The sequence below is a fragment of the Poecile atricapillus genome, chromosome 1 (assembly GCF_030490865.1).
Source record: "Poecile atricapillus isolate bPoeAtr1 chromosome 1, bPoeAtr1.hap1, whole genome shotgun sequence".
In the NCBI taxonomy this organism is placed as follows: domain Eukaryota; kingdom Metazoa; phylum Chordata; class Aves; order Passeriformes; family Paridae; genus Poecile; species Poecile atricapillus.
In genome coordinates this window covers 159916849-161070281 of record NC_081249.1, presented here as the reverse complement: position 1 = coordinate 161070281, position 1153433 = coordinate 159916849, and the positions used below count along the sequence as shown (strand labels likewise).

At 39.6% G+C, this 1153433-nt stretch overlaps 2 protein-coding genes and 1 long non-coding RNA gene across 10 annotated transcripts; 2 read left to right on the top strand and 1 right to left on the bottom strand.

Annotated features, from left to right (window-relative positions):
* Positions 1-88450: 88450 nt before the first annotated feature.
* DIO2 (iodothyronine deiodinase 2) lies at positions 88451-104260 on the top strand. Of its 2 annotated transcripts, none has more exons than XM_058856080.1 (2): positions 88451-89285; positions 100252-104260. In XM_058856080.1, the coding sequence occupies exons 1-2, from the start codon at positions 89064-89066 to the stop codon at positions 100867-100869; spliced, it is 840 nt and encodes a 279-aa protein (XP_058712063.1). In that variant the 5' UTR covers positions 88451-89063; the 3' UTR covers positions 100870-104260. The 2 variants fall into 2 exon arrangements, with proteins under 2 accessions (XP_058712063.1, XP_058712068.1); XM_058856085.1 differs by having other exon boundaries at positions 100252-100824.
* Positions 104261-112220: 7960 nt separating this feature from the next.
* LOC131573775 (uncharacterized) lies at positions 112221-132593 on the top strand. Its single transcript, XR_009276240.1, has 3 exons — positions 112221-112453; positions 114118-114193; positions 131924-132593. It is a non-coding gene; the product is annotated as an uncharacterized LOC131573775 (long non-coding RNA).
* A 50008-nt stretch (positions 132594-182601) lies between these two features.
* On the bottom strand, positions 182602-1144429 carry NRXN3 (neurexin 3). 7 transcript variants are annotated; one of them, XM_058828761.1, is made up of 23 exons: positions 1144235-1144429; positions 1089677-1090939; positions 1057897-1057914; positions 1047846-1047875; positions 1045513-1045524; positions 885685-885986; positions 880907-880951; positions 878940-879101; positions 846140-846578; positions 839336-839719; positions 806824-807027; positions 799222-799248; positions 723261-723380; positions 716667-717048; positions 715119-715309; positions 714441-714614; positions 699151-699270; positions 426965-427146; positions 315976-316147; positions 295387-295476; positions 288807-289114; positions 220276-220360; positions 182602-186194 (listed from the first exon to the last, which is right to left on the bottom strand). In XM_058828761.1, the coding sequence occupies exons 2-23, from the start codon at positions 1090383-1090385 to the stop codon at positions 185269-185271; spliced, it is 5082 nt and encodes a 1693-aa protein (XP_058684744.1). In that variant the 5' UTR covers positions 1090386-1090939; positions 1144235-1144429; the 3' UTR covers positions 182602-185268. The 7 variants fall into 7 exon arrangements, with proteins under 7 accessions (XP_058684744.1, XP_058684760.1, XP_058684750.1 ...); XM_058828777.1 differs by lacking the exons at positions 880907-880951; positions 1144235-1144429 and adding an exon at positions 279624-279626 and having other exon boundaries at positions 182602-185570; positions 220285-220360; positions 1089677-1090385; XM_058828767.1 differs by lacking the exons at positions 880907-880951; positions 1045513-1045524; positions 1144235-1144429 and adding an exon at positions 279624-279626 and having other exon boundaries at positions 182602-185891; positions 220285-220360; positions 1089677-1090385.
* Between the last annotated feature and the right edge of the window lie 9004 nt (positions 1144430-1153433).

Genomic DNA, 1153433 nt, shown 5'->3' with positions numbered 1-1153433 from the left:
TGAGAAAGACCAGAAGCAGGAACTGGGCCTTGAGACAACTTCAAACTGTATTCATGGCCACTTTCATTCTAAGTGACCAAAATGAACTTAGTCTGCCATGAAATTCCATAAAAAGCAGACAGCTGAGGTGTGGGAGCTTCAGAACACACTGCTTTGATCTACAGATCCACTTGTATTGTTTGCTAATGTAGACAGCCTTTGTGACTTTGAGGAGTTTCAGCCTTCTGTGAGCACTTCATTTAAAGTAGCTGGCAGTACTTACTGTTTTCTTGAATATCACTTTCACCTCCACAGGTATATGGTACTGTCCATTTACAAACTATCTGAAGGAAAATGGCTGGATAAACACATCATATGAGGTGTGACCAACTGGTTCATGGGTCAGGCACAAAGGGTTACTGGGGTAATATCAGACTGGTGACCTGCCACCAGTGGGGTTTCACAGGGCTCCATCCTTGATCCCTGTGCTCTTCAGCATCTTCATAAATGATTTGGATGCATGACTGGAAGGGGATACTAAGCAAGTTCATAGATGATCCAAAACTGGGCAGAGTTGTTGACTCCCTCGAAGGCAAGGAGGCTCTGCAGAGAGACCTCAACAAATTAGAGGGCTGGGCAGCCATCAAAATTAAGTGGAGTTCAGCAAGGGAAAGTGATGGATTCTGCATCTGGGATGGGGCAGCCCTGGGACAAACTGGGGAATGAGAGGCTGGAGCGCAGTACCAGAGAAAGGGAATTGGAGGTCCTGGTCAGTGGAAAAATTGAACATGAACCAGCAGTGCCCTGGCAGCCAGGAGGGCCAACCCTGTCCTGGGGTACATCAGACACAGCATGGCCAGCTGGGCAAGGGAGAGATTGTCCCGCTCTGCTCTGCACTGGGGCAGCCTCACCTTGAGTGCTGGGGGCAGTTTTGTGTGTCACAATATAAGAAAGACATTGAAGTATTAGGGAGCATCCAAAAGACAGTGTGATGATGTTGAAGGGTCTGGAGGGGAAGCCATGTGAGGAGTGGCTGAGGTCACTTGGTCTGTTCAGGCTGGAGGAGAGGAGACTGAGGGGAAACCTCATTGCAGTTACAGCTTCCTTGTGAGGGGCAGGCACTGATCTCTCTGGTGACCAGTGACAGAACAGGAGGGAATGGCCTGAAGCTGTGCTGAGGAAGATTTAGGCTGGATATCAGGAAAAGGTTCTTCACCCAGTGGGTGGTTGAACACTGGAAGAGGCTCCCCAGGAAAGTGGTCACAACACCAAGCCTCAAAGAGCTCAAGAGATATTTGGACAATGCTCTTGGGCGTGCAGTGTGATTCTTGGGAATGGTGCTGTGCTGGACCAGGAGTTTTACTCAATGATCCTTGTGCATCCTTTCCAACTCAGAATATTCAGTGATTCTGTGAAAATAATGAGCTTCAGAAGTTTGACACTGGGTGTAGAGACCATAATACAAGTCAGTTACTATATTCCTTATCTGCTTGTTGCAATTCTGTGGACATTTTATTGCACTGAAGATTCATACTGTATTTCCATTATAAAAACTAGCATTATGTATAATATTTTGCATTACATTTCACATTATTCTGCAGTGTAAGACAGTACAATTTGAATCTCAGATTATGCAACATACAGAAGAAAAAAGGTCAGTACCATGTAGTTCTGTGATTTCTACCTTGTAGTTTAGTTGAGCCAAAAAAGAAACTGGTAAAGAACCAGCTGGTTATGCAGAGCACTCACTGATTTGGGCTGGAATGGGTTCTTATCCTGCTTTATTCAATAAAGTCTGTCTAATCTGTTTGGTTCTTTCTGCATGAAGAGAGTAAAGGGATGCAGTCAAAACCATGGGAATCTACCATCCTGAAGCATTTTCTAGTAAAGCATGAGCAAAAATTGACTGAGGGATGGATGGATGGATGGATGGATGGATGGATGGATGGATGGATGGATGGATGGATGGATGGACAGTTCTCCAGCAAACATAATAAAGCTATCAAATACTGAGGAATGCATATAGGAACCTGCATGAAACAGAAAGGAAAGAATTAGGAGGGTCAGAGATTTGTGAACAGCAGAACTGTTGGCAAGATGGACGCAAAAAGGATAGTTGAGGAGACAGTAAAATAAGAATTCATCAAATGCAAAATGAGAAAATGATGCTAAATGAGAGAAGACAGGAGATGTGTGAGGACAGAAATTCAGCTTGATCACCTAAGAATGTCTGCTCTGCATACATCCATGGTCTTGTGTTTGTGCAGTAGTTCTAGAAGCTGTGCTTGCTAAGAAAACTGTAGCCAGTTGAGAGTTCTAGGTGAGAAATAGAGATGAAAACAATGATCCCAAAGTGAGAAGTCCTTGCTAATGCCAAAAAATGTATGTAAGACAACAGGTAGAAGAAACTTCACATTATTGGTGATAAAAAAGAGAGTAAGAGTAACAGAGGTAAAAAAAAAAGAGTGAAAATTGAAGTTGAATAAGATGCAGAGAAAAGAGAAGGAAGAGGTTTAAGATCTAATATAATACATGACCCAATACAGTATCTCAGTCAAAACCAAACAAAGCATGCTGAAGTCAATCAGATGACTTAAGGAAGAAATACTGATTTTATTAGGAAGAGGAAAAAGAACAATGAGATTCTTATTTATCTTCCTAAAAGAGTGAAATTTCAAGTACAATGAGATATTCAAATTACCACTGCAAGCATGATTTTGTTTATTGGCAAACAGGTAAGTGATAATGCAAGATTATGACTAATAGATCAAAACAGTTTACAGGCTGTTTATGGAAAGCTTTGTGAGAAACAACAACCAGCGTTGTCATGGAAATGAAAACTTAACTGTTTTGCACACTAAAATACCTTCTTCAGGCCCCTGAATGAGCCAACCTTCTTCAGAAGCACTCTAAATAAAGAACAATGCTTTGCTAGCCTGCATGACAGGATTTTCAACTTATCCAGGATAGGTATAATCTGTACTTCTGCAGCAGGACTTCCTCCTAAGCAAGGTAACTCAGGCCTTGTCTTAGTTTCCTTTCTGAGTAGAAGAGCCTTGCCCACAGCTGTTGAGTTGCTGTTAAAAGAGGGGCAGCATTTATTAACCAAATTGTTCATCTTTGATGGCATACTTTAAAGAAAAAAAATAGGACCAGGTCAAAACTTTACTGACAATAGAAGCATAACAGTTTTCACAGCAGAGAATGTGGAAGAGAACAGCATCCTTCCAAGCATTAAAGATTTTTTTTTTGTTTTAACATTTTGTTTGGTAATTCCAAATACCTTTAAAATTTTGTCAGTTTAATCTAACCAAGCAGTGTATGCTTGCACAGGTACTGAATAAACACTATGCTGGAGATAACTGCACATTTTTAGCACCAGTAAGCACAAAGAATTAGAGTTTCCAAGCTGAGCAAATGTTAGTTTTCCAGTTGAGTGAATAAAACCTGATGTGCTTAATCCAAACTGATTAGGCAGTGCTTGAGCTCGTACTTTATGTAACTTCTTTATTAAGGTGTTGGCAAATGTTTTAAATACCCACTAGTTTGTTTCTGAGATGCTGAATAATAACTGACATTTGAAAATAAGGGAGAGAAGTCTAGGAAATCTAGGTAGGAAGCAGAACTTCCACTCTTCAACAAAATTAGTTAAAAATTAAATTAGTTAGAAACTTAAACCTTCTGCAATCAAAAGGAAAGCAAGATAGGCATCAAAGTTCAGTTTCTGGATGTCACATTAGGGTGAAATCACAGTAAAGTACATTCCAAAATTAGCATGAATTTCAGGAAGGACAAGGAACTAGGATTCTCTATCTTGACTATACCAACTTGAGCCATTGAGGAGCCTTTCAATCTCAGTCTTTTGGTTTGTGTAAGTCAGTAAGAATGGAACCCTGACAGTTCTCATGTGCAAGATCTAGTGCACCAGGTTCCATCTTTGACCATAAAGGCAGGATTTTGGGAAGTCTGACAAGAATAACATGAAATTCTGTTTTTCGTGTTGCAACCTAGAAGCTATTGTCAAATTATGAGATTTTCTTCTGTTCAAATTTTGGCTATCTTAAAAACTTCACTATTATTGACCCTGAAACCTTCTAAAATTCAGATATTTCACAGCTCCATTCTTGCAGATCACTCTATAATATTAATATACATCTTGGTTTTATGTTTTTTTAAAAGCCTTGTAAAAAAATCATAGCTCTAAGTAAGTAATATCTATAGTGGAACAGTCAGTCCTTTAAGATGAGTGACTCAGTTTGCAGAATTGGTATAGTTGACTTCAGATGCCTTCACATAATATTAGCAAAACTTTAATTCATTACTCATGGCTTGAGGAATTCTGAATATTGTTATCAGTTCTGCTTTACATTTGTACTGCAGTATAAATGGCAGGGTTTTTTTGCGTTATGGAGTAGTTAGTTTTGAGAAGGACCCTGAAGGCGGTTGAAAAAATGGCTGCATATGGTTTGAATCAGAAACAGCCATCTGAAGGGAGAAGTAATAAGCAAATCAGCCAGCCAGCTAAACAACAGAATATAATTCCTGCTAAATCTTTGGCACAGAAGTGCCCTCTCAGTGCCCCAAAGCATCTGGGAAATGAGTATGACATTCAAAGGCTGACAGATGGTGAGAGCATCCTGCATGTACTCAGACCATGCCAACTGAGGATACCTGATCTTTCATGGTCCGAATTGCACTTGAATCAAAAAAAAATCTCAATCTTCTTAAAATTGATCTTAAAATTCATCTAGATGAAAACAATGTCTGGTAAATCTAGTTTTGCTGGTTTTGATTAGAAACAGAAAAGGTTAGATATTGGAGCAGAACACTAGAGGCTTCAGAGTGAAAATTGAAAGCTTCTCTCTGTGAAACTGGAATGTTTTCTGAGCCATACTCTTCCTTAAATGATCTCAGGTTAGCAACGGTGTGTATTTCTTCTGGAGAGCAAACCAAGGTCCCTTGGGGCAAGAAACAAACTTAGGTGGTGTTCCAAGAAGTTTGGCTCCCTAGAACATAGTTGAATAGGGTAAGCAATACATGTTTGTACTGAGCAGCCAAGCAACCTTTCAGATGGCCAGCAGTTCCACAAGGTAGACAGTTTCCACTGCAATATTAGTTTAAAATTGGTGTAAAACATGTCACCTTCCTGTTATTAGGGACAAACCTTGTCTTAAACAAGAGGCTACACTACATATATAACTATTTTGCTCCAAGTTTTTTTTAATTTTTTGAAAATTGTTTCCAACCCTGATGTCTTCAGCATAGTGGTTTTCGTGGCATTTTTGAACTTATATGAGTTAATGATTTTGCTTGCTTGGTTGGGGTTTTTGGATAACATTTTATTTTTCTGAATTTACTAATTATGTGTATCAGCTTTCTACTTGGCCATGTTGGTATAATTTTGTTCTGTCTTAAGACTTCCTAAGGGTCAATGTGCTTTCACCATGTGCCTCTTTAGGCACCTTTGGATAGACACTACTGCTTGAAAGGTTTTAACTCTCTTGGGTGTTCCATCCAGCTGCTTTTAAAAGAAACATTCTGGGTCTAATGGTTTTTTTTTACTTTTGAAAGAGAATGCAATTGTGTGAATTTTTAAAATTTGTTTTCTTGTCTTTTCTTTGGTGGGTATTTTTTTCCAGTTGTTTGGGTTTTGTTTTTTTTTCCTATTTCATGGATACTGAATTTAAGCATGTTAAGGCTGATGCTACAATTCTTCAATTATAAAGATTTTAAACATGTCTGAGCACTATACAGCAACAATTCAAGGGCATCTTCTGTTGTGGGATCCTTAATCACTTCCCCATTAACCATTTGTTGATTGTATGTCAGAACATAGAACTGGAGTCAGAAGTGTGATATCCTTTCTGTAGACATGGAGTGTGTTCAAGTCTAGAGTTGGCCCTTGCAAACGTGATCAGTTGTTACTGTTGAGGCAGCAAATGACAATTCTTTGGAAGAGCTGAACTTGCAGTTGATAAGTGACTTTGTATTTATAGAAAACAAAGAGCTTTGCTTCAAGCTATAGATACAGAAAAGAAAGACTTCAAATATTTCTTTAGCCTTGAAAAAATCATAGGTGAGCACTTCTGATTTCTATTTCCAACCCACCTTTGAAAGCTTTATTAGCTCTGCCATCAAAATCATTGTTATGGATTGCTGTTGAAATCAGGCCACCTTCCGAACATGAAAAGGTTGTAAGTTAAGAAGCAAATATTTCTTTCCCATTATTATAATTTCTTATTGATTATAATCTGAAAATACGGTACATTTCCCTTCTAGTGTGTGTGCCTTTTTTTCTAAATTGCATCTCTTTCTTAACCAGAAAGTTTATGGAACTGTTACAGCTTCTAACTAGCTCTGATTAAGGGCATGCTCCCTCTGAGCATATGTACTTTCCAGCACAAATTTGGGAGCTAGAAATGTCATCACAGCCAATGGCCTTGCCTGAGCAAGTTATACCAAACATCCCCAGGTTTACATCAATATAGCTACTAAAAAATTTGAGATTTGGTTGATTCTGCCACAGTCAAGATTGTAGGCTGAATAGGACAATTAAATAGAATGAAAAATCATAGCTTCTAACTCTCAACTAAGATGAAGTGGTATTGGTAGGGTGTGCAGATATTTGTTGTTTTATATTCCATGCAGAACATGTCCTGAGTACTTTAGGTAGTACTTTTCTACTTTCTTTTAGTACAATCTACGTTTAAGATTGGGAAAAAATTACTTCAGTAACTTTATAACAGAAAAAGTGAAAACTCAGAGTCAAGGAAACTAATATTAGCATGGCAGAATCTGGATAGTTTTGTTTGCATTCTACTGAAGAACTTGGTAATACAGCTTTTGCAATCCAGATGTATTTCTAATGAACAAGAGTGTGGAGACCAGTCTCTCCTCTTCATTTTCTTTGTGTGGAGAAGCTTTAAATGAAATGGTAGCCTGCTTTCTGTAACTTGTAGGCCAACCTCCATTACCTTCTATACTACCTAAGCTCAAGACTGAAACAATTGTTGAAACTCTGAAGCTGAAAATAACTTTTACTGTGTAGCTGGTAGAACACATCCTGGTTATGAGCATTGTGTTTAATTTGCATTGTTTCATACCCTGTAATGGAAAGGAGTCCATAAGATCCTGGAATCTAGACCACAGTGTCTGCTTCCATTGTGGTAGAGTTCAGTCCTGTGGAGACAAATACAGTTGTCATCTTTGCTTCAGTATTAAACAGTACTCTATAATGACATTTTAGAGCTGCAGGCACAGTTTTGAGCTGTGACTGCAAATTGTTACTTGGCTGGTAAAAATCAGTAGGGAGGTGTTAGAGCCATTGTCTGAAGTTTATTTTTGAATGCCTTCCATCTAAAAGGCAAGATGCCAATTTCCTTTGGGTTCTTTTATTCTGGGTTTCCCTTGGCTTCCCTAATGGATAACTGTTTTCTGATGCTAACAAAAGTCATGTCTCTGTTTTGAAGTTTTCACTCTCATTTAAGACATGGTGTAGGCCCTCCAGTGACACACGGTTCACACATACAATTATATATTCCGTAGGAAGGGATCTGATTGTATTCACTAATGAATTTGTGTTGAGGGAAGAAGAACTTATGTTAAATATCTCAGATTTAGCACATGCCTTTAACATCACATACCTGCAGCTGCTATTGATATTTATCCAGACCTTGACATGACTGATCACAGTTCACTTTAAGATATCACTGTTCATTTCTTTCTGAGTATTTACAGGGAACAATAGTGCATGGCTGCCACAGTAGGAGTAATTGACTTTAAATATGAAGTTCACAAAAATATTTTGTCTGGCTGCTTCTGTGTGTTCTCATCTTCTGTGCAGTACGTGCCTTCTTAGGCTAAAACTTTTGTAGTGCAGTACTGCCCTAGCAAAGATCTGTGTCATGTTGGGAATACAGTCAATCCTGGTACTGGCAAAGACCTCAGAAGGATGTTACAGTCCATATGCTAAATACTAATAATATAACAATATGTTGATAGGTAGAAATTATTTCCCCTACTGTTTAGCCTAAATTTGTTCATAAAAGAGCAAAAAGTTTAGTTTGCTTTTTCAACTTTAGGTGGTGAAGTACAGATATGTCCCTATTTGGAACCTTTAGTTCTTTTAAGTAAGAAGCACCTTTTCTTACTAATGCAGTCAGATTGTTTGATAAAGTAATCTTAGCTTCCTTGTTCTCACTTTCACCCTGCAGATATTACTAGGTTCAGTATCAATCTATCAGTTTAACTGTTGTGTGCTAGTAATGCTCAGTCTTATAAAACATTAATGACTGACATTTATAATGGCATCCTAGGATTTCAAACTGTCTTCTGCCAGAGGTTACTTTATCAGTCAATCCATCCTTCCTCTCCTTTAACGCCTGAGAAGGAATTAAAGACACCAATCAATTACAGAAATTATAGTGTGAACAGCCATTCCTTGTCTGACCAGTGATCTATGTAATTTATCAGCCTGTCCGTGGCACTGCCCATCAGAAAAGGCCTAGAGAGGAATGTATTGAGCGAACTCTGTATTCAGTTTCCCTTAGCAGTGGTTTAGAAACTGCATCCAGAGCACTTTCAGCAATGATAATACTTTCCATTATTCTGATTCCTGAACCCTTTTTATTTATTTATTTAGTGCTCAATTCATATTGTAATGGATTCCCCATTGTAATGATTTGTCGAGTGAAAAGTGGTTCTTTGGTTTTTTTTTGTGTAAAAACCTTCTGCCAGATCACCCATTTTTTTTCCCAGCCTGGAAATCTGGGAAAAGCAGCAGAACAGGATCTGAAGGACCCTATCCAGATCCCATTAGTAGAGGAACAGAAGGTCAAGATACCGAGAATGGCCATGACTTCATGTATTGAAACATCACTTGAAAGTATCAAGGCCCCTTTGTACTAGCAGTGGTACAGACTTCTGAGAGGGAGTACGATGCAAAGAATTGATAGTCTAAACAGAAGAAGCTGTCAAAGTGGAATAATGAAACCAGCCAGGATTCTCATTCTTTCTGTCTGTTTGGAAAGAGCTAGAAAGTCACAATTATTGCTGCTGCTGCCTAGACAGTAGACCGGGAAATATCCTTATTCACTATCCTCCCACTTTTACTCAGCTTTCTTCAGCTACTTTAGGCCTTTTCTGCTTGGACTCATATCAGGAAAAGAAGCAGAAGTTATGCAAAAGAGTCAAAATGTGAATGGTCAGGAGAGACATGGTTCCCTCATATGTCCTGAACCTTATTGCATTAGGGTCCCTGAGACTGGGATGTTCAGAAACCACCTGCTGCTCCCTGCACAGGACCACAATTAGTGCAGAACATAGACTCCAAGATGACAAGTACTGATTGCTACTCAGGGAAGCAAACAGCTGCAATGGGCAGGAGAAGGTAGAGAAAGTTCCAAATTAAGTATTCTATTAAGATTTATAACTACAACAACCTCATGTCCACACCTATTTTGTTGATGCTCCCTTGTATAATTGTAAATAAAGGTGCATTCAGACATTGAATACTAATTTGTGATGCTAAATATGAGGCTGAGGTATAATTTGAGAAAATGTTAAGAACGAGCGGTTACCCCAGAATCTGCAGTTCTAAATTTGTAGCATGACTGCATCAATGAATGTCTTCGAACCAAACCAGGAATTGTACATGTAGGCAGTGACAAGAGAAGCTAAGTACAGGCAATTCCATACTGGTACTTCCCCAGAATATTCTCCCAGCAATCAGGAGTCTACACATCCCTCTAAGACTTTGATGAATTTTTTTTCTGTGGGTTGTCCATTCCCTTTTTGAATCTGACTGACCTTTGTCCTCTATAGCCATAGGTGAAACAGCACAGTACTTCCTTCTGATACTTTTGAATCTAGCCCTTATCATCTTGCTGTTCTCTAATTATTATATGGAAAAGTATACTAAAAATTCTTCCACAATTTACTCTTACACCACTACTATATTTCAGATCAAATGGTCTCCATTCAGATTGTGGAACTTTAATTAGTGTTTTTCTGGTTTGGGCTCCCTACAGTACTACTACATGTCCTTTTTGATATCTCTTCCAATTCTCCCTCTTTTGGGGAAGAGAGGTCAGACCTACTCACAATTTTCACAATACCAGTGAGTCAGGGAGTTACACAGTGGAATAATCCTGTTCTTAGGACTGCTGGTGTTCTACTGGTTTTTTTTCTCACTGTTACAAACTATTCAGATTATGTTTTCATCAAACTATTTAGTAAATCCTCAAGATTTTCATCCTGCCTTGAATTAGTCAGCCCAGAGCAACAGTTTATATGTGAAGTTCAGGTTGTTTTTCCCCATATGCATTTATCTAAGCTGAATTTCAACTGTCATTTCTTTGCCAACCCATTCATTATCATGAGGCTTTTCTGAAACTGTCTCTCTTCTTTATTGCCTTGAATAGTTTAGTGTCAGCACCATTCTTTGTCACCTCAGTATTCTTCCCCCTTTAATTCATTTATGAATACACTGAGGACCTCAGGTCCCAGCACAATACCCTGTGGGACCCCTCTGTTTTTTTTGTTCTTTGGCTCTGTTTCTGATCTCCTAAACAGTTCTTTATGCATCCAAGGACATTCCCATGTTGTTTAGATTATTTGAGAGTCTTTGGGTGAGGAACATTACTGAATGCCTTTTAAAAATACAAGTAGACCATATCAAAGGGATACTCCTTGTCCACATTCTTAATTGCTCCTTCAGAGAAATTAAATAAATTAACAAGGCACAAATTTTATGTAAAAAACCCAGCAAGAAACAAATGGTGTTGACTCTTTTCTATTCATATTCATCCACATCCATTAATTTTAATACGTAGGATAAATTCCATTAACATTGCAGAGGCCTGAGAGGCTCATTGGTGAGGTCTTCCTTGGGCCTCTCTGAAATTTCTAAAAGAGAATTGGCGTCATGTTGGCCGTTTTCTAGTGCCAAAGCAGTTTTGGGTACAAGATGCAGTACACCACAATTAATGCCTCACTACATTCGAGGTAATCTGAGTCACCTTACAGCTTTAGGGTGAACAGAAGTTGATGATAACTTATAATTAATTTCTTATGTCTTTTGCAAGTTTCTTCCCATGATTTTTTTCTTCTTCTTTTTGACTTGCCTTACTGTGCTATTTTTTCATTTAGCATACCAGCAGAAATTTTCTGACGAGTTGCTTTCACACTTTAAAAGATTATTTTATTATGTTTTCTTCTGGTGCTTTTTGAGACTTTCTTTATGAGCAGTACTACTTTGTCCTGAGAATCCAATAAATGGTGGCTATTCCAAGCTGTGGTTGGAAGCTGCTGATAGGAGTGGCTGTAGAACAAAGCAGGCTAAAAAGAATGAAGCAGTGAAAAGGAAGGGAGTATATTTCTAGTGACCAAGCTTCTTGATGTGGCTCTATAGGAGAGCAGGAAAATGTTACCTATGTTCCACCAATGGAGTTTGGATAGACTCATGATATTTTGCTAAAAGGCATACAGAATGTTTACTATAGAGTAGAAAATTGAACTCAGATCTTTAGGTCCAGGACTGTCACACAGACAAAGCACCAGATGGATCTCTCTTGCTCTTATAATAAATTCCATTGCTAAGATGATCTTAGTCCTATTAGCAAGTCAGCATTTTCACTAGAACAGTGGCTTGAATAATATTACAAATGAACTATAAAGAAAGGAAAATAAGAACAGAGAGGTCAGGGCCAGTGGCTTATAAAGAGCACACTTTTTTCCTTAAACATTTGGTTGGTTGCTTTGGCAATTGTAGGAAAAGAGGATTAAAAAGAGGAAATACAAGAGATGCAACTGGGATGTATACAGCTTCTCTTGAGAAAGAAAACAGAAAAAATGTACGGAAGTGTGTGGGGAAGAAAAAGTGCTTTATTCTGCTAGCTTACAGTGTCAAAGGAAAAAGGCCCATGTCAATATTTTTGTTTATTCTGAGGATTTAATTTTGTTAGATGAAAATAACAGAAAAACAGACATGGAACAAAAGGAACAAAATGTCAACATGCTCACCCAAAGAATTAATTTTATTTTAATTGGCTTTAAGAACACTACTTCTATATGTGAAATTATAGAGCATTATAAAAAGCTAATGAAAAATGTTTACTGGGAGATGTATTTGTTCTTTCCTATGGTTCTGTGTATGGTTCTTACCTATGGTTATGCTATCTGCTGATTAAAAAGCAGGGTGCAGAATGAAATACTTTTCTTCTGCTCCTGGTTCAGGCACTGATTAGATTGTAACCTCTGGCATGTTGCAGTCCGAAACCTCAGGATTTCATCCAGAGAAGCTGCAGGGTTCTGGGGACCAGCATGGGACACCAACAAGACAGGCTCTTGGTTCATGAAACCATTTATTCAGCATGGGAACAAACTCAGATCCAGAACAGAGAGCTCCGAACAGAGGCACAGCAGGGGTTTTTCAGGGACAGGACTCTTAAGGGTTTCCACCTTCGAGGGTGGAGTTCAGGGTCAGGGACCACTAGAAACACAACAAGGGAGAAACCCCCAGGGACTCAAACAGAACACCTGGGCCGCCCTTCACAAGGGGCTTGAGGTGGGACAATGTAACTCTTTGTCTCCCCTGAGGCACGCCGCAGCACTGGCATGTTACTTCACATATCGCAGCTGTAGAACTAACTGGAAATTATAATACAACATGAAATATTTTTACTGTATGTGCTTGTAACCATCTTACCTTTAGATGATCGGTCGTAAGTCCTCAGCATGTATATGTGTGAATTTTTACGTTCCTCTTCTTCTGTAGTAATTCTTTATATGAGGATAAGCTATCTGGACGCACTTTAATTTTCATGGTCTATTTTCCCAGGAACTGGAAACTACCAATTACTATTTTGTATTCAAAGCAGTTTCTTGTATACATTTTTGTTCATTCTGGCTTAAATACTATGGGTTTTATGCTTAGTTTTAAAAACATTTAATTAAAAGTAAATAAAGGACTTTAGAATTGTATGCTATTATAAGTGTTCTAAAGTTATACACATTAAACATTTAGTTTTAATATAAAATATTTTAAAATGCCTCATATCCATTGTTCAATTTTGGATCAACTGTGCCTTGGGCCCCTCTGAAATACAATGTAGGAATGGATAAGAAGTTTAGATACAGCTCTCTGATATACAGAATTGCTTTAAACCCTTGCTGCTTGTGCTGTCTGTACCTTTGCCCAAGACTCTTTAGAGGAGAAAGGAAGATAAAGAGGAAAAAAAAGAAGGTACTTCAGGTAATTAAATATATGCACTTTTGCACTACAAATATGAATATAATTTTTAGTTGTTACAGTAACTTGAAAATGATTAGTCAGTTGTGAAATAGCATTTATTTTGTATTGAAGACAGCTGAGCTAGATATTTTTCTTTACAACTCACATCTCAGAAGCATCTTTTTTTTAATGAGTTTATTCCTGGTTTTGTAGATTTATTGTTACATTTTATGTGCTACCAACTTTAGAGTCGTGAATTTGTAGTTACAATCGTCTTTAAAAGTTGCCCATCCTCAAGCCATCAGAAGCAAAGAAAATAATTTCACAGTAGCTGGCAACACAATATATTCAGTTGAGCTTCTATAAATTTCTTACTGTGAAACTTTTAAACATGGAACACTTGTTAAATATGCCCCTGGCCTGATCAAAGTGATAGGGTAATACTGTGAAATGTTGGAACCTTCCAGGTTTTCCCAGATAAAATATAGGACCTTCACCTCTTTCAGTGTTCAGAATAGGACTCTCTTGAATCTATTCCAGAAATGTAAAAATAAATAAAAAATCAATACTTCCTGGAATATAGTACAAAGTTTGGAAGAGCAGCAGAGATAAGATAAGTTTCCCATGTGTGAAATCCTTTCACTTTTGTAAAGGCTTTCCTGAGTCATGAATTTCCAGTGAAAATAGTATCAGGAATTCATATAACGTCCTGAATGAAATGGAGTATATCTCTTTTCCTCTCCTCATTTCACAAGCCCTTCTATTGGACTGTGCTATTCTGCACATTGAAACCTCTGACAATACGGGAGTTGAAAGCAGGAGAAGCACAGCTATACAGCCTTGATACTCTCTGAGGGTGCCTACTGCTTCTGATGGACAGAGCACACAAGGATATTATTTTTTCTTCAAAGCTCTGGACACCAGTCTCTTGGATTAGACAGACAATGGACCTACTAAAAAATGGAAACTTTTAAATGGAGTAGAAGTGGTGCTGTTGAGACAAATTAAGACACAGAATAAAACATCTAACACAAAGGCCATGAGTTTAAATGTATTTTGCTGCTTGCTTTTTGGATGAGCTCGCAACAGAAAAAAAAAAAAAAAAAAAAAAAAAAAAAGCCAAAACAACCCCAACCTAATATTTAGTCTTTTCTTTAGCTGTGTAACAAGAGAATGTGTTGCATCATTTGTCTGCTGCTTCCAGGTGCTTAAAAAAGCTCAGTGGTTGCTCTCACTGAAACTTGAGTGCTGTCCAAATGTTAAAATCAGTTTCTAAAAAGCTTAGTTCATTCTAGAAGGCCATGCCCTATAGGACAAAAACCCAAGGACCCACTGCCCTACTTTGTCACTATCATTGGCACTTCCCTCTCAGTTTTGTTGGCACAAATCTTTCTGAGACCGTGTAATAAACTGATTCAAGGGTTGAAAAAAACCTTTTCTGATGGGTTATTTTGGAGCAGGATTATTTCCCTTTTTCAGTTTAAAATGAGATACTACAAACAGTTGTGCCATCAGTGGTGAAGGGATACTGCAGCTCTTTCTAGCAGTGAGTGGTGGAGATGGAATATGTCAAACTTCCTTAATTCTGGATGGAAAATGTATTCTGATCTAGGCCACCTGAACACTGGTTAGATAAAGCTGTTGTACTACCAAAAGACCACAGAGGGCGTATAGGTACCAATATCCTTCATGCATTGAGTTCAAGGCCTAGGAAATCTCCACAGGGAAAGGACATGTTACGATGTCTTCCGAAAAGCTGTGCATGTTTGTTCATGATTTAAAAAAACACTGGAAAGACATGTAAATAGTGGTCTCTCCTCTAGAGACTTCACAGTACAATTTGGAAGAAGGCAAAATGAATGCAATAATTAGAAAGAGGAAATAGAAAAGTACAGTTTTGATATCAGATCCTGGTAAATTGTATGAGGTTTTTGTGCCCATAACCCATCAAAGAAGTCTGTTGTGGTTTAGGAATGGTACTTCCCCATTTAGTGCTTCCACAGAGACTCTCCAAACCAAGCTGCCCCTCCCTTGCTCGCTCCCTGCTTTCTGCTCTTCCTCTCCCCTTTGGGAGTCTGGAGAGGAGGACTGGAGGCTCAAAATGTAAAGATCACAGGTTGGATAAGGACAATTTACTGGAAACAGCAGTGGGATAAGAAAATGAACAGTAACAGCAAAATTACTAATAGCAAAGTGTACAAGACAGACAAGCGATTCACATGTGATTGCTTGGAACAGGTGTCACCCAACCCCTCCCTCAGCCCGCTCCCCTTCCCCTGCCCCTGGCAATGATGTGAGAGAGTGAGCAATACCCGTGCTCTGAAAAGGTGTAGACACCAGTCCAGGCTGTATGTTGATAACTCTTGCTCCGTTTTGAGAGGTGTGATGAATAGATACACTGAAAATCTATGTATGCCTCATGTTTCTAATTGTATTCGTTCTTATTTCTGAAAATATCCAACATTCTTCCTGGGTAGGGAGCAGGATCATTGGCAAGAAGCTGTGGAGTAAGCTTTCAGTTCAGCTTCCTGCGCTGTACATGTTCTATGAATAAATAAGGCTTCACTGGTTTAGGCTGACAATTTTCATTGTGAAAATGAAATTTATTTGAGTGAGTTTATTTGAGACTGGTGCTAGTGCATGGATTTTGGTTTTTTTAAGACCGGTAGAACAGATGATGCTGAAGGGAAGTGTTGTGAAACAGAACCTGGACTTATCTTTTGAGGCTTGGTCTTTCCTTCCTGATCTTCACTTCAATTAGCACAGCTGGGGTGTGGCACTAATCAGATAATCCCCCCCTTCAGCAACACAGCTGAATGCTGTTAATCTTTCAAATTGTCTTTAATTTAACACTCTTGTTGGTTAGCTTTGCATGTGCTTCATTAGTAACCAAGTACATCACTAGGGGAAGAAGAGAATAGTTTTCTTTCCTTAGCTGAGAGAATTAATCCTTGAGAAAAATGTGAAGTTGTGATGATGCTGATTCACATACCACCTAAGGTATGAAATGCAATTAACTAGCTGGATTTTTTTTTTTCTTTCATCTTTACTAAGCCTTGAAAAAAACGTTAGTATCTAACTCAAATGAGTTGTGGCTTAAGAATACTGAATGGGGTAAATTTTTAATCTGTCTAGGTCTCATTCATGGTTTGGCTGTTGCTGCATGTGTAGCAGCAGAAGGAGCTGGTCTGGTGTACTCGTGTGTACCAGAAAAGTTCCTCTTGCTTGCAGGCACACGTGCATCTGGAAAATGGCTCTGAACAATAAGCATAGAGTAGCTGTAGTTAAGTACAAACTGCTCTGTAGTATTTGTTCCTTCTCATTCACCTTTGTCCTTTTCTTCTTTTCCCTCTTCATATGTAGTACAGTATTTGAGCCAAATTTCAAGTACAGTAAGTGCTCTGATGTATATCTGTGCTGATAATATGCTAAAAATTATGAAGTATGTCTGTAAAAGCATCCTGCTTGTATGTGTAAGCCAGTGTTTGGTGTTCAGTTCTGACAGGTTTCTGGATGTACTCTGAGGACTAGTTATTCTTAAAGAATAGTTCATTACAGTCTGATTTTCCTCTGGGTTTTTTGTTTGTTTTCTTTATTGTAGTGAAGCTCATCTCTGCTGAGGCAGGCTCAAAGAGGCAGACTTGTCCAATGTTATAAATGGACTTTTAAGATGAAAGGTTCTTAGTCAGAAATTTCCCAGATCTGAGGTTTTGCCACAGCTGTTCTGCAAACTTGGGTCTGATTTCCTTGTACTATAAAGCATTCTTTTATTCCTTCAGCTTTTTAAAAATATTCTCAATATGAACAAACAAAATTCCTCTCCATGGTCTTTTACTTGCTTGAGTGGCATCATTAACCTTAGACTCCATGACATCTTAAACCTGTTTTTTATTTTATAGTTTAGACTAAGGGAATAGGATTATATTAAAATTTTCCCCAAAAATGGAAGCAAGAACAGAAAATAATACCAATGCAAATGTAGCTAACCTTTCCGTTGGAATTTCCTGATTTTGAAAGTGGTTTACCAGACTTGGATCAGATTTTGAAACATTTATGCCTCTGTATAACTTTGTATATACACGGATAACATTAGTCATTAGATAAATGTCTGCAAGAACGTAACAGTGTGTTCACTTTATTTTTTCTTTAAATTTAATCTTCTAGATTTTCCTTAAGTAAAAAGAAATGCTTGAAAATTCTCATAAAAGTACTCCAAGTAGGATTGCCTAGGCTGAGGGAGGTCAGGAGATGGGAATCTCAGTTCCCTAAGACTCACTAATCACTAGGAGACAAATTAATACCATGGACACTTGGCACATGCCTGTCCTGCTGTTCTCTTGCCCCTCACTCATTTCTTGCCAAGCTCTGAGTGGGATATGGGGGACTAAAAGCCCACAGGGAAAATGCTATGGAGGGAGAGGAGGATTTGGGGCATTAAGAGTGTTAAATGGAAATATGTTGCTCCATAGGTTGGTGGTTGTATAGCATGGGAAGATGGAAAGTCCATTTTAGTGCAATTTCAGAGACCTGGATTGCTATGGGAAAGGTTACTCTTTGCTCTTATGAGGACAACAAAATTCAACAATCTTATCTCAAATAGGTTGATCAAGTTTAATCTTTTCTGCTTAGAAATTTTGGGAAATATTAGCCCTTGTCGTGTCTCCAAAAAGGAATGTCTCTTGCAAAGACTGGGTCACTTGAAGAAGCTGACGAAAACAGAAAGGTTTTAAAATTATTTTTAATAAGTGCAGCAAAACATATATCACAGGCCTGACTTTTCCAGTACTGCAAAATGTATTTTGTGACTTTCCCTTGTCGCATGACTTCCTTTAACCCAGCTCTTCCAAACACTTGGAGGATCTCTCCCCTTTCACAGCAAGAATTGTGTAGTAAGGTCCCCTTTTCTTTACAGCTGCTGAAGCTGATTTTTGCTCTGAGATCCTCAGATGTCAAAGTGACCCTTTGGGACCAATAGTAGCAGGTGTTAATTGGAACAATCTTTTGGCTGCTGTGATGCACTCTGGGGACAAGCTGGGGTTTAAAAGCCATGTGTATGCATGCCAGATCTGAATAAGCTAAAGCAGAAAGTTTGATGTTTTGCATTTCAGGCTTTGTTGTGTTTCCCCCTTGCACTGATTTTTAAGTGTACAAATGGAATTTGTTTTAACAGGAATCCTGGGCAGGAGCCATGGTGTTCATTCACTTCAGGGTATTGCAGATAACAATAGGAATAAGAAATAGTTTGTTTTTCTCTTTTATTAAAGCTACCAAAAAAAAATGTATTTAGCATTAATCTGCATTTGTGTCTTTTCAGCATAGTTTGGATAAAATGGGATTCGCATTTTATGTGAATGGCACACAAAATGGCACTTTTTCAAAAATATGACTTATTCTTCACTTATGGTTGCATTGGTAACTAGTACACAGCCATTTAGAAAAAAAAAATTTGGTATATTTCATCATACTCCCAGTATCTCCCTATTTACTTGATTGTACTTTCTGTTCTTGAATAATGAGAACTTGGTACTTAAGTTTGGCCATCAATCCAGAAAGCATTTTTGCTTTCTCAGAGATATAAAGGGATGTGGCTTGTATTCCATCCAATAAAGGTTGAGTTTTGACATATTTTTGGACACTGGTGGGAGATCTTCTGATGGAATGAACAGTGTTTATGAAAGTCTGGGCTTGCCTCTTCTGCCTCTAAGCAAAACCTTGGAGCCTGAATGTCACTGTGGAGCCTAACCTTTGAGGTAGGCCATGAGATGACCAGTGCAGGAGACTCATACACCCACAGGATTTCTATCAGCCTAGGAATCTGATAAGAATCTGTTTCTACTCTAAGGAACAACTGTATACACAGAGTAGTAGTGAATGTATTAATTTTCTATGGAAAGGGTTTTAAACAACTCAACTAAATAAATCAGAAAAGTAAAGCTTGAATTTTAAAAGCATTTTGTCAAACTTTGAAAGGTTTGATAATCAACAATTTTTCACCAGGGAGTTTTATGAAACTTTTATGTTTGTGTATTTTGAGAGTCTTGGGGTTTTTTTGAGCAAAACCCTAAAGATGTTGCTGCAAAAGGCTGCTTTTTGTGGAAATTTAATTTCAGTGGCAATGTTTTTTTAATGTCATTTCTCTTTTAATCTGCATTTACCGTAAGCATAAATTTACCACTTTGGATGGGTTGTTTTGTTTTGCTCCCCCACAGATATAAACGACCAAATAAGAGCAAGAACTGTTTTCATCTACCATATAACATTTGTGATTTTCCTGCTTTTTGAAAAAAAACCATTTCCCTATTGCATAGTTCAGGATAGGAGTATTAGGCTTTATTGGAGACCAGCAGCACATTCAACAGAGCAGCAGAAAGCAAAAAGTAAAAGGAAAAAAGGAAGTAAATCTGCACAGTTTTAACATTAGCTCAGTCTTAACCCTCCTCACCTTTTAAATTTTTTTTTCTGTTTACCATGAGTGCTAACTTTTCTGGTGGAGTTTATATGGTTGAGTACCCTAAAGAAGATCTCACAATGAACCATAAGCCTTTTTCTAAGCCTTTGTAATGTCCACAACTTTTGATAGCATCTTAGAAGAAGCAATTGTGACTATTTGATGATAAATCATTTTCTGGCATGCAGGGGTCCACTGGGCTTTGCTCCCACTCTTTCATCTTCAGAAACTTTCTGCATGGAAATATTTTTTTCTCACTGGAAGTTCAGTGCCTTTGGTGACATTTTAATTTTATTCTTGGTTTCCCCCCCTTGTAACAAATACGTTGTTGCTGAGTTGATGTTGTAGATTGCAGGGACAGAGAGATAAAAATGCTTAATGCTGTGTGGATTTGCAGACTCTGATCTGTTAAGCAGATGACTTTACAGCAATGACTTTACTGTCACTGGGGTTATAAAATCTTGGCATCAGGCTGGCAGAGAGACTTTGTCCATCCTACTCTGTCCTCTATTTCCAAGGTGAACTTTGGTTTGCAGAATTGGATTACCTCATAATTGCAGAACAAAACCAGCCTTTCAATTATTGCACCATTTACATTTAATAAATTGTGCTAAGTTAGCACACTTTTTTTCTTTTTTTAGATTTTGCTTTTAATGCATACTATGAACTCATGTTTCTCATAAATCCTGAGATACTCAGAAAGTGAGATGCCCAGGGGACAGTGGTGGCCCATGATTTCATTTTCATGGGTCATGTTCTTGTTAGTCTGGAGGAGGTAATTTCTGTGACTTGTGTTGAAGACCATTGTGAGCTGGGACCATGGGTGAGAATAAACAGATCTGGTAGGCATAGAGGCAGGAGATTGGTCTCCCTTTCATTCCCTTTTCACTGCTGCTGTGTTAAGAGGAGTCAGAGAAGCAGTCAGGTTTCTAGGGCATAGTGATGCTTTCTGTGCACACCTCCCATGCTGGATATTTTCTTGCCTCATGCTTTATACCAGCTTTATAACTGGAGATTGCAGCAGGGGAGAGGGAGAAGGGAACCTCACCTTGGTATGTTGCAGCAAGTCCCGACCAACATGGGGCTTTGGTGAAGCAGCTGGTATAGATTAGAAGAGCCCTTGGATTGCTTTCATCTATGGAAGGGCAGGGCTGGTGAAAAACTGCCCCCAGGATAGGAGAAATGCATTGGTTTTTCATGGATCTCATCCTCAGCCTCCTCCTTAATTACATCTAATGAACAATGGTACAGCTGGGAATGTGACCACACACAGTTTGGAGAGTTTCTTTTTGTAACTAGATCTTGGGAAAGATTTCCCTTCAATGCAGAATTTCATGGATTTCCTTTGTGCGAGTTGTGAAAATAAACAAACAAACCACGTCCTGCAGTTGGAATGTTTCAGACACCATGAAATGAATTTGATTTCCCTGTCTGATGGTATACCAGAGGCACTACTTGTAACAGATACCCTAATGGAATCTGAGTACATTTAGGTGTGGTTCTTTCAGTCAAGTATCTGGAATGAAAGTATATACTAAATACGTGATGTTAGTTCTATATTTTTTTAATATTTTTTAAAATTTTTTTTGCTTACATATATATAATTTAAAATATTTCTTAAATTAATAGGAATTTAGCCACTAAAGCAAATTTAGTGTTTCACGGCACCTGTTTTTAGGAGATTACCAGCTGTTTACCATTTATTGTCCACAGTAACTGCAACTTCTCAGACCTCAGTGTGTTTACCACAGATTTCCTGAACTGGCTGAGCCAGTTCTGCAATACTGAAGTGGTGCTGACAGATGTTGTTACTTGATTATTACACCTTGTTCAGGCATAGCAGGTTTGCATATTTGTGTTTCTTTTACTGGATTAGCAAGAATTTATTTATGGTAATTTAATTTGGTGTCCATCCCTTAAGTTTCTTTCTTTAGAATGACTTTGTCAGCTGGTTTGGTAATACAAATGTAGTGTTTTCTTTAGCATGTATAGTACAGAATTGCATGCTCCCACTCCTGGGTGTGACAAAATACTTATGTCCACAGAAGACGCACAAAAGAACAAATACAGTGTTTTGAATATTTACTAAATATGAGTAGTGAGAAATATTATTCCATCATTTGCAGTCATGAAGGTTATTGTGGTCTAATGCCCTTAGTAAAAAAGAGAGGAAAAAGAAGACAACAGGGATTTGGGTATGTGTAGGGAAGTTAAGTGTAACAATCCATGGGGTTAACTCAGTTTTGCCTCAAGGCCCTTCAGCTTTTTGTGTTACATTTTTCCCCATGTCAAACTGGTACACAGGGGTTTTATGTAACCTGTCAATAACCAGCAGTATAGGGCTATGGAGCAGAAAACCTTAAAGGAATTCACATGATAGATGTATTTGAAAAGTGGAAGGACACAAAGAAGGTGAGGTTTCACGAGAAGGACTGCAAGCCAAAAGAGGATACAGTGAACACATGCATAGCTTTGAAGTTCACAGAACATTTCTGAAAAGCATCAGAAACACTCCAAAGACAAGAGACTGGGTGGCACCATGCAGGTGATAGTAGGGAGTAAAATGTGATTTTACTTCTTTCAGCATCCATATCCCATTGGACCAGTTTAAATATCTAGTGTAATTTCAAGTAAGGGCATACAAGCATATCACAGATGGCTGAACACCAGTGCAGAGCTGTTATTACCTTTTCCTATTCAGGTGTACCCAGGTCTGGTCACATCTCTTCCCAGAGTGAAAAAACCAGCCAGAAACAGCAACATTGTCATGTTCAGCCTTTGTAGGATGTTTGAAAGAATTTCCAGATATGATTTGACCTTCATCTGTTTTCCATGGCTTGGTATAAAGCATGGTTTTCCAATGCTTTCTCGTTTTAATTTCTGGTCAGGCCAGTGAAAAGATTACACCTTCAACTCCCTGCTTTAAAAATATTATTTTTTAATGTTTGGAAGGTGAGGTAATGTAGAGAACTGAAGTTCAGAACTTTCCTCAGAAACTTGCAAATCATACTGGCTACTAAGATTGAAATGTGTGAATGAAATGCTGCCTTCAGGGGTGACTGAGGAGTACCAGACAACATAAAAGGATTAGTCTGTTCATTTGCAGACACGTGCATATACACTAGCACCAAGCATGAACTTCAGTGACACAAGTCATTTTAGACCCTAATTTACCTCTGCTGCAGTTTGCTGCTCTGGAGTCTTAAAGGTGTTGCTGGGAAAATTCAGTCACCACTGTGGTTTAAAATTCTCATACACACAGTAAAAACTAACCCTGTATCTATAGATGGCCACAAATAAATTATATGTGCCGTAATGCATTCTTTTGCTGACATTCTGGTTTTCTGATTGGTTTTGAATAGCTGAGGAGTTCCTTTCTAATGTTTTTAGATTACATGATAGAGAGGATAGCCTCTCCCTGACAATTCCACTGTTGTCTATGACCATGTTAAAGCTGAAAAGTAGCTGGTCTCCAGAAAGATGTACTGATACCCAAACTGAGGCCTTTAATAAAGGCCAAGTGTGACTGCACTGATGTTTTAGAAGTTAATTTCACACCTGAAAGAACAGCTGAAAAGGGAAGACCCTCAGGAAGGGGGTCTGCTTTTGCTGTTCTTCATACTTTGAGCAGCACAAACCCACTGAAGTACCCCGTGTCTCCTCCACGGATCTTATGGAGACTGAAACACCAAGCACTGCTTCCTAAACGATGTCCAAGTTGCAGCCACTCTCCTGTTTTCTGCTCCTGTGATTTTTAACCTGGTGCACTGCATCTACTTCTCCAGTGTGAGAGTTGTTGAAGATTTGAGGCAAAACCCTTTAAAATCAGTATGAGTTGTTGTTCTGGCTCTTATCAGGCTTTCTGTTCTTTGGTGTTATGGTAACGTATGACCCTCAGTTGACTTGTAATTATACACTTGAGGAGCAGAGAGAGTGATAGAATGAAGCTGATGTTTCATTCCAGTAATAAGCTGACTGAATTGGGGAGGATTTACTGCAGCTGGCCAGAGCTAATGGCTGTGAGTATTGTGGTGGCTGAGAGTTCCCTCTCATGTGTGCAGAAATGCTGAGGAAAAACTGACTCCACCAAGAGTCAAAACATATTTACTAGTGGGAATTAAAGGGACCATGTGATCCAAGGATATCTGTCTGTGCTGGAAATGCTTACGGACAAGAGATGAGGAGACAACATATTGGAAGTTTGGGTCAGGACACACAAGCTGCTGCTGAAAGGGCCTGTCCACAGTTGGCTTCTGCACATCCAAACGGGATCTCCTCTAAGAGAGAGGGATTTTTTTCTCCCATTACTTTTCCTATTGCTGGTCTTCCAGTTCTTTGATTAAGTGAGCAAAAAGGGGACCTATTTACATGCAATGATCGGTTTAACCCTTTCTGAAATGGATTAGGTGCTGGGAATTCCCACTGAAAACTCCCTACAACGTGAGTGCTGTGCCCTTCCTCTTCCAGCATGCTGTGATCCCTTTATTTGTATAGAAGGCTGGAGTAACCTAAAAGCTGCCTTGAAGCTTAATAAAATGCCATTAAGCATGTAAGCCTCTGATCTTCACCTTCATCCACTGTATGCTCTCTATAATCAACAGTGATTATATAGCAGTGCCTGTTTTTTCCCTACAGGTGAAAATGTTAACTATGTTGAGGCTGTAGACTTTCCTTATATATTTTCAGGTAAATTAATGTGTTTGGCATGGATGGCCGTGTATATTTATGTTGCAGTATCACCTAGTAGTCACAGGTCTTGTTGTCTGAGATACACGAAAGAGAAAGCACTCAGGCTTACACATTTGCAAGTCCTGTAATTATTTTTGTGTTTATTGTAGCTTTGCTTTTGTTCTGTCTCAGATCAAAAAGTAGTGTATTAAAATCGAAGCATCACCCTATGTGTTTCTTTTGTGAGACAGAAAGGCACATGAATAAGCATATAGGGATGAATATCCATGTACCTTGACAGACAAATACATTGGACATGTGAGAAGTTAAGAACACCAAATATTCTATAAAGGATATCTGTTGTCTTTGCAGGAGGCACATGAATACTTAAGTATAGAAATCTCCTTTAGGTGATTTGTTGCTCCTTTGGTACTTTTACATAAGCAAGTAGCCCTGATAGTTGTGGACGTGCTTCATTGATGAATAGACATGACTTTTTACACTGCCTGAATCTGAGACAAATGAACTTTTGGGTGAGGACAGCTTGCATGATTCAGATAACATTCTGAAATTCCATTCTGATTTTTGAATGTTAGCTTTCATTGAGATGGTACTATGTTGTAGTTCTTTGCAATTATCAGAATTTCCCATAAATGAGAATCCTGCTTAAAGCCAAATTCGACTCTCATAAATCCAGAGATTAATTTGTCTTATTATATTATAGGTAATTACTGTTATATGGATTTTAAATCCATAGGGAGGTTTCTTCCTCTACTTTTTTTTTGGATTGGGCTTTGTTCTTGTACACACTCTCTTTGGTATTTTATTGTTATAATTCAGCTGTAGGTACCCTCTACTGCTTTTATTTCTAATTTTTGTAGATTTAATTCAGAAAAAAAAATACTTGGTATACTATGATGAATTTTGTCACTAGACTTACTTGATATTAACTCATGTATGCTAGTAATGCTATGAAATAATTTTATAAAATTGCTACATGCAATATAAAAATTAACTTCAGAGCTAAGTGAAAAACCAATCTCTATACTTACATAACCCTGAATACATTTTCTTTTAGAAAGCTCAGTAAAAAAATCTGACTTGTGCCTCTGTTTTGAGCTCATTAGCAGTTCATATTTAGTTCTACCCATCTGTTTCTTCCTTGGTTTCATATTTAACATTAATACTTTAATTGCCAATAGCTGAACAATAAAGAGCTACTACAGTCCAAGTATTCTCATTAGAATTTCTCTTCTGTGCAGTAATTATGAATTTTAAACTTGAAAGAAGTAAAAAAATTAGTGTAGGGAAGTAGCACACTTCCTCAATTGCAGTAAGGTAATTCCTTTTTTTTCACAGAAAATCTTCTGACTGATAGACCTACTAAAGAAACAAATGCCTCTATCAGAGTCACCCTTAGGATTCCCTGCTTTCCTCAGTTGTTGCCATAGTTGTGAGGAAAAGTAATTTAGACATAGAGCTGACACTCGTTCTATCAGGGCAGAATTTGGATTTTAATTTTGGACAAGGACCCTCTGTTGGAGCGATAATAAGAGTAAACATTTTGTCATCTCAGTGGTCTGTCTTTCACATTGTCTTGTAGAATGGTGTTACTTCAGTTTTTTATAGAGTATATTGGAAATTCTAAGTATATTTTGTTTCCCATTTTGCTGCTAATGGCTGCAGAATTGATATGCAATGTACTTTTTCATAGTACTATTTACTTTTCTCTTGTCATTGACCTAACCTTTAAAAAAAATTATTTTTACATTGAGAGTGAATGGAAAGCATAGCAGTTTAGAAAAAGCCAGCATTTTGTTTTCTGTTTGATACTTCTTGCTTAGTCCATTCTGTGTAATTTACTTTCTCCACATCCTCAGCAAATATGCAGCACATCTTCTACACAAGAGTTTTTCCTTGAGACCCATCTTGCATGTATTTTTATTTCCTTTTTTTTTTTTTTTTTTTTTTATATTGTTCGGTGCCCACTGAGTGTTGCCGCTGAAGATGAACAGATCACACGGACACAGGTCAAGGTGTGGTGAGACAAAAAGGAAGTTTATTTTTCCCCCCAGGATTTATAGGCTTCTGACCACGGCCAGGGATTGGGTGGTCAGGATAACACTTTCTCACTGCACTGGCCATGAGAGATGTCCATCACAAGACGTGTAACAGAAAGAATGTACACATATCTATGTTTACAGTTACTGTCCTGGGTAAGTCTTTAGAAAGCCATGTCAGCAAGCTCAGAAGCTGAGTTTTCAGGGCGACAACTGAGCAGGGACATTTATGGCACAGAGGTAGCTACTACAGGAGGACAAAGTCTGCTTCCTGAGATATCAATGACCTGGGAATAGCATGGTCTAAGTATATTTTTATGGCTTCAACCGTTCTCTAAAGATAGAACACTTTATCAGTTGGAGGGACTGAATAGCTGCATCAGCTCCTAATCGTGCAGGTGGCAGTGACCCAGCCATTGCATAGCATTTTCTCCTTTCCATTGCTTTCATTTTCCACTTCTGCTTGCCGCTGCTTGAAACAAAAGGTGTTTAATGATGTGATGTAACTTGAGGTAGGCAAGGGACACTTGTCTCTACTTTGATCTCCCTGAAGTAATTCATAATGGAAAAGAGGCAGTTCTTTACAAAATCTAAATTAATGCTTTATCTGTAAATATGCTGGAAGGGTATATGAAGCTGAGCAAGAAAATTAGAATCTTTAGGAAATACCATCTAAAGACTTCTGTCCTCTTTGGATTCTCTTAATGCTATGTAAGACCACCAGTTGCAGACCAAGTGGATTGCACTCAGTGTGTGGGTAAAGCTCACAGGAGCAGGTAGGTCAGTCTGCTGATGTTCCTGAGCATGCAGATGTTGTGTCACTGTGTTGCTGAACTCCAGCTCCTCTCAGGGCTTTGTTAGGTCTGGAACTGCTAGGTCAGCAATGTGTGCCTATTTAGAGGATGTATATTGTGCAAGATATACTGAGGGGAATAAAAAGAAAAGCATATCTCAATTTACATCTGCCTAGAGTTGACTGGAAATACGTTTGGAATTGAACTGTGGCACTAAATATGAGAAGAAAAATTCAGATTTTCAGCACAGACTCCATGTAACCACACTGAAAGCAATTGCACTGGATTTGCAAGACAGGACTCAAGTAAAAAACTGGGTTGTTAAAAATGTTCAGAGTGGGTCTGTAACATCACTTATCTACCATGCTCAAACAGTAGCACTAAAGAGGAAATTACTTTAATGGTGAAATATGATAGTTCTTTCATAATTTGTTCTCTGAACCTGGCTCATTGTGTTTGTGTCTAGTGTATTTTTCAGTGTAATAGAGAAAGTTAAACTTGGCTTAAAGTGCTTACAGAAGACCAAAAAGTGAAAATAAACAACAGAGATGGTAGTTTTATAACTCTTTATACATTTTTTCAAGCTAACTTAAGTGTTGGAGTTCAGACTCAGTGGCTGTTTAACACAGTCTGAAACTTTTAAATTCAGTATTTGTCACACTGCAGAATTGTTGCATAATTTCACTTTTTCATAATGAAAATAAATTGATTCTGAAACCTTTTAACATCAAATATAGTTCTGTTGTCTATCCTCATCTTCAAAAGATGAGCAAGATACCCTTCCTCCTTCACGTACGTGCTAGGGAAGATGTGAACATCAGTGCTGAAAGGCATCCTATAGCAAACAGAGTTGCTGTTATCTTTTCAGGGTCCATGTAAGAAGGTGAATAAGTTTGCAGCAGTGAGAGTTATGTGTCAAGAAGGTTTGGCTAAAACAATCAGTGAAAATCTCCTAAATTAAAGCTGGGGAAATTCTCACTTGTTAGGGCACTTAGTCTATGCTGGTTTTCTGTATACCTTCAGGGACCAAACACTGGAAAGGTTTAGCATGACAACAAAACATCCCAAAGAGCTATTTGCTTTTCTTTAGTCTCCACAAGAAAAGAAGACAAAAGTTTGAGGAGGTCCCACCCTTAAACAAGACTGAGAGCCAGACCTCATTTTAAAGATTATTTGGCAAAAGAAACACAGCCAAGAAAGTTTCCCGCAGCTAGCTCGTTTGAATGGTGACCTTTATCTTTCTCCAAATGAAAATGAAAACTCTTCCTACGCTGCATGACCTCCAGTGAGGTTAGTCAGTTGCATCATGATGAGATGATGTTATATCAACATCTGTTTCTACTGTGTCCTTTCCCATATGTGTGTTCCACGTTAAGAAATTTTCTTCTTTATCTCTCCCTCCCATTTTTGCTCCTTCTTAATACCTTTTTTTTTAAAATATGCCTCATCCATCCTCTCACTGCCCAGAAGTGTGAAGAAAGTTATAGGCACAAGGAAGGAATGAAAACTTTTGGTTTTGGACCAGTTTCATAATCTCTTGCAGTTTAATGAGTTACCTCTGCTGCAAGCGACCTCTGGGATTACTTTGCCAAACTGCAGCCATTATAAAATTAAACGCGCAAATGCAAAATGCAACCGTCCAAATTCAATGAATTTCAAAATTGGCACAGAAAGCATAGCTTTACATGTGTTCCTCCTAGGAATGGGTCAGAGAAGGCTTTTTTAGTTGCAGTTGGTTAGAATGTTGGCTAGGAAAACATTAACTCTCCATTAAGAATGAATAAACTTTTAGTATGAAGTAGCCTGCCAAATTCAAGTCCGAAATGTGATCTTTTTCCTGCATTTTCTTCCTTAATCTAGATTTTTAGTTAATTCTTATTTCCAGTAGCTGTTTCCCTTGGAAGACATTGTGCTTACAAAAGCTCTATTTGTGTAAAGAGCTCTGATTTCAGCTATTATTTCTGATAGTTGACTAGGATATAAAATTCTCAAAGTTGAGCATACCATGTAGAACACAAGCACAGCATATATAATTTGAAAACAAATCTTAAAAGACACAACTTGTGGGAAATATTGAAACTGATACTTAATGGTAATATTTTTGCAATTAACCCTCTGTGATGTCCTTTCTGATCCCTCTTAAAGGGACACAAAACTGCTTTTTGTGCAAGTGATCTTTTTTCTTAATTGTCATTTTGATGCTTTTTCTTGCAGATCAGGTCCTTTTTTGCTCATCATATGAAGGCCTACATCCTGTGCCTTTGCAACAACAACTGTTATAGAATCAGCCCTCTAGTCAGGACAAATTTCTGAATCTAGTTCTGGGAAGGCGGGAGAGAGATTTCTGACCTGGATCAACAATGCTTTTCACTAGCATTGACACAAGAAAGACCAGGACAGTAGTTGAGCACGCTTCCTTTGTTACCCTTCCTGGACAAGCACTGTCCATCTGCTTGCATAGTGCACAGTCCACTAAAGCCCTCATTCCAAGAGAGACTTTTAGGCACTGAGTGGTCAATAGTGAACCTGCAATAGTGCATGATGCACCCTTGGTAGTGAGACAACCAAATGGAAAAAGTCTCTTCAGCCTCAGGTTTATATATGCTGCAGATTTAAGCTGAATTCAACCCTGAACCATGATGTCCAAGCAGGAATATTTCACCAGATCAAAAGATTGGTGAGTCACAAGTCATGTGGAACTGAAGTTAGTGTATAGAAAAATGATTTTCTAAGGATTGGAAAGAATCCTGTGAAAGTTTGAGGTATATATAGAGATTTAAATTATAGATAAGGTAACAGCAAAAATCTGCTTTCATGATTTCTTGGGTTAAGAAGTTTGTGTCTGCTAGGGTCCTTCAAAATGTTTGATGATGGCCAAGAACACAGGGAGTACTATGCATCATGATGAGATTTACAGGAAAATGGGATCTGTGTGCAGGCGCCAGCTGGAAAAACCTAAAGAGCTCTGAAGAACTGCCATCAAAAGTACCCTTAAACTGAAAGGTGAACTCATTGACTAGAGGCTTCTGGTAGCCTTTAGATTGGCTCTTCCTGGTCCTGTAAGAATTTGTTATAATAATTTTAGAAAGGATGGTGTGTAAAAGCTGTTTCTCCTGTGAAAATATTTTGTAACTTCCAGGGCTATGCAGTAGACAGCACAAATGGGTGGAAGGGCTGGGGCCCCTTTTTCTGCAATACTTTGTGGACAGAAGAGGAGAAATATCTCACAGACTGATTTAATCCTTTTTGTATCTTTCTTTTCCCTCGGAGAAGTGCTGAGCACAGAGCTCTAATAGGACACGTTAGTTTCAAGATATGCAGTCATCAAAAACCTGTATGGGGGAATGTATTTTGACCTTTTTCATACCCATTTCCAAGATTGAGTCTCTCCTGATGAGCGGTGTTGTTAATGTTTCTTATGCTGTTTTGTTGTGTTTTCAGGAGATGCTTTTACCCCTAGTGCGTGTACCTATAGTTGAGCAGCAAAGAGGCAGCAGCCTCAGTGTAACACAGCTTTACTCTCACAAAGGCAGAAATCCTGGCCCTTGCTATTCAAAAGGCTGTAAAATGAAAATTGCTTAATGTAGGAGTAGCAGCGCTAGCAACCTTAGCTGTGCTTTTATTAATATATGTGCACCTCCTTTTGGCAGAGATGACACTGCATTTAAAAACTGCTGCAGATGCTTTTTGGGGGATCTAAGCCTGTCCATGTGGGTGTTTTGTGTTTTTTTAAACAGCAGCAGGAGATTTCAATCATGCTGCAGATTTCACACTTGAAAGAATTCACAGAAGGTCCCATTCTTAGTCTGCTGAAAAGCTATAAAAAGTTAGGCTTAACTGATCTAGTGTTGGGAATATATAAAAGGATTTCTATCTAGCAAGCAAACAAAGGTACATCAGAATGAAGAGAAAATTCATATCTAAGGAAGAACCAAAAAAAAATTGTAGTTTTCATCTCTTTAAATTAGGCTTTGGATGAGAGCCTGAAAATTGAGTCTCTAGTAGGATTAGGAAGTAAACATCTTCACTTTTCAGTCTATTACAAGATTATATCAGAGCTCTTGATGAGTTGTTAAGGTGATGAAATACCTAAAGTTCAAGGCGCCAAACTTCTGCTGATGACTGTATTTGGTAGCTGTTAATCTAACTTCTTAGTGCAGATTTAGAAAAATGAAGTGTTCTGACTTAATCCTCTCTCCTTGGAATCACCAGTGGTTCAGAGAGTTAGATGGTTTACCTCTCTCAATAGCTCAGTATCATCTTTCCATCTTCATGTGTCCGCTTGTTTGTGACAAATACTTGAATAAAGAATTAATGCTCTCTCTCTTCACCCCACTCAGTACAGTTTTGCATCTTACTCAATAACAACAATTGTGAAATTTCAAACAATGATCCATCAAGTTCATTCTGAATGCCTGGGGCTTCACAGAAAGGCGGTAGCCATGTCACATCTCTGTGCCTTTAGTCCACAGTTCAGTATTGTGGCTTTGGAACGTAGAACTGGATTTCATCCCTGGTCTTTGGTGATCTGCTGAAATAATAATGCATAAATGTTGTTAACCCTCTAGTAATGGGTAGAATTATAGAAGCTGAATGCATGAGTGTTTTCTTCCTAGGCTTCACAGCAATCCATCTCGGATATTTTCCAATATGTGCTTGAAAAAACATATGGAAGAAGTGGATGTGTTATCTATTGGGAAAAATTTCTTCTTTGCACTCCCTCAGTATTTCATAAACATTTTTCAGTAAGGACATTTATAAATTAACAGTTTCACAGAGAGAAAGGAGTGAGAGATTCAGCAAGGTGAGAGAAATTTTCATTTAGATTTCTTAATAGACACCGCAGGGAACTCACATTCCTCATACAATACTGCTGCTTCTGTCCAATTCATGCCCATGTGCTTCAGATTTTGGGCAGGAAGAGGCAAAGATGGGCCATAACAAGGTCTTGTACATGCTGATAGTTGCAGTGACTGGACAGAAGAGTGGGTAGCAGACAGGACATGACAAAATGACCCTCAATTCTCTTATCTGAACACTTGCTTCAAGATATTCCATCAGGCACCCAATCTGAACACCAACCTTGTGACCTGTTCAGACTGCCTATGGAGGTCTTGTAGACCCTCTTGACCCTCTTTCATATGAAGGCTGTTCCAGTTTTATACCCCTTCTTTAATATTTTGTTTCTAATTTATTTAAATCAGAATGCCTTTATTATTCATAGGTACACTTCATCTGGTTCTAAATCCTAAAAATCTCATGATATGTTATAGCCCTAAACCCTGTAGATACTATTTGAGACAATTCATCACTAAATTTTTTCCAGCTCTTGGTGAGACATGGAATTGCTGGCTTCTGAACAAGCTGACAAATCAGAACCACAGAATATCCTGATGTGGAAAGGACCCACAAGGATCACTGAGTCCAACATTTGGCCCTGCATAGGGCAACCCAAGAATCACAGCATGTGCCTGAGAGCATTGTCCTGATGCTTCTTGAGCTCTGTGAGGTTGGTGCTGGTGTGACCACTTCCCTGGGGAGCCTGTTCCAGTGCCCAGGCACCCTCTGGATGAAGAACCTTTCTCTAATATCCAGCGTAAACCTCTCCTGACTTCAGGCCATTCCCTCCTGTCCTGTCACTGGTCACCAGAGAGAAGGGTTCAGTGCCTGCCCCTCCTCTTCCCTTCATGAGGAAGCTGTAACTGCAATGAGGTTTCCCCTCAGTCTTGTCATCTCCATGCTGAACAAGAGGATAGAAGACAAGTATCTTTTCACTGTGTTAAATTTCTTGAATTCTGTTGCCTTAATGCAAACTTCTTAAAATTTGAAGCAGTGCAAGACTGAGAATCAATACACTTTATCCTTAGTGATCTTAATGGAACTAAAGTTACATGTTTCCTGGAAATTTCTGTCCCTCAGACATTTTCTCTCTCTGCCAGTTTGCCAAATCCAGCCACAACATAAAAAGAGTGACTTGAGATGATACTGTATTCCTTTTGGCTTTTTATGTGGCCATATGACTCAGCAAGAGTTGAACTACAGATAAATGGTGCTAATACACATTTGGAAATGTACAAGGGTAACTCAAAGCGAATGAGCATTTTTAGCACGTTCTGTGACTCTCCTGATTTTCTATTGCTTACAGGAAAGCACAGTGGGAGAAAAGAAAGCTGGTGAGAATCATATTCAAAGAGCTGTGACACCTGTTTCATATAGAGGCAGTGTCAATAGCATGTTTTATGCAACTCCATCATCTTAATCTTTTCCTTTGACACCTTTGTTCCTTTCTTCACATGGTCCTAGCCCATGAAATAAAACCACACTTTTTCTTTTATAGGAAAGTTTGTTTTGTTTCTCTTTGTCAATTCTTTTATTAATTACATTTAGGGAAATTGTGCAAATCACACATTCTCTGTAGGCTTCTCCTTAATGTGTCCAGCCAGATGTGAGATGAAATTAGCCTTCATGGGTTACAAAGCACTTCTAGAGCTAAATTTGGAGCTGGGAAGGAGTGTGGTATTTATGCAATGTAAACAAGCAATAGAAGTCAGCAAGGCTGAAAGGATGTTGGGAAGTTGGACATGTCTAAGCTGGGAGACCATTTAGGGTAAGAGTGAAGTATGTAACAGCTGCTGGTTGTGGCAAAGGAAGCTTGGATGTATACAGCTTATAGCATCTTGAGGGGTGCACTCAAAAAACACCTTAGATCTAGTCAGAGACAAAAATCTAGTATAAAAGAAGTTTAGTTATATCGTTGTTATAGTTTTAGTATGAGGTCTGTTGTCAGATGTGAGATTGATTTATTTTTTTTTAAGATCACGCTACTTGCTCTACCTCTTCCCCAGGCTATTTTTCCATTAAGGAGGTGGTAGCTTATGTCCTTCTCACTTATGTCCTTCTCCTTTTTTGCCTCACAAACTAGCGATTGTGAGGCAAAAAATGCTAGTGATAATTTCAGTAGAGATTTGTTGAACTGTGGTAAAGCAGAAAATATTTTCAAAGTATCTGAAGAAATGGACCACCCTGTTCTCACATGGTGTGAGCTGGAAAGGCTCCAGCTTGTGTCAGTGGATCTGTCCTAATCTGTGCATCAGCTGACAGTCCAGCTCACTCTTTATGAAGGCCATTTCATAAATGGGTGGAAAAGTAACACACAAGATCTCTGCCTCACCATGAGCTCTCCCTGCTAGAAGCACACAGTGCTTCAGGCAACAAATGGGATACTGAAATTGGAAAAAATAGCACAATCAGAACTCTGGCATCTGAGAAGCTGTACTTTTGCAGAATTTTCAGCTGCTTTGAAATAGTGTTTCAGGACTGGCACACTAACAGGTTTAAATGTGTTTTAATCCGCTTATGTAATTTAAGCACCTCTGGGAGTGGTGAGCATTCATTAAATTATTTGTTATGGTGGGAGTTCTATCTTATTGAGCCAGATGCTGCTTTCCATGAGATATGCTATTGTGTCTGGCCCAAACTAAGCTGAATAACTCCATCAAATTCGATTAGGCTATAAAATAGGTCTCTGCTATGTATTAAAATGCATCAGAGCACATCCTTGGCTCTTCTAAGCACCTGAAAAGTAACTTTATCAGCCATGCTACAGCTGACAGTTTTTTCCCTTCCTTTGATATTACTTTTGACTCTTTTTATATCATTACCCATCCTACGACAAATGTTCATAACAACTGATTTAGCTGAGGAGAAATACAATGGTGTGAAATGACTCAGAGGTCTCCTTTATTGCTATACATTGAAGAATGTTATCCAAATTAGAACAAATGTGATTTTGTAGGGAACAAAGAAAAATTGTTCAAGTCTGTATTCTGTATCATTTATCCTCCCTCCATTTTGTGGATTAACACACTTGTGAGCATCATAGTCCCACACAGCTGGCAAGCAAAGGTCCAGTCCTGTGTTTCTCCCATGCCCAGGTTGCCCTTGATCTGAAGAGGCTACAATTTGCTAGGAATATGAAAGCAAACCATCCTCTAAGGCATATGCTTTCTTGGCATGGGTTACCACTGAGGTAAGCCCAGACCAGAAATCTCAGACATGTAAATAATGTACACAAGTGCAGTAAAATTTCTTTTCACTTCCTTTCTGAAAATTTTCTCTAACAGTTCTACTTCATTTATTTATAGTTGAAAGTACCAGCAACTACTGGATACGCCTGAACTATATTTTCTGTCTTAAATTCTCTGTTAGCTCCCAAAGAAGGATAGTTGTGTCTGTTTGCAGAGCACCAAGCACTGCTCTTTTGTGACTTTGTGCTCTGTAATCTGTGCTTAAAGCAGTTCAATTTGACTCTTTTGAACTGATTGTTTAGAGTGAGGCCAGTATCCAAGGTCTCTATTATAACCCATTCTCCAGTGTAGCCTTTTTTTTACCTTTTACTTCTCCATCTTCCAGGACCAGCCTTGCATTCTACTTCCTGCCATTCTGCCCAAGTTCTCCATCACCTCTTAGAGTCTCTGGGCAGATGGAACCTCATCTGTCACACTCTGCCCACCCAGTCTGAGACACTGATATATTTGTCTCCTAGTTATTGAAGGTTCTGGATCCTATTCACATCCCTACTGCTGCTTCCCTCAGTCCCTACACTTTCATTTATTTAGACAGTAAAGTATACAAAAGACAGTGTGCCAAGTCTGAAATCATAAAACACAATAACTGCTAAATAATGTACCCTACAAGAACTATGTGTAGGTTTCTGTAGGTGTCAGCAGCTGCAAAATGTGTTTGGTTTGAGTCCTATAAATCCTTCCTTGAGAGAAACATTTATGGTTTGAGCAAAATCCAGGGATATATTTTTTTTATGAGTTAAATAAATAGAAGCATAAGTTCTTATGTCATATTTTGAAGATTACTCTTCTCAACTTGCAAATATTCAGGCATCTTTTGGAGTAAATATAAAATATTTTTATAGAGTGTGGAGGAAAACAAAAACCCACAAGAAACATGATAACCATGTATATCATCTGTGTGATAAACTGAAAACTAACAAATAGTTTCACTGGAAATTCAGCCAGCTTCAGGGTTTTCAGCTGCAACTATTTGAAATGAACCTGAAACCTCTCACAGAGCAGCCCTGAGCCTCTTAAAACCCACTTGTAAACCCAAATAGGTTTAAAAGTGAAGGCCACTGGGATGTGTTTGTCTGCATCACTCTTCCTCAGCCATGCAGCCAGGCCTTGTTTGCTGAGGAGCTCCATGGTCCAGCCCTGGCACTGGGGGCTCCCACTGACCAAGAAGTTTGGCTCTGTGCTGTCACCCTCTGTGTGGCCATGGTGAAATCAACTCTAGACACTGTGGTTTTGTTAGGTTCAATTTTTAATTAATTTGGTACTGTCTGCTCAGCAGTGCTCTGCTCATCTAATCTGGACCACTTCTGAGTAAGCTCCAAGTGGAGAACATGGCGAGGAACCCACCCTTGGAAGGAACCCAAGCTGCCTGGCACAGTGTCAGACCCACAGAGAGAGAGAAAGGGAAAGAAAGCATGAGCTCTGCCTTCTTTTTTGGACCTGTTTTCCAGCCTCAGACTGCTGAATGTAAAAACAGGAGGACATGCTTAATTCAGTGTCTGTTTTATGCAGCTCCCGTGTCTTTTCATTGACTTTAGCAACACCAACACTCCTTACATTTATACTCCTGGAATACAGACAAATGTAAAAAGAGCAGAAAATACAGTTCATAGAACACATGGCTGACCTGACAAGATTTCACTGGGTCCCTAGATGTAGTGGCTACGTCCCTTAGACCATTCTTCTCCTAAAACACTTAAAAATGAAAAAATCCATCCTGCTGCTGAAGGGATAGCGTCCAATGTCACCCATAGCCTATGAATGACAATTTAAGCAGTGCCCATCTAAGGTAACTACTTGCATTGAATACATTCTCCTGCAGTCAACCTTTTAAAAGTTACAGAATTTAAATTAAAATGTTTATATATGTGCATGGATTTTTATCACATGCATCTGGAGGCAAACATTTCCCTAATGAAATGCATCAGGGTAAGGACAAGCTTTAATAATACACAGAAATTTTAAGAAATGTCTTTGATGGAAAGCCAATTTTTCAACTAGGGCAAGCAATAAGCATTAGCTTTGAGGAAAGGTGGCACATGTTTTAGTAAGCATTTTAAAGGGGGTTTATCAGCTCTGAAATAAGTATTTTCAACAGTGTTACCAGACAAAGGTGAAAAGAAATGATGTTTCTGAAATGCCCAACTCATTTAGGACTAAGAACATTTAATGAGCTCCTGAAATGAGAGGACTTGTACCAATTAATTTCTCAGAATAGCTGGAGTATATTATCCCTGTTATTTTCCCACTGGAGTAGACGAAATGCCATCATTACCCTGTTTGGGAGCAAGACCAACCCATTATTTACTACCTTATGGTAGTCAAGATGACATAGTATCTTGAGTTCCTTGTGTTTGCTTTGAGATTGCAGATGGAAAGTTGTAAGGTTCATTTTTGTGTTGCTGATGTTTCTTATGTTTGTACTAAAATACAAACATAGTCAAAATGTAACAGTCAAGATTTTTTTTAAGTTGGAAGGCAGATAATTCATCACAGATGCTTTTGGCTCACCTAAAAGGAGAAGAAATGTTGTTTTGGCTCTCCTTTACTGCTTTGATGCTAAAAGCCATCCTGATTTATAAACAAAGTTTTACTACTAATAGTTTCATCAAATGCAAACTATTCCCTTGCAATGTCTGAAAGAGTAGTTACATATTACTGGCTGAAGTATTTTTTGCCCCATATATTGGGCTCCTTAGGTAACTTTGAGGATTTTTTTTTAAAACTGATATAAGGGGAAGCAACAACAGGACTATGAAGAGAATTTAATAGGCCTCAGGGTAAATCTTGTTTTCTTGAGAAGTGTTTTCCTCTGTTAGCCTTTCTCACAGTGAATTTCATGGTAGTCACCATCCCAGTTTGACTTCTCCTGAACAGAAATTCTCTGCAGCTAAAAAGCTATAGCGTGGTAGAAGTAGAGGTATATTCATCTTTCTTTGCCAGAACTTCCTTGTTCTCTTCCATGTGTTCAGACATCAAATGAAGCACCAGCTTCCACAGTGATATTGCTATTTATTATATCTGTGGAGTTCCTATCTTGAGATATCTTGAAAGAACGCTTTATTTGGGAAAAGTTGAATTGCTATCCCCTTATAACTTAAACCAATGTAAATATGTCTTTTGAAAAACACCTGAATACTGACACTCACATCCATAGATCAGTTCATCCCCAGAGGTTAGGTAACTCACACTGATAGGAAAAATCAGAAGAAACCAATTATAAATATCCCCCTGCTACTCAGTAGGAAGCAATTTTCCCAAACATGGTTTTGTGAGTTTAATTTATATTTTTTACAAAAACTGTGTCAACAAAAAATAAATTACATGATTACATAAAATGATACAGAATAGAATTATAGCGTAAGAGCCCTAATGCAAATTCTGGTGCATGGCTGAGTAGCAGAACAGGCAAGAAGTCGCTGTACAAATGATATATGCCATTACAGAGCCCAAAGGGAAAAACAGTAATACTTTCAAAAGCATGTACATGGTAAGAAAATGTTTTTATGAAGAAAATATCAAAACTATTCACAGAGTTTATAATTCAAGAAAGGCACAGTTTCAGTGACTGAAAAGGAGAGTACAAATTACTTGAGACCGACACAGTTCTAGTGTAGAACATAAAGGGGGTCATTTAGGAGTGCTCCTAACCTCAAAACTACTCCCAGCATAGAAGGAACAGCTCAAATGGAACAAAACAGTCATGGATGACGAGGTCTGAATGACAGACACACTTGCTGACATTTTTCTACCTGCCAATTTTTTATAAACTTATAAACAATTGGCAGGTGGGTCACACACCACAATTTTTACTTTTACCATCCACAGCAAAGGAATTGCTCTGTAGGAAGTTCTGAGATTTCTGTGAGCTTGGACTGTAAAACAAAACTAGAGCCTCCATTCCTTCTGGTTACCAGCTTTTTCATGGCACTTGTGTGAGCAGGAGTGCTGGCACAGTGGGGGTCAGCACACCCTGCTGACCTGAAAAGACTCAGTGCTCTTTCAGCTCTGTGCAATATGCTCATGGATCAGAAGTCCTTAGCTTATGCTTGGTGCAACTACACAGCTGTGAAGTTTATGCTTCATTGTTAGTTAAAGTGAGGGCTGATGAGATTTGAATTTGTTTGCGGCAGGGAAATACAGTTCATTGAGACATGTAGAAAAAAAGCAATGTGGATGTGAACAGCCTCAGAACTAGATCATGTCCTCAGCTCACAGAGTCTGCATAGCTCTCTGGATCCCTTTCAATATGAAAAGGTCCAGTAGACCTCTAGGAGGATATTCTGATGTGGATGCTTATTTTAAGAGGATGGAAGAGGAAAATTGCAATGGAAAGTTGGATTTGCATCACAGCCCAAATCAGGCTAATGGCAAGGAGCTCTATGATTTAAATAATTTAGGATATTGCCTTTAATTGGTTCTGGTTACATAATCTTCTGTTAATCTCTTTCTTCCCACTGTTTCTCTGAAGGAATGTGCTCTAATGAGTAAATGTTCTGTCCATTTTATTAAGGATGGAGTGCTAGCCATAAAGAGAGTTCCCATAAAAATCACCAGAGAGAAGTGGCTTAAATGACAAACAGCAGGGCCAAGGGCCCCAATCGTTGGAGTAATGTCATTATCAGAGTTTAAGCTTCTGACTTTTGTTGAGGTGGAAAAAAAAAGTTTAAAAACACAACTACTGTGTAGTTGAGGAAAGTAGTTATTGAAAACACAAATATGTCTGAGAGCTATGTACTGTATCTTAATAGAAAACCAATTCCAGAATCATTGTCTAAGTCAATGTAACAATGCTCTTAATTTCAAAAATTCCTTACACTGCTTTGCAAGCACATATACCCCTTTCTCCTACCCCCACCCCAAATACACCCTCACACACATCCAGAAAGAAAAGAAATCTTGTAACTTCACTGAGGTGCTTCAGCTCAGGCCACCTATGGGTATTGGTCCAAAGTCCAAAGTCCTCAAATTCTGTTCTGTTCTGTGGACACAAGAACTAGCCGAAATTTTATTCCTGACCAAATGTTCCTCCCGATCATGTTTTGTACACTGGAAGTCAGGTAGGCACGTGCAGTTGTCCCTGCTTAGCCCAGGCAATTAGGCTGCCTGCAGAAATCATTTCAGTGAGCTGTCCTTCCATACTCTAGTTTTAGAGCATTGGCTTTGCATGGGCTATGAGTGAAAAATGTTTCAGCCAGCAGTTTAGCAGCAACTGAATCCAAAGTGCTTACTTTTTTTTTCGTTAGGGACTTGCTGCTTTTAGGATATTTTGTCTTTATTTAGTCTCCTTTTGCAAAAGCAGTCTTGTCATCAATTCACTGTAAAGAGAGATGGAAGAGTCAACTAAATGACTACACTGGATTGTCACTGATGGCCCTTATGGGCTTAAGACAACAAAGTAGAAGGATTTACCAAAAGTATCTGAAGCTTCATGTCATAACCTTTTTACATCACTTAAGGGCTCATGTGTGGGAAGAGACTGATTAGTAGGAAGGGGGAAATTACAGTAAATAATTTTGGGGTGAGGGAAATGATAGGAATATCTCATTTGTCATTCTGGGGAGGGTTGAGGGTTGGGAAACTGACTTTTGTCATTACAACTCATTAGAACAGAAGACCATGATGGCCTGTGGGTCACAGTGACCCTTTGCCAGTGTGCTCAGTTAGAAGAGAACTGAGCCTCCTTTGGCTGTCTCGGACACAAGCTGCCCCTTCCAGCTGTGCTGGGCACTCATGATGAACAGTTCTCTTTTCTTCCTATCATGGTTTAGGAATGGCATTCTCCAATGTAGCATTTCCCCTGAAATCACTCCAAGCCACACACTTCTCTCCTTCCACCCTTCCCCTCACCCTCCTCTGTGGCAGAATGGAGAGAATTGGAGGCACAAAAGATAAAGATCATGGCTTGAGATAAGAACAATTCGCTGGAAACCGCAGTGAGATAAGAAAATCAACAGCCACAGAAACAAAATAGAGGGTACAAGAAAAGAAACACAATTGGTTATCCCAGAAACTCCCAACAACAGACAAGACCGGTCTGCTTCTGCTTCCTCCAGCTCAGAAACGTCGTGGCCCAATCTCCCTCTCTGGTTTGGAGCCAGCGCCACCCCACCGCTCCCTCTGCCACGCTGACTGCCCTGCGAGGAGCTCCTCCTCTCAAGAGCCTCCTTTTCCCCACCCCAGCAATGATGTGAGGTGGTAGAGGGTAACCTCCATGTCCTGGCCATACCCATTCTGGCTACTGCAAAACATTAACTCTGTCCTGGCTGGAGCCAGGACACCTTCCCCCGGGAAAAGATTAAAGCACGAGTGAGCTCATTTCCCCAGTAGGAGGGTGAATCAGCTCTACCTGGTTCTTGGCATTGGAAGTTTGTTTGTGTGCTTACATCTATGTATGCATGCATTTTTGTGATTATATAGCATAGTTGACATTTTTCTGAGGAGATTAAAGAGTTACACACCTGTAGAGAATTTTAGGGTACCTATTTTTATCCAGGCATCTCTGCCTTCTCTGCAAACACTGCACATAGTAGATTATTGTTAGGTGAACTTCCAGCATGAATAATAATTTCAGCAGCTTTCATCAGCAAGCTGTAGACACTGAATCTGCCTAATGGCTGATTTATTATAAGGGTCCTTGAGCTCTTTCTGCAGTCTATCCCTGGTGTATTTTGGGATACATCCTTCATGATCCTTAATGTCACCCTGCTGGTAAAAATATACCGTTTGTATGTTATATATGGAAACAAATACGCTTTTAAGTCACTCATCTGCATTTCCTCATGTACATATAGCCTTGACAAGGGCTATGAAGCCACAGGTGGCTTTGTGTTGTTTCACCTTCAGAAAAGCAGGTTTATTCTTTTGAACATTTCATCACATGAACATTGTTCTCTAATATTGTTTTTTCAAAATTGGAACAAACATCTGAATATGAAACTTGGAAATCTAAGCTGGCATCCAGGCTCCTGTAAACATGCCTCACAATTTTGCTTTGCATGGCTTAAAAATTTGAATCCACATATTTGCCAGGGAAGTGTGATTTTGATTTAAGTTTTCTATCTTTCTGATGTATAGGTCAGAAGGGCTCTTACTTTAGAACACACGAGAAGACAAAATGAATGTTGTTCCCTGGCATCACCTGTGGTTAGAGATCAGTGTGTCTGGTCCTGCAGCAATGCTGAGATTTTCATTCAGAAAGGATTTGTTTGAGGTGACCACATAAAATGAGTGGTGCTGGTCCAAAGCAGTGCCATGTAGGATCTTTTGCCAGGGTTAAGCAAATTCTTTCCTCTTGCTCAGGGTTTCTGTGGTAAAATTTTGTGCAACTATAGTGAAAGAATGAATGTTCAGTGGCACAGAACACAGCTTTGATATTGATTTATGTTACTGTTGCATAACACTTGGGGACTCTGTAAGAAGCAGGGTCAAATCAATCTACATGTGTTTAAATACTCAGAAATAAAGCAATAGAAAAATTTTGGGAAAAACCAATCAAATCTTACCAGAAAATAATGTTTATTAAGCACTGAGCAAGACTAGACTCTCCTGGTCTTTAACGGAGTCATGATTTTAAGAGCTTTTTCAGCTCTGGAGTAATAACAACAGACAATGAATATTGAAATTAGCACTGTACATATCAAAATATGCCTTGCAGAATTTGATTTCCACTTAGCAAAATTAATAATGGGGATCAGTAAAAACCTACTTGCTCGTGGCTTTTCAGTGAAAGAAATATATGTAGTCCCAGCATACATATAAATGTGGAGATTTTCAGGTTTTTAGAAATAAATACATATATATATATATCACATTGAATTTACACATGATAATATGAGGCACAGAGAATATAAATGCCTATATCACCTAGAAGATTAATGAGCAAAGTAAGCTACCATCAGCCAGTCTTTATTCCCTGTCCAAGGGAATGTGGAACAGGCACTGTGGTTGGTAGGCAGATGGCACCATATGAGCCCTTCCTACTTTGCTGCTCTAGAAGACTTTTATTGCTCCATGACTGTCTCTTTCACTGTGGAAGCTGTGTCCCCTTTATTCCAGCTGAAGGTGTTCTCTGTCACCCAAAAGACAACCTCCTCATACATACTTGGGTATTAAAGCTGGGTTTGCATGTGAAAGTAGATTCTGGTGTGACAGCATTTTAAGTTTATGTACATGATGTGATGACAATATATATGTTATACATGGCTAGATTAATACATTAACTGGGGGGATATGGACAGCTGTAAAGATTGTTTGGTTGAGATTCACCTTGGAAATAAGGCCTCAACATAGGTTCTATTTCTGCATCTAAATGTCCTCAGTATTGAATTAGACTCAGATATAACACTGTCACCTCAGAGCTGTCTCCATAATTTTTTTTACTTGATTCTTGTATTTTTTTTCATGGCTTTTCTAAATAGATGGTTTTTAATCATACCTGCTGGCACATGAAAAAGTAAGTTTTCTGACAGAAAGAAGATATTTCTTAAATAGTTGAAGTTATGCTCTTTTAAAATCAGATTTGACTCTGGAAAAGGCTGTTTTGTGAGGTTTCCAGAGGTTCCTGCCAAAATACCATGAGACCATTACTTCACATTTACTTCCAGATTTATCTGGAACCCAGAAGTGCAGACACAACACAGAGGAGCTGGAAGAAGCAAGAGTTCATCAACTATTTCTGAACTTTCAAAATGAATTATTTCTGGTTCTGTCTGAGAAAAACAGAAAAGTTTGGGTGGGGAGGAAGTTGACTTTATTTCCCAACACTTTTCTCTTCTAAAGTAAATCCTCTTCAGATTCAAGATCACTTTGATTAATTAGAGGATAATTATCCATTGGCTGACTAAACAATAGTTTCTCCTGTTGAAACTAAGCAGTAATATCTTCTTGCTCATCATCTTTCATATATTGGCAGCAGATCTTATGTACATACTGAGAAAAAGGTTCGGCTCCTCTGGGAATGCGTGGATGTGGAGACAAAAAACGCACTCATTTGAGAAGGGTGATTATAATGCTGCACACATTACTTCAGGTATGTGCAAGTCAAATACCCACTGACCTGAAGCAGTTATGGTTCAGACAGCCCAGCATGGTTTCCTGCCTGCTGTGACCTGGCATAGCCTAGGACAGTGTGAGGTTTCTCAATGCATGGCTGGCCGCCACTGCTTCCCTAGGAGTCGAAACTTGAAGGCTGGTGATAAAAGGAAAAAAATATTGCCATGCAGAGTTAGCTTTTTGAAGTCATGAAACAAAGGAGGTACATGGTTTCAAATTAGTGCTTGCAGGTAGTGGTCATCCTTCCCTCCCTTCCGCAGCTGAGTGGGGAGCACTTTCGTAAGCTGAGGTCCAGATCTCAATGCTTTCCTATGTGCTGGGCAGAGACCAGCCCTACTGTGGTGCCAGTGCAGTGGAGATATCAGGATGCCACAGAAGTGATGTCTGGTTTTGCCTGCCTCTTTTCACAACTTCTCACCTTCTCACAATTTTATTCAGGGAGATCTGCTATGAGAGACATGATCTGTGTAAGATGAAATACTAATTTCTGGAAAGGGAGCCAGTTTAGACAGACCTTCATTTTTCTCTCCATGTAAATTAACTTTTTGTCAGCAGCACAGAAGTAGACAAATCTCAAGGAAACTCAAACTATTTTTTGGTGAAGAGAATACAATAGCTTGCTGGCTTTATAAACAGCCTAATGCTCCTAAAATTAAGTTTTTGGTGTATGCTCAAATACACTACAAAAGAAACTAGTGATTTCCTGTAGTGTTTTGGTGCTCCTGTTTGGCTCCAGATGAGGCTGAGAAATGTAGAGGCCATTTCAGACACGAATAATTGTAATAATTTGCATTTGTAAAGTGATCCAGATACTAACAATAATGGACTGCAGTTGGAGTGTGAGCACGGTAAAATGGCTCTGTAACAAGCACAGTTCTTTGAATGAAGTGGTGAAAGGAAGACATTAATTATATTAGGTCTGGTATACTTTGACTAGAGGTGTAGCAGCCTATGAAACTGGCTGCTTGAAAAGGCTGTTAATTCAATCACTGAAATGATTTAGCACCAAAAAAATGAATGTGTGGTAATTTTAAAACAAGGCCAAGAGATTTTAATTGCCTAGAACTTAGACTTGCTTGGAACTGCAGAAGAAAGAGATGGGTGGGTACATCACGTCTTATCAATTTTCACTGTATTTTACACACAAAAATAGAGACAAAGACAAATAATTTAGACAGGCTCCTTTAAGTCATATAGTGACTTCCTCTTGACACTTTAAGTAATCCTACTGTTCTTAGACATATTTCATCTTCAAGTACAGAATGATCTACGTTTTCCTAAGTAAGAAAACATGAGCACTTTTGTCACTTACGAAGAGAAAGGGAGCAGGGGAAGCTTAGAAATGGTTGGAATGATTTACTGTGTTTAGAAAATAAATACAGGCCTAAATGTTCATGAAGAGGAACAGATTCTTTCCTTTCACTGAGGATCCTTAGCAGGATTTTTAGTATCCTGGTCCATATATATTCTTGGGTTATACATTCAGGTACAATATCTGTCAGTTTGCTGTGTGAAACTCACTAACTCAGTGGTTGCTGCCTATTCAAAACACATGGTAGTCAGGCAGTTACTGGGGTTACCTGATTGACAGTATCAAAAAACCTCACATATTTCTATAAAAGCAAGTAGGAATTCTATTTCCAATAAATTCTATTTCATAAACACATATCTAAGACAACGAGGGTTGAATACTACTCTATTCCATGCTAAAGAATATACACAGATATACCGTTTGTGCTTTAACAATTCTAGCAGGATCATAAAGGAAAGTATAAGTTAGTGTTGACTTTTTGAATGGTAGTATTAGCCTTGCATCCCAGGAAAACCAAACAACAAATCGCATTTATTCGTCGCAGTATTCATAAATCAGTAAAATACAAAACTGAGCTGGACAACTTTTACATGACATCAATCACAAACTGTGAAATACCCAATAAAATTTCACAACATACCTGTGGAACAAGTTTTGCAATGTGCAAATAACACAGATTCCCTACTACCAGGAAGAAAAAAAAAGTCTTTCAACACATACAATACAAATTCTACAGTGTACATGAAAAACAAGTTCCACTGTATGGGGGTTTGAAAAATAAATATAGTATCTTAATAGTCACTAAACCTGAAGTGATCCATTGTCTCATGTTGGATTATTATTTGGTTTTGTGGTCTTTCATTGCCTCAGGGCTTTATTATGAAGGTGAATTGATGTGAGAACTGGTCTTTTAAATGAATTGTTGTGTTTCTGACCTGAAATGCCATAATCAGTCTAGAACCTGCCCCTAACAGATTCATTAAGCAGAAATGCAAACAGAATGGAATATAACCATCTGAAACATTGAAATGCTTGTGCTTGGTGGTTAGCTGTATAAAGTAAACAGATTAAAGAAGCTACAGGGGAAGGGAGAGGAGGGCAGACAGGCAAGCAGTAGTGTAGTATTAGAAGGTGTTCCTTCTAGGAGACCAGTAAAACAGCACTAGAGCGATGGATGAGAGATAAAGTTATGGGTAAACATCCCTAAAATATATTGACCTAGACAAAAAAAAACCCCAACAAACCAAAACAAAACCCCCCAAAAAGGCCATAGCTATTACTAATATCCACAATTTTATAATACTATCTGAAGAACAAAAGGTACATAAAGGAGTTGACTACTAGTATCAGTCTATATGCTAATTACCACTGCTCTTGAGTTGGAAAGATGCATCTCTTCTTCATCTGTGTCCTGGTTTTAGCCAGGACAAGGTTAATTTTTGCAGTAGCCAGGAGGGACATGGTTGGGACTCTGGGGTTATTCTATACAACCTCACACATGTGCAGGGGGTGGTTGGGAAGGGGTCTCTTCCACTCAGGAAGCGTGGCAAAGCGGTTGGGTATTGCCAGTTTCCATCTAGCGAGTACTTGTGCAGTAATTTTTTGCCTCTCTTGTACAATCTGTTATTAATATTGTTGCTGTGACCAGTTTTGCATCTCATTGATGTCTCCAATCAATTACTCTTAATCTGTGATCTTTACCTTTTGTTCCTCCAATTCTCCTCTCCAGCCCACCACAGGAGAAGGAGGAAGGGGAGGTGGTGAGTGAATGAGCAGTACATGGTTTGGAGTGTTTCACTGGGAACGCTAAACTAGAGAATACTATTCCTAAACCACAATAATTAGTCATTCCTTTTCAAATTCTTTCCAAGTATTTGGCCTTGCAGCTATGGAGGCACATGAATGTTGCTTTAGCCATCGAGTCTGTGGTCACAAAATGTGCAAAATCTCAGCTTGAAGAAATTAAAGGTGTATATTTTTCTGCTTTTTAACTGAAGCTAAAAGGAGTGATGAAAAGGAAGACCAGAAAGACAAAGAAAGGCAGGTCACAGAGAGAGAAAAGGTAATTACAGGAATGCAGATGTGGAGAAAGCAGATAAGACTTATCACTTCCAGATAGTCACTTGGGGGAGCATGAAGAGCTTGATTTTTGCTTAGGAACAGGTGTAGAGTGGAGTAATATCCAGTTCTCTGCAGCTGTGAGAAGAGGCATTTATTTTTTTCCATCTCAAGCAGTTTCCATTTGATGAAATACTTGGCCACATATTGTGTAATGGTGGAATGCACAAGCCCATCCAGGTGAGCAGCACTGTACTTTAGGCTATAGCAGCTCACTCCCTCCGTAATATTACCAGTGAACTGATGTGCTGCTGTCACTGTTGATCACAATGATGACAATATTCCTGTGCCTACTAGAAATCCCCAAAATCAGGCCAGAGAAAATAAATCCCTGTTATTTATACAAACTGTGGCTTCTCTTAGGAGAAAGGTCAGAATTCATCAGAGAATGACCAGCTTTATTCTTTTCAGATTTCTGTGTGATCTAGTTCAACTAAATCCAAGAGCCTATAGAAAGTTACTGTGTATATATCTATTTTCTTTTAAGTGCTGCTTATTAACAAAGTAATTTGAGAAACTTGTAGTGAATGAATACTCTCCATGTACAAGTAGGAATCAGAATCTTGTACCTTATTCCTGCTTCGTCTTTCGGGTTTCCCTTCTGGCCTTCAAGTATACTCTCCTATGTATTTTTTTGTTCCACTTAACAAAGGAGACTCATGTTGAAAGTAGGGCACCTACTTAAGTGTTTAGTTGGATTAGGGTTCTTCAGAGGATTTCCTAATCTCTGGAAAAAAATGATTAATTGTTGAAGCATTAGGCCTTCAAGGCCTAGACTTCCAAGAAATTCAGCTCTGAATCCTAGGCTGGGATGATGGAATAATTTTTTGATGGTCAGACCTAGGACTGTGCAGGATATTGGCTTCTGAGTGCAGACAAAAATAGAAGGAATGGGTGCTGAGTAAAATGAGATTTAGCAACTAAAAAAACCAAAAAAAACCATCCCAAAACAACAACCAACCAACCAACTAAAAAAAAACAGCCAAAAAAACCCCAACAAACCAACATCTTTCCCCCGCAGAAAAAAACACCAAACCAACCAAACAAAAACAAAACAAAAAAAACCAAACAAAAAACCCCCCAACAAACCCAAAAAATGCAAAACAAAAAACCAAAAAAACAAAAAACCAAAAACAAAATAAAAAAATCCACCCCAAAACTCAGTGGAAGAGAATGCGTACTCCAGTTACAATTTAAAACTTTCTTGGAACGCAGTCATGGAAGAGAAGATGTTGTCTGCTTCTGTCTTCATATTTAACTTTGTCAGACCAGCTTTCAAGATAAGGAAAATCAAAATTGTGTGATGACACTAGATTTTGAGACACTGCAGTTGACCGTGAAGCCTTGACCATGTTTGTGATGGTAATAGTTTCCCAAAAGTGCTGTGCTTTGTAAGGTAAATCACAAAGTTAACTTCAGCTAAGTAAAATTTGGAGGAAGTGTCCCTGACATTGTTAATTAGCCAATGCCCATTTTTTCACCCATCTGAAAAGCATCCATGTTCAATATTTTCTGATATTTTCTTTAATTTCATTATAAAACTTGAATACTGTCAAATATTCCCATATGCCCTATGTGCTCGAGGACCTTTATGCATTTCTTATCATTGCATAAAAACTAAAATTGCTTTCCTGCTGGCTTGCACATACTTGGGTTAATTTTAACCAGTAGTTGCATTTCTCATAACCTAGTCCCTCAAAGTGTGTTCTTTTCAGAGTTTGCCAAAGGGCTCACTTAGAAATGCTAATTCTTACAACTCTCACCTCACTTGGTTGTGACTAAGCCCTCCAGAAATGCTATCTGTTCCACAGAGCATTCCTTCTGCAGCTGTCACATGCTGCTGTGCTTGCTCTGTACTTGCTGAGCTGCCTTATAATCACATAGGACTCTCTGCTGTTCTTTTCAAGGGAGAGTTTCTATTCTGTCCTGTGTAATTTTTCCTTGGTTGCTAATACCTTATGGTATTCTACAATGACAGAAAGCTGATAACAATCTTGAGTAGAAGAGATCAGTCTGTCTGAAAGCTGATATAAACTGAAATGATGGTATGAAATATGTCAATAAATCATCTTGCAGTGCATTTCAAACACGTTTTTTGCCGGTGTGAGTAAGCACATTTGCTGAGATGGGTAAGACCTGGGATAACATGAGTTTTTCTAAGAACTGATGGTTTTCCTGGTATGTGCAAGTGCTTTGTAAGTTTAACCTGCTATATCCTACTTCACCCCAACACCCTTTTTCCTGAACTCACCACCTTTTAATTGCCTCCTACCACTGTGTTCGTGAAAATACAGAGCTCTGAAATTTCAGCCAAGGGGAAAGTCTGCCAGTATTTTTTACCTGGAAAAAAATGCTTTTCAAAAAGAAAAGATAAGGAATAGTCTTAGTTGTAATCTAGAATTGCACAAATTAATTGGCTGCTCTGAGGCATAGTTATTTGGCATAACATGTTGCTTTGGAAGCTGTTTCCAGGTACAGTGTGGAGCAAATCAATCTCTTTCTTGTTTCTGGGAGTTCCCTGTCCTTGCCATGGAATTGCAATAAGCAGTCAGAATGCTGTGGTCAGTGGCATAATTGGGTTTGGTCCCGGAAATAATGGGAATTCAGCCAAAGCCTCTGAGGGAAAGAGAAAGGACTCTGTAAACAGTTGTAATTGGGTCTGACTGAAAAAAGATCATTAATGGTGCTGTGTCTTTTAAACTGCTAAAGCTGCTCTTATACTCTAATTCTCCCCCTAAATGTCTGCATTTTGTGCCAGTTGTTACCTCTATGACTATATGAAAGACATAGTTCCCTTGAATTCTATATTCAAGAGACGGGTTGGATCCTTATTTTCTTCCTGTACTTTTTAATCTTTTGCCTCTAGTATGAGAGGCACAAATGCTGCCAGAAGTTTCTGCTCCCCCTGTATAAGAGGAGTACCACTGCAACCCCGACTTTTACCACTAGCCATCACCATTGTGGTTGGATGTAACTCTGCTGGTAAGCAGGGTCCCCATACGCTGCCTGAACATTCTGAAAACACCTGAATTGTTCTCTGCAGAACAGAAATGACAGGGAGAACTGCAGAGGAAGGCAAGATATCCCCCAAAAATCAATCATGATAACTCCATTGTGATAGAAATAATTGAGAGACAGGAAGAACTGCTGGATGGGTGGGAAAACAGCTAACTGCTGGGAATAAAACTACAGCTTTGGTGTCTTTTTTGGTAAGAGAGGAAATAAATGTTTTGTATATATCCATATGGTGTAAAGAAATTCTCAATGTACAACGGAACAGCATCAACAAGGCTCATAGACTTTCATGTGAGAAATGTCTTGTGGAAGAAAGTGCACCCTTAGAGCAAGGGTGGTGCTCCCCATTACACAGCTGAGCCCATGTGCACTGCTGGCCCACTTGTGCCTCAGCATTTCTATGGTTCTTTCCTCGAGAAGTGATGTTTGCTGTGTTTTCATCTTATTGTCCCAGTGGATGGCAGATGCAGCAAATGGAATGACTTTCCTGAGAAGTCTTTTTATGCCTGTAAGAAATGTCAGGTGAAGCCTACAATGGCAAAGAATGAAAAAAGAGGCATGAAGAGAGACCTGTGTGCCTGAAAACTTGGCTACTAGTTAATCTGATAAAATATATTGACTTTGTCTACAGACTTTGTTCTGGATAGAAATAAACAAGAGTCATGGTCTAAAATCTTATATCAAGACAGAGTTTTGTTCACATGAAAAACTGAGAAAACTGAAGTGCAAGAGCCAGAGTGCAGCCCTGCCCTGTCTGTGTTGGCTCAAGCTCAGTAGTGAAGGCACTCCAGAAAGGGGTTTTACTGATATCATGTAACTAAAAAAAACTTGTGTTAGACTTGGTGTGTAATATGTCTAATGACCTAGAAAATATATGTTGGGTATTCTCCCCATGGTAATGGACCTAGACTCAGAAAGACAGACATATTTCTCAAAAGTCAAAATTTCTACTCAGCTTTCACACAATCTGTACACATTAAAACGGGCACTGTTTTCCAACTACTGAAGAAATGCAAAATTCACTGGAGCTGAGGAATTACTGAAAGGATGTAATACTTTCGAAGCCACTCCTGTTTAGGTGGAAAAATGCAGTGGAAGCAATGTAACCCAAGAATTATTTTCTGTACAACTTCAACTTGAGTTCTCATCCCAAATTCAGTGATGGACTTGTCTAAATTTCTATATATCTCCCTGGCTTCATCACACAGCATCTGAATGTTTAAGAGTGTTTGGAAATCTTTATGATGCCTGTGAGGCAGGAGAAGTATTCTTGTTTTCCTTTTGTTTTAAGGAGAAAAAGAAAGATGTGAATTGCCAAAGGGCATGCAAATATCTGTGCCAGAGCTAGGAAACAGGTACATGTTTTCAGTGTAGTTACCCAATGCATGAAATGGCAGATTTTTTTTTCCCAGTCATGTCTATTTATGCACTACATAAATAGGTAGATGTGTAGTGTAATTATTTCCTACCACGTGTTTGCTCCACAGATGTTTTATGTAAGTGCTGTGACATTGGAGGAGGCCTTGGTGAAATGCACCAAACTCACATCCTGGAAGACCCTTTCAGTGATGTAATATGTACAGAAAAGTGGCTCTAATATCTTCTATCTTCTTGGCCCTGATTCAGGGTCAAGAGGATATTTACAACAGTTGCTTTTTTCAACAAAGAGTGCTCTGAAAACCCAGGCTCTGTGAACTGAGCAAGTGCTCAGAGCACACACTTCTATAAGAAGCTTGCTTGCCTACTAAGCAATTCTCAGCAATGTCTTTGGCTGCAAGCTATTGTTATTTGTTTGTACTGTGGCAATGCCCAGAGGCTGCAGTCATGGATCAGGGCCCCATTGTGCTAGGTATTCTAAAGACACAACAAAAAGGTCTTTGTCATACTCTTAAGGCAAATCTGAGGTGAGTCTGGGAAAAGAACTTTCCCAAATCCAAAGTTCTAGGGCCAGCTCGTAAGCAGTTTACTGCTCTCCACACTTTGGGTTTATCCTTGGTTTTCTCATCTGCATTGTTTATTCAACACAGATAATAAATGAACTCTGAAAACACAATGGGAAATGCAGAAATTTGATGTAGTTACTTATATTTCCTACTGAACTTCTAAATAAATAGCTATCCAGTGACTGACAGAGGTGCCTTGTGGACTTAGTTGCCATCTTTGGCTCCCTCGAAGTATTTTGTTGTTGTGACTAATGTGACTAAAGACTGAAATTTGAGGCAGAAATAACACTTGCCAAAACCCATCCTTTTCCAGCATTTTTTCAGTATTTCAGATGTGTGTATTTAATTTCCTTCATGCATATGGCATTGCTGGGGATATCCACATGACAACAGGATTTTTGCACCTCAGGCATTCACCAGCTGCTGGCACTTGAAGTCACATTCCTTTCTGTATCACATCACATTTAGTTGCTGTGGATACTCTTGTGATGCCAAAAACAAAGGATTAGGATTTAATGTAGCCCTTCCTCTCCTAGAACAAAAGGTTCTACTTCTAAATGTCCTATCTGCATTACAGGCAAGTGGAGCACCGAGGGTCACTGAGGAGGGATGGGGCTGGAGCTCCATAACACTCCCACCCTACATGTGGCAGTGATGTCCTCGTCTCCCCAAAAGGCTTTAAGTGAATAGAATTGGGAATTAAACTTGTACTGAAGTTACTAAAGTGCAAATACCTACAAAGCCATGTCAGATACACCTCAGCACTTTGGCTTTTTGTCTTTCCTGGATGTCCTTTATATACCTCTAGTCTGAAACTAAAAATGAGAATAAACTTTTCTAGGTTTTGGAGATACTGCTAGTGGTGTGTGGGATAATTGAACCCACAATCACAGGAAAAGGGTCTGGAAAGTCCCTTGAAGTGGCTCTTCACTTGTCGGGGAATCACTGTGTAATGCAAGAAGAGGGTCTGAGGCCATAGTTTATATTTTTTTGACCGTCAAAAGCAGCTCTGTAGGAATTGAGTCTATTTCAAAATCCACATTCAGCTAGCGGAAGAAAAAAACCATACTGTTTCTGGCAAAAAAAAAAAGTATTAATTCTCAGAATAATTCAGCATTTGACACACATAATTCTCACCTATTTTCTTTTATATGCTGATTAATTAAACACCTTAAAAACCCAGTTTTGGATTACTTTTTAAAAATATTCTTATGTTCAAAATTAAAGTTAAATGAATACATTTAGCCACTGCTGGTGGGCTTGTTTCGTCAGCCTTCTCTGCCATGGATTTAAGATTTGAGAGAACAAACATTTATCAGCTGGAATAAAGACTTTTTTTTGGTTTCCGTTTCTGTCTTCTGAGATGCATTCCAGGTTTTCAAAGAAGCCACAATAAAGCTCTAATTTTCTATTTATATGCTCAAACATTATTTTCCTTCATATATCTATAACCAGATAAACATTCTGAAAATTCACATTGCAGTATAATCACTTTGTTCTTCTTTTGGGATACTGACTCATAATTAAATAGATGCAGCTGAAAGACAAAAATGTGGCATTAAGACTGTACTGCTGCAGTAAGGGGGAAAAAAAGATGAAAACAGAAGGTCTAAGGTCAGCAAAGCAGATTGGAGTAGGAACTCAAAAATCAGGTTAATGCTTTGGTGCATCCACAAACACCATTTACCAACCATGTACATTATAGCCAGTGTTTTATACTTTGGCTTCAGAATGGGGATGATTATTTTCCTGTGTTAGAGGCTTTTGTGAAAATATCTCTTAGTGACTGTAAAAAAATAAAACTTGGACAATATGGAAACACTCACAGAGGTGTGAGGAGAAATAAGAAGCTTAATTAGCATCTCACTAGAGGCTGATATTCTCCTTAGAAAGAGCAATAGACTGAGTTACGGAAGGTAGCCAAAATTCAATCCCTTGCTGTTTATGTAATGAGCTAACTCACAGTTGGTATTTGTTGTGAATTGCACAGTAAAAGAATTTACTTTAAAAATGCCTTTTTGTTGAGTCTTGAATGTGCTGTCCAAAATGTCTCATTTTTAACAAACTTTCAGAGAATTTGAGCCTGACCTGGATTCTGAACCTGGCCAGATTTAGCACTGCCAGGCAGCATCTGCAGCTCTGGGTTAGGGAGCTGCAGGAGCATTTCCAGAGCAGGGCTGCAGCCTGACTGGGCTTCGCCACCCTGCTGGAAGGGTTCTCAGGCTCCTACTGTGAAGCCAAGACTTACAGCGTTACAAGTCTGGAAAAGGCTTTTTGGATCGACCGGGCAGGCCTATGCCACCACTAAAGCCCAAGCTGTGTGTAGGGTCTCCCCTGCTCCAGACACAGTCCTTTCATGGCCTGCTGTGGAGTTAGGGGAGCAGACAGGGAAAAAAAGTGTTAGATTTCTTGTTTTATAAGTCCCTGCCTTAAAGCAAACAATTTTCTTCTGGGGGGCAAAATGTTCCTTAAATAAAAACATTGTGTTTCTTATAAAATCTGTTAATGCTGCTGACAAAATGATTGTAACAAAAATCACAAAAATAATGATTGTAATCTTGTCTTTTAAGGTGTCAGAAATGTACACAGGCATATCAAAACAAAGTATAGTCTACTTAAAGGTGATCACATGTAACAAGTAACAAAAGTGTCTAAAATACTGTAACTATCTAAAGTTCTTTTAAAATGTCTTTGTTTAAAAATAGGATTTACCCATGGATTTTTAAACAATTTAAAACAATTACAAATTGGGTCATAAGAAAATACAATTGCATTATTTTATTTTTAGTCCCTTTTCTTCAGGAATAGGATAGCCAAATTCCCTGAGTTCTTTGACATGTTTCTATTAAGCTTCAAGCTCTCATTTGTTCATGGGATAATTTTCCATGTCTAACCTCAATTTTATTAGAGAGGAAAATTTCTATAACTTGACTCAGTCCCTGCTTCATGCTGCACTGCAAAGGAAAACCAGCTGTTTTTTCAGACATCTCTCAAGTAAGGTGATGTGTGTTTCCATGTAACTCTTGCACATACAGTGCTGCCACTTTTACAAAAGAAGGTATTGTGAAATAGTTACATCCTTCAGATATATTGTAGGGTGTTAGGAAATTAGTCTTAGCCAGACTGAAGGTGGATTCTTAAAATAACTTGTAGTGTTTTTGGCTTCTGTAGCATTTTTGATGTGGAAGAACTGCTAAGGGTATAGAATTATAGAATGGTTGGGATTGGAAGGGACTTTTAAAGGTTGCCTAGTCCAAAAGGTGCCTCTAAAATGAATCCAATCCAACCTGACCTTGATTCCATGAATCAAGGGGCATCCACAGATTCTCTGGGCAGCCTGCTCCAGGATTTCACCACTCTCATAAAAATTCTTCCTTATTTCTAGTCTGAATTTACCATCTTTTGGTTTTAAACCCTGCTGCAACAGGCCTTACCAGAAAGCTGTCCTCATCTTTCTTATAAACCCCCTTAAGCTGCTGAAAGACTGCAATAAGGGCTTCCCAAACCCCAACTCTTCCAGCCCATCCTCACAGGAGATGTGCTTTGTGGCCCTCCTCTGGACTTGCTCCAACAGGTCCACACCTTTCCTGTGCTGAAGATCCAGAGCATTCCCGTGGGGTCTCATGAGAGTGGAACAGAGAGATGGAATCACTTCCCTCGCCCTGCTGGTCAGGATTCTTTTGCTGCAGCCCAGGATATGGTTGGCTGCAAGTGCACACTGCTTGTGTGCAGTTCTCATTCACGAGTACCACCAAGTCCTTTGCAACATAATAAATGACCTATCAAGGACAAAATGTATTTGTTCTGAAATTTAAATTCACTTTTTTTTTTTTCAGGAATTTCCAATTTCTTAATTTTAAAATTGCCTGTTCTACAGGGAATTTTCCTTAAAATTAGCTATAATATGTCTGAAAGTCCTTGAGTTCATATAGCCAGAGGACCTTAAGACTACTGTCTCTAGCAGGTTTCTCATGACTTCCAGATTCCTTCTCATGGGGCAGGTTTTCTGGACTATGAGATTTCAGAGCATCTATCTGGGCCTGTCTAGGCAAGCTGATGGTACTGCACGTATCAATTTCATTCAGAATCTGCAGGCTCAGGGAAGATGTTTTAGAGGCAGCACAGAAAATGTGTATTCCAAAAACATTTGTTTGTACCCTTGAGCTTGTGAGAAACTGAAGATATCACTTTCAGTGTGACTCAGGTAAATATTATATATGAAAAATATGAGATTTTAACTAAGCCAAAGTCCTTCAATCTTTTTGAGTTTGCACACATCATTACACAAATCATTGTTCTGTTGTAGTGTGTTATGTCTAGATAGATATGCTAAAAGATAAAAAATAGCTAAAATGCTTTACATGCTAAAAGATGTATAATGTAATGCTAAAAAAGGTATTAAGTAGATTGCTACTTAGTTGCTAGGATAGATATCCTAATCTAGTACATCCATCGAAGATTGATCTCCAGCCATTTTTGTGCTGTACTTTCAGATGGTAAAATGTCATTTTTCTGTCAATTTGGCTACTTCTCTGTGCATCTTCAATGTGTGAGGAAAAGACCCACACCTTCTGCCCTTGGTTCACTTTGCAGGTGGTCTGTGGAAGAAAGCTGGTGCATGAGGTGTTGCAGGCAGCTGCTGAGTTCCCAGGCACTGAGGAGACCATGTGCTCCCACAGTAAGAAGAATGTGGTCTGTGCTGGAGAAGACCAGGCCTGCAACAAACAAATAAGAACAAAATTTTTATCTTCCTATTTAATGAACTTCTACAAAATTAAGAGCTTGGCTTTGAGAAAATTATGCTGGCAAACTCTTCTCTGTTGTGAGCAGGATCTTGCTCATTCAATGAATCGCTCTTCCATTCAAGGAGGACTTTTATATTCTGGCCCTAGCTTGCATTGTTAAAGAAATCTGGACGTTTCCTAGAAGCCTGAAGGTTTTTGGCTATTAGAAATGCTAGAGATTTCCTCATGCTAAGAAAAACCACAGACTTCTCCAATTACAAATATAATTGTAATGCACAATTAGAAGTTACAATAAAATAACATTTCCTGCAGAATGAAAGACCAGTTTAAACTTGAAGTCATTATTTGCAGGGCAGGAAGGATGGAACTAGATTGTAACTAGGACTATTTATGTGGCTTATACATTGCCCTTAGTAAAAGAAACATTATGCCAAATTTGGACACGCTCTTGAAAGGCAAAGTGAAGCATTTGAAATAAGAAAGGCATTTCTCAAATGTCTTTTTCATCTTCTCCATCATTCAGTCCCAAAGTGTTCAAGACGCATTGTTGTCTGTCAGACTAAACAGAGAAAAGAAAGCATTATTCAATTCTTGAAATATTTCAGTGCCCACACATCTTCAGTTCTCATGACTCTTTTTTTGTCCAGCCGTTTGTGTCAACGATACTATCTATTCAGAGAAGTATGAGGCAATAGGATAGAATGTTAACTTCTATAAAGTCTTTCATTCCATGTACTTCCCCAAACAAATGCTATACCAAGTTAAATAACATAGCTATAGAATTAAAATATTCCAGAGGGAGAGGCAAGGAAAAAGCCAATGTTTTCAGTTGAAAGTGGAAGAGTGATGGCAGCTTCTAAGGCCTGCTCTGGGATGCAAATGAGGACGTTCTTATAACCTCAGTTCTGTATTTCAGGGACTTTGTTAAGGACAGGGTGCTCAAGCAGAATTTGGAAGAGGGCATTTCCAAGGCAGGAAAACAGGGCAGAATGGCATTTCAATTCTATTTAACCACTTCAGGTCTATCCTGCTTTTATTATTTTCTGATTCAGTAAAAAACTTAAAAGGATGCAGTTTTCCAGAGTAGCATACCTTGATGTGATTCTTAATTCTGTAGTGTGATGCTGGTTTATACGAATTAGAGGTATGATAGATCAAGAAAGTGGAAATATAAGGATTTATGAGGTTTTGTAATTATGAGCTGAAACATTCCTAAAACAGCCTGTGATATTTTTGATACACTTAGGTAAGATATTCTCTTTCTGTTCAGAGCTTAACTTCCAGCACACATTTGAACTTCAGTTCTGGTCTGAAGTTTAGTACTAATCAGGTCTGAATTCTGCATCTTTAGTGCATTGTTCTCTCTTTTATCCTGTACCTACTGCGTGATATAATTTACAAATATCTTCTCATTACTTAATCTGATAATGATGAATCACTGTCTTGATAGAAATGTATACAAAAGTAAATGTTAAACTAGAGTAGAGCATAATTACATCACAGTGAACTATTTGGCAGCTGACTCAAAAGAGTCATGGAGATAATTTTTAAATCTGTATAAATATGAATAGTAAATGCTCTGTCTCTGCTTTCCAAGGAAAGCTGTATATAATCAAAGTGATAGCCTCATAACAAATATTGGATTAGTCACATTTAGTGATTTATGGAAGTAGACTGGTCATCCTCATGAGAGTCAACAGGTATGCCTTTTCTCTTTGACACTTGCTAGTCATTAAAAAGGTACCTCAAAATATATATGCTTGACTCTGAGACTGGCATAAAATTACACTGGGAAATTTCTTGAAATCTAAATGCCTACAGAAAGAAAAAAAAGCATTTTTATAGTCACCTGGACATTGTGAAGAAGCAGTGATGAGAGAAAGAGTGTGTAATTTCTCCCCTCCTTGTACAGTGGAGAGTTTTCCGTTTTATACTACTAGTGTAATTCCATAAATGAAAATAAAATGAAAAGTTCTATGTAAAATAGAAAAATTATACTTGCAAGGGGCAGGTTATATTTAAGTGAATATTTAAAAATGAAGAGGCAGTATAGATGAATATATTTGTTTACATTTATTCATTCAATAAATCTTCATATCCCTGTACATAACCCTGTAACGGGTATTAGACACCTTAACAGTCTTCCAGTAATTTAGCAAGGATGGAACAGCAGTGTCAGTAATGGTATTTAAAAGCTCTTAGTTATTGCTTGGTGTTTGAGGTTCTGCAATCCTAACTCTGTAATTATTAATATATTTGTCAAACACTTCTATACTTTAATCAAAATTAAGGATTTTTGAATTAACAATCTGGCTTTGGAAGGAGAACTCTTATAAAAAAGTTGTGACAGCAGCAGCTGGCATTGGTCTACATGATACCTTTTAAAGGAAACTTGATATGGGAATGTCAGCTGGTCAGCAGATTGCATCTGCACCTCTCTTGAGCTTCAGCTAGAGGAATATGCAACAGGAGGGTGAAACGAGTATTTCCTGCCACCTCATCCCTGTACTATTTGCCACAAGTTCCATTATCACAAGCCTTTTTTGTGTTATTTGTTTATCTCTGCAAATATTTTTCAAACAAAGGTCAGGGAGCTATAGAGCTAAGCTCAATACTGTTTTTGAAATATACTTTATAGTATATAAATATACTATACTATAATATACTGCTGCACACCAGAATCCAACATGTGAGATGGTCTGATCATTCCCACTTATACAAACAGAAATGACCACATTAACTACTGACTCAAATTAGGTCCAGCTGGAATCCTTAGGAGAATTAATAACTTTGAAAGGTACTAAGCAGAAAGCTATTTCTCTGCCCTCTGAATCAAACTGTGAATGCCCTGAGGAACTGGAAATAACTGTTATTCCTCTTCATGTAAAACCTCATTTATTTTCCTTTTAACATCTCAGAAAAACAAAATCTAACACACTGTAACCATTCTCAAAATCTGGGCTAAATACTCTGTACGATATTGCCCAATGGAGAATTAAAGGGGAAATAATTCTGTCTTACATATTACAATGTATAGCTATTCAGTGACAGCATTCTTCACTTAAAAAAAAAATTTGAATTAAGTTAGATCCAAGTCCTTCCGGTATTTTTTTTTTTTCTACTGGTATTTTCATGTACAAGCAGTGATACCATTGCTCTGATCATCCCAAGAGCATCTACTGTTAGGGCTGGATGTGTTTCAGTGCTCACCATATGACATAATTTTTGCAATGAAATAATGAAAATATTTTTTAAAATCAAAGGTCCAACTAGCTTAGTGTCATGCCTCTAAGAGTGGCCAATTATGGCTGTAAAAAGAGTAGTAATAGGGCAAATGTACAGATATTTCTACATCATACTTTCTTGACATTCTGGCATTTCCTAATGCAACAATAATATTTCTTCATTAGAAATATAAATTACGTGCCCATTACCTAGTTGTGAGCACCTGTCTTATGGAAATTAAGTATGTCCAGATAAGCATGTATGCACACACACATAGTTGGTTGTTGTCAGTGTCTTGATACATATGTAGATAATTTCCATTCTAATGCCAAAGTTCAACCCTGGCTAACGTGGGCCAGGGCAGTAGCGAGGCCTACTGTACAGCAGTGTGTGTTTAAAATTTTCACTGATTGTCTGGTAAGTATACCCTTGCTCGCTCAGAACACCCAGCCTTGGTGCACCAGTCCTCAAACACTGTGGACACTTGAAAAAACACAGAGTCACAGAGAATCACAGAAACTTTAAAGCTGGAAGAGACCCCCATGATCATCTAGTCCAACCATCAATTTAGAACTGTAATCACCCTTAAACCACACCCCCAAGTGTCACATCCAGACACCTCTTGAACACTTCAAGAGATGGTGACTCTATCACTTCCCTGGGCAATTTATTTTATCTAATATTTAATCTGAATCTCACCTAGCATGACTTAAGGCCATGTTATTTCATTATACAAAATAGTAATAAAAAAACAGCAAGGGAGATTTTCATTGTCTTTTGAGTCTTAGCTTTGGGGAATGTTTTTAGACTCTTTTTTTCCCCAAAAGATTTAAAATACAAATTTGTTTCCAGTTCTTGCGGTGTCATATAGCCACATCTTCAAATACTCTGAGCTGTAAGAAAAGCAGCAAATATAGCTAGCATTGACACAGCAAGTAATTTTTAGGTAAAAAGCTTCAGTCAGGCTTTCACAGCCACTGCTACATTCCTTCTTTATGATGTTTTAGAAGTTCCAGACAGAAGAGGAAGTGCTGAAATACTCAGAGAAAGGCACTTCTCTGCTCCAGAATGGAGTCCTGTCTGGAACTCAGTGTGAACCACTGGACCTTGTAAGAGAGACTGTCCTTGGGTGAGGCTGATTCTGGCTTCTACAAACCTATGGCAGCTGAAGACTTGAGCTAAGATGCAGGGCAATAGACTGTGACCTTTTGTGTGCATTCTTCCCATAATTATACAATAAAAATGCAGACTGTTATTTCTATCTTGCTAAATATCAGCTGTGAGGTTGAAACTGTCCAAGATCCCAAACAACACACTTTAACTTAAAAGCTAAATGCAGGCAAAAACCACAAGCTGGAGATCAGCGGTAGCAGCACGTTCTACAAAAAAAGGCATAATTTGACAATGCTGATAGGAACTTTTGTTTGCCTGTTGGGTAGAAAATGGAAATTTTCAAAGACCTTCTAGGAAAAGGCAGTATGGAGTCGTTTTGGGATGCCAGAAAATACTGATAACCCTCAGGTGGCATAGCCTTTAGGAAGGTTAGAGAATGGGTTGAGGGAGGGAGTTGAAGAAAATGAAATCGTCATTGTGGACTTCCCACAAACAGTGAAGTAAAAGGTTGAGAAGTAATAGCAGAGGGACAAGAATTTTTTTATTTACTGAAATTATATATATATATAATATATATTCATAATATATGTATTAGTTGAAGCATTTGTTATTAAATGAGAACAGGTGATAACAATTCCTGAGAAAATATCATGGGTCTCTTGAGCATTTAATCCTTGCTGACTTTCATACCTACAAAATCAGAGCGGGAGGAGAGCTCTGGGATCAATTCAGTAATTGTCTTTTTGGCATGAACCTGTACTTGTCTCCCAGATGATCAGACAAACTTATTGAGCAGTGTCTTGTATTGACTGATACTTTAGAAGGTATCATAGATCCTTCTGATGTTTAGTTGTTTTTGTGCCTCCACCAAACCACGGCTGCTGAGGTAGGTATGCGAAGCTCCACATCATGCTGGCTGAGCTTTTCCTATGTAATAGGGAATACTTGCATAAAGTTAACCCAGAGTAGATTATCTACCTTGCAGCTATGTGGAGTTTCAGAAGGGCCTGGAGAACTTCAGTAGTTAATTGGTTTGTGTTCAGCTTGGGTTTTTTAAACCAGAAGGGAATTCTCTTCCCCTTCTGAGTGCTTTCTGAAATACTTGTGTACCATGTTCCTTTCCTGCCACCGCAGTAATTTCCTCTGGTTCTCAAAGTATCTTGTACTTTTATAAAACAGGCTGAATGGTGAACTTTGCCTCATGATGAAATAAGAATTAACAGCCACAGCAGGTTTAAATGAGTTGGATTCAAGTCAAGTCTGTCAGCACAGCCCACAGGCATAGCAAAAAGATGAAGATGTGAGTTATGATGTATCTCCTGTGCATTGTAATTTTTTGTATGTGGAATAGTTAAGGAGAAATATTTATGGTAATTTCAATGTATTTCACCCTGATGTATTATTTAGAATTCACATCTATTTTTGAGCAGCTAACAAATGGAGAGGTTTTGCTCCCCAATGAAGAAATTATTTTTAAAAATAATTTGTTGTAATCAAAACCTTTTCCATAGTCACACTACTTTCTGCAATAATTTTGTGAATAATTTCTAGTGAAGATGAAATGCAGTTGAAGAGCAGGTATAGCCCAGTGTGCAGGGCCATCTGCCTCATTGCAATGAAAAACCTAAATCTCCAACATCCTATAAACTGTTAGTGCTCTCTTTTCACCCCAATTCCCTCATGACCAAGCATCAGAGGTTCCTTTGAGGATTTGTGTTTTCCATAGAATCTGGTGATACTTAAATGTATTATGGATTAAAATAAATGTAACGAAAAAAAGTTATGAATTTTCAAGTATTTTAAAAGAAAATAGAACTTAAACCCATGGATTTGGGGAGTCACAGTTGTGCCTTTTGCCAAGAACAGCAAAATTATTCAAGAGGTTTTAATTTTTTTTCCTCGGTCATCCATTTTAAATGCAAATGCTCCTATTTCTGCTTATGTCAACACTGAAAATAGAATAATCAGGTTTTTAATAGAATTTTACTGTGGTGAGAATCAAATCCAGTATTATCCAATGACTTTGTGAAGGAAATTATTAACTCTGGAGAAGTGACTACAAACTTGGAGAGAGCCAACAGAGCTATAAGCAAAATTTATGTCTATCCATAATGTTGGTTTTGGCACAAAGGAAAATGAATGAGCAAGTGCAATAATAGGAAATAATTGACTTTGTCAGATGTTCTGAAGAGGGCTGTGAATAAATCAGCAAGAGAGAGAAAACTCTCAGGTATGTCCACGAAATTACCTTCCCTTAGATGAAGGATGGTGAGCTGTGGCTCTTCAGGTGAGTGAAGGTTACAGCCAAAGCAGGTCATGCTTCAGGCAGAACTGGAGTGCACTTGGGAAGTCAGTCTGAGTGTGAAAAACAGGGAGATGAGAGGAAGTGGGCTTAGTAACAGTAAAATAGGGAACAGCAATATTGACACATTGAATACATTTTTCCTGTGTGATAAATGCACACGCAAGGCATGGAGCACATGCTCTGAGATTAGGACTTGCTTGCTTTGCAGGCTAGAAATAGACCTGAGTTTGAGTTGTCCTAGGATCTGGTAATGTTATTCTTTCCAAGAAAGGGTTATCTTCTCATTGCTTCTACCACCTTTTCTGCATCCACCTGTGGTGACAAGCTGGAAGGGCTGATACTGTAAAGCAGAAATATTTCCTTTTGCTCTTGTTTCAGTTTTGAGCTTTAAGGTTGCTCCTCCTTCACAGTCTAAGGAAAGCAGAGCAATGCAAAAGTATGCAAATAGCTTCTGGGCTGCCAGATAATATAATTCCCTCACAGGTTAATGAGAGGATGAGCACTCAGGTGAGATTAGCTGTGGCTGTGTAATTGTTGGTTTTTTTTCCAAGTATGTGCAAGTCTGGGGTTTTTTAATACCTGAAAATGCAGGGAATTTTACTTTGTTTCTTACATTCACTATTCAAACATTCTTCTTTTTTTATAAGCAAGAATCAATTATCCTTTGGTAATTTTGATTTTAAAGCAAATATTTAAACAATTATTTATTGTCTGCTAAACACAGGCCTGATAAAGCATGTGTTTAAAAAGTAATTTTGGAGTGATGTTGAGAGTTGTGGAGACAAGAAAATATAGACTTTTTTTTTTTGAGAGAAGAGACAGTAGTGTCTTTTGTGAAAATCACATCTTTGAGGAAAAAAACCCTTGAATGTTTTCACTTTCCTGTTTCCTGCAGGCATAAGATGAAGGAATAGCTTCCTTCCACAAAACAGCTATGCTTCCTCTCATAATAGAGTGGATAGAAGAACTTTGATTTTGGCCAAATTAAACAGATGATACTGTCACTTGTTGTGAAGTGTGTATCCTATCCTCCTGCTGCAGAAGTAGGAGAGCTGCAAACAGAGCCTTTTTCTCCACACTGTGATACTCAGCTGGACTCAGCACTTGGAAACGCGATTCTGCATGCGTTTAACTTTCGATGCACGAATAATTCAGCTGAAGTCAAGCTCACATGAGATTCCACACACCCTTCTTGGGAAAATAGTCATTACTGCTGGGAATATTCCATGGAGCTACGTGTATAAGGGCCACCTATATCGAGAACAAACATAGACAGTGTTGCCAGGGAACCCCAGGAGATTTGAGAGCACACGACAGCAAGAACAGACTGAAAGGGTCTGTCCTGTACTGCTTATCCTGCAGAACTACACACTCTGGGTTATAATCAGCCCCTTGAGGGCTGCCAGTTTATCCTTGCTGTATTTCACTACAAATCATTTTTCTCTGCTGGGTGTATAGCTGCTGTGACTCTGGTGAGGACATTTTACCTGAGCCAAGGTGGCAGTCATTACAATGAACAACTTCTTTGGCAAAACATTGACAGCTTTATGGTGAAAGTAATTTCTGAGTACCTGAAGTCCAGCATGTCCTTATTTATTTTTGTGTCAGAGGTTTTTAAGGTTTTGGCTACACCATTAAAACTAGCCATTCAGGTAGATCATTTTAACTAGACATCTTTCTTCTCTCTGTCACTGTACTCACAAGCCCATCCTTGCACAAGGGTCAGAATGTTGCTATTTATATATTTCTGGTTGGTTTTGGACACTGTCATCATTTGGTTTTTCTTTTTTCACAGCTTCTTAGATATCAAGATTCTTGTCTTCTCCCTCAGGGAATTTCTTGGTTTAACTCACCTACAGAGGAGGACAGCTGTAGTTGTTATTCAGGAAGAGAGTCACTGAGTTTAAAGACCAGCTATGCAAATTGTCTACTCCTTGTGCCTTATTTTATTGTCATGGTGTTACCTCTACCTGTCTTGTCTGAGCATTTCTTTCACCATTTTGTCACATGCTTCTATGCTAAAATGTAGGATATCCTTTCTGAATGAGCCAAAATACCACAATACTGAGTCTTAGAATCATAAATTCATAGTGTCCTGAGTTGGAAGGGACTCACAAGGATCAGAGTCCATCTCCTGGCTCTTCACAGAACAGCCCCAAGGATGACACCATGTGCCTAAGAGCACTGTCCTGATGCTTCTTGAGCTGTGTCAGTCTTGGCACTGTGACCACTTCCCTGGGGAGCCTGTTCCAGTGCCCAACCACCCTCTGGGTGTAAAACCTCTTCCTAATATTCAACCTAAACCTCCCCTGACTCGGTTTCATGCCATTCTCTTGAGTTCTCTCACTGGTCACCAGAGAGAAGAGATTGGTGTCTGCCCCTCCTCTGCCCCTCTTCTGCCCCTCATGAGGAAGTTGTAACTGCAGTGACGTCTCCCTTCAGGTTCCTCTTCTCACAGGGCTTCCTCTCAAGGCCCTTCTCCATCCTCATTGCCCTCCTTTGGATGCTCTCAAATGCCTTAATGTCTTTTTTACATCATGTTGCCCAAAACTCCTCCAGCACTGGAGCAGCAGAGGACAATCCCTCCCTTACCCAGCTGGCCATGCTTTGCCTGATGCACCCCAGGACAGCGTAGGCTCTCCTGGCTGCCAGGGCACTGCTGGCTCATGTTCAGCTTTCCATCAACCTGGGGCCCCAGGTCCCTTTCCATGCTGCTGCTTTCCAAAATCTCGTGTCCCAGTCTATCTGTACCTCCAGGGCTGCGCCATCCCAGGTGCAGAATCTCACATTTGTCCTTGTTAAACTTCATACATTTGGTGATTGCCCAGCCCTCTAATTTATCCAGGTCTCTCTGCAGAGCCTCTCTGCCTTCTAGGGAGTCAACAGCTCCTCCAAATTTAGTATTGACAAACTTACTGGGGTTTTTTTGTGTTTTTTGTTGTTGTTTAAAGACTCATGTATTTTGCTTTTGCTGCATACAAAGCTTTAGTCAATATATACAGTAAAAGGTATCTGTATACATTTGTGAACATAAGTGTACACCGGCAACTGTATTGCTTAGCCTTTGACTATTGTGTGATTAGTTCTTTGGGCTCTGTATGTGGATTCTTTAGACACTAAATGCCAATTTTAAAAAAAAGGAGGCAGGACCATGAATTCACATAGCTTTGTCTCTTTCCTCTGAAAATTATGGATAGAGTCCTCTTAAACCAAATTGATTTGGTTGATGAAAACAGAGCATCCCTTGTTTCAGACACTATTTCAAGGTCAGGAGGTAGAAGTGAGGGACAACTAGGAATGTCTTAATAGTTTCCTGCCCTTACACCAAGGCTTTGAATTTGCATTCCTCTGTTTCAATCTTCACTGCTTCAGAGCAGTATTATAGAAAGCAATTAATTGGCCATTGTTTGTGGAATTCGTTTCTAACTGCAAATGAAGAACAATACAATTTTCTCAACTTTGGCTAAGACATGACATTTTGATTCCATTTATATGGGTGCAATAATTTTCTATTTTGGTCTGGCTGTTTACTGAAAGGGAGAGAGGTGTGCAAAGGAATTTTTGGAAAATGCTGTGTAAGGAATTAATGGAAGAGACTGGCATGAAAGCTAGACAGATGTTACAAATTCTAGAATAAAACCAAGTTCTGGTCAGTGGCAGTAGAGACCATAATCACCTTTAATAGACATGATCTGCATTTAAGCAGCAGATAAACTTTGTTCTGTTTGACCTGTGATGTTTAGAAGGAAGAAGTAAAGATAATGACATATGTGTTCATTAGCTTCTTCCATCAAGTTTGCTATTTAAACCTTTTATCAGAAAGTAACAGCAGTTTTATCTTATTTAAATTGATATCTTAATTAAATGAAAAGCAGCACTGCGTTTCAAACCTTTTTATTTTTTTTTTTTGTTCCCCTGAGATAAGATACCAGAGTATAGTTATAGATACACAAAGAGCATGTATGTTCAGAAAATGTGTTGTATCTCATCTTTATTTCAGAAACTTCAGCAGTGGGCTCCCTCAATATGCAGTAATCTGCAATACCAGATATTCCTAATAACCTGACAAATTCAGGTAAGTGTAATAATATATTTAAATGATTTTGGATATACAGGATCACATCTTATTTAAGGAGGAACTTAAGAGGTTCCTTCTTTCACATACTAGTACAGAAATGAGTTTTGAATGAGTTCTTATAAGCTTTGAAATTTTACTCAACCACACAGTATTCTTCTAACTTTAAATATTGCAGGATACTTTCTCTGTGGCAATGGCTTACAACTGAAGGGCTTGTTTGCATAGTATGTCACAGAGACTTTGGGAAGTGTGAGGAGGATGAGGAAGGTACGTGCATGTGATGCATGTGTTGGCTGTTTTTCATTATATTCCCAAGTTTACTTATTTTTTTTGTGCTATGGTGTCTGAACTACTCTTTTATATTAAGTGTACAGAACTTCAAAATTGTAAAAATACTGTCACTGGAGAGCTTGTCCCAGTTATATTAGCAACTTTGTGTCTCAAAAATATATACATTTCCAATACCTTATTGACAGAGATAAATACTATCATTCCCATTTTAATTACAGAAAGTGTGCAACTTTCCAGCATGACATAGTCTCTCTTTCCCAAGATGAAAATCAAATACACAAGTGCTGCATTCAAACTCAGTTCTGGCATTATCTTCCCCTCCCTCCATTGGAAAGGGAGAAATTGTACTTTTTCTATTCCAGAATTAGAATTCTTCTTTGGCCTGCAAGTGCTGGTTAGCTTTTAATGTATGAGCAACAAATACGTGACTGACCAGGTCCTAGGAAAAAAAAATTAATTCTAAAGGCTGAATCCTTGGACTCTTAAATTTCTTCAAGTATTGAGCTCTGTGACCTTCACTTAAGCTCTCTGGGTTCACACAGCATCATAATTAACCCTTCTTTCCAATCTGACTTTATTCTTTCTCTTAAATAGTGTTATCTTCAAAGCATTTGGATGAGCCTCCAGAAATCTAGGCTTAGTTTCTGGTCTTGCCACAAGCCTCCTTTAGCCAACACTTTCTGCTCCCTGCTTTCAGTAGGTTATGGATTTAGGACTTTTGGCCTAGTGAATATGGGTGAAGGGACTTAGATTTTTCTGTAACTCCACGCTTCTATGATGCAACTACGAATAATCATATAAATACTGTTTTTGTGAAGGGAGACATACACTGAGTCTCTCCCTCACACCTGTGTTGTGATTTGGGCACATGGAAAGAAAAACAAATAATGCAAAAATGTAATAATTTAGGACTTGGCAGGCTGCGGGATGCTATCTCGCTGCACAATCTCAAAGAATCATGATGAAGTGCCTAGGCAGGGAAGAGACAGTGCCCTGGAGCTTGTTTCCCATGTGTGTTGGGGTGTTTTCTTCTCCACCCCCTCTCCTGTTCTACCATTCTTCTTTCTATCACTGCAAAAATTCTCAAAAAAATGGTGCCATTGACCAATGCAAGTGACTTAATTGAAATAACTTCAATTATGCTGAACACAAGAAATTAATGATATCCATTTAAACAATCATTGTTGTCCACATCAAAAAGATTTTAGCATTAAGACAGGATACATAGATAAGAACCACATAGGCAGCAGAACATGGTATATATATATTCTGATAATTAAAAAAAACAAACAGAATTCCCTTTAATCACAGTTTAATTATCCTGTCAATCAAAGAGTTGCTTAAGCATTTGATTTCTATTGACTCTGAAGGAAGAAATTCAGTGAAAATTAAGAAAATATTTGACAAGTGATCAGTAAGTTACATGGTGATTTACGTGGTTCTTGTTAATGGGCTGTGATGGTAGTGATGGCTGTAGATGAAGCTCCTTTTGTATTAGGTATTGCACAAACACTGTGTGAGGAGAAATCACAGCAGAGAGGAGAAATAGGGCTGTGCGATTTCTAAAACAAAGGCAGAAGAATCTGCATGTAAGTGGTGAAATAACTTCTGTACCTCCAGAGGCAACCAAAGAATAAGGGGCAGAGTTAAAGCAAAAGACTTAACGGTGATTTGAACCAATTAAAAAAAATCTGTAGTTAATGAAAATTAATCTTCCATTTTTACACTAGGAAAACTTAAATAAATGGATAGAAAGGCCACAAAAAGGAACTAGTAAGACACATAAACTAAAGCCTGCCAAGGCTAGGATTGGACCTTATAACTTGACTTACAGTTCCTTGCGGTAAGTAAATCATACTGCATGAAATTACTCGTGTTTTAGTCATCCATTCAATGATTGATTAATTTGGGGGAAAAAAACCATCATCATAAATAATTTTAAGTCAGTACAAACAATTTACTTAGTCTACAGGGTTTTTGTCCCCCTAAGTCTGCTTTTCCTAATTCCCAGATAAAATGAAACACCTCCAGTAAATGGGATCATTTATGATATGCTTTTCCACATCTCAGAGATAGCAGGAAATCCCTTAGGCTGTATGAACAATGTCTGGCTTGCCTACCTTTTGCAAAAGTCTGAGAACTCAAAGAAAAAAAGTCAGTGTTTCTGCACAATACAGTAAAACAGAGATTGCCTTTGAATGACAATTGCCTCAAATATTTTTTATGGAGTTCAATGACCCTGCTCTTTTAGAGCAGATGGTATCAGCTGCAGGTAGTTTCACCATGGCTTGTCTTTTTCACTTTTTTCTCTAAAAACTATTTATTTTATCCTTAATGATTCAGCCCCTTTTGCCAAAAAGGCTTTTTAGTTTTTTATTCCTCACAATGGGACAGAGAATGGTGTTGAAAGGTATTGTAGCTGGCATAGCCTGAAGGCACTGTGAAGCCATGTAGTATACTTTGTCTCCTTCTCACTGTTTAATCTTGGCTTGCATTCATACTGACTTATTAAAACAAAATGGAAAAAAGCCCCGACCCACCCAAATATTCCAGCTTGATTTTTATCATGAAAGGGCTTTTGTGCCAAGAAGACACCTGGTTGGTTTGAGGGTTGTTTTCCAACACAGCCAGATTATGAATTATATTTCTTTGTAGGGGTCAGGTCAGAGTTTTGAACTCTGAACATCCTTTACCTCTCCACAAAGAAAGTGACTAGGATGGCTTTTACTAATTAACACATCCTGAGATTGCAAGGTGCTGACAAGAGGCACAGTTCTATTATAAATTTGGTTTTCCAGATGAAATGTGGAATCTTCCTGACCTGTTATGGGTTTATCTTTTCATCAACATACCCCAGGATCTTTACTTTCTTCATTTTTCCAGTATAATTCAGTCTTCTGCCAAGTCTTTGTCAGATATATCCTTGTTTCTGACCCTGAATAATTGGAGATGAACTCCTGAACTTGCCAGTTCCAAACCCTATGATCATAGCAATAATGCAAGAAGTCAGGAGCCAGCTGGAAATTCAGTTGCAAAAGTGAAATTCAGGACTACAAGCATAAAATAAACCCAAAGAGACATATCCAGAAAAAAACCCAAAACAACTTGGAAGCTGCTATTCTAGAAATGAGGTGATGGCTGTCAGTTGCAGTTATTGTTGGATAAATCATGACTGCGGGCTGAACACTGGAGAGCAACACACATGAGGACATTATGTGATCTTGCAACAGGATATTTTATCTGCAACCCACTGGAATAAAAGGGGTACCAAAACTGTCCTGGGAGTTATCTGTGGCAGAATGAGATTGAAATAATTGCCCTTCACTCTTATGTTCCTGCAAGAAAGACACTGAGGATGACAGTAGGCTCCCCACCCACTGGTATTCCCAGTGAACTCTGAATGCACATTGTATTTAAATCAGTCCTAGGGATGTATCTGCTTGCCCAGGCAGTCTCTTGCTTTCCAGTCACCTCTTTTGATAGCTTTGGTCTGAAAGCAAAGCCTGATAGTTTCTCCTATCGTGATTCTGATGTTGCTTACCATAGATGAATATGGAATTTATAATCTAACTTGAAACTGAGGCTTTTGTGTATCTGTCTGGGTCATATGATTATGCTGGAACACCGAGGGGTTCCAGAAATGCTCTGTCATATAACGTGGTCATAAGCTCTAAAAGCAAAGAGTATATTTGCATAATACTCATTGTAAACAAGGATGTCAGAGTGTAAGGTCCTTTATGACCTTTTGCTACTTGTTCTTCCTGTACCACTGGAACCATTTTCTTTATTCACCATGAAATTCATCCTGTCAAGGATCTGCTATATACTGTCTGAGCCATCTCATTCTATCATTACGATATATTTTTTTATTATGACATCCCAGTTAGCATGTTATTCAGTATTAAAAATTAAGCAAAGATGAGTTTGGGTGTTAAGTGGATGAATGACTTCCAAGAAAACATCAGTGTTACACAGGAAATAGTGTTAGTGATTCATAACAAAATTATGGTTCTTCAATTTGAAGTACTTGAGAAATAATAAATCTTCTGTATTTTGAAGAGGTAAAAAAGCTGAATCATTCTCATCAGTATGAAGCCTGAGGGTTTTGACTTTATAGTTAGTTTGATTTTTTTTTTTTTTTTTTTGTGTGGGAAGCCCCTCTTATATGAATTGTAGTGTGATGCTTTACTGTTGCCCTTTAGTAGCCCCAAGATTAGTCTGTAGTGGCCCTACCTGAGTGTCTCTTGGATATTTGTCATGTAAAATGTATTTGGTGATAAATCCCTTGGCCCATATTACTACACTTGCTGCCAATGTGCAAACACGTTGCTCTCCCTTCAGGGCACAGTGGGTGCAAAAGACTATTATGTGCATAATCAACTTAAGGATCAAGTGAGCTGAGTATTAAAGGCAGGTGGCTTCTTTAATATAAATCAAATATGTTGAAGAAAATGTTGCTGCTAAAAAAAAACAAAACAAAAGGCATTCACTATTGGGAAAATTACTTGACCACTTGTAGAAGTGGAAGATATGGGTAGGATGCTCAGGAAATGAGATTTTAAATGTAAAATTTCCAGTAATATTACTGGTTTTGATCAGATTTCATATTTGTATCAAATGGGAGAGGTGAAATTGAAAGGCTTACAGACACAAAGTGAGCCAATGATTAGCATACATTATTCTACTAGCTTCCTGAACTTTTGAAAAACAATTCACTTTTTCCCCCTTCTGTGCAATTTTAGGAGAGGTTTGTCATTCTGAACTAAAAAATTACCAAAATTGTAAGTGTAAGATGCATCAACATCAACAGGGACCTTTTCCTCATCACAGGCTTTTTCAAGCTCTAGAATAATTCAGCAAAACAATGCAATGATCTTTCTCTGCCAGTAGAGCAACAAAAATTGGGGCAAGGTAAGTATGATCTCAGATAAAATTCAACTGAATTTGTATTATAGACTTGGATGGTCCAATGCATATTTCTTGCCTAAAGAAAGATTCAGTGGGGATATCACATCAGTTGGTTATGCTGTTCAGAGGGACATTGTCAGTCTCAAGAATTGGGACTGCATGAGGAGGACATAGACATGCTGGAGCAAGTCCAGCAAGGACTGTGAAGCTCATTAAGGGAATAGAGGATTTCTTACCCTAGGAGAATCTGAGGGAGCTGGATTCAGCCTAGACACGATGACTCAGGGGCGCATATGTGGGTTGTATGGTCACCTACATTCATGTGTTCAGCTCCTGACATGGGCAGGGGGGTAGGTAAAGAGTATGAAGGTAGACTCTTCTCAGACTCGCTCAGTGAAAAGAGGGAATAGACACAAAGTGAAACACAGGAAAGTTAACAGAGAAAAAAACCTTTTTGGTGCAAAGGTGGTCAAATAGTGGAACAGATTGCCAAAAGAAGTTGTGGAGTCTGTCATGGAGATTCAACACCTGACTGGAGAAGGCTTGGAGCAACCTGCTTTAGCTGACCTTGCTTTGAGCAAGGAGATTGGCCTTTATGATCTTTGAGGGTTCCTTTTAATCTCCACCGTTCTGTGATTCTGTGTAGCTATCTATAAGTAACTGAACTGTAAACAGTGGGAAAAACTTGCCAGCATATTTTGCATTCCTCAGCAAAACTAAGGTGTCCTAGAGTGATCTTCTGTGAAGAAAATGTAGAGGTCAAAAGCCTTTTGAACTCTATAAGTTGTAGGCTTGTCAGATCTTCTGCAAGAGAAGGGGCAGAAGTTACATGCCTTGAAATTTCTACCAATTGAGACAGTCCTTTCAGAATAATTGTAGAGAACAAGTCTACTTTGGCATGGGGTGGACTGCACAGGTCTCTGCCTGGCAAATTTCTGTGATTCAGGTATTTCAACACAAAGGGACACCTCTTACTAAAGCAGTATTTTATTTGTGTCATATAGATGTACATGACAATGGCTAAAAACAAGTTTCAAAGTACTACCAAAAAAAAAAAAAAAGAGAAGGTAATCATCAAGGGGAGGTGACTTGCTTTGTACTGTTGTTACCCAAAACAGTTTGAGCTAACTCTCTTATATTCTAGATTGTGTGAAGGATTTATCTGGGTAAGCAAGTGGTACGTAAAAAGCAAAATATTTTTTTTAAAACTAGGTTTGCTAGTCTAGCTGTGTCCTTCCTGGTTCCTGGAATGCTTATTCATTCCTTACATCTTTTGCCCATCTGCAGGACCTGAAATTGGAGGTTTTGTTGATTTTGATGGGAGTTCACTCAGATATTCCTTACCTGCTTACCTCTTTTACTGCTTACCTGATAGAGCATAAAGGATTACCTTTTACTGCATAGTCCCTAATTAATTTTTATTAGTTGCTGGTCAACTCCTTAACTCAATCCACTCTAATAAATTAATGTGATAAAGCACAATACCTTAATATACTTATTAATACTAATGAATTGAATAGACTTTGCTGTACACCTGTTCTCAGTAATCTGTGCAAATACTAGTGAATTATCATTGCCTCTCAGAAATAGCATCTACAGTGACATCTTGTTATTCTTTTTTGCTGGCTGATGAAACTCATGTTATTGCATTGCACAGGAAAGTACAGTCACTGTGACTGTGAACTGTGGCTGAACTTTATACATCTTGAAAAGACAGCTCAGATTTGCTTGTTACTCCACCAGAACTGTCTGCCTTTATGGCTGGAAATACTATAATACAAAAGTGTCTCAGAAATATTAATGTATTAAGTATTACTAGAGCCCAAAGGGCAAAACCAGAAGAGACAAAGTAGGAGTCTAATTGAGTCTGATGGCTGTAAGTTGATCCTCTATACAAGGAATTATTTCCTTGAGGTCTGCTCTGGCTCACTCAAGGCCTTACAGACCATCCATGACAGAGGGGATCTATAGCCATCTATAGAGGTTTTAACCATAAGGTGCTTGGAGGAAAGGTGCTAAACTTGGAACATGCCTGGCCTTCATTAGAGATTGTGAAAGAGGAAGAATATGCAGATAATTTTACATAGTGAAAAACATTTAAGATATTTTTTCTTGTCTCAAAACTGTTATACAAATTTGATTCCTTTTTCTCCCCTTCATGATAAAAAATAGTAATTGCAATGCTTGTATTTTTTTTAGCTCTGACTTGAATCAGTCATTGATGGTGTTGTAAGGTGGGCACAGAGAGAAACATACAGGCACCTGAGAATCTGTCAGAAAGCTCATTTCAGATCATGGACTGGGCAAAAGGGGTTCATGTTTCCAATGTGAGAGCAGAAGGTACTAGAATACCTCCCATTTCCCCTCCTTCTCCAAATAGCTGTTTAAAAATCTTTGTCTTGTTCAAAGGTTGTGTTTTAGTGCTTAAGTTTTGGTCCTCTAAAATGACTGAGTTAAGCTTAAGCCCAGAGCCTTGGCATTTTGCATGTTCTAGAAGAAGAACTGAAAACTTGAATAGTTTCTTCAGTCTTCAGTCATATGAAAATTACACCTAACTGTATGTAGACAAGCCATTCCACCAAACATTTTCTCCCAGTTTTCTCCAAAATTACAAGCAGTTCATCTTGGTTTACAAAAGCAATCCAGAATTACTGTTTTTTAGTATCTATTCTTCTAGTTTACATGTGCTTCCACCTCTAATTTATACTCTGCTGTCTTCTTGATATGATACTTGAAAAGTCATGTCAGTCAGGTAAAGCCCCAGATGACTGGAAAATGGAAATTATTTTATCAATCTTTAAAAATAGTAGAAAGAAAGACCCTGCGAACCACTGACCTGTCAACATCACCTCTGTGCTAGGGAAGATCATGGAACAAATCCTCCCAGAAGCTACACTAAGGCACATGGAAAGCAGGGAGGTGATTTGGGACAGCCAGCACAGCTTCACCAAGGGCAAGCCTTGTCTGAACTGTCACTGACCTTCTCTGCAGGAGTGCTTACATCAGGGGACAAGGGAAGGGCTACACATGTCATTTATCTGGCCTTCTGTAAAGCTTTGGACATGGTGCCCCACAACATCCTTCTCTCTAAATTGGAAAGCGGTGGATTTGATTGGGTGGACTTTTTGGTGGATAAAAAATTGGTTGGATGGTCACATTCAAGGATTGTGGTCAACAGCTCAGAGTCCTGATGTACATCAGTGACAAATGATGTCCCTCAGGGATCTCTTTTGGGACCAATGTTGTTTAATATAGGCAAAGGGATCGAGTGTACCCTCACAAATATGCAGATGACAAGCTGAGGCATGTTGTTGACACACCTGAATAATGGGAAGTCATCCAGAGAGACCTGTAAAAGCTCAGAATGTGGGCCTGGGAACCTCATGGGTTTTAACAAGACTGAGCACCTGAGTTGGGGCACCCCCCAGTACCAATTGCTGCAGATGCAAAAGGCTGGGGATGAACAGATCGAAGCAGCCCTGCTGAGAAGGACTTGGGAGCGCTGGTGGGTGAGAGGCTGGGCATGACTGGACAATGTGTAATCAGAGCCCAGAAATCCAATTATATCCTGGGATTAAAAGCAGCTTGGCCAGCAGGGCAAGGGATGGGGTTCTTCCCCTCTCTCCCCTCTGGTGAGATCCCACCTGGAGTGCTGAATCCAGCTCTGGGGTTCCCAGTGCAGGAAGGATGTGAACCTGTTGAAGTGAGTCCAGAGGAGGGCCTCCAAGATGATCAGAGGGCTGGAGCATCCCTCCTACAAAGATAGTCTGAGAGAATTTGGATGGTTCAGCCTGAAAAAGAGAAGGCTTTGGGGTGACCTATTTACAGCCCTCATTACCTGAAGGGAGCCTCCAAGAAAGAGGGGCAGGGAAATTTTACAAGGGCATGTAGTGACAGGACAAGGGAGAATGGTTTCAAACTGATAGAGGGTAGGTTTAAACTAGGTATTAGAAAGCAGTTTTAACTGCGAGGCACTGGAACCATTGTGAGGCTGCCCAGAGAGTTTGTGGGTGTCCCACCTCTGGAAGTGTTCCAGGCCGGCTTGGATGGGGCTGTGAGTAACCTGGTCTGCTGGAAGGTGTCCCTGCCCATGGTAGGGAGGTTGGAACTAGATGATTTGAAGGACCCTTTCAACCTAAACTGTTCTATGATTCTTCTGTACCAAAGAGAACATAGCATGTCTAAGTGGTACTTTCCTACCTTTTCCATAGACAAGTTTATATTTAGATGCAAGCAGTAATTCCATGTTCATTCTCATGAAATCTGCTGGCCAGAAGTCAAGATTTTGATGCTTTTGAACACTTACAGAGTGTCTGCTAAAAACATTCAGATGTCTATGTATTACCAGTGCCCTCTGAGAGCACCGTAAGAAGAAACTGTTACATCTCTGAGAAACAGAAAGGATGTTTTATATAAATTTACTTAAAATACCTTTGGAAGAGATTGCTTAAAACGGGTTAGGAAAATCCATAGAGTTCACTAGCCAGAGGGATCTTTTCTTGCTTCTCAGTAGAGGCAGCAATGACTGACTGGGATTATTGTAACAGTGCATGGATCAGTTAAATACAAAAATTATATTGCACTAGCAAAATTACCTTTGAAAGTTTAATGGATTTAACTATAGTATTTATGGATTAAAATTTAGTATGCTTGAAAATGAAAAGCAAAGTTGAGAGAGATGCATCCCAAGTCCACACATATTTGGTTTTAAAGCAGAATGTGTGTTAGAAGAGGGAAGGGTGAATAGTTGTATGGGGAAAGGGATGGAAAATTTTTACACAAGATGGTATGGCCTTTAGCTGTGAGAAACTGAAGTTTATTCTTACATGCTTGCTGCATGCAGCCCAGACAATTTGGCCAGCATGAAGGGGAGAATGGCAACACATACAAAACTATCACCCTAGAGGAGCAGCTCCTAGCAAAGTGTAAAAAACCAAGTAAAATGAGGCTGTGAAATTCAGCTGGTGAAGCATACTGCCCTTTCACTGGCCACTTCCTTCTTGCAAGGAACAAAATGAAGGTTTCTGATGGGAAGTGCAGCATTTTTCTTGAGGGCAGGAGTGCTGAGAACAGCCCTGTTCTTAGAAATGTCAGGTGTGGTTTTTCGCAAAAAAAAAAAGTTCTTTGTTTAATAGCAATGAGCACCACTGCTGACATGAAACTGAAAAATTCAGGAAAGGCAAACAACTTAGAAAGCACATAAAAATTGCTAAGGGACTTCTCCTGGTAAAGTCAGTGGGACTTTTTGCCTGGTATGTCGGAAGGTTGAAATCTCTGTAATAAAGAAGAAGAGAAAAAAAAAGAAAAAGCTGTGATGTATAATTTAGGGCTTGACCTTACAACTTTATTTGTGTAAGTAGTTTCACTCTTTTCTGAAGGCTTATTCCATGTGGTGAAGTATTATTTTTTCCTAAGTTATGTTGCCATGTTAGTTTCTTAATAGTTTTCTAACATAAAGGTATTTGGGGACATATCTTTCCTGTGTTGGAGCAATGACCAACACTTCTCACTTATTTCAAGGGTACTTTAATCTTTTCAAGGCATTTTTAATTAAAATGAATTATTCAGTATGTGTACAGCACTTTGAAAGTACACATAGCTACGTAAGTGCTAAGTGTTATTACTACTCAACTCATTATCTTTTACATTTATCATAAAACTAGCTGCTGTTAAGCTTCTTAGTTCTCAAGGAAAATTAACATTAGGAAATGCTTTGACTTTTTTTTTTTTTAAACCATGGAAAATTACTACTCCCACTGATTACAGCAGTGATGAGAGTGTATGAGCATGAACTGGACTAAGGCAGATATCAGCTGTGGCTTCACTGCTTTAAGAAACTGTATACTTGTGAGTGGCTATGGTGCACTTGATCATAATGGTCCTGTGTGGAAGCATGGACACATGAACATGATTTGTTACTGCTCCATTATTTTTTCAGACACAACACATGCAAACAATATACCCTTGGAAAGTGGTAACCATACGCCTAGCTTGCTTCAGTGGCAGCAGGAGGTATGGGGCAGCGGAAAGTCGGAAGTGGAAGACACCTACAAGGCACTTGCATTATGCCTGTGCGTGTGTGCTTCAAGAATGGGACATTTCAGCTAACGCTGTCATAAAAAATTTGTTCCTGTGCAAGTGCACTTGAAAATCCAGGCTTTTGGGGTTTCCATGCTGGAATAAATATGTCTTGCTTAAAGTTAGGTGTGTGTGTTAGTTGAGGGTTTTAAGAAAATTATCTGGTTTTGTTGGGAAGAGGTAGAACTTTAACTTTTTTCATGTGAAATTAAAAACTTGCTAGCCCCCTGAAACAGGCACTCTGTCAAGTTTGCCATTGAATAATTATGGTAATAAATATGAAAGTCTAGCCCTAAATATGTCAATAAATCTGTTTTTCTCAGTGTATATATACCTTATCCACATATATTCAGAATATTTTGATGTAAAAACCTGACTTTTGCTGTAGGAAAACATTGTGAATTAATCAGAGTTATAGAGGGATAGAATAATATTGTGGGTACCTCTAGGGTAGATGCTACGTGGCATTATTTACGCTACAAAAAAAAGTACTTCTCATACTTAGTTGTCTTGTGGCTTGGTTGCAATTGAAGGACCAGAAGAATACTTTAGTTCTTGGAGTTTTTAAAAGAAATAGACTATATACTATCCATTGCCATATAGTTTTTTTTATTTATTAAATTAATAGTGTTAATCCTACCTGTACACAGTGAAGATGGGGCCCTTTTTTCACCTGGAATGACAAAATCACATAAAAAATTGATAGGATTCGTGGTACTTTGAGGGAAGAATAGATTACTGCCTAGGTAACTAAAGGTATAATGAAACCTTACAAGTGAATGGCATTATTTTGTGTTGCTGCTGCATTATTCTGATTACTGCTTTTAGGAATATCTGATACACATCTTTTCTCTGAAGATGCAAAAAGCTTTAAAGCTTTGAAAAGCACACTTAAGTTTCATAAAAATCTGTGTTTGATATAACTAAGTAAAAATGGGGATATAGGGAAAGCATGGCACAGGTTTTCAGTGGCTTATTTAAATGCATGCAGTGAGTTGTTTGCTGACTGGGGACAGGATTTTTGACTCTTGATCTACCGTTCCATCCAAAATGCTTATTTCCACCAGCACGATCCTTGTGATGTAAAGGGAATTACATTTAACTTTCTGAATCACTACATTTCCTTTCAAGTGCCTGTTCAAATACTGTTAGGAGGAAATGAAAACTAATGTTCCTGGGTACATGCTCACAGCATTTATTGAAATGGTTTGTAGTGCTGAACCTCAGAACAAGCAGCTTTCATCATCTATAAAACTTAATCTTTCCCAAGAGAAGGCTTGCTGCTGGGAAGTTTTTTCTTTCTTCAGGTTAGGAAGGCAGCATAACAGACCTCACAACAGATATTTAGGCAACTATAAACAGCAAAATGTACTTGGAACAAAGAACATGGTGAAGGTATAAAAAGCAAAACCCTAAATCCTGTACTTGTGTTAAATTTATTTCTAAGATGAAGTGTTGAGCTTTTATTTTTTTTTTTTCATTTTTTTTTGTTCGGTTTGGTTTTGTCTAATTGAATTGCCCCATTTTATAAACTTGCTTTCTGAGAGTACTCTAACATTAAGTCATCAAAATCTTCTTTACTTGACCCTCTGTTTTTATACATTAGTTGTGGCAGCATCAAGTAAATAAGAGCCTGAGAATAAAACCTGCTGTTTTCTTTCTATTTCTAGCTGAAATTATTCTTTGCCTTGATAAAAGGGGTAGAGAGATATACTGAAATAAAAGAATTACAGAACCCTGAAATTCAAGTTCTGGCTTGTGACTGGAAATTACTGAAATTCTCTGAGGCTCTTCCCCTTTCTCCACTTTATCCTTTCAAACTATTCCACTTAAATTGAAGCTCTTCAAGGCAGGGATTTTCTATAATATATATTAATTCAAAGCTTAGCATAGTTGATGATTTAGCTGTAACATCATATTTACTAGTGAAATTAACAAACCATAAAGAAATGAGCACAAATCATGACCCTAATGTGGGGAACTGTGGTTGGAGATGGATGGGGGCAGCCATGGGATTACACAAGTGTCACAAACTTCTAACCACAGAAACCGAAGACTCAAAGAACATGCTTTTACAAGGTTTCCTAAGCCTAAATGATTTCTAAAGAAAAAATGGTAATGGGATTAAAGAGAATTAAAAACAAACAAACAAAACCAAACAACAGAAGAGCCCAAAGTGGGAATGGAGAAGATAAATTTCACTAGAATCAAAGCAGAAATTTCAATAAAGCTGCCCTCTCAGTAAGTCTGAAGTCAGTGTCAGCTGAAGACAGAAAATATTCTTATTCTTACAATACACAGCTCTTGAATACTTTTTACTGCTTGCATTGTTATGTATCCTGTCTAGCATCCCTATTATCTGTGGAAATACAGCTCAGAAATTTGCTGGTTTTAATGTAAAAAACCCCAAAACTTTATTGAAATAGTAAGTTTATTTTTTTTGAGAAGTGACTGACTTGAAATATTTTCCTCTGTTCTGGAAAATATGGTCATGGGGGGGAAAAAAAGGATATAATTTTTCACATAAAATTATACATATTTAACATCCCCCTATAAGAAGCACAGTGGACACTTTTTTGCATTATCACTTAGATTGTTTTAGGATAATAGAACAAGCTTTTTCTAATGCAGTGAAGAAAATATTCAGTATGGACAGTTTTTGAAACTGAAGAAAATATAGTAGAAAATCCAGCATGAGCAGGTGATCTGAGTAGTTTAGGAAAAGCTAGAGCCCTGGGCTAAGGCAGACTTTGAGCAATATTGTTCATGTGTCCCACATATATTTAACAGTTTTTTTATAAACCCATTAAAGTGAAAGAGTTTATTAAAGTAATGCCAGTCTTCAAATGGCCTGAAAGCCATTATTTATATACTTGAATGTATGAAACCAAATTGTTGCAAGGAGATTTGGACACCTACATCATGATTTCATTCAAAGATTCGTAGTTTCTGACATGAACATTGAAAATATTGTAATGAAAGAAGAAGCCTTGGCTTTCCATGTTTGATATAAGAATTTCCATGTCCTCACTTGGGGAAATTAATTGCCCATGAGCTCCTTACTGCCTCATCCAAGAAGACCTAGGTATTTGCCTTATTTCCAAGGATGAAGAGCTACAAACTCAAGGATTTCCCAGAAGATGCAAACTTCTAGGATATTTTGGCTGCAAATTCATGCTCTCTAAAAGGTATACAAATGATGGTAAGAGAGTATTGACAGAAATGAGAGAAGCAAGTTAGGAAATTAGAATCCAACTGAAAAAAAAATTCAAAGTTGTCTGAGCTGAGACTGAGCATTGATGGTATTTGGATATATACAGTTACTAATCTCATGCATCTAAGAGGTTATTCTTGTGAAGAAGGTCTGGTTTGCTGGGAAAAAGGAAATAGACCCTTCTCAACTGGAAAAGGTGGGGCTGGGGAGCTTTTCTAGAGCTCTGACCCAAGTTACTTAGAAAGAGCTACAGAGACGATAATAAAATTTTATACATACTCTCTCTCCCCTCATCTCTCTGGTGTTTAGATGGGTAGGAATACATCAACATCATAACTCATTGACAGCTGTGCACTTAGCTGCCAGAATACTCCTGCATACATGTATTTCATGTGGGTAGGCATGGGAGAAGTAGACTTTAAATTCTAGTCCCAGCTTTTCTGGGGAATTTGGGAGGTAATATACAGAACCTACAAATAGATGAATTTGTTCTCATATTCAGGACATAAAAGTCTCTTTTGTTTTTCTTGTGCATTATTCAGAATATTTGGGCTGACTAATTTTTCTGCTGAAAAAGTCTTCTGATTATCCTTGTTAATAAATCAGCTTTCCTGCTTCTCTTTAAAGAAACTACCTTATCTTTTAGAGTGGAATAGGGTGTTTTGTTGTGTTCCAAAATTAAATCTGACTCAGCCAGGTGTGTTTTAGCATCAGCTTTGTTGAAACAGGGAGACAATTTTTGTTTTGCATAGAAATTTGGGGCTCATTAGTGACACGATGTGAGGAATTCTTCCATTCTCAAATTTGTCACTATTATACAACCACACCCGTGAGTCAATTTTTTCCTTTTGCCATCATACAATGAATGCTGGCTCTTAGGAGGTGCTGGACTGACAGCTTTGAAGTTTACAGAACAGGTTTTGCAGAGGCATTAGCAGTTCCAGTTCTCCTTGTGCACTTCGATATTTCTGAACAGCTGCAGCTTGATTATAAGACAACCTCAGTTACTTCCTGGCGTATCGTGGTACAACTTGCCATCTTTTGGGATATTCTGTTCTTTCCTTATCCAGAAGTGACCCAATTGTATGATCTTTTTCTTCTTTAGTTCATTTGAATACTGGAACAGCTGAATACTGTTCCAGTTTGGCCCCTACTGAATGGAATGACCTCTAATTATAGTGCTGCTTTGTGGACTGAGTGGGCAGGGAGGGCCCTTTATCTGCTTTAGGGACTTGATCCTTTATCTGCTTCAAGGATTTCACTCCAAATTGCCATGGAGGGCTGTTCCTGTGGGCAGTTTGCATTCTTCTTACCTGTACTCAGCTGCACTGCAGATAAACTTAAGGAATCAGGTCTCTGGGGTATTAAATCAATACCTCTCCCAGGTGCCAGTTTCACAAAACAACCAGCTCTCAATTATGCAGCATAATGGCAATGGTAGAATAACCCGAATAACAAAACTAAGACTTATACAAAAGGTAAATAAATTAAGCCGTAAGGATAGATTTAGTGTGCTCACCTTGGAAATGCTGGTAAGCAAATTCCTGTAGAGAGCAGAGGCAGCTTTAAGCAGGCAGAATGGGGCTGGGCATGAACGGTGCTCCATTCAGATGAGGTGATGTGGCCAGGAGTGATGGATGAAGGTAAGGCCTGGAAATCCACACCAAGGATAATCCATTCAGAGAACACTGCAACTTGTGTGGAAAAAAGAAATATTTTTTCATTAAACATATTATTTCTTTTAAAAAATGATGCTGCTGATCCTAATCAAAAAGTGTAAATAGACAAATAGACAGTGAATGCTCAATGGCATTTTAAGTGAGGGAATTATTGCTGAGAGATGAAGGTGATTTTTCTCTTTTGGCAGAGAAAAAATGCAGGTTTATGAGAGGCACAAATTCTTGTTTGGCTTTAATAAACAAATTTTGCCCAGGGTGGCAAGGCTAAACTAAACTTTTCTCTTCCCCATCTCTAACCATATCACTCTGCAGCTGCACAATTCTCCGGGGATAAGCTCATGGACACACTAACTAGCTCTGAAACAAAAAGCTTCATTCTTTGGTTTTGGCAGTGAAAGCAGTGAGAAGCAGCAAGGCAGGCACACAGGTTGTGGTGAATACTTTGGGATGATCTCTCCCATGAACCTCCTGGGGGTAGGACCAGAGCAGCAGCCTTGCTTGCCTGTCACTCTGAGGTACTCTTTCACAGCTGTGCTGCAATGAGTAACTGCATTCAAAATAGTCTTGCTTAGTTGGAGAAAATAAGGCTAAGTAACTTATCAATCAGTCTACTTGGTTTGTACTCTAGTGTCTTGAAATAGTGTGATTGAGTGCCACAGTAGCTTGCACAGGTAATTAAGCAACAAGCAAGTAAAAACCTACACAAAAAAGTGAAGATTATAAAATACACTCTCTGACATGCAGAAAGCTAGTGTGGATGCACTATAAAATGAGATTAGAGGAAGTGGCCTGAGCTGTAGTAACTCCACCTCAAATTTTCTGTGTTGAGATACAATAATCTAGAGAGCTGCACTAAACAAATTTACTAGGGACTCATGTCCTAATCTTCATGCTACTGTGGTTGAAACTGGAAAGAAACATGATGTTATGCATGGTTTCGGTTTTGATGGCACTGATTTTTATAAACATTACAGAATATGAACCTCTATACCGATACTGTTGACTTTAGCCACATACAAGGTTTAGTAACAGTAAATGCTTTAAAGTTGTTGGCTTTGCTCATTCCACCTTGACAAATTATGGATGATATGTTTAATTTCCCATTACTGAACCTGACTGCTCCTTAGATTACGAGAGGACTTTTATTTTCTTTTGCTGATGAAGAACTGAGGTACATTGTAGGGCTGTGCCCAAATTATATAGGAAGGTATGGCAGAGCAGGTAAGTGAAATGAGCTTTAGCTGAACCCTATCTCAGTTCTTTAATGTGTAAATTCAACCCTGCCTAATTCTTCCTCATATATCAAATTCATCCAGTTTTTCTTCAAGAAGGAAGGTTTCAAGGCTTCAAGGCTTTCTTAATGTCTCAAGGTCTGAAACATCAAGCCTTTCTTCCTTGTTTCATGACCATCTGCAGGGAAATAGCAACAGACTGTTAACTTCAATAGTGAGATTATGCTCTACATATCTGACTTTCACAAAAGATGCAAATAGTGATTTCCCTTGTATTTTTGATATCTGAGAGAAATAAACACGGGGATTGATTGCTTCAGTCAAGAAGGAGAAAAACTATTAACTACTCTCAAGAAGTAGGGTTAAGCCTTCCATCTCTGTTGAAGGCTGCTGGACTCTACTGTCAAGCTGACTAGAAGCATTTTATGCCCTGCAGAGACAGGCTATTTCTGAAGAGAGTAATGAGAAAAACTATTTCTACATTTATTTACTCAAAAGATTTATGACTTTTTGGTTGTATTAGGGAGTTATTGTCCATTTTTTGACTGAAGCTCCCAAACACACAATCTGTTGTAGTTCTGTTTAACTCTCCCCACACAGTCTGCTTTATAGGCAAGAAAGGTGACACAGTAAATACGAATTACACCAGTGCTCCATGGGCTTCCTGCTCGGCTCCCAATGCACTTCAAAGCTCTGTAGCTGTCTGGTCTCCAGCTGTCATACAAACAACCTCTTCACCCATGAAGCATGCTGTGGGTAGGGGCAGTTGTTTCACAGGAACCCAGAATACACTGTGTTCCCAGGGTAAGTTCTTGCCTGACTTTACCTCCAGGGAACAGGAAGAGCCTGAGCTGGACTGTCCTCAGAGCTGTTTGCAAACTGTTCTCAGAAACAATGGCTGATGATTCATCTGGCACTGTCATCAACAATCTCCAGGCCTGCCGTTTAACAGACCTTCCCAAAATAAAGAAAGGGGACTTCCCAGACAGAATCATGTATTTTTTAAGAGGTGGATCTACAGAAGAGTAACTTAGGCTTAAGAGTGCTAGTAATCAAGTGATTACATATGCTTGCCTGAGGTCAGACAGTAAGCCAGTTTAGCAGCTCTGGGGACCCTTGTTCCTGTCTTGTGCTCACATGACATGAGCACACTGACTCACCCATGTGTGGGGATATATAAATGCTTTCTTATAACGTGTTTTTGCAAGTTTTAGTAATAAAGCCAGATCTGTGAGGCTGCAATCCTTCTATGGCAACAGAACACTGTCATCACTGACATTTGACTCAAAAATAGTTTGAAAAAGAAGCTCAGTCTATTTTTTTTTTTTTTTGTTTGTTTGTTTTGTTTATGCTAGTAATGCAGAAGGTCACTGGTCTAATGTGTGCAACCTTTAAAAGTTATTTCTATGAGTAAACATTTGCTGGAAGATATCCTGTCTGGGTGATACCTTTTGCGAATGCCTGAAATTAAGCTACCTAAACAAACTTTTCACTGGTGAGAACAAGACATGGGGTGGCTTTTCCTAGAGGTGTAGATCCTAGTATGACAGGCCAAGTGATATTACAAAGTCTGAAAGTTAAAGACCCCAGAGTAGGGAAGATTGATGGTGTTTACCTTCAGCATTTGCTAGCAGTGAAAGGATAGAGATGACTGATGAAGACTAAGATATATTAATGAAGTGAGCTTGTACTCCTCATCAAGGATGTGAGTGGACAGAGGCTAGATATCATGCTGGCATCTCTGGGAATGAAATGTATCTGGTGAGGAGAGGCTATGTAAGCACATAGTGAAGACATCCACTAAAACCCAAAATTATGGATGTCTGCAATAGGAAATACATTAAATATTTACCTAAGGGATTTAGAACCATGCTAAAAAAACCCTAAACAAACTTGTCTACTGTAAGCCCCCAAAAAATCATGTGAGAAGAGGACTAAGTATTGGACTAAAAAGGTGAAACAACGAGATGTGCAAATGAACAAGAAACCTTCAGCATGGGGTTGAAGGGGATACTTGTAGTTGTTAAAGTACTAGTGGCTCTGCCAGAGGATTCTTTCTGTTTTTTCTTTACAAGCTTTTAACCAAACGTTAGTTAACCTTAGTAGACTAGTGAAATAAAAAATAATTAAACTAGTGGAATAAATAGCTATTGTAGGGGAATATTAAAGTCCTTGAAGCTCAGTTGATTTAACAGCATTTAAGGCTGAAGCACATATTTTTTTAAGCAGGGAACGTTAGCTTCAAAAACCCAAATCCATAAAAAACTTACTTTCTCTCTTATCTCCTTCTCTTACACATCAGTAGGTGAAGTCAGTTATAGATGTTCACTTATGTTCTCAAGAAAACAACAAAAGGTATTTAAACACTATACCTGTACTTCAGGCAGGTGGAAGAAAAAGGTTACAGAAATGTACCCTGTCTTGGGATGCATCAACTCACACACCTTCCTGTAAAAAAAATAAAAAAGACAAAGAAAAAAAACAACCGTGAGAAAAAAAAACTATCAATAACAGAAGTCTATATTGCTGTGTCACCTTTCATGTCACATGAAAATACTTCTTCCAAAATTTGGAAGTATGTTGTAAGAACATTCAGAAACATATTGGGTTTTTTCTTTCTCCTTTTCAAAGCAAAGCAAAGTTCCACCCTTGCTCTCTGTCTCTCTTTTTTTCTCCTCTCTCTTAAGGGGAAAAAAAAAAAAAGTTTTGAGAATTTCATTTTTTCTATTCACTGCAGTCCTGGCCAAAGTAAAGCCCTCTTTTACATTGACGTCAAGATCTTTACTAAGATTAGGGTTTCATTTCTCTATTGCAGCAATTAGCTAGGGAATGTATAAAAGGCTTCAGGGAAGCAAGCTAGGACTCCAGAGGGGAGAGCACTTTGCACCATAGGCAGATAGCAAAGAGAGAGTGCGAGAGGAGGAAGGCAGGAATACAGAGACGCAGAGTAGGAGGGGGGGACGGGGGAGGCAGAGAGGGAAAGAGAGGGAGGGAAGCAGGGAGGAAGGAACAGAAAGTTTATGTACATAAACCTTTTTTTTTTTTTTTTTTTTTAAGTATTGTTGCACCTAGTAGCTAGCTTTACTGACACAGAAATGAGAGGACTGTTCAGTGCTTAAATATCCGAGAAACAATGGGATAGTGCAGGAAAGTTAACAATTAACAGTCTCAGCTTAAATTTTGTAACTGCAGGGAACTGGAAACACAGCTGCCTCTCTCTTCAGCAAAATCGGGTCTCCTGGTTAAGAGAAGAATTTTTGTTAACATCTAAATTTCTGAAAAATAAGCAGCTTGCAGTTGAATGAGTATCGTGCAGTTATGGTTTTAACCAGCCTGCTCATACTTAACTATCTCTGTTTATTTTAAATAGAGCAGCCGTGAAAGGGGTAATGAGGCTTTTGAAATGCCTTTTGCTTTACTCTTTTAAATGAGGGTACAGAGCAATAAAGAGAGTTGAAGGTATCCGGCTGAAGAGAAGCAGCAAGGAAGATGGGTCTGCTAAGTGTGGATTTGTTGATCACGCTTCAGATCTTGCCGGTCTTTTTCTCCAATTGCCTCTTTCTCGCGCTCTATGACTCTGTGATTCTCCTGAAGCACATGGTTCTGTTTCTGAGCCGCTCTAAGTCTGGGCGCGGTGAGTGGCGGAGGATGCTGACCTCGGAGGGGCTGCGCTGCGTTTGGAACAGCTTCCTCCTGGACGCCTACAAGCAGGTGGGTCCGGGGGATGGGGACCGCCGGGCTGGGCTGCCGGAGCCGGGATGAGCATCCCGCTTGCCAGCGGAGAAGGGAAGGGAATGACGGTGCGGTGCAAGCCATCACCCCTCTCATGTTAAGTTTGATGGGAGAGGTATAAGCTGAAAGTCGGGGTTAAGGATTCATGGAATGCTGGAGCTGCTGACTCCCTGCGCCAGCTCTCAGCGCAGCCTTGGCAGTGGCACTTAGTTTAGGTGTGCCTCAGTTTCCCCAACAGCATGAATAATAATCTTCATATTTTTAAAGCATTTCAAGATCTTCGTTTAAGAGTAATTGTAAAATTCTCTAGATGTTTGCACAGCTGTAGTTCATTATTTCCATGTGAGCTCCTCAATTATTATAAAAAGGCTGCATCTTCAGATAGAGCTTTACATAGATAGATATTAGCTATGTAATGAGAGTAGTTTTACCTTGAGTAAAATATAGAAATGAACCATTGTCATTACACTGGCATTTTTTATTACTCATAGGTTAACTTTAATATTGGAGGAAGTATCCAAGTAATAGTAAAACTGTACTCAAATTGAAAAAGTGACATTTTTCCTTCATGAAAGCAGTGACAGAGGGACATTCAGAGATTAAAAATGAACTTGACTACCTGTTGGACAGCTGCCTGGTGATTTAAGTTATTAAAGCCAGTAACAGTTATGCAACATGTACTTTTCTTTTCCTTTTGAGATTTCTTACAAACATTACTCGGTGGTACTGCCCAGGTCTCATAAGGTAGCTAGAATTCCCTTTTATAAATCGAAAAGGTGGACCCAAACCCATGAAATTTCTTGAACAGACCACCCAGTTAGTAAGTAGAACTGGATTCAGAGCTCTGTGGCTTTCAAAACAGTGCTTAGTCTGTTAATTTGTTGTCTTATTTAGACCATCTAACTTAACATACTCCATGTGATGTCATAGGGGTCCTGTCCAAATGGTACTCTTCTGAAAATACATTTATTTTCAAATGAGAATACATTTATTTTTGTATTGCCTTTCCCTCAATTCATTTTCACACCTCTGCAATACCCTTTGTATTTGCTCTTATCTAAAAATGCGGAGAGCTTGTGATGTTGGTGTTTGCTGGCTTTGTGATATGGAATACCATCTGCTTAGCCTGAAACTCGAGCCATGGGGACATTAATTTTCAGTGTAAGACAAATATAAATAACTTTAGCTTTTGCCAAATGGGTCAACCTCTTACTGCCACTCCAGGAATCATCCAGCTGGCTACCCAAACAAAATAATGCTGAATGAAGCCCACTAGTCTTTGTTTTTATTCTCTTCATAGACATTGAATAAGTACATTTTACAGTGGCCTTGTTAAATGGGTCACTGAACACAATTGTTCCCATTTTACAGACAAGGCAAGGCAGGACAGTTAACACTTGGTCAAGGCTCCAGTGGAAGTTGGTAGCACAACTCTGCAACAGTCAAGTTTTGAGTTCCCATATTTGCAACTTATATGTGGCCTGGGGTCTGGAGAAGTTGGGAAGCTGTAAGAAACCTTATATCCATGAGCTATTTTCAATTTCTTTTTGCTTAAATTATGCACAATTATTTAAAATTAAGGTATTGTATGTCTTTCTATAGTCTCCAAAGTCATGCTTTGCCTTTCTTTCAGTATCCTTGATGTGAAAGTGACAGGAATGGTGACTGTGCTATTTTTGGTGTTGGCAATGAAACTCATACCTTGAACTTTGGTAATTTTATTCTCTCCCTTATCATGATCAAATCACCTGGGTTGTTCAGGTCAATCAGGCCATAAGGTTCCTAGAATGAACTCTGTGCCTCAATGAACTCAGCAGAAAAATGCATATCAACACAACCAAATTTTATCACCTTGCTCCGAAAAGAGGAAAAAGTCCCTTCATGGTGGCTATCCTTAAGACAGAATGAATTGATCAACAATTCATGGAAAGACTGTTTTACTTAATAGAATTATGGACCATAAGGACAGAAGATTATTGGAAACTCTTGATTGTCATGGAAAGATAGTTAAGTAAAGAAATCAAGTTATATTATAAAGGGGACAAAAGGAACTGAGGAGCAGTATTGGAAGAAGACTCATCATCTCCACAATAGATGAGAATCTTTTGCTGCTTCTGTAAGGAAAAAAATTGGAAAAAAGTTTCATCTCAAAAGTTGCACTAGTAGATTTGAAAAAGATTGAAACATACTCTGCTTTTTAACATATTTAAGAAGCACAAGAAATAGTGAAATATATCAAAGAATGTCCTACAAAGCAAATTTTTCCTTAAATCACCCTCTTCTAGATCCTGAATAGAACTACCCTGTTGTGATAGCCTACTCAGATACAATAGATGAGAAATTAAAATGTTATGGAATCAGGACATTATGCACCATGGCAAAATGTAGCTGATAACATAACCATGATTGCTTATTGCTCCAATTTACCAGCTGAATCCAGGTATTAGAAAATTACTTTAAAAGGTACTTAAACTCATTCCACTGAGTGGTATTTATAAAAAGAATAATCATTTTTCATGTAGAATAACAGAATTGCAGATGTCTGAGATAACCAGAGCCAGACTGCTAATTAGCAGAAGACTGGATCAAAGAAGTAACTGTGCTTGGTTTTGCTGTGTTTTGTGTCATTCACACAGAATTCTTCCTGAATACATTTCATAGTACTTTTCACGAAATTGCTTTTATTTTATGTGAAATTTCTATTCAAATAAAAAATTACTGGAAAACACTGTGGGAAGATACTACATTCTGAATTAAGATAAATTTATTACAAGAAGGACCTTTGCCTCAAAAGCATGTATTGTCCCAGAACTGAATTTTTTTTTTTCAAGGCTAGTGTATACAAGGTAAGGTCTTGTGATGGTTAGAGTACATTTCAAACAAGCTATTCTGATATACTTTCTCATTGTCTAGAAAACCTTATTAATAGCTCATCCAAATTTCAACTATTTTTCTGCTTTTTGTTGTTGTTAAGTATTACTCCACATGATTTTTTGGTGAGGGCAATTATTTCATAGGCAAGATTACTTAGCAACAGTTGAAGATATTAACACCATCAGTGAGGAAACAATACAAAGTCTGTTGCATTGTATGTAGAGTATATTCAATATTCTTTTTTATTGGAACATTCTATATGACTGGTTTTCTCCACATTTTAAAATCCTTCTAGAATCAAAATAATTGCTTTTTTGTTTATTTTTAATGTAAATTTTACTAATTAATAATATATTTCTTTTTACTTCCTTAGCTCTGAGTTCAATATCTATCAGACTCAGTGTTGATATTGTCTACACTGCACCAGCTTGGTGATTTATAGACCATCCTCCTATTATTTTCCAAGAGGCAAGTGTGTCTTACACTACAAGGGAGTCTATAGGATCAAGCTAATCATCATAACAGAGATAAATAGAGCTAGTAGTCAAGTTAGATTAACTTTCTGTAGTTGAAAGAGTGCAAATGTTTTAAATATTATTTTTATATATGTATGTGTGTGTAGGTATTTACAGTTTCATATGTGTAAAGATCTATATATACCTATTTGTCTCTACATATGTACATACATATATGCAGAAAAAGGCAAAAGTGCACGTATATAAGCATACATTTCCAAGAGTCAGTCCCTCTCATTTCTCCACATACGTATACACATATATATGTGTGTATGTACACATACATACAGATATGAGTGCAGTCACAGCTATTGATGAGAGAGAAAAAACACAACTTTTTGGGAGGGTGTTGGTATAATCATGATTTACATAGGCCATCTCTACAAATGCCAGTGAGGTGGCTTTTTTAGCTTAAAGGATGTATACCGAATGTATAGCACATCTGCAAAAATCCAGAGAAAAAAAGCTGGAGAAGTTTTGGGGGAAAAAAAATGAAAAGCTCTTTTTTACCAGTTAAGTTCTATGCTTTATTTAGTAGTGGGATGAATATGTATTCTAAGATACCAAAAGTGAGAAATTGTTATCTCAAAATGCTTTTAAACCAGGTTAAATAATGGTTGTACCCCTTAGAGATGCCCAGTGGTGAGGCCTCGTGGTGGGAGCTTTTCCAGTGCCAGATATGAGTTCTGCATTTCAGCAAGGCAGAGCTATCATCCATAGTCTCCAGCAGAAAGCTTTAATGTTATCCTTGAGGAAATCGTCCCTCTTCTCCACCTCAGAGTAGGGTAGTTACAGGGAAGACCTTAATGGCCTCTTCCTGCAGCAGCCCAGTATTTAGGAGCGCTGTGATGTTCCTATGGGGGCGACGTGCACATGTGCACATACCCAGAGACGTGTGTAACTGTGCGTCACGGGCCTCAGAGGGGTGCTGGGATCTCAAGTGATGGATGGTGGTGGGTGTGTGTGTACTTGTACAGCTTTTTACTGTCTTTAGAATGGGCCAGCAGCAAGCTCTGGCATGACGGTCCCAACACAGGGGAATGGCTGGCACAGGATCCCAGGTTCATGGCGTAGGCCCAGCTCTGGATGTAGCAGCAAGTAGAGTGGTTCAGTAAACACCCAGTGAGATCTGCCTGGGTTTTCAGGCAGGCAGTTAAATTACCTTTGGCTGCTTTTTCCTGCCTGGTAGGTACATCATCTAAAATAAATCAGCATGCAAAGCAAAACAGTCCCAAACCTCACATATTAAAGGCATGCTGCACAACATTATCACTAAGATATATGTGAAAGTAATATAAAAGCATGTTCCTCTACCTGCTCTTTGGCTGTCCAGTAACTCTTTGCTTTCTGGGGAAATGTTTTAAAGGTTGAAACAAGGACACAACATTCATACTTACTGTTTGTATTTATTTTGTCTGGCAAGGTAAGGAAGTGTCTCTGCATTTGACAGTGATAAAGGGAATTTGTGAAAGAAAATCTGTTGTATAATTTCAGGTTTTATAACTACACATTGTGTGGTATTAAAAATACTTTATTGGTTTTACAAAGTTCAACTTTAGCAGAATAGTTTTCATTGACATTTGCAAATGAGAACAAGCTTGAAAGAAGTGAGAAAAACAAAACTGAACCAAACCAGAATTAAAACTTCTCCTGCAAAGCTGGGAATGTAAATTCAACAAGATTTGGTCTTGTCATTGTGATTAATATTAAAACTTTCTCATTATTATTAATATATAATCATGTTTGTTGTAGTTGTGTCTGAGTATCAGCCTAGGCCAGGGACCCCTTGTACGAGGCACTGTCCCAACAAGAGAAGCAGACAGTTGGTCCCGTGGAACTTGAGAGTCCAAACATGCAAAACAGACATAGATTTGGAGTTTTCCTCCCTAATTTGCCCTAAACTAGGACAGTAGGAAAAGGAATATAAGGACTTTCATCCCACATGGGCTCTCATAAAAAATTTCATTTTATAGATCTAAACTCACTTCTTCCACACCTTTTTGCACTGTTCCATTTTTACCCTTATGGGTTAAAAGACTGCAAGGGGTGCTTGCTTTGCTGTCAAAGCCTTGTGAAAACTCCCATTTGCTGTGATAGACAAAATTAGCTAATGGGCAGTATTCAGGAAGAAGATGGTACATGGTTCTTGAGTGCTGGTTGTCCCTCTCTGTCAAAACCACCACTGTGATTTCATACTCATAAATCTGAGTTAAAAAAAAAAAAAAGTAAAAAACCATCATCCAAATTAATATCAAATTCTCTTCACGTGCTGAGTAACAAAATCTGGTGAAGGCCTCTGTTATGCGTAGGTAGATTCCAGTGGCCACTGTGTAGTAGGCCATGCTCCCATTTTGAGTGCAACATAAAGCCCTTAAGAAGCTTGCTCTTGGCTCCCCACTCACAGGAACTAAAATTAACTGAGAAAGTGCAAAGCAAAAGGCTCCTTTATGCTTTCCTTGTTCCATGTATACTCATTTGTGGGACTGGTGGCTTTTAAACGGAGAGAGCAGCATTTGACTAGTTATTTTTATCTGGACTGTGCCCGGTTTGTTTGTCTCTCATTTGCCTTCGTCAGCTCCACATACCTGATCCTAAATAAAAGACTCTGGGAAAGCATGAGCCAATTCTAGTCTCTACTCTCCAATTCAAGTAATTTAAGTTGCCACCTTCCCAAGACAAACGAAGTAGTCCTGCACCTTTCGTCTACTCCAAACGACGGTCTGCTGTGATTTTTGTCAACTGCACAACTCTGGGTCATGAAAAAAAGAAAACAAAAATAATAGTTTGTAGAATTTGACAACCAGAGTAAAGTTATGATTTGGATGAAGCTGAATGGGTTCAAATCAAAGCAGAAAATTAAAAAAAACTGCTAAAGGCTGTTGGGATTCATTTCATTATCAATCACTGCCCTCCGGTCTTAAACACAACATATCCATATTCAAATGACTAATATCATAAACTGTTAATTGTCTGGCAGCACCTGTTTTTTTTAGGGGATTGACACAACCTGATGAGTCTGCCAAACTGTATGGAAATCCCTGATGCAGGGAATTAAAGCTTCATTCCAGTGCACAGGATCCCAGGAAGGCTATGCTGAATTTGATAAAAGCAAAATGGGAAAAAAGAGGAGGTAAATGAAGAGACAATGTTTTGTCCATGAGGCATTACCTAGTCCTTATGGAAAATGTACTACAAACTTAGCAGTATGTGCTATTTCTAGCCTGCAGTTTATGAATAGGGCTTTCTCTCCTGCTCCCAAGTCTCCTTCATTTTGCAGGCTGTGTGCTAAGGCATCAGCAGTCTTGTTCCCTTTTCACTCTGCATGCAGACTGAGAACAGGATGTCAGGCAAACACGAAATTCTCACAAATGATGCGAGTCACTGCTTTGGTGTTGCTGCTTGCCCCTGCTGATGGCTGGGCTGGCTGGGAGATTTGGTTGGCCTACCTTGCGTGTCCCATGCAGGCAGTGTGGGAGGGGATGCCTGCAGGCTGCTCAGTTTCTACCTCGTTCAGAAGGCTGGCACTGAATGGCCAAATATTCACGCACAAAAGTACGTGATTATGGAAATGCTGGATTGCGTGTGAGGGGAATTCTGCTGGTTTGTTTCTCAGAATTTATATTTTGCCTGCCTTTGTGTAAGATTTCAAAAGCAGTTTGGCTGAATACATGAGTGTTTTTGTTTGTTTTCTCATTGTGTTGATTTTCTTTTCCAAGAGCTATTTTTTCTTTCAATAAATAACAACAAAGACGATGGCCAAGGCCTACAATGCCTTGATGATCAGCAAGGATGATACTGTCATCCTGTGTCAGTCGGTTCAGAGTCTGGTGAAATAAACAGTCCCTTGGGAACGTCAGTGCTTCATCAAGACCAATTAGTGGATCTGCCGCTGCTGCTTATGTTTAAGCATTAACGACTGGGCAGGGCTGCTTTTTGGAGTGCCTGACACTGGCATGGAACAAGGCACCGACCTAATTACTTCTCTACAAGAGCAGAAAATGCCTCGTGAATGCCTGCTTGGCAAGGATGTCTCATTAAGGGGAAAAAACCCAACACAAGCACTCCTAGAAACAAAAATTAAAATGATAGGTAACCTGCGGCCATGAGACTTTCTTCATGGCTGTGGGAAATGAAGAGAAGCTGCTGTAAGGTGATGTATAGCTGTACAGATGGATAAAGGCTTTGTTGTACTTTGTTTCCTAACTCCATCTATTTTTATAGTCCATAAGGAGTATGAGAGACAGAATAACTTTCATTGTTGAAGAACAGAAAATATGTTGTCATCTTTGGTATCAATGTTAAATAGGACTTGAAGGGCATTCCCATGTTGGTGTCTGTTGGAAGTTGTTTTGTTAGTCTGTTTCTTCAGGGTTTGCAAACTGGCCTAGGAAATTAAAGGTTTGGTAGACCTGAGTGAGGAATTGGTAATGAGGAGCTTATGATATATAGCCTCTTTTTCTGCTTAAAATGATCAAGAAGAAAACTGTGGTTTCTCAGTTCAAGAGTGGTGGCCAGATATTTTCAGTCACGATAGTTTTATTAAAAAAAAACCTGAGGAGTAAGTAGAAAGAGCTGCTCAGATATTATTTTTGGTCCTAAGCAGCTCTGTTCATTCCTGATTTATAGGTACTTCTTTTTACCTTTATTTTTCTTCTCCTCTGAAGAGTGAGAGCAAATATAAGAAATTCAAAGTATATTGTTTAATTTTGATTTGTGAGATAAATTACATGTCATTACTTATTTTCTTTGACTGCATGAGTACACACTCTTAAATAGTGAGGTCCATTATTCATCTAGGGGGTTGGGTGAAGCACAAATACATGCCAGGCTTTGCCCAAAAGGCACATTTAGAGCAAGCTAGCTCTGAAAAAGCATGTATGGTCTTCAGGAACAGTTAAGATTTCTAGGTAAAAAGGGATCTAGTGTTTGTGTAGATATGCATGTGTTGTGTTTCTTGAGATGACCCTTTTTTTGGTAGTCACCAATTATCACAAATTGCAGAATTGTTTAGTTGGCTTCTGGATTGAGTGCAACTCTCAGGGTGATTGTATGGATGCCACATGATCTTCACCTGTGCATTTCTTTGTTCAGGTGCAGCCCTTTACCTTACTCCTGCTTTACCTATCTTACCTCACAGAATGGCAGAGAGAAATGATCAACAGCTGAACAGAAGACTACCTGCTAGGATGTAGGTGGCCTTAAATGCTGTAAGATGCTCCACTCTACTTCTTAAATGCAAGGGCCTGAGACTGTGAGCCAGCCTCTCCAGACAGATAATTTCTTCTCAAATACTGGGATGTAGTTATTTTCTTTCTTTCAGTTCGGTGGACAGCACACTCACACATCAGGTCCTAAACTCAGCTGTTTCAAGCCTCTTGCTTTCAAAGACAAAGCTGAGGCATTTCTTGAACTGTTACCAGTGCTCTAGCAGATAACAACGCTGCAGATGCAGGTTTACAGGGATGGGGGTAAAATGGGCTTTGCTTTCTCAGAGCATCATTGTTTCTCTTGACTGTGCTGCAGCTGCGTATCCTGTGCTTCCAGTGGCATGATCACCACATACTTGGCCTGGTGAGATTTGCATGTCTCAGGCCACCTTTCTTTCTGTGGTTCTTCTCCTTGCTGATCTCCGAGTGAGAATAGTGGCACGGTTGTGTTTCAATTTTCCCTATTGAAAAGGGTCAAAATAATGCTCATAATCATATGCCAACATGCTGTGAGACGTTCTCATATAGCTGCGAAGTCTGGAAGCATTAATGGCTGTGTCTTACAAACTTTTCTTTGATTAGACTCTTGCTTCTATTGTTATTCTGATGAAATAATGCAGTCATGAATAACTGCAGTTTTGTTCAAGATATCAGGTTTCCGAGGGAGAAATGGAGGATCCAGTATCAGCAATCTACTTGCCTATGTTCAGCAGCAACTGCATGAGTTCAGTATTCAGCTGCTCACTCAGCTTCTTACTGCATCTCACTCTTACATTGCATATGATACCCTATAATGCAGTGTAAAATTGGAGTGCACTAAAAATCAGTTATTTAGTTAGTTTAAATCAGTCTCATGTAGTGTAAACTTCTATAGACTTTAATTGCAGTGCAGCTTCAGAAAGAAATACATGAAATGTAAAAGACTTCAGAATTTGGCCCTGTGTGTTTCCTTCAAAGCAGCAAGTCTGAACATAATCAAATAGTCAGGGTACAGAGATAGAAAGAGTCAGGAAAATACCAAAGGATAATTGCATTGCTGTACTAGAGGTTGATGTTAAATGTGGAGACATAGGAATTGCTGTGTCAGAGCTCATTAAAAATTAATTGAATTACGCAATAATGTTTTGTGGTTTTATAGCAGTTATCAGCTAAGGATCTTGGAGCCCTCTGCAGGCTCCACCTTATTCTGGCATTCCCTCCTGTGAGTTGCTTTTATCCTGTTTTTTTTTTTTTCTATAGACATGCAAGCAGAAATGGTCAGGCAAAATGACCTTTCCACCACTGCCTTTTGGGTCTGAGTTAGATCTGAAGCTGGAGCTGAGAACACTTAATTTTCACCTCATCCTACTTATGCCATGATATAAAATTTCCTCTTTTCCTGCTGTTTTTTTCCCCCAATCATCTTGTACAGAAACATTGCAGTAGAAGGAAATGTGTCACTCAGTCAGTGATGAAATTACTGCAAAGGGGTTAGAAGAAATTTTAGAGAGCACAATCTTAGATGATTCGCTGTCAAAGCAGTGTATATATTAAGTGGGCATCTACAGAGATCTCTTGTGTTTGGTACTCTTGAATGTTTTCATTCTTGGACTGCAGGATGGAAGAGAATATACAAATCTGCAAATCTCTCAAAATTGAGAGGCACTGTGTGTGTCATGAAGATCAGTAATATAATGCAGAATGATTTTTGAGAACTGGAAAAATGGCTTGAACTGCAGTTTGCTGGCTGAAAAGGGACCTAGGCTTTATAACACCTTACTAGCTAATCCTTAATCAACTGGCTACTGTTTTTCTAAAACAGTCATGTTGTCTCATAAAAAGCAAATAACTGGAATATATAAATAGGTGTAGTCTGCAAGCTACTTCATTACACAAAGTAATTGTCTGATTATACTGAAAATTAGTGAAAAAGCTGTTGCAGTTTTGAATAGTGAGATTCAAGGATGATATGAAACAAGTAGACAGAACTCATGGAAAATGTCAGTGGAAAAAGCCCTATGTGTCACAGAGGAAAGTTAGAAGAAATTTGAGGTAGTCTGTCTGAAAGCAAATACAAGTCTCCAAATACATAAGGGTGGACAGGACCAGCTGTGTAGTGGAAAGGACAGATCTCTTATCAAATTTTCTAACATGAATGAAGCAGCATATTTGTCAGAAATACCACATTTTCCAGAACTGAGTGCAGGTGGACAAGGTGACCATTTTGAAGCTGCTGCTTTGGATGATTTGCTCTGTCGCCGTGTGACTCGTTAGGTGTACTCTGAACAGGTGACTGAAGAGAGTAGTCATAAGGATCCCGTACAAGCAAGTCACACTAACTTGCAATGTTTTAATTTGTTCTGCCATCAGGTCAAACTGGGAGGAGAAGCCCCAAACTCCAGTGTAATCCACATAGCCAAAGACAGTGATGGCAGCAGTGGCAACTGGAAGAATGTTGGTGGCAAGTGTGGAACCAAATGCCACCTTCTGGACTTTGCCAACTCGGAGCGGCCGCTGGTCGTCAACTTTGGCTCGGCTACCTGACCACCGTTCACAAGCCAGCTGTCAGCCTTCAGCAAGCTGGTGGAGGAGTTCTCTGGTGTGGCTGACTTTCTGTTGGTCTACATCGATGAAGCTCACCCATCAGATGGCTGGGCTGCACCTGGAATCTCTCCCTCTTCTTTTGAAGTTAAGAAACACAGAAGCCAGGAAGAGAGATGTGCAGCTGCTCACCAGCTCCTAGAGCACTTTTCTTTGCCACCTCAGTGCCAAGTGGTGGCTGACTGCATGGACAACAATGCCAATGTGGCCTATGGGGTTTCATTTGAGCGAGTATGCATTGTGCAGAGACAAAAAATTGCCTACCTGGGGGGTAAAGGCCCCTTCTTCTACAACCTTCAAGAGGTCCGGCTTTGGCTGGAACAAAACTTCAGCAAAAGATGAAATCCATTCTCCACAGGAGTTATATCAACAGATGTGTCCCTTTAAGGTGATGCAAAAGGGAAAAAAAAAGAAAAAACATATGCTAGTTTGAATAAAATCTTTCAGATGATTGCAGGAGAACACATTTGATAACAATGTTGAGTGAATGTTAACTAGGAAAAGAAAATTTAAAAAATCTAGCTCCACAGAAACATTGTCAAGTAAAAAAAAAAATTTCCACTCCTGCTCTTGCTATGGGACAAAAGAGATGAACAGGCTTCTCCAAAAAGATGCTGCTGGCAAGCAGGTAGGGTGGTTAGATAAGACCTGTTTCCCAGAAGCCCCAGTCCTAGGGTGAGGCAGAGAAAGCATTTCTGCTAGGAAGGCATTCCATGGAAAGGCAGTGCTTTACATTTAATCAGAAATGCTTCTTTACATTGGCCCCTGTGACCAATGCAAGGAACCTGGGAGGAGCAGGGGTTTGCGATTACTTTGCATACAAATGCAGTGCAGTGTGGCGAGTTTCCTCTCTTGGTAGAAAATTTATTGTTCAGAGACTTCAGGACCCACATGCAATGCATGGCACAGGCAGACTGGCTGCTCAGAGCAAGATGAACCTTTGTCTGCTGGTATTTGTACTCTCTGTGGACACCTCTGCACAGCATATTAACTACGTAATGCTACCTTACATGTTTGTATTCAGTGTGCAGGCCTGTGCCTGCTGAGAAAGGGGTTAAAATCTATGGAGTTGGACCAAAAAGTGATCAAATAAGCCCATTACTCTTTGAAATACCTGGACTAATTGTGACACAGCATTGAGAACCATCTAGAGCATGCATCATGAGACAAAACTCAGCTGATGCCAACCAAACCCTTTGTTCTGAGAGCTGACAGCACATATTTATCAATGTTCTCTGGTTCTTGTCTGTTTCTTTACCCACCTCCATCTCTTTTTGTCTAGCAATAGCCTTATGGTAATTTCACTTTTAGCTTTTTTTTAAAAAAAAATAACTTATTTCTCTCTCTCTTTTTTTTTTTTTTAATGTGAGATAATGACCTTCCAGGTGTATTTTGGGGGACAGGGGAGCTTATGCACAATTTTACCTCATTGAAATGGAAACCTATCCTGTCATTTACCTTGTTAAATGTAGTCATGCTGACTTTTACTGTCCTAGATACCTGAACCTAGTTTATAGCTATGTTAATCTGAAAGTTAAGTTATTTGCAGCCTCAGAATTGACTAGCTGCAGTTCTGCTACTGGATGAGCTGATAGTCTGTTTCGCTCATGTTCTTGAAAACCTTCCCAGAAGAGAAGCAAGGGGGACAAACAATTTGAATTAATGTAAGTGTAAAAGATGGCAGAATTTTCATATGAATGAAGTATGAGGAATTAATTGTAATGTTGAAAGAGACACTGTGAACTTAGAGTATGCATTAAGTTTAGGTATTTCTAAAACTGAAATTATTTAATCAAGCCTGATGAAGAGGCAGATTTACAATGAGCTAACCTATTAGAGCTGACAAATGAAAACCCATATGGAGATGGACTATGCAAGTTTTCTCTCATCTTTGGCAGAAACATGAAACAGATAAAATAAGTGTCAAAAATCAAATTAGTTCTTTTAATTTCTAATCCTGACCATCGTCAGGAATATGATGTGTTGATACTGACATAGGAAAGGATAGAAAATATGTAAGTGTTTTAATTTTCACAATGTCCATTCATATTGTGTATTTCCTCTAGCTTGGCTGTCAGTCTACTTAGCCAATGTAGGAGGAATTCAGAAATGTGTTTTCAAGCACAGATCTGAAATAATGACAGTAACATGGGTAATTTCTCCCGTACTCAGGTTCATGCTTCCCATTCTTCTCACATTTTCCTCCACACAGTGTTAAACATAGACAGACTGCACTTACACAGCTGGTGATATGCATTGGAGAAGGGTGTAAAGAGTGCTCCTCAGGTCTCCTGGTGAGCCTCGCTTCTCAGAAGGCCTGTGTCTCTGTATGTGTGCATTTATATATGCATCCATATGTATATAATACATTTTTATGTACATGTATACATATGCACGCACATATAAATGGCCTCTAAGACCACAAATAATAATTACCCTGTCCTACCATTCATTAATGTTACTGTAAAGCATTGGTCTGTGTGGAAGATTGTTACAGATCCTCATGACTAACTGGGATATATAACTGAATTTTTAAAAGTTATTATCATAGAAACAGTAACATAGCCAAACTACATGGTTTATTTAATCCAGTGTCCTACCTCTGACTGTATCAGATGCTTCAGGGGAAGGTGCAATAATTTTTAACTTACAGAATTTTTATTAGCTTCAGCCCATATTATTTTTGCCTCATCTAAACTGATTGTTGATGTCTCATTATCCCTGATTCTGGGTTTTGAGATTTAAATATTTTGTGAGGTGGGGATTACTAAAATAAAAAAAAAATCCCATTTAAGTTCAAAGAAAACCAAATGAAAACATTTTTTTCTTTAATATTTAAATAGGCTGCTTGTCAATGTCATTCTCATCTTGCTGTTATATGCTAAACCACTGAACATAAGTGATCCCAATTTTTCTTCTCTATGTTGGTCATTATATAATCTATATAGAAATTTGCATATCTTTTGTTTAAGACAAACAATAACTCATATTCTTCTACAGATTCATACTCTTTCCTTGTCTCTGAATCTCTTCTGTTTTTGCAACGCTGTTCTTTTACGCAGGTGAGTAAACACGTAGACATTAATCCAAGTGAAAATCTGTATTGATATACCCAGCACAACATCTTTTCCTTATTATATCGTATTCTTCACTCATCTGAAACTTTTTTAATCCATAGCAACTCCACAGCCTTTGTAAAACTTAAACTAGTAAGTCTTTTCTTCTTTTCCTCATTATACCATTGAAGTTTATATGGGAAATGCTAGCCAAATGTTTAACACAGCTGTTGAAACATACCTTTAGTTCAGAGGAAGGAGTAGGAATTAGTAATTCAGTTTGTTAATACCCATTTACATATCTAAAGTTACAATTATTTTTCAAGTCCATTCTCTCCTTTTGAATTTTCATTATTTTGTTTTGTAATTCATGGAAGCTTCTTCATCACATAGTACACAGGAATTATAAAAGTGGCTCCTGTAAATGGGGAAAAACACATTGATATTCCACAAATAAAAATACCCAATAACGTCATTTCTTTCTTGGCAACATGGATGACTGTCCTACCTAAAATTTAAAGATATTCCAGCCTCACTGATTATCAAGACAGAAATACATTTTGCAAAACCTTGGGTTTCCCCAGAAAACTTCTGGTCAGAAATCAGGGCTTTCTTCAAAGTAAAATGGGCATAAAGGGAAAAAAAAAAAAGGAAAAGAATTTCCTAGGAGGCTGACAGAAACATAATGTGTTTTATTTTCTTTTTAATTTTTTAAATTTTTTTTACAAAATTAAAACATTTTATTGAAAAGGTTTTAAATTAAATGCCATGCATTGTCCTCAATTGATAATAAAAATGGCCATATGTCAGATACCCAAAATTTTTGTAACAGTTGTTTTGGGTCCAGGTAGAGATTTTACTACCTTGCTAGCCTTGTCTAGTCTGCTGTGAGACTGGATTTGCTTCTGTCTCATTCTCACTGTGTCAGGGCACTATACCATATTACTTGAGGTGCTCCAGTGTGACATACATGTTGAGCAACAGCTCACAAAATCGGTGCCTGAAAGCATTCTGGAAGGCTGCTGTGTATAATAGAGACCCCAATACTGTGTCTCAACATTAGTATGGGAAAATTCCAGTATTTTTCATTTTGAGCAACGTAAAAAGCTGTTCTGGGCTATCATTCTACATTGTTCTGTGCTTAGCATCTGTATTTAGCACTGTATAAAAGGAATGTAAAACATTTTGTGCAGATGAGAAACTATAGCATTTTGCTCTTTCCTTGTGTAGACAATGACATAAATTTAAGGCAGCAGGAAAACATGCCGCATCTATTAAAAAGAAGAAAATGTATTACAAAATATGTTGTTAAACAACTGTCTGAACACTTTGAAAAACAAAATGCAGTGATTTTTTAGGAAGGTGATCTTGGTGGGGAAACCTACAGCACTTCTCAAAATGGTATTTGTGCTATGCAGCCAGGTGTGTGCAGAGGGAATTTATGTTTCTGCATGTGTGAAAGTGGCTTTTCTGTGATGTGGAGTATAGATTTAAGAGTTTTTAAGACTTTCATTCAGTACTATAACCAAAGCAATAAGAGGTGTCAGGTAGGGAATATTGGCCAGTTTTGTACAACTCAACACCACGTCTGTGACAAATCCATAATCAGTTGGGCCCAGCTTGGAGTCCTCAGTGAAGAGGAATTGGGGTGAGACAGGGGAGGCTTGTGTGCTTATGAAGATCACTAACAAAAGAGTGATTAACTCAGTTAGCGTTCAGATGCCCTCACACCAGCACTCCTCTGTGCACCTTAGTGTTTCTGTTTTTGAGGGAGGCATCTCTTTGGGTCTGTTCACAAGATTGCTGTGGTGTAGGTGCCTGTGTGTACTATGTGTGTGTCATTGTTTAAATGTCAAAAATACACTGCAGGAGAGCCAGCAAAATTTTGTTACAATATGGTGCTCCATGAAATGTGCTTTCTAGATTTGTTTTTCTTGCATTATAATAAATAAAGGAAAAAATACCTCTTTCTGTGTTTTTATTCTGATTGCTAATACACAGTGGAAGCTTGACATTTGACCAAGGAAACTTAGAACTATATTTAATACAAAAGCTTATGCTGCCCTGACTAGATCTTAAGCAATACAAGCAGAGTCCCTTAAAAGTGGTGGAGCTAATTTACTGACTACTCTCAACTCTTAAGAAAGGTAAAGGGGAGGGAAAAAGAGAGCTACAAGGACAGTAGTTGAGTCTGCACAGAATCGTACAGTTCAAAGAAAAGAAAAGTGCTTGAAGAAAGCATGCCAAGCTGTATACAGCACATGAAACCTGGGCAAATCTGCTATGAATGCGTTAGCTATTAATGCCACTCCCATTTCAATGTACAGGCAAAAGATCAAAAATAAAATTAAAACCATAGCTGAATAGCTGCTACAAGAAAAAAAATCAAATTAAAAATGTGCAGCACCTTTTAAACAAACTCACTTTGTGATTTGTGTTTTAGAAATTTCCTCTTTGTCATCTTTTGTTACAATAAATTTTAAAGGACCCTGCATCTAAGAACTGCTTGTGAATATAGGTGAGAAAGAACAAAACAAATCACCAAAAGGAAAACCATGAAAAAGGTTATATCCTAGTTCCCCAAACAGAAATGTTCATTACAGTATACTTTATAGCCCTTGAAACAATCAAATAAGTAACTCTCTCTAGATTATCTAGTTCACATCACAAAAATAACCCCTAAAAGTACTGAAAGGAGAATTTTGAGTTGTGAGAATTTTCCTGTACCCTGACGGTTAGTGATTATGACCATTATATCAATTGTTGTTATGAGGAACTACTCAGTACTCTGGAAGAAATAAAAAATACCCCTCAGGTCTTGCTTCTTATTTCACAGCTGTGTAAATCAGGTGAAGGCAGGTGTGATGAAATAACAGTTATATTAGAAAATAGGAACATTAATAAATAACTTGTTAACAAAAAATAGACTCTGGATGTTCCTAAATATTAGTGAGAGTGTTTTGTTTCATTTCTGGAATAGATTATACGAAAGAGAGGAAGGAAGGAAGGAAGGAAGGAAGGAAGGAAGGAAGGAAGGAAGGAAGGAAGGAAGGAAGGAAGGAAGGAAGGAAGGAAGGAAGGAAGGAAGGAAGGAAGGAAGGAAGGAAGGAAGGAAGGAAGGAAGGAAGGAAGGAAGGAAGGAAGGAAGGAAGGAAGGAAGGAAGGAAGGAAGGAAGGAAGGAAGGAAGGAAGGAAGGAAGGAAGGAAGGAAGGAAGGAAGGAAGGAAGGAAGGAAGGAAGGAAGGAAGGAAGGAAGGAGAGTATCTATGGAGCTGTATCTCAAGATGATTGCTTTCTGCTGAAGATCTTACTTTCTAACACAGAATTTCTCAGGCATAATAAAACTTTTCAGAATATAGTCTACAAATGAAGGACCTAAATCTTGATTTAAAACTTTGATTACAGACAAATCTGTAATCTCAAGTCAACTCACTATATATGCCTGGGCGCTTCTAATGTTCATGTTAATGAATCAACCACCTTAAATATGTCTCAGATGGCTAATGTGAAATGGAAACACCTTGAATGGGCTTCATGCTCAAATTCTTAGGGCCTAAGGATTTGTAAGCCTTGTTGTGTGACTTGACTAGAGAAGGAGAATCCAATTTAGGTCATATATATGAAACATATGAATATATCAAAAGTTTTAGCTGTCTCTAAGTGCCTATTATATAAAATTAAAGAAGTAGCAGGCAGGAAAAATGTTCTTTTTGAGTCAGTATTCCCTATATTTTCAATATGTATATTTTTGTTTACCGCAGAAAAGCTACCGTGACTTAGGTATTCATTAGGTGTGCTGGTAATAGGAGGGGAAGTTTTCTTAAAAGCCTTACCAGTAGGAATTGATCAGGTTTTGATGTCCTTGAATCCTGTTCTTTTTTCCTTATATCTTTCCTGCATCCGATTTCTCATGTTTCTCGAACTTGTCATATCACTGGTTATGATGATTATGGTTAGATTTCAGTCTTTGGTTTTGTGGAGTTAAAGCTACAGAATAGCTGAAGTCTTCATTCATCAGGATGTCAGTTGTCAGAAGGTCAAGTGGGATATGGAAGAATACAGTATTTTGTTCTGTTTATCTGTGTATTCTCAGCGCACATCATCTGCATGTGGGCTTGTTCTCAAACATAATTTTTTGCATGCCAGCCTGCAGAGCTAAAACTGGCATTCCAGACAGATTGTAACAACACAAAAAAGCTTTCTGCAGACTGGGAGTGAACATAAAGGTTTTCAGCTCAGCCCTAGCTACCAAAGTTTGTATTTCCCTGTCTTTGCCAGCCTTTTAGAAGAACTCATAACAATACTCCAGCCTCATGCAGAGTGAAGGTCTGAGCACCCTCAGTCAGTGTCAGTGTCTCCCATACGTTAGACCTGAGCAGATGTCTTATGAGACAAATCTTTCTGAGGTTTTCTCAGAGATTCACAGGAAATTAGACCAATCCTTCCAAATCAGAAGTTGATAAGTTTTACTTGGAAATGAAAATCACTGGCTTCATGAAAAAGGAAATCTTGTAGCTGATGGAAGGAATGGCAGATTTTTGCTAGCTGCAGAAATTGTCTCTGAAGTGGTCCTTGCAGATCTTCACAGATGGGCTGAACAGCAGTGCTAAAGCTGTCCGCAGTGGTTCACGTAAAGACTGAACACACCTAACGGAAAATAACACAACTCTGTCACCTGTGCTTCTCAAAGCACCCGAAAAACAGAAGTACATCTCTACTACAGACTAATTTGGAAACAGCTAGGCTGGATGCCTGACTGAAAGTGCAGGTAAACATCAGAGCTCTTTTCTCAGGATATTTCCCTTGCCTGTCACCAACATCTGTATACCTCAATATAATGCTGCTTCTCTGTTATCCAGTACCATGGCAAACAGTCCAACTCCTCCTGAGTAGACTGTAGTGACCTCTTAATTAACTTTGTGTGACATTGGTGCTGAGCTGAAGTTCAGGTCATCCTGTTTTTATACTGGGATGGATAGTGAACAGATCAACAAGTTTCCCAGCATGATTTTCAGAAGTGGAAGTATACAGTAGGTGAGGGTGGAGAGAAGAAAATTCAACAGATCTTTTTTATCCAATGGGACTTACTATTTAGTGTTGATTGCAAGAGTTTTCTTATTATATGTTTAGTTATGTATGAAAATCTTCATGAGGCTTCCACTTGTATTTACTTAGTGGAAACTTCAGTGGAACTTTCAGTATCTGAAAAGGAATTTCGCAAGTATTATTTTCAGGTTTCTGAAACTCTTAACTGTGACAAAACCAGGAGCTACTTATTAAAGTTCATGATGGCTGCTTAGAGTTTTTTCTGTGAGTTGTTAAGGGAAGCAGAAAAATAATCCTTGTCTTATATCACGATCCACGTCAGTGTGAGGCAAAAGGAAGATTTTCAGGCCACATGGCAGTTCTTTGTGGCTTCTAAAGCATTCCTTAATGTTATTGCCTCTGTTTTGGAATGGATCACCACTCCTTGAGAAAAAGCCTGCTGGGGTGGCCCAGTGGTGCGATGAGATGTTTTTCTTTAAAGGACAGAATTTCCCCTCAACTGACCACTTCAGAGCAACAACAGGAAAAAAAAGTCCATGAGAACTAGGTAAGTTTCCATTCCCAAACTAACTGCGGAGGAGGAAGATCTTCCTGTTGCATTTATACTGTTTTAATCAATTTCATGTTTTCTCCCACTACAGAAGTGAATGTGCTGCTTCAGTGATTTGAACATTTACAATGCCAAAGCAGCCCAGGCTGCTTTAATCTTTTTGTGGCCCCTCCTTCCTCCTCCTTTCTTTGTTTGGGGCCAGGTAAATAGATAAGTCATTACTGAGATTACTGCAGCCTGGATCATTACCCAGAATACCATCTGCCAGTATTTTGTCAAGCTTCCTTCTATTAAAAAGCCATTAGATTACATCTGACATTCATTTATGATCAGCAGATAAACCAGTTCACTTGACAGTTAAATAGGAACCGAAGTAACTGGTTTTTTAATTGTGACTACCACCATATGTTGTAACTCATGATATACTTAATTACTGATCATGCTCTAATTAAACATATCTTAAACCTCTTTGTATTGTCAATAGAATAAAAAAAACAGATGACAATACTTTGATGTGACTTCAAGTTTACTGTAGACTTATATTTTCATTTACATGCAATAAGAATTCAATTTGAAAATATATATAGATGGATAGATAGATAGATAGATAGATAGATAGATAGATAGATAGATAGATGAAGATGTAGCATCTTTTTTTCTGATATTTGGAGAACAAGAACTGTTGTGTAAAGTTGGTGATACTTGAATTTTGAAGAAAAATTCAGAAGTAATACTCGTATTTTTATTAAGGAGAAGGGCTTTCACATACTGTTGTAAAGGTTTTTGCATACATTGGTTGGAATACCTATTTTGAATACAGTGGGCAACAAAAAGGATACTCCTGTTAACTGTGCAATTGTGCTTAGACTATATAATTTTTACTTGTAACAGAATGAAAGAAAACAGTGCTAAGTTTCAAACTTAAAGACTGTTTTATATCACTCTCTCTTTATTTTTCCTATCTTAGTGTGTTAAAAGAAATGCAGTGGAGTGTCCTGAGGATAACTCTATTGGAAATTTAATTACTACATACTACTTAGTTTGTTTTCTGACTCCTGGCAGCCTGAACCAGAGATGCACATGTGCCACACCAGAATGCAACAATCAGTGTGTCCTTCGGGGCAGTATGTAAATTTACAAATAAGTCTAAAATATGATCAAAATTTCTTAAGCATTTATGGGCTTAAAAAAATTAAATGTAGTTAATGTAAATACAACTGATATAATAAGACTTCACAGTTCATATTTTCCATTATTCATTACTCTCTTTTGAAACATAATCTTCTGTGAATTTTTTTTCCCAGAAACCTTCCAGCCATGAACTCTTTCCAAAGTTGTTGGGTGTTTTCATTGCTTTTTTTTTTCTTTTGTGGAAAATGTCAAGACATTTTACATTGCTATTTCAGAATGTGGTAAAGAATAGAGATATATCCACACAGAGACATGCAGATGTGAATTTTTCCCATGGTAAAAAAAGAAGACATGATCACACTTAAACAAAAGGAGATGGCCATACCAAGCATGACTGACATTTTTCATCTGATATTTTGTGCATAACAATTCTGAAGTAGAAATCTTCAGGAAAAAATAACACTCATGTAAACTGCTGAATACCTGCAAATGAGCATTTTTTCCTGAGAAACCAACCACATAATGCAAACTTTAATAGGACTTTCCACAGGCAAGGACTTTATCAGTTTTCTAATTGTAAGGATGAAGGCATTGATGAACATGGAGGATGACTTCTTTAAAGGAAGTATTCCATAAGAAGCCAGAGCTTGTTAAAGGAAAAAAATAGTACATCTCTATTTTCAGATTTTTCTTGCCATGGGTAAAATCAACCCCATGGCCAGCCAAACTTTCATTATGACTATCTGTCTAGTTATTTCTGTAGAATCTTGCTGAAACTAACTTTTTTTTTCTTTCTTCTGTGTTCTCCCTGCATCCCTAAATAGGCAAATTTGCCAGAATATGAAGGAATGAGTGAAAGAGTAAAATCCTACAAGTGAATGTCTCCTTCATGAGAATCCATGAACTCTGGCTCCAGTAATCCCACAGCCTCACATGATTGTTACCCTAAAAAAACATAGTTTGGAAAATGTGTTTTTACACTCTACACACTCAAAGTGTAATATTTTATATAGGACATTATTTTATATAGTGTATTATTTTATATAGGACATTGTACACTGACATTTTAGACAACAAAAAACTTAGATAATTGTGACAAAGTAAAGACAAATAAGCTGTAAACCACAAAATTTTCAGAAAACTCATCTGACATTATAATATTATATTTATTATATTTATATATTATCTGACATTATCTTTAGCTATACAACAATAGAAAGTCTGAAGTTTTAGCAACAATATTTTAGTGATTAATCAACAATACTAACATGATTAGTATTGCTAGTAAGCTAGCATTAAATAATTATTATATTTCAGTGAGAAGTAAACATATTTTTTGGTAAAAGTTTGTCTGGACCTTTAAACAATTAAAATTTAATTTAAAGTTAGATAATATTCAGAAAAAAAGGTAAGAAAAAAGTGGAAAACAAATTAACTTTATTGGCAGCAGTCATCAAAATGTTGTAGCTTTACTTGCCTTGCTCTTTCCTTCAACTGCTTGGAGAGTGTTGGTCTGAAGTTTAGGAGGAGGGTAAACATGAGAGAGGACCAAAGAAGTGAAACAGCCTTGGGATCAGCAGTGTAGCAGTAGAACGTTTAAAAATTTAGCCCTTTCTTTATATTAAATAATTTGGTGTCATATTTCTGCAGACTTATTCCTGAATCTTTGGAGTGTCTCCTTTAAAAAAAAAACCAACATTGCCTTTATAATGGGCAGCTCTCCAAGCATTTGTCAAAAGATCAGACCTTTGTGCACACACACACACACAAAACAATATCTGAACGTGCCCTAAGTAGGTTAACCATTACAAAACATGTTAGACCTCATCTACCTATCTCACACAGAAGAGCAGGTCTGGGAAAACAGTAAAAGAACTGTTTCCATAATACATTAAAAGGATTTTGTACAGCTTTTTTTTTTTTGCATCATTGGTTGGTATCAGTGAGAGGACAAGAACACTCAGCTCCAGTCTTTCTAGGGCATCCTGTTGCAAACTGACACAGGAATACTGGGTGGATGAAGAACTGGCTGGATAGCCTCACACAAAGGCTTGTGGTCAGTGGTTCCTTGTACATGTAGAGGCCAGTGACAAGTGGTGTCCCTCAGGGGTTGGTACTGGGGACAATACTGTTCAATGTCTCTGGTGGGGTTGAGTGCACCCTCAGGAAGTTTGCTGACAGCACCAAGGTGAGTGTTGCAGTTGACACATCAGAGGGAAGGGGTGCCATCCAGAGGGACCTTGATGTGCTTGAGAGGTGGGCAGGTGCAAACTGCATTAAGTTCAACAATGCAAAGTGCAAGGTCCTGCAACTGGGTCACAGCAATCCCAGACAAACCTACAGGCTGGGCAGAGAAGTGATTGAGAGCAGGCCTGTGGAAAAAGGCTTTGGGGTGATGGTTGATGAAAAACTCAACATGGGCCATCAGTGTGTGCTCACAGCCCAGAAAGTGAATCCAGTCCTGGGCTGCATCAAAAGAGGTGTGACCAGCAGGATGACAGAGGTGATGATGCTCCTACTCTGCTCTTGGGAGACCCCACCTAGAGTGCTGCATAGAGTCCTGGTGCCTCCAAAAGGAGGGACATGGACCTGTTGGAGCAAGCCCAGGTGTCACCAAGGTGGTAATAAGGTTGCATAGAGACCTCATAGCAGCATTCTAGTACCTGGAGGGGGCCTACAGGGAAGTTGGTGAGGGACTCTGTCAGGAACTGTAGTGGTAGGGCGAGGAGTAATGGGTGGAAACTGAAAGACAGGAGATTTAGGCTAGTGTTAGGAAGAAAATCCTTACTTTGAGGCACTTAAACAGGATGTCCAGGGAGGCTGTGGATGCCCCAACCCTGGCAATGTTCAAGGTCATGTTAGATCTAGTGGGAGGTGTCCCTGCCCACGGCAGGGGCATTTAGGACTAGATGACCTCTGCAGTTGCTTACAACACTTAACGCTCTATGATTCTCTGATTCTAGAGAGAATTCCCTGGAGAACTTTTTCTAGGGTTTTCTCATTTCAAGGTTTTCTCCTTTCTCCTTTCAAGTTTTAAGTGATGAGACACATAACTACTTTCCATTTGTGTTTACAAGTTCAGTTTACCTTCATATGAAGGTTTCTGGTTTTGTTGGTTTTTTTTTGATGGATAAAGGTTTCTTTCCCTTTTTTGAATTTTCTGAGACACCCAATCTCTGTTATTATTAACTAAAAATCATGCAAACAAACCACAGGCCTTTATCCAGGCTTTCATCCAACCCGATTCTCCCACGTTTCCTGTTTCTCAGCCTTTTCCTTTAAACCTTAGACCACACTGGCTAGTCCAAAATCTATTTTAAAAATCACTTACATATAAATAAGGTTTAGAGTAGTTGTAGGATTTTGAAGATCCCAGGTAGGAAAATCAATAGCCAACATTCTGTCTTTTATAAATAGATATTTCCAAATATAATTGAGTTGTTGTTTTTTTTTTTTTTTTTTTTTTTGGCTTGAGATGCATATCAGCTGACATTTTGTGGCAGTCTATCCTCTGTTTAAAGAAAATATATGAGTTAAAGTTGCCTCTGTAGGTCTTTGAAGAAACTGGCAATTCAGACAACATTGTATTCTAAATACTCACTGAATATATTGTTATGCTGTGGAAGTTGCTTGTAGAGTGTTAGTTGATACTGGTAAGACTTGCAATAAGAATTCAGATTTTTGGACTTATTTCCATAAAAGATGAGAATCTTTCCTCTCCACCACCTCTTAAATATTACTCAGGGAAGCAAGGGAAATGTAGCTATTCCTTTGGATGACTTTTTTATTTAAAAATAAATTTTTATTTCTTCCAATACCACATACTTTCTATTTCAATTCTAATCCTTCCAGGTCTGATGTTATTCCTGGGCAGCTCTTTGTGGATTTATGTAATTACAGATCTCTACCTTTCATACAGAAGGCACAGGTAGGCCTTGTTGCTTAAGCAGCATTCTGATCCATGGACATTTTTCTAAGAGTTTGGGTTTGTTGTTTTTCTGAATAACTGGGGAGCTGCAGGATGTAGGTTGATCAATGGCCCAGCAGTTGGAACCGTGCTCTCTGAATTGGTATTGCACTAGAGATCCTCTAACACATGTCTGGAGACTGCTGCCAGGTGGGCCTCGGTGACCCTGGACACTGCTGAATTTCTGCTAAGCTTGCACAAGAGGAATGGTATTTCCCCACTCTCTTTCAAAGTATTAGTTTGCGCAAATCTCTTTTTCTTCCTTGCATTTGCCCGGCTCTTGCCAGGCAGGGACTCAGTCCTGCATATTACAGCTGCAGTCCTGGCACTCTGGGCTTTCATGTGAAGCTTGGACACGGGCTAGCTCTTGCTGCCCTTCCGTAGCAGGTGGACAGAGGACAACTGCTGACAAGCAGTGTTGAGTGCTGCCTGGGTGGCATGTGTGTGGCTGAGATGTGTGTGGAAAAAGGGTCAGATCAAGTGGAATTGGCATAGCCCTAACCCAAACTTGGAGAAATAGTGCGTCAATTTGCCAGTGAAGACTTACCAAGCCTATGGCTTAAAAACAAATGGTACTATCATTGGAACCTGTGTTCACATATAAGGAACAAAGCACTGCTGTTTGTTTTGTTGGCCCTCAGTTTAAAAGGCCTACAGATTTAATTGGTTTTTAACTGACTCTTGTAAAACTGCCTTACAATGCTTCTTTTTTTAATATTCTGGACACAATATGTTCAAACATTGCTATCCTTTACTTCTTACCCTAAAACACATGTGCACATCTATACACTACAAGGCATCCCATGGTCTTTGTATGTTAAGGGGCTGAATTTCTAACTAATTCAGCTCCCATACAGCTAATTTCATAATGATCAGATTCCCAGAAGAGGCTGACCTGACAGTTTTGTGAACTGGAATAAATGGGACTGAGATTCTGCCATTAGTATTTTGGGAAGTCTCTCATTGCTACCTCAAACAGACACTAAGCCAAAATCAAAAATATTTGGAAATTATGTTAGAAGAACCTTGGTCAGGCATTAAGGCATTAAGGAAATGTCAGGCATTAGGGGAAAGCCCCCTGACTTATTCTTGTCTTCCTTAATACAGGTTAATACCTCTTGCTTGTCTTTGAATGGCAGCAGGCTCCGGACAGGTCCCTTTTCTTGATTATGCAATAGCAGGCCTGCTTTGAATTTCTTCTAATCTGCAGCCCAGAACAAATGGAAATCTCATCAGACCCGTTAAATTCTGGCCTTCCCCTGGGGTTTGTCATTCAGTGAATGTCCTCCCTTTGAGCTCACCCCATAAAATTAATGCCTTGTTCAGTACAGCAATGTTACGGGCTGTTGTTTTGGTTTTTTTTTTAATGAAGAGATAAGGTGGAACTTATACCTAGCCAACAAAAAGCACCTGCTTGGATTAGCCTAGACCTGATCTGTCTTCTGCTGCTTTTGGCAAACAAAAAGATACATGTATGCATTAGCTGGAACAAGCAAGACATCCTCAGATACTAATGATATTGGGTTGTTTGTGTTAGATCAAGTAGGGCTGTGCAGTTCCCCCCAGGGGAACACATACTTTGTGATGCTGGTCAGCTTTGGAAAAAGACTTGATCTTTGACTATTGCTTGTGGCTGGGCCAATCATGATTTTCAAGAGAGAAGAAAAGTTTAGAAAGAAAGTGGATTTTCACAGCAAAATGTCAACCACAGTATTAACAAAGTTGAGAATGGAGGACACTGGGACATATTTGCAAATGAAACCCATAGAATTCTACAAACCTACCCTAGTCCGTTAAGCACTCTATGAGGGCAGAAATAATATGCCCAGTTCTTTTAGCACTCATTTTTTTCTTATTTAATACTAACAAACTTATTTAAGAGGAAACTCTCCCATGTTCCTTAATTTACCAAATAATTACTAATTGCTAAACTAAACCTGAGGCAGTTGTAAATTTACTCTGTCCGAACACAGCAGGCACAAAAGGACTCTGATTCCTATACTAGAGCTTCCAGCTGAGACCTTGGCTGAGGAGCTGCCTCTGCATAGACATACAAGAACAGGCTTTAGGTTTTAGTATTTTTTTACATAAAGGTCTGGACACAGTGCAAGGTATGTGCTCTTGAAAAAAATTTGAGCTATGCTTTAGGGAGAGGGGGTGGCAGTGAATATCTTTTGGGCCTATAATTTCTTTCAAATCTGAAAGGCTATATTGCTTGATTACCAAATCAGTTCCAGAAAATATGGTGGCCAGGACAAGGAAATTTAAAGAGGGTAGGAGCTTTTACTTCTTTCCATATTCATTGCCCCCTAGCCCATTTCTACTGCATTCTGTCGAGAACATTTTTTTTTTTAGCTCAAATATGTTGGTACTTTCAGTACCAACTGATGATCTGTTCTGCCCTGTGAGGGAGCTAAAATTACAGTCTTTAAAACAGCATTTGGCATTCAAGCAAATATCCCACAACAAAGATGATAGTCACTTATCATCCCTTGTTTCAGACTGATTGTCTTCAAAAGTATTCAGCTTAAATCTGTGATGGTCATGGCCTGGGGTGTATCACAGATTTCCTGGCTTTGTCCTCAGGGTTATTGCAACAGTTGTGCTGTGAAGAAACAATGGGGTAGTGGGAAAGGGCTCTTTTATCTGGGGTATGACTTTGCAACTGGTATTTAAGCTTGGATATTGTGTATGAGGAGACTTGGTAATGTGGCTACAGTTAAATGGGTGCTTTACCTCCTAAAAAGTGGAGTACTTTCAAAGATAGTTGTTCGGGGGGTTCCTAAACGACGTTAAAAATCTGGGTGACTTGCTTTGCATTGATTAACATTTTGAATATGTGCACAGGAAAACCTGAGCGCAGAATCAATCACTAGGTATTTTGTTAAGGTTAGACAATTAATTAGTTGTAGTGATTAATTACATCTCACCTCTTAATTCCGGAGCAATTAGAGAATCATACTGTTTTACAAAGTAATTCCCATGCCTTTCCTTTATTCCTCCACACTATTTTCCCATAGACCTCCTTGAAAGCTCAAGGGTGGACATGCTGTTCTCCAGCCTTTAGTCAAGATTTGCAAAGAGTCAGCTGTGCATTTAATTTCTGTCCTTGTTCTGAGACAGTTAGTAGTTTAGCCTGGAGAGCCAAATAGCTCTGGGGCAAAGTAATTGGTCTCCATGCATGGTTTACAACTAATGCTACTGTAATACAGAAGAAACATGAAGCACTGAATGTTTATTTCCGATACTATGGCACTGTGGAAGTTTGATGAGCTTGCACTCAAGCAAGTAGGATATGTTTGAGATATGTCAGCTTCTTAATCTGAAGAGTCTACATGATAAATATGAAATAGTAGGCTAGAACCTGCAAAGACATCTCCTGTCTTCCCCTTATGATACAGCGCTTTCACACTTGCAGAGAAGCGAATTTCTATAATATCATATATCTGTCATAGAGAGAGGAATTTTTTTTTCTCCCTCTGTTGTCAACACAAAAAAAGGGATAACAGATCTAAGGGTAAAAACACTTTCAGATTTGTGTGTTCAAATTGAAGCTCTGCTTTTTCTTCAGCTGGCTAAACTCTGTGATTTGCACTTTGGAGTTCCTCAGCATCAGTTTATTAATGTATGTTTTCATGCAGGGAAAAAGGGCAGGAAATGCACAGCTGAAATTACAGTTGTTTGACCTAGTTTGTGAAGTCCTAGGCAGTGAGTTTGTCAGCCTCTCAAATCCATCTCTGTGAGAGGAGTCACCTTTAAGGGATGTGTTAGTTGTTCATGTTGTGTTTGATTTATGAGAGAAGATTCTAAATCTGGTTTAATTTTGGGATGCTGAAATAGAAAGATGTTAACAGTCTGAAAAAACTGTGTCAAGTGAATACAAAGAAGAGAGGGGTCAGGGGAGAGGAAATATTTAGGAAGGTAGGCAGGATAAATGTAAGCAAAGGAAAACTGAGATGGAACATCGTAAGAAAAATCCTGAAATTAAAATGTGTTCAGCTGAGTTGCAAGTACATTTTCATAATCCTAGCTCTTTAGGACAGCCAATATTAGAAGAGAAATACACAGAAACCTACCTAAATATCTATAGGGTCTATCTGTAGATCAAATAATCTGCCTACATACATTTTAAAGCACTTCTCACTGCACTACTAGAAAGGGACCAGAGGACAACCTGCTGAGCCACGGAGGTGGTCTACATGGCCTGTGTATTCATTCTGAACAAAAACTCTGGAACCCAGGTCTCTTGCTTTATCAGATAACTGTGAGCACTTTGCCATCCAAATAGGTGGGATTTCCTGGCAACACAGCCTTATAAAACTTTTCTAAACTGTCCTAAAACTTTTTCTACTCAATGTTTCCACATAGTCTTACAGCTATCTGGACTTAAACTAGATTTTTAGATCCCCAAAGCTAGTTGAACCTGAAGGAAAGTGGCATCACCACTTCTTCCTCTGCCATGTGGAAAGCACTCATAGGTCATCATATTGCAAAGTTGAACTTACCACTTGGTTTTCCTGTGTAAACCTGATGTATGCATTAAACCCGATTTTTTTGGTATTTTTTTACAGTGTATTTTTTACAATGAGGGTTTGACTTTTCTGCATTGTATCTAGTGTGGGCAACAGAGTTAAAATTAGCTCCAGTACTGGTGGGCTAATTTTCTTTTAATTATTATCTCCTTTGTCTGTGAAATAGTGGCTTTAAGCACTGAGGAAAAAGTAAATACGGGTCCTTTCCAGCTTTGGAGGGTCAACAAATTTGCTAGGCTTGAATAATTTTATTTTATTAAAGTTATTAAAGCTAACAGGCAGAATTTCGGCATTACCAAGGTTTTGTATAATACTTCTATTCCCTTACACACTGCCAGTTGCTAACAGCACTGGACCTAATCTGAGGCGGCCCAGCTTCTGGACTCTGCAGGCTGAATTAGTTGAAAAGGACTTAAGACACATTGCCCAAATATGAGGCTTTTTTTAGATGGTAAGTCACCCTTGCAGTTTAAGGCTAGAAATGGATCCAGACAAACATCCCTGAACTGGAGAAGAAATATGGACACAAATTTTGAAACTAATATTTTTCTCTACTGGAAAAGAACCCCCTAATTTTCTATTTATCCTGTTCCTCCTTGCCCTAACAAAGCAGTATTTTTCTGATCATGTGAATTTTATTTACTGACTACCAAGTAATTGCATGGTGAGTAATTGGATGGCTCTGCAGGACTGGAAATGGAATTTAAATGGAGTGCTAAACCTGTAGGTGAGTATTCCAGCCCCGTGCTGTCCCAGCAGTGAGGGCAGGTTGCTCCCAGTGTGGTGGGATTCAGCCCAGTGGAGTCAAGTGCGCTTTGCAAGGAGCCATTTAGTTCTGTTGGCAGCCTTGGGGAAGGAGCAGGACAGAATGGTTCTGAGGAAGAACGTCTCCTACTAACTACCCATTGTCTGGATGGACGGTATCTATGGCTATCTCTGAGAACATAGAAGTACTTGTAGTAATTGAATGTCAGTTTGTTCATGCTGAGTACCTGCCGAGCTCTGTTATCTTTCACTGACACTAGATGAAAATTAAATATTTGATTTAGCTGCAGGACCTTAAGTAACTGCCTGAATCACTGCTGGAAAAGTAAATAAGATTTTAAAAGAAAAATTGGTAGCACAGAAAATGCCAGAAGGAAGCAGTACTCAGCACCACTTCAGCTGAAAGAGGGGAACAGTTCCTGCCATATCTTAGCAGTGGATCTTTTCTTTCTGACCCAGCAGCAGTTGATTAGTTACCCTGAGCTGTTGTAATCTACACCAGGTCTCTCTAAAACCCCTGGGTTTTTTGCTTAAGGAATGATGAAAAAATGCAGCCCAGCTGTCATGATATACAAATCTAAAAGAGCAAAGCTTGTAAAAAGAAGCCCAGCACAGAGAGAGCTTTTAATCATATAAATAGAACTTTTTCTCATTTTCTTTTATTTTTCTTTTTGTTTTTTAAACCCCATGGACCTTTTCCCTCCTATAGTTTTTTGCAAGTCTTCTTCCCGTTGTTGCTGGGAGATTTAAAACAAACAGTCAAACAACCAAGAGTGTTTAATGAACTCTGAATTGCCTTGCTATTAACTGAGAGAATTTCTAGGTTTCCACTTCCCCAACTGGCCTAAAATCACAAAAAATAACCTCATTTTGTTATAATCCTGTTTCACAACTGCTTAATTCTACTCTAGACTGGATTTTTCTTTCTTAGCTCTCATTTTTCCCCTATTACACATGCATCCACTCTTCCTCTGTCACAAACAAGCTTGCTCACACACCCCCACACATCCATGCTCACATACACCAGGAGTGGCTTACAGCTCAATTTGAAAGATATTTCTTGACAACAACAACAACAACAAAAAGCTTTCATTGTTTCTGATGTGGAGCACAACTAACAAAACAAAGGAAACCAGAGTGGGCAGTAAAACTCTTGGGGTGTGCAAGCTCAGTTGTGGGAAATGTGGTGTTAATTTTTCTTATTTTAAAATCCACTAATGCCTCTCACAGAACTCAAAAGAACATTTTGTTTACTTAAAAAGTAAAAAAAAATAATCTGATGACTTCGTTATATGGGATTTATTTGGATTCTTTCTTTTTCTTTACTAGGAAAGTTTGTAGGAAAACAGGATATTTGTCTCTGAAGAGGTTGTCTGCTACTTATTTCCTGCATAAACTTCCTGTTCTTGCTACTTCAGAAACTACTGTCTAATCCACTTGTGTCCCAGTTTAACTCTGTCATTGTGCACCTGGTCCCCAGACCATGGACTTCAAAAATTAATTAATTCATTCTGCCATTCACCCCTGCTCTTAATTTCTTTAGCATCCACTGGCTATCTCATGTGACAAGATTTTCCTCACTCTTTCACTCTTTCTTTCCTTGAATAACCATTTTGTTCACCTCTCCCTCAAATTTCCCTGTTTCCTCATATGCCATTCTTCACAGTGCTTAAATTTGAACCGTCTGTTGAAGCCTGTGGAAAGAAGGTCCTTGCTTTTGTGGATGTTTCAGCACTGTCTCACTGCACACAGAAAACCCACAGCCTTGAAAATATCCCTGGAAATTTGATTTCCTGGGGTTTTTGACTTTGTATCCATTCCTTTCATCCTCTAATTAGTACACTTGTTATGAGCTTACTTTAGTTTAGCTAGTCTCTGTGGAGTGTGGGGGTGTGGTAATACCATGCCAAAACTATTTTTTTATTTTATTATTTATTTCTTTTTAATGTGATAAAATGCCACTTTCTTCCATCAGGGCAGATTACACAGTCAGCTGTGTATTAAAAGGTCAATGTACAAAAACCTTATAAAAGTATCGACCAGTCTGGAAGCTAGTTGTTATTTTTGTAATGCCCTGGTGACACAATGATTAAACTGATTAAGCCATAAATGATGAGGACATCAACTTCTGTCAGTTCAGCTCCTGGAATAGCCCTCCAGCCCCCAGTCTCCCAGTGTTCTGGATAAATGTGCTTTGAGTTCGTTGTAAAACACCAGGTCAATGGACTGCCGAGTACTCAAACAAAGCAGAATGTCCTGGCCACGTGTAAGGCCAGCTCTCCTGCTTGTGCTGCCACAGGTGAAATCAAGGCGAGGAAATGTGAGCAGTTGGCAGACCTACAGCAGATGCCATCTCAGTTTGTCTGTGATGCTGAGCTGTTCCTCTCCACTGGTGACATGCTTTCCACTTCTGCCTGGCTATTTGCCCGGCCGCTCATCATTATTTATTGTGCAGATAGTCTTAGGTCTGATACAATTTGCTCTGGAAAAAGTTTCTAATTCTTTGTAGAACATAATCCCAGGGCAACAGCTTCAAAGTATGTGAATGTATGCAACACTAGCTACTCTGGCTACTCTGATGGCTCCAACAAATGAAGCTAAACATTGAGAGCATTTGAAGAGTGTGACAAGTGGATGGTAGTGGTGGCAGTGACTTGCTTATTACGCATGTCACACCAGGAACTCTGCACACCAGCTTTCTGCCATCTGAGTGGTATGCCAGGACTCGGGGCCAAAACTTAATCCTAGCTGTTTAAGGACCTGATTACCTGGGAAATGCTCCTTTTTTGTAGTGTCACATACCCAGAGCTGGTGACGAGGGAGCTGAAGTGGGAGTGCGTCAAGACGACGTTTGTGGCAGCACACTCTGTAGCACAGCCTGCGTTGGCTCACTTGCTAGGCAACCTCTGAATGCTGCCTTTCTCAAGTGTTTGGGAGGAGGTGAGCTGATCTCCTTTTGAGCATGGCTAGAACAGAGCAGCTCTGATTCTGAATCGTTATTCTGCTGCTGATTAATTAACAATGGGAACAGTTTATTCATTAACTGAACTTGTCTCTTTTCTCTGCTTTAATTTGGAAGAAGCAATTAAGTACTAGGGTTGATGAACCAGAGTGTAAATACACAAACAGCTAGTCCCAAAGCCCTGTGCCTTTCTTTATATAAGGAGGGTGTTAACACCTGTTTACCTGCAAGGTAAACTTCCTGCAGCTCTCCTATTAGGGCTTTTGGGGATGAGGCTATGGAGAGTGAGCAGTGTGGGTGCAGTGTTGGCACCCATACACAACAGAAGCTGGGCTTGGGCCAAGATCAGTTTGCAGATACAGCTGGTGCATCAGGCCCTGCATGGATTTAGCAGTTGCTGTGCGTCTGTAGAACTAGTAATGGTACACAACAACCTTGCATGGAAGGAATTTCATTCTCATTTTTTAAATATTTATAAAAGCCCTCTTTGTAAATGCAGCTACTTGTACTTGCTGCAGTAGCAGAGAGGATTTTTTGCTATGTATGTAAGGATCACTAGATGTGTCACTGACATATGTCTGCCTTCTGGATGGAAGGCAACAGCCTTTGTCACCATTTCCTGTGAACTTTATGGCCTTCTGGTCTCTTGCCCCTCTCCAATTCCTAACACTCAGAAGGGATGAGAAAAACACTACCAGATGAATGAGCAACTGGTGTAATCCTGCTGAGACAGGATACCACTTTCAAGTTGCATGTGATTGAAATTTGTGATGATTTCCACCCTTCTGGGGATCTGCTGGCCAGCTATAGGCAAAAAATGGTTCTGGGTTTGAGATATCTTGGCAGCTGGAGGGATAAACTCTTGAGCGGTCATTAACTGATGCAGACAGACAGAAGCAAAAGGAAAGCAACTCAAGGGGAGTGAGATATGTGCTTTTCTTTGAATTTATTCCTTAGCTGCTGTTTCTTATAATGGTCCACTGATTCTGCAGTTAATTTTGTATAGAGATTTTGTAGTTTCTTTGTAAGCTTGAGTCTCATTTTTTCAGGAGCGAGTTCAAACATTTAGTCTTGGTCTTGAACTCTCATCTGACAGATTAGGCACCTGCATTATAATTATGACCAGACATTTTCTATTCCCAAGGACTTCTCTTGTCTCTTTCTCATTGATGCCTGGAAGAGTTTATTAACAGCCAAGGGAGTTAACAACTGAGTTACTTCTTCAGTCCTTGGTGAGATGAGCTTGTGAAACTGCAGACTTGTTTCACTGTTACATATTAATGGTTAAGAGTGTGGTAGCACCAAGAAGACAATACAAGAATTCAAACTAAGCCTCCACCTGGCAAATGCCCTCCTTCTATGCTGGACAAATGTGTGATGAAAGAGAAGAAGTAAGGAAGAAAGAGATGGAGGTACAGAGGGAGACAGCAGCAAAGATGCTGAATAATCATGTCTTCCAGTCTCTTCCATAAGCCTTGATCTCTTCAGCCCTATTAGAGAGGATCTTGTTGGCAATAAAATTAGAAACGGAGGCTAAAGACTGGACATACAGTGGGAGAAAGTGGCAGCTTGAAACCTCAAGACACTTCTCTTGTGCCCTTTGAAGAGGGACTGTCACAGCACTGATGTCAGAAGAATGAATATGGATTTGTCTCAGAGAACCTGTGCAAAAGGGTAGCAGATGAAGGATCTGAATCTCAGTGACACTTCTGTGTCTGACACAGCTAAAAGAAAAATGGATTCTTTAATTAGAGGAGGCTTTCAATTACATAAATTGCTGGTGCAATGTGTGGTCAAAAGCCTGTATGGAATAGGTCCTTCAGATTGCTGAGCATGCTTTCAAGACAAGATATTAAGGATAGATGAAACATGATTCAAAACTGTCATGTAAAGATGCACTACAGTCATCTTGCCGTGAGACAGATGAAGTTTGTTAATGGGCAAGGAGTGCATTGACTCTGGTCTCTCTAAGGCCCTTACTACAAATTATTTTGACTTGTGACAGCCACAAGCTGAAGTAATAAAATAAACCTGACCCTGCATGCAGCCTATGAACATCTCTCTTCTGCCAGACTACCAGACAACATGCTTTCAGATGTCTCTCCTAGGGCAATTGATTTTTGATAAGCTTTTTCTTTTTTTTTTTTTTTAATCTGGTGACATACCACTTGCATAGGTAAGATGTTTCACTTGGATCTCCTCTTCCCATCCTCTATGTTGTTTATGCAGCAGACAGCAGCAGTAGTGCTGTATATTCCATCCTACCCTGGAAATCCACTATGTGGAATAAGCAGAGGGAATGAGCAAAGGGAAACTCAAAGTGTAACTGGGCAGTTGGACTTAAGGAAAATAAAGAATAAATGTTTGTAAAAGAGCATGCATGTTAATGATCAGCCAGAGTTGAGAAAATATCAAGCTCAACAGTGATTAGGTGTGACAAACTCCCCTTTAAGAAGGGAATTCAAGGCTTACTTTGTTAGGATCAATTCCAGACCAGGATTTAGGCATCATGACTTTCAGTAAAGGAATTCCTTCCCTCCTCCCCAGTTCAAAACCTTGGTTACAGCACATGAACGTACAGGGCTGACTTTGGATCATTACGTAATGAATTTAGGTGTCTAAGAATAGCAGTCACACTGAATGGAAGGGATGAGAGAAAGTCTGATCCAGCCAACTGGCAAGGGGATGAGACCTCTCACTATATTCCCTGGATTTAGAGAGTAATCTCAGAGGTGGCATTTTGAAATGGAGATTCAGCTTCTGAAAATGCTTCTGGCAGATAAATGCCTGGCCTGTATGCTTTAGGTAAAAACTGCTATTTTTTCATAAAACTTGTTTGAAGGAGGAGCCTTCAACAATCCTTGTTTCATACCTAGATTATTCATTCAGGAAGTGTTAAAGATGAGAATAGACCGTTTGCCTGCAATCATGCCATAAATAACTCTCATATGGGACAACTTTCTGCATTTCTTGAGCCTTGATCATTGTGCACAGATTCATTGGAAGGCAAGTAGAAATACAGTATAGTTGAATAGTACAATGCTTACACCTTGAAATTGTTCATAATTTTCAATTATTTACTTGTTCCTTTCATTTTGAAGGCAAGAGCTGTAAATTCATACAACTTCATGAAAAAATAAGAGAAGCTATCAGATGCTAGTTAACAAGTTCAGATCACTTTCTCAATGACAAGGTTGTACTTTGAGTGTTAGAGTGAAGGATAAAAGTGCTGGTTTTTCAACTAGTATAGCAGTAATGGGACCCCACTAATGTCTCTAGCGGCATAAAACGTGACAGGTTAAGGAACAGATAATGTAAGACATAAAATGGCATAACTATGTCAGTTCTTCTGAGCAAGCAATATGACAAAGGATAATTCAACAGGAGAGCAATAGACTGGCATGCAGCTTGGTTGCCACAATCAAATAGACTGAAAACCATCACACCCTCAAGAGGCGTAATTTTGCTCTATCTTTTTCTCTGCCCAGGAGCAGGGTCTGCAAAGGCATGTTAGATTTTTTTACCATGTCCTTTCCTCTCTTTACGTTTACCTTAGGGATGACACAGACACTTGATCATTATGATTTCCAATGACTCATGCTCAGCAACACAAAGCCAAATTGATTACCAATCCGTCCTCCAGGAAATACTGGTGGGTATCCTCAGGAATCTAGGTTAGGTTCAGGTAAACATCTCTCACACTGGTTCTTCTGATGGCTAGAGCATTTCAGTTCTTCCTGCTTTCTGTTTCTAACAACAGAAGTCTTGTTCTCAGTTAAATAAAAAAAGAATATACTTGGTAGGTAAAAAAATCCAAACAACAAACCCCCAACAAAACCTTCAAACAGAAAACATAATGATATACCAGAAGAACCATTTATGCATTAAAATTGGTTCTCACTTTTCCAGAAGGCATCCGAAGCTCATTAAAAGAGGCTTTATTTTAGTGTGGTTGTGGTTTTCATTTTCTCTCTTCTTAAAAGAGCTTCTGTCACAGACAAATCACTTTCTTTGGCATTTTCAAGCACATATTTCCTAGCAGTCATGCTAATACCATCACAGGAGGGAGGCATTTAACTATTGCTGTTTCACCTCTATCTCAGCAGTGGCAATTCTGACTTGGAATTGCCATTGAATACAATTTTTCTGCAGGGAAATGTAACCAAAATAAAGCCCTTGCCTTAATTAATGAAACCAATGAACTTATGCAATGACTGATTTCTGCACTATGCAAATCTGTTATTTTGCATGGTTGAATTGGTGGAATACAAAGATATCTCCAAGTCAAGTAATTGTGATATACCCAGGATGCAGCACACATGCTTGAGATTTTGTTGCAGGCTACGATAAGGATCAGATCAGGGGCAAAATTATTTAGTAATGGTATATTTGCACCAAAGTGGTTGATTTCACCTGAAATCTGCCTCTATTGTCTGAGTGCCAATCTGTGATGGCCTTATCTGCAGTATTCACTATGTACTACCCTTATTCAAAAAGTTTTAAAGTCAGTGCAAGGGTTCTCTTTGCTTTTAACAGTTTCGTGTAAGGCTCTGATTTGAACATGTATGGGAAGCCTCAATTATAGCCTTCATCTCCCTGCTTTGAAAAATGTGGTCTTGGCTATCCAGCATGAAGAAGGCTTCCTTGGTTCCAAAAGCTGGATTTTTATTGTTGTAACCCTTACAGGCAATGTCACTCAGCAGAGTCCTTCAATTTAGCAAGGTGCTTCAGATACCGTCTTAATTTTAAGTCACCTTACGAACCTGTGTAAATTGGGGATCATTGTTTGGGTGCTTAAAACCAGGTAGGTTCTCACTCAAGTCCTTAAAATGCAGAATAGCCATACCCACATCTAGTAGTCCTCATAGATACTCCATTATTAACTACTACTGTAGTACTGTGGAATGAGGATGGGACCCTTTGGCCCTGAGGCATTCTGTTGAAGGATCTGAAACAAAGCACTTACATGGCAGAGAAACACAAGAAAGAGATGGTCTTGGAGGGAATACCTGACAGGAATGGTGTTGAGTTAGCTCACAAGATAAACAAGCATTGGAATGGGCACACAGGAAAGTGCAGAAGTAGTCCACAGCTGTGGCAGAGGGGTGGACTCTCTCCCTCTAGAGAGAGAATTGGACAAATGCAAACACTTCATGCAAGGGCAACATTTTTCGTACTTCTTGCCCCAGTAGTACCACCTGTATTTTCAGATCTCAATGATCTACCCTGGTTCATGCCATGCTTCCCTTTAGGGAAGTGCTGCAGGACTAAGAACTGAGGGTTATTGTGCAGATGAGGGAAGATGATAACTGCAGCACTTGTGATGGAGCCTGAATAGATGCTGACTAACAAGAAATTCCCCATTTACTCTGTCTTATTGACCATCTTGTCAAGTCACCACTTTCATGAGACCCTCTTTTCATCTCTTTACAGGACAAGACTAGTCGTCTGCCTTCTAAAAGTATTGCAAGGCTAAATTATTTATTTTCCAGAAAAAATAGTTGGTTTCAGCTTCAGACCTATCAAACATTCTCATGGTTCTTGTTTGTACACTAATTTTTTCAAAATGTATGGGAGATGAGAAGACTGAAGGTTAGTGGTCCAACACAAATTTTAGTGGTTATTACTGTAGCAAATAGTTGGATTAGGTAAGCATATGAACAAGATCTTTTTCTTCTCAGCACTTTTTTTTTTTCCCACAGAAGAATGTGAGCCACTCTTTATTAGGTGTAAATTGTGTATTACTATATCAAGAGATTGATGTTGATTTACATGGGATCATGGCTTGGCTCACTCAAGCTCTGCTCCACTTTGCTGCACTGCTTTGTGACTGCAATGAGGCAGTCACAATTCTCTTGCAACCCTGTTCCTCGCATCTCCCAGGCCATGGTGTTTGTGTTTCCTGGTTTTAAAGCACAGTGTCTTAATTATGGTCAGAAAAAAAACACAAGGGAAGGGAATGTTCTGATCTGTCTTTTAACTGCAGTTCTTACTGGTATTTATTTCAAAGTAATTATAGGAATGGAAATTGCTATGAAAAAGTGGCCTTTTCCTACTAATAAGCTCAGACACTTGTGTGTATTTGGGACAAATCTGCAGACCTTTGTTGACACAAGTTTTATTGCAAGCCATATTTATTTTCCAGCCACTACTGTGAAATAGCCTTGCAGCAAGGGTTGTCTTCAAGGAGAGGAGAAGGGTAAAGAACCAGAGGGACTTGCAGTGCTAGTCACTTTTTTCTTACTCTCTTATCACAGGCAGCTTTTGCTGCTGAAACTGTGAGCCTCTCCTGCCCCCTCGTGCAGACATGCGAGCACTGCCAGTAAGTCTCTTGCAAAAGTTTGCTCAGAGAAATGGCAAAGTAAAATAACATGCCAAAGGGCTTCGAGATAAAGGAGTTGTGCTGAACAGTGTTTTAGAAAGGATAGCCATATGAAGACAGTTGTCTAGTCCTGCACTGGAGTATCCTCCAAGCCATTAACAAAGAGAAGTTGCTTCTTGAAAACTTGGTTTTCCAGTCTGTGGAACACATAACCTTATGAAGGTCTGGTGAAAGTCTGTTTATGTGTCACATTCAGATTTGACAATAACTGTGTCCAAAATTTTAATCTGGAGAACGGTATCTTCAGGAATTCAGCATGGATGCATTAGTTAAGCCTTTCTACTCTACTGCTTCTCTCTGCAGGACAGGTCTCCCATGTGTATTAAGCCTTTACTGGCATGTTGCTGGGCCCTGATGCCACCTGGTGCTTCTTACACCCTCATTTTGTACCCAGATGTCTCAGGCTAGACTTCTGTTCCTCTGGCCTGTGTCACTCACTGCACTGAGTTCTAAAATTTTTTTGGGTGCCCTTAACTGAAAAAAAATTATCAAGATAAATATCAGAAAGTTTGTCAGAAATGGCATGGTGATCACAGGGTGAGAAGCACAGCAATACCTAAGCTTTGCATTCATATTTCAATGCACAGTTGAATGTACCTGCACCAATACTGGACTTTATTAGAAAATTGGACTTTATTTAGAAGATGATTTGTTTTATTTTTCTCAGTGCTAACTTAGACAAAATTTTACTAAGGTTAATGGGAGTTCAGCTGGGCAGAATACAACTGGAATCAGGACTGTGGTATTTGGTTGTTTTGTGTTTTTTTCCTAATACAGTCAGGGTCAGAGTGGATTGATCTGTGTTCCAAAAATATCTTTGCAGAAGATATTGAATTACAGCAGCAGTTTCCTCACCTTATTTTTGAGGACCAAATTAGGTTATATAACTAAATTTGAGCAAACACATACTGACATTGTCTGTGGTATTAGACACCCTATTTTGGGTGCAGCTTAACTATTTTAGGGAAAAGAACAATCAATAATAGAGGACTGATTAAGAGCAGAGAAGATAAGTAGAATGGTCAGGAATACAAGTCCTTTAATTCTTTTTCTAGGTTCTCATCCTGTAGGGTTTGGATCTTTTTCATCATCTTTCTCTGCATAAATGAAATTCTAACATAAAGGGGGAGCCCTTTCAACTCACAACAAAAACCCCAAACCAAAACCAAAAGCCAAAACAAAAGAAAACAAAAACATAAAAAAAAAAAGAGAAAACCCACAACAAAAAACCCACCAAACAACACAGAGAGGAAATTCCTTCAGTGATTTCTGCAAACAGACTCTTAAGAGCAGATTTATAAGGTCTCCTAGTCTCTAAACTGGCTTTGCTTACTGGAAAACATTCTTGCAAGCAGCAGGGCACCATCATGTTGTACAAGAGAGGGGTGATGGTGGGGCACTTAAATAAACAAAGTCACGGAAGAAAAATCCACTCACAGTTATTAAATATGAGGATACAACCTCTGTGTGAAGAGTTCCCTGATTGCTGAAGCCCATGTCTTTCTCAAGGGAAGTATAACAATAATCCTGCTATGCTACTTCCCTTCCTAACAAGTGATAGCCACTGCCAAAAACCAGTTAATCAGGTAACTGATCTTCTGTCTGGTCCTACCATTCTATTCATAAGGAGTCTCTTAATCTGAAACCCAGTGAGAGTAAATAAGTTGTGATTTATAAAGAAAAAAAAATAAGTAGAGAGTAATTCACACATTCTTCCCACTACCCAATAGATCTGGTTACAAATGTAGAAGTAACTATGAAAACAGAGAATTGAAAGCCACAAAGAGCCATAAATGGATTCATCAGATCCAAATTTTAAATAATTCAGCTTAGAAAGATTAAGTGGTGGTGGTGTTGTTATTGCAACTTTTTTAAGGCCTCAATTAATTCTAGAGAAAGAGAGCCAATGCACCTTTAAAACTTTCTGCTTAATCAAGTATAGCGAATGCTCATTTAATGATTGTCTTTTTGTACCAACAAGAAGTAACAACGCTTTTAGCAAAAGAAATGGAATGAGAGAGAAATTGCCTAATCAGCCCTACTCATGCAGTGCTTTGTGAGAGAGATTATTGAATTTTCAGTCTCTGCAGAATTTTAATGAAGCTCTGTCTTGCTGGAAAATCCAGCCCTTTGTCAATAAAGTTCAATAACTCGACCACCCATGTAATAAGATGTACTGCCTGCAATCTTTCACTTGCCAAAGTCAGAGCCCTGCTGGAGTCTCCCTGAAAGTTGGAAGTACTCATTTGTGTTGTGTATTTTCCTACAGTCTTCATGCAGTGGAATTTGTATTCACTGTAGTGAAGGTGTTTATAGTGAGGTAGAGAAAAAATTTAAATTTGTCTCAATGTGCTGGTTGCTATCCTAATAGGAATATCGCCCTGTGGAAAGGTAATACAATGAACCTGTCTTTAGGACCATATCTGTCACAGCAAAACTCTTCATTAAGTTACAAAATAAGCAACAAAGTACTGAGGAAGACAGAACTATAAGTAAGGAAGTGAAAGATGTTTCAGTAATGTCTGAGCTGAGGTGAAAAATTAATGGGGAGAGAAAAAATCAGAAGGTCACTAAACAGGAGAATACCTTTGCAGCACTGCTGTTTGCTATCAGAAAAGTGAGACCACTAATCTGCTAAACTAGACAGAGGAAATTTCAAGGGATATTCACAAAACCCTCCAATAACCAAAAATCAAAACCAATCAAAACAAAGCCCAAATGAATAACAATAAAAACACCAAAAAACCCAAAGAAAGAAATGAAGTTAATTTGTCTAGATTTGTATGGAGTGACTATTATGTATACATTAAATTTTAAGTTTAAAAATCAGAAATCAGAAATTGCAGGGATGTGAGCAGGCTTTTTTCTATGGAATAACTGGCCACACTGAGGATCTCTGTGTTGCTAGTTTCAAACAGAAGTTCTATATTTCTGGATTTACAGAACCTTTTGTTGATGAAAATTTCATCGTGGCACTAACTTATTGCAGTGAGAAATTGTTTTTATATTAGCTACGTGTTTTTATATTAGCTAATTTTTTTTTTTTTCAGTGGAAAAACTTTTGCTGAAGCAACTTCTATACCAATTGCTCTCTAACTCTGGACTCTATTCCATGATGAGCAAGAAAGGAATTAAAATTTCTGAAGAGGAACTTGTTTAAAGGAAAATCCATAGATAGCAGTGGGGAGTTGGGATTTGATAAAACCAGGAGAAGACTCAGTCTCCTTTGATGAGAGGACACAAAGTTATTGAAGATAATGTTAATAAAACTAGTGGGGTAATATAGAGAATAGCACAGAAGCAGATCAGCCACAGGAGAAGAAAACTTAGAATCAACTCTGCCACCAAGGTTGTGATGGAAGTGAAGAAACCTGTCGAATATATGGAGAGCATCAGGAAGTGTGAATATTTTCTTGTCCCAGCTGCCCATAAATGTCTTTCAGACAAAGATTTACATTAAATGAATCTAATACCCCAAAGTTAGATGGATAGAATAGACAGAGAAGTAATTAGAGACACCCAAAGAATGAAGAATTGGCAGCCAAAGAATAATAATGCAATGGATGATGTTTGCTTTATAGAGAGAGCAGAAGATCAGAAAGGTTTAAAGCAAATTCTTATAAACTATGGAAATCTGTCAATTAAAATAGTGTGAGTAGCTGGAAATGTTGCAGACTGCTTTGGAGAAGAATGTTTGTTTGCTGCCTAATAAAATAACCTTGTGGAAAGATGCCAAAAATGCATTAAAAGTTTCTCAGTGACTGCTCTGGCTGAAAAAGGACTAAGGACTGGTGACCCTAGTTTTGGATAGCTTTTAAGCTGGGTAGGTGTCTGGAGTTCTTGCTACCCTGACCAAAATAGTCATCAAGTCATCCAGGTTAAAGGAGATGTGAGTAATAAAGGACTTCTTTTCCAAAACTGCTCACAGGTAGCATTATAATCCTCTGGGAATTTTATGACACTCACTGGTAGAAACGGGAAGAAATGAGATAGGAAACAGGTGAATATCTTAATATGAAATATTAAAAAACACTGCTGAAGCTGTGGGGATTTTAGTCAATGGAAGAATTAACATGGAAATAGAAGAAAGCAGACAGAGGGAGGCAAAGAGAATGGGTAGAAGTATGGGAAAGAGGAAATTATTCTGGAAGGAAATGGAGATGATGGCACTGCTGAAGAGCAATTTAATAGCATGGAGCTGTCCATCATATTGAAAACTAATATAAGTAGAAAGATTATTAAATACTTGCAGAAGAATTGTTTTCATGTCCAGTCAGGGCTAATCCCAGAGCAGGATAAGAATATGAATTGAATTTTTAAAAGAAAGAGACTTCTTTCCTGAGTACTTGCTGGTAAATAGGTTGGAATTGAGTAGTAGATACTGTATTGGAGAAAGGAAATTTATAAATAAGGTACTGAAGAGAGTAAGCTTTTGAGCCCTCAGGAACTGACTGTTAAAGTCAGTGTTAAAAGTTAAAGTGTGAACAAAGCATCTGTTTTGAAGGATGTGTGTACCAGGAAAGATATAGCTGTCTCAAAAGAGAAAAAGAGAGAAAACACCAGAGGAAGAAACACATGAAAGTTAATGCTTGAGGCATATGATGTGTCCTAATAGCAGTGAAGAGAGAAGAAAAGATTGCCAGCAAGACTAGGAATCAGAGAGGGTGTGGCAAACAATGAACTTGCATGTACCAGTGTTTGTTTGCTGGAGTCAGATAATTGCCAGAGCATTTGTGGTTTATGTCTTAGAACAAATGTCTGGGAATAGTCCAGACTTTGTCTTACTGACTGTACAAAACCAACTGAGATTAACTAATGAACACAAGGTAAGAACCTTTTCCTCTGTACTTGCCAAGTAAACTCTCCAAAGGTGGGTGTAGGTCAGCCAAGCCTTTTAGGAGTCATTTATTTTCCGCCTCATAAGTTATTTAGATAAGGTAAAATGTGCCATTGAATGATACATCCTAGGTCAATCATGAGACATGTTGCTTTATGCAGGGGTTACTGGGTACAATTCTGGCCATTATGTCAAAGGGAGTCTGAAAAGTCTATCTTAATGTCCATTTTAGTTTTACACTTCATTAACACAAAGTATTACATTTCATCTTCTTCATATGAAGACAGCATTCTCTATAGAATAGTGTGTTCTCTGTGTTCAGAGTGAGTAATATTTTATTACAGGAGAGGATTCTTACTGCATCCCTTTCTACCAGTGTGGGTCCGTAATTAAAAGGTATTAGATTGAGTGCATGATTAAACTCTAGGTGGGACAAAGCAATGGCACCTCAGCAGAATGATTTAGTGGAGGATGTGTGTTGGTTCCCAGACTTCCCTGAAGACACACCATATTCATTCCTGAGTGCACATCCTGTATGCAATTCTGAACCATAGGAGTAGCAGTAAAGGGACAGCAAGTGGAAGCCAGGAACATGTGAAATGCATGGGTTTCTGTGAAACAGCAACTCCTGCCAACACTTCCAAGACTACAGTTCACTTGCAGTCTTGCAGATGACACCTATGTAGGTCATTGTGGCTAATTATATATCTGAGAGCTATTTTCTTTCCTGAAAAGGTGTGAATAACTGTGAATCGCTAGTTACCTCTCCGAGTTGAAATGGCATGAGATGACAAGATTTAATTACACTAAATACAAGTAATTTTAACCTTGTTAAGAACCTACATGAAAGGTAAGAAATATGGGGTTTATCCCTATGTTTGGTACAGCATTTCCTTCATTATGAGCAATTTTAAAATTTATTCTTGCTGACTAGTGTTGTGTTTAAATGTTTTGCATGGAGTGGGTTAAATACATGTTCTTTCTTCTCCTGTATGTCATTTTATGTCTGTAAAATGTGGCTTAAGTCCTTAATATAAGATACTAGACAAGCACAAAGTTTAGTAATACAGTAAAAAATTATTCTAATGAATATGCAAAAGTCAATCCTGCTTTGAAAATAAGCATATGTGATAAAATATAGCTGACTAAAACTGCAAAAATATATGAAACTGAAACTGATCCAAAGCTGCATCTGTTTCAGATGTAATATACACTGGGACAGTGTAGCAAGTGTATTTCCATCAAAGAAGCATCAAGACCCAAGAATATCCTTGACCTTTATGAACAGGTATTTTTTCGCCTTGGGTACATTTTATTTCATTTCTAAAATAAAACCTTTTCAGTTCAGTGCAGCTTAAGTTTTATAACTAGAAAATACTGATAATCATGTTACTCTTCTTAGTTGTTGCCATTTTAAATTTCATTCGATACCATGATTCATTATATACCATGTACTTTACATTTTTGTGTTAATAATACTGAGTGATACTGCTCTTATGATATCTGCACAGTCTCCCTAAAAGGAGACATTTTGACATGCTAGCTGCTCTGCATGCAGGACAGAAGCTGAATTCAGGGTCAGGGTCAGGGAGGCTGAAAAGCAAGCTCCTTATTCTTGAAGTTGGTAGGAGTGGTTTCAAATACCAGCTAAGTGCTTGGATTATGTAATAACTGCTTGCATACATAATCACAGGTATTTCATGCCTTTCATTTCTTTTGTTTCTGTGAGTATCGGTGATTTCAGAGGATACTAAGTGATGTGGGCTCCAGTATGCTGATAAAAGTCCAAATTGCAAACCTTTTTCTTTCTTTCATTCTGAATGCCTGTCCCTACCTTCACTACTTTATGTAAGGATCTTCACTTTCAAGACACAAAATAAAAGAGTGCTTAAAAACTTGGATGCTGTAACAATGACAAAAATCCTACTTGTGAATCCACTCCTTTAAACTTTACTCTTGCTTCTCTTTTGTATTAAGCATATCCATATCTCCAGTGTTGTTTAATGTCTGCCTCTGTGTTTACCCTTCTTGAAGGAAGTGTAGGAGCGTAGGTTGCCTTGCGAAAGTGGATGGCAGGGAACTCGAGGTAAAATTCTGTTATCTTATTTTTCTCTATTATATCCCAACTTTTCTTGATTAATCCTGTGCTAAAGCTAGAGGAGGATCTTTTATTTGCTTGGCCTGACTTCCTCATCCTAAAAGGCACTTTGATTTGCATGGAAGGAATGGCATTGGAAAGATTACACAGAAAGGGGCTTATATGAAGGAAAGCTTATTGAGAAAGCTTATTTTTAAAAGTCTGGTCCTTTTAGTTTTGTATTATACATTAAATTAGTTCTTTACCCTTTATACTTCTGTGCTCATGGTATGAAATAAAAAGTTAAAAAGAAGCATTTTTAATCTACCATAAATTCTCAGACACATTTTCCCCAAGAATGTGCAGCCTTAAAGCTGAGGATAGATCCAAGGAAGAGTTAGATGTCCTGTTGAGAGCTGGGGAAAGGTTAGCAAACCTGGCCTCATTCCTGCTTCCCTCCTGGGTGTAAGAGCAAAGGACAGCAAGGGGTGGAGTCCATAGAGCAGTTGTTCTCAACTGGATTGTTGTGGTTTTAGAAGGGAGGTCTTGGTGGGTGGGTCCTGAACCATCCCTAAGGGAGCAACATATAATAGTAGAAGTAGGTAGACCCAATTTTTATAAAAAGCAATGATAGACACTAATGGTAAAATGAGATAAATCACCCTCAGCTGGAAGCACTAAAGGTCATTTGTGATTTAGTACTCAGAGCAGCTTTGGAAAGGCAATCCTATCCTCTTCATTAATCATTAAAAGTCCTGTATTGAATAGCTTCTTTGTCTGCAAAAATTGCAAGATGCAGAAATTTTTGTTTTCCCTCTTTGATATTTAATTTTGTATTTTTCATGTGTAACACCCAAAGGCATAGCTTGTCCTTTTGCTAATTCTTTCTCCAAAATCTCTTATTTCTGATGCTGTTGTAGAATGACACTTTTGCCCTCTCCAACTTCTCATTGTATAAATGGCAAAGAGTAAAGAAGAGAAAAAGTGAGAAAAGGAGTAGGAAGCATTTTGTGTCCCAGCTTTGCACAGCACTGAAGCTCAGATCTTGTCTTATGTCTAGCAGCAAGTCTTGTTTTGCTGCTAATGAAAAACCTTCTGCCACAGAAGACATATCTGCTGCCTCAGTGGGCCGGTGGCCTTCCTCTAAATCCATTGTTGAAGGATCCTCTTCCAGACTGCTCCTAGCTGGGTAAAGTATATTTTACTCTATGAGTAATGTAGGTAACATATATATTTACACATTGATATGCTTTCTGTCCCTCTGGGAAAATGTGAAACTCATAATTATCCCACTAATGTGAACTTCTGCTTAACACTTGAAACAATAATAAATCAGTTTATTCTAGTGAAATGTAAAGAAAAGAAATTAGCTACCAGATGTGAAAAATGAAGAGGGGATATGAATTTTACAATTACCCGAGACTTAAACAGAGCTTTAGGTTTTCTTTGTTAAGTTCATTTGGTAGAGAAAAATAGCTAATTTTTACAACTTGTGAGAATAGGGGTCAATTTCCTTCCAAAACTTAACTTTTGTCTAGAGCTCCACATTTCCTTGGATAACCCTTTTGTCAGTGATGATAAGTATACTTCCAAAGACTTCTGGAGACTTTTAACTTTGATGAGCAGTTCAATCAACATACTCAGTTATGACATGACTTCTAATAGATCAGAGCTTTTTTTTTCGCATACAATTGGGATGTGTCTCTTCCTATAAACAGGTTAGAGAGAATAAGCATATTTGAATTGCCACAACAATTTCATCTAAGTCTGTAAGCTGTTATAGCCTACAATTTGAGAACAATTTAATTATGTGAACATTGCAACGGTAATAAGGAAGACAGCTTATTGCTAGCTCACAGCAGAGATTATACATGATAGGTAATGAGACAAAGCTGGAAGACAGCAGTAAACTTGGTCCTGGCAATTCCCCAGTTTGAACCTGCTGGTTTTGGAGAAGCATGGGCATGTAACTGTTTTCATGGCTCTATGGGTGCTTGTAGATGGAAGCCATTTTGGGAGCTGCCAAATGGTGCCATGAAGTCCATGGATGTAGAGTATGTTTTGTGCCTCTTTGGGGCAAGGCCCAATGGACATAAGCCCTCAAACCAGTATTTTTGTAGAGGAATGTTTCACCTGGCCTTTATATTTGTACATAAAGTCTCAAAGAAGTGACTCACTTTTAAACAATGAATCAGAAGAAGCACAAACAGGAGGCAATTGAATTATATGGGATTTCACAGCAGAACCACATTTGGGTCATCGTATGTAGTTTTTGGCTTATTTCTCATGTTGCTTATGTAAGGCCTTTCACTATTGTGAGAAATAAATGGCTCAATAACCTTACCCTCCTCCAAGTGGGCAGGATTATTTTTTTTCCACAGCCCCTGCCCTCTCTCCACCAACAATATGTGAATAAGGGTGTTGGTGGGAAGATGAAGAAATATTGATCCCAGACAGCGTGTTGCCCTCTGGTTTGATCCATTATGCACATCTCTGCTATTCAGGATTATAAAGAGACCAACTTTATTTTATGTAAAAAGTGATTGATGCAGCAGATGTGTTGCAAGGCTCAATGGTGAGCCTTTTATTTGCACTCCTCTACCCAGCTGCTGGCTCTGTAACCCAGGGTGGACTGTCAGGACATAGATATTTAAATGTGTATTTCATAGCTGTATTTTCAGTGGTCATGTCTCAAAGTAGCCCTTTTGACTCAGGTGCAATGAAAGAAGATTTTCTATTTGCAATGTCATAGTCATGTTTAGAATTCATCTGAGGGCTGTGCCTGTCACAGCTTCCTTGCTAAATGAGAGAATTCACCTTTCTCATATTTTCACAGTGTCCATTGTCTATATTTTTCCTGATGGTTTGATGATTTGCAGATTAGGCATGTTTTAAGTCACCAGTGAAATTCACTGTGCCCTGGGGACCATCATCTAAGGGTAATTTTAGGCCCTGGCACCCTGACTTAGCAGACACAGGTGGATACAGCTGCTGTGCACACAAATGTTAAGCCTCTTGAGAAACAGCATGCAAAGCCAAGCAACAAGGCAACGCAACATACTATTCCTGCAAATGCCTGAACTCAACAGAACAGCGGTTGTGAAAGTGTGCAGTGTGCTGATTGAGTCTGCTTAAATGTGTGTAATTGCACCCATTGTTCATTCAGTCAAAATTATGAAAACGGGTCCATTTTTTTTCTTCTTCCCTCCCTTTCTCTCCTTTTATAATATGTGATTTTTTCTGTACCTTCCTCTTTGTGTCCTCTTTACAAATGGCCTTTGCCAAATGAAAATGCCGCCTGGCATTAATGGTTAATACTCTGAAATAACATTGCAGGCTGTAATAACATTCCATGAGAAGTAAGCTGTTATTTTTGAAAATGTGTGTTCTGTACAACAGTAGGTAATATGTCAAAGTTCTTTGCCTCCTTGAATGTGGAAGTCTGCTTCTGTGTTATCTCCATAATGCTGAAGCAACAACATGTTGCCACTGTTCATCAAATTTTCAATGTATTTTGAATATTTTGTTGGGTTTTTTTACATTTAAAAATGTTTCTTCCTCCTGTTTATGTGAAACAAAAGTGTCCAAAACTCTAAAAAGACTGAATAAATGTTGCTGTTGTTGAGGAGGAGTTTGTTTTTGTCTTCTACACTGTTTCTAGGTTTTAAATGCCTTTCAATGTTCTCTTACGAGTTACATTATCTCTCAGGTTTAAAGATTAATCATTAAGTCTTCTTTAGATAGCTTTCTGGTCAGACAGAACCCCCAACAGAAACCACTAGCTGTATTATTGAAATCTTCTTGCCTCAGAAAGTTCATCTTCATAACAACTGTATCAAGAAATTTATTAGCCTGAACTATGCCATATTTTATGAAATATGCCAGACAATGGAAATACTATCCAAACTGAGCTTTTGTAAGTACAGTTGGTATGAACTACGTCTCTGGGAATCTTTTCTCACTAAGTCAGTTTGTCAGCCATTCTTCCTAAGTTTTGTGTTGTTCACAGTGTTACTTGCTGGGATTGGAGTTTCTAAACACTCCCAAACCTTCCAGATGGGACTACAGTCCCTCTCTTTTCTGTTTCATATCTATCAGGGCTGATGTAAGACCCAAGTGAAGCAGGTAACAGGACTGGGGAACTAGTGTAGACCCATTGCCTCTTTTCTATGTCAGAGCTCTGTAAAGCAAGATTTATTGCTGCTGATATCACTAGAGAATGGCTGTCATCTGTGGCATAGCAGGTCTGAGCGCTTGTGAGGAGTTCAGTCCCTCCAGGGAGCCCAAATTACTCTTCCCGATAATTTCATTACTTGGCAGGAGCAGCAAGTGTGCTCTTTCAAGAGTGAAGCTGAGCCTCAGGGGCCTTTTTCTCTTGCTTGCCAAGCAGTGGTTGCCCAGGCCTGTCCCTTCACCGTGAGACCACTGAGCTCAGTGTCAGTCATGCTGCCTGACACCATGACACGATCACCACAATATTCTGCACTTCCAAAAATGACTCACTTTTTGACTGCAGGCAAGTCACATTCTCAGTGCCTCAGTTTCTCTGTGAAACTCCCCTTTTTGAGGAGGTGGTGAAGGCTGGATAATATTTGATTAATGCTTCCAGAAACAGGGTTAATTATAATCTCCATTCACCCCTTCTTTCCTGTGACAGTACCATGAAATGTAATCAGTAACAATCAATCACCTAGAACTAAATAAAAAAGCCTTAAAAGGTAAAATGGAACTATTGTGGATGCTAGAGGCTAAAAACTTTAAGAGGACAGAAGTGAGATAGTTTGAATAATTATTTTTTGATAATGCTAGTAGCACAATTATTCAGTACATGCAAATGGAAAATATAAACTAATATAAATATATATATAAATATATAAATTATAAACTTAATATAATTATAAACTTAAAAATGTAAACTCTAAATTTTACCTAGGGTTATTCCTAGGAAAAGCAAATACGGGAATAGGTCTGTAAATGTCAATCTTCAGTCCTAAGAAGATGACAGTATGAAAAGGATGATGCAAGAAGGACACTCTTACTCTCAGAATCAGGGCTGCTTCTGGTGGTGCACATGTGGACACTGTTAGTCAGGGTTGGATGCCCTGTATTTTTTAATTCAGGATGAATCTTTCTTCTGAATGATGATTTATTTTTCGTTTTGGTAAAAATCATCTAAACACATGCAATTAAGTCACAATTTAAGATCCCACAAAAGGAATCTCAATTGTTTTGAACCTCTCTTACTACGTATCCACATGGCCATATGTGAATGCAAACACTGTCCCTTGAAATTAATTTTGTGTCAATAGCATGTGAACGGGAATTCAGCAGATATTTGCTTATACAATGAGGTGGGTGACAAGAAAATACTTATGACTTGATGGAAAGAATATAAAAACCATTTGTCAGCTACTCAGTAAGGTGAGTGCTGGATATATTTAACAATTTGCTTTGATGGTGCTGTGCATTTTCTAATTTATTGGATGCCTGCTTCCTTCATAAAGTAAATTATGTATCATTAATCTTGCTTGGAAGCTGGTACCTTCAAGATAATTTAGTGATTATTTTCTTAGATAATCTACCAGTTAGGAAAGTATGATGTGATCAATATAGAGAACTAATCTAGCTATCAATGATTTATGTGTGTACATGTACAATATATGCCACACCACACTTGACCTCTCCTCTCAAAGGCATTCACATTTGTTTTGAGGAGTGAAATATTTTATTTCACATCTTTTGGCACTCAATGTTGTTAGAAGCTAAGATTTATAATGGCAAAGGGAATACATTGATTGATTCCTACACTCATCTACCTAAACATTTCTAAAATGCGGGAAATTAGCACTGATTCTTTAATAACCTCTATGAATCCAAAGCCATGAATCAGTGTGCACTGCAAGATCTGGGCCATAATCAGTGTTGGGAGGACAGACTGAGTCTTGATTCAAGAATGCAATTAAGCATGTGCTTAACTTTGGGCACATTTTATGCCTATGGTAATTGGCTTCCACAAAACCCATGTCCCTTTATAGCACAGCACTGGAGCCCTGAGAGGACAGTCCAGAGCCCATCCTACTCACCTGGAAATCAGAAGCTTGCTATGAGAATGGCTGAAGTGGGTGAGCTGAGCAGGGCCAGCTGGTGCCCGTTTGCCCGCTAGATAACTGTGTCCACGTGCGCTGCCGCAGCGCATGGATGCACTGGAGCTTTCCCTGAGCCTGCTGGGGGTGGTGGGATGCTCCAGTGTGACTGCCTAGTGAACTTGTTCTCAAACAGAGCCTGGAGGCCCCTGTTGCAAACACTACAGGGCCAGATATTATGGTCTAAGGATGCAGCAAAGATGAAACTGTTTTCCTGGAGGTATAGTCTATTGAGTCAGACCCTGTTCAGCAGATGCTCAACTATCTTCAAGGGCAAGAAATAGTCTTTCTTTCCAGCTTGGTTGCATTTCTAACCTGATATTCCTGTTACAGTAGTGAAAAAATGGAGAAAGGATCCATTTGCTTTTGGTGGAAAATGTAGCTTAATGAGAAAGTAAAATGGTTTGAAGAAAGTATGGTTCTGTGTGTCTTCTCCCAGCTGTGAGGTTTTGAAAAAAAATGGGTAAATAAATATATCTTTCATGAAGTCCATTTTCACTGCCTTCTGTGAATTTGCTGATTCAAATTGGAGCTGGAAATATAATTACTACTACTTTCCAGTGGCAGCTATTTCTATCATGGTTCTAAACCAAAGGGATGTTTTGGTTGAAGTCTGTCCTCAGGTGATGTTCTGGCTGATAAATCAATGAGACAGATAAATCAACGGTGCAATGCTACTGAAATTAAAAGGCAAATACCTGATCTGTGTTACTTTCATTTATACCATGTAAATTACAGTGGAGCATGCTCTGCTTTCTTATTCTATGGAAGAGCATAGTCCAAGAGGTAAGAGAAATATTTGAACTTTGGATTGTCCAACTGAAGTTGATTTTTGAACTTTTAAGGTTTACTTATCACTGAAGCTAATGTGTTGCAGAAAAAGCTGTCTCACTTTGTGACTTTCTAATGACTAACTATTCTGCTCTATTTCATTTTTTATTTCACACCTCTCACCTTTGTATTTGGATGCCAGTGAGACGAACACCTTGAAAAGTGATTGAATTCAAAGGACTCCAAGTTTTTCCCTAACTTTGGTTTTATAGAAACCTATTTTTTGCTCCAGTTAGCTGGCCTCTTGGAGATTGCTTTCTGACAGTAACCTGGGAACACTGCAGCCTATTATCCTACAGGATCAAAGGACAAGTTTTTTTTTGCAATGGAGGGTTTTCCAATCTTATATCAACCATAGCAGCAGAAAATCTGCACACAGACAGTTGAACCCATTTGGGCTTCAGGATGTAAAGGGTTATTTCATTATTTTTTCACCTTAGAAAAATGTAGCTTGAAAGAGGGCTTGAGTCATTTAACAAGACATAATGGGATAAAGATGTATTCATCACTTTGATATATATACACAACATAGAATTGTAGAATAATTCAAATTGGAAAGGACCTTTAAGATCATTCAGTCCAACAATTTACCCAGCACTGCAGATAATGTCACCAAATAATGTCCCTGAACACCACATCTACACATCTTTTAAAGACCTCTGGGGACAGTGACTCAACCACTTCCCTGGGAAGCCTGTTCCAGTACTTGGAAACCCTTTCTGTGATGAAATTTTTGCTAATAACTCATCTAAACCTCCCCTGGCACAACCTGAAGTAATTTCTTCTTGTTCTATTGCTTGTTACTTGGGAAAAGAGACCGACACCTGCCTTGCTACAACCTCCTTTCAGATAGTTGTGGGGAGAGATAAGATCTTCCCAGAGTCTCCTTTTGTCCAGGTAAACAACCCCAGCTCCTTCAGCCACTCCTTGTAAGGCCCATGCTCCAGACCCTTCATCATCTTTGTTGCCAGCAGGCAGATTTCCAGTCTCTCTGTCCCCAGCCTGGAGCACTACATAGGGTTGCTGTGACCAAAGTGCAAGACCCAGCACTTGGTCTTGTTGAACCTCATGGAGTTGGTGCTGAGTATATAATAGATGTTATCTGTTATATAAGAGACATTCTGTGGCCACCTGCTGCCTATTGTAAAGAACATGGGGCAAGGCCTTTCATTCAAAAAAATGGCAGATTTGCCTGGACACATACAGGATCATCTGGTCTTTGCTTATGTCCAGAACCACCCAGATCCTCCCAATTTCTGCTCACTTGCTTTACGTGCTTAAATTTTCCTTAATGAAGTTTTCTAGAAAACAATATCTCCTGTTAGTCATGCCTAGAAATGCACTGAGTGGAGGATCAGTGGTTCTGAGATCTGAAGTACAGCTGTTACTTTATCTATTTGCTTCTTAATGGCTATGGAAGACATTTTTGGAATACAGCAAGCACATGGATCCCTGCACCAAGATGAATGTTTTACCCTACATCCTTTTATTCAGTGACTTAGTCATAAGAGCTGTCACTTTAGAGATGGGAGATTGAGATTAATTTTCTCTCTGCCTGAGAAGGTTTGAATCTGCATCTCCCACACTAATGGTCTGAATATCAGTCAATTAAATATCATGGGGTGAATAATCTCTTTTTCCCTTGAAACTGTACCAGTTCATATGGAAAAAAATAAGTGACTGAAAATCTGGATGGGGAAAAGACAAGGACATTACTGCTTCAGAATTACAAAGCTACAGGGGAAATGGAAAAAATATTTGGCTTCAGTAAACCTTATGTGTATATTCACTGAAATTATACAGGCGCTGAAACTCAGGTCTCCCCTTTGCCAGATGGGTGGCGCAACCATCTGTGTTTCTGTGGATTTCATAGGACAAAAAAGGTCCTAAAATGTTGATGTTGTACAATGCTTAATTCTGGTTGCAAGGGCCAACTACCTTTGAGAATCTAGCACTGACTTTTTGCAATAGCTGGGGTGTTTTATAGTTAGTAATTATGGAAATTATCTATTATAATTTGCATTTTTATATACTTCATTCACTTAGCTGAATAATTATAGCTTAGGATTTAATTATCCCAAACACATATCCTTCTTGCCTCTAATTTTAGTCTGTTCTACTACACCTGTCTCTCATCTGCTGTGTTCATCTCAGTCACAATATGTCTGGAATTTCGTAGAATGGATTGGAATCATAGAATGGATTGGGGGGGAAGGGATCTTAAAGATCATTTGGTTCCGACCCCCTTCCACTAGACCAGGTTATTCAGAGCTCCATCCAACCTGGCCTTGAACACCTCCAGGATCACACCTTCTCTAGACAGCCTGTGCCAGTGCCACACCACACTCACAGCAAAGATTTTTTACCAAACATCTGATCTTAACCCACTCTTTTAGTTTGAAGCTATTCCCCTTGTCCTGTTATTACATGCCCTTGTAAAAGGCCCTCTCCATCCTACTTGTAGGCTCCCCTCAGGTACTGGAAGGTATTTGTCTTCTATATCTTTCTGTTACTAAGGTTTCTGATCTTTGTGTCAATGACTCTTTTGTTCTCTGAGCTGTTTCAGTTTGTATACCACTCTCTAAATCTTCTTAGAAGCCAATTTTTTTCCCTTTTGGATGCTGTTTCCTCCTTGTTTAATATGGTCTTAAAATATAAATAAAATATATTGTAGATCTACTAATTTTAAGCAGTATCTCTCCCACCATGAGATCATTATTTTTATAAATATTTTTAGAATATAAAGTGAAATATAAATATAAATATTTTTAGAATACAAAGTGAAAAAGTCACTCTAAAGGAGAAACTGCTAACAATGCAGAACAGAAATTTTGGACTTTTTCACTTGCAACTCAGCCAAATCTGTGGTAAGAAAAAGAGTGCTGAAAAATCTTCTGATGACAAGCTATGCCATTAAACTTCCTGATGGCTTCATTTCTTATCCATGTGGCAGTCCTACAAAGACAATGTTTTGATTCTCTCCTGTTTGATTTTCTTGTGCTTGGTTTATCAGTGCTGACTGATACACAACTTATGAAATTTTTATTTTAAGAAGAGGCATTACCCCCTCAAAATAGCTGAATATTTTGAGCTCTCCAAAAAATATTGAATTGTGTTATGTTGTCAATTCTTGCTGAATGCCAGTAGAATAATCTGCCTCTGGCACTGTTACAGTGGTGAAAGCAATGTTCTTGAGATCTGAAGGTAAACAAAATCTGGTTGCAACTGTTGAGCAACATCTGCAGCTCTTGGAAAGTAGAACAAAGAAGGCAGCAAGAAGAGTCATATTATTTACTTCCCTTTATTTTCCTTTGTGAAACCAGAATATACATAGAAAGCTTTTTTTAAAAAAAAAAATAAAAAAAAATATTTTATCTTATCTGTAGGTGGTGTCTATTGCAGCTGCCAAAGTATAAAATGATGGAGCTAAACCTCTTTGCTGAAATGATGTCCAAGGCTAATTTATCTGTCACATGGCACCCTACATTTGGACACACAAGAACTGTTTATGGGAGAGTCCCCCACTGGTAGGATCACTGCAAGTGATTGGCATATGAAGAAAATTCCGACAATCTAAAGTTAGGAAATACAACCTCCATGTAGAAGTTATTGCTGGGAGGCATATGTCTCATTCTAACCTGCTGGGCTGTGTACTGTTAAACCTGAGAAAGAACAGGAGTATGATTATGAAAATGAAGCTAGATACCTGCAAACAAGCAAGCAGCAATTTCCCTGGGATATGACACTGTAAGTGCAGAGTACTCAATGCCAGCCAGGTGGAAGGTTATAGTAGCTGTTTAAAATCAACTGTGTTTAATCGGTCAAACAGCACATTTTTGGGAAATGTGATTTTGTTTTCAAACTAGGTTGGACAGCAGGTTCCTCTGTAATGTATTCCATATCATTGCCAGCCTCCAGCCATTAACTGTGGATGGACTTACCCTGAATTACCATGGTGAGCCTGAGGTTCAGATTTCAGCCTTATGTATTTATTATGAATAAGATTTCAGAGTTTGGGAAAATTTGGAGCTGTGTGTAGTGACACTGGTAATTTGAGTCACTGTATGAGCCCAAGCTATAGTATGTCTGCATAGAGGACAAGGAGTGGAAGGAATGAAAAAGTTCTTGAGGCGATTTATCTCTGTTAGAGATAAATTATACATAGCAAGAGTGAAACTTGCATGTGTTGGAAGCAGAACTGTTGCTGCATCAGACTGTGATCATGATGGGCCTCAAAACTCTCAGTTATCACTAAAATTTATAAGGGGCTGCTGTTTAGCTACCTTTAGTAAAAGGCAGCTGAAATATAGAAAATGTTCAATAAGTAACTGAACAATTAACCAACATGAAAACCTCATCCTCTCTGAGTAGTAAAGCTAGAAGCAGAGAATCTGCTTTGAGAAGTATCAGTGATGTAGAAGTGCCAGTAAGGTGCTTCTAAAATGTAACAGAAGAGGGAATTGAACAATCTGACCAATATAATGTCTCATATTTCCCATATATTTCCCTTTCCTGTTTTTAGAATTGAATTCAAGGGATATTCTGGTTGAAAAGTTTTTAAGCAAGACCACTTACTCCCTTTCCTAAAATAAAGTGTTTTTTTCTAGGATAGGTCATTCTACTTTTATTCCATCTGTAGTAGCATCCAGACTGTTGGCTGTACTCACAGTTGGTAGCAGGTCTTTATAAGAAGTAATAGAATAAGCAGTTCATGACTCCCAGTTCAGAAAGTCCCATTTTCAAAAAAAAAAATTCTTCCAGAAAGTGTAATTCCAGATTCTGAGATTTCAAGATACTTGCATTCAAAGAATGCAGAAGACATCTCTTCATTCAGCCTCAGGCTTGGAAACAGAGTTAATGTGGTCCTACACATGACTATGACACAGTAAGAGCCTAAGCTGCTGTGCAACAAAGAGAATTGCATATGCAGGGACTAAGAAATCCTGAGAAAAGTGCTAACTCTCATAATTGTGTCCCAGGATATAAGAATGAACCCATGCTAGATTCTTTCCAGCTTGTAATAGAGATATATAATCAATTATTTTCAGAAGATCTCAAATCCTGTAAGATCAGGGCTAGGTTAGACAGGATCCAAGCACAAAAGACTGTCTCCAAGTGCTTGGGACATGGGAGAGAATTGGACTCAGGTTCTGGATCTATCCAATTTTAATGGATAGATTTTCATCCAAATTTTCATCCAAACAGAAGTCTGTCTAAGAGCCATGAACATTGGGCTGAGTTTCAAGATAAGCAAGCAGGGGGGAAAGTACAAAACCAAGCCTCAATATATCCTACGTCTAGTTACTCACACAGCTGTAGAAAAGAAATCCATGTCTCTGCATCCCCCTCAATCTGCCCCTCAGGCTGCATAAAATTCCTCTATTTTTTCTGTCTCCCTCAGTAGAGCTAGTATTGTTCATCTTAGACTGAGCTCACAGACAAGTTTCCAAGCTTTCAAAACAATACTTGCAGCAACTGCAAAAATGCATTAATAGCAGATGTTTCTGTAGTTACGTTAAATTTTTGGTGTCCTGTATTAACTTCAGAATAACAACACTGCTACTCATTCTGGGACATTTTCTTTGTGAATCATGTCCAGCCACAAACTAATATGTCCTTATATATATATATTTATATATAAATATATTTATATATATATATATATTTATATGTCACCGCTTCCCTGAAAAATCTTCGAGAGCTTTATCTACATTTAAAATGAGGCATTACATTCCAGTCATTAGACACATTGCTTTGTTTTTCTGAGTTCTAACATAGCTGATGTGTGACTCAGAAAACAGATATATTATTTGGTTTTGCTGTCATCAATTTCTCTAGCACAAGAACAATAGGATTACAGCCCACACCTACACTACTAAGAAAATTTCTGCCATTTAGGGCAGGTAGTATGATATGAATCAACTTTCCCCTGTATTTTTCAGAGCTGCAGGTACTTGTTTTACTTTGCCATTACCAAGTTCCACTTCAGAAACTGTAAGTATTGATTCAGTTTCTATTACCAACATATGAGCCCAGCTGCCACAAGAGGTGCTTAGATCCATTGTGTAGTAAGAGTTAAAATTCTTGGGCTGAAGTGACCTCAAAGAAGTAAGATAGATAGATCTGAACCTTTTGCACCACAGCAAAAGTGGTGCACAGTTCATTCCTCACACCACAAGCTGCATAGTCAGCATGATGCCACAGGGACTATTACCTTTCCATCAGAACCCCAGTATTTGTCTTGTGGTGTATCCTTTCAGACACAGCTGCTGCATTTCACTTACTTTCTCCCTGGCACTTTGTTCTTCCTAAAGAAAATTTAGATTCCTTCTGATCTTACTGACAGATGGGGTGTCCCATATTCTAGTATTATCAAGCTTATAATCTCAGTGGCAAAATTTCTCATTGAGTTAAATGCACTTCAATACGACTAATTCTTCTGTTGGAATGTGCTCTTGATTTTCAGAATTCCAGGTGTCCAGTTACAGATGGGAAATTCCCTGAAAAGGTTTTTTTAACTGCTCATGAAAATGATAAGCTAAAGTTTGAGATTCTAGAGTAAAGCCTATGGAAGTGGAAAAAAAAGCCCAAAGTACCATCAACATTCAGAAGGTTCTAGATCTGACCTATTAAAACAGACAAGCCAGATATGTCTTTTCATTGCAGTGATGAAATGAAATTAGCTATTTATATTTGAGCTCAGAAATCTCAGCTGGCGTAAAAAAAGGTTCATATTCTCATTTTTGAAGGACCTGTATGGATTTGCAACAGAACAACTAAGATTCTTATGCATGAAGACTGATTGAAAATGTATATGTATAAAAACACCAGAAGAAACAATACAATCAGAAGAATGACATGAATTGTTAACCAAGAAAACGGTTGTTTTTAACTAAAATCTGAAAAGTGTGTATTTGCATCTGCACAAGAAAGCTGTTGCTCTGAGAAGGCCACAGCAGAGGTGACCTCTCAGCAGAAATCTTGTGCTCTAATAGCAGGAGAAAGGTAACAAGCTACAACACTCTGTGTGCCATTTCTTTCCCTACCTTTTATCCCAAGACAAACTTGTTCTAAGATTTGTGGAGAATGAAGCAAAAATATATTTTGAGGTAAAAGTTCATGATACCTAGTGTTGCTCCAGCTGTGTCTGAAATAACTGTAGGTGATGATGCTTCTAGACTTATTCCTTGGGAAAAACAACCAGTATTTAATAAGCCTGTCTTTATGAGAGATTTTTCCTTCTTACTAGCTTATAGTCCCCTGAAATCAAATATGGTATCTACACCATTATATTTAAAAATCAGTAAGACTTTAATTGAGAGAAAAAGCCCCATAGAAGCCCTTTCTATGCATTCAGAATAGTAAAATCATGCCCAGATCAAAATTAATTCTCATAGGTAAACATCCTCTGATTTTATATGGATCTGAAAGTTGGACCAGAATTTTGTTTATCAAATAATTATTTTACTGAAGTTTCTTTAGACTTGTTTGCTCTCTTTATCTCTGTGAACATGACTGCCAGTATAGTCACCATAGGTCAGTGGGTGACCTGCAGGGAAGATGTTTCATGGGTATTTTGCAAAGAAAAACTGTTCAATTTTCTCTTCCAAAAATGAGGTGATGACTGTCTGCAAGACTGGATGCTTGCTCATTTTCAACAACCATTTCTTTAAGGGATAAATAGCCATTCAGTTGAGTGTATTTTAATGTTGTTAGTCCAGTTAAGTGCTTGTGCAAAGGAGCCTGACAATAATGGTTAACCCATCTGAAATCCACCCATAATTGTCAGGATCTGGCAAAAGGCTGCCTCAAACACACTGGCTCGTACCCTGCAGCTGACATGTCTTCTTCCCTCAAAGCTCCCTTTCTGTACATCTTTCTGACTTGGTTTATTTTGTCATGTCAAGTAATGTCATAGCTGTGACAGTCTTGTTTCCAAAGTCTTTAGTACTCATTCCTGACCAGTTTATCTCAGAAAAAATTCTTTTCTTCCCTTTTAATCATTTATTAACTATAGCTGGTGTCTTCAAAAGCTGTTTTTTCACAGTGTTTAATGTTTGAATGATCTTACTATGGCCATAAGCTACAAGACAAAGGACCATGTACTGGGAATGATTTTCTGACACGAAAATCAGTTTTTGCATAACTGAGATGTTCCGAAGAAAAAGATGAGTAAATAAAATTTGTTCTGGCTTTGCTCATCACCAAACATATTAATTACTGTAATGTAAAAGTAATTGAAGTAATTATTGTCATGTATAAATATATATTATATTGTGAAATGTTTAAACTTTATTCAGTGGGTCTAAACTGAATAATTTCAATAGAACTTTGAACTGCACTTCTTATTGCCTTTTGACTGTTGTGTCTTTCATTGGACCCATTACTGCTGGAAATTATGCACACTGTATAAATGTGTACATGGACCCTTTAAATAAACTTGTTTATTTAACACACCTGGTTGCAGCTGAGTAACTGGCAATAAACTCTGTAATTCACAGCCTGTTCCTCTGGCTTGGTGAAGCCAATGTAACTGTCAAAGAGATGGTGCTGGTCAAGGTAGGACTGTGTAACAAGCCCCTGGGGAAAGTTTTTCTGAATCATGTTTTTGGATTTAAGGATATAACATCTACCCAAGCTCCATTCTGCAGTACTGGTGACTTGGCAACCACTTCTATGTTGCAAATTTGCTTATAGCCTAGCTGCTTAAACTGTTGTATTATGTAAATGCTGTTGCTTGGCTATCAATATTTTTGGATGGGTATGTAAAATGTAGACAGCTGTATATTAAAAAGGCCCTGCTATGAGCTAGTTGGAATGGATTGCTGTTTTACAGAAGTGCATGTTTGCTATGCAAAACTGAAATAGAAACTGGACATTGAAAAAAGGAGACTTGCTAGACTTCCCAGCTCCTATGATTACTGGACAATGTACCCAAACCAAAATATCCCATGTCAGGAACAAGGGATTGTGTTCATAAATTCAGGTATTTACAGTGTGGGCTTACATACCTGAGCTACTTACATAAAGCTTTATAAATGTGTGATCTGACCTGAATGTGGAGCTTAGAATTTAGTGTTAAACTGAAGGCTGTTGGCAAACTATTTGATCTGATCAGTCACAGTGTAAACTCTCACGAGTGTATATGGACAACATTTCCAGTGATCATGAAGTGGTTCCAGACAACACACAGAGATGTCAACGTGGGGTCAACATGTACCTAAGTTTGTTTGCTTCTTGTAAATATATGTTGCATATGCCAGGTCATAAAATTCAATGCTGAATAAATCCTTCAAAATTATCTGTAAGGTTACTGCTTATAGTCATCAAAGGATTTCAAAGAAATTTGCAGGCACATACTATGGCTAAAAGTATTACCAATGCCATATGACAGAGTAGAGGTGGTAAAATCCTCAAGAGGTTAACATTATAACTATTTACACTGATGCAGTTATTGGAAGTGCACCCATAAGCAGAAAGCAAAAGACTTAAACCAGCCCAGATAACTGTGTGTAAGTCAGAGTCTGTGGCTGTCACTTAGCCTGTCCTTGGCAGCTGTAGTGAGACATTGTAGGGGGACCGCAAGGCTGAAAATTGCTAGGGTCAAATTCAATGCAGCCTCCTTGAGGCCTACAGTTCTTTTCAGTTTGGTGGTTTTTAGTGCAGATGTGCAGTTTGGTGGAGCCTTGTAGGTGCTCAAGGCAGTAGATACGTCTTGCAGTTGGTCTTTCTTGCACAGAAGTTTGTCATGTGCAAGCTGCACTGTATCAACTTTTATTTTCTTGGTATGCACAATGCAAAAAATCCTCAGCTCTAACAGATCACAGAAGGTAAACAATTTCCTCAAAGGCACAAGAGAAAGTGGTGACGAAGCTCAAAAAAGGACTGAATATCCCGACTCTCTAATCTCTTTGCAGTAACTTTTTGACAGCATTCTTTTCAGAAACTGCTCCAGTACCACAGTTTTTAGGAGAGGAGCTGTATGCCAGACTGAAAGAAGTTCAATTGAAAAATAAAGACAATCAGCTCTTTATGATTTCTTCCAGGAAAGCTTAATGACATATCTCAAATTTTCACATTTGTGAAGCTGAAACTGGTTAATTTTTCTCCATATAAAACAAGATATCAAGAGCTTGACAGTAATGAAACATTCATTTTCTTTATCTTTTTACAAGGCAGACAATTTGTAATTTTATGGTTGAAAAAGCTCGTTTTTAAACCTTGCATGAGGATGTTATTGCTAGAACTATTCTGATGTCAACTTTGTTGAAAAATAATGAGTATGACTTATTCTGAATCTGCTCGCTTCTGAAGGGGGAAAATCTTTCAAAACAAACGGAGAAACTGTTTTCAAAAGGTTTGGAAATCTTGTACACTTTCTCTTTTGATTTGTCAAGACAGCTACAATGTATATTTTCACACTAACTTTATGCTTCCTATAACTGGCCTTTCTCTGGCCATCTTGAATGTCTTTTCCTCACTGAGTGGAAACGCTTCTTTCTTAACCTTTCTCTCGTACCGGCTCTTCCAGGACCCTGCTGCACTGGAAGTTCATCAGTTCTGGTATGAGCAGACTTGTTTGCAATTGATAGCCAGGTATCACACAAAAATACAGAAATGACTGTTCAGCTGAAGACCATTTTTCCCTGAGAGTCTCTTCAAAGGCTTAAGCAATTTTATACTTGGGACTCTCTTGAAGTTCTTTTCCAAAAAACTGAGAAACTACATCCTCCAGGATTTCATAATAAGCCTTAATTTTTTTCCCTTGTCTGTTTCTATGCCAAGGAAATAAGTCCAAAGGGATGAAACATAAAATTTTATCAGAGGAAAATAAAAAGAGTAAGAGTAAATAAGCATGGTAGGAAAATCTGAATGATATGATCAAATTCCTGCCAGGGCATCCTAAACTACAGAGTCAATGAGGTATCTGGCTATTACTTTTCTGGCCTTGTAAGTGAGGTTTCAGGATTGATTGCTTCAGTTTTGAGAACATCAACCTCTGAGCAAATCTTAACCTGTAAACTATATCCAGAAACCAGTGCCTTCTGATATTTGAACAGTGAGCTGCTCAGGGGGAGTTCAGGCTGCTTCAAAGCTGCTTGTTTTGTCTCCCAGCAGATGGTTGTGTTCTCCTTCCTAAGCTAAACAAGCTCTCTAGGATCTTTGAAAAGACAAATATTTATTGAAATTATATTTGCAAACTGACTGTAATTTAGCAGCTTTGCAGATTTTGTTGACCTGTACTGTGGAATCCTGCTTGCTATGGAAAGAAAGGTTTACTAGTACGTGTATTCTCTGAATGGCTGTCAGTACTCACTGTGTTTGAAGTGGGGGCTCAGTCGCATCAAGAGATTTCCTATATAAGTTAAATCTTGCTTCTGAAGTTAAAAAAGAAAACTCTTTAATTTCAAAGCAGTAGCTGAATGCTTAAACTGAAGGAGATTGTCCCTTAACTCCTTGCAGACAGTAATTTGAAAGCTAAATTTTTATCTTAGTTATACCTGTATACCTATGGTCTTTTAGTAGAATTACTGTATGAAAAAAATCTTTTCCTTGTTCTTCATTTGACATGACACCTGGCCCTGAGCTCACTGACGTCTGAAGATGTTTGAGGACTGTGCTTTTATGTTTGTGTTCTCTGTGGTCTGCATGCTCACAGGCCCAGCCTGACAGATGCTGCAGCAGGCTGGAAAGCACAAGCAGCACTAAGATGGGTTGATGCCTTACTGTCATTAAGGTTCTGAACTCCTCACTATGGAGAATTTAGCTTTGAGGGTATGTACTTGAAACTTTGTGGGTTTCATGGGATATAATGCCAACCCCAACGCTGTGAACCCCAAAATGAGGGCAAAGGAGTTAAAGCCTTTTTTTGGCTAACAACCCCTCATGCAGTTGTGTAGCTCTATCATAAGCCACAGCACACCATGCTTAGTCAGACAGTTTCAAGTTCACAAAGATCATTTCTGTGATGACCTCTATTAAACTGATTTGTGGAATGTTTCATTTTTTCCCAGCTTGGACATATCTTATAAATTTCAGAAGTCAGGACCTGTTATATCATCATAATGGCTTTCCTGTAGAGGGAGGTTTGGAACAAATCTTTTCAGTGCAATGGGGATTCTTTTATGATCACGAGCATCAGCATGTAGTAGGATCCTTAAAATAACATTATGACTTTCATGATTTTTCCTTTGTTGTTGCCTTTTGGTATTTCCTTCGACTTGCTTGCCCAATTCCAAACTGCTGTGTTTTACAAGGGTCTCATGCTGCCCCCTTCAAGAGATGAAGTACAGTGCTCCTGCTGTATATGCTAGTAGCCTGTGTTGAGCTCTGGTTCTGAGTTTAGAAGAATGCCTGCTGTGTCTGTTAACAATTTAAAATAAAAGTCTGTCTCCCTCTTGCATTAGAAGGAAAAAAAAGAAGCTTCAGTTTTACATGCAATACTCTGTATAATTATTTGAGTTGGACCAAAATAGTTAAGAACTTTTTGCTATTTTGGACATATTTTTTTAAAAAATTTATTTATTTTTAAAATTTTTTAAAAATTTTATTTAGAAGTTGTATCATGAGGAAAAAAATACAACCATGGTAAGAACTACCAAGATCTGACAGCACTGGCATTTGCAAGCCATTGTCTCTGTACTGTCTGGATGAGGTTTTTAGTTATAAATTTAATGCAGTGTGTAAGCCCAAATAGAGTGTATAGAACTTTATAATGGTCTGAAATAAGATATCCACTTTAAACAAAGCTTGACATTATGTCCATTATATACAATAAGATATCCATTCCAAACAAAGTTTTTAGGACACAAAATGTCATCAAAAGTTTAAGAACTAGCAGTGTAACTGCTCATATGGGAAAAATGGATATTAAAACTGACTAAAAAATTGGGATGTTGACTGAGCAATATTCATTGCAACAGTAAGGAATTAAAAATGTGAAGGGATAAGAAATAGAAATTAATAAGAAAATCTCCTTATTACAGTTCATGTTCACTGTCATCCACCATGACTTTCAGGTGCTATATCAATAGTGTGAGAGAAATGAAAGATTGTCATTTCAGCTAAAAATAGTATTTTTAGATGTCTGAAACCATTTTTAGTTTGTCACTGATGTACATCTGGAATAGCCATACTGATTTTTCTGGATTTACTTCAGATTCATACCTGCATTTCCCTATGAACAGGTGTGAATGCCTCTTTTGAAGAGAGCAGCTGTGAAGTCCAGTCTCACCTTGTGCAAAGCGGCTCTCGTGAGAAAGCGCGTAAATGAAAGTGCTGAGTGTTTGTTGCACGGCCTGGTGCGTGCAGAGGCTCCCTGCTCTCAGAATAACAGGCTGTCACACTCTCGTTAAGTGGCTGCCAGTGCCAAGGATTGTGACGGGTCTGTGGAGTGCAAACTTATTATCACCAACAATTGTGTCTGCTTATTTCTCGCATGAATGGATAACATCTTCAGCGGAGCTGGTCACATATCATCACTCAGGTTTAAGGGCTGTTGATTGGACAGAGGATGGTTTGTAGCTATTCATAAAGAGGAAGAGTGAAAATATGGCCAGTTTCACATTTTATAACTGCATTTGCAGTTCCAGGGTAATTACCTACTCAATACACTCCACAACTCTTCTTCTAGATGCAGTAGGTGAAAAGTGCAAAATGTGGAGGATGCAGAATAAAGAAATGCCTTGATGCTTACAGATGTTTTAGACACATCTTCCCATAATTAAAACAGCTCTCTGTCAGCTACTGCAAAGGGCTACTCATACAAAATGCTCAGTAAGTCTTACAGTTAATTTTTTACCCCCAATTTCCAGACTGTTCATAGGGTCTGTTCTGCACAGTTTTGCAAGGTACTGCACTTTCTTGGGACAAGCTGACTCCACATAGAGTCAAAGGCACGTTTTGGAATTGAGCAATGAGAGTGGTGCAGAGCACCAGGTGTAGATAGGCACATGCTGGGTGTAGGGGCAAGGGTAGAAATTCCCATTCAAAAGGGAAGATTTTATCTAGGACTAGGTAGGAATTTACTTTGCAACTAAAAGCAAAAGTGCATCTGTGCATATCTGGTATCTGTGGCATACAGGGGGTTCCTAAAGACAAGAAAGAGGGATATTTAAGTGGTTTTCTGTGTAACAAGAAAGGTAACTCTGCAGTCTAGGAAACCTGGAAGCTAAGGGAACTTGCAAATATTTATTCACATACATTTGTCTGCTTACTGAGGCCCTGCCCTTGGAGTGATGGCTAAAGCTGAGATACAGAACGACTGCAGTAAGAAAGTACTGGTCTTAATGAACTATCACAGATAAAAATCAAAACAAAGCAGAAAGATGGCAGGTTTTCCTACCTGCTATTAGCTCCTGCTGAGAAAATATGGAAAAACTATTTGACTTTTGATTTTCTTTTTAAATTTTTACACCTAAGAGCTATTTCATAGCTTCCCCAGGATGTATTACCAAAGTCACTGTCCTTGAGATCAAGACTGAGCCCAGAAGGCTGGTGACAGTAATAATTAATGTGAGTACCAGGTTTCTTTGGAAAAAGCTGGAAAGGGAAAGAAAAGCTTCTGCTACTGCTGACTACATTTTATAAGAGTAAAGCACTTCAGTAAGCATTTCAACACTGTAAGAAAACTCCCTGTTTCAAACATTTCCCTCATCTTTCCCTCCCATCTGTGTTTTTGCATGATAGCTCCCAAGAGTATTGTGACTGGACTAAATCATGTGAATGACATTTCTCAAGGTGTCCTGCTTTCATTGTGCTGCTGCTCTTCTGAAATAAGTCAAGTTTTTTCAACTAAGAACTCATGACTGCACTGGAGCCCAGGATTCCCCATGAAGAGGCTCCTGATCTAGAGAAACATCTGGATGCTCGATTTGGCTGGTCCTGACTGCCAGCTGATCTGGAGACCACTGTTCTTTTTATGCATTTTTCTCTCTCCCTCTTTGCATGTCTGGAATAGGATTTAGATGCTTTCTGAGAAGCTGGTTATTTCCCTGCATAGGTCCCTGTTTTTGATTGAGTGGCATTGATGGACAGTGGTGCCTGCTCTCCTAGCTGGAGGACTCTTTGATGACATACCATGAGAGAAGGGGACACGGAAAGCCCTGAAGATTTTGACATCCATGAAAAAAAACCCAACAAAAACCATAGAGGAAAACCATCAAGAATTTTCTATCTGCTGCAGAACAAGCTGCTTATCTGAGTACCACAATTTTCCTGGACCCTTCCTGCTACCTCTGAAAATTCTCTCTCTCTGGTTCAGGTTCATAGCCAGTGAATCTGAATCTGCTTTTGAGGTCAGACTTTGGGACACCGAAGAAAGGCAATGCACAGATGCATTTCCCTGGAGGAACTCTTCAGAATTTCTGATTCTCTGATGCATTTTGGTATGTGGCCTTGTGCAGCGACTGGCCCTCTTTCTTCCTGTCTCTTCCACTCATGTCTTTAATGCTGCATCTCTGTGGAGCTGGTGGCTGATGGCAATGCAATAAATGGGCTCTGCAGCGCATGATCCCATCCACATATGGAGAAGGGGTTTGTCTACAAAAAGATTGTTACTCATATATTACAGTAACCTTGCCTCATGGGACAGCACTCAAAGCCAGCTCAAAAAACAGGCTACTAGAAGGAGCTCATCTGAAAATAATATGACTTTGAAATTCTCTCTGTGTGAGAACCTTCATAGAGCAAAGCTGTAGAATGCCTAAAATAATGTCAAATTATGAGCTGAACTGAAAGAAATATAGAGATGATGCTAAATGGTTAGTACAATTTATACATACACAATAGTTCAAATATATTGTAAATATGCAATAAATACACAATATAAATGCATGAATGTATAAGGGGGACAAAACTGCCTTTCAGAACATTACAGATGATAGTAGTGACAGCCAGTGTTGTTAGTGCTGAGAAGCTGTAGGAATTCTATATGCTAACATTTACACCCCTGTCAAAGGCTGTATTGTTTTAATGACCAGATGCTCCTTATTTGTGAAGAAATTTTCAGGTTTAACGATGCCAAAAAGGTATAGCCATTTTAGGAGCTTAAGATTTCTAATTTTTCATCAGGAAAGGAATTGTTGGACCATGTCAAAGAAATAACCTGAGTCGAGGCTGTCAGCTCAGATTCTTGGCATTTTGCTTAGTGATTGCCAGGAAAAGATACATTTTACTATAAAATATGACCTATAAAATATAAAATATGATGTGGAAATTTCAAAACTGGAATTTTATTTTTTTTCTCTCTCTCCTCCTAGTGCTCTCCTAGGTGACTTGGGAAAAATCAGTTGCTATGCTTCAATTACCCCACTTATATGGCAAGCAAAATAGTACAGAACTTGGATTTTGATATAGTCAAGAAATAATCTTGACTCTGATCTCTCATTTAGACTTCTAATTTCCTACTGCAATGAATCTGCAGCATCTCAATAAGTCTCATATTCAGAACAAGCTATTCTCCTGTCTTCTAACTTCTCAGAATTTCTTTTAAAGTTATATCAAGCTGGTTATTTAATTCCACTAATTCTGAAACTTGTGATCTCTATTTTCATTGTAAGAAATGACAAACTGAAGCAGTGGTTTGCTGGCTTATCTAAGGTCACACAAAGTAAGCATCAGTCAGAAGTCTGACTTTGAGTCCCTGTTTGAAAACACAAGATAAAAATACTTGGGATTATTTAAGAACAGCTTGGAAAAAGAGCTTTCCTAGGGGGAAAAACCAGAAGAATCCAGGTATGACCCACACACTTCAGGTCCCAGGTCCTCTAAATACCTTACTGAAGGAGGAGACAAAGGTGAAATGTGAAGGATATTTATGGAGCTTGCTAAGGGTACAGCAAAAGGGAAAAAGAAGAGGGTGAAAAAGATTGATCAGGTAAATCAGTGAGTTTGACACAAGGGCTAGGACTTGTGACATGGATTAAAGATTATCTTGGAGACTTGTAGGACACAGGGGGTGTCAGTGAAAGATAAGAGTTAGAAAAAGTCAAGAAGAAGACCACACTTATCTGTACCTTGGGTACAAGTGATCCAAAGAAACATGCTATTCCAAGCTGCTGAAGTTTGCAGATGTTGCCTAGAATGAGGACAAACTTGGGAAACACAAGAGAGAATGCAGGCCCAGATTTCTAATTCTTCTGATTTTGGATTTACTGTCACACAGACACAAATTTAGAGCCACCTGAGATATGTGACTGTGTTCAAAGGTGTTTTGAAATAAAGAACACATATAAAAATCAAGTGTTAGTAGTAGCTCTGTAATGTTGAAATCAGTCCTGTATTTTTATAACAGCTCTCATAGAAATAGATAAAAAATGTTTCCTAAATTTTTACTAATCTGTATTACTTCCCTCCAGGGTGAGCTATAGTAACTGTCTGCAACAGGGAGCAGGAAGCATTTAGGATGATTGTCTGTGTCTGAGCAGAAATGAGAATCTAGGTTTATAACTGCACCCACTGGAAGTGTGACACTAGAAATTACATATTTTATGGAAAACTGCTCAAGGCAACTAGTGATTAAGCCATCAAGCAATCTGAAATCAAGGGATGCTTCTTCTCAGTAACACTGTTAAAATCAGCTAATTGTTAAGGGCTGTATCCAGACCATACTGTCTAGGAAGGGGGGGTTTATGGTCTCTAGAATTAAACAAAGAAGCTGGGCTAGGGTGAGATGAAAGGGGAGACCACTGCTACCAAATTTTCTGTTGTTCTCTTCCACAGTGTACCCAGCCGGGGTTGCACTTCTGCCCTTTGCTGAAAGCACAGAATTGACAGTGCAGCTCTGTCCAAGTTTATGATGTAATTTTGTAAGTGCTTTCTTATGTGTGTGTTTGTTCTCAGTAATGTAGCTCTTTCATCCAGTGCCACCACTGTCTTGGTATTCTGAGCACATTCAGAAGCCAATCCAATTTAAATGTTCCCCTGTTGTGATACCTTTATTTCTCAAACTCATCTTGAGTGTGTGGGAAGGAATCATTGTGGCTTTTTGTTTTCAATGGATTCTGATCTCTGTCAAGATCTCTGCTTCGGGCTTTCCATTAACAGCTTTTAGTTTACTAATCACTTCTTTTGAGCTACAGGCATTAACCATTTATGCAGTCAACTATAATACCTGGATAGGATCTTTTACATGTTAGATTGCTGTTGTTTGTTAAGAGTGAAAAAATTGCCTGTTAAGTGGATGTCTGATGAGAGGATAAATTGCTGGCAAAGGAAGTAAAAACACCCATGCTGTAACATATCCACAGCCCATTTAGACTTTTGACAGCAGCTGGATCTGAATGCTTCATCAAAAGGTGTACCATTTCCCCAGCATAAACAATTGTAAATCTGTATTCCAGAAATTTTCTTCCTTATTCAAGCTGATGGTTATTTTATACCAGAAAGCTTGAATTACTAATAACCTTAATGTTCCTTGCAGTAATATTAATTAGGCTAACATTTTCCATCTATAAAATAAAAACAACACAGTACAGAACTTTACAATTTTAATAAGAAAATCAAACAGCCAGTGGGACACCAAGTCTCACCCCAATGCTAAACCCAACTGGCAGGATTTTTATGATTCATATACATGCCACACAACAGCCCAAAGAGCTGTTTTGATTTATTTAGGTAGTAGAGTAACAACTTCTGCAGAAATGTTGGAGGTGCTCCTTTGCCCAGCCTGCTTGTGGTTACCAGGGGTGTTTGAACTTTGCTGAACACATCATTTTCCTGTTGAACCAACATGCGTGCCCTGTATTAACTGTTGCCCTATGAATCTTGGCTGTAGACACACCAAAACGGCTGTTCATGGAAACAGCTTGCTTCCAGTAATAGTCTGTTCCAGCACTAGTTTTGCTGGGTCCAGTTACCTCAGTGTGATGTTTCTGAGACATTTCTGTGGGTTCTCCTCCTTCATATAGAGTCTGGGAACACTTAATCATCTCTGGAGTGGTTCATAGATACCTGGCAGATGTTACACCTGAGATTGTACACCCACCTTCATTTCAGATGCCACTGTGTGTAGGGCCAGTGCTGATGCAGTACTAACATGTCTGCCTGCACTCATGCTTTGTTGAAGTGAAATCTATCATTTCTGTATTGTATATATATATTGATAAATCCTCTAGAACTGGAGTTTTCCCATTTCCCAGAAAATGGAGAGCCACAGAACTACAAGGAGTACTTCACAGGTAAGGAAAAGAACAGAAGTTACCCGTAGGTCTTCAGGTCTTCTCTTTGACATGCTGCCTACCTCTGGAGGTCCCTCTGTGTAGTATTTCAGTTTCCTGCATTGTCTCCCAAGAGAGACAGTGAACTGTTCAGTACTCTTCAGCCATTGGTTTCCTAACGTCTTGCAGTGCCTCCATTTTGAGTACAATTTACTCTGAGTACTTTAAAAAATGTCAGAATACCACTCTTATATCAGTAATCAGGTTTATAAGAGACTGGTGAAAGTTTTCAGCAAGGGCAAAAAGACTTGTCTCCTGTGTAAGCTTAACTAGAGTTTGGAAAATGACAAACATCTAAACACAGATTTGATGCTTTCAGATATTTTCTGAGGTCTGAAACATCATACAAGATGAATATTTATTGAATATTCTATTTCATAGAAGAAGAGTATTTACTGTTAATTTAGCACAGACCATTCGGAACAAAATCTTTTGTAAATCAGAAACAGGATGACAAAATTACAATACACCACAACTTATAGAGCAATCTGATGTCTAGGATGACCCAGGGTAAAATGTCCCAAGATTGGAATTTTTGCATGTAGCAAATTTTTAATATGCAATTAATTATAATTAAGGAATAGAATGCAGTGCATGTTACACATAGGGGGTGATTTGCTGGCCTAGGGCCTAATACTTAGAGATTGTAGATATCTAACTGCTGAGTGCAAGATCAGTAAAAGCTGCAGAAACCTGGTATGTCTATGTAACTAAAATGAGATTAATTTAATCTACTCCCCTCTTTAAAATTAGTAATAAAACTTCTTTTATCATCAAGAACTGATAATCAAGAGATAATCCTGTTTTATTACTTGATAACTGAGACACTCAAAGATTAAAAGTAAGATTTCTAAGTGATGAGATGTGATGAGAACTCTCCCAACTCTTGTCCTTATGAGGTGTCTGAGAATTTTACTGCTGCATTTGTCCATGCCATAATATTTTTGAAACCTCTCTTCATTGCCTTAAACTCAGCAGGTGCAGGGCACCATGAAGTATTGTGTCCTCTGTTTGACCTGTGCACGATTTCTGTCTCTCAGAGCACACACTTCCTTGAGCTGTAGAATGTTGAATACATTCCAAAGGATACAAAACATTCTCTTCCACATGGACTAAACCTTTTTACTTCCCGCTTTCACCTCCGAATTTCAAACTGGGAAAGAGCAATCAGAAAGGAATCAGACATACTTTGAGATTTTTTTAGTGTGTACAAAATAGGATAAAATAGATACTGATGTGATTTTGAATAAAGGTCTTTGAAAAGTAGTGGCAGCAAATGGAGAAATTAGATTATTAATTGAACAAAAAAAAAGGAAGTGTTGTTTAATACAGCACGTATGTGTTGATGTTGTGCTTTATCTAGTAGAAATGAATGGATTATGTGGAAAAATAGCTACCCACTGCAGATGAATATATACTTCAACCATTAAAGAAATGATTTTTTATCTACAGCAGTAGTAAATAATAAAGGCTGTGGAACCAAACCTATGGCTATGGATGTCTGTGAGTGCATCAAAAGCAAACTCATGGACACATATTCTCTGAAAAATGAAGGACATTGTCTTCCTGTGATATACTGTTCTTGCTGGCCGTGGTAGTTTGGCATTTAGGGAAAGAAGTGGGAAACACCCACGGAAGTTATTCCTCTGAGAGAGGCTGCTGGGAGTTTCTTCTCTGCTTGAGATCAGGCCAATAGCTAGCCAGTTCTGGGAACTGACAGCATTTTGCACCACTGAAAAGTTAAGTTCACCTTTGTGACTACCACCTTTTAAAAGCCCAGGCCTGGGTATTTCTCTCTCTTTGTTTCTGGCCTTGAAAGGTATTGGAGCTCTGGTGTGGTCCCGCTGCCCTGCTGCCTGTGCGGCCTGGGGAGGCTGGGCTGGACTCCAGCAGCTCCCGGGCAGGGGATGGAGACCGAGGGGTCCCCCAGTCCAGGCCAGGCTCTGCTGTGGCCCCTCCCGGGAAACCCTCTGGGTCCCGTTCCAGGGGGTGGCTGAAGCCTTTCCTCGGGGGTCCTGGCCCCAGGCTGGGAGCGGGCCACGGCTGCTGACATCTCGCTGATACCCTTCCCTCCCTCCCTCCCTCCCCGCCATGGCCTGCAATGACAGCTCCAGACCGAGGACTGTCCAGGCTCTCCTCTCCGAGCAGCTGCTGGGCTGAAATCCAACGCCACAAATGCCTGCTGTGGCTTGGGCCAGATTTAACCCTTCCACTACCCAGATGAGACCTGCAGAATTTAATTCCCTTCCAGAGAGAGAAAAGCCAGAGCGATTGACACGTAGAGAAGCAACATTAAACATCGAGGTCAGTAAAAGGAGTCAGGCCTCAGATGGAAGGAGAATGAGGGGATGCTCTAATAAGCTGAAGTAGTCTTTTGGTACAGCCGAGATGGACAATGATGTTCTGAAAAACTCTTTTAATTCATGAAAGTATTGGGGGGATAAAGTATTCAAGCTGTAGATCTGAGCAAAGGTATCCATTGATGAAGCTGAGCAGATAGTGGAGCAGTTGTGATCCCATGAGATGCTGGAACAGAGAGAGAGAAAAAGATGAGAGCTGATGAAGACCCTTTGCTACAGGGAGAAAAGGAGAAAACCTCTGTTCCCAGAGATGATCACAGAAACAGATGGAGAGAACCTTTGCCTTTAAATAAATAATCCTTAAAATAATACTTCATGAGTTCATGGCCCATGAATATACCTCTGAGTGGTGTGAAAATGGGAGGAGGGCATGATGGCAGAGTTTGTGCCTGGCAGCTGCCAGTCATAGAAACAAAAAGCCACAAGAGAACTGTTTCTTGTGGAAAACTCTTCATGGAATGACAAGAGAAAACTCCCCTCCCTACAAAGACTGATGAAAGGACTATTGTATAGTTGATACTGCATTAACATCCCAGGTTTTGTCTTTACAGTGTCAGTTGGGAAAGGAAAAAGATTGGTTGAGGGGAGAAAAGGTTTCTGGAGGTTTTATTCTGGTTTCTTATTCTTGTAGTTTTGTTAATAAAGTTTCTTTATTCCTTTTGAATTTTAAGCCTGTTTTGCCCTTCTAATCCATATCTCACAACTAGAAATGAGCAGGTACTCTGGTAATTTTAGTTAGTGCTAAAACCCACCATGTTATTGGGTTCATTGGCCGGGAAACTCAAATTAGTGAATCTAAACTACTATACTGGCACTGCTTCAGATCTTCTGCATTGCTTCTCATGTTGCTGGCCAAACAGGGCAAGACTTCATACTTAGATGAACTGTGATGCACTAGAAAAGAGGGAGCAAACAGAGTGCATTACATCTCTACCCATCTGAAGACTGGTCAAACAGAGGAGCACCAGGGAGCAGAGGTATAGCAAGGTAGATCTCAAATCTTTAGTAGTCTTGGGTTCCTGCCTAGTGTTTGACTAAGATATAAAGGATTTGTACAGAAGAGCACCCAAGCAAAAATAGTAAACCCACCCCCTCCCTGTGACCACCTGAATCTCAAACTATGTAAGAAGTACTGCAGAGAGCACCTAGTGGACCGGCTGAGTCAGAAACAGTCCTTTCCTTGGCCACTTGGCCAAGTATTTTGAAATTCTTGTATTTATCAGCATGCCCAAACCCTGACAACAGGGAAGTCAGGCAGGAGGAAGACTGGGAGTCACTGCAGAGCTGGAAGTTGAGAGATTACTCCTGCTAGACAAATGGGAGGGTGACTGAAGGGTTTCATCTCACAGCACTTTATGAAAGCAAAACCTATTAATGCCTTCTGACTATTAAATCTGTGCAATGTCAGTGAACTGTTGAACACCTCACTGTCCTAGCAATAATGAAAGGGGAAACAAAGGAACATGATTTTATGTTTTTGTGGTCCTTACCCCAGATTATTGAGTTTGCAGCTTTAATATCTTACCCTAAGAAAACTTTAAACCAGACAAAGCATTTTCATTTTAATTTGTCACATTCTTTTTGCAGATTTTATTCAATTATTTTTACCATCAATTAAGAAGATTTATGAATATGTTTTCCATTATGTGATGTTTGTCAAGTAAATTATTCATTAGTTTTCCCTCAGCCAGCAAATTATTTGTGAACCATCATTTCCCCTTTTGTTTTTCAACCTGCTTAGATTTCTAAAATGGTGACAGAGTTTATGTGTTTGATGAATGTTGTTTGTTTTCTTCATAACTTTTACATAACCAGATACACTTTTTATGGGCATTCAGACTCACAATTAACTAGTTGAACAGTTACACTTAGTAATGAACAGATGTAAGATCTCAGCTTTAGTCCAAGTAATTAGCCCATACTATGCTATGCAAAGGGGGAGTGTGTTAGGTGACATGTTATTGCTCAGTTGTCTAACCTTAAAGATTAGAAATACCACTGAAGAAGCAGGGGACCTTAACTCTCAACTTGCGTAATGATCACCCTAACACCAGGCTACAGACCCAATTTTCATTTCATGACTCCCAGAGCTTTGAATAACAGAGGCTGAAAGGCACATTCACCTGCAATACTGTGGTAGTTAAGTCCATCTTGAATTTTCAGTGTCTTTTTTTATTGCTGCCTCAAACAGGTGGTGGAGGATCGTATACAAGTTACAGCTACAAGACTGATATCATTGGATTGCTGGTAACAATGAAACAAAATGTCCATCCCTAGGATGCCTTTAATACAATTGCTGATCTACTTTGTAGAACTTGGCAATGCAAGTTAAGAGGGACAGTAACTTTGTCAATAATACAACCGAGGTTTGAGTTTGGCATGCAGGAATGGAGATTAATGGGTGTTGTTATTTATCTGCATCATCCATGTGACATTAGGTATTGGCCTCCTGTCAGGTCCTAGGGGACAAGCACTTGACTAGAATGGGATAAAGTTATCAGCACTGAATTGCTGGCAGACTAAATGGAGGAGCCATACAGGGTTGTGGTGGTAAATCTAATTTGCCCTTTGCATTGATGAAAACCATTCTGAGTCCCCAGGGAGTGGTAAGGTGCTACCCTGCTGACAACAGGGGGAAAAAGTGGCGTGGTACAAGTGAGTCAGAAGGGAAGAAAAATAAAATGGCTGGAATCATTCGTGCCTATCTACATTTGATTGACTCTCAAAGTGTGTCCCATCCCAAACATTTTTTCAATAATTTATCTGTTTCTATTGTTCCTGCTACAGCTATTGTTTTTCTGTTCCTCCTTGCTGCAATAGAGCAAGTCTGTCTTTAACTTCCACTGCTGTGGAGTTTATCTCCACTGCTCATATGAGAATGTTAAAAGAGCATGACACGGACGTGCATGTGGAAATGATCAGTAATCTTCAGCCTGCAATAGCAGAACTCTCTTATCTCATGATGAGGGAGGAGGGAATGAAATTGGATTTCCTGTTCCTCATGACAGTTTCTGTAGCTGTACTGCGGTAGCCCCATCGGGTACGATACTGCACAGCTAACCTAAGCTGCTTTTCTTCTTGGGAGCAGCTGCCAGTTTCTGTGAAAACTGTGTATAGAATTGGCACTTTCCTTCTTGATTTATAATTTTCTGACTCACCTTATGTAAAGTTTTCTCAACGTTTGTACCTTGCAAGGACACACCAGAAGTAATTAAGAGAAAAGCCCCAGTTCTTTACAAGAACAATAAAAAACCACTTTATTGCAATTGTGACCTTAGCTTTTGTCTGAAGAGATAAAACAAGAGCAGATGTTATGTTTGAAATCACAGTGAATTAGCCATGTACAGTGTGTCTTGAAAGTGCTGTAATGCAAAACAGACACTGTTCACCCTAACTCTCAGCAATGCGCTCAGTGCGTTGGCATAATAGGAGCAACCAGATACTTGTAGTGGTGGAACATGAGACAGGGAAGCTGCAGCTTACAAAACTACTTGTTGGAGGCAACTCTGTCAGATGCAATCCATGGGATTATTCTCCTTTCTTTTTCTTGAGGCAGTGGTTTTTAGGGCTTGTAAATGTGAGGAATGAAGAAAGTTCAGCTCAGTCTAGGTTATGTCCTAAACTAATCTATTCCTTCACTACTTGACTTCTACTCAAATCATCCTCACCTTCACTTGTGTGAGGTGAGAGTGAATTCTTTGGCTTATCCCCTCTGTGTCATGTTATTTATTGAGAATGAGAGCCTTCCACCCTTTTTACTGCTTTTTGTGTTGCTATGGCAATGGTGAGGTGAGGCCCATGTTTCTTGTCTGGTTAAATGTAATTTTAATTGCTTCAATGAATGTACTTTAAAAATATACAATGAAGGCTAATGTTAATCTTATAGTTATGTTACATCACATATAATAGAGATAAAAATAAATGTTAATGTAAACTTATCTTTAACTGGTTTTGAAGCTGGTAATTTAGCTTTCAGCACTCTGCCTTTCAGGCTGTGTCAGGGCTGATTGCTTTGGGTAAACACTTGTCTTCAGCAGAAGCCATGGGTAAATAGGATTGGAAAGATGTGCCTGTGCCATTGAATTCAGTTCTTTAGGATTGCAGGTGACTGTAAAATAGGCATTTAGCCTAGAGTGATGCACAGAGCATCTGGATCACGTGATGTTCTAGAAAACCCCTTGGAGCATACTTCAAATTCCTGTAACAGAGTTAAAAACCTTTTCTGCAGAGTGCTGTTACAAAGAGGTAGAGATAGGGCTACTGCTGATGTTTTGTATTTCCATGATTATCCTACCCTACAGAGTACAGGGAAATCATATGTCATGGCAATGGAATGCATTTATAAAGGCCTTTGGGAGACCATTTTAGTGGCAATTGCTTTTGTTCTTGTCACATGTGAAGAGTGAAATATGAGTTGAAATAGTCATGGGTAGTGTCATCTTCTGACAAGATGCTGAAGACTGGCAGTGGACCCGTACACTCGGTCTCTACATCCAATATTTTTTTCCTGAATTGTGGAAAGGGATAGAAAAGAACTGCAAAATTGGTTTGAAAGTAAGAAAACATCCTGCAGCGAAAAAGCTTCAAAATTGGCATGTTTGAATTATTAAAAAGCTTTAGAGAAAGCTTGGACAGAGTGAATAAATATCTTCCTAAAGAGAAAATACTATATACCATTTGGGCCTTTTATTTAGCAGAGACAGGACTTAAGACCAGGCACATCCAAACTGGATATAAACCAGATTAAGCTTGACGACAGACACAAAGAGGGTCTCCAGCAAGTCTTCATATGAGGACTGGCATGTTTCTAGAAAAATTGTTCCAGTACACAATCTTGTGGGTAGAAAGGGGCAGGGGAGGGGGAAATTCTGTCACATTTTATATACAGATATACCTACAATGTTTATATGCTCACATAAGCACACACACATATAAGGCAGAAGTGATGACTTATTAAGCTTTTTTTGCTCTAGACTCCAAGGCAGTGATCTGTGTGGCAGTACTGAACTTGCTGTTTATAAACTTCTTACAGAAGACTTCTTAAAATAAGAAGGGTAGAAAGCAATTATAAGTTTTGTTGAAACCAATTATAATTTCTGTTGCTAAAGCTCTGTTAGATTCTGAAGCAATTATAAGAGAATTTGAATTACAATGTAAATGTACAGTGGTTAGCTTTGATATGTGAAGGAAACATGGTTTCTAGTAATGGAACAATGCTGGCAATTAAACCTTGCAGTGCACAAAATGTTTGTAAACGAGATAAAGAATGTGTGTTTGTTGCAAGGGTCTTTATTTGCCATTAGTGAAGTCTCCTTGAGTTTTGAAAAGTTTGACATAACCACTTTTTCATGGAGAATGTATAAAATACAGTTTTTAAGTTCTAGATTAAAATATATTATGTAGATGAAATAACTAACCAGTGGACACAGTGTACAAGTGTGTACATAAGTCTCACATTCTAGAGAAAAAAACACTTAGAAAAATGGTTTGTAAGCAGAAAAAATTTTACGAATACTTTTGCTAGTATCAACATTTAGAAACATAAGAATGATACAAAATTTGGCTTTGTGAAAAGTTTAATTTGATTTATTATTTACTATAAAAAATTAATATATTGATATATAATAAATTAATATCTTGATATAAATAATATGTTTATAAATATTTTAAAAAATATAAATTTAATATCTGCAAAGTTTTTTTCTTTGTCTTGGTCATGCCCAGGTTTATTTACTGAAAATGTTAAACTTACGTTATTCTGCACTGTTTCCAACAATAATTTGATCATTTTTGTGCTTTCCAAGACTTTAGAAGTGCTAATCTTGAATGGTTCTCAGAGTCTGGCAATAGTATAATGTAAATATAAAGTTAACCAGTTTAAAAAATTTTAATGTAAAAGCATACATCATCTGTTATAATTTAATATTTTTTTAAATTAGCAGTTAGAAGAAGAGACCTAATTAATGAGCTGTTTTAGGTGGCTTGCCAACTCACAGCCTGATTGTGCTTTCCCTTGGTGCTGGCTGCAGCCTTACCTGCAGTACAGGAGGTGGTGTTTGGCATCCTCTGCTCCTGTGGGAGGCATAAATACCCTGGCTGAGCAGGGTATTAGCAAAGCAAAGGGCTAGGACTTCCTGAAAGAGCCATTTTTGACCCCTTTCCTCAATCCACAGCATAAAAGAGATGTGTGGAGATGCAGAGTGTACCTGTCTGTTAAAATGAGCTAACATGATGATTTCAAGTAGTTAATGTTGCATTGAACAGCACTAATTTGATGAGTATGACATGAGCTATTTAATTTGCATTGAATCATTGCCTTGCAGCTGCATCCTAACCCCTAAAAACAATGGGTGTCTAATAAATCACAGGAGCCGAAGTGGCAGATTTAGAATTTGCAGTACCTCCTAATCCTTGTAAAACAGTTCTGAAGTAGGCTGAATAACTAATGGTGAATTTTGAGATCTATTTTATCTGTCTTTTAGTTCATAAATAGCCTACCAAAACCTTGGGAGACTTTTTAACTTGTCTCGTGTTACCAATTATTTCCTGATTCCTTTCTCCCAGTAATTTTTGATCCGTTTTATAGATGAGATTCCAGATCCTTTGATGATCAATTCAGAAGTAATAAAAGTATATATGTATTAAAGTAAAGCATACCTTTAATTATGAACAACTCTTTCTGGTTAAATCTCTGCCTTCCTCTGAATTATGTTAATTGACTTATTCATTTTGGAATAACTGCATCTGCTTATTACTAGTAAATAAAAATGAATATGACATATTTATCTAGGAGTAAAGCATATGGACAAAATCTGTGGATCACAGATTTGGGTCTAAACTGGCTTCTGATGTTATCTAACTGCAAGGATGCACAAACCCCCATTTTTTTAATGTCACTGCTTCCTCATATGTGAGATGAAACACTCATGATTCTGCCATCTTTTTTTCTCAAACTTTGAGATTTTAAAATGGATTACATCCATTGTTATTTCTCCTTGTAGATGATGATCCACACCACAACTTTTGGGACTCAACTTTATGAATTTGATAATTTTTTCTTTTTTTATGTCAGACCTTCATTGCTACTCATATAATTCCTTGTTATAATTTCCTGGTGTAGTCCATATTTGTAAACTGAAATTTGAAGCCTGATACCAAGATTGTCTGTTCAAAAAGATTTCTGTTTTGTGAGGTTTGTTTTCTGTCCCAAAAGCAGAAAACAAAATTTGAGCATCTGTATCCTGTTTCTGCTAAAGACAATAGAAAAGACTGCTCTTTCTCTGGGGTTGGTAAGTGTAATCAGATCAGACAATTTGATGTGCAGTTGCTTGGATACTTGCAGAATACTTCTACAGAGTTGTTATATTACTGAAAAATATTTATTCATCAAAATATTCTGTAAGTGAAGACAGAACTCAGAGGAGACAAAGTCAGAGCTAAACCAAGAGCACTGAGAAAGTCTTCATAAGCTTTTAACTACTTGGGAGGTGCTACTTAGTGGATCTCAGGTCAGTTGCAGTGGATAGTGCCCTGTGTCACAAACATAATACCTGCAAGACAGCACTCCGTACGGGTCTCACTTCATTCTCTGTGACGTTCAAGAGAAATGTGATTTAAATTAGGTGAACGCTAATAACCTGGTTATTATTATTCTAAGGCTGAGAAACCCTGAAACAGCACTTGATTACAAAAAATTTCTTCCAGGTGACTTGATGCCCCTCATCCTTTCACCAGTCTAGAGTAATCTCGTATTAGCATCATGTGTTAATTCTAGCTGCAGTATACACTAAAGAAAACAAAAGAAACTAACCCATCCCCCCAAACATCTCTCTATTACATCCCTAAAGTTCACTGTCTTTGGCTGAGCTATGAGACTTGAGACCCAGACGAAAACATCTATTAACATTCTGAAGGCACATTTGTTAACCGCAGAACTATTTCACTCAGTGCCTTGACTAAATTATCTTTGTACAAATTACATTTTTTCCCTAATCACCTCGGGTACTTCACTTGGAAGGCTTCCTACTTTTCTGCATCCAACTGTCAGGTATTAGAAAAGCTTCACACCAAACTTGTTTTGGATGATGTCTGGAGTAAAAGGCCACTAATTCAACTTGCTGCTGTGAGCCCACCTCTGGGCCTTTAGCTGTCAGGAACCTTGCTTGTTTCTTAGCTCATATTTGATATGATGGAAAACTTGTGAGACTAGCTTGTGCTTTTCTAGCATCTGAAGCATATCCAGACTGGATTTAGTCATTATCCTGAACACTTGCCTATATCTTATATGGAGATGCAACTAAACAGCTCATGCCAACATTCACAGGGCTGTTATGTTACACAGGTGCTGAGGTCCTGGGTAGGGTATACCAAGGCAGATCAGTTTATATGGCTTACGGTATGCATCATTACCCTTTTACTTGGACACCATGGCTTCAGGCAGGCACAAGGTTTTTCTTGGCTTCAGGCAGGAATGAGGTGTTCTCTTTCTGCCTGTGTTTATTGACTTATGCAACCTTAAGATTCTTGAGTTATTAAGTTAATTTCAACACGAGTGTCCTGGTTTCTGGATATAATACTAAAGCAACAAGGTAAACCCTGCAGAGACTAGCTTATGATTTAGCAGAACGCTAAAGCCTCTCTTGCTTGAGTGATACATGGAAACTCAGACTCCCAGAAATCCAGAGTTGAATCACTGTGCTGCCGACTGTGCAAGTGGAGATGTTTTCTATTCTTCATTTTGTAAAAAATCTACTGTGGAGCAGCAAAGACTGAAAAAAGAAAAATTAAATCTGAGGCTACTAAAATATCTGTGAGAGGACCTAATGTCCAACTCCTGACCTACAAAAATCTCTTTCATCATATAGTTTCTGGATAAAATGCAGAAAAATCCAGGGAATAAAGACCAGGTATCAGAGCAACAGGTCATCAATAAAACAATGTCAACAACTTCCTAAACATGGGAACCATTAGGCATCTGTGCAAGAATTGGGCACCAGCAGTGGCATTTGCATATTTAAGGTACCTAAAACACCAGCTTTGAAGCTATGGGCTTGATAAGCAGGCAGTGAGGTGGATTGAGTATTGGCTTGAGAGCTGTACCTAGAGGATGGTGATCAGTGCCATGAAGTCTAGTTAGAGGCCAGCAGCCAGCAGTAGGGGAATCTTAGGGGTCAGTGCTGGGTCTAGTCCTCATCAATGTACATAAAAACCGAAAGGGAGGGTGCAAAGAAGATGGAGCCAGGCTCTTTTCAGTGACGGGACAGGATAAAACAGTGTCAGTTCATCTGAATTCAGGCCACGCTTATCAGACTGGGCTCTCTGAGGTATCTAGTTGTGGGGGATGCTTGGCTGTGCATATCAGGCTGAGCAAGAACATAGAGATTGCTAAAGCCAGCAGAGATTGCAGAATCTCAGCTCTGCTTTAAAGGGAAATTTAACTGTTGACAGCAAGAGGTTGGCTTGTATTTTTTTTTCCCCTTCATTTTGTTAAAATACACCTATTTTATACACTAGACAAATTAAATGGCCTTCAAATTTCACACTTCTGAAAGCACATGACATTCCTGCAGAAAAGTATGTTCTGGACTGTTGTAGTTAATAGCTTGAAATGTATCTTTTCCCCTCTTCTAGTTGTGGTTTTCCTCCCTCCACTTCTTTTTCTCCTATTTCTTACCTGGAGTCAAGTTACCATGGTCAATGAAGTTTTTTCTCCTCAGCTCCGCGGCGAGAAACCCCATAGAGGTAAAGATAAAACCCTGCTAGCATTTCCAGCTGCTTGAAGTTTCAGTAGCCTGGGAAAGCGCAGGGGTGGTAGCAGAGAGACCCTTCTCTCTAGAGCATGAAAACTCTGTTTTTCCTGTCCCAGAATGCCTCTGAGCTATGGAAGCTGAGAGGGTATTCTTACCTTCCCTTTCTTTCCCCTATGTGTTGCCAGGAAACCAGCCTCCCCCCTCTCTTCCCCTCTGCCCCTCTGTGGAGGATACTCCTACACCTTTGTAGAAGTTGGTGTTTGTTATTTCTTATCTTAGCGTGTGTAACCTTGATTTGTAGAAAGTTTGTAAAAGGTACTAGCTGAGAAAAATCTCCTTCTCTCCCAACCCTCAGCTACTTTAACCATAAGATGATTCAGTCTCTAACCCATTCATTGCCTAAAGAACCTTATAGCAAAAGTTTTGTGTTAATCACTGTCAGCAAGTGCTGAGATGTGGGTGCTGACACTGTTTTTTAAGGCATAGCCTACCTACATAGGCCTATCAAGATGTCTTTGGAGATTTATCTTGGATATGGAAAATAGGATAGTCTAGGAATATGGGCTGACCCATTTAGGAAATGAAAATAATTTGTGATTGAGAGATGCACATACAGGGATATAAGTGTAGATCTGTATTTTAATGTGATCGAGTAAACAGTCAGCACTATAATAATCTGTAAAGCATTTGATCCCAGTAAACCATCTTAATCCTTAGGGCTATTCTGGCAGTAAGAGATAACTGCACAGAAACAGAAATATTCTTAGCATAAAGCTCAGATATCTATGTTTACTCTGTGTGTTAGACAGTTTCAGACCCTTTTCCCCTCCTTCCCAAAACTGATGATGAGCACTTCATCTGTACAATCTGCTAGTTCCCTATTTAACTAGCCCTTCAATTTCAATTTTTATTATTTTCAGACAGGGCCAAGACAAAAGAAAAATCAAGTCATAAAGAAATGCTTGGGACTAATGCTACCCCACTGGCATGCCCTCTGCTTCAATAAAGTTTCACTGCAGATTTTGGTTTTAATAGTCACACATGTGGTCCTGTGCTTTGTGGGAGGATGCATTTCCACATCTCTGCTTTTAACAAGCCTCTGAGCTCAATGTTTTTGTGGCTTTCTCCTGGCTGCTGCACTGTCTTCATTGTTGTCTGCATTGCAGACAAAAGGGCTACAGCTTAGAAATGAGGAGACAGTGAATGCCTAGGCAGTGGAGTGCTCAAACTTATTTATTGTAGTCATTACTAAAGACTTATGCTTATGAAGGGGTAGGTGCAAGAGCACATTGTACCTCCAAAAATGAGTAGTGCCACTGCAGGTTATGTGACCATAATATTTTTATAATCTTCAATCCAGCACTTGCTCCTCTACTTTTGGTGTCCTGGAATCTAAAGTCTCTTGAGGTCTGTCGGGTATTTCATGAACATACAGACCTTGTCAGCAGTGCAGATGTGTAGTTCCTGGTGCTATGGTCTAGTACTAGTGTACTGCTGGTCTAAACTGTGTGGCAGACATGAAAAGGGGACTATTACTCATAGCTCAGAAATCCCCTGAATAAAGGTGGAAATTGTTCTGTTAGTTTTCTTCATTGATCAATTAGTTTGCAAAATCTTCCTAGGTTAGGTGGGTGAATGGCTATTAGGTGCCAGGCTTTCACTCAGCTCAAGGTTGTTCACTAGGTAAGATGAAGTCAATTTTTCCTCCCCACACAAATAACAAGCTTGGGTAAAAACTCTTCAGCACAAGTGTTGCCATGTAATGACATTAAAATAATACACGTTTGTGTTCTGGAGTCTTCAAGGTTTGGAAATGGAATTAGAGTCCCCTCAGTTATGCAAATACCAGCAAAAGTAGTAACCTAGCTGGGAACTGCTTTAATTGGAGCAAAACAATCATTTTGCATCCATATTTCACATTTAGTGATAGCTTTAAATTGCTTTGATAAACAAGAATTATTAGTTCTACTTGATATTGTTTTACAAGGATGTGTAAAAATTTTAGCTTCAACAAAGCTGCACAAGTGCCACTGCAAGAAGTGATCCTTTGTGTATGGGATACATTAGGTTGTGCTATTGATTGAGAATTTGAGGAGGGAAGTATATATCTTTTAATTTATGTAAGGAAATCAGGAACTGGCTTCAGATTAGCACATACTCTCCCTTTAAATGTTTTGTTGATCAGTGACAAAGCATTTCTTACTTCAGTAGTAAGTGCTCAAGCTGCAATATGTCTTAGTGCTAAATAGTATTGTCTGATGTGTTCACCCTGGATGTGTATCTTAAGTGCAAGAGCCCATGCTTATACTAAATGCAAGTCCTATTGATGGACATGTCTTACATTTACCCAGATGCACTGTGTATGCAGCTTATTTTCTTCCATTTTGCTAAGCAAATTAGTCAACGAGAAAGCAATAGTATGAAATGCAATCAGATATGAAAAGAAATAATTATAAATATATTTGTAGGAAAAATAAGAATTGTAAACTGGTTTGTAGGTCCCTTTCTGTAGAAGAAACCTTGATATTATAGCCACTTAAAGTGAATTTTGTTTTTGAGGGCTGTGAAACATCAGGAGAACAGAGAAATCTTTGAGGAGCTTGAGAGTTTCTCTGCTCTCAATCCTTGTGTTAAAAAGACTTTGAGGGAGAAGAAACAGTCCTTCAGAAACTTACCCTATTACAAAGTATGCCTTTATAGTGCATACCATAAATTGTTATTCTTTGTGATCAGAATATGGATAATATTTAAAAAAAACAAATCAGTGAACACCATGAGGTAACGAAAAAAAGGAAAAATCCAAACAGTTTTTGCAGCAAAACTTGCAGAGATGCAGAGATTTACGGAAAGGGAGCACTCTCTGTTTACTGTCAGGAAGCTTTGCCATTAGCTTCAAAGGAAGTTTCAGTAGGTTCTGGATGTTTGTAAGAGTTATGACTTAATTTATCCAGATAACAGTATCTTTGTTACCTAAAATCTTGGCAACACTATGTATTTCAGTACAGACTGTGGAAGATAACAATCAGCTTCAACTCACTGACCCAGGAGGGCTGTTGTATGGCATTTAGTCTTACTTCCTATGATTACATGTAATAAAATTGTGTTGTCATTGGTGTTATTGTAATTGGTATAAAAAGTTGTTTCCAGCAAAATATTACAGATGCAGGCAGTGATTTTCTGCAGGAGTTCGCAGATGGCAAAGCTAGACTCTGGCAGATTAGTACAGCCAGAGCACAGTACTTGCACAGTACAAGTGAGCTCTAGTTCATAATGCACATGGGAGAAAAGGGCTTGATTAACAGATTAGAAGCTGCTTTGGATGTTCAAATGCATGCATATGCCTGTGTATTTTCCAGTATGTATAAATCCAGGACATCTAAAATAAACAGATAGAAACCTAATAGCTTCCATTTTTAAAGGGTTTGTTCTTAGGTACTGTTTTATTCTCTTTTTAGAAGCTCTTGCACTTACACCTTTTGTCCTACGTTTTCTTAGCTGAATCAAATCAAGCCAGCTGTTGATTTGGAGAAGCTAGTGTTAATGGGAGGACTGCATGTGTTATACCTCTGGCAGCACCACAGTGTACTTTAGTAGGGCATGAGTAAAGTGGGAGGGTCTGGAAGATTTGAGGGCTATTATTTTTACAACCATGGATTTTCTATATAACCACAGGCAAGTCTCTTTGTCTTAATGTCCATCCTTGCACAGAGGAGATACTAGTATTGGCTCATGAGGGAACCATGGATGTAAATTAATGTTTGTGACTCAGAGAACAGGCAGAAATGAATAATCATATGATGTAGAAGTGGTAGAGATCAAATACTTAGAGAATTCAAATAGACCTGCTGTAAGTGTCCTGCATAGTACAAGTAAACTCCAGTGCATGATGCATGTGGACAAAAGGCCTTTGACTCAAATTACACAAAGAGTTTTAGCCCTGGCACAGCTCAGCTCAGTATTCTTGATTTTGGAAATCAAAATCCTGTTCTTCACCTGCTGCTTTACTAGGTGCATGGCTGTGCACTGCATGCAGGCTTTGTTTTTCCATCTTCATCTATTCTTCCAAATAGCTCTTGGAAACTGTTCCTCAGAAGGGGGTCCTCATCACCTTGTGAGTAATCCTTCCATTTATCTCTTTCCCCACATAACTAAAGACTTGCTGTTACCATCATTTGATAGTAGTAACAACTTTAAATTACTGGGCCAGGCTATAAGACTGAAAACTGTGAGAAACGTGTGCACCAAGGAGGTCACGCAGATGCAATTACATATGATTTACAGAGCATTCTCTTTTCCCATTTCCACTTTTGTTTCTGTGGTGTGATTCAGTCATGTTTTGTTGTCCTGTGTTTTAACACTTTATGTAAGTATTCTTGAAATCCAAATGCTGAGTGAATTTTTTCATAGTGTTACAAAGGCTTTGGCAACATTATTAAATGTATATATATAATTCTTTTCCAGTGAGTTTAATTTTCCATGTGCACCAGCCAAAGCTGTTAGGCATAATGCCCAGCTTACAAGCCACTGAAGAAAAGCATGCATTAAGTTTTTCCAGCTGCTTGTTCAGGATTTTTCTGACCCACGTGGACATTGTCCTTTTGTTGTATTCTGTAAACAGGCTGACAAAAGAGATGCACGGAGTGGTAGATGAAAGCTCTTGCTGAAAGGCTTTAGATTGTGCTTGGTGGCAGCAGTACAGGTTTGGGCTTCTGTTGGGTTTTAACAAGGTACATAAATAAGCCAAAGCTTTTTGGTTTTTTTTTTCTTTTTTTTTGGTCTGCTTCAATTGAATTTAAGGAAACAGCATGCTCATGCAGCTTCATCCTAGCATGCTGAAATGGATCGGTCTCCAGGCAATTTACAACATATTTAAACCATCTCTCATTTTTACTCCCACTCTGAAGGCAGGTGAGTTATGTAAGCCTCGTGAGAAAAAGCCACCACTTGCCTACACCATTTGGTACTGCAAAAGCCCAAGCAATTAACACTAGCTAATTAACTTTATCTGACTACTACACTGAAATGGCCTCAATTTTTAAAGGTGTTTATGTAGTTGATTTCCCTTGTTTTCAATAAGAATTATCCAGCTTAATACCTTTAAAAATTAAGCCTTTCTTTAGCTATATGCAGTCCAACATAATCTCTTGAGTGTGCTCTTTTCCCTCTCTCATGCAATCCATGTGCCCAAATTATAAACATCAAATCCCTGCAGACCAACACGTACTGAAAATTTTCCTTGAATGGCACTGTATTTGCTGATGTGTGAAAGACAACATGAACAGGCCCTCCAGAAAAATGGGCTTATTTGGAACTGTTTGGAGATAGACAGGAGATGAAACGCTGTGCAATGTGTATTGTCTGAAGAGAAAACAGAGTGTGATAGCTTATTATACAGTGTTTTACCAAATTGAATAAGAGATTCTGATTATTTTTTTTCTTAAATAACCCAACAGATGTTGCTACTGTGGGAAAATTTTCACCAATAAAGAGTAAGTATCAGTTAAGACCTTGCACTCTAACTTCATTTATACTGACACCCCTGGTTGCAATACTTGTATACCACCTAGGCAAATGTGCTCTCAGAGCTCAGGCAGGGTCCCATCCAGAGAGTCGACTGAACAGCAGGCAATAGTCTTTTCATGCTAGTATCTCTACCAGCCCAAGACGATCCAGTGAGGTTGACAGCTGGAAGGCAAGTCTTGCTGCTGTTCCATTTCTTTGTTATCGCTTGCATGTGGGAAGGGAAGGCAGTGATTAATTCTACCATATAAGAAACATCTTCTAGGGAGCCAGTGCCAACCTTGGCAGCTAGGGAGGGTGTATGATAAAATGGAAATAGCTGCATGTGACTTCATGTTCTCACAGGGCCCTTGACAGAACTTTGTGATCTTGCAAATGCCTTACAGACTGATAGCATTAAAAACTGCATGTCCATAGAAGTAACATGCTTAACTTTGGCTCTAAGCGTCAAGTCACATTCATTAGTTATAATTCCTTTGTCTTTGCCTTCCTTGGGAGTCATCACCACCTTATCACTGAAGATACTTGCACTATGGAATTGACAGGAAGGATACTTGTGTTTTAATCACTATTACCAAAGTGTCTGATCAGTGTGTTCTCTCTTCTTGTGGAAGAAAAACAGCCTGTCATGGCAACTGCAGAGGAGACCAGCATGTCCTCCCAGACAAGGAGCACAGACAGAAGTGTCTGGCAAAGGAACCAGCATTGACATTGCTCCTCACTTGCTCTTTTCTGCAACACCAGGGCTGTGAAACCTAAAGCCCATTCGTGCACAGATCTTCGTGACTTGTCTCAGTGAAGAGCCTCTGCAACTGTGCAATAAACAGAGATATGCTGAACAGTTTTGAAAATATGGAACTAGGCATCTAAAAGAGGGATCTTCAAAAAGTGACACAGTAAGTGGGATGTTGTTTACCAGTAGAAAATGGTGGGAAGAGGAGCAGCTGCCCAGCCCTGGTCCTTGAAAAAAGCTAAATACCTAGCTCAGTGATGGTGATAAAACAACTGTGTCTGCTCCAGATATTGGGGTGAGTCTGATAAAGAAACATGAAGTACGTGATTGGAGCATATGTTGTACAAGGAGAGGCTGAGGGAGCTGGGACAGCTCAGCCTGAGGAAGCAAAGGCTCATGGGGAATCTTAGTAATATGTATGAACACCTGACAGGAGGTTGTAATGAAGGGAGAGCCAGGATCTTTTCACTGGTACCTAGAAAAAGGGTAAAAGGAAATGGGAACAAATTAATTAAATTTCATTGAACTGCACAAAAAATGTTTACAATGAGTGTGCTCATACAGAACAGGCTGCCTAGCGAGATTCTGGCATTTACATGTGGAGATATAAAAAAATAGACAGTCATGGGTGAGTCACTGCAGCTGACTCTGCTTTGGGGTGGTAGTGTTTGGACTACATGATCTCCAGGGGTCCCTTTCTAGAAATCTCAACAATTCTATGGTTCTGTGATAAGCCAGAAACATATAATAATTTCAAACCTTTTAGGCAGCAATGAAATCTCCTTTCTGACATTTTCATTTAGCCTAAGTAATAAAATGGTCATTAGGTGACAGAAAAAATGAGAAAAAGCATGACTATAGCCAGAGGGTTAGGGTAAGTCAGGTTGAAATTTCTTGCTTCACGTAATATTTCATAATGATATGAAGTATAACAGGTTTTGAGAGAAGTATTGAGGGACAAAAATATTTTTTCAGAACACCAACTGCTTGGTGATAAGGACATTTTCTATAATATTAGAAGAGATATTTAGGTTCAGATCTGTATCTCCCACATGCCAGATGATTGCTCCAGTAGTGGAAATATTAGGTACCAGTCATCACTCAGGAACTGAATGATTTTGGGAGGGAAATGAGTGAAGATCAGACCAGAACCTGTGGGTTTGATACATGTGGAATTTGTAAGTTGTCAGAACATGATTCACAAAAGAACTGAAAACAGTAAAAGAACCTCACATGTATATACACATGCATATTCTCGCCTATGCAAATGTGAGAAAAACAATGTAGAAAACCACAGGGAATACCCAAACAATCATTTTATCCTAAGCGGAATTTGGTTGTAAATGAACCTTGTGGAAAACACTGCTCAAAAGACCTATGGATTCCACCTAAGGGAAAAAAGGGTGAAGTCATTCCTGGCTGAAAATGAAAGGGCTGTGAAGCATTCCTCTGGCTGACCTCCTGATGCCTGTAAAAAGTAAAAAGCCTTGCAGATAACTTGGGAAGTCTGAATCTGTCAAAACCCCACCCTACTACTATGAATTGAACTTCTAGACAACTTGCTAAACAAGACAGGATATTGGCAGATTTGCATGATGGCCAGAATCCGACTATAATGCCTGGCAGGACAGGGAGCACAGAGTACTGTAGTTGGGGTTGCCTGGAAAGAAAACTCAGACCATCTATCACGTCTGATCCCTAGCACCCAAAATACATAAACTATGCTCCTTAGGTAATACATGAGAGGTGACAGATTAATTCAGAGGGCCTAAGCTAGATCCTCATATAAAATGGTGTGAACATTTTTCTGCATCAAATTAGCTATCCAAATCCCCAAAAGAATTCACCTGCAGCACATCAAACATAGACTCCTGGCCAAAGATGAATCCAGAATCCCATAAACATCATTGAAAGAGCTACACACTTCAAAGGGAGTATATAAGAAAGGGCATACTAAGTCAGTGTCCTAGGTATGCTTTTATCTGAGATAAAAACCCATATTAAAGAGAACTATGCAACTGAGGTGGTGGGAGTGGTACAAGATTGACTCCAGACTCAATTTTAATTTATGTCCCTGCAAAGGGAAGAAAAAAGATTCATTGGACTAACAGAAGAATGCAAACATGAACATGATTCTGTAATCTGGTGGCTAGACACTCATGTGGGATGGGGGACACTTACATCACACAATATTTTCCCTTTTAAAGGTCTGGAATTTCCCTGAAGTCTTTTGGAAATAAAAACACAGCAACATCCAGGGCTTTGGGAAGAACATTTTATTGCTAAGCATATCTTTAAACAAAATGCAACTAAGAAAAGAAAAAGAATCAAAAAGAAGAAGAAAAAGAAAGGAGAAAAAAAAAGCAATAACATCACGATAACTCAAATAAAAATTCTCCAGGTTGTCCATAAAGCAACAGGGATATGGTAGTAGCCCACATACAGAAATGCACATGTTCCCAAAAACTGTCCAATAGAAACTTACACAAAAAAGGAAAGTGTAAATATTTTCCCTTTAACTTAAAAAAGGAAAGCAAAAAGGAAAGGAAGAAAGAAAGCAGGAAATCATTTCACAAGACTCCAAGACTCCAAGAACAGCAATCTTTTACAGACATCAAGATATAATCAACTTTTATATAGTTTCGGCCAGTTAAGTCATCTAAAATCGTGCTTTCATACCTTTTTAAAACCTGTCTTTTTTTTTTCTTTTTAGTATAAAAAATAAAAAAGAAAAAAGCTCAACCTCACACACGCGCACACGCACCACACACACGCACACATACACGCACTGAAAATATTTGTTAACATGAAAGCGCCTTCTCTATGTGTTTGAGAAGACTGTTCTTTTGAATTTAAGTTCCCATGTGCGTGTGTGTATCTGATGAAACTTCTTCAAAGTCAAATATTCATGCGACTTATAAACACCAGCAAGAGTAGATTTCTAAACCTAAACAGCTGATTAGTTTTCATCCGCATACAGCAAAAGTTTTTCATTTCTGATATCCCAGGGTTCTCAACCCATCTTGGTTTTTTGTTGTTTCCCTCTCTGTCTCTCTCTCTCTCCCTCATCTACTTTTTCGCACATGATAGGCATGGCCGTCAAACCACCTCACTATTGTTCTGTACAGTAAGATAATCCTTTTCACAATAACTGGGAAAATGTAGAAACCAAACAATCAAATTAAATAAGTTAAATAAAACATAAGACATTCCAAATTTAACCATAAAACAGTATATACACCATCAGGGTATCCATATAGAAATTATACTAGCAAAAAAATAGTAGTAAAATATGTAAACAAAATTTCAGATTTTTTTTTTTTTTTTGACACAGGTAACTGTGACAAAGCTAAAACACACGCTCCTTTCACATTTTAAGGTTTGCTTTTGTTGTCTGTTTCTTTTTACTCTGTTCTTCAAGAACATTCTCATTCTGCATTAAGACCATAATAGAACTTCTGTTCCAGCCGTCCCATCAAACATACCATGATAAATATATCTGTGTGTATATATATATTATATTATTAAATTAATTTTTCTTTATTATTTTTTGTGTGTCACAGCAGCTTATTTTCTTTTATACAAAAGAGAAGGAAAAGGGAGAATAGGGCAAATGGAAAGATAGAGATGATCTGAAATGTCAAGCTACAAAATTAAAATATTACATATGAAAAACAGTTATATGTCAAAAAGAACTATGTAATTTGCATTCTTCTACAAGTATTTAGCTTTTCTGACATTTACTGGTCTTGTCACAAGTTGGACTCCAGTGGTGTCTTTCTGATCGCTTTATTAAACTGATTTATTATTTTTTGCATGCATTGCAATGTCACAGAACCAGAACCCAGATGAAGGCTCCTTTATTTTTGCACAGTATATTCAGCTCAGAATGGTTAATAACTTTTAAGCATTCTTTTTTGAATCTCTGAATCCCATTAACCATACTTTGGTTGTCTAATGCATACTGAGTGCTATACTCAAATAAAGCCAATAACCGATCAGAACAGACCCAAACCCATCTGCTCTTCAGTTCAATTGCAAATACTGGGGCCAGATCCAGCTTTCCATGGCAATTTTCCTTCAGCACCACTCATCAGACACTTTCACTGTGTTGTTAGCAAACAACTTACTACAAGATGATGGATTCTAGAGACAATACAACCAGATATGCAGATTAAACACCATGGGTAGCCTTTGAGTTCTTGTATGGTAATAGTCTCTCTTTATTTATTATGGAATTATTTTCCGAGATTTCTTCTCGAGTCATGTCTTGGGTCACCCCCCACACCATTCCACTCCACTCTTCCCTCCCTCACCCAAAAGTAACCAAAGAAACCAAACAAAAAGCAACCCAAGAAACAAAACAAAATCAAACCAAAAAACCAACAATCTCCAAAATCGTTTATTCCCCTCCTCCAATCTCGAAAAATTATGTGTATGCTGGACACGGCCAGATCAGTTTGTTCAATATTTCTTTGTTGTTTAATAATGTTTGCTTTTTTTTTCTTTTTTCCTTCTTTTTTTTTTTTTTTTTTTTAAATAAGTAAACTGAAAAATTATTGATACAGTCAAGGATCACGAACATTGTTAAAGACTCACTTGGAGATATGAAACAAGTAAGCCATGAAGTCTTCTACCTTTGCAGAAAGTTCAGCGGAGGAGGAGATTTGGAGATGTCCAAGTTCACTAACAGAGCAGAGCTGTGCGCGCCATCTCCAGAACGCTAAGTGTGCTTTATAATACATTAGGGCAAAGTTTGCTGACTCCAAGTGATGACTTAGACATTAACAGTCACTGCTGAAATTTTTTCCCAATACTCTTTCCCACAAACGATATCTCCCAATCATCTCGTTCGCTGCAATGGTTCTGATATCTCAGTTAAATCTCATTAAGTATTTATATATTTATATATAAATAATTATTCTTTTTTACACATAATACTCTTTGTCCTTGTTTTTCTGCTTCTTGTGGCCGCTCTTTGAGCTCTGCTGCTTCTCCTTCACGAGCGTGCCGTTGCTCTGGGCTGAGTTGCTGATGTAGTTCCGGGTCTCGTCCACCTGATAGGACCCCTCGTCCCTGTTCCTGTACTTGTACATGGCATACAGGAGGATGAGGATGCAGAGGGCGGCAGCAGCCACAATGCCGACGACCATCCCCGTTGTGCTGCTCGACTCACGGACCACCTCTGAGGCCCCCGGAACCCGTCTGATTCCCGGCTCCGTGGGGTTTGCTGTGGGCACATTACGGAACATGGGGGAAGTGATTAGCGGGCTCTTCAGCTTTGTGCTGTCTAGCTCATAGGCAGTGGGCAACGGAAGCAAGACTATGTCAGGCTGGGGTTTGAGCTCACGGTTATTCATTTTGCCGGCTGGCAATTTGGGAACCATCACAGTCGAGGACGAAGCTGTGGAGCGGATCAGCTCAGGGGACAAAGACGTGGTAGTAGTCCTACCAGTTTCGGAGACTTTGTTAGGTCTAAAGTCCTTGGATTCCCACTTGGGTGCGTGTGCTTTGTAGCCACCTTCGAAGATTGAAGTGGAAAGACTCTTATCTGTTACCAAGGAGAAGGTGGTGTAAAAATCTTCATCATCAGTAGGGGGTAGGTTAGAGTCAAAGGTTTCCCCTGAGCCATACCCAGATATCACCAAGCCATCATCATCACAACCATCGCTGCCTTGGTCCGACAAGCAAGGTAACCCCGCCTCAGAGGTCATGGACAGGGAATCTTTGGTGGTCTCAATAATGGTGAGGAGGGGGCGAAAGGTAGGGGGAAGTGTAATGAAAGGTGCACGAGTAGCAATAGGAGGGATATCTAAAGGGTCTTCTACAAGTAGAGGGATAACTAATTCACCTCCTGGGATGGAAAAGAGAAAAAAAAGAAGGTTAGTACATTTCAATGACACAGTGCACCATTTTCAGTTCACTTAAGGGTGAGAGAGGATCTGGGCATTATGTAAAGGTGTCAGGGATCAGCCTTTCATTGTTCCCTCCCACCCTGCTTGGACATTGGTAAAGTGCATGTTCTATTTCCTACCTATGCTAAGTATGTACAGTGAAATACCCTGAATTTTTGCAGACCCAAATATTTTGATTTTTGGAGATACTCTCAAGTGACTCTGTGGTCATCAATTTTTTGGTAGTGATCTTTTTCAAGCATTTGGTTAGAAGACTATTTAAATTAATTACTTTTGACTACCATAGACCAGTGTTCTCCTAAATATATTTTCCACCGCTCATTTTGCCAGTTTTTCCTCTTCTGATTATTTTCATTTAAAATAACAGTGGTATTTCTTCTCTGCCACTCTAATATGCTCACCCTCTGTGGCAGTATGTAAGTCCTCTCCCTAAGGCACTTTCCATTTGTGCATTTCTTCTTGATTATTGTCTGGCTTTTAAATTGTGGGAAGGTTCATGAAAGTGAGGGATGGAATAAGAACTAAGTACTTACTGGGTCCATGAAGGTACATCAATGTTCATCTCTTTTTAATCTTTAGCATTCTGATTGACACTAGAAATGTCCCTTTCCTTGCATCTTTTGGGGCTATAAGTGCCACGCAATCTTCATCTTCCATTCTTCTGGATATTAGTTTACTATAATTTGATTAAAAATTAAGATAGATTTTATTGTGATTGACAAAAAAACTGAATAAGGACTTTGATGAACCAAGTTAGCACTTGAGCCCAGGGCTGCACTGCAGAAGTTGTCTTCACACCTACTGTTACTTCCTGACAGGCAGACAGTTTCAATCAGTACTACTGATTTCTAACATGATGATTACCTGCCTACAGACGGCTGAAAACAAGGTGGACTTATGGTGTACTCTTCAAGCAGAACAATAAAGCTATAGATGTAAACATTTGTACCTTAAAACAATATAAGCTGCAAATGAAACAAGAAAATCAGTGCATCATTTCTATGGTTTGGATTCTGAGCAGCAATATTGCTACTTTTAGGGTAACAGCCCTGTGTTATCTCTGTATTGTAATATGACTGCACCTCTGCATTTGAGTCTATCGTAGTTAACACTTCACTGTTTTATATTGTGGAATCTTATTAATTTATCTCATTCCTTTAGTTCTGATTATGTAGTCTTCCGCTGACATACATACAAGTCATCAACAAATTTTTTTAGATTGAACTATATTGTTTTTGAAAGATTGTGTAAAATTTTTCCTTTGAGTAATTTTTCTTTGTCCAGACATTTAAGTAAGCAGCTTAAAATATAAAGTGAATTGTTCACCTGACATCAGGAGAATCTAGATCTGTTCAAAGGAGTGCAACTCAGTAAGAAGTATTCCTAATGCATAGGAAATTTTGATTTATACTCACCATTGTTTCAGGAGGATATACAAAAGGAATTACAGTTTCTAAATAAATAATTCTGGGTTTTAGTTATGTATTAATAACTGCTAATGAACAGTTTGGCATTTTTACAATGCTGAATACATCAGGGTCAAAAATACTACTCTCTCAAATCTAACCTATATATTACATGCACTTGTTTCCCATTGAATTCTGCCAGTAATGTCCATTGAACATCTATAAGGAATATGGTCTAAAATCAAAATACCTTCTAAATGTATTTGGAGAACAATATATTTGAACAAATTACACATTGAGGATAGAAATATACCCAAAAAGGTACTTAACAATTTGATTATATCTGGATAGCTGAAATAGCAATATGGCTTATTCTTTTCCTTAATGGGAAACTAAGTGGTGACACAGTTTAATCAATTGAAACAGTTGGAATTCTCTCAGAGGTTGTGGTACTTTGCACACTTTCATGCAAAGCTAATTTTAAGTTAAGATACAAAGGGCCAATTTGAACATGTTGTTTAGTTTTCTGAGCTTCCTCGGTATGTTCATATACCTCTTTTGTTACTGCAGAGAGAAGGAAGAAATAGGTATCAATGTCTCCACTACATGCTTTCAAAAAATTTATGGTAAAAAAGCCTCAAGTGTTGTCTGCCAAATGGCTACACTGAATTTTGTGCTCCTGCATCTGAGCTGTTTTCTGAGCAATGTGGAAACTAGAGCATGTAATATGATTTATATATGTCCAGAAGGCCTATCCATGGCTTGAGTAGAGCATCTATAATCTATGCAAACAGGTGGTCTCAGGATGAACTTGGAGTATGCCTTGGGGGGAAAGATCATCTGTGAGCCTGGTAAAAAAAAATGAATAAAAATAACAATATTTAAGTGCGGATTGCATCAAATTGCATGATTCTGGAATTTAAGTTCCTTTAAACAGTATTTTTAAGATCAGTGTTTTGCTGTTCAATTGCAATACTCATCTGTGATTTTCATTCATCATCTGTGACACTCAACTGGAGAAAAAAATTTATCAGCTTTTAATTGCTCATCTGGAGCCTTGAAGTGCCTTTGTTCCTAAATGCTATTATACTAGCCTACAGCATCAGTATGTAGTCGATCTGCCACCCATTGGAGTAATATTTTGGGTAGTTTTTATCCAAAGAGAAGTTATTTTAGTCCTGTTAATGATTAGTTTTTCTGGAAGGAATCAGACATACCTTGCATTTAATATGAAGACCTTCCTTTTGCCCCAGTAACCTTTGCATTTAAAACCAGGTCATAGTTGTATAGTTTTTGTTGCTATTGAGGACTTGAGACAATGATCAGGATTACTGGAACTATAAAAACGATCACAGCTGTCTTGAAATATTAAGGAAAGTTGATAGACTTGCTATGATAAGTGGGGTTTTACATAAGTGATGGAGAAAATAATGGATCTTTTCAATGCCAACAAGTCTGTTCGATGGAGGGCAATAAGACAGAGTCAGGACTAAGCTTTACAAAGCTGTCATCGCAGCAGGAAGCTGCCTGGAGCCAGTCTCCTCTGACGGAGTAGCGGTGCCTCTTGCCCAGGCCCCATGTCAGTTTAAAGCAAACACTGAAAGATTAAAAAAACTAAGCACCTGCTTGGTTGTCAAGAATATCTTACAGAGGATTCGGATCCTGAACAGTTTGCTGTGGAAGGCAAATGTTTTATAGATTTAGGCCTCTAGAAAAAGCTAAAGAGGAGCCCCTGAAAAACCCTACATGACAAATTTGAAGGGAAATATGTTTGAGAGCAGTTTTATATCATTTTTTGTCAAGCTTTCTCCTCAAAATGTCTACCCATTTTTCAATTACAAAATAATACTCTGCAGCCTTGAATAAATCTTACAGGTTCCATTTCCAAATTGCTCTGTACTATGGGGGTGGAAAAAAACCAACAAAAAACCAAGGCTGCAACCCAGTTTGGGCCATGGCTTTCAAACAAATATTCATGTAAGACTTAGATTCTGCTTGTGAGTGGTATAGGCTGTTTCCTGGTATTTATAATTTCTTTCCCCCTTTTTTTTCTTCTTGGCTGTTAAGCACTTGTTAAAAGTGTTCACTGTTATGGTGTGAGTTCAGGATTACTTTAGCAATCCAAAGATTTCACAAGGATTTTCCAGATTTATTTTTCACCTGCTTTGTGCTTTCTCCTCTAAGCAGGGAATAGATGTTTCTCAAATAGGAATGTATTTTTTAAAAAGCTCCTCTTGACAACACAATGCCAAAGAACTAAACAAAAGAGAAACAGATATTTTTTTTTTCCTCTGCAGTGACATATATGCAAAACTTATTTGTTCATCAACAGTGTAGATGAAAAAGAAAAACAACCCAAACCCCAAATAAATTAACACCAAACTGGAAGGAGCTCTGAGAGAACTGAAGTTTGTGGGGTGGGAAATCTTTTACCAAACAGCCCAGCTGTTTGCTTGGCCTTCTCATTCCAGAAAGTGTGCATATATTAATTAAAAATTAGCCTTTTAATCTAACACATATACTACTTTTATGGGGTTTTGCTTTTCTTTAAACTACCAAAAGCACTGGGGATATAAAAGGTCTACTTAAGCCTTGGAGCTGCCCTGCTTTTTGCTTTATGAGTGTATTTATAGATATATAATTCATATCTCTGGAGCTGAGCTCCAGACAGAGTCCTCTGCCACCGGAAAAGACAGAGTGTTTAAAATTTAATAGAAGCCTTATGAACTGTGAGTATGGTGTGGGCAAGCCAGGAATGCAGAGGGCACCAAAAAATACGATAAATAAAACAACATGAAAAACTGTAGCAGCTGCTGGTTTTCATCTTTAGAGCCAAAACTACTTCAGTGGAGTTTCAGGCATCAAACTGATACAGGACAAGAGGCACACAAAGCCTGAGAAATTCATCTTCTCATGATGATGATAAGGAGCACACCTTATAGACTCTCTCTTTTTCCAGCTGCAACTGAGGAGCTTTAAAATGTCATCCATAAAGGCTGCACAATTCATCCATTCCTGCAAGTACTTGAAATTCCGCATCCAAAGTTTGCAATTTTCATTCTATTCTTTTGATGTTCCTCTGAAGTCTGACTCCATTTTTAATATGAAATACTTTACAGAGAAATAATTCCTTACCTTTTCCCCCTCTGTATCAACACAGTAATTCCTTATTAAAAGACTGAGTTAATAAACTTCAGTCTAACGGTATTTAGTTAATTCTGCTTTGAGTTCTCTGAGGATAAAAAGAGGAAATTATTCAGAATATAGTCTCTGATTCAAAGGAAAGATGATGCTAACACAAAACCTAGTATATGAAGATTCTCAATATTTTCTACTCCTGCAGTCTGAAATAATTGCAATTGACCGATAGTAGTAGAGAGAAAAACATTATTTCCACAAAGAAATACTGCAACTCTTTATCTCAGATATCTCCTTTTCATTTCAGAGACTATATAGTCCTCAAAGTGATTCGATAAAACTGGATTTCTGGTGGAGTTTGTTCAAAAACATTTCCTAAGCCCCTCCTTCCAACTATAATAAAAGGCATCAGTAAATGCAGTGTTTCCCAACAGACGGCCCATGAGCAGCAGGAGGGCACAGAGTTTGAGAGGTCATGAATCCCAAGTTAATGCTGGGCTGTTAACAAAATAAATTATTGGTCATCTTTGTGGAGTTTCAGTGAAACAGAACCTTTCAGAGAGATCCTGACATCACGCCTAGAAGCAAAATTCTAGAGCAATACCAAGTATTTTGGTGCCCAGGCACTGAGCTTCTCTGAACCATGAGGCATGCCCTCTTCTATCTCTCACTGTTATTTTAAACTTTTATGAATACCTGATGGAAGCTTCCTATTTAGTCTAATAATAATTAGTTGTGTTTTCAGTATCAATTGTCCCAGGGACTTAATGGTTGAACCTAATATACCTGCTGAGCACAGCATTACTATGCAGAAATGGTGAAAACATATGTACTTAGGGGGAAGTACAGCTGTCTCTTACTTTTAGTCACTGCTTTTTGAAGAAACTAATGCAAACCTCTTTTGCATTAAGGAAATTTTAGAGGTTCAGGATCTGTCTGCATCAATTCTGGATGATGCTATCAAGTCTGACACTAATATTGTGAGTGCACTAACCTGGTAAGAGTACACTTGAGAGTATCATTTAGGCTGAACATCAGGCACATGATCAGCAATGAAAAAATTAGATATAAACAGAATTGTTTCATGGGAATAAAGTAAGAATGGTGTAGAGCTGCAGTAGGAAAACCCTACCAAAATGCTAAAGAAGTCCCAGAAATTTTGACTTGATATGAAGGCTACACCACCAGGTTAAATACAATTTAAGTAGCATGAAAAGAAGTAACACTACTGGTGATTTGTGTGGGGAAAGGGAAAGAAAGCTTCTAGAGGGGGACTGAGTAAGAACAGAACCAAACTGCCTCAGACTCCTTTACCCCGTCCTATGCACAATACAATATGGCAATCAACAATATACAAAGAGCACATAACATAAAGGCAAATACAAACCAATTAAAAAATAAATAAACTTAGATATGTTTTCCTAAAACAAAACTAGAAAACAAAAATGCCACAGCAACAAGGTAAAAGAAAGGAAAAACAGAACAAGTAATTCACTTTATCAGCAAAAGAAAGATCAAAACCTATGAGAACTGAAAAAAATTATGAAAATCAAAAACATTATTTCCTTAAAAAAAAGGTAACCAAAAATACATAAAAATATTTAGAAAGCATACCACATTGATTTCATAACAGTCAACTTACATCAACAAATTGCCCGCATGTTTTTTGGCATGAAAGGAAAAATTTACAAAAGAAAGTTGTGTAAGAATGCTCTTGGACAAGTAGCATTGCCACATTCTTGTAACTTGCTTTTTTTTGCTGTTGTTTCTTAAAAACTTTTTTAGCAAAATGTTTATTATTTCTTTTTAAATATATTTGTTTTACAACAAAGGGCGATACAGGGAGGCAACAACACATACATCCACACCACATAACATGAAAAGAAAAAAATCTTGCACCTTAACAAATTTGAACTTGTTATTTTTTTTTCTGCTGTTTTTGGTTGTATTTTTTTATCTTATGTAAAGTTGTTAGCATATTGCAGTTGAAAAATCCTGTACAATTTATTGAATTTACTTTTGCTTGTTTGCATATCTACACATATAATGTTTTTTGAAAAGCAAAGTTTGTTGCTTTTTTGCCTTTTTGGTCAATTTGATATATATTTTTTTAAACATTTTCTTTTTTTCTATAATTTTTGTGTGTGTGTGTTTTAAGGAATGGATGACTGCACATAAAATTTTAACAATGCTAAAGAAAGGGGTGGTGAAGGGGAACTTATGGGAAGAAAAAATGCTTAGGGTGGATGGAGTGGGAGTGTAAAAATCTATGAGTGTACTACACAGGAGATGAAGATGATGGGAGTGAATGTGTAAGTCAGTTGCCATGTCCATGTAAGGGCGGTACGGAGTGATCTAGCAGCATTAGAGCTTCTGGCTGTAAGGAAGGGATGGGCAATATACAAAAACAAATGAGCATATTCATGCCCATCAACAAAAAGAAAGAACAGAACTCTAACATTGACAATCTCACAAACCCTAAGCTGCAACTTCTTCAACATGCAAGTTACAAAAAATTAATAATTATAATATTAATATTTACATTTTCATTAAAGGTTCTCAAATTATAAAAACAGTTAAGACTTTTCCCTATTAAAAATAGCAGTAAAAATACATAAACTAATAATAATAGTAGTAATAATAATAATAATAATAATAATAATAATAATAATAACCAGAGAGTAAAACAAAAAAAACAAGGAAACTAGTTTTATGCATTGGAATTAGAACAACTTCATCTGTAGCTACCCACAGCCTTCTTGTTCTAAGAATCATCTTTTCTGAAGTCCATCAAATTGACATCAGTATCCTCAATAATTTGAGACAATCATTTCTTGAGTACATCAAATGTACTGTTTCAAATGTAGAGATTGTGTTTGCACACCCCATCCCCACTGTCAAATTAGACTGCTTTTATATTCAGATTCCCTGGAGAATCTCAAAAATACAGCTGTAGGATTCTGCCAGTGAAGTAGTTCCTTATTTAAAGACAGAAATAGAGGGAAAAAATTGCAGAAAACAATTCATAACTCTTTTGTTTTGTTTGTTTTTTTTTCATTATTAGATTGGAACAAACCAAATCTAAGATAGAAATTCAACCATTGAAAAGAAATACATCAAAATATAACAATGTAGAGATATACTAAAAAAAAAAGCAAAAAATGAAAAAGAGAACTTTGTTCCCAGGAAGAAGGGAGATAAGAACAATTGTTAGATTTTGAAATTTTATTTTTAAAGAAAAAATTATTCCACACACTTTCAAAGATGGACAAACCAAATGCACACATTGAAAGGAACAGACAAAGCAGTCTAGGGACACTTTCATAATTTGAATTTTTTTTTAAATAATTGTATTCTCTTTCCTTCCATCCCCCTCCCATTTAAATATGTTTTCAATTGTTGGCCAAAAACCCCACCACCCTTGAGTGTTGCTTTTTTTTTTAATACATCTTTTTTTTTTTTAATCACTTATTTTTAAAATAAACATGGAGAGGAGAAAAAAAAAAAAAGACGTGCAGTCTGGATGTACGTCATAAATAGACATAGAAAAAGATAGAAGAAATTGGCTGAGGTCGACAAATGGGTTATATAATAGCTTAATTTTACTGTAGGATGTTAATAATAATGCATGCTTAAAGTAAGTTGCATTTAGGGAAAGTAGAAAAACAGAAGAGCAAGCAAGGTTTTGGGGGGCGGGCAGGCAGAAGGGAAGGGGTGGACAAGGGGTGTACCATCCATGCCTCTCCAGAAAGGGCAAAGCACATTCCAGCAGGATCTCTGCATTTCTGGGGAAGGTCAGAAGGGGAAAAGGGTAAGGAGAAATTATAAGCTATTCTAGGATATACTTTTCACCCTGACTATGACTGATTTGAATCCACTCAAAACACCAGACTCTATCCTTTGTCCTGTCTCTGAATCTCCAAGGCACACCTGAAATCACTGGTATTTATTTTTCTGCCTAGTGGCAGAAAATGCTGCCACTGCTAGCATTAAGACAGAGACTACTTTCTCCTATGCAACAAAAGCATTAAAAGCTCAAGGAGATATTACTAATTGGTTCTTTCCTAAAACTGTATCCCAGATACTATATGTCCTAGAGGGGTCCTCAACTTCCTCTGAATTCCTTAATGACACATATGATGTCTGCATTTTTCTTGTATAAAGACCATCACCTAGATATCAGAGTCCTTCCAAGAAGGAACTCAGGACCCCAGACAAACAAACTGTTTAGTTTGGTGTTTTAAAAGACAACAAAATTACATATAAAGCATCATAGGACTCTGCCTAAGATGAATCTCTCCAGGAGGTGGGAAAATCAGGCTGTAAGCACTACATACAACTTAGCTTTCCATCAGGAATATCAGCAAGATCATTCCATAAGCCATCATAAGGTCATGCTACCACAAATCAGTTGCAGTGGGAGCTACCTTGAGATTGAATTTCTGGGAATAATGGGGATATCCTCCCTGTGGATGTGGCCAGGGGTACTTTTGTGTAACAAACAGGTAGGATGTTTTGGTACTTATTAACATGAGGAGCAATAGCACCTCTAAAGCCACTGATAGATCAGTGTTAGTTCAGGGGAATATTAAAAAAGTATAAACACCACAAAAATGAAATAGCCTGGGTTGGTTTTAGATGTATCACTGAAAAGTATCCAGCTCTGAGAGGAGTTACATAAGAGCTCTACTTCAGAAGTGATGAGGTTGCACTGACTAACAGCACAGTGCAGCTGCAGCTGGAATGTACCATGCCTATTCTGGGAGGCTACACTGGACCTGTCTCCTACATCCCTTTGGAAAACATGTTAGGAAGGGAGGAGGTCAAACCACAGAAGAGGAAACCTGGTAAGGGTTATTTATCTCAGAGAATAAACATGCAGGGTACAGAAAGCAAAATGTTGGTCTGCATAGGAAAATTTGGGGATTCATTTGTGGATCGGAAAAAAATGGTTAGGAATAGGAAAAAAATTTACAGAAATGAGGCCTTTTCAGACCTCAGTGGAGATTTTTGTTTGGCAAGGTTACAAGGCTAGTGTCCCTGGACATCACTCCCCACCAGGATTCTGAGCCTCTGGTTTAATTGTACTTAGGGAGTTTCACAAAGAGGCATTTAAGCTTTGAATTTTAATCAGTATTTGTCATGAGTTGCAGCTGGATTTTCAGAGCAGTGAAATATCCCCCTTCAGCACTTTAGAACTGAGTGCCTTCTCTTTGATGCAAAACAGACTGTAAGGCATGGGTCTGGCTGCCAACTGTGCAGTCTAAGTCAGGCCTCTCCAGAAAATACTTATGCCCTCATTGACGATAAACCCCTAACTCATTGCATGAGGGTCTGGAAAAGCCTTTTACTGCCTGAAAGATCAAAAGGAGAACCACAACTGGAGCCAGAGACACTGAAAGAGATGACAAGATTTTGAAAAGGAAATCTTGATGTTAGCCTTACAAGAGGATTTGAAGGGTGCTAAGCAATTTTTATTTAGTCAATACAGAGGTGCTTGAATGGAAGTAGAGTTCTTCAGAAAATCTGGGTCCAGCAATTTCTGTTGAGGCTGGGAAAACCTTCTTCAGTCTTTAAAAAAATTCTGGCTGTTAATAGTCAAAATCAGATGTCCTAATTTGAAAATTGGATCCTAAATGCTTCCACATGAAGCTACAAGATGCCATTTTATTACTGAACACTTAGCAAATTATTCCTCAGAAAAACAAAGACTAAAAAGCATAACTAGTGCAGCTTTTTTTTTTATTATTTTCATAAACTTAAAGTAGATCAAAGGACTGGGAGTATAAACATCTGTATTATCAAAGCTTACAAGTTTCTTGCTTGAAGGATTGAGCTGATAGCCAGTGTTTTCAAATGAAAAAAATCCATATATCAACAGGGAAACAATTTTACAAAAACCCCCTTTTTCACTGACTTCAATGATAAAGTTTTATTATACTACTTTTTGTGTTCAAGTTGCATTTTAAAGGGAAATTATAAAAGTGAAGGTAATGCACATTTCTCTCTCACTCTGTGTGTATGTGTGCTAAAGAGCAATATGAAAGATGGAAGCTAAATTAGGATCTAGGGCTGCACTACTATACCCAGGTTCATGCTAACCTCTGGAACTTCCATGTCTTTTACTGCTCTAGTCACAGAAACATAGAATTACAGAATATGCTGAGTTGAAAGGGACCCACAAAGATTATCAAAGTCCAACTCATGGCCCTGCACAGCACCATCCCCAAGGTGAGTCCCACCAGGCACCCGAGAGTATTGTATAAACACTTGAGCTCTGTCAGGTTGGTGCTGTGACCACTTCCCTGGGGAGCCTGTTCCAGAGCCCAACCACACTCTGGGTGAAGAACCTTCTTCTAATATCCAACCTAAACCTCCCGGACACAGTTTCATGTCCTTGTGCTCCATTAAAGCTGACAGTTTCCCACTTCACTAACCCACTGAATCCCACATTATTTGAGTTCTGTCCACTGCAACATAACTCTGGTTCTTCCTGCTTGTACTAGCTCCCAAAACAACCTGTTTATTCTTGCATGTTTTTAACCTTTCCGTGTTTTTCACACATCCAGCCAAACGAATGCTGCATACCACAAGTAACAAATAGCTTATAGATTAACAGGACTAATTACTAAGTTTCAAAGCAAACCCTCTTCCCTACACTTAACTAAGAATAAAAATCTGTTCCTGTGATTCCCATCAGCTATCAGCACTAATTTAAACTGCAAGAGAAGTGTATTGAATTAGCTGGTCCAATACAAAACACAGAGATAAGAAGAGCCTAAGAATATAAATTAGTTATATCACTTCCCTTGCACCAGCTGTTTCTACTGGTAGAAAGCTCTCTCAATTCTTAAGCCCACGGGCACATCTGAAGCTTAGAAATAAAAAAGCAATCCATAGTAAGAATATCTATATGAGAATGACTGGCGAAGTCCCACATGCTGTTCTGTTTGGGTTTGTGTCTAAGAGTTAATTAGTGGGGCTTCTTTATAGCAATGAGCTAAAAAACTATCATCAGAAATGAAAGCACATTTATAGCTCTGAGAGCTAAGGAAATCATAGGGCTAAACTGCTACAGCAGTAAAGAATTTTTCAGGTGTTTGCCATAAGCTTATTATCTTTTCACAGTCCTCCAAATCAAAGAGTATTTGATGCTTCCAGTGCTAGGAAGCCCAGCCAGTATCACTGGCCTGAAAGCATTCTTCCCATGCATCTCTAAATGGTCTCTTTCTCCAGGGAGAAAGATCTGATGTGGTTTTTTTTTGAAAGACCGAAGATTGATATTTGTAGTCAGCCCAGCTAAGGCTTCTTTTTTTATGTAAAGCCAAACTTATTTAATCCTAGAACTCAGTAAAACTGAAAGAAGTCTTTCTGAAAGGATTTTGCAACCAAAACCCAGATTCTCATACTGACAAACTCAGCAGCAGTGTCATCCAATAATTTGAGTGGAAGCAGGAATAGTTTACTGTCTTCGGTCTAAACACATGTACCAAAAGTTTTCTGCATATTTATGGAATACTAAAATGTACATAATTTTCTGCTAATCCACAAATACAGAGCAGTAAGGCTTTATTAGTATCTCATCCTTTCTTCAGTATACAGCTATGAAGCAGACAGATAAAAATACATGTCATCAGGTTGTCCAAATGCTAGTAAATACTTCATGACATCTGCATATCTTCTCAGTAGCAGTATCCTAAGAAGTCATACGCTGTTGGACACGTTAGATCAATGGGCGAAGATAAACAGCAGGAGGTTCAACAAGGCCAAGTGCTGGGTTCTGCACTTGGCTCACAACAACCTCAGGCAGTGCTACAGGATGGAAAGTGTCTGGAAAGCTGCCTGGCAGAAAAGGACCTGAGGGGTGCTGGCCAACGGCTGCTGAACATGAGCCAGTGTGAGCCCAGGTGGGCAAGAAGGCAAATGGCATCCTGGGCTGTGTCAGAAATAGTGTGACCAGCAGGGCCAGGGCAATAATTGTCTCCCTGTGCTGGTGAGGCCACACTATGAGTTCTGTGCTCAGTTTTGGGCCCCTCACTGCAAGAAAGACACTGAAGTGCTGGGACATGTCCCAAGAACAGAAACAAAGCTGGTGAAGGGTCTGGAAAGTCCAACAAAGAGTGGCTGAGGGAGCTGAGATCGTTAAGCATGGAGACAAGGAGGCTAAGGTGAGAGTTTACCACTCTCTACAACTGCCTGAAAGGAGGTTGTGTACTTCAGAAGCAGGCTGAACCCTTTTTTAGTGCAATATTTTTAATCACTCGTATACTAGGCTACATTTTCCATTACTGTTGAAAGTTCCTACAAAGTAATTGAATTAATCCCAGAACAGCATAAGTACATTACATTTTCAAAGTCTGCAGCTAATCCAACTGCAAGTAACTTAGTGGATGGAACTTCCTCCCTTACTTTGTGAGACGAGAACCCAAAGCATAGTAGAATCACTGGTAAAAGGTTTCTCTTGCAATGAACATAAACTTATTTTCTGAAGGAAAAGTAGTGATTCTAGTGCTGCCCTCAATAACACCCCGTTCTTTTAGTATTTCCTATTCCTGTTATAGACATAAATAAGTGCTGGGAAGAACCTGTGTTTGCAGCTTGTATCCAGAGATAGATAGTGTGCTTTTTATCTTGGGGTTGTAAATAAAATAAAGGAAAGAAAAGCCACACAAAGAAGTGTTGTCCATTTCTTGAATGGCTAAAAAAATCCAGGAACAACCCAGGCATTACTTATGTCTCTGGAAGACATTCAAGATCTAAAGAATTCCACTTTAGAAGTCTCCACTGATGAAGCTACACCTTATTCTCAAGGATACGTGGGAAGCAGTACAACCATAGACCTTTAACAGTGTACACACAGCACCAAGGGGAGTGTTGGACAAGCTTGAGAAAAGATCAGGGGTGTTACTGTGTAAGTTGGACTATACAAACATGGTGATGAATTCCAACTAACAACAATACACAATTTCCTTGGTAATTGTATCAAGCTAAATAGTGTAATTACTGTGCAGAAATAATTTTCAGCATTGCGAACATCAGGCCTTTATAAAATGTAGAGGGAAGAGAGTTTAGAGTGTGATGGTTGGGAAGAGGCTTATTCCAGTAGGCTTTGAACAAGATTAATTTACCTGTACCTTCACACTTAAACTTATTTATTTTATTAATCAGAGGGCATGATAAGGTTTCTTATAGGGCATGATTTATTCTACTAAGTTTGGGCAATTTTAAGTTCCCTCCTAGAGTAATTGGGATGTAAGAGTTAAGAATTGAAATGACCTATTCAAGCACATATTAACAAACTGCACTAAATCAGGGATTAATAAGCTCATCTTCCAAATGATGGAAGCAGTACAGCCCTGCTCACAATATTATTTTCCTCATGTTACAAGAAGCCTTCAGAAGTCCAGAACTGAGTCCTAGGACTATGGGACTTCAGTCTCCTCTTCAGACAAAAGCAAGGCAAAATAGTCCTCTGAATTAATAAAAGGACTGCCCCACAGCCATCCTAGAAGGCTAGGCCAAGTTGTCCATCAGTAAAATGAGCTGATGCTGCATACACTAAGCCTTTAATCCCCAGTAACCTGTAAAGGGAAAATGCTACGTAAGAAACTGTTACTGATGAGAAGTTCACTACCAAGTAGACTGATGACAGCTTCTACAAAATTACCACTGGGAAGTGCTAGAAAACTCTTGGTAGAAACCCTGATAATCTGTAGACATAAATAGAATCCCAACTGTTCCTCTGGAAAGGAAAAATGGAGTGCCAAGCTTTTGAACAGTATTTTAGGTGTTGTTCTCTCACACCACTTCAGACAATATGAGATGCTCTTTCCTTTTGATTGTAATGATGTTTAAAAGCACTAGAATCCCCTTGAGATCTCAGGCAGAGGTGTTTGGAGACAGAATGGCAAATGCCTATTAATCCATGCTTTGACGTCAGTTCTCCTACTAGGCAGCGCTTGTAACTGCATCAGACATACAATAGAGCTAACTAACATATGAGCTATCTAGCTCTGAAGCACTGCAGGGGGAATCCTTTGTATAGGAGCTTTCAACATATGAGCTAGTTCTGTCTATCATTTAGAAAAGACAAGAGGAGATGGTGCTGTGACTCAGGCATTTGGGAATGGATTTTTGGCAGGGCTTCTTGTTTGTTTGTTTTTACAGGCAAGTTTAATGCTAGCCATGAAGAGCAGGAGCATAAAGAGAGGGTGCTGTTTTTGCAAATTTTCTTTTGAAAGTTCAGGATTACAGAAATGGAAGGCTGCTGCAGGCAAGTTTGAATCCTCTTTTTCAACATCGTGAATGACTGGAATAAATTCTACTATGATTAAGAAGCCAACGCTTTAAGCTGTTTATCAGAGGTTGCATTACAGCAAGAAAGTGGCTGGGAAGGGTATTTGCTCTGTTTTCATAAAGGATTGGATTAGAAGAGAAACAGATTTCGTTCCAAAAGTTAACTTACTTTTGTATTGATGATATTAGTATCTGGGGCCCCAACATAAGAAGGACCTGGTGAAGCAAGTCCAGAGGATGGTCATGGAGGTGAAGGCTGGAGCTTATTTTCTGTGAAGACAGGCTGAAAGAGTTGGAGCTGTTCAGCTTGGAGAAGAAAAGGCTCCAGGGACACCTTACAGCACCTCTTTCACTGGAAAACCTAAACCCTAAAGGGGTTCTACAAGAAAGCTGGAGATGGACTTTTTATGTAGTGATAGGACAACAGCTTCAAAATAAAACAAAGCATGTTTAAATTAGGTATTAGGAGGAAGTTCTTTATGTGACAGTGGTGAAGTACTGGAACAGGTTTCTCAGAGAAACCTGTCCCATCCCTGGAAATGTTCAAGGCCAAGTTGGATGGAGCCCTGAGCAAGCTGGTTTAGTGGAAGGTGTGCCTGCCCCTGGTGAAGAGCTTGAGCTAGATATTTGAGGTCCCCCCCAACCCAAACAATTCTATGATTCTATACTATGATAATTGTACCTATGTCAGAACCGCAAGTAAAGCCAATATGTCCATGAATAAAGCTGAGGAAATGGACACCAAAATTCTTCAGGTCCATACAGACTTTTTAAACAAAAATTCAGGATGATTGCTTTTTCCTATTCATTAATTTGGCTTACCTCATTTGTAAGCTTGACATTCTTTCTCCCTCATCTTCACACTATGATAAGTTAATGTATATCCTACTATCCCAAAAGCTTGTTTTCTTTATTAAAGAAGTTGAAGCACTACCTTTCAAAATGGATGGAGAAGGGGGATGGGGATGGATGTGGGGTATTGTGTGTATTTTTTTTTTTTTAAAAACCAACAGTAAATATTTATAGACCAAGCCAGGTCAGATTGTTGTGGAATCATTGTTTAAAGTGATATATAGTCATACATTTGAGTATGTTTCCCATATTATTGCTTACTTTATTACCTGAAGTATTTCCATTTAAATCTCAGGGTCATTGTTAGAAAATCAACTGAAAAATGACTGCATTAACCATCGTGTCTGAGCTTCATGGTTTAGTAATTCTCAGGAGCATAAAAATCATGAATACCTGTGAAATGAAAGTTAACTGCAGATCAAGTCTAATAGGATGGAAAGTTAATTAAAAGAAGCTAAAAAAATCTTATCATATTAGGCTTTCCTCTGCTGTGAAGTAAGACATTGTATGGTTAGATTTTAATAGGAAAGACTATTACTTTCTCACAGACTCTAATTTCCTTTATCTGTATGAGCCACAAGATTTTCTCATGCAGAATTATTTTTCTGATGAATTCATTATTCCTATTCATATTCTTAGTCTAATTGATGGTCTTAAGCACAATAAAAAAGAGATGGAGCTAGAAACATGATGTTAATAGAACAAACACTATTTGAGCAATTCTGCTATTGGCAGACTTCAGCTTTGAACTTCGTGAATGAAACAAAAAGGTGTTCAAATTCTAACCTTATTGCCCTGTGATTTACTGCCTTATTAGGGTATTAATGAACTGGGCACTGTTTTGAAGTTAGAAGAAATGTTTCACCTTCAAAAGACTCATTATAGCCACTTTAGCCTGTTGCTTGGCTTCTGAAAAGGATATTAAATGAGGACACATGCACCAATATTATACTGAAGAAGAACTGGCAGATTTGACTGTTATTTCCAGTGCCTAAATAATTCTTGCTAGTCTTTCATGGTAAATTTAAGTGTTTAATGCATAGTGGCTTCTTTTCACAATCTTCCAAGGCATTGAATTATTCATCAAAATGGAAGCATGCCAGAAGCCAAATTATAAGTCGTTCTATTGCTTTCTTATAGCTCCATCACAATTCCTTATTATTGTCTTATTTCATTGTCTGGTAATTTAGTAGTGGTAACCTCAGCTGAAAAATACTGAGAAAGGCAAGCAAGTGGCAATTCAAACATACAACTACAAAAAGCAGAATTCAGCACAGGAGCACTAAGCTTTGAGATAAGATGACAGCTGTATGTGCTCTGTCTTCATAGGTAGGGAGGCAGAACATGGAGTTAACTGGAAAAAACACTTAATTTCTGCTCTTTCCTCAGCTTCACTCAAAAAAATACATTCCACTTCAGCACTCCACCATGGTATTTCCTGCTTATTACGTCTCAGTGGATGATTTTCCAACATGAAAAATATCTACTTCCAACTCTACAGATATTCTTCATACCAACTTTCTGCCTGCCCAAGCTGAGAGATGAGTTCGGGTCTCCTATTACCACTCAAAAGGAAAGACTGTAGGTCAAGGTATGTCGCTCTATTGGGAACAGCAAGAAGAACGACACAGACTCTCTTGTGGAGCCGAACTGGAGAATTTCTCTTGGTTTATTACCTCAGATCTTTTTTATAGACCGATATGTGAAAGTACAGAAAAGAAAACTCTTATTGGTTAGTAAACTAACACATCACCATCATTGGTCAGTGGGGTACACCACCCCTTGACCTTCTTTTGCAAGAAAACAAGGAACAGACAAACAGCACCTGCAAGGCTGTTTTCTATCTCTGAGGATTGTTTTAATTCCTCCTTATGATTTCCCAGGCAACTTTCTCAGGCAAGACTGAGAAAGTTATGTGGCCTGCTGTTCCACAGACACTGTGCTCCCTGCTTCATAGTTAGCATCCATAAAGGTATGTACTTCACAACTTTGTAGCTACCCTATTTCCTTCAGTGATCTTACAGAAGTATGACTGACTGAACGTTTCAATTGAGCACAGGTAAATGACTCCACAGGAAAAGTGAGGGACAGATTGGAACCCATCCCCTAACCCCAGCGCTGCATGGACTTTACAGGGACCATCACGATACAAAACCTTAAAAGTCAGTGGACTGTTCTCTAAAACCAAACAGATCAGTGAAAAGGAGGAAACACTTTCTGTTTTCTCATCTATGGCATTCAGGCACAGTTATGGGTGAAATTATTCCTTTTGTTTAAACAAATATGGCTTTTAATAACGAAAAAACCAATTTTATTCAGAAATATTTCCTCTCCTTTATTAATGCAATTCTTCTTTTAAACTCAGTAGTAGTTTATTTTTCTTCCACCTCTGCAACTGTTGCATGCCCTACAAATAATTTCCTCCCTGCACTGCTCCATGTTTCTCTTGACTACAGGTTGTTAGTGAGACACCTAAGGAAGCATCCTTTTAACATCTCTGATTATGATATTTATAAAAAGCAGACAATAGCATTCGTCACTCTTACTAAAGGTCTGAAAAGCTTCTTTTTAATGCCTGAAAAACACATGTCAAATCTGAGATAAACAATGCCACTGAATTAGGAACAGTGCATTTCTGGTCAAGCACCTTACCTGACATATAGGGCTGGGTGCTCTGTTAAGATCAAGAAGATCCATAACACTATTAAGTGCAGAAATGAAAATGCAAGTAGCAATGGATTACTTTAAAGACAGTAAAAAGCAAAAGGAGGGTTTATCCCTGCTCCCTTCAGGAATATTAATAAGCTGAATACAGATGCACCAGCTGGGCTCAAAAAAGCAAGTGAAAGTCAGAAGCTGCCTGATCTCAGAAAACCAACAGGCATTCCTTATGTATTCACACAGTGTAGAATAAAGGAGAGCATTGTAATGAAACACAGTAAAAAATGTAGATGATACGCACCTTATGAAAACAAGCTGTTGTATTTGACAGCTGAGCTTTGAAATACTCCAGCTAAAGTCTCTCCTCTCTGTTAAATCATGTGGACTTTATTTCCAGCCTGTGATTTAAGGTCCAGCTAACACTATATAGTGATTTTCCCCCACATATAACTATAGAAATTTAGGCCTAATACTATAAACTGCTAAATACTTTCTACTGTCATTAATCTCAAGTCACTCAACATCTCATCAGGCTGCCAGTTTTTCCAGCCATGTGGTTAATGTAATTAGCAAACATGTGTGCACATGCATATGTACAGGAATCTACACAATTTCTTTGCATTTTTTTACTATGAAAGTATTTAATTTTCATCCAAATTCCAAACTGCTATAGAGATCCAAGTGCTGACCTCTTCCTTTCCCAAAAGAAAAATTAATATCCCGTTCACAAATGCTGTGGACAAAAGCTTTGGAAGAGTTATAAAACAAGTGAGGAATGCAGCAGAAAATGTCTCCTTTTGGTAATTTAAGCCTATTACCAAATGCAGTCTCCCAGGAATTCCTTGTACATACATTTGGTTATTTTTCTATATATGCTATGAATTACCTAATCCATTCTTTCTGATCTAATGTTCGGTTCTGGCAAACAAACTTTTGAAACTTAAGAGCATGATTTGCTACCCACCTGCAGCAGTTTAACACTAATAATGCTTATATGCATTATTGCTAACTTACATTAACAGTAAAGGAGAGGTACAGCGTGTGCATCATTTCTTACAGTGGAATCAGAGAAACCTAAAATATGACATGCAGTCTATCTCCTGGGGACAGGATATTACCAGCACTCTGTTTTCACATCTAAGGTATTTGCTAGAAATATATGAAATCTGTAATTCCATTATGTAACTGAACAATACTTACAGGTTTTTCATATATATTTACTATATACTACATATGTATAAATATGTTTAAACACACATTTTCTTTTCTTTTCTTTTTCTTTGCTTTCTCTTTCCAGCACCTTTCCTAGTGCTCCAGTCAGAGACGTAAAGCTCAAATTTATTGGATTTTATAAAAGGAAACTGTATTTTCCATCCCTTAATCCTTGCAAAGAATCTCCTTCCTCCACACCAGTTCCCTATGCTTATTAAGCTTCCCAGCTACATTCAGAACTCAGCGCTGTATAAGCAGAGGCATCACTGTAATGGAGCAGAGAGATAACAGTGCCTCTCTACTCGGCTTTGTCAGTACTACCCCTGAAATTATATGTACAGTTCTATGCATTTCATTACCAGAATAAAACAGCTCAAGACAATGCAAAAGAGAAAACCGATAAAGAACTGCTGCTCAACAAGGAACAGCAGTCATTGCTCTAAGCTGATGCCTAAAATCTTTGCCTTCACTGTAGATAGCTTCATCATCTTGGTTTGCACTTGCTGAAATCTCCCTTGAATTAGAAAATTGATGTAATATGACACACACAGTAAAAGCTGTCCTTGCTCTAACATGGCTAGATCCCCAGAAAAATGACCTCCTCGTGTGTGTGTATCTGTTGAAAGACTTAAAAAATCTGTAGGATCAAAATACACCTTTTGTTTAAAAGTGGAGGCGAGATTAACTAAGGTGGGAAACTGAAAGAAGAATTAAGACTCCAAGGTCTTATTTCAAGTTCTGCCATTCAGATAAACCTTAAGGGCCCAGTCTACAAAAGGATTAACTCTCTCTTGACAGTGTATAAATCCAAAATTTAGATCTTAGAAGCAAATGTTCAACTGCTCTAATATCCACAAAGCTCCCCTTAGCTGCTAGAAAAATTATGGCAATATAGCTATAAAATTTTGTTGGGGCTATTGGACAATCGCATATAAAGACATCCCCAGGATATAACTACTAAAATTCATTTAAAATAAACATTTTGAATGTGCAGCTGGCATCAGAGATTAAATGCCAATAAAGTACAATAAACAATATTGCTTGAATAGGGATTTTAAGGCTAAAGCCATAGGTATCAATAGCAATTGATTTTCTGAAGGCCATCAAAAATCTGGGCCTTCACAAAATGTCTGCTATTACAGTAGCCCAAATGACTTTGACCTGACTTGCTGCTTAGACTCCTAATTAATTAGCTTAAATGAAATGCAAGCAAATTTGCTTTGGAAAAAGAAACAAAACTGTTCAATTTCCTCAGGACACTTTAAACATTTCATGTGAATAGAGTGTTCTTACATGAGGCACGCCGAGCCTGGCAGGTCTTAAGAGTTTCTTAAACTATCTGAATTGGCAGCTTATGTTTGGACACTTGCCACCTATGAGACAGGCCAGCGGAAAACTTGCAGCTTGTCATCAGGAAGGAAAGGTCATCTGAGAGGCAAAGGAAAAAAGTCACCAGGAGAATAAAAAACCTAGTGGTTCAATAGTAAATGAGGTATAGATGACTGGGATTCATTTTTCTATACTATCACATCTTGGTGTGTGCTGAAGACAGCACTACCAGAACACTCATTCTTCAGCAGAGAACTGTGTAAATCCTTTTTGCAGAGGAAGCGAGATAGGGAAAAAACTGCTGTACTAGGATTGCCTGCTCTTCTTGCATTGAGGAAGAATTACTAGCAGAGTGAATTAGACACACAAATAGCTGCTTTCATCTTTCAACAATCCCGTTATTAGAATAGAGGTGCTGCAGGCACAACATCTGCAGTTTGTTTTACCATCTGTTTCTAAAAATACCATCTCAGTGAAGGAGACTTCTTTCCTGTCTCTCAAAATCATTTTTGTTTGCTTTTTCTTTCCAAGGGAAAAGTGATGGATTTGGAAAACAGCATATGTGGGAAAGATCACTCAGCTTCAGGGGTGGACTTTGCCATTGCTATTCAAAATACAATGAAAAGCTGTGAACAAAAACAACTGAAAATTTTGAAATATACTGGCTCAACTCTTTTGATAAATGTAATCAAAGGGTTTAGTCTTCTAATGTAACTCGTACAGAGGTAGTGACAGATGTTTCCTATGGAGGAAAGTACGGTTTAATGTTCTGGGGAACCTAATGGGGGAGAAAAGAAATTGAAAAACTGAAAAACATTATAAGAAGCTCTGAATTTATTTACAGATGAAGTTTACTAGTCATATTTTCAGAAATCAGAAAAGGGGACAAATGAAGTGAGGGGACAAAAGAAGTTCCCATAAAATACTTCAAAACTTAAGCTTACTTTGTTTCATAATTTGAGATTTTGTTAGAATGGAATTTTCACTTTCTTTAAAGCACCAATTTCAAAATGCAAAACAAATAATCAAACCCAGCATTTTAGGGGTCAAGGAACCTTTTCCTGTTTTGGATATGACACAGACAGCTCAGAAGAGACTAGATGGAGTCCCTGCAGTACTTTGACAGCACCAAATCTTAATTTTTTACTAAAAAAAACCCTAATCATTAATATCTTCAACTACTTTTCAGTCTCTGAATTCCTTTGGGGCTTATTTGGCATGTTTAAGCATGTGAAGTAAAGGGTATGAGAGAGTGAAATGTTAGAGGTTAAAGACCCAAACAATTGGCCATTTGCAAAAGCAGCAGGTGCTTTGCTGAGGCCAGATTTGCACCCCCACACCGAAGGAGCAGAAGAGAGTTTTGGATTTATGGTAGCAAAAGTTCTGATCTGCATAAGAACAGCCCCAGTGCCAAGAGGGGCCCTTTCACCAGTGGACTGCATATGATCCCCAGTGTCCCAGGGAACACCACCCATCAGCCACGGGAATACGGGCAGATCAGGTAGTATGGCCAGTTTACTGAACAAAAGTGCACTTTATTCTGTTTCAGATACATACATACTCCCACTGCACTTTCTCTCCAGCTGCCAAACCTTTTTAATCCTCTCCGCAGGTCTCTGAGAGTCACCAGAACCCTGGCAGAGGTAAATGATTCAAACCTCACCAAAGACACCTCCCTGCTGTGAGTTCAGATGCGTGACAGGGATCCTCTGTTTCAGACTGTGCTCAGATCTCAAACCTGAGTCACACTTGCCCTCACTCACAAAACACCTCCCCCAAAATGATGGGATGTACTAGCAGCTTTCTGAGTTATACAAAAGCCAAAGAGTTGAACTAACAGAACATAGCAGGAGCGTGAGAAAGAGGATAAGGCAAGATTAAATCTGTTTGTTCCACATTTGCTTATAAAGATCCTAAACAAGTTTATTCTACTGTTTCAGTTCCCCAATATGCTTTTTTAAGCCAGAACATAAACATGGCATTAAGATGTATAAATACACATATATGTACAGAGAGAGAGTGAGTGTGTGTGCACGTTCTGCAATAGATTTAACATCCCTGTCTTAGCACAAAAAAAATTAGAATACAGGAGAACCATGGATTCAAGGGGAAATACTGGTCTCCAGGCACTCCACAGCAGACTTGTTACTGAATGGAGAGAGGTCAGAAGAAGAGAATAAAATTATATTTTGATACATTAGAAAATAACATGAACTATTTACAGGACTATTTCTGCTCTTTTCATTGGTCAAATACAAAATTTATGATCTCCCCAAGATTTCAGCAGTGAAATCAGTAGTTGCTAAAACTAGTATCTAAAATCTGTCATACTAGTTTCAGTAGTAGGGAAAAATCCTGAATTATGGACATATATTAAAAAAAAAGGCTCAAAGTTGCTTTGCATTTCTGCTGTTCCTTAAAGACAGAGCAACATTTCCCCCTTTTGTAATGCCTCTGACATTTATTGTTCTGACACAGGTGGAGTGAAACCAGTGGAGATAAAATTGGGGGCATTTTCTTGTTGCTCCAAAAGAAGCTAATTTTGAGATTTTGTACATTAGTTTGTAAAATAGTTGTAGTTTCTCTTGAATGACCAAAGAGGAGCTGATGATCCTTATAACACCACCCCACGGGGCCAAAGAACTTTAGCTTTTATGAGATTCAGAAGAAGTAGAAAAAGAAGGTCCTTGGTGATGGCTGTTTTGCAAGGTTTTAATAATGTATTTATTTGTGCAAAGATCAAATGGATTCTCAAATTAGTAGACATCTGAGATTTCAGATCAAGCCAGTCTAATTTGTTTTTATTCTGGTTTTTTGCTTCTATGCCTTATTTCCAAACTGGTATGGTCTTTGTCTTCTGCTCCTCACAGACCATATAAGATAAGTCGTATTAAAGAAATACTCCACATCCCCTAGGAATTGGGATCCCCCACTTCTTACACTTGGGAGAAAGCACTGATTTCTACAACTTGTAAATAAAAAGTTGGAACTGAAACAGAAAGGCAGAATGAAGACAAATTAACAACCCCTTTGATGTAATTATAAACATTGGTTTCTCATGATTCTACCTGGGTTGAAAATAGAACAGGTCTTCCTTCTCTACTGAGGTATTATTCTAGGTGTTATAGTTCATGTGAACATCAGTACCTTTGAGCTTCTAGTACATAAGGCTATGTGCTTAGGTCTGAGCATGATGACCAAAAGAAATTTATAAGAAAAACCTTTAGAAGCAAAAACCTATCTCTGTCCCTAGTATCTGTAAATGCTCAACATGATTTCTCTCTAACAGACATTACTTATCTTTCAGAAATCAGATACTTTCTTCTTGTTTAAAGGTAACTAATCAGTCGCTATAGACATTTAAGGTTCCAATAAACAAACATTTGCTTTTGATGCAAAATCTGTTTCTGAGTCATGTGCTAGCTCCTCTCTTTCACTGAATGTGTCATTGGCTATTTTTATTTTCTTTCCCATATATTTTATGAAGCTGAAAATCAAAGCTAACAGGGACAAAAAGCAAGTCGCAGCAGGTTGAAAATATCATATCTTAGTATTTTAGACATGTGTCAGCTTGATAACATAGGCACAGCACTAGAGGGATTGCCAGAATGTGACAGTGCACATGGCTTTGAGTTTAGAGAACACGCTTTAAAAAAAGACTGGAAGGCAGCAAGGGCAAGGTAGCCAGACTGTGGGGCTGATTCTGATCTTTCCTATCTTAAATGCAGAACTGGGGAAACTTACACCAGCTAAGTCAGGCTGGAGAAACTGTTAAGTTTTTAAAGGAAAATTCTACAAGGATGCAGGTCCAAGTGATGGAAGTGCTGATATTTAAGATCTGTATATTGCTGTCCACTCATGACATTAATTTATGTAGACTGAGCATGGTTCATTCAAATGTGTGTGTTAATTCTAGAGGGAAAAGTGATATTTAATGAAAATAATGTCACACTAATGACCCCTGACATTAAAATACTTGACTTTTGTATCCCTCACTTTATTCTCTCTGCATTAGCAGACTAGGAATTGTACCTACTATACAAAAATATGTGATAATGTTACTTCTCAGAGTAAGCGAAGATAGCATGTAGTACTAAAACCTTAACAATGACAGTTTATTTTCATATTTCTGGTAGGTAGCAGTACAGAATCATTTTGGGGTATTGAAGAGTAATTTGCACCTGAATATTAAAGTCCATTAAAATGGTAATTAAATCTCCTTTCCCTTCATCTTTGCCTCATTTAGCTATAAATAGTTCATTTACCCTGCCTTACAGGTAGGCAAATGAACAATATACATACAGTCACAGAAGGAATCAGCAGCAGAACTCCCAGTTCTACTCTAGAATAGTAGACTGGGAGTGCCACACCAGAGTTCAGGCTTTTTATTCTTGGCTTAAACAACTGAACTCTCAGCTCTTCCCCTTGCTCAGTGACAAATGTCACAAAAGCTGAAACCAGCAGCCTGCCCTGAGACAGCAAATAAAATAAGAACGAACTATTTCTAGTGCCAGATATCCATATATAACGTTACTGGGGTAAAACAGAGCACAATGGGATCTTTCACAGCATCTCCTGTACTTGAGTGAGCCCCTTGCCCCTGCAGGAGGCTGGTCACAGGCACACCAGAGGCTACGTAAGGCAAACAGAAGTCACCATTCAGTAGGACACAGCAGCTTTATCACAGCCTGGAGGTTTCTGTCCTGATGCTGGATGCTTGATTGTCACATTACTCCAGTCTGAAGGTTACCCTGAACTTCATGATGCAGGGGGCTAAAACTCCAATTTTTCTGCTCCAATAAGCTGTTCTAAAAAATTGGTTTCTTTTGCTGTTTGCCTCGTAACAGGACTGTTCTGGTCTCTCTGCCAGAGGGCAGTATTACACAAAACTACAAGCTTGTTGATTACAATATAATTTTATAAGCAGTTGCTTTACTTAAGCAATTGCCAAGAAAAAGCTTTAGATTTAGTAGGAATTACTAGTTATGAAAAACACATGAGATCTAAAATCTAAACCAAGTCAGCTTTAAATATTGATTAATTTTCTGTTGTTATAAGTACACTCAGTATTTTTTCTCAGATTACGTAAGAATTAAGAAAACTAAACTGAGCATAAATCATTGGTTCCCACCAGTGAAAGAAAAGTGATCTTTTTATCTCTCTGCAAGTACAGGAAACATATGTTGGGTAAGTTAAATGAAATAATTGAATAATTCCATGTTAGAAACCTGAACGTATCCCATCACTTCCCTCTTCTGGTGACTCTTAGCCTAAAAAGGTATTATATCACGGTCCTGTGAGAAAAGTTCACAGATTTCAACATCTTATCTTCAGAACAAATTAATTCCTACAAAAAACCTGGAATTTTAGCTAGGCTAAAGGTATGTGTAAGTATGCTTTTTGTGATGTTGTAAACAGTATCTGCATAAAAACTGTCTGCCTTTTCCTTCACTAACTTGAGCTGATCCACTGATGCCAGCTGATATATCCTAATGCACTGAAGCTTCCTGTGCCATTAATGTAGCTAGTACATTCACAAAGAACTTAATTAAAGTATCAGGAAATGAACCACTGGACAAACCAAACTACATTTTTTCTAGTGTTTCTAGTCTAAGCAGATGCTTGAAAACTCAGCTTGTTTTCCTCTGCTTTACGCATTATTGCACATTTATGATGCATATGGCAGAAGACACCCCAGATGCGATTCCAGAATTGTGTTCAAGTCCTACAAGTAAACATCAGCAAGCCAGTTTTCACCAGCACCAGGAAGAGGCAGACATCACACACTGACAGAAGAATGACCCCACAGAGTGAAGACACACTACTCTTAGAAATTGTAGGTACATGCTAGACTTTTGCCTGCTAACTACAAACAAGCTATGAACTGTGGATTTTAAGAATACATTCACACATCTTTCATCTGCACATGCACAGTGATATTCCTTTTCCAAGACTGCCTTTTATTGAAAGTCCTAGGTACATCCCATTTAACACACAACCTGAATCCTGTGTGGCGTTGTCTGGTGCCTAAAGCACAGATAGCAGGAATTCTTACTCTGAGACATCAGCATGTACACACAAATCCCTTAAGAAGCTGTATAAGAAGTCACTTTAGCATTATGCCAGTAAACCACTTCTAAGAGTGAAATGATAAGAGAGTTTGAAATCTGCTGAAAACAGAACAGCTGCAAACTTGGTCTTAGCAAGCTCTGCAGACATACTGCAACATCCATCCTGAAGCCTTGGGGACACACTCAGAACGTCATTCAAAGCTTGGTGCCTCTTTGTGGACCTCCCTCGGGTAGGTGAGGAAGGGAAGAGGGGAAGGGAAGGGGATGAGGGATGACGGAGCGCCGAGGAGCTAAACACCAGCTTACGAACAGAGAACAGAATCACATAACAACACGGGACCAATGGACCTCCAAGACACAGTGACAAGACAGATGGACACAAACAAGACGCAAAATCACTACTGAGAAATAAAAAAAAAGCAAAGAAACCCCATTAAAAAAATAGATCTATAACTCCGAGGCTGCAAGAAGCAGCCAAGGGTACTGGCATAACTCTTCCAAAAAGAATAAATTATAATATAAATAAAAATTAAAATTAAAACAATATCCCCCCAAATCGTACACTACAGACTTGCTCGGTTAGCCTGAATGCATAGCTCTGATGGAACATACGATGGTGTCATCACAGCCCATGCACCGGTTAATGAAGGCCATGGTTAGTTACATCAGCTAAACTACAGCATGCCAGAAAAATGATCTTGCACTGACCCAGAAATAAAAGATACGACAGACACTCTGCATTGCAATAAAATTCTTTTTATGCCATCTGCAGTTTCTAGGGCTCTTTACATTGGAAGAGTTTTTCCTGGGAATATGCAGGGTAAAGGGGAGGGCTTTTTTTCTTCTGGGTGTTTTTTTTTTCTCTGAACTCAATTGAAGAAAGAAAAGGAAAAGGGAAAAAAACAGGATAGAGACTTTGCAGAAGTTTAAAAAAGTAGGAAAATAAAAATAAAGGAGGGAAGGGTAATACTTCATTCTTTTGCACACAACTTTCTTGGGATGTCCGAAAATGTGGATTTCTTGAGGATGGCAAGAAAAGATTTTGTTGCCTTTATTGGTTTGCAGATCTATATCTCATTCTTGAGATGATTAAATCATTATTTTGTTGGAAGAACTCCAAAAATATAAATTGAGAATTACAGCGATGATTTTAAAAATTAAAAAATAGCAATATGGCACGATTACGAGCCAAAAAAAAAAAAAAAAGAAAAAAAAAGAAAGAAATATAAAAGAAACTAAAATATTAATCACCAAAAATTCATGCGGCACAAGATGAGGTGAAACGACAGAAAATGTTCTTCAAATATATACAATGTATATATCTATCTATATATACACGGAGTATGTGTGTATATATCGATCGATATACCTGTATAATTTTTTTGTTCTCCCTGCCCCACCCTACCCCAAGGCTAATTGGTAGATGAAATTATCAATTAAAAGTAAAGAAATAAATAAAAAAGAAAAACAAATCTAACAAAAAATAAATTAACGTGCTTTTTCACCAAGAAATAACAATATCATGCATCTGTCCACACCAGCGGATGCCAGGGTTAGATGAAGGCATGAATTTCTGTGTAAACATGTGATTGAATGATAGGGGCTACTGCTGATACTGGTCATTTATTACTTTGGCATATAGATATATATATGCACACTGTATATATAGTGCATATATAGACAAAATATTCTCATGGGTGGGGCCTTCGGAGCTTACATAGATAGAAAGACCAAAATGCTGAAAACTAATCTCAGTATTCCTAATGTAAAAATAAAAATAATAATAATACTAAAAAAATCAAAACCAAAAAGAAAACAAAACTTCCTCTAAGTCATCTGCATGATTGTAAAACTTGTTTATTTGATTGTGTTTTGGCTGTAAGATTGTAGCTAGGAAATTCCATCAAACAAGTGATGCTGTTACACCCTGGGAAGTGTTGTGGATGAACCCCTGTCCTTTGTGTCCACATGGTATTCAGCTGATGAGATGGGAAGTCTATTTCTCTGAGTACTCAGAGGCATGCACACAACTTTAAAAGGCACTTCTTATTTACACAACGAGAAATGGGCAAACATTCCTGCTTGTCAGAGTGAAAGACTGGGGGTAACTGAGCACTGGATTGTGGGGGGCTGTTCCTGTTAGGAGAACAACGAGAATTCCCAAAGTGCTTTGGGAAGGTTGATGCAGTTATGGAGGAGAACAGCCAAAACACTTCTTTCGGTTTCTTCAGTGAAGTCTTCACTTTCAGCATATTGGTTTTTGTACTGTGCTGGCTGTTTTGGAAGACAGATTATGCTTGTTTTCTGCAAATAAATCTCTGACCCAGGCAGCCTGCAGGTAGATGGCTACAGGCCAGTAAATTGTAGATACAGAGAGCATATCTGTTGGATATGTGCCTCCTGTGAGTAAGTGCACAAAACACTACGTAACTTCCAATGCAAAGAACTGTAGATTTTGGCATATCCACTGCTGTATCCAGTCCCCCATCACCAAGGCTTACAAGTCTGATTAGACAATGACAGCCTTAACATATATGAAGCCTTTTGGGAAACAAAGTACTTTTTGAAAAATGAGTATATTTCCCTGGGGGTGGAAAAAAAAAAGATCACATAGGAAATTGATGTGCTGATAGGAAAGGAAAACTTGCAACTGCATCAGGGAAGAAACAAAGGAAGTGTCAAGCCAGGGAATAAGGATTAAGCCCTACAGACCATTTCAGGAGGCTGCATTCTGGGCTTCAGGATAATTGGTGTGTGTTTGGGTCTCACTGTTTGGAGTAGCCCAAGGAGCAGCTTGGGCTATGATCCCAGCCAGCTGCCTGGCCACCAGCATCCAGCCTGCCAGAGCTCCACTAATGGACATCCTTAACAGGAATGAGGGCAATGGCCTGAGGAGACAGCAACAGCTGACAGGAAAGTGCAATTATCATCCTCAAGGCTTTGAAATCTCAGTAAGATCAGATTGTAAGGGTGCTCCTAATTTCACTGAAAAGAGAGAAATGCTATCTTTCTTCACAGTGCTTCCTAGTCGTTCCTTGTCAGAAAAGATGTGCTCCTTACAAATCCTACATTCTCTGAGAGCAGCTGAGTGACCAAAAAACCACCACAGAGCGTGCTCTAAAGCACAGACTCAGGACCTTGGCTTGAGTTTTAAGGAGCTTGAATATTTGAGCCTCGGATCTCTCTGGAGCAGGCCAGAAGACAGTCCTGTACTCCTACCAGAGAAAGGCATCATGTTTTGGCACAGAAAAATATAAGTTTTTTGGCCATGTACAGGGACAAGCAACATTTTCATAGAGATAAAAGAGGATCTTCTCTTGACTGTTAAGTAAATGCTTCTTAAGGGCAGATGAACAGGTTTTTTGCCCCCTGTATCATTTAGATTAAGCTTTTTGGGAGATATAAAGATCTAAGGGTATCTAGGGTTGTCTGCAAAAAGATGAATAGGGGGAAATTTCTGTCCCTGAACCTGTAATGGTTTCTTTTGCATTACATAAAATACAAGGGGGTTTTGGATCCACAGCTGTCATTGCCATCACTTAGAATAATTCCTTACATATCCATTGTGTCTACAGCAGGTGTATATAAGCTACCTCACTCAGAACAGGTCCAGTGACAGCTCCTGTTTTTTGAATGAAATTTTATATCAAAATTCCAAAAGAAATCACTTTTGGAAGGGGGGCACAAAGTGTTAGCCAGCCTGCTACAGTGAATGTTTCAAGCCAGCCTGGAAAATCCTGAAGGGAGCAGAGTTAGGGAATCACCTTCACACTATCTTTTTTTAAAGAGACACAAGTGTTCAGATGCAGATCATATGTGCATGAGATTCAGGTCTTAAATTCAACCATCAGTCAGAGTTAAGTGGCAATAAGACCTTGCCAAATGGTTCTCACATGATATTTAACCTCAAAGAGGACATGGTTTTCAGTCTCTGAGTACACCAAAAACAAAGGCTTCAAAAGGACACTATGTAGAGTACTGCCTCTGATTCAGGACCAAGACCAAAGTAGTATCTCTAGATATTGGATTTGATTCTGACCCATATGAAATCTAAAAACTTCTGATTTTCAGGGAAATATTCCGTGCTGCCCTTGTCTTGGCTATTGCACAGCAGGTTCACAGTGATGTGTATCATATCTCACAGCTGCAGCAGTGAGTCCAGTAACCTTTACATTACTAGACCATGGCACTGAGGGTGATGGAAGGCCAAATTTGGCAGAAACTCAAGAGCTTTAAAAGCTACACATTATCAGAGCAACAAAAAGAAGACTGTGCTGGGTTAGGTCATTTAATTTTCAGCCTGCTGTAAAAGGGATCAAGCAAGGCAGAAGGCAGCGACCTGTCAACAGAACAGGATGAAGCAATTTTAAATGAGCCTAATTTAAAAAGAAAACCCAACATTAAGCTTTAAAAAAATCTGAAGCCACACACTAGAAAACACAAGCAAGATAATCTGGATCTTTTCTCTCTACAATGTACATATTTAAATACCAGATCTTGGCGTGTGGCCAGAATTCTGACTTGGCTGGTGGAGTGTAAAGGCAAACATATCTGCTCAGCCAAGCCAGCACTACTGGATTTTGATAAGCCGGCTCAGATTGCTTTAGTGCTCCAGAGCAGAATGGGCTGAGTGAGTGCTTTGATACAGGCTGTATTGCAGACACTGGATGCACTGAGAATGCAGACAATAAGATAGATAAACAAAATGAGAAGCCTCATAAACCTGCTACTTTTCCTTCTTATTATGATGGAATGAGTTAAGTTTATGCAAAAAGGACCTGCATATTCCTCCTCCTTCTGGCAATTCTGTACACCAGCACCTCTGAGAGCAGGAAAACTCAAAATCTGGAAGTGCAGATTTCATCAGCAAGGACCATCTGGGAGACTTATTTTTACATATAATCAAGCTAACTTTTGTTTTCAATGTCACAGTAATTCCCTAGAAAAGAATCAGATTTCAGTGGCTTATGTGGGCCACCTTCCTATGCAAGAAGAGTAGGGTGCAATGAAAATACTGGGTGAAATTTGCAAGAATGTCTAGTAGTTTAGGAGAGAACCTTCAGCAGATTTTCAGTGAATCATATTATTTTACACAGCAGATATTCAAACGTCTGTAAGCACTTATGTCTGCCAACTGTAATGCTTAGCAGGATTTTCAAAAGCAAGTAATTTTTACAAATCCAGTTTTTACCTGTTTGTAGCATTAGATTTCTAACTGTGTCAGGAAGGAGGTATTTTTAGTCTGGAAATGTTTCTGTACAGCGCTATGAAATTTCATGCTAAACATGCTGCTTTACCAAATTTCTACTCAAACTTTGATTTTTCCACTGGCAGCACAAGCTGAAAATATTGTTGTTACAATTTCTAGGTGCTGAAATTATTGATTTTTGAAACAGAAATTTACAAGAGGAGGAGTCTGATAAAGACATCATTTTGTCCTTTAATTTAAATACACGGTAATCAGAATATAAATTAAAAAATAAAGTCTTCACGTGTTAGTGAAGCTTTAATGAAGTGACTTCATTTATTTGCATAGTTGCAGTACCTTTGTCCTTGTAACATGGTCCTATTAATCTCATGCCTCACTTTTATTACAATCACTGTGCTGGCATTTCATTACTACCTTTATTCAAACTCTCAGTACCCCCATTGTTTATACTTCAAAATCTAGTAATATTTGCTTTCCTTACACATGGGGAGTAGAAAAATCCATGGAAATCTGTGAAAAAAAGATCTGGGAAGTAGGCTGAGCTACTTGTTACCAACAGTCTGTGTCACTGCCTTCACTGCCATCACAGGGATGTCAAGAATTTGGGGTGGAAGTTCCCAGCTACAATACAATGCCAATCTCAGGTTACAACAGGACCAAGTTCTACTAAAAATGCAGGTACACCATGACGAATTGAAAAGAAATGTGAAAGCACTAGCCTTGGGTGAATTTTTATGTTATTACTGTATTACTCAAATGGCTTCAGGAAATAAGAAACAGAACATTTATAATACTTTCTTGGTACTTTTTGTAAGGAAAAAAAAACCAATCATCCTAAATAAAACAAAGCAAAAACAAACAAAACAAAGCCAAACAAAAGAACTCCCTCAAACTATTTATATGTTTCACTTTTAAAGACAAAATTCTAACCAAGCTTTCTCTTTTTCTTTTAAATGTACACAGAAATTCGATGATGTCTGTTCTCTATTATAGAAATGCTTAACTCATGGCAAGCCTCAAAAAAGAAGACTTGAAAAAGCCTGTAAGAAATAAAATAGACTGCAGTTGCCTGCTGGATACCACATTATATATCTCACCAGAAAGAAAAGCCATCAATTTATCAAAATGTATCTGAAAGGGAGAAGTTGAGTCAGTTCCACATGGCCAGTCCTTCTGACTCTTTAATGGATACATTTTGAAGCATCACTGCAGATAACAAGGCAAGAATTACTACTAATTTTGTTGTGTTAAAACTATGTTTTGGCGCTCCCCAATTTCTTTGGGGTCACAGGAAACAAAATTAGTATAAACACATTACCATGTTAACTGTGCTCAAAATCCCATGGACAAATGTATCCCTTAACATCCATCTTCAGAGTAATTAAGAAAGATTAAATATTGCTAATAACTGATTTTTATTTCACTTTTGTTTCTCTTCTGTTTTCAAATGTTCACCCTCTCCACTTCATAAATCTTCATTATTTGTCACATTCCATATTGATTTTTTCCTACTGTGTTAGTAAAGTAACATCTAGAAATATGTGAAGTATTAATTAGCTGGAATCACTTTCAGAAAGTTTGCCTTTCCATGCGAACAACTTTATATAAACCAAATAGTGAGTAGGTAACAGTGTTTTGCTGTTGCCAAGTCCATGGGATCTGATGCTTGGCTGTATAGCTTCTTATTTTATACACAGTGTATATATACATGAGTGTATATATATATACATATACACACACATATATACATATATAATTATATATGTATACATTCACACACATATAAAATATATGTATGCATTGTTTTTTGCAAATGAAATCAGAAAGCAAGCAAAACACAACTGACCTGACTTACCTGTACTGGGCTCACAGTCAATGAAATCTTCATCATCACTGGAACATTCAGCTGATGAAACGATGTCATCAGTTGTCTGGCATGCAAAAGCAAAAGAAAAGTAAGATATTTGAAAGTCAAGAAGCTATTACTCAGGCAGCTAAATATCCAAGGGGGAAAAAACAGATTTCACAATTGTAACTTTTAAAATATTTAAGTTGTACCAAGCACCCCATATATGCCTGTGTAAATGTGTCCTCCACTGAGCAGGAGTCTCCTGTTGGACAGATAGTGCTTATCCTGTGCTGTTGAATATTTCAAGTGTGCACAGGTGCTGTGCACCTGCCTGGCTGTTCAGGGTAGCAAGTGGATCACACTGATGCTGTTGAACGAAGTACAGTGGGCTACAAAGCCTGCTTGGCTGGCAAACTGCCCTCCAACAGCCACTGCAGATGGGTCTGCTGGGAGGAGGCTGGGCTCCTCTGTAAGAACAAGTATCATGCAGGGGCAGCCAGAAGGCACCTCCTGAGAGACTTACCATGTGAGGCATGGTCACACTGAACATGCTTTCTGCAAAGAAAAATATAAAAGATAGACCCAGATAACACACATCACTCAGACAGCCAGCAGTACTCATTGCTGTGTCTGATGCAGCACTCTGAGGCAGACATAATTCCTGCTCTGTTAATGCACCTCTTGGGCTGGGAATCTGGTGTTTACCCAGATGGTAAATATCACTTGTTGCATGATGAGGAAGTGCTGCATGTGTCAGGCATGCCCAACATGTAACCTCACCTCCTTGCTTAGCAAGTGACCAGCAATGTGGATGCACTAGGTTGACCAGCTGTAAAGACTGATTCTGAAAGGGTTAAATCAAACTGTGACCATTCACAACCATTACAGGTTTCATCACAGTCCTTTGCATTTCCAGCTGATGATGCTTTCATATTTTTTAATTTTCATTTTTAATATTTTTTCTTTCTGTGTGTGTACTGCTCTAATTAATGAGCAGCATGTACTGCAGCATGTTAGAGAGACGTGTACTGGTGTCTCTTCCCAGCAGCATCTCCTGCCTGTAATTGCTGCAATTAGTTGAATTAGTAATGCAGACCATTAGGGAGAGCCCGTGGCAGCCTCTGGACACAGGTTGTAATGTTCCTGTGCAGGATACAAAATTACCCCAGCTCAGCAGCATTGGCTCAACCACGGCTTCTGATGAAACTGTCTCCCTTAACAGCTCTTCCTTGCAGAGAGCTGCCTGTTCTGCTGAGCAGTAGGATTAGCAGGATGACTCCTGAAACAAAACAACTGAAATGCTCCTCACCAGGCAGGAAGCACTTCTGAACTCAGGAGCAGGACAGCTGCACTTCAGTAACTCTAGGTGAATATTTCTGGGAATTGCACATCTCAATAAGACTTTCAAATCCTTATTCCTGAAAAAGACCCTCCAGCTTTAAATAAGGTTTCCTTTACATTCTTATGTAAACATGTCTCCAACATGTTCCCTCTTCCCTTTTACAAAAGAGGTCTGAGGGCTCTGACTTGAGCCTCCTATGCTCCTAGCACTATGAATTACCTCTGACCTCTGCCAGAAGTTCCTTGCTCTCCCCCTCTCTGTTCGTATTTGAGCTAAGGGAAGAAAAAGGGAACAAAGTCAATCAGAAATATCAGATTGAACCTAATGTTCCTTCAGTCTTGATTTCAGTGGCTTAGATTGAGCCAAGAAAGGAAAACAGGGTAGGTCAGTTGCAAGTAAAAAAACCCAGTCATGAAGTATTTTATGTGTTACTCAGTCATACCCAGCATGGTCATTCAGCAATGTTTTGTAGAATGCTATCTTGCAGTAGTTTCATGCTCAAATACTTTCATTAAATACTTTTACAATCTTGCTTCCATGGGGAGTCAAGATTAAAAGGAACTGAAGGTAATATGTTCCTGCCTTACATGTCAAGGTCATTTTTTTAACATCTTCTTTCAGTCATCAAAAGTGGAAGAATTCTGTTGAAATCCTGGTGACTTATCTTAAGACAAGCTGGCTTTAAAATTTTGTCTGCTCAGTGAGGGGACAAGAAAGTAGGAATGCACAAAATAGAAATCTACTTTTTTCAATTCTTCTGGTCCTGGCACATACATTTTAGAATGTATTATTTATCCCCAGAAAATTTATAACTTATACAGTGATCACATCCTCTAACAGTGAAATGCAGCTGTCTCTGAGTAAAAAGATATTAGTTTTTAATTGCACCAATGTAAAGTAATTTAGCACAGTTTAGTAAACAAGGCTATACTGCTAGAAATTTTTAAGCAGGGGAAATGTAGTTAGTGAAACTTGAGATTTATAATGTAGTTGTCTAAGGGTAAGGATGGCACTACAAATAAAGAATAAATTAAGGACAGAACTGTGAATAAAGAATAAACTATCCATGACTACTACCTTGCTCAGACAGTGTTAAAACCCTGCCAATTGATTTCCAGGTTAAATTTAGATCATGTGGATTTTGCTCTGAGTTGAAGATCTGACAATTCACACTTCTCATAGAAAAAGAGTGATTATTTTCTCCAGTAGGAAATAAACATAAAAATTATAACAATGTGTAGTTGTCTCTTATCAGCTGCTATACCTATTTTATTACCCACTTGTTCAGATCTAAAGGCTTCATGCAACATTAATGTGGAATCAAATCCAATTGAATTGACAATGTGATTTAGTATTTGTAAAGAATTGTAAAGAATAAGGAGCTCCTTTATAACTATTTTTTCTTCTTGCATATTAGGGGCAACATATGAAACCAGGAAGGTAACAAGGCCTTTTTTTTTTTTTTTTTTAAACTGGAAACCTCCTTGCAACAGGATAATGGTAGATAATGAAAGTTTAGAACATTTTTGGATCAGACAAATTGAAGGTCAAAACATCCTTCCAGATCTATTAATTACCCTATATCTAGTTTGGTAAATCCCCGTACCACAACCTGAAAAGTCATGAAGCCTGGCCCTTGTTCCTCTTCTTGTTCAATTTCCCATCTCATAAGCAGCTTATGGCAGTACATGCAACATATTTATGCTGCACTCTGGTATGTGTACTAGATTTCCTGCTATAAAATCCTCTTGCAGCTTGTGTTGGTTCTGAACAAAGGGCACAGTAAGCCAGACTCAGACAAAATGCAAATATGTGATGTGCAATACTCACCAACCCTGTCAACTCCAACCTCTATTTGCACTTTTTCATGATTGGTTCCACATGTGATTTTATCAATTAATCTCCATCTTTTCTCCCCATCTCTACTACATGCTGTTTCACCAGATATTCTATTTTTTTTTCCTTTGTGATTGCTCCTTATCCTATCCTGTTGATTTTGTATGTATAAAAATGAGAGTTAGAAAAAGAAATAAAACCTCCAGAAGTGGTGTTAGATTTAAGTCAAGGTCATTAATGAGATCTCTAGAAACCACAGAAGAGATAAGTATACTAATCTGTCTTGCCATTTCCTATCTTATATTTTTAATCTCGGTACTTTCCATCACAATTCATCACTAACTGATTTTCTAGTCCCACCACATATTGGTTTTCCATACGCCTTCCGCTTAGATACCAACATCTGAATCATCCCGAAGGAATAAAGCTATTTCAGCGAGAAAGAACAGCAAATTCCTGACCACAGGAACAGGGTCAAGGAAACATCCAGACGACCATTACTTCTTGTAACAGGAATCGGTACCTTTCGAGACCCTCCCTGAGAATTTTCACTGGATGTTTATTAAACTTGCTGCTTCCACAAGACAGGAGAGGCTTGTGAGCAGAGATCCTGGAAATCTCTCCATGAACATGATTTCTTCATATCAGAAACGGCTCACTGTGAGGCAGTAAGCAAAAACACTATCCCATTTCTGGTCCCTTTTCCCCATTTTTGAAATGGTTCTCATTATACTCACCCACTGGCCCCAGGGGATGTAAGTGGATTAATGCTTTAATGTCTGCCCAGTGGTCTAGGGATAGTAAAAGCTAAACATTCTTAAGTGCAGGCAAAAGGATAGTAATGAAACTTCTCCATATGCTGTGATGGAAATGATGTTTGTGTTTCCACTGGAAAGAACATGAGAGAGAAAATATTTTTCCCTTCCCTCTATTAGCTCAATTCTATATTAAAAATAATAAGTCACACTATACTATTTTAAAATATGTATTTCATTTTTAAAGAATCCCAGCTTTGAAATTACTTGGCCTGTATTAAAGGCCATAAAACTAAAGATAGGTATTATAATAACTTTCAATAAAATTTCTCTCTGGCAGGAACCCTTTTTATTCCTTCCTCTGAAAGATTTTTTATGGCATTTATATTATTATTTTTTCTCTCCCTCTCTCTAGTGTTTAATGAAATTGCTTTGGAATAAAACTAGGGTAGGAGAAAGTGCTAAACTCTGAGTCCACCCCAGAGGATTTATGGGCATATTTACCTTCGAATTCTTTCAATTTCACTGAATTGGCTTCCCATTCCTTTCCATGAATTATTAGTCCTGTAATCACCTCCTCCTAATTATTCACTCTAAGGGCCTCTTCAATCTTGACACGGTGATGGTTCTACAATCTTTGTTCATTACACTGTATGCTCTGGTGTGGGATATATAGTGCAAGGAAATTTGGCATGGTGTGGCAAGACCTTCTCAAGATGACTCTGTTCCTGTCCAATCTTTAAATTGCCCAAAGCCCTAATTTATGTATCAGTTCCATAACCCTTGCTCCTTTGTTCTAGACAAAATGGCAGGTGCTGAATCTTCCTTTTCCCAATTGGAAGGTGTTTTTGACACCTTGCTCTTTGGGTACACAACTATTTGAGAAAGATTAAGCATGTTGGATAAAATAAGCTCTGTCACAAAACAGCTTTATGAAATTATAAAAAAACACACCTAGGAATGATGGAGTTCTCCCTTCTAGAGGGAGAGAAAAGACAAGGACCTATAAATTCAACCCCCAGACAAATTCCTGCAGAATTACACTCTTGGCAGTTGCTACATTCGGTAAAGGAGGATTCAATTTTCCTATTTGCCTTTTTCTTGAAATTCTTCTGCACACTATACATATTACTTCCAATTCAACACCATTATTTGAAAAGCAACACTTAATGCTTTGTTGTGAGAGAAGTGTAAATCTATTTGCCACCAAGGAACCACAATTTACAGTACTTCTTGAAATATGACCATCATGAAATGCTAGGCACAAATATCTTCCCAAGGGTGGAGAAATACAGTTGTATTAACCTGGGCACTGCATTTGCCTTTCACACCTAAAATGTAGAGCTGAAAGTCAACAAACTTTTCCTAAATACAAGTACTTGGCTCCCTCCATTCCTTCCATACTGCTGTATTTTCTATAGGTCTCAAATTTATTATGGAATATGGACTACATATTTTCTTCTATACAGGTAGTATAAATGCTCCCTTTAGAATAGCAAAAAGTTAGTGATACTGTGCAGTCTTCTAAAAACCAAGATGTTTCTTGGCAAAGAACAGGCTCAAGGCATTTGCTGTTTTGCCCAAAGAACATAGCAGATGAAGTGTCTGTCTCATTAGGTGCCATTTCTAGCTTGAATACCTCCACCTTTTGTACTTCGGTAACTGGGCTTTTTAAAGAACTTTTCATATTCTGTTCACACTATTCAATTAAATGAGAATCCTTCATCTGTCCTTTCTACACATTATATTTGTTTCTCACTTTTTAATTAATCTTTATTTGCAAAATACCCTTGAGGTCACTACAGTATAGCAGACCTGAGAGACTCAGTCTGGACAAACTCAAACTACTACATACAGATAGAACTAATCTGCATACAAATGAGAAAATGTTACAAATGTTGCAAAAATCACAATGAGGTATTACAAAAGAAGCTACAATTTGGGACTGTATAAAGTTTTAAGGAGAGTCTTGGGTCTCCTGTCTTTTGCTAAAGTGTATTAATCTTCTCCATCTCATTACCAAATGGAACAACATGCAATTTCTTATCATTGGACAGACACAGCCACAAATATATGCAAGCCCTTTGCACCCCCAGATACTAAGCTGAGGTTGTGTCTGCCTCTGCAGAGGCAATGCATCAAAGAACATGAAACTAATAATTTTTCTTCATATAGCTCATTTGAGGTAAATACAAAAACAAGAGAACCAAATCCTTTGTTTGTTTAAATTGGCATTGATTTCAACCAGACTGCAACAACTTTGCATCAAGAGAGAACGGCTCATTACATTAAGTTTTGGACAATTCAATGGCAAAAGATTAGAAGTAATTTTAGTCAATTCAGAGAAGAACCACTGAAAAGAGGAAAGAACTTGAGAGATGTATGAATCAGACAGGCTTAGTAAAACAAAATCAGAACTTGACTTAAGAAGGACTTAAGATAAATTTTTACATTTACAGGTGTCACAAAGGACATCAGGAAGAATGATGAACTATTTAGAGTGCTTCAAAAAAAGATAAAAGTAAGGGGAAAAAAAGTGTTATTTTCACCAAGAAAAATCCAAGTAGTGATCTTTACCAACTATGGAGAAGTCTCAAAGAAATACCAGAAACCATTAGCACTGAGGTCAAGCATTTGCCTAAACCATCCAGGTATGAATACCATTAGTGTATATGCTCTGATGGGGAAGAGCTTCCTCCATCTATCTTCAGTCCAATCTAATTCACTCCAAATCAAGTCCATATTTGCATCCTCTCCATCACTGTGTAATATAAACACATTACACATTTCTCTCTGTCATTGCAAAGCAGGCAGTGAAGCCATCCAGCACAGCCTTTCAGTTAGCTGTGCTCAGAGCCAGAACCACAGAACCACAGAATATTCTGAGCTGGAAAGGGACCCACAAGGATCATCGAAGTCCAACTCCTGGCCCTGCACAGCACAGCCCCAAGGATCACACCATGTGCCCGAGAGCATTGTCCAAATACTTCTTGAACTCTGTCAGGCTTGGTGCTGTGATCACTTCCCTGGGGAGCCTGTTCCAATGCCCAGCCACTCTCTGGGTGAAAAACATCTTCCTGACAGCCAATCTAAACCTCCCCTGACACAACTTCAGGTCATTCCCTTGGGTTTTGTCACTGGGGCTGTTGTGTTACCTAACAAGAGGCAGGTAGGTAACCAGTAGGCATGTGTCCATCAGCAGTAGCCCAGCAAAAGTTCATCTGGCTGCATGTTCCTGGCTGGATATAAAAGCTGATTTGCTGTCAAATTATAGCATTAAATAGGGATCATGAGAGAGCTACCCCTCAACAAAATCAGCCATTTGTCCACTACTATGGCAGACAACATATTAAGGAACTAGGCAGTTAAGCAAGAGAAAGCAAAAAATAATCTTCCCAATTGTATGTCAATCTAGATTCATGGGCAGTCATGATTAAAAAGAACTTTGAAAGCTTGAATTACTTCTTTGAAAGCCAAAAGCCTGTCTCACTAAAATCAATAGTTCATTAGGACTGTAAAGTCTGACTATTCTGGACCAGGTTTGATGCCAAATTTCAGAGACTTTGTTCTGTGCCAGAGCTGTGGAAAGTCAACAGGGAAAAATCATGCTTCTGCCTTTTGTCTCTGTCTGCTGGCAGTGGGAATGGTGATGATGTGAGGCGGTGTGAGAGAGAGAGAAAGCGAAGGGAGGGCAAAGATGGGAGAAAGGAAAGTGGAGAGGATTAATTCATCTGTTGTTCAAGGCACCCTGACAGGGGAAAGAGAAGTATTGAACCACAGCAGCTTAACCCAACTTCAATGTACCTTCCCAAAAGCATAAGGAATGTAATTCTACATGGTGTTCTGCTGATAAGCAAATCCTCCTAAATCCTTTCAATTTATTTCTTGGCCTGAAGAAATTACATATTATTTAGGAGCTAAATAAATAAATAAAATTTCATTTCCATGAATCTAGATTGGTTGTTTATTGATTACATATGCCCACAGAGCCACTTGCTTTTCTATTTCTTTCCTAACAGAACAGGCTCTTTTTGTCTTGACCTAGGAAAACATCAACTGGAAAGTCTTTTCCAGACTGTTCAATATAACTATCAAGATTTGCAAGAGCTTTGAACTGGGCTGTAAAATAGCATTTTTTGGTTTTAATACAAAAGATACAGCTTTGGTGTGAGAGGACACTTTCCCTCCTCTTATCAATTTCTCCTTTCCATGTGAATTTTCCTTCTTCCAGTAAGTGCCTTGAAGATGAAAGTTGTCTCTATACACTGAAGACAGAGCCTCTTGGAATAACCACACAGGAAGAATATTCACATTGAGTATACTTTTCGTCATTTGATGAAGGAGCTTGTGCTCCTTCCCTATTATATATTTCTTATTGAAGGAAACTGCTGCTTGAAACAGAAACCATCAGTCCTCTCTTATATAACCACAGTTATGCAGATGGTAGTGATACAGGTGAAAACTCCCTAAGAAAGGTACAGAAGGTATGCCCATCATGAACTAAAGTAACTAAAAAGCTTAATGCTAAAATTCAAGCCAGTACAGCTGACCCCACAACAACTACCCACTCTAAAGTCAGTGAGAGCTGCTGGAAGGACAATTTGCTGAAATTCAAATACTGCTCAGGAATGTGACTTTCTGAATATTACATCAATCGACACAATGATGCTTCCAATACTTGTCCAAAAGTTTTCAAATGGAAGACATTTCTTTTATGAAATGGCCTGAAAATAGAGTCAGAGTGTTTTCCCCTGTGCCATTATCCCACTCAGAAGAACCAACAACCAGTTGAACACATGGGGCAGCATAAACTTCAACTTCCTGCTCTTCTCAGCATCTGCTTAAAGTATGACACAGAGAGCAAAAAACTGAAGAAAGATTCTTATAGATATGTAGGAAAAAGATGACTTATTGACAGAATTTAGCATCCTGCTGGTGTGGGCTCTAGTCCCTTAGGTACACATTCTAATGTATTATCTTAAACTGCCACAGAAATAATTTTATTAATATGCTGGGCTATGAAATACCCCTGCTGAAAAATGAAATGTTACATACTTCACCAGCAGAAGGGCAGGGCAGACCACTGGGATGCAGTAACTTTTCAAATTGCCCCAGTCCAAATTGCCAAGGGCATTGAATCAGAGCCCACATGTTACTAGATTTTATTTTCCTGATACTGTCATAAATTTGCTATCTGACATCAGCAAAATTTAACCCTTTCCTCATGCTTCTATTTATATAGCCATACAATGGGGAGAAAACAGCTTCTCTGCTTGCTTGGCGTACAATCAGAATTTTAGTAAACATTTTACATTCTAAAAGCAAAGCCTAAGTACAGAAAACTCCTTTACATTTAGTAAAGGGGAGCCTATGTTTCAGAAAGTTAGAGACTCAAATGATCTGAGATGAATCAGCTGCCCTTTGAAGACTCAGCCTCTAGTAAGAGTAAATGGGTTTTTCTTTGCGCGCTAGCTGGCACTTAATAACTGTGTCAGAAGAATATTTTTCATTTACACTTTGCTCCTTTGCTGGAAATCAATATGTCGTTTGCTGGCATTTTCCCCTGGACATCTTTATTTAGCTTGTCTTTTTTCCTCAGAGGGGAGGGAGTTGTATTTGATTTTGTTCTGTTATTGATTGGATCACTCTTAGCAAGAAATAAATAACTAAGCACAGCACAGTAGCTTTAATGACAATCTCTTAAGCCTCAAAATCTGCACACCGTGTTGCACTCCCCCCTAACACGATTCAAAAGAAACAAACCTGTAAAGTACAGTTACTATGTAGAAAAGAGGTAGTCACACGTGCAATTTAACTGGCATTTCTGCTTACACGATCACTTAATAACACCATACAAGTACTGTTTCTATTAAAGCAGTTTGCTGTATTGCACCTGCTGTTGGGATCTCATAATCTCTTGCAAATGAGGCTTAATGAGAAATTAAAGGTACGGGAGATCTTCTCCCAGCAGACACCAATCCCCGGAGAAAACAGGAGCATGCTCACCTATCAAACACTGATGGCAGTACAGCCGGATACCTGATCTACAGCAGGCAGAGGGACACCAGCCACAGCAACCCTGCCAGCATCCCAGGGAAGTGATGGGAAAGCCAGCCCTAGGGGAATCCTGCCAGCATCCCAGAGAAGTGATGGGAAAGTCAGCCCTAGGGGAATCCTGCCGGCATCCCAGAGAAGTGATGGGAAAGCCAGCCCTAGGGGCTGCACAGCAATTGCCCATCATCTTTTTTTTCTTTTTTTTTTTTTTTTTTTTAACTGGGGAGTTCTTTACCTCCTCCCCTGCTTCTCTCTTAATTTCTCTTGCTCATTATTACATTGGCCACTAACAGTTGGCACACACAACTGTAAAATTCATAAAGGAGAAAACACCCTAGTAGGGTCCAAACTGTGGCACTTAAAATCTAATGCGACAGGGTGTGTTATTCATAAAGTAACAATAAACGTAATCACTCTGAATAAATGTGCCTTAAAACAACTTCTGCAATTATTATAAGTACCTCTGAGTGCAATAAGATAAACAACTATCTTTGAATAGTCGCATTAATGTGCTAGACTATTCTTGCCAGACAAATATTCCTCTTTCTCTCCAAACATTAACCCACACTTAGAAAATGGCATTTAAATACTGTTACTCACAGGATTCACACATTAGCTCACAAGGGAAAGGCAGTTCCCACACATTTAAGCGCAGAATAAACATAATGTAGAATAAATAAATGCAGAATAAATCCTGGCCCACTAGGTACCAATCAGCACCTAGAAATGCTCCCTGAATAATGTTAGAGAGTACAACATTTAACAAAGGAAAATAGCCACTAAATAACTATATGTAGGCACATACACAACATACCTTCTAAAAAAAGGCTATGAATGGTTTTAATTTATAAACAAGAAATTTATAAACACAACCATCACAAAAGTGGCTGTAGTAGAACTCATATTTCCCAGGAGCAGTGACAGCCTCTTAACCACAACTTCAAACTCCATCCATCCATCCTCTCTTAATATATGATGTAAATGATTGTCAGCACAAAGACATCTATTTACTCAACAAAACATATATATTACCATTAATCTATTAATATATTGACATTATCATGGTCAAATCTAATAAAAAATAATTTAAACAGTTCTAGACAATTTTTAACCCAGAAATACAACTGCCACATACCTAATGTTTGAAAATCATGCTTTTCTATCATTAACATTTTTTTCCTCATTTCAAATATGAGAAAACCTACACCTTTACTGATGGGACAGGGCACTGAGTTCACATCACATGTTAGAAAAAAACATGTAACAAAAGAGTAAACAGAGAAATAAAATCATTACCAACACCACCAGGAATCAGGGGGGAAACCTTAAGTTAGAGCCAGAAATTTGTTTAATCATAACTTTAACAAGGAAAGAGATCTATTCCCGTCAAACATATACGCATCACCCTTAAAAACGCACTTGGTCCATCAAGTACCGATGAAACCAGGTAAACTTCAATCCCATGAGTTGTGGAACATGACAAATGGCTCCTGAACATTAAATCTGAAGTGAATTTCACTTAAATGGCACATGAAGTGGGTTGTTATGCAAGAAAAAAAGGCTGACTCCCATGCACAACAAACCTGATAAACACTTATAGCCGCTGGGTTTCTCAGCAGCCCCCGCCTAATCAGAACATTTGGCCTGTGAAGGATAAGAAGGCCATTTTCCTTCCTTATTTATTTAGTTTTCTAGTGAGTTTGATTAACTGTCGTAAAGACAAATCAATCTTTTGTGTTTGTGTAAAATGAAAAAAAGGAACAAAGTTAGCTTTAATGGCCCCACAGACACTCAGCTGGAATGCACTTACTAAGCAGAGAGCTAGACAAAGGAATTCAGACTTTAAACACCATCAAGAACTGTCTGACATCATCTATACTTCCACCTGCTTTAAGGGAAAACAACAAACCTACTCCACACACAGTGAAGAGACTTTCTTTTTCTCTGCAATTCTGTCTATAAAGGTGTCAAGTGCTACAAGGTTCTTCCTTGTGTCCTTCAGATTTCCAGGGTGTAATTTGGGAGATACTAGGAAACAAGTATCCAAAGCAACATCATCAGAAGGAGAGAGGATTTGAAGCTCTAAATCCATAAGAATACGTTCACTGTCAGTAAACTTGCTTCACAACTCAGTTTTGTAGCAATGTTGTATATTTTACATCAATAACCTCTTGTAAGGACTGAAAGATGGCATGAAATTCATGCCCACTATGAAATGAAGAAGCTTCTGCATAAAGAATTTGAATGAGACCAGTTGAAAACTGAACTCTGAGAAATTTTTCCTCTCATATATTCCAATTATAGTGTTGACAACAGTGGAAATCACAAAAGAATGCCATTTTAGTGCAAATTTTAGGCATTAAAAGCCTTTAGTAATACAATAAAATACATACTCTTCCTGACTATGGACAGCCAAGTTTTAGCCCATGGAGGATTTAACCTTACTCTTAGCAAGGCATGGAAAAGGACAGCTTGACCAGGATGGAGCCAAAATGTAGCAAGAGTCCCCATATTCAAGATATTCGAGGCCCTGAATAGACAGACAAAAGTATATGCTTAGGTTTTTTTGCTACATCAGTTTCTGCCTTTTCATAAGAATTAAAAAAGCAGAAAGAATCAGAACTTTTGTTCTAAGAAATCCCATCTTCCATTGCTATAACTACAGCAACGGCATTGGGATGATGGTATGTTTCTGGTCACTCCTGGGAGGAAACAAGTTAAGTTTCCCTTAAAATTCCCTTTTCAATGGTGCCATTATTTAAGCTTTACTTGTACCAGCTAGAAACAAGACATAATAGCCACTGAATGTAAAAGGGGGTGCCCCTGCATTTTTAGATATATGCCCTACTCACACTAAAGAGATTACTGGCATTACAGACATGAGGGTATATCCAAGTTGGTAGAGCTGCTCCTTTTAGGTCCAGCAATGCTGACTGAAGAAGGCTTTCTGCCAGCAGAGTTACGCCACCTATGAGTGTTTCAAACTAAGCTGACAATAATAGACATAGTTAAGTCCATATTAGGATTTTGACTGGCAACAGCAGGTAAAATCAAAGCACATTTCTGCACTGTGGGACATGCAGTGAAGTTGTCAGAACTTCAGAGTTTGGCACTGTATTCCTCTGAAACGCTTCAGGATGGCAAAAGTGTTTCTAAAGAACTCTGTAATTGGCTCCAATTATTAGCAGCTGTTATTAATTGTCTCACAGTTATTAGTAGGCTTATAACTTAAATCAGGAATTTGCAAGTAAAACACTGCAAAGACTCACTGACTGCAGTCAGTGAGATTTCTTTTGATTCAGAAAACTCAGGCCAGAGGGTCCATTATTTTCACCAAGTCTAACTGCCCATTTTGCACAACTGTGGAATTGCACAGAAGATCTGAGTGCCAGGATGCCTCTGCCACTGATTTGCAATGACCCTTTACTGGGCTGTTAATGTGTCAGCACACCATGGCTTAATTTTTAAAATAATGAAGATACACGTGTATCTCTTGGAAGCAAATGTTTATAAGTTGCTCTGACAGTATCTTGAGTACATATAAAGCATCTGAAACAAGATTATAAAATTCCATAATTGTATGGGTTGGAAAAGATCTTTAAGATCACTGAGTCCAACCATTAGCCAATTCCATCACTAAACCACCTGATGTGCCTGAGTGCCACATCTATGCATCTTTTAAATACCTCCAGGGATGGTGAGTCAACCACTTCCCTGGGCAGCCTACTCTGATTGTATCCAGTTCTTAATATTTTGTGGGCAGAAAGACTCACACTGTCAAAATGGAACTCCCATATGGACTGTAACAAACTGTTATGCAGGGCTGAGGTAGGAGGGACATAAGAAACATTCTGCTCTCTTTAATGTTCCTGAAATGAAATAAAATATTGGAGGTGACTGTGCAGTTCCTACAAACTGAGGTTCCTGCAGACACGAATTTCTTGCAAATTCTTCTCATCAGTGGGAAATGCCTGCAGTGCACATCTATAGATATAAATGGCAGCAGAGCCTAACACCAAAGGCAAATGACACTCAGAAAAAGAGCCCTGCCATGGTGGACCATGGGTACTCATCCCATCAGAACACAAAACCTGCCTTCAGCACAGCTTCTCCAACAGGTGCAGAGGAAAGCTCTGTAACCTCTCTACCAGGCAGCTTTGAATCTCAGGACCACAAACGTGGTGGAACAAATTACCTGGCTGGTCCCAGGATATCCCTTTTGCCGAAGTCTCCCACTTACCCAGAATGTGCAATTGATCGAAACAAATGCTACAATCTGACACCATGGAGCTCTTGACAGCTGTCAACTCATTAAGTTCTATTCACTGGCTTCCCACCTCCTTGCCAAAGTATTACATAAATTGCATTTTAGCTGGCAGCCTTTTCCTTTGCCTGAAACCATTTTGTACTGAGCATATTTAAGTTCATTGTTTTTTTTAAAAATGAATTTATTCCCTTCCCTTTGGTAATTTGCCTTGCCTTGCAACAGTTTGAATGGGCTGCAGGATACTGTTTCATTATCAAGCTGCAACTGGAAATGAATATTTTATAGCAGCTGAACAGAGGTTTGGCTGTAAATGACTATATCCTAATTACACAAAACAAAAGGAAGACAGAAAGAAAAATGAATTTAATTAATGAAATATTGATGCAATTTACAGACAAAAGCCTTTCCATTTAGAAGGGAATTCCTGCATTGTGAATTTTATAAAGAGCTGGAGGTTCACTGCCTCCTTCTTGATTTATCTAGTTACATGTCTCATATTTAATTTTTGCTTCTTTCAGGCCGTTTAAAATGCCTGAAGGTATGTCTGGTATCTGTCCACACCAAGTCACAGATGTAAGGGCTTCAAATGCAAATATATACTTATAATGACTAAGTTAAAAGAACATGTAAAAGCAGAGCAGAAGTGCAGTCATGCTAGCTCAAACTCCACTGAAGCCTTGACTCCTGCCTCTGGCATTAGCCATTTTATGTTTGTTGACAGATAAATGATATACACAAGAGAAACCTGCAGAAGTACTTTTCTCTCACACATGCTAGTTGGAGCGGCAAGCCTCTGTTAGGAAGTGGTTATACCTGCAACTCTGTGCTGCACAGATTTTGTATTTCATGGTTCTTAATGGGCTTTTTGACCACATGCTGACATATTAGCTTTTAAAATCTATTTATATTTTTTTCCACAATATCATATGGCAGTGAGTTCCACATTTCCTGTAAAAGCACTTCCTCCTGTTTCATCTCAGCTTGCTTCTACCTTATTTCACTCCTCAATCTTTGTTTCATGAGAAACTGTGAGTAGTCATTGCCTAGTCACAATTTCTCTGTTCCATTTTGATTTTAGAGACCTCTGTTATCACCATTTGGTTACCAATTTTTCATCATGAAGAATGTCAGCCTATTTAACCTCTCTTCATGTGGAAACCATTGCATGTCCTGCAGCTTTTTTATTCTCCATAGATGAGTTTTTGAGAGCTGATGACCCAAAGTGAGTGCAATGCAGAAGGCAAGGCACAACACAGATTTACACAATGCTAGTAGCACAATACTAGTTTAGCTTTTATTTCCTCTAACAATTTCTAAATTTTGGTTTGCCTTCTTGAATGCAAATATATGTCCCAAAGTAACCAAATCTGGTCATTTGTTAGCATACAGACTAATTTTCAATGTTCAGTGTGGTTAAGAAGATCTATGAATCAGTGCCCAATAATGCATTTTTTTTCTGTTCTAGCCTCAGTTTCTGATACTTTTGAATTAAAGGCCCTCTATCAGAAGTGATTTATTGATTCCAGAGACACTTCGGAATGGCATCTGTTGAATTGTATATGGAGTGTGATCTACAAAGAAGCAATAAAGCTTTTAAGAGGATGCTGCATTTCTCAGTCATTCTCAGTCCAGCAAGCTGACACCTTTCTGAGGTCACAGAATGCACCTGATTCAGCTCCAGGGATGCCTGTCAGGTTCTCAGAGTCAGAAGGCAGAAGGAGAACACTGTAATGGATAACCATTTAAAATGGACTGGAGTAATCCACACAAGATCAGTAACAGACAGGAGACTCAGTATCATAAATAGAAATGTGGAATGTGTTACACATTCCAAAAGTGAGGACACACTATAGAATCCGCTCGAACTTGTTTCCTTATCTCTTTTTGATGGCAAATGGTCTTTATTATCATGCATGTTGTGAAGTGAATTAGGCTTAAATATAATGTTGAAATGCTGCCTGAATAAAATTAGAAGATGAGAATAGACCTGAGCTTTAAAGAAAATCACATGCAGCTGTTCTTTGTAGCCCAAAAGACAGTTTAAAATATAGCATACGTTTGCCCCAAATTACCTTTTTTCTTCAAACCATTTGTATCATTTTGGATGAGCATGACATTTCACCCTGGTGTGGACTCTATTGTCCACTGGAGTTCAGTAATAAAATACTCTTAAGGAAACTGCTCTGGTTTAAAGTTAGTAAGGTCAAAGAGAATGCAGACTAATAAATCCTATAACTACAGAACAAAGAAAACACAGAATTTGGTTCTATGTGAAATGAAGTCTTCAGAAACATGAGGGAGAAGCTATCGGCTCTTGCCAGGCTAATCAACTGGAAACCAGTAGGTAAATCTTTGCAAAAGGAAGAGAAACAATTGACCTAAAAGCACATAAACTAGAATTTTCTGCAGGCATAGGTTCTTTCTTCCTGTATAGGATGTGAACATAAAAGACATAAATGAAAACACAACTCCTGTACAATTCCATACCTTGCCATTGATTTAAAGTAAGTATAATTTCTCATCCACTTCAGCAAAAAGAGAAAAATACACCAGGAGTGAATGAATGAAATAAATGGATTATAGACAAGTTTGGACGGGAGACAGATACCTTTCACAGGCTTCAGCTACATCTCTCCCTGTGCTATGATTTGTTTTCTAGACTTTAGTCTCCATTTCCCACTCACTGTTTCCACCTTCAGCCAAAGCCGTCAAAGTCTTTCTGCTCCTACTGTGCCTCTCCCTCCCCTGCAGTATTACTGAAGCTCAGGAGCTTTGGTCCTCTACTTTCCTCTTTCTCTATGCCACCCCTTCTTCTTTCAGACTTTAGGAAAACGGAGTGGCTCTTTAATACCAACAGAGATACTGATCATAACTCAAACACAGGCTTTTAAACTTGCAGGGGAAAGATTTCTTTAAATTACACATTATCAGAAAGCATAAAACTTATATGTGAAGATACAACAGCTATTACCTGAATTTTAACAATAATGATATTACCCTCAGCCCCAAATCAGATCAAGGTTCTGTTATTTAGTATTACTGTATAAACAGAATAAAAGAGACCTTGTTACTAGTGCTGATGTTTAGGCAAAGAAGCAACATATTTAGTACAGCTGACAAGGAAATAACAGCTCAGTTTTATGGTGAGTTATGATGTTAAAAGATTAGCTTTTGTTCTATGCTTGAACAACATCAAATGCCCTTTAAATACAACCTCAAAACCAGAATGATATCAAAATATCAGTTTTTGAATAGTAATTTTTCTGTATTTGCACCTAAATTTCAGACATAGCATTCAGGGTGTGCATGACAGCAATGCACCCACTGGACACCTCGGAGGGTGCAGCCCCCACAAAAGGATCCAGGCTTGACATCTGTGCTTCTGAATAGCTAAAAGCAGGGAAATTTCTCACTGCATCAGGAGCGTAGGAACAAGAGCCTGCAACATCTCCTTGGCAAAGCAGTGCCCCGATGGCAGCCTGCTGAGGTGAGAGAGCCTCTCCCCTCCTCACATGACAGAACAGGGAGCACGACAGAAGACAGCCTTAGGAAATACCACTTACAGCCAAGATTAATGGAAGTGCAGAGGAAGTATGGGCAGAACAAGAATGTTTGGCTAAACATGGATTCCTTAATCTGGTTAGCCTGTGAGGTTTCCAAAGAGGATAAGACTTTATTTAGGAATGCAGTTAGTGCATGTGTAACATTAACTGAGATTATACCTTAATAGTCTACAAAATAACATTACCAAAGATTATACATATGCTTGTAGGGCCTTCTGACAAGAACAACTTCAGGAAAAAAAGGAAAGCAAAGAGAGAACAAAAATGTAATTGCCTGCCTATCAGCTCCACTATCATAATTACTTTCAAACTCTTGACATGGGTTGAATCAGATGAACACCAAATCAATTTTTGCAGCCAGCAATCATTGCATTCTTAGCTCATAAATTAAAATGTCACTGGGAGACTGAGTACAAAATAATGTCTGTTTCAGTATTTTACCCTGCAGAGAGAGCAATGTCTTTCTCGTTCCATGAGTGTAGCTTGTATATATATCCTTAATCACTACATTACATTACACTCATCTAATTCAAAACAAAGTTTGCACAGCTGGATCCCACACAGGAAAACACAAGAAATTATACACTACCTACAGAGCGGGGTAGTCTTATCCCCCTGGGCATCCAGAGCCCCATTCTGGATCTGGGGAGATGGAGACATGAGCTGTTGTCGTGCATGTGTACAACAGCAGCATTGCAGCACTGGCAATTTGCTCAGTGATTCAGGGGAAGAAACACCTTGAGCCTGCATTGCACTCTCCTCCCCTTCATCCTTTCTGACCTGCAGTGAACCTCATCAGACTAAAGTGAGTAGAGGGCTCCACAATACAAGGAAAATTCTCAAAAAAGCTCCAGATTTTAAGGCCAGAAACTATTCACTGTTGTAATTTTTTTTAAGGAATAAAGCAATCAGATTGAATTTATGACTCAGTAGTATATGTTGAAACCTGATCCATAATAAAAAAGCGCTTGATTTCATATTACCTCTTGTGTCTCATTTCTGAGTCTGAGTGGACATAATTTAATGGGCTGTTCTGTGCTCACCTTGCCTATCACCTCTCCCTGTCTTTTTAACCACAAACTCTGCAGCTGAGGGTCACAGAACCAGGCCTCTGAGTTTACTTTTCATGTAACTAGAGTTACCAAGATACCTCACTGTTTTCTCATTTCTAGGGGCTTTTGCACTTTACATAACATTTAAGTGCATTTTTAACTTACAGCACATTGCTTAATCTTTACCTAATGACTGAGATAATTTTTTCTCATGAAATGTGACTAGCCAAGCCCCAAATAATCTGTTTTTACTCTGAACTATCTCTAACATCATACTTTCTTTCCAAAAGATAAAACTTCAAGCACCTTACTCTCTCACCCACCCCAGCAGGAAAGGAGCCATGAAGACCAACACTGGTTGAATTCCCAGCTGCTCCAAAATTCTTCTCCAAAGCTTCACCTCCAAATAGCAATGAACAAGACATCCAGCTGTACTAGCAAATCCAGCTGATAATTTTAAATGCATTTCTGTAACAGCCAATGTCAATATTCAGAGTTTTGCCTCAAGGGATATCTTTGAAGAGTTGAGGATTTTTCTTCTGCTCTTTCTAGACTTCAGAAGCTGAGCTATAAACTCATTGAAACCTGAATATAAAGTACTTCCTTATTAGTAAAAATAGGATTGCCTGTCACTTCAACCCAACCAGCAGCCAGTACATAGTGGAGTGCTGCATTTGGGGAAGTCTCCTCTCTTCCTCACAGTTGATTACTTCTCTGGTTCAGAAAGAGAAATTTCACCTGAAGTGGAATGGTTGACTCTTTACCTGATCAGTGGGGTAATTTTACCTCATAGGATGTGAATAGCCAAATGATCAAAAGGTCTTGTATGCTTATCAGTAAGTTGCCTGCTACTGTCTGCCATGGGGAGCTCTGCATCTTTGTTCAAAAGCTTTCTGCTCAGCTGTGCTCCCTAAGAGCTGACAACTGATCACACTGGAGCTCAGCAGAGCTGAGACCGCAGTGGTCTCGTATCTCTAAGATATTGTCATTAGTACAGTACCAAAATGGCAGTAGATGCACACTCTCAGGTACACAAATCACAGAGAAACAAGAAAGGACCTCTAAATGTGCAGGAGCCAGTGCTTAGCTACTTCAGGTCTACATCAAATAAAGCCATGATTAAACTCACTCTTCTGGACCTCTTCCTCCAGATGATTCCCATTTTGGATAGAAACCCATTTCTAAATTCCAGCTGTAGCTTATTCAGAGTTGGGTAGCAGCCATTTTGGGCCTTGCAACCCTTTTGTTTAAATAAATAGTTTACCAGTCTCCTCTTTGTAAACACAAAACACTTTCAGAGAGCAAGCATCTTTCTTTTATTCTTTCAGTATGCAAGCTAGAGAAGCTAAATTGTGAAATATTTCTTCCGTTGAGACTGACTCCCAATTCGCAGTTTGTCTGTCAAAACCTTCTCTGTACCAGTGCCAAGTCCTGCAAGTCATTCTGGAACATGAGCAGATATGTTCTGAAACAGCACTAAGCAAACTTGATTTTTTTTTAATAAAATACTTTGAAGAACAATTCTGCTGTAGTAAAATAGTGGTATGTTTGTGTGAATATGTTTACAAGTTCTTTATTTTACAGGTAGAGGAATACAGATAATTATGTTCTACCAGATAGAAAACTAGGTTTGCTACCAGTTTTAACTCAGTTGCCATTCAGAGAGTACCAAAAAATCTGACAGCAGCTCCTTAAGGGAGGGATTTCTAGTGGCTTAAATGCAATGACATTTAAGGATCAGCCCAACATAGTATTGAAACAATTCAATTCAGACCATCTACAAAATGGCCGGAAAAAAAAAAAAAGTGTGCCTTGCTTGAGCACAGGAGGAAGTAAAGAGATCAAGCTGAGAAAAAAGGCAGTTACTTTTCAAATTGCCATCTTTTATCTCTGAAGAAACACAAAAACTGAAACTGATAACTGTCTTGATATGTTATCAGTTATAATAACTACATTATGGAGATGCAATACAGAGCAAGTCCTTAGAAATTCCAAACTAGAAATCAAACATAATGACTAAGTGAGAAAGCCCCATGTTCCATTTCAATTCTACTCTCCTTATCTGCCATGCTAATATTTAGAAAGTAATTATTGCTCTTCATGATTAAACTTTTTTTTTTTCTCCTCTTGAAATGACTGATATTTCTTTTGAAGTCTGCATCACCCTGAAGGGAAAATACATTTCTCAGCAGATTTTTTTCCTTTTTGCCTAACAAGGAAGGGGGATTAGAAAAATTAGAAAAAAAATGACAATGAAAAGAAAAAAGATGGAAGGGGAAAAATGAGCAAGGAAAGACAAGTTTTTTGTTTTTTGTTTTTTTTTTAATGAGGATTAAAATTGATTTGGGAATTCATGAAAAGAAAGAAGCGAAAAATTAGGAACTCATCATATAGGGTATGACACCTCATGCTGCAATCTGGAGTTCCTATAATGAGGTGAATGGGCGCTGCTGAGAGCTCATTGCTGGGGAGAGGTTAAAATGAGTTCTGCATCACCAGGCCAGGCGTTTCATTGTACCACATTACATAGAAATTTTTTTGCAGCATTATTGCAGCTGGGTTAGCTCTCTAAAGCGAGCACAAATGTCTCTTATCCCAGAGTCTGAGTGTCATGACCAAGTTAATCTGGGCTGGAGGGAAAAGAATTCACACTGTAATGATGAAGAGAGGTCTGTGAACTTAGATAGCTGTATACTTTATCAATATAAAGAGATTAAACTATGGAAGTTTAACTACAGACTCATGTATTCCTTATAATAAAAGGCAAAGTAAATAAAAAATTAATACACTGTAGCATATACCAAAAGCAAAACATAGACATACATCTATGTTTCTCGTTCTGTAAACTTCTCCCATTAAAGTGATATAATGAGACATCGGGATTTTTGGACATATGGTATACTGAAACCATCAGTGAAACTCCCTAAGAATCAAAGCCCACACATAGGAATGCACTCACCACCAACTCATCCCCTCCTGAGTTTCAACCCCTGAAATCAGTCTGTGCCATGCAAATTAACTTGGCCCACCTTATATAGAATCTTGCCACATTATCTGTGAGTATGGCTACACACTGCTGCAATATGAACACACTGGTGCAAAGTTAATTGTTGGACTTGATGATCTTAGAGGTCTTTTCCAACCTTAAAAATTCTCTGATTCTCTGATTACTGTACTCTGCTCTTGCAGAATGGCAGGTATCAGATGTGCACTATTATAGATGAAAGACACTTTTTCCATAGCCCTACATGAGGCTGAAAATGTTGAAATTAATACTTCAAAACACCCGTGGTAACAGTTCTCAAATACCACATGACAAAGAAATTTTCTTCTTTTTTTTTTTTTTTTGAACAAACCCTCAAACACCAAACTCATATGAGGTTGTTTCCAAGGGGGAAAAAAAAGAAAAAGAAAAGGCATCTTAGAAGATGACATACTGACCGTGATTCCCAGCTAAACTCTCGGATAGCTGCTGAAGCAGCTGCTCAAGCCAAATTATAATTCACAGAAACAAGCTGGAGGAGAGCCAAATCTGGATGAAGTGATTGGCTCATTTTGGAATATGAAGTGTTTCCTCTTGACAGCAAGCCATGCTGACTGTCCTTGGGGAGATGCTATGAAGAAACCTTGATCAGATGTGAGACAAATCATCAGTATTGGGTTGTGTAATGGATGGCCATTCAATGCCTTTATATCTGCAAAGTAGCTAGGTAATATCTGCAATAAAATAGATGTCTTCAGTTGCTAAAGAGGCTAAACATACATTTACTGGCATTGTTAGTGCTTGGTAAATCATCAGTAAGTTTTGTCAGTGTCATCTTCTTTATTTTAAATACACTGCTTTTGAAGTTAATAAAATGACTTGTTTCTCCCTTGTGCTGGACCATTTGCATAATTATAAAGAGGGTTCATGAAAGAGAGTCAATGAGATAATTCCCACATGCAAATTAAAGATCTTTCAATTAACATGGCAGGACGTGTGTGAAAACCATGCTAATGTAGCAGAAGATATCCCTAGTGGCAGTTCAGTAATCTGCCTGTATGCTAAGGCATCTCTTTGTCTCACTTTGCTTTGTCACTGGTGGCCTTGGCTTGGGCAATAAAGTGGTGAAACAGAGCAAAAAAATTTAATTTTATTAGAGATCTTTACTCCAATGTTACTAGTGGTGTGGGAGAGCAGTGCTTTATTCTTAATCTTTTTTCAGGCAAAAGTTAAGTAGATTGATTAAATAACCGTGTCTCTTCATATCAGGGAAAAAATTTAAGAGTCTGGTTTCCAGGAAGCTTTTTCATTCGCAGATCAGTTTGCTTCTAGTTCCCTTCATGAAAGGTGACTTGCCTCTCTTGTATTTGGTAATAATACTCACACTACTTTCATAAGGCTTCCCTTGTTTCTCTGCTTACAATTAATGGCCCCTCAGGACAAACAGTGAAAAGCAGATAGGAGTAGAAAAGGACACTGGATACTTGGTAACACCTTATCTTGTACCAGGCAACGAAATCACACCTTTAGAGTTCATATATATAAGCTGGTGATCAAATTCAGAATTTAATATTTCCATGACTATAAAGATGCTAGATGATCCTTTATGGAAGTATTACATCTTTCCCTCAAGTCTGGGAAACATTAAAGACCAGATACCAGAAGACAGATGCTTGCTTGCTACTGTGGCCCCCTGCTAGCTTTCTAATCACTGAATAAATTTTCAAAAGCAGCTCGTACCCAGGAGAAGCGATATATCTGTGTCTTCCAGCAAAACAAACAGAACTGTATTATTTTAGGTGCTAGTTGCTCCTTACTTGGGATTTGAATTGAGACCTGAATTAGGAGTCTTCAAGTCTGGAAATCAAGAGTCCCTATGTGAACATGTCAGAACTCCCCCATGAAAGTATCTGCTTTACTGCCATCATGCTGATACCCTCCCCAGGAATCTGCAATAGCCCTAAAAACTGCATCTCAGGGAAAAACTTACTGATTGCCTTAACAAAAACCCACCAGGCAAAACCCCCAAACCTACAGTTTGCTCTGGGTAGGAATAATTCAGCAGAATATGCATTTATGTGGATGATGAAGGCAAGTAACAGCAGTGACTGTCACAAACTCAAAGCTATGTTAAAGAAAACATGAAAATTATCTTTGCTGAATGCACTCAAATTGTGTTTTGTTTTGTTTTTTTTGTAAAAAACAGACATTCTCTAATTAAAGGAATATGACTTTCACAAACAGGAATAATCTGCTATCACCTAATCATGAGGATGAACTGGTAGTGGTCTTGGTATTAGTATCTCTCAGTTTTATTAATTTCATCACCAGCCCACACGTCATCCTTGTAGATATTTTGCTTCCTGATACTACAGTATCGTGGAGCACAACCTAATTCCATGGAATAAGTTCCAAACTGGGAATCATGAACTCTTATTGTCAGGCCAGCTGCTTTTCCCCTGGCTGCTGCACCACACTGGTGGAATAGACCTAATCCCTCTCATCTCCACTTTAGGGGCAAATCACTTTCCCATTCAGGTCTCAGTGTTCAAAACTCACAAGGGGAACAGTGTTGTGAATAAATCTGAGACACAAGCCTTGGAGAGCAGCAAAGTTTTCAAGGAAGCAACTGTAGCTCCCATATTGTGCACATAACCTCCAAATCATTGGAGTTTTCATCAACCTACCAACATTTAAGAATAAAAAATGATAATTACAAAAAGCTGCAGCATTTGCAGCCTCTGGATCTGACCAGTTTATAGAGTGGTTCAAACAGATCAACATTTTTAAATGCTATTTTTGTGGTAGCAAATAAAAATCAGGAGTTCATTCTCAGCAGGCTATTAGTTTTATAATTATTATTAATACTAGTTGTTTTATTATGTAACACTAACAAAGTAAACTCAAGCTTCCCCAGCACATTTTAGCTTTAACAAAGCAATTACTTGAGTCAAAATCATGTATCAAATTGAGCAACTTCTAGCAAGAATTGTATTTCTGTCTTCAAGTCTTTGTTTTTCAAATAGTAAGGCATAATAACTTCTTGAAGAATTAGTAATCAATGTGTCACTCCTCTAAGTAATTATTTTACTTGAAACAAGTAATAAGCCTGTGTTCCCATTTGAGGGCACATGTAATTGCAATGTATTGTTAATTCTGCAGTCTTTTGTACAGAATGAACACTCAACTTTAATAATCATAGGAAACTATCAAACTATCTCTAGTGTACTTTCTCTAGAAAAAAAAGGAACGAAAAAAGTTAGGACACTGAGTACCTTTTAAAGTTTCAAATTTCAGAGAAAAACACAATTTACTGAAGTGCACTCTGTGTGTGGCATTTGTGTGCATCCTCAGCATGTCCTAAGGGTTTGTTTGTTTGCTTTTTGGAAAAAAACTATAGGCCTGGTAGAACTTAGAATCAAATGGGCTTGTTTCTTTATGCTTCTCTGCAATTGCATTTTCTGTCATACAAGGAGTAGAGCACAAGGCTCTTCTCTGCCTCAGCTTCACTGCCTTTAAAGTGAAGAAAAAGAAAACCATCTGCAGTGAGCATTATTGTCATGAGTGATTGTTTTCTAGGCGCTTTAAGATCAGTAATACATGTTCTTAGCATTAGTTGTTTTTAAAGATAACAAATTAAAGCTAAATATGACGGAACTTTTCAGCTCAATATATGTCTTATACACATTAGAACTTGAAGTTGCATTTTTGAAATGAATTTTCACATGAAATGAAACAGATATTTTACACTCTACATAAGCACTATTCTTGAGTATGAGACATGACTTCCATCCACAGAAGATGTTCAAGAGCTGATAGATATGGCCCTAAGTAAACTGATATGACCAGACCTGCTTTGAAAAAGCTGTTGTTGGTGGAGCTCCTTGTTAGGAAGAGTCTTCCAGGACTGGCCTCACTATTCTGCACAAGTGTGAACCTCATTTGAGTGCACAAATGGACAGGACAACAGTGAAACCCTCAGTCTAAACAGCACCTGGCAGTACACAGGATGCAGCCAAGGCTGTGCTTTGAGCCAGTTCTGGTCCCAAAGGTGATTATAGATATTACCTCACCATTGTGCCACAGCAAAGTCTCTCCTCACAGCTGGACTTCATCTGTGGGCACTGTCCTGTGTTAAAGCATGCAGATGGCTTTTCTACTGCAGTGAGCTCAGGGAACATGGACAGCTGTCCACACCTGGCCGTGCAGTGCTGCCTGTAATATCACCTGCCACTACAGAAAAGCACTATTTAGCCCAGACTCCAAAAGCACAGGTGTCACTGCTGTGTCTCTGTCATCGCCTCTCACAGCCCTGAGCTTTCAGCACCGTGCTGGGGCTTGAGTTAATTGCTGACAGAGAGAACTGCAGCTTGTCAGCCATCAGGAAAGCCCGTGATCACTCATTATACTCCGCTGACACCAGACCAAGATGAAACCAGTTCTCCAAGCTGGACATTTATGTTATTGCTCTTATTTTGCCTGTCTGTTTGTGGTTTAATGCCTCTGCAGTTAATTTGAGGGCGATAAATAGCTTTTTGAGAAAACTAATTTGTACACAGCTGCAATTAATCAGAGTGCAGAGAAGAGTGCACCAGAGCTGAACGCCCTGCTGAAACAGATGGTTGTGCTGCTGCCACACACTCCTGCATTCCTGTGAAGGTTAAGCCAAATTGCAGAGCCCTGGGAATTTGAGCTTGCACACATGCTGGCTCTCCCCACATCTGGTCTGCTAGGGAAAAGCTTGAATGATTTTCACCTGGAAGCCTCCTGGGGCTTGCAGCCATTAGTTGAGAAGTTTAGTAATTGCTGGCAGGGGGAAAAAAAAACCCACCAGAAACAAGCAATTCACTGAACTTTTCCAACTGCACAGCTGAAATTTAGTATCTAGTCCTGTTCCTGACTGCTTTCCTTATATTGCCTGATCCTCAAAACCTTCATGGTACAAGAACAAAAAGATAGCAGCCAGATGGCAGCTTCTGTTTGCAACAGAGCAACCTGCTAAGAATCCAGTGGTTTTAGTTGTTTCTACTGGATTCCATCTGAATGCAATAAGAAGTTAATATTCCCAAGGATGGAGAAGCAGAAGTGCACAGAGCACGGTGTAATGTTTTAAAGCTTCTGGAGTGCAGAGTGGGTTCCTGCAAACCTTGGGGACTGATCTGCAGTTGTACTGAATGATGTGCTGACTCAAGTGAAAATTGTGAGTGCTGGTGCCAAACAGAAAAACTCTGCTTGGTGGCATCCATCTTGCTTGGGGCATGCAATGGCTAGTAAGATGGTTATTAATTAAGTTATTAATTAGGTTATTCACCATTTGCCTTAGGTGTATCCAAGAGTTACCAGGAAGAGGTTTAGCATTCACTATAAAACTCTTGTGATTTAAGACAAAAAATGAAATCCAGAAAGATTATGTTTGAAATCTGAATCTCTTTCTAATACATAGGTGCTCTACATAATCACTAGAAGATGACTAATATCCTTTAAGTATTACTGTTCAATGATTTTTAAATGCAGAAGAACAGTGCTTGTGCAAATACCACAGCTATTATGAGTGATTCTTCAAAGGTCAGAGTAAAAGGTCCTCCCACATGTGCCATTATATTATGGAAGACAGTCCCAAAAGAGACTAGTGTGAGATACACTAAAAACACAAGACCGTGTAATCTCTGCTTGATTGTTGTTGATTTCAAAAGCGCTAGAATCATTTTTCATGAATTGATTGAGAAACAAAAGGCAAGATAGAAGCCAAGTTCTGACTGTATGGCTTGCTGCAGCTAAGGGAAGAGAACTTCACTTTCCTACCCATTTTCCTTTCCTGCACAAACACACACAGCCTAGCAGCAACGCCTTGCATAAGGGAAGAACATCAGCTAGGGAGTAAAAGCAGGTGGCCAAGGAGTTAAAACCTATAAATGTCTCTCCAGTAAATTCATATCAGATAATTAGTGTCAGGTTTCTAGTTCTTTCTTCTTCGAAAACTCTTCAATGGCTTCAATAATTTGCCCTTATCTTGAAAAGGAGGGATGAGAAAAAGGGCACTCAAAACTGGTTGCTTAAAGACATAAGCACTGTGGTATGCACTTGGGGAATTCTAGTTGCAGGGCAGAAAAATATCTGCATAGATTTTTAAGGAGACTGAACTTGTGAACCCTGGAGTTTAAAAGGCTTTTTATAATTCTGCACAAGTTGTGTGTGCTTTTTCTTCTGGCCGGAACCTTGCTTTCTTAAGAAGCAAAAGTAATTACAGTGTTGATTCCAATAAACTCATAGATAGTGTTATTATTTCTCTCCTTTACACAAAGTACATGCAAATGTATTCAACTGGCTATTGTCTTTGTTGCAGGCAAGAAAAAGGAGTCACCATTTCAAGATTAATCATAACAGTGGGGATAAAAAAAAACAAACAGCCAGGCCCAGAGTTGGATGATTGACATTTCTGAAGGTAGGGAGATGTAATTTTGAGCTGAGAAGCTGAGAGGATTTCTGTGTGGGCAATAACAACTGCACATGCAACATCAGCTGAGAAACCAGAAACCCAAGCAGGACTTCCCATGACACTTCAGCAAGGATAAAAAGCTATGTTATTGCAGACCTTACAGAACAGTGGCATAGTGTCTCCTGTTAATAAAGTCTGCAAAATACAAAGTTATAGATCAAGTAAAATTTGTTATTTCAGTCAGAGACAAAAGTACAGACTTCTAGTTTCTGCTGCTGGTTCTTTTATTAGGCTTTACTTTATAGGACCACCACTATTATAGCACCTGACCAAATTTTATGTTTTAGCCTCATAACTGATATAAAAACTATTAACCTCATTTTCAGAAGGCACTAAAGGCACCAAAAGGCTATCTTTCCCAAGATCATATGGGAAATTCATAAAAGGAATGAACTGACCCAATTCTCCCAAGACTCATGTTTTGAATTTCCTTCTTTGCTGAAATCCACTCAAATGTCCATAACCTCAGTTAGCTCTGGATATAATTGTATTTTCACCAAGATGGGTAAGAAGACTGAATTTTAAAGCCTTCTGATTTGCTAGGATGAAAAGCACTACAAGAAATTCAGTGTACTATAATAATCATTAGCCTCATGCCTTGCAGTAGTAAAACAACATCACTACAGCTTATTATTCTTTAGATAAAATGCTTTCCTTATTTCCACTATACTTGTAGTTCTGCAGTGCTCAACTCCATAACACTCCAGCTCTTGTGTTTACTCCTCTAGCTCCAAGCCATAGTTAAGATTTGCTCTGTGGTGCCTCACAGTGAAAGCTCTGGGTGAGTACCTGTGGGCAGCCTGCAAACAGTGGCAATAAAACTGATCTCAAAATTTATTGCTACAATATACTGATTGTCTTCATTCCTACTGTGCTGAATGGGCTGAAGATAAAAAAAGTCAGGGATATCCTATTGGGAGTTATAGATCAGCATTACAAAGCAACCTGATCAATGCCTACACAAGCACATCAGCCAAAACCATCACAAAGACACAGCAACAGGTAAACACCAACAGCCTAACTGTGACCACACCATGTTCTTACTGCTCATGCAGACTTCAACACTGAGCCTGAGCCTGGAATACTCTGCTTTTATGTGATAGTGGTTCACCCAAGTGAACTAGAGGGAAAAGAAATCCTCCAGGCTGAGCTAGCAGGAGCAGCACTAACACCTATTTGAGATGTATTTCCACAGTAACAGAAGAGGACTGCTGCTACCAGCTTTTGAAACAGGTTTGGGGAGCTAGCACATGGCAGCTCAGCAGAACAAATACTCTCATTAAGAGGTATTTCTATTAAAGCTATCATGACCTTCTGCCTGCAATTTACATGTGCTTTTCCTATCTACATCAGAGCTGAAAGGAAATGGTGTGAAAAGGAAATGCACAGATTCAAAATAAAAGTTGCACAAAAATCTGAAATCATATTCAAGTGCTTTCTGCTAGATCAATTAGTGAATTCCTATTGCCTCTTGTAGAAAGGCTCCTTTACAAGGTTTATAATTTCCCTGCACTCTCCCTTAACAGACAAAGAAGTGGAGATTTTCTGGAGGTGATCCTTCTGCCTTCCCGTGCATTCACAGAAAGCTTTTTAAGGGCTATGCTAATGTGACCTGACTACACTTGTGTGAGTGCATGGGAAGCTGCATCTGCTGCACATGCCAAGTGTGAGCGTGGGCTCACGCATGTGTTTCTCGGTGCCTCCAGCCTGCTGAACAAGATCACTGCCTGTGGGAAGGAGTTTGCTGTACCTGAGAGCACTGACGTGTGTAGGTGAGGAACACGATGTGGGAGGCTGTAGTACACAGACACACGAGTAGGTGTGTGGGTCTGAGGAACAGTTACAGCCGACAGAACAACATGGTTGGGAACTTTTCTCTAACTTTTTGGAGTACATGAGTGTATACTCCCTGGGCAAATGGTGTCTATATGGTCATTTAAGGTGTATGGTAAGGCATCATATGTAGCTATGTGCACTTTGATGAATTTACTGAAGATCTCTAAGCATGGTTTAAACTTCCACATGCCACCTCACATGTTGGGAGGGACCAATGCATTCTAAAAAGAGTTTTTTTATGCAACTAACTAGAACAACCCCTTCTCTTCCCTTCTTGGTCTTGTCAACTCATCCAACAGCAGATTGTTGGATCACTACCTTTGCAATAGTCTTTTCCATGAAGCAGATGTTTTAGGTTTAATTCCCATAATGTGCCTGGAACAATCATAAAGCATTTAGTTCTTTGGGATATAAATCATGGGAAACCTTCCCAATACCAACAGGGGTGTCCTCCCTGCAAGTAGTAGGCATAAAGCTCAACTGAGCTAGACAAGATGCCTCTACCCCTTTCAAATCAGATCAAAATTAAAGTCTCCAAAGGCATTGGCATGAACCAATTTATGTTTTAAGTGGTTTTTCCTTCCTGGTGTTAAAATAAAAGATGACTGTCACTCGTATTATGCTTTCTCTTCCCTCTGGTCTAAAACTTCTGCTTGATCCTTGAAAACAGCAGCCTGTGTAATCTCTTTTTGGTGACTGGCAGTCTGTGGGGCAGGAAAGCAATCCTTGCAAATGAAATTCACCCAGCATTTACAAACCAGACAAGAGAAAAGAAGGCTGAAGTGAAAAGGAACCTTTTGTTTTCAGCAGGGAGCAGAGCACAACAAGGAAATAAAAAGATGAATAAACCTGTCATAGACTTTTTCTTTATGGAGCAGAAACACAGTTATTAGGTACCCACAAAGAAGGCATTCTGGATATACGACTCCTAATGCATCGTTCATAATACAGCACTGTGCAGAAGGCATACAACTTCTCAAACAGTTGTCAGAGACAGAAATAAATACAGTGTCTTAGTGGAAAAAAATGGCCAGAAGGATTAGAAGTGAGCATTAGGATGTTGCAGGCAGAAGTCAGAGAGCTCTCTCTGACAACATGTTTTCATACATGATACTTGTCAGAAAGAAAAAAAAAACCAAAAAACTATTATTATTATTTTTCTCTTACTAATCAGGGTGAGGTTTTTACTGCTCATAAAATGTGACCAGTTGATAGTGCTCACTAGAAAAGAAAGGCTGTAAACACAGGGCTCTGCCAAGCTTATCTCCATCCACAATTGTGGCACTCTTCATTAAACATGGGTCACACCACCCATTTGAAACCTGTGATCTGACTCATCTGAAGGCCCAAAAACCTCACTGCTAATTGGCAACTTCCTACCATTTCATCTCTTCCTACAGTTCTGACAAAGCACAATGATCTTTGTATCATATTTCTCTTCAGTTTTCTATGTCTGGTGTCAACTGCCCATGCCACCACGCTTTGTAGCATTCCTTCTTATCCTAACACTGATCTCCTAAAAAGGAGCAGAATGTCCTAATACTCAAGTTATGCAATTACTGTTATATCTCCTAATGCAATAAAGCTAATTTTTTTGTCATACACTGACTCCATTGCACAGTCTTACCCATCTACTTTTCTGTCTACTTCACCAGCGTCACAGATTTGGGGGGCAAACAAGTAGAAGAGTGTGTAGGTCTGGATGCAGATGGGTGTACTAGGAAAGAGCAGGTGAGAAATCAAAGGTGGTTTGTCTGCTGTTACAAATGCTGAGTGGAGGATGTTTCATTCTGTAAATTTGTGCATTAATACTTTGAACTAAGTAACAGCCAATTTTATTTTACATATTTATACTGCTAAAATGCATTTGCTGGTTTTTTGTGGTTGTTTTTTTAAACATTCAAATATTATCAGTAAAAGTTCCAGGTAACAGCAGTAAGAAACTTTTGCCAATTATTGTTTAGGCCTTCATGATAACACTATGTCATGCTGTCTCCATGCTAACTAATAAGAACAGATTCTGAAATGAGAAACTTTGAAGATCTTTTCTATCCTTTGTTCAGTGGTCTGCCATTTGATATACTACAATTCACACAGGAACCACTACAAGATTATTGCATATCCTAGCCCAAATTTCTTTATAGACAGCCTCATTTAAGACCTGGGTCTGAAAAAGAAGATAAAATTATTTTCAATGATGGATGATCTCAATAGTGAAATTTTGTCTGACCTGCTGCTAGAAGCATGGAGCACATTACTGACTTGAGATAAGTTGGTTAGGCTCAAATATCAGAAACTGTAAAGCTTTCAAACGAAACTGAACATGCACCTGAATAGAAACTTTTCTCTGAGATTTAGATAAAGGAGTTTTCCTCATGCATGAAGCAGTGTTTATAAGAGCTCTGGCTGAAACAAGTGCCCTACCACAGTCAGTAAAGCAGCTGACAATCCACCAAGGTTGGCAATGCTTTTTCAAGTTTCACTGACCTACCTTTCTTTCACTCTCCCTCCCTAGCCTAATGTCTTTCTCTGATCTTCTCCTCACCTCCCACATAACTCTCTCAAATTTTTTCCACTGTTTCAAGGAAATGATACAGCACAAAATGAAGCAGCACTGCACAAAACCCCACCCCTTTCTTATATTGTACTAAAATTTTATGAAAAACACAAGTAACTTTATTCTTTCTATCCCTAAAAGTAAGGAAGAAACTCATCTCTGACCCCAAACCTGGCAACTGGTGGTCCCTAGATATGATTTACAAAAAAACAAAAATGAAATTGCAGTAGTAACAGCTCAAATTACATCAAAACAAAAAGTTGTGTTGTTTCCTGGCTGGCTTGTAGCCAAAACAAAATAAGATGTAAAGTAAGTCCTGTTTTTACACCAGCCCTTCCCTTTGTCATGGTACTGCTACAGACATCATCAGCCTCTGGCTTTGAGCCTCTTTCTTCAGTACCCTACTGTGCACAGAAATGTATAAACATGCAATGCAGCTTTATGGACAAGGCCACAAGGCTTTATGGACAATAAGCAGTGATTTGTCCTCTCCATAAGGGTGAAAGACAACGTCATATAATTAAGTCCTTCATTCACTCTGCAGTTAAGCTTTATACACATAATTTTTTAATATAACATAAACAAGTTTTATGGGTCATTACTCAGACAGGTGTGCTGCACATTGCATCTTTTAGATTTCAGGCCAGGAAAATGGAAACAGGAATGGCAAAATTACTTGGCAGCAAGCATTCAGGGAATGCGGTGAAATGTTTAATGACAAACATTAAGTTTCACTTTCTATCTTCCAACAGCTCTTTTGAAGTTTGACATTACATTTCTTCATTCCTCCCCTCTTTTCTATCCTTTAAACTTCACTGAAAATGGCATCTTTCTCAAAACAAATTAATTAAAAAGTCAATTAATTGCTCTCCTAACCCCATACACAAGTGCTGCAAAAGCAATACATTCCCAAATAAGTCAAAAATCTAATGTTGCTAATTTGCACCCTTTATAATACAACAGAATCTGCTGTTTGTACCTGATGGGTAGGGCTTAGGGAAGATGCTCTTCTCAGCACAGTGATGGCTAGGCCACTTCCTTGCTAATGTGCAATTCCATTTGGAAATAATATTTGTTGGGCTAATTCTGACTTCTGACAGTGGAAATGAATTGTACTTCCGCAATTGCATAGCAATGGTCTGTGGCATTATTTTCCTTTAGTTTCTAGAGACTGCCAATAGGCTTCTCCTGATGCAGTACCCACAATTTCCAGAGAGTTTTTATTCAAAATAATAGCAGTTTCACTTAATTACTTCACTGATGGCTTTGATAGTGCATTTTGTACTGATTTGCAAACAATTTCTATATCTTAACCAGGGCTGCTAATTTCTTTCATCATGCAAACAAATCATAATTACATCTTCAGCATCCTATATGACCTGTCCTGTTTCTAGAGAGAAAGTGGACAAAACTCTGACAACCTATGTAGAGAGTTGTCTATTCAAAAAGTTACTACATGAAGGTAAAACCAAGCAGATACAATTCATCCCATAAGGTAACTGAAGAAGTATCACACCACAGGAGGCATTCAAACATTGCAGTAAATGTTTCACTTCCTTGGACAACAAAGAGTCTTTTACAATTTCCAGAGAAGGCCTAACTTCTTTATTGGATCAGTACCTACAGAAATCTGAACTGGATATGCCATTTCTTCTTTTGTTGCTTTCCAAATTCCCACCCCCCCCTCCTCAGCCCCGGTCTTCTTGAAAAAAGGGATTAAAAAATGCAGCTTTAGGAATTAAGTGGATTTGCACTTAAATCTGAATCACCAGCCTCTCCTGTTCTAAACTATTTCTGCACATTACTACACAGCTTTTGCACTCTAAAAAGATAGATGCAAATGAAAAATGAGGGAAATGAAGCATGAACAGACTAGAAAGACAAATATGTAGCCTGTTAGGGATCTAAGACATTTAGTGCTCTGCCTATTCTGAAGGACTGTAAAAAGTTATAAAAAAGCAACCTAGAAATGCAAAAATATTTTGGGGAATATTAGCTTCAAACTGTATCACAATGGAGGGGTAGATTAACATTCACATACCTACTGTCTTTTTGATAAATACTTCTCAGTAGCTTTTGCAGATTAAGAGACATAGCTACAGACACACATTATTTTTAATTAGTACACAGAATCTTGGAGCAGATGAGATGCTGTGTTTTAACTTACCTGAAGAACCTTTAATCACAGAACTGTAAAGAACAGAGACAACTTTGACTCCAAATTATTTCTGCCAAGTCCCATCACTGACTTAAAACCTATATGGGGTGAGAGAATCCCATCCACTTCTGAAAACTCTTCCCACTCTGGAATTTGAATGTGTTACTTCCCCACCAAAAAGAAAAGCCAAACTATTCTGACAAGAAAAGCTTTCACATTATACTTCACTACCCAGGAAGTAAACATTCCAGCCTAAAATCATGCTATTCTGAGTGCAACTTTTTATATATTACAGCTTAAACAGAGGGGGAAATACAAGATCATTTCACAGACACATTGGCCAATTAAATATATGAAGTTAATCATAATTACATCAAAGTATGCCAAGCATGATTAGAGGTAATCACAAGGCAAACACATCTTTGTTCAATTGACAACAGAAGAAAATTTGTTGTAAAATTCAGAACAATTTTTATTAATGCTATCCAGTAGCAAAAAGATTCTAGATAATTTGAATGTCCATATTTTACTGTATCAAAACTAGCATAATTCCATATCAGTTTTACAAATTTGTGTATAAAAGAACTCAAGTACTGTGAAAGTTGAAATAATAAGTGTACATGTAAAGTAAATTGTGCATTAGAACAGTATGTGCATTTAAATGACAAAGGTACCTATTCATACAGACTAACATCTTATATTTGGTAAAAGCAAATATAGAGAGAAATATTTCTTTTAAAAAAGCTACATGGAAGGCTTTAAACCAGTGTGGATTTGAAAGACAAAGCTGTTTTTTTCATTTCCCTCATTAATGAGAAACTGATCATAGATTTACTAGTTATTAGTAGGACCTATTTTAGCACTTGTTTGTGCAGTGCTCTATGTACAATGCTACCTACTATGTAATGAAATTGCACAATGCAGTCCCGTGGAAAAAATACTTGTAATCTAAATCAGTAAATTTGGATACTAGAAGCAATAAAGCCATGTGGTTCTGCATACCTCATTAGCTGATTTTCCCTCTTTCTCAACCAGGTAAAATTATCTGCATGGAGCTCTGGGCTGCTATGGTTAAACTGCCCCCACTATCTGTGCACATTTGTTCAAAGCTAACTTGCCTATCTCTGTACAGGACTCCAGCATTCTGTGCAGGTATTTAAAATGATTTTACCGAGGGAAGAGCCCAAAAAGCTAGAGCTAACAGATGTACTGCTTATTAGATGTGGTTTTAACAGCAGTCAGTAATAGCTCAGAGCTGGTGTTTCGTAATGTAACAGGCTGGGTTTGGAGGAGGATGTGAAGGAAGACCGTCTGCTTTGTGCTCTGCTGACGTGAGCATGCAGCACCTGGTTATGCTGCAGCTCAAATCACATGAGCCATTAACAGAAAACAAAGTCACAGAAGCAGAAACACAGGAACGCACAATACATCTTGGAGTCAGTCCTCTAGGACAGGTTCCTTGACAAAAGTTCAGGATGAAAGTGGTATAGTGCAGATACTAGCAAAAATGCCAAGAAGAAATTATTTGCAGAGAAGGAGAATTAAAGGTAATCTCTGCATCACATCTGCAACACGAAGCTTTAATTAACATTTCACAAGCCCTGGCACACTTGAAATGTCAGTTTCTGTTTGGTATGGAAAATCTGGGGGGGGGGGGGGTAGAACCACAGCTACAGACGAGACACAGAGGCGGGACTGTGATTAGGACACAGATGAAATAAAATCAAGCTGCCTTTCCTTGTGGCCACGTGAATCATGACAAAAATAGAAGCAGCTGTTACTGTTGGTTTGGTCGCACTGGGGACAGCTATTGCCACTGGCATGAGTAACTGGCTAGCTGCTAGCATTGCTGTAGTGGTTCGGCTGGCACAGATCACCACTTTCCTGTCTGCAACAGCTTTCTGAAAATATCACTGTTCAAAAATTTCCATTTGGTTCAATTTCTTAACTGATTGCTTTCTTCAGAAATAAATACTCTAAGTGTTTTTGGGACTAAACCCCCTCAAGACACTGTTATATATAAACTAGATCATAGGTAACAGAACTGAAAAGTATGTATTTCAACATGATTTAAATTTGCTAAGAGAGGATATTTTCATTTCTTTCTTGGGGAGACTAGTCCAGAGTTTACTAAATCTTGCTTTTATGAAATTCCTTTTGCTTTCAGTCTAAATTTATTTAATCTAAGCTTCAGCCCAATACACCTAGTTATATGCCCTCAATGCATCACTCTAAAGCATTTGTATTCTTTAAATATGTAATGTCTATCACAGTTCTCTTGCTTCAGTATCATTTAGCAAACAATGCACAAACAAAAATCAACAAAATTGATAATTTGTGCAATTTTGTATCAGCTTAGCTTGTATTTTAATTTTTACCCCCTTTTTTTTGCTAGCTAGGCATCTGAAGTGGCATGCAACAATATCACAGGAGAAGCAATTCTGTTCAAAGTTATTTTGAAACTTTCTTTGGGCTTGACAAGCTCTGCAGACAGACAACTTACAGGGTCATTTGCTATTTACATAGCAGTATGGTATCTTGGCACAAATGGGCGAAGAAGAGCTTTGTGTTCCTGTCATCATCTAGAGCATCATCAGCTGACTTGATGAAGCATCTCCATTTCCTGGGCAGACAGCACTAGCTAGAGGCTCTAATTCAACTATTGCTGCACTAAATTCAGGAGATATAACTATTACTATGGCTACCTAATTGCTTCATTGTTTTTGTTGATGTCACTCATACAGCTCATGTGTGCTCAGCACACATACTTCATGCATTCAAGCAGTTCTGTGTGGTCTCTCTAACAGATATTTCAGAAAGACAAAAGCCCCATTCCTCTGATAGTGTTAGAGAGGCACTGCTTCAATTTCTTCATATAAAATCGTTTCACAGTTTCCAATACATAAGATGTCCCAAATGACCTTTATCTAGTTTTCCCAGAACTGCCAAGACTACTGCCCTCAGAGGTACAGCTGAATGACACTTCAAATCAGGATAACATAACTTCTGACCTTGACAGTTACTCTATGATTATCCTCTGTCCCAGGAGAAGACAGCTTTTTGTTTCAAAAGGTGTAGCAGGAGGCAACATGGATACAAATTTCATTTCATAACATCAGAAGCAGCTGCCTCTTTGTACCATTGTATGTATGCACTATAAATTAAAATAAAAGCCCAGGAATGTTCAGAGGGATTATTAAAAAGCGGGAACGGATTTTAAAGCATTTTAGGCTGTAGATGTTTGATATTATGAAACCCTGTATTGTAATTGACTGCAAGTCAATGAAGAGGGGCCCTGGATAGAAACCTTGACAAATAAGAAGGGCTGGACAATCACCAACCATATAAAGTTTAACAACTGAAAATGATGGATTCTGCATTTTCCCTGGGACAGAGCAACCCTGGATGTACAGACACACTGGGGCATGAGAGGCTGGAGAGCAGCACTACAGAAAGGGACCTGAGAGTCCTGGTTGATGACAAGTTGAACATGAGCCAGCAGTACCCCGGCAGCCAGGAGGGCCAATGCTGCCCTGGGGTGTATCAGGCACAGCATGGCCAGCTGGGCAAGGGAGGGATTGTCCTGCTCTGCTCTGCACTGGGGCAGCCTCACAAGTTTAAAAAGACTTCAAACTATTACAGAACATTCAAAGAAGGGCTACAAAGGTGATGAAGGGTCTGGAGGGGAAGCTGTATGAGAAGCACCTGAGGTGCTTTGGTTTGTTCAGCCTGGAGGAGACTGAGGGGAGACCTCACTGCAGTTACAGCTGCCTTGTGAGGGGAAGAGGAGGGGCAGGCACTGATCTCTTCTTTATTCACCAGTGACAGGACCTTGAGGAAGTGGCCTGAAGCTGAGTCATGGGAAGTTTAGGTCAGATACAAGGAAAAGTTTTTTCACCCAGAGGGTGGCTGGGCACTGGAACAGGGCCCCTGGGGAAGTGGTCACAGCACCAAGCCTGACAGTGTCCTGAGGTCTCCCTTGACAGAGTTCAACAAGCACTTGGACAACACTCTCAGGCACATGGTGTAACTCTTTGGGAAGTTCTATGCAGGGACAGGAGCTGGACTCTGTGATCCTCACGGGACCCCTCCAACTCAGAATATTCCATGATTCTATGAATGTTAAATAACTTCTGCTTCAGAGAAGAACCTAATGAAGCTTTACCTTTTTTTATGACTTTTAAACTATATGTAATTAACCCTTCTCTGATGCTTAGTTATTCATTCTTTTTGTGAGTAGAATTTAAATTTATATACTATGTATCCAATAAATTTTTGTATGTCTGCATGAATGTATGTGAATAAGGAAGGAGGCAGGACATTGAGGTGCTGGAGTGGGTCCAGGGAAAGGCAGGAAAGCTGAAAAGTCTGGAGTACAAGTCTTATGAGGAATGGCTGAAGGAGCCTTGGGTTGTTTACCCCGAAGAAAAGGAGACTTAGGGAGAGACCCCCAGGGAAGAGGTTGGGGGAGACCTTATCACTGTCTATGACTACCTGAAAGGAGGTTGCAGCCAGGTAGAAATCAGCCTCTTCTCCCAGGCAGCCAGTGACAGGACAAGAGGACATAGTCTCAAGCTGTGTCAGGAGAGGTTAAGACTGGACATTAGGAAGAAGTTATTCACAGAAAGGGTGGTTAGATGTTGGAATGGGCTGCCCAGGGAGGGAGACAGTGGAGTCACCAATCCTGGAGATGTTTAAGGAAAAATGACGTGGTACTTAGTGCCATGTTTTAACTGACAAGACGGTGTTCAGTCTCAGGTTGGACTTGATGACCTCAGAGGTCTTTTGCCACCTAATTGATCATGTGATTCTGTGTAAAACTTTATATTTTGAATGTGTGTAAGGATAAACTCTTCTGGTGCCAGTGAATGAAGAATTTAGACATTTATGTGTGCAAGGGTAAATGTGAGCAGGAATGTGCAGTGTGTGTATGTAAGATGCAAAACTGAATGAAGGACAGTCATATGAGTTAAAGTATAAATATAAATAGTCAGCTCCCTGTTTGAATGAAAATCTTAGGTAGGCAGAAGCTTAGAAAGGCAGTGCAATTTGGTTTTCTTTTGTGAAAATTCTTTTGTAAGCCCATCTTAGGTTTTGAAGGTTTTTGGAGTACTTTTTATATTCTTGCTCTTCCACATGCAGCAGAATATGTTCTGAAAATGATAGTTATCAGTGAACTCAGCAACTCTGCCAACTAGAAAAACATCTTTCAGCCCCACAACCCATTTGGAGCGATAAAGAATTGCTGTGGTCTTGCACTGAAATGGACTGACTTCATTATCACACTCAATGATGGTTTTAACTTCATATTTCCTCAGTTCTGCCTGAAGGAAAAATGATAGCTTTGATAACCAAGGAATATTATTAAAGCTAGTTTCCCAGGGAGTTTAATGATAACTGCATTATTTCTCTTTAAGAAAATGAAATTGTGAAACTAGTTATGTTCAGTGTGCTTAACACTGGGAGACTTTGTACTACTAGTACTTTTAAAGGGCAAGCTGGCTTGATTTTTTTATACCTTTGTGTGTTGGATTATTCAATGGAAATGTTTTTGGGGCACACTTTGAAGGTAAAAATGAAGTGTTCCTAGTTAGTGATCTTTTAATCAGTTTGTGGTCTTTTCTTCAGCGCTTGTAAACAATGAAAATGAAGTCTGGATTTAGTTATTCATCCACTGTGTATTTCACTGTTTGATCACATTAGGGATTTCATGACAGAAAGAATGTTATTTTTACCAACCCCTCCTTATCTTTGGCATGACACTTGATCTTGTTGCTATGTATAAGATTAGTGGATTTTTTTTTTTTAAACTATGTGCACATGTTGATGAGTGTTCCCAGGCTCAAAACCTTCTTAAAATGATTTCTTCAAACCCAAGGTGATGAACTATACACAGAAATTTGTTATTCTATTATACAATAAATTCTTGTATTTGAAGGGATAAAGGGATGGATTATGTCCTTGATTGTATTTCACTAAAATGGTATACTACCACTACTGATACAATATGGGCTACATTAACATCCTTCCAGTGATAAGAACTGTCCCCTGATTTGATGAGTTCGCATTCTAAGCAGCAGATACTCCTATCTGAAAAGGGAAGCCAAAAGGAACTCTAACGTGAAATCAAAATACGCTTTATATGTTTTCTTTCACCAAATTTAATGTCATCCTTAGGGAGACAGTAATTACCAAGCAGATCAGATGAGTGATCTACCTAGACCAGTATCACAAATTCACCAGAGCAAATGCCAGCAGCTGTCTCCAGAAGACTATACCCATACCCACCATTTCACGAGGTACCATGAACCACAGTTACCGTTTCTCTACAATTTCACAGTGTGCTTCTGTTAGTGCCTTAAAACAAGTTGAAATCTCCTTTTGGAGTCCTACAAAATATTACTGAGGATTTTCTCATTAGTATACATTTGTTTAATCCTCTTTTGAGCACTGATAAATTCTTTGGTTTAGGCTCTTTTTTGTAATTAGTTTTGTAGGTTAATTATCTTTTGAATAAAGCACATTTTCTTCTACCATCTTCAAAAATATCACCTTTCAAATCCTCTGAAATCTTCCGGTTCTTGCCAGTTTGGAAAGGACACATAAGAATGTTCACTATTTCCTCTCCAAATTATTCAGGAATTGTCCCCATGCCTGCCTGCCTTTTTTGTGACAGCCACAGCCTCCTAAGTATTTCCTGCCATAATTTAATCTTATGTCTCTTGTCAACATTAGCAGCTGTTTTTTGAACTTCCTTTAGTTATACTATTTCATGATTCTATGAGCAGAAATAAATGCTACATCCTTGGTAAGGATGTACCACTGTTTTATATAATGCTGTGATCAGTGGAATTTTCTACCCCATTATTCCTGTATCACTGTGCAATACTTGCTTTTTGACTTCTGCTGTGCGATGAGCAGATGTTTTTACTGAGCTTCTGGCAATGTCCCCTGGGTTTTTGTTTTTTCTCCCTGAATGGTTACAGTTAATTTAGAACCTAGTAATGTGTATGAACAATTGAAGTTATTCTTTGCAGTGGGCATTACTTTCTAGCCGTCAACAAAGGATTGCATATGATGTTCTGCTGCCAACACAACCTTCTTTATCTGAAGATCCTCAGATTCTCTGAAATTCCTCACCGTCTTCTTAAACACAGACCTCCATAAATAATTTCTTATTATCTGCAGATCTTGCAACTACACTGCCAATTCCCTTTTCCACATCACTGATTAAAAACAGTGGTCCTCAAACAGAAGTTTGAGGCACTCTTCCATTAACCTTTTGCCATTTTTCTATTACCCTGAAAATCACGCATCTATTTCTCTTTTTAGTCTTCTCTCCTTTGCCAGTTTCAAATCATGACAGACATTTACCTTTTCCTATCTGACAGCTTTGCTTCCTTATCAGCTCTTACAAGGAATTTCTGAAAGACTAAATAATTCCCATTTATTTGTTTCACTATCCCCACTGTATGGATGACACAGAATTAATACTGGCAGATTGGAGAAGCACAGACAATCCCAGATTCTCATTTTCATATCATATTAACTTAGGTGCTGGTTCATACAGCAAATTAAATTAATTACCAATCCAACCAACTTTCCTAAAGTCACAACCACTGAGCTATATAAATATGTATTGAAATAATGTGTACTCTGCTTTTGTTCTACAGCAGTTATTTTCATGAATCTTTTTCATTTTGAGTTGTTAAAGATTTGCTCCTCCATTCTATCTGAACTAGCTTTTTGTTAATCTAACAACCCATCCCTTTATAATATTCTGATTTGTCTTCCTGAAAAGAGCAGGTTTGAGGCATGTTCCCTCTATCATAGAACAGCTCCCAAGAAATTATTCAGCAACTCTATAATTCTCCCTAGCAAGTGTAGTTTCTCCCTTTACTCGTTCATTGTCAAACCAACACAGGGATACTTTATTGAACATTCTGATATTCCACCTGTAAAAATCATTAGCCTGTAACTTCAGACAGTTAACTAAGAATTTCCAAAACAATTTATGTGTTAAAGCCAGTGACTTGAGAGGTACCAGAGAGAGAAGTCCAGAATCATGAACCTTCTTGTAACTTTTCTATGACATTATCAGCTTCAGTATTTAAGTGGTAGAAAAGAGGGGAAGAATATTCAAGGTGAAAGGGCCTGGAAAACAACAGGCAGGTGAGCAACAGAAGAACTGGGTTTTTCAAAACCAAACTCTGTCAAAGCAGTCAGTTTTCTCCATGGACTGTTGATAAGGGTAGAACCAGAATTTTGAAAATCCTTCAAGAGAGTTTCACATGCCACAGGGAAACATACTTCTAAACAGTGGCACAAAACCAACTGAAGAAACATTCTGAGAATGATTAGCAGTAGTTCTGAATGAAAATGGGAGGTTATATATTACGTCTGTTTGTCCTGCTTTTGGTATTAATATTTATTTAGGACCTGGAGGACAGAATAAAAAACAGGATGATAAAATCTTCATCTTAATAAAATTTGGAATTTGGCACAAAACTGGATTTACTTCAAACCGTTTTTCAAATTTAAAATATAGGAGGTGCAATGCAATAAAACTAAACACAGTTTCTACAGTAGTTTAGAATAAACCTGCCTGACTGTATAATGAGGAGTGATCAGCCTGGCAGCAGTTGTGAAGAGGAGGATCTAGCAGGATACACAGCAGTGAAAAAACTCATGCTGATATTAAAATAGGGAACAATAAACCAAGGTGTATAAATACAGCTATAGTTTATTGCAGAAATACAAACTGAAGATCTACTATTGGCTCATTTACAATGATTCAATGTTGGTAAATCTTTCCCTTAAACACTGTATTTGGGTGCCACAAAGCCTGCGAAGTTACAGGGCAAACAGCTGGAGACTATGCAGGACACAGCAACAAGAACAATCAGAGCTCTAGAAAACGGAGACCAGGAGAAAGGTGAAATAATCTGTTCTTTAGCCTAGAAGCCTGGGCCTGAACATGGCAGCAGTACTAAAATATGTTAAAGTGTGCTGCAAAGAAGGTGACTTGAAAGATGGACATGACAAGAATCATGACTTTAATTTGAAGAAATGGAGGTTTCAGATAAAACATCTGTCTAGATTGAGGCAGTTTTGTGAGCTTCTTTTCACCCTCATTAGCTACTATACTTTCTTAAAAGAAAAAAAAAAAAGAAAACAGCTGCAAGAATACTGAAGGTATCACAAATGGCCCTGGGCAACTGGGAATAGGCCGTGACACTGAGGAATCAAGTTAGCACTATGCTAGTTAAAATACCTCTTGGCTTCCTATTTTAAGCCATGAGCAGCAACTGAAATGATTGCATCCATCAGAGAGAGCACCATCCAGTCACAGTAAGTGAATTGAGTCATATACTCTGGATTCATCCTGTGGCATGGCACTGATTCACTGTGCAGCCTTAGGCAAAACACTTGAGCTTTCTGCACTTGCTTTCCTTCTCTGAGGGAAGAGTACATAACCTACCTCAAAAGCACATCACAAGTGAATCATGATAGAAGCCCTGGTTAAAATGGTTCATTTTCAAGGAAACTGAGAAAAAGCTTGCTTCCTAGAACACAGCTTCAGATGACTTAAGGGCACAGGATCATTGTTCTCTGCTACTGTTGCCGAAGCCTGCATAACACAGGTTGTTTTGATCCTTTCAGGCAGGCTGTCAGAACAGATGAAATAGTTCCCAACAAATACACAGAAAGATCTCAGCAGATGGTCACCACATATCCTTTCAGCCTATTTCCCTGCTTTTTGCCTGCCTTTTTGAGCAGAACCATCACTGCTCCTAGTGCACTCCTTCTGAAGGCATTTTACAGTGTACCACAGTGAAACAAACCATTTCAGTCTAAGGTTGTTCTACAAGACATTCTCCTCTCAAGTTCCTGGGCAGTCCCAGGTCCTATGACTCCCTACTTAATGTCACACTACCATGCTTTCCGCTGTGCACTTGATTTTCATTCAATCTCTAGGTATTTTATGACCATTAACTTAATGGACCCTTATCCTAGGACAGATGTATCTTCACATTTTACAACCAGAAATTTAGAGTTCAAGTCTCGAATTCAACATCACAAAGCAGGGCAACAGCTGAACTGAAAACAGGTTCAGGTTGATATGATTTCCAGTTCTGTGCTATGATAACCTACATATATGTATATATGAGTATGCATGGATATATATGGATCCGTATTATATATCTTTTATATTTCCATATGTGCATGTGTAAAACAGTTTGCTTAGCTGTGAAGACAAATAGAAGCATATGATTCCAGTTTCCTTTTACTGTGTAAAAGTATATTCCTAACAGGTTCAATTTCAAAATATGCATGAGACAGCTAAGTTTTTTAAACTATATCTTTTAGGGAATAATGAACACTTCTTAAGGAGTCTTTAGGGGAAAAAGAGTAGAAATTGTACATGTTGGCTAAAAATCTTTTGATTACTGTGTACCTTATTTAGAAAGCCAAGGCTGACCTTCTGTTTTCTGGAGAGCTTACATTCCTAATTTTGGTTGCTTTGTTCTTTGTTGACTACAGAACTGATACACTTTGATTTTCATACATGACTTATCTAGTTTCCATGTGCTTCAAAGCTGTCCAGCCTGAAGGCATCTATTCTGGCCTCAGTCCAAGGCAGACAGACTTTAATACTTAGTGGCAACTGGGGACATGCATGATAGAGGAACACTAGTCCTCTCCTCTTTGATTTCTGTATTTAAAGGAAAAGGCTAAGATGTCAAATACAAAAAATGGAAGCTGTGACAGGGCAAAATGTAGAAGTCACTATATAGAAAAGAACAAGACAATTGCTTGCCTTTTTGAAGGACTCCAGTTGATAACTGACACTCCTGTCACCTTCTTAAGTCACCTGATCCAATTTTCTACTAAGCAGTTCAGAAAAATCTATAGGCAGCACAGCCCTTGCCAAAGCAGATCAGAGCATCAGTCAGTCCTAGTTACAATATGCTGCCCCTTCACGTGCCTGGAGAGAACAGTAGTTTCTCTCATCTACTATTCAGTCCTGCACTGTAGCAGATCAGATAACCTCATTCAGAATGAGCACCCTGTCTTCATATCTAGCAGCAGCCACATGAACCTACATCATCACTCTGTTGATAGTCACTGTCTCATACACAAGAAGCAGCAGTGAATTTGTTCTATGTGAGAATGCTCTTGTACCACACTATTGCAAGACCTGAGCATCTCACAGCAGTATTTTAAGAGCAATGACTGTATAGCTGGAACAATGGCTTTCTCTCACTTCATCAGCCTAACCTATTCACCTGGAAAACACATTTTCCTTTGGCAGAGAGGAAGATCATAAGCTTTTTCCTGGGTTTTTCTCTCATAGGAACAGTGATCTTGGGTAAGAGGTAGGCTAGAGAGAAGCGGGAAGGGAAGAGAAATTTCAAGGTGACAAAGTGACCACTGGCTATTAGAAGAGGTGAGAGACAGGAAGTACTTTTTCCTCTTGCAGCTCTGCATCATTCACAAGAATGAGGGAGCAAAGAGGTCAGGAAGCTGGGATGAGCAGAACTGATCGTGAGTAGAGTCATGATTCACTGCAGATACACAAGCACACTGCAACTTTACAGAAGTCCAGTAAAATGGTGTTGATTTCATAGCTGGTTGTTTCTTAAAGAAAAGCAAAGCACAAAACAGCAATGCTTTAGGAATACATTACAGCTAAAATATGTGAATGCATATGCAAATTGAGCACGTCTTTCCACTCCTGCAACATTAGTGAGTATCCCCCTGTGTCAGAGAGTTTGGGAGTGCCTGCTGTACGGGCATCAACCTACACATCAAAGCTCTGCTATTTCTACAAGGAATAGGGGGGTAAGCAGCTCTTCCTGCCCAGCCAGTGATTAATCATTCTGCACTGCTGCAGAAGCCACACTCCATAAGCTTCTGACTGGCAATGTTACAAAAAACAGAAGGATGGCCATTTGATGGAAAATCGTTATCTTCCCTCTCCTGTGTATGACCACACTGATAGCTGCACAGGAGAAGTACATGAACAACCTGTATAAGTTGCAGAGTTGACAGCGCACTTTCTTCAACTCATCTTTCAAAAGCATCACCCTGAAACTCCAAATATTCTTTAAAAAAATCCCAACCCTTTTGAGACTTTAGAGAATCTTTCTTTAAAAAAACCTGGCAACAGTGAATTTCAACAGTGCTGACAGCCAAAGATTTCCCATTGCAAGTATCTTTCTATCAGAAGGTCATAATCCCATTCTGTAGAAATAATATCCTTCATTAAGGATATTATTTCCCCTAAAACCATACATCCCTGGCCTCAGCATAATGATGCCACTTAAGGGGAACAGTCCAATGCCCACTCTGATCACAATCTCAATGTGTACACATACAAGAAAGAGCAGTGAGGGCATTTCAGTGATACAGCCCTTGATTTTACCCCTGAACAAATCAGCTAGTGATTTCAGGTTTAAAGGCTTTAACTTTTCTCCTCATGTTAGGAAGCATCTCAGGTTATAGCTCTATCCCTTAGATATTGGGATCAATCACAAAAAATGAAAATCATGAAAATGAGAGAAATTACGCCCTCAGTTATAGAATATATTAATGTCCAGAAATGGGATTGCTAGTGGAATATACTTGGAAGCTACAGAAAGCATTTTTATAAAAAAATCAGTGTATTACAACCAATAAATTAATAGATCTGTGCCATTGTGATAGAACTTTTAAGGATTGGATCAGTCAAGATATTCTTCAATAAACTAAAACAAATAAACTAGGTCACCCTACTCCTGTCTATGATGTTCATACTATTGTCTAAAAATACAGGATCAGTATCCAAAGTGTAGTGCACTTCAGTAATACTCAATTCACTAGTCATTAAATAGAAGACCATATAAAATTCTCTCTTTACTTTATATATATGTATCTGTTTAAAAAAGAAAGATACAATTTTTATAGAAAGCTTTTTTATCATCAGTAATAAATGAAGAGAATTTGCATTAACATGCATAAACTAAAGGGAGAGAGAAAGAGGAAGATGAAAGTGTGCAAAAGAAAAGGATTGTAACTGATTGCAACACAATTTATTAGCTTCAAAGGTCAAGGCAGCCAGTGTTTTTATTGGATCTGTCTACCTAGGGGCATTTGCAGTGCCTTGACCTGAAACAAACAAGTTGCTGTGGCACTGCTTCCATATATTTATGTCATGCCTAGGCTAATGCAAGCATTTCTTCAACTCCTAGTGCAGCACAGCTAGCTCTGTGCAGTCATTATCCATTGGCTGAAAATGCCAGGCAACAAGCAGTGGCACAGAACCATCAAATAGGTTTTTTCAACCTTCATTTAATAGCTACTGGATCATCTTTGCCCTTGGGTTGGTCTGGTGGCAAACATCTTCCATCAGCAGGAGATGGCAGCAAGGAGTTGTGCAGAGCCACTTCACTGAGGATCATGCCTATCCAGGCAGGAGTGTTCTCTGGAGAGTTACTCCTGGCCACAGTATTTCAGATGTGCTCTGGGATACTCACAGCAGCAACAGTATGAAAAAAGGCCAATAACTAGGTAACCAGCAGCTTCCCAGATGATCTACTTTCAGCATTTCCACTTGAATTTCCAGGCTTGTAACTTTTCTTGAAAAGAATGGCTCATCTAGTTAAAAAGGAAAGTTCAGGATACTGGAGTTTTCCAATTCACTCCAGTTAAGACTATTAAATCTTCTGTAGCAGTGGCTCAGATGTCAAGTCTAGTGGAAAATGGCATCCTGGCTGACATAGCAGATGTTATGAAAGACCAGCTTTTATGTTCACTCCCTCTTTTATTAGCTGCATTGGCATTGGGCTGAGTCTTTCTGTCTTGAGAATATAACCCTGAAATTCCTAGTAATACTTGTGTCAGCCAGCCTTCAGCCTCTGCAGCTGGGTTGCTGAGTCTCTCCCTGAGGGAAGCACCCAATGAAGAGAAGATGGTACCTGAAGATGAGTCAAATATCCTGACTTCAGAAATGTTTTCTATAGAAAGGGTTAAAAGTTCAGTTTTCAGTTACTATGAAAAAGTGACTCTAAAACAGAGATGTGAGCTGAAGCCACTTACATGAACTGAAGAAGGAAATGGCAGCTATCGATCTTCTCTTCAGCTGGGGTTCTACAGTGCCACACTGGACAAATGAGGGATCAATTCTACCAAACTATAGGTCAGTACTACTACTTGATCCTGAAAATGTGCTCCACCATTGCTAAAACCTGAACTAGTGGTAGGTTTACCAAAGACTTCAGCAGCTGAAGTACAAAGCCAAGTGCATTAAAGCAGCTATAAATTATGGCCTAATATAATACCTGCCCACTCATTTCACATAAGCCACAGAAATCCTACAAATTATATTGACTCTGAACCACTAGTGATTTACACTGGATGTGTTCTGGAAAGCTAGAGGCAGTAAATATGGTCTCTTTCTTATTCACAGGACTTATTCACAAATGTTTTACAAAAACAGTTGAAGCCTTCAAGGGGTTAAATGGAAAAACTTACATACTAGCAAAGTTAACCATCTTTTTCTTTTAAAACATTCCTTCTATCTCAGTAAGCACAGTGTCACTGGTGTTTACACATGCCGGCAATGCAGAAATTTGTCATCTAATAATAGCCAAGGAAGTACTAGAAGTTGCTGTGATGCTCAAAGTCTAAATCACCTTTAAGGTCCATCTAGCTGGGATAGTCTGAGATACACATCTCGATAGAGAATGGAAAGACAACATTCCAGCCTTAGGGTTTCTTACATCTACAGCAAAAATTTGAAAACCAAGAGGTAAAACTCTCTTGAGAGCAGTGCTTTCATGGGATGACAAAACTAACCGGAAATTTTAGGTCTCCAGTGTTAAAGGAGAATTTTATTTCAGCCACTAACTAAAATGAAGACCCCATAGAGGGAAGTTTTTACAGAAGTTAAGATACAAACAATTATCCATGCATTAAAAACTACTGCAAGAATTAATTTAAGATGAGCAATAATCCTTTTCCTGTATGGAGCAGATAACAGACATAAGAGCAGGTAAAGGCTGATAAGAGGTAACTAAAACTCACTGTAAAGTGTCAGAAAGTCATATTGTCATACAAGAATGAAGTGCTGAAGAAATGACATTGACTGAAAATTCTCCCCATTCCCATTAAAAGTTCAAATGAGATATTTTAATTCAAGCTGATATCATTTAGTTATACACCTCACTTCATTTTTCAACACCCACTCGAACACCAGTCCAACATTTATATTCAGTTTTGACAGTTCAAAGAGTTACTAACAGCATTTGGGAGCTGTTGGTAACCATCAGATACCACATAATGTCATGCTGGCACAGTACTGGTATCTGCAATTATAGTTTTACATAGCTCTAAGAAACAACTTAATTGTACAAGTGTGTAATAAGAAGAAAAAGACAAAAGATCAGCTGGACACAGGCTTACTGTAGTACTACTGTTATAATTATGTGATATATTTGTTTGCAATACAGCTCTAGCAATGGATTAAAAAGAGAAAGTGTAAGGTTTGCAACATAGCCTGCCTGTGTGGAAAACTGGGCTTAAGGAGACTGCTATCACATTTTTTTTGACAGTTTTAAGAGCTCAGAATCATGACCTATCATTCTTATCTCTGATCTAAAGCTCTGGTCCGCCTTTCTTCTTTTTAATTAAAGGTGCACAAATGTGATCATCCAAAGAAGAGACTGTGACACAGCAGGATGGAGAAACACAAATGGTATTCCAGTGAAAACAAAAAAATCTTGAGTCTGAGAGTGGTCACTGGCATTTCTGATCAATGTTCTTTGGGCATCTCCAGCCACAGGGAGAGAAGAGCCATGAGTTCCCTGCACAAGAATAATTGTATCAGGCAATACCCATTTTTTTGAGATGCACCCAGTTGCTCTCAAAGACCTATGGTGTTCCCTGCCTCTCTGTAGGCAGAAGTGGAGGTTTGTCCCAGAAATGCTAGCAAGTTTGTGCTGGCTTGTGTAAGGCTCTGGAAGAACAGTGCTGGGCAGGACAAGAAGATAGCAATCAGAAAATGGAAGTTATTTTTGCACAACTCAGAATAGGAACACGGGGCGTACAGCTCGTCGTCTGCTGTGGTTACCCTCAATCCCAGCAGTGACAAGTGCTGGGCTGTATGTGCATTTTCATTTATCTCTGCAGCTCCAGGCTGAGGGCAGACAGCACCCATTTTACCACAAGACCATACTTGTGAGACAGGACAAGTGTATTTTCAATTTGCAAGTAAGCAGAGTCCTGTCAAGAGCAATATTAATTTCTACAGGGTCTGAAAAGTAGCTCATTATTTCTGACTCTGCCTGTGGGTTATTGGTGCACTAAATAAAAATAAAAAAAATAAAATCAACCCAAATAAAGGCATTTGTTGTTATTGCCAGCATTCTGTATTGTTCTCCAGGAAGATGTGTCAGCTTACTGCAGGTTTCTTTAGATATAATATGACAGTACTAATACAAGCAATTAATTAGTATTTTTCAGCTATACATCTGTAAACTCTTTACAAAAGAAGAAAAAGAAAAAAGGAAATACTAATGCCACATCAGATAAAGAAAGAATCTGGGCACACAGGGGCTTAAATGCCTGGGGCAATATTATGTTAAAATGTCAGGCAAAGTCTGGAAACAAAATGTTATTGACAAGAACAGAGAAAATGGTGTCTGTAACAGCTGGGGGACTTGACCCAGTGACTCATGTAAGGTTTTCCTACAATGGAATCCTGCAACTATATAATTTGTGCCTAAACAGTTGGTTCTGGTGTCCTATCTACTGGAATGTGCTAGAGATGGAGATTGCACAAGTTATTTATTTACTGGTAATAATTAAATCAGAACAATGTCAAACAAAAATTTCTTCACTGAAAAAATTGCTCAGTGAAATACAGAAAATACCACATGGTTCAGGACCACTGAGAAGACCAGTAATAACAAAAGGAAGTTTTGAGAGTTCAAGGCAATTTCTGTATCTCTTTATATCAGTTCAAAAACAATCCTCCAGAAAAGTCTCTATCCTCTTGAAAAGAAAAAACAAACCATACAAAAAGTCAAACTCTAAAAACCCAAGCACACCCACTGAGTATCATCAATCCAGAACAAATTTGGGGTTTCCCACCCAAGCTGCAAATGTTAGACCACAACCTGCCTGCATAAAGAGTCATTCCCCTGAACAGAAAGGCAGCCCTCACTAGCAAGTGTCAGGCAGTGACAATTCTCATGAACCCAAATTATCACAGTTAAACATTTCTGCAGTAATCAAATAAATTTATTTTAATTTCTTAATTTCAAAAGTGAAATGAAGTCCTGCATTACCAACAGAAAAGAGCTTTGGGCTGCACTGAGTAACCCATACCATGTAATTCTTAGATCATTGTGAGGTGGCAGAGGACATTTACAAACTGGATCTTAAGTTTGTTGTTGCTCCTCAAAGGAGAAAGCATAAAAAGTAGCAGGCTAGTATAAAGTTACAATTAGTTTAGAAGCTTCCTTCAACATTCATTCTCATTATTTCTCTTGTGTAGTTATTGGACAGTTTATGTTTTGTTTAATTCTGATTTGAAAGAAGAGAGTCAGGTTATTTCAATATATAGCTAGCTATACCTAGCTAGAGGTTTTCACCACTCTATAGTCACTGCTGTGATACACTGATATGAAGTTACATGTGACTCAGCCTTGAAGCTATCAGCACGTGAGAGCATTCCAGACAGAAGCACAGATATTAATGAAGACTGTCTTAACCTGCTTCTCCCATATACACTGAATTTTAGGCTGCCAGTTCTCATGGACTGGATTACAGAAAACATCAAACATGATTGACCACAGGGTTCCAACTGTATGGTTGTGTAACACAAAACCAAGGCTAGGCAAATAAAAAAGCAACTGATTCTAAACAAATAAATGTCAGTATTTTATATTTTGTGAAATGTACTGCTGTATTACCATGGCTAATTGAGTAATAAACATCCTGGGAGGATTAAGTATTTTCATAAACACTCCTTGCAGGAGTCTTAGCCACGACTGTAGTTTAAGGCAGTTACTCCTCATGCTCTGGGAATCAACATCTAGGGACAGAATCCAAAAGAAATCTAGCACGCACATACAAAATTCATGAGCAGGTGCACTGGGAAGGTAACAATGTCCTCAGAAACCTCCTGGCTCTTTCATGGGCTCAGCTACTGTCTGTTAAGCCCATTGATCAAATTAAGACTAAGCCCTGCAAGGCAGGTGCCTCCCACTGTCCCAGAAAAGACCTTCATCCTCTTTGAACTTGGCAGATTTGTCAGAAATGGCAGGGTGCACCCCATTCAAAGGGGGCAGAGATGTTACAGAGCCTCTCACATTTGTGAGACTCATGAAAGCAACTCCATCCAAGGGAGTTTCTATCAGTGTGTTAGGTTTGTATTCAGCTGACATTAAAATACACAAAAGGTGGAAGCACTGAAGAAGAAGCAAGGAACTGTAAAAAGCTAACTGCACAAGGAAGGAGAGAGACACTGTGGTGTGATGTAATGCTAGTGGAGAGAAAAAACAAATATCAAAACCAGAACATGCAAGCTGAGACAGAAAAGTTTAAGTCTGAGCCCTGGCAGCCTAACAAATTTACTGTGAATTCTTTGTGGGGGAGACAGCCGCCACTGAGTGCACATAAACACTCCACAGCAGAGCAGCTTCAGAAAGCACAGCAGAGGTCATTCAGAAATGCTCCACATCTCAGAAAGCCTTTTTTATTTTAGAAGAAAAAAATCCAGAGCTTGACATGAATGGTTTGATTTGTCTTCCAGGTCTGCAGAAACAGATGACACAGTAAAGCCGGAAAGCACATGTAAGCTCATCATTTTTACAGAAGCCTTAAGCAACACCACAAGCATCTCAGCCTTAGTGAGAGGAACATGCAGGTGTGCCTGCCACTCAAGGTGTATTTTAATAAAAAAAACTTGCATTCCTGGACAAGCAACTAGTTTCACTTGACTCTTCTATTTTAAAGAGAAATAAATTCCTCAGAAACCATAAGATGTTAGCTCGGTGCAGGAGTAATGAATAAACCTCTCTCATGGGATGACAACATAGGGTGTGAGATATCAGTATAAGAGGTCAAAGCCAAAGGTAAGTTTAATGAAAATCCTTGACAAGTAATGAAAATCTTTCACTGGTTCAAGAAGGGCTTCAAAGTGGCAGAACTGTCACAGAAGGGAGAAGTCCAAGAAGTAAGTTTTTAGGTGAATACACCTAGGGGGAAAAGCAAGTACTGTATTCCTTTAAAAGGTTTGTAGTGTCTTCATCAGGCGCTACAGAATGTAATGCCATGCAGAGAAACTTCAATTACACTTTGCAAGGGCATGAAGAGCTTTGCCATATTAAGAAACAGCCTTGTTTAGAGCAAAAGCTTCTGACTGACATTCTGTTTTACTGTTGCGGCAGTGGTTGAAGACATTAACATCCCCATCAGAGGTTACTGTCCCTGCAGCAAGGGCAATGAAGAAGACCCATGTGTCCATTCCTCCCCAGCTCCATTTCAGGAACCAGCATGCAGTCTAACCTGCTCATCTAAAGGGGCTGGCACTGCAGAGCAGGCTGTGACCTGCAGCAGCTCAAGCACAAGCGTATGTCCTGATCTGCCAGCTCTGCCAGGAGGCAGCTTAAAGGAATGATCAGAGACATGTGACTGATGACCTACTAAATGGCAAAAACACTGAATCTTTTCTGTCTCTTTGACTCTGCCACTGAAGTTGGCCACTTGCATTGTCTGTTCATTTGCTACTCATGAACCCCAGCTACCTCTGAAGACATTTGCAGTATAACTACACAACATCCTATCAAACAAGTCAGGTCCTATGTGAACCAATTATTCTATGACAATAGATAATATTCTTTGCTTTTCAATAAGCAATGTGACAAGTTAATATGGTGAAAGTTTAACACTGCCTAAACTGAATTATTTTAGACTTAGTTTGGACATTGCTTCTCTGTTGTCCAGACACACCTGCTGTTCCTTGACAGAAATACAATAAGAAAAAAATCAAAACCACCTACTGTCTCTGTGGATGAGAAGAGCTTGCATGTGTTAACATAATGTACAAAGTACAACCATGAAATGCAGATGGGGAAGGTTCTCATTAATCGGTGGATGTAATTTTGGATGTCAGAAGGGGCCATTGTTGAGGTAATGGTCATATAGAGATCATTTGACTATTCAAAAACCTTTTCCTAAATATCAGTTTTAGGGGTAATGACAGCTTGGTTATTTATATCCTGCTTTGGTTTGTTTTTGCTTCTTGCTTCATGGTCACGTTGAAAGCATTCTTCATTGCCATTCCAGACTACTGCTGGCTTAGCTATGCATTATTAAACAATAATTAGCTGCTAACCTACAATTAACTGTGTATCTGTGATGAAAACAAACAATCCTTAGATACAATTTGTAAGGTGCTTCATAGAGAAATCTTGTTAACAGCTGTTTTCATTACTATTAGCAAGCATACACAGTGGTCCAGCAGATGCCAAAAGGTCTATCCCAGAGACTGAAGCCTTTGGGCAAGCAGGTTGGAAATCCACCTGCTTCCCTTGCTACCAAAAACAAACAAAAAAAAAGAATCACAACCCTACCCAGTAAGATTTGGCTGAATGGATTGCTTAAGTCAACTCCCTCTACCTGGTACTATGTCAAAGGCATCAACTGAATTATGAGTTTTCCCAAATTACACACAAGTAGGAATATAAATTCTGTATCCAGAACCAGGAATGGCTGAACTTCTGCATATAGTCTGATGCCAAACAAGGTCAATCAAGTTAAAATTGGCTTTCTGATGCTGCCATGTGGGCTACGGCCCAAATGTCACTGCTCTGTACAAAGGAAAATCATGCCAGATACATTTAAATAGAGCAGAAATGGCACCTGGAGCAACATGATCTGGTTAAATGTACAATGACTGCAAGCAGTGATCAGAAAAAATGCAGTCCCACTTCAGACACCATACCGGACTTACAGGACAGTCCACACTTCTCCCTATCTCCTTCAGGACATACGTACAATTTCCAGCAACAAGTGCTTATGATCACACTCTTCAGTAATGTGAATTTTCTGTTAAAATATCACTTTGCATTTTCAGAAGGCAGATCATTGTTCACAAACACATCCTCCCTTCTATTATTCTATATGTTTTAGAACTGCCCACCAGATTTTATTACATGAAGATTTCCAATATTGTTTCTAGTAACAGAGTATGGCCACTCCTGTCCAGTGATGTCTTTGACAACTTCGAGGCCATAATTCATATTATGGTTTTTATCCGAGTTTCTATCTGCACAACTCAAACAAGTCAGAAAATGTTATTTTCCAGACTCCATGCAAGTAAAAGTGAAAAATTAATCAATGGATGATAAGAAAAAAAAAAGAAAACCCAGAGAAGTTATTTATTCCATTTTACTTCTGCAAAATAAAAACTAGCCTTCCTCTCTTTCAGAAAGTACCTTTTTTTTTTTTTCTTTTTTTTGAAGGGTCTGCCTGGACATCAAAAGAGAAGAGAAATGGCAGGGATCTGGAGTGATTTTTCTTTTTCTTAAGTCTTTGCCTTCTATGAATGAATTTGCACAAGACTGCTGAATAATGCCCTGACTTGAAACATGATGAAGTCATGATTTAGTCCTAGTCCAAACTCCATATAATTCTACAGTAAAATATATCAGTGACATTAATAAAATATACTAATAAAAGATGATATAAAAAGATAAAATAAAGAAATAAAATAAGAGATAAAATAAACAAGTGGACTTCTGAATTGTAGGTAAAGGACATTAGTGTTTTGAATTAGTAGTCATTATTTCTCCCCATCCTCAGTCAGAATTTATGGACCACTGCAGGTGGATGGCTCTAGAGCTGCAAAACTCTCAGATGCCAAGGCACTATAGATGACAGATACTGCAAATGTAACTTGCCAGATGGAACTTAGCTCTATCAATGGATAGTAGTAATCACTCCTTTTTTCTGTAATGTCCTGTTGGGAGAAGTGGGGTACAACACTGCCTAACCGCTGCCACCTTTCATTGCCACCAAGTTGCCTCTCAGCTTTAGAAGGACAAAAAAGCAAGGGAAGAATAGCCAAAAATAGGGAAAAAAGTTTCAAAAAATGTAATCCCCAAATCCTCCTGACCTTCAGCTACAGCTGCCATTAAATAAGGTTTTAACAGAAGAGAAATAGTAAGTTCCGAGTGACCAAAACTGACAGAAGCAGAGGGACAGCCTGTGCTATTCCCTCTCTCTGCTTCTAGAACAATCCTGGGCGATCTAAACTGTTATTTAGACCCTCTGCCTTGCTCAGTCTTCAGCTCTCTTGGGGAAAGGTGATGACACTGCCATCCATTTACCCTATTTCTCCCCTCACAGTAGAAGCCCTGATGCCATTTAACTGTGGCTGCCTTTGATGCCTCACGTCCACCTCTACAATAGTAATCAGGAGAGCACAAATGCCTGCCAAGAGCTGCAGCAGCACATGCTGCCATGCCAAAGGAAACCTGGCCCTGTGGAGAGAGAAATTCAGGCTCAAAATCTGAAACAGAGACCTATCTCGAAAAGAACAAGTCACAGACTGCAGGGCTAACAACTCACTCTTTTTGATAGAGCATTTCCTGAGGCCAAAGTGAACAGAGCAGATCTTGATCCTTAACAGTCCATTGCCAGGCTCTCACCTTCCTGTCCAGTTCATGCCAACTTCCCTCCTTCTTTTCCTCTGGGAATTACATGGAGCAGATGTGAACACCATTGCCCTGGCTTCAGTTAAGAAAGGACAAAATAAATAACTTGCAAGCATTGGGCATTAGCTGAGAGGCATCCAGAGAGACACTAAGCCTTTTCACAGCAGATTGTAAGTGGTCCTTGCTTCTTGCCAGGGCAACAAATGTTACAGCCAAGCAAGCAGAAATTTCTCTGCTGTGCTTGAGTCCATAAACAGGACAACGTGTAACCAGCCATCTGAGCACCAAAGAATTATTCATCTTCAGGCAAGCAATAATACCTCAGAATGAGTCAGATGTGTGGGTGGAAGAAGTCCTCTACGTGAGAGGCTCCCACTGCAGTGGCTCTTTCTGAGGTGTATACACAACATACAACCCTCCTTCTTCCTCCCATCCATCTTTCCTTTCCACCTTGGCATTCTTATTCATGTCTAGCAGCTGGAAATCCTGCTGATTCCCAGCAACAACACACAGCTCTGTTACAGAGTGGGACCAGCTGCTCTCCTGGCTCTGGAGGAAGCCCATAAGCTCTGCTGAACAGATCTACCCCTAGTGCTTTTAAAGCTGGATGCCTTCAGGGGCTTCAGAGATACAGGCTGTACATTCTGACCTGCCTACCATATCTACATTTCTAAATTTCATTTCCACTAATTGCTAAATCTCAAGACAAGACAAGCAGTAATCACCTGAAGAGCCATTGCTTGCAACTTTAAGAACAACAATTAATTTTGCAAGTCTGATGGGTCACAGAGTAAAAGGCAACGCATTAGGCAGTTGAGACAACTATATACAATTTATGTAGTATATGTAAACATATTTGGGACAAACATGAGTGGATGAGTGGCATGTATGAAGAGCAGAATGGGTTTTAGCTTGCTTTTCCACTAATATCTCTAACGAGGCTATGCTTATAACAATGAAACAAATCTACAAATCTGGGCACTAAAGACCTGAGTGCTCATAGAAGTTTTAATACAATAGGTGTTGCTCTAGCAGAGAGCAAGAGGATTAACTGCTGCCTAAATGTAATCAATTGGGAGCTAAGACAGTGATGCATAAGATTTGGGCCCTCAACATATTTGTAAGTCTTGAGCCTACTCTGAGGGCATTATGCTAATACATCCACAGCAAAGAGTAATCAAGTAGAGTCTCCAGGAATACTGACCCTACCAGAAAAATGCTTCTAAGCATAGATACCACAGATCACAGAATGACTGGAGTTGGAACTGACCTCTGAAGGTCATCTCATCCAAACCCTCTTCTAAGGCAGGTTAACATTGAGGAGGTGCACAGGATCACATTCATGCATTCTTTGAGTATCTCTAGAAAAAGAGACCTCTCAACCTCCCTGGGAAGCCTATTCCAGTCTCTGCTACCTGCTCAGTCGAGAAGTTCCTCCGATTCAGATGGAACTTCCTGTGTTTCAGCTTGTGCCTATTGCCCCTTCCCCTGTCACTGGCACCATGGAAAAGAGTCTGGCCCCATCCTCTTGATAGCCATCCTTAAGATGGCTTGTATGCATGGATAAGATCCCAAACAAGTCCATTCCTTTATTACAAGTATTCTTTTCTATATTCTTCTGCTCAAAGTGAAAACAAAATAAGGTCTGACCTCTTAATTACCATCTCTTTAAGTCTTTTTTCTTAAGATCCTGAGGAAACAAAACAATTGGAATACAATCCTACTCACTCATAAGACAGGCTTTCTACTTAAATCTAAGCCATATGCATTCAAAACATTCATTTCTGTTTTTACCACAGCACAGAGTAAATTTTTTGCTCTCTGCTGTACACATCTTTAGAATCAAAGTGGAACTTCAAGGTCTTAATACCACTATGAAAGACCTAGGCCAAGAACCAGGGAGAAGGGAATGGGAATATACCACCTGATGGAATTGACAAGGTATTACCCATACTATCAGAACAGTGCCTGTGAACTTGGTTGTGAGCTGGACCAAGGAAGTTATTTTACTACACAGGAAAGAAAACAGTTTAGAGAGTAGGTTTCTTGACAGATGCTGAATGGAGTAAGGATTAGAAAACAGTAGCTCCTGGCTCAGGACCTGTATCCAGCCTGCTAGAACCTTTTAGCTTTTTAGGTAAAGTACTGCAGCCCCAAAGCAGCTTGGCAGCTCACCTCCCTCTGCAAGATGATTGTGTTCTACTTGCTGTGGCCTGGCCCATTAATCTTCTCACCATCAAATTTGCTCTTACCTCTGCTTCCTGCATTAAGTTCTTCTAACAGAAGGATAATATATTAAAGGAATAATAATAACACTGATAACAATAGTCTAAGAAATACATATTTCTTTCTCCATATTTCCCCTCGTCTGATTAGCCTCCCAGCAAGAGCAGCATTAATCACTGGGACAAGAGATAAAAGATAAAGTCCAATTTGAATTTTGCTCTGTGTTACTGAGAATGTATGTGTGTGTTCAAGCAGGAGGGAGGGAGGCTGCAGGATAATCTGTCATTTTATATATTTATGCTGTTGGAGGCAGTCAAGACTGGTTCTCCATTGTTACCACAGATTAAAATCATTCATGTCCTTATACTTTCATTGGAGGTCATCTTTCAGGAAAAAAAAAGAGATATTATGACCAAGCTAAATTCAAGCTATTTCTGCAAATCTCTGTGTATGGCCTGGACACCAAGGCTATTGCTTGAGTGTTAGAAGAACACAACATATAGTGTTTTTTGTCCTTACCTGACCTGACTATTTTTACACTGAGTTTTCTTTTTTTGAAACAGTTATGAGAAAAGAACTGTTGCAAGTGAGAAGAAGAGGTGCATTTTAAATGATCTTAGTACAAGTGAGTGATCCCAGCTCTGCCTGACTTCGAACTGCCATGGAAGAGTCCATGGATCCTCAGATCTCACTTCCAGCATTTCTACTGAGGTGAGTCTCAGCCAGTTTGGCAAAAATAAAATATCCTCAGCATATTTCATACATTAGGATATTTAAATAAATTATCCTTAGGGAATATGGAGTGTGGAAAGATTAAAAGTAGAAGAGTGGTTACTAGGCCATATAGTACGAGTTCATCTTTTCCTAAAACATTTGCTTCTCCAAAATAGAGTTCCTAGAACAACCAGCCTACCAGTTCTGGCCAGGTCACTCTCCATCTTTAAATCATGCTGATTCTTTCCCGTATCTTTGTGAGAGAGATGTATCTCATCCTTTGGATCTTGGTTGCCATCTGCCCCTTAGCATTCATCCTTTCTGTACCCACTTTGATACATTTAGCTACAAGAGCATTTTTAACATTTCCTACTCTCTCATTCATGCCCTCTAAAAAACTAATGGCACTCCCTGGGAATTGTCCTTACACACAAATCAATTTCCTTAGAACACCTAATCTGAGATGCAGTAAAATAGGCAATACAGCACCAGTTGAAAACTCTAGAAGTAATTACTAGGGGAAAAGGATCCCTTTATAAGTCATTTTAAAGGTGAAAAACCAACATATTTTATATGCAAATACAAATACCAAACACCCAATAACAACTTTTCCCCCAAAAATTCACTATAAGAAAAAAGCATTCATATCCTGTGCAATACTAGAAGAACTGAAATCCAGTTTCTCACTCCTTTGGCTTTATTTTTCCTTGGAAATTTTGTGGAAACACATTCTTATCTTTCAGAATATAATAGAAGTAATTTTGCAATCAAAATGAACAACATCCCACCTACTCATATGCCATCTAAGGGAGGAGGTAAAGAATTGGTGGTTGTATAGCCTGTCTTGTTAATCACTACTTTTACGAGCTGTACCATGACAGACATATCTTACAAATCGGTGACAACTCATTCCACAGATGAAAAAGAAACTAGCAGAAATCCTTCTGTTTCTGTTAGCTAACAACACCATCATTCTGCAGAAAATCCAAGGCATTAATTAGATGGTTTCAGAAAGCAGGTCTGTCACAACAGCACGGATGTGTTTCCAGTTTCTGTGCATTCACTGAAATGAATGATCTAGGAAAGGTAAGAAGTACATTCCCACCTCTCTGCCAGTTCTGTAAGAAAGACCAAAACAACCACAAACCCAAACCAAATAAATAAAATGGAACTATATGTTCAGGAAGCATTCTGGCAATGTCTGCAGCTTCTAGGCATTTCCCTGAAGTATATAAATAGCAAGAGGAACAGATACGATATAACAAAACATGAGCCAATCCTCCAACTATATTTGAGCCATAACCATTGATTCTACTCCATTTATTTCCAAGTAGTTGCTTTTACAATATTGGATCTCTTCATCATATCTTGTCGCTGTACAACCATTCTAGAACAACACACTTGTCCTGTTCTTTCATTTGGCTTGGGATCAAATGTATGGTCAACTAGAACAGCTTTAGTTCCTGAGTACTGTATTAATCAGATTTTGAGAATAACCTTTCACGTGACTTTCAAGAATCCTTTTCGACAGGGTAAATGACATGTCTAAATGCGCAAAGGGATGCTGTGCTCTGTAAGAAAGTGCGTACTGATGTTATTAATGTTACTTTCTGAGAAATGTAAACCTGCCTGCCTAAAGAAGGCAGGTATCAGCTTACTACAGCTGTTATTTCAGCTTCCTATTCTTTTATTCAAGAAAAGGGTGTGCTGCTCGTTCACCTAAAGGCAAGTAAAAATTTAAATAGTTCTTGATCAAGAGAAAACAAAGTATCAGAGGAAAATCTAAAAATATTCTGAAATTCTAGAAAAGTGCTACCCCTGCCCCCTTTTGACCTCTCCTTGCTCTTTGATACTGGGCCAAATCTTCATTTCCAAAACTGACAGGAGAAAAGAACCGGGTACATGTGTCAAATACAACAGCTGAAATTTTGCTGCAATATCCAAATGATTGCTCAGACCTGTAAATAAATGACTCCCCTGGAGTCATGAGACAGACATCTCCATTTGGAGCAAACAATGGCTACTAAGTTAAATGTTCCAATATCACTGCTGGTAATGTCAACAAATGACAGCATACACCCAGCATATGCATGAACTGTTTTACGAGCACAATGTTCTTTATTACTGTAATTGTGCTTAGCAGATTATACATACAAGGTTGAGTTTACTTTCATCATCAGTACTTGTCAGCACTGGGAAACATTGTCTGGAAAAATAATATTACAGCAAAATCATATTCTTCTTTTGAATGGGCACTGTACTTGTGGCTCACTTAAAGCACTTCTGGAAAACTGGTTCCCTATGGCACTTTCAGAAGTGCAGCACAACTGTCTTCTGCAGAGAGTGAATGAAACCATGAAAATGTAAGATTCTATTTTAGATTATATGAACTTTACAGGTAATCTGAGTATCCTGAATACAACACCAATAAATATAATTTAAACACACCATACCATTTGCACATCTAATTCTCATTTGGAGAATATTTTTGTGCCTGCCCCATACAGAACATTATCATATCATATACATGTTTCTGTTTAGGTAGCTACTACACTACACACCAAAGATTCTGCATTTCAGTGTGCACTAAATCTATTTCTATATTACATATTTGTAAAGTATTTAGAGGTCATTTGGTATTATCAAATTACAAACTGTAACCTACATGAACAATATTCTGCATGAAAATTTTCAGCATTTGGATTCTTGCTTCCAAACCCTGCTTTCTTTCTCTGCTCAAAGCATGCTACCATTTAATCATTACAGAAGAGATGTGACTGTGAATAAGTAAATCCATTTTGTGAATGTCACTGAAGCAATGCAGGATTGTCGTATAGGAGAAGGGATTCTACTCTGAAGCACGTTAAAGTTTGGAGCTTTGGTCTCTTTAAGAAAAAATAATGGAGGAAGAGGCAGATACAAAGGGATGAGCCAGACTGCAGTTCTCAGCTGTGCCAATGAGCCACTGAAGTCAGTCTTTAAAGCAGACTCATCAAAAGCTCTTTTTTCATTAGAGCTTTGCAGTCTTGGGATGAAAATGTCACTAGTGACTTATAAGAAGCAAAAACCAAATTAAAGGCCAATTTCTTTTCCTACCAAATTATTATCTATGAGTGTAAAAGAAAGTACCTAGGCAAGACCAAGGGTGAGACAATTTTATTTGTCTTACTGACAGTGAAAGTCTAATTAGACTGACAAATCTTCTGTGCTATTTTCCTTTGTGATATACACTGTAAGGAAGGATTTAGCCTGGAGCTGCACGTTATGGAAAGACATTAATCAAGATTATTGGACCCTCAGCAGAAAACACAGTTAGAAGGCTGAAAAAGTCTAATGGTTAAAAAGAAAGGTTGAGAACCTTATTCTAAGCCATGCCAATGGGCTGGATTCTCTATATAGACAATGGGCAGATTCCCTCTTCTACTCTAGAGAGATCAGTCTGCACATAATAAATCATGAACTGTCATTCTATGGCTCTAAGATCACAGCTGAAAACATCTACAAGTAATTTATTCTTGTCACCTACAAGTCACAGTTTGAACAGTTTGGCAAGTGTCATTTTCCACATCTCAAGAAGTTGAGGCATGCCCTGGAGATGTAACAGAGCACACAGTTTGGTTCCTCAGGGAGAGCATGAGTCCGTCTGTCCTCCCAGAAGGGTTCTGATGTCTTTTTCACAGAAAACTGTTCTGATCTTGGGTCCTCAGCCATCCATGCCATAGGACAGACATATTAGGGAACTGTTCTAGGGCCTCCAGAAGATTACCTGGTTCTCCACTTGGACTTGATGAACTGAGTGTGTTTTGAATGGAAGATGTGCATCATGATGAATGATCTCTAGACTAGCTTTAGTAATAAACTTTGCACAAATTGTTTGAAAACTGAATGACCCAGCTGTAAATGAAGACAGAATGTCACTTTGAACAGCGACTCAAAAGAATTCTGACCACACAAGCAGCTGCCATGGAAGCAGAAGACAAAAGAATGAGTGTCCCTTTAACCTGTTTTCACAGAGGTCTCCCAAACAAAAAAACCCCTTAAGTACTTCATTAATATCTGAAGTTGTTCTTTAAATCAGCAAACAGGGACATGTGGGATTCCAGGACCTCTAGCTAATGAAGTAACCCTGTGAGAAGCATGACAGCCTTGCAAGAATGCAGTGTGGCTCAGCACAATGACTGTCATCCAGAAAGCAGTCTGCATGGCATCTTACTGTACCACACACAAAAGCTAGCAGCTTGTCTTCAAGGCCTTTGTGGCAAACGTGGCAAAGCAGAAGTCTCAGAGAGGATATTATTATCACAGAAAAGTCTGATGTGTCAGGGTCCTGAGAGGCAGCAAGAAATTAGTACAGCACACGCCACTCCTGAACAGACAGTACGTAAATTTAGGACAAAACCATGTGTGAGAAAGTCAAATCAGTGCTTCTTTTCGGGGCAGTGGAGCACAAGCACCATTTGCAACTCACTCAAACAAACAAAAGTTGAAACTTCTTTTTCTCCCTTATTTTCAGCTAGCAAAAAAAGGTCAGCTCTTGTTACTTCTCTGAATCACAGGAACATTCCCAGCGGAATAGCATACAGCCATATATCTCAACTGTTTCTGACTCAAATCCTAGCCGTCCTCCATTGATTTGAGTTTTACTGCCTTGCAGAAATTTAGTATAAATTTATGGACATTTTAAATTCTAATTTCGGTGCCACTGGGTATTTCCAGCAATATTTTTCTCTCAATTCCCTTTATTTTGGTTGTTTGTCCAAAATGATGTCTAGGATCTTCAAAAGCTGAAGCATATCATTGGTCTGAACATGTACTGTGTATTTCTAAACCTCTTAATTTTCCCAGCTGTTTTATTCTAATTGTGCCCTAAAATACTTCTGTCAGTACTCAGACTACCTAACTGCAGGAGGTGTCTTGGTGTGTGTTACAGAAGATATCTCTGCACTTATCATGCTCTTCAGTAGTTTCTTAAAAAGTGATGTGTGAATCTAAGTCCTTCTGAAGTTCCCCTGGACTTCGTAGCACTTTGTGATTACATACTTAATATTCAGCACAAGTTAATATGCATTTCCAAAAGGAGTAGTTTAAGTTACATATGAAAATGAGTAATACAAGTAGTACTGATACTCCTAACAGTAAGAATAGTAATTCTGTATCATAATTCATGCTATTTTACTTCACTTTTATTTGTTATCATACTTGGTATTTCTATAATTGGCCAGAACTGTTCTGTGCCAAGTAACGTGCATGTGCAGGATAAAATGTACATTTTGAACCCAAAGAGTCTGCAATCTTAGCATAAAACAAGGTATCACACATGAATACAGAAACATGGATAATAAAGTGAAAAAATGCGACAACATTGACTGACTTGATAAACAGTTAGCTTAGACCATCATCGGCTTAACTTTTTGACAACTTTTTGGAATGCACCATGATAACAAAAGAATCTCAGTGGGATTGGAAAAATAACCTGCTGTTGCCTTTTGTATGGTATCAGGAAGCTGAAAGATTCCTGTGATCAAATCTAAGAAGTGAGCAAAAAGTACTTGAATCATGCTGATTGGAATTGGAAGAGGCTAAACTTTAAACAGCTTTGAAAGTGAAGAAATACTGTTTATTTCTGAGCAGAAAAGAGAAGAGAAAGCTGGAACAAGGTAATAACTAACTGTATTTGTACCTCTCATAGCCTTAGGTATCTATATTTTATGTTTCTCAAAGAGTAAACTTGTTCTATTAGATTTTTCTACCACTTAGATCTAAAATTGTAAGCAGGCTCGATGATGGTAATGTTATACCATATACGAGCAAGAAAAAATAACCATTAGGCACATGAAAAACTGTGGCTGAAGATACTGCCCAAACAGGAAAAGACAATTTTTTCTCACTTTCACCACACAGATACTGTAACTTAAGCAGACAGAATCAAATTCCACCAAAAATAAGGAAGAAAGCCGAGCTATCTGTGCTGCGACAGCAATAAAATGGCCCAATATTGAAATGCAGAAAGTTGCAATGGCGTTACATATTGACCTTTATTTTTCTTTCAGTGGGTAGCATGAAGTGTCTAAGAGTTATTGCTTTAATATCAGCTGAGATGAGGCCATTTGTTGTGGTGCATGTGTATCCAGGAAATCGCTGCCCTAACCATGTTTTTAGAAGCACTTTGACACTTTATTAAATCTTCTTGATGCTCTTTCAGCACACAGTGGTCTCTGTAGGCTGAGTGAACTGCCACGCAGGCAAGGCAGGAAGCTTTCAGAAAGAGTCCTTTTCAGGCAAGCCAGCATCATTTCCAGCCTGACCCAGCCCATAAAGGTCCAGTGCTCCTTTCTGTCTGCTGGTATAGCTAAACACAGCTCTGCTGCCCTTAAAAATTATAGAGGGTAGGATAAGAACCACAGACTTTATAGTTCTGGAGACACAACTGTACAAATATTTCCTCTAAAATTAGAACTCGTCACTGAGGAGAAGGAACTGTAATTCTCGCAAAGTTTATGACAAAGAGTGGCCAAACCTGGGATAATTTCCCCTCATTTGAGGAAAGGCTGAGACTTTACAAAACCACCTACCGGGCATTTGAGGCTAATAACTCAATTAATCCCAGTCCTGCTGCCATCTGGATTTACAGAGTACCAAAGCAGGCACTGTTAAACCTCAGCTTGGAATCAATTACTCCAATAGTTGTAAATTCCACTGCAGCCAGATGTACCTCACAGGATCATAGAACAGCCGTGGTTGGAAGGGACCTACGGAGGTCATCTAGTCCAAACCTCTGTTTAAGTAGGTTCATGCAGAGTCAGCTGTCCAGGACTATGTGGAGACGGCTTTTGAATATTTAACAGCATGGACACGCCACATGCCCTTTGGGGCAACCTGTACCCATGCTCAGTTACCCTCATGTTACAAAAGTTTCCTGACGATTAGAGGGAAAGCCCTGTGTTTCAGCTGGGACCCCTTGTCTTTGGTCCTGCCAGTGGGCACCACCCTCATCTTTACACTCTTCCTGTAGGTATTTGTACACACAGGTAAGATCCTCCCTAAGCCTTCTCTTTTCCAGGATGAACAGTCCAGCTCTCAGCCTTTTCTCCAAAAGAAATGCTCCAGTCCCTTACTCATTTCAGAGGCCTTTTGCTAGGGTCTCTCCAGTAGCTCCATCTCTCCAATGGTTTCAAATCAAATGTTTCATTCTAGTTGATAAGACAATAACACGATAGCACACTCCTGAAATAAATCCACAGCTCAGATTGGTTATTCACATGATTCTTTTCTTTGCACAAAGGAGAGCCAATTGAAGGTGTTTATTTCTAATCAGTACCATATTCTGTCTGCCACAGAAGTGGTTCCAAAACCACTGTTTTTTAAGGGTTGAAATAACTAATTTGGCACAATTAAGTCAGATAATGTGAAATTATTATTTTTTATTTAGGAATGATTTTTAACCAATAGATTGGAACTGCTCTATGTTGGAACATATAAATATTGCAAGAAACTGATCTTTATAGTGTTTCTTCAAAATTCTCTGCAGGAAGACTATAAAAGGGAAATAAAAAATGACTCCAACTGGAAGTAATGCTCCATTGCTTGTCTCCTCATTATGAACTTCACTATTGCAGCAGTTCATTCTGTCATAATAATAAATAACCATACACCCACCCCCCATTAAGCCACGTATATCTCTTCGGAATACATTTCCCCACACATGGAACTTTTGAAACATAGTTAAAACCTTGCTCTTGTTCACATTGTGACAATCTCACACAAATCAGCCCTAGATCAGGAGCAAAATCCATTCCTATTCTTACACATATGTGCACAACAATTCAGCCAGCTGTTTGTCCTGTGTCCAACACAGGAGAACAACATTTTTAAAATAAAGAGTTACATGGAGCATTATTCAGAGTACATAGCTCCTGTGACCTTAGAAATGAGCAGCAAGATGAATTAATTGAAGGAAAAGGAGAAGATTAACTGACTCACCTGGATGCTGGGCGGTGAACGATTTTTTCTGGTGGTAGTGGTCGCCATCGTGGTTGTGGTTTCCATGACTGTAGTCGACATTTCCGGTGGCACCGATGTTGTGGGTGTTGTTCCCAAGATGGAAGGGACTTCCCCAACGAGCCGGACACTTCCATTGATTTTAATGTTGGGGTTATTCTCTGCCGCCATGTTCAGCACTTTCAGGCCATTGTAATAGAGACCGGAGAGCTGGCCTTGGAAGAGACGCCCTCTGTCCTTCCCTCCTATGGCTATTTGCGCCTGGGTGTTGAAGATCGTTAACTGTCGTCCTAGTGAAGGGGGTGAACAACATTATTGACAGACATTTCCTTCAGTTTGCATACTACATTGAGCCCTGGCCCGAAGTGATGGATAAAGGAGAAGTAGATTCATTCTTGGGAGTGTTTATGATGACGGCAGAGAAACAGTACGGAAATGTGGTGCCTAAAAGTCATTAATAAAGATGATTAGCCTGAAAGTGTGAATGCCTAAAACTGAACCTTATACCTCAGCATCCACTCACACATCAAAACGCTGGAGGAATTTCAGAAATTTGAACCTGTTCTTTTAGGACTGGATGAATTTTAAACTAGACCTAGGACTTCAGCATGTGTCTCTTTTTCTACTATCAGTTCAGACCACAGTATCGGTCAAGCATTAGCCGATAAATAAACCTCCTTTTGAACTGGTTAAAGCATTGGATTAACTCATAAAGCCACATTTAATAATGCAAAGGTTTCAAGGGTTGGCTCAAAACCAGTAAAACATCAGGTAAAAATGAAGTGATAGAAGAATTGAGGAGTGTTATGATAGGATCAGTCATGATCTTTCACCTGTAAACTTTGTGTTGTGAAGGCTTGCAAACCTAAACCCAAGAAAGAACAAACGCAAATGTTTCTGATGTCTCTGAAAGAGCAAAGCTTTTGAAATAGTGAGGATAACAGTGCTTCAGATGGTTAAGCCCAGAATGCCTTCCTCTGCTCTTACAGACAATGAAATTCAAATGTAGGCAGGTTATGTGGTTTAGTCAAGGTCACATCTTGAATGTTAGAAGAGGTCCAATGTCACATGTAATAAAAATATAATTATTAAAAATAAACCTAGTAACAATTGCCAATTCACCAAGATCTGCAGGACACATCACATTCAGTCTGGACTCCTCTATAAATACTGTTTATGTCCCAGGCTGCACTAGGTTGACCATGTTAAGAAATAAATTGCTTCATGAAGTGCAAAGGGAGTGCCTATAATTTCACTTTTCCTCAAAAGATTAGGGGCATGCCACCTGAAATCTGCTGAATTAGCAGACAACCAGACTGGACATTGCTCAGAAGGGTTATCAAGTCAATCATTATTTAAATATCTTGTGCTTTGCCATTTTTATGAAGTTTGAAATATGTTTTCCAATCCCATTCCCACTCCCCAGTTCTCACTCGCCACTTTCTGTCTAGTCCAGCCTGATGAGAGGTGAAGAATGCCACAAAGTAGGAAAGCACAGCCTATGATCCACTGCTCATTCCTTCATAGCCAGTGGTTAGAGTAGATCAAAATACATGGGCGAGCTCACCAATTTTGGTCGTCGTGGCAGGTCTCGAAGTCAAGTGGTGATGCGGTGTAGCATCATCTTATGGTGACAGGATGGACCATGGGGAAGAGAATGGGGACAAGAGAAGAAATGTATCTGAAAGTAGTTCCTGTCCCCAAAGAGGGCCCCAGCTATCTAAGCAACAGTATACGGAGAGGTGTAACACATAGACATGAGAAGGTGGGCTGCACATCCCTTGTGCTCCTCACTCTCAGATTTGTAAATGGAAAATTAGGACTTGATCAGGGTGGAGTAACTGCATTGATGAAGAAATGAGAAATGAAAATGGGGGCTATCCTTCCCCTGGAAAGTGTTGAAACACCTGATGCGATATTCTGCATCTCAGGAGGTTTTAAACTTGCCAGAGGCAACATACTTCTATTAGAACATCCATAAACATGCACTGAAGCCACACATCCTCAGAATGTAAATTGGGCATTTACTCTTGTCTATGACAAAAATAGGGCCCAGTAACAATATCTGTTAATATAGTCATCCTTCTCAGCCCTGTCTGAATTAGAGGAAATAGCATTGTAGAAAGTCCAACTCCTGTCCCATACCATGTCCTCAGAGCTTGCTTTTCTTTTCTGTCATGTTGTGCTTTGGATTTCCTAAGGGATATACTGTAAAAACTTTACTACATAGTTTTCCCTTCTCTGAATATGTTCCCTCCCTCTATCATTATAGCTCTGTCTGTATTGTCCCTGCCCCTACAAACCCAGGCATGTCACTTGCTACTGTTCCCTTCTTCCACTTCACTCATTATAAGAGTGCCGAAGAGTAGAGGTAAGATGAATAAAGAAGGGACTCATGAGTAAAGGGACTTATTTCACTAATCTTGAGATATTATCCCTGAAAGCAGATGGAAGATAACTGTCAGTTCAGTTTTTTCCAATTGCATTTCTGTTCATTTATTCCCTTGAACTAATTTAGGATCTTTTTTCATCTTTTGCCAAAGGGAAGAAGGTGGAAGGTGATGAGAAAGGAAAATTTTTTGCTGCTCCAGGTAGGAGAGCTCCCCAAACAAGGATAGGAGAGGGGTTCTCTCACTTCTACTGGAGGGTTATTACTGATTACTCAGCTCAGGATGTCAATTATTCTAACCCAAGCTCATTGCATAGCTTTAAACATCTGTCATATCTCTTGCATTTTTTGCAAGAATGAAGAGTTAGTATATTAAGCCTGAAAAAGAGAGACCATGTCTCCAATTCTGGGCCTTCATCTGCATCTTCTAATGCTGAAAGAAAGTGTACACCAAGGAGGTGACCCCATTCCAGCAAAAAACAACAACAGCAAAACAACAAAAAAACCCCAGAACTTTGATTGTGTATTTTGGAGTCTTCACTGTTAAATGGTTTTCCAGACCAGGATTCATGCAGTTCACTAAGTGGTTAATGCTGGAAACCACACTAAAAATTTGTTTGCTAAAAGAACAATCACTTGTTGCAATCACCTACTACCTGCAATTCCTCATTCTTTGCTCTAAGATGGTGTACACAGGATAGAGACTCCAGGGAAATGAATATGGAATGAGGAAAAATATTAGGAGAGAATATACACTTCATTCTGCCACCATATGTCTCTTCTGATCATTCTTTCAAAGGAATTCAGCTGAAGCCTTACTTCCCCTAAGTAAAATTTATTTGGCTACTGAATTTTATTGTGGATCTATTTACATTAGTAAATTCTACTAGGTGTGTAATTCAATTCTGCAGTCCTTTTTTTTCCACAGAGAATTCTTCCTACTGCTGTATTAGTGTCATACCAAAGAAAAATTATGAGGTGTTTGTAAGTATTCTGAATAGTTCGGGCTCTTGTTTCTTTGCTCTCTCATTGACTTCTTCATTTGGAAAACTAAATTCTAATTAAAAATACCACAGAGAAATCTGCAGTGTAACTTTTCTGTAGCACTAGAAGAGATTTTGGGCCTGATTCTGCAAATCCTAATTCATACTAATAGTTCTTGCTTCAAAGTACAGTCACTTACATCAAGGAGACTTTACAGGTAAGAGAGATTTGAATAATTAAGGACTTCTGGGATCAATCCTTTTGATGAGATGCTCCTGGGTCTTTATTAGCTCATCCAATTGCAGAACAGGTAACATCTGTGCCTTAGAAGACACCAAGTATTCTGCTAAGGCAATCTGCTGGATTTATGACTACTGAAATTGAACAATTTAATTCTAATACTTCTTTTTATATTAACATACATAATCTCAGTGAAGTTAATAGCATTTAATATTTTGCTTATTACTCATGCAATTCAAGACTGTAAACCTGGGCTCTTAAAATTATTTTAAACTAATTTATAGAATTTAAAAGCCTTTCAAAGCCAATAGTCAAGCCAGTGCAGAAAGATAATGTGTTATATTTGTTTTCCAAGAATGAACTATTTCATTATTATGAATAACATAGCAGTACCAAAGGAAGACCAAATCTATAGCAGTCAAAAATGTCAATCAAAAAGCATTTCATCTTACCTCACCCAAGCCAAGAACTCACATGGGCAAGACAGCTATTCTATATGCTGACTCTTTGATGAATCTGTTCCTCCATCCATCAGTTTGTCTTGTTTCATTTTGATAGGAAGCTACCCTTTCACTCACCATCTTTATAAAGTCTTCTGACAGAAGGTTTCCATGTTACATTAACTGTTAGATGGATGAGCAGGCTGGTGAACAGCCACACAAATTACTCATTCTTATGTATTTTTTTAAAAATTTGAGTGATATTTAAGTTGCTGAAAACGTCTGTCTACTTTGGAAAGAAGGAATCAAGTTATATTGTCTCAGGTGTTACACTGCACAATGTTACTCCCTGACAAATAGTAGAAGGACACTGAATTTCCTTTCACTTTAGTAGAAACATAGCTCTATCCTTCTAGCTAACCACATCCAGTGCCTTGAGAGTGCCTGAAGACTCAAATATTGTCTCTTTCAAACTCCAGTGCATGTGTGATTGTCTTTTAACAAAGCATCAATATCCACAAAAGGTAGACTTCAGTTCAAAACTTCAGGATGGATTACAAATGAAAGTGTCTTGGCATGCTTTTAAGCTCAAACTTTTAGAAGCTGTGACGTAAAGTAAAAGATTTTGTGGAAAACCAAAAGGGGAAAAAAAAAAACAAACAAAAAATCAACAAACCCACAACCAAACCAAAAGAAAAAAAAGATGGGTTTCTCAAGCACATGAATTGCATCAAGGAATTAGACATGCATCTGTTTTAACAAAATTGAGGCAATCATTGTCTTTAGTGTTAAAGGGACTTTAGCAATTCAGACTTACCAAAATTATTCTCTTTTTAGTGTTAAACTTTATTTATCTACTTTAGTTTGATCATGTAAATTAATAGGGCAAACCACTGAGACTCAATAAGCATTTTCTGTTTATTGTTATCTTAAAATTTATTTACAGTTTAGCTGAATTAACTGTTTATGATATACTGTTGGTAAAAAAAAAATAAATTCTATTTGCATGACACAAATATTTTTGCCTTACTTTCATTAATACTTTAGCTTTAGTTTTAAACATTACACCTTTGTACACCAAACCTGAAAAGTGAGCAACACTGCCAGCTCTCGTTGAAGTTAACAGGAACTGAGTGCGCACACTTTGCAGGATCAGGCCCTCCTCATGAAAATATTTTGACTGGATTTAGCCACATGTTTCCTGACCTTAATTCATACTGGATAAAGCAATTTGTTAATTCAGCTGAGGTTAGAAATTTGAAACAGAACATAAATTATATTTTTCCAGTCCTACAAGAGATTGGTTTTCCTTCCTGGAAAATGCATTAACAACCATAGTCTAAATCAGCACAGAAAATGCAAGATCTGAGTTCAAAGGTCACCCCTTTTATTAGCAATACTTTCATAAATGGAAACAAGAGAAGATTGTGTTCTGCTTTGTCTAGATTTCAAGGCAAAGAGTTAGTTACAGTGCCTTTTTTTTTTTTTTTTTTGTCAATACCACATTTAGTAATGGAGGGAGAAGATCTTCCTAAACTCCACTGTATTACCAAAAGCCTAGTTCCAGCCCTACTGAAATCAGCAACTTATTCTGTTACCTTCAACAGGCTTTAAAATGAGTTCTAGATCCAAGATTTTTTTTCCTCTCCAAATTCCTTAAAAAAAACCCAAATTACTGTTCTGACACAAGTCCCATTTCAAAAGGTCATGGACTGTATGCAGAACTTTCACTCAAGCTATCTGGACTTATTCATATTAACAAGTTGTTTTTTTTTTTTTGAACTGAGGCCAATTACTCCACGCAAGCCCACAAAATTAAGTGGCACTGCCTTAGACTAAGAACTTGATCCATATTTTAGACAAATATCATTTGAGTGTTCAAACTGTACTCCAGACATAGCATAAAAGCAACAGAACAATCATTTTCTCTGTCTCCCTCACTGTAATTTAAATGAAAATGTTAAAAAATGTTTTCTTTACAACATTTTTTGAAATCATTTAATTATCTTAATACAATTAGGAAATACATAGCCATAGTGGCTAATCAGACTCATGAGAAAAAAAACAAACAACTTAAAGGAAGTGGTTTAACAAGTAGATTTCAAAATCTTTGAAGACAACTTCAATAATAAAGATATAAATGTAGCTCAAGCCCAAATTAAAGTAGGAAAATCATGCAGTGGTTAAATTGCCATAATACATGTTGTTGCTCTTCACTCTTCTTCATTTGGCTTTTTTTTTTTTTAATAATCTCCTGAATTTTTGCTTGTTTGTCATTACTATTATAGCAAGCTTAGAATTTCGTCCCTTTAACTGCATTTTAATAGCAATGTATTATAGCATGATTTATCAACATATGGCAGGTGGAAGCTGACACAAATTATAATGAAAATTAAAACAGTCATTTATGCAGCAGGCGATTATCATTTAAGAAACATTTATTTGCAGGCTTTAAAAATGAGAGTTTAGAATCAAATGGGTTTAAAATGAAAGTTTTAATGACTGTTACCTTTTTCCTGCAGCCACTCCTCTACAGGCCGGTTATATTTGAAGGGGATTTTCTGTTTTACCATTTGGAACCGTTCACTATCAGTGTTGCCTTTAAAGTTTAAAAAACAGCTTAAAAACAATCTGCAAAGTCAATGAAATAGTTAAAACATCCCAGATTTTTTTGGGTTTTTTATGACCTTATTTAGCTATAGATAAATAAGTGCGCATGTGTGTACATGTATATATATATATTTGAAAAGAGAGAGATTTATCTTTAGTAGAGTGGAGAATAGTTATACATCCAATTGCCTGAGGTTCTGGAAGGTCAAAGAAATTAAATCCTACAAAAAAGATAACTCAGATTCTCCTCAGAGTATTTGTTTATCCAAATTGGTTGGAAGGCATGTGCAATTTGTCTGCGACGTGAGACCTTGTGTGAACTCAGTGCCATGAGCTAAAACATTTTGAGCAGACTCTGGATCTGATTGAATATGGACATGGCACAATATGCCAGTCACGTAAACACACAGTTAGCAGCAATTTGATAAACCTTCTTGCACTGGTAAAAGATACGTGTCAGGACTAGAAACCCAGTAAACAAAAAAAAAAAAAAAAAAAAAAGAAAGGAAGAAAATATAAGAAATTGGTGACAAAAGGATGTAATAGATTTAGTTTAAAAAAACCCAAACACCTAAGAATGGAAAGATAAACAGGAAAAAAGAGAAGCAAAAATTGAAAAGAGGAAGAACTGTTAATTAAGGATACATGAAGACTTCTGTTCAGTTACCAAAGACTTGGGCCTGTTGCCAGAATAAAACAAAAACTTAGAAATTAATTTAAATTCAAAGCAGAAATAATTAGCCAAAATGTAAATTCTGGCAATTACATTTCCATTGTTCCATGCTGATGGATAATAGAATTGTTCATTAAAGTGTGCTTTGGTGGAAAGCTCCTATTACTTGCACAGCACAGAGAGAAACAGGATTCACACAAAGCTTCTGTCCTAATTCCCTAGCTACTGGAAAATTGTACAGGTCAGATGGAACCTCTAGTAGAATGGAGCAGCTCAGTTTGATGGTGCTAGGAATGACAGTGAACAACTGCCATCATCCTGCTTTTTCATTTTCTTCAGCTAGAGTCACTTAATGGTGAATTCTAATTTTTGCTTCAAGTATTATTTTTACAAAAACTCTTCAGTCAGACAAGCATAAGTGCATTTTTTACATGAAACATTATAATATTGTAGAAAAAGGATTAAGCCCACAACTTACTGAAGTAATGCTACCATAAGCAGAAGTTGAGTAGATCAGCTGTGCTTCAGTATGTGTTTTGAATAAATGGTGGTCCAAATCAGCAACTGCTCTGCACAATTTACAGTATTGACTTTAAAGTCCCATAAATATCACCACATATAAATATTCTAATGGGGCTTCATATTTATTTGACTTTCTGAAACAGATGCTGTAATCTTTCTTCAATGAAAAAAACCCATAACTCAAAACTACATCACAAAAGTCCAGCCAGTCAAGAGCAGGATGTTGCATCTTGCAGACAATATGACTGGTGAATCTCATGAGTTTGATCAACTGCATAGCTGCTGCTCAGAAATGCTGCCAGTCTATCTGAGGCACCTGCTGACCACAGCTGCGCTCCCCAGCAGCATCCTGCAACCGCTGACTTCCTGCAGCAGGTGAGAGGCACTATAGCAACACACCAGATAGAGTCCCACAAGGATTCAGGTGACCTAATCTTAAGGAGCATTTGTAAAAATTGTCATCTAGATTGCTGTAAGCTCAGCTGTAAGGAAAACAGCAATTTGCATTTGGGTTAGTATCTCCAGCTATAATGATGAACATTTAGGAGCCCTGTTTCTTTTTTGGGGTGCCAGGTAAAAAAAGAAGCACAAGCATTTAAGAACAACTTTACTGGCTCAATTACTTACTAGCTTCCTGAAAACTCAGATGACTTTTTACCTTCCATATAACACATTAATTGTGGGAAACTGCTATTCTCTATTGTAGAAATATCTAACTAAGCACCAGCTGACACACATTATTGCTCCAGTTTCTCTGCTGCACCTCAGATGCCTGCCATGTACAATTGGTTACTCAGATAAACTAGAAGGAAAAGATAAAAATTGAAAACATTCTCTCAGTCATTTGTCAAGTCATATTTAACAATGTACTGTGGTGACCTGGAGTCACTCACAGACATGAAGTTACCTTTAAGTGCATTTCCAGCTCCCACAATTCTTACCAGCACCACCAAAAACTCAGTTCTGTACATCTATGAATACATTCCTAAACAGAGAATTTGAACTATGTTCCATGCAGGAACCAAGAAAAAAATTGATAAAGAGGAGCTAAGTTAATATAAACAACAAAAACAAAGAAAAAACTCTACCTAAAGCTAAAGAGACAGTTATATTAACAAAACAATGTCATTTTATCTTTTTATTAATAATAAACTGAAGACTAATGTAATCTGAGGTCACTTTTTCCAATTTCTTAACCCAAATGACAGCTTCCTTTCCTGCAAGTTCTGCCATTCTTTTAAGCCTAGGGGCGGCTTACACTCACAGGACAGGGAAGCAGACCCATTGGTTTGGGGAGAACAGAAACAAAATTAAATCAAGCTCACTACAAAAATAATTTCTTTTTAAGATCAATTAGTAAGACATCCGCTTAGACCTTTTCTCAACACACTAATCCGTGTCCACCAAAACAGCTAAATCTCATAAATGAAATTATAAAAATTCTGCATCTCCATTAGGATTTTTTTTTTTGTTTAGGTGCAGTGTGCCTAATTTTTTTTTTTTTTTTTGCATGTAAGGAAGGAGTACTAGGTCATGAAAAATCCTCAGGAGGCATTTCAATGGCAGCTAAAAACCTAAATTTCTCTCTCAGCTCAGACTTGAACACTTACAAAGATGCTGCTACTACATCCATGCCTCATGTGATAGGGATAGACACGGATGTGGTAGTGTGGAATAAGAAATGGGGGTTATTCCCCACTTTAGAGAGCACGTTCTGAGCTAGGACTACTGTTTAACTGAGTGCATTGATATTGTAATGTGGATGGGCTGGCACATTTTCTGGCCCCAAAGAAATTGTATAACACTATTTACAAGCACCAAGAAACTCCACTGCCTTCATCCAGTATCAGTGTGCAGGTAAGTAACCTTTTTACTGGTGGCAACGAGATCTTTTTCAGAATGAAGAGAGTTCAGAGGAACACTAGTCAGCCAGGGGCTGGCATGAAGTGCTTCTTCCTCTGTGTGAAAGGCTGACTGCAGAAAGGGAAAAAATGTGGTGAATTGAAATTCCTCAGAAACTGAGCATCTGACAAAATCAAGCCAATAAGACTAGGGTAAAAAAAAAAAAAAGAAACTGGGACAATCAAAAAAGATATGACAATGAAAAATGGGTTTCTTATAGCTCTAGACCTTCAAGAAAGCCAGAAATGACAACTATTCCCCACCACGTCTTTAAAAACTTTTTTTTTTTAAATGAGGTTTAATTTAATTTTATCATGTTATTATTATGCAGATATATTCAGCAAGATTAAAATCCATATAAAAATCATACCTTTAAAAGCAATGAAAACTTGAAGGGCATTAGAAAATTCAAATAGGTTTATATTGCAACATTAGTATCTGATCTATTCTTTTTTGGTTTGTTTTAAAATTTTTATTTCAGACATAACTAAGAATGATTTTTAAAAACATGTGCATGAGAATGTGTTCACTCATATCACCAATTACAACAGTGAGCTAAAGAACAACTTTTTCATTGTTAAGTGCTTAGAATCGTCATTAAATATAACCAATAGAACCACACAATTACTAAATTAATACTGACTTGGAGTTATGCTTTAAAAAATAAGTACAACATTTGATATGAGAGCTCAAAAAGGAAATATCATGGTTGGCAACACGAAGTAATGCAAGTTCAGCATGAAGAAAGCTTATTGAACCTCTGACAGCTGAGGCATGATGTGATTAAAGGTGTTTCTTGTCCATCTTCATACACAGAAATTTTCAGTAACAATCCTTCTGTGACCTCAATGCAATTTCTTTCTATAGCTGAATGATACACACAATCAAACAACTCTTTCATGTAACTAATCTTCTCTTTTTTCCTTTTGATCCAGGCTGTTCTTCAGAACAGAATACACAGGATGGAGTGATTTATATTTATTTCAGAAAATACTCCTCACATAATTCTTCTGCATTCAGAATCAATGTGGGTCTCAAAGACTGCAGGATATAAATTTTTATAGTAAAATTTTATTGATTAGTTTTGCTACTTGTGATTTACTAAATATTTTCCTCCCATACTTTCCAGCTGCTTAAGTGATTCAAGTACCAATAGGAAAGGCTCCTTTTAAATAAGTTTCCTCTTTTTTCTTTCATCCACATAATAAATTTCTGTATATCAATACAACTTAGATCTGCTCAACAACTTAACTTCCTCTAATGAACTGTGCCTCATAAACAAATTATTTTGCCTATTTTTTTTTTCCTTTTTCATGCAAAAATTCTAAAGCCAACTGTGAAGACTAGGATTAAAAGAAGTCTTTTTTTCCTATTTAGGGTTTATATGCACAATAGAAATTCCACTGCATGTCCTAAGTTTTTCAACAAACTCATAAGCAATCAGACTTTTGTGACCTCAAGGATTTTAATGGTAACATTGTGAACTCTTCTACATTCTTGAATCTTGGTTAACCTGAATGAATTTCAAAATATTTCAAATACCATGGATACTCCTGAGGACCAAATACTTTGGAGAGGAACATGGCAGAAATGCTCTATGTTTTTGGGTTTTGTTTGGATTGTCCCTCTTTTTCCAAAGGAAATGTGGAATCCAGTCATAAAAATAAGAGCCTACTGGTTAAGTATGATTGGTTGCCAGTATTCTGTCTTTTTTCTGAAGTCCTTGGAATCTCTTCTCCACAGACTATACTGATAAATAGATCAGATTAACTTTGAACTTTAGCTTTTGATAATTTCAATTTAGACCAAACTAAAATGGAGGGGGAAAAAAATCAAGATAATTTGCTTGTACTAATCACTACTGGCAGTTCCCACAAGAAATACTTTTAAAGCAGTGCAACAGTCCAGGGAACACAGTTTAAATTGCTCGTGGGCAAAGCAGAATTTTCTTCCAAAACCCTTCAGCGCTGGAAGATGTTTTTCTTTTCTGGTCATTGCTCCTTTAAGAAAACAAACAACCTTCATTGCACTAAGCTTATTTCTAAACCAAAAAGGAATCTTAAGCCAAAGAAAGTATAAGAACAATTGAAGCTCTGAAAAATCTTGCTTCTTGGCCCAGACCAATCATAATGATTTACTACCTCTTAGGTGTGAAAGAGAAAAACGGAAAGGTTCCAGCAAATTGCGCTGGGCAGGAAGAAAGTACTTGCTTTTAGGTGGAATATTAATCCATCCTGATGTGTTGTCAAATCTGTGAAGATGCTGAAAAGAATACCATAAGAAAACACTCATCTGATCTAAATTACTGACAAAGGCTGTTCTGTGAAGCAGAATTTTCTTCATTGCTTCTATGTCTCTAAAAAGAATGAGACATTTTATCTAATGAGCAGTTATTAAATGAAAGATGCTACAGTGATACTAATAATTTAAAGAAACATATTGAGATCACTGTTCAAGCTTTAAAAATGTTTCCATCATTTCACCCCTCAGTAGGAGAAGGGCTTGTAAACAGCCAGTGCTTGATAGCTCAGTTTACCCAGCAGCCCTTAATGCCAGCTCCCTTTCAGTTTTTATGGATGCCCATAATCTCATGAAGATTCACCATACTTAATTGACATCATCATGGGAGAGAAGTTATTTTCATTTACATCATGAAAAGTGTATATTTGACGGCTAAATTCTGTACTAACACAAACTGACTCAGTTCAATTCAATCTCCAAATTATCCTAGGGATGATGCTGTGTGCCCTAGAAAAGGAGACTTGCATGCATTATGGAGAAGCTACCAGTTCCCCCTCTGAGAAAGGGAAAAAAAGTTCCCAAAGTGTGCTTGTGATTGGCACAGACTGAGCCTCTTTAACCACTTCTGTAGGCAGTTGCACATAAAAGCTTACAGTATACTGAACTGCCCCATTTTCACATTTCCTTAAGTACATATTTTGTTTTAAATACTATGAAGTACAGCCACCATTTGTTCATAGCTTGTATTCAATTAGAACTAACACAAGTCTATTAGTAAAGGATTAGAATCTAATTTTAAGACTAGACCTTCCTCCATACCTCAGAAAGGAGTAACAACACGTACAATCAAGTTTTAGCATCCGGTCTGTTTATGTTTAGATATTTATTTTGTTGAGTTACAGTAAGACCATATTGTGGTTTATGTTATGTAACATAGGGGATGGTTATACTAAAATCCAAACATGTAAAAAATCTCTACTTACAGTGGCTTTAGAAAACACTTGAAAAAAGTCCAAACCTGAAACCACAGATGTGGCTTATACAAAAATGAAACAGGATGGCCATGCTAAACAACATAATTATAAGGCAGATGATCTGGAATCTTCCTAACTATCACAAGCTGTCCTTTTGTTTTGCCTTTTGTAACAGGAACCCTGTAGAAAATTAATTGAAATTTGTGATTTTATTTCATTTGAGGTAATTGGAAAATAGACAAGTCTTAACATTGTTCAGCTTTGCTTCAGTTCTTGTATATTACATTTTTTCCTCTGCCTTCACTGTTCAATAAAGTTGCGTCTTTTGCTATTGAATTCTCATTTTATTTCTTGTCCTTATTTTCCCCTTAGTCCTGGATGCCCTTGACTTTATCTTCAATTCCCTCTGATCACGTTGTTTGCTGAGAGCAACACCTTTTATTCTGTTCATCTCACTATGGACTGGAGTTAAAAGTTGACCTTCACACTGCAACCCTCCTCAGCTCACTGCCCTCATGACGAGAGACAGCAAGGTCTTGGTAATATAAGTACTAAAAATGTGAGAGAGAATTAGCAAGCAAGACTCCAACAGTAAAAGTTATTAAGGTAACTGGAGCTGTTCCTAAGCCTCTAGTGCCTCAACAAAAAACTTTAAAATGCCAACACTCCCTATTTTATCTGATCTCTTTTAGCCTAAAAAACTTGGGGTTCTGATTCAAACTAAAGCACCATTCAGTCCAAAATCATTGGGAAATTCAGAAGCAAACTAGGAGATAGGAGTTTAAACGTCTGTGCAGGAGGTACAGCTCACGTGGACCACAATGACATAATAAGACTAAGAATGACTTGAAGAAGTCATCTAATTCAGTGCTCTGCCCCAGGACAAGATCAGTAACATTTCAACCTCCCTTAGATTAGTCTTTCAATCTTGTTTTGGGCGACTGCGAAAACAAGTGCCTTACCCTCGATAATCTAACACAGAAGCACAGTAGGAGCAAACCTAAATAAAACCCAGACTAACAAAGGTGGAAGAAGGTTAATCAAACCTTTCCAAGAATGCAGAAGAAAAAAAAAATTGGGAAAAATGTGACTCAAGTCCTATTTTATATGTGCACATTATGCTGAATGACTTCAGACCTGTAGAAGCTGAGGCCATGGGCATGAAAGAAAAGCAGTCTGCTTTAGTTCCCATTTGTGCTATGCTGGAAAACTGAACTAGTGTACAGGACAGAGAAAGCAGTTACCAGTTCAACTTCTGTAAAAGTATGAAACAATTTGGGTGTCTACATTACTAGATGTTTGAAATGTTTTGTAAGGAATGTGTAAATTGCTGTGTTTTTTCACTGACTAGATCTAAATTGAGCCCCATGCCAGGCAGCCAAGACTGAAGTGTCTATTAAAGAAAAACTGAAACTACATATTGATCTTTCCATTTAAAGCAAGGAAAAAAATTCATTTTGCAGGAAGAAATCAGAGGTTGGAATAAAATCCACTGCAATTGTCCCCACATCCCACTTTGATTCCCTTGTGAAAGGTCAGGATGTGATTTATATTGCCCAGTGGGAACAAGCAGCAATAATCAAATACCAAAAGCATTTGATTTGTATTGACACTTTAAATTCTATTAACTCTCATTTATCTGGAGGTTGTTTATCTGTTTTTTGCATTAGGCAAAGTCAGGGCAGAGAAACACTGACTCTAATTTACAGATTTGGAGCTACATTACTGTAGTATTTTGCTCCCAGGAGCAATGTGAGACTGAGGAGAGCACAGTTGCCTTTGTAGGGTGCATGATCGAAGGTAAGAAAACTTGTGGCTTTATACCTGCCTCTTGAAGGGTCAGTGGCTCACTACCACAATCCTGCAAACAAGAGCAGCTCAGTTCCAGCAGACCTGCAGTCTCTGCCTCGGTGCTGATAGCTTTGGAGCTGTGTTGGCTCCACTAGAAACCTTCAGATGTTCTTGAATCTCATTCCCCTGTGCACAGATGATTAGGGAGATAATAGGGGGACTTAAATATACAAATAGAGAGAGCATGTGCAGTCCTTTCCCATTAATACAGTGCTACTGTAGAGGATCTGCTCAGTCAGTAACAATAATGAGAGTAATGCCTACAAGGCCCTTAATCAAATGTCACTGATGAGGACTGGAAAGCCAACCAGTTACAAATAACCAAATGGCAAAAACTCTACGGAAGGGGCCAGTTCTCTAGGGTGAGTGTCAGAAAATAATTAAAAGCACGTAAGAAAATGATGAAAGAAGAAATTTATTAAGAGGCACTTCCTATCAAGATTGCATATTAGACAGTGCTACAGTGTCCTCAGGGAAATTCTTGAATTATTTAAAATTTTACTTGAAAAAGCAGTGGGGGATATCAGTTTATTACAGAATGGAATAAATGAGAGCAAGCAGGCCTTTCCCATTTCTAATTGCTACAAATCATGAAATCAATCCTTCTGTTTGCATCAGTTTAGAAAAAGGAAAAGAGAATCCTAGGATTCTGTGGTAACCCAATATTTCTTCTCAAAGACAGATGCTATTCACAGAGTTGTGTCACGAACAAGGCACCAGGTACTCGATAAGTAGCAAAGATGTAAATTCATTGACCCAGAAAGACTTCCACGTTCAGTGAATTGTAGAATATTTTCTATTTAAGTCACCAGAGATAAGGTAAATTGGAGCTTTATCCTCAGTTTACAGATGGGAAAAACTGAGCTGCAGAGTGGTAAAAGCATTACCTAAGATCACAGAGAAAGGCATCTCTAAACACAAGGCTGGAATTCATGAACTTTTGACTCCCAGTTCCACGACTGGCCCCTTTAATTTCTCACCATCCTTTCATACAACTGCTCTATTTGAGATTTTAGCTTTGGATTTTAATGACTTCATGCTTTCCTGTGCCTTTAGCGAGAAGGGAGAAGGCTGATGTGGATGCATAAACCCTTCTGTCACTGCATGTCAGCATGTCAACCTGGGATTACAGCTGGCACTCTTCTTTCTGCAGGCAACGTGATCAGAAAAGCACAAAGTTGTTGTTCAAGCCTGTGATCCCTCAGGACAGATGTTTGTTTGCTCATTCTTACTGTGCACACATGTGTGTTTATGAGAGAGAGAGACAGGGACAGAAGGAGAGTTAGGGGGGGAGAGAGACAGAAGAAATAAAACATAAAAACTGTTTGGCCAGGAGAACTGAAATGGAACTAACCCAGGAGAGAAACGTAAATATATTAATGTCTGGGAATTCACTGCACTCTGCTGTGCAGCAGGGTTCTATTTAGCCTGAGTCTCCATCTAAGAAATATTTCTCCATCCTTCTCTGCACTACATTATACAGATAGATTTGATGGCTGAAACTACAGCAGTTGGTTGGATGAGGCTTTGAGCAATGTGGTCTAGTGGAAGGTGTCCCTGCCCATGGCAGAGGCTTTGGAACTAGATACTCTTAAAGTTTCCTTCCGACAGAAATCTTTCTGTGGTTCTAATTAATCTTATGCCAGAAAATGAGAAATTTACCAGGAATCATTATTAATAAGGTTTATGCTTGGTACCTGGACCTCATACAATTATGGAGCAATGGACACAAACAGATGAGAACAGCTCAAAATATCTGAGGATTCAGCCAGGACACACATGCCGGTGTGAACAGCTGCATACTTTGGCATTGTTGGGAAGGGCAAGCTATCAGGATATACCTGTATCTCTTAGTATGTAATTATTATTCATGGAAAATGGATGGATGTCAAAGAAATACAGGGAAAAACACATGGATTGTATCTGTTTTGCACCATAGTATCTCAGGGACTGGGGCTCAAAGACCTGTGGTATGTATATGAATGCAATGCCAACACTTGGGGATACTGCTCAGTCCAGGATTCTTAAATCAGATACCAGGTGAGAACAAGCAGGCAGAAAGATGCATCAGTGCCCTATGGATACTGTATCTTGTAATATTTTAAGTGATCATTCTGACATAAAGTAAATCTAGGACTGTGAAATCGTAAAGCTCATCTCCTCATGTTTCAGTTTATGCCGTACTACCTTTGTCTAAGGTTAATACAAGTTTTCCTAAGGATTCACCCTGTGTTGCAAGAATTTATCTTACAAAGAACCCTAGTCAACAGAACTAAGCTAAAAGGAAAGAACTAAGATTTGAGAATCAATACCATCAATGGAAAAAGAATCAGAGAAATAGAGAAAAATTACAGATGCCACTAAATTACCTAGGTTTTGGTTTGTTATGGTTTAAATTTGGCTGAGCAATGGGTCACAATGCAGCAGAGTAACCTCTCCAGCTGCAGAAGTGGGAGTATTTCCACACAATCATGTCATCCTGGATGAATTAATCAGGGGGAAAAAAAGGAACCACTTGCTTTCCAAGCTGAGAAGTAAAAATTTAATTACTGTATGTATGATACAAACACACACAGCTTATTTAACTTCATATTTTAGATCACAAACTAAATACAAAAGTAGGACAATTATTTTAGAAGGACTTTCTTGGGGAATATTTTTGTTGTTGCCACGGTGGGTTACTGTAATTCTCTGGAGCGTCAGACACTTGACAGGTCTCAGACTCAATAAGCTTGATTAGATGAACAATCAGGCTCTGGGAAGACAGAAGAGAATCCCAAATCCAGGACAATCATAAAGAAGTGTCATTTTGACCATTAAAGCAAATTTTCCTCCAAAGTATTTGGTATTCATCTGTAGATTTGACATACTGGACATCTAGTCTGATTCAGAAAGATGTAAGAGGGTTGCTACACTAATTCAGCTAACAGCTGAATATATAATACATAGAATACATACCACTGTCTTTCTGGACAGAACCAAAAGAAACTTTGCCTTAAACTGTCCGTAATTTCTGGTAATATTCTCTTTATCTAGGCTATAAACAAGATAAAGTATCTTGGCTAAATTAAAACTGGTATTGTCTCTATGGCATGTATTTGTATATTGGAACAACCTTTCATGTGATTGTTATGTAGCAGTAATAGACTGCTACAGAAGAATACTTCTTATTCCTCTCCCCTCTCACTGATAATCTCAAGGACTATCAGTGGGATCTTGGGTGGGAATTAGATGGTCATGGCTACTTGCACGAAGATACTTTTCTGTGTTTACTTCCTTCCTTAGGTAAACTCCCTCTTTCAACCCTATTGCTGTTAAATTATATTGTGTTGTTTGTTTTGCTTCATTACCTTACATGTCTTCATAAAGACCCATGCATTTCCTTTTTTCTTGATGCCAAGCTGACAAATCCAAGTGCTTGACAGACTGCCATTCACATGGGCTTGAGGTACTTCGAGAAGTTAAAGCTACAGCTTGCTCAGACTGAATACTGTGTATTGCAAGAGCTCAGATCAGTTTTAAGAAAAAAAAACCCAGGAGCAAAAGATACTGAAGACTGCAGTATAACCAGGTATTTTTGTTAGTTTTCTGTCTTTTCTCTCTTCTGTCCTCAAAAACAGAATTTGGAAGACAGAAAATCCCTACAGCACTTCTATAAACTCTTTGAGGATGGGGCAAATCAGAAATAAACCACAGCTTCATTTTCTTCTGTGGGAAAGCAAAACACAAAGTATGGCAGTTAAACTCTAAGCATAGTGGTAGTGTGTGTAAAGAACATTTATGTAACTTTTATACCATGTCAGATCCTCTCCCATCATCCAGTATGGAAGAACATACATTAACATGAGTGTGTTTGCACAAATTCCAAAGTACGTTTGTTGGTTGATGACTTCATGTATGGAGGTTCATATGTCAGTGGATACAGGGGAACAAAACTTGAGTGTTCATATCAGGTAGCCATATTTATCAGTTTTCCAATTCTATAAATATATTATAGATGCTATGGCCCTGCAGTGACAAGCTACAATCAACTCTTGATTTCATCAACTTGTCATGCTTTAATCATCCCTCTTGGCAGATCTTTCAACATATGTCACAGTACTGCCTTCAAAATGTGCTTCTCCAATTCTGTTTTATTAACCCTGTCTTTTTATATGTTTTAGGCTCATTATGAAATGCAGTAAATCTGTCAAAGGCAATTTTTATGCTGCCTCCAATTCATGCTGATAGGAAGCATCTGAGAGCTCATTTAAGTCCCACAAAATGAGTACAACATGAAAAGTCAAAAATCCACAAAAAAGTATGTGACAAGAACCCTGGTGATCACATTCAGCCTACAGGGCTAATAAAAAATCAGTTCTCTTGTTCCTTACTCACTGCCCACTCAGAAGGACATTTGGATAGGAGAATATTAAGACCATGGTGGAACCTGGTAGCACCAAGGAAAAAATCCCTTCAGCATGCAGATCAACCAACACATCTTATTAATGATTCCAAGTTGTCCAGCACAAGATCCATGTGTCTTTTCATGGAAACAACTGGATTCAGCCAAACTTCTTACTATTACCTTGGTTCAGAAGCAAGGTTTCAGAAGTGAAAAGGAGATCATAACAGCCTCAAGTCTGAAGGAAGGAAGGGATTGCTAAAGGGGCACAAGAAGGCAGAAGCCAAAGTTTTTGTGGGGAGTTGAAGGGTGGAAAAAAGAGGAAATTACATGTCCAAATCATTCTACAAGACACAGAGTGAATTTGGGGGAGGAGGACGGAGGCTCTGCAAAGCACAGAGAACTAGCAATTTTCTCTAAGAAGGTTCCACTACTGAATATTTGTAAATCACTGAAGTGGTACAACAGGAGCCATGTAGTACTAGGCACTAGGATAAGTACAAATTTAGAGAGAAGTAACTTTTTGCAATAACTCAGACATCTCAGTTAGGTCTTCTTTTGAGTTTTCCTTGTTAATTTCACAATCAGCATTAGACTTTGCATCACTGAGCTCAAAAGAACTAATAGCGATAACACTGCATATTATTTACAATATCAGTGCAAATGTCAGCTGAAGAAAGGATATGTAGTATTTTCCTAATTTCCCCAGTGATGCTACTATTAGACCATCTAAACTTACCTTCTTTTTCTTGTCTAATGCATTATGAATTAAATAAAGCAAAGATGGAAGAGGTAATATCCCATTGATAACATTTAAAAACAGAGCAGCTTTCAAAAACAGAAGGTGAAAAAAAAAATTACAGAAGGAGAAAACTATAATGTCACTGATTAAAAAAGAAAAACCTATCAAGAAGAGCTTATATATCCAGAAATAAATCTGTTTTTTTCAACTGTATTGGGCTGACTCACAAAAACAACTAACCTTCAGTAATTCTGCCTTTGTAAGTGAAGACTAATACAGATATCACACACTATTTCTCCACAATTAAAGCACTCTTTTTTCCTAGGTTGGTCAGCAGGTAGCAAAACAGAGCACAGAGAAGTCGGCTCAGTCTTGGGAAATCTACTGTCTCCCCATGTTCAGCAATAAAGCCAGTGAGATGAACTGTAGCATGCACAAAGAACTGGATACAATCTTGTGAGACCTTCTGTTTCAAGGACAAGATGGGGATAATATATAAAAATCAGCAGTCATGGGTGGGAGCTGCCTTGTGTGCTTTACATCAAACAAATCCTTGCTAAATTTTGTCTTTAACAACTACAACAACCACTGCATTATCTGAGGAAATTCCTCATCATAACAAGCTCTTGTGTGTTTTGTGTAATTCCTTTACAAATAACCTTGAGCCTTCTGAATGTCCTCTTAATATCTCAGGAGAGGATCTCACTTTCTCCTCTCTTCCTCTCCTGCCTGCCTCTCTAACCCCCCCTCCTCAATTATCTCTTGCTGTCTTCTGGGTGGTTATGTTTAATCTCAGGATTAGGCAGAAGCCTGCAGTTTGCTTTGAACAGCTTATCAGCTTCCAAGAGACATTTACAGGGAGAGAAAGACTCCAGTTTTGATAGCAGTAATTGTATTTAGCTTGTAAGATACAAGGCTATTTATCTCATGGCTGTGAAATCACAGAGGGAGAGAAATAAAAAATGTTGATAAAAACAGAGAAGAGAGAGAAGAGAAAGAAGAGAAAGAAGAGAAGAGAAGAGAAGAGAAGAGAAGAGAAGAGAAGAGAAGAGAAGAGAAGAGAAGAGAAGAGAAGAGAAGAGAAGAGAAGAGAAGAGAAGAGAAGAGAAGAGAAGAGAAGAGAAGAGAAGAGAAGAGAAGAGAAGAGAAGAGAAGAGAAGAGAAGAGAAGAGAAGAGAAGAGAAGAGAAGAGAAGAGAAGAGTCCCTTCAGTAGAGGGATGAGGTGGGAAATGGACTTCATTGAACAAGAAGATCATGTCAGCTGTGGAAGGAGACTGAAAATAACAAGAGAAAGGTAACAGATGGCTTGAGTAGGACAAGAAATGACCTGTTTCAAAGCAGACTATGAATTCTCATTCAATAGTCACGGTTGCATAAACTCATGGAATTTTATTTGTAGAGATGGGTAGAACCATTTTTAGAGATACTGAGAACCAACACTGCATTTAAATATAGCTGGATCTGTAGACATCCACATCTCTGGAAATGAAATCTGTTTTTTTGTTTTTCACAGAAACTCACAATACCACCCATCACAGATTGTGGGGTGCCATGCAACACTTACTACTTAAATTAGCTTCAGGTTCCTCATTTATAAAATGCCCTTTCCAATTTGCAATAGTCCTTTGCAATACTCAGTCAGTATTCAATCTGCTCTAGCCAAAACATCTTCATGCTTCGTTTTTGCATGTTTCCATGCAGGCAGGGAAGAGTTAGCATCATCTCACTAAGAAATATTCAGCACTTTTCAAAAGTATTCAATGGGTAACAGCAATACAAAAAATGCCAGATTCCAGTTATTCCAATACTTCTAATCATAGAATACTTTTCCTAAAGGAAGAATAAGATGGAACCAAGCTTTCAATCTTATCAAGACAAACACAAATACTTCAAGTTCTTTCCACCACCATAATTAATTCTCTACAGTTAAAACAGATGAGATGAAAAATACATCTACTTTTTCAATGTTATAGAGATGTAGTATATAATTTCTTCTGTCCCAAAAAAAGTCTCAAAATCTTGACATTTTCTCAAATATGAGAGATCATAAAGTAAAAAAAAAAAAAAAAAAAAAAATTAGAAAAACTGACTTTCATAAGATTTTCATAAGATTTTCCAGGATTTGAGTTTAGACTAAGAGGTCTGTAGCTCTCTGTATCTTTTCTCACACCCTTCTTATAAACTGTAATAGCAATGGTTAGGTTCCAGTCAGCAGGGACCTCCCCAGACACCAAGACCCTTGTTAGATAGTTTGGGGTAGGGGTCCTGCTGCTAGCATCCTTCAGTATTCCTTCAGTTAGCTAGAAAAATTACTGAAAGAAGCAAATAAGAACTCAGCCAGTTTTCTTCCCTATCTCACCTAAAGTGCGTGGCACAAATCAAGCTGCTTCAGATCTTTCCACCAAGCAAATGAAGAAATACATTTTAGCAAGGCAAGGTTTATGCCTTTCACATTTTAGATAGGTAGGAGAATCTAAACCACTATCACTTTGACCTGTCTCTAGAAAGCTTATTATTTTAGACAAAGACTTTGTCTCACATAGAGTAACAAAGATGTAGTTCAAATTGGATTGCTTTCAAATGAAATTGAAAAAAGAAGATATGCCCAACAGCTCAGGAACATTAAATGCTTGGAACTAGAACTACTCTGAGAGAAAATCCCAGCACAGATATCAGGGTCTCAGAATCAACTTTTTGTTTTATAGGTATGCACTTATCTGGCCACACTACCTGCCAGAGCAGTCAGTCCTGCTGCCAAGAGCTAACAGTCCAGCTTTTCCAGAAATAAAACTTCCTCTCAGAAATGTACTTCAGAGACCAAATTAAGTAGGGGCATAGAGAATGATTATTTTTTTTTTCTTTTATCCATAGCAAAAACCTGCAGAATAATGTAATTTGAAAGGGCAGACTACTACAAGAAGACTGAGAGAGAACTCAAGAATGATAAATGGGAAAAATATAAAATATGTACTGTGTGTATGAAATAATGAATCCTGATAATAATCCAGTTTAATATCATCTTATTTCTTGTTTATAAAATGCATTAAAAAATCCAGCCTACATTTGACTTTCTAGATTATACACTTCTTTAAATAACTGCTCCTTCCCACCAGTTGCCATTTTTCCTTTAACCTTCTCCTTTGAAACATTACTTCAATAGGATTTTATTTTTTTTTTTTTTTATCATGGATATGCTTGCTTTACAGCTTCTATTCACCTAGTTTTGGGGTTTTTTTCCTACTGCAGAAAATGTAGTTGGTGCCTGATTGAATGAACAGGAATATCAGGCTTGTTTTGACATACACTACAAATCTGGCATCACACAATGTCTTTGCAAGGAAAGACAATGGACAGAATAAAAAAAGAAAATGTCCTGCCTAAGCACTAATGAAAACTTAGGCAATGAGGTATACCAGTTCTGTGTAAAGATGGATTTCTAACTATTCTGAAAATTTCTGTAAACTGTCTCAAATTGGATGGATTTCATTTTAATACAAACAAAAATATGTCAGATACTTCCTCTTCCTGAAGTCTGGGCCCAAAACTACTCCATAATCAAAATATTTATTTAGATATAGAGAAGGGTCTCCCCAGGAACATAAAAGCAGGAAAAAAACAATGACCAAGCACAACTTGTTTTCTGGGATGTACACAAAAGGATGAATGTGAGGATGCATGTGAGGCAACAGAACAGAGGCAGCCGAAGACAACTGTACTTTAGAGCAAATGTTTTATACCCTGAGAAAATTTTTATCACATTGTGATAACCAACTTAACGAATCAAGCATGAAGAAATTTGCTATCAGTACAGCCTATGGAAAAAACCCATCTCCTTACCTGTGTTCTTGAGAGAGAGGAGAAAGGGCAAAACTAATGCAAATAAAGCACAAACAGCTCAGTGATTTTGGCTGAACCACAACAGCTCAGTTGCAGATAGCAGTCTCTGTACTAATGCTACTTTTTTGACATCTCCCAATTCTCAGGAGCTTTGTCTCAAATACCTATGCAGGCCCACTGTTCTGTCTTGATGTCCAGTAACAGAAACTGTCACTTTGAAATGGTACTAAAGATGAGAGATCATCCCTAGTAATCTGGATTATTTCAGACACAAAGACAACTTCGGCTCCAAGTTAACTCCCTCATTTACCATTTTTCTCTAACTCTTTTCTTTACAAGAAAGTGTAAAGCTCATGTTGCTGGTGACTAGAATGCAACTGGATGCTATAAAATCCAAAATGTTAGTGCCAGAGTTCTAAGTTTGTTGTCATTCTCTTTTCCTTGTCTTTCATTTGAAGTTGTGAAAATACAGCTTTGGAGCCTTTTGGTCCCATCGGACTAGTTTCAGTTAATTTCAATTTAACTAAAGATTGTATTTTAAGGAAAGCCAATATTCCCTCACTTTTCTCATTTAATGAATATCCAACTTTTATTTGTACTTTTCATTGAGCAAGTAATTATGAGTCTAATGTATAATCCTTCCACAAGTAATAAAACTCAGAGAGGAACATGGGAATGCCATTCAGAATGCAGCCCTGACTGAAGATTTTCATGCATCACACATGCACCATGTGTGATGACAAAGAGAATACACTGGACAGTTTACAAAATTTGTAAACATTAGGTTGTAGCACTGTGTGGAAAACCAAGTACACATGAAATTGTTCATTTTACAGACAGTGTGCCCAAGCAAGTATGGTCTACAAATGCATTTTTTAAACACTACAGATAACTGTGTTTCTACAATTGACATGATCCTACGCAAAACATAAGGAGTTATTAAGCTACTATCACTCAAGTTTGATAGGAATTTAATTTTCAGCAGATTCCAGTTGAAACACACTGGCTTAGCCTGGGGTCCATCCAACCACAAAGCCTTCACAGAGCTGAATCTCAGCTGAACACAGGTTTGGTCTTGCAGTCAGATCACAAAACAATAGTGCAAGTTTGGTTTGTGAAAGACAACAAGTAATTAATTTCAAAAGCTCCTGTTCAGTCTTTTTTTCTAAACCATTGACTGCCCAGAAAATGGGACTAATAAGTATTGGTTTCCTGTAATTATTGGTTCATTGAATCTTTTCGGAATCTTAGGCATTCATAATGCCACTCTGTTATATGGATATTCTGGTATTTAACATGAATTGACATCAAGCCACAGTCCTTTCCTTTGGGAAGGCTGGAACACTGCCCTTCTCCCTTGGTTTTTTTTTTGTTTGTTTGTTGGTTTGCTTGGGTTTTTCCCACAGCAATGTAATATCTTTAGGTTTTTTTGATTTTTTCCCTATTTTTTTTTTTTTAAATTTGGCTTAAATATTAGCACTGTGTTTGAAAGAAGTAGGAAAACAAATAAGGGAGAAACCTGCATACATGAAGTATGGTCTTACAAGCCTTATTTTCACAGGGACAGGCTGAAAAATTCATCACCTACAAACAGACAAAAATTGAAACACATGCACAGAAAAGAAAAGGTGTCTGGAAGATAAAGGTGCCCTTTTTTCTTAGGGTACAACTGCAAACACTCAATACTAACCCAGAACATAAGATTAATGCTGATTCCATAAACCTATACATCTTTTAATGAAAACACAGAAATATCTTTAACCAAGGCAGAAGCCCAGGGTACTGAGGTAGTCTCTGAGTGTTATTTATTTTCCTTTTAAAAAAACCCCAAAAACTCTAAAGCATTGAGCTGAATATTTTGTTTCTTTACACTAGAGACTTACTACAGCAAGCAATGTAAGGAGAAAATTTATTCATAGGGTTTGTAGTGACTTTAATTGGCTGCCAGCTGGATTGGAGGTATTTTACAATATAATTGATGAAAGGAGCAGAAGAAAGATCTTCAGTTGGACCTTTCTTAGCTCACTTTTCTCTCAAACCAATGGATAGCAGAGCTAGAATCTAACTCAGCATATCTGTCATGGAATTCTTCAAAAAGAATTTTTTCACAGAAACAAGGTTAATAATTGAAAGGTATCTGTTTGTATATACTTCACAAAACACTGACAAAGTGACATACGTGGTAGAGAGCAATACAGTATAGATGACACACATTTAAAAACCTTTCCTGCGTGTTTTCTGAGGGAACAGAAGAGATGAAGTCATCCCCTTGGAGTAATTTATTAGTATAATGTCACATAAATTAGTATATAACCCCAAGTTAGGATATTTCCTATAATTTAAGTTTCTTTTGAACAATTCCTAGACAACTAGCAAGAAATCTTCCTTCTGTCCTGAGTTACTACTGCATAACCTAGAAATAAAGAACTGAATGTTTCTTAGACTCAATATTGAAAACCAAGAAGAAGATCATGGCTTGAGCTGAGGAAACATATGAATAAGAGGAAAGTGGTTAACACTGGAGTCCTTTCCTTGTGTTCATTCTTCCTTTTATCACCATACACATCATCACACTTCAGCTATCTAATGCACTGTCAGCATCACTTTTTCACTTTGAGTAAATTTGATCCTTTAGCATGGTGACATAAAGTATCATGAGGTTGTGATTTGCCACTGGTAGGATAAAATACGTGAGAGTGCATCAAGAGCCACTTATTCGCTATTTCTGGTGGATTTAGGGTGGTAATTTCCAAAGATACTGAATTTTTCCACTGCATTTTGACAGAAAGTCAACTAGGAGTTGTCAGTTTTGGTTAGATGGTGCATTAGCCTTTGTATCTGCAAACCTAAGAGAGAAGAATTTCACCTAAGTGAAATTCCGATGATAAAAAATTACAAGGTAAGCATAAGGTCTGCTCAAATACTTGCTTAATCTTCCACATCCTTACATTTCTACTCCATACGTATATAGACAGTATCTGGGGTGTGGCTAGAGTCACCGCTCCTTTTCATAAAGTCTGTGCAAAACTTTTGTACCTTGAATATTTAGAAAATGTCACAAGTAGCAAAACCAAATTTGTCACTGAATGGCTTTGTAACTCTGTGTAGAACCAGGATTCACTTAGAGACCTCTGAAATAGCATGATCTATGTGTATCATGCCACACAGTTGGTGTGATTATTCTTCCAGTGTAAAGGACCATTAGTTTGTTTTCCAAGAGACAGAATACACATCACCAGGCTCATGAATTTCTTGTCGAAATGAAGCAACAAAGATTTACATAGAAACCAGCTGTTATTAAACATTAGTTTATAGGTACAGATACACTGAAAGAGGAAAAAAAGAAGAAAAACATATGTACCTGTGGGGTAGTGTTCATTTACTGGCCAGCTGTCAACCTGAAGCGTTGCATTGCCACCATTCCTGGTAAAGCGTACTACGTGGTATTTGCCATCATTTACAGGTGTGCTTTCCTCTTTAATAGAGATGTCTACTGTGCCAATATTGAAGACTACACCAATCTTGCCTTGCTCCTAAAAGAAGAAAAGAAACAAATGTTTTTAAATTGCTGCCACTTAGGAGAATGTTCTTGGCCTATAAATCTCTAGTGGGTAATTCTGCCGGTAGATGGCACTGAAGAATACACAGAAGTGTCATTTTTAGCTTCGTAAGGACACACTTCATTGGTTCTGCTTCAATGCAAACACTTTCTTTCACACTGTTCTTTACAGCATTCACCTGAAGACAGTGACTCATTTGTTCCCGTGAAACATCACAGAAGACAGGTGAGAAACCAGGCAACAAAAATCAGGAGATGTGGATAAAGAGTTATTTGAGCAACATCTCTCTTGATTATTACTAGTCACTTGTTATATAAAATGCAGCCAGAGACAGGCTGTTATCTCAACACCTGGTTTTTTTTCTGTTATTCTTGGGAAATAAACAGTCCTCACCCCCCCAAAAAAATAATTGTGGGATCCAGCAGGAAGAATGCAGTTGGAAAAAGAATGGAAGTCAAAGGGAGCAGAAATGTCATTAGCTGACTTTGAAAACCAGAGAGAAGCTACCTAAAAGACAGGAGCAGCCCATCTTATTTTTCTCCATCACACACTAAGCAGTGCCTTACCATTAAAGCAGTGCTTTCACAAAACTTTCCACTAGTCACTGACTGAAAGGGAAGAGCCAGAAAAGCCTGTTATAGTAGTCACAACACTTCCTTCTGCAGCTCCCCTCAGGTGGTTCCAAGCAATGACCATATTTAATGTCTTTAGATTGTAAAATACACACCCAGAGTATATTCAGATTAGATATATGCATTTAATACTACTGACTTAAACAACGACAGAAATTCTCATCACTGTACAATTAAGAGGAATGCATCTTCAAACTCTCAGTAAGGAGAGGCACAGTATGTTGGTGTCAACAATTATGAAGGCATATTATGTGCACTGCACAGCTTCAAAACTGGTACAGACAGGCAGAACTAAAATGTATCATACAGGAAGTCAATACATTTGCTAGCTATCCATACTATAAAATTGAAACAACAGAGAGCAGATGGCCATTTTCTATGCAAATATAACTTCCTTGAAAAAACCTGGGATACAATAAAGGGTCATGGGACAATTCTGTTCCATTTAATACCTTACATATCTGCTTAGTGGGCAGAGGGCTCCATCCCACAGGCCTGTTACCCTAACTTCACTACATTCACATTAGCAAATCTCAGCAATAAGAAACCTCTCCTCCTGTACTTGATGACCACCTTGGATTTCTCTCCTGGATTTAATCCTGCCTCCTGGTATCAAAAAATCTTTTTTCTAAAAATTCCACCATGTTTCAATTTCTCAGGGAGGTCTTTCTGATTCCTGCTTTACTTTACATTTCAAAGTTGACTCATACCAAAGTACTCATCACAAATTCCTTGTATCTTCAATACCCTTCTCTTTTTTTTACATTTTCTTCTTAAAACCAAGTTTCCTGGTATCTGACTACGACATTGTTTTAGGAAAGGATAGCAAACAGTCCTGCAGCTGAAGAGGTCATGAAGAGTCGTTCAACTACTTGAGGTTTAGTACTGAGACAGTAAGCATGTTGGTTTTTCTCTCAATACAACAGTAAATTTTAGACTGTGCTAAATGTATGCTGGATAGAAGGTTTCATGTACATTCATACTGTTATTCTTTGACGGCACTTTTCTTCAAGATATCAATATAATCTTTCTCTTTTCATGGGAACATGAGGTAAGTGGATTGGTGCTCCCAGCAGATGCATGAACTCAGATGCTATTTGAAAACAACCAATGTTTCTTCTCTTATGCTAGTCAAAAAAAAGTGAAGTTTCAGTTAACAAAGATTTATTTCGTATAAAAGCATTGCTGGCACAGTTTTACCACTTCTTTGACATATGAAGTGATCTCCCAACACTGTTTTAGTGAATCTTCTGGTGGTAACCATATAATTATCCCTACCTGCATAGCAATTACCAACGCACGTGAATAATTTTCCCTCAAAGACTCAAATAATATATAGCAACCAGGTAACCTGGCTGCTGATACTGTGGTTTTGCAAGACATTGCCATACAATCAACCTCCTGGAAGACCTCTCATATTGCTTTTTAACTGCCATCAATACATCAAGCTTCTTTGGCAAACTGTGGCTGCTCTAAAAGAGTCCCCCTTGGTGAAGGTACAGCATGAGCAGATAAGATGAAGAGCTGCACCTTTTCTAATGGAACAGATCACCACCACAGAAGAGGAAGGGATTAAAACGTATTTTTGCAGCAGAGTGAAAGCTGCACACCTTCAAGCCTACAGGCTTAATGAGGCAAAGGTAAAAAACGTGCAGGTGGGGAAAAGGGTGGCGGGAAGTTCAATTAATCTCTGCAGAATGAGAAAATGTTTCTGATTTCTCCTCAGAGGAAAAGGAGATAGCAACTTTCACCATTTCCTTTCCCAAGGCTTGAAGGAAAAGACCTATTTACAGGGTGAGTGATAAGAGTGCAAACTGGGAAAAAGATAAGATTCTGGAAGCAGAGGACTGCAAAATGCCAGTGGCCTTTAGTCTGATGGAGAGAAGAGGGAAATGAGCAAATTGGTGTCTTTCCCACGCAGAGAGACATCCCCTCCCAGAGCCAGAGAAGACAGCCCTTCTAAAAGCCTTGTAACACTGTTGCAATTAAGAGCAAAAATTTGTCTAAAAATAAATCATGATTCTTATGGACAGCCTATTCCAGCTATCTTCAGACCACTCTTGGGCAGAGCTCTCTGTGCCTCTTTAACTCGAGTTTTGCAGAAGCACAATTTCTGAGACTCTTATTTGGACTGAGTAGGAACTTTTAATGAAAATGGTTTTGTTCCAATTACCAGAATAAAACACAACACAATATGGCAAAGGTAGGGCTACTGAAGCTAAACTGTACACACAGACCTCAAGATACAATTTATTTATAATATTTTATATCTCCAGGGCACCAGACACTATGAAAAAATTAACAGTTAGTTTATGCATTCCTGGCAGAACAAAAAAAATAAAGCAAAGGGCAGAGAAAATCCTACAGCAAAGAACAGTGACCATGGACACAAGGGGCAAATTCACAATTTATTTTCAACATCTCTTCAATTCCAGTTTCTTGCACTACAACACTTCATTAAAAACAGCTTTTACCAAGACCTTTCTTCCTTCTAAATCTGAAAGACAAGCTTTGCCATTATGGTTTAACAGTTCATGATGGACGTAACCTTTCATTCCTTTCCCCACACATTCAGCTGGTGGATTTTCTTTCCACATAACCAAAGGTATTAACTAGACCAGTAAATATGAGACAAAGAAACATTTACCTTTGAGCCACTACTTAAAACATTTATAATATAGAATTTTTTATTTTCCTTTAGCTAACTATAGAGCAAGGAAAAAGGTGAATACAGAACCACACAGAGCAAATAAGTTACGTGGTCCAAAAGGGGTTAAGAGAATTATAACAGACAGTCCAATTCTTTTCCTCTCTATCCTGGTATTCACTGGGTGCCTCAAAAAATTTCTATTAAAAAGCAACCATTAATTAATGTTTTTGAAACCTCCAAGTCCAAGTGACATCAAGTGCTGGCACTATATTATGGAAAACTGAAAACCATTTTATTTATAAATAATGAAATGAACTCAGTATTCAATCTATCTCACTTTTCTTCTTCTTTAAGGCTACTGTGCCAAAAAGGATTTTTAAGTTTTTCAAGAATTTGTCTTGTGCTGATTTGTCCCACAAAATTGCTACCCTCAAAAGCCACATTACCATTTCATTCCTCACAGCACTTCTGGAGATGAACTTCTGCCATTATGTCTCTAAGACTTTAGAAATATAATTATGATCACATAAAGGAATGGCTGTAGAACAAAAAAAATTATAAGAACAAAAAAAGCACAAAGTAGTGAAAAAAAGCAAAAATTTTACAAGGCTTCTCCTTGACCTGTCTACTCCGCACAGACTGCTCATAACAGTTTGTTATATGCACAATCACCAAACATTTTCAACATTATTTAATTACACAAGAGCTAATCTACAGCCTGGATCAGGAGATCAGCAATTTATTGCTTGCCCTAAAGCATTGGTTCACTTTGGGAAACCTTTTATTTTACCTTTCTTTAAACCAGATTCTTTATCTGTGACAAAGGAGTTATAGGCAATCTTTCCAATCTTTACAAGCTCTGAAAATCCAGATATATTTTACTTAAACATTGATTATATACTGCCGACCCAAACATTTCAGCCCTCAGAGCAATTACAATCTCAGAGGATCACATCCTCAGCTTTCCTCACCTTCTACATTCAACTCCTCCAAAACCTGTTTCTCTCCTCTCAAGGGACCTCAGAACAGTGAGGTCTTACATTTTAGCAGGCATGTTTTAAATTTTGTTCCTCTTCATTCAAGGAGAAGTCCTGTGTGCAAATTGTCAGGCCTTTGCTTTCTTCATGCCATGCCTTAACATTTTGAAGGCATTTGTCTTTATGTAACAGACGAGGTAGAAAGCAAAATAGGATTGGCAGTGATTTCGTAAGATGAGCAGTTAGTGTGTGTTAGAGGGTACACACAGACGAACAGTCACATGCACTCTGTGCTCTGAAAAGAGTTTTACCCTTAGGTTTTCTTTTTCTTAATCTAAAATTTAAATTGTCCACACTAAAAGTATATATTTGTTCCCTGTGTTCAGAAAGTATTTCATTTCAAAAAGCCAGAGACAGAACTCCAGGCATTAGGACAGATCCTACTCTCAGCTGCATCAATGTGAATCAATAGCAATTCTGTTGAAGAAACTCAATTCCTACTGATCGAAGTGGAAGCAGAGTTTATCCCAGTATCTTTTTGTGTTGTTTTGCTTATTTTTCTGAAGTAGAATGTAAAATTAAAGGAAATATTTATAAAAATATACCTGAAATCTGAATACAACCCCAGGCTGTGTTTTCTCACATTTATTTTATTGCATAATTTTTTAAATAGCAACTTACTGCACGTACTGCCTCCTCCTCCCACCCTGGCTGGTTCCAACATGGCTAGACATCAGCCCAAAACTGGCAGACAATACTCCTGGTTTCTCCGTCCTGCAGATCACTGCTGATTTTTCTGCTCTCATTTGAAACTGATACAAGCTCTTTTAGCAACACAAGGAGCCATTTCACGCTGTAGGTAAGTTTTTTAGTAAACTTTCCCTCCCCCCCCAAAAAATATGCCAGATACATACACTTCAATTGCACTACCCTCGAAATTCAGGAAAATTGCTTTGGTTTTTTTTTATAACCCTGAGAACTGCTCTTCCTTGAATGGCTTGCTTCTGCTTGAGCTCCTCACACTTGCAGTCTATGTTTTTAAAAAGAGATCGAACTTTTATTTCTCCCTCTTTGCTTTCACTTTATTCTTTAAGACTTTCTTTGCTTGATTTCCTTCAGGGTTTTGTTTGCCTGGTTGTTTTTTATTTTTGCTTTGCCTCTAACTTGATTCTGAATGTTAGTCCCTCTGAAGGATCACTCACTGTGGTTTAGGGGGCTTTGTACAACCGTGCTAAATACTGTGAGTTATCCAGGAGAACTGAAGGTATAGATGCACATTCCTCAGAGGACACTCATTTATTACAACAACTACAGATCTTTTTTTGTGAACTTTCACAAACAGAACAGAACAGAAACTCAGAAAGATCTTTGCTGATTAGAAAGGTAGTAGAAACCAGCATTGTCCTTAGAGGGCCCTTCTGGGCTGCAGCTAGAACTGAATGCATGGCTGGACAGATCTTTCCGGTACACATGTATCAATGGATTTAAGAAGGGCAAGTATTAGAACCTCTATTCAGCACTGAGTATAAGGCAGTTAGTTCTACTCTTCTCTGGCCATATTTAGTACTGTTTTTAATATCACTGAGAGGTAACTCTGAAATCAGGATTCAGTATGTAAAGAACTGGGAAAATGGCTGGGAAAAGGGAGAGTTTACTGGGTGAAATCTGTCTTTATCCAAACAGTGATGGCTGGGGAAACATGCTCAAGAATCAGTTTCACCACCCTAGCAAACAGGATAATCAACACAAACAGCAAATGCTCTGAGAGGAATGACAGGTACTGAAGCTCACCTGACTTGGAAGGTTTTGATCAGGGTGCCAACACTTTACAGTTATCTTGAAACAAGGAAAAAAAATGTTGTTAAGGGGAAGGGAAGTACACAGGTCAGCTAATTTTAATTGATTTTTAAGGGCTGTTATAAGGAGCAGTAGGTAATTTTTTGTTATATACTGTTACTGCTTCTTTAAGGTTCTCCATCAGATCTACACAACGCCAGTTTAAACCTATTTATCAGAAATAATCACACACACAGAGGATAAAATAAATAGAAATTATTACCCTTTGGGGGCATGGTTTTTAAAAGAAGCAGTTCTCAGCGATACATAATTTATAAGGCTAAAAAGGACAATTGTTATAATCTACTCTCCTCTAAAATTTTATAGGAGGTCATATATCTTGTCTGAATTGATTCTTTTTTAAACTACAGGATATATTTTAGAGCAGCATTTGTGATTTGCAGCTGAGGAAAGAAGGCTTGGATTCATTACAGTTGCTATTTTGATGAGATTGGCCTAGTGCTGAACATGGTCAAAAAGGCAAGTGCAATTCAAGAATTGTAATAAAAAGGAACAGTGTACAAAAGAAAAACCTGTATTATAAGTTAAGGGTTGACCTTTGACTTCAATTCTTGAACACAGTACACAGATCTTTTTGAGGCCATCTCAAAAAGAAAAAGAGGAGATATAAAAGGTTCCAAAAAGTAGTACACTTGAAACTGTGTATATAATAAAGAAACGGTGATTCAGCAGCAATTCTTTATAACTCAAAGAAAAAATATACAAGAAAGGCATTTGACAATTATGTTTAAGCAAAAAAAAGTACCAAATTAATGGGAAGGATCAAGAATTGAAAACAGCAATATGAATATAACCTTGTGCTCAGCTCTTCCTGAAAAGCAGATTATTGCTTAACTGTTACTGCCTCTAATGAAACACCGTCTAGCATCATACCATCATAAATAACTTGTAAGTCTGTGATCAAGCCAAAATTTTCTTCAAGGTTGCTACTGACTCTTGCTCATTTTAAGTGGTAGAAAAATAAAACTGGGAAATATTAATGAAAATCTAATTTTTTCCATTGAAAGTTTAGGAAAGGTAGCTTACATAAACATCTCTCACTGGCCACACTGCTGCTGGTAGTCCATCCTCAGAGCAAAAAAATACTAAAGCAAAAGACTTAGGGTTCCAGCTTCATCTTGACTGCAAACTCTCTCCTCAGTTTTATAGAGCATGTCAGATCTCAGATTCTTGCTTAAAAGCAGGTTTTCCAATCTTTCATTTAAACTTCCCCGTGGCCCTGAAACTCCTTCAGTTTACTTATACTTCAAGTGGAGACACCAGCAATTTTTAACTTCAGCTTACAGAAATTACACAATCATACCATGTGGGTTTACACTTGAGGCTTATTCACCATGATCAACAGTCTAATTCAGGAGTTCTCTCTGGGAGTGTTCCTTATATTGAAAGGTGATCTCTTTGGTTGGAGACACCTTACATTATGGGGCTAAAGAAAAATTTATACCAGTTTCCTTGTTAAGAGTTTAACAAATTTTCCAAACTGCCCTTCATTTTTTGCCAGTTGAATGTTTATGTGGGACACAGATGGCAATATAATACTTTAATGGCCCTTACTACAAGAAATTGTAGCACAGGAATACACTGCTACTAAAGTACATCTTATTCCTGTTCGTCAACCTTTTTTGGCCAAACACCTTTGCAATATTACAGAAATAGAGTTACCAGTGGGACGTGAAATTGCCATTCTCTTGCTTTAATTTTGCCTAATCTCCTTCTCTCCCTGCATCTTTCCATCTTTCAGTCGTTGCCTTTTGTCTAATATAAGTTTATTTTATAAACAACACTACCCTGAAGACAAGTGGAAAAAAAATGGACAAGATGCATAATTCTGTGACAGTTCTACCAGGGTCAGGAGTGATTCATTATGTACAACAACACACACAAGGTATTTTTACCAGAAAAAGACAAGAAATATAGAATCTGCTTGTTTCCCTCAGCCTCAATACCCTGCACCAGATAAGAGCTTTACACATCATTGAAGTAGTTTAGGTAACATTAATACATAATATCAGTAGAATTACACTTAGGAATTAATTTTTCCCCAAAAGCTTACATATTCCTTGTAAGGTGATACCATTAGTACAAATAGAGACCTTTAAATTTTATCTCACTCACAGAGGTAATCAAAACTAGTACGATAGAACACAGGGTTGAAAGAAAATATTTTTGCTTTTACTGCTGCTCTGCTATACCTTGAAAAAGTCACTTTAATTTCTCTCTCTCCAGTTTGCCTTTTTATAATGTGAAGTCACATTACCAAAAGGCTTATCAAACAGTGGAGCCCTAGTATCCAGGGGGGCCTCCAGATGTTGTTGCAGTACAGTTAATTAATATCAAGCAGAGTATCCTGATTTACAGTATCATCAGTACCATGATGAGGCTTGTACTAAGCTCACCCTAAACTCACTTCCTCAAAATCTAGGGAATGCTGTGGCATACCTAGTTGCTCTTGTATCTGACACCTGCCAAGCCCAGTAACCAGTGATAGCCAGCAATATTAAAAAGCAGGCTTCCTTCCATGCCATTCAGTGCCTAGGATGGTGTGTGCCCAATTAAACCTTTTTTCCTGTTATCTAGGATAGCACCAATACACTGCCAGTCAATTAACAGGCAGTAGAATGTTTCAAGAAACACCTGCAGGTGTGTTTAGACCACACAATTTGCAAAAAACAATTGTTATTACAGAGCTGTTGATACTCCAGCCACAAGACTGCTAAACCCCACTCATTTAGGGATATCACACTGCAATTAAAGAAACTGAAATTAGGAGCATGCTGAAAAGGGGCATTTCCTAGGGAAACAGGATGCAAAACAAATTAAAAAGGTGGTATCTGTCTATTGGTTCACTAGCAAATACATTTTTCAGATGGCTAATTTGTTCTCACAGATTAAAATACGCATGATAAAAATATGCCCTATCTGATGGTGTGAACTCCAACTATAATTAGGATTAAATATTGTGACAGGGCCTTCTGAAAATATAAACAGTATATCTTGGGAAATTTTGTGAAATTATACCTTGTAGATATGATTCTGCACTAGATCAGAAACAGGAACCATTCTGAATGTTGACACCAGCTTCAATTTTCCCAGAGAAGGGAGCCAATGCATATTGCATGCTGCATTTTAAACTTGAAGTATGCTCAAGCTGCTGCACTCTTCCGGCATTACCAAAGTTGGCTGATTAAAAGTACGCCTTTACCTTTCTAAGAGCTGCTCTGCAACTCACTCCTCAGAAAAAAACATGACCAGCTGCTAAAATGTCACATCCACTCAATAAAGAAATGACTGCAGTAACAAGTCCGATTTTAGTAGGGCACAAGAACAAGGAGCTTGCTCCAAAGGAGAGACCTTCCAGGAGAAAATATGCCCATTGATCTCACAACATCTCCCCTGGGGTTTCAATCCACTGGGTAACATTGCCAACAATTTATGCTGGCAGAAGCTAAAGTGGCAATCACAATCCAGTGGTTTGAACCTTCCTGGATACCAGATACCAAAGCCTCTCCATCAATTCTCTAATTCAGCAGAAGGAGAAGAAATAAAATGAAAGCCTCATGAGTTGAGATAAGAGCAGGGAGAGATCGCTCATGAGTTGCTGTCACTGGTAAAACAGTCTCAGCTTAGGGAAAGTAGTTTAATTTATTACCAATCAAATCAGAGTAGGCTAATGAGAAATAAATCTTAAAAACACCTTCTCCTTGACTCTCCCTTCTTCCAGAATGTCACTCTCGACCTCTCTATCCTCTCCCTGCTGTCTGCCTCACCATGGGCTTCACCACAGGCTTTATCCCACTGCCACTGCTCCTGCTCAGCAACGTGTTCCCCCCTTTTTAATTATGTTTTCACAGAGGTTATACCACTGTCCTGGATGGCCTTGGCCAGCAGCAGGTCCTAGTCTTGGAGTTGGCTGGCCTTGGCTCTGTCAGACACAGGGGAAGCTTCAGACAGCTTCACACAGCAGATACCTATGTAGCCACCCCATACCAAAACGCTGCAAACCCAACACATACACAAAATATGGAATTAAAGATCTGATACTTACAGGCCATGTGATATAAACCATGTACCTTTACTACTGACTTCCTTACCAAAAGCATTGGCTGTGAGAGTTCAATGAGCTGAAGGCACAGCACATATTGCTCAGTAACAGCAATCAGAGCTGTCTGTCTCAACCCATAACCAACAGAAAAGTGAGCATTTGTCAAGAAGATGGCTTTAAAAAAGGACACTGCGTTCTGACAGGAAAGGTGATCACAAATACCAGCTTGGCACCATCCAACTAACCCAAGTACAGTAGCTATAGAAGGGCAAGGGGTGAAGAGGCTCTGGACAGAATTAATCCATTCAAACTTGGTTTTGCCTAGTATTTATTTTTTTGCAAACTCTCTTATCTTAATCATAAAGAATATCCTAGGGTTTCAGAGTGGTCCAAAAATACATATTTAAAGGTATTACATGACTAAGCACTAATTACTACTGAACTTTCCTTTCTTAGAGTTTTCTTTACAGAATTTAATAGAAGTCTAATAGAATTTAGTGCATCCAGGGCCTATGTTCTATGTTTCTTTTCAAGTCTATGAAACAGATTCCAGGAACTGTATCATATCAACAGCCTACTGTAGCCAAAGTAACTTTCTTTACCACACAAGGAAGTTTGAGCTAAGGTTCAATAGGTCTCTCCAATCCAACAATAAAAAGAGGAAAATGTGAGGATTTGCAAACACAAACAGTACCTGGATTCAATAACAGCTTATTTCTAGCTTTTCAAAGCTTGTTTTCTTAAAATGGAAGATTTTTTTTTTTAAAAAGTTAGTGTAGTGTGGCTTTTGAGATGTGGACTCCAGCTGAAGGCCTTCCTAATCCTGAATTAAAAATTTTTAATGGAAGCAGACCATTAAAAATACATGAACACTGCAGTATAGGAAACTTATATTTCTAATGAAAATACGCTAATTACTCAAAATAATTTAATACACTACAGATTGCATAAGAGAGCACTGATAGATGCTAGAATATTAGACAGAGATAGAAAAAGAGAAGAAGAGAACATAGTGAAGACACAGCTCACAAAGGAGGCCACCAGTACCATTTGCATGCTGGAAAGCAGAAACAAAGATAAATGACTTGACAAAATTTTGCAGGAACAAAAAGTTACAGGAACAGAGGAAATAAATGAAATAAAGAATGAAGGTCCTTTCATTCTTAAGCCACTACCTAGCACTTTACATTACCTTAACTTTGCTACCAAAGAACACTTCAAACACCCATGTTTTACAGACACATAGGATGCACTAACTACTAAATAGGTCAAAAGGCTGCATCTGAAACTTGTTGGAAAAGTACCTCACATCAAGACTGACTTTTCTTACAAAGATGAGAATTTTGTTAAATCAAGATAGGCCTCTGGGGAAAAAAAATCACAACTTGGATATTAATGTACTTAATTTGTGTTGCAAAATTTGCTTATTGTTTGGCAAAGTGGTATCAGCTGAGCCCCTTGCCAAGTTTGTTAGTTTTTATGATAGTTAAAAGACAACTGCTGATGTCAAATGGAAACTTGATTATTTGGAATGGATGTCACAAAAAAAGCTGAAGTACTTCCAGTACTGATTTTTTTGCATAGTAGGTATGGGAAGGAATAGTGAGTAAGGAGAAGGTTAATGTCACGATTTCAGCTCCCATATTTCTTCCCGATATCTTCTTCTCTGCACTTTCTAGGAAAAATGTTATGAGATGTAAAATGACAGCCAATATATCAAAGGAAACTCCTGTCTTAGGACTGTGCTGAGATCCTAATCCTACTGTAATACCAGAAGTACTTAGAAGATGAGTGTGCTCTAGGTTCTGGAACACTTTGAAATCAGTAGGGGAGAAACACAAAAGAACAAAGCATAAGGATGCATTCCATTACTCAGCCTCCCTTGTCCCTGTGGCCACTCACTTATCCACATTAGCTTCCATGGGAAGAAGCTATTTCATCAGGCCTGCATGAAGGGAGAAAGATCACCTTTAGAGACAATCCTTTATTCAGAAATCAACGTAGCTGCCATTAAGAACACTGAGGTAAAGGAAGCTCAGGGTATGGGAGGTAAGACCAGTACAAAACCACCCCTAACATGTCTTTTCCTTCATCAAAGATGAATTTTTGTGAATAAACTGGAGCAGCCAAAGGAATTCAGAGATAAAGGACTGTTGTGATTTAGACTATTCAGTTTATGCTTACATACTGGAAGGGAAAATTTTCTAGCTTTTGTCAAGCATTTTGTGATTTAGCAAGACTCAGTAAATATTACCCTAGTGCAAGAACAGAGTTCCTCTGTTCATTCATTATTTTGTCAGCAGGCTGCTGAAATTAGGTCAAACTCTGACATTTCTACTCAGGAGAAAGCCCTACAGAGGACCCAGATGTGAAAAAGGATTTAGCTTGATACTGTATGTTCAGCAGAAAATAACATAGCCTTTGCTATTATCAAATTTTTAAGAACTGCCATTTTGTTTAGGAAAAAAGATGTGCCTCATCTTTTTGCAATGATATGACCATAGCACCAGATCCCCATATTTTCTCCTTCCTACACAATTTAGCCATCTGATGAGCTGATTGGGAGAGACAATAAACTTGCAACAGGCTGATCTTGTAAAATACAAACTGAAGGAGCAATAAGGGTGATGGATGTCTGTGGCCAACTATTATGGCTGTTGTCTGTGTCTTCAGGCAGATGGAGGACAGTACTGGCAGCATATGGCATGGGAGTTTGGGCTTGGAAGGCAGATACAGCAGACTTCTGATGAATCAGTGTGGTGGCTAGCAAGCCAGTCTGACAGACCAAACCCTTGATCACTTTCCTCATTTCTGCACCTCTACCTTACCCAGTTCTATAGGCTCTCACCTCCATTCCTAGAGCTGGCCTCTTAGCTCTGCCTGCAGAGGGGCAGCTGAGAAGCCTCAGCTTGAAAGGGGCTCGTGTCAGCAGTCATTTTGGCAGATGCAGCCAGGCAGCAGCGGTCAGTGGGTGAAGCTGGCCAGGGTGAAACTCTCATCAAAGTCTATGAATGCTACTTGTTCCTTGAAAACCTTAATGATTAACTGAGTGCTTCAGAAAACAGTCATTTGGTTTCTGGAATACACAGAAGCAAAAGGTGATGGAGATCAGCAGCTGCCTCTAGAGTCTCTTACTACAGCTTTGGTGGCAAGGCCCACAGGAGAGCAGCACCTCTGCCTGGGGTGTAACAGGATACCCTGTACATCACACTCCCACCTGGCCACTGCTACACTGAAGTGACTTCATCTTTTGCACTAGCTGTGCCCCAGTTTCCTATGGGCTTAAAAGTTTATAGTATTTTTTTCTTTTTTTTTTTTTTTTTTGTCCTGACTAGTCTGAACACTAAACCTGGATAGCCTTCCATCTCACATGGTTCACCTTCTTGTCATACCAAAGCTTGGACTTGTTTCTTCTCCCAGTATACTCCCTGTTTCAATCCTCCTTTCATCCGTTTCATTTAAGGGTATGCAACTACACTGCAAATGGAAGAGGTTTCTCTGCAGTCTGGTAAAATCTCAGAATGATTTCATCAGATACTTATTTTCTGAACATTTACATTAAAAGAGGAGAAGCTGTTTTTAGCCAACCTTCTCGATAAGCAACTGTTGACTAGATAATTTAATATTTTCTCAACTTTCTCCACCCTATTGATGGCCCTGCTTATTTCCATGCATGATAGTGTAGAGAGGAGTCACATCCTTTCAATGTCTCTGCTGTATCTATGCTGTGGATAGACTATGGCCTTCAAGAACTTCTTAGAGGGTAACTACCAACCAGCTCAGTAGCAACTTTAGTGCTGCCAGTTTTAAAATAGTACATGGCATGATAGAATTATTTGGATTGGAAGAGATCTTAGAGATTGTCTATTTCCATCCGCCCCTGCCATGGGCAGGGGCCCCTTCCAGAAAACCAAGTTGATCCAAGCTCTGTCCTACCTGACCTCGAACACTCCCAGGGATGGGGCAGCCACCTTTTCATTAAACAATCTGTTCCAGTCCCTCACTACCCTCACAGTATATAATTCTATACTAATCAGAAATTATACAGTATTTAAACCAGAGACATTTATTATAAGAACATGGGCTTTCACAAGAAGAAAAAAAAAATTAAAAAAAAAATGCTCCAGAGGATGATACACGTTGTCGAGATTCAAAAGATTATTTTGCACATTGGTGGACAATACTAGTGACACAGCCTTGTCAGCCTATAAAGAAAATACCAACAAAACAAAGCAGACAGTATGTGTATGCATGTGTGAGCACTTCAAGAACAACAAAAGAAGGAATGCTGGCATGGATTCCCTGTGTTTGTAGCTACCATGTGTTCTTTATTTAGTCATATTACAATAAGAAGAAGATGAGAAAATACAACAAAATAGCATGTATCTGCTTTTTGCAATGGTCCTATTCATCTCTGTGGAATCCTATGCTCCTCTGAATAAATATCACTATCCTCAAATTACTTTGTACTTCATTACAATATTAATAATCAAAGGCTCTCCTTCAGAAAATGGATATAGTTGTTTTGGAATTAGTAATATGAAATTTGTGCTGATCCACCAAACACCATTCATGCTCTTGTACCAAAGGAGAATTAAGTACACGACATAAGTGAAAGAAGCTCCAGGGAATTCATGTCACACCAGTCTTCAGGCAAGGATAACCTATACTAAGACTTGAAGGATGGATAAAACAAACAGATTGCAGTTCTGTATCATAAAATCATGATGGTCTTTTTTCACACCAGAACACAAGTTAACCTAATTACAGTCTCCCTAAATAGATGGGTACAAATGTCAGCCTGAATGCACAGCAGATTCCTGTGTCAGGATTCTGAAAGTTTCAGAAGGGTTTGCACAGCTTCTCATTAATTATCCTCAAACACTAGTAGAACTGTCCCAGTGACGGAAAAGAGACCATCAGTGAACAGCCAAAATACATCAGGGAGCACAACAACTGGTTCAAAATCACAGGTTTATTAAAAAGAAAGTATCAAAGATTTTAAAAATTCCACCCTATGATGGCTTTTAAATTTCTGAGATTTTCCATAATAAAATGAAAAAGTATCAAAATAATTACAATGGTTTTATTTAATTATTCCAAATTTTGTCAGAATTTCAATTTCTAGATTTTGTACTTATTTTTGGTCTGTATTTTCATCCTCCCTTTTCCTTTGAAGAAAAAAAATAAGCAGAAAAGATGACAAAAAGAGATAAACCGGAAATCTTCTTACCATTTATAAGCCTAAACTTCAGATATTTATTTTATCTGAAGACACAATTTTCTAGTACAAACAGCAACATTATCTTCAGTGGAAGGCATTCAAACTCTAAAAATGTGTCCAGTTAAAATCTTGCTTTATAAAGTTTGTAATTTATTTTTATCTATCTGAGACAAAGAAATATATGGGTTTCTCAAACTGATAGTACACGCAGAGCACAACCACTTCAAACTGGTAGCTCGTGCAGCCCACTGTTACCTTCAAAATGACACATCATAATTTCCTGATTTTGTACACTGTATTTATTCAGTGTGGTTGTTGCTCTTGCTAAAGAGGCTGGCCTTCCTTAAGCTCCCTGCCAAACTTTGGGAGGCATTATCTCAAGGGAACAATAAGAGGAATTTCTATCAAGGGAGATAACACGGTGGTCCTTTTAACAAAGACTCTTCTTGACATTGAAGCATGTGCTACGTGGTGGCAAGGGAAGGTGTCTTTAATAATATCCTCATGCAAAGTTATCTGAAACTTATATTGGTTTAGTGCTTTTTAAAATGCAATTATCAATTTTATCATGATTCACTTTCTTCTTTCAGGTGACTACATCTCAGCTTGTTTAGGGATGATTTTGTTTTTTAATGTTGCATATTAAACAAAGATGCAACCCTAAAGTAGCGGGTTCAGTATCACAATCAATGGTTAAGAACTCTGCAGCCTTCAAAGTAGCATTGGAGACATGCCCTTCCCCCAGCCTTCAGGGCTGTATTTCCTTCTTTCTTTGTGAAACTACGTAGGTGGTTTCAAGAAGAAAAAAAGAACATGAAAGCCTTGCCATCTTTTCTAGCAAACACTTCTCCAAAAGAATGATCTGAAATGGGAAGGAAGCATGAAAGAGGCTTTATTGTTTTTGTGAGAAAGGTTAATAGCAAGAACTGCATTTAGGAACAAAAAAAAAAAAAAAAAAAAGGCAAGGGAAATGAAAAAAACCCAGCAGCTATGTCTCAGTTTTGATCAAAGCAATACAGAAGTATCTCTGCCAAGTGTCTCCTCATTTTTCTGGATAATTTTATAGACATGCAAGATACAATACTTAATTAGCGCCTTTTTTTTTTTAACATGCAACTACATGCAACAAACAGCAATGAAAACTCCTTATGTGCCATCCTCACTAACCAATGCACCTTCTGAGAGGACTCCAAGAAAGCGAGTAAGATTCAAAGCCCACAACACTTTTTCTTTTCAGGTTTTCAGGACAGATGGACAGTAAGGAGCTCTAAATTATTCTGGGTGCATATTAAAACCTGACTTTTTTTGGTCTTTGCAATTTTTCCAACCACTATCAGCTGGACTGAGACTCTAACTCATTTGCTGGAGACTACCAAGCAGCTACAGAAGATATGGCATCTCTTTTATTACCTGTGTGGATTGAGATCAACTGCTAACTAGAAATCAAGGGCACTGTTTAATCCTGGCAGCATTCCTTAGACTTCAGTGTTGTTTATCTAGAAATACATTTGGCTTGAAAACTGTTACTTTAAATTGATCCTCTGAGTCTTCTTATCCCTGTTAGCAGTGGAGGATTGGGTATAGTGCACTGTTTTCTGAGATTTGCCTGTGGTTTATTTGCAAAAGCCACTTTTCTATCATTGCATTGACACACAAATGGAACCTGCACTTAACCCCACCACATTTGGTAGCTGAACACAAATCAAAGATTTCCACTCTTCATTGTCAAAAGGATGAACTATTTTCTGTTCAGCTTAAACAGCCCTACTATATCCAGATCAGTCGCTTTCCAGAAACTATGTAAGCCACAATACCAGGTCTTGACCACTAACGTCTCAGAACATTTCCCTCTTTTGACTATGGGTTTATGTGTACTTTTCTTGCTGTGACAAGCAATTTTGAAAACAGTCCGCAGTTCCATTTGTGTATGTCACCTACAAGTTATAGTGCTTTTCGTCTTGTATACCAGGGTTGGAACAATGATCTGAATTGCTCCTTCCTGAAGAGCCTCTCATAAAACTATGAAAAGGAAAAAATGGGGTAAATTAAGGAGGAAGCAGACCCACAAAAGCATCAACACTATGTACCAAAATACTACTGCTAGCACAGATCAGTGTCTCTACTGGATGTCTGAGATAACTGAAAAAGAGAACAGATGCAATGACTCATGTTACTAAAGGTACAGTGCTTGTGATCAGAGCTGAGTTTCCTGGACTGTTAAATCAGCAACTTTCTTAAGTGCTGAATTAAAGATGTTTTAAATAGTATTTCAAAGTTACAGTTGGCTACATTTGAGCATGCTGACCTTAACAATGTCACATTAAATATTTTCTTTTTAATTAAGGTAATAGCTAAGCTCTGAATATGGGTATTGGTTTTCACTTTGTTAATTTTATTGTTAAATGGAAAGTAAGACACAGAAACAGATTAGCAGAGCAGCATGCCTCAAAGGCTGTTTCAGCTAGCCTGAACCGTCACAATGCTCACAGGTCCAGAGGAGCAGTCTCTGGGCTGGGCAGGATGTGTGTGCAGCCACCCCACAGGAGCCAGCCTGAGCTCTGACAGCCACGCTGCCCACACAACACGCTTAACCTTCTGCACAGACACACAGGTGAACCTTCTTCCCAGCAGCAGAAGGGCTGTTCTGCAAGCTCCTTTTCTGTTTGCTGCTTGAGTATTATCACTGGGTATCCTTCCAGCTTGATAAAGGGAAAACTTATATATGCCAGCAGTAACTTGTGCAGCAAATGACCTACTTTGGTTACTGAATTTTAACCAGATTGCAACATGATACTACACTGTTATCATATAACATAATCCTACAGTTTCAAGAGGATTACTAAAATGTGAATTAGAAATTAAAATTAGTTGTGCTATACAGAGACTTTTATAATAGGAAAGTCTCAAAAAACTCGAAGTACTACAAACCAGGAAAGCTAAAAATGCGAAAGTATGAGATATAGAAAATAATGTATGAAACTGAGAAGTTAAATCAAGCACTTTGATTAATCTTTTCTGATTAACAGATAACTAATGAAACTATGTTATCTATTTCTTTTTTTAAGACAACACTAGTTCATAATCTAAGAACATACTTGCTATAAAATATTTTTGAGACCATTGGTTTAGGAGTTAATATTCATAGAGATAACAAAAATTTCTAAGGATGCAATTTTCTTTTCAAGAAACCAAAAACAAAGATTCCTGTACTCCAGAATATAAAATTAACTGATAGTGCTTAGAGAAGAACTTTTGCAAGAGCCCAAACCAGGAGCTTCTTCCTCTCCTTGTGTTGGTTTTGCTTGGAAAAAGTCACTGGCCAAGAAATTCCGATATGGAACACATTGATAATTGTTCTATGTTCAAAATTATCATGCTGAATATAGGAGCTCTTAAAAGATTTTGTCATGGATTTAGGTCCTGTTTCCATGAGCAGTAAATGTTTAATCTGATTTTTCAAAATTATGCCAAGTCATCTAAAATATGATGAAAAGAAGCTCCTTTATTCTTCATAGTTACAAGAGAAAAGTGTTAACAGTTAAGACAAGTAAGCAGCTTTCCTCATGCTCTCTTTTTGAAATTATCACATTATTCTTGCTCACGGGATTTATTACAGAGTAAGGGAAGGTTGTCATTGGATCCATTCTGCAAACACCAGTAGCATATCACTGCTCACCAGGTAAAGAAGGACAGCTGGCAGAGCATTTAGTCCAGTGACTGGAAAACAGCAAGTCATTTGTTTTTGTGAGCAAAGTTATGGCTTAATAAATCAATTGCAGAGCTGCATGTCAGGAGATCTTAATCCTACCCCTTATGTTGGAAGGGACTTGCTGTGTAACTTGCAGGAAGCATAATACCAATTTTCCCCCTCTTTCTTTTTTAAATGAGACAAACATTTTTATTAAGTAGGTACAGACTGCTCAGAGATCCTAGAATGCAAGAAGTCTAGACAAAAATACAGACAAGTATTGTCTGACCTCTTACTGAGATATATACATATTATTTTGCAGGTTGAAGAGTTCCTGATAGGAGGACAGCTTGTTTCACTGCACAGTCCACCCCTCCTGTCTGCAGCTGTTCTCAGGGGACACATGTAATCATCACATTTGTCATGATGGCAATGGTGATAATGATACCGTGTGCACTAATGAAAGGCAAGTACATATTTCACATTCCATGAGGGTTGGTACTTGGGCAACACTGCCTGCCAGCTGTCTCTGTCCATGGCACAACCTGTAATTTAGTTAACAAAATGAGCCATTTCAGAGATCAGTCATTATCCTGCCTGTCTTTATCCATTTACTGTTGCTACCAGTGATAAACATAGTAGGTCTTACAAACAAGGCCTCTATGGCTGGAAAAGATGGAAAAATAATAATAGAAAAAAATAGGACTCTTGCCCAATCTGATCTGCCTAGTCAGATCTTTTTATCAGAGTTCTGGAACTTCTGCTTCTTCTCATCTCTAAAGTTAAGCAAAAGTATCTTGGACATACAATTTATTCTCAGTTTTGCATCTTCACTTCCAGCTTCCTGAATACTTTACAGGTTTTTTGCTGTAGCTGTGGACAGACAAGAAATTCTCTCTAAAATCGCTTCCTGCTTTATGTCCACCATGTGTTTTAAAATCCAGATGGATGCTATGGTTCAGTTAATCTCCTAGCCAAACGACCATTTAGAGGTCAAACAACTTCAGTGGCCATAAAGAAACTATGTTTGTCAGTACTGATGTTTTACCTCCCATTTACATGAATATTTTGTTGATTTACTTTTCCCCTCTGTTGATGGAACAGGTATATCCAGACCCCTCTCCTAATCAGTAGTGGGACCACTGCTTACAATTCAATATTAGTGAAGTGCTGAGTGAAATTCTGAGCATAAATCATTCCACACATAATGGTCTACAACTTCAAGGTCTCAGTCATCTTTCCCTCAGTATTTAGTTAACATTTGGTACTGCATCATCTCTTAATTCAGTTGCCATTTACCCTGCTCCTGCATCTCCACAAAAAAAAAAAAAAAAGAAAAAAAAGAAAAAAGACCTTGTATCTTTGAAAATTGCAAGGATTTGTACATCACAAGAAGTGGGAAGAAGGATTTAAGGATTTGGTTTGTCCTTGAGGGCTTCAGAGCACTGTCAGAAGAGCCTTAATTCATTTTTTGAGAAGCCACTCAAGTCTCCCACTGTCACTGCTGATGAGGGGCATGCACACTCCCTGCTCTCTGAACGCAATCAACTTAGGTCTTAATGACTCTCCAGATGATTTTAAATGTCTAGAGCCATAACCTAATCACAAGGATTTCCACTAAGATTTGATTCTGAAAATGGTAACTTGGAGAGAAACTTTATCTTCAGTCTGAACTTCACACAAAAATACTGCATTGGAGCAAAAAAAGGTGGAAAAGAGATGTTACCAGGTCTGGGTTTTCCTTGCTCACACCACAGCACTAATGCTATGCTACCATTTAATGACAGTGTTGTGCAGTTTACTTTGCAAATAGTTATGGAGAGCTGCAGGGCCTACTGAAAGACACAAATAATTAACATACATTATTCTCAGAATACAATAGAAACTGTGGTGATCTTTCAAACATTTACTTAATAGTTACAAGTAAATTTGATTTGCTACCAAAATTATGCAACTCTTCATACACTGTCCTATAGAGTACAGCCACTCCAGTACTGGAAGGTAACACAAACATCTTTGGGTTTTGGTAGTTTTCTTTGGTTTGGGTTTTTTTCTTGCTTTTTTTTTTTTTTTTTTGTTGTTGTTTTGCTTGTTGTTGGGGTTTTTTTTGTTGTTGTTTTTTGCTTGTTTGTTTTTTAATGATGCTTGTGACAATAAGGCACCTGCAAACCCTACTTCTTTGGTAGGCACTGTAACAGAAATAAATGTCACAAATTGTTAAAATATAACAATATAAATCCAGTATTCTTTCTATAAACAATCAAATGCACTAGGACTCTCTGGATCTACAAAGATGTAATGAAACACCAGATAAAAGAAAACAGATGCCAGACAGAATTTCAAAAGCCCTTTTAAAAGAGCACTTCCCCAAAAAAACGTTATAAACATTCTAACAGGAGAAAAAGCTCCATAAAGGATTAAAAATGATAAATAAAAAGACAGCAAAAATAAATTAGGATCAAAATTGTGGTTTTTTTTTTCAGTATGGTAAAGAAAGAGAATGCAGGCCCTCTGCTTAAACAGCCTCACCTCACCTAGTTGTCAGTGCTGTGGAAAAGGATGTAAATAACAAAGAAACAAATCTGCAGCTGGCACAAAATTATTTAAGTTTTTTCTTAGTAGAAGATCTATGAAAATGGTCTACGCAATGGCAAATTAAATTTACTGTTGACAGATGCAAAGAAATGCATGCTGAAAATAACTAATAACTGCATGTGTACTGCCAAGTTCCAAATTAACTGGAAGCACCAAGAAAAAAGGCCCCTGTGTGTGTATCTCAACCCGTCAAAGTCTAAACATGAGATACAACATGGGATGAAGATCCTAAATGAGAGACACAGCAAAACCACTCAGGCAGAAAACTTCAAATACTTGGGAATTTATTGTGAATAGCTTTCTTTTTTTTTTTTTTTTTTTTTTTTTTTCCCTTCTGAAACCTCTGCTCAATTGTTCTGTATTTCTGATACAGGCAAGTTTTGACGTTAAAATTTGTCAGAAACCAACCAGCAACAGAGCATAAGTTAATTTGGGACCAAAAAAGGTGATATCTCTTAAAGAGAAAGATTTTGAAAAACACTTCCACGTGTATGTCAGCACATGAGGAGGCCACTGTAGCATCATTAACCCTGGATCCTACAACATGTCCAGATGGATGCTGATTAGATGAAACACTGGCCCGAAGAATAATATTCACACCCATGGCATTGCAATGCAATCCAGTTTTGCCCTTGATAGAGCTTTGCCATGATGTACATAGGTGAGGCACATATTCAACCTCCTTTTAATTTTTCCTTTGATTACAAAGGAGCCATTGCTCAGACTGAAGTCTTGAATTTTCCAGATTGTGACACATCTATGATGGATGGATGATTCATGTCAAATGAACCAAAGCCATGCACAGCCTTACATCAGTGATGGAAAGATGCTTAAAGCACAAGCCAAGTGTGTTTATTTCTTAGGGGACCCTTTTTCAGGCAAGGGAAAAGAACAGCCTGCTTGGTTTTGTGGGTGATGCAAACAATGGAGGCAGAATTCACATTGCATTAAGTGGTTCGTAACAACTTGCAAAGCAGAGAACATGATCTGACAAAGGGGTGGAACATGGAGGAGGAAAAAAAAAACAACTTAAGAAGATTTGGCAGCATATCCATGGGTTAAATATGTAAAATGTGAGAAACATAAAAAGTATTTAAGGAATGTAAGCTGCAAAAAAATTACTCCTCTCCAAACCCTGAGAGTTCCCTACTGACATAATTAGACTAAAAACCAAACCACATAGACAGGCCAGCAGACTCACCTTGGGATGTGATCTAGTTTAAGTAGACACGGGGCTGCTAAGAACTGAAGTGGAAGAGAGAAACGCAAAGGGGCTCCTGTTTTTTTTCTTACCTTGCCCTTGTTCCAAGCAGTTGTACTTGTGCAAGTCTCATGAGTTTAAAAATTTATTCGTTACCAGAGCAGGATCATTACATTTCTATCTGTCCCTGCTGGGATAAAAATAAGGTCAATGTGTCACAAGCAAGATGATCTCAGTGTGCAAAAAGGAAGAATATTACTAACAGGAAATCACTGAGCCACACATATGCCTCTCAGTCCTGCATACTATGAGAAGATTTAAAATTCTGAGATCAGAAAAAACAAAAAAAAAGGAAAGAAAGGAAGAATAAATCAAATTATAAACACCCTTTTTTCACAGCAGTAGACATCTTCAGGTTCTTATTAATGCATTCAAGAGGAGAGGATAAACAAGCCACATAAGTATCCCTAATCTAAATCTCTATATCTATGTTCTCCATACATAACCCAGACCTGTTTAAAATTATTGGGTGTTTGGTTGTTCTCTACTGATCTACATTCTTGTCTGCAGAACATACCAATCTAACCATTCACACAGTTTAAATTAAAAACATCCTGATCAACCTGGTCAAATTATTATATGAAAAAACTAGGATTGGAAGACAATATGGCTGTGGATGAGTTTAACAGAATCAAACAGATTTTTTACATATATCTACATGAGAAGAGAAAAAAAAAAAGTCTAATAGCAGGTGCAACCACCTTGTCTTCTCTTCCTCTGCCTCCACACCTTCATCCAAATAACTCGCTACTAAAGTACCAGGAGAAGACATTTCACATTTCTTTAAGATCAACCTGACAGCTTACCAGCTGTTTCTTTACTCTTCATCCCACAATGGCATGAGTAATCCAAAGAGTGTTCTCACTTTCTCTGCTAGCAGCATGGTTACCTGCTGTTCACTTCTCCTGGTCTATTCCCTGAGCAGTGAAGTACTGTCTCTTTTATATCCCACTCACTTTGCAAGCCACAGGATTTGGTATTGTGTAAGAGCAGCTATTACCTCTATCTCATCCTAGAACTTCTCATGCTGGGAAAACAGCCTCCCATCTCTTTTCTCTAACATCACTGCCCCAAAGATACATTGGTCAATTTTTGGTCCTATTACAGTACCTCAGTCTGAAGAAGAAATTTATGGGCCAACACGTGTTTCAGCTGTCTCCTTAAACACTAAAAAGATAAAAGTACAAGTATTGAATAAGAGATAAACATGGTCAGTTTGGGGGAAGATCCTTGTCTCTTACAGGCATCTAGTGGTGTCTAAGAATTAAAGACACTAATGCAACAGGCTTTGAAGGACAGTGAGTCTTGTACTCTCAAAATACAAAACTCTTAGAAAAAAATACTATAATAAAATCACTACCTAGGACTTGAGCCAGATACATGTAACTGATCCTGGGTTGCACTGTATCACCTGTAGTCTAGAAGTCTGAAGAAAATACATTTAGTGTCACAATCAATAGCTAGAAGGACATTTGAAAAGCAAGTGTACCCCAAACTCTCCGGTGAATCTTGCGGGTTAACACCTGCCACGTCCCACTATATCAGCCTGAGAACATGTAAGGCTCCAGGATGTATGCAGCCTTACTCAACAGAAATCACTCCCCAACTTTTTTTTTTATTATTTTTAAGGGATTTTTTTTTCCTGTTGCCCGTGCCATTCACTGTTTCCTGAGTAATTGTGTCTGTGTAGGTAAAAGGCCTGTGGGATTAGTTTGTCCTTCTGGCAAAGCAGGTAAGCATGTCCAGAAATGGAGAGCCAGACATCCATTGTGTTTGCCAGTGCTTTACAACTGGCCTTTTTGAAATGCTACAAAACAGAAACAGACCGAAGGAGGATGGCAGCACTTGCCAAATGGCATCTCCTGTCAAATGCACACACTGGTCAGGATAGCCACTTGGGTGAAGAAGTAAAAATAGATAGAAACAGACATCCAATATCCCCACCCACACAGATGGAGGAAAATAGAACACCTCACTGATACTGGTTTTCAGAAGGGACACGAAGCAGGAAATAAAAGAGGACAGACACCAACAGCACTTTTTTTTTTTACAACAGTTCTTTTTTTACCCCCTCTCTCTCATCTAGTGTCTAATCCATAAAAGTGCCTAAATCTCATCTTAAAAAAAACCCCTCTGTTCCTGGATGCACTTTACAGACAATGAATTATGAACACAGGAAAGCACTGTGCTTAATAAATAAAGGACTTTTCTGTCTCATTCTCTGTAATCATATAACAATATCTCTCATACCAAATAAATGGAGACAAAACAGAAAAGAAAGAAGGCTCAGGATTCAAACTGTGATGCATAGGTAATACCAAGTTTCTTCAAAGCTTTTGACTGTCTCTGAAGCTCTCTCAAAATAAGGTAACAAACAAAATCAACAGTAACAATACTGATACTGCCAGCAGTAATAATTTATCCTGTGACAGAGCAAGAAGAAACCATCAAGAAAGTGGCCTTGCCACATTCAGTGACAGGACAACATTCATAGTATAAAGGATACATGATACAAATGAGCAACACAATGGGATGCAGGACAGATAATACTTGGTTTAACGTCAAACAAGACTTGTTTAGCAGTAGATCAGACAGAGAAAAGATACTGACAGAGGAGACAAGGAAACAAGAGACAGAGACCAAGTCTCAGAAGGAGGGAAGCAACAGAAAAGAAATGGTTTAAATCACCAAACAACAGAGATGGTAGGAAATTTCCCATATTTTTGTTCTCTACCTAAGTTCTTTGAAGCAAACAGTTATAGAACAACCTTCTGAAGTTCCAGCAGAGGATATATTACAGTACAGTCACTATTATTACCACTGTTTAATAAAAATTCCTTTTCTAAACAGTCACAGCTCTAAGAGCATCACAAAGCATTCTGACACACTTTGAAACCAGGACATGGCACAATGGTTAGCAACTAAATGAAAGCACAAATTAAATTTGCAATAAAATGTGTTCAAACAATTTGGGCCTGGGAACTAATCTGCCAGTGGGAAGTCAGTCCACTCAAAAAACTATTAGCTTGGGAGAAATGCCATAATGGGAAAGTACAGGTTTGAATTTTAGGTGCCAAGTGATTACAGCCCCACTTGAACTGGGCCAAGGAAGCAAGGCTAGCACACTTTCTGCTGTGAAAAGCACACAGAGATATTTAAAGACCATAAGCACATTTGGAATGTCAGTTCTACCATCTGTCTTAAATGGATCCTCTTCAATAATGGTTCCACTCAACACAATTTTGAAGCCCTAGTTTTGTGTCAGCCCTGACAGTAAGACAATATTTTAGCCTACAGCCTTTAAAATGGTCTTTAGCTCCCTTCATACTTACCACAGCTTGTTGAATTAAAAAGATTACAGTCAAAACCAAATACAGCATCTAGGATTTAAAATGGAAATTAATAAGAAACTCACATGTACTTGTTGAGTTTCTTTTGGGTCTGTGTGTGCATGTTTGTTTTTATTATTCAAGACTTCCCACAGAAAAGTCAAATACAGCATTCCACAATCAGCTTCATGAAAAAAACCTCAGCAGTGATGGGAAAAATACAGGTGAAAACAATGCTAATATGGTTGACAGTAATGTTTGCTCCACCAGTTTCTAGAAAGTTTGTTTCACTTGTGTAGACAGCTCATTATATCAACTCTATTCACAGAATCAGGATCTACATATGAAAGGATAGACAAGTCAAATTTTAATGGTCATACTTCCTGAGAATATACCGGTTCTTTTGTAAAACTCTGTTTTATTTCAAGCAATAAGCCCCGTGATTTGACTTTGGCAAAGAAGAGCTAGTAGTTCCAAGAAGATCTGTGGTCATTCTACACTTCTATTACAGCACTTGATTTTAGCATAGATTAAATTCTCCAAGGTTTTAACCAAGTGTAAATTTTGTGAGTTTTGAAATAAATAAAACTTCTCCCTTCATCTTCCCAAGAAGAGCAACTGTAGAAATGAGAACATACTGGAAGTATGGAGATAACATCTAACTGATATGAAATTATCAAATTTTGGAGGCTGCTGTTTGGAGGCTGCACTTTTACAGAAACTGTTAATATTGATGTTAAATTGTCCATTCCCTTGAACAGTTCCAGAAAATGTAAAAATTACCACTGTGAGTGGGAGTTAATCCTGTATGTGAGACACTGAGTACCAGAACCTCACACCATGAATTGTGAATGCCATGCTCACTGTATGCAAGCATGACTCATTGATCTATCTGTACAGATGAATTGCATCATTCCTGAAATGAGAAGGAATGTTACATATCCTTAGTAGCACATAGCAATGTCAAACATCACTTTAAACCGGGAAATATTTACTCAACGTTAATTATGACATAATCTGACCCATATGGAAGGCCAGTAAATTTTTCCCAATGTCCTTGACTTCCTAGCAATGTTCTTGCTTTTGCTTTAGGAATTGCATATATAAGCACAAAGCAATATAAACTCCCTTTAGTTTTTGAAAGCTACTGAGACTACAAGCAGGCATGCCCTGTCTACAGCTGCAGTTACCCTTCAGTGTACTGTGGAACAGACATACACAAGAACAGAGCACATCAGTAGCACATTGCTTTGAACCATCAGCTCTCTGCAAGGAGACAGGCTCCTCAATACCTTCTCTGTATGGAAAGATGGGGTTTCTCTCCCAGCCTTGGTCACTACAATTCAGACATGTACTCATAGTTGACTAGAATACTCCCATACTCAGAAGTGAATAGGAGCACTTTCAGAATGAGTCTACCTATTTATCCCAATGGCCTGATCTGCTCACTGAGAGCACCTATCCCCCCCGACTATAAACAGAACCCAGAAAACACCACTGGGCTTAAAATACAACATCACAGCTGATGATATATAAGCTACATAGATCACATTATAACTGAATTACTTTTCTTTCCATAGATCTTTCTCATTGTTATTATCCTCTGACTACACCAAAAGAAGTGTGAAAATTTAACAGGTCTTTTGGCCCACTGTTTTTAAGGAAGATGCATTATCTCAAAATACACCTACATCTGCCGTCCTTTGCTATCACATAGCAATGCTTACTGACCTCAAGTGGTCCAAGTATGTTTTCAATAATAAGTAATTATTTTCAATACATATATTTGCCACTACTCTTTTGTTTTATAACCATCTAGAAGTATTTAGGTTTTTAAAAAATAAATTATTATGTCAATAATGCCTGGAAGAAGATATATGCACTAAATATGCTGGAGTTATAAAGACCCCAATGAAATGAGAGCACTTTGAATATGAGAAAGGTCATCAAGACATGGGTGTTTTCATCAAATATGTCATACCCTTGCTTTCTCCTAGCCAGCAACTCTTTAAATGTATTGTGTGACACCTCCACCCTCCATAAACCGGCAGTGTGGAAGTCTCCCATCTTGTCTTAATCAAAACACCGGGACAGAAAGATACTAACATTGTACAGTATTATTACTGAAATACTTTCCTGTTTTTATTTTTTTAAATCCTAGTTTTTCATGTACTGAATTCTCATTAGATTTTGATACAGTCAGCATCAATTTCTAAGCAGCAATAGTAAACCTCATGAATCATTTTGGCAAAACCTTCCTTGAAGTGACTTTGAAAAGGCAAGAACTTTTGCTAGCTTTATTTTTTTTTTGTCTTTGAAAACTGGCACCATCACACACTTAAGTACATACTCCCCCACTAATAAACAGCAACATACTTAGAGCTAACTTTCTACCTCTTGCAGCTTGAAACTTCAAAAAATCACCTTCCTAATATGTGCTTCTAATTAAATTTCAGTCCCTAACCACAGCTGCTGTGATTCATGCATACCCTGCAAGGTTCAGTGTTAATTAATGAGAGCTCTTTAAATTCTCTGAGCCGGGGTGTGGGAGAGAAATTGGGTGTATGCAAGACATAAGGATTTCTCACAGTTGGTTGTAGGGTGTTGTGATGCCCCTCTGGGAGGCAGCTCAATTACAGTATGCATCCAAACAAGAATGAAAAAGGAGGTGGGGAACTGGGAACAGAAACCCACACAGTGTATTATTCATAAGCAAATATATAATTATGCAGTCTCATGAATTAGGGATCTACACATTTAAAGAAAGACAGAAAAACTGTGTCAGAATATTGCTTTGCAGTGCATTGGTTTAATACTCCCTTCTTCCTACAAAAATTTAGAGGTAAAGTGGGACACAGTCAACAGATCCCAGGGGCCTCTAGGCAATCCAGGGACAATTTCTGACAGGTACAATCTGAAGTATTAATAAATTTCATGGAGTGTGGATTTCTGCAATCCTTTCTGGGACTGCAATTTGAGGCTGCAAATGAAAGCACCCAGCAGCTCAGCATCTCCACAGATAAGAAATTTCAAGGTGAAATTCTAGAGCTTTGCTAAATAAGCAAAGCAGTTGGTGTGGCTCACATGCAAGTTCATAAATAATCGCAGTTATTACCATATATTTGTCTTATGCACAGGGCAGGCTGCTTGAGACACCACAATTCTCTCTTCAGCTAAATGTCTGCCAGTTGAGAACACATCTACTCCTCACAGGTTGCACAAAATATTGATCTGAGAAGGCTATAATTGGTTGGATACAAGGATGAGCATTTGACCTTTTTAAAATTTGTTCCTCAGTGTTTATTTTTTACGTTATTGCAATATCCTGCCTCTCCAAAGCATTTTTCATCCTCTATCTCTGTTCTCAGCAATGCAGCACAGAAACTATGAGACCCCAGCATCAGGATCTGAAATTAAGTAGCCAATAGTTAAATGAAACCTCAGAGGGGAGGTTTGGAGGAACAGAATGTAAATTAATGAGGAGGGATTTGGCCTTAGCTTTCACAGTGCTTCCTCTTACAAAATATTCCTTGGTACATTTAATAGACCTGAGTAGTCATATCCTCAGTCTTCATCTTACCAAATTACTGATATTACAAGTGCTCTGAAAACTCCAATCTCAAGGATCATGCTTGCACTTGGGGTAGAATCACATCTTTCCCTCTCTTTCAGAGGGAAGCTTGCAGTAAAGACATCAGCAAGCCTTCCCAGCATCAATTTAATGTTTGATCCTCTGAGGACTTTAACGGTTCATAGGCAATAACCACAAAGCCTCCTCTCACGACACTTTATTTTTTCCTGTTAGTAGAAATTCTGCACAGGATTAAAGAAAGAAACCCAGATTTTTAAAGTAACAGGGAAAAAAACCTTTTCAAATTCAATATCTATCCCAATCTAGTGCTTACTGTTCCTTGCTGGTTTGGAAACCCTAACCTATGGATACTCAGTTACTGTTTTTAATGAGTGTGTAAGTGCCTAATAACTTAATCATTACTTTTTCAAGGCAAGGACTGGCTCTGACTTTCCTGTGCTAGTCTGAGCTAGGTACTCTCTTTGCAGGAGGCACACTGCAGCTGCTCACAACATAAAAAAATTACACACAAGAAGTCTGAAAGCAAAGCTAGCGTGTTGTCATGGTCTAAACAGAATCCATCCACTGCCTAGATCTAGATCTGAGTCAACCTCAAGAGGAGCCTTAGACAAAGCTCTTCCAAATTTTCAGCAGGCAGAGGGGGCTGATGTATTAGTAACTCCAAACAACTGGTTTACCAAAGGAAACATTCAGGATACAGGTTCTCAGCTCTGGTTAATATCTTCTGGATTTTAACACTTGGATCTTGCCTAATAGAAAACTAGTAGAAATAATAGAAACTGCAGATATACTGCCACTGGAGTATTTTTTATTATTTCTGATAGCAGGTTGAAGCCAGCATGGTCTAGGAAGGGCACTTTGTCTTCTGCCTACTTCTGTCTCAAACAGGTGACAGTTAATCACCAATTCCTTCTCAGATAATTTTGCCATTGGCAACCCCTCTATTTCCCCAGAGGCAATTAGAAACTGGTCAGTCTTGTTTCCTTAAGACACAAATAATTTTTAATACTTAGATCTTAAAAGACAGGAGAAAAAGCTTTCACTTCTTTTCCCCATTATACTCATGAAAAGGTGCCCGCAGTCTGACCCCATGGGAGAGCAGGATTTTTCTTTCATTTGGACTAAAGGAAGAATCCAAAAACCACATCAAGACTAGAGATGTGTGGAATTGCAGCTCTACATTGGCAATTCCTAAATATTACAGCAAAATATAACTTTTTACCCGAAGTAGAGGAGGTCTAGTTTTCCAGAGTCAAACCAGATGGGCTCCAGTCCAATTCAGCTCTATAATCTCACTTACTAGATTTGTCATAAATTTTATCATGTTCTGATTTATCCCAGACTATAGGCTCACGGGATTGCTATCCTCCAGAATTTTTCTCTAAATCCTTAGCTGGTATTCGTATTGGACTGTAATTTGAATGCTTCTTCCTACCAGTCTTTTTCCACTACAGATCCACTGCCTTTCTAGTACTCATTCATTTCTGAAAGGGTAATCTTTGAACCCAGTCATTTATTTCAGAGCTACAAGAAATTACACACCTGAAAAAATCTGCACAGGCTGGAGACTTTACTTCATCTTCATGCCTCTGATTCTCTAAAATACTCGTGGGTATAGAAAGTTCAGATAACACAATGAAGAAAATTATTTGTGTCTTCATCTGTGTCAGTTTTGGTTTTCTATACCCTTTTTTGACCTTTACAGCACATAGGAGGTTGTTTTCTCACAAGCATTTCTGACCACATGTAAGACAATGATGGAAGCAGCATAACCTCTTGTAGCACTCACACTGAATACTACCAGTACCTGCTACAGAAAATTTTGCATCAGATTTGAGATTTGCCATTAAATGTTAAAATCTTTGGCCAGGAGTGGAGATAATTCCTCAACCATAAATTGCAAAGTATCTATTCTGTCACATCCTTTAGGGCCTCTAATACAACAATTTCACAGGGCTAGCACTTATTTCAAATAATTTGAAAGAAATTTGAAATAAACCATGGCAGCTACAGACCTGATGATAAAATTGCATTTGTATGTGCTTGTTCACAGCACCCAGCAGAAAGACACAAGAGAACTTTCCTCTGTCCTTCCACATCCCCTTGTCTCACAATTTATATCAACAAGGAGGGAAAGTAACATCAACTTTGGTAGTGCTTCTGAGGCAATCAAGCTGCTCAACAAAAAACCCCCCTAGGCAAATGCTCTATTATCCCTCAAGACAAATACCATAAAGAACTGACAATTCTCTGTAAAATGAAATTATTTCCACCTTTAAAGACATGTTAGAGTATCATATGATGCATTTCATCTGTCCATGAATTTTTCAGGATGCAGGACTCTTCTCTCTCCCTGGGGATCTCCTTCTCCTCACTCCTTCTGTGATCAAATGGCTGAGCTCTCCAGAAAATCTTAGTGACTGAACTAACACTTGTTTGAGGACTACTGCTGAAAAGAATGTTTGTTATTCTCTCAATATTCTCCACAATGCTATGGAATAAAAAATAATGTATGTATGACAGAAAACTCAAAGAACAGAGTGCAACAAATTAATTGAAACCTTGACGTCCTCACAAAACTGCCGAGAGATAATGAGTTTGTGTTTGCTTCTGGAATGTCTTCCCAATTTTTATATTTGGAGAGAGGATTGCAGAAACAATATAAAACTATTTAACTAATACAACAGTTAGCACTTCTTTATTCAGCCTTGAGATCATAAGGCTTAGAAGATCCTTACATTGAAGTGGGATTAGGATTTAACAAATCAAACCCTTCTTCTTAGATCTCAAAATGGCCTGGCAATTCTGCCATGTGCGAAGACATTAAAAGCAAAAGAAGGGTAAGCTCTTCTAAATTTTAGTCTTAATGATATTTTAATGTTGCAAAATTCAGTGAAAATATGGCTTCACCCAATTTCTTTTTTTTTTCCTGTCAAAATGTAATGATCTGTCATTTCATGAATTTGCCACTTTTAGAACACCAAAAAAATATACACACAAAAAACACAATAGCATGATACCTAATTTATCTGCAAGATTGAGCTCTGTAATCAATATTTCATAAAGATAAGGGCACACAATTTTCATTACAACACCCTTTAGGAACTGAATATTGTCCATTTATAATCTTTAGCTGTAAGGCCATACAAAGCTTTGCAATGCATCCTCTGTAAATGTTGATGATTATAATGATAATCATGACTTTTTACCCCCACAAGTTTCAAAGGCAGCAAATACCAAAGTTATCTATGTTTCTCATTACAACACTGGTTCATAAACTTTCAAAATAATTTTCTTCTCACTTAGAAATGACTTAGAAGTATGTGATTTAGAAATACATACACAGAGAGGTATGTATCTATACCGTGGGCGTGAGTAACAGATCTATATATTTATTTACAGTGCCATTCCCCAATCTTTAGACTCTTTTAGATCATGCATATGATCCTCTATAAGCTGAAAAACACTGGTTTTACATTCCAATCTCAGGTCTTTCTCCTAGGTTTCCACAACTTTAAATTGGTCAAATTGTGCTGATAAATGAGCCCCTAATACCTATGATTGTACAGACTGTTAAAGAATAAATGCCTTTCAGAGTTTTTGCTAAGAACAAAATTAGTCAAAGAAATAACTCAATTTTGGCTGAAATTAACGTTGATTGCTTTACTGGAAGCTATGAAAATCTTACAAACTCCTACCCCTCATCCTTTATAAATAAGACCATTATTCCACCAAAACACAATCTTACAAAACTGCTTTGTTCACAAGACAGAAAAAAAATTGAGAAAAATAATTTGAGCTTTCTTCCCCCTCAGCTACTCATAGTTTCTTCCATATAGTCCAAGGAGTCATGCTATGAAACAGTGTTGTAACAGCGACTTTCATAATTAGTCAATGACCTCTTGCCCAATGATACCTGGAAAGGTTGCAAAAGTCATGTTTTGCCTCTAACTTTCTGCAAAACAATGAACACTTCCATATTTTTTAATATAATTACCTGAAACTATGGAATGTGTCTTAACTTTATAGAGATCTCTTAAAAAGCAAGTTTATATTTGAAGCGTCCTGGAGACCCATGCACAGGAGTACGTCATATAAATTTTGTTATATTTAACCGGATGAATTTTAAATGTCATGCAATGTCACTTGGAGAACATAACAGAGAACCACTTTTGATTATGTCAAATCTTCATGATCTTCAGTCTTGCAGTTAGTTTGCCCACACTCTACATCTTCCAACTATTTAAAGTGCTGCGTGGTCTTTTTTTTTAATCTTGAACTATGAAAAATACGTTATTGCTCCCATCACCTGTGATAGTGTTTTCCCATTTTTGACACACTTCAGGAGGAAATACTGACACCTCAGATAAAAGCCATGTTCTCTGCTTAGAGATATATGTTTCTCCTGCCTAGTGTACTGTGAGCCTTTAGAAGATGTGGTATTTGGGGAGGTAGTGACCTCCACCAGACCACTGGCTCTTGTACTTGGGGCTCAGGAGGCCCATTGCAGGGCAGTAGCAGCCACTGCATGGGAACCTGTGGGAGTGCCCTGTGCCAGCCTGTGCTGTGGGCTGGTGGTGATGTGGCATAGAAAACCTCACAACTTGTCAGGAGTAGTTACATGACTCTGTTTGCTACTCAAAATAAAAGCGCTACAGAACAGGAGGGAGGCAGAAAATTCTGCAGACAGGATCTGGGCAAAGTGGGAAAAACCATCTGAGCTGCACCCAGTGCCACACAAAAACAAGGTTCCCAGACTCTGAAAGACTGTAAAAATTGCTCACTATCTATATTCCTCTCTTATTGAAATGGCTATCTTATTAAGCCATTTGCTGCCTGGCCTCTTTTTTGAAATTCAGAAAGAGCCCTGCTTTTCCAATATCATGCCCCCTTCCCTTCTGCACAACATCAAGCTGGTCCAAGAGGCCCAAAACCCAAACGCATACTTTACCAGTAGTTTTACCTTCACATACCAAGACAGCAAATACTCCTCTAAAAGATCGATTTGTTCCTCATACTAAGAGAATACTTCATTAATCGACATGACAAATACAGGCCAAGGAAACACACCATTAATCAATAAGCATTGGAATGATAGATGTAAGTTGAAAGCTTTGCAGCATCAATTGGCATTTACTTCATGGTTATGCTATTTGTCATTTGTTGTTCAGGCAACTGTTCTTAAGCAGCATCTGGAACATCGTAAATATGACTGCCAGCATGTCAGAGGGTCCCATGTCACATATGGCCTGTGAGATGTCCTGGGGGAAGAGTGGCTGCTCCACAGTGCAAAGGGTCCAAAGTGATACCCTTACTTGCTCTATTTTAGACATATATCGTAATATTGCAGTTTACAGGCACCTGGTTAAGTTGATTGATAGATTATATTAACTAGTTTTAACTAAGCTAAACCTTGCAAAATGGTCAACTGTCTTAAAAGCATTCCTACAAAGAAACCACAGCCTGAGAAGACTCAGAACGTGAGCACAAGTGAACAACAAAATGAAAGAGCTGACACTACTTCTAGTTCAAGCTCCTCATTAGCCACTACATGAGGTAAAAACAGTGACAATCTGATCTGACAAGAACTAGGCCAAACATATTTCATAATTATCAAGAAGATTATTTGAAATATGCATTTTCATCCATGGTCTTAATGATAAACCTTGCCCTAAACATACACTATGCCTTGAGGCAGTATGAAGCATCTACAATTACCAAGGCCCTTAAAAAATAAGCATTCAGAAGATGAATACAAACATCTTACTCATGCAATACCCAGTACTTTACAGGACTTAAAAACTGTTTAGCAGTAAGAGGTTTCTTACTTAAAAGCAAAGAAAGAGAGCCACATAGCACTGGTGAAATGTTTGCTCCTCCTGCCATGGCAAGAATGACTGGAATAATACATGGAAAACAACATGGCAACAAACTTAAACACATTCCTTAGTTAGCAAGGCTTTAAACCAGCAGATCCTTTACCAAACTTTGTAGTTTGGAGACGGGGTGAGGATTGGCTGTGACATTTGTACCACAGAGAAGTTGTCCGGTTATCTTGTGGCAAAGTGCTCTGACTCAAAGTGCTGTCCAACTCAAGGATGAGTTACACATTTTTCTTTAACAAAAAAACAAATGTTCCAAATTTGCTGACCTTTTCTGAGATGACAAATGGCTGTCAGCAATATGCTACCTAGCAAATACATTGAAAAAAATAAACACAATCTGTCCCTTGAAAGACAGGTAACATTTTAAAGATGACTACAAAAAGGTTTATTGTTCTAAGAAAAATAAAATTAAATAATTATTTAAAAATATTGTTTGTCATCCTAATCTCATCCTTTTTTAATTTATATTTTTGCATGCATTTAATAATACACACAATATAGTAGTCCAATAGCACATATATGTAGTGGTACAAGCAGAGTTATGACTAAATAAATACACATATGTAGGTCAAAAACTTTTTAATGATAAGGAGATGAAATTTAAGAAGTTTGGAGATCACTACTGCATATAGGCAAGTCAGCAGTTACAGTGGCACATTATCCATAACATGCTGTGGGGTAAGGAGTGGTTCATAGAGTAAATGGAAATTGAATATAAGAATAGCAAAATCCAGAAGAACTGGGGAATAGTACTTTGCAGACAGCCTGCAAAAAAATAGTTGATTGAGCTGGTAAAGCAGCTGGCAAAGATCAACCTATGATAGAGCTGAGGAGGAAACAGGTTTAAAAGACAGTGCAGACTAGCAGAGCAGAGGGAATAGCCTATCATAGCTTTATGCATTTGGAATCACACATTCATACATTAGCTGTGAAGTGCAGCTAAAGCCGTGCTGCTTGTGATGAGATACTGCTGCATTTCTATGAGTATCCTATGCTTATATGGCACAATGGCTTTATCTCTGCATATAAACATTGCAGCTGCTGAAGGGGAAATAAAAGAAGCTTCTTTCTAAGCAGCTGAAATCATACTTTTAAAGTGTTGCCTCTTTGATAGGTCCTTGTGAGACAGTTGAGAAATGATGACAGAGCTGAAAATACTTCCTTGTAAACTGCAGAAATTCATCACTAAATCTATCAATCAAAGTTCCATTTGTCATCCATCCTACACATGTAGTAATACTTATTACCAGAGGTGGGAAGCTGCCACACTCCTACCTCACAGCTAATCCTTGTAAAGAACCACAACAGCTATTTACACACAACTGATCCCCCTACCACAAGAGATGCACCCTTAGTCACCATGCCTCCAAAGACCTTCCTCTTGACTAAAAGGACTAAAAGAGATGCAGGACTGAGTATCCTGAGAATGGAAGGTAGTACAATTAAGAACTGTTTTCAGGAATTATTATAGCACGTTTTAGCTGAATGTAATAAGGAAGATGAGTGGGTTTTTTTTCCCCATTTGAGTATTCTTTAAATACTCTCAGTTAGACACCAATCTCAGTTAAACCAGAGCAAATTCTGCATGCAGTGCATACTTCATATAGCAGGAGGTATGAAACAAGATCCAAAACTGGCCATATTTTTAAGTTAAACTTTGTGTGGCAAAAAGTTGATCAAGCCCAAAGCGAATGACATGAAATAGTAATACAGCGAATTCAGGGGAAATATTGAGACTCTACCATAGTATTATTCTGTTTGAGGTTGCTAAGAGCAACAAAGAGAAAATCTAAGAACTATTGTAGTCATGGTACATAAATTGAAAATAATAGCCAAACAGTAATTGAATGGATGGCCTCTCCCTTCCCACTGAAGCTACAAGACCACTTCCATCAGCAGTAAAGGGACTGTGACTCACTAGTGTCATCATTCCCTTCAGAAAGGTGTGGAAGCACCTCCAGCAACATAGCATGCTCTTTACTGTCTCCTAATTCTTCTTGAGATGCAGTACTAAGCCAGTCCTGTGACATACCTCTAGTTTGTTTCATATTTCTTAAAGCATGGTTTGATCAACAGCAATACAGGGTTCTAAATGCAAATAGGACACATGTAGTCACACATGGTCCAATTTTCTCCCTTTTATATGTGTCCTCCCTTTGGCATTGTTAGGTATGGGGTATTCAAACACCAAAACAATTTTGCTCAATTCCATCTTTCAGCTCTATTCTACCTTTTTAAAGATCCAACAACCAATGACATTAAATGAAAATGAAAGCATGATACTGTGCTTGCACCCTTGATTCATTCCTTATGGCTAAAGCTACTTCATCTACTCCAAGCAATTTTCCTTCAGCATTTGCACTCTTCACAGAAGCCAAGCACAAATTAACAGTATTTTCAGGTTTTTAGTAGACAGAGCTGTCTGCGGGATGACACCCTCAGTCTTGGAACAGGAAACAACACATCTCAAATACCGTGACAGTTGTAGATAAATCTGACATTGGTAGGTAAGAGACTGACATGAGACTGACCAGCATCGACTGGACACATGGTTGTCTCACCACTATACTCCCCTAACTTGTTTTTATCATACACCTTCATGAACACCACAAAAGCTTATCAGCTGAATTATGTAAATTCTCTTCTTGTAAATGCCTAACAGTTATTTGAAGTGACTCTAATAGTTAAATTTCCCTGTTCAGTATTCAGCACATTTAAATTTCTGTTTCATGATTTGTTCATTAATGGCACTATAATAACTCAGCACCTCATCAGCTGCTCTAAACAAGCTTTTTTTTTTTTAACTAAATAATAAATAATTCATAAATATTTATAATTAATAAATTAGAGAGCAGAAAGATCAATTGTTGTGTATGCTGTATGAAAAGGACATTCCATTAAGGCATCAACAGTGCTGTTGGCTGGAATATTAAAGAAGAGAGAAGAACTGTGTATTGGAGGAAATGTAATGTCTTCAATCCAGTCTTTTCTTATCAGTATCAGATTCTGCCTCAGTTTTTTACATTATTTATACTGATTCAAACTTAGGTTTCTACTTGATCTTGCCAACTTACATTTCAACTCAACCTCAGTCTAGCCTTCCAGCCAGCTTGGACACAACATTTAGCCTTCTTGCAGAACTCTGGGCAAAAGGTTTCTGGACTGTCTAATTAAATGTAACTATGTCTGAAATGGAGCTCCTCTACTCCCCTTTCCAAATCTTTGCTTTTACTATCATTGAACACTTCTTCCTACATTCCTTCCTATCACTTATAGGATTGTAATAATAAAAAAAAAATGTTGTTTATATTCTTGCTGCCTATGCCGAAGTTGGGCTGCCTCCTTTCTATACCTCCTTTGGAAATACTCCCCCAGTTTCTGTATGGACTACTATTAAAATTGCCTTCCCTGCCCAGTCAATACAATCCCTCCCTTCCAGTTTTCTCTTTTTTTCTTTTTTTTTTTGTCATGCGTAATATAGAACAGTTCCTCAATAGACTGCAACACAACATGCAGTAATTCAGGCAAGAAGTGAAGAAAATTCCTTTAACTGAATTCAGAGAGATGATGGTATTACTTCCAGGCACAGATGTACTGGGATACCAAAAGTAATATCTTTTATCTTGACAATCAAGTTTTGATGACAACATGTGGGCAAGTAGGTCAGATGAAGCAGCAATACAACTCCTGTAGCTTACATTTCCTTTCCCTTACATCTCTCTCCCTTTCCACCCTTCTGTCCTCTCTGCAGCTAACGTGGAAGGGAAAAAAACCCACAAAAAATACGATGATTTCTTGATGCATTTCTGTAAGAATTAGGTAATTAAGTAATTAAAATTGAGCAGAATAGAACAGTATTTTTCCAACTATCTTTTTCAGACATTTTTCTGCTTTTTGAAAACTTGAAGACATCCATAGAAGTTAAGATATTACTGCAATGCATGAGAAATTATGTGCCATCTGTCACTGCCATGGATTTTCTTTTGTCCTTGATTCTTCTGACTGATTGCACTAGACTTAACCTATTAAATATTTAATTGCTGTCTTTCTTGGCCTCTGTACATCTGTAACTCACCTTGAAGCCACCTAATTTTTGTATTATGGTAAGATTAAGTCCCTATGATTGTTCATTTTCTCATTTATCACTTTTCAAAATGATACAATCTAAAGGCATTTTTTTAAAGGAAGATCCAGTGGTTCCATTGGCACCTCCTATTTTTCCTTTACGAGAACACAGGATGATGACTGCTGTATTCCCCTCAGCTGACATCAGCAAAAACAAAAACATAGTGCATTTTATTACAATTAACAAAAGAAGAAAAAGGATAAACTCATGCAGCAATCCCTATTCTCTGATAATAGTATAAAATGATTTTGATTATATATTTTTGCAAGGCCTGTAAGAGCAGAGCAAAAGAGGAAAAATGAGAATCTCTTAGGATGTCTCCCTAAGAACAATTGATGGAAAGATGCCAGCAACTACTACACAAAAGAAAGCCACAAATAGTCACATAATAATTGCATGGCTGACAGTCTCTTCCAAGTACCTTGATTAGCATCTGTTCTGGTCCCAGTACTGAAATATCCACAGCATGAAGACACTACCAGCTGTCACCAGCACAGTTCTGAAAACAAGTCTCAGAGATGTTCAGCCTGCTTCTTAATCTCCTGAAAGAGAACATCACCTGCTTCATTGATGGGGGAAGGCAGTAGACACAGTTTTTTCCTGGGATTTTGTGTAAGACTTCTGATATCATCCCTCACAGCACCATTCCTGACAAGTTGCCCAGCTGTGGATTGAGCCATGCACAGTGTGCTGGGTTAGGAACTGGCTAGATGGCAGAGCTCAAAGGGCTGTGGTGGATGGGGCTACATCTGCCTGGCAAGTGGTCACCAGAGCTGCTCCTCAGGGTTCAGTTCTAGGCACAGTTCTGTTCAATACATTTATCAGCAATCTGGGTGCAAGAGTTGAATGAATGCAGTATTAACAAGTCTGCTGTCAGTAACAAACTGGAATGTGCTGCTGACTCTCTTGAGGGATGAGAAGCCTTGCAGAGGGCTCTAGATAGATTTAAGAGCTAGACAATCATTAACGGTATGAAACTGGACAAGTCCAAACTCTGGATCCCACAGCTACGATGGAGAAAGGCCAGGCACAAGTATAAACTGGGAGAGGAGTGTCTGGAGAGCAGCCCTGCAGAAAGGGATCTGGTGGGCAGCAGCTCAGTGCCAGTCAGCTGTGCCCCTGACAGTGAAAACAGCAAACCATGTCCTGGGGTGCATAAAAACAAACAGCCAGGCAAAAGAAGTGGTTGTCCTGCTGTACTCAGTGTTTGTGTGGTCCCACCTCAGTACTCTGCCCCACAGTTTGAGAAAGGATGTTAAGGCCTTTGAAAGTGCCCAGAGGAGGGAGGAAACACAGCTGGTGAAAGGGCTGGAAGGCATGTCAGGAAGTGGTCAGACAGTTGGATTAGATCATTGTTGTAGGTCCCTTCCAACTGAAAATATCCATTCTAATCCGTTCTAACTGGCATGGAAACTTGGAGGAAAACAGCTTATTTGTAATATTTGCCTTGACCATTCTACAATTTCTCTAATTCTGCAGTTCTGACAGGCTACTCAGCTTGTCACCACCTCACATAAAGAATCAGACTTCCTCAAAGTTAATGTGACTCAAGTGTAGTAAAAGTACTTTCTTAACAGCTTGGAGACTAGTTGCAAGAGAGTGTAAACCAAAGCTTCAAGACTCAAGCAAGACTGAGTTACCTTCCTGTTGAAATGATGGGAAGGTAGATAAATTACTACAATAATGGAAATAATTATATTGTTTTGGTATTATCCCCAACACCAGCAGAAGTGAGAGGACTACAGAATTAAAAGCTTCAGACTTTGTATTTTGTCTTATAAAAAAGGGTAAAAAATCCCTTAATCATCTCCAAGCACCACTACCCTACATCAAAAATATGCCAAGAAAGTTGGCATTAACTGTTATTTCTTTGTATTCATGGCATAACTGTCATTCTGCACAACTGTTATTTCTTTTTATTTCTAGATTCATTCACCATTAAATCTCCAATCCTGATTCACAAGATGCTAATCCTAGGGACAAATGACAAAATGGGAGCCAAAGAATTGGTAAAGAATCAGCTATAAAACTAGTTCTCTTTAAACTTTTAACAGCATGGATAAGTGTCTAAAACTCTTACATCAGTACTTACTGGTGTTTTGTTTGTTCAATTTTCCTTCACAGCCTGGGGAAATGACCTCATCATGGTTATGTCATAGACATCTCTCTCCTTCTTTGCTACTCTTTCATTTTGTCACAGTTGCAGTGGGCATCTGCATTTTTCTTATCTTTGCCATATCTACATTACATCTCAAAAGGCTTCAGGCTGCAAAGACAGCTGATTCATTGGCAAAAATTTGTCTATTTCTCACTTTCTCTTAAGGAATATGTGCCTTTCAATAGTATTTTGAACAAATGATAAGCTAGATAAATTACTTAATCCATGAGAAAAGAATGGATCAAGGCAGCTAGATAGTAATTATAGTTGATATTTTTTTCTATAAAGTAGGTTTTTGAGTTCTCTTTGGGACAGCATGAATACAGATGGGAACTGTATTTCCTAGTCAAGTGCTGACAACTCCGGAGTGTTCTAAGAGATGGTTATTGATAATGCAGGGAGCAGAACATGCCATGCAATCTAACTCCTGCTCCTGAGATATAGGATCTCTTCCCAAAGAAGCAGACATCAAACTGTCCCTTGTTGGGAAGGTAGAATTAGAAAGAAATTATAAATGTAACTGTAGCCAGAAAGGCTAAGGAAGAAATACAAATGAAAGCATGGTTTGAATAATTCAAAGAAACCAGTCTGGTATGCCAGAACACATTCTTTCCTGCAATAAAGCCAAGCTGAGACCCCTCTTCCCAGCCTTATAAGGAAAGGTCTGAAGGACCCTGAGATAACTAAAAATATGTAAAAATAGAGATTTCTATAGGTTGCACACAAATGTTACTGTATTAGTATACTTAGAAAGATTGGTTAGTGAAGGAATAGAATATTCAAGTGTATAGGTTATATAAGTAATTGTAAAAGAGAGTTCGCTCTCTTGGTTCTCTTAGTCTCTCTTGGTCTCTCTCTTGCTACTCTCTTGCTATGCTCTCTTAGCCCTCTTGCCTCACTCTTTCTACACTCTTACTGCTCTTTTTCCCCGGCTCTCTCACTTCTGTTCTGTTACTCTCTTTCTTAGCAATCTTAAGTCTTGAGCTCATGTATTCATATTTTACCCCCTTTTATATTGTTCTCTCTGAGCCCACTTTGAGCTCTATCTGCTGGCTCATAGCAGGCTCCCTCTCTCTCTCTATCCCATGCCCTGAAATAAATTTCTAACACCTAACTCGATTATAGAGGTCTTTGCCGTGTCTCAGACCGCCCCCAGAAATGGTCTCCTACAGTCCTTGCCTGTGTGACACTTGTTTTTTGCTTGGTTCCCCCCCAATTCCTTCTTCCTTTAGCATTTTTGAATAAAATTTTATTAATGTCCACTTAACAAACACTGAGTAGAAATAACAAGAATATCCCAATTGTTTATGTACATGGCTCAATCCTTTCTACTGGCTGTAGTGAGAAAAGTCCTGTCTCATGCAGTGCACAGCTTAAAAATGGAGCACAATGTCCTTTTGATCAGAGGCTGACATCTTTGGTGTGAAAGCATCAGAGAAATTCTGAGGGACACTGCATAACAATATGGTAACATGGTGATGACAGCACATTACTAAGATGATCTTTATTGTGGGCTGATTGGGTCTTTCCACACATTAAAGTAACACACATATTCATTTTCATAGCAGCAAGTTTGCACATTTATGACATAAAGAGTTGTTACTAATATCCAAAGTTAAAAACATTCAGTTAAAACATTCACTGTATTTACAGCAGTGTACATCCACTCTCAGCATACACTTCTCAGTATATAATCAGTATAAACTTCTTGCAACAATAAACATGGCTTCTGATCCTATCCCAACACATCCAGCGTGCAGTGACGGATGGGAACCGCTGAGAAGCAGCTGTTTCACAGCACAGTGATGGGCCCAATGTTCTCAGAGCAAATGACACCTAGAGGTTTCTATGGTTGGCTAGATAAATCAGAGTGGACCTGTTCCACTGTTGGTGACAGTCCTGATCTGACTTGGTGTGACTCAAGGGTTCCACAATCCTTTCCATCCACAGTTTCAATTACTCTATTTCACTATTTCTTTTGAGTTCAAAGGATTCCATAACCCATTATAACACATTATAACTAGAAACAATTTTATCATATCAAAGGCGGCTTTTTTTTTTACTAATTGCTGCATCCCACCAAAACATCACAACACTACAGCAGATTTATGGCAGGAATCCAGCCTTAGAGAGAAGTGAAACAGTATTTTTAGAAATGGGTAAATTTTGCTTACTGCAAATATGTTGTTCCATGCCTATGGATAAGAACATCTTTTCATAGGCTTAAATAATAAGGACCTCTGTTCACTTTTACTGTTTAAAATAATGATTCTCTTATAGCACAATAAAATGGTATGTTATGCACAATATTTGTATTTACTCGTGGGAGGTAAAGAAGATTATACACTGGAGTCAAAGTAATCACAGCAGTGCCACAGTGGTTGCCAATGGAAAAATACAAAAATGCTGACCAGTTTCAGTGTTGGTTAGCTCTGCAGAGAAGCTATCAGCATTATTTGTGACAGTAATGTCAAAAAGACCAAGCAGAAGATCTAAGTTTCCTCCTTTTGTTTAGCCATTGCCAGTATCTGCCAATTTATCTCACATCCAGTTCCCAACCAATTATCGCCTCTTCTCGTCCTTACATAATGGCCCGGATGGGACACTTCACATTTCATTTACAGTTCTAGGGCCTGACAAACACACCCATCATGCATGACACGGCCCTCTTTAGGACTTTGCCCTGGACAAAATGATTCAGATGCAACACACAGATTCAGGAGGAGCCACAGGATGCAATGCTAGAGACTTTAATAATGACATTCCACTGATCTATCATAGAAATTCTATGCAACCTGGTCACCATTGCTATTTAATATAGCGTTTCACCGGAGATAATAGAAGCAATTAGACTGTTGAAAATTGTGTTAACATCCCTCATAATTCAATACTGACCACCACCAGCACTACAATATGTGGTAAGATTGATAACTAATTTTGTGTGCAATTCTGTAATAAGGCAAAAAAACCCCAAAAAGTGATTGGAGGTGAAAGTGTTGTGGGATTATTTGATGAAACAAAACAGTGTTTCACCAGGTTGACCACCTGTATCTGTCCTTTTTTCCTTACCAAAAATAGTTCCAGATTTGACAAAACACCAGTCACATTCTCAGACAATATAATTAACTGCTCTAACATTAACATATTTCAAGACTGAAAAAAACCATATTCTAATAGGTATTCCAGCAATGCTCCCAGGAAAGGGATTGTGGACATTATAAAATGCATGAGAATGTGTTATGAAATTGAGAGGAATAAAAATTTAAAAAAAACCAACAAAAAACCCCAAAAAACCAACAACAAGCATTAAGATATTTGCAGCCTCTAGTTCCAAATTATACACCCTTTATACAACATCCTAATTAAGTAACACCAAACAAAAAGCCTTGACCTGGACACTGCATCAATAAATATACAACATCTGAATAATAAAAGTTCCAACAGGAACAAGAGAACAACCAAAGTTGATGATAATATTCACAAGGAACATAAACTCAAAGTCTTTCAAGCCCCAATGCCTAGATGCAATAGTAGAGTCAAAGTATTCACCCTGTAAATCACAAAAATTCTTAATAGCGAAAGGTTTTGAAACAGCATATGTAGAACAAGCAATGGAACTTCCACTTAAGTATTTTAAAATAAAGGTAAGCAAAAGATAAGTAGAATAAAAATCCCTCTAAATTATGAATTTCTTTTGCAGAGAAAGACAAAAAATCTAAGAGTAATTTCTAGAGAACCTAGAAAACAACAGAATAAACAATTTGCTTAAGATTTGCCCAGGATGTTTGTGGCAGTTTTGGACATAAGGATGACAAAAGGAAGAATTGAGGTCCTTAGTGAAGGGAAAATATTCAGGCAGAGAAACACATCTGTGAAGGACTACCTATGGCCACCCTGTCCTTTAAAACTTTCTAAACATCTCTGCATTACTTGGTCTTTCTGTTTACACTCATAAATAAGTGAGTAGCAGTCCTTCTGTAGCCAGATCTTGTATACACAGTTACCCGCTGTGGCTTGTGTTGGAGCAAAATATTTACCCCAAACAAGCTTCAATGCATTTCTTCCACCTGAAATAAATATGAGAAACTTTGAAAGCTGAAAGTTTGAAAGTTTCAAATGGGATTCATTTAGAGACATAAACCAAACAGTCCTATCACATTATGAGCCTCAATTTACAAAGCATATAAGAATGCCATTAAAACTGGCTGTAAGTCAGCTAACTTGTGATTTTGTAAATACCATATATAGCCAAAGGACAATGAAGGATGGGAGAGCACGCAGATGTGAAGTCTGTTCATACTTATTGCCTCCAGAAAAATTAAAAAAACAAAACAACAAAAACATTAGGGTTTTTCCTGGAAGACTTCTTTTTCAAACAACAATTAAAAGAAACTTCTTGTAGTATTTCTGTTGATGGACAGTGTTGGGTGCATGTTACTAAAAAAATATTTATCTTGCTCCCAGAAAAGGTGAACACAAGCATTAGTTAGAAGATTTAGCCCCGGTGGGACAGCTGTATCGATTCATTGCAATAATTACAGTCACAGTTCCTATTTCATTGCTTGAAGGCCACTCTGCTCTGAGGAAGGTGCAAGAGCAGAACAAACAGTTATCCCTCCCTTGGGAATGCCAGTTTCTCACTGATCTCTAAATTTTAAGTGAAGTTGTTGCCTTTTCTCATGGTCATCTCAGACCTTGCCTAACATACATAACTAACTAGGAAAGCTGTCCAAAGGATGGTAACATTTGTGGTGACAATTTTCTAAACACACTGCCTACATTCTGTTGCTGGCTGCAGCCCATTTAGGTCTCCTGCATGCACCACACACAGCCAGACCCTGAAGGAGTTCAGTGTCACAAACAATACAATGAAAGCTAGAAAAAGGGAACAGGGAATCAGGAACACATTAAACACCACAGACTTTTCATCCTGAACTGGGGCTTTGAATCATTCCCACAGTAGATAAATTGATACTGACTTCAAAACTATAGGCATTGGGACTGTTACTGTGCTAAGGAACTAGTATTACCTGGATTTGAATGGATAATAATAATAATAATAATAATAATAATAATAATAATAATAATAATAATAATAATAATAATAATAATAATAATGGAGCTCACTGAAACCTCAGAGTTGACCTTCTCAAATGTCGTTTACTTTGGAAATTTTCTTTTTCTGTTTAATACTTCTTTAGGTGAGCTCTGTAATGCCCACAGAAGTTTAAAATTATTCGCCTTCACCCAGCTGGTGACTCAAATTCTCAGAGCTTTCCTGCTCTTCTCTACTAGGAACAAAAGAATGCAACTGTTGATTTCAATTTTTTGTTTCATGTATAAGCTCTCTCAGGAATGTCTGTGTACATTTTTGTGGTTTAGTGATTAAATAACATTTACTGACAAAAGTTTAATAGAAGTGTAGCAATGCCTTGTATTTACAGATCATCTTGTGTTGAACATCTCAAAGCACTCTATGAATAATCATTACATGAGCCTCTTAATTGGATTTTGAAGGAGGTAGCAGGTCTATTTTGCGGAAAGAAAACTTCAAAGTAAAAGAAGGAAAAAAAACCCACAACTTTTCCAGGCAGTATGTTCAAAAGTATAAACAGATCTTATAATTCTAAATCTTGTGTGTAACTACCAGCCCACTTTTCACTTACACATCAAATAGTTACAATTCTGCGTCACCCCTTCTTAGAAAGGTTGCATTGCAGTAATTCAACCAAGCAGCACTGAAGCATTATAACCTCTCCTGCTTAACTTTTCCCTTCTCCCTGACTGCCACAGACTCATACATAATCTGCTGATGTCTCTTTCTGCCTTTTGGCCTCCTACTTGACAAGCTGGTATAACCTGTGATTTTTAGTAGATAGACCGACAAGAGAAAATGGGAGGGATCAAATATACATACCCACATTTAATTAGCCTTCAACATGACTGCTTCATGGAGAGCAAGGAAGTTCCTAAACATCAAAAATGACTAAAGCCTCACTACAGATCCATATTCTTAATTTACTGCTGCCATTGACAGGAAGGGTGCTCTAGTGAGGGACTAGCCCTGCACTAATGGGTCAGAACAGAATGTCAGAAGTTAGAAATGAGCAGATATAGGCAGTCCATTATTCTAAAAGACCAAGTCACATAATTTCCCCAGCTCCTTGCTTCTTCACAGCTTTACACCTTAAAGCTTCCAATAATTTTACATCTCATATCGCATCTCTCAAGAGCTATTTGCATTTACAAATAGGAACCTAAAGCCAGAGAGCAGTTAGCTGCAACAGATACCCAGAAGAACAGGCTGCAGAACAGTGGCAAAGATGTGTCAGCTCAGGAATGCTTGTCCACACTCCTTGAACTTCAGCCCCTTTAATCTCAGTGGATTCCTCAAGAACTAATGTACTACACTAGGTTGCTGAAATAAACATTAAAAATGAGACCTTAAAGTGAAAACTCCAGCTCTTGATGAATGTGTGTCTTATTTCTAAGCTGATCTAGATCAATGCCAAAAACTTTTCTGTGTTAAGGTGCCTGTTTAGCTCCTGTTGCATTCTGGTAGCATATAAACCTACCACTAATCACTTTTTGCATTAGAAGTAAATTTGCAGAATGACTAGGACAGAGATTTGCCTAACGTTTGCAGATATAGGATTCACTGCTTAGTTCACCTTGCATCATTTTCAAACAACTTCTCTTCCTCTTTCATTTAGTCTTCATTCATTACTCTCTTTCCCCCCATACTCCTTCTGTTTTCATTCCCTCACCACAACCACCTTGGTTTCGACTAGGTGCTGGTGAGGGAGAGAATATGTCTGCATTTCAGCAAGACTGTTTCTCTTCAGGTAACAAAAAGATATTTGTTAATTTCTCTCTTGAGTGCATCTTGGGGATTTTCCAAGGCTCAAACAAATATTTCTTAACTACTTCTAGAGCATCCAACTATTAAAAAGTTTCGGCTTATAGTTCAGAACATTTTTATTACCCAAATTAGGCAATTCTTCCATCAGTTGGCATGATCTGCCAGCAAGAACTCCTGAGCATGTTTCTCCTGCACACCTCTTGTTCCAAGGTTTGATGTAATAGCTGGCATCCTTTCCTTCTCTTTCATGCCTGGCAGCAATGGGAACAGTGCACACATGGCACCCTTCCCCCACCATGGCAGTCCACCTGCACAGAGCCAGGCGACTGCGGTGCGCGGCTCAGGACACACACACACACCAAGACCAGCCCTAATGAAACACAGCCAGGGTGGGCACTGCTGTTCACAAGAGAGTGTTGTTCTCAGAGCAATGTGAAGGCAAGCACTCAAGCCAGCTGCTCCCTGAAGCATCCTCCAGGCCACAGCTGCTTCCACGCATGTACCCAGGATGCTGAATTTCAAACGCTGCTTGAGCACAAACATGTCACTGATGTCTGTTCTATATTTTCCTCTCCTCAGCTTGCTGAAGTCATGCATGGCTTTCAGGAAGCCAGCTGGATATTTGCTACTGACTTCAGTTAGTTGGATCTGAATTGTGCCCCTGCTGAGTAGTATTGCAGTGACAGCCTTTAGAAGAGCAAGGACAGAATAGCTTTTAGCTGAGATGCTGAAACATCACGTATGACATGGAAGAACAAGCTGGGAGTGTGTTGGGAGCTTAAGCTCTGTGTCTGTCTGTGAGGACTGACACACAGTCTGAGTGATGTGCTACAGCAGCCAGGCTGCAAAACACCTCACATATTTAAGCAATCAAGAAAGATTTATCTATTAAATAATTGCTGCCACCCAAGGATATCTCTTAGTGAGGGTAAATACATCCTTACTGGCAGGTTCTAGACAGATTAACTGATGCACCATGAAGACAGGAGATGCTTGCACAAGGCAAGGTTATTGTGTTGTTAGCCCAGCCATACAACTTCTGTAGTCTCAAATAACGCAATAGAGACCAACTTGGAAGAGAATGATCTAGTTCAGTCTGTGTAAGGGATGATACAGTAGTCAGAAGAGCTTCTTTCTACTTGTAAAGGAAATTATTTTACCTGCATATATAATCCTTGTCCATGGCAACACTAGGTGTATCTGTCTTTATTGATTGATTTGGTTTTTGTTTCTTTTAAACCTCCTAACCCCGCTCTAGGCCTTCACAGGGCACTGGTGTATGAGAACTTTTGCTTTAGCTGTTACTACTCCCTTACAGCAGGACACTTTCCTCTCTTCTCTTCCTTCCTGTCTGTTTTTCACTGTGCATCAGTAATGTTAAATCCACCTACCAGTTCTCCTGTATACTTTACAAAAAAAAAGAGATATTGCTGAAATTATTGATGACTGAAAACAACTCTTTAAAGTGGTGGCATCACTTCATCTAGAACTACTCCCCCACCCTTGATATGCCTGAAAAAATGTGAGAGCCTGAAAAACCAAAGAGTATTTGTTTACTTAGGAAGATATTATCTTTATATCTCTATCAGCTTTGGCAAAACATGCAAATTGAATTTTTAACCTTTCTGGTCAATTCCTCAGGCATCTACTTTCCTCAGACCAAACCTGCAGCTCTCAAGATTAGCTGCAAGTTTTATTATTTTTTGGTTTTTTAAATGAGGCTGCCTTTTAGATTATCACAGCTGTACAATGATTGCTACTTGAGCGCAGTAACTTGCTGTTCCCAAGATTTCTCCTCAACTCTAAGTCAGGAATCAGTAGTACAAAAGGCTGCAGGTAAGTAACATATTGAGAGAACACTGACTATACTAGAAGTGAAAGAATGTTCAAATAAATTCAAGTTATCTTTGTCAGGATGAGAAAAGTTTTCAAAAAAGAGCAGAGGCAGGACAGGATCAAGCAGCTTTTACTGATATATGAGACAATGGATACACAACTGTGGCATCTACATCAGTATTTCCCACCAGCAGTTCAGCCTTCTGCAGTACCAGCAAAATAACTTACACTTCAGTGGAATTGCAACCACAAAAATTGACAACTTTCTTTGTTCCTCTGAATAGGAAGGAATGAAGACTGGATCTCCCACAGGAACAGCTTGTATGCACAAAAAGTAATGTAAGTAATTTATCACTACTCTGATGGTCTTTTCTAATGAACGCTCTCCAGCTACTGGAAAACAACACAATAACGTAACACAAATTTTTCTACCTGAGTAAAAATGCCACTGACAACTTCTCTTAACTAGAGAATACAGAACAATGAAGGTTACACCATGTAGTACCTTCTTCTCTGGAGTAAAACAGATTTATTTATACAAGATCCTTTCCCCCCACCAAAAAATAAAAATTAAAAACAACAACAACAAAACAAAGAAACAAAACAAAAAAACCCACAAAAAAATCCTCCAACAATCCAACCCCTCCAGAAAAATCACTGTAGCTAAATTGCTGAAATAAACAAAATATTAGATGGTAGAAGGAAAGTATTGAAACTTCTAGTCTCTGGTTCACCAGTTCCAATCTGATCTATGTAAAAAGAGACTAAAACCCACCAATATCAGATGCTGAGGGGGCTGCACGAAATCAGCACATGGAATTTAGTTCTGGTGGCAGACAGTTCCATCTCACAAAAGCAGTGAAGGAAACGATAATTGCTTTCCCTTGCCTTTGACAATTTCACTGTAAAAAATCCGAATCCACTGATACTGACTGCCCCACAGACCCCCCAGACACCACAGCAGAGTGGCACACACAGAGTGCAGGGATACATGGACTTTTCCATAGATCACACTTGTGACATAATTGTTAACCAAGTTAACAGAAATCATCATTATCCTTTTCACAGTTGTCATTAGCACTAAATTCAGTTAAAATGCTACGCAATAGTATAACATCAAAACAAAAGAACAAATCCACAGAAAAGAAATCAACCAAGCAAACCCACAAATGAAAAAAACCAAAACAACTCAAACCAAAATCCCAACATCTCTTCAAACTTTTCCATTAATATTGTCTCTAAAAAACCCACAGGCATTTGGTAATGATCTATGAACATGGAAAAAATACCAATTAGTAATTATTTCTGAGAAAGGTTCATATGGTTTGGTTTCTGCTGTTACTTTGACTATTACTTCATTAATTATTTGTGTACAAGTTTAGTTCAGAACTGCATATTCACATGCCTTGCAGCTTGAAGAGTTTGATTGCTGCTGCAATCCCCCACTTCCTGGCTGTATTGAGCAATGAAGCTGTCCAGCTGTTCTGCGGTGCCGAAATAGTGATTCAGTAAGGAGGTGATGGCATCAGATTTGATTTGTTAGTTTGTATTGTGGTTTCTAGAACCCATGAATCCTTCTCATTAAATAACCATCCGTCGTGTTGGAGATGATTAACTTCTGAAGTCAGAATTAAATCAGCATTGAATCTGCACTGCTATTAGTACAGTTAATTTTCTGTTTGATGGCTGATATGCCAGGTGTCCATTGTTCACTGTAACTTGAAAAGTGAAAAAATAATTGCGTGCACATGCTCTCCTTATTTCAATAATACATTGAATTCAATTTGAAAGAGTGGGTGAGAGCTGTGGGAGTTATAATGGTATTGACCTTCCCCTCTGTGGAGGATGCTAATGCTGCAAAACAATCAATATACTAAGAAGACAACCAAAAAAATGAGGCTACATTTTTGCTTTTCCTTCTTTAAGATTTTATACTGATGATGTGCCAGGAAACTCATTTTACATTAGACCAGTAATTCTTTCTATACAAAGAAGTGTTATATTAGCAGCTGACAATCCATCGGAGCCAAGAGAGCCTTCTTAAGAAGGAAGTGAAATGAGAGAGATTGCAGAATGGAAAATTTGACTTTTTTCATCCATAAAATAAAACTCCCAAAACAATTGTTCCTTGTCACAAAAAAAATAACTAGATCAAACAGCAATTCTCTCCATCTTCCATTGAAATCACAGTTAGAAACCTATAGGCTGCTTCTAAAGGAGGAAAAAATCCACCACAGTTTGCCAGCTAAGCACTCTTTTTTCTGCTATTGCCAGTGTTTTCTGGGCAAGGTAAAGGGTTTATCCTTTTGTTCATTAGGCAACAAGGTCTCTGCTGGACACACAGTAAGAGCCAAAGTATCCATAGTCAGGATTTAGAAAATCAGCTTTGGCAGGAGAACAGGAGATGGCAACTATATCACAGACCAGTCTTCTAAGAAAAATACCAAAGAAGCTGGACTTTTGTTAATGCTCCAGTGTTGGGCACAGCTCTCTTTCAGCTCTCTTGTAGTGCCTAACCTCAGGCCCCTTGTCTTTTATCCCTCTGCCTACAGAGTGCAAAACAGGTTGAAAGGCAGAGCTGGCAGAGGAGTGAGGAAGAGAGAGCTGAGGAAGAGGTCACGTCACTGGTGTCACCTTCACAGCAGCAGCAGCCTGTGGGGGTATGAGAACAGCTTGCCCACATGTCTGACCCCTCCATCAGTGTCACCCACTGAGACACAGCCTTGTCCTTCTGCCAACAAACACCAGAAAGCTAAGCAAATCCAACCTATCTGCAGTGTGGAAGTGCCATCCTGAGGGCAATGGGCACCTTATAGAGGCCCATTAGCCTTCCTGGAATTTTTAGATACTGTTGGTCTACAAAAGAATAATTAAAAAGGTAAAAATACTTGTAGAATATACCCATAAGAGCAAGTTAATAGGGCAGCAAGCACTAGTGCAAGCCCTTAAGTTCTGTTTTGGTAGGTGTGTTTTTGTCACGATGGTCCTTTATTAATTCATTATTTAACCGTTTAGAACTTACAAGCTATACATGTCTTTGGGTACTTAACCACACAATTGTTTCAGCTACTCCTTCCTCCTACTTGTCAAACTTACCAGACTGGGAACTCGTAAATTGTCAGGAGTAAGTCTTACTTAACGAGGCAATTAGCCCAACAATTAGTATATATACAGGATCTGTCCCCTCAACTTCTTCTGAAAGCCAAAATCAGATTAAATACTTCTCCTGAAAGAACAACCAGTCATAGAAGCCATACAGTAAATGAACTTACTGAACTAAATAAATGGAAATACTTTTCAAACCCAGCTTGGCATTCACACATCAAATATTCAATAGTATTTACTTGATTTTTATTATAGCCTTCTGCCATGCCATTGTTGTTATTTTGCTGTACAGTTGTAGGCAGCTCATTTTCACCATCAGGGACTCATTAACAGTCAGCAATTTGATGCTTAATGACTTGTTAACCCTGAGTAAATATATTAAAATAAATTCAAATTGAATTGCATTTGGCTTGTTTTTTTTCTTTTTTGTTTATTTTGTTTTTTTCAATAACATCTTCTGTAGCAAGAGAAAGTACCATTGAAGAAGGAATTTTTGTAAAAAGATGTTCCGGATTCTTCACACTTACTTTTCAACACACAATACACCTTTCTGTGGTTTGCACTCTTACATTTTGTGTTAGTTTCTTTTGGTTTATATAGCTTCTTGAACTATGGTGTTAGCTCTGCTATGAAAGACATTTGGCCTCTTCTCAAAAATAAAGTCTTTTAAATATTTGAGTAATACTCTCCCCTTTCTTCTATTTTCACCCCATTACTAATACAGGTTTAGAAAAATCCATTCTTGTTCTTTTTCAGGGTTTGGTTTTATAAGGAAGGCATGTGAAATAAAACCATCAACACCCAGACTGCTCTACTCAGATTTTTCTAAGCCTAAGGAATGCTAAATCTCAAGTGTTCCTACACCACTCTCTTTTCATTTATGTCCTAACAAGACTCAGTTACTGAGCTCTAAATGGTTCAAATCAACAGGACAACAAAAAAAATAAATAAATAAACATCTGCTGGACATCTGCAAGTCTTTGTTCACTGGGTGAATCAAGTGTCTGAAGCTTTAAAAGGAGCTGTTTGATGTTGTATTTTGGCCTGCTACAAATGGCCAACTCAAAACTACCTGTGGACAGCCAGAAATGAGGTGCAGCTGTTCTACATCATCAGTTTTCAGGCACTCTCTGCAGGCACAGAAGTGAAAGAAAGCAGACTCCAATTTACGTTATTCTAATGACCACCTTACTTCTTGCTCTGCACTGCACTGTTCTCCTGAGTTATGCTGCTCTCCTCTCAGGGATTATCACTAAATAACACAAGTTTCTTTATTTTACACGCTAGAACTATCCATGCTTGACAGAGTACAGTTGGTGCGCTACACATTTTTGGGAAAGCAGCTCCCAGAGTTGATAATGAAAATATGTCTGCTAAATATTACAGTGCTGGTTTTTTTTTATGATATCTCTACTGAACTTACTGACACAACTGGTGTTTAAATCATTAATTCAGAAACAACATGACTGCAACAGAATTGGCCAGATTTTATTTTTCTTGTACATTGTACACATTCTGGATCCGACATCAGCTAAGGAAAATGCTGATATTCTGACCCCAGATCAATCCTCTGCATTGCTAATCGACTTATAAAGGAAATAAATGCTGTAAAAGTGAGTTACAACAAAAGGTTAGGGGTGAGAGGCTGAAATGTGAAATCAAATTTTATAGGCAAACTGAAGGATGTATATATATTTAACTATTTTTATTCCTTAATTTGGCTAATTAGATTTTCTAATTTACAGAAGCCATTACTGATTTTGAATTTTTTTTTAAATTTTGCTTCTTTTTACATAATTCTGGCACCTGCATCTAACAAGTTCATATACCACCCTCAATAACAAAAAGGACAGTGAACACAGATACAGATGGCCTTGAGTGGAATAGCTTGAGTAAGATTTGTGATGGCTTTTTCCCCTCCATGGTTTTACTTGGCAGATTTCACAGATGAGAAAGACAAAAATGTCACTAAACACAAGCATAAAGATACTTTCTCAAAGTGCACTGTTTAATTTAGTGGCTGCATGTTGCTCAAAAAATACTTTCCACAAAATAAATGAGACTTTATGAGTAAGTGAAGAGAGTCTCCTTTGGACTTCTAGGTTGACTCAGTCAAGTTTTATACTTCGATACTGTGTATATTTTAATTGAGAATATGGCTTTGATTAAATATTGAGAGACAACTCAAAGCTTGAGTCTTACTGGACTCCTGTTCCTTGAATATAACAAAGCAACTCTTGAGTTCAGAAATTTACGTTACACCAATTTAAGTTATCCCATATAATTAAGAGAAACAGATACTGCATACCAAGCTGGAATTTGGTGTGATATGGCAAGACTAATACCACAGTTCTTGGAAAAAACTTATAGTGATCTGACCAAATGCAAAGGATTTGAGGCTGCTACTTTACTTTTGTACAGAGGTGAGCGGAGAAATACTGCTTCAGTTGATTAAAAAAACCTGCTGATAGGGAATTCAGGTATTCACATACAGAGTTTTGACCATTTGCTTTTTAACATTCCTTATGGACAGAGTTTCACAAATAAAATTGTAAAAAGACCGGCTATTTTAATTGCGGACTGTCTTAGCAAAAGTAAAACTGAGAGGGTGCTACAAATGACAGGTAATTGATATGCACACTTCTCCAGAGTGAAAAATAGATAGAAAGAGTTCCTTCACTATTGTGGCAAATAATCAAATGGAAATATGGTTATAAGAAGGGAATACAGCATCACATCCTAAACCAGTATTTCTCACCCATGGTACTATTCACTCAGAATCAGACTCATTTTTGATAACTGGTGCCTAAATGAACAAGCAAGGGCATGGACATTGTGGCAGATCCTTGCAGTGAAGACAACAAAAACACACTCTCTTTTCCCTAAATAGTGTGCCAAATAGACAAATCAATGAAATGCAATCTCATCAAACCTGTCTGGGGTAGCACAGACTGTATGATAGGGTATTGGCTGACCCAGACTCATCCAATACAATGTGATGAGAAGTTTGTGCTGACACAGAGATGAGGCAGAGAAAAGAACACAGAAACTTGCAGTTTCTAATAGAAAACACACATATTTTCACTGTTATTTTTCATCTAGGGAAGCCTGCTAATCCTACAAGAGGTTAAGGCATGTTCTACATTTCTCTAATGAACAGGAGGGCCTTTACTTCATCTTTATATATTAGAAATAATGAAGAAATCTTAAATCAATTTTTATTGTTAAAAAGCCAGCTTAACTCTGAAGACTTTGTTTACCTACTTCTTCTGAGGTCATTCTTTTTGTTGAAAAAGGATTAGCCTATTTCTATACTCAGTCATAATAAGGTCTGTACTTTGTTCTTTCATTCTCTACAATGAGATTTAATATGTAATACTAAGTAAGGTATAGCTTGACAAAATATCATTTTTAAATGGTCTAAAAACCATGCAACTCCTATTGATTCCTTTATTAAACAGATTTAGGTCAGCATTATCTCATCAATATGTAACAATGTTACTCACAGAAAAAGAACCTGGGACTGCAGAGAGAAAAATGTTTACATCTTATATAGGAAGCTAAATCCAGTAACAAAAAACCCAACAAACCAACCAACCAAAAAACCCCCAACCCCTCCACCCTTACAAGTTCCCCCCAAAAGCCCCAAACCAAACTGCACAAAAGAACTCACAAAACAAAAAACTAAAACCAACCCAAATCTCCACCAAAGGGAAAACAGGCAACTGGTGACAGCAGCAAGTTTTTCTTGAATTTTCACTTGTATATTCTTGTGAACAAGGTATACAAAAAAAATATCATAGGTATTTATTTCACCATCATCCATTTATACCTCTCTCCCAGCGCAAGGTTGTCTCACTTCTGCCAGTATCTTAGTTGATCTATTACTAAGACAAAATACAATTCTGTCAGTAAACACATGATGTTTATGAAGTAATTTTCTGAGGAAGCACTTGAAAGCCCTCAACTGAAATAGATGACAGAAATTCAGAACATTTTAATTATTTAGTACATTTCCTAATGCTTTGTCCTGCTTTATTTTGTAGCATTCAAATAATTAGCAGTACAAATGGAAGTGGCAAAAATCCCAAATCTATAGCACCAACACAAGAAACCACGCATTTAGACTTTTGCATTGCCCAGCTTCTGAACCTCAGAACAGCAGGAATTTTCTCCTCTTAAGCACTACCTTAATTTTCCCTTTTTTGGCCATCCTTTCCTCCTTTTTACAACCTATGAATTATTTTCCTTTCTTGGTCGTTACACACGGAATGGTTTTCTAGAGAGGTGAGTGGATGAATTCTCATCTCCAGTGGAGTTTTATTTGCAAGACTTAAATTAAGGATATTGCAGTTATTATTGCCATTATTTCAAAGATGCATTGAGTTTTGGTTTTGTCTAAAATTTGTTCCAAATTCACTTTTGGATATTAAAAATTAGAATGATAAGGAATTGATTTCTGAGCAGCCTAGCTCCTTCTGTAATACTGTTGGCATTGTGCTACTGCATGCAAATAAAAATTAAATGCCTAAAAGGTTAGAGTAAAACTGTCCAATGGCAACAACAGTATTTGGGCATCCATCTATTTTTCCAAGTACCTGACTGCCTCTTTATGGTACCTGGTCACGGACTTGTGACTGACTGACTTCTTACAGAACTTACCAGCACTACAAAGATGTAACCAGCTCAATCCTTTAACATTACACCCATCATCACTGCGAGAGCAGCTGTCTCTCTGCAGGGACAAACGGCCAGTAAGTTCCAGGAGGGCCACGCAACGAACAGAGCTACCGCCAGAACAGTTTATAGGCAAAGGCAAGTTCAAAGGAAAGCAAGTGCAGGGAAATCAGTATTTTGAGACTGATGCTGAGGGGGGGAAAGGCAGGCTGTGGTTTTTACCAAGTACCAAAATAGTTTTCACCTACCTTTTTCATTTTTAAAAGGATGGAGAGGAACTTGGGGCTTTTGCAGCTGAAAAGCTTTTTACAAATTATAGCTGGATAGGACTAACTACAGAAGTCACAGGGCATACAACCAATATGGCAATACTACAGATGGATGCTGCAACATATTTACTGCATCTTTTTGGTTTTCTTCTCAGTTTTCCCCTCCAACATTGCCCATACAGCTTCTATCCACTTAATACTCGTTATTTCTTGCATTGCAAGGTTACCTCACCCTTACAATACTGTTGCACTGTAATGCTCCTACCTGAGCCTGCTATAAGGTCCTGATAATGCACATGAAAGCTCACCTGTCTGCCAGTACTTGGTAATTCCTGCCTTAATTCTATCAAACCATTCTGCTGTTTCAAACCTTCCTGATACCTTAGCCTTGCACCATCTTTGCTGTTGCATCCCTGCCCAGTCTCCAGCCCCGCACAAAACTCACCTTAGTTTTAAGTTCCACCGCTACTTTTGTTTGAACATCAAAATAACGTTTTTTCTAGTACGGTGCACTTCCCCTTGATTCCTAGACTGTTGCAGTCAGCAACCTCAGGATCTCGTCCAGGGAAGCAGCAGGATTCTGGGGACCAGCATGAAACACCAACTGACATGGGCTCCCATTCATGAAACCATTTATTCAGCATGAGAACAAACTCAGGTCCAGAACAGAGAGCTCTGAACAAGGGCACAGCAGGGGTTTTTGAGGGACAGAACTCTTAAGGGCTTCCACCTTTGAGGATGGAGTTCAGGGTCAGGGACCAGTAGAAACACACCAAGGGAGAAACCCCCAGGGACTCAAACCCAATCAGAACTCCTGGGCTGCCCTTCACAAGGGGTTTGGGGTGGGACAATGTTAACTCTTCGTCTCCCCTGAGGCCGCTGCCACACTAGACCAAGACTTTCCAACTCAGTTCCTGGAGTTTAAATACTCTATGAAAGTTTACATTCAATATTTATCTACCTTCAGGCATTAACTGTTGTTGCCAAGGTGGGAAGTCCATTGCATGCTCTGAGGTTACTGGTCCCCCCACAGACTCCCTTCCAAGTACAAGAAATGTCTCTCTGCAATTCATAGGCATAAAACCTGCATTAAAGGAGAAAAAGTTGGATCTCTTACATTCCTCTGATCCCATCTGCCCTCCTACAGATGCACAACATAGGGACCACTACAGGTTCTGCTTCCTGAATAGGTGATGCCATGAAGCTGTGGATTGTTGTTGAATATATATGGATGCATCTATTTCTCACAATCCTAAGCATGTGTAAGGGATGGATTAGATAAAATACAGGTTATTTTCAGGTGAAATTATCTTGTTTCTAAGTTGCACTTAAGAGGTGTGAAGAGAGAACAGAATCAAAGATTTTTTTACCTAGAAGCAGAAAGTTAATTTGTGTGATAAACTAATATAAAAGTTTTTGATGAATAAGGAAATAGAGAAATGGTCAGTACCTTTGAAAATCAGCTATCTTCTACATAAAATGGACAAACTGCTGGTGCACTAAGCACACAGCTATATGGTTTAGTTCATGAATGATTACAAAACTTCTTCAAATCATTAGGTCAAAAAATACTCAAGACCTAGAAATTCTCAGAGCGGACCCATTACCTAAATGACACAGCATACTAACCTACCCAGAAGCTCTGCCAGAGGTCAAAACAAGCTCTTTCCTTGCACATCAGCTAAAACATGAAATGCTTCTATAGAAAATATTTCAACTCTTTGACCGACCATATATGGTTCTTCTCCAGTGCTGTCTGGCTGGGGACATACCAGGCAAAAATTGGTTATGACCTATATCCTGATCAGAAAAACACAAGCATGTAGTAAGGTTACACATATGAAAATATTTTCATTTATTTAATTTATTTTCATTCGTTTATTTGGCCTGGAGCTTCTGTCTCATAATTTTGGAAAATATTCAGTGTGGAAAGAAACAAAATCCAAATAAAGGAAGAATTAATTTCTCATGCCACCAGGGGATCTCAGACAATTCTGCAATGTGTCTATTCTAGTCAGACTAGCCATGGTCACAATAATGCCACAGAGTAGGATATAAATGGGCTGCCTAAATGGGCAAGCATATTCATCTTTCAAGTATCTTCACAGCCTTTGTCAGGTGGCTGTTTTCATACACATTGTCTCTCTATGTGTCAGGAAGTCCACATCCATTACCCTGCAGCATATGCTTATCTCTTTATGGCTGCCTATTTTTCTTTGTATGTTTTCTCATTTGTGAAAAATCAGATCATATGTCTAGAGCAGCTATTCAAGTAATATCTTTCCCATGTAACTACTGCTTATAAGCTTTTAAATAAACTTGTTTGAATAACTCTACAGAAACCTTGAGAAAAGTGAGTTTTTAAACTAACTACACCTTTCCCTTCCCCCTTTGGTTCAGGTAAGTTGGTATAAGGTAAAGCCAGAGTGGGACAAATATTTTTCCAACATTCCCAAAGTGAAGAAATCCTTCATGCCTTTGTTCTTTTCCTTAAAACTGGCCAGAAAAGAAAAAAACCTGTATTTTCAGTTTCCTGCTGTGTAGGTTTCTTCCTTCTTCTTTCTGTGAAGAAAGGTAAGTCCATTGAAAAAAGAAAAGAAGAATGAAAAAAGGCAGCTTTGCTGACTGATCCATTTCCCACCAGGCAGTCTATTGTGTCTGAATCGCATCTTCCTACTTTGACTGTGAGTGGGTGATTGATTGAAAACATTTGTTAGTGACTGCAAATGGGAAGTCAGTCTTGACTTTGAATAGTCAAGAAGTTGGAATTTTTTCCAAAGGATTTTATTCAAATTTTTTGCAGCTAGGGATAAGACTCAGAGGTGCTTTGAGGGTAGAAAAGACCAAGGTGGTAACAGTTTTCTAGATGATGGAGAGAGACCTGCACTCAAAACAGCACCCATCACCTCCCCTCTTCCACCGTAGCACTGACATTTCCTTTTCATCTGTGCAGGAACATCCTCTCTCACTACCTTGGATTCACTGCCCTATACTGAAGTGTAGTGCCTCTGTGCATTGCTAATCTGTTACCACACCTGGTTTGGGGGCTGACCAAATTTGGGTGAAGTGACTCATGCTGATAAAAAAATCTTAATGTTCTTTTTAAATCCATCAGGATGACAGGACTGTGTGAATCTTGCTGTTAGAAGAGTATCAGTAATGTGTTTGTCAGCATAAGACCCCTTTAAACTCCGGGCTTGGCTGCAGCACTTGGAGCAGTGGCAAAACAAAGATTTCTCTGAGAACTCTGTAGAAGCTGGGAGCTGCTACCTGTCACAGTGCTCAGGTACCTCTGGGATGAGTAGATGATTACCTGACTGTGACCAATTGACAGACCCTGACCTGTGTTATGGACTTCAAAATCCCAAAGCATCAAGCTTTGGACTTCAGCTTTTCGGTGTGGAAATAATCCTTGATACAATCTGACCTACTTTACCTGTAAATAAACAATAGGGACAGATACCACTGATCAACTACAGATTGCTTTTTGCTGCAATGAAATCCCACTGAGGTCCTGGGAACCTGAATGTCATACAGTGATGGCACAGTGATGTTCAACAGAAATATCACAGTGGACTGCCTAAATGGGAGAGAGCATTCAGCCTAGTTAGGAAGTGACAAAGGATTACAAGTCAGGAGATGCCCAGAGCAGACCTCCAGGGCAACGTGATTAGCCTGACTTTAACCCCTGTGCCTGGCCCGAAAGCAACAACAGCAGATGAAAACACTGCAACCTCTTTATGATCTACTTCAAAAAGCGATTGGCAAAAAGCAGCAGGAAGGATGCCAGTGTGTCATTTTGAGCCCATGGCGCAACAGACAGAATTCCATCATAAAAAAGCATTTCTACTTCCCTTACACATGTTATGACACAGGGGACATAAGATGCCTTACTGAGCAGCTTCAATATGGGAAGGAGCAACTTGTGAAAACCTGGTACAGCTGAGAGGAACTGTGCAGAAACTCTTCAAAAGAGTAACTTCAAAGAATTTTAGATACTAAAAGTGGAGAAAAACAGAAAGCAGGAAGAAATGCTATAATATTTGTTATATCCAGGATCAATGGTTAAAGGCAGGGAAGGAAAGTGCCTGTCACCCAAACGCTTTGAATTTGTCAACCAGAATTCAAGCTGATCCTCAATTTAGGCTTTCTGCTTATGTTTAAGATGACTGCACTTGACTTCAACTCCTGGTCTCTGCTTTAAGCAGAAAAAAAGGCAGTGTTAGAGACAAGTAGTAATTAGAAACTAATAGAGGGAAAAATTAACTATTCTGTTTCAGTTTTTACTCAGTTGTCACTTGCCTATAACCTAGTCCTCACTCTTCCCTCCCAAAGCCAGTGCCCATTTTTAGGAAAGAGATGAAGGAATACATCTATGAGTTGCTGTAACTGTTTATTTATGTCAGCCTCTTAACTTTTCATTGCAAGATGAGCTTATCATGAGGGAGAAATTTTTACAGTTCTGTGAGACCTTTTACTGTGATGAGGTAGTATTTTCTGTAGTCATTTACAGTGTGGAACAGTGAGAAATGCAAGACATCTTGGATGGCCTACTGTACGACTTTCAGCCCTGGTTCTATTCTCAACTGAAGTAGAGAACTCGAGTCTGGACTTAAGTAACTTCACTGAATGGTGTGAGGATAAGCCAGAACAGTTTGCAGCATTAACATTTTATTATCAACATATTATGGGCAGTTGACTATATTTGCCTATATTAAATATTCTTCAGTTTTCGCCATCTCAGACTCATCAATTTTCACAGCAGTGAGACACCTGCACTCTTACAATCCATCACCTTATTTAAATACCAAAGCATGAGAGGCCTCTTACTGAGCTTAGAAATCCAGGTCTGCAAATTTAAAAAATACTCTTGACCATAAGGACATTGGAATTTCATCATAGAACACTCAGTGACTGCAAGGCAAAGCACAATTGACATACATCAGGATAAAAAAATGAATTATGGTTGTTTATGACAGATTTTGGATTTCACAGTTCTATTTTTTGTTGTCTTGGATTTTTCTTGGGTGGGAGTGGGAGCTACAATTGTTAACAGCTATTACTTTTGAGACTTCAATTCATTTTGAAATGGTACATCATTGAACTGTGACACTTTTGCCTCAGACCTGAACACAATACAGTGGAAATTGTGTTCTTTCTTCGCTCTGCTTACAGTTACATAAAATCTTTATTTATATTGGCTTAGGAAGCAGGAGAATTAGCTCTAAGACACCAGTGATCTCTGTGTAAATCTGAATTCATTCTATTTTAATGAAAACCTTCCAGTTGTTCTATTTAAAACAGGGTAACAGCAAAAAACTAAGTCTAACTCTTGGGCTGAGGATACAGTCACTGCAAAGGATAAGCACCTGTTCAGCTTGAGACATATGCAAATGTAAATCCAAAGTGAAATATCTTACATGGCTTATTTCATTATGCAATTCTTTCTTCCCTCCCAATGCTTTGAAAGCACTAAGGCTGGCTGAAAAAAATCACAGGCACAGCCAGTAACACAGCTCCAGTAATGGCTCTAAGGTCTCCCTGATACGCTTTTCAAAAATTGTGGTGCAAATGTTAAACATTCATTAAAAGGGAAGAAAAAAAACAAACAATTTTACCTTTTGCTTTGGAAAGAAACAGCTGTCAAAATAAAAGCAGGGCATGTGATGGTGTCCTGTAAACCAAATTTTACAGAAACCTCTCCACAGCTAGACAATAGCAACCTTTAAGATGTAATTCACCCTCCCCATCTGTGTCACTACTGTCAATTATGGATACTTTAAATGTTCAAATTGCAAAAGAGAAATTTAACTAAACTAAACCAAACCAAACCAAACAAATAAAAAATAAATGGCAAAAAACCTATACCATTAAATGCAACCCTCCCAACATTTACATAGCACTGCTACACAGTTAGAGAGATTGTGGCTGGAGAGTTGTGAATATTCTTCTAAAGTGTTATTTAATACTAGTCTGCACCTCAAGTATGGCAATCTAAATTCCCCTACAGAACAAATCTTTTGGTTTTCATGACATAGAAATTTCTACCCATGCTTAGAGAAAGAGTGGGTGTTGTGAAAATCATAAACTACTGCACAACAGAAGGTCTTATGTTCCACCTAAATATTTAGCTAGCAAAATGAAGGCTAAATAGCTGTGCTTTTCCTATCCATAAATTTTCCTAGAACGAAGAGAGGTGGGAGAGAGGAAGAAAAGTTAAGCTAGAGGATAAAACACTGGTCCCAAAAGAAATGGCAGTACATGGGCTAAAAGCACACCATAGGATGCCAATTAGAAACTGTGCCTCCTCATTACAGGATTTGGGTTCCATAACAACTTTTCAAAATGCAGTAGAAAAAAAAATCACTGAGTTAAGAGATAAAATATTATTATTGAAAGGAATTAAATTAAACAGCGACTTGCAGTAACAATAGCTTTGGATCAGTGACCCATGGGTCTTTTGCAGGTCTAAGGCCTATACTGTAAAGGAAGGAAATTAAGCTATGTCAGTAAGAGAAATCATTTAGACCACCACCTATATCACAGTGACAACATTGTACTTGTGCTTCCTGCAGTGCTGATGTGCCTTCCTGCAGCCTTGCTGAGCACTCAGGCAAGGAGCTCCCACCTGGAACAGAACAGGACAGCCTCAGTGATGACACCAGGATTTGTTCTGGTGAGCTAACAGATATCATACACAGTCAGGGAACTAACTGGGAAGATTTACTGGAAAATGAGAAATAGATACTATGCTGTACCATTTATTTGCTATGAGAACTGGTTGGCTGTCCTGGAAAGGTATAATCTTCCTAGACACCCCAAAGTAACAGCTGTCTGGCAATACAGTTTGTCAGAATAATCATTATCACACGATTCCATAGCAGGCCCTGTGAACCCAGCTGTCTTTTTAATGGTGGCAGCTCAAAATCTTGCTGTGGGAAACTCATTCTCTCACTCCCACCCATGCTAAATGCCATTACAAGCCAACATATTAATATCACTCCACTTGTACATTACATATGATGCTTATGTTTAAATAACACCCTCAGATACAGTATGAGCAATCTGAACTTTCTGATGAGACTGAAAACTGGCTGCAGATTTCAGGTTTTTCATATAATGACTTGTTTTCCTCAGTCTTTGCTGTATACAACAAAGCTGGGAGTTGAGCTTCCAAGTTTCTGGTTTAGTTTAGCAAAAATTACCATTTCAAGTCTTAATACATTACCTTCCTGGAACAAAATCATCTCCCAAGTGCACAAATGTCTGCTTTGTGTAGCAAATCCCACTAAATACATTTGAGACTATAAGAAAGGAGGAAAGAACAAGGGGACGTATATGACTTGTAAAGCAGGACCAGCAAGACTGGGTGACAGCTTGAACATTCTAAGAACGGGATTCTGAAACTGTTTTGTTTTGCTTCCTGGTTGCAAAGGCATTGGAGAAACCACAAATATATACAAACTGTATGTCTCCCATGATACTTCACTTACTTGAAACCTGTCACCTGTTTATGCCACATGCCGCCCTTCCAAGTTAATTAAAAAAAGCCCAAACAAACAAGAAAAAAAAAATCAGTATTTGCAGAGGCATCCAGCTTACATCCCTCCCCTCCTGTAAGCTAGGGAATTTTTCCCACCTAAAAGGTTTCAGTTCAGTTTTGGTTCAAGTTGGATACTATGTTCAAACCAAAATACACAAGTGTCTGCTAAACAGCTGGCTTTCTAGACTTCCTAATGCTTCCATTCCTGCAATTTATCTGTGGCAGGTATGCAAATGAAATAGTGCAATGAAACATGGAAACACCCAGGTCTCAATTAGTGTTTCATATAGCAAAGCACTTTTAGTCCATCCAGTACACAGTCCACATCTACTCACATCAGAGTGTGCATCACCTCACAAGGAGCACAGAGCCAGTTTCACTCCTAGCAGTTGTCTACAACAGAGGAAGGGAATACTGTAGGAAGCAGCTTTGGCTGCAGAATTGTATCTCAAAGTCTACTCAAGTCAATACATGAACACCACAATAGGATACTTCCCATGTTGTACAGTACATGCCTCTAACACCAAACTTCACTTTGTAAAACCTTTGCTTTCATCATAAATAAATCTTCCAAATAGTGCGTAGTTCCAAATCCCATGACTTTTGTGGAGTCCAAGAATATCCTAGGAGAAGCCTGTGTCAAAAGAACACCCGTTACAGCATTTGCTACTAAATTACATCCCAAACTTGAGAATAATAGTCCCTATTATGTAAGGCTTATAATTCAACTTTTCATTTGACATCTCCTTTGTGCACCGTGGAACCAAACAGGCTGCCTTTTCTGAATGGAACAACAGTTCTTGTGTCATATGTCTCATTGAAGCAGCACCTCTATAAAGCAGATGGATCTCCTTTGCACTACACTCTATGAAAAGAAGTGTCATTTAAACATGAAGCCTTTATATCAACTGCAAATGGAAAAATAACCAGCATGGATTTCTGATCCTGGCAGAATCTGACTGCCTGCTTCTATTTGTATGCTTTTGAGAATGAAAGTCTGAGGAAAATAAATGAGGATAATTTAAAAAAAGCCAAGACAAAACCTATCCCCCCCAGTTCCTCTTTTTTCCCCTGACATTAGCTGGAAGGTAGCGGTGGGCTGTGTGCATGCATACAATGTGCATACGGACCCCTTGCACAACTGTAGAAGAAAACCTAATTTCAGGAGTACAGTTAGAGACAAAGAACTCAAGTAGCAAACTACATCTGTACATAATCCCATACTGCTCTCAACATCTACAGCAGTGTTTATTGGACATCTGCCCTGGCAGCACAACAGTGCAACATTTACAGTCCCACACTCTCTCTACTGCACAAATCAAGAAGAAACTAACACACTACTTGAGCAATTGGGTTTTGTCTGGCTGCTGCACAATGCCATCTGGGTTACAGGGTTTTATTCTCCAAGTTATGAAGTCAGCATGACACAGAGCTATTTTGGAGGATGGCTACTGCACACCGGTCACAATGTGAAGCCATTTTCTTCCACTGATAGAAAAGAGAAAAGCATTAAAGTAATGGAGTTTCTTTGTGGAATTGACTTTAGCTACCTAAATCTAAATTACTATAGTATGCCTTCCAGTTTGAGTGAAGAAAGCAGAGGAGAAAGGGATCATTAAATGATTGTCACACACATGGCAGCTAAACAAAAGTCTTGTGTGATAAGAATGAGGCACATTTTAGGTTCTTGAAGATAGAAGAGCATAATAATGACAACTGGTGTAATACCAAGAACAGTCTTCTGCCTCTCTGCTCTACACATATTTTAGTTCAAAACATAACCTCATTCTCACAAAAAAAGGGTTAAACATATACACTGAACAAGCTATCCCTGTTCCAACAGAAGGAAGCACACACCAAAACAGACTTTTTCTTCCACACAAAACCCCCAGACAACTATCAAGAAACAGAGCTGAATTGACAAGCATACTGAGATTCGTAAGTTTCTAAGTTTCTAATGTCAGTTGTCTTTCAAGGAAATATCCTGGGGTGTCCACAGGTCACTGTGTCAAAGAGTTAGTGTGGTGGTCCTCAACCTGTGCACGTTCTGCAGTGCCATCATCCATAAATGCATTGGACTGCCTCTGTAGATATGCATGGTTTGAGAAAAGGTGATTGCTGAATTGGATGAACTAACAAACAGATTAAACTTTCAAGCAAAGCTTGTGAAATATCCTACTTTTTCTTAACAGAAATCAGTATTTCCCATATTAGGAAATAAGAGCTGGAGATAGAAATCTGCAGAAAGGTTTGTGAGAGCCAGATGCCCCAAGCTTATGTGCTAGAATGTCCACAGAGAGGAGAAAAAGGAGCATGTAAAGGATTAGACAGATCAAATCCAAATTAGATTATGCCGACAACTTCCTGAGGAAATACACTCTGGTGAGATTTCTAGACCATCAATCTCTTACAGATTCTTGTATGAGAACTCTTAAAAGAAGTTCATATCAGGCTCAGTACTCCAGAGCCCTCTCAGCTGTCACTGTTACAGAAAGGTGGGTTGCAGTAATAAATCAGCCAGGGAGGTCAGGCTGCTTTTGGCTACCACACAACTATGCTGGGACTGTGATCTTTCCTCTCTGGCAGCTGTGTCAGCTTTCCCACACTATGCAGTACCCATCTCCACATAAGAAAACCTGTCTTAGCTCTCACTGTGCTAAACATTACCAAGATCAATGACACAAGTAACTTTTTTTTTCAATAATATAGGCAACACTGCTCAACAGACATCTACAAATTACTTTTTTTTATGTGGGTGTATAAGCCCCTACATTCACCAACATTTCAGAGAGGCACACATATCTGTTTAAGAAGAACTGGTTTAGGTCTAATAACCAGAGATGGTAACACTCAGCCTCTCAGGCCATTTTATTATGTCTCAGAAGCAGACAGCTTGTAACAAGTGCATCATGTCCTGCAGAGGATGTAACCAGGACAATTGTTTATTCCATTACTGTTTTCTTTCCCTTATGCGGGGGGGCTCTACTGAAGAAGAGGTTTTTGTCAGTGGGAGAGCAATTCATAGCGTTACTTTGTCATACCCCACAGCCAGGTATACTTTACTTTTCTCACTGCTACGGGTAGCTCAGACCCCACATTCTACCTTCATCTTCCCTTAAAATACCAGATTTCGTCTCTTTTCCTCCTAATATTCCTCTCCACATTGCACATTCCTTTTCTTGTTTTATTTAAAACTAGTAAAGCTGTTATTCAGCAGCTGGGAGAAAAGAGATTTGATGAGACTCATCTATTGCTGAGACCATGCTGACCTGGATCTTTCACTTTTCTCTTTCTCTCCCCAGTGAGCTGCAGTAATAAGAGCTCAGCAGCTCTAAAAGCAATCGATACAGAGATGACGTGGGCAATTACCAGCCTGGACAACTCAAAGGACTTCCAGTAAATAAATAAAGAAAAAACAAGTAAATTTTCTGAAGCCAAACAATTCCACCAGGAGCCTTTGGTTGAGGTGGAAAGTCACAAGGGGTGGTGGTGGTGAAATAAATCAATGTCCAAGGCAGATGAGGAAGACTGCAAGGAGGGCACGAGAGGTAGTAGGAAAGCTGGCACAACAGAAACACAAGGATCCAAAGGCATGAGGACCATACCTGAGTTTGCTCCAGCAGCCTGTCTGCACCACTGTAACTCCACTGACTACAGCAATACAGTGGAATACCATCATTGACTTGCTATGTTTACAAACTCACAGTCATACAAAGGTGTACCTTGAGGACATATTAAGGTGTACCTTGAGAACATATTAACAGCCATTCTGTTTCTCCTCTCCATTTCAACCCCCACCCTGAAAGCCTGCAGCATCACAGCATGCAACTTGTACCTCAATACTTCCCTTTTCCTGGGGCCAAGACTAAATCCATTTCCCTGTGGAATTCTGAGAGGGAAAAGCTCCGCAGCTATGGCAGGATTCCACATTCTTCCATCACTCTTCAAGATATTAATATAATCCTGGAGCGCCAAAAAGCTCAACCCCCCATATTAATCATCTCACTAATGTTGCACTTCCACCAGTCCCATTAATGTAAAATAGTGCTTACTGAAAGAAATTTTTAATGGCTGTCCTCTTGCACATTGGTTGAAAGAAAAATGGTCCCAGATCAAACCATTTGCATTAGTTTTGCCAGAGTGATTCCTTTTGCTTTCCCATCACCCCATTTTTATTTATATAGGTACTCCCTAATCCTTCAACTATCTAATGTCTTTGGCCCTTTTTACCCCTTCATCTCTGACACAGAAAGTTTGAGAAATCTGATGCCTCTCCTCCCTCCTATCAAAATCATGCCAGAGGCAGCAAACAAGATGTCCTGAGACTGCAGTGTAGCCCAATGGAACTGTTTTTCACGGCTTGCAAAGCTGTTTCACCACATGGTGCTCTGCATCAAACAGCTCTGTACAAGCCTCCTGCACCCTCAGGGGGTTCGACTCAGGCTTCAGCAGCAGCAGGCAGGTGGTCTGCAGAATGACTGACACTTCAATACTTACTATAGGACTGGGGATGGAAGGAAGGCACATACATATTTCTTGTCTGTCAGTGACAATAGAAATGGGAAAACAAGTGACACCTGCTGCTAATGACAAATGATGAGCTCAGATTCAGAAAGGATCATTCACACTGCAGGCAGTATTCATGTGATACATGTGGGCTCTGAGATCCAGAGCAGCTTAAGTCACCAACAAAATCTGGATGAGGAAAAGAGGAAGATGACCAGGAAAAAGCAGAGTAAGCTGCAGATGGTGCTGTCTGTGTTGACATGTTTGCACCTCTCACCTCACAACTTCTTTGAATTAAAATTTTGCTTATATATAAAAACTGGATGCTCAGTTATTGATAAGAAATCCCAGAGTTGTTTGAGATCTGTAAAGTTCAGGAAGCAGCCATGAGAAGTGCAGACTGTTATGCTGTTAGTGCAAAGGCTAGGTCAGGATTAATCTAGGATGACAGAGATAAGCAGGGGTCTTAGCCATGGGAGTTCTAGCATCAACCTCCAAATATGAGTTTTCTGCCTGTTCATTAACATCCACACATGATCCCAGCATCTCTGTTATGAGAAAGTCTCCAGCAGCCATCACTGCCTCTGTGAAAACACTGTCCTCATGTGCCTGTGCTCTGCTGGGGTATATGCATCTGCTCTGAGGCTAAAAACAGAGCCTGGCCAGTGTGATTTCTATAGTAACGAGATTCTCCAAGGAGGTAACTATTTCATCCATTTTTTCAACAAAACCTTCTCCAGTAGCAACTGGACTTCCTTGCTCATTTGTCACTGTTTTTTGAAACAGATGGCCATTAAGCAGATGCCAGTGAGAGGGAAATAATACTAGGGCTCACTGCACTAGGCTTAGTGATGCCTTTGAAGACTGGGCCTCATGGCATGTATCAGCTCCAGTGCTTCTTGGAATCCACTCAATGGACCACAGTTCCTCTTCCCTATGTTCCTTCACTTTTGCTAAATCTGAGGCAAAAGCACTGTGAATATTCCTGTGGGGTTTTTTTAGGAGAGAATCATAAAAGTGTAGCTTGATGACTTAGGTTTAGATTATTGACAGGAAAGTTGACAAATAGTTCTGGCTTGAGTGATAAACTTGGATATCAGAGAATAAATCTAATGGAAAAGAAAAATCTATCTGTCATTCTTGGTCACATCTGCAGAGCCTGAATTGGCAACTGGGATTTATTTTCTTAATTCTGAGCAACTTGGAGCTCTCCTGTGATACCTTGCATCACCTCTCAGGCCCCACAAATAATACAATAGCATGTTTTGTTCTAAAGCAGAAAAATCCACCTTGGATCACCACCCCTTCCATGGGGGGTGTGCACATGCCCCATGTGCTAACTCTTTGTCCTTTGTCCAAAGTCTGAGAGAAAGGCAGATGAAGCTGAACTCAGAGAACCACCAAACCTATGACCCTGTGCACCTGAAACCCCAAACCAGGTACGATTTCAAGTCTGTACAAACACAGTCACTGCCGGATTCATCACAGTATGGATTGTAGGATCAGCCTCAGAGTGTCTCCTGACATCTTAAACCCTAAGCCCTTTTGCTGTGGGGGCATCTTGAGCTACATTTGTTGACTAGTCTTGCAGTAATGTATCCTTGCAGCAATAACTAAGCTGTCTAACTTCAGGCATCTTAAGAGACAACCGTCTAGCAGAATTGGGCAACATCCAGGGATTTATGGACACTTAAGGCTATTGTAACTCACCAACAGTCTTCAAATACCTTGTATTTTCTTTCACAACTCACTAGCTGTCCCTTGGCTATCATCCTCAAGACTTGCTATAAACACTATAAAGTTGCATTGATTCTTCAGAGCATTAAAGATGAGTATGAGGTAAGTATCTCCAAAATACATGCCATATAATGGCCAAGGATAAAAGTGAATCTGCTATAGCTATACTTTCATTTACCATTGAATTTAAAACTAGTGATCATAAACTCTCTTCTGTATAAAGAAGTTTCTGTGGTATTAATCTTGCAACAGCAAACAATTTTACAGTGTCTTACAGGAGTGTGCTTTCATTCATACAAGGTAGGGTATGGTGACCAAGCCATGAAGCACAATCAGAATAAAAGCACAGGTTAAAGAACAAAGCCTCGAGTCTCTCCTGCAAAGTAGAATTTTCATCCATAGTAGCTCTACAGTATAATCTAACTCTGAGTACTGACTTCAGGAATACATGTTGGCTAGTGGTTAGGGCATCAAAAAGAGAAGAAAAACATATTAAAAAAGTTATTGCATATCTTGACATTAAACTTTTAGTTCAGCCAAGCAAGTAAAGTGGTGCAAGGAGTTTATCTTGAACCAAATCACCCAGTGGTCCCTACTTCAGAGTAAGCTGAAAGACAAGCCACAGCACCCTTACCAAACTATGATCCACAGTGATTTGTTCCTCACCCCCACATGAGAATTAGTCCAGAAAAAGGAAATGTGGACACTGCATCCTCAGAAGCAACTCTTTCATTTTAAAGATATTCTCCCATTTTACCATCCAACTTGCTAGTGTAACAATGCTGCTGCATATTTTTTTTATGAATTATCCACAATTATCTCAGCATGTACAATTTCCCAATCATGAACTAATTTAAAAACTAGTAGTGAAGTGTTTTTGTTGCAGAAAATCAGGAATAAAACTCTCTAACACCCTTTTTAGTATTAGAAAGCAGGAATTACTTTATTTTCAGTGCCCAGAGTGCAGGGCATATCTCCTCCTATCACACTGCATAGTTTATATCTATGTAACTAGTACATATTCATTGCATTTCCCCAAACTCATACATATATGCTAAACATTCCTGCAAATTCTTTTACATATTTAAATCACTTCTCATAACTCATTTACATTAGAGTAGGGCTCTCTTGAGGGTCTCTGGTGGTTGTTCTTGGGAACATCCCATTCCTCCAATTATCCTTGTATGGTCACAAGCCTCCAAAAAAGCAGTTTCTTCTTCTGAATGTATCCCAGCTATGTGGTATGACCAAGATATACTTTCTTATCAGCTTTGCTCAGGACAACAGATTTTAGTCTCAAGGCTAACACATTAATCAGTGATATGAGTGAATACAGGACTAAGCACTGTCCGTTAAAGCAAAAGGAGTTTACAAGACTTAAACACTACTTACTGCAATTAAAGATTTTCCCAACAGCTTTCCAACCTTTTCCAAGGAAAGCCTGTTCTTTCTCATGATGTAACTCTCTTCCCCTGCAACTACTGCTGTAAGCTTTTTCCTTCACCCTCCTTATCAGTTTTATTTGTGTATCAAAGACCCAAAGCCTGTCTCTGATGCAAAATAGTTACTGGGATTAAACAGATGAGAAAACTAGAAGAAAATCTGCAGAAAACCAGAAAAGGTAAAAATTACAGAGAGAATCAAGTTTAATGAGAATAAATAATTCCTAACTGCAGAATTCAAGAGTGAAAACACCAAGACAAAAAGCTGAGAAATCCTATGAAAAAGATCAAGGAACTAATCAGGCCTCTTGCTCTAACTGGAGACCAGTATAGAACACATACCTGGGTCAAACTAAACATTACCTTCCTTTGGATGCTTCCTACCCATCCTGGACCTGACTTGCTCTGCTTCTAAAGTATATTCAAATGTTTCAAGGAAACTGGGAACCCTCACAGCAGTGTTGCCCAAAGAGATATCCTACAAAGGAGGATTTACAGCTCCCAGAAGAGTCACTTTGGAGTAGAAGTAACAAAGAGCTATTATCTTTGAAACCTACTGCCTATGGACTCTCAGAGCAGCTGTTACCACCCTGTGTCCCTGTCCTGTGTGTCCTGAGGTGACTGGGGCACATGAAGCACTTGCTTTGCTTCCCATCTCTTACCTTCAAAAAACATCATAAGGTTGCCAAGGCACGGGGTACCTCGTGGTCTCTTTTCAAGGCAGACAATGAGCTCTTTGTTTTATTATTAGAGTTCCATCACATTAAAGTGCTATTGATAAAAATGAATAAAATTATCCATGTGGCTCAATGAGTCAGTGCTGCATCATCACAAATTTTCCAATAAAAATAAAGTTAGGGCACCTTCACAGAAACATAAAAACTGGCATGGAAGAAATTCTTTCAAGTGTCTAAAAACCGTCCTGAATATCTTACTAAGTGTAGAAACTCAAAGCTGCACATGCTCTACTAGACTGCTCCCACTCTACATGAGCCAAGGTTTATTCATCTTTTATCCATCTTAAATGATGTTTAAGTTTCATCTCATGTTTTCACCAACTTGCAAACTCAATTGTGCTCTCTCCAATTATCTTCTATTTCTTCCATTGACCCCGTATCTTCTAAAATTCTTCATTCCTAGCATAAAAAGTCCTTGCTTTGTGTCTCATACAACAATCCCTTCAACACTCATTTCCTTGAGCCGCTTTTAATGTTTGCTGTCTTTTATAGACCTTCCCCATGTCAGCCAGTTTTTTGTGATCAAATCCCATTAACTCAATCTTATTTTACTTTTGCCACTACTTTTATAGTGATTTGAGAAGCAGAAGCATGTGGGTGTCTGTTATGACCCAAAGTCCCAGTACCTGAATTGAAATGGGACAAGGTAGTGGGAGAATGGAACATGTGGGATCATATTCTCTGAGGAGGAAGCACACTTCAAGATGTTTTCCTACAGAACATGACCATAGGGTAGGAGTTAATGGAACAAAAAACCTTGGAGAAATCACAAACATTAGAACTAGCATTGATCAGTTAATAATGAAATTTCTGTAACATACAGACAGGGTAATTGGTGGGGGAGAGACAAGTATGATAACATTAAGAAGCTGAAAATGCTGGTGACAGCAGGAAATAAGCAAATCTGTTCTGACAGAGCAAGAATGGATGTGAATTTCTGCCACATTAATGATAACTAGAAGAAACTAGGCAACTGCCTTTTCTTTCTCCACCTTCCCCCCAGGTTTTTGGTTTTTGTTTTTTTTTTCCTGGTGAATGCAGTTAAGAGGGCAATGAAGAAGGAAGGTTATATAATGTGGACAAGATGACTGATATTTGTTGTTTGCAGTCCTCCTGGAAAGACAGATCTGCTGAAATAATAAAAATACTAGCTTTATATTTCCCAAAAATCAAGGAATAAGGACGCTTTCTGTTGATACTGTCATTAAATATTTATACTGCTCTACATAGGGAAGAACACAGGTCAGGGCACAAATGTTCCGTGCAAATATTGCAAAGAAAAGTCCAGACCCAAGAACATACCAGTAAAAATAAAAAGAAAACTCAATAGATGCTGGAAGAGAAAACATAAATATAAGGATCAGGTAAAAAGCTGCACTGAAAAAAATATGTCTATCTTCTCTGAAGTACCTGCTTAGTGTCCTGTCACCATAAATCCAGAGCTCACTTCCCAAATGAAGGGAAAGAAACTTCAAAATCCCATTCATGCCACCTCCTTCACAAACTTGTCTTTTTAGCACAGATTCACCTATGCTCTCTCTCTGTATGACCTAAATTTCATTCTCCCTCCCAGCCCTCTGTGCCTTCTGCCTTAGGAATCCCCAAGAGTCAGAGCTGGGGGATAAAAGGGGTGTGTGGAAGGAAGGTGTTCAGAGAAAAGAGTTCTGCTGTGGTGCCCTGGTTATTGCACTCTTCCCCTCTGGAACTCCTCTGATGTACAACTGAGGGACTAACTGGTTCAGATGGTGTAAACCTCCTTACGATTCTGCATCCGAACAACAGGTTTTCATTTGAAACAAATGCATCGCTATACTATGTTTAGCCCTGAAATCATAAGAAAAGTTAATTTGATCTTTGTGGGAGGAAAAAATCAAGATCAGGGGAAAAGGAAGACTGAAAAACCCCACAACCTCACCATTACTTACAGAAGCATTTTTACAGAAATTAAAACATATTTCACTTCAGAAACATAAACACTTTCTTGGTGCAAAAACTTAGTTTTGCTTTCTCAATGAAATATGCTTCACATTTTTGCTAGATGGTAATAAAACATACAATCATTTTCTAAGCATTTCTGTATGTGATCCTGTTGTATTTCTTGGTTCCAAAAACCTAAGCCACAAAGAAATTGGGAACTTTGGCTTCTGTAGCTCTTCACGTCCCAGGTTCTGAATGAGGCAAGCCATCTAGAACATAGCATTATCCCATACCTCTGGAACATCTCCAGGCAGTTTCCTTAAAATACTGGAAAAGAAGGGAAACAAAGATGCTAAATGGGTGCCATCCAGGAGGCTACAGAGGTTTCCATCCAAAATCTACTTACTTTTTTTTTCAACCAAATGCTCACCTGGATTTTTTTTTTTTTCTTTCAAGTAAATTAACATTTCCAATTAGAAAATTCTTGACCCAGATCCAGTGCTCATTAATCAGTGTATGTTACTGAGCACGGAGGAGTAATACATCTGTGTATACACAGACATGCTCTTCCTTCCCTGGAGCACTTTGATGTCCAAAACAGTGGGCTACAATATTTCAGAGATGTGCATATTGCACAGCCTCAGGCATACTGCACCTGCTGAAAGGGTTGGCTAACTGCCAAACATCTTTCTTTTGGAAAAAGCATTTGCTTTAATATCTGCTAATTCCAGGAAGGGGGCTGTGCTCTTCTTGTTTGGCTATGTCTTTGCATTTGCAATGAACAAAAGAAAGGGACAAGGCAACCATCTGTGGGTGCTTCACAGAAAAATAAAACCTCAGTGGGTTTCTTATTACAAGGAGGAAAACAGAAAGAATAGGAGATAAAACAAGCTGAATGAAACAAGCTGACACCCTGAGCTCACTTCTCTGCAGCAGACTTGTTAAGCATTCCAGCCCAGACAACCTGAAAAGCCTTTGAAATAAAATTTAAAATCAAAAGGTTTCCCCAAAGCATTTGCTTTTCCTTACAACAGTTTTGTTCTATCTAGTTTAGAGAAAGGGAATCCCACTCCTCCCTACACATTTTTATCGTCTTAAATGGAACACAGCCAGGGCATCAGCCAGGCACCAATGGGCAGGTATATTAGAGGCATTTGCCTTTGGCAGCTAGAGGTGATGATGAATACACTGCAATATTTTGAAATAATAAATATTTCCAATTAGGTGCATATGTAATTGCTATTCCATGATCAGATTCAGTCAGCACTAGAATTCATAACATAAAGTAAACAGAGCTTTCCAAGTCCCTTCCCTTAAGTGTTACACTATTTCTGTCTATATAGATAGCGCTGTTAACATCAGCAAAAATCAACACAACCTGCCTCCAAATACAGTCTCACATGTCTTAACTTAATCAGCATCCCAAGATTATTAGCAGCATAAGCCAAAATACAATGCTTTTAGTATAAAAATAAGGCTTCACACTGAAAAAAAAAGTGGCAATCAGCAAAAGAAAACACAGCCTCCTCCCCATACTGAAGAGTGAAGTAACAGACCTCTCTGGAGATTTCCAGTAATGAATTCCTGTTTTAATTGAAGCTGCAGCCAATGCATGAGATCCAATTGGGCCTCCCTCTCTTTCTCTCTCTAGGTGATGCTGTGCAGGAAAGAGCTTTTAAATCAGGCAGTGAGCATAATGAACTTCAATTTCCCTTTGACAAGGGCAAAATTACAAACATACACTTCACTTCCAGACAATTAATTAATTTGTTTACATGATTTCTTTGCTTTGTTTTACTTTCATGATTGTTTTTCCTCTCCACTTCTTTTAAGACTTTTTAACTCTCTAAGGTGTAAGATTAGCTTTTGACAACTCATCCTGGTCTTAGACACGGAGACGTGAAAATAAAGCTGATTTTTGCATCAGGGAAGAGATTTCCCTTCAGGCTTACTGCTAGCACCTAGGGACAATGTTAAAGCACACATGCCCATTCTGTAAAGGACAGCATGGGCTTTTGCCCCTTGTTAGCAAGGCAGACACAGTTCTTACCACTTGGAAAATGTTTGCCCACTTATTAGAGTTATTAAGGATGGACTCTCAAACTGCTGGTGTCTGCAAAGACCACAGTCTGGCAGTCAGAGATTGATGTGACTGACTTCCAGGGGCAAAAGCCTTCACCACCAATGGGATGCAGAGGAGAAGGCATTGAAGTATCCAGACAGAGCCAGCAACCACAGGTATGCACACAAATATGCAACCTCCCAGCACTGCTCCCACTCCTGTGGGATAAGGAAACCTACCTCAAAAGCACTTGGGAGGAATAGTAATGGGGAAAAGAGAAAAAGCACAGTGGACTCAGCAAAGACAGGACTGATAGATTTGAGATACTAAAAATAAATAATTCTTTCTTGTAGGAAGAGTGTTTCTTCTACATAACACCACAGACTAAATCCCTCTAGCAATATCAATACTGTCTACATTACCACAGTGGTGCATGTTTAATTTCATTTCTGCTGCTACAAATATAGGCCAATAAATTTGACAACACATCTGTTATTTACTTGCACTCAACACAAGCATATTCATGACATTTACTTTGCCAGTTTTACAGCTTTCCTTTTATTTATATCTACTTAGTGTTAGTGAAAAGTGCTCTGGTGACTTTCCATATACATGCAGTAAGTGCAGCACATTTAGCAACAGTAAAATATTCCTTGGCTACGTACCATTACTGCACATATTTCTGATTACATAGAACTAAAATATTCGAAAGTGGTACAAGATTGTTACATCCACTCACTTTGAGTATAACTAGTAACTGTGCAGCTAAATCATACCTGCAGTTGTACCATCAGCAGAGATCCAGGAACTCATTTCTGTGCTCACTGAGTTGCTGACACACAGTGAGGTCCTTCACAGACTGTGATTTGCATCACAAAGAGGATTTCACATGAAATATTGGCTCATTCCTATCCTCTCCATCCTTTCATTACTCTTTTAGAGTAAAATATGAGTAGAGGCTTAAGAAGTTGTGACCACAGATATATAAAGGGAACACCACAAATATTATACAGCAGATTCTCATGAGCAAGGGGAGAGCTTTCCAAAGTAGTGTAGAGAGGTGATGAGCACATCCAGGTGAAGGACATTAGCACAGGAGCACCAACAGAGAAAAGTGCCTTGCACACACTCATGCTGCTCGCATGCAGGAACCTGGGACAGAGCACAGCTACCCTGCCTTGCTCTTGCACTGCCCCTGAGTGAGGTTGCCAGTCCTCTGTCCCCTGCACCACAAACCCAGGATTATAGTGGTTAAACCATATAAGTTTGCAAATAGCATTAGACAAATTACAGAAGACTATGGAGGGAGATGGAAATTCACAAATCAATACAAGAGTGCAGATGTGAAATTACAGGAGTAAGATGACTTTTCCTGTCTGACCTCTGGCTTGGAATTCTCTGCATTTTCATCGTACTATGACTGGAACAAACAAGCTCGTTGACATTTGACAAAGCTATACAACTACTATGCATTCCTGCAGTGTGGCCTTTTTCTTTCGGTATTAGTTATAGTTGTTAACTGCACAAAACTGACTCCTTAAAAGTTCACAAGCATGTTAGGAAAACTCAGCAGCTTAACAACCAGGGCCTCAGCCCATGGTCAGATTTTACAGATCCCTCAGACTCAAGTATGGTCTGTTGCAATGAAAACATGCTAGCAAATTGAAGACCATACCACAATAATTTGCTTTTCTAAAATACAGTGTATAGGGAACTATGTATATCAATACACTTCATAACAGTAGGACTGGTGCACACACAGCGTGGGGTCTTTTAGAATCTATTTTGTAGTTTTGCAGATACAACAGCTTTGCAGAGAGAAAGAATAAACAGTGCAGAGGAACCAAGTATTTATATTATTGAGCAGATGTAGAAACAGCAGCCAAACTGCAAGTGTGTGTGCATGTGTCTGTTGGGGAGGATGGTAAGGGGAAATGGGTCAGAGTGAGGTGAGATAGCTCACCCCACCCAAACTTTCTATCCTGCACTGGTACCTACTATCGTGGTCTGATACCTACTTCCCAACCTGGACAAACCTTGCTAGCTTTGCTGAGGACACACAGTTGGCTGCCAGCTCATGTTTCTGCCATTACCTGTGGAATTACTGCTGCTCCAGACTCCAATTCCTGGGACAAATAATCACCTTCAGCCTGTCCTACAGCTTGGTGATGATGTTGGCAATTCTTTCATGTTCATAAATTACCTCTATAGTCTAAATCATTACTTTATCAGTCCCATTTTTGTTGCACTTTCTAAAGTTGTTCAGAACAGAAATTACATTGTCTCCATTGACCATCATTTCAACTCCTGCTCTAAAAAGAAAGCATGATCAACAATAAACCACCATTTTTAGTTAATTAGCCTTTGACTCCATTATTAACAAGCAACAAAGAAAGTTGATGTCTGCAGTATCTAAAGGGGGCCTCCAAGAAAGCTGGAGAGTGATTTATTTCACAAGGGCATGTAGTGACAGGATAGGGAGAAGGGTTTTAAACTGAAAGGGGGTAGGTTTAGATTAGATATAAGGAAGAAATTCCTTACTGTGAGGGTGGTGAAGCACTGGAACAGGTCTCCAAGCAAAGCTGTGGAAGTGTCATCCCAGGGAGTGCTCAAGGACAGTTTGGACAGGGTTTGAGCAACTTAGTTTAGTGGAAGGTGTCCCTGGAAGGGGGCTTTGACTAGATGGTCTTTGAGGTGCCTCCCAAGCCAAACCATTCTGTGATTCCTTGGAAACAAACATGCCCTTTAATCACTGCTATTTCAACAAACCCCTTTCTTCTTGCCAGAAGGATATCTAATAAAGAGTTGCTTACATTACATTGGAAACTGCTGATTTAGAAAATAAATGGAAATAACTCCTGCCCCTCATTCTTCCTACATTTTCACAAGCAACTTGTTTTTTCTTCCTTTGTTTTGGCTTAGTTTGTTGTTTTGCCATTTTGTCATTTCCTTCTCTTTCCCATTGCTTAGAGGAAATTCCAACCCATTTCTCATTGCTTTGTACAGTGGCAACCACCACAGAAAAGCCTGTAAAACTTGGCACCAGTAGCATGCGGCAGAAGAGGGGAAGTGCCATTGCCTGTGCAGATGAGTTAGAGAAAGAGGAATTGCTCCTTAGTTACCTGGCCAAAAGCAATTTTCAAGAGGTGTGAGGGAAGCTTGGAAGAAGAAATGCACAAATACAAAAAGAGTTAAAAGCTCTGTAGTTTGCTAGGTGTCATTCACACTCAGAGGGCTATTTTACTTATATAATCGATCATTTTTAATCTGCCTTTCAAACTCTAAGCTCTTTTTCAGTTAAAGTTGGAGTCTATCATGAACTTAGCAGGCAGGGAGCATATCACAGGGGGAATATGCAAGCTGGTATCAGACATTACTACCAAGTGAGCCTGTTCTCTCAACTTCCTTCCCACTAGTTCTTCTCTGGCCTTTAACCACCATCTGCGGTATGCCAAGACAGCTTTGCGAGTTTCTCTCAAGTTCAGTTTGCTGTTTACATGGGCAGCCTAGTAAAAATCTTTCCTGAACAAATATATTTGTTTTATCTCACTGAGTGTTTATGTCACAGATTATTCGTCTCATCTTCTTGCAATTATTCTATCTTGGAGCCAAATTTTGCAACAGAAAATCTCCTGAAGGCATTCATTGTGTCACCCAACCCTTTTATAGAAAGGTTTTATGGGGTAAGTATTAGCCTAACCTTATTCCTGGAGAGAGCTGTAAACCACACATTGTTTCCCATAGCACCCTGGTAAAATCCTCACTAAATGTCAGCAAAAAAAAAAGGTATACTAAACAACAAACCAGTGACTTAAAGGCCTTAAAGGTACAGGTCACTCTGCCCCATAGCATTGGTGGTATACCATAGGAACTGCCTTCAGGACAGCACAATGCTGTTAGGATAACTATCTCCTGAACACAAACTAGACACAGCTTCCCTCAGTTGCATGCAGCTTGCATTTCTCCTAAAGCTTTGTAATAGTGGAGAGCAAACTAGGAAGATGTAAGCTACTGGTAGCAGGAGCAATCAGCACACTTCTCTTGAGCCTCACCTAACACTGGTGGTAGAAGCGAACGTAGACAGACTTGGTTTAGTGGGGTAAATCCAGGCTAAACCCTCCCATTTCACTGGAATCACTAGAGGTTCACACAAAGCAAAACTCCTGGACTATGCCTCTAAATAATTATGTTCAATAGGTAAGACACTTTAGATATCTAAAGTTCACAAAACTGAGTAAGCAACAATGAGCAAAACTGACAGATTTACATGATAGATTCATTTTTCTTGCAGAGCATCTTTGAAAGGTGTTTAAGGTCATCCAAATATTCCCTCAGTGTAATGGAAAAAAACTGGATCCTTTGAATTTTTTCAGCAATATTAACATTTGATCAGTACCATTTTTGAACAGGTAGCAGCCCAATGCTAGGGAATGTGTATCCATAGAACTGAAGACCACTTTCAGCTCCTTTCATTAAGAGATTTTCACACTGCACAAAATGATAGTGAAGTCGGGTCACTCACTAGCAGAGTGAATGCAATGGTTAAAATACTTTCCAGAAAATTGATATCTATGCTACCAATAGAGTATTTTAAAAACAGGTAGAACCTGTTTTGCCTCTTAGAACTTCTATTGGGAGTGTCAGCTAATCTGTGGATAAAAGATGCAGTCAAATTAGCTGACTTTCAATTCCCAACAGATACCTGTGAACACTATAAGGAAAGACAGTCACAGTTGAGATAGTCAGACTGCCTTCACCTTGCTATGCACATGAAACTATTACACATATTTGAGATAAACCCTAACTGCTCGAAGTTGTCTGACAGGTGCTCAGCCATTCAGCACAAAAATGGACAGCCAGCAGAAATGAAGACTGTTAATGACATGTAAAAGCTCTTCAAACATCAAAATAGGCTTAGGGACACTTGAGAGATGCTCTCAAGAAGCATTTTGATTATACAACTGAAAATACAGGATTCGGCTAGGAAGATGCTTCAGCTTTGGGAAACCATGGGACCTGGTGTGCCTTTAGAGCCACGGTAGGTTCTTGTAGCTTTGAAACTGGATTCCCTGAGAGATTACAGCTGGGGTTCCAACCTCACCACAGGTTCTGGAGACGAGGCCACAGAATTCCCTCCCACTGAGGAAGTTACAGTGACAGGAAGAAAGGAACATTAAGGACATTTATTCTCTGTAATACTAACTCCGCCAAAAACATTCAGAGTTATTCTTACCAGGTTTTGGGTGATGCAGAACACAAATAATTAAGTTCCTGTGCCCAGATCTGAAAGCACACAGAAGCAATATACATGTACTAATTATCAAGATGCACATCAATGGCATGACTCATCAGAAATAAATGAAGCTAATCTCAGCAATATATTTTCCTCAAGGAAACATACTTGAACAGGAAAGCAGAATAAGCTAACGCAGGCAGGCGTAAAACAAAACATGAGATTTCCCCCATCTTGCAATTCCTACAATAAACATGAGATTCAACCTGTCTCAAAACCCCTGCTCACAACCATTAAACCAATTTATTCTCCTTTCCCTAACACATGCAGAAAGCCAGAGAAAAGGTTAACCCCTTGTTCACTGAAAACAAAGCATCACCATTTCAGCTTCTCACAATGAGCTTTGAACACCTGGAAGATACAGGAATAGATACCAGGTAATGCCCCACTCAATCTGATTTACTTCCCTAAACAACCAATAGAAGCCTCACTTCTCAATTAAAAAATTTCCACCTTTCCCAAGACCATTGCACAGTTCTACATTTAAGTCTAGAATTGACAACCTGTCCACATCTACGGCCCTCAACACCTACTTTTGATCTGCCTTAGGTAGATGGGCAAGACCTGAAAGAAGAGTTAGTTCATGAAACCTGGCCCTAGAGATCCAGCCTTACCCTCAAGGGGTTTTTTCCCCCCACTCCTAATTAAAGTTGAATTTCCACTTACAGATACAGACCATTCTCATTCTCCTTCTCTCTATGCACATGCAGAAACTCATACATGTATTTCTGAATAAATACAGATATAAATACACATATAAATATGTGCACTGGCTTAATGCAAATTTCAAAGGCCATTTGTGTAGCGGGTACGGAAATGAGTCATGAACCTTGCTTGGAAGGTTTTTTCATTGCTCTACAGAATAAAGTAGCTCCAAAAAGTCCCAGAGAAAATAGGCTCTTGTTAAGGACTGCTGAAGCACTGAGTTTCACTAGTTAGACATCAGTGGTATCTAGATGTTCATCTGTCCACAAAGGTGCATCCTCTTCTCTACCAGACCACTTACCCACGGATAGCACCTGTGAGAACAAGGTGATTTCAGCAGCTTTTGGCACATTATTCTTTTTAAATTATAATTTACCTGGGCTTCTACCTTTGACCAATGCATTGTGTGCTAGCAGAGCATAACTCTGTGACTCCTACTAATGATCTGATGTTTACTTTACTGACAATGAAAGAGAAAAAGTCCTCAAGGGACTATGTTTGGTACTGTGCTGATTAATGCAGAAAAATTTTGGGTTATGTCACACCTTTTAATCTCTAGGTATTACAAAGTATTTAACAAAAGACTATAATTGGTGTTTGAAGTGAAATAGCACCTGGGCAAGGGAAAAAAAGCAGCATCTACAATGTACTTGAGAAAAACTTCCTCAGTCTCAGGGGTAAAAGCAGATGCTTTCACACAAGTTGCACCAACACATATTTGATATTGGTAAAAGTAACCAGATTTATCTGGGTAAGTTAAGTGGGACTATATGCTGTCTTTGGTTTCCAAGTAATTGACACTGCAGTGGAGTACCAAAAAAGGAAACTAGGAAAACTATTGTCATTAACTTTTTGGTGTGATCAACTATTTTGTGATCTTTTGAAGATTCCAAGTAGAAAGAAACAGGAAGAATGTCAAGCAACTGTCTTTAAGAGAAATAGAGGAGGTGTGGGTATTTTTTTTAATCAATACAGAAAGCCAGTAAGTGCTGCACACAAGTTTATCAAATAACTATAATTTGAGACTGGCCTTACTTGAGTGCCTAAATAAAAATAGAACAAAGAGAATTCTACATTCAGTCTTAAAACCCCACCAAAAAATCCAGGTGGTTACTATAGTATTTGATTTTGCTTCTGCTGCTGATATCATATATCTGGACTCCTGCACCTTGACCTGTGAGGCAATCTGTTGGTAAGCACAGTTGGCATCATTATGGATAATGCATATATTCTGTATAATTCTAACTGTTCAATGTTTAATGCATATATAATGATACAAACCCCACAAAGCATTAGAGTTATTTATACTTGTGTGATTCATACACAATACCTCCAAGATGTGGCTAAGATTCCTTTTCCCCAGTAAAGGCCAACACTTCCAGAGGCCAGCCTTAACGCTAATCATACACTGTTATGTCATTTTAGGCACCCATAACATATAACTAAGTTACAAAACACAGGCAATCATGAGACTGCTGACATTCAGAACTGTAGGGTTTTCACAAACATCTGCTTGACTTGGGATATGCAGGTGAGTAAATTCACTAAGCCCAAACAGTGCTTTCCCATGTTTTTTAAAAAACTGAGAAGATGACCTTGATCTTGCTTGACCCAAATCTATGTTTTCTTTCAAGATTTTGTACACCTATGCAGAATAAAAATGCAGAATAAAAATAAAAGTTATCAGTTGATGAAATTCATCTGAATTTAAGGGTTCTTATTACAAAACTTTAACAAGCCGCTAACTTTTACAGTCTTCAGAAAGCTGAGGATATAACACTCATTTCTGCTAGCACTTCATAGCTATCTATAATTCTGCCACAAAGATTATTTTTCTAATTTGTCACTGTGACATGGTCACACATCACAGTGATCCTAGCTCGGCATTGCTCCACAGATTTCCTCTCTCTGCCAAACATGCATGGCCTGTCTTTATTTCCACTGCCTAGCCTGTCTAGTTTTTCTTCTTATTAAGAGATCATTTCTGATCTTCCTAAGAGCTATTGTTTCAGTCTCCACTCAAATTTACACATAGGCAACTTTTTGCCAGTCCTGTTCTTCATACTTGGCAGGAGCTCCCAATTAAATATACATGAAGTACCCCAGTACTCCCCTGCAATTTTCAGTTAAAATTCTTAAAAACTCTTGAAGTGTGGAGATCACCACCCATAGCTGCCTCATTGTTATTCCTGTCTCATTCCTTATTCCCTTCATCTGCCTATGAAGGGATATCTGTTGTCTTTCCCTAGGTTACTAGTGTAACACTCTCGATAGAATAAAACATGTTGTTCTTTTTTACACATAAATTCAGTTACTCAGAAAATACCTAACAGTCAGTTCTGAATTCTGCAGCTCAGTATCTTTTTATCATTTTTTTTCAAACCGTATCTCAAATGTTTTCTTCTGAGTAAAGTAGCAGGTGATAAGCACAGGAAGGTAAGCAAGAAACTACTACAAACATCAAACAGAAAGGCACAACACAGCTGTTTCTGAGCAAAATAAAATTTTGCACCAACCGTGATAAGGGATAACTTCAAACTACTAAATCATCTTCCTCAAAACCTACACCTAGGCTGAGCAGCTTCAATGTTCTCAAAAGTCAACAGACACATTCAGCACAGATGCCCCTGTTCAACACATAAAACCTGAGAACCCCCACTTTTCTGCAAGTGAAGATTTCCTTCACTCTCCCCCTCTTTTGCAAGCGTGTGCATGTGCAGCCAGCCCCCCTACCGAAGAGCAGAGCTGCATCCTCCGCAGGCAATGAGCTGTTCCTGCAGCTGTTAGCACAATGTCTCCCTCGAGAGTGCTCTCAAGTGCTAACAGCTCACCAGAACTTCCACACCACTTCTCACAGGGATTTTTCCCAATTTCATTGAAGAGGTGAATTCTAAGACAAACAAAAAGAGCAAGTATCTTCTTCTACATTTGGATTTTTTTAATCCTCTTGAAGAAGTCTCCCCTTTAAAATTTCTTCTTTGAAATTAAGCAGACTGAGAAGTATGCATCCAAATTTTTATTTATATATGTTTAATACATATATACAAGTATATATATAAATATATATAGGCATATACACATATATATTTTTATATATGAAACCAATCACCTTCAGATTGGCTGGATTACTTAAAACTGAATGCCTCTGCCCTAAGAAGCTGGGGACTCAGACAAAAACATAAAATCAGAAATGTGCAGGGAAACTTGCTGTTAGCTACATTTAATTACTCCTCACCACTCATCTATCATACTACATAATCTCAGCATATAAGAACAGGCAATACCTTCCAAAGCATGCAACAAAACAGATCCCAAGGGTTTTAGTACAGGCTTTCAAACCCTCTCCAAGCTAGCAGGGAAAAGGAGACTAGCTTTGGTCTCTGGCCAGTGATATTCTTGGGAACCTTTTACTGGTAACCTTTTTCAGGCATGCAGCAGGGTGAGTTCAGATAAACACTGCAGTCCAGTGCTTAGGGTGCTACTGTTAGAAACCATAAGGCTCCTGGATTCTGGATCTAGCTCCAGCGACAACTCCCTGTGTGGCCTTGCTCTAGACTTGCATGAGATTCATTTGCTGCATCTGCAAAATAGGTATAATAATAACAGTCTATTTTCCTATTGCCCCAGTCAAGTTTTCTGAGTATTACTGATTTATCCAGTAGGAGCACCTCTTCCACTGATAAGCACTGCAAAACTGTAATTTCTAGGTGGACATTCTTGTCCATATTGTAGTCACCCCTTTCACAGGATCACTGGCTCCAAAGCTGAACACTGTCCCTTTTAATTTTGTATTGAGGGATATTTCTCTTAAGAATATACCTGTACAAGCCAGAATTACTGCACTCTGCCTTGCCAGTGATGTACTGTAAAATCTAAGGTGAATTACTCACCCTTTTACCTTATTTTGCCTGTTTTATTTAATAGAAGCATTGTTGTGCTACTGGAAATACCTGCAAGGCTGTTCTTAGGGTCAGCTAGATATTCATCACCTCAAAGAACCCAAACAATGCAGGCACATCTAACAGCCTATTCCAGTGCTACAGTGCCTCCTGAAAAAAAAATTATATATGATTGCTTGCAAAGAAAGAACTGCTAGGCACTAGCTCTAGATTAAAGCACCATCTTTTAACAAACAACAGGTATGTGTTGTCAACTGCATATTTGAGGAAAAACTACTCATTTCTGAGGTTAGAGGGAACAACTCCTTTCTGGTATGAAAAAGAAAAAGAAATACTCTTATCAAATAATAAATAAAAGGGAATAGTTTTAGCCCCTATAACCATTGAGGCATACCACTGAAAGAAGAGAAGCTGAAGAAAGACTATCAAAAAAGATGAGACATTCATTGCAGACAAATAATACCTGGTATATAATTCAAACTGCAGTCAAGGCAGAAATCAGCAAAACCACTGAGAGTTACTGTGTACCTACAGAACAATATAATGAACACCTGGAATTTCCCTTTATTATGGGTATCCCACGTTCTTTAGCAGGAAGTGCATCATTACACAATTGTCAGCCAAGGGATATGACTAAAGGCATCACTGCAGCATAACAGACTTAAACCCCTGCTCATCTGTTGGAAGCAGCTCATGCACAGCATGCAGACTTTAATGATGGCTGGAAACCCCTTCTAGGCTTAAATCTATTTGCACACTTTGAGGTCATAGCCAGCAGCAGCTGCCTTAAAAATAACTCCTAAATGTTTATTCTGTAACTGGCAGCCACACTGTTTATTGGAGAATAAGGTGATCACTAAGGCAGTTGGAGATGCCACAGAGGGCATAAAATGATGGGCCATGTTTTTTTGAAAATCTGTCACAAAGCTCCTGTCTGTATGTCCTGGGTAAAAACAAGAGCCTGAAAGCATCAGAGAAACAGATCTCTTCAAGACTGAATGTGGAAAGGAAGAACGCGTGATTCTATCGTATATCATCACCAGGGCTGGTTCTGGAAATAGCACGGATGTGCTCTTGTGGGGGTTATAAAGGGAATTTTTTGGGTTTCATTTTTTTTTGTGAATGGGGGAGGTGCTGTGAGCTAGTTCCCAGACAGCTTTGATGCAAATTTCAGCCGAAAGATGGCAGGTCCATTTCATTGTATTGTTACAACCAACTACAGGCTCAAATCTGCCTGCAAGCCATATGAATTCAGATGCTACCTCACATCTAATTTTTTGTTAGTGAAAGATTTTTATAGGAAAAACACAATCAGGAAACAAAAGTGGTAAGATGCTAGTAACAGTGAAGAATCGAAGGCAGAGATCTAGAGCAGTTTACATAAAAGCATTTTTTCTTCTATTGAAAATATAACTTTTGCCCTATTCTGTAGGCCCAGATGACACCCCCCTCCAAACATCCTGCACATTCACACACTCACTCCTCAAAAGCCTTGGCCTCAGCTGGGGTTTAAATGTTCTTCCTTATCAATGTAACTAAGTCCACTGATCTCAGGTGAATTATGCGCTAGGGGATGCATATGCTTAAGCCTTTTGAAACATGTCTAGGTGGAAGAATGATTTCCTTCTGGCTCCTTGCAGATAATATCTGCACCACCAAAAATCCATCAGAGTTACCAACAGAAATTGCTTCTTGAATTTTGAATGTCCAATTCAGTTGTCCTCATGGCAAAAGACAAAATGGAAACACACTGGAGCTGACAAAAGATCACAGTAAGAAATTTCACCTTCCTATCCATAAAACAACTCAAGTAAATCAATATCTTTGAGTGTCTTTATCATTAATCACTCTAAGGAGAGTCAAAAATATTTTTCCCCACAGATGGTTTGCCATTATGCTCAAACAGATGATCCTTTGAATGAAGGACTGAAGTACTGAATGGAAGCAATGCATACAACACAAAATGGTCTGGTTACAGCTAGAGTTAGACTTCACACTTGTTGGCAGCATTATAATGTCCACAGTGCTACAGGGGGAAAAAGGGTCAGAAAAAAACCCTTCACACTATCCAGTTTTGCCTAGTGACATTATAGGATGGCTTTCTCAAACACAGTTGAGGTATTCTTTACCTAAACCATTTTGTGTCCTCCTATATAAGGCATCAATCAATCTTGGAAGCTTCTGTGTTGCATGTATGCATGCAACCAAGCCAACACACACAAGTTAAAACTCTATGTTTTGAGGGCAGAATCAAATATTGAATAAATAAAACATTGACCTTAGACTGGATTGTAGCACTCAGTGCAAAGTGGTCCAAATTCTGCTAAGGGAATCTATAACAGGAGCATTAAACATATGTGGCAATACGATACATATGGTTTACCAGACAATTACGCCACCTCAGTGAACTCCAGTCAAAGTTAGTCATTGTTTCTTAGCTGAGGTGCTTGCTTGTGGCCTATTCACTAATTCTATTATTGTATTTCTTACAGGGATTTCTGGTACATTTCCAAATAGCTTTATTCATTTATTAACAATGTGAACTGGGATATGCAGATATTTTTCTCTGCAGTCCCCTGGAGATCAAGGGGCACAAACTTGCATAAAGCAAGAGCCAAGAAATGAAGTGAGCAAATTAAAATTGTAAGAGGAGGGAAAAAAAACCCTCAACCAATTGGCAGATGCTGAAATTATTTTTATTGAGAAGAATAATTATGCAACCTCAAGGAATAACTGAGCAGTATTTGTTTCAAAAGTATTCAACCAGCTTCAGGCCGTGTGTAAGCACACAGCTATGAGAGGCTCCTTCAACTACTCATTGCCACCTCCCTGCCCCTTTCATATCAGTGCTAATTAACAACATAAAGGAACATCCCCTGCCTTTTTGTCATCATGCTGTTCAACTTGCCTGATTTTTTTGATAGCATAATCCAGTGTTTGACATATGCTTCTGCAAGATCATATTATCTAAAACAATATTACCAAGCAACCTCTGAATGAGGACTACGTTAATGAGGACTACTCAAAGCCTAATTGAGGGGTAAGTTGAATAACAGATACTTCTACTACATTAAAGCCATTACAGAGCAGGCTTGTTCCTAATATAGGTACTTGACATTTCCCATTAAAATAACTTATTTCAAGCTATTACCATTGCAAAAATGAAAATGTTTAGGCTGAAGTCACCAGTACTATCTGTCTGCCTTAAGTTGTTTGTTTCATGAAGTTTTAGCTTCAAAAGAATATCTGCTTCTTAATACAATTCCCTCTTTGGAGTCAGGAATAGCCCCCAAGATTTCCCAAACCACAACATTTCCATACTTTAAACAAACATTTGTGAGCAAATGATCCAATCATTTCTCTCAACTCACACGATTGCTCACAACATTAACAACCTTGGGAAGCTTTATTGAGTGAGGTGACATCCTTTAGTACACTTATACACAGTACAGCTATGAAAATTAAGTTTTAGAGAAATATAAGCCCTTTTTTCATGTCCCAAAGGGAGAAAAATGTTACTATACTACAGTTTTCAGAAGGAAACCTCTTTCCCCAACAGCTTCCAGACATTCATCTGCTAGGTGGTCAAATAAAAGTTATTGCCAACATACAAATCCTGCTTTGATCTTTAGGGCATTACAGCTACAACAACAACAAAAACCCCAACATTATTCCCATCAGTTATTGTGTTGTGTTCAAGCAGCAAAATAAATTAATTAGAATTAATTTAAAAAAATTAATTACAATTAATATTCTAGTCCTGTTGTGACCTGGAGATGTTCCATGGTAGAATCTCAGCTTTTTGGAAAATTTGCTTGTTTTAGTCAAAGCCAAGGAAGTACTACACATACAAGAGATGAGTATTTGCATAGTCAGATACTTAAAACAGCTGAATAGAATTGTTTTACTATTCATTTTTACTTGCCAGCTATAGGCCCCAGGATATGATTTGCAGAAATACTGAGCATTCACAGCTTAAAACAGGAACTCTGTGTAAAAATATGATATACCACCTGGTGCTAACAAAATTCTCAAAACAGTTTATCAACGTACCATTTACTAAGGAGAACAAATTCGCCCCAAACCCATGGAAACTCTTGACTTTAAGACATCTGTTCTTTAATAATGATCTTCCAATATATTTGTGTGCCTTGGTGGTGACAGTAGAGATGGAGGTACACTGTCAACAGATGAGAGCTTGACTCGCCAGAGTACTGATGAGCTTATAACCTTTTAACATCAGTACATAATAATACTTAAACTGTTGTGGTTTAACCCCAGCAAGCAATAAAGTACTGCACAGATGCTCACTTACTTTTAGCTCCCCCACCTCAGTGGGATGGGGAAGAGAACTAGAAAACAGCAAAATCTGTGGGTTCAAATAAGAACAGTTTAAGAACTGAAGTAAGGCAAAATACAAAAAAATATTGTAACTGTAATGAAAAGGAAGATAACAAAAAGAGAGAGGAATAACCCCTTTCCCTAAAAGGACTAGAGATTCACAATACCATTGCTCACCACTCACTGACTGATGCCCAGGCTGACCCCAGCAGGGATTGTCCTCTCCCATCCAAGTCCCCCCATTTTATATACTGAGCATGATGTTCTGTAATATGGAATATTCCTTCAGGCATTTCTGGTCAGCTCTCCTGGCCATGCTCCCTCCTGGCTTTTTGTGCACCCTCCCTCTGGCAGAGCATGAGACATTGAGAAGTCCTTGACTTAAGGTAAGCAATGCACAGCAACAACTAAAACATCCGTGAATTATCAATGTTACTGTTACACTGAACCCAAAACACAGGACTGTACCAGGTACTAGCAAGAAAATTAACTCTATCTGAGCTAAATAGAGGACAATCAAACTACAATGTCTTATTAACAATTTACAAGCAAGAGGAAACTTTGCTCCAAGCATTTGCTAACCTCCACTAAGAGATAGCCTACAACAGGTAGCAGCATTGCATCAATATGCAAAGAGCCTGGATCTCAACAGGGTTCTGTAATCTCATAGAATGACCTTGCCTCATGCTCCTGAGTCAATAATGATGGCAGCAGCACAGCAGGTATGAGCCCAAACCCTAATGCTGAATCAATAATCACTATGCTGGGTCATGGCCCCACATCAATATGAGACAGTTTTACATTATGGTGTTGCAACAACTTGTATGATATTGCAAGGTCATCTTGCATTGGTTTGGTGGTACCATGCCATGATGTTGCATGAATATATACAAATACTTGCCTGTGACAGCAAATGAGTATGGAGAGAGATGCTAAATTTTGAAATGACCATCAGGGAGTCATTATGCATGATGTTACTGATAATGACTGGTGACTTGTATGTCACAACGTCACTTAATTTTCTTTTTACAGGCCAAATTCAGGTGAGTGTGAGTCCTAAGTAGGTAAAGTTTTGCCAAAACTAGCAAGGGCGTTCCGTTACTCAAGACTCTCCTTTCACATTTTCACTCTGACCTCAATGGACAGCAGGTACTTTGTTCTTGCACACTTTTTATCTGCTCAGCCATTTGACTGAATATGATTGACCTCACTACAACCCATGCCGGGTAACAAGATTCAAGAGGAAACTACTGTGACAGGGAAATGGCCCAATTATGCTGAGACCAGCTTTTTCCCTGGCAAAAAAAAGATTCAAAGCATAACACATCAAGACACAGAAGAAAGCAGGCACCCAGTGATTGCCATCGAAGGAGGAGAACAAAGGGATGGCAATTATTTTAATAATTTTCCAAGAGGTGGCAATAATGTTTCTTGTAATTGCAGAGAGAAGCAGAAATGTCAATAGTTCCAACCAGCCTTTCTTTCTGAATGGTGCCTGAATCAGCTCTTCATTTAGGCTATTGAAGCATCAACTATTTCCCATTAAACTGTGCTTGGGTCAGTCTGCTTTGGTCACACTCAACTTAGATTGAATTTGAGAGTGATAATTACTGTGAATTCACATCATTTTCCCAGGGTGAATTTGTTTCAGTTTCTTGATACTATTTTGCCATGTGTGTTTCCTTATGTGTCTTCCTTTATTGATACATTGTTTTCCTCTATTTCCTTATTATTGCTACGGTGCTCATTGTTCTCTAAGTATGTTTTCCTGAGATCCATTTCATGGGGTTTTATCTTTTAAAAAAACCCATTTATTTATACTCAAATTAAAAAATGTCATTGATTGCTTTTAGACAAATACAAAAGAAGCCCAGTAAGATTAAACGAAAGATGGCACAGCAATTACTAGATCTTTTTTCCTCCTTTTCAATGACACCTAGTAAGCAGCAACCCAAGTTGGCAGCAGACCTTGCACTCCTTTACGTCTACTGTGCATGGGTACTGGGCAGGAATAACTCTCTAAAAGCATGCAGTTTGAAAATTACATGGAAACTAGTCACAAATGGTTTGAGAATAGTCAGCAGAAGAACAAAATGTAACAGTGAGGACGAATGTAACTGTGCATACTCTGCATGGGGCTGGACACAAAGCTTCATGGAAAGGTTTGTGCACAACATAAGCATTCCAACACCTCTCACGGCACACACAAGGCTCTTCCACAAAGGATTCTAAGATGAGCAAATATTCTCCTTTCTATCATTTAACCACCTGCTGTAACATTACAGGTGAACTGATCCAAAAAGCAGTTATACTAGAAGAGTATGTAATGAAGTTGGAGTGCAACAGTGAATTTTAAACAGAACTTGTCTCAGTCTCCCAGTACTGTATGTAACCTGTTCTGGAGGTCCCAACACATCACTTCATACTTCATTTTGACAGTTCAGTGTATCCCACCCTGAGTGCTTGACCTGAAAATGTAGACATGTTACAGATGAAACAGAAGGTTAATTAGAAAAGCTGAAGCCATTAATGAAGGCTATCAATTATTAATCAGTTGGTCCACTATTCTCTTTCCACATATCCAGAAGTATTTAATAAGTCAGTGGTAAGTTTTTAGGGCTGATGACATTTCTTAGCAATTGCATCACTCTGGCTACAATTAGACCCCACAAGCAAAGGAGGAATACATCAAACACATTTTCAGACTGAAGACTCCTAAAGAAAAATTCAAAGTGATGAAAGACAGAAGACAAAACTGCTTCACACCTAGAGAACCCTCCTGACCACTGCATTGCAGTGGACTCTGGCCTTGCATCTGAGTCACCGAGTGTTGCTGGTAATGAAGCACTGAACCATGAGACACAGAAGATTTTAATGTAGGTTTGCATTTGCATCAAGAAAAATTACACCAACAGCTGTTTTAAAAGTAAATATGTCAGTCACATAATGTATGCATCCTATGACATAAAGAACCTACCAGGAGTTTGCCACAGACAGGTAATGTTGAATGCTCATAGACAGTGTTGAAAGATGTCAGAATATTACCAGGGAAAATTATCTTCAGAAAATGAGAGCAGAGCTCCTATTAATTGTCCTCACATACGTGAAATTTATTTCCCTTGCAAAATAAATCTATCATTGAAGAAAAATGTTTAATTAAGAAATGTTAATAGAAACATGCCTTTTCAACAATTTATATTAAGATTTTATTGCCATGTTAAAGATGAAGGCTTACTCAGTTGTGAAATCATCACTTATACAAAGTGCTAAAATCATCATCATTTGCTAGCTTAGAGTAAGGGAAGAAGACTTAGGAAATGCAACACAGAATTTGTCTTCAGAGGAAATTATGATTACCTTGGTCTTTTCCTTCGCTGGGATTCTTCATAACTGCTAGATGCAGGGTATTTTTCTATTGCCATTTTTCAAAACTTAAATATTTTTTTTTTGGGTTACGGTTTGCATCATCACAGATCAATTTTAACCTGAATGATTTTAAGTTTATTATATACTATCACATACTGAAGTAGCCACTTTACAATAAATCAGTATACAAAATTGTCATGAACTGGCAAAAGGATATCATATTATTCCCCTCTAAGGTCATTAAAAAATAACTTAAACCTACCTAAAAAAACCCCAAACTCTTGAATGTGCATTATTATGCCTTATGATTCAGAAACTTTCCTATTTCTTTTTGCATAAGAGATCTGCAGAACCAACTTTAACTTTAGTAATATTTAATGTCTTAAAGTTCAGCTTTTATCCTCAGGAGAAAACTCACCCTCAGGTAATTCCTGCTTGAATGTTCAGTGTAGACAGAACACTCTCCAAGGCAAAAGTTTACAGAAATTTTACAAAAGATACCCCACCATTGTACTAATCTAGTATCTCTTTTTATCTTCCCACTTTGAATAAATTAATCCTTGCAGACAATTTTCTGCTGACCTTTGTCATTCTTCTTCAGATGAAGCTGCAGGAAGTCCTAGACCATTTTAGACTTTAACTTGCAAGTTTTTAGTGGATCTTTGAGAAATGTCCATTTCATTCTTCTAAATGGACCACCACTGTTGCCTCACCCACATATTTTGAATATAACTATACTCCATCTCTACTGAATCATACTTCTCCTCTGTTTGTCAACCCTTCAACAAGCTTCCAAAGCCTGACGGAATCTCCCAGCACTCCAAATGCGGGGGCAGAAACTGACAGTAAGTTGGAACACACACAGGCTAAAAGGATATTCTTCTTCATGCTGGTCTTAACACATTTAAATACTTCTGTCAGTCAAACAAAGAAGACATAAGTAACAGAGAAATTCAACAACAAAAACTAGCAGGGTTTTTAGTAAGACATTGTCATTACAAACCTTCAGATCTAATATTGATCTCAGTGAAAATTCTCAAAAGAATAGTCTATTTCTATCAAAAATAATCAAAGCACTTTCGAAAAAGTAAGACAACTGAGTTGTTTATATTACTACAAAAAAACACCTTCTTACCTTCAAGCAGCAGTCCTTTTAGACTTTGAAAATTAATTCCAGAGCCTGTGAGGGTTCTATCTTCTTTTAAACTTCAAAAGGACTATAGTTATATTCCATGGCTTCTTCCAAATTTTCTATAATGTATGAGGCAGTACTTGTAACACATTTCCAAGCACACCATCCATACTCTGCTAGCAGCTCTGATATGGGAAGTGAGGCAGCAGGCACAAATCGTAAGCAGCACAAACCTGGACAGCATGAGATGCTGTGATGACACCTTGAAGCCTAAATTTATTGTCTTTGAGGCAGACACATTCAGCTATCTTGACTTTTTAGATTCAAAGCACTCTTTAGGGTCAAATGTAGCCATTCCATATGGAGCAGATTCAGGTTTACCAACCTGAATCAAATTCAAAGAACTGAAGGAATTTTAGTCTCCCATTTGCTCAAAACTGTCCCCCTAATGCTTTGCAGAGGCTGTGGCTTAGACCTGGCTGGCAGCCAAATTCTCACCCAGCTGCTTGCTCACTTTCCCTCCTTCTTCGTCTGCTCTTCTGCTGAAGACTAGGAACAAGAAGGCTCATGGTTCAAGATAAAGACAGGGAAATAACTTTCCAATAACTATTGGGGACAAAACAGATGCATTTGAGGGAAATTAATTTACTACTAATTAATGCATATTTATTTATTTACTGGTTTGGTTAGCAGGAAACAAAAACACCAACATCAAATCAGAAGGAAAACATCTCTCCACCCCCTTTCTCAGGCTCAACTTGACTCCTCACTGCAGACTCCACTCCCCAGCCTTTCTTATTACCACAAGCTACATACAGTCCCCTCAGTGAGGCAACAAATATGGGTGGGGTGGTTGCAGTCAGTACACAGCAGTTCCTATCTCCTGATACTTCTTTCCTACACTTCTGCTCCACTCCAGAGTGGACTCTCCACATGCCTTTTTTTTTTTTTTTTAGGAATATCCATCTGTTCCAGCATGGGGATCTTCCACAGGCTACAGCAGATAATCTGCTGTGTCATGGAGCTCCTCCTACTTCAACATTGGTGTTACCTCTGATGTTACCACCTTTTCCTCAAACCACACCCCCTTCTTGGCTTTTGCTGCCCTTTCCTGAATGTGCTCCCACAGGTGTCACTAGCTTGGCTGATGGGCTCAGCTGTGTTCTTCAATGGGTTCATTTTGAAGCCAAATAAATCTGGCATGGCTCATACCTTGGTCTTGTCCCACAGAAGCTACTCTGCAGCTTCTACCTTGCCCATGTTTACACCCAATACATGGTTTTACATTGTGAGGTAATAATTCAGATGGGTGCATAACATCCTCTCTTGGTTCTCCCAGTAGTATTTAAAAAAGGCACATTCACATCTGTGGATACATCAAATTTGAAGCAGCTTAATTTAGTTTTGGAGATATCTGCCCACTTAAGCTATAATTTTTAGTCATCTCTGTACCTAATTTATACTCCTGAGATAGTGCAGTTTGGTAGTAAAATGTGGACCACAGGCTCTTTAGTCCAGGCAAGACAAACCAGAAGTCCCAAATTATGGAGGATGTAATTTTTTTTGTTCTTATTTTAAGCAAGTAACAAGAGCAATCTTCTCCCTTCTACTCTTCCATTTGTCAAAAATATAATTCAAGTGAACAGAGTCAATGTCACTAACCAGCACACCTGACAAAAGACAAAATGCAACAATCCCACCACAGAGCATGGCCCTGCAGATGAACTCACTCTGCCACATATTTGCTTGGTTTCAGGAACTTATCACCTACTCCAATAGGCAAGAAGCACAAAAAAATGGTTCTGGTTGTACTTGAGTAAAAAAAAAAAAACACATCAAGATTAATTTTTAATGACTTCTTAAAAAGTACTGAGCAATGTTCAGCAGTTAAAACTTTGAGCTCTTTAACTATCTCAAATGTATTCTCTGGGCCTTGCCTTGCACAGGTAATATGAGTGACCCCCAAACCCGAAAACCACTTATTGTATCAGCAGTTCTGGAAAAGAAGCAGTGAAATTCATTCTCCCACAAAAGGATAGCTTTTGACACAGAAGTGCAAATGTGAAAGCCAGAAACCTTCTGTAACATGCTAACTTTTTTTTTTTTCATGTTCAAAGAACCAGAAACTATGCAGTGGCTGTCAAGCACCACCTTCACAGGTAGCTCCAAATCAGGAATTCCTTCCAGTAAGCACTGGGGAAGGTGCATCATGAACCAAATACTACACTGCATAATGCTCTCAGACATATGGCATTATTCTTAGGGTTGTCCTATGCAGGGCCAGGAGTGGAAAATTATGATCCTTGTGCATCCATTCCAGCTCAGAATAATCTGTGATTCTGTGAATCCTATGAATGCCAGTGAAGGGATTTTATACTCACAATTCCTCTATGGAAAAATAGAAGAAAGTTTCCACCAACCTTGATATATTTAAAAGCTGTTTAAAATTACAATTTGCCAATTTCATTGAAGACAATAAAATTTAAAGAAGAAACAAGTCAGGCACCATGTACATCTCACAGTAGCAATATCGAGAAATCTACTGGATTATCATCGCTTTGGTTATTATGATGTGTGTCAGAGTAAGGTCAGGTGTTTGCAGGGAACAATACTGAAAGCACTATACAATATGTAAATGAGGTGGGCAAAGCAGCTCATGTTCCTAGTTTTGCCCGTTTTTGTGTTTTTAAAATTAAAATTCCTTATGCCTCTATAAATCTCTTCCTAGCTTCTTTTCACACCCAGTTTTGTAATCTGTCTTCCATTAAGGAAATAAATAAGCCTGCTGACAAATACTTCTGATAGGAGGATGATAGGAGTAGGGCAAGCAGGAAATACATTGTGCAGCTAACTGATCAAGGGATGATAAGACATGGCCAAAGTAAATCAGTTTTGGGTGCCCTGCTTCAAAATTGCATGCAACAACATATGTATTACCGCTTTCCCTAAAGGGCAGCAATCATCCCCCAGTGCCACTGCTCACATTACAAGTGATCTCTTTTCAATTATCTCAACGGCCAGATTTACCACTCTCTCTTCACAAGCTCACAAGCCCAGTAATAGCCATCTTGGGAATCACTGCAAGGCTGCAGAGTACGTATCACAAGATGATCTCTCTGATAAAGGTTTTATAAACTGGGTCAACATGTCATCTAACGTGTCAAAATACCTTCTTTCCTAGTCTGACAACAGAAAACCAGAAAACAACCCCTCTGCCTTCTAACCCAGCATTATAATTTAATATCAGTTGCCACTGATAGCTGGAAAAATAAGTTCTAGGAAATTAATTACATATAATAAGAAATTACATTATGATGAGTACCACCACACTGGGAGGGAACTGAAAGGCTTTAGTTGAGAAGACATCCTTTAAAGTGATCCCAGCACTGCTGTAAAAGGAATTTGGAACAGATGTGATTGGATGACATCTATGTGCAGACGCACCCAGCTGTGTCTACACAGCTAACCAAGCTCAGAACTGAAGATACCCTGGATGGTTTACAAAGACCCAACTTGGGTCTACAAGAAAGTAGAAATGTGGATTTAGTGCTGCCGCTGCATGGATAAATCCTCCCAAACACAGCTGATCATTCAGGTGTAAAAGCAGCAAAACCTGCCTGAGCTGCAGCTTGTGGACTTGTGTGTTTGAATTTGCATTAGTCCTGGGATATCTTCATGATGACCCATTGCAATACAGAGATTGCTCAGAAGAGCCTGGGGGATTGGTGGGGAGTTGCTGACACAAAGCACAGGCAATACAACTCTCTGTAAATGCCACTGATGGGTAAACATCAAAAAACAGAGAGGAGCTGAAGGGTGACATTGGCACAAAATAAAAGAACGTTAGATTGACATGTATAAATACATATAGGAATTAAAATAAGCTAAACTTTAAACTCTTGGGAAAAAAATTGATTTTAGAGCAGCATTTAAAAAGAAACAGCAAAACCAGAAAACCAGAAGGGATGAAGTAGATCTGATACAGCCAGAAAAGAGAGTGCAATGGTACAGCTATGAGGGTAGAGAACTGGATTTGATAACCATCCTTTCCCTGTTATGTGTTCCTAAATCAAGATGCTCATCCAGTAACCCTGGAAACCTCATCTGTATGTGAAGCCCCAAAACCTGAGATTTTTCCCATCAGAAAGAAAACACAGGAAAAATTCTGATCAGAATAAAAACTAATGAAGATTTTTGAGTATGTTTCAAAAATTTTCTAACATGTAAAATATTTGGAACAATATGCCTTTTTACCTACAGATCCCAGTCAAAAATTGAGTTGATCTCTTTTGAAAAAAAAATTAAGGTAGCTAACAACACTTAGCAACAATTAACAGCAGTTAACAGTTGACAACCATTAACTAATTAATTTAGTGAATTAAATTGTTAATTAACAATTAACAGTTAACAACATAGCAACAATTGCAGGAGGACTATAGTTAATTTGGCTCACCAGAAGTTAAGTTTTAAAGAAATATAAATGAGAAACCACAACCTCCTTCCCTTCACAGAAACACAGACAAGGGAAGACAAGAATATGGTGCAGGAGCACAACAGTAAGAAATAAACTTTTGCTTTAAAAGAAACAGAGAGAATTTTTGGCATTAAAAGAAACAAAGAGTTGCAAGTTCTTCAAGTAATTCATACAAAAAGAAAATTTTTCTAGTCTCACAACTGGACAGAATCAGTACAGTGAGATTTTTTAACACATTGCAGGAAAGTCCTTCCAAGTGTAACAGAATAATGGACTAAATTCCTCTTGCCAAACCTTCCCAAAATGGTTAGGGTGAAAAAGCAAGTACCAGCAGTGATCCCTGGAATGATGGATGCCCCAGAGTATAAACTTATATACAGGCTTCAGCATAGTAGTACAACACCACACAGAAAATCACACCCAAAAGAAGCCCCTACTTCTCCTTGACAGTCTCCTAGTCCAATAGCTTAAATATCTTCAGGCACATCCCAATTTTTTCCATATGCTGCCCAGCTCATACAATACAAATCCAGTGGCTACTCCTGAAAGTCTGTATTAACCTCTCTGTTCTGCAGGGAAGATACTGTTATTTAACCTGCATGCTGCAGTACAATGCCCACCTGAATTACAGCAAGAGATCACTGTTCATTGAGGGCCCAGTCTCTCTGAATATATTTGGTATGCAACACACTTTCTATGAAAGGATAACCTGCTGATAACAAGATGGTTTGTAAGAACTGTTTAGCAATGCACCCAAAGATACAGTCCAGACCCTTTCCCCTTAGAAAGGGAGAAATGCCTGCAAAGTTATTGGATCTATTCCTATTGCTAGTTTAGATAGCAGATTAGAAGCATGAACATGGTTCCCTGCAAAACTGATTAATCCCACCATTTCTTTAAGGCTGAGCAGTATCATACTAAAAGGGCTTAATGATCCAAAACCTGAAATCCTGCACATTGTACCGGATTTCATATGAGATTTTATAAAAATAATACAATAAAAGAGACATGTTAAGATAGCAAAGGACGTCTGAGTCAGTATAAGATACTTTTCTTTTTCATACTTACTGGCTGCTATTACCCACCTTCCAGAAACTACACTCTAAACAACAGTTTCTGACAAGAATAAGCTAAAACAAGGGCTGTTTGCACTGAAAGTAAATTTGGACAGTCAGCTACTAATATACTTGGCTATCAGGTATAGGCAAAAATATGCTCCGTTAATGCTTTGCACTGTCCCAAATCATACCAGTTATAGGAGGCAGTCTTTTTCTGTAGGCTAGAAATTGTTTAAACAAAGCACCAAGAATTTAAATGCATCAGAAAAAAAGGTATGCCAAGACACTTAAAAGAATATTCACACGACATAAGCTTTACTTCAACTTGCTTTCAGACTGTTGAAATCTTTACAGTTCCTTCATCCCACTATCCCACTTTTACATAAGCAGGTGGAAGAAGAAAATGCCTGTATCATGTATTTAACATAAAAGCCTTTCAAACCAGCAGGAATCCTTCAGTTCAATCATGCTTTATGTACTGAAAGGTTAACTAATGGGAGAGGATTATTAGCACAAATAACACCACTTCTGCCTTGATCCCAACAACACACAAGCTAAGCGAGCTCAGGCTCCATGCACGCTTCGAGAGAAAAACAAGCAACAACAACTACACCACACAGCACCTGGTGCTGTAAAATCAGTTCTCAGATATGTGGGCAACAGCAGCTTTCCCAGGGCACTACCTTGCCCTGGCTGTTGGTACTAAACCTCTCAGGGGTGGGAGAAGGGAGCACTTTGAAGACTTCTGATTTAAGAGAAGATGAACGTTCAGAGCCAGCCATAGTTACATCATTTAACCTCTAAAGCCTCAATTTTCTCATTTCATAAGCATGTCTGTTTACCTTTTAAAGAGGTATGGTGATGTATTGTGTTTGTATAGCTGTTCTAAAATTACTTGTAAAAGCATGTTTTAGGCATTAGAATAACTGTTAGAGCAAAGTTTCTGAATAGGAACTGTGGCTCTTCCTTGAAAACTTATGGTGAGAGACACTCACAAGGATTTGAATGCTAGAGTTTCAGCTAAATTCCAGTGCATTTTCTCCTCAGAATTGTCTCTACAGTGTCCTGGTAGAATAGGAAAAGGCAAAATTGCCCTTAATTTCCCATATAAAACTGTGCAGAACTAGTCTTTCATGTTCTCTAGAACAGATTACTTTAATCTCAGTCAGCTGCCTATCAATGATCAAGTTAACTTCTCCCTGCATTGAGTTTTGAAACCCCATAAAATTCAAGTCATACTGCAAACAATGTGTAATATTGCTTGGATTAGATCGAGTTCATATTTTTTCCCCTCATAATATGTTCCTGTTTAGGATGTTCTTCCTAGAGGCTTAATAGAGAAACAATTCATTTTGCTGTAGCTGATGTAGTATGAAACAGTTGTTAACCTTTGATGAGAAGGTTACATCAGATACCAAGCTGGGGTAAATTATACTGACAATTGCCCTTGTTTAATTGCTTTTGAGTAGCACTCAGTATGTCTAAATGTGCAGTGAATTATTATTGTACCCTGCTGCTACCCATTAACATGAAGATCAAGAATTTTATTTTACTTTTTTGATGCAACCACAGAGAAGGTGATAAAGGCTTTAATTGCAAACAGATTTAATTTAGAACCTATTAGTGCAATTTATCCAAGCATACAGAAGATCGGTTGGTCTGAATAAGCTCATAAGTTTAAAGCTTCTTATAAAAGGCAAAAATTGATACTGCCAATTGGTAGAATCTGCAAATATGGAAGATTTTAGTCTCTTTTAGAATGAGTACTGAAAATCTCACACTTATATCCTTTGAGTCATGGTTATTTCAAGCAAAGAACTTCACTGGAGATGGTCTTATTTCTTTGACTCAGCCAGAAAAATCTTCACATTACTTCAATTCCTTTGTATTTATTATTTAAAAGAAAAATATTAAGAAGCAGAATAGAAATTTTCTCACCAAAAAAGTTTTCTTAATATTTCTTTGTTTATTCACTCACAGACAAGACTGTGTGACAAAATTTGAAAATCCCAATTATTAGTTCTGAAATATCAAGAGAAATTACTGCAAAACAGGAAAAGCAATTAATCTCAGGTTTTATTTAAACTATGATATATTATACTGCCCTAGATGACATATTCTACCTAAACACTACAGTCAAAAGAGAGAGTAAAATAAATATCAAGCAAACCACGGTATTTGTTTGTACAGTGTACAAGGACAAACAATAGCATAATATTTATTGCCATAGAGGGTGTTTGGAGAGATACTGTGAGGTATTCTGAGATTTGATTAACATCTAACAGCAATTCACACAACCACAACGAATCCTAAGACAAACCTGGACAAAATAAGCAACTTTAAAGCTCCAGAATGTATTTTAAACAGGGCTGCATATTTCAGGACAAATCTTTCTTGTGAGCTCTCCCATTTGCTTCTAATTAGGAGCATTTTTTTTTATTTCTGCACTTAGACTGAAATACTAGTGCCTTTGTCAGATGTACAACACTGAAAGTGTCAGATATGTATTCTGAAAAAATGCTGTCCACTGTGCCAAACCACTATGATCTTAGTAGATGCTTCTGTGACTCAGCAAAGCTCTGTCTTTTACGTTACATTATTTAGTTGCCCTTATCTTAAAGACAGGTTTCAGAAAGTTACCAAAATGTAACTCCCCACTGAGTGTCTGTCCTCTATCTCCTCCAATTCTACATTTTCACTCTCTGCTGTCCAGCTGAATTCAACAGATCTGAGAGCCAAACTCCCCAAATTATTTTCAGATTGGTGACTCTAATCATGCTAACTTATGGTCTGATTAGCAATTTTACCATTCACGCCAACATTGCCCTACCAACTCTTTCTGCCATGTCTCCAATCAATTCCACAACATTCAATGACAACTGCAAAAACACTAGGATCTGTGCACAAACTGCCACTGAGAGAGGAGTTAATGAATCCCTGTATCAAAGCACTGAGCTTCCATGCTGCCTGACCGGAGCTAGGAATCCAAAATCCATCATCTTTAGCCACAGGACATCGGTGCGCCATTTCCCGCACCGCTGCATTCAGCGCCGCGCGCTCACTAAAACACCTGTGCAGACACCGGCGGCAGAGCAGGGAACCAAGCCCTAAAGGTCACGGAGATAACTGGATGGGGCTCAGTGCCAAACGGTGCCAGCCCTGAACGGGCACACCAGGATGAAAAACTCCCTAATGTTCATCGTCTCAACTCACGGCCTCCTACCAGAGACTCCTGCTTAAGAGCTAGGCGATAACAATAAATGGACCATTCCTGTGTGCAGCATGAACTAGTTAAAACACATCAAAACTGGATTATTAATCACCTTCTAAAAATAAGAAAAGAAGTAGCAATAAAATGTTTTAAAGCTGGCTTGGAAACTGAAAGTCCGTTTCTCATCTTCAAATTAGTTTTCCTTTACTAATTCTTGTGTGCTTTAGGGAATAATAAATGCAGCATGCACAAACACATGGGACTTCAGAGACCAAAGGAGTTTAGGAAAGGACAGGAAAAAAACTGAGAGCATTTTGGGACAAGATAATTGTGTATTTAAATAGAACGTTTCCACTAAAAAAAAAAAAAAGTCAGGCTCCCTGGCAGTTTTACAGCAGCTGGCGAAACAGCCAGTGACATGCATATCTCAGATTTGAGACTCATTCAGATATAGCCTCTCTCAGGCAAAATAACAACCCTAAAATCAAATATATTTGCTATGGGGATTTTTTTATTCTATAAACCCAATAGACTGGGAAAGCAGCTATATTATAGTCCATTTTTTTTGTGCAGATGATCTGCACATGGTAGCCTATAATACATTCACTATTTTCAAAGTACATGATCCAGAACAGAGGCCCTCTTCCAGTCAAGACTATGTATGACAGCTTGACCCTGCCTAGAAACTAAGCCCCCCCCAAACTTCTCATTCACTTACTGCTCCCCAGTGGGGATGCAGAGAAAATCAGAGAAGCAAAAGTAAGAGAACTTTTGGATGGAGATAAAGTTTAATAAGTGAAGTAAAACCATACTGCTTCCCATTAACAGGCAGATGTTGAGACACTTCCTGGTAAGCAGGGCCTCAACACACAACTTGGAAAGACACAGGCCATAAACCATCAGAATCCACTCTTACCCTTCCTTTCCCTGCATTTTTTTGCCAGGCACGTTATCTTATGGTATGGAATGTCACTATGGTCAATTTGGGTTAGCTGTTCCAGCTGTGCTTCCTTCCAAATTCCAGTGCACTGATGGCATACTCACTGACTTCTGAATTTATTAAGGTTTGTCTTTTAACTTACAGATTAGCTTTTAGGGTAATTTTACCACCTCCAGTTCTTGTGATCAACATAACGAAATGGAGTGCCATTAAGATGACATCAATGGCTGAAGATTAATATCATGCTAAGGAAAAAGAAGATGTGACTTAAAACTTGCATTTAATAACATAATTATAGAAAGTATGTAAACACTTGTGATGTGCTCTGTAAGACACTCAGACCCTATTTGTCATGCAAAAGCTCAGTGCTTGTTGTAGTCTCCTAAGTTACTCACTGCTGCTAGGGAACAGCACTGTCACCCCAATTGTTGTGGTGCCAGCACTCTATCTGCCCTGCACAGCTAAGCAGAAACCTGCTCCACTGTAGAAAGGGGAGGTAGGACACTTTTTAAGGTACTGTGATATATGTACATATATGTCACATCTTAAATGAGGATTTTCTTGCCAATCCCAATTACCTAAAATAGAATGCAATCTAAGTTAAAGGTATCCGTTATCTAGTTAGTCTGAACTTCAAGAATTGACAAATCACAGGAACAAGTGTTTATAAAAGATATATATGATGACATGAAGGAAGGGTTACAGTGAATTTTCACACACTAACATTAAAGCAGAACAGTTCTTCCAGTCCCTCATTTGGCTCATTTTCCATCTTGCCTAGGAGGTTAGCAGTCATGGTTTCAAGCATGCATTAATTCCCAGGTGGTACCTATTAAAGACAATATATTCAGGAGTCTTTGCCAGAAAACTTACTCCTAGAAAAAAAGCTACATTCAGACAGTTTTTATATGTTTTTATAATCACAGGAGACCTGCAGAACACTACCTCAGGATGGTTGCTAGATTTGTCTTGATAAAAAATGTCTCTCGACAGTTTCTTCTTTTAGACCTTCTAAGGATATAGACAATATAATCTTTTGCTTGAAAGCTCATCTTAATTCTCTCCCCTTACCAGCAAGCAGTCTAGTCACTCTCATTCATTAGTTGTTCACTTCCTCAGCTAAATGTGTTATACAAGATGTTGTCTCCTGCACTTAGCCATTTTATAAATAATTTCTTGCTTCAACAAAGAAGCCCTTGTCGCATTTCACCTTTTGCTGATCCACTGGTTGCTTCACTATGAAACACCTTTGATTGAATATGTGTTTTATACCAGTTTGTAGGAGCTCATAATTTGTAAATTAAATTAGGAGAAATGTAAACAGTTCTTTGCCATTTCATGAATGAAATGAGGCACGAGGGCATTAAATACTTTGGGACTGATAACTGCATAACCACTTCTGGTATTCTCCAAGAGCTATATCAAACTCAAGGACCTACTCTACACTGCTTGAAATCCTGGAAAGGCAGGAGTAAAAGCACTGTTCTAAACAGACATCCATGTAAACACAGCCAAGATATGGCAGAGAAAATTATTTATATTCACAAAAATTAAACTTGGACAAACTTGGGGCTCTATATGAGAATAAAAAAGGTGGTCTAATGTGGTGAATCATCCTAAGAGAAAACCATAACTGTTACATCAGTAAAGGCAGCTAAAAATAAAGCAAAACACAAGATAAAATATTGAAGCAGATCACTCACTTTTTTTCATGGTCTACAGTCTCTGCTGATATATTGCTTGCAAAATAATGTGGGTTAGTCTTAAGGAAACCCCATTCTTTCTACTTTCTTGGGTACAAAAATGTAACCCTGTTAATGCTCAGCCTTTACTCAGCCTAGGAAAGGCAGAAATATTTTTCCTCAAAGAGATTTTGGTTTTAGAAAAGTAAAATACAAACAGTTCCAGAAAGTTACAGAAGACCTTCATCTCATGAAAAGTTTGCATGCAATTTGCTGAGAGATCCTAACTGGTCTTGCATTTTAAGTGTCATTTCAAGACGCACCTTTAACTTCAGATTTAATTTTTTTCCAAAATAATTCTGATGTAAGCTCGCTTCTATTTCTTTGAACAATAAACCAGAGATAACAAAGTCTTACAGACATTCAAGAAGTCAATAACACTTTAAAAGTTCCTCTTCAACTTTCCTATTGCATGTCACAGCGTGAGACTCAGATCACATTCTTTATTTGAACAGTTAGGTAGAGTCAGTGATGTATATGATGAACAGTAATACCATACCCAGAAGAGCACAGCAGCATGCCTTTGCTCCTCATGAATGACTGGCAAATCCTCCTAATCCATCCTGACCACAAAAGAACAAGAGAAATTAAAGATGAACTAGTTCTATATTTACTGCTAGTGAACAGCTTTCAGGGATAAAATTGGCCAAACTACACAGGAAGCATTCAACTGAACTTTTGGCAATAATATCAACCACAATCAGATTTTTTCTACAGATATTTCAGATATTTAAATATCTAAAATAATCTGAAACTAGCACCACTCCATACAAAGTAGTTTGAAAAAAAAAATATGGGAAAGAAGCTGAAAAATTCTCATTATTTTCTTTTCCAAAACTGATTGGAAAGAGAAAGCAATTATTTTCTTCTGTTATTTTTTTTTTTTTTTTTTTTTAATTAATATGCTTACAATGAGTACTAAAACATTGTTTCTGGTTGTTTCAGAAACACCCTGCAATATACCCAGTGCTTCAACATAATTCTGAGTATGGCAAACTCTAGCAACAGATTAAAGCCCTTTGTCTTTCACATTAGGTCTGTTTTGGCCCCTGGCATTCCTTCCTGTTTGCTTGTATCTTCAAGGTTCCTTGAAATGTCAACATATCCCCAGCTCATTCAAAATTTGCAAATGGCCCAATTTCCCTTCCACTATGAATTAATGCATAATACATTGCAAACAATCTGAACATCAAGAAACATAACCAGCCTCTACCTCTACTAAACCTCTTGGCTATTTGCCAGATGGAAACAGAGCAGTCTTTTCTCCTCCCAAAGAATCACATAAAGTAACAAACTCCAAGTGTTTCCAGTCCTAGTGTTCTCATTTTCTCAAGTAATTCAACTGTCCTAAAACCCCCTTCTCTCAAGTTCTCACAAAAGTCTGCTTTTTTTTCTTGAAAAGCTATGTTGCACTAACAAAATTCTTACTCTTTTGAACTACCCTGCTAAAGCAAGCATCAGCTGTATCAGCTTGAGGATCTGCTCAGTTCTCACTTAACTTTCTTTGTGAAGAAAAAACCAACAACCTATCATTCCCTTTTATTCTTTGCCTTCCAAGAATAGTAATACTTCACCATAAATTCAGCTGTATTCAGGACTGTGCATATGAATCAGTAGACTACCACTGATGCAAAATGTTTCTTCACTTTTTGAATAAATCCTACTATTGAATCACATAAGGCTTTTGAGTTTTGTTTTATTTGTTTCCTCCCTCCCTAATTACTCCTGGCATCAAGATTTAATTCTCTAACTCCGCAAAACCCTAAAGAACTACTACAGGCAGTTTAATCTGATGAGAATTGAAGACATAGAAAGTACAGATTATGACACGTGGTATTTCAGAGTAACAGTTTTCCTCAAACACATATCCAGTCAGGAGAAAGCCAGGTCTGGGAGAGACATGGGTCTGTCTGTACTCACTATGTGCAGCTGCAGAAAATCACCCAGCCCAGGGGCACTGTCAATCCGGACAAGAATGCCATCCTTCACTGTTGTGCTGAAGCCCACAGCAAGACGGTCCGTCCTTGTGCTTGGTCTGTCATTAGCTGGCCAGGTGTACAGGATGAGACCTCCACTCTTCCCAAATATATATGTGGCACCAGCTACAAGATACAAAGCCAAAGAAAAATGTATTAGTTACTTATTTGCCAAGTCTGGTAGTAATACTGTGACTTCGGAGAGGAACAACTTAAGCAAGCACAAGCTTTCATTTGTTACAGGGGTGAAATCAATGCATCCTGCTGGCCAGGCCCAATGAAGTACATTATTAGTTCCACAATAAAGACAAGCAGAATTTAAGACAAAGATAAGTGAAGAGTTTATCAAAGATTATCAAGACAGCTTATCAAGAATGAATGATTTCATTAGTGCTAATACCTCAGACAAGGCTGGATAGGACACTGCTGTTCAGAGGAAAAAAATCACAAAACACTCCTGTTCCAGAAGCATGGGATTCAATCTTGTAAGGGGATTCAAAGGAAATATTTAGCATTTCTCCTTGAGGTTGGACTTGCCTTCAGCTAAAGACTATTCACACGTGGTAGGAGACTATACTTTTCTCAAGACTTCACAAGATTTTTTGATATCTAGTCCATATATTTCCAGCACCATTTGTCTTGTCACCCCTGAGCCTGGGAATTTGTTCCTTGCCCTTGTTTTTAAGGACAACACCAAACCTCTCCCATGCTAAACATGCTGTCCTCCCACATCCCTGAGGACCATCTGAGCTGAGGAAGGCAGAAATGCAAGTGAGGAATTATTGTTGCAGCGAGGAAGCTGAGAAGCAAAAGTGTTTGGAGTTCACATTCTGACTTGTACTCAACAGTCTGAGTTAGGAGCAAGATTTTATAACTCAGCAGTTATACAATTGGCCCCCGAGCTTCTTGAAAAATATATCTAAAATTCCTGTCCTGTCCAAATCTACAGGAACAACACTCCTCCATGTTTCAGCCACTTACTGTGCCTCATTTTTCTGAGCACTATTACAATGGTTACAGAATAATAAGCAGAAATAACCAGCTTCTGTTACTGCAACAAGGATAAAACATATGTAGAAAGTGCAAGCAATTACCGGGTACATTTTCTAATCTGAGTGAAAATATAACTGAGAATTTTTTTTTTTTTTTTTTGCACTGTACCAATCAGCAATATGGATCACACAACCCTGCACAGAGTGAAAGTAGATAGCTACAGAAACAGGTAGGATCATATAACAGTAATTTCTACACTTGTCTACTGTTGCAGCTTCACTAAAGCTGTCTATGACCTGAATTCCAAATAAATGCTACACATTAGTAGAAATAATTGATACACTTCTCCCTTGCTAAAGAGGCTTCCTATATACATCTCAGAACACATTAACAAAACAGACATCAAAAACTTAGCCACAGAGGAATGAAATTATTTGTGAACAGCTGACTCAATGACAGAGTGAAAATGAATCATGTTTCTTTCTTGCCTTCCAGGCCTGTACACATCCAACAGAACATGCCCTCAGTAAATTCAGACAAATGTGTCCAAAATCAGGGTTACATAGGAAATTTAAATCATAATTCTGAATTACTAAAAAAACACATTCTGGAACTGTGCACGTACACTATTTCAGTTTGAGAAAGAATAATTTTACAGACCCAGTATCCTCATTCAGCTTTAAACTCCAGACAGAGGGTGTACGACTATTTTAAGATGTGTAGAAAGGTTTTATTTGTCTGTTCGTTTAAATACATCCCCAGCTCTGTCTGCAACCTTATGGTAAGACAGCTGGAGATGACCAGGTAGTGAATTATCTATGTCCTCTCCCACGCTCGGGTATAACAGCAGCCCCCTACAAATATGCTCCTTCAGTTTATCCGTTTGTTCTATAACTTGTGTGTATTTGCACTACAGACTAAAACTAGGCACAGCAATGTTGTAAGCAAAAGTAGATTTACTCACTGTTGATGGCTTCAGAAATTAGAACCCACTTTTCAAAATTACTCTCACTTGAATTTCAATCTCTCCTCCTTTTCTTTGTACTGGTTATCAGGCCTTTCAGCAGCAAAGACAAGCTTGGAAGCGAGTTCTTCACTCTTTATGAAGACAGATTACTTTTTGCCTCTCTAAGAGTCATTTGGCTGCAGGTAGACCATGTCAGTATTCCAATGAGACCCAATTAGAACCAATTATGTCCTCACAGACCTTTCATGAGACTTAACTACTTGAACAGATCTTATTTTCTCCTCACAGAGCACAGATTTTGATTCTAAGCCTAGCCTGACAATAATTAGAAATTTGGTACTGTGGAATCAAGATTCCTAAGGATCAGAAACACTAAAAATAGCACAGTATAAATCTGCCTCTGCTGGGTCTTATTCCAGTTTTCCCTGAGATGGCTCTACATAATGCTTCATGAAGACATGCAATACGCTGGTTCAGCTGGGAATGTCAACTCAGTTCTGGACTTCCCCTGCCCAACTTCACCTTAAACATGCCAGGGGTTTACCGTGCTGCATTTTGCAATCATGTATTCTGGCAAGGCACTGAGCTCTTGAAAGAAAGATAATTCAGATGCAACAACCAGAGCAGCACTAACCCAAACAGACCTGCAAGCAGCAGTCTGATGGCCAGTAGTAGCTTGCTTATTTTCCTGATCAGAAAATAATGAGATGCATAATGAGGGATGGGGCTTTATCTCTGTGTAGCTGCATGTAAAAATATTAGTTGGATACATCAATGTCCCTTCCCTTCACCAACTTTTTGAGGACAAATGGGATATCCATCGACAATTTTGGAAAGAGATGCATATTAACATTGTGCCTGTATATTTTTTTCCCCAAAATTATGAACAAAATAGTCATTCCAGTCTGAAAGCTTAAGGTGCATCAAGTAAAAGTATAACAAGAGTTAGTACCACATTGCAATCACATAAAAAGATAACAAAAACAGCCCAACCATGCAACACAAACACACTTGAATAAAATACTTCTATTTGACTGCAGCAACCATGCGTTTATAGAGTTTGAAAGTTCAGGAGAATTGAAAAAACCACGAAAATTATAACCCTGAACTTCAGGAAAGGAGATTTCAGCTTCACCAGAACTTGAAATGGCCTGGACAACTCTATTGGATTGGACTTGCTTTAATCTTGTATGAGTAAGCTGGCTAGACCAGTTTACCTCCAGCAGTCCCTCCTGATCTTAAATCAACCATTATCCTTTCTTTGTGGTGTTGCAGAGAATTGTAGAATAATTAACCAAAGTATTCTGATGAAAAAAAAAACCCTGGTGAAATACACGTCTGTTTATCTTGAGATCTTCTTGCACCTAAGCTTTGTTACAGTCCTCTTTATTAGACAAGAATACATATTTTTTCCCAATATACTTTCTATTCAAGACAGACAGGAGTATACACTCTTAAAGAGCAGCCACTAGTTTTTCCTCACTGTTAAAAGTTTCATTATGTAACTCCTTTTATAAAGACAACACCAACTGTGCCCTAACAATAGAAAAGCCCAAAGAACTGATTAATTTCATTGCATTACAATGTACTGTTACCGTGTTTCACCACTTCAACTATATAACACTAAATTCAAACAATACTGTGAAAAACAAAAAAAAAAAGAAAAAGAAGAATAATAAAATCAAGGATACAAGCACACAAAATTATTTTCCCAGTCAGTTTTGTGAGCAATTGCACTTTTCATAGTGCCCTGGGTCAGATTTACTGTACCAACACATAAAAACAAATGGAAGTAGAATATTTTCAGCTACATGTTGCATGCAGAATTTGGTGAGCCCTGGGAGCTCAGAAAACTGAACAATATAAAGTGAGCTATATATTCCCTACAGATTTAAGCTACTAGGACTACCATTACATGCTTAGCATCTAAGTTTATAAACACACAAAACTTAGGGTTGGACGATTAGCAGTTGACTTCTCCCAGAAATTACATACCTTTTATCATTAGTGTTTAGACATCAAAGATGGGTATGTTCCTACACATGTGACAATGCAGTCTGCACATCTAGCTTGGGTAAATTATGTAATTGTTAGTTATATTCATGAATAGAGCTGTTAGAATATTCATCTTTAGTCAAAACAAAATAGTTTGAGGCAAAAACTTGTCATGGAAAACTTGTATCAGAAAAGTCACAAGCCACAGGTTATAAGCCACAGCAAATAAAGCCTACAAGTGAGGTGTTTTAAAAAACATTCCATTTAAGTTGGCATCACCACCTGTCATTAACTCATCATTACCCAAATACTTTGAAAACCTATTTTAAGGACAAGTTTCTTTCAATCAACATAGTACAACTGCAGCAAAGTAGAAAAGTAAAGTAATAAAGTAAAAGTAGAGTAGTAGAAAACAAGTGTTATGTCTGCATGAATTATAACTTCTATGCTCTGCACTCCTGTGAATTTCCCCACATTAAATAACTGATTGCAAATTCCCTATTTGCATCTACTAAGTCACCTAAAGCCGTGTTTGCATCAGCTACAGAACAGCACACACAGTCATTTCCCTGTGTCCAAGAAAATGTAACATTTGGTAGGTATTACAGTGTTTATACACTGAAGGGGTAACTGCAGCAACTCTGCACTGGAAGGTGAGTACAAGTTTAATATATGGTAAATGTTACAGCTCATATTTTTACAACCAAAAAGTACCTTTAGGAAGCAAATTATGAAGAACCCAGGCCAATGCAAAAGCTACAATAATTACTTGAGTACCTTCCAGAAATCTTCCCCAAGGTTAGGTTGTCATGAATGGCATGGAATGTTGGAGGGCATTGACCACATTTTAAAGGCATTTTCTGCTTCGGTAATTTGGAAGTTCACCCATGAACAACGATAGGACCCTGATAAAGTGACAGAATATTTGCAAGGAGAATGCTGTGGAACCTCCAGAGGTGACATACCCTGTGCCTCACACCACTGCCCGGATCACCATCCTGGGGTTTGGAAAGCAAGTCCTGCAGCAGCACAGCATGCTAGAATAAACTGAGTCTGAAACGGGATTCATTTCAAAAATAACCTTGTAGACACTTGGGCTAGAGAGAACGGTATTGAGTCATATTCCCTGTCCTGCACCAGCCTCTGGGAAAAGTGAACAGCACAATGGAGTGCTAAAAATCACATTGAAATCAATGGGTGATGGGACCTTCAAACACTGGGATTTACATTTAGTGAAGGTCACCTGTTTAGTTAACACCAGAAGCTCTACCAATTGAGCTGGCTCTGCACAATTATAACCTCCATGTACCAGAAGGGGATGAAGTCTCTGTGGTGCACATGAGGAAGGTGTTAGGGAGGACAGTTTAAATTAGTCCTGCATCAAGCAAAGGCAAACCCATCTGTGGGATTGTTTTTGGTCAAGAACTTGGGTGTACTTGGTGGGTAATGCAGAGGAACAGGGAAACACAATGTGTACCTGAAGGGAATTTGATATTTGGGTGAGAACAGTCTGTAATGCCGAATTTTATAATACTGGTGGCTAAAATGACATTGCCACTGTATGTCATAAGCACCAAAGAAAATGAGGATGGACTACTTCAGTTACACCACTCATGAGCTTGTGATGCAGCTGGCAACCGGCCAACAGCACACTAGCCCTCCTGCCCAGGAAGACATCTAGGATGGATAGAACCCACATGGAATAAATGAACTCAGCAGACATCCTGGGGGGGACAGCCACTGACCATGGAAATGATACTTGTGCTTGTGTTTATATACATATATAGCTGGAAGGAATAAGACATGAGCATGACATAAGTGGTATAGAATATAATACTCTAAACTGAGGAATACCATTTCTAAACCATAACAAGTATAGATACTATTTTACTTAACATTTTTGAAAAGGGAGTGGAAGATTTTTTTATACTATATTCTACTTAGTCCAGTAGTTCAGATGATTGTCTTTGGGTATTTCATATGCTGGTGTAAAGGTCCTAATAAGTTTATTAATAGTCATAACCTTCTGCTATTTAACAAGAAGCTACCAGTTAAACTACAGGAAAATTCCTGATTATGGCATTTTGCTCTTCTTTCTTGGCAGAAAACTGAAATTTAGGTAATTTTCAAGGAGCAATGTTGTCAAAGGGTGGAATCAGTGACACACTGTGCATGACCTTAGGTTACACAAGCAAACCAAGAGACATTTCCCATCAGGAAGGAAACCTTGCTAACACCTGTAATTAGCAGCTAATTTTACCCTTTGATCAGCTACTGACAGCTGTTTTTAATACTTAATTCATTCTGGCCACATCAAATAGACTACACACATGCTGCACAACTCCAAATTTCCATTAAATTAATTTCTTAGGAGTAAAAAGAGTAAAAGAATGACAAAACAATATTTTGAGGACAGTCAAAGAAAGGAAACAGTGTCCATATGCATTAACAACAATAACGATGAAAATAGGCCAGGTTTCCACCTAACTTTGCAACGTACTCGCAAAGAGCATGGATGATTTAGCTGACTCTTCATTACTTGAAATCACTTCAACTGGGTCAATTCTAGGTGTGCTAAAACATCTATATTGCCTAGAGATGACCTAACAGGTGTTTTCAATTGCCAGCTTTGCAAAGTTACTCCTGAGAGTCCTGTCCACTAAATGCACGGCATTCAGCATCACATAGCTTCTTTGCCTCACAGCAGGATAGCATTTCCAGCTGCCATTAGGAGACAAATTAAGAACAAAGAGTAAAAAAAAAGACCAAGAGAGTATTCTGCCCTTTAATATTCACCAAGGCATCAGTCTTGACAACAGCTATTCTTCCTTCTCCACTTCTAAACTGTCATCTTGTTGCCCTCAATCCTAAACTTCAATTATATTATTATCCTAACCCCTCTTTTACTCCTCATCTTCATATCCCACTATACATCACACCAAATAAAAAAAAGTAATTAGACAAAAGAATTACTTATATCGCAGAAACCAAAACCAAGCTAGACATCGACACATCCCCTGCCTTCAGGCATATACACTAATTTTCTTACATTATATGAATGAGCTGCAATATCCTGGATATCCCAGGGACATCTTGTGAGCCACTGTCACTCAAAGACATCAAGAAATGGAAGTCTCATTAAAACTGAGTATCATCAATCAGGATGAAAAGTCTTACTCCACCTAAAGATTCTCTCCAGCATTTGTACATCTCTGTGACTTAGTTGCTGTGTTTTCCACACCCAGAGTTTAAAACATCTATTGATACGAACACCTCCTTGATTAAAACAAAACAGAGAAGGGCGTTAAAAAGGTTCCAGAGTATCTAATCACCATCACCTGGCTCATTAGACCATTCCATCACAGGATCCCTCTTGGGAGAAAGAAAGACCTAATATTTTCTACGACATGACTGCTGAAACATTCTTTTATTTATCAAGAGCTTTAAATTACCTAAGAATAAAGGAAACTTACATCCCTGGAAAATGCAAAGCTTCCAGTGTAATCCAAAACAAACAAACAAAAAATATAAAATCAAAAAGCAAAGCAAGCTTCTGTGCTTAGAGTTCTCATGAATTAGTTCTTCCTTTCAGGATGCTCACTCTTCCCTTGACAAACGCTCTGAGACTGAAATTGAACACCATATTCATCTCAAAAAGCAGGCATTGTTTGACATGAAACTGAAATTCCTTTCTCACTTCAAAATATGAAGAAGCTTCTTCTATACAAAAAGGAGGAGGAGGAGCTATAAAAGCTGCAAGACTAACATAAAACAGAAGCAGCAATTCAGATCACGCCTGCTTTCTGTGTCTGTCTTTTTTAATGACAGCAAATTAATACAAGTTGCTTTCCTCCCAGTATGTGTGCATCAGCCAACAATTGGATCAGACAGTATGTTGCTTCTTATTAGTTACACTGCATTAAAAAGATTGGAAGAGGAAAAGAAGGAGAGCAAGGGAGTGTTCCCAGAACTAGTACAAGGTCCAAGATAATGAATGCTTGAAATAGGGATTTCTCTAGATCTGCGATACCAGGAATATTGAGGTTTTTTCCAAATCTAAATTTGCCATGGGGCATGTTGGGGGTGTTTATCATCTCAGAAGGAATTGAGGGATTAACTCCTGACTAAAACAGACACAAGATGACCATAGGCACAGCAGCTTAAACATGAAAGATTACAATATTGAAAATATTTCAATAATACCTTAATTTCCATTTTAACAACATGATTGGTCAGACAAGGACCACTGTCATGTCCTCAGCATTGATCCTAAGTGGGTACCCAGGGAAAACTAAGAGTAGAACAAGACTATTTCCTTTAAGCATGCACTCAGACCATGAGTCTTTCCATCAATTAACTCAGCCTCATGCGGTTTGTTTATACAGTAATCCCAAAGAGATCTATTTTTCAAGTACTTATCCAGTCTCTCTTTGAATACATTAAAAAGTTTTGCATTCACCATAATGTCTTACAAACCCTTCACAATGACTCACACAAATCTGCCACCGATGTAGCAAGCTAAACATTAACCAGCTGTGGGCCCTATCAGCACAGGCAGCATCTTGCACCCTATTAACAGGACCTGAGGCTGTTAGTAGATGAAGTGATTATTCCCCTTTACTCAGTGGTTGTTAAATTGCATCTAGAATAATGCATCTGATTTTGGATTGACAAACTGGAGCACGCTCAGTGAAGTGCCACAAAGGCAGTTGGGTGGATAAAGTGCCTGCCTTGTGAGGAAATGCCAGCAGATTGGGGCTTTATCAGCTTGGAGATGACAGCTTCAAGGGGACCAGAGGGCAGTCTCACAGCACCTGCAAGGAGGTTATGGAAAAGCCAAAGGCTCTTCACAGCGGTGCACAGCTGAAGAACAGGGTGCAACCCATACTTGGAAATGAGAGAATCTGACTCTGCAGCAAGGAAAGAGCTTTCTCCTGACAAGGACAGACATGCAAACAGGTTGCCCAAGAGGATTTTAGAGTATCTGTGTGTGGAGGTTTTCAAGACATGACTACATAAAACCCAAGGCAACCTGATCTGACCTCGCTCCAAGTAGGGGTTTGGACTAAAGATATCCTGGTGTCACTTGCAGTCTGAGTGAAAAAGGATCACCTTTTTGTGTGAAGAATCATCTTTTTCATACTTGCTCTTGCTAAATAGATTATATGCTCCCTAGTTCTTGTTTTGTAAGGCACAGTAATCTGTCCCTATATCTATCCTCTCAGTATCAACTTTGCCTTGCAGACTTATACCACCACCCTCAATCCTTAATTAATTTCTTTCAGTAAAGAGACCAGTTGTGTAATCAAATTCAGCCCCCAAAGCTTTAGGCAGCTAGATGACAGTTATCAATCTAGAAAAAGTCCACAAGGCCAATTCCTCCAGGTCTTTTTATTTTTATTTTTTTTTCCTACACATTACAGAGTATGAAAAACATTTTGCAAAAAAAAAAAACCCAAACTCCCCACAGTACTGTAACAATATAGAAAACAAAAGGCTTAAAACCACTATGCACCAGAAGAAGAGACAAAAGAAACTACAAACACAACTGAAATATGAAATTTGCTTGGTACAAGTGCCTGTAAAATTGTGACCCTTGCAGAACAGCAGGATATGTTTACAAGGGCCAAGTTATCCACCACCTACGAAGAGACTCCATTACTTCGTTACGTGCAACTGTGACTAAATTCAGTAAAGGTAGATGGAACCATTTCTTAGTTACATTCCACTGCCAAAGAGGAGGTAGGATCAGGATGCAATTTCTTATTTCTTGGTATTTTCTGATAAAAGAGCACACAGAGAGGATGTCCTTCAAGAAGCCCAGGAGGCAGCATGCCAGAGGAGCTGAATACAGAGACTGCTGTTAGCAAGGAGAAGCACAGCAGGATTCATAGCTCACTTGGGGCTTGGAGGAAGAACAGGAATGTTACTTCAGTACAGTTTTACAGAATCTGAATGGTAACAAAATGGCCTAGATACCTCTCAGGATGGATAAAGGCCAAAATGCTATTATTGGTCTCAGCCCAGTCAACGCTCCTCTAGAGAATCTCTTTCTAGTGTTTATCCTTAGCTATACTTTACTTACTCCGTTAAAAAAATTAACCCTCACAAAAGTATGAAAACAAAATAAAAAATCCAAGCACATAAAAACCCCAAACAATGAAAACCAACCAATCAAAAAAAAGATTCCCCAAAACCCAAACAAAAAAAACCTGCACCAAAAGCAAAGCAAAAACAAAACAAAATTGCAAAGACAACTTCTGTTCTATCAGCTTCATTTAGTCACTTCAGGTTTAAGCAGCATAACACCTTGCCTGACCAGTCTGAGTCTACAAGGTTTTGCTTGTTTTAACTGTAGGCAATTCTTCAGTATTCCTTACATACCTGCTTACATTTCCTTAATCACAGATATCAAAACAGAAAATACAGTTTAAATTTACTGTTTTCACTGTCATCACTGCAAGAGACCAAACACAAATTTTCAGTCCTGACAGCTAAAAAATGTTGGGCCAGAAATATCAGCTACTGGGTATCCATTAGAGCCTCAGAAGGTAAGAGTTTTACCAAATCTAATTAGCTAAATTGGCAGCAGAGTTTGGAAAAAGAAGAAAGTTTTCAGGTACGTAACTTTTTGCTGGGTATTAGCATTTTAACAGTATGCTTTTGAAATAAACTTCTTGATTTATCAACCACTAGCCATGATTTGGTTCTCATCAGAGTAGTCTCAGAGCAATTCAGCTTTTAAGATGATACTTGTCTAGAACACCAGACTAGAGCTAGTCCAAAGTAACACTTCAGAAGAAAAAAGCCTGCAGTATAGATCTCAGATTTTGGTACTAAAATATAGATATATTTTAGTATATATAAAAATTACTTTATTTATAGTATATATTATATGTATATAGTATATAGTATATATTTATTAAGAATAGATATAGATTTTGGTACTAAATTTCATTCTAAAAGCCAGCTCCTATGTTGGTTGTTATTGTAGACACAGCCTAGTCTCCTACAACTGAATGGGGCCCATTTTGGTCTATCAAGGAAAGACACTCAGAGTTCTGGGCCTTTTGACCTCACCTCAAATATGACATTGTCCCTCACAAATACTGGAAGGTCAGTGATGAGAAGAATGCATTTATGGAAGCCCACCATTCCCAAGGCTTTCTAACCTTCCCCAAGGTCACGTAGCAGGAATGTAAAAACAAAAATATCCAGAGCTAGTAACAGGGCACACAAACTATTCTGTAAATGATACACAGCTTTTCTTGTTATTACCTCTTCTTGCCACCATGAAAGGACATCCACCACTAGGAGAGATGGACATAAGAGAACTTTATACAGGTAATCTGTTAAAAGTACCATGCCAGAGTAAAAGACAAGTGTAATGGTTGTTTAATCATTCTCACGATGAAGTGCCAATTCTTTAGCGTCTTATGACATTCATGAATGATGCAGAGGGCTGGCATGATGAATGCAGAGCAATTCAAACTGACAGATACTTTCAGAGAATTTATATCCTTCCCTCACTCCCAGGACAAAAGGGCTCTTGAGCTGAGTTATCATTTGTTCCATGAGAGGATTTACAGTCTTGCCAGCAACTCCTTCTACCTCACTCTATAAAGCGTTTATTTTGATATACTGATTGTGATCATTCAAGAACAACTGTATCTGAACAAAGTCAGCAGGGGAGAGAAAAAGCAGAATGGTTCTGAATAACTTGCTCACCTTGACCTGGGACTTCATTCCCCTCGACCAGTTTCCTTTGTCTTTGGTATCAGTTCTTTCCCACCATCCTCTGCTATCCCATTGTATTACACTACAAATGTAATATCATTCAAGGGAGACATGTAATCTCCTATACCCTTCCTTCATGGCAAAAGGTGAAGTTTGGCCTCAAACGCCATCCACCACAGTCCCTTCTTATCATTTCACTAGAAAGCACCTCAGCATCACAGTTTTCACACCACCCTAGAGTGGCCTCTATCTTACAGCCACACATAGCAACAGCTCCTGCCATGACATTCAGTGGCAAACTGGCTTTATCCAGAAGGGCAGGCTGATACAGACACACAGTACAACAGCACCTGGAGGCCAAGATATTCCCACTGCCGTGATGAACACACCAGCATCACACGTGTATTGCACGAGGCAGGTTAGCTAATGCAACACTTCTCGCCTCTGGCAGAGGCTACCGGTAAGTTTTGTGAGTCGATGTTCAGCCACTCTGGAAGTTTTTTTCATCGCTATTGTATTCTGAAAAATTCAGCAGTTACAATCTTGACTAAAATATATCATCACCTAAGAGGCCCTGAGTCTGTGGCCTTCAGCTGCACAGAGCAATAGCATGTGTCACACAAGTGAGGATAATGAAATGTCTGTGGGCTGATCACATCGATCTAATGACAGCAGTGATTTCCCTACACTTCATTTTGAAAGCTTTAGGTGACTTCAGGCAGAGAAGCAATAAGTTTCTATGATTATTAAAAATAATATCCATAATATCATTACAGAGAAGGATGTTATCTTTTTTTACTCATTGTAAGTAATGCTTTAATGCCACATTTTTGCACCTCTATACAGTATTTGATCTTAAATGCTCTGAAATGTCCTGTTCTTAAAGGGGGCCTACACAAACTAATAGGAGAAATTTAACTTGCTTGCCTTTCAAATTAATCAATCATTATATTAGAGGATAACGCATCACATCACCATACAATGTTAAGGTAGACCAGTGTCAGGTGCTACCAAACACTCATCTAGACAAGTAGAAGGGACTTTCTAGAGCAGTGAGTGAGCCATATGGTATTGAGGTACTGTTTAGAAGTTCTAGAAAGGTAAGTTAAATAAATAAGGCTGAAGAAATAGCAAAACATGGATAGGACATGTCCTCTTAACCTCTCCTCCCACTGAGATATTTTGATTAAAATTGATAAATATTTTCTTCACTCATATTTCAAGTGTGTATTCATCTCCACCTCTAAGCACTAAACCTCAGTATTTTTGTTTCTGTCTCTGCCACTTTTTTGTGAATTGCCAGCTTCATTTCCAATAAAACATTTAATTACTACATCATTTATTTGGGAGACAACATAGGGAAGAGTTTCTTTCAGGTATACCTTTCAGGTTGCCAAAGACATAAAATTCTATATAAAGTTGATTTCTGTGCTCCCTAAAGGGAGGAGAAAAAAAAAAAAATCTTTCTCAAATAACCTGGAAAAATAAATCCCAGTCTATCTTTTCTTTCTCTCCCATGCTGTAAATACAAACTATTGATTTACCTCTAGCTCTTTCATGCCTTTCACACGCTTCAATAATACAGAGGATTTGTTCCTCATCCTTTCATCTCCAGGCCTGGAATGCCTCTTAAGCCCTCTGTTAAGGGTCACTCATTCTTCCTCAAACTGCAGCACTCGCATCCTACAGAGCTCCACAGGTGACAGCTAGCGATGCATGCAAGTAGCATCACTTACCTCCTGACTTCTTCAGCTGGTGAGACAGAAAGACAAAGATTTTATGAACCCTAGTTATTCGAACTTTTGATCATTTATGTCTGATCTTTTGTAAGCCTCCTTCTGAATGCAATATGAAAACAGTAAAATATGGTTAAAAAGTAATTTCCAATCCAGCACCTTGCATGAAGTTGAACTGGCAGCACTGTTCCATCAGTTCTATACTCCCATAGAAAACAGGGAACATGTGGACCTTCTCACCTCCAATGCTTAGAAACAAAGAACCACTGGATAATTGGAAGGAACATGTAGAGATCATTTAGTTTCCCCTCTTCTCCAACTCAAAGCAAGGTCAATGAGAGAAGGTTACTTAGGAACTACTTCAGTTCAGTTTTGAATGTCTCAAAGAAAGGACATTCAACAACTTCTTCATTGGCAACCAGTTCCAGTATTTTACTGTCCTACTTTGTAAGTTACAATTTTCTGTATTCCATCTTGTGCCTGTTGCTCCTTATGTTATTTCTGTGGATCTCCAAGATCAGTCTTATCTATAAACTTCTAGTCTGGTAATTAAAGACAACCACAGTTTTTCCTCCCTCTCTCCCCTTAGGATTCAACAAACCACGTTCTCTCGTATTTTCCAACAGTTTTACCACCTTTGTGGCCTTCTGATAAGAGAAGCCCCAGCTGGAATGCAGTACTGCAGATGTAGTCTCACAACTGACTGCAGGGTAGGAAAGCATTCCCTCAGCCAGCTGACAGCATTCTTGCCAAGTAGATCACTATGTAATTGGCTTTCCAAACAAGTTGCTGATTCTAAGTCAAATGGTTAAACACCTTTTCTACGCAGCTGCTTTCTTCTATTCAGTTGGAACACACTCTGTTGCACAGGAATTCTCCATCCTAGATGACTTGGCATTTTCTTTTGTCAAATTTCATTAGACTCATCATGACGACCCCATTTTTCCAACCTGTTGAGGCCCCTCCAAATTGCAGCTCCTCACTGGCTGTCCCAGTTTGGTAATTTTCAAAATTGCTAGGAGCACACTCAATTTCAACACCCAGGTCATCAGCACATACATTAAACAATACTGGCAGCAGCATCAACCCCTGAGGGGCATCACTAGTCATAAGCTGCCTGATGAACTTTGTGCCATTGAGTACAGCCCTTCCAACCAGCAAGTCAATCGAAATTCCCACCCACCTAACCCCTATCTCAAAGTTTGGTATATGGGAATACTGCAGGAGACTGTATCAAAGCCTTTGTAGACCTGAAAGGAAAACAACATCTCCTGCACCCATTATCTGCAGAGCCAGTGTCATTGCAGTGGGCAATGAGTTTGGCCAAGCTTAACTAGCCTGCAGCAAATATGTGGGCTATTCCAAATTAGGTTTTCATTCTTTGTGTGCTTGCAGGTAGCTTCTAGGAAAATTTGCTCAGTAATCTTCCCAGGAGTTAGCTGTTAGGCTGACTACTCTTAAATTTTCTAGTAGACGTGGCATTCACCTTCCCCCTGCCCCCCAGTCATTAATAACATTTTGACTGTTTTGTTTGGTTTTGTTTTTCCCACCTATTTTCTCTCCAAGTATCTCACAAATTCTCACTGTATTTATTGAAGATCAAAGTGCCACAGTGTGATGTAGGCTCTTGCATCTTAATATTTCTTCTATCTTAGAAAGAATTTCCTCTCTTCACATATGCTGTCCTCAAGATTCCTGTTAAAAATAGATCTCCCCTTGTGAAAACTCAGCCTCAGATCCTGCAAGCATTCCTTCATCTATTTAGGGCCTGAAAACATAAAGAGAAGTTCCACTTCTGCTCCTGTTCCACTTAGTTCATCAAAGAACAGGACCTGATCCTGAGTTATGTGATTGTCTGTTTCATGAACACATCAAGTATGATCAGTGTTACATATATCATAATTTCCCATTTTCCTGCAAATCCAGACAAGTGTTTTCCTTCTTGTGGAATGAGTCTAGACTCACAGTTCAATAATCTGGTATTTTCTTCATTTTAGTGAAATTGAATGGGCTCCCTGATGTTGCAAACTTCGAGCTATAGGTCAGATCTTCTGATTTAGGTATTCTGCTCCAAATCCAACTCCTAATTCAGCTCCTTTGCTCTAGAGAATAAGATTACTAAAGAATTCTTCTGGCTCTTCCATGAGTGAATGCTGCTATAAGATACTCATAAAGCCTATGAGAGCTGCAGTTTCTTCAGGGAAGTCCTTCCAAAATGTCATTCTGACAGTTACATCTTCCCTTTAGTACTGATAAATTGGAATGTGTCCAAAGAACAGAAAGCAAGTTCCAGGAAAAGCCTTTTTTTTTTTTTTTTTCCCATGGTCTCAGAGGTGGAGCTTGTTCTATGGACTCACTTTCCTTTGTTCAAAGGTTCACAGGTTATTTTGAAAGGTGGCTTCCATACAGTACTTTGAAGTACTTTACACATTTGTACATTAATTTAGTTTTCACATCTAATCAGTTTCCATCCACAAAATTATTTATATATAAACAACAGCCTCTGGCTTTTATTCTCTCCATTTGATTCTCCCATAAGTCAAGAAATGCTGAATTGAGAAGCTGACAATAATTGCCACAACAGAACAGTAAGGTCACAAACATAAGCAAAAGAGAATGTCACTCTGACCTTGCAACAAGCGTAAATCTGAGTAATTCATCTCAGATCAGTGGTTTAATTCAAGTACATTTAGTTATAAAAGAAATCATGCTTGTTGCAGTACTTCAAGGCAGTATCTGTTTGCATATTAATTTATATTCAAATATAATACCTTCTGTAACATATTGTATTGGGGAAATAATAGGGAAAACCAATCATTGGAAAACTGAAGCCACTACCAGTGAAATCCTCCACTTCTTACAGAATGTATCGGAACTTTCTCCACCACTCACATATTTCTGTAACAATATATTCCATGAGTAGGTGGGATGGATCTTTCTTTTTCAAGGCAATCCTCATATAACACTGCCAGAATAGACTTAAACCACACACAATTCAGCAGAATTATAGATATTTCTGTCCAGTTATTTTGGCATTATGCTTAGTCTATCAGCAGCCAGTTACCGTCATGGTAGAGCAAAAGGAAATTGAAGACTAGTTAGGGCTTATAGCAGCTAGACCATCCAGTGGAAAAAGACGAGAAACCAAATAATGTAAATGATGTAAAATCCTCTCTTCTGAGTTAAGTTAGGCTATATGTGATGAGGGAGTTTAAGGCTGTGCAAGTTCATTTTCCCTGGTGTATCTACAGCTGAGCTACACCAAGGGGAGGGTACAAATAGTGTCTCACAGAGAAAAGAGAGACCATGCGCTAGTGGATGCCAAAATAACATTGTTACCTGTCCACTCGTGAAAGACCAACCAATCCAGACACTGAGCAACTACAGCCACACTGAGCTCAGTCATCCTAAGACCTATGGTCTACATACATTTCTGTATTCAGTCAGCAAGAACCAGGCAAACAGCAGATCTGTCAGACACTGGTAAAGGGAGCTGGTATCTCAAGAAGAAATTACTATTAACTGTCTAGGACAGTTACTATTTTCCACCATATTTGCAGATACACTACAGTTGTCTCCTATATGCAACATAACAAAACCAAGGTCTTTGGTGGGTAGAAAAGTATTGGGTTTTTTCCCCGCACCACTCAGGAATAATTTTGTAGGAAAAAAAGAATCAAAATAAGCATACTAAGAAAATACCAGCATAAAAAAAAAAAGAATAAATGTAAGTTCCAAAAATCTCACGTGAGACTCTCATGACAGCAGTAACTATATATGCTTACCGAACTAAGAAAAACACAAGAGCCCTCCCCCACTCCTGCACTTTTAGCAATATGCCAGCATCTTGCTTAACAAGTTTGCAGGAAAATGTAAATTTCCAGTGTTGCTCAGCTCTCACCTTCAGATGTGGAGATTTCCATCACCAAGTGCTACATAAATCAAGATATTGCATTTCAGCATGCCTTTTTTCCTGCAAACATATTACTATCGCTCTTTTTATTAGAAGGGGGAAGACTAAAGAAGTTGTTTCCTTTAATTAAACTGAAAAACTTGGTTTTACTTCCTCAGCAACATTAGCATCATAGATTATTGCGGTCATGTTTATTTTCTCCTTCAAGGCTACTCTGTATGCAGAAAAAAAAATAATTGTAATGTTTTCCCTTCCAAATCTTCTTCTATGATACACATCTTCAACAAGACCCCTGAGAAGTGAATTATGAAATGGTGGGTAAGGTGAATAGCATTTAATCAGAAAGAAAAGTATTTGGACGTTCCTAGTTATACACATGTATACCACTTAAGGTCAGCCATTGATTAGACTCTTTAGAGACTACTGCAACACAAGTTGAAGAAAAGTATTTCTGTTTAAAAAAAGACAACCAATCCAGCATTCTGAAATAAAATTATTCTTGCTTCCAGGCACACAACCTTATTACTGCAGCTCCCATTTTTCCTTTGCTATTCCTGCTGTTCCTTAGTAAATTCATTTGCATCCAGTTTGACACTACTGGAGAACCTGACATACAGAAACATCCTGTATCTCCAATACAGGAATAGAATTGAGTGATTTGTTTGTTCATCACTGGCTCTAGGGTATTTTGATGTAATGGTGGTATTTTGTCTGCCACCACTATAAAATAAGCTAGCCAACAACAGCATGTGTGTCAATTATGTTGAAGCACAGACATCTTAAATGTATGTATTTTTCTGAATTAACTTAAACTCACTATATCAATTTATTTGCAATTTGCAATGAAAACCAGATGGAAGTATTGGCTAACCTCATTCCTTTCTGCTCCAGTTTGAGTTATCCACATCTAAAAGGACTGACTGAGGAAATGGAAAAAAGGCTACGTACTCTACACACAGCTTATCTAAGGAGCTTAAAGATTCCTATAGTGAAAAAGGAGATAAACTTCCTAAGTGGCAGCAAAAAGGAACAGCTATGACTAATACAATTAAAATGGAAGGGCAAAAAAAGAGGAAACAAAGAAGTCGGCTGAATATCAAGGGCAGGAAATTAATAGTGATTATAGAACCATTAAGGTTGGAGAAGATTTCCAGGATGATCAAGTCCAACCTTTGCCTGAACACTGTCATAGCACTGATGAAGATGAGCTCTCTCCATGCTTTTATTTTACCCCCTCCTAGTTCTGAAGCACGTCTTCAAATAACCATCCTCACTTCAAAGCCATAGTGCCTAAGCACCCAATCAAATTTTCTAGACCTGTTTCTAGCGGACACACAAGAAAGCTGTCTTCCAGAAGTGCATATGGGTCCCAAAACCCCAGGTACAGCACTATTCTTTCTAATGACCAATATACACTGCTGTATAATGACTGAAATTTTTGCACAGAGCCTGTAATCAGCACTGTTCAGATGTGTACTTAAATTTCTTTCCAACTGGCAGTTCAAAGAACATCACCAGCAATATTTATTTCTTTATTTTACTGCCATATGTCTGGGACCTTTTACTTGGGGGCTTCTGTTTGACTTCAGTTTCAGTTTCAGTGCTTTTTCTCTCTCCCTGCTGATGCCTGCCAGAGGCATCACCATGGTGACTAAAAGACCTCCTGAGAAGATAACAAACCCTCAAAGTTTTCCTTCAGAGCAGTCTCCAGCTGTTGCAAACTTTCCCCATTTATCTCTTCACAGCCTCAATTAGAGAAATTGCATCTTGGAACCGATTTCCTCCTCCCTCCTACTGAAAACGCTTTGGTCCACCTGTCAATTGGCATCCTTGCTTCATTACTTGCTGACAGCTCACAATACAGCTCCCTTCCCCTGGCAAATTGCTCCTAATCAATTCCTCCTGCAACATTATCTCTCAGCTCTTCAACATACAGACACACACACACTGGGAAGGGGATGGCTGGGATGGCTGCCTCCCTAAGGAACTATGATAAATAAGGAATTAGGTGCACAGAGTATTTTCCTGGGCTTACTGCTGCTTTGGTCTGGGACACTAGATGAGTTCCATAGTCTCATTCTCCCCTTCTATCTATACAGGGTGCTTAGAGAAAAGAAAGCTTGATTACTCAGGATGAAAACAAAGAACAAGTAAATAAACAGTATTAACAAACACTGCACTACCTTATGATTGACTGTCTACTTACAATAAACTCCCTGATAATCTGTTAATTTTTGCTTAGTTGGCCTATCAGATAATACTTTTGCTTTAATTCAAAATTCACATCCCCTTTCCTTACACTGATAGATAACATGACAAACACCATAGAAAGACAGCTATCCATTCTGTAACCAGAGACAAAAAGAGCCTTCACAACTTTGATGCATCATCTAGGGAACTTTATTCACATTAAGTGAACCAGGCTGTCTTATTCAAAGATAGAAAAGACAAAAGTCATCATGAAATGTGACCCATACTACCAAAGATTATTACAACTCATTCTTCTGACAGGTGGATGTTGCTTGATTCTGTTATTTCAATATTTCTTTATTCTGATTTTTCTCAATGGTGCAGTACAATTCACTAGACATCAGTCTAGAAGGGTGTTTGAAGAGGTTTTATGCATATATTTCTGTGTGTCTCCTTTGTTTTTCAGTAGTTTGTTAAAGTAATATCACACAGTGAAAGCACCTGTGCGTGTGGATACAACAAACTCACCAACTGACTGTTTCTAAAGGATGCGGAGCACATAGGGGCACACTGCTGAGATTTTAAAGGCCTTTCTTTGCTAGCACATTTAAAACTGCTGAAATTTTCTCGGTTGACATGGCTCTGAATAAGGACATCTGCTTGCCAGATTTATCACTGGGAGAAGCCACACAGGTTTTAACTACACTGCCTCCAACACTGCTGCTACTGAGTCATGAATTTCTAGGGATGAGAACTAAGTTCACCTTTGAATTGTTTTCACTCCTGACCCTCCCAGGTGAAGCTGCCAAGAAGATGTGCAATCAGAGTCATGAGTGATAATGGGAACTGCCAAATGGATCCCAGATGCACCAGCTTCTGCCTCTGTTCTGCACAGCACTAAGCCTTTGAGGGCTAATGTAACGTCATGGAGCAGTGCTTGTTCAGCATCCTTATTCTGCGCAGGGAAGCAGTTTTCCTTTTGTGCTACAGAATGCAGAACTGAGGGCTGGACACAAAGATCAGAATTAGGAATATTGTTCTCTTTTCCTGTTTTCCCATATGGAAGAAGTAAAATAACCCCATCAATTTACCTTAGAATAAGAAAATCTTTCTGGGCACTTCATCGTATAAACTGAAACAAGCTGCAATTTCTAATTTTTTTTTTAATTTTCAAGCAGTTAGTAGTCCAGAAGGCCTATGCTTGTCGGTATCAGTAAGCATGTGTCAAGTGTAAATTACTATTACAGGCTGACTGGATAGGCCATATGTCAGTCAAAGTTGGGGAAATCACATGCTTTGTACTAATATCCCCAGAGACTGGAGCTTTTCTAGTCTCATTTGAAATTAAAGAAAAAGGAAATAGTACATTCCTTTTCAAATCTCTGCTGCCATACAAAGCAATGGAATAAAACTATTAAGGGCAGTGAATGATTCCCAGCAATCTATAATAAAAACATGTTAAGAAACAGAACCTGACCTTATAATTTTTAAGAAATATTTTTCTGTCACTCCTTATTACTCAGAAAACAATTATCAAGAGAACATGATAAATTCTTACAAACAAGATTTTTGAGCCATACTACCACACAACTAGCTGACAACAGACAAAAAGTGTTTTTGATTTCTTTTTGCTCTCTGTTTGCATTGACTTCAGGCACCCCAAGGAAACAAACCCCAGCACTGCACAAAGCTAGCATGTCAGCTCAGTGACCTTGCTCAGACATATTCTGCTGAAGTGAATTCCAAGAAAGACTGTGGGGTCACCTTTCCCTTCCTTATTATTAAAAAACAATTGCATGATGCTGGCTTTATAAAATGTGATGATAATTTCTAATGTGGATTCATAACAACACTGTCAAATTTAAATCCATTTTTCTTTCTATGATTTCATAGTGCTTAGAAGGAATAAATACTATTTGTATTTGACAGCCAGGGAAAGCACCTGAGTGGTCCACACTTCTGGAAGAGCCTGCAAGTCCTAGTAGACTAAATCAAGAAGTGCAGTAGCACAGCATTTCTGTCTCCCTGTGATATACCAAGCACCATAAAGTCAGTCAGACAGTAGAGAAAAAATTTAGGGATTCCAACAGGGGGATTCCCAAAGGAGGCCTAAGAGTCCATAAAGACTGAAAGTGGACTGTGGAACCACATTACTATGTTTGTTTGTTTCTGTTTAGAAACTATGATGCATTTATGGTATTTCCTGATAATTATTTTTGACAGTAACACAATGCTCAAAGGTGTGAAAGCTAGAAAACACTGTTCCTTACAGTATCTCATGCATTTTGATAGGGACTAATGCTGATGTCAGAATTACAGTTTCTGATAAGAAAGAAGTTCCGGTAATAGAAGTGACCAATGCGTTCTCATTGAATGAGCTGCACTTAAGAGTACCCAGTAATAAATAGCTAAGAGTGACAAGCACTGAAAATGAAAAAAATGGCAAATCATAATCATGCTTTCTTAAGTCTTATCCCTACAAACACATGCAACAGGAAATCTGCTGCTCTTTAATCTCTCTTTAAAGCAGTTACATATCACTGGGAGGAAAAAAGTTTCTCCTGACCAACCAGTGGCACAAATGCAAGCAAAGCTGATATAGCATTTTGATGTTTAAGAGATTGTTTAAAACCAAGGAAAAGCATCATTTTTTAAGTGTTCAATATATATTCAGAAGACAGAAATCCAACAGAACCAAAAAATTTGACCTTAAAGATTCAGTGGGACTAAAATAACTGCCACGCAAACTCCTAACCTCTGCTCCCTGCTGCTCAGACTGGGGGCCCTGAGGTGGTTTGCCACTGAGGCACTATATCTTACCACCAGGATCCACATGATGTTATCCTACAAGTGCATGCTCTCCATAAGGATTAGTACAAGCAACAAGCCATACAATAATTACAAAAATTACAGTCAAAAAAGCCTACTGCTCAAGAGAAGAAAGGGTGCATACAAAAATGCACTGAACTGGAAATGATACCACAGAGCCCTGCAGCAGAATGGTCTAGAACATCTAATTAGCTATTGCTGAATTTATTTTAACTCAAAGGCTTCCTTTTCAACTCATTTGTAGAGATTTTCACAAGAGAACAACAAAAATGGTTTCCAAATCAAAACGGAAAATTAATTTGTGGCATATCTGCAAGAGACATGATTCAAGCATCTGCACCATAACCCAAGTTATCTGCATGGTATAGAAGACGCTCAAGCACTGACTCTTGCCTTACTGGAAGCCTTCCAAATACATCAAAGACAATTCTGCTGCTGTCCCATTGTCAGCCCAGAAAGATTATCTAGATCCCATCCTCTTCCCAAAGATGCAAATAAAGACTACAGAACAGGAGAACAAAGACTTAGTTCAGAGATACCTCTGAAGTCAAAGGAAATACAACCCTGTATTTTTCACATGGGAAGTATAATCTGCTGTTGCTCAAGCATCTGTTTGTGAAATCTCTGATATGACAGGCCACTTCTGCACACATTGTCATTTTAGAGAAGAATGTAACATGGAATTATTTCCATCTGTAGAAAAAAATCAGATTCTCACATTTATTATAAATGACCTAAAACCACTTCACAAATACAGTTATACCACTTAGTGCACGAATCTTCTTCCCAGTAACAGTAGAAAACAGTATGTTCAACCATTTGAACACATTAAACTCAAACAGATTTAGCTCAGAAAATATCCAAGGTGCAGAAAAAGATACCCCAAAAGCATCCCCCCCCTTTTGCTGGAAGTTTTATGTGATCATGTAAATCTTTGCAACTTTAAAAATAATTGCTCCTAAAGATCATTGACTTACACTCTGCACTAGAAATGTAATTGCAGCATCACCTGAGAGTTAAAAAAATAAAAATGTTACTGGAAACAATGCAACATTATATGTATTGACATATTTACTAAAAAAAGAAAAAGCAAGTGTTTAAATTACAAAATAAATACAGCTCTAAGCCATTTGGGATCCTTCCTACAATATCGTTCCCTCCTTATCCAAGCAGATGCCATTCCTGCTCTTAATGAAGTCAAATTAAGATTTTCCGGAGAACTTCAATGCCTCAAGATGAGACGCTGCTTCTCAGCTGAGACTTTCTTAAAGCAAATCAAAAGGGTAAACGTCTATCACATCTTCACCTTTTTTGTATGTACTGCATTTTGAGCATGCAAGTGGAAATTCATTGCATTTTCCATCCCTCCAAGTTCCACAAGTCTTGAAACGATCGAACCTACAGTCTTTGTTTGATCCAAAACCTATTTAAATCAAAGGCTTTGAAACAGGACCTTTAATGTTTGGAACTGATTTCAAAGAAGCCTCTAATTAAATTTATTTCTTTTTATATTTTTATTTTTCATGATGGAGTTAAGGTATAATGGGACAAAGACTTGAAAAAGTCTGATGAGGACCTCATTGATACACAGAAGGGCTTGGGGAATCTTTTCGGGTTTATTATCTACTATCTGCTAGTATTCTAGCCTTTATTTATGCACCTTTATTTAAGTTGCATCCACCAAAAGAAGATCTTAGCTAGAGGGCTACAGCTGCTCAGGATATCCTCTGTGTTCAGATCTCATTTAATTGTGTATTATCAACCATTCCCTGGAGAACACATTTAATAGATGATGAACGTGTTTCACAAACAAACTTTCTCAAGTGTTGTGAGATTTGAAAGCCCTCACAGACAATGATCTGTGTAACTTCATATTCCATGGGGAACACCATTGCTCTGTTTGAACTCTCAAAAGGTGGGGGAAACATAGCCCGCCACTGGGGGAGGAATTCTAATTCTACAAATACATTAATAGGTAGAATGAGTACCCATTGTGTTGGATTGAAAGATATTACACTGGTTGGCTTGGTGCTAAATATTCCAATTCTTCAGAGAGATCAAAATATACCTCTGTTCTGCCCCCCGACCATTTTCTGCTTATTCCTTTTTAGTCTCTCTACATGTCCTCTTTAGTCTCTCTACATGTACAAAATGAGGTGAGGACACAAAGCATGAAAACAGGCATTAACTGAAGAGAAGCAGATGCTGCAGTCAGGGGTGTCTGTTGGATATAACTGTCTAGTAACCAGAGGAGAGGACACTGAAAGGGGAAGTCTCTAACAGAGAATAGCTTGGCAGCAGGTAAAGCACAGGAGACACAGCTGAGGGTATAATCAAGACACAACCTCCTCCTGCCATGTTCATGCAATGGTTTTTTTTAGTAGCATTTCAGTCCATTTATTGATAGACAAAAAATATTATCTATAGCTAAACACATGGTGAAGGATCTGGGGGAAAGGACTGCCTCTAAACCTGTTCAAGTGCACAGAATCAGGATCCTGAACCACAGCAGTTTTCAAACATACTCCCGTGATCAGATTATGATAGAAACTTAAAAATCTTTTTAAGAAAGCCTACCAACACAATATTAAGAGGAAAAAAGAGTGTCTTCAAAGCAAATATCACAACCTACATATGCATATGTTTTTGTAAACGTTTCTTCTAGATTAAGTCTTTGTGCCTTACAGTTACACTACAGTCTGCAACACACCCTCATTTACCTGGAAGATAGGTAAATTTGATCAAATTAGACAGGTTTCATGAATTAGTTGCAGAACAAAAAAAAAACAAACAAAAAACAACAAAAAACATAAGGGGAATTATGTCCACAGCAGTCCAGGCAACTATTCATTACAGCCAAGCAGCATCACAAGTTCCCAGCTCTCTCATTGCAGTCAGGAAGCTATAAATAAATACTTCTTCCCATTTCACTGTTGTAAGATCTTTCTGCCATCAAGTAATATTCTAGAAAAGCTGGATATTCCAAAGGTGCCATTTCTGACCTGCATTTTTTCCTTTCTTTACACTGTATTCAAAGAAACACAGACACAAATACTACAAACTGACTTGGAAAACAAAACAGGCATGGAAACCTTAAAGGACCTTCTGATGCAGCCAACTGTGTAAAAGGCAATAGTGTTTCTCTCAGATCTATGTTTATCTTGTTTTAATGAAGTGGATAGCACCCACTTTTAACACATTGCTTTCTATCTATATATTTTTATCCAACTAGGAGAATCTAGAATCACTCGAAAATTCATTAACACTGACATTTAGACAACACAAAGCCATTTCAATTCAATTAAACAAACACAGTGTGTTAACCTTCAGCAAAAGAAGTAGCCATTCATTTTTATAGGCTGCCGTAAACAGATTTCTGGGCTTCAAAGCCAAGATCAATACAGCTTCAGCAAACAATAATAATCTCACACACACTCCATCGACAGCTGCTCAGAAAATATAAGCTGATTCTAAAGGTCTTAGTGACTGGGTACTTTCTCAGTCTTTTTCTCTTGGTCTCTAACACCAGAGTGCAAATGCCAAGACCTTCGTGCATTCCTTCAGAGCAGACATTAAAAGGAGCTGCTCCCTTTTTTAGCAAGAAAGTCTTCCCATTGAGAGAAAACTTCAGGACAGGAGTAAACCCATGTGTTGCACAACTACCTTAATGCTGATGAGACATATATTATGGTATAAGACACTATTTCCATAAAGCAAATGAGAGATAGATGAGGTCTTAAGCCTGTCTCTTTTACCTACAGCTATAGCTATTAGCTTAGCACTAATGGAAAACTTTCACTCATCCACAGAACAGGTGCAATTCAGGACCAGCTCTGTCCACAGTGATTTGCTTTCTTTCCCATAATCTCACAATGCAAAATAACAGAAGATTCAGCTTCTGAATTGCTTAGTCCTGCTAAAGCTGCCAATGCAAAGGCCAGCCTTATGTTCTTATCTACCCCAGTAAACATTTTACTTCTTCCTACTTATGTCCCCAGAATCTTCTTGACTGCCTTTTTAAGCAGGGTATGCCTGTGTGCAGGGATTTGCTTGGGTTTGGGTTTTGCTTGGGTTTTTTGGGTTTTTTTTCGGAGGGAATGTGTTGTTTGGTTGGGTATTTTTAAACAATTCTTTGGACCAGAGAGATGGTATTTTCTTCACTAATGCCATTCTTCAAGCCCACTGATAACTGATAGCCAGCAAATACAGTAGCAGTGCTGGGCTTTATCAAGTGCAGTTATTACCACAATAGTCAACACAGGGCACTTAAATAACTGGCTGATCAGGAAACACAAAATGCAAAGAGGTGGATGGCAAATTGTATCTTTTCTTTTCTAGGTACATTAAGAATCTTACAGACACAACATCTCTAAAATTAACATTTAACAATGAGATGGAATATCAGTGCAGTTACATAAACACATATACCCAGCATTAGAATTATGCCTTTACTGTGGTATAAACTTAAATCCTTACAATGTTTTTCCTTCTTCCCCACCAAACTCTCCATGATGTAAGGAGAAGGGATGAGTACAGAAATTTGGAGACTTCCTCCTATCTTCTCTCATAGGTTAGTGAAGGATTGAGGTGAGAACTCAAAATGTACTCTGTGATAGCTTAGAGATCAGGTCTCACTCAGGTCAGTGGATTAGGCTGCTTGAGAACCACTCAAAAGTCTTATCTCTGAATAGAAGATTAAGGCTTAATTTTGTGTGGTCAATATGAGGGTTTTGGAGGGTTTATGTAACTCCACAATGGTTGGTTCAGCTACTGCATCAAAAAAAAGTGCACATCTTCCCTTCAGAATACTTCCCTGCCACACTACATAGTTTCCCAATATATGAAAAGGAAGCTATCACACATATTTCTGCCAGATTTTACACACCAGCAAGGCACACTACACGTATTTCATTCTTTCAGAGCTTAGGACCTCATACATTGTCTGATGTGATGAGATAAAGTATAATTTAATCACAAATACCAGAGATATCAAAGGAACTTATAGGATGCATAGTCCATCTTAATAATGGAAGACAAGCATTCCCACAGTTATCAAAGTCATGGCTTAGATATAATTTTAGGCTACCCTCACTAAGTTTCAAAGTCACTCTATCTTCATAGTCACTAATTTCATTTGCTGAAAATTAGAACAGGACTGGACCTTCTGGGGGTATTTAGTAAGTAGGTACATAACACCATACTGGCAAATAAGTAGTGTTCTAATCCATATGTACAACATATTAACCCTTGATGCACAGATAACACTCTGCTGAATACCTACAATTTGCAGATGAGGTGGTTCTGGCACTTGCTGGATGCCTCTGGTTTGTATTTATTCTCTTTCTTCACTGGAGTGCCAACAAATTAATTTTCTATTCATAGACATGTCATCCAGAGGAATCCTCAGCAACCCAGCGCTTATTGAAGCAATAAAACAAAATCCAAGCAATAAGCCTGGTGGGGTGTATTCCCATTTAGGTTGATTCCCAAATCACCTTGACAGATGGTAAGAGAAACTAGTTCATGGGCTACAGCAAGGCAATTAATTTAGGTCTTCTACGTAGAAGTCCGTACAGTCTATAACAACCTTTTTCTCTTCCTTCCACTACTGCAAACTAGTGCCAGATTTACAATATGCCATTTCCAATGAAGTTTATAAGGAATACAAAGTACTCCAGACATTAGCACTGTTGGGAAGTGGGTGCTACTCTGCCCAGCTGGCAGAATTATTTCTGCTTTCAAGGGCATTCAGCAACATTAGCTACATTCATTTTGAAAGCAATTCTGCTTCTGCTAGTAAACACCATTAGTATCACTGCATAAGAGGTTGCAATGTACTGTGGTGGATTTGCAAGTCTGCTTGGTTTTGTCCACTCCTGGTCTCACCCCTCAATCTATGAATGAAATCTACCTTTTGCTGTGAGTGCCTCTTTGGAGGCAAACAAAGTAAATATACACAGAAATTCAGCAAAAGAAGAACTGTGAGGAGGCACTGGGGGGACTTAAGGGAGTGGAAAGTTAACAGGTCAGCGTTACACAAAGCTTCTAAGCCCTGTGGCAGAGGGCTCTCACTGCTGAATTCAGTTTACCTGCAGAAACATATTGTCTAGTCATGTGGAAAGAAACTAAAAAGCTTACTTCTTTCAAAGTTCATCACACCTCCAACTTCAGAGGTTACAGGTTTATTCAGATGAAGTCAGGTGACAGGTACTTCATTTTCATCACACCTGGTCTAAATGAGGAAACCTATTGATGGGAAAGGGCATCCTTTATACCTCTCAGCACTAAAGATACTGACTGACCATTCACTCGAGAGCTCATGGGCTGTTATGTCATGTAGCTGTTATTTTACTTTTTATCTCTAATTCTGCATTGTAAAAACACCACGATTTGATCATTGAACTCATGTGGATAATATAGACTATGTTCCTATATCAGTATCTTCACACCCATACTAATATGAACAGCTGAATGAAACCTATACTTCAGAAACAAATCAAGTAAAACTCATCTTCCTTCTCATCACATAAAATTATGGCAAAGATGAGACTAATCCTCATGAATCACACTTCCTTGAGGCATTCAGCTACTTGAGTCATCTTTCAAGCTTATCAGCAATTTGACCAAAATACCAGCTAAAAAAGCTTCACAACTGCAGACACGTATGTGGGTGTGAGGGGTTGGCTCTGGCTGGAAAGCAGGAACCCACCAAAGCCAGTGTGTCACTCCTCTCCTCAGCAGGACAGGAAGAGAAAATATAAGGAAAGGCTCATGAGTCAAGGACAGGGAGAGATCACTTGCCATTGCTGACATGGGCAAAATGAACAGCCTGAAGTTGCAGAAATTAATTTATTACTAATTAAATCACATTAATATAGTGATAAATAAAATTAAATCTTAAAAATACCTCCACCCTCCCACACACTTCTTCCCAACTGCACCCTCATTTTTCTCTACCTTCTCCCCACAAGCAGGGAAGACGAGTGGGCGAGTTCATCACACGCTGTCTCTGCCACTGTTTCCTCACACTCTTCCCCTGGTCCTGTTTGGGATCCCTCCCATGGAAGACAAACCTCCAAAAACTTCTCACACACCCCCTTCCCATGGGCTACAGCTGCTCCCAAGCTGATGCAACATGAGACACTTCCATGGGGTACAGACTGCTCCAGTGCGGTTCCTTTATAAGGTCAGAAGTCCTGCCAGCAAATCTGCTCCACTATGGGCTCCTCCTCATAGGCACACCCAGGTCCTGCCAGGAACCTTCTCCAACGCAGGCTTCCCCCAGGGTCACGGTCTTTTGGGCACACACGCACACCTGGCTCCACGGTGTGCTCCTCCATGCACTGCAGGTGGATTTCTGCTCCACTTGGACCTCCATGGGCTGATTTCAAATGTGACAGTGGAATAACAATATACCTATATGTCCTGGTGTCAGCTGGGACACTATTGATTTTCTTCCTGGTATCCAGAACAGTGCTGTGTTTTAGATTTACTACGAGAATAATGTGGATAACACAACGATGCTTTTGGTCGTTGCTCAGTAGCACCTGCCCTAGGTACAGGACTTTTTGGTTTCCCAGTTTCTGCCGGTGAGCAAGTGCACAAGAAGCCAGGAGAGGGCAGCTGACCAGAACTGGCCACGGGGATGTTCCATATCAGAGAATGTCACGCTCAGTTTATAAACTGGAGGAGTTTGTCTGGGCATCAGTGAGTGAGTGGTTAGCAGTGGTATTATGCATTACTTGCTTTTCTTGAGTTTTATTCCTCTTTCAACTTTGTCTTCCTTTTCATCATTATTGTTATGACTATTATTAACTTAATTTCAATACTTGCACTGTTTTTATGTCAACCCCTAGGTTTTACTTTTTTTCCACAATTCTCCTCCCCATCCGCTCAGGATGGCAGGGACTGAGACAGTGGCTGCACTGCACTTAGTTGCTGACTGAGGTTAAACCACAACACACATAAATAACAATTACATAATCACTTTTCAGAAGGAAAGCATATCCATTCCACTCATGGAACACTGCTGTATTAAACCCTACAGCTCTCATCTGGCTGTACTGGAAACATTAGCATAGTTTGGGGGAAGTAAAATGAGTTCATGAAACACAAACTGCATTATTTGCTTTGGGGACAGCAAAGGGAACATACATGGGCTCCCTTTTAAACCTGCTGTCATTTTGCCTATGCTTCATACAAACCAAATACAGAGAGTTAACATCATGATAAAAAGTTTATGTTAAATTAAGATCTAACAGCTTAGAAGGCTATTTTTACTATACAGAAGGAATATTTACCTTCCAAGTAAAGGCTAGAAGGCTATTTTACTATACAGACTTTCCCCCATTTGGTCAGAAAATATCACCCATGGCTTCCACAAGGCTTTCTTCTTACTATCCCATACACTTTGCTAAAGAAAATAATAGACTTTCATTCTTTATCACACAGTATAGAAGACATAAAAAAGTGCTACAATTTAACCATGTTGTTAACAGCTGTTCCCCTTCCCCATTGGCATTCACATCACCAGCATTTAATGGATATAGTTAATGATGCTTCTGCTAAAAAAAAAAGTGTCCAAGACAGCAAGGATAATAATCAGAAAATGTTCAGGTTTTCAGCATAGAAATCGAAATCTGAAAATCCAATTCCCTTTTTCTATCTTTCCTTTCAGAAGTACACATGCAAGATACTGATGGCAAAATAAAAATGGCACCACACTTCATGATGAATCACTTTCTCCTCTTTCAACTACTCTATTGCAATTTTCATTTGTGGGAAGTAAAAGTACAGCAAACAGATGACAAAGTACAGTCCTTCCTAGTACCATGGTGCAGCCCCAGGACACTACAATTGCATGCGTTCTCACAAGACAAGCATCAAAGGCAAGCAAATGTACTCGTCCAAATGGTGAAACTCAGATTTGTGCTGGCTGCAGCAAGTAGTTATCAGGGACAATTAAATACACCAAATTTGGAAAAGGCATGTGCCAAACCACCACAATGTTGGAAAAGGGAACATGGTGTAGAAAGAGTGATAGATTGTAACAAAAATACACAAAGAAAAAGAAAACTAAGAAGAATTGAGGCTGATGGAAGTGAAGAATGCAGAGTAGAACTGAGAGTAAGCAACAAGATCTATAGTTAATTATTTCTTTACATATAAGAGAGATGTAAATTAAAAGTTTTAGAACACAGAAGACACATATATTACTGTAATAGACTGAGAAAATGTTATTTTCAGTAGCACCTGCCAGTCCTTTCCAAAGAAGAAATATGCTTTGATCTGAATTCACCAAAACCCTAAAAGAACCAGAAAGAGCTCTAGAAATATAGTTGTAAAAGTTCTACCTAAAATACAAAGAGAAGTCATGGCCAGAGCACTCAGAGCACATAGTACTTTGGCATGCTTTAATGCTCCTTGGAAAAAATCAACCAAACAAAAAAACCCCAACATTCCACAAAACTCACCAACTATTAGGGGGCAAAGTCATTGCAGCGGGTTTGATGACTCACTAAGAGGCTGCGCTGCCTTTTACAAACTCTGCTCATGCTGAATATGCTTTCTTGAGCTGCTGCCTGACTGTGAAGCAGACAGCATGGGCTGGAGGTCATTCATTTAATTGTCTTGCCAACTGGATCTTCTTTAGGACAAGCCCCAAGGGCTCTCTCCCTAAAGCTCTCACTAAAAGCAATGGATCAGACTTTTGGGCACCAACAGCAACTGTAGCCAATAAAAAAAAACCCCAAACTGCTCAGAAAGTCAGAGTTGAAGAAGATTAGGAAAATTAGAATTCAGTTATTCCAGCTGCTTGGTCCATCCATCCCTTATCAACCTGCTTGTAGATTAATCAATACCTAGATAGCAAATTATTTCATACACACAGTGACCTTGCAAAATATTCCAATGACAAATTCAACCAGGCACAACAATAAGCCTGCTTGCTATAGAGTGGAGCTAGTGTGACCTGAAATTGAAGTCACAACAGTACATTTTGCACTAATGCTAAGTACAACTTATCAGCAACATATCTGCTTTCCACACTCTTTATGAAGACATGAGGTGAGGGTTTACATTTCTGCCCCCTTCTCTTTTCTCCATTGTGCTGACACAGGTACTTGGAGTGAACCAAACCAAAAACTGTTTTCTTGAATTGTTTTTCTGGATCATTGAACTGGTTCCTCTCACAAACTTGCAGAGTAGAGTCAACACCATCCAGGCAATAGCAACAGCAATGGAAATGTTTAACTTGACATCACTGCCAAGATCTCAACACTGCCCAACAGTAATGTATACAGTATCAAATACTAATTCATTAAACATTCATTACTCTACTATTTTCAAACAACACACAAAAACCATAATGAAAATGTAATCTACACCATGTGCTAACCTCAGTGACCAACTGCTCTCAGATCACAAGCAATCAGAAAGGGATTAAAAAACACCCTGCATCTCATCCCTCCCCTGCCTTTTTTTCATTAATAAGTTAAAAAATATAAAAATAGTGAGATTAGTATATACACTTGTTTCTATACTTCCCACTTACTGTTCTATGTACCTCTCAAGTACTGAAGAGTAGAAGATGATTTCATTTGGATTGTTTTCCTCTTTAATGAATATGTCATTTTAAAAATACGTTAGAGAAGCACTGACCCATCAGACACCTTGAGTTTCAACTAGCATTAAAGTACATGGGTTCAGCTGGTGACACTTGCTTTCCCACATTCCTCTTCAGCTGTTGTTCAGCCCACTTGAACCTTGCTAACACAGTGTTTCTTTTCTTTTCCACCCCTCAAGTGGTGTGTCTGAGGATGGTATTCCCAACACAGATGCCAGAGCAGCATCCGCACCGTTCTCTACACAAACTGCTTCATCTCACTGAAAGGTAATGTAACCAAGTAGCCTCTTACTACACAAGATCTGCTCTACTGATCACACCCTCTGGTATTTCAGGCTGGGTGCACACAGTACTTTTAAACTACAGCTCAGCTTTCACTTAAGAAAAATATGCCATTAGAGAAGCAGACAGAGACAGAAAGCTTACTTTTGCTTTACTGGCAGAAACCACAGGTAGAAAAATCCACATGGTTACAAAGATCTATGCATCATAATTCCCAGTAGTCACAAGCTGAAATTGCTCAAACAACGATCATCAGCACTTCAAACTTCATTTGGGAATACAGTTTTGTTTCTGCAGCTGGCAAGAGGAACATATCTCAAGTATAAAATGACATTGTGTTTGCCTTGGCAAGGTTTTGGCTGCAGGGGTGGCTTCTATGAGAAGATGCCCATAGCTTCATAAGAGTTAAGTCTGGTTTGGCCATCAAAACAGTTGGTGAGTGATCTCTCCCCGCCCCTACCGCAACCTAAAAAACATTTGTTGCAGTTTGTTTTCCCCCTTGTCTAGCTGTGGAGGGGGAGTGAGCGTAGCATGGTAGCCAATGAGGGAAAGAATAACCAGCCCTCATCTTTCCACTGATTCCTTCTATCTGCCCAGAAATGATCCCCTACCTGCAAAGCCTGTCCCACCAGAAGGGGAGTAGGCAGGATGGCCTTGGCTGCAACACACTAGGAGTGAACAGCCTGTTAAATTTCCTCGCCATGAGCCACCATCACAATTTTGTCACTTCCATCATTAAAGGTGTTCAGTTTGCCTACGCCAATCCTTTCATAGCCTTCTGCTAAGGGAAACATTGTGCACAAAGATGTAAAGAAAACAGTAAGAAGTGAGAAATGAGAGACTCGCTGCAGTTAAGGATTCAAAGCTGATGAAGTAGAGGGTTTTAGGTTATTTTTAAACATTGATGCAATACTGTAATGTGCTAAAACCTTAAAAGCCAGCATCATAAGAAACACTGCCTTGGATTCTGTAATAAAGCAGTTGCAGTACACCAGTCCATGTGTCAATAATTGAGCTCCAGGGTTTTTTTCCTTCTTTTTCATTTTTTCCTTAAATAGTATGCTGATATTCAAACAAGAATATTAATTACTTCATTGAATAGAAGTGTCCCAGGGCTTTTTATCTCCTGCTCAGCGTATTATGATGTACTACATGGATTAGACTGCACCAGCTGCTAATTTTTTTAAACAGTGTTCACTCAAACCTTCTGTATGTGTGCTATTATGCAGGAATTGTCAGGTCAATTAGGAATAGTGCAGCCAAAGCTCAAAAAGTGGTTATTCCATTACTATAGAGATAACACTGAATAAAGGACATGGGAGATGCAATAACATTGCGAAAGAAGAAAATTCTTCTAATGGCTAGACAGACATTACTTCATGGTCAGAAAAAAAAAGTTGTAACTAGTTTGCAGCCCAGTATGGATCTCTATATGACCTTGAATCTGTTCTAATAACTCTCACCAGCCATATTTATGAGATCTGAGATCCTCAGCTAAGAGTTACAGGAACCATGCAAAATTAGGGCCTATTTCAGAAACACCTGCCCCCCTTCTATTTTTTTTAAAATGCAGGTGACACAGTCAGTGACTTCAGTAAGATACTAAAACTTAGCACAGCACCTTCCACACTCACACCTCCCCCTCCTTAGGCTTCTTATTTAACCCCCTCAAATACTCACAAAGTGACCCACAGGTGGAAAATTTCAAGAGGCAAAGACATTCCAGAGATTTAAGATTTAGCAGTGAATGGGTATTTATTAAGTACATGGAGCGGACACAGAGTGGCATCATTTAGTCAGGTTTCACACTTCCCTGCCCCTCCTCCAGAGTTACTTTAAAGACAATAAACTTTATAATGAAGTATTGATAACATCTTCCCATTTAGGCTAACAGGCTTATCACGCACTCCACCACTGAATATGCTGTTTTAATTAGCAAGATGGATCTCAGAGCTGATATGTTCTGTTGTGCTATAATTTCTGCCTTTACAGTAATTTTCTCCTGTTTTTCACAGTATAATGTGCTATAAATCCTACTTAGGCTGCCTCACTGGCCTGTTGCTGCTCAGAGTCAATCTTTCAGGCCCTCCGTTTCCATGACAACTTCCTGCCATCCTCCCATTTGCAGGATTATCCTACAGCCCCCTGGAGAGACTGTTTCCAGTCGGGATGTTCAATGCTCATGGGCTCCCAGATCTGGAGCTCCATTCAACCCCCTCTCTGTCTTCAGCAGATTTGGTTTGCCCAGCCTTGCCATGCTGTCTGTGCCTGGGGTTGCACCCAGGGAACTGGGCAAACAGCCCTCCCTTTATCCCTCTGGAACGGGGGTGCCTAGAAGAATAATAGAGACTTGGCTGGTTTAATCTCTAAGCAAGTCACGAACAAATTAAATAACCTGTCCTCTCACTCCAGCACTTTTTTTTCTTTTTCATTTTTCTCTGTATTCTCCACTCCCACATTCAGTCTCCACGCACACATTTCAGGCTACAAGCACATACCCTCAGCTGTTCTTAACTTTCAGCTTTTGTGATGTTACCTCTCTCATATTCTTCTTTTCCCCTATTTTATCTTGCCTTCTGTTCCTTTTTTCCTCTCTATATTTCCTCATATACAACAATGCTTTCTAAATACAGCTGTGATGATCCAGAAATGATTAGAAGGTCATCCATCAATTGCTCCTGCTCCCCCAGGTCACACACCATATTCCACTAATACTTAATTAAATTGTAGTCTTTGAAAAGAAAAGCAGGATTTTTATAATTTTTTTCCTCTCCTATGGGTGTCCTTGTTTCCTTTTTCTTCAGTCTCATTTTGAGTTGTGAAACATTTATAAGTTAGTAGCAAGTACCAATCCTTCCATGTTATTTCAAGGAAGAAAAAAAAAATCAAAAAACTAGGATTGACTGTTCTCTAGGGCTAAAGGAGAGGCAGAAGGTCTGCACCTGAGATAGAAACTTTTCTGAAGTCACTGTATAAAGACAGCAATTAGGAGCCTCCAAACATGCAGGCAGTGGGGAAACAATATTTCTCAGATTTCCCTCTGCATGACCTATTGATTCTCCAAGCTTATTTCTGTTTTTATGGATGCAGTTCTCTATAAACAAAGGGTACATAACTGTTAACAAGAAGAAACACTATAGGAATATATATACCATCTAACCTTATTTATCTAATAAAACTCAAACCTCATAGGTTTACAGTTTATGAACAGACAGGACCTTATACATCAAGGTCCCCCGAACTCTGGCCTAGCCATGGAGCTGAAAGCCAGGGTTAGGTGCTTCAGGTAGGTTGGGTGAAGAAGGAACCTCCTTATAGAAGATTCTTCCATAAGCTTATCATTTCCACAGACCCCAGCGACACCTGCAACATGGCAAGTCTCCAGCTGGACTGAATTCAGTGAGGTATGACAGACTTGGGCATGACAGCACTTTGTCATACCCATGGCACAGTTACAAAGCAAAATGACTTCTGCATGGAAAGATGGGATCATTCCCATCCTTCATTCTTCAGAATAACGACAAAGGAAGCTCTATTAGACAGCAAAGGGAATCCACAGATGTGAGTCCTACTAATTTAAGAGCACATATTATGGTATCAGATTGCTGATAAAGCGAAATATCTCATCTCTTAGCTGTAGTCAGAGTATTAACAGCTACAGAAAATGCTGGAAATTCTTCATAATTCAGTAGCACCTCTACAATCTTTACATTTCCACTCTAGTCTAAATTTCTAAAAGGCAATTTGGGCTTCGAAACACCTGCTGCCCTTTCAGCTCTAACAGAAACCTTTACAGAGTAGCAGAAAGCAGAAAATGCAGCAAAAGAATTTGGATCAACAAAAAATAAAATTTACCTAGGGAAGCCTCACTTAAGAGGTTTTTTTAATTTTCCCCCACCAAATATTCATGTTGTCATCAGTTTATATTCAATAGATCTCATGATTAATGTACATAAGATCATCCTGATATTTTTAATTTAATAACTGGGATTCTATCATCCACCTTGAGAAATATGTATTGTAATTCACCTTTTAGAATTTGTTTTTTATACCAACTGAGAAGTCTGATTTTAAGACTAATAAAAGATTATACATGAAAGAGGTGAGCAAATATTAGAAAATACAGAATTAATTTCCATTAAGAAAACTTACACAGAAGTAAGGATATTTTTCATAACTACAATTTCTGGACTTTTTTTTTTTTCAAATAAAGGACAATTTCTTGCTCTCATAAGTCAGGATCACCTTTCATCTTGCACACAAGAACTTCATAGCTAAATGAAGCAGTACTTAGCCTGTACACATTCCATATTTCCTGCCAAGATCATATTAAGTGCCTTAGATCACAGACGTTTTACAGACTGGCAAGTGTAACATGTTTGTCACAGTTATCATAGGAATTTCAGCACCTTCATGAAGAAGGTTTTCTCTGAACTGAATACAGTGCTGAGCTAAAGCCTAGTTTGAATTGTTGTTTCCTCCTGTTTTTTGTTTTAGAACTGTTTCTTGTTTTAGAACTAGATTTTGGACTCCCTTGACCCAAGCACCACATTCGTTCCAATTCATACAACAGATTAAATAGTTGAGAGGTTTTATTTGAATTGACACTGCTGTAATATCTATGTAACAATTATTGATTGGTTTTAAATGGTACATATGAAGAGAAGGCATTCCATGCCAGATCTGCACTTCACCTACTCTGATGTTCCACCCCTGATGGTTGACAGTACCAGATACTTCACAGTATCTCCTTTAACCTTCTGGTTAACTTCTACCAACAGCCTCATTCCCCTTCTGAGCTAGAACTTAATATAAAATGACCTTCATATTATTAAAGTGAAGAGAAACTGTTCAGATGAGTCTCAGATTCCACATCTCAAGCACTGACTCACTTGAGCATTAAACATTTAGTAATTTCTCCAAACTACATCGATGAATTCATCTGAGCACACATCTACAGATATGTTTTCAGGGAGCTGGTTAACATCTCTGCTGTTCTAATAAGGACTTCTCATCCACATGGTCTAGTCCTTCTAAAAGGACTAGAGAAATTCCAGAAAGCTAAGCTTGCAAGGACCATGAAAGCAAAACTTTTAGTTAATTTCCCTCACAAGTTTTACTTACTTGTTCACCAGGAAGTGGGGTTTTGCCATATATAACTATACACACACTCCGCTTTGCGAAGAAATTTGAAATTGATGTCCCTAATGATACCCCCAAACTCCTCATAAATCAGTGTCATGTTTCCATAGGGACATTACACTGCACCGACAGTGGCTTTGTCCATGGGGGCAAATGACTAAGTCATAAGTCAGCTGCCCAGACTACCTTGATGAGCCTAAGACACTCATGCCAGTCAAGACAGTCAACTGATAAACTGAAAACTGTTCTCAGAAACTGGAACAGTGTTCCTTACAACTCACAGCAGATCACCTCAAGGCCTTTCTCTTTTATAAAGTAAGCTGCTGTTCTTTGTCACTAATGAATTGTCTCCTGATGTAAGAAAAACAGTAATAAAACATGAGATTGATGTTAGCTGATGAAGCATCAGCTAACTTCAATTTTGGCTGTTGTGTTCTCACTTGCCCTTCCACTGTGCAGATCTCCAGACCCCACACTGTTGTTTGCACCACAAGGCAGATGGACCAGCTGAGTTTTGATCCATCTAAGACCAGAAAAGTCGCTTTATTGGAGGGGGTTCTATTCACTTTTGATCAGTTAAGGTCACATGGATAACAACTTTTCACCCGAATGGCAATGGCAGCACCTGCTCAAGGTTAGAACATTGGAGCAGCAGCCTTCACTTAAAGCTGGCTTATGCTGTCACACAACAACATCCTGATGCCTTCACCAGCACAAGTGTAGAGCCTGGCTTATTTTTTGAGGAGAGCACAGAAATATCATGTTCTTATTAAAACATTTTAGTGGAATAGATTATTTCTGTGCACCTCACAAAAAAAAAAAAGCTGCTCCCTTGTAGCTCTGTCAGTGATAGGCTAAGAAAAACTCTCTTTAATTGAGTAATACAGGTTTTACAGTGATTTTAGAACATTCAGGTATATTGGAGATAAAGTTTATAGTGCACCATAGACATGCATTTCTCCCACTGATCAAGACAAAAAAAACCCAACAAAACAAAATAACACCAATTGATTAGTTGTTTGTTTTGCACACCAAAAAAAACCACAAAAAAACAAAAAAACACAACCAAAAGTCACAACTCACAACTGGCTCAGAATCTTTCATAGGTTACAAACTCCTGAAAACTCACAGTATGATCAAGTCTTTGTTCAGGACAACTCATCAGTGGTAAACTGACTCCATGCAAGCAGCACCAAACAATTCCAGCTCCCTAACACATACAAACTGCAAACTGTCAAGACTGTGATTATGTGAAAATTGCTTTAATACTCCTCTGACAGCACTCCAGCTGAGAAGTCTCCCTGAGCACTGAAGAGCTGTTGTGTAGTATTTACATTGACTTCTTATCTTGCAGAGTGCTCTCAGTACAAGCTCTCCAGTATAACCTGCAAGAGGAAGACATACCAATGACTACCTGAGGTCCAAAAAAAACCCATAACAAACAGTCATGTATTGTGAAACACTATACTTTTTAAAAGTTGGAGGGCCAAATAAAGAACCTTTAAAACTTTACTTGTGGACTCAACCATTCAAATTTGAGTCCAGATCTTCAGACAAGTTTCACTAAACAAAATTCTTCCCTGCACTTTGCACTTTAGCTGAACCTTTCAATAACAACTGAAAGGCAGACAATGCTCAGAGTCTGGACATCTCTACATGAACATTTGAAGACAACTGTGCATGTGTGGAATAATAATGAGGGAAGTTGACAGCCTCCTGAGCAAGAACTACCCATATGTTATGGATAAACAACAGGTTCCTGACTCTTTTTGATATGTTCAATATCTGTTATCAACAACTTGAATACATCAGTTCCTAAACAAGGAGCTGGATTTTTCTGACAACAGTTTGTTTTCCTACATAGAAATGGGGCAGACACTGAAATACGTGTGTTTTTTGAAACAAGATTATCCTCATCAAAAATACCCAGGAAATTCAAGGGAAAAAAAAAACAGAAGGAAATATTGCACTTTTCTAAACTATGACATTAACCTGGGAAACTACTTTAGTTAAACTTGTTCTAAGAGCTGAGTAACACCCCTGAGAAAGCACACATTTCTAGTAATAGCAGCAACTCAATGATACTGGCTGAAAGAAAATTAAGATAAATACCTCAGTTTTCCTACCACAGCATTACCCAGTCTGGGGTGGAGAAACAACATTTCCTCCTGATACTGTTATTTCTCACATGCTGTATATAGCATTATCTAGGGATACAGGCAAGATACCAGCTAGCTAGAAGTATATTTTGTTTGATAACGCAGCTTATGCTCTCCAAACTGGATAAAAATTGGGTAATGAGCTTGCAAGCTCTGTTCCACTGCATTTTCATGGGAGGATCTTGGTCTCCTGGTACACACAAGAGCAGGGATATGCAACTGCACTTGGTGTCACTGGGCCACGTGATGGGGATGTGCTGCTGGGACCATATGTTGAAATTTAAAACAGACACTTCAAAGCACAGACATGCCAAGGCACCCAAGGTCAGAATCACAGTACTTCAAAACAAAATGTTAAAGTCTCTGGAAGACCAGGATTTAAAAAAAAAATAAAGAATTAAAGCCTGCTGTAAAACTTTCCATGACAGATTCCACTGGTTCATCACAGTTATTCATTACCAGGTAAATAACAATTGATTTCAATGTCCCTGAACACATCTTGACTCAATAAACTGTTTTCCAGCTGATGAGCTACAGCTGTCCCTGAGATAAGTATCATCCAACTTTAAAACTACATTAGAACTCATCCATGTCAGCATGACTAGAGCAGGTTTTGTTTGGTGACAAAGGTCAGTGAATGTCAGGAGCTACTTTGCTTATGGAGCTAAACATGTATATGTGTGATTCATAATAAGACAAGCATTAACTAATTTAGAAATAACAAGTGGGATCTACTCAAGAAAATCTCAGTCAGGCCAGACTTCTCTTGTGTGGGCCACATACCCATTGCATGAAGTGTAACATACCTTTTCTGTTCCAGTCCAGTTTTCACCCTAAAATGCCTTATATGTCTCAAAAGACAGAGAACACTCTTGATGTCTTCTGCATCCACCCACACCTGACAGAACATCCCTTCTAGTCAGAAACAATCCCTTCTATCCTTGTCAAGAAACAGCACAAAAGAAAGAGGAAGTGAATGCCCCCTTCCATCCCCTGAAATTAAAATGCCATGTCTTACTCTTTTTGCAATATTATTATGCATCCCCTCACATATCTATTTAACCCTCGCTTTCTACCCATAACCACTTGAATCCCAAGATTCACACAGCTCATCTTGGCATCTTGGACCAAGTTTTCAAGTCCTGTACACATCCTTGGGGTGCTTCACAACCCAGCTTGCCATTTTTAGGTTTTTTAAAACCTCTTTTATTTCTAATTCTGTCCATTAGCACTAGCCATTCACACTTTTCCCTGTACATTCCACTTCCACACTCTGCCCCTCTTGAGCCTGAGAGCACTGATTGCATCAAATTGGGCATAGTTACATTTAGTGGTTCAGTATCCAGCAAGGACAGGCTACAGCCATTTGAAATCTCCATTTAAGCTCCCTGCTGAGCTTGCAGGCTTACTGAGACAAGGATGCACTGAAACCTAGATGGACACTGTACTACCAGTGATTGACTTATTTGTGCCTTGCACCCGGAGAATTCTTCAGATGCACAATCTGGGGTAATCTTGAACCCATCTGTGCGATGTGACATGCCAAGACAAGGCAGAGGAGGAATGGTCCCCCTCCACACCCCTATATACACAGACACAAAGAGCCTGCATAAGTTGTTTTCACAAGTTATGCAGCTGCTGACTTAGGAACTCATTTGTGCATGGAAGCACTACCAGTTCAAGAAATCTTTACTGCCCTGGAGGTGAGAACACCTTTCACATTCTGCATTATTTTTCCTAGACCAAGGAGCAACAGGTCAGGCAAAGCAACAGTCTCGCCCAGGGCTTCCCAATGAACAGCTTGCTTGTATTGGATCATGGTGGCTGCAGCAAACTACTTTTGCTTTCCTACTTCTTCTCAAACACTGGTCTAAGGTAATTGCAACACATCCAGACAGGGCTACATGGAATGGGTAGATGGGTACATTTTTGAAGCTCTTTTCAAAGCAGTGAATAATGCATGGCATTTCCTCAAATGTAAACAGGACAGGCTACCTTCAACAAGCAGTTAGGGTACAAATCATCCTTGTGTAAACTGTTCAGTCACATTGCCAGTAAGTGTGGAAGCACTTCCAGTCAATGGAACACAGGTTTGTACTTTCCACTTAGCATAAGAAAAGGCAGATCTTTCACCCACAAGAATATTTGGTTCTTAGAGTAGTTTGTCTCTGAATAGAAGAGCACTGTGCAAAAAGAGGAGAAGGACCATTATGCTCTATTAGTCATACGATCATGGAGGCAAGTGGGGCAAAAAGGGGGAGACCTTGCACAAGACTGGGGCTTGGAGCAAAAAAAACCCAGCAACAACAAAGCTTGGAAAAGGAGAAAGCTTGGCTCAACACACTGGGGAATGTAAAAAAAATAATATCTTAGATAATTCTTAAGTAGAAGAAAAGGATGAAATTAAGCAAAGGAAATTGCAGTTTGAATGCCCAAAAGTATTTATTTTGAAGGATTTAATTTTGTGAGTTATGTATGGTGAAAGACAGTGAAAACTACATGCTGGCAATATATTGATTAGAAGCAATGCTGAACTGGCCACTGTGAGTTTGTTGTGCCTTGCCTCCTATCTCTCTTGTTTTTAAAAAGCTCGGGACACTTTTTCCTTCCTTCACCTTCAGCATCAGACAGATGTCAGAACAGCATTTGATACTAAGCAAAAGCCTCACCCTGGTACCTTCGGAAATGAGCTTCAATGCCCTAATTAGTCCAATACATCTCTGGCAATGTCTATAACCCTTATATAGTCACAGCAGTGAGAACCATGCAATCATGAAATCTAAGCAGGAAAACAGATGGTCTTAAATAAAAGCTTTGTGTGTAATTCATTTTACAACATGGTGCGAGGTCTCCAACTTGATAAAGAAATGGGAAGGAGAAACACTGAAGAGATCTTTGGCTTTGAATTCCTGTGTTTAATTTGGTTCATAGATTAAAATGAAACACAAAGATTCAAATTCAAATGAGCCCACAAAGACATTAGTGTATGCCACAGAACTGGGATGCAGTTTAATAAAAGTGGGATAGCTCTCAGAGGACGGCAATGCACTGATTTTTATTAGTGTGTTTCATTCTCAGGAAGATGCAAGCAGTGGCACTTATGAGAAGGGAGTACTGTGGACCTCAATAGGAATGGGCCACATGGGAAAAGCTGGACACATCAGCATTTAGGGTGCCTGAGGCCAGGACTGAAGCAAACTTCTACAGTTTCTCTATGGAGCCCATGTTTGAACCATCAAAAAACACTTCAAATTCTAGATCCACTGAGCAAAAGCATACCAGGACTGTAAGGGATGCTGTGTGTTAACAACTGAGGTTTTCAGCAGAGCCAAGCACATGGAGCCATGTACGTTCAGAGGGTTGCTTCAAGGTGAGATACATTCAGCAATTTGTGACAGCAGGGGGGTTACAGGGGAAGGAAAATGTCACAGAGAGCTCACAGACATTATCTAAAAATTATCTACCCCATGAAAAAGCTTCCAAATGAATTTCATCAGCACATCATTACTAAACTCCATTGATTTGGAAAAGAAAACAATTAATGCCAAAGCCAACATCTGTGACATCTTTTAATAAGATACTGCAAACCACAGGAGTGTAACTTAATAGCTGAGCATTTTGAAATACTCTAAGTTTTACTGAAGCATTGGAGGAGAAGTCTTTATGATTTGAGCAAAAAATCATCCAGCACACAGACTGGTGCTATTGCAAGCACCTGTGCTCCTGTTACAGAAGGTGTCACAGTAACATGGGCAAACATACACAAACTCCAAAGTCTCAGTAGGATACCTGATACTAATAAGTGATACATTCAGTGGATTATAGAACTAGAATCTGCACACCAAATGCAAATGAGACTGACAGCTAATTGCATTTGTTCACCCTCAGCCTGCTAAGAGTTTGTCTCCTCAATCACACACAACTTCCCCTCAGCTTTACCTTCTCCAGCTTGAGCAACTCTCCTTCCACAGCTGCAGTGAGGCATCTGAGCTGTGCCATTACATCTGAAACTGATGGAATCTAAGTCAACCAGTAACCAGTCCTGGTAGGCACTGACAGCACTCGAGCTGTGGGAACATCCAAGCAAAGTCCAATGCTGCTTTGTCAGCAGGCAGGCAGCTGTGCATTGCCTTCTTTCAGGCATCTACTTCCCATTTTTCTCCTTTTAAAAAACCTGTGAAGCTATCTAAGGCATGTCAAATTTAATCACCTAGTTTCATACTCTTCAAAGGCCTATAATGAAACTTAGGGGGGCTCCAAAGAATCAGCATGGTGGTGATGCCAGTGGGAAAGCTAACTAGGTAAGGTGGATCCATTTACATCCAATTCTCACTTTGTGGCATACCTGCAGATTATTTATAGGACTCTGAAAACTCTACTGGAACATCAAAGAATACAAAATAACCAAAACTTGTCCCATACCTGTGGGGTTTGCTGAGATGGGAGGAAGGGAGAATAGGCTTGCAAAATGTGCCACATCAGTCTGGTAACAAAAACGTAGAAGTAAAGTACTCTTCCCAAAGTGTCCAGAAATAACAAGTACCCCTTTGACTTCTTTTGCAAGGAAGGAAAATAAATAAAAAAGACTCAGGGAAAAACATGAAATATGTTTGCCTTACACATTTTCTTACTCTTGTGAGTCATTCCTCTTCAAAATAAAAATAAAAAGAAATTCAGGGGAGCACGCCACAAGGCACAGAGAAGTCTGCCATTGAGATAACATATGAAAGTCTGTCTTCATAGTTCATCATCCTAAAGTTCTGGGTAGTTCAGAGCCTTTGCATGAAACTGTTATTGCCTCTGAGGAGGAAGAAGGAATCAATGGCAGGGAAGAAAAATGGCATGCAGCTCTGTGCATTAGTTTATTGATGTTCAAGAAGAGAAATACCAGAACCAGGCTTCTGGCTGTTGTACCAGAATCCACTACAACCAGGGACAAAGTCATAAAACAGGATTACAGAGTTTCTGGGCCATCCTTTACTGCCCAGCACAACAGCCCACGGGACTCAGACAGGTAGCAACCAGAGAGCCCCTGCCACAAGAGGTGGGAAACTGCCCTGGCAGCTTCTTCAATCACTAAACTAGGACCGCAGCCCTACCCCAGAAGAAAAACAATTGGATATTGCATGTCACCAGGTATATTTTGTTGAGGCAGGTTTCTTTATGTGTTTTTTTCCTGCCTTCAAATAAACATATTGTCAGCAGGGGAAGTCAGATCATTACACAGCAGAAACTAATTGCAAAGATGGTCAAACTCAGTCCCAGGCCAGGCTACATGCAAGCCTATGGAATGCAGTGGACAGTTTACACTTTCACTTAATGCCCCCCTGAAAGTTTCAAGAAATAGCTTGTATCAATTTAGATCACCTCTAGATTCAGGCTGACAAAACTTTTCTCAAATGTGAGCCCATCCCTACCACATTATAAATCAACTTATAATAATAAAATCTTATTTGTGAGAGAGGAAAACCATAGCTGGTGGTCTCCAGCCAAGGAGAGTCCCTCTTTTTTTTCATGTCTTTATGCAATAGCTTGTAAGGCTGCTTGTAAAGACAGCAGCACTAAAGAGTCAGAGTGGAGAAACTGAAGCCAGAAATTTGAGCAATTGATTGGAATGCTTTCAAAAAGAGTGAATTTGCAGCAGAGAGTAATTACACATTCAGTGCAGAATCAGGTGCCTGTCACCCTAACATCCAGCTACTCCACATTCCTCTGGGGCTAGGAAACATCTCTCACTGCTAATAAACTTCCACCATCTTTCCACAATCAAGACAGTGATTCTATGCAGTCCTTGTTTTCAGAATTAGACTATCACTAAGATACCCATTGTCCTTTAAGAGCACACAGAGAAGAGGTCAACAACTTGAACTATTTTTCAGTAGAAAGGCTCATAATGAAAATTCTTGAGATTTTCCTAGAGTTGCCAGTCCACCAATTTAGACAATATATACATGTGTTCAGGAAATGCTTGGCTGGCATTAGTTTGTGGTCTGCCTTCAGACAGATTTCTGCAGCATTCAGAATGCATTACTGCTATGATTCATCAAGGGATACTGTTTATTTTCTTATTGTCTTTATGTGGGACTCTTTCTGCTTACAAATTATCTATGACTGCTCTTAGTTCTTCTCTGAATACTATTAATCTCTTCCCATTTAGTAATGCCTAAGTGTTCACAACTGGATACAAACCTGAATACCAAGCAGTTTTAAAAAAAAAGGTAGAAGTGCTTTGTTCTTGTAGTCAGAGCACACTGCTTCTTGAAAGATGTTTTAAGTTCCTACTTGCACAAATGTGATACTCAACCACATAATCAGTAACCTTAAAGCAAGGCTAGGGTACTTTTTCTTGTTCAATGTTCATTTCAAACACAGTCCTTTTTGGAATGCCAAGAAGCAAGTAGAAATTATGAGTTTCTGTGGGATTTTCACATTATTACCATAGGAAGAGTCTATATTCTGTAGTTAACCTACCAGCTGGAAGTTTCTACCTCTACATTAGAGGTTAGAAAACCTATAGGCAGACCAGGAAATTATATATTTTAGTCAAGCTGTATACAATAACTTGTCTCAGAAGACAAGTGACAAAATTCATCCACAGTCTCCAATTAAAATATATAGATACACACACCAGCTAGACATAGAAATCTCAACTTTGGACAGACTGTTCCTTTTACACTGGTCACAGATTACATAATTTGGGATATTTCACCACAAGTTTGAATCCAAGCTAAAGAAATCTTTTTTCCATCTTCCCAAGGGGTCAGGAGACTGATACTGTGAGCCACAGCAGGCTTTCAATACCCTAATAGAAAATAAAAAAATGAAATAAAAAATAAAAAGATAAAAAAATATCCTAAGTAATTTTACGAAGCAACTCTAAAGGGTACCAGTAAAACATCAACTTTATTTCTATCCCACTCCCTCCCTTAGAACAAAACAACTACTGACTCCATCAGCACAGAAATATGCTCTTGACCCTACCCTGGGCTGTGAGCACTAACACAGCACTGTGTAAAATACCCAGTACAGTATGGGATCTCAATCTAAATTCGGAAAAAATTTTGTCACACTTCTCCCAAGAGTCCTCTTTGCTCATGTTTCCTCATTCTCAATTTGTGGCCTTAGGACACAGCACCTTTTGTATTTTTTTAAAGGCAAAAAAAAGTCCTACAGTTTTTTCATCTCTGAAACGTTTCCAGAGTTGTCATTTGCAGATAAACTACACCTGCATATTCCAAGTTCAAAAACCTTTGCTTAGAATTCACCAAATGGCTATTTCAATACTGTACAATAGCTGTTCCTATTTTGAAATAGTATGAAACTCACAGCTTTTTATGGTAGGGAGACAAAGACACCAGAGCACCACAGCAGATGGGTTAAGCTGCAGCTATAAGTTTTATTTTGCCAGAGAGACCCCCAACACTGAAAGTAAGTTTTTCAAGTGTGTGTCCTAGTGACAGCATTACAAAAATAATTTAGAACCAAACACATAATTATGTGCATTTATTTCAACCTCCCATTACTGGAGATAACAAGATGAATAGTGGAATGGAAACTTTAACAATCCTGTAATTACAGCCACTGAACTGTGTGTTATTGAAAGAATTGTGCAAAACCCAGATGCAAAAGAATTAATGGGGTATGTGAATAGAAGTGAAACAGTAAAATAACCAAGTGATAAAGAAGTAATGTGCAGCACTAAATAGCTTCTCAGTATCTCTTGCTACAATGTTTAGCAAATACTTTCATTTTTTCTTTCAGATTATCACTCTTTCCACTACCATATATTGTTCAGAGGTTATTCTCATAAGTGGCCTGGCAGAAAATACTCTGATAGCTGCTGTCAACAGCTGAACATAACCAGAATTATAGAAATACTGTGGGATCTTCAGTTTACACAGATGAGAAAGTCTTAATTATTACAGGTGACGAGGGTTATAACCAGTCCTTACAAAGACCCAGCAACTTCAGGCTGGCCCCACAAGAAGCAGTATTCCCCCAGATTCCAGCAGCCAAGCTCCTGCATTCACACCAGTTTAGGAGTTATCCTACCCCTGAGGCAGGCTGGCTTTAAGAGCCAAACTACAGACACTAAAAGCATACTATTGTCCAGAGGCAAATGGAAGTTCCTATTAATACACAGCACAGTCAACTATTTTAGCAAGATTAACTCTTTTTCTTTATGATGGGTAAAGATCAGGAGGAAAGGACAAGTCGTTCTCTTTTCCCCAGAAGAGCTATTTTGTAACATATTTGTAACATGTATTTCAAACAGTCTGAAGCTATTTTAGTCCACAGAAGAAGAAACATGCAGCCTGGCTTTAACAAACCTAATGCACCTTAGCCTCTACTGGATGGCCTCGACTCCATTTAACCTATTATTTGACTTCTAATTTTGACAGCACAGAGTCAAGGGACCTCTTTAACCCCAAGTGTCTCTCCCTTCACCACAAACACACCAAGGAAGGAAAACAACAGACTATATTAACATCTCCCAGTATACCAAGAACCCTGGGCCCTCTCCTGGCATTCAAAGCACAGCCATTTAATCAAGGTACCACAGGCCAGCAAAGGCAGATGGTGTCTTGGGGTGTGATATGAAAGGTTAGAAATATATTATAGCTTTTCTACTCCTGCAAGCAGGAATGTTATACCATCCCTAAGGGATATCTGGAAGAAGAGGAAAAAATTCACACTAGCCTGGACACTAGTCAGTACCAGCAACCCAGCATTAATTCTAGAATCTACTTTGCAGGTCAGGCCTCACAGCTTGCAGTGCCCACCATACTGCTTCTCAACAGCTTTACTGCACCCAGAGTAGTCTGCCTGTAGCAGCTCATGACATCAAGCTACCCAACAACATCCATTTTATTATTCTTCCCTTCCTACTGGTACAGCTGGCCAGGTTTAGCAGAATAGTCCTTTTATCATCCATAGGCCTTTATGACCATCCTTAGTAAAGCTCTAGGTTCACTGTTATAGCCCAATGATGAGACAATGGGGCAGCCCAATCTCTGATCTTCCAGAGCTCACAAACTGTTATGCTACTTGTCACCACCATAATTTCTCCTCTTCTAAAAGACTAATTCCCAGTCCCTTCTCTTACTGAACTTCCTGCCCTAAATAACTAAACATTCTTACTACTCACCAATATTTCAAGAACATTTCCATCTTCATAATCCATACCCCCTCCCTGATAAACAGGTTCATGGTTTTCCTACCCTCTGAGGCTGCCCTCTCCCACAGCACACAGATGCAGTTGATACCAACTTCCAGCTGGAGGAAATAATGAAACCTCCTTAACCCTTGATGAGCTGCAGCTGAGATCCTTATCTCACAAATACTGAAGAACTTCAAGGCATTTTTTGAGTAAGGACAGATGGTTTATATAAAAAGTTACACACTGTGCATTTTACATTGTTATTGGTTGGTGGGTTTTACTGGGATCTATCACTCATTTTCTTGCAGGCAGTCACACAGCTCCACACATAGCAAAGATCATCACAGTTTACCACTGAGACTTTGAAAGTGAGCAGAGAACAGCACTTAGGACTTGCCATTTGCTTCAGGTCTTGACATGATTTAAGGAAATATTTCATTCTACATGTTTTAAGTGCTTCTTAGTAACTAGAAGTATGTCCTTGTTTGTCAGGTTTCAAAACTTTTGTTGGTATTAACAATACACAACTATCAGCTAGATATATGTCCAGGAGATATTTATCAAAACAAAATTCCAATGGAAAACAGAATAATTTTTATTTGTCCTCCTTCTGCATTTCTCACTGGTTAATTACTCATTATGTGTTAATTCAGCAGCATCTAATGAAAACATCCTCCTGTGTTTCCACCTAAGAATGTCCTGCTTAGAGGTGAAAGACCACCAATTGTTGAGTAATCTTAACTCCACAAGAGTTGACAGTCTAAACTCCTTGCACCTCCCATTAATAGGCCTGAACACATTTGTTTGACTAGAAATACAATTAAAGCAGGCAGAAAAGAAACTCATACCTGAGTAATTAAATAGGAAAGAACACAGAGAGCCCAAGTGTAGCCCCTCTTCCCAGTCAGAGTGAAGTATACAATGTTAGAGTGCACAGATAGCAGACTGTGCTCCTTTGTTTTTTCCCAATCAAGTGAAACTGAAGGATAAATGCAAATCTTTGTACAACTAAAAGATCAGAAATATAACTTCATTGCAACAGTCTGATTCTAAAATGTTATCTATAAATAGCAAACAATTCACAGACTGCTTCTGCCCTCAATCCTGGAGCAGATGAAGTATTATATACTCTTTTATATACTTTCATATATACTTTACCTAGAGTTGGTACCATTACTGGTATTTTCTCTCCCCATTCACTGGTGGGAAACTAATTTTCACCAGCATCCAACAGCAAATGTATTAATTGAACAGCATGAGAAGGAGGCTCTCCCTGTATGGCCTTTCCTAATCTTTCTCCCACCTGCTTGAGCATGCACATTTTATTTCCCCAGGAAAAAAAATGAAGTCAAAACCAAAAATAATGACATAGACCTCTTCAGGCAGGGTTGACAAGCATCCCTCTTCCTCACGACCCCATGTTATTTTACATGGAGGCAGCATCAAAATCCAGCAGACACACTTCCAAGCATGCAATTTCTTCAGCAATAAAGTAGGATACAAAATTCTGGAGCTTAAACTGAGAAACGAGAACCTAAGATCAAATGACCCCTAAAGGATATATCTAAGCCAATACAGTAAAGTTAGATGAAGAAAATGAAGACAGATTAACCATGATGCACATTAAGAAGTTAAGGTATTTCTAGTGGATTTCTCTAGTTGTTATGAAAGTCTAAAGAGAATTTTGAACTGTTCAAAAATCTAAGATGGTATCAAAAAACTACCTATGTTTCCTAACATCTTTTCTTTTGATGACCATAGCAGCAGGCCCCTGGTATAAATTGCACTTTGTTAATAATTCTAGTAGCAAGTACAATTGAATACTTTGTTTGTCCTGAGCAGCAGGGAAACAATAGACATAAAAACTACTGCATAGCCAGGTGCTTCCAAGCTAATTAACACCTTTTTTGGTCGGACTAAACTAAGACAAGTTGCAAAGCACACATGGAAAACATACAAGGAAAGAAAAGGGAAGAAAACACACCTATGTGTGGAGGGAGAAGAGAAAAAGATTAGATAAGGGTGGGGGGATAGCACAGCAAGCATTTTAGAAATCTCTGCTAAAATCACTGCTTAGTTGGCTGGGTGAGAGAAGGTTAAGATAAAGGCAAAACCTGTCTCTGAGCTCCGGTTTACCTCAGCAGATAAACAATTTTGGATTAAAGGCAGAGAAAAAGCTGAGATGTCAGCATACTTCAAAAGCAGAACATTTTACTCAGTACACTTTCCATTAGCTGGATTGCTTCTAGCTCTCTCTCTCTCATATTCCTCACTGATTTAGCTTACAATGGTGTCAACGACAAAATTGAAGTTACTGATAAAAGCCTCATGGAATCAGTCTAATCCATGCAGCATAGACATGCTGTTCCCTAACTACACCAAGCAATATTGTTGGGTAATTTTCTGCATAAAAACAGAAAAATAAAACATATATGCTTAGTATTTTTTCCCTTTCTCTCTCCATACATATTTTTTATAATTTGTCCTTATGTGGCAAGGAGAAAACTAAACTATCAAAATTAACTTGGGTGGTATGGGTACCAGAAAGGAAAAATCCCATGCATTAAATTTGATGTCTACAGAGCAAATCTGAGGTCAGATTCCTCCTCTTTGGTATAAAAATAGAGCTGTTAAAGTGGGTAAACTAAATAGGCCTGGGACATCAAATAATCTAAACACACTTTCTAAGTTTATGAAATCTGAGAGCTGTTCATCTCTCTTTCAGCTTTTTGAACCCTCCTTTTTTCCATATATCCTTTTTTGTGCTTTTACCTTATCAGGAGCAAACAGTAGGGAGACGTGATAATAGTCTTCAAGTATGTGAGGCTGCTGCAAAGAAGGAAATATCCCATTCTCCTCATCCAGGGTGGATGAGGCAAGAAATAACAAACTTCAGCTGCAGCAAAGGAGATCCAAGTCAGATATATGAAAAGGTTTTCTATACTTAAAATATTGGAGCCCTGGCTCAGACTGCCTGGGGAGGCTATAGAGTCTTTGTCACTGAAAGGTTCTACAGATACCTGAGATCACCATCCATCCAGAAAGACATGTGTAATATACCTTGCTTTGATGCAGACAGATGAGATGATTTCTTAAGGCTTCTTCTTATCCTGAGGTCCTGTCATCTCATAAGGTAAAAAAAGTCTGGATTGGGTTTGGCAGCTACTTGTAAGACAGGTCACCTGACAAATTAGCCATGGAAAGATTTCTGAGATTTCTCACCCCTCTAATCAACAATTAGCCAATATCTCAATATCATCATCTGAGTGATGTTCTGCCAAAAGTGTCAACAACTCAGTAAAAAGGGAGTTCTGATGACTTTAGTCTATTTAGTCTAATGAAAGTTGAATAAGACAAAATAACATAACACAAAGTTTTTACAAACAAAAAACTGGTTTGCTTGTTTGGAAGCTATGCATTTCTATTGCTTTAAGAACACTCCAATTACCTCTTGAACATCTCCTGAAGCAGAGAAAGGAGGAGATTCTCATCTCACTGTGATCTTTCCTACCTCCCTAGGTATCTCTCCTCATTTCTGTAAGCAACTGCGACAGATAATGAAAAAAAAGAATAGGATTTTCCTCTTCAGGTTTGGAAGCAGATTGTTCTAAACAACACAAAAGCAAGATACCCCATCAAAAGCAGATCAAAGGAAACATAGACAAGAATTCTACAGAAGAATCTCTAGAAATCAGTTGGAAAAAAATGTTTTAAGAGTCCAATATAGTCTGTTCTTTATTTATTGTCACAGAACACAACCCAATTTTGCATGGTTGGATATGAATAAAGTATTCTAGAGATTACATGTCATTTACCTTCACCTGACTTCCGGCTAAAAGACATCTGCCAAGAGAGGAAACAGACTTTCCTGTGGTGCTTAGTCACCATAAGGAAACCCAAGAGTAGCTGCTAATCTGAACATTACTGAGCACTTTGGCTCCAGTACCACAGTTGTGACTACAGGACTGAGTCTGCTCTATTCAGCTGTCCTCCTGTTAAACACATAAAAATATTGGGCACCTCAAGCCCACAAGAATGCTAAACATCATATGAAAATCAAAATAAAAGCAGTCATTGGGTAGGAGTTTTCTTGTGCTTAGACCAGTGCCCTGAAAGATTATCTCCACTGCTTCCATGGGAGGTACACAAAAGAAAAATCTGTCTGAGAAGGAAATCAGAAGCAGTCCTGCACCAGAGGACTTCAGCAGGTGAACTGTTATCAGAGAGAGTGGGGCTTACTCAGTGTCTCACTGGGCTTTCCAGAAACCTCAGACAATATTAAAAATGCTGCAAGCTACTACTTCAGGATAGGGTCATTGGCAGGATCCACTAACTCCAGAAGTAGTCATCATCAAGAAGCAGGGAGGGGAAAGATTGGAATAAACAACACAAATATACGGTGTTTCCACACTCACATTTACATAAATGGCACATGAAAGAAGAAACGATCACTGAAGAGGATGAAAGATTGAAGTCAGATGAGAGAGTGCCCAACACAACCCCACAGAGACGGGAGCAAATGTAAGGAGCCAAGTGGAGACATTAGGGAAAAGAAAGGCAGACATTTTATGTTGCTACTCATTTACAGAAGATGATGTACTATCAAGATTCTTTCAAATGTTATTTTCCTAAGCAGTGAAAAACTAGCAGCACGCAGATATTTTATTTCAAGCAAGAAAGACATTTAAGTGCCTGGGCATGGACAGGCACATTACTAGGTATCCAGTATTGGTTGTGTCTTTACTGGTTCATTTATCAAGCTGCAGACCTATGCATTTCTCACTACAAATCTCTCTGGGTATATGAAGAATCTTATTCTTATTTATACTAAGCGTGCATTACTCATTCAGTGTCAAGAATCCTCATTCTGTGTTGCCTCTTTACACCTTCTACACCACCATCACTTTGTGGAAAGGTCTTGGAATAAATGAGAATCACATCTGTGGGTTATAATCAATTAGTGCACTTTATATTTTTACTGTATATGTTATTTCATTTCATTACTGCCCTGTTTTCTCATGATGCCTATTGCCAGTGACTGCAATGAGAACATTACATGAATTTTATTTTCACCCTGGACTCATCAGAAGGCTGTTCCAGTGACAACATAAGGGAAAATCAAAAGTCTATCCAGAGCAACTTCCCCTCCCCAAGTTTACAGAACATAACCATGAGATGTGTCCATATAAGGTGCCCATACACAGTCATGATGGGTATAATAGACAAACCCAGGTGTATGTACTATACACAGGACAGTAATACACCAATTAACTAGAATTAAATGAATAAATTCCCAGGCTCTGCAAATAAAATCTACCAGTTAGAATACAAACTGCACAGCTATTTACATTTACTTTTAGTGTGCTCTCAGGAAAGTACTAATCACCCCCTCAAATCCCTACATTTCAGTAGAAAACAGCACAAATTACTCTTCCTCTATGTCTTATGTAAGGGGAACACATCTTTCAATGTACTGCAATTATACCAGTTCTGGATCTGAAACCTACAGTTCCAGAATTTACTCTGTGGCTGCACTGATACTAATATAGTGCAGGCTTTAGCAGACAATACCATTTTCAGGACACACTGTTACCACATACAGACATAAATCTGTTACGCAAGATGCAACTCCACATTTTCTCACCTAAATTTTTCCCATTTCTAGAAAACCCACACAAAATTTCATCCTGCAATGAATATTTCCAAATTTAACTTTTTAAACTGTCTTAAGTATGAATAATATTTTTACATGGGTGGTCCACAATTATTATTATTATTATTATGGAGAAAAATATATTAAAAGGGATGAGAAAGGAAAAGGAGAAAAAAAAAAAGCATCTATGAGAAGAGAAAATGTGTAAGATGGTGTGAGAAGAGTGACAAATACAGAGGAAAGAAGAAAACATGTCAAAGCAAGTCTGCAATAAAAAAAAAATAAGAAGGGGCAGGAAGGAGAAAATATAATACATGTTTACTACAAGATGATATATGAGAAAAAATATATGATTCTCATTATAATCCCCCATTCTGACTGTTGACAATTCATTACAATACAGCACCTCAAGTATCTATTATCCTTTTCAATCTGCTAAAGAATAGATGTTAAGAAGATAGATGCTGAAGTATGGTATCAACATTTCCCTACAGCCACAAACCTCACTATCAGCACAGATAAACCTGTGCCAGGATACCTTTCTTATCAGAATATGGGCAACAAACAGTTTAAAATCATGTTAGATTGAAAAGATCATTCTTGTTGCAGCTCCCTTAGAGCAATCAGAAGAGCAGCACAAACATGTTGAAATCCAAGCACCTCTGCCTCTTGATAGTGAGATATTTATTATGTACTGGGAATCAGCACTAAGAGAATGATTTCTACTTACTGACCTAGGCCTGCTAAGATGCTGAGCTACAGATTTAAATATATAAGCACTCTGGCACAATCTTATCCCTTCTTAAACACTGAGAATAGATAGATTTGTGCAAATTTTGGTTATCAAAACTTCTGAAGCCTGAAAATTATATCTAATGAGAAGTGCCTTGCTGTTTCCTCCTAAAAGAATAAAAAGCTGCTGTGGACAGCAAGAGATCTAATCTCTGGCCAACATTTCCACACTGAAGGAAACACGCTTAATTACAGAGTTTTATTTGTTTATGAAAAATTCTAGGGGAGCAATAAAAACAAAATTAAGGATCATTAGTGGAAAAACCTTCCTGATAGTGAGCTATACCTGGCTGTGAAATTGTCTTTCAGAGCAAGAGTCCATTCATCATTTTTAACTGGAATGGATAAAAATCCTATCAAAAGTAACAGAATTCAACTCAATTCACTCAGAGTTTCAGAAATTCTTCATTAAGTCTTCTGAAGAGCTGCAGCCTTAGATGCAGGGTTCTACAAATGGTCTTAAAAACCCTAGGGAAAAACTGCAATTCTGAATTCCCAAGAAACAATTCACAGGACTATTCCCTATTGGAATAACATATTAATTCACCATTCATACCACATATACTCACACCACACTTGATCTGGCTTATTAAGTCTTTCTCACTTCTAATTTACACACAAATATTCATGCAGCCTTCCATTTTTATATTTCAGGTTCATTATCTGAAACAGCATTTACTGAGTCATTCCAGTTAGCAGTCATGAAATCAGGATCATTGTCAGAAATATCGGTATATTTTCCTGTGTATGACAACTTTGACTTGCTAGTGAATTCCATGCTTCGTAGTTAACAGTCGTAAGAATTATTTTTATTTCTTGTATTATATTTTTATGAAATTGTTATAGTTCTTTGTTAGTACCTTGATTCTTTTTCTTTGATGGTTAATCTAAATACTCCTAGGAAGCAGGATATCTTTGTTATCAGCTATCAGGGAACTGTTTGATCCCTGGGGAAAGTCCCATTATTTCCATGCACTGTGCTTTCACCTACTGCACAATGCTGGCTGACAAATCTCAAAGAAATCTGATAGGTTTATTTACTACTAGGCTGTCAGAATGGGCAGATGTAGAACAAAATCCAGAAGCTGAATTGTAAATTAGAACCTGTTAAGTAGGTCCTAATTCCTTATCAGTTCAATTTCAATAAATTGAATTTATTCCCATTTTAAACAGGAATATACTTCACCATAAATACCACATCACTGGACATGTTAACAAAAGCAGAGAGACAGATACAGACTGACTGATGTCATGGGGAAGATTTCTTTAAGTATTAGTCCCTATGAAGAGAAGAATTTCTTTCTTCTGTACACCCAAACATCAAGGGACTGTGCATAGAAAAGGTGTCTCAAAGACTGTAATGCTTCTTGCTACAATTTCCTACTCATTCTTCCTACTCATTCTTGTGCCTTCAAATATACATGATAATCTCAGTAGTGGGAAAAGCATATAAATCATTATCAGCTAAATGAGCATTCATTTTTCATGAAGACTTTCTGTTTTATAATCCAATCTTTTCACAACTCAAAATCCCATTGCCCTATTACCGTCTTCTGTACTTCCTGGGTGAAATAGCAGACCCCATCATCTTCCAGTTCTTTGGCCCACCTTTTAAATATTTCATACTCTTGTGGTTATGAAAATCAGGAGACAGTCATCACAGCATGCTGTGTCTAGCATACACTAGAAACTATCTGCTGGAATCTTTCATGAGTTATGATTTAAAATTTAAGAATGATGGATGGTCAGCATATGAGTCACAAGTACCCTTTTTGACCTGCCCCTTGAGAGATATTTTCCCACTTTCATTAGTTGTAGAATCACACTTTATACTGTTATTTCAATTATAAATAATTAGTGTTTAATCAATGTTGCCATAAACAGCCAAGAAAATACCACAGACTGTACTGGAGTTCACTGGATGATAGATTTTAATAGCTGTGGCTCATAATCACAATAAAATATTCTCCCCTTATGTGTTGTGAATAACAGCAGTATTTTCTCATGATGCTTATTTGTCACATATGAACTCTCTGTAAACCATTTATTATTCATTATAAATGAGAGTAGATAAAATTCAATAGACAAACATGTGAAAGCTCTGAAAAGACATGAGCATTTTCTGCTCTGCAGTCAGCTGGATGTTCTTGCACAGAAAAATATACGTGCTCATCTCTCCTTTGACCGGAAACAGAGATATGTACAAAATCTTACTGATTGTTATTAGGGGATTAGATATACTACATGACTCCTATACAGGTGAAAAAACTTTCATTGTCTGATGAAATAGCTGTGTATACTGCTCTCTTGCTAGTCAGCCCCTTTTATGCTCTGCAAGAATAACAGCCCTTTTGGTTTTCCTGAAGGAGAATTCCATCCACAGGAAGAATGCAAAGATACTTAATTTCTATATACTCCAATATAGTTTAGAATAAAAAAAAAGTGCATGCAAGAGAATAGCTGTTCCAGTGTCACATATGGCCAAAATACACTGTAAATTAATGCAGGCACGTAGCATTTTGACCTAGGGAAATAGATCAAAATATTACAGAAGTTGTTTCACCCCATTCTACCATGGAGACTAATATTATTATAAAAGGGCTACTCCTAAAACCTGTGTACTTATTTAACTTTAGTTATCAAGTCAAGGCAATTCAACAAATGCACACTAGAATTTTATGGCATCCTTAACTTTGTTTTCTTTTTCTTTTCAGTCTCCTCCATCTCCTCCAGTCTCAAATATGTAACAGTGATTTATTATTTCCTATGGGGACTTAGAGAAATGCCATTTCATTTCCCTGTATCTTTCTATTTTTCTAGGATGACTTATGGTTGAGAGCATATTTTTACATCAAAGCCCAAGTACTGTCATCTGATTCGTAAAAAAGAAGGGCTCAGCACACACATGGAAGGGGAGAAGATTCAAATCCTAGGGCATTCTTTTCCTCTGTGAAACTAAGTATAACTTCCATAATGCTACATGCATAGTAAAAAGCAAACACTGGTATTTCCAAAAGCCCAGCAATTACAGAAAATCTTGCAGGCTTTTGAGCATTTTGACCATCACCTCAGGACAAGTGAGATAGAGAACACAGCTAGTGAAGCTCTAGGAAACTCTCCCTCTTTTTCCTTTCACCTAGCCTGCAGTCGTGGGCTGACAGGGGAAAAAAACCTCCCAAGGTCCAGCTCAACCTCCCCTATGACATAGGCTAAGTTCTCTGAATTCCCAAGGTTCTGAATAACGGCAAGGCAATGCAGATAAGCTTTTATAAACTGCATGGTGGAGCCTGCAGAGGCATCTGCCAGGATGGGCTGTGGCTTGTGCACATCCATGTTTGAGCTGGGGTCTCCAGAAGTGCCTCTCAGGTGTGGCCAGAGCTGCACTCCAGGGGCACCTCTGAGCAACAGAGGGCAACCACCAGCTCCTGAAACTGGCTGCCTTCTTCTGGTAAGCAGTACATGGAGCTGAATGTACTTCAAACACACATACAAGCGCTTTCTGCAGAGAAAATGCTCCTAGCAGAAGGCATATCCGCTTCAGAAGGATGCAAGAGAGCTGAAGAAGGTAAGAAAATGGCAAAACGGGGAAGGTTTATGTGCTAGTAGAAATTAAACTCAGATTATTCAACTTGGAAGACAGGATTAAGAAGATTTACAAGACCATGAAAGAGATGGAGAAGATAAATAGGGAATAATCAGTGACTATTTCACAATAAAGAAGAGAAATCAGATTAGCAAGACGAGGCTTTTTGGAAAATAAAAGTAAATACATTTTTTTCCCCACATAATTCATAATTAAAGTTTTGATCACAAGTATAAATGGATGGAAAACATCATTAGAAGAATTCACAGAAGAAAATTCCACTGACGATTTAAACACAAATATGTAAATTAAACCTCTGACCTTGGAAGACTTTTTTGGGACATGGGAATGTATTTCAGAAAAGGGATAACTTTATTTTTGCACTGTTTTATATTTTTCTTCTTATTGTAACATTTTAATTTTAACATCTGACCATGACTGAATATAAACAGGAACACCCAGCTGTGCATTAGATCTAATTAACGAAGATTTCCCTTCAGTTCATGTAGTAAACAAATGTATCCTTCCATTGTATCATTACACTATTGTGGACTTTCAAGCAAGCATCATGTGTTATACTCCTTGGTGTAATGTAATACCTGAAACTTAGAGAAACACAGTTTTGCAAAGTATATTTTAAAATACAGTATCAATCCCATGATGTAAGTGCTAGACCATATCAGAATTCTGCCTTTGTTCTGTCCTTTTGGACAGACAGTTCCACTCATTGTAGTTTTAGGTGTTTCTAAGAGTTAAGGACTACAGTGTATCATTGTATAAGAGAATGCATTTTCCATGCAAGGCCCTTGCTACAATGCTGACAGCATATTATGAATACAAAAGCAAAGCCATCTTCATAAAAAAGCTAAAAGGAAAATAGATTTGTGGCACAAAGCAGAAATATCCTAGTTGTGGTCTATAGAGCACAAAGGGTAGATAAGACATTTTTTGGCTGTTTGGGAAGAACAATTTCATCACAAAGCTCTCTCTACGTCTCCTTTTTTCCAATGACAGAATTGCATTAAAAAGAAAGATACAAATGTACACATTCCTAATCTCACTTTCCCTTGCAAGCCATTGATACTGCTGTCGTCAGGATGTTGTGGGCTGAGAACCAGTGAAGAGATGTCCCAAAAAGATAATGTATCTTTAAAGTGTTTTGGAATCCCTGTAATAAATAATGCATATAACAGCATGAGAAATAATATGACTAAAACCTAAAAGGCACAGTTCAGGAGTTATCAACTCAGCTGGATTAAAAGTTAAACCTTTAGACCTGAATAACTCAAACTGAGCTCCAGATCTGAACATAACTTCATATGTACAATTCAAACAAGCTAATTAATTTTTAACATAAGCAATTTTGCTTCTGTAGGAAAAAGACTATCTAGTACAAGTTACGTCCATCCCAAGATAAATCCCCTAAAGAATATGGCTTATATGATCTTCTAAGTGCCCTCACAATAATTACACTTTTTGAACTCTGCTGCTGTGAAACTCTTATATCCAGTATTGCTTGAGGACACCAAGATAAACAGTGAGCAGCTGGATGGGTTGACGCTGGCCGAACGCCAGTGCACCCACAAAAATAATTTATTCACTTATGCTTTAGCATAAACAAACAAGTTGCATGTTAATAAAGGTATAGATAGCTATTACACAAAAAAATGCTGCACATTTCATAAAATTAAGCTTCATCCCACCCACTTAATGTGGAGAATTCAGGTATGTAAAGCAAACCAGAGCCTTTAGCTTCATTACCTTGCCCAAAAGCCCAAGAATCCAACTTTGAGCCAAAACACCATAGTTGTTAGTACAAAACATGCATAATGGAGTTACTTTTGAAGATATACTGATAGTTAACAAGCAGTAGATTAAAAAAAAAAATCCAAATTGAATTGTGTGTTTTTTCATTAGTGTCATTCACTCAGCCAATGTGCAGCTAGCAGAGTAGCTGCTGAGTGCAGTGGACTACGGCAGGGGCTTGTGTGCTCAGGACCTAGCTGTGCGTAATGACCATACTGATAATGTCCCAGGTTGGCAGCCGAGGCACGTAACTCAGAGGTGCCAGCACCCTTTTTCTCTGTTCCACAGTTAGTGCAACTGCCTACCTCTAAGAGTGCTTTACTGGCATGGCCAGCCGATTTTTCCAGGTGGAGATTAAGTGTTTATAATACCCTTCAAAATACTCAGCTGCAGGAACTGCAGCGATTGCAAAGGGTTTTGTTAAATGCAAGGAGAACAAAGAAATCACAATCTCCTACAGCGTATTAAAAGAGTGGTTCCATGCATAAGCAAATAAATAATGATGCGTTCACATAAATATAATGGATTTCTCTTCTCCATCTATGGTTATTTCCCTCCTGCAATTATTTCTGAGTGAAGTGAAATTGTAAATAGCTTTACCCACTAAATGATCTTGAGAAAATTATTTCTGAAGTGCCACAGTGCAGCTTGGGGGCTTTTCCCAATCATTCAGTGCTCAGATGATTAGCTTGAAGCAAATTTTTGCAACTATGCTCACCAGGGCAAAAACACATTGTGAGGAAGGATGAAAGCAGAACCTAAGTCACATTTGATTTTCAGCAGCAAAAGGCTTTGAAACAGGACTGCAAAGATGCTGAAGGCCACAACAGAAGTGCTTGCAAGAGCTGGGGTTGTGAACTGGAACAGTGAAAGCTGTAGTTATCCATACTGAACTAGCTAATCTACAAACTTCAGCTCAGGGTAGAGATGCCAGGCTTGGACTGCGAGGGAGCAAGGAAAGCACTGAGCACTGTGTGTGAGAAATGAAGCACACTGGAAATACTGCCAAGTAAACCCAGGTTGGGACAGCATGGACGAGCGAACAGCCCTGGCAGAGCTGCACAGTACCCCTGCATGGTGCCTGGCTCTAGCCAGCAATGCTCAACCTTTCCACTCAAAAAAGACAAGAGCAAATCTATCACTTTCACAGTTTCTTCAGAGTCTCAAGGCCCTTTATCTCTCCAACTAAGGCATCAAGGAAAGAAGTAATTATCTACCTAGTTTGAATTAGTTCTTTCCACAAAATGGTAGGGAAGAGCCTTTGAAACACCTGTATAAAGCACTCCTGTGACTAAACTAATCTTCCACATCATTACAAAGATTCCTCTATGGAAATGCAGGCATGAAACTTTTCTGATAGAAGAAATGTACTGCCTTGGTCAGAAGGTGATATTCTTACCCAGTAGGTTTCAAGACATCTACCAATTTTCCCCAATTTCTGTGAGAAGCTTACACCTTAAGAGAACTCAGCAGCCACAAAAAAAATCTCCTAAGTAGTATGAATCTTGACTGTTTTCACAAAAAAGGAAATAATTTGCACAATATATCACTTTGAAAAAGAGTTCATCAGCACTGATGCCTCAATATCATCTATACACTACAAGACTGAAAGATAGGAGATTTTATTCATCAAAAATACGCACAACTTGGGTTCCATCAGGCTCCACATCAGCTGAGAAGACAGTGTGAACATCCAAGGAAGGGACAGAGAATAAGGATGTCCAGAGAAAGAGTTTACTCTTGATTCTTACCATGCCCAAAGCTATTCAGCTTCACTCTGTTAACAGGAAAGGATGTCAGGATGGCAACCCAAGGTGCTGTTAGGAAATGATTGGTGCCCATCTGCTCACTACTTTTCTTCACCAAACACATGCACAGTTGTCATACTGCAGTATGGCTCATGTCCATTCTCTGATAAATCCAACGCACACAAATAGGTTGTTCAGGAGGCTTGATAGCTGAGTTAAATCACTGCCAATTAAAAACAGCTGCTCATCAGAAAAAACTGTTGTCACTGATGTAAGAGAGGTGTTGGTCTTGTTCCTTTAACTGGATGCAGTCACAAGGCAGTGTCTCCTCAACAAACACAACCCACGCTACCTATCTCTTCTTAAAGACCGTTAGCTGAAAGTGTGGTCTACCCTAGTAGGGTTGGTGTGGCAGCCTTTCAGATGGATATTGGCTGGTTCTCACCCAAGAAACCTGTAGGAGTCAGTTCGAGGGGGTATCCAATTCTGCAAGTTCTCTGTGACTGAAGAAAGAGCCACAATTGTGCATAGCCCTAGCCAACATAATTGGAAGCAATAAATATAAGAAAACTATATGTAATCTTCATCTCGTATTTTGCTAGAAGAATTAGCAAACCATAAGATTGACTAGGACAGACTGAGTGTTCCTGTCAGAAACAGACAGTATAAATGCATGCATTAAAATGGATTTTTAAATGTATGTTGGCCTGCGGGAAACAGCTTTGCTCAAATCTTTGTAAACAGCTATTCACTCTCTCCCTGCCTTTTGAAGCAGATGTTCATTGAACTGTGAGAGGGAAAAATACCTAAGTCCGGGATGTGTTAAAGATCTGCAGCCTCATCAAAAGGTTCAGGTACATCTTTTGTCACTATGATGGGTACAGCTCATCTCTGCTTACAGTAAATTAAACTGATCCCAGCAGCTGAGACCACACTGTGCCAAAGAACTAGGTGTGCAACAGAGCAGAAGATACAATTGGAATAGCCATCATCAACAACATTTTGTCAGCTAAGAAATGACTCCTCTGATCTCAATCCTCATTGCTAATTTATTACAAAACATCATCTATTAAGGAATATCATTACATGTCGTCTTGGCTTTTCTATTTCATACTTGAAACCAAAGTTTAATTTTTGATCCATGAACGTGTTGTAGTTCATGGGGGACAAACCTACTGCAGAGCTGTGAGGGAGTATCTCATCTGCATTTACCTTCCCCTGTAAACGAGTAATGAGTAAATGGCATGGGCTGACTGTAGGAAAACAATTCAATCACTATTACCTGGCCTCTAATTAGCACAAAAAGTTAACAGTAAGTACACAACCATGTCTGCATTCAACCAATACATTCCCAGAAATAAATGGGGTAAAGGTGCTTTAGGACACTAAGGACATCTCCTTAAAAATCTCCTGGCAAGAAGACAAAGACAGGGAACTCTCTGCTTCTGATATTTTTGTGTAAATGATCAGTCACCCTCCCTATGAAAATTATACCTTTTTTTTCTGTTTGAATATATTTAGATTCAGCTCCAGGTTACTGTTTTTAATTATATATTCCTCTGCATATTAAAGATCCCATTAGTGCCTGGTATTTTCTTCCTGTAAACATACTTTTATATTGACACCAGGTCACCTCAATTTTCCTTTCCTAAGGTGTCTTTTAAAAACTATGGAGCAGTGTTGGAGATAATACACCTGGGGACACTTTCAGATAGTTATTTTATTCTGTACCTAGTTTTTTCTCTGATATTTCAGATGTTCCAAAAGTCGTGTATGCAGGCTTCACAGGTGAACTAGTTAGGAATTTGATGAAAGTATGGAACTACAGATCTGCAGAGCTGCATTGCACTTTTAAAATAGATAAAGGTTTTTCCTTCTGTCTTTCTCAGATCCCAGATTAGAAAATGTTATTTTTTTTTTCTAGGTTCAACAGAATACTGCGTTTTTTCACTGTATCTTCATTGTTGGTAGATATTTTCAATAGCTGCAATAGTTTACCCTAGAAGTGCCTGCATTTGCCTATGGCTTGAAAGGTACATCTGGAACACTGAGACTTGATAGAGATTACTGGAGCTTTTTTCAGGAAAAGAAAAGTAGTATCAAGTGTATTAACTTTTAATACAGAATAAATGTCTGCTAGAAAAAGCACTGAAGTTCTGTTTTATTTTTGACTTTGAGATTACAGTTTGTATGTTTCACAGAGTCACTGTAGCAATCTGAAACCACACATGCTTTGCATTTAACCATGCCAACAATGATGAATCTGGCTATCAGAGGGAACACTTAAAGCTGTCAGTTTGAATTAAGGCTATTTTTATCCTTTAAAATGCTGCTGATAATAATGACTTCTCCAAAGAGTCAATAACTCCTTGAAAAAGATTTAAAAAGAAAAGCACAGGGAGCAACAAATCAGATTCATATTTTTCACAGTATCTTCCACTCTACTTTCTCTGTTCAGGTGAATTCAGGATCTTTATAGTTATGAACCTATGACTTGAAAACATATGGAACAAAAAAGTAGTCCCAGGGCATCAATTTAACAATCTCAGTGAGTCCTAAACAAATACAATAATTCATTGCAAGATCTCTAAGGACAGGCTCAAAGTTAGGCATTTGCTTGTGCATTGTCTTCAGTGAAGAAAAAAGGTATCTTATTTACCATCATCATTTTCAGAGTAAATCTTTCTTCTTCAAACCACCCTGAACTTTTTCCCATCCAGAATGTTCCACTGAAGTAATTCCATGACCTTCCTTCTTCCCTTTCCCAAAGCGTTCCAGATAAAAATACATCTTCCATTTTGATTCTTCTCACAGAAGAAAAAGGAGTAGAGAAACACAAGGGTGGTTGCATATGTGGTCTTACTTCACATATAAAAGAGTAGTTTAGTTTAAAATGTTTGCAGCATTAAAAACTGGTAATTTAGCAAGAAGTGAAAAAATTTTCTGTACTTTGGAAATAACTATTTGTTTTTAGAATGTGTGGGTGGTGTAGAAATGTCACGACTAATGTGATTTGCAATACAACTTGATCAAATTGCAGTGACATCAGTACTGGTAGAGTGCCAGACTGTCACCCCTAGAATATAAAGTCCACAGAGTAGATACAACTTGAGTTATGAGGGAGAGATTCCTATTGATTCCTGCAAATGTGTTACATTCGGAGAGGCATTTTCCAGAAAGAGTTTCCTTCAGTTTTTCAGCTGAAGATGTCAAAGATGTCAGAAAACTATCAGTATGCTTTTTAAAGAGGGCTAGCTCCTTGTCTACAGCCAAATCAATTTCCTCCAACTGAAAAGGGTCAGACAAAATCTCACAAAATACATTATAACTCTCTATCACTATGGAATTGGACAGACATCCACCTTGTTCTGCAAATTCCACCAGTAGTCCTTTCTTCTACCTATCAGCAGATCCTGCTGCACATACATTCTATGGGCAAATAATTAATTGAAAAGATAATAACCACCTCTATGTGGAAATCCAAGGCTCATATATACTTCAGGCTGCCAGATTGAAAATTACATGTATTAAGCCAAACAAACTACTTGTGTATGGTACTAGAGGTAATCCATAAAGGAATTTACTTCTTCTGCCTTCATACCAACCTGTGTTAATTTAGATAATAGTAAGTGATGATTTGTGACAGCAAATGATTGCAATAACTCCATAAATTTTGATCCTATCAATTGGCCCTCCTCAATTAAAGAAAGAACAGCATTAATCATTGCAAGCCAAGGTTTCCTAGGAGAACTTCTCTTGCTTTCATTAAATTGATAAGAGGGGCCAAGAGGTCACCATCTGAAATCTACCCAGAGATTTCAATAGACCTGTTACCTCTATTGCACCAACAGATAACAGTCTGTATGGTTTCATTCCAGCCTGCACACTGCAAACATATCTCACTAATACAATAACCTTGGTTTATTTCCATGTGCTGGGTAATTGCCATGTACTAAGCGATAAATTAAAAAGATTAACCAAAGTACTAACTACAATAAAGCAGCTAATTTAAGAATTTCAGCTCTGTATTATCTTCTCTTTATTGAAATTGAACTTAAAAATCCTCCCTCTGCTTCAGCTAATGATAAAATGTTAGATAAAGATAGGTTTCTGTATTCTCTATTGGTTGACAAATAACAGTTTATCCTCTAATTATGCAGCTCAAATAGCATTTTCCTTGACTGCAATTCCACACTTGCATATGGATCTTAGCCTGCCTAAGTGGAAGACTGCCCCCACAGCAGTAGTTTTCAGTCTCCTGCAGATCAGAGGACAGAGAAGCTGTCAGCATGTCAACAAAGGCATTTCCAAAAAATATTCCTAGTGTGATGTGGAAATAGAGAAGATGATCACCAAGGCCCCACCAATACTCTGGAGTTCATACACCTTTTACCATTATCTATAAGCCTTTCAATGCACATTTAAAAGCTGTAATTAAACAATAATAAAAACTGCTTCAGCTAACCAACAACTCATTAAATCTTTGGGGAGGATGTCTCTGCATCACTCCCTAAATAAACAGTATGTGTTGATGGTCAGGGAGAGATTCAGGCTATTTTGGCTCTGGAAGGTGGAGAGAATTCTAAACCCGGGTGTGAAACCCAAATCCTGCACCACTAGTCACCTGCCTGGGCTGTTTTGCACCCCAGCGTGTCTCTGGCTGTAAACTGTGGAGTTCCCTATTACTGAACACTGGAAAGCCAGAAAGTGAGTGAATCTGCCAGACCTATGCTCAGAAAGGGGGTTTAGAATGAGGCTGTGCAGTTACATCTCCTTGAAATCCAAAACACAGATTTACAACATGCTATCTTGATAGACATTGCTCCTTGCTACCATTCATAAAATGATAAAATCATAGCCTCATAAAATCATTAAGATTGGAAAAGACCTTGAACAAGTTAAACAGGACTGCCCCCAGTACTGAGCCCTGGGGAACCCCTTTAGGGACTGGCTGCAAACTGGATGTGGCACCATTTACCACCCTCTGGACCTGGCCATCCAGACAGTTTTTAACCAGTGAAAAGTACACCTGTCCAAGCCGTGGCCTGCCAGCTTCCCCAGCAAAATGCTGTGGGAGACAATATCAAAGGCTTTACTGAAGTCTAGGTAGATTGCATCCATGGCCTTTCCCTCATCCACTGATCATAAAAGGAAGTTGTGTCATAAACTGAATGTTAAGAGAAAGCCTCTCCTCGTGGGCTGGCACATCCTGGGAGTACTGGGAAAGGCTATATGGTCATTGCAAGTAACCTTTAGCATCACACCATAGTTTTCCCTCTTCGTAGTACAAAAGCAACACAGGACTTTTTGGCTGAATTGTATTTATCCTGCCAAACTCAGAGCATGTCTGTACAAAGGACATAACATGTCTTACCCAACTCTGTGCTCAAATCTGTCTTAAAATGAACCAGCTGCAAATCTGCAGCTCCACTACTGTGGTGCTATGCCCGGGTTAACATGTCCTGCCACTCAACAGGTCCCATTATCTGGGTCACCATGCCAGGCTACCACAACTCCGTAAATTTTGGAGTTGATCTTACTCATGTCTGAATAACTTCATAGTCAGGCTGAGTGTTCTCATATCCATTTCCATCTGCCCACTCTGTCCATACTAGCTCTGTTTGAAAAATGTTCTCAAGCTCCATCTTAAAAACACTTTTCTGACTCTCTTCATCTGCCTGCCTCTCTTTGGAAACTGTCTAAAAGCCTCACCACTGTAATGGTTAAGAATTTTTCTGTCATCTCCAAATTCCATTTATCCATCACAAATTTATACTGTTATCTTTTTTTGGTAAAATTTGCTTTTCTGAGCTTAAAAAACATTGCCCTACTTTGTGCTTAACTGACTGACACAGTTACAGGGAATAATAACCTCCACTCCTAGCATTTGCTCTGCAAGGCTGAATAAATCAAACTGGTTTACAATCATTTTCTCTGAAGAACTTTTCATTCCTCAACAACCTAGAAACTCTTTATCTGTTCCAGAATAAATTAATCTTTCTTGAACAGGAGTGACTAAAACCAGACACACTTTCCAAAAGAATCCTCACAGTTTGGCACAGAACTAATGCTTCCTTTTTTGTGCTGGATGTATGACAGGTCTGCTGATATATCCTGGGATATAACTTGACATTTTCATCACCTTTTCATGTTTTTTAAAACTCTTTGTTTCACAAAACTGCACTTTAAATCTCAGAGGAGTATGTTCAAGCACAACATTTCTGATCCCTTTTAATTCCAAGCAAAGACAATCTTCATCAGAAAAAGTTCAGATCTATTGTAGGCACAAATACCTTGGAATCTGAATACGTTCAAAAGTTGTTTTTAATTGGATCTATCTTTTCTTTGGAGTAAGCTAGGGCAAAAAAAAAAAGGTTCCTACGAGAGTTCTGACATTTTCAGTTTGGGACTAATTTATATTGATGCAAAAATACAAAGCAATTCAATAGCACAACCACACCAGATGTTTTCCAAACCAGTTTCTAAGCCCTGTTCTTTTTCAGAAATAAGTTAAGAGAAGCACAGTGTTCTCCATCTCCCTGGACTGGTTTACTCTATCCATTCATGCCTGTGAGTAAACCAAATACAAGAGCATTTTTTTCTCTGAATCCCTTTCATGCTTTTTGCAATCCTGCTACAATGCAAAAGATCCTGCAAAACCAGTGTGGTTTGTCAGCCAGATCTGACACCGGCCTTGGCCTCTCTTCTCTTGAGTGGCTCTTGAAATTCAACAAGAAGATGACTCAAGTGCTGCTGGAAGGAGGGAGGGTACAGTGATACCATTTACACCACACTCCATATCATTTCTGAAGAACTCACAGGAAGTGGTGCCTAATAATCTCTTCGCTACCAGCTTTAACCAGCTCCTCTCTGGATCATGACTAAGTTCAATCTTTCATAAACAGATCCTGTCAGCTATTTTATATTAGTCTGCATGGGATTTTTCCCCTCTGGATGTCTTGTTTCTTTCTACTTTCTTCTTTCTACTGTGGAAATAATTTGATTTTGAGCCAGGTTTCAGTCAAGGTAAGTCTGTGAAGCTCCGCAGAAGTCAGTTGACACCACTTGATGAGCTTTCCTTCAGCAGACAGACGTGGTTTTTTATCCTAATTGTTTCTTTAAGACAGGAAACAAACTCTTCGTACTAACTTTGTATTTCAGGTCAAATCCAGGGCACCAGCAGCAAACTATGTAAGTTAAGTACTGAATTGGTTGCAATTAGGAAAACTAAACAAAAAATGTATGTACCAAAAAAATGTACAGGGCCTGATTACAAATAAGCTAAAATCTCAGGTTAAAAAAAATAAATAAATAAAAGCCAAGATTCCAAAATCAGTTTGAAAGTCTGGCAGCATTTAAACCTTTCTCCCCCCAAAGAGAACAGGAAAAATGATAGGGAATAAACTTCCTGCTTTGTGAGATCAAGATGGGCAGTGATGTATATGTGAACATGCAGGAACCTGTTGAACAATAACTCAGGGAAGCTGACTGCTATTTTCAGTTCCACCAATTACATGCTTTGTAAGTCTCAATAAATTCCTTTATTTCTTGTGCCTCAGTTTACCTACCTGCAAGACAACAATAATGATTCAGACATCACACAGCAGTTTGAAAATCAGAAAACACAACCTAAATGCTAGGTATTAATATCTAACTTTTTTTTTTTGTGTGTAAACAGAGGACAGTCCTTAACAGTTGTAACAAAATTGCACTGAAGTGTTGGAGATCATGTTTTCACAGAATTCCTTTTAATTTAGGTCCTCCCCAAGTCTCCTTTTAGCTCTGCTCTATTTTGCAGAAGTATTTTCCATATTGATTTGTCTCTGCTTAGGTAGGTTTGTTTTTTTGTTGTTTTTTTTATTGAATGAGATATTTTCCAGGTGTTCTGTACATTCATAAATGGCTTTTGAAGCAATCCAATATAATTTTAAGTATATTAATTTGATTCACTTGCTATCCTTGAAACAATTTTTGAGAACGCAGAATCCAGCATTTGCATCTAATGTAGCAAGTATTGTAAATTGCCCTTAAGTGCTTAGAAATTAGCTTCAGACTGTATCTGGCATCCATTTGTCACATAAATGCAGCGAATATAAGGCTTTTATCAGCAACATCTAACATATCTGAAAGCCACAGACAAACTGTCAAATGGCAACAAATTTTGTTTGAATCTAACCTAAGTAAGACTTGAAATACAAGAGAGTGCTGCAGCCAGTTAACACCCCAGGAAGCACAATAGTTTGCTTCACAAGTATGGCAAGGCATATCTCCCAATATGGGAGCTGCATGCAGATATATATATATATATACACACACATATATACACACATATATGCATATATATCCATATATATATATATGCACATGTATATATGCATATATATATATGCATATATATACATACACACACATATATATCACACCTGGTGAGTCTCTATTTCTTATCAAACCAATTTACAGCACATTACAGTCCCACCACATTAAAGCCACACCAGGGTTCTATGATGCAATGCAGATGAACAGACACGTACTAGTGTTGTGTGTGCAGGGCTGAAATCTGAACCCCTAAATGATAAAACAGGGAACATTACTGAAGTAAGAACAATGTCAGATTAATCCTAATGCTTTCTACCTCTAAACACAGGTGCCATTAAACTAATTTTCCAAATGTAAAGCTACAATAATTAATTTTGAGCACTTATACTAAAGTAAATAATTACTTAAAAATCTGATTTTCATCACACAAGAATTGTAGCTTCCACTAAAGACAATTATGGTCAAAAGCATTCAGGCTTAGTTCAGGTATAATAATAATAATAGTAGTAGTAGGAGTAGTAGTAGTAGTAATAATAATAATAATAGGATTGAAGTATAAAAGTCTTATTTAGTCTCCTAGTTTTTCAATTTCCCCAGTTTGCAGATAAATATCTAAGTAGGTGCTAACACTGCTGCATGTGTGAAATGGATGGAGAGGCACGTTCCATTCCTCACCTTCAAACTTCATACTCTTTCTATCCTCCACAGCTTCAATACTCCCTATGACAGTTGAAAAACACATATGAAAGCCTCCAAGTTCCTTTTTAAGGGTCTACCAAGATCTCTATATATGATTCTCACTGTCACTACATCTTGGTACTCACTAACTTTCATGAAAGAAAGAGGGGTGAATTTGATCTCCACCTTTCTGAAACAAAATAATTTGGAGATATGAGGTGTTACAATGTTCAGCTTTTAGAGGATTGATTTTTGTAAAAAGATACTGAAAATCCTTTGAAAGAAAGAGATCTTGTCCTTCACCTTAAATTTTACACAGCAAGATCTTGGTTTGTGGGTAGGCAAAGCAGGAGGTAAGGCTGTCTGGTTAATTTAATGAATTTCATATGATCTCATCAGAAGCCTGTACAGAAGCAGAATTAACCAGGAATGGTTCTTTAGAAAAAACCCTTGAAACTAAGCAATTATTTGAAAAATTGGCCCAAATGCTCTTGCAGTTATGCCAGGTTAAATGTGATGCAAATTCACTAGCTTCTGTAGCACTGCTTTCAGATCAGAGCCATAGCAAGAAAAGAACCAAACCCAATCTTCTTATTCCCAGCTCATAAGCACCACGAATTCAGCCTGAGGTTTATGAAATCACTTCCGTGCCACATATCCCTCCATTCTTCCTCTGCCTCATTTGCTGAACAAATGAAAAAAATCACTTTCCGTGAAAAAGCAGCAGTAATGGAATTATAGCTGTGAAGGTAACCTTAGCCCATTCCAAATCCAGTCCACAGCAAACTGCTGACTGCTGTCCCAGAGAGCCACACTCTGGAGTGGCCCAGCAGCAATCTTACTGACTTTGGCTTCCTGCAGGAGTAGGACACCTCCTCCCTCTCACCTGGGCCTCCCTTGCATTGTCTGGGGCTGCTTTTCTCTCTTTTCAATTTTGGATATTAAACCAATGACGATATATCATCCAATAATTACCAAAAAAATATTTTAGATATCTTATTAATCTATTGGAGTGGCGTATTAAAAAAGGGGAAGATATAAAAAATTAAAAAGGAAATAATTCTCCCTCAGTGGTCCCATGCAATTTTCACAGTTATACACTGTATGGAATAATGTTGCCCCTCACAGGCTACAAGGATGAAGCTCGGAGAAGAGTAATGAGAATAAGGAATCAAGAGGCATGGCTCAGTCAGGATTTCTGGTTTCTGCTGCCTGTTCCAAAAGAATGCACTGACTAGTACGACACATGCTGTTCCTGTGCTGCTGGTGAAAGGGGTAACAACATTGCCCTCCTTTCTCGGGGCATGTCCAGAGGATTAGGTAGCCACAGTGCTGCAGCCAAAAGCCTGCATTTCATTTATCCTCTCTCTCTACAGCTTCCATGTGCACTGAAGCACAAACATGCCTAGCTCTAAACACTATTCTTTCATTAAAACAGAGTGGGTGCAGGTAAGGATCCCCTGTACATCCTGCTTACACAGGTTTTAGCATAGCTGAATGCCTCTGGGAACCATTCCTCATCTCTGTAAGGTTGTAGTCAGGAGGTTGAGCCAGGCACAGCAGAGAGAATGCAAACACATATTACAGTCAAAGAGAGGGTCAGGCTCAAGTCAAATCCAGCTCTGAATTTCAAACTTACATTAGAGTCTGGAGAGACTGCTTTTCAGAACTGAGAACCTGCTTTTAGAGGGGATGAATAACAGTAATGGTATCAGAAGCAATGAGTTGAGGTGACTGTTTTCTATTTTCTCAGTACCTAGAGAGAAAAGAACAAAACAGAAATGAAAGGTGGGGAGAAAGAGAGGACAACGTAGGCAGCAAACATCTGCTTCAAAATTACCAGAAAAGCATGACAGTAGGGAAAATCTTACAAAAAAGATACTACACTGTCAGCAAGAAAGGGTTGCTGCAGAGGGAGATCAGCAAACAGCCTTATTCTTAAGGCCCAGGGATTTTGAATTTTAGAGAGATTAAGCAGACACATGATACTGGTGCAGGAGTAGAGTATTATGTCCAGTCCCCTCTAAACATGTGTGAGTCTTAATATTGCTTTCATTGTCTTGATACTATTTATGACATAAGCTCTGTAAGAAAGACATCTAATATGCAGAGCACACATATGGTCCCTTACTAAACACAAAATAGGACAGGCATTCCCCTGCAAGAGCAGCCTGCTTTACAGATCCAGCACAGCACAATACCACATGGTCACTCCCGTGCTGCTCGTCCCTCCAGTCATTACCAAACAGTAAGGCACACAGTAAATGAGCACAGGCTAAAGGGCTAGATGTTTCTCTCTGCTTTCAGGAAATTATTAGTGTATTATGTACACAGCTTCCCTATTTGAACAGTCTCTGTCTATCTTTGGGACCCCAACAAACCAAATCATACCCTAAGGGTGTTTAACTTCCTCTACATACTGCCTCTTTTTGCTAAGCCAGCCAAACGTGAAGTTGGCCTGCTTTCAGTATGTGACAGACCAAATTCAGATATAACTGGCTAAGTTCAAGCAAGGTATATGCCACACTCTCCAAAGAAGATGATTAAAACTTAAGGAAATGTAAGTCGAGTCATCTTAAATCAAGGAAATGGGGAAATGCTGTAAAAGTAAAAGGGGAAAAAATTATTTTGAGCATGTCTTGGAAAAAGTCTGGGACACATTCATAATGGCATGATATTCCTCAAGGGTGTTTTCTTAAAGGATATGCAGACTGGCGCTAGCCACAAAGCAGCAGGCTGAGAAGGATTGTGGGAGGGAGCAAGAGAAATTTGGGACAAGAGAGGGTGGTCTAAAGCAGTCATGTGCTAGGAGGCTGAAAATAAATCAGCTCGCAAAACTCACATAGGATGTTATGCAACAGCGCGTGAGATGCACAAGTATCCTCAGATCTGGTCATCAGCATCAGCAGCAAAGGCAGAAAAGAACCTTTTGGCATCCAATGTGTCAACTGCTGTACAACTGCTTTCTGCTCATTAGGAGAATGTAAATAGGATGATGTTGTATTTATTTATATAAGTATTGATTTTTAATTGTATAAAGGCAAACTATTTGTAAAGGAACAAAGTGCAATTTCACTATCCTTAACTGTAATTAATTAATTGCCTTGAGCTGTTATAAATGTGGCCAAGACACTTCTGGCACTTTTCACTCCACTGCTCTCCCAAAAAAATGTCTCCTCAGTAACATTGAAAATCTCTTTAGCCTCACTGAGGCTAAAAGTCAAGGACAGAACAAAAAAGTCCATCCACACCCTTGGTGTGTTTCTTTCCCTGACATATCTTCATTTCGTATAGTATGTCAGGATCCTCTCTCTTCAGCTGTTATTCATATTTCAGAAAGCTGCTGGGACGGAAACACAGGAACTTATTTCACCTAAGTTTAGATACAGAACTAGCAAAAAGGGTATAAGAAGAGGCAAATAGTGTTTCATTGCTAGGCTACAGGCCTTTTGTTGGTCCAGAGCAGGAGCAAATGAAATTGTATCACGTCTGTTGGTGGTTCAGGACCTTTCTGATATGAGTTTCATGGATTCGGATTTGATTTTTTTAGAGACAGTATCAGTTCTGGAAAACCAACATATACTGTTTTCCTGCAAGCACCTTAAGAGCAAGGAATCCTTGGGGAATACCTCAATGGCAAGTACCAGGAATGACTGCAAAACAGAGATTCCCTTCCTGGCCATATAGATGAGCTCTCCAAGTCAGTATAAGTGTGTGTGAGCTGCTTAAGCTACCATCACTGCATATATATGGCGTAAATAACTAGAGAAACTGGCAGACAGGCTATCACTTTATCACTCTAGCCATGTTCAATCAATTGAATTCAACAATTCAGCACTTTCCCCAAGTATACTGAGACACTATATATCCAAACTAATATAGCCATATTAAAATTCCTCTAAAGGCTCTAGCTAAAGGGCTAGTTTCCCTTGAACTGGAATCAAAGATATGATGAGAAAATGTACAGGTTTTTTTATTACCAATTATGAGGGTATTCATGCAGCACTGCTTAAATATTATCTTCTAAAACTGATAAAAGGGCAATGTAAGAGAGAGTTCTTCAGAGAGCGGGAGACCAGACAATTAAAGCTCTTAATTACAAGGCAATACCCAAGAACTTAAAGATCATACCCAGACTAAACTCTTTCCTCTATACCAATATCCATCCCCCTAATATACATCCCTTAAAAAAAGTCTACACATCATAATTTTCTATCATATTTTTAAAGAATTTTAAGAACATTTCATGCACCAGTTAGTTCAAAGATACTATGATACATTAAAAGTTCAAAGCTGCAGCTTCTCTCTTTCCTTTTATACCTCATTTTAAGAAGGAAAAGTTGCATACAATTTAATGTTCCTCTTCACCAACGGTCTGTACTTGCTGCTCTTACCCCAAGACTGTTGTAGAAACTCCTTTAACACACACAGAGAAGAAGCAACATTATGTACTGTAGTGAAACACACCAATCACACGTTCAAAAGAATATGGGAAAATCCAGACCAAGAGTCCTACGTGCACAGAGGAGCACAGGTGGATCATCCCCATCCACCTGCAGCTGCTCCCCATTAGCCACCATCACACACCTAGCCAGCATCACGGTGGGTACCCTGCTGTTGTGAGGGAAAACATGAGCAGGTGGTGCACTACTACCTCTAATTCATCATCTTAACCAGTGACATATAAAAAGCAGTGAAACATAAAGTGCTATTAGACCTGAAAAGTTGCCATAATTGCAATAGCATTGCTAGCTAACCATTCAGCCCCATGTTCTGAGTAATTAGGGCAATGGTTTATGACCAGCACGTGGTGGCATTAGCAAAATGGAACAGGAGATTGAGCGTGACAGGTGAGTTGGTAAAAAGGGGGAGGAGGAGATGTAATTTACAGCTTTAAGGAATCACCTGTTAAAAAACATGTGTCCTTCTTTACTGAAAAGGAAGAAGTTCCTCATACCCCATGCATAAGGAAAGGGGATTCAAGACAATGGCAAGGTGACAGTCTTTTACAAGAACGTTTTTGACTTTTCCCCCCACATAAGGATTATGTGATTTTGCTCTGACAAGTCAGCAGGAAAAAGGAAAATCAAGCAACCAGGCTTTTGCAAGATAAATTCTGTATGCTTAAATGATTTGAGAAAGATGTTAGCTTGCTTCCTCTTAGAATGAAAAGGCTGATGGAAGTCACCTACACTGCATCTTTATACACAGTAGGAGGGGACTGGGGGAGTTCACATAATGCAAAGAAAAATACCACAGAGGGAGGAAAAGCTCTGCCTTCCTGCCCTCCAGTGTTAGGCTTCAACAGTGAAGATTCTGCAGAAGATGCAAAAGATAGATATGAATTACATGGCCATTAAGAAATCTACCTTGAACTCTAGCACAAGTCAAGCTAACCTTCTTGTTTTAATTCCTACCTGAATTCCAATAGCAGTGTCCAAAATAAATAATAATTTTTATTTTTTTATTTTTTAAAATTCTTTCAGTGAGGGTAGGAGAGGGGATTTTTGATGGAAAACTGCCAGCAGTGATGGTTTTCCCACTCTGCAGACAACTGAAATGTGCAGACTACTACATGTCAACATTTGTCTAGTTTAAAGTTCCAGCCACAAAATTATACCATGCTTTCACTTTTAAAAAATTAAAAGCTTTCTTATTAAATTGCTGCTTACCAGTGTAGGTAGCTGCAGATTTTTATTTCCACCCCTCCAGTCTACAGAATCACAGAACTATTTCATTTCGAAAACACCTTTAAGACCATCAAGTCTGCCAAGTTGACCACTAAACCATGTCCCTGAATACTCCATCTACCTATTTTTTCAATAGCTTCAGGCATAATGACTCTACCACTTCCCTAAGTGATGCTTGACCCTTTCTATGAAGAAACTTTTCCCAATATCCAATCTAAACCTCCCCCATCACAACTCAAGGCCATTTCCTCTTGTTCTATCACTTGCTTACTTGGCAGACACCCACCTCACTACTCGCTTCTTTCAAGCAGTTGTAGGGAAAAACAAGGTCTTTCTGTCTCTTTCTTTTCAGGTAGGTACTACTCATCTCTCACTGACAAATTTTTCTATTGTTTTACCGATTATTATATTTAAGAACTCAAAGGTAATAGCTGCTGTATGCTTTGGAAATGTATCTCATTCACAGCCATACCAAGACTAAATACGTTTGTTCCTGCTCAACACTATGTCCTTAACATATCCAGAGAGCGATTTAGTCCTTCGACCACCATAATACCCTGAGAACTCATTTTCGTCAGAGTAAAAGCCATGGTTCTGAAGTATTTAGCAAAAAATCACTGCTTCCTAAGGTACTCTATAAAGATGCTTTATATACTGTTTTAAAAGATTTCAAAACAGATACCTTAAAATGCATCTCATTCAGCTGCCCTCAATTTACCAGACAAATCAGTCTACCAGTGACATTTCATCTCTGAATGTTTGGACTACCCTCTGTTTGAGCCATTCAGCGCCAGGTGGTCTGTGAAGAGGATTCAAAAAATACCATTTTCCTATACATATGTTTTTCCTCTCCAAACAGCTGTTTAAGGCACAACTGTACATTCTTATTCATTCAGAGGATTTTGCAACACAGGTGGCAGAGCATTGTGAAGAGAAAATAAGCCAACTCTGTTGGAAAAGGCATAAAGAAAGGGTCATGTTGGGAGACTAGCTCAGCAGAAGAAAGCTGGCATATACGAGCCTTAACAGGAATGACCCTCCTCCACATTTCAAATCACTCATCTGTGGGGCTGGGTGCCTCTCCATATCTGAAACAAAAAGCTCTGAGACTGACATTGATGTTCCAGGGTCTGAACTGAGGGTATGTGGCAAGAGGGTGTTAATGGGGAGAAATACATGACTATCATGCAGAGAGAAGCAACAGGACTGAAAAATCTGTATTTCCCTGACAGGAGTTTGTTTTTTCATGGAGAAAAATCTAAACTGACTCTCCCTTCAACCTTTGGTGTTTTGGTAACAAAGTCAGTAGATTTTGATAAGGAAAAGCAGAGGCGCTTTTTTATCCTGAAGAAAATATCCTTTTCTAATGGGAAGCAGAAGATTCCATAGCTTCATCCCACCTGCCACACAGTGGTGCATGCCACTTAACAGCATGCCTGGGGAATCTGGCAAAGGTAACAGCATTTCCTCAGAACCCTTGATGATGGATAAAGAAAAAGGGTACTTGGACCTTCTGCTGCTCTTTTTGAGCTGTCACAGAGATGTGCTGCACCCATAAAACAAGGCAGAGGCTGCTGAGGAATTCACAGCTCCAAGGGAGCTTGTTTAGCTTATTTCCATCCTCCAAGAGTCAGAGGCCTACAGGAAGCATTGTGGTAAGCACAACAGCAAGACCAGAGAAGGAAAAAGTGTGTTCCTGGATTTGTAGCCATTTGTTCTGAGCCAATTGATGGAATCCTAAGTGGGAGGGTGAGGAGCACAGGGTGCAAAATTAGCCTGCATTTAAATAAGAGACATGTGGGTTTGGAACCCCTCCCTCCTCTGTTTAAACAGCCCAGTGCTGCCGTGAACAAAGCCTAAGAAGATTATGTTCTGTGAGGATAATCTCAGCTCTCTAGTGCTGTCTTGGCTTCAGAAACACAGCATTCCAGTTTTCTCACAGGGTCATTTCTATCCCTTCCCTTCAGCTCCTATATGCTTCTCTTGCTAGTCTCTGATTTCTGGAGTGAACTTTTTTAATGTTATAATTATCAAGGCTCCTTGGATTTTCCTGCCATTCAGGCTTGAGAGAGACAGATTCCTCACCTGAAGGTAACAGGATTAGGTGTCAAGCAGCTTTCTCAGCAATCTAGGTATCCCTTTGGAAAGCAGAGGAGCAGCATTCCCCATGTGGATGAGGAGCCAGCAGCCCAGAGCACCTCACTGTCCACTCAAACACATTATCTCATCTAAGGATTAAATAATGCAAAAAATATTCCAGCAGCTCAAATACTGAGCAAATGGTAATGATACTGCGACTTTGGCAGAATGTGCAAATATTGGTGCAGATGGATAGCATTTGTGAAGAAAATGAGCACGGTGAGAGAGGACCACTGATCTGCCCCAGGTAAAACAGGTAAATGAATGTCAGAGATATTTTACACATCTGAATGCACTGTGCATAATATGCCTTGGTAGCAAATACTGTTCCTATGTTTTGGGACACATGTTGCCTCAGTTACATCTGCTAGTTGTATATGGAACAGAAGCATAACTACCAAGAGAACTGATAAATATGCAGGAAGAATAACTGGGGAAAAAAAAGCAAAACAAGAACCAGGAGTCAAAACATTGTTAAGAGCTGCAGCCCTTTCCCAAGGTAGGGTCTGGGGTACCTGGAAGCTCACTGTACAGGACAGGCACAAATCTCTATACTTCTCTGTGCCAAGACCACAGGATCAACCTTGCCCAACACTTGGATGTCATAAAGGCAATAAGCAGCCTGAGAATGCACCTTCTTCCTCTGGTCCAGTGAAGGTTAGTCTGTATTGTACTTGGTCTCACTGTGCTACCTTAGTCCTTCATTTGGGCTGTGGACACACAACTCTGTCACAAACATGAAAGCAACAGAGTAAATAACCAACATCACATAAATAACCAAAGTAATTGTAATTGTTCTTTGTGGTACCAAGTCCTGGAGTGTTGGCACCAAATTCCTTTGACTTCTGTGGATGTTTGGCCTGATTATGGATTATCTGAATAAGCCTGTAAACCACAGGCTAGAAAGGAAGTAGAGCATCAGAGAAAGAAAACAAACATGATTTACTCTCAAATTCACCCTCAGGCTTAAGAAAGATTGAAACCAGCCAGTGCAGCGCCTCATTCCATCGTAGTCCCACTGATCTGGAGATGCTGCATCAGTATTTGCAGTCTTTTGTATCAGAGCTCAGGATGGGAAATCCCAGTTCCCAGCAAACCCAAATAAATGCCCAAATTCATTTAAAAAACAAATGCTGAAATAAATCCACTTATTCTAATGCAATTTCTTTTCCACTGACATGTTGCAAAGCCCAGCCAGAAGCACACCTGCTGCATGGAAACCTCCAGGGCATTTTATGAGATTTCCCTCAAACCCAGTAAAAATGGCCAAGAAATTATCTTGGTCTTAAAGTGTCTTAAAACACATTAGAAAGCTCTGAAGGATGCAGTAGAGTCTCTGTGGTCAAGAACTTTGAATCCAAAATACTTCTGTCAGGGTATACACACAGTGCAACTGATTGCAGCCCTCCTGAAGTGCCAGGTAGTAGCTACACATGGCATAAAGTAGTGAACAAGGGATCAAATATCCACATGCTTCTGAAATGTTGTAAGGACATTCAGTGTCCTTTCAGATTACATACTTGCTCTGGGTGTAAAGACAAACACAGTAAGCCCCTCAAGGTCCATCTCCTGCTGGAAATCCAACACACAGGCAAGGAGCTAGCTAAACTTTCTGTCTATAAGCTTCTAACTTCTTCTAACTTTTATCTACAAACATCCTGAGGCTTCCTGGTGCACATGCTCCTAGTGGCTGGATGCCTCTGCCACAGACCAGCTCCCCCATGCACCCCCTTTAATTTTCTTCCTGCAGCAATCCAGCTTGAAAATCTCATGTCAGGCATTAGAAAAAGGATCAACAAGGTGAAGTCTGACATCACTTAGTAATATTTGCCATGAGCATGTACATAGGTGTATGTAATTCTCCCTACTGAGAATCGTGATCCCCCCAGGCCCCACAGCCACACCAGCAAAGGAAGAACAACATACCAGCTAAGCAAGAAAAGTACTAAAATGACAGCCACTTTGCATTTTTTTATGAGGACTGTCTCCTAAGTGTCTCTGTACCTCCACAAAGCCCTCATGACTGCCTCAAAATCCATCTTGTTTCTCCCAGCTGATGAGGAATTTTTATTCTTGCTCGTCTCCCTTCCTCCCTGCCTTTTCCTGTGTCCTTGGTGTTAGTGTGTCCTGACAGCAGCAGCTCTGTGGTGCTCTCCTGTCTTTCCCAAGCACCTACTGCTACTTGTGCTGTCAGTCACCCACAACCACCACTTCTCCTGCACCATTCACACCTGGCAGCCAGGAAAGTAAATATTTGCCAGGCTCACTGTCCTCCCCTGCCTCAGCCCAAGAGAAAGGAGCATTCACAAGGCCTCGGGGAGCTTCCACGCTGCCCAGTCCCTAAGTCTGTCCCAAATCCAAACCAGGGCAAGAACTCCATATATATCAACCCTCCCACTTAACACCCTCGTTTTCATGAATGGAAAACCTGGAGAAATGAGAGGGTGTGGAGGTGCCACATGATCTTGTCCTGGTAAAAATTCAGATGACTGGGAGACCAACAGTTCACAGTGCAATACAGTATCCATGCAGAGTAAATTTAGCTACAGCCTGACATTCTTGCTTCCCTGCTTGTAAACAGAGATAATTGTGCTTTCCTAATTAGTGCATGAGTGGTGAGAATAAATATCAAAATTCTTGAGGCACATCTTAGCATAAGAACAAAACTCAGAGAGGCAAAAAAACCTCTACAGAGGCCATGGAAAGCTTTGCTTAGCTTACAGAGGATGTGTTCAGGGAAAGATGACTGCTTCCCAGATGGAACAAACCATCTTAAAGCCATAAAACCTCCAGAGTACATCCAACACTACCAGACAATTGCTCCCCCTTCCTCTCACAAGCTCTTCTGACCTCATTTTTTTCCCTCTACTACTCATCCTAATACATCTTAACAGCTGTACACTTTAAATATACTTGAACGCTTTACTAATGCCAGTTCAACAAGGCTATAATTTCACTTTCCTCAAGGCATACACAGCTTAGTCTCTTTCTTTCCTCCCAAAATCCAAGGTTTAGATGACTGTCTATGGCTGTGCAGAGTGAAAGCTCTGGGTATACATCAAATAATTCAGAAGTAGAATAAGCATCAGGAAATAAAACTGACTGACCTTTTAGTCCCTGAGCTCAGCCTTTTTGTTTTCCAAGCATTTGATGGACCAGTAACTCCCTCTTCACTCCAATCACATTAAAACTTGCAGGTTCCTAAGCCAAACTCTTAATTCAAATAAAATTATTCCAGGGGTCAAAACAAAGAAGCGTCTGCTTGTTCTTCAGGCGAGTTAACATGACAATTGTATTTCTGTTCTCTTTGTTAAGGATTGCCAATGTACCAAATAATGGCTTCTAACCTATGCAGCACTGCAGCCTCACAGCCAAGTTTTAGTGAGCAAGTTGAATCCTTTTGGCAGGTTTATTCACTCATAAGGAATTCCTTTCATTATTTAGTACAAATAAAGTTATACCTTCATGAAAGGCTTCTGCTGCTCATGATGCTCACTTTCATATTTGATAGCTGAACAAACAGCTAGACGCCTTTGCCTGTTCCACACCAGTGTGCAAGAGGGGTTTTCTTCTGAAACTGCTGAATATTGGGTTTTCATACAAAATTGGATGGATGATCCATCAGATTTTTCTCCCAACCTTTAAATACCTCTAAGGGAGTAAAAAGAGCTTGCAGCCCACTTGGCTCATCCAACAAAGCGAGGCACCACAGGGAGAGACTCCTGACCTCTACAGGCCTTGGGTAATGACTTGAGCTATGTGATTTGAATATCCCTCTGTTAGAGCTTGAATATGCCTCTGATGCACATTCCTCTGTAAGGGCAGGGTGTGAACTAGGACTGTAAACAGCATTTCAGACCCTCTCAACTTTAGTTCTACACTACACTGGGAGGGACCATGTAGAAACCCTATATATGCCTTCCCTCTGCCCATGCCTGCCCTCCTCTTAGAGCAGCACTAGCCTGCCACAACTTTCAAAGTCCCCAGAAGGTTTGCCTTTGACTGAGCTTTGATAGAGAGGTGGGAGTTATTGCATCCCTCCTCCTGCTCTAAGACGGCTGCACACAATCCAGTGTCATGTAAGAGCAACTTGTTACTATTTTAAGTGAATGTGTGAGCTGGGTTCTGCTGCCCTGTGGCAATAGATGGTATAAAGCTGTAGGTCGTGTTCACAGCTTTCACAAAATGATAGTTCTTATAACATCTCTGTCCTGTGTTGCTGGCTGGCCCTTTAGATTCACATTATTGAAGACTGTGAGAACTCAATACTGATCATTTGCTTTCTGATTCTTCACAGTCCCTACATTAACAGTGAAATAGCCTTCACTAACTTATCTGCCCTCAAAGGAAGACAATCCTTTTCAGCATCTCCCTAACTTACCACCTTCAACAGTCAGTGCATCTTTTTCCCCCAGATTTTGCCAATGCTAAGAAAACCCAAAGCAGAATCATGTGCTCTGATTATGTCCAAGCCAGAAATTGTAAGTGCAGAATTTGCTAGGGGAAATAATTGCAAAATAAATAGGCGAATAAGATACTCTGCATTTGCAAGCCTATATAAAGCTGGCCTGGAACAGAGTGGGCAGGAACTTAAGGGCTGAGCGCCAATCAGGATAGCTGAGGGGTTTGTTAATTTATCCCCCAAAGATTTCCCTCTCCCTTAGGTTGCAACTAATAACACAAACTCCTATCTAATGCTACTAATGCTATTATGCTGGAAAGCCCAAACCCGAGGAGGGAAAAGGCAGTGTCTGGCAGCAGATGCCACAAATCAGCCAAGATCAGAAGCAGAACATGTCTTCTGGCTATATATATGAGATAAATGTGGACTTCATTTCCATCCATATCCCCCATACTCTGCTCCCCTGAACCCTCCCAGTGCCTCCTTTCCCAAAACTCTGCTGTTCATGTCAAAACGATAATTGTTAATTTATTCTGCTTTTCTGGTTGCTGTGCTAACCCACAGCTTGTGCTGCTTGGTGTCTAAGCAGCTTGTCCTGGGGATATGGTTAAACCTGCCTTTGATCAGCATTTAATCCTTCAAGGTGCTCTGGGGGCTGCATTTTAGTTTTTAAATGAAAGCAATGAGAAAAGGCAGAAAGGAAGGAACAGGACTTACACTCTTGTTCTCCCTCCAACCCTCCCTATCTCCAAAAGAAACATTTCCAGTGGACTGGGATGGTAGTTACAGTGTGTGAAGGAGCTGCTCCATGGACCTGATACAGAACTGATGACTGTGAGAAGCAGGAGCCCCAAACTTCAGCAGCCTAATCTGTCCATCTCCACAGATAGCCCAAAGATCTCTGCAAATTTGTTTCTCAGCTAAATATAAGCTGCTTGTTAGGGAGAGAAGCTTATTCTCCCCTTCCTTCTTTCAAGCTTTCATCGGGGAGAACAAGTAGAGGTAGCATTTTAAACAGATGGGAGCTAGGGGAATTTTTCAAAGTAAATAAATTAAAAGTAACTTGCAGTTCCTACACACAGCTAAATATGAATGTCTAGATAAAGCCCTAACTGTGGGGTACAGCCATCTGCAGGGATGCAGAAGCTGCAGTAGGAAAACAAGGGGTGGAGCTGGGGAAGAAGGCAAGACTAGACTGAAGAAAGGCAGCTGATGCCTAACATCCCAGAGAAAGCCACTTACAATAGGATTTTGTTAACGCTCTGGTACAGCATCTCTAGAAAACATCCACACCTAAAATCACTTGAAACTAAGTAGTGGGACGTCCACATCAATGTATTGCCATGGCACAGGACTTCCCCCAGTGGGGAAAAGGTACTACCCTTTCAAAGAGTTTACAAGCACTTGGCCCTTGGAAATCAAAGAGCAGCACACTGTCCACTTGTCCCCTACATTTCTGGCTTTAGACTCACAATGTAGAGGCCACAGAATGGTACTTCTCAACCTCTCTGTACATGGAGCTTGATCATTGCAATGATATGGCACATACTTTTCTGTTGTTAGCTAGATCATGTCAGCCAAGCTCTCGGTGCCACAGAAATGGGATACAAATACAATAAATATCTAGCTAAGGTACTTCCAGAGTTCTGATCAACGTGGTTGGCTAGGAAATGTATCATCAGGATATTAAAGTTGGTTACCATTCTCCAGGTGCTCTGGTAGGTTACTCAATTTGAGATTAAAGGAATAAATCCAAAAATGGTTGGAACTATAACAGGAGAATGCTGCCACTGCGACCACCTATATATGGCTTGGTTTAGTAAACTTGGGATACACAGTACCTCCTGGATTCTATTTGCTCTGTAACAGAACTGTTTTGTGTGCCTGATGAGATGTTTCTTTTCTCTAGACCTCAGTAACCTCATGATATTTAGTTTCCTTATGAAACTCAATTTTCAATGAAATGGAATTAATGATATTATCCTATTTCGGCAGGAGATACTTTTAGCTGGTTCTAGACATGTAAACAGCTGTGAAATTGCAAGTAATAATTTATCTCATTTGCACTTGCTTACAGCTACACTATTGTAACTCTTTGTATGCTCCTGTATTTCTGCTCTGTAACTGGAGATAGGAATTAGGATTTTAACCTGCCACTCATCACATCATAAAATGCGCGTCGCTCACCTCCGGTCTTTAGGAAAAAATTCTAGTAACTACATGAGATTTTGAAGTACCAAATAAACTTCACTGCTTGACTTAAATCTCACAAATCTTCATGCCATTACACCATACTAAAGGACTGCCAGCTGAATGTGCAGCAAACAAATGAAAATCCCTTAGCAGTTATATACATGACTTGTTCAAATACCATACAGAAGAAACATTTTTCATCTGGCATACAAAATAAATTAGACACATGCCAGCCTCAATTAGACATATGTTAAATTCTGTGAAACACCCCTTTTTATCACACTTAAAACATGTGGAAAATACTGATCATACAGGGTTAAACTGGTCTCCAGCAGAATTCAAGCAGACTCCAAAGGTGACTATACAGACCGGAGCTCTCTGACATCCTATGCTCTGTACTCCATGGCTCTGAGCTGCCTTAGGGCAGCAGAAGAGCAGTCCCTTCCTTCCCTCTTCTGCTGTTCCAAGCCCTGCAGCCTTACAAGAATTCTTGGTTTCTCATCTCATGTTGTGCTCTGCAGCCCTAAAGAAAACATTGCATTAGCTCTGCTGCAGAAAAAAAAACACTGCTACCCTTGGTGTGCTAGCAGAAAATAATTGAGAGGCACTTGAAATAAAGAGTTAAATCTATTATAAAAAACATGTCCAATCCCTCTTAAATGAGCTTCAGCAATCCTTACCCATTTCTTTCCTTGTGAGGCTTTTTCAATACAGGAAAAAAAAATGGTAAAAATAAATAAATAAATACATACATACATAAATAAAGCCAGCTAGCACAGCAGGAGCTACATGCTGATTAGAAAAATTTTGCTTTGTTGGGGTGCAGGTTTGGGGGCGGGAGCAAATGAAGCAAATAAATGGTATTACTCTTTTAAACCTGAGAGTTTTAGCTACTGCATTAAAAATTTGGCAGTGGTATCTTCTAATCCCAAAGCCCAAGTACAGAGTATTATCCAGCAGACTGCATTCCCACACTTGACACCTCCCTAAAAGCTTTCTGTCATGTGTGCCAGTTTTATCGGCTACCTGGAGGACTAAAAGAGAATTCACTCACTAATTCCCAACCTCAGAGCAATCTTGCTCTGTTCCTTGAATGGAAGGGTGAACAGGGCACTATCTTTAGAAAGCCTTTGCTTATTCAGTTACACCACCTTGCTCTGCTCCCAGCCCTGAGTCCAAACCATATTAGTGAGTAGAAGCAGCAAAAGCCTTTGCTGGTGTTCTAATTCTGTTCTCCCTGCCTTGCCCTGAGGTGTGACTGCCTCTGATGTGGACCATGAAAGCTGATGAGCAGTTCACAAAGCCATGATGAAACACTGCAGGTCAAGACACGAGGAAAAAGTCAATATCCAAGTAAGCCTGCAGGAAGAATGTAAAGAGTCGGAGTAAAAATAACATAATTAGGACATAGCCAGAAATGAGGATTAGCACTAGACAACATCAGTGACAATGAATGAGGAGGACTCCCAGTTGCATGCCTTATACCAAAAATATCTCCACAAATAACAACCTGCCCCAAGAAGAGAGAGCTCAGTGCTAAAATGCTGGAAGTGCCATTCCAGATGAAATCTAGGTCCACATAGTGCAGCATGTGCCTGTGGTAGTAGCCAGTGTCATACCCTGTGGTGATAGAACAGCAAACCTTGCTGTAAGAGGGAGTTGACTTAGTTCACTAGAACAAATGGTGCACCTGGAATACGCAGGCAAAATAGACACAAAGTATTTTTCACGTCAAAAAACTAGTCTGTTACAGACCAGTTTTATCAGTGGTTTACTGACCTTGCTTTGTTTACATACTGACACCACTGCAGCCACAGCAACACTATTAACTACAATCTGCTCTAGTACATTTTGGGAATATGTGCTTCCTAGGTCTCATCTTCATTTCTGGGCATAAGCCTTGAAAAAGTCTTATTCAGAGTGAAAGACCTGTCACGCTACCTTGTCAATGGCTACTGTGCGACACAATGTCCTCAAAACCATGCTGAATCAACTTCCTCCACCAGAGGGATAAGGAAACATCACCCAGTTAAAAATAGATGTTGACAGATTTTGTATAATTAATATTGATGTTTAACAACTCCAGATCTCCCGCTCCTTTGTGAGTTCATCCGTAAATGCAATATGGGGTCTGCAAGGAACATGGTAACTGTCCTTTGATCCTGTCTTCTTTTGAGTTATAAAATAAGATTTCATATTAAGATTTGGGGCAAGGTACAAACTGCTTGGAGTTTTGGTGTAGCGCAGTATACTGAATGCATTATTTTTCCAAGTCACAGCTTCTCTTCTGGATTCTGACAAGGAAAGACTGACACACCGGATAAACCAGGGAAGAAATTACATCATATGCAATCTGTTACTTTCTTTCTCTTTTTTTAAGACACCTGAAGCAGATAAAAAGCAGAGAGGGGGGGTCAGATCCCCACTGGGTATAAACTGGCATAGCTCTGCTATAGCCACTGAGTAGAATGAGTCAATATATTGATACCTACTGAGAAGTTATCCTGTGTACCTTAAATATTAACACCGGAGTCAACATGAAGAAAAAGGGAAAGGGGCTTTCACCTCATCTGTTCAGCTCTTCAGCCTAATGAACGTATAAGTTCCCTAATGAGCACATGCATGCACACACACACACACGCTTGCTAAAATAAGCCTGGCTGAGTCAGAAGGCACTGTGGGACCCATCTGCCCCTGCTGATCAACCTCCTCCTCCCATCCACCCACCTTCTACCCCAGAATACACCTTGCTCTGCTGCCACACTTCTATGTCAGGCACAAAGTTCCCTGTGCAAGCAGAAGAAATAAAAATAATAGCCTAGGCAGCCTTCCAAAAGTCAATTATCTACCTGTTTGTTTGGGGTTTTTTATTTACAAGGTAATTGGTCTACATTCTGCTATAACTGGTATCAAAGCAAACCTGGGAGAGTGCAGTTAAAGACAGCAGAACAGACCTAGGATGAGAACCAAGCACTCTCCTGCTGTATCTGAACTTACAGCATAACTTGGCAGGATCTAGTATGCGTTCTTGCTTCTTTTCATGAACATTGTACTAGTTCATGAACACATTATTGAACCTGGGGAAACATCAGAACTTTCATTCATAAATTTACTTCAATCCAGAGGACTGCTCAAAGAGAAGTGTCCAAAATTTAGATTTAGAGGAAACCACAGCTGAAAGGCTGTTAGATGATGAGAAAATTCTTATGGTATTTAAACATATAACAGCCCAGAAACAAACAGTGCTGGATATATGTGTAAAGGTACCTTATACTTTGTGTATAGCTCTCTCTCACTCCCAACTGCAGGACTGCAGGAGCCAGTTAGAAAAACAATTTGGATGCTCTGAAAAGCTGGGATTTTCAGCCTGGAATGGGGAATGAAGAACAGCAGCAGCAGCAGGGTCCTTTTAGGATCCCAGCACAAACCACACACTATAGGCAGGACCTCTGCACTGCCCCCCACTGCAGAGTGAAGCTTTCCAAATTAGGTCCATTAGACTCAGTACTTACCTCATATCTCTCTCCAGCACTGGCAGACTGGAGAATATTTGAGAATTCTCAGCTGTATCATGCAGCAACAAAAATAATCCTGTTTTGATATCGCCTGAAAACTTCTGGCATGGATGGGGTTATTTCTAAAAACAAAGTTGACTGTGGTCAACAGCCTTTGGGGATTTCTGCTGGATTGGGAAACTTTAATACCAGACATGCTGGGCAAAGGACTAAAATACTTCCATATTACATGTCAGGAATAAACACAAGGTGATTCAACTCAATCAACTCAATGCCTTCTTGTTCCTGTCACACCTATAAATGCTACTGACTGTCATCCAGGGATATGCTTCTCTAGGACAAGCAATCTTCCTGTGCAAGGGAAGTTCATCACCATTAAATATGAAGGACTATCCTATCCCTCCTCATCTCCAGTCTCTGATTCCTTTGGCAGTGTTCTGGTGTCGATTTTCTTAGATAATACAGTTGCTTTAATGTTTTAAAGCTAAAGACTTCTTAAATTGAGAAGTGGCGTTTTAAAAACTACAGTATCTTACTTCTCAACATTTTTCATTTTTACAACATTTTAAGTGCTAATTCTATTATCAAAAATGTTATTTGAACTGTTATCAAATTGGTTTTAACTGTAGCAAACCCCCTTGGAACATAAAACCCAAATCTATTTTGAACCCTGTGAACAGAAAAAGCATCAAACCCTCTATAGTGAAAGGGTAAATTGAGAAACATTATCCAGCCCAGCTCTTGAGTAAGTCAGGCAGTTAACTCACTCCTTGCTGCACTCTCTCTCTCCTCTCTTCTCCACACTGAAATGTAAGAAATATAAGCATTGAAATTAGGGTGGTATTCATTTCCTTTCAACACAACACAGACTGAATTTTCCACAGTCTACCACCCTACCTACAAACCTACCAAGCAGTGTTTCTCAGGGGCTAGTTACTCACTTGCCCACAATATCATGTAAAAAATATGAACTATACAGGTTAAGGACACTCTGAATGAACTGTTTTACTGGAGCATGCTTTGCAAGAAGAGACACAGAATGCTAAGTGGTCCTGACCACATGCATACATGCACACACCAGTGATAGGTGCTTGGGTCTTCAGAGCTATTTAGGCTGTAAGACAAAAGATCAATGAATAGGAATTAGGGATCCTACTTGCCTTTTGCCTCTAAAATGCCAGTGCTAATGAACAGCTGCATGTGAAAGCGACAACAAAAATGGGAAGGGAGAAAAGAAAACCCTTTTTGAGACGTGAATTATAAACTTTTTAAAGAGTAATGGCACACAGATCTCCCTCTTGTTTAAATGCTCTCTGAGAGCACAGCCTTATGGTGGCTCAACAACTAAAAGGGTTGTCATGTTAAATGGAGCCAATGATGGTTGAATCTCAATCCCCAGTTAATCATTTGCTCTCACCAGTGTGGTAAAGCTGAGCATCCCAAATCTCCAGGACAGTTGTGCTAATGAAATAAGCTAAAAAAGTCAAGTGAGATGTTATCTGAGCCTGCCTGATGAGATTGCAGTTTGCAGACAACCCTGGCTTATCTTAGATGATGAACTATTGTGGATAAACAGAATGCATCAAGTCTGTTTCCCCAAGACCTTGACTTGCTGGTGGTAGGGGAATATGAATAACATTGAGGCAGCTCAATATAGATTAAGTGAGGAACGGGATAAGATCATGGTGTTAACGAATATGCCCTTTAAAAATATCACCTAATACCTAGCCTGATAATCATACAGTGCAAAGCATTATGCTTCTGCTATACATTACTTCAGGGCAGGTAAATTAAGGTTAAAATCAAAGACTCTAAATGTAGTATGTAGTTGGAAACATACATGTATGTGTGCCCTTATAATAGTACCCAAATTTTACATGATCAAAAACTACTATCCATCTGAAAATTCCTTGCAAAGCTGCATCACTATCCCAATTCTGACACAAAAGAGGGAACTGCAGTATTGGCTAGGATTGCAAAACATGGAAGATACAGAAAAAGGTTCTCAGACCCTGCTCTCCTCTGGATTCACAAACACTATGTATCAGCGATGTTAGCAAGAAACAGTTTGGTAAGAAAGACATAGAAATCTTGCAAAATGAAGACTGAATATTGTCCCACACAGTTGTGATCTCATCAAAATTATATATTCTGTTTGATAACTGCCACTGAGAAACAAATCTTAAAACATCTAGTTTAGGCAGGCAAATTGGTGATGAGTAGAGACATGCAAGGAGTATTCATTTATGCAAATGTGACTGCATTATAGGTGTCTGAACAAGTTATTGTAATGCACTGCATTAATGTACCAGATTGTTTATCCTAAACAACATGATGCCTAAACAGTGACTTGTTTGGGCTTTAAATTTATTTAGCTTTAAACACCCAAAAAATTATGGGTACCTAGCAGTGATGGTGGGATTGAACCACAGTTCAGACTTGCTCAAGCAGCAGGTTACAGACAGAAATTTCTTGGTGCAGAAATTTGTCAGAAGTTCACTATGAAATCTTGTCGTAAGGGAATTAATGACACTTGAACAACCCCACAACTGCAGCTGGGTTGGGAAAAACCTACAGCACTGGGTTATTACACAGTGGCAGTTAAAATAGTACCATGACCTTATAACTGATGTATGACATTGCTCCATGTCTTTGAAGGCTTTGTCTTAGAATTTAACTGGCAGCAATTTCAATTTAAAAATTCCTCTTCAATTAAAATCCCAGCTACAGAGTCGTAATACAACAAACATTCAGTTTTAAGCCTAAGATTATGCAAAGAAGCATGGTTTAGAATATTCACTTCCAGAGCCCTAATCACCTACAGCTAAAGTCCAGAAATTTTTGTCATTCCTCCTGCTGTTCAAGCCACAATGTATCAAGTACAATAGAAATAACAGCAACTATTTTGGGAGCCTTCTAAATGGATTAATGCTCCTGTAACCCAGGCTTTCAGAATGGTTCTAATGGCATAGATGTGAGTTTTTGTTTGCATTTGTGTACAAATCATTTTATGACTAGCATTGGTTGAGAATTTTCCACTGAAGGGTAATTCATCAGAAGTAAACTATTTTTAGGGATTGTTCTGTATTCAGTTTAATACAAGTTCAGGCATTTAACGATAAGGTTTCAAGTTCCATTAAAAACATGTGTTTTGTTTGGAAAGCTTAATAAATAAATACTTCAAAAATTTTAAAAATGTGATGTTTTTATACCCATGATGATTAACAGTTATAAGTGACCAAGATTCGCCTTTAGTAGACCAACCAATATACAAGGAAAAAAATCAAAACACAAGGAGCATAAACCCTATTCAGATTTAAGAATGTAGCAACAGCTTTCAAAACTACATGCAGGTTTATACCAATAGCTCTGAATTTAACACTGTAATCTAATAAATTAGTCAATTTGAGGCAAGAGTATTGTTACCTGTAGCTCCATGGAGAGTGGTACTAGCAATGGTAATAGGATCTCTCCCTCAGTCGAACAGAGGGAGAACTAATTATTGCCTATAGGATATGAAGAATTCACAGGCAGCAGGACGTAAGAAGAAATGCAACATACAGTAAGTCATCATTGCTATCCTCAGCCCATGGCTTTTAGCAGTTACAAATTTTAGTTTCTAAGAGCTTTCTTCGAAACTGTTTTGAAGGACACCCTTGAGGATCAGGACTAATAGGTTAGAGTGGTTATTTGTGAAAAGCGTTCTGCCCCTGTTAACTGGATGTTTCTATTTATTGTCGGTGTGAGTTTGCCAAGGCATATGGCATGTTTCTCTTTTCCTCAGCTTTGGTTCCATGAGGACCTTTGCAAGCACTGGATGACTTTGCAACACTGATTAATAGGTTGGACCATACATGTGATAAATCCAGGGCTCTGGACTGTTTACTGTGAGTGATGTTTTACTATGGCAACTACTGAAACCAAGCAGTCTGTGGTTGGTTTCATTAAATTAATTTCTTTCCTGGGGATGAATTTGGCAAGATTGTTGCAGAAGTAGTCTGAGAGTACAGGCATTGTAAGGAAGGAATGAGTTTTGGGAGAACATACTTTTAATGGTACTAATTTTCTTGTAGAATTTTAATGTTTTTCTGTTTAAATTCCTGCATATGGTATTAAGACATAAGCATACTGGGTGTGTTTGTGCACAAAAAAAAGGGTTGTATTACCATTCTTTTGCATCAGATTCTTGGATGTTTCAAAAAAGATATGACCAATCTCTCTCAAGCAGTAATGGTTTAAAGAAGTTACTTGGACTGATCTCCTCTGGTTTCCTTGAAATAGTTCAACATTTTCAGCTTTTTGGAGTTTTGTTCATATGGAAAAAAATGAAAAATCTTGAGTAATATAGATGGGACAGCTCTTCAGTCTCTGTACCCTACTCTACTCACATCATATGTTACAACAAAAAATGGAAGTTCTTTCTGCCCAGGTCATAAGTTCCCTGGAATCCCTTTTCTGTGGCTGAGTCTGCCAACTGCTAGACAAATACAAGAGATCAATAAAGATTTTCATTTAAAGTTGGCACAATGTACAGCCAAGGCTGAAGCTGTGATAGTGGGGTCAGAGCTACTTTAGATTGGCAGGTACAGACTGTGACAGCAAGGGAACTGATGTGACCTGCAGCCAGCTGAGAGCACGGGGCCAGCACAACAGACTCTTCTTGATGCTAAATGTCTTCTGCTTTCAATGGCAAAAGATCAGGCTGGTTATGTCTCCCAAGACTAGGAAATATGCAAGTATTTCAACTCCCTATTACCACCTAGGAGTTTAGAAAATGCAGAGGTCAAGCTCTGATTTGTCTAGAGTGACAGCAGAAAGCAGTGCTAAATCATGACCCATACCCACAAGTCGTTGTTTCCATGTTCCTTGCTTAGACTACTCTGCCTCTTTCCCTGCAGGATACTCTCATGTGAAAGCTGCTCTCTGAGAGATTTACATTAGTTTAGATGAAAACACTGAATAGAAAGGACCTATTTCTATGCACCATGGACTGTAACTGAAACACTGTGAGTACATGACAGCTGCTGTTTGACACTGGATACAACAGGCTTAATGCCACAGCTTGGAGGCAGAAGAGAAAACATTTATGGCAGTATTTAACATGGCTGAGGTTACTATTACTAGACACAAATGCAAACAAAAACAGCTTTTCTGCAAAGCATTGTGTAGCCTCTTTCTCACACACACACACATCATACTTCTAGTCCTCAGAAATCCATGATGTGAGTTGCTATTAGGAAGAAAAAGAGGTACAATGCTGTAATTCATGTGCAGAAAGGCAAATATTTCAGGAAGATACGGACAAGCACGATACCAACAATCTACCCACAAACCATAATTTTTAAGAAAAAAAGTAAGTATTTTACACATATCAGACTAAAAGTACATGGATGGATTAATCATGATGGTCAATGCTTCCTGGTAGTGTCAAGCTATTTATTCATGTGCCTCCCTTCCCTGTGTACATATTTCAGCAAAGAAATCCTAGACAGAAACACAACCATGCCACCATGCAAGAGCAATGTGAAAAGTGCACTGGATCAGATGCCACCAGTGCCAGGTTGTACTGTCAGCTTTGACTTTGTGCACAGCCACATTCAGATAACCTAAATTCTATTAACCTCCTAAACCTGTTAGGTGCTTCCAATTAAGCACCCTGATAACCTGGACTGAAGTGACAGAAAGCAGTAAACCCTTGGATTTCAGCAGAGCTCAGGCTGTTTAAATGTGGCAACAGTTTCTGACTCAGCAAACTGCTTTGCCTCTCCATGTCCCATTTTCTCATCTTAGAATAAGAAATACAAAAAGTGGTTGCTTGCCCTCTATCAGTGCTGTGATGGTCTAAGAAGCTGCATAAAATGCTTTGAGATGGCAATTTAAAAATAGCTAAGGAAAAAGTTGGTAAAAGACTTACTAATATAGAACAGCATGTGAAGTATTATAACCATGACAAAAACGCAATGAGTTTCTTCTCAGCTCTTTACAGCATAAGGTTATCACCATTTGTGAGGTCAAGGAAAAAAATTACAACCCTCCCTTGGGATATACAATTAAACATATCAAAGAAGTTATTTACGTCCATCTGTAGCATCTGGTGCTGGCCACAGTCAAGAGACAGAATACCAGACCAGATGGACCAGTGTATACAGAAATTCTTATAATCTTCTGTGATTAATTTCTTCCTTCAGGTTGGATATGTCTCTTCAAATTGTGTATCAACATCTAACCAAAATTGGTGCTGACATATCATTGATTGTACTGTGAGTTTATCTGCAGCTCAGCATTCTGGGACTGTTTAGTCCCTTGCTTACCTCAACTCTAAAGCAGGATTTCTTTATCAGTGAATTTCTACATTCACTCACACATTTTCCAAGCCTCGTCCTCAGAGATTACTGACAGAATCCATGACTCAACTGTAATTTGAACCAAAAACCCTTCATAGTTCTTGAATCTTTCCTACTGTAAGACTGTAACCTACAAAACTATAGACTGTAAGACTCCAAATAATTTTCTAATAGTACAGTCTTGTCCTGAATTTATAGAGCCTAGGTTTGCATGGCAGGATCCTAAAACTTTCCCACAAATTCTTTCAGAATGACTGAACCATTTTCTGGTGATTCATGCGAAGGTATGCAAAGCAAGGATGAAGTAAAACAGCAAAGTTAACAGAAATCTTGTCTTTTACTAGAGTCACCCAATGCATATTTTTTTGTTTGAGGACCATGTAGGTAAGACTAGTCAATTATCTTAAATCTTTATTTTATTTATAAATAATTTAGTTTAAAAAGAATTAGAAATCATTAGCACTGCAGTACAAAATGATGATACATTATAATACATCAGGGAATTTCTTGCCATATTTTAAACTTCTGGACTAACTAGTACTTCTGTAAGAGTGGTCAAGTTCCACTACACGAAGGCCAGGGACTGAATCATGCTCTCTAGTAGGTGCCCTTGAATCCAGGGATCCAGAATGGCCATAGAAAAGGGCTGCTGTAGAATGGTTGCTCAGGCAGTGAAATGGGATAAAAAGAGCTCCTGCAGATATCACTGCTTTGTCTCTAGATAGTACTAGAGGAAAACTCTCCACACACAGCCCCTGGCCCTTTCCTGTATCTGAACTCAGCTTCCTTAGAGACATGAATTAAGCATCATCCTAAACCTCAGCAGAAATCTGAAAACCAGACACTGCTTCTGAAGAAAAGCAAGTCTCCCTGAGGAGAAATACTTGTAATATCCCTATGTACACACAGAGGGGTGCCCTGGCAAAAATGCCCCCTATTCAGACAGTGCATTTGAATAAACTGCTCCTCTTAGTCTCTTGTTGTGTAACAGAGGAGCACAGACAGGGCAAGCACACACCCCGAGGCACTTCTGCTGACTGCCATACAGCCCTGCCTTTACCTGGGCCTGTCCTAGTGACCTTCTTAGCAACACAAATAAAGCACTGCACAGCTCTCCTCTTGCCAAGCAGCAGCAGCAGAATCTACCCTTTCTCCCTCCACAAAAAAAAGTGCCTTGAGGCTTGAGACTGACAGGTAATAAGTTAAATTTATTAATGTCTTGTTCTAGATATTGACAATAAGACTTCAAAAAACACACAGGAAAAAAAAAAGAAAATTGTGACTCAATCATCACAGTAACTGGACTTCTGAAACATATAGAACACTCTGAAGTCTAGATCCAAAGTCAAAACAGTGTGTTTTGACCACTGTACACTGAACATCAGCAACTTGGGGCTCTAGTGGACAAGATGCATATCCCACAGCCTTCTTCAGAACACTTGAAACTCCTCAGCTCAGATGAAGAGGAGCCAACAGGGCAGCTCCTTTACTGACCTCTGATACGGCTCCTTCCTGTCCTGTTTATTTAGTGTATTTTTTCCTCTAGCTTCACATTGCCTGTCTCTTTCCTTAAGAATTACTTGGGTCTTTAATGTCTCTTCTGATGCATCCCTCCTTTACTTCTGATCAAAGAGAAAGAAAGAACAGGAATGAATTTACACTTCAGCTTAATTTCCATCCTCTTCTTCTCTCCCTCCCTTCTTCTTTCCCTTGATTGCTGAAATCACCTCAATAATTTTGTTCACAATTTTGGTAGAATGAATTGATTGAACACGTAAAGACAAACTTGTGACAGAAGCAGAAGACAGCCAACAGGAACAATGAAAGTAGAGGCTGCGGTATACAATCAGCTTTTGGGTCACTGGTCTAAAACATCCCATCAGATTTCTAAAACCAGCAAAGAGAAATGCATGTCCACAATGATTCTTGAAGCAGTAAATTAATCCATCACCAGCAGCAGAAACTGCTCTCACAAAGAAAGGACTGAAACATAACACTGCATCTAACCACACAGCCCATGCACTTCCCATGTTTCTGACAATGTATTCATAGGATGAGAATCAGTATTTCTTTGCAGAACTGGCTTCCTAAAAAGGCACCCATCCTTCTCAGGACTTCTTCCAAAGACAGTACCAGAAGCCAGACCTCTGTGATGTTCTTTAAATTCCAAGGACCAAATATTCTGGCTGAAGTTTGAAGATATCTTTCCAGAGCGTTGGGAAAGAAAAGTAACAAGAACAAAGTAAACTTAACAAAGTAAAGTATTTTTCCTTTCATATGTGTTATGTCAGGAACTAACAAGATTTTTAAAAACCATCCTATTTTTGCACTACAGCATAGAGAAACTGAATCACCTGGCAATGTATGATTCACCATCCAGTATATCAAGGTGAGCAAGGAGCAGAGCTAGGGAAAATGTTTGGGGGTTCTTGTCTTCAGTCCTATTCCACGCTGCTGCTGAGGAAAAACCTCTTCAGCACTGCTCATTAACAACTGGAATATGGCTTCAGTGACATCAGTGGCAAAATTTCTCACCAAGGAATGTACAAAAGGCTCAGGTTCTGACCATTTTTCAAACAGTTATCAAGTATTAATTAGAACAACTGCTCATTTTGCCAGTGTATATTTCCTAATGACTGGGCCAGGAAAAGTAACCGAGTACATGGCTTGTTAAGTAGAAATTAACCTGTCTGGAATAACAATTACCTGAATTGAAAGAAGCTTGATACACACCACTGGTAGAATTTGCCACCCTGCCATATGAGCAGAATTTGCCACCGTGATATTTGGTTACAAGATATAATTCCTTTTCAATCAAATGCACATCAACTCTGAAGGACAGGCACCCACATGACCTTATTCTTTTCCGGCCTACTACAATCCTAGCATGTTCATAGTGCCTAGTGTCACAAAATATGTTACAAGGTAAATGGATGTTTTTAGGGCACAGACACCTTTTTTTCTCTAGAATTTTTCTCTAGATTCTCCATTAAAAAAAAAAAAAAGTTTGAAAAGAAATTGGTAAGAATTCTCTGCTCTGTTTCTCTTCTTCAAGTCTCTATAAGGTGCTAAATACATTTCTCAAGGAAAATTAATTTCTTTGTCTTTTCCCTGGCTCTAATGAACTCCCTCTGAATGCATGAGGGGCTAGGAAGGAGAGCAGGCTTCATGGTGAGATAATAAAAAGTGAAAAGGCATTCAAAGCCATCAGTATCTTCCAAACTTACACTGACAGAAATATGCTGGACTGTGGACAGGGGAGCGAGATCAGGGAAACTTAGAATAGCTTTGGCATTCATTAGCAAACTACAAAGAAAAGATGACATTGGGGGAGCAGAGGTCATCCTACAGAGACATTACGCAAGCACAGGACTAGATGGAGGCCACATAAACTGAGGATCACTCTAGGTCCTACCCAGGCCACCAGCATTCCTAAACACTACACTCCGTAAACACTAGTGAATGACAAAGTCTCCTGTGAAAGCACAGAACATCATAATTATCAGTAGCATAATCAGAATATGAGAAGAAATCTGAGATGAGCTACCATTAGACAAATAAATCAAGTACAAATAAAGGAAAGAGAAATGCCAGGTTTCAAACTACTGTTTACACTTTAATTTCACCAGATATTAAAAGATCCACAGTGCTTGTAATTAAGAAAACATGCCTGTATAACTGCAAGCTCCAAGAATATTTGAAGTGAAACTGTCTTAGATGATCACCATAACTAAGGAAGTTACAAAAGATGAAGACTTTAATGCAATAAATAAGAATTCCTAAGTGTTAAATTAGACAGTTAGAATCTTTCCAAAGTAGAAGCCAAGTAGACACCTTGGCAGAACCCATTTTCTACGTGTAGTCCAGCTAGTGTAAGAACCAAATAAAATTAATCAAGTCTTTATTTTCTTCTCTTTTTCTTTTTTCTATTTTTTTTTTTTTTAATTCTCTTCTTTGGAAACACTTGCATTTCTTCAGCAATTTCAGGCCTATTGTGTCTATTATGTGTTCTCTCCCTTAACTACCCTGTAGCTGACTTTCCAACGCTTCTTTGGGAATTTCCATACTCTGCTGCTTTGTCTTCATGCTCATGGGTGAAGTATTCATCAGAAAAGGAGGACTTTTCTGCACTGAAACATTGATAGCTGAGACAGCAAACACACAGAACTAGCTAGACAGAAATATTTCTAGACATCACCCCTGTGAAGTCTCCACTGGCTGTAGTTATTAAGCAAACCAGCTGGAGCAGGAGCAGCAGGCTGCAGTAACTGCAGGATCCAGCCATGACTGGAAGCCATGAAAACCCTCACTGGTACAGCAGATAAGCAAGGAAACAAAGGGTTCACCAAACACGTCCAGAAAATCAGTTATTGTAATTCAGCATAACGTTAAAGATTGAAATTTTTGAAAAAAATTCAAATTTCACCTTCCCACCCCTTCCAGTGATTTGATCTTCTTAATTTAGATTAATAATCTTCCAATAATTTGACCTGATTAATATGCTGAATTTATTCTAAGTTCCAAATCAAGTTCCAAGGATAGCATAGAAACTGATACCCTCCGAAGTTATTAAATAGAGCTTGGACTGCTGACTAAACTGATGGTACTCTCCTCCTGAGCCCTCTGGAAAACAAAGTCTTCTCTCATTCTTTACCACATGGTATTCACAGAATAAGTAAAGGATCTTTTTTTAGCCATATTTTTACATCTTTCTGATTCATTCACCCTATCCCTTGATCTTCTGCAGACACAAGACCCTCTGTAGATTGTAAAATACTTCCCCCTCTTCTGCCCTCCATCATCAAGAATGCAAGGAGATGAAAAATGCAAAACTAAGAGATGATAAAGTAAACCTTAGCACTGGATCAGCTTAGTAATGTCCTTTATCAGCCCCACTATTCATGCTTTGCAACCACTATAGCTCACACTAACTTCATTTTCATCTTAACACACCATACAGAAAAGCAGCCTAAATATACATCCCCAGATATAAAGCATATAATCTGTAAACTACAGGAACAGGCAGATCATTTCCATTAGTTTCTTATGTAGCAAAAACCACAATTTACACCCAAAGCATATAATTATATTCAAATTCTAAAAGACAGTTTCGGAAGTACTTTAAATTCATAGTTTGGGGAAAAGTCACTCAGGGATATAAGTAGTTGTTTTAATGTGCAAAAACAACACACACACAGAATGCAAGAGAAGTAATATGCAAGAGTGTTGAGAGAGCCATGGTGAATCACAGGTCCCTGGCTCCAGCAGCTCCCTGGAGTTTGGCATAGCCAGCACTCTGCCAAAACGCTCTCCCTGCTCCTTCAGAAACACCAGTGCTGGGATTTGGCACTAGAGCCTGTCCAGGCCTTAAAGCCACAAGGAAAAACACTACCAGGATTCATGTTCAGAATTTGAAGGTGTCTTGCTTGGCCTTCAAGAAGAGATACAAGCAGGCTGCTCTTTTAAGGTTCTCTGACATCTAAAGCCCAAGAAGACTACTGGGGTTTGATTAATTTCTTTGGCCCCCTGTCAGGGATCTCAAAGCACACAGATGCACTAGAACTGCTTGCCTCACCTAGGTGAAAAAAAATGGCTTTCTTATCATTTCACAGATGAAAACAAGTCAGGGAGGAATGTCTTGTCAAGGTCATACAACAAATCAGAGCCATTGGTAAACTGCTTTTTTTATTTTTTTTTTTTTTTAGATAACTTTCATACTTTTCAAAGACCATGAGGACAGCAAGTGCAAAAAAACCAAACCAAACCAACAAAAAAACCCAAAACATGGCATCCTGGGCAACTACACAGAGAGCTGGTCTTAAAGCACAGCACATGAAAAAGGAAAAAACAGAATGGTCATCCTTTGTACTTCCCAGACAAAACCTACACTCCTTGCACCTAAAAGCTCCAGCTCTTTATTTGGTTACCTTCTGTACAAAAAACCAAGGAACTTCCCAACCACCAGCTGGAGACTATTCTGTTCTTGTTGATATTGCCACATTACATGACCTAGGTGCATTTTTCTCCCTCTAGTGAGATGTATAAGGAATTTGGAGCTCCCAACAGCACTGTTCAAGCATGTAGTTTCATGCCATAGTAAAAAGAAGAGACAGAAAAATAAAACAACAAGAAAAAATAGCCAGAATTATTAAGAAAAAAAAAATCTCCTATTTTTAAATGTAGAAATATTACAAAATATAACATTCTCATTCTGCAGTATTCTGACAACATAGCTGATGTCATATAACCATATATTCTTTAGAACATCAATGCTTATACAAACCATACAGCAGGATCCTTCATCTGTCTTTGAAATGTAGTCACCTCTGCAGCAGAATGTGGCAGTTGCTTGAAAAGTCAGGCTTGCATTACCCAGAAACAATAAAGAAACCTCTCTCCAATCTAAACTGCAAAGGAAATACAAGGAGGAAGAAAGCCCTGATCTAATTCTGACTAGGACTAGCATTCCCCCTTTTACAAAATGTGCTATGAGATACTGGGCAAGCCCCAAGTAGGTTTCAGAGGAGGATTTTTTTACACATCTTAAGAGTGTAAGAGACTTAAGAGACTATACCTTCAGCAGCATAGGGCTGAGCACAGTTTCAAAGAGCACAGAGACTTATATAGAATAACACTGGCAGGGTTCAACAGTAAGTTTCTCATGTTCCAGATCTTGTAAGATCACTGGGATCTCCTAAGAACAAATACCAGGAGAACAGAGTTTAACATCAGTTTTGTAGATCAATGCAAACTATTCCAAGCTGAGAACAATTAATACGGTGCACAGAATGAGAAGTCAAAGCAGCTGATCAGAAATTGTTTCACAGAAAAGCATGAAAAGGGTAACTCAAATAGCAACCTAATTTTGAGGAAACAACCTTTGTACATGCTAGATTTTTTCTGTGTTCAACCACTGACTGTGCTTTCTCAGAAGAGCTACAGAGTCAGCAGAGGGAGGGAAAAACCCAGCTATGATCACTTAGATATCCAAGTGAGTGTGTTTGGATGCCTTGATTTCTGGATAGCAAACTTGAGATAATTTAAGGAGATCGCCTTTAAAAATAATTAATCATTGTTAATATCTCTGAGGACAGGAATTTAAACATTCAGGCATACAGCAGGCACTAATCTTTGCCAAAAATTAGGCTTCATTGTTGATATGAGAATAAAGGCAAGCCACAGAAGTAGACGGACTCCTAACTTTTCACCTTTGCAGAAATTAATTGCAACCTTAATTTCAGCTCTGAGTGAAGTCCATTTTGCTGGGTGGCTGACTGCTCTGTACAGAGCGATTTTTTTCCATTTTGGTAAAGCTACCAATCTTTGCTCAAAGTAATCTCCTGGTGAAGGAGGAACAGGAAAGGTCCTGCTTTGTACTGGGGAATGGGCAGTGCCAAGGATGGGAAATTTGTTTCCTATCATAAAGAAAAGGCAGGATTGCAAGAGCACAGAATCCTGAAATGAGGAACAGGTCAAACCGGAGGAGCAGCAAGGACATACATACTTTAGAAAGGGTACACTGCTAGAGCTGTGTGTGGCAATCTTTGACACTGGTTTGCAGAATACCTGCCTGTTTTATGGAAACACTCTCTTGATTCGTCCAAGCATTCACTCTCATTTGCTGATTTAAAAAAAGATATAAGAGAAGGAAATGCTTCAGATAAATAACAGGACTTCTAAGAATTGACTCAGGCTTGAGAGTTATATCTATAAGATCTAGTGATAGCTCCCTATCAGTTCTCACAGCAGACCTACACTTTTTCCTATGACTAGTGCAACAGCCTGGGCTAGCCTAGGCCCCACCAAGTGAAAATGAAGAGAAACTATCCCGTGCCCAGCATTGCTCCCATAGCTGCAGAGCAGTCCCTGCAGGCAGGGACAATCCGCACAAGGCAGCGCACATTGCCTCTGCGCACCCCTGCTCCACAGCCATTAAGGACAGCCAGAGAACAAACAACTGGAGGAGAAAAAGAGAAAGCAAATTAATTAATTCACCACTAAGACCAAACACACACAGATCCCTTCATTTTATCTGTCAACCAGAGGCACACATTATTCATCAGCTGAGGCAATGAGGATGTGGAAAGAGGGGCTGTGAAGTCACTGCTGCAGGCTCTGGTAAAAGCAGCTGACCCAGCATGGCGCTAAATAGCCCAGGGGAAACAGGATTCAGCACATGTGAACTTTAAATAAACACAACCCCAACTTTGTTCCTCCCTCTGTTTCACAAGTCCCTAGTGAAACAAAAAGGAATTAAGGGTTTCCCTTCCTATTATTCAGGGATAAATATTCTGCTAGTCTAAGAAGGTCCTCTCATGGAAAAAAGATTTGTTCTAACTTGAAGTCCCCTGCCTGGCCAGGCTCACTCCCCTGCTGACAAGGAGGTAAACCTGTTAGAAAGACTTTCTCCTTGAGAAGATGTGCTGTGCCAAGTTTTGCATTTGCAGGTTGCAGCCCAACTACCGTAAAGCACCAGCTCGGTGATTTCAGAATTAACTCTTGTAACACCAGCACAGTAGCGACTGCCAGATCTGGGTCCAGTCCTGCTCAAGGTAAGCCACAAGAAGGTTTTCCACTGATTTTAAAGGAGCACTAGACATAGACTCCAAACAAATGTTCAATGCTCATGAGACACTTATTTTTCCTCTGTGCTAGATATTAATTTGCTTCTTCAAACAGATTTAAACCCACTGGGATGTAGGAGAAAAAATGAAAATATGTTTAAATACAAGACTGAGTCCCAGAGATCAGCACTGTGGGGCTGGAAGACAACACAGCAGGGTGGCCTGATCTGATTCCTTCCAAAACCAGTATTAGTGTAGCCACCAAGCAGGGCGGTAATCAGAATGAATTTCTTATTTCTCTCTAGGAAAACAAAATAATCAAAATCCCAGGAAACACAGGGAGTGCACAGCCTCCTCAGAATCTGACTCCTCAATGCTGTTACAGATCCAAGTTCCAAGGGCCTCTGTTGTGCAACAGTGAAAGAACACACAAAAATAAACCATGCATGTTTCCAAGACCAGCTGTCTTTGTGGTCTCTTTTTCCTTTCTCTCTCTCAATTTCCCTCTGTCTGTCCACCCCAGTCATCTCTTTATTCATGGCCAAAGATGGTTTTTATGACAGTTTTTGCTTACAAGACATGATGAGAAAAGAAAAACCAAAAAAAACTGAAAAAACCAAACTACTCACACTGACTTATGCACTTGCCTAAGCTCCCTGAGCTCTCTATTTCCCTTCATTCCTTTCTGCAATGGGGACACCAAAAAAATGCCCGTTTCTCACTGAAGTTGATAACTGCTTTTGCTCCTGCCTCTTACGTGAGGCTTTGCTTGACTTTCAGGGCAGATGGAAAAGCCATCAAGGAAAAAAGAGCTATCATTTCTTGACCAGTAAACACACTGTAGACTCTCACAAAGGCTACTGCTTGACTTTTACAGCAGAGCCAAACACTATCACATTTTGTGATATCCTTCTCTCCTTTCCTCACAAGTGACCTACAAGCCAGACTTTGCTAACCCCTTTCATCACAGGAGACCTAAGCTACAGAAGCTGGGGTGTTGAAAACCCTTTGGGGCAGTGACTGGCTGATCCCTCATATTTCTTGCTTTAGCACAACAGGGACTCTCTCACATGGTCCTCAAGCATTGCTGCAAATAACAGAGCTCCTGCTGCTAGTGATTAATAACCCATAACTGAGTTTCACATGGGTGGTGCTTAACAGATGGTCTTGATGTCTGGCATGGCATTGGTTCCCTTCCCATGTGGGGCCCAAATGTTTCTGTTGCATTTTAGGATGGATGTGAACTTTGCAGCAGAAGTGGGAGTCTGATAGGCTGGAAGGATAGTGCCACTTGTGTCTGCAGAAATGGCTGAACACCTCCTCCTCAACCTACTGCACCCACTGCCACTTCAGTCCCGAGTCCTCGCCTCTGCAGCACAGTGCTATTCTGCAGTGCCCTGGGCTCCCCCTCCCGCACTGCCAGAGCATCGATGACATGCCTTGCAGAGCTCCCTGCCACACTCTTCCAGTGCCCTCCAGCAGCTCTGCCACAGCACCTCCTGCTAGCACAGCCTTGCCCCACTGGTGCTCAGCTGTGACCTGCAGCATCTGCCTCCTGGCTGTGCTCCTGAGCCCTTTCCCTCTCCAACATGCCTCGGCTCAGACCTGCAATACCAAGCTTCTTCTACAGCTCTGCCAATATCCCTAGGGATTTCATTGGAGGTCCATTCATCACTGTGCCATTTGAACCATTCAGACTGCTCTGCTGGTCATCTGAGCACTTACCAGGGTGCTCCAGGTTTCAATATCCACGTAACCCTAACACAGCCCTGCCAGCACATCCTCATAGTCCGTGCTGCAGCCATGTCATGCGGCATTTCAACCAACTGTGCCAGGGCCCTTCCTTCCCTTCCCTCTTCTTCAAAGTGTTCCTATACCTTGTGCCTCCTACTGGTTCTTCTTCTTCTGGCCCTGCACAAATGTGAATCTCTAGGTGAATACTCCCATGATGGAAGGCCAGACCTGACCCTGACCTGCAGCACTGGCGGCAAAGGGCCAGGCCTTGGCCTGCCTGCCTCTCCAGCTGATATGACTGAAAACAGAAGCTAAGGGACAAGGATAGAAAAAGGTGGAGATGAGGGAGACCCCCCATGTCAGATGGGCCTAGGCCAACTCCTGCCAGGGTGGGGAGACTTGAGAGAGATGGATAAGAGGCTGTGTAGGTCCAACTGCTGAGCATTGCTCAGGACTTCAGGGTCACGATGTTGGCCCTCTCACACTCTCTTGGCATCTCTCAGACATCCTGTTCCCCTTCTCCCTTGCTGCCGGAGTGAAAACCTACTCCCTATTATATCCTACTCCAGGGTCCCCAGGAAGACGCTACCGGGTACCAAGCAGGAAGCCAGGAGCAGGAATAAGACCTCGCCTTTTCCTTCGTACACCCCTTTCTATCCTCACCCGGGAACGCCGCGAGCGCGCAGGCAGGGGAGGAGGGCGGCGGCAATTCCCCGAGCCCCCGGCTGGCCCTCCCGCAGCTGGGCGACCGGGAAACGAGGCTGCCCGGCGGGGAAGATGCGCTGCTGCAATGACCACGCCAGCCGCTACCAGACAGGACTCGGTGGCTCCCCGCCGCAGGATCCCAGCGGGACAGGAGCGGATGCCCTTCCTCCGTCCCGAGCCGCTCGGCGCTGCCGTCTGACACGGAGCGAGCCGAGCCCGCCCCGGCCCCCACCCTCCGGAGCACACACCGGCCGGGGAAGTTGGCTCTCCAAGCGGTGCGTCCTCAGCCCCAGGCTCTGCTCCGGGAGGCGGCAGGGGACGAGTGGAGGGTTAACGGGGAGGGGAGATAACGGCGGAAATCTGAGGGGCAGGGAGGACCCCCCTCCCCCGGAGGCACAGCCATCGTCCCTGCTCCCCCTCTGCTGCTCCAGCTGCTCTGCAAAAAGGTTAGAAAGAAACAAGAGTGGGAACCCACCGTGTCCTCCTCGGAGGGAGACAGGGGAGCGGTAGATAGAGATAGGCACAGAGTGGTGCTTGCTGCCGTGGAAGTGATGCTCATACTGAGCCTGAGAAACAGACGAGGAAGAGGAGGCAGAAGAAGCCACGTTAGAGGAACTCCACACAGAGCTGACGATACATCCCCAAAAGAGGGAGCACATCCACAGGGTCCAGGCGGGGCGGCGTCCCGGGCAAATGCTGGGGTCTATTCTCAGGTGCATGGTCAAGGCACAAGACACCTACAGACGGGCAGTCTGAATTCCAGCCAGGGAGAGAGAATAACGTTCATGATGCCAGGGGACCCATGCTAGCAGAAAGGAGAGTCGCTTCCGAGGCTCTAGGGGTGTGCGTGTGTGCTCAAGAAGAAAAGAGACAGTGTGTGTGCGAGAGAGAGAGTGCTAGCAGGGAAGGGGAGGGATGGGGGAAGGTTAGTAACCACACAGAGACGAATAAGACGCGCCGTTTCCCAGGGCTGGATCTACTGTGGCAGGAACCCCGCGGCCGTACCGAACCTCCAGGAGTGCGCAGGAAAGCCGCACATGTCCGCACGAGGGTCCTGTTCAGGTTCCTCCAGGATCACGGGGTCCTTGAGGACTTTTCCCTGCCTGCGATCCCTGTCTTTCACTTTGTTGAGAAGGACTATTAAAAACGAAAAAGAAGAAATAAGCCAGGGACCCCAGGTAAATTTTTGATATATATATATATATTTTATCCCAATTCCAGGGGATTTCTCTTGCTTTTCCACTAGCAAGTGTTGCAATGCAGAACTGCTACGACACGCACACGCGCACACACACACACAGCGATCTAGATTATTATCCTTCTTCCACCGAATCCAGGCGACCGAGGGCTCAAGCCGATTAACCCTGCACAGCCGTCGAGCGCATCGCCAGCTCTTCTTCCCGGGCGGGCTGGCGGGCGGGCGCGTTGGAGCAGCCGGGGCGGGCGGCGCGGTCCGGGCGCGGAGCGAGCGGAGCCGGGGCTGGCTGCGGGCGGCCGCCCCAAGTGCGGCCAACTCGGCGGCGCAGGTGAAGCGCAGCCGGGGCGGCCGGGGCAGCGCCTCCGCCAATGGGCGAGCAGCATGCAAATGTCCCGGCGCCGGCGAGCCAATGGGGGCGGCGCAGCGCTGCGCAGAGGGACCGGCTGGCTCCGGAGGGAGGCGGGGCCGGACCGAGGCCCCGCCCCCGCCATTCATGCGCTCGTGCGGGCCCGCGCGCCCCCGGCCCCGCGGCCCCCGGGAACACCCGGCTCGCGGAACCCCGGAGCCGGAGCCCGGCAGCCGCCGCCTGCCCCGAGCGGGCCCTGGTGAACCGCGCCCGCCCCGCCCAGAGTGCGGGACAGAATCTCCGCCAGTGCGGGACCGGAGCGCCTCCCGTGCGGGACAGAACCTCCGCCAGTGCGGGACAGAACCTTCTCCCGTGCGGGACCGAACCTCCTCCCGTGCGGAACCGGAGCGCCTCCCGTGCGGGACCGAGCCTCCTCCCGTGCGGGACAGAACCTCCTCCCGTGCGGGACCGGAGCGCCTCCCGTGCGGGACCGGAGCTCCTGCCGTGCCGCCGTGTCCCGGGGAGCCGGCACGGCGGGCCCTCGGCCGCGGCACGGGGATGGATACGCTCAAGTAACGCTGTCCTCCCGCGCCGCCCCGTCCCAGGGCTCGTCCTGCGGCCGCAGCTGCTCGGGAGCAGAGGAAGAACCAGGAATTACCGCGCTCTTTAAAACCCCCTATGGCTCTTACAGATTTTTTATTTTTTGTTTTTTTAATGCTCCTGCAACTATGGGCGTAGTTCGAACTCGTGTATCTGCACTCAATCCTCGGAGAGTGAGGAAAGCAGCCGGAGTTTGCAGCCCATAAATTAATAAGCAAATACAGTAGCATTACCTAGTAATTTACTGCCTATCCATTTGCGTGGCAAAAATCCCCAGCCACACTGGGGAAGGCAAGCACCGGGAGTGAAGAAGTGACTTACACAGGATCACTCGGGGAGTCAATAAGGAGCTTCAGAAAAGGAGCCAGACAGTCCCCAGACTCACCTTGCACTGCACTGCCTCCTTCCCTTTCATTTATTCATACGAACCAATAAATTGTTTATGACTGTAAGTTTTCTTGTTTTCCCCTCTAGACCCGTGTTTGTAGGTGTGCACGCATGCGCGTCTGAAAGCCGCTGTTTGACTCGGGTATTTCCCTAACGCCGAGGTGCAGTGTTTTCACTGCATCTCAATTTGGTACAGCATGTCAGTAACTTGTAATGATCAGCCTGAGTTGCACGCCTAATACTTTCAGTTGAGCCTGATATGCTTGTAATTTATTTTCTAGTAACTTACAGTATAAGTGAACTAAATCAGGGGCTAAAGCGGCCAGAAACGCTTTGCTGTTTTGCTGGGTTTAATCAGTGATTGTGAAAGGCAAGAATATTATCTTCACCTTTATCTAACATCTGCCACCTAAGAATCTCAGAGTGCTTTAAAATATTTTATTAATGAAGTCTTTCAACAGCTTTAGGTATTACTTTGCCGTTCTGTAGATAAGGAAACAGAGGCTCAATCATGTTGAGCCAGTGACTGACTGATAGATATGGGAACTGAGCAGACACTGAGATTCTCCATCCCAAGCAGTATGTACCATTACTATAAACTAATTGACTGATTTGGTGGTCATTTCCTAGCCTTAAAGCGTGAATGTCAGCTTTCCTGACAATGGGGCACACAGGTGGAGACAGGACTGAGTGACCTGCAGTGCAGATGCCTCCTGGACAGCAAGTTTGCAGTGCCATACAGAGGGCACAGAGCAGTTTTATCTGTGCAAATCAACTTTTCCTGTCCCTGAGTTTTGTTGAGGAAACTGAAGTTGCTGCCATATATGTGCTGGAATTCCCAGAAGGATGCTGTCTTTGCAGGGAAGAAGCTCCCTGCTCCTAACTACCTGGGGGAAGGGGGGAATATAGCCTTGAAAGGCTGCTGACCCATGAGTCAGCACCCTTGAATCCCTTGTCACAGAAGTCCTAATTTTCACATAGTCCACAGACAAGGTACTCTGAAAAATTTATTGGGTAGTTAAGCTGTAGGGAGCCTGATTCAGGGGAAGGGGGGAAGGACATGTATTAAATACACATCACTGAGTAGCTGATTTGTAAAATAAAGAAAACCTGAATCAGTTTCAGACCCAGATAATTATAAGCAATGCAAAAAAGATCTGCCTTCCACCATTTCAGTTTCTGTTTTCTCTGGCTACAGCATTACAAGAAGGACAGAATGCATCACACATTAAAAAAGGGCTGTGGGTGCTACAGGTTTAAATATTGAGGACCTAATGCTGCTTTTCTAGGAGGAAGTGGTGGAAAATTCATTACTTTTTATGGAAAATATATATGTTTTAGAAAGTGCAATTCTAGAGATAAGAGCAGGGAAACTGCATGGATACACTCCTTGCCCCTGTCCTGCAATTATTTGCCCTGTTACTAAAAGAGAAAAGAACAGAAGTAATTCCCCTTTAACAGTCTGACAGGTCACATCCTCTTCGCCATACTCAATCCCCTGTTCATGCTGGCCATCTAATTCTTGGGTTGCTGTGGGAGGCAGAGCCTTAAACAGACAATAAATTACCAAGCTCCAAAACAAATCACTGATCCTTTTCCTCATTTAATCTGACACCAATCCTTCCCCACATGCAGAGGTACCAGCTCAGGTGCTGGTAGGACATACAAAGGTGAGCATCATTTCAGACTGCCCTGGCCAGAGACAGAAAATGCCTGGAGAGTTCATGAGCAGGAGAAAAAAAGTGGCTGTGTATTGCCCCTCTGATGGGGATTTGCTCTACATTCTGCCTATCAACCTTCCTTTGCTGGAAACCAGTGGGTAAACTGCCTTAGGCAAAAATGAGAAGGGCCAAGAAAACCAAACTCTAGGAGTACACCATAAAAATAAATAATGAAAAAGGAAAAACCTGTGAAGCTAGCTATAAATACATCATAGGATTCTGGTGACACCGTAAAGTACTGGAACTTCACTCTGCCTTGCTTTATGAGATGTCAGTGGATGTATTTACTGCCCTGTCATTAACAGGTGACTCATTTATTTAGCAGCACCACTGCAGGAAGAGGGCAGATTTCAATTGCAGTTTTCCTCTTGGGAGGCAAGGGGAAGTTTATAGTCAGAAGTGACGTTTCAACATTATTCCCACTAGATTTACTTCAGTAGAGGCTGGCTGTGTTGTAGTCACATTAGTTTATTTAATCTGGGTAAACATAGAGTCTTTCTAAATGCTCTTGTGTCTTCAGGACCAAGATGGATCCCTTAAAAGATAATGGTTTCCATGATATGTTGCTCCCTACAGATATGAGAAAAGTCTTATTTCCTACTTGGCTGTTTCTTTTACTAAAAGACCAGAGGGCCACTATAATCTGCAGAAATGAGAAATAATAAAGCAATTGTTTCTTAGTTTTAGAATCCCAGAAAGAGACCCAGTCATCTTCAGGCCCAGGAAGAGTTCGTAGTCCACCTTATTTAAAAGAGCAAGTACAACTTTCTCTATGCTTCCTATTAAATCTTAGCTGTTAATTACTTTGCTGCACTCAGAACTGAAACATCAGTGATACTGTAAAATCACATATCTTTTAAACTGCATCTAATGGGGAAACTCAATTAGTATTTATCAATACAGGGTGTCTGCCAGAGGAAGGACAGCTTTGCCTCCACCCAGCAGAAGCTAACAAGGTACAGAGTTAGTCAGTGCTTTGCTATATAATAAGTTTAAGAGAATAAGGTCAGCTAGAACAGCCTGTCACCCAGAAGTTTTTCCCAGACTGAACTGCTTCTCTCAAGGTTCAAAACAGTTCCATTATTTTTTTTAATGTACTTTTCCAAAATCAAGAAGGAGGGTGAAAACATGTCATACTTACGATGTTAAAATACAGTTTTAAATAAAACAAACCAGAGGGAATTGCATGCTGTAGAGAGCTTAGGACCGGCATATAGACACCTTTGTCTTTAGCAAGCTACTTCAAGTTCTGCTGACAACAGCAGTGGCCAAAAATCTGGTAAGTTCCTCAGCACTGCTGGCAGAATTAACTGCTCTGAGACTAGTCCCTGGTGCCCCACTGTCCTTGTCATCACTGTCTCTCTGCAGGCAGCCTCAAGAGGCAGGACCCAGCAGCACCAAAGAATTATCAGTGTTTGCTCATCCAGAGCGAAAAGGGAGGGTTGCTCCAGGACAGGGCTGAAAACTACGCACACAGCTGCTGTTATGCAGTACCTTTTCTTGTGTGCAGTATTTTTCTTGCATATAACCGAGTTGCTGCCGTCTCTGTAGTTCTCAGTTTTATTTTGTATCTGGAGAAAAAAAAGAAAGCAACCTTTTCTCAGGTCTTCTGTGCTTTCCTTTAACAACCAGTAAGTCCAGTTACCACAAAAGTTGAGGCATATGCCTTACATGTTACCAGTAACACAGAGCAAGTATTCTCTTTTCTGCTCAGTTCCAAGGGACCACAGATTGCCAAAAGCAACTAATACAGAAGCTTTAGAGCCTAGTTTTGTTCTCCTTTATGTCAGGGTAAATAAACTCAACAGAGCCAGTAGATTGTCATAAGTGAAGGGAAATCTGACCCTTGGTGTTCATTTGTGAGAAGAAAATGCAAGCTGATTACAACCAGTTCGTCTGGACTAGCAGTGAGTTAGCCAAAAGCAATGGTAACCACTGAGACATAAATTCAGTTCTATCAAACATCCAATTTAAGGGCCAAAACTCTTGTAAAGTTCAGACTTTGTGACACACCTAGAGTTCTATGTTGGTGGAAACAAGGAGGAACAAGTGCATGGGCACACAAACACAGCAACATATCTCTTTTTGATATGCATTAATCAACTAAAATTGGAAAAGAGGCAATGTCAGGATTTGCTAACACAGACTGACAATAACACGTTAAAATTGCCCCTGTTTGCTGGATAATGTATAAAGGATGATCCACTGTACTCAGCACTATGCAAACTAACACAAGCTGAGAGTCCCTTCCCTGGAGAGATTATAGACTTGCTGGAAAGGCACGAACCAACATATGTCAGAACAGCTTTATGAGCAAACAGTACCTTTTTTTGGCCAAAGTCTGCTAGTCTGCGAACCTAAGAGAATGGAAGGCACTGGCAACAGTGCCTTGACACAGGAGTGTCTAGTCCATGCTTTCAGCCTTGAGCAGGGGAGTTCTTGGAATTCTCCCTCACAGAATGTGCTGCAGAGATACCCCTGACCACCTGCACAAGACACCAGCAATCACCCTCTCTCCTAAAGCTGCCTCAAAAATTAGGAAAAAATCCTTCTCACACCTCAGACCTCTACCAGATCAGCAATTATGAATGGGAATTATGAATGGATATACATGAAGGATGCCCAAGTTTAGTTTATTTCAATCATCATAAGGAGGTTCTGTTATTCAAGTACCAGCCGTCTCCCCTTCTGTCTCACTGCCACTTCAGTCCCTGCCTCCAGGGTACTTTATCAGAGTGGGCTAAGCAGGCTCTAGTCCACCCTTCAGCCATGTGCTGACAGGCAGACTCTCATCTCACAAGAGAAAACTGATCTTCTGTGGCTGCAGAGCTTTTTCCTCCAGGAAGGTTGGAACTGCATCTATCTCTTTTACTCTCAGTAGAAGCTGGGCTCAATGGCAGCTGCTCAAAGCTTGTCAGGCAGAGAAACAGAACCTGCTTGGACTTCCTGTATCACTTTCAGCAATGTGACTTTTTATCAAAGGTTTGTTCAGGCTCAGAAAGATTAAGGGAAACTAAAAGACTGGCCTAGTTTGAAAAAATCAGGGTTCCCCACTGCTTGACCTTAGGTAATTATTGAATCACTAATGAAGAAAAAGAGTCCAACAATTTAATTTTCTGATGTTTCATTCACAGAATTCACACTTCTACTACCTATGTTTAACTAAGTACACCAGTATAAAAAGGTAGTGACGTGTAGAACTGATTTCCATCATTCATAACAGCTTCCGCTTACAGATCCACAAATAGCCTGATTTTATGTTTAGCAAAATTCATCTCCAGCCTAACTCCTAGCAACTGATACTATGGATGCATGTAGCTACTATGTTTATGGAAACAAAAATATATGTGTACCTTCTTCTCCTTATGTTTGGAATCAGTGCTGGCAAGTCTAAGGTGAAGGGGAACAGCCTGTTTCTGGCCTAGGTGTGAGCCCTGCCTGGGATAACACACTGCTGTGATCCCTTCCCTTCAGTGACTCTCACAGCAGCAAGAGGTTCAATGAACCAGCAGATCACAGATGTGTTGCCTACTGTAATTTTGTCTGTATCTATTCTGCAGATTTAGATTTAGATCTGGAAGATCTGCAAGTCCAGTGCCTTACAGACTAAGGCATATATTAGCACTGCAGAACTAACATCTATGTCACGAATTCTTAGTGTGGAACAGCTGGGAAATTATTTTTAAGAGTTCTGAGTTCTAAAATTTAAATAGCACCTGAAAGGCTGAAGTAGAAAGACACAGAGAATAGATGGAGCTAAAATCCCTGCTGAGATAAATAGGGAACTATTTTAATTTTACCCATGAAAGCAGAAAGAAGACTTATTTTTCCTTTTGCACTCAAAGAAATCTTGTCTGACACAGAAAGGAAAAGCTGGAAAAACTGTTGCTTTTGCTCCTTTAAACTGACTTCTGTACTAATGAAAAGCGAGTTCTCTAATACGCACTGTGCACAGGCTCCCCTCTGCTTCTCTTCTCTCTTCCATCTATCATCTTTGCCTGGCTTTTGCCTGTAATCTCCTGTTCAACTCACAGCAATAACTGCCAGGGGACTGGTGTTTGCTGTGGTCATCCAGCCACCAAAATAAAAGAATTAAAAGCAAAGAAAGATATAGGGGGGAAACCTTTCAATGACATGAGTGTCTCACCACCCGACAAAGAGTGAACTGATTCCAGCGGCCGAGCCTCCTTGCGTGGGAGCTGCTGGTAGGTGTAATTTCCTAAGATGTATACCTTGTCAGTGTGCAGGAGATGAAAAGAAAAAGAAGGTCAGAGCAGCCAAAGCTAAAAATTTGAAGGACAAAAGAAGACTCTGTGGGGAAGAACTCTTCTGCTTTTAACCCTGAAAGAGCCCATTCTGCATGGTCTGTGTCAAATTATTTACTGGCTAAGGTATAACAAACAATAAGCTGTTAGATGGCCCTCTCTGTGCCCAAAGGGACAGCTGTTTTTCATGTGGTGCCTGTGCTACATGGCCTGCACAGGATGTTACACAGTATAGTCCAGTTGCTCTCAATCACAGTAGAAATGAACTTCTTCCCTCCAAGTAAGTAGGCTCATAATAGACTAGACAGACATAAGGCAGCCTTAGGAGGCTAAATTGTCCCTGTCTCCACCAGTATAAACTTTGCCTACAACAGTCTTGGTGATGTCCAAAGTGTAAAGATAAAGAATCAATTCTCTGGAATCAATATATACCAGTGTTCAACTTTATCAAGGGTTGTTGGTTTTCTTTTTTCCCTCCTTCTCACAAATCTGCCATAGTCAAAGAAGTCACCTGTGACACCAATTACAAATGCATTAAGAAGGATATAATTAATCTTAGCTTTCCTTCTGCCCAGATATAAACATACTAAAATATTGTAACTAACAGCAATATATAATATATTGCAACACTCTAATGGTATAAGCATCTTACTAAGTATGTGAGCGTCATGACCACCAAACAAGCAAACAAGACATAGTTATTTGCTTATAGGAGGCATCCAGGCAACAAAAAGTTGCAACAAAGGACAAGATAAGCATGAGGGATGGAAACAGACAGGCATCCTGCTAACACAAGAAGCATGTCTGGGGAAAAAAGAACAAGAGAAGCAGCACTGTTGGCAGATGAAGATCCCATTTTTGGGACATCAAAATAGCTTTAAAGAACCAAGTATGTAAAGGGTAATTGGGTATGGAAGATGACAAGCCAGCATCACTTCCAACTTCTCTCATCCTTCTCTACTTCTCACTTCTTCTGCAGCTAAAACCACCAAGGACTGTAGCTGTCAGTACTAAGTGTAGAGAATCAGCTCTGTGGCACTTTAGTCACAGTTAATTTAGGACATAAATGTTAAAGAATAACAGTTCTGTAGTTTTGTACATAAAGCAATAATTAATGATAATATTTGAGAATTAGGCATTAACATAAAGTGTGTTGCTACTCAGTGAGTTCAGTAAAGTTTTGGTTTAAAGTTTAAAACTGGTCTGATTTACTTATGTTCTATTCCCTTCCGAGCAATCTGTAATTCCCCAACATACGTATACAAACACATATTCAGTCATAATATTCAGGTATTATTTCTTCTCTATCACACAAGAAAGATTATTTCCTTCCTCTTTACAGACACTATGTACTTATTTGAAGACTTCTGCTATGTCCCTCCTCCCTAGACAAGGACATTTGCTCTATTGTTCCTTAGAAATCTATGGGGTTTAGACTCTGCTCATTACTGCTGGCCTCCTAGAGACTTTTTCAAAGTATCTACATTTTTCTTGAAGTGCAATGTCCCAGTCTGGATGCAATCCATCGGGTAAAGTCTTATGAGCACTGCATACGTAAGAACAATTATTTCACGTATCTTATTGATGATACTCCTGTTTACATTTCTTGTAAGGTGTTTGCCCCTCTTGCACAGAAGGAGAGCTCATAATAGCACCCTGGTAGTTACTCCCAGTTATATATTCTGTAACATGAAAAATACCACTAAGCCCTGCTCCACTGGCTCTTAGGCCTTTTGCACTGAGATTTTTAAAAGGTTTTGCATCTTCCAGAAAGTGCAGCTTAGGTCACTGCTGAGATGAGTAGTTATACAGCATCATACCTGCTCTCTGCTGATATATGTAGTACTACCAAGGACAGGCTCTGGCTTCAAGGCATGCAATGCACCCACACAAACAAATCAAACAGATGGAAGCAAAATACACTCCAGCTCCATTTGCAGCAACTGATCAGGGACCTTACTTGGGGTACTTGGTCTCTAGCAAAGAAGTTCAACAAAAGCACAATAGCGAGAATAAGGAGCATGAACTGCTTTAAAAACATCTCTCTCCTCGTGAAGTACCTCCCTCTCCTGTCATTCCCCAGGGTCTCAAACCCCACCTACACAAGCTCCCCCAGAACTACAGGTCTCCTGAGGCACCAGCAGTTTCCTTGACTTGTCATATCCTCCAACTCACAGGTAATTCAAAGAGTGTTCATAGTATTCACATGGATGCCAAAAGCCAACTTCCTCAAACTGAACACTTCCCTTTGCCCAGCACCTTAGTCTTTGAGCAGAGTGGGAGGGAAAGCACTCCACAGCAACAAAATCCCACTGGAGCTGCAAACACCACCAGAGCAAGTACAGTCATCAGGAGCAGAAGGGCTTTAAGCACCAGGCCGCCATGAAAATTTGGACTTGGAAACAAAGGGAAGGGGTAGCAAACTCCCTCCACAATAGGCTGTATACAACAGTTAAGGCATGAACTGCTACCAACATGGATGGACTGTCTATTGGATAGAACCAACAAAAAATCCTACTCACTGTGTGTGCCATTGTAAGTGTAAAGCTACTCATTGTAAAGTGCCAAGGGAAATACTAAAAATAGGAATGCAGATATGCAGATATTTAGATGCATACAAACACATGTTCATGCACATGTGCACACGTTTCTGTTTTGCTTTCTCCTCTCTAGCCTCTTTATCTCTTCCCCACACCATCAGCCCAGGACAGTTCCAGAAGAAACAACAAAAAAGGGAAAGGAACCACACTTCTTTATTTCTTCCATCTGAATTTTGAATTGATTGTACAAAAGCCATCTGCACCCTGGACCAATATATCCCTTAAGTAACCCCTTAAATTATAATTAGGTCTGCATAGTTTTAGTTAGATGCCACGTTTCACCCCCCTTTGCCTTTATAGTAGTCACCTAAAGTGAGCACTCAGGATGGCAACACACAGTCTGCCACTGACTTGTCCAGGGTACTGGCAGAAGTATGGTGGGTACTGTGAGGGTGAAAGAATGTGAGTGGTCTTCAGAATGACTAAACTGTGAATCATTTTGTTGCTGTCTTTATCTCCACATTCTGATCTCCTCCTGCACAGAAATCTGAAGGTAGCTATTTTATGACAGCCCGAGCTACCAAAAAAAAACCCCTGAAGAGACAGAAAGCAGTATGTGATCAACAGAATAAGCAGATATACAGGTGCTCTGTATAACACATTTTCTTGCACTGAGACACTACTTACCCACTACCAGCCCCTACACTAGGTGTTATCATCAGAAATGTAGCAGCAGGCAGATAAAACAAGGGCATCTGATATTCCTGGCTACCTGAAAAAAATGTTTGTTCTACAAGCAGAACTACAGAAATAACTGATTAGGAAATGAGGCTTGATGATTCCCCTTTGTTGTGCCGTGTGTGCCCTCCCCTATTCACCACAATGTCACCACATGACCTTTGGTTCCCCCTGCATTCTCTCACACTCCTTCCTCTGATCTGCTCCGATTTTTGTCCTATTTCCTTACCCCACTGTAACACCTTTCACTTTTTTTCCTTCTCATGTCTTGCTTTGGCCAAGGAAGAGGCGGTCTGTGTTGATGCAGGTTCAGAGTTACAAGTCTACCAGCTGGTGGGCCAGCCCTTACACCTCAGCAGGGATGAGGAACAGGTTTTGGAGGAATTCAGTGTCTCTGGGGCTTTAATGCTCCTGTCAAATGTGGTGGCTGCTGGCCAGGCAGCCAAAGGCGTGATGGCCAAACAGAGTGACTGTGGAAGCATGACTTCCCCAGAAGATCAGACTGAAATAACACTATATTTCCACACTTTTACAGAATGGAATGATCCAGAAGGAATTCTTCAAAGGTGAGAAATTCTGTTTCCCTTTGATCAAGCATTATTCTCCACTAGAAATGGCAGATTTCATCCAGCACTTGCAACAGGACATAGACCAGCTAGACCCCAAAGGTAGGATGCTATTTTCCCCAGTGCAAACACTGAATCTGTATCAGAGCCAAACACTGAATGAAGAATACACAGGAAAGAGAAATCAATTATCTAATGAAGGTTGAGGAAAGAAGAAAATATTACACAAACATAAATTTCAAAACCAGTAGAACAGCATGTTTCTGTCTATACAACTTCTGTCAGGGAAATGGGTGGCCTCTGAGGGAAGCCCCAAGCTGTCTAATTATCTCTGGGTTCTTTGAAACCCTTTGACCCATCCCTAGAAAGACTGCTGAGCTTTAAAATACTTTTAACAAAATTTTCATATAAAGGAATAAAGCTGTGTAGAACTTCTGCTTTCAACAAAGGATGATCTAATAATTTGTGCTTGGTTTGTTTTTGTTTTTGTTTTTTTTCCCCAGCAAGCTGTATTGCAGCAAATCACTCTCGTTATTGGGTTTTCTCAGGCTGCTAGTTACAGGCTGAAAATAATACATATCCAGATGTTTATACAGAGCTTATCACAGCTTAGGTTATATAAATCATGTTAAAATAGGGTTAAAATCACACAAGACAAAGCACTGAGACAACCAGGCAAAAATCCTACTCCATCCAAGTGGGAGAGCTGGCATTTAGCAGGTATTTTTACCTCCATCCATCTTCATTTTTCTCCTTATCTCCCATATTTGTAATTGCCCATCCCATCCTGCACAGTAACACACAGAGGCTCACCCACTCACTCCCATTTCTTCTCTTGCCAAGAAGAGCATCCTGTGTGGGATTCAATCATTTGTTGTCCACAGAACTTCTGGTGTGTGTCTCTCTAAATAGCTGACATCTGGAGGAGCTATACCCTCCTTGGCACAATCAGATGCTGCTAAAGAACATGACAAAATGCCTCATTCTTAAATTATCTTCTCTCTTCCCCCTCCTTCTTTCCAACGAGGTTTTTTTTTCTGAGAGGGATTCACAGTCCATTACATACAGTGACCAGCGTTCACAGGTGCTCCTCCCAGGAACATAAAGAAGCCAGTATAAATGTATACACTGATAACAATCCATTATTTCTGCCCTCATGTCTGTAACATACTCACTGATGCTTAGGAAGAATGTATCAGTCTGGAACCCTGTTGCTGAGCTAAAGAAACCAGTCAAGCATTGGATTCTTTAATTACAAAACCCTGATTTTGTCTTTATTATTCAACAGAAAAAAATTATAACAACTAAAACAGAGGCTTCACAAACTACAGAATTTTCAATCTATACAAATATGTTTCACTTATTGATTCTTTCTGGCTCACAAAAAAATAGGGAGTCTACAAGAACATGATCCTGATCCTTACCTGATTAAAAGACTGAAAGAAATGCAGAAAGGGGAAAATGGATTTCCAGCTTGACTCAATTCTGAATGCTTGATTTTGCAACAAAAATCCCAGATTACTCAGAGCAGGGCTGTTGTTGGCTTTTTTAACATTTTCTCATGCACACATGCCAATCTATTCATGTTCACATGTAATCTTTACTTCAGTGGGGTATGTTTCCATTCAAGAAATACAGCTAGCACATACATGCCTCAGGTCACCCAGGCAAAAGAAATTCAAACAGCCAGCAAAGTAATGGGTAGCACAGATACTCCTAAACTGATTAAACTGCTGTTGCTAGAACACACACACTGCAATCCCTTTCCTTTTGGCTTATTCAAGGTACCCTTTCATTCTTCTCTAACCCCTTCCAAACTGCTCTTGTTAGCAGGTTGAGAGAATTAAGTTGACTCACTAATATTAATAGGTCTCTCTAATTCAATAGTGGCTTGTTCAGAGAATGCCACCTGCCTTCTCTTTAAGCAAAAGGTACTGAAACACAGCCAACACTTTGCCCAGCTGTTTGAAAAGCTAAAATTAGACACACCTGTTTTAACAGTTGTTTCAGCAGCTGGACACTGGGGTTTGGATCATTCAGATTTACTCACAGTTTTTTCCCCTTAGAGCCAATAGTGCAATTTTACTGTTTCATCCTGTGTTTAGAGAAATTTATGCTGCAGGGAATGGTGTGAATGAATCAAAAAAGGTCAGAGTGTTTCTCGTCCACATTGCTGGACCTTGCTACAATCTAAAAAAACCTGCCTTTTCAGTTCCTGCCTTCAGATTCCTATGGGATCAAGATATACTTAGGTCTTGACCTAAGAGTATACAAGACAGAGATCTTGAACCATCTGTAAAACAACATAGGCTGCAGGTATAAAATGTCAAGTTTGTGTGATCTGTACTCTCTTTCTGCTGCAATGAGTTGGCAATGCTCATAGCTAAAGCCTGCAAGTGAATCCTGACAACTTTTCCATTACTGCTCTTGGAGTAATCCAGGTAACATGCAAAACCCACTTCCCCAGCACCTGAAGCACAACTGTCCCTCCAGTTGTCTTCACATTAAAAGTGATCCCCCACTGCAGAAATCCATGCCATGCTGGAAACAAAAACCACTGAGATGTTATGAAAGAACTGACTACAAAGTGAAAGACAAAATTAATTAATTGACCAAAATTATTGAAATTACACTTTAAACACACTTGCTGGAGCTGTTTCCAAGCTTCTATATCTGACCAAGTTGCTTGAGAATCCAAAAACCTTGTCCTAAAAGGTTCAATTCACTAAAATTGCGATATTTCACAACCTAGTTCTGTTTGCCTTTTTCCCTGAGGCAAAATCAATTTATATAGTGCTGTCCAGAGCCATTTATTCCCAAACTAGTGGCTAGCCCTCTGGTGTGACTGTGGGACCAACTGGTAAACAAGATCAGGGAGATAATCTATGTTATGAAGAAGCATGCAAAACCAGGAATTCCATGAATTTCTTTTATAACTAAGAAGTTAACTAAGACACCAAAGAATTCTCAAGACAGTTCTCAAAGTTACAGTTGGCCCTGTAGTCTTAGAGTTGCCATAAAATCAGAAGCCATAAATTTGTAAACATGAGTGCACTGAGTTCTATAAAAGTAAGCATCTCACAGGGTATATTCTCATTATGTACTCCCCTGGAATGGGCACCTGAGTGTTTTCCAAGAAAAGACACACTTATGATATGAACCCAGAGAGGCAGCATGCACACATATGGAGATTATTTATGATGCATATAAATGTATGCAAGCATACAACCATGGCCATGCAGCTCTACAGCCAAGGGAGAAGGGGCCTCAGAGCACACTGCACATTATCAGCTTCCCATCAAAACACACTGCCAATTTTCTAAGAGAAAGGGGCAAGGGTAGGGACACTACTTGGCTGTCAAATCCAGTAATAAATGCTTGTCAAGAGTGTTTTTGAGTAAAAGTCCTTGAAGAAGTGGGGCCACCATGATCAAACTGCACAAGCTGAACTCAAGAGCAGGGAAGACAGGAGTGACAGTGACACAAAGACTTTCCCCTCTTTCTGGGAAATAATGAACAAATCCTTCAGAGTGACTACTCTGCTACACCTGCTAGTCCTCTCTCAAGTCTGTATGAGACAAAAGATGCTCCTATCTTCCCTCAGATTAGATGTGCCTTGTAAAAAGCGATCAGAGATTGGCACAATAATTATCCTTCCTCATTAGAAAACAAGCCCTGAACCTGACTGAATATGACTCCTGTGTCAAGCCTGTATTAGAGCCTTTGTGGGCTCTAATAGTACTCAGCCAAAAACAACAGGCACAACACTCCATGTGAACAAAACAAAGCAACATATCAAGTAATCCTGTCTTTTTGGTTGCTTTTTCTCTTCCAAGCCTGATAAGTGAGGTGGGAAGGTGCCAAATTCTTTTTTAACTTGTATAAATGTGCCTAAATGTCACAGAAGAGCCTTGTTAAGTGAAAAGCTTTCCAAATGTTTTTCTCTCCCACATCTAAAATAGATTGCTCTTTTTTCTTTATCTTTTCAATTAAAAAAGGCACGCCCTCTCAGACCACTGCCTTTCCCCATTCCAAGGGTCAGCCAGCTGTAGGGACCCACAGCAGAGCTTTCAGTGCTCTCCTGGAGCATCATATACCAATAGTACAAGGGTACACCTTTGCCCATGGAAGCCAGAAAAAGGGTGAACACATGGTACCTATTTACATGGGTAAATACAGACTTAAAAACTTTTCTAACAAGAGAGTGAGCAGACATAAAAGGCTCTTCTGTGACAGACCATACATGCTCCCTCTTTGCTTTTTTTTAATGCTTTTGGAGCATATTTGTTGCTTTGGCTCTTTTTTGTCAGCATGGACATGAGCAGTGACTAACCCCCAAGAACTCTGACCCCAGCAACTGCAGCAGCACCATGGAAAAGGCAGTGCTGAGGCAAAACACTGGTCCTGGCACAGACAGGGCAGCTGGGACAAGTTCATTGAAAAGGGATGGGTGGGAACAGCTCAAGCTTCCACACTGCTGCACATCTAGATATGACTGGTAGATACAGCACGCTGAGAAGGATGGGTGGTCAGTGGTAATGGGAGATGTGTGACTGCAGATGAGGGCAGACAGCACTGGTTAGTCTACAAACTGGAGAATTAGGAAGAACTGCAGAGAACTGTGCTTAGTTGCCTTAATGAATCAGCTACTTCTCTTTTAGTACAACCAACCAAGGTCACTTCATCGTCCCGAAGGTCACTCCTATCTCCTCAGTCTGGTTCATTTCTTGATTTTCTTAGTTAAAAAGCTCTGATCGCATTTCTGGTCTTACCAGAACGATCTCAGGAGAAACATCCCATTTGGCTCTCTAGCCAAACACAAGGCTCAAAGAAATTATCACATCCTATACCCTGTTCAACAAAGCATGCTGCAAAATGATGCAACTTTGCAGCAGTAGGAGCAGAACTGTGTTAATGCATTACAGTATCCTGCACCACTTTCAGCTGAGATTTGTGGTGCCAAAATGCAATGGCATTTAAACAGGAAACTTATTCTTCAAGTTATTGCATTACAAGTACATCACAAGAACACAGAAAATACATATAACCTACAGGAATGCTTGAATTTAACCCATAAGAGCAGAGACAGACACTGAATTTAGGACACCTGACATCACAGAAGGGTAACCTTGGATACTCTGCAAAGGAACCCTCTGCAAGCTACCTATGCATGGGATTTCACTGCAACCTACCCCATTCTCAGCCTCCTTCCAACACCCAAATCAAGAGACACATTCTGCACTGGAAAAATGAAGTCTCACAAAAGTAATTTTACTATTTCATCATGTGCCACAGCCTGCTCTCTCCCAAGAAGAAATGTGGCCCTTTCCATTCCAGGTAGAATCCAGAAGCTCAACTAGTAAAACTACCATCCTCTGAAATCTAAATCTCAGAGCTGGTCCCTCAGGTTCAACAAGAGGAGTTTTTAACTCTTTTTTTTTTGTTTTAATATAGTACTGTTTCTTTTATTTGCCTTTTCCTTTTGTATTTGGGTACAGGGAGACGAAAACTGGGGAGTGGGAGGCTGTTTTTGTGCTTTCATCTGTAGTAAATAAAATATTTCCTTTCATAAAAATTAAATGAGCAGATACAATGACACTATATGCCTGCAGGAGCCCAGATTTTAAGATACATATCAGCCACCAGTGGTCTCAAATTAAATGATGCACTAGCAATAAAAAACATCTCACATTTAAAAAACAACAGAATTCTTGATCAGTGAACATTTCAAAATCTCTGTTCTGCAGAGGCATACCAGGTGTCTGCTAGGTAGAGGTAACAATGTTGCTACATTGGAGCAGTGGTTAATTGCTGTGATCACTTAAGTATACATTTATTTGCCTTCGGATTGAGAAAATGAAAGCCTAAAGTGGAGTTGTTTTGTGGCCCCAGTGCTAGTTACTAGCCTCCTCATCTAGGTTAAACTTGGGTAGGCAACATTGCTCTTCCTTGCCTTGCCTTAGCTTTCCTAAAAATAATCATCTCCACAGAAATCTGACTTATTTCGTTGGGCTCCCTTCTCCTGTGGCCACCTGCCTCTTTCCCTTCTCTGTTTTCCTTCCCTGTCTCCCTGTTTCATGGGTTGCACTGGGACAAGGAGCAAGAGTAGCACATGCATAGCCCCATTTCTTCACCTTGCTGCCTACAGAATTTCTTAATTTCAGGAAAGTTCCTTTTTCATTATTGCTGGCTGGCACCTTATTTGCATAAGGATCAACTATGAAGCAATGTTACCTCTCCCCTTCTGCAATACCAGAGTCTTCTGATGACTTTGAGTAGTTTTAAACAGGGTTATGCTTTCTCTTGTGCCCTCTTGCAAGCTTGGTGCTCTGCCAGGCAGCTGCAGGATGGCTGCAGGGAGTGCTGAACATTCCCTGTGCAACAGGCTAACGGGAGCTCCGAGGGGGAAGGCTCATCCCAGCTCCCACAGCTAAAGCCTGGCAAAAAAAATGAGCATTCTTGCTGCCTTGAAAATGATGTGTGTGCACAGGGGCTTGGCACAGCTTACAGCCATATATGATGCCCTACATCGTCACCTGAAGCCCCGCGCACAATGTAAATTTCCACGCGAAGAAACGCGCTCGATAGCACTGACCTGAACACTACCACCATCAAGCAATAACAAAAAAGGCAAAGGAGCTCCACTGCCCAGGGTCAGCCTTCACTTGCAGGGTTTGTTTTTATGTAGATATTCATATATAGCTTAATGGCTGGCACATTAAAGGGGACAGCAGGAGATAAACTGGCTTGTTCTTTTTGGATAGGATTAAAAGCTTTTACACTGGTTCAGTGCTTCTTGAGAAAAATAACCATTTCTCCCACAAACCTCAAAAGACAGGAGGTTGCAGTGTAGCTGGAAATGGTGATAACGGGCCTTCCTTTGATACTTGCTCTAAAAGAAGCTGTGCAAAATAATATGTATTTTATCATCTTCTAGGAATTAACCAGCTCAAATATGCCTGACCTTCCGATGAGGGAGAAATGTTGGGGTGCTTTTCGGTCAATGCTTAGACCTGAGAGAAAAGTTGAGGTCATATCCAGCTGGTCAGAATAAATTACAAAAAACTAAGTAGCTTAACCTCAGCAGTTCCCTTGCAAAAGCAGCTATACGAGCCCCTGGCCAGTGTGATCCCAGGAGCCCACATATAATTCACCTCCACAATGCCCTCAAAGCAAGGGCTACACATTTACAGTAAGTCACACAGTAAATACAATTTGCAACCTGCTAGCAATGAGGAGGCCTACTGCTAAGAAAGAGATGGGATCAGCAAATTTTTTTTGGTCAGTTGTGTCGAGCATTTAGGTAAAATTTTACTTGTCCTGGGGAAATGGCCAGACAAGATTATGCAATACCACTGACATCTTGTTTTCTGTGTGCTTGCTAATTCGGCCTATTAATAAATTTCATTGCAAACACTGGCACAAATATTTTCTTATAGTCAGCCAAGTTTTCAAATTTTTGTAAAACCCTCATCAGTTAGTGGAAAATTAGGATCTGCCATTTAATAATTTATGTCAGACTCATGCAGAATACCCAGCTTATGTAGCAGGAGAGGAGACTCCATTCTCCTGCTCCAAAGCTGCTGCCTCCTAGTCTGCAGAAGACCTGATCTCCCCAGATCTGCCAGTGGTGTACAAAAATGCCAGTGCACTCTGAGCAGCTCTGGGGCTATTCAGCACAGCAGCAGGACACTCGGTTTTATTCTACATCGAGTGTATAACCCTGAAAACATACAAAAATCCTGTTCCAAAATCCACAGCTATGCAAAGAAATTGTGTACTACATAGGAATATTCTATATTTATAAAATGTATGGTACCAAACTATTCCAAAGGAATTACTGCCAGAGAGTACATAGAAAGGAAGCATTAATTACTCCAACTTAACGGAGAGCCAAGCTGAGGCAGTGAGGGACAAAACACACACTGGTGGGGGCGGGGTGTCCCTGTGTGTTTCTACACAGCCTCTAAGGACACAATCACACGCTACTCTGTTTGGACATGACCTTTCCTTCACTCCTTGCACAAGAAGAATAATGCCTGGTGAAGGTGCTGTTACTTGATCCTATGCATTTTCTTCATTGCTCCATTTGTGGCCCTTCTGCACATTACTAATCCTGCTCTGAAGAGTAATTTATTTCCACATGGGCTTTTCTGCGGTGCCACTCAGCAAAGCATTGGACTGTTTTGCAAAAACTAATTACTTTGGACAACACCTTTCTCAGGTGATAGGCTCATTTTCCAAATGCTGAGTTCAGGAATAGGGAAATTGAATCAAAATGTCCACTACTATTGAATGTGCAGTCTCTGATTGCAAATTCTGCATACACAGAGTGCTTAGCACCTTATGGAACCTTACCACATTTGAAGCATAGCTAGTGCTGACTTCATTCCTGCTTTTAAGGGCTCAATACTGTTTCCATCCAAGCTCTAGGATCTCAGGTAAGGGATCAGAACACAAGAAATGTGTAATTCAGAGGTGATCTGAAGAAAAAAATTCTTAGTAACTTCTCCAGCATCATACTGTGACTCTGGGGAAGAAGGAGGGATGGAAGAATGAGATGTCCCTTAATCAATGCTTTGCTAAAGAGGTATCCCTCCCTTGTAAGAATCTTCTTCATTCACTACACATCCAGCTTCAGAAAAATCAAAGTAGCACCCTATGTGCAAGGCCATCAATTTGAGAAGAGATCCCAAGTGCCAGAAGCTTCTTTTTCTTCTGTGCACAGCATGGGTGAAAGGCATATAGGGGAAATAATGAGTAAAGATGTTACCAAACATTGTCACACAATGGATCACAAGGTCCATTCATACTAATTTTTAACTCCTTGACTTTGGATTGTTCCCAGCCCTTTCAGATTTGTTAAACAGGGAACAGCTTATATAAATATTTATATAGAGATAGATAGGTTTGTAAATACAGATATATAAAAATATATATACACACATAAAAACATATAGCCTTCTCTAAAACTTATTTAAACTTTCAGTGAGTTCCTTTTGATTTAAAGAGATGCTACCATATCCATCGGCATTTCTGTTTTACATTTTTTATTGAACAAATCTAGAACTGAAAACTAGATTTCCTTCAAATTCCCCTACCTGCATGATGCAAGGAAATGAAAATGTCTGTCAGTAAAAGTAATGTGTTTAATACCATGCCAGCCCTAAACATCAGTAGAGATTTCTGTGTATTGCAGATAATTCTATCACCAAGCCATATTGCTCTGTGATGTGCTTTTATCTTTGCTGTAGGATAATATCAATATTTCAAGCACGAGCAAAGGAATGTTTTATGAGATTGATGTGGGAAAATACAGTGACAAGTACATAAAAAAGGGCAGAGAAAAATGCCAGGTAGTCATCATAAATGCCTCCCATTCCCACCAGAATTTGTCTACTTTATCCAACTTTAATCAACAAGTAGAGGTCCACTGGGGCACCAGTGACTTTGATTACATTTTCAGTACCAAACAAGAACAGCAAGCAAAAGAAAGAAGAATAAAGAAGCTAATGGGATGGGGAGACTGTCACCTCCATCCTAGAAATTTAGACCTTTAGAGTCCAAAATATTATTTTGTTATATTTTTAAATTAAATAAAAATAAATTATTTTTAAAAGAAGGAAATAGAATGGGGAAAAAAAAAAAAAAAAGAAGAAGTATTGAACAATTTGCTGTACTTCACACATGCCTGATAAAGGCCAGATGACACAGGGCAAAAATAATCAGGGAATAAACCCATGATGCCCTGAGCAAGCAGCTCTTTGGGCACTGCTGGAGCCTGTACAGGGAGGGGCCCAACCAAGAAGTTAACCCTTCTGGCTCTGGCTGGGTGAATTATTCACCTCCTGCCTGCCTCTGCAAAGGTAGACAAGGTTGGTTTTCTGAAGAAAAACTCTAGTTTCAGGTACAATTATAGCAAGAATGACAGTGCTTTCCCCCAGTACATCTAACGAGCTACCTGTGCCCCACACTAGCACAAGATCTAAGCTTGTTTATATAAGCTTTGCAAGTAACTCTTCTGGCAAATTCACCAACACAGATAATTTGTCATATTGTCTTTTTCTTCCTCTGGGGCTTGCAGTTCCTCCCAGTTTGACAACAGAACTGATGACTATTATTTAACCCCTTTCCACATTAACACTGCAGATGTTCAGCCAGACTGATTTGTTACTGTAGCTTGGTGTTAGGTACCTCAATATTCATTTATTGAACTGAGAACCTTTACAGGAAGCCAAGTTTCAGGAAAAGAGAGATTGGCACCCTCTGCAATCAGTTTTTAAACTGTTCCAAGTCATTTAAAATTGAGGTAATCAAAACTACTGGTTCTGTAAATCTTCTCTGTTTTAATTGGAAGCAAAAGGAAACCCCACAGCCCGAAATCTTCTGAAGTATCCTCCAACTCTACTGTCCAACTCAATGTTCTCCTGGGGATATTCAGATAGTTTTTAGTCCATCTGGAACAGTGCTCATTTCAAACCCAATTTAATGAAACGCCTTAAAAACTCTTCGAAAATAACTCTTGTAATAAGTACTGAACCTTTTATGATATTACATTATTGCCAGGCAGTAAATTCATCTGTTTCCCCAAATCCCTTACCAACTTCTTTTAAATACATAAATAAAGAGGGGGAGTTTCAGTGGATATTACTTCACAATATGTGGATCTGAGACATTTTAATAAGAAATGCACTTTCAGGCTAAGAGGTATGAATTGTACACCAAAGAGAATGGTTTAATATGCTGCTTAATGCTGTCATCAAAAATTATAACAATATGATGGCTTTTAAACATTTTAACATTTCTTTAGTGCTGGAAAAAGTGGTAATGAGAACTATATTTGTATATTACATAAAAGTCAGAAGTGGCACTGAACCAGGCAGGTGACACACAGTTCCAATACCATTCCCTGTCCCTGGCCAAAGAAATATTACCTGAACAGAGAGATCCAGGGATTTCCTCTCAGAGTGACTCTTATAAAGAGTGCCTCTGCTGTATACCCCCAGTTCATGTGGAATGACGCCTGCCATGTCCTCTTGCTTCTCTATACTGTGTGTTTTTTCAGAAGCTTTGGCACATAGTTGAGGTATGACATGTTGATAACAGCATTTGAAATAGGAGCAAGATGGACAGGATACTCCTATCTACCAGGAAACAACCCATAACCAGGAAAAACCCTGCTGGGCAGAGAGTCATGCAAGAGACAATGGTTTTGGAGAGGCTATCGCAGCATCAATCACTGTAAGCTGTCTGTGCAAGGACCTCGAGGGACATCCTGAAGCATAGATAGATATACCTGAAACAGCACTGTAGCAGTAGTACCAAGGATGAAAATAACTCTTTTAGGAGAAGGAAAAGGTTCCTCCCTCAGCTATAGCCTTTCTAGCAGAACCTTGCCAGGGAAAAAAACCCTGAACTGTGTAGCCTATGTTCATACAGAAATACTGTTGGGGGTGCATCTTTCAGTTTCTTCAAAAAAGGTAGTAGAGGCCAGTAACTTACAGCAGGCCCCAGCAAACCATCCAAGCCTTGGTGCCTTTTCTGTTCCCAGAAGGTAGAAGGGGAGAAGTGGTATTTTCTGGAAACAATCCTTGAGGGAGTTACCTCTGCATGAGTCCATAACTGCAATACTAGCAAGATTTTGACTCTCATAGTCCCAAGGATTGGAAGATTGTCAGGTCCCATATGGGAATTTCCAAGAATGAATATGGGACTTAACTCTGAGGCATTGACTATAAAAGTAGAGGCAGAGGAAGTCATATTGCTCTGGCTTTATTTAGTCCAAAAGGTTTTATTTTTGTGTTCCCCAAACCCCACCAGGCTTGTGATACAGGACTCAGTCTACTCACACAATATTTATCCATTTCATGTGTTCCCATGGACTCAGATTGACCAAGTGGTTCTAAGTCTTTGAGATACTGTTGCAAAAGGAGAGATTTTTGACTTCTAAAATGTCATGTAAAAGAAAATGGTCTTTTAGTGTTCTGTAGCAGGTCTGTGCTAAATTGTGCAAGCTCTAGCAAAAAGTATTAACTTGTACATAAATGTTTTCTCCTGCTTTTTTATTCTTCAATGAACAGGAAATCCCTAGGGCCCTGTTAACTGAGAACAGTAAAGACTACTTGCACTTGTCAACAGAAAGAGGTTTTACACCTAACAATAAAGTATTCTGGCACTTTATAATGTGTATTTGCTTTTAGCTCTATACCCCTTAGGAGGGATGCCAGCACTGTTACACAGTCAGTGGGGGTAAACAGGGAACATCTGAAGCCACCTTGTGCCCACTTTCTGGAGGACAGGGACTTCTCTTTTTCCATGGTACACCATTACCTTCTTGAGGAGTCAGCACCTCCAAATAGTCAAGCAACATTTTCCAAGAGAGTTTTTGGATTTATCAAGCATATAGGACAATTTCCAGATTTCTCCCATGTTAGGTTTCTGGCACAACACCAGTTTCCCTTCTCCTACCAGTCAAGACCTCTGTTCCCCATGGCAATATTAAAAAATCTGTGCTATGATAGAATGGGAGAGCATAGGTGACAGAAATTTCCAAGAGGGAGCATATGCCTGATATAGGTTCTCTTGAAGACCAAACACATAGTTCATATGTAGCTACTGACCTAAAAGGTGTGTATTTCCCTTTCCTATTGCTAGGGAGCATGTTTTCTACACAGGAGAAGTGAAAAAGTAGTTTTTTCCAGGCTGGAGTTGAAGGTTGGAGCTTTCTGCTTTTCACAGATGTAGGAGTCCTGACTGTTTTCATATTGAGATATGTTTGGTGAAAAGGTCAGGAAAGCCAAGCCCAAGGTAATGTTAAACCTTAGCATTATTATGAAAAAAGAGTGTTCTTGGTTTGAGGCAGTGGGGTTTTTTTGAAAGTAGTAGTTCTTAATGCTGAAGTACACATGTATGAAGGGAAGTACACAGGTAAACAATCCAAGTTTCTGAGCTGCCTCATCCTCCCCTCACCTCCTTCTTCACACACCTCAGACCTTCCCTCAGTGCTCCTGTGAATTCTTAGACTTGGCTTCTCTCTGACCAGCATTTACTTAAATGTGTGTACAAGCACATCTATTTTACTTACTTCAATCTAAGTATCTTCATGGGCTTTACAGAAATAAAATTCTTTTTCCTCCCAAGTATGAAAACATAGCACATTCAGTTATTCTTTACCTAAATAAGAAATAGCTGCAATATTGGTATAAACTAGGCTTAACTCAGTGTCCAAAGACAGTACACTATTTAAAGCTGCTTCAGAAGATTAAGATCTTAAGTTTATAAATACAGTTAGTTTCTTGTAGCTCTGATAGGCTTTCTTCTTCAACTTGTTTGCAGCTTTTCAAAACAAAGAAACCTAATAACATTATTTCCTAGCTGTATGCTATCAGTACTGCATCAAAACTGCAAATTCTACAGAGTGAGGGCTGGTAGTTTTGGTTGGTTTTGATTTTTTTTATTTAAGAACCAAACAACTAGTTGATTTTGGACTTAAAATTGCATGTGTATAATTAAGATCTGGACTTGTGGATTCTCTTTGAGTGCTGACCCAGCTGAGCATTGCTCCTCAGCTCTGCACTGCTGCTCTGCCATTATGTCACAACTGATCTCAAACTCTTCCATCTGTGAGTTATTCATTGCCTCTCCTCATGTTCGTCTGCTGGCTATTTATAAATTTAACTCCACTATCACAGCAGTCACTAGTTTCCCTTAAAGAGAATCTAAATTTACAGAATAAAATGCTGAAGTTGCACAAACACTCACTACACAGGGAAAAAAAAAATCCCATCTTAGAAACAGCAGAGTTACTGTGAATTATTTGAAGTATTTCTTCTTGGGTCTATTCTAAGTATCACCATTTGATGCAGCCATTTTGGATTTTAGCAGGCATAAGGGCACAAACCAGCTTACTGAGAATCATTTGCACATATGCTGATAAAGTCCTGGATTGCAATAGACTGAAAAAGCAATCACCAGTAGGCAGTTTAGCTTCTTGCAGCTTCAGAAAGCCCTTGCATAAGTGACTGGAGGCTGAAAATCCCTAGGTATCTTATAGCCATACTCTGTCAGAAAGAAGCCCTTGGGACCAGATCCTCAGGTCTGTATTCCCATTGCCTTTGGGAAATCCTTCTAATTTATACCAGCTGAGGAACTGGCCTTTATATGCATAGTCTCCATAATTCTCTTCCTACGACACCTCAAATAAAATGAGAATGATAAAAGCTGAAAGGGTATGAGAGCGTGAAAAGGAAGAAAGTCCCTGCTCTGTCTCATACCAGTAAAAACACGAAAAAGGCAGAGTTCGGAACAGTGGTTTCAGATCCATCCTGATACGCAGAGAGCAAAACCTGACCAAGGCGACGTCCAGAATTAGGAGAACAACTCTTGATGCATTTTCTTATCTCTGCTGTGCTTTCCTCCTGACCTTGGGTAAGTTGATTAACCTTTCTTTTCTAAGTTTCTCTAAAATGGTATGACTCTGTGCCTCCTATAGAGGTGGTGCTTAATTGGCCAGCATCTCTCAAACACTTGAAGTGCTTTGGATGAAATACCTTGTGCAAAGAGAAATAATTGAAGTGAATGGAGCTGTGACAACTGACACCAGCTGAGGAACTTCCCCCTGGTGTTTAATAGGATCAGAAGGAGTTAGTTAAAATGACAGCAAGCCGAAGAGGCATTTGGTGGTAATAAGATCATAAATGAGTTGAAGGGGTTACTATTTGCTGTGGTAATACTCAGAATTTTTCATCTTCCAGGCATTTTATCAGCATCCATTAATTCTCAGGCCTCCCCTTAAAGAGAGATCTGTAATATGTCCCCCATTACACAGATAAGAAAAATCAGGCAGATGAGTGATGTGACTTACCCACAGAACAAGATGGAAGAAATCAAATTTGAGCCCCTGGTTCCCAAGCCTATTCTCAGAGCACCCTTTCTGCTTCTCTTTTGTTGTCTATATATTTCCTTATCTTTCTGTTTCAATTATGAAAGCCCATCTCCTGCTCCTTTTTCTGCAAGAATCCTTGCCTAATTCCCTGTTAGATACTGCTCAGATGCTCTTCCATAAACTTCTCAAAGCTTTCAGACAGAAAGCAAAGCTGGGAGGAATGTTGCTGGGCTGAGCAGCTCTCCTTGTCTTAACAATCCCTTTTCCCAGCACCAAGATTTAACAGTATTCGCCCTTCCAAGTATTTTTCTTGGTTCCCTACCAGCTCCCCCCAGCACCTGGCTGCTGCACTGCAACCTCTCTTCTCAGAAGCAGTTCTTATCAGAATCTGCTGGGACAAGGTCTGTCGCTTCAGACTGCCTACTGCTCATTGCTGGAAAAAATTCATGACCTGCTCAAGCCCCCAGGGAAAATTATTGTCATTACTTCAGCTCTTGAAGATGTCTGCCATTAGAGGATGCAAGACTGAGGTTATGTAAGTGTGCCAGAGAAATCCAGATTCTCCAAGGAGTCCAACCCCAGCTGCTCTGCTCCTAACCCCCCTCTGGAACGGGTGCCAGGCCAAGCTTTTGGGTGCTCAGTCTGACAGCCTCAAGGCGTGTTTCCACAGACTAGCTTCTGTGTAGAGGGAATACATGAACTTGACTCAGTCCCCTGCTTGAAAATACAAAAGTATCAGTGTGCTGAGATGCTTCTGTGCTGGTGTCCCAGCAGATGGAAATGTAACATGAAATGGGGAAAATTATTCAACTGTTATAATGTTATAAATCCATAAATATGCAACAAACCCAGACAATATTGTTTATTCTATAATAAAGACTTCCACTGCTGCTTACAACAACTATGCCACAGCAATACTGGGGGTAATTCCTGTTGTGTGCTAGAGGTTTATTTTCTTTTTATTTTTAAGTTATTTGCTCTAGATTTACACTCACAGTGCAGAAAGAAGAGGTTTGGCTACATTATCTCTACTTAACTACAGCCCAAACTGGGACAAAGGAGAAATATAAAACATTGCCCAATCAAACCTCAGCACTTCCTTGTGATAATACCACAATGAGCCACATTTGCACATGTTATTTTCTGGCTAGCTATAAAAGAAGCTGGCTTTTTTCTACCCTAAAAAAAAAAAAGAAAAAAAAAACAAAAAAAATCCCACCAAACAAACAAACAAAAACCCAAACAAACAAAAAAATAAGACCATTTTAATTGTCATAGAAGTGCAAATTTTGGTCCAGATGAAACTTGGACTAAAGAAGCAAACTGAGCATGTAACTGGACAATAATTTGGTTTGGTTTTCTTTTTTTCCAGAACAGAAAGGTAAAGAAGGATGCATGTTTGCCCTTGCTGACACTTGAGTGCTCTGATGGTGACATAACACTTCATGGTCATCTCTGTTTTATACATTGAAGAGAGACGGCACATCAGACACAAAAACTGTAAAGGTAAACTGTAAATTCTTCCAATCCAGATGAGATGGCAGTTACACTCATAGAAAAAATTCTATGAAAAAAGAAATTACTCTTTCAATCCTCTTCTGTGCTCTTTGCTTACTAAGATGTAGATTTCAAGACTTTTGATTGAGATGTTAGGTTCTTTACACCCCAAATATCTTTTGTTACAGCACAAGTGAATTCCCTGAAAATTTTAACTCAGTCAACAGATAGGGTTTATCTGGAAGGGACTCTAACACTTAGTGAAATCTTATATTCCTTCAGTGGGAGCTATTGCAGTCAATTCATTAATGTGTAAAAATGTGATTTAAGACCATCAGATGGAAAATCTTAAAGAAAAAGCACTGTTGTCATAGATTTACATTAATCATTTTAATGAAGTGAATGCTATGCTATCTTTAGTTTAAAAAAATTTCTCTTAAAAAAAAAGGTAGGCAGGCAAAGTCACACTATCTGATAACTAAAGCAGCAGGGAGATCTGTGACAAGTAGATCCACAACAGCTAAAACTTCTGAAGCTTTCTGCAAAACTACAGGTGAAAGAAATATCTTTCATTTAGAGGCTTGCTCAAAGCTCATCTCCTAACACTGTCTGTCTGGAAAAAGAGATCTGGAAGCGAGAGAAGGTAGCAATTACCATTGGGGAAAACATAAAAGATGAGTGCTCTGTGTGTGCCAGGCGTTGGGGAAAATTACTACTTTGTCTTTAGCAGAGAGATGACATTATCCCTGCAGCCAAACAGAACCTACACTGTAAATGCAATGTCCAAATATATTCAACAAGAAGAGGTAAGAAATCCAGCTGGATTAGAAACAGAGCCATTCATGAACTAATTGGGACAAAGAAGTTTTGTTAACAGTCTAGGCTGCATAGAGCAGTTCACTAGTCATTTAAAAGATGTGGCAGTACCATTCCCATTTTGGGAGTTCTAGCAGGTTAGTGATGGGAATTACCCAGGATGACAGTGGGGAGCAGAGTGGTCACAAGTACAGGGGAGGTAGTCTCAGCTGGGACTGGGTTTTGGGGATGCATTTAAGTGAAGGATACCCCTGTTCTGCCAAATGGAGAGACAATATTTCCCTCTTTGGAAACAGATTCCAGGATTTGATTTTTTTATTGGTAGCATTGATCTGGAATGATCTACAGTGATCCAGTGGGCATATAACAAATAAAATAATAGCTCATTGGGTATGTGAGCTTTTCATATTTGTGCCTGCTTTTCTCTATGTGGCTGCTGGCTTGAAGGGAAAGACTTTGACAAGAGGAAAAAAAAAAAAAGAAAAAAGGGAAAAAAATTTGAAAAAAACCTGGATAAAAAGAAAAAAAGGAAAAAAGAGGAAAAAAAAAAAAAGGCAGCACAAGAGCCCAGGGAAAGTGGGGCAAAACTGTAATAAGAAAAAGGAATAAATAAATGGAAGTGGTACATAAGCAGCACTTAAGTCTGTGTGAGGTTAACACCAAACGCTTACTCCAAGCTAAATAAATGCTGTCTGGGGACTGTGATTAGAGCAGGCAGCTCAGGGGAGGCAGCAGCTTCTCAAAGCTTTGGGAGCCAGAGGAAAGCTTTGAGAGCTCAGCAATGTGGTGAGAATTTTTGAGCATTACCTCTATCTGACCAAAGGGAACATGATGTTCACAATAAGGGTGAAAGCACTCCCCTACCACATCTATCTAATGCAGTGCCATCATGCTGCCAGCCTGTGCAGAGATGTCATGTCATTCTCTCACATTAACATCACAGAGTTCAGAGCAATTGGAGATGTCACGTGCCCTGCCCAAACTGACCAACTCATGAAGACACCAGCTTGAAATGCCTCCTTCCCACGTTAGGCAGTCAAATGCAGATCAAATTCCTTGTTTGAATAATCTGCCTCTTGTAACACTTCTCCTTTTTCAGAAGCAGCTATTGGATAAAACTGCTCAGGTGCAGCCCTCAGTCAGAGGTAACAGCCAAATTATCAATTTACTTCTTCTGATTCATATTACACTCTACCTGCAGGTATGTAATCAGGCTTTTACTCACCTAACTGCTTTATCCTTTAACAAGCAATTCATCTGAAGAGTTCCCACTGTAGGATTTCCACTGTAAGGATCCTTTTTTCTGTTGGAGAAGGAATTCATTGCTTCAGTGCAACACTTTTGCTCATTAAAAATAATTTCTCGGTGAGTTTAGTTGTAGTAGTTCTTCAGTCATATTAGAGACCCTGCTGCAGCATTAGTGCCAGAGAACATGCTAAAGACCAGCAGGGAAAATCAAGGGGAGAGAAGAAAACATGAGGATGGAAGGAGAAAACAGATTGCTGCAAATTATAAGCAAGCACAGACCTGCTGCTGCCCACTGAGGTACTGACTTGTCCAGGCCTGGGAAATGTGCTTGACCATGAAGTCTGACTGTACCCTCACCAGAATTTCTCACCTACTTAAAATACAGATCTCTATGTATTTTCTCTTTTGCCTCACTCTCTTCCCAGCCCCTTCCCTCTTATATTATCCTTGGCTTTCTTCCTTTACTGCCATGTCTTCTGTGCTCACCAGGGATGCTTTGAAGCTTGCTTTTGCAATATAGACTCATTCCAATCTTTAGGGAAATTTGGTACAGGGAGAGCCAGTAGTTTGTATCAGCAAATTCAGCAACACAAACACATTGCCCCAGAGAGATGGCATGTTTAGCTGCCAGTGAGTTTACTTCCGTTCCTTTGCTTCTGGAGCAGACAATTCCCTCCTCAGGAAGTCTTGTGTGTATGTGTGGTGTGGGGCAGGCCTGCAGCAGCCTGTTCTGTTACACTGTGTAACAAAAACTGACAACTTTGGGTGAAGCTCCTTGTTTTCAACTAAATAAGAGAACTGGCACAATCTGGAGGTGAAGAAAGATTATTTCAAGATGCAAAGCATGTTAATCTCTCTTCTTCTGACTTAAGCACAGGCACAGTCAATGATGATTTCTAATATCCCACGTAAATAATGGATCACATTATTCAGAGAAGTAACAGCTCAGACAAATACAGAAGGAAGCGAGGTACTACTTTTCAATCTGTGGGACAATTTCACCTCCAAAGTAAGTTAAAAGCTTTCCTGAGGCTCTTCATCAGTTGAATACAGCTTTTTTTTTTAATGACATCAAAGTAGAGTCCCTTAGTGTAAAAGTGCTAATCACATCAGGGAATTCATGATTGTACAATGACATCTACTTTTCTGTAAGTAGCAAAAAAAAGGAGGAGCTGAATAGCCTGTCCTGGACACAGGAAAGATAATATGATTGGTCACTGTTCAGCCTAAGGGAAGACGATAAAAGATCAAATAAAAAACTGCACTATTTGTTTAGAGAGTGAATTCTGCTGTAACACACTAAAGAACTCACATGCCAGAAACCTCCCTGCCTGAGGTGAAACAAGAGACATACAGCTACTGGGATTATCCTGCAGCAGGACAACCAGTGTTGCAGAAGGAATTAACTAGTTGAGACCTTCTATACCTTTTCCATCTTTAGTTGCATTGAAGAGAGCTGTCCTGGTCACTATGGCCATGTAATCTCCCAGGAAGACAAGGGAGTATAAATCTGGGCCTCCAGGCATGAGTGGCTCATGTCAGTGTTCACAGACTCCTCTGTACCTCTGCTGTGTCTCAGGAGTACTTTGATTCACTTCTAACTTCCAGCTTCTGGCACTGGTAGGTGAGAAATGGCTCTCCCACCTGCTTTTAAACCCTGGGGAAATTCTGCAGTCTGTTTTATCTCTAGTACCTGTTCAACTGGTGTAATTGGGTTGTTTCAGGATGGATGAAGCTAGAATTGAAAAATAGGCATCCATGAGTTACTGAAAGGAGAAAAATGTAAACAAAATCAAAGACTTGAAGTTAAAATCTTAGACACTCCCCTCTCTTCCAAAATCTCATCTGTAACACATCAACAAAACAAATGGTATAGGAGTACAAAAGACTCTTTCCTCCTCAGACTGGTCCAACAGTGATGATGATAATACCAAGAGAGCATCTTTCACCAGGAAGGGGAAGTAGTAGTTTTTCCATTCCAAACAAAAGATAGAATTAAAGCAAAGAGAATGTGAAATGAGGTAGCTAGCATCAAACAACAAAGAGGCTGAACTAAACTTATAAACAGATTTTCTAGTTGACAGACTAGTATCCTCTCCCAGAAAGTATGCTTTATGAAGCACTTACAAGAAAAATCTGTAGACTTCTACATAGAAAAGACAACCCCACAGGACTATAGAAAACTGAAAGAGGATGCACTGGAACTTCCTTTTTTCTAAGCAATTAATGGGACTAGTGTCAGCCCTTGTATAGAAGAATATATGAATACCTGAAGAGAAACAAGCATGAATTGTCAGCACTCATACAAGAAAAAGCCCTGTGAGCATCTGTCACTTTTACCCATCCTTTACTATGTGGCTTCTAGTGAGACTTGCCAAAAACAAACAAATCACCAGCCCATTGGGTAACCATTGTACACTGGCCAAAATTCAAACTGTCCAATTCAAAATTCAAACGGGTGCCTCAGCATCACAACCATGGTGGCCAGGATTCATCCATCCTCACTTAGGCCTTTACATGTAAGAGAGTCAGTCAGATTTCCTTCAGAGTCAATAGTGGTATTTCCAAGGTGTCTTTTAGATGTCCATTTTAGAAAAAAGAGGAGAGAAATACCAAGTTCACATACCCCCAACACTGAACCTCAGAATGGAAATTCAGATTTTAATGTGTATCAGTAAACAGATACATCCTTTACTGAACCGACTCTCAGTCAAATAGATGAGAACTGAGGATTGAGATAGATAAAATTCAAGTAATATGAGCTAAAATGAAAGGTTACAGAAAGTTCTCTTTAGTGTCAAATGGGAAGCTGGTGTGCCATAAAGATCAGCAATAGTAACATACTCCATCAGTTGTTCCCCTGTATTGCATACATAGAGGCATACTGCCAGGAGAAAACAGGTAGAGACTTCACACTATGCTCCACCAGGATGTTTGCTACAAAATTTAGCATATATACAAGGTAAATAATGCAATAAGTAAACCTAGAGGCTGGTTATTTCACTAAATTCCATGACTGAAAATCAAGACAAATTCCAACAAGAGCTCATTAGTACTCCAGACTTCAGCCAGTGTATGTTTTAAGCCAGTATTGACTCTGAGTGCAGGGACTTAGTTTGGTAAAACCAGCTCTTCCTGAGGAATTCAATGAAGATAAGGCTGTTAGCTGTGACTAATCAGAACAGTCTCTTAGGAAAAAGGAGAGTTTAATTACCTTAGTGTTCTACTCAGTAACTTTCCTAGACAAACCACACAGATAAAGATACGTGACAATGTGGGTGCCAGAGTTTACATCATCATGAGCTTGGGACAGCCATGTTAGTCATGAGTTTGATTCCTGTCTCCTTTTCTGAAGTGCATTAGCTGCTATGGAAACTGTATCATTAGAATGGGCACGGCTTTCTGACACCCAGATGAACCCAGATGATGGATCTTCTACACAGAGCTCTAGCTAGGTCTAACCTCGGCATATTAACTAATCCAGATCCATCACACACAATCTGAAATAAATTCCTATACAAAGGAGGTAACTGACAACGGTTTTGCAGTTTTTTCCTACTCTTTCCCATTCCTGACCGGTGGTGGACTTCTCATTCCCCATAATGCCATGAAAACAGCAAACTGCTTAACACACAGCTGAAATGACTGGCAATGTGACACTCAGTTAAAGAAGCATGAGAATAACTTCCATGCTCCAGAAAGACTAGAAACCCTCTGATGAAGTACAACCACAATGTAATTAAACTTTTTATGCTTCTTTCAATTTTCTTTTTGAATGGATGCTGCAAGAGATGCTACTTCAGTTGGATCAAGAGATGTACAGAGAAGCCAGACTTTTACATCCCCATGTTAAATGGTGCTTACCAAAAAACTAAGATACCAACACAATGAGACTGACTTCAGAAGGGGGAAAAGAAAAAAAAAAAAGCAGCAAAGCAGTTCTCTTTAATTAAGAGGGCTATCAAATTCCATAATCTGAATGAAAATTTTTCAGGGGAAGAATGAAACAAGAACTGCTCAATCAAATCAATGGCTCATCCGTTCTTATGTCTAAATGTGACAACTGCCAAATCTTCTGAGCAAAACGTAACCAATTGCCTTTCTGCTACTGCAATTCATTTCCATGCTACTGCACTATAATATGCATTGTTATATTCCTCCCAATGCCATTCTGTGATCTCAGATAGGATGATCAATTTGGAAAAGCTTCAAATACTGCAAAAATATTTACCAGATTTTAGAACACCTGGAAAGTTATGAAATACTAATAAAAGCAACAATTACAGTATATAATGCTTTTCCAACAGTGTGCTTGTGATATATTTCACTTCCCCAGTCTTCCATAACTACACAATAAATTACGAGATATCACAAGGAAAGCAAAGCAGATCTCTCATGCAAGCCCAGAAGTGTCTGAAATACCTTTGCTTTAGCAACCAATCCTATACCATTGCAGAGACTCAAAAGACTTTGAAAATCTCAGTGAAGCTTCTAAAACAGGAAGCTTGAAAAATTTAAATTATCACATTGGTCTAGCACTCAACCTCCAAAATATCATTTTTGGTCTTTATTTCAAGAAGCAGGAAATGCTCTCAGCATCTCATTGAAGATGTATGCCTCAGTTTACCAATTAATTCTGAAAAGCAGCCTCCTGTGACCAAAGACTTTCTTCCCCCTGAAACAGTATAGTCAAATTACATATTAGTAATTAATCCATAGCAAATTAGACTTGATTGATTAAAGTCTACTGCTCTGCAGAAATAAAATTAACTGGAAACCATCATGTAGCTATTAACTTTTAACAAAAAAACAGAGAAGTCTGAATGTGAAATAGCATCTGAGCTGCATATTGCAGTGGAGAAACAAGTGCAGAACTTGGGCTCCCCCTGCAATAAATAGTTGCAATGCTCCACGTTTGGAAAAATGAAGACAACTAACCACAAGACAATAGGCACATGTATGCTCTCATTTTTATTTCTTAGCTAGAAAATTTTCAATTCTGCCTTTGAAATTGCTAGCAATCTATTATCCTTTGACTAGGCTGTTCTTTCTACTATTTGATGTTAAGTAGAACCAAAAAGGAGTCTCTGGTGGGGTCTTAAACATCTTTAGCCTTGCTAAAGCCCAGAGGAGCTTCATAGCTCTCCCCTGAACAGAATTCAAGGCCAATAGCTGAGTAGGAAGAACTAAAATCCCCAAAAGACTGCAAAAAGGTTCGAGGCACAGCGTGCCTCTGCATCTATGACAGATGGTTAGTGTGGCTTCATGACCACACAAAAAATTCTCAGTCAGATCAGCAGATACTTTGTTTACCTTGGACCTTTACAACTAGGAGGAGGCAAGGATACATTCTTTAGGAGACTGGTCAGCTAATTACAAGGGTTTCAACCACTGAGTTTGTATGCACTTAAAAAATTTGGCGCTTTTCTTGTAGACCTCTATACAGCAGCGTTAAGACAAATTGCAATCATCTTGCTTTACTTAGTTACTTTTTATATAAATTAGATGTAGTCCACTCCCATCTATTAGTCAAAATCTAAAGGCATTCCAGTAGATCTTTTCCATACCTTAATAGTGAATCCACCAACTTTAAAAAAAACAACTCAGTTTATCAATAATTTTTCCTAGTAGTGATCACTGCTTTGAAGATACTTCCACAGTCTGTTAACTTTAATCTCCTATTTCAGAGCAAAGTGCCACCACACTGTAATATTTACATTGCACTCAGTGGGCCTAAGACAATATTGTGATGCCTGGGTGCTGCAGGTTGGCCTTTCAAGATGGATAATCCTGAGCAACCCTGCAGCAACCCTACAGCAAACTTAGGATGAGTGATTCTATTTCTGCCTGCATCTCTCAGTATCCTATAGCTGTGTGGTGCTCACAGGGCTGGGAAGAAAGTCTACAGAGAAAATGGCTGCAATTTGCAAGGGCTCCTCTTTGTTTCACTGTCTGAGCTTGCTTGCTGAGGCGGCACTAATTGCAGAACAAGGCTTCAGCTCAAGGGGCCTCACAAGCAGAGCTGCTTGCTCCTGAAGCTTAATTCTCTGATTCGTGACCTTGGAACAGCAGGGACAGGGGAGAAGAGGGAACACATATCCGACAGTTGTTGCAGTGAGGATGGCAGAGTGGCCTGAGGGCTCAAGACATAGATCCTGTTCTCAGCTCTATTTTCTACTGGATGTCAGCTGTGGACATCTCACAAAATCTTTCCTTGGACTTAAGTTTGTCTCATAATGGCCATGATCAAGTGCTTTGAGATATTTGGAAGACAGAAAATGCAAAAACATTTTGTAGCGTCTCGTTATTAAATATAGGACTAGACAAACACCTCTGAATTTTGTTATTATTCAGGTAGATAAATATAGAGCTGGTTGCACTGAGTCCCTTCTGTGTTCTCCTTCTGTGAATATTACAGCAAGTGACACGTAATGTGGAATAAGTAAAAAAAAAACCAAAACAAAAAGGGAGACAGGGTAAAAAGAATAATTTTTAACTTGTATCAGAAACTGTTCAAAGAAAAAGATTTTTTTGATTGTGTTAGCTCATTTGCATTTGAGAACTGACTTGTTCTACAGGAAAAACACAATATGATCTTACTGTAAAAATAATAGCAATAAACCCCCTTAATTATAAAGACACTGGATTTCCTATAGCCAAACCCCTGGGTAGCTTCCTCCTATGCGGCATCTGAAGAACCTTCTTTTCTCTTCAATGATCTAGAATTCTGTGTACCAGTATAAAAGTAATTTAAACCACACCAAATTTTCGTAGGCAGCTAAAGATAGGCATGGTAGCAGGAGCCACTTTTAGGATACAAACTGAACAGGGAAATCACATCACAGAAGCTTAAATACAACAGTGCTATTGGGAGATATGAGTGGGAGTAACACTCCCCAGTGAAGGTGAGAGGCATTGTCTCTGCAAAAGGGCAAATGAAGGACACTTGGATTGAGCCTTCCAGCTCCACAAACCCAGAACCAGGGAGCAAACAGAAGGGCTTCCTTCCTGGCACCAGACTATGCCAAGGGCAGCTCCAGCACTGCCATGCCAGCACAACCAAGGGATCCCATGCACAGGACAGGGCAGAAAAAGGCACCATCTCCAGATTATGCCATTCTCCAGGGCAGAAAGAAGACTCCAGATAAAACCAGATCAAACTTCCACGTGCTGTTCTTTTGGTTTAGTCCTCTCCAGCCTCATCTATGCTCTGTGCTTATGACACCTGGGAAAACCAGTAATTACATGGCACAGACCCCTAACTTCTATGTCCAGCACCTCAGTATTAGCAGTAGTGTCTGCCTTCTAAACACAGAGAAGCTAAATGAGTTCCCTATGCATCTGACAAAAAAAAAAAAAAAAAAAAAAAAAAAAAAAGACAACAAAGGAAAAGCAAAACTCATGCAATACAGTTTGTCCTCTAGGCAATTAGTAAGGTCAGTCCCAACAAGCAAAATATAAGAAAGGCTGATTTTTAGAGACTCAAGCTGAACCCCAAAATGTCATTGTGCACCTTGTTGGGGGGAAGTTTGCTTACTTTCTTACTAACAGCTTCAACTTCTCCCACCAGGACTGATGGGAGAATTATATTCACTTCGTAGTAAGCAGAAGTCAAATTTCGAAGCAGTTTTACATTAATAGAGGCAATAGAAGTGGGGAGAGGTGAAGATGCTGAGGTGAGAGGCACTATGTCCAAATAACACAGAAATAATGTCCAGTCTTACTTCTTTTCTTTCAGATTTTCTATAAACCTTACAGAGATTAAATAATAAATGAAAATAATAGCAATGGAACTCCAAAGAAAATAGACCAGAAAAGTAATACACAAGTACTAAACATTATGCTATACACAATGGCCACACTGACCAAGGGGACAGAAAGACAGATGGATTTCTGATTTTTATTCCTGAACCTGCCACATCTTCAGCATGCCATTTATTGGTCTTCTGTACATCCCTTTCTTAGTTTATAAAGGGACAAAAGTACTACGAGTTCTTCATAACAGAAAGTGCTGCATATGACCAGGGTGTTATAATTACTATTAATCCATAGAACCCAAATAAACAAATCCAAAGTCCTTCTTAAAAATAAGGAGTGTAGGACTGGGCTATGATGCTGGAAATGTTCATAAGAAGATATTTTAAGGATATGAATTTATGTATTACTTTTTCCCCATACCATATTGATACAGATTAATAATGGAAAAGACAGAGTCTTGGCAGTAAGCTTCAAAAGCACCTAGTAAAAGAGCCAAAATTGCAAGTGTTCCTGAAATGACAGCTTGTTCATAGTGTCCCACTAGCATCTCCTGATACCATCTCACAATATTTTTTTTTACTGTATCTCACTTGATAGAAAGAATCCTTGTAAATCCAAACAGAAGCACACTTAAAGCACTCAGTACACCCAAATTAAATAACCTCCCTTCCCTCTTCTTTACAAAGACTTGAGTATTTGTATCTTCAAGTGTTTCTATTCTACAAATTGGACCAAGAAAAATCTGTAGCCTGACAATGCAGCATTGGCATCTCCTGCTGAAGGAAATCAGTTCTCCCCTGACATCATCAGTGACTACCAAATGTTTTTTCCTATCATCTTTCAATGTCAACATTATATAAGAATATGTAATAATAAATTATGCAATAACATATAGGCAATAAATAATAGCATATAATAATGTAGCATATAACAATATATAATTATCTTACATTAGAAACAAAAGCAATAATACTAATTTGCTCTGTGGCATGCGAATCAGTTGAAGATGTAACATTATCGCAGAATTTGCACTCCATGCTTAGTATTCAGATGACCCATACTGAAGAGTGGTAAAGAAAATTTCAGTACCAGAGCTGCTTCCCATGAACAGATAAGGCTTCACCTAGATATCTAGAAAAGCACAATTAGACTTCTGTATCCTCTCATAAACATCTCCCAGCAGTTGTACTGGAGAGGTGTGGCTTAGCAAGCACACTGGACTGCTCTGGCCACACTGACTGCATGCTCAGAGCTGTTTGTGTCAAACACATCCATCACCTTCTGTTCAACATAGATACTGCCTTCACCATTAGAGCTTCCAAGCAATTGAAGTGAGAGATTACTTTCCTCTTTTCTTGCATTTCTCTGTTTAATGTCAGGATTTTTTGAGATACTTGCTTAAGTAGCAAGTTACCACAGATGGAGTGTCTCAGTTTCAGCAAGGTTAGTGTGCTGTGGCCACAGCAGTTTACCTTGGTTGGAACTGTCACCTTAATCTATGCTGTCCTTGTCTGTTGATCATCTCTTCTTGTCATCTCTCAACTTGATTTTAGAATAACATCTCTTTGGGAAAGCAACCACATCTGTCTGCAACGTTTTAGCCATTGACTAGCATAAGGAAGCTGCAATACGAACAGAGAAAAAATTGTCAAAAATTAAGAGAAGAGAGAGCTCCACTGGCCATAGCAGTGAGCTTTAAAACTAAGCTAAGTTGTCCAGCTTGATGCCTGCCACAGAGGAATCCATTTCTCAACAATGAAGTTCTCATTGCAATGTGAAGAATTTTGGAGTAAATACTGTTGGCAGTGGTCCACCTCGAAGGTACCAGTCACTTTATTATATAAGGACCAAAGATAAAATTAGATTGAGAACAATTTGTAGCATCTTCTAGAGCACAATGACTCACATTCACACAAGGCTGTCAAGCTGGAAAACAGCCATGGAGAGTGTAAAAACAATGCTGCAGTAAAAAGTACATCTCCAGATTCTTTTGCTGAAAATGCAGAGAAAACGAAAGAGCTAGGGGCACATTCTAAATCTCAACTTACTGCTGTAGGCCACAGAAACTCATGAGCCATAGCAAATAAATAATAATACCTCCTTCCCTAATCACTGCAAATCAGCAAACAGAGGGAATTCATGGGGAAGATTATGATAAAAGAAAAACTAAATATCCCTAAGAGGAGTCTCAGGAGAAGCTGCTCAAAAGGTGAAACCCTTTCCTGTAATGACGTGTCAGCTCACACAGAGACTCCAGGCTGCCTTATCCATACATTCCCAGTTTAGCAGAGACTGAAAATGTAGGATTCTGTACACATTCTGTTTCTGCCACTCAGAAACAGTGCATCATTCTCATTATGATACACACAGAATGAGATGAGTTGATCTGTCTGGCTGCAAACATCTGTTCTCCTCCCTCATTTCAACTTCTAATGAAGGAAGCAAACTTTCTGATCAGCCCTTCAGTGCATTCTCTGTCTTTGTAACTGTTGCACAGCCTTGCTCATCAATGGTTCATCATGGAACCAAGGGAAGACAGACAATTTTTTGTTTCCAGTCTGGTTTTATCAACCTGAGTCTGTAACAACTCATGTTTTATAATTCATCAGAAAATGGTCCTTGAAACAATTGCTGGGTCCTGAATGATGTCAATGCCTACAGCAAATATTGTCAGGAGGCACTTCCCAGGCACTGTCAACACCTCTCAGTGAATATGTCCAGAAGCTGTGTCCCAACAGCTGTGAAGAGCTGTCAAATTATGTGGTCTGATGCTACCACCCAGCTGCTGTCACCTCACAGCACACCTGGCCAAAGCCACTTCCCAAATGGCTGTTGATGCCAGCCAGCCATCCAGGTCACTTGTCTGTACTGGTGGTAACATGAAGAAAGTCACAATGCATTTTGGCTTCCACAACAGCTAAACATGATCTCTATAACCTCATCTCACAACCAGCAAGCACATTACTCTGTACCTTGGCCTAGGATAGCAGGGAATCCCTGCAACACATGGGAGTTACAGCACTGTCTACCAGTGAACAAGAATCATCCAGCAGCTTTATCCTAGCCAGCAAGTAAAAATACCACCACTGAAACAAGGTGGATTTCACTACCATGAGGATTTACCTCTGCCTTATTTAGGTGAAAATTCCATTCTTAAGATATCTCTCTTCTCCCTTGCTGTACCTTCTTTTCTATGGTTCACTGTAAGCAACACTTCTCACGCTTTGATTTCAAATAATCATCTCATCCCTACTTAGTCACAAATTAGTCAAATTGTACACATTTAGTTTGTTCACTTAAATCCACATGCAACTGTTTGGCTCCCTTAGGGGATGTACAAGGCAAAGAATGCTTTAATGAAAGAAGAAAATGACAGATTGTCCCTCAATGTGTCTGTGTATATATATACACACACACATACACTGTATGTTCTGGCACATGGTAGGGTCTATTTACTGTATGAGGCCATATGTTTGAAGAATTAGAACAGAGGAAAAAAGCCAGTTTCTGAATGTTATATGTCTAGTTTACATATTGTCAAATATATTCTAAATATATGGGAAACAGTTCATGAGATTCATAATTGGTAAAGAGCAGGCAGTCATATACAAAGATCAGTGAGTGTTCAGGAGTCAGATTTACAAAGAAAGAAGGCGGAGAACTTCTAATCTGTATGAAGACTTATCACTGCTCTTATGTTTTCATCTTAATAAAAAACTCTCACAAAAATATGAGCATGCCAAATGTAGCTGAAGCAATATCATAATCCTTGCATCATGTGTGGATTTACTGGAGTATGTTTCCAGTTCCAGTGGTGGAGTCACTGAGTGCTCTAATCATGTAAAACAAATATGACTATAGAATTCTTGATGCTTTGTGTGCAAGTTTAAATATGTTCAATGGATGAAAACACTGAGTGTTAAAAGGCTTTTTCTACACAAAAGAATACAGCAAGAATAACAAGAAGAATGAGCTGAGTGCTGGAATAAAGCAAGATAAATTATGAGAAAATAGCACTCAATAAATTCCAATGAGTTTGAATATGTAGATTATGCTTGCAATCAGAAGAGGTTCAAATTTTTAGTTACCTGCATCTATGCTTTCATACCCTTAGATACATGTTATTTTGAGGCTTCTTTTATTCCTTTCTTATGTCATTATGGGTCAGAAATAATCACATTTTGTGTCACTTCCTTTTCACCAAAGTTTAAACTGAAAGAAGAGAGTCTAGTTCTTTGGCAGCAGCAAACAAAGGCTATGGCCACAATTATTTGTAACCATTTATCTATCTCAAGTCTTGCCTTGCCAACTCTTCCTTAAAACAAAGACTTGGGAAAATGGTACCCCTGGAAAAATATTAGACAGGAACTGGGTCTCCTCTTTAGGATTTTTAGGTGTATAGAGAATTAAATAAATTCTTTTCAACATATGCAGCACCCTGTTTGGAACCTCCTAATGTACAGAGTTACACAGCACCACTGTGAAAGTACCAGCTCTCTGATTTTGCAAAGTTATTCAATTAATTAGACAGCTGTGAATAATTCAGGTTACTAGACAACAATTAAATTCATTTTAGTCTAGGAAACTATCACAGAATCACAGAGTAAGATAAGTTTGGAGGAATCCACAAGGATCATTGAGTCCAGCTCCCAGCCCAGCACAGCACCATCTCCAAGAATCACACCATGAGCCTGAGACCATTGTCCAAACTCTTCTGGAACTCTGTCGTGCTTGGTGCTGTGACCACTTCTCTGGGAAGCCTGCTCCAGTGCCCAACCACTGTCTGGGTGAAAAACCTCCTCCTAATATCCAACCTAAACCTTCCCTGACTCAGCTTCAGGCCATGCCCTCCTGTCCTGTTACTGGTCTCAAGATTGAAGAGATCAGTGCCTGCCCCTCACAAGGAAGCTGTAACTGCAATGAGGTTTCCCCTCAGTCTCCTCTCCTCCAGCCTGAACAGACCAAGTGACCTCAGCCACTCCTCACATGGCTTCCCCTCCAGACCCTTCACCATCCTTGTGGCTCTCCTTTGGATGGTCTTTAATGGCTTCATGTCTTTTTTACATTGTGGTGATGAAAACTGCCCCCAGCACTTGAGGTGAGGCTGCCCCAGTGCAGAGCAGCAGAGGACAATCCCTCCCTTGCCCAGCTGGCCATGCTGTGCCTGATACACCCCAGGACAGCGTTGGCCCTCCTGGCTGCCAGGCTGCAAACTATGTCAATAAAGGACTTGATTGTACATCAAATCATGATCTTCTCTTCAAAAATGTCCCAACACCACAGGTGCTTTAATAAGTGAACTTAACCCAAGGATCTTCATGAACAAATTAGCTCTGCTTCTTTACTGGAAACCCATTCTTACATCACAATAGCACTAGGAATCAAATATACAGTGTACTTCAGTACACTTCAATTAACTGTTGCCTACAAAATATCTCTGTAGTTTTGGCATGCCTCATTTCCCCCTAGCCACTGAACCTTTGTGAAACCTAAAATCTCTTCCCATTTCAGTGCCTCAGTTCTGCTTCCGTTGAAATATGCAGATGATGACGTCGGTATCTACCTCAGAGGGATTCTGAGGATTAACTCTCAGATGACTTGAAATTATCTGAACTGTGATATGTGGGTAGAAAGTATGAATTATTAGCAGATGTTATTACAGTGACAAGTTCCTACTTTTTAAAATCTCACATTTTTGTGTGAAAGCAAAAAGAAACACCTCTTGGTTTCTACATCAGGACCTAGACTTTGATTTGATTTTAACCTTCAAGATTCTTTTAACTTTATTGTGCAGAGAAAGACGATTGAGAGCAGGGAGTGGAGAAGTATCTGAAATTCAGAGAGATTCTCCTCTCTGTCTTCCTTCTTAATAGTTTCTTTAGACCTGCAGCACTGACCCCTATTACCTATGAGTAGGGCATTTTGCCCCGCTGGTTAGAAGTGTGTGAGAAAGTGCAGTCTCCAGCTGGCAAAGGCAGGACTTGATACATAACGGGAAACGAGCTGCAACAATGACAGGACAAAAAGGACTTTGACAGAGAAAGATTGATGGTGGCAAATGGAAAAGTGTCACAAAGCCAACCTCATGCTTACCAAACTCCAAAGCCACATTTTTCATCTGTGGCACTTTTTCCCTAGTGCAGGCTGCTTGTCAATGGGACTAGCTCAAGTGTTCAGCAGGTGAGGAGATGTGGAGGTGAAGAAGTAAAGACATCATTCTTCATTACTCACTTCAGAAAGGGGGAAATGAAAATAAGAAAGAGTCAACCACAGTACAGTCTTGATTAATTACCAGGCTTGTCAGTGACAGTGAAAGCCAGAGGACAGTGAATCTTATTGCTATATACACACAGAGCAAACACAAGTTCCCTGAGAACCATCAGTTCAATGAGGCAGGCATTAGTGTCTGGATCCTGAAGTCCTGCAGGCTGAAAACACAGACCTGCACAACCATCCAGCCGCTCCTCACTCCACATTGCTGCTCTGGGCCTCAGAGCTTTTTGCTTGGCAAATCTCATGGTCTGGCAGTAGCTTTGGCCTTACAGTAAGCAATATGTTGCACATGTAGTTACCAATAAGCACAATGCAGCTACAGACTGTGAGAACAATTCTGTTGTGTAAAACTGGAATGGTTGAAGAGGATTTAAATACTTCCAAAGTCCAAATCACATGAAATTGCAATTTTTTAAAATTTTTCTGATATCTATCCTTAAAGCAGATAAAGACTTTGGAAAACCTAGCTTTATTGCTAAAGAGGCCAATACCTGATCTCTCCTTACATGTTACTTAAAATAATTTAGAATGTAATTATGGGTCTCATAACATGTACATTTACAGTATTGAACACATAACAGTATTCAAGAAAAAATGCTGGGTTTTCCTTCCCTGATTTCCAACCTTGCAAACTCAACCTCTGACCTAAAGTCTACAGTCTTCCAGCTCATATATCATCTGAAAAAGAATGCACTTTTGGACTTCACTATCAATCCTATAAAAACATGTAAGCTATGGAAGATGATGCATCTGTTTTCTCTGAAAGTTCAGCTGGCTTTAAGAAAAGTGAAAAATACTTTAAATACCTCTTAATTTCTACATCATGCAGTTCTAGTTCTGCAGTCACAAAGGGTTAAAAGTTGTGCCTATTATTATTTGAGCAAATAGGCTTGAGATCATATTCCAACAGGTCTCAATCACTGTGGCAGCTACTGAAAACCACTTGCCCCGTGTTCGTTAATAGTAAAATTACTTTCAGCAGTGGTTGAGTGCTGATTAAAGCCACAGATGACAATTACAGTTAAAATACAGGTCACTTTCCCAGTACACACTAACCATGAGCCTCTGCAGTACCCAGAATAAAGACTCTGACACAGAGGACCTGTACTGTGAACATTTTTTTCACACAGTCCCTGAAAGAAGGAAGATTTTCTTAGCTTAAAGACAAGTATTCAAACGTCTTAATAGCTGTAGAGAGTCTAAAAAAGCATACCTATCAATGTGGCCTCTCAATCTCCTCCCACCCTGTCATCTGCACCTGAGGAGTTAGGCACGAGAACATCTAACAAGTGAACTCTGCATACATCCAGCACAGCAAAGCTGGCAGCACTTCTGGGCACACATGAGAGCAGAGTAGAAGACCTCCTAGTAAAATTTCACCAGAAAATGCAGATACAGTGTCCCAGGCAGCCGTGCTGCCTAAGCAGAGTTTTCAGTAACTTTTAAGTTGTCCTTCTACCACCAAAGTGCTTTTGTGGATACCAACCACAATCTTTTGCCACAGAGACTTTCACCACCCTGTTAGCAGAATATTTCACAACCTTAAATGTATGTATCCTTCAAAAATAGGATGGAAGGTTGTTATGAAGGACATAACTGATGTCACACTACAATATGTCCTGAAAATGAAGTGGTGGATGGAGGAACACCTTTCAGGAAGCCATGAACCAGCTGTATCCAAGCTGCATTAGAGTCAGAAGCAGCACATCTGGAAAGCACTGTCTGTGCTAAGAGGCAGAGACCAACAGCTGCACATGGATAACACAACACTGCTTGGAGAACAGCACATACCTCTGCATGGATCTGTTCCACACATTACAGAAACATGACTCATGCAGCTGGGCCAATGCACCCTGCACCATGCTCAGCTGTGCAGCACGGAAAGGACAGTCACTTTATTCAAGGTCACTTTATTCAGCTATATATTCAGGAAGTATGGAAATCTCCTAAAAATGGCATCACTTTCATCTCCCTGCCCATCCTAACCCTAACAGCTCCCCCCCCCCCAATTTATCATGTTAAAAATGGTCCCATCGCTTCAAAACATAAACACTCTCATCCTCAAAGCATGCATGCTTTCTCAGGAAAAATGAGTCACTTTCTAAGTAAAGGTAAACTTTCTTCAGAATCTTTGAAATGTCTTCATGCAAACATGAAACACCTGTTTTTTCAGGTTGTCTCACTAAGCAGTTGATTCAAATTCCAGAGAAGGAAAGCTGTATAGATTTGTGCCTTTTTTAAAATAGTTTAATTTAATCAGGTTCTAAATTGCAGCTCAAGGTGCAGAAAATATGTACTACTATTAGGGCCTGTCTTTTCCCTGACACATTTTATTCATTGATCCCACATAATGAAAGCCAGCTTGAAAGACTGTTCTATTTTGCATCCATTTTTTCATGTTCACTAGCTCTCAGCATCCTTCACCACAGCTGGTTTCTCAGTTAAGCTCCACAGATCGGTCCCCTGCCATCAAATCCATTCTGAAAGCACCCAAATCTGCTCTCAAGCAAAAAGAAAAAAAGAAATGTACCTGAAAATGCCTGAGTACCTTTCCCCTTCACCCCTCCTTGCAGGTATCCATAATTTGTTCTTCCAAGGTAAGCCCCCAAGTTACAGCCACTATCCTTCCTCCTGGCCTGACAGTGAAACCTGACAACACTTTCTCTCAATCATCTGAAGCTGTCAGTCATTATGATTGACACACCAACTCACAGCTTGAACATACTACACCCACAGGAATCCCACTGCTGTCTAGGCTCCACAGTGATAGCTTCTGACCGAGCATTCCAAACCAGGTCTGGACAAAGGCTCTGAGGCAGAAAAATACAACAGATGTGGCACCACCAGGCTGGCGCTCTCCTATACCCTACGTCCATCTCACAGCTCCAGAGCAATAGCAGAAATGAGATTTAGATCACTAGATTGCTGAGGCAGAAACTGTGTATTATATTATGTGCAAATTCAACACACTGTATGACACATCTTTGTGCTTGAAGTAATAGAGAGCCTCCATCAATGGAGAGGAGTTATGACACAGCTGAGAGATTCTGATTCAAGCTGTTAGAAGAAGCTATATACAAATGCACAGTTTATCAGACAAGGGAAGACCTTCCTACCTTTTGCCCCAATGCTCAAACCAAGTGTTCCAAATGTTAAAAAACATTTTCAGTTCTTCCCTATTATTTTTCCATCTTTGCAGCTGATAATACATTCACAATTCAAAGCAGGAAGTGAAAATTGCCTAAGAAACCAAAACCACTATGTTGTTTCAATTGCCCAAAAATGAAACAGAAATACTAGATAAGGTACAAGAAAGACTTTCCACTTCAAAAATAAACTATGATTACAGAGATCATAGTGTTTAACTGACAGAAGAAGGTAAAGAAGTTCTGAAGAAATTATATGGTGAACTTATTCTTAATCCTGGAGCTTAAACAGGATGATGTCTCCATTCCATGCTCCCCTATGTCTCTTCCATGCTGAGCAGGTATAAACTCTCAGTGCTCTTTGCACTAGGTTGACAAACTCCAGGGAGCACAGATTGAAAGAGAAATGAATCCCCTACATTCAATATCCACCAAAGTAACATCAAAGTCTTGTCATTTAATGTGTGCTCAGATGTTTATTCCCACTCTGCTTAGGCTGGTAAAAAGTATGGATCAGATGCTTAATGTTTTCAACAGCCACCTAACACTAGAATCAATACTGCCAAACACCATGGGTTGTCCCTCATTAATACCCTTACATCAGTAGTGTCTCTGATTTAAGGTACTTCTAATGGCTTTGAACATTTGATCTATACACTTCACTTGCCTAAACAGAAAGAAACAAACATCTCTTGACACACTGCACGAAGTGTACATGGGCTATGAAACCAAAGAAGCAGAGTGAACACTGGGCCAGTGGCTGCAGACAGTCATGCTCATCACTGCCCTTAGCTCTTTAATTAACAGACAAAATTTCACCATTCCAGCAGGTAAGTGGTAGCGACAGGAAAGGCAGAAAGCAGAGAATGAGAAGGAGAACAAGAAGGAGAGTAACTTTATGTTACTGCTCATGTTTAAGGAGTAGTTTGGAGTGCTATAAACACAAGGAGAAAAAAGGTTCTGATTTTTAATCTTTGGGGACCATGCTAAAAAGGCTTAAACTTGTCTTTGTTATGGCTTGTGCAAAATCCCCTCCACTTTTGTCCTAATGCTGTATCACATAGCATGGCAGTATTTCTGCTGGACATCACATGGCAGTACTAGGTGAATATGCAACTACACAGGACACTGTGGGGCCTCGTGATAAGTTGGTGGTGTGACTATGTAAGACAAGCACCTGTCAGCAGATGGATTGCCCCAGTGTATAAACACAAAAAGGGATCCAGAGGAAAAAACATGCCCCTCAGATCCAGCCCCCTCAGAACTACTCAGTGGCTGTTGTTTATACCCTCTATGTGTGCGTGTGTATATATTAATAGCTGTATGCACACACACATACAGAGGCATATAACCGCTACTCAACAACTTCCAGAAACTAATTACAGCCTTGACAGGGTGGGTCTTGCATCCTGATAAATTGCATAGCCACAACCAATATATATTCCACAAAAAATGTATCTCCAGATTACTATGCTTGTGGTCACAGCTCAGTGAAAAGCACTCTCCTCTAAGGGATGACAAACAGCATCCTCACACTTCTTAGACTTTTGCTCTTATGACTGCATCCTAGCAGCTTATCATGTGTTTCCACACCTAGGGTCTCCAAGGAAATTCCTTACACCTAGTGACCGCCAGAATTTAGATTTCATTCTGATAGAGACCAGCTCTGCATTTCCACAGGGTCTCTGCTCTCTGCCTCTAATAATCAGCACAGACATTGCTCCATGGAACAGCTCAGAAGGGCAGATGACAATGCATTGCTCTCCCTGCAGCTTGGCCTAGCCATCACCTTACCTTAGCTCAATAAGTTTGTTCTGGCCTTATTGTGGTTGCCTTCTATATAAATACATCTTTCACCTTCTACCTTTGCTTCAGGTGCTATTTAGAAAACATAATATTTCCTTCCCTGTGGAATATGGGGGGGATGGGAAAGTGAAGGACCCTTGCCTCCAGAGGACTGGTACATCACACTCAGAAATCACATGGGGACTTCTTCTAACTTAGCATCATCTGTAACTCAGCTGATTCTTCTGTTCAGTCTTTGATTCTGTCAGCCTCATTTGTTTCCCCTTCACAGATGTGCACCTCTCTCTCAAATAAAGAGGAATACAAGACAGAGGTGGTAAGAGGAAGAAGAGGAAGGCAGGACATACTTGCTCCATAACAGCATGAGGAAGGTGTGTGGGGGTTGGAGCAGGGTGAGTGCTATCAAGCAGTAATCACAGCTCAGGGAGAAAAGCTTGCACTGCCAGGCATGAAACATCTTTGGAATTTGATTTTCACTTGAAAAGCAGATTTTCTTTTATATTCTCTTCCTTTTCCCTGTTTCTCTTGCCAACCTGTATCATGTGGGAGTATTTTCCTTCTGTTAAAGGGGAGTTTATCTCCCATTCCTGCAATGAAATAAAACACCTAAACAAACATATGAAAAAAAACCTCACCATGAACACTCTGAAAATCCATCTAGAATAGCTCAAGAAAGCAGCTAACACAAATTGGATCAAATAGGAGACAGAGGTGGAGGACTTCTGGTCTCTCAGAATTCTTGTGGATTTGCTGCATGGTGGTCACCTTCTGTAGTTAAAGTCCTTGGGAGAGTTTGCAGCCTGCTGCTCTCCAGAATTTAGAAGGGAAAGCTTGAAATAACTTTATTTCTTACTTGTGTAACATCCCTCGCTCATTTTAATGGATGAAAGCCCGTAGGCCTCAGTATCAAATGGACTGTACAAGGAAGTATGTTGTGGCAAAAAGGGGTATTCAAAGAGTCAGTACAGTGGAAAAGTGTGGAAAACCTGAGAATACAAGGCAGCAGTCCATAACCATGCTCTAGTAATGGAAGCTCAGCCACTATCTCACCAAAGGGTGAGGAGGAAGAGAAAACCCTGCTGCTGTTCAATCAAGTAGCAAACATGGTCTGGTAGCATGGGGCCTGGGCTGGCAGTGAGGAGATGTGGTCTTATTGCCTCTCCTCCATTCCAGCACAATGTCCACCACACTAACACTCTCAAGTTCAATTTCTCCATCTAGACAATGGGCACATACTGGCTTTCTTCCATAAAACACAGAGAGCCACAGAAAACTGCCATATAACTGCTAATTATTGTTAAAAATATGATTCTGTCCTAACTCCTTCAGATACATTAGCAGCAGCTTGGAAAATGAACAGTGCAATCTCAGTAACGATGATCATCCCAACAGCACTGGTATGTTTAGCTCTGTATAAATCAGGCCTGGCAGCTTGATGAGTTGCAAGGAAGGCGATATTATATCTCCAGAGGAATGGACAAGTGCTGACAGCTCACCAAGGCTTCCTCTGCACAGTCACTAAGCAGCTTTCTGCAAATGCTCAAGCTCCCGTGAGAGGAAAGAACGGTAGGAAGAGAGGGAAAGCAAAACATTTTGTAAACTTTCTTCTCAAAATTTTTTTTTTAACTTCTGCTGCTGCTCCATCTCCCTCCCCAGCTCCTTTTTATTACAAATTAAATAATTACTGGGCTGTAGCCCAAAACACTGAAGATTTCACATCTTGTTTGGTCTAATTATATCAGTCGGCCTGACAAAATGGTTTCATCAATGGAATTGCCTTGCAAGAGCTCCAGCTAATCAATTCTTTGACACTTAATTAAGAACTCTGCTGGTCTGCAAGGATTCAGGGAAGTGGGGGTGGGGAGGAAACGTTGAGCAACAGAGTAGAATGCAGGTTGTTAAAACTCCTGGCACAAATGGACCTCTAATTCCTTCACTGTCCCTGCTTTAATATTACCTCACACTTTATCTGTCTCTCTAACCACTTGCTTCAGTTGGGTTTTTTAATTACTTTAATGTTAGCCCTGCCACCAGTAATGGTTTCAAAACACCTCTAGGGCCTTAGATTTACTTTCAGACAGATGTTTCCAAAGCAGGCAGCAGCAGACAGGCTCAAAGCATGACACTTCAAGATGAAAGTGCACCAGACCTCAAACACTAAGCAGCCTGAGGTTCAGCAGCATTTGGGGAGGAGATCTGTGCGGGAAAGACATGCTGCCCTGGAGAAAGGAACCCAGAGCAGGTTCACTTCCCCGGAGCCAGCACCCACCCTGATAGTGCCTGCATGTCTTTGCAGGCTGCAGGGTAATGGCTTTCTTTGGAAAAACTCTGCCAGGCAATCTGGGGATCAACCACCAGTGCAAGTTGTCATCTAGGTCTGCGGCAAAAAGACAGTTGTTTTTTCTTTTCTCTTTTTCTTTTGAATAAACAGGGAATTCAGATCTTATATTGGCTTTACTGATTGTACAGGCATTCATCTGTCTCAGGGAGAACAGAAAATGACCATTCTGGCACAAAGTTAGAAAAGAAAAAACAGAGTATCTGATCTAGGATAAATATTTCTGTTCACGGCAAGGTTAACCCACTAATATTTTTCTTAATAGCTCAACACCAGCAATGTGAGTTTAACCTGGACAAGTATATTGTATTATTTGGTGGCAGTGTGTTTTTACTTGGCCCAGATCAGAAATTAAAAATTGTGAGCTACTTGAAAACTGTACCATTTAAGAAAGAAAAGTGGCCTTTATAAACAACATCAAATTAGAAAAAACAACACAAACAAAAAAAACAAACCCACACAACAAAACAGCAAAAACAAATTGGTAAAAAATTGTGGGTAAAATCTGCTTGGCTAAAAGTTAGTTTATCAGTGTTTAAAGAAAACACATGGCAAATGCACCCAATGTCATTTCATATGCCAAAGCCACATCATGAAGCCCATGCTGAGCCCTGGCCTGCTGCTCTGCCCATGGAATGCCCGAGGCTAGTAGTACCAGAGGTAAGCAAGAGACAGGACACTCTTAGCTTGACCATACATTAGCCAGATTTGCATTAAAATTCTTGGTTACACTGCATATTCAGAGCCCCAGCTTCAATTTCAGCAGTGGCAAAGACTGACTATTAAGAGTTAGAAGGCCAAATGCTTTACTGCAAAGGAAGTAGCCAGTGACAGACAGGCTCCTTCACGACATTAACACGTTCAGAGCTGCTGGGCAGAACTCTGTGGGCAGTTAATACCTTTGCATTCTAAACTCCCTAAATTTTGGAGTGTAGCTCAGAAGACTTTGGATGAAAGACAAGCCTTAAAAAGTTTGTCTATCTTCTGAAATTAGACTTCAAATTAAAAAATTTAGTTTCAGGTTCATCCAAAAATGAGAAATGACAAAGTGTGTTTTGCACACATTTCCTGACTTCTGAAAGACATTAGACAGTAACTGTAAAATCCTCTATCTGTTGTGTCCATTCCTACTTTGGAAACCCAAAAGATTCCAAAAAGAACCAAAAGAACTTTAAAAAAAATAAGAATTCAATTTTCAGGTGTAATGTGTCTAACTTTTACCAATACCTTACTGGCACAAATGGAAGATTCCCTGAATCCATGGTTCCAAACAGGAAAAAAAAAGGTGATAACAGTGAAAAATTCAATATATAAATGCAAAGTTTTGGCCAACTTGAAAGACTATGGGAAAGCCAGATACACTGTGCAGAACCGAAAGTGGAGGCAAGCAAACAGGCATCTTTAGCTCTCAGCTTCCAAGGAGTTTAACATCATCCCAATAGCATCAAGAAAAGAGTGACTAATTTTCTCTTTCTCACTTTTGTCATTGTCTTTCTCCCGATTTCAATATTGCAAGTGAGAAAACTTTTTCCTTTGCACCTCCTGCCATCAGGACATACTTTTCTGTATTCCTTTCTCTCACTACTCTTAAGTTTTCAAATTCTTTGTTTTCCCCAAGAAAATCATCACCTTGTGCCTCTTCTCAGAATTTTTCACTTCTCTGAAAACAAGAGTTACTATATTTTTATTTCCATTGATGGAGGTGTGTCAATTTACACAGTGGAAAACTTTGTTTATACTAGACAATGAAACTGACAAAAACTATTTAAGTAATAATGGAAAAGTTCTTTTTATTTACTGCTAAAACAAACCTGAGTTTGTAGCTTGCAGAAAACAGTGAATTTTGTAAGGAATTTGCTGACTATCTGGATCAGCTGGAACCAAAAAAAAACCAAAAACAAACCACAGCAGAGCAAACAGAACATCAGGCGAGTGAAAAATGGAAAAAAATTGGGAATTAAATAGGAGCAGAATGAGAAAAAGTGAAAAACTACCTTTATAAAGCTCTGTATTCATTCCAGTCTTTCAGTGTTGACTGTCAGGAAGTGAATATTTTGCTGTAAGAAATGTGCAAATCTTTCATATTTGTAATTTTTTTTTTTTTTGGTGGTGGGTAAAAAATTAAGGAAAAAGGAGGAAAGGTCCATTTGCTTCTTCCCAGAGAATATGATTTCAAATTTCAATTAAAATGAAATGAGCAGCACGATTATCACTATGGAGCAGGCGCTTGGTAGCGCACAAGGCCCCTTTCACTGCCATGGCAACCGGTCCTCATTGTCACGGCTACCTTGGCACTACACGTAATTGTCGATGTGTGAGCCTGGCTGATAATACACAATCAATACCCCATAAGCAGCAAACATCATTTTCTGTCTGAGGGAAAGAAAAAAAAAATGGGGGGAATGCTCGCAACGGAGAAAGAAAGTGGAAAAAAGAAACAGGGTAGTTAGAAAAACAGAGTAGGAGAGAAGAAGGGAGACCTAACTCCAAAACCCCATTAACAATGAAACATGCAGCCTTTTCTTTTCTTTTTTTTTTTCTATAAAGCAAATAGCTGGAAAAATCCCACCAGTACACATGAGCACCTGCTAAGTCCTTCTAATAATATATTAACTAATTGTTTATTCCAACATCATTGAATTATTATCCAAACACCACAACAACCAACAGAATGTTTTTTGTATCTAATCAACAGCAATTTTGGTAATGCCAAGTTCTCTGGAAAGAGCCAGCACTTACAGTCCAAAGCAGGAAGCTGATTTTTGTATATGGATCATTAGGTTTTTTTGACTAGCTGAGTATAAGAACAGAACAAAACAGGCCAGGGAACAAACAGATCTTGTAGGGGAGCTTAGTCCTCAAACACATAACATAAAGCGAGCTGTGATATCAGAGTGGAGACAGCTGCAGGAGCATAAATGGAGAAATAAAAAGTCTGCTTAGTATTAACACTAATACTCTGGTCACTTCATGTTCTTCTTTGAACACCGTGTCCTTTTACCTAATGTTTGCATGCTGTGCAGTGCAATTGGGACCCATTATTAGTGAATGAAAATGGAAAATAAGAAAGGATACACAGAAGAGTATAAAGAGAAAAGTGGAGGGAAAGAAATGAAAATAACAGGGCAGGAAAAAAATATGGGGAAAAGTGAATGAAAAAGTTTGACTCTATTTTTCATAAGTGTGGGGTCCTAAAGATTAACCATGCAGGCGTGCTTACTTCAGTGTGGGCTACCTATATGTTACACCTGTATATACAAGCAAGATAGAGCATGCAAGACTAGTACCACTCTAAATGTGGCCACGCAGCACCAGTCATTCTTCTGCAGAGAACTAGCCAACAGCAATACTATAGAGATTTCAGGTCAAAGTGGTAACACTGTTATGATTTGGCATGAACATACTGTCTTCAGATTTAAGGTATTTTGTTCCCTCAAAATTCTCTAGGGATGAGTATCAGCAAACTCTGGATTCACCTGAAAGGTGAGGCAATAGTAAGGGGACTGAATTCCTCTAGGTACGAAAACAGGGATCTCAACAACTCCTTAATGGGATACCAGGAAAAACCAGACTCACCCAATCATGGGGAGATAAGATGCATCTCACTCCCCTGCACACCTCTGGGTGTTATCAGGTGATGTTAGTGAGGCTAAAGATAGCTAAGAAAAATGTCCATGTACCTGTTCAGAATGGTACAGAAAGGAAGTGCTCTGTGTTCTCAAACAGCCTTCTTCCAGATATTTTTATTTTCTTTGTAGATTTACATATTCCTATGAGAAAGTCAAAAGCTGTTTTGCAGGTACATGAATGATTTTGGGTTTCATAGCACAGGGCAAGGGCAGCTGATGGTGTAACTTAACAGAGATAAGCTTAGTATATTAATACTGAGTGCACAGTGGGAATGTCTTCCCATTTTATTCCTTACGAGATAATAATCTGTAATAAATTAGACACATCAGAGACAGAGGAGAAATTTTTCACTGGCTTGGACAAGCATGGGCAGATGTGAATCATCCTATTTTGTGGCCTACCATTTCTTAAATATCAGTGTTCTGTCTGCTGAATCCAGGCATGTACCTTTGCTTTAGATTGGTGTCTTTTCAAAGGTGTGCTTCTCTGAGATATCACATATATTAAATTTATAAAATCACAACATGCATTCAAGCATCCAATATACAAGTGAAAATGCATTTCTGAACGAGTCCATTTAGACAAAGTTCCCTGTTCCTGCACGTAGTCACACAATGCAGCTGCTGCTGAAAGTTCAGTGTTCCAAAATAAAAGATTCTGTTATAATTACACTTCAAGCATTATTTTAGCTACAATATCAATCACCTCTTGCATGAAGGAGAAGTGCATCATGCACATTTGCCAAGTCCAGGAAGGATCCTGCATCAGTACTGTAGCAATATGCTTTCCATTCCCTTATTACCCATCAAGTCCCCTAAAACAGATCAAGGGATCTGAAGCAGATTTAGCTCTTCCCATTTTAATCCAAATCTGAGAGAAAGATAATGAAGCATATGGGACTCACCACACCTTAACTAAAGACCAGCACAGTCTCATATCATATAGTCCTGAACCTTTTATAAGCCTTCAAATTCCCTGGCTCTTGTGAAGTGACATGATACCATCTTCCTAAAACTCACACTCCAGAATGATCAACTGTAACTTGCACCTTTATTTGTCAAATTCACACTGCATAATAGATAGGATAATTGGGCCCCAGTCGACTAACTTTTATGGAACAAACCTGATAACAACAGACTGATTGACAGCCCCAGCTGTAGAACACAAACACAAAGTCTTTTAGATTATAATGTTCTAAATGTTAATGCAAGGGTTGAAAAGCAAAATTAAACAATAATAAAGGACATACCTATAACAAACGCAATGTCAGAAATTTCCCTGGGGCTTGAGTTAGGTCTGATAACATTGTTCTAAAATAAAACTTGAAGACACTATAAAGTTCTAGTTTTAGTAACACTCCCCCAGGCTTCCCAGGGATGCCTCATCATTTCCCAGTATCTGAAGAACTACTTTCCAGACACTCACTTATGAAGCTTTCATTTTCTTTTCCCTTTATGGACTTGTGTTTCATCTTACTTTCTACCTCTGCTCCTGACTAGTCCTACTCGATCACACACATTCTGAAAATTAATATAAACCCCTAGCAGACAAAACCAGCAATCTGTTTTGGCTCTTTGTCAGATTATCTGATCTATTCTGACTTTCAAGTTCTGTTTGAGCCAAAGTGTCAGGAGAAGCAATCAAAACTATTTTTGTTTACTTTTTCATAAATGCAACCTTTTATCCATTTTCTAAAGACAAGTTATTAATGTAAGTCTCATTTGTGCTATAATTAGAAGGAAGAAATTAAACAGCCACTCTTTTCCTCCCAAAACAATGTTAGTAATATCCATTGAATGTATTACATAAACTTAGAATATGCAGGTAATTAAATAATGTGATCTTGTAGCTAGTAAAGCTTGTAGATGCAGAGGCCTCCCTGAACAGCAAGATAAATGCTTGCCATACTGGAAAACATCCTTAGCTCTGAGAAAAACATATATGTTGCTTTTGATACTTCCATCAAGACATGCTGAAGACTTCAAAACTCCCTCTATGCTTATTTTCAAGCATTAGAAGAAAATTTGAAAAGAAAATATGCAAATATGGCCACCTTCCATAAATCAAAACTATTATTACTTATGAGCACTGGGAACAGGAGTGATGTACATACTCAGGGCAGAGGGACCCTACAGCCTGAAAGAATGGAGGGCAAAGGGAACAGCAGTCTGACTGAAATACTAAAGCCCTTCCTGTAAACCGCTCCCACTTCCCGAGTTTAAATGAGATCCAGTCCCTAATCACTACATTTACAGCTGCTTATTTACTATTTGCCCTACTTAAGGTAAGTAATGGAGCAGTCACACAATGGAAAGTTAAGTTCCTTATAGGACAGGGAGAATATTTTGCCACTAACATTCACAGTTATGTACACAAAGCTCCATAAAACCTGATGTGCCAACAAATACTTAAAAAACATGTTCTGTTAAACAGTCTACCTCTTCCAATGAAATCTAACAGGCAATCTAAGCTGGCATGAACAAAATCTGCTTGAAAAGGAACTTGGGCCAATGGGTGAATATGTATGGCCTCCTTGTGCCTCATAGTCCTCCTTCTGTCCTTCCTGCTCTGGGTGACTCCGTGGATGGAGTGATTTTAACTCATTGTTACAGTTCAAACTGCTTGTAGACAAGACTACAAGCGATTGCAGGGGCTGTTTGACAGAACCTGCCTGATGGTTGGAAAGGCAATCTTGCAGAAAACAGTGTGCTTCCATAAATGTCTATGAGTTTTTGAAGGGCACATAACGCAAAAGGGGAGAGATAGAAGAAGGGGAAGGAAATAATTCCAGGTTGTGCAATTAGGAAGAAAAAGACACAAAGGAGCATGCAGGAGGAATGTCAAGATGCATTTCTATTTGGCAACAAAGTCCCTGGAACAACCTCCACAGAGTGATGGTGGAATTTGTGTTGCTAGAGTCATTTATAATTAAACTGGATGTATCACTAATGATTGTGACATAAAGAACAAACTCGTAGCAAATGTCAAGGGAAGGACTAGATGGCACAGGTGTTTGCCATTTCTTGTGTCTAAGGCATCTTTTACTTCATTCATAAGTGCTTTCTAGTCTTTCTGCATAAGCCTTTTAATCCCACTACCCCAGCAAAATTCCAACTAAGTAATCAGTTTCTGACTACCTTTAATTTCTTTTCGTGGCTTTGATTTGTTACAGCATTATCACATCTCCTCTTAAGTGAAGTATAATATTGTGCTGCCATGTTCCACTCCAGAAGCAGTTTTTAATAGACACAGAAGGAGAATGTGGTGGCTGTTTAAAAAAACTCAGCAAACATGAAAATGTAACACAGCAAATGGAGGAGGAGATCACAGCCAATACAAATCTGCTGCAGAAACTAAGCAGAAAATAGCTCCTCAAATTGGAACTAGCCCAGAACCCTGGATTTAACAGATCTGCAATTGTGAAAACTGACAGAAGATCTTTGCAAACACCAACACCCATGAAACGGACCTATGTTTTATCTCCAAAGACCAGCAGAATCAGTATGACTTCAAGGGGCAAAAGGTCATCTACCAACTCTAGGAATCTCTAGGAATTCCTGGAAAGTAAATATTTCTTTGGGGTGTTTTGGAGATCTTTAAGCCCTAACTAATGCCATTTGAAGTCTTGTGACATCAGAACACAAGGCTGTGAGGCTAAATTAAGTCAACTAATTTCCTTTGTAAACCAACCTCTTGTTCTGCTTTTTTAGCACGTATCTGAGTCTTGGAAATATATGAAAAGTAAAGACCCTGCAGACCACACTTAAAAAAACCAACCCAACAAACATCAAAATAAGATGTTAGGTTTTCTTCCTCTTATTTATTCTGTTAAAACTTGGCAATTTAAGTTCCTAGTTGGGTAGATTTTTTCCACTTCTTAAAAATGCACCCACACTGAGAATTACACAACATTGCTTACTTTTAAACTGTTAACACTCAAGAAAAACACACACCAGAAAAAGGAATTTCTTCCCTTTGTTCTTCCCAATGAAGTAAGTTGCATGTATACCACATGCAGAAGTAAACCCTCAGAAACTGCATGCTAGGATCTCAGGAGACATGGAAGAAGAACTAGAGATGACAGTATTTTCTGACAGTCAGTACAATTACTGCTCATTTTTTGAAGCATCGATATTAGAGAAATATGAAAGCATTTTTTTTTTTAACTGCAAAAAATAAATAAACAACTGCATTAGTTAAATCCATTCTCACATCTTGAGAGGTTATTTATTTTCTCTGAGGGCTGATAAAAGTTCCTGATGACATGCTTTCTAATTTTAAAATTGCTCTCACTTCACAGTTCTGAAAAAGCTGATGTCAGGGAGTGAGTGGGTGGGTCTGTTTTAAGTGTGATTCACACATTAGATTTTCTTATCAGCTCATGCATATTCAGAAGCGCTATCCATGGGCTGTGGGGTTCAGGAGGAATCCAAAGGACCAGAAAGGAAAAGGGTCATTTGGAAAGACCTAATTAAACTAGGGGAAATAAAAAAGGAAAGTAGTTACGCTATCTTTTCTTCATGTGTCAGGCACACAACTGTTCCCCAGTTTATGCCTCAACAGAATATGGCACACCTGCAGAGAGGCTTTCCCTGTCCTGAGCTCTGGTTCTTCCCACCATCTTGTGACTCTCAATATGCAGAAGTAAATCCAAGACTGCCATGATTTCCCCCCAAAAAGGAGATATGTTTTCAAAGACACCTGGGACTGGAACACAAGATCCAAAGCCAAGGCTGATTCATAGTGTAGTATTTGTGTAAGGCTTGTGTTTAAATCATCCTGAAATAACTCACTGCCCTGCTAACATGTCATCTCTTCTGGACACACTTGTAAATGCTAGCTACTGTGGGGGTCAGATCAGGATAGCTCTTCGCCAAAGTAAATAATTCCCCGGACCAGAAAAAGCCATTCTTGAGATGAGATACAGCAGGGTGATGATGTCAGCTATCTGGGTGAAACTCTGCTGCCAGGCCACTAAACTCATAACTTGGCCTGTTTCTCAGATCATCAGGCTGGCTAGCAGAAATCTTTCCTCAAAGTCCTTTGCTAGAGGGAAATGCTTTGTCTCTTCCCCCTCCAGCTGGAAGAGATTTGCTGGTATTGAAGAGGATGTTATGGGGTAACAAGATGGCAAGCCTGTGCCATCATCTTGGTGGAAAAACAAACTTCAGCTGTGACAGCCATACAAGAAGATTCTGTATGATGGCTGCTGTGCTGGACACAGACATGCCCTGAAACACAATCTGGTTCTCTCACTGCCTTCATGATAAACATAGCCCATGATGAACAGCCTCATCACAAAGTCTCTGCAAATCCTGCTCTAGCCTAAGCAGATGAAAGTGACTGCAGTGCACATACCTTGGTCCTCAGGAGCTAGCAAGCATAGCTGAGCTGGGGGAGGTAGGAAGAAGGTTGGGTGGAAGGGAGGGAATGTGTATGATACAGACACACACAACACTGTAATTAAGGGTAATTTCAGAAGCATTTACCTGTGTTTCAGTGTCTGACAACTTTTCCTTGTGAATGCTGCAAACGCCTCAGCTCTATAGACTGATCTTGTTTTTATGTTGCTGGAATGGGAGGAGCAGAAAAATGAGAATGTCGTTTTCTGAATTAATTACCTCCTCTGATTTGAGCAACATGCACTGAAATGCAGTTTAACTCTTGCTCAGGATCTATGTGCCTACACTAAAAGAGAACTGAAATGGAGCCATGCTTTGTGTTTACAAATATAGAGCCACTGTAGAGGCTCCCCTACCTGCAGAAGATAACCAAGGATAAATGCTGCCATACAGAAAACTCTGTATGTTCTTTTGTGTTTTTGAAGAACTACACTGGAACCCTAACTTCACCTAATATGACCTCTAGCTAGCAAAACCATCACCATAAATATCACCTTTGTTCTGCCACCACCCTAAAAGCCACCAAATTAAGCCATGCTTAATTTCAATTTCTTTTTGCTGCAAATCTGAGGTTCCCCATCCCTTAAAAAGTACTTTAATGGGATTGAAAACCAAGCTGCAACTCACCCGAGTTATATCCCTAATTCTACAAGTGAGTCAGTTTTGGATACATTATATCACTTCATTCCTATTTGCCTGCTCCCTAAGGCAGTACCACATCTTTCGTCTTTGTCAAGTGTTCTGAAAGTAGGGACTCATAGATATCTGAATTATGAAAACTTTGGAGATGTCCAGAGTTAAAAAGTTGTGATGAAAATTGCATTTTAAGTCCAACATCCAGTACTTGCCTCACTTTTTTATCTACTTATTTTTTAAATTAGCTTAACAATTGTGCTCCAGGTCCTGAGCCACGATGTCACTCTCTGTCATGTCAAGGTATGTCACACATCAGACTATGACATACTGGATATGATACTTTATGTCATGAAAAAATATCCTCACTTGGTGGTGGTGATTGGGTAAGAAAAAGGAAATATAAGGTGAAAATTATTTTCTCTTATTTAAATTAACATTGAAGTTTATTTATCCGTCATTTTTCCTTAAATACATAAAACATTTCCAGAGTTTATAGCACAGAATGACTGAAAGCATCAAGCAGCTCTACAGAAACTCTGCCCAAGTGATACACGTTATATTCTCAAACACTTTTGTCCTGATGTTCAGCTCCTCAGATAGTTCAGGCCTAGGCACTGCAATAACACTGTCACCCTCCTCAGAACTCATTTCCATCCTTTCATTAGGACGAATTCCTGTAGCAATTATTCCACAAGGTAACTCAATCAGCTCCAGCAATGAACCTATGCTGAACCTCGTGCTGTTCTAGTATTTCCAGACTTGTAAAAGCCCCCTCTGGGGCTGGAATCTACAGCAGAGGAGTCTGAGATCATTAGATTCTTGTACTCCACTTCACTGCAAATTTGACCCTGTTTGGCCCTATACCTATACATACATCAGAAAAACCTGGAACTCATCTATGTTTACTGTTTTAATACAGTCTAAATCCCTTTTTCCAGTTTACTTTCTTGCTTCCGCTGTGCAAAATAAGTATTTTCTGAGTAGGCCAGTGTCTGGCTATTACAACATAAGACTATAATATCTGCTTCTTGCCAGTGTGATATGCAAATCTTGTTCACATCTTTATGGTATTTTCCTTTATTTCTCTTTTGAACGTGATTTTCCATTCCTTCCAATTTTTTTCCAGAGCAGCAGGGAGCAGTATGTAGCTGAACTAAATTTCCTGCAGCTCACAAATGTGAACAAGCTCTAAATGAACAAGCCTTGGAGTAATGACCACTGATAATCCATCCAGGTAGAACTAAGAGCAATTATGACCTCCATTTCAGTATTCAAAGCAGCAAAATCTTTCTGCAACACAGCTCATCTGTCACTGACAGCAGAAGGCACCACAATCAGCTGAGGAAACACTGAACAGATTCTGGTGAAGTGTGTGGTAGCAGCAATGAACTTTGGATTGTTATGTAACAGCATGACTGTGTCCCTAGTATCAGATTGGAAGATTCTTCAGCACTGCACTTACATCAGCAATATTAGGTGGTTCCCCTCCATGCACTACTCAGTGAGTAGACACCTGGCTGCTCCCACTCCCAAGTGCTCCCACTGAGCACTGTGTCAATCCCAACCCAGCCAGCATGACAGTGGTCAGAGCAGTATACCCAGGAAGATGGTGCTGGTTGGTGCCTGACACTGAATTGCAAGGGAGGAGAGTTTACTTCAAGTAGAATGCTAAATTAGCGATGGACTCTTTCTTATTGAAATAAATCAAGAAATTACATAAATTTTTGACACACCTTGAGCTGATATATGCACCAGGAGAAAGAAATAGGAAGGGAAGTATCATTTGTACTTTGTATTTACTTCCATGGATTGATTTCATTGCTGTTGATGGACAAAATATCATAGCAGCTGTTTCTTCTCCACTGAAAATTCTTAACGATTAAAAAAATCTCCCTGCCATTAATTGTTCCTGTCAGAGCAAACCTCATCCTGCAGAGCATGCCTGTATCATAATGCAACTCACTTGCTGCAGAGATAGGGACTGAATTCACTGTAAACATGGACAGGACTTTTTCAGGAGTTCATGTCACAGAGTGGAAACATAATTTACCCTAAAAAAAACTAAAAGAAAACAAAACTATTTGATAAAAGTGTCAGATCATCAGGTCTGGGAATGGCAACATCAGCCATACCTGTCCTAAGCCCAAACACAGATCCACAGACCTGTCCTAGGCAGACAAAGCTACTCAGCGTAATAAAGATGAGAGGAACAGGAACTCATACTATGTTTACAGGACCTAGCAGACCTCTTCAGAATGTGATTCAGGATGAGTGCTTGACATTTGTGCTCCAAAAATATGTGAGACATCTCATTTCTCTTCAGAGCCTATACAGTGCCTTAAAGCTTAGTTACTCAGAGTTAGATCGCGTGAATAACTTCCAAAATGCTTATGGATCAATCCCAAATCCAACTTTCTCTCTGAGGAAGACTGACAATAACAAACAGTAAATGCTGTTTAATCATCCCTGATTGACAATTAATAATCAGACCCCATGCCAGCACTTTCCCTCCTGCATACTCTTCTCCCATCATACAGGTATATCCACATAAAAGCCCCATAAACCTACCAAGTGCCTCTTTACTGGAAATAAGCCTCTGTCTCCAGGAGGCTGGCTGTGCTCTACTCCTCTCTCCAGCCCTACAGAATGCCCTAACAAAGCAGCCCTTGCAGAGCAGGCATCCTAGGTGAAACCCCAGGGACACAGGAGCAGCGAATGCAAAGGTGGATGGATGTCTCTGATACCGCAGTGAGCATCACAGCCTCTTGCTGCTCTCTCTTTGGAACTGAAAGGACCATTTGTAAATCATTTTTAATTGTCATGTTAAAGTGCACAGAGTGCAGCAATCAGAGAGCTGGTGGTGTTGGAGGCCTGACACCACCATCAGGCACGGATCAGCAGACAGGATAATAGGAGGAGAAGCTGCAGGGTTACACAAGCAGGCGCAGGCAGGCAAGTGGGAATGTGAGAGAGGACAGCGAGTGCATGCCCCCTCCCTGCTCTCTTCTGGAGAGCAGCTCATGTGAACTCAATGGCAACATAACCTCTTACATCGTGGATTAACTTGGTCCATTGCAAAGACACACAACTCAAAATCTTTGGGGGATTCTTCACAATGAAATGACCAGACTACTTGTAATTTTTCTCCTTTTCAGCACTGGGAAGTGGCTTCTCCAGCTCCTAATAGTTCATCCCTATATTGACTAGAAATCATCAAGAGAGGTGCTGCTGAAGTTCAGCAGGCTCTGAAAAGCTATTCACCTTTTTGGTATTAGCCTTTAAGCATCTCTTAAGTGACATGGTTCCTAGAAAATCTCACCAAGCCAGGGATCTTTTCCCCAGAAGACATGGCTCTCCAGAAAAAGACACTCAGAATCAGAAAGGGTCAGTCACTCTGGAAGTATGCTTTCAGTAAGTCCTATAGTAACTGCAGAAAGAAATTTTTAGGTTGATTCAGAAACATGGATTCAGTTGTTTCTCATTAACTTGTCTGCCTCAGGGTATTTGTGAAACACCAAACACAGGTTTAGATCGTGTTTGCAAGAAGTGATAATAATTAGTAATGGGTGTTCATTGACCTTCACATGCTTCTCACAACTACTATTTGCTATTAAAAACTCTACAGCACTTTAAACTGCTTTCAGGTCAGTTCCAGAGGACAAAACCTCTTAAATTCCTTGTTCACCTCTCTGATCAGTCAGCTACTGGGAAGCATAGAAAAGCATGGGCTGAAATCAAGGACCCATCCTGCCTTCACCACAAAGTAGGCAGACTACTGTGTTAAGAAGTCCTGGGTGCATCCTCTCAGTAGGTACAATCATTATGCAAAACAGCAGGCAGCAGGAGAGAGGCACAGAAAAGGGTTCTGCTTCACTGAGGATTCTTATTACGGCTTAAATACAGAAGATTGGATTTTCTTTCATTATTACTCCCCAGGAGACCAAGGGCCTTGCAGACCTGGGATGTTTTGTAATCTGACATAAGGGACACCTGTTCATCCGCAGCACATGGATTCACTTAGCAAACTCATTCTGATTGTACTGAGAGCAGAAGAAAAGCTATGCTTGCAGTTTGAGGGTGGAAGGTAGAATTGGCTACTGCTGCCCTTCAGTCTCCAAGTGATTTGATTGCTGTTACCCTATTTATAGTTTCAAATAGCTATCCTTGCAATTAGAAGTAAGAAGTTGAGAACAGTCATAGCCATGCCCACCTCTTCTATAGCAGCACTCTCATGGTCATTTTTCTGCCAGCCAGGAATTAGCATTATGATAAATGAATTTCATTATAAATAAATATAGAAAATAAATATCAACTTTATATTATGAAAGCAGCAGACAAATGCTCCAAAATTTGGTTTATTATGTTTAAGAGCAAGTCCAATGCAATACTGTTCAGGAGAGAATCAGGCTTATTTTTTCTGATATTCTTGCTGAAGTTTTCTCAGCCGTAGGGAACAGAGATGATGCACAGTAACAAACACAGCCAGTTCCCTATGTCCATGCAAGATTTCAGTGGCCTGCTGACAGGAGTTCCTCTATATGTCAGGGGAACCCTTCCAGAAGCTTTGAACACTTAGCTTTTCCTCCTCTCTGTAAGGCCTGTGGTTGCCATTATGCTCTCCTATCTAAGTAACCACCTAAGTGGCAAGAAGCTGAAGTATTGATTTCATTTAAAAAGTTTTGGCTGTAGTTTTCATTTCAGCCCCAAATGTTTTTTTTATTTTTTGAGGGTTCAAAAACGTTTGGAGTTTGGTTCTTTTAGATGTTATGGTGTGAAGTACTTCTACACTGGTTGAACTGAGAAGGAATGAAATAATAAGGTCACATTCAACAGAATTGTTTAGAAAATCTGCCCCAGTGGTAGAACTGAAAGAACCGACAGAAAAATTAGGTAAGAATGAGCAAGCTATGAGAAGTGTGGGTTGTTCCCACAGATTTTTGTAGAATATTGATACTGAAGTGTACAGGTGACAAATTAAGTGTTAGCTTTGTGAATTACTTCACTTTTGACCACATCAGCAGGAATATCTAACTATTTTTAAGCTCAAAGAACCTGAGGATAACACTACCAACACTGACAATGTATCAAAACAAGAATACTAGGGAATCTTACACAAATATGCAGAGAACCTTTTACCTTACTGCCAGTCCCAGTTCTAAGAATAAAGTAAACAGACAATTCTGATAGCTAAGTTTTGGTAAATATATCTCAAGCAGTTTAACACATTACTGTACACACCTGTCTATCGCACCACTTTACTAGAAAGGTCCATCCTCAAAAGAAAATAAACAAAATGGGGAGTTATTCCATGCCTTACTTGCTATAGGTTACAGTCCTAACCAGTATCTTAGCACAAACCCTCTTACCTGATTGATTCACCTGAGTTGTTAAATTGTAAATCAGTTGTGAAAACGCAGACAGTCCCCTCATTTTGCCACTCCATTGACAAAAGTGATAATTATATTTGCACCAAAATAGTGTCCACAACTGAGAAATGCAATGCTAAATACACTTATTTCTGCCCTAGTCTTCCTGTGGATGTCCTAGGATCAATTAGGCTATCTAATTTTTGACATTTTACTCTATTAAATTCAAGGTCTTACAGCAAAACTGTGGTCCACAAAGATAATCATCAGATCACTGACCAATTAAATTGATTTGTCTGTCTTCCTTCCTTTCTGAACCACAATTCTTTTGACACAAACTGCCTGTAAAGCTACTAACAATCTCTTTCCATCCAACCAGTTCCTTCTGGAATTTCTGAGGAACCTTCCTTCTACTGGTGCTGTCCTTCCAGAGAAGCAACATTTCACCCAGGAGCATGGTATAAAAGCTGTGTGGTTTTGCTTCCACACACTTTGTTTTCAGTTCTGTGATCGGTGCTCTAAGGTGAAGACAAATACATAGAATAAAACGCCAAACAGGTAAGCATAAAACAATCTCCCAAAAGGAGAAACTACACAGAAAACAGAGAGAGACTCAAGATACTCTTCAAGTCACACTTTTTAAAAAACTTAGAAAATCTTTTTCTTGGCTACCTTGATTTTATGTAGGAAATTGTGGGTTGGAGGTAGTTAATTTATGCTTCGGGGAAAACAGAATGTTACCCCTCCCATTTGCAGTTTTCTTCAGTTCATTAAATGAAAGAAATTGATTTGGCGAAGGTAATTTTGTAATTAAAAAGCTTATCATGGCTTTCTCTAATGAGCTAAGCAAACAGACAGTAATTCAGTGACAATATTTACACAGCACACACTGGGGGACGTTTGTTTATAAAATTAAATAATAGAAGGAAATAGGAGGAAGAGAGAAGGGAAAGAAAGCAAAGGAGAAGAGGTCAATTCTAGATCCAAGTTCATCCCAGGACACTGGTCCTCTGATGACTTGCTTCTGCTTCCATTGCATCACAGAAGGAAAAAGAAGAAAAGACTGTAAGCGACCTAAGCTACCCCCTTGTGTAAGTGGGCTTTTCACAGACTGAATTTACTATGCTCTCATCTCCAGCTGGGACCACAGCCAACTCTCTATTCAGGATTTCAGGGAACAGCTTTATACTCATGCAAGACTAAGAATTACCTTTCCAGGATACATTTCCTCCCTCCAGGGTGCCAGAGGCTTCACACACACCAACTGAGGGCACAGTGTGGAAGGGAAGACAAACTCTTGAGAACTGTAGGTAAACTTGACTTCAAAAAGCTCTTCTGTTACATTTGGAATGAAACTCAGAACTCAAACTACTCCTTTTTCACCTTCAGAAAGCAAGAAAACATGACAAAGATCCTGCCTCAAGCAGAGCTTTATGCATTGCAGGATGGAAAAAAAAGAGACAGAGGAAATCCAGCAATTCCCTGGAGATTTTTTCCCTATTGGTCTGCTCTGTTTTGTAGAGGTACACCATTCTCATCCTAGGGGAAAGCATCCTGGTACAGAAAGGAAGAAGTCTCTTCTCCTCTCCCCCTATTTCCCTCAGCCTTCAAAGTTTGTTCTCCAATCATCTCTCCCTGCTCTGTGTAACTATGGATGAAACCTCTGGCAGCTTAAGAGTGGAGGGAAGTGAGCTCTGGTAAAGTCATTCTCAGTTTTCTGAGTTTCTTACACTAAAAAAGCTGTTCACTCTATTCTTGAAAAGAGACCTGGCTCAGGTACTGCAGCAATAGACAAGTGCAATTCAAGGGAAAAAGATAAGTCCTAAAAAGAGTGAGCAGGAGATCAGTTAGATGTGAGGCAGCAGAGAGATGGGAAAATGCTGCTAAGAAAAAGGTTAATAGTGGGAGCAAACTCACAAAGCTTAAAAGACCAGAGAGAGAGAACAAAATGGGAACTTCAGTGGACAGAGTAAAAGAACCTGTGGATCTAAAAAATTGTCACGTTTCAACTCAGAAATAGCTGCCTTCTGATGCCTAGCATATGCTTTCAAACCCTTCTTTACAGCTATAATGTAGAGCACAAAACTCATATTAACAAAGAAGAAAATAGTTTAGGAGATTTGACTCTCAATTTTCCAGATGAATTCCCTTATAAAGGATGGGGTAAATCCATCCCTATGCATCATCAGAGGTCAGCATATCACTGTGCCTCACAGATACATGAGGGGAGACATAACAATGAGACATCCTTCTTTCCTTAATATTTACTCCAGGACAAGACAACCTACCTCCAGTCTGAACTGAGTCCAACAGGAACCACTAGTACAGCATATGTTCCAGCACCTCCTGAGACTCTGACACCAAAAGGTATTTTTAAATTAAAAAAAAAGAAAAAAATTAATTTCTGTCTGCTGAGTCCTGACAGAACACTACACTGTCAGAACACACCTACACTGTTTCTGAACAGCCTCTCAAAAATTAACACCAACCCAATTTACTAGGCCAATAACTGATTTCTGTAACAAGGTATCTGCAACTTACATAGAGTTGCATGGAGCTCAGTCAAACTGCTCACATACTAAACATACCTGATTCTTTCTTACAGTAAAGGAAGTTCTCCATCTCTGCTTTCTTCAGAGGTATCCTCTAAAAATCCCTTTTTTTTTTTTCTCCAATACTGGATCCTGCATAAGAGCATTCTGAGAACACAGGGCACGCTCTGAAAACGCTGCAGGAACTTGAACAGCTCTTTGCTGCAGGAGCTGGACATAGGCTACTGATTTGTCTGAGAGCACACTCATGAGAGTGGCTTGGAACAGAGAATAAAGTCTCTAAAATGAATTGGAGAGACAGAGGACAAAACAAGACAGAAAAAATCACAACCAAGCTGAGCATCTGTTATAATCCTCATTCCATTCTCTTAGATGGGAAACTCCTGTGACTTCTCCAATACCGCACCCCGCTGGCTGTCCCTGAATGTTCTCTGAAAAGAGGGCACGACTGCACAATTATTAATGCCAGACATCCACACATTCCAACAGTAATAATTTGATACCTATCAGGCATAAACCCACAGCTTCACCTCAGAAAATTAGCCAGAGAATATGACAGAACATTTAAGGCTATTGTCATGGCGGTTGGGGTTGAAAGCACCTGACCCAGCATATAATCAGAGGTGCTAAACCAGACAGTCCAAGATCCAGCACAAAGTCTCTAAGTACACACCAAAATCCTTTGAACAAATCTGAGAAAGCGGAATAAATTTATTGGTGCCATGAGGCCCAGCTTTCCTGTTTTTATCTGAGATGTCCTAAAGCTGTGTCATTGAAACATTGTCATTATGCACAGCAGGGAGAATCTCTTTCAATACACAGGCACAGAGGCAGAACTTAAGATAAGACCAGAAGGGCCCTGCTTGCCATGACTCACAGTCAAATGTGTCTAGGAATTGCTGATAATTAAGACTTATGAATCTCAGTACCACACACTCAATCCTGCAAGCTAACAAGCATCCCATGAGTTAAAGGAATTTGATAGACTCACAAAAATTACTAATTGGTTACCAATGAAGTGAATAATTGGTTGCCAATATTTCTCCCAAACCCCCTTTTTAACTTTATTTTCCAGCATAAAAACTGTTTTCCTGTTCTTCATCCTTTGTCTTCTCCCATCCTTATAACTCTTCCTTTAAGTGCTTTTGAATCCAAGAGCAATCCCTTCAGGAAAACAAAGTTAGCCAGTGATGATTTGCTGGCAAGAAAACAGACAAGAGCCCAAGACGCTGCCTAGGTCAGACCTCAGGGTAGAACTGTGCCACTTCATTAGCTGCAACAGCAACATGAAAATCCCAGTGGCTCTGCAGTAATAAATATGTAATAAATACTACCTTTATACATAACAGAAAAACCCTGCAAGTTACACTGCTGGGGAATAATTCTGCTTTGTGCTTAAGCAAACTGACTAAATGGAATATAGCAAGGCTTTTCCATCTCTTAGTTCTGCTGTTCAGCAAAACAGGAAATACATTTCTTATTTCTGGGGTTTTTTTTTTGGTCGGTTGGTTGCTTTTCTTTTTGCTGTGTTTTGGTTTGGGGTTTTTTTGCAATGATGAACTTGTAACTGATTCATTCATGGGAGACTGGGTGTAGCTTTCTGTATGGGTGCTGCCACAGGATAGAAGTGCAGGCAGCACTGCTCATGAACTTAGACTATGAAGACAGAGCAGAGGGTCTCCTAGAGCTTAGGCAGAGACAGCCATTGGCTTCTGGAAAAATAGGGCCAGACCTATGTCCAGTGCCATTATGCTGTATTGTAGGGACTTTTTTTAGATAGGATAGTACAACTATTGGGAACTCACCCTGGATTTCCTTTCCTAGATGCCTGAGGGACACTACATGGAGAAAATTAATAGGTAATGACTTAAACATCTGGGGGCCAGCTGAAGAGAAGGCAGGTAGAAGAGCTATTGAGAAGAGCAGAACTGCAAAATGATCCACACATCTCCCACCCTAATGGCAACTCAGGGTGGGGTTTTTTCTTTTTCTTTTCTTTTCTTTTTATTTTTTTTAACCGTGGGAAGTGAGATTGTCGTGATGAGGAGAGAATGAGGTGGCTCCAAGGAGTATTTAACTACTCTCTGGGTATTTTAGTGCCTGCACACGTGAAACACTTGAGTATTAACTTACCACTCTTTCTCCAGTTAAAAGCATTAAATTGCAGATACCAAGTGTTTTCCTCCCCTCATTCTCTTTAAAATTCCTGAAAGCTAAAGCAGTTTTATCATGACTCACATTATAAAAAGAACAAGCGATGTGACTGCTCCCACTTATCATGCACATGTACAAAACAAATATTCTCTGTCCGCTCTACCTTGACTTGCTGGTGCCTGCAGTCCTATCATCACAGCCATCTGTTTAAGCATTAATGCCAAGCTCTGCTCCATGAAGCAATTTCTTTCATTTTTTTTTTCCCTCTTTTTTTTCCCCCCTCAAGGTTGGAAATCTCCCCCTACTCCATTATTCTTCTATCACTCCCATTAAATTAACTGGAATTTGTATAGGACAATGAGAAGAAGAATTAGGCTACAACATGAGTAAAATCCTAGATGGTGACAGAAAATACCCATTCTCAGATCACAGAGACTGGACACAAATCACAGCACCAAAGAGAATTTGAAAACAGACGCTCTTTATGATTTTATCCACAACCACTTATCTCCCAGAATATATGGTTATTCTTACTAGAGTTATTCATGAACATAATTCATTCAGTGACATGATCTGATCACTGTTATACCTTTTGATTCAGCAAATTTGTTAGCGATGGAAACATGATTAAGTTTCTAAATTAAAAACACACGGAGAAAACTGGTGAGGCTTTACATTAAGTTCATAAGTCTTCTCAACAAAAAGATTAGTTGGGTTTTCTCCATAATCAAAGTAATGTCAGTTTCTGGAATAGAGGCTTTTCTTTTGAAAAATGATACCACCTCAGCCCCTTTCAGCTCTCAGCTCAGAATGTTACCACTGCTGCAATTACAAAGACATGATATGAACTTGCAAAGTATGATATGAACTTTTGTGAAGTCACATGAAAAGTTAGGGCTTTAACTGTCACTTGAGCTTACCTTTCAAAAGTTGCAACAAAGAATAGAATTTAACCACATAGAACAGGTGTCCTATCTGGGACAAATAACAGATTAAATTTCCAAATTCAATAAAACAGATTGAAAAGCTTTACAAAATAGGCAATAGCTCTTCATGAAACCCTCACAAAGTACAGAATTTTTGTAACTACCTCTATAATTTCTGCTCCTTTTAGAATACGAAAATAACACTTTACATATACATGGAACTGCTGAAATTACGAAGCACTGGACCATATTTTGGTGACAATTTTTTTGAATGACACTGCTTTATCTCTGCTAAGGATGAGCCTCCAATCTTCTGAGTCCTTGTTAACAAATTCAGATTCAATGAGCTTTGGATCTGTTGCAATTTTCAATGTAAAAGCAGGAAGAAAACCTTGCCTAAAGCTTGTGCACATTTGTTCATTTATCATAACCAAATTTCAAACCTCAGCCTTTCCAGTCTTTCTGAGGGATGGGTGAATGGTTAAAAACCTGCACTACCATTTCACAGCTCAACCCTTCTCCTGCAACAGACACCCAGATGGAGCCAGAGGATTCCTTACTACTGCAGAGCTGTGAAGCACACTGCTCTCGCTCATCACCAACTCTCTTACGACCAACAGAGGTTGCACAGTCTCTGCAGAGGGCAGCACTTCTAACTCACTTCTACAAAGCCTTTTATCATCAATACTGTGTATAAATCGCTGAGTAATAATGATTATGGTTAGATATTTAATCCACTGAAAATTAAATCCATGCAATTTTGGCCCTTCTTTATTCCTCATGGACCAAACCATATTTCTGTGAATGGATGTGTTATTCAGAAACATCCACCAAATAGTTCATTTGAGCACATTTCCGCCTCCAGAACACTTGCGAGCTGCTCACTTCAATTATCTGCTATTCACAGTGCGCGAGTGGTAGCACAGTACTGTTTCCAGTTTCTTACTACAGGAAAAAAGTTTTGAAATGGGGGAGTGATAAGCAGCAAATGCTAAATCACTGTTAATAAATAGCTTTCAGAGATAGATGACTGCATGGCTACGTGCTCTCGTTAAAGTCTGAAACCTACAAAATAAAGACACGTTTTTGCAGATACCTTCAGGAAAGGAAGAATCTGCCCCACGTACAGCTATAATCATATTCAGTGCTTTATTTCTAAAATTGTTTACAAATTACCATTTGTATTAAGCAGCAATTTGATATCCGTGAGTGAGATTTTTAAACTCTCGAGCAGTGACACTATGCTGAAGAATTCATTGCTGTTTTTCAAATGGAAAGAAGATGCATATCCAAGGAAACTCAGTAATTTTTAAGCAGATTCTGCACCTTCTCTACTGGCAATCATCACCACTTCCTTTTCCCATTTTGTGTGCTGTATACATATGTGAGTAACGTAATCTTCCACCCAAAGCTGTGACGTTAAAAACCCACCCACATTTTTCCACTACCTGATAACTAATCACTGCAAAGTTCTTTTTGATTACAGTGTGAAGCATAATAATAGCCATGAAAGGAGATGACCAAAAATTTATTGGCATCAATCTCAATAGCTAAAATCTGGTTATGGTATTTCTGTGCCAGAAGAAGGGGAGGTGCTATACTATATAATTTAGTGACTGGATAACAGCATTCTGCTGCCATGCTTGAGTTGTGGCACGTGCTGGTTGCACAGTGACATTTGGGTGGCTGGTTGATGGAGAGCTTTTGCAACACTGAATTTGACAGGGTGTGACTGTGCCATGACTTTGCCATGGGTAACTTAATTTTTTTTTAAGGTGAGATAAGAAGCTGTTTGAGTTGACAGAAGTCAGAAAGGAGATATAATAAGTACCACTCTAGCCATCTATAGTAACAACATCTGTTTCTTCTGAGTCCTCTTTTAATTTTAATTTTGAACTGTCAGTAAAAAGACAAAATACCCAATGCTGTAACTAATGTCAGAAGAAATCAGCCAAAAACCAAGAAAATGAAAGGCAACAAACTTCCTACGTTTCTTTTAGCCTAGCTACCCTAACCCCCTTGGCTCATCAAAATCCTCCCTCTTGTTTGCCAATACACTGCTCGCCCCCTCTTTATTTTTAAAAGTATTTTTTTACAGTTAAGGGTTGACTGTAAGCTCCAGGGTTGATGGGGACTTCAATTCGATGCTCACTTCAAAGGGAATGTGCTGGATGCTTACACACGAATGACATGTCATCACTTCTCTTGCTGCACGCAGTGTGCCCTGATGAATAATCGAGGCAGCTTTTATAGAGACGCGAGAAATGCCGATCACAGTTTGTCTCTGAGTCAGTTGACATTTTTATTTTATATATAAAGCAAATTAGGGTGGAAGACAGACAGAGAGCAAGAAATGAGGCTGTATGCCAACCTCTTCAGATCTCATTTAGTCTATGTTACAGAGCACTTAGTCTTTACAATTCAGCATGCTAATAAGGGGCATATATCCCTTCTCTGAGAAATTAATAAATCTTGAAACAGCTTAAAGGAAAGACAAAAAAAAAATTTACAGCCTTTAGTGTAGACATCCGTGCCTCTGTATATGTAAAGGGATTAGAGAGGGAGAGGAAGGATTTGCGACATTGCTGTGGAGAGGGACATGGGGGTTGTGGGGTCTCAGATATTTCCACAGGCCAAGAGCCATTCCAGCATCTATTAAAAGTAACCTGGTAATTGCCTTGGACACAAACAATGACAGCAAAAAAACCAGCTCCCTTTATAAGAACTCTGCCACAATGCTTTGAAAGCTCTGCTGTCCTTGTGATAGTCCCCCACCACCCTCCCATTGTGTTTATTCCAGCTTGAGGGTACTCGCAAACCTCAGAGAGACACATCACCTCACTGGCAAGTGAGTGACAAGAAGTGTAGACCATCTACTTGACAACCTGGTGAAGATACAAACTAAACTCCTTTTCAGATTTCATCTTTTTGATGAAACTAGATTTTCATAAGTGCTTGAAAAGCCTGACAAGATAAGAAAAAAAAAAAAGTCAGAAATTTCACAGGTGGGAGAACTGAAGCACAACATATCAACAGCAAAGTCTGGAAAAGAGCTTGGAAAAATCAGCCATAACCTTCTGTTTATTCCTTGATATTTTTGCAGCATTTTCATTTATCTCCAGGTTCTTTTGCTATCTATATCAGAGTCACTTTCCTCACAACCTTACAGTGAAGCTAAAGCCAAAGCCTACTTTTCTACCACAATATTTCAATAAACAGCTAGGCAGGTCGTGGTAAAGACAGAGACCACCACCGTGCACAGCCAGAAGAGTGAGGATCCTGGGAGATACTTCAGAACAACCTGAGTTTCACATTTTTGACTGATCCTGCTTGAGGGATGCTCTGTTAGAATAAATATATTTATTGTTTTTCAGGGAAAATGACTGCTTCTTACTAATCAACCTGTGCCAGACCCAAGTTCCATCAACACAATAGCTACCTGAAGGCTAACTTGCAATTTAATACATGATTACCTACTGCCAGTGAATCCTCAATCGTTACAGTCCAGACAGTCAGTGCTGAAAAATGTTAAAAAATATCTCTTACTGTATTTAGTGGAAGAGGAAGGGAACTGGGTGAAGGAAGTGGGAGAAGAATACAGCACTATATTGAAGAGGAAAAAAAATTGAAGGTAAAAAAAATAAATGGAGGAAATAAAGTGTAAGAAAAGGGAGATGAGATGCAACCAGAAGAGGGAGTTGAGACAGGAGGACAGGAATGGATAAAGAGCGGCTGCAAAAGGATAGAAATTTTTAAAAGTTGGAAAATATCCGTATTTTTTCTCCTCAAGTGAACTACTTGAGCAACATGGCTGCAGCAAAATTCACTTAAAATCCTCCCCTCTCCCTGCTAAAACCAGCCCAAGATTTATCAGCTGAACTGCCAAAACTGAAATTTTACAGCTAAAATAAAGTAGATTGGGAATGCAGTCAGCATAAGAATTTGAGCACACCACCCCTGTCCCTTCCCTTTTTCTGTGGGCATTGGGGTGACAACAGCAGCAGTAATCCCTGGCTGAAGGGTAGGTGTGCAAGAAAATCACCCCTCACAGGCTTTGGAGCTGCAGCCACAGCCAGGCTGCTCGGCCACCACAAAGCACTCAGGGGTGGAACCCTGCAGTCCAGGGTGTGCAAGGTACCCCAGCATCCGATTCCTCTCCTTCTAGTACAGGCAAAGGTGTCAGAAGGGCTACTCTGTGTCACCACTCTCAGCAAGTACCGCTAACAAACACCTGCTTCCCTGAACTGTCCTGGCTGCTCCTACCGCCACCAAAGAAATCACTACATGGTGCCCAGCACTGGGACTGTGAACCGCTGTTTGGTCTCTGTCTTCTCTCTGCCTCTTTTTGCCTCACAGCTTCATTTTCCTAAAGACCAAAATTTTTCCATTTATATTTTCCCCCTGTCTACCCTTTCTACTGTGCTTCACTTGTGTCCTTCATTTGCAATTAAATCTGTCTGTTGCTGGACTATCTAAAATTATTCCTTTTATTATAATTATTCTATGTGCCTTCTTCTGCAGTATCAGTATTCTGAAAAGCAAATTGTTTTCACTCATACAGAACATGAATTCCCTGTTCCAGCTCTATGCAAGATGCAGTAAGAATTTTCCTTTTATTTTTGGAATCTCAGCATTTCTAATCTCAAGACTGTGTGCATCAGAGCCAGACAAAATGAAACCACTGAAAAATATTTGCATGTAATAAAAGGTATTATTATTATTATTAATCAAAGTATGGCTAAGTTCTTATTTTCTACTACCCAGATCATATATCTTCAAGAAAATGTATGCTCTGTTGAGTTGTATGTTTCCACTTTTATGGACTCTGAGATGAATGAACATGAGTTAAAGAGGTGTACTGATAGTTCACAATTATTTCTTCTCTTCAATACCTGATGAATTTTAAAATGCCTTTGCATTAAGGAATTAAGTGGTTAAATAATCTTTGACCTACATACTTTGCACTGAATCAAAATACAGACATTTGATTTTTTTGTATTTTGTTTTTTAAAGCTAATGAGTTAAACATATCCCAGAAGCACAATGCCACAACAGTGTCACTGACTGCAGAGCTGAAGCTGTGGACAAATTTTGGCAGCTTGTTAAGTGAGAATATTGGGCAGAGACACTGACTTTTGTCTCGCTCTCCTATCAGTTGTTTCACTTATGTGTTGGGGTAAAAGAAGTTTTCTAGATGGGAAGATGCTGAGTTTTTCTAATTTTTTTCAGCAGTAAATGTTTCTTTTTAGTTCAATTTGGTGGTTGTAAAATGCTCATTTCATTTGTATGCCTGTTTGGGGGTCTGTACCAGATTCAGATTCATTATCTTGTTTTATCAAGCATGTAATAAATAAGTACAACTAATCTGAAACTTTCCGTTTGTTCATCTTGTTTATTTCTGTATCTGTATGAATCACAATTTTTCTAGCTCTCTTTTTTTCTGTTACTTTCTTATTACTGTTTTCTTATATTTGACTGGAAGTTCCACACCGTCATGCTGTCATATACATTCATACAGCATGGACTGCATTGGGACATTGGGACCCTGATACTTAGAGGAATTTCAGAGTCATCAAAACCAGACCCAATAGACACGTAGTAAAGGTAGGTTTTTCTCTCATCTGTTCATTCATGATTATGGCATTGGGAGAAGAAAAATGCAAAATAGTTCTCTGGGAAATTTATTATATCTGGCTGTACCTGTGGTAATGCCTGAACACCTAGTAGCTGCCTTACAGGAGAGCACAAGGGCAAGAAAGCCATCTAGTTGGGACAAAGAAGAAAAACAAAAAATTCAGATCTAACTTATAAATGTCCATCTTCCAACACATTTAAAATTATTTTCTACTTCTTTACTTGACCTTCAGCTCACTCAGCCCTCATCTACTGTAGAGAGCTTTATAACTTCAACCACGGATGTTTGTTTGAAATTGTTCCAAAGATAGCTCAAGTAGGTACATCCAAGAGCAAAGACAAAACCAAATTCAATTCACAAGGAGCAAATAAAATCCAAATTTTCTCCCCAAAATAAATAGGAGACGAGCATATGGCTGCTATTGTCAGATGATGTGCAAAACCTACAGAGATTATGCAGAGGAGTACTGTCACAAGTACATACATGTATATAGCTTTCCTAGTGCATTTCATACTTGAAGCAAGTCATTCAGTCTGTCTGCTCAAAGGAGATTCAGGGCTCAAGGTAAGGGGGGCAATCACTCGCCTTTCACAGAAACTTCTGTTTACAATGAGCCCTCCCAGTACTTCTCCCTGAATTGCATTCAGAAAGCAAAAAGTTCGAACTCCATAAATTTCTTTCCATGTTTTCTCCCCCTCCAGTTGAAACTCATCACCATTTTAAAGCACCAAGGCAGTCTGAAAGGTTTACCCCAGTGAGCATCTTGCAAGGCTGTCAGAGTGGAAACCTCATTGAGAAGCAGCAGCAAGTCAAGCAGGACATTCCAGAGAGGGCTCCCCTCAGCCACATTACAGTAACTGGATCTTCCCATGACCTTCAAGATGCCACTTCAGTTCCCTCCAAAGAGACTTAAGCAGCCTCTCTGCCATTAAGATTTTCCTTCATTTGTCAACAGAAAGCTGCTCAATTGCTAGCCTGAGCAAATTTACATAGAAATTACCAGTGATACTCTGCAAACAGTTAGGAGAATGACAGCAGAGACACCCAGCAAAACAGTCCAGGATACACAGCCTACAGAGCCACTACTCCAACAAAGACATAGAGGAAAATGTTACCAGGAAAATTCACTGGACTGCAGAACTATTAATATATGGGCATTTAGCAGTGTGAGGTCCGCTGGGGATCTGAGTATACTAGTTCATCCAAAACTTGTCCACAGAACAATGATGTTGCCAGCATTTCCTCCCTACCTGACAAGTACTGCCAAGTTGCCAGACAGCTGAATCTCATGTAAAGCCTGCAGGTGAGAGGGCAAATTGTTACCCCATCCTGGTAAAGGATGCCTGGCTTTTCAGCCTAGCACTCAACTTTTTCCTCCAGCCCCTGACCGACAAGTCTTGCAGCCGCACTCAAAGCTCCTCCTTGAAGAGAGCAGTCTCTCCTTGCCATGCTCCTCATGCCCTGCATCTACTCTCAGTCTTCCCAGAGCCCTTTCCCTACCCCTAAAGGAAGCACCCAGGCAAATCAGGCACCTGATTGGTTCAAAACTTTCATTTTTTTTCATTTTTTTTTTTCTCCTTTCTAGGGTTCTTGACCTGATCGCAATGGGCTTTTATTCAAAAAATTGTAGGGCGGAAAAGTCTGCGCTTAATCCTTTTGTCAAGCACTACTTGTGGTAGTATCTAGCTTCCAAAGCCTTGTATGAGTGTTCAGACAATCAGAGATAAAATACAAATCTGACATGGTTGCTTCTTGACTTGGGAGCATGACTAAAATAATGTTCTAGGTTCTCAAAGGCAGCGTTTCCTCAGAACTGCCCTTCAGTGGAGCAATTTTTCTACAGCAATCAATAGTCTCAGCACAAGGTCTTAACCCTATAAAAATTAAAAGGCAACCCAGAGACTAAGAAGTAATTATGGCTGAGGAGCACTAACAGTACTGGGCCCTGTCTGCCCAAACAGGGACACTCCAGGAGTCAAACCAAGTAATGGGCTCTGAAGGATACCAAGAGACAAGTCTACAGATCTTAGACACCACTGCTGCAGAGACTGTTGGATCAGTTGAGGGCAAATAAAGAGGAATCAAGCAGCAGAAAACTTTCTTCCTCTGTGTAGTGATGTACACTAATGGAGGTACATTTGTGTGAGTGTGCACACAAGAGAAAAAAAAAAGGTAGGGATTCTGGAGGGCACAGGGTATCTGGTCCTTGCTATGTGCTCTTGACATGGAATGACTGCACAGAATAGATGAAAAATCCCATTTCAAATAATGATCAAAGCCATCATAGGGAAATGAGTAGCTTCTACTTCTTAAAGCAAACAGGCAGATAATATTTATTCCACAGTATAGACAAAACTCTGCCTTCTGTCAAGGGGAAAGGAATAAATTGTTTTCCCATAATGGTGTTTTCTTTTCAATCAATTTCCTTTCAAGCTTGATTTAAGAGGATGCCATGCCAGAACCTCAGGCAAATGGAAGAAACCTAAGATACCCCCCCATGAAAGGTGAAAACGATGATGCAGTCAAACTTAAAGTTCCATCTAAACATCAGTGCTGCACATGGGTGCAGTCATGCACTCCTCTCTCTCCTCCTCTTCAAATAAAAGGTTTGCAGCAACAATGCAACAAAGGGCCAGTAACTATGAGTAGAAAGAGTTCAGAGCCTAAGGAATAACAGCAATGGATATATGTTGGAGTGCATGTGGCTTTAGTTAGGGCCAGAAGTCCTACGGAAACTTACAGGTCATTTTGTTACATACCCAGGCATATGTTGTATATGTCACAGAGTTTTAAAAATTATTTTTATTAGTGAGATCTTTTTAGATATTATCTTATTATATTATGCATGCATGTAAGAAAGAAGAATGGTCACATCTGGTAAAACCCCTGGCTTCTAAGAAAAGCTGGAAGGGGACAGAATGAAGATTGAGATTGCTCCCAAAGCATTGTAGGCATTTAGGTACTTGCAGAGCTAGGTCATCAGGGAACATTTTAGATATAAAAATACTGCCTTGCTAAAAGTTGTGCATATTTTCTAGTGTTGCAAACAGCCCATTTGAGTTGGAAAAATCATGTTAGTTTCTATTTCAGAAAGAGACTGATGTTGTAGAAACTTCCCCATCTATTTCTTTTAAAGGCAAATTGTAGAAAGACTGGTTTCAGGAGGACAGGAATTTAAAAAGAAAATACTTAGTATTTTTTAATCTTGGAAAAATGTTGGCAATTTGACCCACAGATAGTATGGACACTCAGAATAGTTCCAGTAGTATCACAACCCAAACACATAGTCTCAAAAGTTCAACTAAGCTTTTAAGAAACACAAATCTGAAAGACAGAGGACACCTTCATCTTCCTCTCAAAAGGTTCCTCACAGGATGCAATTCCCAGCTATATAAATCATCCCTTCAAAAGTCATGGGATTCTTACTGTAAGATTTTAGTGACGGGATGTGGATTTAAGACACAACTCCATCCCATTTTCTTCCTGACAGACCTTTTATTTGAATGGATGCTGCCTCAAGACAGGGCTGCTTTGCATGTTTGAGTACAATGAAATCCTCATGGCGGTACAGTAAATAAACAGCTAGCAAATTATTTGGGTGTTCAGTGGACTTTGCAAAAAAGATTCTTAACAACAGAAACGTTAGTTAAGCATAAGCTAATGAACACTTACTACGAATGACATTCCCATTTCCTGGCCCTAATTCTCTCATTACTTATCTGCAGGCATAACAGGCATGGAGTGGTTTTAGCACTAATGACAACAAAAGCCAGAAGCAGAAAGGATGCCATCTCCAGTGATGACAGCCCCAGAATCATAGCTGTCGATTAAGTTGGGGAAGGGGACTGCTGGGCAGGACTGAGTTAAGACCCAGCACAGTCAGGACTAGCAATGAGAAATCACTTCTGGTGCCGAGTGCTTATCCATGCACAAGTGTAGCTGCGCATGCACCTGCACAAGGAGAGCCTTGTAGAAATCTTTTAAAGATTAAGATTTTATCCACAAATGTAGGCCAACATTTTCAAAAATAGATGTCCAAAGTTAGGCATTCCAAAATCCATATTTAAGCATCTACAGAATTGTCCTCATTCTCAGAAGTGCTGAAATTGCCAAGAGCTGTAAAATGCTCAAATCTTGAAAACCAGGCCACATCTTTAGGTGCTTGAAAACAAATTTAAGAGCCTAAGTTTAGGCATCTGTATTCCTGACTGTAAACTTCTATTACCCAGGAAGACCTGCTATAATTAATCACATATACATGACATTCTCAAAAATGTACAATACTGATTGTCCTGAATTTTCAGTTGCAGTTGAAAAGTGCACTGCCCAAACCAGAGCAGGATCACAAAGGTAGCCACTGCCCTTCTTCACCTATTTTCTGGTCGTATTTATGGCAGTAAATCAGAGTGACTGTGTGATGGAACCCTGCTTTTCTAAGAAATGACTAAACACCTGCCTGACCATGGGAGGTGGTGAATGAATTCCTTGTTTTGCATTCTTTCTGTGTGTGGCTGTTTCTGTATTAAAATTTGCATCATACAAGTGGAATAGGCTCCATACTTATCAATGTCAATCACATTTATTAAACATGTGAATAGGGTGTATCTGTTTACTTAAATGTTACCAAGTAGAATTCAGTCATATCTTTTGAAATTGATGTCAGATCCTTCAGTTTATACAAATGAAAAAGAAATACACACAACTGTGTGATATGCTGTGCCTCAGCAGGCAAATAGCTTTCCTCTGTGCTACATGTGGTAAAAACAAAATAACAGCATAAATAATATTTAAAGGAAAAGCCACACTTAGAAAAGTTTCATCAATGAAATAGCCATTATAGAAAAGATTTAATTTTAATGCATTGATACATCTTCTCTGCTTCCTCTGAACCCAAAATCATGATGTTATCTCTGTGAAATATCCTGTAACAAAACTCTTAGTATGAATCAGGGTCTTCATGTACCTCTCTTCTCAATTTTATAGGAGCACTTTAAAATATTTGCTGCATCCTGTAGCTCCGGTGATTAGACAGCAGCAAAGACAATGAATTCTACAAACTGCCTGCACCTGTAGCAAACTATACAGTCCCACACATCTGGCAAGTACCTGATGAATGGGCACACCAGAACCACACAAATTATCCTGAATATGAGGTATGTCATTATATGTGGCAACATCTCACTAAAACTGCAGTGAAAGCAACCATACTGCCATAGCTTATTTTATAAAAATATTTCCCTATTTGTCTACCATGTTTACCTTTTTAATATATTCTTACGAAGGGTCAAATTCTCAGTTGTCCTCAAATATAGTACTCCACTTTAATTAAAACTGTTATTATCTTGAACAAGTGAGAATCTGTTTACAAATTCCTTCACTTAAACTATGACAACCTCTGGGACAGTTGCAACCACCATTCAATGGAACACAAACAACATTATCTAAGAGTTTATAGCTGGAAATAAAGACCTTTTTTCCAAAGACACAGAAAGGGGAAATTAACACAGGAAATTAATCCAAAGTGGCCAATGCATTTAAATATGTTGTTTCAAGATTATGTCCCAGAGAAAAATACATCTACTTGGTCACCCACAGCCACGAGCAGAGTTTAGCTTAACCTCGTACATGTGCATGTCTTTGAGCTTTTTGTTGAAAAAATGCCTTTCCATTTTCTACATAGCCCAATGACACATGAACAACAAATAAATTTCCAAGGTATAATAAATGAGAAATGGTCTCTTAAACTACTTTTTGACCAGAAACTTCCCTTTTCACTTGTGTTGCTGCAATATTCTTTTCTGCAGTGACTTCCTCAGGGAAAAAGAGGTTATGGGAAAGACTGCAAGGAAATACTTGAATGAGCTGAAAGTGGTGCTTAAAACACACACACACAAAAAAAAATAGACAGGAAAAGCATGGCATCCTGCCAAATAGCTATTAAAGAAGTAACAACAGAAGAGTGCAAAAACAAACAAAAAAAACCCCAAAACAACAACAACAAAAAATTAAGATCCTGGAGTCTGATAAAAGCTGAACAGGAATCACATGAAGTAGAAATGGAAGGAAGAAAATAATTTTGTGGTGCCTTGGATGACAAGTGATATGATTTGAGTATGAAATGTAAAAAGACCTGCCAGTTCAGAAAGAAATGCGAAGCAAGCAAGATGAGCACTAATAGAGAAATGGCTGCAGATTGCTAACTCAGCAGCCACTTGAATGAACTGCACACAAGGAAATCCAAAGGAAGAAAGTCACAACAGTCAGTGCAAGAGATTAACAGAATTATGAACAAAGCTTCTAGCTGGAAGACTGAGTTTAGTCAGGAAAGTGACACCTGTTTTTGGCTGTGCCAGATCAAGAATTGAAGGAGTGACTGCTGATCCCTAAGGACTACATCATCAGCTTTAACTTGAGTTTATGAAGCTCATTTTTTCCCTTGATTAGCTCTTATTGTCCTGTGTGTGCTGCTGCAAGTATCTCTGCTGTTCTTAGAGATGGTGTCTTGCAGTTACCTCGGTCTCTGTGGAGCTGTGCTCTTCACCACAGCCCTGTTATTCTGACACTGCCTTTCTTATTGCACCCTGTGAGGACCAACTTCTTCTTGACAGAGGCAGACAGCTACAGTTAGAAGAGATACATGTCATGTGTTCTATCATTGTGTAATGGGATCATTAGTAAAAAAAAATAATAATAGAGAGGGACCCTTTGTCTCATATCAATGCTAGCAAATGCACAGGCTACTGTTAGCAGAACAAAGCCAGTGAATACTGAAGTGGTTTTAAATTTTGGTTAAGCTTTGCATGGAATATGGTTTGATAATATCCAGCATTCAGTCCTTCCTTATATCCTGTGCCACTGTGAAAGTTTGGTTCCTGAGGAGAAGAGAAGCATGGACATTTAGCAGTATTAGCAAGAATGCACTTTAGAGTTTTTGGAAACAATTCCTTTAGTGCAAGAATGCTTTTGGGTAGGTTGTTACTGAACATCTGGCCTAAATATTTATTACTCTCTTACTTGATGGCTTGTTAATATTCTCTAAGTATTGTAATTTGTATTTCTTACAGGGTTTTCCAAGCAATTTTTATCAGTTAGAATTATATATAATGTTCCATATAACACTTCTAGCACACTAAAGGTGTCCAATGTTAAGATTCCACAACACTGTGAAGCAGTGAGTTCCAGAAGCTCATTATGTACATGAAAACAGAGTATTTTTCCTTAGATTTCAAATACACAGCTTCTTTGGGAATCACCTGCAAATATGCACTGTTAATATTATATTCCAATTGTACATTAGCTAACACAGTCTCACTGTGCTTAATAGAGATACATAATCAATTAAAACCCATCATCTTAAGGACACCACTTACAAGAAAATAAGAGAAAATCCACCAGCACTCAAGAAAAGCCTAAAGCACACCAGTGCTGCGATTTCAGTATTTAATGATAGAGAGGCTGTGCTCAATAACAAAGTGTGTTTCACTTTAGATTAACATCATTTAGGTTATTTAAAACACACTGTACTCCAGAGCTCACATTTTTCTGGAGGGAGAAGGGAAGACAGTATTAAAAACTTTTTTTCATTCCCTACCTTAATCCCAGTTTGAAGGACTCAAGATAAAAATTGGAGATGGGATTTCATTGTTGGGTTTCTCAGCTTTCTAATTATATCACTTACCCCATAAAACATGCACCGCAGTAAAGAACCAGAGGAACTGGCAGACTGAGGAAGACTGAAAATGTCTTAATTCTTCTGACCTTTACCACAATTTTATTTCTCCAACAGAATACACAACTGACCTTTTCCACCTACTGACAGGACAGCTTATGGCAGATTTCCATTATTGAAAACTCTCTGCAAATTCACTGCAGTTATTATGGATAACCCAGCTCAGCTCTGCAAGGATATTATAATACACAGCTCCCTAAAATCTTAACTGTTAGTTGTTTCTGGTTCCAGAAAGTCACAGTGGCCATGCTTGCATACCTGCCAGTTTTCCAGATGTGCACAGAGGCGAAATACCTGCAAGACAGCCAAACATTACAGATGTTCCCAGCAGAAACATGGCTGAAGTGTTGCCAGATGCACCAAACATTCATCTAGGTCACAAATTTGGCTGGGTTGAGGGATGTCTCAGTCATTAGGCTGCCTGCCTAGCATACAGGAGATCTCTCTCTGACATAGGAGGTGACATTGAGGAAGTCACTAAACCCCTATGGCTCTGCTCTTTGTCTGTAAAAAAGGGGGTGGACTGCATCTCCTCTTCAGTGTTATGAAACTCTTGTAGACAGTGAATCATTTACTGCTACTCTGGTAACAGGGTCCAGATGGAGAAATTAGGAGAATATTTTAGTTGAAGTTTATAATTTAATTAAGGAAAGACAACAAAATATTGTGGGGTATGGTATACAGGTTTTATTGGTACAAGTTGGATATGTGATTATTCATGCCTAGAAAAGCCAAGTGATTCATGAAGTTTGTATCAACTGACTAGCAACAAAGACTTTGTACCCAGCTGCACCATCCTGGTCTCTGTAAATTTCAGACTTTTATTAAGAAACCCAAATGTCTGTGATACTTTTTATACTTTTTCACATCTTTTTAATTGAAACTATTTTTACATTGCTCCAGCTGTAAAGCCAGACTCTTTTAGTAACCATGTGTTCAACTACAAGTATCACTGGGGTAGAGAAAACATTATTATTTTATTCCCAAAATAACCTGAATTATTATAATTTCTTTCTTTGTTTAAACTAGATTAAATACAGACACGTACAGTCAGGAGTATTTTAAATGGTTATTGTATGTCTTGACAGAGAGCACCAAAAAGTGAGAAGCTTTTCCGTAACTATTTGTGTCTCTATGGCCAGCAAAGACAAAGCTGCTGGGGTTTGCAAAGGAGTCAAAGGCAATAAGACTTTAAAACAAAAGAGAAGTTTTAATCTATAAATCAAGGCAGCAGTTGCATTGAGAGTGTGGGAATGATATTTGCCTTTCTCACTCACACTTGGCCAGGGATTTAAAATCCCAGGGTTTTCCATCCTGCATCCTACCGTGGAACAGAAATGAGCACTGAGAGAGAAACATGAATGCTCAGACAGGAAGGCCAAGAAAAGGATAGGAGAAGAGTACGTGCAAAACCACCACACTGGAAATGGGAACCAAGCCTCCTCACATGCGGTACTACTAAAATCATGTTTTGAAAACAGAAGTGGGATTAAATGGGACTTGAAGAGGCCTGTGATGCATCCTACCAGTAGAGAGCTTCTTGAGGAACAAATCCCAGAGACAGCTAGAGAAGTCCTGAGTGCAGCATTCAAAAATTATTACAAACAGCACAAAATATGAAGTCCGATATAGGTAATCTTAGTGCAAGAATTTCAGTGGTCTGACTATATTTACTCTTTGGGTAAATGTATTCTTGGTTACATAAAATTCCCCTGCAGACAATATTCTTTGCTTTGCTGTATTTTGCCACTGACCAGTCATAATATTTTGTGCCATTATGACAGAGAAAATACTGTTCATAAAGCTTTGCAAGGGCCTTCCACAAAGAAAAAATTCACTCCCAGAAACAGCATTCCAGGAAAACGTTATTTCAGATTTTAAGGTAACCAGAACTAGCACATAGTTCATGTGCACTTAATTTAGAATTCTACTGACACTACTAATCGTTCATTCTACGTTGAAAGGAATTTACAATATAAGTATCAATAAAAATTATCCCATGCTTCAGACAGAATGTCTCAGACTGGGAATGGATAGTGACTTACAATCAAAACCTAAGAACAGGACAAAAGTGCTATATAAAACATACTACATATATATATTAAATAAATATATAGTTATACATTTCACATAGAAAGAGAAAAGATATTGCATGAAAATTAAAGTAGATACAATTCAGAAAGGAGCACATATTTTATATCTTACACAAAAGCCTGATTTCCCTGTAGAATTCCAACCTGATTTCTTTTGTTTTGTAACACAAAAAAACTTGGGTAAATATGTAAAGGACTGATCATTCATTATTACTTAGCTAGTGGGTTTGCCTCTGACATTTCCTTCTTCTTTCCTTCAGACTGCCTACCAAATGCTACAAAGCTCCATTCCACAATGCTAAGCAGGAATAGACATGAAGAAAATCTGTGACTATCTTAGACTGATTTAGGAAGACAGTTTCAAATTTGAATATGAAAATGCTGAGCCAATGCTGACTAAGAAGATAAATAAAAATCTCCAAATATGAGATGAAAAGGAAAGATGGAAGACCAATGCAAAATGAGAAAAAACAAATTAAAAGTATAAAAATATAGACTGAAGAAATTTAGACTAGAAATCTTTCGGAAAGTGAAAAGATGCCATGGAATTTTTATTTATTCTTTGCAATGTTTTTCACAGAATCTCAAAACTAGATCACAAATATAAAGTAACAGTTTCATTTCTCAGAGGATAAAATCTCATCACGAAGGACACATAATTAAAACACAGAAGAATGGAAAAAACAATTGAAAACAAAGCTGTAGGGGCCTCACTGGTACCAAGAGTAGCATAAAGTAAGTTTTCTCTTTCTTAGGAGAGTGATTGTGGCAAAAGTAAAAGACTTACAAACGTAGGAAAAAGGATACTGCCTGAGAGAGTCCTGGGTTTTTAAAGATGTGATTATAGAGGGATGATCTTCCAGTGGTAAAACACATACACAGGACAGTAGGACATCTCTTACATGCACATCGAAACATTGCTGCTGAAGGCAGAGACAAGGTGACTTTGTTGAGCAAAGGCCACAGTTCCAGACACATATCCTTTGCTTTTCTTTCACAGCCATCTGAATATACTACTAAAATCTGATGCACCACGAAATCTTCAATAAACGGCTGCTCTGGGATCTTTTGTTCATTTTGCCACTTTTCATATCTGAACTCCTCCCTCTTCAGCAACCTAAAGGTGAGATGTTCCCTCAGCCTGTCTCTGTCTGCTTGCTGCTGTCTGAGTATTTTGGACTCATTTTGCATCAAGGAAAGAAGGTACTTTTCAATGTCTGCCACTGACAGCCATTCTCCTTTCCCACTCATCCTTCCTCAGCAGGCAAACACACAACTCATGCTAACACCCCCACTGAAGGTGAGAGAGATGGCCAGTTTGAGCATCCTATGCTTTTTTCCTAATCCGTAACTGATAACCCCCAGTGTGACTCAACTGTTTGTCCCTCAGAGAAGGCTTAAAATAAAGCAAAGCTGCAATGGTGAGAAGCTGGATAAATAAATGTTTGAGTTGTTTGATTTGAGGGATTCTGGAACATTTAGTTACGACTGACAAAGTTTGCAAGCACCATCTACTTCCTCAACACTTTGGGGCTGCATTGAAGTCATGCTCCTAAACTAAACTAAAGAAAAAATAATGATATTTCCTTGGTTTTGCAGCATATGCAAACTTTAAATTTCACAAAACAGTAAAGATTTCACACAGATCCCCAGAAACCAGGTATTTCAGGAAACATCAAGCTGATATTTTCCACACTGATCTTGGGGAGGAGAGTATGTACTGGTTGGAAAGCCACAACTATGGTTTTTTCTCCCTAGCCTCCAGGGAGAGGTCAGAGAAGAAGCAGACTAATTGTGCTTTCTCCTCCATTTTTAAAAGGGTTTGTTTGTATGTGCATGTGGGGGGGGGAAAGAGGTGAAAGAATGGACCCAAGAGTATGAATTTTCAGCAGCACAGCATGTCACCAAATACTTTGCTTCTCTACCTTAATCCAGAGCAATACTTAATATCTCCTTGTCTGTCAGATTTACCCTGTCGGGTTTGCCACATACAGGCCTTCATTTGCCACATGGTGGCATAGGAAATCTGGGGTTGTCTCTCTGTGGGGCTAATTAGGTCAGGGATGTCTACTCCATTCCAGTATCTCTATTTAATGCCTGAAAGTACAGACACCAAATCTTCTAACTGGACTCATCCTCACTCTGTATTTCCATCCAGCAGAGAAAAATGCCCAAGAAAAATTGCTACTAGAGCAAGCTAACATTAAAAACAGAGTTTGCTTTTTTCCTTCTAAATGAGTTAGTTAGAAACCAGTCAGCTGTTTGCTCAACATTTTGAGCCAAAGCCAGGCACAGATCTCTCCCTTGCCTTACATTAGCTTTGAGAGTGCAAACAATAAGCAAGCTGGGGCTTAATGAGCCTGTATGTGGGGTCAGTCTGGCAGAACGAAAGAGGATGGTCATTTTTTGAGCTAGCCCAGTTTGAAACAGAAACTACACAGGGGATAACACAAGCAACAATGAACTAAAGGACCTGCAGAGATACCTCACAGAAAGGATTTCATGGAGAGCGACTCCATCAGCCCACATCAGCCTTTGCCATGGGGCAGTGGCATATCTGGACCGGGAAAGAAAGACTGAGCCACAGTGCGGGAATGTATATTTTCTTTTAGAGAGATTTGTTTCAACTATACAACATGCAAAAGGAATATGATTCCAAAAAAACACCTCAACATCCCTAATAATTTAACTATTTCTGAACAACACATAATAGAATCTTTTGGTAAAACCAAATTGTGTCAAAAGCACGGACTTTCACCATCAGAGCCAAAATGAACATCCAAAACTTGTCTCAAAAGCATGGAAGATAATTCCAGACATAAAAACACTCAGCCAACTCTATTAAGTGGAGTTGGACAATACATGCTAAAGGAAATACAGAGCCATGGTACCATCTTCAACCAGTCTCTTTCCCAACTTATGCCACAGACCCCATTCTAGGGCACATTTCATACTCTCTCTTCTACACAATTGAACAGTCCCCTTTGATTTGCCTGGCCTTTGCACCCCTAAAGAGCAAGAATAATGCCAAATCATTGACCCAAAAGGTGCTCAGTTATAAAGGTGAAAGGCTGATGGAACATTCTAAAGGCAGACAGCATTAATGTCATAGACACATCTCTGGGACACCCAGAGAAGGAATTTTCAATTATTCCAAAGCAAGGTAATGAGCTTTCCAAAATTTTACCTTGGTAACACACTCCCCAAGCTGCAAAACAATAGGAGAAACTGAACATCAGACAACTAAATGGTTAAAACCCTGCTTGTGATTTGCTGCAGATGCTTTCACTGGGAATGTTTGAGCATAATAGTTCTGCGTAGGAAGAAAGGAACTGTATTTTAGTCATCTGCATATATTCTAGTTTTGGTTGGGTTTTTGGTTTTTTGTTAGGTTGGGTTTGAGGGGTTTTTTTTAAAGGTACATTTAGTGATTATTCAGGAGTGGACTATTACAACTGTTAAAAATAATATCCTTCCAGATTGTAATCAGCTCCAGTGTCTCTCCACGTACGTGTGGGTTGGAGATGAGCACCATGGCCAGTAGGCAGGGACTTTTTTGGTACTGATGGGGGTGTATATTAAATCTTTAAAAGTTACTCTGATTAATTCACATCAAGTCAGCATAATTTTTTTTCCTGCTTAACTATTCCAGATGCCAAGATTTCTAAAAGAGAGTGAGTTGTGCTCCTGAATATGATTAGGGTCATGCCTTTTTTTTCAACCAGACTGAGACCCACCAACTCACAACTTGGCTGGGACTTTTCTTCAATCTTGTTGTCACAGCAATATCCAGAAAGGTAATTTCATAGTAAGACTCCAAGCCTCCCTTTCTCAGCAGCTCTCTCCTTTTAGACTATTGATAGAATTCAAATTATATCATTTCAGTTCCCTCTGTTACCATCAAAATACTCTGGCTTTTGACATAAGTACCAAGAAAATGCCTTCATACAAGGTTTGTGCATTAGCAAATGCCCAGGGACCAGGAGAGGAGGAAAGATTTTGTTTCCCTGTTAGTTTTATCTGGGATGTTCAAGGAAAGTCTTCCTTTCCTATTACATCACCCATCCCATTAATGGCTAACTAGGAAAACAACACCGAGTTTTACAGAGCAGTTGTGGCTTCTCCCTAACAATAATCCTTTTCTGTCTGTAGCTTTCATGTCATTGTTTTGCTGATACTTTTAATTCTTGGTGGTTTGTGTACATTTTAAACTAAATAACCTGATTAGATTCCTTTTGTCAGAAGGCTGAGGTCACACCAATCAAAGCAAGAGTTTTCTGGACACATGGAGAATGAAAATAGGTTCGATACCTTTACATTTTCCGTTCTCCTACAACGAGTCAGACTATCCATTCATACAACAGTCTTTAATACAAATATGCAACACTGCTGTATGTTTCATTCACCCTCAAAAATGCATATGCAATATAACTGGAACTACTATAAATGAAAATAATATTCAAACTGTCCCAGCCAAAACAATAATGTCAAGTACAATCTAAAAAACACTACATAGTGTTTCAAAAGAAAGTCTTTACATTTTCATATGAAAGTGAATCTCTCAATTTAAAATGTCTAAATTTTTAAGTCAGTAAAAATAGTAACTAAGCACTTATCCTATTCACATACATTCAGAAATACATTGAAGTATATTTTAATTATAGAGAAAAAAAGTGTGTTTGATTCTTTCCAGCATGATTTTCTATTTCAGTCAGCAAATTATAAAAGCAGCCTTTGCAGTTCAGTGCTACATACAACAATTAAAAAAATAATTTGACTTTGCTTTTCAGTTTTCTACTAATATATGAAATCATTACAGCTACACCTGTTCTGCTTATCTGTACTACCTTCAAGACTTGAAAAGTCAGCCTACAAATGCATTTTGCTTCCTAATCTCTTGAAGAGGCTATTGGTTACACCATTCAACTGATTGGAAAATATAGAGAGGCAGTAAAAATTTCTGGTGGTCATGCAGGAGTTTTAAAAAACATCTCTCCTGGCTTCAGTTATGCGTTCTGACATATATTCTGCCTCTTTTTATTATGCTAATGAGTCACATATAAATGTTCATACTGCTGAGACTGCTAAGGTTTACACAGAACCTATTCCATCAGCAGGCTTCTAATCTGTCTTAAACTCTGTTGCTATTGATCTTTGGTCCTTGGCCCCATGTAGATTGGGATACTCACATATTCAGTTAATTCAACATAGCAGTACATTTGCAGCTACTACAGACAAGTTGCATTTGTTTTTCTCAAGAAAAATTAACATGCTGAACTACCACTCTGATTTTAGTAAGTGAATTAATAGGAACTAGGCAGAAACAGACCATTCATTTTCTCATACAAATACTGGCTTAAGTAACCTTGCTGTGCAGAGGTGAGAGGCTTCTAGACACTGAGATAATCCAGCTTGGTAGCTTCTGTCAATTTAATAATTTTTTACTGAGATTGGTACTCACAAAACCATCTCTGATTGACAGCCCTGGAGATGACAACCTGTGTTATCTATGGAACAGATACAGTCCAAGGGGCAGCAATGTTTTCAGGTCTGATTTATTTTCATTTCAGTCTTAAATGTGTCCTTCAGTTTTTAATTGATGATAGTGACATCTCTTCCCCACTAGCACCCTTTATTATTTTTCTGTAAAAGACAGCAAAGTTATTTCCTTCAGCCATATAGATTTTACTTTTAAACTGATTACTTCTCCCTACATACAGACCGTATTTTCATAAATTATCTTATTACCATCATTGCCAAAAAGTCCACAGGTTACTTAATCAGTGACTTAACTTTTAAACATGGAAACTAATCTTTATTTGTATTAAATATAAACATCTGAGTAGTCACATTTTAATAAGGTTTTGTTTTATGGAGAAGGAGATCACTATTTGAAACTGACATTACAGAAATGCAGTGAGGAATGGAAATCAAGATAAGAGAAAGGAAAATGTGGAACAAAAAATTGGAGATACTGGCTGTCGTGCTGTTTCACCTGTATACATACAGCTAACGACATGGAGCAATGAAGCCACTTTGAGACAAGAGAATGGAACAAAAATATCATAACAATGAAAGAAAATTTACAACCAACATCTGCAAAAGAGAAGGAAGAAGGAAAAGATAATGTACTGGGTAGGCAGTTACAAATCTGCTTAAACCTGAGCCTCAAGAAAGATACAAATATAGAGGCTGGTGTGCTCACAGCCCAGCTCATGAAGCAATAGTTGCCAAAACCCAACCACTGACACGAACATTCAGGGACATTCTGCTGTAGGCTGCAAGGAGGCAATCAGATCCTAACATAAAAGGTAATATCCCAATCTACAATCTTGATCTAAACCATGAGGTTTAGTACCCTTTCCAATTTCCCTGTCCCTGTTAACAGGAATATCCAAAGTTACAGCGATTATCAACATAAATGTCATCTCTGCATCTGGCTAAATTCTTGGTCTTAATGAAACCCTTTGGCAAATCATGCATTTTAATAGCTAGGTCCAGCTTGTTACCATAACACAGATTTCTTGTGTGTTACATACAAAATCTTTAAAGAAAAGGTTTTTTAAAGGAATTTAAGCACACTACACATCCTTACAAATCTGTTAGATCCTGTTCTTATAATGAGGATAACTGTATCTTGCTGTATCTTACTTATCTTTACAACATCCCCAAATTATAGACTGTAAAAGCATTCACTACTTGAGTAATGACTAGAGGCAGGTGTGTAAGGGACAAGGTACTTAGTGCTGAAATTAGGTAAACTGTCACATAATGGCTAGTCACCAGCTCCTTCAGCTTGGAAGAATTATTTTCTAAAGACCATTTTCTTGTTCTTCAATTTTAAGTAAGTGAAACATCAGGACTGCTCAGGATTGCTCCCTAGGGACAGTCACTTCCCCTGGCCCTGCTGGCCACACTATTGCTGATACAGGCCAGGATGCCACTGGCCCTCTGGGACACCTGGGCACAGCTGGCTCATGTTCAGTTGGCTGTCAACCAGCACCCCCAGGTCCACTAAATCCACACACTCTCAGATCTTGTTCTGCCAGGCAGCCTTCCAGCCACTCTGCCCCCAGCCTGTAGCACTGCCTGGGGTTGTTGTGACCCAAGGGCAGGACTTGGCACTTGGCCTTGTTGAACCTCATACCACTGGCCTTGGCTCATTTTTCCAGCTGTAGCGGTGTGGAAAATAGATATTGTTGCTGCTACCAGTCCAAAGCATTTATTGAGAAAGCCAATGGGGTTGGCACAGACGGTCACTGTATCCAAAACTCACACACACACCACAGATGGATGGAAAGATGGAAAGGCTCTCCTGTATGGTATTCCAGAGAGGTTTATTGCAACCCCACCAAAGGGATCCAGTGACAAAAGACCAAGACTTCCTGCCATGTCTCAGGTTAAGTATTGGGTCAGGGGCCAATAGTCCAGGGGCACAGGGGCAATGCAAAGGTCACTCACCTACAGGGGACAAGGTGGATTTACCTAGTGTTGCACAGCACCATGGGAGAAGCATTTTGTCTCATCACAAACAGTCAGGCTTTCCTGATACCTGTGGCAGGCTTTTCCAGGGCACAGGCTGAGAAAATCCCCTAGTAGGCTCAAGGGCTTCCACATCCAGCCTGTCCATATCCCTCTGCAGAGCCTTCTTACTCTGAAGCAGATCAATATTCCCAGCCAACTTGGTGCTGTCTCCAAATTGACTGAGGGTGCATCCGATCCCCTCATGCCTATCACTGACAGAGGTATTGCATGCACCTGACTCCAGTACCAAGCCCTGTGAAACACCACTTGTGACAGGTCATCAACTGGGTTTAACTCAATTCACCACCACTCTTATGGCTTGGCCATCCAGACAATTTTTTACCCAGCAAAGAATGTGCCGCTCAAAGCCATGAGCAGTCAGTTTCTCCAGGAGAATGCTGTGGGAAACAGAGTCAAAGGTTTTACTCAGGCCCACATAGTGTCCTCACCCATTAGGTCAGACACCCTGTCATAGATGGAGATCAGGATGGTCAAGCAGGACATGTCTTTCATAAACTTGTGCTGGCTGGACCTATCCCCTGGTTGTCCTGTATGTGCCACATGATGGCACACAGATGATCTGTTCCATAATCTTCCCTGGCATCATGGTCAGGATGACAGGCCAGTAATTCCTCAGATTCTCTTTCCAACCCTTCTTGTAGACAGGTATCACATCAGCTAACCTCTAGTCTTCTGAGACCTTCCTGCTCAACCAGAACTGCTCATAAATTATGAAGAATGGCTTGTCAAGCTCTTCTGTGAGCTCTCTCAGTATTCCTGGTGGGTTCCATATGGCCCCACAGACTTGTGTGCATTAAAGTGGAGCAGCAGGTTGCTAACTGTTTCCTCTTGAATTACAGGGACTTCATTCTGCTCCTCATTTCTGTCTTCAAGCTCAGGGGCCTGAGTAGCCTGAGGATAGCTGGTCCAACTATAAAAGACTGAAGCAAAGGCAGCATTAAGTACTTCAGTCTTTTCCTCATCCTTTGTGGGAATGCTTCCACCCACATGCAATGAAGGATGGAGACTCTTTATGCTTTCCTTGATAACAGCAAAACTTTCGCCCTACTGACTTGTCAAAAGAAGAAAGGCACCATCACTATGGGAACATAACTATGGCAGAGAATCCCTGAAATGTCTATTGAGCTCTGCCTTGGACAAAACCTACAACAGAGATGTCAAGGAGGCCTGCCAGAGACAGAACATGTACACAGCCCCTTCATAGTGAGCTCCTTTCCTTATGTTTTAGCCCACTCTTCACCTTGTTTGCTAAAGCACTTACCAGGTCAGAATTGGAAGAATTATTCCTGCAAAGGCTGCTTTGCAGGCAGACTTCTACAAAACCTTAGAGTAATTTTTATACTTCAGAAAATTGGTAATATGAATGATAGAAAAAAGATGTTCTTGTAGTTTTTGTTAATAAACTTTCTTTGTTCCTTTTAAGTTTTAAGCCTGTTTTGCTCTTGCTCTAATCCATATCTCACAGCAAGAAATAAGTAAGTTTTCTAGTAATTTTTTAGTTACTGCTTTAAAGCCACGACATTTATTTAGTGCATTAGCCGAGAAACAAAATTAACAAATCTAAACTACTACAGATGTGAATTTTTTATAGGTGTCAGCAAGACACCTATTACTTAAACACTAACAAGGTCCAGTGAGGCCCTGTTAAGCATTCATAAGAAGAACACAGGCTGGAGGTAAGGAAGGAAAGAAATGAGTCAAGATGTCAAATCTCTTTCAAAATTTCTTTGCTTGGTATCTTTGACAATGAAGTTTCAAATCCCAGTAACAGACAGAAAGATTTGAGATCAACATTCATTCTCAATTCTACATCTTAAAACAGGGACAGAGAATGCCCTCATTGAAGATTCAAATTTAGCTCCCTCCTACTTGGACCTTTGTGCCATCTTGTGCACTTCTTATGAAAAAAATATTTACATGGGAATTGTCAACTCAACAAGCAAAGGGAGAGGGAATTTTTATGTCAAAGGAACAAAGCCTGCTGCAAGTTGGCTTTCTTTTTTCCTTCTCAGCAAATCATTCTGTGGCATGAGTCAGATAATATGGAGTGGGAGGATCACACTCCAGCAGGCTGTGGTAGAGCAGGTGGAGCTGTGGAGACAGCTTGGACATATGCATCATGTGCATTTTCTTGAAGGACTTGGAGAAACAAGTGCTACAAAGCTGATTTTGCAAGGGTATCTTGCTGGCTAAACTTGTATTTTAAAACACTGGGATTCCTGAGTTGTTCTCCTCCATCTGCATCAATTAATGTTTTCCTTCTGTAATTTTTTTTCCAAGATGAGGCAAAAAAGCAACAGATTTCTCTCACAGACTATTTGGGAAACTAATTCTGAGAGCAGATGACAGCTGTTTCAATTATAAATCCATAATACTTATGCTATTTTCTGGACACAGAGCAGATTCAATGGTGTAGAAAGGATATTCCACAAAGGGGACTCATATAGTGAAGCTGGATTATTTTCCTTGGTCCTTAATCACTGACTTTTTTCTGGTTCTGCTGTTACACTCCAGGTAAAGTAGCACTGTGGTACATACAAGCAAATTGTCATGTTAGATCTAGACAAAGGTTTTTATAAAGCCCTGTATTCCTCCAAACATCAAGAAGCTTTTTAACAGTGCTGAAAGTCCCTGGATTTAATAATCAGTTTCATTCAATTTCCAGGATTATAGATAGCCTGGGTCTGTCTGTTTGCCCTCTCAATAATACTGGCATGAATAAACAATAATGACAGTGATCCCAGAGAAGTCACATCAGTGTAAATGAAAACATCAGGTCCATGGTAAGGAGGCCAGCTCTTGCATTAATGTAGCCCCTCAGTGGCTCAGCAAATAATTTAAAATAAATAATGTAAACAAGACACAGTAAATCCAAATTTGAATAATGAGAACTTTAGATGTGCTGTTCTTTGGAATATTATTTATATGAACAAACAGTAGCCCCAGGTGTTTTCAAACAAGCCCAGCAGGTCTCTAAAGGTTTGTTAGCTGACTGCTTGCCTGAGGGCCACTGGATCTATTACAGTCTTGCTGTAGCTTCCAGCTGAAGAAACTCTTCCTGAGTGTCTCAAATCTGGCACCAGGCTACACAGTGAGTATGCCAGGAAAATGCTGTGGAGACCCCAGTGAGACATTACTTACTGTGCCTAGCTTGGAATGCCAGATTTCTGACATCTCAGATCGCATCTCATTTTGAATGTGTGTTAGGAGCTTTTAATCGAGGTGGAGGGAAGTGTCCCCCTTCCATGGCAGACAAGTCAGGCTGGGCACAACTGCAGTACCAAGGGATAAGGGGAGATCCTCAAGGGGAAAAGTGGTGATGAAATTGGCATGATTGCTAGTGGCTTCCTGTAGGAGATGGAGCTAGTCATTTGGAAAAACAAGCTTGTTAGAGGAAAACAGGAATGACACCAATCTGCTGTAATGAGCAGGCAGTAGAACAGTGCCTCCACGTCATGCTCCATTCTGGGTCTGAGCCACATACTGCAGAGGTTGTGGCCTTGCTGGGTGTAAATTAACACAGACTAATGATTTTTCCTCTCTTTTTAGTCTCCCAAGCTAGTATCAGTTCACAGTGAGAACAACAAATGACAAAAACAATGCAGCAGAATTGAGGGCAGACTAGGAGATTTCCATCAACTGTGCTATATAGGTTTTAATTTGTCAGGGTGAAGGAAATGAAAGACTGGATGCTTTAACCAACTGTTTTGGTCTTGAGGTTAAGCAGTTACTCACCTGGGGCAAGGAGCTCCCAGTTTCCTCCAGACTATGGGCATTTTTAAAAATAATAATAATACTCCAGAGAACCATCTAGCTATGAGAGCATTGTCCAGAGAGTAAATTCTTCAGATGATGAAACATTCCTTTTACAGATGAGAACACAGTTGCACAGAAGGATTAAATTACTTACCCGAGTATTATAAAGTAAATCAGTGATAAAATAGAGAAAATAATCAGATGTCCTGATGCCCACTTCTGTACATAAATCACTAGATCATGATTTCTTCTGCAAGATCATAATTTCCTCCTTTCATATGCTATCTTGCTTCCAAGAGAAAGATTATTCTACATGCTGCATGGACTAACATTTTTCCAAGTCTAATTCAGAACCTGTCAAGCCATGGAGTTGCTCTTCTATTCCCCTGGGAAATGATTCCAGAGCTTGACAGGGCAAGGACATATCTCCATGACAGAAAGTTTTCCATAATATTTGCCCTTAAATTTTTCTATTCTCCACTTGTAGTCATCTAAATATCTTGTCTCTTTCTATAGTATTTATGATCATCAAATACTAGCAGAGCTGCATTTCCCCTTCTCTCTCCCAGATATCACTTAAGCAAGATTAGCTAACTCTTTCCGTAATACCTCTAAAAACAATTCCTTAAATTCCCAAAACAGTTTTAATTTCTTCCTCTAAACTTTCTCCACTTTCCCAATATTAGACACTTCAGTGTTTCCACAGTGTGTTCTTTGACCCTTACCAAACAAGGTACTTCTTTTCTCTCTGCTGATGGGACAGACTGCAGCAAGGTGTTGGGAAAACTGGAGTCTGGAGCAGGAGCTCAGTGATGTCACAAGACCCCTAGAGCTGAGTGATTACTGGAAAGCTCTTGAAGCAATGTTTCTTTTCATCAATTGGAACTAGAAAGAGTGCCAGATCCTACATTAACATTGGGCTAATTTACCCAGAGGTGAGAGGCAGAACTTACTGCTTCCTTCCTGTTCTTTTTACCATTTTAACCCACAGAAAACAGAAGAAACAGATGCTAAATTCCATCATTAAATAATAAAAATGAAATTGTTTGTTTCACTGCTTGGCTAAATCAGCAAAAGACAAACACCAATACCTGAAACCCCTGCGGTTTCTACTGTGGTCAGAATGAAGCCTCACAAAAATGCCCATCTCAGCAGAAATATACAACCCTGGGCTGTCACATTAACATAAATTACAGCAGCCAGAAATTATTGCTGCCTCTAATCTCCAAACACTCAGGAGCTGCACTGCGTTCAGCGGAATGACCTGTCCTCCATGATGCATTAGTGTTTGCACTCTCTCTCTCATGCACACACAAAGCCCGTCCTTTTGAAGCACTGAGATTTATGTTTCCTGAAATAAAAAACCCAATACTTTAACTGCTTCTGCCTGGTCCCCTTCCTCCTCCCTAATAAAATCATCAACTCTTAGCTTTCTGAGGACAGTGGGACTTCTACTTTGGGTGAAGATCAAAAAAAACCAAAGGGAAACCCAAAGTTTCAATTAGAATCTTGATATTTCCACCCAAGAAGACAGAGTAACTTCCTTTCACCTCATATTTCTTAACTGGAAGTGATGTGAAATAGTTAACAAGAAGTTACAAAGAACCTATGTGTAATCATGCTTATACAGTCACATAAAAAAGACAACCTGCTGATTTGGTTTTTGAGTTTATGCTGTCCATCCCTCTGACCCATCCCCTATATCCCACGTCTTCTCTGACTTCTCTTTACTACTCCTTAAAAACATTACAGCTATGCCTGTGAACAAGTCTGTCTAAAACTAAGCTAGGAGAAACTAATATGCACAAGTTCTTATTTCTACTAAAGGTTGGCTAATTTTAACTTAATAACTGGCTTTTTGTTTGCTTTTAAAGTGGTATTAGCTGTTCTCAACGAAACTGATGAAAACCAGATTTAAACCAAAGTGAGTGCTCTGGCTTAATAAGGCTATAGGAAGCAGTATCTTAAACCAGTACAACTGATGGCAGAGGAGACCAAAGACTGAAGGTTTACTGTTGAAGACAGAATGATAAAGGTCTGCCTAAAATAAAAATAATAATAAGTAGAGGTTGAATAGCAATGAAACTGGCAGATTTAATTTCCCCCCAGCTATTTGAAAAGCAGACACAACAGAGAGTTGAAAACAAGTTTCCACTCCAGAAAAAAGGATAATGTCATGCTGTTTGAGGTCTTGAGTAATTAGAATTTAAAAAAAACCCTAGCTAACAGCAAAACACACTATAGCTATGCAACTCCTTCGAAAGTCATGTGAGAGCAGAACATATTCCCCAGGCAGAGAGAGTGACAGAAGTTAGGTCTGGCTAAGCTCATGTGTGGTGTGGCTGGGGGTTGTGATGTTTGAGGAGGGATACATACAGAAAGAACTGGTGCTCTGAGAGGAACGTCTACATTTCATATCTTATTTTGTTTGAGAATGGAGGACTTTATACAGATCTTTAAAATAACGAAAATCCATCAAAACTTTCTGACTCCGTGCAAATAATTTCCTCTTCCTAAAAGGAATAAACTACTACCCCCAAATTTAGACCAACTGTTGTAGTGAAAGAGGCACAGTTTTTAATAGGAATGTGGCAGCAATAAATAACCTGGCACCTATTACTACAATAAGAGCACACTGCTGACAACTGAGGGTTACTACTCTGAAATCATCATAAAATGACAGATTAAATCAGATCTAGCTCTATGCATAATACAACTCTTCCATACATTCAAATGTTATGTTCTAAAAGCCAGACAACAGCAAACACAACTCTCCACAATGCCACCAAGTAACCTGAAGACTCCACACTACCCTTCACTCGCTAGGACTGAACAGCTGTTGTAACCATAGACAGCATGTTAATATTAAGGATCACTGCTATTACAAATCTACCAAATAAAATATCTAGAATAAAAGTTATTAATAACCATATTTAGGACATTTTATTTAGGACTAGATGATAGCAAAGGGCTACAACAGCATGTCAATGGCTATTTGATGCAGACAACCCACACTGCAGAGCCAGGAGAAGTCCCAAAAGCTTGCTTTCAGAGAAAACTTTGCATCTACTCAAAAAGGCCTTTTTAGAGACCAGCAGCAACACCAGATTAAATCTGCAACAGAATGAATGACTTTCAACTCTAAATCAGTGTTGAAAGTCTCCCACTCTTCTATTTCAAACTCACCACATGTTCCCACCAAAATAATCAGCTGTGAAAGAGCGAATTATGCCTATATTTAAAGTTCATATTGTTAGGCTGTGGAGCTGTATCCCCTTGATAAAAACAGACACAGTCCTAACATTCCTCAAAGGCACTGCTTATAGGTTGTCTGCAGCCTCATCCATCTGCTTGGAAAATATTTAAAAGGATAGATATCTATGAGACACACTCCATTAAAACACTGCCAGCAAATACTTCAAGCAGTACCTAATTCTCCCCTCATTTATACCTCTCCTTTCATGCCAAGAGACAGCATTTTCAACACTCAGGCCTATCGGGTTATGTCAGAAACATAACCACTGTCCTTGTGTCATCTGTGTCAAAGATATCTCTTTTTCCTTCCTCTTCTTCCTCAGATCTAAGTTCCTGAGTCTAGAAAGGTTGTCTACTTCTTTTATGCCTCAACTGAGAAATCGATAAATGCTTTCAGCCTTTCCAACTTTATGTTTTTATTTGACAAGAGCGTACAACAACAACGATCTATGTGACACGGTTACAGCAGAATATTCTTGGGTGTACTATCACATTGCTGCAATTGAACAGGATACAATAAAAGAGATTTAAGCTAAGTGTTACCCTGCCTTTGCAATGAAGAATGTTCAAACAGTTAATTAAAGTAACTTACCTAACACAGTATAGTCTGATACAGCATCCAAATCTTTCACCAGTTAAGTTTTAAGGTGACACACTCACTCCATGGTGTCAGGGTGCTGTCCTGGAATAGCTATTTTATTACCATTATTCAAGTACATGTTCCCTGTTTCAACAAGCATACACAGTAGTCCCTCTGTCCTTCTTCCCAACCCATTATGGGCTCACTGGGCATTGCACAGACCTGTAGTGCCATGCTACAAAAAGAGAGGTAAGGAGGATGGAGGCACAGGATTCCTGCTAAATGTTGGGATGCTTTGCCTAAGATTATACCACAGGGCTGAATTAAGGATCATGATATAATTCTTAAAACTTACATTAAGGATCATGATATGATTCTTAAAACTTACATGACTACCATAAAATACTCCTAGACACTAAGTAGAGATTAGGAGCCCCCACCTTGTTACAAGCACATTTAAGTTGACAAAAATATTTTTCTTAAATGAGCTCTTAATTTTGTTCATTTCCCTCCACTTAAAGAATAATCCAAAACAAAACAAAATACAAATGATTGCCAAAAGCTCAAATAAGTAAACAAATAACAGAGATCATACAAACTCATCACAAAAGAGAACATTTGGGCTTCTTGTGAGAAATATTCAAAGAAGCAAGGCTCAACTAATCAAATGATGCCAAATGCAGGCAGACTGGGATGCCCAAAGCACCTTCCTGCCCTGATAATTATATATTTGGATGGCATTGCCATAAATCTGGCCTATACCAATCTCTTCTCTTAAAAAACAAAACCTAACAAAAAAAAAAAAAAAAAAAAAGGAAAAGAAAAATCAAAGTCAGCTATGGCTCGACAGGTCTGCAGTAAAGCCCAGCCATGTAGAAAATAGAGCAGCAGCTGCACTACAGGATCAAAAAACAGAGTGAGCAAACTCCATCATCAGGCAGAATTATCTTACTGGATTAAAAAAAAAAAATCAAACAACAACAACAAAAAAACCACCAAAAAAAAAGCAAAAATAAATACACCCACCCTCACTTCTCAAATGTCTCCCCCAAACCCAAGAGATTTGGGTTTCTAATGTAGGATATCTGCATATTACCCATTACCTGCCTTACAGGCTTATTTTTTTCAAATATTTGGCTCTCATCAGACTTTAGTTCAGCACTTCAGAAGGAAGAAGCAAAAAGGCAAGGAAGTCTAACCTAGCAGACTGCCCTTCACAGTCACATTCCATGCACAAGGCTCTTGGAGGAGTCATCCTGCCAAGCGTGGGAGGAGGGCTGTTCCCACATCCTGTCAGGGCATAACAACTACACGGCAAGCTCAGGTAAGTACATCACAGCATCAGCAGACAGCATCCAAATCATCTCACAGAAACAGGCTCAAACCATTTCTCTGTGAACAACTATATTCTTAGAGTGGTTAGAAAGTCTAATATTGCTAATACTCATACCTACATGTGAATCCAGAGGCAAAATTTAGATAATAAATTCTCACCTCAAGTGCTTCTCTGAGTATATAAAATAGCTCTCCCCCTAAAAAAGTTCAGCCAGCCTTTATCCCTTAAGATAGTGGACACGAGGCAGAGACCTCAGAAATACTTCTGGCTAATGAATTTTGAGGCTCTAGCATACACATGCTGCCATACAAGTGCCTTCTTTTCCTTGAACCTGCTGGAACCAAATCCCTGCTTGGGGATTGGTAATCTGTTTCCTACAACAAACCTACTTAAAGCCTTAGGAGGAGGAGGAGGAGTGTCCTATTATGCCTGTATGATTTCTGATGGTGTTATCAGTTGATAGCAAGAAACTGCAATTCCTGAAATACAATCAGACACCATTCTTCATCAGATGTCACCAAATTACATCATCTTTTCCTAATTTCCCCTGTCCAGTTCTCACACCATGTCCTGCTCACTTTTTTCTGCCTATTTGAATGCGTGAAATCCCTGACTGCATACACTGAGGCATCTAAAAAGGTCAGCCTCAGGTGTTATGGGACATGTCCACTAACTTCATGTCCAGATGAATGCTATGTAGCATCAAGTATCTCTTTATTCATGCATGTTTATATTTATGACTTCTAAAAAAAGGCCTCCATGCCTCAAGGAAGTATTTACAGGACAGAAATTACAGGAAATTGTGTTTACTGCAGTGTCAGTACATGGGTAGTGTAAATATACATCTAAATGGTTATCATTCAACAATGGAAAGTGAACACCAGCGAAGACATCTGGAATTCTGGTGCTCTATCAATTCCCTGGCCTTCAGCGAAAGGTTTTTCACTTGTCTCATCTCCTACACATCTTTAGCCTTTTGGGATTGTCAGCCCTGCGCATATACAAGTGAAGGGAAAAATCACAGAGCCAGCTATAAAGAGCAGAGAGGAAAGGTGGATGTTTTTAAAACAGAAAGTGCTGTGGTACCCTTTGATATAACCCTGCACTGCAGAGAGGTCAATTTACCCACAGCAACAGCAGCCAAGGGCAGGGAGCACACCCTTCCACTGAATTTGCTATCATTTGTGAGATGATCACAGCATAAAACAGCACAGATAAATCATGTAGCCGCAGTAAAAGTAGGTACCCAAGCTTGAAACAAAACAAACCTCGCAAGAGAAACAGAGTAATCCAAGGAATTTTCATTTAATCCCCCCAGGTCATTAACATTTGAGGCATTTCTGTCACTTTGACAATTCTTACTGCAATATACTAAAAGTACATTAAGATTACGAATAAAAGAATATATAAAAAAATAAATAAACCCTTGAAGAATTATGCTGATACACCACTGAAACACTAAACCACCAAAACAGACCCAAAAGATAGCTCTGGTTTTCTAAACAGCTCCAGGTAAGCTGAAAGCACAGCTGGACATTGCCTGCTGTAGTGATGCCTGGAGAGGCAGGAGTAGCAGCCCCCTTTGGCACTGCACAGCCCTTCCCTCCACAGAACAGAGGGCAGGCACCTGCTGAGCCAACACATCCCAACAAATCCCCTGGAAACACCGACAGCCAAACTCCATGGGGCCTGCAGGGAGACAGAACTGTCCTTCCCTGGCCTCTCTCTCTCTCTCATACTCCAGTACACTTCTACTGAAGCAAAAGACCATGTTAGCTGCAGAACAGCAAGCTGCAGACTCACCCGAGCAACAGGTAGGGGGATAAATAAGGGAAGTCGACCTGTTTGAGAGCAAGTGGGAAGTGGAAAAGATTCACACAAAGCAAAGACAAACAACAACACGATAAAAAAAGTAGGTGAGATGAATGCAAGTGTCACTCATCTGCAAGAGGCGACAGCACACAAAGAGCTGAAGACTGGGAGCGCTCGGGAGTTTAACCAGTCCTCTAAGGATATGGTGACATGCAAACGATGATCTGCCTCTGGGAAAGCAATTTTCTTAATTCCTCCTAAATTCTGTGAAATGGGCACGGGTACATAATGCGGGGGCATTTTACAGATGTAGCCTTATGAAAAAATGAGGTCTTTTTGCATTTAGAACTGCAAGCCAAGGGCTGTCTGTACTGCTATGCACATCTCCAGCTGACCTTCAAAACGGTGCCACTAGGAACTTCCACAGCCACAGCTAAGACACAGCTCAAACAAAACTCAGTCCTTAAAGTCACCTTGTGAGACCCCAGTGTTTACCCAAGAAAATCCAGCTTCTGGATGCACTGAAGTTCTCAAAAGAATTAATGGTAGGTGCACAGACCCAAGTTTGAAGAAAAACAGAAAAAGAAAAGAACACATTGCATTGACTTATTTTCTCAATTTCTGAAACTTTGCATCACTTCAGAGATGGTCTGTGGGATATGTTGGAGCCCCACTGACACAGTAGATGTCAAGTAGAAATCTCACTAATATACTGAACTATCCACTGGCATAAAAGAAAATATGTGGCAATAGTGTATGAGAATATCTCTGGAAGGTCAAAATAATACTTCAGTCTGTGCTGAAGCTCTTATTGCACCTCTTGTTAGAACTACAAGGGAGTTTGCATAACAAATTTTCTAGAAGAAAATCCAGCATAGACATAAAAAAAATGGTGTTTAATTCACAGTAAAATATAATACTACAGACAGAAATGTTAACCTACTTTACCTCTTCTCCAGCAATGCAATGAACAGAGATTTCAAGGTCATCCCTCATCATCATTACCGGTTCACAAAAACAGTACTAGCAAGAGCTGTAGATAAGAATTATGTTTTTACCACTGTATCATCTAATTCCTGTAGTTTTCATAGGCGTACCGTGTGATTTGGTTATTTTTGCAACCTTTTTGCATTTGCAGATGTCCTAGCAAATGGTATTTATTAGAGGAATATTCCGGTCTTAAAAAGATGCACACTTCAAATAGCATATTTCACAGATAATGCAAATTTGGATGGGCTCAATGAAATGGAGAAAAGGTGAAAAAGAGGCCAGATTCACCAAGAAATATTTGCTAAAGAAGTTCCTGAAGAGCATGATTTAACCAAAACTTCTCAATTTGTGTAGTTTAAGAAAGAAAAGTAAATATAATAAAATATAAATAAAGAAGAAAAGTAATAATAAAGGTATTATTAGTTCTGAACCTCAATATTTGTTTTAAGATCTTGGTATCTAGCTTGAAAGTAATCACATAGAATACCTGTATACAGTCCTCTCACATCTATTTTTTTTGGCCTTTTTTAATATTTGGTCAAAACTTAGATGACTCTAAAATGTCTCCAAGACAAAGGTCTCTCACTGTCATAAACATGAATGATAATACTGTCCATTCACATGCCATTTCCAATCCATGGATATCAAAAACTTTTGAGGATAAACCTTTTAAAGACACTATGAAGTATTACAAACATCAACCTTTATTTTCACACCTACCGCTGGCGACCTGATAACAGAACTGGGTCTGCAGTCCAGGAATTCTGACCATTTTGACTACTATCTCATGCCATCTCTCAGCCTTCATCACAGTAGCCACACACCCAACTTCATAGTTCTTACTTCTAAATATTCTGCCAAATTCTTCTCCACACAGCAGCACAAGAAAAACTAATCTAACACTGAAGGGAATATAACAAAATCATCTGTGCTGGAGATAGCTGCAAGCAATTTCCAATTATTCCCTGATAGCTTGGCATCTCTTCTTAGTGTCATTTAATGCTATCAGATAATAACTAGTTATTTTTCAGACAAATAGGTGGAATCTAATCCTCCTCTCCTACCTCGGTTTGCGAGACTTTTCTTGTGACTTATCTTCTGAGAATTATCTCTTGAGATTTTCTTCTCCAATGGAACAGGCTAAAAGGTATCAGGTAAGTTCAGAGTTCACCAGGGCACTTGACATTCTCTTCACAAAATGTTCTCATGCTGAGTAGGTGGGATATTATGCCGAATAATATTGCTTATGCTGCAAACATCAGCCTGAAAGGGCCACATTTCCTCGGAGTGGTCAGTCTGGAATTAGCTAGAAATGCAGTAAAACAGAACTGATGGACATCAACACAAGCTGCACACCCATCAAGGAAAGAAATTACCATGTTTGTCGATACTAACTTTTAGTTCCAAAATTTGCACATGGGAAAAGAAAACAGAGTATCTCAGAGGTCCTTCAGTTCTTTCATTGCTCTGTCACCAGATATCATTTTAGAAAACAACCAAAACACACTGGCCAAGCTGCAACTTCTGGTATGAAAAATATTCACAGCTCTCTCCCCAAACACATCATGAAAAGCTTCCCATCAGAGGCACTTTAGCTGAGTGTTTATGGTATGTAAAAAATGAAAGAAATTATCTCTCCTCAATTCTAAGGGCACTAGGCCAGGGCAGCACAAAAAGGGAAACTGACATGGCTGTTGCTTTATGAGATTTGTTTTAGGAATTATTATAGGTATTCCTTACCAGATGTTCTAGTCCAATTCCTTCCCCAACATCCTCCATTAAAAAAAAAGATAAGATAAATATAAAGCAATTGGAGAAACATCTGAGGATTCATCATATTCTGTAAACATCTCATTTGCAGCATGGTGTTTGTATTTATCTTCTTTTCATCCACCGTGATGTGAGCTGCTTTTGTAGTTCTCCACAGACTTAATGCTAACATCTCGGGGAAACAAAACCACCTCAGAAGTTATTTCTGAATGTACTGATATAATGCAGGAACATTATTCTCAACCTTTATATTCATTTCAGAGGCAAAACAGAAAGTACATTAAGGATGGTCTGCATAAAATTTCTCATGAAGCCAGATTTTGGTGTAAGCTAGAAAAAAGACTTTCTTTGAACTCCATATTGCTTGCATTTGCATTTTGAAACTGAAATTTCCCCTTGAAACTCCCAATATGTTTCTGTTACCTTCAGGGAACAATAAGGGAGCCCTCCTGTGGATAATGCATCAAATTTAAATTCCCATGACCGACAAGGAGACTGTGTAACCTAGGGGATAAAATGGCTCTATTTTAGAGCAAAGAGAGTGAGGTGGTAATCCACTGGAGGCTGTAGTTTAATTTAAATGGCTATTAACTTTGTTCCATTGGGGCAGTTATAGCTTAATTCACACTACTTTTCTGAAGCAAAAGAAATCATATAAAATAAAATATCCAGGCTACAAAAGATATTTTTACAAGACAAAGAAAAAAAAAACCAACAAAAAAGCGTGACAGTTTTTTATATATATTATGAATGTTAAAATATAATTATTTATGCTTCCAGCTCTTGGAAGGAACCTCCTTCATGAGGTTTAACTTTAGGGACAATATTCACATGCGGGCATCAACATTTTTCGTATTAGCAAAGTTAGGTATTTGCTCAGTCTGGACTCTGTGTTCCTTAGTACATCATTGCCTCCCGCTTCCTCCTTTCTGAAACAAAAAAATGCTCAGAAAGAAAGAACACCGAAACCAAGTTAACTCTGTTGCCTACAATCAGTTCTTGTGCTCAGCTCATCCATTTAAACAGCTTTGTTGGCTTTAAACAGCAGCTCTGCTCTCAAAAGGAGCAAAATGGCCACGTTCCCCATCACAACATACTGTTGTTTGCTGTCTGCCACTGGCTTCAAATACTTCTTTTAGAAAAAACAAATTAAAAACAAGTATTTGGCCCTGCTGGGATTTCAGCACTGAAAAAAAAAAGAAAATAAATTCTATGGCAAACACTTCAAGAAGAATTCAAACATCTAAAGTTTTGCATAATCTTAAATTATAGACTATAGGTGTTGGCTTCCATCACATATAACAGGGCTTACAATTGCTCAGCACCCTTGCAGGATGGAGATTCTGAAGATCACAATTGCTTTGCTTCTGCAGTCCTCAGATTTATGCTTAGCTATCCTATAAGATCAATTCCCTTAGCTGATTTCACTTTTGAAGTGGTTGCATACAAAAATGCCAATCACAGTAAAATCTTACAGCTATAGGGACTCCTACTATAGAGGACACTACTGCAGGAATTGCACAGGCAGGTCAATTCACCAGCAGGGAAAACAAAAAGCAGCACTGGAAGTTAACAGAGCACAACATTTTTTTTACAATTACTCTGGCAAGGAACTGAAGAATATTCAGTGCAATTGAAACTGCAGGGAAAATTTAATAATCACTTGTAGTCCAATTTGTTCACAACACTGAAACTAATGCTCTATCTAAACTTACTACACAGCTCTTGTGGACTGCAAGTAATCAAGGCTTGACTTCTGCCTTCTGTTGAAGGAATTTTATCACAGATTTTTACAAAAGTATAAGATAGACATATTTTCTTGTTTTGCTTTGCTCTCTGAAAACTGCACCTAGCGGAGTATTTCTCTACCCCAGACGAAAAACCTATAAGGAATAAGACAAGAAAATATGTCTATCTTCTTCCTTAGTCTGCCATCATCTAAGGCCTGATTTCCAAATTCACAGACATGAGCAGGAAGATTTGCATTTCATTTAAGTACATCAAAATCAAATATATAATACAAGACAGAGACAAAATGTCTGCAAACTCAACACAAGCAGCATTAGAACTTGGTATGAATAGAGTAAGGAAATAATAAAATAGACTCAATACCTAGCATGACTGTAAGCATAGCAATTCTGAAAAGTGATCCATCAAAAGAGCAGTATCATGCACGTGGCAAGAATCAGGACAATGGACTCCATAGTTCAGATTAGTAGTAACCCCTGTGCAGGAGAAGAAATACCTTCCATGAAAAGATGTTTGAAATCCTAATGCACACTGGTATGCTCAATATTTCCTGTACCAAAATCCACAAGGAGGTTTAAATTAAACTACACAGAAAGATGCTTAAAGAAGAAAAGAAGGAAAAAACAAACAAACAAACAAAACCTCCCAAAAACCAAAATACACAACTACTTGAAGACAAATAAAAACAGGAAAAATCCCTAAACAAAACGAAACACCAAGATACAAGTGAAGAAAGGAAATACTTTCACTTTGGATAGAAGCTCTGTTAAAATATTAGGAAAGCAAAACAGTGAGAAGATAACTACACTGAATATCTTGATCCAAAAAAGAAATGTGGGTCTATCCAGATTTTCACACAATTACGCTATTTTGTCATGAGCCAAAAGTTACAAATATCTCCACTGCACTTAGCAATTTTAGGGAAGAAGCCAGCATAGAATTCCCAAAACTTTAGAAGTTCTTTCAATATTAAAAAGAAAAAAATTTAGTCTTAGGATAACATTTGAAGCCAGCCACATTGCAGCAACTGAGACTCATCAATTCTGACCTAACACAGTATGAGACAGGAGAAAAGACTGAGGTAAAAAGGCATGACACCAAACCAGTTTCAAAGACCTTTGTCACCAGAGGCAGATTTCAGTGACTAGTTTTCATAATACCTTCAGCTCCCACTTTTTACTGGAGTATGAGCCAGGGTCACCACAGCCCTGGAGATGAGATAGTAATACACAGGATAAGATGGAGAGGAAAAACAAAATAAAAGAAGATTCATGATAGAATTTGGAATCTTTGCAGCGTTTAATACATCTCCTTAAAGATCTTAATTGCCCATCAATCTTCTTCAGCTGGAGAGTGAGAGGTGAATGTGCAATTCTTTAGCTTGGCACAGAGGGCAAACTGGAGTTAGAAGAAAAGGAGAAAAGAAGGGCATGCTCAATCGAAACTGGATTTTCTCTCCTTTTACCATGAGAAGACAAGAAGCTTTTCTTTAGTGCTTGCCACTACAGGAAAATTACTTTGGAACAAATAGGAATGTGGCTTAACAGCATTCTATCTGTAATACCCTTATTCTATACCAAGAGTTCTTTTGGCAGCTAAGCTTAATCCACTTCTAACCCACACAAAGACATGTTCAGTGCAGGGTGCCCACGCAAGGAATTAGTAGAGAATAAGTATGCTAAAGTAAGAAGACGTAAGCACAAAGTCCTTCATCAACCTTCATTGCCAATGTCACCCTCATGACATTCCTGCCGCCAAGGCAGGAAAAAGAATTAGATGGGAATTGCTGCTCTCCACTCATATAAACAAAAGACAGACAAGAATTACCCTTTGCTGGTAGAGTAAGCCACCTCCAAGCTATCTAGCCATATTCAGACTGGCATATGCAAAACTGGCATAAAACAAGAACAGAGTAATGTCTAATCTATGTTATGTTTATATGAATGGACACAATCTTTAATGGCTTTAAGCTGTGTGTGATCTATATGGCTCTAGACAGAACTTTGACATTTCTTACTGTATGTCTTGGTTTTGGCTGGGAAACAATGAATTTTCTTCCCAGTACCTGTTATACTCTTGTGTTGTGGATTTAGTATAAGAGTAATGTTAATAGCACACTGATGGTTTTAGTATTTATACTACATCAAAGACTTTCCAGCTTCTCGTGCCATGCCAGGGAGAAGGCTGGACAGGCAGAAGCAGTTAAGAAGGGACACAGCCAGAATAGCTGACTCCAATACAATATTCCATAGCATATGGTGTCATACTCACCATATAAACCAGGGAAAAGCTGGTCAGGGGCCGCTGCTCAGGAGCTGGCTGGGCATTGATTGGGGAGTGGTGAGCATTGTGTATCACTTGCTTTGAGTATTCTAATGCTTTTGTTATTGAAATAACAATTATTATGCCTCTTTTGTGTCCTGTTTAATAACCTTTGCCTCATAAGTTCTCACTTTTAGTATTTCTTTCCTCCATCCCAGTGGTGGGGCAAGGGAGTGAGTAAGCAGCTGAGCGGTGCTCAGTTGCCATCTGGGGCTTACCCATGACACTGTGATGTCGTGATGATGTCATGATGTCAATGAACAACTTATTATGTAACAATAACAAGAAAAATAATTGCTACAGTCCAGACTTATCAGATCTAGATTGGAGATTAATGTAGTCGACAGACACTTGACTAGTAACTATGACCTTGTCTGTATTTTATCCCATAAATTCAAGATTAGTAAAGTCACTAGAGTAGAGATGCCTGTCTGAATCTCCAATTCTGAAAGTCTCCTGTTCTTTAACTTCATGTTCCTAAATGTACACCCAAAAAAAAAAGGAATTCCCTGTAATACCGCTCCCATTCTTACCAACAATATTTTGTTCTAAGAGCAGCCTGGAGTCAAGCAGAAAATAAAAAAGACACTAAAAAGCATTCCCAGTTTCTAATTCAGGAGAGTCATATTTTAAACTACAGTCCTCAAAATTAAACTAAGTCCTTAAAATAGAATGGTAGAATTATGTCCCACTTAATTTTGGGAATACCTAAAATTTCTTCACAGGTTTGGGAATACCTAAAATTTCTTCACAGACTTAAATGAACACTGTCAGGATTAAAATTAAGGACTGTCCCCACATGAGCATGCAGCAACACACACCTTTTTCAGCCATCTTCCCCTAAATTACTCATGAGACTATCAGAACACGATAGAAAAATGTAGGTTAGATTTCCCTATTATTTTAAGATATGGAAGAAGTGAGAGATGAGTGGTATCAACTCATTGCATTTTCTCTTTACGATTTGGTCTTTCTTGCTCTTATATTTAAAGTTTGAATAGTAAAGAATGGAAAAGTCTCTCCTGCTTCTAAAAATAGTGATATTTGAATTCTTTTTCTCTATAAATAAAAAAGGTATTATAGAATCTATGCTTTCTTGAGGTGAAGCATAGGCCAAATTAATTTTTAAAACCAAACTCACATTTTCAATCTTAGCAGCACATTTCACATTTTGGGTCTGGCATCTCAACCATAACATAAAACTTGCACTAGCAAAAGATGAAAAGAAGAAAGCACGCTTGTCTGCCCTGGAACTCTGCTGCCCTTAGGCATGAGCCAGAAATAATCCCAGAGGCAGAATGCAAATGAAATGTCTCGTCAGCGTGCAAGCCTTAATGCATTTTACCTTAAACATTTACATTAACAGATGGTCCCCTGCAGTCCCATAAACTCACTCCTGAGTTCATTTCCATCTCACTCCAGGCCCCATTTGTCACTGGTCAGACAGAAGAATGTTGCAAGGGAGTTGAGCCAGAACAGAGGAATGGGACAAACTGTATGAAATGATTGGTGTCACCTACACATAAGCATTTGACCGTAGTTACAAAGGGAGAAAAAATTGTATGTAAAAGGAAAATTAATGGATATGGTGATGATCAGATGACTTAGAACTACCAAGATTAAAAAAAAACAAAACACAACAATCCCTCCTCAAACCACCCCTCCCCAAAAAAATAAAAGCCATCAAAAAATCCCCCCAAAAACCAAAACATACCACCACCGAAAATCAAACAAGAAAACCACTCTGCTCCTTTTGGGGAGGAGGAAAATGCTACTTTTTAAGGTGGAGATGTAGCTGCACTGTGACAGTGGACTAGGCTGGCTCATGCATTTAAGGAAAAGTGACCAACATCAGGAATGGCATAAGACAGCCAGACTGCTCAGCCCTCACCTGTGGGAGACGTAAAATGCTCCTATCAGTCCAGTGCTCTTGTACAAGACTTTGGCTTTTGCTTAATCACTAAATTCTTAGCTCTGTCACAGAAAGTTATATCGGTTTAACCAGGGGAAGTGTAGAATTAAACCCTGCCATGGCAGGTAGAAAGATACCAGCTCTTGAACCACAGCTCATCTGTGGCTTGAGTGGGTTATAGCAAGGAAATAAATTTTCATTTGTCAGTGTTATTTTTAACTTGGCCAAAAGACAAGAATAAATTGTTGTAACAGAGATACCTGCCAAAACAAAACTCTCAAGTACAAGAAGAAAACCCACAAATCAGTCTAGTTGAACTCCATGAGGGATAAGAATACAAAGGGATAAAAACTGGTGACAAGGTGACACTTTTTTATTCAGGACCTGAAGCATATGAGCAACAGTTTGATCTATATTCTCACCAGAGTCTTGCACAGATGCCATAGGTGCTCAGACTGTCCCCAACGTATAACACACTGAGTCATCTCAAAGCATTTCTCTGAAGCACAAAAGTATCAACTCTATTTTTCAAACTGAACTACATCAGAGATAAAGAAAATTGTCACTCCACAAAGAATATCCATAGTCAAAAAGAAAAATTAACTGAATCACTCAAATCTCCAGTTAATGTCATAATCATTCAACCCAGCCCAGACCATGCAACTGTTATTTCTCCCTGTAAGCAGGAAAAAAGTACTGGGATCTAGAACTATGGCCTAAGCTGCTTTGCTGTGATGGTAAGAAAAACCACTGCCAATCCATTTTTTCATCTGAGAAAGGATGCCTTTGTTTATTAAATGAAAAGCTTACTTTACTTCTCTAAATTGCTTCAGGAGCTAGAATATGCTACACTTCACATTGCTTCCATGGATTTGATACTGTAAATTTAAAGACTTATATTTGAGAATTAATGACAGTGTTCTACAGTAAAGATCAATCTTCATAAGAAAATCCCATTGTGTCAGGTTACTAAAATAAATTGTTTTCTTTAGATCAGAGGAAATTTTCCTACTCCTACAGTCTATATCAAGTTTTTCAATCTGAGTCAAAATGTGAGACAATTGTGAGAAATACTGTTTTCCATTCACCAGCAACTTGCACACAGGTTCTTTAGCTGCAGTTCACTATTGCCCAATGACTTCACAGATCATGAGCATCCAGGTACTTTGGAACAGGATTTTGCTGAGCAAAATTAAAGAACATATTCCTAAAGATGTGATTTTTTTTTTAACATCTCACACTTCAGAAGGCATTCAGAAATTTGTCATGCTCCCTCTATTTTAGTGGCTAGTTAGAAGCCGAACTTCATAAAACAGAGACAGAAAAACTGCATTCTCCAAAAGTCTTGCATTCATGACACTCACACATTCTTTTCTTTCTCTAGAGTTCAACAGCATCTGCCTTGAAGGTAGCCTCTACCCCTAAAATGAGTCAGCAGTATTCATGATAACCCATAATTTCTAATTTTCCCATTATCTGTCTAGCTGAAAACCCTGCTGGTACCTGGCAATGAAAGTGAGTCACAGCAGAAAGGGTACAGGCACCACGCTCAAGGCCAATGCCTCCGGCTCCCTCCTTGTAAACTTATGCCACTTCCAAGTGGAATCAAGGGACTTTGTCAGGAGGGGAAGAACAGCCTTGTAGAGATGGCCAGCTATAGAAGAGACACCTATATCTTTAACATCATTGTTAACTAGTTAGAAATACCAGTTCACTTGAACAAAAACTGGCTGTGACCTGCATTTTAAGCATGTTCAAGTAATCAGTCAATAATTAGGGCTCTTTGCCAGAAGTCTCTCTCATTTATGCCATCTCTGGGGCTGAAATACATTTTTTTTTTTCACCTTTCAGCCTGTACATAATGAGGAAACAGGAAATGTAGCAGTGAGACTGGTTCTTCAAAGATGTGATAACGAAAGAAGTCTGAAAGACAATGAGAGGGACAACCGTACCATTTTGGACAAAAACTTACACTGCAACAACATTCTCCTCCAGCAGTTAAAATGCAAGCCTGACTGTTGCTGCATTGAGGGGCTTGCAGTGAGAGGGAATTTTAGACACCACCTCATTCCAAAGGCAGCCCTCAGAACTTCTGTAATCTCAAAGCCAGCATGGTCACTGTGAAATTCGGTCTGCTTGCAGAAAAAAGCTCTGCCTTCACATCAGGTTCCCCTTTACCTCCTTGTTGCTCCCTGCACTATCAAAGCAGTTGGGGAAAGAGCACGTCCTCATGGCTGCAATATTCACTACTTTAGATTTGTTACTATAATCACATTTTGGTCTTCTGCTTTAGAAAATCAGAATATGACCTACCTGTAGTTTTTGCAAACTACATTTCCTAAACAGACATGCTGATCATCTTCAAGAAGCCAGACTTTTCCAATAATTACCTGCTAGGATACCACAGTGCACACCCACTTACTGTGGCCTGCACAGGAGGATTTTTACAGATATCACAGTACATGGTGCAGTGCCCAGAGTAATGGCAACCACACATGTATAGGGTATTTATACACCCCTAGAAAACACCCATACAGCACTGCTTTAAGCTGCATTTGTGTATATCCTGAGTGAGTACAGATGACTTCTACAGGAGCAGCAGTACTCATAGCTCTTCCTGGGGGAAAGGGCTTCCTATCAATGAACAGGTAAGCTGTCTCCATTGGCAATTGCTGGGTTTTGTAATGGTGACTACAGCACATTTCCCATAGGATAGAGCCATCCCCATGTGATACTACCACAAGGAATTCAAGTCCTAGAACAAATGTTTGAGTACTGGTCTAATACTTGCACGACATTTGTGCATACCCAGCTCTCATTTTTATGTCACTGACTCAACTGTAAAGGAAAGAAATCTCCACTCAGTGCTACTGGATGAGATCACAATAGCAAGTATTTAATTTCCACCAAGGCAAATTTTTAGTCATTAATCTTTTCTGTTCCTTCAGTGAGTGGTGATTTAAGTGAGCTACATTTATAGCACTGATTCTGAGAAGGGAAAGAGTGCCCAGTGAGATAGGACCGCAAGTGATGGGTCCCAAGGGAGCTAAAACACAGATGTCATAAAAAACCATTTCAGAAATTTTATACAAAGGCACAGCTGTGCAGTGGGAAGCAAAACAGGTGGCACTGGCATCAGAGGCTGGCAGAGCATGGAAATAAACACACTGCCTCATGTTACAGTACAACATTGCCACAAGATACTATCAAAAAGGATCCCTTAAAAAAGACCTCTTAAAAAAGACCTCTCTCTACTGCCTCTGGAGAAGTTGCTGAGGTGTAACAGCCCTCTTCAAACAAAGCATCCTCAGAGCACAGAGTGCATTTGTCCTCAATCTGTGAATTTACACAAACTACCAAAGACTTGTGAAGTCAGCTGGAGTTAAGAGCCCCTCAGCAATATACTAAATCAGTTCCACACTCACCCTGGAGTTGTCTACTTAGAAGCAGCTGTTTTTCTACTGCTTTTGTTCAGCTTTGCACCCTGAGGTTGAAGAGGCCAGTTATCCTTCTCACTCAGTGTCAGGTCAAGAGACAGCAATTGAAGCAGCACAGGACCCAGGAGTCATCTCATGACTTGCTGGTCTGCCCACCAGATCACGCTGCTTCATTTCTCTCTAATCTGCTATTTCATAGACAAATTCTCTCTGTACAACAGATTTTGAAGAGTTGACCAGCTCTCTCCTCAGTGGTTAGACCAGATTTAAGGTCAGTGTGATCCTAGCAGGATGCAAGCTTGTGCAATTTACTGCTATAAATCAACTGCGTTGATTCAGGTTTTGGAGGCTGGAGCAACTCCATCTGAGGCAGTGGGGAGCTCACACAGTTCACTGACATCTGACACCTTGCAATGTTTTAAATATTCTGAAAAGCAATCCCAATAAAAATGACAGTGTAGAGCTCCTTTTTTATTCTGTGATGCCAGATCAAATTTTCTGAACAGACACTGAAAAACCAAATGTATCCATGCCCACCACACTGCCTCTTATGTCACCACCCACAACAGACATCCTGGTTTAGGAACTAGCTATTGGTGCAATCATGATAAACACACTGGAGGGCCCACTATGTCCCTTGCTTTCCAAAGGCTCCAAATCTAATATTTTTGAGAAAGATATAAGTATCACCAAAATAATTAGTTTGAGACCAGGTTTATGCCATCTGTGCTTGTTTTCACAAGTGAATTTTATTATTTTTAACTACAAAAATAAAAATTAAAAAAAGGAGTATAGTATATATTTACATCTCACTGTTCATCTATAGAAAGGAGATATTTGTATGCCTAGCTGCTTTGCAAAATCACTGAAGATGTCAAATTAATCATAATTGAGACACCAGAAAAATGTAACGTTCACATAAGAACATTAAAGCAGCTTGTTAAAAATGGAAAGTGTATAGAATTACTTTCGATATCAGGCATTTAAAACCCTTCAGTCTTTCCTCTGATACTTGTTTGCATTTGTATTGTTTGAAGGAACATGCCAGGATTTATTACAACTAGAAAATTGATCGATGCTATTAGTCTTCCAAATATTTATATATTTTGATGAAGAGGATCTTCTTCCACAGTATTTCCAATGACTCTGAGGTATACAAGTAGTACAGGATGCCAAGTACAATCAGAGAGATTAGAGGCACCAAAGTTCAAAACATCACACTTACAAAGAAAAGAATAACATAGCTGGTTGAAACAAATCTGAAATTTGAAATAAAATTTTTAAAGGGAGTTAAGGATAACTAGAGATCTCCACAGAAGTAGTTTGAAAAAATGAAAAAGCTTCTCCTGTTCCATGGGTCAACTCCAGTAACAGTCTCCAGCTGGGACTTGGCTTGCCTGACTGCTGGAACTCTTGCCAGCCCAGATTCACTGTGATACCTCCTTTGACTCCCACACTGAAGCTGCAAGGTTTTGCTGTTCTCAAACATCAGGTATGGGAAACAACCAAAGAATTTTTTAAAATTACTAGTAATTTACACTACTGAAATTTTCCTTTAACAGCTTAAGCAAGGGGAAAATAAAAAATCCAGCTTGATGCCAAGGAGCCCTGCACTCCTCAAAAGTAGGTCTCAAAAGACTACGAAGGCTAGAAAGATAATCTTGCAAAGAAAGCATGGCTTTAGTACAGCACCACAGTATTGAGCCCAGTTTTCCAACAGATTCTTTGAAATACTGTAAAAAGATATTCAAGCATCTTGGGACAAATCTAATGGTTTAGTTTTTATTTATCTAGAAAGATAATTACGGTTATATGAAAAGTCATTGAACACACAAATGCCTTCAGCATCAATGGGAAGCCAAATATCTCATTGTGACTGCAGGGGTAAAAAGACAAATGAATCATGCTTCTTACTTGTGCATAAATTCAAATTCCTCACATGTGAAAATCCTGTCCCTGCATTTCCAGGAGAAAGTGTGGAAAAAGAAATAATACTGGATAATAGCTAATTCTTCTCAGCCTACTATGGTTTTGGCTCAGCCCTGCTACAAATGATTTTCACTCATTTAGCTAACTGTGGCCACAACCCCATCTGCATCCAAAGATGCCTGGTTCTACTAATTTTTACATTTCAAAGCACTGCATCTTACTGCACCCATTAGACTGAGCCCTGGCTATTGATGAATCCTTAGCAAAAACTGCTGCAGCCCTGTTTGGCCATAGGCAAAAAATATCAGATTCCCCAATTCCTTTTTCCTTTTTTTTTCCACTTTACTTTTTTTTTTTCCTTTTTTAAACTCATTAATTAATTAATTAAGCACCTGGCAGGCCCAAGGCCCTCCCCACAACCTCTCTTTTGAGTAACACGCCAGAGCACCAAAATGGCTCTTTGCAAATCTAATTGAAACAAAAGCTATTGACCCAGACACATTTGCAAGTAAATCTGGTTGGACCTCAATCAGAGAGCATGTGTTTGACAGCAAATTATGCTTAAGTGCTGCAGCAAGAAAAATTGAAGGACTGAAACACACACCAGCAAGTCTAGCAAATGAGATTCAGAGAGGAAACAGAGAAGTGCAGGGCTGCTTCTTATTATAGGAATCTAGCACTAAGGAGATTTGTTGCCCTCCAAGAACACTTGGGCACAGAAAATGATCCTACACTGCTGTGAAAAGGGCAACAACCAGAGACAGGGGCTAAGGGGAAAGTCAACTACATTGCAGGAGACCTGAAAATGTCACCTTGTCTTTTGATTAGGGGTTTTTCAGTCTAAAGCTGAAGATGAAGAAAGCACAGTTTGCAACTGCTGCTCCAAGAAATTATCTTCAGAAAGGCCACGGCAATGCTACAAGTCAGTGTAATGCACCTACCAGCCCTGTTCTCACCCAGATAATAATCTGCCATGTATTACTGAAACAAATACAAGTTCCAGCAGTAGACAGCTGAATTCCGTGTTCTATAACCCCACACAGCACAAGAAACAAGGAGATCCTGAGTGGGAAGGTAAAGTGTTCCTCACGCAAGGAGAACCACAACATGTAACAATCATTGCTTGCTACAATTCAACAGAAATAAAAACATTATGTCCTGGAACAACCTGGAGGCCAGAAAAACATATGAATGTTCTCAGGGGAAAAAATAATCAAAAAAAAAAAAAAAAAAACCCACAAAACAACATCTTCATTCCCACCACAAAGGGGCTAAGAAAGCGCATAATTTTTATTTAACTATGCTCACTTGGGTGTGATATTTATCAAAATAACTATGCCAATATAAACCCTAATTTAAACACAATTCTGTATGTTGGCACAGTAACCATGGCAAAGACCAGGATCTCTGACTCTCTTCTAAAACTGTGCTCTGCATTTGAAGTCTTCATGTCTTTTCCTTTTTATCCACTTTATATCATGGTGAAAAGTCATAGTTCATAACAGATTAACTAGAAGTGAAAAACAGTTTGCAACACTTTTCTCTTGAGACTAGGAAAATAACCTTCCCCCTCAAGGTTTAAATGAACTTCATGAATGGACAACCAAACCTCGTAGGCTGGCGTGTCCCAAGGAACTTTACAGACATAAATCCTCCAATCAAGCCCTCTTAGAAATCTGTGTATTATTCTCTGCTGCTGTCAGCTGGGTTCCCACTGAACAAGGCAGGCAGCCTCACAGATCAGCGGGCAAGTTGTGCCTCTGATGTGTTTGACTGTCACATTCATAAACACAACAAGCTATGCCAGCAGCAATAGCAAGGCAGCATGGTGGGGGATTCAATACAGTTCACAAGCTGCAGTGCACAACATTCATCAGTGGAAACAAACTCAGTCCACAGCTCTCCAAGCTGGCTTTCACAGCAGGGGCAGACAGCTGCCAGTGCTGCGCTGTGCTGCTCACTCCCCAAACCCTGAATCCCCAACACAGGCACTATTCTCCTGTCACTGTGACCTACCAGAATTTGTGGCTACAGCCTAACAAACACTGACCCCTCAGGATGCTTTTAGAAGCATCTCAGAGAGATACTCCACCTCTCTCTTAGGGGGAACTGGGTGCCAAGCCTTTCTCTGAAAAAGGACAACCACACAAGCTACATCAAATGCCTCAGACAATTATATATCAGGTCCAAGTAAGTATCCTGGTACCTGAACCCAGAAAAGATCATTGTCTATCAGGCCATGAAGTCCATCCACATACCATCTCCTCCTAGTACATGAGTGCATATGAAGATAAATGTTTTTTTAAAAATGTAGTAAAAAAAAATTACTGTGATTCTTCAATACCAAACAATTTTTAAAAATGCGTGTTTAGGAACATTTTTCTCTCCTCTCCTTGAAATGCTATTACTGAGATGAAATTGGAGTATTTAATAGCACATTCAATTGTGAAAGAGAGAGCAATGAAAGGATTCTATATTCAAATTTTAAAATAGAAACTCAGGAAAGTAAAATCTTATTATATAACCCATAGTTTGAAAGGGTAAAATATTGCTCTGGCCAATAAATCTCCAAGAATTTCATCCATCCCTGGAGATGAGACTCTTAGTTTCATGCTTAATAAAGAATTACACCACCAGTCCCTGGTACCCTTGGCTTCATGCTGTGTCCTAGGTTAGAGCTGATGGGATGCAGACTACTACCTACTGCATTGCTCCAGCTCTTGACTCTCCAGACATCAGCAAAGATGAGAACCCAATGGATGGCAGCTGGGGACTCTGAGCTATGAAGGGAAGGAAAGCAAAAGGAAAATAAAAAAGGAATTGAAAAGAGAAAACAACGTTGGGTACCTTGACAGATATTGACAAGAATAGAAACAATAAAAAAGTCCCTGCTGTGAAAAACTCGTCAAGTAGGGGATGATGCATACCATGCAGACCTCATGCAGTGTTCTCCCTCAAAGATGTCACCCTTCTCGTCAGCTTTGCTACTGTAATATTCCTCCAGGAGAGGAGAGCTTAGCTGACACCCTGCCAGTCGTCCCAATGACTGCTGACAGCCTCAGGGAATATACGGATGGGAAACTGATGCCTGCATTCAAAGGCTGCTGTCAAACCCAGATAATAACCCGTGCTGCAAGGCAGCATTGCCTAAGCATGTGTAAATACCTACAGCATCCATACGTACACACACACATTAACATATCCTCGGCTGTATCCACAGTGATGAGAGGGAGACAGAGCTGGGTCTGCGCGATTCAAGCAAGCCTGGGGTGGTGTTGTGAGGCACAATGTGAGCTTATCCACATGACAGCTGCACTAATTCCTTTGATCTGCAGTGACTGGGTTGCCTCATTGCTATGTTATATAATAATATAAATTAAGATCATCTACAGTAAACAATAATATAGCATGAAATACAGTCAGTGTTTGTTCAGTGGACATTACCAGGACAGACCCAGAAATAGCACAGCACCTGGAGAGAGAAAATACTGCCCTGAGGTTTTGACATGAAATTACTGAGCAGGACCTACTGGATGCTCCTTATCCCTCATCCTCAGAGTCTGATCGTCTTGCCTCAGTTTTGGCCACACTGCAGAGCAGCAAACTCTGAGCCTATGCCATTCTCCCCTCACCTCAAAGCTGTAAGGTACCAGTAACCTCTGGAGATTTGACTCCAGTCAAACTGCAGTATCAGTTTCCCACCTGAGTGAACCCAAATGGGCACTTGACTACCTGCCACACCTTGCCTGCAGGTAAATCCTAAGGATGTAGCAAAAACACTACCCTGTATTCCCAGTGCCTATTTGATTAATAGCAGTAAGAAAACTCAAAGGAAAATGCAATATGCCATTAAATTAGTTAACGTTCTATACATATAATTCTTTTAAAGTTTGCAGGAGTGGATTAAATTTGTTTGAATTCTTGGCAATGTCATATTCCTGAAGATGCTTCTTTAACACATGCCAGTGGCAAAGATAATGGCTGGTAGCTTTGAGGAGTGCATTCATTGACACTGCAATACTAAAAGTATTCCTAAATTTTAAATTTCATTCCATCTTCTTTTTTGTTTTGCTTTTAATGAAGAAACAGAAAATAATAAAATACTTAAACCCTTCACAATCCAAACACTTTTAATTTTTTTTTTTTATACAGGAATCCACAGGAATTCATGTGCTTTGTTACTGCCCAGGGCACTGTGGAAGCTGATAACCAAATTACCAATTTATGGGCTACCCAGCTTTAACCCACCTAGGCAGCCATGTATTTAATAGAGTACAGATCTAATTAAATATTCATCACTTGGGCTGTAATTTGGTCAGATAATGGTTTACCAAATATGAAAATCTGCCCACCTCCCCAACAAAATATAAAGCAATACTTAGGTTTAAAAAATGTGACAACAGTCAACATCATTTGATGGAGGGTTTTCCTTCTACTCTTTCTCTTTATTGCACCATCTGGGCTACCAGGAGTCAACCTACAAGAATAATTCACTTTATCCTGTTCCCAAAGCAAACTACAAAAAAAAAAAAAAATCAGACCATGACTTACTGAGGCCCTATGATTTACAGGCAAGCAGCTCTGATTCAGTCCAGAGTCAAGGAGATCAATAAGAAAAGAAACCAGAACCATCACCAAAAGTTAAGTGCTTTCAGCATGCCACAGCACTGATTACAGAGCAAAGTGTTTCTCAAAGAGTATGTGGAGCAGTCACCTTTCCCAGCACTGACTGTGTGCCATTTCTCAGATCATGACAAAGAACTCTCTAAAACACAAGAAATCAGACCTTTCCTTATCAGGCTGCCTAAGTAAAACAGCATTTTTTTTGTCAAAAGTCAGCCACATACCAAAGGAAATCTTTCTAAAGAGAAAGAAATCAGAAATTTCACATTAAAGTTGCTGTGGGCTGGATGATGGATATGAGGTGCTCACTAAGGCCTTGTCAGTCAACACCATCATGTGGGCACAGACTTTTAGTTCCTGCTACAGCAGAAGACAAATCTGGAGAAACATGCTGTGACAGCTAAACATCATTGGCTTTTAGAGCAGCACCTTTTAAAAGATGACCGGCTGGCTACACTTCTTTTGATGCAGCCCAGAATACAGTTGGCTTTCTGGGTTGTAGGAGTGCCTTGCTGGCTCATGTTGAGTTTCTGATCCACCAACACACCAAAATCCTTCTCTTTCAGTCCATTTACCCAGCCTGCATTTCTGCTTGGGATTGCCCCAACCCAGACACAAACCTTGCACTTGGTCTTGCTGAATACCACAAGGTTTGCACAGGCTCACCTCTCCAGCCTGTTGAAGTCCCTCTGGATGGCATCCCTTCCCTCGTGCATGTCAACTGCTCTGCTTAACTTGGTATTGTCTACAAACTTGCTGAAAATGCAGTCAGTCACACTGTCCATGGCACCAAGAAAGACACCAAAAGTGCCCGGTCACAATAATGACCCCTGTGGAGCATCACTCATCACTGGTGTCCACTCAGGCATGGAGCCATTGAGCAAAACCCTTTGAGTGCCACCATTCAGACAATTCCTTATCCACCAAGTGCTCCACCTATCAAATCCACGTCTCTCCAGTTTAGAAGCAAGGGTGCCACTTGGAACAGTGTCAAGTGCTTTGCACTAGTCCATGTAGATGACATTAGTGGCTCTTCCCTTATCCACCAATATGCCAACCCCGGTCTTAGAAGGCCACCAAACTTGTCAGGCTCAAGTGGCATAGTAAAAATATTTACCACAAGAAAAGCACATGATTCCTCATCTCTTGGCTTCCAGGTCTCCTTAAAAAACACCTTGTACACCTCTATAAGACATGTCAAAATGTTAAACAAGCACAAAGCACATTACACACATAGAGAGGGGTTAAGTGGCTTACCAGAATTTTCAATGTTTCTATTATTTCTAACAAAGCTGCTTTCTTTAGTGGAGGCTCTAGATGGCAAAGAAGTTTCTGAATCAAACTGGGGGAAAAGACAGATCCAGAAGTCTAGGAAAGCCTGGAGTAAATTATAAAGCTACAATTTATCGAAAGATTCAGAGATATCACCCATATAATATTTATAATCGAGACACATTTACATTCAATAAACATATTGTCTGAACATGTGTTCAGAGACCAAGGAAAGGATGAAGAAACTAAAAAAAAAGCAGTCTTGTCACTAATTTTTTTAGAGGAATTGCTCAGCATCCCAAAAAGGAATGTGACAATGCAGGCTAGATCACAGCCAGGACTGTAAGTGAAAGACTGCAAAGCAGCTGTAAAGGGACTGTTAAGCAGAGACTTTGCTGCTTAGTCAGGATACTGATGTTAATGCTACTGGTCTAAAGAATCACCAAAAACAATATACAGCTCCATTCTAAGGAAAAGCATACCATAACTTCATGGGTGGGGCTTGGCCTCTCCTCCCAAGCAGCTAGCAAAAAGGCAGGAGGAAATGGACTCAAGTTGCACCAGGTTCAGGCTGGAAATAAAGGGGAAATTCTTTATAGAAAGGGTGTTCAGGCATTGGAATGGTCTGTCCAGAGAGATAGCGGAGCCATCAACCCTGGAAGTGCTCAAGAATCAACAGGACGTGGTGCTTAGCAGTATGGCTTAGTTGACATGGTAGTGTTTGATCAAAGGCTGGACTCAATGAACTTAGAGGTCTTTTCCAGCCTTAATGATTCTATGATTACCTACAGGTGCACTGGATTTAATAAAGCCTGTCCCCATGGTGCCTTTGACATCAGGCATCCTTCTCTTCAAGTCTGAGGAGACTCACCTTCACTTTACCCTCCACCTCAAAAATAACACAAAATGTAGATGGGATCACAGCCTCTACCAAAAAGCTGACGCCTCTCCACAAAGAACACTCAATATTCTTCAGAGCTCGCTCACCAAAGAGCTGACCCTGCCCAACCCTGCACAGGGGGGATCTTTGACTGCATGATCTAGCAATGCCACTAGAAAGAGGTATTACTGTCATATCCATTTACCTTTGCTAGCTCCTGGCAGCACTGGTAAGCTGTCAAGAAAAGAAATGAGCTAATGTTCACCAGCAGACCCTTGCCCGCTTCTGCTCTCTGGACATGACAAGCCCTGTCATTTCTCATATGTGAAAAATTGGAGTAATAATGCCTCTCCCCTCCAGGATGATATAATGGTGTCTGCACAAATAGAGAAGAGCAGCAGAAACTCTGGCATTCAGTACAATTCACAGTATACAGATATCAAGAAAAACAACAAATACAAGAAGAAAACATTTTTTTTTATGCCATCTTTGATTGAAAGAGGATTTCATACATGGGAAATTGGCTCACTCTGCTGTTGAAGGAAAATCCATTGAAGCTGGTTCCTTACTGTTGGTCCTTTCAACAGCTCTGCCTGTACAAGTCAGAGCTGCCACATTTGGCACTTTTTTGTTTTCTCCAGCTATGATCCTGGTAGAGGGATCTGGAACTCACACTGCCTGTAATGCAGACCTTTCCCTACGGTTAGAGCTGCACAGGCTACAGGCAAAGACTGCTACTGCCACTCAGTGCTGATCATTTCAACCAGCTGAGTAAAGGAGAAAGCAATGTGGAAGGTTGAAACTGCAGAGGTCAACTCCTTCCTTCCCCCTTGTCAACAAGGCTTTTCCATGTGAAAATCCATTACCAAATTTATGCCCTCGTATAGTTCAAACCCTCTCAGAGACCCCTACCCACACAAATATTTAAGGAGTCAGACAATGTCTGACAAGCTGTATTTCCACTCAGAGATCAAAGCTGCAGAGGACCTCTTTTCCTACTTGTGTTCCCCCATCCATCAATCACCTCTCACCTTGACCAGTTAAGAGTACTGATGAATCCCATCTCTTTGCAAGTTCATCAAGAGTATCACACAAATAATATAAATGGCATTGAGTATCGCTAAAGAGAAGCCCACCAGTAGCTGCCATAAGAAGATGCAGAGAGAGTTTAGCCAAAATTATCTCAAGTGCTTATGGACTACTTCTTGTCACTGCTGGTTACAGAGAACCTTGTTCCTTGATGAGTCACTTTTTACACTCCAGTGCACAGGCCATTTCAAACAGACCCCAAAAGAGGTACTATGATGTACTGAATAAATTGTGCAAAATCTCTGAATGGCTCTGACATGTGCAAGAAAACGATTGCACTAAGTGAGCTTCAGCTGCCCCAAAAATGTGTAAAAGTATGTATGTGTATACATACTTACAGGAAAAAAATATAAATTTAAACACTAGGTAAACCAATTTAAGAAAATGTGATGTAGTAAGTCTGTTGCATAACTCAAAGCAAACAAGGGTAGTTTTTCAAAAGAGAATTCTATTCCTGTCTTGATCCAGAATCCATACCACAGGATTAAAAAACCCCACAGTAACAGAAAACCCCAAACCCTAACAAAATGTTTGGCTGACTGAACATGAAGGAAATCTTTTCTCACCATGTACCAAAATATGAAAAGACAAGGCACGCAAAAGTTCACCTATCCTGTCACCTCTTCCTCTGCTACACATTGTATACAAATGATTGCCCTCGAGGGTGTCATTTAATTCTGCTCATTTCAGAATTAGCACAGTTGCTATTACAGCAAGGCCATTTTCCCTGCAAGAATTCATAAAATTTGAGGTCCAGAAGTTTATCTGGGTTCTTACTGGCAACAGCACTTACACACAGAAAAAAAAGGAGAGAAACAGGTTTGAAAAATAGGAAAAAATTTAAAAAGACAGAAGGATTGGCGAACAGACAGAGGTCAGCAGACAGACATCAGCAAAAAAGAGAGGAGGAGAGAGAAAAAAAAAGGAAGGAGAGAGATGAAAGAAAGAACAAAACTGCATTTTATTACAATATTACAAGCCCTCTGATTGCTCTAATTACACCTAAAGGAAAACAGAACTTGCCTGCTAGTAGCAAGTGCATGAATAATTAACTGGAAAGGAAGGAAGGCAGCAAAGCTGCAAAAAGCCCAAACAATCTTTGGGCAGGTTCTCTGTAAAGCAGGAAAGCATTAAGTTCCTAGTGTGTGGTGGCATTTTTTTTTCCATTTTCCTCCCTTCCTGTCTGTCAGCTGAGCTTTTCTCCTCCTCCTCCTCCATCATTCTTGGCCTGTGGTAAGCTAATCTTGTGATGCCTTTTTTTTTTTAAAAAAGAGAAACAGCTCAATAGTAGTAGTCCCTAAGGTGTACAGTAAAATCTGAGGCTTCAGTAGCCATACTAAGACTCTTTAAATGTAATAGTGCCCCCTCTCACAGCTCTTCTAAACAAAAAGTTTGGGCCCCAATGTCTTAACCCACCTCCAATCTTCGTAAGGATTTATACAAGCAGAGAGCATAATGAATTGAAGCAGAATGATGGTATTCTTTTCCTTTTCTTCCTAAATGTCCTTTAATTTTGAAAAGGTAACCCTAGGAGTTTTTCTTTGGCATACACAGTGAAACTGAAGTGTTAGGCTTTGGCATTTATTGTAAAATACAAACACACCTAACTAACCAACCACATAGGAAAGAGCAGAAAATGGTTTGATCTTGCACAGCAGTGTACACAGTAGACAGATGGGTTCAATGGGACATCTCAGGAATTAAAAGAAACAAATGAAACCAAGGCTGATCATATAAATATCTTAGATAAAGCTTTTATGTTCAATATAAACAAAAACTAAACATTACAGGAAATATTAGTAGAATTTTATAAAGGAACTAGATAAGGGATGGATAAACATGTTATTACTGACCACAGACAGAATATCAGATGATGAAGTATTAATTGCCATTTCATCTATTTTGCTGAAACCTCAAAAAAGAGAGTAATCAATTTCAACAGAAAGTTACTAATAGGACACTGCAAAGGTGTATCTTTCCATCCTGAAGCAATGTCTTTGCTGATCCATAGGAATGAAAACATTTGCTTGCACAATTAATCCAGAATTAAATAAGAAATCTTGACTTAATTTTCTGGCATTCCAGAACAATGCTGATATCAATCACTTTATGTCTGTAGTGGGCTAAGTGCTAAATAAAGCTATTTTCAAAATAAGCAAACATATTTATTACAGAGTAGGCAAGGAGAAGGAAAAGAACAAGAAGAAGGAAAATAAAGATTTAGAAAGAGAGGTCCTTACATCTATTTATTTATTTAATATCTGTAAGTAGATGCTTTTTGGAGTGCAGAAATCCAATTGCTACATACACCATGATGGATTAGCTCTGGTAAGATGAAATAAATAGCCATTCATCTTACTGCTCACATAGGCACTGGGTGAACCATGTACAGAACTGAAATGAAAAGCCTACAGACAACCTTAACCTGGGGACACATGCAGTATGAACATTTGCAAAAGAGCTTTGGTACCAGAGCAAATTCTGAATGCCCTTTTGGAATCTCAAACCAGTCATATCTGAATCAGCCATTCTGTAACTCTCCTCTCTCTCTGTGGATAGTCTCACAGAGAAAAGCATGTACATAGTCATCCATCCTGGAACTACTTGAGGGCTTTCTCTCCACTCAAAGTATCTCAGGAGGTGTGCCCTTCAAAGACCTTTTGTCTACTGCTGCAGTACAACTTGCACACTGCCACCACCAAATGCTGTGGCAGCATTTTGTTCTCCTCACTTTTAAAGTCTCTTCTAAATATGAAGATTGAAATAAACAACTTGAAGCAGCAAGTTTATGTATCTAAGTCTCCTCTTACAAACATTTTATAATGCCTTAGTAGTTTTACTAATCAGAGGTATGTTGCCCTAAGGAAAAACAAAATTTCTGCATTTATGGCAAGCGAATTAAGAACAAAATATTAGTCTTGTTGGAATCTGAACTTATGGGTGCAAGATACTTTCCATTTTGATGCTGAGAGCCCTGAGTAATGGTCCTCAGTCCAGGGCACCACTTTCATCTGCACTTGAAGAAAAGGCATCAGAAAGCCCTGATCTTCAACATCTTATTTCAGGGCCTTAGAAAAAGTTTAAGGCCATCATCATCGCTAGTATTAAAGCAGTGTACAAAAACAGGGATTCAGTTGAACAGAAAGTTGAGACAATGGACACTGAGCAACTCAGGCACGGCAACATATTTTGTCTCTGGCACAGCCAGAAGTAACTTGCTATTCACCAAGACAGATATTCACTCTCACCTACTGACTCCTGAGACATGCACCAAACACCCCATTTCTACTTTCTTCCCCAACAGATATAATCAAACACCTTCAGGACAAAACTGTTGTGTTATTTGGTTTCTTCTTTATTTTTATTTTTTTTTTTTTTCCCAAAGCACCTTGTCCTCTGTCTCACACTGCTTTTCATTGCTTAGGTGAAAGAAACTTAATGACTTTTCAGCAGTACAGTAATTACAGTCCTGGTGGAGTCTGTAGAGGCAGGAGGTCACTAACACCTGAGCAAATCTGATTCCCAAATTCTCCATTCACCTGAAACAGTTAAGAACTGCAGTTGCCTCAGGGTATTCATTCTGCACTGCCTTCTGTGAGTGGAAGCATATGTTTCTCTTCCTCATCAGTGTTTGTCAGAAATTCCTCTTTCCTAAACCCCTTGGTCTACAGCACCAGTGATACAGCTGTAGTTGTTCCATCCTCCTCTTTTCCTGGTGAGAGGAGGAACAAAAGGAGCCCAGATAATAAGGTCAAGGGCTGAGGGAAAACTGAAGGACTTCAGAGAGAAAACTGTCCTCCCCCTAAGGCCACAGAATGTTACAAAGCCACATTAGGAAGCAGTAAGAGACCCTCTTTGAGATGCAGAGCAATCAGAGAGAGAGCTCTGCCTACAAAGAAAATTGGAAATTAAAAATAGCAACAGGGAAGGTTTCAACAGGTGCACAAGTTGTGCACTCAAACAGAAGGAAGTCTGTTTTCTATCTTTCACCTCCAGATCCTGAAAAAGCTGATGGCATCCTAAAGCCACAGCTGTTTCAGCATCCCTCTACAGGAAGAGGAGCACCAGTCCACACATACACACCATGACTCCAGTCTCCTACCAATAAAACCAGCAATCCCAAAGTGATGAAATACTGAATGTTTCCTAACGTATAGTATCCTCATATCCTTCTGTTATCCCCCCCTCCTCTGAACAGAGACTTTTTAATCAGAGTGGCATGCATGGTTAGTTGCAAGATATAGGTGATTACTCCTATGTGAGCCTCCACTTAGGAGAGATGGTTCCTGATAAGCTTCATTAATATTATTTTGACTCACAGATATAAAGTTAGTTGCTCAGAGGGTTTTGGTGTTCATCGGCTTCAGTTCTCATATTCACCTAGCAATAATTCTATTAGTGCATTTCATCACTGAAAGAGAGCTCCCATCAAACAAACTTCATGGACAGTTCCATGAATGTTTAACAAACTGAACAAGCTTCCTCACATTCACAAACCTAAAGATATGTGTACAAAAAGCTCCAGCAGATCAATTTCTAAAACTTACCAGCCTCACAACTGAGCATGTGCCCAGCTGTTGCATCCTTGTTAAATGCTCTGATTACATGAGTTTTTGCCCAACAGTAGCTTTGGGCTCCTCCCAGGAGCTAGGAATTGCTGAACAAACATTAGTTAAGCTCCTGGGAAGGAAATAATTGAAAATGCCAAATCACCATAATCCAGACTTTATGAGTCTGTTCTTGGCCTTTCTCTTTGGCTCAGATGTCCTCTTCAAAAGGAGACATCTAAAGAGAATCCAATGGCTATCCACTCCTTCATGTGACAATAAGCCCGTCATTCACCTAGTAGCTTTCAGTGATTATCCAACATTTTCATGCAGCTTTGTTGTGCAGCCATCACATACTTATGTCAATGAAGAGGTGGATACATTGCCTGAGTGCAGCTGATAAACTGCTTCAGGCCCTCCTCCAGTAAAAGTGCTGGACAAATGAGAGCTATTATTAGCACAGACTACACTGGTGTCCAGCAGCTGGACTGGCCAGCACTGGTCAGCATTAAGCTAGCACTCTGACTATCAGGATCCTCCCTCTCCTACTCTGCAGCACCACATCTGTTGTAACAGAGGAGCAACATACCAACCCATCCTGTAGCCACCAAAAAATTCAGTGTGATGACCAAAGAGCTCACAGATTTTTCTGGGACCTAAAGCACACCCAGGAGCAGCAGTAAAGACACACAGAGCTGCCTCATTAAAAAGAGGGATGATCTCAAGAAATATCAATGTGCCAGACAGCTGCTAGCAAGCACAAATTGAAGGGTGGTTGGATTGTGCCAGCTGTCTCCAAAGCAGCTGCTTAGGGTAAGGACACAAGTTTCTGATGAGGGCAGCTGGGAGTAGAAAGTGTGGCCCAACAGCCTGACGAGTTAATGCTTTCTGCAGAAATGTTTCCAAGTGTGCAGTTCAATCTACTGAACAAATAAACAATAATCCATAAGAGAAATAGAGAAGTCTTCAGATCCAAAGGACATGAGGAGGCTACAGTAAATTCTTGCTGTTTAGAGCATTTCTCTGCCAGAAGTTCCATAAAATAATCTGCTCAGAAAAGCTGTTTATGCTCCATCATGTAGTCTTTCCTTAGATTGGATTTCCAACTCATGACTAGCAAAGCCCATTTTGAAGATGTGGAATGCTTATTTAGCACCACATAACCCTACGAGCTGCGAGGGGCCATTATATTCCTTCCCTATACAAAGCACTTGACAAAGAGTTTATAAAAGCATTATCCCCATATTACAGCTATTCAAATTAAAGATCAGATTACTGATACAATATTCAGGGAAGCTGGAAAGGTATAGTGTTCCAGGGACATAGACAGGACACTGAAATCCAAACTATAAAGAGGAAAGAATCCTTCCAACATGAACATGCAGAACTTTTATTGTCCTTTTTCCTTCAGTGATTCCCAACAAAGTGATGAGAAAAGAGATGCAATTTTATGTGATGGATAACAGAAAGGAAGAAAAAAAGAGGAAGTAAATTGGTATTCCTCGGTTATGTAAAGAGTGAATGGGAGTGCTAATAATAAGCAATATGTTGCCAAAATGAGTCTCAGGCTCTGAATGGATCATGCTGCCTTGTTTTGACCTAAATGCTGGAACTAAATTTTTTTTTCCACATCAAATCAAAATTAGAATATGTGTCCTTTTTGGTTCTGGTTTTTTGTTTTGTTTTTTTTTTTTTAAATCGTGGCAGGTGACAAGACTTCAGTCATTGCTTTTACGAACAAAATGACTGCTCAGTGATATGTGGCAAGCCACAGTGGCTGTATTTGATGTCCATGGTTCATTCATATTCTGTAACAGATGACGAATATGTAGTTATAATTTGTGACAATTCCTGACAGTTTTTAAAGGGACAAGTACTCTCTAACTCAAAAAAATGGAGACCATATAACACATGTATTTCACTCAAAACTGTTAACTTTAACACAGTACTGTTGGCCATCTCTGTAACAAAGAACTGAAATCAACAAAGTAAAGGCACCGGCTACTGGAGCGATGATTCCATCTCTGATTACTCTCTAGAATACATCATCTCAAAAGCAGACCCACAGACTTCCAAATGCCTCCAGGCTCCTAGAAGCATTCAGAAGATGGCATTTCAACTCTGAAACACATCCAAGCAAGACATGAAAACAAAGCAGGGGGAGAGGGAGGTAAAATTCAGGCAAAATCAAACTTCCAAGTTTCCAGGTTAATCTACATACACATTAGTCATATGCTAGTCTCTGTGTGCCAGGACATAATGAAACTAGTATCTAAATAAAGTGACAAAAACAGAGACAACATAACACTGGTGTATCTAATGAAAATTCTTCACTGTTAAAAACAGAAAATAAAGGTGTGGAGAAGACGCTGCCATGTAAATCTACCAGTGAAAAGCTTTCTCTGCATATGGAGAGCTTTAAAGCTCTATAAAGTTCAAGCGGGTGCAAGTTGCCTTCAAATTTGAGGCAGCCCTATTCAGAGGACACATTGTATGACCACCAAATAAAACCCCACTTTTATTCTACCTCATTGTCATTAGCCCTTAGTCTTAAATGTAGGTTGAAGGAAGCAGCTGCCTTCTACTGCCTGAAAAATTAAAAACCAGCTTTTGGCAAACCAGAAAACATCCATGTTACCCACAGAGATCATCAAATACATTCCATCATCTGTGCTGCCTTTGGTGGGGAAACAAAATCCACATAGCTCAGTTTGACTATTTCAGATTTTATTCCTTGAAGTCCATAAAGATATCTGTATAGGAGCAAAAAGAGGAGTGCTGTAGCCAGGATTCTGAGTTGCTTATGCTATAAATCTGGTAGCCTCACATTTTTTGTGATGCTAGGCAGGCAACAGAAACAAGGACAACCAGTGGAGAAGTCAATCAGACCTGTTCTCTTACAAAATTCCTCTGGACCTGCAATGAATGCAATAGATCTTTTAGCCTCTCCATTGCTTCCCCATTCTCAGTTAGAAACAAGATTCCAAATTCATCCCTAACCACACAGTGCTTAGGGTGGCTAATACTTTTAACAATCCATTTCTCCAGGTCATCACAGTGTCTTTGAACTGCAGCCCTGACATTTGGCATACCAATTGATTCCACTATCTAGTGTTACCTGCAAACTTAAAGAGAGGGATTATTCTATCCCATCACCTCACTTATTAGTGAATGCATTAAGCAATATCAGCTCCAACACTGACCTCTTGGGAACCACTGCCCTATGCCAAAATATAGGCATTTTGTTTCACCTTACTGAAGGTGAAATGTGGAAAACCAGTTTTCATGTGGAAGATGTGGGGGTTGGAACTAGGTGATCTATAAGATCCCTTACAACCCAAGCTATTCTAAGAACCACCAGTACTGTGATGAAGAAATAAGAAACTTGGCTGACAAGTTGAAACTCATCACACTTTTGCAGGAGAAGAAACAGCACAGATCAGATCCACTCCATAAGTTTATTAGTTATCAGACACCAGTGTCTGTTGTCTCTGACCACACATTCCTAAGAAACTAATAAAGATTTTTCCAAAGAAGCAATGAGGAAATCGAGACTCTGACATGAGCCATTACTTACAGAGTTAATAAAAAGGCCCTACATTATTTATCCCAAGATGTGCAGCAGATGTACTACTTTCTCAACCAACATGAATAGTTTTTTCTTGCAGTGAACACTTGCCGCCATAATATCCTTACTATTCTAAATACATGCTTTGCATTATTTCTACATTTTTCAAAGGATATTAAAATGTAGTTGGAAACATCAGCAATCAAGTGTCCCTGTGAGGTAGATTTGTGCTGTTAGTTGCAATTGATAAAGTGCAGCCACTTCTAGGGTTGAAAACAATACTTTAATTACAGCATTCACACACAACAAACCCCTGATATTACATTACACTGTCCCCCCAATCCAGAGGCTTATTAAAAAACTCTATTTGTATTTAATTAAAGCAGTTTATAGTTAGACAATGAATCTTCCCACTAACTAATTCTGAATAAATAAAGAAAACAACTAGTTTCAGGATCATCTGGTCATTTACTGCCCTGCCTGTGGATCCTTCATACCAGGAAAGAAATGGGAAGATTTCATCAAGCAGAAGTCTGCAAGTTACAGTTTAAAGGTCTGAAATGAATATGCAGCATCTTTAAAAGAGAAGAGAATGCATCTGATCTGAGTCCTGTACTTGGGACAGTGATAGAACTGGACTGCAGAATGGAGTCTCAGAGCCAAGCCTTAGTTCAGAATATTCTGTGTTTATATATACTATATCTAGTATAGGATATGCTGGACAAGCAATTTTGGAAATTTGTGATGCAGTTCTTGTATATTTACTGTTCACATATAGCAAGTGTTGTGTCTTAATTTTGTTATGTTTCTGCTCTGAAAATATTTGAAACAATAAAACATGATTGACATTTCGTCTCCTTGCCACAGCACTGTGCCACAGAGCCATGCCACCTGTCACCACTGCTGGCTGCAGGAGACTGAGCCCTCCACTATTTCCCCTGATTATCCATGGCTCACTGGTCAATGCCCTCTGCGTTCTCAGTTCCACTAGGGATAATCTCCTCTACAATTGTACTGATGGGAAATGACAGATTAGAAGGGTGACCAAATGATTTTCAGTCTGAGCCCTAGCAAGTTGATGCTGGATTGTTCTCAAATCTGCATGCTCTAGGCTTTCCTGGCAGTGTCCTACAAGCCATCTCAATGCTCACACTGCAGGAGATGCCCACAATTTAAGGCTGCTGAGGAATCAACTGAGCTAGAAAAGAATAGTGATCCCCATCCTGCCACTCATTTACAGGAAGAAGTAGACGGGAAAGCTATGTGAAAGAAAAGGTTGAGGTAACAGGTTTGTCTCAAAAGAAAAAGTTGAAAATTATTTGTCAGCTATCAATGCTTTCAAAAACGACGTCCTTGCTTAAAACATTGGATGCAGCAACAAAGAAATATGACTAGAAAAAGCAATGTGTCATCTGTACCTTGGTGAAAAGAGAGATGGGCCAATCTTGGCTTTCTGGGCCCGTACATGGCAACCGGACTTAGCAAAGTGTCACTTTCTGTTCCCCACCTCAGCTCCCCTGAACACAATTATGAGTTAGAACAGTTAGGAATTTTCCTGCAGCATTACAAATTTATACACACATAAAAGAAAGCTCCTCAGACTGCAGTTGGAGAAGAGCTGTACACAGCTTTAATGCTTGCAGAGCACTGACTTGACACCCACTTCGAGCACAAGGACAGCTGTAGCCCACAACTCTCTGCTGTAAAGGACTGCACAGAAATCTTCTCTTAACATAGAAGGTAGTGACATGAGCTAGCACTGAACAGCTTACTTTCTTTCAAGCCCTAAAGTGATCAAAAGATGTGATGGGCACCACAGAGCATGTAAAAGGAGGGAGAGCCTTTGGGAGCAGCTGGGTGCCAGCCGCTCTGCAGGCACAGCTTGCAGAGCCAGCAGGCTGCCCTTCTGCACAGCCTCCATTCTCAGCCCCTCTCTGTCAGACATCTCACAGCTGGGGGGGAAATGCTGGCTCACACTCACAGGGGACACAATGGCAACACTTAAAAGAAAACAAGGTATTCTGCTTCAGAAAATGTAATTAAACAATCCCCATGCCAGACACTTTTTCTCAAGCTCTGCATCCATTGTACAAATGAAAAACAAGAAAGAAAATACCCACCACAGATTCTTAGCACCTTATTAAGTTTTATGTCCATTAAATTTTACCTCCAGAAAATAAAACAATTTGTCTGTTTTCTGTCTTTTCATAATGCATTTTTATGCCTCTAGGTGTCTGCCTGTTTAGACTCTAGGGGCTGTAAAAAGTATTCTGTACACCATTACCTGAATAAACACCCTATAAATTACAACTGATATTTATCAGCCTCGTGGCAATTCCACTACATTAGAAATAGTACAAGACTGTATTTAGATTGATACGATATGGGTAAAAGATTAGCATAGAGAGATGTCTGAAAAAATCCATGTCTGCTATTCTAGACAAAATACATACACATTACTTTAATTAACTTTCCCTGCATTTGGAATTCCACCAGGATACAAAGCTAGCTAGATCACTAAATGCAATCATATTTTCAGCCCAGCCTGATACTTCACCAGAACCATTCAAATCAATTTACCCAACAGAGACATTTGTCCCTGGCCTGTCACTATGGCCTGCATTGAGCCTCCTGCACTTCTTTATCTTCTGGCAGGGCCATCATAAGCAAACGACACAGAGGGTGATGTATGGGAACTCAAATAAGTCATAAATCCTCCATCCCTTCATCAGCCATCAGCCTAAGTGAATTTACTCCAGTCAGCATTGGCAAAGACTCTCTCTGCTCTCAGGAACAAGTCAGCTCTAAGATGACATGTTCTTTAAGGAAAAGCTCCTCATTGCTTTTGGGAAAAGAAGGCATTGCAACAGGAAGGAATGTCTACTGCCCTGACAGGTAGTGATATGCCTAAGTATCAGCAAGTTTCTTCCACGTATTCAGATACTTCTCAAATGTTTAGAAATCAAAACTAAGAATGTGTCTCATAAAAAAAAAAAAAAAAAAATCTAACAGCACAGTTATTCCACTGACCAAACTTTGTTCTAAGGCACTACCCTTAAGGTAGTAGTACTAGTAGTATCAAACCAAAATCTTGAAATAGGCCAACCCAAAATACCCAACACCCAGACCGAAAAGAGTGGACAGTCGCCTGCACTTCAGGATAAAGAGTAAAAAGACTGAGTTATTTTAAAAACTCAGAGGAGAAGTGAAAGATACCCTCCTTTTCATAATGGCATTGTAGGGTTTCTTACTGTCTTTTTGAACACCCTTGAGAATGTCACAGGTATCCATTTCCCTCTCTCATAGCTAAAACGATGGTAATTGAAGAGCTGAGTAGCCATTTACTCACTAATGCAAGAATCCTTGACTGACAGGGTACACAGGTAGCCAGATGGTCCAGATCAGGAGAGACATCTTTGCACCAAGCACTTGATATGCCAACATCCAACACTGTAGGTACATACTAACTCCTTTCCTCCCTGCTGTGACTGAAGGCCTCACCACTGCACTTGTTTATTTATTAGCAGATATCACAACTGCAAACTCCTGGGCTTCACTGCTTCCCTCTTCAGCGGTATGGATAGCAGCTCTACAGCACCACTCTCCACTCAAGGGGCCAGGTCTAAGGAGCTTTGTCATGGCAGGTCAGTCCCTGCATGCAAATGGCTCCACAGCTACAGTTTCTGTCTACACAGAGAAATGCAGAACAAAGGGATAGTTTACACCAGTGAAGTCATAGCCCCGGTCCTTTCCCTAGCAGAGAATATATGCTGTTCAGCTAATATCTAGTTTGATTGGATTTAAACACAAATTTGATATTCTGAGTATCCACTTCGTTTGTGATTTCTCAGTCACAAATTATCCAAAAAATCTTTATAAGCTAGTATAAAGAAAATATTCAAACACTTTCCCAACAAAACCAAAACGAAGGCATCTTGTGCAAAAGTATATTAAAAGTCACAGCAATAAGGTGAGAGGATTAGATAAACAACGGACCTATTCTGAAAGATCTGGTACAAGCATTCTTACCCTGGCATACTGAGGAAAGCAGAGATAGGGGTGTTTTCCACACACTATCATTTCCTTTCTTTCAGGCACACAAGACTTTGGAGCAGTTACGATAGGGGGGTGGTTTAGGTTTGAGACACAGCTAATCTGTTCCAGCCTGGACACCCAGGCCATAAACTTTACCAATGATTTCCCAATCATTAGCCTCAAAAGCAGCTCTCCAGAGGTTTTCCACATACAAATTTAGTTCAAAGCACAAAGCATCAGCATAAAAGAAGTAAAATAAGCATCTCTGTTCAGCTAAAGGCAAAGTTTCAGGCATTTCTTTGTAAAGTTTGGAAAAAAGTTTAGGTCAGTGTTTATGACCTAAGACCCTTTCCTCCAACAAGTTCAACTGCAGGGCTTTCAAACAGAAATTGTTCAGCCCACCCTGCCCTGGCATCTGCCCTCCTCCTCTGCACCCACTCTCAGAAGTGCATGTGCAGGCACACTCACACTCTCATCCCAGTCATTTCATACCATCATAAAAGCAGCAGTCTCTTCCTTCCCATGCATACATCTCATTACCCATCCTTAGTACACATCTTGAGTAATGCAATTTAGTTCAATGTCACCAAGAGAAAGACATTCCTCTGGGACTGTCATTACCATAAACTACAATCTGCTGCCAGTTTATATGTCCTTATCCACCCCTTGTTTTAACTTTATAAAGCATAACCAAGTGCTTTGCACTTTAGTGTTGTCACTTAGATGCAGAAATCTTTTCCTCTTCCCCCCAAAATCATGCTATACATTTTGCTTCCCTATACATCCCTTAATCTTTCAACCCCAGCATCACAGCACAGTTCTGCTGCCCTATCAGTGCCCATCTGCTCATCCTGGGTTGACTGCCACTTTACAGAACTACTTCCCTGGCCTGCTACAAGTCAGTCGACCTCTCAAGACCACATGAAACTCTACCCAGCAGCCTCAGAGGGCTCATGCTACTGTCACGTGAAGCAGGACAATCAAGACAGGCCATCAGTGCAACCATAGCTGTTCTGTATGAATAAGCCACCTCAAAGTATGATTCTACAGCAGCTCAGCAGCTGAAGAGAGTTAGAGTTGTACAGGAGATTTTAACATCTCTACAGCAGAGATTCTTTTACTACTTGCCTCTGTAGTACACTGGCACAAGTCTAAATTTCAGTACAGATTACAGAAAGAAGCTTGAGTCTTGAGGGGAAGAACTTTAGAAATGGCCAATATTTATACTTTCCTAAACAAAAGGAATTGAAAAAAAAACCTAACCAAACAACAAAAAACAACCCCCAAACTACTAGAAGGAACTACAGACGGTTTTAGCAGTACATTTAATAAGAAGACAAATTCAAATCAAGTGTATCAAAATCAGAACATGATCTCTGAGGTGGTAGTTAAATACATGGATGATGAGTATTGCTGATGTGACTGCACCCTGTATCTGTTAGGGATAAAAGTCTTATTTTTCAGGAGGAACTTGAAAAAAGTATTTGGAAAAGAAGAGCAGAGGTCCCTTGTCAAAGGATACATTTCTGGATTTAAAACGAAAAATACATGAGACTTCAGAATCCTAAAAAGAGAACTTTTATATACATAGTGATTGAAGCTGGTCAGAAAAGCTAGGAGAATAATTTCATGCAGCACAAGGTAGCTTTTGCCTTATGCATATAGAGAGAAACTTTTTTAGCTTATGAGAAACAGTTAAATCTCTGTTAGCTAAAGCTAAAATATTTATTTGCTTTAATTATGTTGCCTCATCAGTTTTAATAATGTCTCCTGGTCCTTAGGATTCTTATCCCAAACTAATTTCATGAAGACTTTACCAAAAATCAGACAACCTCTGAAAGGAGCTGCTGAAAAATAGAGTCAAGAAACTAATTCTACTGCTCAGTTAGACAGCAAATATATATTCCAAGAAAACTGTTCCCACCAGGATGCTTTACATGAACCCAAGTGGACAAGGTGGTGCTGGTTACATACTGAATTGTTCAGTGGTGAGCAAGCACTGGAGATGCATCACTCCAGTACTGTATCAGTCTTCTGAATCTTCTTATGTTTATATACATTTCTGTCATACACTGTCCACATCAGTTCATTGAATTTCCAGGTGGAAAAAGCTTTAAAACATGTCTCCTTAGCCCTTCAGAATTCTGGCAAAAAAAAAAAAGAAAAAGAAAAGAAAAAAGAGGGCATATGCAATTATAGCATGACCAAATACATTTTGCCTCCTTGAACTCTTCTGCTTTTCATAGGCTGTGAAATTTTCCTTCATCTGTTTCTTTAAATGGTGTGAGTGACAGTGTTACATGCTGTTGAAAATCCATCAAAGTCTATCCCAAAGGTGTGGAGCATTATCTTGGTATGTAGCAAACACAAAAAGGACTTTGCAATGAAAGGTGCCTACAGGAGCACAGGTGCCAGGGATCACGTGTTGCTGGAAGATTCATGGAGTCTTTACAAAACTTTACTCCTTGTATTTTATGCCTCTGAATATGGATACATCTGCTCTTTTTTTTGCTAAATGTTAGTGTCCATGCCTTGCAGATGTAAACGATAATGACAATTCCAGAGGGAGGAAGAGTCAGGCCCCAGAGTGCATGCAGTGATCCCAAAGTTTAGTAAGGCAAGGTGACTTGGGAATGTCATTCCTTTAGTGTGGAAAAGTGCACAGTGAGAAAGACAACACAGAGAACGAGAGCCTGGTGTGCCAGAGCAGAACCCAGCTGCTGATTACTAGCTCCCCTTGCAAAGAAAGGCCAAAAATGTCACATGGCTCCAACAGTAAGATTTAAATCCTACAAGAACAACAAAATAACACAAAAAAACTGCTAAAGGGAAACTGTGGTTGAAAAGAGTCATTCTTTGTACCAAGACATGCTATGACAATAGCATTAAAAATAAATCACTATGACTTTTTTGGTCACCAGTGTCATTTGTCTGCCACTGCTTTTAATTCAAATTGGGCTGAAAAACAAGACTCATCCATTTTGAATCCTGGATCTCATGTAACAGTAAGGGGAAAGCCACATAGTTATTAACAGCCAAGCAGTAAAGAAAAAGGAACTTGATAATGGTGGTACATTGCAAGCAAAAAAAGATCATTTTGTTGCTTTGGGATTTCAGAAATGCTGTGGGAAAGCTCATATATTAATAAAACATGATTATTGACATTCGCTAAGACTTATTGTTAGGTCTTTCCCTTTTCTTTGTGTACTTGTACACTTGTACTTATTTATCACAGTCTATAAAAACTGATCATGAAGTATAAAAGTGTTAGAATTACTTTATAAAGGGTTATACATCTATACAGTCTAATTCTGAAAACATCTTCCCAATATCTCAAAAGCATTATATATATGAAATGGCATCCTGTTCTTTAGATTGAGGTCATGCTGCCATTTTTGGCATTAGACAACACTATAAAGGCCTTCAGAGTTCTCATATTCTATAGCATTCACATTCTTTTTCCTGTTCTATGGACTAGGTTATTCAGCAGATTTTTTTCTTCTAGGCAGGAACATTTCTACACTCCAGAAATGATCATCTTATCACTTGATGTGAGCCCCAGTTGGACAGATTAGAGAGAAATAATCAAAGAAATCAAGCAGCATGCCTGCTCATTTAGTCCCCCTTCTCCTTCAACAGTCCAAAGTTTCTTGCTTTCTTTATTTGTTCAGAACTTTAAAGACTTGGGAACCACTTACAGTCATGCCATATGTTGCTTACTTTTACATGCCACCCCCAAAATACTACTCATTTATACCAGTAAGCAGTAGATTAGCTAATAGATAGTTCCTAATCAACCTTCCTTTTCATTAGCACCCACATTATCTGTTCAACACATGAGGGTCCTTTAAGAGACTTCCCTTCGTTTAAATGAAGTGGCTCATAAGTGACCTTATTCTGTTTCTGTGAAATGCTACAGGGCCCAAACAAGGGCATGTCAGCTTATCTCCTAACGGTAACTTAAAAAAAAAAACAACAACAACAACAAAATCTTGCTGTGCTACTGGGAAGAGCTGGCTCATGTTACAGATCTGTTTCCATGCAATAAATTCAGTGTAAGAGCAAACTTCTGAGGTACCCTCCATATGTCAGATTTCTTCTTTGTATGCTCTTCCAGGAAAAAAAAAAAAAAAAAAAAGACAAGAGCCCCTAACCTGCTGAATTTGTTCTGTCTTGGCTTGCCACCAAACTTGCCAAGAGAAGTGAAAATCACTTGATCCATTTCAGAGAAGCACAGGAAAATAGGTTCTAAAAGTAGCTACAGAAAATAAAATTAAAGCCTGGATTTCACCAGGATGGCAAAAGAGCACACACTCTGGGGCTACATCCACCCTGGAGTCCTCCAACCCCTTGAGCTATTGTAGGTTTTTATTCTTGAGCTGTTGTAGGTTTTTATTCTTCCTTTTACTTCTTTTTGCCCTTTTTCCTTAAGACATGCCCTCAGCTTCCAAAAGAGAGAGACAGAATAATCTCTTAGTAGCTGATGGAAACAAGATCTTCCCACAGGCAATCATTCAACCAGAATATCATTTATTCTCTGCTTTCCCCCACCTATCGTTCTGCAGTTTCAAAACCCTGAATGGCCTGGCAGTCCCTTATGCTTTTCCTTACCACACATCTGAAAGACATAATTTTTTTTTTCTTTTACATATAATGTGTAACTCCTATTAGCTCCATTTTGCTAATACAGGCTACAAATGTGGCTTTAATCAACTAACTGAATGCATCATCCTATTTACAAAAATGTTCACAAGCAACAGACAGTAACAAGCTTAACAGATATTATTTTAGAATGAGATGATTCAGGCCCTGCAGGATTCTGTTGCTCTTCAATGACTAGTTCAAATATCACTATGTGGCAGGTGTCTGCGTAAGGTAAGAGTGAGTCCACAGTGTAATGTGCCAACGTTCACCAAAAAAGTTCTTTCACAAGAAACAACTCTGCCAGACCAACCAGGCACCACAAAGCACCTCTGAAAAGGATAGCAGGAGTGGCCTGTAGATGCTCAAGTCAATGCTGGGAGAAAAGGACATACCTCAACACTCACAAACAAGTCTTCCTTTAGTCTTGGGCCAGCACTGCACACATATTGCCACTATTATTTATTCCTATTTAGCAAGCATCAAAGAAGGTAAAACTTGCAATGAAAACCAGTAGCATAATTCAGACATGAGTCATACTTCCACATAATACCCAGTTTAAAAAAGATAAAAACTTTCAAAAATCCAGGACTGTGGCTTCTGAACACAAATAAATGCCAATGCATTTAAATACTGGTCAAGGAAAAATAAAACAGATGCAGAGGAAGGCTATCAAGGGACAGACAAGCCTGTCTGGGAGAAAAGAATATTGAAAAAACTTGGCTTGTTCAGACCAGCTAAATAAATGTTGAGAGGAGATACATTTACTGTGCACAAACACCCAGGGGTAGAAATAGCTGAGGAGTGGAAATTACTATTTAACTAAGGACAATACTGGTACAAGAACAGATGGTTATAAACTGCCAAAGAATAAATTTAGACTGGAAATTAGACAAAGGTTTCTAATCAGCAGAGCAATGAAGCTTTTAAAAAGCCTTTACAGGGAACAGGGGCAAAAAGCTGCTCTAAATGAGGGATAAAGCTTCATGCATTTCTGAAAGGTATTATGAAATAAAGTTCCCTACCAAAGTACAGTACTAGAGGCAAGGACTCCTGAGGTTCCTTGCAGCCTCCTGCTTCTCTGCATTTCACAGAAAAATCCATTTGTAGGAGCACCAGCATATCAGAAGAACAGCTCTGAAACACCTTGACTCCCCAGAACAACCACATGAAGAACCATCCTGGCTGGACTCCGCTGAAGGGTAAAACAAGACAGCTTCTAAGGGAGGGACTTCAGGAGTAGCCAAACCTGTGAAAAAAGCCTGAGCTGAATTTTTACATTATCTTATTATGAAACCTACATACAGGAGGCAAGCACAGACAGAACATGTCATCTCCTTTAAAGCTCATGAAACAAAACTCTTGAAAAATTCTAGGGACTCCTGGCTACAGAAAAACTTCTCAACACATTTTTCCATGCCAGACAATCCTCCTGATGACCATCAGTCATTGAAAGAAGCAGTTTTGTTGTCTAACCATACAATATCTTTATCAAAAGACTAATTTTTTTCTCCCTCCTTTATTTTTATTAAGGTGTTCCATTAAATACAAGGATGGAGCTCAACATTATTCTTATGTATTGTGTCTTTGTTTTCTGAGTAGGATGCAGTCAAGTCTTTTGCAGACCCATACACAATGGTAAATATTTGATCTTTTCAACATGTGCATATGCTACAAGTGTTAAAGCACAGGGGGAAGTAACTTCCTGAGAAGCACTGCAGAATTACAGGGTTTGACCTGTTGGCTTCATTCCTTAGTTATGGCTGCATCATTTTTACCATCTAGGGACATTCCACATACAACAGGTATTATTTTAGCATCAAAAAACTCTCAAAAAAATGGGAATTTGCCACAAAGACTGTATGTCATCCATCAACTCCCTCTTGACAGCCATTTCTATAGTCCATATTATCAGGGCAGTTGAAGATATTCTAAACGTTTCAGGCAAAAGTGCTTGGAAAGCCCTAGACCCTGAGGAGATATTCTTTAGGATACTCAGTCAGAAACAGGCCATGGATAAATTATCTAGACAAGCCTGTTCCTGAAAGAGTGAGGAAACACATGAGGTATTTTTGTAGAACACAAATGTCAGTGTTTCTTCAGAAAATCTTCAGCTAATTGATGTAAGACAGAGTACGTGGTTTTCAGTTGTAAGCTCTGTCCCCTTGGGCAAATTATAAGAGCTCCAAAATTTATACAAATAACCCTAAGCTGACTGTTACATTCAGAGGCCATAACCATTACCACTGTACACCTCCTTCCACAGACTAAGACCATGCTCACTGTGACTGAATCCTCTGATGATGGGAGGTTTTAAACTGCATGCCTGATTAAATGCTGCCTTCCAGAATTCTTGGATAACAGGAATTAAATTTTAATGCCCTAAATCTAGTTGACACTTTTTCATAAGCTCTTCCTCCCCTCCTTCTCCTGTGTTATAAATGACCAATTACCTAATCTAAGGTAATGCAGGCTTTGGTCGAGGCTAATGAAGATGCGGTGGGTGAGATCCTGCTTGAAGCACAGTCCCATTAGGAAAGGTTAATTACCTCCTAGCTTACAATCCCATGTTTTAGCTCTAAACACTGAGGAGGCAGAGAAAAAGGCATCCATCACATTAACCAAATAGTACAGCAAATTCCTGGCACTTGATCAGCAGTAAGGTGCTCTCCTGATGGAAGGAGGAAGACTACAAAATGAAGACCAACAGTGACACTCCAAGGTTGCTCAGGGACAGAGGTCCCCACATAAGAAGTAAGGAAGGTAAACAACCCCAGCTAACCCTTCAGATTTGTGCTTTAGAAGGGAGGTCTGCATCTTCCTTCCCTGAGAAGGAAGTACATCACACTATACATGATGTTGACCTTCAAAGAATCAAAAACCTTGTCTCAATGAAATGTGTGTATGCAGCTGAAGGAAACCAGAGAAGAACAGTCCCAACCTGCATAGAATGAAACAAACTTTCAGCTACTTACTGTTATTTCATAATTCCAAAGCCTCAGGAACAGCCTAGGCAATGGAGTAGTGCTATCTTCTCTCTACACTTAGACTATCCATTGCTGTTCCATGTTCACCAACAAAATCATTTATCTCCAGTGAAGTTAGAATACACATGAACATAGAGTCAAAGGGTTGCTACATCAACAAGGCCTAACCCTGTGTGGCTACCCCTGCTTCTAGAGATATCTAGAACTAACCTTCATGACACCAAGTCATCCCATTACAAAGAAAGAATAATTTCTTTTGTGAACTACGGCAAAGGGATTGTTGGTAGGAGGAGACATTCCTAACACTTTTGCATTCTGATTGACTACGCAATAATGTTGTGTAATTACTACAAAAAACAGATACAATTTTTTTGGTTTGGGTTTTTCTGTTTTGGTTGGTTGGTTGTTTTTTAACTCTGAGAATTTTTTCTGTTGAAGAATTGTCTTCACTCATTACCACTGTCCATGACCATTAAATTTCCTTCACGTAAACAGTGAAAATCTTTCCTCCTCATCCAGAGATGCTCCCAGAAAAATGAAAAATACTTCGGTTGTGAGACAGAGGTATTGCCTCTTTACTATCTTTGTTAATTTTAATATATATATATATATATATATATATTGTTAATTTATATATATATGTATCTGTTCATGTCTCCAGGTTACCTTCCTTGCTGGACTTTTTCAGCTTTTAAGGTCCCTTAGTGTCCTTGCCCAGATGACAGAAATATTCTCCCTTTCATCATTTGAGGTATCTTACAAACCAAATTTATGCAATCAAGAATAAATCCCATGATGTCAAAGCTGAAATAGGATCCCCTGAAAATGGTAACATGCACAGAAGAAGACAGAAAACAATTTTTTTTAGCTGTGTTTAGTCATGATCAAATTTAGGCTCTTTATAGTTCTAGAGCAACCTGACATCAGTGAGTGCTCCATTTAGTTTGCAAAGTAGGAGGATGTTTCCATGCAGTCTAAACTTAATCTTACTTAAACAATTTCTACTGTATTTACCAGGTTTATCTCTGCACCTGATCAATAAATACTCAAGTGAAACCTTTTATGTTAATTTCTTTGGAAGCAGAAAGGCAGACAATAGTAGCAAAAGAATCCTCTGCTTGGAATCTGAACAGTGAAGAAAGCAGTCAGATGGAGATCCTCCACAGCTGCCTACTGAAGAAAACACCCACTTGAACTGCCACCAACTCTGACAGCTAAGGGACAAATTGTGAAAAAATACAAAAGGAAACCCTTACAGACAGCTGAAGTGGCAGGCAGAGATTTAAAATTTGGTCTGAGTGATCTCCTTGCAAATCTGCGGAGTGTATGTAAGACCAACATTAGGCACAGGAGAAAAAGAAACCTAATTTAGGAGTCTGAAATTGCTTTTTGAAAGGGTTTTGCAAAAAGCTTAGAAATTAGCCTTTCAGAAACTCCTGTCCCAAAACTGCTTTCAAATTATTTTCTAAATACTTAACCCTTTATTTAACTAGAATAAACTTTATTTTTTTTCTTCTTTTTTCTTAAGGCTTATTAATGTGTTTAGATGAACTAGCCAACACTAAGCAGGCTTGTTTTAAGAACCAGTGATAAATTTGCACTTTATGCCCAACTAACTTCAAATAAATATTTTCAAGTTCTCAAGCTGTGTCTACACAGCCATACTTATCAGGCAACATGCAGAGACTCAAAAGGACCTACTACTATACCTATTTATGATACAAACCAGTGGAGTTCAATGAACAGATGAATGGATCCAGAAAGACACTAACTCATGGATTGCAGTAGTCCAGGAGAAGACAGCCACAACCCCCCTGAGTACCAACAAGGAAAAAGAATTTGCTCTGTACAAACTGCAGGGAAAAAGCTCTGTATTTCCACATGGAAAGGACACAGTTAAATGAAGACCAGCACTAATATCACACTAAGAGACAGAACCTAGGTGTGCTCAAACAGTTCCAGCAGTACTCTGCCATAGGTGGTTTTACGGATCAAAATAGAGAAGACAGATTTACTCCCCAGGCCATAAGGTTCCAGGCATAGGAGGAGAGTGGGCCTTGCTGTGCCCTCCTTCTTCAGGCAGACAGTCATTTGTCTTAAGAAGGTTTTTTTCCTTTTCTTTGGTGTGTGAAACAGAGGTAATTCTCAAGTGGCTTCAGAATAACTCGTGTCTTTGGGTATTCCTGCACCTGTTCACTGTGCTTGCTAGTTTGTACTGGTGAGTAACTGAAATAATGGGATATCTGCTACCAAAGATTTTCCTATCACAACTACGGAAATTAGGAAGAGATACTTCCATGATCAGGTTTACAAGTTTTACAGGTTTCTGAGAACATCTGAGCACAACTTGTGTTTTCTGAGAACTAGCACTACCAGAACATCCAGTCAAAAGATGTAATTGGCAAAATTGGCTCAGTTAACATTTCCTGTTGGATTTCCAATTAAAAAAAATTACAGTTTTCAGCATGTATTCAATAGCGTTCACTTACCTAGAAAATATAAAAACCTCATTCAGCTTTTGACCTCTCTTCTCTGACCACAAGCCTTAATTAGAGCCAAAAGCAAGAGAATTGTTCTGATGTTGAAGCTTTTCCTCAAGAACTTCTCAAGATCTTCCAGTTCTAAAAAACATCCCACAAAGTAAGCTACGTATTGGTCATCACAGAAGAACGGCTGTTATTTTCTCAGAGCCTAAGCCATATTTGAATCAGAGGAGGATACACAGCTGATCCCAAAGTATCTCATCCTCCCTGCCATCTTCCAGCTGCCTTTTGAAGAGGCAGCTCCTGTTGACATCAAATAGTCTCACTACCTTCTGTAGCTAGCAGCTCCCAGATTGAAAAGATATATAAAACAGGAGCAACAAATGCCAAAGGAAACTTGGAGTCATTAAAAAACAAAACACAGAAATTAACAAAAAAACCACAAGCAAACAAGGAGCAAGGGAAAATTTGCTCCATGCTTACTAGTTTAAAAATTCTGTCTCTGGAGAATTCAACCCCTTCTGCTCTGATGTGTCCTCCTGCTGTTTTACTGCAAGCTCTGTCGATTCACAGCTGCTGCCCTGCACAAGTCCTGGGCTGCCTTCAGAAAAAAACACATGGAAAAGCTGGAGAACCATTTCCTTCACTCAAACAGCAAATTCCAAGTCAGAAAGAAGACACCAACACAGAAGTCAGAAGTCAGCATTATAACAGCAATGACAAGGCAAGCCAGGGCAAAAGCTGTACTTACCAAACTAATGAGAGTAGTATCAGCTATTTCCCACATTGAACAGGCCCTGCTCTGAGCTACTCTACCTCACCCATGCCCCTTCACTCTCACCCCAAATGCTCTCAAGTTCCTGGTGCATTGTGACCCAGACTGGTCTCCAAAGCTCACTATAATCTATAGGTACTAAACACCAATCACTTGACTGTAACAGAAAGAAGAGTTATTTGCTAACATGCATACTTTTGAGGAGGGCAAAGCAAGCATCACATTGTATGCAGAAAACACCCTCATGGTGTTATTCATAATGACTTGGTCATACTTCTCAATCCCCTAAGCCTTGAAGCCAGAACTATTACATCAAGAAAAGACAACCCCAGACAAGGATCTGGGGAGGACTTAGAGACAAAAATCTACCAGTGAAGCTTAGCTTTTATTGTTTGGTAAATTTTCATGGTAGCAGAGAGAGGACACCCATTGAGAAGTGATGAGAAACACTACTCCTGAACTTTAAAATCCCTCTGGTGTGTAATTGATGATACACAGAAGCATTTCTGATGTTGTATATGGGAATTAAAATTTGAATGAGAAATCAGAGATGAGCTTTGAGCATTGGAACATTTAACTAGGATCTTAAAAGACCTGCTAGAGGTATCCAGATAGGAAGCTTCTATTGCCCTGGAGAACATGCATGACATGGAATTTCCATGCCACAGCTCTTGGGATTAATGGCTGTTGGCAAAAACTGCTGCTTATATCCAAAATGTGTCCTGTGCTAAGGGGGTAAGAAACAATCCTTACACAATCATGTCATCAATGTAGTTAGGTCCTAAGGTTCCCAAGCTGAGTGAAAAGTAACAACTGTGAAAATTTTAAGATGTGCATGAGGAGTCCTGCTGAAATGCATTTATGTATTTGAAATGGAAAACTGTTATTGACTTGCCCCAGAGTTGCAGTTGTTCAACATTAATCAAGACCAGTTATAAGGAGTTAAAAAGTGGGGAGGGTCTCAGCCTCATTCAGGCATGTAAAAATTTTGTACCTCTTCTCTACTAATCTTCTCCACACCTCTTATGGGGATTTGAGACTAGATATTATAAATCAGGAATCTGCTCTCAGTCAGCATAAAACCAGGAAAGTCCAAGTTCAAGCTTTTGAGAACCTCTAAGAACAAAAGTAGGAGGACAAGTGAGGTCAGACTGTTCTTTACGGAAGCATGAGGAAATGAGAGGCAGAGCTGTGAAGACACTGGACACACATCTACAACACACAAAGGTATGAGTGATAATCAGGAAGCTAAAATGGCAGACTCAGGGACACAAAATGGGTGGAGAAGCCCTTTACCCCAAATACCTGCATCTGTAAAGACTCTGATCTACAGAACAAAGGGAATTTCTCTGTACATGACTTCAAAAATAACTAGTAAATTGCTTCTTTTACTTTCCAAACTGACACAAAACTCGCTTTAGCAACCCAAGAAAGGCTAATATCCTGGCAAGTTTGTTAAAAGTTACTTTTTCCCCCCAGAAGTCTCTTTCCACCTTGTGGAAACAGATCAGTGGACTTCAGCTATTTCAAAGATACGCTTCCAAAGTTTCCTCCTTGCAAAGACAGTACCCTCAGTAGTGTTCTACTCCAAATCTAGCTAAAAGCAGGAGGAATAAAACAGGAAATAACTCCCAAAACCATAAATAGGAAAGCATACAGTGGGAGAATGAGAAGAGCAGAACTGCTAGTTATTTTAAGTGACAAGATCACATAATTTAATTTTCCAGGGCTGAAGCCATGGAACATTTTGCACAATAGCTAAATAAATAAATAAATGTGGAACTAGGCAGACCCCTTTCTGACTCAGCAAGTTATCCACAAGGAATGGCCACAGACAAGAACACACAATCTCAGTTTTTCTTTTTGCTGTTTAGTATGTCTGCCCTGAGACTATGGCATCTGGAAGCAGCCTCCAGAAGGTTTCCTAAACCCTCAAGTCATGGTAAAGCTGCAGGACTCAATAAATATCAAGGAAGACATAATCTGTAGAGGACTATACAAAGCCTTAGGTGATTTTGGAAAACCTCTTTTTGAGATTAATTTGGAGAGGAGAAAAAGACAGCTGGAAGATAGAGATTATTTCTAACTTCATTTCAAGTTTTCGTAATCCAAATATCCACCAGCGACCTGGGAAAACTCAAGCAGAGGATGCTTGGGGTCTGTGGGTACACAGCACCATCTCGTGGAGTGAATGGAAGAAATATAAAAAACAAGGAATGATTCCAGCACTTGAAACGTCTGCAGCTTGGCTTTTTGACAGGCTGCTCCTCCAGAAGGTTAACAAATCTCTCTATCGAATTTGTGCTTTATAAAAAAAGTTCACTGCAGATCTATAAAGAACAAATGAACAACAAACAACTCCCTATTTTTATCTCTCAAACTCATCACCGTTAACATAAACACTGCAGGCCTCTTCATAAATAGAGTGTGGGCAGACAACCATCTGTACTGAATTTTATTTGCCAGCAGGCCTAGCACAGCTGTGAGCACCCTTTTCTTACAAGTCTGAATCTCACATACTTGGGGTGGGCAAAGAAAACAAGTCTACAAATACTAAATTTGCCAGGAGTAACAACCTGTACTTCTCTTTATTTAGTACTGGGAAAAAAAAAAAAAAAAAAAAAAAAAAAAAAAAAAAAAAAAAAGCACTCTTTTCCATTTAGAAAAAGAAGAAAAGAAGGAAACTTAGAAAAACAGCTATTCTACCCCTTTAGTATTTGCTCCCAAATATGGAGGTAAGCTTACAGTGTCCAAGAAGGAACAGCTTAAGATACCCAGCTGGTTCACATCTTACTGGTAATAAGGATTTCTAGGCACTACTGAAAGCATGAAGACCTGATTAGTTTCTACCTTATGACAGATAGAAATTCATCTGTGCAACAGAAAGCACTTAAGTGTCCTGACTTCTAAAGGAGGTAGGCAAAGACAGGGGTCTCTGTGGAGAAGGCATGAAGTTGGTCTTACTTTCAGTTCCATCTCAATTATTTTGTCATACCCAGCTCCACTTTAGCAAATAATTCAAAGTTTATTCTTAGTTCATCTTGGTCTTCAGGATGAAAGTTGTTTAAAAGTAGAAAGTACTATGCATATTGTCTATGCATTTCAAATAGCTCCCATAACTATTTTAGTACAGGTCTCTCAAATGTGATATTTGTGCTCAGTATGCTCTCTGGTATGCCTAAATTAAGTTGAAATTACTTGAACTATCAATATTCCATGCATATAAGCCACCAGTTGCAATTGCACAGCCAAGTAGGAATCTCTGTGAGGATACTTCCCTTAAGACAAAGCATAAATTTATGTTTCAGGTGTCCAACAGAAGCATCACTATTTCAGCATGATGAGGTAAGGGATTTAAGCCTCTAACCTCTTCTAAATGGGACAACTGCCATTTGTAACAAGCTGCAAAAAAAATGAAGAGAAAAAAAAAAGAGTACAGGCTGGTGGCTTAGGTTTTAGGGCTGTTTGTTTTGTTGTTTGGATTTGTTTTGTTTTCTGACAGTACAAACACCTAACTCCTATAATTTGTGTTTAACAATGTGAAGCATAGATAATTCTGTCTGATCTCAGTTTCCAGCATTCAAGTAACTATAAGATGAATTCATTCTCAGGATAATCTCCATGCTGCAGCACTATATGATTCAGTATCATGTGGCATGCAGGATTAACATGCTGCCCTGCCTAGCTCCATATACAATGCAAATGTGCAAAACTTAGCAAGGGTTCACACAGGTATTCCAGACACCTATGCATGGCAACTCATCTACCAAATGTACATTCTGCACTGCTGACAGTACAAAACATCAAAATCGTGCCCTATTGGATAACTTTAGATGCTTCTGTCAAATATTATGCCCATTGACCTCGAGATAAATACTGCATCTCTTCCTATCACACACATGCACAGTCACTCAGACAGATTTTCTCTTGTCCCATATCACACAGTAGGAGTGCCTACAACTATTTGCTGGCAGTGAGACTTGCAATCACTGCTTCTGAGAGCTCTGGCTCCTTCACACAGAGCCAGGTCTGCTCACTTCATTCTTCACAGGTAACATAACCCATCCAGGGTTACAACAGCAAAGCAGCAAAATGAGTCTTCACTGATATCAGCAACAGTGCTGCCTTCTGTAACATCCAGGGCTGGATCCATGATGGAAACCCTGGAGCACAGGCACTTTGTGACAGTCTGCATATCCAAGTGAGAGACACCTGATGGCTGAAGTCTTCAGTAATAAAAAGAAATACCAATATTTCAGCATTTTGTGGTGTTGAACTGTGAAACTGTCTGTGACAGATGAACTGTTAAACACACAGATGCTTCTATAGGACCTACAAATTGTATGATGGATGGCTCGTGATATTGCTATCTATCTTCATCATTTGCCTGAGATCAGAGGGCAGAAATGTAACAGAGAGAAGGTCATTTAGTACAATCTGAAAAAGAAAAAAAAGAAAGAAAAGAAATATGACAGATGGTTATGGGAAGCCAGCAAACCTGACACCAGCTTTGCTGTGGCCAAGCACTGCAATTAGGTTTCAGACCAGAGACAAGAGGAAGAATAGAGCCCAAATCACACTTCCTTCAAAATAAATGTTGGAGTCTCTCTGGAAGAAAAATATGCTTATATTTAGCAGTTATATTTTTAAAATCAGAGTCTAGTCAAGACACTCTGGTCTGGAGATCAGTTATGTTATCTGAGACAGTTACTCAATAGACATAAGCACAACTAGAGGCTTCAGGCTAGAGACACCTGAACAAAAGCTACAAACATCAAACTCTGATTTCTTAGGAATAGAGCTCTTTCCTCATCCTGCTCAAGAACACACTCTCAAAGCACCATGCTGGCAATATCCTGAAAGGCAAATCCTAGACTGGGGAGGCTACCACAAGCCCATGCTGCTTATCTCCAACACAAAGGTCTGTGAAGAGCCTCAGGAAGTCACAGCCAGTAACTTATTAAATAATAAACCTACGCAGAGGAGGATGAACTACCTCAGGTCAGTGCTTTTAAACCAAGGTTACTTGTCTTCATTCTCAGGTTTTTAAATATTTTCTGCTAACTTTCACAATAAATTCATCCTCATGATGCAGTCAATGAATCCTGAGCTTTGTTTCGAAAATGATGAAATCAACCACATCCTGCTTTTTTATTCCTTCATTTTTTTCTGTTCAAAGCTATTCCAAGACTTTCACTGAAATATGCAAAGTTGTGCTTGCCTTAAGTGTAGAGTTTTAATTGATTAAATTACCACCCATGAAAAATTTTCACCACCTCTGTATGCACCCAAGACTTTGAAATGAACTAATGTTCACAGATTTAAAAGCTTTTTCATCTGCAGACAGCTTTTAGCTAACTGGGGTTTCAGTTGACACTTACATCCCAGTAAAATTCAAGTCATGTGATTACTCTTAGGTTTTTTACTGAAAAGCCTAATTTCTCCCACAATCAGAGAAGTTATTTTGTGTCCCAAAATCCCTAAGGGTAGCATAGCAAAAGGCAACTGAAGTCCCAGACTCCTCTCACAGCATTTGCTGAGGCCTCGGATGTCAGTACACAATGAAACACCTCCACAAAGATAAATTAAATCCAGCAAATTGTGCTCCCCTGTGTAAAGCTTGTTTCACAGGTACCCAAGCAGCCAATTTCAATCTGCCCCTCAGGGATCATTATTAAGATAACTGTAATTAAGGTTTTTCATCTAATCCCCAATGTTCTACAGCTGAGATTATTATACTAGCTCATGGGTAACAAGATTGCAACATAATAAAGCGATGTCCCTATATGCAGCTAAACTCCACTGGAGATCAATAGTAGCCTTCTGTCAATGACAGGAAATAATTAGTATATTAGGCAGCTTGGATAGTGAAGAAAGAATCTCCTTCAGGACCTCTGACTCCTCCTGCCTTTGTTTTTCTGTTAACAATTTACATTGCAAAACAACAAATAAGCATAAAAGATGTCTCTTGATCCCTACTGACCCCAGATTCTTCCCTTAGGTAGCCCCAGACCTGCAGACTCAAAAATCAGCAAGAAAAAAGTTTTAAAATTCCAGTGCTGCCTGAATCTCTCTGTCTGTTGGCATTCTCTCAGCTACCCACACTGTAAATATTTTATGACATAGATTTGCCCACCTAATGACTGTGATCTTAAAGGTACCTCTTAGTCTAAGGTATATAAAAACAATACATTTAATCTTCAAAACAAAACAGTTGGGCACATTTGATATGTAGACTGTGAGAATCCCATACCAGATTTTGATCTGCAACAATTGGCATAAATCAGAAGTAACCTCACTGAATTAAAATAATTTGCATTTATAAATGTTACAGCAAAGGAAGTCCAGTCTGAAAAATAGAAAATATTTACTCCAATCCTCATCTATTTGTTCTCACCCAATAATGTAGGCTCCTCTTTACAAACTGTTCTCTATATAGACAGCCTGGGAAATGAGCAATAACCACACTGAGGAACCAGCAGGAATAAGGAGACAACACAGTGTGTGCTCTGTGTGTGTGCTATGGCAAACAGCTCTTTGCTATCTGGGAAAGCAGCAAGTGAACTCTATCCCATCTCGTTAACACCATTACACCCCACTTTTCACACATCACATTTAGATCAATGACTTAAAAGCACACATACATAACTCAGCTGAGTGCTGCAAAGAAGGCAGAGCGCACAAAACCCAGGTGGGACAAAAAACAGATTAAGGATTATTGCAAGTCAGAGATTCCATCCAGGACAGTGAGCCTAACATGAAAATCATATTCTCATAATCCACAGCGCTACAACAGACTCGTAGAGGATTGGAGGGAATGATCAAAGACATCTGTGTGTTCACCTGGACTAGTGACTGGGTATCCTGTTGCAGATCAATTGCAATAGCTAAAAGACCAACCAGGTTTTACAAGGATTTTTTTTTCCCCTTCTCTGCAAAAGAACAGGTACTATCTGCATAACATATGGCACTCAAAATACCTCATGCTGATGAAACCATAGTAGGTGTGAGATTATCAAAAGTATTTGGACAATACAATTGAGGACAGAAGTTTCATAACATTGTGCGGGAGGAAAAAATCCATTTAAAATAAAAATCCTCAAGCTCAGGATGATTTTTGCCTATCAAATCCAACCCTACATACATTTTCCATCATCTTCCAAACTCAGTTCTGTACCATCTTCTGTGAAGAAGCTACTATAAGAAGAAAAGTATCTTTAAAGAGTAAAATTTATGGCTGAAGACTTTTGGTAGTTTTCTGAGTTTTTACATTTACTGCTTCTTAAAACAAATATGAGCATGCGCAGGATATGACAAAGAAAATGCTAAATTTAAAATTAATCAAATCCTCGATGCACTTGACAATTTAGAATGCTTAATTTATTACCATACATTCAGTAGAAAGATGTGCTTACAGATCGTCATCGATAAATGGAGCTTGGAGTGACAGAACAAACAGACTCTTATTCTGCTGTACAACACTTCTGTTTCTGCTGCCAGCTTACATCAGTGTCTTATCAGTGATCACACCCTGGGTGTGCCATTACTGAAGGAACAGTTTCTGAGGCCAAATCTCTCGTGGGGCAAAATACCTAGGACACAGTACCATTCAGTCAGCTACTTTTAAGATGAAAAGTGAAAATTATTGCCATGACTACCAAAGAGTATCAAGTTAAAGAAAAATACTGTCAAAGGGAGCAGAGATCACAAGGAACAAAATTATGTCAAGAGCCTTCTGTGACACGCTTATGAAAATGGCATGAAACCATGCCATGAAACATGAAACATGCTGGTGAGCAGTGCCAGGAAGAGAATTAACTGCATGAACTGCTCAAAGGTTGATAACAGAGGCTGTAATCACTCCCACCTGTAAAAAGTCTCTCTCCTTCCATGCTATTGAAGTCTGTAGCTCAGCTGGACCATAGCTTATGTGCTGACAGCAGCCAGGTGTGCACAGATATCAATGACTGATTACAGCTCTCATTCTAAATGCTCCTTCTGCCAAGCTGTTGAAGCAATCGTAATTAAATTACTCACTAGAGACCTAGCTGCATTTTGGGGACCACAAAAGAATAAAGCTGGCTAGCTTTCACTATTAAAAAAAGGAAACACATACATGTCAGGGCACCTTGAGAGGCTGAAAGGTGCAGAAGAAGCAATTTCAAAAAGCACCTGTCACTCAAATTCCCTCTTTCTCCCCCAAAACAGGGACAGACAAATTTCTCCCTCTAATGTTGACAGCACTGCCCATTCCAGATGACTCCCAAAGGGAATACGGGGCAAACCAGCTCTTGATCTGCAGTCTGATTTGATGTTTAAGAGCTGTTACTCAAGGGAGGGGAAATGCATTTTGGTACGCTGAGAAGAATGAACATTCTGAAATCACCAAAGAGCAAAGGCAGTTATGTAGTGGGCTATTACTAAGCATCAGAAAAGTGCATGGTGCTTTAATAAGAAGTAGCACCAGATCCTTGCCCTAAAGATGTTACATTTTTTGGACCTGCAGGGCAAATGAAAGTAAACAGTACTAAGAAGGATGAAAGCAGAGGTCATAACCCAAATCATAGTGCTACAATTTACATCATGTACTAAAGTACGCAGTTGCATTTCTCTTCTTTTTTTACCCTCATTCTCAGAGGATAAGGTCATTCACTGTCAGAAGACACCAAAGGCTTAAGTTAGGAACTCAAAATGAGCCATCAACCAGAAAACACTTGGTATAATCTGTGAAAGACCACTAAGTAAGCAAGAACAAAGCATGACGAGAGAACTAAGGAGTAGGCAGTGTCTGACCTGTTGTAATGAACTATGATTCACTCAAGATAAATCAGAGGTGACTCTTGCTTCATGTAGGATGGATGTCTCTGTAGTATCAAAGGCAAATCCCCAAGCATGATGATATTTAAACAGCTGACTGGTTTAGCCATGCATGACTAATGAAGTCGATGCAGATTTATTTTCTACACACTAGCAACCTCTTGCTCTCTGACTCAGTAAGTGAGTAAGCTGGGGCCATTAGAAACAAATGGGTCATAATTAAACATGAACAATGAAGAGTGCTTCTGTAAGTAAATCAAGCTGAGTTTGTTGGCATTGACATTAAAGAGGTCATGAATTCTGGACAAAAATGGGCCAGTTGGTGAAAACACAAAATAGTGAGACAAAGGGAACAGGGTTCATCTCCCAGCTGGGGGTCTGAATCCTGCAATGGAGAGCACGAGCTTTAACTGCTCAGTGACTCACAAAGTAAGTTTGGGATGCAAATGGCTTAAGAGCACATCAGAATAAAGACATCATCATAAAGGATGGGTTACTTATTTAGCCATTTGCCCTGCTACTAGTCTTTCTAATTACTATTCTGCTTGCTATTAAAGCAGGTGTGAGGGAAACCAGTTCTGCCACTGCAGCCTAATTTACAGACTATGCTCCAGAAGCATCAATACACTTTTATACTCATTCACTTACTTTGTAAGGTGCAAAAAAGAAGGGCATTAATGAAGAGGGATGGGCCTGCTCTGACAACCTTGGTATCCTCACACACATGGGGCTAAGGCCAGCTTCAGTCTTCCTTAATCAATCAAAAATACTCTTTACTGTAAAGTATTGCTCTTAGACATTTTTTGATAATTTTGATATACTTCCTTTTATTTCAAGTAAAAAAAAATGGTTAGTAAGGCTCACTCTCTATGATTATATAACTGAAGTTATCAAAAGCTCTTCTTGTGATGGTGCTAAATTGATGAACAATGGAACAAAGTCACCATTAACTCCCTTTCCCTCTAATCCTTCCCTCCTCCAAATGTGATTCACATAAGACAGCAGAAGCTTATAGGTTATGCATCGCATGGAAAGGGATTGGGAAAAAAATATTACTTACTGCACAAATAAAAACCCAACAGCCCTGAACATTGCTCCTCTCCCAGACCAAAAAAAAAAAAAGCATCACTCAGCCAAGCAATCTCACTGGAAGGTTACTTATCAACAGAATCCTTGAAAAGCATGGAGACCTGAGGCGTATGAAGATACCAACACAGGAGGACAAAAAGCTCGGGCTGCCTTTTCTCTTTACCCATCAAAAGTCAGCAGATGGATTTAACTGTTTCAACAACAACATAAAGCCTGTTTGAAAAGGTGCTTTACACTGTGCTTTCACTAGTCATTGCTGCAAATCATAAATTTTTCACAGGCAAACACCTCCACTAATACATATGTGTGCTACCCTGGCAATTGCTCTTGGAAAGCTTGACCCCCAGTGTTTACTCATCTGCATGAAGCACTGAGTAAAAAGCAGCATTTTCTATGATCTAATTTGACATGCATATATCATTTTCATTAGCTAGATTGCCAATGCCTTCTCTATGCATTCTCTCTATGCAGAAAATGTTATTGTTTGATCAGATAGACAAGAATGTCTATTCCCCAAAAAACCCAAACATAAATCACACCTACGGATAGTAAATTTGAGATAGTCTAGGAGATCATCAAAAATAATTGAAGAGAACACCATACTTTCCATTTATCTGTCTCAGAGGCACAGATACGTTCTTCACAGAACACATGAAAATGCAAATTTCCAGTGTGGACATTTGACTTAACAGAAACAGAAAGGCAAAATACATATAATAAGTCAGACTTTTGCTAACATTTTCATTCTGTAAAACTAGACCTATTCTATTTACTTCAATACTCCGTATTTACACCAGTGGGAGACCACCAACTGCTCATAAGGTAGAAATAGCCATCAACTAAATTAACAAATAGACTGCTTTGGCCAAAAAAATGTTCCACCAAAGATCCTAATGCATTTCTAAATAAAAGGCCTCAGGTTACACTGGAGGTATCTCACCCTTCCATTACTTGCACTAAAATCCAGTCCAGAGAATTTGCTTCAATTGTTTAATTATCTGAAAGCTAGGAAAGAACAGGACTTCTCAACTACACACCCACAATGTATCCTAACTGTATCAGAAATCAGGAGTATAATTCTATTTCCAATGTTATGATACGTGACAAAGACAAAATCAAACAAACAAACATTACCCACAAAAAAAGGTGTTATACGCACTTTTTGAAGCTCCAGGATGAAGTCTTGTCATGTTCCAGAAGAAGCCCACATGACTTACCTTTCCAGATAATTTTGAAACTCACATCTTTCTGCGTGCATTTGTAAATTACCAGCCAGGCCTGGTAACTGGATGATAACTGTAGTTCCTACACTGCCCACAACACACCCACTCATTTCAAGCTCCTTTCTCTGCATTATTTCCAGCTGCCAGCTCTAAAAAGCAGCAAGAAATCTCCAATTACAGACACAGGAACCTGGCTCTTCCTGATGCTTCAGGGCCTGTTCCAAGCCATTAGCAACAGCTTAACAAGGGCACTGCAATGTTCTGGAGTTGTGAAGCCAAACACATTAGAAACAAACCCCACAGTATCAATAATATAAGAGATTTCCTGGATATGTATTTAAATGCAACCCAACAGAATTCAAAGTAGTGTTTCTTTCACACGTTTGTGTGCTATGCTTAGCAAGTCTAAACTGATTGACTGAACAAGTAGTTTCAGAGTGGGAAAGTGGGTGTCCAATTGATAAAAGCAAACCAAAACAAAAATGCAGAAAATTGGCACCAGATCTTGTGACTCCAACATGAAATGTTTCTTCTGGACCCAAAGGAAACATTCTGAATTCCAAAGCAACCCAAAACCAGACATAGCATTACAGTCTATAAATCTGTGTCAGTAATACCTTGTTTATACATCCCCTGTCAAACTATGACTGCTGATCAGCCTTCCCAATATTTGAGAGAAATATGCTGGAAGAAATGGGAGACCAACACAGACAGCACTACACGTTATGAATGACTCAGAAAAGCAGGCATTTTGGCCTTCAGCAGAAACGGATTGTCACCATATGCTACACAGCTTGTCATATGTGCCACCAATTCAGTCATGTCTCAGGCTTTTTAGGGGAAGGGTGCAGATATGACAGTGCTGTGGTACCAGTATTGCACGGACCTTGCTGGTACCACTAATTAAGTCTACCACAAATGCCTCAATGAAAAGCAGTTTTTTCTGGGTTTAGTTATTAAAATTACAGTAGATGAAACAAATTCTTGAAGCCTACTGTTATGCTTACTAGAGCACTCATGATGTATTCCTTTGTTCCCTGCCTTGGAGCAAGTGAGGGAGAAGGGGGAAGTCACCTCAAGAGAAGCAGGCGGACAGTAGAGCTGAAGTGATCTGTTCCCTCCAGGCAGGAGCAAAGGCCAAATCATGATGAGCAGAGGGAATGTCAAAAAGCTGATTATCTGCCCCCTAAAGGCAGACTTGAGGGGTTTGCTCAATTATTTTATCAGAGATCATAGTAGTAATTGGCCAAGAAGATCCAATGTTTTGAGATTAATCAAATCAATACACCAAGAAGCACAATGGTCCTGCTTTGTATTTAACTCATCTCTGGTTTTAAGTGAACATTCTCTCAAACACTAGCCAGCACTTTAGCATAGAGCTGGTATTTCAGTAGAAGACTATCTAGAACACTACTCATTTTATATGCATTCCACGTCTTTTGCACCAAGTTTTGAATTAAAATCTCAAAGCATAATTCAGTACACAAAACCTAGACACTTTTTACCTATGAAAATATTACATACAATATTTTCAAGTCATTCCTTGTTTCTCTAAACATTATTATTGTGATTAATTAACATCAATTATCACCATTGGACTGGTGACGTTAGCTTTCAAAAAGAAGAGCGAAAGAAAACAACAAACCAACCCCCAACAAAAACCAGCCAGACAAAACCAATACCTGCTGAATTGCATATTTTCATTTTAAGGAGAAAAGAGATAAACTGCTGTAGCTTGAAAGAAATTTCCAAGAATAGAAGTTTGGATTTGACTTTGGGAAAATTGCATTATATTGAAAGAACAATGAAACGTGTTCTCAGTGCTCTCACATATTAGAACTCACTGAACTGACTGAAAAGTCTACTTACGATCATTACACTGGCTCCCAGAATATGAAGTCATGGAGCAATCACAGGTGAAGCCTTCCCACTGCTGATTACAGATGCCCTGATTCGCACAGGAATCTTCCTGGCAGGTAGTACTCGGTCCTGGAGAAAGGATGACAAGGAAAGAGTGAAATAAAGCTGATTCACCTTGGTCAGGCCCACAAAAGCTTCAATTAATCAGTACCATTACCATCAGGGATCCTCATGCAGAAGAGAGAAAACACTAACCAAACACTGTTCCACTCCTAGATGTGCAAGAAACTCAGGTAAAAAGAGCACAAAGACAAATGTACATCTCACAACAAAACAGCAAACTATAACACAGAGCAAGGAAGAGAGAACAGCAACATATTCCCTCTTAGGCAGACCCAACTTGCATGTTCCAAACTTGCTCAAAGTATTTTACAGTAAAATAGGGGGTGATGCCAGGCCAACAGACATAGCCAGGTGGTTGTGCTTCCCTGAATGTTTGATCCCCTTATAGAAATGAATGCTAATTAATAGGCCAATGAAGAATGCCTCATCACACCCAAAGAATCCTGATAATGTAGATTCAAACTGAAGTTTTAAGGCCCCCACTGGTTACAACTTGGCTTTATAGGCTAAAAGCAGTCAGACAAACAAAAAAACAAGCACTCTGAACTATTGCATAGGCTCCTCTGGAAACATTCTAATAAAGTCCTCAGAAGGGCATGACATTTATTCACAACACTTGTCTTTTTGGACTGCTTTCCATGCTGTTGGTGGAAGCAGAGAAGGAAGCAGTCACTACTAACACATTTGCAGCTAACAGTTGCTATCCTACTCAGATAAAGACAAAATCCAAGCAACAGACAAAAAAATAATCTTCAGATCAGACAGACTCTGAATGACAGCCACTATGTCATCCACAAGGAGCTATCTGGATTCTGAATCATCTGAGTGATTGTGTGAAGCTGCAAGCCATAGATTACAAGAACATGACTTTACAAGTTACTTCCTGGGAAAGTATTTTATATTCAGCATTCTAGACAAAGGTATGGCACTTCTGTTGCACAAGATTTTAAATAAAATGTACATATACATTTGACATAATTACTATGCTATATCCTGTATGTGTTGGAAAAGATGAAATTAAAGAAATAAAGCAGATAATAAAGGATCAAGTGGCTAGGCTGCCTGAGATCAGTTCATTAACCACTTCCAGGCTAGGAGAATACTATAAGGGCAAAGAAACAACTGTTCAACCCATCCCAGCATCTTTCTTCACCATCTTTGCTAGGAAGAGCAACTCCACAAGACTCAATCCTTCTTATTTCTTCATTACATCAACACCACCATCTGTATGTTATAGATTAGATAGGACAGACCAAAGTGGAGACAGCATTTCTAAATATTTTAACATAAAATGAAGCCCTTCAACCTCCATCGGACACCATCCATAGTGATTTCACTAAATACTGTCACTATTCAACATCTTTGATATTGAGATTGCACACTGGGAATCTCCATATTTACAAGCCCTTGTAGAACCCACATCAAATTGAAGTCCCATGTCAGGCCCTGATCCTCCCAACAATTCAAAGACGAAGCCAGGAATGGACCTTTAAAGCTTTGGTGCACAGTTTCTACTCTCCCCACCAGATCATCTTTCCTCACTGAAAGAACAGAATGGATGAATTTCAGTAGGTTTTCAGCTATCTGCATTTCTTTACGTCTCTCCTGAGAATGAACATGTGACTTGGTAAGCAGAGTTTGACTGAATGTTAACTAAAACCTGAGCTTTTTCCAGAATTTATTACACCATAAAAAAACCAAAACCAAACAAACCCCAAAAACTCTAGGCAGAAGAGTAAGCGTGGTTAATAGAGGACTACAAAAAAATCCCCGAAGGAAAGTTCACCTATTGAAAAGAAGCGACAGCAGCAGACACAGAAAGAAAACCCCTTGCTGCCATGCTGAAGGAAAGTTGAGCAGCATTTTTCAACACTTTTCTCCTCCCCTTTGTCTCCTCTTCCCACCCACCTGACTCTCATTTGCAGCCATATGAATCCCAGTGGTCTCAGTGGCACCGTGTGAAATGAACAGATCACTTCTAGATTAGAACAGAGCTGACAGGAATTCCAGCGTGGGCTGGCAGGCACATGTATGTACAGGCCTCCCTCCTGCCTTGACTCTTGTAAAAATCATGGAGATAAATATATATTCATGTGCATCAGCTTGTGGTCTTGCTTCAGATTTACACTTCAGGTGGACACTTGCTTCAGATTTACTCTGGCCGAGCAGAAGAAGGGATAACATCTAACAATCTGAATTAGAATATTAGTTGTCATTTTGCCTATATTGTCTAAATTATCTGAGAATAAGGAATGGGAACTGATATCTCTCCTGCACATTACTATACCACTAACCTCAAATATGAATGCCAATACTCCTAGAGGTATAAACAAGCAAGAGACCTATATTTTAAAAATTAAACCAGAAAGCAACTGGGACTCTATGCAAACTTGCTACAGCATCAACTATAAAGACTATTACACAGAAGCAGAGTAGAACACCATTTTCAACAACATTTCTCCACTTTCCTACATTCTTCTGAGAATGCTTTAATCAGTAACTGGACTTAAAAATGGGCATATCTTTTGTCTAGATGCCTCAAGAGAAAGGACACTATTCAAGGAATAAGACTGCATGAGGCCCAGTACCTGTGCCATGAGGTTTTCATAGGATAGAGCCCAGAGAACCAAAGTACTTGAATTAATGGCCTGTATTATGGTATCTGAATTGTATTTAACAGAAACCAAATGTGAAGATGGGAACAGCACTTTCAGCAGCCAGAGGTAGAAAAAAAAAAAGAAAAAGAAAAAAGCACAATGATGAGGAATTTTGAAAGCCTGACAATACCACAAGGAAGCTTGAAGCTTGACCTGCCATCTTTAGAGTCAGTCGTGTCAGCACAGCACAGATGATGGGTACTTGGCCTCACTTCTTAGCACTATGGGCCATTTGAATCATAAAAGGATCTTTGTCTAGAGAGTTCATCTCCTCCTGCTGCTAACAGTCATTGCCTGATGTCACAATCCTCTGTGGCAACAGAATTTTCTTCAGAGCAACTAATAGGGATGTCACAGGGAATTAGGATTTTGGATTAGGGAGCAAAGTGACAGAAGCACAGGAAGGATTATAAAACATGAAGATTGTGTTACCACGCACATGCCCTTTAGTGCTAACTAACAAGGAAAGAAGATGACAAACAACTTATATATAAAGCAGTAGAATTGTTTCTAAATTACCAGTGCCATCAGGACTCAGGTCTATTTTTAATCTCATTCCTCTGGCAATACTAAGAGCAGACAAAATATTTAAAAGCAAAGTTTCATAACTAGTCTTCACATAATAATCTGAGATACCTCAGATTTTCTTGTCTGTCTGTAGCTGAGCCTGGTGCATTGCCTTCTTCGTGCCACACTGGAAAGAGGAATAGGTGGGCAGTAGATATCAAGTAAAAGTGAAAAGTCCCCAGTGTGAAAAGCAACCCTGCTAGCAGAAGCATGACTTGATGTGTCTCTTCCTGTCCAGGCTACGCCTACCAACAAAGGCATCTCCTTTGGAATGTGAAATGGCAAACCAGGATTCTTCAATATCCTTTTTATGTCCGCATCTCTAATATTTACAGCTCAGTATCTGAGGACTTGCAGAATCTGAGATTTGCTGGGTCTCCCTCCCTGGGAAAGAGACCAGTACTACACTTTTTTTCACCTACCTATCCAGATGTATTGTTTGTCTATTAGTTTTTTTATAAGTATTTGAAGAAAATCACTTTTGAAGAGTATAATAGCCTGATCTCGTATCTGTATTCTGCTTAGACAAATTGCTTTGTCTACCCTCTTCCCTACAGGGAATGTTGTATGGTACATTTCTCTTTGCCCTGAAATTAAAAAAAAATAATAATTCTACTGCTACATGTTGCTAAAACTTCCATATTTCACTGGCAAGAAAAGTCATTCCTTCTGTATCATTTAAAAGCTCTTTGAAGGAAAAGAAACTTGATAAATAAAAGACAGTATTGTGTTTATTGTTCTTTCAAGTTACACTTGGAATCAGTTTATATAGCAGGATTATAACACAACTGCTTCATGCTTTGATCACAACTAGCAATAAATATTAAGATAACCAAGACATTATTGGTCTTGCACACCTTCCTCCACACATCTAAAATTTACTCTTTTTGAAGGGAGTCAACCATTTGTGTCATGATTATTGTCTCAATAAGATGATCAGCAACAGGGGAAGTTCAATGTCAGTATAGTTCCATTTTCATTCTTCATCTCCCTAAATGCTCTCATTGTTTCCCCTTGTATCTTCAGAGATGTTAGGAAGCAATAGGAAAGTAATATACACAAGACATCTTTACAGCCTTTGCAGAATAGGGTGCTTCTTCAGTCCTACAGTTCCTAAATTACAAATGCCACCCAGCACTAAAATATCTCTACCACTACAAGTCAGACATTACAATCAATTTACACCTTTGATAAATCTACACTCTACTTCTGCCAGCATTCCTCTTTCATAACCAGAGATAGTCAGCCTTTTTAAATTCAATCTGCAATAGAGTTCTGCTCAGAGGGGCATCAGGTCTTGGAAACCATATGCACCCGGCAGAAAATAAACCTGTTCCAGGACTCACTCTTCCTGCAGGTTCAGTAGGAAACAAAGTTATGCCAAATAGTTTTCCAATGTTAGAATGATTTGAAAAACAAGATTTTTTCTGAGTATAAATTAAGTCTGAATCTCGTGGAACCATCACTTTATGGGATGGACCATACCACATATACAGTAACTGCCAAATACATACTGGTGGAATGTCAGCATTTACTTTGCACAAATGCAAGAAACTAAATTATAGTCAGAGTTCAGTGCATGATTCAGAAAGTTAGATCCCATATTTTGAGTCACAGATAGCAGAAAGCAGGAATATCACAGACTAATATAGCAAACCAGAACAAAAAACCAAACAGATTTTCAAGGATTGCAAGGCCAGCTCTTCAAGCTCTCAGTTTCATACTTTGTTAAGAACTCATCATCCCTTTCATCACCTAAATAAGGTTAGGCATCTGTCAGGTTCCATATTTAAAGTTACTCATTGTCAGAAATAACTCAAAAGCCAGCATTCTTCTGTCCTCTAAAAAATGTAGCCATTTTTTACAGTGCCTCAACAGAGCCTGAATACTTCACCCACCTGACATAAGTCATGGTGTTGAGTCCTTTTGTTCCAAATAAGTGGCTGGTCTGAAAACTTCAGGAACTGGGACTAGTTAAAATAACAAATATGCACAAATGTGCTTTCTCCCACAGAAAGCACATCTATCTCAAGGTTAGAGAAGAAGGGAATCAAGCAGTAATGGCAATCCATAGAAATGGGTCTGCACAGTGGTGGGATTTCCTTCCCCTCAAAGAAAGCTGTCATATGCCATCTTCCTCTCCCTTGCCACCCTTCCACTCTCCATTTCTAAGTAACCTAAAAGGTCATGAGTAACATGCTTATACACATGGTGAGGGAAGAACAAAAAAAAGGCCAAAAGAAAAATTCCAACCACAGAACAAAAAATCAACTGCGTAAAAGGGAGTATGCCTGCACACAGAAAGCAACAAGGGACAGGGAGATGCAAATGAAGCAGAGGAAATAAACAGCATTTGGACATTCAGACACAGACTAAAAGCATAAAGGAAAATTGAGAGGGCTGTACATGAACAAGAAAAAACAGAGTACATTGGAAAAACATCCTTTCTCACTGCAAATCACAGCAATATAAAAGAATCACAGAATAGTCTGATTTGGAAGGGACCCACAAGGATCATCAAGTCCAGCTCTTAAGTATGAGGCATCATGGCCTCTCCTGAAATAGCCAAACCTATTTAGCAAAGGTTGGTTTCCTGAAAAGCCAATAATCCACTTTATGCACTCAAGCCAAATGCTTCCCCTTAGGCTACAATACAATCAGATGTCACTATCTGAAGGGAAAATATTCCTACAGGGCTAAGACTTCTGTAAAAAACTGAGCTTGAGATGGAATAATCGTCACAGCTGTAATATTCTTTTGGTTCAGAGGACTCTGTAAAAATCAAAACAACAGATCTGTTTGTTCCAGAACTTCCTGATCATGATGCATCCACTTCAATAAACATCAAAAATTAAGCTCAGAAATTCCTGAGCATTTTGAATTCTGATGGACACATAACTGACTACAGAGAACAACACTGGCTGTGGCAAGAGAGACACAATATTTGCTGATGTCTAATGTAAGTCCCAAAAGCATTGCCACAATTTGACTGGATGGCACCATACCTTAATCCTAAAGTTATTTATACTCCAGTGTACTCCCAGGAGACCTTTTTTCCCATCTCATTGGTCCCAGTTCACATATATTTCCTATTTTTTCCAATCTCATCTTTTACTCCTTTCATTTACATAAACTTCAGAAATCCCCTAGGGACAGAATCTCTCTATATCACTTGCCTCTGTAAGACAGAGTACTTCAACTTTTTACAGTTGGGAACAGGTCAGAGATGCCAAAAAAAATGTAGTTGCAGTCAGATGCTCCACATGCATAAAGCAAAATGCAACACATTAACTTCTGTCCACCTCAAGGCTGTCAGATATTTTAGATTCAATGTCTCATATGGATCCAATTGCTAAAATTATCTCAGACTGTCAGTATCATTACCTGTTGGGTGAGAGGGTATCTCTTAATATGTTCCTGTCAAAAACTGCTACAGTGATAAACTGTCTACCTATTAAAACATCCTTATTCCTCCAAATTTATTTTCATCCTTTTCTACTGAGCTGTAGAACACCAAACTATACCTAAAAGCATGGATTATATCCTGAAGGAAAGGTAATGCTTATACCTGCAATACAGAACAAGAAAATTTTAATTTGATAATGGCATGTATTGCATTAGATGAGATCAGCAATATCAGCAGGTCTTCACAGTAAATACAGCAAACAGAAAAGGAGTTTATGAATCCTGTGATTAAAGCTACAAAACCTTAATTCCAGAGATATGTAAAATGTCTGGAAGTCTCTATGTCAGAGGATGAAACAGGAAGATTCTATGGTTTGTCTGATAACAGAACCTTAGACATAAAGTGGCTTAGACATAAAATTTCAAGGTGACTAAGATGATGCCATAACAGATGCCATCTGTGGCTGCAGAACTTCTAAACGGAGACACATTGTTCAATGCCTGTGACCTGTCCTTATACCTGAGACCATTATCTCCTTTTCCACTAAAAAGGAGGAGCAATTTTTTAACTTTCATGGCATCCCAGAATAAATTAATCTCTACTCTATATTGAAGTCTTTACAGATGAGTTGGGAAGTACACTTTCATTATCATATTCAAAAGGATTCACTTTCAATGCCATGGAAAACATCTCTCTGTTTATACTAGTATGAAAACCTATTAGATTCTAATAGGCATGTTTTCTTACTTATGTCCCAGGCAGAAAGTCTACAGGGTCTCTGAGAATACCTGATTTCCCTCTTATTCTCACAAGTGCTACTCAACCTGCTCTCTGGTTCTGTGACTCTGCTGGCCCTCCTACAAAAACAAATCTTTCCTGCCCAGATTACGGCTTCTAAAAAGTCATTCTATATATTAAGGGAGCTTGTAGTTTAGAGATTTTGGTGAATTTTTTTTTTTTGTTTGTTTTATTTTAAAATTGAAATTCCAGAAAATTATTTCTGTGGAGTTTTTTTTCCAAAATGTAAATGAAAAAAAAAAAAAACCCACAAAAAAAAACCAACCCAAAAATTCCCCAGTTTTTACCTCCTGATCTCCCTCCTTAAGATCAGTACTAAAGAAACAAAGTCAGTTTTCTGTTTCTTAAAGCTCCGAGGGCCTTCTATGTTTTGATGCACTGCAGCTATTTGCCTGGTCATTAGGCTTTCCAGGAAATCAACTGCTTTTATGGCTATTCAGAGATTGACACAGCCAAACCCCCAGGTTTGACAGAAGCAGCTCCATTGTTTGGCATGTTCTTCTTCAACCCAGAATCCCCCTCCAGAGATGCTGGTTTGCCATTCTGTTCCTGTCTTAGAGGTGTGATTGCATCCAGTAAAAGGCACCAAATGTTACATAAAAGCATCTTTCATTGAAACAAATAATGGAGAAGAACAACCTTCTCTACCTTGCAGGTCAGCTTTGGTCAACTCAACTTTGTTAGCAAATAAAAAAAAAAAAAAAAAAAAAAAAAAAAAAGCAAAGACAATAAACAACAGGTTAGTATAAAAGCAGATAAACCAGGGTAACATCACTTTGAATAAATAAAAGCAACTTGTATAATTAGCAGAGCCAACATGCATAATCAAAGCACGCACAAATGACAACGTAAGCAACAAGGGCGCAGAGGGACAATGACTACATTAATGCAGCAAACAGATAACTAAACCAAACAAAAAGAGAAGAAATGCATTTCATTCATGCGCACAAAATCACAAAACTTACAGACAGTACAAAGAGAAGAAAAAAATCACATTATTTAACCCATCTGTCAGCATTTACAATAATTTTAGAGACATTTTGTCTTATTTTAAAAATACATAGAATCCATTTAAGTAAAAAAATCTATTTGACGTTCAGTACCTCAGTCAAGCACATATTTAGTTTGTTCAGCTTTTTGTCTAAAGTGGATTCATTTCCAGAAAACCACAGAGGACTGATAACTCTATAAGACTTTAAAATTTTCTGTTTATCCAAAGAACTGAACTTGACACTGGATATAAGTAACAGTAATACCTTTCCCCCTCACAAGCTGTCACCTGCTCATGGATTTCAACACATCCTTAAAAAAAAACTTACATCAACAGGCAAGCAGACAGCTCAGGCTTTAGACCCACATAGTCTTAATCAGTCACCAGAGCAACCAAAAAAGCAAAGTACCAGCTCATTATTTCACCTAGGTCAGAATGATCTTGTTATCTGTGGTCAAATCATATTTCACATGGCAAAAGAAAATCATAGATCTACTAAGTCTAACTGTCTAAAGATCCAAATACACTTTCTGAAGACTGAGAAGCTTTAAAAGCAAAACAATACCATTAATGCTCTTCCATGGAGGCACAGGGTTTCTATTATTTTTTCTTAAATTTTGTTTGGGCTTTTTGTTCTGTTTTTGTTTATTTTGTTTTTGGTTTGGTGTTTTTAATGCAATTTACAAGGAAGCCACATAGATTTTCAGTGTGTTATAACTTGATTCTAAGTTTTCTCTTTCAGAATGGAAAAAGTAGAGGACAAAGATGAGGGCACAGGCAGCAGCTCCTGAATCCTCTACCCCTGAAGGTTAAATATTTCTATTACATAGCACAATAGGAACAAAACACCAAATCATCAACCTCATTGCTGAAAAGATGGTTATTTAAGAAGTGCATACTTACCTTCTTAACCTGTTCTCAAAAAGTTCTAATATCACAGCTGATCCTGAAGAAAGATTGGTAGTTCTCCTTCCCCATTATCTCCTTTTACACTTTCAACCCAATAAATTAGAACTGACATGTGCAGATGCCATTTCCTGTGTTTTCTAAGAATTTTAACATTTTGAATCTTTGCTGTTTCACATCCCATGAATGACTCAGGATAGCAATTATATTCCCTTTTGAGATAGTCAGAATTTTCTTTCCTCTTTTGAAACTGCTTTACTACATAAAGCTATAAAATCCCATTTTCCTTAAACAAAATTGAAAAAAAAGGGGAAAGGAGTAGAAAGAAAAGAATGCATTTTTCCATGCATCATTTTCAACACTTATTCTAACAAAGTAATTTCTCTACAACAAACAAGTACTTTTCCTCCTTCTCTGCACTTCATTTTCTTTGTAGCTCAGAGAAAAGCTCATATTTGTTCCATAAATCCAGTAGCACTATGAGAATAGACTACAAAAGCAAGGGAAAGGAATGATGTCAAACCATCATGGAGCAAATTAATGCTCCACTCTTCAATGGACAACCTTTTATTCCAGAGAGAAAGTGAAGTATGACCAGATTTGAAGTTTCTCTACTGAGCAGATGAAGGGTGAAATCCTTTTTGACATTATCCTGCTGTGAGATTTTAAGCATGAGATTAGATGTGCTGTTTTCCACATATTGCTTAGTATGCAAAATGTGTTTCTGATTATCCAGCCTGTATGTGTCATTCATGCTTTTCATGCACCAGTGAATTCCAAAGGTTAACTACACTATTTCATGGAAAGTGGCAAAAGATTATGATTTTACTGTGGGATCTGGAAAGAAGATTAAATTAGGACAAAAAAAAGTCCCAAAACATCTGGAATAGTGTCAGCCAGTTTAATAATGATCAGTCTCCTTTGTGAGAAGCTGTTAGTGAACAGGTGTGGTAGAAGCAACATCTCTAAGGCACATAGAAAACCACCTGATGGAAGAAATAAAATGTTCTTTATCCACTGCCGTTAGGTTTTTTTGGCTGGGCTCAGGATGGGGTGAAGATATTTAGAACATGCAGCTGAATTTCAGATAGCTCTAGTGCCCATGGTAATCAATATAGGGATGTGCAATTACAAGAAAGGAAAACACAGGAGAACATGTGGCAAATTAATGAAGAGATGAGAAAATGCCTCAAAGGCAGAAAGTACTCATCAATATTGAGGGCATCCTCTTTAAAAGGTTGTATATCTGCTTAACTTTTTCAAGGACCAATGAGAAAAATGCAGTGAATCACTCAGTCTAGATTTTTGTGGATGGAATAAATGGATCCATTGATCTAGTAGTAAGACCAGGAATGGGGAGGGAGTTCAGCAAGAACTCATTTTGAAAGTCAAGAAGTGAGAAAAAGCTAAGCTGAAGTTTGTTTACTTTAAAGAAGGGAAAGGAGGTCACCTGGCACAACTTCTATCTACCAACTCCTCCTATACACCACAGTGCAGACATCTTTTGTCTCATAACTGTGTATGTTTGATGTAGAATAGTCTGTATTACTCAAACTAGGAGTAAAAAGTTTCCAACCACCCCTCATAGGCTGTTGAGATACAGACTGGAGAAAAACTATGTCCTGATAGAAGACTCTTGTTCAGTTTCTAATGCTTTGCTCTTGTCCAGGAGCCGCCACCCACAATTTCAAAGTGGTTTGCAAGACATAGATGAATTTCATACTTTTACCACATATACATGAACACCTGGAAGATTAATTTTATGGGTGGGGAAAGCAAAGCCCAAAGTAGGTGGCAGACTTGCCTTCATACTTCCACTAGAAGAGGCCCTCCCATTTGAAGTACTTTCTGAGAATTCACTTTGTTTCTTCAGCATGTTTAATATCCTGATGGAACACTGATACAAGGAGCTTCTTAACCACTTCCCTACTTTTGGCAGCTTTTCTCAGGCTCTCTCACCAATGCCTTTTTTGAGGTGGTGGTAAGAAGGGCCCTCTTGTTATGTCAGAGATAAGAGATGAAAGCTGCAGTGAGCACAAGAGATCAAGAAACAGTGAAAATGAACAGGTATATTGATATGTCCTCCTCCCCAAGACTTATTCTCCTCAGAGCCATGTGTAGCACACCTGAACATACCAGGCAGCAAGGTGGCTTCTGGCTTTGCCACATCCCTTCCAGGGAAACACAAGCTGCCACTACAGATCCGACCAGACTGAAAAAAGGTATGTGATATGAAGCTTTAACTTCATAAACTCATTTGACATTTTAGACACTCAGGCTCTCTTTTTCCAGCTAATCCCCCTCAAAATCCTCTGCCAAAAGCAATGGTACTACAGGACACACTGAAACACAAAACATGTCAGTGTGGCAGCTGTCATCTTGTCAAACACACTGGTGATTGAACAGTAGATTTCAAAAGCTGAAACCATAAGTTTCTACAGCACACATGGAAGCTGCATGATGCAAAAGGAAGCTAACATGTCACCTAACAAACACAATGAAGATGTTATTTAGTTGTGCTAGCCTAAACAAATCCTAACATATATAATTTGAAGAAATTATAGCAACAGAACTGGTAGGACATCAGAGGTAAAGTAATTCTTGCCTTAGGTACTGAACTGGCTTTTTTTAGAACTACTATACACTGTTAAAGACCAGGCAGTTTCAGTCTCAAGAATGCCTGCATTTCAAAAGTGACTTAGTATATATGACTAAGAACGTTTTGGAAGATTCCAAAGAAAAAGTTGTCCTATAAATACAAAATTATTGAAAGTGCTTGCTGTTCAAGTAGAAGCCTCACTGATCACTGGAACACAGACAATTCTGTTGTAGCTGTGTGCTTTAGCGCACAGGGAGGCTGACCCTTGCTGAAGCATATGAGAGGAGCAATGTGGTCAAGGAAGTTCAATGGCTTGCTCAAATTGAATAAAAGGAGGTGGCAGCAGAACCAAGACAATAAGGAATACTATTTTCCTATTGAAACTTGTGCATTTTAACTGGTGGTATGAAACTGAAATACACAAACAGAGACAAAAAACATGAACAGGATGCAACAATGTCAACCCTTTGTAGCAGTACTGGTGCATCTTAGCCAGGACAGTGCTCTCTGCTGACCTACATCTCATATTCTGTTGTTCTTATGGCTTTCTTCCTCTAAATATTCTCTGATTTAGTCCTGAGATCAAACTGCCAGCTTCTAAGAAAACAGCTGCCACATTGTAATCTCTACCTCTGAAAGCAAAGCCGCAACAAAAGACAAGCATTAGCAGAAATCTCTCACATGACCTTTGAAAGACAAGATTCATATGTGGGAATGGAATAACATTTCTTTAAGCATTCATGTTCCCATCATGCATGTAGTCCCTCTGCCCTTCATGATGAAATACAGAGATGTCCAGCAAATCAACACACAGCAAGACTCTTCAGACAAAAAGCCTGCAATCATTTATTAAAAACATATTCAAACATCATGAGGCAGCAAGGACTATTTGGGACTTCTTCCCTTAAAAACATTAAGAGTGTACCCAAAGTCACTTCAGATGGAAAGAAACTAGGGAGATGTAAATAAAGACTGAACAACCTTAGAGGTTTTTCTCTCCTTAGAGAATGGCAGACAGGTGTGACTTTCACTGGCGACTGTAAGAATAGGCACCAGCAAGCAGCGAGACAGATCTGAGATGAAGCCTTGAGGATTGTTATAATTCAAAAAATAAGGGGAAAAAATCCAACAACAAATGTAACAGCTTTAAAGTCTGCACATTCTCACACTTTTTACTAATCCTAAATATGTTGGCAAAAAGAACACTTTCCTCTTCAGCAGTTTCTTTGGTACTGAACAGGGACCATTTGGAAAGGTAGCATAGGCATAGCTTTCCAAGATCAAGTTCTTCCAAAGGCAGAATGAGGACCACCACTGACCTTATCACCCTATCACCCATTTTTTTTAGGTCTCTTTCCAATTCTGACTCCTGTTTGAAGGACTTCAGAAGAGAAGGGGAATTTGCCTTCTGGAAAGTGAAGCAATCTCCACATTCAGGCAGCAGCTGTGCTGGTACCACACTGGCACACAGACAAAGTGAGTGCCATGTTACATGCTTTGGGAGCAGCACTGATGTTACACAACCTCAGCAATACAACACTAAACCAAAGAACTACACTGGGTACAGGAGAAAGAAACACCACAGCTCTAATGGGACAACCTTCTGGGAAAGCCTCATGGCTCTGTTCCCGAGACACACACTGAACAAGAGGATAACTGGGTGGTTCTCTGAAGGAGGAGGGCTAGTAGAGATCACATGCCAGCTAAAGAGCCAATAGGGTGCAATAATTTTAAACAAAAGAATTATCAAAAAAATCACTGCTCTTAAAGAGATTTCAGTGCATCAAAAATAAATAGAATAGACTTTTTCATAAATCTCAAATGCATTATTTTCCTTGAACCTTACAAACAACTCTACAGAAAAGAGACACTTCTTTTGGCAGGTTGACTCTGCCACAAACGGGCAAAGACGCAAGTTCTCAAGCACTGTGCTCATTTCCACAAGGAACAAAGTGGTTAATAGACACTGTTAAGAAAAAAGGGAGGAAGACAGGATGATAAAAACAGCCTACAACTATCCACCAATGCTGTGAGATGGGAGTTGACATGGAGTGAGCTCCTGTGAGAGGACACAAAATTCTCACAAACCAGAGTATTATTGCGGGAGCACAGAAGAAGTGCCGGGACATAAGAACTCCCAGCCAGCCAGAACACTGAGAAACAAGCAAGGGATCAGATCTGATTGGATGGTCAATTTGGTACTCAAAGTTCCCTCTCACATGATACGTTCAATCGTAAGAAGGAATAGTCTTGACAAATGGCAAGGCTTCATCATGATGTAACCTGTAATCTTGACACAGTAGGGAAAGACGATCAAGGAGTCATTTCACTTTGTGAAATTTTTGAAGGATCAGTTTGTGACATGTATCTTGTTTAAGCAAACATACAAACTTCACAGAAAAAGCCATCTTCCCCTATTGACTGGTAGCCAACACAGCAGACCAGTACTGAGTGATTCTAGACACAATGGTGATTTGTCATTTAACCCAGAAAGCAAAACCTGGGAGTTTTGGATGGTAAGTATCCCAAGTGCTTTGGGAATTGAAGCCATATGCATTTTACTGAGTCAGTGATGCTGATGTCAATATTCTTTTAACTAATGGGAACTTACAGGAATAGCAAATTATTTACAAAGAAATCACTACTGTTTACATGCTTCAAAAAGTAACTCATCCCACTTAGTTCTAAACTGTCTGGAAAAGAGAAACAACTGAAGAGAAATGTTTTCCAGGCAGAAGAGTGCTATCACTGGAGGCCTACCTCATCAAAAATTAACTCCTCTTTCAGTGCAGGCTTTACCCTTCAGCTCCTTCTACCTTCCATTTCCCATCTCTATTTGTTCTTTAAAATACTTCTGTGGATCTGCACACAGAAGTGCAAAGGGTGCTCTGAAGCGCAAATGAACTGATTGCTCAGAACATCTTCCAAAGCATTTTAAGGCTACTGTAATGCTAATAAACCACTCTGAGAAAATTACTACTAGGTAGTAGTCCATCCCCTAGTACCATCCTTTTCCATTCCTGAAGGTACCAACTCATAGGGGATGGAGCATATAAGAAAAGAGCAGCTAAGCCACTCACAAAAACTGTCAATCCTTAAGCTGCATTTGGTAGACAAAAGTGTAGTGAAGAATATTGCAATGGCAGTAAACTAATGAAATGGACAGTAAGGTAAACAAGTGGATGCAGAGAGTGCAACACAGAAGTGTGAAGAGAGTGCTGGAGAGAGGAACCTCTCTGAAATCAATTATACCTTCACATCCACGCTCAATCTGCCCACTGCGGTGCAGAGCATCGTTGATAAGGTCAGGCAGACGCCCATTCAAGTCCACAGATGCCAGACAGCCCTGAAATCCATCACGTGAGGCCACAAGCTTTGGGAGGTTGCTATACATGCCTTGAGCTAGGCCAGCAATGTAGAGATCACCTACAGCAGAGAGGGGTAAACATACAAGAGGAGGGACGTCATACACCTTCTAGAGCCACTTTTCTTGCCACCAAACGTGAATAAAGCAAAGTGAATACGTGTTCCGAAAAAGTTAAAAACAGAGCAATGTATTGTGCAAGAAGTCACTTCTGCTTCCTTTACTACAAAAAACCCAAAACAAACTAAACAATCAACCAAAACAAAATAAACCAAGAAAAAACCCAAACAAAAAACCCATCATGAAATCCCCTAAATAATTCTAGTTCTCATTGCTACCTAACCAGGAAAAACTGAAAAATGACAGCTTCTGAAAAAGCAAAATATGACAAACTATTCAGCTACAAAAAGTTGTCAAACAAAAATGAGGAAAATTAATTTGAAAGCCAAAATGTGCAAAGTCCAGATTTACTGTTCTATAATACATGGTTATTCCAAGCTTTCTCTTATTCACTAGTTCAGCCCTGCAAGAAGAAAGGGGGCACCTGTCAGTCTTGTAGAGTTTACCTTTAAGATCCAGATTTTTGGCGCCGTTGATAACCTGAGTGACCACTTTAGTGTCCACTTTCAAGCTGTGTGTGTTGCTGTTATCTCTGGTAATGACGACATTGTGCCATTGGTTGTCATTCAGAGGACGATCACTATTGCCTTTGATAACATTAGGTCCATTTCCAAGGTCAAACACGTAATGTATATACCTGTAAATATATCAAGAACTGGTTAACATTCTTGAAGAACTCCAGCATTACTGAACTTTATTCTAGCTAGAGCTGATAAATTAACTTTAAAAAGTCATGAAGGGAAATATCTCTGCGTTAGAAAGTTCGAATAGGCCAATATAGCCATTGCCTTGGAAGAATATAGTTGTTTCCTTTCCACCAAAGTGTAAGGATTAGTATTTTGAGATGACAACATTTCAAATAATCAGATTCTAACCATAAAACATTCCTCTTTTTCACAAAGTTCTCTCAGATCCACAAAAACACCGTCTGTGCATATAATTTTTTTTAATTGTTAATATTGATAAATTTACTGGGGAGCAACACTAGATATCCTTATTTGGGGCATATATTCCCCAGATTAATTCGGAGTTTTGAATAACTCCCATAAGAAGTTAATTGGGAAAGTCGCTTTAAATATTCTACTAAAATTCTCATGAGATCCTAGACTTATTCAAACAGCTGAAAAACAATTAGTAAAGCTTTTGGCAAAAATAGAGACCCTAACAAAGACGGAAGTCATGGGAGTGTTACCCTGAATTATTTATATAGTTCAAACACAGAAATCCACCTGAGGATGGAAGAGAAGTATTCTACTTAGGAAAAAAAAAAAAAAAGATAACAAAATTCATCTCTCAACAGAGCACCAGGAGCTCATGACCGTTGCTTTTTTTATTATTCAATGTCCCAGTTACAGAAGTATTTTCAAAGCCAAAAATGAAAACAGATTGAACTGAAATAAACAGGACTAGTAAGCTGTGGAAAACATGTCTACCATAACTAAATCATAAGAGATCAAAATTTGTTCAGCTAACAAAGTATTTTTCTTTAACAAGCTATTGGTCTTCTGAAAAGAATATAGCAGCTCAAAAGCAAGCTGAGCTCGCTTTTCATCAAGCATCACCAGCAGAAGTACGAATTCAGCAGCCCATATGCTTTTTCTTTTTCCTTTGCTGGAGGTGGCAGAAACACAAGTATTACAACGGAAAAAAAAAAGGGGGGAGATGAAGCGGCGAAGAAGAGACATACAGAGTCCTCAGAACATCTCATCTGTGCTAATCTGCACGGTTGACAGGACAAAACATTAGTCTATGTCCAAACAGCTTAAAATACTAATACTGTAAAAATGTCCCACCCACAACCACAGGAGGAAGTCAGTAATAAAATCAGGAGGCTTAAGCTTCAGTGGTTTTGTTTAAATGCTTTGTTTTACAGCTCATGAAACAGAGAAAACATGAGTATCAGGTGAACTGCTCTTCATGCAAGCATTTTAAGTTCACCTATAAGTAAGTTTATCTATAAATATGCTGGTAGGAAATAACAGAAAGCCACTCACCCCTTGACTAGTTCAACTGCGATAAAGTCATTGCCATCACCACTGTTAAAGAGGATGAAACCATCAGCTGAGGTGGTCTTGAACTGAAAGAAGAGGTGCATGGATGTATAAGCCTGCAAGGTGGCCAAGCTCAGGTAGCTGCTCTTAGTCTTGAATGTCACAGGGTCAGCTATAATGTTGCGGAGACCAAAGCGTGCCTTCAGCTCGCAATAGTCAATGTCGCCGTTCTTGCACAGGTCGATGTAGAGCATCCCGTTGAACATGAGGCTCTGGAGATGGCCAATGAAGCTGGAGGGGATGACAGAGATGTACCGTTTCTCTGTCATGATCCCCGTCTCGATGTTGTGGAACTCCAAGCGGGTATGATCACCAACCATTGTGCCTGGAGGACAAACAAGGAGGAATACTGGGGATCAGCAACAGGTTCTATGGAGCCCTTCACACTCTGGTTTCCAGACTAATAGCAGAACTAAATCCTATCTGATCATTTTTCAGTAGCTTGTGTAAGAAAGGATGTTTAGAATCTTGGTGAAGAGGCTTGGTGGAGATGTGTGAGTCTAGCAGTTGCCAAAACCTGGCAGAAAAGACAGGCCCCTAAAGGGCCATGGGCAGCAAGCTCTGTACTTTTCCCTGTGCTTCACAAATTTCACTGTCTGTGAAGGAGACCAGGCATCTCCCTTAAAGCCTACAGTGATCGATTTGATGCAGCAGACCATCTGCCAAACAACTCGAACACTTCTGAAACAACTTTTCCAAGTGCCTTTCCTGAAAGCACTTGATAAACATAGATGAATATAAATAGAGCAGTGAGAGAAGTGAGAACAGTCATAAAATTGCTGATATTTATTCCTTTGTTCTTTCCTGGTGCCTGATGTTATTCATCTTCTTTTAAGAGCATGGCAGGAGGGAAGCACACAAAAATGCAACAGGTAAAAAGCTCTCCATATATTTAAATCATCAACCTACCACCTGGGCTATTTACCACATCATGACAAGATTTTAACCTCTTAAAATATCCAAGCTATTCAGTATACCAAATACTACTGTCAGGCTCCTCCTACAGCATATGTAAATGTTTCACTAAGTGTGCTAGGCAGCAGTGCAGACACAGAACCCATACAGACAGATGAAATACAACAGTATGCTATAAAGACAAGTTGGGCAACATCAGAATGAAAACCCTTTCAGCCAATCTTATTTAGCCCTCCATAGTTCTCCATTAAGGTAGTTTTTACTATTTGGTCACATGTGCAAAGTATTTTTTCTACATGGGCCTTGGTCCATTTAGTAAACAGGAATGAATGGAATAGTAAGAATTAAATTGTTTTCCTATCATTCACTGTTCAACCACTATTCAAATTCTGCTACATATGAGGCCATTATTTTTTTCTGTCATGAAGTTTTCTGCAGTTCTGCATTGGGTTTATGCAGTGTGATGTTGGCAGCGGGGTGGCTGCAGGGCAGCCTTAGTGAGGAGAGGCCGGGCTATGCCTGATACGGCCTGTTCCAAATGGCTCCAACCCGCCCTCCACAGGGCACGGCTGGGCCCCTCGGCCAAGATGGTGGTGCCTGGGCGAAAACCTGTAAAAAAGAACATAATTCTACCCACAATAAACAAAGGGAAAAAAAACCCTAAACAACTCAAACCCCTATGAACACCAAGGACTGCAAAGAGGCAGGGGGCATTCCAGGTACCAGAGTGGAAATTCTCCAGCATCCACAGAGAAGATCATAATAGTGCAGACAACTCCATGCAACTCATGAAGGACTCTTGTGCTAGAGCAGGTGAATATTTCCTGAAGGAACTGCAGCTGCTGGAGAGCCTACACTGGAGCAGGTTTTCCTGAAAGCCTATGGAGACAACCCATGCTGGAGCACTTCATGAAGGACTGCATTCCATGGGAATGACCCACACTGGAACAGGACAGAAGTGTGAGGAGGAAGGAGCGTCAGAGAGGAGCTGTTACAGGCTGACTACAGCCACCATTCTCCAAGCCCCTCCTCTGCCTAGTGGGGCCAGGTGGGAGAGGCAGGAAGGACAAAATCCAACAAAAGAGTGGGGCTGACACTGTTCTACTTTCTTGTCTTTGTTTCTCACCACCCAACTCTATTTATAATTGGCAGCAAATTAAATTAATTTTCTCCAAGTCAAGTGTGTTTTGTCCATGATTATAATCACTGCACAGTCCTTTCCTTTAGAAGGTTTTCCAACGGAAACAGCCACACTACCCGTTGGTCCCTCTCACAACAGTTTAACATGCCGGTCAAATATACTAGGTTTAAAAACCAGAGGGAACAAGGATATTCACACTAGTTTTGTTAAAATTCACAGCTGGATGAAAACCTGAATAAATATTTCCAGTGTGCTATAGACAGACAAAATTTACCAGCAGTATCTGACTTGGCTGCATCTGCTGGTCAGCAAGCATATATACACAACTCTCTGATATCTGTCAGTCATTGGGACTGTACCTAGGAATCATACCAATCACCATAGCTGAACCCAGAACAAATTCCCCCAATTCCCCTAGGTCATATCAACTGGGGCTTTCTCATATTCTGTGCTCTCTTCTGAAGTTTCCTAGTATTTCTCACCTTCAGAGTTTCCAGGCATTAAAAGACAAAAAAATCAAACAGCCAACCAAAAAGCAGTAGTTCTTTCAAGACTTTTCCTACTAATTGTGATTTATTTTTTTCTGTTGGGGACAGAACAAAACCTGAACATGCTTTTGAAGACTTATGGATGATACACCCTGACTGGTAGTGTATAGAGGGTCAGATTAAATGAACTGATGGTCATTTTCTTGCTTAGAGACTCTGGAAACCCTGAAATATTCCTAACCCACCTCTCATATTCATGTGCAAACTGCAGTTTTTCAGTTTATACTTTGTCCAATTGCAACCAAGTTTTATTCAAAGACAGCCAACAAGCACAGTTGTTAATGGAAAAAAAATCAGCTATCTACTTCAAATAAAAAGAAAAAACATTACATAAACCAATTCACCTTTTTCACTTGCTCCAAATTTTACCAGTGGATCTAAATATAAATGCAATTATACAGAGACCATGGAAAACTTCAGTCCAAGCAGACACAGCTGATCAAACTTAGAAGCGGCTGAAGGCAGTCACAAATTTCTGACTATTTAAAAATTCAAGTGTCAGCACCAATGCAAATGTTTTTAAATCCTGGAACAGCTCTTTACCAGAAATAATATTTAGTTTGAAAAATAGAAGTTTCCAGAAATTGAAATAGTACATGGGGAAATTTGTTTAGACAACTTTCTCATATCCAATACTGTGATTCTTAGAGGCTTAGTGTTTCAGTGTCAGTGTTATAAAATTTATGATTTTCCAAACCAGAAGTGTATTTTCTTAAAATTAGAAAAGTCACTTAAAACATTATCCTGCTTCTTTACTTAAAAAAAAAAAAAAAAAATAGAATAACAAAATTTAGAGATGTCAGTTCTCAAAGGCAAGAAAACTCCTTCTTTCTGTTCTTCTACACTTAAAAAAATACAAGGCAATTGTGGCCTGAGAAGGAGAGAAAAGCCAAGACTGGGAAATCTGGGACAGGGAGCCCAAATATAGAGGGCATTAAAAATGGAGTGAGGGAGTTTGGAGGAGGTGAGCCCAGAATCTTAGAAAAGGTGAAAAATTAAAAAGCTGGGGCTGGCTTAATAAAAAAGAAATAGTGTTAGAAGCACTGCTATAGAAAGTCAGGAGTAGTTCAGCAAAAAGCTGGAAATGACATGGCAATACAAGATCAGAATCAGGACAGAGATGTAATTTCCTAGGAAATCATGGAGTGCAATCCAGTATTTTCTGAACTCATTAGCTATCAGCCCCACCTGCAGAGTTCACCTCTAGTTCCCCCACTGTGCTCTACAGAGTACTGTACCTGCTACAGCAATCAGAAGCTCCCTAGTTCAACTGGTAGCAGAAAAAATTCCAGCCTCCACTGTGGTATTTGGGTGCTAGGAAGATGTTATAGAGAGGAATATATCTGCTGTATTTGTGTCTCATTTACTGCTGATGTTCTGAGGTCCATTCTGAGGTCAGGAGGAATGTGGGAAAATGTTTTGTGGTTAAACAGTAAAATGCTGTCCAGAACTGGATTCTATCTCTGCCTTAGATGTCCTACAGAAAACCAAGCCAGACACTTGTTTACAAATTTTTCATAGGTGGTCATTAATTGTCTACATCGAATTCCCCAAGTGGCAGGGCTGAACTAATTTACAGGATATAATTTCCAGACATGCTGTATCTTTCTGATGCAAATGACTAAAAATACATGGCAAATTGGTACCAAATGCATCCAACTTTAATCTGGTGCCTTGTTCCCAAACCTGTAAAATGGGAAAAAGATGCCCACTCACTTCACATAACATAGTAATAAATCTAGTTAAAGCTTCTTAATTCTGTATAAACATATTGATGAGTAGCCTAAAACAAACAAACATAGAAAAAAAATAAATTAAAAAAACCCCAGCAGGTCTAAATTTAGAGCAAAATTCAGCTGGCGTGCATTGTTCCAAACAAGCAGTAAGAAGACAGAAATCAAATAGGCTGTTTATTTTTATTTGGGGCCCAATTTAGACTTTTGATCTATGCCTAAGACAGCAAGAATCCTGTGGAAAAATCTATGTGACCACACCACTGAAGACTGTTATCTGCCCAAGGAAGTGGGATGCAGATTGCACAGAAAATCTTAACTCTGGCTTTTCTGACTTCTGACTTTGCCATGATGGCATTCTTTAAACAGATATTTTTAGCTGTAATGCATCTTTAATTATGTAATTCATATACATGTACATATGCGTATCCTATTTTAGTATAGGATTGTATCATTATTATTTATAAACTCAGTTTTGTGAAAAAGAGACTTCAAAAACAGATGGCTTTTGGGGATCGATTCGGTAATGCAGAGAGTGCCACCTCGTGGTGCTTCCTAAAAAAAGCATATCCAGAAGAATCGTTCTCAAATTTAGAAATAATCAGGATGAAGTTTTTGTTGGCATGTGTCACTAAATCAAAAAGTTCCCTCTTAAAATAAAATTAATTTTTCCTATAAGCTAATTTTGATCAAGGCACCACCAAGGCTGACCTCCTACAAGGAGAGGGAATGATTTTTCTTGCGTATGTTTCTTGTTTTCTCTTGCAAAATCAGAGCCAGTATAGAACAGTATATACTTACATCAGAGAGAAAATGTATTTCAAACCATTTTCTTGTAAGCCGACTTCTTTGGGCTTATTTCAGATTTCTGGCTCCTGGCTTTCCAAATAATCTAAATTACCACAATATTTAAAATAATTTGCATCCATACAGAAGAAGAAGACTTTTTTCATATATAGGACACAGTCTTCTGTCTCTATGTGTGGCAGCCATTACTTCTAGCTGCATTCTGAGTAGAAGCTGCTCAGAAAAGAGGATTTCAGCTTTTGACAAACCAGCATGGGTATCAACTAACAATCATACCAGCATCAGTTTTTGCATTCAGGGTTCCCTTTTTTAAATTCCATTATCAGCCTCCAGACTGCTGATGCTTTTCTCAAAAACCCAGTTCCTGAAGTTATGTTCAACTATGAGAATTTTAGACCTTCAAAAGAAAAGAAAGATAGGTTTCTGGCTCTTTCAGTCATGGAGAAATGGACCTCAAAAGTACCATCTCTACAATTCTGCAATTAAAAAAGGATCAATCTGGAGTACTTTGATAATTTCAATGCAAATCTTAACCTGGGACACACCAGCTTCCCTGACTGACTGATCTTTTCTTTCCTCTGTTCAAATATATTCCTCTGCAAAAAGAAGGAGGAGCTCAAAAAGCTGTCTAGAAATGCAGAAAATAATTAAAAAGAAAAAAATCAAGGGGAAAATAAAAAAGGCCAAACACACTCTATCAGGTCAGGATCCTCCCTAACCTCTAAACCAAAGTTGAGAACAAACTGCTTTGCTTGCTTTGTCTTCTGGATGGCTCTGAACCATGAGCACAAGAACTTGGGAAATTAAAAAAAAAAAAAAAAAAAAGAAAAAAGAAAATAACCAAGAATGTCCAAACTACAAAAAAAAAGAAAGAAATAAAAGAAATAAAAACCAAAAATGAACAGCAGAGACATAAATCCATGCTCTGTAACACATATACTGCACGAAGGTTTATCATCGAGGAACTGTTTGTGCAGAGGAATGGTCCAGAGTGCCTCGGCCTTGACTCCACAGCATTGGAAACCATCACACGTGCAACTCAGGAATGAAGTTCCTTTATTCCTTTATTCAGCCTACCTCAGAAAGAGCCTGGAGCACGAGAAAGTTCTGCTGAACACCTCTACAGCCTGATATACGTGCAAGCTTATCTGTCCCCTAAACCCATATCTCAGGTTGTTATAGTTGTCACCGAAGTTTCTGGTGCTGGCTAAGAAGACTCTCAGACCTGAACATTCATGTTCAACATAATAACACTAAAAAACACCTGAGTGGTAACAGGAAGGGCTGGGGGTAAGATACACAAAAGAACACGGAGAAGGAGCATATTGACATAGACTAGGAACAGAGATACAAAGACAGTGATCAAAAAATATTGATACATTGATACACCTACCCTCAGCAACATCATCATCCACGATCAGCTTGAGGCTCTTTCCTCGCCGAACCACACGGACAGTGTGCCACTCGTTGTCATTGAGTTTCTGCCCAGCATAAAGGGTTTCAGGTCCCTTGCCTGGGATGGGTGATAGGTGCAACAGTTAGAGCCAGACCCACAATTGCTTTAGCACTTTCTCAAGGGGAAAAGTCATGAAAATCAACTTGGTGTGATACAGACCAGTAGAGTGTACAGGTATATAACAACCTGTAATCAAACCTGTACCCTCCCAGCTCAGGGAATCACAAACCCTTCCACTCAGTCAGCTGCCTTCCTCCACAGAGCCCTAAATTCACAAGCGTTTAAAATGGGTAGAAATCTCCCTTATGCTGTGGTACTAATTTCCAAACATCATGTTGTACAGTACACTACAGTAATAGGAAAGCAAGTTGATGACTGAAATGTTCTAAAGTGGATCCATTACAGTAGCATTTTGCTCTCCTAAGAATCTGGATTTACAACATCCCCAAGATACTCGGGATTATTTTCAAAGTTACACACACTGGTCTTTCAACACTACAGTATCAAACACCAGGTTGGTTTCAGTCTCAAAAAAAACCCCCAAAAACTTCACCCAAAAACCAATAAAAAATCCCCAAAGAACTTCATAACCCACCTTTAAAAATAATTTTAAAAAAATTAAAATCTCATAAAGAAAACCATTCACCAACCTCTCTGATTGCTTTAAGGTTCTTTGGCAAAGCAGACTAAATTTGAGGTGCTTACTTCACCCCTTGAATTACAGTCAAAAGAGAAAGAGGAGCCATGTCTTCTCCAAAAGGTTATACCACAGTTGCCTCTGCAAACAATGCTCCTGGGGAAACAGCATTAGTGCTACCCATATTTGTCTAGTTTTGCTGCTCACCCATCACACTTGACAGGCAATTACTTAAAAAATTAATTGTTCAGATTACAGGACCGGAACACCTCACTCATGTCAAATGGTAAGTTAAATTAAATAATGGTGTGTGCTAAATTAAAAGCATTTATCCTCATTTCATTACAGTACTAAAGTGGGGAGGGGGGTTGATCCAGGTATACCAGAAACTGTAGAACAAGGACAGCCAAACTTGTTTTACACTGGTCTGGACCCACTGCCCAAAGTGGCAAAAGGGGAACCCAAGAGAAATAAAATGAGACACATAGAACATATTGACAGAGGTGAGATAGGGGCAGTGAGACACTGCTACAGCTCATTGTACTGCACTGGTAAAACTAATGTCAGATAGTGCATAGCCCACAGGATGCACAGTGCCTAATGAGCAACATTTCTGTAATTGCTTCTCACCAAAGAAGGAGCATGGGCAAAGAAGGTCATATCTCATTCAGCTACAAGTCAATGTGTAGTAGAAGAATTCTTCAGAAGGAGACCAAAGCAAAATAAATATTCTATTATTTTTATTTTAAAAAATCATGCAGTTCATGCTAATAAAAAAAAGGAGATTAATACCTTTTCAAATAAAGACTATTGCCAACCAATTTTACCATAAACTAAGATGAAAAAAAAAGTTTTTCTAGTGATCTGGCATATAAAAGTCATTCTTGGCTTAAAAGGATAGGGAGTCATATGTTAAAGTAACAGAGAATATCTCCTTAGCAGGGAAACCCATAACTTGTGCTGTCCCTCATCCATGTGCTGAAGTCACATACCACACATGTAAATCCAGCTGAACAAGGCAGCTAAATCATGGCCAGAAAGTTTAAGTTCTTTGGCACCAGCCAAGCAAAGCTCTAAGAAACCAATGAAGTTATACTAGATTTACATCAGTAAGTAGATTTTATCCTAAAGCAAAACCCACAAAATTGTCTCTCTAGATGGACAGAGAAATTATTGTCTACATCAAAACATACAGCAACAGTTACTATAGTTTTACATAGCCACTTCCCAGGTAGGAAGATGAAGGTCACCTGGACCTGTGTGTTTATATAATACCATCTGAAAGCAGGGCAAAGGGGGAGGGGTGGAAAATGCTTTCTAAAAAACCCCAATCTTTTCTACATACCCATCAGAGCTCTGGAGGGCTCAGCCAAGAGAAATAATCAGGTGTGCTGGAGTCTGCTCAGCTGACAATGCAATGCATTCTATGAAATAGCTCTGTGTTCAGAATGGTTGAGTAACTCAGTTGCTGATCTTCTAGTTCCCGTTTTTCAACCCTAGCCTGACAGAACAGATCAGCTAAAACAGTCTGGGGTTTGGCTCGTCTTGATGCCCACTGTAACACTTTCAAAACAAAACTGTGATACCAACAGAAGTTATATTAATATATGCTCAGAAAATGTAGCTTAACCAATTCACAAACAAATTAATAGAAAGGTGTAGCATTCACATTTTTTCCAAATTAATAAGATTTTCTAATTAGAAGTAACTGGTTAATAGCGTGGACTAAAAAATTGAAAATTAAGCACTGCAGATATTAATTATTTTAAGTCCATGTTTCGATCAGTCAGTCTTATATTTGATCCGTAGAAACCAAAAGAAAATGCTTAAAACATTTGTTCACTTACCACCCTCCCTTTTGCAAAAATGGTCATTGGCTTCTTTCAGTAGGGTTACCCAAAAAACACTACATACAAAAATTCAATACATGAGCATGCCTAAGAGCATAAGTTTTTCAAACCAAACATATCTGACCTTAAAAGAAAGCATTAAACAAAATGCTATTTTATTCTATCCAAATTGTTTTATTTTCAAATGCTTTCAAGGCATTTATGCAGCAGTGGGTTGACCTGAAAAGCAACAAAATTGTGCCCCCATTTTTCAAATGAGTGTTCAAATGAATTGTTGCTCCTTGTGTAAGCTCTCATTGAATTCTAAGCAGTTCCAAGAACTGTGTATACAGGGACTTTCACACCTGGATACCAAAATTAATTTCATTGAGCATGATTACTACATGCACCATTACTATATAGACATTTATGTGTTATCAATTTTTAAACAAGGGCTTGAAGGCTCCTAACCCAACAGCTGCTGACTGGGCCACATGTTCCAGCACCATAACGCTGTCCCTAAGAACAATCTCCTGCCAGGCATTTCTGTGGTCTTGTTTTACAGGTTCAAGGGTTTTCCTCCTTTCAAACTATCTGCATCTACATAATCCTTTAAAAAGGAAAATAGACATACGAGGAAGCAAAACAGAATATTAAATGGACAGAGAAAGAAATCTAGAGATTTGGATCTTCCCTTTGTATAACATTCTTTTATGATAAAAGACAAGAAAAAGCAAAGAAGGAACTCTTGTAGCAATGAACAGTACACCTAGAAACACTTTCTATTTATAATACTTTGGGCCACTGGGCATTAGGTAATTTTGAAAATTTATTTAATTTTTATGCATGAAAAGAGTAAAGGACAACATAACAGGAAACAGAGCAAGGAAGCTTTTATTGTTGCAATAACTTAATGGTTAAGCTGACAGACCATCATTCCCATTGGCACCTCTGACTGTCTTGGTCATTCCATCCGCTTTCCTAATGCTGTCTGAGGAACTGTGTATCATATGGAACTGATCCTTACATTTCAACTCAAATGAGGCAAACTAGTGAATATTCCTCCTATGCTTTGCAGTGGCAAATACTACTTAATATCTGTCTCTCAGCCATCCCCAAATTCTGGACATGAGTTCAGCTGCAGTTCAGGCATCCTGAGCAAGTATTACTCGACTCAGCCACAGTTACTACTCATTCTCCCATGAATCTGCCAACATCTACTCAAACTTTTATGCATATTGTTCATAAAAAACAATTAGTATATGCTGTCAAACATGAAAGAACTTATCCAATCTGCCCAGAGTTTCCCAAACATTATCTGTGTATCAAAGGTGCACTGCTACTTATTAATAACTTGGCTCAAAATAAACTATATAAAAATGCCAAGAACGCACATGCCAAAGTATAAAAAATCAAAAAGCAGATCATGCCCTCTAAAAATGCCAAGTTGCTTTCCATGTGCTCTCCAGGAACTCGCTTGTTTAGAACAAACAACTGGTCCGAGGGATGCAGTTCTGACAATACCTCTGAAAATGCACTTCTTGTTCACCCTCAGCGGCTAACAGCACACAGAAATTTCCTCTATGAGATAAAGGAGAAAGACAGCTAATCCCCTCTGCAGTTTCTCACAGGTGGATCAAAAGATGTGCTTTTACTTTGGTGCAGGCTGTCATCATCTGATCCATTTATGAGATTAAAATGACCTGCATGAAACCAGGCTATCTTTATCATTGCATAGTTTAGCCAGCATTACAGAAGAAGTGGAACACTGAAGTCTCCAGAACACCACAAGAGCTGAACAGAAGGGATGTTGCCATATTGATGAGAACGGACAAGGTGCTTCCCTCAGTGCAATTACAATGATAAACAAATAATTCTACAGTGATACTAATGCTTTCCAAAGACCCTCAGTAATAATAAGATTTTCTCTGCTTTTACATTTTCACTAAAATCCTTAGCTACCATCTCAGATTTTTTTCAGCAGAAAGATGTATTTTTGTGTCTCTCTTATACAGGGCAACACCCTGTCAGAATGCCATAAGCATCCCAAGGCAAGGAGAGGCTGGGAGGTGGAAGTTTCTATGCTCCCCCCTTCCCTTTTTTTTTCATTTGTGATGGAGCAGGGGCATTGGTTGTTTTTACTTACTCCTTTACATAATGACCAGAGAAGTTGTGGCTTGCTGTGTAAAATGTGTACATAGAGATTTGTGCAACACAGCAGACCTCAAAAAAGGGAAGAAATGGGTGTGAGGACAAAGATGCTGGCAATTTTTCACACACCTTTGTGGTTTCCTGGTATGTAGTAAGTTCCTACAAAGCACAGGTCAATTATCAAGACACAAGAATGGCTCAAAAAGCAGAGCTGGCAGCTGCTCTGAAAATCTTCAGTAACTTTCAGTCTTGGTTAAACATAAACCACTAATGTAAATTTTGTTGTTTCTTTCAGGCAGCACTAGTATGGACAAAGTGTTTTAAGATGGTTTTTTCCTTGACCAGGATTTGCTGTTCAACACCAGGAGCATTGTTAATTGCTAAGAAACAAGTGGTAACCCCAGACTCTGTACATTGCAGACATTTATGTAGATATCCCAGTTAAACCAACCTATATTCTCATACGCACGCACTTGTTTTGCTCATATACAGGCTTTAGAATTCCTCTTTTCAAGAAAACGTTGGCCACCAACAAGGAATAAGCAGTTGCACTCCCCCTACAGATACTCAATATCTTCACTGAGAACCTTACCTGCAGCAGTCCTTCCATTTCCTCAAGGAACAGGATCATGTCCATGTACTACCCAAGTTAAACAAAACACAGCATGCACTTAAGAAACAACTTTTTCTGTGAGGCATGCTAAAAACTTTTATGCTTACAGCTTTACAAAGTGGCTTTACTGTGAAAAGTCAATAAAGTTGAGATGATTTACATCAACCTACCCAGAAGCAAAGTTTAATTATTTACATCCATTCAGCAGAGAAAAGTGCATACACAAAGTCCTTTAAACACCCACAGCATCAATTAGCCTCCTAAGTGCAAGAAAGAATTCCCTGAAACACCCAGACTAATAAAGGGCATAGAATTAGCTCAGCAACTAAGTGAAAAGTAGGAAGACCACCCTACTAGTTCTCTCAAACATATCCCCGTCTCCATATAAACATCACAAAAAAATAAGTTAAGCTAGGTTTAATTATTTTGTATACAATCTATTTTAATTTTTAAACCCCTTATTAAAAACAAAACAAAATAAACCCCACTAAAACCAAAGCCAACAAAACACAACTTAGTTCCTAGCTTTTGCTATAAATACATGTATCACCATACTGAATAACTGTTATTTTCACTGCAGACACCCTGGCCAATAACTGTAATAAGGTTTAGCACAGATTCAGACAGCATTCAACACTGTTGCACCTTTTCCTAAGGCTCTGAAACAAAACTTAGCACAGAAATTCATTTGCATTGTCTTTCAGGTGACATGATGATAACTTGTGATTACAAACAGGGCAGTGATTTGATTGCATATATCATACAGGTCACACATGGCACAAACTGCATTTATCTGGAGGTTTTTCCATCAAATTGAATGGGTTATGCTCCTTGTTTACTTCAATTTCACTGCTGCTGAATTTTAATGCCTTAGACACCACATAACTATTGTGTATCTAGAGAAGAATAATTTTTAACAGGAAAACGTTTGTGTAATTGAAATTTAATCCCCTCAAAAGGGTTTAAATAGGAAATTACAATTTAAATGAAAGGATATTTCAGTTCATCCAAAAATAATTTTATTCTGATTTAGAAAACATCTAAAATATTTCAACTTCAAGCTAAGTGAAAGAAAATCCACTGTTTAAAAATAAAATTAAGCATTTCTTATTATCTATTCAAGATATTATTAATTTTTAATGGTAATAATTGATTTCAAATTTTTATTGAGTGAGCTTTTTCCACTTATAAGGAAAAGGATTTTATATTCACAACCAGTGAGGAGGTCAAAAAAGGACACAGAAGTATGTAAAATAACCTCAATTATTCATGCTTTAAAAATTAAGATTTACAAGAGTTTAATTAAATTAACTTCAAAGTGATTTCAGTCACGCTGACTCTATGTTTGTTTTCAGATAAGGCTGTCATATGAACCACTTCACATCTGCCAAATGCCTTAAACTGCTGTTCCTAACAGATCAGGGCAGCAGCAGCTTCAGCATAGGTATAAAGAGCTCAGAAGCTGCTATATTGTGACTCATCTACGACTTGCCTGAGGAATTATTTGTACACACTGGATTTTCACCGAGCAAGGCTCCAGACTACTCCTAGTGTAAGTTAAGCTGCCAGGCAACCACAGGAGCAGCATCTACTGCAGGGAGCACCACTAGAGGGAAGCCACATTCACTGAAGCTGCTGCTTAGACAGCCTGATGTGAGCAAAAAGGAGTTACAGTACTCAGTGTTGCTTTCTAGAGTTTCTCCCGCTGATTTATTTTGCTTGGAAGATGACTCCACCCCAGCAATTAATAAATAACTCTAGAACTTCAACCCAGCTTTGCCTCCATAACAGCAACTCCCCATTGGTTTCAGGTATACTTGTTTAATGGGTGTAATTTGCCTCCCAAGAAATGAGTATATGCAGAAATCATATATACATAATTACAGAACCTCATGAAGTTTTACCATAAGAGAATTTTAAAGTAACCATTACAGCAACAATTATATAGTATAGACTTTAGTACACCACAACAGTAATAAAGAGGAAAAGAGATTCTATTTGAAGGAAGCTTTACATTTTATTAGCTTCCTAGTGATGCAGTAAAAGCAAAGCAAGATGCAGGAGTGACAAAGCTAGAGATTTAATTCTTCTTTTTATTCTTGTGTAGATACAGTAATAGAGATACCAAACCCAAACAGCTTTACACTGCTCTCTTTGATGCACCTTACTTGAAGCATAGATAGACTATGTTACCAACAGTAAGACCACTAAAGTTTCTCTCCCTGTTTAGTTTCAAAACTCTCCATAAACACTGCAAAACAAGTGGGTTAATCATGATGATAGTGAGAAGAATATGCTGGCGATGAAGCTGAGACAACTGGAGTGAGCCATATGCATTATACAGACACACACACAGCAGCAATGAGATAATGTGACTGCCTGGATGAGATTCAAACCACTTAGAGGGGAAAAAATTATGAAACAAATGTATGAAGCTTTAAACCAAGAATCGACCCCTCCCCCTCACACTCCTTCTCAAAGACCTTTGCTTTTGCTATGTTACTAAGTAACAGGAAGGAGCAGGCTGGAAAAGCTCGTATGATGATCCCATTCAGTGAGTGTTCTCATGCTTTAATTGCTGTTATTACTTCATTGAAAGGGTTATTTGAATTTTGGAATTATATGATTCTTAATGTGTGGGGGGGGTGTGCCTTTTAAAAGTATTATATTAGCAACTTCTCATCTAAATCTGCAAAGCAAGATCAGAAAGATGGATAAATCGTACAGTGCATAGCAACACAGCGCCTTATGGTAATTGCACATGTGTCCTTCAGAAAAGGCCACTTTCTATCAATAGGACAGCATCTTTGTCCCTCTCTTTCTGAACACAGAAAATAATACCAAAGGAAGGGTGTCCTCTTCTCAAAGGCACATTTGGAAGTTGAACAGGTGAGTCAGGAAAAAAAACCAAAACAACTCCTTGAAGCTCCAGTCCCATATATTGCATTAAAGATTTTTGTTTGTTTGTTTTTAACGCTCTTTAGAACACACTGCACAGTCCTCACCAACAGCACAGCATTAGAACAGAAGACAGTCCTGGTACCAACACTTCTTTATCCAGATATGAAGGGCAAAGATCATCATCGCATGTTCAAAGAACCTAAATTTTCCTCTCCATTAAAGTACCTTTCCCTGTGGCACCTGGGTGCCTGAGGTGTTACAAATGCACACAGAGTTACACCTTTACTGTTGCTAGCGGGATGACAAGAACTAGCTTCAGCCTCCCTCTAAGAGCATAACAGTATCACAGAAATTATGTCTAACTGATTACAAAGCCAGCAGGATTCTGCAGGGGGTACAAAACACTGCATATGCCCTTCAGGTTTAGCTCTCTTTTTACTACCTCCATTCTGAAGAGTACCACTCTTTTTTATGATCTTTAGAGTTTTTTAACTTGCATTAACTACTGGTTAATAAACCAGTATGTATAAGTCTACTGGGAACCTTGGGTGTATTGGTAGGAGGAACATGAAAATGCACAGAAATCATGTACAGATACAGATAGCAACCAAAATTTGCAAGTGGAGAGCCTTTGCTTTCAGATATTACAGGCAAGCTATGTGTGCATAACTAGTAATGCACACTGGTCCTCTCTGGCTGAAGTGAGAAACTACTGAGAGAAGGATGGCAAGTGGTACTTGGACCTAACATGGAAGAGTCTTTTTATTTCGCTTAAGGAGCTGTTGAGGAAGGATCAAATGCTTCTGGAAAGCTGAGGGATCAGTAGGGCAGACTGGAGTGCTTAATGCTAAAGGTATTTAAAAGCTTACCCACCTCAAAGTCTTTCACGAACTTCACTTTGACTGTTCTCCCACTTCTTAAATAGGAATGGTTAGCACAAGATAGTGACCATATAGCAATACAGTGACTGAAATTTTTCCTGATATTTAATAGCTAGGGCATTGGTATATATTTTACCTATTTAAGATAAACCACATCTCCGGGTTACACAGCAGAAAACAATTACAATCCAAAAAAAACACCTCATGGGGAAGTTCTACCTATACAAAGAGTAGAGACATAGAAGACTCTCTCCAAATGCCCCCTTATCCTTTCTCTTCTTGAGCTGCAAGTTAAATACTTCCTTTTGCTTGCCATCCTCTAAGCTTTTCATCTTCATCTTAGTATTTGCAGAATTCCTTATTTATCCAGGACACAACACTAATGCAACCTCAAAGTTTTAGAAGGTAGAATGTGGACAGAGTTGTGTTGCCAGAAAAAGCATGGACCCTCTTTTCTAGCTGCAAATAATTTGTTTAATGACACTTAACCCTTCTATTTCCAAAAACCTTTCAGCAGTAGTCACAATGCATACTCCCAAAAGAACTGGGACCCTGCTAGCAGAAACCCATCTCAGTGACTGCAACAAGATCAGTATCCACTGATTAAAATCTTGCTCAGGTGCTTTACAGACACCACCAAGCTCCAGTCTCCTGATAGCACAGGCTGCTCGCTTTCTATCTAGACTGAGAAACCCAGATGAGAAAGACAAGTGGTATGTAGATCTACAGGCAAGAGACTCCTTATTTAGCTTAAGGAGCTATCAAGGAAGGATCACAGGCTTCTGGAAAGCTGAGGGATCAGGCGTGCAGACTGAAGGATAGTTGAGGATTTACAGATAAAGATGACATCTGAGGAAATATCAAGAACTCCTTTGAAATTCAGATTTTAAAAGTCACAGCTTTCATGTCAGCTAAGGAGCATGTAAAGGAAAAAAAATGCCCTGGGAGAAGAAGAGGGAATTATAAAGTTAAGCACATAACTTTAAACATATTCATATCTCTCTGTCCTCAGTGCTCCCAATAATAAACAGTGTAAGATCCAAACTGATGCCATCCCTTTACTCAAGAGGATGCCATACCTCTTGAGTCACTCCATTTCATACCTCCATAAAAATCCTCTATGCTTCATACCACATTTACGTGTAATCCTAATATTGTTACTATTAGATAGGAGTACACCAGGTAATTAATTGTAAGGACTCATCCTAAAACAGCAACAGGTGAAGGAGAAAAGAGAAACAAAGCAGATTTTCTCCCCACAGGAAATAGACTTACTCCTGGAAAGGTACCACCAGCATTTGGGGATGTTCTTTTGGTGCCCAACAAAGAGAAATGTTAATGATCACTCTAAAAAGGCCGGAGCTTTGACAGCAACATCAGTGTACAAATCATGAGCTGAACACAAGGAAGGAAAGTGGTGATTTTATAGACCCTGAGCTCAACTGATGCCTGTGCATCTCCATCAGCCATCTGGGTTACAATCAAGGTTTATCAGTCCTTCTGCATCACATTTAAAATTTTTAAAGAAATAAAATAAAAAAATCTAGTTGTACTGGGATTACATATTAGTTCAAGCTCTTTCAAAAACAATTTAAGCAATAAGGTTGCTTGACTACCAAGTAATAGTATACACTGACCTCTGGCTAAGTTGCGAAAACTGTAGAATTTGATTAATGGCATAAGCTGGTCAAAAGCATCTCTCTGTAACATCTCTTTCCATTTCCCATGGAAAGTTTAGTGATGAGCATACTTTGTTTTCCACTGCAAGTTTGAAAATACATCCTTTCCTCTGAGAAATGGTCAATTTGTGTGTTTTCAATTTGTGTGCCTTTTCAAAGACTCCAAAAAAAAACCCTAACCCACAAAACCTCAACACAATCTTTTTCTCCCTTTCTGCTGCCTGTTAAAAAAGGAGGTAGCAATTGTTACAGGGATGGGTAGATTTTACACACCTCTCTCCCTATATATTACTCCCCACGATGTCTCTATTTCTAGCTGGTGAACAGATGGTGTGCTGCAGTGCTCATCAACCCAATATTTCTCTAATTTCTATCCACAGGAGCACTTTGAGAATGAATCTGTGCATGTTTAGAAAGCATTCAGATTCTATGCTGAACAAATGGTGCAAAACTACTAGCATTTATACAGTCCATACCATCAGTAAACATATTATTTTAATACTATAACAGCAGCAGAACATTTCCAGATTCTCTTTCAAATGTGGATCTTCAGATTCTACCATCAGTACAAGACAAACACCACAGAAAGTAGAAGAGACCATCAAGTCCAATGGGTCAATCAGTTGAGGAAACTTGATTCCCAGGACAGCACCAAAGTGCTAATACAGGCCATGATATAAATGATTGGAACAAATATACAGCACAAGAGTTTTAAGCTCTCTATAGTTCCCACAATTTCAAGAGGAATAAGCACTCCTCTCAAGAAGGGTTTTGGCTGGGGGGAGGTATTGGGTTTTTTGCTTTGTTTTAAAATGCACAAGGATAAGGCATTTCAGGATGACGTATTAAGAATCACTGCAGAATCAGTCAGGAGAAACAAATGTCATCACTTAGCTCATCACACCCCCAAGAACGTTAATGATGTGGTGATGTAAGGGTTTGATGGAGTATGCAAAGCAATGGCCAAGCCTGGAGAATGAGGATTAGACCTCAGAAGACTCCTGTTTCTAAGACTTTGAAGTAGTAGTTCTTCAGAAGTCAGGTTTTCATAGAAATAAATACTTTTATCTGCAAGTGTCATATTAGCCTATTCTCACTAAGGTCTTCTAAAATAATGCACTGGGTAACACGCTGTAGACCACAGGTCAAGCTTGGGGTTGTTTTTTCCTTTTGGTTTGTTTGTTCTGCTTATTTTATTTGTTTAGCCTGTATTGCTAATGAATGCTTTAGATTACTGGTTGTAAACTACTCCCTTTTACTGGTTTATGAGATTTTATCAAGTGTAGCATTTCCAACCTGCAGCCTGGGAAAGAGATGAATGGCTTGTTGGAAACCTGAATTGCTTGAGTGAAAGCAACTGTCCCCAGTCACCAGCCTGGGTTTATCACTCAAAGGTTAAACAACCCCACCTCTGGGCTGAACCCCTGTTTGCTGGGAAGAGGCCTCAGGGTTTCCCTCTTGCTTCCTCTTTTATTTACTCTTTTTTTTTAACGAAGAGATGGAAACTAGTTCTGACCTTTTCATTGCAAAGACTAATTAATGGTATCTCCAACTGACAGCAGTTCAGTTTTAACAAATGTATGTGCATGAATTCAATGGCAGCTTGATTTTCAGAGGTGCTGAAAGGAAGCTATAAAGAACATCAGTCTGGAAAATCAGATGAACTGGTATGTAAATTCAAAGTCTCAATAAATGGCAGAGCAATTTTATAGGAAGAGACATATTTATAGATGTGTTGTCTCTCATTCACTCCCAAGTCCAGTTTTAAAAGTTGCTAAACATCTGTTTAATGCAAAGCATGCTTAATAGCAAATTGGTAGCTGAAGTTTTACCTGTAAACCATTTGTACAAGCCTGCAAGCAACTGGGTCACATTCAATATCTCTTAACATCACTGTTGCAATTTCAAGCAGGTACACAGATAAAAATATTTCAAATAAAGCTGAGATGAGTTGGAACTAAGGGACTTCTAACTTCTCATTCAACATCACTAGCATCACAAAGCAAAACAGCTTCTAGTTTTATACCAATGCTGACTTCTAATGAGGTGTCAAATACAGACGCATGGCTTCATGCAAAGAACAATTAAAAGACTACTTCTACGAGAACACCAATCTAGGACAACCATCTGGATCAGCAAATTTGCTCTTTTATATTTACAGTCAAATATAAGCAATAGCCACATAGTCAAAAATGATGCACAGAACATCTGCTCACCAACACAAAGAAATATCCCTTCAACATTTAAATAAATGTAACAGGAAAATGCACCTCTTCTGTGACTTTTCACTTTCATAAGCCACATCTGATTATCTGCTGAAGAATGCTCACTGCTAGAACAGAAGTACCATGTATGTTGGATTATGACATTAAGGTGAATATTTATACCATATGCAAACATATTTTTGCAAAACAAGAGCTGGACCACAGAGGTGCTGCCACTGCACAGATCACGTTTGATATCCAGGAAATAAAAAGAACAGGAGGAATTTTTGGTTCACTGAACAAATTGGCAACATCAGCAGAAGGAAGAGAAAATCATTTCATGCCAATCAGAAAGTGTCCTTGGTTTCTGGACCAAAAATAGCCTGGCAAAAGCAACCCAAACAATGTTCTGCATGGAGTTTTTATTTTTTTAATTCAAAGCCAGATAGGGCTAAAGTTCTCACACTATGCCTTCTTTGCTGTGGTATTCAATGGTGAGGTCAGGCCTCCAAAGTTTCTGACATATAAAAATTCATGGGATGAGAAAAGCTGCATCCAAACGTACTGAGAGCCAGCTGTTGTCCATGAAAGAACACCTTCAATCACCTTTGAAAGGCTGCAGTCACAGAAGGAGGTCTCAAAGGGACAAAAATATTTTTAAAAACTGGCCTTTTATGCAGGGAGTTGGACCACAGACCTCCAGAGACTACTTACCAACCTGAGCTTTTCTATGAAAACATTTTATTTCACTGGCAACCAGATGCTTTTGGTTTCATTGACTGGGAAAATAAATAATTTTAGCATAACTTAAGCATTGAGACATTGTTAGAAATGAAAAGTCAAAATATTTTATATAAAATGTCATAATATTTTTATGTTTCCCATTTCTTTTTTCATAAATACTTGCCAAGTTCAAACTAAATTGACAGATAGATGCAGTCAACATAAATCTGTGCATTTCAGCTAATAAACCATTCATATGAAAACACAACCTAGTTGTACTTGGCAATATTACTCCTGGAAAAAACAAAATATTTGTGAGAAAAACCTCTATTCAGAGAAAACTGCATATAAAATTAATAACCTCAGGCAAAGCCTATAGACTAATGTCTCTATTTACCAATATTTATTAATTTAAAGTAGTGATCAACACAGACAAAACTATTCTTAGCAACAGACATGAAAACAACTGACCCCAAGTCTGTATGTACAAACTCAGGTCTTTGAACTCAAGCTGACCAGCAGCTCTGCAGTGGCATCCTGAACACATTAATGGTAGCTGCCTTTTCCATCAGTTATTCTTTTGGACTGCACTCTTAAGATGGTAGGGATACTTAGAGTATAATCCCTTACAGAATGACCCCTAAGGAAACAGGCAGATTTTGCATATAATTGTCAGTTGGGAGTGTTTTCCTTTATCAAATTGATTTTGATTCTTTTTATCTTCATAGCAAGAGATTTGTCAAAAATGTTTCCTACACTCCTCATCTGTGTCCATGGCAGAGATGGCTCCTACATCCCAATCACTGACACCACAGTAAAGTAACACGGAGGAAATCGAGTCTGCCCTGGACAGGCAACCATTCTAAGTCAACCCCATTCCCTCTGGGTGCCTCTCATCACGGCAGGGATTCGGTTCAAGCCCTCTTCAGCCACAGTTATTAAACATGAACAATCCCCAGGGCCTCCTCCCAGCAGGAGGGAGCCTGGACACCTCCACTTCTCAGTATGCTCCCTTAGAGAGGGAAATGGGCTGTATCTCCAGTGTACTGATCTGACAGCTTTCCTCTGAAAAAGGAAAAAAAACAAAAAAAGAGTGCAGACACATTTCTCCTCCAGCCCTCTCACCCTGAACAAACACTGGGAACGAGTTTTAAAGTCAGACTGCAAGGCTGTGCAGAGAAACGCCTGAATCTGCTTACCAAGGTTTTGTTTGTGGCAGTTTTCAATTTCCTTCCTGACTGTGTGAACCCCTTGATTAACATAACATGATTTATGCAAATAACCACAGCTAGCATAGGAGGCATTTATTTTGTTATGCCCAGAATTTACATGCATTCAAGGAAAGATAATTTTTCTCTGACTGGCTGTAAAATTGCCACTAATATTACAGAAACACTTCTCTTGCTTTAGGCCAGAGCCCCTGCTATGCATGCATCATATATTCAGTTAAAGGAGAGCAAGATCTACAGCTAAACTAATTCTCTGAATAGGACTAGCACCACCTTTTGTCACTGGCCTTTGTGGTGACACTGTGTTATGAGGCTGGCAGTCTGGCTTTCACCAACACAAGTTTCTGCTAGCCGCCACTCTGAAGCAAAGGAAGCACATGTGGGAAGGCATGGTGGGGAGAGGCAATGCAAAAAAGTTTATTTTCCCAATGTGCTGATCCTGAAAATCCCCTCCTTCTCTAGTGTTTGCATACCTCCTGTCCATGTGGGCAACAGAACCACAACAGGCCAGAAAAATCCTGCCTTGCAGTCTCTCTCATTCAGAAATGATACCTCAGCAAATTGCTATAGATTGGCAAAGCTCAGAGAGGCTTTAATTCCATGATGAACCTTTAAAATATTAGAAATATTTGAGAACAATGTTTGCATTTAGAACAACCTAGATATCTGTGAAACTTAACTATAGAGAGTCTTACAATGGAAAAACAGGTCAAGAACCTCTTGCAAAGAAATACAAACAATAACTAGGACAAAGTTATACCTTGAAAATATATGGATAAGAGTCCTTCCTTTCACTGATACTTTCATGTGGAATGACACTGAGCCAATCCCATACAGAATATGAATCAGATTGATGTTAGCAACTTGAACAGCTTGAACTGCTTTCTAACTACCACCTAAGAGTACCGATGCTAAGAAATTAATCACCACCAATTATATTCCATGTTAATAATTATCAGAATCTGTAAATTACTTTATAGTTTCAAATTATTTTAGCATTTTCTTTCCACTTTCTCCACTCACCTACCCTGTCAAAAGAATTAAATGCATCAAATAATAAGAGGGAAAAGATGTATTTCTAAAGGCTTAGAGGGAAAAACCTCAACATTACAAACATACTGCATGAGCCCTTGGGAACATTCAAAATGTATTCAAATTTGCAAAACTGAACAAACATACAGAGTTATTTCTAGTTGACACCTTACACTATCCTGTCACAACAGATATATAACAGATATAAGAAGAAATGACCTCAAAAAGTTTTACACTTAAATAACCACAGACTGAATCAGAGGCATTTCTCTTTTTCTTACAGAAGCAATACAGAACCGAGAGGTAGAAGAGTCTGAAGTTCTCACACTCATATTTCTCTGGATACAACAGATTAACAGGTTTTTTTCCTACATTACAGCAATATTTAGAGACATCTTACAAAATATTATGCCTCTTATAATGAGTGTTTATCAATAGTAAATGGCTGTTTATCAGTCTAAGCACAAGCAACTTATTTCTCAAGAGCCATCAGTGTTATTTTTCTCCACAGATAATGGCTGGTAACCTCAAGGTATGTTTAGGCAACATTATAGCTATCATGGCAAAGAAATAACTCATAAACACCTTGGGAGGTTCTAGGACATTCTTCAGAGTTGACTGATCTACTTAATCTCTTTCTCAACTTCTCCTCTAATCCTCAACAGTTGTTGGAGAAAACAAGGAGAAATCTGGTTCTGAAATTACTTCTCTCATTGACTCTGTGTCACTTTCCTTCCTCTGTATCTGATCCTTTCTCTGCAAGCTTCCTGAGGAAGCACAAGTTTTACCATGCAAAGAAAGCCTGACTCCTTGCAATGGTGTGAACATCAGCTTAGTGCACATTGGGGAGGCCAAGAAGATCTGCAAGAGCCCGTTTGTCCTCAGCTTATGCATTGCTGGAACTAAATTAATCCCATCCATAGTATCTTTGTGATCCAGGAGTACCAACCTTGTCAGGAAGGAGTGAATTAGCTAGGAAACACAAGAAAGTTTGAACGGAATTCCTAGAACAGCGTGCTCTACAAGCAACACAAGTGAGCTGGTGAAATAGCACTCAAGACATCTGATGTTCCCTAGATTGCTGTGCTCATTAAGCCTTCTCCAGACACTTACTAGTGCTGTAGTCAGTTAGCCAGCCTTACCTGAGCCTCTATAGATAATGGGACATCTCCCTGACAAAAATTGAAAGTAGTGTCTGCTCAGCAGTGAACAGAGCCCAAACATCTTGCATTCATAAGCAGTTCAAAAAGTCACAAGGAGAGAAAAAAGTACAATATAAACTTCTATTTGAACTTCCTGATCAACTAGAAGATTACCTGGAAAATGAAAAGCCTTCTGCTACCCCCCACAATGCCTCTCTTCTTCACCCAGAGAAAAGTCTGCATGCAGAGTAAGTTATGGAAGATAAATCTGCTAGTCAAAAGGACTCAGAAATCAGTGATATGACTAGGAGAAAGGACAAAAAATGCAACCCCAATTGCCAGAAGATCCTGTGTCCACACATCCCTTGCATTCAAGCCCAGATGTAGAATCTCAGACACCTCAACTGCCACCAACTGCCACAATGTCCTAAAGGAAGAGATAGCTTGAAAGAGCCAGGATCTAACAATTGCAGAAGTTTGAGAACTGCACTTTGAAATACACTTTGAAAGTAAAGGGAGATAGGTACCACTATGAAATTCAGAGGCAGTTCCACAACCTGGAGGAACCACTGATATGAGCTGCAGTTGAAATTACCTAGAGCAAATAGAAAGGCTTCAACATTTTGACTAAACATATGTGATTCATGTGTACTACATGGACAGTCAGGAGGAGCTGAAAAACTACAAGCTGAAAAAAAAGTTTCAACAGCCAAATCTATCTATTAAGAAGGTGGCTTTTCTTCAAGATCCTCCCCAGCTTGCTAAGATTTAAGCAAATCTCCTTTGCTTAGCATCTGATTTTGTCAGGACACAGGAAAGCTGCTTCTACATACTACACCAAGACAAACTGAAGATTTAGATAAAACCTGGAGAGCTCTGTCAAGACTTGTACACTAAACTGACATAATTGTGATGCTTTGCATAACAATCGAGAAATTCATTCAATCATAGCAAGTAAGTCTGGTAAAACTGACACATATGATCAGGCATTATTGTCCACAGCTCACATTAACTAAATACACTTATCAGTGTATTCAGGGATTTCATAAAATCACTGATAAAGAAAAATGCTTGCAATTTGGACAAGTCAAGTAGTCATTCCATGAGTGACTACATACAGAAGACTTGCAAAGAGGAAATGACAAACTGTCTACTTTGACCAAAATTCACAACAATTCACATTCAACATTTATAATAAAAACAGCACGAATAGTAGAAAGTGCAATATTTTTCACTCATTTATGGTTTGAATAACTATATCAATAAGCCCTTGATTTGCAGATCTAAAAATGCCTGAAACACTTACCTTCACTGAGAAAGATAACCAAAGACCCTTTAATTATTTTTTTGTTCTGGTTTTGGGGGGTGGGGGGAGGGACTGAGTTGTATTTTTGCTTGTTTGTTTCTGGCATTTTTCTTCGGATGTTTTCAGTTTTATTTAATACACTTTTGGTATATCATGCTTTTTGTCCTAACAACGTTGCGTAACTTTAGAAAAGCAAAGCTTGCCTCTAGTATGTTTATTCCCAACAAACATAAGAGCACTATTGTACCCTGCTACCAAAGTCTTTCTCACAGAACAGCCAAAGCTATTTCCAGCTGGTTCTAGAACTGTGACTGTCAACCCTGCTTCAATATATGCTCCTTGACAGCTCCCAGCATCCTTTCATCATTTTTACATGATGTTTACATCCAGTCCTCTAAATTTAATCTCCTTCATTACCATTATGTTCTACTTTGATTAGATTTTTCTTTAATAGTAATAGCAAGGTGCTTATATAACTTGTATAAATGTGATGAGATCCTTTATGAGAAAGCAAAACGGTATAATTTTACTGGAGCTGCAAGGCATGTTCTCTCAGCTGCTTTTCTCCAATTCCACAGGTAATCACCTGAATGCTGTGGAGGATTCTGCTTGCAAGGCTCTGCCACTTCTCACAAAAGTGCCTGCGTGCAGCACTTGATCTCACACCATTGCATCTGACAGTAATTTTGTCAAGAGAGAGAACTTCGGTATCTGTCTTTAAGGTGTTGAATAGACTTTTGATTACATAAGGGTGAAAATCACAAGCTGGTGAGTTTTTCAGTGGTATTTTTTTTGTGATATTCCTAAGTTTATTGGATGAGGCTCTGCAGACTGACCTAGTTAAACCTACTTCACGTAACATCCCAGATGAATGGCTCAGGATATCCCTTTCAAGTTAAATTATTCAAAATTCTCTTATCTTGTCTCCCAGAATCATAAAATGGTTTGGTTGGAAGGGGCCTTAAAAATCATCTAGTTCCAACCTCACTGGCATGGGTAGGGACACAAGACCAGGTTGCTCAGAGCTCCACCCAAGCTGGCCTTAAACATCCTGGCCTTTCAGGAATGAGGCATCCACAGTTTTCCTGGGCAACCTATTCCAGTATCTCACCACCCTCACAGTAAAGGATTTATTCCTAATATCCAATCTAAATCTATTGTCTTTAAGCTTAAAGCCATTCTCCCTTGTCCTTTCAGTACGTGCCCTTGTAAAAAGTCCCACCCCATCCCCAGGCTCCTTTAGGCACTGGAAGACCACAATTAGGTCACCCCTGAGCCTTCTCTTTTCTTCTCTAGAGTGAACAGCCCCAATTCTCTCAGCCTTTTCTCACAAGAGAGGTGTTCCAGCCCTCTAACCATCTTCATGACCCTCCTCTGGACTTGCTCCCAACAAGTGCATGTCTCCTTCCTGTACTAGGGCTCTAAGAGTTGGACACAGGACTCAGGGGTTTCAACAGAGCAGAGTAGAGTAGCTCTGCTGGCCACACTGCTTTGGATGCAACCTAGTTTGGCTTTCTGGGCTGTAAGAACACATTGCTGGGTCATGTCCTCTCACTCACCAGCACTTCCAAGTCCTCAATCTTGATCTGTTCATCCTCAAACTGTGTTGATACTGGGGTTTGTCCTAACCAGGTACAGCACCATGAGCTTGGAAGAACCACTTGGCCTGGCTAGCACACAACTCCCAGTAACCCAAGATCTGCACACTAATATGATTTTAAAAAAAAAATACAGATAATCTGGAAGCTGGAAATCACGAGAGACACAATAAGTTAACAGATGGACAGATAAAAGATGAGGTGATACGCTGAAATAGAAAGGGGTGTCAAATGACATATCAAACTAGAACAAAGGAGAACATGCCCACAGCAAGAACAATCACTCTAAGAAACAATAAAGATAGGCTTTGAGGTACAAAAGGGATACAGAACAGGTGACAGGAAAACAGACTACATAATTTGAAAAGACCCTACGGAATAAAGTGGATGAAAGACTGCTAAAAATAATAGTTTTCCAGATATGTGGTCCAAACATGATATTTGAAGAGGAAGTAAAAAAAAAAAAAAAAAAAAGACAAGCACAAAGAGATAGAAAATTGCTTTCTTAAAGCACAAAGCTGAGGAAGAATAACAAACAGCAGGCCTTCACGCTGAAAATAGCATTTTCAAGTAAACTCCAGCTTTTCTTCTAAAGAAAATGTTTCAGAGTGCCAAACAACAAAGCAGAGTATGGCTAGCAGCATCCTGGGCATTTCTAGGCAGATCCACAAAACACAGCTCAATGTTCAAGCAACTCTCAGATGGAAATACTGCCCTCGCACTCACATAACACATATGGGTACAGCCAAGTCACTGTAACCTTCTCACATGTACAGGAGCAGCCAAAGAACAACTAAATAATCCGAAATCTGCATTACCAAAAGCATGTATATTCTATTGGAATGAGGAATTAAAGAGAAGGTTGTACTGAGAAGACTACCATGTAGTTATAATCCTGTATTAGCTGCTGCATTTAACAATACTTGCAGGAATTTGAATATTTGGATATTTATATGAAAACTGTAGACAGACCAACTTGCTTTCCTAGGTACACACTTGCAAAAAATCAACAAAAGTAAAGCAAGTGCAGTTTTTGCTGGGGTGGTAACTTTTTACCCCTTCCACAAAAGTGCTAGATGAAAAATACATTTAAATCACCTAGAACGCCTGTTCTTTTTCCACAAATTACCCAGACATGAATCCATCTTCAGCACTTGGTTTGCAGAACATAATCATTTTACTGAACCCCCTGAAACACAGTAGGCCTCTTCACAGCAGACTAAGCAAAAATACCACATTGGATTTAGAATAAAGCCCCAGTTTCAGTGAAGTTGCATTTGGGATTAATTGGGCCCAATAGGTCTCTTGTAAACATGATGAAATAACACAGCAACTACAGTCACTGTAGTACAATGCTGCAGAGAACCATGCAGGAAACACCTTGCCCAGAACTCATGTGCCCTGTTAATGATGTTCACTGCAGATTCTATGGCTTCTCTAACAGAAATGTAGATGTGCTGATTTCTTGGGCCACAAAGATGTATGCAATAAAAATAATTGGGGGAAAAAATAGCAATTAATTTTTCCCACTATTAAATAATCCACTATTGCTATTTTTTATATTTGTCACATGGAAACCATACTGAATGAACTTCAGAATGTGAGTGGACTCACCATGGCACAGAACAATGAACAGACTATGCTTGCTTAATTTACTTTACCAAGAAACCATTGAGAGGCTTCCTTTTGAGTACTGAGTTATTATTTATAGAGGTAGAATAATAACATAAATTGGATTGCACTTTAGGAGACAAAAAATAAATAAGAAATCATGCTGCGGGACCAATACAAAATTAACATAAAACCAACAGTATCAACACTTAAATTAAGTGTTGGACTGCTACCATATTATTGAAGAGGAGGCACAATAGAATGGCGTTTGAAATTTAACAAATAAGCTGATTTTAATTCCAAAGACTCTTTAGCACCCAAAGCTTTCAAGTCAGGCAAACACCTTGGGAATGCCATGAAGCTGACTGAGTGACTAGTTCCTTTGTATTTTGCATTTTGAGATGCTAAGTAGAGGCTATTTAAGATTTCATGCAAAGTTCATCTCGTCTTCTCTTTATTCTTGATCTTTCCCAATACCTGTTCAACATCAGCTCTTCTAGGTCTCACAGCTTATGATCTATGTGGTACAAAACTGCATCCAGAATGGACTACAGTATTGTACTAGAGATGCAAAAATGCTCAGGAAAAGTAGAAAAATGAATTATCACCTCTTCACACTGCAACAGAACATTTTCCCATGGAGCTCCAAATCCAAAAGGACAACCACACTATAAAGAAAGCTAAAAGTAAAGGGGTTTGCCACTCACATGACAGCATTCCTTTCAGGACTTGAAGGCAACTGTCTCACTTCCCAAAGAAAATTACTGGCAGAAAGAGACCTCTCAAAGAGAGACACTAGTGATGAAGAAAAAAAGAAAAAAGGTGTCGTGCAAAGGAAGTTGCTTCATATTCACATCTTTGGACCCAGGAGTCCTTCACAGCAGGTGCTTCATTACATGCACTGCCTCAGAAGTCAATAGGATTGAAGAGCCTGAGCAATACAAATCTCTGGGCTTTACACAACTCTCCATGCAACTCTCACGTTCACTCTTGGAGAGCTCTTCAGCACTTCATTCTCCAAATCTCATTTACCTGTCAGCCTCCCTGTCCCTGGAATTCTCATGAGACATCTCTGATAAAAAGTAACACATTCAACTGCTCACTGAGTAAGTATCCACTCTGTAGGGGTACTGAATGCATCCCAAGCCATAATCAGATGCAAGACCGCTCTCCATGGTACCTAATAACACTACTTACTATACAATTGTATATTTTTTGGAAGAAAAGGGGCTAGTCTAAGCTAAATTGGTGGTATAATAAAAAACAAAATTAAAATCAAACAAACAAAATTAAATTAAAACAAACAAAAAACACAAAACACTCCCCACCACTGGTAGGAAATAGGGGGTTTGACATGTTAGTCTCTGTTTCTACAACAGTTATTCCACACAATGGATGAGAATCATTTTTGCGCCTTCTGAATACAGAGTGAGGAAATTGAGAGATTCTGAAAAACCCTCATACCCTTAGAAACAGAGGAACAAACAAAGAACAGTGTGCTAGTAACAGTTGAGACTGTCAGAAAGAGACAGTTCATAACATAACTGCTAGTTTGGGGCTGGTTTGATCAATTCAAAGGATTGCCTGCAAGCTGAAAAACTGATGAAAAGATAATTAAGTGAGACATTTTGGGACATTGAGGAGCTCTTTCTAAACACCTTTGAAACACAGTGAATGAAATGTAACTATTACTCTTAAGTATAAGAAATGTAACAGCCTCAAGTCATGACTGTAAATTGTAACAGTTTTGAGAAAATAAGCACAACAGAAATGTATCTGCCAGCTTCATGAGAGAACCAGAACGAATTCAAGAATCGGAAAGCAATTACAAACAGAAGCAAACTGTGGAAAAGTACCACCCCTTCCCTACACATGAAGAAATGAGAGTCCTAGGAAAAAAGCCCCTGGAAAGGAGGATAACCAGGACCAGTTGTAGTTTTCCTTTTTAAAATATAATAAGTTAATAAATAAATAACTATATTATGTAGCATATTAAGTGGAGGAAAGAAGTTAAATAACCATAAAAAAAAAATAGCTGTGTTTTTTCCTTTGATTTTCTTTGAGGGTTTTTTTCTTAAATTTCTTGCAGCAGCAAATCCAGAAATTCCTTTTGCAGGTTACTCTCATAAAGCATCAGAAGACCCTTACATGATTGTATAAATACTCCTAGTATGCCATGTCAGAGAAGTGTCAAGTAAGTTTCAAAATCCTTACCATTTTTTTTTTTTTGTATAATCTATTAAATGTAAATTTAACTGTCTTTGTTATACAGTTCAATTCTTGCCCCAAAAAATAAAAACAAAAAAAAAAGGAAAACGTCAGAAGTCAGTTCTTTAAAAGTCAAAAGCCCAAGCTATTTTGGGATAAAACATAAGGGAAGGGAAGCCCATTAAGTATACTCCCTTCCCAAAGGAATAAAGTCTTTATTCCTATCCATTTTAATGTTTGTTTGCTAATAACATGTTGACAATTTAATAGAGAGATTAAAGGAATTTGTGAGTGTATTTACACACAGTGATATCAACCCTGGGATGGTCATTCTTTGAACAGTCTAGTCCAACATTTATTCAGTGTATATAAACTCTTCAAGGAGAAAGAAAACAGCAGGGACATGTCAAGACTGGTTTAGTTTGGGAAAGGCAGAAAGGCAGAATACAAATAAATCTTTGAAAAAACGTGGGCTACTTGTACATGGCGTTTCCCCGTGTGAATAGTCAATAAAACCTCCTTTGCTTACTTGTAAATTAGATTAGTTCAAAGGCAACTCCCCAGTTCACCACTAAAGCTGTGACACTGGAGAGACTATTCACAAATACAGTATATGGAATATGTTTTCAAATTTCAGTTCACACAGGCAATGTGCCTGAGGTTGAATATTTTGTTTAGAATATGTTTAAATGTCAATTTCATCAAACTGAGCTATAGCAGAAAACAGCAATGTGCAATTCCTATCAATAAATTAGCATGAATGACTTTCAAACAAAACCAGTCAAAACTTTTGCCCTTGGTTCCACCTTTTGTTTAAAAAGCTATGCAATTGGAGGGAGAAGAGTTGTAGCCAATTATTGCAAATATTTACTACTCCATGACTTTGCATTAAAAAGATCGACACAGAATCACTTCTCCACTCAACTCCTGTCTGCCAATGCAACATACAGTGACAGAAAAAAGGAAAAACAGCTTCTTTCATTGACAGCTAACAATTTTCCTTACTCAGAGTATAAAGCAGATGCAGTGTCCTAGTATCTTGACAGTTTAACTGAACTGTTACAAAAATGCAAAATTGGTCACTACCCATTCATAACTGAAAGTTTTTATAACCTTTTGCTTAACAAAAATTGGCTTTCACACAAGTTTCTGGTTTAAATCTGTACTTTAATGAGGAAAATCTTCCTACTTCTTGATAGGGAACAAGCTAACACACCTTTGAAACTTCACATCATTCCTTGATGAGAATGATAACTTGTGTTATCACCAGATACTAGACATCTTGAGCCATCCCACTATCTTTCTTCCTACTTTATAAATACAATTTTCAGCTACACTGAGTTAACCTCTAAAAAGTGGAACTCAGTTGAACTCCACTTCTGTGCCCTAAGCTTTTTCCCAGCTTTCCTATGCTTGGTTCTGAGGCGGGATTATGGGTTCCACTGACTGGTTTCCTGCAGTAGGGTCTGTGAGCAGGAGAAGCCAGGGATCACACACAAAAGCAACACAGCTTTGCTTACAGAGGGAATCACTGGAAAGAAGCAAAAAAAGAAAAAGCAAAAAACCCAATGAACAAACACGGGGGATAGTATTAGTGGTTATTTTCAACAGCAGCCCAACACAAGATTATTTAGAAGCATTTGTAATGAGCTTATGGCTGACAGAAAAGGGAACTGTCCCAGATTAGCTTCCATGCATTGCAGGGAAATATTTTATCCTATTACTTCTCTAGCATTACACAGTGACATTATTTAAATGTAAAGACATTCTGTTCCTCAGTCTATATAAGTATTGATGGATGATCCTTAACTATTAAAAAATACAGACACTAATATCTATTTTGTGACCAAAACCATGTTCAATGTTTATCTGTATGCAAATACACCACGATCTTCAAAACAGGGATATCCTCTATTTTGCATATTATTATTACCACTACCACTAAACATCATGTAACTCCATATCAGGTGAAAGAATGCCAGTTACTTGGGAATAACGACCTAAGGATGACCAAACCAAAAAAAAATCTACCTTTTACAAGATATTGTCATCACACATCTGAAGATAATCAGATTAAGATAATGTGAAAAGATTTTTGGTAAATAAAGCAACCACTCAGATGGGCCACATCACAACAGAACAGGCAGTCACACTGCAGACTACATCCTTCTTGTCATTTACAGCTGATTTCCTCAGTGACATTCTCAACAGACCTACAGATAGCACTTCTGATGTGCAAACCACAAAAAGCACTTTGCCTGAACTGCCCACAGGCAACGCTTTATCCAACTTAACACCATACCTAGGATCTCAGCTCAGCTGGAAGCTTCTCACTCCCTTCAGACAGCATATTCTACATAAAAGTGCAGCAAGCAGTGTGTATGTGTACACACATACACAAATACACATTTACTTTTTGTATTCTCACTGCAATTTCTACAGGCATTCAACTGTACTTCTTCAGTTGTTCTGTAGGTGGAACCTTTTACCTGTGTAGAGACTTTTTGCGGGTTAGTACCTGCTGCAAATACTGATAAAATCCAGCTTCAGCAGATTAGTCATCACGAGATCTTGAAGCAAGTTTTGAAGCTGTTTAAACATTTACAGTAGTTTCCAAAATATATTATCTCACCACAGATTGCTAACACTAGCATTTCTGCTACACAGAATACTTCCCTGCTGAGAGACTCATACACATTTGTTTTAAAGATCACTTTGTAAGTAATATCAGTTTTCAGAAACTTCTGAGAGCTCTGCATCATTTTACACCATCTCTTTAAGTTTCCAGAAGGTTTTGTAATAGCTTCTAGAAGCTGCTGATGCCTCAGGAACATGAGAAAAGGACCTAGAAGACACCAACATTTGGTGCACTAACTGTTTTATTGTTTAGCTTTACAATATAGAACTTCTGGAAAAATAAATACTAATACTCACTGGGCAAGGTGCCATATATAAGGCTCACATGTATGGAGGAACATGAGTGCTATTTCCATGTGTGCATTTCATGCTCACTTAACCTGGGTGAAACATTTTCGCTAGAATGAATAATGAACTCACTCACTTATCAGTTAGGAAAAGTATTGCAGAAAGCTAGCAGAGACTTCATCTTGTCTTTTTCCTCCCCAGCTTCAGCACTGAAATTACTGAAATGCACAATCTGCATCTCAAAAACCAGCCATATACAGTGCACTTTAGAAGAATACAGAAAATCAGACTATGACCAAACAACCTAATACAACAATATGGCAGATACACAAAGAACAAACACTGTTATGAGACTCAAGCTTTATTACTATCAATATCAATTGATTTCAGTAGTTACAAGTGGAAATTGTTTCCTAATTGACCATCTGTGCAATTGCTCTCTCCTTTACTCCAGTGCTACGAAGATGCATTTCATTACGTCAGACAATAGCTCTTAATCAGTTTTGTGTAACCTTCTGCTCTCACTCTTCCATTTTTTTCCAGAGTATTTTATAAAAGCTCTGGTCTAAGCATTCATGACAGCTTTCTAAATCACCAGACTACTCAAACAAGTTACTCCTTGCAGTCACCTAAGCAGTCTACAGAGAAGAGGTAAATTCAATCACGTATTGGAATACCACCAACAACGGAAGCAGCACCACTGCTTATGGAAAACAAAATTATATTTGTCAAAATTTTAGTACCCCATGGGATGAGGCCCGGTGGATGAAACACCACCAGCAGGTTTCATTACTTTGAACAAGACACCACCTTTACACTATTAGTCAAATCAAGTAAAGCACTGGAAGAAACAAAAAAAAAACCAACCCCAAAACCAAACAAACAAAAAAACCCCACACAACAACACTAAACCAGAACTACTAAAAATAAAACTAGTAAAATTTTGATAGGTGAGGAGATAGAGAAGTAAGCACATGCTTCACCTGACCCAAGCTATCCAGTGCAAGTAAAAAATCCATCACAGCACAATGTGTACCAGCACAAACACAAAGCAAATTTTCACTTTTCCTCTACAAACCTGCAAGGTATTCACATTTTCATATAGATAACAAAATGTCTTTCCTATATACCAATATCACTTAATGCATCTACCATAAAATGTGTCATTACCTAGCTCAGCATTTGAAAAGTCTGCACAGGCCGCCTTTTCAGGGTTCAAGTTGTTTATCCAAAAACTACACTCACTTTCCTCCGTTTAATCCAAACTAAGCATTTTCTTTCCATTTGCCTATGCAGACATTACAAAAAAGGCACATATTCCTGAAAAGTGGTGAATATTAAAAAAGAAAACAAAAATAAGTAGCCCCAACCCTTTATTAGCCCATTTCTCTAACAAGTGCCTCAATTACTGCATTCAACAGTCAGTTTGAACCTGTTCCCATTATGCTTCATAACTGAAGTCCTCTTTAAATGGTCATGAAACCTGTATATACTGGCAATTACCTTTTCTCTCTTCAGCCCTCCAAAGCAAACATTTATTGTTATAAGGTGTCTATTCATCCTTGTATAAAAATGGAATTGGCAAGAGGCTAGGACAGTACGTGACATCCAGTCCTTTTGTCTGCTTTTCATAACCTGCTCATATGGTTTTCTTCAGACTATTCAGATTCTGTACAGTGTGGACAATCTCTGATTTCTGTCAATAACTCCAGTTTACCATTATGCCAGGACATGACAGGAGCTATTGCCTCTGCTTTTACCCTCAAAGCACTTATCAATTCATACACCTAGAAAGCAAAATTAAGTTAGTGAGGCACTGGAACATTTAAAAAAAATAGACAGAATAGTCCAGGCCATATCAATATTAAATTGAGATCAATCTGCATGACTGAAATGCCTTTCAGACTGTTCTTTCAGGTATGACAAAAACTAAACACGGTGTTAAAAAATGTCTACAAAACAAAAATGCATAGATAATGAAATCATTAGCTACACTTTTCATACCTAAATTCCCATTTCCTTTCTCTCCCACTGCTCAACCAGTTTTACCACACCTATAAGAAGCAGCAAATACACTGTGTCCAGCCAATTTAGTGTATTTTTTAAGATTTTCAATCTATTAGTGTCATATTGCTCTCGACATTTCTTTTTATTTTGTCACCATAGTGTATATGCACCCAAGCTCTGACCTTAGGAAGCTGCAATCATGAAATATCTCCACATAAGCAAAAGTGTTTCTGTCTCTTTCTAAAGACTCATTTCACTTGTCAGAAAGTGCACTGTGGGAGGAAGAAGATGAGAGGAAGGCTGGCACACCTTTAACTTCTAAAGGATACGTTCCACAGCTTTTCTTTTCCAAATTCCAAAAGTGGCTTAGCAAGGAACTTTGAAATAAGCAAACCTTAATTAAGACTGATTAAGTATATTAACATAACAAAAAAGCTAATAGCCTTAAAACTACACAAGAGTAAATTTAGATAAGATCAAAAGAAATAGCTTCTTAAAACTAAAGTAATTTCAAGGAGAAAGCATAAATTTAAAAAGTTAGGAAACCCAAAAAAAAAAAAAAAAAAAAGCAAGATTAAATCATAATTCCAGGGAAGCAGCACTGTAAAAAGTCTGCAGCAGTTCCAGTACAAGTTTGTCCCCTACCAACCCATCAGATATACAGACAGGGAGTGATAACACTGGGGAGAAGAACTAGATTATTCCTTAGTACCCATTTTGTGGAACACCTTTTCACAGAAACATTTGGGTCAGGAGGGACCTCTTGAGCTTATCTAGTCAAATAGCTCTGCCTCAGTCAAGTTGACCCACACCAGGTTGCTCAGGAGGATGATCAGTCAGGTTTTTGTTATCTCTAGATGTGAAGACTCCACAAGGTATCTGGGCAAACTGCTTCCATGTTTAAACATTTCTCAGTGAGAAAAAAAAATTGGTTTTCATCTGGTGTTCCTATGGAAGTTTTATATTTTTTAAATCTCTGGGCACTGCTGAGAAAAGCCTTGTTTCTTTAGTCCCTCCTAAGTTCTGACTCTCTTGAGCTATTCTTCCTTCCCCCTGCTACTTGCCAGATCCTGTCTGAGACCACTTAGGTGGTGTCTGCTAATCTGTGCAAGCCTCCTGCTTGGTTTTGCTCCATTTCCTACTTTTGGGAACAGACCTTGCCTAAGCTTCGACATCACCTTAGAATCTCCATCAGCTCTTCTTTTCAGGGCTGTATCCCATGGGTGAAGTGGGTGAAGCATGCTTTACTCAAGTTCAGGGATCTGTCCTGTTTTTTGTTCTCCTCCCTCCACTCGGGATCCTGAACTGCGCTGGTTCATGGTCGGTGCGTCAAGTCTGCCTTCAACCTTCACAACCACGGCTACTTCTGCCTTGTTTGCAAGTACCAAGTCCAGCAGAGAACACTTCCTTGTTGCCTCCCTGATCACCTCTATCCAGAAATTGTCATGAACACACTCAAGAAATCTCTTTGAGCCATACAGAGTTGTCCTCTGTAACCACAAAAATACAGTGGTTAATATTCCCCAAGAACCAGGGCCTGCAAATGAAATTTTTATTCCAATTGTTTGAAGACAGTCAAAGCTCTATTTTCACTCACAGACACCCACTCCAACACCATCTATGTCAGTCTACAGTGCCCACAAGTTTTCACCCACAAACTCTTGACTGAGTCCAAACCCACCTCAAAGCAGCACCCCATGCATACAGCTGCTGTCACATCAAGAGCACCTCTCTCTCTCCTTGCCTGCCCAGCCTGTCCTTCTTAAAAATGCTGTTTCTCTTGATTATAGCCATTCATCATGTAAGCCATCCCACCATGCCTCCACAATCCTGGTGAGGTCACAGCCCTGTTACTGCTCAAGGACTTGTAACCCCTCCTTTTGCTCTCAAGCAAATATGCTGCATAACAGAAGATCTCCACACCTCCCCAAGAAGTTGCAAAACACTTGGATGCACAACTTGCATTAATGGTGTTATATACCATCAATGAACATGTAAATAGTCAATGATTTCAGCAGAATTGCACAAGAAGTATTCCCTTTCATAAGCTACTGGCTCAGTCAGAAACACACCAAAAAAGAAAAGTAGCAGAATGTATTACTAATGGTGGCTAGTACCTATAAATAGATGAATCTGAAAAATTCAAAAGCAGAAAAAAGAGGCTATAAGACAAGATGATGAAATGAAGGAACTTGAGACCTAAAGCTTAGCAAAAAAGTGATAACATAAAATATACTGCACAGTCAAACATGAGTATGTGTGAGGGAAAACAGTTAAAATATTTGGTTTATGCAAGAGATGTGACAAGATGTTAAGACAGTTTAGAAAAACCTTCTTCCTCTTCTAAGAGAAAAAAAAAAATTGTAGAAATTTGGGTGGGTGTTTGTACATGTTCCCTGTTAAAGTGAGTCAGTAAAACAGAATGCAAGAGGACTTCTGCTGCCCAACTGCAAGAGCAGACCTCTGCTTTTACCTCCAATGAATATTGAAGAAAATGCATTGAAGGAGAAGATAAAAATTATCAACTTGAACAGGATATCTGGATTCTTCTCTTATAGCAGATGATGTATGGGATATAAATAAACTCTCTTCTACACACAATTGTAAATAAAGTGAAATAGAAGAGGAAAAGTTGTATTTGATTGATACATTCTAAAGAATTATTAAATGGTATCCTCCTCTACTGTCCAAACTCTGATGTCAATCCCATGCAGAATGCCTAGGGAATGGCTGTTACGCTGCCTGGTGGGCTGTGCATCAGAAAAAAATTCTTAAAACAGAAAGTTTAGTTTTCCTTATCAAAGGTTTTCCCCTCTCACTCTTGGGGTTATGTTGAGACTGCAATCTGTGCTCTGATCATCACATCAGGCCATGACCATTGCCCCAGCTACTGGTAACACTCAGCAGAAGGCTGTTTGCCATAGACCAGAACCCTGCATTGTGCCTGCCTTGCCCTAGGACCATTCCGGAGCCTACACTAAGTCCCTGATGCTGCAGAAGCAGCCCACTGCCACGTCTATCCATACTGGTATGCCAGCAATATCCAAGCTAACCTGAATTAAGCTAGTCTAAATCTAGCTTGGGAACCTCAGCAAATATGTATCCACAGGGGCTGGGAGGGTCTTTGGCACTCAGCAGCTACTGAGCTTTGTTACCCCTATTTCATAGCAACTGCCACAAGGAGACCACCTTGCCAATACAGCCCCACAGCTTCTCCAACTAATCTGCGAGGCAATTTCTAAGCAGTCTGTGTGCTTCCCCAGATGATCTTCAAGGGTATGATTTACAGAAATGCAGCCTGCTACAGCCAAGGCTTCAGTTTTCCTGTCATCCAGGCCAAGGTCTGAAGGCTCAGCATTATGGAACTCCAGCTCCTTACCTGGGAAAGGAGCAGGACCCCTCTTCCTAGCTTATTTTCTGACATAAACAATGTGCAAGAACACCTTGGAAAAGCAGCCTGGAGTTCTGTATTCCTACTAAGAGGCACAGTGAAGACAGCCCACTTTACTCTCACACAATAAGCTTCCCCTTTGTGGGAGCAGCAGCCAGCACAGACCTCACATTTCTGCTCTGCAAGTACAGGTTTCAGTTAATGATCTAAAAGACATGCTCTATTAATTATGAATAATGTACAGCCAAGAACTCAGTAGAGCTGCCCAAGAGAGTGTGCACATGAAAGCAATAGACCTCTCTGATATTTACACACTGTGGTGCTTCCAGCCTTGCAACAGTAAAACCCCTGAATCACTACTATGAAAGACCAATTTCAGATTCTGTTGATCACTACAACAGTAATACAATGGTACAGCAAGCTAGAGGGAAAAGCTCCAAGTAATTCTGAACTTCCAAGTAATCATCCGTATTAGTTTTTGTGTAGATGGTATACACATACATATGAAATTGAATTAAAAGTCAATATAGATTATTTTTATCTCTTAAGAAAAGCAATTTTTTAAACATATGCAATATCTTATATATATACACACACACACACACATATATATGTGTATATATATATATATATGATGCCTTTAGAGAGCAACTTTGCTTTATTTCTATGCTTTTCTCCTGTGAGTGCCATGGCACTGCCTGTTCTGTGTGTGTTAAAAGCACAGGCAGTGACAAACAGCTGATGCCCAGCCAGACAGTGTCACTAGATGGAGCTCATCACCCACCAAAGCTACACACAGCACAGAAAGCAGGAGTTGGAGACACACTGTAAATCAACCTAAGTTATATTCAGGCAACCTATTTAGTTGGTTTGCTTTCTTGCTTCATTTTTTTAAGTGGTTCCATGCGTTCTGAACCATAAATCTCAGCAGATTGACAGGACACAGAGAGAAGTAAAGGAGGCACAAGATAAGACTGTTCTCTGCACATTCTAGTTTATGCATAAAACCCCACAGTTAACTGATCCCCATGCAAAGGAAAGCATGCCTTAACTGCTTGTTTGTGGGGATAATCTTTTCCACTGAGATAAATCCAAATTAAAGATCCTACTTTACTAGATGAGAAAATTGAAATCTAGAAAGCTCAGGACTAAACATAAAATTTGAAACCATTTTGAATCAATTCTATAGCTGCAGCATAAACTTAATATAGTCCAAGCTTGCACTGAAACTCCAAAATTTGCATGTCCTACAAAAATCAAACCTCAGTAGGCCAGATATTCAAATAAATTTACAAACTCCCATCAATTTCACTGGCAATTAAATATCAATAACCTTTGATGATTAAAACCTAAGGATTTGCCTGAATTTTATAGCTTTGCTGGTCTTGCAAAAAGATCTAGGTTTACAGTCCTTTCCCTAAACCAAAAAGACTTTTTCTTATTAACAATGATAAATGGCTCCAGAAAAAAATTCTCTCTACTCTTAAAAGACCAGGATGCAGTGTAGTAAGACTTTTGAGGCCCAGAGCTTCATCTCCTCTCAGTATGCTCTTTATTAGTGGTGGCTGGAGAAAAACACACAGCTAGAAAAGGCTTTTTCTGCTGCTCTACTCCTGGTGCTTCTGTTTCACAAGAAACAGGAGCACCAAGAGTAGAGATTTTTCTAAAATAAGATGACTTTGCTTAACAAGTTGGTTCTGTCAGAAAGGTTTGCAAACAGTATTCTTTGGTTAATAGACAGCTTTGCAAATGCTTACGTGGCCTCACTCGCAGTTTGCACATACAAAGTGTCTTCTCTAGTGACTTGAAGTGGAAAAGACACTCAGTGCAAGAAGGCAGCAATGTCTTTATTCTCCATGCATCACTTTCATAGCAAAACATTCCCCAAACTGCAAAACATGTAATCAATGGTGCTTGAAACATAGATGACTCCTCTCAAAACCTGAAACATCTTCAGACAGAAAATTTCAGGCAGAGCTGGATTTTAGCAGTTAAGAGAAGAAAGGTGAACAAAACTCAAAATGCCTTCAACAGTGGACTCTGCTCTTGATCTGGTTTGTCTGCTCATGGGACTCTGAGCCTAAGAACAGCCAAAACTGTCCCAATGCAGGTAAAAAAGAAAGCAGCAGTAAGCACTCAGAGAGGAATCTGATCATCAGGAGGGGAATTTCTCTATATGAGAAGTATCTTCCAAGCACTAGGATGGAAAGACAGGAATAAAAACTAGATGAGTGAAAGTCTCACATGTCCCCTATGTATATTCTAATCCATGAAAAGAAAATTACAACCTAATCCTAGATGTGCTTTTATCCAGACGAATTTTCTATTAAAGAGCTGCAGTTAAGTACTCTGCCTTGATGATATCTTGTGGTAATGAGTTTCACTGCTTAGTTACGAAACATGTCAAAAGTATTTTATTTTATCAATTACTGCTGAATCTGCTGCCTTTCAGCTTTAGTTCCATGATTTAGGTTCTTCTGTGACTTCAAGAAAAAGAAAGAATTCTATGCATCTTATCACCACTCATGACTGAGTAGCTCTGTCATTTTCTGTCACTCACACCATATCTGATATATTCTTGATTTCTCCTAGGAATACAATTTTGTTACCTTTTATCACTTGCTTCTGAAAGAAAAAAATCAAATTACAGTCTCAGAAGGAATTTTCCTATTGCAGCTAAATTTTACTTAAATAGGTAAATATATTTAGAAGCACTGAATACTAAAGATGAAAAAGAAGAAGCCTTGTAACATCAAACAGAAGGAAATGCCTCACTGGGAAGTGTAAAAACAGTGAGTAACAAACTACAATCAAATCTTAAGTACAGTGAGAGTCTATAGTTTTCTGTGAACTTACAGCTAAAAACAAACAAGCTCTAATCCACTTAATCCACTTCTCTATTTTCAACCGTGGCCAGTGCCAGAGGCAATAGCATAGCTATAAGGAAAAACAAGAGTGGGGCACTGTTCTCTGCATCACATTTCTTCTCAAATTTTTTGTTGTTAGAGGTTGACTGTGAAATTGAGCCATGAAACTCCCCTCAAACCTCTATGACAAACAGTGAGATAGAATCCAATCATCTATACAGAAAACTGATAATTTATTGAGGTTTTGAAAGCATCAATCTGAATGACTACAACAGTTTATCGATTGTCTGAAAAGTATCCTCTTGTAGTTATTTTGCATTTTCTACTCTTCCATCTTTAACAGGATTTTGTTAGTGTTCTATTGGTTTAATAAAACTATATTTCCTCTGCCATTTATTATTTTAAATATTTTGGTCCTTCCTTACTTTCTGCTGAAAAATAGAGTTTTAAAATTTGAAAAATATTTCTCACATCTTATCTTCACACAGTTCCACAACACAAAAGCTCGTTCTTTTTGTTTTACCTAGAAGCACGATCTCAAATTTTTTAGGAACTGAGAATCAAATATTTGTAGAAGCAAGTACGTTCACATAGCTCTAAAAAGACAGAATCCTTTGCTCACAAAGTACACATTCCAAGCAGCTGGATATACTTAACTAGAGCAAAGTTAGCCTGCACCTAACTAGAGCAAAAAAACTAGTGCTAAAGATTCAGAAAGGAATATTATACTTTTAAATGCCTTGCATCTCCCAAACCCTGCAAGTTTTAAAATTAAAGTCTGAAGTGCTGCATATATTTAACTAGATGGCATCTTGAAGATTTTTTCCCTGCCTTTTCTCCTCTCATGTTTAAACTGAAACCTGTAAAGCTTTCCCAAAGAACAATTTTGATTTCTCCAGACCCAATGGATATTTTTTCCCCTTCTACTTCCTTATCCTCCAGGGAAATAAAAGGCAGAGAATAAAGCAGCCTTTCTTGGGCTTTGTTTCAACTCAAAAAAGAGAAAATTAATAGAAGACCCTTGAGTGTAGTGAAATGGAGGGAAAAAATAAATAGAAAAATGAAGTAAGGCAGTAAAAAACCCTTACAGTCCTGTTGGCAACTATCCAGCACCAACACATGCAGGAAATAGGACATTCGAAACTTACATTACTATATTTTAACATTACTGCTTTTCAGTCTATTGCTCAGTTTCCTTCCTCCCATAACCAGTCTCATTCTAAGTCAGAGGCACGAGAAGAGAAACATTCCTGCTGTAAATCACAAGATAATTTCTAGACTAAGTTCTCAGTCCTCAGCCTGCATTCAGGGCCGCACGTGACATCAGATTCTCTCACACAGAGTGCGGGGAGGACTTCCTGAGCAGCTCATCCCACAGCACGTTACTCATCTTCCAGAAAAGGGTCCATTTAGATGAGAAGCTCACTACAAACTCAATTAGTTGAAACTAAAGCCACAGATCTAGGTAAAAGCTTTATTTCCATTAAAATTAATGACTATATTAACCATGAACAGATATCACTAGATATTAAATTAATTCCAAAATACTTACACTCCACTGGTTAAATACACAAATAGTTTCACGTACTGTTAAACTGCATTTAATTCCTAAGTGAAGCTTAAAGCAATACTAAACATAGATTAGCAAGTAAAGACTGTCGCTGATAAGGGTAGATGAAAAAGAAAAAAATTAAAATTTTGAAATAATGGGTACCACTGAACATTCCCATCCTTGGCAAATGCCAGTTGACCAGAGCCAGGTTTGACTTCTCATGCTGCACAGTTGGTTGTTGAATCAGGGGATAGTCACATGGTACATCACCATACGCCATATCAAATCATACTATAAACATCATTAAAATTATGAGGTGCTATTACTACCTAGATTTCTGAAGAATCCTTAACAACCACATCCTCTTATCATCAGCAGCTATAGCCCTGTTATATATTTATCTCCTGACTGCCGTAGTCTCACCATAAAATTTTAGTTAGCACAACACAGTGCTGCCTAAGCACATATGTCTGCACCACTTAAAACACACTTGTGTTATCTGAGACACCTACACAGCACTGGCAAATATGACAAGGAAAGCTGTGCTTTCCTGGAGTGCCATCTACAGGCCAGGCTAGCTACCAAAGGATATTTCAAATGACACCACACACCACCCCACAGTCAGTTGAATCCCATCCCTATTCAGCTGTCCCAGCAGTCTGGAGAGGCTGGAGGCAGTCTGAACTCCTCTGCTCCTCCAGCCAGCAGCTCTCTTCCCAGTAAAGCACTGCTGAGAAGAATTGCTGCTGAACAAGTGAGATGACTGGGCTTTGGGAAAACAACTCCTGGTAGAGGATGGTCCACGGAGACCGCTGATGTTGACATTTGAGAGGGGGAGCCCAAGGAGAGATGAACAGGGTCCTCCTACCCATGCTTTGGGCTGGGAAAGAAGTACCCCAGAAACAGGTTTCCAGCACGAGAAATCCACTGGTGTCCAAGAGGACTGGCCATGTGCTGAAAGATAATACTTTTTTATCTAGGCCAGACCTCCAGATTCCAGTGATGAAATCCAACTTGATGATAGTACAATGGATTTTGGTAGTATGAAACACTAACAACCTCCACAGCTGAACGGAAAGCAGTCAGCAGCAGAATCACCAGCAGCTTTCAGCAGCGGCCCTGCAACTTACAAGAAATGCAAATTTTGAATCATCTCTGCCACGCTCCCAGACTTCCCAGTCTGACAAGATCACAACTACAGTAGGAAGACCTGTAAATAATTTAATGAGTAAAAGTATGCAGGTTTCCACTCTGAATAACTGGTTTGGAAGGAATCACAGTGAATTTCAATATCTCTACACGTACACACTTGCAATAAGTTGAGAAAGACTTATAAAGCCACAGGCAAGATTAGTTGATCTCTTCCAATCCACACCTTTGCTGTCCTAGTGGAACACAGTATTTCTACAGAATTTCCTTTATTTATTAAGAGTTGATCTTTTGTTGTTGCTTGTTTTGATGCAAATTCCTTTAGCCAGTCAAAATGAAAATTAAAGTTTAGTTTTTGTCAGCATCAGCCTGAAAACAAGCACAAACTTACTGCATGTCAGTCCTTCCACTTTCAACTTCCCCATCTCTTTTTTGAAGTCTAATCTGAAGATATGAGTTCTCTACTCCACAGGAGAGCTCACTCATCCATAACAAGTACTAAGTGAAATAAATTCTCCCGCCTGCAACACTGATTCTTCACCCAGTTTTCCAAGAACAGTATTTTGTTGGCAATTACTCACTAAAGAGTTCACCTTGAGTCCAGAGATCACTGCAAGCGTGGGTACCATCAAAAGCTACTTAGGTCATAATGGGACTGGTAGACAGGAATCAGCCTATGGTATAAATGGGTAAATATTACACCTAAATGGGTATATATTAACCATCCTGAGGGGCCAAGGATGGACTTCACACTATCATTCTTCTTACAAAAAGAGCTGAGGCATTAGAAACAAAGTTTTCATGTCTTTTACACATCTCAGGATAAGGAATTTTAAAATCTCTGGGATCCTAGAGCCAGAACAAGGACATGACTCTAACAACATCCAAACTATGAAAGGTAAGACATTAATTAGAGCTTACTACCTCCTCATACAGAACATGCGTGCACAGGCTAAAATCCAGATAACTGTACTAGCTTATTTATTGATGTACCAGAGACTGAAATCTCCATGTACTATACTGCCACTGCTAAGTTTTGCAGGCTTATACAAATATTAATTTAGCTGTGTTGTTTTCCTGTTATTCTCACTTCAAATTAATAAACAGCTCTAGGGATCTTTGGTTTTGTTTTACCAACAATTAAAAAATAAAAATATATGAATAAATAAGAACAAGGAGCTTCTTTTTTTTCTCCCAAATGAAATTTAAACCAAACAAGAGGCAACAAAAGAGTGCACAGTGGAATCTCCTCTTATATCTGGAAGAAAATCCTTGTCTAAACACCCAAACACTAAGAAAAAGTACATGCTATGCCTAGTAAAATCATAGACAATACCAATGCAGGCATATACGAGAAAATGAAATGTTCCAGATAGATGGACATCTCCCAAAGCTATGCAGTGTACAGACTGTCGCTGTATCACCAACCAGACACAAAACCACTTCAGAAAATCACAATTAATATCTGTATAACACCATAACTTAGCTACATGTCACTTGGTTCTGTACAACTTCTGTGTGTCTCCATCACAGTCCATTTCACGGCAAAAATATCCCTTCAACAGAAGCCTCCCCTCCATTTCTTCAGGTTTTTCAGACACAGTTTGACTCATTGGTAAAAGCTGTTCCACATAAAAGAAGCATTTTTGAAGAGAAGCCTGTGAAACGCCAAGGCTGGGGTGGGGAAACTGAGTTGCCTACCTTACAAGTAAATATTCTCCCTGTTTCCTTGGTAAGGATCCAGAGAAAGGCAGAGGCTCTCTGTGTCACCATGAGATAATGCCAAACTGCTATTTGTGTTCTAACTACAATTTAAAAAAATGGTCATATGGATTGAGCAGTGAATTGAGACACAAAAATACGGTCCAGGTTCATTCTAAGCTCTTCCCCAGCTTCCCTTCAAACCTCTATCTGTTCATCCTTACTCTATTAACTGAGACAACACTGTCTCTCTCTCTCATGAAACACCATTACATTAAATGCCTCAGAAATGTGTCAACAATAGCTATGTCAGAAATAAATGGCACAACACATGCAACTGAAGCAGGAGATGGTCCCCACCATTCAAGCATCAACCTGAGTGCTGCAGATGGCCTCTGCATGTTTTAGATGGCTGAGCTGATCCTGGCTGGGTTCTTTCTTTGTAATAGAAATTAAGCATTCTGGATCATATATTCAATTTGGTTGAAAACTCTGCTCTTCTAGTCTCTGATTAGCAAGGAATGGAGATCAATAATTTTTAAACAAAATACATACAGAAAATGGCTTAAAAACAGGACCCAGCAAGATCTTTGGAGGTTTTCATTAACCTGTAAGTATTGTCAAGTCCACAATTTACAAAGAATGCGTCTTCTTTGCTTTCAGATGTTAGGAAGAATGGCGGGCAGTGGAAGAATTCACCTTACCTTTTTCAGAAGCACCACTTGATGATACTTTTCAAAAGCATTTTACACAGAGTTAAGTTTTCACCATAGCATATTACTGAACGCATACTTACTTTTGGTGCATATGTCCAATTCTCTACCACCTACCATAGATACGCTTCAGGCATAAAAAACCACCAGGAACAGGACTTCTAACTAAAGTAGAGAAAGCGCCAGAAAGCTCCTTCAACAGGAATAGACATGAACCAGCATAAAATGAGAGTTAATCGGGAGGCCATGCCCACAGATACCATAGCAGAACATCTTTTTCTTGAAGGACACATTCTCCTCATAAACTTCCAGTGTCTCCAAGCACGACTTACCAAAACCTCAGATGTTGGGAGCCTTCCTGCTTTTATATTTTTCTTTTCTTTAAAGAAGTGAAAACAAAAGAAATCCAAGCTACACAGACAAGCAAGACAATTTAATTCACAGCAGCACAAGCTGTACCACTTAGTCAAAGGAATGTTCTAAACACCTGTTTATGAGCAAAACCAGTCATAAAAACAGCTGTTAGCAGCAAACAGAAGCTAACAACAACAATTTCCCATCCTTTTCCAGACACATAATGACATTTAAATCACATAGCATCACAGAAGAATTGCATAGAGCTGATGGTAATTGACGTAATTACTTGTATGCATTTCTCCACTACATAGTGTTGTGCTGTAAACCCAAGCATGTTAAAAGTAAACAGAGCTTTTGAAATCCTAAAACAAGAATACAACATTCCCTGCTGGATCCTTTTAACCTGTAGCTGTAAAGAAAACAACTACTTCAAAGTTTTAAAACTTCAAAATGCATAATTTAGACCTCAGGCAGATGCTGAAAAAATTAAAACTTCGCCAGTTCCTTTTGGTTAAATGGGTTCAGATCAGAGCAGAGATGATACACGAACAGGTAATGAATGTTTATGTGATTAAAGATGAAGACAAAAAGAAAAATAAACCAGGGAAGAAAATAAACTAGGGAAAATATACTTATTTGTACTTTTCTTCCTGCTTTCAAAAGAACCAAATCTTTCACCTGCAGATCTTTGATGGATCAGAGCAGGGGAAAAATGCATCAGTGAATGTGAATCACAGAAAACTCTCCTTCCCGGAGTATGCATTAGCATCAGCAAAACCATAAGGGAAGCAGTGAATAACAACATGCTGAAAGTTTTCTATCAGAGTGGACTGCTGTTTGGGAAGGCTACAAAAATCCAAAATGACAACAGATTTTACTAATAAATATTTGAATCCTGTATATGAGCCACATACATGAACTTTGAACTGGTGTTACAGGTTGGGACGAGGAAGGTAGCTCTGCAGTCAAATGTGTCTTTAGTTACATACAGATCTGTGGGTAAACTGTGACACCATGTGGAAAAAATTCTCTTAAAATTACAGTTAAAGCATCCGATGAAGAACATCGGGGGGGAAAAGGCACCATCTTCCATATAAATAATAAATGCATCACACATGCATAAATTAAATCATCATTTCATTTCACACATGAAATTCAACAGGTTAAATGATGAGCCTAGATGGAGGACTGATATCAATGGAATATCCTATAATAAGCCTGGAAGAATGTAGAGATGACACAGCAACCTCCATACACAAAGAAAGAAGGTTCCAAAGCTATCAGTTCTTCCATACATATAAACTTTCAAACAACCATAGCTCAAAATATTGATTTTTGACTCTCCATTTGAAAACATTTTTGGATTCAAAATAAAATAAATAAGTGGCAGTGGGAAAAAGCCTACTGGCCCAGAGTGTAATAAAAAAAGACTCCAAAAAAAGGAAGAATGCTGTGGCTGTTTCCCAAGCCATGATTGTTGACAGATGGGAGGTATCTCATGTACTTTTTAAAGATTAAGACAACTGGGTATTTTATTTCTCTACGGAGCTCAACCTGATCTGCCTAATGCATCTTAGTACCTTTTAGTAATTAATCCTTCATTCTCTGTGTTAGCAATTCACTGGGACAGCACACAGGCTGAGATAACTTTCTTATATCAGATGGTATGTCAACAGATAATCAAGTAACATATTCTCTGTTCATTTATAAAACAGCATTTCTAACAAGTACAAACAGAGGAAGCCCAAGTGATGTTGAAGCTACACTAATGGGGTGCTGATTTTTCCTCCACAAGCACAGAACCTGGTTTTCAGAAAGATGGGAACAAGGCCACATGCCTCTAAAAAACCTTTACAGGTTCTGATCTTATGTTACATGCATATGGCTACTGAAATAACTCCAAGATAATCATGAAAGACTGTAAACAGTGGAGTGTAACAGATCAAGGACGGGAATGGGGGATATACAAAATTGACATTCTTAAACACTAAACTGCACCCTAACTTAGCTGCTATGGTGTTTCTGTATCAATTCAGTATGCATTGCAAGATAAGCTAATTAGAAATGACAAAATAATGAGTATTTAAATAAAGCATGCTTTCCTCCAAAAAAGTCAGAAAAGCACATTTTCTTATGCAGGAGGATCCTAAAAATCTGGACTTCTGCAGATTAAAAAATCCTTGTCTTCCAAGATGGCCTCATGACCTATCTCCCAGACAATTTTAAAGTACTTTTAACTCTACAGTGTAAGGATAGCTCATTTTTCCTACTTACTCTTCAACCTAAGATATACTTCAGACTTTTTCTGTAATATAATACAACTTAGTCAAAATCAAGTTTATCTATCCAGCATTGGAGCAGATGAATCCTGTTGTGGTTTAATTACAGCCAATAAATAAGTACCACAAGATGTTTGCTCACTCCTGTCCTCACTTTGTGGGATGGGGAAGAGAATCAGAAAAATAAAAATGCATGGGTTGAGGTAAGAACAGTTTAATAACTGAATAAAGTAAAATAATATGATAAAAGGAAAAAGATGGAGAGGAACAAAACCCCAAACCCCCAGTATCACTGGGGTTCACAACCCTAACGCACTGATCATTACTGACTGATGCCCATCCAGGACCCCCAGCAGCTTCTGGCCCCTCACAGCTAAACCAACATTTTCACCTGCCTCTGTCTTAAACTGTCCTGGGGTGACTTTACCTTTAAGATAGCTTCGGGAGCTGGGGGGATGTTGAAGCTGCGAGACGCTGATGGGAGTTTTTCCTCTGACCAATTATTGGTCATTTCTGAGAATTGACAGCAGTTTTGACCATTGAGAAGTGAGATCAACTTGTGAACATCACTTTGAGATGTAAAGCCAGAGCTCTCTTGCTCTCTTTGGTTTCCGGCTTCTGAAGAGGTAACAAGGCTCTGTCTCAGCCTCCTTCCCCCCCTCCAGGCCGGACAAGGCCGCAGAGGGGGGGGAAGAGAAATGGAGCTGGCCAGCCTGGTTTAGTTTGTAGTTTCTGCTGCTGGACTGAAACCTGACACCATGAACATCTGCAGCTGAGACTTAGATTACTCCTTTTCCCCAGAAAGAGAGAAGGAAGAGAGAGAGAGAGAGATAACATGAAGAAGACATCATAAAACCATCAAAGACAGTGAAGAAAAGAGTTAAGTTTTAGATGGGGAAGAGAGAATAAGAAGATGCTTTAATTAAGCTGAAATATTTTCCTATTAAAGCTATGGAGATGGGACAGTAGTGTTCTGAAAAAAAAACTCCTTTAATTCATGACAGAGTATATTGGGAGGAATGGAGTGTTCAAAGTGTGGATTCTGAGCAAAAGGTGGAGTAGTTGTGATACAGGGAGGTGCTGGAACAGAGCGGGGAGAAGTAATAGTTGAAGATGTGGGGCCTTGAGAGGCAAAGAGAAAACTTCTGTTTTCCAGGGGAGCTCACAGAGACAGATGAAGAGAACTTTTGCCTTTGAATAACTCATCCTTAAAAATGACATCCCTAGACTCATTGACCTATACACACCTCAGAGTGATGTGAAATGGGAGGAGTGAACTGATGACAGATTTCTGGGCAGCTGACATCAGAGAAATAGAAAACTATAACAGAAATAGTTTTCTTGGGAGAAACTCCATAGATTAGCAGAAGAAGACTTCTGTTTCTCTACAAAGACTGATAAAAAGACTCTAGCAAGAATTGGGACTGTTTTAAACACCAAAGTTCCAAAGTTTTTTTTGTCTCTATGTTGTCATGTAAACAAGGGAATGGTTGGGTAGTGGGAGAAAAAGGGGTTTTCTGGAAGTTTTATTCTGGTTTTGTTATTCTTGTAGTTTGTTAAACTTTATTTATTCCTTTTAAGTTTTGCTCTTGTTCTAATCCATATCTCACGGCAAAAAATAAGTAAGTTTTCTAGTGATTTTTTTAGTTGCTGCTTTAAAACCACGACATTTATTTGGTGCATTGGCCGGGAAATGAAATTGGCAAATCTAAACCACTACATTTAACCTCCCATGAGAGCTATTCCTACTAGTGAAATAAGCTGATCTCTATGCATTACAGTCTTGTTTATCGAGTACATATTTGCAGTAGAAGCTCTATTTATTTTAATGAAGAGTCAGTTTGCATATGCATTGTACCTTCTGTTTAAGAATATTAGGCAGAGACACATCACTTCCTTCAAAAATTTATTGTTCTATAGCCAGGAAAAATAAGAAAAAGATGGATTAACTTTCTGATGTTCAGAAGTGTCAAGCATCTGTCACTGAAATCTACATCCTTGGCAATTCTCATTACTTCGCGTGGAAGTTTTAGAATTGTGACAGTCAAACTCAGGGATCAACTTTTACCATTTTTAAATCAAACTGTTTGTTCCTAGCAGTTTAGAAGCAGAATAAAATAAAACTAAGAATCTATGGCTCATACGAACATGCTCTGTTAACAGCAAATAAAAAAGGCTAATAAGAGAATTTATTAATTCTATAAATTAGAACTACATAAAAATGTAAGGAGAGTATAGTAGAACTAGCTCCAAAATTTTCCTCAAGTATCCTAAAAAGCACAAAAAAAACCCCAAAACAAAAAACAAACAAACAATCAAAAAAACAAAACAAAAAACCACCCCAAACAACAGAAAAAGTTTCAAGGGTTTTTTTTACAGCTTTCAAAAATGTTTGGGTAATGAGGCAATAGTTTATGGGCAGCATCTTCAATCACCAGAAGATCTTCCCTACATCCAATATTACAGTCTTACACTGTGACACTGACATAAGAAATTGGCAAAGACACAAGAAGCAGCACTATACAACTCCCTAAAATTACAGTATACTACTGTGGAAAAGTAAATTGCCAGCACTGATTGCTGTCTAATATAAAAGCAGTATAACTTTGAAAAGCCCAATACAGAAAGTGAATCTATCTTGCAGAAGCGTGCTGCTGTCTTCTGTTACAAGAGAGTTGGTGGGCCACAGACAAAATCATAAAAACACAGCCAACACCACCTACAGGCTCTCTTATGTAATTTCAGGAAATCCTAATTCAAAATTTCTAGGCTACATATACTTAGATGTTTATCATTTTAAACTTTTCCTAGAATTTTGTGATATGAATGAAACGGCAATCAGAAAGGCAATCAGAAAATATAATAAAGCTGTAAGTAAAACTAAAGCAGACATAGATAACCTGCTCTTCTACTACTAGCCATGGCTGAATACACACACAAAAGCCAAGTTGTGCTCCATTTAGACAGCAAATGAACTGATTGAAGCAGGAACCTTTAATTTCTTGCTTTTTTTCTCATAAGCTATCCGAAATATCTTAAAGACAGTAATCTCAAATCCCCTGGCTTTTTTGGCTTTGTTGTTATAAAGTTTTTCTGAGTAACTCTCTTAAGATTTCCCATTTTATCACCAGCTTCAGACCAGATATTGACTAAAAAAGCAGCACGCCTTGCTTTCTGTATGAAAAATACCACCTGACTGAATCCCTAAGCCTACAGAACTCTTTCTCAGCAAGATCATGGTACTTCTCTATGCTGTTAAGAACTCATGCTGGTGTTCATACACCTTCACACAAACAACCAAAAATCCAGTGTCTAAGCAGGGGAGTGTCCCTCATGTCTCTACAGGATAGGCATCATTTGTCTTTTCAGTAAGAAGATGTATTGCTATAAAAGTAATCAATCCGCAGAGATGTACAGCAGTATTCATAACAGAGTGCATCAATCATGTGTTACTGAAACACTTCAGGGAGGATTGCAAAAAAGAAAAATCAAAGTGCTTTGAAGAGAACTATCTCCTCCCCGCCACCATGAAATCTCACATCAGTAGCATTCATCTCAGCTTTAAAATTATAAATATGCTTAGAAGAAAAGATTAGTTTCAGCTAATTTCCACTCTCAGTTATTTACTAACACTCAAAACATATCAAGAAAATTTTGTAATTCTATAAATCCTTCTTTTAGAAAAAAATAAACATTAACAAAAAGATGTAGCAGTCTTCATTTTATGGAACAGGAAACTGAAAAGTGTTAAGGTGGATGTAAATCATTAAATACTGCCTGAGCTAAACTGAACTCACTTCCTTTGTTTTGTGATCTTTTTCCCCAACCATCAATGTGTGTATTCCTCTGAGAGTGTAATTCTGAGAGTTCTCCCATATAACTCTGCTTTTCAGAATGAGAAAAGAGCTATCCAAAACTTCATTTTTCCCCAGAAACAAGGACAATGTTTACGCTTCTAGGAAACAGGTTTAGGAAACAACAAGCAATACTTGTGGATTGTTCACAGAGAATTGTGAGTCACATTAATGCTTAGAAGAATACATAACACAATGAGAAAGCTGTGCCCAATTCTATGGAAGTCATTCAGCAGATAATGCACATCACTCTGCTGAGCTAATTCAACAGCTCCTCATAGGGACATACTTTGAAGAAAAGGGAATAAGCAGGAACAAAGGAAAAAATTATAAAATGACTAAGTATAAGAAACTATCTCTTGGTGAAGACTGAAACCAAAGCCAAAGTGACTTTCAGCTATAGGAAAAGACATTCAGTTGGATTAGAATGAAGAACGGGACAAAAGGACAGAAATTAATCAAATCTCAGAAAAGTACCAGCTGAGATTAATTTTATTAATTAAAAAAAAAGAAAAAGAAAGGCAGATACGAGGAGTTGCGTGTTACATTACAGCAAAAGAGTAAAAGCTTGTCATGTGTTCTGCAGCACACAGGCGGTGGGTGGTGGCAGGCAAAGAACAATATCTGTTTAGTTGTATTAGAACTGCCCATCAGTGGAGCTCTTTTCACACTCAGAAGTGCCAAACGGCAAGTTGTTGCCGCTGAAGATGAATAGATCACACGGACACAGGTCGAGGTGTGGTGAAAAGAAGAGAAAGTTTATTTTTCCTCCCAGGATTTATAGGCTCCTGACCACGGCCAGGGATTGGATGGTCAGGATAACACTTTCTCACTGCACTGGCCATGAGAGATGCCCATCACAAGACGTGTAACAGAAAGAATGTACACATATCTATGTTTACAGTTACTGTCCTGGGAAAGTCTTTAGAAAACCATGTCAGCAAGCTCAGAAGCTGAGTTTTCAGGGCGACAGCAAGTGTCAAAAAAGAAGGATTAAAGGCTGAATACGAACATTGCAAAACAATAATGAGAATTACAGAACACAAATCACTATGACAAAGAAGTTCCAAGTTCCAAAAGAAGTGCACCATGTGATAATGTAAACCAGCTCTGGAGGAGACTGGTGGGAAGCTCAAAAACTGAAAACAACTAAAGCACAGATGAAAAGGCCAATTACCTGGCATCATTTAAATGTTCAAACCGAGACAGTCCCCTTCAAGACTGTTTCCCAACCACACTTGCTGAAGTCAATACCTTACAAAATGCTCATTCTCACTAGCACTAGTTGTGTTCAAAAGGCAACAGACTTCAAGCATTTACAGTACCAGCTAGATCAACCAGTAAAGGTATTACAGGATAGCAGTGAGCTAGCACGCAGTACATCTCCTCTTAAATCTCTACTGAAAGAGAACACTAAAAAAAAATAGAAATGTGACTGTATTGAACAGCTGTTTATTAAAGGAAAGTTGAAAGGTTTTACCCTCCAATGGCTTTTATTCCCCAGAAATGCAAACTCAACACCTGTAAGACACTCAGTAAACTAACTTGGCTAAACTATCTATTTGGTGGGAAGGTGCAGCAGAATATCAAGACTTCAATTTACAAATAAAGAAAAAGTGGCTTTAAGTACCAAATTTATTGTAAACAATACAATAAGGTTTGAGAGAAAATGGACTTCATGTGAGCCCATCCTACTGTTCAGTTTTTCACCTGATTGGCTTTCAGGATGTTTTGGTTATTAATTATTTTGCTCCAGTTGAAAATGACTGCTTTCTCACTATCAGACCTGGAACAGCTGTTTATTCCTTCAGCCTAGCACATCTATTAGCTTCATTTTCATGTCATACGGTCATTCAGACATTAGTCACATACTAGAGAAATACATTTTTACATAAAAGCACTCATCTAGTGTCTGTTCAGTTTTGCAGTCTGCCACTTTGTAGCTGCATCCCCAATCTATAACAGAAACATATCCAATTTTTTTGAGATATTTCTGATATCAGTCAGAAAATAAATGGCTGATCAGGCAAAGACTTGAAGAGTCCTGCCCCAGAGAACACTGAGAAGATTGAGGACCACTTATAAACAGCTGGCTTACCCTGTCTCTTGGAGGAGGGGTACCTCAAATGGATGAGGAAAGTGTGCTAGCTGCAAAACTACAAGATGTCGCCACAAAGAATTGTTCAGTTATTAATTATTAGGGTGCTGAGAGCAGAAAACTCCCATCTGGTTCAGATAAGCTCCAGCAAAGAGAAGCTTTGTCCAAATGTCCGACAGAAAAAATTGGAAACGTCAAAAAAGTTTAGCATAAAATAAAGCTAGTAGAATGTTGACAACATTGCAGAGAAAGGTAGGCCTAATAGTCAAAGCAATAAAATGACTATACATCAAAGTCATCCATCGTTCCAACATTTATTTTAGGCAAGTTCTGCTCTAAAAATAAAATCCAATATGCTTCACCTTTAGACAAATGTCCTGGGGAAAAACTATTTTAACTTTGCATCTGTCCACTCAGTTTGGTAGTAAGCACATGGCTATGATGGATTCTTTCTCCACTGCCTGTGAAGGGGGGCAAGGCATAAAAGTAACATGAGGGTCTCACTTTTCTGCAAACACTCCTGCAGTTCAAGAAAACAAGCAGCCCAGCAGTATGGAAAACTGTCCCCTCCTGCACACATCCAAACTGCTCTAAGAGTAAGCACAATACAACACTCAAGCCTGTCAATCCTGCACCTTCAGCAAGCCACTCTCATTTTAAGCAATCTCAGTTAAAGAGAATTTAAATTAATTTAGTTCTGTAGTGTGTCCTTTTGACCCCATTTAGGCCTTAAACCTGACAGTAGCTCAGAGCAAAATGCAAGGGTGGCAGCAGTACTGGTCTCTAAGTTTTGGACACTTGTGCCTTCAATATTGAAATAAGATGTGTCAGTTCATGCACTGGGGAGGATGGACCACAGAGGCACCTAGGTGTTGACTCCAAAATGGAAGTCAGGACTTAGAGAGGCACCAGAGCAGCAAACAGACATGGGTTTCTCTCTTCAACATACAAAACTGCCTTTCCTTTGCAGGTAATTTAGTTTTTGGCACAAGTGGAACTAAGTTTTGATTTGCAGATATAAACTGAACTGTTTCTCAACTTGGTGAAAGGCTTGTTTTTGTTAGGTATAATGACGTACAGAGAAGTATAATGAATGCATATATTATAAACCTGCTAAAAGTCAAAACACTACGCTTTTCTTTCCCAGCATTATGGAAACTCTCTCCCCTGGACATTCTGGACCTGCAGAATACAGAAAGGTACAACCTAAAACAAATGGTTGTTTTCTGTACCTGATAATACTGTGGGTGAAACTTTAGAGAAAGAACCAGCAGCAGTTACTGAAGCTGGATGGAGCTGATGAGTTCTGTGCCTGAGTCTTTAAAACCCTCTCTGCCTTGTCAGAATTATCTTGAACATTACAAGGTGACACAACCTGACTTAAAGCACTTCCTGACAGGAAGATTTGCCTCTTGCAAGACATGAGCGGTGTTTAAACACCATAAGGGCACACCACTCATAACCCGCAATTCGCTTATTCATTCGCTATTGCTCAAAGATCACAAATTATAGCTTAATACCATCATCAGAAAGAATTACAACCTTCCCTTCTGTCAGCAAACCCTGAACCCTGACAGAAAATGTCAGATTTCCAGGTGCTTACATTACAGCTACACCATTGAAGTGAGAAGAAAGTTAGAAGTGACTGAACACAGGGACGTAGGTTGACCTGCCCTTTCATATTTAAATGCAAGCTTCTTGTTAACAAACCCGTAACAGTACTCACATCTATCATTAACGCTGCTAAACTGTAATTAGAGCTGGCAAGTATCTAGTTCAGAGAGAGCAACAAGCAGCAGGTGCCCCACCAAGCGATGCCGTGTTCCCACCTCCCATTCCAACAGTCTTTGCTACAGAAGCTCCTGGCATTGCTGGGTAGGGGCAGACCAGGAGAAAAGTTCCCACACAATTTTCTGTAGCTTCAGGGAAGCTATACATACAGCCATACCAGCAAAGAGACCACAATTTCTATTTTCATCTGTCTCTTGACTGTATTTCTGCAGCCCTCACAGCCTTTATTATTAATCAAGGTCTTGTAACTTCAAGGAGGTAAATATCACTCATTTGTTTACATATAAAATCACCAAGTTTGAACAAGTTTAGTCCCAGAAGAGCCAGGAATGGATTAATAACTTTTTCTGGGCAGAACAAGTATTATGATCATATGCACTGACCTCCTGTACAACGCAGGCCACAGCACTTCAGCCAGTAATTTCAACACTCAGAACATAATTTCACTTTGAAATAGAGCTTATCTCTTTTAGAGAGACATTCAACCCTGATTTAGAGACTCCAGGTGATGGAAAATCTTCCATCCAACTAAAAAAATTGTTCCAGTGATTAATTACCCACACTGTTAGAGATGGACTCCTTATTTTAAGTCTCAATTTGCCTAGCTTTCACTTCCAGTCATCAACTCTCATTGGTCCAAAAAGATTAAGAAGCATTCTACAATCAGAGATCTCTTCCCTGAACAAGTATCTGTGGGCCGTCTTCAATTCCCCTCTTAACCTTCACTTCTATAAACTCTGTAGAGTGAGTTTCCTTGTCTCACTATTCAAGTTATGACACTCCGAAAGGACACATCCTTAGGAAGCAAGATATCACATCATGTTTACAGCCTCCTTCTGAACCCTTTCAAGTTTACTAGGAAATGCTACTTTTAATGCAAAGAACAAAACCTTAAATCCTTACTTTGTGAATGGTCTCCATTGTCACATCCAAAGTAATTCCAATGCATGAATATTCATCTACTTGTACAGCCCAGTTTTCCCAGCTACAGAATTACAGGGAGCATGTACTTAACTGGCTAAAAAGTTTCTCATCTCCCTTTTCAGAGCTACTGCTTCCAAAGTAAGAAATGCTCTTTGTTACTAGATACAGGAATTTGCCACAGGCTGGATTAAGAAATCAATTACCCAAATGAGCCCATCTCACCATCTCTCTATTCAAAAAAAATCTAGGCTGATTGATTTTCCCACACCAGTATTTTTCTCTTCATTACCTTTTTGGTAATTTTAACAGCTGTGTCCTTTGTCTGCTTATAACATTACACACATTACCTCTTCCATGCTCTTGATCAAATAACGTGGTGCATGTATGGCACACATCAACCATGGTGCCATCTTCCCCTTCCTCAAGGGTGTCACTGCCACAGCTATTAACCAACACTGCCCTTTATTTCCCATTGTCTAGACTTTACTAGAAATCAGAACTGGTATTTTACAGATCAATTGTTTCACCTTTTAAAAATATTTTTGTAATAAATATTTAGGCCTCAGAGGCTAAAGACCCACGTATACTGTACACATTACACATGCAAGATACTCTATGATCATTACCACTGAACTATTTTGAGATCATAACTGGCAGTTTTCCAAATACAGAGTAAGGTATTTGCTCATCACCATTCCTTTCTCTGCACTACAAGTGATCACTTTAGATATTCATCACTCGCACTCCATAATGGAATCCTGTTTTAATTAAATAAATCTTTCAGAATTTAAATTTATTCACCATAGCAAAGTTTATGGTGAGGTACTTTTTATGGTGTTTGTTTGGTTTTGTTGTGCTTTTTTGTGTTTTAAACAAATCCACATGTAATTCCTATAATTTTATTTTTCAACTGCTTGCACTGAATCTCCAAATTTCTATTTCCTTCCCCCAACGCAAAAAAGACCATACTCTGTATCTCTATCACATGTATCTCTAGCACATTTAAGCACCACACAGAAAGCCACAAGGATTTTCTTACATTTCACTATGCACAGTCAGTCTCAAATAACATTGTACTTCATCACCCTTGTATGTCCCAGCCACAAAAAGGAAAATGCAAATGACTTTTACAAATGTATTTCTTCAATATAATAAGAAAGGTTCATGGGTTTATAGCTACATAGCCCAGATATATTTGGTTCATAACTCAATACTGACAAATGCAACACTATCTGTTTTCTAGTTTTGTCCAGAAAGAAATCCTTCATCTTCCAAAAAAGAAAGAGACCCAGGGAAACTGGTGGCCCAAATGCTGCACAGCTAGCTACCAATGCATATATAAAATCTTCCTCTGTAGGAAGATTTTCTTCAAATGCTATCAAATTTCAATTACTTCATGCCTATGGATTAAAAACCTTAATAACATTATCAAAAAAGCCTCCAAAACAAAAATAACTGGGATACAGGTCCAGTTAACAACAGATCACCAGTCTCAATACAACAATTCAGAAACTGCAAGTTATTCCCATTAAATACTCAAGAGATCTACATAAAACACTTCAGTTTTGACTTCCACATCCAAACCCACTACCATGTTTTCCATTAGGCTTCTCTAGTTCCAGTACATGCAGAAGATAAAGAACCCTCGCTCCCTGATGGTAGGGGCCCAGTTAAGCTCTACAGGAAGAACTCCTAGAACAGAAGCTAATTATTAAGGCCATTATTTGCAGTAAACAACAAAACACTAAACATGAACAGCAGCTTATCATCAGGAAAAGATGAGGGTAACTACGGTTACCTTTGGCAGCAAACAGATTCACAGTGGAGTTCACATTTAAGACATGTTTTTAAACTCAAGGAGACTCTCTGAAACCAGGTTATCTTATTTTCTTCAGGAGAAGCTTTAAAGCAAACAGAAAGCAATTCTGAAGTGTGATGGCCTATGATATACTAGAGTTCAGGCTACACTGTCATGGTGATTCCTGCTGGCTTTACAATTTATGAATGTAGGTTCACAGCCACAAATGCTGTTTACACACTGAAGAGGAGGGGCATTCCCCCACAGAGATGGATGAAATCAGTGTTTAATTTTCTCTCCCTTTTAGAAAGCTGAACTGATCAAGTAACATTGACCTTTTATATTTAGCAATATTTTACAGCGTTCACAGCTTAAAAATTTATTCTGTTAGTTTTCTTCCCTCCTTTGTTAAATACTGCTTTACCTGCGTCTTGGCCACCTTCTCATTCCTTCTCCCTCCTTGTCATCCTGCATTCATCCCCTTTGTGTTCAACCACCTTTCTCACTATCAGGACCTGTCCTTAGACTCTTTCCATCCCCATATATGCATGCTACTTAGCAGATGATAGAGACAGCAGAGGAAGGAAAAATGCATATATTCATAAACACTGTGAGTCAGCAGGGCTGGTAAAGAAAAAAAATTACTTCCACTGATAACATGCCACTGGAGTCTCTGAGGCTACTGTCTATTGTAATGAAATGAGTAACACGTGAAAAGGAAAGAGGAAGAGACAGTTTAGACTTCATGCTCTCAGGTAGGGCTGCCTCTTCTAAAACAGCCCTCTGAAATATGCCATTTCAGGTGTAATACAAAGAAAAATATTTTTTCATCTGTGTGCCTCAAGTAAATCAGAAAGCTTCATGTGTGCTGGGACAGCTCCAATGGTGCCAGTCTGCACCCTGATGCATAAGGAATGTAGAGCTCTGAGCACAAGCCCAGCTGTGCAGCCCTTCCACACCAGTGTGGAGAAAATCCTCTCTGCTAAGTAAAAGTCATAAATGAGAGAGCAGGTAGTGATGAAGCATTCAGCCAGGAAAGCAGGAGGGACCCAGAGAGCCTTAAACTGATTGGGAATTTTCTGTAGGTTCAATTGAGAGAGCTGGAAGAATAAATTCAGTTATATTCAGGACAAGCAACCACAAATAAGTCTCAGAAGTGCAGCACTGGAGCTTAATGAAAGTAAGTATCATTAAATAATAAAAGCAAACACCACGTTTCATCCATCTAGCATCCTCAGTTATTAAATGTTTCCTAAAAGTTGCATTACAAGAAAGATTAGCACAGGGTAATGATCTGAATACAAGAAGGCTTTAAAGCTCCACTTTCACTCCCTGTTTTGTCACTCCTCTTGGAAACCCCTTCTGTCCCAGGCATCTTCTTTAAGCCTGTCCCTGCCTTTCTGTAAACACACAGTGGACAGCAAAATTTCCAGTCTAGAAGGCAAAAAAGGGAAAATTCTAACTAAGGCAGCTGATTTATCCTGTCAAAACCAGGAATCATCAGCACACCCTCCTCACAGACTTACTTTTACTAAAAATTCTGCGGGGAAAAAAATGAAGGGGGTAAGAACTGTGCACAGGAGAAAAAACCCACACATTCCCAGCACAGCCAAGCCCACAGGCCCTGCATGTCTCCTCCAGCCCCACTGCCCTGCAGCTGTACAGAGCCTTTCTGCCCACATCTCTTGCTCCTGGAGAGGAGAGCAGAGCCCAAGAGGAGGCACAGCCCCCGGCCTCCCGCAGGCAGCAGCACCCTTAGCACAGCTGTCCACAGCTGCAGACCCAGCACCATCCCAGGAGCCTCAAATGGCCCCACACCAGCCGAGCTTCAGCACTTCAGTGGCTGCACGTGTTGCCCCACTATATCTGTTACTTAACAGGAGAGAAGACCCTTCAAATGTAGTATTTGCTCAGGCTTTTAATAGCAGAGATAAAATGAGCCAACAGACCAGGATGAAAGGCCTTGGTCTGTAAAAGCAGTGGCAAAGGCACACGCTAGACAGTGGCGAAGTATTACTGCTGTTGAAGGTGGAGGGAGGGAGAAAAGACACATTATCACACTGCAGAGACTGGCAGAAGCTCCCACAAGACACACAGCCAGTCACATCCAAAGAAAAGCCAGCCTCTGAATGGCTGAGGACACAAGAAGAGTGCCATGCCATGAGGGGAAGGCCTTTGGCTGGGCACTCACAGGCCTTCAATCTCACTTTCCCAGCTGCTGGGAAAGGAAATGCCTACACAGCTTCTGTCCCTACCACTATTGTGTAGGACTACTCTCTGCATGGTCTGGCCATGCAGAAATGGTACCAAGTCCCATCTGTCCTACCTTGATGCCATGGAACATTCCCATTTACTCAGAAGAGCTATACCACCATTGGTCTCCACCTCTCTCGGGGAATTCAGGACCCAAGTTATTTTCTCCATACCTTGGCAACATCTTAGGTGCAAACCAACTCCCACATCCCTGCAGAAGGCCCAAAGCTTTATCAAGAACCTCAGAGAGGACTACTCCCACCAAAGTCTCTGTCTGCTGAGGATGCACATGGTATGGGACAGGTGGGGCTGAGCTAAAGACTGCACAGCTTTTTGCAAACTCCAGTTAAAAAATGGCACTGACATGGTCTATAAAAAGGCAGTGTCTGATGTCGACTCATTGATGTATCAAACCCTACGTACAATTCAGGGCATTGCTATTCCAGTAATACTACCAGAGGATCCAAATAATGCCAAAGAGGATGAGCCTAACTTTGAGCACTAGGAATGAATGGGGCCCAGTGATTATTGATTCTGAAAAAAGGTACATTTACAAGATTTGAATAACTTGGATTTAATTTATGGCTTTACTATATATATTTCATGCATAACTGGCAAATGTCCCTTATGATTTTAAGAGACTTGTAAATCCTTAGTATAGATACAAATTGTAAGACAAATTGTACTGAATCATGATGCATCCAGATACAAAATGTTCTACAAATATGTTTCATAGTTCAAGAAGCATTTAAACGCAGAAATCAGTCCTGTGTCATATGAGAGGTCAGGATAATCATAATGGCATCTTCAGGCCTCAAAACACATGATGTAAAGCAAATTATAATGCCTAAAGATGTACCAGTAAAGCTGAACTCCTGATAACAGATAATCATAGACAATTCAATGTCTATGTGTTTTGCAGAAGATGGGTGACTCTGTGGAGTACTTAAATTTGTTGTTCATAACCTGTACTGATTGTGTACTGATTTTAAGACTTCTGAGGTCATTGTCCCAGCACTTTGTAGGGTACTTCACTCGCTCCAGTGTCCTGTACCACACTGACTGCTGTTTCCATGACTTTCAAATCAAACTAACAATAGGTGTTCAACTTAGCATTTAAGACTAGCTCTGAAGCATAACATCTGAATTTGAGGCTTGCTATTAGTCATATATTCCCATCAGGGTGACAGTTAACAATTCAATTACCAAATCTCCAAGGTCTCTTTCTAGCAATAGTTTCCATAGAATCCCACTAGCAGTGATTCACATCCCTCCTAGTCCTTCTCAGTTTGTGACTAACACTGAAATACTGAAGTACAGGCTTACAAGTAGAATTTTCTACTCAATTTGTATGCCCTTCTAATGCAGGGACACAGTCAAGCCTGAAGTGTGAGACAGCAGACTGTCCTCAATGCTTCTTCAGACAAGCTTAGATTATCAAGACTGGTATTTAGTTTTTGACATATATAGCCTTAGGAGTATTGAACACAGAACATCTCCTGACAAAGATGGGAGCTGGAAAACCAACCTCACATTTTGGAAAATGTTCATTCCCTGTCAGGCCCCCTCTCTAGGTGGATTTTTGTTGCATTTTATTTTTTAATTTATTCAACATCCTCTAGGTGCTGTAAATGAAAGATTAGAGGGTTGTAATTTAAATATACAGAGTCAGTATATAACAAAGAGCCAGATTCCTTCTGAGAATAAATATTTCTAAGCAGCAGTAGTTCAGCCTGTGGATTATTTTTCCTGTGTTTATATAAAGGGGAAGATGCTAACAGATATCACAGTTCAGTGTGCAAGCAACACTTTTGCAAGCAACAGAGTGCCAAGAATTGCCACCAGATGAACTATTATAATGAGTGAAGAAAGAAATGCTAGATCTGTCAAGTGGGAAGGGGATGCTTGTGGGCTTTTGCTCTGCAGCAGGTAGACAATTGGTTCCACTTAGCACTACCTTGAAACTGAGCACTACACTTAAACTTTCTGTCCAAAAAACCCTTGAGAATTCTTGGCTCGGAAGAAATATCAACACAAAACTAGCAGCAAAATTGTACTTTCCCAGCTGGATCCCTTTTGGATCAAAATTAATCTAATTCATAGGATTAATCTCTCATGACTCAGAACTCAGGAATTTGAGAGTAGGATCAAAAACATGCAGCATTTTGAGGGAACTAATTCTCTGTGGGTAGGCTGGAGGTAGGTGAAGAGCTTTTACATGAGAGGATACTTCTACATTCTTCCTTCTTGCTTTTTTAAATCCCTATGTCAAAAGTTAAATACCGGTTTCAAAAATCCCAGCCCATTTGGAAAAACATCAAGGACAGTCTTCTGTCTCACACTTCAGATTTGACTTTAGAAGGTCATAAAGATTGAGCAGACAATTCTGGTCATAAAGTCTGTACTTCCCACAATTAAAATCCTTCAGGACAGTCCAGTAACAGAAAAACAGTGGCCAAAACCACAACCCAGCAGGCACAGTCTTGATGGTGTTCCTGGTCCAGGATAAACCTGCATGAAAAGTGGAAGTGTAGAGCATAGAGAGAGTGATATTTCTCAACACACAGGGCTCAGCTGGCAGCCTGAGTTCGGGTGTGAGTGCCAGCCCTCTGCAGGGGTGTGCCAGCCCTATGGCCAGTGAAGGAATAACATTGGAAGGAATAGAAAAATTAAATGGACTCATAAGTCCCTTCTGTTAAGCAAGCAGTCATTACTTGTTAGTACTACAGAGGAAAATCTTCTGTGAAATGACTGAAAGCAAAGGCTTGGAGAGAGGGTGCTGGACAGCAGCAGTCATTGCACTGCTGATGACAGGGTATAGAGGACAGCAAGGATCCTGGATAATTCAGCTGGTGGAGTCACATTTGCCCTTATTTTTACTGGAAATCCAAAGCCCTTTTCATGTGACTTGATGCACCTCCTGGACCTGCACTGAATTGCCTGCACCAGCATCCCAAATTTTGTCTCAAGCTGCCCAACAGCTGTAGAAATTGAACTTCACTGATGCTGCCTAATTTATAGCTTTCCCTCAGGAAAAAGCAGTTGAAGCCATGGAAGATGCAGAGTGCCATGGAGGAAGAAAAATTCAATGAGCAATGCTAGGCAGAGATTTTTAAACCTGGTGCTTATTTTTATCTAGGTAAAAAAAATACTTGCTCCTGTTGAAAATCTCTCTGCATTAGCACTCACATTTTTTTTGGCAGTAGTTTCAGTGAGAGTAGAAACACAATCTTAGACCTGCCTTGAAAAGACAGGACATGCAAGCTCAGCTGGCTTGTTCTAGCTACTTACAAAGCAGTTAGAATGGCTTCTTTCTTCTTGGCATGAACAAATCAATAAAAAACATAAAAAGATTAGACAGAGTGAAAGAACAAATTACTGACTTGCAAGATAGATAGATTCTGTAAAGACACAAAAACATGCAGAGCCATTAAGGCCCACATACCAATTGATAGGTGCACTCAGTGAACATACACTGTGCAAGGGTGCTCAGCAATTGCAGTAGGGAAATTCTAAAGACAGAGGCTCTCCCAGAAGTCAGAAGGTAAAGAAAAATGCCTCTAATCTATAACACAAAATTACATGCACACACACGCTGTGGTTTTGAGCATGATTTCCTCTTTTATATTCCAAGGCTTGGACATTGCTTTGTATGTTCAGATCAAAGCAGCAGCTGTCAGAGCTCTGGTATTGTTTGGCGTTATTTATAGAAGGGCAGAGAACAATTATTCTCAAGGTACTTGAGGGCTCCAAAACAAACAGGTTAAGACTAAGCTGAGTGAATCTGGAAGCCAATTTGCCACATGTTACATATTATACACCCAGATCAGCAGTGCAAGTCCTCATTTTCTCTCTGCTCTGACTTGAGAATACTTGCTTGCTTTAAAAAAAATAAATTAATATTCTATTCTCACAACCAAATGACCCTCCCTTCTCATATATTTCTGATGATTGCCTACAGTGAAAAAATGACTGCACTCCACTTTTAGACATCTAAAATCGACCTTGTCAAAACTACAATTTCTTTCTTTATTTTTGTATCTTTCACCTTCACTTGTAATTTAAAACTGGCTTCTTATCAATCTCTTTCTATCTCCTCACACACAATTTAGTCTCTTCTGATAAAAAGTATTCTTCCTCTGCATTTCTTCTATGCCTTTTTTACCTAGCTAACATACCACATATGATCCAAGAACTTATTTCATTCTTTTACATGGGATGCACATTACAATTTTTTTCCTGATAATGCTTGTCTTTGTGCTTCTGATTCAAATTCAAAAGGAATATTGCCTTCTTACTCCAGTAAGAAACACAATCTTATTCCAATTACATGGGTGTCACTAGATCATGTATGTACATACATCTCTCTCTCTTTAAGTTTATATGAAATGAAATGCCAGGAGACACAGTTAAAACCAGAAAAATTCTGACCACATGTATAGATTTGATAATCACATGAACACTCCTGTATAACATGAAGATGCCTATGCCATTATTATGTAATTAGAAAAAGAAAATCAGTAACAATCCGCTTCATTTTCATCTCAGATTCCAAAATGAGAATCTCGTCAAAGTTATGAAGTTTAATAGCAGCAGTGTTTCGCTGACCTCCTGCCACTTGCCAAGGCAAGCCACAGGAGCCAGAACTCTAGACATCTCCATGAGTGCAAAAGAGAAAGCCATCTGAACAGGTACAGCTTCAGTCACAGCTGTAATGACATTTCCCAGTGCAAGAGCCAAAGGGAAACCACACTGACATAAAACTCATCACAACATTTACCAGGGTAAACAGATCATACTTCACTGCACAGGGTCAGTCAGCATCATCTCTTCACTTTTATTTAAAGAATTAATCTTTTTTAGCACACATGCAAATTTTAGCTTTAGTGCTTCTTCCTACAGCAACCAAGTGACTGCCATGTCTGTAAGGTAGCAATCTAGGTGTATAAGTAATGTATAGTAATGAAAAGAAGCAAAACATCATTTAGGGAGAGTATCATAAACCAGGTAACCTGTTACCCAGTCTGCAGATAATTGCAGCCATCCAGAGAGAGATGCAATTATGTGCAAGCCAGTATAATTTCTTAATGTCAACCTCATCATTCTGGCCTAATTATTTCCATTTTTATGGAAATTACAACTGAATCTGAAGTACAGTGCATAAATATCAAGCCTATAAACCCCTACATACTAACCACATTTAAAGCAGTCCAGTTATTACTGATGCAGGAGACTGAACATTTGTTCCACTGTTGTTTAAGGATCAGGTTCATCATTTCACACAGTTTCTGAAGATGAAGGTACTGGTGTAAGAAACAAAGTTATCTCCCCCAATGTACTTTTCCAAACAAATACAGAAAAATCAAAGCAGAGGACAGAGACAACTGCTAATAACACTTTCCAATTTCAAGGTAAGATTTGATCACGTATGGATAGAACACTGCACACACTTCTGTTCGTAAATATGTCCATATTTTCCTGCTCATTTAAGTTAATTTTCTTTATTGCAGTTTAATCTGGATTTTTATTCCCATTGATACGGCATTTTTCATTGAATTGATGGTAAGTCTATCTAAATAACTACATCGAAAATTACACATATGCCACGGATTTGATTTCTTTGATTTCTTTCAGGAAAACTAATTGCCAGACATAAAAGAGAAAAATTTGCATGCTGTGATTCCACCAAAATGAACCAGCTGGACGATCTGGCCTTTAACATTTTGAAAAAAATTTCATCTTACTGCCACTTATTACTATAATGTTGTGGGTAATAAACAGAAATTCACAATTCTTTCATAGGCACTAAGTATGTTTGCACAATACCTTTGTACTTATGATACTAAAGCCATTACAGACACTCATGACTTCAGTTCCTAAAGCCTTCTGGCAAGAAGGTGACTATTATTAGCTGCACACCACTTGAAAGATAAAATTCTGGTAAATAAATTACTTGCCCAGAGTGCTGATACTGCAGAGTTATGTAGAGGTTAGCAGTAGCAGTACTATTATCTGGGGACTATGCTGTGATTTAAGAAGCCTCAATCAGGTAACGCTCCTGACAATCACCAGGAGGTGCAGGTGGCTCCAAATGGCCCACTGGAGGAGGCTGACTTAGCTTACAGCTTTAAACCATTCTCTGGAAGATCTTAGTACTCTTCACTGACTAGTGTCAACAAATTAAATACTACTTAATTTATTCATTAGTCTAAATGTGAATGCCCATACACTCCCTCTATGCCTTTCATCCTTTGAACACATTTGGACAATAAAATCTTCAGAGCAGATTCTGTCTCTAAGCCATCCTGTAAAAACAGTATATCCATACATAGATTCTATTCCTATGAGAAAGAACTGAAACTAAGATTTTCTTCACACAGACCTGAAGCACTCAATATAAAAACAGAAGCAGTACTATCTTTAGCTCTGAGGGCACCAAGATGATTTTTTTATCAAAGCAAAGATAGACTACTTGTCTACTATGTCAACATACTGGTATTCTCTGATATTAGGTAGCAATCAGGCTACAGATTTAAATTAGTTCACCTACCAAGAGTGCCTTAACCTTTTCAAATACAAGCATTCTGGTCTCTCTTGCCTGTGAACACACAAGAGCTGGCCACAGTAGAAGGCTGTGGAAGTGAGGTAGGAATGGGATGCTAGGCTCTGTCTCTAGCCACTGTGGGAATCCTAGAAGCTATAAACAGAATTCTCAGTACTCAAAGAAAATAAGCTTGAAGTATGGACCAACCAAACAGAATTGGGGCAGTGGACTGTGATTAAAGTGATTTAGAAACATCTGTCTCTTTAGATCAATAGTTCCACAGCACAATGAACCCTTATGAACTGTTCATTAATAGTATTCTTGTAAACTAGCAGTAAGCAGAACAATGCACAACACTAATCACCACCTGATTTTCCATTGTGAGATATTCTATACTCAATAAGAACTGACTGAAACTTCCCTACAGCTTCTGATGCTTAGAAATTAGGGTTTGCATTCGTTTCACCTCTGTGTCTGCAGCCAGAGAAATTGTATGCCAGTGATTTTGTTAGTACTCCAGATAATTTTCTTCAGAAAGTGCTGATTTTGAAATGTGTTTTCAATGCTCTTGACAAATTTCTTCCTAGATTTTCCTCTGCCAGTGCAAAAGCTGTACAGATTTTTACACTGGATCTGCTGCAGTTTCAGAAGACTTACAGCTACTTAGGAGCAAAAGATCTGAAACTATTGTCACCTGAGACTGAATGTGAGGTTTATTTCAGTACTGATGCAATTAACAGTGTTCACATTTCATGGGTAGTGTTTTATCCCTAACTGATCAGCTTCAGGTATGCTTGTAGTTAGCAGCTAAGCACTTTTCTTTCAATCAGTATGCAGCCTGCAGGTTTCCAAAAAGTGCACTGGCAATAAATTCAGTCACATATCCCCCTTACAAACATAAAAGCTGGATCCCTCCATATAATACTGGTGCAGTAAGGAAACAAGAGTGAGTAAGAATGCATCATCTTTCTTTTTGCTCATACTTCCCTCTCTACTAAAACTTGTAGAGTAGCACTAGGGTTGAATGGCTGCAACAAAGCTTTCCATCACTGTCAGAAATGCTTGAATAATGTCACCATATTAGGGCAGGGTTGAAAGCCCATAATATCACTGCTACTGCTTCTGCACATTCTGTTCTTCACTAATTCCATGGTGACAGTAATTCCACCACTATTGCAGCCTTGTAAGTATTCAATCATCAGCATCAGTATAATACTCTAAAGATAAAAATATGCTTAAGAACTCCTCAGAAAAGGTTTTTAATTTTAGGCTCAAATCTTAACTCAGTGTGAAACAGAATCAAATATTCTTTTAGTGCTGTGACCAAAAAAGAGATGCCAAAATAAAGCAATGCCTTTGCTCATTTTCAGATTAAGTTACTGTTCCTCTGCAAAAAAAAAAAAATAAAAAAGGAAAGTGGGTTAAAATATTTTACTACACATCCCTCCTTTAGTTTATTACAACTGCAGTTCTACAGGTATCCCTAAGTTTTTCTATATTCCCAAAGCTCTCAGGAAAGTGATGTTTCTGTTTCATTTCTGGTCCAGTCAGAAAAAGCAAAAGCATAAATCTTACATGAAAACATGTTCATGTTCACCTATGGAGTCTCAACATGATACAAGTCACCAGAGGTAAACCTGTAACACATTAAAACACAGTTTTTCATTCAAAGGTAAGTGACTGAGATCCTCAGTCTTCTCAAACCTAATTTGTTCTGATCACAGTGTTTCAATTAGGCAACATGAAGACATACCTGTACCAAGAACTTGGATTTACTTCATTTACCTCACGACAGGAAAAAAATATACAGAACCTCTCATTTGTGATAATTTCAGCTCTGAAAATTTCCCCATAATATTTGGGAGTAGATTTCTTAAGTAGATCTCTTAGTAGATCTCTTCACAAATGCTGAACACCTAAAATCCTGTGAAATTTGACAGGGGTTGACTACATTCAGTACATCTGCAAAATAGAGCTAAAGTAGAAAAACATCTTAATAACCTCCTAATGGACTACTGAAAACCATCGTTTCAGCAATCAGAATGAAAGCTGGCTCTTTTCCCCTTACAATGCAGAAATAATTGACATTTGAAATCAATAAAAAGCACTGCAAGAAAGAGGAATAGATCTGTATTTTAACTCCATTTGAGTGAATTGGACAAAAATGTTTTGCTTGGAAGGGCAAAGCAGAAAAGCACCTCTCTCAAAATAAGGAAGAAATATTTCCTTATGATGCATCAAAGTTTACCTGAAACAGGAAGGTATCTTTTCTATTACCCATCGCGAGGGAGGTAGCTGGCACTCATTCAGAGTAACATTTTCCCACACTCCACCATCCACATTCACACTTTGCAATCTGATAGGAAACATTCTCTAGCCCTTTGGCTCCCTAAGCAAATATCAGAGCCCAAGTTCTTCATCCTGTTTTTCAATAGCTCCCTTGCCAGTCACTCTTTGAGCAATGGTGAAACACACTTATTTCTCAAGTTTATCTTGGCTCAGCTCAGGAAGTATCAGACTGAATTTATGGTAAAGAAAAGCACAAGATCTTGTAGAAATTTAAAGTCAGGGGGTTTTGTTATAAAATTAACATTAGACGCAGTTCCAATACTACCTTAAAATGGACTTCATATGTATTTGTTTAATTACTCCTACTCAGAATTCTCAGAGAGGTTCTGGCTGCTTCAGCTGAGGATTGGCTTTAAAGCAACATCATGTCCTCCATGTGCCTCACAGGGTTTCTACAGCCTAATCAAGGAAACTCCTTTCTGAATTCATGCCTATTCATGACTGAATATCAGCTACAACAATATAACTGGGTTTAATAAATATTTTCTATACATTCTTAGCCTAGCTGCCCCACATCTACTCTTGACTGTTCCTATTATGAAGGATTATCCATATTTCTGTACCAATTATTATAAAATACTTCAATTTCTTAAGTATTCTATAAAATTACAATCTCAAGAGGTGTTAAACATTTCTGTAGGTATTCCAACTGGTACATTTTATTAAGGATGTTCTGTACATACTTAGTACATCAAACCTGATCTTAATTATCGCTAGCTTTCCTGAACCCTGCTTTTGGAATCAGATGCAGATGGCAGAAACAAATGTTTTAAATGCAGTACAGTATCCACGCTATGTGGATATAAGTTCCAGGAAAGAACACTGAAGTTAGGATAACCTGATTTGGTGCAGCTGTGAGAGACAGAAGAGTAGTTTCTGCTATGGCCTGGAAGTCCCTTCAGTCTCCACTTTTGTATTTATAGCACTTAAGGCACAAAGCTTCACCTGCATGGCTTCAGCTGTTTTCATCTGAGGCAAAAAGGAGTAACTCCAAGGAAGCAGAGCACAAACACTTGTTTGCTGTGCTGGCCTGTGGTACAGGCCACACTTTGCCAGAGTTACTTGCTTCCTGTAGAGCATGGAAGAGATGGTAGCCCAGCGCTACTGTCAAGCACCTGTTTGCATTCAAACCTCACAGAGCTCTGCCAGTGAACAAAACCTTCATCTTTGCTGCTTTCTACAAAGCGCTCTGAACACACCTTCAACCCTTTCACAGGTAGAAAACAGTAACACAGCAAACGCAAAATGGTCATATCACTTTGGAGGTGCATTTAAGCTGCTCAGCACATGAACTGCAAGGAGACTACAAAATCTCCAGCTGCACCACGAGATGGTGCTCAGCCCCCTCTAAGACACACATGGAGTACACCAGTCAGGAAAGTTTCCTTGAACTGGGTACTGGCATTCCTAGCATAATCACACACATTTGGGCTTACAAATGATTCCTTCTATGCAGCCCTGCTGGATACAGCATTCCCTGAAAAATACTGTTGTGCTGCAGAAAAAAAGAAAAAAAAGAATATATAAAAATTAAAAGAAAAAAATAGAGAGAAAAAAAAGGTTCTGTATTTTTAAATGTTTTTATGCTGCTTCACCTTCTCCATCGCATTTTATTATGCTTGAATTAAATCAAAGCATGACTAGTGAGTGAAATATTATAAACCTTTATTACAACAAGGAGTGGTCAATTTTGTAGGTGCAGCTTTCAATGGCAATGATAATTTAGGAAGCAGGTTTCCTTTAATCTAAAATTATCCTAAGCACAAAAATATCATAATATAATAAATTGAAAGTAACAATCTTTCTTTCTTTCTTTCTAAGATAAGAAAGCACAGAATTAAATTAGGCTAGTTTCTGTCCATCACAAAAAAAAAAGAAGTGGCACACTTGTGGCACCAATATTTTGGCAATTCTAGGACTATGATCAGTATTTTCATGGGAGAAGGCCATTTGGTAGCAGAATAGGCTACTGTAGCAATGTGATTGGGGTACATGCAATTAAAGTTACAATATAATGGTAACTACTAGTGTATGATTTAACCAGCTGGGTACTGGCCTCTAAAAATCTCTCTAGGCCTCTATAAATATGTATCTATCATCTTGCATTAACGTTCAGAGTTGCCACATGATGTTTGATGCCATCTTTCACAGTAGAACTGGCTACATATTAGCAGAAATGAATATTTAATCTGTAAGAGCCCTCATAAACTCCTGGCTTCATTCACTATCCAACTATGCAAATACTCCTTACAAGCCTACAAGGAAAAAAAACTCCCACATTTCTATAGTTCTTACCAGGGGCCTCTTTGCATTAAAATATTTTTATATTATGTCTGTCTTTAAAAAGGAATGATGAAATTCCATCAACATTTGCACCAGGCAGTTTTTTCTCTTGCACTAAATGTGCAAACCCATTTTGCTCAAATTAGAAACTGTACCATTATAAACTCTACACATGTCAACTGCAATGTAGGGAATCTGTTCAATATCTAGAACTCCTCACATACATGCAAATGGACTAGGGTTTTGAGACCATGAAATATCAAACATATAACATCTTTCCCCAACTCAGGTAAGAAAGTCTTGTGGTTTTGCTTGCAGCAGAAAAATTTTGCAAATATTGTCCCCCATCTTGAAGTTAAGAACTAAACCCCACAAATTCAGGAGGAGAACCATGCTAGATGGAAGACTGCAACTTTAAGTTGTTTAAGTGCTTTGTTTAACAGCTCTGTAAAGCAGCAACAGCTTGAAACCTGAAAGATGCTCATGTGATCCAAAAACAATAGTAGTTGCATTTCTTCATTTCCCTACCAGTTCAAAACAGGGGGCTGAATAATTTCAAATAAGATTCCCCTACAAGAAAAAGGGGAACAGAAAATACACTAATCCAAATGATGTCAGCATGGTAGCAGTTTATTAATATACAATTGAACCCTTACCTGAACCTACTCTTGCATTAACAGGTAATTAGCATAACTTCCCTGTTTTGTTTCAAGCTTTCTGGTGATTCCGCACTCCAGTTTCACGAGCAAATGAAAATAATAAAATATTCTTAGATGATTAAAACTATACCTGGTGATCTGGTTTCCAGCTCATAGTCATGCATGGACACTGGGAAATCCATTAAAAGGAAGAAGTTATTTTTCCATAATGAAGTGAGCTCACATGACTGTTTAATATAGTAATCACTGAAGTGACACAAATCAAAACTATATTTAACTGGAAAAATTACTTGAGGACTTCTCTCAGGCTTTCTAACTTCTCACATTCAGAATGAAAATTCTCAGCACATTGCATTTTCCAATAGTTAGAAAATTATTTATGATGATATAATGAATCTTCACCACTGATCAGACACATCTGTGGCATCTTGGTCAGGTTTCTTCTGCCATCAAGGCTTTCCACATAGTGTACTCCCTTTGCACAAAAGAAGCAAGAAGGCAACAGCTGTCTTCTTGGCCCTGAAATCTCAAGAGTCACCATTTTTTGAAAGGAGCAGACGATAAGGCATTAGAAAAGAATACATTACTGCTGAGAGGTTTGCTAAACGCGCATTTCCAGAGATGCAGCAGTAATGCACGCTTGCCATATGCACCATACACCAGTGTGCACCAGCCTGACCAAGAAAGATCCTCTCTGGGAGAAAAAGGGTTTTTGTTCTCCATGGCTCATTTTGTCCCTACACTAACAGCAAACATTTGTAAGCTGCTTCTTCCAGAGGCAGCCCACAAATCTGCAGATCACCTTTCCCCACCTCACTTCTCAGCAGCCAAAATTTAAACACAGAAGCATCAGTAGATATTTTTTAAGTGAACTTCTTAGTGCTGTGCACAACTTCTCTGGCCCCAGAGAAAAGTTTTCTCAGAGCAGTGTCTTTTGCCATACACGCCAGCCTAGCAGTGGAAAATACAGGCAATATGATGGGTCACCGTGGCAGAACAGTATCAGTCACTGCTGAAAGAGGTGGGCTGTGAGGATTATTAAACCTGGAATAAACCTCTCAGCTGTGGAAAGACAATTTTTCTCTATCAACCCTCTCAGCATTCATGGAAACAGCAGCCAATACTAAAGCCCTAATGCAAGTCACTATTTGATTTTAAGATAGTCAGCAGCCTGATGTCTTAATCCTGGAAACAATATATTTCATACTCCTACACAGCTCTCTGGTGCTACCTCTCACACAGCAAGTTTCCTCAAACTTAGTGCCTTGTGTAGAAAAAGAAAATCAGTGAAATGGAAAAAGAAATTACCAAATACTTGATGGCTGGACACCATAAATGACATTGTTTCAGTCTACCTTTAGCCCTCTGTTTTACTGTATGGCAGCAAAAGCATTGCCTTTCTAAGTTCTGTATCGAAATGTTCACAAGCTTTCAAGGGTATGTTCTTTTCCTGGGTGTACTGGGTCTGGCTGAGAGGGAGTTAAACTTCTTCAGAGCAACACACACAATGCCATGTTTTGGATTTGCTAGCAAAACAGTGTTGATAATACACAGGCAGGCAGAGAGTGAGAGAGCAGCTGTGTCCTTCTTAACCACCTACAGGGGTTAAACCACAACACTGAGGAAAGTGCAAGTGATGACAGCTGATCTGAAAACAACACAAATCAATTTATACAAGGAAAGTGGCCAAAATAACAAATCGAGGTGTTTACACATTTTTCTATCAAAGCTTTTTTCCACCCCCCCCACCCCCCCCCAGGCATCCTGGCTGAGATCCTGCAAATATTGCAATAGAAAAGGAAAAAAAGACTGTTTTCCTCAGATGTGAGAAAGGAAGCTGATAATATAACAACTGGTGGATAAGAGAGAAATGTTGCTGACCACAATTAGTTAATTCAATGTATCATTAAATAAAATCTAGCATCAAAAGACTTCTTTCTAGGTTACTCCAAGCTTCAACAGTATCGTTTTCCTCTAAAAATAAAATAAAAATATTAAAAAAAAAACCAAAACAAAAACAACAAACTACCTACCTCACGGTTTTCATATTTCATAATCTTTGTTATAGCATCCAAGATCCCAATACTTAATTAGCATTTTTAACATTAAGTAATGTGTACCTATCTTAGTGACTGACAGGATGATTGATATGGTTTGCTCTGACCTTCAAAACAGTTCTCTTTTGTAGTTATAATCCTAAAGAAGGGGTGAGAGGCTACCGAAATTGAAAATTAAATATAACTATAAATGTACAACAAACACAAAGACAATCTTTTCAAAAGTCAAAAGGAATCAAGAAAAGCTGCTGGTGTAGGAATAATAGCCAGCAAACCAGAAGAGCTGTTTTCCAAAAGTGGTCATTGATTCCTGACAGATGCCTGCTGAGTTTCCAAGGTTAGTTTTCTTTCTTGTTAGGTCTCGCCACAGCAATTTAGGTAAAAATAATGCAGAACACATTCTGCCAAGCTCTGCTTTCATCATCGCCATCTCTCCATACTGATGACCTGTCTCTCCCTGAGTACTGAAACTGAAGACTCAGAATTGAGACTTTCAAAGGATGACCTGACTCCTGTTAACTAACAGCTGGGCTCAGCTGAATTCTAGAAAACACAGACTTGTGTTCGTAGCCTAGATCTGTGGCCCCTGATGAAATATTCTGGGATTCGGGGACGTTGTGATACAGCAAACTGCAGTTTAGAATTGCTCAAACCAATTGTGCCACAGGAAAACCTTAATCTTCATGGCACAGTCTGGATGAGGAGGGCTAAAGACACTGTGAAAAGCCTGTGCTCATTAAACTCAGTGTTCTGCCCCCAGTAATGGCAATCACTAGTACCTCTTTACCAGTCACTCCTTATTCAATATACACTGATCCTTAAAGCTCACTGATATGGCCTTAAGTTTACAGAACAGGTGGTGCCCAACATAGCAAGCAGTGCTTGTGCTGATTGATTTTTGTCTTTATAACTATTTAAAGCCTCATTAGAGATGCTCTCTCTGAGTTGTTCGCAAACAAAATTAATAACATACAAAATAGTCAGTTCCTTCTAGATCCTGAGGCATGAGTTTTCAGTTTTGTGCCAATGTTCTTTGAATAAAAAAAAAAGGCGCGAATATTCTGGCAACTAATTACACAACGTAATCTACAGAAGACATATTGTCTAGACATCAGTGAAGTGGAGCAGTTTCTCACATGTGCTTTACATTTTCTCTCTCACCCAGATAGATGTCCACATAGAACCCAGCCTATAAAGGGACTTAGCCTCTCCACTGCAACTGATAATTGCTTGGATTCTGCTGCATCTTTGTAAAACAAGCTCAGAAGCACTATTTCCCTTTGTAGGGGTACCAAGCAACCTCTCAGTTGAAAACATGTCTTGGTTTAGGTTAAGGACAGGGTTCATTTTTTGCAGTAGCCATGGGGGTGGGGAGCCTGTCGCTGTGTGGGCATGGCCAGGGCCCTAATATTATTCAATACCATTTCATGTCATTGCCAGGGCAGGGAAAGGGACTCTCTTTCTCTCCTTTTGGGAAGAAAGAGTATTCCTCTCTGGTCATGGGGAAAGCTCGGGTGGGTGGAGGTTCTGCCTGAAATTGTTTTTCATTGTCCCAGGCTTGGTGGGAATTTTGCACGTAAATCACCCTTTCTTTGTACATTTTTTGTTATTGGTATTGGTGCTGTTCATTTTCTTATGTCATGGTCAATTCCAACAAATAGTTCTTAACTTATCTCTGCCTTTTGTCTCCCACTGAAGGGGAGGGAAGGGAGCAGCTCATGGTTTTCTTTTCATTGGAAGTACTATATTGGAGAATACCATTCCTAAACTATGACATTAAGTCAAGAGGGTATTTTTCTCACTGGCCTGAATCAAGAAAGTCTGAGACAAAAGAGGTCATTTTGTAGTAGCTGCCACAGGGAAGAGGAATTTGTTGTGTTATGAAATAAAGCTCATCTGCACATCCATGAAAGAGCTCAGAGAGACAGCAACAAGAGGGGGAGCACACATAATGTCTTCCTGGGTTATATCCAGGGCCATCAGCCCACCAAAGACCCATATGCACAAGCCCCAAGGAGCACAGGGCAGAGCAGCAGGTGGGAGCACAAATCACAGACTCCTGAGCAAAGAAAACCTTGTCCAGGTCTCTCCCAGGGCTGCCCTGGCAGAGCCATTGCTTCCAGTGTCCCAGCATGACACTCATCACTATTTGGTAGCTCTTGTTATCACCTTTTGGATTAAGGGGATTGCTGCATAGAGTGGGACATTTGCAATGTCAGGGAAAAGTGGTTAGGGGCCAGACAGACTAACTAGGAGGTGTTTAAAGGGAGAAACCAAAGGCACAAAGAGGGAGAAGTTTAGGTGATTTTGGGAAGAGCAAGAGTGGGAAAATAAATATAAGGGTAAGGGGATAAAAAGGGCTGGGCATGTAAATAGCTGCTGATCAGTATGTTTATCTGATTAGTGCAGCCTGTCCTGTCTTATTAAATCCTTTTCTATGTCTTTCCTGGGTGAGAGCCCTTTATTCTCCGTGCATGAGGGTGAATGGGGCTCTGAGAGCAGTGACTGGAGTCAGACCATGGGGTCAACAGGCCCAGGTGTTCATGGTGCCAGAGCCTGGAAAGAATGTGAGTTTGTGAACTCTAGCAATGGGCCTGCCAAGAGCACATCTTTAGCTTGCTACAGATAGAACCTGGGAGCAAACAGTGGCATAATCTTCCTGATTATGTTTAAATGGAGTTAGGAGATAGTACAGTCACAAATACGATGTGTATGTTTAATCATACTGCTTCACTTTCAAAATGTTTTTTCATTAGAGTACTATTAAGATTTCATTAAAATGACATTAATATCACTAGGAATTGGATAAGGACACTGGGATTTGCAATATTTTGATCTGAGTTAGCACAGCTTCCTATTTACTTACTATAAAACAGAAAAAAGAAAACTTTAAACCTCTCCCAGAAAGTTACACATCATAGATTCATATTTTATGTTGTTACAGTGGCACTTAATAAAATGAAATGTTAACACTGCATTGAATAAGGCACTAAATACAGTAAGTACGGCATCCAAAACAGAACCAAACATTCTAGCTGTCATTATTTTCAAAAATTAATTTGATTTCAAACAACATGTTAAATTGTGAGAACTCACAGAGACACAGAATCAACTGTGTAGAAGTGATTAGACTGATTTTTTTATCCTCTTCCATTTATGCTTTTAGCAGCAGTTAAGAAGATATGGAAGTTTTGAGGCATTAAAAGTGACATGAAAATAGACAATGGCTTGTCTGGCATGCTTTAGCGAGAAGAAAAAGCCTCATTATGAAATAACAAGCAATAAGACACAAGTGTTCACTGTCCCAAGGAGCTACTTCTGGCAGATCTCTCATAGAATTAGTGTCAAAGTATGTGACTGAATATTGACACACCACATAAAAGGCTTTCAGGAGAGAGAACTAGACCAAGAGTAGTAGCCTAAAAAGAATAGAATGAAAACACCTCCATAATCTAACAAATCTGTAGGACACACAGCTCTGTGCTCCGCACTTATACTGAGTAGAATGCTCAAAGCTATCCACATCTAATCTGATATGAAGTGGGGTCACTGGATATGGAATAATGAAATTAAGGAGTAGAGAACTTCGAAAAAATGAAGAAAAATCAGAGCACCAGACATGGCACAAACTATAAAACTACCAGAACTTCAACTTTCTTCAAAGTGAACAATGCATTTCAATAAACAGTTTAGAGGAGAGGGACCATTTTCTCAGGAAATCCTACTTAAAAAAAAAGTGTAGGCAGAATTCCAAGAGACTTTAATACTTAGACTTTATGTATTCTCCCCATGAATCCAACCAACAAAACTGTGCTTTCCATTGTCTACATTATGTTGAGGAATTGTTCAGTGCACCTTCACACAGTTTATTTGGAAATCCTGGTCCTGCTTTTAGTTGTGCTGATTTCAGATTCAGCTACACAGCTACATAAATGTGTGAGCAAAAGAATTGTTGGGTCCTTCTAAATATGCAGAAACAGAAAAGATCAGTTTTGGTATCTTCAAGAGGGAAAAGAAAGAATTAGATTAATATTAAAGTAAGTACAGAGACAGTAAAAAACTCTGAAATCCAACAATGATGAACTACAGAGAGAAGGTAAGATGAAATGATGAAAACAATGGTTTGCATCAGATATACAATAGCCCAAACATATATGAGAGAAAAGCCCTCAATCTTTTCAATGAAAATTAAGAGCAAGTATAAATGCGTACCTGGGACAATATGCAAGATTCCTCTCAAACTTCAATGCTTGAAGTAATGGGCTATTAAGCTACATGTTCCACAAAACCCCAAAAGTTTACCTTTAAAACCATTCACTGGGTGCCTTCTATTCAGTTACCAGTGGCAACTGCTTGACCTGAAACTCTTTAACTGCTGGGAAGCCCATTTGTCAAGTTACTTTAAAACACTTCTGCTCATCTCAACAGACCCTGGCAGACACATCTGTACGTGGATAACTCCCTCTGCACAAGTAAATGTCAGTGTGCCTGCAGGAATGCTTACAGTGATATTTGGTCTGCTTCTGCCTAACCATATTTTATTCATTCAAGGATACAAGTTTCACCAATCCCCAGCAGGCTCCCTTCTAGGACATGGGACAGCTGACCTGAGTTATTGCAACAGGCAGCAAAAAAAACCAAGGTACTGGAGGGACTAAGGGTAGAGATGTTCGTTTTCCGCAAAGCATCATAAAAAATAAATTAGGAAGATCCAATGTGTTTCAAATAAAGAAATAAATTTAAACCTTCGGGGGAAGACTGTATTTAAAAATGCAACAGGCTCAACTATTAAAAATGGATGGTAGCAAAATGATTCAGGATGTTTTGATGCTTATGGGGAAACTAACAAAAAAATGGAATTCAAACTGTCTTCCCATTGCTTTCATTGTAGGACTCTCTTTTTCCTCTCTTTTTGTTCTCGTTCTTTTGAATGTTTCTTCCAATTAGTGCTAGCTTTTTATTTGCATAAAAACCAGACAATTGCTACTTGCTACTAAAGCTGATTTCCCACCTGAAGATAGTCTTCCATAGCTAAGCTTTTAACAGGCAGCTATCATCAAAAGTTGAAGGTGCTGACAATATCAGATTGTTGTCCAGTACCAGAGGAAATGAATCCTCAGATGACAAACAGCATGAAGAACTATGGGGCAAGTGATTTGATAGAGTTACAGCTGGTTAAGCAGCAAGAGTATATGAACTCTTATGAAGCAAAAGATCCTATTTTTATGTAAATGTCCTCACCACTGCTGTGTAAAATCTGGCAATCTCAGCTACTACATTCAAGACACTTTTTTTTTTCCTATTGCACAGTCTATCTTGAAATTTAGTGTGAAAACTTCCAAGAGCAAAAGGAATTCAAAAAGACCTGTCAAGATCTGAGTCATACACTGACTAATCCCACTTGTAGTGGTTTAATCCCATACAACAACTAAGCACCATGCAGCTGCTTCCTCCCATCAGTGGGATGAGAAGGAAAATCAGAAAAAGGTAAAACAAGTGGGTTGAGATAACAACCTGATAATTGAAATAAAGTAAATTATCATGAACAAGCTGCTGTGGCATATCAGAGCTTCTCCCCAGCTACAGGCTCCCAGGAACCACTTCCCAAGTCCAAAAAACAAATTGCTCACATTTTTGTACAAAGTAGGGTTTCAATCAGCTTCCATTTGCCCTTCATAAATACTTCTACATAAAATCTAGCACAGAGGACCTGCCAGTTTAGGAATCTGATAACAAATTAAGATAAGCCTCGAAGCACTCTTGAGAGCTAAACAGCTCCATTGTTTGGGGAGTGCTTTTTACTTTGAGGCCTACATCAAGTTTAATCAGCTCTTTGAAGTAGAATAGAAAAGATTTGGCTTGCTCAGTCAGTCTGGAAATGGATATGATCTTTCACTGTTATTTTTCACAAAAATTTTATAGTCCTTCCTTCCTACTTCTACATACTGAAAGAAATCTTAGGTGACCCATAGGTTCAAATGGAATTTCTTACAGAAACCTAAGAATGGCAAATGCTATATATATACATATATATATATATATATATATACATATACAAAGGATACGTAAGACTCTAAATGTAAAATCTAATTTTTCTTTATTCCATATGCAAAAAGAAATTACTTTGAATAAATATCATGTTAAGTTGTCAACATTCTGCAGTAAAGCAAGAGTTAGAAGCTTGTTTTCTTTGTTTTTAAATATGCCTGCCTTTTTGTAGTGGAGAAGTGCATACAGTACCTGTTGTTATTCTTATGTGGTTCCTTAAAAGTTTTCATAAAGACAACAGGTTACCAGTGAAATACAGTATCAGCTCATCAGGTTCTTCAGGTGCTCTTCTGCAAAGCTATGAAATAACAGTTCATCTCGTCCTTGTAGAAACCTAATACAAAATTTTCCACATACAATCACCTTAAAGTCTTCCCTCCTCCCTCTCCAGCTTCATATCCCACCCAACCCTTCAATTCCAGAAGATTTTTTTAAAGAAAAGGAAAAAAAAAAAGAAAAAAAGAAAAGAAAAACAGCTTATAAAACAGCAAAGAAAATAAAGTTATTTTAATATATATAGAAAGAGAACAAAATGAAACTTGAGGGAAAACTTACTGGCGTTACAGTTTATCCTGATACAGTCTAGATGGGGAAAAATAAATGAAAGATGAAATTGCATCCTTCAAGGTAACAGCTGCAGACATCCAAAAACAATCAGTCCACCCTTCCGGGGACAGACACACGCAAAGAGATGTGGCCATTTTATACTTATACACAGTCTGTACAAGCTCAGGAGTGGGTGTATATGTACAGTATATTCTATGTAAATATCTGTTACATATATATACATATATATACACACATATATATATACACATATGTATAGAGAAATATACCAATATACATACATAGCCACATGTTGACACAGAAAGTTCTTTTCTTCTTATAGAAACCTACAAATCTAAGAGAATCTTCCACTCCAGAATATGAACTGATATGAATTACAATTAAAAAATTTATAATTAAGGCATAAAAATCTCCCTCAAGACACAAGTCACATTCACGTGTCATTTTGCTTTTTAGAGACCTTTAGGAATTTCTCTAAGCTTGAAGCTCAAACCTTTACACTTGGTTTCTTTTAAATTAATTTGTATTGTTATTGCATAAATACACCATCTGTGAACAGAGAATACCTGTAAAATCAGTCTATGAGGTTTGTTGGTGCAATATTTAACCCTTTCCAGCTCTCCCAAAGACAGACCCTCTTCTCATTCCCCCAAAGCCAGCCCAAAACATTTTTCAATATGTGCACAGACACATTTGACACTGTCCGCTCAGGCGAGGAAAGGGTTAATATACTGCCCAGTTGTGTCCTATCATAAAATGGCCACTTGCAAACAGCTAACCGCACGAACGCCCAGCCCAGATTTCAGCTAGTTCTGGAGGTTGGGAATGCTCTTTTTTGGGGGCTTGGCAGGGAGAATGGGGATTTCTCTCAAAGGTCCCCAGCTCTGCCAGTTCCCCAGAGCCTGATCTCATCTTGCTGTCTGAACGCTAAGACTGAGTGGGGCGTTTGTAACGTTCAGGGAGAAGATGAAATAGGCAGTGAAGTGGCAGATCTGAGAACCTTTGCTGGCCCTGCTTCATTCAGAGGTCACAGGAAAGGGAGGGACAAAGAGAGGGATAAGGAGAGAAAAATAGGCTGTGCTTGTGGAATCTAATAAATGGCAACTGAGTAGTCTCCAAAAAGCTAGCAAGCTGAGGTAGGAGAGCCTGAGCTAGAGGGTTTCTGAGCATTGCTCCTCTCTTTTAACACACTAATGCTCAGCGTATCGCAGGATAAGATCCATAAGAGGATCTTTCATTTATAAATGCCAATTTACAGCCTTGTGGACATCCACTGCTATGGCATCTAACATAGGCTATAGTGCTATTACATATCTTGGGCTATGCTGACCTTCTCTCAGGAAATCAAGGCCATGAATAATAGCACCATGCTAGTGGACATGTTGTCTGGACAACTAGAGCTTTAATCACCAGGAGTGGTTGTACTCATTACAGAGATATGGCCCAGCAAGTGAGATTATACAAAATGGCAGAGAAATACAATGCAGTTTGCTTCCTAGCTGGACCAATTTTATGTTTGCTCAGACAGATGTAGGAAAATTATTTCAGCAGCTAAACACAGTTCTTAAAAAATGAAGGAGGGGAAAGAACAAGTCTATAAATAATAAATACAGAATTGTAATGAGCAGGGACATACCAATCACAACATAGCCAGAGAGAGTCTGTTTTCAAGCAGAACTTCTCCTGAGAAAATCTGGGTTTGGTTTTGTGCGATTAGGTTTGTCATGTGTCGTCAACCGCAACAGAAAAGTGGGAGCAAACAGCCCTGGAGCAACCGCTACGATCACCATACAGTGGTGGCTATATCCCTTTACAGGAGCTGGGTGGGGTAAAGGGAGCTCTGAAGTACATGCAGGGGAACTTCTCTCTCTGACCTGACGGAGAGTGACAGCAAGAGAGACACCCAAGTCTCACTGCAGGCAAGTGAGGTCAAGAGAGTTGCTACAGCTGGAACATGGGAATTTCTTATGGACTAAAGAGCAAGTATGCTGGAAAGGGAACATACATGGCTGGTTCTCAGCAACATTCATCGAAGAGACTAAAATCACTCTTGTGTTATTGATGCATGCAAAGTTTTGTTGTTTTGGTTGGTTTTTTTTTTTAAGTGATACCGCAATAACTATACGTCCTAGGGCTTGCCCTCAGGCTGAAACACTACTCCAGATGAAGGGATAGACATTTCAAACTGAAAATCAGTGTAGCCCTTATCTTGGCTGCAAGATTCCTATTTCAAAGGCTGAGAGTCCAGGCCACTGAGAGGGCTGCCCTGACAAGTACATGGCACCACTACATCTCCAGACTGTGAGCACAAAGTCTGCAATGCCATGCAATTGGGAGACAGACAGAAACACGCAGGTGCACTCCAAAGGAAGCAGCTCCTCATCCAGGTTTTATCTAACTGGATCCTGCAGGGCACCAAAGAGAGGGTATCTGCTTGTTCTGTTACACCAGCACCACCATACCATCTACACTACCATTAAAGAACGTGCATAGAGGTTTTTTTTGTTGTCTTAATTTTGAGCCTTGCCCAAAGCAATGCAAAAATATTCCAACCATTAATTCATAAAGCTTTTCTCTCCCTCTGAAATCAGTTTTTGAAAAGAAAGAAAACACTTATGTTCCTCTAAACTAGTACAACAATACAAATCCAAAGCAGAGGAGATTTTTCCCGGCGGTGAAGGTGCAGGTGTAGTCTGGTCTTTGTGCTCAAAGAGCAGCATCTGGTTAATTCAGGAGTAATTAAAAAAACTCCTCGGGATTCCTCCTGCACAGTACCAGGGCAATAAGAATTCTGGTAATCATCATCTGGGGCACTCAGTCCTATTACCAGTATTTGCTTCTGAGATGGGTTTTGGAGATGAGTATGCCTGAACAGCTGTAAATCCAGTCACCTGCCAGTTCAGCAACTGGACAGGGAATGTGGTGGATAGAAGGGAAGTGAAAATTGAGTCTGTTACTGTATGGGGTGCAGGATTAGTGGGGAAGACCTTCTGCAGTTACTTTCTTTTCATTAATTGTCTAATGTAAACCAGAAGCTCCTTCCTTAGTGCTCAGATGAAAGGTTTTCCAGAGCATATTACCTGGAAAATGGGCCAAAGACACTCTCCTTCCAAAAGGTTAAATAGCTCAATTGCAGTTGGCTTTCACAAGGGACCCATTGCTTGAATGGAGGTATCTTTAGCAGCAAACAGAGATCTGCAAATTAGGCCTGTGTTTCTTACCATTTTTATCTTTTTGTCTGAAAATAGTAATATGTATTTGATGCTGCTAAGGCTTCGGGCTATTTAATCCTCAAATCAAGAAAGAAAGTCACCTTTACTACGTAAGGACAAAATGTTTTTTTCTTTGGATGAGCAGCCATATGTGTCTATGGAAGAGTACATAAGGGCAAGAAAAGGCAAAAAAAGATAATCAGGGCCCAACTGTTTCTAAGCTCACTCTGAGTTATTTCCTATGGGAAAGCCAGATGCAGTCCTGTGTACATTTATCCTATGTTACATTGAGGCTCCTTGCCTCTGTCCTACTTGCACTATTTTTATATAGAAATGGCAAAAGAAACTTTCCCTTTTGGATGGGCAAACATGGCTCTGCAACCCTTCAGGATTTATCTTAGGAAAAGATAGGTGAGAGAGATAAGTACACTGCCTTAATAAGAGGAGGCAGGAAATATTTATCCTAGTCACCGGTGACCTGAATATGTATCAGGCCAGGAAGAAAGAAACCTGAAATATTCTTTAATGAAAGTCAGCATAACATTATAACCCTGCCACTTATTAATGGCAGAAAAAATGTGAACATGGATCTCCCTATCAGACCAGCCATTTCGTTCCCTTTCTGCACATCATCTCAGCATCAAAACTCATTCCCAAGCATGTTCCAAGCTATGATTTGCATAATTTCTCTCTCTCTCTCCTTCCACTCCAGACCCTTTTGTTCAAAATCCTTCCCAAGGGAAGTGAGATGCGTATCATATTTGGATTTCTATTCTTCACACAACAAAACCTGAAACTACTGAGAGAGCCCTGCTTTCAACATGAAGATTTGCAGTGCCTCAGGCACTCACACTGGAAAGGTCTGAAGCAACTTCCTTGCACCCTTCCTCAGAGAATTATTCATTGCTGCTCTTCCTTTCCCTTTCCACCTTCTAGAGCAAGCACCCAGCTGCCCAAGGCCACCCACTCCCACTGTGCCTCTCTCCCCTGGCTGGTTTGGACACTGAGTGCTGAGGGGTGAGAGGGATATGCCAGCCCCTGCAGGCTGCTCCGTATGCTCTGTTCTCAGGGCTGTTTGCTGTGCGGGCCGCAGGCTTCAGGCCTTTGAAGGGTCGAATACCATCTTTTGATTTACCATGGCTGATGGGGTATGGGAAAGCTTTACAACCAAAACACACAGAAGAGTCAAAAAAAAAAAAAAGAAAAGGAAAATAAAGAAAAGGAAAAAAACGTAGGAAAGACCTTAATTAAGACACAAATGATAATAAGTAATCAAATGAAATAGATCAGAGAAGAGAAGAAAGAGACAGCTCTTAGTAACAATATTAAATGACAGAAGAAAAGCACAATTAAATAACTCACCCCTCAAAACAGTCCTTTTTCATACACATCGTGAGTTAGATGCTTGGGGGATCCTGGCATGTAGCTAGGTCAGCACCAAGCATACTCAGATCTTCAGAGGTGGTGTTGATGACTGTTTCTCACTGGTAAGGAGATTTTGGCAAGGTAGGATAAAGATTTGGTTCTTGTTTGTGACATTTGGGCTATGAGCAGTCTCCATGCAAAGTTATTATGACTTAAACAACTGGAAATGAATGGCTTTAGTAAGGTGATTCCTCCTCAAATTCTGTTCTTCAACAGCAAGGTAAATGCTGTTTTGCAGAAGGAAAGTCCTGTTTCAAGGACACTTTCTGACAGTTTTATAAATCTGAATAAAGGAGAGGTGAAGCTCAATCTGGGTTCCAATAGTCTGAATTACCCCTCTGTTGAGTTAGACATAGGAGAGTGCTGACAGGTTTTCACTGGTCCAGCCTGTAGTCACTTTGGGGAAGATTCAACATGACAAAAATTTACAGCTGAAAAGCTGGCAAAATGTGGCATACACGTTGCTTCAGTCCCTGCTACTACACAGAATCAGCCTTCAGTTTACACAGAGGTTTGTTTAAAGATTTTGTCCCTGCATTAAGCTGTCAACAGCACATCTTTTCTGAACATGTGTAGTCCATCTGTCAAATCTTTAGCCACTCTTTTAGGTGCCAGACAGTAGGAGTTGAACAGTCCACCTCTAGGCTAGGTGATGGCATAACAAATCCCAGTGAGTGCTAAAAGTGACCTGTGCCAATCAGGCACACAATGTTGACAGGCCCTGAGGGAAAATATTTTCTGCCAGCATGATGTGATGAAAATTGGAAAGGAAAGAGTAAGCATTAAAAAAATAAGTATATTCAGGGTTATACAAATATACCCTCCTCATATCCACTTAGGGTCTAAGTCTAGGAGGCCCCAAACATCCAAAATGAGAAATTCCCCTAATTCTCATTCATTTTTAAGAAGATATAACAGAATCAAACAAGTGGTACCTTTTTCAGAAGAAAAAGTGACAATTTTTGATGAAGTCTGGAAATTTTCATGCTGTAGTACTTCTCATGTGAGAATACCAAAGGTGATAAAAGCAGCCCTTATTAAAATACTAACACATCACTCACAGGTTGCAAAGAACTCTCCTTTCAACAAGTAGAGAAATTAGGGCTTGCAAAGTAAAAGAACTGGCTCTGGGCTACAAGAGGATGCTGTGGAGTTGGGCAGATACTCAGTTGCCCCATCACTTCCCCAACAGAAGCATACCTCTACCAATCTTTTAGTGATGAATTTTATTTTCTGAGAAAAAAAAAAGCTAACCATAATTTTCAAAAAATGAAATGGGGAAAATATAATCTCATTTTTCCTGATTATTAGCAACAACTAATTAGATCAGAAGAAAATGCAAACACATATAAACACACAAACACTGTGGGGCTTTGTTGAAGATTCTCATTGAACATGTAAGGAGGCTCAACAGCAGTTCTTTTGAGCTGTTCTCCAGAGAAACGCTGCAAATCTATGAAATTTTCCTTCGCTTAGAGTTAATACAGGAAGAGATGGCTATCATCAGAGTGCTGTTTCTCTTTATTTGAGGAGTTAATGTCACAGCTGAGGTTCATCTATTCCATCTGTCCTATAGGCCAGTCTGGATAGCACAGCAACTGCTCTTATGCAGCTACTGATTCAATAGTGCTCTATGCTTCTTCAGTCAAGCTAAGCAGAGAAAATATGCAAATATATGGGGTTTTTTTTGGTTCATGTTTTGCTCTTATTTACTAAAAGGAAAGAGTTTCTATAGACTTTTAGATGGACACTTTCCTTTTAAGAGATATGAACTTGTTTGATGCATCTTCACTTTCTTATTCAAAAAGTAAATAATAGGGTCTGGCTCACAATTTCAAAGCCAAATAAAACCCACCAGGTGCAATTTTAAAAAGCAAGCTAGTTCCAGAGGACAACATATTCTGTAAACCAAGCTGCTATGTGGTTTGTTCCTGATAGCCACACCAGGGCTCTGAAGATGGTGATCCTATTAGCTCAAAAAATGTGAAGCTTGTTTCAGCGGGCCTTAGAAAGCTGACAAAAATTTTCATGGACCATTCACAAAGCTTCATATAAAATAAACTACACATTAAGAGGTATAAGACTATGCACTATTATGCTAGTTTTGCCTCTTTGAGTCAGAACTTCCTTTTAGTTATATTCCTGAATTCACACGAAGCAACAAGCTGCATCACTGAAAAGTGAAAGAAATCTTCAACTCCTGTATTTATATTCTTTAAAAATTTTTCATTCTGTAGAGTACCTAAAGACTGGCAAGAAAATTAATTGAGGCTAATCTAATAGCACATTCACTCCCAATTGTTTCTGCATTGTTGTTATTGTTGGACTTGTTTCCAATTGTCTTTTTAAATTATTTTCTGGGAAAGTGTAACTCTAAGGAGACAGAACACAGCCCTTTGGGATGGGGAGTGATGCAGTTTTATTATTGTTAATTTCTTTTTTTATAAAGACACAACAAAAACACCAGGCTTTTTTATTAGATATATAAAATATGGTGAGCTGTATCAAATGCTGCCAAATTATGCAAAGAGCAGGGGGTTCACAGGACTTCTGCTTGCCACCATATCAAATTTTGTTTCCTTTCCATGTTTGCCTTTGACTGTTTTGAGTGATGCTGGATGAATGAGGGATGTAACTGATCAAAAGATGGACCAAGTAGCATGTTTCACACAGAGCTCACCAGTCCCAGACCAAGAAAGGAAACTTAAGAACTTAAAGACTTATAAACCAACACTGTTCATAACGAAGAACTGACAGCAAATCTTCATGCAACAATGCAGAAGAGAATTTCTCCCCGCAAGAGAATATAATTATAAAAGTTTCAGCAGTTATTTTAGAAATCAGTCCAATCCAATCAAACCAACAGAAAGAAAGTGAAATAATTTTTAAAAGAACACTAATCACAAGCCCAAACTAATAGTGAGGAGGGTGGTGGAAGGTGTTTATACGATACCTAAATTGACCATAAGTTTGACCCGGCCTCCATCCAGCTCCAGGCGCAGAGTGTCAGCAGAGTCTCGTGACGTGGTTGCCATCAACAGCCCATAAGCACGCTGCGACATGAAACGGAAGGACACGTCTTCTGCTTCTGTGTGCATAACCATGGGCATGATGATCTTCATGTACATGCTGCCATCATAGCTCAAGATAGAGGCCTCTGCAAGGAATCAGCAAACAATGGCAAAAAAATTAGAACTTATACCTCTGAAGAACCCTCACGTCTACCACAGAGCACTGTGTATACAGAAACCATAGCACTTGCCACAGAAAGGTATGTAACTGGGGGAAACAAACATTAAACTGCATCCAGAAACCCTGCGGGGCAAATACAAGCAGCAAAGCAAGATATAGTGGTCACTGCAACTGGTGACAGCAGTACCCATGGACACATAATTCCCAAGGTCAAGCACGTTAGGGCAGAGCCCTTTTGTGATTATAAGGTAGCAAAGCCTTCATTTTTTCACATCTTCCAGAAAATGCAATCTCCTTCAGTGCACTGAAGTCTAGCCTTCCCTAGGACTAGCAGTAATGACTAGAGTCCTAATTTCTAGTGTTTTTGCTGTTGCTGATTTAGAGAGGAATTTCATTTCACTGATATCACTTTAAAGACAAACAACTGTATAAAGTGGATTTCCTAATAGGTCTTTTCTAAATCAGATTTGTTCCACTTTGTGGTTTTATATTTTTCCACTACTTACTAACAACCAATGGTAGAAGAGCTCTGCTGATACAACCAATGCAAATGAAGAAAAGAACAAACCAAACTTCATTGCAAGGGCCATTCAAATGCAGGAAAAGTTAGAAGATAGCAGCACACTGAAAGCCAGGAAGAGGGGGGAAAGAAGTGAAGAAAGAAGTTATTTTTCTATCATCTCTGAAGATGTCAAAGAAAATTGGAATTTCAGCCGGAAAAGAGTTAAATTTAGCATTCTCTATTTATTCAGGGTCTTGCCTGCAGAAAGTGATATTCTCCTCCAAGTGGTAGAATTAAAGCCTTGTGTTAGAACTGCAGCAAGCACTACAGCATAGCAATCATTGTTTCTTCACAGAATATGTTCAAAAGCATTTTTATCTGCAACATTTACAAATCTACACAAATACATTAACGTATGAATCAGAGCATTCCTATTCCCCACAGCCAACCCATACCAAAGGCACAGCTGTAGAGATTGCCCCATGTAGGGCTTAAAACTACATATTAAAATCCCAGAATTTAAAAAAAAAAACATAGAATGATTCAGCTTCCTCAAAACATGTACGGATTTCCCCATAAAGCCCTCTTACCAGTACCTCATCCAGTTCAGTTCAGCTGAAGTTTTCTCAAACAGTTGACTGGGATTCTCTCCATGAACCACCACCCCACCACCCCTCAGTAAATTAACAGTCTATCTAAATTAACCAACTGCAAAACATGTATTTGGAATGTAATAAAAATATCCTTATGTTTCAGCCCTTTTCCCCATTTTTCCCAGCCAATGAGAGCAGAATTTCCATCAGAAAACAGTAAGTATGGCAGAGCCGAACCTTACAAGCTCTCAGTGTCTGAATGTTAGATGCTACAGTAGGGTAAATGGATGGGAAACCGAGGAACAGCCAAATGTCCATGCCATAAAGCACCCGTGGCAAAATGGCCGGTAACAGAACTGAAATGCAATAAATATGCAAATGAGGTGATAAATAAAGATATAAATATCAAGCTGATAAAGTGACAGAAGAGACATGTATACGGTTCCAAAACATTTGGTGGGGATCACTACAGTTGTGCTGGTGCAGCAACCCACCACACTCACTAATAGCTGGTATGCAGTACATCTGCAGCCCTAGGACACACAAACATATTAAAACTTTTCTGGGAGCACCATCAAGATGTCTGTGAACTCACCAATTTTCTTAGCTGCACTTGCCACACACTGTCATGGTTTGTGCACAGAATGGTTTCTACATGGTTTCTACACACATCACCCACTCTGCCAATACATTACACACATCTCTGGTACCAGCTGCCAGTGCTGCCCTGGGGTCCCACATCTTCATTTGGCCAAGACACAGAGAAGGAAAGAAAGATTCCTTTTCAAGGTGGAAGAGTAGTTTCTTTTCTTCAGAGTGAAATTCTCTTCCCCCTCACGTCTGCACCTCTCACTTGCCACCCACAGCTGCAAGCTGGAACTAAATGTACTGTATATTATACATACACTCAAAGGCAATGCCTATGTACACACACACCTTTCTTGCTCTCTTTCCTCTCTCTCTCTCTGCAGATTGTATTAGAAAATGCAGTCAAGCATGAAATGGCTCTTTTGACGCCTTCAGCTCAGATGTGCCTTGCATGAAACATAGTTGCTGGCCCTAGCACATGAATAACTGCGACAAGGGGGTTGGAGGATATCAGGACTACGAGTGGGAGTAGCTGACACAAGTGTCCCAGCTCTGCTGCTTCCTTCTCCACACTGCCATGTGTTAGGTGCTTTGAAAACGTGAGTTTTTCTGCAGTGACTAGAACAAACCAAAAGCGTGGTAATAATGAGTCTCTTCCCTTCAGTAAGAACTTGTGTCCATCAGCTTTACTGATCCCATTGCCAGGTAATTACTGTCCTTCAACAAGAAACCCCAAGCCTCACTACTATACTTATGTAAGGAGGATCTGAAGGATACTCAGAATTGCTGAAGATGACATAAACATCTGGACAGTGTTTCAGCTGACATCTCACAGTAGCCTGAATCAGGTATTACTGTCTCTTCTCCAGCCAGTCTGCTACAAACATGATGCAATGAAACCTTGTAACAATTAAGCAGATAAAATTAAATATCTTGAAACAGTTGACACAGGCTCCACACAACCCCAGGAGACAATAGTCTGTCCTTGTGTGTGCCCTATGCACTTGACGTGTTTCAAAAATGACAAGATTTCATTCTCACTTTGCAAGCCTTCACAGTCTGGAGTATCTGAGAGCCTTTCAGCACATCTTGCAAGCAGACCATTCCCTCCAGCTATGAAAATAGCCCTTCAGAGGAGGGTATTGCCTAGTAGCAGTCATACAAGAAAAACCTATTTCCTTTTCCTGACAGTCAGCCCCCAAAGCTTGAGAAAAGCATGTTACAGCTGAGCAACACATAGAACAAATCTGCTCAGGGTTGAATGTAACCTGGCAACAAGTGCATGACCTCAGCCTCCCAGACACCTGTGCTGGCAGCTTCTGCCTGAACACAGGCATCCATTCAATTGTCCTTAGCCATCTGCAGCAGTGGGACTGTCATGCTTTGTTCAACACCATAAATACAGGCAGCAGCACAGTTATCCAAGTTTAAAATACATGCACATTTCTGCCACCCTTCTACTTTTAGGGCAGCTATTATAGGGGATGCATACAAGCAATATGTGAAATCATGTTTGAGACCCCCACAGATTTGTACAGACAAAAAAAACTGAGTGTCATTTATTTGTGATCCCAGTGCCAGAAGCTTCATTGCCATTAGTTTGGAGATGGGAAGAGGAAGAAACCAGGTGCTGGTTCAAAACTGCTCTGACATAATGCCAGAAATCTGTGAAAATCAATATGTTATTAGGAGCAATTAGCTTCCCAGTCTTGTGCTCTCAGACCCTGCCAGTTTTAATTTTACACTTAGCATCCAAAGGAGCAATTCATTGCTGCTTCCACACAAGGCTCTGCATAAACCTCCAAGGGAGATGGAACAGGCATATTCTTAACATACAGACAGAAAATTATTCAAGACACCTTCATGCATTTTCTCCTCCTTTCTAAAATCTCTCTTGTATTCATCTCCATTCCTTGTCTCTTTTGTTTCTCCTCCCTTTTAGTTCTGCAGTCTCCTGTTCTTCCCTGTGGTCTTTTTCCTATGCCTCCCAGACTACAATACAGTGTAGCTTCTTACTGAAATTTTCAGAAAGGTGACAGGGCAAAAATAATTTAAAAATATCCACTCTTCGTGAAACCTGAAGTCCCCAGTGACACAGTTCAGGGCACAGGACATTCTCCCTGGCTACATTTGTGAGACCAAAACCCTTAGACCAAAGATTTCCACGTTCTTGTGAATTCAAATATCCCTGAAGTGCCTAAGCTTTGTATTCGCAAACCAAACACTTTCCTGCAGGCATTGATTGCACAGCTCACCTCCTGCCCTCACATATCCACTAGCAGACACATGGCCCCAGAATAAAAAATAGATTTTCTGAAAACCAAAATTACACTTTAAAACAAAACAAAATCAACCAACCAAACAAAAATTTTAAAATAGAGCAGTAACTCCTCTTTCCCATCCGAATGGATTCCATACAGATGAGTTTCAACAAAAGTAAGCCTGACAAGTAATTTGGGAAGCCTGAATGTAATCACTCAGACTGAATCTGATGACAACCCAGGAGATAATGCTCCTGTTTTGGTGGAAAAGATATGATGGGAACTTCAAGTGCTCACAAGCAGTTAGGACCTTGCACGTAATCCAGCAGGATGGGTGTCAGAAGCTGTGGAGTTTCCTGTGCCAGTGCCCAGGGCTGTCCCACACGCACAGGAAAGTGAGTGGACAGATGTGCAAATGGGGGCCAGGTCCAGCCAAGAGCCAGGAAACCTGAGGGTGATGAGGCAGGCCCATGCTCAGGCCAGGAAGTCACTCTGCTGGCCAGGGTTAAGGGCACAGTGACAGGGCTGACCATGGGCCTGGCTCGGCAGCACCCATGGCTGGCACACTGTGGGGACCTGGGGCCTGGCCCTGCTGAACATCACCATGAAGGCCATGGGGGCTGCCATGGGTCCTGAGCAGGGTGGGGAGCCCCAGGGGCCAGGCGGGGCCTGTCGGTGCGCTGAGCGTGCTGCTGGTACCGTGCTCTGGGACTGCCTCTCATTGAACTATAACGAAAGTCTGTGTTCTCTAACACCTTCTGCAATAAACTGAATTTCCCCTGGATGTCTCCCATCTCAGTGTCACTGGAGTTCACTTTAAACTCAGCCCACCCAACAGGAAAGAGCAATTTGAAGGGATGTAAATGTAATTCACTAGCACTGAGATTGAAAATAAAAGAGAACACAAAACCATCTTTAAAAACCTGCCTAAACTGAAGCATTACATTAGAAATAAGAATGGGCTTTATTAGTCTAGCAAAATACCCTGCAAACAGTAAGTATCACTAATAAGCCACTGATAGGGTTTACTGTGCTAGTAAGAACAAAGCTATTCTACTTTAGAGATTTCAAACTGACAACATGTCAATACTACCGTTATGAGTTGTTATCCACTGGAAGTTCATGAAGATAAAACAGTAGAAGTCTTGGACACATCACAGCTACAGAAAAGTAAAGAAATCAGACTGGTTTTGCTGGTACTTAATCTCTCTGAAAGACCAAAGTATTTTTTCAACATCAATCTGAGTTTTTCTTCGCTTCAAATTAAGATGATGCCTTCCTTCTCCACTCCCAAGTGGGTATATGGCTGCTTTACAAAAGGATCTTCATATCCTGAAGCTCAGTATATCATTATTCCAGCTCCCTCACTGTATTTTAGACTAAGTAAATGCCTTTCTACTCAGCTTTTCCTAACTTTTTATTTTCTAAAACCTGCCTCTCCTGCCTCTCATCTCTGGCTTCTTTCTGGTTTATAAACTATTTTCTTAAATTCAAGTTTTCCAATTTGAATAGCACATGTCAGTTAAGACCAAACTAGCACTTAAAGTAATTACATAAGAAATCCTTATCAGTGCGCTGTGCACAGAAGAGTTCCAAATGAAAAGCAAACAGGAGACAAAATAGAGCAAGCTCCAAGGCATTCACATTTTCGGGGATGTAAGAATTCCAGTGGAGCAGTAGTAATAATGGCCACTTATAAGGCCCCTGCTATAGACAAAAATTGCAAGTAGATTTTTACATAGGCCAGATGACATCCAGATGAATATTCTTCACCAAACACATATTTTTGGAAAAAATTGATTTTTTTTTTTTTAAAACCTTGAAAATTTTATTTCATAACATTAACTAAAACATTTAATTTCTGGGCCTGAAAATAGCCCAGAAGTGTCAGCTCCTTCATATAAAAGAAAAAAAATTCCTGAAGAAACCTGCAGTGCAAACCACACCTATTTATTCATCTAGAAAGTCAGAAGATAATACTCTCTTCACCAATTTTCTTTCCATACCACTGTCTCCCCTGTTCCAGTAGCTTATATCTTATATCTTCTATCTCTTTGAAGACTTCCAAAACACATAACCAAAGCCTGCAGATAATATTATTGACTAAGTATCCACAAAAGAGAAGACATTAAAAAAAGTAGGTAAAGAAGTCAAATAAAGAGCCCTAGGCACACAGTGCATGTACTATAATGTCCTTCAGACCCAAAAAAAAAAAGAATAAAAAAAATTACCTTAATTCATAGAGTTTAGAAAATACTTTGGTTATGAACAAAAGTAATTCTGATATTTCTTTTTAGAACAGCATTAATTCTATTTTTTTAGTCCAAAATTAACACCTTGCTCTTCTGCTCCAATATTGTATCAAAATGCTGTAAAGCTGTCCTCAGAATTTTCATCTTAAAGTGGACTACATCTCAAGGAACTAGTTAAAACTGTGAGGCTTCCACCATTGTAAGGCAAAATCCCACAATATTTTTGTCTGTCTACAACAAAAACTTCAATGGAGACCTCTCATATTTTAAACTGACCTAGGGAAGACATATAAGGGACATGGCTCCCAAATCTCTCTCTATTAATAAACCTCTGTAACATTTGTCGTCTGGATTCTAGCTTTGCTTAACTTGTGTGTTTAGTCAACTCTCCAACTCCCCAGGTTAACCTGTGTCTACCCTACAGAGTAGTGTGTACCAGCTTCCATCAGCATCAGGCTTGGAATGTCCCTCCTACACTCCTGTGATCACCACACACACGTATGTGTGAGTAGGAGCTAATCAAGGGCTGCTGGCAGGTGGGGAGTTACCAAAACATAAATTCCTGTACTCCACAATGAAAGGCAAATAAACTTTGCTTCTCCTTTCTTTGGGCTGCAATAATGAAGAACTGGCCTAGGGAGGTGCTGCAAGAGCACAGAGTGCCACAGTGGAAATATTTGCAGACAGAGGAAACTGTAGCTTGTAAATGTTATTGCTAGCCCTGGGAGGCAAGCAGTGAGGTTATATTGCCATACTGAAGCTTGGCAGAGACTCAGGAGAACCAAGAAGGCTTTTCAAATCTACTCCAAATGTCACTCTAACATTTACAGAGCCGTGTACAGCTATTTGGGAAGAAATCTCTGGCAAGAATGCTAAGGGTAGAAGAAGAATTGTGCCTCAATGTGAAGGAGTGTAATGGGGAAACACGATACTAAAATGATAGCTTGAGAGTTTGCATTACCATGGGTGGCACTTCAGAAAGTGATGTAACTTCCATTTAGTTCAAATATCTTTGAGTCCTCTTCATGGCACTGTCAAGCTACATGAAGCATTTGATCACTACCTGCTGAGTAGTGTTCACTGAGAAAGGGAGATTACAGCAAAAATGTTTGGTTTATCTCAGTGTAAAGTGAAAAAAAAAGAGGTAGCAGACACAATTTGTAGCAATGGAAAATCAAGAAAATTGCATAGAAAAAATTAAACAATGAGGACACACTCCAACAGAACAGCTGTACAAACCCCACTCCTGGAAATTAACAAAATTCAAAATACAATAATGCTTTTAACAAACAATTCTGCTCTTCAAGTTAGTCTCACTTGAAGCAGGTGGTGGGAACAACAATTTCCAGAGATCTCTTTCAACCGTGATTATTCTATGCCAAGTGCCAGAATGCCCTGACTTCACTGGATATTGCACCTTTTCACAGACACCACCTTACACCTGCAAATTGCTACTGATTTGAGGTGGAAAAGGCTTCCAGAGTCACCATTTCTCGAGTGTTCAAGAGGCATCTGGATGTGGCACCTGGCAGTGTGGCTTAGGGGTGATTATGGTGCTGCTGGGTTGACAGTTGGACTGGACGATCTTGAAGACCTCTTTCAACCCTGATGGTTCTTTATTCTGTGATCATTTTTGAAAAGCAAGGCCATAATGTAAACTACATTTATAACCTTTTTAAAATCTATAAACAACCTCTCCTCAGTTCTGCTTTTCCAATAGTGGATAGAAAAACTATTATTGCCTCTGGCTGTTGGTTTAAGGAGGGTTCACTGCATTAGACAGCCCTCAATTTAATTTTCTTCCTTTTCCTCATCTGAGAGCCCCAAATACCTAAACTTCGTAAACTCCTGGAAGAGTTGTGTTAACAAAACAGGGAGCAAATGGAAAACATTGGCCTACAAATTGTAGGTCAAACTTGTCCACATCCTACTGGTTTTGAAAAAGCAAAAATTCTTCAAGCCAGTCAGTGATTTAGGAAGAGCCAGAAGTGAGACACTGCCATGCTGATAATAAGTAAGCAGAGGAACTAGGTAACTATTTATTAAATTCATGTAAGTCAGGCAGCTTCATGGAAACAAGAATGTCACAACACTTGCAAAAGATGGAAAACAGGTCCTCTTTGAATGGAAGCCCAATACGACAGAGCAAAGAGAGATTAGAGGGTGACAACAGCATACATGCTGTGGAAAAATACAAGGTGATATGTAATTTGGGGTTTCAGGCTACAACTCCCAAGCTTAAAATACAAGATAAATTGAGTTTATAATTCTAGGATCTGGAGGAAGGTCCCTTCAGAGCTTTTTCTTCTCCTATCACAAATCTGCTGTCTTCCCTAAAAATATTCTCAAAACCACTAATCCGAGAGTGGTCCTCATCTGAGAGCAACACTCAGTCAGTGCAGACCAGACAGTGCTGAAATTATGACACTGATTTCCAAGCATGCCACAGACTCTGCCCATTCCTGATGAAGTCATCAGCAGAGATGCAACAACCAGATCTGTTCACCCAGCTAATTGCAACCACTGTTCAATCATTGGAACCATGACAAAAAGGCAAAGAGAAGCAGAAACTCGCAGCTGGCATGGAATGGCAGTTGATATTGCCAGGATCATGAAAGCTGAAGATAGAGGTACATGTTCAAGCCTGTAAATTTCACTAGCAGATAAAAGAAATTTAATCTTATTTTCAAGTAACAGACATTGCCTTTTGAAAACATGCTTGTACCCCAGACCAAATGTCACTTTACAACTCTGGTAATTGTAGATAAATGTTTTTAAAATAAAAGGAATTTCAGATTAAAAAAAGGAAGAAAAAAAGAATTGGCATGGATATTTAAGGTGTTTATGTACAAATGATGACTCAAAATACATGGAATTTCAGTGTTTGGACAACTACATGAATGTCCATGAGCTGTCCCCCTCTGACTCCAAACATAACCAACTGCAGTTTCTGTCTTACAAAATCAGTATCTTTCAGTAAGGACCCAGTTAGAAATTCATAGTCCATAACACTGGTTATAATTATCACACAGTTATTAAACTCCTACAAGCCTATGTCAAATGCCAAGGGCTGCAGTGCAGGACCTACAGTGCACCCCTGTGTACTGGTCCAACTGCCTACACTGGCATTCAATGAATGCATTTCCAAATAACAGTAGCCAGTAAAAACCCTCCGTTCAAAACTCAAAGCTGTGGGTTCATGGAGAAGAGAGTTCCATTAGTCTTCTTCTTCTCTGAGCTTCAAGAGCCTCCAGTGACCTTAATGGGAATCGTAAATGATAATAAATCCTACTTCTTGTGAAGATTTAGCCAGCATTGGCAACTTACAAGATTCTCCAACCAAAAGAACTGCAGATATTTTAATTATGACAGAAGCTGTGACCCTAAAACTTTCACATTCACCATTGTGCAGCCCATTTCATTCTCTTTGAAATTCAGGGCAGCAGTCAGAATGCAATGAAGCATGTCATATTTCAAAAGCACCAGCCTGATGTCACAGTTAAGCAAAACTGAATTTTCTTCAGCTGCTTCTGTCAAGGACTTACTGAGCTGCTGAGGCCTGAGACTATTCCTAGTCAAGACCAACCAAATCTTGAAATCACCAGGTATCTTTGACTGCAAATGTCATTTATGTGCAGAAGATTTTCAGATCACCTTCTATGGTGGCTATGCCTTTTACTGAAATGTCTGGATCTCTCCTGCTCCTAACTGAAATTGTAAAGCTGTCACATTGTCACCCTGTATCAAGACACTTGCATCCACTTACAGATAAGATATAAGAATGTACTCACATCCTATATTGTTCTCTTTATATTAGACATAATGAAAAACTCCAAGTTAAGAGAGCTTTATTGGTGAATAACCAGCTATTTATCTTTTCTAAAGCACTTCTGTCCACTATAATACAGCCCAGAGGGACATTTACTCTCTGGATTGCTAGCAGCAGATTAAATGCAGCCTGTCAGGAAAGAGGGTCTCCTCAGACCTGCAAACTGCCTCAAATGTAAAATTTGGTGTCTGCTTTTCAGTGACCACACCTCCTGATTGACATCACTTTCCATACACCTTCACTCAATGCTAGGCAGCACACCTGCAGGATGAGCTTCCTGGGAAGGAGCTCTGCCCTGAGTGGGCAGCTAATAAAAAGCTTCACATAACTGTGGTTTTCTCAGGTTCTCTAGGTTTTTGAAAAATCTCTTTATGAGACTGAGAACCTTAAATACTCACAAAGCAATAACAAGGAATAACTGGTTCCCCACCAACATCAGTGTTAGTCCTTGTACTGTTCAGAAAAGCTTTAAGGATGCTATTAAGTTGATATCTCTGTCAAAGGGTGGGGTAATAAATTCAAAAATCAACCATTTATTCCTAAAGACCAGAGTTCAGAAATTCCTTAGACAGCGAAAAATAGGAAATTTGTAATCTCAAAGTAAGACTGGGTTTTCCACATCTAAAAATCACTGTTTAGAATGACACAGGTCTGCCCGTGCTCTGGGGAAGTCTGGGCCAAAGGGAGGAATAAAGCTACCCATCACAAATTTACCATATTTGCCAATCTGGGTGGCAGACAAAGTGCAATCTCTAATAACAGATTCTGAATCCTAATAAAAACTTAGGTGTTTGACAAAAACATCAACAGCCACAGTCTCAACACTGTACAGTGGAAAAAACAGTTCATTTTCACCTAAAATGTCTCCCAGGCCCTTAAGTGCAGAAAAGATGGAACTAGGAGACTAAATTGCGAAACCCATCCCATTTAGATAAGTGGGATCACAGGTAAGGTCACGGCAGTTAATCACTACCTATTTGCTGAAAATTACCCATAAAGGATATTAGATGCACAACACTTTTACAGCAATTAGCTCTTGTTGATATGAATATGAAATAGGTACCTAGTAAGAGTTACCTTGGTAACAAAAGGGAGGAAATTAAACAGAACAAAGATGGAAGCCATGGTAAATTTGGGGGATGGCCAGTTCACACATAAGTTTGGAGGACTGGAGAATGCTTTCACATGTATTATTGGGACAAACCTCCAAAGTGTATCAGAGGAAGTGAAATTATTAGAACAGAGCCCCACACAATTTAACAAAGCATGGTAAAAGCAGATGGGAGTGTAGCTATCAGATTAACTTTGTGTAAAGGCTGTGGCAAATCCATCATGAGGTTTTCCAGGCTCTAAGAAAGCCTGACCAGAACTGCCCATACCAGTAAATTGTGTTTACTTCAAGGATGAAAATTTTCCCTTCCCTCATTGTACAAGGACAAGAAAGTGGTGAGGGAAAGAGTCTGACATTTCCTACTCTCTCAAATGGTATTTCTCTATAGCGGTAAAAGCTAATAATAACTAATTAATCATTACTAATTAAAACTGGGGGGAAAGGGGAAAAAAAGTAGTTACATCTGAAGGTATTCTTTCAATTCTTCCACTTCTTGTTGCTAGCTCCTTCTCTTGGGCTGCCTGCAACCTGCACCCCGACTGTTTCTGTACCCACCCTAAGGGGTTGAGAAAGCCAGGCTGCAACTGTGCAAATGCAGCCTTCAGCTGCAGGGAGAGGAGTCTGGCTGAAGCCCAGGCAAGCAGGAGTAGTTGGGAACAGCCACACAGATGGAGCCCTCACATATGCCAGGACACACACAGTCCAGCCCAGGAGATAACAAGCACTCAAAGTTCTACAAGGACAGAGTGGTAGGGGAAGCCAACAGCTGCTACCTGTAGCTGAATTATGATAGTGGAACCTCCTGAGAAACTGGTAACAAACCTTGGTGTCCCAGTTGGCCTCCAATTTGAAAAAGATTTGGGACACCATCCAGAAGCCTTCCCACAGGGGAAGTAAAGTTGAATTAAAGCCAATATAAGAAAAGAGAAGAACTCATAGTCTGGAAGTTTCTACATTCTAAAGGTTCCTGTATAATTTCAGAAATTATTTAGACAAAAATTATTTCATAACAACAGGCTCTGTTTGAGGCTCTGTTTTGAGCCTGACTGTAACAGCTGCCCATTGAGACACCTTCAGTTCAAAATTGAGTACATGACAAAAAATACTCTAAACCAAACTATCTGTATGTACTTCACCTGTCAGATTTCCCCCTCTTATTCTTCATGGCATCAGAATATGGTATTTCTTCTTTTTGTATTTTTAATATTTTTCTTTCTCCTGTTACATGCAAAATTCCAATACAAAGAAGAGCAAAAACAGCAAGCTACCTGCACCAGGAAATACATATCAAAAACACATCAGAAAATTCCTTTCTGTAAACTGAAATGAAATTTCATTATATTTTTCAAACTTGTTCTTTTTTCAATTTTCATCCAGCCTTAGAACAAAACAAGTAAGAATAAGCACAGTGCTTCCAAACAAACAATACCATCATCTTCAATGACAGTTAAGGACTGACCCTTAACAGCAATTTTATCAAGTCAGAACAAGATTCTGCACGATATCAAAGCAACAAGGGTTGTATTGAGCCACATCACACCCTTTCCCTGGGAAATACACAGTTACACCTACAGCACTTGGCCTTCCTCAGCACATCACTTCTTTACACTGCATAAACATCCTCCCATGTTGGCCAGACTGAATACCACAAAGGGGGGAACACAGCAGGAAAATACATAACCAAAGTAAGACAGGCAAAGCCCTCACTCTTCCAGACTAAGTCAAATGCTGAGCAACCAGAATTCAAGATATATTTGGGCAATACTCTCAGACACTTTGCATGATTTTTGGGGGTATCCTTAGCAGGGCTTGGAATTAGACTCGATCCTTGTGGGTCCTTTACAGCTCAGGATATTCTATGATTCTGCGAGCTATGGCGTTAAAACTGCCATCTAATGGTGAAACTGTAACTTTGAAGCAGGCAGAGTAGACAGCTCACAAGGAAACAAATGCTGCTTTGACCTGCAGCTCTTGGATTCGGATTGACAATCACCTTTTTCAGCAACGTTTAATTATATGCTGCTTCCTACAGCACTAGCTGCTGGTGAAGCAGAAGTGTATGTTTTAAGTGACAAAACATATTTTCATCAGGGATGCGATTACTATCAGACTGCCAGATTTGATTTCCAGTTTTATGCCACAGATAAGAGACTGCACAACAAAGAATATAATAATGCCAAAGTTCAGGCTTGGATCTTTTGAGGTCTGATAATGTCATTTTAGTTTCTGATGAAAAATCTACCAACATTGAACAAATGCAGAATTGCTGAGTTAAACCATCTAAATTACTCCATTGATATAGATTTACTGGACATTTCAGCTATTCCAGAACCAAACCACTGTCAGTTATCTATCATTTACCTCATGATCTGGTGGTACAGGCTCCAAATCCCTTTCCTGGTGACTCAAGTATGGGCAGAATTTGTGGCCTTGCTATGCACCTAAACCAAAGGAAGCTAGTTCAGACAAGTCAGTATTTGCCTTTCCAATTCTCTTAAACTGTAATTAATAGTACCTCTTTATCATGCTTCCACCAATTCCCTAATAATTGTAGAATCATTGAACGGTTTGGGATGGAAGGGACCTTAAAGATCACCTAGTTCCAACCTCCCTGCCATGGGGTGGAACACCTTCCATTAGACCAGGCTGTTCAGAGCCCCATCCAACCTGGCCTAATAATGTTGCCCAACTAGCTAAAGCAGAAGGACACGAATTAGGACTCTGGAGATCTATTCAACAAGTCACTTTGTGATCTTCCTTATTTGGTCTGAAAATAGGAAAGAATGTCATTTATACCTCTTCAACATATTTTAGATTCTTACTTAAGCAAGCATTACAAAGTAAGCCAAATATATTAAAAGGATGTTGCTAATGGAAAAATCAAACCTAATGAACCCTTGTATTGAAGGTACTGTGTATCAGGCACAGACACGTTTGGAATCCACTTCTGACAGGTTACTGACATCTAATTCCATGCTATCACCAACGACAGCTCAATTTACTCCCTTTTTTAATGTGGAAGTCAGGGCCAGTGAAAGCTGTCAGACTTGTAATGAAAGACAAGTACCTAGAATACATACAGAAAAAATAGTTCCTTTAGAAAACTCTCTCCCTAAGTCATTCAACAGTTTAGAATCTCAGAGCTTAATACATGAGCCATCAGTCCCCATACCACTGGAGAAAAGGAATGTTAAGCACTTCTCCCACAGAAGCAGGCATGTGGCCTCTTTTACAGAAAGAGACATTCTATTTTCAATATATAGTGAATCACAGGCTCTTACACTGGGGCTTGATCATGATCCTGAAAGTTGAGTACAGCATCTGTATTGAACATCATGCTCTGCTTTCTCCTAAGGGTTCCTGGAGGGCTGCAAGGGTACAGGGGGAGCCCAAAGGGTGGAAAAGCTGTGTGTAGTAAGGAATTAATACACTTCAGAATATATTCCAAGTCTATTTGAAGACACAGTGTCAAGCTTTTCCCCAAAAGGGTCACTAGTAGGAACTCAACAAATCAAGTGAGTCACCAGTTGCTGGATGAGCAGAGGAGGCCATGGGGATGCAGAGACCATGGGTTCCAGGGACTGATGCACTCGCTCAGACTCTCTGGGGACACAGTGAGGGGTGGGTGGCAGTGCTGCCTGACACCATTAGATGGCGAAGAAGGCTGCAATCGTCTCCTCAGCTGTGCCATTAGTGCTGAAAAGTGCTTGTTATGTGGTTTTTTAAGGGACATCAGTGTGGCTCCTCCCTGAGGTAGAAGAGAAAGCAGAGACACGCAGCAAATTCCAGTTGTGTTTCTGAGTAGTGTCACTGCCACCAGCTCTCACTGTCACTTGCTGGACAAGGCCCCAGGTTTCCACTCACATCTGCACAAGTTCTGGATCAGCAAAAGCTATTTCAAAAGAAGCTTTTCCTAATTTATACCTGGAAAGGATTAGACACGGTTCTATACCACAAAGAACTGTTTTCTAAAATAAGCAGCTGACATACTCTGACCAAAGAGGAAAAATAGCAGGTCTCCTAATAGGATGCTTTTCCTGTCCTCGATTCCTGTTATTTGAAGTCCTCCACGCGATTTCAAAGCATTAAGATGCACTCAGGAATGTCTTTTAAACTGGCCTACTTTCACAGCAGAAACTGAGACAGAAATAGAAGACAGCTCATCCACTGTCACACAGCAAAGGCAGGACTGTGCAGGGACACAACCCAGTGTCCACCACAACTGGGCTGCTGCTCCCCATCTTCTGGGATCCACCTGCCACCTTGTTGTACTTTTCATCAGACAAATGCTGAAAAATTCTCAGAATATCAAACAAGTCAAAATAATGAAGATATCAATAATTCCTTTGGAAACTGTAAAATAATCCACAAGCCTAAAAATAATCTAAATCTGTAATGGAAAGGGGACTGATCTTGACATCACTTGAAACATAGATGGTAAGACTCTATAGATACAACACCTGTTTTTCTTTCAAATTCTGCAGATAGAGAAAGACTCAAAAGAGGAAGAATTGAGGCACAAGACAGTTTTTTAAGATTTCAATTAGCCTTTTTTTTTTTTTGGACTAGGATTTATTTACTGCAGAGTTAAGCATCTCTCATAGTTACAGATTCTCTATTTATATCTGCTAACTGTGCAAATTTCCTGGTTCTCTGATTCCAGACCAGCTGCTGGGCACAGCTGTGCTCCAACAAAGGCACCAAAACCAGCAGGATTGCTGTGGGACTGTCATACTTCCCTAATTTCATCTGCATCTGGAATAGGAAATCACAGCGCTTTTCTCACCCACTCCTGACACTGCTCAACAGAACATCACCGATGTAATTAAAAAAAAAAAGCCTTCAGTGATAGATTCCCAGTGTGAGAAGCTCCAAGCTTCCCCAGCTTTTAAACATTGCCTTGAAACTTCCTGCACAACATACAAGGTTGCCAACACAAAGAATACAGGAATCTAAGTGAACAGTCACCTGCAAACCTTTCAGACAGAGCAGAGGACATCCTGTGAGCAATTTGTGGCGAGATCAAGGCATAGAATTGCAAGCAATATAGAGTCTGGCAACAAAGAAGCTTCTGTTTAGTGGGAAGAGGGGGAAGTAAAAGCAAATCAACTAGGCAGAGCACCTAATGCCTCATAACACACTGCAAGCTGTATGACCACATACAGCTATGTGGCATCTCAACCTTGAAGTGGGTTTTTAGAATGCAGATTTCATATTTCTGTGGGCATTGAGCTCAAGGATGCAGCAAGATCAAGCCTGCACCCAACAGAGGGGACTGGCACATCCTCCTCCTGCCATGCACCACTGGCTACCTGAAGCCTGTCCTTGCTTCCCCCACCCCCTGGCTGTGCTGAACACCATCCTTACTTGATGGCCACTTCACAGCCTAAACACCTTCCTCAGCTATCTGGATTTTACTCTAAGAGCTGACAGACCCCCCTAAGCACTACAGGGGGCAATGCTGAGGTTTGTCAGGATTTACTTTTATTCATCAAAACCTAATTCATTTGCCAAAGATCAAACTAAGTCCACGACAGACCAGGACTAAATGCAAGTGAACTAAATAGTGGACTATGTTTTTGTTGGTGTTTTGGGGGTTTATGCAGATGAACAATATTTTGGATGACAGCTTGTCAGTCAGAAAAGTCTCTGTCTTCCATCTGCCACAAAGATGAACAGTTAGCAGCATACTTGCTGATTCTGCTCATGCACTGGCTGGAAAGAATGAACCTTACAGTAGGCTCTCCTCACCAGCAGACTGGAAACAACACCCCATGCTTCTCTTTCTCAGATGAGTCTGTGAATACCTCTTATTACTGGGATCTGAAGCTTTTTTGGCAACAGCTTTTCCCTACACTGCACTAGACAAAAACTTCCGTAGCAACAATCTTTTCTAATCTGATACTGTAACACAAACCACATAATATTGTTTCTAGTTTGCCTAAACATGGAGTTTGTTCCACAATTCTCTGAGATCTAGTAAAGCAGCTGAAGTATCAAAATGTTCTTATTTTTACACCATTAATTTTTCTACCCTTCCTAATTCAGTATGAGTTATTATAACAAGTAATTACATTAAGAATCAAACAAAACTTACTTTGGTAATCAGGGTCTTGCATGTTGCAGAAATTTATTCATGTATTTGCTAATTAGGAAAACATATCCAGTCATTAACAGGATTTAGGAAGGAAAATAGGTCTTTTGAAGCTGGAAGACATTTCCAGGTTTTGATTCTGAGGCATATATTTCACAGACGAATTCAAGCTAGAAGCAGAAGAGCTGGCTAGATCATGGAGCTCCCATCCCTTCCTGTCCTCCTACAAAGCATTTTTCATCGAAGTGTAGAGCAGCCTGGCCTTGCTCTGCCATTTTAGCCACCCTAGTTTCCAAAGTCTAACAGATGGGATTTCCACCCTTTTCTAAGATTCCTGCTATAGCAAAATAAAGCAAAAAATCTCCAAGCTTGTTGTGATGGTATGATATTCATCATTTTCTTTCCTTAATTTAACTCAATATTCCATAATAAGTGTCCTGTGAAATTCCTAAAACAATTCCCCTTCCTTGGGAAGGCAGTCCTCCCATCAGAGCTGATTCATCATCCTCTCCTCAGGTTATCATTTACCAGTCAAAATGTACTGAACTCTTCTAATCTTTCTCCATAATTCCTCCCTTCAGCCTCCTGATTATATTTCAACTTACTTTGCCAATTTCCTTCATATTGCTGGATTTTACTCTAAGCTGCACAACAGAGCTTTCTTTACACTTTTTATACTTGTACTTCTCGAATACACGTTTCTACTTGCGTGATTAGGAATACTTCTAACTAGCACAGGTGTAGCTGAGTACCCCATGGCACTTCATTAGTACACAATTTAAGTGGTGAGGAGTTGATATTCAGGCTTTATTATCTTGGCAAAGGTCAATGGGTAAAACTATTTAAGGCTCCTTTCTTGTGTGCTCTGTAAATCTCATATCACTACCGAGTTAAATACATCCAGCCAATCGCTGACACACCATACAAAATTTCATCATTTGTTTAGTGCCTTATAAAGGGCAATGAATAATTTTACCTTTTCAATGACAAAGAAACGAGAAAGATTTTCCCCCTTGAGTGGCTCAAGTACTACACCATTTTATTGACAAAAGGTTGCTTGTGTATCTCAAAAAAATACAGCATTGTGTCTCAACAGTCACATAAGGATTGCATTAGCACTGCAGGTGTAGAAAAGTAGAGAAGACAGAAAGCTACTGTGATTTTAAAAGAAAACCTCTGAGTTTAACAGACTTTAATACACATTGTGGGTCTAGGCAACATTCTTCTTTTGGGGACATGAACTCAAATTATTAACACACACAACACCAAGAGTGGCCCCAATTTCTGTACTGATGAATAAAATACGCTGTGTCAAGCAGCAATAACAAGAAAGTTAGTTAGACAACACAAAAAAATAAGTATCATTCATTAGGTTAGGTTTCCTCCTGTTCTCACGGCAGGATTCTCATTAAGCTCAAGAAAAACTATGAAACAGAAGGTCAAATATTAGCAAAAAATACACATTTTGCTTTTCTCATCCTAGAATCTGAAGCTCTTAGTGATTCATGAATTTTTCCACATTACAACCCTTTTATGATTTTGGGAAGTCCTAAGGTATCTGGCTTTTGGGGGAGTTTTTCTGCAGCTGGGGAACATAAGGCACAGGATAATGAACTTGCCTGTAGTTATATAAGCCAGAAATAGAATTCTCAGGCATGTCTTCATTGTATACTTTTGTGAAGCACCAAATTAGTGAAGGCTTGTTTTGTGAGAGGCCCTGATCAGACTTACTCTGTACCTGTCAGGGATGCTGAACTGGTGTGACACAACTCACAGCTCATCTGCAGGTGCTGCCACTGGAGCAGTCAGCAGACGGTCTTGCAAAGCAAGCAGGAGCACACACAGTGTAGGCCAGAATGCTCTGTGCCCAATACACTGCAACACACCTCTGAACAGCATCTGCAGGGCAGCTGTGCAAAGATTTCTGAGTAACAGCATTTGCACTGCTTTTACCTTGGTCCACAGGAAATCACTGATTTTTAGCTGTCACTGTCAGATAACATTTTCTTTATCTTTACTTGTCCTTAAGTTAAGGCTTATGCAACTTCAATTTGCCTTATTAGCACATCTACTAACTTCCTCCATGCTTCAGTCTGTTGGAGACCCCTGGATTCTGATCAGACACTCAGGGAGTGATGGCTGAGTGAGAAATGCTGGGTAAGAGAGAGGCTCCCATGGGGAGTTATGGTAATCAGCTTTTCATTACTGCGTGCTGAAAGGCCAAAGTGATTCATGAGTGCTCTTCTGAGTGGGAAAAAATGGAGAGGAAGAGAAGATGAAGGAACTCTGGTTCTGATATGAATTATCTCTATCCTATCACAATATGTGTTTTTCTCCAGAAACTGCTAACCAAATATCCCAGGACTATATTACCATGTCTGCAGAGATGTGCAAGTATTGTTTTAGAGCCATTAGATAGCTTTTTCAAGGTGGAAAAAGCAGCTTAGTGCCCTAAGAGTCTAACAACTAAATTAGGCAATATCTTAGATTCAGACACTTAAATCCCAGTAAACGAAATCCTCTCAGAGTCAGGGTCTGTGGCTAATTACTTTTGTAATCTTGAATCTTACTGTAGGTGCCTTAATAGTTCTATGTCAGAGTTTCCCAAAATACAAAATGATGATATCACTCTCAAATATTCTGCACATGGGAAAAAATGACACTTGTTTGTATAGGATTATTAATCTGCATCCTTATAAATAGTTTAATATGGATGTATGTAGCATATTCTGATAGCCCAAAGAAAGGCAGAAATGTCAACAACTTCCTGGCTGTCTCCCAGCTATGACCTTGTCTGCTCGTTTTAAGTTTGAAGGGTCCCCCATGAGTCATCTGTGTGGAAAGGTACAAAGATTCACTCAAGCCTCTGACTCTGACTTCTACAGAAAGAGGTAATACTGAGATTTAGCAGGCCCCACAACACTGTGTCAGAGAACAGCCTGAAGTCCACTGCCAGCCCATGTTTCTAAAGGGTTACAGTTCACTGCCAGAACAGAAAACATCTAATTTCCAAACACGAACAAGCCTAATGCCAGGACCCCACTCCTGGTTGTATCTGGGTGATCTTCCTTCCTGTCCCAAAGCTCCCCTAGGTAGCCTTTCCCAGAAAACCGGTCAAGTGTGTAGTCCAAAAGCAAGGCTGAAGCAGGAAAAAGCACAGTTACCTGCAGGCACCCAAATAGATGCTGAACTACAGTTCTTGACACGCACAATCTCTTCAGTGCCTTTCAAGAGATCGACGTGGGAAAAGGAACTCATGGGTGCCACCCAGTTAAATAGAATTTTATTGACCAGACCTTTGATGGTGCACACAGATCAAGCATCTCTCCACAACCTGAGTGAAAGGTGTCTAGGAAAACCAACTCGCAGCAAAAGGGACATAGCAGCTGTGTCAAAGCTGCTTCTCCTGGAAGACTTACTGACTGAGCCTTGGCCAGTGGCACAGACTAGGGTAGGAACTGCAGGCAACACACACATAGACACACAAAGAAAGGTAAATGATCTGCATTTTGATTTTTACAGCTTCTAGAAAAAACAAGAGTGTAAAAGAGAATAAATGGGCTCAGCAAATCGTCACCAGCCAGAAGGAAAAGACAAAAGAAAAAAGAAATCACAGCAGTGTAAATCAGTCAGGGAGAAATGGCTAAATGAGGATGCTGATTGCTAATCTACATCCTGTCACTCTGACTTTATAAGCAGGTGAGCCCAAGAGGCCATGTGTGCAAAAGCAGCCCCATAAAAGCACTGTTTTTCCCAATCTCATCTGTATTCACAGTGGACCAGGTTTTCACTTTATGGCTGCAATGCTCTTGTTTCTTCTGCAGGTCCATTAGCACTGTGCACATTGAACAGTCAATACCAATTCCAGCCTACACTTTCCTGCCTTTTTTATTTGGACACAAGTCCCTCTCTCTGCTGGATTCATTACTCTTTGACATGGCTATTTGTAGTCTCCCTTTATGTTTTTTTTTAAAGCAGCCCAAGTGCCTTTGACTGAAATACAAAAATTAAAAGATAAAGTGAAAACAGTGAGGCATTTAAAAATGTCATGATAAATCATTTATGTTTCTCTTTACTTTAATCCTTTTTGTTTTCCATAATTACTTTACCCAAAAAGCTTGCAGGCTATAAAATGACCCCCCACTTCCCAGAAAAAATACCAGCCTTTTGTTCAACAAAGCTCTATTCATTCCTTTACTTGTCTCCTTTTCCCATGTGCCAAGAATTTTTTCAGGACATTCTTAGTTCTCCTGCACCAGACAGGAATGGGAAATTTGATCAAACTGGAAGGTGGCAGAAGGAATCTGGCATGATTAGAGGAATGGCACACAAGAATTTGAACAAGATACAGAACCATGATGTCACCTCAGTAAAAGGTAAGAGGGCAACAGACTGGAGCAGGAGTCAATCTCCACCCTGCTGAATCCTGGACCATCTCCACCTCCTTCAGAAAGATGGCTAAAAGCAGCTCCTTCACACACATCACACTGGGACTGGTGAAAAGTGGGCTGCCAACTATCACCTGTGCTTTTCTTTATTCACACTCTCAGATGACCAATCCCACGTCTAAGAAAAGATGGAATTATTAAAAACACAGCTTTGAGGGAAGCACCTTGGATGCAGGGCTAAATCATCCTCCAGTAACACTTGATAGGGAGAGAAAGGCTAAAATTCAGCGCTCATCAGTCCTCCAAGGGGACAAAACAATCAAATGCCAATGCAGAATAAAGGAAATTTGCACAAATTGGACATGAGAGCTGACCAGCAGAAATGGGGTAGCAGTGATTTGTGGGGTTTGCATCAAAAAACCAGATTGCAACAGAAGAGAACTTCACTGAAGATATGGTAATAAAATGGTGGAAACTTGGATGTTTCTATGACTGGATACTGAACTGTTAGGCTTCCACCTCTAGGAACCAGAACCAGTAAGATTCATGCAGAGACTCTATTTTGAAATTCCTTAGTATGCCAAAAATCTTTCCTTTATCTGTTTTTTCCTCTTTGGTCACAAACATTCCCAACAGAGAGATAAAAAAAATAATAGATAACATAACTATAAAATATTTGAGACAGTTTCTGTATTCTTGCTTTCTTCCCACTCTTCAGCAAGCACATGTCTTTTGCCAGTCACTTGTTGAGGGGGAGATCTTGTCCTCACATGGCAGATGGCACATGTAGCACAAAGTCCATCTTGCTCTGCTTAGACCAAGCCCTGCTCTGCTCCCCGGGCTGGGTGCACTGATCTGTCTCATGGCTCTCTGTCTCCAGCAGTTTCACACACAAAGGAAAGGAAATCAGAGCCATAGAAGAAGAGTTCCTCCTTTCACCTTGCTACTTTGTAGCTCTACTAAAGACCAGGCAAGTCAGAAAGACTGACCTATTTTCTAACCTCTAATGCAAATACCTCTCCAAGAGATGACTAAGGTATATAAAGGGGAGATACTCTATATATTTCTCATTCTAAGTACAAGCCTAGGGCTCCCAGAGCTGTCAATCTAACATGCTTTTCAGCAGAGGGCCGAATTGTCATTTTCCATTTTACTGATTTAATGAAAGGTAGTGGATAAAAAAAATCACTATTTAAAATACCATTTTTTTCATTTCTCAGCAGTTTGAAATGGGGCCTGTGGGTATTGGGGCAGTCAGATTTAAACTAATTCCACATGACTCCGTTTAAATCCTAAACTCCATTGTTTGATACAACTTCCAATAGTAATCTCCTTCAACCTTCCCTGTCCTTTCACTCCCTTTAGCAGTATCACAACATGAAAAATTACAATTCCTCCTTGTTCAGAAATGGAAAAAGGCTGTTGATCACAAGAACACAAGATTAGTGTGGTCGGTAACCCAAAAGTTCCAGGCTGACCACGAGAGGACCTCGCCCTAACAGGCAGGACTTCAGAAGTCAAAAGCTGTAGAGCATAAAAATTGGAAACACCATGAGATCAATAACATTTATAATGAAGCTGCTTTTCTTGTACATCCTCCCTGCTGCAGTGTCCCTTCAGTGGGAGGACTTTTGCCTTAATGTGATGGATATCTCCTAAGTTTTATGCTTTATCTATTCACCAACTAACTGCCTATAATCATCACAAAGCAGAAAGTCACTCTGCAACTTGTATTAAGATTTGATTATCAGGATACAGTTTCCCTCTTCTGCACCTTATCTCCCAATTTTTACCTCCTGTTCTCGATTACCCAGAAAAAAGAAAAAGAGGATGCTTGTAAGAAATAAAATAAAAACGATGAATATTATCTTTCCTTTACACATTCTCAGACATTTTAGCAGTGAGGGTGAGAAGGGTTTCCCTCTGGAGGGCCATGCCTCAGACTCTGGTACCTAGTGGCAGTGGATTCACCAGGACCACCCTGTGGGCTGCTCTGTGAGATAACTGCATTTGAGACAAGACAGACAAACCAAGCAGATTGAGGGAAGCCAATATGCACCACCAAATAAGATCTTTCCACGCTTGTGGTGATGGCTGTGCTTCTGCATATCCTTTCCATATCACATAATAGCCTCATCCAATCAATCAAACTGTCCAAGGGACGACTGCCTATCTCCACATGCAGAAAGAGTCAATTAAGGGAGCATCATGAATGCCAAGTCTTTCCTCTCCCCCTGAGATGAATAGAGGAAAAGAAATGAGACAGAAAATGCACTGTGCCAGTGCCTGCCTTTCAGCATGACGGCTTTGACTGAGTAAAGCAGGGAGATAGAGAAAGCTAATTTCACAGATAACATCTCCAAGGTCTACATAGTAATTTTAAATATTGGAAATAATTTTTCATGACAAATGAATCTACTTCATCCTGGCTTCTTCCATCAAGATATTCCCTTTAATTGTAAGGACAATTGGCAGTATCAGCAGAAATACAAACTGGTATGATTGGAGGGCATGGAAAGGAAGTGGGGTATGAAGCCACAGGGACTGAGATCAGCCACCAAGCTATAAGACACTCAAAGATAGAAGTAGTCTGAAGCAATTCTTGAACCTAGTATCATCAGTCTCTGGACACCTGACAGATGTGGTGCATATTCATAGCAAGCTCATCCTGCATCATCCATGTGACATGCTGTGAGACTCGACCATTAATAATTACTGACTCAAAACATTTGCCCAATTGGCGAGGTGCCAAGGTGTTTTGCTGAAGCAGGTTTGCACCCCTGGAAGAAGGAGGGAAGCTTTTGGGTGCGTAATGGCTAGTCTGCATAAGAGAGGGGGTGAACTGTCACTGCCTGGAGGCTGCAAACCAGCTTCTGAGGCTGATCAGAAGCAGACCTTGTGGAGACAGGAGGGTGTCTTTTATCATGCCAAATTGCCCTCCCTCACACAGCACAGTCCCCTCCTCCAGGGCAGGGTCACATTCACACCTAGGCCTATTGATGTCAGAGGCAACTGAGAAGGCATCATAAACCATCAAAGACCCTCAAAGCACCCCCAGACTCAATTCTGTGGCCCTCCACCAGAGGACTGAAATCTCCTCCCAGGGGAGGTACCTGACTATTCCCATGAAGTCAGAGTGTATTTTAACCCCTTGGACTTTGTGTTTTGTTGGCTTCTTCCCTACCCTCAAGAGATCAAGATGGATCAAGACCATCAGTCCAAAAAATGGAATCTACAGATGGTGATAATGTATCTTTTTACTCTTATCCTTTTTTTCTCTTGCTTTCTTTTCCCTATGCATTTTTTAGTAATATTTTCATGCTGTTAATATTACTATAGATAATAATGATATTTTATATATATATATAAATATATATATATAAATTATCTATATTATATATAGATAATAATAACTAAAACTGCTACATACCTACCCATCAACATATTTTTTGCTGTTATTCTAGTGTTTGTTACAGGAGTTGACAGTACACAAAATCTTACAGTTTTGGGTAATCATATTTCTTGGACTAGGAGGACCTTATGAAACCAATAAATAGCCAGAAGTACAGAAGCTTAGTGAAAAACAGCAGAAATTATTATCTTCTTCTGTGCCACCAACCAACATATTTAGATGAGATGAAGAGCATCTGGAGAAGAACAAATTCACATGCAGCACAGAAGTCAAGAGTGGCCTTAAATATCTAAAGCATATGATGTTGGAATCAGGATGAAGAAACAGGAGGAACACATGGGTAATAAAAAACCATACCTATTACATTTTACGATATAGGAGAGACAATCACTTGGTTTTTATACGGTCTCAGATTTTCCAGCTGCTCAGCAGATGCTTTTGGAGATTGTCACATCAATGAGACTCTTTGAAGTTAAAGTTCAACAGCATAAAAGCCATGAAATGGTCTTTTCCCAAGTAGATGTAATCAACCTGACTGCAGAATTAACTGCACACTCCTCTGTACTGAGGATATCACAAAGGCATTAGAGTGCAACAAATGCAGTTGCTTGTTACCCTGGAAAGCACACATATTCAGAGTGGCTTCTGTCTGAATGTATGTAACTATGGACAAAAAAGTTATAATGAGTGGTAAGGATTACAATATAAATCCACTCAAGTAAGAGACTTTTACGTTATTCCTTAATATTGCTCCTCTTCCCTTACAAGCCCACCTTGGCTACACTGTCCTTACTGGAGCTAGCACAACATCTAATGAGCACCTTGGGAATTGTCTGAATGCTAGCACAGAAGTTATCCCATAGAAGATAAAGAAAGAATTATAAGATGGAGGATACATAAAAGCCTAGTAAGTAGAATAATCCAGCACTTACAACAGTCTTTAAGAAGAGATACAAGGGAGCTAATCACACAAAGCCAGGCCTGTGTTTCTCAAGCAGGACTGTGAATAGCATCTTCCACAGTATAGCTGCCTGGGCCAGCCATAAAGGGATCATCCACAAGTGTTACAAATGGATTGATGGCAAGTGAGAAAATTAACTTCTCATATAAAATGCTCTTAGCAAAGTTAACATTCTTCAGATCATGTTTAATGGAGATTTTATCATAAAATTAGTGAGAAACAAATTGAGATGGGTGTGAAGGGATTGTATGAAATTTTTTGCTAAATTCAGATGGAATTTTTTTTCTGCAGTTTGGAGACAATTTGTGAAACTGTACAATAGTCAGTGAATAGATGAGGTCTAGAACAGACATATTTTCTAACATCTTATAACATGAAATAATAAGAATTATTCTGATGTTTTGATTTTCTTAAGTCTTTGTTCAAGATCTAGCAAGAATTAAAAGAATTAAAACATTGCAGCAAAGACTTTTCTCCTAATGTGTCCATTTCTCCTGGGAACCATCAGTCCTAGAAGAAAACCTATTCTCAGCAGTTATCTAAGATTTTACTGCATACTCAGAAGGACTGGACAGTCCAAAATGCATCAACACTTTTGAGTTGCTTTAAATAAACCTTGAAATATGTGATTATCATCAAACATCTTCACTAAGAGAAATCTAAGCTGCTTGAGACAGCAAAGTATGCAGCACTTATCCTGTGTAGTAAATGGTTCTGTAGCATTTCTTATTACCAGTAATTTTACAATATCTCCCTTCATTCCATACATCATGGGAAGAGGTGTATTGTCATTAAACTGTTCTTAGTAAACACTGCTGCAAAGATACTTGACAGATAATAAAATGTGCAGCCTTATGCTCAACATCTCCATTGTTAACAGCAGATGGGTTGCTGCTCACAGTTTACCACAAAACACGAAGAAGGCTGGTTTGCTCAGGCTGTTAGCTGCCCATCTGTGAGCCAAGCAAAACAGAAATGAGCACTGGTTCCAGCCCTTGGGAGAAGAACCAGAATGGGATATTTCTGTCTTTCTGCAATAAACACTGCATGCAGCTCAGCAAAGGAGATGGCTGGAACAAGCCTTTTTTCCCCCCTTCACCTGGAAAAGGACTCAGACTGTGTCAAGTTCTAAGCAAATAACTTTTGAGGTTTAAAATCTAAAACTCAGCATCTTTTATTTCAGTCTTAAATGATCAGAAGTCTCATACCAACCTGTCTTTTCAAATATTATATACTTCTTTAAAAAAAAAAAAAAAATCCAAGCAAAATGCAGTCAAATCATTTAAGTAGAAGAAAATGTTAAAAAGTGAATGATCAACAACATTTGATTCTCATTGGTCTAAAATTACGTGATTTTCAGTTGTCTTTTGCTTTGTGTCCTTCCTGGGCTCTTGTCCTCTGCACAATATTTCAGTAGAAGGAAAGGGTGCAGAGAGTTTTCAGGATCCACCACAGACCTCATGCATCTTTTTGAGCTCAGGGCATTTTCACTGTAGCTACAGAAAATAGCTGATTTGAATACAACACACATTCCCCTCCTCCTGCTTAGTTAATGCCAGGGCTTTGAGGGCCCTTTCAGAAAAGTCCAGGGTTGTGAGGAGGTACTCTGTAATCACAGCTAAGTAGTACATCATCATCCTCCATGAGCCACATACCAGCTCCTATCTCTAACATCTCAAATGCAATTAACGGGGAATTGCAATCACCTGATGTAACTGATGTCAAACACTAACAAATTACAAGGCAAAGGGTAAAGAAGACATTAAGACCCTAAAAACACCCACCAAAGATCCCTCACAACTGGTGCACTAACCCACACTTCCCACCCTCCTCCTGCATGTGTGCAACAGCTCGCCAGCCCTCACTGACAAGACTTGCAACTCACCCTAATTTCTCCTGGGCTCAGTTTGGACAGGCAGCTGACATGCAACAAGAGGAAGCATGGTATCCATCACATTGGAGGAATCTTTTTGTCAAGTACCTCAAAGCTTGCCCTGCATCTGATGATCGGAAAGCATTTGGGAAGCATTCCCATGGGATTTCAGATCTTTTAAGTCCTTTATTTCAAACAAACCAGCAGAATAGCAGATCTGTTGAAACCAGGTACTTCAGAAGAGATAAGCTGCACTGCAGACACTGTTCTCTGGTACACATTCTAAAAATCCAGGATGCAAGAATGATTCAATACTACCAAAGTACAAGCACCAAGGTTGGGGGATTTTTTTTCCCCTAATGCCCAGCATACCACAACCCAAATCATCTGCAAAACCAGCAAATTCAGCACAAAATCTCAGTATGCACTTGCAATTATAACTTTCATCATAAATCCACTTCACTGGTCCTGTGATTCATTTAAGAGCTGTCCAAAACTAAATTCATTTTAGGAGTCTTTCTGGCATGATTGAATCTTTCTCTTCACCATATTTAACAGCAGTGCAAGAGAGCTCAGGGAGCAGGGGGAGGTGAGATCATTACCACATTGTAAGGCAGTCAGAGCATCACTTGCAGGAGGAACTGTGTCCTGTCTATTAGCTTCTTCTCTATTTCTTTCCTATATTTGCAACATAGTCACACCGAGTTAGACAGCTCTGCAGAGAACCACTATGGAAAGGTGACAGAGGAGGAGAAGCAAGGATTTAAGAAAATAACAGTGTGTTGTTACCTGGTCATCACAGTCTCTGGTGGAAGGTGTGAAATGGGGACCTTATCAAGCTAACTGCCAGCATTTGCTGCTGCCTTTGCTCAGCCTCACCACCTGGCACTGAGCCCTTATGGCCCATGAAAGCACAATCTGATCTTTTCCGTGTCTTGCCCCATCTCTTCCATGAAATTTCAATTACCCAAGGAGAAACCACATTACTATTAGAAACTATGACACTTTCAGACCGCTAACATCTTTGTCTGCTTACATCACTGCCAATATCAAAATAATTATTAGATACTGGAATTGTAAGTATGAATTTGAGGCCTTGGCAGCAGTTCTCTGCTCTGTGCCCTGTCAAACTCCAGTTAAAGCAAGGCTTCTGTATCTGCACAAAAGTACTGCCTGAGCAGACCACTGCAAGCAAAGTCTATGTTGGATCCAGAGTAGCTGGCCAAATATACAGAGGTGTTATTTCACTGACAAGACAAACTCACACAAGCTTTAGATAGAAGAGACATACTGAATACTATGTATTTGTGTTGTTGCACCATGAATAAAAGGAACTCAGACTTCTTTCCTAACTGACACTATCAGTATCCTTTTTAGTCCCTTTTAAATGTATAATGCCCTTCATATGACAAAGTATAAAATTTATGAGAAATACAGCACTATAAATGTAGAAGTCCTATACCTGAAAGGTGGGAGGTAGATTTGATCATCAACAACAAATTAATAATTTGCTTCTCTTCCTAGAGTTGTACGTATGTCCTTATTTTTAGTACTTTATCTAATATTAAGTATGTGTTTTGCTTTGTGAAAAAGAGTGTTTTTTCTGATAGTCACCAAGCACAGGAGATTTTTTATTCTAGGCTCCCCTGCCCTTTAAGCCTTTATCAAACATCTTGGGCTGAAGGAGTTACACTCCTCTTTTAGCAGGACAGAAGTGTAAGGAAAGAATAAAGTGAGAGATGGCAAACTGGAGAAGTTGGCCAGCAGCTGTCTCATATTAGAAGATCTAGCCTGCTCCTTCTTCATTCCTACCCTTATGCACCAGCCTGGCTGCCCCCCTGGTTCTGTGGCAGCTCATCAGCCACTCCACAGCACTGTCACTGTGGCATGGCAGCATCTCTCACTTTGACACCCTTCCCAATCTCCATCTCAACCTTTCTCCTTCCAACAGTGTTAGAATCACAGACCAGATGTAATCAGGACTTGCAATAATCCTTGGATGTCAGACCAGGAGAATGAAAAGTATCATTGGTAGCCTGCAATGCTTTTTGTTCATGGAGGCAAAATCAGTGGGCACTAATGCAGTTGTTTGACATTAAGCATTTATATCTGAGCAGTATGAGACTCCTATGTAACACCACATAAATATTCTGGGCTCAAATACTCTTCAATCTGTACAACTTTTTTCACATATCCAGCCCCAGATATTTATCCCCTGTGAGCTGCTTCTCACCAAGCAAGGTTCCTGCCGAGGAACATCAGGCATTATAGCCACTTTTTGCCTGACATTGGGACTAAACCAGCAATGGGTCTGTGGTTGCTAATTACAGACAAAATGAGTTTCTCAGGATTAGGACCTCTGCATACATCTTTCATACTGTCCTGAATATTTCATCACAGTTTTGTTAACCTTAAATTCACTTTGGTTTTAAAACCAAACCATATGTATTATGACCTCAAATTCCCATGCTAAACATTAATTCATTAATGTATCTCCCTAATTCAGACTGATGCACATCAGAGCACAGCCAAGTTATGGATCTTAGGCCTGAACTGAATTAATTTCTCCCAAATTAAAATGCTTACATGGCTTTAACCAACTGATTTCCTTTCAGTGACAATAAAAATAGTAAAAGCTAACACCATCAATATATAAAAGTACTGAACCCTGTTCTTTGTGTCACTGTTAGCTTTGGATTCTCTTCTGGGAGCCAGGTCTAGGAGATGGACGTGAGACAGACTCCACAAAGCCCTGAATCACAGAGTTGGTCACTCCCAATACTAAATAGAGACCAAAGGCAAACATACATGCAATGTTGTGGGGGAACAATGCATTTATGGTATCACTTCCTTTTATCATGTTTGTATAAAACCTAATCATACAACAACTGGCCAAAACCATTCCCAAGGCTATGGCTGAGAAAATGCCTATCTGATGTTTTCCAGAATTTTCAAATCCCATGTAGTCAAAAGAGAGAGCTGCAGAGCTGACACAGGCATAGCTGATGGCCATGAATCTTACATTTGCACCCATGTTCCCCCAGCACGGATGGCAGTGTTGATGCTTCAGCTGTTTTAAGGCCCACTGGCAATTAACTACTATTGCTGCTTTGGGCAGCATGCAATGAATTACTGGCTGTGAGCAGTTTTACAAACAAACACAGACTTTGTACTGTAAAACCTAAAAATCCTATCCATATATGAAGAACTTTGGTCATTGACAAAAACTTTCTGCAAAGAAGAAAATCCTCTGTAGAGTGAATGAATTAAAAAACTCAATTATGCCTAATATTTCATGCATTGCAGTTAAATTTCATGTTCTTCCTCATAAGTGGCATGCTACTACAATCAATATTTAAAAATGCACTGAGTGGGAAAGGTGTTGCTCAAATATTTACAGCAGAAGTTGAAAAATATCTGAATTTCCAGTTCTAAGACACATGCTCTCACCATGATGCCAAGTGAGGTGATATAAAGAAGTGATTAAAAGACCTAAGACTCTGCTACTGGTTTACAGTTAATTCTTGGGTGTACTGTGAATGCAGTTTTGCCCAAATGCAGTGCTAATGGCCAAATATTAACAGAAAGACTGGTTTAAATAGAAGAAAATGCCTTCTAGGGAGGTGGGGTTGCTTTGTAACTGATCTTAGCCCCATTTTTTTTCTGTGAAACCACTCACCTACATCATTCCAATGGTGTTAGTAGAATAATAAAGACAATAATTAATTGAACCACCTATGTACTTGGGAAATATATAGTTCAAATATCTTCCATTAGTAAATCCTTTCCGTGGGATCTATAACAAATAGAAAGTTTGTCTGCCTAAACGAGCATCACTTGGGCCTCATATCTCCAATCATCTCTCTTTAAATCATAATTCTGTATGAGTACAAATATGATGCAGAGACATAAGATGAACTTTGAGACATGCTGCATTTAACACTATCCCACCATTAGCTGAATTTACTCATAAACAGCCATCAAGGAAATTCTACTACATGAAAAAAAGAGGAAGCCTAGATAGAACGGGGATTCATCATCTGTCCCACGCAAGAAAAATCTCCATAACTAAAGCTCACACCTGGTACAGCTTCCAGTAATTTGTTTGAGACTTCTCACATGCAGCTGCACTTTCCACCTCAGGAGACAAACCATACTTAGCCAAAGAAACCCTGGAACCTGAAGACAAGATCTTCAGAAGGCTTAGGGAGTGAAGCGGCCAATGAAATGAGGGTGGAAAAGACTGAAAGGAAACAATCACAGAAGCAAGTTTTCCTACTGTGGGCCTGGAACTTAGCATTGGGAGGACCAGCAAGGGCAGAGGAGAGCGTTATGGAAACACCGGAATTTGTTCTTGTTCTCAAGCACACCTTCAGCTTTGTGTAATTGAAGTCAGACACACAACTTACCTCGCTCACATGTTCTACCCCAATAGCCAGTGCCAGTGCAGTCACAAATGAAGCGGTTCCAGCCGTCCTTGCAGACTGCATTGTTCTTGCACGGGTAGCTGTCACACTGCTTGGTGCTGAGGCGGGAGCAGGAGGACTTGACTCCAGCAGCATTCTGTGCCTCTGCCAGCTGCCGGATGTTCTTACTCCGTCCATCGATGAACAAGTCTCGGATACAGCCGACATAGCCGTAGTTCAGCATTGCTGTCCAGAGCTCTGTGGGAAGGATGAGCCCTGCCCGGTTCTCTGGCAGCCCACCGAGGTACATGTCACCTTCCAGGTCTAGGATCTCACTCTCCCCGCTGGCAGTGAATGGGGTGCGCCGGCTGTTCACTGATATAGTTCCTAAACGAGGAAGATGAGGAGACATCAGCACCTTCAACTACAGACTCATTTTGGTTCATTTTTTTCCAATAACTGAGTCAAGTTTAAGGTTCAGCACAAGAGGGTGAAGATTCTTCCCTACCCAAATGGCTTTCTAACAGTGACTTTCACACAGCTCCCTCTCCTCCTGATCCACAGGTCCTAAGTACTTCCATGCACTGATTGATCATCATGCATCTGTATCCCAAATTGCATTAAAAAGTCAGAAACATAACAATTCAATAGATAAATAATAGCATGTAAAATCTGAGCATTATTCAAAGGTATTCATCCAGCAAAGCAAAAAAGTATTGAGAACACACAGGAGTTTGATGGCATAAAGACTCAAGAGAAAAAAGCAAAACAATTTTAACTCCCACATATAGCTCTTTCAGAAAACATTTGATCAGTACCTCTAATGCTGGACCTGGATGATGGACCAACATAGACACGTTTGTAAGTGACATGGAGAGAATGGCTGATGCACTGGAGGAAGCACTGGGTTGTCATTTAGAGAAGGCATTGCAAGGTGGAGCAAAGGACTGATAGCAATGTTTGACATAAATCAAAGCAAATAAATGCAAAGTCCTACACCTGAGTCACAAAAGCCTCACACATGACTACAGGCTAGCGACCTGCTGGCTAAGGAGCAGCTGCAGAGAAGGACCTGGAGGTACAGCAGACAACTTGAACATGAATTAGCACTGTGAACTTGTAGTGGCAAGAGACACAAGCTGCAGTAATGTGTCCTGGTTCCAGCCAGAACAGAGGTAAATCTTCACAATAGCTGGGAGGTGCGTGGCCAGGGGAAGCAGTGAGCAATGTGATCTGCAGAGTCTCAATGGGACCAGTGAATTGGAGAGTACCATTCCTGCGACACAACATAAGCAAATCTCCAACTCCATTGAAAAGGATATTTTTCACCGTAAGAGTGGTCAAACATAGAAACAGAAACCTCAGAGGGGTTTACCAGACTGAAGGCATTCAAAGCTCAACTGCACACAACCCTGAAGAAAGTCTAGATTGAACTAAATATCTCCAGAAGTTTGTCCCAAAGAAAAATATTGTATGACTTTACTGAGAAAGTTTTCTAGTTTCCATTTTATACAGGAAAATTGAGGAAGAGAGAGACAAACTTCTATCTGAACAGCAGTTATTATTAAAACTGTGATAGTTTCCATATGCCTCAAATCAAATGTGGGCATACTGCACTGAGGTCATTCACATGTATTTCAAGAAATTGTCCCAGCACATAAAATAACCATAACATATACTACAGAAATATTATATTCTATGTTCTATATTATAAAACAGGTACAGAAAAGCAAAGTGACTTGTTTAAGGTCAGACTGTGCATCCAAAGAGAAACAGGGAATATAATGCACATCTCTCACATTCCAGAGCAGTGTACTCTTCTGAAGAGCATTCAGCAATTTCTGTGATAGGGATATCTGCCCACTAGACACTCTTCTAAAAATCAGCAACTCGCTCTCCCTAGCTATAAATCATCACATCCAATTGCCTTGTCATTAAGACAGTCTGTCTTCAGAGACACTATGCAAGGCTTAAGATTAATTCCACATCATTGCATTTTTATCAGACACCCCTACAATAAGGAAGGAGAGTTAATAGAGTTAACTCTATCTATTGTCTCTGTGAGAAAGTACAGTCACGTACACACCTTTTCTTCCGAGGTGTCTTAGAGAAACGCATATATGAGACAGAGACAAGGTACTCCATGTGTGTGATGTTCAGTAATAATTAAAGAATAATGTCAGAGGCAGCAAAGTGTCAGAAACAACAGAGGCATTACAAATTAAAGGCCCAAAGAGAACTACATGAATTATTTGATGAATCATTTTGTATCAACAAGCTGGAGCACAACAGGCATTTTCTCTTATATAAAATAAGGAAAGAGAAAATGTGACAATACATATACTGTCACACAGGCAGCATGTCACAGAGCCACAGGAACACAACTCCCCTTCCAGCATCTCCACTGCTATTTCTCAAAAGCAGCCTGTAGAGTGCATATTACTCTAAAGCTTAGAATCAAAACACTGGAGGGCTGAGCTCTAGACAGCTGCTACTGTGGAGAGAATAAACATGTCAAAATGCCACAAAGGTAAAGAAAATCCCTAAAAGACAAGAAATATTGGATAACATGAAGTGTAAAACCTGGAGAGAGATGGTGAGATGATGAACAAGAAAGGGGCCAGACAGCAACCTAAACATTGAGTGTTTTGTACCCTGCAATAATTCCTGCAAGGAGATGGCACTAGTTTGGATGAGCAGCATTTTTAAGACCAAGCTGCTGAGATGGAGAAATTCTGCATTGATCCTAGCAAGGAGCACTCACATAAGCTGATATTCTTTTTTTTTCCCCTCCAGAATCCCATGTTTGCCATTCTGTTTGGAGTAAATCCAAGTCCATCTTGAGAAATCAGAAGCATCTAAGGCATATCTTCCGCAGCACCACAGTTACTTTGTGCTGGACTGAAGAACAGACCAAAACACCCTATGGAGGGCAGAACAGGCACACCAAACAGTGCACAGATACAAATGTAAACCAAACCATCCAGTAAGATTTTTAGTGTCTGATCAGGTGATCAGGTAGGAAGTCATGTATGTTTTGTAGCTGATGACCAGCTGAAAACATTGTCCTGTGTAACATGCTCAGTGTTCCCCAGCTAGAAACTGTGACAGGTTTTCTGGACCTGGTGGGAGCTTTCCCAAAGGACAGAAAGGTTACAGGACATTAGGTGTCCACGTCCATGCTGCCAGCTTCTGTCAGAGTAGAAAGAGAAAAACAGGTTTTGTTGCTCTGGCAGTCAACACAGACCAAAGCATACACAAGGCCTAAGGGGAATGGAGATGCCAGAGGTTATCAGAGCATGACTGCCAAGCTTCCCTGCCTTAGTGCACTGTAATAGTGAATACTTGATTTTTAAACTGTTTTACTAAGACCAGCAAAACCTGAAGATTTGGACTATTCGAGAAATGGGAAAAAAAAAAGGGAGCGATGACACCTAACATGGGGTCTTGCTGCTTTAGCAAGGAGAATTAGAACTTGCAGGTCACTTGCTCATTAAACTCAAATGGGTGTTTTTAGCCCCTGCTAAGTAAATTAATTGTTTCAGTTTCCAAATTATAGTTATCTATACTGAGGGGGGAAAAATCTTCAAGGTGTAACCATTCTCTAGTCCATACGTGGAAGAAAAGCCAAGGACTTAACAAAAAGAGGTCTTGAACTCTTTTCTCACACTTATCCAAAGTGTCATTGTATAACAGTGACTGAAGGTACAATGTGAAAAAATCAATGCCAGCATCCTGGTTTTCTCAGGAAACAAGGCAGCAGTCATTAGAATCATTAACCAAATATTCATTGTGAGCAGAGAACACAACTAAATAAAAAGGAAAAACAGACATCATACGAACACATTCTTTCTTATTAAGAAAACTGTTTCTAATTCAAAATCTGTTACCTCTAATCAGTGTCCAGAACATCATAAACCTCCCTGCCAAGTGACAAACAAGTCAGTCCTACAGTGTCATCCATCAAGTAGCAATGAGTCTGTCACACCCTCCCATGAGTATGTCCAAACGAACGTGTCCCCCTTCGTAGGGTTTTGCAAACATTCTTTGTATGCAGCCTGTCTCATTTCTGTCTCTTCTCCCTCTGCATCTGCTTCTTCAGGGATGAGACAGTTCCCAAGTGAGCAAAGCAAAACTGAAGTCAGTATGAAACACAGCTAATTGAGTTTATCCCTAGAAGTTAATTAAATTCTAGCAATTCTAAAGAAATCAAAGCTGCATTTATTTATTTATGGCTTCCTTTGTAAAATGCTCCTATCGATGTCTTTAGGAGATAGCAATATATAACCACACATATTAAGTCCAAGCAGAGCACCATACCAAATACAAAGAAACTACTCACATCATCAAAGCAAAAAATAGCTTCAGGCAAAGACCTGTTCAAACAGCCAGGCCTTGCATGGTATCTCAAAGCCAGCTCCTCTGAAAACTCAAGGGAAGCAAATTCTAGCACTGCATTCCCTATACTGATGGTATTCAGCAACTGGGAACATAAAATTAGGGACCTAAAACTATCAGCTGGAGATCACCAGATGAATCTCAAATCCACTGGCATATGTAAGCAAAATTCCATTTGAAGTCAAGGCTTTGAGATCCCAATGGTTCTGAAAAAATGGTTATTTTCTAGATGAAGCTACAGTATTTGAGCATTTTTGTTTTCCTCCACAATTTCAGAGTATATCATGAGTATGTTAGCTTGATATTCTGCACTGGAAACAATAAAAATATCGTTTGGCAATTGCATGGTAGGTGTATTTTTAGAAATAAACTAAAACCCATATTTGAAAATGAGAAGCACCAAAGAAAGAAAAGAAACATGCACTGAACACTGTCTAAGATTTTAAGACTAAATTTTTTCATCCAAAAGAGTAAAGAAACCTAACTGAAAACTACAGGATACTAAAGGAAACAGAATGGGATGAAAATGTTGATTTGTTGCCATAATTTTGTTACTGGTTGTGCCCATTACTCTCATTTTTCTCATGACAAGATCCCAAATGCAGAAACCCAAAGTAAAAATATCTCAAACTGAGAACAAGAGTTCTGAAAGACCTTAAACCTTACCACGGCCTATAAAAAAGTCATCACTGTAACTATGCATTGTCATGGGGTTTCTTTACCTTTAAGGAAGTTAAAGTGGCTGGGAACTGCCTGGAGTCTTTTCTCCTGACCAATTATCGGTCATTACTGGGAATTGACAGCAGTTTTAGCCATTGAAAAGGGGGATCAACTTGTGAACCCCACCTTAAAGTGTAAAACCAGAGCTCTCTCATTCTCTTTGTTTCTTGGCTGTGAAAAGTAACAGAGCTCCGGCCTCTCTCGCTCTCTGCCCAGGCCATGCAGCCGGGCGGGGGCCGTGCTGGGCCTGCCGCGTCTCCCGGCCGGGAGATGGGGCCTGAGGGGGCTTGCCCCGAGCCAAACCGGGCCAGGCTGGTTCCTGGCTTGGCTGCAGGTTTTGCTGTGATGGAATTTACCAGAAACTGCCGAGTAAAGAAGGAGAGGGGCTCTGGGCCTGCAGCAAGCAGAAACACCGACCACACTCTCTAGAGCAGCTATGAGGAACTTTCCATCGCAGACGGCTCCAGCTCCTGTTCAGCAGAGATCACCGAACCATCTACAAAAGCTTGGGCAGGATTTTAACTCTTTCTTATCCAGATAAGACTTGCGGATTAATCTTTTTATCCAGAGAGAGATAAAGAGAGTGATCAACATGAAAAGAGACTTTATAAACTACCAGTGACAAGAAAGAAAAGAAGCTTCAAGAAAGGTAGAGAATTAAGAAGATGCTCTAATTAAGCTGAAATATCTTTCTGTTAAAACTATGGGGATGGACAATGAAGTCCTGAAAATAACTCCTTTAATTCATGACATGGAGTATGGGGAGGAATAGAGTGTTCAAAGTAAAATTTGAGTAAAAAGTAGAGTGATTGTGGTATAGTGAAGTGCTAGAAACAGTAAAGCAAAAATTTGAAGCCTTGAGAGGCAATGAGAAAACTGTTTTCTAGTGAAGCTCACAGAAAACAGATGAAGAAGACTTTTGCTTTTGAACAACTCATCCTTAAAAATGGTATCCCTAGACTCATGGCCCATAACACTTCAGAGTGATGTGAGTATGGGAGGAATGAGCTCTGATAACAGCAGCTCTGGGCAGCTGATATCAGGGAAACGGAAAACTGTAACAAAAATAGTTTTCTTGTGAGAAACTCCATAAATTAACAGAAGGGAACTTCTGTTTCTCTACAGAAACTGGTGAAGGGACTGTAGAAGGAATTGGGACTGTTTAAACCATCAAAGTTCTAAAGTTTTTGTCTCTGTTGTCATGTGAACAAAAGAATGGCGGGCAGTAAGAAATGAAAAGGTTTTTCTGGAAGTTTATTCTGGTGTTCTTATTATTGTAGTTTGTCAATAAACTTTCTTTATTCCTTTTAAGTTTTATGCCTGGTTTGCTCTTGTTTTAATCCATATCTCACAACAAGAAATAAGTAATTTTTTTTTCCCCTTTTGTTAATTACTGGTTTAAAACCACTACATGCATGCAATTGAGAAGACAGGTCTGGAATATCTGAGGATTGTGAATAAAATATTAATAGATTGCCTCTGTGCCAAAGTTCACACTAAACATTTAATGAAAACATTTAATGAAAACCATTCACATCTTTGCCTTGCTGGATAAACATCACTGGAGTAACACTAAGCTTTGTTAGGGAGGTGACTCATATCTAATAGGTTTTGAATGTTCTAAGAATTAATACATACTAGGTCTGAATCTGAAATACTAATCTATTTAAGAAAAAGTTATAACTCTACCCGATCTTCCATCTCGTTGAATATCCACATGATACCACTCTCCATCATTGGCTTTCTTCTGGGTAGCCTTGACTTTAATGGTTCCAGAGCCCATGTCCAGCAGCAAGTAGAGGTTTCCATCTAGAAGCTCAACTGCAAAGAAGTCTACCTTAGTATTTTTCTGGCTTCTGGTATCTTTCCTCTCCTGAGGCTTGCCATGCGTGAAAAGGATCAGTCCATTGGGTTCAGTGGTTCGGAAATCAAACGAGATGGAGCCCATCCTTTTGGTATTCCACTTAGGCAGACTAATATAGGCCTCAGGTGTCTCAAAGCTGATGGGATCCAGCGTAGCCACATTTTCACATACGAATTTCACTTCCCCATAGATCTTCATCTTAGTATCACCAATCCGTGCCAAGCGAGACAGCTCCAGACGAATGTCGTTATTCTTATAAACAACCTGCCAGACACAAGGAAAAGTATCATACATCAATCCTGCATACAATACAAATACCCCAATTACTTTCAGCCATGGGAGATAAACTTTTCCCAAAAAGCAGTGAGGAGAAAAAGGAGTGCAAGAGTCTGACATCATGACAGAGGGAGTGAGATGAACCAGAAGTGTGGATAGAAATGACAGCAATGGGTACTTTGCAATGACTATAGATCAGATAAGCAGTCAGAAGAGAATATTTAACTGAAGGGCAGTGTGAACAATTAACTCTACCACAGGCCCGCTTGCCTGTAAAAGCTTCTCTACATAAAATCCAGTGTGTGTCTGGTATCATGCTGTTATATTTGCATAAATCCCATACAAAATACATAACAAAGTGTAACCTCCATATCCATCGCTACTAGCCACAGCAGGGAACTTGGTACCACCACTGTCATTTCTCTATTATCCCTATAAGCCTTCTTAACTGCTAGGAGGGAGATGCAGAAAAATTTCAGCAAGTTGCTGTGAACTGTTGATTGCCCTGTGGGTCCCAAAGAAAAAAATAGCAAAGACTTGAAATTTTTCTGACCAAGAAATCTTATATCACTACTGACATGAACTTGCCATGGAAATATCTCTATAGCTTGCTTTAAGAAACCAACAATTTCTGTGCTAGCATATAAAAACCTGTACATTTTCAGTGCATGGACTCTCACTTTATCTGGGTTAAGGACCGGAACTCTGGGCTCTATTGTTTCTACATGGATTGACATTAGCCAAGAGAAGGGTCTCAAACAGGCAAGCACTCCTGAGCATGTCTGGCTTACTCAGGAGCCCAGACCTACTCTTGTCTTTCTCTCAGATACAGAATTAATTCCTGGAAAGCAGACTCTTCGCTGCCCCACGCCGTTCTCACAGAGGCAGGAACTGGAGAAGGCTCAAAATTGAAATACTTTAAACTGAACTTCCTCTCAATCACCTTCCATGTTTGCTAAATGCAGAGCTGGCATGTACAGCAAGTAAAAGTACTTCTGCAACTAGCACAATTTTTACTGAATTCTCTCCAGTGATATTACTGAAGACTCTAATTTCTTCTAAGGAGTTATTATTCTAAAATACTTTGTGTCTGTCACATATAGCATATATATACACACATTTGATTTCTGCTTTCAAAATCCTATCAGGATGAGTTGCCAGCAGTCTGTCATGAAAATAGAAGGGAAAGCAGATATGCATAGTTAGTTCTACTATTAGGACAGGAAAGTCAGAGAAATGTGAATGCAGTAAATATTAAACGGCAAATGAGAGAAATAATGAGGGATAAGCTTATAAATTAGGTAACTTCAGGATGAAAAAATAAATGAAAATCAAGATTCAGTACATTCGTAGCTAGCAAAGAATTTCCATCTTTCTCTAAGCATAAAGGGAGAATTTTCCCAGTGCAGTCAGATTTTCCTGTTGTAAAGGCAAAACACAAAGTGAAAGGAGAAGCCAGCTGTGAAATCCCATTTGGAGAAATGGCACAAAGCTCTAGTTCTTCCCACCAGAGGACAGTATTGACCCATAGTAACTTGTTTTGCTCCAATTCCTAATTATGTGCTCTGCCCTCACACAGGCATCAGAAACATCAAGGCTATTAATATCTGCAACAGGGATAAAATTAAGTTTCAATTTATGGGACTGTAGTAGTTTTATTCTACAGACTAATCGTGCCAAATGCTCTCATTAGAGAGACCATACACCTCCTTCCACTGACACAGCAAGGGGGTGCATTAGAGCCTTCTCTCTTGCCAGACAATGAGGTGCATCTCAGTCAGACTTTAGTTCTGAGCGCTGCGTGAAGTCCTGTCTCTGCTACTCAAGAAGAAAGAGGAAATAAATAGAGCAACTAAAAGGATGGAACAGGATGCTTTATGAGGATAGGCTGAAAAGACCAAGTTCATATTTGGAGAGGACTGAGAAAAATATGATTGAAGTTCACAGAAGATTGAAGAAGATTAATGTAGAATGGCTCTTTGGCAAACCCAGCAATAACAGAGTTAGAGGCACTTACTGAAACTTGTATGAAATCAGCATAAAATGCATTTTTAGACGTACTTATTTACACAGAGGGTAGTGAACTTCCAGAACTTGCAGCCAGGGGAGGTCATGGAAGTAGGGTGCAACCGAAGATGCAAAAAGAACCAGAAATAACAATGGAAGGCAAGTCCACAAACTGATTCTAAAGGAAAAAGGAAGGAGTGTGTCTTCTAGCAATTGTAAACCAACAGCAGTGGGTGCTGCAGGAACGTAAGGGAATGCACCCCTGACCTCAGCCACGGTCATGTGCTCTGCCTGAGTAGCACTTACACCCTCCAGTGCTGGAGACAGCATACTGGGGGCAGAGACTGACTGCTCTTCAGGCCCAGGAGGGATTAACAACTTCGGTGCAATGTTGCATTTTTGGTTTCACCACAGCATGGAGCTGCTTTGGTGGGTAAGAGAATGCCAGGCCTGAATGAGTGAGGCTTTAATGATCCTAAGGTAGGAGAGCTGCCCTTATGGGATACCACTAACAATTGCTCAAAGCAACACTCCTCTAAACTGCATCTTGACCCAGTCTCTCCACACATCAGAGGAGCAGGCAGGGAGCACAGTACCCAACATAAGATTGATGGGTGGTGCTGGGCTGTCTCTAGCCACAACTCAGCGATCTGTTATCAGCAAGCTCTGAGGGTTGCTGGTAGAGGGGGTATCAGATGCACATAAACAGCTCCCACACACAGCTGAGCCACATACAGGTTACATCTCCCTCTTTGATACTTGAGTGACAGGTCCCAACTTTTTCTGGGGAAAAGCGGAGGGTTTGCCTCTGAGTTTGAGGTTTGATGCTGACTGCTTTGTGTTCCATAATCATACAAGTACCACAGCTGGAGAATCCTTGAGACAGAATGCTTTCAAAGGAGCCAGAAAAAAATTACATGAAGTTAGTTGTAATCAAGAAAAAGACTAACACTGAAGAATGTGAGGCCAAGAAAGAAGAGACCAAGAAAACAAGCACAAAGGATGACCTGGGGAGGAGATGAGAAACACTGTTGAATAGATACAAAAGTTCTGAATTCAATCTATACAAAGAAACATATCTACCACCCCATATCTGAATCTCTGTTATTCAAATGTTGTTCTAAATTATTTTCTTTTTAAAAACCCCAAAACAAAACACCTAGCTTGAGAAATATGAAAAAGCACCTATGTTTATGGAAAAAGTGCAAGTGTTTCCATAGGTGACTTGAGGTATTATTGACAGACACATTTGGACATCAACATCATGAATAAGCAAGTACACCAGAACTCTCATCATAACAATAAAATACAGGGATAGAAACAATGCTTGGGTGTAAAACCAATGTGAATCCTGGGCAGGAATGGAGAAATGCTAACGCAGCTTCTGATAATGACAGTTCAATTGTTAAACCAAAGGTTCAAGATTGAGGAGGGAATATAATTAAATGACTGGTATGCATGTCCCATAGTAGAGAACATTCAAATTCAGTCTGTTTAATAGGTGGAGGTTAAAATGTGATTTGATTGCAATCTACACATACCTGTGCAGGAAATGGAATTTGGCAAGAGAGGGCTCTTCACTGCATGTGACAAAGGGACAATGAGATCTGGGGGCTAGAGATTCAAGTTAGAGAAATTCACATTTTAAAATATTGTGGCTTATTTTTACATGAGGGTAATTTGCTACTGAAATAATTTACTACAGGTTATATTGTGTTCTCTGCTACTGGCAAATTTTAAATTAAAATAGTATCCTGTTTTCTCTAAAAAAACATAGTGAGACAGGAATTAATTATACAGCAAATCAGGCTAGATTATCATAATGGCTCTTTCTGGCTTCATAACCTATGAATCTTTGTGTTTTAATGAAATCAACAGAGGCTTCAGTGCAGTTTGCAGGACAGATGAAGCACATCTTCCCAACTGCTTAAACTGGCTGGTAAAGGAGAAGATGCTGTTTTCAGTTCTGGCCTGACTTGTCATCAGCGCTTTCAGTGAAGCTTTTTTTAAATATATTTTTCATGTTTATGATCCTACCTCAAAACATACCACTAAAAAGGAAGGCAAGCAAAAAGTCTTGGACAAAGAAATTGAGTCTATAACTCAAATATACAAGCTTCAAGAAATAGTTTCTCAGAGTCACCTGCTGCAGGCCAGAGAAGACACATTTTCATGTTTCACTGAGGAAGCTTTCTGCCAGCAGTAGAAGCGACTATCTGCATAGCGCCTCCTACCTCGTAGTCTCATTTTATGAGCAACCTCTGAACTAACTTGAAGGCTCCTCAGTACATGCCAAAATACCTATTGAAACCCACCCCTCTAAATTCAAATGAGGCCATGACTGTCTCAGAATGCTGCTCCTCTCTAGGGCCACACATGGCTTCCATAGCAATTGGGAAGAACACAAAGCAATGAAAGCAGTGCCCAGAGACTTCTCCTCTTATGTCAGGTGCCTTCTGAACAATGCCAGTCTTGCCTGTTTAAAGAGACAACCTTGAACCCATCCCAGGTCTGATATGTACATTAGAGAAGGTCTAAAGGAACCAAGGACATGATTCCTGATATAGACATAGCCATCTTCATTATGGGAAGGAAGGTGGAAAAGAGAAAGGTGAAAAAATTATTAGCAAAAGGTACGTACAGAGCTTTTGAAAAGCAACCTTCATTTCTCCAGTCCTAAAATCATTTTATATTGCAAAAATGAAAACAATTGGTTTTTCCTTTTCCACAGGGACTGTTTTTAAATACACATTAACAAAGGAATATTGACCATTCCATGTCTTTGTTTAATGAATTAGACTAGTACAAATGGATGGTTAGGAAGGGGATAGTCCAGACACATCCAGTCCTAATCAGCAGTAGAATTTCATGATATCGATAACATTCACAGGGAAAAAAACATATACATTAAATCATGTTTCCTATAAATCTGCTGTGAAAGAAGAGCTTGTTTTAGGCAAAGCTAAAACAAATTTGCAATCTAGTTTTGAGGTTTCTTTAAAATGGCAACTCTGCAATTCTGAAGCATTCAAGGAATTTCTCCAGCTAAACTTCTTAGGAGTTTAACTCATGGGTTAATGACAGCTCTAATCAGATGGCTTTTCACAATGATGAAAAGCATCTCTCTGCAATCAAGTGAAGTTGCAGATAGCGAGGGACCAACAAAAAGGGAGGAAAAATTATGTGCTAAGTTTGGCCAGTAGCCAATATAAAAATTCCTCTCCAAACTGGTTTTCTTAAGCAGGAAACATGATTTTCTGTACAGGCTGGACACAGGCATGCTCTAAAGGGGAATGACTGTCAATAGCCTGACAAATTAGATGACTACCATCATGAACCATCATAAAAAACAGCAATAACCTGAAGGCTGCATATGTTTAGCTGGCTAGGAAGAGCACCTCTGAAGGCCAGCCAAATTGTTCACCTATTGCACACTGGATATTGCTTTTTTGCATCTCAGGCTGCATCCCTTCACCAACTGCCCATATCAATTCTCACAAAGGATAACTGCAAGATATTCAGGCTAGAGCCTAAGACTTCTTTAAAGGCACCTAAACATAACCAAGCAAGTTCCTACAGAAAAAAAAAAAAAAAAAAAAAAAAAAAAAAAAAAAAAAAATTACAGTTTATCCATTGGTTTATTAGTACTGTGTTTTCCTAGCCCTCTCTGACAAGCAAGTAGAAACAAACACACCAGGTTAGCAGCACTTTACTTTGTGTCTGGGGCAGACTATGTATGAAGCAATTCAAATCTTCAGTGGTGGGTAACTTAAGCTCCTACACTTATTTAAATAACACTGTGTGGACAGTGGATACCTAGTATAAACATATTTGATGTTCCACAGGGATGAAAACTGTATTCAGGTAATGAACACCACCACCATCACCCACACGGAAAGAGTTAATTTACCTATTGTGTAGAACAATACATTGAACATTGATGAAAAGTAAATTAAACCAAAGAATCAAGACTCAATATGAGTTGTGCAATGTGACTAGAGCAGTGCAAGTCTAGATTTCATCTGAATTCTGTTTAACAAAGAATCCATTCAGTACAGGCGGCTCGGCTCAGCTGACAGCCTCAGTGCAAGCTGCAGGCTGAGCTCCAGGTGGGAGGAGCCCAAGGCAAGAGGCCATGAACTATCAGTGCTTTGGATAACATGGAACATGGTAAGCTGTGGCCCAGCCAGGTGACCAGACACTCAGAGAAACCACAGGACACAATGACTCCAGACTTTGGGGGTATGAAAGCCCAGGGATTCTTCTGCTCAACATCCCCGTTCAGAGGCACCAAACTCAAGCTGTTATTTAGCTATTCAACCGAGATTAAACCACTTGAAGGATCCAGAGATTTGAGATTCTATAGGAATGTATTGCTATAGGAAACCCAGAGTTGAGCTGGCAAAGAAACCTTGACCATGTGAGAGTGGTACGTGTAGCTGCAAAGGGGTCTCTACCTAACTTAGGTGCTGCAACTGTGACTGCCAGAGAGGCTGGCTCCCGAATGTTCAGACAGAAAAGCTTCCTTCACTCACAGCTAAAAATAGGAGTATGGTGAATAGAATGCCTAAACAATAAGGCAGAAGTATTTCAAGCTTTCCTACAAAACTTTTTTCCACCTTAAAAATCAATTATGGTTTTTGAATAACTTCAAGCTTTGTAGAAAATTCCAGAAGAGAAAAGAGATTAATTTAGTCTCAAAAGACTTCTAGGAAGATAGAGAGAAGCATTCCCTAAAGTAGGATATAAAGAGAAAGGCTTTAAAGGTGCCGGTAAAACAGGAGTGAAAAAGGCAGGGTGGAATTTCTTTAACTGATTTTGTGAAAATGTTTCCTTAACAGATAGAGAAGACAGAGGACCAGGACTTCACTGGGGTGACAACTATCCTTTGATCCCAAAAAGGATGTCACAATGGCCAGATGACAATCAGTGGCATGCACTAGCTGTGGAGTCTGAGTACAGCCAGGCACAGGCACGCAGCCATTGCGATGTCACTGCAGACCCTGCAACTGCATCTTGAGATAAACATGATGAGGGAATGTTAGAAATTATACATATTTATTTGTGAAAAAAAGTCATGACACTGTCTAGATGAAAGAGAAACCTTTTTATAGTTGAATAGAAATGCTGCTGAAGGATTCTGTAGCCTCCAAGACTAAAGCAGTTTCCTCAGCTGTGGAAAAGCCAGCAGTAATATTAAGCAGAATTAGTTTTAGCATGAACTATGATTTGAGGATGAATGGTCTTTTGCAATGGAAGTATAGAGTCCTCTTCTTTCCTTGCTACACAAATTTCAAGTTCTGCAATATGTGAAAAAAGGGATCACAGGAAAGAAGTTATCATTTCTGTATTTCTTAAAATATCACTTTTCCACTGATTTTTCTAGGAATGGTAATAAAGTATCTAAACTCAATATTTCCAACTTAAGACTGTGAAATTGGTTTTGCAGAAGTGCTCATTAGCCAAAATCTGTAAGTGAATACAGGGAGATATTTTATCTTTACTGCTAAAGCTAAAAAATACTCAGAGAAATTAGATTCAGATTTCTCATTCAGTTTCTAAAAATCTAGCTGATTCTTGTTAATACAAGGGTAAAAACCTATCTGGTATTTGACATTAACATAGTTCACCTTTAAGTCGTAGCAATGTGCTTAAGGCATCTCACTGTGCATTCAGGTGCACAAACTGAACTTTATTTTATGTTCTATTCAACCTCTATTTGGTCTAGTAACAGAGAAGGAAAAGCTGCAGGAGAGGGAAGCCAAGACAACCAGTTGTGATGCTCCTACTTGTGCCACAGAAACAGATATACCTCATGCTAGCCCTGAAAAGCAATTTGTACCTTAGATGTATTTCTGTATAGAAGGACATAGAGAAGATATGTCTGTACTTTAAAAATATTCATCCATTTACAATAATAAAGAAATTCTCTGTTTTACACAGAGCCTAGTGCAGAGGTAAAACAAAATAGAAGAAATAAACATTTAGCTACATAAAGAAAATAATTAATTGGGTTGAAAGATGCATACTAGAATGTATGGAGACACAGAAAGAAATAGTGCTGAACTCTACTGGAGATCATGTTCACTTTGGAGAATTGTACTTCAAGAAAGGAGTCAACTATTGGAAAGAGTCCTGAATAGAGCAATGAAAATAATCAGGGGCCTAGAAAATAGAAGTTTGAAAGGAGATACTATAAAGTGTTCAAATAGAAACGGGCTACTGCAAAGCAGATAGAAACAATCTCTTCTTTGTACCCATGCTGAAAAGAACAAGAAATAATTGGCAAAAAATTACAGCAGGAAAATGTAAGAGAAAGGGGTTTTTAATTTAAGAACAGTGAACCACTGAAAGAGATTGTCTGAAGAGCAATAATCACTGGAAACCTTGAATTTCAGGCCAAAAAAGTTGCTGTCAAAACTCACATAGATGTCATTGTTTTCCTTTTGGGACAGTGGAAGTGTAAAGGATTAGCTAACCTCTCATGGTAGTTTCATTTTCTATGATTCTTTTTTGGGGGGTGAGGAGAGAGTAGAGGAACATGGGTAAGAGCAAATTATGATGTATGTAAAGACTTTCCTATAGTGTTCAAGCTCAGGAAGGAATATCCCTTACAGTAACACAATGCTGGCATACTGACACCTCGCAAATTTGAAGAGCCTAAATTTACAAATTACCTCCCTTGTGAATGAAGCTTTGACAGTTAAATAAAAAATTAAAAAAAAAAAAAAAATCAGTACCACAGAAGCTTCCTTACCAGCATGCAGGAGTTTACTTCAATTACATTCAGTCCTGTAGAGAGTTTATACAGACATTCACCAGTTACAGAATCTTCTGATCCTTGCAAATGCATCCTGAAACCTCAGATTTGTCTAGCAAGCACAAGCTAAATCTGTCAAGCTTGGTTCAGTGATGATTAAGTGAGGAAATGATTACTGTCAAGTGTCTTAAGAATTTCATCTGAAAGGCTGAGAGGAATTATTTTAGGATGGCCCCATTGATCATTTAAGGCTTGAACCTTATTACACTGAAAAGTCTATCAGACAATGACTTAGCAAATAACACTCCATTTAGTGATTTCATTGTATTTTAAATCCACCTAAGGCTGTGCAAGTACAAAAGGCCTATCTCAGGAAATAAATCTGTTTAGTATGGCTGGGTGAATGCTTCCACCAGAATGACTTTTTAACACACAATTCCATTTCCCTCACAGAGAATTAGCAATGAAATGCTTCACTTCAATCAGTTACAAACCAAAATGGTAAGTTTAGTTTTATAAAACTTTACAGAGAGGCTTTTGCATGAACTTAATCATAGCATAAACCAGTGTTTTTCGGGCATTGCATTTACTTTCAGTAGTAGTCCCCATTTTTATCTCTGGTCTCCACTCCCTAAGAAAATATTTTCACATGCCATAATGTCAGTGTCCCACCTGATATCAGCAGAGACATGTGACTGGTTTTGGCACAAAGCAGTTTAACCAAATACTCTGGTTCCTCTGGGAGAATGGACACAAGGTCCCTACAGGACACATGAACTGCACTGGAGAGGAAACAACAGTTTGTGTAAAACAGGCTCCAGATTATTTGGGGTCAGCTCAATCATCAATATAAAATAATTTGATTCAGGAAATATCAGAATGTTACATATGAACTCAGTTTTGAAGATTTAATGGATTTATATTCTTAAAAAATTAATCTTACCAGCTGTGATGAAAACAAATGTCAGCTGGAAGAAACTCCTTTGGAACAGAAACTCTTAATTTCACTCAGCTTTTCACTCAGTGATGTGTTTTAATGGGAACACTAATGTGTAAAGTCTTCTGTGAGAAGACTGAATAGATATTGCTCACTCACAGATATGCATTTTTGCCCCACAACCTACCTTCCCTAGCCAATATGCCTTGAGCCTGCTTCACTAGTATATCCCTGGAAGGTATGAGAAGGTCTCCATATGCCAGGCAAGCACTTGTCTTGCTGCTGAGGTTTGTTCCTAAGCAAATTGTGCCAACCACAGCAATATCTTCTGTTTTTGTCACTTGCCCAGCAAAAAAAAAATTAAAAAAAAAAAATATTTACCATTACATATGGAAAAGCACAAACTCTAAAGTGAGCACTGCTCAAGTAACAATGAGATTACAGCCACAGAGGAAACGTTTAGTGGATTTAGTGTTGTACAGATTAAGCCTACAAACTTAAAGTGGTACCACTGTAGCAGGATGGTGTCACTGTTTGTTGCTGGACTCTTAAAGCTGAGGATGCTGCATCCCAGCATGTGTCCCTCCCTCAGCCTTAGCACAAAGGTCTCAGGGGCACTGACATCTCCCCCCACCTGCAGTGTCAGCCAAAGAAGGAGGCATTCCTTCAGCTAGGCTCTCCTCCTGTGAAGGACCAAAGACACTTGGGGTCTGCTGAAGAACTCCCATTGCAGGCTGACACTATCCCATGGCTTGCACCGTCTGTCACAGATGGACTGGTGAGGGGGAGGAGGACTGTCTCCATATGTCTAGCTCAAAATACTAGGGGATTCTAAACTTCTTTTTTAATGCCTGTCTTTTTGCCCTGCGCAAAAACTTGTCAACAGTGACATCTCTCCAGAATCTCTCTGCCCATGTCTCTTCAAATTCTATAGTATGGAACAAAGTTCAAACCCTCCACAGGAAGGATTCCCCAGACATTTATCTGCACTGGGCCTTACCTTGTGTGAAAACAGGGATGAGATGAGCTAACTATTTGCCTGAATATTTGTTGTAGAGGGTAGGGAATGTAGTTAGTTCCCTACCTGCAAGAGGCATCAAGAGAAAAATACTCCCATCTTATAACCCCCAACCTGGTGTGAGAAAAACAACCATAAGCTCTTTTGTATCTTTCTCTCGTGTATCTAAAACTCTTTCATCTGTGACCTTCATCTCTAAGCTTGCAGCACTAATAAAAGGAACTGGGGGAGAAATTTAAAAAAAAAAAAAAAAAAATTCAGTACCTATCTTCTGTCTGGGACTGAGCCCCAGTTACCACAATGCCAAAAGATCACGTTTATCTATTCATCCAGAAGCCACTCTATACCAGCTCCTAAGCAGAGCAATAGAGCTTACATTGCTCAAACGCTAACAGGAAGAAAACAAAATCTGCCTTAGCCACTCTTTGGCAAGAATTTGCCTAAACCTTTCTATTTAAGTGGACTTTCCATGCACTTCAGAGCTTTAAGTCCCAACAACCTTTCCCAACCTTTACGGAGCACTGAGGTACCAGTGTAGCAGCAGCGGTTTCAGAACATTTTAAATTTCCATTTCTGGAGTTGACTCCTTTGGAGGAGTGGGCTGAGAAGAGAGATCTGCTGTTTTTATAACCCAGGCCACGCTGACCAGAATATAGAAATGATTGGTCTGTCTATGTGGCACTCAAAGAACCTACAGTGATTTTATTCTCGCATTGAGCAAACGCTGTCAAAAATAGCAAAATACATAGAAATCAGTCAGCCATTCTTTTTCTAATATATCAAGAAAACTTGTCTGGGGTGTTTTACTGGCAGCTGAAGGGGAAAAAAAAAGGGAATAAGAGAAAATGGCTGACATGGTCACAAAAATTGAAAATTCCTGGAAGCAAGGACACATATATTCCTCAGTGCAGGACTGTTTGGATGTTTGGACATGTAATCACCCTATATGCTATATTTGTTTGTCTAGATGTATTTACATATATTTACATATCCAGATTCTGTGCACAGATGCATAAGAAAACATATGTAATTATGTACTCATGTATGGATCTGCACTAGTAGCTACTAAAGGCATTTATATGGGTTTATACGCATTTGTAAACAGTACCTGCATGCACTTTTCTGTATGTACATACATGTGTGCTCATTTCTTCACTTGTAATTTTTAGGCTATGCTGTTGTGATTTAACCCTAGCCAGCAATACAGCACCAATGGACCAGGGAGGAGAATCATAAATAAAATAAAATGGTAAAACCTGTAGGCTGAGATAAGAACAGTATAATAATAATAATAATGAAAAAGGAGACAACAAAGGAGAAAGGAATAAAACCCAAGACAGACAAGTAATGTACCACACTATTGCTCACCACCCACTAACTGATGCCCAGCCCATGTCTATCCAGGACAGTAAAAGCAGCATTAGAAGAATGCACATCATCTGCATGCAGATCCCACATTCTGTTCTCATGCAGCTGTGTGACCAACAAACTGCTTGGCATTCTGATAATTGCTATCTTCTTCCCCTGAAAGTAGCTCACAAAGCAAGAGCATATCTTATTATTGAAACACTGTGCTGGTTGGGGCTAAGAAAGTTAATTTTCTTCACAGTGGCTGGTATGGGGCTGTGTTTTGGATTTATGCAGGACACAGGGTTGATAATATAAAGGTATTTTTGTTATTGCTGAGCAGAGCTTACACAAAGTCAAGGCCTTTTCTGCTTTTTGTATTGTCACACTGGCGAGGAAGCTGGGAGAAGACACAGCCAGGACAGGTGACCCCAAGTGCCCAAAGGGATATTCCAGACTGTGTGACATCTTGCTCAGCGTAGAAAGTGAGGGGAAGCAGGAGGAGGGGAGGGATGTTTGGAGTGATGGTGTTTGTCTTCCCAAGTCACCGTTACGTGTGATGGGGCCCTGCTCTCCTGGAGACGGCTGAACGCCTGCCTGCCATGGGAAGCAGTGAATCAATTCCTTATTTTGCTTTGCATGCATGCATGGCTTTTGCTTTTCCTATTAAATTGTCTTTATCTCAACCCACAAGTGTTCCCAGTTTTGCCCTTCTGATTCTCTCCCCCACCCTGCTGGTGGCTGTGCAGTGCTTGGCTGCTGGCTGGGGTTAAACCGTGACAAACCACACAAGGATGGAGTTGCCATCAGAGAACAGACTGCTGGAGGTAAGATTACACCAGAATCCTTTTGACTGAAAAGTCAGCCTTTCCACACCCTCCAGTATATCCAGAAGCAAGATATCAGTTCAGAAGATGCAACTAACTTTGCTGTACGTGACATTGGACCGTGTGCTGAATGGGACTTTGCAGAACCTAACCATGCTCCTCCATACATTTCTTTTTCTTTGACACTGGCATGGTCAAACCTGAAAGAAGCACAGACAAGGGAGAAGGCAAAGAAAATGACAACAGGGGCTTTTAAGTGAAGTATTTCTAATGTAAGCTATACTGGAGTTGGCACATTATTGCCTACCGTCCTGTTCCAATTCCAAATAACTCAGTGTAAGCTCTGATTATTGTACTATTTCAAATAGGCAATTAAGAAAAAAAAACAACAAAAAACAACACAACAACCACATTAAAAAAAAAAGCCCCACGTGCAGAATATTGAGAGAAAAATGCTGAAAACTACATTGTTAGACAATATATGTTCAGCCCACGATGCTTCCCAGCATCACTGTGTCCTGTCATTCCCAGGCAGTCATTGTTCTGCTTGGCTCAGGTCCTTCACATAGAAGGCCCTCAAAAGGAGAGCATTAGTGGTGATGGTTATGGCACACTGAAAGCACTGCTGTTTTCTATACTTTACTATACTTTTTTTTCTTTCTTTCCCTGTGGCAGTACACTTTTAAAGGACTGCATTTTTCAGCTACCCCATACTTCCCCATTTTGCTTTGGGAGCAACATAAATAGGAAACAAAAAAGGCAAGTAATTCCTCTGACTCCTCAGTCACTCTGTCAGTAAGGTCTATATGGTTTTACAACACAATTTCTTTGCCCTTCAAAAAGCACATATTTTTCTGGCATCCACAAGCCTGACATCCCACACTGCAAACCCATCATCTGCATGTACATCTATCAACAGGTATTATTAAGGGTAATAATTATTTCCAAAAAGTTTCTAAATGGAAAGACGAGTTGCAGACATCTGTCTGCAGATCTTGTTAGGCCCTATTGCAGACATCTGTCCCAGATCCTATTAGGCCCTCACAAAGCCGCAGAAGTTCAGAAGCCAGAGAAGAGAAAAGTTCTCAACTGCTGTTTCTGCACTGTGCTATGGATTTGTTTTGTCCTACACAGGCCAGCATGCCTCTCAAAGGCAGACCATCAGCCTCTTGCCATTTTCTTCCTTAATTATGTAGAAGCATTAGACCCTGAAAGTCAAACCCTAAAATTAGTTTGAAGCAAGAAAATAAATCCCCTCATGTTAATCACATCCTGCAAACTTGGCTTGCATGTTCCTGTAAGAGGTATAAGATGCATAGTCAATGCCTTCTAAAACCAAGTTTCATTTTGCCAGACTGAACATAAAATCTATGCCACTAAAGGAACATTACTATTACATTATTTTACTACTATTACTACAATTGCTATTGATCGTTACATGTTGAAGTCACTGGTGTAGACAGGGAAGTGGGGAGGTAGCAAGTGGCAGGTAGAAAACTACGACAGTGTCCACTGACAAGGGGGGACATAAGGATCATCCTGTACCATCAATTATCAAAAACTTAGGACTGCAGGTTTATTTCAATGGATCACTTGCATCAAAGAAATTTCAGGGCAAGAGGAAACACACAAACAGGTATATTTTTCTCTGAGGTTTCTTCTAATTTTATGGAAGAAGTGTTATCAATAAAGCTTTCCAGGTGCCAGAGAGAGACAGACTGAGGCAGCACACTGGGGAAAGTGACACTGCCCAGAAACTTTCGGTCCTACCTCAACTGGACTACAACCACAGAGCACCTTCCAGGTACCACAAAATAGCCATGACACCAAAGGTGGTTTTTTGGAAAAGAACAATAAGATAGCTAAAACTCAGATTACTTATCACGTTGACATGCATATAATAATATATGCTCAGACACATTATTTCAGTTCAGGCCATTGCTAGATTATAGATTTAGGATCAAAGACTGTAAGCAACTCTCATACAATGGGAACCGTATCTAAGCCTTCCAAATAGTGACTATGAAAAGAGCATGCCTTGGTGCATAACCAATTGAACATGGAATGCCTTTGTAAAGCAGTTCTGAAGAAGTCTAATTGTGATTCTTCAGTGTCAAAGTAGGAAACTAACAAGAAAGTACCGACAAAAGACACTGATTATATTTATAATACTAGTGAAACCATTTCATAATACTGTGACCTGTTATCTTCCTTAGGCTCTAAAAAAATATGCTAAAAAAATCAAAGAATACAAAAAACCCTTAATCTTGTACTATACTGGGTGAGCTATCCAATGAATTCCATCTATTTCACCCAAAGGTAGGTTACAAGCTGGCCCAAATCTACAAGCTACAGGGATCTCCATCTGACAGAAGATATCTGCTTTAGTTTAGGAGATAAAAGCACAATGATATAGCCAAATCACACCTATTCAGGTTGGAAGCAATGTGCAATGTTTCCTAGTGATCCAATGAAAAAATTAAGTCTTCAAATCTATAGGATTTAAAGTGCACTATAGGATGCACTAGTGGTTACAAAAAAGTTGTATCTTGATACAAAAGTCCATCATAACACCAAGATGGCAATTGTTTGTTTAAAAGGTTCAGCTTATATAATTTATTAAGTATGCAATATTTTTCTCTGTCAGATATAAATACATGAAGAACCTAAGTGTTTATATCACAAGTAGATGACAAAGTATTTTGCAATCCATGAGAATAAAAGAGGATGTAGATCAGCTACCAGGAATAAATATGCTTTATTTTTAATTTCACAGACTTGGGTCACTTGCTCCAATTTCTTAAAAGAGCTGAATGAGGAGATTTATCTGGGATTTATTTTTAATCTTGGAATAACAGAAAGATAACAGAAGAATAAAAGAATGATAATGTTGTGTGAATGTTTTAAAAAGCCAAACAGGACAAGATGTATAATGGTAGAAGGGTTTAGCCTGGAGGAAACATCCAACCTGGAGGAAATAGCATAGCAGCTTCTATCTGAAGTGCTTAATAAAAACATTAAAGGAGAGGAATACAATACTTACTGTCATTAGACCTTCTTGTGTAAAAGGAGCTTCTGTCTAATAACCTGATATTATTTAGATGACAATGGTGAAAGCACAGATGAAACTTTTTTTAAGATCTTTGGCTGAACACCAGGAGACAGCTCTGCTCAAAAAAACAGCATACAGGAACAAAACAGGATTTAATGATCAATCAGTCGATTGATCGATAGACCGATAGAAGGATCATTAGTCCTCAGCTGACAAGTCTCACAAAGTCAGTGGGGTAGCATTACTGATAAGGGGAATTTAGAATGCACCAGAAGAATTTATGTTTGATGCAACAGTATTAAATGTTTTATCAATTACCTAGAAATAAATATAAAAAGCACCAAAGCTGATATTTGAAGGTAACTCCAAGTTTGGCAGACCACTGCCATGACATGTCAGTCATACTGAGTTATTTATAGCGAAGCTTTTAAAACATTTGAATACTCATATATATAAGCTTACAGACATGGAAGACAGTCCATGAACTACAGAACCAGGACAGGGAAGCTGCAAGGGAGCTGCACCTTTGGAAACAATTCAGAAAACATCAGAGGATAAAATGCAAGCTTCCAGGAAAATGCTGTGGGCAAAAGGGTAGTACAGTCTCAGGACAAATTAATAGAATAAGCAATATGCACACAGATACCATATGCACTGTAACCCTAGGTGTCTGATGTCTATATGTTGTTAAAGGACTCTAAATAATGGCAAAGAATGTATAAAGCAGCTTCAACATGATTTGAAAACTAGAATAAATGCCTTAGTGTAAAATAGAAGGAGCTCTATTGGTTCAGTTTTTCAAAAGATAAATAAAGAAAAGACTTGATTACAGCAGATAAAGGAAAACCACCAGATTTCTAAAACATCTTTGTTTCAGTAGAAAACTGCATCAAAAGAATCCACATTTAGGGGCCATTGTCTGGCAAATTCCAAACAGATTAAAGGCCCAATTGCTTTTGTAGTAGGAAGGGGTTAACCAACACAATGACTTAAAAAGAGGTCCAAATTATTAGATTTAATGTGGGGGACATAGGACAAAGTAGGGCTTTATGTTTGTAGTTTATGACCACTCTGAATCCACGTATATGTGGGGATGAATAATCACCTGAAGGCTGAGCTAGCTGGGTATGGAAGGGGTTTTGGGCCTTAAAATTCTCTGACATTTTGAAATGCTTACATGCCACAGATCGCTTAATTAGGAAGAGAAAATATAACTGAGGACTCGGATTGAGTAGCAATGTACAAGCAAGTAGAAATGTACAAGCATTTGTATTCTGCTGAACTAAGCAACAGATCAGATGTTATGTTTCCTGGTTTATCTTCCCAATCCTGCCACTTGTCTGTTGAATAACTTTGGCCAGTTTTTCACATGATTTCTTAGCTGAGAAAGTCTTTAAATAACTAAGTAGTGCTAATACATATAACTCTCCAAATGGTAACTATTTTCAATTTAGTTGCTTTTTATTTTCATCTATGTTTGCTGTTAAGTCTCCAGTATCCAAAACGCAAAGAAACCAAGGTGCAAAGAGAAGCCGTATTTGTCCTTAAAACACCTTTAGCAGCAGTAAACAAAACACAGAAAATGACAGTCACAGTCCCATGGAGAATAGCTCTTAGTAGAAATGTTTCCAAGTTAATACACTGAAGGGAACAATGGCACTCCTGGCAGGAGAAGATGGACAAGGTGACCTGACAGATGTTTACTATTTCTAATATCTGTTATTCTCTGGAGTTTGTCCCAGTAGGGTAAACACTTATCATCCCTTTTTTACACAGCACCAGTCCACCTTTCCAAGGAAGTAAAAAACACCCCTTGAATTTTAAGTCTTCTGTAAAAGACAACTCCAGATGAATTCAGTGCTCAGAAAGGGGGTCCAGTTGGGCAGTAATAAACCTTCTTAACAGTTGCTTCCACAGTTACAGCCACCATGAATAAAATACAAACGATCACTGTCTGGCCATTAGTCATGGATGGAAAAAATCCTGAAATCCAAGGCTTGAGAGCTGTCTGCAGCTACCACAGCCCATAGTGATATGGGGAAATTTTCCTATTGGAAATCTCCCTCCAAACCTTTACAGAATTCCCAATTCCATACATAGGAAGATGATCTCTAATGAAAAACAAATCCTTTTACAATGCAGCTCAAGAAGCAGTTTTACAGCTCTGCTTGTAATATCCTCATTTCCAATAAATTGTTTTGGGGGCCTTAATAATTACAAATGGTGAAAGAAGTCAAGCTGTTTTGCACTTCCCTGCAAACATGTGGGATTCATCTAGCCCTTCTTGGTTTTCTTTTCATTTAAAGCAACTTCCTCAAATGTAGGCTGCCTACACATATGAACACTTGTTTTCATTCAAAGGGGCATCATTACACCTCCTGCCAACATGGGGCATGCCAACCTTTTTTCAATTTTTGCGTGTCTGTTCCTCCAGCTCTTCCTAACACATCTCCCTTCCACATCTACACATTGCTGCACCAACCTGTATGTCAAACTTCACACCAAACTGATTCTCTGCTGTGAGACAAGCACAGCTTCCCCCTCAGCTGTGTACAATCCTTCAGGAACGTGACCTTGCTATGCAATACTTGCAACAAAGGGACTATGTGTACTACAGCCCCTGATGGGTTGTGGCACCCTGTAGTTAATAGAAGGCAAAGCAAATGGAACATCAACTCTGAAATACTGCAGGGAGCCTAGAAATGGTGTAGCTGTACCAGGAAATATTTAAACATAAAATTCTCCATATTATATTGGATCAGTGTATATCTATATCTGAAAACCACCTCCTCAAACAGAGCATCTATGTTGCAATACCCACACATAAAATCATTTCACAGACTCCACTTATCTGGGGCTTGCGAGAGTCTGCATGCAGAAACTCATGTCTTTGTATTTCATATACCATCAATAATTTTTCTTCTGTGATTCTCCCAGGCACAGTAACATCCCATGCCAAGGACTTCCATGACTTTAATTGCCATCATATTTCTTTTTGATTGTTCTGAAGCTCTCCCTGCCTTTGTCTTTTGAACTTACACTTAGTCCCTGTATTCAAAAAGAAACAGAAAATACGCTATGATTCCCCACTCTCATATCATTTTTCCATCAGTTCAGTTACAAAGAGCCCCAGGCTGTACTGACAATTCTTCTATAGAAGTCTCTCTAATGACCTTTGATGATCTTTGTTGCCCTTCTCCCCTTTCTGAGATTAAAACAACAGGATGACAGTGTCGAGTGTGATTGTATTTAATGGCATCATTACATTTTCTGTTTTGTTCTTACTCCCTTCCTAGAAATGCATAGTAAATGTGCTTACTTACCCAATACTGACCACTGAGCAAATATTTTTAAATAAGTATTTAATAAAACATCAGAAACAACTCAAACTCCATCACTGCATATGCATAATAGGGATTCTTTTCTCTCCCACCCAATATAAACACCTCAATTTGTGTTTACACACATGTCATTTAATCTGCTATTTATTTGTCCAGATATTCAGCATTAGTAAGTCATCCTCTGCAGTTCTGCAGACAATCCTCACCTGAAAATTGTCATATTCTCAGTAAAATGTATGCTATCTTCATCCACATCCCTTTCCACTCATAATTCCACTAATGTATCTTCAGACCTCAGCATGGATCCCAGAAGTCTTTCCACTAGAGCCCTCCCATGAGAACTATTCAGTGCATTCTATTTATCCCATTCTGGTTTTTACTTTCCAACCAGTTCTTCCTCTGTGCCCAAGACCTTCCTTCTCTGCCATTGCTTTTTCAGTTCCTGAAGAGCCTTTTGGTGGGACACATCACTGAATGATTTTGAAAGCTAGACTACATTTGACAAAACTCTCCTGACCATATTGACTGTACAACTCATTGAGGCCTCAATGAAACCAAGAAAGCTCCTGTTTGTGACAGCTCAAATACAATGCCAATACTATTAACTCCTTGGCACCACCATCAAAGCTTGTCTGCTGCACTCCAGAAGAGTGGAGCCTGTGGAACAGTTTTAGGGGAGTATTGCCACACAGTTAATCTGTTAGCCTTGCCTGGGTATTTCAGGAGGCAGTTTTCAGATCTAGGCCTTTGACACAGCGCTTCACAATGTCTTTCTCTCTAAATTAGAGAAATATGGATTTGATGGCTGGACTGTTCAGTGGATGAGGAATTGGCTGTATGGTTGCCTTCAAAGGGCTGTGCTCAATGCCCAAATAGAGATCAGTGACGAGTGGGACTGTGATTGTTCAGTGCCTTCATCAATGACACAGTGCACCTTCAGCAAGTCTGGAGATGACACCAAGCTGAGTGGTGCAGCTGGCACACCTTGAAGAATGGGATGCCATCCAGAGGGACCTGCACAGGTTCAAGAAGTGGGCTCATGGGAACCTCATAATGTTTAACATGGTCAGTTGAAAGCCGTGGAGCAGGTGCAGAGGAGGGCCACAAAGATGAGCAGAGGTCAAAAACACGTCTCCTGTGAGGATGGCCTGAAAGAGTTCAAATTGTTCAGCCTGAAGAAGAGATGCTCTGCAGAAACTTCATTGTAGCCTTTCAGTACTTAAGGAGAACTTCTAAGAAAGACAAACTTTTCTGCAGTGCCTGTTGTAATAGAACAAGGGCTTATGGTTTTAAACTAGAAGAGGATAAATTTATATTGTATATAAGAGAGAAATATTTGATGATGAGGGCGGTGAGGCACTGGCACAGGCCTTCAAGAGAGGTGGTAAGATCCCTGTAAACATTCAAAGTCAGGCTGCATGGGGCTCTGAACAGTCTGATCTAGTAAAAGATGTCTCTGCTCGTTGCAGGGGGGTTAGATTAGATGACATTGAAAGTTCTCTTCCAGTTCAAACCACTGAATGACTCTTATCAATTGGTGTCCTCATACATACCAAGTTTTTCCCTTAAACTCCAGTTGCAAAACCAAAGAGGAGACCAACATTAAATTGCTTTCCTCTGCTGGATGCACAGGCAAATAAAGCCTCCAAGAGAAACATGAAAACAGCTGGAATCAAGTTTTTAAAAACCATATGTGGTTTTCACATAGACACAAAACTCACAAGAAGGGACAGAAGTGCTTTAGAAAATGCACTTGATGTCAAAGCTGTCCTTTGCATTATTAATGCATAACTTTAAGTGAAGCTCACAATAAGATGAAAGTTATTAACCTAATAAGTTACATGCATAATTAATTTTTCCTATGATATATGATTTGTGAAGTTCTAACAAAATGTGTCACAGAGGTTGTAAACATGAAAACTAGCCTGAAGCCAGAAGAGCTAAGCATATGCTAATTAGAGAACATATGAAAAATACACAGTAAGAAAAAAGAACTGAGAAGAGAGAGGAAGTGACAGCACTGCATATCTATGTGGTGTACTAGTGTCAGTTATGAATAACAGGAGCTAGGCTCAGACAAGGAGGGACAAGCAAGCACACCAAACCAAAGGAGAATGGAGGAATTCAGTGTTCTCATTATCTTAGATGAGGCTACTTTAGGACAAATCAGCCCTGGAATGTTATCCAGGGAAATGGAGGAAAGTGCTCAGTTAACAGCTTGCTTTGTTAGCTAAACACTGAAGCTGCAGAGGAAGAACCCATTCTTAAATATGAAAACACCATACACTTTTTTAGAGCTTTGCTTTGTAGCCAATTTTAATATTGTGATTGCCTGTTTAACCACTATCTGGACAGAATAAATAAAGTGGGCATCCCCAGTAGCAGCTTCTACTTGAGAGAGATAACAAACACAACAGCCTTGTCCTTTAGAAGTGGCAAGTCATCACAAGGATCCTGGTTTTTCAAACTCTTGAGAAAGCTTTTTCCATTGCTATATGTGGTTTTCTTTACAGTTCTTTACATCTTTGAAAAGGGTGATATTGCAGTCCCCCTCCTTTGAGAGGCTACAACCAACATTCCATTGAGTCAATGACCCTAAGGGGTTATGTAGGGCAGCTGCAGAAATATACACATGGTCATAGTAGCACTAGGAGAACAGATTTCACTTTAGCACCTCACTGGTCTTCTTAAGAAAAACTGTTGTTTTGATGACAGCCATAAAACAAGTAATAGAGTGTGCACTGATCTTAGTTAATTGTCTATTTGCTGGGTAGTTGTCCTTGCATCACTCAAGTTGAAACACAGGCGTAAAACCCATGTCAGAGGTGTGAGAGAACTGGTCCCTACCTAACCAGAATAAGCACCTCCTCTACCCACTAGGTAATAGCTATATTGGGCTCATATTAGCTAAAACCTCCAAGCACCAAACCTCTCGGGCTCTGCTGAACTTTTAAGTCAGCAGTCAACAGTATGAGGGAAACACTTTGATTCCCCATTTTGCTGCCCATGCAGTAATGCTGCCAGAGACTGGGAAAAATTTTGTCATCAGAGCCTGTTCCAGATTGTTCCAGTGGTTTGACCAACCCAGCTGCAAACATGAAACAACTATTCTGCCCCCCTAGCATTTCACAGCAATGTTTTAGTAACCTCAAATGTCTTGAATTCCACAGCCAGATCTTTTCTCTGATGGAAGTCTGGAAAGCATCAGCATATTTCACACCTGTTCAGGGTTTGAAACCAGCAGGAACACTTCAAAAACAAACAAAAAAAAAAAAACTGGAAAAGGAACACTGGAAGTCAGCTGAGAAGCAGGATCAGAATAGTATGGACTTGACCAGCCTTCTGAAAAATTATTGGCTTCATTCCCTGTTGCTGCTGCTGCCTCATGTTGGTAAGTGCATGCAAAAGCAGATTGTCCGCCTACCTCCTGCCCCAATCAGGGGAGCATCTTGCCTCTGGCTGGCATGTCACTGCATTCAGCTGTAGTGAAAAAGGGAAATCTCAAGGACAACCAATCCAGCCAGGATGTTCTGCCAAGGTTGCTGTTCCTAGCTGAGGAAATAGTCCTCTCGATTTTTCTCAGCTAGAAAGAGAGAGAGAATGTACACACACACCCCCCACCCCCATTATCCTAAAGCCCACAGGTGCCAGCAATCCAAATAAACGTAGAGCAATTAACAGAATTAACACAGCTTTAAATAGCTTGGCACACCAGATGCGAACTCCTAGCAGGGTTCTATAAAATGTAAAGTTATTACAGATAAAACCATTAATCATCTGTTCAGACTTGTTCTAGATGCAAAACCCATTTCACTTAAAATGGCTAATAATCAGAAAGAAAGGCACAGATTTAACAGGAATGATTATGCCATTCTCAAGCCCCATTTCCAAATGCCATTTTTCATCTCTGCCACCGTTCCCAAACCTCTGTGTTCCCTCTGCCTGCTAATGCTGATACAGTAAGAATGCTTTGCAGGCATCAGTCACAATTACCTGTCAGGGTGCTAGAAATGAGACACCGCCTCTCAGCCTCTCCCATTTTGGACAGAGGAGGTTAGTGACTAGCACACTATGCATTGCTGCTTTCCTGGATGCAGTTGTTACTGTTCAGTTGTGTGTCATCAGCCCCATGCAGCTCACAGATAACTGATGCTCACCCTGATGAATTAAGTGTTGAGCTGCTAAGATTTGTGCTTCGAAAATATGAGCATTTGAGTTTCCCCCTCCTGGCAATGTAAAGTAACCAGTAGCCACCATAAGCAATGTAACAATCCTCCTGATATTCCCCTAAGACCTATTTAAATAACTCCCATTTATTACATCTATGTCTAAATAGCTACAGGAAGCAGGGGTCAGGGGCTGACCCTAATTCACCTTCGAGCCCTGATGTTACCATTTCTAACACTTCCTCTTATGGAACCACAGCTCAAAGAGCATTAAACACTGTAAGTAGCAATTCAGAGCTAAAATTGCATCCTTCCACATATCTATATTAATCTCATTGATTTTCTTAGGAATCTAGATACATGCACTGTTAATACCAACTACATGAATTCTGCCTGTGCAGTTTAAAAAAGGGAGGGAGATAAAACAATCCTAAAGCACAAATATTCAGGGCAACAGATGACATTAACAGTAGACCAAAGCCAGAGAGCAGCAATGACAAAGAAGTAGAACAGAGAGCATATAAGAGACTGTACAAAACCTGCTTGTATTATATCAAGCCCGCTGCCTTCTCCATGTAGTTCAAATAACAAATGCTGCCCATTAGCTGGCCTGCCCACTTCGGTGCTCCTCACAGCTCCTGACAGCTGGCTCACTGCCACAGGGGAGTGGCAGACCTGGGAGGAGTTTTCCAGCCCACTCACTCAACATTCAAACTTCATCATCCTTTCCTACCTCCCTTGCTGGCACAGCTGAGCAGCCTGGATTTTTGTGGTGGGTAATAACAGCTCAGTCTTTCCCACTGCCCACAATACATAAGCACATTTCATAGCAGTACTCCAACTTTCAGGGTCAGTCTGCTGCTCCCAAAGAGGTGACACTTGTCAAGTAGCTGGAAATGCCTGTTTTATACACGTGTATAAAACAGAATAGCCTTGCAACTTCTTTCATGTAATTTTATTTATATTAGTATATGGCAGTCCTGACTCCCCAAAACTACTCTCATTTGTATTTCTGTCTCACAGGATAAGGATGGATCCTTAGCAATCTCTTTAGAGCAACATTATGAGCAACAAATAAAAACATTATTTCCTATTTCTTTTCAGTATTCATCCAAACCAAGAGTTTACCGATCTCAGGGAACTACAAAGCCTAGTAAGGCAAAAGAAGCTCATTTACTTTCAGTCCAAGTTGAGCATGTCAGACTTTGGACAGCTGAAGTTAAGATCACAGCACCCATTAGGATGGGCCTACATTTGGCTAACAGCATATGAGAAAGACAGAAAATCCTTGTCAGAGTAATTACCAGAGTATCACCACTGCTCTGCTGATGTCTTTGGACTCAGATATGTTTGTCTATCAATATATCCTGTCTTAGTTTGCTCAGTCTTAAATGGGTAGAGATTAGACCACATATTTTTGTAAGGATTTTTGCTCTAATATTGAATAGTTACCAACTAACTTAATTATATGCACCAAACACAGGCTATATTGCTCCAATCCTCATTACGTTTCCTGAATTTGTTGATATATGTACAGTTCTACACCTGTAAACACTCTCCTTTTCTGAACCACGGCACATGGCACATCCCTTGCAGCCACAGAAGCTCAGCAGGAGTTAGGCTCATTATGCAGGAAAGAAAAGCCTGATCCTGATGATTCTGCTGCAAAGCAAGCACAGATAGCCACAACACCAGGACTGAGAGTCACATGCAGGCAAGCTGAGGTGGGATTCAGTGGAGTGCTCCCTTACTGCTGTGACACACCAGCCCACTGGAAACACTGCCCAGCGGTGCCACTGACCTCTGCTGCTAGTTTTCTCCCTGGGCACCTGTCCCAGAGGTAGCTGAAGAGAGTTGAACTGGGTTAGACCCCACTTTGGTTTAGCTCCATAGATTATCTTTAGCTTGTAAGTATGGTGGCAGTACATAGTTCAAACAGCCCTGCAAAAAGAAACCTCTTACACCTCATGCACAGAAAGATCCAGTTTCTATGTTTGCTCATCAATGCCTGCTTTAGAAGGTATGCTTAAGCTACATACATACTCTGTTATTCAGACTTTGGCTATTAATTACTTTTGTCAAATTTCTAATAGTGCAGTAGGTTTAAGAGTTCAATGCCACTGAATTGTTGATATGTAAATTATCCTTTACAGTACTCCTCAAGAAAATATGTGTGTTCAGGCTGACCTAGAATGCCTACAAGATGCTGTTTGCTGACTGATAAGAATTCCAGAGAACAAAATACTACATTGTAATAAATGTAACCTTAACAAGAATCTATATTTTTTAATTTGTGAATAGAGCTATGAAAAACAAACAAACAAAAACAAACAAACAAAACCCCAGCTTTTTATTTCTGGATTCATTATGGCTGTAGGATTCTACAGATTTTGCTATATGAATTGCATCAAAGAAAGAATTTTAGGAGCCTAGAGTTTTTTTCAGTACACAGTCGATAAAATAACATCTCCTCCATCTTCTGTCCCAAAGCTAAAAACTCAAAACTCAGTTCCTGTCTTTGGACTTCCCATGTTTTACTAATTGAAAAATAATTCTAGCACTTCATTTTTGTACTCCATCCACTAAAGATTAATTTCATGAGGCAGTTTAAAATATTTGTTCTGCTTAACTGGAATACTTTTCATGGATCTATGAGATAATGAGTAAACTTTCTACAGTCATGAGTACATTACTCTTCAACTTTTCTATGCATCCAGAAACATTTGATGAAAGAGATTGATCAATAACTGAGGTTACCTTATGTTATTTTGCAATAAACACTCATTTAATATCATTATGCCAGCAACGCTCTTGTTATGGATGCATATAAGACAAGGTAACCACGTTCTTTTCTGTGTCATGCAGGAAGCAAAGCAATAATGCTATCAGAAACCACACTGTGGTAGAGTAGGCAAGGGCTAAGCTACGTAAGGAACAGAGGCTTTGAATAACCCCTTAGCTAAAGCAAAGCTGCAGCTAATACAGAAATATCAAATGCAAACCAGCCCAGCATCTAAGCGTATAAGCCTTACCCAATGAGAAAACACTATCATATTCCCCTCCCCATCTATTGGTCTACTCAGAATTCTCTCAGCATCTTGCCTCCTATCATACTGCTCTCACTTTCCAAATGCCTCTGTTCCCACCTCAAAATTAAACCTTTCCAGAAATAAGTGGTTTTGTTTTTGTTTTTTTTTAATTAGCTTAAGAATGTCATCAGCAGCTACTAAAAATGCTGGCCTGTGTCTCCACTGTTCTATGTTGCTACAACAGTGGTACTCAAAAACCTGATGAAGGCTTTGTGTTGGATGCTGTGCAGATGCACAGAGACAATGACTGACATTCTTGACTCTCAAGACACACAGTGTACAGCTGCAACAGGAGACTGATCCACCACAGCAGCAGCAATGCAATTGGAAGTTTGACAGCAAGAGGCAACCAGAAACTTTACAGACATCTAGATATGGAATCTTAGGAATCAGGGTCATTATAATCATCCTGTCTATTTGGAATGCTCTGGCAGAGTATTAATGAGAGACCAAGATAGGAACAAGTAATATTTTGAGGAGTAGAATCATATTCAACCTTTGTCTGGGCTTTGACTGCTTCTACATAGTGCCACTAGCCTCTCCCTTTCTTTTTCAAATGTTAAATTCATTAAATACAGATAGGAAACAGACAGGCCCAAACACAATAACTGGAGCAGCAGTATTGGATTAGTATACGTGGGAAATTAGTGAATTACAATTCATGTTGTAACTTCCTCCACTGTTCCTCAGTGCAATCCCCACACTTTTGATTCCTGATTCTCCTCATGCATTCCTGGGACTTCCTGTCACTGCTCTGGAGGGGGATCTTGGGCATCCAAAATCTTTTGGGCTTAGGGAGGGGCTTTTGCAAAGACAACTTTCTCTGTCTGCCTTTCTTCCTGTTTTTCTCTGCCTCCAGTTTTAGGCTGCCTTCCATCTCCACCTTTTTGCTCCTCCCAAGTGTGACACTGCAGTCAGAAAAATTCATCCTCAAACAGAAACCACATCATCACTGCACATCAAATAGTCCTGAAAAAGACCTGGCTTGCAGATAGCATCTGAGATTTACATACAGCAACTGGGCACACTCATGAACCATTTTGAAATCTGGCTCCTAGAAGTTAAATTGCAGACAGAAATGATCTAAGCTTTCACAGCTTTCTCCCATCACAGCCAGATGGTGCCTGACCCCTGTAATAATTTCTGCCATATTCCACCCATATGCAAGCCTCACTGCTTCCATCAAGCTGTTAGTACCAATCAACATTTTTCAGAATTGAGATTTTAATAAAGCATTGATAGAAAAATGTGAAGATTTCATAGATTCTCTCATGAATATCCATTCTATAGGGACCACCTTAGGCTCTTCTAAAGCATCTCCATCTGTACCATTTAAGTCCTGCTCCAAGTAAATCAAATCTGAATGGTTTGCTCCCTAACCCCAGGAAATATTCTGGTTCTCTCCCTTCCCTAGCAACTGGATATTGAAATACTATTTTCCCCTCTTTGCCCACACAGCTAAATTCCTACCCTGCCACTCTCTGTCTCCATCCCTGATTACTAAAAACTCCTCCCTGAAGCCCTTGATTACATGCAAAACACAGCTGTTTCTTTTTACCTTTCTTGTCCTAACTCTTTTTGGCCACACAAGTGCCATTCAACCCATTAATGGATTCTTTTTCCTTTCCACCTTCAGTCAGTGCTTCTCCCTTTTTAACAATCACTCTTAAAGCACTGTCACACCTTCCCTGACACCCATCATAATTATTTCTGCTCAATTGTCTCAAGATGTATTCCTGTATCTTCTCCTATCCTATCTCTATATCTGGCTTCATCCATGATAGGAAATACATCAGCTTCCCCCCAGATTTCTTCTAGAATGATTTCATCTTAAGAATGAAGGTCCAAAAAGCCTTAGATTCTATGCAACTACAATGCAATGTCCGTATTCCATTCCTGTGTACTACCCTATTTGCATATCCTGTATGACTATTCTCCAGTCTTGTTGCCTCATTTCAGTGTCAGCTATACTGCAACACTGCCAGGATGGCTATGGAGAAATGCAAAACAAACATGGTTCACCACACAAAGGGAAATCTTTAATTCTGATAAAAACAGAGGAAAAATCCCAACCTGAACTACACATTAAATACTTGTATTTATGATTTAGGTATATTACTGCTAGCAACTTAGTAGAACCTTTTCAGTCAAAGCCTGTAGCCCCAATGGAAAGAAGAGACATGAGGATCTATCCTGTAGTGAAAGGAGGTACCATTAGGTCAGAAATTGTCTGACCTAAAGGAAACATTATCTAGATAATTAGATGTTTAGATATTTTTAACTTTAGGAAATACTATATAGATACTGCAGCAGAGGATCCCTGAGACTCTTAGTTCCTCGCCAGGAACCTCCCAATCCCTTGCTGCTGCAAAGGGGCAGAGATGGTCACTAGGCTCTCTGCCCCATCACTTCAGCACCTGCACGTCTTCTCAGAGGAAATGGGAAGGCAATGTGCCACTCAAGGAGCCCTCTTAGCCCCAACATGAGCAAATTTGTTGGCATACTCTCAGACAGATGCAGTCTAGATGAAATACAAGAGCTTACAGGAGAAAGGCAGAAAGTTTCACCTCAAAGTCTGCATAAATCCCTTTACCTTCCTAGAAAAGTGACAAATCCCTAGAGGCAGTCTTGAATGAATGCAGAGACCATTCAGCTTTAACACCTTCAAGAGACCAGTACAGGGCCTGGCAGGATGCTCTCCACCATTACAAACAGTGCAATCCACTCAGGGGTGTGCTGTGTCTCTGGTAACAGGCAATTACACAGCCAAGACTTGACTATGAAAGAAGAGCTTTGCTCTACTAGAAAGCATAAACTGAAAGTATTTGCTATTAGTCTGCCCTACCCCTTCATCTAACTTTCTTCGCTTAGAATATCTTTGTAAAATATCCAAGATCCTCCAGTACTGGCTAATGAGAGACTGAGCATTCTTTTTGGCCACGGGGAAAAAAAAAATTAAGCTTGACACATAAACTATAGGGATTGATTTATGAAATATGCTGACAAGCTACACAGAAAGCCAAGTAAAGTTCCCCATAGCCAGCTCTGGAACCAGACATTATAAGCACACAAGGACTGCAGTAATCCAGTTCTGCCTCCTCCAGGATCAAAGCTGGCTGAGAGCATTACTGGACCACTATTATAAGTGGGTTGCTTTTAAGCAGACTATAGCTCTAAAGCAGCCATCAAATTAAGACATCTGCTCATACACATCTCCTGTCATTGCCTAGTCAAGTGAAGATTACAAAGCACATTCTGATTATCTGTTTTCTTCCCCTCATTCATAAGTGGTTGCTTGGGTTTTTCTTCTCACAGAACATTATGAGCCTGGGATGACTTCGTTGGCGGCTCTTAGCACACTGTGCAAGCTAACAGAATACAAATGATTATATAAATAATAAAGCTGCTGAAGATTTTCTTGTCACTGCTTTCTTTGCTCCATTGGCTTGACTTAGAGCACACATAAAAATGGCCTCTGCTAAGTGTTATGTTCATAGCATCCATAAATAAAATTAAGATCCTGATTTAAAGAGACACAAAGAGGCTGTATCTCCTCCTGATTTCAATCAAACTGGGATGCTCAGTGCCTAGGAAAATCAGGCCCAAGGCTCTATAGACATAACCAGAAGAATTTGATCTCTACATGGCAGCTCGTATTCAAGCAGCTAAGTTTCATTTCCTATATAAGATGCTCACACGCTCTTCTGTAGCATACATACATCCCTTTAATCCAGAGATGAGGCAGGAGAACAGCTTCAGACCCTCACAACTCTTCCTCACATCAGAGGCTGGCACATAACATACAAACCCTGACACCACGAGTTGAGCATCAGAAGGATGATGACCTGTCAAGGCAATTACAGCCACAGAACAACATCTATCTCAGGATTGCTGTTTCCATGACTCCTATATAAGCTTTATAACATTTTGTGCAGACATCAATATCTGTATGCCTGTTAATCACAGTGATAATCACAAATAGCATTAGAAGAGAGAAAAAAGAAGACAAAAGATGACTGCAAGCCAGCATCAAAACTGAACTGTACCAAGTTTAGGATTTGGACAGAGCTCATCTTTTAATTGTTTTGGTTGGTTTTGGTTTTTTTTCCAAGGATCACTTTTCTGGTTCCTGCTTCTAGCCAGGCAGTCCAATCTCTATTACCCATGTGTGAATTTTCTCAATGCTATGGATTAACTATGTGACAAGTGCAGCCAGCCGGGGTAAGACAACGCAGTTTTCAGAACCAGCTAGCTCTTCCTGACCAATGCAGCCACTCAAGTGCACAGACAGTCCAGTGTAAGGACTTAAAGACCACAGCTGCCTGTATCAAATACTGTTAAGGCCACAGAATGACTTTGCCACGACATGAGCACAGAATGGAGTGACAGGATAGTGCTAACTCCAGGCAGAAGTGAGATCTGGTCAGCACATCCTGGGTAATGCATCCAGACAAAACTTCCCATGGTGGCAAACTTTGTAAAGAAGCAATTTCTACACATACCACTGGTCAAAGATCACCCCGGGTTATGGGACAAATGGCATCTATGACCACTGAGGGACCTCCCCACCTCCCAATCCCTTCCCCAAATATGCCTCCGTGGATACTGGGAACTTGGACAGTAAATTAAGCCACCATGGCTGGGAACTTGAGATAAGATAGAGATGATTCTACTGTCCGAGTGTTATCTCAAGCCTAGGGGGAGGTAAACAAAGCTGTCAGAGGAGTATGTATAACTCACAATGGTCATAAAGAATGCAGAAATTATGGGCCACAAGGAAAGCAACTGTGCTGAATCAGCCTGGACTGGGTAAAAGGTAATTCTGTCAGGGGGACACTGACTCACAAACCACTCAAGAAACCCACCAACTAAAAACCAGAAAGACTGAGCATGGGACTAATTAACATTAGAAGTGAGGGAATCATTTAACCAACAGAATAAAAAACGTGTGTAACCAATCTTTGTTTGCAAAGATACATAAATAGTGAAAAGTTTTGAGTGAACTCAGGCCCCCCACCACTGGGAAGCCCAGGGTGAAGAAGGACCAGCAGTACACCACTGCATGCATGGGTTGTCTGCTTAATTTGTCTCTCTCTTTTCTACTTCTTTTTATCTCTCTACCTCACATTTTATTGATCAATAAAATCCATACCATTGACTTCAGCATATGGTTTTGTTTGCACTTTAATTCAGGGAGAGGCATCTCTCAATCATATCATATCATAACACACAGTACACTTCATGTCCACATGTCACACGATTGCCATACCTCCCTTACACCCTCATGCTGCATTCTCCTTGCAAAATTTGCACTTTTTATGCTACCTTCAACTTCAATTTTTCTGGTTTATTTTATTTCTGTATCTTCCTGGAAAATTCCAGTCTAACTGTACTCCCAGGTTAAATCCAGGACTTTAAAAAATATTCTAAATAAGCTTCTGATTACGATTTTGTCATCTCAAAATGCTTCTTATCAATCAAAGGCCATTTGTCTTTTTATAATGGCTACTGCCTAACTGCCTAGAAGATAGTAATGTTTTCTTCCGAAGGGCTAACAGCTTAGAGAAGAGATCTTTCCTACTACCATGAGCATTTTTTCTGTAATCCAAGCACTAGAAATATGATTCTGCCCTTAGATTCATGAGTTTTCCAGCCTTCTGATCAGCTGAATGACAAGTTTACCTTTACAGAGCCGTTGCAGTTATCAGGATAAAATTAGGAATTGATTGTGTAAGGCAGGAAAGAACAATGACTTTAAAAAAAAAAAAAAAAGCACATAGACAAGAACTAATTTGAAATAGTTACCTCTTTGAGGCAGCCCATGAAGTTATTGCTTACTGGAGACCCAGGTAAATCAGCAGTACTGGGGCTCCCTCCCACGTAAAAGAAGTCATCTGAGCCCAGCATGGTGTAGTCCTCCTGTGTGTAGCCCGTGGTGGTAAGGATGCCATCCACAGAGATTGTCACCTGTTTGAGGGACACAATGGACAAAGAAAATCCCAGCAATGACCTTACAATCCCGAACAGAACAACTTACCTCCCCTATAATTTTATGCCAGTTTTATTAAGGATTTTGTTGAGATTTGGTATGCTTTTTTTTTTTTTAAAGTTAAGCTGAGCTCTATTTTCTGGTCTGAATTTTCCACAGAGAAATGCTTCAGCATCTGCTTTTCCCCTTTCTGGTGCATCAGCACTCTCAGGCTTATGCAGCAGCCTATCCATCCAGATGCTTTCCATGTATTCAGGCCAGAAAATATAACTGTCCTCGAAAGACATTTCTCATATTAGGCGATTTTATGATTAATTAGAATTTATTTTAATGATTACAGTTAGTTATGGTTGTTAGTAAAAAAAAAAAAAAAACACTAATGAAGACGAGGTTGGTATTTTTTATTTTTTAAGTTTCTTTTGCTCACAGCACACTGACGATCATGCATTCAGGGATAGGGGGAGAGGGAACTCACTTTCAATACATTATGGATGTGCATGCCATGTACCTGGAGAGACACACACCCACCACCCACCACAAACAAACAAAAATAGAAAAAAAAAGAAAAGAAGGAAAAAAAGGAAAAAAAAAAAAACCCAACAAATTTACAAACTAACCCATAACCAAAATATAAGCAGAAAATTAATCAAAATAAAATAAGTCAAAATAAATCAATTGCACACCAACAAATGTGATAGAAGAGGATATGAGAAAGAGATAAAAAGCGTGCACACACTGCACTTTGACATGTCATGCCAATATATCTGAGGTCCAGAAAGATGACAGGAAAAAAGCAAAATAGAGAGAGGAGAATAAAAAGGGAGAGAAAACCATTTCACACTCGCATGCAATCAAAAATAAAAATACCAAACAAATTCCATAATAACAAAAAAACTCAAAGTGAAACAGAAATGTCCCCAAAATCTCTAACCACAAACACATGGAGGGTGAAGGGTGACAGAAGGAAAGGGTGGGAGAGGAGAAAGTGAATTTTATGTGTTTTGCTTAGATGTTGTTAGTGGTTGCAAGGGAAGATGGAGGAAAATAGATCGAGGCCAGGAGGAGACGGGCGAGTCACCAGACGTGGACATGCCATGCAGAGTGTGTACTGAAACAAACAACCGGCTGAGCTCCTGTTGGCCACGCAGGTAGAGGTCAGAGAGAGAGAGAAAGTGAGAGAGAGAGCAAGAGGGAGAAGGAGGAGAGAAAGCAGAGGGAGGGAAGTGGGGGAAAATCAGGAGAAAGAGGACAACTCTGGCCAGTTTGCCTGTAATAGCCATTGTCACAACAAAAGGGTGAGAGAAAAAGAGAGCCTTCACAACCACGGACTAGAGGCCCTGCAATGGTTCTGATCTAGAAACCTTCAGAGTCAAAAAAAAACCAACAAACTAAAAGCCAAGAAAAAAAGCCAAAATAAAACAAAAGCAAAAGAAATAAATCTATACTCAAAAACAAGGGACAAAAAACCCCAACAATTTATCACCAGAAAGGAAAAGAAGAACTAAAGACAGAGGTGAAGAAAACAATGAAAGAAATGTCCAAACCCCATTTCCAGAAGAGCTGTGTTAGTTGCTTTTGATGCTCATTTTTCTATTCAAAAAGAAGAAAGGAAAAAAAAAAATAAAGAAAGAAAGGGGGAAAACAACGTGTTTTCAATGAAATTGGAATAAAATTAAAGGAAGCAGTAAGTATAAAGGAGGGGGGATAAAGAGCGGGTAAGGGGAGGAAAAGGCAGGTAACACACGGCAAACCCAAAAAAAGAGACAATAAGAATGATATCTACCAGACAATGTAGTTTGTTTACCATAGCGTGTCCAATGCCTGAGTGCTTTGCGGAAAAGGGGGAAGAAAGGAAATTAAAAAATCGTGAACAGAACGATTGTTAATTAAAATAACTAAAAGCAAAGATGAGTCGTTAGGGTGTTAGTACATTAGTTGGTTAGTAAAAATGACACATTGCATGAATGATCTAGTGTTAGTTTTTCAAAAAAAGGTGTGGGGCACCTGAGACACACAAAGTGAGAAAGAGGACAATATGACCAGGACTCTATGGGAAACCATGCCATCTAGACTGTAAAGAAACAGGGGGCTGCCTACTCTTCCCACCCTGGAATTAGTCATTAACTTCAACCCTCGTACAAATTATCCAGACCTGAAGCAAAGTTAAAACAGTGTAATACTTACTCTTCAAACGCTCGTCAGTATGCTTCCCTCAAACAAGAACCTTACTCTCAGAGATATACACACAGAGTACACAGTTTGCCCCTTCCGTACACACCCAACCATGACTCCCTTCTTCCACCCACCACCACACCAGCTCCTCTTCCAAGCTTCACTATCCTCAAGTGTTGCAGAATATCACAACAAGGCCAGTATTTCCTGTGGCTGGAGGATACAGATGAAGATGAGTCCAAGACTCCGTGTCTTCCTTCCAAGTTTCCCAGTCTGCAGGTTTCATTACAGCACCTGAGTTTGTGACTTTCGGGAGAAGAACGTTACAATGCCTGTACTTGGCTGTTTGCCTGTAGCTCACTTCTGTCATCCAAGATATAGGAACTGAACCTCTCCTACTGCAGGGAGAAATGTCTCAAGAAATTGTGTAGAAAGAATTGTGTCGCTTTTGTCCAGGTTGAAGACAAGATTGGCAAGATTTAGCATCCCTCCTGCTTCACTGCATCTCTATTACACAGGAGCTAAGAGAATTTACCAGTCAGTTTGGTTTAGTAGAACTTTTTTAACCTGTCCCAAAGCAAACGCCAACTGCTAGAACCTACACTTTGCTCCTTGTTTGTGTTTTAGAAGTTAAGGAACTAAAGATCTTCATAATAGATTTTGCATTGTGACTAGCTTCAGTGCGAATAGGAAAGGGCAGCCTGTGGAGGCTCCAAGTCCCTGTTCCAGTGTGATTTAAGTTGGCAAGAATTATCCTAAATTGCACAAGCAAGATCTACTCTGCCTCATGTAAGAGCCATCTGCTTGCAGGCTGCATAGTTGTGCTTTGACTAGGGAAATAGGTTTTAGAAGACGTTGTGGCATTAAGCATGAAGTCCCAAGGTTATTTGCCAATGGGAATGAAATAATACTAATACTCTGTACTTGGAAATAATGAGCTCAAACTCCTGAATTCTTCACCAAGGAAGTCTTACTCATAGCAAATTGTTGTGTTTGTAAATTTATTTTTTAAAACAAGGGAGCTGAAGTGTGGGACAGGGAGAAGAGCATGCTAGAAACAAGACAGTGTCAGCAGCAGACATGAAGACAGACACAGGAAGTCTGACCTTCAGTCTTCTCTGCTCCTCCTCCCACCAGACCACACTGCTCCAAACATGCTCTGAAAGCCCAGTAAAATTCAGCTATATCCTATTGCAAAGTAAAGGTTTCTCACAAGGCAGAAAGAGGGCTTAGTTTTAACTGAAATAATAAGATAAATAAACAAGGAGATTTGCTTTGACATTAACAATCACTACTCAAGGGAATCTGTGGATTCACTTGGTTTGTCTCTAAGGAGATTAAGTGCTGTGATAGTCATTTGATCTAAAAAAATGCAGCCCTTAGTACTCTCCCAGCTTAGCTACAAAACATTTAACAATTCCAAAAAGTACTGGGCAAAAGTCCAACTATTTAAAGTTCCACTCTAATTCTAGAAACAGACAAAAAATTATGCAAATCCTTCTCCACTTTCTCTTAGCCCCCAAAAAAGCAGAGGAAGAGATTAGATGGCATCCTGAAGCTGCTGATAGTCCATTTAGCTGGAGTTGCTTAGATTTAGATATTATTCTGGGAATTTCTAAATTATTGCTTCTAAAGTTCATTTTAAAGCGAAATACATCTACCTCCAGCGCAATGTTTTTAACCAATTACAAGGAGGCTACTAATTTTCTTATAAAGCTTCAATATTCAGAGGCAATGTATTTTGTTGGGGTTTTATGTTTGGTTTTGGAATGGGTTTTTTTAAGGAAACGAGCACAGCTGTAAACAACTTTCTAGTGAACTATACTGTACTGCAGCATTACAGGTGAATTTATGTTAGGAAAGAAATAGAATCGATAATGTTTTACATACAAAATTATTTAGGTTATACAAAATTATATTGGATGACAATTTTTAGGACTATCATGGCTGTTCTGCCTCAAGGCCTCACCAATTCAAATAACTGGGCAGCTTTAGGTTCTGGGTCAATGCCTTAATTTTGAGACAGATCAAAAGTTAATATGCAAGTATCCAGGGAAAAGATGACTAAAAAAAAAGTCTATCCTTATTGATATTTATTGGTTGAACTGTATTCTGTCATGTTTAACTATAGAATTGGACCCCAAATCACCTCTGCTAATTAAATGCAATTTCATTTGAAGACAGGCCTTTCTTTGCAAAGAGCCCACCCATCTCATTAAAACATTCTCTCTCTTGCCCAGTCAAGGTGAACCCTTTGAGAATTCAGGATCACTTAGAAACATTCACATAGATCAGGAGGCTTAAAAATGTATGGTGCTGCTTAATTGGCAGGGGACTACCTGCTTTCTAGTAATTGCCAAAGTACTGCCCTGGTCTCATCAAATACAAAAAGGCATATCAGATTTCCATTTTCTTGGTTCACTTCCATGGACCAATTAAAAAATCACTAGCTAAAATATTAAGAAAAGAATGTGACAGCTTCCCATCCACAGTTTTGTTTGCGACTCTTCACCTTCTGCTTCTTCAAGATCTAAGCCAACCCTGCCATGAAGCAAGGATTAATTTTGTTTCTGGCATATTTCAGTGGGCACTGAAATTGATTTCAAATGAAAAATAAAAAGGATGATTAGCTAAAATGGCCAATGAGTGCTACTGAGATATTCAAGGACCAGCTCTTCTGAAGCTACCTAAAAATAAAAATAACCAAAATACATCAAACAAAGCCATATATTCTGACCTTTTGAGACTGACAAATCTAGACCAGCTGGTGCATCTCTCTCTACTGTATTGATGGGAAAGCTTAAAAAAAATAGGATCATTAAGAACCATCCACTACATAAGAAATTAAATTTTCGTCTGCTTATAAACTATTGGAAACAGATTGATTATATTCCATAGGTAAGAATTCTGTAGTCTCATGAAAGTCTGATGACAGATTGTTTTTTCAGACCCAGACATCCTAAGCATGTAGAAATACAGAGTTTTGAATGGGGAAGACAAATAAAAATCTTCAGCCCCAAATCCAAATATTGGAAAGAAAGACATGAACTGCTAATAACAGAAAAATTATCTACTGACCTCTTCTAGTAGACTTTTTCTGATTCCTGACACTGATTATCCTATACTCACAGACACATTTGCTCTTAGTGTAAAATGTTACTACAAATTACATTGTATAAATTTATATAAAGCTATTAAAAGTTGGGCTAATATTGACATTAAGTAGAAAATAAATAGGTCACATTGTATTCACAAATTGATTTTTAATTTAATTTTAAAACTTAGTCTACAAGCTATTTCTTCTTCTCTACCAATCAGCAGGACATCAAATAGCTCCTATTCACCATGTAAACCTCATTTATGATGCAGTGGATGGGCCTTAGTGACTTGATATATTTACTAGCTTTCAGAGCAAAGTTATTTAATTTTACCTTATCTGTTTATGTCTGAATTTATATTTCATGAGATACGCTTCAGAATTTTAAGGCTAGCCTACTACCAAATACATCACCTGATGTAGTTGTCTGCTAGGAAAAGCAGCAGGTAGATGTGCAAAATTACAGTGGTAAAATCAGAAAAACTGTTCCAAAGTGGAATTGTAGGGTGCTGGATTGATCTGAGTTTGCTTGGGATTTTTGATCCTTCCACTTTTCCAGTCCTCACAGCAAACAGAAGAGTCTCAAGGCAGAGACAATAAATAAAGTAGAATCTCATTATAGAAAGAAGGGGGAAAAAATCAAAAAGAAAAAAAAAGAACAGAGAATCAAGAAGACTCAGAGAGACTCCAGGCAATTAATTCCAAAGCTATAAAGTTAAAATAATTACACACATACCCACCAGCCTGCACACCTGCACACTCATATGCACACACAAAAGAAAAAGAAAAGAAAAACAAAAGACTTTCAGAATTAGAATTGTGACATCATGGCAATGGTTAAACCAATTAACAAAACTGAAAGAAAAAGGAGAGAGGTGTAGAGCGTTGGCTGTTGGCAATAGGTTCTATTCCCACAGTAATTAATTGCAACAAGAATATTACTGATAAGATTGAATCATAATTAAGGAAATAATAAAATTTAAAAGGGAGAACAGAAAAAGAAAAAAGGAAAAGGGAGATGAAAGTAAAGTTATGTCACAAGTTTTTATTATTAAATCAAACAGGGAAAAAAATAGAAAATTAATAAAGCGGAAATGAAGATATTGCAGGAGGGATAAATTCTCATCAGCTAATGTTTTTTCACCATCCTTTAGGCATCAAGATCCAGAATAGGTGGAGAAACTCTAGCAATTGCACTGAGCTTCCCCATTTCTCTACTACTCTCTGCCATCTGCCTGTCCCAACAAAAGAAAAGAAAATTCTCCCCAGCGCTTTCTCCCCTTCACCATTACCTGCCGCAGGTTGCGTGTCACCTTAACGTCGTGCCACGCGTTGTCATTGAACTTGCCATTGACCGGCTCCACAATGGCCTCAAAGGCCCCGGACCCCAGGTTAATGACCAAGGAGACCGCACCATCTTTCAGGGCCAGGTTGACGTAGTCAGCTGACTTGCCAGTGTGCAGAATGAGCCCGTTGCGTTGCCACGTCTTGAAGGAGAGGGTGATCTCATCGCTGCTGCTCTGGATGGGGTTCTGCGACAGGTCGTAGCAAAGGTATTCGGAGCCACGGAAAGTGGCCATGTTCTCATCTCGCGCTGGAAAGGGAGGGAAACAAAAGAACTGTTCAGCAGTCTGCCAAGCAGAGGTTTAAGGCTGTCATGAAATTTAAGCATCCCACCGCACTGCCAGCTGTAGAGCTAAATATCGAGCTAATAACTGTAAAGGTCTTTTTATAACACGGCTACCAAGAGAATAACTGCAGGGTGGCCAGTAGCGATGAATTTCAGTGCGGTGTTTCTAGTTTCACTGCAGCACTGTCTCCATAGGGACCATTCAAAAGTGTGCAGTGGAGTCTAGGAAAAGCACATTTAAGGACTGTTATAGGACATTTCACACCCTTTTTAGGAGAAGTATGGAAAGCTCTACTATTCACAACACAACCACCACATATATGTCGATTAAAAAACTCAGCGTTTCACAAAGATTGGTATTTAAATTCAGCACTACTGCCATCTGAACTTATCTAAACCTATCTGACAGGAAATTTAAGAGAGACACCAGAATATAATCCTAACAGAGCTGCCCCTTTCTTTCAGCTGAATGAGAGACCAAGCAAACAAGAGAGCCACATGAGGTGTCCTACAGATTCCTTCTCTGAGAGCATGAGGGAAGTCCACATAAAACATTTTGTTCACAGATAAAGCTGCTGGTAAACACATCTGAGGACTCTGCTGACAACTTTGTCTCATCACCTTACCCAGGAAATCTGTACTAGATAAGCACATCTTTTTCAAACAGCAAAAATCAACATGGGGGAATTATTCACAGCACATGACATTTAATATTTCCTCATGAAGAAATCTCTTATGTACAACAACGAAAGTCACTGCACTTATTTCTCAGCAACTGGAAGCAGCATTTGGATAGCATGAAAATCCTTTGTGCGAGCTAGAGTTCTACTTCCCAGTACCTGGGTTTCCAGTCACTCAAAGCCAGTTCTGCTGCAGTATTGCGCTTGTGTGACTTGAGTCAGCTGCATACCCTGATTTTATCCAGTGGAAGAAATACAGGAGAGTGATAGGAAAGCTTGGAAGAGGGCTGACTGGTGCCAGCTGGGAGGAAATGGTACTTGCAATGGAGTCTGCATAGATCCCAGCTCCCACTCCGTATTGCAGCACCTTCCTGACTCCCAGCTGTGAAAGCAAGGCTGAGCAGCAGATAGTACAAGCAGTCAAGCTATCATTGCTTACAAATCACTGCATAAGGCAAATGCTGGTGCTATTTCTATTGGCATTAATAGTACTTTTCTGCTTCATTTTGTCCCTTTTAATAATCCTAATAAAGATTAGCCAGAATTTATTCGTACAAGACTGAAGGGAAAATACTTGTTGTCATAGCCATTCTTGGAAAATAACTACATGGTAAAATCTGTGTTCTCACAGCATAAAATAATGGTGACAAAACAGCACAGTATTGTAACCTGTATATATAACATTCTCAAGTGAAAGATCTGCTTTAAGCAGAGACTCTTGCAGAAGCAATGTGTGTTTGGACTTCAGTAAGCGAGCCACGTGCCCAGGTACTCCTGCAAGCAAACAGCCACCCAAATTACTCCGTGCAGCAGCACACGTTGGGAGACAACTGGCTCAAAAGCAGCTTTTCAGAAGCAGACCTGTAGTCCAAACTGGCAAGCTGAGCACAAGTCAGCAGTATCTGCCCTTTCTGCAAAGGCCAGCAGCATCCTTGGCTGTTTTCATTAGCAAGAATGCAGTCAGCAGGCCAAGGGAAGTAATTCTTCCCCTAATGGACACTTGTGAGATCACATCCGGAGCACTCTGTCCAGCACTGAGCTCCCTCATATAAAAATTACTTCAAAATGCTTGAGTTGGTCCAACAAAGAGCTACCACCATACTCAGGATATTTGGGTAGTTGATGTGTGTGGAGAGGCTGAGGGAACTGAGTTCATTCTGCCTTGTGGAAAGACAACTCAAGGGAAATCTTACTGATCTTTTTAATGACTTAATGGAAGAACATAGAAAAGACGGGGTCAAATTTGTCTCAGAGTTGTGCAGAAGGATGAAAGATGACAGAAGCAGCTTAATACAAAAAATTTTTGTTCCATAAAAAAAAATGTTTTATCTTGACAAATGGTCAAAATAGTAGGAAGGGCCCAGAGAGACTGAAATCTCCACTGTTAGAAGTACTAAAAACTTGATTAGGCAGAGTCCTGAGCTACCTGAACTAACTGGACCTTCCCTGAGCTAATGGATGGATTACACAGCCTCTGGAGGTCCCTTCCAAATTATTTGATTCTTTGATCTTATTCTGAATACATTTAACTACCACCACCAAGTTTATGCCTGTATCAGTGCTAAATCAGCCTAAGCACAGAGGGCTGCTATCGACTGCAGTTCTGAAGTCAGAGCCAAGAACTTAACAACCCTCTCCCAACATTGGCAATTCCACTGCCTAGTCACTCCTGATCCATCAGAAGAGAATGTCTTACAAGCAAGTTAGACACATGCTCAATGTTCCTGTGGGTAATTCCCATCAAATAGCCAGTGTCTGAGGGCAGGAGTCAAACACAATAATTGTGAGTGAGCCTTTTCCCTACAGCTGAAGATGTGCAAAGCACTGAACACACACATTTGTGCTGGGGGACAGGGTGGGTTGATTGTTCAGTCAGTACAGGACATACTAATAGGGCTCATTTACACTTTCTCAACCACTTGGATGAAATCTCATTGCTCTACTCAGTAAAAAGGAGAAGGCAAAGAGCAGATTAGAGATCTAAACAGTAATTTAAGACAATCACTGAAGACTTATCAAAATAGAGCAGAGCAAATTCAAAGAGATATTACTCCTGCTTGTACCACTGGTTCTAATATAGGGTGCATTCAACTATGTCATCTGCCTGTTTCCTCCAGTCATCTGCTGCTGACCCTTGTCACAGATGGGATTCTGTACTTTATCCACCTTTGTATCCTTCCTGTTCTTGGGAAAATATCAGCTATTTCTGTTTCATATGTTCTCATGGGGGTTTTCTTCCTCCTGTGGCTGCTCTGGACAGACATTCAAATTTGCAGATCACCATGCACTAAAATATCTCTGGGGTTCACTGTGAAATCAAAGTTCATTCCTGGCCATGCCATGTCTCACAAGCACAACTCCCAAGGTCAACACACTTTCTAAGACTGTATTTTCCAAATTGCTGACTCCTCAACAGTTTATCAGTTGGCCATGTGGTTTAGCAGTCTCATTAAAGGCTTCAGCAGTCGGAGCCTAATATTTGCACTAAACAGCTTGACTGTGTATCCCCCAAGCTACAGCACAGTAGCTTCTGTCAGGCCACACAAAAGGCTTCTCACCAAGCATGGCCTTTCCATACTGTCCCACCTGTTAGGATGCTCTTACACCATAGCTGTGATCAAAAAGCACCTAAAAATTACCAGAGAGCATGGAGCGAGAAAAGAGGTATAGGTTCTTTTCACAGTGAATGAAGAGAAAAAGCCCTGAGTAGGCTGCAGGTTTCCCAGTATTTCCTTATGCTTTCAGACACGGTCTGGAACACCACGGAGCAGTGAACCACTTGTTATTTGTTAGCTCATGACCCTTGTGCTGTACGGTTTTGAAGATTCCACCAACTGCACTGTGATATTTATATCTTCTGTATCCCTTAAATAGTGGTAGTGTACCCATCAGCTTCTGCACAGCAACACACAAGCTAACCTTAAGATCCAACTCGAAGTCAACAGGGATCCTTGGTTTATGTTACATGAAACAATAGAGCAAACCCTAATTTTTCTGGTATGTGAATCCCCATATATAGTCAGTGATATTTAGTTGAATTGATGATCTAGCTATTCAAGGGTGGCAATGCAACTGCATAAAATAACGTTTACTTAAACCATATTTGGGATATGTTTGAATTTTAGTATGATTTGCAAGATTTAACGTTTAACTTAGTTAATACTAAATAGATACACAAAAATCAGAATTTGTCAGCACATATAAGTAATCAAATATTCTATTCCTCTTGTAAGTATTAATCTAAATTCATTATTTACTTCCTAATTCATTTGTATAACTAAATCCTCTGCAGTAGCTGGGATTTTCAAAGATCCAAGATTTGAACAAAATTCCACACTTGGAATTAAACTTTAACATATTCAAGATGCAAAAATATCACCTGCATAGAAGCAAAACTCAGAATCTTCAAACTAGCACAGATATTTTCCTTGAATGAATGGAGTCACCCACCACTTTAATGGGAAAATGTCACCCTTTTCTGGACAATCCCTAGAAGACACACCCAGCACATTAAGCAGTTACCATCACCACCACACTGCAAAGCCAGTTTTGCAAGTCTCAGACATATCCGTTTAAAACCCAAACCAGCCATCAGCACATATCAGAGGCTGAGTGCAGGAGCAGAAACAAAACACAGCAAATGAGTAGCTAAGCCAAGCTCCTGGCTCTTCTCATCCCTGAAGAAACCCCAGAGCTTGCTGAGTCTCCAGTCCCCTGGAGAGGTAACAACCCCGAGATCTTCCCATACAATATACAGCTATACTGCCTCTTCAGGAAAGCCAGATGGCAATTTTAGCTTCAGTTTTTATGTGCAATGTTGCTGATCTTGTCAGAAAACTTGGCATTTTGATTTATATATGAGGAAACCATTGCACAGACATTTTAATGTGTTTACTCAGAGCCACTAAGAAAATCAATAACAGAGAAAGAATTTGAGTTCAGGAGCTCCTGTCTCTCCATGCTGGGCTCATTCCAGAGGTTCTCATACATTTGTGGAGGGAAACCAACCTCCTCTTTTTCTCTAGTCTGTCCAGCATGTCATCCCAGCTAAAGTGTGGAGAAAGCAAGCTCCAAAGTTTTGGATAATGCTTGAAAATAAATACTTCATGACTGCAAAGCTGAAAACAACAACCCCTAGAATCATTCATTTTGCTCAGGGGCATGAAGCTTAATACTCAACAAAAGCAGCATCTCATGGAATTTTGGCCCCAGACACAATTAAGAAATATTTAGAAAAATATAAAATGGGCAGTGACTTTCCTGAAGTCTCCGGAAAAAACCTCGAGTAACTCTCCTAAAACCAAGGGTCAGCTGCTCACTGCTCTCACCTTGACTGCATTACAGGTGTTCTGTGAGGCAGTCCCTATCTTAATGGGGTTTGGTTTACAGTCAGCATTACATGACTGAATGTTCAAACCAATGAAAGCCCTCAGAAGTGGTCAAAGTACCTCACCCAGATTGATGTCATTAAAACAAACCTCCAGGCTTAGTAGTTTAGTAAAAAATCAGGCTTTTATTTTAAAGAGTTCATGACAGAATCCAGTAGTAGCTAAAAGCAGATTACTGCAGCCTCCATTTATCCTTTTGCTGCATTCCTCCTTTCCAGCCTTTGAACAGGAAAAATAATACCTCAAAATAATTGATTTTTTTCTAGTTTAACCATTCTTCACACCACCTGATCGGATCAGTAACACCACTCATCAGACTCTCTCATAAGGTCCCACGCTTTCTCCCTCACAAGCACACTTTTGTGGTCTCAGTACTCAAAAACAAACACTGGTTTTAAAAGTCTTACAGATACTATTTAATTATTTAAGTACATTAGAAATCATGTACAATACATTCTTCAGTGCATGAAGCATCTTTGGAGCACCACCAGCACTGATACTGATATGTGGAAGCTGTGAGAGCCATATCATAGCCTGCATTTATACTCCACAAACTGTTAAGTAAGAACACGTAAGTCATATTAATGTCATAATGAGATGACTGAACATATTGATTAAATCTTAGAAAAAGAATATGACTTCTAACATCAATGAAATTATAGGAATAATGTTTCAGAAAAAGAAGAATTTTTGCTGTCGGAAAAAAAAATTATCCATAAAATCATTGAATGATGTTATAATGGCGAAAATTAAGTGCTGAGCTGGAGTCCTACAGTAAAAAGAGTAGTCTCTTAAATGCTTACTAACTTTAAACCATTCTGGGAAATGTTACATTTTTCAGAAATAGCGTCATTTACTGTTTCATCAGGCTCTTCATGCTCACTACGTCTACATAACTTGTAACTTGGAAGCAGAGAGGAATCAGTCTAACATCAGAAACAGAATCAATGCAAGACAATTCTCATCATGTTCAAGAGATGCCAAGAGTCCACAGCAAAGGTGAGATGGACTCAACAGCCCGTGCTCTCTCAATGCCAAACTCAAATTTTGCACATAGTGTAGCAGCTCTAATCTTATGCTAAGAGCCCTTTCACCTCACCAGTAGGAGCAAAGGAAGCATTCATGTTCTACCAGAGAACATCAAGTGCCCAGCATGAATCATGCCCTCTACTCTCTTATCTGCTACTTTACCCATTACCCTTCAAGTCTAAAGCAGAATGCTTGTTAAAAGCGCCTCAAATTTAAGCCCAGAAGAGATCAAGGAGACTTGGCAATACAATGAACGTTCAGGGGTTTTTGTCAAACCTGACTAATCTATTATTTCCCTGTGCAGCTAAGCTCTTAATGAAAACAAGAGGAAGAACTGCTTTATCTGAAGGTACTGCATGAGAGCTCTGGAACTGCATGTTCCACCTCTGCTTTTGTCTGCCTGTGTCCTTGGATGATGTTCCTTGGGCTGGCTCCAACAAAGAGGAGGCTCTGACCTGTGGGACTGCAAACCATGCCTAAGAGATCCAGAACCAGCCCTGCAGAGTGACTTATTTCACCTAAATTTGGACCACTGCACAGCAAAGACTGACTGAAAAAGGAAGGAAGAGGGATGAGAGTGCATGAATCTTTAGCCCAAAGAAAGGAGAAATTTTCCCTAGGCTCCTGATCCTCAAAATAGTTGGCATATACTAAATGTATAAAGCAGTTTCCATATATCACTGTCACATACCAGTGGCAGAGCTAGTAGCCTGTTAGAAGCACAACTGCCCTATATTTCTGAAGTATGAGTATGCACCTATTAAATATACTATTACAGATCTTATCATCTAAATGAATAAATATTCATCCAAATGAAAAGCTATTTTTCTTGTCAATGCTGGGAATCTCCATTCCACTGAACAGGACATTGCAGTTGTTTGACAGTATCTCTTCTGAGAGGAAAAAACGTAAAGCGATTATACCACAAAATCTCCTAGTTAGTCCACATATTGAGCATAGACAGATCTTTTTAAAACTAGTTTTGCCAATTCTATGCTCCATAGGTTCTCTACTTACTCTCTAAACCACATATTGTCTTTTTCTGAAGAGAAGCGGAAAACAGAAGTGTCTGAACTCCAATACTGCACACAAAATAGCTGAAAAACACAGTCATAAAAACCTTTTTGCTAAAATGTTTTGATGACAAAAGTATTAATACTACAATAATGAAAATGAATAAATGACATGCCTAAGAAAGATTATGGCATATGTCTGGTAACATCATGTTTTTAAATTGCTCATTAAAATTGATCTAAATGACAAAGTAGAGGCATGGAAATCAGAGCCCCAGCTTTTTATCCGCAACTCTGTCACTAATTCACTGTGCAACCTGAGGCACTTCATTAACCTCAGCTGTACTATAAAGATAACAAAAATATAGGTTAAGTCCTTGAGACCTATGGGAAAAGAACACTCTATGAGTTTAATAAAACTCTGAAAACCAAGAAAGGTTGCACATCTGTAAGGAGAAGCCCTGTGTCAATCCAGCATATATGCAGTGTACAAAATGTCCTGAGCATCCTCTTCTCCACCTATTTTCCATTGTTTGCTAAATACAAACAACTGTACTGGTATCAGTGTATCACGTTGCATTCTCTGTCAAAGAAATTATAAACTCCAGGTATTGGTCTGACCATGGCACTATGTACTTAGAGCTGTGCTTGTTCTTTATGTTCTCATCAGCTGACCATAGGGACTAAAAAAACCATTCTGTGACAATATCTTCCTTAACCCAAAATGAAGCTTAAAAATTTTGGATTACACATCCTTAAAAATACATTTCTTAAAAAAACCTGGAGCTCCATTTTAAAATGAAAGCATGAAACATGTTTATTTTGAAATGAATGATACCGAATAAATCAATTTTTAAAATAATTTGCCTGAAAGAATTTGATATAGTCATATAAATTCACAATTTGTTTTGGTTGAACAAAGTATACTTTTTCTTTTCATTTCTCTGAACAATTTTGATACTCTCAATCCTAGTTCCAGAAGGTAGAGAAAAAGAAAAGTATTGCTATAAATTTTTTCAAGAGATATGATGATGGTTTGCTGAGCATAAGACCTCCACTAAATTCCTCAATGCTAAGCATGGGTGAGGGCAATTCCCACTGCTGCTGTATTTACTTTTTCTTATGTTTTCAGCCCACTCAGCAATTCTTTTATAGTTTTCTTATTTTCCTGCTGCATCACTCTAAAACATAAGGATGCCAGTCACTGAACACATCACCCACTAGAAATGTTTCCTCACAGACTGAATGTTCAGCAAAGTGCAAACTGATGAGAGACAACATCACATTACCATGACCATAAAGTTCCAGGTTGAACATACTCACCAGCCCTGCTCTCACAGAGGTGTCCCTACTGCTGGGCTGCTACCTGGCCCATCTACCCCTCTGTGTAGAGCACACGTGACAGTACAGGTAAGAGTGTGTGTAAGAATACAGCTGAGCTCTGAATTCAAAGCATTTAGACCTGTTTATTACTGGCTGCAGATTCAAGAGCACTAACATTCAGCTATTAAAACAGGATGCACTTGGAATTTTTGCTCCTTACCACACTGAAGGCAAGATCTCTCAAAAATTTTCTGACCTTAGTAAAAAAGTTATATCATTCGAGAGAAGAGCATTAGGTATCTATCTCAGTCTTCCCTACATGTGTCGTATCATTAGTCCTGCTTGGAAGAAAAAACATGAAGGCTGTCAGAGGGACTGTTCCAAGGTTGATCCAGGAATGAAAAAAAAAATTTACATCAACACTGCGAGGAAGTTGAAAGGGCATTATGAAAAAAAGTACATGTAAGGAGCCCAACAGGAGGCAAAGTTCCTGCTTCTGTTGAACAGCACTATTTTAGAGAACTGCTGGAAGCTCACAAAGAAAGGGGCAGAAGGGTGAGAGGCAGCTCTGCCAGAGGTGAGCGTGTGCTGCCCGTGGATCTGTGCTGGCAGCAGCCTTCCAGCAAGCGTCGCGCTTGCTGCTGAGCAGGGAGCCCCTTGGGCATCCTTCCAGAGGGAAGTGGGAGTAGAGAAATAGTTACTGCTAATCACTGTAATAACACAATAATGATCCACAAAATTATCCTTTTCAATACCAGTGAGCGGTATTGAAAGCCATGCCCATGGGAAAGGGGAGATGCGAAGGAAGGTGAAAAGCAGAAGTGCAGTGGAAGAGAGACGAGAGCAGGGCAGAACAGCACCAGTGGTATCACAGAGACTGCGGGAATGTCAGCGTCCCACAGCTTCTGTCTTTCTGGAGAAAGACATGACATGTGGAACCCCAGTACTGCCAGGATATCAAAATACGCTGCCAAACACTCCTGCTGCCCTTCATTTGTGCTCATTGTGAGACATCATTAGGACCATTTATGGGAGTAGCAGTATCCAAACCCAATTTGAGGCAGAACAATTCTTTTCAAACAAAGCCACAGGCAAGAGACTGTTACAAGCTGGCAGAACAGCGTTGACCAGTAATTATTTAGGGTCAAAAATGTGTGCATTTGTATGCGATGAGAAACATGCTAGGCTTCTGCTGTGTGTGTACAGCAGCAAATTCCATGCATGTTTACCAGGGCAATGGACACATATATGCAGTACAGGCAGGACAGTTGCCGACACAGCATATTTCTGTGGAAAGGCCAAGAAAGTACAGCTAAACAAACACAATAGATGGACATGAAGAGGTGTGCCCTTTGTTACAGCATGAAAAGAAGTGACCTTAGCATGAAGAGATTTACAAGGGCAAGAAACATGCTAAATCATGTTGAAGTGGATGCACTTGCATACATGCAAAATGTGGTATAATAATCCTTATACAACCTAGAATACACATCTGAGGGCAGGAATGAAATGCATCTTCCCCATGTAACTTCAGAGCCCACACACATGAGGACTTACACACGCATACACACACGTATGTTCACAGCAAACACAAATGTGTGTCTTGCCCAGGTGTAAATACTGGAGTGAATACACACAGTCTCAGGGCATAAGCATAGATGTCCATGGTGCACGAGGATGCAACTGTGGTGGAAGCGTACGGAACTGGCACTGTGCATGGGGGTGAGAGCGAGGGTGTGCCAGTGCTTCTGGCGCATGCTCCCAACTTCATCCTGGGCTTTTTTCCTTCCTGATTTAGGTTTGTTGTTTTTTTTTTTTTTTTCTGCAGCAGAGCAGAGTCCATGTCTACAGGGAAGGTGCTTAATGAGTCAAATCCAATCTCTCGAATGCCTTATCAGTTGTGGACAGGCCTGTTTCTGACAGCTGACCTTTCTCACTGCACGCTGCTGAAAAACCCGTACACCACAAACAATTAACACAATGCTGAAAACAAAGCTAAAGGAAGGGAAGGCTCTAGATCACTATAGACAGCGCTGCATCAGAAGGAAGAGAGTGATGTACATAAAAATGACAGAAAGCATCTATATAAGGGTTTCATTCTATCTTATTTTGCCACGCACACACTTTATTACCATCTTGACCACTTGGCTGTAGCAAAGTTATGTGCAAAAAAAAGGGTCATGTAAAACAAGAATGAAAAGCATAGAGAACAGGGAACATTTTTGTGATGTATGTGACATTAAACCCATGCACAAATAAATATATGTCTGAATAAGTATCCAAAACTGATACAAAGAGCAAAGTTCCTACCTAGAAAACAAAAGCATGCAGAGCTGAGGAGATGAAGACAAGTATCAGCCTGCCCTCCTATACCTCTACTGTTATGAGACTAGTTCCTAAGAAAACACACATTAATACAGTTACTAAAAAACCTAAACTGAATATTGCCTGAATTAGGAACATCATAAATAACCAAATTGTCAAACAGTCCCTTCAATAACGACAAGGAGGCTTGTCCCGTGAAGAATGTGACTCCAGTTCCAGGTAAGCAGGAGGCTGCTCCTTTAGGGAGGCAAAAACATCTAAACATAAAGTGGACTGTCTAGCCAGTTGTTCAAGGGATTTGTTGCTCAAGAAAGGGTCAGAAAAAAATCTGCATGTTTTCAGCTCTGCTGCCAGCTCTATTTTAGAGTGCACTAGACTTGGGCAAACCATATACATTGCATTTTCTGAAATCTCTCTTCACCGTCAGAATTTTCTGCAATAGGTACATGCCACCAACACACTTGAAGATCAAGACTAATGTATCTCAGATTGCAGGAAGAGATCCTAGGCATACAGAATTCACATCCTAATTTGAAAAAGTAGACATCTATCTTTTGTGCAGTAGCCTCCTGTATGTGCAAAAGAGCACAGCCTATCATTATCATATTTTGGTTTTTTACTATTATTTAATGCAACACCATAACCTCCAAAAGGAACATGTTCTTCCATCTTAACAACTCCTTACATGTTCAAAATAGGAGCTACATGACACTGAGGAAAGTTCACAGAAAAAAAGTTTGCTGGAAAGTTGACAGAAAAAAAAGTTTGCCAGAAGCTCCACAGAAGTCATCTGGATGTAGCATCTAATTCATCTAGACATCTGTGGCAAACTAAGCATGCTTTTGAAGATTTTGCATGCAACCCAGACAAGACTGACAGAGGAGTGGGTTAAAAGGTACAGAAAGTCATTTAAGGTCAGAGAGTGGGGGAAGCCCAACAGCAGTGCTAAATATGTGTCAGTTTAGCATCTCTGGCTGGTACTGATGCTGATGAAAAGAAAAAGTATTTTCTTTCTGCAAAAGTGTTCCAGTTAATCACTAGAAGTACACAAGATCTCTTCAAGAAACCTCAACAAATTAAAAAAAAAAAAAAATTAAGAATAAATTTTTCATTATAGTAGAGTTTTTTTGTATTCAAGCAAAAAAACTGTTATGATTGTAATTCTTTCTTAGCTATTCCAATGTGGTCTTTTCATAGATACATATTACATCCATTTATTTAAATGCAATAAAAACTGATGCTTAATATATACTGTAATTATCCTTAAATACTTATCAGCTCATCTGTTTTCATAAATTTCTGAAATTATCTATGCTATTTGGAATAATAGATAACAGCTATTCTATCAGGTCATTCAAAATTAGTAACTTCATATCATCAATGAAATGACTTTCATATCTTGATGTGACAAAACCAAAAATGAGCCCAGCTGCTTTCATTAGTTCAAGCTACTGGGTAACACAAGCTTATTAAAGCCTTGTACACATTATCAAGACCATATATCACCTAAAAAGAATAAAAAACAACAGCCAAACCAGTGCTTCTTTTCAGTACTATAAGCCAAACTCTGAACTCACTGGCCTTGATAAAAATAAGGAGCAATTTTATGGCAATCAGTGAGGGTATACTGCTGGATGTAAGACAGCGATCATGCTGCTATCTGTGTTCATGTTATTTTTCCTAAGCCTGTTGCTAGAAGGTCAGAATTGATGTAATTCTCACTCTTACAAGCAAAGCCCAAATGTTATAAAAATTATTTTTCAAATCTCTCTGCAGGAGATGAGACACTGCCCTTGTGCTACAACCACCTTTGAAAATCCTGTGTTTCTCTTTCAGTTCAGAAAGGTATTGCCATTATTTTCCTGGAGATGAGCTCACCCTAGAGGGTCTTGACTTCTGTGGTTTTGGGACTTGGTTTCTTTTTTAGTAGCAAAGACTCTCCTTCTAATCAAAACACCAGGAGTATTTATATATTTTATAAATATTTTCTAATTCCTGTTTCACTGAAGTGTTGTCCCCCTTTTTCCCCACACATTAACTCCATTAACCCACTGACACCACGGTCCTGTTATTTTGGAACTGAAAGCTGGTCAGAGATTTTGGGAAGCTGAAATGGCGGTTTTGGTCACGACCCATAGAGCAAACCCTTGTGTATCCCATGCTTGTAGCCAGCATGAAGGAGCCTTTCATGAAGCCCTTGCTATGTGAAAAACATCACTGTCACAAGACAATTCTGAAAGTGGACTCTGCCACTTTGTAACCTCAAAAGCCTCCAGATTAATTGTCTCTTGACAGCTCTCTGGTCAAATGTGCTCATTCCAACAAAAAATAAGTGTTGGTGAGTTTTTTTTCCCTGTAACTTCTATGTCTGCCACTACTTTGTAGAATCACAGAAAAGCTGAAATCTTTCTTCATGCTGTCTCTAGCAACAGAATTTTGTCAAAACAAGTTCTACCCATACCTTCACAATCTGTTATGGGGCTGCTGAAAAAGGACTGTTGGCAAAATTTGGCCTTCACATTGTAATTTTAAGAGCTTTCCTGTTAAAGCATATGTCAGAACAAGGTATAACTTATTTTCTCACAACTCTGTTGCAGAACTAAAAAAATAAGAGGGATGAAACCATATAACATTAATTCATATAGATCTATCTAGATATACATATATATGCAGTTTTATCATTACACACAGATAACTTGACACAAAAAAAGTAAAGGAACTTCACTAAATATTTTTTTTCCCAATTTTACACAATTTTTTCTTGCTTGCCACTATACATCAATCCCACAAAGGGACTGAACAAAAGAGAACTGTATAACTTAACTAGTCTGGGAAGACAAAGGAGGAAAAGAACTCACTGCATTTAGTACATACCAATACTGAAAGCTTTTTTACAAATTACCTGTCAATTTGCAACATTAAGCTTTACCATCTGCAGCCCACAGAGGATCACTATTGCTCCTGCTGTTGCCTCTACACCTTCCTGGAGCACCACTTCCCTGTTTCTTCGTCCTACTGATGAGCAGATTTTGAACTTCTGTGATCTGCTTGGCTTGACCATACCACGATGGTCATAAAACATAGCTGGCCTTCACAATGAAGGCTAGTTAAAACAAATTCTCAAGCTGCAGAGATAACAGCAGACAAATGTTAGTGCTGACCTCAATATTTCACAGCACCTAGTAAAACAAGATTGTTGGCCCCAAAGATTCTGTTTCTCAGCAGGGGTAAATTAAGAACTCATTTTCAAGCTCCTGCAAGAACTGCTGCAACTCCATAAAGTTCCTTTAGTGGTGGGTGGTTTATATATATGTGCTAAAATTGCTTCATCTGGCAGAACTGAGTCTGTTCAGCCCCAAAAGACAGAAATGATCCTTGACAGAAACTGTAATTTCCCACCAGCTACAATTTCTGATAGTCATGCAAGCACCAGTCAGAACAGGCTGTGGTCAGCCCTGCTGATCCTTCAAGTGGTTACAGCCCTGCAGGCTTATAAACCTCCAGTCTCCACCTGTACCTGCTTTTTCACCTCTATAACACAAAGCTCTGTCCACTGGTTGTAACAATTACTCTTTCCAGAGCAGAACATACCTTTTATGTACAGCTCTGCATCAACATTCCATAACCGCTGAGGACTGAAACACAGTTGGGACATGACCTTTCTTGGCAGCAAGGGGAGTTTTAAAGGGGCAAAAAGACATTACAGCTATGAGAAACTTATGTGCATCAAGGAGTAACCCTGACTGAGAGGTGGGGCACTTGTGTCTCTGTGCACGAGGCAAGGATGTGGAATACATCACATCAACTCCTTCACAGCAGCTGCCCACATGCATCACCTTACCCTTCAGAAAACACAGTCATGCCTCACTGTGAATACACTAGCTTAGGTTGCTTTCCCTTAGAATTAAAAGAGTACATGTAGGGGTTTTTTAATAGGCAAATTCAGTCTAGCTTGCTTCTGGCTGATTTGTTATTATGGTAATAATCTAAACCAGCTATCTCACTTCCAGCACCATCCACCTGGTATTATTTTAAATTCTTTCAGCATTTAAGGTTTTTCACTGAACTCTTCTTGGACTCTTTCGAAGCTCCCTGAATAGTGCTAGAGAGGAATGCACCATTTCCTGGGTTGAACTTCAAATGTCAATGACTTCAGCCCTCCTGGTTGCATCTACTATCAATCACTAACTCATAAACACAATCCATAACCTGTAACATCTGAGTTTATCAGTTATTTTTCCCCTGCATCTGCCTGCCTGAGGTGTTAGGTTTCCATTGGGATTGGCATACACCTCTGATAAAGGAATGTTTGTTTGCTAACTGCTTCATATTGATGTGTTTACACTGAACACTAGCACAGAGGGATAGGGAATAACAGATTAGGGACCAGTTCAAGTAAGTTATTTTTGTAACACTTATAATACACATGTGGTTACAAACAGACTTCATGGCTTTATTTCAACAGGAAAAATAACAACGAGAGTTTTGGTTTTTTTACCAACCAGCATCACACCATAGCAATCAGCTTTAAAGGTGGATACATTGGAAATAACTCATACTTGATATTTCTGCTTGCTTCTAAAAAAGTTAAAACGCCCTTACACAGTGATGAATAAAAGCTCAGATTATAAAATCAACAGATGATCACAAGAAAATATGTCCAGTTAGTATTAGAGCATCGACCTCATTGCACATATTGCCAGCCAGTTTGTTAGATCTTACTAACATGTCCTAGAGGTGTCTAACTTTGCCTTCTGCTGAGCAGCGTTTCTGTGGCCCACTCAGCACACTGGGTTGCTTACTTTGAAGTAGTCACATGGCTGTGTGGGAGCACATCACTGGATGGGCAAGCTGGATGAGGCACACACGTGATAAATGTGTATCGCAAAACAATCAGCGTAACCCAGTCACTGATTGTCTTAGCAGAAGCCAGCAACTGAATGAACTATGGAAATTAAATTCCTCTCCAGAGCAACTTTTTGAGCCAGACAAAGCTCTGATGTATGCCCATTAGCCATCTGTGTGGCATTTCAATCAAAGATGGCTCTCTTAGCTTCAGACTCATCTCCAGAGTCTGTGTTTTCTGTTTAGGCTGTTAATGACAGATAGGGTGCATAGAAAACAAAGGGTGAAAGACACAGAAGAACCTTTAGTGATGGAAGACATTTTAAAAGCCAGAGCTGAGCTTGCCTTATCCTGCTAGATATACAGCCAGAGGAAGGGCTCCCTGTAGAAGACAGAGTGTCTCTTGTTTCACGTGTGCAAGCACACACATGGCTGGAGCCTCCTCTGTGTGGAGCACACGGTGCCTGCAGAGAAGCTCTCAATCCATGACACGACTGTCACACTGCATGTGTGCTCAGCAGGACAGGCACCCAGACATGAGGGATCCCACACACACCCAGACACGAGGGATGCCACACACACCCAGACATGAGGGATGCCACACACACACAGGGACAGTCCTTACAAATGCATGCAAAGCTGGGTGTGCACCTCCACGTGTGGCGTGTCTGCACATACAGATTCCTGCACAATGTGCACAGGCTGCACAAGTGCTTCTGAACGTGCATGCGCACACAGTGGCCATATGCTTGCACGGGCTGGGCAGGGTTCCCTTCTCCCTCTCTCTCTTTTCTTCATTGAATGGGAAAATGCTGTCAGCAATTTCCTTCTGTCAGCAGCTGGGAGACGCTTTTCTGCAGTTAGCTGCAATTTGTTTCAATTATGTGTATTAATCACAGCCAGCTCCTGATGGGATTCTTCATAAATGAAAAATTTTAAAAAATCAGAGCTTTTCTTCTCAACAAGCCGATTCCTCTCTTGTGAAGGCACTTAATGACTGCAGGTTTGTTGGGAGAGTGGGGGAAAAAAAAAGAAAAATAAAAAACAGGAAAAAAAAACCCTTGAGACACTTTCATGTTTGCTTATTTCATTAATAAGCATGGCTCAAGAAGCTGGGAGGGGCATGCAATTGAAATGGGGGTCAGTTCACTGTAATTTCAACTGCGGAGAGAGAGCTCTGAATAGCCTTTATGCATAAAAATCAAGGTCAGGGAAGTGGTGGAATTGCATCAGTTAAGGACTTGTGGACTCCAACTTGCTTTCTTTGAAACTAAAGCAGAAATCACCTTCCTACTGTTTCAGTATCTTACTGTAGGTATTAATTTTAAAGACACTGGAAAAAGTTGTGAAAAACTAGGAAACCCATAGCTGCCTAAGAGTTGCTCCCAAAGTCGACTGGAACATAACCAAAGTATCAGGGAGGATGAATGTTATTTTAACACTCAACTGCATATCAAGTTGCAGCGTCTCAAAGTTGCCTATTTCATCTGTGAGTCCTAAGAGGACTTCTAAGGAGCATGTTCTACATTTGTAGTGTAGAAGTAAATCAAATCAGGTACTAAGGATGTATGCTGATATTTTGGAAATATTCTGCTTAAAGAAGCTCCTATGCAGAGACATGAGGGTGTACCAGGACATAAGCCAAAAGGATCTTTTCTTCTTTCTCATTATCTGCTTTCCTCTAGCAGTTATTATCTTACCTGCTATTGTATTAAAGATTCCCCCTGTGACTTGTCACAAATCATAGTGACTGCTGATGAACTTGGAAAACTTAGGAGTCTTTGTATAGATTTTACACAGAGGTGTAAATATTTCTGGGAAACTGCTAGGATTCAAGCAATGGGCACTTACTCCACAGCCCTGGAATTTTAAATCAAAAATTATCCAAGTACCAAAAATGTAGATGATTGGCAAGTCATGATCAATGTATTTTATCAAAGACTGGGCTAGAACAACAAGGCTGAGATAGAATAACCAGGGGGTCCATAAGATTGGTACTGCTTAAAACTGCATTGCAATAAGTCTTTGCAAATTTTGTTTTCTAAAAATCTGCTTAGTTAGATTTGCTTACTCCATCATACTCAAAGAAAAGATGATCCTATTCTAGGTCCATATGGCACAACATGTATAACACATCATTTAGAGAATTTAGGCCTATTCCTACCTTAAGATTCAATGGCACAGACACCAAGTGGGTGTACAAAAATATCCATCCAATATATCTTCTGTAATCATATCAACAATGACAAAATCATGAATGAAGATGTCATTACACTGGCAGAAAATACAACTTTACTAGCATGTTTTTTTTCATAAGGGCCCAGGCACACTAACAACAGAATTTATAAAATAAACCTGTATTCAAATGAGCTCTTTGCATAACTAGGTTAATAAAATCATAGGTACAAGCAAGTCAAGTCAAACAGGTTCTGCATCAGGCACATTTTCCAGGACACCAACATGAGACAGGGATTGATGTGATGTGATTCTGGACATAGCTACAATGTTAGCTGCAGTAACGAGGGACTGGGTGGCTGCCAGATCTCTGCCACATCTTGTGAGTAGGAACTCACACTGCAGGATGGTGTACATTTTGTGGGAGAAGATAATAGCTCCTCTGCTCTACCCATCAAGTGAATGTCTAGACCCTGATGATCTGTGAAAGTCACTCCCATGGATGCAGCTACACATGACTGTATGTCTGAGGATTTCATGGCTCTTTGCAATAAAATGTGGAGGAGATAGTCTGTACAGAAAGGAGAATGCCTTTGCCTGCATTAACTGCATCCACAGACAGCCCTTTTATGGAGGTCAGAGCAGCCTTTGAGTCCAAGCAATGAGTTTCACAGGTCTTGATTTCTTCCAGCTAAAAGGAAGGTACCTGAAAGTTTATTGTTTAGTTCAAAGCTTTATCTGCAGAGGGACAGGTCTTTAAATGCTGAGAGAGGATCACTTGCTATCATTAGTGCCTCTTGTTTTCATCTCAGATTTGCACAAGCAGGGCATTTAGAGAAACTAAACCCAGAGCAGCTACTAAGTGAAACTAACCCTAAATAATTAAGACAGTGAAAGAGTCACAACATTAGGAATCATTTAGAAACCAACATGATCCACAACCTAGATGCAAACTGCACAACCTCTGTGGTCCCCTGTGGTCACAAAATGTGGCACCACAAGAAGCAGTACATCCCTTCCACTAGCACTTTCCTCTACATTTCCATCAAAAACTTCTATTACATTGTGTTCTATTTGCCAAATTAAAACACAGCCCACAGAAATATCTTGGTAGAAGGCTCATCCAGAAAACATCATCCTTACTAGAGTCATACTGACATGTGCACACAGACAAGAGGGAGAAGAACTGGGGAGAACATGGGAAGTCTGAAAGGTGCAAAAAGCTTGGAGCTTCACAAAATCCTTGGGCTTCAGACACAGCAATATTTTTAACACCAGGAGCAATAAATCCAGAGAACATGATAGAGAAAGCAAGAGGGAAAAGAGGTGGGGGAAAGAGAAAAATAAGAAAGAAGGAATGCAAAGAAATAGAGGAAAGCAAAAGGGAGGAGTGGAGAAAACAAACAGAAAAGGGAAAGGAGAAAAAGAAGAGGGAATGAGAGAAAGTGATAGACAGAAGGGAAGAGAAATCTCTGCTGGTACAGTAACAAATAAATCCCTGCAGCATGACAGGCGTCTGCTGAAGCATTTCATTTCCCCGCAGCATAATGGTGTGTTATTGCCCATTATCTGTTCTGTCAGTGCCAGAGTCGATATTAAATGAGGGGCAGCTGCATTTAGCTGCCATTTTTCAGCTGTCTCTCTGTTACCATGGTGACACACTTGTTTTTTGATGAACCTGGCTGCGAGCAGAGGGGTGCATGCGCACAAGGGGGAGGCAGGAGCACCGCAGAGCAGTGGGAGCACAGGACCAAGACAAACAGTGGAGGGACACAACCAAGGGAGGGGGGGCAGGTCCCTTGTACCCAAGCACGACAGAGGCAGCCATTTCAAAACCCCTCTTAATATGCAGAGGAGCCCACAGCCAAGCATACAGACATTGCTCTGACTTTCATGGATTCTAGCAATTGCTCCTTCATCCCTCTGCCCTTCTCCTTTCCCTACACCCTCTGTCCCGTAACGATAGCAATCCTCCCCTTCTTTCTGGTATCTCTGCAGCAACATATCTAAGACTATTAGAATTAATGATTAATTAAGCCTCTCAAAGACCATGTAGCAGGTTGATGAGCATTAATATTGCTAAAATACTAATCAGGAACATGAAACTCAGTGAGATTGGATTTGCTCCTCCTTCCCAATAAGATATCAGCACTTTTGGGGTCTCAAAATTCCCTAGTACTAAATGGGAAAATTCTACTGCTACATTCTGAACTTGCAGAAGGCCTCACCTCTACATCAGCTATCACAACACCAAAAATAATTGTTTAGTGTGTAATGTTTATGATTAAGGCTAAAGATGCCCAAAGAACATTTACACCTCAAAGGTGAATTCATGATGCAGATATGTTGTCAGACACTGAAAGCATTCAGCTTTTCACAAAGCAGCTTGCTCTTTAGGTGATAGCTACGTTTGCCTTGAATTCTGATTTACAGCTTCCCAGTGCATCCTTGGATTATATTTATCAAAGTACAGACCTTACACCTCCCTTAAACCTCTGTCCTGTCCCTTTGCCCCAAACCCCCAGACTGCTAAGCAACAAAGTCAAACATCTTTTCTAGGAAGTTGCAAGCAGAAGATGCAAAGGTGCCCAGGCCCAATTCTGGCTTGCAGTGGAGTGTCCAATCTCCTGCTGGTAAATCTCAGTGTGCACGAAAATGAAAATATACCGATACAAATGTAACACCAAGAAACACAGCAACACTGACTAGTCTTATTTGCTGCTTCCTTTTAGCTTAGAGCACCCTGTTTTCCATATCCTCTGCTTTCCCAATGCTCTTATTTGAAGCTTCTCATTTATTTGTTTATGCTGCCCAGCATCACCTAACAAATAAACTTCTCAACACTCAAACACTCAAGTAGGAAACTACTGTTTTAATAATTGTAAAAACTGCAGTACCTTCCAATGATCCACTGCATTGTCTTCCAGTGACCTGCTAGTACAGACAATTTCAGTGCCTGATTGTGAAGCAGCCTTCTTCCTTTATTCAATATATTTGCTTTACAGAAGCCATTTAAAAGCCATTATTTCTCAAGACCTGCCTAGCTCTCCCTGCTCCAGGCTAAGAGACAGTAAAAACAAAGGATCCATATGCATCATTGTATTAATATGTAAGTCCTCATCTCCGAGTTGCAATGTACCCACATCTTGTCATTTTCTCATCAAAGCCCCTTACTCTAATGTTTTTCCACTTCAGGCCTTCCAGAACTTGACAAAACTTTTGAAAGCAGATTCTAAAGAAACTCTTCAAGTGACATTTAATTGGCACAATGCTGTTGATCTTTCCCACAACTGACATCTGCTGCCTTTCTCTATGGCAGTTGTCTAGAACTGCTCTTCATGTATTTTTTCTTATCTTGCTGATCCACTGGTTTCTTTAAAATGCCTGACTGTCCCACATTGATGAAAAAAGTTTTGCCTGAATTGCTTACATGCTATTCCTTCCTTTAGCTTCTATCCACTTTCATAACCTTTTGCTTTTGAATATGGAACTATCTTAAGCACCACAGAGTACCAGACTGACATTGGATTTGCAGTATCTTTTTTCTTTGGGGGAAACCTCAGTTCAGTGTCTGATCAAAGTCATCTTTGTAGTCCAAGAGAATTTTGCACACAGTAATGGAAACAAACAGCTGATATACACAATTGAAAATATGAATGCTAATGAACTGTTTAATCTGTTAGGTCAATGACACTGGTTTTGGGTTCAATGAGTCAGGGAAGCTAAAGGGAAGAAAGAAATATGCTCTAATATTAAGAGATTTTGTTTTAATGTAATCTCTGGTTAGCAAAGAGAATGACAAGAGCATTGACAGTGCAGTTTTTGAGACAAATGGGAAAGCAAGGGGAAATTAACCTGCAGAGCTCTCACAAACAATTCTGTGGTCATTTCAAGGAGTTTCTAGAATTGTGCCAACTGCAATTGAAATTAGTTTATAAAGCACAGATAAACTGGTTCCAGAACCTGCCTAAACTGTCCCATTTGAGTTAAGAAATACATTCAGAAGAGCAAGCAAATTTGAAATTAATTCCTCTGACCATATTCCCCACACCCAACAACTCCACTGGGCTGAGAAACAAAAAAAGACAACAAATATGTAAAAGAAACCTAACTGCTAGGTGCTACAGAAAGATCATATTTATTTAGTAACAGTTTTTAATCAAAAGTATTGATTTCTAACTCAGGGATTCTTTGTGGAAAGCTTTCAGGCAGACAAAAATAGCACTTAAATTTCAAGGAAAGAAGATGCCTTTGCATCTTTATTTTCCCCACTCTCTCTTTCCAAAGAATAATACTCATCGGTCTGCTTCCTACAGCCCACTGTCTCAATTTAGTCAGTGAAAAATAGGTGTGTCACATTTGGCTCTAATTATCTGCATTCATGTAGCACAAGGAAGCATAGCTGAGGATCAAATCCTCAGTGGCACAAAGGCTGCCACAAAGGTTCCCCTTTAATTCTAGCATAAAGGTGCAAGTGCTCCTGGTGATGGTATTCCTAAATCTAATTCCTAATACTGGGGAAGGAATGGTGTGCATCATTCTGCCAACAGTAGATCTGCTTTTCTGTGCATCAAAACAGGATTTCAGTACTCCAACAGAAGCTGGGACACCTCAATTCACAAAAATACAGGTCCAAGGGGCAGAAATGTGAGAAGGTCAGAGCCCAGTATCACAGGCAACTTTCTACAAAAATCTGGCCCCAGTTTTGACTATTCACAAACAGATTTCAAACCTCAGCATCTCTGGTGCTGAGTACTCCTTATGCCTTTCCTGTTTGTAGGTCAAGTCATTCAACTGCAGTGCTGGGAAAGAAGGCTGAGTCCTCCAGCTGCAATCTTTTGGCACTGAAGCCTCTCCTTTCCTATTCTTTCCTACTCCATATTGCCCCAGGAAGGGATACTGTGTTTTGCAGAGTACTAAAACAGAGTCATGAGGAGTATAAGCAGTGAAGTCTATTTCCATGTCACAACAGACTTTATTAGCATAATTCCTAATTGTGACTCTTTTGAAGCCCCTTAAGAGCAAAAATAACGTTTAACAGGCAAAGTGATAAAGTGACAAGTCAATTCTCCATCCCCCTCCCCTTCCCAACTGCTACAAAATCCTTTTTCTTTTGTCTGCCTTTGGGAAACAAGTACAAGTGAATGTATTCTACAGGAAAAAAATGCTCATCTCTAGTGTGCCCAGGAATCTTCTACTTTTGACATCCTAACACTGGTTTCCTTGAGTGGGACCTTATACACACTTGTGAGTGGCAGCATAAAACAAAGACAAAATTTGGAACCCTGCTAGAAGACAGTCTAAAAGGAAGGGCAAGATGTAACCAAGCAGAAGGCAGTGCACTGTGAAAAGAACCCATCATTTAGACACAAGTTTGCAATTTCCACCTGCTATGTTTAGCACAAACATAGAAGACAAAGCATTTAGTGCCTTATCATGAAACATCACTTCCTAACCTGCCCCTGGGGTCTGAAGCACACATCAAGCAACACTGAGCCCTTGTGGTACAAAACCAGTCAGAGGATAATGTGGGGGTGCAGAGACTGGAGCACCAAGCATTTCCTCTGTTGTGGCAGCAGAGGACAGGCTTGCAACGGGGACTTGCCAAAAGGACAGTTCTGTGGGGGATTATGGACAGAGGAAGCTCCCTTTTGCAGAATCCAATTCAATCATTATAAAGACAGTGGCGCTCACAGAAGCAGCTCCTTTTGGGTACAGTAACATCTTGGATATCACTGACTTATAAAAACATTCAGGAGACTCAGCAAAGGGAGTCTGTTTTAGTAAGAAAGGAAAGACACTGGGCTGGGGACTGTCCCTTCCCTCCCTGCTCTCTCCCAGTCTGTGCTGCTGCCTCTCTGGAGCCAGTGGGACAGGCCCTGGCTGACAAGGACCCTGTCCAGTGAGTCCACTGGCTTGCAGTCGCCAGCAAGCTGTCAGCCCCCATGGTCATCTGACACAGCAAAAGATCTTAAGGTGCCAGCTGGTACCATCTACAGCAAATCCAGACCTACCTGCTCTCCCAACAAACATGAAACGACGCAGCTATGCCAGCTAGCAGCTTTAAATACCCTTCTAATATGCACTAGTTACATTCATTAGAGCCCAGGGATAGCTGAACCATGTTACCCCTCTCCTGTCCTTTAACTCCTCTAAATCTTAAAAGAACATTTGTTTTCAAGATGACCTGTGAATTAACTTCATCCTCTCCCACAACTGTTGGCAGTTGCAGATTCAGATCAGGTCCAGAGCTGTCACCACAACAGAAGGAAAAGCACTTCTCCATTTAAACCGCATTTTACATAACCGGTGTATTAGAGCAGCCAAAGGCTCAGGGGTTTAATTCAAACTTAGACTCTCAGGTGTGATTCTGTTTTGCTGCAGGTATTTTAATTTCCATTAGAAAGAGAAAAGGAACAGAATCTTACATGGTTTCATATGCATTTGTTTTGATTTTTATAGTTGGCAAAAGTGCTATATTAATAGCACAGCAGGGGCTGCACTGAAACCAAAGACCTGGAAAATAAAATATTCTCAGTATTCATTATTTCAGTACTTGCAAATTCCAACAAGATGAGACTTCTATATGTTTATCATGAAAGAGAAAAAAATAGGCATGGATTAAAATACATTTAAAAAAACCAAACCACTATTTATTTACAGTACATAAAGCAAATATACTTGCAATTTGTAAAAAACATTACCCTTGGAGCCCTCAGAGATTCTAATGTATTGGAACAAAAAAGTAGGCATATCCAAATTAAATGCTCAAAGAAAAACTGGGAAAGACACTTTCAATCTGATATGCAGCCACTGAAGACAGACCAACCTGACACTGAGAGCAGAGCTCTGAAGGCCTCAGTCATGAATCCATATCTCAGATATCTGAGTTTTCACAAGATGTCTGTCATATCTCATCCTAAATCTGGCATGAACCTGGCATGAACCAGACATGGTTAAATCACTTGATCATCCTTTTCTTAAAATTCAGACTCTGATATTGAGCCATTTATAAGTGTTGTGAGATAAACTGCCAGTAGCATTACAAAGCAATTACATTGCCACTTAGTTTTGCCTAGTATTAAACAAAAACTCTTCAAAAAGCACACACACACTTGTTGAGGTCTTAATTCCAGAAGGAAGAGCAAATGTCACACATAGCCAGATCAGAGTCTTCAGTACCCCCTACCATTCCAGTCTTTACTCTGAGTAAATGAGCCTCATCTGAGCTAATTAAAAAAAAAAAAAACAAATTAAAAAAATAATCCTTTAAACAACTACTCAAGAAAGCATCAAAGAAATAATGAGGAAAAAGAGTTCCTCAAAAAAAAAAAGAAAACAAAGAAAGACACAGATGCCTAACAGTAAAGGGCTTCTCACATTCAGCATGACAAGCCCCTGCTGACACAAATTTGGGGTGGAGGGTATGTAGGGCTTCACAGATGATGTCCTACAGCACCATGCATGGCTGAGCACTCTCTACAGATGCACATGTGGTGGAAGCGACCAAGTTTCCTGCTCAGGTACTGGTCCAAGGCTGACCCTTCTCTCTGCTCCTGTAGCTGCAGCAAACATGCCCACAGCCCTTGCAAGTCACCTAGTGCAAGAGAACAAGGGTCTGAATGGACCTTCTGGGGACTGAGATTTCTCTGCAGCTCTAGGAAAAGTGCTGTCAGGACCAGGACAGTAAAAGATCATGACCCCTCAAATCATCCCGGGTGTGTGCTGAAGGGGTGGGAAGGAATGCTACCCTCACAGTCAGTCTGCACTCCACGTGTTAGCAACAACCAGCACCCAAGCACTGGAGACAAAAGTTTAGGTAAAGGCTTGAGTCATTTAGAACTGATCTGACAACCCCCAACATGTTTCACCTAAGTTCTAATTTCACAGAGAACCTGCTATTTAAATGTAAAATATGGCAGTAACTCCAGGACTGTGGGCAGAAGTGTGTCTTTAGTCTGGCACAGGGAAAGGTACATCCTCCAGTGATGCCTTGTAGCTACAGTAAGTTTAGTTCCTATATGAACCAAACACAGGGATAACAATGATTAATCCTGCTACACAACCATAAATAAGTAAATATGAAGCCCAGTAACAAGCACAGCTTTTCATAAGATTATGCTATCAGCTGGCTGAGAAATCACAGTCTCAGACTTGTCTATCAGACAACTGGTTAGTGATACAAGGCTGTTTGACTTGTAGCATAAGAAAAACTGTGTTCACACTTTGCCCTGATGATATAGGAAACTAAAGGGAAAGAAATACACTGCAAGCATCTCCTTATATAAGGTTTCTCCTCAGAAATATTCTGCTGAGGGTTAATAAAATAAGCATTTTGGGGGCAAATGTTTAAACATTAATGAAGACAAACTTAAATTTAACATTTAATCAACAACAATGAAAACTGGTCTCTTACAATGGCTCCCTTTCACTTTGTGGTAAAACACAGTTCTGCATTGTAGAGGCTTTTTCATTTAACAATTAAATATTCCACAATTTTTTGACTTTCCAGTTGTTTCTACACAAAAATATACTCAGTTCTCTAACAGCAGTGTAAATCTAAAGCAGTGTATGTCTGATGACCTGTTTACAAACCAAGGTTTATTTGCCAAAAGAGATTAATCAATAATTTCAAATTAACCCATGTCAATAATATTACAATTACTTTGCCAGCAGAAAAATGAATGAAAAATTAGGGAAATGAGAATGAACAAAGGAAAAAGAAAACGTAATGAACAAAGCATTCAGCTTCCCCATTCCCTCTGCTCCAGATGGAGTGGTGTGGCTTCCAACTAACAGAGATCTTCAAGGTCAAGAGGGAACGGTTACCTGATGGGGTCTGTGAGCGAGACCCTTCTCCCCTAGTCCCTGCCCTTCAGTGAGACTGCAGCTTTTGCCATGGACAAATCATTTCAGCTGTTAATTTAGTCTCTTCTTTTGTAAAATAGGCCTAATAGTACTCACTTATCTACTTCACTAGGATGCTTCGAGGATTAAAATTGATGTGTCCCTGCCAAAGTAATGTGCTATAATTACCTTGTTAATGTGCCCTCTCTTGGATAAAATGAAAATTGCTTAGCTGTGTGTCACAGTCCCACACCGCCCGTGACTTGGGCCCTGGACGAGCTCAGGCAATTGGACAATGTTCCCTCAAGCTGATTTCTCTTGTGCAGCTGAAGGGAAAATGGCAGCCCTGCAGCCAAGGGCTGCAGCAAGTACACGCTACTTGGTTCTGCTTCCTCAAAGTCACTAATTATGCAGAAGAGCGCTCCTTTACACATCAGTGGGAGGTAAGGACTACATTTTCTGCCTACATTTGGGTGACAAAAAAAAAACCCCAAACCTGTTGTCGTCTTCCTTTACAGCAAACTATATCCTTTCCTGATGAAAGCAGTGAAGCAGTCACCCTCTTTTAAATATATATTTGCCATGCAAGTCCCTGCCTGTGCTTTGACCACTTTTCCCCTGCTCATTGATGATTATTCCCAGCTAAGTGCCCCTTTGTCTTCAGCTGGTCTAACTTCAAAAAAATGAGAATAACAGTAAGAAATTATGCAACACAAAGGGAGAAGGTCTAAAACTTTACTTTTTTCCAAGAAAAGCAGCCAGGAGTACCTTTATTACAGATGCATTCTGGCAACTGCAAGTAGTCCCTACTATCCAGAGATGTGCAGAGCCCAGTCTGTTCCTACAGGCACAAGCCAGTGAAGTTTACAGACTGAATTTGTCCTCATCTCCCTTTGCACTGCATTGCATTACCTCACTCCCAGCCAATCCAGCAGTCTCATGCCTCAACACTCTCCTCTCGTCCAGGGCACACCCGCTGCCAGAGCTGCTGATTGCCATCACAAACACGGCGGAGTTCAGAAAATTAGATACGGCTAGCAGTTGGCATTTGTGGAAATGCAAATAAAAACAGCACCATTTAATAATGGGCAGGCAAGAGCCTGAGTATCTTCTGCCTCCAAAATATAAAGAAACACAGAGCAGAGTGACATTTACATACTAAACAGCATAAAGTTATGTCCAGATAAATAAGTTTTCCTGATTTTACAGCCCAGTTACAATAATCAGGAATAAGTTGACCCTCCTCTAAGGAGAAGAAGAAGGGGAGGAATTTCAAACAGCAGCACAAGCAACAGTGTTTCAGACAGGTCAAGACCTCCTAATTCACTACACAAATGGGTAGAAAAGCCAAGATGGTAAGAAACGAACCGCACTCCTTTGCCCTTGGAAAACTCAAACATCCAGTCTCATGCAATAGAATCCTTCCTAAGCAACCCTGTTTCAATGATAGCCAAGTATTATCACTGCAGGAGTCTTAAGAGGGTCTGCATTTCTTACAGATGTTATTTTACCCAAAGGACTTTCTGCCAAAGTTACAGTGAATATTTCTATTGTACTCCTTTAAAAAAAAAAAAAAAAGACACCATTATAAAACTTCATAAAGTATTCAACACACATCAATCCCTGAGCAATGATGACTCCACACATTTGCAAGGCGCACGTATTGTTTAAAGCACTGCAGACATCTAAGACTGGTTTTCCTGCTGTTTCTAAAGGTGGTCAGAAAAAGCAAGCAATACCAATTAGGGGAAAGATGCGGGATTTTTAAGAATCACAGCTGTGCTTGGGACCAGTGGGACCCCAAGATTGAACTCTGCAAAGAACAACTTTTTGCTGAAATGAGCTCTGAAATGACCAGAGGAAGGCACAGCTGACAGAACTGCTATGACCTCTGTCTATCACAAATGCTGGTTTTTAACAAAGCTGTCATACAGCACTGAGCTGCAAATTCAGTACAGCATCCAGGTGCTGGCATGGTCATCTCAGCCTGCTTCTGCCTCAGAAGAAGCTGTTCTGATTAACAGCCCGTGCTGCAGGAAAGAACAAGATTTCCAAGTAGTTTCACACAGGATTATTAATCACTATGAAGATTTTACTCATAACCCACACTGTCTGTGTTGTGACATATGGCTGCTTTGCTGCCTCTGTGAGTAAATCTGGTACATTACAACATCCCCTGTGTGCCAAGTGTTTAGCAAACACACATGTTGGCAGCCAGAGTATTCCTGGAAAGGACATGTGTCTTGAAATGAAGCTGTGCCAACTGCTGCTCTGTGTCATAACAGAGAAAGTGCCCTAATATCCGAGTTCAGCAGTGCTGGCACAAAGAATGACTGTTATCCAAAAAGCAGAGCTGGAAAAATGCCATGAAAACTGCAGTCAAATTAACAAATATGTGGGTTTGAGTACATCGGCTTCAGAAGTATCTTCTGCTCTTCTCTTAATTGATAGAAATAAAGAGATTTCCATCAACAGCTACCTTGGAAATGTTTGGCCAGAGGTCAAAGAGATAACAATGAAAGTGTGACAAGGCAAAGAATGTCAAGTAATTTGTATAAAAATATTGAATTGCTGCCCAAACGCCATGAATACAGGCATCAGAGCTTCACAGAGATCAATGACCAGTATGACACATGCACCTCTATTATATATAGCTACCTAAATACTAATACACGCTTAAGAGCCTGATGTCTAAGAGAACTTAGAAAAACAAAAGTGGCATGAACAGAGAAAACATTTATGAAATCCAGAAAATGTAAAAACCAGGTATTTGGACTGCAAAATACAGTCAGATTCATGATTCACATTATAGAAACAAAATAATCCCAAATAAGTCTCAGCATTTGTGGATCTGATTTTTTCTGGACTCTTTTGGTTCGAGAGTCTATTTCTGGTATAATCAGTTTTTATCCTCCCTTGAAAATGTTGATTCCTGTTATTTTCTAAGTATTCTGAGAAAAGGGTATATTAATAAAATTACAGCTGCTAAAGAGTTCATCATTTATATTTGTGTGTATTTCACCAATACTACACATTGTGAGCATTTGGGAAATGTTTGGAAATAATACCCACAGGATTGAAAAGGACAATTCTCTGACCCTGCTTACAAAAAAAGGAGCTCTCCCTAATAATCAGCAGCACAGAGATTGCAGACATGTGATATTTGCAGTCCTACTCCATCAGAAACAACAATGAATCACAAGCATTAGCTAAGAATGAAGTTTTATAACACCAACTATTGATATTATTAAAGAAATGGAAAGAGAAAGAAGAAGCTGTTATACTGGGTTTTTCTGCGTGAGACAAAGTGTGGCAGAAGTGATGTGCAGATTGTGGATAATTTTTTTGTTGAAGGGTAGAAGATGCTTTCTCGCCTTACCTAAATTATGTTATTCTCTCTAGATATCCCAGCAAGTTGTATTAAGTAGCTGGTAACAAGTTAAATGCTGCAAAAAACTTCTATGTGCAATTTCTACCTGCCATTACCGAGTACTGACAGGCACCATTTCCTGCATTTCAGCACACATAGCTGCTGCTGAGTTTTGATTGGGGTATTTATTTTGAAAAGGTGAGTGATAACATTATCAAGAAGGAAATACTCTAGAAACAATGAGAGAAAGGGAGTTGAAAAGATGGTAAACAGTGCTTATCCAAACCATCTTCATCTCAGGTAGAAAGTAATTTTCTGAATCTTCTCCCTCCAAAAATGGCTATCATGGTGTTTCTCCTTTCCTGCTGCCACAGGCAGCAAACATCCATCTGTACTGCCCATTTTCAAATGTGTTATGTTTTCTGAGATTCTCTTTTAATTACAACCACTAGAAGTTTTCATCAGAACTTTTAACCCAGCCTGTATATTTGTTCAGAAATCTGTACTGCCTATATTTGCAGTCTGCCAGAAGCCTCTACCTGATGCATGTGGCATACTAATGCAATTAAAACTGCATGTCAGATAGAAACATTCATCTAAAACCGTCTAGAATCACATTTTTCTAACAAAAAAAAGAAATTGTCTGATGGCTAACCTCACCACTAACACAAAAACCTCCTGTTGGCATCATATTTACCCAGTGCATCATAGGATACTGCCTATTTTACCACTTAAATTGAACCCTGCCCTCCTCCTTAAATAAAGGCCAGTAAATCTTAGTAGAGAAATGTAGGTATTAATCATTTGTGCCTTCCCATCCTTTCCACTATATATGCAAGTTGACTTCTCCTGACATTTTGACTGCCAGAGAAAGATCCATAGTTTCAAATATTCATCTAGACATAAGAGAACACTTAGAACATTAAAATTTTTATTTAAAAAAACCACCTTTAGAGGAGGCTAAGGAAAAGGAAATAGAAAATAGAATAGGAAATAGAAAAGGACTAAACTATCTAATCTCACATGACAGATTATAGAGCTGAAAGTGAACTCATTTTTTCTCTGAAGACGCCTGCCTTTCAACAACACCTTCCAATTGGAGTATTGCATATACTGTAAAATATTTATTAATCTAGTTTCATACAATTTACACCACCCATGGGCTACTGGAGGTCAGTGAAAGTATTCACACATGAAGCAAAAGGATGCCGAGATACTTACTTGTCCAAAATTTTAAGCAAAAAATTAGCCAGAAACAGGCAAATCTTTCTATGTCCCAGAATGTGCCTTAATGACTGTTCTTACACACAGCTTGGTCCTTCACAGGAAGGATTAAATAATAATATCATGTTTCCTGTATTAAGTATCTTTCACTGCAATGGAAATTCATTGTAAATACATCTGTAGGTAGAGGCAAGTTATAAATAATTAATATGATTACATGCAATATATATCAAGCCTGCAACAGATTATGTATGCTGGTCTCATACTGTATCTGCTGGGATAGTGTAATGTGATTTAGTAGATAAAACACACTTATTTAAAAGGGTTATCAAATGTTGAAGCTACATTGAATTATACATTGAGTCATTGTGTTTGTGGGGGTGTAGGTACTCCTGTAGTTGCTGTGTACAAATCAATCGTGTCGTCTGTTAATCCCCTACACGTGCATAGCCCAGAGCACTAGACTGTAAGGAGTCAAAACCCAACACAGCACAAAAATAAATGCATTTTAATATGTGCTCTGAGCTTGGCTCTAAAGGCAGCATAGGAGCACTATGGACATTTTCTAGGAAAGAATACACAATTCAGGATTGCATTGTACCCCAAATCTGTACTGCTTGAGTGCAAACTGAAACAGCTTCTCAGCATGCGTGTGCGCGCACATGCACGTGAGCGGTGTGAGACGCACCCGTTTCTGCTGCAGACGCACAACGTCCCCACAGGCTCTGCAGGTGCTTCGTCTTCACCCAGCTGTTCACCTGCCTCTCCATCGTGGGAGCAATACGCCAGTGATCACTCAGGAGACAGCAAGTGCTTCAGATTAAGAAAAAGAGGAAACAAAAGAGCCCCCTCTCCTTGTGAGACCCATCTGTGCTGTTTCTGATCCATCTCAGTAAGGCCAGGTGAAGGCTTCTGACACACAGTTCTGCCCATGCTCTGCAGTCATAACCTCCATAGCAGTGCCACTTCCTCTGGCACAAGGCCTGTGAGGAAAAGCCTGACAGATTTTCTAATATGTGCCACCTGGGACTCAGAAAACGCTTTTCATTTTTCCCCTCACAAACAAGAATCTTTCTGGTCTTCTGATAATAAAACATCTAGATCTTTGTGATACTTCATCTTTTATGCATCTGGTTGAATAATTTAATATCAATCTAGTCCAGTCACATTGTCAGTACAAGAGAACATGAAGGCCTTCACCCTGAAGAAGTGTTAAAAATCTTTCATGCAGGGCAAAGGTTCTGTGTACAGCCACTGCAGTATACACACACACACACACACATACACATATCCCTGCCATAGTCTCATTAACTCACAAAACAGTTTTCTTCAGAGTGTGTTTGTATATGGTCATGCAATTTAAGAAGAAACAGTGGAAACAGAGAGGATTCCTAGGAGCACAGGGTGGCAGGGAGTGGTAGGAGTGGAGAATAAAATTATGAGACAGAAGAGATGACATCTACACAGAAAATCCTTGATTTAATCAAAATAAAGGATAAGGTAGAAGCACAAGAAACAATGAAGCATCCTATAGGATATGTCACACCTTCACATAGCAGGAACAAGAAAACTGGGATGTTTTCACACAGTGCATAATAACCTGTGGAACTCACTACCAGAGAGGAACACTGAAGCCCAGAGGCCCAGCAGCACATAAAATAAAGCCAGGTACTTAGGCAGATAACAGAAACTGCTGCAGTCACAACATGTACTTATTAAATGGTGTTTACACATTTCTAGAAAATACACATTAACCCTCTAAAACACATGCAGAAGTAGTAAGTTAGAAAAGACAACTGTCAATGGAGCTGTCTTTCAAAGGTGACTGGAGTAAGAACCATGTTAGGCTGTGCTTTTACATGTCAATTGCAGCAGCATTGCTGATATACTAATTCTGATAGCAATCTGAGAAGTGTCACATTGACACCAAATTGAAAACAGACATTTTTCCTTCATGAGCATTACCTTTGCCACTGGCATTTATTCTGTATTCTTCCATATGACAAATGAGAATGTCAGGTCACAGCAGTGCACCTGTTTGGCTCCCTGTTACTTCCAGGCTCACAGAGAAGTCTCTCCAAGTTAATTACTATGCAAAGTGAGAACACAGACAGATAACGACAAGCAGCACAGAAGTTAATGTATTTGTTTTTTTTGCTGCATTGGGTGGGTCTGAATTATCAATAACCTTTTCTGCACTTGAGCTCAGCTCCACCATGTCCCATTCCAGGTCCCTCTCCCTCTTTCTGCAAGAGCCTTGCCTTTATCTTCACAGCTTTTCCTACAATATCAATATTTACTCAGACGGAAAATGTGAACAAAAGTTACCTAGTAATTCCTCAACTGACTAGCTCATCCCTAAAAAAAAATACCATAGTCTTGTAGGAATTATGGGCCAGAATCTCCAGATTCTGTTATCCACTCACATTGATCTAGGAGGGATGCTCCCACCAATGCAGGCAGGACCTGGGGAGCAGAGAGGATGATACACCACTTCTTTTCCTAAATCTGCAACTAACTGCTCCACCTCCCTTTAAAAACATTTATATATGTGTAGAAAAATGATCTTGATCTATTACCCAGCAGAGATCAGCACAGAAAAACATCAACTCCACTCAAAGGCACCAATTCATAAGTGCCCTATATGGTCAAAGGTGATTGAATTTTAGGTTTGTTTAGGGACTTCTGGGGGACATGGGGCTTGATGTTGGGTTGGTTTGGGAGTTTTGGGCTGTTGGGTTTTTCTGTTTGTTTCTGGGGGCTTATGGTGGGGGACGTTGTTGATTGCTTTGTTTTTTTGGTTTTATTGTCATTGGGGATTTTTTTTGTTAATTTTGGTGGCACTGGTAGTTTGGGGGGTTTGGGCTTGTTTTTTTAGGTTTTTTGTATCCCCTTCTTAATTTGCAGAAACTATCCACTCCTGCCTCCGTGGGTAGATCTCAAGGTGCTTGGCCCACCAGTAACCTATGTCCCAGTAAAGCAGCATCAGACAGCACTATGGACCACACTCAGCAAGTTCTATATAACCACATCTCTTCAGATTTATATCCCTAAGCATTCCTGAAAATTCATTTTCATACTTTCACATTCACTCAGTGGTCAATTATCATGCAGAGATAGTAGATGGAGTTTGAGAATACACAAGAGTAGCTGAAGTTATGTGGTATCTGAACAATGTACACACAGCCTGTTAGAATTTTGAAGCTTTAGAAAATTACTTTTTTCATAAAAATTATTATACTGACATATTTATACTACCAATTGTTACCAGAGAAAATCACTGGAAATCAAGCTCTTAAAATTCAGTCTTAACAATGGACTTCCAAAGTGTGTATTTCATGATACATCACAGTGTGTCCTGGCAGTGAGACTCTGATGGCCATGGGCCATCAGAGAGATGGATGAAGTCTGGCTGCCAGTCAGACAGCACCAAGATAGGAAGCCACTGAGTACCTGCTGTTCTAGAGGCACTATCATGCCATCTCTGTACTGCAGAGACTACATTATTAGTAAAAATATATGTGTTTTGAAGGAATTAATTCACATTTTCTATGAAAATTTAGTTTCGTAGTTTTTTCAACCAAAAAAAAATGCTGGGTCAACCGTGAATCTTTTTACTGATTTGTCCCATATTAAACTTAAACAGCTGTTATGTGTGAGCTTTTGACATGCTGAAAGAGGCTGATGGATGATGAACCACTCTGTGGTTCATTTGGGGGTTTGCACTTGAACAAGGGGAAAAGTTAACTTGGTGAAAACAATGAGCAACATCCCTCAGAAGGTTCTAGGAGCACTACTTTTCAAGACGCTAGGAATAAATTGAACAAAGACAAGGAACAGAGGCAAAAAATCTTCTACCTGGAAATCCTAACAGCTCTGTTTGGCACGTTTGTAACTCCATGGTACTCATACTCCCCTGCCCTTCATAGTCATGCTCCTTCCACTCCTCTCTGCACAGACAGTCCTTGCATCTCTCTCAAACAATCTTGAAATGCCTCACACTAGACACTTTTCCTTTCAAGTTATAGGAAACAGCATGGATCTTCCATGCTGCTCAAGTCAGGCTACCAGTCTCTTTAAGGAGCATAACCACATATATCTCTGACGGCAGTCAGTAACTTCTGCATCTCTTAGAAATATCATATACTGCTATTTTAGCCATCATACAGAACCTCAATCTAAAGCCCAATCCACTGTGGTACGTAATCTTAAATCCGTGGTTTTCCACTGAGTACAAAATGAGTTTCCAGCTTACTCACAGTAATGTTATTTCCATGTTTCTAGAGATATGCAACAGGAATTAAGGGACTTGAGCTTCACCAAAGAGGAGTCTGGCTTCAGACCTTTCAGGTTCTGTGAACAAGAACTAAGTGTCCTAATTTTTGTATTAGGATGAACAATCCTGGGAAACTCAGCAATAAAAATAATAAAATCCCCCAGGAGGAGTTAGATAATACTGTTTTCTTCATAGTAATCTGAGGACATTTTAACTATTGGAACCCTTGGAGATTTGTCCAAAACCAAGCTAACCACTGGAAATGCTTGTTTTAACACAGAGTGCCTCCCTTACACTTCTATTTCCTCCTTTATAACTTACTCCCACTCTTTCTGCTATGTTCTCTTAGCTGAAACATTGCCCACTATTGCAGAAATGCAATGCAAGGTCCTGTGGGTCAGTTGTTCTACACTAGGGGACGCAAGGAGAGAAAAATCCAAGTTCTCTTGAAACAATGGCAACTTAAAAAGTTAGAAAAGCTTTATTAAAAATTCAGGTTGATGCAGGGCACTGGACATTCCATTTCTGCTTTTACAAAAAGCTATGGAGGACTTGACAAATTTAAGCACAAACATATTGCACATCTTATCCAATCTCAAACTTTTTTAACACGTAATCACAAATTCTGATTAATCATCTCGCTTAGAGTGTGGAAGCATTATTTTTTGAAGCCTGGAAAGGGAAAGTAGTTTCCCTGTAATAATCCCAGAGGCCAGTGGCAGCATCTGAACCATTTTCTATGTCTACCAGAGTCCTGACAGAGACAGCTTTATTTTTCTTCAGAGCTTGTGGTTGGGATTTGGGTTTGCCAATTAATGCTGTGGCATCTGCTCTTTCAATGCTGCAAAAGGTGCAGGTTAAGGCTAGAGAGCTCAACATTCACACTGCACAGCATGTTGGTATTTCATTGGAAATCTGCCAAAGTATTTACTGTGCCAGGAATCTACTCAGCGTCATAGACTGGGCACGATCAGTGTTTCAGTACAATAAGAGAAAGATTACAAAAAGTACCTTCTATGAATATAAAAGGCTTCCATCTGGAAACCAGAAAACAAATTCATACATAAATCTGAAACACTATGCAATAAAGTGATCCACCTCCAGTGGAGTTTAGCAAGTACAGCTCCGTGTCAGGAGAAATGGCAGATATGAGGTGTAATTACCTTTTTCTTCCTTCCAAACTGTGTTTTACAAACTAGTACTGACATATGAACAAAGAGACTAAAAAAAAAGCAGGTTTTATCACCACAGCCTCTTTGAAAAGCCAGCCTACAACTAGCTGGAAAATGCAGGGGCTGCTAGCCTATGAAGGAGACCCAAATTAACAGTGAGAGCTAAAATACTCTGCACAGCCAGTTTATGTGCCTTTTGCAAAAGCTTACATGCTTCTTGCAAGAAACAGACATGCCCATGGAAACAAAACAGTCTGCACTATTCTGCATCCAAAGGCCTCACGGCATTTTACAAAAGAAAGGAGCGCCATTAACTTCCATTTCACAGAGAAAAAACCTAAAGCATAAAGATTAATCTTAGATCAGCATTACCAGAATTTAGATCCGGTTCAGATTCAGCCCTTGCTCGTGCAGTTGTTCTCAAATATCTCTCTTTTTCAAGTATGAAGAAAAACTATTTCTTCAAGGCTTCAGTGGATCTGACCAAGAGATAAATGTTATTTAACCTGAAGAGGGTGGGATGTAACATCTAGAGAAGCCGAACAGGTTAACCCAGAGCATGGCCAGCAAGTCAAGGGAGGTGATCCTGCCCCTCTGCTCAGCCCTAGTGAGGCCACAGCTGGAGTGCTGTGTCCAGTTCTGGGCTTCTCAGACCAAGAGAGACATGGAGCTCCTGGAGCGGGTCCAGGGGAGGGCAGCAAAGATGATCAAGGGTCTGGAACATCTCTCTCACAAGGAAGGGCTGAGGGAATTGGACTTCTTCGGCCTCAAGAAGAGACAACTTAGAGGGAAGCTCATCAATACACACAAGAATCTGAAAGGAGACTGCTGAGAGGAAGGATCCAGGCTTTTCTCAGTGGTGCCAAGCAATAGAATAAGAGGCAACAGGCAGAAACTGATGCACTGAAAATTCCACCTAAACATAAGGAAGAATTTATTTACTGTGTGGTTGACTGTGCACAAGAACAGGTTGCCCAGAGAGGGTGTGGAATCTAGGGATCACTAGGGATACTCAAGAAGTCTCTGGACACAATGTGCTCTAGGATGACCATGCTCGAGCAGAAAGGTAGAACCAAATGACCCCACTGCTGTCCATTCCAACCTTACCCATCATGTGATTTTTTTGAAATAATCACCTGAATCACCAATGCAGGATTTGCATTTAATTTAAATAGCTGTTTGATATATCTTAGAAAATTTTAATAGTTAAATATATCTTAGAAAATTGTAACACAGTCTTTGGGAAACCTATATTATTGACACCTGCTTTAAAATATGCATTCAGTATGACACTGAAGATGTTCTCCACATGATTTGATAGGGATGGTGAAAAGACAATGGAAGTAGCACAAACACGCATCTGCTGAGTTTGGAGAGTACCACCACAGACCACATAGCTTTGCCCTGTTTCCTCCCTCTCCACCTTGCCTAATTTGGACCTAAATAGAAAGTCTGAGTGGCCAAACACACTGAGCCGCTATTACGGAACATCACTTTCTGTTCACCCCCTGTAGCTCACCTTTAGCATGCTGCAAAATCAAGAGCTCACCAGTTTCCTCTACAAGCCCAAACATCAGCTCAGAACAGCAAAGGAATCAGCTCTCCAGGACCATGGTTGCCCCATCCCCCAGTATGAGAAGCTACTATCAGTCATTTCTCAGTTTGCCAAGTTATAACAACACAACTTAGTGGATTCTACAATTTTCTGTGAGGAAGCTCTAGGATTTTCATGCTTTGAAATGAGAACTTGAATTTAGCAGATGCACAGCATGGGTACTCAGGATGCATATTGTAGGCCAAGTTCTTGTATTAGAAAAAACTTCTTGGCAAGTATTACAAGTATAATGCCATTAATGCTCTGTAGCTGCGCTCTACGATGGAAGTCTCACAGACTTGCCCTGGCAAAATTAGTAATTTAATAGCTTCTTAACCAGAGAGAAAAATTAAGATAGTGTTTCATACAGACTGTTGCCAAAAGTTACTGCTTGTAGGTTTGACCATAAATCTCCACCTCCCTCCTCTGCAGAGGATCTAGCAGTTACAAGGCTGCCATAAACTAATTAAACTTCAGATCCTGTTAAATGCAGCATCAAATCTCACCATAAAATCTGAAGTCAACTTAGATTGCTCATTCACTACAGTGAGGGCTAAGGCCAAATCTGTTCCCTACACCCTGCAAGATTTCAATGCTCTAGATGAGATTGATTACAATGTAATTTGCTTTTCTGAGATTTACAGTTTGTGTCTCTCACTACTTCAGCTAAGCATGTCTGCTCAGCTCTCACTTCTCCTTGTGACAATGCTAAATAGAAACATTTCTGAAATTTCAAACAAATTTAATGGAACGACAATCTTGCTTCCCACTTAGTTGACTGCAGCATTTACAATAGATAATCTATGAAACTAACTGACAATGCCAGCCAGACAATAAAAAAAACAAATCAAAAAACTAGTATGACAATACCTGGGAGAGAATCTTGGTTTTACATATCTTTTTCTTGGTAATTAACTGCCCAAATTCACCATCACCTTCCTACATCTTCACAACCTGGCTCCTAGGTGCCCAAAAATTCAGTAACTCCATTTCTGTTTAACTCCATTACAGAGTACCTCTGTACAGAACTGGAAGCATATATTGACATTTACCTTGTCTCTTTCATGGCAGTGTAATAGAGTGCTTGAGTGAAGAGATCAGAGATCCAAAGAATCATAAAATGGCTCAGGTTGGAAGGGATTTAAAATATCATCTAGTTCCAATCCCCTGACATGGACAGGGACACCTTCCACTAGACCAGGTTGCTCAGAACCCCAACCTTCTTGGCCTTGAACACTTCCAGGGATGGGGCATCCACAACTTCTCTGGGAAACCTGTTCCAGTGTCTCACCACCTTCACCCTTTCTTTCTAATACCCAACCTCAGTCCACCCTCTTTCAGTTCAAAGACATTCCCCCTTGTTCTGTCACTACCTACTCTTGCAAGAAGTCCCTCCCCATCTTTCTTGTAGGCTCCCTTCAGGTACTCAAAGGCCACAATATCATCATCACAGAAGCCTTCTCCTCTCCAGGACAAATAATCCCCACAATTTCAGCCTTTCCCTGTAGGAGAGGTGCTTCATCCCTCTGATCATCTTGGTGGCCCTCCTCTGGACTGTCTCCAACAGGTCCATGCCCCTCCTTTTCTGGTGACCCCAGAGCTGGATATAGACCTCTAGACAGAGTTTCACCAGAAGGGAGGGGCAGAATCCCCTTCCTCACTCTACTGCCCACGCTGCTTTGGATGCAGTCCAGGACACATTTAGCTCTTTGGGCTGTGAGTTCACATGACTGGCTCATGCCCAGCCTCTCATCCACCAGCACCCCCAAGTCCTTCTCAGCAGGGCTGCTCCAATCTGTTCATCCCCAACTGTGCTGATAGCAGGGTTGCCCTGACCCAGGTGCAGCACCTTGTACTATTCTTGTTTAAACTCATGAGATTCCCACGGGATCTGTATTGGGCACATTTCTCAAGCTTGTCCAGGTCACTCTGGATGATGTCCTGTCGTTCAGGATGTGGCAATCCCCCCAGTGAGCTAGGTGTAATCTGCAAACCTGATGAGAGTGCATCCCTTTGCCTGTCATTCACAAATATATTAACACTGGTCCCAGTACAGACCCCTGAGAGACACCAATCATCAGAGATGTCCATCAGGACTCTGAATGACGGACTGCCACTTTCTGGATGCAATCATTCAAACAGGTTGTTATCCACCAAGCAGACCACCCATCGATTCTGGTTAATTTACACGTAGAAGCCCTTCTTGTAATTCTTCTAGTCCCTTGCCAGGTTCAGTTCCAGCTTCATTTTGGCCTTTAGGCCCCCTCCCTACACAACTTAACTTCATTTCTTCCCAGGTTACCTGTCCTTGTCTTCACTATCTGTGCATTTACTTCTTTCCTTTAATTTGACCAGCAGTTTCCTACTCAGCCAAGGGGGTCTCTTGACTTTCTTGCCTGATTTTGTGTTCCTGGAAGCTGCTAGCTCCTGCACTCTATGGAAGACTTTCTTAAAGACCTACCAGTTCTCTTCCACTCCCTCCCCTGAGGGCAGTCTCCAAAGGGATGTCACTGACAATCTCCCTGAAGAGCTTTATTCCTTACCTGACCCATACCCCTCAGGACTGCAAACTCCACCAATGCATGATCACTGCATCATTCATAGCTTTTAAAGCTGAACTAAAACACAGGAAAAGAAAACCTCTTCATTAAAATCAACCGTCAGTCGTGGCCATAGAATTCTTTACTGTTACTATTAAATTATTATTACTAATGCAATTCTTATTATAAAGGTGCAACTACAATTCTTGTCATTAAAAAAAAAAATTAAAAAATGAGGAAATATTTAAAATGCTGCTGCAACAGTAAATATCACCTCTGGCATATTTGTCCTGGAAGAACAGAGCATGATTTGGAATACCTAATTGAAATGTGCTACAGGAGATAAGGCTGGCTGCAGAGACTGACATTTAAAAGCGGGAGACACCAAACAAGACATGAAATATCACTGTTGCTGCCTCAAAGCAGAAAGCCGCTTTCACAGAACTGAAGCTTTCTCCTACTCACCCCTTGCCGCTCCCCAGCTGACAGACACAGCAAGCAATTAACCCCTTCCCTGATGTCACCAGTAATACCACCCCCACAAAAATATAAAGGTTGCTACAATTTCATGTAGTTATTCCCTCCTGCAAATCACGCAGCCCTACACGAAGCAGCATGTCTTCTCTCTTCCCATTCCTTCTGTGCAAAATCTTGTTTCTTCCCTGACACATCAACATTTCAAATTCCAGCACACAAGATGCTGGAAACCAGGCTCTCCTCCTGCCTAACCCTGCATGGCAGCATGTACACCCTGTGCCTACTGGCCTCTGAGCAGAAGAGCTGGTAAACTCCTCCTCAGCTGGAATGGAATGTAGGGATAGTGCCAGAATACAGAACCGACGAAAAAAATCCTTGGCACACAAGGGATATTATGACATGTTTGACTGCTCAATCTTTTGCTGCCTTAGTCAGAAGAAGCACTGGTGCCTTTTGAGTCATCTGATCTGGTGTTGTGGATAAGCAGCAAGGGACATTAATCCAGCAGATTCTATAAATGCACAGTTTGCATCAACAACGCTTCAAGCAAGGACTTAATTAGAAAGTTACAGTTCATTACAAGAGCACCAATTAGCTTTTTCAACTACATATTTTTTCCTATGCCAGGATAGCAAGGCAAAGACTGGGATGCATATCAGAACGAAGCACCTTGTGCTGCTCAGTGAAACATCCCAGTGCTGTTGAACAAACAGCCCTGGTTAAAAAACTGGGTTTGAAATAGATGTTAGAAAATATGCTGTGAAGTTTCTGAGCCATTAGACTGTTCATGCCAATAGACTGATCACTGATCTTGAGCAAAATGGGAAATCCTAGCCTGAGAGAATATCTTTTGAAATTTAAAAATAAGATTTTTTTTCATTTCAGGTTATCAATCAACACTTGCTTTCATACAGCACCATTTGGTATCTCCTTGCTTCCCTGAAACAGGATGGGCCAAAAAAGGAAGTTCCTTTTCGCTGAACAATTCACCACGTGGAAAGGTCCATGGTGTAGCCAAAGAGACTCAGCAGCCCTGTTTCCTGGAGCTATTCTAGTCACTCCTGATAGGCAAACGATTGTTCTGTTCTCCCTCAGTTTTCAACTCAGACTTGCTGTGCAGGGTGTCATTCCCTTCCACATTGTAGCACACACTGTATTTCTCTTCCATTAACCCCCTTTGCCTGATTCTGGAGCAATTTTATCAATAAAACCCAATACACAGAATTAGTAAATTAGTAAAAAAACTCTTGACTAGTGCTTCCAGGTAGAAAGCTTGAGACACAACAGAACATAGAACAGAAATGCTCAGAAGGCTCATCAACCCTTATCACAGCATTTTAAAGAAACATGATAGAAATATTCCTTTGTCCTGAGTTGACTTTATGATACTGAATTGTATCTCCATTCATCTGTTTAGCCCAAAAATAACTTTTTCACCTTTAGAATTAGATCTGAGAGTGAAGGGAAGGAGGAGAAGCAGTGGAATATCTGAGGTGGCTGTATTCAAAAACACAGAGACGAGCTTCATCTTTCTCCCTCATGGACAGTGTTGTTAGCAGCACAGACAGCAGGAGAGAGCTTGCCTTTGCTTTTAGCTAGTTTTTAGCTAGCTGAGGCACAGAAGTTCCCCAGACTGTGGCTTTTCTTTTCTTGGAACTGATCAGCCTTGTTTTGAACTGAAAACCCAGACAAATACCAGGAGCTCATGCCTGTGGCCCACCAGGGCCTGGGATGTGGCATTTTCCAGCGCCCAAGGGACTGACAAGAGACTGAGTGAGACGAGCTACACCCCACAAAAAAGCCTCTCTCTCTGAATTTGCTATCTCTTCAGAACAACGAGAAGTTACGTTATTTAATATTATTCATTTTTCCATATTTATGAGTACTTCGCTTGTTAAATAAACAAATTTTTTCCACTTTTCTCAAAAGAAATTTTTGTCTCCCCAACCAAGTAAGAAAGAAGCTGCTTAAATTTGCTTTCTAGAAAGATCCCTTTGAAAATTTCCTTCCTATGTCCATGTCCTTGTCCTTCCTTTGCTGGGGACCCCTGAGCTGGATGCAGTTCTCCAGGCGGGGTCTCACCAGAAGGAAGTAGAGGGGCAGAATCATGTCCCTTGCCCTGCTGGTCAGGCTTCTTTTAATGCAGTCCAGGGTACAATTGTCTTTCTGGGGTACAAGTGCACTTGGCTGGGTCACGTTGAGATTCTTGTCAACCAACACCCCAGAATTTTTTTCCTCAGGGGTGCTGTCAATCCATTTTTTACCTAGCCTGTATTGGTGCCTGAGCTCCCAACCCACATGCAGGACCTTGCACTTGGTCTTGTGGAACTCCATCTCTCTGCCAGTTGTATAGGGAATTAGGGGAAGGTTGTGAGGGGCAAGCATGCAGACATGCACTGTGCAGTGTAAACCCATCCACCTTATTTCTCAGTAGCTTCCAGCAGTTCTTCCCTTTTTTTGGCAGTGCTAATGGATGTTGGCACAAAAGGAAGGCAAAAGGAGGGAAAAAAAGAGAGAATTAATCACAGTTATGTCCTTTTTTTTTTCCTTCTTCTTACTAAATGAAATCCTCCCCAGTGACTCCGTTTTAGGCTGCTGTGGCTTTATAAAAAGCCTGGACAATTAAAATTATCTCTCCAGAGTACTTCCTGCTGCTTCCTCTCACCTCCAAACTTGCATCTCATTGAAGAAGTGACCATCCCTCTACATGAAGACAGCCTAAACCAACAGGGAATTAGATTAGCTTCCATTATCCATGAATTGTCCCTGTTCCCAAATCTCTCTACTCTACTCCCTAATCATTTTTAAAGAGACTTCTTTCAGTGTGTCTGACTAATATCAGCTTTTTCATTGCCTTTACGGGATGTTGGAGATTCTCCCAGCTGTGCAGAGCCATTTTAGGTCTACACAAAGCACACCCCAGCAAATTAACTTTTAGTGCATTCAGTGAATTGCAGTGGGAGACCACTAATAGAAACAGTGCAACAGAGGAAGGAGGGAAACCAGGGAACTACCAGGCATGACACAAGCGTGGAAGTCCCATTACATTGGACAGAAGGAACCAGGGGAAGACCCAAGGTAACACTAAGAAACAATTGACTGGACTAGTCAATTTGTTGGGGTTCTTTTGGTTTGGTTGGCTGATTAATTGTTTTTAATTTTTTGTTAATTATATGGTATAAGAATCAAAGCAAGCACATCTCTGTGTGAACCAGCCTCCCCATTAAAATATATGGGAAGTCCATCTCTCACAGCCAGAAGCTCAAATATAACTAATATTCATCAGTTAGCACCACTGTGAGGTTGAACCACATTGTTATTTAAGGGATGAAGTGGTAGGATTGGCTTTCTAGTCTCTCCCACTGAAAGGCTAAGCATCAAGACAGAATCAACAGATCTGAGCTGGACATGGCATTAAGTCTCTCCTGGCATGAGATGACCTTTCAGAAAAACACATTGGAGACACTGATAGTCACTGAGCACAAATGCAATTACATGGTGCTGCCAGTCAGAACAAATACACTGTATTGTGGCCACTGTGGCAGGTGAAGCAGAACAGACCCTGCCCAGGATGCCAGGCCTTAACCAGCAACTTCAGAATTCCTATTGCTACCTAGGCTCTTCTTCCACTCCAAGTGCTGAGCTTTTTTATTGGTGGACAACTTTTATGCCCTGGGTTAAACCTGCAGGTTTGCTTTTGCATACTGAGCTGTGCCTGTTAGCATATTATCACACTAAGACTTGGGAATGCCTTGGCTCCTTACTGGAGATGGGGAGTATTTGTTTAAGGACAGAAAAAGTGATGAAACATATGCCCAGTTCTTGCTTTTCTCTACCCTCTGCAATTCATAGTCATTGTTGTGGTGTCTGTGACATCCAATTTGGCCTGGTCCTAAAATAAACTCAGGTACACCCTACCTTTCAGTGGGAGGCAGGAGCAGCAGTAGATAAGACAAAACGAGGACGCTGACTGCCCAAGGTGCTTCCCTACACCTCCACCCACATGGAGCTGCTAAGTAAACATCAGCTCGGGTAGTCATGACTGCCAGGCTCAGCAAGTTTTGCTCCCTCGTCCCTCAGCAGCCTCCTACCCATTATCATCCTACCTATAGGAAAAAGATTTGTAAATGCACTTTTGGTTGTTCATCATGTATCATTTCCCCACACTTCTTTCCAAAGTCTGTGGCCAAACAGGGTGGTCCTCCTCCTGCCCTCTGCCTCTCTCCCAACTCACAATCACCTTTTTCACCACCATTCTAATCTCAGAAGTGTCTGTCAGTGAGCCAAAGCTTTCTGAAATTAGTGACCAGTTGAGATCAGTTAAAAATTTCAGATTGTTTGAAAGAAGAGAGTCATGCAATGTGCTCAGTAGAGCATGCTACTGTCCCAAAGGATGTCTGACAAGCAGTTTGTACAACCATGACCTTCCTCTAAAGCTTAAGACTGGGTACTAGGAAATGTGATTTTTATTCCTGGCTTGTCTAAAGACACATATGATGATGGACAAGCCATTTAACCTCTCCCTGTTGCTTTTCCTGCCTAAATAATACTGAAAAATATGAAAAAGTGATCAGCTATGACTCTCTGACTCAGCTAAGAGGTTCATGGGTGCAGTGGGCACAGAAGGACAGTCCTTAGCCTTATTGCTGGAGAAAATACAGTGATTGATGTGTTGTCAGACAGTCTCTCCCTAAGTTAACAAAGTCTTTACAGTGCCCCAAACAGCTGAAGTTAGAAGACAACTAATAACTCTACTGTGGGCCATTACAGGGCTTCCAATCCCATTTCCTCCCAATAAATCTTTCTAAGGTCTGTAAGGGTCTAATGAGCACTGTCAAACTGAGCTGTACGAGGTGAACGACGAGCAGTGCAGCTGGACAAACTGGACCAAATGGCTTCCAGTAATGAGCATCAGGGGACAAGGTCTCCAGCCAAAGTTAGAAACTTCAGAGGAACCCTAAGGTGAACATTCAAGCCTGCCCCTGGGTAGCATCATAGAACAAGAGCCAGAACTGCTAAAAAATGGCATGTTTTTTGGAGCCTCTTCTGAAAGGCCAAAAAGCTTGTGCAGCAGTGTGAACATGCATGTCATCACTTCCCTCTGGGAAGGCAGTGCTGCATTTTGTTGTTTTGTTTCAGGTTTTGCTGACTTCACTGCCTGGAATAATAAGCCAGATGGAAGGTCTGATTTTATAGGATGACAGCAGTGTGTGAAAGTTAACAGTGGAGACAATGCTGTGGCAATGAAGGGAGATAACTCATGGGATAATGTTCAAAGGAGGACTCCAGGCTGAAAAGGAGGAAGAGCTGTCAGAACCTGTGGCATAGGGGAATGCAGAGCATGTAATGAAGACAGCAGGATATCTGAGCAAAACACAAGAATGAGTGCAATAAAATGAAGAAAAATCTCCCTCTGAAAGGACAGTGTCTTTCAGACTCAAGCACTTATGGTCTGCTTAAAAGAAAGAATATTCAGACCCATTCAAGTAGCTACAAACTCTCTCCAGGACTGAGCACAGGTTCACTCATGAGGTGGCCCCAGCTGGGTCCCCAGCACCCAGAGAATGCCTCAGCAGGAAGGTAAGAAAGGGTTTTTCAGGTCTTTCCTCTGTAATTAGCATTTCATAATCTTCTTAGCTAAAAGAAAGAGGTTGATGAATCTCTGATACTTTTTCATAATAATGTAGTACAAGTGGTGAGTAAAAGCACAGCCCTTTCAATAAGTAGCATACCAAAACAAATGCTTTGCAGTTCTAATCAAGAAGATCAGACCACCTGTGAGCTAGGTCTATGCAATTATTGTATTTTCATTTTATAGAAGGTATTATAAAGTAACATGACAGAGGAACAGGCATAGTATCAATATTTTTAAAGGCTGAGTGCCCAAACTCAGGAGTCCATACAATCTTCAAATATCATCAATAAGCAAAGCTCCAGATACTCCTACACTCTGAAAATGCAGCTATCATCATGACTGCCTGCTTACAGAAGAGCAGCACTTCCTAACCTCACTCCCACATCCCTCACAAATATTAACAATTGGGATGTCTACAGGACACTTAACTTCAAAGAAGTTGAGATAGTATATAGGACTCATTTAGTCTATGTAAGAGGGAGGAGAAAAGTTACTTTTCAATTAAATGATAAGACAAACATTGCAAGGAATTGAGTATTCTCCTTAAATTATAGTCCTAATTCAGTCATTACACATAATTATTAAATTTGCACAAAATGATTAGATAGGCTTTACTTTACTTTCTCTTTACAAAAGAGAAATAAATGGAGCTGCCCATGTTGGCATATATCACTATTTAAAATAAAGACCTAAACTGCTCCTTGGTGTGCAAGCCTGTTTCTGGGTGCATTTGCACCAACATCCATTTCAAACAGCTCCATTTTTCAATACACTGAATAGCTAATGGAAGATACCATCTATATTCACCTTAGAGCTTTTGATGTGTCCTATTCACAGGGACCATCACAGATGATGTAGTACATATATTTGTGTTGAATTAAAAAAAAAACAACAAAACCAAAACACAACAAATGAGCAGGATTTGGAGAAATAACTGAGTTCTTTTCAACAGGGAAAATCAGCAATGCTGCAAGCAATGCAACAGCGCAGTAAAATGCTCTGGATAGAACAGACTACAAAGAAATTTCCAGAACTGATCAAATCTCTGACCTATCAATAAAAAGAGATAGTAAAAACAACTTCCAATATGTACTTGGCCACTAGGTTATATGCAGTAATATATATATTGTCACATTTGAAAGGTGCAATCTTAAGCATGTCAGAAATTTTATTTCTCAATTATCAGGAAAAATAAATCTACTTCAAAAATTTAGTTTTTCCTACCTCTACTCCGCTCAGTATGATGTACTTAAACGTGAAATATGATGTACTTTAACAAGATTTTATAAAAGAAATAAAAAGAACAGCTGAAGAAGGATGCTTGCTGTGCAGAACAGCAAGCTTTCTAGGTCTTACAAAACCAGACTCTTACATATTCACTAGAACACTGCTCGTAAGCATTTATGACTAGATAGAGGGAGGCTTTTAGGTACTTCTGCAGATCTCAGAGCAAACATGAAGTGCTGCACAGCCCTCCTGTACGGCAGTGGCTGTCGCTGTTACCAGAGAAGCACCCAAGCGACAGAGGCTGTAGCAGGGGCTGCAGCTGTGCTGGGGGGACAGCACAGGAACACTGACAGCCCCTGCAGCTGCCAGCAGGGCTGTCTGGCCACCAGAGGAGGTGACCAGCCTGGCATTTTGAATCCCCAACACCAGCGTGCACTGAATTGAGCAAACTAATCAGCGGCTGCAAAACCGCAGAGGTTGTTGAAAACCCTGAGTGATAATCCTTGTTTATTCAGCAAGGCCGCTTCACTGGAAATGCGGGTAATACACCAAGGCCTCCCCACAATTAAGTGACAGGTTAATTGACAAGCCATTGCCTCTAGCTTGCTTGATGCCAGATGCTGACAGTTGTTGTGGACTCCCTGGTTGCCCTGTACCCCTGGACACATCCTGCTGCAGCTCACAGGCTGGCCTGGGGACACCAGCACCTTGCAGGAGCCTTCACCAGAACTTGCCTGTGTAATGTAACTGCTCCAGCCTCTGTCACCAAATACCACCCTAAACCCGGGATTTCTGCAAAGGGAGAGCAGCAGGCTCCATTTGGAACTCAGGGAAGGCAAAATAGATGTTCTACAGCAGCTAGGGGAAATATTAAACACTCCATGCCTAATCGAGCATCTTTTCAAATTAGCCTGACTGCCTTATTTGCTCTATTCAGACAGAACAATGAGCTGAAATGCTACAAAGCATCTGCAGCACTGAGCCCCCCAGGCACCCTCCCCCTCCTGCTGGGCTGGGCCAGGGCTCTAATGTTTTTGCAGAAAGAAAACATAGCGGACTGGGGTTGAGAGCCCTTCTTTGCTCATCTTTCCCCACATGGTGCTGATAACATCCATTGCTACATGCCAGTTGCACAAGAACCACTCCCACTTAATGTCGTTCTATTTAGGAACGGCTGGAATGAACGACACGGACTCTCAAGGGAGTCAGAACAGGAGAAATCTCTAGTTTATTGCTTCAGCTATGTTATATAGACTAGTTCGTGGAAAGTACAGAAAGGAAACTCTTATTGGTTAGTAAAGTGCTACATTACCATCATTGGTCAGTGGGGCACAACACCCTCTGACTCTCTCTTGCAAGGAAAACAAGAGGACTGACAAACAGCACCTGGAAGTTGTTTTCTGTCTGTGAGGATTGTTTTGAAATCATCCTATGAATTTCCCAGGCTAGCTTCTCAGGCAGGACTGAGAGGCCATGGGGCCTGCAGTTTCTGCAGCTCCCTGCAGCCTGCTCCAAAGCTAGCATCCATAACTCAAACCACCTTCCGTGGCTACAATCCATTATATGTAAAACTTTCAATTCAAAAAACAAGGCTTCCCTTTCTAATCAAGAACTAGTAAAGAGTATCTCACCAGATAAACCACCTCTCTTTTAAAACAAACAAGCCTCAATTTCAAATTAAAATGGAAACAAATATGTTAAACACACAGGGATTGTTTGACTCAATTCAAGGATAAGTCTGTAAAAATCTATAGCTCATGATGTATATAGAGGCCCAGAGGCTGGAATGATATCATAGGACCTTTGTAGTAGTAGATTAAAAATTTTATAAAACTATTTCTCTGACTCTTCACCGATCCAACCTACATCCATACTCTTCACTCCACAGAGTCACTGTATACACATATATACATATACACACATATCACTGTATGCCTGCACCCAAACCAAACAACAGAAACCACTGATCAAAAAGAATTCGCAAACAGCACTCCCTATCTCTGTGCCTCTTCCTCCCAGCCCCAACTGGGTCACCAAAACATCAGCACTGCAACTTACAGTGTACAATTACAGTATAAACTGAAGCTAGAGCTTTCCACACAGCAGCCATAAGAACTTTTTTGCAAACAGGGCAGAAAAGTGTAATGAGTTCAGAGCAAGCACTGTTTAATTAGGGCAGTATGAGCCCTTGTAGCTTCTTCAAAACCCCTATCATTCCGAAAGTCCCCTGCAGAGCAGCCTGGCCTGCTGCAGACATCCTCTCACCTGTGGAATGTTTTGCAATAAGGAAAGAAAAAACTCGTCTGTTTCTCCTTGTGCATGTTTCCACCAAGTGCCTGTGGTAGAAAGGCCCAAGGAGAAAGGAAGGAAAGACTCCTTCAGAATACCAGGCCAAATTTGGAAAGGTAACAATGATTTTCAAATCAGAGCAGCCTTTCACCTATCTAAATATAACCTTAAAAAGCAGGTTGTTAACATCTGCTATTGACTTGATACCAAAAGTCATGAATTTCAGGAGTAAGGAAAAAATAGCACTAGCACCAGTGATCAAATAATAAGGATGTGACCTGAAATTTTTGGTTCACCTGGGACCTAAAGAAATTCATTTAAGAAATGCCTGTTGGTAAGTCCACCAAGAGACACACAGAGGGTAAGCAAAGGTGAGCTTCTCACGTTCTCCATTACCTGCACCACTGGTTCTTCACCACACCAACATGCTCCAAACTTCCTCTTTCTTACAGTTTACCACCTTTCCAATACCTTTTAGAATTTTTTTTGCTATAATTTGCTTGAATGAAACAATCCCCACTCCTGCTGGAAAAAAAACAAAACAGGAAGGACTGTGGATGTCTGCCTAGTTTAGAAAAGCTAATGTTGATTTAGACAGCATCATGTACATAAGGCAGACCTGTTTGTTTACAGCCTGCACACTGCTTGTTACTCAACAGCATCTCACATTACTGCCTGCACTGAAACAGCCTCAAAATCTTTACAGTGTATCGACTCTTCAAGAGTTGCCATATGCTCTCTATAACTGTTAGATTAATAATTTAAGATCTGACACTGATCAGTTCACAGCATTTGTTCCTTCACCTGAAAAACAGCTGCTGCATAAGAGCTGCTATGGTTTACTTGCAACAAAAGCAGTTACTTTTAGTTTTCCTCCAAAAAAAAGAGAATAAATATCTAACATAATATAATAATGGAAAAGTTCATATTTTGAAAGACAAAGTTTTGGTGAATGTTGTTAGTTCATGCATTCAGAAACACTCTTTAAAATCCATGTTTGGAAACATAATTCATGAAACAACTAGGGCAAGACGTCTTCTGCTGAAGACTCTTTGAGCCCACCAGACACCAACGTGTCAGCTTTCTCGGTTTGCAGTAACAGTTGTCTGCCTCCGTAGAGGAATAGGTTGAGGACTAAAATTACTTACTTTTCAGTTATTATTCATATGAAATGAAAATTTCAAATTTAGAAATAGGTAAGACAGATGACCATAAAGCCTAGGCAATGTTTTCAAAAAATAAAGGCTTTGACAGTTCCACATCATGAAGTACGTGCTAAGGAGGAGTCTCAATCTTACTTCAAATTAATCTGAGGTATAATTTCCAGAGAAGAATCCCAGTTTGAAATAGCATCCAGCATTAAATCTTGGGAAGTCTAATACAATAAAGTTAACATTATAATAAGTAACATAAAGTAAATGGTTGTTGCTGCTATGATATAAAATTTTTCATGTGTAAGATTGTTCTGTAATCTTAGTAGACAGAGAAACATCCAGAAAATATAATCTCATCCTCTCCTATTTGTCTACTGCTAACCTGTGTCTGATGCTCTTCTAGGCACTTCCTCACAAAGCAAGGGAGAGTGAAAATGTAGCAGAACACATTTCCAAACAAGAAAATCCTGTAACGGTTTTGAATCCTCTGTTATTCACATCAACTTATCCCCTCAGCAGTAAGACAACATTCAGCTGCTGCTGATCTCACCTAGAGTCTTCCCCCATTCACAATGGGTAGCTCTTCACTGTTTGAATAAAATGCCTACTAAACTGAAATCCTGTACTGCCTTCTGTTTGGTTAGTTATGGTGCTATTCAGTTTGTTACAAGAAATACCTCAAGCTGCTTCCATAATTCAAACATGCACAAGACAGTCAAAAGAGATTCTGTTGTCAAGCCCATCAATGTATTAGTTACAGCAGCAAGTCCCAGCAGCTTTTGCAAGAAACCAAACCATATAGCAGGTCATGAAGACTGGTTCAGACTTCTCATAGGCCTCATGATATTATCACTTGATGTAGAGCTATAAATCAGTTCAAGCAGTCTCTGTATTTTCAAAGCTGTAAGATAGATAACCAAGTGTGACTGAGTTCACAAGGCAGAAACAAATAGCCCTTCTTTAGCTCATCAACCTTCCTAGATACTCTTGTCCCAGAGTACCCAGCCCAAATATGAACCCTTTGTTCACCACCAAAAATCATCCGCCTCCAAGCTTCCATCACTGCCACGAGCACACCCCTCATGCACTGATCAGCTCTGCAAACAGAGTTAATTCCCACACAGAAAATACAACTTGAAGAAAGTCCTCAAGCTGCCCCTTGGAGATCCAGGTTCACTCCTGACACCAGTGCTTCGGCTTTCACATCTGAATTCTACAAAACAGCCTTTGTTCATGGTTGTCTCCTGCTTCTGACACAGTTCTATCACATGCTAGAGGAACTAAGACTTTAACATTATACAGATAGCATTCGTGTTCGCTTCCCAATTTTGCCCCTTGTGAAGAATCTCTCAGACAGCAACACCACCAAAGGCTGTATGAAAAGATGTTCTTTCCTTTCCTCAGCAAATTGCCAGAGGCTTTTAGAAGAGCAAGCACAAAAGAAAATAGATTCTCCTGACATCACATCCCCCAGATTCTACTGTGCTGAAGGAGGCCAATACAGGACCTTTTCCCTCCAGCACTTGGCTGGAAGCTGGGAGACAGTGTTGGACAGAAATCATCACAGAACATGTAATACAGCGTGCCTTGTTTTTATACTCTCCCACAGACATCCACTTTTGGATGCTGTTGGAGAACAGAAACGTGTTCTGAGTCATTATGGCCACTCGTTCACTTACGATGGACAGCTACCATCAGCTTCTCTCCTTGTTGAGGAAAGCCTAAAGCAACTCCTCAGCTGAAGCAGGAAGCACAAATGGGAGTGCTGCAACGCTTTGTCCTGACCTGGGCCAGTGAAATGACAAACACTGATCCTGACTTTCACAGTAAACTGTGAGAGGAACCTTACAACACGAGGTCTGTAAGAGTTTGTGGCTGAAAACAGACAATTGCTTCAGTATTGCAGGAAAGTATTGCAGCAAGAGATTGGGAGCATCTTCTGTTCCAATCAGCTCAGTGTGGGACACTGTACCATTTGTCATGTTGAAGGAAACACAATGCTTCTGTCACTAGGCAGGCAGCACTTCCTCATTCCCTTAGCCTCAAAGCAACAGAGATCTTTGCTATTTAATGGAGATAGGAAGCAGAGAGCTGGAGAGAATTTTAAGGTGGGTGGTCTTGTTTGAGCCATTCTCATTAAGCTGTATAAATACTCAGTCTGGCCAACCACTGTTTCCACGGCTGTACCAGCTGATCACAAAAATGAAGATAAAAAAAGTAAACTAAAAGAAGATCTTTCCTGTCTGTGTAGAAATTTAAACTTATGGATAACCCACAAATGCATGAAATAACATACCTCTAAGTCTCCTATCACAAGCATATGTCTACATGGGCTAGGATTTTTCCACAAACAGCTGCACGTTCACATGAACTTATCAGAAAATCACCAAATCCTATATTGACAGGTTTACTCTCACATTTGCACAAAACTTCACTCCTACACAGTATGACAAACTCCAGCTCACCAATTCACACAAGCAATGATGTAGACATGCCCTCAAACACTAAATCTGCCACTTTCCCTTCTCTTTTTCCTCACCAAACAGGCAGAGGCACAGTTACAGGCATATACAATTCCCATGTGCATCCCTAAAAACCTTCTGAGATACAGCCACAGTGTAAATTTCAGCCACTCTGTGTTTGTCCTGAAATGAACTAAAAGGCAATGCCAAACCCTGAGAAAGCAATGAGTATAGCTGTTAAAAAGATATTCAAATACATGTATTCTCTTATAGTCATTCCTAGTTAAATCAAAAAGGACAGAAATTTGCAGAAGAACCAATGCTAAGTAATAACCTTGTTAAAACAGTGATGACAACAGACTGGCTTGCAGGAGAGCTCTCGGGTTGGAAGGAATCTGCAAGAACATTGCTCAGTATTCAATTTTAGACCACATCTCACTTAATGCTCATATTAATCTGACTAGGCACAGGACAGGAATGTGCCAAAGCAATTTACTGGCATTCAGGTAGGAGATTGTGTTAACACAAAGGAGGATCACAATATCACAAGGATGGTTTGGGAAATCATTAAGACCAGAAAAACGGTAATATTGTGCTTATTTCTGACAATGAAATGCCATATCCACATCCCTCCTATAAATCCTAGCAGCAGCAACAACAGCTCTCAAGACAAAGCTGGCGGGCTGCACACTCTTCCACAGCCACTGTCCTCTAGGCACTAAAGTTCTCCCTAAGCATCAGTGAGGATGGCTGCCATTGGAGTATTTCCAGGTTTTCCAACATCCTAAAACTTGCATTTTCTGTGGCAAATTCACCCCAAAACCTCTAGCTTTATCTTGCACTCATAGCTGAAAACATAACTATGCTAAAGAAGAAATAAAAGACAAGCAAGTTTCCCTTTACACAGAAATCATATTAATGATACCACAATGAACCTAGATTATATTAAGGATGGAGAAGCCCAGGATATTTGTTCAGTTATGCTGGATGATCCCCAAATCATGACAAGTCCCATGTCCATCACCTTGTTTCTACACTGTCCCTGCAGATCAGGATGCTGGAGCACATAGCCTTTGACCAGGTGATCGGGTGTCAACCCCAGAGCAAGCAAAGTGACAGGGGCCTGCTGAGTGAACTAGAGAGCCTGGCAACATCAGGGACAGAAGGACAAGGGTTCTCATCCTCAGTGCTGCAGGCTGTTTTGCAACTCTTGGGCTGGGGAGCCCACAAATACAATCCTTCAGGAACCACCTCAACCCAACCAGGTACGGCATAGCCTCAAGGAGACAACCCAACACAAAAAATAGTTCTCTCCTTTGCCTACACACCACTGAATTCAAACCCCCCAGTTCCAAGAGCAGGCACCATGAGCTGCTGTCACCATGTTACACCTGGGGAAACTGAGGCAATAGTTCAAAAAGTGATCAGCAAAAAAAAAAAGGCACCAGGACAGAAACAGCCCCTTCTATTGCTCTGACCACACACGGCACTGCTTTAGTCAGAAATCTCTCTTCAACTGATGATTTGTCATATAGCAGCTCCCAATAATTTCTCTGGTATCTGGCCTGTATTTTTTTTTTTCCCCACATCTCCTCATTAGCATATCCTTCTTTGTTCATGTGCCTCATTCCTCTGGCCTGTGTCTGGAGACCTTGCCATTACATTTCTGTGCGCCATCCACAGGCAAAGCTACTCCTGCTTCTCTAAGCAGCTCCAAGCAGCACGTTACTCATCCTCCATGCAGTCCTGCACCAAGCTGGTTCTCACCAGCACCAGGATTCAAAAACAGCAGAATGGGAAAAGGCATCCTTGGAACCACAGAGCCAGTCCTCATTTCATATCATAACAGAAGGCCTGAGAGAAATTAATTTAGGAAGAGAGTAGGCACAAAGGCAAAAATTCATGAGTCTTCCATTTGATTACACTTCGGAGACAAGATTTGTTTGGGTTTTTTTTACTTCCCCTCTATCTCAAACATACAGAAGAATAAAAAGGATAATCTGGAGCTGGGAACTATTTAAAAACCAAAGGAACTTCCAAAGAAATTAAAATGAGTTAAATATTTATACAGTGCAGCTCTAATTAAATTAATAGGGCTGCAGATGTGCTGGGGAGATCAGCAATCTACCTCCTTCACCTTAACCCTCTTATTCAGTTATTAGTGCAAAATTTTTATAATTACTGATACGACTGAAGCTACCTTTAAAAAGTCAAATCAGAACCAAAAAAATTGAAACAAATAGAAATAATAATACCTTGTGCAAAAAAAGAATTTAATTCTCCTTCTCAGCACAGATGTCATGCAGTAAATATTTAAGAGCAGCACACATCTTTACAAAGCCCCCTCAAGTTCCTACACTCCCTGGGAATTCCTGAAACAGGATCACTGAGCAAATGCTGATAAATCAGATATACAGTTACATTCACTTTGTGAAACCAGTCTCTCTTTCAACCATCCTGCCAAATAATCAGCGCCATCACCAAGAGTGAGTGACAGATCTGGACAACTCTGTGTGTCAAACCCTTAGTCTTCACCTCTCTGCCATGTACTCAAAACTGCAACTCTGAGTTAGGCAGTAACCCTTTCATGGCTGTACAGAGTTGAGTGGGAAAGAGTGAATCTGCTGCATTCAGACATTTACAGATTCCTCCCCATGAGGAGAAAACCAGGTTCCCAAGTCTTGCCCAGCAGGTATCCTAAACACTGAACTGCATATCCATGTTTACGCTTGTATGCTTGTTTCCTCCCACTTTTCTCTCAAGTATCATGACTATTTAATTATTTCAAGCAGTGAAGAGAGTCTTCAGAAACAAACAGAAACAGTTACACCTTCCACTGCAAAATTATCTGCTAGCTGCAGCAGCCTGAGAAATGCTACATTACCAGTGACTCCCATAGGCAGGTTATGTGCTTCAACCACCAGGACACCAGAGAAAAGGGGTTCTCCCATCACTTCCATGAGCAGGCTGGCACTGTACTCCTGAGAACAATTAGTGCCAAGATCATGGATCCAATCAGACAAAAGCTACACACTGGCACTGACCAGCACTGTCAAGAGAAACAACCTTGCACAGTTTTGAGGCACTTCCGGAAATAGAAAACTAAAGAGCTCCAGCATAAGACAGTAGAGGGGAAAAATAAAAATAAAAGGACTTGGAAGATCTGTTGAGGGTCTGAGCACCTAAGAAGCAATTATATGGCACCAGGTCACATAATTTTCTTTTGTGGATATAGTTTGGTCTTATTAGATTATGTTTATCACAAAGCTACCAAGTAATTTTATCTGACCTCATAGAAATTCCAGGATGTATCTCCAAACACAGGGGTGCACATACCCAAGATTCTACATACCCCTTAATAAAAAGCAAGAACATGTACAACTTCTGTCAGTGTCCAAATTCTCTAGATCACAAGGCACTACACCTTCCAGTGTCTCGCTTTCACCCTGGGGCTGAGAGAAGACCAACAAAAGTTGTTCCTTGATACAGCATTACAGGGAATTCCCAGAACAGCCTCATGTATGAGGCTAACCTGCAACAGAGATTCTCCTTCCTTATCCCCAGCTGAGATTCAATGAAGTTATATGCTCAAAATTACATAGACAGTTACAAACAAATACAGAAATACAGGTATTTTTCAACCCCTATTCTGACCATCAGAGACAAATTATTGCATCTTCGTGACTCCCTATTTCTGACCTAAAATACCTAAGTGCTTCTTGAGTGCAAAAAGTATCTGGATCACCTGCTTGCCATGGATATTGATGTGCCACAAGTAACTCAACTCCCACGGTTTTAATTCAAGAAGATACAAAATTACCTGGCAGAGACAAGAGGAGAAACAAGAAAGCCTTGCAAATTTTTATTTACAATATTAATTACCTCAGATCTTCCTGTTCTAGTTCCACCTCTAGAGCTTGCCACTATTTCCATGGCTCTAGCAAATAATGCACCGCATCAGATCTCAAGAGGCCACTTAGATCACACCACAGGCCTCTGTGCTGTACCAAGAAGAAAGAGAACTGAGATGCCCAAAGGACAAAAAAGACAACAGAAGGACTTCAAGTGCAAGTAATAAAAATATTGGGAGAAAAAGATTCAGAGACAAGAACAAAGTTCAGGATTTCCACCATCCATGTATCAGGAAGCAAAAGTCAGTCTTTTTATCAGCTCCAAACTAAACTAGCTACACTCCACATCCCACAAAGTATAACTAGCACTGGTTACCAAAGTCCTCTTGCTCTGTCCATAAGACCTAAAAAGCCCAGAATACCATGTACTATTTGGAAAAATACCAAACAGCATAATCACTGAAAAAAAAAAGAAGAAACAAAAAAAGGAATGGATCCAAGAGAAAATTAAATGAGGGAAAGCCCTCAAGCATAATTTGAAGAAAGTACAGCCCAAAGGTAGAAAGAGAAAATGTCTGGAGACAATTTAAAACAGGGCAGCTGGGTGAGACTGCTTTCTGCTTTGCTCACAAAGGCTCCAAGCCCATCTCTTTGTTTTTTGCTTTGACTTCTTATTTTTGCCACAGATCTTGTTTTCCTTCTTGTCATCATTGTGGGATTTTTCCCCCTTTTTCCTTCAGAGCAGCTGTCACATTTACTCAGGTCTCATGAACTGCTGTGCTGCGGGTGCGTGTGATTAATTATACCGTTAGCCTTCATTAAGTCAGTGGATTGGCACTCCAGTGGAGAGGCAGCGGGACCAGAAGGAGAAGCTATTGAGAGCCAGCAGGATCTGTGTCCCCCAGTTTGTGTGGTTTTCTGGCGTGTGAGGCTTTTGTCCTCAGAAAGAGCAGTATCTGAGTGGTTTGTTCATGCTTTGATAAACCACAAAGCTTCTGCCTCACTGCATGCCAGGCTCAGTAAAAAATAAAATAAATTTTAAAAAAAATTAAAAAATCAGGACCTGGGACATTTTATTACCCCAAATATCTTACTGTTGCTGCCTACTTGGTTTTGTGCAGTAGAACGTGAGTGAGTTACTGTACTGATCATGGCATCCTCATGCCACTTTAAAGAGATAACCCAGAATTCTCAGATGGGGCAATCTGCTTTCCTTTAGGATCACCAAACACAGCTAAAATGCTTCTGTTCCATACTTCCCAGAAATAGTGCTTGGTCTTTCAACATCCCAGGGAAAAGAGCATTGTGGGAAGCAAAAGAGACTCCATTTGGTTCATACCATGGCAGTGGCTTCTCCCACACAAGGGCATGGGACATGTTCTCCAGTGCTCAAATATCAAAGAGAAAATTCTGTTTCTATTCAAATTGCACATATTCATCTCAGCTGTTTCTACCTGGTTGGAGCTTAATCAATAACTGAGACCAAGTTTTCAATACTTTATAAGATATAATTGCAGCCTAAAATCTTCATAATTCTGCTAATAACTCTTCACTCTGCACTACTGAAAATAATACAGTCCCTAAAAGTTATAACATGTCCCTCTTTTCTTTGGAAGGATTCACTACAGACATTGCTGGAATTTCTTCTCAAAAGCTCAAAACACAGAAATTCAGTTTTTGACATGATGATATTGTGTTTTACTAGTCATTGATGAACACTCTCTCGAAGAGAATTTGAATTTAGGAAATAGGGTGTAAGAAACAGAGAAGCCTAAAACAAATTTTCTCCAGATTTTAATTTTTAGCCACCACTGAAAAAAGAAAATCACAAATGAATACTCTTACAGCTCATTCGTTGCAATTTCCAATACCAAAAGTTTGCTTGACTGTGATTGTAAATTTTGCTATATAGCAGGGAACAGGGGTGTCAGTTCCCATTTCCAGCTACACCAAATCCAGAGGACTGAAGGATATAGCCAAATTATGGCTTAAATTAGTCCAGACTAGTCACAAGGACCCCAGAATAAGCAGAATCCATTGCCCCCATTTAAACAAGAAGATACCAAAAGGTCTCTCTGAGGAAGGGGCAAAAGTGACTTAACATGGGGAGCTTCAACAGATTGTTTGAGAGACAGAGAGATCAGATAAAAGTCCAATAGAGCAGATGCTGTAAGAGGATTAGAGCAAGCGGATTAGAAGCCTTGAGAATACAAAGATCATCAGACTCATGATTCCTCTTTAAACATAATCAGGAACAAGTATCCCAACTTCCCCTACCCACTAACAATGCTCCACGTCCTTATTTGCTCTCTCCCTCCTCTTCTGCTTCCCAATCTTCCTCTCAATCGTTTTATATTCCTGGGAGGTTAATATCACATGATGGACCTGCATGAAGTCACCTAGAAGTTTCTAGAAATGTGGCAGGATCCTCTTAGCCTAGGAGCAGCAGGTAGCTGGCCAAGGACATACCAAAAAACTCAGGTCCTGATAAAAGCTGATCATAGGTGGGTGGCAAGTAGGAATGCCAGATACCAGGGAGAATCCAGGCCCTAAATAGATGAGGTCAAGAACATAACTGCTTTTCCAAACATTCTACTGTCCAAACACACACTGTTTACATGACAGCATCACCTGTGTGTTACACTACCTTCACCTCGCTTTCAAGTAATTTAGTTATGGCTGAAGAGCCCACCAGCATCCACTGAAGAACCTTCATCAAGTTATACAACACAGCTCTTTACCCCAACATTGAATCCATCCAGTTTGGGCTGTACTGAAAGCATTTATCCACAGGATTTTTCCAATTATCTTCTAAGTGGATTTACAGATCTAAGTGCTGGGGAAAGACCACTGTGTACTGAGGACCAGCACTAGGAAGCTATGAAATGTATCCACAAAGTATGCATGTTTGACATTTGCTTAACTTGCCAATATAAACCCACAGGCATGCAAAATAACAGCATGAAATATCATACTATTCACAGGACCAACCACACTATGAAAAGCGAGAGTTTAAGTAAACAACTGTGTATATGCTATAGGCTGAAATAAATATAATCTTTACCAAACCAAATTATGAATCAACTCAAAGTTTGTATGTAATTCATGTGCTGTAAAATCATCTGACTTAATCAAACAATTTAAAGCACTATATAACAATCTACCCAATTCCACTCAAAGTAAATCATGTCACCATCAGTTTTACAGGGCCTTCAAAAAACACCAAACAGCGTACAAGTACTAATTGTTGAAATGAATCATGAAGCCAGCCTACATCGACTCCATGAACAGAAATATGCACATGCTGGGCAAAGCACCTCTAGCTAATGTCACAGGTGGTAAACCTCCTACATAGGCTCCAGAATGGGAGGTTTCCATCTTCTGGAGATCAATTGCATTTTGACACATCATACTTATCTCTGGGTATTGCCTCTGAACTCCTTACAACCTCTCCTTATGTTTTCCAAACTGATCTGCAGTTCAGGTCTCATGAAGTCCTCCTCATAGTGTATGCTCCAGACCACCGTGTATTGACCTTCTCTGCTAGAGCCTGGCTTATTTGTGCTTTGTGTTTGTAAGCAAATATAAGTAGAGCTATAATTCCATGTTCAGTAGAAGTCATCAATCACCACCCACACTTTCTTCTGTGGAAAACTTCAATGCCAAATGAGAAAAGTGGTAAAACACACATCAGGGGGTTTCAGCAATCAGCAGGCTTGGCCCATGCCTATCCCTTATCAGAAGGAATTCAACTGTTTACCACAATGATTGAAAATATACATGTGTCACCTCAGCTTTGCACATGACCTCTGCTTACTCACCTCTCCACGACAGGAGGAAGTTTGGCCTTCCTCCACACCATCAAGAATAATCAGGTACCACGGTTTTCACCAATCAGCCCCACAGGCTTGTTGGGTTTTCTCTTCAGTCCCAGCAAAAGGCTTGTGTGGCTGTGTGCCTGCAAACCCTGGCTAGCTTCCCCCTCCAATCCTTTATGCCAGCCTTCAGTGAATTTGCCATGACAGGCTTGACACCTGGCTGGGGGCAAGAGAAGTCCTGCCCATTATAAACAGAGCCCTCAGCCAGACACATACTTCTCTTCTAACATGCTGAGAAAGGAGGAGACCCAACCCCTGCTACTGGTGTACGTGTGTCCCCTCCCCAAGATGACCCAAGTTTCCTCACCAGCCATGACACTGCCACACACATCATAAACATCCATACAGCCCTCCAAGGGCTGTACAAAACAGCAGTGTTAACACCACAAATCAGAGGCTGACAACAGAGAAGATTTCTCTGCTCTCTTATGACAACTGAATGGAGAGGAGGATTCAAGTAGCCACTGCAGCCTTGTTCCAGTCTCTCATTCTGATGAAAAAACTACAAAACAGGGAAATAAGGAGAAACAATGATAGCAAGTCAACTAGAATCTGATAGAGCAGCAAAACTAGCTGGATGCAGTGAAAGTAAATTCAGCTGTTATGTAGGGATATAATATAGTCCCCCCCTAACTACTAGTAATTCCTTCCAATGCTAAAATATAAATTAGATGATCTTTCATTAAGAATGAGAACTGTGTTAAAGCCAGAGGCAGAGTTTTACAATGCAGGAATGCCATGATGCCCTCAACAAAACACTACAACAGTCAATGTAAGCAGAATTTCTGAAGATATGTCCTGCTAGGGCAGCTGATGAGGGACCAATTAGAGGAAAGTAAATGGTAACTGTACAGGCAAAGGCCATTTTGTTTTGAACTTAGACCTCTGGAAACTGCTTTGTCAATGTACCCAAACCTGATCCACTCTTTGAGCCTCTGATAATTAAGCTGTCCCCTACACCACTCAAGCTTCAACTTAAACATCCCTGCTAGCAGAGCAGTTTAGACACCTGAAACATCCAACTGCTGAACTACACAGCTATATGTAAAACATTGCAAGTGTGAGCTTGCATTTAAGGAACTAGTATTTGACCTGTAAAGGCCAGCACCTCAAAAATTAAGTAGTGCACACTCTTATCTACATCTCTGTTGATAATCCATTTTATATCCTCCAGGAAGCTTTTCTTTTTCTGGATGCAGTGGGAAGTAAAATAAAAATTGAAAAAAAAAAACCAAATTAAAAGAAAAAAGACAATCCAGAAGGAAAAAAAAATGAAACAATAAAAAAGGACAATGTATTTTACAAAGGGTTATCACTCCTCAACTTAATTAATGTAGAAGAGAGAATAAGACAGTAATTGCCAAATAATAAAAACATTGTCTCCAATGACCTGCCATGATGAAGGGGAAGTAAGGACTCCTGAGACCCATCTGAACTAATTTGCTTTTAACCACTGTGGAAGAAGCTGTGCTGACAGACTCCCATCTGCTGGTAGATCAGATACTGCAAAATACACATCCAAAAAACCCCGCATTATTAGGAGCTACGTATGTGGCTCCATATACACAGATCTCATCTAAGGCTGGCAAGCATGCTAGGGGTTCCCCAGGACATGTTCAGCTGTCCCCAGTACTATCACTTTGCAGTTGTCAGATGGAGGGCTTATTTACAGCTCAAAGGAAGCACTTCAATAAACAGCTCTAAATAACTTAGTGAACCATAAACCATTCTCCTGAAGCAAGAATCCCAGAATCTATCCTGAAACCTAGTCCATAATAAGAACTGAGCTTTCCTACAAAAATTTTTTGTTGTTCCATTACTCACAGGGGAGTGAAATGGTTGCAACTTTATCACCCTGTTGGTAAATCGTCCTTCCATAAGCAGTTCTTATCTACGGAGTCTCTTCACCCTCAGTAGTTAAATCTCTTAGCACCCTGCAGCCTTCATTCACATCAGTCAGGTTAATAAACCCCTTCCCAGGACAGCCCCAAGTCTTGTTTGATAGCTCCCTCTGAGGCATGATGCACACAAACTCCAGAGATTTTCCATGGGAGACCATGATGGGAGATAGGCTTGCAGAGAGTGAAGGATTCTTTATTGCCCCAATAAAGACAGGAATCTGTGGCTGCAATTTACTGAACAGTAAGACATGCAAGAAATAAAATTTGTCCAAACACAACAAACAGCAAATGACCCAATCTGGTCACCTATCAAGGGAAAAAAATACTTCAGCTCAACAGCTGTCACAGCAGGACAGGAGTTATTCCTGATGAAAAGAAACCAGACCCTAATAAAAAAAATACTTCCTATGAAGAGGGAACAGAAGACAGAGAAGGACACAATAAGCACATAGGGACACGTATTCCTTTGTCACGGGCAAAGACAGATCCGTAACAGGCTGCAGATTACATAGTAACTGTGTATGAGAACAGTATCTTACAAATTCAAATCTTTGACAAAATCCCAACCAGACCCCACGATCTGTTATCACTCTGCTCAATAGTTTGTACAGGACTGAAGCAGTTGAACTCAAGCTATAGGGCACAGAACAGTAAAATCTGCTGGAACATTCTGGCTAAACCAATTCCTCTCCTCATGCCTGGATTTCACTGTATGGAGAGCAGGCTCACAACACATTTTTATGAGGCATTTTCTATCACAGGAAAGTAAGTTTCTTATTTCTTAGAAAGTTAAGAAATATGATACTTTCAGGTTTTCATATCATATGAAGCATTATTCAGCCTTTTTATTATCTAATTTGCGAACAACAAAAGCAGAATAAATGCAGCAAACAAATGACTTTCCCCTTCTGTACAGGACAAAAAAATCCCAAACCTTTGCATTTGTGAAAAATCTCTCTTGATCAAAACAATCTAGAATCTTTCCTGCAATTTTGTCATTGTGTGGTAGGGTCACCTGGCAACAGTCAGAGAAAGCAGGAGCTGAGCTTTTTCACAAGCCATGGCATGGCTGTGCTTTGGGGGAAGCACTGGAGGAGCCAGGCAGCTGAGAACAAACCTGGTCTTATCCGGGAGGGGGCACTGCTAATACACAGTAGCCAAATCTTTAGGCTACCAAGCACCAAAATTACAGAAAACTAATATTAAATGAAAATAATAAAGTACATTGTCTTGATGTTCTAGCAATTTCATTATTTATAAAATTAAACACTACATTCTCCTAAATTAAACAGGTAAGCCTTCTGCACTTTAGTAGAACATATGGAACAATATGGAAACATATTTCCCAGCAATGGATCTGTGAAAGCTACCAGGTAGCAGTATTTGGCCAGCAGCGAGCAGACAGAGCAGTTTACTAAATACAGATATCACAGCTGCTGCCCACAGAGACACTCAACAAACTCTGTGCAGGTTCCTTGCACAGACACCAGTATGCAGTGATGCAAAACTTTTCCATGCCACCTTCTGCTCCCAAACCAAACAGCCTGGAGAAGACATCACTCAGACTTCTAAAACTGAAACATCAGAAAAAGAAACCTGGACACGGTGAGTATGTTCACTGAGGGACTACGATGGGATTTCACCTTGTACAGCAATGTATCTCACTGTGTTTTCATCCAATACAGTGAGCCTCTGGATTTTTCTCCAGACTCCTCCCACGTTCCTCATCCCTTACAGCTATGGGCTGTGACAAAGCACATTAAGGCATGAGGTCCAGTGAACACCTACAAGGCAAACTTCTAAGAGAAAATACCAAGCATGCATGTTTACAAAAACATATGTCCTAGAATCTGGAAAAACATACTTCTACTGGCCAGTTGTTAATCTTGGACACCTTTCTATATTGAACTCTGTGGAGTTCATCCTTTCTTGTATCTCCTTCCTTTATTTTCTTGATGCCTAGAGCCCCTCAGGCCAGAATAATGTTTTTGACTCCACTACAGACTGGAATATTTGGGTGTGGCCTATATGCAAAAATGGCTCAATCCAGTGCTAGACATGGGGGGTGAGGGGTGTCAGGTTTTACACTAGGCTAGGGGTGACTTAGAAGTGATCGTCCAAGCAATGCAAGTTGCTACATAAGCCCAGTGCTAGTTCTTCCAAGAGACTGCAACATCTCACTCTGAAGTAGCTGACAAGGCCCCAAAAACAAGGCTGCTCTAGAAGATAACAGGAGACTCATCAGTTTGCCCTGCTTTCAGCAGCTCTCAGACATGGCCACAAAAGACCTCTTTCATCCCGAGCCTCTGAGTCAGCCCCAGCAGCCTCACTTGCCAAATCCTGCACTAACCAGCTCCAAGTTTCTCTCCTCACCGCACAGGAGAATGCTACCTTTTAGAATAAGTACAACTCACATATAGCCTGAGCTCCCAACACTCAGCTGGTTGTATAGCAACAAAGATGCTGCCATCCAGGAGCTCACATCTGGATACCCTGGCCAGTCATCCTGCTTGTCGGAGGCAGGGATGGCTTCCCTGCTCTGCCCAAGGCCCCGGGGAGGAGGGAAAGCAGATGAAGCATTGTCTGCCACCAACCTCAGGCTTGCAACACAGGTGGGCAGTTCTGATCTCCTCCAGTAGAGGGCAATACTAACATAGGAAAGAAAAAGTAAACCACAGTATTTCTTGCACTAAAATAAACAAGCAAAGGAATTAAATACCCTGATCCTTGCAGCACTGAACACAGAACAAGGCACTTGGATAGTACATGTGTTCATTCCAGCAAAAATGCTCCTGCAGTCGGGCCCTGTTTAGTGGAAGGCTGCCTTACACAAAATTTTCAGATGCTTCAGGTAAGATTTTCTTTTACCTCTCTGATTAAAACAGACAAGAGATGGTCACAACAAAAATACAAACAAACCTTTTCTGTTGTTCATTAATAAATGAATTTACCCATTTCACACAACTTTAGTCTGCATATATGATAAGGCTGAAAAGATAAATGCTTCATCATTCTCCCTAAACTAGCCTGTTTGATGCAGACCATTTCTTACAGACAAAGAGATAAAATTAATTCAATCGGATTTGTAATACAATTGCCTCATGGTTGTTAGGACCTGAAATTAACTTTCTACGACCAAAGCTGCCACACATTTACTCGTCACACATTTCTAAAGTCTGTGACAGTACACATTGTACTATGATAGCATCTTTCCACAATAAGTTTGAGAAATTAACTTTATGTATTTCTTTTAATTTTTTCCCTTTTTTATAAATAAAAATATCTGCTTCTATAACTTTTCTATTCCATGACTTCAAAATAATTTAGAAACATAAATAAGTCTCACAATCTTTTCTTACACTCAAGCAAACATCCTTCCTTAGAGACTGGGAATCTGAGGTACACGATGTGACAGTGGGTCTCCCCATACATATCTGCCATGGAACAAGATGAGAACCTTTTCTGTAGCTCCAGTTCTGTATTTTAAACATTTACCCATAGTGCTAATCATGCTTACTGATAGTAGACACCTTTTTTTTTTTTTTTTTGTCATCTATTGTCCTCGGATGATGGAGATGACAGTGGAAAGAAACTGTTTTCCTATTCACAGTGTTCTGCTATTATGTTTATTTGCTTATAAACAAGATAAGATATTTTCTACTCTTTCATTCCTTTTGTTTACTTTTCCTTTCAACTAAATGAAAAACACTCAGGACTACCTTCCCAGATTTTTTTAAAAATCAAATAATTTCCTCCATAAGTATTTGACAAACCAAGTCACACCATGACTGATCTCAATATTAAAAAATAGCATACTACATACAACTCAGTGCTAGCCAAGACTAAATCCATATGCAAAGTGCTGTTAAAACCAGAAAGAAACAGATCTTTTGCACCTAGGGAAATGTACTAGGGAATTTGCAGATCGTGGCCCAAATTACTATACGGATGTTTAGGTGCCCAGCTTTCTTGGATCTCTTTGGGAGTACTAATATGTGGTAGCAGTCAGACAACATTTCTTTGTGGCTATGAGGCTTACTTGTTCCCCTCTCTCACTTGCAGCCAGGCAGGGCCAATTCCACACAGCTCCTTCAGACATTTGAACTCTCTCAGTCTGTCTGCTCTATGCAATGGTGACCCCTAAAAATTATGACCCTGCTTATGGTCATAATTTCTTTCTAAAGCAGAAAAGAGAAATTGATTTAGGCACAGGGTTAGGTATAGTCACACACCAGAAAGAGTCACAACAAAGCCTATTGTACACAGCCACAGAGCTCCTCCCAGTCATACAACAGTGACAGCCTAGTTGCCATTACTCCCTGCATCAAGACTGAAAATTAACAATTGCACCACTTGTTGCCATGGGTAATTTTTAAGTTATTATCACAAAAGCACAAAAACAAAGGATCCTAAATGGCTAGGAACAAGGAGGTCTGGATTGTGTCCCCATGTCCCACAGCTGCCCCAAAATGCTTGCCATGACTTGTCACCTTGACTTCAACATCTCTCTTTCAACATGAGGATAATGACATAACCTCTTTCCCTAGCAGTGACACTCAGACTTTGAATACTGTAGCTTATTACTGCTTACTTTCCATAACCTCATGGAAATATGACATAATATTAAGGAAAGAGTGAACATGGCACTCAGCACCATGGTCTAGTGGACAAGGCAGTGTTTGGCCATATGTTGGACTTTATCTTAGAGGTCTTTTCCAACCTGAGTATATGATTATGCAATCAGAGTGCAGCAAGGACAGGATGTATAGCTCTCACAGTCAGAACTGACCATTGGATCAGTTAGGCCACCTTCTTTTAAGCTCTGACAGAAAGATATTTCAGGACACAGCCACATAAAATGCTTGAAAATTTTTTGACCACCAATACCCCTGAATCCTGCCACCCTGTACCTGTTATCAGATCTTTGACCCTAGAAGGCAACAAGAGCAGGGATTTAGAGATAACATTGCTTGTTCGAATGTGACAGGTTTGATTATAACAAAAGTAGTTTCTTATTTAAATAAGGTATTTTCCTCCTACCACATAAAAGAAAACCAACCTGTAGCATCAGCACTTCCCCTGCCAGCAAATTAAAGTTCCCTAAGTAAGGCTGTAAGGACAGGGTAATTGTGTTATCCTAAGCAGCTGTGAGACAACAGCACTCTATGTGCTGCTAAGGGAGGGCATGATGTGGGCTGGAGAGAGAGGGCTCTGTGCCCCCCTGACCCTCTCCAAGCTGACATTTTTGGTCACTGTCACAATGGGGACTATCCTTATTGTCACCTTCCTGCAGCATTAAGCTGTTGACAATGAAGTATCTATAAGCTGGAAAAGAGGCTCAGTCTAAGACCTGGAAAACATGACACAGTGTGTATGGGGGAGATTCTAGGTCACCCACAAAAGCAAGCAACTCCTAGAGCTAAGTAAGGTGACTGCAGATAACAAGCAGTCGGGATGCTTTCAGCATGCAGTTCTGCAAATGCTTCTTGGTTCAAATACAGAGTCCATCAACCAAGCCAATGCAGGACATAAGCTCCCTTCCTTCACAGGGCAGGGATCCTGGAAATTAAACACTCACCTACCACCCCAGAGCTGCATTGCCACACAGTCCAGACACCCTGACAGTCCTGGAGCTTTCCCATTCGTGCTCCCCCAGCTCACACACCTCAGCCAACACAGCCAGTGCTCTCTCCAGCAGCCCAAGCACTGTGCAGACCCCATGCCTGCTCCTAGGGGCCAGAAACACCTTAGCCAAGGCAGCCCAAACCCACCTCCCATCCAGCACATCCCACCAGCAAATGAGACTTCACTCAAGACATCAGCTGCAGCAGGGAAATTTAAAGGCTGTATTACAACAGGGCATTTCTATGAACAACTCACATGATCAGTCTGATCTTCTTTTCATTTGTGTTTTTTTAACTCTTCTCAGTACAAGATATTTTCTTACAAACCCATTAACATTTCCTGAACAAATGCTACCATGTTTTTAAGCCAAACCAGTTTGTAGTTCTCTTGTCTGCCTAAACACAGTGAAGCCTCTCTCTACATAATATATGCAATATATCTCTACATAACTATTTTGAAAACTGCTCCAAAATTCATTGCTCCAAGACAGATCATGCAATTTGTGTCCTATATGTGCAAAACCTAATGCAAAGATTGACTTAATCAGACTCACTCTTCAGAAGGCCAAATTCACAAATTACCAGGGCTATCTAATGTTAATTATAAATATTAGCTAAAAAACCATGTTCTGAGTTTCAAGTGTAGAATGCATCTAAAGTCATGGAGATACATCATTCTGTGAGCTTGGGTTTGTATTAAAGAAACAACTATGATTACACATACGTACAGATATAAAAAATTTAAATGTTGGATATATTGCTTTGACTCTGGATGCTAGGGCAAAACAATACCTTGAACTACTACAGAAAAGAGATCAACAACTGAATGAAGCTGGAACAAAGGACAGGTGTCCACACCTAATAAAATACAGACGTTAAACAAATATTGTTGAAAGGCTCTTTGTGTAGCTTTTGTATTTTAGTGTTTCTCTTTAAATTGTCTGTAAGGCCAAGAGGGACAAATGGCAGGGTATATTTAAGAAGCATGATTTATTTCCCTTTTAATTTTTAATTTCCCAGTAAAAGTGACAGTGTTATTGCTAGAAACTCACTTGCTCAGGGGCATTTTTGTAGTCTCCAGCTTTGCATGAATTCTCCCTAGAGATCTCAAGTTCCCCTGACTCTCATCTAGTAAACATCTGACTAAACTGCCTATTAGACAATAATGCCCTCCAGGCAAGAGGGGAAAACATAGCTCTGTTCCTCTGCAGCCTTCCCCTCCACCCTCCCCAACATCGTACAGACAATATTGCAACAGCCGCCTGTTCCAGGGGAAAAGGTGACACAGGGTGAAGCCTACTTAAACGGGAATTTCTGTTTCCTAATGTTTCAGGCTAGTGTTTTTCCTTCCTGTCTGGCTAGCAAGGACAATCCAGACTGGGGTTAACCATTTAGTTTCCATAGCCCACCAGGCATTCTACAAACTGGCAAATTCAAAGCCCTCTGAAAGGGGCTGTAGATGACACAGCAGGAGACAAATATCAAACATGCCCCAAAAACAAAGAAACCAGCCTTGTATTCCCAGCATTAAATGTTCTCTGGCAAACCCAGCCTCACACACAAAAAGGATTCCTGCTGGCCTCTCATCTGCCAGGACTTATGTATCAGCACAAGAACCCAGCAGGAGTGAGTCAGAAGGTCTCTCCCCATCTTTTACCCTCTTGCAAAAATAATAGTTCTCCAATGGACTGAGTATTTTCAAGAGGAGGAGAAACCCCTGCAGAAGTGATGACAACAGCAATGGCTTTTCCACAGCTTTGTAGCTGTTCCACAGAGCCTTAGCTCTGTGCATGGGGGATTTATCGGCCAGCCATTCAAGCATTTGCATCCCAAACCACACTTACCATCACCATTCCTGAGCAACCTGGTGTTGGGTGCCTTCCCTCCTTGTGCAGATATGCACTTTCCTTCCCATTCCTGAAGAGAACTGCTCCCCACCGAGAAGCCTCAAACAGAAAGCTTTAGAATTCTTTTTTTTTTTTCTTTTCCTCTGCCCTACCTTGCTGGAGAGCATCCAGGATTTACAGTGCTGGGGCTGAATTCTTCTCTCTAAAGTAACAGCAGTGAGGATAAAGGAGCAAGATCCACAAAAGTGAGCTCAGAATCTAGCCACTAGCTTTCTGTACCCTGGATCAGCCAGGGACACAAATGCTGCATGGAGAGTCACTTTGCTCAACAGAGAAAAGAGAGTGTGCTTCATGCAGCAGGAGCATCTCCGGCTGGTAGTGTCCAAAACAAACAGTACTGGGATGAAAGAACCATGCTCCTTACACTGCTCATGCAGTACACATTTGCCATAACCTTCTCAACACACACTTCTACTAAGCCCCACAAAAAGAAAAGCATTTAAGAAATCTCAAACTCAACAAAGCAATATGCAGATGTAGTACAGTGCAGCAGTTTGGAACTGAACTGGCAGTGAAACAGACTTACTGGATCAGTTATTTTATACCTGATTTCAATTATTCTGCTATGCAAAGAGGTGAAGGTCACAGAACAATTTAGTGCCAGGGCTGCAGATCGCTCCCAGGTGACTGACAACTAAGCCCTCCTCCCCTCTAGTCCCAGCCTATCTCTGAACTACTAAAGAGCACAAGAGTCTCTTATCAGCAAATGACAGATGCAAGTGGGTCCCCGGGATGGGGAAAAAAAAAAGAGAAAAAGAGGGTCCCTCAGGTTCTGGGGAGGATGAGAGGTTGCTGGGGATATTACTTTTCACTATCTACTACTCTTATTTTTCATTAGATTACACAGAACAAACACACTTGGCTATTAAGCAAAAAGTACCAAGGGACCCAAAGAAGATGAATTAATTCCTGATTTATGAACAGAAAATGCAATAACCATAAGGGGAAATCAGCATATTGCTCCTGTACTAAACGATCATTTCATAGACAAAACTGGGAATAAATCCAAGAATAAAGAATAAAAGCAGCAAGGCTGTGGTTGTAGTGTTTAGGGTCTAATCCACAAAGGAATATTATGGAGAGCACTATCAATTCATTCACCTGGAAGAATAACAGTATCACTGGAAAACAGAATATTTTGATTCACTGTAGAGCAGAGCTAACCCAGGCCAAAGTTTTTAATAATCTTAATATCAACAAGAATTCTATATGTTTGTACATATAGTTCAGCATGACTACATGTGTGCATAATGCTTTTAACTTCCCATAGCTCCTTCTCCTTCTCTAGCCCTCACCCTCTCACACCTCTGCCGGTGAATCAGAATCCTGTTTACAACCTTCTGTCATGTCATTCCATGCTGACTTCCATGTACAGATCTACTACAGGGACCTTGCAATTCTACACCAAGTGCTGAGCTTTGCCAAACCTAATTGTGACCTAGCTAGGTAGAGCTGAGTAAGATGCACAGGGATCTTGGAAAAGCACTTAGTTCTTACAGCTGAAGGACTGGATAGGAAAGAACTCGGGGCTGAGGAAACAGGAACTACATCAGTCTTACCTGTGTCAGCCACAGAGAGGCTGTCACACACTAAGAATATTGAACAGTACCAGTCCCAATACAGACCCCAAAGGGACATCACTTCTTACTGATCCATGTTTGCATATCTAGATCTTGACTGCAACCGTTTGGATGCAGTCATCCAGTGAACAGTCCACCCATTAAATCCATAGTTACTGTTTCAATCACTAAGAACCTTTTAAAGCTGAAATAAGAAAAAAAGCAATTAAAAATAGTGCAAAACCCTGACTTATATATCATATTTGACAATAATTTAGGTCTGGCATAGCCCAGCAGGAAAGATCATTTGGGCCACATCTGCAATAATCTCACCTCTTTCTCTTTCCTAGAAAGATATTAAAACTACAGTGCTACATAGCATCAAGGAAAATCCAGCTGGGTATCAATTCCACATCTGCTCTCTTCTCTCTAGGTCCTCTCAGTAGCCTTTAATCCCCCATCCTGGATCCACAACCTGTCCTCAGACCATAGCTCCAGTCATACTGAATACAATTACTGTAATTGATGTGCTGCTTTTGTTAAAACCATAGTATCAATAACAGGAGTAAAACAAGCTGCTATAGAAGATGCAGGAAATTTATTAGAATGAATGTATGCAGTGGCTGGCATAATAACTGTTGATGGCCAATTCATAAATCACAGCTGGATTCTTTGGGAGACTTGTAACTCCCAGGCAGCTTCTCTCATAAAATAACAACAGTATGAGGAAACAAATGACAGACTGCTGCTAAAGCCAGTGAAAAACCTTTTCTATGCCAGTTATAGCCTCCAAACCTAAGAAAAATCCATTAGCCTAAGTTACCAGGCTCAGAATCAGCTAAAAAAACCATCAGGAAATGTCAGAGAACAAGCTCTCTTAACCTCCTCCCTTTTTCCTTCCGAGATGTGATGAGCGGCCAGTCACACCTCAGACCTCCAACAACTCACACCTCTGACCTCCCAAGGCCTGAAATTTAAGAGAGTCCAGCAACTCAGAAAGCAATCCAGTACCTATCAAAGCTTACCAGGTGCTTCAGAAGCACCCAGTCCCTGCAACAATACCACTCAGGGGACTAAGGGATCACAGCACATGGCAGACCTGCCAGTCCTGGTAAAACTGCCTGCAGGCTGTGGCAAATGACCCAAAAGCACAGCCATGGGGCTCAGCAACCCAACCAGGCAAACACCATCCTGCTCTCAAGGTGGCAGGACCATCCAGAAGCAGGTCAACATCTTCTCCCATGTTAAGCCTGCAGTTTGGCTGGCAGAGTCTTTGCAATAGCTCAGAAGCAGAAATGCCACGCTGTTTTGGCTGCCCCATGTTCTCCACAGGGCACAATGGTCTTGCTATAGACCTCTGTCCCAGCACTCTCTAAAATGGAAACAGGGTGGTGTCCACTCCCTCTGGCTTTCACAAACGACAGGGATATGCAGGGTCTCTGATTACAAGACACTGGTAACCAGCTATCCCATGACAATCCCAGGGATGAACTGGCAAACCGGGGCATCCATTTGGCCTCCTGCTTTAACCTCTGGAGTCCTTACCTGTTCTGCACCCTCCAGCTCCCATATCCATATCTGTGATGTCTGATCCATGTCAGTGGTGATGAGAGGGTAAGGAAACGGCCAGAAAGGCACCTACAGAAAACAACTGTTCCATGTAAATTTATAATGGCAATAAACATGGCGGGATTTTATGATGATTTATTAACATGCTTATAAATGTATAGACTGGCCTGAGGCAGCATTCCATTGTACTAGAGGTTGGTGCTGCTTGCTGCTGGGCTTGATAAATAGCACCTCCTATGCAACAGACTCAGGAGACCTCGTTAAGCAGTTTACCCTTTAGGGCACTGCACTGCTCTAGGACCAGGTCCGTGCACTGCAGCCTTACAAGTTGTAGCTGCTGCATCCCACTTGCAAACCTTCTCCTCTCCTCCCTAGAGTACTGCCAGAAACCTCTCTAAGCTTATGCTGCTGCTTGAGGCTCATGGCCAAATCTCATTTCATTCTGTAGTCACAAGCCAGCCTCCTATTTGAGGTGTCCATCTCACACATGAACAGTCTGGCTGGCCCCATGAGGGCCATGCGAATATTTCCAACTGCGCAACACTGCTCACCATACTGCAAAATATTGGCTTACCCAGCAGGACATGAACTTGCTCAGGGCTGCCCCTGTTCCTCCAGCAGGTGTTACAACAACACAACAGTTTTGGTACTTAAACTGCATCTTTAATTTAGGAATGTCAGAATGCTTTTTAGCAGCATCATTATTCACAGCTTTCCTTGCTTCATATGAGGAAATAATTCACATATATAAGATTTTTAAAAAAGCACAAGTCGCAAAATAGGAATGGGAAAAATTTTCTTCAGTTGATCCACAGTCAGGATCTTTCTAGATTATCCTTCAGTATATCTCACAGCCAAGAAGGATGGAGAGGTCAAGGTACATACTCTGAAAATCTCACAGCACTTAAACACCATAAGATTAATCCAGTTTTATAAACTTTTATCCATGAAACTGAGGCACAAGACTGGCAAGTCATTTCACTGAGGTCCTACAACTATTTAATGCCATCATTCAATTTGAAAATATCCTGAGAAAGATAACTAACACCATTGCTGCCTTTGCTGCCACAAACAAAAAATTCCAGTTAACAATAAAAAGCTCGGGAACTAGCTGCTGTAATTTTTCTTTACTAGATAAGCAATGAGACCATTCATCCCACCACAAACCACAAAAAAATACAAGGGCCTTTTGTTATTTTGGGGCTTTTTAAAATAATATTTGTTCAGAGATCCAAGGTATGCAGGCCACTTTACCAAGAAATCTATCATTTTCATTAAGGCAAGAGCAATAGGCAACAGAAAACACCACAACAAAAGGACACAGTAAGTAAAGATGCATATATATTGATAGGAAAAAAAAGTGTTGATGCCACAGGCTCCCTCCCAGGTGCTTAGTTCCTGACATTTGCATGTGGAGCACACAGTGTGCACTCCTGACACAGAGTGTGTAACTCCGGCCTAAAAAAAAAGCTGAGGCTCCAGGGACAATGGCTATAGATGCTCATACAGCCCCAAAGATGCAATATGTACTCAGTCAATACTACATAACTAATAGATGTGATCAGGCTTCAAAGTGCTCAGTCTTTAAAACCATGCCCATTTAACTTGAACTCTAATCCCTCTGGTTTGTTTTTTTCTTTCCTTCCATGATGCTTGCTTTGATGTCAAAAGCGAAGGAATAAGGGCTTCCAGTATCCCTGTCATCAAGGTAACAGATGTGATAGACTCAGGCTTACCACTGACTAGATTATTGATTAAAATTTGTCAGAAGATGCTTTGGAAAGGCTGCAAGAGGCTTCAAATAGGGCAGGGGGAAGGGCGAGGAGAGCAGGAAGAGAAAGCAAAATGTATTTAATTCCCAGAAGTGTATTTCAAATGACTGAAGGTCAATTATCCCAGCAATTTACAGTCAGTCTCAACAATTTGGCTTGATTAGAGACTACAGTACAATAGGGGAGTTCTCATCACCCTATCTCCCCTTCTTTAGCAGAAGGTTTGAATGACAGAAATAGCAGAAAGCATAGGGCACCTATACTAAAGAATAAATCATTTGTCCATGGATCTTGGCAAACTGAGACTTAGAAAACATAGGCTAACTAGAAAGCACTGCAGAAGGGTTTAAAAACTTGAAGGACTGGGTTGACAAGTCAGCAAACAGGAGAGATATGCTTTAATCATCAAGAAGATAATTTGATTGGTGGGGATTATCAGTTATTGGAAGAAGAGACATAGATTTGGCAGATGGAAAGTAGGTTTGTACAGAAAAATGGATAATTTCGCACAATCTGTTCTTCTCTCACAATCTCTCACCTCCTGCACTGGCCTGCCAAAGCCATGATGTTTGCCTTCCCCAGGCCATGCCTCCATTGCCAGAAAGCAGAGCTTTGTTGCTTTTCCACTGCCACCATGCCACACACCCAGCCTGATACCATCTAAGCCACCAATATCCAGGCTTCTCCAAATTTTCCAACTGGTTGTTTTAACTACTCTCAAGGCAGGTAGGAACAGTGGGTAACATGTTCTGGATGGGTAAAGCAAGGGTTTTACCATGCTATTCTCAGCAGCATCCAGATACACTGAAGGATCGTGAGTTGGTATGTTATTTGCATCCAAGGTCACTAAGTGGGTTGGTAAGTTCCTGCTGCCCAACCAAAGCGTTCTCATACACCCATGTCAACCTTAGGAAGGCCAATTCATGCCTACTGCATTGTCTACTGATTACTGCAAAATGTGCAATGCCTTTCAAACTGGTAGGATTATAAACCTGTCAGAGGTGCCTCTGCCTGCCCCATACTAATAGGATGGTATTTTCTGGCCATTCTTTCATCTCATAGGTTATCAGCTGCTCACTTCACTTCTTCTCAGTGCAAACAAGAACTGCCAAGTCTTTCTGACCCAGAGTACACCAATGTTTGATTTCAAATTGTTTCAAGCTTCTATTCCTGTAAAATGCACAAAGCTGTCTTCCTCCCATGGGGAGTAGAAGGGTTAAAAGCCCATCCTCATTCTCCTTGATGGAGGCCATCCAGCCATGACCCTGGTTGAGTGGCAGACACATAGGAAGTAGATTATCAATAACTCTTTTTTCTACTTTCTTTCACCCTCTCTCTATACAACGTCAATGAGCTGGAAAATGAAAGGAATAATGCAGGTTTAAGAGGCCAATAATTAGGTCACAGCTGATCTCTGCTCAGATCAGCTGACAGCTGGTGCCTATCCTGCCTGAGTGAGCAGGGGGGCTTTCAGGACTCACAGGTTTAGGCCAACCTCCCTTTCTCCCTTTGCTTTATTTCTTTGTCCCCAGACTCCTGAAAAGCAAAAACTAACAAGTATAATGCAAATATACTAGGTTTCCATCCACTGGAGTTTGCAGGGAGAAATTACTTTGCTTGCTTTTGTCCTAAATTACCTTAAATCCTCTTCCCTGCTGCCTCACCACCACTGTGGCAGACCAGCATCACAGCCTGAGTTACTGCTTCTGTGTTGTCCCCTTCCTCACGAAACTCCATCCTGCCCACCCCCTAACATAATCACAATGTTTGCTTGTTTTAGCTTCCATAATCCCGTTGTCTTGCAAATCTCCTCACCATAATCCTGCTTTTGTCTGTCAATACCATTTGTTTGCTGTGGGGAGGAAGGGAGGTGAAATGTTGCTTGGAACGAAGAAAGCTTTTGCTGCTGTATTTCAAAGCTCTATTTGTTTTCAAACACACCCTGAGAGTTTGGCACTGCTGTCCACTCAACATTTGAGAGGGGTGTCACCGCCTCCAAGACAAAGAGTTTGCTGGGTCAAACCAGTGGCTGCTACAGAATTGAAAGCATGATAGCAAGGATGTGCTATTTTGTGCTCCTGCACATGCTAGCAGGCAAAAAAAGAAAGCAGAGAAGAAGAAAGAAGCTCCACTTTGCCTTGTCAAAGAGCTTGCACTGTCAGTTCTATCTGGATAAAGCAGTGGCAGAAGCCACAGAGTAGGGTACTGCCGCAGGCAGTGGCACACAAGGGATGAAAGAACAAAGCCTGTACCACTCACACTCTAACACAGTGGTAATGGGCAGACACACAAACTAGTAATTGATTGGTAGGAGCTGTGGCAATTTTGTGTGTTTGTGTGAATAAAGAATCAGCTTAATCAGACTAATTCCTTACAGTCAAAACACAACATGGGCTCCAGCACTCACAGCAGAACTCTGCTGCACCAGCCAAGTTTCACACCAGAACAAAGCAGCTAAGAATTTCACTCAATTTGGATGCAAAACTGAGTCAGGCCAAGTGCCCAGAAAACTCTTCTGAATTCAGACAACAATCAGCTGAAAAAGAACAATAAATCATGAAACTACAAGATGCTCATATGATTTGGGGTTTGTTTGCAAACATTTCAAAAAGAGATATAGTACCTCAGCAATTTGCTCCTCAGGAACTGCTGAAGTGGATAAGAAAAGAGGGGAATGCATGTCAGTCCACGAGTGAAAGGAAACCTTAAGCAATGCTTTCAGGAGATTAAGAAAAGTATCATTAACACCCCTTTCCTTATGTCAGTCCTCTACCTCAGGTCTCCTACTAGAAAAGAAAGTATTAAGGCATTGCATCCAGAATATCCCTCCTCCAGGGGAAGTCTGGCTCAAGCTCTTTGCAGAGAAAAAGGATTTTTGGATTTACGCGAAGCTAAGCTTGAGACTCAAGCACTTGGGATGCTCAAAGCGTATTCAGATCAAGTTGCAGACACTGTTCATCCTGCACTTCCCATTGCAGGCCATACTCTACAAATTTTTTTTTTTTCCCCAAAGTGAATAATCTCAAAAAGTACATTTGGTGTAGAACCACTCAAGTTTTCACTACCATCTATGTACCATTTAGATTTTTGTCTTTAAGGTTTACTTGGAATATTAAGTTTTAAGTCAATTAAGCATATAGTTCAATTTACTGGAGATTTTAAGGCAGAAGAAATACGCAGAACCCATAAATCAAACAGACCATCAAAATCCAGCAAGCATTGTTAATAAATTTCTGCATCCTTGATGCAACATAGACATGATTACCAGACTAGACGTTGCTAATGCAGAAAGAATGCAGGAAAGGTAGTAAAGACTCTAGGAAAGGTATTATATGAAGATGTTTATTAATTCACATGAGGACAGTACAAGAGTGGACTGGTGCTATGGGATGAGCCAAAACCAATGCTGCATAATCACTGCTCTCCCAGAGGGGTTGGGACTTTGAGGAAGGAATTATGTGAGGAGCTTGAGGCAGCATCTGGGACAGTAAGGAATTCCAGTAGAGCAGGAGTGATCCCTTCCCATACTACTTTCAAGTACATCAGGAACTTTTTACTCACCAGTTTATACTAGAATATGTTGTGGTTTAGCTTCCTTTAAGTGGGAGAGCTCCTTCTTTAGCTCCAGCTGAAGATAAATATATCTACTCACACTCCTCCAATAACCTCCCCCATCAAGACTTCCAGACATAACTTTTATCAGCAACTTTATCCTACTTTCATACACCTGTCCTCACCTACCCAGGAATTCATGGCATTTATCATCTCACAGCAGTGTATCACACTCCATTTAATTTCTGAGCAGTCATCATCTAAAGATATGCAGCTCTATGTTGTGTGTCTTGAATCAAATGGAGTATTTCCAGACAAGCCACAGTATTTCACACTTATTTGCTTCAAAATCTGATGTAGATTCTTCCATCTCCTGTGGTAGGCCAGCCAGTACTATTATGCCCACTGCAGAGATGCAGAAGCTTGGGTTACAGAGTAGGGAAGCAGCTCTTCCTCTAGCTGCAGCAGAGCTGGTAACCAGGTGATAAGTAACTACCTGATCCTGGTAAGTGATTTTTATTGCCACCTACAATACTCCCTCTATACTTGAGGATATATACAAAACCTCCCTCAGAGCTTGCAGTTTTAAACACTGGTGTGTAGAAGGAACTTTCTCCTCAAAGGTAACATGCTTAAATGACAAAAAATACCACCCCCTCTGCACCACGGGAGATGAATCACCAATGCCCCCAGTCCACACATCCAGAGCAGCCTTGCCATTTCATCCAGATGATTGGTGTGCAGAGGCAGCAGTGACATGAAAAATCACCTGCTGAAGCCAGATCTCCCTGTCATGGATGGCACAAATTATACTGCGAGAGACCAGGTCTGAGTGGCTTCTCTTCAAAAGGGAACAGCTCTCAATCTAATATTTATTTAATACTTAGGTTCCTAATACTGGTTTGCTAAGAGGCACCTGTCCTGGTCCTGTCCAGGAGAGCTATTTTTGCAGTAGGTGTGAGAAGAAGGAACCTGGAGCTGGGCGTACGTGGCTAGGAATTTACTCTATACCACCTCACACCAATCACCAGGGACAAAGGTGGGGGACTCTCTGGCTTTGGGGAGGAAGGGTGTGATTTTTCCAGTGGGGAACCTGTCCATTGTTGTTCGCTGGCTCAGGTGAGCATTTTTGTGCGTGAATCACTCTCTTCTTTGTATAGTTTTGTTATTAATATTGTTGTTGTTACTGTTAATTTTCTTATCTCATTGCTGTTTTAAGTAAATTGTTCTTACCTCAACCCATGATCTCTGCCTTTTCTGCCTCCCATTGAGGGGGTTTGTGGTCTTTTCAGCGGGAGTACCAAATTGGATAATATCATTCTAAACCACAGCAGCATCCTATTCACATAAGATCTGTAAACCTGCACAACCAGCCTCCTCCCTCCTCACACTTTTTACAACCCAAATTCCCCCTCACCTGGGATTCCAATACAAGAAATGTGTCTGGTTTTGAAGTTTGAAGAAGTTCAGCTTCTCTCCTCCACATCTTCTCACGTGACACCCACACCTCCCTTACATTTTCCCATAGCAGAAGTCTGTGTGTTTCAGAGGTCCAGGCATCATTTCCTCCACATGATCAGAAGCTAAGTTAACATAAAGCCATGAGACAAGGAGCATTTTGAGGAACTTGTGACTCCCTCCCTTCCACCCAAAAATCTGTTTGTAAAAGAAGGAAGAGGGTGAAGTTTGATTGCAGGATCATCCTGTGAGCACTTGATGAGGACTGTTTAGCTCTTACAGCCAGGCAGGCAGCACTGAACAGTAGCTGTGAATAGCACATCCTGCTCCATCTAGCAACGACACTGAGGAGAAAGGGTAACATGTACTTCTAGAAGTCCATCTTCTCTGGTGTATTCTCAGGAATTTTGAAACTGAGGTAAAGCTTTGATATCACAGAATGCAACCTTTTCCACCTACTTTGAGAGAGGGTAGCTGATCAGATATAATATGTGAGAGTTCAGAGCACGGCAGAGAAGGGTTGGTTCTGCATGGAGTGGAGAACATGGGCAGAGAAGCACTGAGACAGGGAGGTGATAAAGATGCAGAAATAACCAAGACAGAAATGCTAATAATCACTATTAAAAATGTGATATTTAAAACGAAGAGCTCAGTTTTACATCCAGGCTGAAAGCAATTACGTGAAGACTTCCTGCTTCCAATACTTTATGAGAAGTTGGTTTCACCCTTGACTTCTGGCAGATGCATTTTTCGAAAGTCAGTAACAGCAAAGCCCTCAATTCTGAAATGTCAAAATTTATGATCAGAACAGCGTCTGACCTTAGGATACCCAAAATCCAAGAGATACATCAAAATTTTGTTGGATTGTTTTAACAATCCATATATCCAAGTTTACTTCTGTGCCTGTTTTACAACTGCTGACACCTTTGACTAAAGCAATCCCCGCTGGATCAATGTAGCTCATGACTTTTCAGTTCAGAATCCATGATGCTGAAACCCTGTAAATGCATCAGCAGAAGCCACCTCAGGTTCACTGCTGCATTAGACTGGATATAACTTGCTCTGTAATCCACTTAACTGGGACATGCTTCCCCAAGGAAGTATGTTTACCTACTAGATTCCACAAGGAATTGATATAAGCCAGCAATACTTAATGGCAATAACTACAGTTTCACAGAGACATTAATTCTGCTCATTGGGGACAAAATGCATCTGTTAAGGAAATTTTACTAAGAACTGCCAATGCATAATGTTTCCTCAGCAGGCTTACGTAAGTTAAGCATCTTCCTAACTGGGACAAACAGTCGCTCCAGGTGCAACATTCAAGCCTGCAGTTTTGCTAAGACTGCACGACTTACATTAAAGTAGACAAGAATTTCAGGTGGCCCATAGCTGCCAAGCAGCTCTCAGAAATTAACTCTAATAATCTTTACCCCATTAGCCTCCCTTCTATTTCCCTGAAATCAGCAGCAGCTCAGACAGTGGCTCCAGCAGGAGGAAGCTAAGCTTTTATTTTTCTGTATTTAACTCCTGCTCCCTTTAGAGACAGAGGGTTTTGAGAAGGTTTCAGTAAGTGTATGTTACAATAATAATGCCATCAACATTGCTGGGAATTTTTATTTTCTGCACAGCTGTGAAGCTAAGCATGTACCTTAAATCCTCTATCAAGCCACTTATGTTGGGGCATCTCTCACCCAGCTGGGAAACAGCAATGATGATTTGGACTGTGATGTCCTATTTTATGAATCCCAGGAGGAGAACAGAAGAAATACAAGTGTAATTAAGAGACCATCGATATACCCAAGAAAGTAGGTTTGGGTGTGGGGGAACATTAACAAGCCAGTACACAGTGAGCTCTGATCCAAATAGTATTCTTCTGTTTGCTTTTCCACTGTGTTTTCTGCACTAATTCACAGCCACTGTAACATCAAGACAAGCTTCCATATGCTTCATTTACTGACAGTAATTAATTTCAGCCTCTCCCCACATACGCATACACATTCATTTTATCTGACAAGCAAGTCATGAAAAGCAAGTCCATTCTCATAAAAATGCGGGGCAGCTACCAGAGGTTGCCTTTCTTCTTAGTAAAGAAAATCTAATTGGTGCATCTGCTAAATCACTATGCCTTTCTCACCCTCCAATTTTCACTTTGCATCCCCTGCCCAAGCTTTGGTTTTTTGCTTCTCCTAGGCCTCCCCCTACACCAGAAAATGGTTTTAATAAAGCACTTTTCTTTCCAGATGAAAAAGGAATAACTGGCTAGAGAAACGTCTGGGCACCTATCTCCCTGTCAAAACACTGAATCCATTAATGATCATGAGGAAAGGAATAAATGCTTTAAGAGGCTTAGCAAGTCACTCAGAGAAGCACAGACTCTATCCTCCTGCTCCCCCTTACTCATTGACAGTTTAACCCACAGCAGCAGCAGTGCTGGTAAATTAAAAAAATAAAATAAAAATTAAAGAATGAAATATCAGGTAATTAATCCCACTTTAAAAGTACTCCTTTATTTTGAAGAGGACTATTTTTTTCCCTGAAATCCACTTTTTCCTCACTTGCCTTCTGCAAGCTGCTACTCTGTTATTATTCTATGCCTGTATTATTTATGGTCTGCTCACTAAGTCAGTATTCTTTTATTAAATTTGGTAACTGTGTTGTTATTTCTCCAGCATGTCTCAGTATTGAGGTGGATGAGAGAAGTAACCATGTGATGCTGACAGAAGATAACACAAATAAGTCAGCAGCTGAAATCCAGACAAGGCTGCCTCAGAGCTGAAGTCACCATTACCTAATCAAAGTTCATCAAAAAAGCCAAAGTGCAACTTGCACATCATAAAAATTTGACAAGAAACAAAGGACAAAAGTAATAGATATTTTGAAAACTGTTAACCCAATTTTCACTATATCATCAAGCACTGTTGCTGCACTTAGAATCACACAGGTCAAAAATACGGACCCAAAACGCCCCCAGAAGACACAATGATACCTCATCAGGATGAGACACCTGACTGAAAAAATAGTAAATTCTTTCATTTGCAATTATCACAGAGAGCAAAGAAACACAGACTTACTGACATGTATTTTTTCTGCCATCCCAAATGAGTGAGAAAACAGGCATGCACATGAAGGGTCCTGAGTTACAGATTCACTGTATCAACAGAGAAAACAGGAACCAAATCTAGTCCCCACCACCTACCAGGCACTACTTTGCACATCCCTTTCTAATGGGGGAAGATATGGTACTGCTTGAATTTTTTTTTAGACACATTATTTTTCACTTGCTTGACTTTTATATAACAGAAAATCTATGCCTTTTTCACTCTTTGATGACCTTTTGAAGTGTCACTGCTATCTTGCAAGAGTAAAGCCTATTTTGCCCTCCACAAGCCACATCCAGATTTCTTCTCACTAAATAACATGCTCAGTTCTAACAGCACCTATGTCTATGCCAATCTACCTACTCTTCCTAAAACATCTGGAAAACAATTAATTCAGCTGAAGAGTCATTCCTATCACCAAACAGATAGAAAACCAAGCACAGAGCATCTTCAATCAATTTTTCCCATGTATTGCTTACTTTAGATGCTTTCTTTTGGAGCTGTCCAATATAAGACAACTGGAACTCAATCTTCACAGCATTCTCAACGTATTAAAAAGAAGAATTAAAGCCATGCAGGGAACAAAGATCAAGCCCAAACTTCATAGCCAAAGTCATTGACTACTTCTACTCTGAGATCTGACATCAAGTTTGTGGAGAAACTGGGAATAAAGTTCAAGAGTGCTGAAATCCTCATTAATGATTAAGCTACCAGAAATACCCATTTTCTTGACATTCCAACCATTTGCTGCACTCTGTCCAACACTGTCAATTAACCCAACGCTGTCTTTGGGATTGAACCTGTAGGAATTACACTGTACGTGTGAACTTACTCTCCAATTCATATTTATGAAGAAACAGAATTCATCAGTGAACGGGTTAAGATACGATAATCCTTCTTCTCACAAGTGCTGCAGTAGGCAAGTGAGAATCAGAACATAAGTCGCTGTTCATCCAAAAGAGGAGCATAAAGGTTAAACACATCCAGCTGAGCCTCACACATAGAAATACAAAGCCAGTTGTCTAGCACATGATGGTTGAGAAAATTCATGCCCCTTTTTTGGGGGCCATGACACAAAAGAGCTGACCCATGTGCATTGATCTGCCCTTTTTCCACTACAAGATGCACAAGATGAAAATGCTTTTAGCTGACCATTTCTTAGTTCCATTTTCCAGTATCAAGGAAAATGAACTTCTTGTCTGTAAAGGAAATGGTTATAATACAAGGACTAAAGGCAGGAACTGGCTTAAGATAGAATTCCCTGCCTCCTCCCAGAAAATACCCATCAAGAAAAGGCTGAACCAGAATGACACAAAATTTCCACCCTTTTCCCACTTAGTCAAATCACAGCATCAGTCATGGACTCCCATAACAGGATCTTCTTGCAGCTGTTAAGTTTTCTACAGAACATACTATAGTGCCATGGCAGATTATGTTGGTAAGACTTCTTAAGCAGCCGCTACTATGGATTTATCCCAGGTATGCAGGATCAAAAGGGCAGCTTTGCAATACAGGAGAGGAAAATGGCTACTGGATAAATGGGACAACAGCACATTTGACAGCTATCGCAAAAGCTCTTGAAAATTTCCTTGGTCCTTGTCTCCCAAAAATGAGATTATGGTCCCTTTCATTCCTATTTTATACACCTTTTCTCTGCCTTCCTACCCTGTCTCAATTTCACTTTCTCTGCTCATTCTATATTTTTCCCACCTGTCCTTTCCCTCTCATCTTCTCCCATAAAGCAATTGCCCTTGTTTTTCTCCTTTATTTACTTTCAGCAAGAAAACAGCAGCAGTGGTGCCTGCTTTGCACGCTGCGACTCCACTCCCTGTCTTCATTTTCCTCCCAGCTCAGGCTCAGCAGTTCCACCTCAGTGCTGCTCTCCTGAGACTCCCACAGCAAGGAGCGTCCCCAGCTCTCACCCCTCAAGCCTCAGTAGGTTAAGGAAGATCATGGAAGGGAGGCAAATGGACACTGAAAAGGGACAAATATGTCACACCCACTGCAGTCAGCCATTTTGAAGGTCATAGCAGAGACTTCTCCCCTCTGCCTGCCAACTTGGAGCTGTCACTGGTATTGTGAAAGCCTCTGAATGAGGGACTGATATTCCCTGCAAGCCACAACTTCCTTAAAATAGGACCAAGGGAATGAGTAAGCTCAGCAATGAGAAAAAAAATAAAGTTAGAGGAACAGTCAAGCTCTCAGCCAGCACTTGCTGACAATGAGAATAAAACATGGGAATGGCAGACCAACCACATGCTAAATGTCTCACTTAAATACCTCATATCCCTAAAGAAATAGTATGATAATAAAGGGCCCTGTCAGCTCAGGTCTCCCCCCTCCCAGAGCCTTTCCCCATTATATAGAGAAGAACCGAGGGCACTGTGCTGCCCATACACACCTGGCTGTATCCATGGTGGTAGGGCACACTCAGCCACCTTTCCTATTATGACATTACCAAGACACGCAGCTATAAGCCAGACATTGCACAAAAAATAAATAAAAAGAGATCTTGTTCCAAAGAACATGCAACCAAACCATAAAGCAGGACACTGCAGAAATGAACAGAGTATAGTGGCTTGTTTTCCCTTCATTATTTCATCCTCATTATGGATAGTAATCAACTGGAATAATGATAAAACTCATTGACAATGTGATTACCTCCTCTACTCATAGATTTACTCTTAAAGTGATCCTCCCTTGCAAATAGCTTACACAGCTCCTCCATGTAGCATACCTACTGCTGTCAGGTATATTCCTCCTCTCTCAGGCAATTTCTGATGCCAATTCATTGTCTTCTGTCTTGGCTTTAATGACAACTGGTGCTCAGTACGCTTGGGACAGGGGAGGGAGAGGTGGGCAGGGAACAGTGTCAAGCATGTCTTAAGCTGAAGGCCAGAAAGACACCCAACCAGAATCAGTGATTGCTACTGGAAACTGTGCCCAAAGTGACTTACTCACTGCTCCAAACCAATAGTAAAGCCAGTGGTAGGATATATGAGCTCCTTTACAGCTGCACCTTTACTGCCCATGCTGTCCCCATGCAGTATAACAGGCTCTAAACCTCAGTGAAACTTGCACATTCCAGTAGTCTGTCAACTTCAAAAGAATGTTCTGAAGCTCACCATGTGTGAGCTATAATCTAGACCTAGGAGATTTCTCACATATAGCAGAGCAAGTCCAGAATTATTAACTCCCCAAACTATAGCAAATTTCTTGAAAATATAAGAAGTAACTCAAACTAGTCTCCTGAATCACCATCATCACCACCATCTCTTCTTAGAGGTTCCCTATCCAGCTGCTGACCAAAAACACAAAATGCCTGATAAGTTCCCAACAGCAAACCATATACTGGCCAAGTTCATAGCCAACACCAATTTCAACTAGTTGAGCAGCTATCCTGGAAAAATTTTGTTGTCAAATTCGGCACTGGAATCACTTTATCCTATGGAAATTAACACAAGAAAGAGATGAAAATACAAGAAAATAGGAGAGAAACAAATGAACAGGGGCAGTCAGAAATTGCAAATTATCATGGACAAAGGACAGTCTCAAAAAAGGAGTAATTCAACCATGTCGAACACCTTTTCTCCTAATCAGACAAGAACACCCTCATCAGCTGGGGAGAAGGCACACAGCCAACAGCAATTCAGAGACAGCAGAAGGTTAAGATACCAAAGCAGTCAAAACAGCTGCAGGTATCTGAACATTTTTGGCCAAGTCATTACATATTATGGAAAGGTGGCCTTAACAGAACTACAGATCCTACCTCCATCATTCTGAAACAGTGAATTCCCTTCACACTTATCACTGGCTTGTCAAAAAAAGTGAACCTGAAAATGCAAGTCTCAAGTACTTTGCGTATGCCCTTTCATATCAGTTGGGTAAAATCCCAAAACTAATGAATTCAGATAATTTTTTTGTTACTGAGGTCAATGGAGCTAAGATTTTACTCCTAGCATCTTTAGAAGTTTCTTACTATCCTATCCATTATCACATCCCTAAAATCTGTGTTTCTCCACTTTCTTTTATCTATAACAGACACTAACCGTATAACTGACATATAACTGTATTTCTTTCTCTTTTCACTATTGCATAGCACTGACAAGCATCAGCAGAGCTCTCTGGGCCTCACACTAGGACAGAAAGGAAATGCTCAGGGTTGTGTCACACTGGCAGAAACACACATACCATTGAACTCAAAGCATCAAGAGGAGTTATAAATAAAGACTGACATCTGTTGACAGAGATGCAAATAATTGGACTTGCAGAACCTGTACTTGGCCCATGGCAGATGCTAAATAAATTTTCATCAAGAATTCACCAACATCTCCTGGACATTAAGAACAAAGGGATGAAGGACACATGTCATTTATCACACTTTTAGGCCCGTATCCTGTCAGGCTAGGCACCAGAGTGGAACAAAAAGATGGTCTTTTCTCCATACAGCTTTAGTCTCTCAGTAATATTTTGGGAACACATGGCCTGTTTCCAATAATAGGTGCAAAAAGACTGACCGATCTCTCTGAGACCTACAGACAGCAGAAACAGGAACCAATCTAAGTCTTCCTCCCGCTGCAGAGAAAACAAAGTCAAAGCTGTTGATCAGGAACTGCTCAACAGAAGAAGGGAAAGAATGAAGAGACAGGCACAAGCCCTGCAAAACCAGTCTGCTTCTGTCCTAGCTGCCAGACACACTGGAGCAGATGCTGGGGAGCACACGACTGCTGGCAAGGGTAGCCAGGAGCTGTGGCAGTATCTCACTTGGTCTCCTCATGAGCACTGAATTCTGCCCCAGGAGTGGCAGCCTGGCTTCTCCAGGCACTGCCAGGGGGCACAGCGCTGCTGTGCTGTCCCCCAGCATCCCCACCCCACAGTCTCACCCTGGCTAAACTCGGTCCTACTCTGTGGCCACAGATATAGCAGTCCTTCAGGACAGAGCCAGCTCTCCACACACAGTCACGAGTTCCACACTCACGCAATGCAATCATTAAGCATGTGCCAATTAGGTAATGTGACGTCAAAAGCGAGAGTTCAGAAATGAGCAATATGAAGGATGAATAAGCTGAAGGGACTGATTTATAGAAACATTATCAGGAGGTGTTTTTTCTGCTTCTTGCTTAAATTTGTCTTGAAAAACAGGATTACATAAACCAACAGCAATATAGAGTACAATTTTGACTTTTGTGTCTGAAATTAAACCCAAACTTTCAAGCTTACCCCTGAAAAATTATTACAGCTCTGTGTGCAAAAGACAGTTGAATAGCTCAGAAGTGACTTGTGCTGGCAATTATCCTGACTACTAGGAGGAACTACTTGCCCAGACTATACATGAAAAAATTTGAATATTGACCAAAAAATGTTCAGTTATTTTATTCCTAAACAGCTCCACCCAATTATTTAGTTTCAAGAAGAGCCTTCATTAGAAGTGCTGAAAAGAATACATTATTAGACCATAATTTTGTGTTGTAAACTCAGCCTCCTATTAATCTACTTCTTCACATTGTGATTAGCAAACTAAAATTTTTACAAGTTTTTTCATGGGATTTTAGATTTGTGCCAGGTAAAAAACAATAATTAACAGCAAAAAATATTTCATTTGTCAAGACACATAGTTATCCCTCATTCTCCACATTTCAACAAAACTAGTTGGGGTTTTAAAACAGAAAACTTTCTGTAGAAATTTATCAGGATGGGAAAGGGACCTTATTTGCTTTTCAAATTTATCACTGGTTTGACAAAACAGCAAAGATAACAGCATTTGTGTCAAGCAATGATTTACATTTTCAGAGCCAAATCTTCATCTGTACGTGCTGAATGAAATGAATGACACTGATTTACACAGTGGAGGCTTCAGTCCACAGGTTTGATTATCAATAGCAGTTGATCCTGTATTGCCACACACTAACCTACAGAGAAAAGAGGTGGTCTGTTGTTAACCCAAAACCCTGCAGAGGTACAAATTACTGACACTGCTTAAAATCAAGCCATTCAATTGCCTCTGGTGCATTTGCTCTTTCATACTCAACATGTCGTGTGACAATTCATGGATCTATGAAACAAGGGCCTGCTCGATTTGCTCCTTGCACCTCACTGAACCGAGAAGTAAAACCACGGACATAGTCAGAGTTGCACTGGTGTAAATGCTCTCTTGAGAGAGCAGGGCCTTGTGGTTCTCTCCTCTTTCACCTTGCAACATGCTAAATTGATCCAGAAAGCAGTTCATCTGAAAAAAATACCTACCAACAATTTGTTTTAAACAAACACTTGCAGCCAGATCCCCCATCTCCATCGGCATGCAATTGTCTCAAATCACAAAAGGCAGGGAAACCAAAATTGAAAATTGATCTCTCTGTGGCCATGTAGATAGGAAGAGTGATTTCCTAACTGTGATTTTAAATAACTCTTTCTTCTCTCCCCTCTACCCCCTCCCCACACACATTTACATTTCTCCTCCTGTATTCTCCATCTTTTGTCGAACAGGAACAAAGACTTCCACCATCTCACTCTCTTTCCCCAGCTTTCTCATCAATATTCTATTATCAAACAAGGCTTTAGCTCTTTTTTCCTCTTTAAATCAATAAGAAGCAAAGCCGTAAAAGGGGAAAAATTAAAATCACCAGCAGATAAAGGGTCTTTAAAAAAAATTAATCACTTCTAAACACTGGCAGCTCACTGGAGTGTGTCCCACACAGCCCCTGCTACATTCTGTTTGGTCCCAAGCTGTCATAAAGGTAAACTACCTGTCCCTGCCTGCCAAGGACAACTGAGACAGGAGAGAAAACAAGAATAAAACTTTCTGAATTGGTCTTCATATGGATGGTTGTCACCTGAAATCTGGAAGAGCAAGAGTTTGCAATGCCTGACCTCTGAGTGAAGGCAACAATGAGGAAGCTCCACAAGTACCTCTTACTGAGACCTACCTCAGCTGCCAGCTGGAAGCAGGGGCAGCCAAGTACTTGCCTGGTACCTTTTCTGATACTGAAGTGCTCCAGCTTCTCTCCCAGGCCAAAGACTTTCCACCAACAACACATCCACACATAAAGTGACAGGTTCCAGCTGTGCTGCTATACATATACATTATATACATGAATATATATATATGCCCAGACACATCAAAATTATGTGTATGGGATATTCCATACCTAACCACTTCAAATGTATTGTCACACACATTTATCAAAAACACCCTTAAATTATTTAGAACAGCAGCAAAGGGAAAAGCCAATGCAAAAGATAAGGAGAGACAGAGGAAGCAATCTGGGTGTGTCTGATGTCAGGACTGCTGACAAGAAAGAGCATTTTTCTTAAACCATATGCCTGTACTATTACTGCTAGTATTTCTTCATGATCATAAAACCTTTCAAGAGTCACATCTGGACAGATACTCCATGTCAGTGGCAGGAAACAGCAGAAAACAGTCCCACCACAGTCAGCAGCTCATTTTTTTCAGGAATAGCTTTTAGAGCTATAAAGTACAGTCAATTCAAAAATAAAGCAAAGAAAATAGGAAAGCACTCAGTTTTGACTCAAAGCAGTTTTACATCTTTGGACAGCCATACATTGTTCCTCTTCTGTCTGCTAACAAACAAACTCAGGTTCCAGCTCTAACCTCACACACCTGCCCCAGCACAGATGACACCTCCATACTCTGTCACAATGCCCTGCAGTACTGGACAGCACTGGGATGCACAGCTTCTGTCAGACAGGCAATAAAATAAACCACCTGATCTCCCAGAGGGAAGTCTAAAGCAGCCCATAATGGGCTTCTCATACTCCTTGCCAGCCTTTCACCTATCCCTGAGACATTGCTGTGGGTTGCTCAACTTCTGTACTCTTATCACACAAGGAACACACACAGACACTTTGTGAGAAACAAGCTAAATGGAGGAGTTTCCTGTTCCAGACCACCAGAGAAGAGAAAAGAAGCAGCAATGGAATTGGGAGAAGTTTGACATGACAATCTGTCCATCCTCAGGAAGATGACCATGAGACAATCCTGCTTGCTTATATAAGAATCATTCCCAGTCACCAAAAACAAACTACAAGCATCCTTAATATTAGAAGGGCCATATTTTGTCATTACCTTTTAAAAGAGTAAAATTATTCAGAGGGAAAAACAGTGAGTCAAACAGGAGGCCTCTGAAGATGGTGTTTGTATCAGCAACACAAAACTGAGATAACTCAGGAGAGAGCACATCTCCTGAGAAGTTGCTACCAATCAGCTCCACACCTTGCTAGAGAGCATTATGATGTTACACAAGATGGATTCTGCACTTCTGTTTAAGCACGAAGGTCCTCAAGCATTTACAATGAACAAAAGCTTCCTTCCCCTCTGTACTGCTGTAGAGCACAGTGTGTTCTTTCCACTTGGTGGTGACATGTTCTTTCAGGTATGAAGAGAACCCTGCATAAATGCCTTGTAAAACACTTTGGATCTATGTGTGCCACAGAGGAAAATCTTGAATTCTTACTTTAAAATATGCAGCTAATTTGATATGTTTACCTGGAACAAGAAGATAAGAAAGGACACAAGAACTTGGGGAAAACGTACAGTTACATTGCTCAGTAATTCTAAGCAAAATCACCAAAAGCAGAACTGCAATGTGTTTAAAACCTCGCTCCATCCCTGTAGCGAAGAAATAGCCTCATCATTTCTTTTCTTGGATTTTCCCCAAAACTTCACAGCTACCCATGATGCCAAAAGCTAGGGTTCTTCCTCAAAAGTTGCCCCATTCTCCTGCATTCACTTTCCCCTTTGCTTTCCTGTACAACTAGCAAAAACCAGGGACTTTCCTTTTCTCTCCTAGCAACATATGGCAAAAGAAATTCCCTATAAACCTTTCAGAAGCATCGGTACTTACTTCTATGTTTAGCAGCTATATTAATCAGAGGAGAAAACTAAAACTCAGGAACTCAAAGACTTTTGATACACAGTGAATTAACAGGTAAATAAAGTAAAACCAGAAATTATTTGAAAAATCTCAGTTCATAAAAAAAAAAAAAATCAATCTGAAAAAAAATCAGGCAACATTTACAAACGGTGAATTACAGAACAGTGTCCTCAGTTAATGGCTTGCATCCCTCTCCCCTAGGGCTTGGCATGCTGTTTCAGCAGCTCCACCAGCAGTCACAATCAAGCACGCCCTCACTCCAGCACAGGACTGCTGTCTTGACAACTGCCCATGGCCCTTGTGAAGGCTGTCTGCATCCATGCTGACACCTAGGAGGCTCTTGGGAAGACACACTGCATGTCTGCTCACAAAAATGCTTTCCTGCAGTGCAAGCAAGTTTGGTCTCAGTAGCAGCTTTGAGCTCCCACTTAGGAGGGTTAGAACATACTCAGAAATGGCTCTCCCCAAAATACAGTGTACGGAACAGTCAGGTGTGAACAGAATGTGTGAATAGAGGAGATATGGTAGACCAAATACTCTTGGATCCACAACAATAGGAATACAACCCATAACATGCAGCTCAGTGCACGAACACCTTTAAATAACCAATGGACAGCCCATCCAACACCTCCAAATATACAAATCTGGGAGCAGTATGCATGACCCAGCCTACGCAGGAGAATAGAAATACGAGTCCTAGGAGTCACAAGCTGCAGCAGGAATCCCAAGCTGACAGGCTAGCTCCATGAGCACAGCCCTAAAAGAAAAACAGCAAAGCACACTCAAAGATTATAAATAACATGCAGGACATAAATGAAGAGCGTGACACATTCAGAAGGGAAAAAAAAAGGCAGCAGAAACCAAAATCCACTTTACAACTCCCAAAAGGAAATAACAGAATCATAGAATAATTTGGGCTGGAAAGGACCTTAAAGATCATCTAGTTGTAACCCCCATGCCAAGCATAGGAGCACCTTCCACTAGATCAGGTTGCTCAGAGCTCCAACTAGACTGGAATTAAGCACTTCCAGGGATGGGGCATTCTCAACTTCTCCGGGCAACCTGTTCCAATGTCTCACCACCCTTAAAGAATTTATCTACATTTATCTTCTTTCAGTTTAAAGCCATTCTTCCTTGCCCTATCACTACGTGTCCTTGTAAAAATTTCTCTCCAGTTTTTTTGTAGATCCCCTTCAGGTACTGGGAAATAGTATAGGGTCACTCTGGACCCTTCTGTTTACCAGGCTGAACAATCCCAGCTCTGTCAGCCTTTTCTCACAGGAGAGGTACTCCAGTTTTCTGATCACTTTTGTGGCCTTCCTCTGGACCCATTCCAGCAGAGCCACATCCTTTTTATGCTGGGGTCCTCAGAGCTGGATGCAGAACTCCAGGGGGCTCTTCAAGAGCATAGTAGAGGGGGAGAATCTTCTCCCTCAGCCTGATGGCCACACTTCTTTGGATGCATCCCAGGATACAGATGATAATGCAGGGGAAAAAAATTATTGCCTGAAGGAGAAGGGACTGAAAGGAGACAAATACCTCATAGGTTCCTTCATCTCACACACTTTTTTTGAATTTCTCTTTTATGAAGCCAAAAGAAGGTATCTTCCTATTCCACTGAGAGAAAAACAGATTCAGATGTCCTTGTCTGCAACTGGTTGGAAGCTGCCAAGCAAGGATGTGTCTATATTTTACTGCTGAACAAGGATCCATCAAACCTATCCAATGAAAGAGGGTGTCCAAAGGCCCAAAAACTGAATGCAGACAGATGAAAGGGCCAGAATTTGTCTCTCACCCCCCCTTAGCCTCCAAGCCTCATGGGAAAGCAAAAGGAAAAAAGAGGCCAGTAACCATGGGTAACCACTCTCAGGTTAATCTCAGATGGGGAGGGGAAAACGCTTCTCAAGATTAATAGCTAAAGTACTCAGGGATTAGAGATTAGGAGGAGAATCCTGTTTGCTAGGATTAAAAGGGCTACATTCACATGAAAACCTCAACCAGTGAATTGCCTCCAGCAAAACAGTGGGTTTTATTATTATAATTATTATTTTATTCTCCTCCAATAAATGAAAAACATCAGCAGGAGGGCAGCAAAATCCATCAAAGATTTAGAAAATAAAATCTCTGAGGAAAGGTTAAAGGAATGCAGTCAAGATAGAAATCAGATATTAAAACCAAAAATCAGCCCATGTTATTAGTAGCACAGAAGATTATAAAGGAGAGATTTAAAAAAATAAAATCAACTTCACTTCCCAGAATCCATGTGGTGTAGTCTATTTCTTTGCCCTTGGCTTAGCTGGAGGCAGGTGAGCTACAAAAATGGCAAAACTTACAGTTTGCACGTAAGGAAGGTACAGCTTAAACATCCAATGGCTGGTATTTTCTGGAGTGCTAAGAGCTTCATTTGACATTTACTCCTAGTTGCTTTTTAATGACACATGATTAAGGTACTTAATAAAAGTGTACAGGAAGGAAGAGAAAAGAATAGGACTATGCTCTCTCTATCAGATGGGGTTAACAGAGAGGGGAAAGACATTAACCCAAATCATCAAAGCAGTTCAAAAATTTAGTTAAGCAGGTTTTCTTAAACAATTTTCAGTGATGGAACAAGGAAAAAACTTGGATCCACCACAACAAAATTGTCTGAACTAGACTCTATCTTGCTTGACTCCATCTTGTGCAAGTAAGAATATTCAGTCTGGATTAGGTCAGCAGACCTGCGAGCCAGCTCATGAGGAGAGACAAGACCACAACACTGCCCTGTAACCAAGGACCACACTAGTGAGTGATGTGTTGCTGCAAAGCAAATTCCTCCCTTGCAGCCCAGTGCCACAGGCCCTCCACACAACCAGATCTTCTCTGTAGTCCTGTGTCAAAAAGGCATTGTCAGGGGACCTGGCATCAGTCTTCTCAAGCACTGGGGGCGAACTGGGAAATCTGATTACTCCAGCACACTTGGCCTTTCAGGTTCACGAGAACTGCGAAATTGCCATATCACTGCACAAAAGAAAGCCCAGGAGGCTGCTGGTAATAACGCCATTCTCAACAAAAGCCATAGAGAAACAAGGATTGTAACAGGAATGAAAATAAAGAAGGTATTCTTAAACACATATGCTTGGCTGTTTACAAGGGACATTCAGCTGCAGAACAGACCAGAATGTCCTCAGCTTGCTTTAGTAGGGAACTGCAAAACCATCTGCATACCTGTCCATCAAATCACATGCACAGGCATAGAGGAAAAACTGGCTGCACCTTTTACTGGGCAAGATCTCAAGGAGTAAGCTTTTTCTGTTGCAGGTTATTTGCAAATTTTATTAAGCTGTATGTATAAAAAACCTCAACAAACCAATTTATAAAGCCAGCCCTTGCTTTGTTGGATGCCAGATGGTGTCACTGCCAGACTTCCAATCACCACTGGCAAAGGATTCCCAAGGGACCAAAGCTCAGGAGGCTAGGACACCAACTAGGACAAGAAATCACACAGTTTTCCATTATTTATTCCTGTGAGTGAACCCTGGTCCTTTGGGGCTCCCAAGGCCACTAAGCTGCAGGTGGAGATCAAGTTGATTCATGGGGAAAGGAAAGTGCAAGCACAGCACAGGCCAATACACAGACTGAACTATTCACATACTGGAAGCACCACTGCCTCCTCCCACCTCAGCTGCATCTGCGTCTCTTCTCTTTTTAAACGGCTATTTTTGGAAACTAGATGATTCACCTTCCTGATGAAGCCAGGTCTAGTTGGCTCTGTGCCCTGACACGTTTTTGTACAGAACAGAAATGGCAATTTGCTTGAACCTCTCCTTTTTATACTCAGGTAAGCCAGCCGTGTCTGCACAGGATGATAGCAATTCTTTTCCTAGCACCAGCAGCATTCTGTGTGAGCAAGGAATGAAAACACTAAGCTTCAGAGAGACTGTATATCAGGTTCACAGTCTACTTGCTTGTTTTCAATCGAAAAACAGACACTTGAAGGTAACACATGGTCTAGGAGGGAGCAAAGTGAAGAGGAACCTTCACTTAAATCAAGTAGAAAGTAAAAGCCAATGTATGATGCATACATAAATGACCAAGGCACACAAAATCCCTTCCCGCTATTGATCTATGGCAAGTCCTATCTCAAACACTTTAATTCTGGATACCACAACTTAGGGGGTAAGAAAGAAAAGTACAGGGAAAGACCAGGAATCGAGGAATAAGGAATCAGCTAGCTGTAAAAAAGCAAACCAAAAAAAGAAAATGGTGAAGATGAGGAGATATGATGGATGTGTGTATTTCCAGGGAAAAAGAACATTGAACCAGAAAGGGTATGCTCCATTGCTAAAGGGAGAAACAAGATGATTAGATACTTAAAATCTTGAGTTTACCAACATCATGATACTTCCTTGCAAATAACCTCCCACTCTCCTCTCTTTGGACTGCTTTCACAGCTACTTCTGTCCCATCCCTACAGACAGTGCCTCCCCACTGCCACACAGAGCCATTGAGTCATGTTTCACTTACCCTGTAAATCAATACCTGGTCCTACATGTCCCACTTCCCTTCCTTCACACACTGATTCTCCTCTTTCCTTGCAACACTGATTTCTAGTACAGGTTAGAATTAAGTTCTCTGTTACAAGATACTACATTTCCCATAAAAGTAGTATTTTTAAAAGCCAAAATCAACCATGTACTATCAACATGTCCGTGTTCTACTGTACAGTAGAAACAGCTCTGCTCTCCGTCAGCCACCACAACAAGGAGGACCACCTTCTGATGCAGGCTGAAGGTCCACTCTGGGAGACTAATGGCTTCAAAGACAAAGACACATCAACTACTGGTGCTGGTTCTTTGGAAGGGAATATGAGTTCTAGTATAAAGATTTGTTAGGGCCATGTTCCACAGATGGAACAGCCACTTCACAGCTCAGATTAAACTGAAAAACTGATGGTGGACAGTGGTGTGAACAGTGTTATGCCAGCAGTTAATAACAGAAGTACACATTGCTACAATGCTTTCACTCGGTGGCTTGGAGATGATAATCACAACCAAAGCCCATGCACCAACTTCCCACTGGTACAGTTGTGACAGACAAAGCACCAGCACATCAGAGGGCAGCAGCAAAGCTACATTCCCTGGCAAAGGTACGTCAGTCCTAATATAGCCTCGTGCTATAAAAGCATACAGAAATTTTACTGTGAATGGGGAGCTGCCCTGTCCACCATAATCACATCGTTTGGTAAGAGCAAGAGAGATAGGAAAATGAGAATCAATTCCTGACAAGAATAAACAAAGCATAAAAAAAAAACCCCAAAAAACACAGCCAAAAAAAACCCCACCTCCTTTCAACTGAACTAATCTTAAGAAAAAAAGCAGTAGACAGCAGAGCTCGGTGTGTTTGGCTGAGAAGAAAGTTATTTACAGCAAGGTCTGGCCTCTCACTGCCACCATGTAATTCCAGGCAATTGCACTTTCAAATAGATATTTTTGGAGAAAATCAACAGTGGCTTTGCTTTCAATCTACTGGAAAATGAAGCCCTGCAAATGTATTACATAAAGCTGCAGCAGAAAGAGCAAAGAGCACACAGGCACATGCTCTCAGGTGGAGGTTGGTGGGCTCAAGTACTCAACTTGGCCAGGCCCATTTCACCTTTCCGAGCTCTCACATCACACTCTGGATTTCCTGTAACAGTCAGAGGCTGCGGCAGGGACAAGTTTCCATAGGCTGAGTCCTACTGCCTGTCTCTCCGGGTCCAAAGAGAAGTGCCATCTCCAAGGCTCAACAAAGCTGTAAGCCCCCTGAGAAAGGCCCTCAGCCATGAAATATACAGTCTTGTGAGGCAAATGATCATCCCCAAAATTCACCACTGAATACAGCCCACATAATTAAGCCCCCCTGTCACCTTCACTCAACATCAATGTCTGCCCAAGTGTCTACAAGGCTGTTTCCCAAGCCTGCAGTGATCAGTACTGCCCTGACCAGTGTATCTGCAGCTCTCCACTCCCACAGAGATCCTGTCCCACTAGTGTCTTGTCTTTCAAAAGCAACAGACACTAGGTTTTGAATATTTTCTGTTATTGACAGCATGGTGAATATTGTAAAAAAAAATCATCCCTGAAAGTTAATACAAATACTCAGAAAAACTTCAGAAGGGTGACAATTGAAAACAAAATGCATGTCTTCATGCAGAGAGAGCTGGGGGTTGCATCATTATCAGATGTCAACAACATGGGAGCACAAGGGCAGCACAGCCAGACTCCACACATCCCCTCAGCACAAGCTATTGCTGTGCCACTCTCTCCCAAAGCCCGTGCACACACACCACGCCAGCCCCAGCATCCATTTCAGACAAGGGCCAAAGAGAAACGTAATTTCAGAACAAGTCAGAAGGATGGAAAGTCAGAGGCAAACCGAGGCTTTGAATTTTCTTAGACTAGCTGAGATACCACTGTCTTGTGAACATAGCAAAAGGTTAAATTTCCATTATACATTCCATCAGGAATGATTCTGAACTAATATTTCCCTTCATTCAAAACACTGAAAAATTACAAAAGACAAACCTGGAAGTAGTAACTCCAAAACAAGTTAATCTTAAGACAAACATGAATGATCCTTGTTTTAGGAATACTGGAGCATATTTTTGGAAACACCTGGGTCATTAAGTAGGTTCTGCAAAACACCCAACCACACATTTCAGTAAGTATATGGCACAAGCTTCCCAGCAAATCTATTCCACTCATGCCCAAGCACCTCAGGCCACAGAACACCTTCAACTCCTCATAGCAAACCACTTCCAAAAAACTAAAGCTTGTCACTATAATATGGAAGATCACTGGAGATTCAGGATGCCCACCCCCACCCCCGCAAGTGCCCCACCTCTCTCACACAGAGACTATATGAAAGAGAAATACCCTAAAATCTCCTGAAACAAACCATGCCTGTTTCCACAGTGGAAGGTGATAAAAATAAAGAACCAAAGCCTGACAATCTGACCAGAAGAAATTGCATTTTCTCTCCCCGAATCTGGCTGTTGCTTTAATCCTGACATCGTGAAGGGGACATGAAATCAGGCATCTGGGATAATGCAGTAACAATGGGAGTGCTGAAAGGCTTGGTGCAGCCTGCAGGCTATCTCTAACTGAATCTAATCTGCACTGCTCCAGAGAAAGATGGAAAAATTATCAGCCAGAAGCCTATTTGCACAAAGGTGGAAAATATTCCCTGCCCTTTCTAGACAACTAGTCCAGGAAAGCTCCTTTATAGGATCAAGCTTACTGCAAAGCACCAGAAACCCTTTTCACTTCTCAGTGCTGACACCCATGCAAAGCACCCACAATCAGCAGTGCCTGTCCACTGGTTATTCCTGCTGCAGTGTAGAAAACAAAAGAATTCAACACAATGACGTAAATGCAAAAGGAGTTTCTAGGCAGAAAATATTGTAGCTTTTTCTAAGGAAGTAAAGGTTAAATTAAAAAAAAAAAATAAAACAAAATAAAACACTAGCAACAGCAATCGCACCATGAGACTTGCTTGCTGTTTCAGTGCCACATAACACAGTGAGTTAAGACTTCAGAGAAACAGCAGGGAGGAGAATTCAGGATCTTCTCCAAAAGTGCGTGCCTCTGCCACCCACACATCAGAGGAAGCGCTACTACTTTTTTTTTTGTTGTTGTTTTCTTTTTTTAGCTCTATGAGACACTTATGACTTGATGCACGTAGTTCAGCTTTTCTGAGAGCCTCCACTAGAGGACTTCTCTTCCCAGGAGCCATTAGTCAGATTACAAAGCAATAGGTGTTTCAAAGGGAACCTTCTCCTTCCACACTGAGCCTCCCGCAGGAGGAAGTAGAACCAAAACAAACAGTGATACACCCTACACATGCATTTACACTGCCCTGAACATAAAAGGCTTTAATTCATTAATTGACACAAACCTGGCATTTTATGTGATTTACCAAAACCACCAGCAGTGCAACAGAGGGAACCTGCGCTATGTAACAAGAGAGGCGTGAGCCCTTTCTGGAACAGCACTGGGAAAGAGTGTCAGGCTCCTAGACAGCAACAGCTCTTCCTGGCAGTCTCTTGCTCCGATTTCTGATCCCTTCCTGCCCCATCCCCTTGCCCTCTTCCTGCTGCCTGTAGAGTGCTGCCATCCTCCAGCCCCTGGTGCCTCGCTGCCAGGCTCTTAACCTCCAGCACTCTGAAACAAGGGAGCCCAAACAATATGGGCCTTGGGGAATAGCTGACAGCCTTATCTCCTGAGCCACACCACCTCCTGCAGCCTGTGCACAAATGAGATAACATCCTCCTGCATCTGAAGGGTGCCCCTTTTAATCTTATGACTAAATATCCTCAAAAACATTATTCAGAGAAAGCATTTTAAGATAAATTAATTTGAAACATAATTTATGGCCATAGACTGAACCACTACATCACTGGGCATGCAGGGAAGTGCTATTCCATTTGTTGCCCTCCTAAACAAAGACACAATCTTCGCATGGAAACACGCTTCTCAGCACACTGAACACAGCTTTTCTAGAAGGAAAGCGTACAGACCTGTAATTAAGTATCTAATGCATCACCAGGGACAGAGCACTAAACCTGTGTCCTAGACAGTGATAAAGCCATGACATTTACAGCATTCAGAAAATCCAAACAATCAATTTGGTACACCAAGCTACATAAGCCTGCAACAACATAAGCCAAAACCGAGCAAGAGTAGCAATGAACAGATTACTATTTTTAAGAAGTTTCTGTTATGTGGGTTCAGGAAGGCATATAATTCAAGGCTCCAAATCAAATCACAAGTGCCATTCTTGCATCCCCCTGTCCAGCTCCCCCTTCTCTGAAGGAAACATTCAGCAGCATTGCCCGGATGCTACATTTGCATTTTGTTCAGTGTCCAGCTATCCAAGTGCCAGATAATCACCATATTTAGTTTTTTACAGAAAGGTTAAAACCTTAATGGCCTGAATCATCAGAGCATTACTTCAGTCTGATTCTAATGTAAGCCTAATGCTTTTAGCAGTTGCACTGGGGGGAAAATCAGTGACGTGACTGCAAAACTGAATGGCCTAAGCATCTTATACAATCGTTATCTCTGTTCTAGTGATTGTGATATAAAAACAGAAAGATGTAGGAAAAGTGTCTCTCAAGATGCACTGGAAGCTAGTTAGAGAGATGTGAGCAAACCCCACCAATATTTGGACTACAAGTCACATCTACTGGATCAATTTTTTAAAAAACCCTTTTCTCAAAACTGCACAAAATAAAATCCCAAAGTGATTGGTTTTCTTTCCCTTTCCTGCTACTACTGCTACCACCTGGCCCATCTGGACTGCAGCCTGTCACTGCCTAAACACTAGCACTCAGTTTGGATATCACTGATTCATATTGGAGGACAAAAATTCCTAGCACAACAGGAAAAGAAAATCCCCCCGCCCTACATAGCAGTGCAGCTAAGACCCATCTAGTGAGCTGCATCAAACCCTGCTGCCTCTGTTGCTGTAAGACACCTGGGTATGTAGGATGTTCTTTTGTACCCGAATCAACAGCTAAACAAGGTCCAGACTCCCAGTAAAATACAGTCATAGCAGTACATTAGCAGCATTTCTGCTGAAACTGTTTGCCCGATTTCTGGCTGGACATATCCCTAAGTGCAGGCTGTGACAAAGTTGTGGTGCCAGATACCTGCTTTTCACATTTTCATTTCTTCAGCTAGACTATAAAACATTTCGTGTGATGCTTATGCCTGTCAGTGTGGTGAGGATAAGGAAGGGTCACTTCACTTGACACGAATAGTTCTGGATCCTGTAGGTTTGCCAGATAACACATCGGCAGGAGAAAGAGAGACTCTCAAAAAAGCATTTAGATCAAAAAGTGCAGAAACAACCATGGAAAAGCTTACTCAGCTCTAGTTTCCAAGCAGAGGACTACATCCTCACAAATATTTGCACTTCTAATGCCGTTTTCAAGGCTTGCTTTACGAAGTAATAGTAATGGGATTTCTCTCTCTTCTCTTGGAAAAGTTTATTAAAGTGAAAAAAAAATTCTGGTAAAGTAAAAAATCTTCTTTCAAGTTCTTCTCTCCGTAATTTCACTCAGAAATGGATGCAGAATCCCTCTAAATGCTCTGAAGAAATTAAATAATAGCTAGTACAGATAAGTTTTTATTTTTCGTACACTTAAAGCTCTCTAGGGAAAAATTGCTTTTGAGTAATCAGCCAACATGACTTTTTTATGTATAAAATGAGTGAAAACAGTTTTGGATGCTTTTTAAATGCAAAAATGAGGCACAACTCAAAAACAGAATCTATGTATCTACAGATATTTACAAAATATATGCCACCATTGTGTGTAGCCTCTAGAGCATGCTTATGTCAGGTTGTCTTGAGTTCAATGTTACCTTTGATAGCAGTGATTCCCACACTGTTTAAAAAGTCGTATAGTACATCCACCTTCTCACAGAAAAACCCATGAGAAGGGCAGAGAAGTGGAGACACTTTACTCTTCACATATCTGAAACTTTTATCAGAAGTGAGAACAAGCAACTCAAAAATGCATGAACCAAGTTCTCTCTAAATCAAAGTACAAAGGAAAATGGGGAAAAAAGAGCACCAAAACAATGTTAATTATTGTCAACATTTTAATCACACCTAAGCAAAGGATTTTGAAATCATTACTCTTCCTGCAACCACACCTTGATCTCAATGCTAAGATATTATTTATTTCACAACATTGTTTGGCTTGTTTTCCATATATCATCCCATTCTCATTTTTTATCTTACTTAGATTTATTCCTTCCGCAGAATAAATATTGTTCTGGAAATAGAGTATTTTTATAGCTGAAACAGCTGTTTTCAAGAAGCAGAAGAAGATTTTTCTCACCTGTGGAAAAGTTTCAACAGCAGAGAGACTAACCAACCTATTTCTTTAAATGGCAAATGGCAATGTTGAGGGTAATGGTCCCTACCCTCAACAAATTCTTTCAGAAATTAATTTCCTTCAAAAACAAATCAAAGCAATAATCAAAGAATTTTTCTAATTTTATTTAGAAACTCCTTAGGATTCATTCCCCATTTTGGGGTTGAAAGTATGATGAAGGTTTTTTAGTAAAAAGATGTCTTAGAACATGGCCAGCTTAGATGGCCACAGAGCAGATAGTCAAGAATGCAGAAGACATCTATCCTTTGACCTTATCCAAATTATGATGTGTCTCAGTGCTTTAAGTAAACACAAAAAAACAAAAACAAGGTTATTTTTTGCTCACACATATTTCTCATAAAGAACAGATTAGAAGAGCCACTGCCTATATAAAAAATTCTAAATAAACTCTGGTTTTGTAACCACATTTCAGTTCAAATAAAAGTGGCTTAGCTGCAACAGATTTTTCTGTACATGTCCAATAAATGCTTTTTTCTCTTTTATTATGAACTATAAAAGAAAATCTAAAACTCACACATGCAACTGATTTAACTGATTTCTCTATACAGACAATAAGGTTTATTGAGTACTTTGAATAGGTACATGAGATGCAAGCAATTGTTTGTTCATACAGCCATGATTTGTTCATACCTTCATGACCCTCCCTATGACCTTTCAGACCGGTCTGCATACATTCACTAGACCTCATCACATATTTATTAAACAGAGGATGACCAGAGATGGCAACTCTTTAAGGCCACCTTTCTTAAGGCACAAGAACTCTCCATCCTGAGGTGTAGGGAATCAGGCAAGGCAGGGCAGAAACTGGCATGGATGAATAAATATCTGTTCCTCAAATTGAGGAGTAAGAAAGAAATGCACAGGCAGTGGAAGCAGGGACAGGTGATCTGGGGGGAATATAGGAATATGGTTTGGATGTGTTAGGGATGGGATCAGTAAAGCTAAGGGACTTGGCAAGGGATGTAATGAATAACAAGAAGTGATTCTATACATATATAGGTCATAGGAGACATAGGTCAGAGGAGGCCAGGGACAGCACACCCGCAAGATAAATTAGAAGGGAGAACTGGTGACATGAGATATGGAGAAGGCTGAGGTACTCAATGAGTTCTTTGCCTCAATCTTCACTGGCCATAAGGCTTCGCACATCTCTAAATTCCCTAAACATTTAGGTAGGGGTTGGGATAGCACAGACCCTGCAACTGTAAGTAAAGAGCAGGTTCAAGACCACCTGATCAAACTGAATAGCCACAAGTCTATGGGATGTAATGTCCTGAGCTACTTGATGTTGTTGCCAAACCACTCTCCATCTTCTTTGAAAAGTTATGGAGGTCAGGTGACATCCCCAATGACCAGTAAAAGGGAAATAACACTAGTGTTTTTAAAAATAGCAAAAAATAAGACTCGGGGAACTACAGACCAGTGAGCCTCACCTCTCTGCCTGGCAAGATCATGGAGCAGATCTGCATGGAAATGAGGCTAAAGCACATACAAGACAAGGAGGTCATCCAAGACAGCCAGCACAGCTTTACTAAGGGCAAATCATGCCTGACTTGTTTGTGGCCTTCTATGATGAAAATGACTGCAACAGTCAACAAGGGAAGGCCAGATGTCATCTACGTAGACTTCTGTAAGGTCTTATACAACATCATTACCTCCAAACTGGGGAGACAAGAATTTCAAGAGTTCCTAGGTTTCATAACTATTCAGTGGATAAGAAACTGGATGAATGGATATAGCCTGTGAATTTTGATTAATGGCCTTACTTCCAGGTGGAGGCTGGTAACAAGTGGGGTCCCTCAGGGCTCTGTCTTGGGACTGGTGCTCTCTAATATCTTTACCAGTGGCACAGACAGTGAGATTGAGCACAGCCTCAGCAAGTTTGTAGATGACACCAAGCTGAGCACTGCAGTGACACAAGAGGGATGGGATGCCATCCAAAGGGACCTGGGCAAACCTGAGATGTGGGCCCATAAGAACCTCATGCAGTTCAGTAAGTCCAAGTGCAAGGGCTGCACCTGGATCAGGGCAATCTCAGATATGAGCACAGATTGGCAGATGAACTCTTTGAGAGCAGCCCTACAGAGGAGGACACAGGAGTTCCTTTGGATGAAAAGCTGGACATGACCCAGAAGTGTTCACTTGCAGCCCAGAATCACAGAACCAATTAGGCTGGAAAAGACATCTGAGATCCTCAAGTCCAACCTGTGACAAACAACCCCATGTTGACTAGACCATAGCGCTAGGTGTCACATTCAGTTTTTCCTTGAACACCTTCAAGGATGATGACTCCAACACCTCCCTGGACAGCCCATTTTAATGTTTCATCAGCCCTTCTGTGATGACATTCTTTCTAGTGTCCAGCCTGAACCTCCCCTGGCATAGCTTAAGACTACTCTTGTCCTGTCACTGGCTGCCTGGGAGAAGAGGCCAATTCCTACCTGGCTACAGCCTCCTTGCAGGTGGTTGTATAGAGGCATAAGGTCCCCCTGAGCCTACTTTTTTTCCAGGCTAAACAACCCCAGGTCCCTCTTTTTGGTATTCCAGGTTTCCTTTTTGACTGAATTTTGACACATTGCTTCTCCCATTCACGTTACACTTAAATGGAATATAATACACTTAAATGGAATATAAGGTAATTAGAATAGGAAAACATCTTGCTTCCCCCAATTCCCTCTCAAATCAGTGTTGGAAGTATTGGCTAGACCTACATGTTATACAGACGTACATGTTATTCTGGGATGGATAACCTCCCAAGCTCTAATTGATGTGGAAAGAGCTGGAAGTTTCTAGAAGCATTTGTCTCTGAATCTGTAATAATCTAATACCTTTGCATGGAAATGCCCTACTGCAGTAAGGAAACAGGGCAACATGATATCAGTTCTCTAACTTTAAACTGTGTTGATTGTAATTACTAGTGGCTGAAGCATCCCTGGAGAGGACATACTTGAAACAGACAAAAAGTGAAGGCTTTCCCAATATGCTTTTTAAAGATCTCATGAGCAACAAAATTAGTTAAGATATCTTGACTGCTTTCCAACATCAGTTAGTATGTCCTTTGAAGTTACAATCAGATGGGAAATTTTTCTTCGTTCCTGTACTTAACAACATAAGTTGAATTAGCATGTTGTTAAATGACAAACATCAGTTGCAAGCTAAATAAATCCTCCTGTCTACACAATTCTGAAATACTTTGGGATCCTTCAGGATGAAAAATGTTTAATAACAATCATGGTATGTTGTAATGAGTACTGCAATCTTTTCATTTATTCAATAATAAATTGATTTCTTCCCAAGAGCTGATTTTTCCCTTGTGCCAGTCTCCAATATCCTTCCTTGATGTAGCAGTTAGAGATTAAATTGCTCCTGGGGCTAAGCTCCCAGGCACACAAATTCTCCGAGAATCAGGTTTACACTATTTTATCATTTGGTTCAATGGTTGATCTTCATAACATCACTTCAACTGGTGGAATCTTGAGACTGCAATCCCTTAGTTCAGCTCTAGAAGCAACTTCTTACTTCTTTTAACATCTCAGGGGGCTGCAGAGAATTCTCAGGTTTCCACTGGTGAGTGGAGGTTCACCTAATAGCTATGATGCACTGATAAATTGTGAACCAATAAACACAAAAAGAAGTAGCATTATCACATCCACCTTATTTCAACACAAGAAAGAACTCTGAAGCTTAAAAGAATTCAAATACAGCAGTGGAAGGAATTTCTCACCCTCCTTGACTCTGTATAATAGCAAGTTCCTTCTAATCCCTTCCTGAGAACGTCAAAATACTCTAGTTTTTCTGGGCTTTCTTCCCTCCTAGTTCTTAAACTCAGATTCCCAGAAAGGGCTCCTTCACAGGGAATACCCTCTTATTTTGGTGCAACTGTCAGCATGCACCCTTGCACAGGAGATGCAAGAGACCAGGAAAGCCCTTCAAGAAGCAAGAGGCAGGTCCTGGGCACAGCTTGCGGCCATTAAAGAAGTCATATTTATATTGGACAAGGCACTTGTTCTCTAATACAGCCAACAGACTGTAGAGCAGGCACAAACACACCTAAGAAAAGCATGTATGTGAGATCCAGCTGCCACGTGGAGCACTGGCCCGTCACCCGCTGCAGGATGGATTGCACACTTCACTCAGCTGCACCAGGGCTCAGCAGTGCCACTCCATTCTGCAAACTTCTGGTTTGGAGGCACTGAACACTAGGAAAGGAAGTTACACTGAGTACAAGGGAATGACACTTGAAGCCCAAGATCAGCACTTAGAAATTCAACCATCAGTACTGCAACAAAAGCACTACTGCATGGAAGAATAGCTGCTTTGGACTGGGTTTCTCCCTCACCACCACTCCCTTCTCTTTACTGGTCTCATTCATCCTCTTCTATCTCGCTTAATATAGCATCCCTTTCCTTTGAAAAAGTCCTCTCTGTCCATAAAAACTCTGCCAGAGACAGGAAAATTGCTAAGCATTTTGTGTATAGAAGGCAGCCACAAAATTATCCCCTGCTTTTAAATGTGCAAAACATTTTAACCTCACAAAAAGCGGCAGTGCCTCTTCTGACCTTGTGTTCCTACAAGGCACACAGATAACAGCACATCTGCTCTCCTAAAGCCCCGACAGGCTTCCTGACAAGGAGTCTCCCCTGTAAGCTATGACAGGTTAATTGGCATTAGTGCCCTTGAATTACCTGGCCAAATTCACATACCCACCCCTCAGCCAATGCTTAACCAAGCTGCACACACTTTGCCATTTAAACTTCTCATCAGCTGCTCCATCTGGTCCCCTAGGCAGTGTAATGAAAGGCTCCCACCTTGAGTTTACTTCTCAGGCATTGCACTGGCATGACTCCTCATTCTGGGAAACACAAGGCCAGCATGGACCTACAGGATGGTCACATCTATACAGCTGCCTCAGGTTTAGCAAAGGAACCAAAATCAAGGACATATATTAACAAGCACTGGGAAGTGGGCCTTCCTCAATAAAATATAGCATTGTCACCTAAAATATCTATTAGTAGTGATTTAAAAGATTTGGAGTGTGACTTACCCTGCTATTTGGATTTGACACATGGTAAATGAGTGCTACTGGGGAAGGGGGAAAGAAGAGGGGCTAAATTACCCTTTTGACAGGTTCTGAAGAATGTTTTGGCTTGTTGAGCTACTGATGCCTCAGAAGGGGTCTAAATACCTCCCTTCTCAACATACAGCAAATTTCTCTAGCTGGCTTCCATGAAAGTAGTATCCTACTACTGCATGCACTGGAATACAATAGAGAACCCTAAATAATGTCTGAAAAAAATGGGACTTCTACATGGCACAGTGTGACATCTTGTGGAGATACCAGTCTGGGACTGGAAACAAATTGTGACACTGCTGTAGTTCCTCCACCTCGGCTACAGCTGTTTTGAACCCAGTTGGGCTGGCTCTTTGGAGGAGCAATGTTGCATGAATGTGGCATATACCACATTCAAGTCAACAACTACTTCATTCCCTGTTTGTTGCTCTGACCCTTGCATCTTGACATACACATTCACTGAGTCAACTGAGTCTCAGCAGCACACCTTTGTATTCCCATCATACCTGAACACTGGAATCAACACTCTAAAATCAAGATTCTCTGAGTAATTCAGTGGAACACTTCACACAACTCCTAGACCCATGAAAATAATTGGAGAAGACTTATTTGACCATTTATCCAATATTCTCTGCACCAGCCCCTCCAGCCTAATCTCACTGGCTTTTGCCAGTTATTCCATTGCTGTTTCAGATAGATTAAGCACCTGACTCCTTAGTAATGTAAAAGGTCTCAAAGCTTGCAGAGGGCTTTTTAGTATTTAAATATATACTGCTATGCTCAGTTTCCTATTATTATATCTCATTACCTCCTTCCAAGCCTTCAGCAATTCTATTGAATCATCTTTTTTGAAGTATCTAGAATTTCTTAAAGGTCTCCCAACACACAGTCTCCTTCTTTGCCCACAGTATCTAACAATTCCACATTGTCTGGTGATCTGGCAAAGGGAAACCAATTCCTGTCGGAGTGCAATACGTACACTCTATTCATATCTCTTCCTCCAGAAAGAGATGGCTCACTTGTAAACTTCAGGGCTGAAATCCATTGGAAAACAGTCAAAACAAATTTTTCATTCTGTTGCCACTGTAAATAAGAAACTGGCAGTACCACACAAAGGTCTAAGAACACTGAACTAATGATGCTGTCTTCTTCCCAGAGACATGCCACCAGGAGACACATAAAAAGGAAAAGGCAACACATTTGGTCTCAGACAGGTGATAACCCAATTAATTTTGTAAGTGGTTAAAATGAACCGGTTCAGGTAGGGGAACACTCCATTGCAAACCTCCACACCAGCCCTCTGTAAAAATCAGATTTTGCTTAGCTGTACAGAGCTTTCACGTCCTCGCTGCTCAGAGATGGAGCAGCAGAGGAAGACCGTTCCTCCTTACAGCAAGTGCCTCTTAGCATTAGCTGTAGCAGATTTCAGTCCCTACAGGAATACAGCTTCCTCCCTTCCCACTGGGAGGATTAACACTTGTGCTCTCTACAAGCAACTGCTTGTCTTGCAACTCCAAAATAAGCACCTTTGAGGCGCCTACAGGATACACATTGCCTCTGGTGCCCTGCGCTCTTGTCAAGCTCTTGGGGCGATGCAAGCTGTCAGCCACATGATCCCAGAGCAGAGGAGAGAGTAACACCGGTGCTATCAATGGACAGAGCAGGCTTGCTGTAATTGCTTCTAAAGCAAGTTCCACTGGGCCTAGGGGAGGGCAGAGACTGGCACGTGCCTGTAGATACTCTCACAGAAGATCTCATATTCCTTTCAGCTTCTACTGTGCAAGCTTACTGACCTCCTGCAGTATTAATGAATTCCTCTCACCTCCTTGCTCTGACATCTGCTCAGGAGAACGGATGAGTAAGCAGGTAATCCAATTGGGCAGGAGCAAAGCCATGAGCCAATTCTCCCACACAACTGTGTTACCCCTACTGATCTTTGGCACTGCCTGCCCCCATAGGCCCTGTATTCCAAGAAAAAGCTTTTGGGCTTCCTGCCCTGAGGATGGCTGAACAGACCTTCTCCACCTCCAGCTTATTTTATTGCTCCTGTGTAAGTATGACATGAAAGGCTGACTTCTTATTTCTAAGATTTCAACATTGACAAAGCAAAAATGAAACCTTTATTTCTCTTCATCTCCTTCTTACTTTCTGTTAAGCTGGTTTAAAAAACCAATTGCTCCCCCACACACAGAAAATTAGAGCAGACAGAACAAAAGGATTCTGTGCAATAGAAACAAATCAGATCCAAATCAAACACTTCCAGTAAAACAAATTCTCAGGTAACCTTTGGAAAGTTAAAACAGGCAGTAATACTAGACAGCTGGAAATTAAGGGCAGAAAATGTTCATTAATTTAATCCAGCTCATGTCAGGCCTAGGACAAGATTGGCTGATATAAGTTGCCAACCAGTGCTTTTCTCTAGACTTTCTTTCAAAGGCATCAAACAAACTTTTATCGACTCCCTTCCAATACACATTCATATTCAATCAATATAAATATTAAGACAATTCTTACTGATGGTCAGATGAATTCTTCCTTGTCCAGGCATTTCTGCTACCACTACTTAAATTTCAGTTGCACATAAATTTTCTTCCCTAAGCATCCTAAGGATCCTTAGGACGCCTTATTGCCTTTCCATGTTTTACACTCTTTCAGTGGAGCGCTTCACTGTATGAAGAGCAAAGATCATTTCTCCCACCTCTTTCATCTCCCATTCATACCATATCACTAAAGGATCTGCTAAAAATCAAGGAAAAAAGCAAGAATGTAGACAGCTTTTCTCATTCACTATGAGAATGTGTTCATCTCTCCTTGGCTCAAAATAGTATCTGACAAGAGTGAATCACATGAGTTCTGAAAAATTCACAAGAAATAAGCAAAGAAATCTATAGCTGCCTTCCTCAATCTCACTCCCTGACTGCCTTATTGACTTCTGCTGCCTGCATCGACCATTTGCAGCTACCTGTCTGCTTTCGCTTCCATTAAGGTAGCTACCAATAAAACATGAGAGGAGTGGGAAGAAAGGGAAGCACTGAATTACTGTGGGGACCTGCAGCACTGCCTCTCACTGAGGGGGATAAAGAGGGACCAATAAGAAAATACATAGCACAAAAATTGTTTGCCTTCATGAGAAGCCACTGAGCTAACCAAATATGAATAAAAGTAATCGAATTTTTACTTTATTTATATAAATAATATAAAATATCCCAAAATACCTTCATCAGTCCAGCTCTGGGGAAAAGAGAGGGGAGGAGACAACCTTCTAGAGCCTGTATACCCAGGATGCCACTAACCTCCGGAGCTGGGTCTGGAATTAAGAGGGCATTTATCTTCAGAACAGATTAATGTCCATTCTCCCATTAATTTACACTTTCAACAACTTACCCTCCACTACGTTTCTGGCTCCAGTCTTCCCTCTATTCTTCTAATGTAGGAACTGTACCTACACTGTAGGAAGCTAAACCTGACACTGTTTACATGACTAAATATGCTAGCCCAGAGATTAGGTAATAGTTGCATTTTTATGGAAAGGGAGTCCAAGGACTGAAACCAAGCAATAAGCCAAAATATTTTGCAAGGGCTATAACCCTGTAATTCCAAGCCACAAAAGGATTGGTATGAACTTGGCTCCCATTTCTTTACAAGTCAAAGAGAAAAAAATTATATATATATATATTTCTCCAAGCATTTGACTTTTCCTCTATCCTTTTACTTCTCCTGACCCCATGTATTTTCTGCTGCTTTAAGCTTCCCTCCTTGTGGACAATCATGTGTTGTGAAAAAGCTACACTTGATTTGAGAAGGAAAATAAAGAGAAAAGCATTAGCTTTTGTGTGTAGGTATCTAGATAAAGGCTGACAGCTGGACTCAATGATCCTGAAGGTCTCTTACAACCTAAACAATTCTATGAGTCTATAGATGTGTATTTATAGACACATCTTTCTCTACACAAGTGCACAGATGAAAACCCGTGATGTTTGAGAACTAATCAAGAAATTACTATGCATTTATACCTACACATAAATAGCCTTAGTCCCTCACTGGAGCACTATATACCTATGAGTTTTTCCTTGGTGGAAATCAAAACACATGGAGAAGGCTGCTCACCCTGGCTTCAGCCCAGCGCAGAGTCAGCAAGCACCCTGTGGTCACATCCAGACCTGAAAGCCGGAAAACACCTCCAGGTTTACAGTTTAAATGCCCACAAGAGGTAAGGAAACAAATGCTAGAGACCAAACATTAGAAATTATTAAAAAACAGATCTCTGCCAAAACAGAGAACATTATGCCTCTAAATAAAATTTTAAAGGAAAAAAATCAAAATACAAACACTGAGCAATACTAATCTTTAATCGCAGATAAATTTTAAATTTAGCCTGTGTAGAGCTCCAAAAGAAAAACAACCATTATAACAACCATAAAAGAAAAATAACCATTATAACAGTGTTATAATGTTAATTTTTTTCAAATATCCTAGGAGTCAAAAAATTCTACAAGTAAAATTTCTTCAGAGAGCACACCTGAAAACCATTCAAAGTCTTCTTAAAGTTCTCAATTTAAAACATATTGTTTGCATGTCATCATGTCTGACACACCAAAAAACCCTCATAGAGGCTTAAAACATATGTAGTTTTTTCCTCAAATGAAAATATGAGAATCTGCAGATTATTTTGTTATTACTACAGAGGATATTTTTTAAAGCTATATATATATATATATATTTCAGTTACATGTCAAACATACAGATTTTTTCAATACCATAACTGTAATTTTTTAACTTTGGGTTTTTTTTACACAGATAAGCAATGATTTACATATTTCAAGGCCCACAAATGACAACCCAACCTTCACACTTCCATTCTAAAATGAGTCTCCTTGAAAGCCAAAACAAACATGCTGTGTCCACCCCTTCCACAAAACAAGGCTACATAGTTTGTCTCACATACAAGTTTTACTGCAAGCAGAGAAAAAAAATTTAATAAATAAATGAATGAATAAATAAATGCAATTTTCAAAATAATCATTCCTTTGCTACAGATAAAACTATTGCAATGGGAAGCTGTTCTACAGAATAGAGTGGAAATTGCACTGCAGAAGGCCTGACATAGGATCAGGAAGCCCACATACAGAGAAAGTGTAACTGTGAATGGCAAGTTCAGCCTTACTATGTGTCTTCTGTTTGCATCCACAGCAGTATTAAGCATCTGTCTTCCCCCAAGCAGCACCGGGAAGGGAGGAATCTTTTTGCATCGAGAACCATCTTGAGCAACACACTGTGGTCAAATTAAGTCAGTGAGTCACACCATAAAACCAAGAAAAATCAGACATGTGGTTACATTTTCCTACTATGACCTTGATTCCATTCATGCAAAGCAAATGTTCCTAGAAGAAGCTGAACGCCTGGCTATGAGGGAGGAAGGAACAAAATAAAAGAAAACAATTAACAGGATTTACTGATTTGGTACACTGGCACACAATTGCAATGACTCCCCCCAGTCCTCCAGCATCCATCAAATCCATCCAAGGCTAGAACAAGTCACCAGTCTCATCCTGCAGATTGAAATATTCAGTGAGCATTTCCTTTGCTATGCAGTTACAGCATACCCAAAGTGCATCCCTGCAGTCTCCACTAACCAGAGGCACTATTTGGTAAACCTGGTCTTACATATCAGCAAGACAATTGCTCAAGAGAAATCTTAGGAGCAGGATCTTCTCACCTTTAAGGAAGCTTGAGACGAGAAGATTAAGTTACTTGGAGGGAAACCAAAGTAATTGAAACAAAAAAGGCAGTTCCTCATTTTTTTATGTAGCAGCCATTAGATTGATCTCAGAGCTCTGACAGGCTAAGACTAATGCTTTGGAAAAGGGAATACTAGTGAAGGATTCAGCAGTGCCCAAAGAGGTGGCCAAACTAGCAGAAAATTAACCAGCCATGAGCAAGCTTCTAAATCAGGTACTTGATGGAACATACGACTGTAGGAAGATTCAGTCCAAAAGTCTCAAGTCACCTAATTCATGTGATGGACAGATGATATACTTCCTCTTCCCAGTCCAACACTCTGCCCTGGATGGCAATAACTTTCCTCTGAGCAATGTTGCTAGGTCAGTGCTGCTGGTCATCCTCAAATCTCATGGTCTCACCCAGATGGCAGCCTGGGGTCCAATACTGTGCAAAAACTCATCACAGAGTGTGTACAATACCTAATAAATCCAAGAGCCCATTCAGCACCTATGTGCACACATATAAACATAATCCACTCCTTACAAGCCAAAAACTATTACATGATAATTTTGTCACCACAGAGCTGCTTTGGGCCTTGTTGTAAATTGGGCTCTCTAAGAGCTTACAAACCACATTCTAATTCCTCACAGCCAGACCAGGTGCTTAAACAAGGGTCAGGCTGGAATATAAATGTTGCATATCTCCACTGCCAATGTTTCAGAGCTGTTAAATTCCCTCAGATGAGAACTGGACCAAAGTCAGTTTGAGTGAAGTGTTGCACATCTGGTTCACAGATCTCTCATATTGCAACCACAACACTTTCCCTTCCCTCTTTGAAGTATTTTATGTGAAACATGGTCTCTACATCCCCTCTTTAGTTTCTCCTCTCCTTTGATCTAGGCAGGATAAAGTAGGATAATCATATTTTTCTTCAAGATGAGCAAAATCTCAATTTCCAATAACGAATGACTCATTTAAAGAAAGGCACATGTAGAATGGTTGAAAAGCAAAATGGGGAGAGACAGAGATGGTGTTCATAACCCCATAAATCCACTGCCACTCACTATATTTGAGTATCAAAATGGAATACTTTGCCTGAATATTGCCCTTTTTTCCCCCCCTCTCTTTTTGCTTCTCTTCTGTTTCTTGTAATTTTAGCATAGGGAAAGAGAAAAAAAAATAAGTTTGCTTCCAAAACCATTCCAAATTATTGATCCATCAGTTCTTCTGTGCTTCTCAAATAATGAGGGGTATATAGGCAACATACATGTAACCCAAATCCTGTACTTCCTTAAGTTCTTTAAAATCTTAAAAATATCTCTGGATCTGAAGATGCAATTACTGGTCTGCACACCAAAAAAGGCAGGAGAATAAATTTAAAGCAGAGCTGATATCAGAAGATATTTTGATAGCACAAGGGAAGATTTTGTCATGCAGAAAAACAGTTCTAGATAAAATAGAGATCTTGCTTAGCTTTTGATCATACAATGACCAGATTACATGAAAGCTCTGCAGCTGTTTTGCTAGTTAAAGAAAGCAATAGCTGGAGGATTTTAAAATAAAAGCATGTAACCCTAAAACGAATTACAGACAGAATGGAAAGCTATTAAGCAATTTACCCAAACATAGGATTTGACTGTCTTTCCTTTTGTGCCCAAGAAGGCAGGCTGAACTCATAAGGGTTATGGAAAAGCTGGTCCCAGACATCAGCACACCCCAAGGCTTGGCAAGTCAGGCCTTGGCATCCCACCAGAGGAGGAACTACAATAATGTAGATGATGCATCAAAAGAGGAAGGACCAATTTGTATTAGTCATGGACTTTGTGGCAAAGGTGGCAGCAACAAAACATGAAACAAGAGAATAGGAAATTGCATGGCATTACCTTTAATAGCATATTATCAAGACCCAGCTGCCTATACCACACTGGCTTCTTTTCAGTTTCTGTTCATTTTTTTCATTGACAAGCACACAAAGCAGCAAGTTCACTAGTTCATCAACAGTAAAAATGGGATTTGCATCCTAACCAATTCCAAAAGTAAAAAGGTGTGTGGTTTCCATCAAAAAGGCAAAGACAAGGAAAGCATAGCCACACTCCCAACCAAATATCATACACCCCACCCCCAGATTCTTCCTGTGGGTGTCAGGTTTATTTCTAATTCCCACTTTCTGCTCCTTATGGAACATCTTCTTCAGTCTGTTTATGTGCAGCACTGAGCTCTCATCCATACATGACACCTTCAGCTGTACTTGCAATACTAAAACATATTTCATTGAAAATTCCCAGATCTTAAAAAAGGAAAAAATGTTTCCAATACTCCTGTTTTGGCTCCTACTAGTGCTAGAAGCTAGCCAGGTGGGCACTGGCAAGAAGAGCCAGAGGCAGCAAGGCAGCACAACCTTAGTGATCCTTGACATCAGCATTCCCACCATTAACAGCTTCCTTGCGTCAGGAATACATCTGACTCACTGAAACAGGTAAAATAAGAGCAGGAAATGTATTTATTATGTGTAAAAAAAGTGTAGTCGAGTTCCTTTCCCCACCTACTCCATACTTTACCGATTCAACTCAAGATACTATTCATTTGTGAAGGAAAAAAATAGGCATACAATTTATCTGCTAGAAGCACTGTCTGATTATGAAAGGAATGCCCAAATTTAAAACATGACTGGTAACAATTCTTGCAATTAAAAGTATTTAACCCTATCCCTAATGTTGTTACTCATCAAAAAAAAAATTAAAAAAAAAACAAAAAAAAACCCCCAACAACAGAAAAGAAACCACAAAACCACCACCAAAACACCAGTATTCACATAGAATTTGGAAAACTACATATATGAGATATGTATGGCCAAGTATTCTTAACTTCAAACATTTCATTGGGCTGTTTGCATACCCTAAGATGGTCTTCAGGTTAAGACAAACCAAAATTCAAAGAGTCTCAGCCTGTAAAATATCTATATAAAACGTTGCAAAATAGAAAAGTGCCAGACAAGCAAACCAAGGATAAGAAATCTGTAACACTGAGAATAACGGCACAGAACGTACAAAATTTACTCCTAACATGCTGCACTGGGGTTTTTTTGCTACAGGAAGAAGTACAATAACTAAAGACTTTTTTCTATGTGAAATAAGAGCCCAGCCCAAAGCCAAATCAAGCTAATGATAGTAATGGGCACTGAATTACAATCACTTTAACAATAAATAAAATCAACACAATAATAACAAAATCAACAGCAATAAACAAAAATCGAATCTTGCGTCATTCTTCACAATACTTCATTGCATTATGGTTTAAGCTATGCAAATTTAAATATATTTCTTTCTAAAGGAAATTAAATAAAAATTCAGATTAGCAATACTTACCTATAAACTTCAGAACAAAATTTAAGACGTCAAGAAAACTTGAAAATAAACGCATTGCTTCAGAGGATAGAAAATTCTAAATATCACTGCACTAAAAAAGCAATTTAACATATCATAGCAGTTTTGAGAAAAAATTAACTTTTTTTAAATATTAAAAAAGGAGGCCACACATACAGATGTTACAATAGCTGTTCTGTGCTATTTATTTTTATATAAAATCCATTCTTTAATGCTGTCCAAATATTTTCCAGGTGTCACAAAATTCTGAACTAAGCAAACACATCAAAGAAATGTGAGGGAACCAACTATGCCTTGGCAGCTGACAAAAGCATCTTTTGGCAGTGAGGAGTCAGGAAGGCAAGTTCAGACTGTGGGACATGCTTCTCCACAGCAGCTTTCTGCTACAATGGGCAACAGTGGGAAGGCCAGCAGTGCTAAAATGAATAATTTTAAGTTCACCCACTGTTAACATGAGACAGGCAGTCCCATTCTTTAGAATACAGCCCCTTCAGCCAACCTGCAGATATAGGCAGGAATCATTTTGTTGGTTCTTTTCAGATTGTAAGGTCAGCATCTCCAAAGATCTAAAAAACATCAGCTAAATTTTCAGCTGATGAAATCAAGGCAGACTGGGTTAAAACAATTCACATAAGATTATTATTATTATTATTATTGTTATTATACTAGTTTTACTAGTGGAGGAGCATAAATTCTGTATTCAAAGTATGAAACACAATGTCTAGACTTGTGTTCTTTAATATGTTCTACCTCTCCACAGTGCTAACTGCCCTTCCAACACAACAGCCAGCACATGAAGCTTTCAGTCTGGTCCAGCTGGCAGGAGGGCTGTAGGTCCTGCTCTCAAATCAGCAGAATTTCACAGCGGGATGAAATCCAAAAGTCACTCAGATTTAGGCAGTCACATTTTTCCCCAGTTAGCCAAGACAAAGAGACAGAGGTTTTCACAAAAGAGGTGGTTTTCCTCTGGCACAGAGTCATCACCATCTGGGCACAGAACAAATACCCTTCATTTCCTAGGTTTTACATAAGCTGGGGGCTGCTAGGAACCTAATAACTGTGTATTTTCAGTTTTATTTGTTATTTATCCTGATGAAATTTTCTGGTCATGGATCAAAGTTCTTTAAAAGTATGTGAAGTTAAATATGCCATGTCTCAGTCTGTTGTTAAGGCAACTGAATATTCAGAATTACCAGAAAATAAATATTCATTTGCTTACAATGTTATTATTTTTGACCAGAATTTCTCCCACTGAACTAATTTTCCTTTTTGATCCCAAAAGGGTCAAGACAGAGGAGGGGGAAAGGGTTGTTGGCATACTTTATCAAAAAGAACTGTACCAACTTCCCATGTCCAAGGACAATTGAAGTGTTGTAGACATACAAAGTCCATCAACACCCCCCCAACATTGTTCCTCCCAAGACCACCTCTATTTCAATAATGCAAGCAGACCAGAATGCATATAGAAGGCAAAGCAAAGAAAAAGGAGCTGGGATTTCTCTGCTCAGCTCCAAACTCTACCATAGCTGGTTGGGACAACAGGCAAATAGCTAAATGCAAGATTTAAATGTTTTACTGTTATCAAAATGGCTTAACTTGTACTTCCGATTTGAAGCACATTAGTCCCGAAGTTTAGAGATATTTATTAAATTATCTGTGTAATCCGGCAAGTGAGAGGGGAAGTGTGATTGCTTGGTCACTGCACAGCAAAGAAAAACAAACCAAACAAAAACACCTCCACTAGTCACATCACAATGAAGATGCAGGTTGGTTGTTACTTTTGACAGCTGTCTTTAATCTTCCCATACTTTGGATTCCTGCCTCCAGTGACACACACAGTCCCTGTTGAACTCATCAAATTGCTTTTCCTTAAAGGAGCAGAAGAACAGAGTCTTTCTCTCCTGTTCATATACTAAATCATAATTCAGGGCCAAGAGTATCTACTAATTCAGAATAATAAGCCTTATCCCAAGGTAGTCTTCTAATTAAAGTGAAACAAACTAGACCTATACACAATTATAACATCATTCAGCTTTCCATTTCGTAAATGTACAACTACCCCTGCTTCCATTTTACTTCTGGCCCTACTTAATTCTGACTTTGCTGCAAAATAATACTGTACATTTCTCCATGCTCTTGTTCTTGTCTTTTTTATTCTCTCACCTGATAACTTCATTTCTTTTCCTCTCCATCCATGTTCTCATTTTTTTCACTTCTAAATATATCCCTTACTTCACTAAGTCTCTCTTCTTGACAAATTTTCCTACCTGCTTACACCAGAGACTCGCTCTACTATCATTCTCTGTGACCTCATGCCAAATTCAGAGCCTGAGAATTGTACCAAGACCTTATGACTAGAAAATGAAATTTTCATTCAGTATGGTAATGGAAATGTAGCAATCTGGGCACTCTTCTATCCTTTTTAATCAGGTCTTACTTTCCAGAGAATCTGCCCACAAAACTTTCAAACATAATTCACAAGAGATTTCCATGCCCATTTTACTGGCCCAAGAACACCACACCTGAAAATCAAATTAAAAATCCCAAACCCTCCAAACTTCATCCATGGCTGAACTGCAAGTGGTTGGAAGAGGGCAGATGCTCAGGGATGTCCATCCAGCTCTATAGTCACTCCTACAAATCTTCTCCAGCTGTCACTACTTTAAAGATTTTCACTGATTCATTCCGTTTCATTCAGAAATAACAGAACAACCCCCAAAAAAGTAAAACCAAACTTTGAATTAAGGCAAATTTCAGAAATTTATTGAATTTTTTTTAAGCTACAAACATTAAGCAGCAAACATCATTCTGTCTCTGCAAGCTGTCAATCTTGAGTCTATCAAGGACAGCTAGCTTGCTTTCTTTAGTTTTTCACAGAGGCAATTCAATATAGGTAGGTAGTTCCTTCCTTTCTCTTATCACTCCTATTCAGCCATTTCTGCAGGAATTGAGGACTATCTAATTTTCAGATTCCTGCACATTCTTTCTCACATTCTCTTGCACTGCAATTCTTTCAAAACTGGATTGTCAAATGAATAGTATTTATCTTGAGTGATCTTCCAAGAGGAAACACAATGTAGACTCCTTCTCCACTAACTATTTTTGTTATCTTATTCTGCACATTAAAAAGTAACCAAATCATTTTGTCCTTCTATGAAAAGGGAATTTCACTGCTGAATTTTGTATTCAGGCAATACATAGTCTGCTCACATTGGCCATTCAGAGAAGCATTGCTTTTGATAAACATAAAAAAGTAACTCCTTGTCTGTTTTCCATTCAAACATTACCCATGACTACTGCATTTTGAGTCCTCAATTACTACAAATCCCGCTCAGGAAACAATGAAGGTTTTTTACTGGGACAAATCTTGCTGCTGCTTGTCCAAGCTTGTGACCCATGTCAGTTCTAAAAAGACCATAGAACAGACTGGAGGGAAAGAATTATTAAAGAAATATAGGTAGAGATGAACAGAAACCAAGTATGTGTATAAGAACTGAACTATGCTCTGAGAATTTATGTATACAAACTATATATAGTTAGACAATGGCAATTTATACACTTTTTAACACACTAAATATTTAACCATCATGATATCTAATAGCAAAGAGCCAGGTTATAGTGTTACTGTGCAAGTAAACAGAGATAATAGTATGAAATAAAAAAATAAAAATCAACAAGAATTAGGAGATGCACACCATATTAATTTCATTCATTATAAAAAGTTTATCTACAGTTGTCTATGTAGACAGGAGATCTGGGGACAAATCTGTGATCACATGTTTCTGTTCCACAAGCAAGTCCTCTCATCCATCAACAAAAAAATGGACAAAGAGCGGCGGCTGCCTCCCATTAAATGAGCAAAGGCCATTGATACATTTAAGGTGTTTTCGGTCTCCGTAAGAGTAAATAAGATCTTCTCAATAGTTTCCCTGAGAGATTGCATACATACAGATAGCTGTTCAGGTACTGCTAACAGCAGGAGGGCCAAACATACTGCTGACAGGAGGAAAAATGTTGAAGCTGCAATGGATGAGCTAAATTCAGCTTGCTTGTCCTTCTACCCCTGTCCAACTCAGACAGACCTCTTCTGCTCCAGGTAGGGTCAAAAAATAAGATGAATGCTCAAGCAGATAACAAATTCAGTCTTCGGACTAACCAACTCAGTAGCCAGTTATGTTATACTTTTTATCACATAGTTACCAATTCAAGTCTAGCCCCCATCCCCTACCATAAAATAAGTCAGTTTATTGTAGTCAGATTCTTAGACACAAAGTCTCCATAGCAATACAGCAGCAATATTACCAGTTCCGTACTAGTACTTCATTCTTTTCTTAAATATATACATGTTGTGGACAGTAACTTACAGCTGTCCACAATAATCTCCATCTCACTAGACTAATGTTCAGTATAAAAACAACAGTGACAGATCTACCATCCCTCTAGTTTCCTATCTAGAGAGAAGAAATTCACAAAAGTTTGAGATAAGCAACTTCTGGTCAAATAGCAAACTGGTAACCAAACACAAGCAATACTTCAATTCCCTAGTTTTGTTACTGAGAACTACAGTAGCAGGAAAAGAGTTCAGGAGTCAAGATACCTCACCTTAGTTACACATGATAGAAAACGTGAACATAATTGACCTAGGTAGTCTAACAACACTTCCTGGCTTCAAGCCGGAATCCAGTCTGGAATTTAAATCATTAAATAAATAGTGTGGCATGTAGTCTGGCTGGAGCTCTACACGCCTAATCTTTTCCTTAAGATTTGTCCTGGGGTCCTAAATGTAAGAACTCCCAGACAGTAAGTGCAAATTATTCTACCCTGAAACCCTTCAGACCAAAGTCTCCAAACATCCTGTAGAGCCCTTTGGGAAGGGAACAGATAGGTCCTCCACAGCACTTCTTCACTCTAGCTTGGGCATTACACCAGTCTGTAACGCTATTTGCGGCTTCAAAACCCCACAGATTTACCACATTCCCTTGGCTCAGGAAAGCCTTATAGGTCTCAACTCTAAATCCCACCTTCTAAGAATTTTAACTCCCATCTTATCCCAAGAAATCCTAAAGATAATGATTTTAACAGTAAATCAGGGATTCCTGTTTATTCTCACTCAGAGTTAGGGAACACTGCAGGACCGCCTTTCCTCAGGGGTGGGAACTGCGGGGGATAATGTGACCAGCAAGACCAGAGCCTTACTGGCCAGGCTCTGTCCCACGGTACAGAAAGAAGACAAACCTGGAAAGAGCAGCCACATCCAACCAAGAGTCCAGATGTTAAAGCAGCATCATAATGACAAGGCAGTTCCAAAGCCAAACTGGGAAATCAATCCATTCGTTAGAGCTGAGATGAGGTCTTGCAGTTGCCAGGCATAACCATGGTGATGAAGCTGGGCCAAAAGCCAAGCCAGGAAGTCAAAGGCCACAAGCTGAAGTCCAGATCACACTATCCTATGGCTAGGCACTGGCATTGCTGCAGCTATCAAAAATCAGTAACCCTTCTCCATCATAACTCAGAAAGAAAGATTGAGGCGCCAATGCTGAGCTTAAATAGAATTCATGGGCCCATAGGTGTGGGCCCCAGCTGAAGATCATCAGGGCTATTACAGCTTATTAGTGTACTTAGAGCCCAAACACACCTGCAGTGTCCAGCCTAAGGAAGTCTAAAAAACAAAAGAAAACCCCAGAACCAGTGTCCAACCCTAATAGGACCCTAAAAGCTCCAAAGCACAACTTAAATCTGGGAGAACCCCTTGAGTACTGTGTAATCTTAGCTAAGAGACTTATAAACCACCAACCTAACCTCTTACAAATGCCAGCTATGGTTGCCCTCCCACACTACAAATCCTCCAGAAAGGAAGACAATCCCTTTTCACAGCTCCAGTAGCCAGTTCAGTGGTGTGCTCCTGCTCCAGACAGCATAGCCCCATCACCTGGGATCTTAAGCCCTGCCCTGCAGCAGGAGTCAGTCTAGGTAGCACATGACTGAGCTATTACATCATTTTTTTCAAGAGAGTGGGACAACCCAATATGAGTTAGATCACTTAGCACTCTTAACCAAACAGACCTCTATCATTGACTCTCAAGTCATAGCTAAGATACTTTCTACAGCTGTAACTGTAGGCACAGAAACCATGCCATGTAAGAAGCAGTCCTTTTCCATTTCGTGAGAACCTCCCCAGACTCCTCAGCTGAGTGTACCAGGGTATAACAGTTGTAATGACTTCAGTACAGACTAACAGGTCCAGAAATTTTAGAAATCACTTGCAATAAATATGGCAAGTACAGAGGGGAAAAGGCAGGGGAAAACTAGAAGCTAGTCTCACACAGACTGACACTTCATTTTCTCCAATAATAAGCAGGAAATATTCTACAGAAATATCTGTAGAATTCAGATGCAGAATCAGCCTGCATTCTTAGCAATAGCACTGGAGCCTCTGCTCCTCACAGTGGGGAACAGCAGATGGAGAATGGGGATGGAGGCTATCCATCTGATGAGTTCTAGACAGAAAGGCTTCAATCTCCTATTATGTTCATCACAGACCAGTTACCAGTGCCTAATTCACATAAAAATAATATTAACAACATTGAAAAAAAAAAAGGTTGAATATCAAGATCAAAGTAATGGTAGACAAGTTACACTGCCAAATGTCCCTTGACAGCATTACAGCTGAGTGCTGTATCAATAGGCTCAACAGCTCAGGCAGGGGAAAATCTTCCTGTCTGCAAAAGTAATGCCTTTTTATTCGCTCAGCCACAGTCACGCCTTGAAAAGTTAACATTAGATTATAAAAATCTAATATCTCACCTTCCAGAAAACCTTGCACTTTCTCAACCCCCTGGAAGTGTTCCTCAGTCATTCACCTCAGAAATAAAGACCCCATCCAGGGAGCTGAAATATGTGGGTTATGCACTGAGAAAATATATTAAAATCTTTATTGGCTGCTCCATCCAGCCGAGTCTTTTCACATAAAGAAAACAGCCCCCATGGCACTAATTTCCCCCTTTGAGCTGAGTGTTCTGTGAAAGTCTGTGGCTCCAAAGCAGACTGAAATGCAGCTACAGATATGTGGAGCCAATCTTGCCCCTGGCCACACTGTCAGGGCAGACAGGCCTCTGTGTCTATGCTGGGAGCCCTCACATGGCCCTGGCACCTCTGGCAAGCCCTGCCTGCAGCAGCCCCACTCCATCAAAGCCCATTTGCTGCCTCTTACCCAAAATACAATCATTCAAAAATGGCCTCTCTCCTTTGAAAAAAATTTCAACACATTCTTCTGTAGCAAGGTCTCACACCACAACAAACATCATGATAGGGGTTCATCAATGTTCAGAACTGAAACCTTATCTGAGCCAAGACATACAAGGCTCCCCTAATTTGGGATTTAGGGGAGATATATGAGAGGCATTAATTGATAGCTTTTTCCAAGTCAGAGCTTATTTTTACAGACATTTTGTTCTAGACTTTAGTTAAATAACAAAGGAATAAAAGGGATAATGGAGGAGGCTGACAAGGAGATGAAGAGGATTGTGTCTCAGAAGGCAAAGTCAAATGGATAGAGATGGATGGATGGATGGATGGATGGATGGATGGATGGATGGATGGATGGATGGATGGACGGACGGATGGACGGTCAGACATATATATATATATGTATTAAAATATATACATATATATTTATATTACACACTCACAAACAAAGGATCAGTTTTCGTGTCCACATCTTTCCACTGAGTGCTGTCCCACATTTACATGTTGTCTTGAGCAAAAGAGTACTCCTAAGTGTTCTTATATAATATTCCAATAGTGTTACCATGAGAAAAGCTCCATTTTACAGTGCTGATCCCTTTCACAGTTGGCTTTTATCTTGCAGCAGTGAAAGTGGTGGCTCATGACCAATCATTTTTCCCATACTTCTCACATTTCTTACACAGGTTTTACAAAAAAATCATCATGCACAGCAAAAGCTGGTTTTCTCCATCCTCCTTGTTTGTTACATAGGAACACAAAAATGTTTTACTCCAGGCTGATAGTCTGAGGATTTCCCTTCACAAGAGTCACTGTCAGGTTCACCTCACAGTGACTCCTATCAAACCACAGATCTAGAAATGCTTTTGGCTCTTTGAAGCTGCCAGCTCATAGTGCCTTGCATGGTTCTGCATCTAACTCCAAATAGCAGCTTAAAAAGTGCTCTTGACCATCTGGGCTCTTAGTTTTCAGGGTTTCAAACATCAGTAAAACCTAAACATATATATATATATATATATATCATATCAGATTTTTTTTTTCAAATAGAAACAATCAAAACAATTTAAAAAAAAAATCTGGCTTTTTTCACATTTCAGCTTTTAAATATACCTATACTTTGATTTTCACTGTCCTTTCCTCCACTTCCCAAACCAAGGAAAAGTTAGCATCACCCTTACAACCAAGTGAAAAGAGCAGCAGTCTCTGGCTCTATCAGATACATTCCCATGGCATAAAACACCGTCCAACATTTTCACTGACAGAATTTCACATATATCTTAAGTAGCAGGCTACTACCAAACTAGAGAAGTAGATATCTTTTAGAACTTCATGACAGAGTTCTATTTGGAATTCTCAACTACAAGGCTTTAAATTAACAGAAGAATCACAGCAGTAATTAAAACAATGTGGGAAACAATGTAGTGTCAGTTTTAAATTTCCCTGTTCTGACACAAGACTGACACTTTTGAAGCAACAAAATAAGAGGAAAAGAGATTGTTTTTTCCACATTTTCAGCTGAAATCCTCCACACTGTGCAAAAATCAGGCTGGGAATTTCCTGAGAACAGTCTTGAATAAAAAAGAGGCGGAATTCCCTGAACTTGCTGTATCAATTCAGTTAAAAAATACCACATGGAAAGCCTTTTTGGCTAGGATCCATGCATACAAAGACTCAGGATAATAGAAGAAAAGCATTTATACTTTCCCAACCTTGGGACAAGTCTGAAGCAAATTTCAAACTAAGTTCTGGGTTGGCTGTTCATTAATTTCTCAGAAAAATAGAATTTGTCATCCTTGCTGCAATAAGAGGCAAAAGACACAGAATATGGAACTTCTAGAGCAGATATGGCTATTAAGTTTTGTACAGCTCTACACACACAGTATTAAGGAATTTGCATTATATGAACGAAATAATTATTTTGCTAACAAAGCTCATTGTAACTATAAACTTAAAATTTAAAAATATGGACTGATTTAGCCAAGGCAGTAAATTAAGTGGTATAGTAACTACAAATACAGTTTCATACTCATTCTATTCTCACAGAAGTCTTTCAAATAGAAGGAACAAACATGAAGTTTAATTTCAGAAAAACGTGAACAGTTCAGTATTTTCTCAGGCTCATCTTTGCCTCAGCAGTCTGAAAAAAAACGTTAATGAATCTGCAGCCCAAAAATAAGAACTGAAACCCTGCAAACTAATCACTAACTTAAAGGGTGTCACCAAGCATTCATCAGCAAGAACCATGCTGTATTTCCTATTCACCTAATCTGGATTGAAACAGTGATGTGGAGATGAATGGAACTGATGGCAATGTCCTGCAGCCTCTGCTCTGTTAGATGTGCCAACATCATGCACCTGGGAATAAGGCTGCTTGTTCAGAGAGGTAAGTTTACCAAACTGTGTTTCAAACTTCTTGGAGCTTAAGGCATGTTGTTCTGCTCTCTAGGACTGCGCCAAAACCTTCCTCATCCTTCAAGTCCTTCAAACTCCCTCCAACCAACTGCCTAACCCCATTCCATTAATTAAAACCACTAAAAAATTAACTAAAAATAAGGATTTACCCTAACCAAGAAGGAAAACATAATTTCCTTTTCTTCCTTATCAGGTGCCACTACTGAATTTAAGCACACATCCTTGAGATTTCCATCCTTCTTTCTCCATAACTACTTCAGTTACTGTTGAACTGTATAAAAGACATGAAACATCAGCAATTGGTGCCCAACTCTTTTACTACTGTTGGCAAGTCAGCCCTGACTGACTTGGGTCTCAGAGCACCCTTCTGTCTATCAGCAAGAGATATTAGATATTACTGTTAGATACTAATATTGTCAGTACACAGACAATTCTCCCTGGAGGTTGTCCCAGTACACAGAGCTTTCCTTCCTTGGAAAGTAAACTGGTAAAGTAAATGAACTGCTGATCATTTTTTATCAGAGAACTTCCATAGTCTCCTTCAGCAGCCTTGCACTAAGTTTTTTCCCGATTAAATACAAATTCCACCAGTAACGATGTTTACTAGAGACTCAGAAATTGGTATTAAAATTAGGAAAGAAAAGCAGTATAGACAAGTCTGGACAATACCCCAAACCCTAGGCAACCTGCTAATTTATGGAACAGTGCCTCATTTTTCGTCTTGGTATCTTCTCTGACACAGAGGAAACCATGAAAGACCCATCAAAAATGCATGTATCAAAGCAGGCATATGAACAACACTTGGCAGCTCTGAAAATATGAACATCAATCATTGTTTTGTGTATGTTCTATCAAGCTGTGAAAATGAGCCTCTCAGAGAACGTGTGGGGGAAAATGTGTGTCTATTACACTACAAGACCTCAAAAAACAACAACTTAACAGTCTATATTGCTTTCTCATATTATAATCATCACTGAAATACATAAACTTGTAGAAAAAGAAAGGTCATAACCAAGTGATGTACTTACCCTCTTAACTTTAGATGCCATATCTACTTATGCTTGACATTTAAGATTGGAATTTTCATGCTGAAGTTTCAGAAGCCCACAAACACTACTACATCCACCTTTATCACAAATCTTTTTAAGATGTAAGAAAGCTGCATTTCTAACTCTTTATGAACTAGACAGACCGAGAAGTCAAAGGGCTCACAATACTTGCATTCTTTCCCTTTTTAAAATACAAACATGATCTTAGTTGCATAAGGAAATTGCCACATTAACACACAACAAATTTACTTAATGAAAATAGATAATAGTCTCTTCAGGCTACTCCACCGTGTCTCACATTTACCCACTTCAATTTCACCAAAAAAGAAAGAGTCCAGTTTCTCAACTAGTCTTTTAAACCTTTCTTCTAGTCTATGTTGATCCTTTGAATCCATGTTGTCAGAAGCAGTATTGATAAGGACAGTAGAACAGAACAGCACAGCCTTGGAAAAGCAGAGAAAGGATGCAACCTGGGCAAACAGAAGTCATGCAAAACACAAGCAGGATGCCAGCTCAGTTCTGCAAGGTCCACAAAGCAGAATTCATGCAAAACAGCAATACTGTGCTTACTCAAAAGCGGGGGTCGAGGAACAGCCACCTAAAAAGGTCACCAGACACAGAAAACAGACCCCCAAAGAACCACATAAGGACTTCCAATAAGGGGTGCAACTATGTAAAAGAAAGTGGTACATATACATCAAGTTCGGGGAGGACAGCTAATGAATATGTAATCAGTGTGCATGATAAACATTCTGTTTACCCAATGCTTGGGCCAGTCAATTAGAAGAAGGATCCTCTGAGTGACCAGCACACTGTAATAAAGAATACCTGCTTTCTAATACTCAAAACTGTGTTAGAAAGTTTCGATCTGGACAATTTTGTTATCAGTATCAACTACAAAGGGGAAGGGAAGAAAAGCATTTCCATTGCCTCTGTTAGTGGCCCTCACCAGGGGTATCTGATCATGAAGTTTATTCAGTACTTTCCAAGGAATGACTCTGCATCAGCAACAACAGAAATAATAACTCTGTGTCAGCAACAACAGAAATACGCAAACTCAAGTATGCCATTCTTACACTTATACTTACCTTTTCTGCAATGAGTTTCACCATTTTTTTCTTTCTTTTTTTTTCAATGCCTAAAACACCACCATCAGAAAAACTTCCTAGGTATATAATGCAATGGAAAATACTGGTGCAAGCTGTAGGTCCTCCTAGCTAGGCTAATCACACCTCTAGGTGAATCAGCACATCTATTCACTCGGTTCTAGTCTCTTCTTCCTCAATTAACTACTCAGCAAAAAGGACTACAAAATGGCACCTAGCACAATCGCATCACTCATACAAGACAAACTCAGCTGTTCAAATCAATATTCGTTAGCAGGCAGAACAAGCCAGTTTTGAGAGTGTTCTAATTAGACAATAGAGATTACTACAAAACACCTGCAATGTTTCTAATAGTTTAAAATAATGAGAATGAGTATTAGCTTCCAAAGGCACCATATGGTAAATGCTCATTCCAGGCAGGCGGTCCCTCATAGACTCTCAGTGTTTCAAAATGCTCATTAACATTTTTTTTAATCTAAATGAACTTGTTCCCAGTTAATGCATCGGCCGCTGGTTTGTCCTCTGCACGGTGACCGCACAGAGAGCTGGCCTGATTGCAGTGTCTCCTCATCTCATGCTGCAGGACCTGAGCTAGAGGTCATGCCACCAGACCAACAGCTTCCCTGCTCCTCCCTGTGGTCCAGAACCTCAGGGGCCTCACAAGCCATTTTCAGGCAAGAAGTGTTAGTTTTTTCCGAAGCTGTGTCACAGACCGAGGGCCTGGCACGCAATGCTGCAGAGCTGTGTCCCAGCCGGGGCCTGAGCCGCGAGAGCCCTGCAGTCACTGCGGCACCGCTTCTGCTTCTGCACACAGCCCCTGAGCCCACCCCTCAGAAATCCACACCGATTTCTTCATGAATGGCAAAAAGTGAAGCTTTACATTCACATACACACTGCTTAATCTCATTGAAAACAAATAAGATATCGTCTCTGTAAGTCATATCAGTAAATTTGTATGTTTCGAGTCACTGATTTTATTTTCTAATTGTAAGAAAAGCAGGTTAAACAACCGCAGTGTTGTGGAAACAATACATGATAACGAATATAAAAATCCCCGTAAGATAGCTATTGCCATATCTCTTTTCACAGAGGGATAAATTCAGATATAGTCCATCCACACCAAGATAGAAATTATCACAGAGAAAAATCTTCCTACGTTGGTATGAAAACAGGCCTGTGTCTCCCCCAGGCACACTTTGTGCAGTGACTCCTGGGAGCTGATTGGGAAAACAAAAGAAGGAAGATAGAGGAGTTACTTCTTTAGCTTCTCCCCTTAGACAGCAAGAAAAAGAAACCGGATTCCAAAAAAAAATGTAAATATACTATTTTACAAATCAAATAATGTATCATTAAGGTTGTTAGCCACAGTCTTTGCAAGTATAACTACTTAAGATGCCAAAGAGAGTAAAAGAGATTCAGCAAACTGAGGAAACAGAGATAAAAAAAATCTCGAGATTATATAAGTCTAAACTTAGATAAACTTGATAAGGCTTTGCTACTAAGCAGTAATTACACAGAACTGTGTTTACCTATGAACTTCCATGCCAGGAATCTCCAAGCATGTTACTTAAAAACTATTAAATCACTGTCCCCATCCCTGATACACAGCCACCTTTTTTACAGCGTAGAGGTTGCTTAAATGCACTCTGCAGATTATTTAAGACAGGCAGACAGACTAAACTGTAATCAACTGAAACAGTAGGGGAAATGCAGAATAGAAACTGAATCACCTGAGTTGGGAATCAAGACTCTGGGGTGAAAACTCCAAGACTTCCAGAAAAAATATCACTGGATTTTTAAAGATTAAAATAAGGTCCTCCTTTGAAATACTTAACCACTAGTCATAGTACATTTAGCTGTGGCAGTGAACATTAGTTTTGAATAAACTTGGAGAAGGAAAAAGCTTAACAAAGATCAGATGATCTTTCAAGATCTCTTCCAACATGGGCTATTCTGTGATCCTAGTAAATCATCAGGGCAGATTTTGCTATTTTAGATCATAATCTTGTTATAAAGACAGTGATTTTTCTACCTTTATTTTATTGTTTGAGATTTTGAGAAAGGTCAAAACTTCACAGAAATTTTTTCATCACTGAAATGTATCAATGTATTTTTAAGGCTGCTACTTGAAAAATAAGACTAAGTATTTAAATTTAGACATGTAAAATTAGGAATTTTTTCTGGTTTGCTCACCTCTCCTTGAGAGAAACTAAATTTCATTAAAGAATTTTGTCAAAAATATATTTTGCTGAATGTTTTGATAAGCTCTACTTTAGTCCTGCTATGGACTTCTTACAATAGAGAATAGAGATATAAATAATGCATGTGTCACTCTGCTGCCCTTTCACAAGCTGCAGCAAGTGATACACCAAAGGAGGTGCAGATGAAAAGAGAGGACATGGCTCCTGGGTCGAACCATAATCAACAGACCCCCCAAGATTGAGCAGCTGTGAGATGCAAATACACAAGGCAGTCTTGCCACCCCTCCACTGAGGTGTTTTAAAACCCAGAGGCACAAAGGTGGTGCAAAGCCATCATTACTGTTTCACTTACTGGTTGGTGTTTCTCTGTTGCTTCTCCTGAATATGTAACCCTGATTTGGACCAGTATTTTGTCAGTAATCTTTTCCCCCAGCTTTTACCCCTGTTCATTCAGCTTAGCTAGAATTAAATGACCATATCAGAGCACAAAAAGGGACACACAGCACCAGGAATGTTTGTTTCATGAGACAGCAAAGCCAAAGAACACAGTAGGAAAACCTGAGGCAAGATTTATTAGAAGGTTTGTCCTTGTCCAGGGTTTTACACTTCATCTTCCTCATTCATTTTATTTTGAATATATGTAGATTGTTGCTCTGAATTGTTCTGGTAAAGCACTGCCTGCTAAAGAGGCTGTGATCACAAACTCTCTGGGCACCAGCATTTGTCACCATGATTGCAATTCACAGCAATACATAAACTTTTTTAAAACACTGTGAACATAGCTTCAGGAGGTTAATAAAGCTGCTTTCCAGTCCCCTACCTCCTTCCATTGATAACTTATTCAAATTGTAATTGCTTGCAGTGTGCACCCTGTATCACATAACTACTTCTGTTACATGTACTCCCTGGGGCCATCCATCAGCCTCTGCCAGCAGAGCCCTCGCTCCTGCCTGAGGATGGCAGCCAGGGTACCACTAACACACCCAGGTTTGTGTCCAGCCTCAGCTGACACCCTCCAGCCATGACTGACTGACATTTCAAATTTCTTTTATCCTCAAATCCACCTCAGTCCAATGCTTACAAATCAACACTTCAGCAAGTACTTCCAATAGACTTATATATGTTACACAAGGAAAACAGCTTTTTTCCCACCTTTTCTTCCCTGGAAAACTCAAAGGCCAAGTTTCCTCTCATTCAAACAGCAGTTCCATCAACTTAACTCTGTATTTCACAGATGTAAATCACTGCTTCCTTGGCCTGGGAGTACAAATAGCAACATACTGTTGAAGGAGGTTGTAATGTTCTTTCCAATAAGGAAAAAGCACTAAGCAAAACTACATCTTTACAGCAGTTGTAAGGTACATAAAATTGAAAGGATAATATCACAAAGGCAGACAAACCTGGGTAATCTTCCCTAACCCACATTCCTGAGTAGTACACTTCAACACTTACATGTAATACATATTTTTATCTTTATCATTAATTTTATAGCATTCAAAGTTATAGTAGGTTTTTTCCTTAGATGCATAGGAGTGTATGTAGCCTGAAGACTTCCCAGAAGCATTTTAAATGAGAGAAACTACACTATCAGTAAGGAGAGGCTGTATCCTAGGGCAAGGAAAATTCAAACTTGACTCAGATATGCAGCAGAAATCTCTGTGCTGTGTAAAGACACAGGAAATGAAATAGTGGGCCTTTTTCAACATGGCCTCTTTTGGCTTTACTTTTGAGTCTCACACTCATCCCTTGTAGAAGGTCTGTGATCTGACCTGCAGCTTTCAGGTTTGGATGTCATAACAATATTTTGATACATCTTAATTGCAACACTTCACACCCTGAATTTCTACTGAAGGCCCTTCTTTAGGAAAAGGATGACAAAGAAAAACAAATACTGTAATTTAGAACTATCAAGATGCTTCAAAACACATTGATGTTTTGAAATTTTGAAGCACCAAGGTGCTTCACCAAGAAGACAACTTACTAACTGTTCTCCTTTATGTACAGATCTTCATAGCTCTGCATAGCAGGTTTTGCAAGCAAATTAATCCTCAAAGCATCCCAGACTGCATGTATTAGTTCAACTTCATAGACCAAAAATGCAAAAAAAAAATCAAGAGGGTGAGTTGTAAGGCATGGACAAAGTTATATAGAAAGTGATAGATCTGGTACTATTACTATTGAAAGTCTTGATCTAACATCTACACTGAAAGACATCATAGCTGTCTCTCAAATGCTGTGGTGCAGCCTCACAAAGGGGAACAAAGATAATAGAAACTGAGAACACATTTACCTGGTCATCAAGAGGCAACCCTAAGATGCAAGCTGGCTAGATGTGAGCTAGTTCTGCCAAGAAACAGTGTGGTCACCTTAACTCAGGTGCGCTGCTACACTAACAAAAGTCAAATGAAACTCCTGAGCATCAAGTGTCAATTTCTATTAACCATCCTGAAGAAAATCCTCACATCTGGATGACCTAGATTAGGAAGTGTGTGGCAATATGTTTGCCTCTACCAGAACATACAGCTATGCCCTAGAAAATCTTAGTCCTGAATCAATTTGCCCTCAAATATATTTGACTTCAGCAGATGTTTTTTCAGTGATCATGAGACACAAGGTGAACAAGTGGTTGGGATATACACTAGGACAGACAAGTACCTTCCTCTTTTTCTGTATCTCTGAATGACCTGTCTTTCTCCTCGTCTAACACCTATTTGCTCCATGTGTTTACAGTTTTTAGCTCAAGGATTGTCTCTTACTGAGCAGACAGATAGTACCAGGCTTAATACATAAGTGCTGCTGAAACACACATCATTATAATTTCCCTAGCTAAATATTAGCAAAACATCCCCCCTCCTCTAGTGACCTCTCACTGAAATGGTTCAATTGAGTACTATAATATTACATTTGTTCAGAAACACTATACTGGCTTTTGCTACAGTGCCCTGCACATGTACTGAGCCAGCAGAGGTCCAAGCTACTAGGAAAATGTGGTGGGTCTAAGCCAAAGCACTGCATTACTTTTAGCTCATGGTTGATTAATTTAATGTATGTGAAAGGAAGAGATAAGCATTTAATTGTTACTAGAAGTGGGGAAGCTGATCAGAGCTGAATTAGTAGAATCTGTGACCTAATTTCATCATTGTTTTAATGTTCTAAATCTCAGAGCCCATGCTCCTGCCAACATGAGGCAGACTGCTCTTCAGACTGCCTTCTGCAATGGATTTTCCCTTCTTCTCAAACTCAACATTTGTTCTAAATGAAGGTGACCAGCCCATCAGCTTGGAATTACTTCTATGCTTCCAAAAGATCCTCTTCCCTTTATTTTTTGTGCATTCAGGCCCAGTTTTTCCTCAAATATCAGATTTCAGGTTCTACGCTAATTTCACCCTAACAGCGGTAGGACCGACAGCAGCTTCTCCAAGTGTCCCAGAATATGCATGTGTACAAAGCACACTCTAGAAATTGTATGCTATGTATTTATATGCCATCCCAAAGATACATATGTTATCTTAGGCAAGTCTTCAGAATAATCAAGACCTTGGAATAACTGAGACAGGGTTGGATGTGACACTCAGGTGTCCTAGCAGAAATGAACATAGACCTCTATTCCTCCAAAGAAATTTTGTCCAGCAGCCTAGCTCTAACACTGGGGACATGCCTAACTTTAGGGTAGAATCAGTGTCTTTTCCCCAGAAAAACAAATATAGTACCATCCCTTTCCTTTCTTCCCTTTCCTTTGGGAGATCATGCTCCGCATGAGGCCAAAGGGAGTAGATTTTCTTAATCTTGGGGGATAAAAAATTAGAATTAACAAAAAGCGAAAGGAAGTGGACTAGGGAGAACAGTTTTGTCTTTTTTCCTTTCCTTACCTCCCCCTTCCATGGGAGAAAGTCTGTTTGTTTGTGGGGGTTTCATTCAATAGGAGACCAAACACCTCAGACTCTTTCTAACACCAGTGGAGTTCAGGGTGCTTAGCTCCTCTTAAGATGAAACCCTAAATATGAGAGAGTCTGAGTTACTGCTTAGGAAGAAAAATAGCAACTGAAATTAGATATCTCCCCTCTCTGCCCCCATCATTTAAGACAAATTATTTACCTTCCTAGAGACCATGAAGTGTATCAAATTCTCCAGGCTGCCTATCCAACAAGTCTCTCCAAGGAGACTTAACACTCCCAAGTAGGACTTCTTCAAAACAAGACCACTTCTCCTTTGCAACTTAAATTACTAGAGAGTCTGTGATTAGCCTGGTATTTTATCTCTGACACTGTGAGAAATATCACTGCCATAAACCCTGCTGTCCTTAGTAAAAGTGGAAGTACTTGGCAAAAGCTAATAAAATGAGGAACAATGACAGCAATCTCCAATGAATACCTAAGGAACAAATGAGCCAGCTGCCCACGCATATGCACATACACACACACTGAAGCATTGTTTCTTCGCCTGGAGCATACACCAGCAGAAAATGTATCATAAGGACACTGCTATTTTAACTTTATGCCATACAAAGCACTGGCAGGGAAATGGATGAGGTGCTTTCACAGATCCTTAACTCCTGATTCACGCTTCTCTTTACAAACTAAGTTTAGTATCTAGCTTATTTATTAAATGGTTCTGCTTTTTCCTGGATTCTTACCAATGAGAGCAAGAAGAGGAGACTGTGTCTAAGATTTTATGAAAGCAACAAAACTTTTTCCTCTCTTTTGCACCACTTCTACTTTTCTTCAAAGTTTTAAGCAATAAAATACAACAACTGAAGTGTAAGGAAACAGGAAATTGAAACACTTAAGGCTGTTCCAACCACTGGTGCTGATCACGGAAACACTCTTATGCCAGTAGCTTTTGCTCTGGAAAAAGAGAAGAAAGGGAAGACCTAAGCTATCTCAGCAGAGGAAACAGAAAGATATAGGTCTCACTAATTCAACTGGGACATCATGAAGTATTTTAAAGATGAGAGAAATTTTGGACCCTGGGAATTTACTGCAGCAATAACATGACCTTAAAGGACTATTATTCAAGGTTCCTGAGAAAAATTGCTCCCTGTTCTCTTTAACTGACCTCTATGAGTCCCCAGTATCAAAACTTTGAGAAATTCTGAAAAAACAGGGTGTAATATTCAATTCTAGAAGTTACCTACCTGGTATCACTAGACTTGCACAGAACTAGAAGACAACATTTACATCCAAGGAGAGAATATTTTGTAGGGACAGTGTCAAGGTCCATTCTTCCATTTCCTGTAGGGTTAGTCTTGTAGTGTTTAAAAAGGGTACTTTGGGGAATGCTCCCCTTTAAAACATCTCTGCATCCAAGTTATTGTTCCAGCTGCTATGCCTGCAGCATTTTGGCTGTACACTCCATTTGCTTTTAAGAAAGGTGTTTAATATTACAATTAGGAATTTGCTCAGTTGTTGGAAACTGAAGTACAGTCAGACAATATACTCATATGACTACTTTTAATTCTATTACAACACTTTTATTATCCCAAGAATTGTATGGCAGTACTCACACCCACATGAAGCCTTGTTCCTCCTATCAGTAAAGAAATCTCTTCTTTGGACAGTAATTCAGCAGCATTTTCTCACAGCTCTGAATTCCCCTCCTTTGTCCCTTCTTCCTGCAAAATCCTACTGATAATCAATCTCATTAAGCATATTAATATGCTCCACCATATTTTCCCTTATTTACATTACTCTGAAGCTTCATGTGATCCAGTTTTGGTCTGCTCCTTGAAAGATAAATCAAGGCCTCTGTACAAATGAACTCTGGAGCTCTGCAGCGATGTCTGTCACCATAGAATCTGTCCACATATTTGCACAACTCATTCTTAATATTGAGTCTTTAGTTGCTAATTTTTGCAGATTTCCAAGAAAAGAATTGAGGTGGCATCCTCAAGCTGGAACTTGCCTGTATTTAATACTTCTACACTCACTTCCTTGGAGAGCTAAAGAAATTAAGGAGAAATAGTCAGCCATGCAGTGCCTGAGTCCCTTTGAAGTAACCACAGGGAAGGAGGCAAGGACCTCTGAGACCACCTATCCCTCCCTGTTCACAGCAGGACTGAAATCCATCATCTAATTTTGCATCTAATCAGAAGAAAAGAGTAACCAGTCATTGCCAGTTAAGGTACCTATATTCACAGTGATGACCTACATGAGAAAATGTAAAGATACCATTTTCAACTCACCAACCCAGACAGATCCTTCCATTTAAATCTGCTGCCATTAAAAAATCAGGATGTTTTACACTGATAAGGATGGCACATCAAATAATCATAGAATGCTCTGGGTTGGAAGGGACCTTAAAAGATCATTTAGTTCAATCCCCCTGCCATGGACAGGGACACCTTCCACTAGACCAGGTTGCTCCAAAAGCCATCCAACCTGGCTTCGAATATTTCCAGGAATGAGGCATCCATCATTTCTCAGGGCAACCACTGCTCCAGTGCCTCACCACCCTCATAGTAAAGAATTCTTTCCTAATGTCTAACCTAAACCTACTCTCAGTTTGAAACCATTCTCCCTTGTCCTATCACTACATGCCCTTGTTAAAAGTTCCTCTCCATATTTCTTGTAGGCTCTTTTCAGGTATTAGAAAGCTGCAATTAAACCCCAAAGCCACCTCCTCTCCACACTCAACCATCCCAATTCTCTCAGACTTTCTTCATAGGAAAGGTGCTTCATCCCTCTAGACATCTCAGTGGCCTCTTCTGGACTCTCTCTAACAGGTCCCTGTCCTTTCTGAGCTGGGGACCCCAGAGCTGGATGCAGTTCTCCAGGTGGTGTCTCATCAGAGCTGAGTAGAGGGAAGGAATCACTTCCCTTGACCTGCTATCCATACCTCTTTTGATTAATAATAAATAATTCCTTCTTTTTAAAGAGATGATTTCTCTATTGGCTCACAACCATAAACCTAAACATAAGGTTCATCAGCACTTGTGGCCTTCCACCTTCTGACCTTCCAACCTTCTCTGAACTACCTGCTTCCTACACCATTCATTTATCAAGATTCCTCTTTGATATCGATTAGCCTTAGTCCCCTGAACTGCAAGACAGTTGTCTTGATGTACCCCACAACAGAGAGTGGCTTCTGTGATTACACAGTGAGGTCTGAGGTCCCAGTCAGCTCCAGTCCCCAGACCTGGGATTTATACGTGCCCAGTCTCCTTTTGGCTTGGCATTATCTGCTCTGCCAGTGGTCTGAGTCATTCCTTTTAAGATGCAACAGCCCCGAGGTGGGACTGACAGACTGTGATGAAGAGGGGCAGAAGAAGGGGACAGATACTCCCTTTATTTTGTCATTGCATTTACCCAAGCGATGCGAGGGAAATGTTACCAGGAACCTGTTAAAGGGCAACTTTTTCTGGAGTCACCAATACATCTCCGTGTGACATTTACTCTGTGAGGAATGATTTATCCCCTCAGAAGGAAAGGCCTGAGTCACAGCTCAGCAATAACAAGTAAATCACCTTCTGGAGGAAGATAATGGCTCTGCCTACCATAGGGCTTTTTAAAATTTATCAGACAAAACTCTACCCCATTCTTGATGAATACTTAAATTTCACGTTTAGAGTACGTATGGCATTAATGCCCAAAAATAGTCAAGAATATCTCAGATTTATACCCTCCTCTGCTACTAATTCCCTACGGGACCCTCTTCCTCCTCTTCCCCTTGGAAGACAAGACACTCATCATTCTCTAGCCCACACAGTAATTGTGGGAACACAGCCAATACTGACAAAGAAATCTGACTCACACATTGGAAGTGCCATTGGGAGAGAAAGGAGTACCGGCCTCTCACTTTTCTACTACTCCAACAGAAACATAATAGAAGAGCTAGGATCAGGAGAACAGACTTATCTGTACTGAGAAACTTCCCAGCACAAAATTCTTCGTAGCACTACAGAGCCTGACACAATGAAAAAAAAAAAAAAAAAAAAAAAAAAAGACAGAACATAAATGCAACAGTATTAATAAATATATTCACCATTAGAATGCTCTTTAACACCTTTCCCTGCATTTTATCAGGTTACAACAACTTATGTTCTGCCCCAAACCGCCTGCTATTCACTGTAAGATTATTCTCTAGTGATGTATTCTCATTATTTAGCCTAATCCACTTTGAAGCGATTTGAGCTCCAGTTTCTGCACAGGTTTAACTTTGATCACTTACAAGTGGAATCCTCCAGACATACACAACATCTATGTAAGTACAAGAAAAGACACAGAAGAAACACAAGGTCACAGTTAAGTATGTACTGCAAAAGCTCTACAGTGTGACCTAGACAGAATTACCAGAGGAAAGGAGAGAGAGGTTTATATCTATTTACATTATCCTTTCAAACCAGGAGCAATTTCCCCTTACTCTAAAACACCAAAATTTCCTATGAGATTTGCTCACATAAAAGATGCAAAATGAGATGTCAGCTGCAACCCTTTAAGCCTAGAAAATGACAACACAGCAATAATGATGTTTGTTTTATTATTATTAATAAATCCTGTCTCAGACAGGAATTAAGAGCCCAAGGGAAGTCCAGTAGTTGTACCTCCACAGGGGAACATGGGTGTCCAGAAAGTTTCTGGCATTATTCAGTGCTGCAAAGAGCAAGAGTCATACAAGACCAGCAGAGCCTGAAGTCAGGCTCACCTGCAGCAATGGTGCTTGAGTACCAGCATGCACATCCTGCAGTCACTGCAAAAGTTTCCTTTAAAGTTTTAATGGGATCCTGATGTGATCACAGCTTAAAGGTACATCAGTCCATGCTTGTACATGTGGGTGCAGAACCACAAATACTTTATACTCAAAATTAAGCCAAGTATATTTTTAGGATGGACAAAATGAAAAGCAAGAGCATAGGACATACTAGGGAAAAAACAAAAGTTTAAAGTTACCTGCCTTGCCTTTACTGATGGCCTTTTCTCCCTCCTGCCTCACACTTGGAACATGCAATTTCATAATCTTCTGGGCTGCAGTACACTGTGCACTGTCCTAGCAGTGTCCCTGGGGAAAAAGGTCTGTCCTTCCACAGTGTCTAAGACCTGGTTCTTTGGTTACTCCTGCCAATACACTCCCATGGCCACACTGTACTGCAAAACCCCCTCTACTAAAAAAATTTTCTTCTTCAAGCTCCCCTTCACACTCCAGAAAGTCTTCTTCCTCAGCCATATGATCTAGGTTCCCCAGTGAAACACCTTTTCCTTTGGCCTGCTAAGTCTTGTCTGAGTTCATCATTGAGGGAGAGAATGAATTTTAAGGATACATTGGCATTGTAAGCAGTAAGAAAAACCATATCTGCCATACAATTGAAAATTCTTCTTAAGGAAGAGCGACTGCATTTGGCTGCATATTGCATTTCACTATGGACACTACTCTCTTCTAGGAACAGCTGCAGACTAACTGCACTAGCCTGTGAAAAGCCATTTTTTATCAGAACTGGCCCAAGGACTGCCAGAAGGTCAAGAACTAGAGGAAAGCACACCTTCTTACACTCAGCCAAAATGCATTTCCTGAAGCCACCCAGCTCAAGAGTTATTTAACTACTCTGTGAGATGGGTCCATCTGCAAAAAAAAAAAAAAGACCTTATTGCAGGGGAGCAGTGCCTTGAGAACAGACAAAAAAGTATTAATAGAAGAAAATCACTTTTTTAGGCAAGTGATACCATGCTGTCTCTGTGTGTTTAAGCATACATAGATGACTTAGCTGATGTGAAGCTTTCATTCGGTAAGAATGAAAAGGACAAATGGGAAGCATAATCAAATTCAAAAGTGGCCAGGAAAGAATATGCAATACATATTGTTTGCTTATTTGCAAGTGGACCTATCATGTCCCCCTGCTGAGTACTTGCTTCAATACATACCTAGGCAGCTTTTATGATTTTCTGGAAACAATAATAAAAAATTTAATGGACTTCAGATCAACATAGAATTACAATTCTTTATTACAGTTCCTCAGTGCTAAATCACTCTTATGCCCCTCTTAAGAGAGAAATTCTGACAGTAGCTCTTCTGGGACACGTCTCTAATTATTTGACTGGAACCATCAGCTTCTTGAAGGACAATGGAGGAAGTCCTTGCTTCCTCCTGAGGAATGTTGGCAAAAACTGCTGAACAGGTCAGAAGGCACACAAAGGCAGGTACGACCAGTATCACTACAGCAGAAATATGCATTCCCATTAGTAATGTTGGATGACAAACTTCATTTTGATATGATTTCACTTAGTCATTGAGGTGGTTTTCAGATACTCATTCCTTTCTAAACTGGAAGAGTATAAGGATTAGTTTTTTGTGACTATTAGAGAGCTCTTTGGAAAGCAGTTCTATGATATTTGCAACCTGAAGAGATGTTGGTACTTTTGGTGGTCTCAGAACAAGGTCGTTATTCATAATGCTCTTTTTTCATCACTGTTCCTTTTTTACCATGGTGAATATCTGAGAGCTTCTTTTTACTGATCCACCAAACTTATCTCTCTTTGCATGCCATTGCAAGCCCTTGGATGCTCCATGAATCCAATGTCCAGACTGTTTGCTCCACTGCACAGAAATGCCATCGTGCTGAGAGTCGTTTGGCAACACCTGCCAGTGATGACTCTGTTTTATAACAGTCCATTAGCACAAAGTTCTTAATGAAAATGAAAGCTGGTAATGAAGCCAAAAGGCAGCAGCAGTCTCTAGTCTGGGGAGGGTAATTATGCTAGAAGAGATGGAGAGACTGAAGAACAAAATTAACACAGAGAAAAAGAAGAAAGAGACATGGTAGTGCATTAGCACTAATGTAGTTATGGCAAACCATCCAGTTTCCTTTATGAAAGTATTTTGTTTGCATTTGGTGGACTATTTTTTAATTGCTAGCTGATACAACAACAGCTTATTGCTCCCTCAGAGATATAGATATCACCTAGAGCAACACACGCAGGATTTCAACATGGAGCAGATGAAGAACCTCTGGAAAATTAAGAAAATCTATATATCTATATTGTGACACATCTGAGCTTTGGAGAAGGGAAAAAATTTAAGTTATCCTCCTCTAAGTTGCCATCTCATGTTCACTAGGTGTGGAAGAGAAAAACTGGCTCCCCAGAATGGTTTACTTCCAGTAAAATTGTCAAAAGTCAGTGGCTTACATCTTTTCACTTCTTAAAATACTCTATAAGCTGTTGCTATAGTGCTCATTGCTAAAATGTTCTCTCTTGCTACTGGACCTAGAACGCCTCTGAGCAATTGAACAGTACCCTTTCTACATAATTCCTCTGAGACAACCCCAGGATAATTCTTTTTTTCTCCTGTGTATTTATGCTCCATATGTGTTTGGAGATAGCTTTCATATCTTGCCATTTCTCAGCATGAAGACCTAGCATACATACAAGGCCTTTGTCTGTTCCCTATTAATCAAGTCATGCATGATCTTAATCATCAAGCCCTTTCAAAATACTTACAAATTGCTTGACATATCTCCACCTTACAGTATTTAAGGGCCTTAAAAGTTGAGTCTAGATGCAGCTTATCAGGTCTCTTTACAGATGAATTATCCACCTACTGCTTTATGAAGGATGTCATGGCACTTACACAACATTTATGCTGTTTTCTATCCACACTGATGATTGCAATTCTTTCCATTCTACTCCAATCTACACATTTCATTAATATGTCATTTCTTCCCCTCTTTGTGATCACTAAGAAAAGCACTAGACAGAAATGACAGTAACTTCCAATTTGTCTAGCCTTCTCAGTTCATGAAAATGCTGTTGCATTTTGAATTACTAATTTATTTTAGAAAACTCATGTTAAAGCCAAATTTTAATTGTGGGGTTTCTTTTAAAATAGGGCATTTTGTCAAATAACACATTGGACTTTAAACAATCACTATCTTCTTTTCATCCACTAATTTTGTAACTGAGTCCAAAAGTAATCAAATGTCCTCTATGAGTTTTGTTTATTAAATGCCACTGATAATTGCTCATGGTTCTGTTACTCCTTATAGTTAAGAAGTCATTATTTTCAATACTGTTTCTATTATTTTATTAAAGGCTGATAATGCTTTTAAGAAACAGTTTTAAAGTTAATTCATGAAATTGTTTGGGGAAGGACTCAAATTAAGCCATGCACAGAATCTAACTGTTGAAAAGCTGCCACAGTTTTTGATTCTCCTATGAGTGAAATATAAAAGACCAGAAGAAACATGAGCAGACAACAGCTAGAAGTTTTATTATGATCATTATGCTACTTCAGTACAATTAAGGCATACACACAATGTACCTCAACTTTTAGAAAAATCCAGAAAGGTCTAACAGCCTCACAGAACAAAAGACTGATGATGCCCCTGTCTGTGGGTTTGGGTCATTTTTATGTATTTTATTATCATCCTATACAGCACAAAGGTATCTGATGGACTTCAGGGTCTCACACACTAAAAATCGTAACAGGAAAGGTGTACTTAAGTCTTAATGTACTTAAATCACCTCAAAGGTGGCAGGGAAAGAGTCGGGAAGGGGAAAATATGAATCCCCAATGCCTTGGGATAGAACAAGAGGAATTTTCACTTTCCTACTCTAAGCAGTCCACCATGCCAACACGTGACAGCAAGAGGTACTAGGAATGCATTAGAGACTCTGACACTCCCTGCTCCATCCCCAGGGTGCCAACTGCCCCTGATCCTTTTGTTTTGCTCCTGCTGAAAATTCATGTGAACATTTCTGACCATTTCCAGCAGCAGCACCAGCAGAGAGTTCTGCCAGATAGTGAAACAGCCTCCTGCCTGCTTTGGCTCAGACATCACACCATGGGCAAACTGGAGACCTACAATCAAACCTCTTTAGGAGTGGATTGAATAACTGTCTCTGTTTACAGCTGTTTATATGGCATCCCAGCCATCACCAGGTAAACACCTGAAACTAGGCAATCACTGGCCTGTAACCAGAGACAGGCCCTGTAATAAATATGCAGCTCAATAAAAAGACACATAATCTTGTAATAAGAGACTCCTGAATCAATCCTGTTTCAGTGTTTCCTTCCTTTCTTCAAAGTACTCTCTTAAACAAGTGAAATCTCTTTGTACAATGAAGTTAATCTCCCCATTTCCTGGCAAACCAGTCTCTCAAATGCAGTAGGGACATTGTAATTTATATTATATGCCTGTGAAAGACCAGGAAAATGCAAGAGAAGCAAATTCTACATTGCCTAAGAGTAATATCATTGCATAGACCAACTTCTAAATGGAGCTTTGATGTGACTGTACCTAGCGTGTTCCAGCTGAAAGCTTGCTCAGCTCAGATTCCTGTGCCAACAGGAATCCGAGTCTCTAGGCTTTGCTCCCAGCCTTAGTAGTTCACCCTATCTCTGTGGAAAATCAGGTAGCCTCCGTCCTTCACTGTCTTCTGTTAAATTGAAAATGCTAAGTGCTCTGAGTGACTACACAGTACCTCCTGTTCAAAGCTCTACCAGTGTTTCTTGTTTCCATAACTTGCTGAAGTCCAGAGTGCTGCTAACTGTCCCTCTACTTGCTGAAGGTCCAGAGTGATGTGCACTAACCCAATGCTGAGTCTGAGAAGTGGGATGGCATCAGTGCCCTAGACCAGGGCACCAGAGGGACCCAGCACTGCATGGCAAGTCAAAGCAAGGGGTTTGAGTGGTAGAACTGTGGGACAAAAACAAAACAACTGTATTACAGCTCCCAATCTAGTCACAGAGGCAGGGTAACATAAGGAGACAGTTTAAAATGTGTTTGGCATAGATGGAAAGACACGGACAGTTATTCTGATAAAAATAGACTTGGAACAAAATAGATTTTTTAATCATAGCTATCCATCAATACAAACAAGGTAAGGCAAACTGACACACTAAGAATAAAATCAGAATAAAATATACAAAATAAATAATGATCACCAGATAGAGAACAGAGGCTTTGGCAATCATCATTATAGAACTATTGAATGAGAATACTGGAATTATAATGGAAAACTTTTATTTGTGACTTCTGAAAATTCATATTTTACATGGTCAAAACTCTGGGAACTCATTCTTCCTGTCCTCAAGGTGACCCATGAGTCAAAGGCCCTCCAATCAAAGGCATTATAAGAGAGAAAGAGTAGTGTTAAATGAATTATGTGAAGGGTTAACAAAATATATCAGAGCACTCAAAAAAGCTCCACCCAAATTCTTTAGCAGGGCACCATCTCCCCATTTCCACTTATACCCCATCTTACTGATGCCTGACTCTCAACTGACAGAAAGGCAGATCTGCTCCACCTCAGAACCAGAATAAAAGGAGTAAAGTCAGGGTATGTCTGGTCCTTTCCACAAAAGCCATGGCAACAAATACTAACTGGCTTTTTCTTGGTACATGTAACGTAGAAGGGTAAAGACCATGCAGTCATAGCTACTGTTGTGACTGTGGTCCCTAAGAACAGAGTTGAAAGATTTGAGTAAATGGGAGCAGCACACACAGTGGCAAAACACAGTAGCAAGGGTAGGACAAAAAAAGTCTCTGCCTGGGTCACTTCTCTGCAGATCTCACACTAAGATGAAATATGTTAGGTGTCTGTCAGCCACGGCTGCCGCTTGGGGAGCAGCCAGCAGTGACTTCCAAAGCTGGAAACTGCAGAGCAGCAGGTTCAGAGGTAAGATACAGCCCCAAGGAGGGAAGCCAGCACCACCAATATTAACTTGCCTGTCTCTGGCTTCAACCACCCTGTGTAGAAAGAGAGAACACACTTCCTGCTGGAAAAAGAACATCATTCCTTTCTTTCCTGGAAAGTATGTTCCTTTGAATAGTACAAGCTGCAACTAATTAGTCTCAGGGACAGACAATTTAGTAGGGCCTGTATTGGACAGAGAGGACAGGGAGTAATGGTTTTATACTAAAGGAGGGTAGATTTAGTTAAGATATAAGGAAGAAATTTTTCACAATGAGCATGATGGAACACTAGAACAGGTTTCCCAGTAAGGTGGTGGATGCCCCAACCCTGGAAACATTCAAGGTCACGTTGAATGAGGCTCTGAGCAACCTGATCAGGTTGAAGACCTCCTGTTTTCCAGCACTATTTGTTTTCTCCACAACACAATTTCTCTCGGGATCTTCAGGCAGCACTGCACTATAAACCCATGCAGTGCCAGAGCTGGAAGATATGAATAACAAAGCTAAAGATGAACTCAACTCTCTGCCAAGGGCTACTGCCTGAAGTCTAGGCTCTCATCAGGGGTGACTTTTGCCAGGCCCTGTAGAAGGAAAAGCCGTCTCCAGGACAGTTTGCAGGTAAGGTACAGCATGACCCAGCCTTGCAAACTGTGCTGTCCCTACGGTTCCGGGCATGCCAGTCCCGTGGGGCAGTTTCTCTCTTCATCCCCAAAGGGGGCTGGGCCCCCTTTTCTACCAGCCTTGTGTCTGCCCATTACACAGAGGCAGAAGTAACAGAGGGACAGAAATAACTCAAAACATCTGAAATCATTTGTGGCCACAGTGTGGAGCATAAGAATACTCTATCCTTTACTTTTGGACTTGCTACCCAAAAACCTAGTACACTTACAGAGTAATTAATTTCGTTTCATGCAACATAAGACAAGAAACTTATCACCACTTCCATTTCACACATGGACAACCTGAGGTTCACTGTGGGCAATCAGAACAGCCTGAAGCAAAATCAGAGCAACCAAGAACTGAACTGAAGACTGTAAATCTTGTGCCTTGACACTACCTTTTCTTTCTCAGCATGACCTCCTCCCAAGCTGAAATGCTACTTTTCCATATTCAAAGGTATTACTTTCCTCCCTAGAGAGACCTGAAGGCTGAGCTGGCTTCTCTTCTTTCTCTTTGCTTAGAGAAAAAAAAAAAAAGAAACCATATCCACAAACACACTCCAAAGGCAGTCTTATTTAATCCCAGTGTAATTCCCACTGCTCTTTCTTAATCCTTTCACCTGTGAGATAATTGCCAGCATTCTGGGAAGAACTCAATGCTAATCATAGACTTGCATAAAAAGAGACAAAGAAACAGATAAAACCCTCTAAAGGAAATCACAAGGCCTGATTTAACCATGCACATACATATCCATTCCAGACACCCTGCTGAACTAGCCTCTTTCACAACAGATGAAAGGTCTGCTAATGGGCCTGAAGGCGAAGGTCATAAAAAGCTATGTCAGTAAATAAAGGCTTTAGTCTTCACCTACTGCACTGTGGAATGGACATTACAAAAATCAAACACCAAAATAAGCTACCAATCATAATACCTAGTTGCCTAATACTCAGAAAAAATCGGTAGGGATATCTTCCCATCTTATTCTGTCCAGAAGACCAGAGTTCATAGCAGATTTCACTTCCACCACTTTGGCTGGGGCAGTCCTCCCAGATAAGAGTGTGTATGTTTCTACTACTCTTTCTTCTGCTTCCCTTCCCTCTTTCCACTGCTGATGCACTTCCTCTTCACTGAAAAAGAATTTCCACTCCTGTAAGTGCCTTAGTTCTTTTCCACTTGCCCTTAAATTTCATGTCTTCGAAGAGAAACCCACACTGTCTCTGTGTGCTCATATGTACTTTCCCAACAAAATCCTTACACAGCACACTCCAGGCACCTTTGCATTATGATAGGTTATCTCCTGTAGAATTTTTTTTTACAGATAATATGTGTAGTTTCCCTTTGTAAAATATGATTTCTATTTCTGTGGTCATGTACATGTTTATCAATAGATAAATACAGTTTCAGTCTTTTTAGAGTATTGCTTTTGCAAGTGGAATCTAATTGGGAGAGTCCTTGGTATAGGAGGTAAGTTATTTGGTGGTTTATAAAATAGATTGCACTGGTGCTTAGAGAAACAGGAATGGACAAGAGAACTCTGGCATTTATTGCCTGTTCTCCTCCAGCTCTCTCCATCTCTTTGTGCTTCTGCTCATTCAACTGTTAAACAAGGAAAACAAATAATTAACCTTCTTGCTGGATGGATGTGAAGCTGAATGATAATGCTTTGTACTCGCTGTGTATTATTTTCAGGACACGCTCTAAGAGTCAATGCAGCAGCTCCTTGTGCAGTGGTGAAGGGCTTCTGTCCCCACTCCATTGCTGCAGAGGCACAAAGGCCCTATTTGCAGGGAAAGTCAGCTGCAGAGCCAAGAACACACCTCTCACTACTGAGGTCTCTCCACAAGCATGATGCTGTGCAGGAATGTACTCCAAGTATTCATAAGACACTTAGTAGTTCAGGAGGTTGGTGAGTTCTCAACATGCTACATGCGCTCTGCTGATGACAAGCAATTAGCACACACACAAAAAAAGAGATTTTTTCATGAGATTCACAGATAGATATGGCTGGAATAGCACGAGGGAAGAAAAGCAATCACTCATAAGAGTGGAGGTCAATTCAGTAACTCTTAAAATGAACTGCTGAGAAATGGCCAACTGGAAATCCCAGCAAATAGAGCTGTAACAAGCTCAAGGCCAGAAAGAAGGGAGTAAGTGTTTATCCATTCAGTTCATCAATATGAAAACTTGTAAAGAGGTTGCAAGCTCCAAAATCAGTTAAATGGCAGAAGAGTCAAAGACTAAATGATTTCTGAAATAAATTTATTTTCAGTTATTTTTGGAAGACAAAAAGGAGGGACGTTCGTACATTGGAAAGCTGACAAAAATCATTATTCTCTATAAATTGCTTTGACATTGTATAGGCAGTGACCTTCACAGTACTACCAGTTTAATGGCATTTACTTCAGCAGTAGCTGATTTCACTATTAAACAGGGATGCATATCACAAGATTACACAACTAAATCACTCTTGTAAATATTTAATATCATTGCCTTTCTTTTTTTTCCCTTTTAACAAATCACTATCAAAGGCAGGGCACACAGTAGAAAATACATTTATTTATTCTATCCTGGAAAAAGCTTAGTGCTCATGCATTTTATCTATCTAGTTCTCCAAATGACTTTGACACTTGAAAGCCCTTGTGATCAAAACAGTCTGAAGGAAGGCAATTTTGCAACCATTTAAGAACTGATTTCATGCACTGATCAACATTTACCAAACTTGCCTGATGGAATAGCACAAAGTTTAACCCAGCAGATTGATAGCAAACACCTGAAGGAGAAAATTAGTAAGAAAACTGTACGGGTTTAAATAAAAGTACCTTAGAAGACAAAAAGAAATAAAATCAGAGATTCACCTCCACTCTTCTTTTCCCTGACACCAAAAAAAAAAAAAATATTAAAAAAACAGCATTTGGGAAATCAAAGTGAACTCTCATACTTCTGCCTGATAATACAATAAGTGCATCCACCACTTAATATTTCCATTATGGACGTACAGCGCAGCATAGCAGGAAATGAAGTGTCCACAGACTTCTCTTAAAATACATCTGTTTTAAAGACAGAGTCAATAGAGAGAACAAATAAAATACAACAATGTAGCAAAGAAAAATTAGTAATGTGTATCTCTAGTATCATATCTTAATATAAAATTGACTGATAAATTGAAATGCTGAGCCTGGAATTGAGTACTTAAAGTATAGCAAGTAATTTCCAAAGAGAGCCTTACGATCTGAACATTCTGATTTTTCCAACTTTAGGCAAAGATTTTTTCCACAATCTGGCATAAATGGTCTGTCACATTGTGGCAAAAATTATATTCTGTTCAAACTGTCAATGATCAATGCCATAAAGCATTTTTTAAAACAGTATTTCATGAGACAAGTAACAAAAGTTATGGTTTTTTCAGCAGTTTAACAACAGGGGAAAGACAAATCAAAGGATATTTAGGAACTGAACAAATTCTGGGGAAAAATAATCTGATAACGTGAAAGATAAAAAAACACATGTTGAATGCAGCTTGCACATATGCCTACAGACTTCTCTGAGACTGTCTGCAGAGTGAGACTATCCACAATAAACATTAAAATGGTCAGATAAATGTATTATTTGGATGATGGAGTTGGCCAGTCCTGCAAGGCACTGGTGCCTGAAACGTGTGTGCCCTTCGTCAGAGCTGGGAAATGCAAATGCCCAGCCATGCTAGGGCTGCCCTGGGTTTTATAAAAGCTTGCAAGATCCTTAATGCAGAGCTAAACGAGAGCCTGTAATCCCTGCGCTGCGATGCAGCAATGTGCTCTCCCCTCACAGGACAAGCCAACAGCTATGCAAGATCCTTTTATCAACATTCACAGGGTTGGAAAATAACTGTTCACAGTTTGATTCCCAGCATTATCGAGTGAACCAAGAATTGCTCAGAGAACAGGCAGCTGAATACACATGTAAAAGACAAAGGTTCTTCAGTGATATTTATTCTAGCCAAGTTTTAATATTTCAAGGCTTATAGCAACTAACTCTTTACATAATCAAATGTAATTATCTGATCCCAGCTGGTGATCAGAACATTCATTGTCAACCTGGTCATTATTAATATACCAGTAATTAGGGGAATAAAGGTGTATGCTTCATACTGCTGGCTTAATAAAATTCACTATACCTAATATGACCCCAGCTCCCTTTAAAATACAATTATTTTAACATATTATACATTTTTGGTACTACTACTAACAATGAAAAATCACAAAGATACAGTATTTTAGAGCAAATACTGTTGTTTGGTTTTTTTAAGTCTTCAATAAAAAGAATTTGTTCAATCAAAAGGAATCATGTTTTGCTTTAGAAATATTCTGACCCATAAGCAGCTCCCCAATGAAACAGTGATTTGAGAGAAAAGCTCTATTAAAATGCATGCAATTGACAGAATCAAATTGTAAACACTTACCTACAAACATTACATACCATCTTCTTGCTCTACTGTAGGAGAGGAGGTGATTTCTCAGACACCACTGTGTGGTACTGCTTGGCAAATGCTACTGACTTTTTAATGGTGACAACTGTGTACACAAATCCTCAAAGTACCAGTTCTGTTTAAAGCCTTTCCCCACAAAGCAATGCTGGTAAAGAACCATTTCTATTAAATGCTTTGCAGTGTTTAACAAGAGAACTAAGGCCATAATTTAGTGAGAATGATCCAGAGTCCCTCAGGTTAGTGTTGGAACAGTTTTAGAGTCAGATTCTTCCCTGCACTATTTTTTTTTACATCAATGCATTTCCTCTGCTTCACTATCAGGTATACCACAATAAAATGCTTTCAGAGCAGTGAAGAAAATGGCTCTTAATATCATTGCATCAAACCTCTCAGTATAAAAAGCACATCTAGTATAAGACTAATATCTCACAGAAAATCCTTCTGTAACAGAATTTGGGGACTTTATCCCTGCAGGTACACAATACATTCCCAAGTGCAAAACACATTAATTTCTATAGGCTTCTCCAGCTGTTTAGGGAATGCAGTAGACTCAGCACAGCAACTTGCAGGGTAGGTTATAAGGAACCAAAATGTCAAAACAAGAAGGCTTTCAAAACAAATGAATATGCCACAACCTGTGAGGGCTGCATTAACACCCAATTCCTTGCTCTCTGCAGTGGTATTTTCTATTATCTTTCATTATTTCATAGCCCATCAGTACTGATTTCTATACATGCACTCAAAACTATCAAGGCTCTTGAAACAAATGAGTAAATGAAAACCAGCATGAGAAGGAGCTCTAGCTCCAGGAAAGGGTGAGTACAGCCAAATAAATGAAGAGTTCTGGGTGTCACAGAAAGATGTGCTTTGCCAAAATCAGAATCAAAACCCACAATACTGATGCAGGGAAAATCACACACCATTAGACATGAGTTACTAACTGACACACATGACCTTCTTCACAGTAATAGTTTTACAACCATTTGCATGGGGTGTTATTCCCTGATCTCTAGTCAAAATATTTACCAGCTGGTAAAGCACAGCAAATAAGGCTACTGTTTGTAAGCTCTTATTTTTAATGTACAAGATCCAGCTTACATTGTACATATTTCCTAAATGCCCAATACCGTAATGTTATCTCTGTAGTCCACAGAAGGCAACAAGGAGCTTTAAAACAGGGAACTCCCCTCTTTCACAGGGTTTCCTATTTTTGAAAGACTGTCTGATGTGTGGGGCAGGGTCTACTGCAGTTGCTGATGTCATTATCATCGTTTTGTTGCATTACCATAAAGCCCAGGAAATAAGCTATTACCCACCACGCTCCTCCCAAACGTTATCACAGACAATCATGCACTCACAAAACAGCATTAACCGTGAGAATTAGAGTACATTTAAACTGCAGCTGTTCCCTCATTCCTAAATAGGTTCTTAGATCAAAACTTCTCCCTGACTGGTCTCATTACTGAATGTCCATTTCAACTGGAAGAAGAAAAAGATCACTTCAAAAAATTTTATGTTTTACAGATAACATTCCTTCCCTGTAATATGACAACCAGGTAAGTAACATTAAAATGAAGAATTTTAATAAAAATACAGTGGACATTTTAGCTTTCAGATTTGTGAGTTGAAATTTTGCCTTCAAATCATCTCTGGCAAAAGCAATGAACCTGTAATTTTGATTTTCTATTTCTAGTTTCTCTTATTTTCACAATCTCAAGCTTCAATTATTTGAGGGAAAGATGTTCTATTTATTTTTAACAATAACACTAACTCTACATTTGCTGCAACATGCAAAACTTAAATCCTAGATTTAATATGCATGCTAGTGTTCTTTTCAACTAAAAATCCATGCCATAGAAAGGCTCAAACCCCCACAACCCTATATTCTCCTATTATCAAAAAAAAAAACCCATAGATTATTATGTTGCATTTCCCACCCTGTTTCTTTGTCTCTTTGTTACCATCCACTGGAAGGGTTTCAATCTGCAGAGAAAAAACACTTTCAAATCTAAACTGAAAAACCTAAATGTCAGGAAAATTCACAACGTCTCTTTAAGAGTCAACAGTAAATTAACTTGCCCATAACAGTGCAATAATTAGCAGTTAGTAGCTTATTAAATGGATGGCAAAGGCCAAGCTGCCATCTGGGATCTCAGGTTTCTTGTGATTGTTTTTATGTCAAGATGTGCAACTTGCATTAGCTTTCATGTCACTGCACTTGCCCTTACTTTACATGTAAATTTTAATGAAACATACAGCACTTTAAAAATCAGACATCCATCAAAAGTGCTATTAGCCTGCCTTTTACAAAGCACATGGCCTATTTTGCTACCTCTGCATCTCTACACACCACTGAATGCCTCAAATGAAGAAAACAGAGGAAGGGCATAGGGGGAAGCTTTTCAATTATATCAATTAAATGCTCTCTCTGGGCAGAGAAAAACCTGAGGTTCATTGAAAACAGAAGACTACTATACAGCCTAAGACGACAATATTTTAGCTCCTGTTTACACTCAACACAACCACAATGCCTTTAACTCTCACAGGAATCATTCTTCTTAATAAAAATGAAAGCCAGCAAAGAATCAACTGCTTATTCACACATCAGAAAGACACAGTTTTAAAACAAGGTAGAAAGAAAACATGCAAGAAAAAATTAATTACCTATAAACTACAAACTACTTAACACATTATTAAATATCTTATGCTTTATGTTTACAATACTTGTAAATACACATTCTTATAAGCACAAACAAAAATAATTTACCAGAACTGTCCTATTATGTTTGTGTTCATAAATGTATTATAAAGAGATCTAAAAAGAAGAATAGGACATCTATTCCTTTGCATTAGCTGATATTGAACATTTTAAGTGACTTCATTACCCAAAATTTAGAAAATGTCATCATTGCTGGAATATAAAGAAATAGGATGAATGCCTTACAGAAATGCCACCCAATACCTTAAATTTGAAATTCATCAACTATCAATCACCTCTAACTAGACTTCAACAAATAACATTAAAATATTTCTTTTTTTTCCCTAAATAAACTAGGAAACCAGCAACAAAAATTCACTTACAAAAAAATAAATATTTCAGAAAAATAACATCTTCATTCCAGGGGCTTTGATTCTATCAGAGAGATTTTACATATTTTGCATTTGCAATCATAAAATAAAATGCTTGAGTTTTTAAAATAGTCATTAAGAGTAAAATTAAAACTAAAACTCACCATCCTTATAATAATGCAGGATTTTTTTCTCACCAAAGAAAAACAAACCCACTACCACATATATTTTAGAGTCCTTTCATTAATACTTTTAACTGTAGAAACGAAAACCATACAATATTCACATTTAAAATCCAAATATTAAGATACTTTACAGGGAAAAGCAGAGCTTAAAAACCACTGCCAAGGCTGTCAAGACAAATGTAGTGTTGTTTTTCCCCTTGTATAATTAGACATTTACAGAGCACAAACAATTTAATTTGTTACTGATGTTTCACTTCAACATTTGCAACAAACTCTTGGCCATTCAACTGGACTTACTCACACACAACCATAGAACCATTTAGACTGGAAAAGACATTTAAGGTCATCAAGTCCAACACCCAGCACCACCAAGTCCATCACTAAACTGTGTCTATGTGTACTCCACCTCCACATCTTTTAAACATCTCCAAGACTGGAGAGTCAACCACTGTCCTGGGCAGCCTATTCCCATGTTTGACAACTCTTTCGATAAAGAATTTTTTACCAATATCCAATCTAAATCCATCCCTGGTGGAACCTGAGGCCATTTCCCTTCATTCTATCTCTTGCTGGGGTAGGATCTTGACTGGGATGGAAAGGCTGACCCCCACCTGGCTACACCCTCCTTTCAGGTAGTTGTAGGGAGCAATGAGGTCTCTCCTGAGCCTCTTTTTCTCCAGGCTAAACACTCCCAGCTCTCTCAGCTGCTCCTCCTAGGGCTTGTGCTCCAGAGCCTTCACCAGCTCCACTGCCCTTCTCTGGACTCACTCCAGCACCTCAATGTTCTTCATGTGACGAGGAGCCCAGAACTGGACACAGCACTCAAGGTGCAGCCTCACCAAGTACAGGGGATGACCATTGCCCTGGTCCTGCTGGCTACACTATTTCTGAAGCAGGTCAATACAAACCCTAATGGTATTGCTGGTGAAAAATAACTTCAAAATATCTTCCTGATCAGTAAGGTCCATTTCCTTCTATTCAAGCCCACAAATGCTATTTCATTTTTCCCGTGCCTTTACCTTCAGGTCAATATTATTGAACATCTCAAAGAATAAGAACCTCATTCTCTGAGAGCAATGCTAAACCTTCCAAGACTTAAAAGACCTACTTCAGTTACGAGCAGGTAGGACCAAAGCAGATAATCTGATTTTGCAATGCTGATTATTCAATGGCAAAATTGGCAGTAGCCTTTGGTCCACACAACATGTACTTCAAAAGATACCACTCTTTCACTTCTCTCTGACAATTAAGAAAAAACCTATTTCATACTGAGAATGAGTGGGCAGCTGTGTAGTTTACACCGAGCACATCTATTGATGGAAGGAAGGAGCCACATGCCTTGGAGAAGCACCAGAAGTCTGCATGGATGCTACAGGGTGTCCTGTGCACACCCAGGAACCTTATGCTCACTGGTCATTCTCTGTGTCAGAGAGAGCATCTTCAGTTCTTTGGGTTCTTGGCTCACTGGATTCAATGTGAATTTTGCTATTGCCTTCAAGAAGACAAGGGACTTAATTCACTGAAAATAGCAGATTCCCACCAGGAATACAGACAATTTTCAAAGTGGACATGAGCCTCAGCAGATGTCAGATCCAAACCAAGAGCAATGGTAAAACAAAACTCTCATGGTGGAAGGTAACAAAATGGCAAATAATCATTTCCTTAACAAAGACTTCCAAGAAAACAAATTATAGGGAAGAAGGTGATAACACATTAACTCCAGTAGCATATTAAAGTTGGATATTTATAATTTCCTTTGATATCATTTACTTGTGGGGAAGCGGTAGGGAAGTAGATTTCAAATTTTTAATTACAAATATAATTGTTCCTTAATTTTCAGTAGGTCTCCAGAAGAGAAGTCATATTCAGAAATTCTTGCCAAACAAAAGTCCTTGCTCATCACATATTTACCTCACTTCCATGACCAGTTCCATACCCCAAATAAGAACTCAATGCATTTAACCTGAAACCTCAATTCAGGTTAAAATGCAAGTGATATCCAGGCACTTGTCTATATCTCAACTACTCCAGCCATTACCCCAGAACACCTACACTTCACCTTCTTCAACTTTCCAGGAACTTATAAAAAAAAATTAAATTTTTTTTAATTTTTTAAATTAAAATTAAAAAATTTTATATTTTATATCTGCACATTAGAGAAAGGCAGAGAAAGCCTATTTACTGCAGTGGAAACAACTAATCAAACACTTGCTTTAAATGATGAATGCAAGGTAACAGACCGCTGTATGCTGCAAAGACATTTTATTAAATCAAATACAACATATCCAAAATTAAATCAAATACATCATGTCCTTTGGCTACATACATGACATGAGACAGAGTTGTTGCCAGTTTTCACTAAAAACTACAAGAATGCGAAAAAAATATGAACCTTCCATGCAAGCACTAAAGGCATCTGGTATCTTTCTCTGTGAGTTGAAGGCCATGTGTGGGTTCAAAATTACAGTTTGAGCCCTCTGAAAGCAATGCCATTTTTCACACAGACTGATGGTTCTCTGAAAAATTCCATTGCTATAACTAGAGCTAAAAACTACACATAGCTGGGAAATGAAACGATATTTTCACTCCATGACACAACAAATTAACTTTCAGTACATACTAATTAACTGTGGACTGAATATATGTTATAATCCTTATGCCTAGCAGCTCAGTTAGGAGTTTTGCCTTGGAGAAGACTTTTCAGCTCAGTCCTACACAGGCTGGCCTGAAACATAAATGCCGCCCAAAAAGAGAATATGAACTAACATCACACAAGACTTGCCCTGATCTACACTGACCCTTAAACCACACTAAGCTATACATCAGCTAACTGAATTATTGGCAGCTGTGTTGAGGCACAGTAACATTTCACATGGTCTGCTTAGAGCTTCAGTTTCCGCTATTTTTTACAGTGGATATATGTGATTATTATGTTCTGATGTTCACCTCTTGCTGAGAAGATAGCTCTGAGTACAGCTTAGGTATTACCCTCCATCACCCAAGTTTGGAGATAATAGAAAAACTATGAAATTAATTACTAGAATATTTTTTCAACCTCAAAATAGAACAAATAATGTTGATTACATAATGTACTCCATCATAGAGAATTCAACAATACAAAATTGTTAGAAGAAAGCTAGGCATCAGAAAAAGGAATCACACAAATTAAGATGTTTTATATGCCACTGTGCTCCCTAGAATTCAGATATTATTGGAGTAGTAATTATTGAACAGAGACTGCTTGCGCCTTAAAGGAAAGTTATTATGAACAAATCCTCTGAGGTCATATCCCTCCCAAATTCATAGCTGCAGAAGTAGTCATTTCATTCCCCAGCATCTTACTGGCATGGACACAAGCAACATGTTCAAATCAGGCTAATAAATAGATCAGATTTATTTATTTTCAGCAGTGTATTCACTGGAATAGAGTAAGCCTCAACATAAAACCTTTTAATCTTTCTCATTGAAAAACAGGATTAAAAAAAAATTCTCAAGCCATGTTTATAATTTATCAATCAATCTTCACTTTTCTTTCCAGTCCAGCTGAGGACCCATAGCAAGTTTGCAGGATTTTGCCTTTTTGGCAGTTTTGATAAGGGATGGGTGACGGCCCTCAGCATAAGATAGGTGTGAACTGCTGAAGAGCAAGTTGGAGCCCCAGAGCAGCCTAGCATGCCCTGAGCTGTACTGGGCTGCAAAGGAAATGGACCTCTCTGTTCAACAGTGCTAATTACTTCTGCTTCCTCTGCAGCTTTTTTGCCACTCAATTTCTCTTTTGAAAACACCTTAACACAAACAGAAATGATGGGAAACAGAGCCAGGGGAAGAAACAATAGGTCAAAGAACCTTGTTGAAGGGTCCTGGGCAAGCCCAGGTTCTGCTGCCACCAAAACCAGTAGCAAAATTGCCAGCAGTGGCATTGCTCTAGTGTGTGTCAGCAGGATGAGCTCACTGGCCTGTGGCTCTTTCACTGAGCTGATGAACCCCTTGCACCCCAACATCGCCAGCTACAGATGGCCTGACGCTGAACAGCTCATATTCAGTGTGACTAGAGAGAAAATAACATCTCTTAGGAAGGCCTTAAAGCAATAATCTTCACAAATATTTCCTCCATAATTCAATACAAAAGATTGTTAAGAGACTTCTTAAAATAAAAGCATTAAGTTCCAATATAAAACGCAAAGTACACAGAAGTACAAAGAAGTACACCTTGCCCATCAACAAGCATTTTACAAGCAATGAAGTCTTAGAAAGAACGTGATCTCTACCTTTACTTCTACCTACAGACAGGAAGGTGTGCGTCCAGTTAAGAGGAGGAACAAGAGAGGTGTCCACCACGGAGAAGGCAAAAGAGAAGAGAAGGAGGAAGCATAAAAAACCAGAAAAATATGTCACTGGCAATACTTGGAAAAACAAGGAAATGAGCATATTTATCTAGCAGCCAAACTCAACAAAACACAATGTCAAGAGAAAAACAAGAGACACACCACAACTAATGCACAAAGCAAAGCTTAAACCACTGACAGTACAATCAGCAGCTGCCTGGTTAAGCTTTAATTTGATTTTCTACTGAGAAATGCAAACTGCTCATGCAATACCACGCCAGTTATATGCCTCAATCCACGTCAAATTCAAAACAGCAAGGGAAACAACAGAATAGGATAGGAAAAAAATAAATCTCATGGTAATATATTTGCTAAACACATCTCACCTACCAGAGCTAATGTATTTGTATATAATGTTGACATTGCATATTTACTTACACATATACATTTACATCTTTTATATCCATCATATTTTTATAGAGAGTAAATATTTATCAAAAGGCAGTATCTGTGAGTTTGTTGGCAGGAAAGGAGAAGCCACTGTTCCCTGACGTGTTATAGATAAACAAGGGTGTCTAAAGTTGCCAGAAGCCAATAGTTTTCACATTTTTGCCAGATGAGGGAGTATAGAAAGTGCTGATGACTGGCCTGAATAGGTCATGCAAGTCTTCATGAGCCAGCTGGGTTGCAACTTGTAATTTAAATGTCCAAGTGCAACTGTTTACATAATATAATGCTAAATCACAGACTACTACAAAGAAATGTTCAGTGTTATTCAGAATGAAAGTGGCCATCAACTGTTCTGATCACTTCCAACATGCCTTCCTCTGTCAAAACAGCTTGCCATACTCAACTGCATCCTGAGCAACTAGGACATGCTGAAGGGACCTGTCTGCTTCATGATCCTCCAACAAGCACAACCTCTGAGCCATGAGCCCAGCTGAACAGTAAGTGGGCACAGAGAAGGAGCTCAATGCTTTCCAAAGTTTAGTCAGATGTTCCACATGCCTAACACCATGGTCTTAACATACATCTATAAAGAGACAAATTTTCCTACCTTCCCTGCTAAAGGGATGTTAAGCAGTATAGAAACTGATAAATAAGCCCCTATTTCTCTTCTGATTGTTACCTAACCTTTCATGACCTCAGAGCAGACCTCTGTCTTGAAAAATAGAATAAAAACTGATTATGTCTTAAGTCTTTCTACATTTCACTGAGATACACAGAAATTATGACTGTTTTACTCAAGCACTTAATTAATCTTTAACCTTCAGAGGCACAGTGTACTACCTTACTTGGACTGTCTATCCTCAGATACACGCTTACTTAATGCCAGAAAAGCTTTTGCATACATCTAGACTAGGAAAGCCTCATCAGACATTAGAGTCAAAACTTACATTTTTTTCCAATAGGCCACACACTTGGTTTGGTCTTCCTAGTGCACCGCTTGCACACACCTTGCATTAAGTCTTAAGTCATTTCACTCCTGCACTCACAAGACTAGAAGGCACCAGGAGTGCTGCTAACTCCTGTGCACCCATCTCATTCAGACACTGAGATGTCAGAGAAAAACAGAACCACAATGCTCCTCGCTTCACCTGTTCTCACCAGCTTCTTACTCCACACCCTTGCAAGTGCAAAATGGGACTCATTATCCCATCCTGTCACAGCCAGTATATCTGTAACTCAGTGCAGGCTGAAATATTAAAATGTGATCTCTGATCTGGACCTAGATCCCATTTGTAGCCCAGTATGGGGTTAGCCCTGTTGTTCTTCTCAACCATTTTGTTCTGTATGCATTTGAGTATTTTAAATTGCAGACGCAGGACTTACAGGCCATTATATGCAAATTTCCTCAGGATTCATAATGAGTTAGGATCATGCTACAAGTGCTATTAACATACTTTTTCTAATAATTGTACTCTTAAAATAAAGATCAACATTGAGGTCTACATTTTGTAGGCAGAAGTGGGAGTCATTACAGCTGGCACAAGAAGAAAGAAATAGCAAGATAAAGCAGTTGGTGGGCTGCAAGGAAGAGGGATGCATACCTTTTTACTATCCATGGAATCATTTCATGCTCCCTCCTGGGTATCTGAGTCCCAGGCTGACAAGAAGCCTGGCTCATGGGACACAGAGGCAAAAATGCAAATGGCTTGACTGGCACTCTGTAAGCTTAGTTGCTTTTGTTATACAAAGCCCAGCCCAGAAAAGCAGCAAAGACAAAGCTCTTTCATGATCAGTGGCAGAAACAAAGAAAAAGTGGAAGAACTTACCTTGTTCACCCATCATCAGGTGTGAGAGGCCTGAGAGAGAGAGAGAAAGAAAGAGAGAGAGAGGAAGTAAGAGAAAAAAAACAAAACTGAAAACAAGCAGTAATATCCATGCACACTGGTCACAGTCCAATACCTGTCAGGATTGGAGCTCACATACTTGAGATAGGCCAAGTATGGTTGTAGCACACAAGGCACAAACATTTGTAGGTGCATCTTCCCACACTGGGCAGGAAAGCATCTGTCACTGGTAGAAAAAACCTGCTGCTCATTGCAGAATTGTGTCTGAGCTTCAGCACATCCCTTGTGGGGGGCAGAATCCAGACTGCACACCACTATAGTTTAACATGCTATGAAGGCCAAGGTCTGCAATGACAGTCTGCAGTGAGCTGTTGTTCCTCTGGAAAGATACAGAAATAACTTCTCCTCAGCTAAAGACTTTAAATTCAGGATTGCAGTGGTCAGTAAAAGGGAGACCATGATCACAGCACAATTGTTTCAGACAAATCCTCTGATCTAAATGCATACACATACACAAAGCTATCCTTATTGAACATGTAGCTTCATCATGTCTTTTTAGGAGTCTGTCAACAGTGTTCACACTTACTAATTAGACACCAGACATAGCAAGGACTAAAAAAAATTACCTGTAACGTATTTAAATACACCTCCACACCCTTTCTGTGAAGAACTGCAGATTGAGTTTCCTAGGACAGTGTGTTACTTTACAGCTCTACAGCTAAAGCTACTCTTAATTTTCATAACTGAATGTAAAGTCAGAAAGCAGCACAGTTCCCCTCAGCAGAGGCAGTCATTGTCAGCTCTGCAGATGAGGTTGTAGCATTTACTTGGGCTGCTCCACTCTCTGATAATTCTTTCTGGCACAAACCTTGTTTGTTACAATCAAATTCTATGTCTAGGCCCAATTTTCAAATAGGTTTACTGTACTCTATTAATACAAATATTGTTTGGATATTTCTCTATATATATCCATGCCCAAGCCATTACGCATGAAGTGACCCATTAATCAATTTTGTGACACAAGACATCACAGAACTGACATAACAAAACTCAAGTCCTACACACTCAAGCTATGAGGGACCCCTTCCACCCTCGGTTCCCTGACCAACATCCCTTAGCTTGATTCCTTCTCACATCTCCTGCTTCTCATAGCACTTAATATGGCAGGGCTGTTGATACATTCACATATACAACACACACACCATATTTTAAGTCAGTTTTTTAATCAAACAGGGCTGTGACTTTTTAATTTCACGGAGGCTGAGAGGTCAAATGAATTTATTAGAATGAGAATTTTCAACAAGCAGCATGCTGAGTTTGAATTTGTTTTTTCCTTTCTCTTTTATGGTTTTCCTTTGCATTGGCTGAAAAAATCTAAAATCCAGATCATCCTACGAATATGTTCACCCACAGAGAACTTCAAGCCAGATAAGGGGATTAATAATTGTACAGTCTAAGGAATGCAAATACCTTAATGTTCTTGAAGATTATTGTGGATTTAGAAAAATAATCAGAAACATAACATAGGTTTAGATTCTTTTAGGTCTTTTAGCTATAAATAAACCTAGCAGATTTGATACTGTAGGACACTTCTGGTTTAAATTACATGATATAATTCAGTGAATCATTTGCTCTGCTAGGAGAGTGGATTGAATTTTTGTCTCTATTTATGGCCACTGACCCCATCATTCTTGACAGTCAAATCTTAGGTCTGATCAAATGGACACTTGAAAGTCACCGTAAAAGGCAGGAAAACAAAAGTATAACTGTTAGGACCTACAATGCACAGAATCCCTGTACCAATACCAAAAAAATTGAAAAGGCCAGAAGGTGTCAGTATCACATGCAGCAGAAGCTGGCTGAACAAGGAGGGGACATCAGATCCAAAGCAGAGATGGGGATCCTGAGGCCTTGTACACTGTGGGAAAGGAAAGTCATAGCTAAGAGGCCCAGCAGCAGCAGGTGCAGCTACTGGGGATGGCAGGGGTTTTGTCTACTTGGACACGAACAAAGAGAAACCTCCAGAGAACATTTAAAGCAAGAGTCTACATTAAACACCCTAAATCACACCATAAGAAGATCCATTTTCTCTCCACCAGCAACAGAGGAGCTTTAAAAACCTCAAAGTCAGGAATGTCAACACCCCTTTTTGTCTTTCTCCCCAGAAGACCAATGTCATGTGCCCTATCTGGCAGGCACATCAGCCAGATGCATCCCTACAAGCCCTCAGCCTGCAGCTGAGGAGTGAGCACACCCCCAAATAAAGGCAACGTTGGGGCCCCAGATTTGGCCTTGGTTCAAATGCCCGCAAAAGAAAGTATCCCTAAGAAGTATTCTGGCACTTCCTGCTTCTCCACAGATTTGAAATACCACAGCAGTCATGGTACTGGCATTGTATGTACTTCTTGATCTTCTAGTCCCAACTCAACAATGAAAGCAGGGAGAGTAATGACAAATAATGCCCTTCCCCTCAATGCTACTTTTTCCATTTTTTAAAGTAGGAAGAAAAGGAGGGTGGACTTGGAGACAGAACAAAAAAACAGTGTTGTATCATAAGTTGTCCATCAACAAGGACCCTTATTTTAACAAAGAGAACACCAACAGAATTCCAGACTCATTATTACATAAAATAATAATAGAAATAATGAAATAAAATACCAGTTTTTCTCATCCAAAAATATTCCTGCCTTTCAATTTAAGTAAGAGTGAAAATGAGTGTATTTATCTCCAAGAAAATGTCACTAACAACTAAAACCTTCAACCACTGAGATATGAAATCTGTGACATTTGCAACATGTGTAACAAAGACCTCAAAACAGAGAGCAAAATCAACGTGGAAAATGTGAACTGACATAGTTGTCTCACCTTTACATCAGTTTCAAGACTGACTAGATACTAAAACAATTTTCAAATCATAAAAGTCAAAGCCACCTCGAGGTGGAATGGGGTAACACTTGCTATTGGACTGTATGAAACTAAGATGGCATCCAACAAACCAATGCAAGAGCTGTACAAATTGTTCAGACCTGCAAACTAGACCAGATTTTTCCAGATCAATGGAGACACGTATCACCATGCTATTTGGACAGCAGTCATAAAGACAAGCAAATTTTTTAGGAGGCTCAGGATACAGATGAACTCATTAGGCCCCAGAGCACACTATTCATATATTCTACCATTGTTTGTGCCAGTAGCCATCCCATTTCAGAAGAATCCTATAAGAAAATCTGATTTTCCACCCAAACCCAGGTGAAACATATTTTCCTTTTAATCTTAGAATTTTTCAACAAGAAACTTTGATTCTAGCCTCAGCTATAAGGAAACCCAGCCAGTGTAGGACTTGGAAAAGGTTGATAAAAATCTGCATGAGCTTTAGTAGCCAAGGGGTCTCATGCTTTTTCTAAACCAATCTAGTCATCCTTATAATAATTTACTGGCTGGACAGAACAGATGCCCAACAAAAATGGTGTGTAGTAAGTGGTCTGGAAAAGGTTTAGGAAAACCTCAGAATAAATGGCTTATCTGCCTGTAAAGAAATTTTATGTCAAAGTCGAGAATCTGGTGACTTTCTATTCCTGAAGTTCAAACATGAGTGACAGTAAGGACAAGCACATGGCTTGAGAAGAAAACTCTCAACAGGATTTTTAGATAAACATCTGCTTGTACTCAGCCTCTGGAGACCCAGTTTCTTTGAACATTCAGCAGTAATGTGAAGAGAAAGCAGCCTGTTTCTTCAGAACATCAGTTTGTTATTAAAATAATATGTCCATTGCTGAGGGCAGACAGACCCAAACTCTGCTCTCTGGCCATGATTTATGCCTGCCATAACTGACTTTTCCTCTTTAGGTCTGTGAGGGTTTTTTTAATATTTCTTTAACCTACTATCCAGTCAGTATTATTTTCTTAAAGTTTAAAATTCAGCTTTTTTGATCTCAAAAAAAAAAAAATAAAATTCAACCTACTTTTTAAAAAAATTGCAAGCTATATACTTTCTATATCAAAACAGAAATTTAAGTGGCTCTAAATGTACAAAGTAGCAAGGGCTAACACTGGATTCTTATGAAGCCAGAAGGAAATTTTTAAAAGTAGCTTCAGAGTACAATAAAAAGTACAATGAAAGACCAACGTAGTTAAACAGCAGTCCTCATCTTTAAGGGTTTGCTAGGGGCAATTTTCAGTGTGGAGGAGAAATTATGGAAAACCTTGGAAACAGTTTGAATCCTGCTTCATCCCACCCCATTAGTACTTAGTGCTTAAAATGGAAAATAAAGCCACAAAACATAAAAAGGTGAGGATAGCACAAAACACAGCTGAGAGTGACAAGTGACTGCAGCAACAAAGGAAGATGGACTCATTCATCTGGTTAATTATAGCTTGTCCTGTGTTACTGGGCCCATGATCCGGGGGTGTGCACGTGTGCGTGGGTGTGCACGCACTGCTGAATTGCTCTGTTATGGCAGGCAGCCTCAGTATTGCCCTTTTAATGATGCCATCAAATGATTAGCCCAAAAGCTCTTAATGTATGGGAAAGGAGACTGCCAGGCAGCAGCAGCAACTCAGCTCTCCCTGGGGCAAGTTTTCCCACAGAGCATCTTTTTTCAGGGTATCAGGCTGCATGACCCATCCAGGCAATAAGAGGGCCAGCTGCAACGTATGTGTGAGATAGGACATCAGACCCTCTAGTCCAGGATATGCACAAAATCCTTTATGGCAAAGCTGAAGAAATCATGCAAACCAGGGACTCCTCCAGAAATAAAATGACATCCATTATAGAGAAGAGCACTCAGATGAGTACTGGAGTCTGTTGTTTTCACCTCCTTTCCAAATATCCTAAAACTAGCAGCTCCTTAAGAAATAGGCTCTTCTCTACTCTGAGCTTTGTATTCCAGTTCTATTGGCAGTTCCCTTTTCTGCAGGGGAAGAGAGTTGACAAGCTCTTTATTTTCCATGTGGTCTTCATAAAATAAGTATCTTGAAGGTCTCTAAAACCGAAAGTCCAAAGAAAATTCCCTGAGAAACCCTAGGTACCAATAAAGAGGATATTCCTACAAGGCCAAATGATGGGACCCAGAAGAAGCAGCAAAACCCATGTCTTGAGAGACGTGAAGAATGGATAAAGAAGCAAAATTGTTCTGCAGCCTAGTTCAGACCATTTACCTGCTAGACAGGTCAGCTTTGTCAAGAGGACAACCTGATTTCTTGGCTGCTGGTGTACATGGGGCCTTTCCTTTCTAACCCAGCAAAGCAGTAGCACAGGCCAGGGAGGTCAGTTCTGTTTGATTCAACCATGACATGCACGACAGCCAAGGGGCTGCTCCCAGGCCCCAGCAGTGAGCCCAGCCGGGAGTGCAGTTTTGTTATTGTAGCCGCAGGCCCACTTCCAATCCAATTACACACAACAGCTGTGCTAGCTCCTCTTTCCCATCCCCTTTCCTCCCTCTGCTATGTAATTCCAGGATAGGTTTTGTCATTATCAGGGGCAGTGAATCAGGGTGAATGGCATCTACTTTGAGTGATCAAAGGAATAAGAACATGAGATAGAAACCGAAGAGAAAGTTGTTTACCCTGACATCTATGGAAGCAATAGTGAAAAAAACATACTATCTCCTTTCACTCCCAGCAGAAACAGTATTCTGACATTCCTTGTGGCATTCTCCTATAAGTAGTTGCATAGGAATGGCCACAAATATGGTGATGCTTGAAAACATGAAAACAAACATGCAAGTGCTCACAAAGATGGCCACATGCACAAGAGAATGTGAGAGTGCACATGGCAAGACCTCAGAGTGAATGCATCTTATGATTTATCCACAAAATGTGTATCACTGCAAAGCAGAGCACCTGACCAAATAGGTGCATGAGTTGGGAAAAGAACTGTTAGACATGGAATACAATTCTTCAGCTTGAAAAGATATCTCTGACAATATATACAATTGAGATAAAACCCCAATTGAGACAGAGCAGGTGAACAGGAAATAACTTTTTCTTTATTTGTGGGAAACAAAAAATAGGAGTCACTGAATGAAATTCTCAAGGAATGGGTGCAGAAACAATTGAAATAAAGTACTTACTACACTACAGTGATTAAACAATGGGACTTGTTATCACAGGATACAGTAGAGTTAAAAAATACAATTGGATTATGAAAAACAAAGACTGGATATATCCAGAAAAAATATGTTCAATGATGGTACAACACATCTGGATGCAACATCAGGCCAGAAAGTCCTTAAAACAGCAAATACCAGAAACCAGCAAGATACTGGGACAAGACTTATGCTATCATAGTTTCTTAAACTTCCTCCAAAGCATCCGCTTTCAAAAAAAGACTCTTACGGAATGGCGGAATTCTTGTTCTCACCCTAGTGATTACTACTGCCTTATTCTTGCAAATAGGTTTCCATGCAACTAAAAACCATTCACATTCCAGTGTAAGAAAATCACATTAGGGAACAGTTCCTGTGCAAAGGGCATAAAAGAACCAAAATAATGGTGGCACCTATGAAGAAGAACCTAAGCCCATACATACTGGTTTCAAACTCCTAATGAGTGGCACTGACAATTTGGCATGGATGGATTCCCGCTGTGAGCTGGTACCTTCTGCAAACAGGAAACTTCAGATGGGCTGAAACCCATCATTTTCATGGCCCAAAAGCAGAGTTTTTCTTTAAAGAAGGAGAAGCCAGCATAAAGGTACTGCTTAAATGACACTATGACATGGAGTCAGGGAGATCAACTATAACAGCAGACCTGAGATGAAGAAGGGAAAGAAGCATTTAAAGATGGTGTTTGAAAGATTAAAGGCCTGTATCGAAAATTTGCTAGTATGCTTATGCTTTCAATGATCTCTGCATCTTTATGGAGGATTTGTTCAGGTAAACAAGGACTAATTTTTCCTCTGGGAACTACCTAGGTAATGTCTACTGGGTTCTGTCCATTCAGATACATGCAAACACTAGTCAGCAGTAAAATCACAACAGCCAAAAACCCAGAACTTAATCTCTTAGTCTCCTCCCCATAAACATTTAAAAATCTCTCCCGCAATAGGAATAAGCATGGTATAGGAAAAGCACTATTTAAACTTAAACAACCCCTCCCCAGGTATCAGTAACAGCCTCCATAATATCAAGGAACCATATTTAGTTCTTGCTCCTGCATCTGTTCTTCCACTAGAAAAAAAAAAATAAATAAATGAGACAGGAGCATATAACTTTCTCTTTGATCTACTGGTCTTTTTCCAACTATTTGCCTTTCAGAATCTATACCACTGGTAAAGAACAGAAGGTGCTGAGAAAGAAGGTACTGTGCAGAAGTGACAGAGGCATCCATTCCGGTCTGTGCTGCATGCCACTTCCCAGTCAGGCACTTAACCTCTGTACTAATAATGTTCCACGTACCATAATGTTCAGCCCCAGCACTCAAACCAGTTTGTGAAGGTGAGGTGAGGCTGTAGCCATAACCCCAAAGAGAAAACTGAAGTACTGAAAGAAGCTATTTCTCCTCAACATGACACAGCAAGTCAGTGACCCAGCCAAGGGCAGACAGCAACAAACCCAACTCCAGGGCGCTGTTCAAAATGTGGTGTTGTTATTTGAAGGAAAGGAGGGTTAACATCTGTCAAACTTCTTTTATATATGAAATAAGCCAGATGGGATTGAGTTGGCTCTTGAAAGGAGTATAGCAATGAGCTCCTGTTGCTGGAGTGCCCTTCTTCACAAGCAGAGACCTCACAGCCAGGATAGGCTTATGCTACACATTTCTGTTTACTTTAAAAATTGCACCTTGGAGTAAATTCACCCATCAGAACCCTGTGGGGCCCACTGCTGCCAACCCCAGCCTATTCACAGCTACTTCCTCTTAGTGGGGAATTAGTTTGAACCAGTCTATTCAACAATAATGAATACTTATTTAATCAATGGGCTCTTTACAGCCCTTCTGCTGCCTGTGGGTAGTTACCACGAGCACATAAAATCCCTAATTTGTCTTTCAAACAGTAGATGGTTAAAGTAACCATTCTGATAGGGGCCTGAGGCTCTGTCCTTGCAATATAGATAGCTGGATGGCCGAATAGGTGTCTGCATAGCTTGGCAGAGGAAAAGTATAGACGCAAACCCCCCTGGAGGTCCATCCATGTCACTGCCCAATCTCACAGCAGTGCCAGTGCACCCCTGAGGGTGAGATGAGCAGAGGGATGAGATTACCTGGGAGTAATCAGTGACTGAGCCCTGTGATGAGGTGTGGGTAATTGTGAGACTGAAACCATGCAGATGATTGAGAGAACACATGAAAAAGCATTCACATGTCACTAGAAATCCACATGTGACTAAAAATCCTTGTGAGAAAGCACATAAGCAGTCCTGAAAAAAAGAACACATGTATGAGCAATGGGAAGAATAAAAAATTCACATCCAAGTATATAAATCATGAGAATAACAGGGCAGTAGGTCAGAAGAGCATAGAGAGCACAAGGATGGACCGCTCCATGGTGCCCACACCAACTGCAGCAGAGTCCTGTACTGGCTGTGCCACCTCTGCTTGGGCTCCTACTAGGCATGCTATCAGCTCCTGCACACAGGGAGATGTCCCTGATGTTACTTGAGGCAATGCTCATTACTGGCATAATATAACCTGTCTCACTGGTAGAGCGTAACAAGGCTATGCTATCACAATTCACTCATCTTCCTCTGCCACACATCAACCTCTTCAGCATCTTGGGGAGACTTGTGACTTGAAGTCTCTGGCACATGTCCTGTCAGATCCTGCCAAGACGATAGGAAACAGGAGCTCCCAGACACCTCAGACTGGGGCAGAGAGATGGCAGAGTTTCAGCCTTGTAGATAACGAAAAAGATTGCATGTCAAAGTTGACAGAGCCTTTCTTTCCAAAGGACATTTGCTGTTCAGCCACTTCCAGTCCACTGAGATGCACACAGAATGCAAAAGTTCTCAGAAGAACAAAAAGGTGGCTGAAGAGAAAAACCAAAAGGCTAAATATGCCAGGAAAATACCCAAGTGATGGGCCCTCTCTGCAGGTCTCTGAAGATCTGATTATCCAAGTGTAGAAAAGAAGCAAATTGAAAAGAGAACTCAACACGTTCCAGATCCAGATAAATCATTCCAGGTTGGGTTTAGCAAAAGTTATGCAGAAAGATGAGAAGGACAAGAGCTTTGACTTGCCAATTATCCCCTTCCAGCCAGGGCAATATAGGGTGCTTTCTTGGGCTCTCATTTCCATTTTACATAATGATAAAGCATGTGGAACTGCCCAGGTGTGAAGTAAAAATTACTTTCTAAAGTTTCATTGGCAACAGAAAGTGGACTAGAGTAAAGTGGCCTAGTCCATCTAACATTTGTAGCTGAAGTTGGGAGACTCTGATGCTGTCAATAATGAGACAGCAATCTGAGGAGGGAGGTTTGGAGTTCTCTGTGGTAACATACACTGTTGTGGCAGAACTTCAGACATAAACAAGCACGTGAAACACACATTCATTTTCCCTCTTAAATGAATCATTTGTTCCCTGGTGGGAATAAAATTTTGATACCTAAATAAGATCACACATTCAGATTCAGACAGAAAGGTACTCACTGGTTTATAAAAATGTAAAATAAAACAACAAAAAAGCCCTTTGTTGGTAGAACTGAAATTCAACCTGTTATCAGTGGGAGTAGCAAATGGAGTAGACTGCAGTAAGAGAAAGAAAATTACTAATCTAGATTTTTATGCCAGACTAGACACAGATGTATCAGAAATAAATTGTATATAATGCAGTTTTCAATGCCAGGTTCAATTAGCAATACAAGCAACCATTCTTAATGCAATTTTCTTTCAGAAAGCATCCCTTTAACTGACCAACACAACGTAGTCTCTGAAGAGGGAAGTTTGTGCCCTTTGCTACTATGAAAGCCTTCTTTCAGCAAAGACTGTGCAATCCAGACCTTGTGATGTCCAGCAGGAAACAGGATGAGACCTGCCTTGGTAACTTACCACCGCTCCTTAAAGGACAGCCTTTCAGCTCAGCAAAAGTAACACTTACCTGGAATATGATTGACATCTGTTGAGGTGTGTTCATGGCAAGCAGAAGGGAGAAAAGAAAGAGAAAGAAAGAGAAGAGAAAAAAAAAGCCATTAGAGATGCACACAGCAACTTGGCATCCTTGCATGGAAATCAATTTCATGCAAAACCAGAAGTAATTAGGTTTGTTTGAAGGCCACCCATCTGCATCCAAGCACGCCGCCATGCAAGAGAGGAGGCACTGGCTCCCCCTCCACTGTGCATGTAAAAGTGAATCCACCATCATATCTGTCCGGAGAGAGTTCCTGGAATCAGATAGAACCAAGCCACATCAGTTCCTGTAAGAATATTAGTTAAAATATTCTATGTTTTTCACACACACGAATGCAAAAGAAAGAAACAAAAAACAACCTGCCTGCAGAAGGCTTCTATAGCACATAAATTCAAGCAAGTTTCTAGAAAAATAGAAAAGAACCTGCTCCCCTTTTATAAGGGGCCATGTGAATTTATGACCAATAAGACATACATAGTCCCAAAGTCTAGAAGAGAGCCCAATACTTTTCATTCTTTCTGCCCATCATTTCCCAAAAAGCATCCTTCATTGCAGACAGTAGTAGGGGTGGGGGAGAAGGAGTGTGTCAGAGCTCTGCACATCTCACATATTGTCTTTCACAAGATGCTAAATTCAGAAAAAATGTCATTTGGTACTTTTGCTCTCTGTGGCATAAGACCGCTTTTCAGAATCAATCACATAAATCTCAAAATAACTAAGTCTTTTAAAAAGGGAGGAGCAAGACTATGCAATTCATACTGCTGATAACAGAGATGGGATATATTCGAATGTACTGTCTGTTTTGGGCAGAGCCCACCAACCCCAAAGTACTTTAAAAATTAAAAAAACGCTTCTCATAACTTTTTTAGCATCCCAAATTTAGTCTTGCTCTGAATAGCTACACTTATCATAATACCAAGAGGGAGAATCTCCTGAAATCTCATAGGATTAGATTAATATTTTCTTTACAAGGCAGCCCTCCAGAAAAAAAACAAAAACAACTTGCTTGAGGAAACAGGGAGGCTGGGTCCATAGAGGTCCATAGATAGCATTCTCCCCTGGAAGCTTGTACCCTTGTCCAGGAGTTGGGCTGGTAGAGTAATCACCTTTCCAGTAAGGCTTCAAAGAAATACATTAATGATTTGGACTACAGATGCCAGACTACTTCCACCACAAATTTAGGAGCATGACATACTGAGTACATTGGCTTCACACTAAGGTCTAAGGCTATATTCTCCTTGTCCCAGTGTGCCCTCCAATTTCCATCAGTATTCCACCTTCCTGTCCAAACCCACTGTGCTCCCATGACACTGGTGCCACTTGTTCTCCGGAGACACTGGCAATTCAGCAGAGAGTGATTCCCATGAGTGCTGCATTTTGCTTCTTACTTTGTAATGGCTCCAAAACCATTTGAGGATAAGTCTCTGTGGAAATCATACATATATCAAGCTGACCTTTCCTAAGCAGGTAACAATCCAAATAAAGTAATGCATGAAGAAGGGAGGGACTGTTGCACCAATTCATTTAAATTCCATAGCTTTTACTAAACATATAAGGCAGATCTGATGTGGATTATTTGCTGCCTTTCCTCTTTTAGCCCATAATTGCATCTGAGAACCAGTGCCTTGGCAGGCCTAGAAGGACACTAAGCACTGAAAGTTCACCTCAAAGTAATTACTTCTAGGTAGGAAAACCAGCGTCAGGTAGCAATACACGCACTGAGGATGGAAAGCAAAAGAAGGTGATAGCAGGGGCAAAAGGAAGGAGCAGACCCTTAAACACCACTCCAGAATGTGAACATGATGACAAAGAATTAGAAGTCCACTGCTAGGAGCAGTCTTGAGTTGATGCACTGCTTGGGAAAAATCAGTGGCAGTTAGAGATGATCGCACATCTCAGAAGAGGTAGAAGTGATTACCATAGGGTACTGCAAATATTTCTGATAATCCAGAATCCACCTGAAATTCTACTCTAAGCAGGTAAAAAGTTCTCAACCCATGTTTACCTCTCAGCCTCCCTGCACACCTGACAATGGAGCAGGCACTGCTGCAGTCCAGGCTACCCAAGGGGGCCTGGAACAGCAGGCAGCCTCACTAGGGTGTCTGTGTTCCAGCAGGAAATCTGTGGGATGGCTGGGAAGTGAAAACTATCAGCAGATAGAAAGGGCAAAGGAAAGAGCTAGACAAGGGCTAGCAAGGGATAAACACATTAAGCAAGTAAGAGAAGAGGCAGTGGGCTGTAACTGATACACTGCTTGAAATAATACTTATTTAACTGTGCAGGAATTAAACAGGTCATGAAACTGTTAAAAAGGGAAATGAGGAAGTGCTAAGAGCTGACATAACCATCTCTAAAATTTAGTTTCTCAATAGCAAGTAACAGCAAGGGGATTTCTTTTTACCTTTTTTTTTTTTTTTGTGCCAAGGACCCTAAGAGCAGGCATCCCCCATCCTGACTGATTTAACTCTTAGCTTTTTTGCTGTATCTTTTTTTGCAAAGTTTCCACCCAACACGATTTCTGTATACATTAGTTGCCCCACTAAAGTAATTGTTTTCATCTCTCTGACACTTTCACAGTACTTACCTACATGGCAGCCCAGGCCATTACTTCCCATACTGAATACAGAAGGAGTTTCTTGTATTGCAGACACCCCCCCATGTGGTATCTGCTGGCAAATGCTGATTTACAAATGGTAAAATTATTTGTTTTTTAGTTTAAAACAAGAGAAAGCACTGCTTTCTTTGCAAAGACAAAAAAATTACATATAACCAGTCAGTCCTCATGAAAGACCCTACAATAAATACCACTGAGGCATTCAAGTTAAACTGTCATGCAAGTCACAGAATCACAAAGCACAGAATATTCTCGGTTAGGAGGGACCCACAGGGATCATTGAGTCCAGCTCCTGGCCCTGCACAGCACCATCCCTAAGAATCACACCATGTGCCTGGGAGCTTTGTCCAAACACTCCTTGAGCTGTGTCAGGCTTGGTGCTGCAACCACTTCCCTGGGGAGCCTGTTCCAGTGCCTGAACACCACCTGGGTAAAAAAAACATTTTCTAATATCAATGCAAGTCCCCATGGGAAACACTACCACACTTTTGCAGTGTGGAATGTTATTCCACTTTGGTTCACAATTAAAACTGTGGTTGCATATATTGACAAAAGGGACCCACCATACCATGGCTGGCGACTCCACAATTAGGAGACACCTAATGCCCCAAGAAAGGTAAATGACAGAGATGACATAGAGTGGTATGACCAGATTCAGGGACCTGAGATGACTCGCCTTCAGACCCTGTCATCTGAAATGTTCTTGACAAGTCTCATGTTTTTCTGGTTTGTTTACAATAGGACTGCTTAAAACACGTCCCCACTCTCTTCCATTAGCACTGCCTTCCTCCACCTACATAGACCTCCTCCCTGCCACAGTGACTGAGAAGGCAGAGCATTCCAGTTAAAGAGGGAGCATGCAGAACCCATGGCCAACAAAAAAATTCAGTGACTGATAGGACTTCCTGCCACATAGATAGAGGTTTCTCCACTTCCTTCAGCTCAGAGCAGTTCAAACACCGAAAGGTCTGCCTCTTAATGTAAGACAAGGCAGAGCTTGCTTTATCCTATACACAAGAGTCCATTTATTGCTCCTTTGTAAAGGGCTGAGCCGCAAGCCCGTAGTGTTTGCTTTTGTTCTTTGATGATAATAGCTGTGTTGAAAGAGGGATCAGCAGGGCCACTGCCTTTGTCTGGTGCAGCCCCAGCCATCTATCTGGGTGGGGTGGATAGGCAGGAGGAGGATGAAGGGGAGCAGGGGAAACAAAGCAAACGTTATTATAGCTCAGATCATTTCTACGCATGTACAGGAAACATCTGAGGTATTTTTCACGCTAACATTTTTAACACGAAGTTTAGCAGAAAAGGGAAGGTATCATGACAGCACATTTCCCTCTCCAGCTGGAAGACAAGGACAATACAAACTTTCAGAAGGCATAAGCCCTACCAATACTCATCACCCTGACTTGAAGAGACCTACTTTCATTCCATTTCTGCAATCCATTCAATCTTGTCCCCCGCTTTGATGTGCTGTGGACACCTGTCTTCTGCCAGCTAAACTGTGAGCTACTGACTGAATTCACAAGTCACAAACAAGCTGGCAGGCAGAAGCATCCTAGGCTAAGTGGAAATAAGCACCTAGAAGTGAATGGCACTAAAGTTCTCCAGCATTCTCTTGTTACTCTCTGAACAGCAGTGTACAGAGAGGACTGAGGAGCAGGCAGAAATTAGAGAGAGGAGGAGGGAAAAAGCCATAAAACTTAGAGGCATTTTTTGTCATATGAGACCCACTCCCAAATGAGAGGAAATGCATCTTCTGGAAACAAATCTGAAGATTATTCAGATACTGACTCCTAAAAAAAGCTTTTCTAAAGTAGATTTGTCTCTCATCATTCTGCAAATACAGAAAATGGATATGGGTAGAATTTCTCTGACAGAAGCATGACTAGTTGGGAACTCAGGCACTTAATTTGACAAATTATATATATGTGTGTGTGCGTGTATATGTATATATATGTGTGTCTGTGTATGTAAATATGTATATATACGTATGTATATATATATAAACTGTTCAGAGCATAGATTGATGCATTTATGACAGTGAAATGATTCAAAAGACACGTGATGAGCCAGCCTGAACTCCTGAAGTATGGTAGTAAGAGATGTTGGTGACTCAGAACGGGGTGATTACCTCTTAACTGAGCTCTGAAGGAACATATTAACAATATGAAGAGCTGCATTTTGATTCAGCTGGAAACACCTCAAACTGGCAAAAGCAAAATCTTCACTAATTTGATACTTGTTCAAACAAAGTGTCGATTTCACACCTTGATTTGGCAAGTGGTCTCATTCTATCCTAATCTGGTCTGTTAAGGCATAGATAAACACATGGTCCTACTTCACTTCCTACAGACTCTTCTTTCTCTTCAGTACGCAGTGGTTCAAAACCATCAGGGAGGGTTACAGTAACTCAAAAACAAATAGCATTTCTGTTGTATAAAGACCTTAGAACAACAATTTGCTTGTGTAAAGATGGACTTAGTAATAAGATCAACTCCAAGCATTAGCACATCCCTGGATATAGTGCTCACACTGGACACAGACACTTTGAAGACTGTTGTATTTATGCTTAAGCTAAAATCTTGGTTCCATTGAATCCATAAAAGACTTGAAAACTGCTGTAAGAGTGTCACGATTTTCATCCTTCATAGTTACTTAACATCTTTTGTTTTACAATGGTAGTACAATGCATCCCTGGTGTCCTTCTGATTATTCCAATGGGATTAATTTGTTAAATACTTAATTTGCTAAATGTTTAGGATACTGAAACAAATCCAAGACCACTCCAGCCTATGATGTCTGTCACTGAGCAACCCACTGGGATCATCAAGAACTTCACAGTACTAGCAGGTGTAGGCCTTATTGTCTCACTCCAGAAGAATAGGACCCTGTAATTTGTGTTAATGGAGTGTTGAACACTTCTGATTTTATTCAGTAGAGATAAGTGGTGACACATACACAAACAAGTTCATTACAATCAATTACATTTCTCTGTGTTCTTTGTCCTATGGGATCTCTTAGGCTGCCAGCCTCTTGGGAATAGTATTCACTTGATACATTGCATAGAATTGCATACATTTGTGGTACTGTGCCTTTGCACAGCTAATACTTGGGATCCCAAAGCACTTATTAACTGTGAATATAGGACTCATTCATCCAGTATTGAAAAGCAGCCAGCTCTGAAGTGAAAGAGACAGATGTTTAACAGTTTATAGGAACGCCATACAGCAGTTTAGCATGTCAGAGTTAGAACAAGAATTACTTAAAGAGGCAGAATGAAACTTCACTGATTCTACTAAAAGTGCTGTGTGATTTTAAAGCACTCATGATTTAAATGAGGTGAAGGGCTTTGATTTCAAAACTTATCTGATTTCAAATCTTATCTGAATTACAGTGATTTGAGGCTGCCCATCCATTTCTCCATACTGTGCACATTAATGTGGGCAGCCTACCCTCTCCATGGGGCCAATGTGAGGTCCACTGACCTGTGCCCAAATGCAACACCTCCTGAGGCATAAGAAATTTGAGTGGAGCCCTTATCTACTAAGCAAAATGGACCCTTTACCTTAAGGGGCCAAGCTTTGTCCTCTTAGGCAACCAAGGCACTCGGGCAGAGTGTGTGCTCGAGCTAGCTGGGGAGATATTTGCAAACCACTACGGTTTTGTTACTGTTGTGTGGCCATATAGGAGGGGCTTTCATATCAACATGGTATGGATTGAGTATGCTTGCTGCTTTCAGAAACCAATGCACAGTTACTTAGCTTCAGTAAGAAAAAAAAATCTTAGAGAAATAAATTCCTAATAATCCCTCTAATTAACTCTGTATCATTACTATTGTTAAAGTTGCTTGCTGATTCCACAGCTTTCAGTAAAAGTACCATCCTCTCCCATACATCCTAACAAATATACTCATGTACATTCCTCAGGGCCCTGGCTACATTGCTGGGGGAAAAGTCAATAGTTCTGTAGCCCACTGCTAGCAAAAATCCAACTGGAATTTAATTACTCAGTGCCCTCCAAACAATGTGTTGATCTTTACTTAAGCTCCCTAGATACAGTGCCCAAGCACTCCAGGAGGAGACTTCTTTATGTTTCATCCTAGGTGTCTGGGGACTGGACAAAATAGAGGATTTGCTCCTTACTATTTTGCACAGCACCCTCAAACATCTCCATTCAGCCAGCTATGTTCCCAATCTTGTGGGGAACACAAAAATACATAACTGTATAACTTCTGAAGGGCTTATACAATCAGAAAAAAGTGTCCTTCATATTCACCATAGATAGAACGAAAAGAGTCTTATGATGACAAAAGAGTAGTTTTGGCTTAATGTCAGGAAAGTTTGGTAGGAACAGGGTAATGAGACTCTGGAGTACTTGGGCCACTGAGAGCTTGCCAAAAGCATTAAAGAATATCAAGAAAAGACTAGACAAATATTTCTCATTAATTTTTCAGATTTCAGATTCTGTTCTTTTCTTGGAAAGACTAGTTGGCCCTTGTGACCTTTTTAAATCCCATTTTCTATGATATTATTCTAATTCAAAACACACTCTACCCAGACAACCCCATCAGCAGCATCTGCCAGGCATCATAAGCCAGCAGCTTCAGTAATGGAGCAGGACAGACACCAAAGTCAAGCCTCTGACAGCAGCCATGCATAGATACTCGGGGAAGAGTCAAAGGAACCAAGAAAAATCACAGTACCATTATCAACAACTTCCAGCAATGAGACTGGTGGATGTTGTATCAGGATCAAAATGCTGATCACTCCTTGATGGACTTCTCCCTCCTTGAATTTGTCAGGTCTCCTCTGGAACCAGAATTGATATGATGTGAAACTGATGTTTTTTCTTCATTTAAAACCTGCAACTGGGCATCCCCAAACTGTTGCTTTATAAGATACAGGAATAAGCATTCTCTATTCAGCATGACCCCAGCACTCCTGATTATAAATAGCTACTTCACCTCCTGCTTTAGCCACTTCTTTTCTAAACTAAAGAGTGCTGGTCCATCAACACCCTCTGTAGTGGGCAGCTGTACTTTACCTATAGTGAAAAGGCACCAAAATTATCTACATCAAGACCAGTGTTGAAGTTTATCCTGGAGTTAGTTGTACCAGGCCATTTGTATAACTAGTATATTTTAGCACAGGTCTAAACCCATCGAAAGTCCTTCCCTTTCCTAAGTACCAATATGACCAAAATTCCCATGAGAACAAAGTTATTATTCTCATCAGAAATGTGGACTGACAAGAGTAAGAAATGCAAATGTGTTTGAACAGATCAGACTAAGATCACCCTACCACTCTGGCAGTCCTTGTACCTCACCAGAGCTAGGTACAGATCCAGGCCCCCTCTCTTTCTGTTTAGCAGTATCATACCTGCAGTCCCACAAAGAGCATTTCTTTGCCTTAGAATTCACTTGAAATGCTTGGGCCAAGAACAAGCTGTAGATCTGTGTCCAGAGAACAAAGTATGTTAAAGAATAACATGGACATTCTCAATGGCACGTGCCCAAGTTTGGCACACACAGCATACTGTCTCCTCCTCAAGCACTACCATTTGTCGTCTGATGTTCCATGCAAACAGCAGAAGTCGCTGTATGGTTCACTGTGTTACATATTGGAAATCACAAAGATTTTCCACCTAAGTGGCCACTCACAGGAAAGTAAAAAAAAAAAAGGACTAAATTACTTTCCAGCCTTTAGCTACAATATTTGGGACTGCAATTTGTAAGGCATTTGTATATGAGGAACAGTGGCATGGTCACATAGAAAGTTGTTTTTCAATTTTCTTAGGTAAAGAGAGGAAGATGATTTCACTTTACTTCCCAGCTTGGATGAAATAAGAAGCTATGGCCTTCTAAAGGCATACAGGCATACTTCTATATTACACTTCTATATCATTACCTAGACATCTCTGCACCTGCTTCCACGCACACACACCTATGGCTGGAAACTCCTATCCTCAATCAGATTTCTGTTCGTGGTGAAAAGTCTCACACGCTTTGAAAAGCCTTTCAAAAACTATTTGCAACATTCCCATGGGCAGTTGTTTCCTTATGTTTTAATTACAATTGAAACTATCTTCACATTACAAGCCAAATTTTCTCTTGACTTTAACAAGAACTAAATCAATTAATGTGACATTTCAATGGCTGCATCATGCCATAGCAAGGCTTATTATTGTAAGCTGGAGGTGACACACAAGAGATCTTAGGGACACAGAAGTCAGTTTCTCTCCAATGGTCTTCTTGTTTTAATTAATTTACACATCAGGAAAGGATGGGAAATGGATGAATGTCCCTAAATGAAATTACCCTCCACCAGGTGAATCCTCCCCTGGGTTCACCAACATTGCTACTTCTCCTCTGACCCCTCAGATCCAGCAAAGGCAATACTGCTAAAAGGTTATCAGGACATAGAGACAACCAAGAGCTTGATGATGCCAATGCGCAACAGTGGACTCTCCCTATACGACCACCATGAAAATTAACCTATTTTTGAGCAGTCTTGTAAACTTACACTAAAAAGTGAACTAGCCATATAACCCAAGGAGCTAAAACTAGTTTCATTGATGGAAGTCTGCAATCTGTTCAAAGCACTGAAACCAGGCCCACGGTGTTTCACCCTTGCTCACATCACCTGCAAGGCTGACACAGAGACTGGAAATCCAGGCATTTCCTACCATATGCCACAGAAGGCGAGTACCTCTCCTCCTGTTAAGGAAGAACCTGCACACCTGCTAAGGATTTTCATCTTTGTCCTGCTCTCAGAACATCACCATGACAGTTACAAAAGGCATTTACTACTGCCAAATCCATTGCAAATTGTGCTGCCTCTATTCCTTTCTTATCTAAAAAAATGACAGATGGAAATGAACTTTGGGCATATTTCCTATGACATACACATCAATGAGAATATTCAATAAATAGTAACACAAAGAACAGAAAAAGGAGTTAACCCAAGGAGATTTGGGGAGCAAAAAAATTATAAGTAAGCAGAGAAAGGTTTGTTAAGCCTATAAAACAGCCCAAGTTATAATCTATTTGCTGTACCCAGTCTTGGAATTAATAAAACAAATCCCTTGATATGTCTGACAGAGTTATTAGAGGATGTTAATATTCTTCTCAGAGCAATCTGAAGAGGTGGAGCTGGAGCCACAGAATGCTGTGACTAGCCTAGTTAAGCAAAGGTGGAGAGAAAAATAAGGGGATCCCTTCTTCAAACCCACCTCAGGCTCACTGTCAGCATTGCTTATTCGTGTCCAGCCTACTCTGGAAAGTGTTAGAAGCTGTAGAACAAAAGGCAAAGCTACACAGAGGAAAATTCCCCATCCCCACATCTCAATCTCATATGAGGCAGGAAGAGAGACACTATGCCACTGGTTGAGCACTGGGATGCCTGAGACCTTCCCTGCTCACAGCAGGCTGGGGTGTGAGGTCACAGAAGGGAGGACATCCTGTATCACTGGTCTCAGAGGACAACACCTGAGCTCTGAAGAAGCAACAGCTCGTGCAGGCTTGGAAGGCAAGGAATATTCATTTACCTGGTTACACCTGGCACTTACTAGTGCCATATGCCAGCACTCTTTGTGCTGCATCACAGCACCGCAAGGCACAAATGCCGTATTACATCCATCTTCAAGATTTCCCAGAAAAATCAAGAAGTGACATTTTCTGCATTAAAAGGGACCTCTAGCAGCCTACTTCAGCCAGTAGCCCTGTTATTGTATTGTCAGTATCATGGTACATCTTTGTTGGAAGGTCTAAGTAGAATTATTAGCATTTCACCACTGAATCCAGATCATGTAGTGCTACACACCTCGCCAACATTCCTGAGAATATGCATCTGTTCTTGAAAAACCAAGCGAGGTGGGGGGGATAAAACACCTACTTTCTTTCTCAATACTGATTATCGCTAACACAGAATAAAATCTAGGTTTATTACAGGATTTAGATAGCATTAATTTGGAACTCAGTTCTGTATTGTGAGCTTTGCAGAAAGTACCATATTCAAGGAGTTAGTGAACTTGACCAGACCATGTCTGTTGTGTTGATCCTTGTACTTGGTGCGTCAGAAGCCCATACAACAGCAGTAGCAGTCACTGCAAGAGCCAGCTGGAGTGCCCAGTCCAACCTGTGCTATGGGATGTTACAACATAAATAATACCCAAACCATCAGGAAAAGGTATGTGATTCTGTTTGCTACACAAAATAAAAGGCACTGTAGCATGGGAAAGAGAAGGAAAATCCATTCAAGGTGGATGAGATTGAGGTCCATTTGATGGAGCAAGAAAGCAGGACTCCAAGCCTCTGAAGTGACAAAAAAATTTACTCATTATCCATATTCTTCTTTTTATTATATCTTATTACAATGTCTATTTTATTACACCATTTGTTTTTGAGCCTTTTTATTTAGATCCAGAAAAATTCCTGCACACTATCTCTCTCTCACACAGTTGTTCCCCAGCACTAAGGGAGAGACTCCTCAAAAAAGGCTGGCACGGTTCTGGTTAGCCACCTGGTGCCATCAGGTGCTAAGATTTGTGCTTCAGCAGGTCTCTTCACCAAGGAACTCACAGTCTCCTGTTTTAAACACTCATCTCTCTGAATTGTCTACTGATCTGAAAATAAAAACCATTGCCTTGAAATTTACTTGCTATCTATAATACGCTAAGCATGCCTCTGGATTTGGTGTATCAATTATTGATTTGCTCACTCCAATTACAATTAGGATGGAGTTCCAGTGAGCCTGAGAAGTGAGAACTCCATTTATCACACATAAAAATACATAGTGCATGCTCCTGCAATGTACAAAAATCATTCTAAATATAGCAATGAGTAATCAGAAGAAACACATCTTCTCTTCCTCTCCTTTCTACACTTACATACAGTTTTTAGAGTACATGTTAATGGGCTTTATATTCCATGTTATTGCTGTATTTGCTTCTGCAACATATATATTTAAATAAAACAGAAGTCATCAGGAGGTTCTATTGGAAGCATTTGCCTTGTTTATTGTTGAAAGGCACTGCTTGGAAAAGAGTAACTGCTGACTTCAGTAAATGTGAACCATAATGACGGGAAACAGCTGCATTCTGCATCTTTCAAAATGCTAAATTTTCTTGTGTGATTGTCTAAATGTAGACCTGCAGCCTGCAGCAGAATCTATGCAGATGCAGGCCCAAGTGCATAATCACAGGACCTCATACCCACTGAATTCAGCAGATGTCTCTCTTCATTGAATGGACTAGGCCCGGGCCCCTAAAATTAACAGCATTCAAATGCAGGAAAAAAATTGGTTTGTTTTTTCTTTTGATTAATGTGTTAACATAATACACATAAGCTCATATCCAGAAAAACAGAAAACATAGAGGGTGTAGGAAAAAGCTTTACATCTTTTTGGTACTGAAAAAAATAATGGTTTAAATCTCTACTCTTTTTAAATCTCTACTCTTTTTAAATCTGTGAAAAAGAGTGTATGCAATAAATAGCTTCCATGCTCATTATCTCAGATTTTTTATACACGACGCTGCTGAACAGTATGAAGCCTCCAAGCCACCAGTTCAAATTCACTGTAAGTCAACAAAGATTCAAAGTTGTTCCCAGCTAGCAGTCTTTCCATAACCTAAGTGGAAACAGATGAACAGACCCCTCAATTCATCTCCTGGCTGATTTCCGAATCCAGAAAATCCACCATCAATAACTGGCTTCCAACAGTACGCAAACGTGTTGCGCACCATATAAACTGTGAGAGCACAGCCCCTCTTCCCACCAAGACAGACAGTAGCACTGATACCTCATCTGGGTCTCAAGCACAGAAATAATGCAATTTAGTCTCTTATTTCTAAATGCCATCCCTTTGCAGAAAAGGATGGCACCAGATGCTTGTTACACGAGTAAAAGCCAGTACTTCTCCTCCAGGAACTGCTATTACTCACCAGCCAGGATCCAGCTCTATGTGTTCATGCACTAAAAGCACAGAAAAGGAAGGTGGTAAAATCTGCAGCATATGTCAGGCTGCTCCAGAGTGTTTGTACCTCCATGTCTGATGAGGTCAAAGAGAGCCACAGCCCCTTTTCATTCCCTGAGCAATTCAGGGTTTGTAACTGCAGCATGAACCAGGGAAAGCCATTCAGCTTACTCTGATTACTTCTTACAGAGCCTCATTCACTGCCAGGTGAGTAATCAGTCCCACACTTAAAGAGCTAATAAAAACTTCCTTCAATAGGAAGACACTGCCCTGAAATAAAACAATAGCAATTAGGGAATAGAGATGCAATTCATCTTTGGATTTCAGTGGTAGCCATAAGCACTGTTGCTGAGGGACTTAGAAGAGTGACAGTACCTTCTTTTCTATGCCTACTAATTACTAAAAGGGTAATATCTCTTCCCTCTTCTTCAGGAATATGTCAGTATGGATCCCACTAGAAATTGCTGGAAAGCAGCATCCTTCCAGGATGGTAGGAGAAAGTATTTTACCTACATCAAGGAGTGATTGGAGGACAGTATTCCTGAAATGGCATCTGGCCTAGCTGGGTTTTCAAAGAAATAATGTTGAACAAGATTAAAAAATTTCATTATTCTGTACTGTGACCTTACAACATGATGCAGAAACAGGTATTAACATTGGCTTTTGAGTTCACAGAATTACAAAGCAGTTGAGGTTTGACGGGACACTCATGACCATCTATTCTCACTGCCCAATGCCTCTAGGTCAAAGTAGACCAAATTGCTCAGGACTTTAACTAGTCAGATTTTTACTGTATTCAAACATGGAAGACCTTGCAACAGCTGGTGAAGTGAGCCTGGATATGCAAAACAGGAGACACATTTCAAGAGAGCTGATAAAACCTGGTACACGTTCATATAAAATGGAAGAAGGAAGGAGTGGGGGGCATTTAGACATCTAGACCAGTATAACAATCCAAATACTGTCATTTGGCAAAAGATGATCAGGTACATTATTGCCTAATATCTAACCCTAGATATTAGGCAGCATACATAAGGAAGTAATAGAAAACTACACAGTTGCAAAATTAGGGCAATAGAAACCTAGCACAGGCAGTACACAGAAAAGCAGATGAAGCACTTGGTATCTTCCCTTGTAACAAGTCGTTCATGGAATATTTATATTAGCAAAATGTACAGAAGGAGATTTATAAGGACTTTTTTCAGCAGCCACCAGCTGCTGGGTATCAAAAGTCAGGTGAGGAAGCTTGCCAGCTTGGAGGTATAGAGCAACAGGATTAATATTTGACCCAGATCCTGATGATTTCCCAGTGAGAGAACAATTGAGTGCATCTTCCTGGCTGTTTGTATCATGTAGCATTTTATGGACATCCTGCTTATCAGCCATGCCAGAACCCTATAAAAGAAGCAGAAACACTGGGTAGATCAGCCCTGACTACTTTCTAATCCAGGATGTTACTGTAGCTTCATCTCCTTCCTAGAGCACACCACTCACCACTGCAGAGAGCTCAAGTGGCTATCTGCACCTTACAGTGGTATGGCCCTGGAATAGTCATGCCCATTGTCACTGCAGGGCAGAGAATAAGGAATATTCTTTTTCTCCAGGATTAGCCATAAGACTTTGAGGTAAAAACATGTGATTCCATTGCTTTATGGTGCCTAGACAGAATATATGTACCTTGGTCATGTTCTAGAAAGCCAGAGGTGAACTCTAACAAATAGCATCAGTTCTGCACACCATCATTTGAAAAGCACCAATTCCTTTTCACCAGTGTAATACAACTTAAACCCTAGAAAAAAAGAAGCTATCCAAGAGGAGGATATTGCCTATCAGCCATAATGTTCATGAACTTAATTGCTTGTTATGAGTGAAAGAGAAACTGTTATAGCTTCTATCTCACAGGGAAGTGGAACACTTCTACTCCAAATGCTGAATGCTTGATGAACCCTTTACAATTACATGAAGAGTAAGGTAAAAAAAAAAAAAACAGGCCTTGTATTAGGAGCACTGAGATAAACAGGATCACTCCAAGGTATATCCCACAGACTGGGTAATGGAACAAAAGAACAGTCTTGAGCCAGTCTTAAGCTTGGTGATGTCAGAGAACAAAGACCCACTTCACTAGACCTCTAGTCTGTACCTCAGACAGAAGACATGCACGTGTGCATCTGCTGGGTTCGTTCAGACCCAGAGGAGGGAAACAACCTCCCTTATTATTTGGCACAACAGAGCATGAGCAAAAGCCACTTCTTCACTCCTACATAGTCTCTTGAATGACTCAGAAAGAAAGCAACACCCACTTCTGTTAGGGCACGCTTTCTGAAAAAGAATGGGAAAAAACATATAGAAGACTAAACTGGTCAAGTAGCTACAGCCATATGGAATTTAAGAGAGGATGAGTCTGTCTCCAAAAATTTATTCACTAAACTCTGGAAGTACTCCTAATCATCACTGCAAATTTGCAGGTGTATAATATGTGTGGGCTGTATTATCAGGGAAGAAGACAACTCTTATCCTCCAATGTCTCACTGAACTTCAGGCTGGGAAGAAAGTTAAATCTATTGACCTGAGAATTGCATTCACTGCAATTCAATGATAAAATGCAAAACCTTAGAAAGGAAGAGTTAGGCCTTCTGATATTTCAGAACATTCAGTCCTGTTATGAATTACAGCTATGAAGTCTCAAGTGAGCATTAGTACTGCTTTCTCATTAGATTTTACTCTTCACAGTCTTTCTCCATACCAGTAGGGAAAGATATTTTCCATTGTCTCAAATGCAATGACCACCACCTTCTTACTGACTCCAGATCACTCAGCAGTGTACAGTCTCATGGCATATACAGTATCATTGGTTTGCTGGATGCCGGCCAGCTTCAGGCTATTTCTGTGGAGGTCTGAGCCAGAACCTTTGCAATCATCTTAGAAAATACAGGACTTGGCTCCATTAGCAATGATGACCAAGACAGCCTTGGTGCTGCTGTGTCATCCCATGAGTGACATCAACCCTGGCTGCTTTCTGCCTGCTATAGTTTCCACATCAGTCTTTGCTTTCCAGTCTGCTATAGTAGGCACTGAATGAAGCCACCTCATTTGGGAGCAGGAGGCCAGAACTTGTCTCCAACAGGACCTTCAAAAACTGCTCCAGCAGATGGAGCTTTTACCTCATATCTTTCAATTTACACAGTTTTGTGGAGAATGACAAGTCGGGCATCTGCTCTTTTCTGAAATTCCCACACAGAGAAAAGAACCCTGTTGTGACCATCCCCTATAATGATTAACCCTGGAAAATACACAACTCCTAAAACTGGCAGGGCTTTGAATCCGGAGGGGTCAGGAGGAGGCAGTTCAGACAGATGGTCTAGGAGATAAGACAGATGAGTATTTTCTCAGAAATTAGTTTAGTTTGAGTGCATTAGGAATGTTCCATTATCTAATTCTCTGTCCTAAGGCCTGGAGGGAAATGAAAGAAGGTCACACCACCTTTACATCATCCTATTAAAGGAAAGGGTTCTTTTAGTTCCAAAGGGTTCCAAAGTTCCTACATCTCTTCTAATTTCATTTATGAGGAATGTGTAGGCCAAATAGGATCCATACTGACATCAGAAGACCTGGAAGACTTCACTCCTCAAGGCCAAGAGCAAAGGAATGGGAAAAAAAAAATAAGGCTATTGTAGGAAAAAGAAGATTCATGCATCACTGTATTCTTCTTTTATGTGGCAAGGTTCTTGGAACACATTTGACAAGGGCTAGGTGTGGGGAAAGATTTGATAAGGGAAGGTGTGAAGAGTGTATCTCTAGTATCAGGTGGCAAATTCCAGCAAGAGAATCAGATATCAAAAGGAGGGAGCTTTAAATGATGCTCATGGAAGAGATCCTCAAAGAGATCCACAGAGATCCACATTTCACCTATCTGAAGACAAATACTAGAATGCAAATGTGGAACTACAGCTTTCCCTTACAACTGAGTGTTTTGAAAGCTGATCAGCTTTCCATGCTTGGACAGCTTTCCCACGACAGCCACACAGAAGGACTGGGTTTTCCCTTGCTGACTCGCTCTCTTTTCCTCCAGTTGCACAGCCCAACCCCCAGACTCACGCAGCTTTGCCTCAGAAAGACAGCTTTGCCTCCCAGTGCCAGTATGCAGAAGCTGGCCTGGCCAGTCACAACCAGGAGGCTCTTCCCCTGCTAGCCATGATCATCTTGACAGTTCTGCTTTCTCCTCACATCATCTGTCATCTCACTGCACTTCCCCTCCCTGAATTCAGCCTCCTCCATCTACCACTTTAGGGTTGGGGGCAAGAAGAACAACAATCAATGCCAGAGCCAGAGCACTTACTCCTTCCTTCCTTCTCCCACAAGAGTGATAAGGCAAACAGAGCCAGGGTCAAGCCTGGATGGGACAATTAGGTTGGAGGAAAAGCTGTGAGAAGCAGCAGAACCATAAGCTGCTCATACAAAAATCAGCTCATACTTCTGGTTTGAGAAAGGAGCAGCTGGAGTGTTGATGTTTAGGTGTGATTTGACTTAGAAAAGACTGCTAGAAAGATTTAACGAAAAGATCCACATAGTCACAGGTCTGCACATCACTCTCCAAGCATCCATCATGGAGATAATAGCTCTACAAATACATCTGAGTCTGGACTGGCCACTCGCTTTTGTGTGAGTATCTTGGGATCCAGTTTGACAGTGCTACCAACAAATGTCACTCCTGATCTTGGGATAGCCTGTTAGTTTAGATCTATTTCCTTCTGGCCTAGTTCTGATGATGAGTTTTATTACAGACATAAAGGAATTCCACCAATGTGGCTCTTCACAGCACCAATAATTAAATTGTTGTGCACTGCACTTAAATAATTCATACATAGTGCTTACAGCTTCAAATAATTGAATTTAAACAGCTTCCATAATAAATGCCAGTCAGAACTGTTAGTTACCCCAAGCAGAAGACTCATACTCCTGTATGCTATGCAGTAAAACAGAGTATCTGCTGGAGGACAGCATGGTTAAATGCAGTTTATCACAATTACATAGAAAATAAGGGAGCACTTTTGGGCTAAAGAGCATCTACTCATGTTTTCTCATTATGTTATTGTTTCTAACACAAGCACAATGTCATCATGCCCCATCTGCCACCATTTTCATTCCACGCTGAACTTGCTGCTCCCTTGGGTAATTTTTCTTTGCCAGGCAACTTTGCTTTCAAGGGTAACATGAGAAATGGGGCATACATTTTTAGTGTCTAAAGAAGAGAATTTTGGGCAACAAACACAGAAGAAAGAACTCAGTAAAATTTTTTTAAGCTGCTCAAAGAGAGTAAAGCTAATAAAAGAAGTCTTTTCAGGAAACTATTTTTCCACAGGACTTTCTCTCTTCTCATGTCTTGGACAGCTGTACCCTCTGCTGGGTAAAAAACTGGGTGGCCAAGCCCCAAGAGTCGGGGTGAATGGAGTTACATCCAGCTGGTGGCCAGTCACAAGTGAGGTTCACCAAGCTCTGTACTGGGACCAGTTCTGTTAAGTATCTTTATCAATGATCTGGATAAGGGAATCAAGTGCAGCCTTACTTTGCAGATGATGCTAAGTTTGGTGGGAGTGTTGATCTGCTGGAGGGCACAAAGAATCTGCAGAGGAATCTGGACAGGGTGGATTGATGGGCTGAGGCCAGTAGTATGAGCTTCAACAAGGCCAAGTGTCAGGTCCTGCATGTGGATCACAACAACCCCATTCATCACTGCAGGCTGGGGGAAAAGTGATTGGAAAGTGGCCCACAGAGAGGAAAAGGACCTGGGGGTGCTGATCAACAGTGGCTGAACATGAGCCAGCATGTGCACAGGTGGCCAAGGCCAGTGGCATCCCAGCCTCTATCAGCGATAACGGGGGCAGCAGGACCAGGGCAGAGATTGTCCCCCTGCACTTGACACTGTTGAGACCACAACTCGAGTCCTGTGCTCAGGTCTGGGCCACTCACCACAAGAAAGGCACTGAGGTGCTGAAGCATGTCCAGAGAACAGAGCTGGTGAAGGGTCTGGAGAGTAAGCATTAGGAGAAGCAGCTGAGGGAGCTAGGGAAGAGAAGAAAACCTGTAGAAGAGGAAGCTCAGGTGAGACTTTATGCCTCTCTACTACTACCTGAAAGCAGATTTGACCTAGGGGAGGACTGGGCACTTCTCTCAATTAACAATTGAAGAATGAGTCTCAAGATGTGCCAGGGAACATTCAGGTTGAATATTAGGAAAAATTTCTTTATAGAAAGAGTTGCCAAGCACTGGAACAAGCTGCCCAGGAAAGTGGTTGAGTCATCATCACTTGGATGTATTTAAAAAAATGTGTAGATATAGCACTTTGTGGTAAGTTAATAGCTGGACTTGATGATCATACATTTCTTTTCCAACCTAAACAATGCTATGAAAATAACCAACAAAACAAAAAAGTCAAATTGAAAACTCTTCTTTCTTCATCACATATGAACAACCTTCTATCAGTTCTACTCAGCTGAAAGTTCAACCCAACAGAGTCCTGCCTTCAGTGGTTCATTGGAGCCACTCCGGAACAAAATTTGAAGTAGAACTTACTGTTTCCATGGTTAATGAAGGCTGGACAGAAACAGAAGTTTACATGAGAGCATAACCTTGCCAGGTTTGAAGAAATTCAGAAGGGAGGGGAAATGTAAAACCACAATACACTTTCTCCTATTGCCTTCCATCCAAGGGTATGTTCAGTAAAGTATTCAAATATTTGAAATTAGTCTTTCATTTTGGAATTTTAAATGATGAAATCATAAACCTCTCTCTACTGGAAACATTCAGAGGAACTGGATTCTGTCTTGAAAAATTGTATGGGAGCACACATAAACTAGAGACAGGCAAAACCAGCTAAAACTTTCATTGCTAAAAGTCTATTTTTCCTCATTACTAACTCTAAAAAAAACACTAAATAGGGGAATCCATAAAGCATAGCCCACGTAGTGCAGCCTACTGCACAAGGTACAGAACAAGCTGGTTCAAGGTGGTACCAGCCAAGTTATGAGACAACAGCCCCAAAGGCAGAACTTCTTAGTTATGGTCAATCCAATCCACCAAAAAGAATAAAAATAGGTATTTCATTGAATTTCAACTGAAATTTTACAAGAATCCCTAAAATCCAATGCTCTGGTTTTAGCTTCACTTTCAGTGTAAACCACAGCATTTTGTGGCTTTTCTAGCACACTTGGATAAAACTAGATAAACTACTACACTGTTTAATACTTAGGATTTAGCATTCTGGATTCCAGTTTCACCCAAGGCAGCTTCTGACTTGATACCCTTCAATAATTCTCATTCTGCTTGCCTCTCAGTTTTGCCATCAGTAAAATGGAGATAGCATGCATTCCACAGTGCAGATGTGAAGGCTGACTGATTTATCAGTAGTTGTGAGATGCTTAGGAATACTCTGATGAAATGTGCCACATGTATGCACAATTTATCATTAACCTGACAGCGTTTTAGCTCTTTTATTTTCCTGCCTTTCACACAATTCAAGTGCAGGATGCCTGAAGCACATTTGAATGGATGCCATGTGGCATTTTCATTGTAGCAGGTACTACCATTTAATTCTGAAATTCACAACTTTAGTATCACATTTAAGTAGGATTTTTGCAATTCATTTTCATTCTTCACTTGGTTTTAAAAGAAGAACATTTGATTGGTCTTGGTTTCAGTTCAGTATCAGATCATTAAAATTATTCAAGGCAAACACAGGCAAGGAAAGAATCTCATAGAAGAATGTGCTATTTGGGCCAAAACTTTAGAGGTGAAAAAGGACAGAAATAAATACAATATGAAGGCAAAATCTACTACTATTAGCTACTATTTTGAATTCCAGCTCAGTCACAAGGCTTCAAGGTGCCTGAATCACTTTTCAAAATGGGACTTAAAAGTAACTTTTTTAACTTAAAAGATCAACAAATCTAAGTAGATTTGTGTTTAGCTCTTGGTTAAGCATCATCTTTTAAGCATCATTTTCACATGAATGTGAAAGCTTTGCTTGAATAGAGAGTACTTGGTATATGAAGTTAATTTTAAGTTGAGTACTATTTATGGAACCAGATGTGCAAGAAAACATTTTATACAATGATCCTTACAGTTAATATTTTTACTACAGAACAGCTCATTGATGACACAGTATCTGCAAGTTAAAATCATTCACATGCCCACGTTGCAGCAGAGCTGTGCACAAGGAGAGAACAGCTGGGCAGCTGTAAGGATAGAAACTAAACCAGATGTAACCTACATTTTGTTTCACTCCCAGACCTGAAAAGGGGCTTAAATTGTTTCAGTCAGCTTTCCAACAACTTTTTATCAATTAATTAGGAGGAAACTTAAGCAATTTCAGCTCTAGAAGAAAACTAGTGGAGATGGTTACAAATGCCCCAAAATAGCGTGATATAGATTCATAGATTTTTAAGACCAGAGGGAGCACTAAATAGACCTACAATATAGCAGTGACCTCCACTGTAAGTGGTAGCAAGGCTATAATTAAACACCACTGACAAATGAGTTCTGAAATCACAGCCAATTGTTCTCCCAGGATAGAGGATCTGTTACTTAGCACTTCGCTTTAGCTATCTTTTGCCTCGGGCAAACTGGGAGTCACCGCACTGGCAGCAGCAGTGACAGGGAAAACATCCCAGAGCTCAAGAATGACTGTCATGCCATACTGGTGCAGATCCCAAGTGATTTTCATAGGCAGAGCCTTGCTTATCCAGCCCAAATTTCAGCTTGGGCTGGCTGCATTTCAAAGGGCATTTCTTTCACAGAGAGATATTTGTTATGCTCTTCTTTGGGAATGCCTGCTGCCCAGTCCTTAGGTCCAGCTACATTATAAACTACTTAGGTTCAGTCCAACATGCTAAAATGCAAAAAACTGAACTGCTGACAACCCCAGCCTCTCAAATCAGCATCTGTGGTTCTTTGTTAATATGCTCAGCCTTGCTGCCCTCACTGACACTGTTGAGAGACTGCACTGTTCAGTGGTACACACTAGGAGTTACACGGGAAAGAGCCCACTCGAGTCCTATCCACTCATAATTATTCCTCGAGCCTTTCTTTTAGTGGAGCCCTTGACAGACAGTAGTACCTATGGAGCTGTCACTTCCAAGGAGCTGAAAGGATAACAGTGCTTCACACCACTCTTCTCTCCTGGGAGGCTTCAAAGGGCACCAATCCGGTCATTGCTGTATTTGTGCTCCAGGCTCACTTGCTGTCTGCAAGCTGAAAATCTGTTCTCTCTGGTTAAGTTTAACCTATGCTTAGGTCTCCTTTTGACTGCTCTTCTGAACCTAACAGCTCCCACAGAAGCATGCTGGGGTTGAACCCATGGGTTTTCATTAGTTCCATTCAGTCACTGTGGGACTATATACCCCTTTCTTAAAACACGTCAACATTTTTGTGATACATTACAGTTCATCAGTAGTAGATCCATATTTGGGCTAATCAGGTCAGTAAATTATAAAATAAACTATACTGTTATGTGTAATAGATACAGAGTACATTTTTTAAAAAATCAGGATACAGAAATTCTACAAATTAAAAATACATTGCTTTTTTCTGCAGATTGTCATCCAAATCAGTTGGGGTTTTTTTATAAATATTTTGATCTGAATGAAACCACCATTTCACACAAGGAAAACATTTCCAGTCTGTCTGATTCTGATGTGTCTTAGCTGGTCAAAATGTAACTTCACATGTCTCTCATCCAAACATGCCACACCATAGGGCAGGCAAACACCAGACTGCCTAAAAGCCACATTTCTGTGTCAGGTGCAAAGTAGTGAAAATGTGTATATGTATATAGGCCTCATGTCTGCTCAAAACCAGGAGGCTTTGGGATTTGTTGTACATGTGTTCATTGCTGCAGTTGAGACACAACTAAGCATTTCAACTTAAGTAATGAAGAAAAAGTAAATTTAGGAGGAGGCAGCCAGCAAGCTAAATTACAAATTGATCACTGGAGGCCTACTTTTTTTTTTCCAGTGAAGAGAAAAAAAAAAAATCTCCAACAACACAGTGCCCACTAGAGGAACTCTGAATAAAGAAGATCTTTCATCTGTCATCTTCTGCAGCATTCGATGTTTACTCAAAAGGTCTTGTATACAATAATAAACTCATAGTCATAACATTATCATCATATTCCAAGCTCTGGGATCACACAGCTACCAGTACCTAATCTGCAAAATTTTCAGCTAGGTATGCCTGTATGAGTTTTGCCCCATCTTTGGCACTAATATAAACCTGCCTCTAGCTGTGATTATCCTGAGGGATATAGAAATGTTACTGCTCCACAGTGGAAACATACCTATCTATTATGTTCACTGATCTCCTGTTGTCCTTCCTAAAGTCAAAGCTATGTGAATTACAAGGACCTACCACAGATCTCCCATTACAGCAGACATCTGTTAGGCATCATGCAGGGTAGTTCCTTTGCACAGCCCCCTGCCTCCTAGCACACCAAGTCCTAGAGCAGGTCTCAGAGAAGCCACAGAGAAAAAGGCAAAAGAAAGAAGTGAAAATACAAAAATTCTGGTTACTTTACCAGCTTTTTCTTTTAGGTAGTCCTAAACAAATTTAATCATCTTTCCTCTTCACAGACTTCACCTTTTTCTTTTTTCCTTTATTTTTTTAATCAGAAATTTATTAAGGAATGATTCCACACACTTCTTCCCCATTTTAAAAAACTGTTTGGGGAATATAAGCAATTTCAACCACATACAGAATGAAGCTTAAGGAATTCAACTGCAAATATAACTGAACTATGAAATTTGCAGATCACAACACTAGCCACTCTCTTTATGGCTAGTCATTCCTAAACTCTTGCTCCTGACCAGCCTCAGTGGAGAAACGTGCCTATAATTCCAAGGATTTCTCCTATATTACCTTGAGGAGAAAGGTACTGAGAGCCAGGCTTGCAAGATGGACACAGCAGGAATAACCAGAAAATCAAACAAATGCCTGTGGAGACACACCAGAGGTTTGGAAAACTCAGAGAGTGTCATTTTTCTCAAGTACTAAGGCAACAAACCACAAAGAAATGAAAATCCAAGAGACCACAGAGGCTGAGAAAGGCTTCTGAATAAATGCAGCAGCCAAGCAAACTATGGAGCCTGCCAGCACTATTAGAGATTGAAGTCTGATTTTAACCTACAGCTCAAATTCCTACATCTACCAAGGAACTGTTCCTTTCTTTTTTGATAAAGGTCTCTTGCCAAATACTCAGAGCCAAACCTGGTCCATTATACTCACTCAGGTTACTTAACTGGTCAAATCCATGAGTAAGAGGAGGAAGCTCACACCTCAGAGCAAAATCCTGAGTCAAGTACACCTTTCCTCCTTGCCCTACATTGCAAACTGCAGACAAATACACCTGCTTCATCTAATAAGCAGTTAGAGCTTTGATGAGAGTTAACAGGAAAAGCAAGATTTGTACGCACCCTTTCAGTGCCTTAGAACCACAAAACACTCACCAGCTTTGTGCTAATTAAACACTCAGAAACAATCCAATGGGCTTTCTTTGCTTTCCTGCTTTTTATGCATAGAGGAACAGAGGAAGTGCAAACTATGCCATTCTGCTTGCGTAGCCTTTTATGCTTTCTCTGCTTCCCCTGACAGCACAAGGTCGAGGCAAGTCATGAGTATGGAGGGTGAAAGGGGCAGGCTGAAACCAGCAGCCACAGCAGGGAGAGCACAAGGCAGACAGGTAGGCAGAGGTGGGCCATGTACAAGGAAAAGCATCTGATCAGCATCTGAGGTTCCCAGCAGAGGACATTTGGGGGAGGTCAGTGGAGCACATGGGTCAGATACAAAATAAAAAAAAGTTCTCTTTCTCCTATTGCTTGTATCAGCACCCTGCAGTGCAGCATCTGCTCCATGTCACCAACAGGGAAGAGGCTACACTGCTGCTCAGGCTCTGTCTTTACCAGCACAACTGCAGCCTGGCCTGGGAAGGGTCTGCCTACTCAGTGTGGCACTGCACAGAACAGAAGGAAACTGGGAGATTTCTGTTGAAAATAATGATGAGGAACACTCCTCAAAGATGGCCACTTAACAAGGAAAATCACCTTAATTTCTAACTGCATGTCCTAGCTAAAAAACTGACAATCAAACCACATCATTCTACTGGGTGTTCATGCATTACCATCATTTACTTGTCATGCTAAGATATTTATATGTCTCTATCACTGTCATACCGAAGCATATGGGATTCTTAACACCTGGAGTACAGGAAGCCCCACTGGCTACATATTTCAGATATAGAAACTGAGACACAGGGGGTAACCAGGTACATATCCTCTGCAAAGAAAGGTCAATTGATTCAGTCTTGAGTCCTTTAGTCTGCCAGAAAATTACTCCAGGGAGGCAGAAAGACTGTGGCAGAAATGGAAATCATCCTCTTAGGTGCTAACACCCTTATGACCAGACCATTCAAGTTCTGCTGTCCTGCTCCAATTTCTTTATACGTTACACCTTGGTCTCTTTTCAGAATAATGAGGTGAACAAGTGTACATGCAGGCAGGGCCTGGAGAGCTGACACAGCATAACTGGCAAAGGTGTCAGTAGCACAGTATGTGAATCCAATGTACTCAGGTCTCAGCTCCATTTCAGAGAAAACACACGCAGATACAAATGAGTTCTGCTTCCAGTAAATTGTGACATCCACAGTCCTTCCTACCTGCCCCCCACCCCGCCATCGACTTCTCTCAGTCCTTGGGCTGTTTAACCCAGTTGTCAGCTCCTGGACCTGTTTACAGATGGAAGAAGGGGGACTGCTTTGCTCTGCAGGGTGGGTTTACAATGGCAGTGAACCTGTCTGCAATGAAGGATTGTGGGAGAGACACACACATACACCACAAGTCACACTGCTGTCCCTGGACAGCAATAACGTGGCAGTTGCCTTGCTTTCTATAGGAAGAGAAGAAAGCTTTTCTGTCCATCAAGTTCAAAGTTGGTCAGCAAAGAAACAAAGAGGTAGAGTGAAATTTGAAGTTAGCCAAGGACAGGTGGCAATTCTACCATTTCATCCATGGATTACCACCTTCTCCTGCACCAGGGAGCACTCAGTGCTGACGTTGATGTGCAGAGGCTCTTCTTTCAGTAGTGACAGAGTTCAGTGGACACGTGTGCTCCTCCTCCGATTCTCTCCCTGGAGCTTTGTGGCACCATTTCCAGCATCCTCAAGGTATCTGGGAGGATTATTGCTCTCCAGTTTTCACCAAACCATAACAAAAATTACCTTGTGGCAAATGCCCTGCTCACCTCCGTACCAGAGTAAGGATTAAAGCAACAGCTACAGCATGTGTTGTCTTGCTTGGGGCTATATTTACTGCTGATTGACCTCCATGACAAGCAGCCTAGCTCAGCAGAAGCCTCTACAGTAATAATAAATCAACTCTTCCCCCGCCTTTAATTTTTTATGGCAAAACCAAAGGAAAATAAACCTTTCTTCAGAAATCAAGTTTGAAATCCGTAAGTTTTAAAAAGTAATTTCTCACTTTGCTCACTTTCATATAATGTTACTTTCATTCCAATCTTTATTTAGTAATGCCCAAAAAATCCAAAGTTTAATCCAAAGTTTAGATGCAGGCTGTGCACACTTTGGGACCAAGCAGTAGGCAGCAGGTTGGTCTATGGGCTCACAGACAATGCTTGTATTCAAACTCCATCTAGATTTAGTCCTCCATAAACTTGGTCATCCCATTCTCTTTGCAAGGGCCCAGAACTCTTCTATTCTATCAGGCAGGTGAAACCAATATGGAGCAGCTACTGTAAACAGTCTATGTGAGCTATGGTTTACTCTTCTGTAACATTTTATAAAAGAACATCTTCATCCTGAGGGTTTTTTCCCTTGAGCTCCATCTTCTCTTGGCCCACAAATTATTGTCACTCTTCACCAGTTCCACCTTACACCAAATAGCAATCTCCTTTGTACCCAACCACCACCTGCTTCACTTTATCAGGAGAGATGTCCAAGCTTTGCCTAACTAAGGGGTTTAACATCTCTTTTGCCCAAGGTCTGCAGCTGACCTGTAATCCAGGTCAGAAAAGGACTGTAGTCCCATGGTCATCTATAATACATGAGAGGGAAACTACAAGAATATAGCTGTCAGCATGTATTGCAGCCAGACTATTTGAATCAATGACACTCACCATACAGGGTCCTGCAATCTCCCTGCAGCTCCCCTGCTTTTAAAGCAGGGGAGTCTACAAAACAAAACCAGCTAGCTCTGGAGTTGCTTAGTCCACACTTAGTGAGGGGGGTCCTTAGCATCTTCTGTGAAAGGGTATGTAGGATCAAAATTCAAATCCTATGGGTCCTGCTCAGTTTTAATATTTATCATTAAGAATAACAATGGTGAAACTTCCACTTTGAAGTTTCAAAGCACTCTATAAACATTAATTATAAACATTAATACCTGAAAACGTCATCTTTCTCTGTTGCTCATCTGGCAATGAATCAAAAAAATTGCAACCAGACTGTAAAAAAGAGTATAACTTTAAATACAACCAAAGGAACTTAAAACCAGGAAGAATGAGCAAGCAAAAGAGATGGGGGTAACTGAAATGCTGCAAAATTAAGTCATGGGCAGAGTTCTTACCAGATTTCTGCCCAATGGCCAGTGCTGTGACATAAGAAGTGACATAAAACAGCAGATTTGACCCTTGCAATATTTACTCCACTGACTTTGGAAATGATCAATTCTAAATTTTGCACTTTTTTGAAGATCTGGGCCCATCCAAAGCGTGTTCCAGAACTGCCTGCTGTCCTCTAGAAGACCAAAGCACAAGACCAAATGGAGGGTCTGCAAGTGTTTATTGCTGGTGAATTCAACAACCAATTTATATTCATCTATCAAGGAATATGCAAGTGGAAGCAAATATTATGGTCATGTTCATTTGTTTCTGATTACAAAATGTATGTAAATGTATATGCAATTTAAGTGCAAGCATCAGGCTCATGGCAAAGTGCCAAATTATCCCTTAGTGTTTGGAAGACTGGGGTGGCTGCAGGGAGAGAGGGTGACTGCAAGTGAGGCTGGGCAGTGCCTTCAGATACAGCCAAGGCTGAGCTGCTCCAAAGAGGCAGGAAGAGGATAAATCCCACAGTAACTTGTCACTTTAAACGAAGCTGAGGGGCTATAGAAAGATCTGTTCCCGATGAAGTTAGAAGTGTGATAATTACAGAGCAATGGGCTCCTCTGTCATTCAGCAGGCAGCATCCCCAGGAAATCTTGCTCTGTAATCAAGGGAAGAGGTGCAATCAAGCCCGTATTCAGCCTTCGTTTAGAAACAGCCCCTGCAGGCAACACAAAGGCTTCAGCATGGTGCTTTGTGAAGTTGGTGATCAATGCCTTGGTTCTGCAACTACAAGCAGAGTTAATGTCATTTCTAAGCACATCTTCTGTTCACCTTTCCTCAGAAAATCCAGGAGTCTTGGAAGAAGGGTAAGGGTTTAGGCCAAAATATGGTTGTAAAAACAGTGTTGCATTCACACTGTCCACATTTGTGAGCTCATTGTCTACACAGCAGTGTCAGACAAAGAGAAAATTTCTTGCAGACTGTCATCGTGATCCTGAATGAGCAGATACAACCCCATCTGGCTTCCACAGCAGCTCAGCCTGCAAAATTTGCAAGGGGAAGGTTTTCTTGGGCTTTTTTTCCCAGAAACGTGAATGTATCTGTGATGATCAAATTCCACAGGAACCTCATTCTCTTGGCAGCAGTCTGATTCCAGAGAGACTGATGAGGTTTATTAGCGGGGAAGATGTCTCTGAGTTCAGCTTTCATGTCTAATGCCACCATTGCCCAGAAACATACAAACTAATAGCTACTCAAATCAGCCATCCTTTGTACCTTACAGAGCTGTCAGATTCAGTGAACCAGTTTACTCCAACTGCAATAATAATAGTCTCACATTTTATTTAAAACAGCTAAACCTTCCAAAGTGCACGTATTTCCACTCCCACTGAATAAACTCAGGCACAGAAACTGTACCTGCTCAGCTACCACCTGGGCATGTGACTGCCACAATGTACACAGTCCTACTAGCTCTGAGTGCACAAGAAGTGACAAAATTTTTTTGCACATTGGGGGCACGTTCTATACAGGATTCACAGTTTCATCTCAGTATGGAATGGTTGTTCTTTGTTGACATTCATCATAACTGGAACTGCATTTGAAGTTACAGTAGCCTATAATACTGTAAATGGAGCTCCATTCCATCACAGCACAGAATCAGCAGGTTCCACTCTCTATTTACTTCTTCTATCTCTGGCCACAAAATAAATGAGTTTGCTATGGTTTTACCATCTGCAGACATAGGAATCAGTCAATAGCCAAGTAATGGCCTGGACACTGTCAAGAGAACTCATTATTAAAAAGGTACATATTACATTTAGCTGTTCAAACAGAACTTGTTATTGATCGGATCCCATCAGTTCCCAGTAAAAGAGCCAACTCTGGTGATGAAATGAAAATATGCACATAGACTACAGACTAGTAAATACTGTAATGGAGTGAAGGTTCTCCCCACAAAAAGGGAGTTGTTGATACCCAGTCGAGAGGCCAATCTTTTTCAAAAGTGAGACTGGAAATAAAATAACCATGTTACTTCTGCATATATCCAGAGACATGATAAAGATACAAAACAAAAGGAAACAGTTCTGACAACAAACATCTCAGTCTCTTGGGGAAAAAAAGCAAACAAAGAAAATACAAGTTGTTTAATGGCCAATCAAGCCACAGGCAGGAAGAGCCTGTAACCAGTTCTGCCATTCCTGCCACATCCTACTGTTTATCAGTGGATGTTCTGTCACACTCGCAGAATTGAAAGACAACATCTTATGCTTTTCAAAGTTGGACAAAAAGGTAGCTATACTTAATTTGGTTCCTGTTTTTATTCTTGCCACTTTTCTTTGTCTGCTTGTTTCCACTTACTAATCAACCTTTTATTTTGGTTTTCCCATTCATCTGTACAGACACTGTAACATTTTTTTAAGTGACAGCATTCAACACACAGAAATCACCATTGCTACAGCATAAAGGAGGCCGAAAACAGGCTGATTATAAAATTCTAACATAAACCAAATATACACCGTTTAGTAATATATGACAAAACAAGAAGAATCAAACTAGGTAATGACTGTGAAAATCTCTACATTTGATCCACTGGAAAAGTTCTCCTCGCAGCATGTTCTCTGAGAGTGAAAAGACCCCAGATAACAGTGAGTTAAAAGTGTTTGCTTAAGAAAGCACATTGTGACAAACTTCTTTGCTCACCCTTAACAGCAGGTTGGGCTGGAAACTGATGAATCACTATAAGAAACAAACAGCAATGGTGACTCACAGCTTCAAACAGTAACAATAGCACTGCTTTATCCATGGTGTCTACAACAAAAATATCCCTGGACTCATTAAAAGGTGTATTTCAGATTGTTCCACCCACCCAGGAAATGAAGGAAGTCCACCCCCTGAGCCCTGGTTAGAGTTATTACAATTGCCCCACAGGTACATGGAATTCCTGCTCACTTACAGCAGTCTTTCAAGAGGTTCACTGAAAACCATACGCTGTTGATGTCTTGCGCAGCTCCCCAAGGAGTCTGGATCCATCAGCCCAGCAGCAGACAGAGCCTTATATCTTTATGTCTCAGGGTCCACATGCCTGTGTGGCTCTTGCAATCTTCGATCACCACAGCTGGCACTCAGACCTGAGGTGTGTTTGTTCTGTAAGCGTATGAGGACCAGGCCTGTGGCCCAGCTCCTGAACTGCCTGGTCACACCCAGAAGTCTGTCCAGCCCCTCATAACTCATGGCTCAAGCACAGAAAATTGTTCTGGCTCATTAACAGTTTGGGCTAATCAGGCTGGAGTAAAGCAGGAAGAATTCTGGTGTTCAGCACTTCACAGGCTCACACCTCCTGTTTAACACTCATGCACTGTTACTATATTATTTGGATAAAAAACCAAATTTTCTGTTATGATTAAAATCACCTTAAAATGCACATATGAATGCTATGTTTATTTTCCAAACCTTCCCTTCCTATAAAAACATGTTTGCTTCGCCATCTAAATGCAGACTGTAAACGTAGAGCTGTAGGGCTTTTTACTTAGATATCAAGAGTATAAGGACTGTTTTCACCACTTCTCACATTGTACAGACTGAACTCTGTTTAATCTACTTTCACTGCCAAAAGAAGTGAACAAATGTGAAAATAAATTATTTCAAATATTTCCACTTTGATAAAATTTCAGGTTGGGTTTTTTTCCCTTGAGATTGAACACTTGTTGTCCAGGTTTCATCTTTGATTTAAGCTCAAACTGTGGTGTTTAAAGCCAAATGTCATAAATAATGTGATGAGATTTTCAAATTCACACAGGGATTTTCAGTTGACACCTAAGTCTCCCACACGTACAGAGTTAATTACAACCACATTACTAAAGACCAAAGGAAAAATCTGAAATACACTTCATCATGTGGTTTGCATGACTTAGAACTTTCAAACTCAAAAAGAGAGTACCAAACAATGCAGAAACATTCAAATCCCTCTTCCCTTTGCAACACTAAGTAAGATCAATTTTAAAAGCAGTTTAAGCAATTTAATCACGGATGCTAAAACAATCAAGGTGCCATTCAGAAATTAGTATGCAAGCAATTGAAGGGAAGCATGGGGCTTCCACAGGCTAGCAACAGCTAACAGCAAATAAGTATACAATGCCCTTTCGATCAGTTATGTGAGATATACATATATATATATATAACTCCTGTTTGCTGACACTTCACTCAGTTTTCAGGGACTACTGAAAAAGCCAGCCATTGCTTTTACCAACACTAACCTAACTACTTAATTTTATATACAAATTTATGTTCTCTACCCTTATTAAGAAGTTGCTGATGAAATTAATGATGACGATGATAAAAATCTGCCCATGCCACAAGTGCAGCATCCTTTGAGAAAGACACTTGTTGCTCATTGTCTACCTATTCCCATTTCATTACTTCCATTTGGAAAAAGAATGGTGGAACTTGATTTCCTCGGACAACCATCAGCAGGAATAAGAACTCTGTCATAGCTCTGCTAAACAAAAAATTAACTCTTTGGATTGTGTAAAGGCCAGTGAGAAGCAGGGAAGTATTCTCTTACCTTCAGAGCATAGTTTGCCGGCATATCCAGTGGCTGAGCAGTCACAGTGTGGCTCGCCATCCAGAAGGAAGCAAGTGCCACCATTTTCACAGGGGTTTTCTGAGCAAAGTCCTTCCATTTCCAGTCGGACCCCTTGACTGCCCAAGAGCTGCGGCTCAGAATTGCCATATTTCAGATCCAGGATAAATCCTTGAAATGGAGGCTCACTCAGAACACCATCAAGAGTCAAGGCAGCAGGACGAATGTCCAGTGGGACTCCACCAACAAAAAGGTCACTGACGATATTCATGTACTGGCGTTGTGGACGCACCTCACCCGGCTTGGCTTCACCATCCACCACTAGCACCGTCCGAAGGTGATTGCGGCTCACCATCAGGAAGTGCCAGTTGCTGTCATTTACCTGCTTGTCTGTGATAACTGTTGTCTCTGCACAGTCCACACTGAACTGCAGCTGGATGCGCCCATCAACCAGGGACAGACAGAGGAAGTCACAGACACCACCATCATCAAAATAGAGAAGCAGCCCAGCAGAGACATTGGTCTTGAACTGGAAGCTGAGTTCGCTCCTAGTGCTGGCATCCCAGCGGAGGTAGCGGGCCCACTGGTTCGGGATGCCCATGAACTCCAGACCCAAACAGAGACCCAGCAAGGAGCCCAGCAGCAAACTCACCTTCAAGGTGAAGTAGACAGAATGCAGAGTGAAACCCATTGTTTCAAGAATCTGCTCTTCCCTAGGAGAAAAAAAGAAGCCACACTACTGGGAGGAGAACCCCAACAGTCACCACCAAATGTTAAATCCAAAAGGAAGAGAAGAGCAGAGAGAGTGACAGAGAGCAGGAGAGTAAGTGGAAAGTGAGATTGCAAGTGCACAAGTGACCAAGAGGAAGCGTCTCCTCCCAAGGAAAGATCTCAATTATCTTTTAGGAACCAGAGGCTTTTATCTCAGAAGTACAGGGTACATGAAGTGACTTCTCCAGATGGTGTACTTCTCTGAAGGGCAAAATAACTTACAGTGATTTGTTTTGGTAGAACACAAAGGTGACACTGGTGTTCCAGAAGGAAGGAAAGGGAGAGCCAAAGCCCAAGCCTAAAATTCTTGTTTTCTACAAGTGATGTTGACAGAGATGGCAGTGAGATAGAAGAGAGAGTGAATTCATAAAGCACGTAATCTTCAAGAGGGCAAAAATAAAGTCAATCTTCATGATGCACTGGTGGATACCCAGCCCATAATTCACTGCTTGGCACTCACGGAGCTTGCAGGACCTATGGGGTCAAGACAAAAAAAGAAAGAGAAAATGTTAATCTTACTACTCACCATGTCTTTACTAACATCTTGTCCAATAACTCGTTTACATTTCTTGATACTCTGGATACTTCATGCTTGCAATTGGCTGTCCAGGTCTCAAAAGCAGCAAGGGCATCTATGTCCTCAAAACTAAGAGGCCAAAATAGAGAACTCACCAAGACATCTGCATACATAACAATGATGAGAAATACACCAAATTATTTTACCTCCTTTGATGGATGCAATTTCATTGACTTTACTGAGAAATTGTGCTGGAACTTTCCCAGTAACAATTACCGCTCCATGAAAATGCTTAGGGCAAAGACCAGAGTTACTTAGAGTTTAAAATCTGGTAAGGGCAAGACATGCCATTATCCAAACTTCCTATTCCATTGCTTACATTATGCTTCCTAGCACACCAAGGAAGCATTAGAGAAGACAACCCTGCCAGCTTGTCACACAACAGCTTCCTTTACTTCACATGTCTTGCATACATGTGCTTGTCTCTGCCACAGACCTCTGCAACCTGGAAACACGTGCTATGCAAATTACACATGGCAACCTGCAGCTTAGATGATAGCAAACTTGTATCTTAAACGCTAAGAACTGTCTAAGCACTTGACCACCTACCCTGGTCTAGTGGTTTGGCAAAAAGGACAGATTCACCTCTAATTAAGAGCAAAGAATTCTAACTGCCTTCAATGAGTTACATCTGTTAACACTGGGATTTAACTCGCTTCTGCATACTTGCATGTGGGTGAATGTATGTCTGGTGTAGGAGGATGTTTTAAGTGACAAGTAAAGGCAGCACAAAGCTAGGCTCATTCTTTGAAAACTCTACCCAAGAAGAAAGCAAGTTTTCTATTAATGCGGGTGTTTGTTCACAAAGATGGGTTGGACACAAGAACAGCTCTGGGAATGGCTAACAGTAGCATTGATACAAAACAGGAAAGGAGGTGATGAGAATCAAAGCCTTCAGCCTCACAGAAGTCAGCATGAACACAGCTTCCACAAACTGGAACACAAATATTGTGAGGCAGTATTTGCTTGGGAAAAGTGTTTTGTGCTGTGGACTGTGAGAGCTGTTCACACCAGATGCCTTTCAACCTCATCACCCATCTTGCTCTTAAGGAGAAGGCACACAGACACTGCAGAAGTGGGCAGTGCTGGAAAGTTTGTGTTTGGTAGGGACAGAGGTTGAGCTGGAGAAGAATCACTAGGAAACAGAGGGCTGAGTCCCCAGAGCTGTCAGTCTGACAAATTTAGCCAGCACAAAAAACAAGTCACTTAAAAAACAAAAGGGATCAATTAAAAGAAAACCCACAAGTTGGATAGAAATGTGAGCTTTCAGTGCCCAATGGAAACCAGGCCTGTTCCCTGCAGCTGCCTGAGTGGAGCACGTTAGCCAAATTGCTATAAACACAAATAAAATCAAGTCAAAACCAGAGGGAAGATAATTCCTTTTAATTGTTAACAGCTTGGCTGAGGAAAAAGGAAGGTGGAAAAATGAGGTGTTAGGAGAGGTGTAAAATGAACAAAGAATTAAATGAAGAATCCAATTGTTCAATTAATTTGTCTTCCCAATAATCACAATGTTGCCCAAGTTCATGGGGGTTTTGGGGGGTCCTGAAAAATTAACTGGGAAAAAAGTTATGTGGTTCTTGTCCATTTATTTTTCTTGTCTCTGCTCCCTAGTGGATCCACTAAAATAGCCCATGATTTATGGAGAACAATAGAGTGAGAGAAAGGTAAGAGAGAAAGTGATGACCCAAGCCTGGAATTACTGATGAGATGGAAATAGGAACATCATAATGTGTGTAAATTAGCCAGTGAGGTGCTTCTAGCAGCTCACAGCTTCCTGGACCATTTACTACCACCATGGCAAAATTCACCACTCCATCAGACAGCTCTGTGCTCAGCCTGAGCTGAGAAGAGTGAAAAACTCATCATGGTAGCAACCATCCAGAGACCCCAGTGCACCAGGGCTCTCATCCCAGCTTTTAATTCTCCTGGGCAGGGTAGATTGCACCATCTGCATCAAAAGCAGCCCTCAGTCTTATACTCTTCTCTCCCTGTTTTAGAGGACCTACACTTTGATAAGCAGTGAAAAATGCTGCAAATCACAGCAGCAGGTGGGAACACTACAGATAACCACAGATGAGATGCCTATGTCCACACACGGTTCAAACTCCTGTTTGAAAAGCCTATCAATCTCCCAATCCCGGGATGCTGATACCCTGTTTTACACAGACAAATCCCAGCCTCTGTGGGTCACTTCAATCCTTGGGATATTTCAAAGGTACAATAATGGCAGTAGGATACCTCTGTAGTGCAAATTTCTGTAATGACACAAGCTCATTAGGGCAGGACAAAATGCATAGTCAACAAGGGAAACCAGATAGAAATGGTTAAACAAGAACAGCAGTTTTAACTGAGGGAAGCCGAGGCAATTCTTCTTTCTGTTTTGATTGAGAGAAGCCAAGGTAATCCCTTTCTAGCTGGTTTGAAAGAAGACAATGCCAGCTCTGTTTCAGAAGAGGAAGACAATGCAAAAACCATGAAATATAGGTGTCATTGCTGGGTGCTTCACTGCCTTTTAGACACTGCAGCTCAGATTTTGGGAAGGCTGCCCACACCCAGCCACTAGCAGGCTAGGGCCATCTGTGACTCCCCCAGAGCTCTGTCAGCACACGTCAGTCCTGACTCACAGTGCTTCCCATTACTCCAGCTTCACGTCTCACACAGTTAAGTCTCTGAGAGTAAACCTTACTGCACTAGCAGGGTCTTCAAGAAGAGCTCAGAAGACCCAGTGCCCTTTACAGAAGGAGGCACGATCTGAATCCCAACCTTGAGAGAGTGAATCCTGACACACCAACCCTGTGCCTCACCCATGCCGACAATTATTCTCCAAGACACGCTGAGAATGAATAATTTTCTGCTCTTACCATTTTATTTTTAGCATAAATACTACCCTAGCAGCCTCATACAGCACACTGCTACCATAGCAATACATGAGCGTTTGGGACAAAGGCTACAGAATCACAGAGTAATGTTTTACGTATTTTATCTCTGAGAAATCTCATTGTCATGGCATGACCACATCTTGCATGAAAAGGGATTTCATGATGGACAGCAGCAAGCAAGTTCCCTCTGCTGCACTTCCAACAGCTTGCACCACCTCCGTGGCCCACCTGAGAGCTGCAGCAGCGAGGAACCTGCACACTGAACAGACGGCTCAGCATCTCGCACAGCCAAACCCACTGCAGGAAACACACCCACTTGCACTATTGAAACATCCCACTCTCAGGGCTGACAGAGCTGAACAATTTCCCCAGCCTGGGAAGGGGCCACAGTGCCAAAGGCCAGCGCTGCCTATCCACCGCACGCTTTCCCCAACTCGACAGCAGCCTGTTAATGCCAGGTCAGAGCCATCTGCTCAGCAGCCCACGGAGGGGGTCTCGCCCTTGCTTTGAAGTGGCTCTCAACCACTTATCAGCTGTATGCAGAGTGTGAGTGACATTATCTAATTGCCAACTAATTTCCATAATTACTGACTGGCACACTCTGTATGCAGGGTTAATATTTTTGCAAACGTCTTGAAACACACCTGCATAGGAAAGGGGGTGAGAAGCTGTTGCTCTGCAGCTTATTTACCCAACTGCACAGAAAGATTACAGGAGATGGCTTTGTCACTCCTTGTCCTCCCTCCTCCGCTACCTCTCTCTCTGGCTGCTAATTGCTTGGGGATAGACTTACTTGTATTTGAAAGTGCAATTTTCAGCAGAAAGAAGCACATAGTTAGATGAATTCAAAGACAGGCTGGCTTCCCTTGAAAACCCCTGCCTCAGCAGCCCAGCCCAAGCCTGGCTAAGTCCTGTTATTCCACTTCAGGATACTGGACAAAATCCCAGTGCCACACTGATGGGGAAGATTTACAGACCACCCAGTCTGACGTCCTCTTCCACAAACAGAACCACTCACTATGGCACAGTTTGCGCAGAAGGAAAAATATACATTGGTCACCGAAGATCCATGTATTTCATACCCCATGTGAACTCACTTTTGACCTTTCCTTCATTCGAAAACAAGAAAAATCCAATTGTTTTCTTTATTCCTCAAGCCCTAATGAAGCAGCAGTTTTAAGAAGGAGTAAACAGGATTTGGCTCTGCATCCACGTGTCTTCCCTCAATTGGCGAAAAGCACAGCAATCAAATCATGCTCTATGACATAAGCTACTCAAAATGATAGAGTAAAATTTACCCTCAATAATTGATATTAAAAGTCAAGCTTGCTAGCAGAGAGGAATGGGGAATCCATAGTATTTATTCACTCATCCAGTTCTGAACAGTGGGCTCCTTTTGGCTAATGCTTTGAAATCTTTATGCCTGATCTATCCCCTGCTGAATTGTGGCTAAAGACAAAGGGTCAAAGCATAAAAAAAAAAAAAAAAAAAGAAAACCCTTCCAATAAAGAATGCAGATGTGAAAACTGTGAGTTGCTACAGTCACTACAGATAAAAAGGAACACAGGAATCCTCCCATCACACAACATCTTCAGCAAGGATGCATGGAGAGATGTTTACAGCGAACTGAGAGGGGACATGGAGGGTTTGAAATTCATGAGACTAGAGAAAACCACAGGGGCTAATTTAGTTTTTAATTCCTCTAGCAGCATTTGCATCTCAGTAATATATCCGGACACTGTCTCACCCTTGCTGGGCTGGAGAGGACTCTGGGGTGGTGACAGGGAAGCTGAGCTGGAAGAACTAGGATGAAGATAGAGACAGAGAGCTTCTATCTTCATTCAGTTCTATGATTCTCTTACCAAGGGAGATTTCAGCAGTACTGCACAGATCAGAGAGGTCACAGGTAAAGCAAGATGAGTTCTGCTTAGTGAAGAGACTGGAAGTGAGGTCAAAAATGGGGGCTTTGCTTTACAAAGAGCTGAACACACCTAGGTTCTGCTGAAATTGGCAGGCTTTCATGGGATGCAGCATTTACATCACTGGCTTGCTGGCTGTAAAGAGAGAAGCAGTGACATTTCAGGCTTTATCTTGGATGTAGAGACATGTGCATATGAAGACCAGCATCTTAAAATTAGGGACTGAGGGTGACACAGAGCACCTGTTGACCTCTTCTGCATGGTTTCCAGGGATACAGGATTCATGCCAGTCTCTCGCATCACTGTGAAACCACACATGCCCTTGCCTCACTCCAAGCCCAAGTAGATGTGTTCTTCTATGTTCTTTGATTCTTTGCACTACTGATATATCTTGCAGGCTTAACTTTTCCATTCTTGAAAACTGATACGGAGTTACTTAATTCTTATCTAAATTCAGCATTGAGCTCCCTGGGAGACAGTTGCAAATGAACTGTATCAAGCAAAAAGCAAGAAAACGGGGAATGGGGTTGCAATTCAAGAGTGTCCTCTTAAAGCAAGAAAAAAATAGACTAGAAAGCTAAACTAATTTCTCTTTGCTGCCCTGTAGTGGATTAGTATATACACACGCACATGCATTCACCATCAATTGCAACCTGTAGGTAGGTGGTTGGTTGGTTTCCTGGCACCTGGGCATGTGATTTGCAGTCAGTTTAAGCCCACTGCCCTTCTCCCCATTCCAAGTTCTTCCCTGGGGAAGGCAAGAATGACTGTTTATCATATTTACCATATGGCTTATCATTAAGAATAACTGCTTATCATATGGCTAACCATGGAGCTCACCCCCAGAAACACTGTGTAATACACAAACTAGACACCTATCCAAGAGGGAGCTGAACTCCCCTGCACCAGCAAGACAGTTGAGCCTTGGAAGGGATATGGGCAAACTAGTAAAGTGCTTAGTCCAATAAACAGCACGAGACCATGCCAGCACAGCCTCACTTTAGACATACCAGGATGGAAAGTCATCTGACTGCTGAAAGAGCTTTTTATCATATTTTATCATAACCACCCTTCATGTTTTTACCTCCTGGGCCTATTTAAACAAACTTAACTCAGAACCAGAGTTCTACAAATCTATCCTGGAAAAAGAAGGGTTAAAAAAGCCACAAGGGACATCGTGACTCCCTTCTTAAACACTCTCACCACCCCACTCAGGAGGCATCTAGTCCATGAGAGTGACCTTTAACTAGCCTATCTAGCCTGGGCTCAGCATGAATGCAATTTACAGACCATTTCAGCTCTCCAGCTTTCTTAACACAAAGAAGAAAAATCAAAACCCAAGCACAATGGAAAAGAAAGAAAGAGAGAGGGAAAATAACCCTGCAGAGCAATCATGTCTGGGGCTGCTCTGATGGCTTTCTGTTCCCTTCCAGGACACAGAAATGACTCCCAGTGTGTTAATTACTCCCATTACCACAAACTCTCCACTAACAAGGAGTAGCTAAAAGGAAGCGTTGGCAGCAGCTGAGCAGTTATTGCTCTGTACTGCCACGCAGGAGAAACCAGACTCCCCCATCTCTGAGCTGGTACTAACCAGGAGAGTGATTTCTGCAAAACTCAACAGCCTTTATTTTAATTCCCATGGCAGCTGCACTGGGAACACTGGCCTTGCCTCAATTCCACCACCATTAAAAGAGGACAAAGAATACCTGCTTTTCTAAAGACTTTGAAGCTCAACAGTTGGAGAGCTCTGAACCATTATCATTTATTTTACTCCTTCTGTAGATGGAGTATCCTCTCCTTTCTGATATCAAAAAGCTTGGACAGATCTGTAGCATTGTTTATTCCACCAGATGCTAATACACCAAATGCAGTCAGTAGCTACTCATATCTCAGCAGGGAATGTTAGCAGGGAATTTGGTGGTATCACAGTTCTGGCACTGCTGATAAAGGCAATACTTCTTCCAGAAGTATACAGTATTTCCATTTTCTTTTAAAACATGCATACATGGTACTTCCATTTTTTTTTAAATAAAAATCAAGTCTTGAAAATGTGCTTATCATTACCAAAAACCAAAGTTTGAGCACATCAATAATGCCTGAAAATAAGGCTACTTCCGAGAAGATTTTCCTAAGACTAACAGTGCAGAATGAGCTTACTTTTCCCCAAAACTGTATTTGATACTACAGACACAGGCTAGCATTACATTCTCCTCAAAGCTGAGGCACAACTGGAGTGTGGGCTCCTGATTTTGAAGTATGATGAAAAAAGTCACTGGTGCACTGCTTTCTCAGTAACCTAATTTTAGAAAAAGGTACAAATCACAAAATCTACAACAAAATAAAACATGGCCAGCATACTAAGTAAAACCACCTTGCTCTTCCTAGCTGCCTGTCTACCCATCTGCCTCTCCTTTGCACACGCATTTTAAGTTCTTCAGGAGCAAGAACATTTTCTTTTCTGTCTGACAGAATCTAGCACAACATAGCCAAGAGCAGAGTTATGAAGCATTACACATGTACACATTAATAACTGTGATTTTATGTACTCGAGCTAAGCACTAAATTGCCTTTATATACCAGCTGATGTGCAAAACTTTCTTTTAAAAAAAACAGAAGAAGAAAAGCTTAAAAGGACTATCAGAAAGACTATAGTAAGAACAAAATTTTAATTCACTTTTTCTTTCACTTACAGATCACAGCAAATTCTCACTTTAACTGGACCTATTTCCAGTAAGTCTGAGCAGTTCATATGTTTTTAAATATTGTGATAGTATACTATAAAGACAGGATGCAGAAGCAATCAAATTTGTTTTTGTACTAAAAACATAGCATGTATAGCACTGCACCTGGCCAGATTTCCCTGTCATTAGTATGGCCAATAATTAATTTAGATTTTTCCCTTAGTCTGCTGGCTCATGGGAAAATAAGCACCATCCACTTAGAAAGGAAATAAAAGGCCATATCCATATCCCATGGATATCTTGAAATCAACAGTGGATTTTCCCATTATGTAACATGTTAGCGCTGTCTATCAGTGAACTCAGTTCTCCGAAGTTTTATTGCAACTTAGGAATCTCGTGCAAAAATCTATACTCAGCTTCCCACAAAGCAAACACAAACACCTAAATGTAGCAAACAGGTGTTGCAGAAGCTGTCCAGAATGCAGGCAATGCTCTCAGCTTCTAAGCTCTTTAAACAGCCAAGGTTCCAAATACCTTTCAGGGAATGCAGTTAAACTCTGGAACTGAAGTGTGGGTGATCTGCATTCACCCAGCTCCCAGTGACTGATGCTGACCATCACAGGCAGCTGACACTGGCGCCCTGGTAAGCGCTCTGCAAGCCTCAGCCACTGTGAGATTAGGTCTCTGCTTCCTGAACCACACTCCTCTCTCACCACTAGCTCCAGAAACATGTTGCTTTTCGTGGGTGTATACATAACAGCAGGCTGGGAATCCCCTGCCATGGGAAATCAATGCATTCTTCCAGCTATCTGTTGCTTTCATCCTCTGATACACAAATTCCTGCCAACATTTATTCCACCCCATTCCTTTCCCCACTTCTACCTCAGGGTAATTGTGTGAACATGAGAAGCTATGCGTAGATAGGTTTCTCAGTTCCAGCATGCTGGGGAAATGGAAGTGGAAATCTTTGCCAAGACAGGCTGGTTGCAAAAATCTTTAAGTGTCACTGTCTTGGCTGGAAAAGGATAACACTTTAAATGGCTGAGGATAATGAAAACTTCCCAGATCATCAAGTAAATTACTTACAACTTTGCATTATAGGGGTCTGTTTCTAAACTGACCAGCATTTATGGGACAGGTAAGAAATACACTAAACACACTCTACTTGCAAGGAATCATTTCAGCCTGGCCTGTGCCTGCAGCACTACATGGTGATCTGTCAGCGTGCACCAAGCAATCCTCCACCTAACCCAGATTGCCTGCAGGCAAGGCTGGAATAGCACACCTGTCACTCGGCCACAGCATGGCCTCACACTTAAGGACTAAAACTGCTGTAAAGGCTACCTGGGCTCCAGGGACCTAGGGATGCTCAAAGCAGAAATACTATGCTTTTGGCACAATGTGTTTTGAAAGGAAGGCTTTTGAACAGGGAATTTTAGGCTTAAGAGTCCTATGAGGCCAGAAGGCGGGATAAATTACACATGGAATAGGGGTCTCATTTTTGTTTTTTAATTCATTTACACCTTCCTGGACTGTATTTCTGCACTTCATGCTGTTCTGCCCTAAAAGTTTTCTCTCTAGCTGTCTTTTCCCCAGAAACTTCCTGCTCTGAAATGTAGAACCAAACATTAAGATGTGCAAAACAAAAGGATTTTTGCAAAATTCAAATATAAAGGATGCATTGGCCTATTTCAGCGGAACCACCTAATGACAAGGAAATTACATTTCCTGGAGTAAGCAACACACAAGATGCCAAAAAGGTGGGGGATGCATGCATGTAGCAAAGCACAAGAGGAATCATCATACACACAGAGTGACAGAGAGGCAGACATGAGCTAAAACAAGAAGTCCAGAGGCTGGACAGTCCTGGGCTTTCAAAAGTACTTGGACATGACTGCAGTAAGGTGGAAGAGCACAGCTGCATTTTATTTTAAAATTAACTTGGATTAAAAAACTAGGAAATAGTGTAACAGAGAATAACCCTTCAACACCTGAGAAACACACTAGGGGAACTGCACAGAACTCTTCTATTTTCTCTCTATATTAAAGCCCCAAACACAGGAGTGTGCCAGAGTCACAGACCCAGGAAGCAAAGTCTGTCAGCCAGCTTAATACTTCAAGTGAGCTCAGGGAAAGAAAAAGCTAACTAGCAGCACTATGAAAATTAACGCCTTTAGAAAGTATTTGAAATTTTCTAATGGACCATTTTAACACCACTGGAGAAGACTTGTCTCTTTATTTAATCATTAGTTGCTACATATTGATAAATCAATCACACTTGGTAAATTTGGAAAGACTTTTAAAAAACTATATATATATATATATATATATATATATGTATATATATATATATAAGTATATTCTCCTGCAAATGTTCCTTTAAAAGTCAGATGGTATTTGAAAGAGCTTACAGCCTTGGGACTCACAGTGCAGTGCCCTGGAAGACAATTGACATTCTGAGTGACTGGGCTGCGAATTCAAAATCCCAACTCAACCTGCTCAAGCCAGGATTCAAATTCACAGACTTTAAAAATAGGAAAGAAGAAAAGAAAAAGAAAGGGGAAAAAAAAAATACAAAGAAAAAAAGAGAGAGAAAGGAAAATACATTAATTCCTGCAACTCCCCAAGCCAGAATCTCTGAGGTTACAGATGCAATAGTGGCTCTGGGAATATCACTATACTGAATTCCATAGCTGCATGGGACGTATTTTCTGCTTTGCCACACTTAATATGAATCTCTGTATGGTTAGCAATACAGCTGACAAAGGATAATTGTTTGTTACGAAAGCCACTGGTGAAAATGAAAATAACATTTATTATATTGAGGTGCTTTAATTGAATTTTCTATTTTTAATTTTAAAATGAAACATTCTAATTTACCTGGCTTTGGATATAGTAACTTCTAGTCATTATTTTCAGTTTATTTTTATTTCTTCTGGGAAAAAAGTATAGAATAGGGAAGGAGTATAGAAGTGGGAAAACTGAGACTGCTATATAAATAGCTTCATTCCTAGCAACTGCATAACTTTTCATTTCAAATCAATTTTAAATGTATTACCCTCCCTCTCAACAAAAAAAAAATTCTGAACATTCTGAATAATACATCCTTTCTGCTAACATTGTTTTCACAGTCTGAAAAGCCATTATTTTGACAAAAACATTATGAGCAGTTCTTGCTAACAGCACCCACTTTTTCCCTTTTATACCAAGCCGTGCACTCAGCTCAGCAAGTGTCTGGGAACTTCTGCATAGCTCTAGAGATCAGTGATGAGGCAGTGGTGGGGTCTCGCTCCTTTTTAGCCCAAATTTTCACCTCCTTGCTCCACACAGAGCTTTTGTTAGCTGATGGCAAACTGGAAACTAGTGAGAGAAATGCTGCAGGATTAGCCCTAGTTTCTAAATTAAACACCACAAACCCTCTCAGTGTTTTTTCTGCTGTCCACTGGTAAGGCAAGCAAGGACAGAAAAACAACTTCTCTCTACACCTAAGGAGACACTCTGCCTAGGATGTAGCTAAAACATGGGGGTAGAAAATAAATTCACTACTGAGAGCACTCATTCCAGGGTAGACTGAGCACTCCAGTCTCCCACCCCACACCTGTCAAGACTACAAAAATAAGTCTGGGAGAAACGGAGAAAAGCTTTTCTAATCAACACTTATATGGAAGATACCTGAAGTGCTTGTAATAACCTGGCAGAACTTCTGCTTCCAAATTACGTTGAGTAACTGAGATTTAGAAGTAACTAATGAAAATGATTACTTGATACCACAGGCAACAGATGGTTCCTGCAACCTGCCAGTTGCCAGATTCCAGGCCAAACCTCTCCCCCACGTAACTTCATCACACATTAATTTAACTCATTTTATCTATAGCACCTAGTTTTTGGCTGCCAATATTTTGCTGCTCAGTAGTAAGATTTATGCAATGAACTTCATGTTCTAGCAGTCAGAGTACATGCAAGAGTCAAAATAAGGAGGCTCATGACCTGTCTGGCCTTAGGCAAAGTGCTCTTTCAGGGGATATAGCTAAGACTACAGCAGCCACATTGTAAAGTTTAATTAGTCATTGTGAAATGCTCAAACCGCTCAAAAGGAAAGCTAACAGAAACGCAATCTATCTTCTTTTATGACATTAACAGTCTGCTCTCAAATTAAGCAAGAGAAGACATATCTATGAAACACAGCATATTTTCTTACATTATTCCTGATGTCTCAGTCCCAAAGAGGAACAGGTTTATTCAGCAGGCTGGGAGAAAGACAGGGCAATGGTAGGGGAATGGAGAAGCCTTCATCTGCCTCAACTGCTGACCTACCTGCAGCTGCCCTGTCACTGCACCTGCAGCAGACAGCTTTGGCAGAGCAGAACAGCTCAGTCACAGAGAGCTGACATGGTCTGCACCTCCCTGGGGGCTGCCCTGCCCAGCCATACGATACCTCCCTCCTGTGATAGCACACAGGAAAATGGGGCACTCACCTTCCCCATCTGAATACAAACCAAATGAATCTGTACAATGGCTGCTCTGTGTTTTAAATGGAAATCATGGTCCCCAGTTTATGAACTGCTCAGCCAGGAGAACTGCAACCCCTCTTTTCCCCAAAAAACTCCCTAAGGGAGAACTCGACGCTGGGGTTCCACAAACAGGCAGTCAATCATCTGGGGAAAAAATAGGTACATTTAACTCCATTTTTGACCAATGGTCATCTAAACTATCTAAAAGGCTCAGAGAAAGACAAGGACAAATCCAGGCAGGCTGTTTGTATGCAGCATCGATCAGCACTAAAGATCCACTAAGTACAACTATTACAACTTGCTTTCTCCACTTTTCTGAGGCTTTTAAAAGTCAAAAATTAAGCAAGTTAAAAAGATATTTATCTAACAGAACTCCCTTTATGCGTTTAATTAAGATCTAAATAAAGGGAGAAATCTACAAAGTCTGTTATGAAAAAATATGAGGTTTTAGATTCAATTATTAACATCATTTAAAAAAATGAAAAGCTGCTTTCAAAGCAGCTGGTTTTCAAACATGTGCAATGTACACTACAGCAAAAAGTAAAAGTGTCTCCACAGTTTACAGGAAAGGGAAGACATACATCACTGTAAGCTGCTTTTACAGAATCCCTAATGTAGGATTTCCTATAGAATTAAATTAAAAGGGAAGAGGATATGGAAAACAGATGAGTCCACGGGTCTTCTGATTATCTCACAAATACAGGCTAGAAGTAGTCACCTGTTAAAAAATACATGTCAATAAAGGTGTACAGTTACACTGCAGCACTGAGCCAGTCTGCTGTCTTGGACTACAGCTCACTCTCAGCTTTCTGTCAGATGTCTCCCAAGAGAATCCTTTACAGCTTCACTCTAGCAAACAATGCTCATCCAGGGCAACAGAATTAGAGGCATACAAAGTATATCTCCTAAAATATCTATTCCCAATAGCTTTTTCTGACTAGTGGGAGAGATTAAGATTGCAACTGTACCATCTACACCTGCCATTCACTACACAACTAGTTGACTTTAAGCCACAGGACTGCAGGCTGTTTCATGATGATGAAAATAAAAGTCTGAGGCAACAATACCATAGAGGCAGGAATGCATGATTGAGCAGAGGAGGAAGGGAATGGTAGTGTTCAGTAGAATATTTGCTATTTAGGTAGGTATGGCAAATAAAGTCAGAAAAAATGATTTAAGTATCATTGCTGGGAAAAAAAAAATAAAAAGACACCCCACTGATTCCAAGAACAAACTTCCCTTCATCTTCACACCCATAATAGCTAAGAATCCCACAGGGACAGCTTCCTCTTTAGACATTCTTCCCCAACAGACTCTGCAACACTAGGCTGGGAAAATTCTGCTGTTGAGGACAGCTGGTCTTTTTCCTAAGACCAGCTAGACACTGGTTTAGCCACTCCATCCAGTGCACATCCTCATTCAGTACTTCAACAATCACAACACAAGAGCCTGGACATTGAAATCAGCCTGTCTGTATTGCAGTAACTTTTCATTAAGAGGTACTAGTGTGTGCTTCTTCCTTTCCTCCTCACTAGAATCTTGCTTCAGTGCTATCTCCTACTACCCACTGCCAACCTGGAAGTCTGCCTCCTGCTCAGTCATTTTACATCCCACCTCTCAACACCTAAAGACACATTCATAGTTTTAGCCAAGCCATCCATCTCCTCACCAGTCTTGGCTACAACCCAGAACTGGAGGCCACATCCCCCTTCTCCAGACCACTGTGGTTTTTACAGCACTCCCTGCCCCAGCCCTCTTCTCACAAGCTGAGGAGTCCCAGCCCCTCCATGTCTTTTCACACAGATACCACTTGGAGCCTGGTGAATGTTTCCCATTGTTCTAGGTGGGAATGTTCCCATGTTTCTAGGTGGGATCAGCAGAACTGCATGAGGCCAAGCAGCCGTATCATACCGAGTTGCAATATTGATGGAGTTTATAGTGCAAAAAGAAAGCAAATTAATTTTAAAATAGGAGATGTTAAAAAAAAACCAAAAAACACCAAAGTACCCCAGCATACCACTCAGTTTATGCAGAAGTCCCTACTAACCTGGATTCTCCTCTGGTTCTTTTTTGGCTTACATCTTGGAGGTGTTCAAGTGCATAACACTAAGCAATGTGATTAGAATTGATCCAGTGAGTCTCCTATCCTCCCCCAAGGGAACAATTACGCTGTATTGTAACGACAAAATTAAAGCACTTGATTTTGGACCAGAGATCCACAGGTGAAAAGCCATGCTCCCATCCTTGTACTAAACCTCCCAATCACAAAATATTTATCCATACTTACTGGATAATAACTGTTTGAGTACACATTTCCCACAGTTATCAAAACATTCACCAATCTATTCAAGGTAATCATGTGAGGGTTTGGGGCTGAGGATTTTTTTTTTCTATTTTTGGGTAAGAGATTAAGTGAATAAAATATTTTTCTTTGACCACAAGCTTTCTTAAACTTGCCAAAGGGCAATGGAACAACATTCCACTACTGAAAGAGATTTTTAGAAAAAATCCAAAGTGGGATATAAAAAAATGACAGTAGATTTGGGTATGTGAAAGCTGCAGCCTCTGTCAGAGAGCAGGATGTGGAATGAATGTCAAGAGTAGAAAAACACAAGGCCTATAGTCTCCTGTAAAACAAGCATTTTTACTGATCATGTTATTAAACATTTTATTATTTCAGTGACTACAGTATCCCCATTTCATGCTCCTGGGTTCTTGCTTTTCCATTATCAAAATCTGGCCAAAATACCAATGGCTCAGAAAATAAATTAGTTGATTTCCTTTTTTTAAGAGCTGTGTTTGACTTTAATTACATTGATACTTGCTTGGGAAATCAGACTTCACTCTCAAGAGGGTAAAAAGGGGGAAAAGGAGAAAAAACAGACACGGAGAAAAAGAAATAGAGTAAGAATAGACAATGGTGAGTCAGATTAATCAAATTAAAACTTTCTAACCTCCTATCTCTGAAATTTCAGCCAATGCCCCTACTTAGGAATATGGGAGAATGAGTTTTTTAATTATTTGTTAAGTTTTCTTTTATCAGTCATTCATTCAGAAAATTCTGACATTTTCAAGCAGACATGGTTATCAGTCATTAGAAAGTGCTTTTATCTGAAGCTGTTCATAAGAAACTGAAGACTTTCCAAGATGAGTTTAATGCAGACGGATGGTACTTCAAGGAAGAGGAAAGCAGCAAACAGGGGAGAAGTCCATTTACCTTTCTTTCCACGTGGGTTAGTACTTAGTACTGAAAAACAAAGCACTGCAGCCACAGTGAACAATCAGGGAAGATTCTGCACAAGTGGATAAGAAGTAGTTAAAACACAGACTGTTCCATGGACATGCCTTTTTTCACCTATTCCTTTCATCTTTTATGACTGAGTTTCTCAGTGACACAACACCATGTTGCTTGTGCAAGCTGTGTCCACAAGTGCCAAAATATTTATTCCTGGGCGGCTATTTCACAGCTGCTGATCAGCACTCAGCAGCACAGTCAAACCTTCGTCTTTCGTTCCCTTCTCACTCTCCTGCACTCCCATATTCCTCTCTTTCCAGCCTTTCTTTCCTCTACTCTTACCCCTTCTCATTCCATTTTAATCAAGGTTCTTTCCTAATTAAAACAAACAAATATGTGGAAGCAATTAACGTCTTGAAGGAAGCAGATGGTGGAATAGTGCCATTTCGTTATTGCATTAAGCCTTAACTTGCTATCTCTTCAAACTTTGTGCACTTTAATTAAGCACTGTTACAGGCAAGTTCAATGGGCTCTAGAGCAGAGCTTATCCAGTTAGCTCCTGAAAAGCTGGTGGTGCATGGTGGCAGGCTGAGCATGCTGTGTAGTATGCAGCTCTTGGGCAACTCCAGGGCCAGAAGGGACTAAGAACTTCCTTTATACATGCAGCGGACAAGAAAGGGAGTGAGAGAGAGCCAAATGTTGGTGATGGGGCAGAAATGTAAACTAGTCCTGCCCTACCATGTTCAGGAGGAAGTTTTCCAGTGCCCATGTCAAAGGACTCAATGACCATGAACTCTGCGCACACATTTTAAGGGGCCATGATGACTTTCAGTGTCTAAGCTGCCTTCCCAGAGACAGGGAAGGGGTGAAGAAGATCTCAAGTACTTGCCAGAAAAAATTTCTATAACTTTCAGGCCTATTTATTGCCCTCTCATCTTCAGCATTAGCACCACTCCAATTTTGGCTTCCATTATATCCCCAGATACAATGGACTGATGAAGACATGGCAGTTAAAGATCCTGAATCACCTAGAAAAACACACTTAGAAACAGAGGGATTCTTTTTTTCACTTGCATTTCTGTTTGCAGTCAGCCCAACATTGCTGAACAGAGGCTTTTGCAGCTAAAGTAAGGAGTGAAGAGCAGTTGTGTCACCCAGGTTCATCCTCTCACTGTGCTCCACAGACACACACCAGAAATGCGGACAATCAAAAGATGCAGTGACCCAGTCTACCTTCACCCTACCACAATCTGGCAGATGATACATTTCTATCCAACACTGGAGACAAATGTCTCCAAATCCTACTCCCAAATATTTAAGGAAAAACAGCCAGTGTGACTCAGATGGAAACAGCCCTATAGGTCGCAAGCTTCTCTGCACAGAAGTGTCTCGATTCTCTGTGCCCATATAAGGAAAAATACACTACATTTTATAGCTAGAATGTAAGACAATTTTTGTGATGCCAGTGTCATACAGGGACCATGCGGAAGTAACACTTTTCTGTGTCTGCCAACCACAAAGATCACCTTTTTTGTATAACCAAGGTTGGAATATGACTTACGGAGGATTCACAAATTACATAGCCAAAGACCATCCCTGGAGGTCATCTAGTTTGAGAAATTCTCTGAATTAGTTTCTGTTTGAAGCAGGGCAAAAAAATTCCACTCCTGTACTAAAGATTTCTATTAATGGAGAGTTCGCAACAACTCCTAGAACATTTTTTCAGGGCCTAATTATCATAGTTGTTAAAAATGGGCACCTTATTTCTAGTCCAAATTAATCTATTTCAGCTCCTAACCACCTGTTCATTTCATACACCTTTATCTACTCAAATGGAAAACCCTCTAGTGTAAAAGGCCCTCTTCTTCTTCTTCAGATAAAAGGCAGTATACAACATTTGCTGAGGGGTGAGACTCATATCATAGTGTCCTGGGATCTCTACATTCATCAAAGTTTCAAACTCAAACAAGGAAACGATCACAATATGAAGAAATGCAACCACAGCATACTATAAATAATGATTTTTTCCTTGCAGACCCTTTCTCTGACAATTGTGCCATATACAGTACAAATGTATTTATTGAGTATTTAATCATGCAAAACTCAAAGATTATGAACATCCAGTTCCTATCATAACCATGATGTAGCCTCAAGAACAGATGTAACATTTTATGTTTTCCTATGATTTTATCTTAATTGTGGCTTGAACACATCACATGGAAAACAGTTTATTAGCATTATGGAAACAGAAATTCTCAGTTTCCAAACTCTGGGTACTTAAACTGTTATCACATTAAAAGGTGGTATGCAAACACAATAGATTACAAATAAGGAATTCCTAGAATTAGGAACCACAGAATTGTTTAGGTGGGAAAAGACCTCCAAGATCACCAAGTTGAAGCATTGACTCAGCACTGCTAAGTCCACCACTAAACCATGTCCCTAAATGCCACATCTACATCTCTTATAAATACCTCCAGGGATGGTGACTCAACCACTTCCCTGAACAGCCTGTTCCAATGTTTGACAACCCTTTCTGCTAAGAATTTCTTTCCAAACTAAACTTCCCCTGGCATAACTTGGGGCCATTTCCTCTCATCCTTTCTCTCATTACTGGAGAGAAGAGGCTGACCCCCACCTTGCTACAGCCTCCTTCCAGGCAGTTGTAGAGAGTGATAGGATCTCTCCTGAGCCTCTTCTTCTCCAGGCTAAACATCCCAAACTCCCTCAGCTGCTCCTCCTAAAACCTGTGCCTCAGACCCTTCACTAGCCCTGCTGCCCTTCTCTGGGCACACTCCAGCGCCTCAATATCTTTCCTGCTGCAAGGTGCCCAAAACTGGACACAGCACTTGAGGTGTGGCCTCATTACAGCCAAGTACAGGGGAACAATCACTGCCCTAGTCTTGCTATCCATGCTATTGCTCATACAGGCCAGGATGCCATTTGCCTTCTTGGGCTCCTGGGCACACCCTGGCTCATGTTCCACCAGCATCCCCGGGTCCTTTTCTGCCAAGTAGCTTTCCAATCACTCTTCCCCCAGCCTGTAGTGCTGTGTGAGGTTACTGTGAACCCAAGTGACCTGACACTCAGCCTTGCTGAACCCCATGCCATTGGCCTCAGCCCATCAATTCAGCCTGTCCAGATTTCACTGCAGATCCTTCCTGCCCTCCATGAAATTAACATTCCTGCCCAGCTTGTTGTAATCTGCAAACTTAGAGGCTGCACTCGATCCCCTTATCCAGATCATCAGTCAAGATGGTAAACAGAACTAGGCCCAGTATTGAGCCCTGGGGAACCTCACTAGTGACTGGCCACAAGCTGGATTCACCAACATGCTGTGGGCCTGGCCATCCAGTGCTTTTACTCAATGAAGAATACACCAAATCCAAGCCATGAGCAGCCAGTTTCTCCAGGATAGTGCTGTAGGAAACACTGCCAAAGACTTTACTGTAGTCTAGGCAGACATCCACAGCCTTCCCCCCATCCATGAAGCAGGTCAGCTTGTCACAGAAGGAGATCAGGTTGGTAAAACCTTTCCTAAATCCCTGTCAGCTAGGCCTGACCCCCTGGTTTTCCTGCACATGCCACATGATGACACTCAAGATGATCTGCTGTATAATCTTCCCTGGCACCAAGGTCAGGCTGAGAGGACTATAATTTCCCTGGATCTTCCTTCTGGCCCTCCTTGTAAGTGGGCATCATGTTTTCCAACCTCCAGTCTACTGGAACTTCCCCATTTAGCAAAGACTGCTTATAAATGATGGAAAACAGCCTGATAAACACTTCAGCCCATTCCTTCAGTATCCTTGAGTGGATCAATCCAGCCCCATAGACTTGTATGTATCTAAGTAGTGTAGCAGGTCACCAGTTTTCCCCTTAGATTATGAGAATTTCCATAATCTTCTCACAATATTCATTCTCAATCGTCAACAAAATATTTAAGTAGTTTGATATGTATATGTAATCTCATACTACAAGTGCATTTATATGTAACCATTTCATGTCTGTCCTTAAATAATACATGCTTAGGTTCATTTGTGAAGAATTACATATAACTATACCATGTTCAGATCCACATACTATCAAGAAAAGTATGTTACCCTCAACTACACTAAAGGAGGACCTATTTTGTACTATTTGTATTGCCTATCTGTTATTTGACCTCATAAATCAATTTGGCCATGCAATTACATTAAGTAGATGCTTAACATAGATGCACTAATAGGAAGCAGCAGGTATTCTGGCTTCAGAATTAAATTCAGAATGCTGGCTTCTGAATTTAATCTGACTTGGCCAGTTTACATCTTTATCACCAGCTACAGAGATGACAAAATTCCACCAATGCCTCTAGAGCAGAAGTTGAGTCCATGTTGCCACAAGGACCAACATCCACCATCCATGCCATGAAAAGAGAGATCCTTCTTCTTTACAAACATCACATGAGCTAACACAGCTAGTGCAGACATTTAAAACGTGCTAAATCCTAACAGGTGGATCTGCACACAAAGCTGGTAATGAGTTGACTTGGAGCAGAAGTCCCAACACATCACACTGGTGAGACCTGCTCTAAAACTGCACATACTATTCTGACCACCTCTGCTCATAAAGGAGGAAACCAAGTCTTCAAAAAGCCTCTGAGGATGAACCAGGCAACCCTGAGCCTACTTCACAAGAAAAGACTGAGAAAACATGGCACTTTTAGCCAAGTGAAGGCAAAGAGAAGTGACTACTGATTAGAAATACTTTAAAGACAGGAAAAAAGAGAGATTTATTTAATCTGAAGAACAATACTGACACCAGAAGAAAGGTGCACAAATTGGCTGCAAGTACAAGAACACTAGGAATTAAAATAGCATTTCTAACAATCAGCAGAGTGAAGTTCTGAAATGGCCATCCACACAGAAAACTGGCAGACATAAAAAAGAAATTGAGGAATATTTTCTGTAGTAGATACACATCTGTATGCCATAAGGCTCAGCAGGTCTACCCTGATCAAGGTAAATATTGTAAAAAAACCCACAAAAAAGCAGAGTCGGTTCCAAAGAGACAATAAATATCAGAAAGTATTTAAGATAAGGCTGAAGGATGGTAAGGGAGGGAAACTGTCCCCAGGGGACTATTTCCAAAAATGTTTCAAGTCTCCAAAACAGTTTCACTATATGAGCATATGCTGTAGCTCATACAGCTTCCATTACACAGGCAGTTGGAGTAGATTACTGTAATGGCCACTTCTGGCCTTAAAATTCATGGATCACAACGCAAGGTAAAAATTATACAACATCAAGAGAAAACCTGAAATTCTACTTGCATTTACTCAGCACTTAGAACCTGACAGCTGATTCAGATCTCAAGTGTTTTCCCAGCCCGGTGTTGCAGTTTTACCCAGCAGGCAGCTAAACACCCCGCAGCTGTTCACTCTCTCCCCTCCACCATGGGAGGGGTGGATGCTCTAGTGTTAACTAGCCACATGGCTTTTGCTAAATGTGTGTTCCAGTGTTTGAAGATCCCACCACCTGTTACTCTCAGTGTAGTCTTTTAACAGTCAATTGTATCATTTCAATTCCCCAGAGGCTGCTGCACTATAGGAAACGTGACTACCAAATCAATGGCACGCACTTTGGCCCGTGTCTCCATGAGGTTGTTTTGAAAATGAGTCCCATTGTCTGACTCAATCCTTTCTGAGGTATCATGTCACTGTAAGACTTGCTTTTCAAGGCACAAAAGTGTTTTGGGGGCAGCATGTGGCGCAGGATGTGTTTCCAGCCAATTGGTGGCTGTTTGCACAACTGTAAGGACATGGTGCTTGCCTTGATGGGTTTGTGAGAGTGTGATATAATCAGCCTGCCTGACCTACCCATATTTGTATTTTGACCATCATTCACCACACCACAGAGCTTTTAACAACTTGTCCTGTTGGATCAGAGCCCACATTTCACCTTCATGAATAGCCTGTGCAATAGTGTCCATGGTCAAGCCCAGCTCCCAATCACAAGCCCACCTATATGTTGCACCTCTTCCTCAGGGACCTGGGGTGTCATGGACACACCAAGCTGGAAATAATTCACCCTTGTGTTGGCAGTCCAGATCTATCTCAGCTACTTCAGTCTTAGCAGCCTGATCTATATGCTCATTGTTCTGATATTCTTCACTGGTCTGACTCTTGGGTCACGAGCATCTTTGTGACGTACTTTCACAACTAGGTTCTCTCCCCAGGCAGCAAGATCCTGCCACAACCCAGAAACCCAAAGGGGTTTGCTCTGTCCTGTCACTTGCTCTGCTTCCATTGCTGTAGCCCTCCCCATGAGGTATCCATGGATCAGTGACTACTAAACTAATATAACCAATGCTTATAACGAGTTGTTTTAACATGTTCTAGTCCTGTCTTTATTTCAACCCTTAGTATGCACATGGGGCACCAAAAAAGAACTGTTGTGGTTTAAAACAGCAGGCAGCTAAACACCACACAGCCTTTTGCTCACTACCCCACAGTGGGATGGGGGAGAGAATCACAAAAAAAGTAAAACTCTTGGGTTGAGATAAAGGCAGTTTATTAGGACAGAATAGGAAGGAAGGAAAAAATAATAATGATGACAAAAGAATATACAAAACAAGTGATGCATATGCAATTGTTCATCACCCACTGGCTGATGCCCAGACAGTCCCCAGGCAGCAGACCAACACCCTGCCAGCCAACTCCACACAGTTTTATTGCCCAGCTCGACACCATCTGGTATGGAATATCTCTTTGAACAGTCTGGGTCAGCTGTCCTGGCTGCTTCCCCTCACAGCATCTTGTGTACCCCTGGCCTGCTCACTGGTGGGGCAGTGTAAGAAGCTGCAAAGTTCCTGACCTAGTGTGAGCACTGCTCAGCAACAACCAAACATGAACATTATTCTCATCCTAAATTAGAAACACAGCCCTATGCCAGTGGAAGAAAAGACAATCCTGACCTAGGACTCATGCGGTGGTAAACTGTAAACTGCAAAACATCTGATCTGTATTAGGTAAGAGCCCAGAGAGACCTTCACAGCAGTGCTTTTTGCATTTGTCATCACTTAACATGATCTGGAGAAATGTTGGTCCCTAGAAAAAGAATACAAAACTAGAAGTCAAAAGTGCAAAGTAAATATAGTAAACAGTATAACATCAGCATTAAGGGGGAAAAGCACTTATCCTAAGAAAGCATTAACAGACTGTGTATTTCCAGTATTATGGACAACTTTGAAAGAATAACCATGTTACTTTCATAGGTATGTCTTTTAGAAGCCCTTCATAGGAACAGGCAAGGCACAATCCCTGCCTCACCCACATTTCACCTCCTGCAGTCATGGTCCACCCTACCAGCTGCCCTCTGCATGTTGGTAGGAGCTCTTGGTAAGCAAGTGCTCCACCCACAACTCTCTCCAAGGAGTCAGCCCCACCGCTCCAGGGACAAAATACATTGAATACCTTAAAACACAAGGAGAGAGTGGTAGTTGAGCTTTCTCTAGAAAGTGGCCCAGAGAAGCGCTGTCTCTGATGCGGGCAAAGCGAGCAAAATAATCAGGATGGGCAACAACCAGAACACATGTGATATTAATTCAGTGCATCTTCCTTTCTGAACTCCCAGATGAAATTCAAACCTTTATTGCCTAGAGGTAACCAAACAGTGCACAAGAGAGTGCTGACTCTTACAGCACAATTTACATGCACACAAGTCCTCTGTGTGGTTGAACAGATGCCAAGTCAGTCTGAGAAGAACTCTGAGGATCTTCAGATGAGAGTATCTAAAACCTGCACAAAACAAATATTTATGGACTATAAATATACACAGGCACATTCCTTCTCCTTCCTCCACAGAGCAGAAACTCCCACTACAAAGTGTCTTGCAACATGTCAGACATATTGACAAAGCAAGCAGAAGTTATTTTTTTTTCTCTGCTCCACATAGCAAGGCTATGTTCTTTATTCCTACTCTTCTGATATTTATCCCTCCCTTTCTTCTCCATCTTATGCCTCAAGCCAGAGGCTTGTCTGCTGTCTCTTCATATTGGAAACATGCAAGCTTGTTTGGTTTAAAAGGTCAATCACAGCCTGTTTGCACTAAGTCTCTGATGCAAAAATCTCCTATAAGCTAGGAAAAATACTGCAGAAGAGAGTGCTGGATGGAGGACTATGAGGTGTGGGTAACATATCAGGGGCACAGACACACTGTGGCATATGGAGGCAGCACCCATCAGCTGAGGGGCTCATGGGTCCAATTCCTTGGTCAATAAAAAACAATGCAATTAAATTCAGCTCATAACAAGAAAGTCAAATGAGGTTACCTTATATTTATCACAAGCTAATAGTGTCCACAAGGATGGTGACTATCTACCAACTGATGCCCCAATTGACTGTGTCACAAAATTTAACTCCTCAGGAAAGAGGTTAAACCAAGACAACTTCTGTTTTACAGATGGATAAAGCTATTAAGGTTGACACTTCCATGATCAAGGGTCATGATAGAGGCCAGGACATTTTAAAGATGCATTGTGATTAGTTTGAGCGCTTTTTTTTTAAATGCATATAAAAAGCTCTAAAATTAAAATACAAAATTTAAAAATGTACATCATTGATGGGTTTTTCTACTTAATTTAATGGCAACAATCATCTTTCAAAATAATAACATAGTGCATGGTGCCACTTAACTTTGTCCAGTTTGGCCATGCTGAACTGTGTGTCATTAAGTTCTCTAGAGGTAACAGAGCAATTCCACGATCAAAACCTCTCCAAAGACAAAACAGCGAATCCTATTCTTCACCTGCTTTGTCAATAGTTATATTACATAGCTACACACTATCTACCACTTCTGTCAATTAAAAAAAAAAAAAAAAAAAAGGTTGCAGTTGTTTCCTTTTTCCCTGGCCGGCCTGCCTATCATTGCAGCATTACCTTCTATTGTCTGATACTGCTAAGGCAACTGCACAGGTATTACTTCTTGGCCTGAATCAGATGCTGTGAGGATAAACACTGTCCTCCATCAACTGGAGGAGACCCTGAAACCCAGAGTTGGGTACCTGCAGCAGTAAAAATGCAGCAGACTAAATGTTCCCTCCTGTCATGCACCCCAAAAGCTACTTCATGTCCATACTTCTGTGCTCTCTGTGCTGCAGTCTTGGAATTCATTTCCTCCTTCTCCCTCCCCTCAACTGTCATAATAAAAAGAATCAAGTTCCTTTTCCATTCCCAGGCCTGCCCTCTGCCCTCTTCCAAAGCAGTTGTTTTTCATAGCATTGCCAGCTACCCTGATCATGCCAGGACTTTAAGTGAAATCTAACCCAACCACGAACTCTATCAACAGAAAGACTAAAACTAGGGTTTGCTTTCCATTGGATTTAAGAGGGACCAGCTTTTGGTACGTTATTTCCAAGTTATTGATAGCCTTTCGTAACTCACTTAAGGACTCCACTCTGCACTGTCATTTGAGAGTTACAAAACCATCAATAACCATAGAAAATAATGTACCCTGAGAGAGACCAGAGCAGAACCTTCTTCTCCAAAATCTTTCTTTACCCATGTAGTCTGCAGTGAACCACAGCACTGAGTAGCTCAGTAGTACAGGCTTCATCTGATACCCACGCACCAGTGAGGAACAGCATTCCTCTTCCATAAGTCAGCATGTTCATTCTATTAGGGGAAAAAAAATTCCCCAAGAAAAATACTACTGTTTCAGTTTTTTTTCTGTGTGAAAAAGTGCAAGTCCCTGTCCTGTATAATCAGAAACAGCCTTGGAGCAAACACCCACATAGCACCCTGCTGCTATTCATTAATCGCTCCAGCAGCTTGCAATGAAATCCACAGGGAAATTTTGTAGCCTTTCTTTAACTCTACACATCTGTTTGAAGACATTCCAGACAGACACATATACCACCAAATCTTTGAGAACTTGGTTCCCGTGGAATATCAGAGAGGTGGCAAACATACCTGTTCCTACAAGAGAAAAGAAGTAGAAAATCAGTGATCTCTATTTGCAGCACATGGTGAAATGCCACTGTACAAACTGGCCTTGCCTGCACCTGCAGAGGGTATCAATACACAACATGTCTTGGAAAACTCCTGTGAGGTATATGACATTCAAGAAGAAATGCTTTGGGAGCTAAGTATCAGCCTCTGAGAGCAAAGCAGCCAAGATGGTGCAAAGAAACAGAGCAGAAATGTTCATTCCTTCATCAAGATGGCAGGAAAGGCCAGAAGTCACAGTTTCAGCCAAAGACAGAACCTCCTCAGTTACTATTGTTCTAAGCACACAATTCTAGTGTAGAGTCTACAGTTTGTTGGGAGAAAATGGTCACTAATGTTATCCAAAGAATTAGGAGAAATAATTCAGAAGTGCAATAGTCAGCACTACTGAGGTCAGAAGCAATTTTTATTTGCTTCAGTAAAGCTGGAAAGTACATTTTATCCCAGATCTTGTATTCGATACTTAAGATGGGATACTTTGTAATCAAAGACACCAACAAGTATTGAAGATAGAATTTTGAGCTGCTCCTTTTTCCTGAAGTTTAACTTGGGCATTTCTGAAAGACATAGACTTCCTCTGTGTTTTGTTGAGATTGAAGCACAGGACAAAGCCTCAATGATGTCTACACCACTGCAGATACAAACTGCCACAGAAACTCACTCTCCTTCTCCAGCCCAGCATGCTCCTGTTCTGGTTCAGATCAAGCCTCTGCATCCTGTTTTAGAAACTGATTGTCGATAAAGACATAAAACCTGGTTAACTCTATTAACTTTTCAACATCATGTCATGAAATGTCATCTCAGTTTCCAAGGCTGTCAGTTCATGCCATAGCCCTTCTGGCCCGGGTTCCTCTTGCTCTTTCCATTCAGGCATGCACAGCAGGCAGCAGCCTTTTTGAGCTACCCAGCTCACCTGCACACATGCACCCTAGAACAATATGAATATTACATGTAGCAGCCTTTGCAGCAAAGGATATATTAAGTCCTATATTTTTAATGCCACTTTTAGTATGCCTATAAAAAGACTCTATGCAAAAAAAAAAAGAAAGATTATGTATTTTTGTGCTGTATGGGAATAGGGTACCAACTGAGAGACATGGCAAATGGGAATGCTCCCATCCAGGTGCAGCAGCCTTTGGCAACCTGCATCTGCATGGAATTTGCAGAGAATTATGTAAAACTTACCTTCCTACAAGCATCAGAGCTAGCTGACCCATAGGATTTTTATATCTCAAGAGGTTTTTACTGGAATATCACACTAGAAGGGCTGGTGAATGCTATCCTTCAGAGTGAGTGGATGACATGTTGCTCTTCAATTTCTCTGTAACCACTCAGAAATGTGACATCTTTACAAATCATTGTGTGCCCTCCTACAGCTTATATTAGAGGGCCAGAAGGAAGAGAAATGCCTCCCAGAAACTTTTAACGGAATTTGGTATTTGGAGCCTTCTCTTATATTTGCCTTTACGTCTTCCAAACTAAACTAAGGAAAAAGAAATAATTACAGCTTCACAAATATCTTACCTGCCTTTGCATTGCCCCTGTTACTGTACATCAGTTCTGGCCTGAATAGATTTCCCCAGCAGCGAAACAACATCTAACCTCCATGAAACTTGAAACTTTTGGTTTCCTTGAAATAGCAAGTGTATGAAACAAGCAGGACTGGAAGTATGTTAAAGCATGGACAGCTGAGATCACTTCACGTATTTTCCTCCCTCCAGGCATGACATGCCAAAAGTGACATTTCTGTAAAAAGCAGTGTTTCCTAGCACCACTTCTGCCAAATAACAAAGAGACTTACCTGGGAATTAGGTCATTAAAACAGAGGACCTGACTCACAGTGAGAGATGGATCAATAAGTGACCTTTGACAGATTGGAGCCACTGATCAGTGATCTCTTTTATTAAATAATTCTTTTCCTGTAGCAGCAGGGACTCCTTCCCTCATACACAGCATTAACATTAACCTTTGCTGCACAAGGATTAGAGGAGATGACACCATAGAGAACTGCCGAGAAAGCAAAGAGCAGTAAGGAAAAAGGCAAAACAGAAGCTTAGCCCAAGGAAACACATTCTTCCCCTCTACTCAGGGCTGGCTCATGCTGCCCAATTTCCCCATCACTACTCCACCCCTCTCTACTCATTGTACATAAGCACTGCCAGGTCAGTCTGAGAAAGAAGACTGTGCTCAATTCAACTATAAAGGCTGAGAAGTCAGGGATACCCAGTGAAGGCAGATGGGGAAATGTGGCACACATAACATGGTCATAACAAAATAAATAAATCACACAACATCATAATGAAAATCAAGGACTACAATTCAAAAGGAAGTCGTGCTGACCCACAGTTCTCAGGACATTAACTGATGGCAGACACAACCTGAAGTATTTCTATTTCACTGTTTGGCTTCAGCCCAAAACACTTCAACTTCTATCCATGCCAAACTGTTTGTCTTTACAGCCTTTGCTCCTCCTGAGTGGATACCATCAGTCACACCAATCTGTGAGAGCTATTTTGTTATATGGGGGAAAAAGACCCTTAGGGAAAAACACAGTTCATCAAATGTGCTCTGTCCTGGACTTGGGTTCAGTCTTAATGCGGGTCTCCTGGGGTGACCCTGTACACTAAGCAGGTGTGTCTTTTGGCACTGTGCCCACAGCAGAAAGATGAGGTGGAAATGTTTTTCAAACCCTGAAGAGATGGAGGACTGAAAGCACGACACAGGGACAAGAAAAACCCCAGCAGATGGCAGGGAAGAAGCTTCTTTCTGCTTTGACAGTGGTTTGCTCTAGTGTGGCTTTTACTGTGAAGGTTCCACTGGTTCCTCCATATACCTCTTGAGATGATATCTCACAGGAACTGGAAGGAGGGTCATATTCTCCTCTCACATGGTCTAACTCCATTATTCCCAGTAAGTGTTGTACCAGAGTCCCCAGCAAAGCAGAATGTCTTTGTCTTGGTGCAGTGCCAAGAAACCAAACGTCATTTGAGCTCAGATGAGAACATGCTACAGGCAGCACAGCTCCCAGCAAAAGGAAGCATTTAGCTAAAGAGAGAAACATGGAAACCAGAGAACAATACAACAAGAAGTGTCTAATTCACTTCATACATCTTGCATGTATATAATTCACCACCACATATTTCAACAACTGACTCCCAAGGGGAGCTCACACAAATTTCAAGTGTCTCCCATCTATCTCAAAGAAACAGGAGGCATGCTCAGCTGAAGCCCAACCTCATCTAACCATTATCAATGCAAAAGCAGCTGCACTGATGGCAAAAACACATGCTCCTTTCTTTGTCTTCTGGGGTGATCAGTTGTTAATTCTTTAAGCCACAAGCTTGATGTGTGAATCAGTAATTCATGACCCCTCCCCAAAAAGAACACATTGAATGTCTGCTGTCTTCAGAAGAGACATCTACTGCCCTTATCACTTCACATTGGTTTTAGTTCATGCAGAAGGAAATGCCATATGGAAGAAACAGAATCATGCACACTAAATCAGAGACAAGTAAGACAGCAGAGTGCTAATTATTATCAGCAAACAGATCTCAGTAGTTAGGGAGAAGTTGGGGAGCCTCATCAACTACTTCACACAGAAAAACCCCACCCAATGTGACAAAGTTCACCCATCTGAAGAAGGCAGCAGGCTCTCAAGTTTTCCTCTAGTCTTGCTTCAACAATACATTTCTTGGCTCTGTAGGCCTCATTTCTTTCGACATACAGACTCACTGGTGTCTTCAGGGTCTCAATCTGCACATACAGCATTTCCTTGCATTCTGAACTTCCTCTCCTTTCTCATCAGGAAAAGGAAGAATCACAGGGAGACCTCATATTTTAAATTTACAGGATTGTTGTACAGACTAAGAAATTGCATCATACACATTTGTGCTTCCCTTTCATTCCTCAGCAGAGTTGCTGGGCCTCACTCCTTCCTCTCTCCCATACCAACTCAAAAAAAGGAAGCCTCCAACACCTCATCACAGACAGCAGACAGGACCAGCCAACATCAGCTCCCCAAGAGCCCTTCCACTGTCACACCAAGGGAAAGACAAGACTCTACCTCTCCATCCAGAGAAGCCAAGGAGGGATGAGGATACCCAGTGTCAAATCCCAGCCTCAGGCTGGTCACTTGATACAAGGTGGGATTTTAATTCCTAGTTTTAATTGAAGAAAATGTAGTTATAGACTTTGAAAAGCAGTGGCATCAAGCAGAAAAGTGGCAAGAGTCTGCATAAATCTTCTTGCCAAGTCCTCTGTTTCCGCTGGAGAAGGAAATGAACCAAGAGCAGATGCAGCCATGCTGTCCCCACAATATCATCTCTTCCCAATTCAAATATCCATGCTTTGTCCTTCCACTCACAAGGTGCAGATTGACTCTTTCCTAGGAACTTGGTCAGACTGTAGGATTTGAAGAAAAGATGAAGGGAACATTATCTCCTTATCCTGTATAAACCTGCATCCTTCTCATTTCTTCTCAATGCTTTTTCCATGTTTTTCATTTCCTGCAATGGACTATGTAACTGAACCATATGTTTCTTCTCATTATGAATATTAATTATTAGCCTGTTCAATAATTCAAGTGCCCCAAAATGATACAATTCTTCAAAACTTTTCACCATGAACACAGATGTATGCATAATTATATATATATATATTTTTTTATTTTTTTTTTAAGTGAGTGAGTAAAGTCAGTTAAAGACTGGCATCTTCCTTCCTAGAAGGCTTTAAAATTCAGAAACTTGCACTTGTTTTTTAACAGATCTTACCCTGATTTTAGGCACACTTAAAATTAACAAAAAATTACAAAGCTTTCTTGCTATTTGTCTTGGATTCAAAAATAAACTGGCACTGGCAAATAATATTCCATTAAAGGATACCAATTAAAAGAAATCATTATTCTATTTGAGTACTTTCTTATTTTCTATCATTGCAGGCAATACCTAAGATTAATACTGAACTGAAGGATTAGAAGGTAAAACAGGGGAAAAAGATTTCACCTAAGTGCTTACTCTATGCATGTGATAGTGCTTTGTGTCAAGCCAATTTGACTGTTTCCCTTGTAAGCAGTCAGATCCCCTTTTAGTCCAGCTGGATTAGATCCATGGAAGTAGGGAAGGAAAAATACATGTGGAAATGTATCTGCAGAAACTCAAATATTAGCAAGTGAACCCAAAGAGAACACTTTTCAGCTAAGTAAAATGAAGCTGCTGCACAGTCCTTAAACAACACACACACACACACTGAAAATCCTCTGCCTCAAATAAACACACATTTCCCATCAGGCACAAAAACATATTCAGTGTTCAACAGACAGTGTCAATACTGGTTACGGTCTTTTTCACACACTCTACCCTAGAATGATGAGACATCTATGATTCATTCTCCAACCCACCTCTCCAATCACATACCTAGGAGGAAGGCATGTTGAATGTTTTGGGGGTTGTTTTTACATCAAAGAATAAAAATATTAAAAGCATTACATTTCTTTTGGGATTTTGTTCCTCCTCAAAAGGAGTCTCGTCACTTAATTTTCCCTTCTGCATCTCCCCACACTTCCCCTACATCCAACCTACTACCTGATATTCTTTCCCTTCCCAGAGATTGTCTCCTTTTCAATCTTTCTCCTTCCAGACATCCCTTCCAGTGTTGCCTCCTGGCTCTCCCCTCTTTCTTTCTGTGCGAAGCCAGACAGGTTCTTGTGCAGATGTCAGCAGGGTCAGCACACACATGAAGCTCTGTTAGATCCACACTTCATAAATCAGAAAGCTGCCTTCTGCTCTCTTTATTCACACTCTTCATTCAAAAACTTTTTCTCTAGTCCTTCTCCCTCACAGCCTCTTCTACTTCCCTATATACTTTTGCCTCACCAAAAGTTTTGTACTTCTTTTCATGTTTTTATTTCTTGCTTTCAAATCTTCCTTTTCCCTACCTGTTCTCCAGCTACTCTTTTAGATTCTTTTGCTACCAGGCTGTCATCTATACTGCTAGTGCCAACCACATCTACAATACAGTTAAACCAATTATTAGATTCCCTTTTTACTTATTTTCCTCATTTGTTCCTTGGAGTCCTAGCACTGTCAGTTCCCAATCACATGGACATCAAACCTATACACTGTCCCCTTCTTCTCTCAAATGGCACAATCTTTTACTGGGAACTGACTAATCATATAGGATGCAAGAGCAGAACCTTTTCACATGATGATGTCTAAGTGTTAAGAAGGTGGTTTACTTTGAACTGATTGGAAGAGATAAGTGAAATCTTGACAATCAAGGCTGACTCCATTTCCAGTTTAGACAAAGGTTTGCACTGACCATTCTGGGCAACTTATCATATGAGAAAAAAAAAAGAAACATAAGAGAAAAAATATTTAACTGAGGTATTTTGGTTGTGGACAAAGCTAAGCAAAGACACAGAGAAGCTGCAAGGCAAGAGAAGTCTGCCCTATCAGCCAAATACTAGAGCAATCATTTAACTCTTTAGAATTCAAACTCTACAGACAGTCAGCAGGCAACTGACTGAAAGAAAGGTAACTTGCAGCTACTTAAAGTAGCTAAGAGCAATGAGTCACAGGGTCAGCATCCATTCTAGGAGTTTCACCTGGAAACATAAGAGAAAAAAAGGACAGTAGCATCTGCTCACTAGGCTGCTCCATAAGGCACATCATGGGACCAAAACACACATACTCCCAATTCCCAAGTAGTGAGTCAGGACAGAGCCTTTCAAATTCTGATGTACAATACATGAAAGTCGTTTGCAGTGACCTGTTGCTTCCACACCTCATAGGAAAGTTGCCTGCAACATCACCCCCAAACTTGTGGCAGGTTACACTGTGACATGACACACTACAGCCAGGCAGATGCAGAAGGGTATGTGTGCAGGTGGCAGAGGAAAAGGCAGTCAGAGAAACGAACAAGTGTACAGGCAGCAGTGATTGAAAACTCTGAAAGTCTAAGGTCTCTGCAAATCCTGAGTAAAAGCAGAGGCAGTCTCCCAGATCGATTATGCATGCACGCCACTGAAAACACGGACTGCTAAAGTGCCAGAGCTCTGCTGGATAATTTATAGGCTGGTGTTAGTATTCACAGAGTGGCGGGCAGAGTTCAAAGGAACGAGGTGAAGAATAAAAGTTTGAGCCTTATGAAAACACCATCACAGCAAGCATGAGCATCAGCACCACAAAAGGGCTTCAGTTGTGCTGGGTACAGGCAGAAGCCAGCAGATATTATCAAAGTAGGAGCCATCAAGTGCTGTCTTGGCACAGGGACAGAGAGTTCAGGGAAGGTGTACAATCAGAGCATGCACACATACAAGTTTTCCAAGTGTTGAGCACGTGCCTCCTTGACTTTTGGGAAAGCAGAGGAAAGCTGTGTGCCAAACAACCTGCAACCCATTCCATCTTTTACCACAACACTTCCTCACAATCTTCTTGATTCTTCTGCACTTGCCATACACCATATTTCCTGGGATACTTCTGTCACCGAGGGATACACACCAAGCAGGGAATAACTGAACACTTTCACATGAGTTTTTCACTTATAGTCTCACCAGGATTTGAAGCCAGGACTTTAGAGAAGAAATTAAGCATACTAAGCCATCCAAAATGCAAGCTTTATTTAGGTGAGCTTGAGTTTTCCAGCTTTATCACTGCCTAAGCCTCTTAAGACACCTGGAGACAAAGATGGCAAGACAGTGAGGTCATCAATTTACTAAGCCTTATGTCTGCTCACGTTTCAGATTAGACACAACATCAACGGCATCAGAATAAGCACTGTGCAGTTGACTTTAGCGGAGATGTAAAGCGGATGCTGCCTCACCCATCTTTGCTCCTCTCTCTGCAAGGCTACTCTAAACCCAGATCTTACAAACAGATATGCAGGTGCACAGCATGTACTGCCACTATTCACTATTACCATCTAGTGCTGAAAACGGAGTACAAGGGAAAGCACAGTTACACAGACAAGATGAACTAAGGGATTTAACCAGTATTTTGATATTGCATGCATGCCCAGATAGCACCTTTAAACTCCTTGTCATAGCTTCCACAGCACTCAGCAAAATCCTTTCCAACCCTACTTATTCCAAAAGAGAGTTAGTTGTCTGGAGGTACAAGTAATTTTCTGTTCTAGAACCTTTTCTAAATGAAGTTCTCTTGCCCTTGCAACACCTACCTCAACTGGGAAGGACCACAGGAATTTGGTGCTGCTAAAAATACTAATAAATAGTCATCTGACATGCTTATTCCTGCAGGTTAGCCTTCAGGGACATTGTGTCTGGGTGCAGTACTTGAGGCTCAATCAATTACAGAAAGTTATCTCTATTAGAGGCCACAGAGGGGCATACTTTAGAGACACAAATCACTTAGGATGAAAGACTTCTGTTCTACATTTAGACAGCATCACACAACAAAATTCTTGTGTATGACTAGGGAATACAGTAATATAATTCAATAGAGTAATTGTCACTACAAGTGAACTCCTCTCTGTATAATTAGAATATAAGGTGGATTTTTCTCCATAGAATCTGAAGGACTACAGTATTGATGGATGTCAATTCTTTTAGTCATGAGAGGGTTGAGCAGAAGGAATTGAAACAAGGAACCTATGTCTTTATTCTTTTGAGCAATCTCCATAAAGAGATGGCAACACTATTACATGGAATATGTAACTCGATTAATTCTCTTGCTAGATCATTAGGATCTTGGCAATTTTTCTGTTGTTAGTCCACAGTATCATTTTGGGTGAGTTTTTTACTGCAATGCTATTCCAAGTCAGAGGACAAAGGTACATGGTGCACAACACAGAATGTTGTGGGTTGGCAGCATCTGCTGATATGTCTGACAGCCATTAATGGAGAAAACGGTTTGGGATACTATCTCAAACCAATCCTAAGATGAAGAGTGTACCAAATGTGATTAAATAAATCATTCTGTTGTCTATGATCTTCAACAAAAAGAATTTCAACTCCATCTATTGCATTTGAGACCTTTTTCAGAGATAAGAAATAGAGATAGCAATTTGCTTTTGTCATGAAGTAATTCAATGACAGGATGAAAAAGAAAGTTTCTGCCTCCTGCCCTTTCCATTTGATTATTTACCTCTGACAGTATAAAGAAGAGAGGTGTCAGGGAAAAAAAATCCCAGAACTACAACAACAACAACAACAACTTAACCATAAATTAAACACATGAAAATATCTAGACAGAGTCCAGCAAAAAGAGGCTATAAAGCCATGTTTGCATGGCAAAGTTATGGTAACTGGGGGGCTGAAGGGATGGAGTCTCTGAGAACTTCCAGAAGCTTCTCCCATGTTCAATAGAGCCAATGCCAGTCAGCTCCAAAACAGACCTGCCACTGGCTAAGGCTGAGCCCATAAGTGATGGTAGTAACACCTCTCTGTAACACCACTCTGATAACCAATTTATGAAGGAAAAAAAAGTTTATGCGCAGAATTAACTGCGATCAGAAAAGAGAGGAGTGAGAATATATAACAGGAAGAACTCTGCAGAACACCAAGGTCAGTGGAGAAGGAGGGGCAGGAGGTGCTCTAAGCACCAGAGCTGAGATCCCCCTGCAGCCCACAGAGAAGATCATGGTGAGGCAGGATTTGCCCCTGTAGTCCCTGGAAATCCGTGGGGGTGCAGAGATCCACCTGCAGCTCATGGAGGGGGCCCATGCTGGAACAGGTGAATACCCAAAGAAAGTTGTGACTCCTCAGGAAACCTGTGCTGGAGCAGGCTCCTGGCATGACTTGTGACCTTGTGGGGGACCCAAACTGAAGCAGTCTGTTCCTGAAGGGCCTCATCCTGAGGAAAGGGATCTATGTTGGAGCAGTTTGTGAAGAACTGAAGCTTGTGGGAAGGACTTGCATTGGAAAATTTCTTAATGAACTGTCTCCTGTGGACAGGAGCCCACACTAGAGCAAGGGAAAGACTCCTCTCCCTGAGGACAGAGCAACAGAAACAACATGGGATTAACTGCCTGTAACCCCCATTCCCCATCCTCCTGTGCTGCTGAAAGTAGAAGGAGGTAGAGAATCAAGAATGAAACTAAGGCTGGGAAGGAAGGAGGGCTGCAGGGAGGCGCTTTTAGGATTTCCTTTTACTTCTCATTATCCTGCTCTGATTTTGATTGGTAATAAATTCAAATGCTTTCCCCAAGTCAAGTCTCTTGCCCATGACAGCATTTGGTGAGTGATCCCTCACTGCCCTTAACTCATGGACCATTTGCTATATTTTCTCTCCCTGTCCAGCTGAGGAGGGGAGTGGCAGAGCAGCTTTGGTGGATACCTGGCATCCAGCCAGGGTCAAACCACCAGAAGCAAGACAGAAAAGACTTAAGTGGAAATAGAGAGAAGAGGTATAATGTGTTTAACACAAAGAGAAACAAAAATTACAGACAAGAACAACCAAATCTGAAATGACATACGAATCAGTTTACAAACTGAACCTTTTTTCCAGCACAATTACAGTGACAGAATAATCACTGGAGAGCTTTAAGAAATCATTCACTGAGCACTTACATGGAATAATCTAGCAAAGGGACCCAGGAGACCTTAAAGATCTGAAATAACAAACTCCTCAAAGCAGAAGAACAGTTCAATTCAATTTGTGGGAAGCCAAGTGGGTGTGGAAGGAAGCAAGCAGCTGAATGGGAAACTCCTGACAGCACTCAAACACAAAAGGATGCGAATGAAAGGTGAAAGTGGGGGTGTGCTTCTCAAGAATACTGAAACTCTGCTTCAGCATGTCAGGATGAAAATTAGAAAAGCTTGAAATTGCATGAAAATTCATAAAATGTGAAAGGCATCAAGAAGGGCTTCTTAATACACCCTGCTAGCAAAAGCATGACTAAGGAATCTGTGGGCCCAAACCTGAATGAACAAGAAACCAGTGGTAAAAAGAAAACATTTAGGTCCTTGATACCTTTTTCAAGGACTATTCTCAGCCTTCTTGTTCCACGTGCCCAGTGGAAGAATCCAGGGGACTGAACACTGTCCATAGCAGAGGAAGACTGAGTTAAGAACCATTTAAACAAGCTGGGCATACTCAAATCCCTATGAAAAGATGCCCCAAGAGCACAGAGACATGCAATGGTGGCTGCTGTCACTGTGAGGTTACTCTCAATTACATGGGAAAAGTTGTGATAATTGGAGGAGGCTTCCAGTGACTGGAAATGGGTAAATATCACACCTGTCTTCTAAAAGGACAAGAGGGAAGATTCACGGACTTATGGGCTGGTTAGCCTAACATCAGTCCCAAGGGAGGTTGGTCAGCAAATCCTGTTGGAACCCTTTTTTAGGCATACAAATGACCAGAATGTGATTTGGAACAGCCAGCATGAAAGAAAAAAATACCAAAAAACAGTCAGGTTGCCTTCTGTGATGAGATAGGCCCAGCAAGTAAAAGAATGGCACAATGGCACAACTTTTGAAAGAGTCCCCAGTGGTATGACTGTAAACAAGGCTATGTAGCTGCATCAGAGGATGTTCAGACTGGACATTAGGAAAATGTTCCTCACTGAGAGGGAGTCACTAGAACAGGCTTCCCAGGGAAGAAGTCTGGACACCAAGTGTCAGAGGTCAGGAAGCATCTGGATGACAGTCATATGGTTTAGTTTTAGGCAGTGCTGTGAAGAGCAGGGAGTTTGACTTGATGATCCCTATGGGTCCCTTCCAACTCAAGATTTTATGTGATTCTATGGTTTGCAGGCAGCTGGTAGCAGATCAGTGCACTGCAAAGCCCGTGGAAAACTGGCAGGACCACTGCACTCCAGGGCTAGTGGTCAGCAATGCAACAACCCAATGGCAGCCAGTTCCTAACAGCATTCCTCAGGGGTTCTTAGCTGGACTTGCTGCATTTTGCCAATGTCTTTCTTGTACTGGGGAGCCCAGTACGAGGCACAATAAACAGACATAATCCCACAAGTGCTGAGAGTATGGGGGAACAAACTCATCCCTTGACCTGGTTTCTATGCTTTGGCCAATACACTTCAATATATGATTAGCTTTTACAAGCTAATGCAAGAACCATCCTAATGGTGAGCAGCTAGAGCATGATACACAAAGAAGGTGGAAGAGTTGGGTATGTTCAGGTCAAGAACAGCTAAATATTTACTCTTCATTCTCTGTTCTTCAGCACCAAACCTAAAAACTGTATAAGCAGCTATGAAACCTCACCATCCATTACATCATGTCTGAGGTTGACATACTGTGCGATGATAACACATCACACAGTTAGAGAAATGACAGCACCACACAAAGTTATTTGTTATAAATCTCATTCAGAAACAAGGACTCCCTAAAATTGCCTCATGTCTATCTTCCATTTTGTGGCTCTCTCTAGGTAGCACCCAAAAGAAGACTTACATGTGAATGCAGACACTGGCATAGGCAGAGTCCTAAGGCCAAGCGCACTCAAATTTCCCAGCAGCTGGGGACAGCCACATATGTGGAACAACTGTTCACTCTTCAGCTGAATCAGAGCACTCCACTCTTTCAGCCACTCCTGCACTCACCAGTAGAGCACCACACGACTTATATAGATAGAATTGTTGCCTATGAAAGGCATTAGATAGTTTTTGCAACATTTGGGTAGACACTAGCCAACAAACCTCCTGCATTACGTCGCTTAACTTTGAATATTCATCCTGCTGAGATCCATCAGTCTTTTCCTGGTGTCCTTTAAAACACAGGGCAGCAAAATCCCATGTTTAGTCTCATTCAACAATAAACTACAGTTTCCCTTGAAAATTGCAATGGACACTTCATTGTTGGACCAGTGTGCCTCCCTATCTATACCACATGAATGATGGGAAGTTACTGGGACAGAAAAAGCCTCACTGAATGATAATTAAGATGTTTTATTTAAACAGATGGAAGATGCACACACAACACCACCAAAGCAAAGGACGCTGTTTGAATTATTGTTATAATTCTTTGCCGCTTGCCTACAGAAAGCTTGACAACAGCTAAGCTGTCAACATGGTATCATACCACCCATCCTGCTGACCAATCTTTGGGTTTTCTGTACTCCCCCAGTTATCTGTGTCCATCTGTTGTCTCCTGTCTCATCCTTAGCTTGCTAGCTCTTTGGGGCAGGGAACATTTTTTGCCCTGTGTTTGAACAAGCATTGTGTAGGTGCTAGCACAATAGGCAGGAATAAAAATAACAACAATAATTAGGTTATATCTTAGTATCTCCTTGGGTTGGAATGTTTCCCTCCTGACTTCACAGCAGTATTCATAAACAATTATAACTTGGTGCATTATGGGGCCTCATAAACAAATAATTACATCCCAACCTACCTTCAACCATTTCACCAGTCATCCCTCGAGGGCTGGATCTGCTGAGTTCTCCATATGCTCCAAATAGTGAGTGTGTGTGAACTCAGCTCCAGCAGAAGATACCAGCCTTGAAATGTAGCAGGACTAACACCCTGCATATAATCCATAGATTTTCTTTGGACAGAACAAGCTTCCTACACACAAACTGTTGCCTCCTACTTTTGTGTGTCAACCCTGACTCATTTCTAGTGCCAAGAAGCAGAGTATAGTATCTTCATCCTCTACTCCCTCTGAAGAATGGCAAGAGCCTGCAGTTACAAGTTTATGTAAGATGGTGGAAAACAGTTACATTATAAACTGTGCACACATACTGTGGCCAAGCACAATACTGTACAACTTCAACAAGCATATATTCCCTGATGTTCTTTTAAATTAACGGAAAAATCTCCCTTTCTTGAGGTTCACTAGGGAAACTGGTTCTCTGCACTGGAGACACTCAGAAATTCACTCCTAGGCCCAGCTGGATCCAGACAGGTTGTTAGTGTAAATCTATGTTTCAGGAAAATATAGCAGTAACATGCCACATAGTATACCTTGGATTGCTTGCTAGTAGCTGAAAGGTTTTGCTGAACTCTCGGGGGAGAAAAGCCCCATTCACCAACAAATATTCTCCTCTCTTAAAGTGCAATGAGCCCTTCTCACGAGTACCCAAGTTACTGAATCAAGCATTAGGCTCTCTCTTCTCCAATCCACTGGGTGCAGAGGCACCTCCTGCAATGCCTCATCCACACTATTCTGCTCAAGGATTCTGGAAGAAAGATATCGCAGTGAGGAAAATCCTTTGCTCTTGTCTACTTCTTTTGATGGAAGAGCACAGAAAGATTATCTTGTAACTTTAACACACCATACAAATCTGTGGTGGTTTTTAATAGGTGAAAGGAGAAGTGTAAGCCTTTTTTGCCATCTCCAAATAATTTCACCAAGTCTTCCCAGTGCAAATGAATTAGTAACCAGGATAAAAGTCTCCAGTAACTTCCAATTCCTAGTTATGAAGACGTAGGAAGTTGAGCCAGCCCTCTGCTTGTTTATCTGCAGAAATAGAAAGGCTTACAGTGCTGGATGCTAATGTAATACTGCTGAACACACAAACTCCCTCAGGTCTTCCTGGGATGTGCACTGTAAAACTGGATTATGCCAGGGGCACGGAAGGTGCTGTAGGGCAATTTGCAGAGGGAGTGATTCACCCCAGCTCTGCTTCCCAATGCTCCCATCACAACTGCCAGTGAGGGGACAAGCCTGCCTCTCAGGCACTGCAAGAGCTGTTGGGACCAGACATCAGGAGCTCAGGCAGCCCATTCCCTTCTGAACCTGTCAAAACTATAATAAAACAACCTAGATAAAATTTTGTGTCTCCTGTCTCATCTGTTCTTAAAACTTCCTGTGATGAGGGCACTACAGCCTCCCTCAGGACACCAGGACACTGTTTTCCTGCTTAACTTTCCAAATACTCATGAAGCTCTTCCTAGCACTTACCTCCACATCTTCCTTGCTACAAATTAAGCTGATTACTTCTTGTCCTATCCCCAGTGGACACAGAGAACAATTAATCACTGTCTTCTTAAGACAAGCTTTTAAATATTGGACAGCTCTTCCCTCGTCAATCTTCTCTCCGGCCTAAACCAACCCAACCAATCCTCTCCTTGCAGACGGCGTTTGCCACTCTGGCTGCTCTCTCCTCATCTCCTTCCACTGTTTCTGGTTTTCCTGCTCTCACTGGATGCAGTGCTCTGCTATGGCTTCAGCAGTGGCTGCTAGCGTAGAAAAACTACTGCCTGTGTGCTACACGTGACATTCCTGTTAAATATACCCTGAAATGGGATTTGCTTTTTTGCAACATCACCACACTCTTGACTCATATTCAGTCTCTGACTCACAGTAGTGCCTCCCAGATCCTTTCCTGCAGTTCTGTTGCCTGGCTTGTTATCCCCCATTTTACATACAGGCATTTGAGTAGATCTTTCCAAGTACAGTACTTTTCATTTGTCTTTAATAAATTGTTTCTTATCAAGTTTAGACCATTTTCTGGTTTAATTAGTAAATTATCTATGTTGTGCCAAGAAAGCAGATCAACTTCCAACCTCATGTTACACATTGGCAACAAAGAGCATGAAAGGAAGAACTGCTGTGCTCAAACTTCTTGAAAAGAGTTAGCACTGTCTTATCAAAAGCCTATCAATTTGCTGCTCCCTTTTCACTCTGCCTTCTACCTGATTCTGGCAGGTTGACCCTAGCTGGATGATAAGTACTCACCAAAGCTGTTCTACCACTCCCCTCTGCAACTGGATAAGGAAAGAAAATATAAAGAAAGACTCATGAGTTGAAATAAGAGATCACTCATCAGTTACTGTCACAGGCAAAACAGACTCAACTTGAGGAAATTAATTGAATTTATTACCAACCAAAATCAAAGGAGGATATGTTTGAAGTAAAACCTAAAAACACCTTCCCCACACCCCTCCCTCTTTCCTGGGCTTAATTTTATTCCCAAGTCTTTACCTTCACCCTACCAGCAGTGCAAGGAAATGGGGAATGGAGATTATGAGCAGTTTATCACATGTTGTTTCTGCTGCTACTCCCTCCTCAAGGAGACAAGTCCTCTCCTTGCTCTAGTGTGGGGTCCTTTCCATAGGAGACAGTCCTCCATGAACTCCTCCAGCATGAGTTCTTCTCATGGATTACAGTCCTTCACGAACTGCTCCAAAACGGATCCCTCTCCATGGGGGTTCAGTCCTTCAAGAACAGGCTGCTCCAGCGTGGGTTCCCATGGGATCACAGGTCCTGTCAGCAAACCTGCTCCAGCATGGGCTCCTCTCTCCATGGATCCACAGGTCCCTGCCAGGAGTCTATTCCTGCACAGGTTTCCCAAAACATCACAACCTTCTTTCAGGCATCCCCCTGCAACAGTGTGGATCTCTGCACTCCAATAGATTTCCATGGGCTGCAGGAGCACATCCTGTCTCACCATGGTCTTCATCACAGGCTGCAGGGGGATCTCAGCTCTGGCACCCTAAGCCCCTCCTGCCCTGCCTTTTTTGCTTGGTGTCTGCAGAGTTGCTGCTGTCACATATTCTCCTTCCTTTCTTCTCTGGCCACAGTTGCTTCTGTGCAAAACTTTTCTTTGCTTCTCAAGAACGTTATCACAGAGATGTTACTGCCATTCCTGACTGGCTTGGTCTTAGCCAGCAGAACATCCATCTGAAGCCAGCTGGCATTTCTTCTGCCAGACATGGAAGAAGTTTCTGGCAGCTTCTCATAAAAGCCCACCCTGTAGCCCCCCGCCAGCCACCAAAACCTGGCCACTCAAACACAATACACTAATACATGGTGGTCTTCATAAGTTAACAGTAGCTCCCTCTAGCCTCATAGAACACATTTTCTTAATGAAATTACAGTCTGCTGCCAAAAGTGTGCAGCAACATCCTAGGCACCACATCACTCTGCGACCCAAGCTAGTACCCAACAGAGCTGCTAGCAACTCATTAGCTCATGTCAACCAACAAGGAAGAGAAGGGACACATTTAAAAAACAAATTATATCAAACTAAATCCTTGAGACCTGGCTCAACAAAATTATGACTTTTGGTCCACTGGTATTAGATACACCCTTAATATGTATTTGTTTAATGACCTATATGAAATTACATCAAAGATCAATGTTTCTTTGTATTTTCTCCATAAAGTCCTTAACATTTGATTCCCAGATATGCAGCAGGTATTTTTAATGCATATACCTGAAATTACATTGTATCATACCCTCTCTGAAAATGCTGCTTGAGCTGACAAGACAAAGTAGCAGATTTTAATACCAGGATATCAATGCACTAACAGGCATTCAGAGTCCCTCAAGAAGGTTGGCCTTGGTCTCCCCACAGGACTTCTGCACTCTCTTTGTCCCCCTTCAAAAAGTCAAAGTAATCAATAATTGAAAATTTCTTTTCTTTGTGGTCTACCAAAAAATTGTAGTGTGTAACCAGCCATCATAAGACAACAATAAATTACCAGAATTTCTCTCACCCCAAAATTAAAAATTATGTTAACTGAATGTGTCCAGAAGAGGATAAAGCTGCTGAAATGCTAGGACACATGCCCTCTATGGAGTGGCGGAGCACTCTGGGTTTATTTAGTTAGGGAAAAAAAGGGGATTGAGAGGCAAGCCCACTGCTATCTACACCTTCCAGAGGGAAACTGGAGGGAGGTGCTGAGCTCTTTTCCCTGGCATTCAGTGACAGGACGTACAGGAATGATTCAAAGATGAAGCAGGTGAGGTTCAGATCAGATATCAGGCAACATTTTAAAAAGAGGGTGACCAAACACTGAACCAGGCTTCCTAGAGAGTTGATCAATGACCTATGACTCTCAGAGACAGTTGCACAATATCCTTAATATATGTCCCTTAATATCCCTTAATGTTTGGTCTGCCCTGAAGTGGTCAGGCAGTTGGACTAGTTGATCCTTGTAGGTCACCTCCGACTGGAGCTATTCTATTCTGTTATCATACAGATGAAGCTTTCCTTTCAAGGAACTCAATGTTTTACAAATGATAATTTCAAATTTTCAGCAAATGGCTAAGTGAAGACTGTTATGAAAAACTGGTTAAACAGACTCTGGGAAAGAACTCCAGAATTCTGCTTCTTAAATTAATACCTAAGGACCATCCTGCCTGCTCTGCTGACACTCAATACCACTGTAATGAAGTTCATGGGTCATGGATCAGTACATGAAGAGGAACACCTGGCTAAAAAGTGACTTTACTGGCTGAAAAGGTCTTTTAGGAAAGGACTTGAGTTCCTGGTAGACACCACATTGAATATCAGCCAACAATATGCCCTTGCACAAAAGGCAGCTAATGGTATCCTGGGCTGCATCAGACATGTTGTCAGCAGGTTGAGGAAGGGGATCCTTCCCACTACTCAGCACCAGTGAGGCCAAACATGGAGTACTGTGTGCAGTTCTGGACTAACTGGTACAAGAGAGAGGCAGACATCATGGGGGAATCCAACAAAGGGCCATGAAGAAGATTGTGAGTGTCTCTCATACCAGGAAAGGCTGGGAAAGCTTAGACTCTTTAGTGTGGAGGAGAAAATTCTCTAAAGGGTGTCTGGGGAGGGCAGTGTCTGATCGATGTACATAATTGTAGGCACCTTGAAGGCAAGATGTGAAGGTAACACAGACAGACTGTTTTCAGTACTGCCCAGTGACAGGGCCAGAGGCAATGAGCACAAACTGGAACAGAGAAGGTCCTGCCTGAACATCAGGAAACACCTTTTTTACTGGAAGAGTAACTGAGCCTTGGCACAGGTTGACCAGGGATGTTGTAGAGTATTCCTCCTTGATGATATTCAAAAGACATCTGGACATGGTCATCATTTCTGGGTGGCCCTGCTTGAGCAAGGGGTTGGATCAGATGACCTCGAGAGTCCCTCCCAAATCTAACCATTCTGTGATTTTGTGGATTTCACCAGCCATCAGCAGGTCAAAAATCTTCCTAGAAAACAGTTACTCTGTGGCTTAATCTGTTCTTTTTCAAATGTGTCCTATAGCAGATTCTTCTGTAGACTGATACTGCAAATGGTGCAGAAAGGAATTTAACAGCTAGGATGGGTTCCTTCTCAGGACAATGCTGCTATTTCACTTGCTTCACTCACATGAACTGACCAAGATCTTTGTGAGATCACTTTAATTCAGACTTATGCAATGCTCAGAAAGGTCAGACAGGTCATTCCCTCCTTTCCACTACTTCCCAGAACTAGTGAAGACAGAAAGCACTGTGGTCAAAAAAACTCAAATCAAACTGTTTAGTACTGTTAAGAATGTATTGCTCACATCAGCAGAGAAGTTTATTCCAGATAAGATCTCAGACTAAAGCAAGGACTCCTATCTTCTCTGTACATCCCTAACACTTGGGAGCACAAAAGGAGGGCAGCACAGCCTTCCATTGGCTCTTCCAGTCTAATGAACAGAAGAGCTCATCCAAGCAAGGGAAGGACATATCATAATCTTGTCTCACCTTCCAATGCCCCAAGGACCAGAAGAGAAAGTATCAAGAACTGCATATCACAACCTTATATGTGTGTTCAGTGACTGACATCCATATGTAGTAAATGAAGGTCAGTTAGATATCTGCAAGTAGCAAGAGCATTACAACTGATGGCTTAACTTGCACCACAACTTGACTCATTTATATGTACAACACTAACTATAAGAGCAGAAAATTAGAAGAATATCAAACTGGAATTAAAGCCTCTTGAACACTTTGAAAAGATCTCTCTTCCATTTTGCTTTGTAATAGAAATTAAGTATTTTGTAAGAAATACTGTTGTCCACCTGGTAATTCCTTAACTCATATGACTGGGAAACTGTGCAGTTACACAAGGAAGAAGATTCACACTTAAGATGAGTGAAGGACTCTAAGGTTAAGGTGAACAGATTTTCCTACAGTCCTTTCCTTGCTTCCCTCCATGACTAGTCATGAAGACAGGACAGAAGGTCCTTCCACACATCCCTCACCAGATCCCATTCCTCCACACTCCATTTAGCTTCTGCAGTTCAAGCAGATTCCTTTTCCCCTTGAAATCAATGTTTAATTAACACATTATTGGAAAAAAAAATGGGATGCAAGAGCAAACTGAAACAAAGCCAGCACTACCCTGCTCTGCAGATGCAGCCAATCCCATTAGACAATTATCCCACTGGAAAGTTATTCCTCTTCTCATCCTCCTTCAGCTGCTAGCAAACATCATCCTCTTGCTTAGTTACCTTTCTTTCCATACCCACAGGACTCCTTCCTTTCTTAGAACTGGCCCACAACAGCAGAAAACACAGAGTAGAAGGAGAAGGGGAGCAAGTGCTCTCTGCATAGCCTGGGAGTATGACTGCGGCCTCATCTTTACTCCTGCTGTCCCCACAGGAGCAGCACACTGATTCCTCTGATGACCACCCCATCAGCACAGCAAGCAGAGCAGAAACAGTGTGCCCCTATGAGCAGGGGATTCTCAGACGGTCAAACTCACAAGCAGATCCTGGAACTACGCACAGCCATATGTACCCAAAGGCAGTGGAAATGCTACCGGCAGCTTCAAAAAGTTTACATCATACCTCCCCTTATCCTCGTCAATTATTATTCTAGCCCATTTCTTGGCTCTCATCCGGCTGCTGGGAGGTACTTGGATGCAGGGGATGCTGCAGCACTGTCAAGGGCACTATAAGGCAGGCCTAGGGCTTGAGCACCCTCCCTGCTACACACACAGGCACCCACACTACATGGCTGGTGCAGCTGGCAAAGGACAGCAGAGTCCATGAACTCCTGGGCTGAGCTGCCCTAGTTTTGAAGGGAGACATCAGGATCTTTCAAAGAGTCTACCATCCCAGCACTGCCATTCCCAGGACCCAAAGCTACTAGTGTTAATTAGTTCCCATGATGTGATGGATGACAAGCGGCAGGACTAGGAATGACACAAGCAGATTGTGTTTGAAATAAGCCGTCCCTCACCGTCAAGGGCAGAGGAAAGGAATTTGGAAAGGACAGGAGCTCAGCACACCACTGAGACACAACAGATACACTGACAGCCCCAAAATCCCTGATATACCCTTCCCACCACCCCAGATCACTCCTTCTGCCAGCAGACAAAAAACAGGCAGGGGAGTACGCCTGGGGGAGAACTCAGGCACATGGCTGTGAAAAACAAGAAGAAAGCTCTGAGACAAGGGGAAGCAAAGCAGGTGAAGGGCTAACACACCCTGTAGCAGGGGGCCATATTTCAGACAGAACTGAACTTCTGACAGCTGTAAGTGAACCTCCACCACTGTCTGAAAAGCCACACAGTGATGCCCACAGCAGCCCAGAGTCTAAAGAGGCTGAAGGCTTTAGCCCAGACAGAGCACTTTGCCAAGCTGGCTGTGTGTGTACAGCTCACAAGAGCTGTCCACAGTGCCCAGAGAGCACTGTTTTCTGTGAACGGTAACAAGAGAAACTGTGTTCCCATCTTCCCTTCAGGAAAAATGCAGGATCTTCTAACATCACTAGTGTATTTCCAGTAGGAGTCTTATCACTCAACTTTTCAAGAACATCACTACAGAAACACTGCATTTTATCCCTACTAGACTTCCGTAAAATCATACTCAGGCTAGCCAAACCAAAAGTCGTGGTTTTTCCATTAAAAAAAGGAAAAAAAATCAGAAAAGGGTATATATAAACTGAGCACTGAAAGTGCCATCCATTGCCCACAACAAGAAGGCAGACCAAATTTCTCCCATGCCGCTTTTCTAAAATCACGTCTTGGTGTGGCTGTTTGGATGGCAGCGAGAAGTCGAAACATCACTTCTGATTCTCAGAGTCCTTTACACATGAATTGCCATTGTCTATGCCCAAGTGAGAGGAAACAAAACAAAAGAAAAAGCAAACAACCTGAACCAAGATTATGTAGTGTACTGGTTTCAAGAAGTTATCAGTCCCTCTTGTATCTTGGTTTCCAAAATCAAAAGTATCTTCCTCACCACTTGCTGTATGAATTAAAAACCAGTTCTGCAAGACTGACAGACTGCTATTACTTAGAAAAGGGGGGTGAGAGAGAGATGAGAACTGATAAAAATTTCCAAAGCTTAACCAAAATTTGGGTAATTTCTGGCTACAGCTGCTTGGGCAATTGTCTGAAAATACAGCCTGTCTTCTCTTCATGCTGGTGGGGGGCAGGGGCAGATTAAGCTGGATGCATTTTGTTTTTAAATTAAACACCACATCTCCTGCATCATCATCATAGGTCATCTCTTATCCTGGCTTTTGGTCATCATAACGCTTCTGACTCCTTCAGTTTGTTCTTGGACAGATCACTATGTCTCCTTATCAGTGATACAGCCTACCACAGCTCAGCCAGTATCCTGACATCCACCTGCATATGCCCAGAGCACAGAGCTAAAGGAGAGGGCAAAGGAAAACAGATGGGGGGGGGGGGGGGGGGGAGGGGGAATACACTCTGCTTCTCAAAAAAAATACTCTAAAGAGCCCTGGAGGAGGCTGCAGAAAAAGAAGTTCAGTAGGTCTACCAGAACACCATTGCTGATACAAACAAAAGGGAGCTAAACTCTACCTTCCCAGGAATAGTCCAGACAGGAGCCCAACCATTTTGTACAATCTGAAGGTATCCTCTAGGTTGAGGGTTTAAATCCAATCCTAACACAAAAAAAAAAAAAGTTGCCTGATAGTTGTCAAAAAGTTGCCAAAAAGTTGTACCTGATGGCTTGGCAACCTGCTTAGAAAGGGAAGAAAGTAAGGGACGGAGGAGGCACATTTATTTCCTTTTTGCACAGGGACTTGAATCTTAAAATCCACCATCATTGCTACCACAAATTACCCCCGACACCACCTCTCACTCTCTGAATGCTTTGCAGGAAATGAGTTCTCATCTCACTTCAAGGGTGCAAAACATTCAGGGTCAAGTAACTTCCACAATGTCGACATTCTTCTTCCTTGAAGAACCTTTTCACCTTGGTCGTGAAAGCTCAAGGAAGGGCAAAGCATGACAGTCAGGGTGAGCTACGAAACTCACATGGCAGTCATTGAAATGTACCTACAAAAACGCTTTTTCCAACTTTTCCTGTTAACAAATAATTCCTAAAAGCAAGCTAACCCTGCCACAAGAACACACTAGTACCTGAATCACTGTGGAAAAGAAGGAACCATAAAACCTTGATGCGAAGGTGGGCCCACCAGGGAGATACCAGGGAGGCATTCTCTGTGGGATGGGAGCAGGCACCCAGGCCCTACAATACACTCTGCCTGTTGCTCAGATGGCCACATCATCTTAGAGAGCAGCCATACAAGAGCCCAGTATAAGGAGGATAAAAAGGTATGAGAGAGCATTGAAAGGAGGGCTACAAAGATGGTGAAGGGCCTAGAGGACAAGCCTTATGAGAAACAGCTGAGGTCACTTGGACTGCTCAGTCTGTAGGAGACAGTCTCATCAGTCTGTAACTTCCTCATGAGGGGAAGTGGAGGGGGAGGCACTGATCTCTCCTCTCTGGTGACCAGTGAAAGGGCTCAAGAAAATGTCCTGAAGCTGAATCAGGGAAGGTTTAGGTTGGATGTTAGGAAAAGGCTCTTCTTCCAGAGGGTGGTTTTGGCACTGTAACAGGCTCCCTAAGGAAATGGTCACAGCACCAAGCCTGAAAGAGTTCAAGAAGCACTTGGACAACACCCTCAGGCACATGGTGTGATTCTTGGGGTGTTTCATGCAAGGTCAGGAGCTGGACTTCCAGCTGAGGATACTATATGATGGTAAGATTCCTACAAGCACAGGAACTGCAGCACAACAACCACTTCCAAAGTAACTGAGGTAAGAGGTACTGAGTAACTGAGGTAAGCAGGGAAAGATCAAAAAGTAACTACTGGTAAAGCTGGGCAGATGAAGCAAGATTGGCTCTGGTGAGCAAAAAACAGGAGAGTAGAGGAACTTGTCCAGGCATCACCTAGAGCAACCATGTGGGGCACTGGATACACCCCCACCCCCATCTTCCTGGCAGTAGTTTACCACTGCACCTCAAGGTCAGAGAAAGGAGAAAAGCAAAAGGCAAAGATCAGTAGCTCTGGACAGATCTATTTATTCAACTTTTGCTATTGTTTCATGAAGTGGAAAGATCCAGAAACAGGGAGACCTTGGAGCAGGCACAGCCACACAGAGGAAATGGAAGTAGCAGCTGGCAGAACCACAGGAGCACCTTCCTGCCACAGCTCCCCTCAGCCTGGGTGTGAGCAGCCTGTGACCAAAGACAGCAGTCCTTCACACCCAGAAAAGGAGGGTGCTGAGCAGGCCTTGGAGAGGGTCCTGAACATCCTGAAATGCAGGAAAAGCTTCCCTCTCGCTGTCTCAGCTCCCTCATCCCCGTGTGCTAGTCACCACGGCCACCCACTGAGGCTTGTCAGGTCCTACACCATATTCTAGCTGGGGTAACAAAGGAAGGGAACAATGGATGGAGGGAAAGACTCTTAACTCCTTTTCCTTCCCCACCCCAGCCTTTTCCCTGCTCCACTCAGACCTGAAAAGCCATGGCTCTCCTGCACATCCTACAACAGGAACACAAGGAGCTTTTCTCCGCCTCTCAATTCACCACCCTCCAGGCTCCAGCAGGGACTGCATGGAAATGGCGATATTCCTGTATCGTCTGGATCAACAGTACGGATAAGCTCAAAGAGGGCAAGAGAGGATGGCATGGGAGGATGAAGCGAGAATGCTTTGTTTCGTCCTGGCTCCAATGCAGCCCACCCCCTCTCTCAATCTCAATGCCCTCCAGCTCGGACGTGCAAGGAGGCATTGGAAAGGGAGGGGACCTGGGATGCTTATAAATTTTGTTTCCCCTATCAAGGGGTCAGCTCACTCCCCCGAGCATGCCTGGCTCTGACGGAGCTCCCTGGAGTAACCTTTATTCCAGTGTGTCGCAAGCATGTATTTCACGGATGGTTACACTGCATCATTATCACCAGACGTTCATTTGACCAAAATAATGTTATTAGCATCGTCAGGTCCATTTCCCCCACACAATTTCTCCCTCCCCAGTACACATAGACTCCCTCCAACCCCCAGGCCCCTGCCATCCACACAGGGCACACCCCTCCCCAGCACAAAATCTCATGATGTGTGACACAATGTCCAGGAAAAGAGAACGGCAAGAGTGGCTGGCGAAATGGATGGACGTGCCTTTGGCAAATATTGCGTTCCTTACCCTCTGCCAGTGTTTACCAACCACACAGACACACAAAGATGCACACGCAAAAATCAAAATTAAATCACCGACTATCCAAAGTACAAGACTATGGGTGTACGAGTATGCCCAAGCTGCGGTCACGGTCCTATCGGGAACCCAAATCCGTGTGGCATGAAGTAAAGGTCATCGTGCCACTGTTGTGATGCACTAAAAAAAAGCCGCAGAGCCATCAGGATGTAACACAGAATTTTCTCGTCAAGGGATGAGAAACCTTCGGGGGAGTGGGGGCTGGGAGGAGGAAAGCGGGTGTGCGGATGGGGGGGATGGGGGAAAATGGCAGAAAATGGGGAGGAAAATGAAGAATACAAAGCTCCACTTCGCTAATCCAAGATAGACAATCCATCCCTTCCCCCCTCTCTACGCCCTCCCTCCCTCCGAAATGTTGGTGCAGATGGATTTCTGTATCTTGGTTTTGCAGCAGTGGGTCTAATGACTCCCATACCAAACCCCCTCGCTATGATAACCCCTCCCACTATTTTTTTTTTAGACCCGGCTGAAGAATAATGTGTTTTTAGAGATAATGGGTTTTATAAAAAGAAAAGAAAAAGGGACGCAGCGCAGACATTATGCGAATAAGCTGCTCCCCGCATCACCCCCATCTTCTCCCAACCACACATTCTGATTTCATCCCCTCCCGTCATTCTCCAGCCTTCCCCCACCGGCTCCCCCAAGGAAAGGAAAAAACCCACAATGCGATCTGGGTAGCCGATCTCAAAATCCCAAGCACTAATCTGCTTGAATTTGTTCTTCCCCTTATATAAGCAGCAGCACGTCAACATGTTCAGTGGAAACGCAGCGTAAAATGAGGCCAGGCTACAGCCATGGAACAGGGGTGATATCGGCAGATATCGCTTCTATCGAGAAGCCATCGCCACCAGGTTGATGAAATCAAGTATTGGGCTTCCAGCCGTTCCCCCTTGCTTAATTTATTTATTTTTCAACGCTAACTCTAATTTTACTTTGCTTCATTTTGGTTTCACTCTACTTCATTTCTGAAAGGACAAAAGTGAAATAAATAATTAAAAGCCTAGAGACATACCCCACCAGAAGGTGCCCGAATGCTCCAGAAAGAGAATCCTCACCTCCTAACTTCGGGGTTTGTTTTTTTTTTAAATAAATAAATTTATCCTGTTGCTCACATTATCCCCAAACTTCCAGTGTCCCCAGCTGCACCTCCTCACTCCCGAAAACCAGACACTTTGTTAGCGAGAGATAAATGTTTAAGAAAGTGCCGAATACTGAAAAGAAACTGATAGAGAAATGGAAAATTATGTCTATACAATAATCCAGTTCATTCAGCTGATAAAGTGCGTTCAGTCGCAAACCCAGAAGCAATAATCTCTGCAACCTCCTCCCCCCAAAATACTACTAACCCTTACATAAACTTGCTCAACGTAACATTGATGACCATTTTAAATGAAACCAGTGATGGACATTACACCTTTCTGGTTAACGTTGCAATTAATAGCTGGCCGTATCATCACGGCAAACAAAACCTTTTGTTATCAAATTTTCCCCCACCTACTCAACATCTCTTTTAGACTTTTCACCAGTCTAGTTAAGAGTTCGCCCCCTCAAAAAATAGCCCCTCAACATATGCAATAATGAGGCATTGGTGAGCGGTCATTTCAATATTCACCTTTTTAGGATGGTTGTGTGCTTATCTCAGAACAATTACGGGTAGTAAAAAATACAGGAGGGACAAATATAATATAGAAAAAATCGAAATAATTTCTTAAAACTATTTGCAACGAAGTGTTGAACAGTTTGACCACAGAAAGGTGGAATGAAAGCTTGGAAAAGCAAAAAGCTGAAAGTGTGCTTTTTATAAACGATTCAATGTTTTTAGCCCCGGTTCTGTCTCCCCAATCCTTTGGTTTTTCTGCCGCTGATCTCATGCTTAATCTTTTTTATTGTTTTCTTTTGAAGGAGGAGGGGCAGAAATCAGGAAGAAAAAAAAATTGAAATAGAAAGTATTCAATTTTTTACAAAATACATTCTTAAAACAACACCGTTAAATATGTTATTTCTAGCCACATAAGGTTACCATGAAAATAAATTTAAGAGTAAGCAAAAGACAAGTCACCTGCAAAGCACCAGAGTCGGTGCCCTTAGGTAGGAGAATTACATCACTCCCTGATTCAATGGTGTTTTCTTTTAAATTATAAAGCAGGTGTATCTTTTTTCTTATAGAAAAAAAAAAATAAGAAAAAACAATACAGCGATTATTTCACATAGATTTTGCACGAAAAAAAGCACTGAACCAACCTTTAAGGTCACTGACTGCCTGAAAACCCACAGCAGTCACTCACGGTGGAAGTTTTCAGGCAAGACGGCTACTAAATCATTAATACAAACAAATGGAAGGCGGGGAAGAAAGGCGCTACCGTTATAGATCCGAAGACTTGGAAGAGGCAAAAAATATTAAAGAAAAAAACTTTCATCTTCAGCCTCTCTTCTTTTCTCGTTAGTATTTCTTTTTTTTTTTAAGAAATCCTTAAGCTTTAGTCAAACAGCAGGCTCACTCTAAGGGTCTCCCTGCTGTAACTCAGCGTAGTATCTTCTTTTTCGAAAGCCCCCCCCCAACCAATTTTCCACTGCAAAATGCCCCGCCGCGGGAACTGCGATCTCCCAAAAAAGTCTGACCAAAGGAGCCGGAGCGTCCCGAGGGTCGGTGCGCGCCCGCTCCGCCCGGGCGGGCAGCGCCCAGCCCCGCCGGGGCAGCAAGGAGCGGGGAGCGGGATAAAACGATCCGAAATAGTTGTCGTGAGAAGGGTGAGAAACCCACCCGCGGAGCTCCGGAGCGGCGGCGCTCAGCGCTCGCCGGGCGGGCAGCCCCCTCCGATCCGTGCCGTGCCGAGCCGCCCCCCGCCCCTCTCACCTCCGCAGCCGGGCGGGCGCCGGCCGCCGCGCCAACTCGCGGCTCGCCTGCGCTGCGGGGCAGGGGGCTCCAGCGTGGCCCCAGCCGCGGAGGCTGCGGGGGTCCCGGGGAAGCTGGGCTGGGCTGGCCGAGCCGAGCCGTGCCGTGCCGTGCCGGGAGAGCCGCGGGCGGCCGCGGGCGGAGCTGCGCAGGGCTGAGCGCGCCGCGGTGCCGGAGCAGCCCGAGCCCCGCGCACGCCGCCGCCGCCGCCCCCTGCTGCCGCCGCGCCCGCCCGGCCGGCCCCGGCTTTTAAAGAGACCGCGGGTCCGCGCCCCGGCCCCCGGCACGGTCCGCCCGGCCCCGACAGCGGGCACGGCCCCGGGCACGGGCAGCAGCGCTCCGCCGGGCTTCGCCTCCCACGCGTCCGCCGCCTCCTCCCAGCAAAGAGGTTCGGCGGCTTTTGGGCTGCCTTCGGCCCGTCAGCGTCTCATTCCTCGAGAGCTCCTTCACGGGGCCGGCACGGCATAGGGGGATTTTGCCCCGCTGCTCCTAGCAAGGCGAAGCCGGGCAGATGCGGCTTATTTTTTCCTTCAGTTTGCCACCAAGGACCGGCCGTCAGAGCAGAAGGAATCGTCTTCCTCAGACAATCACTTTCATGAGTACCCCAAAACCCTTAAAGTTCACAAAGAATTTTCCTTTCTAGCTCAGAGTTTGACCCAAACCTACTGCATATTTCAAGTCAATTTATCCACTGCCCGTTTCATTTAAACCAGCCAGTACGTTTCCTTGTACAAATATCTCAAACTTTTTATCCACTCATTTCCTCTCTTCTAAAAGTAGAGAAAACAGCAACTGATAGACGCTATCGACTATGTTGGGGTCAGTATCTCAATAATTTAGAGTGTACATCCTAGATATCGTTATCACTTGATCACTATTAGTACTTAGCGCAACAAATGTACTGTGGGAAACATACATGTAAAGTTTTTTAATATGTTATCATGCTAAAAAGTCCACCTCAAAGAACACTATCAGACAGGAACACTATGCACATTCAAAAAGTGAGGAATCAAACTTTCTGGCCCCTCTTTCCAGACTCTATGGTCTTGTAAAATTTGTGTATGAAGCTCATACTGCAATGCCAGACACACAGAAATGCATTTGCCTTAGGGACAGACTGCAAAGCCATTTGTCTTTCCTTCCCCCCCGATCATGTATCCAAAGGTTTTTGTCTTTTTCTACATTTTGCATAGCAGGCAACCTACCCGCAGTACTCAGTAAATAATAAATAATTATTATTTTACACAGGATGTATTGATCACCTTCCTACTATTGAAATGCAGCTGTGTCCGAGGTGGATAATAGCCACACAGAAACACTAAATAATAGTTACAAGTAGTATTAGGAGCCTCTTGGGAAGTTTCTCTGCAAAACACAGTCCTTCACACACCCTAACAACTTAATATATATATACAGAGAAGATGATAGAGACCTATTTCAACAAGGTGACAATGGTCCAGCAAAGAGGCATCTTCCTAACCCAAAATCAGCATCCCAAGAGCAAGATTTTATCCCTTTGTATGTTTGTGCAAAGGTAGGTTATTGTTGATTGTTTTTAACCTGTTTTATATGGACAACATACAACAGCAGTAAGAGCTATCAATCCCTCCTTAGGGCATGGGATTAGATCCTGGTCTCAATTACTGTGAAGAAAATCAGGTATTACTTCGTTTACTTCAGTAGTTAACTCCATATTTAAAAAGTGCATCTGGCAACAAAATCTGGCATCTAGTACATTTCTTCACTTGCTGGTAGTTCTGGCAATCTAGCATTTTGTAGCTTGCTGTTTATCAAAGTAATGATTTGTTGAGATAGTCTTCTGAAACTGCACCACCTCTACCCCTTCCCAGTCCAAGGTCTTCTAAGACCATGCACACACATACTTGCATCATATTTGGTCTGGCTGCCTATCAACATAGTGTCTTCTATGTAAAATCAATGACAACAGCATCATCTCCACTTCCAATTCCAAATTTTACCTCTTTGGTTTAGCAGACAGAAATCAGCATGTCCTTTGTGAGAAAAAAAAAAACAAACTAGCAATTTTTAACCAGCCTAATCACTGAAGGTAAAGCGAGCCCAAAAAAATTTGGGGAAAATAAGCTAGTTTTCATCCTATCCTTTCAACTGGTAAAAAGAAAAGCCTAGGACACCCATATATGAAATGTCTACAAATTAGAAAGAGAGATAGTAGACTTCATCTAACTGAGAAACTTCTATTCAGAGTGCAACATAGAACCAAGGAAGATAACAACTACTTTGGAAAAAAATCTTACTGCGTCTAACTCGGACGCATAGACCTTTACTTCTGAAAAATTGTTACAGTGAGGCACCAAAATAGCAGACATCATTTTATAAATAGGCACAGAATAGTGAGAAAATATTAGAAGAGCAGGCAAAGTTTCATTAAGGTTGGAAGGGACATCTTTGGTGGGGTGTGGAGCAAAACAGAGACAAGAGCAAAGCAGTGCAATACAAGAAGTTCTTTGTCCAGCAAGCAATGCTCTAACTGCTCAACAGGAGAGTGAATTTTTCTGATTAATTCCTCTAATTCTTTCTTTCTCATCTCTTGCTCTAGCCCTGCAGTCTGCAAATAACTTGAATGGAGATGAAAAAAAAACTCCTACAGTGAGGTTTGTACTAGAACCCTCTAATACTACTCATCTCCCCAGTATATGTCACTGGCATTGTGGTGAGACTTTTTGGAATGTATGACATGCTCTAGATGAAGTGTTTTGTCCCCATCTAGAAAATAATTAGATACATCAGACTTTTTCAGTGTCTTCATTAAGAAAATAGCCAATTTCCTTTCCAGAGGGCCTTAAAAGTTAGCAGTGACATAGATTTATAGACCTAGGCACCTGACAATTCCCTCACAATACCACCAGAGAGAGAGAGGAGGCAAGAACACACCTTCATAGAAATGCCATTCATCTTCTTTTGCTTATTCCCTTTAGAATAAATTTCCAAAACTTTTTACCAAGCCAATGGGCTTTTTATAACTAAAAGACAAAATGCTGTCATAAACTGGGGCAATTCAGTCAGTGCAATTTCAATAAATTGCTTTGTGGAACTGCTCATCTTCAAGGTACTTATTGTGCTCTGGGCTTGCTAATTCAGGGCAGGAGCTGTAGTAGGCACCACACCCAGCTTTTGCTTAGATCTTGCTAGGGGAGCGAGCTGGCTCACAGAAGCTACCCATCTCCCTGATGCAATATAAAATGCATGTGGCTGTTATCACCAGTTCCTGGTTCACCCCTTTCCTGTTGAGCAGAGGGGTGATGAAAGAGAGGGAGCAGAGCCTAGGAAAGACTCTGGAAACAAAAGAGGCATCATCCATCATGCCAGGATGTCCAAATGCTGCACCACCAAGATCGAGAAGATTCATTATAAGCTAATGCCCTGAGTATGACAGCAGGAGATAGGAAAAGGGGCTGCACTGCAATATTGACCCGTAGAGTATAAAGTCCTGGTATTCCTCCTTAGATTCTCTAAATGGCATTCTCCAAATCCTTGAAAATAAGCATTTGTATGGTACAGTTTAATGGAAATGAGGCTCAAGGGGAATTTGCCATTGAAACAGTGGCTGGAAAAATCTGTGCAACATGGCAAGAATGCAATTATTCTCTCTGGCTTTTTCTTATTTTTTTTTTCCTTTTTTTTTTTTGCCATGTTAGCATTTTCAGTGTCTTTCTGCCCAGAAGTTAATACCCAAGGTGAATTTACAAGCTGCAGTCCAAACTGTGATCAGATCTTCTTGGTTGTGCCAAACAAAGCTGATCTTATCTTATTGGTGACCTTATTCTACTTGAGAGAGCAAAACTCATTACAATAATAAGAAATAAGAGAGATGGGGGAAAGAAATCATGACAGTGCTTGGTCAGAGCTCCCTTTACCATCATTTCAGAGGATTAGTTCTAAGCTCTACTGCAAACACCATTTTTAACTCCAACTAGAGGTTCAACTTCCAAAATTATTCTGAGCACTTGCAGGACATCACCATTTACTCTTGATTAACAGACTTTTTCCTCCTCCAAGCATGTTCTGTTGCATTTAATAGAAACTGTACACACTGTATACAGAAAGTAATTTTCTGCAACATTTTGTTTAAGTGAGTGTACAGGGGACAGAAACTATTCAGACACAACTTGGAGTGTGTGGCAGTGTATGAATGAACAAAAAAAGCTTGATATGTCTAGCCAAGAATGTAAGGATGAACCCATTCAGGTGAAAGGATTCCTTGTGGGAAGAATGCCTGAGAGAGATTAAATAAGTTGTGTGTGTGCAAATACTGCAAGAGCAAATTCAAGGCAAATCATGTAGGGAAAAAAAAGTGTATTTCACTGCATCAGCTGATTTGGGCAAAGAAATTATGCAAGCCCTTCTCCAAGTTTCATACACTGTTTTCCACCGTCTTTGAGAGCATCATTGTAAGAGGATTCATCATATATATGTATTTACACATAAACATTAAAAACAACAGATGAGACAGATATGGGCGCATGCTCAGTTCTTCAAGGGAGAATAAAATAAAAGCCGCACATTCTTTAAGCCAGCAATACAAAACCTAACTTGTCACATTGGCTTTGTGACCTCCACTACCAGATATTAGACACATATCTACATCTCATTCTAAGACAGAATGACATGCATTGCCATCTCCCATTGTCAACAAGCCCACTGTGACCCTGACTCCGTGCAGGCCAAAAGGAAGAGAAACACCTCCCAGGGGCAGCAGGTAGCATCCAGTGAAATGGCCAAATCCAAAGCAACAGTTCCGAGTTAAAGCACAGCCTTCCAACAAATATTTTCACCAGTTTTGAACTCCATTCCTTTCTTGCTTCTTGTATCTTATAAATGCATGAGATCACTCCAGTCTCCACGATGTCATATCCAGCCCCTCACCTGCAGTAAGACTCAGTAGATCTTTATTACTTACTACCTCTTCCACTTGAAGTCTGCCTCCTCTCCTTCTGAATCCTCAGATGGAGCCATGAAAATTAACCAATGACATCACGGTGTGCTTTCCTGGTGACAAATATCATGTCATACCTGCTTATCCATCAACAGGGTTGGGTTAGAACAGGAATTGATGAGTACTAAAAGAGGAAGAGTTACAGAGACATGCAATCAGAAAAGCTGGATTTAACATGAGTGAAAGATAAATCTCTCTTTAATAAAATTCTAATATAGTGCAACCACAGGAGCTACTCCTTGAAGAACTTCAGCAGCTCCTCAAGGAAGATTAAGTATTATTTCCCTTTTGCTTTTGACCCCATTAGTGACCCTGAAGTGCAGACACCTTGATTGTTCAAGATCATTGGTACTAGACAGGGACATTTCTTGCTGTATCCACTAGTTAACTCTCCAAACAATGTTGGAAACACAGTTTGGAAATTTGTATCTGGTATTGCATTCAGTCTTTAGAATCAACCCCTAGCAGACTCATGTCAAACACTTACCTGTATCTGGCCACTTATCCACACAAGACAGAAACCCTTCCCAGCCAGCAGGAGCAGGTGGAATAAAGACATCAGTGCAGAATAACAGTATTGGGGCATGACAAGACAGGCTGCCCCCTCTTTCTCTGAAAAAGCAGACCCCTCAGACTCACTACAGCACCCTTCTCATGTCTGAGTTAAGCATAGATTCCCTCACAGAATTTCTTTTATCCCATAAGCTCCTGAAAGGTGTTAGCAAGCATCATGTTATAAGTAACTGATCAGCTTGGAAGCTCTCAGGATAAGGAACAACCAGTGCCTTTCTAATAGTTCAGTCATCTCATTTTCAAACTTTATGCACTATTTTGGATAAACATGATAAAGATGGAACAACTGTTATTTTCTCTGCTCACATGCCAGACAAACATAATGCCTTCAAACATCATTCTATTCATAGGGGGAAGTACTTCTCATTCACAATCAGATGCCAATAAATGTCTTATTTTTTGGCATGAATCTATAAAGTGAAGATTTAAGGTGAGATGAGACAACCCAAATAGGACTCAAATAAAACCGGGGCAAGGGCGGAAAATTCTCTTCCTGCTGCTATAAAACAGTGGGGACTGGGAATTTTGTAGCTTCAACAAAATCCTTCAAGGATCCAAAAAGAGAATAACACACCTTCTTCTCACTTAGCCAACACTATTTGTGACAAAAGCATTTTAGCTTCTGTTTGGTGATAGGCATGGCATATCTCCAGGGTGAGCCTAAATCATTGTTTTTGACCTTTAAGCACTATATACCTCTTTTCCAAAATTAATAGGCATTAGGTATCCATGCTACTTAAGCACTTTCTAAAAATCCTACTGCATACCTATCTAGGAAAATCCAACCCTCACCACCTTGGGTCTCATCACATCTTTTCTCAAAGGACGTTAAGCCACCACTGACTCCCAGGCACTCAAGGAGGTCCATAATGAACTAGCAGCCAGGACTCTGCCCTACACTGCTGGCAGGGCTGTGCCCACCTGCATGTCTCCCCTCCACACCTGGTGAAAGGCTTGACCGATGCTGTGAGGCTGGCAGCAGGCCTGTGTTGCCCAGTTACACGTTCTGCACCCATCACTCTGTATTAAGGCATATTCTTGCATTTCCTGGGCTCAGTCTAGGCTTTAAGACAGGCAAGTTGAAAAGCTAGACAAATGCATATATTCAAAAAAAGGGACAGCAAAAAAAATGGAGAGCAGTTCCCCTTCTACAGCCTGGCCCCTGTGTCCCAGAGCAAATACAAACCTTGCTTTAGGGCACTATATAAATTGGTATTATAAATTCAGATGGTGCACCAGGGAGTGCCTCATTCTGTATGATTGGAGTCATTCTCAGGAGCAGTTCAGGCACTCAGCCTGCCACATGCGACTGCTGCCCCAAGGGCTGCCATTACAGATGCATTATTACAAAGCGCTGCAATAAAGCATGAACTAAAACAACTTCATTGAAATGAAGATTAATACTGAACATGTGTTCACCTCCGTACACTCAGAAGGAACAGTCCAGCAAACACAAGCACCACAGTGCTGGGGCTGATGGGCTAGGGGAGCAATGTGCTGGCCAACCACTGCTATTGCTGAAGGCAAGCAATACATTTCCATAGCATCTTTTAAGTGTCCACGGATGGATTTAATGCAGCAGCTGTGAAGCAGAGAGCGAGGCAAGCAAAACATGTAGAGTGCTGAAACACGCAGAAAAGTGAGCTGTGTTTGAAGCGGAAAACAGAGAGGAATGCTTCAAACCTAGAGAAGAAATACCATTCACTGCAGAATGATCCGTGCCTTTAGTTATCATGGACTTCAATGGATATTGATGGATATTCTCAGCACTTCAAAGTGTTGTACCCACATGAGACTTAGAGGTGAGAAAGATCAGCTAAGGTGATTGTTCTTCCTCACTTTCTACTCACAGTCAGAACAAGATTATTCCCCATGATATATTTGTTGGTGCCATTGTCACCTCACTTAAACTCTCCTATACCATACAACTCTCACTACCTCCCCCTTCTGATGCCCTTTGAGAGCCTCATAAATTTCACCACTGACATAAACTGAGGGCCATTACATCTATATATTTCCTGCTCAAATTAAACTCATGATAGTCTGTAATGGCCCAACTTTTATGCTTCCTTTTCCCGATGTAGGTTTTTCACTCTTCCTTTCCTTGAAATCATTGTAAGGCTCCTAGCAAAGCTAGCTGTGACTACTGACTACAGGTCCCAGTGGATTCATTCCTTCATTCTAGCAACCAAATTAGACCTGAACTTGAAGCAGTAAGTATAAAGGGATCTAGAATAGACACAACCCATGACACCCAGAAGGAGTGACTTAGTTCTAGAGTGAGTACTCCTAGATCTCTTCTAAGTTTCTGAGACATGACCCAATATTAAGGCATTAAAAGGCAGCACAACATGGTCTTCTTACTAAGGGGAAAAAAAACCCACATGGGGAGGGGCAGATGGCATTTCACAAGAGAAAACAAAGCACTGGTTGCTATATTACACCTCCAAAGTAACAGATTCATGATTAATCTGCATGATGGTATTTTGCACTTTAAAGAAAAAGCAACAATCTTCTCTGAGGGCGCATCTCACAGAACAGAGGCTTTGACCCTCAGGAATCAACTGCATGCAAAGGCCTTTATTTATCATTTACCAGTGTTTAAGACCTCACAGATGATCTGTCTTTGGCATGACACCCAGATAGGCACATTTTAATGGATGACACAGGTAGCTGAGAAAAAAAAAAAAAAAAGAAAACAAATGAAAAACAGAGTCATGCATCTCTGTATATGGGCTGGAAGTGAATGTGGGGGAAAGCACAAATAAGAGAACAGATGCCCTCATGATTCTAGCATCTACATTGCTTTCTGTTTCTGGAATGAAAAAAAAATGTCATAAAAATAAATGAACTGACATCAAATATTTAAATTTTAGGGGGAAAAAAAGACTGAAGGGGATATGTAAATACACAGTAAACAAGCAAAAGCTCCGGTTAACAGGTTTGTCTTTCCTCCCTGAGTTGACAGGCACTGCACCAATGCAACTGAGAGAATGAGATCTGCTGCATGCAAACGATTCCTAACAGAGCTAAAACTCTGCACTGAACATGGATGAGGAAAGGTTGGGCAGCTGCCTTTAGACAAGTCTGCCATGTCACTGCCCATTCAAAGGGCAGTACTGTAAAGCAATGGGTTTGAATTATATTATTTCACAGCAAGGTGCCATCCATTCCTCCTTGTGCTGTAATTTTATATCCCAAAAATAGAGTGGCCTTCACAGCCCTCCCACAGTGTACCTCTCACACCACCCCAAATACAGCTCAAAAACAGTCCACTGTCATCAATATTCTCCTGACTGAAGACAACTTAATAAAACATTCTTAGAAGCCAGTCAACAAGACTTACAATTAAAAGGGAGTCATTGTTAAGCTCCAGTGAATTATTGTTTTACTCAGCTCTCCACACTTCTATCAAACCAAACACTACATCCCAGGATGGGCCTATGCTATGTCCAGCTCTCAATGAAGAACTCTGTAGACATCTAAAGGGACAGGAGTTATTCTATGGTCTTAAAACGCAACTTCAAAGACCTACAAATCTCCTAGATTTAGACCATGTGTAGAAGTCAACAAAGATCCATATTCTGATATGTCAATGCCTTCATAGACCTG

Bases quoted from the DNA above. Each gene is read 5' to 3' on its own strand.
- NRXN3 (XM_058828761.1), bottom strand. From the start codon at position 1,090,385: ATGGGTTTCACTCTGCATTCTGTCTACTTCACCTTGAAGGTGAGTTTG. The intron at 427,147-699,150 runs GTAAGTAGACTT...TGTATCTTGTAG, and splicing joins TGGGAGCCAGTGTAATGATC to CTGGTGCCACATATATATTT. The intron at 220,361-288,806 runs GTGAGTCAGTTA...TTTGCATGCCAG, and splicing joins GTTCACCGCCCAGCATCCAG to ACAACTGATGACATCGTTTC.